The sequence below is a fragment of the Epinephelus fuscoguttatus genome, linkage group LG22 (assembly GCF_011397635.1).
Source record: "Epinephelus fuscoguttatus linkage group LG22, E.fuscoguttatus.final_Chr_v1".
Taxonomy (NCBI): Eukaryota; Metazoa; Chordata; class Actinopteri; order Perciformes; family Serranidae; genus Epinephelus; species Epinephelus fuscoguttatus.
In genome coordinates this window covers 7,447,285-8,436,502 of record NC_064773.1, presented here as the reverse complement: position 1 = coordinate 8,436,502, position 989,218 = coordinate 7,447,285, and the positions used below count along the sequence as shown (strand labels likewise).

The window sequence follows — 989,218 nt, the reverse complement described above, 5'->3', positions numbered from 1 at the left end:
CTTTTTTTCATCTGTGAAAACAAAGAATTGCTTTAGGTTTGGGTTTTTCTCGTCTGCGAAAAAACTTTTGTTTTTTTTGTTTGTTTTTTTTTTTTTGGTCTGGATGTGTAGAAGTATTTGGTGTTGTAGTACTCATTTTGGCCACAAGGGGCTGAAGTGCACCACAACCCTATGTTCTAAGTAGGACTCAAGAGCATTCATGTTTTCTTCCAGGTGAGCTCTAAGTTCTCCATTCACTCGAAACACAAGTTACATATTGTGTGTTAGCAAGTTAGGTAACATTACTGTCATGTCTTTTTTTTATACCTGGCAAAACATATTCCACCTGTTTTTTTTACAAATGAAAAAAAAAGGAATTTAAAAACATTATCCTGGGGAAAAAACCCAACCCAGTCTCATTGCGAAGTGGTCAAAATTTGGCACTTGGGCAGTGCCTTGTGGCATCAGATACTGACGAAAAAGGCGTCCTTTAACTCTGGCGTAATATGCGGCTGGTCGCCATTATAGTTAAATAGCGAGAACGAAAGTTATGGTGGCAAAATGAGTCCATGTCATTGGTTCGACAGCCCATTGGTTTGACATCCCATTAGTCCGACTGTCCACGGTGCTGAACGGCTCGCGGCAGGCGTATGGTGCGCCGCGACCGGCTTGAGGTGAAGCAGGCTCACGGCTTATGTGTTTGCCACTTTCTTTTTCATTTTAACCCACACCATGATCTTTTCCTGACCCTAACCAAGTGGTTTTTGTGCCTAAACCTAACCAGACCTTAACCACAGGGCATCATGATGATTTCGGAACGGACTTCGAAACAATGAGTTTAATATGGTCGGAACAATGGGCTGTCGAACTAATGGGCAGTTCCCGGCAAAATTCCAACAAGGTGGGTGGTACAGGTGGTGGATGGGTACAACAAACACCAGTTTCCACCTGACAGAGCAGTGTTCACATCTCGTAAGATTCTAAAGCCAAACCCTGTTCTTTTTGCCTAAGCCTAACCACGTGTTTGGAAAAGGAAAACGCCAATTCGCAGTGTTGTACCGACGCAGTGCTTTTATTTTGAAAGAGACTGGATGTAAACATTAAATTTACTGTGAAAACTGAAGTGTATTTTGAAAGAAGACAATGCATGTAACAGGCAGAACTTGACATGGCGTCCCAGAACGTCAACAACCAACGCACCCAGGGTACCTCTAATGTCGTATCTGGACGTGGAAAGTCCGTGACCAAATGTCGATATGTGACGAAGTCATACACACAGGAGAGAAAACAATTTAGACAAGACTTTGAAAATGGATTACCAGAATTGTTTTCCGTATGTTTCTTCTGCTTCCGAGGTATAAAAGCTAATTGCTCTCCTGAGGAGAAAGTCTTATCTTATCCTCTCTTATCTTATGTCTTCAATGCAACATAGAGAAACAAGACAGTACATAAAACAGTAAACACACTAAATACAGGACAGTCTGTGAACAAACTGGACAGCAGAAGGCTTAAAACTGTGATACTGAACAGACTGATGTGCAAACTACGTATAATCAGCATTAAACTGCTGTTCCAGTATCTATAGCAGAGGCAGAACAAGCAGAAGAGGTGATGCGATAAGTGAGGGGCAGTTCACAGAAGAGTTAGTGAGGCTGTAATAAAGTGTCTTGTGCGTGGGTGGGTGGGTTCGGCGGGAGCCAACTGACAACAAATCACATTACACTGGGTGCAAATTAAAAGCCTTATTCTTAGCGAGGAAGGTCATAGTCATTTTGAGTCCATTTTAGAATAATCAGCTGTAGTTTGTCCAAAAAAAACCAAAACAATCCCTGTCAGTCTGCTGATGAATATTCCCTCACACAGTCTCTGTGCTCTCCATCACTCAGAGGCTGATGTCTGGGGTTGAGGCGAAAACACAGACCAGTAGGTGGAGTTAGAGGTGTTCTCATGATCTTTGGAGTTTGTACAGAGGAAGCTGCCTTTGTGAAGGAGCCTTGACTTTGCCTCATAATACAACAAGCACATTTACTATAGACATGATGTAACCGGCTGTCTCTGGAGCAAAATAACTGAAGGAAATTTGTCTCTCTGGCTGCAGTCTGGAGAAAATGCAGCCTGACAGTGTGAGCTTAAACAGCACTGACTCACCCAGCAACAATATGATAATGGTAAAGCAGTACGCTGTAGTAAGACTAAACACATGCTCCCATAACCTGTAGTTTTACTTTACACTCCACTTTGAAATGTAACTTTTTAATTTGTTTATCCTTTATTAAGCCAGGAATGTCCCACTGAGATACAAGGTGTGTTCTTCCAGGTCTTGCCTTAATTCTTGGTGTCACAGATTCAACAAGGTGCTGGAAACATTTCTCAGAGATTTTGGTCCATATTGACATGATGACATCACACAGTTGCTGCAGATTTGTCGGCTGCACATCCATGATGTGAATCTCCCGTTCCACCACATCCCAAAGGTGCTCTATTGGACTGAGATCTGGTGACTGTGGAGGCCATTGGAGTACAGTGGACTCATTGTCATGTTTGAGATGATGTGAACTTTGTGACATGGTGCGTTATCCTGCTGGAAGTAGCCATCAGAAGATGGGTACACTGTGGTCATAAAGGGATGGACACGGTCAGCAACAATACTCAGGTAGGCTGTGGTGTTTAAACCATGCTCAGTTGGTACTAAGAAAATCTCCCCCACACCATTACACCACCAGCAGCAGCCTGAAGCGTTGATACAAGGCAGGATGGATCCATGACACCAAATTCTGACCCTACCATCTGAATGTGGCAGCAGAAATCCAGACTCATCAGACCAGGCAATGTTTTTCCAATCTTCTATTGTCCAGTTTTGGTGAGCCTGTGTGAACTGTAGCCTCAGTTTCCTGTTGTTAGCTGACAGGAGTGGCACCTGGTGTGGTCTTCTGCTGCTGTAGCCCATCTGCTTCAAGGTTGGACATGTTGTTGCTTCAGAGATGGTCTTCTGCACACCTTGGTTGTAACCAGTGGTTACATTCCGAAGTCGTCGAAATCCAACCCTTGGGCAGTGACTTGTGGCGTCAGACACTGACAAATAAAGCCGTCCTTTAACTTCGGCATGATATGCAACCTGTTGCCGTGATAATTTAACGGCACCTGGCGGTGTAATGGGTAAACGTGGTGGTACAAGGACGAAAGTTAAGGCGGCGAAAGTGCGAGTGGGGCAGGAGAAGTGGTGAATGGGTCCAACAAACACTGACTTTCACCAAAGAGAGCGGTGTTCACGTCCCATAGGATTGTAAAGCCAAACCCTGTTCTTTTTTTCTTTGAACCCAACCAGGTGTTTGTTGCTGAAGGAAAAAAAGAAGTCAATTCATAGTGTTGGACCGACGTAGTACATTATTGTTTTTAAAGAGACTGTATGTAAACATTAAATTTCCTGTGAAAACAGAAGTGTATCTTTAAAGATGACAATGCATATAACAGGCAGAACTTGACACGGCACCCCAGAACATGAACAACCAATGCATGTAGCTTGCACGTCATATGTGGATGTGGAAACCAAACATCAATATGTGACGAGGTCGGAGTGACAATGTGTTGAAGAAAAGGGATATACAAGCTATACCAGTGACGTCCATACACAGTCCACCAAGGTCAAGGACAACACGAAGCAGCAACATGTTTCACTCATGGCAGTTTTTAAAAGACCTTTAAAAATGTTCAGGGAAAGGAAATGCCTCTAAGGTGACAACATTTTGAAGTTCATTTTATGCCCAGGGTGCATAAGAAGAGAAAGCCCTGAGCGCACCCTGGGGACATTTAAAGAAAACAATTTGAAGAATGAGAGCAATAATTGTGGTATGAAAGGACAGAAGGCTGGAGGTATAAGGAGGTAGTTTACCTGACAGTGCCTCGGCGGTAAACAGCAGCATATGCATTTTTCTCCTCTGATACAAATAACATCATCACAGAGATTCATATACATGCAGTGGTTAGTGAGTGAGCATGTATTTGTGTCAAACATATTACAGAATTCGGTTCTCTTTCTCGTATCAGCTCCTTAGCTGCATTCGAGGATCAGTGTGGTGCGTACTGATAGAGGTTGTATTACTCTACAGCTTAAGATCATCACAGTGTGTGGATGTAAGGTAGGCATACGGCTGAATCAGAGGATTAGTCAGGTGGATAACGTCTGAGTAACACGGATATTTAAATCGTGTGTTTCCAAATCACCTCTAGACTTGGAAAATATACAATCACTGATGCATCCAGCTGACTTTTTCTCTCCTAAAAAGGAGAGAAAATAAGGAAGGCCAAAATCAAGATAATAAAAGGGAAATAAAGGCAATAAAATACGTCAGATAAAGTCAGGATATGCTTTCCGATAGAAGTGTGTTTTTAGGAGACTTAAATAAAGCCAGTGAGTCAGACAGCCTTATATCCTCGGGCAGGTCATTCCATAGCCTTGGGGCCGGATTTCAAAAGCTCCCCTTTAGTCTTCAGTCTGGACTCTGGGACAAGCAGAAAAATCCGGCTAGCTGTCATCCTCCGATACACTTGAAGTGCATGGAACCCACGTCCAAAATCATTTTGAAAATGTATTAGTCTTCTAATGCATTTCAAAAACATCAGAACAGCTTGTCCGTCGTAATCCAAGTGCCCTGAAGCCGCGGCATGCAAAATTGACGTGAAAAGACATAATTTACTCCACTTTTATAGCATAATTTCTCACCGTGGTCAGTTAGCCTGCAGGCGTGCTATGTATACATGGCAACTTGCGCGAGACTTGAGAACAAGAACGTCTCTGAACGTTCTTGTTCTCAAGTCTCGCGCAAGTGAGACCACAGTGAGAAAGTATGCTATAAAAGTGGAGTGTGCTACCTGATGCACTCCACCCACCCAAACAACATGCACCATGCCACACTGCAAACATCGCTTGACCTGGCCTTCAGATTCCCCAGATCCAAATCTGATCGAGCATACATGGAACGTGCTGGTACCTCAGAAGTACCCCTAATTCACAGTGGGGCCTCCCTGGATCCGACTTGTCTCTGACATGTCAAGGCATGGACACATTCCCTCTGGAAGGTGTCCTGTTGTCTAGCACTGGGGTGCTGGCTTCGGATCATTTGAGACCTGTCACTTGTGAGGAGGGGTACCAGCACTTAGATGCTCAGTCAGATTGGGGTGTGGAAGATTTGGAGGCCAGGTCGACACCTTGAGAGTCTGCCTGAGGGGGCCTTAGGGGCTCTACATCTGCTGAAACTTTTAAATGTTACCTTACAACACATCTTTTTACCACTGCTTTTTCCTTAAATATATTTTTAACTGACAATTTGTATATCTTATCATAACCTGTAGTTTTAAGAGAACAGTTTATCTATTATTTTTTGTTTTATCTTACTATATGATGACGAAAACTCTGTCTGTGTGTCTGTTCCACGTTTTTCTCCTCACTGACTTGGTCGATCCATGTGAAATTTGGCACAGTGGTAGAGGGTCATGGGAGGATGCCAATGAAGCAATATTACATCAATTGGCCAAAGGGGAGCGCTACAGCAACCGATTGAAATGGCAAACTTTGAATGGGCATATCTCATGCCCCGTATGTCGTAGAGACATGAAACTTTGCACAGAGATGCCTCTCCTCATGAGGAACACATTTGCCTCAAGAACACATAACTTCCGCTTATATAGATTTTCCGCCATTTTGAATTTTTTGAAAAACACTTCAAATCGATCTCTTCCTAGGAAGTTTGAGCGATCTGCATGAAACTCAGTGAACATAATCTAGGGACCAATATCTAAAGTTCCCTCTTGGCAAAAGTTGGAAAACTTACTAAAACTGAGCTTCTATAAGGCAATGAATATTGCAGAGGGCGTGGCTCATCACATAAAGGTGTATAACATCTCAAGGGTTTCACCCATCACCACACAACTTTGTAGGCATATGACCACACATAATCTGAGGGGACCCCTCCATTATTGACCCCATCAAACAAAATGGGGGCGCTAGAGAGCTAATTTCTTATCTAGGCCTAACCGCCATATGGATTTTTACTAAACTTGGTAGATATGTAGAACAGGACGCCTCAAGAAATTTAACTCTAATTGGCAACTAGGTGGCACTATAACAACAGAAAAATGCTTAAAATGCGACCGATCGCTGTGGCTCCCCCTGTGGCCCAATGTTGTTGTTTTTTCAAATTTTTGGTATGACTAAGTCATGGTATGGTATGCTGTACATAATCATGGAAACTGTCAGTGTGTCATTCTGTCAGTCAGTCATTCAGCCTGTCCCACGTTTTTCTACTCACTGACGTGGTCAATTTACTGCACTTTCAATAAAGCAATCGTACTATCAAATTCACAAAACCTCTGTCTGAATACATTGCTCTTCTTAATGGGTTCACTTGACTATTTAATCTGCAATTTCCTATGACCTGTATCCCAAACACACATCATGTGAAACTGCACGTGGGCAACTGTGCACTCAATGGGTATGGACTAGTTATTATTATTATTTTATTAAATGTTTTTATCATTTTATTCCTCTATCACAAATGTTTATTCCTTGTGAAAACCATCAGTCAATCAATTTTATTTATAAAGCCCAATATCACAAATGACAATTTGCCTCAGAGGGCTTTACAGCATACGGCATCCCTTTGTCCTTTGGACCCTCACAGCGGATATGGAAAAACTCCCCCCCCCAAAAAACCTTTAATGGGGGAAAAAATGGTAGAAACCATACATCTACAAAGGGCAAACTTTTTTTGGGAGAAAGCAAATAGCTGTAGGAAAGTTTCCCAAATAATCCTGTCCCTGAAAAATTCATTATCACCACATTTGAAAATTCAGGGATTTTTTTTTTTTTTTGGAAAGTGATAATATATTCCATATATCCTGTTTTAAAAGCAGCGTAAGTGCCTCTCTGTGGATACATTTGTGTCAGTATGTCTGGAGGCCATGTATGTTAACTGATCTAACAAATGACTCTCATAAGACATATTCAGTCTGAGGGGAACGTGTCCCTGTGCACCTCATTATATAGCAATCATAGCACTTGAAGCAATTGGTAATTTTTTACTACCTCCTCCAGTCTTTATGATTTTTTCGAGTACAGCACTTACTGCTGATGAAATCCTTGAGGAACCTGCAGCTGATGGGGATTCTGACACACTTCTCTGATCATATGAAGGAGAATTAAGCTGCTGAAAGCTTTAACACTGCATCCGGCTGTCATTCTGGCCTCACGAAGTGTTGAGCACATTCTCCGGAGACGACCCCCCAGAGCATCCCATCATACACCGGGATGATTTTAGTGGCCATGGCAACCTTGTTGCTTGTAAGTACCTATAAAACCGTGCAACAATTTTTGAATTTCTTTGCGAGATGAGGGAGCCAGAAGCGACTCCAAACCAACATGGCTGAGTTGTTCCAGTTGGAGTCGCGGCATGAGGCGCCAGGGTAAGGTCAAGTGCTCCTGTTAGGGCACGTTAATGGATCTGGAAGTACTCAGGCTACATAAATGTCCAACAGAGCAAGAAGAAATCATAATTCATATCTGAGTCAGTCCTGAAAGCTGCATGAATTCTCCACATGTTAAGTTGTGTGTGACAAGTAGATCTCACAGTGGGCTCTTTTTTTCTGTAGCTGTGCAGCTGCTTTTAGTCCACACGCTGTAAAAAAGCATATACACCGTCTAACAATCAACAGGCAATCAAAATACTGAAAACAATGATTTGTTTTGGCCACTTTTCCACAGACGTATTGCTGGATAAATGTCAAGTCGACCTGCAAAGGCACAACATCCAGAGTACACCAAGATGAGAATTGTGCAGGCCAGCCGGAGAGGGCTTATCTATGTTTGACCCTTTCTGTGCGGTTATTGTCAGCAGAGTACGAAGTCTAATAGCTACAAAAGCTCAGCGGAGTCTGAATAGGATGCATGAGGACACATACTGTAAATCCAAAGTCTACCCCTTTTTCATAACTGCCTCTTATTCCTCTTTGTTGCCGGCTGCTGCTGCTCTCGCTCTGCTTTTATGTGAAGTCTGACATATTATTTCTGCTGCAGACGCTGTCTCTCCTCTCTGGAGAAAAATGGAAAGAAAATATTTACCATATTGTACCATGCTGCCAGTGGTGGAAGAAGTATTCAGAGCATTTAACTTAAAGGTCCACTGTGTAAGATTTAGGGAGATATGGTGGCAGGAATGGGAAAAAAACATCCATCCATCCATTTTAATCCGCTTATCCGGGACTGGGTCGCAGGGGCAGCAGGCCAAGCAAAGCACCCCAGACGTCCCTCTCCCCGGCAGCACTTTCAAGCTCCTCCTGGGGGACCCCAAGGTGTTCCCAGACCAGATGAGATATGTAATCCCTCCAGCGTGTTCTGGGACTGCCCCAGGGCCCCCTACTTGTGGGATGTGCCCGAAACATCTTGATCAGATGCCTGAGCCACTTCAACTGACCCCTTTTGACGCAAAGGAGCATCAGCTCTTCTCTGAGCTCTATCCAGATGTCCGAGCTCTTCACCCTATCTCTAAGGCTGAGCTCAGCCACCCCAGGGAGGAAACTCATTTTGGCCACTTGTATCTGCGATCTCATTCTTTCAGTGACTACCCAGAGCTCATGACCATAGGTGAGGTTTGGGACATAGATGGACCAGTAAATGGAAAGCTTTGCCTTCCAGCTCAACTCCCTCTTCACAACAATAGACCAGCGCAGCGCCCGCATCACTGCAGACGCCACACCAAACCATCGTTGGATCTCACGCTCCATCCTACCCTCACTTGTGAACAAGACCCCAAGATACTCGAATTCCCTTGCTTGAGGCAGTAACTCTCCCCCAACCCAGAGGGGGCAATCCACTGGTTTCTGGCAGAGAACCATGGCCTCGCCCCAGTGCATGCTGGAGGTCACAGTGCCATGAAGCCAACAGAAGCACATTATCTGCAAAAGGCAGAGATGCAATTCTGTGGTCACCAAACCAGACCTGCTAAAGGACCAAACCTTCTGACTGCTGGTTGTGCTTGTGTAAATAAGGAATGCACATAAATGTTGCTTTTCATTATTAGAAATTACAATTTTGAGTCGTATTGTGGTCTGTTATGTTCACAATGCAGCGCAGATGCCTTTGAAACATTTAAGTTAAAAGATTTGAAATATAACAAATTTAGCTAAAGTAGTTGGCAATTAGCAGATTTAAGCTTCAGATTAGGGTTATTAAAAATGTGAATGGGTTATTTCAATCAACTTGATACATGTGTTTTCTACATCTCTGGCATCCCGTTCCCTCTTGATTCAATCAAGAGAGAAATCTGCACAAATGTATCTTCTGTTTGAGTGGTGAGACTGTGAGACTAACCTACCAAGCACTAAGCTATCAGTGATGGCTGTCAGACTGCATAGTGATTTCATATAACGTGTACATCACTGTACCTCCTGAGGAGTTTGCTGCTGACTGCTTCAGTGGAGGCATGTCGCTGTCTCCCCTGACAGAGTGGTTTCTCCGATGATGCAAGCAATGTGCTCATTTGCAGCTGTGACTGAAACAAGCCTTCTGTAGCTGTTGTGTTTTGTGTGCGTGTGTGTGTGTACTTATGAGTTGTTTTGCATTCAGTTCATCTAACTTCTTCGGTCTTTCAACAGAGGACACAGAGTTAACGGCATCCCTTACCTCCTACCAAGGCTTTGATTTACCTGTCCCTGTCACACCACTAATAATAATATATTATACATAATAAAATATTTGTGTGTGTGTGTGTGTTTGTGTGTGTGTACTTGTGAGTTGTTTTGCATTAAATTTCATATGGAACCATTTTTGTTTAACTTCTTCGATCTTTCAACAGAGGACAGAGAGTTAACGGCATCCGTTACCCCCTACCAAGCCTTTGATTTACCTGTCCCTGTCACACCACTAATAACAAAATAATAACATATTTTATATAATAACAGTTTTTTTCAACTCCACTTCACCTAAAATGACTTTGATTTCAGCATTGGCCAAATTTTTTGTTTGCTCCATGTTCTCAGGTCATCAGGATGCACTTGTCCATAGTAATTATCACCTCCTTATATGGCAGTCACAGGCTATTCACAATGTCTGTTCATATGTCACTTCACGATTGATTGGCATTCATGAACATACACAAGTGCCTACGATGAAATCCAAGTTTTCCGCAGCGTTTATGAATCTGGAGTAGGTTTTTAGTACCAAGGTTTTTAATGTGCAAATCTACTCACACATTTACTAACATTTCACGAATGAGACCCAATGCGTTTTTGTTAGCTAAGACTGACCTGTTTATATCTACATATGGAGCAGTTCGTCTTCTACAAAGTCTGCCATGTTTCTACAGTGGCCCAGCAAGGCAAACCAAATATTGGCTCTTGACTGGGCAATTTGCATTTTTGTTTCAGCCACCATAGTTCTACGAATCCTACACACTGGACCTTTAAGCCTAAGTGCTAACACCACACTGGCTACGGTTACATGATGGCTTCTCATTCGGAATGAAATGAATCTGAATGAAATCATTCGGAATTAAAGTGTTTCCAGGTAGTTTACATGGGAAATATTAATTCTGAATGAGGGTTTACACGGGAGATCTGTTCAATCGCCTTTATTCAGGTCTGCGCAAGGTTTGGGGCAGGGAAGGTTTCTGATTGGATAGGGGGCGGGGCGGATGTTACGTGTTTACGTTTACCAGAAGAAAACACTGTAGTCCTCGCTCCGGATAACAAGATGCTTGACGACGACGCTCTTAGTGCCTTTTTCGGGCGTGTTTTGCTTATATTCTTAAAGCAGCAGTACGACAACAACCTTGTTCTGCTAATGCTTCGTCTGTTGAGCAGGAGAAGGGAGGCAGAAGACCGTGCTGTGGCGAATGGAAACTGGTGAGTGCAACGAGTCCGACTGCTCTAGCTCAGCCTGTTGCTATGCAGCCCGTTGCTATGCACGCTATATGTGTCATCGCACCAGAAGGGCAAGGAAACGAGCATGCGCAGAAAGACCGGAATGAACTTAAAGAGGAATGAGTGTATACATGTACACAAAATTCTTTCATTCGGAATGACAAACGGAATAAACCACCCCCTTTAATCGGATTTAATTTTCAGTCGGAATGACCGTTTACATGACCACTTTTAATTGGAATGGCCGTTCATTCCGATTAAAAGTGGATTTAAACTGTCCATGTAAACGTACTGACTGTGAAAATACTCCACAACAAGTAAAAGTCCTGCATTCAAAACCTCAAGGCTAAGTAAAGTTTTGTAAGTATTATGAGCAAAATGTACAAAAAGTACCAAAAGTTAAAGTAGTCATAGTGCAGTAAAATGTTCCATCAGTGTTTTTCTATTATATCTGTTGTTTTTGGATTAATATTATTGCTGCAATATATTGCATTTTACTGCTGTAGACGTTTAAGGTTGTGCTCATTTTAACTCCTGTATGTACAGTTGGGTAGTTTAATCTACAGCAATTCATCACATTCTATAAGATCATCATATTTTTGTAGTGAGGCTGTCCTGTGACAGCCATGTATCTTAAAAAGTCAACTTTTCATGGTTTCAGAAAAACAGCCATGTTTTCATCGCTGTGACGATGCATTTCCGGCTCATCCGAGGGAGTTTATTTAACCCAAAAAGTAGTAGAATTTTCTCAACACAAAGGAACATTTCATCCTTCAGTTTATCACAAACATTCAAAGTCAAGACATCTGGAGATACAAGGTTTTCACTGGACAGGAAGGGGATGAAAAACTATAATCTGAAAAGAAACTAAAGCTGTCAGATAAATGTAGGTAACACATTCTCACTCGCACCTCGTCAAATACTGATGCTTGGTCAGTGACCCTACATGTCAAACTCTGATGTTCTAGGTATTTCTTTTAAAACAGATGGTCAGGGATGACGTGTCAATTTATGCTCGTTACATGCATTGTGTCTTTTTCACAAGAAATACAGTTCCCTTTTCCTTCTTTTTAAATGTATATAGTTTCTTTTCCAAATGAATTAAAAACAAAAGTGAAAAACTTTAGTTTTAGGTTCACTTCCTTAGGTTTAGGCAACAGAGGCATGTGGTTAGGTTTAGGAACTAGAATTACCACCTTACGGTTGCATGTCTCCACAAACCAGTGCAAAGTTGCAGTTTAAATCCATGTCTGTCTAGACTCATATTTATCCATGACAACTGACAAAGCTTCAAATATGGATGTTGCTGCAAAGAAGCTATAAATTTCTAATATGGATGCTTCACACTCATCTTCAACCCTGCAGCACAGAAGATCTATACAATCGGCACAGTTTAAAGGTGGAGTCACCAATTCAGTATTTAACCAAAATGTCTCCCCTTCTGTCCCTGAGTTATGGTGTTGAACAATTGCCAGAAATTTATTTTTTGCTGAACATTATGATGTCACAGTGAAGTTGACCTTTGACCTTTTTGATTGCTTCATCATTTCATCCTGTTAGACATTTGTGTGAAATTTTGTCATAATTAGCGTATGAATTCTTGAGGTATGGCCAAAAACATGTTTTGTGAGGTCACAGTAACTTTTGACCTCTGACCACCGAAATCCAATCGGTTCATCCTAGTGTTAGTCCTAGTGGACGTTTGTGCCAAATCTGAGGAAATTCCCTCAAGGTCTTCTGAGATATTGTGCTCATAAGAACTAGACGGATGCAAGACCACAGTGACCTTGACCTTTGACCAACAAAATCTAAAAGGCTTATCCTTAGACACATGTGGATGTTTGTGCCAAATTTGAAGAAAATCCCTCAAGGTGTCTTTTTTTTATATCACAATCACGGGAATGGGATGAATACATGGAAACCTGAAAACATATTGCCTGTGACCACAGCTATCACCGGCGCAAAGGCATAAAAAGCATCAGCTTAAAACAATTACTACGTCACATTTCATAATCACTAGTGTAATATGCTTTACATATGAGCACACTACATTGTTTTTAAAATAACTCGATTGACTTCTGGTTTCACACGAGAAACAAACAGAAGTCTCCCGGGTGAAAGTCCAGAGTTGGGTTTGTTTGACACATTCAACTCCTGCCCAACCACCCCATGTGAATTTACTCACTCTTTATAGTACAGTATTTTAAAAATGCTGCTGCCCGGTGCATCTCATACCAACACGAAAGGGCACCTCTGTGCCTCGGTACCTAATGCCAATAGCCACTGATCAAGAGTCGGTATTTAACGAGTTGGGATTGAGACCAGGTTGATGTAGTAGAATAGAATAGAATAGAATAGAATAGAATAGAGTTTATTGCCATTTGCACAGGTACGTTACAGTACAGGCACATTGGAATTCTTGTGCATCTCTCTTTGTCAGCTTAGTTAAAAAAATATATATAAATATAAAAGTAAATAAAAATATAAAAAATAGTGGAGTAGACGTATAAAGTTACATAACATGCAAATAATCACGCCAAATACAAGTACCTCAAATTTGTTAAGTATAGTACTTGTTCAAGAGAACAAGAGTGTAAAACCATTTTATATTGTAAGCTCTGAACGCCAGTGATTCAGTCCAGACAGCTCAATTTCAATTTTTTGCAACCCATGTAGCTGGGTGTATTCGTGCTGACTGAAGACCAACAATTGCTGACTGTCTCCAGCCAAAAGAGCTTCTCTCAGTTTGACGTGACAATGCGGTGAGTAAAGAGCAGCCAAAGTGACAACATTCAAACCCTCCTCGTCACCGAGCCCGCAGGATTTTGCCGAGATCAATCCTGAAAGGATGAGTGATCCCTTCATTAGCCGAGCATTGAGGGAGGAGATGCCGAGACAGCTTTATTTCATCATTCGGCTCCCTGCTGATGAGGGCCGGGAGATCACATTCCTTTGTTATTACTTTCTTTCTTATGTAACACACCTGACAGGGTGATAATTAATGAGATGGGAGCTCAGGTGGCAGGGTCCCCGAGGGCCCTGAGTGCCCCCCCCCCTCCCCAGTGACAGGTTCAAATCTATGGCCTAATGTACGTCTGCCTGGAAAAGTGGTATTCATCACTTCAAATCATCCTGTGCACTTTCTCCCTCATCTGCAAAGAATCTTATCTCAGTGATCATTATCATTCTTCAAACTCACCAAATTCAATGACTGGGTGATTTGTTTGACTATTTCTCTCTTTGCACATTGAGCATCCACCCAGCGTGCATCACATGTTGCCTATATGGAGTTGCACGAAGAGCAAGTGGGATTTACATCGCTAATCTTTTGTGACAGCTGATTTACATACTGTGACAAGACGTAGCAACCGTCACCATTGACTGCAGGCACCCAGCTCTGCATTTCTCTTCCCAGGCTGCTGAAAAGAGTCATTCAGCCCTGCGTGTCGCACAGATGCCGACCCTTCTGCCTCTTAAGTTCAAATTGTACTAACAAAGGAAGGAACACACCACAAATACCCTTCTCCATCAGCCAGGGAGAGCCTCTTGACATCCCATAATTATCCCGATCGCCAGGAGGCTAACCATAAAGTCGCGGCTGTCCTGCGGAGAGGCGATTGAAATGTTGCACTCAGATGTGTAGAGCAGCCACGGCAACGTGAAGAGAGCCGAGAGATGGGCCGCAGATGAGCTGCAAAATGCCAGTGACTTAATTTGACGTCGTCTCAACAGCGTTTAAGATGTAGAGAGAACAAATAAGAGGAAAGAACGACTTGTGGAAGAAAACAGACCATTTTGATGTGGTTATGATTCACTGATAACCATGTTGGAAGGCAGTGGAAGAAACGTGGAAAACCCACTTAAAATAGCTCTGCACCAGACAAGTTTGCCTTTCTGTGTGAGTGGATTTTTTTGCTGTGTCAGGTTCAATGTCGCAGACAGCCTGGAAAACAGGTTAGTAAACAGCAGGAGGCCAGTGAAAATGCTTCGGTGGTTACTTCTGTTAACCCAATCAGCAACGAAAGAAGAAATGACCCAAAAACATTAGCAAGAAATTAGTAAAAAGGGAAAATTAAAACAAGAAAAATTAGTAAAAAACAAAAAAAAGAAACAACCTGAAAAAAGGTGCTTTAAACATTATAAGAATTCTGTTACATAATTTTAAAATGTAACAACAATAACTAAAAATAAAGTTTTGCTCTAGTTTAAAAAAAATCAAAATTAAATTAAAAAAATCTAAATTAAAATTAAATTATAATTTTTTTATTTTATTTTATTTTTTGCAATTTGTGGAACACTTCTTACCAAGTTGCTCATTGCCTTTTTCCCATGCTTTTGAAAGAAATCGCACCACTTTGCTCAGGGTTCAAAGGTTTAAATATTTGCGAAAGACGTCTGAAAGCAGCACAAGAAAAGTGATGTCGCCCAACGTTTCAAAGGGTTATTATATATCTCTTACTTATTCAGTCTCTCTTTCAAACTCGGATTGTTGTTTGAGAGCTGCTTGGATAGAAAAACACGGTATTTTGTGATGGTGCATGATTGCATCTCACCTGTAGGGGCTAAAATCAGTGTGTTCAGCCAGGTGTTGTGTTTCTATTAATGCTGATTGGAGTTGGAGCTGATAAATACCAATGACCCATGTGCGAATGCCAATTGTAACCTTTCCAATTACATTAAAAAGCCAGATGTTAGCAGACTTGTTTGTGCAGTGGAAAGGGGCTTAGTTGACATTTTTCCCTGTATAAAGGTAACTGTGGTATTTATCGGTCTGATTATTATTCTTGTATATTTTTTTCCATTATGACTATTGGTCATTACATGTTACTCATTACCTCCATGGTGGAGATATCTGTGGAAGCTTCCTATAATTTTAACAGAAATGACTTTAAACATTTGTGTTTGAGTCCGACCACAAGCAAAGCCCCAAGGAATCCCTGAACTACTTAACACTTGTGCAGGAATTAGCTACGAACAGAATATCTCTCCATTGTATCCACAGGTTGTCAATATCGATGTTTTGTCAATCCCCTCGGTGTCTCACAGGGACGCACAGGGGACCCTTTACAGTGTCTTTGTGACACACAGCCGAAACACATCGTCACACGTGGTTAATGTTGTGGAACTGTTGCTGTTAGGTTCAGGCAACAAAAATACTTGGTTAGGTTTAGAAAAAAGATCATGTTTTGGGTTAAATTATGCAAATTCGTAACCTAATATCAGTGCACAAGAACATACATACATACACAAGTTACATAATGTTACATTAAGTGCTGTATCGTAGGCATCTGGATTCTTGAGTTTCTTAAAGATGTTTCGCCTCTCATCCAAGAGGCTTCTTCAGAACTGAAGATGAAGCACTTAAGATTACAATGACCTGGATGACTGAGAATCTTCACCAACTGTACATGATGTTATGCTAAAACAGCTGTGATTTTTGGTATCCCACAGGACACGAACTGGGGTCTACAAAATTGTTGACTGTTGAGTTGTATTTTTTGGCACTTTGAGCACCACAAGCTGAGTGCCATCTAGTTCCATCAGCTGCCCCTTTAGGTGTCAACATATTTCATTTATTTTACTACAATTTCTGCACACAGCAACTAAAGCATGTTGTTGTAGTTATGTTAGTACAACTCAAAGTACTTGATTAAGGCCATATCCACACGAAGACGGAACCGATTTCGTTTTTTAAAAGTCTTCCGTAAACATGGAATCGTCTCAAGATATGTGTACGCAAAACATGAAGCCACTGAAAACACTGTAGTATATATGCAAGGCCTGTAAGTGGCGCTGCAACGCTGCCACAAAGTACACCAAAAACAGAGAATGAGAAATGGAGTGTTCGCATAAAACTTGTGCGTTGTAAACAAACACGAAGAAGAAGATGGCGGAAAATACAAATGCCAGAGGAGCCCACTTTGTATGGACTGACAATGAGGCAGAGCTGCTACTTAGGGTCACACTTGATTACAAAACTGCAGGAGAATGTTGACTAGCGCATGCGGGTTAAGGGAGAGGTGGGGTGATGGCGTCATCGCTTCAGAAAAGAGTCGTACTGTGTTGTAAATACGGAAACGCGAAGGTGGCGTCTTCAGATTTTTTCACTCTGGGACCCAGTTGGCGTATTTTGGCTCCTAAAATGCTGGTTCCATGTTTACGAAAGGTCTGTATGATAAAAAACCTTTGTGGATACACCTAATCTCATCTCCATGTGGACATGGCCTAAGGTTAGAGAAAGATGGTGCTTTGGTATTGAAAAAGAAAACAGCGACACGAGACAAGACCTGTATTTGTTTCAGTATTTAACCAAAAGCACTATCGTTCCCCAACACTGACCAAAGTACCTTTGTAGCCTTGTAGCTCCTTGAAGCTCTTTGATTTATATAATGATGCTTGTGGAGATGCAAATAAACACATAAACGTCAAACTCTTTCAGCTCTCAGAATCAGATTTTCACAGGCTGTCAATTACTGAAAAACTTTGATCAAAGGTGCAAATCATAAAACGGTCTAGATGCAAGGAACATTCCAATAAAGACTCCATAAAATCATGTAATACAAGTGACAACAGATGCATGTGGGTGGATGCATATGTTCATGCTCCATTTTACATCCATGATTATATAAGAGTCATCTAATGGAGATAGTAGTCAGGATTGGTATGAGTAATGAGTCCTCACTGAAGCTGGAAGAAACTGATTTTTCTCACACTCATGTCGGACCGTGATTGTTCACTTAGACGTTGCATCCAGATCGCAGCGGGAAGCCGGGACTTGTTTGTCTGCAGATGACATTTACCATCAACCAACCCCCTTCATCAGAACTCAACACCAACCTAAATGTCTGTAAGGCTCAACGAAGACTCTATTTCCTTCGACAGATAAAAGGTTTCTTAGTGGAAACGCCACCTTTTCTCTCACCTATTCCATTCTCCTTTGCTACACAGCAATCAACATGAAAGCACCGTTTCAGACAGATTGTTGCAGCATGCCGTAAAAAAGTACGAAGGCAGGACACATTTGCCAGGCTGCCATACCTGGTGTACTTTCCTGCAAAATATGTAGCTTTGATTTTGTTTAAATTGCACAAAGGACACAAAGAAAAATATCACAAGTCTACATGTTCCAATATTGCCTGTACACTGAATATACAGCACACAGAGGCCTTGACATAAACATGAACAACAGGAACAAACAAAGTCAGAGCAGTAAAAAAAAGGTCAGCGTAGGAGGTTATGTTTGTGGGATGGTGGGCAGGAGTGTTGTGTTTTATAGCATATATTACTGTTGGTTCACATCTTTTACACCTTTATTTGATGCTGTTTTTTAGACTGTCTGATTTTGTCTTTTTCTTGTCGTTGTTGTGAAGTACAAAAGTTTATTTCTGCCCTTCTAAATAGTTGAGCTTGTAATAGAGATAGATATGTTGACATACACAATCTGTTGGTGATATGTTACTGTTGTTGATGTTTAAAGGGGAACTATTATGCTTTTCCTTATTTTCTGTCATCATATCTTACTATATAATGACGAAAACTCTGTCTGTGTGTCTGTTCCACGTTTTTCTCCTCACTGACTTGGTCAATCCATGTGAAATTTGGCACAGTGGTAGAGGGTCATGGGAGGATGCGAATGAAGCAATATTACATCAATTGGCCAAAGGGGGGCGCTATAGCAACCGACTGAAATTGCAAACTTTGAATGGGCATATCTCATGCCCCGTATGTCGTAGAGACATGAAACTTTGCACAGAGATGCCTCTCCTCATGAGGAACACATTTGCCTCAAGAACCCATACTTCTGGTTATATAGATTTTCCGCCATTTTGAATTTTTTGAAAAACACTTAAAATCGATCTCTTCCTAGGAAGTTTGACCGATCTGCATGAAACTGGGTGAACATAATCTAGGGACCAATATCTAAAGTTCCCTCTTGGCAAAAGTTGGAAAACTTACTAAACTGAGCTTCTATAAGGCAATGAATATTGCGGAGGGCGTGGCTCATCACATAAAGGTGTATAACATCTCAAGGGTTTCACCCATCACCACGCAACTTTGTAGGCATATGACCACACATAATCTGAGGGGACCCCTCCATTATTGACCCCATCAAACAAAATGGGGGCGCTAGAGAGCTCATTTCTTATCTAGGCCTAACCGCCATATGGATTTTTACTAAACTTGGTAGATATGTAGAACAGGACGCCTCAAGGTGACTGGAGAAATTTAGCTCTAATTGGCAACTGGGTGGTGCTATAACAACAGAAAAATGCTTAAAAATGGCTAAAATGCGGCCGATCGCTGTGGCTCCCCCTGTGGACCAATGTTTCGTTTGTTTTTTCTAATTTTTGGTATGACTAAGTCATGGTATGGTATGCTGTACTCAATGGGTATGGACTAGTTACAATAATGTTCCTATTTAAACATGGCCAAATGCAGAAATAATCACCGCGAGCAAAAACTTCGGGCTTCAGGCCATTTTGAATACTCTGTTTAACGTTTTTTAAGGGTGACCTCTTTGCAGTAGCAGGGGTTTGATTCTGTCCCCCAGCCTTTTGCTGCATGACGCTGCAGAGATGCCGAGATACGGAAGACCCAGAACACTGACCACTCAGGGCAGACATGGCTTTTTCAGGAGGGGGGCTTAAGGTCCTGACACACCAAGCCGACAGTCGGCTGTCGGTCAGCGTTGGGCTGTTGGTGAGCATCTGATACCCTGGTTGGTGCGGCATGTTATGTATCATCGCCACTCGTTGGCACCCATCAGCTTGTTTTTGACCAATCCAGTGTAATGAATCAGCGACAGCGACAGCGACAGCGGAGCTCGTCAGTGAATGAAACCACTCTGATTGCTACTTGGCAAACAACGGTCTTCCAGTTTACCTTTTTAAATATAAAGACTACTGTCCTCTGCTGGTACAGAGAGTTATTTCCTCTCACGCAGGTGCAGAACATACATGCTGGTTGGCCGTCGGCTGTAGTCTTTACGAGGTTCTTAACTGAGGTTCTAATCACTGAATCAAAAGAAAAGCAATTTCAGTTTAATACTCATTTACAAAGGGTGTCTGGGAACAAAGCGCATTAAGTAAAGAACCTTGGTGTCATCTTTGATTGTGACCTGTGTTGTGAACCCCAAGTGAGATACATCAGCAAAAATGTATTTTTTTCATCTTAGAAACGTTTCCCATGTGTAAACTTTTTTATCTAAAGACTTGTTCATGCTTTCATCTCAAGCAGAATGGACTACTGCTATAATGCCATGTTCTCAGGCCTCTCAGAGAAACCTTCAAACAAACTTAAGATGATCCAAAATGCAGCAGCACATCTACTCACCACGACAAAACATCGAGGACACATAGCTCCAGTTTCAAAAGCTCTTCATTGGCTTCCCGTTCATTTTAGAATTCATTTTTTAGTTTTTAAATCTCTTAATGGTCTGGCTCCTGGCTGCTGTTGGTCGAATACATTCCCTCCAGATCCCTAAGATCCTCCACCACTGGTCTATTACAGAGTAGAACTAAAAAGTACAACGATGCTGCGTTCTGTGTCGTTTGCCCTCGTCTCTGGAACAGCCTTCCAGAGGACGTCAGACTCTCTGATATAATGACAGCTTCAAACAACATCTTAAAACCTGTCTTTTTAAAACACTGACATGAACCTACCAACAATCCCCGCTCATAACTGATGGAGAAACTTTACACTGAGGCAGTGAACGCTGACAGAAGGTTAAGGGTAGAGAATTATCAGGGGGGAGTTACACGTGCTTTCTATTCCTTGATGTAAAATAATCACTGTTTATGTGTGTATCTGGAACAGTCACTCACTAATTGGACATTTTCTTGAGACAAAAGCATCTGCTGGGTTTATCTCCTGCCAGGTGGAGCGCAGGGAAACCTAGCAACAGGCTGCAGCAGACTGAGCTCGTCTCTGCTCTCAGGTTATCAAGGCACAGACAACAACACGCTCACATACATGTGAACGCGTCATTCGAAACCCTCGGCTGGGTAGACAGGACACAGTGTGCCACGGGAAGCACATTACACACCACGTTGACCTCAGCGCATTCCATCCTGTTGATCATTCCAATGCGGAGACCCAGAGGAGCGCATTTTGGCGATGTTAATGTTTCTAAATTGATCCAATTTTCCATGGCACAGTGTGGGTTAGACGAGCCTGGCAAAGCTAACCGGATTTAATCAAAAAGCACACAAGCAAATGATTCATCTGTTAAACTGTGTCCCTTTGTGCTTGAACTAAATATACACCTTTCAGAGCCATGTTGTTTGTTTTTGGTCTGACGCTTTTATCACTCCGTCCCCTGTTGGAAAACATAACCTGGACTGAGACAGATAAAAGATGTTGTTTGGTTTGTTGCGTCTTGGCGAGCACGGCGCGGCACGAATGTGGACGATCATGGGAAATGCTCTGACAGCCTTTCAGAGAATGAAATTGAACAACGCATAGACAGCGTGTTTTCTGATTTGTTATCCACATGCTGTGCTTCAAAACACTTTTTATTTACTGCAGAAACAACAGAATGTTTCACAGGCAGCAGCTGGTAATATCAATTCCAATGCACAGTTTATATTACAAAGGGTTTATGACAAAATCACTTGACGACACCGACTCCTGTGTGCACGGCGAGAGAGGAAAGGGAGAGACGCTGTGCTGCTGCCAGAGGAGCCGCTGAATGAGTTCCCTCTGAGCAGTAACTCGCTAAAAGAGTCTGAGAAGTCCGGGGCTGTTCAGCTTGTTGTTGCCGTGGGTAACAGTATGATGTCAGTGTCTACAAGTCGGTATTATCGTGAATGAGACAATATGACACACCCCTAGTGCTCAGCCTGGTAAGACCATCCTGATGTTGTGAGCTCAACATTCTCTTTCGCTCTCTGTATCAGCCTGGACCTGATGCCGCCCCAAACACTTTCCAGAAATGAAAATCTAATGGGGCCAATCAGGGATCTGCACCATACTGACGACATAGGCAGCCAATGAGGAACTGTGTTGTTGTTGTTGGAGATGTGAAGAATAAAACTTGGAGAAAAGACTCCCGCTCGTTTTAACGGTTTTAATGCTGCAGTGTTTTAATGACTAGATCTTCATCATGCAAACAGTTGTTGTATATGACAGTAGTTGATGATGTAAAATGCAGACCACAGCTTGCAGAGCAGTGATGGCGGCTACCAAAGCAGCAAGCGCTAACTTTAATGATGGTAGAGTAAACAAAGCAATAAGTGAAGTTATTTCCGAAGAAGAGTCGATAACAATTAAACAAGAACAACAGTATGCACTTCTTGAAGGAAAATATGTTTTCACCATTCTTGCAACTTATCAACTGGCTCTGTTGGTGATGAAGATTTTCTCTGGTGTCCTGTCACGCTGATTAGCTAAAGACATTTGTCTGTTAAGACATTTGTCCCGCCCACTCAAAGTGTTTGGGGTGGCACTGAGTCCAGACAGATACAGAGAGCAAAACAGAATATTGAGCTCACGTCTTCATGATGATCTTACCAGGTTAATGATGTTCCGAGTTCAAGACAAAACGCTGGCAAAATTCGGTAGCAGTGATCAGAGGGTAACGATAGGAAGGCTCTACTAATAAGGCCCACAGAGGGCGGGGAAGGTGAACAGCATAAAAGTGAATGTAATATTGATGAACCTATTTCACTTTGAACTTGGAAAAATAATCAGTGTGGGTAAAGTCCTAATGCAACTGACCTGAGAGAGGACTTTTATCCCACAGCAATTCCCAGGTGGTCTGTGGAGGCAGCTAATTACAAGCCATATTTACGTTTATCATTAGGCGGCATCATCTACTGTCTGTAGTAATTGTGACAGGAGCAAAGGAAGAAGTCAAGTGACGTATAAAGGGCGAATAAGTCCACACCAAAGACGACATGACAGCTCTCTGAAAGCAAAGCCAAAACATGTTGGTCGCCCCCTGGTGGCTGGCTGCAGTATCGCTTATAAACTAAAATATTAAAATACGCTCACACACTGTATGTGAAATTTAACAAACTTTAAGCTCCTGTACTCAAGACTTTGTAACTCTCACAGACTCTCACATGCTTCTCCTCTGTCTGTCTGTTTACAATTACAGTAACTCGACGCTTTGTCTTGTGCGGCGGCAGCGTATTGGCTTTCACTCCGACTCTTCACTGAAACTCACTCTTGCCAAAACTTCTTCTGGATTTGGCGTCTAATAAAACTGTCTTAGCGAAACAAGATTGATGTTTCTAAGTTTAAACTCACCTAAAGGGTGACCAAAGCTTGGTAAACAAACCTCCTCTCTGTGAGTAGTGAAAGCAAACCAAAAGGTACATATGCTGTTTCCCACACTCTGTTCTATTTCTGTGCTTACATTCAGTATACTGGTAGCAGTAAACCCACACCCACATCATACTGTGTGAAAAATGGATTTGGACGATTATCAGAAATGAAGACGTTGGATGTTGTCAGTGATTGTGCCAGAAGGGTGAGGGATTTAGTAAAGTATGAAATCACACACGGGGCATCAGTCAGTTGTTATTAATCATCCTGATCGTGATTTAATCTTGTAGATTAAGTCTATTTTCTGCAAAGGATGTAATTAAAGGCTGCAACACTGCAACTGTGAAGGAGATGTGTACATCAAGGATCTGAATACCTCCTCCACCACTGTATTTGGCCGACTGCAGATTTGCTGCACAGAGACCTTCTTGAAGAGGTGGTCTCGGTCCGGTTACAAACGAACTCTGGTGCGGTTCGTTTGTGGTGAGAACGTGTTCCGACCTGGATGTGAACCAACTGCAGTCACATGACACATTGTTTGGGTTAAACATGAGCATGTTAGAGTGCTGGAGGATTATTAATGTGCACCTCCTCCTGTACTGCCTTAATATGCACATTCAGCACATCCAATGCATCAAAACATTGTTTTCTAGTTGGAGCCGCGCCTCGTTTTCAAACTGTATGCTTTGACTAAAATGAACAATGACAGCAATATAGTCCATGATGAGCAGCGCTAAAATCAACCTGCGTAGTTGTCCCTCCATTGTGACATTAGAAAGTGTCACATTTATCTTGCAAGTGTACTCTTCTTCAACGCTTGCTTTACTTCCTGGATTTTTCCCACATGGAAATTCTGACCAATCAAGAGCAGCTTTCTCACACAAGGCATTTGATCTGGTCCGCTTGTAAATGCTGCCGTGAGAACATGAACCAACTCTAGGCAATTATACAAAAAAAAAAAAAAAAGTAAAAATTAAAATATTACATGGAAATACTCAAGAACAAGCACCTTGAATTTGTACTTCAGTGCAGAACAGAGTAAATATAATTAGTTACATTCCACCACTGTTAAATACCCATAATTCTTAATTAAAAAAGAACAATTACACGCACGAAAATGTGATCAAAGAGGACAAAACATTTGATATGAAAATCTTCCAATCTTGTGAAGGATGTGATTACAAATGAGCCTGTGAGTGGGCGGCGTGGAGAGTAGACTCTCTGTGCAGTTTAAGCTTTATCCAATTCATTCAATTAGCTGTAGCCTAATACGTTAGAAGTGGATGAAGTGATATCCCCACTCCACTCTCTGGACACACAACAAAACGGATCAGCCCGTCCTCTCTCTCCTCCGCTGACTGATGAGATGTGGCAAGTTTCTGTCATAAATGTAATTATGTTTATATTGAGCCCCCACCGCGCTGTCTGTCTGTACTACAGGAGATCACATTACTGCAAGATTTGTCCTTCTTCAAACAAGGGACACTTCATATATCGTGTGCTTACACTTGTGTTAGTACACAGTTTGAACGGGTACTTAAAGATGAATGGCATGGTTGCAATTTTGTGACAGAGGAATCAATAAAACTGTATTACACTATTATATTTAAGATACAGCAAACAAATATACTTTAAGCAGCAGCAGCTCATGACCCTTCACTAAGCCCCGCCCCATTGTGATGGTCCATCAAGCTTTCGTAATAAGCATGGAGCCCACACTGTCACTAACTGCACTCCTTAAAGAAATATCCAGGATGTCAAACTGACTCAGCAGCAACAACAGGTTAAAAAGACAAAGATAGTTAGAAGCTCAAGCCGAACTATAGGCTACAGATCACAGTGTAAAAGTGAACCGCCACATCACGGCTGATCGCCACACAAGACAATGAATATAAAGGGAAACTTCACTGATGTTGAACCAGCTGTGTGGCATCGCAGTGTGTGCAGATGAACCGTGTTTGGCTTCACCCCAATATTGCCGCCAGCACCTGGACGGGCAGGGATCTCCAAGTCAAACACTGTTCATCTGCACACACTGCGATGGTTGAATATCAGCAAAGTTTCCCTGCTTCCCTTCACTGGTTCCTGTACAGCAGGGTCGGTCTTTGTTTCACTGTTATAATCATTACAAAGCAAAAGCAGCATGTGTGTACATTCAGTAGGCTATATCTTCAGTAGCTAGCTAGCTAACCCTACACTTTTCAGGGTTTGATTTTGGTTTTGGAACAGGGAAGAAACGTATATCTTTTTCCATCCCCTCTAGCTAACGAGTAACCTGGAAATCCAGATGCCCCGCCCCTAGCAAATTCAAATTTGCTCTGCATGGGAATCTGGCCCGGACAAGCAGAGCCCGCTGAATCGCCAATCGCACCAATCAGATCAGTCTATCTGACAGACGCGGGCTCTGGGCAGGCGTAACATGATGACGACAGCGCTGCTCCGTAGGAGTTGAAAAGTAAACAGCCAAGATGGCAGCTGCAGAAGGACCGTGTCCATTCAGTTTAGCTTTGGAAGAAACGCTCAGCCAACTACACTTATCTTTTTCCTTGAGAGAGGAACAGAAGACTGCCCTAGAAGCCTTTATTTCCAGGAAGGACGTTTTTGCTGTTTTGCCGACGGGATACGACAAAAGCACTGGTCGGCAAACAAATGGAGCTTAGTTCAATGAATATGTCACCTTGGTTTTTTCTCTGATTGGCCATCATGCTATAAAGTTGCGTGCGGTGGCATTTGAAACGCCTCAGTTAGTGCCGCCCCTTGGGTAGGAAGGGTGTATCAGTGAGGGCCAGACTCAAAATCTTTCTAGATTTGAGTCTGGATTTCCAGGCTAGGTAACAAGTATCATTAATACACAACGTGCCCCAGGCACAACATTTAGCGCCAAATCCACAAAACCAGCCTGAAAATGAAGGAAATCTGAAACGACTGCATTAGAGTCAATGGAGCACAGCTGTGTTGTTGTCAGACCCTGGTCTGAGCCGGCCCGATGCTACCTTATAACATTTTGTTCTGCAACCATCTAACAAAGTCTCTATATGAACAAACTATAAAAACAATGCATTACACTATGATTTTTGGAGCATTCATTTTTTCCTCTTGTGAGTGAGAATCTTATAAGGCTCAGCTTGAATATGAAGTGTTGATAGTTGTCTGTGAAATCCCCATATTTAAACAATTGGTGAAGCGTGGGCATTCCTCTGAGTCTCTGCTTTGATAATTCTGCTCTAAATCTCCTGCAGACTAAGCTCTCTCTGCGAATGGCTGAGGGATAAACCCATGTGTACAGTAAACACCACCTCTGCTTTCCATTGTGTCCATATTACATTATTTCTAGGGGGGATAAAGAGCTAATATTAGCTTTGACAGTATAAAATGTGTTTTGCCTTAAACAGACTCTCCGCTGCAAGTCACTAACACCAAAACACATCACAGCAGAAAGGTGGAAAGACTTGTATATTCACACAGATTTCCAACCATACTGAAAACTAAATCATGTGTGAATTAATAATAAATCAATCAGTTCATATATCAACTAATTAGAAAAAGTCAAGTCATCATAGCTTCTGTCGTTGCAGCAGCAAAAGGCAGCAAGTACAATAGAAAAGGACAATTTTGATTCGAGTAACCTGTCTGTTATTTCTTGCTCACAATGAGCTGCTGTAGTTCAGTTCAAATGTCATCACTCTATTAATAGTGGTTATCAGCATTTTAGATATGGGTTTGAAAGCTCCTGCGACTCCAGCGACTAACGTGCAGAACGCTGTTATCAGTTATCAAGTAGCTGTTGTTTGTTGTTGTACATACGCTGACTGGGGAGTTGGAGGGGATGGTGGATGACCTCGCGCTGAGAAACCGGTCAAGCTGCAATCACTGTCTGAGACCAACAAACAACAACAGTTGTTCATCAGCAACACACTGAGGTGTTCCCAGCAGTGTTTGTGACCCACACGTGATCTGTCTCTGCATTTCTAGCAGCCTTTGTGCCTCCAAACATGGGTATTTTTTCAGCAATAAAATGTTTTTCTAGCCAGACATCGCTGCATTTCCAGCTGTGTTTATGCTCTCACATGTGGGTGTCTTTTTGCAACCCAGTGCTCTGTTTTAAGCAGCATTTGCGCCTAAACATGGCAGATTTTTAGTCAGTCATCGCTGTGTTTCCAGGGTTATTTGTGACCTGAAATTGGGATGTTATTTCGCAAAACATCGCAACATTCCCTGTAGCATTTCTGCCCCAAATGTGGGTATTTTCTAGTAACACATGGCAGCATTTACAGTGGCATCTGTGCTTCCAAATGTGTCGATTTTTAGCCAGTTGTACCTGTGTTTTCAGCAGCGTTTGGCAACACAACTCTGCATTAACAGCAGTGTTTCTGGTCACAGATGTGGGTGTCTTATTTCAATCTATCACTGCGTTTCCAGCGGTATCTGTGGCCCCAAATGTGGGTGTTTTTAACGACACATATAGCGACATTTCTGCTCCCAAATGTGGCGGATTTTAAGTCAGTCATTGCTGCCTTTCCAGCAGTGTTTGTGCTCCCAAGCCTGAATGTTTTGTAGCAAAACATTACAACATTTCCAGCATCATTTCTGCCCCCAAACATGGTTGGTTCTTTAGTGATCTGTGGCTGTGTTTCTAGCAGTGTTTGTGTCCCAAAACATGAGTCATTTTTAGGCACACATTGCAGCAATTCCAGCAGTGTTTCTGCTTCCAAACATGGCTGGTTTTTTTTAGCCACTCATACCTGTGTTTTCAGCAGCATTTGTGCTCCCAAATGAGGCTGTTTTTGTAGCCAGACATTGCTGCATTTACAGCTGCATTTATACCCTCAAATGTGGGTGTTTTTTAGCGACACACAGCAGCATTTCTGCCCCTTAATGTGGCTGATTTTTAGTCGGACGTTGCTGCATTTCCAGCAGTATTTGTGCCCCCAAACATGGTTGTTTTTTATTGACCCATGGCTGTGTTTCCAGCAGTGTTTGTGTCCCCTTATGTGAGTGTTTTTAACGATACATTGCAGCATTCACAGCGGCATTTCTACCCCTACAATTTGATTATTTTTCTCTATGTTGTCTCTGCATATCCAGTGCCTTTCATGCCATCAAACAAGGCTGCTTTAAGCCAAACAGTGCTACCAACAGCAACAGTGCTGACAGAACTCCAGACAGAACTACACCACAATATCTTTATATAGCAAATAGTGGTTTGCTGTTGCATTAGTGCTCTAAATACCATATAGAGCTCCTTTGAATAAACATTCAACATTTTTGAAAACATGCTTATTTCCTCAGGAGAGAAGATTGATACTGCTCTAAAATCTGTCAAGAAATATGAAGCTGCAGCCGGCTGCCGGTTAGCTTAGCTTAGCATAAGACTGGAAACAGGGGGAAACAGCTTGCTAGACTTTGTCCTAAAGTAAAACACTCTATCCACACTGGAAGCTGCTATACTGTAACTGTAATTGATTAACAAGGCTTTGAAAACACTATCAACACAAGATAAGTAAATCTATGTTATTGAGGGTTTTGCTTTACGGTGAACACATTACAGATTGGGCCTTTAATCATAATGACAAACACTGCTGCTGCAGGTGTTAATCAGGACTTTAATATGAGAGCTTTCAAAGCCACGTGAAACAACAGAGGCCAAAATCATCTGCGCCCAGACCAAACACAGACAAGCTGTATCAACAAAGAAGAACTTCAGCTGAAACTGTTTTTTTTAATCACTTTTGCGCTTGTGTTTGTTTTCTGTCCGGGAACTGCCCATTGTCCGACCATATTAAACCCATTGTTCCGACCATATTAAACCCATTGTTCCGACCATATTAAACCCATTGTTCCGACCATATTAAACCCATTGTTCCGAAGTCCGTTCCAAAATCATCATGATGCCCTGTGGTTAAGGTCTGGTTAGGTTTAGGCACAAAAACCACTTGGTTAGGGTCAGGAAAAGATCATGGTGTGGGTTAAAATGAAAAAGAAAGAGACAAACACATAAGCTGTGAGCCTGCTCCGCCTCAAGCCTTTCCCAGCTGACCCAGAGCCAGTTGCGGCGCACCGAGCGAGCCGTTCAGCACCGCGGACAGTCGGACTAATGGGATGTCGAACCAATGGGCTGTCGGACCAATGACATGGACCCTTCTGTCCTTCACCTACTTTTTATATCTTATATTACTTTTCTTCTTGCTGTCTCCTGCAGTGATGGGATCTCCTCAGCAGAACTTATCCAAATGTTGAGGGGGAACATTTCAGGATGTGAAATGCTGCAATACATCTGTGAATTTTTGTTGCTGATGGCAGCCTGAACTCCTCAGGAAAACTCAGCAGGTGGGGCTGGATCAGAGCCAAGAAAAGACCAACTGTGCGCCTTTCAAACGGAGCACTGGAGGTGTTTGACACTAACATCACAAGACAAATAAAAGTACATAAAAGTCCCACTTGGTAAACAGGGTCGTGCTCTGATGCAAAGTTTGGAAAGTTTGCTCAGGGTGTGTCTGCTGAGTGGTGGCAGATTGTATCAAAGGATTAGATATTTTGGGGGGGATGTCAATCTTCTGCTAGACAATAAACTGAGAATAGTCCATTATTAATGAGGGGAAACGTTCCTGTTTTTAAAAACTTGAGAAATGAAAACAATGTGATAAACAAGATAAATTATGCATGCTTTGTTTACAAATGTTTCAAAATTCTTTTTAGAGAAAAAGGTCACGGGTTTGTAACCAGTCAGCCCGAGTCATGCAAAACAAGCAAAAAGCTTTGAAATCCAGCAAAACACTGGTCACAACAGAAAGGTCAGCCATCGTCTAGACAGCTCGCTGCGGCTCCAGTAAACCTGACCGCTGTGTTGAAAGAAATGCTACATGATTCCCGCTGATGTCCTCCTGTAGCCCGTGTGGTTTTTGTAAGTTATCAGCTCTTCTCTCTCATAAGAGGCATTTCTGTTTTTATTGTCAAGCGGTGAAACACTCTCAACCATTCAAACAAACCTCAAAAGATAATCTCAAAAGTTAAATGTGCTGTTTGCCACCTGTTGAAACTGAGAGGATGTCTTACGGCTCTACGCTAAACTTCAGAAACTCACTCACTTGTTGCACTGCTTGTTGCAGAGGCAGCTAAATTCAGACGTGTCACAGATATTCATGAAGCAACACAAACATCACTCTCAGGCCACCCGGGACAGTGTAATGGGGTCTCTGTGGAGTCTAATCCCCGTGGCCCTCTGCATGCTGCTTGTATACACAGCTCTCCTTCTAGTGTCAAGAATGAATTGAGAGTATCGCTTTGTGCTTAAACAGCCTCTCTTGCCTGTGCTACTACAGCTGCTGCTTCTTTAACCAGCAACACAATAGAGGTGAGGTGAGGTGAGGTTTTTTTAATAGAACAACATAACACATCAGTCACGGGCAAAATACAGCCCAGTTGCTCGAAACAAAAATGTTGGCTTCGTATGTTTTTGCAAACCTTCGTAAAGTTACATTTGTATGTTTCATATGTATCACGTCTATGTTTCTATAAGGACACAGCATATAAGCGAACATTGTCATCAGAGGGAGAGGGGGTGGTGGATGGCGTATCACCAGCAGACCACTGCAGATTATGGTTTGAGATCAAAATACAACAAAATGTGGTTGGTTTTTAGCAAACTATTGCTGTGACTCACCGAGGATAATGCCAGGAAAAAAATGTTTGGTTTTCATTGAGACATTGCTGCATTTTCTGCTGAGATAGTGCCACAAGAAGCGGTTGTTCTCTATCGAGACATCACTAAATTTTCTGTCAGAATAGTGCCACAAAGAGTGGTTATTTCTTATCGAGACATCACTGAATTTCCTGCCAGGATAGTGCCACAAAAAGTGGCTGTTTTTTATCGAGACATCACTGCACTTCCTGCCAGAATAGTGCCACAAAAAGCAACTGATTTTATCCAGGCATCACTGAATTTCCTGCCAGGATAGTGCCACAAAAATCGACTGATTTTACCAAGATGTCACTGAATTTCCTGCCAAGATAGTGCCAGAAAAAGCTACTGATTTTATCCAGGCATCACTGAATTTCCTGACAGGATAATGCCACAAAAAGCGACTGATTTTATCCAGGCATCACTGCTTTTCCTGCCAGGATAATGCCACAAAAAGCGACTGATTTTATCCAGGCATCACTGCTTTTCCTGCCAGGATAGTGCCAGAAAAATCGACTGTTTTTATTCAGACATAACTGCATTTCCTGCCAGTATAGTGCCACAAAAGGAGGTTGTTTTTATCGAAACAATCTTTTCCTAACCATAACCATAATTTGTTTTTCTGCTTAAACCCAACTACATGTTAACCACAGCCTTGATGAAATGTTTTAACATATCCACTACATAATAACGTAAATGTTAATTGTCAACCTTTTTTATGCTGACTGGGTTGTAATGTACAAGCTCAGAGAGAGGACACATGGAATACAAACAAACAAGGTTAGATAATTACACATAGACAACCCTGAGACTGAGTGAATTGAATGTTTTAGTGCCTCTCAAAACATTAATAATTAAATTTGAAAAATTCAACAGAAGCTTCTCTACTCTGACTATTATTTCTCACAATGAATTGGGACACATGCAGAATGATAGCAATGTTTTTTTAAGCCAGACTAGTAGAGCATCTTTAGGGATGTCAATGACAGCATGAAGGTCACTCAACCACTCTGAACCACACTGAAATGTTTAACTACTGGATGAAATATTGTACAATTTTTTCACAGACATCAGTTGTCCCCAGACAACGCTGTCTCCTGGGAATTACATTTGTATATTACTAAATTGCATTCGTGATTATGTTGCTGGGACAACGTAATTGCTGCCTGGATCATGTTCAGAGAACATGTTTCACTGAGTCCATGAATTTATGTACTGCACTGAATTCACAGTGAGGTAGTCAGAAAAATCAGCATGTTACAATGAAACACATTTTATGTATTGGTGTAAACTCACTTATTTAACTAAATACCTGAGTATCCTCACCTGATGCAGCTCCTCTCTCCCCACCATGATGGGAGAGGTCACATCTTTCCTCCAGATTACAGTCTGCAAATAGAAGAGAAACCAGTCAAAAAATAGTTTGTTTTCCTCATACTGTATGTACTGAAACGCCTGTATTCACCCTCTGTCTGAAACGCTCCATTTTAGTGCCTATCTCTTTAAGTACCCCTCCTGAAAAAGCTCAGTCTGCTCTGATTGGTCAGTGTTTTGGGGTCAGGGTTATGATCCAAAATCTGGGAGAAATTGACAATATCGATAAAAAGATGACGTTTCCTTGACATTAGCATGTAGCTACATGTAGCAGTGCAGCCGTGGAATGACTCTAACAGAGTGTAGCAGCAGTTTTTTACCCTGAAGAATCACTAATAAAAGCTTCTAACACAACCACACATGTTCCATCAGGCAAACAATCTAAAAATCAGGAAACAAATTACAATATCAACCACCAGGGTTATATGTTTTTGTAACGTTAGCATGTAGCTACACGTAGCAGTGTACTTGCCTCCGTGGAATGACTGAACTGAAGTAGTGTAACTGCAATTTCTACCAATAAAAATCACCAATATAAGCTTCTAAACGAAAATCTTTATAACCAGACATGTCCCAACAGGAATATGGTCAGAAATCTGGGGAAATTAACAATAGCGGCAACCAAGATCACATGTTGCCCTGATGTTAGCATGTAGCTACATGTAGCAATGTACTTGCAGCTGAGTAACGACTGTAACAGAGTACAGTACACTTTCTATTGCTTCTAAAACAAATTCTTCACCATCAGGAAAATAGTCGGAAATCGGGGATAAATTCACAACGTCAGCAACCAAGATTTCATGTTTCCCTGATGTTAGCAGGTAGCTACATGTAGCAGTGTATGTAATGTAAACTCTTGTAGTAACATGCCTGGTGCAAATGAGCATAAAAAGAATCTGTCATAGTCTGACATCATCTCATAGCCAAGGTAGGAGAAAAAAAACATTGGATGCAGATTATTTAGGTCTGAAGCCCGAGGTTTTTGCTCACAGTGATTGCTTTTACACGTTTTTCTGATTATTTGAAACTTCGTCCACGTTCAATAACAACAACACAATAACACTAGGGCTATATTTATGTGACAGAAATTGAGGAAAAGCACAATAGATCGCCCTAACAAAGTGACTGTTATATATAATCTTTATATATAATATATCCTTATCCTTACTACTACTGCAAGTACTACTACTACTACTACTACTTAAACTACACCAACAACAACAACAACAACAACTACTGCTACAACAATTGGTACAACTAGAACAATCACTACTGCACTTACGGCTACGATTACTATTGCTAATTCTACTTCCACTACTACTACTACTTCTGTTATTACTACTATTACTACAACTACTTCTGTTAATACTACTATTACTACTTCTGTTATTACTACTATTACTATGACTACTACAGTTACTTCTACTACTACTACTATTACTGTTATTACTTCTATTACTACAACTACTACAGTTACTTTTACTACTGCTATTACTACTGTCAATACCACTACTACTTCTCTAACACAATTACTACTTCTACATCTTCTACTACTACTAGTGCTGCTGCTACTTCTACTACTACTACTACTGCCAATACCACTACTACTTCTCTAACACAATTACTACTTCTACATCTTCTACTACTACTAGTGCTGCTGCTACTTCTACTACTACTACTACTACTACTACTACTATTACTTGTTATTACTACTCTTACTACGTCTACTACAGTTACTGCTACTACTACTACTACTACTACTACTGCCAATACCACTACTACTTCTCTAACACAATTACTACTTCTACTTGTTCTACTACTACTACTACTACTACTATTACTTGTTATTACTACTTGTTATTACTACTACAGTTACTGCTACTGCTACTACTACTACTACTGCCAATACCACTACTACTTCTCTAACACAATTACTACTTCTACATCTTCTACTACTACTACTATTAGTGCTGCTACTACTATTCTAACACAAGTAGTAGTAACTGTAGTAGTTGTAGTAGCAGTTGTTGCAGTAGAATTAGTAGTAATAGATGTAGTAGTAGTAGTAATTGTAGTACTACATCTATTACTACTACTACTACTACTAATTCTACTACTATAACTACTACAGTTACTACTACTACTATTCTAACACAAGTACTGCTTCTACTACTACTTGTACTACCTCTGCTACTTCTACCACGACAACTGCTATGACTTCAACTACAACTAGTTGTACTACAAGAAGTACTTAATATAACATAAGTTCTACTATAAGTACTTAATGTAACCTCTTAAAATACTATTTATGTATTTTCATCTATGGTTTTCAGTTGATTCAGCACTCACATGCATTTTCAGCAGGAAGTGCATTTTCTAGTTTGTATCTACTACTTAATCAAATCAATAATAATACTTACTACTTATTTAATGCTATCACATCAACCAGAAGAAAAAGGAATCTTAACCTGCCAGAAATCAATATCAGTGCCTGTTTGCCTGCTCTATCACTGACCGACTGCTGATTCTTAAGTAATAGTACTTTGCAATGCAGTGGTATTGACGGATGAAGGTTGAGCTACTGATTCATCTCATCCGTCCATTACGTATTAATAGCCAGTCGCAGCAGTAGCATCTGACACAAAGACCGGGGGTCAGCAACACTTTCATTCCGTAATGCTTTAAGGGATCGGCCTCCGGTTTACTGTGTCAGTTCGGTGGCAGCTTGTCAATGCCTGCTGAAGGTCCCTTCGGCTTTTCCCTTTATAGCGGCTTTAGTACTGAGACAGCAGATACAGCAGGGTGAACGGGAAAGTCCTGTGTCATGCATGGCGTAAGAAAAAACATCTCTGAAGACATTTTTTATACCACTTTTTTTTTTGCTGTTAACTTACACCACCGTCCACAGAAGCTGTTAGTGCTGACAGCTGGATGCATTTATTTGTTTCTTGTCACCCACACTGTCATCAAACTGAGCTTACAATTGCAGTGTTCACAGATCCAGCCATTGTGGTGCTTTCTCATGTCAACATGTACACATGTAAAATCATTTTGATGTGAAAATATGAGAGCTTATATTTTCAAAGTGTTGCTGCTTTGACACTTACTGTAAGCTCGGTGCACATGATGTTACAACACATGAATACAGACATTTACACATTGATGTTTTTAGAGGTATCATCACATTCCCGGTCTCTCTCGCCTCTCTTTTGAGCCATGAATGAAAAGCAACAGCCTGTACTTTGATTCCAGGGACACTCCGCAGACACCTTTAAAGTTCAGCTCTAGCACCCCATTTCCTAATGTCTGGCACACACACGCACATTTGACGTCAGTGAGACACACACACACACAGAGAAGGGAAGAAACTCTTCGATCTACAGACTTTCCTGCAGTCTGTTCCAGTCGGAGGAACCTCAGTACAACCTGTTCAGCTCCCTGTTCTATATTTGTCCTGTCTTTAAGGTGTTTCTTTCACTTTCTGTTTTTTTCTTTCCTAATGCACATTCGTCACCATCACTGAGCAGAGGCTAAGGGAAGAAATGTGAATGAGTTCACAGCCAAAGCCCAACCCTGCGCTGTATTCTACGAAACAAGCAACAAGTCGTGGTAGCTTAACGACTGAAACATTTATGTCTTTTCAAGATGACATGGAGAAGCATTTTTCTGATCTGTCGGCAGGACAGCATGTTCTCCCTCTCACCCTGGATTTCCTGTCTGCCGCACTACTGACGTTATCAAATGAAGGCAAAACGCCAGGAAAAGACAACAGAGTCGCCACAAGAGAATGTCGGCACAGTATCTGCAACTGGTAAACTAAGCCTTGTCCCAGTTAAACGCCCAGTCCCTTTCACTAGCCCGGTGTGGCTACACATTTTGACAAATAAACGCCTGTCTCAATTAGAGGCCTGGTCTGGTTGTCAAACTGTTCATTTTGTTTAATAGAAGTTCTTCAGATGCATAAAACCAGGTTGTTGGCTACCTCAGATTATGTGTCCATTCCTCAATTACCTTGTACGTTATTTATATCCTCCTGAGACCCTTTGTCCTCATACAAGGACATAACATTTTGGGTTTACTGGAACTTATACTTTAGTCTTCTTAACTTAGACCTGTTGTCCTCGTTCATGGACACTTTTGTGCCATCTAGTGGCAGTAAGAGCACAATACACAAATCCATGTAAAAACAAGATGGAAGCCATTTCTGCCAAGTTGGTCTGCAGCCGATTCGTACATAAACGTGAACAAGGTCCAAAACCTGATCGCATTTTATGATTGAAGCTTGTTTATTTACGATTAAAAATGTTTGTAGTTTGATATGGCAACAAATTTGACCAATTTTAGCAAAAGTAACAAGGTAAGATGCTGTTAATTAGAAAGTACTCGTTTGAAGACAAGGAATTTATCATCAGCTCTTTGAAGGATACTGGGATTTATAGTTGTCTCATTTGAGGACACTGGGACTTTATTATCGTTGACAATGTTTAGTTTTTTATACTTATCAGGTCCTACTGATCCCAAATAGCTAGGAGAAATTAAAAAAGCATACCAAAGAAAAATTCTGGTCTCAGGAGGGTATTCTTTTAGTCCATAAGGGTCCTCAGATTAGAAGAGTCAGAAGGGTTTTTCAAGGATACCGCAATCCTTGAGTGCCGTGACTTACTTTCTTTTCCTAATTTTTATACACGTTATATCCATACTGATTCAAATAAACAATTAGATTGTATTTCCTGATCTTTGCTGAGCAACAGTTTTGAATGAAAGAAATTAAAGGCCTGTCCCAAATAAAGGCCTGTTGATTTCAGAGATTTAAGCAAATAATAGCCCGGGCTATTAAGTGAAGTTTTACAGTAGTTCAGACTACATATATATGAGCTGACTAGAGGGGATGGTAGATGGCATAACACCTAAAGAGACGGCTGTCAAGCTGCAGACAACTGAGACCTTGAAACAACAAAACCGATTGTTCTCTTTTATTTAGAGACACATCACAGCATTTGTCTTCTGTCAAATGCACTTTAACCACAGCGTGGATGTAATGCAAAGAAATGTAGAGCTTCAACATATTCTCTACATAATGATGTACAAGTGTAACATATCCATGGTTTGCAGAGATGTACAATGCCAATATATTTCTGGTGATGGGTTGCAAACAGAAACAGAAATCCCCAAACCAATGGCGATGTCACGGTGGCTACATCCATTATTTTTTATACAGTCTACGGTCATAAATGGCAGTATGTTAACTTGAAAATGTATGTAATTTAAACTTTTTAAATCTAGTTTTTTTCTGAGAGAGTGGTTTCTTATACAGACTGTAATTGCAGGTTTTATCTTGTCTTCCCTTGCAGGGCTAAAGCATTAATTTACTTAATGTGCCTGTGGGTGCATGCAGCAAACTGTAGGACATAAATATAGTTTTACACCTTACCTAAGCCACAGAACGTCTCAGACATGTCAACACTGATATGTACATCTCGCCTCCGTTTATGGGATTCTGCCAAAGCCGTGCATGTACTCAGTCATATTTTAGCTTGCTTGCAATTAACCCCTAACCTCAATAATGTAACGGCTTACTGAGCTTCACAGGCAACTAGTAACCTCCAAAGCTATTTCCTTTGCAATTATACATGAAGGAGAAATTGCGACCGTGGAGTTGTTGCAGGAAACAACCGTCCTTGTTTGCTGCAGTGTGGGTCACAGACAAGATCTTGGCTCATTATTTCCACTCACGGCGTCAGCATCACACTGAGAGCAGCAGCGCGCCTCACAGACACCTTGATTAGCTCGACAACTGGCGGCGTGTCCATCACAATGTGCTCTCAGGACCGATGAAAGGTTTGGGTGGTGGAGGCTGGGATGAATTCGGGAAGGACAAAAAGGGGAAGTGGGCGAACATCCGGTAATTGTATTGGCTTGTGCTGAGACCTGTTGGCAGCACTCATGACTTGTGTAAGAGTCCAGCTGGCAGGAGACAACAAAGGAGAGGATGAAGCCCCTCTGCCACCTTTTGTCTTCGGATATATAGCAGATGATTCACAGACAGTGGTGGAAAGTAACTTGGTGCATTTACTCAATTTTGATGTATTTGAGTGTTTCCATTTCAGGCTGCTTTGTATTTTCACTCCACTACATTTCCGAGGGGAATTTATACTTTTTTTGAGTTAATAGTTGCTTTGTAGATTCACACTATAGATAAAAAACATACAATAATGCAGTGCATGGGTGGAGATGAAAGGAGTGGTTACCAAACATTTTGGTTTGTGACCCCTTTAATAAAACAAAAACAAAGTGTCTATTGTAGCTGGGGCCCTTTTCACATTTTCAATGTCACTGCGTTTCCAGTCAGCTGTTTTTATGCACATTTTTTGGCAAAATGTGACAAAGTGCCACCCCAATGTCATTCCCAGGTCCTCAAATAACAATGCTTTATCACGCCCCCCCTCTGCGTCTCATACCAGTGCACAAAGCACCTTTTAGCATCTGTATGTGATGCACACTGAGGTTAGCCAATAAAACTACTTGGTTAGGTTTAGAAAAAAAGATCCAAAAACTGCAGTTTGTTGAATGACCACTTGAGGCAGGTTCCAAAAGCGAGTCAATCCCCATAGACCCCCATGTGAAAATGGGGGTCTATGGGGATATGGGGGTAAAACTTTACAGCAGAAATAAACATGTGTAACAAAGTAACAAAGTTGCGCATAATTAAGGGCGTGGTCACTTTGAGCTCTGCTGGCTGTTTGCTAGGCGTCATCTCAGCTAATTCGCAAGTCTTTGAACCTGACCTCTCAGCCGTGTTTGTGCCCTTTGGATATTTTGTTTCGTGAGGGAGCTGGCACCGAGCAGGAGCAAGAGCAGGAGCAGCCAACACCACAGGGCTAGCGTAGCTTGTTAGCCTAGCTTGTTAGCCATAGCTAACTTAGCAGCTTTGAGCGAGGTGGGTGTGTTTAAGCAACCAGGCTTCATTTAGCCCGCCTCTTTGCCCATTTTTGATTGGCCAGGAGTTGGACGGAGTCAGGCACTGCCAAGAAGGCGATGGCCAGAGCCGCCAACTTTGAGCTTCAAACCCGCACCTCAGAAACCAATGGGTGACGTCATGGTGACTAAGTCCATATTTTTATACAGTCTATGGTTAAAATAAACAAGTTTGTTACAGGGTTACAGTTAGACGTAACATGATATAATTACGTGACATCTGTATAAGTTACATAATGTTAAAACAACACCAGCTTTTGTTTTCACATGTAACACAAACATCAGTCTCCTGGTTTCAAGTCCTGTGCGACGGCCTATTTCCACCAGATGCATGTTGGTTACGTCTCCGCTCCGGCACGGCAGTGGAACCGACAGGCTTCAATTCTAGTCAATGTGTGTGTTTCCACCGGCTGCGGCTGTACTGCGTTCCGGCTCCGTCACAGCTCCGGCAGTCCAGAGCCCTCCGCAACAGATACGCAGGACTTCTATTTTTGCTGGACGCCGGAGCACAACGCAGCAATTCAGCACAGAGCAGATCGTGCGGGGCAGGAAGTCGTGCACAGAAACAAAATAAAACATCCGGTTAATTTTCAAAACAAAATACACAGTGTTCACGCGGATCATATTTCCCTGCACTACACCTTGAAAATGTCATAATGGGCAGAGGCAGGCCTGAAGTCAACAGGTCAGGTTTTCAGACGTCATTTCACCCCGTTGACACCATGGACGAGGAGATGTTAATCATGGCAGCGCACCGAGATGTCTTCCGGCGGAGCTGCACCGCTCCGCACAGCAAACGCAGCCGGTGGGTATTGACGGACGGCGGAGCACGCAGCGGATAACCAGCGCTGCCGTTCCGCAATGGACACTCATCCAGTGGAAATCCGGCGTTAGTTTGACCCATCCATTTTCCCTCCCCCCAACCTTTGCAGACTTTCTCAGTCTTTATACTATGTTAGTTGCTCTGAGTGTCAAATATTTCCACAGATGGGTTTTAGCTGAAAGCCTGCTACATCTCATCCAGGCGCTAAATGGAGCCTTATGTTAAATGTTAAATGGTAAATGGTCTGCACTTTTATAGAACTTTTCTAGTCTTCAGAGCACTCAAAACGCTTTTTACACTCTATGTCACATTCACTCATTCACACACACATTCACACACACCATTCACTTGTACTCATACACTGATGGGACAGCCATCGGGAGCAATTTGGGGTTCAGTATCTTGCCCAAGGATCTTCCTTCCGATTAGCCGATGACCCATTCTACCACTGAGCCACAGCTGCCTGGTATCAGATACTGAGGGGTTCCTTATCCGCTTTTCCTTATCTGCTGTAAGGGTCCAAAGGACAGAGGGATGTCGTATTCTGTAAAGCCCTCTGAGGCCAATTGTGATTTGTGATAGTGGGCTTTAGAGGTATGATTAATCAAGTGCCTTAACATAACCACATATCTACTACATAAGATGCCAGTGCAGTGTTTCCAAGGTTTGCAGACACATACAATGCTAACATTTTTCTGGCACTTGGGTTTCCACCTTAAAGTCAGTTTTACTTTTGTTACATAAGGTACATATTGCTGATAATTCTGCACTTTTACTTAGATTTTGAATGCATGTTTTATAAGTTTACATCCAAACATTTAGACTTCCAAAGTTATTTCTCTTAAACTTTCAGAGTTCAATAAAACAAGCAAACAAAACAAATCTAATTTCACTCCAGGGCATTTTAAGATAGTATTACCCTAACTATCATTAAGTATTAGAGTTATGATTGATAGTGTTCAGTGAGGAAAAAGAAGAAGAAGAAGAAGAAAGTTAAACTGGCCAGCCCGCTCCCACAGGTCTGGCTGCTCTAAAACCAAATGAAACTGCTCTTTTTTGTTTTCAGACTAGACTTTATAAAAGCCCAAATTGTCCCAGGCTGCACTCATCCTCAAAATGGTATTAAAAGATTAGATATAGAGCCAGAGAGAAACACACAAACATAAATCTAAATACCAAGCCCTAAAATCCCCAGAAGAAAACAACAGTTAAATGTTCATTTCCTCGTCACTGTAATCAGCAAACACTCACAATGAAAATTAAGTGTAATTTTGGTCGCAGATAGCTAAGCTCAAAAAAATATAATTTGTAAATCCAAAATTAACAGCCCACTTCTTATCAGCCGGACATGAAAACGAGTATGTGTGATATGACTCACTTCATGCAGCAGTCATAATGAATTTTAAGGGTTCCTTCACTGAGCTGCAATCACAAAAAAAAGTCAAATACGTTGGTAAATAGTAATTTCCCGGACGAAAGAAAAACACATCAGAGTACACTGTGCACGGGTATAATGAGGACTTGTCTACCCAGTGAGCAATTTTGATTATGAGCAGAGAGAAGCCTTTCAGCCTTTCAGAGACACAGTTCACTCCCCGCCTTCATTGCCAAAGTTTGTCACAGCCAAATGGTCGAAGGGTGACGTGAATGTTCAAGACACTAGAACAAGAGCGCTCAAACAAAAAACGTTTTGTGACTCATGAGTTAGTTTTTAATAAAACTGCATTAACTCTTGGTCCAGAGTGCTTTCAACTCATTGAACATTTCCTGCTCACCTACGGCTTTGAACCTGTGATCCTCATATGTTAATGAGTCCTCTCCTGTGATCACAAGAGGCGTGTGGGTTTTAAATGTTGTAATATGGTTGGTAAAAAAGGCTTCAATGGGACCGACAACAAGCGTGAGTCATGTCCTGCTTTCCTTGCGTCATGCCACTTCGCACCCCATGAACATTTTGGACTTTGTAACACTTGTGAGCACCTTACATCTCATAGGTGAAGGACTAGTAGGCAATAATAACCAATTTTGAAACCAATATGAGCTGAGTGCAGGCAGGTGAGTGGGAAGAAGTTGAGCAACATCAGAAAGTAAATCCATTTCACTGCAGGTTCAGGTAAGGACTGCATCCTTTACTTGTTGACTGGCAACCGAGGCTTTCACTGTATGAATGGACTGATTTAAGTTGGTGCAGCAAAGTAATAATTAACTCCACATGACATTTTTTTTAACCAGTGTTCCCTGCGCTGTGTCGAAGCATAAAGTTCAATTATTTAACTTCTTCGGAAGATATTGAAACCTGTTTGGTTTGAACTCATTTCTTGTTTCTGGTGTGAAACCCTGGCAGGGAATGAAGGTAAAGCCTTAGAAAAACAAGTCTGAAGAGTCATGTTTGTCATCAGTAAATGCAGACATCTGCATGTTAAAGAGAAAGTCCTGATCTTTTGAAGCGAGGTTGTATAAGGTACTTGTACATAGTCAGTGTGTTACCTACAGCAGATGTTGGTTTGAATGCCAACAAATACTATCTGCTGTCTGAGTTATGAAATGACACTGTGCTCCCTGTTCCTCTCACTAGTTGCTCATGTATGCACCCAGCAGGTTACGTCACATTTGAATCCGTTCTCACACCAAGACATCGAAATCCGGTGCTTTGGCAGTGACTTGCGACGTCAGAAACTAACAAAAAGGCATCCTTGGTTGCTGTTTTGGTTTAACGGCACCTGGCGGCATCAGGGTGAAATACAGCAGGACAAGGACAAAAATTAAGGCGGTGAAAGTCCGAGTTGGGCAGATGGTAGGTGTGGTGTATGGGTCCAACAAACACAGACTTTCACCCCAGAGAGCGGTGTTCACATCTCGTAAGATTCTAATGCCAAACCCTGTTCTTTTTTTCCTAAACCCAAGCGAACTTCACATGGTGTCCTAGATCATCAACAACCAATGCACCCAAGGTACCTTGCAGGTCACGTGTGGACTTGGAAAGTCCATGACCAAAACGTCAATATGTGACGAGGTTGGAGTGAGAATGTGTTGGTCATTTTCTTCACTCCTTCGTGGTAAAAAAAAAAAAAAAAAACTCTCTTTGGATGCATGCTAAAGAACACAGAAAATCAAACCAGTTCTGAAAATTTTAATGACAAACTAAAGTTTCAGAGTCAGTGTGCAAACATCATTGACACAACTTAAGCCCAGTTTAGACCAATGTTGGCCATGAGATGAGTTGAAACAGGCAGCTACTTGCAATGCACCTTTCTGCGACGTTCTAAAAACCTGCTGGTTCACAGCAATGCAACTAGATGAGATGGTGTATCATCTCTATGCAACAACTCTCTGTACTTCTGTTCATCATCTTGTGTGGCTGAATATAAGCATAAGCATAAAAAGCAACACACAGGCACACCGTGAGGACAGGAACAGAGCGCTCCGATCTGATAGGAATGCCCTTAGTTTTGTAGGTACATGGTCCTAAACCAAAATATTAGAAAAATTAAAAATTTGACCTGATGAAGGCGCTAAAAGTCAACGGATCCCCAACATTATTACAATTCATCCAGAGGGGGATACAGTGTGAATGTTTGTACTGAATTTTATGGCAAATCAAACAATATTTCTCAAGCTATTTTACTCTAGTGGTTCAACAACCAACCAACGTTACCCTACAGTCCCACACTGTGACTTCTAACAATGTTGGTCGAGGATCAGTGTTTAAAAATACAGTATTGTACTGAACTTAATTTTATCTATTTTAAAAACAGAACATGTATAAAACCAGACAAATCATCAAAAACTGACACCACCATTTAAGAAGTCTACTGACAAAATGAATAGTTCTCACAACTTTGGCGCTGCTGCCAGACACTACCCAGAAATGACTTTGCTAGATGGATTATTCTGGATTCATGAGCATGAACATGACGTTAAGAAAGTACAGCGCTAAGAATGTAATCAGCGGTGCCATTAAGAGAGACAACCAAGACTACGCCACTGCTAATGAATAGCGGAGTTGAAATGAATGGTGCATTATTCCCAGGAGAGCAGTTGGCACTTACATGGATCAATGCTCATTCTGCTGTAACGCAAGCTCAACAAATGATGGTACAGAAAATCTACTTTCCATACAGGAGAAGTGATCTGACTTTTACACCTTTCTTTGAGTAGCTACTTTCTAATTAGATATGAATGGGATCAAATAAATGGTATGTTGCTGTACTTGCATTCATTTACTTTAATAAATCATTATTTCCTTTAAGAAATGATGGTATTGGTGATGTTTTTAAAATGAAAACAAGAGCAAAACAACAAAATCCCTCTAATCTGATTAAGATAAGATTCTTCACTATGACTGTTTAAAATATGTCACTTGCTCAATTTCTTGTGAAGACTTTTATTAAGATGTTCCCATCTTTTTTTCTGAGTATAACTGTTATATGATGAATGAATATGAAGCATAAAGAAGTCAAAGAAAATGTTGATCATTAAGTTAAAATAAATAAAGGATTAGGATGTTTTCTGTCTTTTCTTTTCCTTGCTAGCATTACGTGGTTCGTCAGTTGGTCCAACACTTTGGTCCAGACTGAGATATCTCAAGAGCTGTTGCCTGGATTGCCATGAAATTTTGCCTATCCCTCAGGATGAATTGTAATAACTGCGGTGATACCTTCCCTTTTCATTTAGTGGCATCATCAGTTCAAAAATTTTATGATTAAACACTTAAAAAACTAATGACATTTCCATCAGCCTCAGATGTATTTTACGTTTAGGGCTATTTAGCACGTTAGCATGCTAGCAAGATGGTGAACTTTATACCTGCTAAATGTGATTTAGCTCAAACACTGTGTAACAGTCATTAGCGGTTTGTTATTCAGGTTAAAGTGGGAAGAAGCAGCGGGTCTGTCGGGCAGCTGAGCGAAGTGGAGCCTGAGGAAGAAGCACCGGTTAGCCCCGGTTTCACGGGTCCATGTCATTGGTCCGACGGTCCGCGGTGCTGAACGGCTCCAGACCCTAACCACAGGGCATCATGATGATTTCGGAACAACGGGACTTCGGAACAATGGGTTTAATATGGTTGAACAACGGGATGTCGGACCAATGTCGGACCAGATTCACTCACTACAGGGGCGAGAAAATAAAACCTGAACAGCCAATCAGAGTGATCTCTCTCACCGACAAGCTTCGCTGCCGATTCAACATGCTCAATTGACCGAAAAGTCGCCGATGGTGCAGGACACGCCGCAAAAACTAGGGCGAAAGACGCTCACCAATGGCCCAACTTTGGTCGACGGCCGACCGCCGGCTTGGTGTGTCAGGGCCTTTACCCAAAGTAATCATAATCATCAATACAACCCAAATGCTAGAATATATGTTAGCACTGTACATTTCTGCAAACCACGGATATGTCACATTTGTACGTTATTATGTAGCTAATATATTGAAACTTTACATTTCAACTAGGGGTGAGCAATAACGCTACTGTTGACAATATGGCAAATTAGTAAAAAGAAAAATTTAATCATTAATTTAGGAAAATAAAATTGCAACAAAATCAGTGATCTAGTTTTACAGTTTGCTTCAAATATTCAGTAAAAACTAAAATGATCTCTATGATCATTATTACCATTGTTGGATACCACTGTTGGATAATGCAGTCAGCGAGGACATAATGTCCATCATCTTGACTGCAGGTTTAATCAAATATGTATTAACGTCATTTTCAAATACTTTTGTTTTTCTCTCCTCCAGCTCACCGTTAGCCTCAATCTCACGTATTCAAGGATATTTGATAATTCATTAGTGCTGCCTAAAACATGCCCAAAATCAGGTAACAAAAAGTCTTTAAATAAATGACAGCCTAAAATGAAAATCCATGTCAAAATAACTCCTGAACACAGCTGTCACCACCAAACAATTTCAATTTAGACCCGTCTGAAAGGCCAACCAGTATTGTGAAAAACTTAAATTGATGTTGTCATGTTGCACCTCACGGCTAACAAGCCCTCAGTGACGTGAGACAATCATACCACAGAGAACGACTGAATTTCCTGGTGAGACTTCCCAGTGCAGAATACCCCCCCCCCCCCACCCCCTGGTTTCCAGTGGCCCCATATCTCCGACCCTGTCACTACCGATTGCTTGTATTTGCAATTATGCGCTGTTTACTTCTGTCATTCCCTTTAGCTGTGGCAAAGATGCTTATGTAACACAACATATGATGCACGATCATCAGCACTGCTGTCTCCCTGGGAGAAATCAATTTGCCCCATCAGTGCTCACCTTGCCCTTTCCGATAGCTCAATCTCTTTTCTTTCTTCTCCCTGTGTCATGTGTTCTTGGTCTTTTGTGCCTGTACGGGGGAACAGTGGGAGTCCCTTCATGGTTACTAGCTAGTGATGCGACCACTCTGCCCACAAACCAAAACACACAGTTTGAAGTTTATCATTTGTGAAACGTGGCGCACAGAGACAAATACACTCCAGCAGCTTTTGGGTTTAAATCACTCAGACAGTATTTTGCATAATATTTAGCAAATGCTGTGAATTCTTTTGAGTAAATCCTGTCAAAATGTTTATGTAAATCTTAATGTACAGGTCATTCTGAGACAATCGAACTCCTGTCAAACACATGCCATGCTATTTTTCACTATATGTTTCAATGGGACACATGTGACATACAGTACATGTGATGCAGCTATGACTCCCATCCTGATGCGCTCCACTGCACAAGCGGGGCGGGAAATCTATTAACCTTTAAGGCAGCAGGAGAACCACCCAGCTAGCTGGGAGGGAGTGAATGCATCTGTATTTAAAGGTTAAGGGAGATGTGGCATAATGAAGCACAGACATACAGGAGTGGAAGGGAAATCTAGGAACATAAACACACAGATTACTGCTGAAGCTATGTGTTCTCATCCGGCACGTTTGTGCTCAAATGAAGGGGCTCTCCGAGGCAGTGCTCTTTCACCCTGTCACTTCACACTGTACGCCTGTGAAGATGTTTGATTTTGCAGAGGATGCAGCATCAGCGGGAGATTAAACAGCATTTAGGAGTGAGGTTAGAGCGCTGGTGAGACGGAATTAATTTTACACACGAGGAGGGAATGGCTACGTTTGGCAACAGACAGGAGAGCATTAACAGTTTTCCTCACAGATTAAGAATTTTTTTTGAAAATTATTTCACATTACAAGGCAGTGTTTTTTTTAGCAGAGGCGTCTGCTTTGCCTAAAATAAAGAGCACCTCCGCTAATGTCAAAAGAAGTAATTATAATTGTATGAAATTGGGCATTTTGTGCTGTGGGGAAGATGAGCAGTTGGGGTTCATCACACGGCTAAGGCCACATGTTTAATGAGTGAGGAGAGGTTTTTAAGAAAATGGAAATTCATCTTGGATATGGCTCATAAAACAAAGCAGCAAAGTGCACAATATGAGTGTGTCTCAACATTCAAAGTCTTCAGCTGCTGGTTTGTGGCAGGTGGAAGGTTTGACTAATGATTATTGAGATCGCTCAAAGCGTGCTAGCTTTCCCCCCCCCCACCAACATTAGCATGTATATGTGGGTTTTTTAAAAGCGTGAGAACACCACTAAAAATGGGGGATAGACTCCTTCCCCATTGCCACGAGTGTGCCTTTTTGGTCTTTTGGTCTGTATCATTCAGCATCACAAAGGTGCTGTAAAAAAATGGTTTGTAAAGCCCCGTTTCCACCAAACTCTTTCAGTATGGTACCTTTGGAACCAACAGTAACCCTTCAGACATGGTACCTAGACCCCAGTGTTTCCACCACAAACAGTTCTCTTAAATGTGGGCGGGGTTGTTGTCACTCACTGCTCCGTCCAGCACTCACTGTATTTCCTCCTTCATCAGTCTGCACCTCGTTTATCGTCCACAGAACGAGGATGCACGCCGACATTTCCGGAACAAAATAAAACAGGCTGCAGTGAGAGTCTCTCTCCATGGGATATTTAAATATAGAAGGTTTGTGCATTTAGTACTTCTCAGGCAAGCTCAGGGATTTAGTGTTGCTGTAGCCCACAGGAACGATGCTCCGTGATGCTTTTGTTTCTCTAAGTGAGGATTAGTATACATGCGGTTCACATAACCTGGTCGAAATTAATATATAATTTTAAACACTTGAAGATCCACTCATTACTAAAAGTGTATGTGATCCAAGAGAGACAATAAAAACTAAAGTGATGGTCAAGGTGAAATTTAAGGTGTATTGATTGATTCACGTCGTCAACTCACACATTACAAGTAAACGTTCCACCTTAAAAGTCGCCAGCAGTCGGCCCAGTGAATGAAGTTGTTTTTTCTCCGACTCCAGCTGCTGTGAGAGGCAGCAAAACATCCTTTCATTTTATAGTTACAGTTCACTAATAAAACTCTAGACACAGTATGAAGAATGGTTACATGAGCATCAAAACCAGACACAACTCAACCCTGAGCAGAGTGACTGTCCTCTACTGACCAATCAGACTGCAGTGTTCACAGCTCCACCTTTTAGTACCAGATCTGTGTGCTAGGTACCCCAACAGAGGGGGGACCAAACATGGGGACGGTATGGAACGGTTCCATTGGTACCATCCACAACTTTTCACAGTGGAAACGCTGTTTGAGCGCTGCTTGGATCGAGACGGACAGAATTTGTTACTACGTTTTTTTGACCATTGGGTAAGGGGCCTTAGCTTGCTGTATGAAGTGACAAGACGTTAGTGTTGCACAGGACTGAGCTCAGTGCATCTTCCTCTGCTTCCACTCACACAACCGTGATGGTTGGCAGGGGCGGAGGTTACTCCTTGACTGCTGTAACACTGGAATTTCTCAATTATGGGATCAATAAAGGTGTATCTTATCTTATCTTATCTTATCTTATCTTATCTTATCTTATCTTACTGACCACTTTCACCCTGCAATCATCCTCTTATAAATGTTTTCTTCAGGAGACAAGGATGCAGAGTGTTTAGTGCAGGGCCTCTTGTTTTATTCAACACCTACAGTATCTCTTGCCAGTTTTTGACCTTTGAAATAATCACGTATGTGGCCATCGTTATCTATTTAAGCTATGTATAAAAGTGCATTTTATGCAAGGCACTTCAGGAATGTCATTTATGTATTTATTCAGCTTGGCTTTCTTTCGTACTCTTGTACTGTGCACTTATATATAAATATATTCATTATGAGCATTTTACTGAGTACTGTAGGCATACTTTTACTTCGCATTTACATAATAATACATAATAATAAGAGTATGCTGGGGGTGTATGAGATTTGTTTTTATCGGTAATAGGAACTGCAGTCATCTATTGTCTGTCAGTCAGTCCAGTATCAGAGATGTATGTGTGAATGAAGTGAGGCTTTCAACAAAGGCAACAGAGGGAAATATTACAAAACTAAAGTTAGTTGATGATGTCAGTCCTTCCAGACAACTTTCCACCCATCATGGCCGATGTCTATCTGGTGTTTGAATGGATGTATAAAGAGAACTGGATACAGCATTCGAGGTGGGGCTCCACTCATTTCTATAATTGTTGCTCATTAGTGCATGATGCCAAAAAAGTTTGACTTTCCGGGTGTAAAATTACCCAGATCTTCCTCATTATTTGGCCCATCGAGCAAGAACATGAAGTCTTTCGCAAGACCAAGCAGCTATCTTCTAGTTTAGCTCTACTGTTAACTTGAATGGAAATAAAATAATTTAATTGTGCTTCTTCTCTTGACTTTCTAAATGTTAGTGGACCGATAGTACACGATTTTGCGGAGGTCATGACGCTCAAAATTGCACCCACTGACTTACATCTCTTTCAGGATGTAAGTCAGTGGGAAAAAGTCTTTTTGGGCCCCATGGCATCACGTCACGAATTGAGATGTTGAAATTCCATTGTTTGGCTACTATAGGCTGACCAAACGTCCTATTTTGCCCGGACATGTCCACTTTTCACGTCCCGTCTGGGGCGTCCGGGGGGTTTTTATAAACTGATGATAATGTCCGGTTTTCCGTGTGTTTGTGTGTGTGAGTGTTAGAGCGCGGCACAGGCAGCATATTTCTGCCGAACCCGAACCGAGCCCGACATTATTTAATAACCAAAGCACTGAGTTTGTCTCACACAGTTGTTACGGTTACAGGCTATTTAACAGGCCGGTCGTGCTCAGCGGAGAGGGAGACCTCCGTGTTTGAGACGGGAGCGGGAGGCGGGAGGCGGGAGGTCCGACGCTTCTAGCGAGAGGAGAGGGAGACATAAAACAAAATAAGATAAAATAGGAAAAACCTGTCTCCCTCTTTTATTTTATTTTCAGCGTTTAATCAAGGCGGAGGCAGGCAGCTGGAGATCCGAGACTTCCAGCGAGGGGAGAGGTAGAAACAAACAGCCAATGTGTGTCTGTGTGTGTTATGTTCAGGTGTTGTCACGTAAATAACAGTGCCCAAGCAATAAACAGGACAGACAATAGGATTTTATTTATTTTTACACTACATTTTTACTGAAAGCTGACCAAATCCGACCTGAGCCCGAATACAGTTTATATAGCTATAACAGGTCGGGCCGGGTTTGGTCAAAAATGTAGCTCTACATTTTTGACCAAACCCGGCCGACCCATCGGATACCGCCGGGCTCGGATCGCCACACTCTAGTGTGTGTATGTGTCCCCTATAGAGGCCTATCTGAATTTCTGTCTTTGAGAGATATTATTTTGTAATAAAACTGAATTTTCTATCCATAGGCCTACATATAAATTTTAAATATATCAAAATGATAAGGCATCTTTGAATAAACTGCGAGTATCATTTAAGTAGTCGTGGCCGGCCGAGTGTCCTCTTTTTTGGAAATCAAAATACGGTCACCCTAGGCTACTACGAAAATTATCTTCAAAGCCTGGTGCACTTTCTCAGGGCCTGATTGTTTGATGTTAGCACCTACACCTGTCAGCAATCCAAAAACTTTAAATCTTTGGAGGCCCATGTCCAACTGACATACAGGTGGGTACAGGATCTTAAAGGTAAGCTAGCTAATGTTATGCTAGGTGAATGCTAACAAAGCGTTGGCTAATCGTGAATACATTTATCTAGCAAAATAAAACATAACATTATCACACCTTTGTGTCTGACTGTATACTATATACTGTATCAGGGATACTCACCCTGTTTCGCCCAGGGGCCACTTTGGCAAAATGACAGAACACGGACCAGCAAATAAACTAATCTGGATATTTATCAGTAAACCTTTTAACACTTGCTGTCCTCGCTCATCTTTGCAGTTTGCAGCAGTTCTTTTTAACACTAACATTAAACAGCCCACAAATTGCACTCTTACCCTTATTCTCTCAAAATGGTCGACTCGCTGTTCACGCCGATGACACATTCCCTATTGTGTGAATGTTGTGTTGTCCATGTTTGCCATACTGTGCAGTACAAATCATGCTAGTTTTTACTAATTAAACCCTGAAACAGGAGTGAATGTAAAACACTGAAGTTTCCTTACGTGCAGGTTTTCCCTGATTAACAGCAGCCGATAGACAGCTGGGGTGCATAATACAAAGCAATAACACAGCAGTAACTCCTGAGCCGTACTCTGCTAACTGTCAGAACTAAAACTATTTACCACATGCTACAATGCAAAACATATCATTTGGCCATAAGAAGAAGATAAATCTTGTAAACATATTGATTCAAACTGACAGCAGCTATAAGAACCTGTGGGCGTGTTGCACCCATACTGTCGAAATTACAACCAGCAGTCACTGACAATGCAGGGAAAGCTCCTCAAAGACGTCAGCATGAAAGTGAGTAAACACAAGGACGCCCACACAAATGTGGCAAAGACAGCTTTTTCACAAGATAATACTCTTAGAACATGCATCAACCCAATCGCCAGAATAAATGATGCCATTGTACACTTCTGTAAACCACAGATACATTACATTTGCACGTGATTATGTAGCAAATACCTTAAAGCTTTACATTTCAACAATCCTGTGGTTAACATGTGGTAGGGTTTAGGCACAAAACCACTTAGTTATGGGTAGGAAAAGATCATGTTTTGCCTTAAAATACAGTTTTGGGGGCACAGTAAAAAACAATCGCTTTTCAGGCCACAGTCCCCACTGGAAAAGCAGTGATGACTTGTTAAAACGACCACTGTCCTGACAGGAAATGCAGCAATGCCATCAATCACTTAGTGGCTTTTCTTGCCACTATCTGGGCTGCAAACGCAGGGATGTCTCTAAAAAAAACAACCACTTTTTGTGGCACTATCCATGCTGGAAAAGCAGCGATGGCTCATAAAAACGCAGGAATATCTTGGTAAAAAGCAACCCCTTTTCTTGTCACTACCCTGGCAGGAAATGCAGTGATGTCTCAGTAAAAAACAATTGCTTTATATAGCACTATCATAGCAGGAGACACAGTTATTCCTCTGTAACAAACAACCCCTTTTCCTGGCACTATCCCTGCTGTAAAAGCAGTGATGTCTTGTGAAAAAACAACCACTTTTTTGTCATTATCTTGGCAGGAAACGCAGGTATGTCTTGGTAAAAACAACTGCATTTTGTAGCTCTATCCAGGCAGGAAACACAGTGATGACATCAAACACTTAGTGGCTTTTCTCGCCACTATCCCGACAGGAAGCGCAGGAATGTGTCAGTAAAAACAACTGCTTTTTGTGGCACTATCCCTGCTGGAAAAGCAGGGATGTCTTGCTGAAAAACAAACACTTTTCTTGTTACTATACTGGCAGGAAATGCAGGGATGTCTCATAAAAACATAACCTTTTTATGGCTCTACCCTGGCAAGAAACACAGGGATGTCAACAATGGCTTAGTGTCTTTTCTTGCCACTACCCTAGACGGAAACATAGAAATGTCTTGGTATAAAACAACTCTTTTCATGGCACTATCCTTGCTGGAAAACCATCAATGTTTCAGTAAATGCCAACCGCTTTTTGTGGTACTATCCCTGCTGCCTAACAGCCACCAGGAACACAGCAATGACTCACTAAATCACAACCAGTTTTGGCGTTTGTCGATCTTAAACAGTGGTCTGCAGCTTGGCAGGCCAAGCCTAGGGACCAAACACTCCAAAACCCTAGTCCCCTCCACCTCCTGATGACTAAGTCAGCTCATGTTAGACCTAACTTTATAAACACTGATATGGTATGAAACGTGTTAATGTAACTCACTCATGATTTGTAGAAATGCCAACATGTTCTTCTGGCAACTGACTGTCTGCACACGTATACAAATAATTAGGATCGCAAGCAAAGTCCACTGTGATCTTGACATTTATAGCAAGCTTTTCTTTTTTAAATGTATTAAACCTTGTTAGTGCAGTAGCCACAGTCACACTGGACTGGATCAGAAAGTGTGAAAGCAGCCAGGAGAGAAGCCAGAGGAGCCAGCAGCTTCATGTTTGTAATAATCCACCGGTGTGTGGATGCAGAGTAACATGACAATTTAATTAAATTTATCAGGGTCAGTATAACAAGAGGCTTAAAATGAAAACTGATAGTGGAGACGGTTGTAATTCTATTGTGTTGCCTCCTCCAGATGGCACGACTCGTGTCTGTCTGAGTGAGTAAAGATAACTCTTTTCAAGCCAGAAGCAAAAGTAAAATCTGTAGTGTGTGCTGTGCATTATGGGAACTTTTCCATGCTGGTGGTTATTTCTAGGTTCAACTATGGAGGCCAGAAGCAAAGACATTGTCATTTTGAATGGTTAATGAGGAGAGTAAATGTCTTGATCCTCTGTGGATCTCTGCTCCGGGCAGTATTAAAAATTTAATGAGATATTTAATTGATAGCTCTGCATACCTATCTGACAAGGAGGCATGATTTCTCACACATGCAGGCAAGGCTTCAAATGACATTTCTTCCATTTTACGACACACCATGTGTAGCAGTGTGTAAAAACTGCTAGCATTACCCCCAATGATGGTGGGAAAGTAATCAGAAAGGCCATTTTGAATCCTTCATTTTGTTAATACCAGCACACAGAAATGCTTCAGAGATTTGGTGCGAGGAGCACTTAACTGAATTGAGGCAAATTCAAAGAAAGCATTCAGTCGGAGTCGCAGAGTGACAGTTTGATTCAGACGAAGACAGACAGAATGGTGTGGAGGAGAAACACTTGAGCTTACATTCAAGACAAACCTTTTACTTCCCAATTCGAGTTTCTCTCTTTACTTTACAGGTAGAAAACACACCATAATCCAGCGGTGAAATAAGTGCTCAAATATTTTATTTAAATATCCAATCTGTAGGATTTAGGGGGATATATTGTCAGAAGAGGACTATAATATAATAGGTATGTTTTCTCTAGTGTAAAATCACCTGAAAATAAAAATCCTTGTGCTTCCATTACCTTAGAATGAGCTGATTGTATCTACTTTGGGAGTGGGTCCTCGTTCATGGAGATCATCATGTTTCTACAGTTGCCCAGAACAGACAACCGAAACACTGGCTCTAAATAGGGCCATTTGCCTTTTTGCGTTTTCTGATTTCGCATCAGCCACCGTAGTTTGAAGCCCATCTGCAATGAGCAGCAGCGTAAAAACTCATTTGTACTGTGAAATCACTTTATTCAGCATTTTCACAGGTTCAGATCACCTAGTGTGTTTCTTTTGGGGAGAGAGAAACCTAATTAGGGTCCCAGTAAAAAGCTCCTGAAAGTCTTGACCTTAAGTTATCAGAGAAAAAAGGCGAGCACCGATAGCAGGTGCTGGGCTAGTGAATCAAAGGATATTACAGTTCCTGATATCCCGTTGGAAACTGATGCAGCACGGAGGTCGTCCATTTTATTTTCCAGTGCCTGTACAATGGTTAGCAGGATGCAAGTTCAGCTGGTGTCTGTTTCTTCCCCATCTTCCTTCATGTTTGCTGATTGTTACGTTTAAAAACATCGGGCCCTATTTAGATGGTCTAAAACGCAAAGCGCCAAGCGTGCAGTGCATGGGCGTGTCCCAGTCACTTGCTAGTTAGACAGCGCGTTTTCAGACTGTGCGCCATGGCGGAGAGTCTAAAAGCCAGTCAGAGTGTCACCTCTAATTCCCTTTAAAAGAGGCACGATTGGAGCGCAGAGCGGAGAGCTAGTTAGATGGCGGACCTACCAACTGGAAAGAGTGAGCGTTTTACAGCTGAGGAGACGATAAATGTATCTCTATATCGACTGTCCCGTCACATCTGATGTCAGATCAAAGGGGATTGGCACCGTTTGGCACGCGTAATGGAAACCCAACCTGATTTGATTAACACAGCTGCAAACTAATGAGTTCACATCCCTCTCAGCCAACCACAAACAGCCACAGCATCAGATAGGGAGTATATATTCAGCATCTGTCATCTTAGAAAAGTCAAAAGAAAAGAAACAGAGTGAGACTGCGAGAGAGAAAGAGAGAGAGCGCGTGCACGGGAGAAACGCTGTCAACAAATTGTAAATTATTCAATTTATTTTAACCCGGGAGGTTAGAGAGCCCAGCTCCCTCTCCAGCATCCTGAACCCCCCCGCCTGAAGGTGCAGGAAGGGCTGGTCCCGTGGCTGCACCCGGGCCCGTCTGGTCTGGTTGCGCGCGGGCTGCAGAGCTTCCCCCGGGTGCTCCTGGCTGTGTGGCAGGCTGTGCAGCCGCTGTGCATCCTCCTCCTCCTCTTCCTGACAAGATGATCTTCAGTTTTACGTTCTAAAAGCTTTTTTATTACATATACATTTGTAGCCTACTTGTAGGGCTATAAGTTTACGTTTTTAGTTCACAGAAGCTGGTTATTGTTGTGTTTATGTCATAATAAAGTTTATCAAACGTTTTCACATCTTTGATTTTGTGATTTACATGCCAAAATGATCACAACTCATTTGGGAAAAAGAAATTCATTTCACAGGCTATGCATCATCAGCCCGTGAAGGTCTGCTCGCAGTTCCATATATTCGGACACTGCTGGACCTCCCGCATTATGATAATCATTATTACTGCGATTAGATCGTTCTGATTAATGACTGACCATTAAGACGTGTTTCTGATAAATATTGTAATGTGCACAATAATAACCTTTCACAATGTAATCATATTTTTATTTGTTATCTTTTGCATATGTGTGGCTGCTCCATGTGTGTCTGAGCAGAGTGCACGTGTGTTGTGCACCCGCCTAGAGACGCATATTACTAACTTGTTTAACAGCGAAATACTGCGCCGTTGACTTTAGACCAGGTTTTTGTTGGTCACTCGCGCATTTGCTTTTTATGTCATCTAACTAGCAACGTGCCATGACTGCGCCTGACCACTCCTCATTTTTAGACCAACACACCCAGAGGAGCGCAAGTTCATTTGCTAGTTAGAGGACGAGGGCGCAGGGCGTTAAAATGACAACTGCGCTTGCATCTAAATAGCAATGACACTTGCGACATGGATTATGCGCCGTCCGCTTTAGACCATCTAAATAGGGCCCATCGACTTGACTAGCTAGCAGCTAGCTAGTTAGAAGTTGGCAGGAGGAGAGTTCACATACTGGTGGGGTGATTCCTCATTCCAATGAGTAACCGGCAGGCACACACCACCACGGTCCAAGCCAACCACAAAATGCATCACTAAGGATGCTTTCAGACCTAGAGCTGTCTTGCTTTGGTCTGAATCAGGGACTCATTTTGTTAAAAACTTGCATAATTGCCTAGAGTTGGTTCGTGTTCTCACAGCAGCATTTACAAGAGGACCAGATCAAATGCCTTGTGCGAGAAAGCTGCTCTTGAATGGTCAGAATTTCCATGTGGGAAAAACCAGGAAGTACAGCAAACGTTGAAGAAGAGTACACTTGCAAGATAAATGTGAGGTCTCAGTCCGGTTGTTTTGGTGCACACCTGAGTGTGATTGCTGTGTTCACCCCTGCACAAACGAACCACACTTAGGGGGCAAATTAACTTGAGTTCGACTGACCCAAACCCTTACAGACCCTTACACTTTCAAAATAGACATAAGAGCCTAAATATAGCACAAATTTAGCAGAGCTGACAAAGAGGCAGCTGGAAGCATTGCTCCAGTAAAGTACAAGTACCTCAAAATTGTACTCAAGTACAGTTCATCCACCACAGTGTGCAGTGTTTCTAGTGGTTTATTCAGTTTCAAGAGAGCAGTAAGTGAAAGTATCCTGGGATTCAGGGGAACATGGGAACCCTCAGTGTGTGAAGCCTCTCTTCACCCACATGTGTTACTATAAACAGAAAATCTCTTAAGTGCTCTTCCTCTCCACAGGAGGCTCAAAGGAGCCGTGGCTGCCATTAACTCGTTAGCAAACAAGCATAGATCTGCCAAGGGCCTTCTCTTGTGTTTGTCAGAATCTACAGTGCGACTCTAAATGTGACCTGGGTACATTTGGGTGACAGAAAATTAATAAAGTGGGTATTTTTAGATGGATTTTCTCTTCATGTGTAGGGTCAGGGACAAACTGCTCTCAAAAACATAATGGATCTCTCACAGGGGAAACACACTTGAAGGCTAAACTTAAATTTCATAGTCCATCATTTCACAACAACAATGGAGCGATGACTTTAATCTTTATATATCTTTCTTTGGTACCTTTTTAAAAGAAAGAAATCATATAACAGATAAACTGTGGACTTTATGATTTACTCTTCATTGCCCATATTTTAAGACAGAAAATTACTTGACACAAAGGCAGAACCATAGACTGTCTAAAATTATGTATGTAGCCTCTACGACGTCACTCATTGGTTTGTGAACTCATGCTTTAAATAACCTCCAGTTTGGCATTTTGGAGCTTTGGAGCCAAAAGTGATCATATTTGGACGAGAGGGTTGAGATAACCATACTGCTAGCTGATAGGTTGGTTAGCACAGTGCAATTAAAGCTATGGTTAACTGTAACCATGCTAATGTTAATACTACATTTCTGAAGCAAACAACCTTAAAATCATTTAAACCAAATGAACTTATGTGAAAAACCCTCATGTTAAAATGCTTAACTTTACAGCAGAAATAAACACGTTAACAGCCTAGTACAAAAAAAGTTTTTGTCTCTGTGGCTATTTTCCTCATTTATGACAACTGTATGAGGAGGATTATACTTGTGCAGCAGACCCTACACCATAGCCTATGCACGCCGTTGTGGGCATTTGTACTTGGGCATTGGTGTGTCTGTGTCACTCTGCAGTTACACATCAAAAACACTAGTTGGCTGCGGAGGTTTCTGTGAAGTGCTGTAGTGTGTAGTTGATTCAAAACACACATTAAACATGGCTTAATAGAGACAGTTTCAAACACAAGTACACAAATCAGCTTCACTGTAACTCGCAGCATTCACAGACAAACACTTGTCTTTATCTGGACACATTTTCCCCGCAAATGCAACATGCTAACGTTATTAGCACAAGCCTATGGCATTTTATATTGTATGAATTAGCCTAGCAGCTAGCAGACTTTTTTCTCTACACATATGAAGCCAGGGACAACAGCAACATTTAACAAAGGTAACGTTACAAAATTCAGCTCCATTACAACTCACAAGGTTCACTGACAAAACAACTGTCTTATACTGAACACGTTTTCCAAACAAATACAACATGCTAACGTTATTAGCACAAGCATATGGCATTTTACATTGTATAAATTAGCCTAGCAGCTAGCGGAGATTTCCTCTGCTCATATGAAGCCAGGATAAATCATACACAAGACTTAAAATGGAATATTTGTGGAGGCTTTATTGTCTTCACAATTTATTGTTTCTTATCTGTGAAAGTAAATAAAAGCTTTGTTTCCACTGAGGGAAATGGTTTCAGCTTACAGAAATAGGCAGGAGGTCTGCATCGCCACAACATGTAGTTACATTTCTGGAGAGCTGCACATCAAGTCACAATGCAGGGTATGGCGAAGGGTCTACATCAATGCAGAGCCTACACCGTAGGTACAGTGTCGATTTGACGCAGAAGTATAAACCTGCATTAACCATTTAAACGTTATTAAGGCTAAAAGCTACGCATAATTAAGGGCCTGGCGACTGACTGTTAGAAGCTGTCTGCAGGGCTTCACCACAGCCATTATTTTTATACAGTCTTTGCATGTAGCAGAGCACTATGGAGGACAACATGGAGAACAACAGTCCACTGAGAGATAGATTGTCTGTTGGCACTTTACAGGCACCTCCAAACAATCATACGTGACAGAGCCGTTGATTAGAGGGCGAAATGTTGGACATCTGTTTCTAATGCTTCTACATGTGAAAGCCATAGTTACTGATGTACAAGTTGGTACCAAAGAGACCCAAGCAGACAGTTTGGTAATGTCTGGACACACAAATCCGATCTGATCACCAGCAAATATCAATGCAGACAGTGTGTCTTAAAGATCTAATTTAAGAAACAAAGCTGATTTACCTGCAGTCTGAATGTAGCTGAAATGGATTTGTTGATCAAACTAATTAAAGACGAAGACACAGTTTTTTTGGAGTACAGTTTTTCAAACCTAACACCTGTGAGAGCAGCATCTGCCAAAACATATGAATAGGTGTGTTGTTAGAGTTGGTCCTTGAGGAGGAATCTATTTGAATATCTTTAAAACGGCAACACATTTGGGCAGCTAACTCATCTGCACCATTTTAAAATAAAAAATAAATAAATAAATAAATAAAAGGAAATAAAAATAAATCATCCAGGAAGAACTTGTTTCTCGCACAGCATCGGTACTGTTCGTTTCTGCCCTTGCTATTTCTGTCTCTCCACCTCTCAAACCTCCCAAAGCCTGAAAGTGAAATGAAAAAGAACCAGACAACCCAGATCGTTAGTTTTCACAACCCTGCCTCGTCCATTCCCCAAAACTATTACCCCAAGTCTGATAATCCAGTCTGATAAAAAGGAGATAGACCAAGAGTGAAGCGTGTCTCTGTTAGCTGTGATTACACAACAGCGTTATCCTTTCCTTGCCCTTTTGTCCCAGGTGATGTGCTGATGAGCTGCTTCTCCCTATAGGCACGCTATCTCTGCGGCTCCCCCATACAGAGGGTGCAGACAGCCAGATAGGATCATCTGCTGCCTGCAGGAGGCCCGAGCCACAAGCAAGACAGGGTGTTACTTTCACCAAGTGCACCTTTTGTCACGTTGTTTCAAGACCTGCTGTGTGTTTGAGGCAAGGAAGAATCAACAAGTGATGTAACAATGAATGGAGTCTGGAAAACAGAGTTTTTCAGAAATCAACTTTCATTATTTCAGGTTGAATTTCTTTTGGTGCTTCTCTCAACATTGTTCTTTTACCATGCAGCCACTGTAATTCACATGAGAGATGTTTGGCTTCTCAATATCTTAAATTTACAGTTATATTTTGAACAAAAAGTTGTCAGAATTTAAAGCCAGTCAAAAATTTCTTTGAAGTTAAGATGCAAATACAACAATTACTATTGACGTCAGGTACCTTAACGTCCATCGGCTATGGTCTGACAATGATAAGCCTTTGGGGACAATACTCAAGACTCTCTCTTCAATGACGTCACGTGTCACTGTTTATTGATCTCCATAAAAAGATGTTAATATAAGTTAATATAAACCTAAATCATCAGGCGATAGCAGATGGGTTCTGATATAGACCCTTTCAGGGCCGAAGTCACAATGATGCCATTTTATTAGGTGGAGGCAAAACCTGTCTCTCCCCCACAGGGCTGTAGGCTACATAGGAGTGTTAAAATGTGTTTGTCTTGTTGTGTTATTGGGAGACAGAATAGAAGGAGTCATGGCTCAAAACCAGCCGCCACTGCCCGTCAACAAAAACAAAGATGGTTAAATGTGATAAGACCAAAGGACTGGACGGAGGCCATCATCAAAAATGCTCACATGTGCAGCGCACACTTCATATCAGGTTAGGGAAAAAGTATTTCCTGTTGTAGGGATGAATAACGTAATGTGTATTAAGCGTTATCATGTCCACCTCATCAGAAACTGGGGAGGGATTAAGAGGAATATTGGATTTCTCCTTAATGCTAACTTTTTAGCGCATTAGCTAATGTTAGCTTCCATAGCAAAACAAACTGGAGGAAACCATTCAAGTGTTGTCCACACTTAAATGTGAGAGTTGTTGGTTGAAGAAACAGCGTTATATTTCTACATGAACTGACAAACACTTAAGTTAATCGCACAGTCACTCCGCTCAGCGCTCTGCTGCTCTATCTATCTATAACTGAACGGTACTTTCAGACAGCGCTCTGAATTTACGAATGGTCTAGCTCGGCCAGAGTGCACTCTGGCACTCAGAATGAGTATTTCTGACCTCACTCACATTATCTTCCTCCTCCATTGTCTAAAACAAGCTAACAGAACTTACTAGCTAGCGCTAGCTAATGTCTGCTGAGAATTATTTTGCCTCCAGTTAAGCCCCGCCCACAACAAAACTGTTTACTAACAGTAAGGGTCTATTTAGTTTCCTCTCCACACAGACTGTTTACCTGTTGCTCTAATGTGATTCAGCAATACTACTTGGACTACAAATGGACTACAAAGGGAAACCAGATTAGCGGCAGCAGCGGCAAAACATGCTGCAGTGTAGCCATGCTGGGCATATTCATGCCATCAATTTACATCCACAAAAAGTGCTTGTTTTTGCCGCTGACAGCTTCAGATTATTTTTTCAAGTTTCTGACAACGTTATCGAAAGGTTTGTTTAAGTCCATTTAAATAAACTGTAATTTTATCATCGTAAAACACACTTCAGTCAAAGTTGACAGGAACCAAATAAAACTCCCAAAAGCCATCTTGGTTTGTTTTTCCACTGTCCAAACAATCACTAACTCTGATTTGGTTGAAAGACACCTTTAATTCACCCTGTTAGATATGAAAATATGCTGCTCTATACACGCTAAAATTACTGTTTATTTAAATGGAGTCTGGTGGAACTGGTGATAGCAATTTCGGGACTGTTTCTAGTTAAACAAAAAGGATCTTACTCTTTAACAAAAGGGTCTATCTCTGTAGCGAACCCTGTTCGTAATGTTGTCAGACACACAATCTGAGCCTGTCAGTGGCAAAAACAAGCACTTTTAAAGGACGTAAATTGACGGTGAGAACATACCTCAAGTAGTTACATTGCAGCAGTTTGGCTCCATACTGGACCAGTTTCATCATTTGTTGTTTCCATTAGCCACAAAGAAACATGGGGAAAAGAGTCCAGGTTGAAAAATACTGAACCAACCTTTTAAATGCAAATTTAACCAACCAATTTATGTCACTTTAAAAATTGTTCAGTTTACTAATTAATTAAAAACTGAAAAAGCCTGTAATCATTCCCTTGCCACACTCCTGACTCTCTACATATGAGGGAGGAAACAGAAAATAAAGCTTCAATCAACCGACCACAGCTGTTAAAGGACCTGTGGTGGTTCTTTCTGAGTGAAATGATGATTTTCACATCACGTGTGTCCATCATAGCAAGTGCTGCACTTTGCACAACAGGTGTTACATAACCCAGCACATATTCACTCTTATGTAACCGCCATAGTGCATCTTAGCCTTGCCCTTTATTAATAACCACCCAGCCGACATTGCGCCTCAATACCTCCTTTATTAACCTTGAGAAAATAAAAAAACTTTGATGCTGAAGAAGAAGAGTCAGTCAAAGGAAGCTTCATTCATGGTTGTATTTTGTGTGTGGGCGAAGGTTTAAGAATAGGTCATCCGGTGTTGGTCGGGGGTTGTCAGTGTAGATAGACAGTAAAGTGCAAGTAGCTCTCCAGCCCTGTTTGTTTGGGTGTCTGTTGGCTTCTGTCAAATGCACCTCAGGATTCTAATAAAGTCGCGGAGGCCTTGTGACTTTATCGGGGATTATGTGTTCCTGTCTCGTCTGCTCTCCTCTCATGCGAACACATGAACGAGTTATTGTTGTCTCTTTTCTCTCTCGCTCTTTTGGGGATTATCTCATCAAGACGTTTATCTGCAGAAATGTCTGTAATTAGATCATAATTAGAAAAAAGTCATGGCGTTGTGTCATCGTGCTTCTTCTCGTTAGAGCTGAGAGCATCAATGTTTAACCAAGCTGACTGAATTTTATTTACAGCATTTAGATGATTTAACTCTCTTTAAAAAGAACGGGGAGGGGGACAATTAATGCCCATGTGTTTGCCGATGTGAGGTTATCACGCCACTCATCTTAGCGTGCCATCGGTTTATTCTCCAGAGGATCACACTTGGAGTTTGTCAAGCTGCCTGACACGCACTCTCCACATCCCTGCAATACCCACAACTGCGCCACCCACCAACCACGAGAGATTAACGCCATGGTTTGCTCTAAATTGTGTTTAATTATAGCTCAGCAAGAAGTGGGGGAGAGTCTCTCTCTGGTCAATCCTGGTATCTGTTGAACATCCAGGTAACCATGACAACAGCTCAATCAAAGACCAACACCGGTGAATTGTAGATGTCTGCACTTGAGTAATCTCCGGATGGAAGAGTGGAAATGATTAGATCCATAAAACAAAAAAGTATGATGTGTTCACTTTAACAAAGAAGAAAACAACAACAGAGGGAGATAATTGCAAAATCTGCTTTTGCACCTTTTACTATGCACTATAAATCAATAATTCATGTAACACAGTATTCAGACGCGGCTCTTGTTTTCTCAGGAGTCATATTTGGAAAGAGACGAGGGTGAAAGAGAAGCAGGAGGTGATTAGAAAATTAAATCACCTATGTGAAGACGGGGGAAAAAATCAAATGCCATAAATTATACAGCAACAGATTTCAGTCCCATCTCCTGGTAGGAGTGAAAGCACGACCACACAGTTATTGATTAGTTAATCTGAAAGAGAATATATTAGATGCAAGGCACACACACTCCTGTCTGGGTGTGGGAAGAAAGAGCATGTATACTTTTATTAAATGACCGTGATGTGTTCTCTGTCATCGGCCAGACTTTTAATTTGTTCACTTTCAATGGTAAATAAGGTGATGAAAGAAAAAGTGCATAAAGTCCTCATGTTCTTTTTCCTCTGAAAACTCAGTGAACACAACGCTCTTTGTTTCGACAGTCAGCTTAAGTGGAAAACACTTGAATAATCATCACTAACTTCAGATGAACCTCACTGATACCATCCCCACTGCATTGACTTTAATTAAAGAGATGTGACTGGAGATGGCACATTGGTTATCAAGATTACAGTATCCTGAGGTCAGACTTGCAATGTAGAGTGTTGGTACAGTAAAATCAGAAAGCACTGAAAATCACCTGTCAAGGATCAGTCTTGCCCAGCTGCTTCCTGAATTTGATCCAACCGTGTCAACCGTGTAATCCAGACCCAGCAACTGTCTTCCACTCATTTTGGGCATGCCCATGTATTGGGATAATTTTGAGGACAAGATTTTTCAAACAAGTGTGATAAGACCATAGACCCAGAGCCGCAGTCAGCAATATTTGGTTTGGCCTGAAGAGATCTGGGTCCCTCCCGAGCCAAGACCTGTGCTTTGGCTAGTTCATCATTGCTAGTCAGACGACTCCTTCTGTACAACTGGATGTCTAACCTGCTCCCTCTGTTTGGACGCTGGGTCAATGATGTCATGGCTCATTTGAAGTTGGAAAAGCTCAGACATACCACTCAAGGATCAGTCAATGAATTCTATTAAGTATGGAAACCATTCCTGGACTATTATAATAATATCTATACTTCAAGAAATGTGATTTAATGCCTATGTGTGTGCTTATAAAAGTATGGGATGTAATACTGCCCCCTTTTTTTTCTTCACTTGTTCGGGTCCATTTCTGCTGCTGTTAATTCACTTTCAATACCCGATAATTATCATCAGTCTATCTTGACTCTGTATATTTTGTATATTCATGTGTATTAAGTGTATTTAGCGGTGTTTATTTGTTTGTCCATGCAGACCAGTCTTGGGGCGGGACGGGGTGGGTTTGGATGCTGTGGGTTCAGAGTGTATATACTACTAAGTTTCTTGGTTGTTCTAAAAAAACAATAAAAAATAAATAAACTGAAAAATAATAACCTTTTTTGGGCCAGCGACCCCTCTATCTATAATCCAGGTCCCTTATTGCCCCACATCAGTGAAACTGTAGGCTAAATTTCAACCCTGAATATTAATGTTGATTGTTATTCTGTGTTATATCACTGAAAAACCAGATCTGATTAAACTGGACAGTAGGAATATCAGTATCACTTGTTGCCCAAGGAGCAAAACAGAAATAGAAATATCACAAACAGCACCCGATCAAAAAGTGTAATTTGGCCTCTGGTGCCAAAAAAGAAGCACGATATTAGCAATTTTGAGTGTGTTACAGGCTCAACTTCAAAACATCCTGCACATTCAAACCATTTCCCATGTGTGTGCTCTGAGAAGCTGAGAGAAAAGTTGTAATATTTCGAGAAAAAAAGGTCTTGCCCTGTGGTCTGCTGTGCATTATGATATTGCTCTGCTCATATGGTAGTATCCCCTTCACATTGCCTGACAGGCAGAGCTCTGTTTCAGACTCACTCTGGATGAGACTAAGCTTAGCAAAGCAAGCTGTGCACTGCTTTATATTGGAGGTGGGAAGCTGAAGATAGATCTAATAAGTCCCGTTCTTACTCTAAGTCTATAAAGCACTGTTGCTCGCAGTTTTCCAATGCGTCTTGCTCAAAAGTAGAATAGCTTTTGACTCTGATGCGGGTTGTAAGAATATGAGAGCGTGCCCGAAGCACCAGAGGATGCCATTCCATAGTAAACAATGAAAATTAAGAAAAACAGCCTTGTCTTTAGCAGACAAAGTCTTGCTTGGTACAAACAACTCCAATGATAAAATTGTGAAAAGAAGGCCGGCAAGAAGGCCAAAACAACCCCTTTCAAAAATATTTCTTCCCCGACCATATTGGAATGCCCCCTTTGGGTCAACACTGCCCCTGTTGAGAAAGGTACCATAGAACAAGCAAACACAAGCAAATCTATGCTACCAGGGTTCTAGAGTCCCAAGGACCTTTGTTCCCAGGGTCATATGTTCTTAATATCCTATGTTCCCAGGGTCCTATGTTACCAGGTTCTGATGTTTCGAGGATCCTATACTCCCAAGGTCCTATGTTCCCAGGTTCCTGTGTTTACAAGGTCTTATGTTCCCAGGTTTGTATGTTTCCAGGGTCCTATCTTCCCAGGGTCATATGTTCCTAATATCCTATGTTCCCAAGGTCCTATGTTCCCAGGTTCCTATGTTTCCAGGGTCCTATCTTCCCAGGGTCACGTGTTCCCAGGTTCCTGTGTTTATAAGGTCTTATGTTCCCGGATTCCTATGTTTCGAGGATCCTATATTCCCAAGGTCCTATGTTCCCAGGTCCCTATGTTTCCAGGGTCCTATCTTCCCAGGGTCACGTGTTCCCAGGTTCCTGTGTTTACAAGGTCTTATGTTCCCAGGTTTATATGTTTCCAGGGTCCTATCTTCCCAGGGTCATATGTTCCTAATATCCTATGTTCCCAGGGTCCTATGTTTCCAGGGTCCTATCTTCCCAGGGTCACGTGTTCCCAGGTTCCTGTGTTTATAAGGTCTTATGTTCCCGGATTCCTATGTTTCAAGGATCCTATATTCCCAAGGTCCTATGTTCCCAGGTCCCTATGTTTCCAGGGTCCTATCTTCCCAGGGTCACGTGTTCCCAGGTTCCTATGTTTACAAGGTCTTATGTTCCCAGGTTTATATGTTTCCAGGGTCCTATCTTCCCAGGGTCATATGTTCCTAATATCCTATGTTCCCAGGGTCCTATGTTTCCAGGGTCCTATCTTCCCAGGGTCACGTGTTCCCAGGTTCCTATGTTTACAAGGTCTTATGTTCCCAGGTTTGTATGTTTCAAGGATCCTATATTCCTAAGGTCCTATGTTCCCAGGTCCCTATGTTTCCAGGGTCCTATCTTCCCAGGGTCACGTGTTCCCAGGTTCCTATGTTTACAAGGTCTTATGTTCCCAGGTTTGTATGTTTCCAGGGTCCTATCTTCCCAGGGTCACATGTTCCCAGGTTCCTATGTTTACAAGGTTTTATGTTCCCAGGTTTGTATGTTTCCAGGGTCCTATCTTCCCAGGGTCATATGTTCCTAATATCCTATGTTCCCAAGGTCCTATGTTCCCAGGTTCCTATGTTTCCAGGGTCCTATCTTCCCAGGGTCACGTGTTCCCAGGTTCCTATGTTTATAAGGTCTTATGTTCCCGGATTCCTATGTTTCGAGGATCCTATATTCCCAAGGTCCTATGTTCCCAGGTCCCTATGTTTCCAGGGTCCTATCTTCCCAGGGTCACGTGTTCCCAGGTTCCTATGTTTACAAGGTCTTATGTTCCCAGGTTTGTATGTTTCCAGGGTCCTATCTTCCCAGGGTCATATGTGCCTAATATCCTATGTTCCCAAGGTCCTATGTTCCCAGGTTCCTATGTTTCCAGGGTCCTATCTTCCCAGGGTCACGTGTTCCCAGGTTCCTATGTTTACAAGGTCTTATGTTCCCAGGTTTGTATGTTTCCAGGGTCCTATCTTCCCAGGGTCATATGTTCCTAATATCCTATGTTCCCAAGGTCCTATGTTCCCAGGTTCCTATGTTTCCAGGGTCACGTGTTCCCAGGTTCCTATGTTTACAAGGTCTTATGTTCCCAGGTTTATATGTTTCCAGGGTCCTATCTTCCCAGGGTCATATGTTCCTAATATCCTATGTTCCCAGGGTCCTATGTTTCCAGGGTCCTATCTTCCCAGGGTCATGTGTTCCCAGGTTCCTATGTTTACAAGGTCTTATGTTCCCAGGTTCCTATGTTTCAAGGATCCTATATTCCCAAGGTCCTATGTTCCCAGGTTCCTATGTTTACAAGGTCCTATGTTCCCAGGTTCCTATGTTTACAAGGTCTTACGTTCCCAGGTTTGTATGTTTCCAGGGTCCTATCTTCCCAGGAGAATATCTATGCTCCCAGGGTTCTATGGTCCCAAGGACCTTTGATTGCAGGGTCATTTGTTCCCAGAGCACTACATTCCCAAGGTCCTGTGTTCCCAATGTCCTATTGGTCCAAGGTCCTATTCCCAATAACCTATGTTCCCAATGTCATGCAGAACATGGGAATGTAGAACCTTGGGAACATAAACCCCAAGCTAACATAGTACAATATTACACTGCCATATTCAGTGCTGATGAAAACGTTTATTATATCCTATTGTCCTTGTTGTTTGTTATTTTCAGCTGAGACAATTTGAAAAACCTTGCACCCCCTACCAGCTGGTTAAGAGGAGTGAGGAGTCAGCAGTCAGTGACGGTATAAAACAGTCAATAAAACTGGCTTACCAACAATTGGGAATCGTTGCAACCACAAGAGGTCCTTGAGCATGCACAAAATATAAGGCTGATTGGACCAGTAGTTTGAGGCATTAGCTGCAGACAGACACTCCCACACACACACACACACAACCAAATGCATGACCCCTCCAGGCTTTGACCTGGTGGAGATAATAAAAATGATTAAAATATATACTTCTTAAACAACATAAATGTTTCTCCTTCAGATAGTAATCAACAATGTCCAACTTCATCCCACCAGACAACATAAAGCGGAGTATGCAAAGCTAATGCATATCAATGATCTCCAAATTCACTACACATACTCCACATACTTTGTAATTCTATATGTTTGAGAGAGTTAATGAAAGAGGAAAGGTGGTACTTTTTTCATTTAAAAATTAGAGCACCTGTTCGAATGCCACAGCCTTCCAAAGATTCATTGTTTCCTCTTCATGCTGGGAGAATAAGATAATAGTAAAAGGAACAAGATGGAAGAAACAAAGAGAGTCCATCAGTGCCATGTCTCCTGCGCAGCTATTCAATAATTAAACATGAGGTAATGAATTACCATACTGTCAAATAAAGTCAGTGGTTGAGGTCAGAACCACAGGGATGCAAGATATATGTTCTTGTAAGAGAAAATGTCTTCACAGAGCTGCTCATCTGAAAGTTGTATTTACAGGCTTTGGGCTGCAAGTACTTAGAAAACACTGAAACAAATCTGCGATAGCGAGACCCCCTCACAGTTTTAAGAGGTTTTGAAGAAGCAAATTACACAAATGAGTCCTTTGAAATTAGTAGATTACCTCAAATGCCTACCATTAAAACTTCACCAACCACTACCTTTTCTTTTGTCAGACCTCCCAAGAGAGTCTTTTTGCTTTACAGCTTCTGTGCAGCAGATATTAAAAAAGGCACTGTTCTGAGGACCTTGCCTTGTTCAGTAATGAGTATAATTGAAGCCATGGATCCAGATGGCCCCAGTGGCCTGAGCTCCACTGTTAATGTGAATTAATTGTGACTATAGTGAGCAACCTCTGGTTAAGATAATGACTTCACCTGAGGGGTCCTGAGTGGCAGTGAGGCAGAGGTAATTGTTCCGAACATCCCAGTGAGGCGCTCTCAGCATGATCAGCCACCGCTTACTCCGAGTGCGTACGTGGTGAGAGTGTGTGTATGTGCGCGCCCACTCCAGCGTGAGACAGAGATTAAGAGGAGGAAAGACTGACACCAAATGAATTCATTCTGGGGTTTATTATAGAACAGAACACTGTGAACTTTGAAGAAAATTTACAGCCAATTAAATTTTATATATATATTTGTTTATTTGGGAGGGACAATGTCCATCAATGAAGTTGGTTAAGAAGCAAAATTATCTTTAAAGAGGTAATTAGTACCTCCTCCAAGGAGGTTTTGTTTTTGGCTTGGTTTGTTTGTCTGTTTGTCAGCAGGACTAGAGAAAAACTACTGGCCTGATTTTTATGATATTTGGTGAAGTGGTGTAGCATGGGCCAAGGAAGAATCCATCAAATCGGAATCACAGGGCTAATACTGCTCTGCCCCTCCCGTATCATCTGAAACATGGAAGTAGCTACATGCCCATTAGCCCACAGCGTCATTAACAGGCGGCTTGCTCAGTGTGTGACGTGCACTTGTAGATAAAATATAGGCCTATATTAATGAAGGTTCATTAGTACGGTTTTGTATTTCTCTGTAATGTAGCACAGTGTTAACAATGTTACTGATACTATTCTTTCTCACACCTTCAACTCAAACCATTGTGTTGCCCCGCCCAAAATATATAGTTTAATATTTAAATTAATATCGTAAACATGCGGACGACTAGTCAACTCATGGCCCTAAATAATGACTATTGGTCGACTACGAAAATTATTAGTCAGGGGCAGCCCTAGCTGTGGTAGCATATTGGTAGTACTGCTACTCAACTCAAGAGTATTAACCTATAGAGAGACATGCATAACCAGTCAAAAATATTATGGTGAGTAAACAGATCAACAGTTAACCACTGACATCCCCATGGCCCAAAATGGTGGACCAACATACCACAAAGGCAAAAAAAAATTCTTACGGATATCCAATGTTTTTCAAGACATGTCACTAAATCTTTGACTTACTTCATACATATGGTCCCTACGAGAAAAAGATAGAAATGATAAAAGACATCAAAGAAAAGTATTGAATATCACATGGAGTATAATATTCTGCTTTCCCCTATGTCGTAGATGTAAAGCTGCGTAGTTGCAGGCTTAAAATATCTTGTGATTAATAAATGATCAAACAAAAAAGAAAAAGGAGTTTGATTCCAACGATTTCTCATTAAAATAACTTAATTGAAACTGTGTTAGATATGGCATGAAGTGAAAGAACAAATATGAGCCCCTCTACAGAAACCTGCTGTGACAAACACGTCTGTAAGCATTAATGTGCAAGGCATCATGGAGTGAATGTATGTTGGACAACTCATTATTTATATAAAAATATACAGGGGAAAACAGGCACCATAGGTGGAGCTGATAGGACTGGGAGCACGGTGGTGAAAGATGTCTGACCGTTGTGGATGTGGGCGCAGACCTGGCAGTTAACCTTTAAATGGCCTAATTAAACCAAAGAGCCATTAGGTAATCCGTGATTAAATCAGACTGGGTCCATGAGGGGAAGGAGAAACGTCTTTAACAGGTTAACCACAAATCAGACTTTTTCTTTAACAGAAGGCTATTAGATGCATTTCATTCCCACTTCCAGCTTAATTGGTGAAATTGCGTGTCAATTTATTTACAGTTAAACTTTGCTGTGAAAGCATAAACAAACACTTTCCATTATACAGCCTCTGTTTTAATACAATGGGGCCATTACCAGCGGTGGAAGATGTACTCAGATCATTTACTTTCTCCAGATGTCATTATGCAGAAAAGCTCCTTTAACTGTGTTTAATTATTATAGAATCTTATATTTATCAGCTTTTGTTACTATTGAACACATGGCAGAGCATTTTAACGTTGGAGTTCCTCAATGTAGATCCAATTTTAGATACTACTGGGTGGTTCACCTGTATATGGTACTTTTAGCCCAGTTTCCACCAAACTCTTTCAGTATGGTGCCTTTGGAACCAGCAGTAACCCTTCAGACATGGTACCTAGACCCTAGTGTTTCCACCACAAACAGTGCTCTTAAATGTGGGCGGGGTTGTTGTCACTCACTGCTCCGTCCAGCACTCACTGTATTTCCTCCTTTATCAGTCTGCACCTTGTCTATCGTCCACAGAACGAGGCTGCACGCCGACATTTTTTGAGAACAACAGGCAGTGAGAGTCTCTCTACACGGGATATTTAAATATAGCAGGTTTGTGCATTTAGTCCTTCTCAGGCAAGCTCAAAGGTTTAGTGTTGCTGTAGCCCACAGGAACAATGATCCATGACACTTTTTTTTTTTCTCCAAGTGAGGATTGGGATATTTGCCATCCCGGTCGAAATTAATATATATAAACGCTTGAAGATCCGCTCATTACTAAAAGCGTCTGTCATATGAAAACTGAAGTAATGGTCAAAGTTGTCACAGTGAAATGTAAGGTGTGTTAATTGAAAAATCAGCGACAACCTTGGAACTTCGATAACCATTAATCCAAGCTTGTGTCTACTGAATATCACTAAAGATATCAAAGATGTCAGGGTTAAACATTTGAAGTGGCTAAAAGTTGCCATTACTACTGCTAAAAGGGTAATATTGAGACACTGTTAATGTAAAACATTGGGCTCTAGTTTCCTGGTGCAGCGCAGGGTGCTAGCAGAGCTAGTTTCAAGCAGCGCAACCCGAGGCGCGCTCAGTTTGGTAGTTTGGCAGACCAAGGTGCGCTGAGATGGGTGTGGCGGTGCAGCAGGGGGAGGTGTCGACAGATCCAGCTTGGCGCAGTGACAGTTTCGTGCCAAAAGGCTTCGCCGAAGGTGCACTAAAAGCTCACCAGCTGAAACCAGGTCTACTGTCAGCGCAGGGGAAGCGCAGCCGGTGTAAGCCGAAGTTTGGCTGACCGGCGGACAGTGCGCACACGTCACCAAAACCTCACAGGCAGGTTTCCAGAATGTCAGGCACATTAACGATGCAATAAACCACTATTCAATGCAACTATCTGCAATCAGCACATAAATGTATCTCTATATTGACTGTCCCGTCACATCTGATGTCAGATCAAAGGGGATTGGCACCGTTTGGCGCGGCGCATTTAAGGGCGAGGAGAGGGGCTCATTTGATTGGTGTGATGTGTGTTAAAACCCACTCCACGCCTTCTCTCCTCCCTCTTTCCAACTTTCCAAAGTAGGAGGGACAGAGGTGGGAAAGAGGAGTGCCAAACTTGCAAAATCAACCTGGCCACACCCAGTTGGCGAAGCGCAGGTGCGCTGCGCCTCCGCTGCACCCGGTCTGTGAAACTAGAGCCCATTGTCTCCTTTATGGCTTTGTTAAATCTCAGCTAATGTAGATTTTTGCATTATGCATATTGTCTATATGTTTTTTTTTTGAGCTTTTATTTTCTTATCTTTATTATTACTTATATATGTGTGTATATGCATATGTATTTTTTTAATTAATTTATTTATTCTTTTTTATTTATTTATTTTAATTTATTTTCTTTTTCTGTTCCGGTTTACCTGCTTTTGTTTTTTTTATGTCCATGTTTTGAATATCTCTCCTTCATAATATTTTTATGTAATTTTTGTTAGATCAGATGTACACACTGCTTGTAATTATCATTTGGTTAGTCATTGCTTTAAAAGGAAACAATAAAAGACGAAAATGTAAGAGGAAAAAAAAGGTGTGTTAATTGATTCATGTCATTACAAGTAAACATTCCACCTTAAAAGTGAAGAAGAAGAAGAAGATGATATTGGCCAATCAGTAGCCTAACAGAAAGCTATTACCAGATGACTACCTGGAGCAGTGACAACAGCGCATTCTGACACCAAGGTTCCTTCGGTATAGTGGGAGAGCAGTGTTGGGTGTGCTCGTTACAGTTATATATTACATTTAAGCAGTAACGAAGTGATTTAATGAATTACTTTTTAACATGATTTGGGGTGGTACTATTACATTTACAACCTCATGGAACACGCTACCACCTGAAATTAACTGTTTACTGCCACCAGAAAAAACATCCGCCGAAGGATACTCTCTATTGTCATATCATTACAGACCAAGTTACAGAAGGGAGCAGGTGATTGGCATACAGTATCTAGGTGTGTGTTATCATGTTCACAGCATGACACTGAGTTAATTGCATGCTCTTATTGCATAAAAGTTATTTCATTTTCTTACTTCAACTACTGCTTGAGACTGAGCACTTCACTCCCTCAGTTTTTAGTATTTAAACTGATCACTGTCGTCTCATTTCAAAACGTATAATGAGTGTGGATGTACCGCTCTCAGGAGAGTGTAAACATAAGAAAATAATCCTTTGTCGTGTCGCTGAGACTTTTAAATCTGCCAAATGGCACTTGCAGCCAACAAATCCCAGCTTCAGCGGCATCAAGTGTTGTGAGAATAATTAACACAAACAGCCTTTTTAGGGAGCGTGCTACGGGGGCAAGCCAGGGTGTCATTAAACTGTTAAGTAACAAATTGATCCAGCCTCACACATTGTGCCTTTGTGCTTGACACAGCCAGGCAAGTCAAGAAATACTGACAACAAACAAGAGCAATCATCACGCTGCACTCAGTCAACTGGTAGAAGTAAAAAGCAGCCAAGAGAGTCTACAGACATGCTGAGCTCTTTAGAGACAAACCCCGTGTAAGTGTTTCTTTGTGCTTCTCTTCTCCACAATCAGTGTGCTTGACATTCACAGAGGACTGGCTCTCTTCGCCAAGTTGTGCTGATGCATTCAGATTTCTGATGTATTCTCACTGTCTCCAAAATAATCAATTACGGCCGCAATTTCAGTGTTGTGTGCTGGCTGTGTTTTGTTTTAGGCAGCAGCGCAGCATGCTGGAAGCCACCCATGTTCCCGCTCATGAATGTTAATGATTAAATCATTTCTCACTCGCAGGCTCCCTTAATGTCAGCCAACGTACCAGACCATGTTCTTAAAGCATGTCTGTCGCCACAAGGCTCCTCGGCTGCCCGCTTTCACTGAAATATCATCACAACATCGTAACAGTGGAGATGAACAGCTTGCTTTTTAATTTGATGTTAGTTAGTTTGTTTATGCCAAAAAAACCCTGCTGGTGATTCAATCCAAACAATATTCTTCTTTTATCTGCTCTGCTTGATTTAACTAGAAGAGACACTCCACTGTGTCAGCTGTTTACCCTCTTGCATAAGTAGGGTTCGGCAATATGACTGTGTAAACCATGCAACGGTAGAAATGTGTGCACTCGTAGAGGTTCGGCGATCACGTTTCTACCATGGGAGCTATATGAGGCAGGAATGTATAAAGAGAACAGGATACAGTGTTGGATGTGGGCCCTTGTTCATTCCTATAAAAGTTGCTCAGTGGTGTATGACACCAAAGAAGTTTGACTTAAGGCCCTTGCACATTCAAGGTCCATTTTTTTTCATCCGAAATAGTGGCACGACCTCACATTGTGTCAAATACATTTGCACACTGAGTCCGAAACTTTTGTCCGTCATTAAAATTTTCGGAACAGGTTTGTTTTTCTGTAATTTTCGAGCCTGGTCTCACTCTGAAGATGTCAAAATCTGGTTCTTGGGCAGTGACTTGTGGCGTCAGAAACCAACAAAAAAGGGGTCCTTTCACACTGGCGTGATACACAGGTGATTGCCGTTACATGGCACTCAGCGGCGTCAGGGAGAAATGCGGCAGGACAAGGACAAAAGTTAAGGCGGCACAAGTCTGAGTAGGGTGGATGGGAGTTGTGGATGGGTCCAACAAAACACTGACTTTCATCCGAGAGAGTCGTGTAAGATTCTTAAGCTGAACCCTGTTCATTCATTCATTCATTCATTCATCTTCTAACCGCTTCATCCTCTTGAGGGTCGCGGGGGGGCTGGAGCCTATCCCAGCTACATCGGGCGAGAGGCAGGGTACACCCTGGACAGGTCGCCAGACTATCGCAGGGCTGACACATAGAGACAAACAACCATTCACGCTCACATTCACACCTACGGACAATTTAGAGTTACCAATTAACCTAGTCCCCAATCTGCATGTCTTTGGACTGTGGGAGGAAGCCGGAGTGCCCGGAGAGAACCCACGCTGACACGGGGAGAACATGCAAACTCCGCACAGAAGGGCTCCCACGCCCGGGATCGAACCGGCAACCCTCTTGCTGTGAGGCGAGAGTGCTAACCACCGCACCACCGTGCCACCCTGAACCCTGTTCTTTATTCCTAATGTAGCGTTCACACCGGGTGCGAGTGAAGCGAATTACTCGCTCGTAACGCACGTTACGCGAGTTTGGACGCTGGACCAATTTGTTAAGTCGCGTTATCGCGTCATTTGCGCGAGTAGCAGGGAAGCCGGCTGTGCTAACTGGAGCTAAGCTAGTGCTAACGTTCATAGTACAACCATTCTGCAAACTAATTAAAGACACACATTTACAGAACTTACCAAGTAGACCAGTCTCCTCGGCGTCTTTCACCCAAGCCTGCTCCTTTTTGTTGCGGCCTCTGTAGAGTAGACATGTAGTATCATATAGCTCCGGGTAGCCACTGACAACCATGGCTGAGATAACCACCATCGCTGCTTTGTACCTGCTCTGGAAGTCCCAGATGCGTTGGAGGGCCAAACGCTGTCGTTTTTGGGTTCACTCTATCCTGCAGAAGTGCATCCAGCTCGGCGGGTTTCACCACCTCCTCCAGAAACTCCGTCTGGATGATAGCCGCTTTCAGCGGTACTTCAGGCTGACTGGGGCCCAGTTTGAGGACCTGTTGGCGAGGGTTGGCGCCAGGATCTCCCGGCAGGACACCAACTACAGGCGCTCCATTTCAGCTGCGGAGCGTCTGTCCATCTGTCTCCGGTGAGTAGCAGTTTATTGTTGTGTCAACAACTGGACGTTGTTGACACATGCCAGTGACGTTGGGAGAATGTCAATGCTGATTGGCTTTTGCGGCACAGCTTCACGCGAATTCGCCTCAAAAGTTCAATATTTTCAACTCGAGCGAGAAAAAACTTCCATTTGGGGTGTACCGACATAGTGTGACATAGTGCTTTTATTTTGAAAGAGACTGTATATAAATGTTAATTTTACTGTGAAAACAGAAGTGTATCTTGAAAGAAGACAATGCATGTAACAGGCAGAACTTGACGGGGTCTGCCCATTGGTCCGACATCCCATTGTTCCGACCATATTAAACCCATTGTTCCGAAGTCCCGTTGTTCCGAAATCATCATGATGCCCTGTGGTTAAGGTCTGGTTAGGTTTAGGCACAAAAACCACTTGGTTAGGGTCAGGAAAAGATCATGGTGTGGGTTAAAATGAAAAAGAAAGTGACAAACACATAAGCCGTGAGCCTGCTTCGCCTCAAGCCTTTCCCAGCTCACCCAGAGCCAGTCACAGCACACCATCAAGGCAGAAATACGCCCGCCGGGAGCCCTTCAGAACTTCAATAACCAACACACCCAGGGTACCTTTCACATTGTATCTGGACGTGGAAAGTCCATGACCAAACATCGATATGTGACGAGGTCGGAGTGAGAATGTGTGGTTTTCCGCACCTGTCAGAGCCTTTAGAGACGTTTGACCAAGAATCAGTGAAGAAAATGCAGCAGCGGGACACAGTTCGATTATTTTAAACCATTTCTTGTACTGTATCCTGATATATAACGTTACCCTGATATAAAATTACACATACAGTACCATGATTTAAAGTTTTGTCCATGTCGCCTGCCCTTCTTAGTAAGTAGATAAAACTGAACATTGTGTACCCTCAGTCAGAGATATGAACACTTTCACACTGCCATGATGGTATCTGGCCCCCCTGACATTTACCATGACATTTGACATTCTCAGTCTCTGTCCTTGTACAACCCAACACACAGCCTTTACTTCAACAGTTCTCAGTACTCACATAATTCATACGTCTCTACTGTCATCACTGTGTGAAATATTTTCTGTTGAATGCACTACTCTCAAACCTTAACAATCTTACATTAAATGCAAATTCACATTTGGTATCCTGTATATTACACCACTGCCCTTTCCTGATCTCATTGTTGAGCCGGTTATTTACTGATGTGTATCAACACTGTGTGGAAACAGTGTTATTTGCCAAAACTAACTCTCGGTGAGTTGCCAACCTGGAGTGGTTGTAATTTCTTTTATGAATATCAAGAAGCAATTTAAATTCTACAAGTTTTAAGATTAATATATTTTGTACATGGTACCTAATATCAAGACATTTAATAAACAATAAAAAGTTTACATTGTACATTTATGCAAACCACAAAAACGTTTCATTTGCAAGTTTCACACACATCAGCGTTTCTACAGTTACGTTATATATGAACTGACCTTGTCATTTGGAGATGGAGAGGTTGGTGGATGAAGTATGACCTAGGTGAGATGCCTGCCAAGCTGCAGACCACTGTTCAAGACAAAAAGAAACAGTTATAATTGAGTGAGTCATTGCTGTGTTTCCAGCTGCTTTTTAGGCTCCAAACGTGGGTGTTTTGTAGCAACCTGTTGTTGTTTTTCCAGAAGGGATAGAGCCACAAAAAGCAGCTGATTTTTACTGAGACATCACTGTGTTTCATGCTGGGGTAATGCAACAAATTTTTTTGTTTGTTTCTGAGATATAGTTGCTGCTCCAGTGGGGACTGTGCCCCAATGACCAGGTTTTTTAAGCCAAGCCATGATATTTGACTAACTATTACCAAGTTGTTTTTGTGTCTAAAAGCCCTGACACACCACGCTAGTCAGTAGAGTTGTCCAGAACCATTACCCCAAGTCGGCCCCTGTCAGTTTTTTTTTTAACGCTGATTCAGTATGTTGAATTAATGACAGCAGAGCCCATTTGTGAAAATAATCGCTCTGATTGGAAGCTCAGTTCAGCACACAAGAAGAGAAACAGAAGTGAGGAAAGTAAACAAAAGAACTAAAGACCAAAAACAAACTCTCTCAGGCAATCCTAGGTGCTTGATTTGATGCTGTACTTCTTGTAATAAACCTTTCTGTATACAAGCAAGACGGTGTCAGCGGAGTCTCCTTCATCACCTTCACATCATCGTTATTTAATAAAGAAGACAGTCTTCCAGTTTCCCTTTTTGAATGACAAAAACAGAATACCACCATCTAGGCACAAATCGCATATGCTTGTTGGCCATCAGCTGTAGTCTCTGCGGTGTGTTCATGTGCAACTTTTTGGCCGAGACACAGGCAACGTGTTGCAATGTAATGGTCGGCTTTCGTTACAGCTGGTTCTTTAAAGTCGGTTTGGTTTGTCTGGGCCTTAAACCTAACCAAATGTTAACCACAGGGGAAATGTGGTTTTTAGAAACTAGGTTGAGATTTCTCACTATTCTTTCACTTTATAGACAAAATTATTTATCAGTTATTTCATTTTAAATGTCCTTCACCTATCAGTCCAGCTTTTACTTCATTTAACAATAATAACACCATTTCCCTAAACTTCATTAAGTAGTTTTTGTCACCTAAACCAGTGGTTGATTAAACTTTTTGTGCCCATGGCACACCAAAGGGTAAGCCAAAATCCCACAGCACACTTGGATCGGCATTACGCCATTTGAGAAACACTGACCTAAACTCATAAAGACATTAACCAAAGACGTGGCTGATCGGGAAACACTCATATTAGTTATCTGGTAAATCTCAGTCAGTTGTGTCCTTATGACAACTTGTTGTTCCTGTGGCTTGTAGGACCCAAATTGAGAACAAGCTGTAATATTTTCCATATTTCATCTTGACCAAACTTGTGTTGATCACAATGCAGCGCAGTCACAATTACAATGTAAATGTGCCCTTAGGGGATAATTGCAGATTCACACTGCTACGAGGCACAGTTGGTGTTCTACATTTTCTGTTTCTTTCTTTGTGCTTCTCAATCTCAACAAGGCAACAGAAAGAGTGGGCAGTGCTTTTTTTTGTGTTTGTAAGTTGGCATTAACATAATCACGCACTAACCTTCCATCATCCAGCCCCTCCCTCCTTTCAGCATTCCAATTATGAACCTATAGCTGCCATTAAATGCATTTTAAAGTGGAGCTGATTTTCCAACTGGTACTCAAAAGTCCCACCAGGCACAAATGCTGTTTATTTCTCTCTACAATACTCTCAACATAAACGGAGGACATCAACTCAGACACAAAGTCAATCTCCCAGACAGTTTACTGACAATATGTGGTGTTGTCTAGGAGACAGCCCCTTATGGATTCACGTCCCTCATGTCAGAGGACCTAAGGCTGGGAATAAGCTGCCATAGGAAATAAAACACTGATGGAAGTAAGTGTGCTGAATGCACAAAAGCGCCTCACCAAAGGTCGATGCAACGTTTGGCATGGAGTCAGGTATAGATATTGATGTTATCCACGGCTGCAAAATGCCACAGGTGTCTTCTAATCAGATGTTTTAATTGTCCCTCTGTGTCCTAAAGAGCACCGTCCTGTTACATGATTACATTATAGTCCTGGCTGTATGCACATGTGTTTCGTATCAGTCACATGATGTTGAATTGAGTCTGCTTAGCCAACTCTGATTCAATACGGCAGCTGATTATTTTGTCCTTCTGTTGGTTAATTCCTGGTTCTGGAGGTCTACCAAACAGCTCTCTGGCTGTAGCTTCATGATGTGGGTACAATGGTAGAAAAAAAGGTAATATGTCGCTCCTATGAAAGAGTGGGCACAAATTAATCTATAATCAGAAACAAACCAGAGTGGGCGGAAGTGAGGACTTTGTGTACATACACTGCTGTGTAGTCACTGCAACACAAACTAGAGTCTACGGCTGCACAACAAATTGAAATTTTGTCATTTCTGTAGGAATAAACATTCAGTACTTCTATCTTCTCCACTGTGATCATTTGTTGCTCTCCTGTTTTATACTTTAAGTTAAATGTCTTTGATTTGGGCTGCTGGTTGTCATTTATTCTTGAGAATTGGGACAAAACTTATTTTGGGATGGGTTTGATTTTTACTCTTCAATGAGGCTGGGAAAATATTTTTTTAAAATATCAAAGTCTTGAATATTAAAACTTTTTTAAAATTTACTCTCTGTACTTATTTTATGGTACGATTTTCATCTATGTTCTTACTCGTAAAAATTCATTTTAATCAAAATTAAATTTAACTAATTAACTAATAATTCTCTTTTTATTGGTTTAATTAATTAATCAAAACAAATAAATAAAAGGGAGGGGGGGTAAACTTATCCTTATTATTTTTATTTTAAGATTATTGGTTTGAGCTTTCGCCTTTAACGAACAGGACAGTGTATTAAGTGTGAAAGGCGGAGAGGGGAGATGACATGCAGGCCAGAATTGAGCCTGCAAGAAGCCTAAAAAAATAATCTTTAAAAAAAATAATAATAATAATTTTATTAATTTAAGACCCCCCCCCCCCCACACACACACACACACACTTTATTTATTAATTTATTTATCTTTAATTAAATAATTCATTTTTATTTTTCTCTTTATTTTTTTTTTAAATTTTTATCATTTTTTTATTTTTCATTTTATAAACCAAAACAAGATAATTACAGAAAAAACTAATTAAAATATATATAAAATATAAAATATATATATTTATTCATTTCACAGCAGTCCTGGTGAGGAGCCATTTTAATGCTAATTAAAATCACAATCACAAACACAATTTTTATTTAGTTTTGATTTAGAAGGGCTACAGAGTTGAGAAGTCATGGTAGAGACACACCAGATAGCAATATTATTAAATTAATTTATCAAAAAGTAGAAAGGTTACCAGTACATGAGTCCTTCTGATAAAGATAGCTCCTTTTAATTCTGATTAAATTAAGTTTTTAGAGAAATCTGACATCTTTAAAGGGTCAACGTTTTCACAGAAAATTATATTCTAAAACAAAGATGATCAAAGCTCCAGCTCATAAAACACAGGCATGTCTCAGGATCTTGACTCGGACTAGAAAACATGACCACATCACACTAATCCTGGCTTCTCTACACTGGTTACCTGCTGCTTTTAACATTGATCTTAAGATTTCATTGATTACTCACAAAGCCCTGAGAGGCCTCGCTCCAGGTTATATAACACATCTTTTATTGCCTTATGATCCTCCTCGCACCCTGAGATCCTCAGATGTATCTTTTCTTGTCGTTCCGAGGTCTCAATTCATTCACAGAGGCGACAGAGCCTAGAGGTGATCAGGGCTGCAAACTCTCATCTTTTAAATCACGTCTGATCTTAACTGCTTCATAACTGTGTGTTTTACTCTGTTTTGTTTATTTTGTTTTTATTGCTTTTATCTTGTTTTATTTGCTTTGTCTTTTATTAGGTTTTGTAAAAATTATTATTTCATTATCATTACAGTACATTTTTACACCAGTGTTATCTGTATGTGTTGTCAGTTTTATATTTTAAAAGCTTTTAACATATTTTTTAATCATTTGAAGTTGTGAATTTTTGTCTGAGACAAGGTGAAATATTTAAAAAAAACTATGAGATGGGTTAAAAAAAAGGCTGGGTAGCACTTGATGCAATTAAGGTGTTAAACGAATTAACCAACTATCAAGTGGCTGCCTCCGAGGCTGAAAAATGAAGCCTACGCAGAAGCGCCAAAAACTGCAGTTCATCGAATGGCCACTTGGGGCTGGCTCCAAAAGAGAGTCAATCCACATAGACCGCCATGTTAAAATTTCCAACTTTACTGCACAAATAAACATGTTTACAGCCGGGTAAAAAAAAAAAAAAAAAGTTTTGGTCTCTAAGTTTAGTTTCAACATTCGTGACAACCACATGGGGGTGAATTTGATCATAGACAGTATCAAACAATGGGCATAGCCACTGTGACATCACCAATTGGTGTGTGGACCAGTGTTTTGAAGCCTCAAGATTGGCAATTTGGCTGGCGCCATTGTGGTTCATGAATTTTTTTGATACTTCACCTGTCACATTATATTAAGGCTTAAAGTTAGGCATATTTAAGGGCGGGGCTGCTTGAGTGACATGCTGCCTGCTGAAAGTGTTTTCGGCTTCTCTGTCCGATCCATACATGACTTCATGTAATAGGACACTTCACTCACTGCCGTCACAACTGCCACGCCCCCTTTTAGGTGAAAGTTTTGAACTCGACCTGGGAGAGATGCTAGTCGCAGCTAGGAGTTCATAATGCCAAAAAGTTGCTGCGTTGTTCACTGCACAGTAAACAGTTAAAAAAAAACAGAATTGCGATTTTCTTTGCTCCTGGATAGAGTGAAGAATGTGGAAAGAAGAAATCTGTGGCTCACAGCCATCAAATAGCAGGGTAAAGACGGAAAGCTGTAGGATCCAGCCAGTCACTACACCTACGTCTGTGGCAGGCACTTCATCACAGGTTAGTTGGCTAACGTTAGCTAGCTAGCTAAAGTCAGTTGATCTCAACAATAACATGAGATATTCAGAGCCAAGACAGGACATGAACTGAATGAATAAATTGACATGGTCATTCGTCCACACAGAGGCTGGCAGCTGAAAAGGGCACACACCTCCTATCATTTGCACTTTCTCGTCGTATCGAAGGCAATCAGGACCTCTTAAACTCTCTCCGTAGAATGTAGCCTGACTGACCATTTCATCCAAAGGGGGAGGACTCAACTGATCCCATGTTTCTATCACCTATGACGTCACCGGCGCGCGACCCGTTGTAGTCCTGTTGAAGTCATGTATAGCTCACTCCTTCACAGCTTCAACCTCTCGTCCAAATTTGGTCATTTCTGGCTCCAAAAAACCAACATGGCGACAGCCAAAACACCGAACTCAAGGCTTCAAAACGGCGGTGACGTCACGGTAGCTACATCTATTATTTTTTACGGCCTATGCTACCAAGAAGCATCAAAACTTCTCGAGTCATATGAAACCTGCATTTGATCCTTTTTTTGTACCCAGATGTAGAAAAAAATGATGTAAAAAAACTTTTCGTATGGTTTTACTCGCAGCCAATCACCACAACTGTTCTTTGATTTAATGTGACGTGTGACTGACTCACTACTGCCGCAGCTACACTGGAAAATCAGGCAACATTTGGAAGTATGACTGTACTACATACCTGCGGTGTCTGACAAAAATAAATCCATAAAATATGGAGGGATTATTGCAACTGAAGTAGTCTTTCGGTATTGGTATCACCTTAAGGGTACTGGTAGACAGAACGCATTTAAGTCCCACACCCACCAGAGGGGAAAATAATTCATTGCTCCCAGCAGCCCCCGACCCTGAGTTCGTACTCTCTTGCTGTGAGGCAACAATGCTAACCACTGAACCACTGTGCTGCCACAGAGCACCTTGTCATCTCTTTTTCCTTCATCCAACAGTTGCTGAGATACTTCACTGTGTTCCACAAATGTCAGCCTCACGGTGGTGGTAGAGGAAAAGTCAGGGGATCGCCACTGTCATTTAAACTCATCCTCTAGACTGGAGGCCATAAATGTCTTTACGCCTGGCTCAGAAATAGAGGCTGTAGTATCTATTTGTGGTATGTAATATCCAGGAATTCATAAATGTATTGTAAGAGGCAGCGCTTCAAAAGACGGAGATGGAGATTGGTTATGTATAATGAGTTTGCAGGAGGTGAACGCTCCTAACCCAAATATGCTTTGATATTAATTTAAAATGTTGAACATACATATGTATATCACTTTATATGCATGGAGATGCTGCACCGACTCACTGAATTTCCATTTTTTTCCTATCCAACAGATATTTGCTTTCACATTAGCTTAAAAATTGCAAATACAAAAACATCAACAACTCATTGAAAGGAATAGGAAGCATTTGTGGAAATACAATAACAAGGCAAACAAATGACTCAAGTGATGGGTCTGGCATGGCTCTGGTTAGATTGTGGGGGGGTTTCTTTCCTGCTCTGGTTCATTTCCTTTGACATCCTTCCTTCAGGACAGCTCGTGTTTTAACCATGGCTGTATTTTTCACTCTTTCATTCAGCTGTTGTTGTTCTCTCTTTTGCCACAGTGATTTCCAGTTTCCCTTGGCTACGGGTTTTGTGCCCCCCATTGGCATGGATTGTGAGGTAAATAATAGAAGCGCCCGGTAAAAGTGGGGTGGATAAGGACTGTGCTCCTACAATGTCGTCTTTGTGTCGTGACGATGACCAAAGATCCTTGAACCTAAATTTGTGTCCTTCTTGCTTTTATGTAAATTTATGTCATTTGTGTTTCAAGCAGTGTCTGTTTTAAATGCTTTAATTTTCTGTGGTTGAGCATAAAGTCAATTTAATTGAAGTTTTCCACGGGAACATGCACATCAAAGTATTTAGGATTCTCCTCTGTTGGTGTCTTGGTGATATTGTTCTTTGGGGAGGCCAATTAGACATTTTACTGCTACTCTTTTTAATTTATTATAGAGAATTAGCCTTTAATAATTAGTCAACATTAAGTATTTGACGTTATTTGTTCCTTTATAAGGAAAGACTTTTATGTTTAAAGTGATATTGGCGTTATCAGTAAAGACAGCGAGTGGTTGAGTATGAATCATACATATGTCTCTGGCTATATGATGCAAGAAAAAGAAAACAAACAACAGCAACAAAAATAAAATCATAAGATATGAAACTGTGAGAGATGAAAAGTTCTTTGAATTACAGCAAGCTGTGAGCCTGAAGTGTGTCAAATGTTAATAATTGCTGTAAAAACATTAATTGCATTGATTTTAGAGGGATAAATTATGATTAAATGCCACTTTCAGACTGAATCATTAGTCTAATCATTCAGACACATTACAGCTGTCTCTGACATATAATTAAATCTTAAGGGAATTTACATTTAATGTTTGAGCTGAATAAAGTGGAGAAACTGGGAAACATGTTACAGCTACAGCCAGGGACACTTGCCTTGCCTGGGGGCGAGTTTTGCAATATGACAGGAGGTCAGGGGCCAATTAATAAATAAACAATAGTAATATGTATCAGATATAATGAATAAACAACTAAAGTTCCATGCAGCAGCTGCGCACAGGTAAGTTGTACACAGGGGCACTTCTAGGATTTGAGGACTTACAGGGCTTAGCCATGATCCCTGTCTGGGGATCCAGGTGATCCTGCCCTGGCCTCATTTAAAAAAAAATAATAAACAAGCTCTATTTTGATGTTTTTCTATGCACTCTGTAACTTTATTTACATTCAAAGTACAAAATATAATTCCCAGTATGAATTAAATTATTTCATCACGTTCTTATCCCATCTCATCAAATACTGCTGCTCTGTCAGTGGACCTACACGTCCAAATATGGTGCACTAAGTACCCTCCTGCATCCGTTTTGGACTTTCAGGGACGGCGTGTCAGTTTACCCTTGTTACATGCATTGTGACTTTTCAAAATACACTTCTGTTTTCACAAGAAATGTACAGTTTCTTCTTGTTAAGTGCAAGAGAATACAAAGAATACAACCTTTTTCAAAATAAACTTACAATGTAGTTAAAAAAACTTGTCTTTCAGTTTATTTCCTTAGAGTTAGACAACACAAGCCAGTGGTTAGGTTTAGAAAAAAAACATCATGGTTTCACTCAAACAGTATCAGAAACAAACAGCAGGCCCTCAGGTGAAAGTCCGCAGTTTGTTTGACCAACAGTTATAAGTTGTTTAATTGTCTAGCGTTGGTTCGTGTTCTCACGGCAGCATTTACAAGCGGACCAGATCAAATGCCTTGTGTGAGAAAGCTGCTCTTGATTGGTCAGAATTTCCATGTGGGAAAAATCCAGGAAGTAAACAAAACGTTGAAGAAGAGTACACTTGCAAGATAAATGTGACACTTTCTAATGTCACAATGGAGGGACAAGTACGCAGGTTGATTTTAGCGCTGCTCATCGTGGACTATATTGCTGTCATTGTTCATTTTAGTCAAACCATACAGTTTGAAAACGAGGCGCGGCTCCAACTAGAAAACAATGTTTTGGTATGTACGTCGGTATGTACATATACTAAACATAATATAAATACAGCAATGTAAGCCTGAAAAATAAATAAACATACAAATATATGAAAATATAATGTAAAGCTGCGTTATATAAAGTATATGTGCCACATATATACACACACACCTACACACATATATGACCATGTATAACTATTAAGCCATAAACAAACTGTAAATGACTTTTTTTTATGACACCTGCAATCCTGCACATCATAAATACTGTTGCTGTAATCATGTGACTCTTTGAAATCGGATCAATAATGGTCTGATGATTGATGAAACTCTGATTTACTGGAGGTAATGACAAAAATACTGCATTATAATGCCTTTATAGGTTTGCAAAATATAACCTAGGCATCCATAAATATTCTCTACACACTCTCCAGGGTCACAGGGGACAAAGACCTGCTGGGGGTTGGGAGGACTGGAGTCCATAAAGCAGCATGTGTTGGATGAAAGGCGGGGACACACACACACAGGTCGCCACGGGGAACTCTGTAGTCGTTAGTAGGAAAAAGTAATCCCGTTACTGCCACCAACCAACAGGACTCAAAAGTAAACTGATGCGCATCGCTATTGGACGCAGCCAGGGTTGGACTCCAGCACCCCACCGCCTGTCAGGGAGCGCGTGTGGCCAGTCGCTCCTCATTGCGCGCTGGATATGGATCAGGACGCAGCGCGCCTCCCTGCTGTCTCTCGCGGACGGGCTGCACTCTGCGGCGCATAAACAAAGGTGCCCAAATGAACCACCGCCCTCCCGGCTCCTCCGGCGTGCAATGGCTTAACAGGAGAGACATGAGTGTCCGGACGGAGGACAGCATCACCTTGTGCCAAAGGGCTCTCCAGATCGTGACGGAACTTTGTCTCACGGGACACGTAGACCGGGAGAAATGCTCGGATATATTTCCCCTGGAGAGCAACATACCAGGTAAAGGACACGCAGGTAAATGCAATAAAGTCATTCATTTATTTACCCCAGTTTCCTGAGTTAATTGGTTTGTCCCCTTTATAGAGAATGAGTGTTTGCAGCGTTTGGAAAAAAGGAGACATCAGCTCTCACTTGTTGAAACTTTATTACGCACCGCTGAGTTGTTTTATTTTACCGCGGTGAAGTGTGCCAAAGTGTTTCTACCTGTTACGCATCTTGCTGCAGCTCAGTCCAGACTGATGGAGCAGCAACAGGTGGAAAACAGACTGAGCTGCCCATCTGATATCTGTCTTCCTGTGTCTTTCTTCCAGTCTTTCACTTTTTAATCATTCTCAGTCTGATTAACACGTTTTGAAAAGCTGCATGTATTCGCTGTATTCAGCTTCCTTGCTTATGATAGGGCAAACTTTGCATTAAAATATCAATAAGAACAGGAAATGTCAGGAGCAGATGGGAGTTTTGGTCACTGATTATATGATTCTCTTGATGCTGTGAGGTTTTCTTTGACTTTATATTGTCCTGCTTTATCAAACAGGTGCATATGCTGCCCCCTCTTTCTTACAGCTGGCTTTCTCTCCTTTTTTCTCTTTCTCCCTTGCATGTTTGTCTGTCATATTTTGTCCCTTGCTTGCCTCTCCTTTCCTTCATATGTGTCTCTGTCCTCCTCTATGGGTCCCTCCATGGTTACATGTAGACATCTCTATTAGTCTCCTTGCTGTGGTCGTGGGTTTCTGTGGCCTCGCCCTGTTGGTAGTCTCTCTCTTTGTCTTTTGGAAGCTGTGCTGGCCCATTTGGAGGAGCAAGGCTCTGTCAGCCCACGTCGAAAATGGCCTCCACGTGGGTTTCCCTGAGGCGCCTCCGCCCAGCTCCTCGCCGGTCACCGAGTGCAAAGCGGCGGAGGTGGAGAAGAAGTACCCGCTGGAAGTGAAGGCGAATGGACGGAGCACTGTCAAGCTCCTGGAGGCGGCCATGAAGATCAGCCAGACGTCTCCGGACATCCCTGCCGAGGTGCAAACAGCCCTGAGGGAGAAGCTCAGCCAGCAGGCTAAGATCCAGAGGCAGACCACTGAGCCAACCTCCTCCTCCAGGTACCTTACATGAACCCACTGCAGTCACAACCCCTCCCTGCCTGCTCCTGCAGCGAGGACATAATAATGACAAGCTATTCATGCACATTTTCGGGTGCTTACAATACAGTGTAATGGTAGCTACTTTTGGTTTGTGTCCCCATCCATGCATCAGTAGTACACACAAAAAAGCCCATGCAAAAACTGTCCTGACAATTTGTGACAGTGTCCTTGAGGTGGTTTGGCACGTGTCATGGAGCAGCAGGGGATGTCCAGTGACCTTGATCTGCTGTAGCACATGTTGAATTGTGTGTCTCTTGCACTTTCTGACCAAAAAAAAAAAAATCACCTCCTGTAGGCTCGTCAGCCAGACCCGTGGCGTATCTTCTTGCTTCAGTATGAACCCTATAATCTCTTTTACGTGTGAGAGTCAAGCTGATGTGGAAACAGTGGGAAGCAACCACAGTAATCAAACAACCAGCTCTTGCTTCTCTTTGTTTTCCAGCACTGTGTTTAAACTAGAACGTCCATAATTAGCATTGCTGTGGGGTGGGAGCTGTCATGGTGGAAGGCTGGTTTTTGGTTGAGACGCACCAGGCAGCTGCGCTCACTTTCTCAGAGGAAGCCATTATTGACAATTGCTTCAGTTTGTCATTAGGCCTGTTAATTAGATTATATTAAGACCAAGGTCTTTATGAATTATACACCCACCAGAGCTACAGAAAGGCCAGGTTAAAGATTACAACGCCTACTGTCTTAATCCTTCCAGCTACTCTTGTGACGGTGATTACTGACTGTCACTGATTATTTCCATTTCAAATGACAAAAACACCTACTATATGCTCTTAGCTCATGCCCAAATACTGTTTTAGGGCCAATCTCAGTTTAAGGCTAATGTCTTATAGCACTGTTGCAGCAAAACAATGTAATGAATTAGTGCCCCAGGACTGACGTTATGCACTTATCATAAAGTCACGTAGGTCAGGTTTAGGCAAGTAAAGTTACACTGGTTAGGTTAAGGCATTTAAAGTGACATAAGTTAGGTTTAAGCAAGTTACGTAGGTTACGTTTAGGCAAATAAAGTTATGTAGGTTAAGGCATGTAAAGTTACGTAAATTAGGATTGGGAGAGTAAAGTTATGTAGGTTAGGATTAGGTTAGTAAAGTTATGTGGATTAAATTTAGGCAAGTAAAGTTACGTAGGTTAAGTTAAGGCAAGTAAAGTTATGTAGGTCAGGTTTAGGAGAGTACAGTTAGGTAGGGTAAGTTAAGGCAAGTAAAGTTATGTAGGTTAAATTAAGGCATGTAAAGTAACATAATTTAGGATTATGATAGCAAAGTTATGTAGGTTAGGATTAGAAGAGTAAAATTCAGTAGGGTAGGTTTAGGTAAGTAAAGTTACTTAGGTTACGTTCAGCCAAGTAATGTTGTTTAGGTTAGGTTGAGACAAGTAAAGTTACGTATGTCAGATTAAGGCAAGTAGGGTGACATAGTTAAGTTTAGGCAAGTTACGCAAGTTAGGTTTAGGCAAGTAAAGTTACCTAGGTTAAGTTTAGGCAAGTAAAGTAACGTACATCAGGTTTGGGCAAGTAAAGCTACATAGGTCAGATTTAGGAAAGTATAATTACATAGGTTAGGTTTAGAAAAGTAAAGTTACGTAGTTTAGGTTTAGGTAAGTAAAGGTATGTAGGTCGGGGTTCAGCAAGTAGGGTGACATGAGTTAGGTTTAGACAAGTTACACTAGTTAGGTTTAGTCAAGTAAAGTTATAGGTTAGGTTTAGACAAGTAAAGTTATGTAGGTCAGGCTTAGAAAAGTAATTTTACGTAGGTACGGTTAAGGAAAGAATAGCTGCAAAGGTTAGGCTTAGGCACATAAATTTACTTAAGTTAGGTTTAGGCAAATTATGTAGGTCAGGTGTAGGAAAAGATACATGGTAGCGACGTACCTTAAAATTACGCAACATTCACAGGTTTCACACAGGACACAAAGACTAGTCTCCTGGGGGAAAGTCCTATGTTATTTGACCCATTCACCACCCTAACCTACTTACTTATACAGCGTTTCAATCTTTATACTTCCTCCGTCTTTACTCCCATCGGCGCATTGGTCACATGGTCACAGCCTTCCCAATTATGTGGGTGATACACAAATTATAGTGTAATAGTGTTATGTGTTAGTGTTATAGTTATAGACAAATTGTGGTGCATTATTTTGTAGGTATGCATGCGAAGAGTTCATGAGAACAGCCTGAACAAAATGATAAAAACAATCTAACTCCACAATTCAGTACCATGTAGTTCACAGTATTTTATGTTTTCAGCAACTATTTTCTAACATATATAATGTGTCTAGGAAGAAATCTCTGATTTGACTTTACCCTGACTTTGAAGAAGATTAACCTCTGAGGGCCCACAGTTCCAACTATTCTCTGTCCAGTTAGTGTTCATTGTGTAGCAGCCTTTTATGCTGTTTACAATACTTGGCTGTAGAACATTATTCAATTTTCAGCTGCGTTTCCTGTGCCATATCATTTGTGCCACGGCTGTCATGTCATTATGATTGTCTTATTGTCAGAAAGGAGGAGGGCCAGTTGCTAGGTGACAAGATTGGCGAATCAAACACTGCTGTTGTTTTTTCAGAAGATCCTTCAATTTCACAGAAATTTGCAGCACTCAGGTAATTTGTACAGGAGATTAAATCTGAATGCTGGAGATGTTTTTCTTATTTTTATTTTCCCAAACCATGGTTAGTGGTGACGAAAACAAAGGAAATCCTTCAGTGTGGACATTTGTGATTTTATTGCCTGGTATTCCAGTACTTTTAAGGTAAAACAAGTTGTGCTTAGAAAGAAAGATCAAGTATACTGAATCCTTTGTGTATGTACTTATGAAACAGTGTCCTAAGGTACCTACAAAATCAAGGTTGTAGGCTCTTGATTTAAGGCATCAAAAGGACAATATAGTATGAGTATCACTGGTTGACCTCATTGGCCAGATCATTGTGAGCATTCGAAGCTATTCCTTGTCAACGTGCATCAAGCATATTGAAGGATATACCTCAAAGAGTCATTACCAGTTAGTGCTGCCTTGGGACCGCAGTATATCAGATGGTTGTTCAGTTTTACGATTCTCAGCTAGATTAATGTGCTTCTTTCCTGAAGACTAAAGACCAACTAAAGAACATTTTTGGAGCTATTCTATCAGGCAGTGACATGTCAATGCATGTTCCATGAGCACCGCATTATTATGCATGATGCTCTTCAGATGCAGTTCTCTCCTGACAAACCATTAGCACCCATCATAACAAGCCACTCATGCATAACGCTGGCACTTCAAGACATTTACCAGATGCCCTTTCCCCTTTTCAACAGGCACAATTCATTCCGGCGCCACCTGCCTCGTCAGATGAATGTCACCAGCGTTGACTTCAGCATGGATACAGTGCCTCTCCGCCAGTCTTCTACAGTGAGCATTGGAAGAATAAAGCCTGAACTCTACAAGCAGAAATCTGTGGACTCAGAGGATGAGGCCAAAGAGCCCGTGGAGACTTGCGGAAAGCTCAGCTTCTCACTGCGTTACGACTACGAGGAGCAAGCTTTGGTGGTGAGAATCCTCAAGGCCTTGGACCTGCCTGCCAAAGACTTCACGGGCACCTCTGACCCATACGTGAAGATCTACCTGCTACCAGAGAGGAAGAAGAAGTACCAGACACGCGTCCACCGCAAGAATCTGAACCCCATGTTTGACGAGACCTTCTGTTTCCCCGTGGTGTATGATGAGATTTGCAACCGCAAGCTTCACTTCAGCGTCTACGACTTTGACCGCTTCACCAGCCATGATATGATTGGCGAGGTGGTGGTGGACAACCTCTTTGAACTCTCTGATCTTTCCAGGGAGGCTGTGGTGTGGAAGGATATTCACGCAGCAACTACAGTGAGTTGGCATTCACACTAACACACTCGAAGTCCTCACAAATGTGTACATTGTTGCTATGTGAGAAACGTTAGACCAAACTTCCCCAAGTGAATGTGTGCTTTTACAAAGGTCAAAACGTTAAGTATTGCACTGAACCACTTCTAAGAGCTCAGATTCATCCACACTGTTCCACAAGAGAGGCGGGTGGAGCACATTGCATAATTCAAATGCTTTGGGAAATACATTTCACCAGCCAAACACCCACACACATTTTCCAGAAACTGCTGGGTATTTCACAGATATAAATATAGCAACAGAGAATGAAATTATCCAATCACAAGACTTATGAACTGCAGCAATAAGGTCTCAAGCTTTAAGGAATTTATAGGATGTAATGCATGTCCTCATATGAACTATTTCTAAAAAAGGTCTGGTAATGTAGCCCAGAGTGCAGTTCACTCCTACATGAACACTTGTCACAGTTTACTCAAGAGCCTCTGCTTTATTTATGAATGGTCTCATTGTGGTGAACACTGAGCCATTGTTTTCATGCCTGTGGGCTATATTAACAGCAACAGATGAACTATATGATCAGCTTTGCATACAGACTTACTAAAGATGATCCTCTGTTTTCTCAATTAAGTTTAATAGCGTTTATTTATTGGATTTCAACAAAAAAGTGTTTTTTATATTAGGCTGTTTCTTAAAGGCACTTAGAATTGTCAAAGTTTATGTGTTGATCTGTTCATAAAAAAGGTATGACACATCTTTGATTGTGTCACTAGTGCTCACCTCAATTCATTTGTAATTACCTTCAAGCAGAGATTTGCACTTGAGTCACATGGCTAGGACACCACTCAGAAATTTGTTGACTTAAGATGTGGCAAATCAAAATAGACTCACAAATGGGCTTTGACTTTAGCACCAATGACCTTTGACTTCACTTGGACTTGTGCCCTTTGACTTGAAAACACTTGATACCTTCCCCTGAGCCTTAAGATTAAACAGTATGTTATTAAAAAGTCTACAAATCAATTAATTTCTCTTCATTCCTTGAATCGAACCAACATTAACTTTATTCATTTCCAGAAAATTGACACTTTGTTTGAACCAGTCCAACATTATCCAATCAAGGTGCAGGAGAGAACTATAAAGAACTAATGTTACGTAACTAAGTACAAGGTTGACAGAAGTATACCAAAGATAATTTTGTTTGCATACCAAACGTATGTCATGGTAAGCAAAAAACAAATTGCAGTATGCTAAACTTTCGGGTCAAAAATTGCAGATGGAGACGCAACAGCTACGAACAAACCTGTTTTACCAAATAAATGCAAACTCTAGGCATTCATTCATTTATGATTTTGTAAATCTAGTATAATACTCTGTGGTTAAAAATGAAATGACATTTGGAGGGCGCATTATTCTCCTGAGACCCTGTGTCCTCATATGAGGGCATCGCATTTTGGGTTTACTTGACCTTCTACTTCATTCCACTTCTGTTCTGTTCTGTTGTCCTTGTCCGTGGACACTTTTTTGTGCCATCCAGTGGTAGTAAGAGCACAATACACTAATCCATGTAAAAACAAGATGGCAGCCATCTCTGCCAAGTCAATCTGCAACTGATCCCGACACAAAAGTGGACAAGTTCCAAAACCTGATCACATTTAATGGTTGGAATTTGCTTATTTATGATTAATAATGTTTGTAGTTTGATATGGCAAAATTTGACCAATTTTAGAAACAGTAACAAGATAAGACTAGGAAATACTTGTTTGAGGATGTTGGGATTTTAATGTCATCTCGTTTGAGGACATTGGGACTTTATTATCATTGACAATGTTGAGTTTTTTATACTTATAGTGTCCTACAGATCCCAAATAGCTAGGAGAAATTAAAAATACATACTAAACAAAAGTTCAGGTCTCAGGAGGATATAACTTGTTTAGGGCTCAAAACTAAAAATGTAAGACTTGGGACTTGACTTGGGACTTGAGGAAAAGACTTGAGACTTACCTGTGACTTGCAAAACAACACCTTGGTCCCACCTCTGCCTTTAAGTATTAAAAAAGAGGTAATTATTGAGGGCAAACCCACAGTACGGGGTGCTTTACATTCTGACATGGGCCCACAAGCAAATAGTCTGGGCCCCATTGTTAATTCCACTAAGTGGTGATAATAGGCCCGTTTCCACCGTAGGAACTTCGGGGTAATTTTACGGGTCCGGGGCTGTTGGTGCGTGTCTCCACGGCAGGAACCACCAGGACAGAGTTCCAGAACTTTTACAGGGGCTAAACTCCTGGGTGGGGCTTGGGGTTTACTTGGTGCTGATTGGATATACTCAAGGCGGGATGTGACGTCAACGAAAAGCGACAAAATAGCCAGCATTTTTAAAACTCAGCAGCTCTCGTTCATAGCTTCCACTGCCATGTAAATGAAGGGACACGCCAGAAACCCAGCAACCACCTCAGCTCCTTCCATGCTGATTATTGTCTTTCTTATGTCTGCTTTCTTCTTCTTACTTCTGCTTCGTACTTCTGCTCCTTCTTCTTCTTTGTTGTTGTTCTTTGTTTGTTTCTTTGCCACGTCGCCCCAGTCAAAATGGTCGCGCAACGATTACGTCACATACAGAGCCCAGTAACTTTACAGGAACCTTCCTCCTACTCCGCCGCACAGTGGAGACACAGCGGTTGAGAGGGCCGAGCGAGAGGACGTTCCTGTAAAGTTCCTGCCCCCCTAATAGTACCAGGAACTTCTTCAGTGGAAACGGGCCTTATGTTTTCATTCCAGGTTGTAATAAGTTAGCAGGATATCTCTAAAACTGAAAATTTAGTATTTGGTGTAGAGCAGTGGTCCAGCCGCAGGGTCCAGATTTCCTCTTAGTCATATGTTCAAGGTCCACACAGTTTAATACATTCAGCGTCACACTTGCGTTTCGCCATGTCGTTGAGCTAGTTTGCTATCTCTGTCAAGTATTTGTCCCTTTGTCACTCACTCTACAACAGGAAACAGCACTTCAAAATCAAAGCTCTGTGTCGGAAATTCAATATAACAAACTTGACAAGTTTGCGAGTCACTTGCGGTCCATTCAGAATAGACCCACAACCCACTTTTGGACAGCAACCTACCAGTTGCCACTGGTGTAGAGTTAGGTCATTCACCAAAGTAATTAGTTATAAATGCAGATCCACACCAGGGACTTTTTCAAGGATTTTATAACGTCACGCTAAAGGGCATTTTTGAACATTTCCATTACTTTTCTGGTGAATTACTGCAAATGTGGTGCATATGATGCAATGTAATCTGCATCTAGATAATGCTGATCTAAATATAGACACAAATCAGAATTGAGACTGAAGAACACTAAACATTTTCTTTTGGAATTAAGATATAAAATTTCAAGGCCCCATGGTGGCGCAATAGACTTTCTGGGTGCTTGCTGCATTCAAGAACGGTTTGGTTAGTCTTCCGGATAGCCTAAAGAGCAAAATAAGGATATATTCATTCTCAGCGCTGTTGCATTTAAGTGAGTTTTGTTTTCTAGAATACTTAAATTAATCAACAGAGTATAATTTGTGCCATTTCTTTGCCTCGCTTGTTTAGTCTAGTATGAGGATTAAATTTACCTCCTCAAACTGCAGACCATAGATTAACCTGAAAGCTTCCTCCTCTGTCCATACACCTGAGGGTAGCTTTAGCTACTTTGAGAACTTCTACAAAGGTGGGATTGAAATGACAACCGCAAATTAGCTAGTTAGCAAACTAGCATTAGCATTCGCGTTATCGTTCGTGGTACCAAATCATTACAGACTGCTAAATTACCCAACAAACATACTGCTGGCTTATATCCGACAACAGTATAGTGGTGCTTCGTGCAAAAAACACATGTAGTTGTACAATGCAGTGATGTTCACTGTCGCACAGTCCTCGGCCGCTATTTCCAGTTTGAAAAGTGGTCCCTCCCCTTCTGCTACGTAGCCAAGATGGTGACCACTGAGGGCGAGAAGTGTGCATATTTCCAGGTCTTTGACCGTTTTGAGTGCACCATCTGAGTACTCATAGTGCACTGCATTTTTCCATACTTCTCAGTGTGAACGCGATTTGAAACACAGCAATGTTAGCATGTTGATGTTAGTCTAGCATTTAAGCATGCTAAAATTTGCTAATTAGTATTAAACACAAAGTACAGCTGAGCATTGTGGATTTTGCAAGAGATGAGCATTCACCCTGAGGAGGCCATGGATATCGGAACCAAATCTTAATGGCAATCCATCAAATATTTGTTGAGATATTTCATTAAAATTCAAAAATGGCAGGATTGTGGCACTAGAGAAAAGTTCAGGAGGTTATCAAACATAGTAGGATTCATCCATGAATGTCCATACAAAATTTCATGGCAAACTATCCAAATGTTGTTAAGATATTTCTGTTTGGACAAAAGCATTGGACCAGCTGACACTGCCATCACGAAAGCCTAAAAAGCAAATAATTCCTTAGAGCTATTAAGAAACTAGAGAGATAAATATCACAACACTGCCATGCTATGCTGCTAATGTTAGGTACCAGCTGACAAACTACAACCACCTTTGTTTACTGAGCTGTTTACTCCTTTGCTTTGACATTTTGATTCAGAGAATGTGGTCAAAGCCTTTAAAATGCATGCCTTTTCCTTTTTCTGCCCTCTAGGAGAGTGTTGACCTGGGAGAGATCATGTACTCGCTGTGCTACCTCCCCACAGCGGGGAGAATGACCCTAACTGTCATCAAATGCAGAAACCTCAAAGCCATGGACATCACAGGCTCCTCAGGTAACATGACAGCAAATAAGATGTGGCTCACATCAGAAGCACACACTGGGCCATAAATCAAACTTAGACGAAACGAGACAGGAGGTGTCCACTTAGAATGGAAATGAGGAGGAGATACAGGGAGGACAGTGGGAACAAATTATTGAATCTGTCTTATTACAGTCTGTCAGAATACGTGTCTTAGCTGTACTTTTAACTGTGAAAAATGACATGATTTTGTAGAGCTCCTGAACACCTGAATGTTACCAGGCAGCTGCAGAGAACATTCTGCATCATTTCTCTTCACATGTGCATCGTTAGTTTTGTTGATATTATCATCATATGACAGTAAACATGTCTCCCAGACCCTTATGTGAAGGTTTACCTCATATGTGATGGACGGAGGTTAAAGAAGCGAAAAACAACCACTAAGAAAAGCACGCTCAATCCAGTGTACAACGAGGCCATCATCTTCGACATTCCTCCAGAGAACGTGGAACAAGTCAGTCTGTCCATCATGGTGATGGATTATGATCGGTGAGTCAAGCAGTCATTAGATCCTGTATGTGCAATACATGCTAACGTGATAAGTTCAAGGGGTGGCAATCTCTGGGCGTCTGTAGTTGTTCAAGTAAGATTCAAAGGGATATGAGGCAAATATAAAACAATTATTAATGTATCCTCATGCGTCTGACTTTTCGTCTCAAGGTCCAAGGATTTTCTTAATGGGTTTTTGGTTAGATGCCTGAAATACAGCTGAGGAGACTTCCACATTTGTTCTCCAACAGAAAATACTGTATGTCAGTAAACTAGCCCATACCCATTGAGTGCACAGTTGCCCATGTACAGTTTTACATGGTGTGTGTTTGGGATACAGGTCATAGGAAGTTGCAGATTAAATAGTCAAGTGAACCCATTAAGAAGAGCAATGTGTGAATTTGAATACGATTTCTTTATTGAAAGTACAGTAGTACCATAGCCAATAGTGGGATAGTTAGTGGGCTAAAACTGTACATTAGTAGTTGAGGTTGCACGTTGAAAGGCAGATAGTTAAAGTGTTAATGTGGGGGCGTACTGGTAGTTCACATGGGAAAGGTGCGGCTAGCCCTTGTTGCGGCGGTGGGGGTTGGAATCCGGCCTTCGTTCATTTTTCTGTTGTTATAGCACCACCCAGTTGCCAATTATACATTTCTCCAGTCACCTTGAGGCGTCCTGTTCTACATATCTACCAAGTTTAGTAAAAATCCATATGGCGGTTCAGCCTAGAAAAAGAAATTAGATCTCTAGCGCCCCCATTTTGTTTGATGGGGTCAATAATGGAGGGGTCCCCTCAGATTATGTGTGGTCATATGCCTACAAAGTTGCGTGGTGATGGGTGAAACCCTTGAGATGTTCTACACCTTTATGTGATGAGCCACGCCCTCCGCAATATTCATTGCCTTATAGAAGCTCAGTTTTAGTAAGTTTTCCAACTTTTGCCAAGAGGGAACTTTAGATATTGGTCCCTAGATTATGTTCACCCAGTTTCATGCAGATCGCTCAAACTTCCTAGGAAGAGATCCATTTGAAGTGTTTTTCAAAAAATTCAAAATGGCGTAAAATCTATATAAGCGGAAGTTATGGGTTCTTGAGGCAAATGTGTTCCTCATGAGGAGAGGCATCTCTGTGCAAAGTTTCATGTCTCTACGATATACGGGGCATGAGATATGCCCATTCAAAGTTTGCAATTTCAATCGGTTGCTATAGCGCCCCCCTTTGGCCAATTGATGTAATATTGCTTCATTCGCATCCTCCCATGACCCTCTACCACTGTGCCAAATTTCACATGGATTGACCAAGTCAGTGAGGAGACAAATGTGGAACAGACACACAGACACACAGACAGAGGTGCGGCGCAGGGTAGTTTCGAGCAGCGTAACCCGAGGCGCGCTCAGTTTGGTAGTTTGGTGGGAAGTGTCGACAGATCCAGCTTGGCGCACTGACAGTTTCGTGCCAAAAGGCTTTGCCAAAGGTGCGCGTCACCAGCTGAAACCAGGTCTACTGTTAGTGCAGGCGGAGCACAGCCGGTGTAAGCCAAAGTTTGGCTGACCGGCGGACAGTGCGCACACATCACCAAAACCTCACAGGCAGGTTTCCAGAATATCAGGCACATTAACAATGTAATAAATACCCCCCCCAAAAAAACACTATTCAATGCAACTATCTGCGATCAGCACATAAATGTATCTCTATATCGACTGTCCCGTCACATCTGATGTCAGATCAAAGGGGATTGGCACGTTTGGCACATTTGGCACGCGTAATGGAAACCCAACCTGATTTGATTCACACAGCTGCAAACTAATGAGTTCACATCCCTCTCAGCCAGCCACAAACAGCCACAGCATCAGATAGGGAGTATATATTCAGCATCTGTCATCTTAGAAAAGCCAAAAGAAAAGAAACAGAGTGAGACTGCGAGAGAGAAAGAGAGAGAGAGCGCACGCACACGAGAGAAATGCAACATTGATTTACAATTGTGGTGACCTCCTCCCAGGCTACCTTTGCATCATCAGCCCGTGCAGGTCTGCTCACAGTTCCATATATTCGGACACTGCGAGCTTGGACCTCCCGGACCAAAACATCAGTTTCCTCCTGGGAGAAGTTTGGCCGTCTGATGCTGCTGCTCTCTTCTGCCATGGCGAATTGAGTAAACTCTCATTACGCCTTCGCGCGGTGCATTTAAGGGCGAGGAGAGGGGCTCATTTGATTGGTGTGATGTGTGTAAAACCCACTCCACGCCTTCTCTCCTCCCTCTTTCCGACTTGTGCAGGTAGGAGGGACGGAGGGAGTAGCTGCGCCAGGGCGCACGGTGTGCCAAACTTGCAAAATCCGCCTGGCCACACCCAGTTGGCGAAGCGCAGGTGCGCTGCGCCCCCGCCTCGCAGTCTGCGAAACTAGAGCCCAGAGTTTTCGTCATTATATAGTAAGATACCCGACTCATGAATCATTAGGCTTTTATATGTAAATAAGGGGGTTGCTAACAAGTAGCTAAATGAGAGTGCAGAGGTTGTCACCAAACATGGCTACCAACTGTGGTGTAGTGTGTTTATACCCTAACGTTGGCTTTTTACTCGTCGCAACTGCATTTACACATCAAAAATTGTAAAAGATTATTGTGTGTATAATCCAATATGCTATCCCATTGGCTTTTTGTTGAGGGAACCAGGGTGATGTGATCCCTGCACCACTCTGTTGGTTCATTCATAAGGACCATAGAGCTCAATCTTACATAAATGTTAGAGGGCACCATAATGTCCGGAGTTGGGTTTTAAATTTCTGATTATCTGCATCAAGACATACTCTTTCAAGGGAGAATTGCCATGCATCCAGGAATTGCTGTCTTTTTCCACAACCACGACTAACTACAAGTCAACACAGTTCACAGATGAGAAGAAAACATGTCAATTTGATGAACTAAAGCTCTAAAACACAGACACGACTCAATTAAACTGATCAGACTGCTTTTGGAAGATGTATTTTTTGGTTCAGACCTGACCTTGATGAACTTCCAGCTTCTTTTGATCCATTGATTCAATTAAAAAACTGTTATTTTTCAGATTAGTCATGAGTTTAGTGTCTGTTCCACAACTAACAGAAGCTTTACAATGTGCATCCAAATGTGCCTTAATGTGTGTTTTACTACTAACAGGGTTGGACACAATGAAGTGATTGGCGTGTGTCGCACTGGGCCAGATGCCGAGGGTCTTGGACGAGATCACTGGAACGAAATGTTGGCTTACCCACGGAAGCCCATCACACACTGGCACGCTCTAGGAGAGGTACAGACACTAATTTTATCCCCCCTGCCCATTCTCAAAGAACTCATATTTACAGAGCTTTCTAGAAGCTCCTGAATGTGACATTGACCAGAACAGATGCTGGAAACGACACATCAGATTGTCAGGTTTTTTTGAAGGTGGTACAAGCTCTGTTGAGTTGAGCTTCTTCCTTCGTTTAATTTATGGAAATTACATTATTTTTCTTCTTTGGTTTCCTCATTTAAAGGACAAAATCTGTCAATGTAGCTGTATTTGTTTTGAATAATAGAAAATACTTCAAAATGTAATGAAAAAACACGAATGATGCGAAGGTTGAGGTGAAAAGCAAATAGTAAAAATGCAATTTGCTGTGCAAAAATTCTTTCACAGTTACATTTACATACTTTAAAAATAAATAAAAAATTCTCAATTTTGAGATACCTTGACAGACCTGCAACATCATCATTAGCTGTTGTCTTGACTAACTGTTGATGAAAGCATATTCTGGACAGTTCATCTTCAATAACAGCAGGAAGAACAAGTATTTTGTTCATGGGGACATATATATTTTAGTTCAGTCTACACCTCCTACACGAAAATAAAAATATATAATACATAATAAATATGTATTGCATTTCTGTTTTTGTTGAGTGTTATTTTTGGTTGTTTTTTCTGTGAAAATCACAAAAACAAACCTAAGCAATGAGCTTAAAGGGATTGTTTGATATTTGGGGAAATGTAACTGTCCTGCCAAGAGTCACATGAGAAGATCAACATTATTTAATCTCCCAAGAACTCCGATAGTGTCTCACCGACATGTTTCATGTGTTTATTTAACTCATGTAGAAAAAACAAGACCTACACAGTGGTTGTATGAGAACGATGTAGCTGTTTCTGGAACACAGCAGCAGGACTAAGTACCTAAAACCAGCATCTAAGGGTGCTTTCAGACCTAGAGCTGTCTTTCTTTGGTCTGAATCAGAGATTAATTTTGTCACAAAGTTGTATAATTGCCTAGAGTTGGTTCATGTTCTCACAGCAGGCCCTCGGGTGAAAGTCTGCAGTTTGTTTGACCAACAGTTATAAGTTGTTTAATTGTCTAGCGTTGGTTCGTGTTCTCACGGCAGCATTTACAAGCGGACCAGATCAAATGCCTTGTGTGAGAAAGCTGCTCTTGATTGGTCAGAATTTCCATGTGGGGAAAATCCAGGAAGTAAAGCAAACGTTGAAGAAGGGTACACTTGCAAGACAAATGTGACACTTTCTAATGTCACAATGGAGGGACAACTACGCAGGTTGATTTTAGCGCTGCTCACCGTGGACTATATTGCTGTCATTGTTCATTTTAGTCAAAGCATACAGTTTGAAAACGAGGCGCGGCTCCAACTAGAAAACAATGTTTTGATGCATTGGATGTGCTGAATGTGCATATTAAGGCAGTACAGGAGGAGGTGCACATTAATAATCCTCCAGGACTGTAACATGCTCATGTTTAACCCAAACAATGTGTCATGTGACTGCAGTTGCTTCACATCCAGGTCGGAACACCTTCTCACCACAAACGAACCGCACCAGAGTTCGTTCTAGAAGAAATGGTCTCAGTCCGGTTGTTTTGGTGTGCACCCGAGTGTGATTGCTGTGTTCACACCTGCCCAAACGAACTGCATGGAGGGGGCAAAGGAACTTGAGTTCAATTGAATCAAACCAAACAGGGCAGGCGTGAAAGCACCCTCAGAAGTCATGTGCTCGCAGTGAAGTTGCCAGCTTTGCAAACTGCAAACAAAACCCATTTGATGATGTTTTTGGTGTTTAGTGTGCTAGCTAATAAAATGTGTAATCACTATACAACAGTTTAACAGATGCTTGAAGGCTAACTGTGTCCCCCCACTTTATTGTAATTTCATATTTTACATGTTATCAATGTTTCTTCCTCTTTTGCTACATCCACTCTCCATCTGACGAATAGGAAAACTCAGGTGATTACCCGTTTTCAGTGGTAAATCTACTATATAAGCTTTAGTATAAATAAAACTGTGATCATATGCAAAAACTACGTCCTCCGTAGCTCATCAAAACATTGTTCTGTAATAAACACTTACAGTTTTGTGTTAGAAGATGGGAACACAGTCAACAACAGTAATGTGCATTGTAAACAATCCTACAAAACACCAGGTACAGCAAGTAGGACGACTACTGCTGGACAGGGCAGTTACCCAGAGCAGCAGAAGAGCAGGAGGCTTTAACGCTTGCTCACAATCTGAATATTGTGTGAGGTTTAAAATGGAAGCTGTGTGCTTGGTTACGATTGGGCGAAAGTGTAAGTGTTCGAGACGTACAAAGCGTGCAAACACAGAAGGGGATTTTGCTGTAAGAGCAGTTTAACTGGTGTCTAACACTGTTTTGATAGGTGATAATCCCACTTGTGGATCGATGCAAATCCACTGTAATTGCCTCACAGCCACTGTGCTCTAAGAGGGAGCAAACTTTTTACAGCCAACTCACAGACATACAACTCCTACCTGTTACAGAGTTAAGCTCTTTTATACCTTAGAAACTGTTTCATCACCATGATTCAACAAAATGTTGAAGTCAAAGTTGTTGCATACCTCAGTATGAGGACAGAGTACATTGACAAACATCCTAAAGTAACTGCACATTAAGTTAAATCATCAACAAATGCACAGATACACACAAAAGAAGACATTGTCAATACTGCAAGTGTGACGTTTAAAACCGATGTGGATGGTGTGGAAATGCATCAGGCCAGTCGCCAGAAGAAAATGTTGGCATTGTACAATTTTGCAAACCACCAATACGTGTAACATTTGTACATTTCATACATAGCATATCAACATTTCAATGGTGACACAATTCAGATACTTCAGATCTTCAGTTTAGATACCTACTGAATTAGAGCTTAGATCCTCAGCCTGAGCCCAAACCCGTGTCGGGCTCCTCATAATAGACCAACTACTTATCACACCACTGGCCGTGCACATGAGAGTTGTCGACGGTGACAACATGTGTTTCGGCTTTGTTGAGCGTAGTACGATGCTGGTATGTGACAGCAAAAAGACGGGGACCTCGACACTTAAGAGGCACGTGACGAAGGCTTGCCATGAAAAGAAAGCCTTCAGTGTCCATGCTCATATCCTTGTTGGGTTTAAACCTGGCTTGTGCTCATAATTACAGTTAAAGTTACGGGCCGGGCTGGGCTCGGACAGAATATGCACGGGCCCGGGTGGGGTCAGGCTGGATTTTTTGGGCCCGATCAAAGCTCTACACTGAATGGCATGACCCCTAGGCAAGACAGCTGCCATGCTGCAAACCACTGAATCCAACAAACAACAATACCAGGTGTTTTTTAGTGAGACATCAGGGCTTTTTCAGCTGTGATTGTGGTGCCAAAAGTGGCATTTTTTAGTTAAATGTCACTGCCATGATTGTAGAACCAAAATTGTTTTTTGTAATCAAAATATCAGAGCATTTCCAGCTGCCATTGTGGCACTTAAACCAGTCCTTTTTAGCGCAGCATCGGGTCATTTTCGGCCGCAATTGTGGCACCACAACCGGCTGTTATTTACAGAAATATTGCAGCATATCCAGCAGTCGTTGTGGCACTAGATCCAGATGTTTTTAGCAAGACATTGGGGCATTTCCAGCTGCAATTGTGGCACCAAAACTGGGTGTTATTTAGCAAGACATCAGGTGCTTCCGGCTGCGATTGTGGCACCAAATCTGCTCATTTTTTAGCAAGACATTGGGGCACTTCCTGCTGTGATACTGGTGCCAAAACCAGATGTTTTTTTACTGAGACATGAGGGCATTTCCAACCATAATAACGGCACCAAATTCAGGTTTTCAGTTAGACCATGCAGCTTTATCAGCCGCAACCATGACACCAAAACTGGATGGTTCGTGCTAGACATTGCTGCATTAGCATTCAATGCCAACATTTTATTTTGGCGACTAGGTTGAATGCATGCCACACTTTGTCCAAAAAAGTTAAGGAAATATACAACAAATCACTGTGATAGTTCCCCCGGCTGACACAAACGTCCTCTCTTAAAAGCAATCATCTGGCTCTGCGGCTTAATGTGACCTGACCCAGCTGGGTCAATACAACTGTTATTTGCCTATGATCACAGTACATCCTGAGGACTAGAGAAATAACCTGCTTAGTTACCACAAATTGATGACAAAGCCTCTGTAATGTGTTGCGTTTTGTGATATTTTACCTTGCAGTGGCCTGGAAGAGCAGCAAGCTTTGAGAGTCAGGGTTCGTGTCCTTCCCCCAAACCTCCGCAGACGCCCTGATGATCGCAGGTAGAATGATAACACCACCTCTGTAACGAAGCAGAAGATTTTGCAGAGATACTGAGAAGTTGTGTTGCCTATGAGTCTCTTGTGAGCATGTTGTATGAAAATCCACTCTGATGCGTCTCTTACATGTTTATAAAAAAGCAAGGTTGAATCGAAACTGTTCTTATTGATTCATTTGAACTCGGGTCCTTCAAGTGCTCTACAGAGCTGGCTATGCACAGCACTCACTGTCACTCAGTTCAAGAGTTTGTTTTTCATACATCCGCTTTCAGTCTCAAAAAGGCTTTATGTGCCAAACACTTACCACAGACCACATGAATGCTAGGCCTCGCTGCAAGAAGTCCTCGCTGATTCACTCGCAGTTTTTTCAAAATTTGAGCAAAAACCCTAGAGCTCTGTAGTGAGTTAGCATTTTACTTTGAAATGGCACAAAGTGAAAGGGCTACACTGCTCATTGCCATGAAAACATTTGCTTGATAAAATACAGTCAATACAGTTTTGATCCAGGTTTAGCTGAAGAACGCAGGTAATTGAGCATCTACAAGGGCTGGGTAGATCTCTCTCTTAAAGTTCATCAGTCACAGCTGTTGCAGATGTGCATAAAGCAGCCATTAACCAATCATTGTTACCTGCAGACATCAGAAAAGTCAGCAACACTCTGAGATTTAAGAGAAAGTGTAGCAGATACATGTAGCAAAATGTATCAACAACAGTCAAATCAAAGTGTTTGATTTATTTGTCCTATTTATTTTTATACAAATCAGATTGATTTCAGCACATAATTGCAAATTGAAATAGCAGCATAAACATATTAGTCAGACTCAACCTCTTATTACTCCTATAACTTTAATAAATGTTAATTAAACTGTTGTTGACACTGCAAATGTCCCTCACGGGAATGTATGTGCCAGTGATTCAGAGAATAGTGTCCAATCATAGCTCAGCAACTGTAACTAGGCACAGCAGGCCTGTCAAGCTTTGGTTTCTTATTTTTTTTACCCTCCTCAAAACAAAGAAAAGTACAAGACTGAAATGTGAGGAATGGATTTAACTGTGTTTATCTGCTCTAAGAAGCAAACTTAAGGTTAATATGTCCAGCTATCTAGCCTATACCCACAGTAACCCAGCCTTACATACAGAGCCAGGAGCTATTTTATGAGGTCACAGATGATAAAAGAGACAATTAGCACACCGACAGTGAAGCACTGTTACCCCCTTTCCACCAAATTAGCTCTGGTTCTTGAACTGCTTCTGTTCAGGACTCTTGGAACCGTGGTACGACCAAGCAAACCAGCCTGTATTTCCACCAGTTTTGATCTGAACCATTGCTATCATGGATGTGTCATCACTGCAGGGTGCTGCACAGTACACAACTAAATAAAGAGCAATATGGCAGATTGCATTGATGACCTGCAAGCTTTTGTTTTGTTATTACAGGTATTTGTTTTATCCAAAAAAAAGGCATGGACCAAGTATTCATGAGATCACTTCACGCTCTTTTTTCTTCCAAATTACCTCTTACTTATTGTTTCCTCCTCCATCTTCTTTTTCTAACCTGTAGACTATGACACACTCATGATGTCGTCACAGTTCACACTTCAGGTTAGGAAAAACCTATTTTTTGGCTCCAGCTGGTAACCAGCTTTTCAGGTCCAAACCAATTTATTAGGGCCCAAACACCAGTCGCTAAGGTCCTCTTGACACTGAAGGAATTATTATTTTTCTCCGAAAAGAATCACATTTTTGAGGGGCTTAAGGTGCTCGTAAACTCGTCAAACTTTGCGCACACATCCGAACTGGTGAAAATTTACATCTGATATGGGTCTGGTGAACAGGTGTCACAAAATGATTCAGTAGCGCCTCCAATTAAACGTCTACAAAGCACCCCCCGAAGCTGGTTTCACCGACATATGCGAAACTTGGTAGGCACACGTAACACCCCAGGATGTACCAAAAAAAAAAGTCTATTGGAGCCATATCCTAAACCCAACAGGAAGTCAGCCATTTTGAATTATATGTGTAATTTTTGTGCAATTTTGGCTATTTTCAAGGGTTGTACTTTAACGAACTCCCCCTACTGATTAGATCCGATTGACTTCATATTTTGTCTGTGCCATCTTAAGACCTTCGACATCAAAAGCTGCTCAAAGCTTGACTTTTCATCAAACTGTGTGACTGTGGCGGGGCGTCAAACTTAATAAACTAAACTAATGTTTCGCCACCAAACAGGAAGTGGTCTGTAACTTCAGTATACACGGTCCAATCTGCCTGAAACTTTACAGGTTTCATGAGGCTCCAGGCCCAAAGCCAACAACATGCACATTAGGTATCATGGTGATTGCGCCACTTGTTGGCACCAGGAAGTAAGACTTATCAGACAATTATCTTTTGATTTACCTGAAATTTACATGGTGTATTCTCCAGCACCACATAGCAGTAACAGAAAGTGGCACAAAATCTGAAATAGGTCATTCCAACGGCCACACTCTATGACGGATATACCATGTCACTAACAGAAATGAACAACGGCATTAGCCGGCATCTTGCCAGCAACCCCGAGTTGCAGAAAGGTGTGAGAGACTGTTCACTGCTGCTTGCAGCTTTAAATTTTGATTAAAACGCTGTGAAGAGTTCAAAATTAGGTGCAGTACCTGTTCCACGTTAGTGGAAATGGGGTATGTTTGGAAGCTGAGGTCCCAGATGCTACTATGTCAGAGCCTGAGCTCTTTCCTGTTGTAATGGATCTGGGGAGTTTTAAATTTGTTACTTGAGATAGTGTAACGTTCAGCAAACACATTGTTTAGACCTCATCCTAAGAGCATTTTCTTTTACAAAATTAAAGATGGAAGTTTGAAATTCCAAACAATGAAGCATGAATCTACACTCTGTCTTGCTAATCAAAGTGCAGGTATATGATCTAATCAGGGTGATGTTAGAATGAAACCGTCTGATCTTACATTTTCCTTATTGTACTAATAATACTAGGACTAACTGACTGCACTGACATACAAGAACATTGTCTTTCACATGGACCGTCAGCTGGTGAGGACGTTGACATTTTGCCTGGGACATGCTTCTTTAGCTTCAGTTGGGAGCATATCCATGTCTCGGTCTTATATTATGCTCCCCAAGTCGGTATCTTCTCAATATGACACATTAACAAGACCTTTCAGAAGGTTTTATGTCATCAGCGGTGTATGTTTCTCTCAGTGAAATGTCAAAATCACCCACCTACACCTTATAGCCTACTGATGTTATACACCTTGAAGCCTATGCCCTCAAATTTCCTGGTAAGACAGATTTTGCCTTTATTGCTTTAGACAGTGATATCCCCAAAATGGCAGAAAGGATTTTTATCATTTAAACTGCAATGGACATCTCCATCTCCCATCATTCATTCATCCATTCATCCATCAGCCCTTACCAATCTCTAACAATGCTAGTTTATATTAAGAACACAGGATCCTGGGAACAGAGACCCCCCACAATCTTTTAGCATATCACGTATCAGGTTCTCAGGTTGAAACAAGTCAGTGTGACAAAGAGAGACATAATTTTCAACCAACTCATGAAGCTAATGCAAGCATAATTAGTTAGCTAGCTGATAAAACCTGCAAGCGACAGTTGTCATCATAGCTGTCAAAATTAAAGGTCGGCAGCCATAAATGAGAGGCTGGTTTTGTCAACCTCAGACTGAAATAAAGGAACCATTGTTTTGAAAATTACCAGGTATTTCCACTATTCACTGTAAACTGCATGATATGCCATGTGAGAACTGAAAGCTTGACAGGCATAGCAATGGTAACAACGGAGGGTGGAGCTTAGCGAATGATCAATTGGCCAAGCAACACTAAGAATGTACGCTGTGCCCAGAATCGCATACTATGCACTACACACACAATGTTCTTACTATCATTCAACATACTTTTGCGTGAACAAACAGTAGTATGTATCTTGGTGGATGCTTATGCGTAGACGCCACATTGATTGTGTCAGCCCATTACGGTGATACGTCAACCATCACCATTATATTAGCGAGGGCAACACTTACTCGTCAACAGATGCAAGAAAAACCACAACCCTCTTGTTTACTTGCATGTGTTTACAAGCCCATCTTGACCTTTTCAATATGGTGACAAGGTTTACATAAGATCCAGTGGCCAATGAGGCACCGATGTTTCTATAACTTTGGTAATTACTGTGTCACTTCCCGAGGGCCTCCTGATTAGTTGGTGACGTCCAACCACGGTAACTCGTGCCAACCTCAGCTCTACCTATGATTTAAAAAACTATTCTAAAAATATATTGTGCCCAGAAATGTTAAATGTTATAATTACACTTAATTTGAATTGCTAATGCTAATGCTTACTAAAAAAGATCTCGCATACTGGTTTAGCGTACTAAATGGCATGTTAAAATAGAATTTCAGATGCAGCCAATGAGAGTAACACAGACAGTCATCTCAATTTAAAAACTAGGAAGACAAAAGAAAGCCAACAACTTTTCCTCACCAGATACCAGTTCAGGGAATTATAATCCATCAAACATGTTTATTTTTTTACATTAAGCCATATAAAATTAAGTTCAGTGCAACTAACACAGAACATTGACTCAGCTTCTCCTCATATGTGAGTAATAAGAAACTAATAAGAAACAAACATAGGAAATAGAAGAAGGCTATGTACTGTTATCTTACTTGCACATGCATATAATGATGCTTTTTCCCCCCTGCACTGCCCTTACTTATATTAAAAAGAAATATTTTTACTTGTAGCATGCCTCGCACCACTTTACGAACACACCTATTGAGGGAAAATGTAAGAAATGAATATTATTAGTATTTCAAATTTCAAACTTTGTGTTTACATTTGTATATATACTTGTCAATGGCACTGTTTGATTATATTAAAAAGTGAAATTTAAGAAGCTGTCGTGAACTTATGGAGATAGAGACATCACAATGTATTTCTGTTGTTTGGTGATAATTTGAAAAGCTCAGACCTGTAATTGAGTGAAATTTATACATGTTCTGTAATAGTTGTGAACAATTAGTCAAACTGGAAACCCAGTGAAGCCGACTCTACCTTATCGAGCTATTCCATGTTTAGGAGTTTAGAGCTTTGAGCTGTAATTGTTTGCATATTTGGTTGAATCTATATTGAGCAAGAACAACTGCAACTGCTGTCATGATGTGTACAGTTTGTGATAACTTTTGTAAAACTTTAAAGTAAACATTTGGAATATGATTTATTGTATGTTTCATATGTATTTTAACAAAATAAATAAAAAATGAAGAGTCACAGCGCGTCTGGCTTTGTGTTGGAGAATCAACATTTTCATTAATTTATTTTGGCTCTGTGTCACTCTGCAGTTACACCTCCAAACCACAAGTCGGCGTTGGGGTTTCTGTCAAGTGCTGTAAGGTTTAGTTGATTCAAAACACACCCACAACACAAACACAAGTAAACAAATCAGTGTCACTATAACTCGCAGCATTCTCAGACAAAGCACTTGTCTTTATCTGGACACATTTTCCCCACAAATACAACATGCTAACATTATTAGCACAAGCCTATGGCATTTTACATTGTATAAATTAGCCGAGCAGCTAGCGGACTTTTCCTCTACTCATATGAAGCCAGGGACAACAGCAACATTTAACAAAGGTAAAGTTACAAAATTTGGCTCCATTACAGCTCACAAGGTTCACTGACAAAACAACTGTCTTATACTAAACACGTTTTCCAAACAAATACAACATGCTAACGTTATTAGCACAAGCCTATGGCATTTTACATTGTATAAATTAGCCTAGCGACTAGCAGAGATTTCCTCTGCTCATATGAAGCCAGGATAAATCACACACAAGACTTAAAATGCTATTTTTGTGGAGGCTTTACTGTCTTCACAAGTTATTGTGTCTTATCTGTGAAATTAAAGTAAATAAAAACTTTGTCTCCACTGAGGGAAATGGTTTCAGCTTACAAAAATAGACAGGGGGTCTGCGTCGTAGCTACGGCATTGATTAAACGCAGAAGTATAAATCCTGCTTTAGACCACCATGTCAAAATGTCCAACTTTACAGCAGAAATACATGTGGTACAAATACAGTCTGGTACAAGAAACGGTTTTGGTCTGTTATCCCTTCATGACAACTGTATGATGAGTGAATTTTTATGTAACTCACACATTTACATTTTCAGGCTTAAAGCCACGCATAATTAAGGGCGGACCGCTTTGAGTGACAGGCTGTCTACCAATAGCGTCCTCGGCTTCTTAGTCAGATCCAGCCCTCACTCCTCTAAAGCCAAAGCCTCTTGCCCAAATGTAGTCACTTCTGGCTCCAAAAAACCAAGATGGTGATGGCAGAAATGACAAACTCAAGGGTTCAAAATAATAGTCCACAAATCAATGGGTGACATCATGGCAGTGATGAAAACTTTTATCCAAAAGCTTAATAACTCCCCTCCAAAAGGAAGATAAAGAAACACAAGGGAAAAATAAAGGAAAAGTTCCTGGTAAGTTTTGAAATTGGCCACAACTATAGCATGCATTTTCACACTGAACCAAACAAAGAATAGTAGCGAGGTAAAATTTTCCTCACAATCTGTAAGTGATAACAGTGTGTCACCTGAACTCGTCATACCTGCCTCCTGAACAGTGGACAGGAGTCACACACATTACCACTGCCAATCAATCAACCAGAACAGCCAGTCTAATTACAGCTCTGTCACACATATTGGTTTTTCCTGTGCTGCCTTCTTCTTTGATTGTTGCCTGACTCAATTCAATAATGAGAATAACGTTTCCCTTTTCACTGGAGTGCAAGAAGTGTGGTCTGCAGTTAAAATGGCACAATTACCCAACTTGACTAAAGCCACTCTGACCTCCTCTGAGTACTGGGCAGCATGAAATGAAATAGCAGGAAGAGACCTTTACTCGTTGTAGTTTTGTCCGTGAATGCAAAGCAGCATTTGTCCTTACAAATAGTGACATTTACAAGGGGAATAAAATGCAGCTGAACTAGTAAAGTACACCCTGCTTCCTCCAACACTCCCTATTAGTCTCTGTGGTCAGTTTGCACCATGCCGTCTCCTTCAACCCCTGCTGACACTCAACCTACAGCAAACAATAAATGTTATGTAACCACTCCATCGAGCGACACAAGGCCTCCGAGTTTGTAAAATGCTTTTAAGACGCTCGTCAGATGGATGTTTCCCTCATCTTGCATCCGTTTGATGGCGAGACATGAAGAGAACATTTTGATCTCTTGTGCGGCGTGACATGCAGCACAACTTCCTTTTGATCCGCAATATTGTATAGAAACAGACAAAAGGGGGATGTTGCATTAGTTTCCCTGGCAATGAAAGCTGCCCACTCACCGAGCGCTAAACCCATATTTAGAGTGGAGTTGTATCTTTACTTAGCAAGGGCTAATAGCTCCACGTGGTGATGCATGTAATTAAAGCTTTGTCATTTCCTGAATGCTTATTTGAGCTGGGTATTTAACACCACTGCTCTGTGAATAGAAGTCTTAGAAGGAGATTGGACTGGCCTCGTGGCTCAACAATGCACCTGCAGGATTACTCATTATTGAAGAAAACTGTCCATCCCAGTTTCAAATTGTCAACACGGAAGATGCAAAAATAAAAATGAGCTTCTTTCAGACTCTCCTCTTTGAAGATGCAACTTGTTTTGACTAATGGCACCTTTAATTAGTCATGACTAGCTAATCAAAGAGCCTCACTAATGCCAACATGACAGACTCTTTTAATTTAAACAAAAATATTCATTAAGATTTGTTCTTAAATATTAATTAAGTTATGTAATGATATCCGTGTGGTGTTACCAATGCTTGCGTTGTCCCCATTTCCCAGACAATAACACTTCAACACTCAAAAGCTATCGGTACGCACAGACAGGTCTCCTTTATTATAGCTCAATTTTCCATGCGGCGCTGGATACACAGGGTCAAAGGTCAACTCATTAATGCCGAAGTAGCGGGGGCTTGTTCTATTCTAAGAACGATCACAGTTAGAGGGGGTAGATGGACAGACAGTTATGTAATGCCACCACCCATTACAGCCTAATGGTCATTTTTTATGGCCTTCGATGCCTCAATTAAAAAAAAAAAAAAAATCACAGCTCTCAGGCACATGTTCACGCTAAGAGTGCGCCTGGTAGGAGCTGGATTACATGGATTACATCATGTAACATTTGTGGTGTACAAGATCTCCATAAAATATGCAAATTATACATGATTATAGCAAATGTGATTTAATAGCAGTCGTGGAGAGCATGACTCAAGCACAGATAATTTTCAGTTCTCAAGAGAGATGAAGCCTCCTGTCATACTATCTTCATAGGATACTTCCCAACTTTTAGATCTGAAAAATAAGGATTTTGAAACTGGTGGTCATCCCCCGGTAAAATTCTAGCTTCAGAGACTTTGTTTGCTGCATTCTGGTGACTTTTAAAGAATGAAAATAACAAAATAATGCTATTGTAATTTTATGCTAAATACTAGGGCTGCCGCCTAATAGTCGACCAAATGTTAGTCAACCAGAGAAGTCATTACTCGGATTTCATTGGTCGCTGAGTTGCAGAAAAAAACACAAGATTGGTCCGATAACATTTCTAAAATCTAGAAAAGCACAATAAAATCATTTTATACCTATTCAAGTTAACAAAGGGCTAAATTAGTGCTGTGTCTCAAATCGCGTACTTCTGTACTTAAACTTAATATTTTGAGTGCATAAGTGTGTTCACACTGAGAAGTATGGAAAAATGCAGTGCACTATGAGTACTCGGATGGTGCACTCAAAACGGTCAAGAAATTGAGTGTGGATCGATGGACACTTCGTCCTCAATGGTGCTAACTAGCTAATTTGCAGTCGTCATTTCCGGTGAGTGCACAATGGCCGTGTTTGGTTAGAGACAACACTACCCTGTCGAAATTCACACACTACGCCAATGAGTACATAGTACACATAGTATACTACATGGAAGTGTACTAACGGAAGTATGTGATTTGAGACACACCACAGGAGTTAACCACTTAGCTAGCGAAAGTCGCTAGTGCGCTTGCCCTATGAGCACCATGCGGAACATCAGAATTTTATACCTGGGAAGTCAAACTCTTTTTTTGGCTTCATGCGCAACTGAGCAACTTTCATAATAATGAAGGGAGCCCTGCCTCCAACACTGCATCCAGTTATCTTCATACATCCATGGGCATGAGCAGCTCTCTTCCAGGTCACGGCATTCTTGTCTAAGTGGAAATAGTAGACTTTTGAGTTGTTGGGTTTATACACACTGTACAGTGCAAGAAAGAGGTTGTGACAACAAAGCAGAAGGGAAATATGATGTTAAATTTGTAAAAAAAAAATAAATAAATAATGTAATTTCCCGGGAGAGGGTCATGAAAAAGTCTCCTGGGAGGGTTGGCAAGTATGCTTGATAGGTCATCTTCAAGGAGTCACTGTAAATCCCCCCAACATACAGGAACATCTGTGGCGAGTCAGACAAAGCCTCATGGCTGCTTAATGATTTCTGAGTGGCAGAGCATCAGACATCGTCTACATATTGACATTGATCTGACATTAACAGTGCTCGGCTGTCTTAGTGTGGAGGGAGGTGATTATAGAGTTCAGGGGGTGGGTTTTGCCTGGAGGGCATATAATCGAGGAATCAGACATAAAGAAAACAAACTTTCTTGATCTTGTCAGGTTCTGAATTCTAATCAAGCAGCTGAAGAGAATTCAAGGTTGGATGTGTCTCTTGCTCTGGTTGCATATTTGTCTTTGCTCTTAAAGTCAAGTCTTGATTTATATAATCTGTTATCTTTGAAATAAAACACCCAGCAAGCATCTTGTATAAAAAGCTGTGAGTATAAACTGTTGAAGCATTTAAAAAAAATCAAGCGGACAAAGGGACTGAAGCTGCTACCTGTCATCTGAAACCGTCACCTTCACTAGCAGAGAGGACATGAAGGCTCTGGAGCTTCCCTTTATGAAGCATTAGGCAGAGGGGACACCGAGGGGAAACGTATTGATGTAAGTAGTGAGATGTTTTACTCTGTGGGTACGAGCACAGGAATCCTCTCTCATTACTCTTCCTCCTTTAATTGATTTGTCCTGACAGAAACGTCCAGCTCATGAATAACCATGACGTGGATTCATGTTTACACCAGCAGAGGAACTTCTGAACCTTAAAGTGTGAATGTTTTAATGTGGCATTCAGAAGCACCCTGAAGCATGAGTGATGTCATTACTGTGTATTTTTAAATCAGATTAACACAGATTGGTTAAGTGAGACAAGACCAGAAAACATGTTTTTCTGCATTCTTTATTCCAACTTTAATTTTTCCTTTAATTGATACACTCAAATATAATAAACGTAGAATCAGAATCAGAAATACTTCACTGATCCATGAGGGAAATTGTGATTCGTTACAGTCGCTCTGATGTAAAGAATAAAGAATCATAAGAGATAAGACACTGTTACGCTGTAAACCAATATGTATTTGGAAATATAAAATATGTATTATGGTATAATGTTCATTACAATATATTCAGCAATAGAATAAAAACAAGAATAAGAATAAACATGAGAAATATGTAAAGTTATGCTCATTATATGTTGAATAAATATATACACGCAACCTATGTCTTTTTTTCTTGTTAGTTATTGTCAAAATTTACATTATTTTAATGTGTACTTAAACTGAAGTGATACTCTCACATTTATTCATTTTTCTTATTTTTATTTTATTTATTATTTATCTTTGATTTCATACTTTTGAGGTGGGGCAGGGGTGGATTAGATGTGTGTTACATCTTATGCGGTTGTAACGAGATTTTGTCCTTTTCTTTCTGCGTGTTTCTGGACGTACTGGATGTGTATTTATGTCTTTGTTTATTGTTGTTAAAATCACTAAAGAAAAAAACATATGCATTCAAGAGGTGTTGGTGAGAATAAATTAGTATACTGAAGGATAGTGCGCAGTTGAATAACTGCACAGAGTACCACGGCAGCTGAATTAATGCACCAATTATTGAACGGTATTGCACAGTTAAGGCAGTAACCCTTTTTAAATAGGGATTGTGCAAATTTGCAGGAAAGCCCAATCAGTCTTTTGTCAGCATTGGCAGTATAAAAACAAAATCGGGGAGTGCAGCAAAATGCTGCCTGCCTACTTTTGTTTATACAGAATGTGCCTTTTTCGGGGCAATGGGGGGCGTGAGCAAGTAACAAAACGTGTAGCTCAGGGTGTGACATAAACAGTGAAGCCGAGGGAAGCCGCGGCTGGTCAGTCCTTCAGTGATTCTCTCGTAAGTCGGCCCGTCCTTCACCGTCCCCGTCATCTGACGATTAATGGCCTCTTCATTTGCGAGGGCAAGGAGGGCGCGCAATTCCTTGTCTCCCCAGTTGCTCATCTTTACAGTGTCTGTCAGGTTTGTGTTTCCCTCTTGCTACTAGCTGCTCGCTAATTCCTGCTATCAGCTGTTTCCTGTTTATCCCAACAGCTCCCCCCACAAGTCATCAACAGTCCCTCCCGTTGCGGAAGGCCACCTCGGTCTTTTTAAACCAAAAAGGTTCCACCAGTACCCTACGAGGCGGAAAATTGGGCACCTCGGATCAACTTGCCAATCCGGCTTTGTGTGTCTAAACGCTCGCAGCTTGACGGCAAAACGGCCCAACATTCGCCAAAAATCTGGCAGTGGAAAAGGGGCTAGTGTTGCAAAGAATAATTGTACCTTTTGGTCACTATTGCACAGTAGAAACATATTAAATAGGTATGAATTATAAATGCAGAAAGGTTAATTAAGTCCATGTGCTACTGGACACCTGAAGGAGGAGTTATACTCTTTGATGGCCACAGACAGTCTACGGCAGCGTGTATAACGTCATGCGTCTACATCAGGTAGTCAGAGGGCGGGATGTAAACTGTCACAACAATGGCATGTGAATTTACCCTGGGCAAATAATATGGCCGGGGTCCCATGGCTAAAAGTTCGATGCCTGGGCTACAAAAAAATGGTCCTTGATTGTTATGTGACCAGGATTGCACCATTTGTTATTAATTAGAACATCCAGCCTTCCGTCTTTCCACTTAGCAAACAACGTCAGCCCAAACAATCTCAAATCCGTCAAAACATGGAACTCTTCCGAATATTACCGTCCTTTTAGGCTGGTGTTATGGCTACTAGTTTCAATTTTGTTTCTGAAAAATCATACTGTCCTTGTCTCAGTTTGGCATGGTGGTCTGAATACCACCATACCCATTAGCACAGTCCCTGCAGCAATGGCTCAGTAAAAAACAACTTTATTTTGGGGCACTATCCCTGGTGAAAACACAGCAACAGGTTGCTAAAAAAACCCACATGTGGTGGCTAGAAAACTGGAAACATAGTGATGACTCACTAAAAGAGACAGTCAGTTTTGTTGTTGGTTGGTCTCGAACAGTGGTCTGCAGTTTGGTCAGTGTCTCACCTAGTAACATACTTTATTAATCCCCGAAAATAGACAATGTTTGTCTCTAAAGAAAGAAGTCTGAGAAAGGACGTGAGATGTTCGGAAAGCTAATATTAGCGAGTACTGGTTCTCCTTAGCTTAGGTAATGATAGAGTAAAGAGTCACTTGTGGCCATTTTCAATTCAATTAAAAAAATACTGTCACTAGTTACTTCAGAGGCTAGTTATTCCACAGTTGAGGAGGTACCACACAATTATCTGACCTTTAAATCCAAGGAGTCATATACACGCTAGTTTTTGCACACAATTATGAGTGTTGTTGGGGGGAAAAAATCACTTGTTTTAACATAATACACCAACAAGCAACTATGTGATTGTGTGTACATTGCCAACAGACACGTCTTTGCTCCAGTATCCATGTTTTGTCCAGATTATGAGTAATTTAATCCCAGTGATCATTCTCACACTGCCACAGATACAAACTAAAGCTTCTTAAGCCCTCTGGAAGATTTTCTCTGCTGTGAGACAATGGCTGCTGCTCTGTGTGCCTCTGATACCCTCTGAATCAGACTTATATTAAGCCATGTTTCAAAATTAGTCTGAGGGTGGTAATTAAGACATCGCGAGCACCGCTGAGACGGGAAACAAGAGGCTTCACTGTGGCTCCAACAAGCGTGAGCAGCAGTACTATCATCAGCATCGTCTCAGTGGCGGGAAGACGTGGTAATAACAGGGTGTGTGTGCCAACGGGCCACTTCAGCTGCTCTGCTGATTTACATGGTGAGCAGAGGTGGAGGAGTCGGCATGAATCACCCGAGAGACGGAGAGGACACCGTGGAGGATGTGAGCTTGAATCTAAATGCGGCCGTTTATCAAATGCCACTCATGCCGTCACAGGTATGGCTCATCCAGACACGTCCAATGTCCGAACGGAACAAGGTGGGCCAGGACATGGTGGGAAACGTTTGCCAGCAGAACACATGAGCACAGATACAGACGTCAGATCTCCTCCACTGAATATGGGGGCACAAATAATTATAATGCATCTATGACAAACAAACCCAGAAATATTAGTCACTAGTATTAGTGGAACAAAGGCCCTTTAATGTTTAGATACCAAAGCAAAACCATGTGTCTTCATAACTTTATTATGTCTAGTTTTTTTTTTAATTAATGGCTTTATAAACGTATTTTCCTGCAAAATCAGTTTTTTGGTCGATCTTTGAATTGTCCCCAGAACCAAAAGTTATGAAAATCTAACCCTTCTCCAAAGAGACAGCATCTGCCTTATCACTGGTATCACTTATCACCTTACCATTGAAAAGTCAGACACAGCATGAAAAGGAGGAGCTGGGGTGGAGGTGGGTTGCAAAGCAACTTTCAGAGGAAGCAGCAACAGTAGGCAGGCCAGAGCAATTTAAATAGAGATTAGCCAATTGGTTGCATAGAAAGGAATCATGTAATCTATCAGCTGATTCCCTTCCATCAGTCAGCTGCTCCATCTGTTGTTTGGGCTGTTTGAGCTCAGCTGATGTAGCTGGGATGTGAGCTGAGCTTGATATCGTGTCCTGCCTTAACTACTGTAACACTATGCTCAATTTTTATGGACTAAAGACTATTATCGTATAATAAAAGTACGTTATTTGCCCGTTCACTTTACCCTCTGATGTCACGACCCCCAAACCAAGCAGCAACCCACGGGGCTGAAAAATAAACCCAACGCAGATTAAGTGCAAAGTGCCAAAAACTGCAGTTGGCCAGTTGAGTCCCCGTAGACCCCCGTGTTAAAATGCAGCCTGGTACAAAAAGTGTTTGGTCTCTATAGCTAATTTCAACGTTCATGGCAACTGTACAGGGGGTTCATTTTTGGATAACTCACATGTTTAAACATTATTAAGCTTAAAATATGAATTATTAAGGGGAGTGGTCACATTGCGTGACAGGTGGGTGCCTTCAGTTGACAAGTCACTTCTACTACAACATTGTAAACATGGCATTACCCAAGATTCACAAATGAATAGGTGTACCCGTAGCTGTTGCGATTTCAGTGTGTTTCCAGTTCATGAAAGTAAACTATAATATTTTGGTCGCTTAAAAAATTCTTGTTCAGCATGTACTAAAAGACCCTCTGAGAAGTCACATATTAACTTCTTCCAGTAAGTACATTTTGTTTTAGTGCTCTTAAGCTTGTTTTTCGCTAGCGAAAATTAGCATTAGTATCACATCACAGTTAACTATGTAAATGCACCGTGCTAACCAACCTAGCAGCTTGCGTCAGGGTTATATCCACCCTGTCATCCAAATATGGTCACTTCTGGCTCCAAAAATCCAAGATGGTGATGGGCGCAATGCCAAACTTGACGCTTCAACACAGGAGTCTAAAAGCCAATGGGTGACATCACGATGGCTATGTCCATTACTTCATACAGTGGCGTGTTGGGAACTGAATGAGTGGAGTTTCTTAGCATGCCATGAAACAATGTGTCTATGGTCATAAGCTGAAAGAAACTGTGTTTAAATGTGTTCTAAATCACTCATGTTACCTATGACACAGTGATTAGCATTCATGTATTTCACAAATGGCTGTAATGGGTTGTAATGAATTAAGTTGTGCACGCGGTAAGTGACCTCCCACCTGTGGAGATTACAGTAAATTAAACTGAAAGGTGTGTTACAGTTCATGAAAATCAATAATATTGAATCACATCTTAGAAGAGTAACCTGTGGTGTTCCACAAGGTTCAGTACTGGGACCTACGTAAAATTATATTTGTAAGGTATGTATATAGATATGTTGAAATTTCTAACATTTGCTGATGATGCAGATTTGTTTTGTTCAGGTGATTTCATGACAGAGTTATTAAAAAGAGTACAAAGGAAACTGATCATAATGAAAAAGTGGTTTGCTTTTGACAACATTTATGGTGTTTTGTGGCATTAGGGCTAATTGTGAAATAAAACTGAACTTAATGTTGTTGAAATTGAAAGAGTATATGAAACAACACTTTTGGGAGTGATTACAGATCATAGCCTCTGTTGGATAATAAAAATCACATCAGTGCTTCAGTCTGAAGCCTGTGCTAACAGCAGCCAGCGTGTGTCAGACGTCAATGTGTTTTACATGAATTGGTTTTCTATGAATGAACAGCCTGAGCTCCTACACTCCAGTGAGTCATAGTTCTGACCCGTGTCCTTACAACAATATGTTTGTGGGCGCCGCCATCAGGAAGCTGTTGGCTAACTGCATGGCTTCATATTTATAGTGTTTCCCTGCGATGCATGATGGAACAAGAACAACACACACACACTCACTTGAAATGACTCACTCACTCACCCCCTGTATTGCACAGGAGTCGACCATGCAACAGTCCAATACATCTGCATTTCTCACACTTCACATAAGCATGAGTGCTATTATTAACAAGCAGGAACTAGGGATGAAATGGTAACACACACATAATGAAATCTTTTCACCAAGTGTGATTTTATGTTGACGCACAGGCAGGTTGTCTATGAAATGCTTATTCAATTGTCTGTGTCACCGTATGAGGACGAGGGACCAGTAGCATTACTGGGTTTGCCTGCTGCACTCCCACTCTGTGAACAATACCGCCGAAAGGAGCGCTGGCACGACCATGCTTTCATTGACGCAAAACAAACCCACGTTGCATGCTGCACCTGCATCTGAGAGACTGTTGCTAACTTTGATTGATGCAAGACAGTATCTATCTAGTCTTTCAAAGCGTGGCAATCAAACACAGTTTTAATGAAAATTAAAATTTGAAACGGAAGTTCAGGAATTTTACCTTGGTTTACCGTGAAACCAGTAACTGTTTCACTTCCAGCAGAAACACGATGTAAGAGCAGCAATTTCCTAAGTGATACTACTTTAAATAGGAAGTATCAATATGTTGTTATTATCTACTCCTGTTAAAGCACAAAGCTGGGACTCTTCACTGCTTCACTTACTTTTTGATGAGCTTAAAACATAGAGAACCCACCCTGACCTGCCTGATCTTTACAGATATCTTCATATACGCAGAATCTGAAGGCAACAGAACAAGATTTTGGCATCAGAAGCATCTTGGTTTCCATTTATAGTCCAGTTGTTGTCCAACTAAAGTTTAAGCTAATCAACCAACTAATCAAGTTTAAGCTGCAAGTAAACAGTCCATGTGTCCACGGCTAATGTCTACTGACGATTTAGCTTTTTATTAGGGCCGCCCCCTAACAGTCGACCAAACATTAGTCGACCAGAAAGGTCATTAGTCGGCAAGATTTTATTGGTTGCTTAGTCGCAGAACAAACACAAACAAACAAACAAACAGACAAACGTGGAATTCTATTAGGAGCTGCACCTTTTCAAAATAAATCAAACCTATATACAACACTGTGATCTTGTCTGTCTCATTCTCGTGAACACAGTATCTCAAGAATACCTTGAGGGAATTCTTCAAATTTGGCACAAACATTCACTTGGGCTTAATAATGAACTGAGTAGATTTTAGTGGTCAAGGGTCGAAGGTCAAGGTCACCATGACCTAGCATCCATCTTGTTCTCATGAATACACTATTTCAAGAACAGCTTGAGAGAATTTCTTCAAATTTGGTACAAACGTTCACATGGAATCTAGCAATAAGTGGTAAGATTTTGGTTGTCAAAGGTCAAGGTCACTGTGACTTTGTCTGTCCCATTCTTGTGAATGTAATAACTCAAGAACACTGTGAGGGAATGTCTTTAAATCTGACACAAATGTTCACTTGGATTTAGCGAGGAACTGACTGGATTTCGGTGGTCAGAGGTCATTAGCTGGCGTGATTTCATTGGTTACATAGTCACCGAAATAAACCAAAACAAAAAAAGTTAAACTCGCGCAGGACCTGTGCCTTGTCGAAATAAATCAAAAACTACATGACTGGACCATGTGGGAATTTAATGTGAAAGGACAGACACAGTGGCCACGCTCAGCAGTCAGACAGGAGTCAGGTTAATCTCCAGGGCTGGTACCTGCGGTTATTCCACAGGCTAGTTAATAACATGTCGGGCAGGAAATCCAAAGTGTGGGATCATTTTGAGAAGGTGAAGGACGAACCCAAGGTGATATGTAAACTCATCTTCATTGGTCGACTACAAACATGACATATCATCTGAAACATGGAAGTAGCTACATGCCCATTAGCCCACAGCGTCATTAACAGGCGGCTCGCTCAGTGTGTGACGTGCACTTGGAGATAAAATATAGGCCTATATTAATGAAGGTTCATTAGTACGGTTTTGTATTTCTCTGTAATGTAGCACAGTGTTAACAATGTTACTGATACTATTCTTTCTCACACCTTCAACTCAAACCATCAAAATATATCATTTAATCATTACATTAATATCTTAAACATGTGGGCGACTAGTCGACTAATGGCCCTAAATGATGACTATTGGTCGACTAGGACGATTCTTAAGGCCCGAACATACTCGGGCGGAATGTACGCGGAACGGACTCCGTGGAGGTACGCGCGGACTCAAAGCCGACGTCCGCAAGCCCTGTGCGCGCAAAGCTCAGATTTTACGACTGCACGGACTCCGCTCCGCGCACCAGTGACTGCTCGGCATGTATTTTTCACATCGCGGGGATTTTTACGGGCATTTTTACAAGAAACTACAACGCGGAAGTGCGCTCGACTATGAAAGCCCGAATGACTGTGGACATTCCTCATGGAGTCCGTTCCGCATACGTTACGCCCGAGTATGTTCAGGCCTTTAGTCAGGGGCAGCCCAATTTTAATTAGCTTTCGTTGTACTTATCTGCATTTATATGCAGATATCTGTTGTAGAGATTAGCCTAAATGACCAGCACATGGGAGGGGAAGTCTTGGCCCAGATATCTGCTGGCTACATTGGATCCCCCGATATATTGGCTGTTGCCCCCAGAGGCTTTTTGTCATCAGACTGATAGTCTTTGGGTAAAGAGATTGTGACCTGCTGATCTGGAATTATGAAATTTCGCATTGTTTATTTTTCAGTGGTCTGAATAAGGTTTGTGTCCTGCTAATGGAACCACTTATGTCAAGAGAGGTGCATGACTCTGATGAAGACACAGTGGTGTCTGCTGACACTATTATATTGATCAAGTGTGCTCCAGTCCTTTCCTCTCCCTTAGGAATGTGCCTCTGCCAAACGTGATCAAAGGTCAGGAGATGAGATGATGTGGTTCACAACCTGGAGGTCAGGACTCCAAAATTGGGTCACAAGATGATGGCCCATTTGGGATATTAGAAAAGTCTGAATTGTGATTGGACCTTTCAGTAATCTTTGGTTCTCTACTATGAAGACGAAACCTCAGATGCCAACACTGAGTCAGTCTATAAAAAGGCTGCCAGAGATTTTACTTTCTGTGAAGACTAAATCTTTAATCTTTTAGATCAGTTTAAATGTACAAAAAAAGGCAGAGGTCACCAAACACTTAAAATTAAGTAAGTAAAACATAGGTAAACAATGTCCTCTGCACGTCATCTTCATCATCTTTAGCTGCCATGAATATCAACATGGAATCACTATACTTCTAAATTTAAACACTGTAAGTTGTTAATTTGTTCTTTACTTTTAATAACTGCTGCAAATTGAGTTTCTCTTAGGGACAATAAAATAAGGAGAATATGGATATGGTATGTTAAGACAAGGGGTAGAGTCAGCAAGACCCCTGCCAATATGTTAAATAAAGTATAGTCCTTTTATGTTAATGAAAAGAGCAATTTCTTTTTGTAAAAGCAAAAAATCTTTGGTGTAAAAACAGTCACCAGTGTGTCATCAATCTGTCATAAAACAGCAAAATAAATATTTTCCATGAAGTAGCAGCAGTGATGAGACCAGAGGCAGCATCTTCAGATTAAGCCACTTGGCTGATGGCTGAGTGTCCACTTAAGAGGCTCTGGTTAAGGAGAGTAATTAAACACCCTCTGTTACTATTCTAATCTTGACTGTATAATTGACTGATAGTTACATTACAGTACTGAAGCGTCGCTCTCAGGAACTCACTCTCACAGGGTTGCAACGAGGTGCTGATAGGATGCATGGCGACATCAAATCTTTACATGGCCAGAGGGATCGTGGCCCGAAAACTTGCAGGATGCTGAGGATGTGTGGAGATTAATGCCCTGTCGGATAGGCTAAATCTCCTTTATACCTCTGGCTGCCACCAACTCCCACCTCAATTTGGCAGAGGTTGGAGATAAGCCCAGACGGCACTGTCTCCAGGGCAGGCTAATTTATCCACAGGCTAAAGGCATCCAGAGAGCTGGAGTGCAAGCATTTCTCTGAGCTGGTTTCCTCTCTGGTATTCTGTGTGCATGTGTGTGTTTAGGACAACTGTGGCTATACGGCTTCGTTCATAATGTTGACACTCAAATTCTATCAATATTCAAATGCTGCACAGCCTCTTCGTTTTGTTTTTGCATATCTATTATTTGTTTGTGCACAGCTGCAGATAAAGATTAGGCTACACTACTATCATTAGCATTATACGACTTGAAGAATTAGATTCAAGCAGTGGCTGCCTGGTTTCCAAACATTTCCAATAACTCCAGAGCATCGTTAATTCCAAAAGTTAAAATTTATTGGAAAAAAAAAAAAAAAAAAATCAATGTAATCATTTCCAACATGTTTATATCTGACAAAATATTCTGCTTGAATCTCTATTTGCTGGCATTTAGCCCTCTAAAAAAACACTTTCAGTGTGGACTAAAAACAATTTGCTCCCACACTTGCTGCACACAAAGGAAGGCAGGTACCTGTATCAACGGGCTGTAAGCAACCAGATCGCCAGCAAATGTTGTTTGTTTCTGTACCACGTATACGTTACATTTGCACCTTATTGTGTAGCAAATACATTGAACTCTTACATTTGATTAAGGAGTGGTTACATTTAGGCACAAAAACACTTGGTTTTGGTCAGGAAACGATCATATTTTGGCTTATAATACCTGCTTTCGGAGGAACAGTTCAAGCAGGAAAAGGCATTGATGTCTTGGTAAAACACAACCCCTTCTTGTGACAAGGCATCCTCTGGAAAGACAGTGACAGGTTGCTACAAAACACCCACATTTAGTGCCTAAAAAGCCACCAGAAAACAGTGACAGGTTGCTACAAAACACCCACATTTAGTGCCTAAACAGCCACCGGAAAACAGTGATAGGTTGCTACAAAACACCCACATTTAGTGCCTAAAAAGCCACCGGAAAACAGTGACAGGTTGCTACAAAACACCCACATTTAGTGCCTAAACAGCCACCGGAAAACAGTGACAGGTTGCTACAAAACACCCACATTTAGTGCCTAAAAAGCCACTGGAAAACAGTGACAGGTTGCTAAAAAACACCCACATTTAGTGCCTAAAAAGCCACCAGAAACACAGTGACAGGTTGCTACAAAACACCCACACTTAGTACCTAAAAAGCCGCCAGAAACACAGGAATTATTTGTCAACTCACTACTGTATTTTGTTTATTGGTCTCAATCAGTGGTCTGCAGCTTGACAGTCGCACTGCACATTTCTGCTAACCACCTATACATTACATTTGTGCATTATCATGTAGTGGATACGTTGAAACTTAAGGTTTTAACAGCAGTGTGGTTAACGTGGAAAAGGCATCAATGTCTTTGTCAGAAATATCCGCTTTTCATGCCACTACCCCAGCAGAAAAAGAAACGTCTTTGTAAAAAGCAACCCTTTTTCATGCCTAAACATCCACTGGTCACAAGATGATCCCAGGTGAAATATTAGAAAAGCCTCAGTTCTGATTAGATTTTTGCCTTTTTCTGTGAGGACTAAACTCCAGATGGCAAAACTGAGTCAATCTGTAAAAAGGCTGCCACAGATTTTACTTTCTGTGAAGTAATGTCTTAAGGTTTCAACAACACTGTGCTTACCATGTGGGTTAACTTTTGGCACGAAATCCACTTGTTTGTGGTTAGGAAAAGATCATGTTTTGGCCTAAAATACAACCTGGTCTTACTCTGAAGTTGTCAAAGTCCAGCACTTGGGCAGTGACTTGCGGTGTCTGACACTGACGAATAAAGCTATCATTTTGGCTATCAGATTGGAAATATGGTGGGACAAGAACCAAAGTTAAAGTGGGAAGAATCAGGAGGGGTGGTGGATGGGTCCAACAAACACCAACTTTCACCCGAAAGATTTTAAAGCCAAACCTTGTTTCTTTTTTTTCCTAAACCTAACCATGTGCTTTTGTTGCCTAAACCCGACCACGTGTGTTAGTTGTTGGAGGAAAAAATGCAACTTCACTTTGCGGTATTGTACCGAGGTAGTGCATTTATTGTGAAAGAGACTGTATGTAAACATTAATTTTCCTGTGAAAACAACAACAAGAAATATGTGACAAGGTTGGAGTGTGAATGTGTTGTAGAATACCCAACTTTGGTGGAAAAGCAGCAATGTCTTGGTAGAAAACAACTGCTGTTCGTGCCTAAAAAGCTGCTGGAAAAAAGTGACAGGTGGCTACAAAACACCCACATTTGGTGCCTGCTGTTTCTTGTTTACTGGTCTCAAACAGTAGTCTGCAGCTTGGCCGGTGTCTCACCTAAGTGACACACCGTCCACTGTTCACTCCACCTCCTGATGATAACGTCAGCTCATATACTACGTTACTTAAAGACAGGTGATTTTATTTAAAAACAAAACAAAAGCAAAAGCAATTTATTTAATCCGATGAATCACTTTATTCAAATTGAGGATTTTGTTCAAGGATTTTTATTTATTTATTCACTTATTTTTTTTATTTTTAGGGTGATGACATAAAATATGAAAACAGACTTTTGAAGCTTCAGTCAAAATCCCAGTTGAAGCTTCCGTTGTTTGCCACAAAGAAACATAAAAATAAGCCTCAGGTTTTACTGTTTTTAAATCCGACTTGACCTGTGAAGTTATTAAATAAAGTGTCACTTAACATGAATCACCTCCTGGGTTAAATCATGATTATTACCCAAGTGCCCAAATCTGTGCATAATTAATAATATAACAAGTGTTATGAATGTGCCAATTTAAGTCAAGCAGTCAGTGGTGGAAGAAGTGTTCAGATCCTGAAGTCAACTCTGGTGTTTTGAACAGTTTAAAGACTAAACAGTCAAACCGAAGACTGATCAATAAACTAATCAATCATGACGATGCTCATTAGTTTCAGCCCTGGTTTAATCTTTAAAGGGACGGTTCACCCCAAAATAAAGAAATGATTTTTTTCCTCTTATCTGTAATGCTGTTTTCTAAACTCAATTGTTTTAGTGTGAGCTCCAGAGTGTTGGAGACATCAGCCGTAGAGATGTCTGCCTTCTCTCCAATATAATGGAACTAGATGACACTCAGCTTGTGGTGCTCAAAGTGCCAAAAAATTACAATTGAAAAACTCGAAATCAATGTCTCTTTCCAGAAATCATGACCTGGTTACTCAAGATAATCCACAGACCTTATTGTGAGCAGTTTCATGTAGGAACTATTTTCATTCTACTGAGCTACACCTGCACAACAATGCGCCCATCTTGCATATTGTATATTTGTACAGTTTTAATGTTGTATTGAGTTATGTGTCTGCTTAGTTTGAGAGAAGCCAAAGACACATTTCCACTGAGATGGACAGTGAATTTTATCTATCTATGTAGCATTCTGGTTTTTGTTATGCTATTTCCTGTTTCATTTTGAAGTACTAACCTTGTGTCACAGCACTCTATCTATCTATCTATCTATCTATCTATCTGTATCACCATGCAGAAGGAAGCGTACATCTACTCATGGAGGAGAGGCTTGTGCTTGTGACAGCAAGAGATGTAAACATTAATGACGTCCTCCTCAGCTGAGCTATAACGTTAGCTAGCTCAGTGGTAATAGGTGAGCTAGCAGTAGATGCACACTTCCTTCTGCAGGGTCATAAAGTTGTCAGGTGTAGTTCAGTAGAAAGAAAATAGACATCTCTATGGCTGATAGCTCCGACGCTTCGCAACTCACACCAAAACAATCTAGACTGATAATAAACAAAGACCAATTTCCTGTAAAGGTGGACAGTGAAGTTTATCTATCTGTCTATCTATTTTATCCCTGTGCAGGAGGAAGTGTGCATCTACTCATGGACAACAGGCCTCTGCTTGTGACCGTTAGCTAGCTCAGCGGTGCTAGGTGAGCTAGCAGTAGATGCACGCTTCCTTCTGTGTGGTGACACAGTTAGTGGGTGTAGTTTGGTACAAAGAAAATAGTTCCTACATGAAACTGCTCGCAACAAGGTCTGTGGATTATCTTAAGTAACCAGGTCATGATTCTTACATGCAATCACCCATATATTTAACCACACACTTTTCTATCAGTTGGGGAACTCTGGAGGGTAGACACAGGAAGTCATTAAAGAAAAAAACACTTAACTCAATTGCCATTGTGTCACCACTATACATGTACTTCTACACATTCAGAAACACATCTGTATAGCTTCAGTCGCATGTGGACAGTATCAATCAAACTCCTTCTCTCCACTAGGTTTATGGATAAGTTGTGTCCTTAATCAGTCTGTAGTATTAGAGGTGTCCAGGCCAGGAGTGGCTAATCGGGAGGACCGGGACAATTCCCGGTGGGCTGGTTTGACGTTATAGCCACGAGGGCTGGTGTTCAGTCATGGCACTGGGTATTACGTATGCTGCTACCGCTATCCCTGGGCTGCCTTCACTGGCGCCCTCTGAGATGGAGACACACTCCGATTACGTGCACATCTCCGGCCATGAATTTTGGAGTCGTTTACTGGCATGCCTCTTCATTAAAAAAGCGCATGGATGAAGGTGAAGTCTCTGCAGCAGCTAAATTGGTGAGGTGGAGACAACAGCTCCGCGGTGCTCTGCAGCAGCGGTCTGATTACGCACACATCTCCAACGATTTGTGGAATCGACCACCGACACGCCTATGGCAAGCCGTTTTAACATTTAATTGCTAAGTTTGATTATCCGGAATTACCATTATAGATATCAACAACGTCATTTTGACTAGTAGTAATGTCATTGTGACTAGCATGAATTTTAATTGAAGATATCTATAAGGTCATTCTGACTAGTCAAAACTACAGTTGCAGATATCTGTAATTCAGTTTTGACTACTAAGATTCAATCTAATTTTGCCATTCATGTGTATGGGGTTTGTCATTATAGTTATCTACAATTACATTATGACTATCTATAATTCCAGTTTGAGATATCTACAACGTCATTTTGACTAGTCATAATTCAGTTGCGGATATCTACAACATCATTTTGACTAGTCATAATTCGAATTCAAGATATCTACAACGTCATTCTGACTATCTGAAACTCAATTCAAGATATATAGAAAGGACCGTGTAGATATCTTCAGTTGATATCTTGAACTTGAATTATGACTAGTCAAAATTAAATCGTAGATATCTCAAACTGGAATTACAGATATCTACAATTCAGTTGCAGATATCCGTAATAACAATTGTAGATATCCGCAACTACATTGGAGATATCTATAATGACAAACCCCATACACATGAATGGCAAAAATAGTTTGAATCTTACTAGTCAAAACTGAATTACAGATATCTGTAATTAGAGTTTTGACTAGGCAAAATTATGTTGCAGATATCAGTAATGAATATCCAGTCCAGCAATTAAATGTTAAAACGGCTTGCTATAACACACCTCCTCATCAGAAGAGTGGACGGAGAAGAGACCAGAAAGACAAGAAAAATACACTGAATTACATGGCTTTAGAGAACAGTGCGCTATTGTAGACTTAACACGTAAGGTTATAATAGGCCATGATCTAAAGTGGGCTGGTCTGAGGCATGAAACTCCAGGGCTGAAAATGAGTCCCACTCCAGCCCTGGTGGTGTCCACTTAATGTTGAAAACATCGGTCTTTAGTTGGATCTTTGCTGTTATGCTTTGCACCAAATATACACTCCTCAGTCTTTCCCTCATTGTTTGGCAGTTGGTGGCTTTACATTTCTACACATTACTAGGATCTTTTGGGGATTTTTTGCAATCAACAGCAACGCTCCAAGCAGATATGTCTGGTTTTTAGTGTCTATATCCCCCACAAGTATAAAGAATGCTGGCTCTAGTTGTATGTCTACCCCCATGATTTGCCTAATCTCCACCTGAATGTCTTTCCACTGCTGAGCTTTTCAAATGTATTTGTTTGGCGCTTTCAGCTCCATTAGCTGAGTGCCATCTAGTTCCATTATACTGGTGAGAAGGCAGACATCGCTACGGCTGATATTGCCAACATTCTGCAACTCACACCAAAACAATCTAGACTGATCAACAGCACTACAGGTAAGAGGGGTAAACATGAATATATCCCTTTAACAATGGGTTGTACTCCATAGTCTAATCAAATGTAAAGTATCTGGTAACAACAACTGTTAAAGTAATGTACAAGTACCTTAAAATAGTACTTGAGTAAAAGTACTTAGTTACTTGCAACCATTGATCCAGAATGTTAAATGTTTCTGGAAGTAATACCTCTCTTCCCTCAACTTTTATGTCTAAATTTGTAATTAATTACCCCAGAAAAATAGACATGTCTACTCTATCGTCTTTGTGAACTGATACAGATATCAAAAAGTGAACTCATTCAAAACAACAACCCACTGCCTGTCTGAATTCATGACAAAAAAACTGGGATAATGTGACGAACTTTTGTTCTGGATGTTTTGTCTTTGCTGTCAGTGGATGTGAAAAAGCTTCTTTGCACCAAACCAAGATAAAACGGAAATGTTTAATAAACATGGAAAAACCCTGAAACACACAGAAGTGAAAATGTGATTTTATCTCTCATGGTGCTCGCCAACAGACATAATGTAATTTAGTTCTCATTAAAGGAAATCATAAATAATTAATAGGAACCATGAGCGGCTGCATCACACAGGCTCATGACAGCCATTACGCCGGGTACTGTGGAGTTAAACACCCACTGAGGCATACACACACATACGGGAAATTCAGACATTATGACTAAAATAGAGAAAGCCATCACTTGTATTGTTTTGTTCCTCCACGGCTACATTTACATGCAGGCAGTCGGCTCGACCAGCTGTTGTTTATATTCTGTCTTTTATGTGTTCATATATTTACATGAACCTTTTTTGAAATGATGTCTCCATTGGGGGAGAATCAACTAATTAAACCAAAGATGGGAAAAAAACTAAAGAGAAACCTACAAGGAGCTGACTGCCAGTTATCTGCTTCCTTTCTTCATGACTGGAAAATCATGGTTGTTTCTACCTTAATAAAAGAAATGTTAAATATTTTTAGACAGATTTTATACTGTACATTTCCATACTTTAGCCACTGGTTTGATAGTAGAATAAACTCGCTGTTTGTAATCAGCTCTACATGATCTTAACCAGATTATCCATCAAATATTCTTTTGATTTCCTCTTTCCTTTGGTCCCTGATGAAGACATATGTTGAAAGCAAGCAGAAATTGCAGTTCCACTAATGGCCACTTAAGGCTGGTTCAAAAAGCTATCAATCCACATAGACCCCCGCGTTAAAATGCCCAAATTCACAGCAGGAATAAACATGTTTACAGCCTCCTGGAAAAATGGTTTTGGTCTCTGAAGCTGATATCAATATTCATGACAACTGTACAGGGAAAAAATTTAAATATAACTCATCCATTTCCATTTTATTAAAGTTTAAAGTTATGCATAATTAAGGGTGTGGCTGCTTTGAGTAACAGATGGGTGCCGCTACTATGGCAACACTGGTTAGGTAACGTAACCATTGCCCAACCCCAGATTCCCAGAGTATAGAGTATGATTTCAGTGTGTTTCCAGTTCATGAAAGTTAATTGTAATCATAACTGTATAATAAAGATGGCCGGCATGACAGCTCCCCAAAAGTGAAGCCAAAATATCACGATTGCCCCCTGGTGGCTGGCTGCAGTATAGATCATAAACCCCGCCCCCTCCGTTTTAGCAGATGGGACATGGACCAAACTAAAACACTGACATCTTGTAAAGTTTTCCCAAAGACGGTTTCTGTCATTTTAGGTGATTCTTAATACGCTGATGCGTGTTCAAGTGATTGTTTTTCTGATAAGTTTGGATTTAATCAGTTATTTGATGTTATAAAAATAAGGGGTACGGTGTCATGATTGACAGCTTTGTGCGCTAATCACTGTGATTGTGATCATTGGCGTTGCTCGTGATTGATTGGACGAGTGTATGGGCGGAAACCAGTGGCGGCTGCTGGTCATTCAAACAGGGGAAGCTCACTTTAAGTTTACATCGTAAAATTTGTCATATTGTAGAGAGGCAGTAACTTATAAAAGGAACATTTAATTGAAGCCGTTTTTCAACCACACTCACGCCATAGAACCACAGCAAAACACACCTCAAAGATTTTCAGATGGGTTTAACGGTGAAAATGAGCTCTATCGCTTATGGAAATAAGGAACTCCGTACGGCACTCTGTCAGAAGACTCCACCTGCAAATATCCACATGGGACTGAGCTTGAAATGCGACGATGCTGGTGTGTATTTCCAAAGCGCTGTCAATCACAAAGGGGTTCAGCCTTTTAGACAGTTCCTCCTATCATCATCCAGACACCGAGCGTCCTCTCCCACCTACCGCTCCATTAGGTCCCAGGGAAGCTGGGCCTCCCTGGAAGTGACGATTTTGTCGCATTTATCCAATGAACGTCTCACTTTGCTGCATGAAAAAAAACCTGCTCAGCACTGTCTCATAGGAATGCTTGGAGGCTCCGCGTCTACCGTGCTGACACGAGAATGTATGGCAGGGAGGTCGCGTTTGAAAACTGATGATGAACAGCTGACATTTGAACATCATAGTCATGATGTTAAATGCATCCTAGCGCACGTTTAATGCAGTGTAAATTCTTATTTTAATATAAATTCAATGGTGCATATTTGACCATTTCTTCTATGAAATTTTAGGGGAAGTTCAGCCTCCCTTGTTGTCTCAGAGCAATTGCCCCTGGCGGAAACTCGGTACCGTGGATATCGCTACTGCGCTTGGATATTTTAGCTTCATTTTTGGACAGCAGGAGGAAGTGAAGATGCAATATCCATATATACAGTCTATGGTCACCTAAAAGTCTTGGTTTTACTAAAAGACCCTTTCAATAGTCAGATGCTCAGTTTTTCTGGTAAGTAAATTTTGTTTTAAAGGGCCAGTATGTAATATTTGGCATGGTTTATTGTCAAATCTGAATCTGAATCAGAATATTCTACCCATTAATATGTTTATACAAGTGTATAATCGCTATAAAATAAATTCGTTTGGTTTTCGTAGCCTTATAATTATGCTTTTATATATATACAGTACAGGCCAAAAGTTTGGACACACCTTCTCATTCAATGCGTTTTCTTTATTTTCATGACTATTTACATTGTAGATTCTCACTGAAGGCATCAAAACTATGAATGAACACATGTGGAGTTATGTACTTAACAAAAAACGGTGAAATAACTGAAAACATGTTTTATATTCTAGTTTCTTCAAAATAGCCACCCTTTGCTCTGATTACTGCTTTGCACACTCTTGGCATTCTCTCCATGAGCTTCAAGAGGTAGTCACCTGAAATGGTTTCCACTTCACAGGTGTGCCTTATCAGGGTTTGCTTTATCAATGGGGTTGGGACCATCAGTTGTGTTGTGCAGAAGTCAGGTTAATACACAGCCGACAGCCCTATTGGACAACTGTTAAAATTCATATTATGGCAAGAACCAATCAGCTAACTAAAGAAAAACGAGTGGCCATCATTACTTTAAGAAATGAAGGTCAGTCAGTCCGGAAAATTGCAAAAACTTTAAATGTGTCCCCAAGTGGAGTCGCAAAAACCATCAAGCGCTACAACGAAACTGGCACACATGAGGACTGACCCAGGAAAGGAAGACCAAGAGTCACCTCTGCTTCTGAGGATAAGTTCATCCGAGTCACCAGCCTCAGAAATCGCAAGTTAACAGCAGCTCAGATCAGAGAGCAGATGAATGCCACACAGAGTTCTAGCAGCAGACCCATCTCTAGAACAACTGTTAAGAGGAGACTGCGAATCAGGCCTTCATGGTCAAATAGCTGCTAGGAAACCACTGCTAAGGAGAGGCAACAAGCAGAAGAGATTTGTTTGGGCCAAGAAACACAAGGAATGGACATTAGACCAGTGGAAATCTGTGCTTTGGTCTGATGAGTCCAAATTTGAGATCTTTGGTTCCAACCGCCGTGTCTTTGTGAGACGTAGAAAAGGTGAACGGATGGATTCCACATGCCTGGTTCCCACTGTGAAGCATGGAGGAGGAGGTGTGATGGTGTGGGGGTGTTTTGCTGGTGACACTGTTGGGGATTTATTCAAAATTGAAGGCACACTGAACCAGCATGGCTACCACAGCATCCTGCAGCGACATGCCATCCCATCCAGTTTGCGTTTAGTTGGACCATCATTTATTTTTCAACAGGACAATGACCCCAAACACACCTCCAGGCTGTGTAAGGGCTATTTGACCAAGAAGGAGAGTGATGGAGTGCTGCGGCAGATGACCTGGCCTCCACAGTCACTGGACCTGAACCCAATCGAGATGGTTTGGGGTGAGCTGGACCACAGAGTGAAGGCAAAGGGGCCAACAAGTGCTAAACACCTCTGGGAACTCCTTCAAGACTGTTGGAAAACCATTTCAGGTGACTACCTCTTGAAGCTCATGGAGAGAATGCCAAGAGTGTGCAAAGCAGTAATCAGAGCAAAGGGTGGCTATTTTGAAGAAACTAGAATATAAAACATGTTTTCAGTTATTTCACCTTTTTTTTGTTAAGTACATAACTCCACATGTGTTCATTCATAGTTTTGATGCCTTCAGTGAGAATCTACAATGTAAATAGTCATGAAAATAAAGAAAACACATTGAATGAGAAGGTGTGTCCAAACTTTTGGCCTGTACTGTATATATAGCAAGGGCCTTGCTTTAGAGAGGTCGCCATCTTGCGCCGCCATGTATGTAAGGCAGCCCAAGCAGACAATCCAGCCAGCCAGAGAACGCGTTTCACGTGTATAAATAAACCAAGGAAGACAGCGGAAGGAAGGAAGGAGGAGGAGGAAACAGCAGAGAGTGTTAGTAGTTCGTCGATGGAGAGTAGTGAAAGGTTTTTTTAATTATAAAGTTTGCGAATGGACCACACTTACCACGTAACAGGAGAGAATGAACCCGAACCAGTCATCTGCGAGGAAAAGAAGACGCAACTTCACTCTTTGTGATGCACTCTCTGCGGCGCTTTTCCTCCTGATGATATATCTCCGCAATGATGGTAGCACTGAATCCCATTCTGTGCAGCAAAATGGGAGCGGAGGATTGAGCCTCTCTTCTCGCCCGCTCAGTGTACTCTGGCTCAAACAGGTATGGCTCTGGGTCTGTGTCCGCTACAAGAAGCTCTTCAAAATCACGTTCAAAGTCGTCCATTGCAGCTACTATAGAGAGATAGATAGATATTGCTAGGCTAAATAAACAGCTGAGCTCTGTTTACAGGCTACGCTGTCAGTCAGTGTGCTTGGTGCTTGGTATTGTAAATGAGTATGTGTGTATGGAGTGTGTGTGTTACGCTAGAAGAGTCAGAGTTTGGGATGGAGTCTTCCCCCTGGAGTGTTACCAGAATTTTTGGAGTGCTCAAATAAACGGGCCTTTTTCCTGAACGCTCCTCTGGTCTCCTGCTCGTGAGTGATTCATGACAATATCGTAACATGGTTTAGATTTCTAAATAAACATTCACCTCGTCGCTAGATAGACCTACTCCTGAAAAACTTGTGTTTGCGCAAAGCTTTTTGTCCCTACGAGGCTGCCGTCATTTATCCGACGGGAGGGGTGAGCGAGTGAGCCCTGCAATCTAGAATTTGACCACTGATGTCACAGTTTTCAACGGTTTTCAACCCATTTTACACACTGGCCCTTTAAAGGTTTTAAGCCTGTTTTTAGTTAGCAAAAATTAGCATTAGTATCATTATAGTATACGATAGCTGAAAATGAACCGTCCTAACCAAGCTAGCAGCTAACATTAGTGTTGTCACCAGCCTCGCGTCCAAATATGGTCACTTCTGGCTCCAAAAATCCAAGATGTTGACGGCCAAAATGCAAAGCTTAAGGCTCCAAAACAAAAGTCCATAAGCCAGCAGGTGACTTGACGGTGGCTACGTCCAATATTTCATACTACGGCCCATGGTTGAAAGGTTGGGCTTTTAATTCAACAGAATTCTGATGAAATATACAGAGATTGATCAAACAAACAAGTCTATGTGCGGTCCTCCTCCTTAAACACGATTCTTTTTTAAGCCTAACCCACTAAGTCAGAGGTAAGTGAGAAAAAAGAAATTCTGGGGATCCATTTTTAAATCTAAATCGTTTTCTCTCCTGTGTTCATGAAGAAGAGGTGAAAAAAGGGTTTTTGCTGCCAGGATAAAATTTTAAACGAATTATATGTTTCATTAATTTTTTTTTCTCCATCTGTTAACAGGTGGGAAAAAAAACACTTTGCCAGATGATTGTTTTTTAAAATAAAAATTAATGTAGAAAAAACCATGAATGCTGTTGAAAACCTGTTTCCACAGAAAACTGATCAAATTGATCACCAGATTGTTTTTCTCGCTTGTCTCTCAGGGCTTCCATAAATAATCCATAAAGCACACTTTTTTAATTGTAGATTGTTGAAGGAATTATGATAAACAATACTAAAGCAATATTTATTGTGTGTTTGGGCCATTTGGGTTCAGAAAAACTCCACAACAACCTTAAAAACACAGATTCTAACAAAGTGTGTGCGCACTGTTGCTGCACAGGGGTAAGTAATACTCATATACTGTATACTACAGACACCAAACTCATGCACACATACAGTGGAGGATATTTTTCACTTGTTTACATCTTGAATTGATTTATGACTAAATAGGAAAACAACAGTGTTAGTGCTCAAAGTACAAAGTACAGTCCAAAGACGTCAGTTGGCATGACTCTAATCTTCTCCCAGAGCAATTTACCTGTCACAAATGTCAACAAATGTCATTAAGCAAAAAGTCTTGACATCTTATTTTGCTCACATTAAATCATAACAAAGCACAAGTCCGGTCCGTTATCTAAATGATATGAACTCACACTTTCCTGGGAGATCTATAATATTGAGAAAAAAATGACATTAAATGGTAAATGTGGTATTTTTCAACCTGGACTATATTTTCCTATGTTTTTGTGTCTAAGTGACTAATGGGAACTAATGAGAGTGCTGCAGCTGTAAAACAGGTTGCAAAGTAGTCACTCGGGGCATGTTGGCAATTTAAATTTACGCCCACTAATAGTGTTTGTTTTTGTCACTGACAGGCTCAAAATGTTAAGTGTCTGACAACATTATGGAAATGATCCCAACAGAGATAGACCCTTTTGTTAAAGAGTAAGCTCCTTTTTGTTTAACCAGAAACAGCCTCGAAATTACCATCACCAAACCCAACAGACTCCATCTTAAAAAACATTAATTTCAGCATGTATAAAGCCAGCTTATTTTCACATCTAACTGAGAAGATTAAGGGTTTATTTTGGTTAAACAAGAGTTTGTGATTGTTGGAACAGTGGAAAGATGAACCAAGATCATTTTCTGTAGTTTCCTTTTGTTTCTGTTGACTTTGAATGAAGTGTGTTTTATGGTGATAAAATTACTGCTTATTTAAACGGAGTCTGGTGGCTTTTGTGATCGCAATTTTGGGGCTGTTTCTGGTCTATCTCAGTAGGGATCCTTTCCATACGTTGTCAGACACTTAAATATCAATCTGAGTCTGTCAGTGGCAAAACTTAGCACTTTTATTAGACATAAATTGATGATGCCAAATGCCCAGAGTGTTACATTGCAGCCTGTTTTACAGCGGCTGTCTGCAGAACTCTTGATCAAGACGAGACCAATTTCAAAAATGATTGGTCCCGTTAGTCACTTAGATACAAAAACATGGAAAAATAAGGTCCAGCTTGAAAAATACCAAACTTATCCTTTATAGGATGTTTGTTATCTTGCAGAGAGCAAATATTTAGCAACTGTTGGCGAAAAACATCCCTACAATGCAAACAGTCAACTCAGAATAGATTGGCATCACTACTACATATCCTCTGGATATTTGAACCACATAATAAATTCCCAGTCAGAGTTGAAAGTGTGGCCCAGAGACTGTCAATCACGCAGCGCTTACATTATCCTCTGGTCTCTGCTGGGTGCTAATGAGCAGACAACGCCCCCCCTGATGAGCCTGCAGCTGCTGCTCCTGGTGCAAACACACACACATAGCCTTCTTGATATGAGTGGACACGTTCCAACTCCATGTGCATCACCGTAAAGTGCATTTCAAACCTAAATGGGAGCCATCACAACAGAGCAGAAGCAGGTGGAGATGAACTGAATCAACCTCCAGCAGCAACAGCTTGTTTTCTAATTAACTTCAGCAGCAGCAGCGTTTAGGGAACATCTTGTTCCCTGGTGCAACATAGGTAGTCGATTGATGCACCGGTATGTCAGGGCGCTGTAAAGTCAAGCATTTTTCACAACATCATCAATACAGTGGGCGTGTTGAGGCTGGAGGGGGGTAGGGTATAGAGACCTGATCACATAGATGGCCTCTCCCAGTCTCTATGGCAACCTGTTGGCATAGTGCCGTGCCTGGAAGGCTTTAATGGCTTGTCACGGCCCTGAGAGCAAAACAGCAGCAAGGCATCTACAGTCCAAGCCTGAGTGACAATCAAAAACCGCAGGGGAGAGAAATGTTCCCATGCCTTGGTCTGACACATGTTTTACTGCAGTTCACTGACTCACTGTGGATAAAGAGATGTTTCCCCTGCAGAGACATTGAGGAAGTCTGTCTGAACGTAACTAAACGGATAATTGGTATGCCTGGAGAAAAACAAAACGTTCTGCACCCACTGTCTTTGGCTATTCAGTTAGAATAAATTCTGAGTTTCACTTTATTCAAATGAGTTTAAAATCAAATATAACTTTAAACTGTCGAGAAACTTGGCTGCCTGAGTTAATCCTATAATTCAATCAATTAAAAAATATGTATTGCATTCATAAAGATTTAGTTTTGTCATGCACTTTTATTCAGAAATGGATAAAACTGCCACAAACCAGTGCTCTAGTGCCACCTAGTGGATATAATATGTTAATACTGGACACTGACATTGATTTGACCTGCAACAGGGTGATATTTTAGAACAAAAACTGAATAGATGTTAGTGCAAATCATGTCATGTGTAACAATTTAGATCATTGCAGTGTGGTATTAAGATTTTAAGTAATCAAACTGGATTAAATCTAAATATAAACTGAGCATTTATTAAAATTTCAAGAAAGTGAGGTTCAAGATGGTTTTGGATAAACAATAAATACTTGATAAAACATAATGGAAAATATTGTGATATAAGATGTAGGGAAAATATTAGCAAACCTTAAATATTTAACAAGTTTGTGCACAAAATTTGAGAGAAATCTTTTGTGTGCATAGAAAAATTCTTAGATTTTTTTTATCTGAACTTGTGAAAAATGGGAGCGAAAACATAAATGTTGCGTTTAATTCTTCTTTATGACTAAAAGGAGCAATACTTGTTGTTTTACATGTCATTTCTGGTGATTTATTTGCTACAGATTGATTTGATCAATGAAAATAGAGTAAATGCTGGAGATTATGTAACCAAATGGAGCCAAATCACACACACATTTTCTGAAGTTGCACGAAAATACAACCTTTCTGGGATGGTATTCATTCTGTTCTTTGTAAGGTCTTGGGGCATAACATCCTACAAACTTGGGACATATGGAGGGAACGGTGCACAAGAGAGATCAATATTTGGTCAAGATATATGTATTTCAATTACATTTGAGTATTTTGTAATTTGTATTTGATAACTCCAATAATAAGCAAATGTAATTTGTAACAATATACTTTTGAGTGGAGTAATTTTGTATTTAAAATACTCAAAATACTTTCTCCATGAATCAAAAAACAAAAACAATAGCCCACACACTCTTATAATACTGGATGTAACAATATTTTTACTATTTTATATTATATTTTAATATTTTTATATTTTATATTATTTTAATATTTTACTTTTTTTTCTTTAATATTTTTATCTATGTTTTTTTTTTAAACTTGGGCCATTCAGTGTTCAGTGTGCCCTTCAATGACGTAGTGGTCTGTTTTACTGGACTGTGCATAAGATAGGAAATTGTATGTTGTTGTGGTTGATGCTTGAGATAAGTTTGCTACAAATGAATTGCCTCACGTGGGATCAATAAAGTTGTCTGAATCTAAATCTGAATCAATAAATAAAATTTTAGGGTAGCCTACATGTCTCTAGCTTTTTTTTTTTTTTTTCTCGTTTTCATTTGAAAAAAGTTGAACACAGGGCTCCAAAGGCTCCAAGTTAGACAGCAAACAGGTTAATTAGCTACAGAAGCTACAGTGTCTTGCTACTGTTTAGCTAGACCGTTGGTCTATTGTGAGAAAACAGGTGCAAATTTGCAATAGCTGTGACCAAATTTGCTACTATCACGCCATTAATGGATGAATCATGGTTGTTCTCTGGCATAGTTACTTGTGGTCTCTAATTGCAGCATGCAAATTTTGAGCATTTTTGGTCAAGGACTTTTTGAGTTATTCACAAAAAGAATTGAATCAGTTATTATAGTGCCACCTATGGACAAATCATGGGCATTCTTTCTGGTATAGACAAATTCGGCGAGCAATTTGTGTATGCAGGGCTGCCCCTGACCAAATTGGGGCCCTAAGCGAAATTTTATTTGGAGGCCCCCATCCCAAATGTATCATAGGTACAAAATGACCATACAACAACTTGCCATTTAACTTGACAACCTCTACTGGCAATAACAAATGTACTGTAGATACAGTAGTTTGGCTGTATGAGTCAAATAAAATAAAAAATTCAACCTGAAATAAATAAATAAATATTAAATAAAAATAACTTCAAACTGAAATAAATAAATAAACAAATCAATCAATTACTCATCAAAAGAAAGTAACTTCCACCACCTCAATCCCCCAATCTTGATTAAACACTGAAAATAAAAAAAAAAGAGGGAGACAGGTTTTACCTATTTAATCTTATTTTGTTATATTTCTCCCTCTCCCCTCTCTGGAGGCGTCCGATCTCCCTCAGCCCTCCGCCTCTCCCACCTTAATTAAACACTGAAAACAGAAATAAAATACAGAGACATTCTTTTCTATTTTCATCTTATTTAACTATATTTCTCCCTCTCCCCTCTCTGGGAGCATCCGACCTCCCGGCCCGCACATACCCCTGAAGCTCGGGTCTCCCCCTCCGTGGAGCTTGCCTGCCCTCCCGTCCCCGCACACACTCCTGAGGCTCTTTTGGACGACATGTCGACAAGTCTTCACCTGCTGCAGCTCTGCAAGTGCCTGCCAGCGCACCCCTCTTATTGTTCAGATGTTGAGTGCTGTCAATCATTGCAGTGACGCATGGGCGGTCAGGTCTCTTCTCTCCTTCCTTGAGCTGATTTTACGCGCGCCTCACGGTAGCGCATGTGCGCATCCATTGCGCATATGTGCAAATGCGTCCCCTCGCGCAAAATGTGGCCCCCCATGGAAGATGAGGCCCTACGCACAGCGCGTGTTCTGCGTTTAGGGAGGGGCGGCCCTGTGTGTATGCCACCATCTTGCGGCGGCACCATTGCTGCGGTGACATGTGTCAATCATCAATTCATTATGCTGTCATTGTGAACTGACTCCCTGCATTGACAGCATCATGAATAGCTGGATTGATGATATTAGACAGTGGCCTCCGGTACTGATGAAGGTATCTTAAATGAGTACCGATATTAATTTCGAAATTAATCATTTGTTTGAGCGATAAGCAGGAAAGATTAGAGTAATAGGGAGATAGTAGGGAGATAAAAGACTGTATCATTAAACACTGTGTAATGTAACGTTAGCATACGTTATGTATGCTGACGTTAGCAAGCTAGCAGCGTGACATTTAATCATTATAGACAGGCTACGTGACTAAAAACAACAACAACAACACGTGTTTGTGTTTTGTTTTAGGTATTCAAGAATATTTTATTGATCGCCTGGCCTCCGATGACCAGAAAAACAGCAATTACAGGTCTCTGATTTATGGTCAAAATTACCTGAGCTCTGGATGGGTCGGGCAAATTTTACACCGCCTTTTAGATGACCATCACTTTATATTGAAGGCGATCAATATTGATCGCCTTCAATATAATGTGATGGTCACGTAGCCTGTCCATAATGATTAAATGTCACGCTGCTAGCTTGCTAACGTCAGGGATTCGTCTATAGTTACTCATGGTCTAGGGTTGCTGCATGTGCATTTTGAGAATTTTTGGTCAAGGACTTTTTGAGTTATTCACAAAAAGAACTGAATCATTTAGTATAGTGCCACCTATGGACGAATCGTGGGCATTCTTTCTGGTGTACTTACTCATGGGCTCTAGTTACAGTATGCAAATTTTGAGCATTTTTGGTCAAGGACTTTTTGAGTTATTCATAAAAAGCTTTGTGGACTGACTGACCAACCGACCGACCGACCGTCAGAGTGACCTATAGAGCTGCAGGTCGCTGCTATAAAGAGAAAAAAAAAAGTATTTTCTGTATTTGAAAATACAGAATACATGTATACAGTATTTTGTATTTTATTTTGATACATTTATTTGAGGGGTATTTTGTATTTTGTATCAAAATACATTTTGATGTATTTTTATCCATCTCTGGATATAGACAATAACGCTGTCTAGGGAGAAGTTGGTCTCGTTTACTCCCGCAGGCTCTGTTCATCTTTTGTCATGTTCTCAAACTGCAGCCCTTTAGATTTCCCACCTACTTGAGGTATTCTCCAGAAACAACTTTTATTTGTTTTGTTATTTGTTATCTGTTTTAATTATTGGAAATTGCGCTGGTTTACTATTCACCCTGGATTTTGAAATCCCGGAGGAGAGACAAAGGGGTTTAGAGGGTTGTTTGGGAACTCAGACCTGACCAGTTTTTTACCTTTGCTTGTTACTGAAGTTTTGGTTTCCCTATTTGTTGACTGAGGACTCTGGATTGGAAATACAGCAGGCATGGCTGAATAAAATAAATGGAAATGTTGTGATAGACTAGATGGAATCTGTTTCTATGTGAGAATGTACTGTATCTCTGTGGACAAATCAATCAAAAGGATAGGTGGAGAAAAAGAAAATAGAGTAAATGCAAACAGAAATAGGAAGTTTCGTTTAATTATTTCGCTATCCAGTGGCAACTCCTCTGTGCAGACAACTGCATTTAGTTTATATGTCACTTAGATCAACACAGTAACATTAATTATCCAACTGATGTCAAGTTAGAGGTCAATGACCAGACTCATCTGATTAATCAATAATCATTTCATTTAAAAACACCTCGATTTGTTTAATCTTTCGTTGCAAAAGGACAAGATTTTGTATTCAAATCTGTACAGCACAGTACAGTTAAATGGCAATAACAATTGTATATTTAGAAAAGTTAAAAGTATAGGTTTATCTGTTCATTTCCCTCGATGACTTATGGAGAAGGTGTGGGATTTAATACATTTAGAGTTTCTCCCACTCCTTTTTGGATGTGTAAATCAAAGTAACTATACACTGACAATTGCTTTTACATTATGCTTTTCATTATTGTAAATATTACTTTCTTTCTACCTGTCTGTCTGTTTGTATGTTCATGTCTTTTTAACATGTTTGAAATAAATACCAAATACATCAAGAGTTTTGAAGCACTGCAGATAAATATCTTTACAACATCAAACACCCCTCTGTGAAGCTTCCTCCACTCTGCAGACTCTACAGGGTCGGGGGTTTGACCTGTCAGTCAGCAGCTGGCTCTTTTTGCTAAACCTCAAAGACTAAATTAGCTCCTTAAAAAGTCAGCTGTGCAGCACCTGTTAGATCTTAACTCAGCCAAAATTACATTCAATTACTGGAAGTATCACAACTACATGGTAAACTAGTCAGCCTTCAAAGCTGCCTTTTTCAAAAACCTGTGACGTTTCTTGAGGTTTTGGGGGGGTAGAAAGAAGATTTGAGTGAGATCAAGTATCAAGAATAACTTGATTTAAAGCTGTAGTTGCTAACTTTTATAAAAAAAAAATGACCTTCTGAATCTGTCACCTACTGCTTTATAGCATTTTTAATGGCATGACTGCACATAAAAACAACCAATCAGAGCCGAGGAGTCTCTACGCAGCAGCTGTAAATCATGTCAATCACCGCTGCGGTCAAACTGTTAAACTAGGCTGCGCTTATCAAATATGAGAGACATGATTTTTTTTAATAGATGCACTACTGCATGGATGTAGTTACAGTTTCAGCAAGTATGACAAAAATGTATTTTTCTAAAAATTACCAATTGTATCTTTGAGGCAGATTATTCACATCTACTGAAATAATGTCACTAGACTCAAGATATTAAAATGTGTTCTGATTTATTTGAAATAAATGAAATGTTGGCAGCTTTTTTTGAAGACTTTGAGTTTGTGGGCAGATAAAACAAATCCTTGACAAGTGTACAGTTGAAAATACAGTTGTCATACAAAGATAAAAACAACCACAAAGCACTGCATACTCTGGTGGAGCAGTGAAATCAACACCACCACACATTCCATTAGATTTAATAAGGTCTTTAACCACACCACGAGTGAATATCAGCATCATTAAATTAGAGCAATCAGATATTTATACATCATTCAAGATATTATGGCTTTGTTAACTTCATGTATTTGTCTTCCCCTCAAATCCACGCACAATCCCTGGGTTAGCTTTTATGACTCAAGTTGGAAATAGGAGCCCAATAGTCCAGAAACAGCTGTCCAGTCTACTTCCAGGAGCCAGTCTTGCCCTTGGCGCCGCGGGGGGTCTTGGATGCTTTGGAGCCCCTCTGGTGGTCGCTGACTCTGTTCCTGAGCACGTGGATGTCGTACTTCTGCCTCTTGAGCTTCTCAGCCAGCTCAAACTTCTCGGCGTGCAGCTGGTGGAGCCACTGCCACAGGTCCTGCGCCTTCTCCGCCAGCTTCTCCTGGTTCAGGTGGTCGATGTTGAGCGGCTTCCGGCGCTCCATCAGGGCCTTCTTCTTCTCCTCCCGTGCCGTCAGCTTCTTGCCCTTCTTCTGGTCCACCTTCTGCAGGTAGCCCCCAAAGGATTTGTTGGTGAATATCTTCTTCTTCTTCGCCTCTTCATCAGCACGCAGTTTGGCTGCCTCTTCCTCGCGCCTCGCCCTCTCCTCAGCCAGACGTGCTTGGCGTTCGCGCTCCTGCTCCGTGCGGACACGCTGTTGTTCTGCTCTGTCGGCCCGACGGCGTTCTATACGGTTACGCAGTGCAACCAGCTCTTCCTCTTCTTTCTGGCGGGTGGAGAAGTGCGACTCGATCAGGGTCTGGAGGTCGTTGAAATCCTTTTCTAACCTCTTGCGGTGCAGATCATCAAAATCCACCTTTTCACCATCAGGGAGTTTTGGAGGAGCAATATTTGGCACATAAGTTGACTTAGGCCGCCATTTGGAGTCCTCCTCCTGCTCATTCTCCTCTGCATGCTTGTCTTTTTTATCTGCTTCATCCTCCTGCTCCTCTTCTTCAAATTCCTCCTCCACGTACTCCTCCACAATTTCCTCAGTGTCTGACATGATGGTACCTCGGAGGCTTTCTAGGGAAGAGATGATAAACACCAAGACCAGCTGGTGTCTCACGCTCAAGAGATGACTGGAGTTATCTGATGTGCAGCTTGGGGGTTTTTATGGGTTTGCCTTCACCATGTGACCACAGGCTGCCCAGAGTCTCCAGAGTGTGGGTCAGCAGCAGGGCAGATTTTGAGACAGATGGAATAGTCTATTTTCTCCTCACCAAACTTTGTCAGCCGCACACCCCCACTTATCCCCTGTAGGTCCCCCCCTGCTCTCAGCTCTAATCCTGCAGCGCCTCCTCATTCCTTTGTAAGGACAAGATGAGAGACTATTTCAGAGACGCAACAGATGCGCACACACACTTGTGCTGTCCAGGCCCACAAAACAACACGGAGTATGGTCCAGAACAAATAACATCCATACTTTTAAAGCCACTGGCGCAGACAGACAGAGATGTGGAAGCAGAAATATAGTGGATAAATAGAGAAAGCTCCCTGTCACCATACGGATCATCCAGTCAGTGGTTATGTCACAACATCCACAAGTTGGGGAACTCGCTAATCCACTGTGATAGTTTAAAAGCCACTGTGGTGTTTAAGAAGTTCCATTAACAAAGCACGATTGCAATCTCTTAAATACATCAGTGCCAGTGAGGGTTTTAATGACGGGAAGTTACAGCTGTCACACTTTCCAAAATGAGCCACTAGCTTGAATAGCATGCACCCTGTAGCATTAACAACCTAACAATTTCGAGTGAGTTAAAAACACTGTAAAGAATTTCTGTCAGTGTATACTCTGATAAAGTACCCCATTATTCTGAAACTGCCTTTAACATGGGCATCTCTCCCCCTCTCTTTTAATATTGAGCCTGACTTTATGCTCATCTCTCATTTCTGTACTACTCAGGAGTGGGGAATGGGGAGGATTGTGATTGGATGTCATGATTTGTTCCCCGCCATATGCTTTCTTTAGTTTAATACCTACTGTGAATATACATTGTGTAAACCTGTTAAAATTAAATGCAGGCTGTATTAATGCTTGTTATGTCATGCATTTGCTGGTGTGTGTGTACCTGTTTGTCCACAGCTAATACCTCAAACTACTGGACCTGTCAGCCTAATATTCTATGTGCACATGCATGACTGTATGCTCAAAGACCTCTTGGGGTTGCAGTAATTCACAATTGTTGAAAAACCTGTTTTATTGACTGTTTTATATCGTCATTGACTGACTCCTTAAGGCAATAAATTGACCCTTTGCTAAGTCCCGCCCCACGAATGCAGACTGGCCAATCATAACATAGCATCAGCCAGCTCAGACCAGGGTCCGACAACAAGAGCTTTGCTCCATTGACTCACATTAAATTGATTTCCTTCTTTTTCAAGCTGGTTTTGAGGATCTCAAGCTAAACATGTACATGTGTAATAATGATACTCGTTACCTGAAGAGGCTGGAAAAAGATTTACGTTTCTTCCCTGTTCCAAAACCAAAATCAGACCCTGCTTTGTCATGTGCTGGCAGCCCAGATGGGGGTGAAGCCAAACACCATTCATCCGCACACACTGTGATGCCACACAGCTGGTTCAGTATCAGCAAAGTTTCCCTTTATATTCATTGTCTTGTGTGGTGATCAGCAGTGATGTGGTGGTTCACTTTTACACTGTGATCTGTAGCCTATAGTTCGGCTTTAGCTTCTAACTATCTTTGTCTTTTTAACCTGTTGTTGCTGCTGAGTCAGTTTGACATCCTGGATATATCCTTCAAACACAGACTGTAGACCCCTCTGTCTGCTTCTCTCTGGAGTCACTCTTTCATTTCTCCAAAAATATGATGGTATTGCTTTGGTGAGTGCAGTTAGTTACAGGGTGGACTCCATGCGACAACTTGTCGAACCATCGCAAAAGGATGGGACTTAGTGAAAGGTCAACTGTGTTTACTGTTGTTATTTCCTGCTTTGTTGTGCTGTAGCCTACAGACAAACTTAATGCCAAATAAAAGTCCTGTTACAGTTTATAAATGACATAAATTAAAGGTTTCTGGCTTTGTGACATCATCTTTATTACAGCAGGTAGTCAGTGCATTTTAAATATTTGGTATTTGTATACCAACAGTTATTTCTGTAAAGAAAAACAGACACAACAAAAGACCCTCAATAAGAACAATGACGTGCAAGATGAGCTTTACTGCCCCAGCCACGTCTCCACTTTGGAATGTAATTAAAACATTCTTGCTATTGGAGGCTCTGTGCTTTCAGCGCTGTGTGGATTAAAGTGTAATTGCTCCCACACTGCAACACTTAAATGCTGATGTCAAGAATTTATGTTTCCAAGTCTTGAGTTATCAGCGGAGAGGGACACTCACGCAGTTTGTGGAGGATGAGGTAACTGACAGGGAGAGACAGGTGCTCCGTTGCGTCTGAGAATCCCAATTAAACTGTTACATGCGCCTCCTTAGGATAAATCTCCTGACGTTATGCTGCTGTACATGTATGTGGCAGATAACACATTATCTCCAGGGGGTTGCATTTCAGTCTTAATATAAGGTCTTGTGGAGCTGTGGCCTCAGAGGACCAAAAAACAAATCTTAATGCCAAAGTGTGCCGTGTCTGTCTCATCCCCGAGCAGACTGAGCGCCACTAAAACATGCCTGTGCACAACATGAGGACAGCAGGTGGTTCCAGTATAATCAAGGCACACTTGGTTTCTGGTGGCAAGGGACAACTGTGTCTATCAGCGAAGAAAGGCAACAAATGACTGGAGCTTTAAATAGCCGCACCCTTTGTTGTTTAACTCAATTCAAAATGAACAAACAGAGTGATGCACTAAACCTCCTGCATGTTCAAACTCTGCAACTGGTATGCCATCAAACTGAATTTAAAAAGCTTGAAATTATGTTGTGTAATATAAATAATGAAGCATAAAGCAGTCGTGTGTCACATACTTAGCAAACCAGTACATCTCTCTAAGTTTGAGTCAGTAAATAAACCGTTTTTAGACAGGAGAAGTCTGTGCAGTTCATGGAAACAAGCAGTTATACTTCAGCAGGCAGCACTAAGTGAACAGTGACCTCAGCTGGTTAAAATTGCACACTACAGTCAAGTGTGTCTCAGTACTTTTCTCCATTCATTCATTCATTCATCTTCTAACTGCTTCATCCTCTTGAGGGTTGCGGGGGGGGGGGCTGGAGCCTATCCCAGCTGACATTGGGCGAGAGGAAGGGTACACCCTGGACAGGTCGCCAGACTATCGCAGGGCTGACACATAGAGACAGACAACCATTCACACCTACAGACAATTTAGAGTTATCAATTAACCTAGTCCCCAATCTGCATGTCTTTGGACTGTGGGAGGAAGCCGGAGTGCCCGGAGAGAACCAGCGGAGAGGGACACTCACGCATAAATTCTTGACATCAGAACATGCAAACTCCACACAGAAGGGCTCTCACGCCCGGGATCGAACCAGCAAGCCTCTTGCTGTGAGGCAAGAGTGCTAATCACCACACCACCGTGCCGCCCGTACTTTTCTCCAGTTAACAGTAAATACTGTCTATCACCATTCCTGCAAGATTGAAGACCCTCATCGTCCATGCTATTCATTATTAATGTGCCTGTTTTGTCATAGACTCAGTCACAAAAAATATTTTAAGGCTCATGACCTCACACAGCTGACTTATTTGGTTTCATTACGGACCTATGCTCTACGAAAGGAATAAAACCTACACGATAAAATACAAATAAAAATAAAGGTAGAAATAAAATCTATGTTCACTCACCCATCAAATCACATGCAACCTTATATTCGATTGTAACAGCAAGCAGTGAATTTGCAGCTTTATCTCCAGTAGCTCACATTGACTTCTCTGTCCAACTAAAATAAAAACATTAATTTAGACGGTTGAACTACTTCATTTGTTATTGCACTGACTTCAACCTTTGTGTTGCATGTTTAGGGTCCCACAGACCCCACTGTTGTATGTGTAAAACAACATTTGGCTTGTACATTTTTTCCTTTAAATACATTTTTTTGTTTATTAAAATGGTAACCCTTCCCTTTGCCACAAACTGGGCTTGCACTTTATTACATTTATTGAAGTATGATTTATTTCAGGACTATTGTATTAGACTGCATTCATTCTAGATAGGTGAAAGTTACCTATACTGGCAACTGAGGTCCTTTTGTTTGCCAAAAAAAGAGATTAAAGTCCCATTTTCTGTCGTGAACCTTGAAACCTTGAAACCTTGAACATGTCGGCAGTTAATAAAGGGAGCGTTTCTATGGTCCCATCCTATTTCCCCCATCTCATATCCTCCTATTTTATGTTCTCACCAATGTTTATGTCCATGGACCATGCTTGTATGTTCAATGAAACTTATGTTTCCATGGTCAATATGTTGAAATCACTCATCAGTCTATAGCTTATAGTCTGCTGATGTTACACTCCTTGATTCTAGGACCCTCAGATTTGGGGGAAGTTGAACCTTTTTTGGCTTCTAAAGGAGGATATAATTAGTTTGAGAACCAATGGTTTACATCAAATGATGCATATAAACACTCATAAATCTTTTTAATTACTAGGAAAACAGGTGTAAAGTGTGTCTTATGTGTTATAGGCCTATTTTAGGGGCTTGTGAAGCTGTTGAACATAGGACAGTGGAAACGTAGGGAGTACCCCATTTTTTAACATGCCAGCGGGTCATAATCATGTTTATAAGCAGTTCTCGTTAAATTACAAAAGGCCAAGTATTGAGGTTATAAAAAAATAATGTTAAGTATATTCTGGGCTATTAAAAGGCCAAAGGAATCCAAAACCCCAAACACAACATGCTAATGGATAGGCCAACATTTAAGCTAATTGACTAGCTAAGCACCACGCTGGATTTTCTTTTTAGCTAATTTGTTCATTCCAGCCTCTAAGCCACACTGTGTTTATGTTACTATCTAGCATTTAGTTTAAGCTAGACTGTTAATGATTGTAAGGTTATTCATTCATGTCGTCTCAACTGCAGTGTTGCTAATGTAAACTATACAGTAAGTGCTAATGCTAACTATTTAGTCAAGTTGTGTATCCGGGAGTGTGCCTATGTTCCCACAGCCCTATGTTCCCACAGCTCTATGTTCCCACATTTCCTTTATCATAAATTTGTATCAGATTTTTATCTCCCTTTCTCCCAATTTGGTAGCCAATTACACCCAACCTATTATCCCCCTTAACCCTAACCCTTGAGGGAGAATAGGGCTTAAATTGAAGGAAAATGTAGGAACACAAGACCAAATTTTGAAAATGTACTAGAAATGTGGGAACATAGGGTTTACTTTTGAGAAAAATCTTAGAAATATGGGAACTGTGGGAACATAGGGCTGTTGGAACACAGGGCATAATTTTCAGTGGAAAAAAAAAAATCTTAGAAATGTGGGAACTGTGGGAACATAGGGCTGTGGGACCATTGGGCTGTGGGAACATAGGGCTGACCCCATGTATCCTTGCATGGGGAGTGTGCATATGTTCCCACAGCTCTATGTTCCCACATTTCCTTTTTCATAAATTTGTATATGTATATGTATTCCTTTTTCATAAATTTGTAGGGCTGTGGGACCACTGGGCTGTGGGAACATAGGGCTGACCCCCTGACATGCTAGCTTGTGTTAGCTTACAGTTTAGCTTCGACACACAACCGGAAGAGGATTCTAACGGACAGAAACTCATAATTAACAATAAAGCTCTAACATTTCTGGCTTGAAAGACATTATTACATCAGTATAGGTGTAGTGTATATTCTCAATTTATTAAAGTTGGTGTCAGAGGTCTGTTGAACAAGACACTTAACTGCTAAAGTGTGCTAAATTCAGTCAAACTGCGTCCTTACATGCTAGCTTGTGTTAGCTTACAGTTTAGCTTCAACACACAACTGGAAGAGGATTAAAACGGACACAAATTCATAACTAATACAGTTCTTACATTTTTGGCTTGTAAAGGCAATATTATATCAATATATGTTATATTCCACATTTATTAACGTTGGTGTCAGGGTTTGGTCGGACAATAAACTTAAAGGCTAAAGTTTGGTGAATTCAGTCAAACTCTGTATCCTTACATGCTAGCCTGTGTTAGCTTACAGTTTAGCTTCAACACAGCAGGAAGAGGATTAAAACGGACATAAACAAAGAGAATAAAGCTCTTAGGTTACATTTTTGGCTTGTAAAAGGCAATATTACATCAATATTCATTTATTTTATATTCCACATTTATTAAAGTTGGCGTCAGGGGTCGGGCGGACAATAAACTTAACGGCTAAAGTTAGGTAACTTCAGTCAAACTGTGTATCCTTACATGCTAGCTTGTGTTAGCTTACAGTTTAGCTTCGACACATAACCGGAAGAGGATTGAAAAGGACTGGAACGCATTACTAGTAATATAGCTCTTTTGTTTGGGGGTTTAACAGGCAATATTACATCAAATACGTATATTCTTTATTCCAAATTTATTAAAGCTGGTGCCAGGTTTGGGTCGGGCAATAAACTTAACGGCTAAAGTAAGGTAAATTCAAATTGTGGATCTTGCATGTTAAGCTAGCTTGTGTTATCTTACAGTTTAGCTTTATTTTACAGCCTGAAGACTGAAAAGGACAGAAACTCATAACTAGCGATGTAGCTTTTATATTTTGGGCATGTAAACGACAATGTTACACTTATATAGATCCAGTCTACCTTCAGGGGTGGGTCGGACTTATGAAGTAAATGCAGCCAGGATGTGTATGCTAGCTTGTGTTAGCTTAGCTTCAACACAGCCGGAAGATGATTGAAAAGGACGGTAACTCATAACTAGTGATGCTGCTTTTGTATTTTGGGCATTACTGCATGATCAATGTGGTGTGAGTGTACCTTTCACAGTTTCACACTGATGAGAACCGGTGTCGGGAGGTCAGACTGGATGTGACGGCGGCCGTACATATTGCGGGCGGTGCTGCTGCATGTTTAACACCGCCCTCCTCCGGGCTGCGCGCACTCACATGCCTCCCATGTGCTTCTCCTCGCTTGCTCTGTGACTCCGCCCGGCTCCTCCTCTGCTGTTATGAAAGCAGAACAGTGGGTGTGTTATTCAGAGTTGTCCTGCTGCACGGCTCGGGAGCTGGTAATATGACCTGTTTTATAACTCATTTTTTACATAAACAGACTTAATGTGTGTTGTTTTTGGCGCTGTCGTTACGCCCTGCATGATTTCTGTGTGTCTTGTGTCGTGTGTAGTTGTGGTCTTAACGTTACCTGTGTTATAATGTAGCCTGTGTGCTATACAACATGTAACATAGCATGTACAAGCCAGCAGCAAGGACGCAATGTTCCCTCTGTTTGTTCCAGCCTCTGAAAACTGAGAACATTAGTTATTCATGCAATTTAACTAAAACTTTACACTTGATCCTGTTGATTCACATGCATGTACTCCATCATGAATATGCTGCAGTCTTTATTTCTCTGCAGCTATAGGCCTGTGTAATGATGTAACATGCATGTTGATCCTGAAGTTAAACTCTGTTATGACACTCTCAGAGTCATAAATTAAGTATAAAACATAGTAGTTTTGTTGTTGTGCATCTGAAATTATGCAAACGATTATTTTTGCTTTTAGATGTGAGTGAATTGTTAAATGAATTCATCTCAGTGTATAAAGATCCTGTGAATGCAGTAATTCACAGTTTCCCTTAAACAAAGTTGGGGTGTCGTGAAGTTGTTAGCAGCATGGGAAAGAAGAAAAACAGATCTGTTACACAAGCAAATGTTTTGTTTTGTTTATTTATTTTTTCTTCAGATTTTTGAAAATCAGATTTGCTCCTTTCTTGTGAAATAATAATAATAATAATTTATATAGCACATTTCATGCAAAGATGTAGTCCAAAGTATTAACATACAATAAATAAAAAATAAAAAAAATTAAATGTAATAAAATAAAAACAAATAATAACAATAAAAAGAAAAAATAAACAATAGCTGTAGATGAAGAATCCATAATCCAAAAATACCAGAAAATTACTGGTCCTAGCTTCTTAAATGCAAATGTTTGCTGGTTTTCTTCTTCATCTTAACTGAATGATAATTGGTACAATAATTCCATTACAGCAATTATTCAACTGTGTAATATTTTTCCCCCTCTTGAATGTATATTTAATATATATATTGTATATATTTCTTATTCTTATTTCTACGTATGTATACATCATTTCATACACTGTGGCATTATACACATATTTTTAAATTTCTAACTTTACATACTATTTTTAGACATTGTGTTGTGGCATAACGCACATGTTTTACACGCTTTACATACTCAGCATATACATTTTTTAAAAAAATATTTTGAATATTTCCGGGGCGTCGGTGGCTTAGTGGTAGAGCAGGCGCCCCATGTACAAGGCTGTTGCCGCAGCGGCGCAGGTTCAAGTCCAGCCTGTGGCCCTTTGCTGCATGTCATCCCCTCTCTCTCTCTCCCCCTTTCACACTTAACTGTCCTGTCCATTAAAGGCACAAAATGCCCCAAAAAAATATCTTAAAAAAAATTTGAATATTTTACATGCTAGTGTTAACGTTGTGGCATATTTCACATATTCTATTTTTATATTTTTACACTTTGTACTTCGTATATATACTTATGTACTTCGCTATTCTTGGCATCAGAGAGACTGTAACGAACCACTATTTTGCTCCGGGGAGCAAAAAAGTATTTCTGATTTTGATTCTGATTCTGATTCTTCTTTTGTAGTAAATTAAATATATTTGGGTTTTGGACTAGTGTTTTCACACATGAAAAATCCGAATATGTTCATTTAGCCTTAAGGAAATTGTTAGTGGCATTTTTTAACATTTTCTGTGATTTTACAGACCGAACAATAAATCAGTAAACGCAGTCATTGTTAATTGTGATATATCTAATATATGCAGGACTCACTAGTTTAAGCTCTGTGTGGCTAATAAACTGGCAGCTGAGTGTACGTACAATCTGTGATGAGGGATCTGCTGTAACGAGTCCTGATGTAGGTTTTTACTCACTTTTTGAAATGTCTGTGTTAAACAAAATGCATTTCTAACACAAATTAAGACACTTATGTCAGGGGTGCCATCTTCCAAGTTTAATGTACTTATTCATGTTCTTTGCGCTCCATGCAGAATCACAATGCTTCGCGTCACAACCGCCTCCATGTGCACCTACTGCCAGAGGATGAGGCTCCTCCTTCCTCCCTCTGCCTCCGCCTCCACAATGACGTCTCCCAACAAAAGACCGGAGAACCAGCTCACAGTGGACTCCCTCTATCGGCTGTCGGTGGACATCCGAAAGGTGCGCAAGTTGAAGGGCTGGGTTCTGTCTGAGAGCTCGGCCTATGTGTCTGAGACTGCTGACCTGCTGAGGGACTTGGGCGCAGACACAACAGTGATCGCACGCATCCTGGAGACTCACCCTGAAGCTGTCCTGTGTCGGCCAGAGGACGTGGCTGCCCAGCGAGACTTGTGGGTGTCCGTGTGCCCCAACAAGCGGGAACTGATGAGCATCATTGAGAAGTTCCCGGCTTCTTTCTTCACGTTAACTCACCACAACAACCAGCAGGCGAACATCCTCTACCTCCAGAGTCTCCGCCTCAGCAACAGGATCATTGGCAAGTTGATGGCCAGCGCCCCGCAGAGCTTCAGTCGACCCGTGGAGCTGAACAAAGAGGTCATCCACACTCTGAGGGAGACCTACCTGGACCTGGGAGGACATGAGGGCAACCTGCGCGTCTGGCTGCAGAAGCTCCTCAGCCAGAACCCGTTCATCCTGCTGCGGCCCGCCGAAGCCTGGAGGGACAGTCTGGGCTTTCTGAGGGAGCGGGGCTTCACCACAGAAGAGCTCCTCAGCCTGGTCTCGAGCCTCCGAGCCTCCATCGCAGAGCTGCAGCCAGAGGCCATGGAGCAGGCGCTGGCATACATAGAGGGGGCTCTCGCCTGCTCCAAGGACGAACTCAAGCAAATAGTGATCCGCTGCCCGGCCATTTTGTACTACTCCGTGCCCACCCTGACGGGGCGCTTCCAAGGACTGATGGATGTCGGAGTGTGCATGGAGCAGGTGAAGGAGTCCCCAAACGTCCTGGAGCTCACCACGCAAATCGTGCTTTATCGCACCCAGAAGCTGGCCTCCTACGGGTACGACGTGCGCTCTGGCAGCCTGGACGTTATTGTGGGAACTAAGAAGGACTTTGAGATGACTTACGGCAAGCTGCAGCTCAGGCAGCAGCGGCCGCTCTTTAACCCTGTCGCTCCACTCAGATCTGTTGAGGAGTGAATAGGAGTGGTTGTGGGAAGAATTAACGTTTTGCGAATGTTATTTGATGCTGATTTTGGGTAGGGGTTCATGACTTTATGTTCGTGCACAAGACACAAAAACGGAGGCAGTTTGAAATACCAAACCTCCACCAATGCAGTACTTTAAGTATTGAGAACAACTGTATTATGAAACGAATTTGTTTCAGCATGTGGCCTTCGCCAGTGCTCCTGATGTGATGCTGAGACACAGCTGAGGGCTCTTATGAAAATATGACACTGTGATTGTTCTGAAATCGTACTTGACTTAAGGCCACATCCACACTAATACACAGTCTCCATACACACAAGCGTTTTAGCATTTTCAGAATTAATCTCCATCCATATCCGTTTCTGCTCGTCCAGATTAAAACACAACCCAGGAGTTTTCAGACTAACATGGTGTCAGCAGCGTTTTCAAAGGTCCCAGATTTAGGGTTTCCAAAACACCAGAATAGTGTGGACACCAGGCGTAAACATAGCAATAGTCGGTTTTAAAAGAAACATGCATTAGTGTGGATGTCGCATTAGAAAACCGACAAGTACTGTATCATATGTGACACATACTGTATGCCAAGGAATATACCCACAAACATTGAACCAGTGATGCATGGACGTGAGTGCCAATCAAATGAAAGGCTGTCACTCTTGTAATGTAAGATTCACTACTGTGATTAACAAGCAATTTTTGTAACTGAACTTCAGATGAGCAAAAATGCCATGTGTAAATTTGTACGTTTTTAAATTAAATTTTTAAGTGTCAAAAAGTTGCTTTTCCTCTCAGTGATTAAAACACCAGTCTCCAGAGCAAACTGTTTTCACATGTACTGTGTGTCTTTATGTGTACAGTCACATGACTTAGACTGGAGTCAGACTCTAGTCACAAATTAATGACTTTAGACTCGTTTTGACAAAATCAAAAAAGACTTCTAACTTGACTTGTGACTCACCTGGACTTAAGATTTTTGATTTGAAAATACTTGATAGCTTCCCCCAAGCCCAAAGATTAAAAGTATGTTTTTCAAAAACTGTGCCATGAATTCATTCATTGTCTTACGTTTTTCATTCCCAGCAAGTCGACTCTTAATTCCCCAGATGATCCACTTTGTTAGAACCAAGCTGACAGCATCCGGTAAAGTTGCAGGAGTGAACCACAAAGAACAAACGTGACATTACTGAGTGCCAGTTTGCAAAGATTGTACCAAAGATCATTTTGTGCAAAGTCAAAATGTAGGTGATGGTCAACAAAAAATGGATTGCAGAGTGCAAAATTTGAAATTGCACGAAGAACGGTGCCTGCAAATGAATAGATTTATAAAGTTATATAAACAGATCCTTTAAAGAATGCCTGGTCTCCAAACCAACTTAAAAAATAATGTACTGGAATGTCTCCCAATTTGATAATGTATACCTTTATATATGCAAATAGCTAATCAGCCAGTCACATGGCAGCAACTCAGTGCATTTAGGCATGTAGACATGGTGAAGACGACCTGCTGAAGTTCAAACTGAGCATCAGAATGAGGAAGAAAGGTGATTGACACCATGTCACAAAGCTCAAATCATCTCAAACTGGTTTCTTGAACATGACAATGAGTTCACTGTACTCCAATGGCCTCCACAGTCACCAGATCTCAGTCCAATAGAGCACCTTTGGGATGTGGTGCAACGGGAGATTCTCATCATGGATGTGCAGCTGACAAATCTGCAGCAACTGTGTGATGTCATCATGTCAATATGGACCAACATCTCTGAGGAATGTTTCCAGCACCTTGTTGAATCTGTGACACCAAGAATTAAGGCGGTTCTGAGGGCAAAAGGGGTCCCACCTGGCACTAGCAAGGTGTACCTAATAAAGTGGCCTGCAAGTATATATAGTGTTTATTTAACAAGTGATATTTAAATGTGTTTAAGGGTAAAAACCAGAGCACCAGTCAGGTTTATTTCACAAAGAGTCTTCTAAGCCTCAAAGAACAGACTGAAACTATTCATAGATTTAAAACAGTTTTAATTAAACAAGCACACTGAGAAGGAACAACACACATGTGAAGCAGCTCTCTCAAGTGGTACATTTATTGGGGATTATACAGAGGGGACACCATGATATGAAAAATTAGTTTTCCTGTCACCTTTTCTCAATAACCATTGACAAGGGCAACAACTCGATAGTAAACGTCATACTGCTTCTACAGTGGAGAGGATTAAAAATGAGTCGACTAGTACTGAGACAGAGAAAGGGAGTGGTCAGAACACTTCAGCTGATAAATATTATGGACGGCTCAAAAAGGAGAAAATTGGGAAGTAGAGTAAATGAGAAGACAGGCAGCGGCATCGGAATAGATACAAGATTTATCACCTTTTTTTTTTTAATGGACGGTCTACAAATGTTTCCATTTTTATTGAAAATCTTCCACAAAAAAAAAAAAAAAAAAAGATCCATTCACAATGATTTCTCATATCAAAAATATATCAATGGGTCTATGGCTACGCAAAGAGAGAAAACACACATACAATATTCAAATATGTACAAGTTGTATGTGAGCTGAAATTAGCAAATTCATTATATACACAAAGACTTTTTTTTGTCCTGGTTATATTAACCCAAAGATGAGCACAGTGTAACAGCCGCTCCAGTGATGTCAGCACTGGCCAGGTGATGCAGTCCACATGATCATATACAGTCCCATTACTTTATGTGTTTAATGATGCTCCGCTTGAAGGTGTGTCCATGCAAACAGTGTGGTGCTGTTACAAAAATGTAAGCTTTAACGTCCATTTTGTGTTGGCTGTGTACACGGTCCGTCTGCAGACACTCCTGTGAGGAGACAGGAAGGACACACATTAACCAAAATACACACACATGTACAAACAGGACTTCCACATGAATTAAATGGAGAGATATCAGAATGAGGAGGCTGGCATGGACCAAGCAGTTGAAGGTTCGGTGTCTTGCCTTGAGTCGTCAACCCTCTGATTTCAAACCCCAAGTTCCTGTTTGACTGAGCTACTGCCACCAACACATTAATTCATCCATTAAAAATATAATTTGAAGTACTTAAGGATGCATGTGTGACTTCAAGAATAGATAATATTCCATATTATTGGAACTGTCAACAAATCCCAAGAGACCAAATCCTGAGGATCCCATCCCAAATGTTAGAATCCACAGTCTGTATGAGACGCTCCATTTGAGCACCTGTCTCTTCAAGAGCCCTCAGAAGAAGCCAAGTCTACGCTTACGGGTCGTCCGCATATTTGCGTATTTCAAGCCCCTAGGAACGCCTTGCTTCCAATGGTAACTTGTGGGATTGCAGCGAAAAAAATATCCGTGGCCCATAAAGCATTTTCCCCGTAGACCACCATTGAAAAAAAAGACATTTGTAAGACTGTTGACACCTCGAACTGCTAACAAGGTTAATTATAACTCTTACTATTATAAATTTTCGATCCGTGGAACTTCAATATTTGCAAAGCTTTCCTCGGGTCGGGAAGAGCAATTTAAATATTTGTGATGTCATAACAAGTCTATGGGCCAAGCCAAAACATCAACAGCCAATACTACATGTTTCCCCGACGTTAGCATTAGAGATGTACTGACACCACTTTTTCCTTCCCGATACCAATTCCTGAACCTTAGGTATCAGCCGATACCGAGTACCGATCCAATACCAGCGCTTTAAAAAAAAAAAGGATGGGAAATGGATTGTTGTAAGTCTCAACTCCTAAAACTCTATGTAAAATATTAAGAAATAAAAACATAATAGCAGAATGAATGCCATAAAACTTTTTTTTATCATTATTATTATCCAGTGTTGATACAGATCAAGACACAGGTTAAAGTGAAGCCACACAATCTGGTAAAAAAGACATTTTAAAGACTACAGTAGAATGCTTTTTAAACTCCGCTCCGTTTCCGTTTCATTTGCCTGTAGCATGCGTATGCGTAATGACATGACGCATTATGTGGTATCGGATTGGTCATAGGCTGTACTCGCCGATACCCGATACCACATTTTAGGCAGTATCGGAGGCATTTCCGATACTGGTATCGGCATCGGTACAACTCTAGTTAGCATGCTGCTACATGTAGCAGTGTACTTGCAGCCTGGGTATGACTGTTTATGGGGGCACTTTCTCCCATTAAAAATCACTAATAAAAGCTTCTTAACACAACCAGACGTGTTTCAGCAGGAATGTGATCCAAACTCGGAGAGAAATTTACAACATAAGCGACAAAGATTACTGGTTTCCCTGATGTTAGCATGTAGCTACATGTAGCAGTGTGTTGTTTTATCTATACTCTCCTGAAATTTTCAGCAGGGATATGTAAAGTGTGATTAGTGTCTCCAACTAACCTGTTTTAGTGGGTACTCTGTCTCTGGATTTTTGAGCCTTTGCCATTCCCAGAGTCCTCGCTGTGTCTTTTCCCACTGGTCTGAGCGACACAGTGGTGTTCAGGTCCTGATGAAAACAAACAGCACAGCTTAGAAAGCGTAACTCAGGATAAAGGTACAAACAAGATTTATCAATCAAATAAACTAACTGATCAGCTTTAGTAAACTATAGAGTCTTGGCATATCAGCTCTCACCTTTCTGAATAGCAGGGATCTGCTGTGCGCCTTGGGTGTAACACATCATACTGGTACTGGTTCCGGCGTAACCTGGGATTTAAGATTCAAGGATAAGTTATTGAGTATTGCCCGACAACATGAGGGTGACAAGTACAAGAACACAAATGATAGATAGTATGAAGGGGAAACTGAGCATAAGGCACTGGGGCAAGTGGACACGTATCCTGACAACTGAAGTAGATAAGTGAACATGTAGTAAGTGAGGGTCCCCACCCTGCTGCTGCTGCTGCTGCTGCTGCTGCTGCGTGCTGGTTTGTGGATCACTCTGCAGGTACATCATGACACCACTCTGCCAGTCTCCCTGGGAGTGAACTGGCATCTGATAGCCTGTGAAAACAATACAAATAGATTTTAATCTTCACCTCCAGAGACTAGGGAGGAAGTTATAAAGGACCCAGAAGGTATGGTGACACCTACCAGATGGAGCTGCAGCGCTGTGTGAAGCCTCAACAGGGAATCCCATCCCGTCTGAGGACGTCTCACCGTTGCCGTTACCATTTCCGTTACCGTTAGAGGTGGACGGAACTGTTGCCAGAAGGCCTGAGGACACAGATGACAGTCAACACCTTATACAAGTACAGTCACTTTTTATTACTTACAAGATAGATCTAAAATTTCACAGTACTTATGGGTTGTTTTCTGTTTTGGTTCTGAAGAAAGTAAACAGCAGACATTTGGCAGGTTAGGTTTTTCCTTTACTGGAGAGCTAACAGCAGCTCTGCACAGGCGTGCCGCATTGCTCAACGAGGTGCGCCTGACCTGGGAAGGAGGTGCTTTAACGCTCCTGTGCCAGCAGCAGAAAAGGGAGGACAAGCTCATCTTGCTGATTCTCAGCCTGGAATTTAGTTCTGTCTTGTTTGTGTGTCTTTCTTAATCTCAAGGTGCTTTCTGTGGTTGACTTGAGTAAGTGCTGGAGTGTTGTTCGCCCCGTAGCGCTGCCCATGGGTAAGGTGTAACAGTCATTTCCAAGTCTAAATTAAAAACAAATGATGACTAGATATTCATATTCTGGATGGAAAAACCTGCCTGAGCAGTTGAAGCTCGTTAAACCGGCATCGTGTTTACCTCAACTTCTTAAAACTAGGTACCATGTCTGAAGGGTTACTTTTGGTTCCAGAGGCACCACACCGAAAGTGTTTGGTGAACTGTGCTTAGTGTTGTGTCCTTACCAAGGCCTCTGTAACAGGAGAGCTGCTGGTAGATCTGTTTCATTCGCTCGATGTTAAGGCGACTGGCCTCTGCGTGGTGCACCATGGGTTTGGGGTAATGCACTCCAATAATGCATTTAGCTGCCTTCTGCACACTCTCTGGAGCGTTCCAGGGATCATAAATATATTTGGCTGGAAACCCTCTCAGGATTGGCAGGTAGCGCCTGAGTGAAGAGATGAAGAGGTTTACTGAGCATGTAGGGTGGTGTAAAGATTTAATGACTCCAGGTTTAACTACTGCCATCAGTTTCCATCAATATCTCCTGACAGTGGAGCCATAATTTATAGTCTCTCAGCAGCGTACCGTATGTAATCTCCGTTGGGGTCTGTGCGTCGGCCGAACCCCACGGGGCAGTAGCAGTGGAAGAACTGCTGGAAGAAAGAGCTGCAGGAGAGCCACATCCAGCTGCCTGCGTTCACACTCCAGTCTGCATCCAGCAGCAGCTCCTCAAACACCTGAAGGCCACAAAGAGGTGATAAGAATAAATTAAAAACACAGAATAACAAGGAAGAAGACATGTAGAGATGTAAATGTAGATGAAAAGCCTCTGTCTACCTTCATGCCCTCCTCCCAGCCGATCCACAAGTCCCCTCTGGTCAGGAAACAGGCCACGGCGTGTCGAGCCAGGTGATGGATCCAGCCCTCCTGCCTCAGCTGCGTCATGATGGCGTCGATCCACGGGAAGCCGGTGCGGCCCTCCGCCCACTTGGCCAGCGCCTCAGGGTTGCGGTCCCACGGGATCTGAACGCAGATGGGGTTGCTCTCCATCTTGTCGAAGCAGGGGTTGTTGGTGGCTGCTGTGTAGAAGAACTCGCGCCACAGCAGCTGACCGTAGAGCGAGAGGGGAGGGGAGCTGTTCTTCTTCACCTGGAGAGGCAGCAGGAGACGTGTTAGTGCCTCGGGAAATTGCGGAAAATTAAATGGATGACGTCCACAACAAAATCATTTTGATTCATGTATTCAAAATCAGAAAAGGAACTAAAAACATGGATGATTAACACCAAATGAAAGATACAGAAGTCTACAAAAAATAGCCATGGAACATTTTCCTCAATAAAACACCATATTTCTTGACTGTAAACATCACATTAGTGCCTGAATGTGCAACATAACACCTCTAGAGGGAGCCAGCGCACCACAGCGAGACTGCTGTGGATCATTCACCTCATTATGTAATAAAGAAAGAACCACTAGGTGGTGCTGTAAACAACAGGAGCCGTGAATCACCCTCACACATGCTGCAGAACAAGCCTAAGCTCAGACATTATCGACTCTTATCGTCACTTTTTTTAAGTTTTGGTTTCATGTATCATCATTCTGCAGCCTCTCTCCTGCTCTCTGCATGTCGGGGCTGACCTCCTCCTCACAGCGCACACACACTCAGACACACACAAACACAACGGAAGTCAGACAACAGCAGAGAGTAAGTGTGAGTAAGTGCAGTGAAACCTCTACCGGTAAAGAGCCAATACTTTATCAATACATGTGTTCAGCATGTAGAAAGCCATATTTCAATCCGCTCTGTCCACAGTCTCTAAATGAGGTGTGTAGAATAAAGAGATTTTGATGAAATGTGACTATTTTAAGCCTGGATGTTTCACGATGGAAGCATTTGTCGCACATGATGTGTTCAAAGACCATCAGGTGTTTGAAAATCCAAGGAGAATTTCCGTTTTTTACAGTTTCTGGCTGTGATACATGGTGTTATTTTGCCAGTTTTTAAGGTGAAAACATGCCTCTGAAACCAGGCAGCAAGTCTGGGGGTTCAGAAGGTACCTCAAATAAATATAAAATACAACCATGTAAAGTTGTGTGTCCCACCCCTAAGGCAAAATATAAAACATAAGTCCTTCCCCAGTGCTTAAAAGATTATTTGACATGCCTCCCACATTTGCACACGCCCAACCCTGCTCTCCTAAATAACCAATGGTCTGTTAGATACCAAATTTGTTCACTCACATGTCCAGAGGTGTTTATCATCGACTTACCTTCCTATAGAGGTCGGTGAGTTTGAAGTAGAAGAGGCGACAGGAGAGGCAGCCGAAGCGCAGGTATGGGCTGAGGCCCGTCGGGCTGGCGAGCAGCGAGTTGGCGTTCATTCTGGGACGCTCGAAGTTGGCCACCCACGCCTGAGGGACAACACGGTCACATGGTCAGATATGAAACAGCATGACAGCTTGGTGTTACGTCACAACATCTGACAAGACTTCTGTTAAGGCTGAAACACTGAGAGAAGCAATCGAAGATGGACATTTACCTAAAACATGATGACAGAATTACACTGTTTCTTAGTGGTACTTTAATAAATTGCTGATTTTTCTGACAGTGGCTAGAGTCCTTGTTTTAGGATTTTCTAAAAAGAAGAAAAGATTTAACCGACCTTCCTCTCCAAATGCCTCTCCAGTCGTGTGAGCGCTTCGGTCTCTCCCCCCGGCCACACAGCTGATGACAGACCTTCAGTATCAAAACCTGAAGAGATCACACACCAAAACACTTTAAACATCAGCCTATAATACAGACGGATTCACATGGACTCAGCAGACACTATGTTGCACCGCCATGCTTCTACTGGCATTGGCTCTGTTTAAATAAATCCCCCCCCCCCAAAAAAAAAGTCAGCTTCTAATGTTGAATTTCAGTTTGCAGTATCATGTTTTTATGTGACCCTAAACTGCTCCAGTGCTGCTAGTGGTAGCATCACTCACCCAGCTCCTCCAAGGATGGGACCCCAAACTTGTCATCATGGTCTTCGGACAGCGGCGTCCTACATTTCCCCATGATGTCACCCGTGATGGACTCCGCAGGCACCTCGACTGCGTCCATGCGACTGATGAGGGTCTGGAACCGCTTGTAGGTGAGCGGGGACTGACCCCCGTTCAACTCTATGATCCTGCAGGAGTGACATGAGTACAGAAGGAGTTAAAGACTGAATAGATCAAGTTTGATTTGATGTGGCGAGTGGTGATATCAACTCACTTGTCAAGGTCATAGAGTGTGTGGGAGATGCGAACTGTCACCTCCACTCCGGCCTCACAGGCCAGTTTCTTAATAGCTGCATCACGTTCTTTCCCAAAGGGCTCAGAGTCGTACTCGTACGACAAACGAGAAATCTTCCATTCCTGGAGAATTAACAAACGTTAGGTACGGGATAGAATAATCAGGGTTTGAACAACATGCTTAAAATGTTAGACATCACCTTGAAAAGTCTGGGAAAGACATCAGTGGGTTGGCCTCGAATCACAAACAGTCGGGAGTTGAGCTTGCGCAGGCTGGAGTCCAAATCCTCAAGACTCTGCAGTAAGAACCTGGAGGACGACAGGAATAAAGACAGGGGTTAAACACTGACTTGAACAATGTACAGCTGAATATTCAAAAACATTACAATGTCATAAACACCTGGGAAAGAAAATTGTATCTGCATATGAAGGAGGTGTGATTATTTCAGGTGGTTTGACAAGACATCACGCTAAATGCAGTTTACTGAAGCAGCAATTCAACTCGCTCTTTGATATGTAAATGTTACACATCAAGTTAAAGCATCTATTCAGGCGACCTACTCCAAGAATCCGTTTTCTAAAACTGAATATTCCTGTGTTCAAAACAAGCTGCTGACAGTCGAGAAGTCTTTTAAAATTGTGACATAATTAAACATTTTTTTTCTGATGGAGACGATAGAAGAGGATGCAGAAAAGTGCTCGTTCCTGTTACAGAACAATGGCGATCCTCTGCATAGACGTAAAATGTGAATTGGCAGATTTGATTATTCAGATTCTTCCTCTTGCACCGGCCAAACTGGGAAGCAAAGTCATAAGAATAAGGATGCAGCTTGTAGTGAAGTCTATGTGATGTGGAGACTGATCAGAATCAGAATTACTGCCAAGTAGGTTTTCACGTACAAGTTATTAGCCTTGGTGTTTGGTGCATACAGTAAACATATTAACAGTGCTGCAAAAGTCCAGGACATAAATTTAGAACAAAAAAAAATTACATTTAAAATATTAGAGTATATCATTTATAAACCTATTTTTTTCTTAGAATTTTTGTATCACTGCCATCTCTAGTTTATTTGATTTTATCTTTATTTATTTATTCATTTAAATTTTATTAATTAAATTTTAAATGCTATTATTATTATTATATCTTAAGTTATTTTCTTAAATTTTATTTTTATTATCAGTGTTGCTATCTCCCTATCTCTTCATGTATAAAGGTATTTATTTACCAGTGTATATTTACTTATATGTAAATATAAATATTGTTATTTTTTGGTTGTAAACAAATTTTTATAATTTCCTTATCAACAAATATTCACTTAGAATTTTTTTATCACTGCTATCTCTATTTTTTTTTATTTATTTAATTTAATTATTATTATAATTACAACTTCTTTTAATAATCAAGTCTTTTTTACTTAATTATTATCAGTGTTACAATCTCTCTGTCAATCCATGAATAAAGGTATTTACCTGTGTATATTTACTTGTACAGAAATATGCACCGAAACAAGTGTGTGCCCTGAAAATGTCAATCACCAAAACTGTGACAACAAAGAGGGGATGAAAATGTGTCCAGTAACAAAAGCCGAAGGTTTAACAACGCGAGTGCAGCAGGTGTGTGAGTCAGCAGAAACATCTGACTGGGTTATTGTCTGTAAGGCGGAGGAGGCAGGAGGACAAACAGCTGGCGAAGGAGCACATTTCTGCTGAATGCATCACCATTGTGTTAGATAACAAGTGGGAATTAGACATTCTGGAACAACTAATAAAGAAACAAATAAATAAAGGCAACAGCTGACACATCAGGGGCCACTCTGTAACACTCTGTTTTCAATTACTCACCCCATGTCACCGTAAATTAATTATTTTTTTTAAAAAACTGTTTTTCTCACCAGCCTCAATGGTGAACAAAGAGTCCAAAAAATGAGAATATTCTTGACTAACTGAGATCATAGGGTGCATTTTGTAACAGCAAAACTACATCAAAACATCAGTTTACAACCTGACACAACTCGTGCAGTATAACCTCAAGTCTCATTTATCCAGTTGTAGGTTCAGTACTTCCTAAACACAAGCATTTCTGCTAAAACTAGACTATGTTGCATACCAGTACTGTGTCTGGGCAAACATGTGGTGCAGTCCACTGTTTTGGTTTTGGAAGTACTACTGAGCCTAGCTACAGCTGAATACATGAGAACTGAATTTCCCGCATGAGTTGTGTGATGGTTTGTAACCAGTGTGTAAATATAGTTTTGCTGGTGTTAAACGCAGCGCCTGTTTTTGGATTCTTCGTTCACCGTAGACAGGGCGGGGCTTTGCTGGAGGCAAAACGATTCTCCACAGACATTAGCTGGCGCTAGGTAATAAGTTCTATTGGCTTGTTTTAAACAATGGAGGAAGATGATGCGAGTGGTGTCTTCAGAAATACTCATTCGAAATGCAAAATAAAAACTGGACGGTTCACAAATTAGAAGCGCTGTCTGAATGTACCGTTCAGTTATCCAGAGCACTGCACTGACGGAGTTGCAGAGCGCAGTCTAGGCACACTGAGCTTAAAGAAGCAACAGACAGAATTTTTTCCTAAATATGTCATTATGAAAATAGTGTAGGTTGCACAGGGTAGTGACCACAGGAAAATCAGACTATCAGCGTTTACATAGGTTACTTAGTGGCTTTGCAAACTTTGCAATAAGCTTCTGCCACCGGTGTCGAAATTTTGCGGAAAAAATCTGCTTTACGGCAGGAAACGTGTCATGAATTGCGAAACTGGTCGGTCAGCCAATCAGGGACTGGAGCTGGTCCTTGTGAGGAGCTGGGCATGAGATAGTTGAGTCACGAGCACAATGGCAGACAGACAAAGTTTGGAAACAAGTGAAAAACGGCCGAGCGAAAGAAAACAAGCTCCTCTGTGTGAGGAGGCAAAGAAGAGCAAAAAGGAGAGCGATAAAAGAAGAGGAAAAACAAGAGTAAACCTCAGTCAGGCGTTCAAGAGATGGAGGGAGCTCCGTGACCAAAGAGGCTTCAAAACCGGTGTCCAGCTAGCTTTCTTTCTAATGGATCAGTAAGTGACACGGCTAAATGTTAGCTAGACCAGAGAGGACTGTACTGTGCTGTACTGGCTGCTAGTTAACTCCTAGCTGGCCAGCATCGCAAATCGCCGCAACCAGGGACCGGGTAGCGAGTGTTGGTCGGCTGACATCCTCACTGCCATTCTACGGCAGCCCTCGGACAGTGATACCCCCCTCCCTTCCTTCTGTTCTCTTCTCACGGAGGCAGCTATCAACGGACATCGCCCAGCTAAGTTACGCCCAGCTGTGAACACTGAACTTTGTTTCCCATTCAATTTGAGCTCCAACCAGCCGCACTGTTCCCAAACAGTACTGTTTATTCTAAAATGGGGACTGTTTATTGGTATAACTCCTTGGTGCTCGGTCTCTTTCCTCATTTATTTAGTAGAGTGTCCACACACCTTATCATTCTACATATACATACATAGAGGTATACTGGTGGCTTTACAGCCTACATTTTATTGATTATCTCTGATCCCCACGGTCAATTTGGTCATTGTGACAGTGCGAGCAACACCGCTGACGCTAGGTGGCGCCAAACTAAAAAAAACCCAAACGATTCCTATCTGTTGCCTCTTTAACCGTTTTTTAATTTACGTAGAAATATAACGCTCTGTTTCTTCGACCAACAGGGCTCTCATTTTAGTGTAGAGCATCAGACTGAATTTAGAAACGCACCATGTCAGGTCACTCACTCTTCGGAACTGCGAGTGTTATTTGAATAAGTAAACAATAACCAACAGGACCAGACTGGCCGACCCGTATGCTCTCACTCAGTGGATGGATGATGTCACAGGAAGCCAATCTTACAAAGGAGGACCACACTTGTTTGTTTTGCTATGGAAGCTAACATTAGCTAAAGCACTAAAAAGTTAGCATTCCAAGGAAATCCAATATTCCTCTTAATCCCTCCCCAGTTTCTGATAAGGTGGACATGATAACCCTTAATACACATAACCTTATTCATCCCTACAACAGGAAATACTTTTTCCCTAACCTGATATGAAGTGTGAGCATTTTTGATGATGGCCTCCGTCCAGTCCTTTGGTCTTATCACATTTAACCATCTTTGTTTTTGTTGACGGGCAGTGGCGACTGGTTTTGAGCCATGACTCCTTCTATTCTGGCTCCCAATAACACAACAAGACCACATTTTAAGACTCCTATGTAGCCTACAGCCCTGCGGTGGAGAGGCAGGTTTTGCCTCCAGCTAATAAAGTGACGTCATTGTGACATCGGCGCTAAAAATGTTGATTTTGTGGGTGAAGTTTTCCTTTAATACACACATGAGTTTCCTTCCTTCATGTGACTGTTACTCCCAAATAAATTACTGCCTTCAACATTCACCCCTCGTATTATCTCTGCAGAGTTTAGGGCCTGAATGCAGCACTAGGAATGCTAGGAATGGAGGAATGACGACTCGGTCAGGGCACAGAAAAGAGAGTGCCGGAGGGCCGAGCGGAAATGGCGCAAGTCGAAGCTTCATGTTTATTATGAAATTTATAAAGAAAAGTTGTATGTGTTCAACCGGATGTTATGTAGAACAAGGGAGAGGTACTAGTCGGAAATTATTGGAAACTGCAGTAACAACTCACGTGTCTTATTTGCAACAGTGAACAGATTAACAAACCCTCCAGCTCAACTGCCGTTGGAACTGATCTCCACATCTAAGTGTAATGAGTTTGCAGTATTCTTTTGCGACAAGGTTCAGACCATTAAAAATGCCATCAATTCCACAACACCAATAACAACCCTGCAGCCACCTACACACTTAGAGCTGACTCATTTTGCACCTGTAACTGACAAAACTGTCCAAGAGATCATCACCAGTCTGAGTTCGTCTATATGCTGCCTCGATGTGTTACCCACTAGATTTCTAAAGTCTGTGCTGAGCAGTTTGTTACCACCACTCGCTCACATAGTTAACATGTCACTACAATCTGGAACATTCCCAAAGGCCTTGAAAACTGCGGTCATAAAGCCTCCTAAAGAAGAGCAGTCTTGATGCCACAGTACTGAACAACTACCGGCCCATTTCAAATCTGCCGTTTTTAGGCAAAGTCCTTGAGAAAGTTGTTTACCAACAGCTTACTGACTTTCTCCTAATGAACAACTCCTTTGATGTTTTCCAGTCAGGTTTTAGACCCCATCACAGCACTGAGACCGCTCTTATTAAGGTGACAAATGACATCCACCTGAACACTGACGCAGGCAAAGTCTCAGTTTTAGTCCTGCTAGATCTGAGTGCTGCTTTTGACACTGTCGATCATGAGATCCTTTCACAGAAACTAGAGGACTGGGTGGGCATCTCTGGCACTGCCCTAAATTGGTTGAAGTCCTATCTAGAAGACAGGAAGTACTTTGTTGAAATTGGTAACTGTGTCTCAGACCACATGGCCTTGACCTGTGGGGTGCCCCAAGGGTCAATCCTGGGACCCCTTCTGTTCAATCTCTACATGCTGCCTTTAGGCCAGTTAATACAAAGTAATAATGTGTCCTACCACAATTATGCAGACGACACTCAGATCTATGTCTCACTGACAGCAGGTGAATATGGACCAGTGGATTCACTCTGTCACTGCATCCAACAGGTCAGTGTGTGGATGCAAAACAACTTTCTCCAGCTAAATTCAGACAAGACTGAAGTCATCGATTTGGTCCACTGAAACAAAGAGAAAGTGTCAGCAGTCACCTCCAGTCTCTCTCTCTAAAACCTACAAATGAGGTTAGAAATCTCGGGGTAATAATGGACTCAGACTTGAACTTTAACAGCCACATCAAATCAATAACATCAGCAGCTTTTTACCATCTAAAAAACATTGCCAAAATCAAAGGTATAGTGTCGCCTGACTTGGAGAGACTTATCCATGCATTTGTCTCTAGTAGGTTAGACTACTGTAACGGCCTGCTCACTGGCCTCTCCAAACGGGCCGTAAGACAGTTGCAGTACATGCAGAATGCTGCTGCTCGGGTCCTGACCAAAACCAGGAAGTACGAGCACATTAGTCCTGTGCTCAGGTCTCTACACTGGCTTCCTGTGGCTCAGAGAATAGACTTTAAAGTAGCTCTGCTTGTGTACAAGTCTCTCCACGGCCTAGCACCAAAGTACATCTCTGACATGTTAGTGCCATATGAACCATCTCGGAATCTGAGGACCTTAGGGACCGGCCTCCTGCTGGTGCCCAGAGTCAGGACTAAACATGGGGAATCAGGATTCCAGTTTTATGCAGCTAAAATCTGGAACAGTCTTTCTGAAGATGTGAGACAGGCCTCTACTCTGACAATGTTCAAATCTAGGCTCAAAACAGCTCTATTTCACTGTGCATATGACTGAAAGGATCTTATCTTATCTGCACTCTTCTCTTTTAAAGTTCATTTTATAATGATTATTTATGTTTTTATTTTGTATTGTGATTTTAATGCATTTTCTTGTTCTGTAAAGCACTTTGAATTACTTTGTGTACGAATTGTGCTCTACAAATAAACTTGCCTTGCCTTGCCTTGCCACTACAAAGTGAAATTAAACGATTTTCCCCCGAGGGCTCCTCTTTGTAATCCTGACAGTGTAATTCCTCCTGAAAAAGCCCAATTTAACCTCCACTCTGCACGAACAAACAAGTGTAACAAGGTTACTGTGCGTCTGCGAGGAAAACGCATGCATAATTTCTCGCTCTTTCAAGCAGTATGCTGAACTTTTGTTTTTGTCAGTGTTCCTTCTGACCCAACCGACTGCGATGCATCAATAATTCCAAAGAGAAAATCCTTCAACTCATCCTGAAGACTGAGTCATGAAGACAGAGGATGAGTCAACAATATGAGTTTAATCATCACTGTATGTGACGTCTGTGAAAATAAACAAACCAAACATACTGACCCAATTAAAGCAAATATGAATAATACTTCTAGAACACAGTATTAACAGTTTCATCGTTATTCTTTTGTTTTATTAGTCCTGTGCTTCTGTTTTTATCTTCCCCAAAATAAAAAACACCAACTGTAAACATCACACACACACAACCATGGGTCCACACATGAGTGCAGACAGAGCAGCAGTAATGTGGTGCTTCCCGTGCTGTTGCTATAGCGACCAAAGTACGTAGGTGGAGGCTTCCTGTATCATCCAGGTCTAATCATGTCTTCTGATAAGAAAGCAAGGTGGGTGCTGCTGTGAACACCCAGCTCTGCCTCTCCTATTTATTACCGCAATGTCAATACTCAAATTATTGTTTTATTGTAAATTTTCTGCGCCATAAATGAGAGAGTAGAGCAACATTTAAAAGCAAATCATGTGGAGAAAATTATAAAAGGCCGGCGACGTGCAGAACATGCTGGATGTGGGTGGAAAGCGTGCTGTGTACACCGATCTGGATTTGAGGTTTTCAAGCAATTTAGATGCCCTGAATTGAAAAACACAAACAGCACACAGCAAGCTACCGTTATCTAACGAGGCCTTACTGTGATGCTTTGTGCCAAAGGATAAGCTTATAAGAACAGGAGACGCAACATAGCAACACAATCACCAGAATAAATGTTGGCACTGTGAGACTTTGCAAACCACAGTTATGTTACATTTGTAAGTTTCACATGTGGTGGATGTGTTGAAACTACATCTCTTAATGTTTCAATCTGATGTTGTGACAACACTGTGGTTAACGTGTGGTTAGCTTTAGGCACAAAAACCATTCGGTTTCATGTTTCTGCTTAAAAATACCCAGTTCTGTTGCTACAAAAAAAAGGCTGGACATGTCCCAAACTACTGCAATCATAATTTGGTTAACATGTGGTAAAGTTTAGGCACAAAAACCACTTGGTTAGGGTTGGGAAAACATGTTTCTGCTTATAAATACCCAGTTTTGCTGCTACAAAAATGGACTTGTCCCACACTGTTATTGAAGAAGACCTGCTTTTGTAGCTAAAGAAATTGTTGGACATGTCCCAATCAAACAGTTTGACATCCCAAACTTTCCCAGTCTAATATTGAAAAAGACCAGCTTTTGACGGTATAAAAATGGCTTCACGTGTCCCTAACTACTACTAAAAAATACCCAACTTTTGTGGCTATAAAAAAGGTAAGACAGGTCCAAAACTATTGCTAGAAATACCTGCTTTTTGAGCTACAAAATGGCTGGACATGTCTCAAACTGTTATTGGAAAAGACAGTTTTGTTGTAGTGTTGTCACAATACCAAAATCTTTGTTTCGGTACCGATACCAATATGAATTTCGATACTTTTCGGTATTTTCCTAAGGAAAAGTCCTTTTGGCTACAAACCTTTAGAACAATAAATAGTAGGGGTGTAACGGTACCAAAAAATCATGGTTCTGTAAGTTCCTCGGTACAGACGTCATGGTTTGGTAACTCAAATGTTCCACCAAGTTTGTGTTGTCTCGTGTTGTCTCCCATTGCGAGGCAGACTTTCTCTTGTATTTTTTCATGTGCGCCAGCTGCAGATGTTGAGACAGGTGTTGTCATCCACACCACTTGTGCAATCTGTGCTCCAATAGGAACAAGAAAGGCGTTTGTGTGCATAAATGAGTAAAATAAATTAACTAAATTAATGAATTGAATCAATTTCAAAGTACCGGTATTTTCCAAATGCAGTATAGTACCGTTTGGAATACTCTAGTACCACGGTACTATTTTAGTACTGGTATACCGTGCAACACTATTTTGTTGTTTCAAAAATGGCTAGATGTGTCCAAAACTACTGTTAAAAATACCTGATTTTGTTGCTAAGAAAAAGGTGGACATGTCTCAAACTGTCGCTAAAAAATACCTGCTTTTTTTTCCATGACAAAAATGGCTGGACGTGTCTCTAACTATCACGAAAACACCCGCTATTGCTGCAATAGAAATGTTTGGACATGTCTGAAACTATTGCTGAAAAATATCCTGTTATGTCACTATAAAAAAGGGCAGACACGTCTCAAACTGTCACTAAAAAATACCTGCTTTTTTTTTTCGCTTCAAAAAAGCTGGACATGTCCAAAACTGTTATTAAAAAAGACCCACTTTTGTTGCAACAAAATTGCTGGACATATCCCAAAGTATTGTGGAAAAATACCCAGCTATCACTGCTATAAAAAAGGTCGGACACATCCAAAACTATTGCTAAAAAATACCTGCTTTTGTTGCTACAAAAAAGGCTGGACATGTCTCAAACTGTTATTGGAAAAGACACTGTTTTGTTGCTTCAAAAAAGGGTAGACATGGCCCAAATTATTATTTAAAAAAAAGCTGCTTTTGTTGCTATAAAAACATCTGGGCATACCCCAAACTGTCCTGATACAACAGTGTTGATTCTGTTGCATGTGAGCTGCACAGTAGAGCTGCAGAGAAAAAAAAATTCAAAGTAATTTCCTATTTTGAACCTATGGGAAGTGGATTCACTGAGCGATGTTTTGTTTTCCAGAACACCCAGTTCCACCCTCAAACAATCACACTCTGTACGTTCACATCTGGAGGCAGTTACAAGAACAGTCTTATCTGATGACGACTGAAAAGCTCTCTAATATCTCAGCCCAGATTTATCCTACCAGTCCAGAAATCCAGTCTGCGGTCAATTGCTCTGCTCACCTGACCTCCAAAAACAGACCATCTGACATCCAATAGAAAAGCAGCGACCTTAATCTATCATCTGGGGTGTTTAGATGAAGACACAGCTGTACTGTGATGCACCAAAATGTTTTCCATGAGCCTCCACCTTCTTACCACTTGTTATAAACACTTTGTTATGGAGCAACGTCACAACAGTTTCAAGCATGAAGCGTTGATATCAGATGGAAGCAGCTTTGTTGGGATTACTGCTCACAGTTGCGCTGCTCACCACAGATAGTTGGGGTTTCTCGCAGATGCGGGGGAGCAAAAGTAGGTCAGAAAGACGAAAAGCGTGGACCGTTCACTACTAACACACTGACCTACTTATGCCGTGCATGGAGATTTCGCGGGAAGGGAAGGTTATTGCTATCTGTCATGTCATCTGGCATTGACCCGGCTCATTCACTGACGATAACCTCCCCCGAGATCTCAAGGATGGGGTGGCTCGCTTCCTCACAAGTTATTCAAATGATAGCTGCAGGAACAAGTGCTAATTACAGAAGATGCAGGCTATGGCAAGTGTTTCATAGGCTGCAGCACAATCCTCCTGTTTCATTAGCATGTAGTTTTGTGAAAATGAGCTTTCTTTTTTATGACCAGACATAAATGCCTCAGGACTACAGTAATATCATTGATCTGAGTACTTATAATTCTTGCCTGTCTTTTCATATCAACAACTGTGGCAAATCATTATTGTCTTGTGCGATACTGTATCGACTCTCAAAAACACTATATGAATATTTAATAATAAATTAGAAAATAAATCTAATAAATTAATTCAATATAGGATAAATAATTATAATAAAATTAACTGTAAATTATTTTTCTTAAATAAATATAAAATAAATAAACATAATAAAATAAATAAATATACTAAAACAAACATAAAATAAATAATTATAATTACATTAATTATTTTTAAACAAACAACAACATAATAATAATAATAATAATAATAATGCAGTAAAACAAAAATACATAATTTAAACACACTATCCTCACATTAGTTCGCATTCTTTATTTAAGCGTTTGCATTTTCAAGGCATCTTCAATGTCACCATTTTTTTATACAAATTCCAAAAATATTTCCCAAATATCAATAAACTTGGCAGCCCATTTCTCACTATATAATTGAGTTTAAGACTTCTTTCTTAATTTGTTTACCTTAAGAATCCTGCAAGCACTTTTATTTATATTTGTTATTTATTTATTTATTTACTGACATAGGCAAATGTTAATTCCTTTGCTTAGATCGCATGGAAAGTTGTGCAATGATGTTGAATGCTACAGGGAATATGCTAAATACTAATGTAGCTCCCACTGATCTGATTGCATGAAAAGGTAAACTTTCTGTGCATGTGTTGTTGTGGTCTTTATATTATGTGTTTTCCTAAAATTAGATTTAAAAAAAAAGAAAAATCATCTTTCGTACAGTATCGCAATATATCCTTAAATGCTAATGTAGCAGCTAGACATGCTAAAATTAGCATGACTAAACTGTAATGGGACAAAATTGGGACTGTAATCATGGTATCATGCTAATGTTAGCTTTCAGCACAAAACTGAATCTGAGTACAGCTGATGGCAACAACATGACTTTTGCTTTGATACTAGGGATGACAAGTGCTAATCTTTAATTGGTTAACCGCCAAGAGTATTTTTGACTGGTTATGCGTGTCGGGCTATAGGTTCATTTTAATGTACTGCCCTACTACAACCTGGTCTGGTGGAAGCTAGCTAGCAGCACCGCTAAGCTAAAACTCCCTTTACCATTGTTAGTTCTGTTAGGAGTGTTAGCTAGTGGTGCTAACATTGTTAAAAGAGGTCTTGAAGCTAGAATGAAGCCGATTACCCACCAGGACTACTTTAGGGGAGACTGAAGGGTGACCACCATGTTTCCACAGCAACACTGTCCCACCATTGGGATAGCATTACCATCAAATATCACCAAATGAGCGGTGCTGCTAGCTAGCTCCCACTTGACCTGGGTAGTGCACAGTACAGAGCAGCTATGGCTATCTTGTAGTGATGTGACGTTCGTGAACGAGTCTTTGAACCGGCTCTTTGAAGTGAACGAGTGAACCGGCTCTTTAGAGTGAACGAGCCAGTTCCTAATTTCTTTGTCTAGTTTGCATGTTACCCAGCATGCAGTTTGGACACACTGGAACAAGTCTGAATTTAGACTATAAACTTGTTATTGAGAGCATTTTGAGGGTAGGGGGAGGTTGTTGGTTATTCTGGTACAAATAGGACATGTTCTGGACTGCTTTGTGAATGTTTGTGTGCGCACGACCATGACACTTTATAAGCAGTGGAGACTGGAGAGTGGGCAGCGGGCACCGTGTTTTTCACATGCTAACACAACTAGCCGGCTATCTGTTAGCAAAGCAGACAGAAAATAAAATAAAGGGCATTTACAACACAAAACATTAAAATAAAAGGCGCTAAAGGCGCTAAAGCTACGAGAGTCAATAGGCCCGTTTCTACCGCAGGAACTTCGGGGTAATTTTACGGGGCCAGGGCTGTTGGTGCGTGTCTCCACCACAGGAACCATCCCCGAAGGACAGAGTTCCGGAACTTTTACAGGGGCTAAACAAGTCCCTGCCTCGGAGTAGGTACTCAGAACGGCCCCAAAAGACTCCTAGCTGGGGCTTGGGGATTACTTGGTGCTGATTGGATATACTCAAGGAGGGATGTGACAACAACAGAAAGCAACAAAATAGCCGGCATTTTTAAAACTCAGCAGACGAGGGTTAGCTCGTTCATATAACTTCGTCGCCATCTAAAAAAAACCCTCACTAAATGGCCCGTGAAAAAAATATTTTTTCCAGCGGATATCTTAGTTACAACATGATTGAGCTAGCAAAGCAGTTTTGTGTTGCTATGTGTGGTATTTATTCAGTTATGGGAAGTCACGATGATTAGCTGAAAATATCAGCTAACAGCAGCAGCAAAGCTAACATCAGGACGTCATCTGTTAAAAGCCTCCTGTTGTCGGATACGACATGAAACTACTCCAGTTAGCTCAATCAAGTTGTAACTAAGACATCCGCTGGAGAAAATTTTTTTTCATGGGCCATTTAGTGAGTTATTACAGACACCGCTATCGGCTAACGGCGTCCCTACGTTGCCCCGGTCAAAATGGTCGCGCAACGATTACGTAACATCCAGAGCCCGTAACTTTACAGGAACCTTCCTCGTACTCTGCTCTCAGTGGAGACACGGCGGTTGAGAGGGCCAAGCGAGAGGACGTTCCTGTAGTAGTTCCTGCCCCCCAGATAGTACCAGGAACTTCTTCAGTGGAAACGGGCCTAAGGGATCACTGGATCAAAAGGAAAGACCTCTTGTATTTCAAACTTTCTTAAAAACGAACCGTTTAGTTACCAATTAATGGGTGTCTGGCTACTGAAGGCAAAATTAACTGAAACTGACATCCTTATACAACAGTTTTGCAATAAATCCTACCTTTTATTATAATGTTCAGTTTTTGTTTAAGGTAGTTTACTGTCCAAAAGTGGGTCACAGGTGAAGTACAGTGAACTTCAGGCACAGAGTGTCATTTTGTGCTGTGGAGTGAGTGACTAACAGACAGCTAATTGACAGAGACAGCAAACTAGCTCAACAACGTGGCTAAACTCAAGTATGATGCTGAATGTGGATCTTGAACTAATGACTACGGAGAAATCTGGACCTTGTGGCTGGACCAGTTGGGAACCACTTGTGGCGCTGTTAAATTGTATCACATTATACAGCAGGTGATAATACTGTCCAAATAACAGAAACATCTCTTTGACTTTTATATTTTTTGTCTCTCTCATACTGTTTTTGATATGAATAAGTTTTACTCCATGTTCGCATCTGATATGAGCATAAAGAATGAAATACAGGGAGTGAATCAGGGGAGTGATCTGCATGTGAGCTCTGCGTCACCCCAGACTGCCGTTGCATAACCGTAGAGCATAACATGGATGCTTCATAACAGGCACGCCTTTGGTAATGCTGCTGCCCTACTCTCCCAGTGACGGCATGGGACTGAAGCAGAGTACACAGCAGGAAGGGGAAACACAAACATCCAGCGAGACACCTACTGTACTGTAAACCTCAGGAGCCCGCTCATTCAGCAGCTGCATGTGCCAAGATACCGTCATGACTAAACGCCTAGGTAAAAAAAAGGACGCTGACTGTTTGTTTTAAGCGGGAAAACTTTCCATGCAACAAATGAGGTCGACCCAGGCTGCCTGCCATAACGGCCCCTCACTCTTATCTGCGTCACATGAGCCTGCAGAGCTTCACATATGCATTTGTGTCGACACATTTACACAGCCTGCACTCATGCAAGCACACTTGGCTGACTGTCTGGAGTTCAGGAAATGTCAGTTACATAAAATGTTGGTATTAAATGATGCATCGCCGGGTGGTCACCAGTGACACATGGGGAATACAGGTCAGATTCAGAGTGTCATTTGAGAGCAGCTCGGCAAAGGGCAAAAAGACAGAGACATTTCAACCTCTAAACTCTCTTTTGGGTCTTCTAGTCCAGACTAAAACAACTGAACATCTTCCAAGACTTTAAACAAAGCTTGTTAACGCATTAATCTCAGTTCTGGCAAATGTGTACGACTAATTAACTCTGACACATTTCCCCATTTTTGTCTCAGGACTACATTTTCAGACACATTTGTCACTTAGCTTCCTCTCTGCCCAGCCTCTAAATGTCATTTACACTGCCACAATCTGTAACAGTGCAGACCACAGATCAATGAGCTGGGGATCCTCGGTGTGAAGGAGTCTGGAAGCTGCTGCTGTGGCGATAAACCACTCAACACTTGCTACTTACGACGCTGCAAATTATCCTGGATTGAGCAGGGAGGCGAGCATCAACATTAAAATACTGTTTACAAATTTGCGCTCTTACTCACCTTTTAAGAGGAAGTAAAAGCAGTATTATAAATCATGTGAGATGTCAACACCCATTATGTGTTGAGCCTCATTAAATCATGTATCTGACAAAGGTCTAATTGATGTTTGGTTTGATGATGATTGCTGGGGAGAGGTTACAGTTTTATTCACCGCTGCATCTCGTGATGTAATGAGACACGACGAACAAGACATACAGTGGCAGTCAACATCTCAAAGATACACCTGCTATAAACTTTGATATGAAGGCTGCTTATCTCTTCCGAGTTACTGCAGACACTTTAAACTATCGCAGTGTTCTGTAACAGACGAGGCAGGTGCAAATGAACAGTGTTTAAGAGACATGTACACGCACACCAATGAGCATCACACATAATATATAACAGTTATAATATACTGCAGTAAAGAGTGAAACTAAGCTGTCGTTGAGGCGTTAAGGGGATTAGAGCCTGAAACAACAGTTTATTATCAGTTAATCTGTTAATTACTTTATGGCAGGGCGGCACAATTAATCTAAATATTATCGCAATATGGCCAAGTGCAGTTTACAAATCAGAGGAGCTGCATTTTTTTGACGAGGGTAAACACATTATTATAAATGAACTTGCTTGTAGGGTTGAGCAATGTGAAGATATCATATTGTTATCGTGATACGAGACGATATATCGTCTTAGATATTGGGTATCGTTGTATCGTGATGTGGCAGAAATGTTTTCTTCCCTTGTTTTAAAGGCTGCGTTACAGTAAAGTGATGTAAATGTAAGGCCTTAACACACTTTTCCATTTGTTTTAACGATCGCTTTAACCCACTTGGCTGTTAAATCCAAATTATTAATGATTATTGATCAAAAAAATATATACAAATATATAATTTGCATACAGTGCAGCCCTACTTTCTGGATTAACTGCTTTACCCAAAATTGTACAAAAATAAAGTCACACCCAAGTAGACATCAGTGGTGATTAACCCAAATATATTCTATTTGCTATCATAAAAGGCAAAAAAAGCCGCAAATCTTCACATCTGGGAAGTTAAATGAAGCAAACATTTGGCATTTTTGCTTGAAAACGGACTCAAATAATCAATCAAATATCAAGCAATAGGCCTGCAACTAGCGATTTCTTTCAATATGGATTAATCCGTCCATTATTTTCTCAATTTATCGACTTGTTTGGTTCATAACAGGTCAGAAAATGGTGAAAAATGTCTTTCAGTGGGGTCAACAACCCAAAAATATAGAGTTTACTGTCATAGATGAACAAAGAAAACAGAAAACATTCACATTTAAGAAGCTAGAATCCAAGTATTTTCATTTTTTTCTTTAAAAATAATACTTAAACTGATGAATTAATCGTCAAATCAGCTGGTGTGTAATTTCATAATTGACAACTAACCAATAAATTGCTCCAGCTCGACCAATCATTTGCCTTGTACACACTACTATACTGCCAAGAACAAACACAAAAAACTCACAGCACATTACATGCATCGTGCATTTTGGGGCAAAGAGAGCAACGACTGACAAGTGCAAGGAATTTTAATGTCATGAAAAGAAATCAGAGCTTCCAGATGTGCATGGGCCACAGTGAGGAGCTTTACACTAAAATAAATTATTCTCGATGGGATTTATTTTATGTTTTGCACTTTGCTGGGTCAGTTAAGGGCCAGATGTGGCAGTCCCTGATGCACATCCTTAAGACTATGAGTGGGAGGAATAGCGCCGTCTGGGGTCCAAGGTTAAGGTTAAGCTTGGATAGAATGGAAAGTGGAAATGAGAGATGTCTGTGTGGACTGAACTCTGCCCCCTGGACCGCTCTGTACACTCTACCTCCCCCTACTCCTTCACTTGGATGAGGACAGAGAGAGGAAACTAACACTGTGGATGTTAATAAGGTGCCAGCATGTGTCAGAAAAGATGTTCAGTGCATAAGAGAATCTTGACAAAAAGAAATAGGTAAAGCAGGTAGAGCACCCCTGACCTTCTGCAACACACAATGCACTGTATGTCTACTGTGTGTGCACGTGCACGGCTGTGTTGCTCACCTCCACCTGTTGATCCCAACGTTGGAAGAGCCCGCGAACCAGGGGTCGAGGATGTAGACGCAGCGGACAGTATCCGCTCCCAGCAGAGATTCCTTGAGGGACGGGTTGTCGTGGAGCCGTAAGCCCTTCCTGAACCAGTGGATCGTATTAATGACCATTACTCAACTGGATGAGTCCTTTTGATGACGTTTGACAGGTCCTCTGGCTGCTCGCGCCTCTCTTATCACACCTCACTGCTTTATCAAAAATAATAATATATCCAAGGAAAAACAAGGGAAGCAGGTCAGAGGGAAATTAGTGTGGAAAAGTGCGCGTGGTATTCAGTTCAGTCCCAGTTGTGAGTTAACCTTGCTCTAACAGGACTTTTTCCATAATGTCGAAGAATTTAAAAACCGTCTGCTGCTGAACCATTGGTGCGCGAGACAGCGCGCGCTCCCCGGCGGTGTGACAGGTAACCCGGCGGGCGTTAGGACCCGGTGCTGTGACGCGCTCTAACCTGGTTTTGTGTTGTATAACTTGTTTTTCCTGAATGATGAAAAAAGCTTGTATAATGATACATGTACTAACACACTGCTGCAGGCCCACGCTCCACACACACTACCCACGGATATATAGGTAACACACGGATACACTGGCCTGAGGTTTGATGCTGCTCGCGAGCAGAGGACACCGTGGCACAGACCTGCCCGCCGTGGATAACGTTACCGGGGGAAGCTGGTTATGTAAAGAGAAATTCAGCGATGCAGTGAAAAGCGTCGTCCCCACGCAGCTGGAAGAAACACGGAGCTGTCAGAAACACGTCTCTGTCCCGGGTGGGTCCTCCTCTGTGCTGTCGGTGGGATGTTCGGGGTCGCTATGTGAGACAATTGTCCCCCGACGTCCACGAATAGCTGCTCAATCTCCAAGCCGCACCTACGGCTGTGACGCCGCCCACGCGAGGACGCGCACAGGCTGGGAGCGCTGTGATTGGTCGAGGCCGAGTCTCAGCGTGGTCACGTTTCTGCAGCGTGCTCTGTCCCATGCCTTAAACAGACATCATCCACACTGGCTCAGGCCAGTCAATAAAACATAACATTAAACGAAATAAAATAAAATAAAATAAAATAAAAATTACATAAAATGAAATGACATAAAATAAAAAATGAAATAACAAAATAAAATAGAATGAAATAAAATACAAAGATAAAATAACATAAAAAGAAAATAGAATAAAATAAAAATAAAAATGAAATAAAAATGACAAATAAAATAAAATGAAATGATATAACATAAAATAAAATAGAATGATAGAATGAAATAAAATACAAAAAATTGAAATAATATAAAATAAAAATAGAATAAAATAAACTGAAATATAATAAAAATGAAATAAATAGAATAAAATAAAACGAAACAAAATAAAATATAAATTGAATTACATAAAATAAACTGAAATAAAATAAAATAAAAAATGAAATTAAAATGACAAATAAAATAAAATAAAAATTACATAAAATGAAATGAAATAAAATAAAAAAAATGAAATAACAAAATAAAATAGAATGAAATAAAATACAAAGATAAAATAACATAAAAAGAAAATAGAATAAAATAAAGTAAAATAAAAATGAAATTACATAAAATAAAATAAAAATGAAATAAAAATGACAAATAAAATGAAATGATATAACATAAAATAAAATAGAATGATAGAATGAAATAAAATACAAAAAATTGAAATAACATAAAATAAAAATAGAATAAAGTGAAATAAAATAAAAATGAAATAAATAGAATAAAATAAAACGAAACAACACAAAATAAAATATAAATTGAATTACATAAAATAAACTGAAATAAAATAAAATAACAAATGAAATAAAAATGACATAAATAAAATAAAATAAAAATGAAATAAATAAGATAAAATAAAAATGATATAAAATAGAATGAAATAAAATACGAAAAAAATGCAATAACATAAAATAAAAATAGAATAAAATAAAGTGAAATAAAATTTTTTTTAAAAAAATGAAATAAATAGAATAAAATAAAATAATAAGATAAAATAAAACTGAAATAAATAAAATAAAATAAATGTCTCTGTTTGTTTTTTCTTTATTTTCTTATTGGTCATTTTCAGTCTGATGCTTTTCTTTAGGCCTATTTGTTTTTTCTTCTTTTCTTATTGGACAATTTAAGTATGTCACTTGTTTTTGTTTGTTTGGGGGTTTGCTAGGTTGTTTACTAAACCTAACAACATTAGCATGCTAATATGCTAATTCTCGAAGATCTGGCAAAAATAATAATAATAATGATAATAATAATAAAGCAGAGGTGAGCACTACTGTTGTTTGTTTGTTTGTTTGTTTTGTTTATTACAAATATAACAACACGTTTATAATAACAACACTTGTATAAGATGTGCACACACACTTAGAAGACATGCAGCTGATGTAAAAAGATGAAACTATAAACATGTCTGCAGTAACCATGGGGATCTCCCGCCTCCAGGGCCGCCTGCTTGTTTACCATGAAAGAACCCGGATGAGCACATGAAGTCAGGCATGAGCGGGCGGCGGTCACGCGTCTGAGTGCGTGTGTGTCTTATGTGTGTCATAGTAAAGCTGGAGCCGTGGCTGACGCGCTTGGTGTTAAACCAGGTTTGTGCGGTTTGCACTAGTTTCTGCTGCAGACAGATTTTCACCTGCTTTAAACTCTGATGATTACTTTAGTGAAGACTGCAGCAGACTACACAGGAGTTATGCTGTTCTGTCTGAAGCATGGCTGCGATTTAAAATAAGTTTTGCCATATATTAAATAAACTTTTCTTTTTACCACTGCTTTTTATTCATTTAAATTCGGGACCATTCATTCACATCTGAATTGTCTTTTTTTACAGCCTAATTCCTTATGTTTATTACAATATATTCTCCTTTAATTACATTTTTTAGTCTTATTTAAAACACCTTAAGTTGCTTTGCTGTTAAAGTTGCTGTACAAATAACCTTGCTTTGCTGTTTAAGTTTAGATAAGAGTAATATTACCTACTTTACCTTATACATTATCTATATATTTATATGTATGTAAGTAAAATTCTTCTTATGATCACTACTATTGTAAGTGCTAGCTGCAATGTGTATTTTTTTTCCTAATATTTGATGTTTTGTTGTCTAAATTAAAAGTACGTCACAATATTCTCTTACATAAAATGTTTTGTAATTATGCAAGAGATAGAAATGCAGCCTCTGGCCTGTGGAGGTAGTGTCGTGTTTTGGCCACTGGGTGTCAGTATAACATCACATCACTGGCGCCCTCTGTCTGTGTCAGATAATAAACTTATTTTGATATATACACACGTGATAAAAGGAAGTTATTATAGTGGATGATGCACATTTTTCTTTTGTATTTGCACAGTTTATGGGCCAACTTTTCCGCAGAGTCATTTTGGTAATTAACATTGTTTTAGGACTACTATTGCTGCTGGATAATATTAGAACAATAAATTATTAAAAAGTCAACATAAGTCATAGTTTAAAAGTACCAAATGCACATTAGATATATATTTTAAAAGGCTTTACAGTATATAAAGATAACACAGTAAAAAGCAATATCCTGCAAGCATAACCACACACACAAATGAAAATCGAAAAACACATTATTCAACAAATTACCAAATAAAAACTGTGACTGTGAAGCATGTTTACATGATGCATTCACTCTGCCGGCCAAACACTAACAATCTATCATCTTACCGGGAAAAGAAAAATCATCATTTTGCTGTTACCAGGCAACCAAAGCTTAATACGTGAAGACGAGCTTTGGAGGACCACGGTCCGTGTAGAGAAGCAGATGACAGCTGCCCACACCTCCGCCGCTCTCACCTGAGCCAGTCAGTCAGCGAGATGTGCTGCATTGCATCAAGAGCTCATGGCAGAGTGCTGGAGAGGAGCTGATGTCACACACTGGAGGATAGGATGTGCCTGTGGCGACATCTGCCTACATGGAAACTTTATAGGGAGAACTGTTAATGCATAATATGTTAATATCAGAAATTTCTCTGTGGAGTTCATGTAAGAATGGAAATAATTAACTAGTCAGTCGATTAAATTTTCCCAAATTTATCCAAAAACTCTTATCCAGTAGCATCCAGGGGCCCAATGTGTTTCCATACATTTTGGCTATGCTATTGTTTATCATTTGTCAGCCAAACAATGACACCCTGACACAAGCATGATTTGCTTTTTCACTTCTCCCTCCCAAATCACTCTACAAGAGTGGGCACCGCATCATTCCCCAAAACTCCAGTGTAATGAGGTTTTTTTTTCCAGGCCTGGCATGAGTATTGCAGTGTCATGCTAAGAAAATATGAAAGGGCCTCTGGCATGGCAGGCAGTGTGGACAGATGGTTGGTCCAGCTCAGACGTACAAGGAGAAGCCCCAGCAGAATGGATGAATCATCATTCCACCAACTGTTCCTCTCAGCGTGTCCTCGCAATCCGACTCACTCTCGCTTTGTTTTCGTGGCCTGACACACAAAGAAATGACAGGCGATGTTATGGAGGATAAAACATTGGGCAGCATTCGTGATGAAATGAGGCTGAACCCTGACGCAGGGCTGCAGGTCTGTATCATCGTCGCTGGATGTTGGAGCTTTGGACAGTAAAATATTTATAGGGATATGGCATTAAAGATTATGGTGCTCCTGAAGACTTTAGCTGCAGACACACTTTCACTTAAAACTCTCAGCAGTGGTCAAATCCAATTCAGAAAAAATCCACTTTAAACAACAGAAGTCCATTCACAAATGTTGTATTTTATCCAGACTACAAACAGGATATTAATATTATTATCAGCTGAGCAGAATGGGATAAAGTGTACACACAGCAAGAATTAAATTGAAAAGGCATCTGGCAGTATTGTGCTTTCAGTATTCATATTGTCGGAGTTATTTCTATTTTAATTGTAGAAATAAATTGCACAGCAGACCCTTAATGTATCCCCAGAGAGCTGCTATGATTATAATCAGTAATGTAGCTACAAACAGTGGCGCCCACAGAAGTCTGTCATCGGGGTGACTAGATGGGGTCACCCAACATCTTGAGGTGGCACACCGAAACCAAAAGTCATGACTGGATTTAAGGGATTGTATTATACTCTTAAAGTATGAAGACAACTATGTCAATATGAAGAGTTAGGGCTCACTTATCCTGCCTTTTAATGTTCATCTTTGGGGGTACCCCACCTATAAAGGGGTGTCTCCCACCTTACCTCTCCCCTTTTGCTGCTGTCCTCCATGGGAGAGGTAAGCGTCATTGCTCTCATAGTATTTTCCGTTAAGCTGTTTCTAAATTCATTCTATGCTAACATAAACTTGTGTCACTTAATTTCTATAGGGGCTTGAGTTGATATGGTTGTGACTGACGGAGGATTTTGTTTTCACCTTTTGCTGTCAGTTGGAATAAACGGAGATCACCTCCAGAGATATCCACAGACTGGGCCTCTTCATATCAACACAAAGCAGACATCACAAGAGTCCACTGGTAACATCTGTCCATTTCAAATGTTGTAAACATGATGGCATACATACAGCCAATAGATGGCAGTAGAGTGCTGAGTCAGAAGTGCCACATAACAACTAGTCTCTATATACAGACTCTACATTCAGTGAATGTAGAGTCTGTAGGCAAACCCCGGAGATCTTGCCTCCGGAAGAAAAGCGGAAGAGCCCTGGTTTCCGGTTGTAGGCTGTTTGTAGTCCGTGTGATATTGACCAATCACGTTTGAGCCGGCTGCAGTTGTTGCCAGGTTAAACGCTCCGTGCGGTGAACTAACAAGGCGGAACATAATTGGCATCACTGCAAACTCTGAATCCATCGCAATGGTTCAGCATATTTACTTATATATAAACGGAAGTCGGAAACATAAATTCGTCAGACGGCGAATACAGCCGATGGGTTCTGAGAATGCATAACAACACACAAGGTGTCAGTGGAGGAGGTTGTGATAATACACCTTTTAATGGAGGCAGCATTGTAGATGACAGTGGTCTGTGAGGCCATTAAATACATCACATGTGGACAGAGAATTCTTTATACTATATTACCAATTTGTTCTGTTCTGCCATTTGAATGTGCTCTTCATGTCCTACGGTCGTATCTCGCTTGAACTACCCTACACTGTCCCCCCAGCAACCAGTGGTACTGTTCTGTTACATCTGTATCCAGAAGCTTTTAGAAAACGTGCGGATACACGGTCGAAACAAATACAGAGTACAGAAATAAGGCTCCGTATACATATCTCATGTTGAGCATGAAGGAACCCTTAAGGAATTGCATTCTCATATACTTTGCTGTCTTATTTGTATCACTAATGATCTGATGTTCAGAAACTTATACCGGTACAGTTAAAATTTTGAGTTTCACAACAATCCCGTTTTAATGTTGAGCCCAATCTCACTTCGAAGTCGTTAAAATCCAGTGCTTGGGGCTGACTCGTCAGAAACCAATGAAAAAGGCATCCTTCAACATCGGCATGATACACGGCCAGTTGCCGTTATAGTTGCCGGGCAACATTAGGGGAAACATGGCGGGAGGACAGAAGTTAAGATGTCGAAAGTCAGGAGGGGTGGTGGATGGGTCCAACAAACACTGACTTTCACCTGAGAGAGCAGTGTTCGTGTCCTGTAAGATTCTAAAGCCAAACCCTGTTCTTTTTTCCTAAACCTAACCACGTGCTTTTGTTGCCTAAACCCAACCATGTGTGTTTGTTGTTGAAGGTCAATTCGTGTTGTTGTACTGACGTAAATTCCCTGTGAAAACAGAAGTGTATTTTGAAAGACGACAATGCACGTAACAGGCAGAACTTGACACGGCGTTCCAGAACGTCAACAACCAACGCACCCAGGGTACCTTGCACGTTGTATGTGGACGTGGAAAGTCCGTGACCAAATGTGGATATGTGACAAAGTCAGAGTGAGAATGTGTTGAAAACATTTACCGGTAACGAGCCTTCTCAAGTTTAGGGGAGACTCCTTGGTACCCATAAAACCCATTTTCCGTCATATACCTTGAGGTAAGGGTTGAAATGGCTTTGAAAATGACCATGTCAGTTGTTCCCTCACCAAAATTAAGCCTAACTTTGAAGAGTTATTTAGCCCTCTACATGACAAGCTATGTCAGCATGGTTGACACCAATGGATGCCTTAAGTTGTCTAGTTTCACAAGATACCAGCACCTTTATGTTAGCTTAAAGAATGAGCATACCACAGTATTTTAAATACTGTATTATTGGCCTCTAATTATTTTTGGGCCATGGCCCCCTCTGGCCCCCTCTTGGTGGCGTCACTGGCAATAAATAAAAAAGGAGAGCAAACAAGTGCATGACCTTTGACCTCTGGAAAATGGTTAATATTAACAAAAGCAGCACAGTTTATGTTCATCCTCTCTGACAGTGTGATCTGTTTAAATGTGTTTGAGTTAAAATAAAAAGGCTGGATGTGTTGTTTTCGTGCCCCCCCGCCTGTTGGTCCATGTCATTGACCCACATTTTTTTCCCACAGTACCAAGAGTGCATTCAAATCTCCACCATGTGTCTCCTCAGTGAGAATCCACCGCTCATCCTGACACTGCCTCCATCACTCCACTGCAGCTCCGACTAAATAACAGATTGGCTGGCACGGCAGCCTACGTGTGCGTCTCTGATTCTGCAGTTATGTTCCACCAGCGCCAGGTAGCCTCTGCTCAAAGGTAGCAGGTAGGCTGTGTGTGTCAGTCAAAGCTGATGGAGATGCGGATTGGCTTGTCTCAGCCCGCGGGGCTCCAGGCTCCACCTCTCCATCAGAGTCCTGCCCGTGCTGCGCTTGTTGCAGTGAGCGCGGAGGGTTTGTGCGCTCTCGGGTTACGCATGTGAAGTTGTGGACAAGAGGATATCGGAGACATCCAGCCACTTAGAGGAGGAGGAAAGTAGAGGCTCCCTTCTGTCGGTTCACTCTTTAATAAGCCGGGGAATATAAGTCGTCGGACAGCGGCTGAGAAGAAGCGAGAAAACGAGTTTGTGGCATTTAACTGAGAGACCAAGCATACCCAACAGTATGCGGTGCAGTTATGGCAGGCAAGGGTAAGACAGTCGTGAGGACGCTGGAGGATTTAACGCTTGATTCTGGTTATGGTGGAGCCGCGGACTCGGTCAGGTCGTCCAGCGTGTCGCTGTGCTGCTCCGACACGCATCAGTCCATCGCGCATGGGGGCAACTGCTGGCATCTGACGGAATCCATGCACAGCAGACAGAACAGTTTGGACACAGTCAACACCGTCCTGGCGGAGGACACGGAGATACTGGAGTGCTCGGGTCAGTGCGCCAAGCTGCCCGAGCTGGAGGACGTGCCATGGAGCCTCGGCGAGGTGGAGGGCGCACTGAGGAAAGACGAGGAGCTGATGGTGGGCGACCCTCCACCGGAGGTCCTGGCGCGGCTGTCCGCTCTCGTCAGCCGCGCGCTAGTGCGGGTGGCCCGGGAGGCGCAGCGGCTCAGCCTGCGCTACGCCAAGTGCACCAAGCACGAGATCCAGAGCGCCATCAAGGTGGTGCTCTCATGGACCATCTCCGTCAACTGCATCACGGCGGCTCTCAGCGCGCTGTCCCTCTACAACATGAGCACCGGGGACAGGTTCAGCCGAGGCAAGTCGTCGCGCTGCGGGCTGGTGTTCTCCGTGGGGAAGTTCTTCAGGTGGATGGTGGATAGCCGGGTGGCCCTCAGGATCCACGAACACGCTGCCATATACCTCACCGCCTGCGTGGAGAGTCTGTTCAGAGAGGTGTTCAGCCGCGTCCTGCGCAGCGCGCTGGTGGAGAGGGACAACGGGATCCCCAAGTTTACGCTGGAGTCTCTGGAGCAAGCCATCAACAACGACTCGGAGATCTGGGGTCTGCTGCAGCCCTACCAGCACCTCATCTGCGGAAAGAACTCAAGTGGTAAGAAAAGTTGAAAAGAAAAAGACAATCAGTGATGAATTATTGAAACATGATGCGCCATATGATTTGACATTCCTCTGTCACCTTGGTCCCGGCTCATTGTGGATCCCTTCAACACTATTAAACCCACCAATCCAAATCAGATTCAGTGTCCCCCTGAAACAAGTATTCAAATGGATGCCTGTCCACATGTGTAAAGAAATATCTAGAAACAAGTGTCCCTTTAAACTAAGCAGATGGGAGGCATGAGTTCTGTCTTCTCTGTCAAACACAAACACGCTCCTCCATTTCAAGTGTTATTCCTTCCTTTGAGGACATTTTAAACAGTACTGTCATTGATTTTTATAGGCTACTTAAGTGAGAACGCACCTGTGATAATCTGCTCAGTGTAGTATCACCACAGACTGACAGTGGCCATCTTCCTCTGCATGACATATTCAGCCTCCTGGGGGCGCCAGTCAAAGGGGGCCCTCAATTTTTTTCTCACATTCAAAAATCAAAAAATGGAGAGTATTATTGTAAGAAAAGAAAAATGAAAAGATGTGCACGTATATCTCCTTTAGGATTGGTTTGTGTTTTTTTGAAATCATTTGGGTCTCCTTTAGGTAATGTTGTGTCCTTTCTGGAGCGCTTTGTGTCTCCTTGTGGTTTGGTTTGTGTCTTTTGGTTGTCATTCAGGTATCTGAGGCAATTTTGTGTCTTGTTGAGGTGGTTTTGTGTCTATTTTGATAGTTTTCTGTCTCCGTAAGGGTTGTTTTGAGTCTCTCTGGGGGAATATTGTGCCTTTTTTAGTCACTTTGTGTCTCCTCTGGGCTAGTTTTTGTCTTTATGTAGTCATGTAGGTATCTTTTAGGCAATGTTGTGTCTTATCAAGGTCATTATTGAGATGGTTTGCAGTTAATTTACTGTTTTGTGTCTTATTTAGGTGGTTTTGCAGAATTTTTTAATGTGTTTTTGTGTCTCTTTGGGTCAATTTTGTGTCTTTTTTTAGATGTTTTGTGTCGCCTTGTGGTTGGTTTGTGTCTTTTTGTTGTCATTTAGATATTTTAAGGCTATTTTCTGTCTCCTTGAGGTAATTATTGAGGTGGTTTAGTGCCTTTTTTATTATTTTGTGTCTCCTTTAAAGTTGTTTTGCATCTCTTTGGGGTAATATTGTGTCTTTTTGGATCACTTTGTGTCTCCTTGTGGTTGTTTTGACCATTTTTGTTATTATATTGTGTCTCTTTGTGGTTGGTTTGTGTCTTTGTGTTGTCATTTAGGCATGTCTGAGGCAGTTGTTTGTCTTATTGAGGTAATTATAGAGGTTGTTTTGCAGTTATTTTAACGTTTTATATCTCCTTTAGGGTTGGTTTGTGTTTTTTTGTTGTCATTTAGGTATTTTTAAGGCTATTTTGTCTCCTTGAGGTAATTATTGAGGTGGTTCAGTGTCTTTTTTATTAGTTTGTGTTTCCTTTAAAGGTGTTTTGTGTCTCTGGGGTAATATTGTGTCTTTTTGGATCACTTTTTTCTGGTCAGTACAGTAGGCAAGTTCAGTAGCCCATCCGTGCTCATTAGCTCTTGTTCCTCTTAGTAATAGATAAAAAATATTAAATGTAACAATAATAATAATAATAATAATAATAGTGATGATAATGATAATGATAATAGCAAAAATAATAATACATTTTTTGGGGTGGAGGGGGCTTGCCTAGGGTGCTGAATGTGCTAGGTACGGCACTGCAAACTATGTAATTATACTTGAGGAATAACTGCTGCTTACCTAACTCCTGTAATTGCACTTCCAAACAAAAGGACCTGACAGTTTCTTGAATATTTATCACCCCTCAGCTCAGACCCTGAGGCCCACCCCTGAAATAGGAACTGCCTATATCTTGGATATCAACGCCCCGGAGCAACTACAGTCAGAATTGGTATTTATGGTTGAAAAAGATCAAACAGGCTCCAACTTTGGTGTCTTTGAAGCTGCTGTGTTGTCAGACTTTCATTAGAGACGAGAACGTTAGTGTTAATGATTGTTTTGCTCTGTGTGCGGTGTGTTCAGATGATATGTGAGTCGTGATTCTGCAGAATTTGTGTTTATATTGTGTGCTGGCCTGGTTGGTAATGCTATTACTGTCTCACTCCAGAAGGTGTAAGCTGTCAGTGTGGGCTGGCCCTCTTATCCAAAGCCCTGAATGAGTTGGCTGAAACTATAAAGCAGAAGGGACTTGAAATGTTATGCTTCAACTGAGAGCCAAACTGGGCCGTGCAATATTGACCGAAGAATCATATTGCAGCTCTTTTGCTAATTGTTGCAGCGTGATTGTTTTCTTTCAGCATTTATTTCGAAGACAACTTAATAGAGGTGAAAAACAAAGGTGCTTGGAGGGGGGGGGTGCAGTGCGTGTGCCACCTGTCTTGTGGATGAGCGAGTCCTCTGTAATAGCACCAGGAAAGATTGTTCCAGAAGCAGTCAGAAGAAAAATGGATCTGAAACAGCTCTCACGGGTTCCTCGGCGACATGACGGGATTTGAGATTCAATGTCAGGGATGCAGCTTCTTCTCATACAACAGGTTCTTCTCTACAATCCAGACCCTTTTGTCTCTGTCATGCTGCTGCACAACTCACACACCAACGACCCTCAACACACTGAAATGTCAATAAGAATTTTAGAGGTAACAGAATTAGCTGATTAAAGGAACACTGTGTGAGATGTAGGGAGATTTGGTGGCATCTAGTGGTGAAGATTGTGGATAGCAACCAGCTGAAACTTTTCCCAGTTAGGATTCTTTTAATGTTAATTGTTCAGGAGGTTTGTACAGGCAGCCGAAATTATCAGCAGAGGTCTCTTCTTCTCCAGAACAAACAGACCAAGTGATTTAAACCAGTAAAAACAGTGAATAAAGCTTTTTTGCGTTATAAATCAGTGTGTTTCCTACGTTGTTTGGCACGTCTAATGTGTGCTAATGTTTTTTCTCTGATAGCTTAATGCGACCTCACCTAAAAACAAGGGTCCTCCACATGAAAATTTCGAGCATCTGGTGAATTTTTCTGGACCAGTTCATGATACAGATGTCTTTAATGCTGTCAAAATTTTAAAAAATCTGCTACTTTGATGTTTTTATTGCACATGTTTTCAATATTGAGGGGTATGTGTCCCCCACCCCCACCAAATCCACACTTATTGCTCCAACTAACTCTCAATCGATCAGTTGGACTCTAAAATGTAAAACCAACTGTGAAAAAATACGCTTATCATAGTAGCTAGAGCCCAAAGTGACCAACATTTCCAAATGAATCTATAATCTATAATTATCTGTGTATAACGGTGAAAAACAGAGGATCTGAGAAGCTAAAATCAAAAAATGTTCGTGTGTGTTTGCTTGGAAAATATCCGAAACCATTAATAGATTATCTAAATAGTCGATGAGTCATTTGCTGTGTTCACTGGCTAATTGTTGCAGCTCTAAACTGGATGTGGGACATTTCTTCCCACCCTTTATCCCCTTCATCTGTCTCCTTGTACCCCCTCATTTGACACTGATGTTCTGGCCTGCTGGGTTGAAGATGCTGCACACGACTGCTGCTTTGTCTCGAAATTGCTGCTGAGAAACAGGTACCTCTCTGCAGACAGGATGCAGAGCCAAGCATGCATCCCCCTCCACTCCCACCCGTGGAACGCATCATTTCCTGATGGTGCAGAGGAGGCTACAATTTGCACTCACACAAAACAGCATGATGTCATTCTGTGACAGTGAGGAAGGCGAAAAATGTGAGGATTTAAACAGTGCTGGGTTCTTTCTGGTGACCTGCCATTTTACATCAGACAGTAAAGGAGCTGTGTTTGTCACGTTTGGTTTTATGACGCCACTGACCACACTTAAAGGGACAGTTCACCCCAAAATCAAAATCACATATTTTTCCTCTTACCTGTAGTGCTGTTTATCAGTGTAGATAGTTTTGGTGTGAGATGCAGAGTGTTGCAGATATCAGCTGTAGAGATGTCTGCCTTCTCTCCACTGTAATGACACTCGATGGCACGTGGCTTGTGGTGCTCATCTGAACTACACCTACCGACTGTACCACTGCACAGAAGGAAGCGTGCATCTACTCATGGATAAGAGGCTCGTGCTTGGGACAGTGTCCTCCTCAGCTGGGCTGTTACGTTAGCTAGCTCAGTGGTGCTAGGTGAGCTAGCCGTAGATGCATGCTTCCTTCTGCGTGTTGGTCCAGTTGGCGAGTGTCGTTGCCTTTTCCGTCACCAGGATATTACATGAAATATGCCCGAAAAGTATCTGAGTACATTGTATTATCAAGCAAAGTGCCTTTCACTTTGTCCTAATTGCAGTTTGAAGGTACATCATGTAAAACCTCAATAAAAAATACCGTCCCCAGGCTTGAACACTAAACTTCACCATGAAATATAACGATTAGAATCATCAGTCATCAGAGTCAATCAGAGTCATAAATCTGTTTTTGTTTGTTTTATAGTGTGTGACTCTATTTCCAAATTAGAGATAAATACATTTTTTCTCAATGGAAAATCCTTTAATTATAGTTAAAATACACATTTAATGGTTTCCCCAAGTTTTCACTCAGTCCTGTAACCTTGTCACATTCCCCCCCTGTGAAAATTTGGGACATTACACAGGTCACATGATCAACAGGAAATAGCATGATTTGAATCTCCTGAAGGCCATGAGAAAACCAAAAGTAAATTCTCTCACTTCATTTCCTGTATTTTGATCATAAGTATAACTTGAGAATGTCAATCTCAACAAAATATAGATTTATAAGCCACTTCAAGTTGCTAAGTGTTCCCATGCTATTAGCATTGATGTCATGTGGTTGTGTTTCATGTATTTGGGGCAGCTGTGGCTCAGGAGGTGGAGCAGGTTGATCACTAATGGGAGGATTGGCAGTTCGATCCGTGGCTCCTCCAGTCTACATGTCAAAGTATCCTTGGGCAAGATACTGCACTACAGTTTGCCCCTAATGGCTGTTACATCTGTATGTGAGTGTGTAAATGGTTACTGAGTAGCAGGTGGCACCATGTATGGTAGCCTCGGCCACCAGTATGTGAAATGTGAATGTAAGTGTGTGTAAAAGGGTGAACGTAAAGTAGTGTAAAAGCGCTTTAAGTTTTTTGAAGACTAGAAAATCACTATACAAGTGCAGTCCATTTACCATTTACTAATGCAAAGCTAAAATCTCAAGGTTGTTATAAATAGACGAGGTCTATGACACCAAGATGAGTCAGTTTCAGGTTGATGAGGCAGACCTCAAATCAGATCTAATAAACCTAATCAAGTGTGAATAGTGCTGTTGAGTGTAAAGTGTGGCTTCTGTTAAATAAGCTCTTAAGTTTCACAATCTTACTTGTATACAATATCACAACTTTGTTCAATACAATTACCTGGAGTAGTTCTGACTACCAAATGTGAAGAACAACTTGTCCATGTCCCCCATAGAGCGTGCCAGTAAACCCGGAACTCCATTAGCGCTTTTAGCACTTCTGGTTCTCTCGTCTAAAGGTCAATACGTTTTTTGAATGGGATTTTGGTAAAATGCCTCAAATAAGGTCTGTGGTTAACAAAAGCTTAAGCGAGTTTCAGGTTTTGTTCTACGACATAAAACACGTCAGTAAATACCCTACTTGTGAATTTTGAAGCTTTTACGTGTTGTAAAAAGGCGGTTGCTAACAAGTTGCTCAATACGACTACAAACCCTGTCGGGGACATTAAACGTCATCACCCCCGAACAGGCGCGAGTGCTGGCAGTCCGCCACTACAGCTTCTTATTTAGCTTAAACAGTCCGATTTCCCCATTATACAATATTTTTAAAATAAAGCGGCCGAAGTCAGTTGAAAGCTTAGTGGCGGTGATGTCAAGAGTCATGCGACCGTGGAGTAGTCATGTAGTCCGTTAAAGCCTAACGTTAGCTTTTTACTTCTGGCGATCGCATTTAAGCTTCAAATGCGATATGAAAGGTGTTCATATGTGAAGATTATCTCGCTGAACAAAACCTGTAAGTATCATAAACTTGTGTTAGCCACAGAGCTTATTTTCTGACATAATCCAAAACGCAATGCAAACATCACATTCACTTTCTCTTCTGGGAACCAGCACGATGCTAAACTTCCGGGTTTTGACGTCAGCCCTGGCACACTCTATTGTACTTAAGGGAGAGTGCCAGGTCATTGGTCTTCATTCCTGGTGTCCGAATTATATGAAAAAGTGGGTTGTCTTTGTATGTATGTATGAAAATCGGCATCTTTCGCCATTAGCATGGACATCAATTCAAGATGGCTGCTAGACAAACCCAATGGGCCATGAGTTGACCTTGGCAACATGAAAAATTCTTAACTAAACAACATTAGGATCCTAAAAACAAGAATTTCAAAGTGTAAATGGCACCAATTCGATGTCCCAGAAAGAAAATAGTTCCTACATGAAACTGCTCACAACAAGGTCTGTGGATTATCTTGAGTAACCAGGTCATGATTTCTGGAAAGAGACATTAATGTTGAGTTTTTCAAATGTATTTTTCTGGCACTTTGAGCACCACAAGCTGAGTGCCATCTAGTTCCATTATACTGGAGAGAGAGCAGACATCTCTACGGCTGATATCTCCAACTCTTGAAAGCTCGCAGCAAAACTACTTATAGTGGATTGATAAATAGCACTATAGGTAAAAGGAACTTTTTTGATTTTGGGGTGGACTCTCCCTCCAATGACGAACGGTCTAAATATTAACCAAATATTCACTCACATGTCTGTAATTTCTCTTTGTCTCGATGTAACTTTGAGCGAACAAAGCTGACAGGAATGAGCCGTTGTTTAGTCAGAGGCGGGAGAGAGAGCGGGGTCTCCCTTCTGATGAGAAACATGGTTTCTTCTGTCTGAAATGTTCACCTGGGGAACAAAAGCAGCGCAGCACATAATGAACAAACCCACGTTGCTCTGCACTCCCACTGACCATACGTGACAGCCTCTTTGCTCTGACTAATGAGAGGAGCTAAATGGAAGCTTTTCTTCACCTCCTTTGTTTTCAGTGGCGCGTGCTGTCATCTGAACCGATGCATTCTGATCATGTTTAGGATGTCTGACATTTACCGTTAGAGAAAAGGATTCAAGATGCTGCAGATGTAGGTGTGTCATGGGGTTTTTTGATGTGCTGACTTATTCTGATACCAGTTACACCTATAACATCGTTAACGCTCTACAGGTGGAGGGACAGACAGAGCTGAACGGTCGACTCCCTTCTGGATGCTCTCACAACAAATGTCTATATATACTCTCGTTATGAAATAGTGACAATATTATTATATTCTATAGGTGATATAGGTGAAAGAGAAAATAGCTCACAGTTAAAGAAGGGCGGTTATGTTTCCAACAAATCCTTCTACTGAAAAGACAAAACTTGCTGTTTGTCATTTCCTTTCAAAGCGACTCATATGAGTGTTTTTTTGATCTGGCGCCGCACCCGTCGGCAGGATGACCTTGTTCATTGTTGATTGTTGATGAGTGTTGTGTGGTTCGGCGCCTCTCTCTGTGGTGAAGGTTTAAAGAAGTACTTTGGTTAAAAAACAAACAGGAGATGGTAACTGTGGTCTCGTCTGTCATAGTCACATGTTTTATTTATCCAACAATCCACCCCGACTTCCTTTGTGAGACGTTTTGTGGTGCCATAACAATACTGCACTACTTCCACCTTTGAGTCTGAAGAGGAGCTGTTGGCACGACTACAAGAGGCTGTTTGCTGGGAAATGTGGTCATTTATGAGTTTGAACAAACGGACAGACCTTGGTGTTCTTCTAAAGGGGGCGGTCTTTTTTTCAGCTCTTACACTAAAGGTTCAATTCTCAGCTCAACATTGACTTTTTTGAGTTCTTATTCAGCTATGACTAAAAAGCCAACTCATCAGCTGTAGTTATGCAACCTTAACCTGAACCTTGAATGTTAGGCCTACATGTGTGTGGGTCACCTCCTTTCTGGCAGCACCAAAGAACCCACTACAACTACAGTCACTGTAGTTAAGTCCATAAAATTTACAAGGATCAACTTGAAATGTATAAATACACTTTTGGTTGCAACTTCATGCATGAAGTGCGGCTTAAACATGAAGCCATTACTCAATCTGTATAGACTTGGCTTTGTTGATTGAAATAGAAATCTATCTCCTCCATCAGTTTCGGTGCAAGATGTGCGTCAAACCCATTGTTTTCTTTGTTAGCCCACACAGAAATTGACATGAATGAACTCGTCACGATCCCCTACTGAACAAAACACCTGTCCTCCTGTTTTTTTCTTCTTGCTGTCTCCCGTAACCACCGTGTCCCAACGACTGAGACTTTCGCTCAGACCTTCCACGTCCTGATACGACATGCAGGGTACCCTGGGCGTGTCACGTTCTGCCTGTTACATCCATCGTCTTCTTTCAAGATACATTTCCATTTCACAGGAAATTTACCATTTACATACAGTCTCTTTCAAAATAAAAGCACTACGTTGATGTTTTTTTTCCCTCAACAACTAACGCACAGGGTTGGGCTAGGAAAAAATAACAGGGTTCAGCTTTATAATCTTACAGGACGCGAACACGACACTCATGGGTGAAAGTCAGTGTTTGTTGGACTCATCCATCACCCCTACCACCTCCCGCCCACCCTATTTGGACTTTCAGCGCCTTAACTTTCGTTCTTGTCCTGCTGCATTTCCCCCTGATACTGCCTAGTGCTGTTTAAGTATAACAGCGAACAGCTGTGTGTCATGCCGATGTTAAGGACGGCTTTTTCATCAGTGTTGACGCAAGTCACTGCTCATGGGCCATATTTCGATTACTTAAGAGTGAGACTGGGTTGTGTTCATTTGGAAATTGTTGTACATTGTTTCTGAGGTGGAAATGTTTAAAGGTCACGTCAAGGTTGAAGTTAATATTGGATAGCAACAGCAGTTTGATCGGCTTTGGTCATAAGAAACATGCCAAACTAATTAAGATTAAAATGGGAATTGAACCCTGGGTGCAAGAGTTGAAAACAAAACTGCCTTCCTGTGAAAAACTGCAGCATCTGTTGTTTGTTCAAACTCATAAAGTGACCAAATTTCCCAACAAGTGTTGTGCCCACCCTCTGGTTCCCCCTTATGTTAACACTTTAAGCTCTGTCAGCACTGTAGCTGTTATTAGCACTGTTCATGCTGTTAGCACTGTTAGTTGTTAGCCACCTCCATGTTGAGAGCCATATGCAGACAATCCCAGCTCAGACTCTGCTGTGAGTTTCTCTTACAGCTCCTTTAACCTTACAAAAGCAACAGTAAAAATCAATGATACAAATCAGTTTGCCTTACTTGTCTTGAGATATCAGACAAATATTTTGTGTGAAATGTTGCAGATTGTTTCCTCCTGACTTATAATTGTGTCAAATGTCAAACCACCGAATGACAAGTGACGTCAGAGACAACCTCGTCATCAGCTTCCAAACTCACCGGAGCGGCGTTTAAATTTGGGATCCCGAATGACTTGATTGTATCTGATTATGTCTGTCATTTGTGACCTTCCCTAAGGAACTGATCCAAGCTCCACGGGACAGATGACATGACATAATGGAATTGCATAGCCTGCTATAGTCAGTCTATTAAATTAGCAGTGGGGTGTCTGCACTCCCTCCTTCTTCACTCTCTGTCTTTCACACCATATTTTATTGTGTTCCCTGCTAGAGGGCGGGCTTGATGTTTGCATATTTATTTTCCACTGTGGTTTTTAATAAGCTCAACTCATAACCACGCGATCCTGGCAAAGCCTTTTGTTGTCCATTCTGTTATTATTCTCTGCCTGTCGTTCCCCTCCTTGGGGTGGACTCGCAGATGAGCTAACAGATTGTTGTCGTTCTGGTGGGGATGTGAGCACCCGGGCAGGCGAACCGCTTGTGATGGATTTTTATGTCATGGTAATTTCATAAGACCAAAAGGCTGCACCCCTCCACCCCACTTCATTTTCAACCACGATCAGTGATTGTGAAGTTATGTGAAGTTGTTATCACCACCAAGATGTTTTTTATGAGCTGCAACAGCTTCCAGTTTCCCTCCATGATAGTTCCTTCTGAAAATATTGACTTTCATTTCATATGCTTCTCTGTGGCGGGGATTCCACAAACACCTATAACTCAGCTGTGGGCAAGTGGGACTAAAACATTGTGGTTTTATTACTTCCGTGTCATTGGAGCGTGGATCCCCTTCCATTTTCAGAAAATAGGTGAAAGCAGTGGGTCAGGAGGAGATAATGAGAAGAGTGTGAGAGCGCTGAATGCTTAATGTTGTGAGGGAGTAAAGTGCGGGTGGAGAAACTGGGCTGGAGTGTCAGCTGGAGGAGGTGGTGGTGGTGGTGGTGGTGAGGGGGCATTGGCGCAGGTCCCTCAGAGATATAATTATGCAGCTCTCCTTAATTAACACTTGTGCTTATCTCGTAGTCATTAAGATTAGGAATTAGCGGCGGGAAACACCGGGGAGCTGCAGAGAACAAAGATGGTAATTCCTCTCGTTCATTTTTTAATACCCGCTGTGCAGGTCCACAACCGTATGTGTGATTTCATCGGTCTGTGTGGCCGAGATAAAATGTCTTCCAGACATTCAGACCTGTGGACTGTTTCTGTAATGCTACCTTCCTGAACAGTGCCACAAAGACACTTGTTACATCACTTGTCCTTGTCGTTGAGACGTTTTTACAACCTCAACAATAGATGTCTGCGTGGCTGATCAGGAATAAAGCGTGGAACACTGCTCATTGGTGTCTACAGGACGAGAGGCTTCTGGATGCAAGTCAGCAACTGCCATGTTGGCTGACATACAGCACATCTGGCTGCTTATATAATTAAAAAGGGCAAGAGAAGAGTCATTATGAATTATATCTTGACTGATACTGGATTTTGTAGGCCAACAATGATATCAATATTTAAGAAAAAACTCCTTTATTGGCCAGTATTCTTTTTTTTTGGAAAATGGAAACAGATAACACGAGCAAATATTTTTTAAAGTATCCCTTAAGCTATAAAATGTGACTCAGTATATACAAATGGGGTATTTTACACATGGCAATATCTCTTCCCTTGCCTGAAATTGACGTCTGGAAAAAATTAAACAGCGCAGGAACATGTCACTGTTTTTAAACAAATGTGTTAATTAAGAAAAAAAAGCACTAAAATAAAAAAAATCCCACTTAAAGCACTTAACAAAACATAAAATAGGCCAACATAAGCTAATATCAGTCGACCTGGTCAATTTATTGACAGGGCTCTAATATGAATGCAGATTTTTAATGTGAATAAATGCAAATGTGCTGCTTATCTTCCTGAAAAAAAATCCTACAGTATGTGGCTGAAACCCCGGTCCAAATCCCTATGTGCCCTGCCAAAAAATAAATAATGGACCCATTAGGAGAAAAATGTGACTTTAAACATTAAAAGGATGTAAAAATAAATAAATGAAAAAAAGAAAGGAAATTTAATCAACCAACTAGGAGAAAAATAGGACTATAAGCATCTTAAGCATGTAAAACAATAATTAATAAAAAAAAAAAATATATCTAACCTATTGGGTGAAAAATGTGACCAATAAATAAATAAAAAAAAAGATAATGTAATATTTAATTAGGAGAAAAAAATAATTAAAAAAAGATAATATATAACCTATTTGGAGAAAATGTGACCGTAACACCATAAGCATGTAAAAAATTTTTAAATAAAAACAAAAGAAAAATATTTCAAACCTGTCAGGAGAAAATTATGACCGTAAGCATCATAAGCACATAAATAACAACAATAATATTAATAATAATAATAAAAAGAAAATATATCTAACCTATCAGGAGAAAAATGAGACCATAAGCATCATAAGCATGTAAAAAATAATTAATGAAAAAAAAGAAAATATATTTAACCTGTTAGAAGAAAAATTTGACCATAAGCATCATAAGCATGTAAAAAATAATTAATATAAAAAAATAAATATATCTAATGTATTAGGAGGAAAATGTGACCATAAGCATCATATGGATGTAAAAAACAATTAATAATAAAAAAATAAATACATCTAACCTATTAGGAGATAAAAGTGACCACAGACATTATAAGCATGTCAAAAACAATTAAGAAGAAAAGAAAATATATCCAAACTTTAGGAGAAAAATTTGAACATAAGCATCATAAGCATGTAAAAAAAAATTAATTAAAAGAAAGGAAAAAAAGAAAAATTAATTTACATTTTTAGATACAGAAATAACCATAAACACATATTTAAAATGATACAAAAAGTGATAAAAATATATCAATATGCCCAATAATAATTATATGTTTGTCCAGGCAGATACAACTGAAGATACAGGAAGTAGTCCTCACACAATGACGTCATTCATGTAAATTCAGTGAGGTAGCTAGATAGCTAGCATACGAAAATGAACATTAGAAAACAATTTTTGTGTTATTAAAAGTCTACCAAGTTGTAAGACGATATGTTTAGGCAACTGAATAAATATTTAAAGGAAGCGCGAAAAGAGCGGAAAACCAGCGGAGTTCAGGGCTAACTGTCAGTACCATGAGCTAACACCTTAGCGGCTAACGTTAGCATCAACGGCTCAACAAGGTCACCTGCTTCCTTCAGCTAGCTGTTTCACTGGTGAGTAAAGCTGTGCAGCTTTCTACAAATCGTTGGTATTGTGTTTTCTGCTGTTTTATAATGTGCTTTTTACTTTTTGTAAAGTACAGGCATACATAAGCAACAATTTGTGCCTCTCATATTTTGTATAGCATCACATTTAATACAGAGCTAGCTTAAGATAGTTTAGGCTTAAGCTAGGTCTATTTTCTGTGTGTTTGCTACACTTGGACTGCACAATAAAAATATGTAGGTCCACAGAATCATATTCCTTAGATAATATGAGGATATAATGGTAAAAAACATAATATAACTGGATGATATGCCTGATAATATAACTTTCATTTGGGCTCTGTGTTGTATCTGTGGAGGAGATATATCTCTTCTGGCATCTTTGTGCTGCTGCATGTGCTCATCAGTGTTGTGGCTGTTGAATCATGGCTGAATCATATCTGTAACAGGACAGCAGTGCCTTGGGTAGACTTTTTTTTCTTTGTCTGAGTGTGCTCTCATGCAGCAATGTAAGGAATAAGTACCAGGATGTGCAGTGTCTTCATGTCTCTCACAGTTTCTTTACCCTTTCTTCCCTTTTTATCTCCACACCCTGATTGTGGCAATGTTGAAAGATGTGCTGGCACTCCTGCATGCAATCAGCTCCATCTGTTGACCCTTGACCCCGTGCCATGCCTGTGAAGTCGATACAACAGGTGGCTGATTGGTATTGGAGTCAGCTGTGTTTGATGAGTCCATCCTACACTCACACCTCAGTGGGCGAGGAGGAAATCAATGGAAGCAATGCAACAATGTCAAGATGACCTAGTTCAGCAGTCCCAAGTTAGGCAAATACACAACACCGGAGTGATGCCACGGTGAGTTTAGATGACACACATCCTGGAAGTCTTGAAATTCACTCGGTTTCTTTGATGTCGACACATCTTGTGACAGCGGCTGTCAGAACATACTGGGTTACTTGATGTTATCTGTCAGCAGTACACACACTTAATTTAATAGTTATATCCGTTAGGGACTCGGAAGCACCGTTGGATGTGATGCTGCTTCTGTTTTAATTTTTTTTGCACTATATTTTTTTGGAAAAAGAGCTTTTGCATCTTAATTTTGTCTTTAAAGAGTGTCACATTAGTGCCAGAGGATGATGTTAACAGTCTCACAAGATGCCTCAAAGGGTCTGTTCACCCAAATTACAAAACAACATATTTTCTCACTTACCCCAGATGGTGTCTGGCCATGCAGAAAGTTTGATTTCACTTTTGGTTTCAGATCACACAGGGCTTTTTTTTCCACTTCTGCTGCACTTTAAGTGTTTTAGAGCTAAATGAGTCAGAGTCTGACTTCATGCTAACTTTAGGATGATGTGTTTCTTTCTTTGGTTTAAAGAGTCAGTGCATCAGAATTACATTAAGGCAACATATTTTCTACTTGGCATCAGGGCTGGGTGACATGATGATACTGTGAGATGATAGATTTTTATCTCCTCCTGTGTTTGGTCGTGTGCGTGTCTGCATTTATGTCTGTATGCTCAAGGACTTTACGTGGTTGCAGTGATTCACAGTGGTTGAAAAACCTGTTTTATTGATTGTGTTACACCGTCACTGACTGCTGACTCCTCTTAATTGGCTGGAAGGGACTGCAACTTGCCTGCAAATGGGCTCGGCTAAAAACAGTCTGTTTGAAGCCACATGTTGGCCTTTGTCGTGGCTCAAAACAGACATCTATAGAAAAGTTTGATCTCATTTTGAACCTCTGCAGATTAATTTTATACCTGACATCTCTATCTATCTCTATCTTGATTGTAAGGGAGCTGGGAGGGACAGTTGCACAGGGCGCAGCTCTCTGCGTTTTGGCTGCCGTGGCTGTGACCCAGTTTTGTTCTGTCCATTGCATGGTGTCATACAACACTGGGAGCATTTCAGAAGCAGAGTGTCTTGCCTGATTTTGTAGACTTGCAGATTTGGTTAATTTGGTCATTTTTCTCTGATGTTTGTGCGTTTACTGTAGTTGAGTCAGCAGGCTACGTAGTTAAATGGTTTATTTTTTTTTAGTTTTAATTGTGTTTATTGTTATTTCCTACGTTCTTGTGCTGTAGCATTCAAACAAAGTTAGTAGTGTGAAAAGTCTAGATATGAATGTCAGTTATGAATGTGGCATATGCATCACATTACCCGTTGGTTTGTGCACTCCTGTTCTGAAGCCTTACGTTAAGCATTTTGGCCACCGCCATCTTTTTATTTATTTATTTATTTTTAGCCAGAATTGACCCACATGGGCGAGAGGCTGATGCAGTGGAGGAGTGAGGAGTGGATCTGACTGAGAAGCAGAAGACACTATCGGCAGACAGCCTGTCACTCAAAGCAGCCCGCACTTAACTATGCATAACTTTAAGCCTTAAAAAAATGTAAACAGGTGAGTTATATAAAAACTTACCTCCTGTACAGTTGTCATAAAAGGGGAAATTAGCTCTAGATACCAAAACTGTTACTTTCACCGGTTCATAACAATGTTTATTTCTGCGGTAAAGTTGGACATTTAAACATGAGAGTCTGTGGGGATTGACCTCCTTTAGGAGCCAGCCTCAAGCGGCCATCAGAGGAGCTGCAGTTGTTGGCACTTTGGTGTTGGCTTCATTTTCCAGCCCTGGAGTATTCTGCTTGATTTGTGACTGTGTTTTGGTCATTAAAAATACATTCATCCTCATAATTATATTACATCTCTATTTAACACACAGTGCCTGCTAGCAGGAGAACTCAATGTGCAGCACGCCGCGGCTCTGTCACAAATAGATGAGGCATGTATTTTTCTGGGGTGCTTCTGAAACACTCTGCAGTGTGCCTGTGTCATGCCATTACAGAAAGAGTCTACATTTAAAGTCAGTTTTTGTTCAGCTGAAGTAAATACAAAGTGATTTAAAATCAAAAGTGAGACTTAGTTCAGCTGCTGAGATGTTGAATCACGTAGCCTGTGAGGGTGTGAGGTTTAAATTAGGCTGTTTGCGTTTGCGGTGAAAACCACATTATATCTTGTCAGCTACACTGTATGTTTTCCTCCATGCTGGGTGTCTCTAGGTTTCTGTTATCACGCTGTACACTCTTGCTGCACCGGGCCTGTGGTTTTTCTTCCAACCCTATGATGATGCTTTTTATCACACCTTAGACACAAACAATATTTTGAGCTCAGTAGCTCACTAGACTCTTCTTTATGCTTTGGAGAACAAGTATATTTCTTGCACAATAAACCCCAGCTGGACTCAAGCTGTCTTTGGAATTCCTTACAAGCAACCAATATCAAGACTTCTGAGAAAACCCTACTGTGACCGCAGCGATTGACCGGTTGTGAAATGTTTGGTTTTCTGTAATACTGATGTCATTCTTGGACCGGGAATGAGGATGTTGGTCTAAAAAAAAACCAAGATCACATCCTCTGACACTCACTGATTGACTCAGAGATTGTGTTTTTGTCTTTTTGGGACTTTTCATGATTGCTTTTTCAACCATTGGCAACTGCACAGGCGCTGTCACTTCAAATTGTTTGTGTTGCTCATGTGGTTATTTTCCCCAAGAGGGGAATTTCAAGCTATGATCAACAAGAAATTTGCATTACAATCGGTTTATGTGGGAACTCGTTGAAAGATTTGGTCAGGAGAAAAATAAAACTGACTACAGACTGATTGCCCTCTTGAGTTTAATGCTTTATTAAATCAATTGTTAGGGACTAAATGTGCAATTTAAGATGCAATCATATCACTTCAGCATTATATTTATGTTTTGTTTGGTTACTCATTACTACCCAGCTCTTTTACTATTGAGTTATGTAACAGGGCAGATGACTTACATTGTTCAAGCATCATGTTTTTAAAAACAGCAGGCATCAATCAGAACTCCCCCTCATGCTTATTATCCAACCCCTGCTATTATTTAACACACTTATTACAGATTCCTGGAGTTTAAATTGTTCGTGTGAAAAGAGAGATACATTTAAATCAGAGAGATACATTTAAATCAGAAACATGCTATAGCCAATTTATCTCATGTTTTTATGCGTGTTCAGAGCTCTCTGCTCTCACTGTGTATGCAGTTGTTGACACCAGCCTCTCTGCTGACTGTACTTCAAAATGAATGAAAGTGACAGATGCTTATCTCTCCACAGACTATTTTTCAGCTCATCCTTCCGTCCTCACACTTCCTTCAAGTCGAACTGGAATTTGACAGTTTTTCTTGTGAGGAAATGAAATCTATAATAATAGTGTAGCTATTACGCATATTTTTAAAAATATTTTTCAAAGAGCACAAAACAAGAATTGGACTTATTTGTGGAGACAGTGTCTAAGCTGCAGGCCTCAGGGTAGGTGTGTCCCATGGCAGAGATTGACTGACATCTGAGAGCCCGCACTGCTGTCAACTTGCATGACTGGCGAACTTCATAGCCCCGTATAGCCTTCAGACACTGACAAAGACATGTCCCTATGCCTGTGTTCCCTTGTTGTACCTATTAAGGCCCAGACACACCAAACCGACATCAAAGAACTTGTGGTGATGAAGGCTGACTATTAAGTCGCTTCACATTGCCTCTGTCTGGGCCAAAAAGTTGCACTTGAACACACCGCAAGGACCACAGCCAATGGCCAACTAGCACGCATGTTCTGCGCCGACAGGTTCAAGATGCTAGTTAGCCAGTTGGGCAAATAATAACACAACTGTTAGAAAGTCTTTCTGCTAAAGAGCTCAGTGGCTAAAAAACAACCTTACCTATCATAATATGTTTGTTTTGGTCTCGTGGTGTCTTGACTTTAGCCATTTGTTTGCTTTCCTCACTTCATTTTCTCTTCTCGTGTACTGAGTTTAACTATGAATCAGAGTGATTCCACTCACCAGTGGGCTCCACCAGGTCCGACGCTGAGATAACTTGCTGAATCAGCTGAAAACAAATGAAAAAGCTGACTAGTGCCAACGGTGTGGGACGCACCACAAAGACAGGGCTCTTAGGCTAATCAGCTGAATAGTTTGATAGCTCCCACGCACTCTGTGTTGTTTTTATACTATATTTCAGAAAAGAGAGGGGTGGAGGGTTGCTAAACACTCTTCTTTCCTCTTTTCAACAAGTCAACATGCCTTTGTTAATGTGCGTTTAGTGATTTAAGCTGCCTGTCCCCTTAAAACATTTAATGCCGTTAGGGGTGTGCCATATCACCTTGTTCACGATAATACCGCTATATATTTTTTGTGATATGAAAAATTCATATGCTGATACTCGCAATATTTTGACTTGTTGACGTACTGGCAACATACTGTTATCCACGGCAACAACAAGCATGGCTGTAAGCAAAGTTATTACAGACTCGGCAGTGGCTCCAAAAGGAGGAGCAGCTTCAGCAGTGTGGAATAAACTGTGGCGTCCTGACTGTTTTATGAACAGCCCCGGACTTCTCAGACTCTTTTAGTGACTTACCGCTCAGAGGGAACTCAGTCAGCGGCTCCTCTGGCAGCAGCACAGCGTCTCTCCCTCTCCTCTTGGGAGCCGGTCTCGTCAAGTGATTTTGTCATAAACCTTCGGTAATGTAAACCTACGTGACGCTCACAGCTCAACAAAAACCTTCATATATGTGACTGTGTGATAGTTGTGGTATCATAACAGCCTGTCACAGGTTACAGCGTGATGATTAGAGGAGAAATGGCAGAGCATAAAGGTCCAGGTGGGAAAACAACTCAATCATTTAGGATTTTACGAAAAGAAGGAAATCACCTGTTGATTTATATATATAGATCCCAGGGGACATCTGTTGTATTTGGGAGCTGTTTAAATGTAATTTGAGGTAGATTTTATTTTGTTGAACTATTAATATTGTAACAGAATCTGAATCTCACTTTGAGTTACTGTTGTTGTTCACAAACTAAAGAAATGAGAGATCATTTTAGTTTTTACTGAATATTTGAAGCAAACTGTAAAACTAGATCACTGATTTTGTTATCTGAAAGAGAATATATATATATTTTACTAAGTTTTTATATTGTAAAGAATATCATTTTATCGCAAAAATACCCTGAAATATTGTGATATTATTTTAGAGCTATATGGCCCACTCCTAATGCCCATTAGGCTTTTGAGTGGAAGCTAGGAGGCTAGGCTAAGAAGGGTAGTTTATGAGCCTAGCTTGCTAACATTTGCACTGATTACCACTAAACGTTACTTTTCATTCATATTATTTTAATACCTCCAGCGTCATCGGCAGCTACTGCACACCCAGGGATGAATTTATGTGATTTATTTGATGATAGCAGTATGGATTGCGCATCATTTGCAAACACTATCTGCCCTGTCTCAAGGTGTGTTCCACAAGATATTTCACTAATGATAGTACAGCACAAACACTCCCATCCACTTTTTCAGCTGAGTGCAGTTTGCCCTTTCTTGCTTCTGATTGCAATTATCCACTCGGTGAAGTGTAAATGTTGCCTTTGCACTTAGAATAAAGTAGGTAGAGAGAAAAAGAAAACCGTGAGCTACAGTTCCTGACCAATGAAGTGCAAAGGCATTTCTCAAAACTTCAGGCAAGGCATTTAAACTGACAGTATTTGGGATTTAGCATCCCAGTCCCAATTTTGCGCCAAATCTATGCATATTACAGCCTGTAAATATGTGTAAATAGCACATAAGCATCAAGATGCTATTTGCTTGGCAGTGTGATTAGGGGTGCATGTCAACTTTTGCAGTTGCTTTGAGTATCGCATGGGTTTGTTTTGTCTTATTTCTGCAGGTTAGTGGGCGCAGAAGTTGCACAGTCCTTTTCTAAATTTGCATCATGTTTTGTTCGTCTAGCATTATACAAAAGACGGGGTGCTATTTAGCTAAGGGCTAATCTGGGTAAATGACCAGGCCGTATGTACTCGAAGCTACAGGTAGTCCAGTAACCTCAGTGATTCAAGTCACAACATGGTGTAAGTAATATACGGTGTCACTTCTGTTTTTGCAGCACTGCACTGTTTATTGGGTAGACTATATCAGTACACATTCCAGATATTACATCCATCCTCTAACACATGTGGTAGGAAAAAACATGTTTCCCCACACTCTCCTTACCCTCCTCAGTCTTCCTCTGCTGTACCAATCTCTGGCCTTTCATCCCTCAAACTGACATTTATTCTCCTCTCCAGCAGACCTGGCTTCCTGTAAATTTTATGAGAACTTCCTCCAGAAACAGGAAGTCTTTCATGTCTCTCTGTACCCCGTGTACAAAGCCTGTTGTGTTTTTGCATGTGGTGGCTCAGAGTGTCTTCAGTTGACCTCATGTTGTTTGTAGCTCTGTGTGGACGCCTTCCTGTATGGCTGCACGTCAGCAAGTCACATTTTTGTTCAATGTGAACACTGATAGTTAGCTAACGTCTCCGAGCAGCCTCAATAAGCACAGATTACTACTAACTATAACATGATTACTTGGCTTCCACTGGCCTGTCCCTCGTGTTGTAGTGGGAGTGATTAAAGGCTTTGCTAGAATCAACAAGAAAGGTTTTTCGCACGTCTTTCCATGTTTGTCCGTATTTAGACAGGATCCAATCCTTTCATGTGTTTTCATTTTAAACTTCACATTGACTCCTGGCAGAGAAACCAACCTAAGCAAAGGGCAATAACCTTTTTTGTTTACTTTTATTCAGCTGTAATTAAAGTGAGGAAGAGCTGCAATAAGTTGGTTTTAAAGGATCAAAAAGAGATTACGCTAGAATTTCTACCAGTTGGATGATTTTATTGAAAAAAAAAGCACCTCACATATGATGTCTCTCAGCTGTTGGACAGTGACGGTGGATCCCCTTCACAGTTTTATCCACGGGCTTACTGGGTAAGAACACATAATTTGTCAGCCTGCATTGAATTGTGTAATGCTTGTGTAATACTTGTAAGTCCTGCACCAAGAAGAGCTTTTAAATACAGCAAGTCTCTTCTTCAAGGTTACAGACTGAAGCAGTGATTCCAGCTGTTTGAATAGATGGGATGTTACACTGTTGATATAAAAGTATTAACTTTAAGTAACTTAAGTGCCTGTTAATTTGGCTGAAATCACAACAGTTATTGGCAGTTGTGCTTAGTAAAACAATTATTTGATCAGTAATTTGACAGAAATATAAAATAATAAAAATGGTAATTATTTGGAAACATGGCATCCACATCTCCTGGGTAGCCCTGCACCCTGAAATGCTGCATTAATAGCAGCCTGCAGTATTAAAGTGCCACTCTGTAATCAGACTACAGGATTTCAAAAGGAAACTAAAATCTGGACACTGGAACAAACTGTATCGACTGAATATGTTTTAATTTTCTTATTATTTGTTCTTAATATATGTTCCTAAGATGCCTTGGAAAGCGGTATTGATACTGAGTGGGTTACTCTGGTGATATAAACTAATGCAATTTTTCTGGACCAGACGGGGCAGCATGTACGCCTACAAGTGTTCTAGTGTGCTGTTACAGAAGTATATTTCACTGCTGGAAAGATCTTTGCATGGAACTGTGGTGTCTATGCAGTGGAAAGACACTAATGCTTTTGAAATTGGTGCTACATGACCAGAGAAACAGAGAGAAAGGTTTGTGGCATTTGCTTTTACTTCAGAGTAGAAAACACACAACTACCAGAATGTACTGTGCCCCAAAAATGTTCATGCTGGTGGGTGATGTAGTGTGAGCTTGGCAGGTTTGACACAGGAAATAATATGGCGGCAATACCTTTATATGTGCAAGTGCTGAACAACAACAGCAATGGAGGAGAAATATGTTTATACAGACTCTTTCAGGGCCGTCGTCACAATGACATGAGTTTCCATAGCTAGAGGCAGAGACAGAATAGAAGGAGTCATTGCTCAAAACTTAAATTTGATCACATACCTGTCGCCACTGCCCGTCAACAAAAACAAAGAATGGTTAAATGAGACCAAAGGACTGGACGGAGGCCATCATCAAAAATGCTCACATGTGCAGCACACACTTCATATCAGGTTAGGGAAAAAGTATTTCCTGTTGTAGGGATGAATAACATTATGTGTATTAAGGGTTATCATGTCCACCTCATCAGAAACTGGGGAGGGATTAAGAGGAATGTTGGATTTCTCTGCAACGCTAACTTTTTAGCGCATTAGCTAACGTTAGCTTTGATAGCAAAACAAACAAGTGTCGTCCTCCTTTGTAAGATTGGCTTCCTGTGACATCATCCATCCACTGAGTGAGAGCATACAGGTCGGCCAGTCTGGTCCTGTTGGTCAGTGTTTAATTATTCAGGTAACACTCGCGGTCCGGAGAGTGAGTGACCTGACATGGTGCGTTCATAAAATCAGTCTGACGCTCTACACTAAAATGAGAGCCCTGTTGGTCGAAGAAATGGAGCGTTATATTTCTACATGAATTAATGAACATTTAAGTTAGTCACACGTTGACTCCGCTCGATGCTCTGCTGCTCCGTCTCACCAGAGTGTCCACTCCGAGAGTGCGGTGCTCTGGATAACCGAACGGTACATTCTGACAGCGCTCCGAGTTAACGAGCGGTCCAGTTTGTGCGAGTGTGCTCCATCACTCGGAAAGAATGTTTTTGAATGCACCACTCTTACCATTTTCCTCCATTGTCGAAAACAAGCCAACGAAACTGTGGAGAATTGTTTTGCCTCCAGCTAAGCCCCGCCCACCAAAAAATGTCATACTAGTTCACTCACAGTAAAAGGGTCTATACTATAGGTTATATATATTAACATATATTTCCTCACCCACAAAATCTCATGAACCCACATAGAGCAGTACTTAGTACTAAGTGGACCTTTGAGCTTTTCTTACCCATAAATATTTGTGTTTTTGACCATTATTAGTGGAATTTTCCATTATTTTTCGCATTGTTTTTTAGAGTTGAGCTGAATATTATCATTTTTTGACTTGCCGTGAAATTCAAATTGGACAATATGATTATGTTATGATGTTGTTCTGCAAAATGATGTTGCTTAATTAAAAAAATCCAAACTAATTGTCATGAAAAAGTAAGAAAATTAGTTTTTATAGTTTCTGTTGTTCATGATGTAGTGCATGACAATATCTGATTGAACCTCAATTTGATCATTTTACCTGGAAGTGTGCCCGTTAATTTTAAACAGCTTTCTTAGCTCAAAAATTAATGCATGCCTGATATAGAGAGGTTTTTATATTTTTATGGCACAGTTCCATCCACTAACACAGAGTGGTAACTAACAAGAAGAACAAGGCAGTGGGAGAGAGTAGGGACAAAATGCTGCACTGGTCAGTGAAGTGGACATAGATAAATAGAGCCCCCCGCACATGTCCGCGTCCTCGTGTTCACCGAGCCACAGGGATTCAGTGTTGGTGTGATACATCCCGACAGGACAGGTAGCTCCGACCGCATGCCATTACAGCATTTAATTAATGAGGGGTGAGTGCGGGATCAGTTTCTGGCTGTTCCCAGGTGGTGATGGGAAATTAGGCTCCTTGCTCTGGGGAGAACCATCTGGTGCCACAGTGACACAAAATAGGCCAGTGACAGGGGCTCTTAGCATTCTGGGTAATGCAGTTCAGGGGAATACCCTTTGTGATTAAGACCCACACTCCTGCTAAACATGGACATGAGCACATCCTTCCGCCCCTGCTCTGCTTTGTTTTTCGCCGAATCCACCACTTAATCCTGACTTGACAAGTGCAAACGCCAACTCACACAGCCCACGATAACAAAAAGGAACCCCCTATTTTTTTGTTGTCGTCTTAAAGCCCACAGTTACATAAGCTGCTCTCAATGACTGCTCATTGAGGAGCGGCGACAGCGACATGGTCCCACTACAGTATTCCTGACATTCTGAGTTGCTCACAACTTGACTCATGTGGAGATGTAGCAATTTTGTTCACTGCTATTGTGTGGGCAGGAACACTTCCTCCCACTGACATGAAGCATTTCATAACGATTACAAGATAGACGTTGAAAAGAAAGCTACAAGCAGAACTTGCTGCTCTGCTCAGTGCAATCAGTGCATGGTTGTTGCTCCCACCCGCTCCCCTCGGCGACTTTTCTCCTCAAACCTTTCCCTGTTTCTTATGCTGAGGATATTTAATTAGACATTTGATGCCATCTCAGCCAGATTTCTTGTCTTCACCACTAATTGCTGTTTTTAATGAGGGAAGTTTTATTTATATTTTAAAGTGAGAAAATGACAGAATGTACCAGCTGTAAGGCTAAATCATTATACGAAATCTCCCAGCTAAATTTGGCATTTTTGTGTGGGAGATTGGTTTGAACTACCAGGGTTCTCTGTTGTCGCAGAAAGCAACATTAGTGGGTGACTGAGAGAGGGGCTAAAACATCCCTGTGCTACTAATGAATATCTGGTTACTATAAAAATAAACCCGGTTGCAGTCTGTCCATCCATCTGTGCCATTCTTGTAAATGCGATATTTCAAGAAGGTCTCAAAGGATTTTCTTAAAATTTGGCACAAACACTAACTTAGACTCTAGGATGAGCTAAATTTTGGTGGTCAAAGGTTGAGGTCACTGTGACCTGGTCCATCTCATTCTCATGAACACGATATCTCAAGATCACTTTGAGGGAATTTCTTCAAATTTGAAATTTGGCACAAACGTCCACTTGGACTCAATGATAAACTGATTAAAATGTGGGGGTCAAAGGTCAAGGTCACTGTGACCTTGCATCCATCTCATTCTCATAAGCGTGATATCTCAATAAATTTAAAAGTGAATTTCTTAAAATTGGGCAAAAATGTCCACCTGGAGTCTAGGATATACTGATTAAAATGTATGGGTCAAAGGTCAAGGTCACTTTGACCTTGCATCCATCCTATTCTTGTAAGCGTGATATCTCAAGAAGGTTTAGAATGAATTTCCTCAAATTTGGCACAAATGTCCACTCAGAATCAATGATGAACTGATTAGATTTTGGTGGTCGAAGGTCAAAGGCCAAGGTCACTCTGACCTGGTCCGTCTCAGACTCGTGAACGCGATACCTCAAGAAGGGAATTTCTTCAAATATTGCAGAAATGTTCACTTGGAATCAACAATAAACTGATTAGAATTTGGTGGTCAAAGGTCAAGGTTCAAGGTCACTGTGACATGGTCCGTCTCATTATCATGAACAGGATGTCTCAAGATCACTCTGAGGAAATTTCTTTAAATTTGGCACAAGTGTCCACTTGGACTCAACAGTGCAGTGATTAGAATTTGGTTGTCAAAGGTCAAGGTCACTGTGACCCGGCGTCCATCTCATTCTCGTAAATGTGATATCTCAAGAAGGCCATGAGGGAATTTCTTAAGATTTGGCACAAACATCAACTTGGACTCAAGGATAAATTGATTAAAATCTAGCGGTCAAAGGTCAAGGTCTATTTGACCTTGCATCCATCTCATTCTTGTGAATGTGGTATCTCAAGAGCACCTTGAGGGAATGTCTGTAGATTTGGCACAAACCTCCATTTGAACTGACTAGAATTTGATGGTCAAAGGCAGTGGTTCCTAGCTGGTGGGTGGGTTGCAGATCTAATCTGAATCGACTGCAAGTGACTCATAAACGTAACAAGTTTGTAGAAAACACACTTTATTTTGAAGTACAGTGAATTTCTAGCACAGAACTTTTATTTTGAAATGCCATTTCCTGTTGTAGAGTGAGCGACTAACAGTCAGCTACTTGACAGAGACAGCAAACTAGCTTGAAAACATGGCCAAAAGAAAGTATGATGCTGAATGTATTAAACTGTGTGGACCCTGAATAAATGACTAAGGAGAAATCTGGACCTCTTGGCCGGACAAGTTGGGAACCACTGGTCAAAGGTCAAGGTCACTGTGACCTCACAAAACATGTTTTTGGCCATAACTCAAGAATTCATACGCTCATTATGAACACAATTCACACAAATGTCATTGGCCATTATTCAGAACCATTTATTTAGATGTAGACATGCGGTTTGATACTGAATTGGGTATCCATCTTGAAACTGTGGTGAATGTATAGATCCTCTGTGTCCTCATGCAGCGAGAAAACACTAATGTCAGTGTTTGAATAAAGTATTCAGCCCAGGTTTTTATAGGGGAGCACTGGAGGGTGCTAATGGGTAATTTTGGTGTTTATGTTCAGGTTATTGATCAGGTCCAAATGGATTGTGTATAAAGAAAGCAGGAGAACTTATGATGGGGAGAAGGAGGATTATGAAATCAGTCAGACAGCAGGATTCTCTGAGACAAAATGCAAACAAGAAGTGCCACTCCACCCTCACTGTGTCCTTAACATCAGCTCAAAGGAATTCAATAAAGCGTTTGTTGATTGAAATTCAAATTGAATCATTTGATTGGATAGGACATGAATTTGTGTGCGCGCGTAAAGCAAATATTTTCCCACGATCATTCCCACCTCAGTTTGCTGCCAAGCTTGGTTCCTCTGTTTACATAGTGCCTCCTAATACATGTGTACACCTGTAGCTTGTACATGATATTGCATAATAACAAATTCTAATTACCCTCTGAGGTTTCTTTCATGTATTTACTTTCCTCGGCTGTGACACCTGTCTGGTTGAACCTGCTTTGTTTCATCCCGAGGCCCTTTGGCCGACAAGTAGAGGCACAGCGAAGGTGTAGACAGGTTGCATCACAGCTCCTGCTTACCCAGTTCTGATTCATTGCCAGTAACCAGCTTACTGCGGGCGTGCAGATCGACACACAAACAGGTGTCTGGACACAGTGTTTGTGTTACTGCACCTGTGGGAGTGTTTGGTTACTACACCGATAAACCTCACTGCTGCATGCATATTTTAGCTCCTTTCTCAGCCTTAAATCAATCAAGCTGGAAACTAATCCCTTAAAGGAGTGACGGTGGGCAGCATTTCTTCATTTTGCAAAAACGTTCCCACTCTGAGAGCCTCCAACACATGGTTCCCTCTAAAGCGGCAAAACACACACATGTTTCTATATTTGTGGGGACCCTCATCACATAAAGCATTTCCAGCCCCTGGACTAAGTTTCCAACTCCAACATTAAGCAGTATGAAAAAGTAATTTTCTCCTTTCTTCTGTTCACCACTACAACCGCAGTTATTAATTGATGAATCAGTTACTCAGCTCTGCCAACTCACTTAATAATCCATTGATTAATATTTTTTTAAGATAAAAGTCAAAATTCTCTGAGTCCAGCTTCTTAAATGTGATTATTTTCTTTTTCTTTACCCCTGAGTAAATTAAATATTTTGGGCTCTGGACAAAACAAGACATTTGAGGACATCATCTTGGGCTTTGGGGAAACTGATTGGCATTTTTCACTATTATCTGACATTTTATAGACCAAACAACTGAGCGATTGATTAAGAAAATAATCAACAGATTAATCAACAATGAAAATAATCTTTAGTTGCAGCTGTACTCGCTGCAAACCAATGTAAATACGCTCATGGCATGGCTTAGTCTCAGATTTAGTCATGAAACAAAGCTGACCTTTCCACTGTCACAAAATATGAAGATGACCGTGACATAACAAAATTCTCCAGGTGTCACGCGCAGCGCCTGCCTTAGCACATTTGGTACCCCAGGCGAGTCTTACTATATATGATACATCACATTTCCCTCGCTAATATCTGTTTTATAGCACTGTGAAAACATCAACACATTTCAAGTTTTTCACCAAAAGCTACATTTTACAAGATTACATTAAACACATCATGAGAAATTATAACATACCTTCACCCAATACTCATTTTTACTGAATAGAGCTTGAACGCTTCACAGTGTAAATCAGTGCCACCTCCGTGGGCTGTTTCTTGTTGTTTTCATGTTCTTTCTCTCCACATCCACTCCTCTCAGTAGTGTAGTAGTAGCTGAGTGTGCACCAGAGAGCTTTTGTCGTTTTGACATAATAATGATGCAGCTTGTTTCTGGGTTCACGTGACATCAGATTACTTACCCATCTCTCCAGAGAACAGGTAAAGGGTAATGGGAATACCCAACACAAGGCGTCTCTTTGCTATGTAGCTATGTTGTTGTGGCCTTATGTAATATTTCAAAATAATAGTAGTAATAGTATTAGTAAAAAAAAAAACAAGTAAAAGATAAACACTTTGATTTATTTTCTTCCTCCATTCGTGGCGCCCCCGATAGATGCCTACGCTCAGGGCCGGCCCTAGTCACGCAACACTTTTTCCTGTTCAAAAATGCGTCATTACTATTTGGCGATGCTCATCAAAAGTGTGGCGTGCCCAACCATAAATCAGGTTTTAGACACTATCACACAGCAGAAGGGTCCCGCCTTCTCTGGAGCTGTACCCCCAACCCTTTCCTCTTCAGCTCCAGTTGATGATGTACGTCTCGCGGGACTAGTGGTGTCTGTGCAGCCATCGGCAAGTTCCACTGATAACAGTAGTTTGTAAAACGTCCTGTTGGCATCGATTAATCGGCCAAAGTGATAAATCATTGACCTCTACTGTAGATATTTATGCCGGGCGCTCCAACTAACCTCTAACCTTAAAACAAGAAGTGACCCATGAGTCAGTTGTTTGAAATAGTCAGAATAAACCAGAATTTAAGGGATCTTTGTCAAATAATATTTTATATTATGTTTCTGTAAAAATATTTATGATATATTGTGTATATAATGGTATTGACCTCAATAATCCAGTATCAGCCTTCACTGTCCAAAAATGCCCCCACTTTCAAATTCTAAAGCTTAAGGTTGTCCTCACAAAGACAGACAACACACACACACATAGACACGTACACACATACATACACACACGTACACACATGCCAGTGAACAATGCTGCATTGTCACTCACCTGTTGCTGCTGTTGCACCCATGTGTAACAAAAACAACTTGTGTAACTCACAGTTTCTCTTTCGGCTGCGTGCAGTAGCAGATTTTCACGAGGCAGTCTCAGAACATTATCATCATTTCATAACATGTTAATGTAACCACCACATCAAAAAGCATTTTTTAATGCATTTAACAGCTTTAATTTCGGAGTACAGCCGTCATTAAGTGCAGGGATAGGTATTCATCCATATCCTGCAATGCCAAGTTTATTCACCGAAGCACTCATTCACCTATGCTAATGCACACCTACACAAGGCAGCTACACGATACCACTCCTGCTTCCGCACATTCAAAGTAGATAATCCTCAGGCTTCACGGCAGCAGATTTTTCCCACACTCCCCAAAACAGGCACTCAATCTCATCAGTACCCACAATTCATCATAATGTCCCAGAGGCTGCCTGGTACCGTCAGCAGAATACAGTTTGTTTTTTAGGCTTGTTTTCGCCGGCGTATGTATCATCAGGGGGGTGGTAGCATCTCCCTCGCTGACCTGCATTTTGCTCTATGAAAGCTTGGCTTAAACGTATGAGTCAGAATGAGTCAATATGAGTATGCATAAAATGCACACTGAACTAGAAAATATCAGGGACATCTCTCTTTAGTCCATTAAGCTTCAGAACATATAGTGAAACATCATAAGATGATCCAAAAAATGTTTTCAGATTGTTTTGTCTGACCTGTAGCTTGGAAAACAAAGACAGGGATAACAGTAATGTAAAACAGAGAAACTGAGATGCATTAGGTACCAAAAATTTGGTATTTTTCAACTGACTAATGCGTTAATCCACTCATGGCTCTTTTGTGATCGCTGTGAATACAATTAGAGAGGCATAATGGCTCAGATTTAATGCATCAGTGTACTTTAATATTACGCCCGGGGCCTTAATGTATCATAACAGTGATCTTACAGCTCAGCATTTTGCAAACCATGCCACACCTTATCTTGTCTTTCATTCCAGACATTGGCTTCCATTCATTTCTGTGTCACTGTGTCTCCGTCTGTTTCTTAATAACACTGTCATGAGGCCATATTTATTGATTTACTGGACACTTGGGGGCAGGGAAACAAGTTGTAAACAAAACACTGACTTTTTATAAAGTTGATATGGCAATCTTGTCAGCAATAGTTGCATGTTTACACACCCAGCTGACATTGAACAACATTTGGATCGGTGTTTCTGTGCGCCTGATGAATGTAAGTCTCATATGTACTCCTCTCTTAACTGTGTTTTGATCACTAACTCTGGAGGGAAATATCTGGCTCTGCTGCTGGAAACCAGGTCGATGAGAGCCATAAGAGTGAACCAAAACATTAAAGTTGTCCATAGAGCTGAGGTGGTAATAGCCCTTCAGTGATTTCAGCATGTGGTACCTTTCATATCTGATCCAAAGTTATTGTAAAAATACTGATTAGTGCAACTTCAAGCAGTTAAATAAATCCAAACCTATACCTCGCTGGATTGCCCCTTCCGGGTTGGGAGAGAGTTACTACCTCAAGAAAGTGATTTCAAGTACCTCGGGGTCTTGTTCACGAGTGAGGGTAGAATGGAGTGTGGGCTGGAAGGCAGAGCTTTTGATTTACTGGTCCATCTACGTCCCAACCCTCACCTATGGTCATGAGCTCTGGGTAGTGACCGAAAGAATGAGTTTGCGGATACAAGCAATGAGTTTCCTCCGTGGGGTGTCTGGGCTCAGCCTGAGAGATAGGGTAAGGAGCTCGGAGTAGAGCCACTGCTCCTTCGCTTGAAAGGGGTCAGTTGAGGTGGTTCAGACATCTGATCAGGATGTCTCCTGGGCGCCTCCTGTTAGAGGTGTTCTGGGCACATCCCACTGGTAGGAGGCCCCGGGGCAGACCCAGAACACACTGGAGGGATTACATATCTCATCTGGTGTAACACGGTTTTGGCTTTTTGTTTGCCATGCTAGTGGCGTGGCTCCAGGGATGTCAGTCCTCCACCACATTGATCCAGACTGAAGTATCTCAGAAACTATTTGGATGCCACGCCACGACATTTGGTACACACCTAAACATCAGCTTGGTAGCATGCTGATGTTAGCATTTAGCTAATTTAAACTTTAATCTGGTGACGGAGATGCCTGTGACACAACGTTACACAGCGAGTTCGCCTGTGGTTCGCCGTTTTTAACAGCCAAAGTAACGTGACTCCTACAGACATAATGAAAAAAGAAACACTCAAGAGGCTCATCATGCTTGCAGGTGCTGGTATAGCTAAGGTTGGCACTGGTTACCATGGTTATACGTCTCCAAACGGTTAGGATGCTCTCAGGAAGTGGTGTGGTTATTACAGCTCAGTTTGTCCTTAAAAGGTACGTTCTATTTTTTTTGTACAGAAACGTATGGTGAACGATAGTACACATTCTTGGTATGTAGACCGTAGTAATTGATTTCGGCTGCTGCACAGGAGTTGTTTGCGATCACTATCACTATCAGATTATTCCACGTCATTATAGCAGTTTGACAAACATAATCTTTGCACAAGGGCCACTTAGTGGAAGTTTTCTGGAGCTGTCAGATACAACTCGTGTTTGAAAGCTCTCAGAGTTTGCCGAGTCGCCATGGAGATGGTTGGGTCATCATTACATGACCTAAGTATGGAATTTCAGTCATGAAAACACATGGTTATCATTTGACCTGTTGTCACATGATGGAAATTCTATACTTACAGAAGGTCATGTGATAAAGACAGAACCATCTCTATGACAGCTGAGCAAAATCCACCTGATGAAGGCCACAAGATGAAGCCAAAAGCCCCGGAAATTTTCCAGTAAATGGACCTTGTACTCAACATGAAGACTGTGTAGCATGAGGTTGGAAAAGTAATGCAGAAATTCTTAGGTATGTGCAGCCAAGGAGCTAAAACACTGTTATAATCTTTCAAAGACAGAACTTCATGTTGGATAGATGGTGCTGAACCTGGAAATGTTATTCATTAAACTGGTTAACTCCCACTGTTAGCTATTTACATCTCATTTTCAGTAACTGGCTGCAGACTGTCACATCTCAAGGTGACTCCAGATCACTTCCTCCGGGATTTTTTTGTGTGAATAGGCAACAGTTGACAGTAGTCCTTTTTCTCTCTGGTTCTCTCTCTCCCTCTCTGCTGGAAGTCGAGGGCTGTGAAATTGCCCCGGAAATATCAATCATGCCTTCATTTCCCAGGCAAACCCCCCCTCCACTACCACCCCACCCCTACCCCCTGCCTGTAGTCCTCTCTCAGGGGTTTTCACCCTGGCTGTTCTTATGCTGCTATCATTTTGAGTGCCTTCTCCGCAGCATAAATCCCAGCATCCTCACGGGGGAGGAGAGCGAGGCTGATGGAGTGCACTGTGATAAGTTCTCGTGCAACAAGGTGTTGATATATTTATGTGTTTAGAAAGCTCATTCCAGAGGTTAGCCGATGTTATAAAGGAGAGATATGTGGCAGATAACAGAGATTTCTCCTGCTGGGAAATGGATTGAATGTCAGAATTTTATTTAGTTTATTTTCTTTAAGGCCACACTGGGAAAAGCAGTGGGAAGTACAGCGGACTATAAATGTTGTATTATGTGGTAGAAAATGAATGTTGTATGCTGTGTATTTGTCTTTTGAAATACAAACAACATGAAAAGATAAAAATAAAATAAATAAGCATACAATAAAATAAAACAAACAGTTCGAATAATAAATAAAATTAAAATACATTATTATATTTAATAATGTAACAAATATTGAAAATTGATTGAGAAAAATAATTTAAAATAATGTAAAAAAAAAAATAATTATAAATGTAATAAGATTAAAGAAAGGTTTGATATGTCACATAATAAAACAACATAAAATAAAAATGAAAATGGAATTTAGAAATGCATAAAAAAATAGAATGTAATAATTATGAAAAATAATGTTATAAATAAATAAAATACATGAATAATAAACATTTAAGATCCAACATAAAAATGTGATTTTTTTAAAAAAAAAATTTTATAGATAAAAAATACATAAATAATAAACATTTAAGACCAGAAATAAAAATTTTAAAAATTAAATGTAATAAAGCAACATAAAATAAAAATGAAAATATAATTTATCAATTAAAAAAAGATAAAATGTAATTTTGTGAAAAATAATGTAATAAATAAATAAAATACCTAAATAATAAACATTTAAGACCAGAAATAAAAATTAAGGAATTAAAAAAATTAAATGTAATAAAACAACATAAAATAAAAATGAAAATATAATTTATAAATTAAAAAAAAGATAAAATGTAATTTTGTGAAAAATAATGTAATAAATAAATAAAATACATTAATGATAAACATGTAAGTCCAAAAATAAAATAAAAAATATTTAAAAAATTAAATGTAATAAAACGGCAAAATGAAAATAGAATTTACAAATTCAATGAAAAATAAATTTTCTGAAAAATAATGTAATAAATAAATTAAATACATAAATAATAAAAATTTAAGACCAAAAAATAAATTTTTTAAAATTAAACATAATAAAACCACATAAAATAATGAAATGTTACATTTAAAAAAATAATGTCATAAATAAAATACATGAATAATAAACATTCAAAAAAAAAGAATAACATAAAAAATAAAAAAAAATTAAAATAAATTAAAACATAAAAAATAAGCATGACATATAAAGACAAAGACTAATAAGATTAAAATAAATGTAGAAATGTAAATTTTAAAATCTATTTGCATCTCTACCAGTTCCTGCAGAGCGGATAAAGACGGTGTTATCCGTCTCTTACAGTCTCATCACTGCAGAGACGAGACAGCAGGCTGACCGGCCCTAAATAATTCCAGTGTTTATAGCGAGCTGTCAGAAAGGTGACGCAGGAGACAAATAATGTGATCCGACAGAGTAAATTATATGCAGAAGAGTTTACGGCGTGATAGATGGAGGAAAATGATCCTGCCTGTCGCCTCGTTGCTTATATTTTTGAGCTCAGGAATAAAAATGCTGCGGCTCGCCCTGCGTCCTTTCACATTACTGCTCAACTTATAAAACTTTTACGTTTGTCATCATTTTGTTTGTGTGCGGGGGATCTTTAGCATGACAATGAGTCTGCGGGACCAGATGTACTCAGAGACCAATTTCTGCCTCCATTGTCACACTCTCCCAAGTGCCATCCGCTCTTTGTTGCTGTTATTGTGTGTATTCATCTGTGCATGAGTCTTTACGCCATACAGATAGTGCTCTGTCAGACATTTTGCGGCTGACACCATTAATCACTGAAGTATACACACAGATACACAAACAGCCTGATGTGCATTCACGCAACGAGCCCGCCAGGGGAAATAAACAAGTTTCCCTCCGTGGAGAAAATGACAAAGACTCCCAGGCAGGCGCTCAGAAATCAGCTCTGATCACCTTTCTCATGAAAACCAAAAGCAAGTGTCTGAAATGTTCTGCTGGGGTTTTCTTTTCTTTTTGTCTGCGGAGAAATGTGTAGAACAGGATTAATTGAGAACACACTTCTGTCGCCGTCAAAGATTGTTGTTCTGTGCATTCGCCATGACAGACGGCGAGGGTTTGTGCCGCAAAATCAGAGGCATTCCCCCCGAAGGCTCATCAGACGCACGAGCACTGCTTTTGATCTGAAACAGCAAAGAGTCGTCTGTGTTGGTGTGAGTGTTTCAGATTTTGTGTTGGATTAATTTTGGCATTTAACTTTTGTGTGTGTGTGTGTGTGTGTGTGTGTGTTAGTGCCAGGCAAAAATGTCAAACATTTGCTGGCTTTAGCTTCTGGGGATTGGCAGCTTTTCTCTGTTTTAGATCACTATAAGTTGAATAATTTGGGGTTTTGGACTGTTTGTTGGAACCAACAAGCGATTTGAAGACGTCCCATGGGATATTTTTTGACATTTTACAGAGATTTCTTTTTTGTGATGTCCATCGGGGGAAAAAGGAAATAAACATCAGTGACGTGAGAAGCATTCAGATCATTTAGTTAAATCAAACTAGGGCTGGGGGATACGCAGAAAATAAAATATCACAATATTTTTGACCAAATACCTTAATATTGATATTGTAAAATTAACTATTGGTAGATATTTTTGATAAACGATCATCAGTAATGTGGATATGATGACTAAATGTCTCCACTTGAAGCCTACAATGAAGCCTGAATTTTCCGCGTATGGCTGCTGCTGTCCTGTGCTGGTGAGGTCATTTGGAGCCAGAGTCTGCGCAGTAGCATAGTCCATGGTATCGAGTTCCTGCCCTTACACCTGTCTGACCGATTGCAAGGAACGTTATTGATGGCGAGTACACGATTGGCAGAAACAGCTGTCAATCATGACGGCAGACCCACTTTTAAAGCATCAAATATCTAATTAAAACCAAACTTGGCAGCTAAATGAACACTTATCTATATATATGACAGAAAATAAGAAAAGGTCCCCTTTAAAATGTATGCACATATCAGTGTCTTTGTAGTTGCAGTCTGACGCTATCTGATTATGATGTCAAATATCTACAAACATAGATAATCACAGGTCTGTGGGTGATACAACATCTCATGATATCCTTCCACTGTGACCCTCAACCACATGGTAGTCACTGGTATGGCCTGTCATGTGCATTGTGGGTGTGGAGAAGGATGTTTACCACCAGATAGCTGCTGGTTTTGTTATTATTGTGCAGGGATTTTCTGAACACCACTGAACCCTTCATGCACTTGTAGTGAGTTGTGTAAGTTAATATGCAGCTCCCGATCACAAGAAACTTTTCAGTGTAACTTTACATTATTGGGTTTATCCTCTCCCTGTGGTCGACTTTATTATGCAGCAGGTTTGTGAGACATAAACGCAGGCTTACAGCGGCATCTCTTTTGCTCCTGATATTGACTGTGATATTGACTGGTTTTAGTCCATACTGAGTATCGATGCAACACTGGAGCTCTTTTTGCCTTTTTAAAATGTTTAAAATGTGTGGGCAACTATTGAACAGGGATCCTTTCTCTGGAAGGATCATGATACGAATTTGTTATGGCCTTGCACAAACTTTTAGTATATTGTTTTTGAACGTTTACAAAGTTTGTTGTACTGTCCCATTTTTAAAAGAGAATTTGTATTCGGGAATTCTAAATTTGTTAATAGGTTATCTTTAGTGTTAAGTGCAGAGCTAGACTTAAACTACATGACAGCGATGTTCGTCGGCTGGTTGGTCCACCACTTTGGTCCAGGTGAGTTTGTTTGATTAAAAAGAACTTGTTTATTTTTAACACACTGTGAATCTGAGTAATGTTATTCTGCTAAAATATGGTGACACATTATATACAGTAAGATCGTCATTATGACTCGTTCAGCCGTTCATACGTCTTTGTAATTAAATATTTCACAAAACATGTTGCATACCTGTCAGGCCAACATATTCATGTATTTGTTGCTATGCAGTATTGCTCCTCTTTTTGTCCTGGTAATGTTCCAAGCTCATATTCCAAACTACTGGATGGCTAAAACCAGCCAAAATTAACCTCTCCCTCATGGCTAGATGTGGTTTCTATCAGTTTTCTATCCATCCGTAAAGAAATGCTCTTCCTTGCGTTGGACACCAGAGGCATCATCCGTATAATTACAGATCTACAGACGCCAGTCACATACATAAGAGGAAACGAGGCGTAACTACTGCATGGATTGCCGTGAAATGTATGGTCCCCATATGGTCCCCAGGATCCTAAAGTAGCTTAATGACTTTGATAACTCCCTTAACTTTGCCCTTACATTTTTGGTTTTGAGTGCCAAAAACTAGTGAACAGATTGCCAACATTGGCATTTGTGTCCCTCACACGTCAAATTGTAGTAACTGTGGTAATCCCTTAAATTTTCTTGTCATAGATCATCATTGCAAAAATTAGATCCGATGTGCAAACGCAATGACCTTACCATCAGTTAGCACTAAACACAATTTTGCTTAGTGTCGACTTGTATCCTTGTAGTTTTCTGCCATCTGTATTCATCTTGTGTATCTGTGTCTACTAGGAGTAAACATTGTATTTTGTAAAAAATATTTCAGATAGATGATGCTAACATTGTTGTGTGTACTCAGTATTTATTGTCATCTACTGTCATATGCTGCTCAGTAAAATGACAGTATATACAGGAAACATGTGGCGCATTGGGAGAATAGTTTCCCCAGAAGTTTTCATTTTGCTCTTCCAGTTTTATAACAGCTAGAGCTGTTGTGAATTTCCAATACCACACAACACAACCCAAGCAAACCACAGGGGATGGTAGGCAACCTCTACAACTGCTATGTTCATGTGTTTTCAGCCTATTTTTAAAATTCATTTTAATTTTACACTGTGCTACAAATGGCCAGCAGCTATTCTGCGCCGAGTCTGGCGGGTCAGTCTGCTTTCCCTGTGTGTGTTTCCTTCATCCAGACCAAGAACAGTCAGCGTCCTCTGGCTCTGAATTTGATTCTGGCTGTGGTGGTTCAAACATGTTTGGCTGCACAAGTCCAGTGAAGCTGCTAGGTGGAGCATCCATTGTCGTGCTACAGTTAAAAGAGGCTGCAGCTTTTAGATGAGTTGGCATGGCTTCAGCATAATCAGAGGACACGCCCCCAGTGTCTCAGAGTAAAGAATACTGCATATTTTTCATGATTTTTAAAAATGAGTGTTGGGTAATAGCAGATTTTTCTGTGGTGTGACAAACTCACTACACATATTTATTTTTGCTTTATCCAGATTCAAGTATTTAACAGCATTTAACTGTGCCATCTTTGTCATTTCTTAAACAATAATATTCCTGATAAAAGCCTGTCAATAAATCTTATTTGTCCAGCACTAAAGTTGGGATAAGCCACCTTTAATCACTGCAAAAGAAATTCATTGACAGCCCTAGTAACAGTGTGGATCAGATCCATTTCATAATACAGTCCTCTGTTGACACTTGTGCAGTATAGATCTGGTGTGCTGGATCAGTGCCTCCTTAATTATGTAAAAATATGTACATGCATGTATAATGAGGCTGTGCTGTTTACTCCTGTTTTCTCTGGGTTCATATGGGTTTTCTCCAGGTGCTGTAGTTTCCTCCCACAGTGGAAACATGCTAGTGCATCTGCCAATAGATGTAAATGAGAATGTCTTTGTGTTTATCGTGTACTCTGATATCCCGGGTGTTTCCCAGTGCATAGTGTGAGGAAGCTCTCCAGTGACCCGGTCAAGCGATAGTTTTACTAGTGAGGCAGTTCTTACAAATAGCCTCCTGATTTGACTTCCAGAGGATCGGCTCTGGAGGAGGGAAACACTGCGTCTCTCCACGTCTCTAATTTGCTTTTCAGATCGCCCGTTTCCTCAGAGTCCCCCCTTTTGAAAATCTTAAGTCTCCAACATAATTACGCCCAGCGGTGAAAAACCTCTACCTAATGCACAAATTGACAGCCTCAAAAAATAATAACCTCTCCACAGTGTGAGCTAATTTGTTACTGTGTGTGTGTGTGTGTGATGATCTTCAGCTGTTAGCTGGCGTTCATGAGTCAGCATTGTGGAGAGCAGTAATTGGGTCCGGACTGATGGAGAAAGACTATTCTGAGGTCTAGTCAGGCATTATGTGGGACAGCAGGAACATGGGCATATCAGTGTATTCAAGTGTCAGTTTAGGGAGTTTACAAACCAGCCAATTATAATTGGAATAACTTAGAGGAATGGGAAAAAGACAAAGAAGTACATTAGAGGCTTTTTGGCCAACACCGCCCTGTGCTGATTTAAAAGCTTGTGTGGATTATGTTGAGATTGTAGAGTGTGCTGTGCTGTCAAAGCAGTACTGCGGGTGCTTTCAGACCGAGAGTTCACCAGACAAAGACCACCTCTTGAAGAAGGTCTCAGTCAGGTTGCACACCTGAGTGTGATTGCTGTGTTCACACCTGCCCAAACAAACCACACTTAGGGGGCAAACCAATGTGAGTTTGATTGAGCTGAACCAAACAGGGCAGGTGTGAAAGCACCCTTTTCACCCTTGCCTGTTCACACATGTAGTACACACAAAGCAACATGGAGTCGTGTGGCCATTGCAAGTCTCATATTCACTCTCTTTTTTAGCTGCGTTGTTTCATCTTTACCAACTCCTGAGGGAAATATCCGGCCCTTTAGCTGCTTAATGCTGCACTATGCTCACCAGCTAGTCACTAACTGTGTGTGTCCTCTGTTTGGTGCTGTGCAGGTAATGTGCGGTTGGATTTTGGATCTTTTTTATGCTAAAAACATCTGCCTGCTGCTGCCGAAAGCGATACTGGTGAGAGCAATGACAGGCACCGTAAAACAAAAAACAAAAACAGCTTCTTTACCATCACTCATCTCTTTTTAATTCACCTTTTGCCGACCAAATGTTTTTCATAGACAATTTACCCGAGCACCACAGCTGCAGATACAACATTTAACAACTTACACATAAAACAACTTAATTTCCTCCACACAGCAGCTGGACAATGAAAAAAAAGGAACAAATATCTCAGCATTTTCTGATTGTGCCACGAGCCTACACAGAAGGTTTTTTGGAAACAATAACAGTTGTTGAGTAGCACTGACTTTGCTGTCATACACCCACTCAGTCACCCTCGTCAAACCCACATGTTGTGGCTGCAGATGAACAGGCTCGCTGCAGTTGCTGTGCTGCTGCTGTTTTGTTGCATTCCCAGCATTGTGTCGTGTTCTGGGCGAGACAGCTCCTGACAAAGGTTCATTACAGCAACCTTGGCTTCGTGAACAATTCTTTCATACCTACTCTCACTTGTATGGGAGTAAATAAGGATGTAGTTGCATAATAGAGTACATAACAGTTTGAGAAATAAGATATAAATCCATTCGTCCAACAGTCACCAGAACTACTGCATCCTCCATCCTCCACCGAGTATTTTGAGACGTTCCAGGCCTGGGATATATAATCCCACCTGTGTGTTTTGGGTCTGGTCCAGTGTGTCCTCCCAGTAGGACATGCCCAGAAAGCCTCCCACATTGAGGCATCAAGTAGCACAGTGATTGATGATGCCCGAACCACTTCAGCTGACTTCTTTTGATGTGAGAGAATCAGCCGCTGGAGCGACCCTCAGAATGAAAATCCATTGGCAAACTTTTTCTTTTGATTTTATTCCCGAACTTTGTGTAGGTGAGGGTTGGAATATAAATCGATTATCAAATAGAAAGAATCGCCTTCAGGCTCCCTCTTCAAGAAGTCTGGGTATTGTTTGAGGGTTTGCGGTACTGGAGTTTCAGTACCAACACAAAACTTTCTCTCTTTCTTCCTCTCTTGTATTTTATGCCTCTGTGCCAGCGACAGTCGTGGCCAGAGGCATTATATTTCTGGTTTGTCTGTCTGTCCCATCTCATGAACACAGTATCTCAAAGGTCAAGGTCAGAGTGTCTGTGACCTTATGTGTGCCTCAGTCTTGGGACGTGATATCTGTGGAACGCCTTGAGGTAATGTACTCACTTGGCACAGACATGCACTTGGAATCAAGAATATACTGATTAGAATTTGGTGGTCAAAGGTCACTTGACCTCACAGAACATGTTTTTGATCATAATTCAAGAATGCATGTGCTAATAATGAGAAAATGACACACAAATGTCTAGTGATGACATTTTATATCTAACAGGTCAAAGGTCAACTTCACTTTGACATCATTATAATCTACAAAATCACTTTTCTGGCCATTATTTAACGCCATATTTAGGAACGAAAGGGGAGAGATTTGGTCATATGATAAGGAAAAATTCCCCCCCAAAAAACCCTTTAATGGGGAGAAAAAAACGGTAGAAACCTCAGGAAGAGCAACTGAGGAGGGATCCCTCTTCCAGGATGGACAGACGTGCAATAGATGTCGTACAGAACAGATCAACATTCATAAATTAACAGTAAGAGAGAGAGAGATGCAGGACAGACAGTAATGACAGTAGCTTACAACAACATTAAAAATACTAGAAAAGCACTCAGAGAGCACAGACCTCTGCCAAGCAGCTCGGATTTTATTATTTTATCCACTTCGCTTCAACCGTCCCATTATCAACCTTTCATCAAAATCTGTTCAGAACTTTTTGAGTTATTTTGCAGACAAACTCCAGCGAAAACATAACCTCCTTGGCGGAGGTAATTATAATAATTACGTCTGTTGTGGTACAATATGTTATATGATAGTATATGTATGTGACAATAATCATATGTGTATAATAACAGTAGAAGTATGACTAATGACTAATGATGGCAGCAGCAGCAGCAGGAGGCATCAGGCAGGACCACGGCAGCAGCACAACTACACACGTCACACCATCCAGACACCGCTGCGATGCGAGTTAACCTGAGAGACAGTGGAGCACAAAGGCTCCGGAGAAGAAGCCAAGTTAGTGACATCCAGAATGGCCGAGTTAGCAAGATGCAGTAACAGTGCATGAGAGAGAGAGAGAGAGAGAAGGTGCTCGGTGTATTATAGGGGGTCCCCCGGCAGACTAGGCTTATGTTTGCCTAACTAGGGGCTGGTCCAAAGCAAGCCTGAGCCAGCCCTAACTATAAGCTTTATCAGAAAGTCTTAAGTCTGGTCTTAAATGTGGAGACGGTGTCTGCCTCCCGGACGGAAACAGGAAGTCCATTCTGAATAGACTCAAGAACATGTCAAGTTTGTAAAAAACAATCTGTATTTTGAAATCTAGTGAATTTCTAACACAGAGGTTTTATTTTGAAGTGCTGTTTCCTGCTGTAGAGTGAGTAACTTACAGCCAGCTCCTTGACAGAGACAGCAAAGTGGCCCAAGGACATGGCCAAACAAAAGTATGATGCTAAATATATTAAACTGTGTGGACCTTGAACTGATGACTAAGGAAAAAATTGGGAACCACTGATATACATTACAAAACTTTTCATTGTTCATTTAACAAAATAAGACACACTTCTCAGATCAGTGTTTAATTTTTTAACATAAGCCCTCATGCAGGAACTTTTGCTGAAGACTGTTTAAATGGTCAAAAATAGGTTTTTAAGTAAAGAAAGAAGTCAAAAGGACTTAACGGAAACAAAAAAGGTTGTTGCCAATACGCAATTGTCCTATTTCTCAGCATTGATGCATGCCAGTCAGCTCTGTAGAAAAACATACCAGAAATAATTTTAAGAGAGCTTTAGAGGGATGTTCAGACCCTGCCCTCTTTCCTACTGCACCACTGGCAAATCACTGCCAAAAAATGGGTTTGGTTGTCGAATAGTTGGCTCGGAAAGTTACAGAAATGCTGAATGTAGCCCACTGCCAAAGTCTGATTTAAAAGGGTTTGCAGGATGGAGGTTTCAGATGCTGTTTGACCGCCTGACAACCACTTCTGTCAAAGCATAATGACACCTTTAGATCCAGTTTGGTGTCTTAATGGAGTATCATGTGCATCCATCGAGTGAATTGTCTTTACATTTCCACATATTTTGGTTTTTCTATGTTTTCTACAACTGTTAGGGTTGGATTAGGGACACGATGTGGTCAGGAAGGGAGTGTTCTGTGTTGAGACAACAAGAAGAGTAAGAACATAAGACATAAAGTGTGGTTTGTGCCATTTTTTTTTTTACCCTTTTGCAAATATTTTTTCCTGCATGATTATGAGGTGGAGTAACTGTACTCTATGTCTGTTTTACAACTGAAAATCTGCTTGCAGACGGTAATTTAATGCACTGATGCATGTTTCCCCTCAATGCCTATTTGGGCCATAGACAGGCGACATCCATCCAAGTGCCCCAAATGACCACTGTCGCCTGCTGTGCCCATGTGTGTGTTTGGAAGGCCTGTGATTCAGCCACAGATGGGGTCATGACTTGAGCTGAGTGTAAATGGACCAGTAGACAGCGGGGACATGCTTTAGCTGACGCAGCCCCTCAGCGGATCTTCCCAACGTCTTCTGGGGCTCAAAATATGGTGGCTAGCAGGATGGGAGGTGAAGGAAGGCCAGACTAGATCAGCCTGTTGGTTATGCAGACTGAGCTTTAAAGTAGGCCAGCTCATGCCTGGGAGCAGCCGTGCCAAATGAACTTCCTTTGGTCGTCTTGTGAGGCAGCGTTTTGGAGAAGCCTCCAGGGAGCCGGGGCTGTCAAGGCAATGTGAAGCACTCGAAATGCAGCAAAAAGGAAACTCGCTTGGTTTGGTTCACCAACAGTCCTTTAACAGTGCAGAAAGCTTCATATTTCGTCTCGGGCTGCAGCTGATTCTCACTTTACATTTTTATCAACTTGTATTTCAGTTGAACAAGGAGAGAAACTGTAACTGGAGGTTTGCGTCAGAAATATGAAACTCCATCTATGTGAATCTTGATTACAGTCATGGCTATATGAATATAGCAGATAGGACAGGAGTCTAGACGCGTGGTGGTTGTGTTGGAGGAAAGCTGGCAGGTGATTGATGGAAACTCTCAGTTTAATCTCACTGGTCATGGTGGTGATGGGGAAGTGGTGGGTTGCACAATAGTAGGTCTGAGAGACAGTATGACAGAATTGCAGAGATATTTAAAGAGCAGTATTCAAGAAATCAGAACTCCACACTAACTTCTGACATTGGTTGCACTGGTGCGCCTAACTTTTTCATTTAGAAGCACCAGCACATCATTTAGGTGCACCCAGAATCTGTCAGCTCCCATACACATGGGTGATTTCTTAACATATCATGTAAATGATTGTCGACGCCAAAGATTTAAGGTCAGGATTAGGCATCTTGCCAGGGACAGGGGAGACAGGTGCTGGAGCAGTTACCTTTGACGATGATGTCTGGTCTCATCTGGGCCTTTTTAGGGTTGTGGACAGGTGTAACAGGCATTTTTCCTTACGACAAACAATCAATAGTTCTCTTGATTCTGAATTACTGATGTCCTTTAAGTTGTGATGTCGCTCGAGGAGGAGCACAGAGCACGGTTTAAGCATAGATGTATACGAGGGCTGTCAAAATTGCTCAAAAATGACGTTTGAATATTCCTTCTAAAAATAACTCATAGGTTCGAACCATTCGAATTTTTTTTTTTCGCATTATGTTCACAAGAGGGCAAACTAATATAAGGAAACATACTTGTGTATTAATACAAGGAAACATAACTACGTGTAGGTATTTTTATTTCAACATAAATGTCTTTGAAAACATTTACATACCTACACATTAAAACACATAAAACAATTATCTATAACATTACGTTATAAACGACCACGGACCTCTCGCTCCCCCGACCGTCAGGCCACACTACCCGTGGAAGTGCTGCGAAATGCCTTGAAGCGAAGCCAGTAAAGAGTAAAAGTAAACTTTTACAAATATTAAACCTCCATGGATCAAAATTCATTATAGAAAGAGTCATAAATGAACTTGTTTACAGAGAGGTGGTCTATAGAGAGAGTGTTTTTTTGGGCCGCAGGTGATTTGTTTATGCTGCAATACCCCAAGTTGCCACTGGGAAAAATTGGAAGCGACCGAGAGCAGCATTCTTGGTGTTTTACACATACGCAGGTGCCTTATTTTTGTTCACCAGCAACATTCAGTGAAGCATAAAATCAGGGTTAAGGCTCATTTATGCTCAACGTTAAATACGGATCCGGATACGGACAGGGCCTTCTGTCCGTGCTCTGCATTCATTTCGTCCGTATTTCTGCACGTTTCCATAAAGCTTACGGATACGGGCCAAACGGAGCAGTACCACCGGAAACCATGGGGGCAGTGTTGCTGTCGCTACCCGATTCGTAGCTCTAGTGAGACACAAAGAAGAAATAACAATGGCGGAATGAGAAAGCGCAGGGTGACAGCCAGTCACTGTGCCTCACTCACAGGCGCGCTGTGCGACTTGTCATGCTGGATGTGGGGGGCCACCCAACAAAGCAAGTTATCGAATACCCCGGCGGACATCCTAAAGTACTGGGAATGACGCTGGTCGTCAGTTTCTCTCACCGGCAGTACTAGAGAAAAGAATTCTCCGTCCCCCATATGCGATGTATTTAACGGCCTCACCGACCACCGCCTCCTACAGCACTGCCTCTGTTTTTGTCTTTTATGCAAGAGGTACATTATCAATATCTTCTCCACAGTTGCCATGTTTGTTTTTGAGTTTGTTGTTGTCATAAACTTTTGACTCTGGCCTGCCCCCTGGTGGCTATATTGGCTAACATCCATGCCAACGTAAAGGACGCACGGAAATATGTGGGCAGTGACGGTAACATCGTTTGAAATGGACGTATACATTTCTGTATGTAAAGGGAGCATAAATGAGCCTTCAGAGTCAATCTGAGGCAGAGTAGGGACAAGTGGGGGAAAAATAGCACTACACACATAACCACACAGAGACAGACCTTGAAAATGACAAGTGCACTGGTCAGATCAGTAAAATGTTAAGTCCCACTTGACAGATGTTTGGTTGTATGTGCAACCAAATTGGTCGCACTCTGAGGCGAAAAGATCTTTGGTCAGAAATTTACCTTTTGAGGAATAGAAACCTAAAGCAGTTACTTTTAATGGATATGTGATGGAGGAAATCTGCAAATTCTCAGATTACAGAAGCTCAAACCTTGTTGATTATTTCAAACGATGTGCAGATTGTCACCCATTCATTATGTATCGGTCAACTCATCTCCTGCCAAATTGCTCCAGCACTCTACTGAAACATGCAATAGCAATTTTTATGCCACTTTGGGGAAGCAGAAACAAACTCTTTAGTAGGCAAACTTTTTGGTTTATACATTCATTGAACAGGATTAAAATCTTAATATGTCCAGTATTCACTATCCTTTTAGCTCTCCTTTGACCTTCACCAACTCCTGAGAAGAATATTTGACTCTTGAGCTGCTAACTGCTCCACTATGTTCACCAGCTGGTGGCTAACTTTGTCTGTGTGGGATTTTAAAGTTTTCTCTGTTAAAAGCAGCTTCCTGCTGCGGCTAAATGAGGCTATGAGAGCTATGAGACTCAACCAGACCTGTAAAGTTGTGTGCTGGAAAATCAAAACAATGAGCTCAAAGATGCTAGAAAGCTCTGATGGGAGCTACAGAGTCCAAATGGTGACTATATGTGGATTCATTAGTATAGACGACCCCTTCTTTCATGTACAAGTAGTCATGTGACCCATTGTTATTGATAAATTGTTGATTATAGACTCTTTGATAAGAAAAAATCTGCCCTGAAATTGAATATATTTAACACAAGTGCATTTTATAAGTAGGAAATTTTACTTGCGAAATCCTCCTTCAGATCACACCAAACAACCATTCTTTACATGACCTCAGCAACTATTGGTTGCTCTGAAAATATTCTTGTAAGCCTGCCAGCTGAGGAGGAAAGCCAAAACCTCAATTATAAGTGGAACACCTTTAAATCTTACATTTGTGAGGTAAAGCAGAAAGCATTTAACTCTCAAACAGGCATATGAAAAACGAGAATCTAACTTTGATATTTCCATATTCTTATGTAAAATACTGAACTTCTTTTGACTTTCAAATGCAGGAGTTCTATCAGAGGATTATTCTCTTGAAGATATCTCCACCATCCCATAAATAAAGGATTGGTGTACGTTTTTCTCCGCTCCTCACAGCAGGACCTTGGCTCCACACTTATTTAACTGTCAAAATCCACCAGGAGTGTCTTTTAACAGTTTCCATGATGAAACGGCAATAGCTGTTAAACAGTCAGGGAATCCCATGCCACCAGACAACGCTCTTTTAATCAAACTCAGGCTTTCCTGCAGTCTGGGGAAACACAGAGAGAGGCTCGCTGCATTCATGTATTCACACATAGACACACAGCGGACGTATATATCATTCATGCTGATCTGAACTGTGTAGGAGAGATGGAAGTGGAGAGGTGACGAGATCAGGGAGAAATGGGGGAGTGCAATAACTGCTCTGACTGAAGGGGAAACTAATACAGGAAGACAGAGGAGAAGTGTGAAGAGGAGGACGTGGAAGAGGGGGCGGCGAAGGCCCGAGTGGCAGAGGCCCGTTCCCGCCGAGCAGGCCGGGATAATCAGAGCAGGGAAATGAGCCGAGTCCCACGCAGTCGTCGCCAACCGCCCCGGAGCGACCGATGACAAGCCTGATGGATGGCGGCGTGCAGTGAGCACACTCCTCTGGGAGTGTGGGAGGAGAGGGGAGGAATGCGAGGAGGGAAAGCAGGGAGCTGCAGGTGGTCAGAGAGGTAGCCAGACAGCAGGAGATATGGGGAAGACTGAGGATGGAAGAGAAGGTGAACAAAGTGTTGTTAATGACCACTGAGAGCAAATGTTTACTCCAGGTACACAAGTGATGCGTTTGAGAGGAAGTTATACAAATATTTCAGGCAGGAAGAGCTGCTCCTCAGGTAGGAACAGTCCTATTGGTTGAGTTAAGCCTCAGTAGCCTGGTTACAGACCTCTGAATCTCCACCCACATTTAGAAGCATCTGGCGTTGTGGTTTATGATGGTTGTTGCCCAGGTTGGAAAGCCAATCAGGTGGGATTAGGAGGAGGGAGATCATATTCCTGTGCCAACTGTAGAAAATGGCCAGAAAAATCAAGACCGGCACAGCTTTGTTTGTTGTTGACGCCCAGAAGTAATGACTTTGTTTGACTGACACAGCAAAAGTTATGTCAGCTGCCCCGAGCAACATCTACTGTTGCTTCGGAGATGACTGAAAATGGTTCAGTAGGGCTGGATATGTCAGCCAACAAAACAGAAGAAATGCTAACATGAACATGATGTAAAGCCTTCATGGAGTCAATCAATAACTTTATTTGTCCCCAGTGGGGCAGTTGGTTATGAAGCAGTGGCATGCACTGAGTTCTAGAGTTAGGAGTGAGATGGCAGAGGGTGTAGAGGAGTGTTTTATTCTATTGGTTTTAGCTAGAGGAGGGTTCCAGATGAGAAGACTGTTTATGTAAAGGATGGGAACAATCTGACAGGATGGATTCTGCTACCTAAAAGGAGGCAAACACCATGATCTCATCCCTGGTACTCATATTTTGCCGCTTGGACAGAAGCCCCAGTGTTACAATAATAATGCTGAGGGCAGCTTTTTGCATTGAATTGTGATGCAAAAGGGGTCAGCGGTAAGAAGGGTTTGGCAGTCAGGTTTCGACATCAAAAGTACTTGGGTATGGTTACAAGAACATTGCAAAGAACTCTAAAAAAGACCCAGCATTGGTGACACAAACGCCACAACTGATGCTGTTTTTTGGTCTTGAACACTGGTCTCCTGGGTCAAAGTCCTGCTCTTGTTGAACACATCTGCCGGCCCTCCCGCCCACCTTCAGTGGACTTTCGCCCTCTTTAAACTATGCCCGTTCAGACCAAAGATTCGCGACAAGACGAAGCTGTTTAAGAACATTGCAGAGAAAAGTTGCAGCGGTCTGAACTGGTCGATTTGAGGTCGACACAAGCCAGCTGATGGTGTCACCTGCGACTCAGCTGGTCAAATGGTTTTAGAACGTGAGGCTGGTCACCTGTTTCAACAACAGTGTACTGGTGTCAGATGGTGGTTCGCTGCTGCTGCTCGCTGTTATTGCCGCTGGTTGTTCATATTATTATAGCGTATTTATTATGAATACAGTCTATCTGATGCTGGTTTTGTTGATGTTTTTCGCAGTTTCATCACTACTACAAATGCAGCTGTAGCCAGTATCTCACTATCACTATCCTCAGTCATATTTTAAGAAGCTACAAATTATTCAGCCACAAAATAAGCTGAAAAGCTGCAAATCAGAATAGAAATATAGAGAGTTGTTGCATAGAGATGATACACGGTCTCATCTAGTTGCATTGGTGGGAACTGGCAGCTTTTTAGAACGTTACACAACGAGGCATTGCAAATAGTTGCCTGTTTCAGCTCATCTCGTCGTGAATCTTTGGTCTGAACTGGGCTTAACTGTGATGGCCGATGGGTTTGTGGAAAGACACTTAAGGATTGGCGCCCTAGGAGTGAGACCAAACTAAGAAAAAATAATGTTTTAAGAGATTTAATTGACTTATAGATATAGTATAAAGTATAGATGACTTATTCTTAACCAGTTGGACAGTAATAAAGTAATAAACTCTCTCCTACTGTATAAAGTAGTCTCAGGCTAGTATGGCTGAAGTAAACTTGGATGGCCCGTCAGATAAGACTAGACTGTGTTTTTCAGTAACTAGCAGGAAATGCTTGACTTCTTTAAATGTCTGTAGTTCGTTGGTCCAGCCATAAAAAGGAAGTCCACCAAAAAACTTTGTTTTGAATATCAAACACCCATGCTTCAAAGGTAGCTCTCAAAAATTTGAAGTTTACCTCTTCTTGACGGATTTCGGCTGATTAAGAAGAGTTACAGTAAATTCCAGTGACCCAATTTCACTGAAAAAAGCTTTTTATCTTTTAAAATCCACATCCAAACTGAATATTATACTTACACAAACTTTTTTTTCAAAATGCTTCAAAATATGGCTTAATAGATACTGTCTGTTTTTGCTTGAATGCTAGCAGGCAAACATAGGGGCAAAGGTAACCGTACAAGACTTTAACAAGTCTTAAGCAATACTTAAAATACTTAAATTTAGAAACAGACTGCACATATAAATGGAAAAAGAAGTATGACTGTGGGTTTTCTCTGCCATCCATTGTAAGTGCTGCGAATCCAAGTTGACTAAAAGTGAGCTCTAAACTTTTCTGAGACACCTTTTAAGTCAGCATGGGGTGAGTTTTAATATCCAAAACAAAGGTTTTCAGGGAAGTATTACTTTAAGGTTTACATCAACCAGAACTGCCTTGGAAATACATTTGCATATCTAAAACTTAAACCTGCCAGAAACTACGCTTGATGGGACTCCACAGGGTTTCCAACTAATGAAGGATGACCTAACTTATGCAGGTAATTAGAAACAACCCTCAGTTAGAGAATCTGTCTCTGAATATGCAGTGTGAAGAGTTATATAATCAGACAGCAAATAAACAACGAACATGTTCGCATGTGGAGCCCCTGTGGACGTGTTTTCATCTGCTCAAGCTCAGTGACAGGACATGATCTGATGCCTCTTACTCTTAACTTAAACCAACCTTGATCTATTGTACTGCACCTCCATAACCTGAATTCTGTCCTGCTGCCAAAAAGCAGTTTGTTCAACTGTCTGGAAAATAGACACACTATACTGTCTTCTTCTCTCTAACACATGTCCCTGTATAGCACCACTGGGTCGCACTCTGTGGAACATAATGCAAGAGAAGACAGACTAGACAGACAGACTAGATTGTATCAGGGAACCTGAGCCCGAGTTTCCAATTGGCTGGACTGTGTCCCAGCCCGAAGTGTACCTTGTGGGCCCATTGCTGGGAGATCAGCAGCCAAGAGAAATAAACAAGGCAGTAAACACTAACTGCCGAGGGGGGGGCGCCCCCAAGGGAGAGCTTATTTTTCACTCTCCATGAGAGGTCTCTCCAATCAAAATATGTCCAACTCCCCACAAAATCACACCAATCAGTTCACTCGGGGGTTTTAAAGGGATGGGTGACGAATGTGGCTATTTAGGATAATATAAATGTCACCAACACAGCAGGGTAAAACTGCAATAAGGAAGGTTTTTACGTAAAGATACGCCAGTCTCATCACCTCAATCAAATAACTGGGCCTCCCATAGTCCCAGCCCTATAATTTATTCACCACATACATTCAGGAGTCATTGACTCAGGGCATTCATGTGAGTGCATGATAATCAGTATTATTGGTGCCCCAGCTGGCACTTGGTGCCCTGAGCACAGCATGTGATACACTCAAGTCATGAAGCCCAGTGTTTCTGTACGGTCCTCTGGTTTGTCAGTGAAGTGTATGAACTACACTGCAGACTGAAGTCTCCACCAACAGTGACAAACAGAGTAAATGACTCATAGAAATGGTCCAAAGCAGGTTGAATGCACATCAGCAGGTCCACATTATGTAAGTGGTGTATGAAATTGCTGCATTTTGTAAACTGGACTATGGGCTACATCTTTTGCTGTGTAGAGACGCTGTCTCACCCTCTTCCTATCCGGGCAGTTCTTGTCCTCAACTGAAGTTACATCCAGTAACCTCTATTAGTAACGGCAGAATGTCACCAGTAGAAACACTGGATGTTTTTGCAGCTTCAGCGTTAAGGTTTGGCAGATGGACGATGCCATTGTCCATTGTCAATGGTTGTCAGTCATCGACCACTGAATGCGACCTTGTGATTTAAAAGCTCCGTCCACACCAGCACTGGAGCATGGGTTTGTAGTGGCGCTAATAGCATTCATTGCATGCTTAAAAACTAACACCTGTTTTATTTACCAGATGAACTATAGAATGCTGGATAGACAAAGTGCCACCCTTTCTAACAACCAAGTTTGAAGCTGTTTTCTTGAAGATTTGCCACGTCACTGATACAAAGCAGCTCATATCCAGTGGGCTGACTGCCTTTTTTTTTGAAAAATTAATTGGTCCTAATGGTCATGAGCTCTGGGTAGCGACTGAAAGAACGAGATCGTGGATACAAGTAGCCGAAATAAGTTTCCTCCGTGGGGTGTCTGGGCTCAGCCTTAGAGATAGGGTGAGGAGCTCGGACACAAGGAGGGAGCTCGGAGTAGAGCCGCTGCTCCTTTGCGTCAAAAGGGGTCAGTTGAGGTGGTTCAGGCATCTGATCAAGATCCTCCTGGGTGCCTCCTGTTAGAGGTGTTCTGGGCACGTCCCACTGATAGGAGGCCCCGGGGCAGACCCAGAACATGCTGGAGGGATTACATATCTCATCTGGCCTGGGAACACCTTGGGGTCCCCCAGGAGGAGCTGGAAAGTGTTGCTGGAGAGAGGGGCGTCTGGGGTGCCTTGCTTGGCCTGCTGGCCCTGTGACCAGGCCCCGGATAGGCGGATGGATGGATGGATGGATGGATGGATGGATAAAATGGATGATCCAAATGGTCGTTGTCACAACCCTCAGTCCTAATCCTGTAAGGCATAAAGTTGGCAGTTTGTGGGTTGGGTCTGGTTCAGGTGGTTGATTAACGCATATTTTTGTGTCGTTGCCCCCCACGCCATTCCAGTAGACGTCGCTCAACCCTATCCAGGGTATTGGATTGTGATATTTCTTTCAACATGAGTAATATCTGTACCATTACGGTACGCAGCTTTCAGTGTTGATAGGCTATCACTCACAGAATGTGAAGTAGCACATTTCTCAGTTAATTTACCAGCTTTCGTATAAAAAAAGTTATGCTTTAAACAGTAGTAATAACAACATAAAAAAGGATGCGATACACTCGTGTGCTGGAGTGAGAAAGATGGTTGCACAAAAAAAAAAAAAAAGGTTGGTTACAGCTTCTCAATGTGAGTATTTTATGGTTTTGGACTGCCGCTGTAAAATAAGCCTTTTTTAAAAATATGACCTTGGGCTCTAGTGTTGGACATTTTTCACTTAAACATGGCTATAATTGATATTTTTATATTCAAGGTGAATCAAATGCTGACAGATGAAGAACCACTCGTAGTAATGAACCCGCAGAGAATCATCTGATTTAGGGGTTGCTTTTTGCTGCAGCTGTTTGGCACCCAACTCATGCTGATATATCGGTATTTTTCATCAGGGGATAGCAGAGACCCCCCACCTCCAAAAAATGTAATTTCAAGTAGAGTTAATATTGAACTCACATTCAGTATGTGAACACAGTCACATCTTGAAATGGATGTTAATGTTGCTCCATGTCTATAATAGGCAACAGTTTGTTAACAAGCTCACCATCAGTGTTGTTTACAGCCACAAAATCAGTTAAAGCCCGTTTAAAGATTAATCAGTTACCCTGAGAAACAACCAATATTAATTGATAATGAATTAATAATCAGCTGCAGCTCTAAACAGTGTGACCTTGTCAGAACAGCTTTAAGATGCCACATCATGTTGGCCTGTGAGTGTGTGATATGTGTGTTTGCACACTCAAATGCGTCAAACTAGAAGTCAGGCAGCAGATCATGTGTGTGTGTGTGTGATGGCATGTGTGTGGGAGGCCAGTGGCATTAAATGCAGCTATTGAGTGCGAAGTGTGTTGACTCATTAGAGAGTGTGATGCAGATTGCAGATGGAGAGACGGTGTGTCACACTGCAGTCAGGGATTACAGGGCCGCACCTCGGCCCCGTCTCATCTGAAATGCACGGCAGACGTGCATCAGCAGGCACCGCTCGGCGATGTCAGAGACAACATGTCAGGGCTGATGAAAAGTGACTGATGAGCATATCGGTGTCGAATTTAAATCTAGCGCATAATAGGCACTGATGAATTAAGCCATCAAAAGTTTCAGCAGGAGCCGGACAATCGGGAGAGGTACATTAGCTCATCTCACATATCTCGTAAAGAAAATAGCATCTGACAAAAGATATTTGACGTGATGCTTTGTCTCCGGGCAGACTGACAGCGTGGTAAAGCTGTCTCAATAGAATAAGATTCTCTGCTTTACTTATTTTATTATTACTGGCACTGATTGATAGCTTTAATTCTTAATTCACTGCAAAGATCCCCATTTTATGAAGTCATCTTTGTCAGTCACTGAGTCCTAAAAGCTTCAATTTGAGGTAGATTTAACTCTCGTCTGACACTTGTTTCAGAAATTCTTTAGACATCCAAGTATTTTTTCTGTATTCTAGTTCAGCAACCTGCCTAAAGACAGCATGCTAAAGTCAGCATGCTAACATAAAGCTACAATCACAATGTTTACAAGCTGATTAGGAGACACATGCCAATTTTTAGTAACTTTACACTACAACAAGAAAAGTTACTGAGCATGATATAGGACTCAGCCAGACATTGCTCTGTCCTGAGATGAACGACACAGTGCTGCATTTTGCCAATATTAATTTAAAAAAAACATTTTTCTAAAAGGTTTGGTGTGTTTATGCATCTTATCCCGAGGGTTTTGCTTGAACGAGGTCCTATCTCTATACTTTCTGCGACATAACAGCATAACAGAGCCATGTGAGGCTTCACCCGCGCTTATTTTCTTTCCACCGTCACCGCATCTCCATCCTCTGTGCTCTTAAGCTGCCATGACAATCAGATAAAGTGTGTGTGAGTGTGTGTGCATGTGTGTGTGTGTGTGTGTGTGTCCCTGTGTGTCACTTTAAAAAGGAAAAAGTTAAGTCTTGAATTATGGAGTGATGAGGCTGCTTTCCTTCAGGGAATGCACCAGAAATAGTTTGTGGAGATGCTAAAACTCCTGAGTACCTTATCCTTTGCGAGTAAAAAATAAGGACTGTTTTAAGTTACCTATGAAGAGAAATTCAAGGACTGCATGCAAGACCATACTTTGGGGCCAGACATCCACTAAGGGTGTTTTTTTTAATAAGTAATTTACTTTCAGATTTGTTTAACGAGTGAGCCATTTATGCATGCAATAAGTAAGCAACAAGTGGTTTCAATCAGTGATACGAAAAGTAGATTCATATTACATTCACTGGTTGGTGTAGTTTCATGACAAAGGTTAACTTTGGCTATGTAGCTTCTTGAAAAGACTAGTACTCTCTTTAGCTAGCCATGTTTTCAGTTTTATTTCTTTTCTTATCATCTTATCATTTCAAACATTCAATTTCTCCTCAGGGGGATTAATAAAGTAAATAAACTTAAGCTTAAACTTAACTTATTTTTGACTTGTCTGATGACCTTTCACTTTATTTGGTCAGTTTCACAACTCCACAGTAGTGCAGTGTGTCTAGAGCTACATAGTAGGAGTGGCATGAAATTGTTAGTTTGAGCTGCACCACCAAATGATGTTGTGAAGGTGAAGAGGCCGACTCACTGGTAAGAGCAGTGCCAGGGTGATTTCAAAGCTGAGAGGCTCTTGCTGAAAAGTGTGGCGGTCAGTGTTGCCTCAGAGAATAACCTTTCAGACCAGCAGTTGGACCAAAATCACTGCCTTCCTGCAGGACAAATGTACAATGTGCAGTGGAGATATAAAATTCAACAACAGCCATCGCCACCGGCCTCATATTCCAGACCCACGGACTCTGGAGAGCCTTATGAATAAATGAGAGGAGCAAAACGACCCCGCCTGACACTTCTAATTCTCTAATTGACCAGAACATGGGCCCCAAGGCCAGTTCTTGAGATGATGTCGCCTCTTTGTTCAGTGATACTCACACCTGATTAAGCATGCATGTGATCTTTACTGTGAATGGCAAGCGCAGCCCTTAGCTGGGTCACTGCGAGCCGATCTTGACATTTGCGTTTGTTAAACAAAATCACCAAGTGGTTTAGGAATAACATGGACGACATGCTTATTTGGGTAGGTCACAGAAACAGGATCATTTTTATCCTTGTTCCAGTTTGTCTGAAAACTGTGGAAAATATCAAGTTGAATACAAATGCAAGCAGATTATCTAAAATTACACGTGACTGCACAAATTATAAAACTCCAAATCCTGCCACAGCAGCAGAGTTCCCCATGCAGATTACTACCTGGACCTGGCATGTAGCGTTAGTACAGGATGCCCCTAAAGGTGCCTGAAGTGTCACAGATGGTATTTTGTATGCTGCGTGCAGAAAACTCTGCTTCCAGCTGCGTCTACCCTCTATCAAACATGAGACCAACCCTGCCTGTTAAACTGTGCCGCTGCTGTGTGTGTGCTGTGTACTGTATGATGCCCTTCTGCGATAAATGTGCTGGTACTACTTTCTGCTACTGTACTTTTTGTTCCCTTTCCTCGCCACAGAATTCACTTTACTTTCCCAGTTCTCGCCACCGTACGAAACCATTAGCTTTAGCCGTAGCCAACATTCCACCACCCTGACATAAATCAGGGCCTAATGAGGCTATCTGTATGCTGGACGTGTCATCTGTGAGATTTACTGCAGAGAGCATTGACACTATGGCATCTTCAGCATAGCTTGGTGCAACAGTTAAATGCACTTTCAGACATAACAAGCACATGAAAGGTCATTTATGAGGCTGTTGTTGTCTTGAGTGGGAATACTTCCTCAAGCATGTGATTAGACTACTCAGCTGGGTTCCTGTAGAGGCTTTGCTGACTGACTCGCTGCCTCCAGGTGGGTTAGATTTATATTAATGTTGCTAAAATCAGCTACCCCTCAGCAGGTGCAGCGGTGTCAGTCTGAGGACTCGAAGAAGAGGAAAGAGACAGCTTGTTGAAATAGTCCGCTGCATTATTATAAATATTTGAGGACTATAGTCTATTTTTTGTACATTGGAAATTTTTAAATAGACAAAATAAATACAGAAAATAAACTGACAGTCAAAAATGTGTTTGTTTACTAAGACCAAGCAGCTACAGTCATGCTTGTAGCTCTGTGAGGCTGTACTTAGACACAGCATGCTTCTGGCTAAACAGACAGTGGACAAGGACATAAGTGAGACTCTTTTGAAACATCAGTTCTCAGTCGATGCACCAAAAATAATGTGACCAGCTTGCCAAGATTTTCCAAGCTTGTTTATTCGTGATGTGCCAGTTTTCTTTGGCATATCTGACACTCGACTTCTTGGGGGTCTTCTTTGCAAATTTTGAAACTAATCCAGATGCTTGACTTTTTCAACATCTTCCTAGCTGGCCAAAATTTCAGAGTATCTGTAAGTCTTTCTTGTGGTCAAACAGTCCCAATGTTAGTAGTTCTGCACTGCTGGTGACTTACTGGTGAGTTACATGAAGTTACATGTTCTTGCTGAGAGCATTTGAATACTGATGTGGACTTCGATTACCATGGCATTGGTTGAATCCTCAAAGCTTTGAAGCACTGAAGCATTTGGGCCCGCCCAAGTAACAATGCATTCATATAGTAGCAAACCACTACTTGCTATGTAAAGGTTTAGTGGAGTAACAGCGTCCTGAGTTGTATTCTTAGCTTCTCTCCAGGCTGTAATGGTAACCGTGCCAGCCATACCTGGATGCTAGCACATGTGAGTCCCTGAGTAGCTCATCGCTGCTGTCCTGCACTGCCCTCATTTGGCAGTTACCACTGATGTAGGGATGGCGTCATTGCAAAAGTGAAGCGTCCACCTTCCGGTTTCACCCTAGGTAACAATGTTAGCTCTGTTAGCACTGTTACCGTGGAGAGCACTATCTACTGAGTTAACACCGTTAGCTTACAGCAGCCAGCTCAGCAAGCTCCATGTTGAGAGCTGTGTGCAGACTATCCCACCCAGACTCTGAATCAAAGAAATACTCAAATATCAGCTCCTTTAACCATGATCACCATCATAGTCTAGTGCTGTAGCATGCTAACGTTTGCTAATTAGCTCCAAGTACAAATCACAGTTCAGTCAGAAGAGACCAGGTTAAAACAGATTGGAGGTGTACAGATTGATAGATGATGTGATGAATAGACAGAATGTCTTTTGGCGCTTGGACTCCCGAGGGAGATTTGCAATCGAGTGACATCTGAGGAGCAGCAAGATTAATCCCCAGTGGAGTCCAGACACTGGTGTTGGTGGTGGCTGATGACTCTGAGACTGAAGGATGATTAGGCTGATGAGGCTGATGAGACTGATGAGGCTGATGAATCTGCGAAGACTTGTGGTGATGGAGGGTGCTCACAACTGTAGCATGAAAGAACTACGAGCAGAAAGAGAACCATATTTAAAACAAGAAGTAGTACAATGATAGGCTAACAGAGAGGGTATGTCACTGTGCTATTGGTTGACTGTCATCGCCTGACAGAACAGTTGAGTGAATGGCAGATATTTTGAGAAATATTTTAAAGACTGTAGCATGCAAAAGTTTAGTCTTCCTGACCCAACTTTTGCTAGAGCTTCATGTGCTGCTGATGCCATGGTTTAAACCAAAGTATTAAAGAGTCAAGTCAAAATTTTGGGGGATATGAATGTGTGAACCAAATTTCATTGTAATCCATCCAGTAGCTGTTGAGACATTTTACCAAAATCCACAAATGCCGACCAGCAGGTGGTGCTGTAGGAAATGCTAGTGGATCACCAAACTCAATGGAGTTTATCCTCTAGGGACCTTTAATATCTGCCCCAGATTTAATGGCAATCCATCCAATAGTGGTCGAGATATTTTATTCTGGGCCAGAAATAAAATGTATTTATTTTCAGTTTGGGACTTAAGGTGTTTTTTGTCTTACTCAGTCTCATTGAAACAGAATTTGGAAAGAAAGTGTAATAATTCTACAGTCATGTCCACTCCTTCTCATTTCCAGATCCACAGGCCTTAAACATGAGCCATGTGTCAGATTATCTCCTCCATCCTCCCCCTATGCTTCCCGCTCCCCCTCGCTTCCTCCACACAAACTCTTAAGCCATACAGAGGCTTTTGTACCTTGGGGACTGACATCGGCGTATAGGAACGCTGCCAAGCTGGTACAGTAAGATAGGCACGCAACGCTTTGCTACTCCCAGCAGATAAGCACGCTGAAAGAAAGCAGAGAGGAAGCAGCCGAGTGGTTGAGTCTATACTACAGGGGTCAGTGGCTCGATTATCTACCCTCTCTGAGGCCCTCCATTGTTGCCGAGGGCCCATCTTATCTCCAGGCACTAGATCTCTGACACAAATGAATAATCACACCCCTTATCGCCACGTGGGCTCAATCCATCCCAGACATACAGCGCTTCATGGGAACCCAGAGAGCAGCTTTTTATCTGCAGTGGTGGAGTATGAATGTGTGTATCCGCAGGCATCGGTGTGAATGTGTGTAAGAAAAGTATACAGAGGAGAAAATGGGCTTTAAGGAGGTGCGGGAGAATGATGAGCAAGTGGTGGACATTTGTTAAGGTAATGGTAATAGACCTCGTTGCCCTGCGCAGTACCCCACTGTAATCTCCCTGCTGGTCTTTTATTGACTGACTGTCATTGTACTCCTCAGCCCTGAAGGACCCCATCTGTCATACATCTTGTTGTACAGGACTTGCCAAACTGAACCCTGGCTCGATTGAGTCATCTGCACTTGTTTAAAAAGCCTTAGATGTTTTCTGGCTGTGCAGGAGCTAAATTGTTTCATAAATATCACTCGCAATTTTTCTTCCACCGGATCCTCTGTTTTTGTGATTTATGCACGCATGGCATCGCGTATTACATTGTTTAAAAATGCACCAGAGGCCATGCTGGGACAACACCACCTAATTATTCCAGCTCAAACGTTTGGCGAGGCTGCTTTGGACACAGCGCAGTTCAACACTGTTTATTTTCTGGATGGCTTCAACAAGGCATGTTAAGAAAACAAAAAGAAAAAAGTGGAAATTATTGTGTTTACTTGTACCATTTGCTCCACTTCAAGGACACAAAAATCATAGCGAACAAGATAAAGAAAGCAACACAATTAAGGTGACAATGGAGAGCCCAAATCATTTGCAACAACAAGGTGCTCAGCAATCAGTCGAGTTTCTGATTAGGTGAGTCATTTTAACAAGAGGAAATTACGGCTTTCACCAAATGGAAAAGAAGAAATATTCCTCAGCTGGGTACTTGATAACAAGTAAAGCTTTTACGTGGAGTTTGCATGTACTTTCAAGTGTTGCATCTGTTTTCATGGGAGCTGTGATTTCTTCCCACATGAGAGGACGTCCATGCTTAGGTGGCCTATTAGGAATTCTCCTGCCGCTGCCCTTGACAAAGGCACTGACCTCAAGGCTTTATCGGTCCCTGGATGCTGTGCTGCAGCTACCCACAGACATAAAGTATATAAATAAACAGGACTTTAAAAACAAAAAAAAAAACAAAAACAGATTTTATGAAGCTTTTTTAAACTTGATCATGAAAACAACAAAGGTTCAACAAAGCATCAAATATATATTTGTATACACAACAGGTGATACGCCTTTATCTTAGGAGGAATACCGTCCTCTGTAAAGACTGTTATCACCAGGAAAACAACAGCTTCACTATAATAAACGGCAAATTGGGCTGTGTATTAGCACTGATACTGGTTCCTGAACAATACTTTTCCTGGTACCAATTATCAATGTCCTTCACACAGCTTGGCATTTTTACACACTCTAAGCAATGTCATGATGTAAAAAATACAAACCTGTCTGTTTCAACTCTTAATTTTTTTTGTTTTTCCACTCCATGCAGTTTTACAACATGAAAAAATAAACCTGTTTACTACAGCTATTTATGGAGTGCTCCAAGAATGAGACCAAAAGTCCAGAATGAGTCAACATATTACCACTCATGGTTCCCTTGTCTCAAAGTCAGTGAGTTTTTTGAATGGATTTATGGTTAGATGCCTGATATAAGGTCTGTGGTAAACACAAGCTGAAGAGATTTTCACGTTTTGTTCTACGAAAAAAAAATACATCAGTAAATACCCCACGTCAATCTTGAAGCTTTTATGTGTCTTTAAAGAGGTGTTTGGTAACAAGTGCCTAAATGAGACCACAGAATATCATTGTGCCGACCACAGCTTTACAGCTGTACCGTGAGGGCGTGAATGTGGTAGAGTTTGTTTATAGCCTAATGTTAACTTGTTGCCTCTGGTGATTGAAGTTATGCTTCGAATGTTTGCATTTGTGAAGATTATCTTGCTGAATAAAATGTGTGAGTATCATAAAGCTTATTTTCTGCAGGTATCCAAGTTCAAAGAGAAAATCCCATAGGCCTTTTGACGAGAGAATCAGGGTGATGCTAACTTCCACGTTAGCTTGCAGAAAAACCTCATCCCCGGAGCACTTTATTGCTATAAGCTGAAGCTACAAACAAACAATATCTAAAGTCACTTGGGTTCTAGTTTGCGTAACGTCACCTCCTGAAATCCCAGTCAACGTGGCACCGTCCTCTGTAATCTCAGATGACGTGGAATCTGGTTGTGGATATTTTCAAGGAGGCTCTGTAATGCTAGATGGAGTTTTATGCTGAAAGGAAAATGGCTGCAGTCTGTTCTTATTTCAAACAAACACAGAGCAACCTTCTGCTGTTATTTATTTATTCATTCATTTGCAAGTTTATTTGAGGTACCACATCTAATAAACATGAATTTCAGTACTTGAAATCTGATGCAGTGTACAGTAGTGTTGCACGCTATACTGGCATCAACGGTAGACCGCGGTACTAAAACTCCACGGAACATATAATGTTGGAGTACCATAGTACTACACGGTACCTCACAGTACCACTACTGTGGGATCAGTTCAAAGTCCAATCGCAAGAGGGTGAGTGTCCATGCACCATCCAATAACGGTGCGTGCTGGCCACCTGGCACTCAATATGCCGCTGCAGTGGTTTGTTTTCCAGTGACATTTCAGATATTAGCTGACCGATTGAATATCTTTGAGCAGTGAAAGTTATTATTTATTTCTTTTTACTTGTAGGCTAGATTTGTTTATATATGCTACAGTGATTTGTTTTCCACTGCAGAGCTCTATGGTGCGAGCATTTCACTCACATTTGCGACTAAGAATAGTTTTGTGCGAGCAAGAGAAATCATTCAGGAGCACGCTGTGAGAGTACAGATTTCAGCCAGCAGCAGAAACCAAAGGCGAATCCTGCCGGTTGTGGGTAGAACGGGGGTCACCATAGTGCTCCGCGGCGCAAGATAACGGCTTACCAGCAACCGAGAAGCCCGGCTCCAGGTCCAATCATTTCCTCTTCATATGTGACGTGTCAGAGGAGAAACGAGCCACTCACATTTCTCTCTTTGTGGCATTTTTGCTGTGGTATCGTGATACTACTCAGAACAGTGATACTTTCACTGGTATCGTACCGTGGGTCCCAGTTTTGGTACCGTGACAACACTACTGTACAGAGGTTTAGTTAAAAGCGAATTTTCTTAAATGTATTCCATGCATGTTCAAGTGTTTCATCTTGGTACAAGCTTTGTGCTCACTGGCTCACTGACGCTGATAAGACAGCTTAGGTATCGAAATTTGGTACAAAGTGACAAAACATTTTTCAATACTCAGTGCTATCAAAGCAGTAGCAAAAGAACTGAATGTTCAGTAAGCAGCCTGAATGACAAATTGAGCAATGTTTACCTGATAGGGATCTGTAATAGGGGATGGAGGTCGTCAGGGTGGATCAATTGGTAAACAAAGCGTGTGACTTGGACACTGGAGATTGACGTTCAACTCCTGCTTACTACCAGCAGTCAAATTGGTTTCCTTTAACCCTTCACCACAGTCTTTCCTTACTGAGGTGTGGGTAGTTTTTGTGCCTAACCCTAACCAAGCCTTAAATATAGTGGCATCAGATTATTACTGTTGGTCAGAATCTGTTATAAGGGTTGTTATGGAAAGCAGGGACGAACGACAATAACAGATTTTATTTGATTTGGAGAATTTGTTTGCTCCACAACAACATGTCCTCAGAAAGCCCACTACCCACTCTGATAATTTGGCCACTCACAAGGAACGGAAAAAGTAAATTTCTACCTTCCGTCTTGATAGAATGAGCAGGGCACTTAAAGGATGAAAGGAAACTACAGACCGAGGGGAAGGTATGAATTAGAGGCAGGAGGGAAAAGCAGGTAGCTGGATTGACAAATCGAGCGACATTTGAGGGCAAAGCAGCCTGTAGAATGAGCGTGCTGAGGGGCAGAATGGATTCTGCCATAATGAATCTATTACCCTCACAAAGGACCCGTCATGACAAAGAAATGAACCAATTACGCTGAAAGAGAAAGGTCAGCTCACCACATATCTACAGTTAACCTGGCAGCCTGCTAACAATAGCATTACTGATCCAGAACAGTTATTTTTGATGCTTCAAAGATGCTTTTTATAACCCTTAAACTCATTCTTCTTTCTTTCTGAGAGATTACAGTATAAAATGTTGAATTGTTCCACAGCTAACTGAACATGTTTCCAATAGGATGATTGTCAGAAACACGGAGTTTTGCAGCTTTGTCATTTTTTTCCCCAGCGGATCAAACATTTCCCGGCAGCTTCATGTCAGCAGCAGACAGTTTGTAGCTCCTGATGGCTTTTTAATTAAGCCTAGGCTTATTAAGCCTCAGTGTTTTTAATTTGATTATGGCGTGTAGAAGTAAACTAACACTTCTGAATCTTCTGTCGGCTCTTCACTGAACACTGTTGAATCACTTGGCAATTTGGCACTAAAGCAGCACGAGATGATGTGAAATTTAAACTGTAATGAGATGTGAATATTGTTAGCTTTCCCTGTAGATGTTGTTTGGAATTATTCTAATTTTATTCATGTTTTGAGACAGGTAAAATTAGAGATAAGAGAGCTTGTATTGTCATTCCTCTATATACAGTGCAGTACAGTCATCCCAGGCACCAGAAGAAAATGTTGGCATTGTACTTTTACGTTACATTTGTACATTTCATACTTGTCTTATCAACATATATATGAGCTGACTTTGTCATTAGGAGGTAGAGGGAATGGTGTATGGTGTGACATCTAGGTAAGACGGTTTCCAAGCTGCAGACCACAGTTTGAGACCCACAAACAACAAAATTGGTGTTTTTCTGATGGCTTTTTTTGTAATAGAAAAGCTAGTGTGTTCTTCCGAGACAGATGCATCTTCACTGCAGATTGTGCCACCAAAAGTGGGTGTTTTTTGCCAAGGTGTTGCTGCACTTCCACCATGGATTGTACCTCTAAAAGCAGTTGTTTTTGTACAGCAGTGGTTCCCAACTGGTGGGTTGCAAGTCTATTCTGAATGGACTGCAAATGACTCTTGAATGTGTCAAGTTTATATAAAACACACTCAATTTTGAAGTACGGTGAATTTCTGGCACAGAGGTTTTATTATGAAGTGCCGTTTCCCGCTGTAGAGTGAGTGACTAACAGTCAGCTACTTGACAGAGACAGCAAACCAGCTCAATGACATGGCCAAACACCAGTATGACGCTGAGTATATTAAACTGTGTGGACCTGGAACTAATAACTAAGGAGAAATCTGGATCCCGTGTCTGCACCACTTGGGAACGACTGTTTTACAGAGGTATAGTTGCATTTATTTTGGGGATTGTGCCACCAAAAGCACCAAAAGACATCACTGCATTTCCAACAGGGATTGTCACACCAAGTGTTTTTTTAATGCCTAAACATAACCACACATTATTCACAATGTTGTTGAAATGCAAAGAGATTTGAAGTTTCAATGTATTCACCACATAATAACGTAAAAATGAGATGTGTCCTGTGCTCGCCAGCTACCCGGAAACCCAGCCTTCATCCCTCAACCCTCAAGGCCAGTTTCCACCAGATGTGTGTTGGTTGCGTCTGCGCTCTGGCACGGCAGCGGAGCCGATAGGATTACATTTTAGTCAATGTGTGTGTTTCCACCAGCTGCGGCTTTGCTGCGTTCCGGCTCCGTCTCAGCTCCGGCACTCCGGAGCCCTCCGCAACAGATGCGCAGGACTTCTGTTTTTGCCGGACGCCGGAGCACAACGCAGCAATTCAGCACAGAGTAGATCGTGCGGGGCAGGAAGTCGTGCACAGAAACACAATAAAACATCCGGTTAATTTTCAAAATAAAGTACATAGTGTTCACGGCGGATCATATTTCCCTGCACTACACCTTAAAAACTACATAATGGGCAGAGGCAGGCCTGAAGTCAACAGGTGAGAGGTTTTCAGACGTCATTTCACCCTGTGAACACCATGGACGAGGAGATATTAATTATGGCAGTGCACCGAGATGTCTTCCGGCGGAGCTGCAACGCACCGCACAGCACACGCAGCCGGTGGGTATTGACGGACGGCGGAGCAAGCAGCGGATAACCGGCGATGCCGTTCCGCAACGGACATGCATCCAGTGGAAATCCGGCGTCAGTCTTCCATCTCTTCATCCCTCAACCCTCATACCTTCATTCCTCACTCCACATCCCTTGATCTTTACCCTGTCATCCTGTTGACCCTTGACCCTCATCCCTGCTACCCTTCATCCCTCAACCCTTCATCTCTCATCCATTCGACCCTCGACCCTCAACCTTCATCCGTCATCCATTTGACCCTTGACCCTCAACCCTCATCCACTCGACCCTCAGCCCTTCATCCCTCATCCCTTCATCCCACATCCCTTCATCCCTCATACCTTCATTCCTCACTCTACATCCCTTGATCCTTACCCTGTCATCCCTAACCCTTTCATCCATTTGGCCCTTGACCCTCATCCCTGCTACCCTTCATCCCTCAACCCTCCATCCCTCATCTATTCGACCCTCAACCCTTTATCCCTCATCCCTCAACTCTCCATCCCTCATTCCTTCATCCCTCATAAATTCGACTCTCAACCCTTCACCCCTCATCCATTCGACCCTCGACCCTTATCCCTGCTACCCTTCATCCCTCATCCATTCGACCCTCAACCTTCATCCCTCATCCCTTCATCTCTCATCCATTCGACCCTTAACCCTCAACCCTCATCCCTCAACTCTCCATCCCTCATTCCTTCACCCCTCATCCATTCGACCCTCGACCCTTATCCCTGCTACCCTTCATCCCTCAACCCTTCATCCCTCATCCATTCGACCCTTGACCCTCAACCCTTAACTCTTCATCCCTCATCCACTCACCCCTTCATCCATCATCTATTCGACCCTCAACCCTTCATCCCTCAGACTGAACATGCAAACAAAACAGGTACAGGACAAGATACAAGACACGTTACAAACTTAAAGTGCAAAAACAAACGTGCATTAACAGAAAAATATAAATTCAAGAAGTATAAATATAAATACAGATAGTATAAATACATAAAGTGTATGTAAACTGAATCAGTGGGTATAAGCTCAGGTAAAAAAAAGAAACGTATGCTGTGTGCCATTTTGACAACTCCATTTTTTAAAATTACTTTTAATTTGATGAAGTATATCACATCCGACAAAGGTAATGAAATGGTCACTTTGTGATACTCGCAGTCTCAGTCATCAGAAACTCAAACATTAAGTCAGAGCTGGTCTAATTGTGCTCTTTAAAGATCAATGGGCCATGACCTTAAATCTGCAGGATGGATGCAGACCTCAGCAGCTTCAATCAGGAAGTCCCTGCTCAACCATGACACGTACACAAACTTAGCTGACCAAGCAAACTATCGACATCGAGCGGCACATAAACACTGAGCCCTGCGGAAACATTTGCTCGTGTATCAGTTTTACACATGAGCGGCTCTTCTGTTGTGTTGTGTCACATGCTTTCACTTCACCGAGCGATCACATGCAGTTACAGTCACTTTAACCCCTCGTGCATCGGTTGCCAAGTTGATCTAAATGGTATCTCCAAACAGTGTGTGTGTTACTGACTGGCTCGTATCACGCAGTGACCAACAGTGTGACCTCAGGGGCATCTGCAGCAGGGGTTTATTGTTTGTCCGCTTTACAGCATGCTCGTTCAGGGTCTTGGGGCAAATCAATGGCAACCAGGGTGGAAAAATCAAACTACTGTTGAGTAGGATTGTTTGTAGTTTGAAAATGCATTATTTCTGAAGAGCCTGGCAATTAGTTTATTTATTTATTTATTCTTTGCCAACACACTTGCACCAACACTTAGTCTACACACATAGCAATTAATAATTTATTAGCCTATTTGTTTGGTAACAGATTTCTTCCCACATTTTTATCAGTCAACAAACACAATCCCATTTTTGATCAGACATAATAAAGACGTACAAGAAAATTCTTGATGAATTTAGGTCATATATCAAAACATCTATTTACAAACTCTCAAACTTGAGCAGTATAATCTAAGTCTCATTTATCCAGTCATATCCCACACAGACAGCCCTTTCTAACAGGGAACTGAACTGAACATTTTTCTTATCTATTCTCTCTTCAAAGCCAGACTCCATTGGTAAAAACAGTGATTTTACCTCTCTGAACATGGGAGCTGATGTTCTACCACTCTCTTGATCAATTAGTTTGGTGGTGTTTGGTGTTTTAAAGGGTTTGTTCGGATTTACTTAAGTCAAACAATAACACAAACTACCGATGGAGGCAGTGATAGACCAGCAACGAGGTAAAATTACTGTATTTTTCAATAGAGTCTGGCTTTAACGAGATCATAGATGACTTTAGATAGGTGAGTTTGTTTGTCATAGTTGCATCAACACGCAGTTTATACACATTTATTTATATATCTTTGTGTTTATTAAGTATCAGATTGAATGAAATTGTCCTTTGAGGGACAAATTAAGTAATTTAAATTCAACTTTCATTTACACATACCTTGACAACACTAAATACAATCGTTTGCTAATTTATGAGATACAGCTGCCTAACTTCAGTCTAGTTCAGTGGTTCCCAACCGGTGGGTCGCGGTCCAAAAGTGTATCGTGGGTCCATTCTGAATGGACTTCAAGTGATTTGTCAAAAACACACTTTATTTTGAGGTACAGTGAATTTCCAGCACAGAGCTTTAATTTTGAAGTGCAGTTTCCTGCTGTAGAGTGAGTGACTAATTGACAGCTACTTAACAGAGACAGCAAACTAGCTTGATGACATGGCCAAACGCAACTATGACGCTGAATGTTTTAAACTATGTGGACCTGGAACTATTGACTAAGGAGAAATCTGGACCAGTTGGGAACCCCTGGTCTAATACCTACTCTGCCCTCACTGACTTAAACAGAATAGTCAAAATATTAGAAACATCTCTCAGTATAATACGATAGAATTCAAAAGCTTCAACACTCAGTGACTCACACCAAAACTTTTAACTTTGTGGCTTGTGTAGTCACTTTATCTGCTATGTCTGTAAAAAGCGCAATGTAAATACATTTTACTGACTTACTTACATTATAACCTTCATGGTGGTAGGATTTATTGTTGTATTAGACTGCTTTTGGTATACCTAATAAACTGACAACTTTTTAAAACGCTAAATTATGCATCAGTTGAACCACAGCAGCAGAAAAAAAGAAAACAACTGTAAAATACAGAATCAGTGGCTCTGTTAGTACAAAAAGTCAAAAGCCATCTGATAGTGTCTCCACTGAGTTGTGTCTATATTTACATAAAACGTGTAGACTTGTTCTCAGATCTGTCCAAAAAGTCAAAGCAGGAAAAAGATGTAACACAGGTTGTAAATGATAAATGATGGAGCTATGAAAGTATTTCACATCCAGTGTAGAAACTGAGGTGAAATCAGTTTTAAAGACATTTTTAAAAGTTGTACATTTGTAGAGACAACTCTTCGCTGAAAGTCCTTTGCACTGAGCTTGTCTTGGTCTGCAGCACATTTAATCATGTTGCCATGGTGACCACAACCAGTGCAAGGATTCGAGGCAATTATGGGAACATTACCTTCATTACAGAGTGTTGGTGTGTAGTCATAGTTGGTTGAGGTTGTGAGGCTATGAAACTGCCATTTATTAAATTTGGAAAGAAGGGACTGAGTGAAGCCTCATGAATCCCCTGGTATGATGGATGTACATTGTTCATTTGCTTTCTTTTTTTTTTTAATAAATTGTACTTGAAAAGAAGAATTTAATCTGATTATGGTTTATGGAGAGCACAGCAGAGTCATGGCTTTGCAGAATGCCACATTTATGACTCAAGGAAGGATAAAATGGAGCCGCTACTCTTTGTCTCTCCGTCCCGTTTTCATTCCATTCTCAGCAGATTCCCTTTAAATTTATGGGCCTGTTATGGCTTCTTAATTTGAGTCACAGCCAGTCCTCCTGGCCACAGTGCCTGTGGAGGAGGCCATTACGGCTCTGCTCTGGGTTTAGAGATGACCCGGGTCACGGATGACATCAGAAAATCTCATTCCCCTTGCCAGAGTCTTCCAAACTTCGGCACCGCAACGAGGTGGCAGAGCTGGCGCAGCATCCTCTTCTTCTTCTTCTGCTGCTGCCGTCATTTTCATTTCAGCTGAATTACAGCTTTCAAAAGGAAGTTTTTGGGACTGGAACTTTGCAGATAAAAACTTTATCCACAGCAATTAGAATTAAAATGACAACTAGTGAGAATAATTATTATTCTGAAATGGTTCTAAACAGACTGACGTGGCAGTTAACTGATTGCAAAATAACAATAATAATATGTCTGAATGCTTGGTTTTACTGTTGCTGCAGTAAAATTGAACTGTATGTTATCTTTGGTCATCATCTGCTGCTCTGCTTCGGGGAATAGACTGTCACCAGACACACTGGGACAGGTTTAATCCCTGTGGTAACATTGGGGATTTAAAGTCACCAGAGCCTCATAATATACAGTTACACACACACTTTTGTGTACTACTATTCTTCTGTGGACTGTTGCCAAAAAACTAACTCCATCCATCACAAACAGATACCTAACTCTTAACCTTACCCTACTTATAACCTGGACCTAATTCTGAGCTTTTAGGAAAACTTGGGTAATTTTTAACAAGCTCTGTGTCATCACAGAGCTTGTTGTTAAGTAGAGCCTGATCGATATGGTCCTGTCACAGATATATTAATATTGGCATTTGTTTTCCAGTATGAACCAATATTAAAAAGCACTTTTACAGAACATATGCTGCAGAAAACTAAGCTTGGGATGATTTAATTATGGTGTAATTGCATAGCTGGTCCAGAAGGGGGCTCCCAGAGCTGTGCAGCCTGCTCTTGTAACATTAGTAGAGAGCAGTACACTCACAGCTGATCAAATGTAGGTGGAACAAAGTCTAGCGGTCTCCTCACGATAATACAATTAGGGCTGTCAGTCCATTAAAATATTTACTTGCAAGTAATCACATGATTGTCCTTTGTTAACTTGCATATTTTTTATCTGTTCTAAATGTAACTTGAGATATTTTTTCAGTTTTTAATACTCTTATCAAGATGGCAGTGGACGGATATGCTTCAACTGTAATGTCCAACTTTACGCTTGTAAAGGTTAACTAAACATCCCGTTTCTTTAAACAGCTTGACGTACTCCATCGACAGTAAATGCAAATAACTTAAGTCTTGCAGATAGAATCATGTGGCGGGGCTTCTTCATCCATTTCTGCTCACAGAGGTTTGTTTCTGCCTGCCACCCATAACGTTGCTGCTGCATCGCTTCCTGATTTCCCAAATGGGTGGGCTGAGGGTCATAATTACAGAGGGTACGTGCGTTAATTGCACTTAAAAAAAATTTGTGGCGTTAAAAGGAATTTGTGTTAACTCAAATGTTAATGCGTTTTCTTTGACAGCCCTATTTTCAATATAACGGATGTAACGTTAACTCTGTCCTTGACATCTGATTGTTCCGTTCGTGAGGGAGCTAATGTTATCTAGCCAATAGTTTGTCAGTACAGTCACGTAGCAGATTGGCAACACGGAGGGAAGCTAAACACTTCGACTGCAATGACACAGAGCTTGTTGAAAACTGTCAAAGTTTTCCTTTTAGCGAAAAGTTGGACATTTTGGTGAAATGCGCTTATTCGCTTAAATGCTGAGAGTCAAATAATAAAATAGATTTTATGTATGTACATTATATACAACACAGACAGCAGCTGGTTAGCTTAGTTTAGCATAAAGGCCGGAAAAAAGGGGAAATAGCCAGCCCATACACATCATACCTTATCTGTTTAATCTGTACAAAAACCAAGGTATAAAACTGATACAGATATAGATATTAAAGCAAGCCTATCTGTTTCCGGTCATTATGCTAAGCTAAGCTAACAAGCTGCAGGCTGTAGCTTTGTGTGTACCTTACAGACAATTGGTAAGGTAATGTCTCATCTATGTCTCAACAAGAAACTATTCCTTTAACTGTTAAAGCCCAGGTGTTTTTCACTGTCTCTCTCTCTGTCTAGGTCTAAGAAAATGGTCCTCACAAAGACAGAAGCACACGACCACACAAACACACTCATGCACTAACCCTTCCCTTCCCTTACACACATCCCTGCTCATCACTCACCATTACATCATGCAATTAAACTTGAACATAAGAACTTTGGCTGGGCTCATTTCCAAAACACAGTGTTACTCAGGATTGATTTCCCCTCAACACAGCCCCACACTGGCATAAAAACAACCCTGTAGATTTTGCAATTAATGTGGCAGAACGGATACCGCTGATGCCACAGCACACTTGTTACAGACACCGATCGAGCACCCGTCTCACCACACGAGATCAGCCGTAATAATCAAATGAGTCTCACAAGTGATGAATTATGGGTAATTACGAGGTTACCGCAGCCCGTTCAGGGAACACCTCGTCTCAAGTCTCTATTTATGAACACTGTTGAATATTAATTGTTTTGTTCATGAATCAGAGATATATCGGTGAAGGACTCATTAAGGGAGACTCATTTCTTGGAGGCACAGATGCTCGGGAGGCAAAAATAACCTAATGGTTGAGTTAAATATGTTAAGCTTAAAGGGACAGTTCACAGGTTTTTTTTAATGGGGTAGCTCTGTAATAATTTCGTACCAAAAAATATAACATGAAAGCTAACGTTAGCTTGTGAGCTAGCTATTTTATCACCAGGCTTTGATGGTACATAGGTTGTGGCATAAACTAAATAGTCTGGGGGCGTAAATTGCCTCAGCTGTGATAAAGTGTAGATCAACTGGTGACAGAGCCAGCCGATGTCAGCCACGGACATTCATAAGGTGTCTTGAAAGCACATTCATTTTCATACAATAAATACATAAATTACGTTTCAGAAGACGACAAGAGAGCAAACAAGCAGATATAGTGAACATATATTTCAGTCAGGAGAGGCTTGTTCTGAGAGGAAAGAATATTTATTCACATATGCACATAAGTCTTTGGTGATTAGACCCCATTGTGATGTCATATATTGCTGGAGGGTGGTAAAGACGTAGTAGATTAGGCCCTGTTTAGACGACAACGGTTTCTCTAAAAACGGAAAAGTCTGTCCTTTGCGTTTTAAAAAACTTCTGCGTTTATATGACGACGTTATTGAAACGATCACACGGAGCCGCAAAATCTACTGGAAACGCTGTAGTATGCACGCCAGGCCAGTGGGTGGCAGTGTAAATTTGCAAAGCAACACCACGGCATGACGCCATGCGTCACCAACGCGGTGATTACAAACCAAAACAAAGGAAACACAATGGCGAAAGCATGCACAGATAACTTTGTCTGGATGGATGATGAGGTAGAGTTGCTATAGTAACAGCTCTACACTTCACTTCAAATCAACAGGGTGAGCAGCACAAACAGAGCTCGGCATTGTTGTTGTGATGGTTGACTTTCTCGTGCGTGCCTAGTGACTGGAACTGTAATGCGCATGTGCGAAAAGTCTCTGTTTTCAGAGGAACTGCATATTGCAAGTTTACATGACAACAAAGATGCTGCCGTTTCCAAAAAGTTGCACTCTGGAACCCGTTTTCAAAATGTTACGTTTTCAGGCATCCAAAACGTCACTAAAGTAAACTAAAGTTTACCGTTTTCAGTTGAAATCATTGTCATATAAATGGGACCTTAGGGTGAATGAGGTGGAGGAGGGTGCCTAAAATGACAGATGATAGGAGCAGAGAGGAGAACAGATTTAGAGTTTGGCAGCAGCGACATGAATGGCTGAAGGAGATCGTGGCATGATCAGCTGATTGGAGGAAGTGTTGGGAGAGGGATAGAGAGAGAATTGTTTTCCTGATTGAACTTACGTCGAGCTTCATTTTGGCGAGTGACAGCTGTTCATCAAATGTTGGCGATAACGCTCTGCGCGGTTGCATTTTGTGACCGTCATTTCTGTTAAGTGCACAACTGCTATATGAGGGGTCCGTCCCAATACTCACACTTGCCCTCAAAATTGGCCCTAGCCCTTGTTTTTGCGCATTCCCGCAAAGGCCTAGAGTGTCCCAAACTTTAGGGAAGTGGTTTTCAGCCCTTAAAATCCCCACTTAATTCTAAGTACTGTTTTCGCAAATAAGCATGCAAAAATTCCAAAATATGTCGGAATGTGTTATGTTTCTGCACATGCATTGTTGACTGTAAGCATTGAGTTACAATATGAATGCTTGAAAACCGCTAATTCATGATGTAGCCGACATGAATATCTACAGAACTCTCTGATAAGCCTACGTCGACGATGTGTCTGTTACGCTAATTTGCATGAAGTGGCGTCACAATTCGTAGGTAAAATTCCCTACCCCTCAACACTACCCCTTCATCGTTGAGGGGAATCTATCTGGCGAGTGCACTTGAAACCAAGGGGTAAGGTTAAGGGAAGAGAATTGGGATTTGCCCTTAACGTGAGACAACACTACCTCGTTAAAATTTTGTCAGTACATTGTGCACACAAGGTACTGCGTGAGCATACTAACGCAAGTACCCGATTTGAGACACATGGTTGATGTCAAGAGCGTGTGGGGTATGGGAAGCATTTCATTAAACATAATTCGACATCTATAACTGTACACAAATGTGTCTAAAGCCCTTCTTGTGTCAGCGGACGCATTAAATATCTCCCGCACTGCAGCACTTCTGGTGTAAAGATCCTAGGGGTAACACTGCAATACGTTATTTTACATACTGACAATCGGTGGCAGTAACACACCAGGACATGTAGCAGTGCATGAGCGAAAGGCAGGAAGAAAAAGACTGCCTGCCAGTGTAAATAATGAAGGCTTAGAAAGTATTGAAATTTGGTTTATTAATGTTTTGTGAGGAAAGAAAAGGAGTTCAACACATTTGTTAGGCCTCAAGGACACACACAATGTTGTATCACCATATCTGTGGATGGGGTTAGTAGCCAGCTTGTTGACTGTCTACAATCATAAAAGTCCTACATGGTTATGAACGGGCTTAATTTACTTTTTCTTTTTGTATTGAAATTTGATTCCACTCCAATTTAGTGCCCTCAAATAGCTTTGTTTTATTCAGGCTCTTTAATCAAGGCCCGTTCCTTTCATACCCCTGCGTGCTCCATGAATTCATCTCGGCGAGATTCTTACTTAGATACACACAGCTGCTTTGTAATGAAGTGAGACAGCACTTACTGACACAAACAGCACAAGGACAAAGAATCTCACATCCCCACATAATGCAGGAGTAGACAGTGCAAGACGCCCACCGGGGATGACTCCTCGGCCAGTTCGCACTTATTAGGATGGCTGGCTGAGCATGCAGACGCCCGGAGGGGAGAGGATGTTGAGATGGTGGGTGGTGCCGGGCGGAACGAACTGCTTCACTATTCTTCAGGATAGTCGTTGTCTCAGCGAGCAGGGTCAGGGACGATGTATTGTGTGCACTTCCTTGTTTTAGTAGCTTTATTCTTTGGAAGAAGTTAAAAGGGGGGAAAAGCCTGACTATGATTGAGGATGGAGTTAGGCGAGGGATCATTTGGAGAGCTTCTTTAGTTGTTAGTATTTCAGTGTTGTAGTGGAGATTATTTTAATCTTTAGGAAGGGTTTTTGGAGGTGGAGGTCACAGAGGTATTTGAGCAGCTGTTTGATATTGTCAGCTTTATGTTTTGTTGCCTTTCTGTGCCCTCAATCTTCTTATCCAGCTTCTCTTTCTATATCTTCTCCCTCTCCTTTCAGTCATTGTCTCACCCTGTTGAATTTTACCACCTGCAAAAGATCTGTGCTTTACTCTGAATTGAGGAAGGTCAATATTTCTTCTCTTGGTCAGGGTGCAATCAGAAAGCTTGCTTAATAAGTCCAGAGAAGAGCAGATGGGATTGGTTATAATGCATGAAAGGCTGTGGTAACTCAGGGAATTTCTGAAATCTAGACAGAAACTCAGCTAACAAGTTGTTTAACATAAAAATCCAGCAAATAAATAAATTACTGCACGACACTGATGCATTGCAAATGTTACATTTTGGTGTAAACACTGCAGCGCTGAGTCGATAAACAGATAATGGCATGTCTGGATGAAGTAATGACAGACATGCTGGTGATCCACCCCTCCCCGCAGACTTTATGTGGGCTGTATCATTGACCCAACAAGTGTCGGTGATCAATGTCTCATGTGAGTGAGTGTGACATTACTTCCTTTGGGCAACTGGCAGCGATTGCACGTGTCCGCTGCAACAACACAGAGAGACATCACAACCAGCGTTTGAAATCACATATATGGAGGTGGAAGGTGAACCTGGAGGTGGTGGAGCGTAGGTGTGACTCATGTAGATCATGTGCAGATGAAAGTTTGTTTTTCAGTGTAAAGGAAAAGGAGAAAAGACAATTAAAGGTCCAGTGTTTAGGGGGATATATTGGTAGAATATGGTATAATAGGTAAGTTTTCTTCAGTGTGTAATTACCTGAGAATATGAATAGCTGTGTTTTTGTTACCTCAGACTGAGCCATTTATATCCACATGGGGAGTGATGGTCGTCTTTGGAGACTGCCATGTTGCACCACCATGTTTCTACAGTAGCCCAGAACAGACAAACCAGTACTGGCTCAAGATAGGGCCATTCGTGTTTTTGCGTCAGCCACTGTAGTTAGCAGCCCCTCCGCAACAAGAGTGTCAGAAAAACACTGATATTTCACATGAAACCAGTTTAAAATCACATGATCTGTTTGTTTTGGAGAGGAGGAGACCTTTACGGATAATTCAACTTGTGGTAGAAACCTCCTGAACATCTTGATCTTTAGTTATAATACAAAAAAGGTCTTATCTACACTTTCTTCAAAGCCAGACACCATTGACAAAAACAGTGATTTTACCTCACTGAACACAGGAGCTGCTGGTCTCGACCTGTTAGTTAATTTGTGGTTTTGTGTGACGTTGATGTTAGTAGGGTTAGTTCGGATTCATCAAAGTCACACAATAACACAAACTAACTAACTGATCAAGGCGGTGGTAGATCAGCAACTCCTGTGTTCAGTGAGGTAAAATGACTGTTTTTGTTAATGGAGTCTGGCCTTAAAGAGAGCATAGATAAGTTTCATGTTAAGTTGAGATCCCTGTCAGAAGGGGCTGTCTGTTGGGAAGTTCTGAGCGTACAACTGGATAAATCAGACTTGGATTGTACTGCATAAGTTGTATGAGAGTTTGTAAACGGATGTTATGATCTATATATGTTGTTGTTAAACGTGGACAATTCTTGGATTCTTCGTTCATCCTGGAGGCATGCAAGAAAAACAAAGTTTAACATGGAGTGAGTAATCAATATACAAATAGTCTTTTGGGAGCCAAAGTTTTCCTTTAAGAGGAGCCCACTACTGTGTGTTTCCAAAAAACACTAAGTCTGGAGTTCCTGCTGGAGCTTCAACTTTTCTGTCCTCGTTTGGGCTCTCTGCAGTCTCTGTTGTCCAACTTGGCGGTGGACTGGCTCGCTCTCAGTCAGAGCTCAGTGGAGCGTGAGACCAGTTCAAAGGCAGGCCTGCTCAGGATCCTGCATCCATGGTGTCACAGCCGGCCTCATACCGAGGCAGCAGCCCTTTATCTCTGCTGAACTCCAGCTAACAAGCTCAATTACAGTAGCCACAGCTACAGTAGCATGGCCTCAGGTTGCATTCCTGCTCACAGTGGTAGCTGCTGTGGGGACGGGTTTACCTTCAGTTGATGTTATTTTCCAGTAATAACAGACATTGTTTAAACCCAGATATGTTGCTGTTTTAAAGGGTACATTCAACTTAACATTAACCTTTAATACATGTTTCTTCATTCATATTATCCCATTTACCAGGGAAGGTAAATCTCAGGGGATGCAGATGACAGGACTGCAAGAAAAACAGTCGATAAATCTGTTGGATATATTTTTTTAATATTCAGTTGACTTTTTAGGCTACAAAATGTCTTCCAAATTCCAAGGTGACATCTTCAACTTCAAATTATTTGAAGACAAACAGTCCAAAATCAAAAAAAGTTCAATTTCCAGTGATAGATTAAAAAAAGGTCTTAAATCCTCATATTTAGGAAGCTAGGACCAGTAAATGTTTTTCATTTGTGCAAGATAAATGACTTGAACTTTTTTTTAATATTTGGAAATTAATTTTCTGTCAATCGATTAATCAGACTAATTATTTCAGCCCTGAAGGGGTCAAAAGTCAAAAAGGTTGAGAACCACTGCTCAAGTGGCGTCTATGTTTTTCCATTTGGAATATACATCTCCGAGATTTCTGCAGCCACCCCAGTATAACAGAGGGTAGTGGGATTTAACTTGTGGTGCTCACAGCAATAGACGAATCTTTAAAGATTACAACAGCAGCATCTCTTTCCACAAACAGTCTACTCTGAAAAATCAATACAAGAAGAGGGTAGGAGTTTCTATGTACACAGGGGTTTTTTCCCTCGTTGGAAAGTAGCTCAGATAAAAAATGATTAAAACAGATGAAGATGAGTTTCTAAATGAGCTCTATGTGATATTCAGAACATTAGTATGAGAGTATGAAACAACAGTTTGCTATGTGAAGTAGCATAGAGGAGTAATGGTGTCCTGAGCAGAGAATGAAGTCATGCTCCCTGTGTGTGTGTGTGTTGTAATCTGAGCTTCTCTGTGGTTTGTTGTGGTAAGTCGATCTGGCCATGTGTGCATTTTAGTGCCTGTGTGTATCCCACTGGTTACCTCATCACCGCCACTTCGCACTGCACTCATACGGCGGTTACAGCTGATACTGGGACATCGTTGTGGCAGAAGTGTAGCCGTTGTTAGCGTTGTTAATGGAGTTAGCACCGTAAGCTGCTAGCTGCTGGCTCGGCCACCTCCATACTGAGGAAGATGGATGAAGATGAGGATAACTCACACACTCTGAATATTGCACAGAGCTCCTTTAAAGTCTGTAAATGGTATTCCTCAGTGCTGTATCGCTAAGAAATCACTTTCACTGTTTTGAAATCTCAGAGAAGAACAGTGTTTATCTCCAAAACCAGACAAATGAATCCAAAACTATCTGCAACTATGACGTTTTTAGTAGTTTGACAAAATAAATCTTAACTCAAGGTCCCTTTAACTCGCCTTTATGACAGCTGTCAACCACATTTCATAGTCGTTTGTGTAGTTGTCTTGTAAATAGCTCAGTTGTGAGAAACTCTGGTCTATATATTAGTTTCAACTTCATTGTCATTGCACAGAGTACAACAAGTACTGAGACATGAGATGCAGTTTATCAGCCATCCAGGAGTGCAAGAAGCAGTCAAGTGCAGAGTAATGTGCATATTACAGAGGGTAATATATAAGATGGGGACACTCAACTCACTCAAGGTAAAGCATTACCTGGAAGCCACTTTTGCACAATGACAGGAGGCCACGGGCCAGTTTGTAGGATTTGAGAACATGAGGGCCCTATCTGGAACCTTTGCCTTTTTTAAAAAAAAAATAAACGAGCCATATTTTGATGATTTTTAATGCACTCTGGCACCTTATTTACAATCAAATTACAAAAAAAATCCCACTGTAAATAAATCAGTTTATTGTCATTAGCTATGTTTCCATCCAAAAGTGATTCGAATCACTGGGAAATGCGCATTAAAAGAAATACGAATCCTGTGTGTTTCCATTAAATGTACGGACTTTGTGAAAACTACGAACTTGCGCGAGTTTTCCGCAGAACCGGAAACAAAACAAGTCTCGCATTCTTCTTCTTCTACGTTTTCTGGCGGTTGGCAACCAGCTTGTAAATGCATTACCGCCTTCCCGACCCGGAGTGTGGATATCACCATGGAGAGAGGTGCGCTACGTCAAATTTAATTCGAACATAACTGTTTCCTGTGCGAATCAGGGGATTTTAATTCAAATTTTGGCGTTTCCATCATAATTTTCCGATGCGATACTTCTAGATGCGCATCTAAACAGGCTGATGGAAACATGGCTATTGTGAATTAGAAACTGGTCGGTGAGTTGCTTGGCACCCTCTTGTGCAAGGTGAGAATCACTGATGAAGGATAAGCAGTAAGGGGTATAGGAATATGCTAAGATATTATACAGTATGAACAGTGTGATGTGGGTACTGTAGATGTATACAGAAGATGGAGTTACAGTAGGGAAAATGTAGTGCAGATGTGCAGAATGAAGAGCTAGAGGTATGATATGAATACACTATAGGTCAGATGTATTCAATATGGACAGTAATATGAATATATGTATGGGTATGTGAAAGCATATGTAGTGGAAGTAAGGGTACATGTAGTAGTGTATAAAGTAATTCTCTGCCTGGGAGTTGAACCTACACCGCAGTGCTGAGAGCTCTGAATCCTGAACACTCGATCATCAGGGAAAAGTTACAGCTTAAAATTCTGTGTAACATTGTGTTATGAATCGCAGTTTTTAAAATACTTTCTACTCTCAGTATGTGCTGCAGCTGCCCTTACAAAGTACGTACTGTTGAATGGAGTATGGGGGACATTGAACTTTGACCCTCTTCTTCTTATTTCAGTTGCAGCTCCCTTTAATTCATTCAACAGAAGTACATTAATTAAACAAATGAGACGCCAAAAAATGTATGTAGTGTTTCAGCTGTCAGTGAGCGTCATCTGTCTACTGTGCAGTTGATGTGACGTATGGTGCATTTACATATTTACCGAGTTCATGAGAAGAGTCCGTATGACCCCCTCCCTCAAGTGGTATTCAAGACCTCGTGAGTGGAAGTATGCTCAAAGCGCAGACTTCACGAGTTGTGACGTGATTGCTGACGTTTTCAGAAATGGGTAAGGCCATGGAAGTTGATTTTTTTGGTGGGTGATAAGTTGTAATTTTAGTCGTGTAGAGTTTTTATTCCTAATTTAATACATTAATAAGCAAAATGTTGATATTCCCAATGGAGTCGTCTTTTTCTTCTGTCATTATGCCATCGCATTTCCATAGCCTCAATGACCTCTAGACAGTGGCATCCATGTTGTGTTGCTTAGCAGTGGTGTTCTCACATCTTAACTGCTTGAATGCCAAGGATATTGTCTACATGACATCCCATGACGTAACCACAAGCTCACGAGTTTCATTTGAAGGCAGCAATATCTTCGCTGTGCAGAGGATTGTGGGTCAGAATTGCCAGAAAAGCATGCTGGCAGAACATTCTGATATTTTTGGCGCCCTGCATTTGACATTGTATGTATTGGGATATGCAAAGTCTCTTCTGGCATACTAAATAGAATGGTAGTACGGGTATTGGCATGCGGCGTGAGTTGTGTGAACTGACCCTTTAAACGCCTTCACGGCCGAGACGATGTAGAAATGCAGAGTTTAACATCACCTCTCTCCGTCCTGAATGCTGATCAGTGTAAATCTAATGTGTTGTGAACTCTGTACTCTCTGTGGATATACCCCCGTCATATCGACGCCCTGATTCACACTGGAAGCCGCTGGCTTTGTTACCGTTCCAGACACTACTCGACTGAAGAGTGGAGGTTGTCTGAAGGTATTTATACAGTTGGGGGAAAATCTGCCAAATTCACTCATCAGCAGCTCAGATAAATCATTTTGTCAGCTCGTAGGGTTTGCTAAGGTCATGCTGTCATTGGTTTGGTCTTAAAAAAAGACACACAGAGAGCCACGGGGGATACACAGACACAGTACCTACATGTACAGTGGAGGTTTCTCTGGCAGCCACTCTGGCGCTTATCTCACTCGGTAGGGCAGCAGACTCTCAGGAGCCCTGGGCCTTAATCAAGAGGATGACAAATTCAGCCTTCTATTCGGTTTCACAGTGGCAGTTTATCACAAATTACAGTCGTGTTGTGATTATTTTTTACATTTTTTTCCTTTAATTAAATAGTCACAGCAGAGAGAGGAGGAAAATATTTGGAGATGGATAAAGCTCCCTGGTTCAGAACGTTGCAGTGATATGATTAAAATCCAAAAGCAAGAAATAAGTGTTGCGTAAATGTGACGTTAGCAGCGAGCCAGACTCTCCGCACCAGGAAGTTATATTAAAAAATAACCACTAAAAGCATTAATGGGTCTTTTGACAGAACATACTCACCTCAAGGAGAATTTGGTAGATGTTTAAAGACGATTGATCTTGAAGTGAGATTGTTTTGTCAACTGCTGTTTCCAACAATGACCTTTGAGATCGTTTTTAAGTATTTCTTGATCTGTTCAAGAAGAAACATATCAGAGGAAAACAGGTATTGATTTTATTTGCTAGTTGATTCATTTTGTTGCCCCACCAAAGCTTAATTTACCCGTAGTGAGACTAAAAAGCTTGTAGTGAAACTACAGACCTTGATCGATCTTTAAAGATAAAGTTTACTCAAGGAACATAGGCCTGTTGACCTCATTCTTTGCTTCATTTGGGCGCTTCAGCATCGCATGAAACAAAGCAGAGGCTGCAGCTTTGACTGCTGGAGCTTCACACAAAACAGCGCTCCACACGTTAGCAGTAATTAACCTCGATCCGTCAAGCTGCAATGTGTATGGTCTTTGAATTTGAGGGACTTGGGCCTGGAAAGTCCTTGAAAAGCCCTTGAATTTGATGTTTAAAATGATGTGGAAACCCTCTAAGCTAAGTTAAGCAAAGACACTACATTGTCTGAAGAATCGTTTTTAATGCATTCAAAACTCAATTACATTTCCTGGTTCTTATCCTTTTATACTATCTCGTGTTAATTTTAGATTTTCACTCCAGTGTCACCGTCTCAGCACAGAATACCTCGATGTTCAAGTCTAAAATTATTCAGCAAACTTTCCACACTGATTCAAATCTTACTTTTGGACTTACTCAAGCATCACTGGCTCTGGACGTGTGCAGAAATGTTCTGTCTTGGATATTCAAATGTATTCTGTGCTGCAAACGGCCTGAAAGTATCAAAGCAGCTAAAATATATTTTTCCTTTTCTTCCTTTCTCTCTTTGGTTCAGTTTGTATTATAAAGGAGAAAGAGCAGAATATTTTACACCTCATTGACTCAATTGAGATGGGGAAAGGTTCTCCGCAAAGACGTAACCTTACCTCCTTTTCTACAAGTGTAGCTCCATCCCTGACCATGTCTTGGTTCAGCTGACCTCCTAAACCACGCTTTCTACAAGCAAATCTCTTACCCTCTGCACATTTATTAAGGCACTCCTCCCTCTGTGTTTCCATTTGTACTTAGTATTCAAGTCTCCTCTCAGGCCTGTCTCCGAGGGTACTTTTCTGCATCCGCGGGGAGTCAAGTAAATGTCATTTTTTTCTGGGAGATAATTGGACACAGGAACATTGCGGGAGGGATTTTCTACGTGCTGCACTCTGACAATCTGACATCCAGGTTAACGTCTGTTCACATCAACACCGCTGCACCGAGGAATTCACTGGCCTGACATGGACGATCTGACACATCTGTGTAGTTTTTTCAATCCATATTCCTAAGCATTGTGCTCCTGTTACCCTTTTCAGTTGCATTACTCATTAATATTCAGGACTGATGAATATTACAGAGGTGAACGGATCAACTTCTCACTGGGACTTTCGTCTGAGGTAAAAGTTCTTCTGACGGTCAGATGTTTAACAACACTGCAGCTCTTAAAATATGTCCAGATGAGCAAGCCTGATATTAATGTAGACGCTGTATTCCTTGTGGTTTTACACTAAGTCCTGAACTTTTTCAAACATCCAGATGTTCATGAAATCACTCATGAAATGTATTTACACATGAAAGAAAACATGATCTTGTAGGAATTTGGGATGCATAAGGGAAAAGTTTGCATCATAATAGGTCCATGCAGACCATAGAATGTATAAAACAATGGATTTAGTCAACATGATCTTACTTGTTGGTTTGTGGACTAGGGCTGCTACTAACGATTATTTTTATTGTCGACTAATCTGTCGATTATTTCTTCGATTAGTCGACTAATCATTTTATCAAAAAATGTGTTAAAACGTTGAAAAATGTCTGTCTGTCTCTCCCAAACCCCAAAATTATGTCATCTAATGTCTTGTTTCGTACTCACGCCAAAGGGTTTTAGTTCACCGTCATGGGAGAGTGTGTAAAGCTGCCAATATTTGAACATAAGAAGCTGCAATAAGAGTATTTTGGGGTACTTTTATAGTACTTTTCTATGAAAAATGACTCAAACCGATTAGTCCACTACTACAATAGTCACAGATTATTTTAATAGTCAATTAGTCTATTGTGGACTCTCTTTTCAAAGCCTCGAGTTTAACATTTTTGCCGTTCCCATCTTGGATTTTATGAGCCAGAAGTGACCACATTTGGAGAGGGTGGAGATAACCCTATTGCAAGTTGTTAGCTTGGTTAGCACAGTGCATATACAGTTATGGTTAAGTGTGATAATGCTAATGCTAATGCTAAATGCTGATGGTGAAAAATAGGCTTGAAAACCATTAAAACAAAATGTACTTAACAGAAAAACGGACTATTGCTAGCCAACTCCTTACAGGGTGTTTTAGTAGAATCAAATGCTAAGCAAAACTGTATGAGACAACTAAAATGTTCTGATTAACTTTTATGAACTGAAAACACACTGAAATAGCAACAGCTACGCCTATATACTCTGAGGTAATGCCTTGGGACAGTTACCCAAGCAACATTGCTGCCGTGGCAGCAATTTAACGATGGATGGCACCCACCTGTCACTCAAAGTGGCCACACACTTAATTATGCACACCTTTAAGCTTTAATAAAATCTAAATGGGTACAATTGTCGTGAATGTTGAAATTAGCTCTAGAGACCAAAACAGATTTTTGTACCAGGCTGTAAACATGTTTATTTCTGCTGGCTTTTGGAGCCAGCCCCAGGTGGCCATTAAAGGAACTGCAGTTTTTGGCACTTGCTCTTTGCCTTCAGTTTTCAGCCACAACAGTTGCCGCTTGATGCAGACCAATTGTCTGACCTAATGACCTCCAGTAGATGCTGCTGTATCATTACAAATCCACCACTTGGCATTGTTCCTTGGAGGCATACGTTACCCAAACTTTTTGTGTGCTCAATGTGTGGAGCAGCTTGTAGCTCCCAAAGGAGGCGCTGAAGCCTTCAAAACTGACCTGGTACTGTGGGAGAAGACTCTTGTTTGAAGCTAGACTACAAATACACTAAAGGTCTATTATTTCTTTGGCGACACAATCTAAAGGTGCATATAAAGCCAGAAACCAAGAAAACCTCCCCAGAAGTGGAAGAATTTGTGTTGCCAGCCTGGTAGATATGTGCCATGAAATGGGCCCTGGCCGTTATGAGTCTAAATAGGTGGCTTTGAAGTAGGAAAGGTTGAGAACCCCTGTGCTAAACCAACCTGATCCCAATCTGCATGTACCAGAAATTGAATTTGGGCCACCAGTCTTATTATAACCCCGGTGAATATAACCTGTCAACCTTAGAATTATGTTTACCCAACTAATTTGCATCAGCCAGTACATTTAGTTGGAAATGACAACAAGGAAATCGAAAACAACAAACACGTCTTCTCCAAAGCAGATTTGGCAACGCAAGTTAGTGATATATAAACATATTGTGTAAGAGGGGTTGCAAAAGCAGCTAAATGCATGAACTCCCTCTTCATGAATCCACAGTGGTTGAGACTGTGTTATGAATTTGATTACAGGTCAATTGTGGCTGTGTGATTGTTGCTGTATGAAGCAGTCTGTTAATCTGTGCTGATAAGCTCTGATTTTCTCTCTTCAGGTTGTGAATGTGTTAATCATTGTTGAGCCTTGTGTCTTAACTAGGTGAAATTATTGCGTAACTATTTGGCACTTTTCAGACTCCACATAGCTGTGAAAGTACAACAGTGGTGATTGTCAGGCCTATTTAAAAGCCGACACATACTGTTAATTGGTTTACCACCTGTGCAGCACTGTTGAGATGTCGTTACTTCAAAGTCTGAGTCCTTTTTTTATGTGGTGTTATTTTATCTGTCCCCTTTGTTCCTTCAGGATAATGATTTTACTCCAAAGGTGTTGGTACGTAGAGTGTTAATGAACACGGCGGTGTGTCCGTCTCTGTAGCTTATTCCTCCTCTACTCCCCCTCATCCTCTGACCACTTGATTGGATGGCTGGTTGTCTTTTATTTCAGTAGGTGGTGCGATGCATACAGGGAGTCACAGAGTTGATGGAGGGAGGATCACCCTCTGCGCTGCCTCTTTCCATACAACCCTCCATGTACTCTTTGACATCTAAGAGCTGGGAGTAATCCACTTACGTCACAGGCCAGTGCACTACATAGTAAAACATGGCCAAGGTTTTTTTTTGTGACTACTTCAGATGTATCAAGGTCATTTTAGAGCTGAGTAAAAATACTGATATTTGATTCAAGGAAATTCCTGAAACAAGTGAGAATACACTGAATAAACATGCACTCATCTCACCCTTTGTGCTAAAATGACTGGGACATAATTTGAGGATATGAAAAATTGATGTCTTTCTGTGCAGAATGAAATCCATTCAGAGCCATATTGTTACTAAAAGCTCCAAATTACAGAGTAACACAGCAGTGACATGCTGTGTTATTCTGTAATTTGGAGCTTTTAGCAACAAGGTGGGAAGACGTCCTAAAACTTAAAAATACCACTAGGTGAATGTTTAATAGGCTGATTCCAGACCACTCTTTATATATTCCAAATTTAGTAGTTTTAGGTCGGCAAAAATAATAATAAAAAACTAAGCAGAGACGGGGCATTTTGTGTTATAAAGGCATATAGCAGTAGCATTAAAGGAATACTAACCCCCTAAATGACCATTTGTATGTCAGTTACTCATCCCACGTTATGTCGAATTAGTGAAGAAAACTTTTCTCGCAGGCCTCCAGTAAACAAAGAACGCAAAATGGAGACAGTTCTTGATGAATTGAAGTTATGTTAACTGTGTCAAAACATTCCTTTAGAAACTCTCACACAACTACTGCAGTATAATTTATCTAGCTGTATACAGACAGCCCTTTCCGACAGGGAACTAAAAGTAAAACTTATCTATGCTGTCTTCAAAGCCAGACTACTTTGAAAAAAAAGTTATTTTTCCTTACTGAACACTGGACCTGCTGGTCTACTTTTTTGTGTGTGTGTTAAACTAAATCTTAAAAACACCAATGTGTCCTTTAACAAATCAAACAAAATGTAACACGATCATCTTCTTACAACGGTGATGGTGCGTCATTTGGCGTTTTATAACCATAGCACACATGCCACCGGAGAAACATTTAATTTGTTTTATTAGAAACTTTAAACAAGAAGTATGTTTGACATAAAAGGCCAAAAAATTCTAGATTGTCATGGAGCTTTCAACCTCTGGCAAGAGATCAGCCCAGGATACAGCTAGTTTGAGCAAACTCTGTCCATCCACAAGGGAAGACAGTGAGATGTGGTTGAATGATCCCAAAGTTAGAAGCTAGACTTTGGTTGAAGATTTAAAATAAGCAACTGAGAGGAAACTTAAGAAATGTAGTTAGACTTATTCCAGTTGCAATCTTGTAAATTTGTCAATTTTTTTAAGACGTATCATGAACGAAATTAGCTGTCATCGCTGAGCATTTCTGAATTCAAACTGCAATGTATCAATGACATTCTCAATAACATGGATTCTGACTTGGGGATTTGTTGCTTCACAAACCGCGAAATAAGGGGTATCAGAGAATGAGCCAGATTTCGTATCAGTGTTTTGCAGTTGGCAATCAGTAACAATTTTTGTCTAACATCAGCAACACATTAAGTTAAGAAGAGTACAGCATAGGCCGAATCAACCTGACGTTGTGCAATTCTTTATTTTATTAATAAGGACAACGCACATTGATCAACATTTCTGTACATGTGCCAGCTTGCTAATTTTCAGTTGCAGTCCTTTGGCAGGATGTTTTGAAACCAGTATAAGGATAAAATTCACAGGACAAAGACAGCATGAAGACATTAAGACAGAACAGAACCCATGCAAAGCAACAAGCAACAGCAGAGCATGTACAGCACAATAACACAACAACAACAAACAGCATGTTAGCACAAACAGACATGGTAGAGACACAAAGTACCAACACACAGATTAGCATTACATTCAGACACGCAGAGCAGCAGTAGAAAATAAACGTAGATAAAACACAACAGTCATTATGTATGGTCAACAGAAAGTTAGCTATGCTGTTAATAAAATAGATATTGCATACACACTCATGCAGAGTTGGCTGCCTGGCAACGGGCAAAGTTAGTTTTGTGAGCAATGTACTGCGTTGATTAGAAATGTTCACGTGTCTGATTGTCCAAAACAGCAACAATCACTTCCAGGTACACAACTGGCAACTGATTTCCACCGTAAAGACATGCTAACTTGTTATCATGTTCTGCCGTTACTGTAACATTTGAAGATATGAAGTTAAGCATATTGGTCTGAACTATCTGACGTTTCTGCTGTGCTCATTTTACGTACAGTTTTATGTTGCTATCATCTTTGATAAACCAAATCTACCAGCACTGAAGCTAAGCAATGTACTGCTGTGGATGGGGCTGCAGTGAAACGTATTTTAGTCACCTAAAAAAATCAGTATCGGTTTAAGTGTATGTTATATTTGGAATATTTTCTCTGATTTACTGACACACCAATCTGGAAATCCATCGGTAAAAAAAAAAACCCTTTAGCTATATTAGCCATATATATATATGTATATATATATATATATATATAACAACACATTATATATATATATATATATATACATATATACACACACACACACATATATATATATATATATATATATATACATATATACACACACACATATATATATATATATATATACATATATATCACATTTTTCACGTCACTATATCACCGTTTAGACTAATCTAATGTTTGTAAAGTATAGAAACACAATGATTGAAAAAACATTACTATTTCTGTGTGCACATTTTGTAATTAATAACATGGTTATCGTAGATTAGCTGGGCTAACCGTTAGCTGTTAGCCCCGTTAGCGGTGTCTGTAATAACTCAGTAACTCAATAAACGGTCCATGAAAAAAATATTTTTTCCAGCGGATATCTTAGTTACATCATGATTGAGCTAGCAAAGCAGTTTTGTGTTGATATGTGTGATATTTATTCAGTTTTGGGAAATCACAATGTCTAGAAAGCATCAGTGGCTGCAGCTGACAGGGACAGTTAGCAAAGCTAACATCAGGACGTCATCTGTTAAAAGCCTCCCGTTGTCGGATACGACATGAAACTACTCCAGTTAGCTCAATCATGTGTAACTAAGACATCCGCTGGAAAAATATTTTTTTTCACGTTGACGAGACGGCGTTTTGGGTGGAGCGGTCGCCATGGACGCGGAGCTTGCTGTTTCTGTAGGTACACATTTCCTGGGGACACCTGCATGTCTCGGCCCCGCCCCCTCCATTGTGATTGGCTAAAGCGCAGCATCGTAGTTGTCTTTCACACAGGGCTGCCGACAGATTCTACAATGTAAATTGTAGAATCTGTCTTGAGAGATTACCGACACACTAACTGATGGAAGCAACAGTAGACCAGCAACTCTTGCGTTCTGGAAGTGGAGTTACTGTTTTTGTCAAAGGAGTCTGGTGACTTTGAGATAGTGGCTCAGAAAAGGCTGTCTGACAGCAAGGTAAAGGGTTGAAAATATTCTAAATATGTGGTTCACTTAAACTGTTATTGATCTGTTTTGGTTGGCCTCTTTTTAGACCAAAAACCAACTGCGCTGTTTGATTTGATATACATGACGCAGGGGTTTTCTCCTGTAAACAAACATTTTTATTTGATCATTATTTTCCTTGCTGGCTGACAGGAAGTAAAAAGGCACCAACACTCTTGGTCTTGCAACAGAATAGCAATGAACGGGTCTATTAATCAGTTAATTAAATTACCACAAACCATAATTGGGACTAACTGCCCCTGTGGGATGCCCCGAGGCGGTCGCCCACTTTGCCAAGTTGGTGCTGGAGCTTTGTGTGGAAATGGTTTTCAACAGTAGATAACAGATTGAACGGTTATAATTCAACAGTTATTTTTTATTTCTGCAGTGTGGACAGAATATCCAGGGTGTGGATAGCAGACTTGGACATATGACTTCATTTCTAAGATCCTTGCAGCAGCAGCAGCAGCCCTGCATCCAATCGCCATAGCAACCTAAGAGAAAACCCAATGTGTACAGTACTAAAAAAAGGATTGTTTGAAGAAAAAAAAAGAGAAAAGAGTGTAATTGGAATCTCTTGGAATTCTCCTCCATGCGTGCCAGTCTTTAAAAATCATTACCAGTGAAATTAGAAGAGTGGAATAATTCATTGACATGGTTCGGGCATTTCTTTGTTACAATTATGAACAGTAATAGCTTCCTCAGGGGGCCTTAAATAGAAAACCAAGGCATCCATCAACCCCTAATGCTTATGATATCATTGAATAGATAATTACCTTCAGGCCATTTATGTGCCATCCACTCGGAACAATCGCTGCAAATGTAGCTGAATGTTTTAAAGTAATACAGCTTTAAAGTAAAAGTTAACACCTGAGCGACGTCGTCAGTGATTTTCATTGATTACACCTGTGATATGAATTCCAATGATCCCACCATGCGAGTCTGTACTCTCAGCTGGATTTGCGAGTGTAATCCTTGCTAACATAATTATCTCTCTCCTTCTTTCCATGCTCCTGGACCTGATCTCCGTGCCGTCCACTGCAGGTAAGCCTCTTTGTGTTGCACTAACATTGAACCGAGTGTATATTCTCTCACCATGCTCGCACTGTAATGGCTCGGGCCGCTCGCCAACCATGAAAACAATTTACCGCAGCCTAACAAGTTGTGAAATTGGAATCTGTACATTTTCCAACTGTAATACAGCCAGTGGATGTGCTGGCTTTCTTTCATTGCTCTGAAGTTGGCAGCATGAAAAGCAAATGTTATTTTGTTGGTGTGTTGTGTAACAGATTAGAGGACGCAGAGAGAGAAAATCCTTTTCTCTCGATGTCTCCCCTCTCAATTAGGTGTGTGTGACATCTCTTTACTGGACTGTGGCTGATTATTCCTTTATAATCTTTTCTTCTTTTAACATTTTAGAGAGTGTGATATCTCATTACCAGGTCGCTCCTCTGCTGCTAGGTGGCTTTTTGAAATCTCAGGAGGTTTGTTATTTCAAACGCATGCTTCAGTGAAGCGCTGCACATTTCAGTTCCTGCTTTAAATTGTTTTCAAACCTTAATCTTTGTATCTGCACTTCACTGTTATCTTCCTTCTCGTGTAACTTTGTTGAGCTGTCGTACAATATTCAAACATGTATACTCTGAGAACGTTGCATCAGATGAATAACTGAACACGTTCAACACGGCTGAACTTTCAGCAGCCGTCTGCTCTTATCACAACCCTGGACCTCCCTGTGGCCTCTAAACAGAGATTTTAAACTGCTCTGCAATCAGGAGAGCACATTTCCAGAAAGTGATGAAGGTTGGAGTTAGTTGGAAGCAGCTGCTGTGCATTTTGGTTTGGACTTATCAAACCATTAAGTGCTCAGGGTGCTGTGCAGGTCAGCTTTGATGCAAAGCTTTCTCTTTCTGCATTAATATTTCTCTGTTGCAGTACGGGTTGTCCAGCTGCCCAGGCGCCTTTGGTAGTTTGGAGAAACCTCCTCAGCTGTAATGCTTGGCGAAGAGTCTCCGCCGCAGCAGCACATGCTGCATTTGTCTACCACATTTATCGGTGCCTCTTTGTTTTAGAGGTTCGATATTTTCCCGTCATTTTGTTGAAAGTTTCATCTGTCCAGTATCAAAAATATAAAAGCAAACATGTAAAGAATAGATTAAACAATGTGTTTGTGCTCTCTAAAATAAGCTGCAAATGTTATTTTTCCTGTATGCTACTCTGTCAGAGTGTAAGCTAACGTTAGCGGCTCTGGCCTGCTATTCGTTGGATTTGGGTTTTTTTTACGCTGCAGCAACTCAAGCCGAACTCAATATCTGAGACTGACCAAAAACATTCATTAGTCCTTGTTCAGAAAATGTTTTCTGTTGTAATATTTAGAGTGAAAATTACTTCTTTGTCTCACTTTACCAAATACACAACATAAGCATTCAAACAGGGTTTTATGTTTGAACGAAACCACAGTCCGATCTCTGATATACAATTCAGACACTGCTTTGACTTATTTCATTATAAAATACTTTATATTAACTTTATTGCAACAATACTTTGCTTAACTTTATTATAACTGTACATTATTTGACTTTATTGTAACTACAGTATTTTTTTTTTCGTTATTATAAAAGTACATGATTTAACTTTTATTATACCTGTAATTTCTTTGACTTTATTATAACTACTTTATTTGAATTTATGGTAACAGTAAGTAATTAACTTTATTGTAACAGTACTTTATTTGACTAAATTATAATGGTATGTTATTCAACTTTCAATAACAGTGCTTTATTTGACTTTATTGTAACAGTACTTTATTTAACTTTATAAACACAGTAATTTATTTACTTTATTATGACAGCACTTTAACTTTAAAACAGTACTTTAACTTTATTGTAACAGTACTTTATTTAACTGTATTACAATAGCTCATTATTCAGCTTCTAATAACAGTTTTATTTGACTTTATTATAACAGTAATTTAACTTTATTTAACTTGATTATAACAGTACTTTATTTGACTTTATTATAACAGTACGTTATTCAACTTTCGATAACAGTACTTTATTTGACTTTATTGTAACAGCACTTTATTTAACTGTATTACATTAGTACGTTATTCAGCTTCTAATAACAGTTTTATTTGACTTTGTTATAACAGTAAGTAATTTAACTTTATTGTAGTGGTACTTTATTTAACTGTATTACAATAGTACATTATTCAACTTATATAACTTATAATAATGCTACTTTATTTGATTTAATGGTAACAGTACTTAATTTATCTTTATAAACACTGTAATTTATTTACTTTATTATAACAGCACTTTATTTAACGTCATTGTAACAGTAGTTAATTTAGGACTTAAATATTTTAGTAGTTGACAGTAGTTTAGAAGAGATGTAAAACTATAAAGTTATATGTTATGGATCATTATATTACTTAAAAATATTGTGTTATTATATAACATATCTCCCAGCCCTACTTATAATATACTAGGACTGGCTGCAATACCAACACTTTACATGTATTTTACATTGACTGTGGTGGTCAGCTGTATAGCGGTTCTTTAAATGACAAGGAAACTACTCACAAACTCGACACAACTAAATTCTAAAACCTTACTGAGAACGTTGCCCCTTTTTTCCTGTGTAATTAGTACCACATTATGTAGTTATATACAGCAGTCTTCCTACTGCAGTATTGGGGAAACTACAGACCTGTAACATAAAGCTCATATAGAGTGAGCTGGCACTTAAACAGTACTGTGCGTCCATTCTGATGTTACAGTGTCTGTTTCACATACTTGTTCTCAGGCTCTGTCGGTAGCTTGTCCCCAGTCAGGATTCCCTCTAGCTGTTTTGGATGCTGCTGTTACAGAGTGTTTCATGTATTTGCTTTAATGTGTCTTCCAGGAGGGATTTGAAGCTTTGATCCTGCAGCAACACTGTGCTCTGGCTACCATTCGAAATTATTGCCCATCGACTGCCAAACGCAGGCAAAAATTGGCTTTGGCGAGGAAGTGAAATGGGGTCGGCGGCTGGTTGGGTGGTAATTTATTTGGGAATTACTGCCAGGCTGAAATCACTGCGTTTTATGTTCTCTGACCGGCTGAGATTATGTTGGAACAATAATATGACCCTTGTATGACCCACTAAAAGAATGTGATGTGAGGATGTAAGGAAATAAAAACCGAAATCATAAAAAACTGCGACAAATCTCAAAGTCTGGAGACAGTATTAACTGTGACGCTCGTTTTACACCACAATATTTCAGCGGAACAAACAATATACTGAGGATTTTTCTGTCTCTCTGCGAGGTGGCATGATGCAGTTTAATGGCCAGTAAAAAATATGTTTGGATGGTAAATTTCTCAGTTTACCTGTCACTGGCAGATGGGCTAGAGAGTAAATTTCGGCTCCCGGCTCCTGCTGTCAGGCATCATGCCCTGCAACAGGCATCTGAGCATTAGATGTCTGAAATTAGCATGATGAATGCAGCAGGACTATTCATCAGAGCAAGAGACTCTCTATCACAGTGTAATTACCACTCTGCCAATGTTTGCTCTGCTCACAAGTGAAAGGGAAAAATGGTGCAGATTCTCGACCTTGAACGCACCCTTCATGTTGTAAAATGTTTCTGTCATGTCCCTCTCTGTCTAACTTTAATATCTCAGTCCTAATCATGTTGTTTGGCTTGTTGGAGGCTGAAAATACTTTTGCGTTATGAGAACTGTTGACCATAGGTGAGGGTTGGGACGTAGATGGACCAGTAAATTGAGCTTTGCTCAGCTCCCTCTTCACCATGACGGTCCAGCGCAGCACCTGCATCACTGCAGAAGCTGCACCAAACTGCTGATCCATTCTACTATCACTTATGAACAAGACCCCCACAGATATTTGAACTCCCTTACTTGTTGCAGTAACTCTCCCCCAACCCGGAGGAGGCAATCCACCGTTATTCGACAGAGAACAATGGCCTCAGATTTGGAGGTGCTGACTGTCATCCCGACCGCTTCACACTCGGCTGCAAGCCGCCCCAGTGCATGCTGGAGGTCACGGTGTGATGAAGCAAACAGAACCACATCACCTGCAAAAAGCAGAGATGCAACCGAGGTCCCAAAACGTACTTACTTCCAAAGCATAGCTCGTTCTGACGGGAAACTGAACTTAAAGTAAAACCTATCCATGTTCTCTTCAAAGCCAGACTCCATTGACATAAACAGTAATTTTACCTCACTGAACATGAGAGCTGTCTGTCTACCACTGCCTCGATGAGTTGTGAGTGTGACTTTGGTGAATCCGAGCTAACCCTTTAAAACAGTAATTTAAAGACTTAGGACTGTGCATAAAAACTAGGGATGTCCCATCAAGTTTTTTGCCTCCAAGTCATTTAATATTTAGTATCTACCGATACCAAGTCCTGATCTCACACTACTCTTTTCCTAGATAATACAGCTGCACGATGCACACTTAAATTACCATAAAGCCCTGCATCCAAGCTATTCCTCAATGTTTAATGTTGATTTATTCATTTATTTTCAACAGTACAAAACATAAATTAACAAACCCTGTCTACCTTTTTGGCCTTGTCACTCTCTCAAGTGAATTTTTTTCTCAAGTGTTTGTTGATTCAGTGCAGCCTTGTCAGAGTTACCTGAGTGATCTGTCTCCCGTTGAGTGTTTATTTTCGTCACCTGTATATCTTTTTTGCGTGGATTAGGCTACATAAATTTGTTACTCCCATTGGCTTTTTGCTCGTGGGGCTTTTGTTGCACCTGCAGTGGTGTGGTGAGTGTGGTTGTTGTCAATTTTGCATTGCTGTCTGTCTCTCTTCTGAGTCTCTTCTGTCAATGACAGCAAAGCAACAGACTCTCACACTGGGCTGAAATGAAATGACCGCTTATAAACCTGTGTGACAGTTGATATTAAACAATCTGATCAGGCTCTATGTAGCTCACTATAGCTGATCCTGATCAGTTCAAAATGCCTTCATAGGCCCCAGTGCCAATCTTTGAGATGGGAGTGGGACATCCATAATCAACACCACGCCCAACACTTTTCTCTAAATGAGTTAAGTTCAATCTCCAATTAACATTCATATCATCCCACTCTTTATTGTAATACACAGTGTATTGCATTCCTACTGAGCTGTTCCAGATACTGTCAGTATGCAGCCTGGAGTGCAACTGGAAATTATATAAGGAGAAGCAGAAAAAGTCTGCTCTCTATACACTGAGCAGCTGTAGGAGGTGATAAATCATACTTCTACTTCCTGTTAACGACACTATAGCTTGTGCCACCATAAATAAACCAACAATCGCACACTGTACGCCTCCACCCACCACCTCAGGTTTCAGCACGATGGACCGAAGACACCTCGAGACTTCATTTTCACTTTACATTGACGCCTGACGAAAGCTGGAGAAATAATTGCATTTGTTTGTGAAGTACCCATCTGGTGAAACACAAAACATTTTTCAGAGGAAATACATCCTGACATTTGCGAGATACAAAAGGAAAGCTCGAGCAAAAATGATGAATGGCTTTGGCTTGTTGTTGCGTCGTACATAAGGTGTTGCTGGTAGCACCTGTATCCAAGGTGTACCTCAGCCTCAGCCAGCTGGAGAAACAGTTGAAATGCTCCGGCTCCTGTACAGTATATCACAGTAAAAGTGATTTATTATTCAACCCCGGGGGAGCAGAAAAATGGTTAGCATTTCCCCTGATGTGAAACAACATTAGAGGGTTGAGTTTTGTTCGGCTCACTACCACTTTCCACCGCTCGCTATTTTCCTCCAGCCCTAATCACATTCAGATCACACAGCTAGATCTTGATTTCATTGGTGCAGCTGGGAGCCTTTCCTCCTTCTTCCTCCTTCTTCCCCCTCACTCGACTGGCTATATGTTAAAATCTCAGCTTATAACCACATGGTAAAATCCTGTTAGTATTCATGTGGCGGCTGCCCTCTGACTTCTGCATTTGTCATTTAAAGGGATATAATTAGCTAATGGAGTGCGTCTGACTCAGGTCAGTTAGTCGGAGGCAGAGTTCTAGTCAAAAGATTCAACCAGCCCCTCAATTCCATTTAGCCTGAATATGATTTAACTCGATAGACGCTGGCTGCGGTTGCTTTTGCTTTTAAAGAGTCCCTTGAATAAATGAATGTCTGAGCACACAGTGGAGCAACTGCTATAAATGATACAATGAAGATGTAATCCGTGTTCAGACTTCTTTCCGCCAAAAGTTCTGTGCTCTGTATCTAATATTTATGCACAGTTTTTTCCACGGAAAATGCAAAACAAATCCTCACGGACACCCTGTTTTAATTGCAGCAGTGCTGGGTTTATTATTGTGTTACCCCCCCCACCTGTTGACCTAAATTTCATCTCTAGAGTCACCTGTGTTTCCTCGCAGTGCAGCTCCACAGACCATAATGCTTTGTACTTGTAAACAAAGTTACATAACATGTCAGGGCGTAACAGAGGGAGCCAAAATTCTGCAGAGCATTTTAAGAAGTAACTCTGAAGCTTGCTCGGTGAATAATTCAGAGCTGCTACCGTGAAGATGCATAAGCCGCTGCCCTCGTCTTACGTGTTTGCTGCCATGTTTCTCCGTGAAGGACAAGGGTACGCCGGCCACCCGGGGTTCACGGAGAGATCCCCCATGTCGGGGTTACACAGGCTTTTTGGCTGTAGAGCAAGCAGGCTTAATCTCTTTTGTTGGATGGCTGCCTTTTGAGGGTCAGTGGTCAAAGTCATGAAGGCTACTTCTACTGAGAGATGTGGGAAATGAGTGAGAAGTTTATAAAAATGTGTAAAAGAAAAGTTTCCTAAAGTCTGTTTGGCTGCTGCAGCTCTCTGAACTCTGTGGAATGTATTTATTAGGCTCGTCATGCATCATTTAATCCAATCCTTTCTTGTGGTATTTCATGGATGGGTTTATTTTTCAGGTGTTCACTTCTTGCGGGGTGTATTATGTATTCAGGTGGTTATTGTGAGTGAATTAGGAACTCATGTAAGAGATTTTATGAGATAGATGTCCAGGGTTTAAAGGTATTATCCTAAAGAATTCAGATAGACTTCAATTAAAACGACTATACATTGAATTGCTGGAAATAAGCCATAAATAGTTTCAAAAGAGGGTCTGAACTGAACTGAAGCCCACTGGCCACATACGGCGCCCTAATGTTTACCGTCAGATCTGCAGAGTATTACTGAACATAGAAAATTTGATCAGGAAAAGAAATGTTTTTCAATATGTAGAATATCTAACTTTTTTTCTTCCTATATTGAAGAAACCCCAAAAACAGTCCCCATAATTGTGCTCGTATAAGGCATAATGTTGGTGGGCTGTGTTCCAGTAATTGATTAACCCATATTTTTGCTCTTTGGCCAATGGTATGGGATAATTGAGGCTAAACAAATTCCTGTCTTAAATAAAAATCTATAAAATCTATAAATGGAATATAGTTTGTGCCATATTTAAATGCAAGAATGGGGACATTAATGTTTTGTATCTTTATTTTTGTTTGTTTATTTGTTTGTTGTTTTACATTATTTAGCAATGGGTTTTTTTCATGCTTTTAATGTATCGTTTTAATTTTTTATTAAAGTAATTTTATGATATTATTAAAGAATTGTTGACAGTGCTAGGGTAATTTGGTTTAATTTATTTTATTTTATTTTAATTCTGTCTCCTTAGGAAAATTCTGGCCCTATAATTTTATTTTATTTTATTTTATTTCATTTTATTATATTGTATTTTATTTTATTTTATTTTAATTCTGTCTCCTTAGAAAAATTCTGGCCCTAATTTAATTTAATTTAATTTAATTTCAATTTATTTTATTGTATTTCATTTTATTATATTGTATTTTATTTTATTTTAATTCTGTCTCCTTAGAAAAATTCTGGCCCTAATTTAATTTAATTTAATTTAATTTCAATTTATTTTATTGTATTTCATTTTATTATATTGTATTTTGTTTTATTTTAATTCTGTCTCCTTAGAAAAATTCTGGCCCTATAATTTAATTTAATTTTATTTTATTGTATTTCATTTTATTATATTGTATTTTATTTTATTTTATTTTATTTTATTTTAATTCTGTCTCCTTAGAAAAATTCTGGCCCTCATTTTATTTTATTTTATTTTATTTTTAATTCTGTCTCCTTAGAAAAATTCTAGCCCTTGCACAAATATAGTTGATGACCCATACGTTACATCCATCTATACTCTCTTCAAAGCAACCAGACTCCTTTGACAAAATAGTAATTTTACCTAGCAGAACATGGGAGCTATTTGTCTACAGCTGCCTCAATCGGTTAGTTTGTTTGTGTTGTTGTGTGATTCTTATGGGTCCTAACACACCCTTTAAAACACCAAAGTCACACAATAACACAAACTAACTAAGTGATCGAGGCAGCAGTAGACCAGCAGCTCCTGTGTTCAGCGATGTAAAATTACTGTTTTGTCAAAGGAGTCTGGTTGCTTTGAAGAGAGAGTAGATAGTGGTGTCAGTTCCCTGTCAAAGGTAATGTGGTGAAAATACTCTAAATATAGCGTACACTTAAACTAATATTGATGTTTTTAGGTGGCTAAAATTTGCTCTGCTGCTGCGCTGTCCACAGCAGTACATTGCTTAGCTTCGGTGTCAGTACTCCTGCCTGCTTCTCCAAACTGTGTACCTGCCTACACTGACTATGTATAAATACCTCATACAACCCCACAAATCCGTACAATCCCTTTAAGCATGGTAACTTAATGTCGCAGTGCTCACACACTCAGCTTGTTAGTCGACTTGAAGTGCTCAGGAAGAAGCCGGTCTCTTCCCAGAATGCCCCTGTGGCCTCGCTGTCTCCCTGCTCTCTGCCGGGCTGTCAGCCTTCCTCACATCAGCGGGGTGAGGCGGGCCGAGCTGAGAGGTCACGCCTGGACAATCTACTGTCTACATGTCTCGCTGGGCCGCCGCCTCCTTCTCTTAACTGTCAGGACATAGATTAAGAGGTGTGTGTGTTACTGCATAAGTGCACATGTGGGGGAAACAGGCTGACATGTAAACCAGTCCCAACGTTACATATCTCCACTGTAACCCGTGATTATGACTTCACATTGTATTTTTTCATAGAACAAGTGACATGAAGCCTCTCACTTCATTTTTTTTTTTTTTTTTAGACGTAAAGCTTCCTGACATGTCTCCAGAGTTTTCCTCAGTGAAGTGTCATTTTCTCAATAGTAGTGCAGTGATGTGTCTGTGGGCCATAACTACCAGTGAGGACGCAGAGGTTGTGTCCTCTGCAATTTGTTTGTCACGTCCACTTCCATTTTTCACACACAGCTGAGTTTGGGCTTGATTTTAGGAGGGGAGCCTGTACAGTAAGAGTGTGACAATATAGCATAAACTGCTCAGTGCTGGATATCCAGTTTAGTTTATGACCATTTTCAGTCGCTCAGTCGACCTCATTTATAACTGCCACTTCTCCCATGAGGATACAATTTGAATAAAAATTGGGCATTTTTGGTTTAACTTAGCTGCATGCATGCATCTCCTTTCACTAAACAGGTAGCACTGGAGGCTTGGTAATTCACACTCTATTTTGGACTTTTGTGGCTATGTAGTCATTATATATAATTTATATCATTTTTACAGCAAGAAACACGGCGCGTTAGTCAGAAATATAAACATTTTTTAGTATAAATGGTAGAAAAAAGCAGATTTTCCCCTGCTGTACGTTCAGAACCATGACCCCAAACTACAGAGAGCAACAGTGAATTTTAAATTTGATTTAAACCACCCACACATTCCCATATCGCCAATGAGCCTCAGGTCTCAAACTCTGGTTACCAGCGTTGCTTTTACAGAGCAACTTTACACCCCCTGAAAATCTTGTTTTGCTGACTGCTGTTTAAAATCTCAATTTGCTGCAGTATGTACAGTTGTAGTCATGGATGGATTACTGGCACATAACCAGGGGCCCTGAGTGTCAGAGGCCCGTAATATGTCACTCAAAGAGACATATATTGACCTGGAAGAGACTCAGAATGATGACAAAGAGACATAAAACTGCTACAAATATAGGTCGACTGATATAATAACAATAGTTTGGAGCAGGAAAAAGCTGATAGCCAATTAATCGACCGATAACACCTGAGTTCGTCAAACCTGCTTTCTGAAATGGACCCCAGGAGACCACACACACAGTTACTAAATAAATTGGATTTGTTTCTCACTCACCATTGATGTTATGGCGTTTGGTGCTTTAGCCTTTAACGAGTCGGCGTGCATGCTTTTTCTCCCAAAGATGCTTTGGTCCGGTGCTGTAATTGGCTCATCAGTGCGGCGGGACAAACTGGAACAAAGGCTATACATCATCAGATGATCTGAAATTGCTTTCAACTGGCCCAGATTGTGCGCTGGCACATGGGAGTGCTCAGACTTTTCTGTGGCTGCACAAGCCCCAAAGCACCCATGGAATCGGGACCTATAGCCTATTGGGGGAGCTTTAGGGGGATCAGATTGTGCAACTGATATTAACCAATGGATAATTACATGGCTGGATTGTTTGGAAGAGAGTAGGCTGATGCCAGTCTGGTGAGTAGAGCTAAAAAGTTTCTTATCCTTGTGTTGTGTAGGTCTAGAAAAAGCTTAAACGTGGCCTGCTCGTAAATTAACGGGACACAGATTCACTAGCAAGGACCATACCACAACAAGATGCCTTTTAACTGTTTAATTGTAATTCAGTAGGTGTTAGTTGATGAGTGATGGTGAATGGATGTAAGTAGGGGTGCAGGTGGAGGAAGGATGTCTTCAGTTGGGTTGGTCTGGGAGGATGAACGGGAGGTCGGGAAGAGGAAGACTCAGTGTGGGGGTTTCGTCTCAGGCATTTTTCCAAGCTGATTACAGGCTCCCCAGATGGTACCTAGAATGAGACATGGGAGAGGTATGCACCAGAGTGAATAAGGAGAGATTATGGAAGAAGGGAAGAGAGGATGAAGGAATGTTGGTAGGGATGAGGTAGGGAGGATGATGGATGAAGGGAAAAGGAGGGCGGGTTGAGAAATCTGAGACAAACAAAGCAGGATGGGTTGACCATGCCCTGCTCCCGAACCTAAATTAACAAGTTAACTTCATATAAAATCATTTTTATGTGGGACTTAATTCCCTGACTGCACTTGGACAATATAAGAACAGCATTAAAATTGTGGAAATCCAGCAAAGCTAATAATCACAGAACAGCTGGACAACTCTTGTGGGGAGAAACTGGCTGAAAACAGGTCTGTTATGACATGAACGCCACTCAACAGCCTTGTGGTAAAATCAGCTGTTCCCCAGGACGAAGTCACATTTCTATATCTGCAGAAAAATGTTGGGATAATTGCTTTCTGAGAAAATTATATCTGATGTTGGGTGAAAATGAGATTGAAAGTTTGCTCTGCTAGAGCGCACTGAGTACCTGCCCCTTCAGATCTCGAAGTAATTATGAGTTAATAGTCATTTGGATTATCAGAAATTAATTTCACATACATTGCAAGAGACTTGCTACTTAATTCTAGCGAAATTATACCGACCATGCTTGCATGTAGGGTACTGTGTGCAAAGCCTTATGGCCATACCCATGTGACAAGTGGAGGTTACAGCTATCGGCCACTATCAGAGCTCTGTTTCATCGTACACGATAGTTTATATAAAGCACTATTCACGCCGATTAATCTACCAAACCGTTCAATCGATGGACCTCTAGCTAATCTAGACAATGAAAATGGGTTAAACAACCACAAAGGGACACAAAATGACGACAGAAAGACGCAAAACCACCACAAAATCTGTGTCTTGCTCCTGTATAGTAGAGGTGGTGGGACCCTCTGGATATCTGTGCCTAGGGGGCCATTGTCCCTTAATCCGCCCATGGGTGTAGCTCACAGAAACACTGGCGTGATGTTAAGCTCTTTGGGTCGTTCAAGTCAAGTTACAAGACTTAATGAGCAAGTTAAATGTATGTTTCTTGTCGTTCAGGTCTCAGACCATTTTAATATCCCCGTCTTTGAACATCTCGCTGTCAAATCTGTGTTAACATTTTCAAGCTTTGTGGCTCTGCAACATCAGCCTGTTGCTGTCTTGTTCTGGGATTTTATCAGGTCAAAACTCGAGACTTTGAATGTGTTTGCTCTAGTTTTGGGTCAAGTGAAGTCACTGGGGAGTCGAGGCTAAAGTAAGTCAAGTCTCATAGCAGCCAGATGTGTCCAAATCAAGTCTGACGTTGTCATTTTTGTGAGGTTTGCAGCTCAGATGGTTCCACTCCTGACCCTGTTGTGTTCCCAAACAAAGTCAGTCAGTGTCAGAAACAAGAGCGGTTATCTCTTGTGATTGTTCTTCTGATCATGTCTGTACAAAGAGAAGACATTTTAGAGCCAGAGATGAGACGGAATTACTTAAAAGGAAGAGCTCAACAAATGCTTTTAGCCACATGGCAACGGATGAATAAACAAATCTAACGTGCCAGATAGTGCATTTATTCTCCCACTTAGATTCCCCACACTGACGGACAAATGTATCTTGCAGATTTACATTTATAAGTGCGCTGAATATTTTATACACAAGTTATATATCCAGACTCCTTGTATCCTAACAAGACCTCTCCCTCTTCCTCCGATGACATAAACGTTCTCTTTTATCGCTTTGCCTGCCCAATCTCTTAATTATCCTCTGTTGCCAAGGCAGCTTTTTTTTCTTTTACTCTTCAGACAAGTGATCCAACAGATAAGGCAGCTGAGGGATAAAAGATCGATTGGAGTGAAGCTGCTGCAGGGGCTGAATTAGAATTTGTCGCAGTCCCCCCCTCGCTTCCACTTCACAGCCGATCATCTGACACACCAACACACACATGCAGAGAGACAGACACGGAAAGAAAAAAAATGGAGAAACAATCAAGTTCAAGAAGAAGGGAAGGAGCTCATTTCCTTGACTCCCTCCCTGTGTGTGTGTGTGTGTGTGTGCGTTAGCAGTGAAGTGAGCGCTCGACATCGCTGATATGTTTCTACAGACTGGCGAGGGATCACTCTGTATTTCTGTGGCAGTAAATTAGACAGCTGCGGCGCGTCCAGCAGAGGTATTAATCAGGAATGGCCGCCCCTGTTGGCTTCACTGAGTCAGGATTGAGTCTCCTGAAGGGGATCAATTGAATCAGCCGTGACTCACGGGGTCTCACATTGCAGTGATCAGGGAGTCGTCGCAGCTTGACTTGTGGATTTAGAGAGGGAGCAGCAACAACTCCCCGGAGGGAAGCTGCAGGGATAGCTGAGAGAATTGAGGGCTTTGCAAAGAGATTCGAATTCGCTGTGAAGATTTTCATTTGGCTGGATTTTGAAATGTGCTCCGTTAAGCTCTGGTATTGATCTAAAAAGGAGAGGAGAAGGACAATGACAGTGAACAATGGCCTTTTTGAAAAGGCAGTCCTAGAATCAGTATGCTCCCAGCCACCTTTTACCTGAGGGATTATTTGAAGACGTGTTGTTGGGAAAGTGCAGTGTTTTTCAGTTTGCTGTTCACTTTGTTCATTCACCTTATGTACAGCACTGCATAGGTTACTGGTAGGTGACATTACGTAACACAGTTTGTGTCTTCGGGTTGTCAGGACAAAAAAACAAGCACAGCATTGCAGAGGAAGTCAATTGATGTTGTTGCAATGGAAATGGATTATCTGCCAGTGTCTGCGCCCAAGATTTAACTAGATTCAATATTTTACCCTCAACACCTCTAAAATATATGGCCGTATTATTGGTGCCAAGTTTTAGCACACAACGAGGACAATATTGGGACTCACAGGGGCACTGCTTTAATTGTACACATCAAGATCATTTTACTTGACATTGGCACGACATATCTTTGCCCTTTGAAAACAGTTGTATAATGTCTTTTCAGAGTTTGACAACCGGCTTCACATCTTCAACACAAAGGCTGCATTACAACCTGGAGGTGTGGAGTTTGAGAGATGTAGATGTTTGCCAGGCACAAAGGCTGAAGTAAAAGATGCCAAAGAGTTGCACTTAAGGAATTCTAAAGCTTGACACAGCAACTTCACTAACAAAGACCACGCCATTTGTATGATATAAAAGTAGTTTTATCTTTAATGGCTGGAGGATTCGGCAAAGAACAGATGAGGGTCAAGTAGAGGGATGAAAAGCGAGTGGATTGCGTGGAGATAAACAAGGCCAGACAGGTTTGTGGTGTGGCTGGAGCTTTGAGGAATCCTTGAGGTTGAGACTCAAGGTGAGGGCATATCATGATGTTGCCTGGGTCCAGACCTTTGAATCTGCCCACTCCACTAAGTCTGAGTTGACTGATTCGTCTGGCATTGTGACATGAAACAGTAGTTCCTCGGTTAGCATTAAAAACGTTGAACGAGCATCGTGGGAGGAACTTGGTTTGCCAGTTAGCACCATGGGCTGGACTAACGCCATTCTCAAACTGTGTGCAGAACCAATGAAGCGAAATAAAAACAATGGCGAGCGCTGTAGACAAGAGAGACAATGCTGTCAAGGTTGTTTTAAACTGACATGTCTTCTCAATGTCGCCCAACATCGTAGTTTGTTTTCACTCCACTCTTAAAACTCCGACAAACATGTTGGCATGACTATTTATCAGTGTGGACTGAAAATATATTGGATTCAGGCAGATTCGTTTGTCTCTAGTGATTAGTTACGGAAAATCGAATCCCCCTCACTCAAGGAAATCACTTAGAGTGGACGCAATGTCAGACTGAAGAAAGAAATGGGGTGCAACAAGTTGACTATTCTGTCCGATATCAGGCGAGTCCAGATGAGCTTCCTGCTTCATCTTCCTCTTCAGGCTTCAAATCCAGATCCGTCTTGTTGTAAGACAACGATGCACTAAGCGTACCAACTTATCGACTCAACATTGGCATCGACCAATATTTGTCTTGTTGACTTTTGAGAGAAAAAGGACGCAGTAAACTCACTAACATCACATCAGAGGACGTACCCTATTGTTGCCCTGGTATGCTCCATTACGAACAACTAATTCGTGTTAAAATCAGCAGGAGGAAAGCTAGTTAATGTTAGCTCTTCTTAGCCAGTGCACGCAACTAACAGCTAACAGCGGTTTCCTTGAGTAACATTATGATGCGTTTATCCTCTGTTCATTAAAAATCAGTATTAAGTGAAGGTAAATTATGGCGTCCTCATGATGTGTTCAACGTAATCTTGTAAAATGTAGTTTTCGTCTAGAAATTTGAGTCGATACAGTTGTTTGACAGAAAAACTGTTGATGGTAAATGGACTGCACTTGTATTGCCCCTTTCTAGTCTCCCGACCTCTTTACGTGCTTTTTACACTACTGAGTCACATTCACCCATTCCCACACACATTCACACACTGGTGGCCAAGGCTGTGCCACCTGTTACTCAGTAACCATTCACACACTCTCACACACCGATGGAACAGCCATTGGGAGCAATTTGGGGTTCAGTATCTTGCCCGAGGAGGATTGGGGGACGACCCACTCTTACTATTATTTCGCAAAAAGATGTTTTTAAAGATGTTTTTTATGTGAAAGGTTATATTAAATTTAGTGTATTTAGGGCTTAATTACTTTCAACAAGTTCAGGTATTTTTTTATTGTGTAAATTTCTTTGTTTCACCGGCACAAAAGGGGTAAGCAGCTGTATAAAAACATTCACTTCAGTGTCGGCTAAAGGCCAGATTGTGCTTTTAAACATCAGTATCGGTGTCAGCCCAGAATTTCAAAATCTGTGCATCCCTAAAACAGAGAAACAAGAGACAAAGGTGTGAGACCCACCTGTGTAGCACTGTGCAGATGGTTGAATAACTAAGAGAGAGGGAAGAGTGGTCTTGGTTCTGATATATAGAACCTATAGTGTGTAACTTCTGTCGCCTCCCAGCGGATAATGGGTTATTACAACTAATAAGCCGGCGGCACTTCCATGTACACAGAGTAACACTCGCCAGTCGCCACACACCGTACACAGAGTAACACTTGCCTTAGTGGTAGGATCCACTTCTGAACCGTGTCTCGGCCGCTTCTCCGCCATGTTGCTTTCTCTTTCTACCTGCGCTCTACCTCTTGCTATGACACTCTCCGCTCTTCCTCCCCCTCCCTTCTTGTTGTGAGGAAGCATTTCCTGTGCGCCAGCGCAGGAATGTCACCGGTCGACACGCATACTAAAAATGATATATGTTGAAAAATACCACGAGATGTTGTCATCTCCTCTAGTAGTGGCTTGGGTGAAACAGACATTTACAGACCTGTAGAAGATACGCACTATCGCTTTAAAAGTCAAAGTATCTTTGTAATTTCATCTGTGTTTGGACACTGTGTTAGGAATGTAATAATGTCATTGTAAATTGAAAATTGTGTCACCTTGATATCTGGGAATCTGTGGTGGGCAATTTTCACATTCTGGTTCTTATGAGTTTGAGACAGCTGCCTGTAGTTGAGATGTTAAGCTGCTGTGTGCCAATTTTAAGACCCAAAAGTAATAATCACCTCATTATTCATGTCATTAGTAAATATATCTTGATTATTTTCACACAAATGCCTTATTTGAGTGTACGCCATAATGAAGAGGTTTCTCTAGCTGTATGGGGCATTAGTAATTACAGTATGTACTGGTGTGTTGTGGGAACATAATGGTACACAGATTATGTTTTCTTCACCCTGACAATGTGTTTATTGACTGTAAACAGGAACAACATTCCACGCCAGTAATTTCGGTGACTGTATCTGCAATTGCTGCACACGGCACCTACACCATTGGCAAATTTAGGCTTTTATGACAACGGTGCTTACTCATTCATTCACAACTGCGACCTCCACACCCTCACTTTTTGCTGCACAGTGTGACACAATATCTCCAACCTTGTCACTGAATAGAATCAGTGTTTTGTAAATAAGGACATAATTATTCACTACCACCTTGCCTTCCAGTCTGCAATTAACCCAGGCTCGACCCCAGCGGCGGTGACTGCAGCTCGCCTGATAATCACGAGTGACAAATAATCGCAACAGCAGCCGCTGCGATGATGAGCGAGGCGGAGATGGGTTGATTATTGATCTTGTGCGGGGTTGTGATGGCAGAAATCGTTCAGCCCATCGAGCCAGAGTGGACACTGCCTGGAGGAAAACATGCATCGATCTCACTGTACCAACAACTGAGAAATATTATCTCTAAATCACAGCTTCTGACACAGAAACACTTTGGCTGAGATATCAGTCATTTACAGAGCTGTTTAAGTGCAGTTGATATAAACATATAGAGAAAGTTTTAAAGGAAGCTCGGAACAGTTTTCAGAAGTATAGTTTTGCACGTAGCTGACGGACACCACACTTAAATGAGCCTCAGTCTAATTCAATTACTCCATCAAAGCTGTCGTTTTTACCATGAGCCCTGGCGTAGGCTGTAATTTGATTCGAACTGTGCGCGGCTCTAACAAAAACATCTCTTACAGTTTTTCATCAGTGGTGCAATTAGAGCACAACATAAAGAGCCAGATTAAAAAGACGACGGCTCTCTCTCATGCTTTCATTACCCAGACATTTTAGAACAGTTTTGGCGAGAGATGCTGGCACAGCTGCAAGACTAAATCATGTTTAGCAGGAAGTTACTATATGGTGTGTAGAATGGCCGAAATTCCCCCTAATTAAGTAAGTGAGTCTCGCTGCCTCTTAGAGCTGCACACAATTCAATTAGTCCGGCTTTTAGCTGAGAGTTTCAGTGTCTTAAAATGCTGTTTCAAAGGGCTGTGGGAAACATACTGCACATAATACATAACATGCAGATAATACTCTCTAGAAATATTCTGATTAAGTCATTAATAAATGGCTGATACATATGCTGTGTCTCTGACCGCCTGGAAAACGCAAGGTCAAGCGCTGAGTGCTAGTCATGTGCCAGCTTTCAAAGGCGCAGAGGCACATTGCGCCTGACGTTGCTAAGCGACTATAACTTACCAGAAATCCCAAGTTCTTCCAAGCATTGTTTTGTATGTATGAGGGCCATTAAAATATGGGACAGGTCGTACAGCTCTGCAATAAAGTGATCAACTTCTCCTCCGTGGTTAATGTAGGCTGATATTTACAGAACAAAGGAAGGTATCTGCCGGTTGTGATTGGTTGTTCCTTCTCATATGATATGCATGTACGTACTGCTGCCTTCCAAAAGTTATTATCTCACAGTACATGCATCCTAAAAAATAGGTGTCTCTCTTGCTTTTTCGGAGCATGCCCTCCATGCGTCTACATTGACAATTTGTGGATGCAAAACACGGAGCATGTGAACAGCCTCTAAGATTGTAGTCATGCCATTTAAGCTGTACTTTGTATTATGTCAGTGTACTTGTATCAGGTAAGATCAGCATATGGTTTTTATGATAAAATATTTCCCATCATAAAGTTGGCAGCACAGCGGTGCAGTGGTTAACAGTGTCACCTCACAGCAAAAGGGTTCCTGGTTCATACCCAGGAGGGATCCCTTCTGTGTGGAGTTTGCATGTTCTCCCTGTGTCATTGTGGGTTTTCTCCAGGTACTCCGGCTTCTTCTGTGGCTCTAGATTGGCTGTAGGTATGAATGTGAGTGTGAATTGTTGTCTGTCTATGAGGAGTCAGCTTTCCCCGTGTCAGCGACGGGTTTCCTCCAGGTACTCCGGCTTCCTCCCACAGTCCAAAGACATGCAGGTTAATTGGTGACTCTAAATTGTTCGTAGTGTGAATGTGAGTGTGAATGGTTGTCCGTCTCTATGTGTCAGCTCTGTGATAGTCTGGTGACCTGTCCAGGGTGAACCCCGCCTCTCACCCAATGTGTGGGACTAAGGATTATCTTGTCTCGTCTCCTCTCGTCTCGTCTGACCTGGTCTGGGCTTGTTTCATCTATTCTTACTTTACCTTATCTTAAGTATTGTGTTGTCAGAAAACTTAAGCATTCCTTCAAATTAAAATCAACTCTTTAGAAGTATTTTCTAAAATCAGGTATAGGTGTAAGGATACGTCTGAATCGATATATCGGTTATCAACAAACAAGAATTATCGATACAAAGTGAAAACATTGATACACGTCGTAATCTTTAAGATAAACATTTACTTTGAAATTTCCATTTAACATCTGTGTCACAATATCCATAGCAGCGCACCTCCTTCCAAAACATTCAACCAGTACTACCCTTGTGCCCAAAGAACTGATATTATAATGTACCATGATGACATCATGACATGCCTTCCCTCCATGTCTCGACAGTACGTTGATTTTTATTGGACAAAGGTTGAGCATGTTTGTATTATTTTATTCTCCAACACTGGTGAACATCTGAAAAAAATGTCCTTACATATTGTTTCGGTGTGGGGTTATTTCAGTCTGTAATTGCATCCTTGGAGTGTTATATTCTTCTAACAGGTGAAGATATCTCCTCTGCGGAGACAGTAGAATACTTCAACCTCTTTCCAATTAAAATTAAAATGTTTCAAGGACTGTCCAAAATGTGGTTTCATTTGTCTTGACATTCGTGCACCGACATGCTTTACTATCCTTTTTCTTTAGCCACTTTCCCCCCAGAAAATGTAGTTTTTAAGGACACTGTTCGACAGAAATGACTCGATGAGATGGAGGTTGTTTCCAGGAAGTGTGACCTCAGCACATATGATCACCTAATAGAGTGGTTGTGTCTGCTGAGCAGTGGCAGAGGTGAAAGCATGATCTTTTTAATCCTGACCTGCCCTGGCATCAGTGGCTCCTGTCAGCCAGACTTATGGTCCAGGTTTATGGGGGTATCCCTGCACCTTGGCTGGCCACCCCACCACCCTCCCCTCCTCTTCCCTTCCCTCCTGTCTGTATGCCTTAGATCAGCCTAGGTCTTTATGTGCTGTCTCTACCCTGTCTACCTCCCTTAATCTCAAAGCAGCTATTAACAGGGGCAACTCTGGCTCCAGCCTTGCATGGCAACACTTCTGTCTAATCCTGCTGCTGCTGTTTGGAGGGGTGAGGCTGACTGCTGATGCACCACTCGAGGAGAAGGTGGGAGGGAGAAACGGTCACTGAGTTTTCTGTAAAGCAGGAGATCTGCTTTTAATGAAAAGCACACTTAAGATCTGCACTTAATGCTATTAACCAACAAATCCCTGCTTCTGAGTTTGCGAATTATAGAGCATAGGGATGAAATAATAGCAACACACTGCTTAAAAGTTTCTTCTTCGTGCTCCCTGAATGCAGAACAAACGATGATGTCAGTCTGTACAAACCAGATCTTCTGCATTATTGACGCCTTTTGCTGCAAAAGCTTTTTTTTTTTTGGTTTCTTGCTCTTGGTCAGAAGAAACTTAAATCTAAGCCTTCAAATGTCAAAACAATTTGAACAAAATGAAAACATTTGAAAACAAAATTTTTGGCTGAATTTGGGAGCTCGCTGTGCATCTGGTCACTGTGTGAGTCTGTGTGCATGTACTGCATAGCGGGATGAGAAAAGCCCCCCTAATCGGATTATTATACAAAAGCACGCTGGTGGAAACAGAGCTCGGTAATTAGCAGAATTTGAGCAGAATTCAATGGTCTATTAAATATCCTCGTCAGTCTCTCTGTTGTATCTCTGTGTGCCATCCAGAGATAGCTGAAAGCAAATGGCACAAAATGGTTAGTTAGCAAGCCAGAAAGTGTATTTCATTTGTTTTAGGGCTGCAGCTAACAATTATTGTCAATTGCAGTGGCATCCCGATTCATGTGATGAGAGCTTAACGTGCCTCACTAAAGAGAAAACATGCAAACACACAACAGACAACAGGAGTAAACACAGAAGCACTGCAGGCTGCACACAAAAGAAGTTTTGCAGGAGACATTAAAAACTGATGAGGCTCCAAGTGGCCGCCATGACTGTGGCTGATGGAGTTACTTACTCCATGACTAAGTGTGATACAGGCTGTTCAAGCTTGTACACAAGGGGTGTCAAACATACGGCCGCACTGCCTTTTTTTTTTTTTTTTTAAATGAATGCAGCTAGTGAAAAAAAAAAGCTTGCTGTGCCTTTTTATTGTTGCCGGGCAACCACAGACTTGCCTCCTTATTCTAACCTTCCCGTGTGATCAAACTACTGTTTTTTTTTAATTCATTTGACAGTAATCAGTATCTAGTTCCTAAAATGTTGAGGCAGAGGGTGCTGTCTGTAGCTCTGGTTGAGGGTGAGAGGCTGTCAGCAGATAAACAGAGATCTGTGTGGGTACATGAGACCCTAAAAAAGAGGCTGGATCATGGGGAGTACCACCAGTTGGTCCAGGAGCTTCTCCTCCATGATGGCTGTTTCCAGGCATATTTTAAGATGACTCAGGGACAGTTTGACAACCTGCTGTCTATCGTTTGGCCGTATAGCTCTGGGTATCCAGCAGCAGCTACCACCAGTTTCTCCTCCATTGTTTACCAACTGTAAACTTGTTGTTGTGACCACCACAGAAGGCCCGCCTCTTAAATCATCTGATTGGACAATGGGAAAAAAGATGACAAAAAAAGAGATGACATGGGGCGTTTCTCCACTCTTGAGTAATGCCAGGTGCTTAGAGTGCAGAAATACGAGGTGCGTCACAACGCAAAAACAGTGAGCAAAAAGCTTCATTCTCACTAAACACAATTACAAAAAGCCGCATCCAGCTGCTAAAACGCTTTCTGTGTGATTGGGAACCAGGAGGTTTCAGAAGCAGTTTAAACAGTGAGCAGATACTTCATGTAAAATGCTGCTACAGAGGTTTTTCCACCCTTACCAAAACACGTTCTCCAAAAAATAATACTTACCGTGATCATATTTAAAAAATATTGAACATTGTGCAAAATATTGTCAACCAGCAGCTTCAGTACAAAACAATCTGTATCAGACTTCTTAAAACAATATGGAAGGAGCCTTAGCTTCTTTGCAGCAACATTGATATTTGAGGCATTGTCTACTGTCATGGCTACATGGAGAGATATGGGTACAAGCTGTGACTTGACTAGTTGATGGAAGATTTACAACCATGAGGCGGCAATTCTAGCTTTAAATGCTGCACTTGGGTGTTTAGTTGGTGAAGATGTTCTCCTCTCTTGCTCTTTTGTCTCTGTCTATTTGCATGTCTTTCCTCAAGTTGCAGTGTGTTTAGTGTTGACCTCTCGGGGCAGTAGAGTAGTTGAGTCATCAAAATATAAATATAACAGTAGTAGAGAAGCAAATTTGAAATTTTAGATACTGAGATGTGGAAAAAGTATGGTAATAAATTTAGACATCAAAGTGTGGTCTTGGTCTCTATGCATTTTTGACTATATTAATAATAATAACATGGTTTCGATGCCAATGGTAATTCCAAATTTAGCAAAGATACTGCATTTGGTATGAAAGACATCTCTATATGTGCAGTTGGTATATTTCACACCATGAACACTGCAGTTATCCATGAATGTATACAGGATATGTCAGAGGAGAAGTATGTGAGGGGGCGCAAGGGACTGGAACGTCAGAGTATTTGTTTATTCGAACGATGGCCCTGAAGAAGAAGTCGTTCTTGATTCCGGATGTTTGAGTGAAGGTAGAGTGAAGATGTTTCTGTGTCTCCTGCCGGAAGGTGGGAGATTAAGGAGATGATTGCTGGGTGAGTCAGATCCTCGATGGCATTTGTAGTTAAGAAACATGAGTTGCAGATGACCTCAGTTTCAGGCAAGTGTGTTCCAATCGTGTCTTGAGCACTTCTGATTCATTTCCCATGTGCCTTCTTGCTGAATATTCGAGAAAAAGTAAAGGCCTCATCGAATTGCTATTTTTGTCTGATCACCAGGCCAGAAGGCAAGGCAGATCCTTATATTTAAAGGATCAGTGTGTAATATTTAGGGGGATTTACTGGCATCTAGTGGTGAGGATTGTAGATTGCAACAAGCTGAAACCGATTAAGGTTACTTCAGTGTTTTTTATTCAGGGATCTCATTTACAAAACAGTGTGTAGGATCCACACTAAAAAGGTACGTACAGATAATTTCTACAATCAGGCTTCCACCTCACCATCTGCGTCGCCAATTTCCCATCTCCAAATGTTCGTAAGCATGGGTCTCTCCCACCAAGTCTGCGCTTATAGATCACAACGTTTGCGTGGGAATTGGCGTATGCCTCTTTCAGGCCTCGTTCTGTGTGTATGCAATGTTTATAAATGAGACCCCAGGTGATTTAAGTTGGTAAAAACACTGGATGAAGCAGTTTCTCATTAAAAAAAATCAGTGTTTTTCCGATGCTTTTGTTGCGGAGGGGCTTCTAACTATGGTGGCCGATGCAAACATGCAACTGGCCCTATCTAGAGCTTTGGTTTGTCGTATCGTCACACAGTGCCAAGATTATGAATATGACAAATACAAATTAAACTCAAGGTAACCTACTAGAATAATATAATCAGTTGTTTTTTCAGTCCACCAAATATAGTTTATAGTTTATTTTTAGCACAATTAAAACACAAAAACGGCAAGAAAATGCATAATGAAATACAGTACAGAGAGAGGCAAAGGTCCAGTGGGCTCATTTGAAGCCTCCACCTAATAAAGTTTTCACAAAGTTATAAAGAACTCAAAAGTACAAAAAGATAATGAGCAATACGTAAAAAAATACAAGTGATAACAAACTACTAACAGCAAAATATTTTTGATTGCAACAGAAGCAATAAGAATATCCATTTAAGAGCAGTAAATGTGAGTACATGTTGCTGCTGCAAAAAGGTAATATTTTGCATATTAATGTAATGTATAATAAAATTTACCACAATACACATATTGAAAATCGCAATAATACTGTATCGTGACTTAAGTATTGTGAAAATATCGTATCGTGGATCCTCTGGTGATTCCTGCCACTACGGAGTGACATGGCGGACTCCACAAATGAGGACCTGCTCCCTAGATATAAACATCTCATTCTAAGGTAACGAAAACACAACAGTTCTTATTTTCAGGTGAATATACACTAAAGAAATCATTATAATATATCCAGTCTCTGTCCATATATCTCCCTAAATCCTACACTGGTCCTTTAAAAGCCGTAACAGGCCAGTCTTTGGCATTTCTACTTAATTTGCTTAACAAATGACTTCAGTCTCAATTAATTAGTTGTTGTCTCAGCACCACTTGATTTGGACTATAGTTTGTTTGTGACTTTAAACATGTTGCTTTACTGCCGGTCTCTTGGTGCCAGTGTGTGGCCACCAGATAATACACAGAGCCAATTTTAATCAGCGGGCTTCCCAGAACAACACTCGATGTGTTAAATTGCTCTCTCCTGAAAAATTAAAAATCAGCAGGATGTCATTGCGAGGCGCCGAGATACAGGCCTGTCTCATTTTCTTCCCTCAAGTGTAACACATATACCGCACTCATTCCTATGGATCTGTTACCACACTGTTATTCTACGCCTGTCACCCCAACTGTTAATTATTCATAGTTAATAACCACCTGCATCGGCTTAATTTTGGCCCTGACATTTCATTAGCTAATATCAGATGCCTTCATTAGTTTTGTGGAATCACAATTCAGGATATTAAGTTGGATGACATTCACTCTCACACCGAAATTTATCTGATGAATCCTGCAAATTGTAAATCATGTATTAATTCACCCGCTGGAGGTGTAATCCAGGTACATGTTTTATTGCTGGGAACATACTTAGTCTCTGTGGGGTGATTTTTGTTTTTTGATAGCATGACTGATAACGTCAGGGGTGATTTTGTGGATCTGCTGAGGGCTGTTTTAAAGCCCATCGACTGTTCATCATCTGGAAGCCAGATGTAGTGAAGTGCCCCGAGGAGGAGACAAAGAAATAAAGTATAACTTAGTGTTGGAAATCCACGGCATCTGTTAGTTGATCCTTTGCACCAAGTTAGACTCCAACTTTACAGCCCTCCTCCAGTTTATTTTGGCATTTTTATATTTCATAATTTTCTGAGTCATGTCCTGGCAATGTTGTGTAGCCACACTGTTCACCAAATATTTTTTGCTAATTTTGGACTCTAAGTTGATAAAAAGAAGGTTGTTGCTAAAACAGGAAGATGACGTATGACTATAGTGGAATCTTAAAGTCATACATCATCCAAGCGATATCATGCATGTAGTTGTAATCTAGCCAGTCAACTTACCTTGTATTTGACCATATTTGTGGCATGATAGCCGTGGTTATCTCTCTGTGTAGATGTGTCCACCTTAGTTTAGTGTGTGTTCATTTTCGTAATGGCATTTGTAGCCTATGTGCAGTGAACCACTGCAATAAATGTAGTTAATTGCACTAAATCCAACCAGCAAAAATAGCACTCTCAGTGGCTCTCTTCTTTACCAACTCTCGGCCACAGCGCACCAAGGTCCACCATCTGAAAAGCAGTTTGGGACGTGTTGAAAGTTTGCACCATTCACCAGTACGTGGCCCTTAACAGATGCTGGGAAGATGTCCTGTTAGAATAACAAAAAATAAAAAAGAACCACAGTGCTAGTCGAGGTAGTGTCAGTGCTGAGCTGAGGCAAAAGTGGCTGATCCTCCTCCAAAACGTCCGGTAACTCCGTTTCAAAAAGTGGACCTCTGCAACATAGCAGTCCTCCCTGCGCCACACTGTGGCCAGCGTGTGGTGATGTGGCTTGCTGGTGCTGCAGCAGCTACACGGTGCCTTGTCAATACGCAAACGACAGCTAAAGAGGGAGGAGATGGTAGAAACGAGAGCGAGTGAAAGAGACAGTGGTCGATTGGTCAAACACACCAGACTTTCATTCAGGAGACTGGTGTTTGTGTCCCGTGTTAAACCAAAAGTCAACTTGACGTGAAGTTACATACTCATTAAGTTACTCTAACAAATATAGTTATTTTAACCCGAGCCATGACTGTTTTTCTAAACCTAACCAAGTAGTTTAGTCAACCAGCCAGAACTAAAGGGGGCAGAGACTGTAGTGACGCCGCAGCAGCTAGGAGTATGTTGGAAGCTATGGCGGAAAATTCTAAGAAGCATCCAAAAAGAATTCTTGAGCGGATGCTAAAAAAAAAGAAATCCAGCGTTCAGAGGAAGGATTAGAGTAAAAAAAAAAGACTGCAAGAGAGCACTCCTGGGGGTGGTGGAGATACGGTGAGCTCAGCTGCAGGCATACGTCAGAAGCACGCGTCAACAGTGTTTGTGTCATTGTGGAACTCACAAATGTATTGTCACAGTTGTGGCGTTGGTATTATTTTATGTATGTAGTAGTGCCGGGGTTTCCAGCTACATTATTACGGTTTCTCACACCACAAGAGGGAGTTTGCAGCGTGAGCGCTAGTTGTAGAAATGGCTGCGTAAGGCCTCTGAGAACAGCCTGCTAAATGAACACAGCTAACATCTCACATCTCTGCTTTACCTGTACGAAACAGGTTACAAGTGTGTGTTAGCATGTAGCACTTAGCACCTCCCTGCACCAGTTTTGATAGCTCCCACATGGACTTGATACCAACAAGCTAAACTCCTCTGTGGTGGACAGTGTCTCTTCCTCATCTCTGTTCAGTAGGTAGCAGTCAGTATCAACCATTCCAGCTAAACAAACACCTTCATTGGTGTGTGTGTATCAGGTCAATCTGCACGAGTCCCGTGGAGTTGCTGCTGCAGATTTCTCCCTGCGTTTTCCTTTCATGCACACAACAATCCACTCTGAAGTGTTTGAAAAGGAGGAGGTGGGGAAGGAAGCGTGCCTCTGATTAAAGTAAGCTCCCTCTGAGTTGTGACCCAGCCTGACCATGGCAGCACTCCAGATCTGCTGATGAGGACGCTTCAGCGAGGCAGGCAGTCTCTCTCTCTTTCTGTGGGCCGACGTGGGGGTTTTCTGTCGGAGGCGTAGCTCCTCTGTCTATAAACATTCTCCCCGTCAAGTGCCGGCCTCTAATTCACCTGGCAGCTCACTCAGCATTATATAAGACATCCCAGTGTTTTTACAGTAAGAGTGAAAGCTGTAACCCAGCGTGGCCTCCTCTTATGAATCAAGCTGCAAAGGGAAAAAGCACAGGACGTTATATCGAGGACTGAAATCATTATTCTCTGTGTAAACTAACAGATACATCTCTTTAACCACAACACACAAAGGCGGACTACATTTGCCTTTGCTTGAATGGGAAAAATATATTTCTTCTAATTAGGAAATGAATTAATACATGATTCCAGATTGTCCTGTAATGTAATAACACGCATCACTACCTGCCAAATACTTTGCACAGACTAATTTAGATTTGGCATGCGGGGACCGTACTCAATTTTAAGATGAAAAGTTTAGAAATTCCCCGGCTGCGGTTTGAAAACTTTAATCAAGCTCCAAGGTTAAAATCCTGCTGTGCTTTTAATTTCCCCGCGCCACAAACGGGTTTATGGTCTCTGCGGCTCCTAACCTGTAACCTAAGAGGATATTTAGGAAAGTATAGTATGTTACAGGATCTGGATCTGTCACTTAGCATTAGCTCAGAGGCAAAAGAAAAACAATCAGGGCTGATTAGTTTGCTGGAGAAAGCCCAGAAACAGATGGAGGTCTGTGGCAACTTGTGATGTAATAACTGCTGAAGCTAAAAAAAGGCTTTTCTGTTGTTGTTATTGAATAATTTAAAACGGATAGATAAAAATTCCCAGCATATTCTTGAAGAGGCGTCCTTTGCAGGATTACGAGAAGCAATTTCCAAGTGATTGACCTGCATTTGACCTCCCTGCCTTCTCTGATATGATAATGTTCACCACATGTCCACCATGTGTTATCCCGTATACTGTATATGTACCGTGGTGCTTGTCAAACCGCATTGGATTCACTGTATCAGTGTCTGTGTGTGTGTGTGTGTGTGTTGATATGAAGTCGCCATTTTGATCCGCTCTTATCTATTTGGACAGGATGGCACTCAGATCAGAGGTGGGAGATAACAAAAGACTTTCTAAGGAAGACATCCAGTCTGTGATCAGACACTTTTTTGGCACGCTGAGCATGCTGGGATGGAGCGGAGGGAGTGGCACGGGGCCGCTCCAGCTGGAGACCAGCCAGTTTTATAATGTGTATGTTTTAAGGGTTTAGTTCAGAGCAGTGCAGATGTTGCTGCTGGTCATTTGGAAACTCTTTCTTTTGTATTTGGAGAGATATTTGATTGGCTGATTTGGCTCTGTGATGAACTAGAGGTTTTTATACTACAAGGGTTCTTCCAAGGGCGTGTGTCTTCAGCTGTGTTGTGCCAAGCCAAGTCGTGATGACATATGTTTCTAATGCCAAGTCGTGACAGTCTCCTTCTCTTAGCTGTGTCTTCATGTGTCTGTGCTGAAGACATGAGACCATTTAACACAGAGATTTGGCAATACTGTGGCAACAATGACGCCTTTTCGTTTTTTTTCATAAAACTAAACAGCTCTGACATAATGCGGATGTTCCAAAACAAAAACAGGTGTGATGTGTAACTCAACAACGTCGGCCTCTAGGCAATGAACGTTAACATTGGCATAACATGGCAATAACAATCATTTACTGCTAGTGTTATATGGTAGTTTGATCTCAGCCTCTGCTTGGAGAGTACAGAGCGCCCGGACCCCCCAGTTCGTGTTTGTTGGCTTAGGGGTTAAGCTGTGTAAAGAAGTGGACATATCCATCATGATGTCACCCATTAGTTTGTGGACTGGATCTTGAAGCCTTGAGTTTGACATTTTGGCTGTTGCCATGTTGTTTTAAGTGACCATATTTGGACGAGATGCTGCAGCTGTGGAGGATATGTGTTGTTAAGCGGGATTTATACTTGTCAGCTCTATGGAGACGCACATGGCCTATGCTGCTGTGAGCATTTATACTTGTGCGGTGGTGTGTCTGTGTCACTCTGCAACTACACCTCCAAAACACTATTTGGCGGTGGGGTTTCTGTGAAGTGCTGTAAAGTTAAGTTGATTCAAAACACACATTAAACACACATTAAACATGGCTTAATAGAGACAATTTCAAACACAAGCACACAAATCAGCTTCACTATAACTCGCAGCATTCACAGACAAACACTTGTCTTTATCTGGACACATTTTCCCCACAAATACAACATGCTAATGTTTTTAGCACAAACCTATGGCATTTTACATTGTATAAATTAGCCTAGCAGCTAGCAGACTTTTCCTCTACTCATATAAAACCAGGGACAACAGCAACATTTAACAAAGTTAGTAATGTTACAAAATTCAGCTTCATTACAACTCACAAGGTTCACTGACAAAACAACTGTCTTATACTAAACACGTTTTCCAAACAAATACAACATGCTAACATTATTAGCACAAGCCTATGGCATTTTACATTGTATGAATTAGCCTAGCGACGAGCAGAGATTTCCTCTGCTCATATGAAGCCAGGATAAATCACACACAAGACTTAAAATGGAATATTTGTGGAGGTTTTATTGTCTTCACAGTTTATTGTTTCTTATCTATGAAATTAAAGTAAATAAAAGCTTTGTTTCCACTGAGGGAAATGGTGTCATCTTCCAAAAGTAGACAGGAGGTCTATGTCAACACAGAGCTTATGCCATAGGTACGGTGTCGGTAGCTAAGCCCTGAAGCAAAGTCTGCTATATCCTCTGTTTTACTATAAATTGGACAATAATTTCTAAAATGAACATCATGCTGTATTGAAGAAGACTTGCAACTAACGATTGAAATCATAAACTCATTAAGAACATTTTTACTTCAGTAATAAATCAAGTGCAAAGTAGTTTGAAGAGAAGTTTAGTTTCAGGTGATTATACACTAATGAAAACCTATTTATGAATATTCAGTTACCACCAGTAGATCCCTTTAAATCCTACGCACTGATCCTTTAAGCTTCAGTTAAATAGAAATAATTATCAGAACTTCTAACTTTATGGTTCAACAGAACCCAACTTCTCTGTCCCCTACATGGGGAAAGAAGAAGTTGACGCCATTAGTAACTATAAAAAAACAGTGTCTGAATCCACTCAACTTTGACATCCTCTGAAATGCTCGCTCTGTATTTGAACTTAGATGAAATAACATCTGTTTGAAAAGCTTCTGTCAGAGGTGCTTTTCTGATGTGTTCATTATTACTCCTGAAGGTTTTTACAGCGATGAGGCCAGAATGATTATATTTCACATTACCTCTGTTTAATGATTCATTCCACAAAGTCTTTTTCACGTATATTCACTGGGTTATATTCATACTGGCGGGTTTTTCTCTCACCATAAAGGGGCAGGTTTGGCTCCAGAATCACTGGAGCGGCGATTAAAAGTTAGAAAGGATTCTACTTGTCATTCTTTAAATCACACGAGCTCAGAATTAGTCTCTTTCCACTTTGCAGGGTGCAAGTTGAGCTGGCTCGATTCCCAACTGCATGAGGATTTTTCTCACTTTGCTTCCGTCCTCCTCTGACCGCAGTGAGGAGATATTTAATTACTCTGGGCAATTTAATCAAGTACGTGGTAATCTGGATTGATTTTGACTTTAACCTTAATTAATCTGGCTTGTTGTATGACTCTTTCACCACAATGAATTCTTGAAGGTCTCTATTTGCTCAGTTGCACTTTGCCTGACCGTCATATGACATTAATACATTAGCTTTATTAATACGTGAGGAAACATACACATCACCATGACATAATATTAATGCCTCACATGCAGGTGAAGCATTTTTATGCCTCAGCTTCAGTGATAGCCATGGCTGGAGGCGTTGTTTTTGGGTTTCCGTCCATACATACATCTGCCTATTTGTCCTATTCTCGTGAACAAGATATCTCAAGAACGCCTTTAAGGGAATTTCTTGACATCTGGCAAAAACTTTTCTCTTGATGAACTGATTAGGTTTCGGTGGTCAAGGTCAAGGTCACTGTAACTTTGCATCCGTGTCATTCTCGTGAGCGCGATATCTCAAGAACTTGAAATTTTGGCACAAACGTCCACTTTGAGTCAAGGATGAACCAATTAGAATGTGGTGATCAAAGGTCAGGGTTGCTCTGACCTTGTTTGTCGCATTCTCATGAATGCAGTATCTCATAAACACCTTTAGGGAATTTATTCAGATTTGGCACAAATGTCCACTTGAACTTAACAATGAACTGATCAGTTTTTTGGTGGTCACAGGTCAAGGTCAGTGTGATCTTATATGTCTCATTCTTGTTAACAAGATATTTCAAGAAAGACTTGACAGAATTTTTCAAATTTGGCACAGATGTCCACTAAGACTCAAGGATTAACTGATAAAATTTTGATGGTCAAAGGTTAAGGTCACTGTGACCTTGCATCCGTCTCATTTTCGTGAACACGATATCTCAAGAACACAGTGAGGGATGAAGGAGATATCTTAAGGAAGGCTTGGGGGACTTTTGGGGGAATTTAGTATAAACATACAGTTAAGATCAATGATGAACTGATCAGAATATGGTGATCAAAGTTCAGGGTCACTCTGACCTTGTCTGCTGCATTCTCCTGAGTGTAGTATCTCAAGAACATCTTGAAGGAGTTTCTTCCTGGCACTTGGACTTAACATTGAACTGATTAGATTTTGGTGGTCAAAGGTCAAGGTCACTTTGAATGAAAGTGTTGCACCGCATCTGTGCTGCGTCAGTGCCATGTCCGTGCCCAGGGGCAGAAGCTTGGTTTGGAGAGGCCTTTTTTTCGATCGCACGACGGACGCAAGTGGAACCGTAATTTTAACACGAACAGCCACTGACATACAGTACGTAACTGCAGGAGTGATTAGGCTTATTGTTTCTGTGTGACTGGAGTTGGAACATCAACATATGACATCTTAATATAATTCTGTGCAAAGACCTATTGCCAACCCAGTCCTGCACACTGCACCGGTACCTGGCACTGTTTTTTGGTGGTTCCTGCTCCTCTTCCTCCTTCTCCTCTTCCATCTCCTCCTCCTCCTTCTCCTGTCCCTCCTCATCTGTCTCTTCCTCCTTCTCACTCCTATGACTGGCATTATCCTGTCCCTCTGCATCAACTCCATGACTGACACTGGCCTTGTCAGCTAATAATAACAATAACAGCAACAATGATAAACGTTATAGCACTTTTGCAAAGAATTCACAGTGTAAGAACACAAATACAATATAAAAATCAACATAACAAAAGCGCCACACACACACACACACACACACACACACACACACACACACACTGTAAATGAGTTACTCACTTTAATGTATTTTTCTTGAGCTGGTAAAAATGGCTATATATTAATGTAGAAACAGAACAGGAAAACAGGATGTAGCCTATAGCCTATATATTCAAATATTATCTTTTTAACTTTGAACACAGACTCTCTCCTGAAATATGTTTTCTTTTGCAATAAAGAAATTTGTGCATTTTTCTGGTCAGCCAGTATGGATTTTATTTTTAATTGATAAAGCAGATTAATGATTTATGCACGTATGGTGTAACATTGCTGATAGGCTACCGTCAATATTCTGTGTGCCCTGAACACATCCAAAAACACAAACTAGAGTTCTCAACGGGCCTGAAAATTACAACCCGACCTGGCCCGCGGATTTTTAAGCTCAGACCTGACGCAGCTCGACACACCAGCATTAATTGTAGGGTTGGGAACGATTAACCGATACAACCGGATATCCGGTTTGACAAGCGAGAGATACGGCTACGTCGGTAGCAGCCTCCTCAATCGATACGAATCAGCCATGAATCCTTAGATGAATCGATTGTAGAGTCATGGATTCGGGTATCGCAAGACTAGCAATCGGTTGACTGACTTTAACAGTTTGCATCTCGAAAACAACACAAGAGCCGGCGACATGCTCGTAGCAGGCATTACTGACAACGATAATGGATGTAAACATCAACGCCAGCTTGACCGGTGGAGATGAGGAACAGAAGCTAATGCTGGTTGGATAAACCAGGGAGCAGCCAAGCCGCAGCAGAAACTAAAGGCAAATCCTGCCAGTTGTGGGTTGAACGCGGGGTCACAGACACAGACAAAAATACGTATTCCTGTCAAATACGGCGGTGCATGATAACGGCTTACCGGCGACCGACAAGCCCGGCTCCAGGTCCAAGAAGTCTTCGTCGGTGTCATGACTGCCCAGAAATACCTGAACAGCCGAGCTGTGGCAGCACCAGCACACAGGTATGTGACGTGTCAGAGGAGAAACGAGCAGTTCACATTTCCACAAACCTCACCGCGCTTTAGGGACTGTTCTTTACTTGTCAGGGGAGGAGGGTGGCTGGTTGATTTTGATTTTATTTATTTATTTTATTTTGATCCCCCCTATGTTAATCACTTATTGATGCTGTTTTTGAAGTATGGATAAGCCAATAAGTAATTTATTCCATTGAAATATCATTGATGTATTATAGAAAAGTGATTTATCTTTTTATAAATGACAGAGTGTAGCAAACACAGAGAAATAGTCTGACATGCTGTCAGTGATAAGCTGCTAGTCATCACAGTCCATGATATCAACTAATAACAGGAGATGTCAGATTCTGCCCCTACATTGCATGTTATTGTTTTAATCTGCTTTATGTTTATATTGTACAGCGTTATGATAAACTTTATTCCAGACTCAAGTCCATATAAGATACATACAAAAACACAGACAATACCATAAAAACGACACAACAAGTAGGTTGAAAACACTTAAATTTTACTTAAAGTTCACTTCACTTAAAGTTTAAAACTTCTTCTCATTTTTATATTGATCCCATCCAACAAAATGATGTTCATTCAGCAAGACTTTTTTTGGTCCATGTCTAAAAATAAATACATTTGACATGTGATTTTGTTGTTGTTTGACTTTTTATTTTATTTTTGCCGGTGCCATACAGCAACAGTGCTTGGGGATGTGGTCTTTTACAAATTTGAAAATACTGTAAGAATGTCACTTTTATAGAATTGGCTTCTTTGTTTTATAATGTATGATTAATGTCTACATCAGCAAATGTTAACCATAGAATCGTATCGAATCGTATCGTTCCTACACTGTATCGAATCGTATCGAATCGTTCTGTATTCAAAATATATCGTTTTTGAATCGTATCATAACCCGTGTATCTAGATACGTATTGAATCGTCTATCACAGAGAGATTCCCAACCCTAATTAATTTACAGGCTGTAAACATGTTTATTAATGCTGAGAAGTTGGACACGTTAACATGGGGGTCTGTGGAGATTGACTCACTTTTGGAGCCAGTCTCAAGTGGCCATTGGAGGAAATTCAGTTTTCGGCACTTCTGCATTGGCTTCATTTTTCAGACGTGGCGGTTGCTGTTTATTATCCTCTAATAGTCTTAAAAATAAAGGTTTGGCCAAGAAAAATCACTATGATGATAATGTAATACGACAATGATGAATTATGTAATAGAAATGACCCCTCCAGATGGGTTTCTCACACTACCACACTACGAATTATTCCAGGTGCCACTTCGTCTTTGTTTTCAGAACTATTGGCAATCTAATCTTGAAGTCAGACACAACAGAAGGCAACATCAGGCAAAACTAGGAGAGAAAATTACTGTTTGCATCAATAGAAACAGATTTCCTGAAAGTAATGAGGTGCCTCGCGACTGTTTTATCTAATGGCACCTGCGAGGTAAGTACAAAGAGCCTGTCGAGAAAATGTCTCTGTGAGAGTTACACCGAAGAAACAAAAGGTTGTATTTTGATTCTTAAGGAACGCACGCAAACATACAGAGAACCTCGAGGGCCTTTTATTCATTAGGGCTTACACTGCCATAAACCAGCATGCCAACAAATTGGATTAACACAGCATTTAGAGAATTAAAACACATTCTGTGGAAAATTGATCAGGACGAAATGAGATACTTGAAAGAGCCCAAACTGCACACCGAACTCAGCCGCCGCTCTTCTTTCATCTTCATAATTCAATCCCCGGAGGGAAAGATCTGTATCTGGAAAACAATATCTTCTCCTGACTGTTTGATATCTCTAATGTGGACAGATTTACAAGGAGCACTGTGGTTCACCCTCTGTGGATGGGTTTACATAAAAACACCTTTGTCACTGTAAGTGTTGTAGCTCAAACACAGCCTGGGGCTCCTTCTCCTTCTCCTCCAGACTGATTAATGGCCGCCACTGAAAGCCCAGACCCCCTTGTTTTTTTACACCAAAATACAATGACCAGGGTTATTTGAGGGATTTGTTCTATTTGGGCCAGCTGTGGTACATTTGTAGCTGCTCTTTGGCTCCAGCATGTGTGTGTGTGTGTGTGTGTTTGCAGAGTGAGTAGGTGTTATGTAAAGCCTCCATCCAGTCAGGGTATGTAAGGGTAGATCAGTAATAGCAGTGGATTTAGGACAGGAGTGTAAGATGCAGGCTAAGATCCTTCTGGAGCAAAGATGTAAAACCTTCAAAGTGAAATATTAATGCTCCACGCTCCAGGAAAGCTAATGGTGTCACACCATTTGTTTTCATTTCCTGCTCGGAGTCTCCAGCCAAGCAACAATGTGTGTACAGCATCATTTGAAGCAGCTCCGGATTTGCACTGCAGACGTGTACAGCTGACCTCAGGGAAGTTTGTGTCTCACCTGAAACACGACAGGACAGTGCACACAGCAGGCGGTAGAGAGATATCTCAACGCCTCTATGCAAATTAACCAAAACAGGTCTTATTCAGTCACATTTGAGAAAATAGAGGATTTATTCTGAAACTGAGAGAATGGGTGCCTCATTAAAGGAAGTACCTGTCTGCGGCTCTGCCCGGCTATTCTGGAGAATTTACTGTGTGTTTTTGAGAATAATGAGGTGAGGCACTGGCAGTAAATTCATCTCGCTAGCAGCCTACAGCAACTTTAATGAAGCTTTTTGTTTCTCACGGAGGCTCTCTGACCTCAATAAGAAAAACAACTCAAAAAGTAAGAAGGGTCTGTGTTTCTTCAGTGAGGGAGGATCCTTTATTAGGCCGTTTACTACAGTCCACGATATGTGGGGGTATCTAAAACACTGAACTCACATAAATACATTTTATTAGCCACCCTTTTATTACATGGGGCAGCAGTAGCTCAGTCTGTGGTGGGACCGGGTATCGATTAAAAATATGATACCAGCACCAATACAGGTGGCTTTAAAGTGATACCGATACCGATAGATTACTTTGTGTGATACCAGTCCTGTGAATGAAGTGGCACGTAGTATAGCCCTACTTTGGGGTGCGACAGACTGCATGAGTTGTAGCTGCTGCTGCTGGAGTGTGAGCAACACGCCTGGGACAGTTGTAACAGTCTGCCTGGTTGCACACACACACAGTGACAGGGCTAACTGTTAGCATTTCATGGTTATTAAGGAGTTTAACGACAGAGCTGAGTCATTTCTATGTCGGTGGGCGTTTGATGGGACTGCCTGAGGCAGAATGCGTCAAAACGACAGCATACCTACGCTGTACACCGTAGCTTGACGTGCACCTCCCCAGAAATGTAACTACACGTTGCAGCGATGCAGACCTCCTGTCTATGTTTGTAAGATGACACCATTTCCCTCAGTGGAAACGGAGCTTTAATTTTCTTTAATTTTACAGATAAGAAACAATAAATTGTGAAGACAATAAAGCCTCCACAGAAATAGCATTTTATTAGTTTTTATTAGTCTTGTGTGTGATTTATCCTGGCTTCATATGAGCAGAGGAAATCACCGCTCATCACTAGGCTAATTTATACAATGTAAAATGCCATAGGCTTGTGTTAATAACGTTAGCATGTTATATTTGTTTGGAAAACGTGTTTAGTATAAGACAGTTGTTTTGTCAGTGAACCTTGTGAGTTGTAATGGAGCCGAATTTTGTAACGTTACCTTTATTAAATGTTGCTGTTGTCCCTGGCTTCATATGAGTAGAGGAAAAGTCCACTAGCCACTAGGCTAATTTATACAATGCAAAATGCCATAGGCTTGTGCTAATAACGTTAGCATGTTATATTTGTTTAGAAAACATGTTTAGTATAAGACAGTTGTTTTGTCAGTGAACCTTGTGAGTTTTAATGGAGCCAAATTTTGTAACGTTACCTTTGTTAAATGTTGCTGTTGTCCCTGGCTTCATATGAGTAGAGAAAAAGTCTGCTAGCTGCTAGGCTAATTTATACAATGTAAAATGCCATAGGCTTGTGCTAAAAACGTTAGCATGTTGTATTTGTGGGGAAAATGTGTCCAGACTGTTCCAGCCTTAGCCCGTGGGGACTTTGCTTGGAAAACCAGGGGTCACAGGTTCAAATCCTTACAGTGTGTGGACTGGTAGGTGGAGAGGTGCCAGCTCACCTTCTAGGCCCTGCCCTGGTGCCTTTCAGCAAACCACCAAATCCCAAACTGCTTGGGACGCTGTACTGTGGCGACTCGTCATTCTGGCATCTCTCAGCATTTTATGCATATGTGTGTTGAATATACATGACAACAGAGTGAGAACATGAATCTCCCCAAGAGGACGATAAAGCATGTCATTATTATTGCATTATAAATTCATCCAAGCCTGCACCAAATGATTATTCTCATTTTTAATTCTCCTGCCAATTATTATTTTTGATTGTTTGACCTTTAAAATATCAGAAAACAGTGAAAAAAGCCTGTCACAGTTTCTAAAAGCTCAAGGATTGCTTGTTTGTTTAACCAACAGTCCAAAACAAGACATTATTTAATTTATAATGACAGAAAACAGAGAAAAGCAGTACTTTCTCACCTCTGAGAAGCTGGAACATCATTTTTGGCACTTTTGTGTGATAAACCACAACTAGAAAGAAAACTGTCTAAAATACAAAGACATTGAAAATAACAGTGTCTGAACTACCTTGACTTATTCTCACCTCAGATTGCATTTCGTGGCTCTCCTTGGGATCCTCTGAACTACAGACACTGCTGTAGCTTGTTTCTTTCTCCTCCTCTCAAGTGGTTATGTCTTTTAGCTGCATCTGTGTCCTTAGTAGGGCTGCCAAAATTGCTCATAAATGACGTTTGAATATTCCTTCTAAAAATAACTCATAGGTTCGAACTATTCGAATATTTTTTTTTCCACATTATGTCCACAAGAGGGCAAACTAATACAAGGAAACATACTTGTATATGTATTAATACAAGGAAACATAACTACTTGTAGGTATTTTTATTTCAACATAAACGTCTTTTTATAACATTTACATACCTACACATTAAAACACATAAAACAATTATCTATAACATTATGTTATAAACGACCGCGGACCTCTCGCTCGCCCCCCCTCTCTGACCCGTGGCCACACTGCCCGCGGGCCAGCTGCGCAAGCCGCGAGCGAATGTGTCAAACCGGGTGACGGAGACAACAGCTGGGAGCAGAACCGCTTGTCGACCAGCATGGAGAAATGCGCGTCTGATGCCAACGCCCACTCGCAAAGAGGACAGCTGCGGTGTTTTTTTTCCCCTCCACAATCGAATATCAATTTTTACATTCGAAGGTCCATTTTTTTTTAAAATTCAATTTTAAATTCGAATTTAGAATATTCGTTGACAGCCCTAGTCTCTTTATTCTCTTTTCGTCTTCATGCTCTTTTTTTTCACTTTCCCTGAGAAATGGTATCTGAGGGGTGACTTATGGTAAAAGGTGCAGTGAAGTTAGCCTGGGAGTTGTCTTTGGACTGCTGCTTTGCCTCAGTAACATTAGCCTTACCTGTCTGAGGAGCCTGAGGATTATTGTTGTTAATGTTGACATTACTAGCACCACTGTTTGTGCTAGTCCTTTGGATTCTGCCAGTGGTCTATCATGCATATAGGGCCAATCCAAAGTGTGGGATCATTTTGAGAAGGTGAAGGACGAACCCAAGGTGATATGTAAACTCATCTTCATTGGTCGACTACAAACATGACGTATCATCTGAAACATGGAAGTAGCTACATGCCCATTAGCCCACAGTGTCATTAACAGGCGGCTCGCTCAGTGTGTGACGTGCACTTGGAGATAAAATATAGGCCTATATTAATGAAGGTTCATTAGTACGGTTTTGTATTTCTCTGTAATGTAACACAGTGTTAACAATATTACTGATATTATTCTTTGTCTGGGGAAACTAGAACTGGAGAATGTTGGGCATTTTGCTTGAAAAATGATTTAAACACTGATGCAATACTGTGCTGTTTTTTTCCTGTTCATGGGTACTACATTATAGCGTCGGTTATATGGACCCAAATTGGGTCAAACTAAATATGTGCAGTATGTGTGGTGTTCAGGAGCTGCAGACAACATCCTGAGTCAGAGCTGCACCTCCATAGAATAATATGAAAAAATAAACTTACATTAGGCTGCTGCAGCTTTTTCCTCTCCAAAAGCCACATCCTTGGCTTCTGCATGTATATTTACGGATCATCTATGTATATCACATGCTGCATGAGACGCCACAGCAGCCATCCTGTCCACTGCTGCGGCTGGAAGTTTGACTTGTGCTATTCGCATTCAGCTGCCAAAGTGCTCTGAGTGAAAAAGGGGCCAGAGAATGGCCGCGCCCTGAGAGGAGAGCTGCTGTATATGGACGGCTGGTCCTCCAGCTGACCCAGCTCCCTAATTGGATAGTGTTACATAAGCTGGACTCCCCCAGTGCACTTGAAGAAAAACATAGTGAGGATGCACAGCGAGTGTATGGAGTGGTGAGCAGTGTGATTTTAGGGGCTAAATTGGAAGTTCCTGTCAAAAACTGAAGAAGTGTAAATTGTGTTTTCCACATCGACTGATGAATAAACAAAGCAACTGACAACACAAAAGCTTTACTGTGTTATTTTCAAGCGTCGAGCCTGATTGCATCTCACTTTTAATTGGTAGCAGTGGTTCCCTCAGTGGGCAGTGGATGTTTTCCTCAGCAACAGCTTCAAGCTGCATTCTTGTTTTCAGAGCTGCATTCAGAGGGTTCTGCAGATATACTTATTCCTAAACAGAAGTGCTCTATAGTCTTAATGTTGTCTTTGAATGCACTTCATTAGTTTCACCAGGATCCACCAGCCTTGCAGCCACAGTCTGCTCAGAGCACAATGTTTCCCCTCCTCTCTGTTTCATCTTGTAAGAAGTTATCAGCAGAGCCATCACAGCGCTAATTTTAGTATGAGGTGATGTGTTTTGTGGGCTGGAAAGTGCCTGTTGTTTATACAGGTTTGAAAAGTCTATAGTACAGTATGTTCAGACTCAATATTTCTTTGCCCATATGCAAATAAGCCTGTCACGATAACTAGGATATTAGCTTATTGTATGTCATATGAACATGATCTCTATCATTTTGCTAAACTTGATGTTGCCAGTTATGTTTACATGCGTGTTCACCAACATTTTAGCCAAAAAAACAGCATGATTCCTGACCATTATGAGATGTGAGCACAGAGATTCTCCCTTTTCCACTTGTGTGAATCCAAAGAAAAATTAAACAGCACTTCAAAGACAACACAGTGTAGCTTGCCTGTAGCCTGCAGCTGCACTTTTTTCAGTTGGAGAAACACAGCCCTGATAGTTGCTAGTGTGCCAGCCCCTTGCAGCGAGCCAAAAAAATCAGTCGTGTGTAGTTTTATTGTCCAACAACTTCATCCTCCATTCCCAAAAACCACCATCAAAGTGCACACCTCCCAAGTCATCTATTCGCGGAAGGCTACTGCAGCACTGCGGCCTGTTTATGGAGGTAACTGCAGTGTTCCTGGAGCTTCGCTAAGCTTGACTGTCAGTTGCAAGAGGCACCACTTGGTTTTGTGGGTCAAATTTTGTATTAAGTCTCACTCTGTGTAATTTGGGCCGCTCCTACAAAGATACTTTAATTTTATGTTTAATTTCTGGTAGATATTAACAGATCTTAATTAAATATTTTGCTCATATTTCAATTCTAATATCTGAATATTCTTAGGAATTAAAATTTCACTGCCCTTTGAAAAGGCGTTCTTGCATTTTCATGCAATTATATTTAGGGCTGGGTATCACCACTGATTTCCTGAATCAATTCAGTTTTGATTTACAAGGTCCTGATTCAATTTCCGAGACTGATTCAGTTGGGAATATTTCAGTTACACTACCAGTTTTTGCTAGTATGTGAAAGAGATTCTCAGAGAACTACATTTACAAGGAATTTTTAACAAAAATAATAACAGGAATAAAACAGAATATTTTATAACTAAATGTTGTTTCTAGAGCAACAACAGCAAAATTAAAAGAGCAAAGTCACAATATAAACTCAATATCTCACTAGAAACAAATCTAAAATTGTGTGAGTGTGCGTAAAAAAAATCATAACAAATTTCATCAAAACATAAAAACAGCAAGGTAACAGTTACAGATAAAACAGCCGATAACGTTGGAGCTTCTCATGACTATGGTTGTTAATAACTTGTCTACTACCGACGATATTAGAGGGTTAAAGCTTCACACATGGTGGGATAAAGGGCATATTAAAAGGTCGATCTCAAATTTAATGCTTCAATATTAGCTCATTTAAATGAAAATCGATTTGAATCAAATGAATCAGTTTTTCTAACCCAGCCCTAACCATATTTTCATTATATCAATGGCATAAAATGGCCTCACGATGACAAAAGTGTTTATTGAAATTATTACTGGGACAATATATCGCCCAACCAAAAAATTTATTTGCAATTATCCCTAATAGACATTCAACATAAATACTAGTTGGTGGTGAGAGTGAGAGTGCAGATTGCAACCAACTGTCACTGTTGTGCCGAGCATGTAGAGCTATGGTGGCCAATGTGAAAACATGAAAGGCCCTATGTAGAGCTAGTATTTCCCAGCAAGCAATAGTCGTGATTTAAACATATTGGCTATATTTAGCTCCGAGTTAGTCTAGCTACATGTAACCCAAATCTAGCTGATTTAATTTTGAAATTGATTAAATGTAATTTTCGCCATTGCAGATAGTGTGCGGTATGATATTCAATCACGTATTGAGAGTCAGCAGTAATTAAAATATGTTTATCTCCATTTTTTGGACATGGTCTCTACATAGCTGTATAATTGATGACGTCTACACTTTGGCTATGGTTAGACATCTACCAAATTTTCACTGACAGCCCAAATTCAGCCGTGATTTAGCTTAGACGTCAGGTTTTTATGTAGACGGCTATTAGACGTTTTTTTTTAAACCAAATAATGCTTGCTGGGTTGGTTCGTCCTGGGCCAGTGTAGAATGTATACAGATGTAAACGACTCATTTTAAGGTGATGAAAACACAACAATTCTTAGTTAAAGGTGATTATACATGTATGAAAACATTAATACTATATTCCATTTCTGCCAATATATCCCTTAAATCCTACGCACTGGACCTTTAAACCAGACAGCATGCATATTAAATACGGCTGATATGCTCCCACAGTTCAATACACAAGGGAAATGGAGGAGTTGCTCACAGCTGGTAAAATAATGAAGTGTGGATGTTGGTGAGAGAGCTCAGAAAATATCCTGGAGAACAAACAAACAAAAAACTATGAAGTCTTGAACTTGCAGTAACTCATTTTTGGCCACTCATCGGGCTGTGGAAACAAGTTGTGAACACAACACTAGCATATTCTTCCCTTATTAGTATTAATAGCTCGTGCATCACCAGAAAATGAGATTGTTAAACAGAGATCTTGTAACCTCAGTCTGTTAAATGACAAGATATGAAAAAGGCTCGTTGTCATAGTAATAATGCACTTTAATCGTCTTTTTCTAAACCCTGGCTGTAGATCTTTCTGGTCTTTATTCCTACAAAGAGAAGTCAAACAATGACAACTATGTGCAGGAATTAACAATATAGTTTCTCCTCCAAATATCCACTGCTGTTATTTACTTATTATTTACCCTTGAACTGGCAAGCTTTGAAAACGAAAAAAAGCCTTGGAAAGTTTGGCAAAGCTGCTCCCGTCGTGCAGGTGTTGGGGGGGAATAAGAGGCTTTTAAGGCTTTATTCTTTTGTGACTAAATACTTTTTTTTTTCGTGAGGGCTCCGAGGGATGGTGATACAGCCTCATAAGTGTTCAATTACTCCCTCAGCTTGTTACTCGAGGATGCTTGAGTTCACAACAGCACCCATGCATCATCTTAATCCATTACACAACTTTGAAGTCGTCTCCGCTCGCTGTAAAATCAGCTGTGCGATGATAAAAGTTTGCAGCAGGGGCTGTTGGTATCATGAATAAATAACGGTTAAAGAAAGTAGCCTGAAGGATTATAAAGTATAGATGGAGATTGGGATTAAAAAGGTAACTGAAAGCTTTGATATGTGAAGTGTTTAACATGTGTTTTCAATTCCTGGCTCCACATGGATCCACTTTGTTTAGTCATGACTCTGCAGACAGGAAATAAAAACATAATATTCCTGGTTAGAGAAGGAGCATTACAAAAAAGATAAAAATTCCGACTTCATGTTTTCTTTTTACCAAATGAGCCATGGATTTTAAGGCTGAACAGTAAGTGACAACAAAGGCGAGGTGCGCGCTCAAGCACTGCAGCAACATCCTTTTCGAGTCAAAGAGAAAGCAAGGCCTTGGAAATGAAGGATATTCTGGCACTGCGGTGAAAGAGAGATTATCTCCAATTGTTCCTCTCAGCCCGCCTAAGCTGCCCTGATTTACTTTCAAATCAAATCATTAATTTCGCTGCCTCATACACACCTATGGCACGGAAAGCATCAGTGGTCTGGGTTTCTCAAATTGCAGCATTAAAGCCAGATGATATTGTACAGTACCGACTCGAAGCCCTGCCTTTTAGCCTCGAGTCTTCGGTAATAGAAAGCACAAAGCTCTGCCAGGCTCATTTATTAGAGCTCTACTTCTTGTGGAATTGTAGTGAATAAAATAGGTCATCAATTTTCATGCTTGGTAAAGTCTTTTCATCTCGCGGCCACCAAAAAGAAAGAAAAAAAAAACAATAATGGAAGGGTTGTACAGTGCTACAGAGGTAGCCGCCAAAGGGCACCTTTATTAATAACAATGGAAAAAAACCTGCTACCTTGATGAGCTTCGATGATGGACGACGGCTTCCCCTGAGCCTCGTCAAATCTCAGGGTTCAGAGGGACAAACTGAACAAATCAATCGGGACTTCTACTCAACCAAAGGGCAAACAGCGTCATTTGTCTGTGACTGAAAAATCCATGTGGTGGTGATCTGTTAACCCTTTCCAATACATTGAAGGTGAAATGCATGCACTGCATAAAATGCTCTCTCTACTACACAGCATAGGAAAGAAAACGTGATACAAACTTGCATCACATCCTGAAGAAGAACATGAGGTCAAATTAGAGTTGCGGTATATTGAGTTTTAAAATCACCAGGTAGCTTAACTTAGTCCAGATATAACGTGGTAATTTTGGTGCTGGTGGGTGACTTTTGTTACCTCAGGCTAGCTCTTTCCACTGCCTCCAGTCTTTGTGCTAAGCTAACTGGCTGCTAGCTTTAGCAGTTAGCTTTAGCCTCATATCTAGCATGGAGACATAAGAAGGAGGATTAGTCTAACTAATACATACAAAGCAAATGTCAAACTGTTGCTTTGGCGTTTTCGCCGGAGCGCTCTGGACTCCTCGAATTGAAAGAACTTCAACTCAAAGCAAAAAAAAAAGCCCTACATCATCTTTTTTTTTGTCATCTTTTTTCCCATTGTCCAATCAGATGATTTGAGAGAAGGGCCTTCTGTGGTGGTCACGACAACAAGTTTACAGTTGGTAAACAATGGAGGAGAAACTGGTGGGAGTGGTTGCTGGATACCCAGAGCTATACGGCCTGATGATAGACAGCAGGTTGTCAAACTGCTCCTGAGTCATCCTAAAATACGCCTGGAAACAGCCATCATGGAGGAGAAGCTCCTGGACCAACTGGTGGTACTCCCCATGATCCACCCTCTTTTTTAGGGTCTCATGTACCCACACAGATCTCTGTTTATCTGCTGACAGCCTCTCACCCTCAATCAGAGCTACAGACAGCACCCTCTGCCTCAACATTTTAGGAACTAGATACCGATTACTGTCAAATAACTATAATGAATACATGAACAGTAGTTTGATTACACAGGAAGGGCTCCCCCACCCCAGGTTCGAACCAGGAACCCTCTTGCTGTGAGGCAACAATGCTAACCACTCTTTCACACATGTACCTAAATAATTGCTGTCAAACTCTCTAACTTGTACTGCAAAACTCTGAAACTCGTCTCCGTTGACTCAACAAATCTCGACAAATAGTTGTGTTTTTTTGTTTTATCTCTCCTTTGTGACTTTTTTTTAGAACAAAACTTACCTTACCAATTAGAAGAGGAATAAAAGTGTCAGCGGCGGTTGTTATATCATCTGTTCAGGCTGGAGCTGCTTCGACTAAAAAATAAATATTAATAGCTCTCATTACTTTCAAATTTAGTGATTGAGTACGGTCATTATTCTCAGATCTTGACAGTCTGACGCGAGCTGGGTAATTGATGAGGAACGCATTGCCTAGGAGACACACTCTTACCTGAGATGGTCGTATCTAATGGAGACAAGACATATTATTATAACGGCAGCTACCTTTTCATGTATATGCTAATCAACCCGGACTATGCAGGAGGCGTTACATTCTTCCTGCTTTATATGAAAAGAACCATGAAATCAATCTTTGGTCACATCGGCTGGCTGCGTGTCACGTCTGAAATCATGTTCGGAGCAATTGAAACCCATTTCATGTTGATAGAGCCAATAGAGACGGTGGGAGATGCATTTGCCTGTGAAAATTATCACAGTGAGGGGCTCTGTTTAAACATGAGCGAGCCTCCGACAGCAGTGAAGATAATACAAGAGGCCTAGCAATCACAGCAGAATACAATAACAGTCATGTGGGATTGAACTCTCCCTCCAGAGGTGTCATATTAGATCTAATAAAATGCAGCATGTATCGTTTGCCAGGGTTTTTATTAAAAGCAATTCAGTTCACCGCGGTGTTTGTTGGATGGGTGTACCGCTGAGATCCTGAATGACTTCAGGGTCATTCAGTTAACTACATGTGTCAGTTAGTAACAGCTACGATTCTTCACCCGGCTGATGAAACAGCACTTTTCACTCCTCTGACTGTTATGAGTCCTTTTCTTTGCTCCAGCCCTGAGGGTATTCTGTTGTTTGAGCTTATCGTATACTGATCAGAGTTTCAGATTTAAAAAATGGTGCCATTCCACATCTCTCTAAAGATTTCAATGTCTCGGACAAATGAGAGAAATTCTGGTCAAATATTATGTGTTTATTGAGCTTAAAAACATCTGATAGTACTGCTACATCATGTAAACAAACCACTTACCTGTCTGCTACGCGCTTGAGATGAGTTAAGTAGATGGGCGAGTACTTGCTATCCTTCCATTTTGTAAACAGAAAACATTTACTGGAAATAACATACAACATGGTTGAGAGCAAATATGGTAGCTTGTTATTAGTGATGGCCATTTACCAAAAACTTTCAGCTCTATGACGATCTCTCTCCAGCCAGCTGCCACCATATGTAGATGTTTGCAGTGAAATGAAGAGGTATTGTATATGTAACTCCTCATTGCAACTTCATCCACTTCAGTGCTTTTAAAATGAGCGACAGGAATAAATATAAACAGGGCGTGCAACAAAAGTTCAGCTGAAAATGGCAGTGTTGCTTACAGCTAGTTAGGGCATTTCTAATAGGATACAATGCAGTCAAACTGATTTTGTCATTGACGCTCCCTCACGTTGCGTCACACAGAAACTCCGTCGCCAAACAACAAAGCAGTAAAAAGTCTATTTTTCAACTGTAAAATCCAGTTAGGAGAGACAGAAGAATCAAGTACTGGTGATGGAGATTAAGACAAAAGTCCTTGGTGCTTAGACACCAGAGGAAGATATATTGTGATCAAGGGACATCTGAGTGGTTCCAGACACCAGACAGATACCAGACACTGGTGGTGGTGGTGGTGGCTGATGACTCTGAGGCTGCTGACTGCTGAGGCGGATGAGGCTGATGAATCTGTTAAGATGACACAGTGATGGGGAGGTGGAGGGTGCACACGACTGCAGCAAGAAAGAACTACGGCAGACAAAGAAATGAAGGAACAGTAAGATAATAGGCTGACAGAGAAGGTGTGATGCTGTGCTATTGGTGGCTTGTGAATCAGCTGATGACTCAATTGATCTACCCAGACAATGATACCCAGAGATACTGAGTGTCTTGTCTTGGGTTGTCTTCCCGACTGAACATTCGCTAGAGCTTCATATCTTGGACACAGTTTTGTAAACCTACATTAACAATTTTTTTGGCCACTTGAGGGCAGTAAACAGTTGCTAATTTACAAGTCGGGTTTCTGTTCATCACTTTACTTTTAGCTCTCTTTTGGTCTCTACCAATCTGGAAATCCATCGGTAAAAAAAATAAATAAATAAAAGCCCAGAGTTTTTCGACTAACGAAAGTGCAGGGGCCTCACGCCCTTCACTTCCAGCGGTGCCCCAGGGAATCGCCGTGTTGTTTACAAATACTTCGGGTAGAAAACCAGCAGAGTTTAGCTATATATCACATTTGTCACGTTACTATATCACCGTGTAGACTGATCTGATGTTTGTTAAGTCTATAAACACAATGATTGAACAAACGTTACTATTTCTGTGTGGACGTTTTGTAATTAATAACAATAATAACATCGTAGATTAGCTGGGCTAACCATTAGCTGTTAACGTTAGCCGTTAGCGGTGTCTGTAATAACTATAGACTGTATAAAATAAGGTAATAACTCAATAAATGGTACGTTAATAAAATATTTTTTTCCAGCGGATATCTTAGTTACAACACGATTGAGCTAGCAAAGCAGTTTTGTGTTGCTATGTGTGGTATTTATTCAGTTATGGGAAATCACGATGTCTAGAAAGCATCAGTGGCTGCAGCTGACAGGGACAGCTAACAGCAGCAGCAAAGCTAACATCAGGACGTCATCTGTTAAAAGTCTCCCGTTGTCGGATATGACATGAAACTACTCCAGTTAGCTCAATCATGTTGTAACTAAGACATCCGCTGGAAAAAATATTTTTTTTCACATTGACGAGACGGCGTTTTGGGTGGAGCGGTCGCTATGAACGCGGAGCTTGCTGTTTCTGTAGGTACACATTTCCTGGGGACACCTGCACGTCTCGGCCACGCCCCCTCCATTGTGATTGGCTAAAGCGCAGCATCGTTCAAACTCAAAGTGACCCCAGTCGTCTTTCACACAGGGCTGCCGACAGATTCTACAATGTAAACTGCAGAATCTGTCTTGAGAGATTAGGTCTCTACCAACTCTAGAGGCTCCACTTTGCTCAACAGCTAGCTGCTATGGCTGTTCATGCGCCTTTTGGTGCTAAGCTAGTAGTGTACAGTGGGGTTATCAAGGCTTTTTCACTAAAATAATGCCACTGAACCAAGATAAGTAAAGTTGTAGGCCGAAAAAGCAAAACAATTACTCAAAGACGATAAAATGCTGCATAGAAATAAGGTTATAATACTCTATAAATCATCACTACAATTAATTACTTTCATATAAAAGTATGGATGTCATCCATTGTTAATATATAAAGAATTATAGCTGCTTTAAAACCAAATATTATATGTCAGTGTTAAAAACATGTCGTCTTTTGAAGGATTTTTTTAACTCACAGATGTCAAATCGGCCTCAAAATTACTGTAACGTGATCACTCTACATCCACCTGTTGTGAGCACATTTTTAATTTGTGCATATAAAACAGTGATTTGAAACAGCAGTAATTTAGCGAGGAAAAACATCCAAAATATCACCAAATGTTTTATTCCTAATTGAGATGCAATAAAAGGCTGACATAGATATTTTTCAAAAACACCTTTGCAGTGTGGGACCTGCTTTCGTTTTTTATACTTTATACAACAAAGTTGTGTATTTCATTTAATTTGTATCTCCTGCTCAAAGAAAAACAACTTGACACACTTCTTCTCTCCCTCTTGGTAACACAGTAGGTGTGGGTAGTGAAGTGGTCCCTACGTTGGCCCACAATGCTTCACTGCACTTCTGCAGAGCCAGGTAACTAGGCAACAGCCCTGCCGGTCGGCGGAGGTGGGTTTGCAGAGGATGCTGCGGGGAGACTGTGACTTTTGAGATTCTCCAATTGCGTCACTCGTACTATAAGACGCTCGACGAGGGTCTTTTTGCTCGTGGCTGGGTCAAAGACAGGGTGATTTTTTTATATATAGATATAAATATATATTTAGTTTTGTGAAGAAGGAATATCCTCTCCCTGCAGTTATATCAGAAATCTACTGGCAGCCTGAGGCTTGTCGTTTTCTTGGCTCTCCCAAACTCCCACCTCGACTCCCACAGAGTCGGGCTGCCTGCCATATGGTGCGGGACACGGTTGAAAAAGAAGTGCATTGAGGGAGTTTCTGCCTAGAACTGGGTCACTAAGATTTCTGGCTTATGATCAGGCACGATCAACCCACCTAAACTCACTTTTACCTTTCAGCATTGTACTTTTCCCCCACTTTGATTAATGATGTAAACTGATAAGATTAAGACGCCTTAAAGTGATGTTGTTCAATATGCAGATAAGGTCTTCCAACGGCATAAATCAATGTTTTTTTTTATAGATAATTGTTTCTGCTGGGGATTATTTACCATACGATGATTGCAGAGTAGGCGTAGTGTGCTCACCTTTATATTTACCTCCACTGTAACATACAGTGCGAGCTACATGTTGTTTTCCCTCAGTGATGCTATCAGGGTGGGACCATCCATCTGTTTGTTTGTTTTTTAGTTTTAATGAAACTTAAGGGAATGATTCATATCACCACGACGTTGTAGCATGAACTGATTAGCTCAAGGGGGGGCGTCACAACTACAGGTCAGAGTTATGAATTTTAATAAGCAGTCACGCCGCCCACACATGCGCAAATAGCTGTGCAGTTTGATGCACATATTCAGCTGTCCTTACTCGGCAGATTTGCCTCCTTGATCATCAATGTACTGTACATCATGTTGAGTTTTTCACCGTCTCAGCACAGGCAGGTTTATTTCTGTCCTGGCTGCCCCTCGGTGGGGCTGCATCATGCGTCGGTGTGGTGACAAGTTTACTTTTTATTTTTGCTTCGCAGTTGCCTCCATGCGGCTCGGCTCGTGTGTGTTCCCCCCCGTCTTGTTTGTGTTTCGGAAGGTGTGCGCTCAGAGTTCCTGGAATTGTCTTCATGTTTAATGCATGCAGGAGTTCATGTATAAACCAGGCTGTCTTTGTCAGGTTGACTCTTCCTCTTCCTCTTCCTCTTCCTCCGGCTGCCTGGAGCCGATGTCGTGGCAGGAAATGTGAGCAGGCAGGTCAGTTTGATCCGAGACCTGCGTCAAACCGAGCAGCTTGTGAGGATTTACAGTAGGCCTACACGTCAGTCACGGCTGTCAGTGGTGAAAGTCAACCTGCTGTTTCCCCCCCGACTGAAAAATAGACGGCAGCTTCAAAGCATGAGCTTTGCCTCAAAGTTGCACTAACAAACAAACTTTGCACTTTTGTGGCCTCAAGTGGTACTGAGAGAGAGAGAGCTGTTTGATTCTATTCTCTTTTAAGTCTGGCAGTTTTTTATGTGAAACAGTGTGGAGTCCAGGTTTTACTGCAGAGTGCTGTGAAAGATTGAGTGATTATAACAGATGCCAGAAATAGATTTGGGCAAACTGAGAAAATGTACGACATTTGAAGTTGAGCAGATTGTAATTTGGACTGATTGGATATGTGTATATTTGAAAAGAGAAAAAAATATGACAGAAATATTTTATTTTAGAGCTTTAACCCTTTCAGTGCCAGGCATTACATCCTTTCTTTTATCTGCCTCTCCTGGTTTCTCATTAGCTTGCACCTTTGTTATTAGATTTTATATTATTCATGTTTTTAGAGCTTGGTTTTAACCCAATAACAATACCAGTACCCTTAAAGTGATACCAGTACCAATAGAGGACCCATTATGTGATGGAAGTTGCTTAAAATGCCACCAGACACCACAGGCATGTATTTTAGCCATACTTTCAAATGTTTGGTGGCATCCTGGCATGCTGAACTACCATCCATCCATACATTTTCATCCACTTATCTGGGGCCGGGTCACGGGGCCAGCAGGCCAAGCAAAGCACCCCAGACGTCCCTCTCCCCAGCAACGTTTACGAGCTCCTCCTGGGGGACCCCAAGGTGTTCCCAGGCCAGATGAGATATGTAATCCCTCCAGCGTGTTCTGGGTCTGCCCCGGGGCCTCCTACCAGTGGGACGTGCCCAGAACACCTCTAACAGGAGGTGCCCAGGAGGATCCTGATCAGATGCCCGAACCACCTCACCTGACCCCTTTAGACATGAAGGAGCAGCAGCTCTACTCTGAGCTCCCTCCGTATGTCTGAGCTCCTCACCCTATCTCTAACGCCGAGCCCAGCCACTCCACAGAGGAAACTCATTTCGGCCACTTGTATCCACGATCTCATTCTTTCGGTCACTACTCAGAGCTCATGACCATAGGTGAAGGTTGGGACGTAGATGGACCAGTAAATCAAACTACCACCTCCATTATATACAATGCACTCAACTTCACTATGCTATAGACTGTATGGGTTGCAGCTAGGGATGGGAATTGAGAACCGGTTCCTGTTAAGAACCGGTTCTAACTGGTCCAATTCATCGACATCATTAGCCTTTATGCTTAACGATTCCCTTATCGATTCTTTTCATTACGCCGAATCTATGCTCGTCAGTCAGCAGCATGTTCAACAACAAAGAAGACGTAATGGCGGAGAGACAGAAGCAGTCAAAACCGTAGCTTCACTTCAGCTGTTGTTAGCCTCCCTGGAGCTGCTAGCTCACTGTGGAGCTTCGGCGCATCCCCGCTCCTGTTGTCGGATTTCATGGGAACACCAAGGATGGTAAGATGAGGGCAGCTGAGTTGATTTGCACGCTATTTGTTGTTATAATATGCTGGGCTAGCTGCGTTAGCTGCCTCACCTGAGTTAGCTGCACTAGCTGCGTGGTGTTGACACACTCAGGCTGGGGATGCTTTTTTTCAAATCTTTCTCATCATCTTTCTAAACTAGACCATGGCTTTAAGGCTCATAATAAAACGTTCTGAAAGCAGATGTATTGGGTTACAAACAACAGGAGGTGATATCATTAATTCACAGGAGGAATTGATCAGGGAATCGATAAAGAATCGGATCGATAAGCAAAATCGATAAGGGCATTGATATCGATAAAATCCTATCAATTCCCATCCCTAGTTGCAGCTGCTGCAGTAGTGGGCCAGTCGCACGTTACGTTAAAATGAAATTTAATGAAGAACCTTTGGGGGGATTGGCTGCGAGCAAAACCATACAAATAGTCTTTTTCTGGATCTGGTTATGAAAAGGATCGAATGCAAGTATTGTTTGCAGGGCTGCCCCCTGAAAATTGGAAACCCCTCTGTCGAGCAGTTGTCTTCTTTTGTTTTGTTTTGTTGTATTTTTTTATGGGTCAGTGTGCAGTGTACTTCTGGGGACGTTTCAGTCCCCAGATTTTGCTGCAGAGTGAGCGCTCTTCACTTTGACGCTGCTCTTTGATCCAGGGTGCTGCGGGCACGGAGGCAGCTGCCAGGAAGAAGAGAGGCTTTGCCCCACAAGGCTCGGAAATAACGTTATCCTCTGCCTTGTGCTTAGAAGTGGTGAATTTACAGCTCGCAGTAACTTAACGTGACACAGTCTCTGGCTTTTGTTTGATATGTAGTGCTGGCAGAGATGATGTTGCACATTTCTGGTCCGTGGCTTGTTTACTATATTACATGAAGGTTACTGTCATAGTGAACGCCCTACTGAACCCTGCTCAGACTCTCAAACTCTATATGGAGAAAAAGGAACAAATAGACAAGTATTTAAAGTAAAGACAGGAATCCGATGTGACTGAGGTAACTCTGAGTCACGTACAGCTTTAATCGTTTGACTGTAGAAGTTTCGATTCTTCTTGGTCGATACCTTAAATGTATCGAGTACCCATACCCAGCACTATGGATTTTATGATGTTTCTTTGAGCAATGGCTGTACAGAGAGAAGTATCCACTGATCATCAGCCTGTCACAAGTTCTCAGAGCCAAAGCGACATATTCAGAATGCTTGTTTTTTCCGACTAACAGCCTGAAACTTATAGATGTTTAAATTAGAGTGATATTTAACAGGAAGAAGCAGCAAATCTGCACAATTTGGAGGCTGAGACAAGGCAATATTTGGCTTTTCAGCTTTAAAAATGACAATTGATTACTAAATTAGTTGCTGATTAACCTCCTAAGGTTCAGTGTTGTTTTAAAGTTGTGCAGTGTTTTGTCTTTTTAAAAAGTACGCATGTAAAATGTAGAATGAGTAACATTAAATGCAGCGACGCTGAGCCCAAGAGAAAAATCTCAAAGCAGAAAATAAAGTACATCATATTGTGTCATAATTTTCTGCTCAGTGATGAACAGACTGATCGACTCACTGTTGTAGTTCTATGAACATCATGCATGGCTCACCACAGCAACAGGTTTCAACCATGACGGCTGATTCTTCTTGTAATGAACTGGACTATTGACATGTTGACTGACAGTGATACATCGGTTCTCCGCCCCACGCAAACTATGGACGCTCTCTTTAGAGGGTACATTTCTAAATAACTGAAAACATTATAGTGAAATCATACAAGCACCTGTTTTGTCCATCTGCCTTCGCTCGTGCAGCGATGCTCCATCATAGAAAACAGTATCTAAACCCAGAGACAGATGAAGACAAATGAAGTCACGGTGCCCTTTTCTGATTGTTTTCTCTTTGTCAATTTAGAGATTCCACGGTTGACAGCCGACGCACCTGCTACTGTGCAGTCACGATCTGCCATTTCTACACAGTAATTGTCTCATTTTGTAGCAACGCCAGCGAGCTAATCCGGGCTGATAGCAGCAGGACACCGACACACACAGAAGCTTCAGCAGGAGGGGAGGTGGAGAATCTGAGGCCCCCCCCCCCCTTTTATTGTGTATCGTGTGGCGCCATTTTAGTGGACCATGTCAGGTGTGGGTTGTAACAGAGCGTCAGCAAGGGCTCCATCTTACCTGATACCATTATTAGAAGGTGACAGCTGAGGTCAAAGGTGACACGTTGGCTTTACTACCGGCTGCAAAGGCACAGCTGACAGCATGCCCTGTCACCCACAGTCGCCCCTGGCAGGACAGCGGTGACAGTAAGTGGCAGACGGAGATGGTGCCCTGATGTGACACCCGCTGGTGCTCTGACCCAGGTTCTTGAGCGGCCCCTGGCCTCTCCACGAGTCAGCACCACCCGTCACCATCTGCTGTCAGCGCAGTGCCTGACAGGCGAGTTGGCTCGTCGTCGCTCTCCGGGTCCTTGAGCCGAATCTTAGCGCGGAGTTGTGATGCAGCCATGTGGGAGGCAGATAACAAAAGAGCATGCTCGTCAAGGTGTTAAACCAGTGATCCCCAGCCTTCTCTGCTTGGAACCCCAAGCAATAAACAAAGCAGGAGCCTCATCATGGGCTGGATATGTGCACGTGTTGTGAACACTCAGCAGAGGAACATTATTTTCTTTTCAAAATGATTAATTTTATAATCTTGAGAAGAAAAATGATCCAGTTACTCACAGGAAAAAAAAGCAATGATTAGAGCAAAGTCTGGAGGAAATAGGATGTAATTTGGTGCAGCAGAAATAAATTATTTCTGCTCTTCCATCCTGTTTTTTAATTTTTTAAGTTTTCCAGCTTGGAAACCACTGACTTCCTGTTGTTTTATAAATGAATACATAAGAATATTTAACTGTGTTTTCTATCACTGTACATTCGACCACATTTGAGATCATTTCTGAGTAGTGACAATGACCTCATGATAATTATTGTACCTTTTAGGGCTGAGTTATAGTAGATATCAGAGATGTCAATGGTAAACTGGTTAGCCACCAAGAATATGTTTGCTAGGCATGCTAGTTAACATTGCTAAACAGATTTTGTGGCTCAAAATGAAGCTGCTTGCTTGCGCAACCTGGTGGGAGACCAGTGAGTGGCCACCATGTTTTCGTAGCCATGTTACCAGTGGTAATTGCCAAATGGGCAATGCTGCTAGCTAGCTCCCTTCTGACCTGGGGTATGGGCGATGCAGAGCAGCCACGGCTAATGTTAGCTTACCAATGGAGACTGTAGAGTGGGCAGTGGGCACCAAAAACATGCAAGTTAGGTGAACTGGTGACTCAGTAGGTGTGAATGTGAGTGTGAATGGTTGTCTGTCTCTATGTGTCAGCCATGTGATAGTCTGGTGACCTGTCCAGGGTGTACCCTGCCTCTCACCTTATGTCAGCTGGGATAGGCTCCAGCCCTGGTTACAGATTATGAATAAATGAATGAATGAATGAATAAACATTTAAATCTTAAAACAATAAAATTTCACAACTTTTTAATAAAGTGTGCTTTGAAATGTGGCACTAAACCTCATTGAGTCATTTGAGCTGCAGACCTAAAGGAAAGGTTAGTTAGGTTGGTCAGTTACTGGTAAATGGTTGTTGCGCTATTGAAATTTACTGACAAGGTAGTAAACATAGCTAATCATATAGCAGCTAAAGAGCCAAATATTTAAAGCAGAAGAATGACTGCTGACCTTAAATGTATCAAGTGGCCATGAACAAATGAACTCCAAATGAACGCTAATGTTGCATGTGTCAATCTTGTGTTTACAGCTTGTGTTTAAAATGAACTGAAACCAACATCCCTAGTAGATATCAATATCACAATTTTTTATATCACTATATAAATATGTCACAGGACAAATACATGCATAAACACATGAATTAATCAAACTGTCCAATGCAGTGTTACACCATTATGCTTTAAAACAGACAAAATGAACATTATTGGATTATTATTTTTGCATTTTTGTCTGTTTTCATATATTTTAATAGTCTAAACTGAATATTTTTTATTTATTTTGCACATTTGATATGGTAAACCCACTACAGTATGAGTTGAAGCTACAACTGAAGCTGCATTAATTGAATTTTTGATTTCTTTTTGGCCACTTGGGGGCAGCAACACAAGCTGTAAACACAAGATTAGCACATTATCACTTAAAAAACATTAGCAAATAGTCGCCCATTCACACGTCCAGCAGACATGGAGCAACATTAGCATTCATTTGGAGTCGTGTTTCTAGTCACGTGATGAATTTGCTGTTGCTATATTTGCTTAGCTATGTTTACTAGCTGGTCACTAACTCTGCAGTGCAGATAGCGTACAGTGGGTTTTTAGGGCTTTTTGTTGTAGGTAAGGTTGATGAAAGGGGACTCTGTGGGCTTGAAAACCAAAACAACGAGCTGAAAGATGCTAAAACGCTCATTTTAGCTGCAGGAGACATCAAGGTTGGGTGATAACTCTGCAGATTTGTTACTACAAATGATCCTTTTGCTATTACACACAGCCATGTGACCTTTTGTTGACATTAAAAAGTGATGCGTGCTGCTTTAAAGTTGATAAAAAACCCAGACTTCATGCTGTTTTTACAGACAGCGAGCCTCGGAGCAAGACTTAGTGGAATAATGATGTATTTTCAAGTAAAAGAACGGTCAAAGGGGCTTTTCTCATAAGCAAGAAGCTCTTTGTTGTTCTCTCGAACAGCAACCTGATAGTCTTTCTAACAACAACTCTACTGAGAAGCAGGCCTCCAGGAGTCTTATTAGCCTTCAGATGAGAGCAGACAGGCAGCGAGTCGGTGACCATGTAACTCCATTCCTCCCGTCATGTTCATGAAGAGCCAATCCGCGGCTTCAAGGCTTCGTCAGAGCCAGACACTAAGCTCCTCATCTCCCCTTCTTCTGCCACCCATCAAGGATTTATCTCCTTTCTAACAGACCGCGAGCGGCATGTCAGCACTGCAAAGTCACGCAAGGGCAGCTGTCAGAGGAGTAACAGGGAGCCGGCACAGTCAGATTTCAGATTTCAAAGCACAATATTCATGCCAAATCATCTTCCCTCTCTGCCTTCTATGCTAATCTGACATGTGATACACACAAGGGGGGCTGTTTTTTTATGCTTTTACTAAATTCCCAAACCTCCCTCCCTCCTCCGGTGAGAGCACGCTCAGCTAATTCGCCTCCAAGGAGAGGTTGTGAGGGGAAGGGCCAGACACAATCCAGCCTTCCTGAGGTGTAATTACACCACCACAGCTCAACCTCTGTGGCAGCCAGTTGCTGTCTGTGTGTCTAGTCTCACTTGGCTTCTGGTTCTCACTTTTAAAGGGTGTTAAGAGGGTTTGGAGGAGAAGCAAGAGAGCACCCGGAGGTTACTACCTGATTCCTTCAACTGAGGGGTGATAGGCAAGCCACCGTGAAAAACAGATGCACTCACTCACTGCTCTGCTTCAGCGCGTTTAACATATTTAACTTAAAGTTACATAAAGTACATTTTAAAGTAAAATCTGTGGCTTCATATCAATAAATGCATCAATAAGTGAAGATGTTGCTGTTGTAGAAATAACAGCCTCAGGCACTTTGTGAAAGTTTTATATTTGCTGCTGTAAACAACAAGAGTCAAACAGATCTTTGCTTAGAAACAATGCAGAACTTATGGCACAACATTCACTGTCAGAATAACTAGTTTGTTTTCCCTGTTATCTACACCTGGAAACTAAAGCCTGATTAACTTTTTTGTGGTTATATTTAAGCAACTCTTAGTTAAGAGGATACTTGGCAGGAATTGCTGGTCACTGCGTCTCGGCAATAACAGTAAAACCCACAGATTCAACCCCCAGCCTAAGCTTTGTCGGAGTGGCGTTTCGCTTGCTATATTTGTATCTTTCAGCACTGTGTCCGTGACTTCCATGCCTTCCTCTTGGATGCATGCTGCTTACGATCTAGCACCTGGTGCTACATTTTTATTATGTTCCGACCTCACCTGTGTGCCGTGCCCATGAACGTTCCAAACACAGCAAAATAAGAAAAGAAAATGAGAAAATACAGGCAGGGGGCTGCAGATAAATACACTACTGCACACTTCTAGTGGGTCATAAGTGATGATTTAGAGGGATTTCTTTTGTATGAGTCTATATATTCTTTTCTTTCATATAAAGTTACAGTGTCAAATGGTCGTTTAAAACATGGCTAAACTTTCAGATAATGTAGTAAATGTATGTAAAAGTAACCCCTGACACAAGCTGATGTCAGCTTGCAACAGATTTGTTTATACGATCATCTGCTCCAGGCATGCCACTATTACGTAGCATACATGTAAGTAAGTAAATCTTTATTTATACAGTAGGGAAGCGTATTGCAGTTGTCGACTGCATCCTTCTAGTGTAGGCCTATCGCTCAGTGTAACAGGTTAGGTTAGTAACAGGTTGTAACGTTAGCTGACAAACGTGTATGGGCATGATTTCAGTCGTCAGGTAATGTTGTTACAACCTGTTACTAACCTAACCTGTTACACTGAGTGATAGACCTACACTGGAAGGATGCAGTCGAAAACATAGCTAGATTATCATACCCTGTGTGTAACTAATTACGTGCCTTACCCTTATTGATCCCGTAGTTGAATTGTATCTCGTCTCCTCGTTCAGGGAAAAAAATTACCACGAAAACAGAAAAAAATTACCATGAAAAACAGAAAAAAATAACCACAAAAAAAAAAAAACAGAAAAAAAATTACCGCGAAAAACAGGGGAAAAAATCACTCAGAAAACCAGAAAATATTACTCAGAAAAACAGGGAAAAAATACACCAAAAAACAGAAAAATAAATAAATTACTCCGACAAACAGAAAAAATTACTCAGAAAAACAGGGCTTTTTTTTATTTGTCAAGTGAATGCAATACGCTTCCGTAATATAGCACCTTTCACAGCTCGAAGTCACAGAGTGCTTCACAATAAATATACAAACAGTTAAATAAATAGAAAACACAGCAAGTACAAACAGCAAAAGATACAGTGCAACAGAAACAACAATCTATATACAATCTATATAATTACTTACAATTGTCCAAACGCCTGCCTAAAAAGGTGTGTCTTCAGTTGCATCTTAAAAATATGGACAGAGGCTGAGGATCTCACGGCCAAGGGCAAGGAGTTCCAAAGCTTTGGGGCCACGGATTGAAAAGCTCGGTCACATCGAGTTTTCAGCCTTGTCCGAGGCACAACTAGGAGCCCCTGGTTAGAAGACCTCAGTGACCGGGGGCTACTTTGTGGAGGGCTCCGTATGTCAGGACCAGGACCTTGAATTCTAAAAAAATGTGATGCCTGTTGCAGTGTTTTTAGGCATTTTTTTATGCAGTGAAAAAGTAGTTGCAATGCTGTCTCGGAATTGGAGCTTTGTGTTATGTGTATTCAGTGTTTGAATTAAAATCACAGTCTATTTGTGATGGGGAAGGGGCAGCAGCTGATTGCTGACAATCAGCTGTTAATATCACGTCAATTTCAGGTCATGTATTCCTGCTGGATCATGTCTGGTTGTGTTTAAAAGCTTTATTAGTTTTTTTTGTCACAGTAGAAAGTGCAGCCATTACATTCATTCCCCTGCTGCAATGACAGTGCAGGGACAGCGAGATGTGGAGGACCAATCAGAGCAGATTGGGCTTGAAGTAAATTGGAGCATCTTAGACAGAGGGTGAATACAGCAGTATGCTGACAGTATGACAAAACTAAAGTGGTTTTTGAGTAAACAAAGTAAGTAAACAAAATACAAGTATGAACCTAAAAATAAGCATAATAGGTCTCATGTCCTCCCCACACACACAAGACGAGTGAGGAGGATATGATACAGCAAAGATCCTGATGCCTAAACTGTATTTACATCTTATTGTACACAGTAACATTACACTAATATGACATAAAGGCCACAGAATCAAATGAGCACCCCAAAGCAGCAATACTGAACCCAACCGGTGCAGCATCTGGGGGCTCCGGTTGAGAATAATTGAACATAATTGAACAGGGAGCACTGAGCGCAGCGACTGTCTGAAACTTTTAGCAATATCATTGGGCTCCTCGCTGAGAAAAGTGAGGCGTAATAATACGACCACACCTGAGTCCCTGAAGACACATCAGCCATAACAGTGTAATGGGGTGGAGGTGGTGCTGCTGTGGTTCAGATGATTTGTTACTGGAGACTCACATGGAGCCTGAAGACAAGGGCGTTTTCTTCTTGGCAGAGGGAACTTACACTGCAGAAACTTCCAGTTTAACCACTTATTTCTGCACAAATTGAATCATATCCTCAAAAAAATGTAGTTCCTCTGACTTTTCTTTTATCAAATTAAACATGTTGACAGTTGTTTGATCCTTTTAAACTGTTGGAGACAAATGAAATCATCTTCATCCGTTTGTAGTTTTTAGCCATAAACTGTGATGTTTGGTCGGGACATTGCTTTCATCCTGGCGTGAATATCTCGACAACTTTTGAATGGATTACCATGAAATGCTGCACAGACATTCATAGTACCCAGAAAGTGAATCCTAAAGAATGTGGTGATCCCCTGACTTTGATTTTACAGGTGACACACACTAAGCAACATCAAAGAGCTAGTGGCAACAAAGGCAGACTGTTGCATCACCTCATGTTGCTTGTATCTTGGCCAAAAAGTTGCACTCGAACACAACGCAAAGACTACAGGCAACGGCCAACTTGCACATATGTTTTCTGCCTGTATGAGAGGAAATAACTCCATACAGCGCTGGCGGCCGTGGTCTGTATTCCTCATTACAAAAGGGAAATTGGAAGGATGTCAGGACAGATTCAAGATGCTAGTTAGCCAGTGAGCACATTAACTGACCTGACTGGAAACAAGTTTGTTTTGATCTCACGCCCTCTTGACTTTATTTATTTTATATTTTTGCTTTCCTCTCATCTGTTTCTCTTCTCCTGCACTGAGCTGAACTTCCAATCAGAGTGATTTAATTCAGCAACGGGCTCCACCGGCTCTGACGCTGGTTCAACATGCTGAAAAAAACAGCTCATAAGGGCTGTCTAGTGCTAACGTTTTGGGACACCAAATGAAAACTAGGGTGACAGACTTTCACCGACGACCCGATGGCTTGGTGTGTCAGGGTCCTTGGTTACACACTTAGTCCGGAACATTGTTTCTTGACCAAATACCTGCAAAATTATTTTTGCAAGGGCGCCCTGTACGCCTTTAGCTGAAAAAACTTCATCTCTGTGAGTTAAAGCCTTCTGTGGTGGCGATAACAAAAACTGGTAGCGTACAGTATTAAAATAACATTACCTCACTTTCATTGCCGCCTGAGGCAAGCTGCAAGACACATCTGAACAAATAGCCTCAACTACTTTTTTAATGTTTTACCTCGGCCTGACAATTGACAGCAGATTGTCAAAATGTCCCGACTCATTTTAAAATAAGCCTTGAGCCGACCGTGAGCTCCTGGAGCAGGTTGTGGTACTTCCTGTGAATTCTCCTCTTTCTGAGGCCCTCATGTACCTACATGGATCTCTGTTTCCCTGTGACCAGGAACAGGCTTTCACCCTCAATCAGAGCCAGAAGAGGTGCCCACAGCATCCCCATTTTTAATGCAGATGTTATGGTACAGATCTGTGAGTTTACTTCACAGCAAAATAAGGGTTAAGCCAGGGACAGGTAATACTGTGGCTGCTTAGCAACAATTTTAAAATGCATATATACTGTACCTGTTGTTGAGGGTTCTGTTCCTTTTTTTTAGAACAATGCTTAGTAACAGCAATTTAAAGTGATGTTGAAACTCTATGAAGGTTGAAAGTAGTATTCTTTGTGGCAGTTGTCCCCTTCTTTTTAACCCAAGCAATCAAAATAGACGTCTGTATCATCAGATGGATTTTAGTTCTGGTTTTGCTCTCATCAAGCATGCACGAGTTTGTCGTATTAGCTGTGTTGTCTCATGTTGCACCCACAGTTGCGAGGCGCTGTTGACACAGAACCTGTTTTTATATATTCTGAACAGCAAATGCAACGTTTCCACCCCAAAATAATCTATTTGATCCATTACTTCATCTTCTACACTTATTCTAAATTCAAATGCAAAAATGAACATGAGATATCAACGAGCTTGCTTTGATTCTGTTCTGTGATTAATGAATTAAGTTATTTAAGATAAGACTTTTCACTACATAACACAGATATTTTTTGTTTGTGTGCACCGTGAGCCCACGTATCCGTCCAGAGTGTGACAGACATGATCAGACCTGCTACCTGCTGCCTGCTGCGACTCTTCCTCAGGTGTCAGCGTCTATTCATGGTGTAAAGCTGTTCAAATCAATGTCACCGGGACTAATTGCAGTAAATGCAGCCAGCTCATATTCGTGCACAGAGGCATGCTTCGTCACGTCCGTCTGACATCCCCCAAAAAATTCAGACGGCTCTCTGTGCAGCACTTTCCAACCCTTTCCGTCTCGATTAAAGTAATTTTCCTGTCTCTTAAGTCCATATTGACTATGTGACATGTTTACCTCCTTGTTTACGATGTTTACTCCTGAAGGGTAAAAATACCTGCAGATCTCCCGCAGGTTAAGGTGTGTCGATGTGGGTGTGTGTGCTGTGTCATAAAGACTAATCTGTTGATTATTTTTGACATGTGACGGCGCGAAATGCACACACAAATGACAGGATTAATAATGGCTGAGTTCCATTTAGCTGCTTCAGATTCAGGGTCTTGGTGTTGTGCAGCCTAATGTTGTCATTAACACCTGTGCTTTCAGTGCTCTGACTATGCTGTGAAAAAGGCCTGTTTAGTCAATAAACTCTCAGAAAACTAGTGAAAATGGCCAATCACAAGTTCCCAGAATCCCAAGGTGACACCTTCAAAGTGTTTGTTTTGTCTAATAAACAAAGACTTTACAAAGACAGAAACAGAAAGGCAGCAAATGCTCACATCTGAGAAGCAAGTGTTTGAAGCTGTTGCTTGATAATTAAGTTATAGATATATCAATTATCAAAATAGCCTGTGATTAACTGAGTAATACGTTTCTAGATTAGTAGTTTAAGCCCTGCACTTTGCTATTTTTGTCGTAATTATTCCATTTAGTTGTGACATTTTACTTTACAGCAGTTAGTCCGAGTTGTAAACAAACCACAAATTTAGTTTGGAAGAAGACCCACATTAGAATTGTTATCTGAACCATCCTCATAAGTGTTCAGTAGATTTTTCAGAGCAATTTCCTCTTAAATGTTGACCTACCATACTTACTGTACTGTAGTTGTTAATAAAAGCAGACCTTCTGTGTAAAGGTCAACGAGAACAGACGTTGTAGTTGTGCTCTGATTTGGTTTCTCTTTCAAATAAGCAGTTTAGTTAACCTGGATAAACCGAGCATTTTGTTCAAAACGTGTGTGAGCATCCCCGTTTAAAGTTTGGTCAGTGGCTGGTTTTGCCAGTCTGGTCCGAGGTAAGAGCTTAAACGCAGATTTGCTGACCTGACATTTGTCATCATGACACATTTTGGCAAATTAAAAAGTAGCCTAAATTAGCAACCTGTGCTAACGTCGTCACAGGGCTAAAGTCAACTTGTATTACATGTGATCAAATAACTGCCAAGTGGATGTCGGCAACATGGCATCAAATTCTAATAGCGGTGGGAGGAGGTATGTTTGTTTACTAGAAAGTTCATGTGTTTTTTGGGTGACGAGACACGGCATGGCAGAGTCAGGGGGTGATCACACAGAAATGAGACGCTAGAGACACGGACACTTCAAAGACGCTCAAAACGTTGGAAGCACTTATTCAATGCGCGCTAGCTACTGGCATCTGACGCTCAAAAAATGTGAAAATATTTTAACTTTTCAGCGTCTTATAAATGACTATCGCTAGTAGCACTGCCCCCTAATGGTCGGCAAGATTTCTTTGGTAGCTTAGTCGCAGAAAAAACAACAAACAAAAAAGCAAACAAACGTGAAACTCCATTAAGAGCTACGCCTTGTCAAAATAAATCAAAGTTTGTGAATGAATCAGTAACTGATAGGAATGATTGCAGAGTAAAAAAAAATAAACCCCGGTTATGAAATTGAAATCTAATGTTTTCTCCAAACACTCATTATTTTAATCTTCTTATTATATGAACAATGGCAGACAAAGTCGTTTTCCTCCAGCGGAAAACACCCACTATGATAGACGATTAAAAAAAACATTAATTTCAACAAACTCATCCTGTCAAAGCAGAGAGAACCTGGTTTGATTTCTTTATGACAGGATAAAGTCTTCAATTTTGTGGGTGTAATGAAACATCCAAGAGGAGAATAATAGGCTCTTTTATTTGGAGTAATGAGCCCGACACTGTTTGCTGCTCTGTTTTGGTTATTCATATGTTATTTGCAGATAATATAAGATGTCCATGACAAACAGCAGAGGGGCACAGGGGGAAAACAAACCACAGTGCTCAGAAAGTGCGCATTCCTCAGCCCAGTCTGCTCTCTTGTGTTCCCGGCTCGCCGTACGTGCTGTGTGGACATATGGTGACCATCTGGGCAGGCCCAGGGATGTCAGAACATTGTGACTGGGCGATATTCTGGGGGCCCGCAGGTCGCGTTAACCCCCTCAGCGGCGAGAGAGGGAAGAGAGGACAGACGGTTGACTGTTAATGCGAACAGTCGGCCTGGGAATGGCAATGTGAGAAGAGTCGCAGCCTGGCTCTCTGTCTCTGTCACACACACATATCAAGATGCATCCTCACACACACACACACACACCTCCACAAACTATTACACTTTGCACTTTCACTTCCAAGACACATCCAGGTTTTATCAGAGACATGTCAGCAGCTTAACATTAGGAAATAGACGTGCAGAGGTTTGACATTTCCTATGACGATGATTTGTGGCTCTACGTCATCCCTCATTCACCTGGGAGCGCTTGTTTAAAAGAGCAGCGTCTCCCCACAGGAAAGGTACATCATTGTATGCCTGCTTTAGGTATTGTTGCTACACCTGTCAAACTCTCCGCTCCTGCATGACACATTGACAGTTTACAGTGATAACGGCGGGGGGATTTACCTCTTGAAATTTGTGGGAATATTTAAAAACATATATTTGGTTATTGGGTGTTTGGCTTCTGACACAAATACACAAAGCAGCAGTGGTGCGGGTATTTTCCCCCAGTGGCTGCAGGAGATCAGTGCTTGAATTATCCTGTATATGTCACTCTAAAATGAAAATCTTAATAGCTACTGATCTTGTAGGTATCATTTTTTAACTAATCGGGATTGACTATAATGAGTTATATAGAGGATCTGATCCTTTGTTTTACGTCAGCTGTCACGCAGGTGTTTTTACTTGTGACGCTTTCATACAGAGACACACAGAGTGCAGCCATTTTCAACGTGTGTAAGATCAGGTGCTGAAACACCACACGCCATAAATGACAGCACAAATGCAGTATGAGACTGACTGACCAAAACTCTGAGCACTTGTTTCATTTCAGCTCAGCCTGAGAGTATCTTGCGTTTATGGCGCATGGTGTTTATCCAGGTGGAGGAGAGATAACAGACAGCAGTGCTGAAGTGACGACACCTGTGCTCACTACGCCACTGCGAGGTGCAACAAAAGCCCTGGGATGAGAGAAATTCATTACTGTAGCTTAAGCCATGCAAAAAAAGTACAGATGACGAAAATAAACGCACAGCTCATTCAGGTAACTCAGTTACAGGCTGCACCGAAGCAGTGACAACTAGAGAATACTCTCATGCAGAAATTCCTGACGAGGCCAAAAAGATTAAAGACAGGGCTTATTATTTTATACCTCTCTACTAATTTTGTAAATGATGAATAAATGCACAAACATTACGGAACAGCTTTGATGCAGGGATTTTTTTCTTAATGCACTGGAAAGCTTTTCAACTGTCAAGCACACATTTGATTTGAACAACTTCAGTGTCCTTGAAGTGTGCACTGTGCAGCTGTATTATCTAGGAAAATAACTGATACTCAATATTAAATGACTAAGATCAGGATCAGGGGCAGAAAAAGCTTTATTGAGACATCCCTAATGATAGCTTAAACATTCATTGTGTTGCAGCAGAGAGCTAAGTCTTCTCTCTTCTGTGTTATGTTGTACGCTCGTGATGACGTCATTATAACATTATATGTGGTGCAAAACAATGTAAACGCCTTTGCACTCTGCTCATAAAAATTTTGCATTTCTAATACACTAAAGACAAATAATTTATGGAGTGTTATAGAAATATTTTGTTCAGAAATATTTTAGATTAGTATGTTTCATGTGTATATTTTGTGAAATTTAAGGAAAAACCATGTCAGATTTTTGCGTTTTTTTGTTTTTGTTTTTTATTCATTACAAAATTTCAATACTTTCAGCAATTATTATGGTTTATTGAACTGTATGACCTTTTAGCTTAGGTTGTACAGATTTTAGGGATATTCGGCATTTGAAGATACTCCAAAAATACGAATGTAGGCACTGGCGGACCATTTCTGTTGTTAGTGGAACATTAGCCGTTAGCAAAATTTCAAATTAGATATATTGTAGGCAGCAATCTTTATGTAGTTTTTCATGTTTTCCAAAGGGTTAAACCTGAGCCTTGTTTCACATCATACAGGGTTAGTCGTATACAGGTACAGATTTATTTATTTTAAAAGGAATTATATCAGATCATACTTTGTATCAGCTGATATGCAAGTTCAAGTAACAGAATCAGCATCTGGAAGAAAAATAAGGTATCTAATAGGGCTGACCCAAAAAATTCGAAGCTTCAAAGATTCGTTCGATGGCATGGATTTGACCGTGGAAAAAAAATTCGAAGCTTCTGCGCTTTTTTGGGGAGGCCTTAAACGCAACACTAACCCCCACCAGTCCGATACTGACAACGAGCGCACTCAGAGCCGGCAGACATGTCCAAGAGGTCTTCAGATGTGTGGTTGCACTTTAAAATATGCCCTGACAACCCCCAGAAAGCAGAGTGCCAGATTTGCCAAAAGCAATTGGCATATCACAACTCAACAACAAATTTGGGAAATCACTTGAAAAACGTAAGTAGTAACTAGTAGGCCTAATATGCATTTTCCAGTTCCAAAGGTCCGTTCTGAGTCTGGTGTCAGAGACACTTCTGACGCATCTGTTTGATTGTGCTGCAGTGTGCGCTGAGGGTTTTAATTTAGTGTTCAGTCAGTGTTTTTTCGTTTGCGAATATTTTTATCTTAATTCTAGCGTTGGAAGAAACTACGTGTGTTCCACCCCTCCCCCCCAGTATCGAAACATCTCTATCAAAAAGCAGACATATTACAAGCCATAGTGGACATTCAGGCTGACAGCAGGACTTTCTCCGTCATCTTGACCCCCATTTGATCGACCAGCACGTACAGTAGCACCGCTGAATGACACTGCATTGCAGAGAAAAGTCGAGCCGGGCTCAGATGTTTGTTTTTTCTTTTTGTCAGAGGAGTCTTTGTTTTATTCGCCGGAGCTGGTCACTGTCCTTGAGGACAGGAAGACAGTCCTCAGAAAGACGATCACAGTGAAGCTGAGAGACAAAAACATGACTTCCTGGCTCTTTGTGCTCACAGCTTCCCCTTTACAATCTCCACACATCAGTCACTTTTATTTCTCCCATTTTTCCCCTATTGCTGTACATTCTCTCTGCATCCTTGACGTTCATTGTAGTTGGTCCCCATTGTTCTTTCACACTCTCTTGATCATCTCGTCGTACTCCCGTTCTTTCATCGTGGGATCAGAGCTCCGCTGCTCTGCCGGGACATGTGAAATCATCGGAGGCCAGCCGCTGGGCCTCGGCCAGTCACAGCTGTGTAACCTCAGCCACTTCCCAACCTTCCACGACTGGCCGCGACGCCCTGAGGCCCAGTGACCTGTGAGCACGCTGCGTGGTCACATCAGCCATGTCGCCAACCTTAACATCAAGACTAAGTCATATCGCCCCCAAATATAGAGCTGCCAGTCCAAATTTGCATGGGTTTTTTGACTTGCGTCACGGCCATTGTCTCTGCTCAAATTGGATTTTCATGCTTTGCTTTTGAAAATATCAGCAGAAGAGAAGTGACTGCTGGAGTTAGTGGATAAATAAGTGTGTCTTTTACTGCCTGAAATGACCGTCTGTGGGAGAGACGATAAGTTTCATCAATAGTTATCGCTCCAACATTTATTATCTCGAGCTGCTTTCATAATTCAGCAGCTTTTTTGTTGCAGGCGTTTCTTTTGGGCATAAAGGCAAAAATAAATGGATTGTGGATCCCATTTAGCAGCCACTCTGTTCATAAAATGGGTGACATAATGTACGCTGAAATTATATTTGACACCATTACTAGTTCTTTATTTAAAATGTGTTAGCAACTGAGGCGTATGTTTTATTATTCCTGCCTCAAAAAGCCCCAAATAATGACAGTTATTACGGCTGTTTTTTACCATCAGAGCACAACACAGCCAATAAAAACTAATTACAAAGAAACATAAGTAATTATAAAAGTCTATCTTTTTAAACTTTTGTTCAATAATGTAAAGATCCATTCTTTAAAGGAGCTGTTTTCAGATTTTAACCATCCAGATACAGCTGCAGTGACAGTTTTCACATCAAGGGACATTAACTGAAAGCCTGCGCATCCACACAGGTGTTTCCAATCCTCTGCCTGATCAGGCCTCTCGTCAGGTTGAGGTTGGATGAAGCACTGCTGGAAATTACCTAACGAAGGGAGCTCTAATCAGGCGTAAGTGAAAACACCTGTGTGGGTGGACTGTTGCCATGTTCATGTAACTTACTGTGCTTAACAGTTTCCGACTGTACAGCCTTCATGTCAACATCCTGTCGACATAATTATATTTATGAAAACTCAGATATTTCGGGCTTGGAGTGAAAACCAAGCAGATGCAGACGCCTCGTCGTTAAAGGTAATTAAACCCACATTTAATGGATATAGTATCAAATTGTCAGTGCACAGTCAAGCCTCATATGAGTGTTTTGGGGTTTAAAGACTCACATTTGAGATTACTTACAGCAGCCCAACCGTTGTTATAATGAGTGTTTTACTGTCTGTGCTTGAGGCGGGGGGCAGTCTGTGTGAGGATGCTCAGGTAGTTTCAGATTTGTGCTCAAAGTAGTGAGGACATACTTGAATTAAAAATGATTATGTGCTAATGCTGCAAAAATAATCTACAAAGTGATACAGTTATCATCCAGCACATTTATCAGAGTGGCGTTTGTTCTTTAAGGCTACAAACGATCAGTGTGATTATAATAAATGACTGAAAACATCTTATATAAAGGTCTACCTACTGAGGTTTCTAGAGCTTTAAAACACATCTCAGTCTTTTAAAAACCAAAATGTCTGCTGAGCAAGACAGAGACATGTAGCTGATGTAGGGTCCATCCCAAGTCTCTTATTTTTATAGTGCTACTGCTAGCTCCTCACTTGAACCGGAAGTCGTTCGAAGTCCGCCATCTTCTAGGCCGTCCCAAGTCTCTTATTTGTGCAGCGAGGAGCTAGCACTAGGAGCTAGCAGCAAGTTTTAATCAGCTAAGAGCTAGGATGGTCGAGAGCTTCCTATCTGAAAGAGTTTTTCAGATGAACGCCATGACGTATAAATACCCGCCCTCTACATCTGGCACATTTGAACGAGATGGCGGAGAAACAGTAGGCTACAAGAGTAAGTACCCGTTACATGCATTCTTTTCAATGAATCGCTGTAATTCATGTACCTAATTCACACAGTAATGATATTTCATCACAGTGACAGTAGAATAGCAGGGCTACAGACCGTTCTGTAATTGCACAAACTTCGACAAATGATTCAATAACAATGGTAATACATGCAAAAGTGTGCGACCAGAGTCATGGCGGCGGGGGGTGGGGGCTACTGTTTTGGTCAGCGAATATAGCCTAATGAGACTTGGGATGTACCCATAGTAATGCCAGACGCTGGCTGCTTTACGGAGCAGATCCAGTAGTGCCGCCGTCATCAGGAATGGACGTCACTTCACATGACGCTTCAGTGGAAAGGACGTCTCGTGTCTCTTAAACTGACAATGCTCGCTCATCGCTCCTAGCGCTAGCTCCTCGCATTTTTTCCTAGGTGGGAGGGGCTAAACAGCTAGCAGAGTCGGCTAGGTAAGATAACTAGCAGTAATTTAAGAGACTTGGGACGGACCCGTAGTCTGGCAAAATCTAGTAAGTGGACTTTAAAGGTCTAGTGACATCTAGTGGTGAGGTGGTAGATAGCAACCAGCTGAAACTTCTCCCGTGTGCCAAGTGTGTATAGTGGCTGACGTGAAATCGAGAGTGGCCCTATCATATACCCGTGTCACTATGGCTAGTGGTGCTAACATAGGTAATGCTAATGGAGTTTCCCACCACAAGGATGGCATTACCAGCAGTAATCACAAATAGGTGGCACTGTTAGCTAACTTAGCTTCTACCTGACAGAGCGGCAAAGGCTAATATTAGCCTACCAGTGGAGACCAGAGGATGGGCAGGGGGTGATACATTTCCGCGTGGTAAGGTCCTGATCACACAGGACATGTTTCAGCAGCTGGGGGTGCTGTTTTGTAATTGATTTTAATGAGAATGAAGCTTTTTGCTCGCTGTTTTTGTGTTGCAACATCCCTCGCATATCTGCGCTTTATGCGCCTGGTGTTTTTGCCGGAGTGCTCTGAACTCCTCGAGTTGCAAAAACTTCAACCTAGAGCAGAAAAACGCCTCATGTCATCTCCGCCTTTTCCCCATGGTCCAACCGGGTGATTTAAGAGGCGGGCCGTCTGTGGTGGTCACGACAACAAGTTTACAGTTGGTAAACAATGGAGGAGAAACTGGTGGGAGTGGTTGCTGGATACCCAGAGCTATACGGCCCGACCATTGAGAGCAGGTTGTCAAACTGCCCCTGAGTCATCTTAACATATGTCTGGAAACGGCCATCATGGAGGAGAAGCTCCTGGACCAAATGGTGGTACTCCTCATGACCCACCCTCTTTTTTAGGGTCTCATGTACCCACACAGATCTCTGTTTATCTGCTGACAGCCTGTCACCCTCAACCAGAGCTACAGACAGCACCCTCTGCCTCACCATTTTAGGAACCAGATACTAATTACTGTTGAATAAATAAAATAAATAAACAGTACATTTATTCCATCTGTAACTTATTGTTTTGGTCATAAAAGTCCTTCAAATATCCACATAAACTGGCTTCAGCAGCAACATTACTGGTAGCTGCCCTGTATCGGCACACCGGGTGCTGTAAAACAAGGGTTGTTAAACGAACGATGCTCACGTTCAAGCTCATGAGTTCGTCCAAAAAAAAATCAGCGTGCTAAATGAATGCGCTCTTTTAGCACAATCATGCACAACATTGGTTTCCAAGCCCAATACTGAACATTGACGCTCCTGATAAAGTGACTTCTAATCAGCAAGGTTGCTCATTCCTTCCTATGTCATCTCCAGGCTTCTGTAGTTTATGAGGATGTGGGTTTAAACACTCCCGGAGGCTTTTGTAGGAGGGGCAGAACTTTGACAGATGTTGTCTTTATTCCTATATATTTAGCAGAAGTCACAGATTGCTTATTATTTTTCGAAAAAGCTTCCCTCCTTTTGTCGGTTTGCAGAGTCAGCTGTGTCATGGCCCCTGTGGAGCCTGAAGAGGTTTAGGATCTTATTGGAAGGATCTTTGATTTGGCCGCAGGGGAGGATCAAGCTCAAGCCCCTCAGTTTTGGGGGGCGACTGCAGTAGCCAGAAGCCAGTCTGTGTCTTCCTGCTGCCTCGCACTGCTTCTGCTTTCAGTTGAATGGCATTTTGGACAAATTACCCGATCGATAATGGTCCGTTTGGAGGGGATTTTTTGTTTGAGTTACACTGACTGATGCAGTGTGAAAACATCCTGCTGAATACAGAGAACAGATCAGGTGTTGTGCAGTAGCAGCATCCTAATGCGAGGTCGTTACCCTTCCCACGGGGTGCAGGATCTAAATGTCAGCATTGTCGCTGCCAAATTAGAGATGTGTTCTATTTGGGTACACATGGCGGCGCGGGAGGGGCTGAACGTTAACAGTCCACCTCCTTACGCCTGTAAATACCCAAACGAGGTGAAAAACAGGAGGATTCCTGCAGAAGAGTCTCCTTCACACTATTGAAACGTGTGAATGTGTGATCACTTGCTACCTCTTTTGGGACTAGAAGCAGGGGACACGTTTACTCCTTGATTTGAACACATGACTTCATTAAATCAGTAATTGCAGTACATAATTTGGATGTTTTCATATGAAACACCGACTGATTTGATTACATACAGAACCCCTCACATTAAATTAAGATGCTGCCTCCTTAAAGCACTTGATCTTTCTCTTTATTCAGCAAGATGTTCACACGGTGCATCTTTAAGTCTAATGCAAAGAAAAATCCCCTCAAAGCACAACATTATCGATCAGGTAATTCTTCTAAAATGCTGTTCGATTGAGAGTGGAAGCACTTCAAGGAAGCAGGAGAATGAGACAGACAGCCTGAATGAAGCAGTGTTGATCCACCTAACGTGGCCACACCGCAGTACCTGGAGCAGGATACTGAATCTGTACAGGGCTGGCACATGTTTTATACTGGCAAGGCTTTTTGTCCCAACAAGCACAAACTTTAAAATGCTCAATATTGCTTTTTGTCATGCACATTTCCCTTTTTATTTCCTGCTGCAGAAGTATCTCACTGCTGGAAAAATAGTCTTTTTGATAAAACTGGGCTGTAGAAAGACAGAAATACCAGATTAGTAAACGCTGGTGATGTAATGGCCGTTTTCCCCAGGAAACAATATGGTGACCAACTGATAACAGTGTTCTCAAATAACAGCTAAACCGTGAGCTAAAATATGTTTCTGAAAACATCTGAGGGGAGGTATAGACAACACAGTAACAGGTTCTTATTTTGTCAGCCCGCGTTTTTACAATACGGCAAACAGTATGCCGCCCACTTCCTGTTCACAAACTCTCATATTACAGTCAAACAGTGCACTAAAATGTTTCTGAAGATATCTGAGGTGAGAAATAGACAAACAGTTGAGATGAGTAGGGAGATCTGGCCACTGTAAAGAAGGATGGAAGTTTAATATAGTTAGTCATTTACACATACTGCCTACATTGTTATGATACAGAGCTGGTTTTAAATCAGCAAAGTATCTTATTAAGTAGTTTTAATTTTGTTAAAATAATCTTGCACATATATGTATTTTAAAATATGTTGTTCAAACTCTTCACTTAAACTATATCATGTATATCATATATATCATGACCGTGCAGGCTTCTTGCAGATATATGGTGTTATACTATTATGTAGGAAAACCATGTTAAACAAAATATTATTATTAGTGTATTTGTCTGGGGGAAGACTTCAGAAACAAAGTTCTGTGGGTTTGAACTAAGTTTGGCTGCACAGAATCTGTAATAAGTTGAACCCACCATCGGCAGAACTGAAAACTTGGTTTCAAATCTTAATATTTCAGAAAAACATGAAATATTCACAACAAAAAAGGTCACAATCAAAGTAGAGTTATTATTCGTAGAGTATTGGGCATGAGAAAATCTGTTGTCAGTGCTGGCAACTGTAGCAGAGAACCCCCCAGCTGTCATCACATTTAAATGTAATATTGCTAAATCCTAATTAGTGCATGAAAATATTTGTCTTTTTCCAACTGAGCCCCGGCCACTTCAAACCAGTGAGAAGATCACAGACAAACCTCTCATGCACCAAAACTGCTCCAGCGTTGGCAGGAAACTGTGTGTTCTCGTACAGAAGCTCCTTCACAGCAAGAAGCTAATTGAAAAAAATTAGCTTTCAGTAAATGTAGCCTGGACTATAGGCGACTGTGTAATTCAAAGGAGTTTTGAAGTGAACACCATGTTTCTTTTGTCTCCTTTTCATCCTTGGATATGTTGTTTGGGTTCCTCTGGCAAATTGTACAAGCTTGAAACTGAATACAAATGGTAAAATATTGTAGCTGGTCGGTTTTGACTTCATGCATATTGTGTCTCCATGTGTGGTTAAGATTAAGACATTAAGGTTTTATGTTGATATACTCAGTGACCAAGAAAACCCAGTACCAAGTATTGACAGTGCTGTGGGTAGCATGCGGTTAGGTTTAGGCACAAAAACCAGTTGGTTATGGTTTGGAAAAGTTAATGTTTTGGCTTGAAATACCTGAGATGGGGACATAATCACCGCTGTCTTGGTTAAAAACAACCTCTTTTTGGGCCTAAAAAGCTGCTGGCAACACATTGGCTTGTTAGATCACCAATGTTTTAATGCCTCAGTGCCAGTAATAGTCTCAATATGTTTTGGGGTTGTCAGTCCATCCATCCGTTGGTCTGCCCGTCTGTCCTATTCTCTTGAACAGGATAGCTCAAGAACGCCTTGAGGGAATGTCCTCAAATTCGGCACAAGCCAAACTTGGTTACAAACTTGAATACCAAAAGTATCCAAGTGTGCATTTTCTGTCATTATTGTGCATCTTATAACTGTCTGTCGAGTTATTCTAAGACACTCGAGGACAACAGAGGCCCCGGCACTGAAAGAATGGGTTAATGCAATGGTGGAAATAGCATCTTGTGAATGTATGCTCAGTAGAATATATAGTGATCAGGAGAAAGGAGGATCTCTTTGGGACCGGTTATTGATTCATAGCAAAATGGAAGATAAGTCTACATAATTATGAACTTGCTCTGTGATTATGTGACCCTGTAGAGTGATGTATTAGGACATATGTGTCACATGTTTTTGTTTGTTAGTTTGTTTTCTTATCTTTCCTTCTAGACTTATTTGTTGATTTTTCTTTGTGTACTGGAGTCTACCTCCATATTATAAAAAACATGTGCCTTGTGTTCTTGTGTGCCAGGAAAATAATGTATACATGCCATGTACTTGTACTCATACTTGTCATCCTCCGCTTATCCGGGTCCGGTTCGCGGGGGCAGCAACCTCAGCAAAGAAGCCCAGACAGTCCTCTCCCCAGCCACTTTCGTCTGCTCTTCCGAGGGAACCCCGAGGCGTTCCCAGGCCAGCCAGGTGATGTAATCCCTCCAACGTGTCCTGGGGCGGCCCCGAGGTCTCCTCCCGGTTGGACATGCCCAAAACACCTCCCAAGGGAGGCGTCCGGGAGGCAAAACCGCTCCTCTCGACGTGGAGGAGCAGCGGCTCTACTCCGAGTCCCTCCCGTATGTCTAAGCTCCTCACCCTATCTCTAAGGCTGAGCCCAGCCACCCTGCGGAGGAAACTCATTTTGGCCGCTTGTGATCTCGTTCTTTCAGTCACTACCCAGAGCTCGTGACCGTAGGTGAGGGTTGGAACATAGATCGACCGGTAAATCGAGAGCTTTGTTTTCTGGCTAAGCTCCCTTTTCACCACAACGGACCGGTTAAGCACCTGCATCACTGCTGACACCGCCCCAGTCGGCCTGTCAATCTCCTGCTCCATCCTACCCTCACTCGTGAACAAGATCCCGAGATACTTAAACTCCTCCACCTGAGGCAGGACCCATGGACATGCCATGTACTGAGCCTTTCAAACCAATTAAAACTTAAATTATAATTTTATTTGGCACAAACGTCCACTTTGACTTAACGATGAACTGGTTGCAATTTGTATATCACAGGTCAAGGTCACTATGACCTCACAAAACATGTTTTTGGCTATAACTCAAGAATTCATGAGCTAAATATGACAATGTTTCACTCAAATGCCCAGTAAGATAAAATGATAGAATTATGACATTTTATATCCAGAAGGTCAAAGGTCAACTTCACTGTGACATCAGTGTTTTCTGGCCATTATTCAGCACCATAACTCAGAAACAGAAGGGGCAACATTTGGTCAGATACTAATCTTAGGGTCAGTCTTGATCTGTGGTGACTGTATAGATCTACCGTGCTGCTGGGTTGAAGATGTGTGTGAAGCATCAATGTTTAAGAATTTGTAGCTTCTTTGCAGCAACATCCATATTTGAAGCATTGTCAGCTGTCTTAGCTACATACCAGTCTGGACAGACATGGATGCAAACTGTTACTGCAACTTGACTGGTCTGCATTGGCATACAACCGCAAGGTGGTGATTCTAGTTTTTGTTGGTCTTTAACAGTGGTCTGTAGCTTGGCAGGCGTCACACCGTCAACCAGGGGTCGCGTTAACCGGATATTCTCGGTCATTGACCGTTTTTTTGCAACAATGACCGGAAAATCTGAAGGCCGTCGGTCATTTTGACCGGTTGCAATTGCCACCCCTGCCCACTTGGCGGCGGAGTGCACAGTCAGTGGTTTAAGTGGCTGCCGTTTTCACACTGCAGAGAAAAAGTCATTCATCTGCTTCATGTAGCGTTGTTGACATAACGCCCTGGACACACTGGACGCGGAACCGAAGCACGGCGCCCAGCAGTGGAGGCAGTTTACAGTCAGCGCCCATGTTAACCTATCTGACTGTCCACACAGACCGCTGAGCAGAGCGGAGCGCCCGCGGAGGCAGCGCTTCAGTTCCGCGTCTGGTCTATTTTTCACGGGAGCTGCGAGCGCTTCTGTCAAGCTGGATCGAGCAGATCATACCAAACAGGAAGTCGGACACAGAAAAGACGAGAGAATCCGGCCAGTTTTCAAAATAAAATAACAACAGCACGCACTGAGGAACGTGAGGAGAAAATACCGTGTTTATAATTTAAAATAACACAACAGTGCATAACGGACCACGTTTTTCAATACCATAATCACTTCATTACAATTTTAATTTTGTGTCACCAAGCCTACAGGCATAACTACATAACGCCCTGGACACACCGGACGCGTTAGTGACGCGTTAGTGCCGTCCGGTGTGTCCAGGGCGAAGCCTAATGGCACGGGTGTGTGGATATCTGTTCATCTTTTTGTTCATGTCCTTATTAATGCACACTTTATAACTTGCTTGTTGGATTTATTAAAAACAAACGAATAAAAACTAAATGTCTTTGAATATCTTTATTATCATTTAAAAACGAAAATTAAAATGACCGGTAAAAATAGATTATGACCGGATTTTTATGACCCAGTTGGTCAAAATGACCGGTGACGAAAAAGTCTAGCGCAACGTTTGCCGTCAACAATCCCCTACACCTTTTGATGACAAAGTCAGCTCATGTACAATATCACATTCAAAACTTTGATATCATACATACGAAACATACAAATGTAATGTTTCTGGTTTGCAGAAATGTGCCAACATTTTCTTTCGACTTGGCTGACCAGACCTATTTAAATTGCTGGACGATCCCCTCCAGTTAGAGTCAAATTTTACTTTTATATACTACAAGACATAAGAGCAAAATAAGCAGTCAGCACAATGGCTGAGCTTTTCCACCTTAGAACCACAGAGCATCAATGACAGTCTTCAAAAAACGTATTGTAACAGCCAGGGTTTCATACATCACAAACCTAAGGAACCAATCCCGCATCGTTACGGCGAAACGAGTGGTATCAGAACAGAGGCAGGTGTAGCTATGTGTCAGTATTCTCCAATTTGAGTTGAACTTTTACTTCAACAACACATATAATGCACAGAGAGCAGGGATCCGCACATATATCAGTTGACATGCCGACCGTTTCTACCTCTCACTTCCAGATAGTAACCCCAGATATCTCTGAAAACCTTTAAACCACTCTGTGGATAAGCTGCTCAAAAGAATCTATCCCTCCAGCTCATCTCTCCATTCTTTGAAGCCCATTTTCTCCACAGCCTAGTGGAGTCATGTTATCTATTACCATTTACAAGCAGAGGTTAGTGTGTTTGATGAGCAGAGTGAAGGTGAGCAGGTACGCTGGAGCTGCAGGCGAGTAACTGAGGGGCGGGGATAATTTGCATTTTTATAGATCTGAGCATACTAACTGAGACAAAGGTGTAGAGTTACATCTAAGTCATTTTAAAGTATGACATGATTTTTTCCCATGGACAAAAACTTCTAAATGTGTAGTTTTAGGAACAGAGATGAGTTTTTGGGGTCTAATCAAAGCCTGCAGAGGAACATCCTCTTGTGTTTGCTCCTTTTGTGCTGGTGGACTGTTTAATATGTTGTGAGTTCACCAAAGATGGACTGCAATATGGTGCTGAAGGTTTTATTTACACCATAAAAGAGAATTAACTGTGGGATATTAAAGTTTTATGTAAACAGTATGGCCAAGTAAATCTGCTCTTATATCATCAGTAGTCTATTTCAGTCGTGAGTGAGAGAAAAACGATGATATAAAATAGATCAAAAAGGATTTTTTTTTTGTACTTTATTTTCTATATTTGTGATTAATAGAACTGTTATCGATGGGTTTATGGGTTTGTGTGTTTGCTTTATCATTTTCAGACCACTTAAAGCTGACCCTCTTTATCGTTGACCCGCTGTTTTTCTTCTCTTCGTCCTCGCTTGTTACACACAGCCTGACATTTGTGTTGCGTCTGATTGCATTACGCAGCCTCCGTGTCTCTTCGCCCCCGGTGATCGGGATGAGTCAGACGGCTCCATTGAGAACACAGACTGAACCATCTCAACCGAGGAATGCAGACCACTCATTTCGAATGTATAATATGTGCATAATGCAAACAGCAGACTTGCACAGAAGACAGTGGTGTGTTGTTCCAGACACAAAGAAGGTTGATTTAATTTGTGCCATGATATGGCCTGAGATGGAGATTGTAAATATAGTAAGGCATCTGGCGTGCCACCTGCAATCCATCTGGCTCGGCATGATAAATGTGCCCGAATGATGAAGGATTAGGATGATGACTCGGCAGATAGATTAGGCAACAATACAACCTGTGAAGACTGACGTAACATGTTCATGTTGGGGTTGTTTGCAGTGTGAATGATGATGCACAACATAATCATAATCATAATCATATTAAAGCTACATTTGGTAACTTTATAAAAAACTTTTGTCATGTTTGCTGAAACTGTAACTAAATCCAGACAGTAGTACATAAGACAGTTTGGGCGGCCTTCGTTTCTGGCTCGACTGTTTCTAGTCTCTATATACAGACTCTACATTCAGTGAATGTAGAGTCTGTAGGCAAACCCCGGAGATCTTGCCTCAGGAAGAAGAGCGGAAGAGCCCTGGTTTCCGGTTGTAGGCTGTTTGTAGTCCGTGTGATATTGACCAATCATGTTTGAGCTGGCTGCAGTTGTTGCCAGGTTTAACGGTCCGTGTCCGGTCCAAACTCTGAATCTATCGCATTGGTTCAGCATATTTACTTATATATAAACGGAAGTCGGAAACGGAAATTCACCTCCTCCGCCCAAATCAAACCGGAATGCCAAATAATCGGGGGTCTGCCCCCAGAGGCTGTATCGCCATCTGCCGGAAGTCAGACGAGAATGGACTGTTTCTAACATGGCCGACGGGTCACAAACTTCTCGTTTTACAGCTTAACAGTACACTAAAGGCAGAAATAGGCAATGCAGTAACAGAATCTCGACTCATATCTGATCAGTGCTGCTGAGTTTGACAGTTTGTTCTGACATCATTGACAGCTGATTGGTTATTTCCTTCATGTGCGGTGGTTTCTTGCAAATTCCATTTCAATCAGGAGAGACAGAAGAATGACGTAAAGATGATATTTAACACAGAATATGAGTGGACAGATTAGCATCTGATTTGTGCTGAGTCTTTGGTGCTTGAACACCAGAGGGAGATATTTTGTGATCGAGGGACATCAGAGTGGAAGCAGGATAAATCCCCCCATGGATTCCAGACACTGGTGGTAGTGGCTGATAACTCTGAGGCTGCTGACTGCTGAGACGGATGAGGCTGATGAAAAGACTAGATGGTGATGGGGAGGTGGAGGGCGCGCACAATCGCAGCAAGAAAGAACTAAGGCAGACAATGAACCATATTTTAAATGAGGAGCATTAAGATGATAGGCTGACAGAGAAGATGTGTCACTGTGCCTTTTGGTTGATTGTGAATAAGCTGATGAGTCAGTTGACCTACCCAGACAATGACACTGAGAGATAGCAAGTGAGCGTGCTTTTGAAGAGTGAATGGCAGGGTGAGAAGGAAAACTTGTAGCCTGAGCGTGAAAAATGTTGTCTTCCTGACTGAAGTTTTGCTAGAGCTTTATTAGAAGCACCATAAGGAGGACGAGGGACATGATAACATGATATAGTGACCAAGTTACCAACTACAGCTTTTAATACCAAGCTCAGGACCAGAAAGTTGTTTGGAAGGCCATCTGGTGCTGCACATTTCGCTCTGAAAAATATGTCCCTTGTGACTGGTAACTGCTGTAGCCATTTATGTGGCTACAAGTGAAGTGAGGCAAATTAATATTTTGGGTTTTAAAGTTTAGACATCAAATTTGTAAAAGCAACTTAAATTCTGTGTGCCACATGTCAAGGGCGCATTAAGATTTTCACAACAGTTCAGCTTTTAATGATTTAATATTAGCTCACAGCCCCAGGTGGAAAGTACAATGACTAATATATGGTATTTATTCGCAATTTTGAGATACTGATGTTAGTATTTCAGCTTTATGCCTTTCTCGACTGTGCTATTCCCCTTATATTTAAGAGGAATATTTAGTACTTTTTGCTAAGCAACATTATTTTCTGACAGTATAGTTGCTGTGTTAACAAATTCCTCGGCTACTTAGCCTGTGAGGTATCCCAGTTTTGAGCCATGTTCTAGTTCCTGAAGTAGGACCCAAAGTGCTCACATGAGGCAGGGAAAACTTGAATGAGCTTTATTGCAGATAACAAAAACAAAGTGAGGTCGCATTAATTTACATCAGCTTTAGTTACTTTTCAGATTAACAAAAAACAAAACAAAACATGAGCTTATAGAATACAAAGATAAATACTTGTGTTTCCCATACCTTCATTTATTTGTGGCAGCCCACCACATTAAAACATCTGTGCAAATACATTTCATATTTTTGAAGCTGTACCGTTTATTAGGAGTGTTATTGGAATATATAAACCGTTCAGCACAGAGCTCACTTGGCACAGACTGAGCAGCGTAACATTCATTCTGCTGGGTCTAAAAGTTTGCATTCACTTGCAGCAGCTGCTTCTCTTAATTCATCGATCAGCTCTGAATGAATCAACAGATCAATTACCAACCCCGTGAAGGGGCTTTTTTCCCGCGCTGAAGTGAAAAAGAACCAATGGCGAGCTCCACCTGTGCTGCGTTTACGGACCCACAAAAACTTCAGAAGTTAGAGAGGGGACAGAAAATGATACAAAGGGACACATATAAAAAAAAAGTGTTTTTACATCGTTACAAAGGCAATTTTATTCAAGTGATCGAAGTAGGTCTTCCACCACTGCACAGCACATAGGTATATTTTCTACCATGTCACATTTTACAGAGAATATAAACTCAGGCATGAGAATCTTATGTTTCTGTGTGGTTGTCATAGAAATGCAGACCTTGAACATTATCAGGCTGCTGGAGGTGAAGAGAGCCGCAAGGGACTTAATCAGCATCAAATTCTATGTTGCATGAGTCATTATGGTACAAGAGCAGTGGTGATAAGTGAAGTACATCCACTCAAATATTGTACTTAAGCACAATTTTTATGCACCTTCATACTTCATTACATTTCAAGGGGAAATACTGTACTTTTCACTCGACTACATTTATCTGAAAAGTTAAGTTACCCTATACCTAATAAGATAACACTATGAAGGGGGGTATTCTGCATACTTTAAGCATATTTAGCTGAAAATAAATATGTATTTTTTATGTTTATGTTAACAGTGTATCAAATGACAATGTGAAAGGAGAATAATCACCTTAAATTGCATCTTACCTCAACAGTGAGTTTCAGCTCATTCGCTATATACTCAAAGAATCAGACTACACAAGTGTAACATTATACATCCCACGCAGAAAAGGACAGCACCTTTTAAGATCTACGAACTTAAGACATAGTGATATAAATATATTAGTAACAAAAAGCTGGCAAGTTTGAAGCGACTTTCATATTCAGTTGTGGAATTTTCAGTGAAACTTTAATTCAGACTTGTATGCTTGACACCGTAGTTCACAAGTTGAGAAAAAAGACTGCAGTGATGCAAATATGTGGAGAAGATAAAGTCTGCAAACAAGCCGAGGAAATCAAAGGAAGGGAATCTAAGTTTTACTGTTAGTGAGATACAGCTGGTTCGCAGTGGATGAGCACAGGCTGTTAAAAAACCTTCCAAGTAAACACATCTGCATGTGTTTTCATTACATGGCCGGATACATTTATTTGTTTTGATTTATTTATGAGGATGTGAGGGCCAATCTTGTTGGAAGATATTACACTGGGGGGGAGGGAGGGGGGGTTCACTGGAAACAAGTGTGATGAAAAACAGTGGATCATGCGGATGGAGGAATGTTCAGGTTGGTGAGCAGCAACTGAAGATTAAACAGGAGGACAATTATGAAGCCACGCTGGCGGCCTCATGAGGCTGAAATGGTTCTTACACATGTTTATTTTTTCTGTACTGCATCCATTTTACAATATATTATATCAACTTCATATCATATCGTACAGGCTTTAATTAAAGTGGTCAGGTCTGACCTTAGTTGTATTTCAGAGTCAGAGATATTAGGAATTACTGACAGATATGAAGCATCCCACGTGGCGAACAGATCGATAGTTAAGTCATTATGTGAATGTAAAATACGCACATCTTGTTAGGCGTCTAGACTCTGTCCTTGTCGTTCTCCACAAATAAACACCACCTTCTGCACAGCAGGAAGTGAGGAGTGACCGTAATAACTTACCCCCAAGGTGAACACAGGCTAAGAGCCAGCAGGTGGATGCAGGTGTGGAGGTGGAGTCGTTTAAATGCAAGTGACAGCAGAGTAAACAGAGCACTAAAGCCTTAAAGGCAGAGTTACGGAGCCACACTTTTATAAGTGGGTTTGCATATTTGTTTGACGCAAAGCACATGTCATCCAGTGGTTTCCTGCTATTCTGGTTAAGACAAGTTGGTGGTACTGTGGTGGTGGTGATGTGCAAAGAAATGTAGTGATGGGTCAACAAAGTCAGTGAAAAAGGCTGCAAGCTAGCAAACATGACTGTAAAGATTGCACAGCTTTAAAGACTCAAAAACTTATCCATGTGTTTTTATGAAGAGGTAAGGCCTCAAGGATACACACAATGCATCTGATTACAAAAAGACTTCACACGGTTCACTGAAGTACACCATCATAATCAAGACCATGAGATAGATGTGAGATTACTGATGTGAGATTCAAGTCAGGGTCAAGGAGCAGACACACAGTTTTTGCTAGAGGCTTTGGATATTGTGCCAAGGATTTAAGTTAGTGGTTTCTCTCTCTGGGCCTTTGCTTAGATAATGGAGGATTCTATTTTTGGGCTTTTTGCCTTTATTGGATAGGATAGTCTAAGCGTGGAGGTGTGGGGGGTAACATGCAGCAAAGGACTGCAGACCCTCAGCCACTGTGACAAGGACATCGACTTTGTATATGGACACCCCTGCCTTGTTCATTAAGTCTTTGTCCAATTACAAAAAGTTATGTGACGTCCAAACAGTAATGTGATCAGTGCATCGAACAAGTTTATCAACTGGGCTGCTGTCATCAGGTGATAAAGATATGTACAGTTGTGTGTCATCAGCATAGCTATGAAAATGAATCCCGTGTCCTCTGGTGAGATTTACCACTGGCAGCTTGTGAAGACCAAACGACACAGGTCCTAGAACGGAACCTTGAGGAACCCCACATTATGCTAGTTGAGGAGAGATCATCAAAGGGGACAAAATAGTCTCCACTGGACTGATAAGTCCTAAACCAATATAAAACTGGGCCAGACAGGCCAACACACTTCAGTAGTCTATTAAAAGGATGTGAAGGTTGAGAGTTTAGCTGCATGTTTGGGGTTTCTTTCACATGGGATTTTTAGTTTTGTTTTCGTTTTTTACTGTGGTATCAAGTTGGATAAGGAGAACTGTGGAGTTTTATCTGGTATTGGTATCAGCGACTACATTTCTGGTATGGTGACAGACCTAGTCCTGAGGGAATGGGACACCCTTCTCTGTTGCATCTTGACCCTTATTTCTGATGAACATGAGTCAGATTTAGAGGCAGCAGATTTATGTTCGGCTTTGATCTTCGGTGAGCTCTGTTTTATAATAACTCGAGGACCTCCGTGACACCCTTTTAGGTGCAAGAATGCAGGGACTTCCATTAAGAGCTGCTCCCACACTGTGTGAGAAAGATAATCACGCTACTCTCTGTCTGACACTTTGTGTGTTGTCTGTCTGCAGAGCGAACAGGCGCTGAAAGCCAGTGAAATAATCGTTTATAAGGGCAATGTCAGAATATGGCATCCACACCGAACCGAGCTATTATCCCTGATGTAGTAGGTGCTCGTCAGTGATTACTGCGGGGCTGTCACTGTGTGTAGATGGGAGTTTTATACAGACATTACTTAGAGGCAGAGCCGGTGAGGACTAAAATAATAAATTACAAAGAACAACTCTGGGTTATGATACATTAATCTAAAGGTCCTTTATCTTGTATATGTCAGTTGTGACCGGGATGTTCACCATTACCGAGGGCTTGCTCAGCCGCAGCTGCGACATGTGCATGTTTAATACACCTGTTTTTATGGATTTCATTGTTTCTGTTGGTATCAAGATTCCTTGATCTTACTAGCTTATTAGCTTGTAACTGGTCTGACTCTAATGCGAGACAGCCAGAAATGTGTGTTTATTCATTATTTATTTTGCCCAACTAATGAATTTATTTCTGGCTGCAGATGGTTATGTTACGACGCCCCTGAAGTCCCAGAAGATTACTTTTTTTTTTATCTTGTGGGAATAAGATGTTATCTTGTGGGCACAAATTACCTTGTCCACACAAGATATGTATCTCAGGGGGATTATTTATAAGTGTGCACATGCTTGAGCCAACTACCAACATCTAATGCTTTTGTAGATATTTGAGTTGTCAGTATGCAAATTGCACACGAAAGGGTCTTAAAGGGAGACGACTGTATGTAACTTGACACATTGAATTTGCCTTCATTTTCCATGATTGTATTGAGTCCAGAGCACACATAGAGGTATCTATACAATCGGCAGATTTACTCAACAATGTACACAGCATCTTTCTAAAGTTTTCTACCATTAACCACCTCTCCAGACCATGTAAGTCTGCAGCAGCAAAACCCAGAGTGTACTGAATTTTAATGGAGTTAATGCGATGAGTTATAGGGATAGCTTGGGTTGTTTTGAGGTGGGGTTGTGCATTGTCAGTGTATTACCTACAGTAGATGGTGGTCGGTGTTCCCCGAGTTGGAGAAGCAGGCAGGCATACTGCCATGAGACAGCAGCAAAATGTATTTTAGCCACCTAAAAGTAATCTATATTGAGGCAGATTAATCTGAGACAGAGGAATTAAATACAGATAAGGTTTAATACAGAATGAGTGTATATAGTAACAGATGCTTCGAAGTCTTTGGCACTTTGAAACCAGAAGGATATATTTTGTGATCAAGGGACATCTGAGCAGCAGCAGGATAAATCCCCCCATGGAGTACACTCGTGGTGGTGGCTGAGGCTGATGGTTGATGAGGAGGATGAGGCTGATGAATCTGTAAAGACTAGGTGGTGATATTGAGGTGGAGGGTGCACACGACGGCAGCAGATGTAAGCAAATGAAGCTCTACCTGTCTTCTGACCACAATACGACGATGAGAAAGCAAAACCCAGAACAAGAGGCAGCTTCCAGAAACAATCCCTGACCACATCTGGCTGCATATTTGATACCAAAATCTAAAAAACTGTTACATGACAATAGTGAGATTATGAAGTGCTTGCTGAGATCTCTGCTTTTAAAAACACCTCCTCTGTTGTGTTAATTTTTTCATGAGTAATGTTCATTTTTGATGGTACGATGAGGAAGAGAGGGGTAGAGAGGATGAGATGGAGGAAGAGTGAGAGATTGTTCATTTGTATAGGCTTCCTTAGTTGTTGGACTAGCTGGCCTGCTCTATTTAGTCATTATTATTTTGCCCTACACCCTAGAAATATTAAAATGGAAAGTAACTTGTACTTTGAGTAACTTTTTTACCAGGTACTTTTTTACTTTCACTTGAGGTTTCTCATATGGTAATTTTCCCTTTTACAGGGTTCCCACACTTGGGAAAGTCATGGAACTTTATGAGCACATTTTCCAGGCCTTTTAAGTCATGTAATTAGTAAAAGATCGTCAAAGGTGTTGGAGAAGTCTTGTCACAGTAATCTTCCGTGGATGACCTTCTACATTATGCAACATAATGGCAGGTTTATTTTGTGTAGCTGTTGGAATAGTGTGCTCTAATATGCGTCAATGTGTGACATTTTGTGTACCACCATGGACGTTTCATTTTCTACCCTGTCTCTCCTATCATGTATGCCAGGTAGCTGAAATTATCTTTGAGTGTGAATCTGACATGTTTGAAAAATGCCAAGCAAGTAGGTAGTAACCTAATGAACTTATGGGTACTTGAAATTTTGTCCATAAAAAATTGTAGGAACCCTGCTTTTACTTGAGTCAGTTTGATGTGAGTAATTGTATTTTCACTCATGTATAGATTTTCAGTGCTTTACCCACCACTGACACAGTGACAGACCAGCGGCTCCTGTGTTCTTGAAGGTAAAATTACTGTCTTTGTCAGAGCAGTCTAGTTTTGAAGAGAGCATGAAGGGTTATAGCAGACTCAGTTCTCCGCTCTGTTTGTTTTTAAAAAAGTTGCATAGTCTCTTTTTAATATGGGAATACATGCTGTGCATAATTGGGTACTTCTATACTGTCTTCTGTGAAGTGGTTGCCATCTGTGTCCTGAGTGCTCGGGATTCAGCTTATAGGACTGTAATTTTCTTTGCATCTCATGAACATCCATCTATACATTTTCCAGCTTGGAATTTTTATTAAAATACAGAGCAGCTAATTCTTGCTGAGGACGGTTCAGTGTTTAAATAGGTGTGATCAGAGGCGTTATGTTTTCGGACTGTCCGTCCTATTCTCGTGAGCACAATATCTCAAGAACACCCTGAGGGAGTTTTCTCTAATTTGGCACAAACGGCCACTTCGACTCAAGAATGAACTGATTACAATTTGGTTGGCAAAGGTCAAAGGTCAAGGTCAGTGTAACCACACAAAACTAGGCCAAGAATTTATATGTAATTAGGACAAAATTTTACACAAATGTCCTTTAGAATAAAATGATGAAGTGATGAAATTTTATATTCAAAAAGTCAAAGGTCAACTTCACTGTGACATCATGATATTCTGCAAAAACACTCTCCTGGCTATTACTCAGGAACAAAAGCTGAGACATTTGGTCAGATACTGAATTGGTGACACTAATCTTGGGTGTCCATCTTGAAACAGTGCTGATTGTATAGATCTTCTATGCTGTCGGGTTTAAGATGTGTGAAGCGTCCATGTTTTCACAGACACTGATGTAAACTTTAACTGCAACTTGGCATAAAACCACAAGGCCGTAACGGTAGTTGTGTTAGAGTTGAATGAATTTATTTATATAGCAGTGAAAATAAAACTTTTCTAAGTTCGATTGAGGTGGCTGTGGACATCTGCATGGTGGAGAAGCATATTAATTTATGGTAAATCACTGCATCTTATTCCCACAACATAACATTTTTAGCGCACAACATATGGATCTTGTTTGCATAAAATAAATAGATCCATATTTCCTCCACTTAAGTTTAGAAAAAAACATCACCTTTTGGGACTTGGGGGTCTTCGTACACTGCGTTCAAGGTATAGATTTTTATAAAACTTCACAAAACTAGCGTCACCATATGGTTAAGCCTAATTTACCATATGTGTAATTGAGAGACATTATAAGAGGTTAAGCTGATGACGTCAAGAAGCCACGTTTTTCTTTATAGATGAGATTCTAATCAACTTGGGAGCTTCAGAGCTTTGACCACACTGAAAAATGTATTACTAATTAGACCTTCATAATGCCGTAAACGCACATCGGGGCTCTATTGAAAGTGTCCATTCTTTCTCTCAGTGCTGCGGGCTCCTACCAACAGCTGGGTCATGGATCTACGGCTGACATTTGCAGTTAGCCAGTTGGGTCGGCCGTTTAATCATTTTGGCCATTTCACTACTAATGTGGTCTGAGTCCCAAGTACATTCATTCATTATTGATGAGAGAATAAATGTCTCTCTGGTACACTAGATGCAGCAATTACCCAACTGAATCATCCCCCTCTGATGAGATGCTTTTTGTTGGATGGCTGGTCATCCATGTGGATGTGGCTCTGGGGCTTAAAACTCACAGAGCAGCCAGAGAGTTTTCTTGTGTATGTGCTTTTACTTACAGTAAAAAAAAAAAAAAAAAAAATGAGACAGAAAAAGAAATGCTGCTTTTTTCAGCTCAGGCAATCACTGCGCTGTTAGGCAGCAGTCTCCTGTTGCCATGGCAACTACCTGTTAATATTCCGGCAGAGTTTTCTCACTGACAAGGGGAGAGCGCCACTTTCTCACTACAGAAAATCGATTGGACATTCCTGCAAAAAAAAAAAAAAAGTAAAGAAAAAAGAAGAGGGAGCTGAGCCATGTGGTCACGGCCAGAGTGGTGCTGCAATACCTGCACATGCTGCAGCTGACGGTTCACGGCATCACAGTGACCTAATTGACCTTGACTTTTCCTTTTAGAGTCGATGAAGCCCGGTGCACGTGGCTTACAGCAGATCAAAATGTCATCGTCAAGGTTTAGTTCTTACAGGGCAGTCGTTTTCTTAGAGTGTTTTTCCTTCAGCAGAGTTTTCTCTCTTTCTCTTGAGGAGACTGCTCAAAGGTCAGGCATTAAGGAATTGAGCTTTATTTTTCTCTCTCTCTCTTTTTTTTTTTTTTAGCTCTTGAGTGGTGAAGCCATTCAGAAGGGATTGGCTGTCTATCATGAAAAGGGATGGCATTGATCACGAATCCTATTACGCCCTGGGCCTGATCTCCAACAGTCCAGACAATCCCGTCTCCCATTTCTCTCCTGAAAGGACCTTTTTTAAATGACGCTTTTCTCATGCAAGAGACAGAAAATCTGCATAATGAGTTATAAATTACACACACACGCACACACACACTTGCCTGTGTTGCTTTTGTCCATGAACATAAAACCACATAATTAAAAGTCACGAGTAGGGAGGGAACAATTTATGACTATATTGCAGATTAAAATTGCGTGATTAAAAACAATAAGTTGATTGTGGTGAACTTTTGTCATGGTATTAATTGTGAATAGGGTTGTAAGGATATGATATTATTTGGCGACGATATAAAAATATCATGGTTCATGCTACAGTGACCCCTTAAGGAATGAAAACAAGGGTCTTTTGTTTGAAGAAACATCAAGAGGACAGGGAGGAGATGTGCACGTGCAGGTGACCTCCCCCACCCAGTTGTGATTTTTTTAATACTGTAGATAAGCACGTGTACATGGTGCGATAACAAGTGCAACCCTAGTGAATATTGTGTTCAGCAGCATCTGGAGAGACTGCTGGGCAACCATCAGTAAAAGAGACAGATTTTGAACTGGTGGTTGGACAATTAATCAATTATGAAGACATCACTTTGGCTTTTGGGAAATGTAAAACATTTTTTCACCATTTTCTGACACTTTGAAAGCCAAACTTTTGATGGAGAAAATAATCTGCAGATAAATCAGTGATAAAAGTAAGCATCAGCTGCAGCCCTACACATACGCACAGTGATACCCTTCCTTTTACTAAATAAAATAACATGTAAAAAGGTTAAATAATGTAAGCTAAGTGTGAGCAGTTTGGCTTCAATCGTCAGTAAAGTCAGCAGCAGAGGTACACAGTGTCATGATTTATCCCCTCTGGTCTGGTGACAAAACCTGAATAATGCACAAGTATCGAAAGGTTTTCCACCTCTTTGTTTCAGGCAACAAGTGTCTGGTGCAAAATGTCAAAGTGTCCCATTAAACCTGAAGTATTTTTCTCAAATCCCTGTAGAAAACACACAACACTATCACCTGCGAAACTGGTGTGCACCGCCTCAGAAGCTGGAATAAAAGTCTCTTTGGTGGACTGTGGAGTCCTCTGTGAAAGAGAAGGATCTGGAAAACACTTGAGATTTATTTTCAAGTGCTGTCAGACTTTTAGGGGTGAAACTGACATTCTGTCATTTTATTTCACCTGAAACATCAGACGCTTCTCTGTTGCCTTAAAGCTTTTGGAAAACCGTCTGAATAATGTCCAAACGTTTCCATTTTGAGGCGGAAAACGTGGCTCTATTCTTGAGTTCCTGGAGAACTGATACTCCGAGGTTGACGAGGTCACCAGCTTGTGCGCCTGTAGGTCGTGCTTACATTCATCTCCATCGAGGTTCAGTAAACACGGTAATGAATTGTCAGAAGGGTTTCAGCCTTCGGTTCACTGAACTCACCTCATGGACCAGCTCGCAGTGTTTTCAGATTTCACCAATTGCCTTGTGGAAAGGGAAACAACATCAGCAGCAATGTTCTGGTTATATTTGGATCTGCTCTTTGGTTGTTTTTCAATTGCTAAATGCTATTTTTAATAAGCTATTTAATATATGTTAAAAGAATATTTCACCACTTTGGTAAACTGGCTGATTTGCTTTCTTACAGAGATCAAAGCATCAACACTAGTTTTGCGTCTGTCTGTTAAATGTGGAGCTTTATCCAGAAGACAGTTAGCTTAGCTTAGCATAAAGAAAGCAGTTGGAAACAGCTAACTTTGCTCTTTCCAAAGGTAAAAAATACACTAAGCAACAATTCTAGAGCTTGAATTAAACAAGCTAGGTATAATTTGTTAGCTAGTGATCTTATAAGTGCTGGTAGGGAGATTGTTTTAGCTTTGGACATAGCTATGCCAGCTGTTTTCTGCTTCTTCTAGTCTTTATGCTAAGCTACGCTAACCATCTGAGCTTTATTTACAGAGATATGAGATTGGTGATGATTTTCTTGTCTTATAGTGTGTTTACACTACACGCTTTTCACTTGTCAACAGTTTTTGGAGATCTCCCAAAAAAAAAAAGCCCCAAATCAGAGGCAAATTGGCGCTAACTCCCATGAGCAATGATCGCTATGTCTGAATATTCAAAGACTTGATCTGAGAGATACACCAATATCACGTCTGAGAGATATCTAGCAGATTAAATACCTGGACCTGTCTAAGAGTCCAAATCCTGTGGTGTAAAATTTGTTTTGACCGTCAATATCGGCAGCGATGACCTGAAGTTTATTAAGTATATTAAGTCAATTTTAAGTCACAAAACCCATTTGGCATTGCTAAATATGTTATCACAGTTAGCTCTGTTAGCACTGTTAGCAGTGGCTATTGTTGCTCACAAGGTCAAAATGCTAGAAGGGTTTTGCGCTTTAGAATGAGGCTGCTTACTCACCTGGGTTGCCTGGGGGGAGACCAGAGGGTGGCTACCATGTTTCTGCAGCACTGCCATCCTACCACCAGAACAGCGTTACAGCAGTAATCTCCAAATGAGTGTTGCAGCAAGCTGAGAGTGGCCCAGGCTAACGTTAGCTGACCAGTGGAGACCAGAGGTTGGGCAGTGGGCGCTATGTTCCTGCATGTTAACAGGAAATAGAATGAAACAAAACCACCTCTAAATTCAATCCACCATCTTCTCCTCCCCCTGATGTCACTCTAGAGATGCTGATATGACACATAGGAAACCTACAAATGTAATGTGTCCGTGGTTTGTGGAAACCTACAATGCCAGCATTTTCTTTTGGCGACTGCTCTGTTTGTTGAGTAAACATAGTTTGGAGACCAGACAGATTTGTAGTGAAATGTCTTGTATTGTGTGACACCCTGTCTCTATGTGCAAACCCAAACAACATCAAGATACCTCATTATAAGACAAACAGTCCTGTAATGTGATCAGTGCAACAACCTAACAACTTTCAAAGTCGTATGTGTAGGTGCCATTACTCTCTGTGAATTATATTTTCTCCGGCTATCTCTTTGCACACATCTGTGGACATTTGTAACAAGCTGCCGACTCTGTAACATCTAAAGGAGACTTATTTCAAAACACACCGGGAACTGAGCTGAACCCTGCGCTGCACATGTTGTTACAGAACAGCCCTAATAGCTGTAAAACATTAACACTAAAAAAGAACCATATTTGTGCTGCTTCCTCTAAAGATATTTCCAGCTCATCAGGCTCATGTAAACATCAAAAACCTGGTTGAGAAGTCGCGTCATTAACACGGCGGCAGCGTTAGAGCTGGATTGTATCAAAGAGAAGCATCTTTGTTCCACAGTCTCAAGCTGTGAGAGTCGTATTAATTGCTTTGTTCGAGGACATTTTTGTGTTTGTCCGTCTGCCGCCCTGCAAAAATGAATTTTCCAGGCCTCGTTCTCGAATGATCGGTTCCCACACGGACAGCTATTGTGTGTGAACGCCTATACAGCTCTCTACATTATTTATGAAGGCTTGCACGAGCAGCAGTATTTCCGTGGAGATGACTCAGGGGAGTTTGGTACGCCGCTTGGAGCTTTAAAGTAGTCTTGTCCCCGTGACCCAGTGTCCGTCTTCATCTGCCCGACAGCAGTGGAGATGAAGGGAGCTCCAGAATAGAAAATGCAGGTCATATCTGTTTATCTGGGATTAGACTGTTTCCCAAGTATACGTATATATAACGCCAGGCTCATCCAATTGCCTCGGGGGTCACAGGAAGACGTGGTGGAAGTGACTCAGAAATATGAGGTTATAAAACGTCGCCTGTAACGCTGCACAGTCTCATGTTACTTGTCATTTTTTAAGCAGACGTTTGTGTCAGCATCCCCTCATCCCTCCATCCCAGCCTCTTCCTTTTTTCCTCGTCTCCAAGGGGCCAGACTGGCTTCTTTCTCACCTCTGATGTTTATTACACAAACAGCACCCAGGATCAAATATTCTTACTTTTTTTTTCCCATCCGGAGAAGCCAAGTGTTGGTGAGAGATAACATGTAGAGGGAGTGGGAGGTGGGGAAAAGAGAGAGCGGCAGACTTGTTTATATGTCTTGATCTGACGGGATGAATAATTCAGCAAAGGGCTCCCTGGCACCCCAGGATTATATTAAAAGAATAGTTAGGGCAGTGGGGTATAAAAAACAGAAAAAGTTAGGGGAGATGAAGTCGGGGTGACGGAGAAGATGGAGGCCTTGATTATGGAAAGCACTGTGAATTATTTAAACTTGTTTCCCCATGAAGAAGAACACACACAAGTGCTGAATCTCCAGCGGAGGTAGCCGTGAATGCCAATATGGTTTCAGTGATTAGAGGAGATTTCACTCCGGGACAGGAGGTGGAGAGCGTCACAGCTTCCTTTCACCTGAGGTCGGAGGAATTCCTGCTTTTCTGTTTGCCATCAGGGACTCTCACATCTTCTTTCAATATTTAAACTTTTTCGGGCTTTGCTTTCCCTGGACGTTTGCAACACTGAGCGTATTTCAGCAGGGCAACGCTGATGTGTTTACTTTACTGTATCACAGACTCTGAGTCTGTCTTGATGCTTCTGTTTAGAAAAATATGCATTTCAATCAGAAGAGACACACATGTGCACATTAAGTCTTTGGTGATTAGACAACATCGTCTAGATGCTGATAATGGTGATGCTGGTGATGGGATGAGATGAAGAGGGAGCTGGGGATCTGGATGTGAATAGGAGTAGGCTTTAAATGAGCTTGTCCTGGGCTCTGGATATCTGTCAGCAAAGTCAATACAGTACGCAATTAAAGGCAAGACATTTCCATCACAAAACATTAAAATTTTACCCTGTCTGAATGGAGGGCACTTTGAAATGCAGCGCTAAAGTTCAGTGGAGTGTCAGACTGAAAGGAAAGGCCTCTTGTGTTTTACATCATTCTGCTTCTTTGGTTTTTTTTAGCCATTGAAAGTGAAACTGACGTCTCTAAGTGGTATCGTCTTTTTGTCACGTTCACGCTGTCACATGAGGAAGTGCAAATGTATTTTATGTAAAACGTAAAACATTTTACAATATCTGGAGGATGGGAATTATGTTGTTGGAATCCCACAGAGTGAGAAACACACACACACACACACACACACAAACACACACACACACACACACACACACACACACACACACACACACCAACAAATGCTGGTATTGCCCAGTTCTGTTGGTGTCAGGTTTTTTTTCTTCTTCTATTTTGGTTATTGTAAATTGGTTTTAAATTTCCAGCTGGCATTAAAAAGGTCTTAAAAAATCCTAAATGTAACACGCCTGCAGCTGTCGGAGCCCTGCAATAACCTGAATGCTGTGATGAGCAGGTCAAAACACATGTCAGTCATGGCTGTGTGGGTGGATGCTCATTTTTTAGATGTCGTGGTTATATCTATCCATTTCAAGAGGATTTAAATGACTATATTTCAGAGTCAAGTAGCTCCAAACTACACCTTGAGTATAGTAATTTAAGAGCTGTTGAAGCAGCAGTTAGACGGCTATAAAACGTCCAAATGTAGGCTGGTTTTTCGCCCTCGTGCAAAGAGACGCGCTGCGATGCTGCATTTCTGATTCAAGGAATTCCATGTGAGACACACCCTAATACCAGCTGTTCCATCACTCCTGTTCACTAATAGAAAAAGCTGCTGTAATCATTATGGGAGACTCCAAATAAAGCTGACCTCCCCGGAAAGGCTGTGGGAGGAAGAGGGAGCGGGACTCAAACTGGGGAATACTGGAATTTTTTGGGCAGGACACTGTGGGAAGAGGGGACATGGTGGGAGGAAAACTCCCGACTCCTGATCCTGCTGCACTGTGTCCGCTGTGTGGGTCTTTTGTCTTATGCTCTGGCATCACACACAGACAAATTGACTGAGTTCCTCCATGTTGTAATTACTGTTTGTTGAGAAACGGCGAATCCCCCTGCGCCGTGTCATTAGGATTAGCACTCGGCAGGGTGTTGCTTTCCATTCTCCTGTAGCAAAGAAAAAAAACTCAATATCCCATCTGTCACCAGCCATTCTCTGCAGCTAAACAAAGCCTGCTGCAGTTACACCATCTAAATGGATTAATCCTCTCCAGCCAAAAATTATCAGAACACACCTGCGATCACAAGGAAAATACACATCCCAACACTGTTTATGCTCAAGGTCGGGCTTTGGATTTACAGCTTTGAAGTAACAAATGTGGCTTGCAGCCTAATTGGCTCAATTAGAGTTCAAGCAATGAAGTAAAAAGAATGGCGTGAAGCCAAACGCAGAGCGATAGCAAACTACAACACCCGAAATTCCCCACAGAGACAATTTATTTCAAGGATGATAAGTGTTTCTGCTGGAAATTATGCACTTCCAGTCATGTGATTTTAATGTGAGAGAGAAACCTTTGTGTTGAAGAGCTGCTTCGTGTCACCAGAGACAAAATAAATCAGCCTCCCATTCATTAAAAGCTTCAGTCTGAGTTTGTATTCATGATACCAGCTGTGATGTTTTCACCAAAAAATTAAGATGTACACCGCAGTCTGCTATTAACCTGCGACTTTGTCTCCGTGTTTAATCACTTAAACAAATGTTTGCTCCCTAGCTGCTGCATGTGAAATGAATCTGGGCTTTTTCTTTTTAACTCAAAGTGCTGATTTGCGTGTTGTCGGCTTTGTGCACTCCCCTGATATCTCACAAAGATGGGGATTAAGTTAATAATCAGTAAAAAACCAGGATGAAAACTTTGTGTTATTGTCACCAAGAGAGGTTACATAATTGTTTCCTGTCTCCTGACCTGTGTGCCCTGTCTGTCTGCAGGTGTGCTGAGCCTGCCGGAGAGTTTGAACCTGCACCGGGACCAGCAGCGCTCAGGGCGGGGCGGCGAGGTGCAGGCTTACAGCCAGGCCGAGCTGCGCACGCTGGAACAGTCGCTGCTCGCAACACGGGTGGGCAGCATCGCAGAACTGAGTGAGTACACTTTAACCATCACTTCTACACCACAGGTAATATACAGTTAGGTTTTAGAAAACTTTGATCAAGTTGGCGATGACAGAGAGGTTCTGAGTTATTACTCCTGAGGCATACAATGAGCAGATGTTTTCAGGCTCCCCACCCTACCATTCATCAATCCTGAACTCGGGATGGACATTTTAATTAACTTCCATATTCAAGTGCTCACAAAATTTCACAGGGCTCTCAAAAAAAATAAGAATGTTAGAATAGGAATTAGCAAACAATGAAAAAGCAATCTGAAAGTCATTTATTGATCAACCAGGCCACAATAAGCCTTTAAAACCTTAAACTGAAGCTCAACTTGAGGAAAATCTGCCATATTCCCATTGCTGCTGCTAACACTACATACCCTAGAGGCAGTATGAATGAATGATATCTTATCCCCTCTTTCAGTATTTTTTCTGACGTTTTATTCTGTGCATTGAATTTCGTTGCATTTATTTACGATGACAGTGAAAGGAATTTAAAGGCGCCGTATTTAAGAATGTGGCCAAAACGGTTACTGCACTCAAATTCAAAATTGGCAAGGCAAGTTTATTTGTAGAGCACAATTCATACACAAAGTAATTCAAAGTGCTTTACAGAACAAGAAAATGCATTAAAATCACAATACAAAATAAAAACATAAATAATCATAAAATGAACTTTAAAAGAGAAGAGTGCAGATAAGATCCTTTCAGTCATATGCACAGTGAAATAGAGCTGTTTTGAAAATACTGCTGCGAGTCGTGTCCGTCCCCCCTCCCCTACAGATTCGAGGCTGCTGAACAGTGGCACGCTGGAGACTGACGGCAAAAATAGAAGTCCTGCGTATGTATTGCGGAGGACTCCGGAGCGCCGCAGCTGAGATGGAGCCGGTACGCAGCACAGCCGCAGCCGGTGCAAACACACACATTGACTAGAATTGAATCCTATCGGCTCCGCTGCCGTGCCGGAGTGCAGACGCAACCAACACGCATCTGGTGGAAACTGGGGGTGATTTGTTTGCCCACGGGCGCCACATCCTTGATCTTCGATTTTCCAGCGGACCGTTCGAGCAAGTCCAGCTTCTCTGCTGCTAACGCTGCTGCCGGGATACAGTGGAGGAGGAGCCGGCTGCTAATGCTATGTACCGGGACACTGCTAATGCTGCTTGCTGTGCTGCTAACATTTGTTTCTCAAAAAAATCAGTCGGGTCGATGACCGACCTGCACATGGGCTACAATGTATGATCGAAAATGAGCAGTTGAAAGTATTCAAAATCTCCATCCCCGTCTAGCTATGATGCTAGTTAGCCAACTTTGGCTAAAGCTTACCTGTCGAGGAGAAGAGTAGCCACTTCGACATCCGATTTCAAATTCTTCTCCGCTTTCAACCGTCTCCACCATTCAGATCATCTCCTATATAGACCCTCGCTTTGCCTCAAGTTTTGTCTTGGCGTTTTTGGGAATCATAACGAGGTCGTTTGGGTTTAGTTGCACTGTCAGCCATTGTAGCTCAGTCATAACTGTAACTGATGCTGAGACTCTACTGACTGCGTGACTGGTAGACAGCGGTGGGTGGCGCAACAGGTCAAAACACACATTCAAAACATAAACATGATTTGCAGGCTGTAATTTTTTTTTTTTTAATGCGAATATTCTGGCTGTACTATTGTTGTCCAGCAAACTGAAACCGATGCCAAAACAGCTCGACTCTGTCGTTAGACCCATTAATAACTGTATTGTAACATTAGCCTTGTAATGCTAACAGGTTGCGCCGTCACTGTGTGTGTGTGTGTGTGTGTGTGTAGGTGTGTGCAGGCAAACTCTCACCAACTTTTTCCAGGTGCAGAGCTCACACTCCTGCAGCAGTAGTCTCATGATAAACAGAGCGAGAGAGAAAAAGATGGCGATACTCGGGCAAGGAGGCGCTGATAGACTACACACAACTCTGTCATGAAATACAATTTTATAACCTCCTCCCTCAGCTCAGGTCCTCTACCAGAGTCCTGGGAGTTTGAGGGTTCTGCGCAGTATCTTAGCTGTTCCTAGGACTGCGCTCTTCTGGACAGAGACCTCAGATGTTGGACCTGGAATCTGCTGGAGCCTAGTGCTTAGATTACCATGGGCACCACTGTTGCCTTTACTCCCCACGTCTTTTCTAGCTCCTCTTTCAGCCCTTGGTATTTCTCAAACTTCTCGTGTTCCTTCTTCCTGGGAAGTGTTGCTCTGGATCGCTACATCTGTCACCACAGCCTTCTTCTGTTGTTGTTTGTCCATCAACACGATGTCCGGTTGGTTAGCCATCACCAGTTTGTCACTCTGGTTCTGGAAGTCCCACAAGATCTTAGCTTGGTCATTCTCAACCACCTTAGCAGGTGTCTTCCATTCTGACCTTGGGACTTCCAGCCCATACCCAGTGCTGATGTTCCTGTACACTATGCCAGCCACTTGGTTATGGCGTCCCATGTACGCTCTTCCTGCCTGCATCTTACAACCTGCTGTTACGTGCTGAACTGTCTCAGGAGCACCTTTGCACCTGGGGCCCTGTCTGCTGTGGTAAATATATAACTTTATGTTAATTAAGACAAAATTCAATCACTGGGAGGTTGGTTCATTACAACGTTTGACAGTCAAGTCTTCTAAAATATATTTTCCCAGCCTAATTGAAGGCTAAAAATCAACCACCACCCCCAAATAATAAGGGTTTTGTCCAGATTCTCAAGAATTGGGAAAAGTCCAAGATGAAATGTGCTTCCCTCAGGACTAGGAGCTGCTAACAGAGCTATTAGCGTAGCAAAATTTTATTAATAGTCTCTACTTGGAGTATACTGGAGAGTAAAGGTGACCCATAATGATCTATTTAAATATTACATTTACATCTTAAACCTCTTCTACCCCACTGAAGACTCCTATTAAACCTAAAATGACATTAAAATAGTCAAATGTAAAGTGTGCGTTAAAGTGTGATGAACAGCACTGTGTTAAGTTCAACGTACAGCACATTATAAATGCAGCAGTAATTGTTATGCACATTAAATCTGATCATCTCAAGGACTTATTTCCATAACTGTTTGCCAAATAGCCCCATTAGTGTGAAGGAATGCACGCTCCCCGTCCCCGCGGGCTGTCATGGTGGTCTGAGGCCAACCCGCCGCCTCTGTACTGTCCCCTCACCTCCTCTCCTCATCCGTCTCTCCCCCTCCTCCACCCCTCCGACAGCCAGGAACCGTTCTATTACAGCTGTTCTAACACCTGTTTATGAGTCACGCCCGGAGACCTTTTAAATCCAAGGTCACCGCCTCAGAGAAGCTTTTAACCTCAACTTGAAAGGAAGGGCTCCACCTTTAATTCTGACACCCCGCTACCTCCACCTCCACCTCCGCCCCCACCCCTGTCCTCACGCTCTCCACAGTCACATATTAGATCACCCTGTCCCCTCCAGACATCTGCACACCAAGTTTGTGTCCGTGCACATTTGTCCTGGATGAATGTGTGTGTCGTCCCCATAGCGCATTACAAACCAGCAATGCACCACACATCATCGATTAACGTAAGAATTAGTAGTCTTTTCTCGTCACCAGTTGCTCTGTCACAGTCGCAATTAAGCCTGTGAGCAGTTTGTGAAGTGTTGTGATGCATTTGTGTTTATGTTGTGTTTGGAATAAATACATTAAGAGCTGGTTAGTTAGCATGAGGAGTGACCGAGGCTGAAAGATGGATGCAAGAACTAAGCCCCAGTGTTGCTACTTTGAAAACATAGCTCTGCAAAATACTAATTAATTCACATTGGGAGAAGTTAAACGATAGCAAAGCTACACCAGAGTGAAATATAGTTTGGTTTACTAAGGGTAGTTCAAACAATTTTGTAGAGACTGATCAAACTGACAATGTACAATACGAAATAAAACAAAATGTCACATGCGAGCAAAAATATCCACTTACTTGAGTTGATTGCAAAAGGTACCACTTGTTCCCAGGGCTTACATAAACAACAACAAAAATAAAGAATAAAATACCTCACTATTGATTGAGAAGTGCCCGAATGTCAGCTTTGGTTTTGTATACAGCGTCCATCAGACACCTGCCTTCAGAAACTACGAGTTCAGGTGGGGGATTGCACCAGGCAGGATTAATGTTAGCCAAGTACTTCCTAAAATATCATGCAATAACATCTCTGAACATTCCGGGTTTCCCACACATTTGTTTATTTTTGGCGGCCCACTAGTTGTGCTACTGTGTGTGGTGTTGGAATATATATATACACTGCTAGATTAGTCATTGCACCACAGTGTTGGAGGGTAGACAGACTCTGGGTAGAGACAGAGCAGCAGAACACCAGATGTAGTGTAAGCGAATCTTAGCCGTTCATTGCGCTAGGTCTCAAAGTTTGCTTTCACCAGCCTCTGCAGCAGCTGCTCCTCTCATCCGTTGATCTGATCTCATCAGCTCTGATCGGATCAACTGAGCAATCATCAACCCCACAGCTTAAAATCTACAAACTGTTGCTAAGGGGGATAATAAGCTCAGGAAAGGGGACGTCCACTGGCTCACCTGGTGGAGTTGGTGCCTCATGTGCAGGGCCTGTGTCCTTGCCACGGTGGCTGTGGGTTCGGTTCCAGCCAGTAGGCTTTTGCTCGTTCCCCCACTTCTCTACCTGTTGCTGCTACAGCTGTCATATCAAATTGAGGCCAATCTGGAAATCCATCGGTAAAAAAAAAAAAAAAAGCTTTTCTTCCTTTACCTCTGGAGGCACAGCCCGGAGTTTTTCGAATAACGGAAGTGCAGGGGCCTCACATCCTTCACTTCCAGCGGTGCCCCAGGGAATCACCTACAAATACCTCGGGTAGAAAACCAGCAGAGTTTAGCTATATATCACATTTTTCACGGCACTACATCACCGTGTAGACTAGTCTGATGTTTGTTAAGTCTATAAACACAATGATTGAACAAACGTTACTATTTCTGTGTGCACGTTTTGTAATAAAAATCGTTATCGTAGATTAGCTGGGCTAACCGTTAGCTGTTATTGTTAGCCGTTAGCGGTGTCTGTAATAACCATAGACTGGGTAAAAATAAGGTAATAACTCGATAAACGGTCGGTGAATAAAATATTTTTTTCAGCGGATATCTTAGTTACAACATGATTGAGCTAGCAAAGCAGTTTTGTGTTGCTACGTGTGGTATTTATTCAGTTATGGGAAATCACGATGTCTAGAAAGCATCAGTGGCTGCAGCTGACAGGGACAGTTAGCAAAGCTAACATCAGGACGTCATCTGTAATAAGCCTCCTGTTGTTGGATACGACATGAAACTACTCCAGTTAGCTCAATCATGTTGTAACTAAGACATCCGCTGGAAAAAATATTTTTTTTCACGTTGACGAGACAGCGTTTTGGGTGGAGCGGTCGCAGAGCTTGCTGTTTCTGTAGGTACACATTTCCTGGGGACACCTGCACGTCTCGGCCGCGCCCCCTCCATTGTGAGTGGCTAAAGCGCAGCATCATTCAGACTCAAAGCCCCGCCCTGCCCCCCTCTCTAGTCGTCTTTCACACAGGGCTGCCGACAGATTCTACAATGTAAAATGCAGAATCTGTCTTGAGAGATTAAATTGAGGCTAAATGCCCCAAAAATATTTAAAAAAAAAAAAAAAACAACAACAAAAAAAACTTGAGAAAAGTTCCACCTGCGCTGTGTTCAAGGACCTGTTTAAAAAAAAAAAACAACGGAAAAGTTTACTGAAATATCTCATTTGTTAATAGATAGCAATCATCAGTACCAATTCACTTATTTGGCCCAAAATTGTTTGTAGTTTCAGTGGTTCACTACCCGAAAATTGTAAAAACCTGTAGTTTAACAACTTGACCTACTATGCAAATATAAATGTAGTTCATAAACGAGCAAGCTACTGTGAAATGTACCCACCCAGATATCTGCGTGTGTTTGCAGAATCTGTAGGCAGCGTTACAAGATTTTGGGAAGCGTTTGAGTGGCAGGTAAACGGTCAGTGTGGAGAGGTGGGACGCAGTAGCAATGCAGTCTCAGAACCCATCAGCTGTCGTCTAACTATGGTTAATTTTCTTGTTGGTTTTTTTTTTCTTTAAATGTATCTGCATTCATATACAGATATCTTACTATAGAGATTAGCTGAAATGTCCTGAAATAAGAGACAGTCCGAATATCCGCTGACTACAACAGAACCCCCGACATATCGGCCGCTGCCCCTGGAGGCTTATTGACGCCAGTGGGTTCAGAGATTAAACATAAACGTAAAGTTATGTTAAGGTGAAATAAAGACCACTTCCTGGTTCAGAATGAATTTCTTTGCCTTATTCTAGCAATCAAGAACTGCAGCAGTAGTAGTTGGGAACCGGAGGGGATTAATAAACTTCATCTTCTTCTTAAAATTACATTAGTTCACTGCTCTGCAACACTGGGAATAACTGATGTTTTGTCCACTTGGGGGGCAGCTTAATGCAACACTGATACATCATCACCTTTTAGTTTGATATGGTGAACTTGCAAGGAAAAAGTTGCCAGTTTACACGCCTAGCCAACACATTAACATTCATCCTGAGTTATATTTATGTCCATCTGGTGAATGTAAGTCCAATTTTTTTTAGCTGTGGTTCAGTGTAGACCAACTCCTGAGGGAAATATCTGGCTCTTAAGCAGCGAAATGCTCCGCCAAGTTCACCAGCTGCTGCACTGGCTGTTTAGTATGTTAAAGGATACATATATTGCGGTGCTGTAGAGACCTTGCAGGGCAGAACAATCAACACTGTTGTGTGGCAGACTCAGTAATAACCGCTCACACTTCACAGGCATCATTAGCATTCCAAGTGCGGGATATTCTGTTCACGTGCCTGGATCAGAAGGCAGAAAAGGCAACACAGGCTGCTGTTTGATTCCTGTTTAATGCACCGTGTGTTTGACTCCCCTTGTCCACCCTGCCGCAGCTGGACTTCCTCACCTCTAGGGTCGGCTAGTCGGACGCTGCCAGAGGTTGACATGTGGCTCGTAACACAGTTGCTGCCAGCCGCTCACAGTCATTGAGCAGATTTCAGTGGATTCTGTGGCATCGTTTCCTCCTCATGTTGTGTGATGTGAGCAGATTGATCTACAGAGTCACTGAGTAGCATGAGTGTGAATGTGTTTTACCAAGTGCATGATGATTGCATTAAGGGTGCAACTTTTAGCATGTTCCGCCATCTGCCTTTGCTGAAACTCAAAGGAGCTGATTTACTGGAACTTTAGCTTCGCAAATCAAACTGGTTTTCCACCCACAGACTTTAGTTTGTTTATCAGAAACAGGTGCAACACCCTGCAAGAGCAGTGTGGCTGTCATCTAAAGTTCAATCAGCCTCTCTGATTTAAGCATTTAAAGGATAGGACTGGTGACAGTCTTTATTTTCTTTTCGCCAACAAATCCCAAAGATACAGGCTGACCTAAAGCAGTCACAGGCAGGTAGTGGACAGATACAGAAAGTTTGACTTTTAGGTGCATGTGCAGATTATTCCTTCAGACTGCTGCAGTAACAGAAGACTTTCATATATCAGTTCTGGCACGATGGTTTCTGAAACATCAACTAGCCCCAGGAGCAGGTGAGGTATGAGCCAGAGCAGCAAAGATGAAATATGAGACGGCAATTCCTCCAACGAGGGTGCTGTAGATAAATAAATTCCAGCGGTTATTACATCTCAGACAGATGTAGTGTCTGTTTTATGTGGAAGTGTGTCCTCCTCTTAGCACACGTACTGAAAAAGAAATAACAGAGAGCTCTGACAAAATAATATAATGAATATGTTGCCACACAAAGCACCGGGGGGGGGGAGAGCCGCATTGTTCCAAAAAAATAACAGCTCTATGAGAGAAAATGTGTTCCTAAAAATAAAAGAACATATTTTGACCATTTTGAGGCAACAAAGAGCGAGGGATCTTTCAGAGATCTGCTAATGCACTGTGGTGATTTCACCCCTTTGAGACGACATTTACAAGTGTGCATTAGGCTGCAATTACCTCGAGATTTTAGGGGGACATCAGCCATATCAGTGACACATACAGTCTGCACCAGCCTCACTTGTTGGTGTTTGTCAGGGGTTTAAAGGGGAAGTTCCGTTTTTTACAACCTGGACCTTATTTCTGGCATTAAATACGGTTGTTTACTCACCCAGATAAGTTTGAAGTCCTTCGGAAGATATTTAGATCCACGAGAGCCGCGTACATCCATATAGTGGGAATGATCGGGGCACCGACAATGAGGCTCTAAGTAGCACATTATCTGCCGCGAAACTCGTTCATTTCACCAATATGTTTTTATGAATCGCTAGAGTTGCTTGTCATCATCATCCGGGTCATTTATACTGACCTACTAACCTCTGACCTGGATGATGTCATCCAGGTCGCCGCACACCTGCAACACGGCTCTGTTTACAGCTGGAATTTGCTACTGTTAGTTTTTTGAAACATGGCTGAATATTTGTCAGATTTTGAGGTTTTGGACGACGACTTTGAATATGATGGACGTCCTTACCGTTTTGAGCCAGAGTATAGGAGCTCTTTGAAAGGAGGATGCGGAGGCAGAGAGAGGAACAGCTGGCCAGAGAACAACAAACTGCTGCACGTCCAAGAATAGATGCTAACTGGTGGTGTTCTTGTGGACAATGTTCCACTATGCCAACAGAGGAGGAATGCCTTTGTTGCTCCAAGTGGGATTTGAGGCCAGGAGATACACGTCTGGATGTCTCCAGAAATGACTGTCTCACAGCTACAGAGGATTTCACTTCTATGATCAACCGGGCTGTTGTAGAGACTTTTATTCGTGTCCCGAAAGTAAACTGGAAGACCCAGCCAAAGCCTGCAGGACCGAACAGGCAACTTTCGATTGAGTAAGTAGCCTACACACATGCATAAATTGTTTATTTTCCTTGAATTTGTTTGCTTGATAAGTAAATAAGTATTTACATTTCTTTAGTTTCTTCTCATCGCTTGTGTAGAATGGCCTTCACACTGCACAAAAAGCAGAGGCACTTCTTATGCAAAACGTGAATTGTTACATAGTGCTCAGTGACAAAAAGTGAGAAACAGAAAGGTGAACGTTTCGGTGGTCAGAGGTTAGTAGGTCAGTATAAATGACCCGGATGATGATGACAAGCAACTCTAGCGATTCATAAAAACATATTGGTGAAATGAATGAGTTTCATGGCAGATAATGTGTTATTTAGAGCCTCATTGTCGGTGCCCCGATCATTCCCACTATATGGATGTATGCGGCTCTCGCGGATCTAAATATCTTCTGAAGGACTTCAAATGACACCAAACTTATCTAGGTGAGTAAACAACCGTATTTAATGCCAGAAATAAGGTCCAGGATGTAAAAAACGGAACTTCCCCTTTAAACTGTACCTTGGAAAAACTTTTCCTATACAAAGATGCCAGCATGATATATTTATTTACCATCAATGAGTTTAACTTTGTATTCCTGAACTGTCCCATTCAGTGCACATAGTTTTAGCATGTGCATGCTATTCCCTGTGTCTCTATGCTAATAACAATCATGAAATTGGTTATCATGATTTCCAAATTAATGGCAGTTTAATAGATAGTTATAGAGGTTATGTAAAGTTAAATATTATTAATGGACTAACTCTACTTAGCCGCACTGAGTAAAGCCATGTCGCGCTGATTTGTGTTTCCACGCCAAGCCACGCCAGAGATGGACCTTCTCAGGAGTAGGTCCAAAAGCCGGGCTGCATGCACTCAACAGGGTTGTGCTGACATGTCGCCCAAAAAAACGTGTGTTGCGAAACTCTCCTCACCTCTGCCTGCAAAAGACCAGAGAGAAAGGTGTCTTTAAAAGTCTCTGTGTTTAGCTCTCAATACGTCTGTAGCTTCTAAGTGAATCTCCGTGGTTTGGAGTTTAGTTTCTCTCCTGCATCCTGTTTTTACTTTAGATATCTGCCTTATTTTACTGTTTCATGTTCGCTATCAGCCGTAGAAGTTTTGTGAAGTTGCTGCTCCAAAACTCAACATTTCCTTATTTTGGTGCTTCACAATAAAAGTTTATACATAACAAAATAACGGTGACTTTTATTGTGAAGAATCTACAGGAAATTAAGTGTGTTTATCTCTGAATTAGCGGAACTTTGTTAGCGGCTTTTCTGTGTTAAAGACACAGGTTAAAGCAGAAACAGCCACAGTGAGATGTTGATGAAGAGCTGCAGACAACAGGCTGTTACTGCACCTCTGCAAACAGCTCACCTCCAACAGGTAAACTTCTTTTACCTGCCCTGCTGTGGAAAAACACATGCAGCAAAAATAACAGAGGATCAGCAGTCTGCTTTTAAAACGTCATCACTCAAGACAAGCCATCATCAGTTTTAAGTCACACCTTTGAGAAGGTAGCCCTTATGGAAATGCACATCCCTGCTGTGATGGGCTGATGGCCCGAATCAAACCAAACCAAGCCAAACCAAGCCATGACTGTCAAAAAGGGGTAAAAGAGTATGGAAGCAGATCAAACTGAGACCAAACACAGACCAAATTGTGATGAAACGGTATAACTAGGCAGTGCTGATAGAATATAACCAGAGATTCTGTGACTGTATTGCCTATTTCGCGCCTCAGATGTCTTCAGAAACATACTGTAGTGTGCATGTGGCTGTAATATCAAGAGTTCTGAACAGGAAGTGGGTGCAACACTGTTGCCTGTATGGTAAAAACGGAGGGTCATTGCCATCGCTGAGATCAAACAGTAAAACTAGGCAGTGCTGATCAAATATAAACCATAATTCTGTTACTGTGTTGCCTATTTCTCGTTGTCAGAAGCATATTTTAACTAAGTGATTCGCAGCTGGTGGATCCCGGTCCAAAAGTTGGTCGAGGGTCCATTCTGAATGGACTGCAAGTTTGTAAAAGACAGACTTTATTTTGAAGTACGGTGAATTTTCGGCACAGGGGTTTCATTTTGAAGTGCTACTTCCTACCTTCCTTCCTAACACGAGATCATCTGTCTTCATAAAATAAACAAATATTTAAGCTGAAGCATAAATAAAACAACAACTACTGTACACAGTAGGATTCAACAGCTTTGTTCAACTTAACCACATACTTTCAAATGAAAAAAAGTGCCAGGGAAAAATAAATCCGCGAACCCACGTGCGTATCGGCCGATGCCGATACAAGTAAAAAACTCAAATATCGGCCCGATATATTGGCCGGCCGACGTATCAGTCTATCGTTAATCCCCATCTCTCTCCTGCACCGACAGCCCTGTTCTATTGAAAGACCATCTCCCCAGCAGTGGATACTTCTTGAATGATAGATAAATATTGCATGTTTACCGAAAGGAACAAAGTGTCCTTTATTGCCCCATTTATGACTGATGTGCATCCTAGCATCTTTTACGATGAAAATTTACTGTGAAAAAAAATATGGCTCATATTTATGAAACTGGAAAAGATGCAGAGGAGGTCACAGGGTTTCTTTTTCATTTACTCGGCTGCGTACAAACGCCACCAGCGAGAGGCGAGACTTGGGGCAAAGAAACTCGTAAAGCTTAATGCCTCAAGCGCATTGGAACAAATGATAATATAATTAAATCAGCATCTCAGTGTTTTTAACTCTTTTCTAATCTGGTGTTTTGGTAGCTGGGCAGTAAGAGGAAGTTGTTTAGAGCGTTATAACTGAGTGAGTAAATCAAAGTGAAACTATAAAAGTGTGTCTGGAGATGATGGCCTTGGTTTGAGTCAGAGCTCTGTTTATTTACTGCTAATACACACTGAATATTTCCCACAACCACTGCTCCACATTAAAAGCATTCAAGTCAAGTTGACATTACTTTGGCACTGTTTGTGAGGGCAACATGGAACAAAGATGCAGCGTGATGCACTGAAATGTTCATGTAAGCAGCTCTGGCTCCTTTTAGCTTTGGCGCTGCTGCAAGACCAGACTAGAGTTGTGTTGTAAACCGATCCAGCAGAATTCCTGCAGAATCCAGAGACACCAGTTTCCTGTTTTCATATGTTTCTGAAATCAAGTGACAGCCAGAATACGAGACTATGCAGATTTCCTGAGTGGATGTAAACATAACGCTTGTAGCATTCAGTGTAAGGGTTATAGCGTCTGGCAGTCATCTCAGCAGTCGCCTGGTTTATTTAGGGTAATTGCATTAATGTTCATAATAAGAAATAATGTCTTAACGATAGGCTAATGTCAAAATGCTACGTGCACCCCGTCTAATATCGCCTCTGAGACCTGGAACGAATGGATGACAGGAAGCAGGTGTTTCACGGTCGGACGCTGTGTCCCCACGTAAAGCATTTAAAATCTGCTCCCCGTATCAACACATTTTGATAGTTTGAATTGAAATTCAATTTTAAGCTATTAGCTCAATATCTGAACAATAAACAAGATCACTTGAAAGTTAAGTGGCCACACAGAGCCAGTTGTCAGGGCAATTTCACACCCGACTTGTTTGGTAATTAATGGATGATAGAAGAGGCTGTTAAAGAGCAACATTCATCACTATATCCATAATTTCATTCCACAGAGGTGGAAAAATAGGACTTTTATTCCTGAGGTCACCATTACCTCCCTGCTCATCGTATTTCATGTCTTTGTCCGAGTGAGGAGAGCAGATCGCCGATGGCAGATTTGGGCAGTTGATGTTCTGGGTGTTTGCACTTTTCCTCATCTGTCATGACACGTTCCCATGAAGGATACAGTAACTGTCTTCGCCTGTTTTCTTTGATGTGTGTGCGTGTGTGTGTGTGTGTGTGTGTGGTGTGTAGGCTCTATAGGCGCTGAACTGACATATTGTGACCAGGTGTGACAGAGAAAGGCCGTTCATCTGTCAGCACAGCGGCCGCCCTGTGGGTCAGAGAGCAGCCACTGGGCAAATAAACGGCGTAATGTAATACAGTGCAGGCCTCTAACAATGGGGCCCTCCATTCCTGAAGCTGGGTGTGCCTCCACCACAGAGCAAATATCCAAACCATGGACTTTGCTTTTTTTAACATTTCTTTTTATTGATTTTTATTTCCAAAATAGGAAATAGCAGCAACTCAGAGCCATATGCAGAGTATTTTCATAATTGGTCCAGGAGAGCACTCTCATCATTCATCTAGTCACCAGAACGGAGGAGTATTAAACAATAGTGTCGTACATGAACAAAACAATCCTTCAGCTCAGTCATTTATCTTTGTGCCAAAATGCACTTAATTCAAGATTTAGAGATTTCTGTCATTTTCTTGCAGAAAGATGAGTTCTCATATTTTAACTCCTTTGAAGTGACAGTATCAGATACCAGAGATTTCCACAATGGAACAGAGGGAGATTCATCTCTAACCCTCTTTGTTATTCTAGTCTTTGTAGCCAGCATTAAAAGAAATTAAGCTGTTTTTCTGTGAACTTTCAAACAATCCGTTATACTTCATAAGTAGGCATAAAAGAGGGCTGAGGAGCAGTTGTTTCCCTATCACCATAATTATTTCTGGACCAAACTCTTCTGGGGACCCCCTGAGATCAATGCCCCCACAAGAATTACACAGCTTCAGTGGCTTTTCTTCTGTTTGCTTTGTACCGCTTTTGAACGCTGATTTGACGTACTGTAATCCGGCTAGAGGTTGGCATAGCAGCGCCACTTTTGCTTTGATGAATCAAAATCATGTTGTACTTCCATCGTCATATGTACATGCTCAGTACAGCTATTTCCTTCCATTTTTATGCCTCCGCGCCGGGGATGGCTGTAGTTGGAGGCATTATGTTTTAGTGCTGTCCATCTGTCTGCCGATCCGTCCCATTCTCATGAGCATGATATCTCAACAAAACCTTGAGGGAATTTCTTCAAATTTGGCACAAACATCCCCTTGGACTCGTGAACAATGAACCTGTTGGATTTTGGTGGTCAAAGGTCAAGGTCACTATGACTTTGTCTGTCTCATTCTTGTGAACACAACATCTCAAGAACATCTTGCGGGAATTTCTTCAATTTGGCACAAACGTTTACTTGGATTCAGGAGAAAAACTGATCAGATTTTGGTTGTCAAAGGTCAAGGCCACTGTGACCTTGCATCCGTCTTATTCACATGAATTTGATATCATAAACCTTAACAGAATTTCTTCAAATTTGACACAAACGTCCACTTGAACTGAAAAATAAACTGATTAGATTTGGTAGTCAAAGGTCAAAGTCATTGTGACCTCACAAAACATGTTTTTGACCATAACTAAAGAATTCTTATGCTAATTATGACAAAATTCCACACAAATGTGTAGTAGAATATAATGACGACATGATGACATATTATATCCAAAAGGTCAAAGGTCAGCTTCACTGTGATATTGTAATATCATTCATTTAACACTTTTTGTCCATTACTCAGTGTCATATCTCAGGAACAGAAGGAGAGACATTTAGTCAGTTACTGAATGGGTGACACTAATCTTTGGGTGTCCATCTTGAAACTGTGCTGTTGTCGGAGGGACAGTGTGTGTGAAGCATCCATGTTTTCACAGACAGGGATGTAAAACTGTTGGAGAAACTTGTCTGGTACGCGAAGGCATTCAACCGAGGCGGTAATTATAGTTTTTGGTATGAGCAATCGTTCATGTTTTAGGTTGTATACATGGCTAACGGCTTTTCAAAAATTGCATTTGCTGTGTTTGGCCAATCAGTGTACACTTAAATACATCACTCATAGCTCCTCTTGTGCGGGGAAAATACTGACCCTAAAGTAGGAGCTAAAAAACAAGAACCTTAATGCGCCGTTCCAAGAACTATGATCATTGGACACATAAAAAGGGGGGGGTTAATATATAATATATATAATATAGTCGGATTCCAGAAAGTATTTTGCATTTGAGACAGACACTTCGGCTGTAAACTTACTACAAAATATATGTAGATATGTAAACATTAAGAATGGGCTTAAGAAAGGGGCTAAATTCAGAGCGTACAAGTGGCTGAGCCTGCAGCTAGCAGCTCACGGTGCAAACTTTATAAACAGCAAAAACAACAACAAGTAAAATTTTCGTGAAATCAAAAGCCATTTGTGAACTTGACTGTTTATGGTCGGCAGGTAGTTTTCTTTGTTAGTAACAGAGCCACTTCACACAAACAATGAAGCAGGTAATCACGTTTTCAATTTATCTCATTATCATTAGCTGTTTACTCTTCACTCCCCTCCAGCTCTATCAATTCTGGATTCAGTTGCTGCTAATGAAAACGAAAATTTCCTACTGCTCCTGCTTCATATTAAAAGCATTCATCTGGCTTTTATTGTGAGGCAGTCACAGGAAACACAACTTGTTCCTATCAGTTAGCACTGATAGGACTTTGTTAACAAAACTGTGTTTATAAAGCAAGAGAATTGTTTCATGTTTAGTAGCCTATTTTTTGACAGTGAATCAGTTTTAAATGTTGCAGAATGATAACGAGGAACATTCACGGATGAAAAGTATGAAATCAGAACCTTCGAACAACTTCTTTATTAAAACAATTTGTTTGGCTGCACTGTAAACAGATACAGCTGATGATCTTCAGTTGCATTTCTGTCAAATTTCATGCTTTAGTGTTAAACTGTTCTTACTGTTACCATGGTAGTTACCACATCAACCAGCACTAAAATCAGACCGATTAAAACTTTCAGCTTCGTGGACCAAATCATCAGTTCGTCTAATTTGTACCTTTTTATCTGACAGCCAAATACATTATTGTCACTTTGAGTTTCAGGATGAGATGTTGATGTTTATCACAGGCTGTGCTCTTTAAACATTCAGCCATCACTCTCTCTGTATTTTCCTGGGTTGACAATAGCCGGCTCGAAAAATGAGTCATCGTGTATTCTACTGTGCATAGGCAGAGAGAGGAAAAGTGCTTATTCTTCAGGGCTGAGTGGATTTCACAAAGAGAGGAATCCCTCTCCCCCTGCAAAGCTGCAGGAGTTGCGCATTGGTTTGAAAGGGTACAGAAAATTGCACAGCGATGGCGATGTTATTTCTCCTTTATTCCACGCAGTGATTGCTGACTGAATATCTGTCTAAATATGATTTTGGCTGGTGACCATACAGTGTGCTTCAAAATTTCCATCCATAAACAAACATTATTGTCACGATAGATTATCATTAAGCCCTCTCTATTCTTCTATAGCACCCTACATTTTAACAGGATTTCATTAATGACAGCGTGACTCAGACTACCTCCCCATCATCTCTGCTCCATTATCCCACACTCACTATGTGGATGCAAGATAATGGGTTAGCTTCACACACACACACACACACTGGCCAAGGAGCTTCACTGGGAGGTGTTACATTTCATCTCGAGACCGTCCGTGCCATTCTCATTTTTCATCATATTAGAGTTAAAATACTTCTCCTGCTTCGTCATGCATCATCTTTCCTAATCTCACATCTGACCCACTTCTCAGCATGGGTGATAGAAGAGGAAAAAAAAGTAGAAAAATGACTCAGTCTGACTTATTTTCTGTGAAGTTCATAAAAAGCTAATAAAAATCATAATGCATTCACAAAATGGTGCAGTTTGAGCATTAGAGCTGCGTTTTGCGTTTCCTTTTACCCGTTTGACCACTGCAGCTGCTGATGATAATGTCACCCTCATGTCCTTTCAGTGTCTCTCTCTAATGGACATGTCAAGGCAGAACAGTATCTCAGTGTGCTGGGAAAGGTTCCTGCTGTCATTTAGTCCTCTTCATTTCATTCTCCCCGTCCTCTCAGAGGTCTGCAGTGCTATTCACTTCTTCATGTCTGTCCATCATAGAGACACTGTGATTTAAAAAGAAAAAAAAGTTGACTTGGCTGTAAAGATGAGGCTGGCTCATTCAGTCACTGGAACAGGGTGCGGCCATTTTCCTTATCTGTCTCCCAGCACCTTTAGGAGGATGACGGGGGCATGCTGACACAAACAACCCTTTCTCACAATCCTCCAGACACACACCTCTTCATCTCGCACAAAAGACACATGCTGGAAAATCTTGTAGGCTGTTGCTGCATGCTGCAGTAATTACGTGAGGCTGGATTCATTATTGTATAATGGTTTAATGTCCCTCGATACCTGCCACAGGATCCCACTCGCTCATCACAGCTCGGTGCTGCAAAGATTAAATTGACGATTAAAGAGCTGTTCGAGGAAATACTCGAGTATGTTTCAAAAGGAAGATGCAAGCGCACATTTTCTGGGCTTAATCAGGCTGAGGGCATTTCTCAGTCTGTGTTCTTGTGTCTTCATAAGAATGGTGCTGGTGATTTCAAGGTCAGAAGACATTTTGGTTGAAGCAGGCTGAATGTGGATGAAAAGTCTGCATTTTTATTCTTTATTCTCTATATGGATCCATGTCCACTGCAATAAAGTGGCAGTTTGTCTACCTTGGGTCCAAACAAAAACAACTTCAATTACCACCTCGCCGTTGTACGCCTCTGCCAAACACTCAAGTTGCACTTACAGTTTACATCAATGTCTGTGAAACCATGGATGCTTCACACACATCTTCACCCCCTCAGCACAGAAGATCTATACAGTCAGCACAGTTTAAAAAAATCAGTATCAGACCAAATGTCTCCACTTCTGTTCCTGAGATATGATGTTGAATATTGGCCAGAAAGGTGTTTTATGCAGAACATTGGCCTTTTGGATACAAAATGTCATCCCGTCATCATTATGTCCCATTATACATCTGTGTGAAGTTTTGTCATAATTAGCATAAGAATTCTCGAGTTATGGCCAAAAAAGTGTTTTGTGAGGTCACTTTGACCTTTGATCACCAAATTCTAATCAGTTTATTTTTCATTCCAAGTGGACGTTTGTGTCAAATTTGAATTTTTTTTTTCAAAGGTGTTGTTGAGCTATTGCTTTCACAAGAATGAGACAGACAAAGTCATAGTGACCTTGACCTTTGACCACCAAAATCAAATCAGTTTGTCGCAATAGTCCAAGTGATCGATCGTGCCAAATTTGAAGAAATTCCCTTTAGGTGTTCTTGAGATATTGTTTTAACAAAAATGAGAAAGGCGAAGTCACAGTGACCTTGACCTTTGACCACCAAAATCCAAGTTGTCTCCAAGTGGACGTTTGTGCCAAATTTAAATTTTCCTCAAGGTGTTCTTGAGCTATTGTGTTCACAAGAATGAGACAAAGTCATAGTGACCTTGACCTTTGACCACCAAAATCTAATCAGTTTGTCGCAATAGTCCAAGTGAACAATCTTGCCAAATTTGAAGAAATTCCCTTTAGGTGTTCTTGAGATATTGTTTTAACAAAAATGAGAAAGGCGAAGTCACAGTGACCTTGACCTTTGACCACCAAAATCCAAGTTGTCTCCAAGTGGACGTTTGTGCCAAATTTAAATTTTCCTCAAGGCATTCTTGAGCTATTGTGTTCACAAGAATGAGACAAAGTCATAGTGACCTTGACCTTTGACCACCAAAATCTAATCAGTTTGTCACAATAGTCTAAGTGAACGATTGTGCCAAATTTGAAGAAATTCCCTTCAGGTGTTCTTGAGATATTGTTTTAACAAAAATGAGAAAGGCAAAGTCACGGTGACCTTGATCTTTGACCACCAAAATCCAAGTTGTCTCCAAGTGGATGTTTGTGCCAAATTTAAATTTTTCTCAAGGCGTTCTTGAGATATCACGCTACAAGAATAGGATAGATGGGTGGACAACCCCAAAACATAATGCCTCCAGCTACAGCTATCGCTGGCACGGAGGCATAAAAATGAAAGAATATGCTGACAAATGGCCTTACTGAGCATGTACGTATGACAATAGAAATACAGCACAATTTTGATGCATCAAAGCAAAAGTGACATTGCTATACCAACCTCTGGCTTACAGTACGTCGCTTCAGTGTTACAATTGGCGGTACGAAGCAAACAAAAAGCCATTGATGTATGTGATTCTTGGGGGGGCTGTTGCTCTCAGGGTGTCCCCAGAACAGTTTGGTCCAAAAATGTTCAGATCTGACCAAATGTTTCCCCCCTAAGTTATGACATTAAATAATAACCAGAGAAGTGTTTTTGCAGAAGTTGTCCATTGACTACCACAGTCTAATCAGTTCATCCTTGAGACCAGGTGGACGTTTCTAGCCCATTTGAAGACATTCCCTCAAGGCGTCCTTGAAATATCACATTCAGACGGACAGACAACCCGAAAACATGATGCCTCCGGCCACTTCTGTCATCAGCATGGAGGCATAATAACAACTAGAAAAGCACTCAGAGAGTGCAGACCTCTGCCAAGTAGGTGATATTCCCTCCCCCTCTGCATCAGATTTTGCAGCCTGCATCACAATTACATTATTTGCATCACTATCATTATTAGGTTACATATGCCTTCACCATGGAGACACTGTGGTGTATTTATTTTGTTTCTATTTTGTACCAACACAGAATATGTTTTGTTTTGTTTTGTTTTTTTGTATTTTTCACTTTCTTTTCCAACACAGAACATTAATTTCAACTTTAGAATTTCAACATTTAGCAAGTAGAACAAGACGTGCTGTCCACCACTGGATGGCGCTATTTTCACCATCTTTAGAAATTAGAATTGCTGCTGAGGCTGTCAGACCATAGACTTTATTTATTATTTTATCCACTTTGCTTCAACTGATCACCACCAAAATTTTATCATCTGTTCCTTGTCCCATTATCCTCCTATCCTAAAAATTTCATCAAAGTCCGTTCATAACTTTTTGAGTTATTTTGCAGACAACCAAACAGACAAACAAACAGACCAATGCCGGCGAAAACATAACCTCCCTGGCGGAGGTAATTAGCACAAAAAATGTAAAATCCCAAAGCATCAATAAAACAAGTGAAATGCAAGGATCAGAAAATAATTGCACCATTTATGAAACGATAAACAAGGCCTCTTAGACTTACAGGATATGTGCGACTCCTGTTTTAACAGCATTCCAGGGACTATCTACTTACAACCAGCTTGACACCAAACTAAAGGTGTTTAAAGGCCATTAAACCTATTCAACTGTAGTTATTATGAACTCATGCTGTACAGCCAAGCTTTATTTAGACTGCCATCAATATTTTTAAAATTCTAAGTGAGTAGCCCAGTCACCAGAAAGAATGTTGGAATTGTGCGGATACTTAACGTTATGTTTGCCGTGTTTGTTGCAACTAAATAATTTTTTCAGGAAAACATTTCCAGCCATGTTTGTGGAGACACAACCGTGTACCGTAAAATGACGTTTCCCTAAACCTAACCACGTGGTTCTAATGCTTAAACTTAACCACATGTTGACCACAGCGTTGTCATTACATAATATTAAAAATACAAATTTAACTTACGAAACATACACATGTAATATATCCATGGTTTGCAGACATGCCAAGATTTATTCTGGTGATCGTCCATTAGTGGTTATTAGCATGTGTTAGCAATGCTAAAGCGCCAAGATGATGAACATTGCAAACGTTTGTTGGTAAAGGGGTGTTAAGACTGAATGTACAGCACTTCTTTAACTTGCTGTATTTGTGCAGATTTGACCAGTGGAGTGTTTTTGCAGTCCTTGTTTGTTAGCCCTGGACACAACCCACAGCTAACAGACGTTAGCTCAAGCTAACAGTTATCCATTAGTTCATTTGGGTCACTGTATTTGTCCTCCTTTTTTTTCTCCCCTTTTCCTCTTTTCTCTGTAGATTCCTTAAACTTTGGGATAAGCCACAGTTTTTGCTCAAGTTGAAACATTTTCATGTCACACCCTTACCTCAGTTTGCACGTCCCGCCTGTTTACATGCTCTTGTGTCTCTGCATCGACTTTGTTTGCAAGCTGTAAATATGCTTCTTTCTTTGCTTCTGAAAGAAAACTCCCAACAAGGACAAATATCAACTTTCTGGTGTTTGTTATTCACCTTGGTTCTCTCTTCAGAAGCATTACCAGGTGTCCTTTTGTCCTCCATAATCCATTGACAAAATTTGTAAAGGCTGATGTACAATTCCAAAACACAAAGGAAGAACAAGGACAGACGGTGGATAAAGATCTCAGCAGTTTACTTGCCAACAGAGAATGCATCACATGGCGACTTGGCCGGCAGCAGCGATTGGGGAAAGACGAAGGAGAGCCAAAGACTCACTTAAAGAATGACCCATCACGCCCAAACAACTGTGTACTCCATTGTACAGCCCCGAAACAGCAGCGTGACTGAACTGGTTATACAACAGCAAACACAGGACTAATTTGAAACTGTGGGACATTTCCTGTTGTCACGTTCTTGAGAGGTTTGTTCCACAAGGACACAAACACTGACTGAGGACACTTGAAGTTAATAACCACCAACTTGTTGTTAGTAGTGATTAAGCTTTGATTACTGTGTTTCATGTTCGTATATAAGGTCAGCGGCCTCCGTTTACGTCTCAATGTCAGTGCTGTCACTTGATCATGCCGTTGCTGTGTTGGATGGTAATTAAAGTCTATTGAATGTATTGCATTTCCAATGAGGCGCATGACTACATGCGACTGCAGCGGCATGTGTGAGCGTTCGAGTGTGCGACTTCTCTCCAGTGAGGTACAACACCCACAGGCAGATGTTCTTCATTAATAATTATTACCCATCAGCCTGACATGTGAGAGCTGACGATGATACTTGAGCCTGCCTCTCTCAGCTCCTTGACTGCTAGTGACTTTAGTGGCTGAGGGACAAGCTGAAGTTAGCCGAGTTAAACATCCACTTTACGCTCAAGCCCTGCTGCAATGAAACGATGGACATTACACCGCAGACTTCGCAGCAGTGCTGCTGGGAGATAATGCAGGCTCACTAATTGAGTGTTTTGGAGGGAGCCCAGAAGGCTAATGGAAGTTTTGGGGTAATAAGGCGGTGAATTGAACAGGCTGCTTTTAGTTCTTACCTCACTGTTTCTGGAATAAGAAAAGAAAAGAAGAGAAGGGGCAGCTGTTTGGAGGCAAATACAGGCAGCTGTTTGCAGCAGCGCTGTGATGAAAGAGGACTTCAGAAAGGGCCTAATAGCTGTTGGTATTTTGACTGAACTTCTGTCATTAGGAAGGGTATCATTCTCTGGCTTCACACGCAGTCAGTTTGTCAATGACTCATCATTCATTTGATGTAAGAAGGCACATCCATGTTTTGTGATTATTGCTTTTTATTCAGCCAAGTCCTGCCGCACTGGAGCGTTTTTACAAGGTTACTGATACAGATTGGTGGAGGTGTTTGAGCTACTGAGCAGCTTGAGTGAGCACTTGAGGAAAGTTTGGATATTATTCAGGTTTTTCTTCTGCTTATTCATCTGTCTCATTCTCTTGAACATATCTGTGAATTTGGCACAAACATCCAGTTGGACTCAAGTATTTTATTTATTTGATTTTTTCGAACATGAAAAAAAAAAAAAGATGTGAACATACAACAAGCAGAGAAAAAGAAAATAATATTAACAAATAATGAAAAGCATAACATAAAAGCAAATCGTCAATGTATAGTTAGTTTGATTTACACATCCAAAAAGGGGTTGGAGGAAGTATAAACTTATTAAATCCCACCCATTTTCCTTAAATCTCTGAGTGAAAAGAAACAGACAACTTCCTTATATAGACAAGCCTATTCCTTAAACTTTTCTAAATATACAGTTTTAATTACCATTTAACTTTGTCATACAAAGATAACCCATGTAGATATATTTTAATCACCAAATATCTATCTTACAAAATATAAACCCGTCTTAGTATATAATATAAATTACCAGTTATCCATGACTTACAAATAAAACCAGTCTAAATATATGATAAATAAGTTACCAATTATTTTTGCCTTACAAAAAATAAATATAGATAGTAATAGTACATATATATCTTAATCAAGTGGTCCTCCTTTCTTTTAAGAATTTGTTGTTCAAAGGTCAAGGTCACTGTGAGCTCACAAAACACATTTTTGAGACACTCAAATGTTTAATAGGATAAAAGTTATGACATTTTATTTCCAAGAGGTCAAAAGTCACCTTCACTATGACATTAATTTGGCACTAACATCCCCTTGTACTCAGTGATGAACAGATTAGATTTTTGTAGTCATAGGTCAAGGTTATTGTGACTTTGTCTGTCTCATCTTCATAAACATAATACCTCAAGAACATCTTGAAGAATTTAAGATTTGGCACAAAGGTTCACTTGGACTCAACGATGAACTGACTAGATTTGTGTAGTCAAAGGTCAAGGTCACTTTGACCTTGCATTCGTCTCATTCTTGTGAACATAATATCTAAAGAACGTCTTGAGGGAATTTCCTCAAATTTGACACAAAAGTCCACTTGGACTTAGAAGTAAACTGATTAGAATTTATTGGTCAAAGGTCAAGGTCACTGAGGCCTCACAAAACCTGTTTTTGGCCATAACTCTAGAATTCATATGCTAGTTATGACTAAATTTCACACAGTTGTCCAATAGGATTAAAGTGAGGACCTTTATATCCAAGAGGTCAAAGGTCAGCTTCACTTTGATATTATAATGTTCTGCAAAAACACTTTTCTTGTCATTATTCTAAACTATAACTCAGAACAGAATGCAAAACAGTAAAAGCAACCATTAATAGTGGAATCTTTTTAGCCGAGAGGCATGGCTCTCAGGGCAATGTCTGTCTTTTGGCTGGTCCCCCACTTTGGTCCAGACTGATATATTTCGGCAACTGTTTGCTGGATTGTCATACATTTTGGCACAGACATCCACCAGACATCCCTGACAATGTATCCTAATGAATTTGATGGTGCTGTGACTTCCTGTAGCACCATCAGGACAATCACATTTGTGGTTTTTAGTGACAACAACTCCACCGTTTTGGTCCAGACAACTATTGGATGAATAGCTGTTAAATTTCATACACACATCAGAGTCCCCCTCAGGGTGAATTTTAATAACTTTGGCCATCGTCTGACATTTATTGAATTGTTTGACTTCATGATCTGTGGATACATTGCTGCTTGTTTTTTGACCGTGTCTTGTAAGGTGTCCTTGAGTGCTTTGAAAGGCACTGACAAATAAAATGCATCGTCATTATTAGTAGTTGGAGTAGTATTATTTCCATTAGTGTAGATTGTGGCCCCAAAACCAGGTGCATTAAGACAAAACATGATACTTTCCTAACCATAACCAAGTAGTTTCTGTGGCTAAACCTAACCACACAACTTAACTTAACCACAGTGTTGTTGAAACATTAAGAAAAATAGATTTTTATATATCAGCTACATAAAAACATACAAATGTAACATATCTGTGGTTTGCAGAGGCTTGAACTGCCAACGTTTTTTCTGGAGATTGTGTTGATGCCTAAGTACAACCTCACAGAGTTCCAGCTTGCAGCAGCAGGCTGTAGACTCTTTAGTCTTGTTATGTTCTTCCGTAAAGTTGTGTTTTGTTGTTATCAATACTTATTTATTTTGCCTGCACACTTCTCTCTACAGTATGAGCTGTTGCTGCTGGTGCACACAAGTATGCAGATTAGTCCTTACAAAATGTACTTTTAATTTGATTTGTTGCTGCGTTTTAGTAAACAGCAGGACCACTAATTTCTGGCGGTACTGTAATTGTGAAGCATATCTAAAAAAGGGAACAAAAGTAAGCCCACAGCTGAAATATGAATGGCGCAGTACTATTTAAGCACATTTGATACAGTGGATAATCAAGACCACACATATGAAAGTTATTTATTATACACTGCAGCAGTCTGCAGTAGTGCTTCTGCAGATCCTCACAGAAGAGCCATTAAAGTCCCTAAAAGAGCCATTAGACAGAATAAAGTGGCATCCATTTAGAGGTCCCCTCCTGTGAGTCGCAGGAAAGATGATGACAATAGAACGAGAGAGACAGTTTGTGTAATCTCCTGCTCCATCTCCACAGACTGGAAATATGTGGAAAAACTAAGACAAGATGATGAGGCAAAATAAAGCTACGGTTCAGAAGCCTCTTTAGACCGAGAGGAGTCATTATCAGGAAGGGTCTCGTATTACTTCCCACACTTTCACAATAGTTGTTAATGAACCAACTTTTTCTGGGGATCTCTGCGACTTTTACAAATGAGCCGTCACAGCTTTTTTTTTTCTTCCCCCCATGCACCGGGCATTTGTGGTGTCGTTTCATTGCTTTTGCACACTGTCATCAGTCCAGGAGTGGACAGCTGCAGCAGACAGGGGGCTTCTTTGGGACACCGTAATGGCCAAAAACAAGGAATCATGGTTGTTTCTGCAGCTCCAGTACTATCAGATAATATGCAGAAAGAGTGCAGAGACAAGCACTTGACTTTCCTAAACAGGGATTTCACAACATTTGCAGCATCTTGCATCATGGGACCTTCATTTCACATATTAAGTAAAGTATCCTCCAGGGAGGACGGGGGGGTAAACTCTGGACGTTTGACCCTGATATTCAAACAAAAATAGAGATCTAGCCCTCTAAACTTTTCAAATGAATATAACCATTTTTAGATAATTTGTAATTCAAAACTAAACATTGCAATGAATTATTCTGTGCCCCACTGCTCTGTTGAAAGATCCTGGGGTAAAACAGATGGTTTCATGCTGCTGCTGCCTTCAAGTGCTCTCTTTTAAGCGCCCACCTCCAGAGAGTCACTATTCTGTGCAATAGAAGCTGGTTAGAAACTGCACATTAACTCAGTTTTTATTAGTTCATCAATAAAATTGCAGTGCATGAAGACTTTAAAGAAACATTTAAAGCTGCATTGATCTATTTTTGGCCACTAGAGGGAGCACTGCAGGCAGAGACATGGCCATAGTTGCTAAGTTGTTTCTATTATAACTTTGTTTTAATTATCATTATTGCACATCCTTTAGAGTATGTCATCCCTGCATTGTACCTATAAACTGTATAAAATAATGGACTTGGCAACCGTGACATCACCTATTGTTTTGTTGAATCACATTTGGCCATCGCCATCAGTGCTAGGACTGTTACCTGAAAAATGTAATTTGCCACTTATCACTTCTTATCCTTTAAAAAGTACTATTATTACCGCTTGCCAACAGTAATTAATTACTCTACTCATTATATTACTTTACCCTTACACCTCATAATAACAGTAATTAGTAATAATTCGTAAGGGACTTAATCTCGGGCATAGCTTACATTTCATCTAACAAATACCGGAAGCTTCATTAGTTCTTGGTTACTTGTATCTCGCAGCTGTACACAATTAAAATCCAGTTTTGGTTGTTTAGCCGGTGATGCGCTACCACCATCCTCCGGAGCTGCAGCGGGCTCATCTTTGGCGAGGCGTATTTCCATGAGCTTTACGTTATTGTGCTGTCATAGTAGGTGTTTCAGGAGGTTTGAGGTGATGTTATTCGCAATAGAAAGAGTCTTAGCACTACTACACGCACAGAATTTACAAAGTAATAGGAGTATTTTCAGCCACTGAATGTAAGCGTTTCCATTTCCCAAGCTAGCTCGTCGGATGTGATGTATTGTTGGATTTTCATTCAGTAGGGGATGATAACCAAAATAAGGCTGGGAGTAAAGGGATATTTGTTGGCGGGATAACTGAAATATTATTACTGTGAATGTGTTGGGCGGTAACATGTTACTAATCAGGCATTACTGCCCAATACTGGTTGCCATCTTGGTTGTTTGATGCCAGATGCACGCAAGCCTCTTTGTAAATTAATCCAGTGGTTTCCAACCTTTCTCCTTAAAGGGATAGTGCACCCAAAAATGAAAATTCAGCCGTTATCTACTCACCCATATGCCGAGGGAGGTTCAGGTGAAGTTTTAGAGTCCTCACAATACTTGTGGAGATCCAAGGGGAGAGTGGGTAGCAACACAACTCCACCTGATGGCTGACGGCAACCCAGATTCAAACGTCCAAAAACATAATTGAAACCACAAAATATCTCCATACTGCTCGTCCGTAGTGATCCAAGTGTCCTGAAGCCCAGACACAAAAAGTTGTTTGGAAAAATGTCATTTGAACTCTGTTGTTAGCCTCATTGTAGCCTGCAGCTCTGACTGCCTCTCTGTACACTGCTTTTGCTGGTCTATGTCGGGGCTTCAGGACACTTGGATCACTACGGACGAGCAGTATGGCAATATTTTGTGGTTTCAGTTATGTGTTTTTGGATGTTTGAATCTGGGGTGCCGTAAGCCTCCATTAGGTGGAGTTGTGTTGCTACCCACTCTCCCCTTGGATCTCTGCAAGTGTTGTGAGGACTCTAAAACTTCACCTGAGCCTCCATCGGCATATGGGTGAGTAGATAATGAATTTTCATTTTTGGGTGCACTATCCCTTTAAGGGACCCTTTTTCTATCATTGATTAAACAGATGACCCCAGACTAAGTGACATATATTATTGGTATTTCATATTATATTCAATGCATAACAATAACAGTACAGAACAACTGATAAACTGTACAATCAACCAAAATAGTGAGCACAGTAACTGCAGGAATTTTCTGTCCAACGAGTGATTTGGATAATTTTGAGCTGATTATTTCCGTGAATATTGCATCAGAGATGAGTTGTTTTTTTATTATGATTATTAACCATCATACATACTTAATTGGCTTCTTTTTGGCGAATTAAGTGTTTTCCTTTCCCTGATCCTTGGCCATTGTTCTATCAGCTCTTTGGTTGTTTTAAGTGCATACTTTTCTAATGCAGAACGAGGCTGTTTAGCAGAGAGTGAAGGCTTTGTGAATATGGTTTGTGTTCAGGTCCGTACTCTTATCCTGTGAGATTATAAATTTCTATCTAAGTATTTCATTTACTTTTTGTTCACAAAAAAAGAATGAAATGTTGAGATTTAGGTCTATTTTATATATTTTTAAAAAGTTTAATTACACGCCTTAAAATCAGGAAGACCTCACAACCCTGCATGAAGCTTTGGCGACCCGTAGTGAGGTTCTGGACCTCCAGATTGGATTCCAGTGATTTATAAATTACCATTAGTTTATGGATTGGTTGAGTGGTTTGTGTTAGTTATTGTAATCCCAAAGTCACAACAGCCTGGAGCGGCTGAATAGATTCAGTGTTAATATAAACATATTGATTAATGGAGCTTTAACATTATGAGTCATTCGTGTGTAGAAAATCCAGCAGTAACAGGATTTCAGAAACATTTTTCTTGCCGCATGATGTACCATCACATTCTCTATCATTATCTTAATCTTGCTATTTTTATATTTAATGTGTTGTTAGGTCATTCATGTGAGCGTACATGTGAGTAATGCATGATATTTTCAGCAGCGGTTCAAGGCAGCACAATGGCTGGAGCATCTCTAGTGCTGCACTGATGTCTGGTGCTTCAGACTGAATGAATCACTGTGTAGTATTTGTAGCAGGGTGCTTTATTTGTTCTCTCATAGGGTTTTTATTTTTCCCTGCTTCACCTTTTCAGATTTTTCCCTGCTGCTTCTCCATGTTGTGGAGAGTTATTCAGAACACAAACAGCATGTCACATTACTACGAGTTCAGTGTATAAAAAGATCAAATAGAAGATGCATCAGTGGTCTGCTCATGACTGACTGACCCTTCCTCTCTTCCCTCTGTGGAGCTCGTCGCAAGGACTAGAAAAAACAAATTCGAATATATTTTCAGCCTTTTGTTTCATTCCTGTGTTGCTCATCGCTGGCTCACAGGTTGACTGACCCAGCAGGTAAACTGCCAAAGCTCCAGATGGTCACTCAGCCTCTCATTGCATCTGGCTGGGTTATTATAAAAGTGTGACTTTGGATTGTAAAAATACCAAGTAGACATCAGATATATATGTATACATATTCAGTCTTAAAGGTCACTATGTCATATTAGGCGATTGTGGAGTCATAAAATTGTGCCGTGACTTGGCCGACAGACATGACACACTACATGATGGTCCACACAACTGCCGCTGGTTGTCTTTCATGATGTGTGTGATGTCATCAGGTTATTCTTGTCCTATTTTTATTATTATTACTATTATTTTGATCACTGTATCTGTTCATGTGTCAGCCGAAATGTTGTTGTACTAACGTAAAAACTTCCACCAGATGGCAGGAGCTACATCTGAACAACAGTACATAAACTATGCAAGTCACTGAATCCTCCACAACAAGTTCCTGCAAATGTTTCACAATAAAAGCCTTTTTAGAAAAGGAAGGGATTCTCTCAAGTTGTAAGAGGCTTTTAATTTGAAACAGATACAGGAAGTGTTGAGTTTGAAATGACGGCGTGACGCATTAACTTTATCAAGGCAAACGGGAGCGGCTAAAAAGTAAAATACACAGGGGATAATAAATAACGGCCTGTTTATAATGTAGTCTGTTTCAAATGAAGCTGGTAGCCTCTGCAGTTGTGGTAAGTAAAAGCCACTATTTTTTTAATTTTCTAACTTTATGTCCGTCTCCATTATGAAGAAATAACATTGTTTGCTCGCGTGATGCTAATGGCAGTACTCACCGGGTTGATAAAGTGCCTCTGCTGTTTCACACCATCATTTATCCTGTTTTACTCTGTTGTGATAATAGAGGGTGATAATTTTGTAGCACAGGCCAGAAAGTTTGTAGCACCTGTCACGATAACAAATTTTGCTGGGCGATTAATTGCGTCAGAAAATATTGTGATGAGCGATAATATTGTCCTTTTAAGACCATTTTTATTATAGTTGTAATTTTGCTGGTTTAAGACCATTTATTAAACTTATATAATGATGATAATAAAGGTATATTGATGCAAGTACACCCTTTTAAAGACAAATAAACATTTATTTAACAAGAATATTTAGGACTGCAAAAAAGAAAATTTAAATATCCAAAATAACACGTAAAAATATCGAAATAAATAAATAAATACAAAAAAATAGACTGTCAGTCTCTCACTCTCAGGTTTGCAGTTAAGTTGGTCGTATTCACTCTTTTTGTTGAGATGGTTTCAGAACAAACCCGGCACACCGGCTCATCCAAATTACTGGGCTCCCCTCTGTCATTTGGTTTAAATCAAGAATACTCCCACACAGGGGCCGTGGCATTTGGTTTAGGAACAAGTTCCCTGTATTTCTCTTACGCTCAACTCTATTTTTTTTCTCCGCCTCGTCCCCCCCTCACGAAGATCGCACTGTGTCTGTGTAGCCCATAGCCCCGCCTCCCCCACAGAGACAAAGACACTCGATGATACGCTAATGAACCAACTCACCTGGCTGCCAGACGATGCACGGCAGTGAACGCGCGCGCACGCGTACTACTAGGCAAATAAATTCATCGCACAAACATTTTTTCCCATCACACGTGCGGCACTGTACAGCCCTGTCTCTAGAGGAAATCTAAATAAAATTGGGGTGTTGTCTTACAGTTGTATAAGATCGCTCTGTGCTCCTATTGGTCAGAGTGACGGCTGTGATGGGAGAAGTCGTGAACCACAAAAAGAAAACATGCCAGACTTTCTGTTGGAACGTCGTGAGGTGTCCCAGACGTGGCGTCGGTTGTCGTCTAGCATGACACACTACACGAGATAAAATGATTGATTATTGCGTACAACACTCTTTGTCGTTCACGATCCAAGCCGACACCGGGCCGGGCTGATATTGTGTAGTGTGTACCAGGCATTAGGATTTCTTCAGTGTTCATTTTTCCTGGTTTTAATCGGGAGCAGAATTATCAACAATAATTGTTAAAGACGCTGAATGAAGCACTTTCACGTTAAAAAAAAGATCTGTTTTTCCAATGCTGTTTGGCATGTCAGAGACAAGCTGCTAGACCAGCACCTGCTAATGTATTTTCATCTACTTTCTCTGATAACTTAAGATCCTGATATTGAGGAGGTTTTTACGGGTAGCGAAACTATCTGCAGAGGTCTCCTCCTCTCGAGAACAAACAGACGCAGTGATTTGAACTGGCAGACACTACATTTCTGACACTCTTGTTTTGGAGGGGCTGCTTAATGCAGACATAACAAGAATGGCCCTATCTAGAGCCAGTGTTTGGTTTGGTTTGTCCATTCTGGGCTACTGTAGAAACATGGCTGTGAAACATGGCAATCTCCATAGACGAGGACCCGCTCCCTACGTAGATATAAACAGCTCATTCTAAGGTAACGAAAACATGATGATTCTTACTTTCAGGTGATTATACACTAAATTAAACATACTTATTATATAATATTGTATTTCTGCCAATATTTCCCCCTAAATCCTTCACACTGGACCTTTAAAAGCAGCCACAGCGCTGTAACTGTGAATGGATCCTGTGTCTTTTCAAACACTAATCACTGACCTCCCTTCACATGTCTCATATTAAATGAGTCTACTGGTGATTTATTTCCACTTGAGCAGCACTGGTAAAAGTATCTGCTAGTTCTGTGTTGATGATGACATGTCCCGTAATTGACTGTGATTAATAGTTGCCATGGAATTACTAATGTGCCCCAAAGGCAGAGCTCTGAGTCGCTCGTATTACCAAGTGATGATTAAATGTCCTCGGCTCAGCCCCCGGGGAGCTGTAGGCCATGACAGTGTGTCAGAGGACGGCGGAGGAATCTTCCATCTCAGTCGTCCATTAGGGAACACAACAGTTGTCTCGCCGTGATAATCTCGGGTCACATTTGATAAGAAGTTGGCTCGTCTCACTTTGTCTGCTGGAATCACAGGCTTGCTTGCTGACTGTTATTTAAGTTACAGGCAGTATGCTCTGTTAAAGAATTTTAGAAATTACCTTATTAACACTATAAATGCTTGAAGTTGGTTAACTGGCATGTGAATGGGTGTGATCTCAACACACACAAAGCCTTGTGCAAACTTTCCATAGTTTGCGTTGATCATCGTGAAGCTCTGGTCACTCTGAGTAACATAGCACACATCAACTACTCCCCAACAGAATCAACTCAGGAAGTGTCGTTGTTTCAAAGTGTTTCCCTGAAACTTAGTCATCAAATTCAAAGGATTATGTAGATAAAACAGAAACATGATGCAACCTTCGAGTATGATGTTCAGAAGTGTGCATTGAGCCTGTTAAGAGATAAAATGATCCCAAACACTGCCGTGCGTCTCATCCTGCTCATTATCGTTAAATGTTTTGCTCTTTTGATGGATTTCAGCTTTCTCCTTCCCAGACAGCCTCCATGCTGAGTTAGCTGTGGGAGATCAAGCTCCTGAATTTCAACCCAATTATCAGAACTCTCATTAAAGGATAACTTTGGTATTTTTCAACCTGGGCCCTATTTCCCCATGTGTATGTGTACATATGATTCATACGTACAACTCGTTCTAAAATTGGTTCAGTATTGAGGGAGGCGGATGCAACCGGGAGCCGCGAAACAAGCTAAAACGGTAACGGGGGCAAATGCATTGCGTATAAGTTTGCGCATTAAAAGTGCTTTTTTCGCCACTGACCGGTTCAGATCGCCAGTGCTATCTCTGTAAATAGCATACTAAGCATTTCCCTGACTCTTCACCTCCTCCCGGCTGTGACGTCATCTCGCGAGAGCTTTGCTTATTGCCGGTAGAAAACAGAGGAGCCATGCTGAGCGCCACTCAGAGTGGCGCTGGTTGTCCTGGAGTACAGTTGAGTGTTTTACTGCATCGATTGAAAACAGTGGTTCGTGTTTGTGCTTATCCGAATTGCAAGAACAGGATGTCGCGCAACACCCTGTACAGCTTTCATAGGCTGCCTTTGTCGGACGGTGAGATGCTGAAGTTGTAGCTAGTTGTGCTACAAATGGATGCTAACTACTGCCAGCCGAAGAAGAGAAGACATCCAATCCCGAAACACCTCTTCCTCAAGAAAACGGCTGTCCCACGAGTAGAGAGAGCTACAGACACAGTGGAGGTAGTGTTATATAAACAATGTTCGAAACGCTTAGTATGCTATCTACAGAGGTAGCACTGGCGATCTGAACCGGTCAGTGGCACCAATCGAAAGACTTACACGGACAGGCTCCTCCAGGCTGCATGTCGGTATCCTTGAGCAAGATACTGAACCCCAAATTGCTGCCGGCTGCATCTGCCTCCTCAATACTGAACCAATTTTAGACGAGCTGTACCTATGAATAATACGCACACATACACATGGGGAAATAGAGCCCAGGTTGAAAAATACGCGAGTTGGTCACTAGATGACTAGAAAGATACAAATACATCATTTAAAATTTAATCCCAAATTTATATAAACAATTTACAGAGAAGTAAAATCTATCTACAGAGGTATATGATGAGGAAATAAGTTTCTTATAGGTTCACTAAAATGCAGTATTGTGGTCTTTGGTAATATTGGTAATATAATCACACGTTTAATGACTTTACAAAACATTTTATTGGACTCAATATCAATTTTTAAAAAAAGTCCTTTTGGGTTTTATGCTTGTGTATTGCAAGAACTTAACACAGTCCAATTACTCTCTGTCAACACAAACACAATGTTCAATAAAAAGATGCCAATACATCATCTAAAATCGTAATCCCAAATATATAATTTACAGAGAAGTAAAAATCACATTTAGAATATATATGATGAGGAAATAAGTTTCTTATAGGTTCACTAAAATGCAGTATTGTGGTCCAAACACAATGTTCAATAAACACAATAAGTCAAACCCCATCCCTGCGGCGTCTCTTTATGAGAACATAATTGTGTTGTTTTATTGTACCTGTTGCAGAGAGGTAGATAGAGACATAAAAAGTACATAATGTGAAGTGAGGCGTGTTGTAAAGAATTCTTCATTTAAAAGAGAAATCTTAACCTGGACCCAGACAATGAGAGGAGAACAAGGTGTTACTGTGGAGACAGTACAATTTAGTTGAAGCAGATATATTTTTTATTTCTTCACTGAAATATCTCAACAATATTTGGCTGGATTTGGACTAATTTTGGTGATCTTTTGACTTTACCTGTCCCAAGAGTTCGGAACATTTCCGGCTGTGGTTGTGGGTACCAAACCGTATATTTTCAAGCCAAATCACGATGTTTTTCTAACCCCGACCACGCAAAGTTTTTGTACTTAAGCCTAACCATCATTAACCACAGTGTTGTCACAACATATCCCTGGTTGTAACATATCCCTGGTTTGCAAAGATACACTATGGTGACACTATGACTTTTCTTCTAGCATCATCATCAGGTCAAATGTGTCCAGTGCTTTGGTTTATGAACAAGTACCTGTAAAACTAATGACATCAGCCGCACTTTGTGTTTACTGCTAATTAGCAAAGGTTAGCAGGTGAAGATGCTGCCATGCTGTAAACATGGTGATAATGAGAACTAAACAAACACACCTGCATGTTAACATTGTCTGTATGAGCATGTCACCATGCACTGCGGTGAAGACGTACAGCCTCACTGAGACTATTATACCTTATTGTCACATAGCTCTTTGCCAATCAACTGGAAGTCCATTTATTCCTACACTGTGAGAACCTCCATGATCTCTGTTGTGTTTGCAAAACTCTTGCCTCAGTTAAAGTATGTGGACAAAATATAACTTTTGCAGCAGATTTCAGACAGACTGTGTGCACTGTACCACAGGAAGTTAGCATAATAATAAGTTAGCTGACAGATTGATGAGTGTATTACAGCTCTACTTATACAGTTTTCTAAACTTCAACAGGAAGTTTAGTTAGCTAACACTGCTAGCATTTCTGCTGTTGTGAAACATTTTTATCCACCTTAGACTTTGTGGAGTGATTCCTGTAGCAAATCAAAAAGTCCATATCTTAACAGAGGTTTGAGAGGACCTTTTGAGTTTGTATTTGATTTTTCTAGCGATAAGAAATATGTAACATCTCTGACCCAATGAGAAAAGGATGGGGAAGCTCGTTGCTTCCAGTTTAGAAGGATTAAATGTCTTCTGTACTTCTACTTTCAATACATCATTACATTTAATAAAATGAAATTACTTTTGATACTAAAGTTCAGTAAATCTCAGATACTTTAAAAAATTTGCTCAGGTAATATTCTAATAGGTGACTTTAATGTCTACCAACGTCAATTTTTGGTAAAATATCTGTACTTCTACTCAAGTATAGCTTTCAATGCTTCATCCACAACTGCTTTAAATGAGTTGTGGTCAGGCATATTGTTGGCCTATTGTTATTTTGAGGCAGTCGAAAGCGATCGTGTTATTACGGATATGTATGTTAACTACATCCTCTAAAATGAGAACGTAGCAGAGAGCAGAGCAGAGCTACTTTCCAGCTCCTCATTAAGAGATTGACTGTGCACATTTGTGCACAACGAGCAGCATAACTTCATTGATTATTTCAGAAGCTAAAAGTTTAGTTCTGTTTTCTGTCAGGTTTGAAACAGTTTTGCTGCTTCAATGTCCCGTGATATATGAATTGAATTAATCAGAGTGTCATCTCCTATTCCCGCTAACCTGCAGTAATGTCACTATAGGTTAGCGGGAATAGGAGATGACACTCTGATTAATTCAATTCATGTTATGCCCAAAACACACCTATTATTAATCAAGGGACTAAATACATCCCCTTTGCCCCTTGTGCCTTACTTTGCTCCCAGATGATGTGCCTTTTAACAAGCAGAAGTGAAGCTGGACACGCCCTCAGTGCGCTGTAGACCATGTGCCATAGATCATCTAAATGGTGTCCTAAGTCTTGTTAAATTTTTATTTTGTAGAGAGGTGAGGAGACTTACTTTTATCTTGTTACATGAAAATTATTAGCCCCATGAAAACACTGAGCCATAAACTCATATTAGTTCCTATGCATTGGTTTGTAATGAAGTAGAGAAAGATAATAACAGGTCTCGTAGCTGTATGACAGAAATTACAGTGTTGACATTTCATTACAGCTGCAGAGAGTTTTTGCTCTGTGCTGTTTCACCATTATTTCTCAGGGAATAGGGAACAAAGTTCTGCTCTTTAATGAGTCCTTCCAAGAGGGAAGGACTTGGCTGGGAGAAAAGGAAGACACTAAGCTGTCCCCTATGATTAATTCAAATGAGATGAAGCATGAACCCCATAGGAGTGTTGCTTAGATAATTACAGCAAAGGAGACGGGAGCAAATGTTGTCCTGCTGACAAAACCAAAGTCACAAGAACAATTAATGACGGCAAAGAAAGCTTGATGATTGGCCCCGGTGCTGGCTTTTAGCTCAAAGAGACGGTGGTGGTTTAACTGTTTGCATGGTTAGGCTGGCTGTTGTTTGTTGTAGTAAAAAAAAAAACCAACTACTTTTTATTTATGGACATGGCGTTGTTATAGAGTTCTGTTTTTGCTTAGCAAGCTCTGCAAACCCCAGGGGAGCGGTGTCAGTTCAGAGAGTTAGTGTTTCTCTGTGTCTGTTTGTGGTTAGCTGGTCCTGTTTCCCACTGAGCAGGAGGTTTGTGATCCAAATTCATATTACAGTCCCCTTTGTTTTATCTCCTTAATCTGTATTAATGTCTCACTTGCTCTTAATATTCAGACCAGTAGCACACTGTGTAAACTCACACTGAGTAGCATGGGGACTTCCTGAGTACCTGGAGTGGAAAGGTTTTCTGTGCAGAATGAATTGGCCTGATTGATGTTTAAAGCTAAATGCTACTGAGTACCTAACAAGCATAGCAAACAGCTTCTGCACAGTGTGACACAGTCGAGGAGAGAGCTGCAAGAAATGATTGTTGGGTTTAATGATTAACGTATTGATTTGTTTTTTTGTTACACAATAGTGGCAATGTCTCATGACAGATTCCCAGAGCCCAAGGTGACATCTTCTGTTGCTTCTTTCCTCTGGTCAGCAGTTCAGCTATTCAATTCAAAATGATACTGAACAGAGGAAATCAATAAATGCTGGAAAGGAGCAACTTTTGACAATTTTGTCTGCTAAATGGCTTAATTTATCAGTAATCACAAACTGTATTGGATGAACTACATTCTTTGATGTGTGATCAGAGAACAAAGTACATGAGCCTCTGTTTTATTACAACACAAATATGACAAAAGACGAAGACCTTGGCATGACACATGTGCATGGACAGAGGTGTACCAACAACTAAGAGTAATATTTGCTCAGCTTTATAAGCCCCGTTTCCAATGAGCATTACGGTACGCTACAGTTCGGTTCGGTATTGTGAAGAGTTGTGGATGGTACCAATGGAACCGTCCCGTCCCCATGTTTGGTCCCCCCTCTGTTGGGGTACCTATTGTAGCACACAGTTCTGGTACTAAAAGGTGGAGCTGTGAACACTGCAGTCTGTTTGCGGTAGAAACGCTAGGGTCCAGGTACCATGTCTGAGAGGTTACTTTTGGTTCCGAAGGCACCGTACCGAAAGTGTTTGGTGGAAACGGGGCTACAAAGCCCATCCCGGCTCATACAGAATCACAGCACCTCATTTTACTTAAAACAATTAAGCAGTATCACACAAGAGGGAGTGCTGTTGTACTGAGTATCAGCACGTCTGGGGTGAAAAGGGTGAGCTCAGACTGAATATCAGCCTGTTTTCAACTACTAATCAACGTTAAATCCTAGTTGATGCTCACTGGGATCGGCTGACATCTTATGAGCACGCCTGCAGAATGCACTGAGGCATTCAGGCTTCTTTTCTTCCCTTTGTCCTCTTCTGATGACCATTCATGATTTAATTCAAATGTTATTTGTGGAAATACGTTCGTCTTTGCAGTGCAAGGTTTTGATATGATGACTGTTAATGCCGACTGATTTACGGTTAATAAAGGGTGCATTTGTGAATCTAATCTGACGCTCTACACTAAAATGAAACAAGGTGAAGTAGCAAAGCCGTCTATTTCTTCTTGGGTTAATCACACATTCACTCTGCTTGGCGTCTCTTTAGACAGAGTGTCCAGAATATATGCTCTGCTACTCCAAGGGTATGGTGTTCAGATTAACCGAATGGCACAGTTTGGACCACCTGTAAAGCAGAGACATAAGTGTGTTGTTAAAAGTCGGTGCTGTTGTTCTCTGTATTTGCACTGGTTATACGCCTCCTGTCCAATCAAACTACGCAGTTGCAACTAACTGTTGTATAATGTTGTGAAACCCTCGGTCCAGACTGTGGAGTCATGAATACCTACAAGTTCCACCTCTTATCTCAACCTGCAGACACCCAGAGCCTCCTCACATGCATGAATGCTGACAGTGAAGAACTCTGAGGCTTTCCAATTTACCAAACCATGACCCAGGAAGAATCATGCATTCATGATGACATTTAATAATTTCTCTACCACGGTTGCAAAAAGGCAGTTTTATTTATTTTTTATCTGTTGCCTTTGATGGTTAGAGTTAAGGTTAAGGTCTGTTACTGACTAAATGATGAAAAGTTCTTTCAGGTTTTGTATTTAAAGTCCCTAAAACCTTGGGTTCCTTTCTCCAGAAGATTAAATGTATGTGACTAAGCAGCAATCAAAGTTTTGTATTGAGACAAACATGCTTGGATATTAATTTTTAAAGTCCCCCTCCACTCAAAATATATTTATTCTTGTTCCTATAGTTGAATGTTTGAGCTTCACTGTGCAGAGTTTGAATCTTGAAGGCTGTTTTCACATGAATTTACTAAGGGCTGGATCTACTAAGATCCCAGTTTGCATGTACTAATTTGCCTGCACAATCTAGAATTTTGCGTGCGGGGCTGAACCGCGGTTTTCGGGTGATTTACTAAGAGTGATTGCGTAAATGACAAGAGGTCCAAAATCAGATTCGAATTTTTAATGTCTTTTATATTAACAGTTCGAATAATATTCGAATTTTTCCTTGGTATAGGCTATAGCCTAGGCCTACCACCGCATTTTTATATTTTTTGTGTTATAATGACGTTATTTTAATATTTTGCATCACATGCAAAAGTCAGCGTCTCTGGCTTGTCAGCGCAGTTGTGTCGGTACCGACACCGCTGCTCAGCGGGAGACGTGTTGCTCCTCCTCACTTCAAGTCGCTGTCATTAACTTTTAACCTGCAAAGGCGGCAGTGCCTCAACATTGTAGGAATTTATGAAAACCCTTGTGAACATTTCAATAGTTACACATTAAAACAATATTTATTTGCAATTACTCTATTGAACGACCCCGAAGCATGAGCAAACGGGCTGTGTCACTTCGGATCAAAGAGATGCGCCCTGTCACTGTCAGCACAGGGCTGACAGGGCACCCTCCGCTGAGAAGAGAGAGAGGAGAGGAGATGGTTTGTAGGTCTGTTTGAAAACGGGGCTTCTCTGACAGTCATGTATTTCCCCAAAAAACATTTTTTTTGCCCCAAAAAATATTTGAACCTTAGTTTCCAACTTCGAATATGCTTATTTTTACAATAATTCGAATTGTTTTCGAAAAGCGAAGTTCGTTCTGACAGCCCTATCGTGTACTGACCAGGGACAGTTCCAAAATGGCAATGCTGGATAGGCGATATGTTTTACTGATTGTTTCCTCATTCATTCCAAAAATGTTAACACCAGGGTGAAAAATGCATTCTCTGCATCTTCTTTCATTGTTTCGATGTCTCCTTCTTGCAACGATAATCGCAGCCATGTGTGCACAATTACGCATACAAACCGTTTGCACCTCCCTTTGACACGTGTTAAATATAGACGCAGTTTGTGTTTGAAAAATTGCTTTCAGGTTTGATCAATCACTTTGGGTGTGCTAAATTAATATATTTACATTTTCTACTCCCAGCACACGCACAATTGCGTGTAAACGCCCCATATTGCATATTCATTGCAGCAAACGTACCAACTGGATGCAGATGCAACCCTTAGTAAATCAGTTTGTGTATTTTTTTGCATGTGCAATGAGTTTGCACACGTTTATATACATGCAAACCTTTAGTAGATCCGGCCCTAAGAGTACAAAGTTTCTCTTTGCTCGTCAAAATCTAGTTTTAATGGGTGGGCATACATGCATGATTTGTGACATCACAAATCCAATCCTGAGCCTTCAACTTCAGTGCACACACACACACTGAGAAAGGACTTACAGGAAAGGAGGAACCATCATTATTCAAACAGTTTAACTTCTGAAATCAACATGATTTACATACAGATTCTGGATTTTTAACACGGGGAGGAGTAAATGTAATTCTAAGGATTTAACAAGATAATGGAACTTTTTGTGTGGAAAACCTGCATCAGACACAAATTGTTATTCAAAGTAGAGTATTTCTATAGATCTGAAAACATGTCTGGAGGGGATCTTTCAGTAGCACTCAAAGCTCAGCCAGTCTGCCTTGTCAGGACTGTGTGGATGTGCTCTGAGCACATTTGATTGACAAATAACCCACCAACTGTCATCAGAGTTTGATTAACTTGTTGCCAAACTTTGATTAGTGCACAGAAGTATGTGATTCACCATTATCATTATCACATCAGTCAGAAGAGCTCAGACAAGACATAGAAATGCATTAATTAGGGATGTAAGTTTGGTTAACTTTACTTTCTGAAGGCCAACACACATTAACCACTAACTAACCAGTATTTTTTTTTTCTTTAAAGGCCTTTTCTTTAAATCCAGCACTCATATTTAGAAATCCTCAGCTCATGCTGGAGAGGTTGTAATGAGGATATTTTGCATGTAGTAGGGATGGGAATCACCAGAGGATCCGCGATACGATATTATCACGATACTTAAGTCATGAGTATTGGGATAAAATATATTATGATTTATTACCTTTTTTCAACTGTAAATTTTGTCTCCAAAGGAAAACTTTGTCGACATCTGTTTATCCCACTTAAGCCTTTTTTGCGGCAGCAGCAGCAAAATGTTTCTCATGGACTGAAAAAATACAAGTGATCATATTATTCTAGCAGGCTACATAAAGTTTAATTTGCTTTTGTAATATTAATACTTTATGTGATAAAGAACTGATACTTAGCACTGTGTGATAATACGATAATGCCACACAAAAATATTGCGTTGCTATGCTGTTTCGATCTTTTCCTCCACCCCCTAGTATGTAGTACGCATTACATACCACCAGAGGTCAGTCTGGTACAACAGGCAGCTGAGCTGACTGCGAGTGGCGGGGATAGAGGGCTGTTAACAGTCAGCCTGTGTCGTGCCTATATTTTGTCCATCTAACTCTGTGAATTAAGAGTTTATTTCAACCAGACTAGAGTTTGGAATTGATGGAACAGTAGACTAACTAAAAAGACTTACTAAGATAGTTTCAGTGAGTGCTATTTTGTTTCTGTCAAGTTTGAATAAAGGGGTTTTCTTTTCCAAAGCGTTAACAAGGTAAGGTAAGACAGTCGTAGTTTGGTGAAAGACAGAAACTTGTGTTCAGAAAGTGTACAGTTGTATTTCTCTGTTTACTAACAGGAGATATTTTGTGAGTGCATTTTGTTTATTTATTACACTGAAAATGCCAAGAGAGCTTGTGGGACTAGTCAAGTGGACGGTTGACGAGGGAGGGGGACACAAATACCACAGTCAGTACGTTTACATGGACAGTTTAATTCCACTTTCATTCGGAATGAAAGGCCATTCCGATTAAAAGTGGTCATTCCGATTGAAAATTAAATCCGATTAAAGGGGGTGGTTTATTCCGTTTGTCATTCCGAATGAAAGAATTTTGTGTGCATGTATACACTCATTCCTCTTTGAGTTAATTCCGGTCTTTCTGCGCATGCTCGTTTCCTTGCCCTTCTGGCGCGATGACGTATACAGCGTGCATAGCAACGGGCTGACTCGTTGCACTCACCGGTTTCCATTCACCACAGCACGGTCTTCTATCTCCCCTCTTCGACCTTCTACCTCCCTTCTCCAGACGAAGCATTAGCAGAACATGGTTGTTGTCGTACTGCTGCTTTAAGAATATAAGCAAAACAAGCCCAAAAAAGGCACTAAGAGCGTCGTCGTCAAGCATCTTGTTATCCGGAGCGAGGACTACAGTGTTTTCTTCCGGTAAACGTAAACACGTAACATCCGCCCCGCCCCCTATCCAATCAGAAACCTTCCCTGCCCCAAACCTTGCACAGACCCAAATAAAGGTGATCAGTGTGAGTGTGACACCTGGTAATAAAGTTTGGTATACTGGTCCGGTCTGGTTGTTAATATCAAACCGGTTTGAACATTTTTACACCAGCCCATAGAGTGATGTTAGAGTTATGATTTGGTCAGCCCGAAGGCCCCAAAAACCTACTTTCTCAAAGTCAGCGCCAACTGCAGCGCTGGCTGAAGGTCAGTCTGTGAGCACGTCTTATCATGATTTCTTTGATCTGCACTGAGCACCTCCGAGAGCTGCCCCCGCTCCATCTGACTAATTGCACTACGTGACCATACCTAATCATGTTTGTCTAATGTGTCATACCTGGAGACAGGAGCCTTATCTCGTCACACATCTTCAGTCATAGAAGCAGGGCATGGTTTCCCTTGTTTTCTGTTATTTATTGATGTATTTAATTCTTTCTAGATATCTGTCTATGATGCTCCCTGGAGCTGGAGTGCAAACTGTGCTGTGAGCATCGTGCTCTGTTTACATCTGACTGCCTGTGAACTCTGTCAGGGGCCTTTAGTCTGACAGATGGAGAACCTTGGAGCGCACACTCACCGTGTCATTCTGTCTAAGCAATGAGGTTTCAAGACAGGCCAACTTTCCTCAGACTGGGTATTTTTGGAACAAACAATCAAACAAGATCAGAGAGAGGATGTGTGTGTATGTGTGTGTGTTAGTGTGTGTGTGTTTACTGTTGCACTGCAGCTCAGAGCTTCAGACTTTCACACATATTGTTTTATTCACATATTACTTGCGTATCCAGTGAGAGAATGCATGAACTCACAGACTCAGGCTGCGGTGTTTTCTGTCTGAACTCAGTGTCCGTGTTCTCCTGTGAGCCTGAAACCTGCAGCGTTCCAATAAACCAAGTAAATAATTAGATCAATGGGGTATTCATTTTTCTGAGAAATCGACCCCGCAGGCTCACGCTGCAGTATTTCTCCTCTCAGAGCAATATCGTTATTCTTAAATGCATCACTAATGACCTCATCGATAAACTGCTGTTAAGTTGCCAGAATCCTAAATCAGAGAGTTATGACTCTATAAATGTCAGCGCTGAATATCTGTGGTATGCAGGGTTTGGATTTCAGTCTTTGAAATTCATACCTCCTTTGGTGTTCAAAACTATTAGAATTGTAAAATTTCTTCCATTTGTTCCTCGCTCCTGCTGCGTACAGACGTGGCTTGAAATCGGTTCATACTGAAAAGCAATGGACCACATTTATCAAGGAAAATAGCCAAAAATGTTCTCTATGTTTCCCCGAGCAAAGGTTGACTTAATCTCTGTGGTTTGTGTAGTTTCTACAGAAAAGTGTTCAGTCGTGAGGGGTTTTTTTTGTGCGAGTTGTCACGATGTTGGAAAAAATATTACAAGACATTCTGCAACATGAATAAACTGAAGTTGGGCTTTACTGAACAAAACCTTTGAGTCATGTATGACTCCTCAAATACACACACACAGGAGGGGGACACTGCATAGATCTGAAGACTTGACCGCATCAGTAGGGCTGCCAAAATTGCTCAAAAATGACATTCGAATATTCCTTCTAAAAATAACTCATAGGTTCGAACCATTCAATTTTTTTTTTTCGCATTATGTCCACAAGAGGGCAAACTAATACAAGGAAACATACTTGTATATGTATTAATACAAGGAAACATAACTACTTGTAGGTATTTTTATTTCAACATTAACGTCTTTGAAAACATTTACATACCTACACATTAAAACACGTAAAACAATTATCTATAACATTACGTTAGAAACGACCACGGACCTCTCGCTCGCCCCCCCTCTCTGACCCGTTAGGCCATACCGTTCACGGAAGCGCTGCGAAGAGCCTCGAGCCGGGTGACGGAGACAACAGCTCGGAGCAGAACCGCTTGTCCAGTGCTTTCAGTGCAGCAGCCCAGGCCAACACCCACTCACAAAGAGGACAGCTGCAGTGGTGTTTTTTTTCTCTCTCCACAATCGAATATCAATTTTCACATTCGAAGGTCCATTTTTTTTTTTCAAATTTGAATTTAGAATATTCGTTGTACAGCCCTACGCATCCGTGGCGCCCACAGATATTTTTCATAAGGGTGTCCAGATGAGGCCGCTGACAAGTTAAAGTCCCCCTCTACTCAAAAATTTGTTTTACATATGTTTATGCCGCCTAAAATGTCTGAACGTGACTATATGGACTTAAATCTGTGCAAGGTTTGTGATGTCTGTGCACTTCATAAAAATCTGAAGCTGTGTCTCAAATCAGGGGCTGCAGCCTTCGAAGGCTGTATTTGAAGACTAGTTGCGTCACTTCGGTGTGACCAAGGCTGTCCCATTTCAAAGGCTCCTTAAAATGCGGCAGAGAGATGCAGCCTTCTTTCACAGAATTTGCAGGATGCAATGGATGAATCCTTCGTGGCCCAGCCTATCCCAAGGTGCACTGTGCACCGTTGTCAATTACATATTAAGTTAAGCTAACTAACAGTCGTTAACTAGCTAATTGTTAACTGTTGTTAACATTATTATTAGCTTAAAGTACACAGCTTAAACAATCTTAATTTGATAAGGTTACCTGAAAACAGTCCATCAGTCTGACACCGGCAATGTATCATCTCCGCAAGTATTAAATAAGAAGTATATATGTAATAACAATCTCTGGGTCCATGATTTAGGGCCAACTAATTTACTAGCTTACTCCTTTTTTTCGTCAAGTGCAGCTGGTTGCTAGGTAGCAGGAACACAGGGTTGAGGCGAAAACAAGTGGTGATGCAACCAGACCATCCCATTTCGACGACCTTTTTCAAAGGACGTGGCCGACGTCGACCGCAAAGGCTGCTTTCAGAGGCTGCAACTCTTGAATTGAGACACAGCTCGGGATTCAAACATACCCCAGACAAGCTCGATTAGTAACATCACTAATATCTCACTAAAGTTTGAGGGACTGTGCCATTGACATCTGAAAATCTGAACACACAAAGATACTGTGACTAGATTCTGCGACCTGTACAGAAGACCTGTACACAATTCCTGGAAGCTGAAAACATCCCAGTTCATGTATTATTTTTGCGAGGGGGCGAGCCAGTGATTGTATCAAGGTGGCCAAGGCCCAATGTTATATCTTGGTCATCGTAGAAATGACAGTTTGCAGTTTTATAGAAGATTACATGTTAGCTGCCAATGTTTCCAGTCTTTGTGCTAAGCTAAGCTAACTGGTTGCTATTTGTAACCTTACATTACTATCATATTTATCGACTGACAGATGTGACAGAGTTATTGATCTTCTATCTCTTCATTAAAACTTTTGTTCCCACCAAATACTCAAAGTCAGCAGTTTCTGTCTCAACTGAAAATTATGTGGGTGGGACTGATTCCTCACTCTGTCAAAACAAGAGCATGCTGCATTAGTAACTCTGACATCCATAACTAAAAAAGTTTTGTTCGCGACCTGTGTGATCATCTGACTTGTCATGTTTGTTCACTCGTGATAGAAACAGTATAATAAAAGCTACAAAACAACATCCATGTTCTAAATAATGTAAATTACCCTGTAATGCGTCTGTGTCCTCTCCCAGCCTACACATTTCTATCGGCAGGAAGTTCACAAGGTTTCAAAATGCTTTCCAGATTCACTTAACATTTTGCACAGTGACACAGATACTGCAGTTTCTCCATGACTCTCTCGATGGTCACGTAAGCAAACTGGGAGAAAAACAGAGAAAAATAAGAGCTAAAGATAAAATGAGGACAGAATAAGAGCTCAGACTTACTGAGAGAGGCATCATGTGCGTAAGATTTAATTTCAAGGCAGCAATTTCCCACTCAGCTAGGTTTGTGTGGGCATATGTGTATGACTAAATGCACAGTGATTCAGAGTGTGAGCGAATGAAGGAGTGAGTCTCTACTTTATCAAAGAAGTGCTGCGAGTACTCGCCTGACAAAGGAGGAAAATGAATTTGTGCTCTGAGAGTAATGCGTAGGATTTTGTTATAATGACTAGATCTGCCTTCAGTGTACTACACAATGTTATTATACTGCCTTTAATGCAGTTCTATTTGTGTCATTTTTATTTTCTCTGTCATGTTTTGTTGGGAAAATCCATGCACCGCTCCCATTTATATAAATGTATCCTCCAGGTGATCTGGTATCGCGGGCCATGCACCTCCTCCAGCCGCTACACATCAAGAACCCCAGCAATGGGACTCCAGTCCACCAGAAGACCACCAACACCACAGTGCACTGGGAGCCTGAGGCCCTCTACACCCTGTGTTACTTCATGCACTGCCCACAGATGGAATGGGAGAACCCCAACGTTGAGCCCTCCAAAGTCACCTTACAGACGGAGAGGTGAGTCCAACAGTAACCCTGGAAATGATGCTGCCATTAGGCTTTTAGTTTTTCTGTGGACCAAGAAGCCATATTCAGATCCACCTAAAGTAGGATTGGTTACAGTTAAACTTTGGTTGTCATCCATACTGTCAGTGGGAAAAGAATAAAGTTTGCATAGATAGCATCACTGGTAGCATCCTTGAATTGTTAGCATAATAAACAGGAAAGATAAAACACAATACTTTTGTTTTTGCAGAGAAGCAAAGCATAAAGCGCTTGTTTTTATGTCTTTGTGGCCGTACGGATTATTTCTTTCTCTTCCCTCACAGTTATCTTAAATGTCTTTGTAGTTTCGCTGTGTATGTAAAACTGAGCAGGAAATTATTTCTTAACAATGGGTGCGAACAGCTGCACTATGAGGAAATAATTACTCTCTTGTTGTAAAGATCGGAACAACTAAAAACAAATGTGCAAGCAGACTGGTAGGGTAAAGCTTAGGGAAACTTAAGTCTGGACTTCGGTTTCTTTGGACTCAAACAAACCAACCAGTGAAGACATGTCCTCACTCTCAACTCATTAAATATAACATCTTGGTCAGTGGCCCTACGCTTCAATTTCTTACACTTTAGGCACACCTCGAGAGACAGTTTGGAACTTGTCAGTTTCATTCATAGTGTCTTTTCAAAGTAGACTACCATGTTCACAGGAAACAGGTTTTGGCATTAACTTTCAACCACTTAAGGTTTTAGAAAAAAAGACGTATTTGTTTTGTATTTGTTACATAACTTAAACGTTCACATTTCTCACATGACGTATGTTTAACATATGTGTTCAAATGTTTGCATTTGTGTCGACTATGATGTTAAATGTGTGTTTTCAAATGTGGACCCCAGGAAGAATCTGTATTTTAGAGCAGTGGCTCCCAACTGGTGGGTCCTGGGTCAATTCTGAATGGACAGCAAGTGACTCTTGAATGTGTCAAGTTTGTAAAAAAAAAAAACACTATCTTTTGAAGTACAGTGAAGTTTCGGCACAGAGCCTTTTCTTTGAAGTGCTGTTTCCTGCTGTAGAGTGAGTGACTGACGGACAGCTACATGACAGAGACAGCAAACCAGTTCAATGACATGGCCAAATGCAAGTATGAATACATTGAACTGTGTGGACTTTGGACAAATGCCTAAGGAGAAATCTGGACCCTGTGGCTGGACCAGTTGGGAACCACTGTTTTAGAGCACAAATGATGGGGATCCAAACAAATAAACAAACTTTAATCTTTGGTTTCACACAGGACACGAACACCAGTCACCCTGACATCAACCCAAAGCAGACTTTCTCACTCTTCGTACTATGTCAGTTACTCTGAGCATCTAATATTGCAGCAGATGCGTTTAAATTGGAGTTAGTTGAAAGCCCTGTGTGTCTCATGCAGACAGTAAAGGGTGTCTTGTGGGTCAGTATCAGACACTGTGCGCCACTGACCAAGCTGCTGTATTTGACACCCTGGGAATGAAAACAGGTTGTGAAAAGAGGATAGAATTTTAGCAGTTTGACTATCAGAGATAACTCTCACAGAGCTGCTCAGAAATAATCTCAGTACTTGAATTAAATCTCAGTGGATGGAGGCAGAAGCTGCCTCTCAGTTCAGTCATTCAAAGCATACAACTCCCTGACTGGAGCATCCTGCGCCTCCTCCCCAAGATCGGAAGATGCAGGCACACAGAGACTAAATCTAGTGGTACATTCAGTAGGGTCGCCCCCTAATATTCGACCAAATGTAGTTGACCACAAAGGTTATTCATCAGCAAGTTTTCATTGGTGGCTCTACCAGGAGCTGCGCCTTGTCAAAATAAATCGAAACCTACATGACTGGACCATGTGGGAATTTAATTTGAAAGGACAGAGACAGGAAGTGTCCACGCTCAGCAGTCAGACAGGAGTCAGGTTAATTTCCAGGGCTGGTACCTGCAGTTATTCCACAGGCTAGTTAACAACATGTCGGGCAGGAAATCCAAAGTGTGGGATCATTTTGAGAAGGTGAAGGATGAACCCAAGGTGATATGTAAACTCATCTTCATTGGTCCACTACAAACATGACGCATCATCTGAAACATGGAAGTAGCTACATGCCCATTAGCCCACAGCGTCATTAACAGGCGGCTCGCTCAGTGTGTGACGTGCACTTGTAGATAAAATATAGGCCTATATTAATGAAGGTTCATTAGTACGGTTTTGTATTTCTCTGTAATGTAGCACAGTGTTAACAATGTTACTGATACTATTCTTTCTCACACCTTCAACTCAAACCACCAAAATATATCATTTAATCATTACATTCACATCAGAAACATGCAGGAGACTAGTCCACCAGTGGCCCTAAATGATGACTATTGGTCAACTAGGAAAATTCTTAATCGGGGGCAGCCCTAGTATTTTTTATGAGTATGAGTATCATCTAAGTAAATTTTGTCAATATCCATACTTTGCTCAACCTCTCACTCTTCTGATCAAAATTATCTGAAGCTCAATTTCTTCTGTAAATAGTTTCCCAATGATTGATAAATCCAGGAACTTCTGATCAACTCTTATCAATTTCAGGCTTAAAATAACTTCTGGTTGAGTCCTACCTACTTATGGTTTAAGCCCTGCCCATTTCCATCCATTCCAAGTACAGATACAGATAATGTAGTTGATTGAATAGTTACAGTTACAGATAATGGTGTACTTGCTCATCGCTAGTAAATACAACATTGTCTACTCAACCAGTTGTTTTGGATCATCTGAATTTTTTTAAACAACTTACCCACACACAAAGGAATAATTTAGGCAATAGAAAGCAGCCTTTCTTGGCTGTCTTGGCACAGACCTTGGCAGACACTTAGCAGACACTTAACTGTCCCAAAATTGAAATTATCCCCAAGGAGCCAAAAACAAAGAGTCGTTTTGAAAATAGTTCCTCCATCACCATTCAGTTTTGTTATTGGGTTGGTACATGAGGATGTGGTCCTCTGCTTCACTCATCCAGCTTTAAATTAAGCAGTAAGATGATTTCTGCCTCTAAGGTTTTGTGATTTAAAGTCCAATCTCCCAAACCGTCCCACATGTCTGGCAGACTTAACACACTGTGAAAGCACTTCACTCAGTGGGCACAAACTCTAAGAGGTCTCCGTCTTGATACGAGACATATATCCTTTCAACCACACCACCTCTGTCAGTTAGCAGCTGCACACAAGAGCTAGAATGATTTCAGCTGGTCAACAAGGTTAGTACAGACAGTCCTACTTTCTTGCACAAGTTTTTCGCCCCACAAGCGCTCCCGATGTAAGATGCTGCGTGGGCTGGTCAGCGCTGACACTTCCCTAGGCATTGTGCAGATTGATGGGAACCAGAGGGACTTCACTTGGATGGACGGATGGACAGATTTTCCAACATCTTTCCTCCACTCTGATGAGATAAAACTCCATCCTGACGACCCCGGGGAGCGCAAGGAATGTCAGGCAGAGTGACATGTCAGCAGGCTCTCGGGTCCCCGGAGAGAAAATTCTCTATTTAGCATTCTGCTGAAAGGTTGAAGACGAGTAGAAAGGGCCTGAATAACACAGTAGGATGAGAGGGAGGGAGAATATGATTAGATGAGATAAAATAATCTCTTAGGCTTGTTTTGTTGAGGCTTCGGATAAGCCTATTGTAAGCTGAAAAATTATTGAAGGGAAGTAAATTGCTAAACTGACTTTCACACCTTTTACCTGATTTTGAATTAGAAGAAGAAAATTGGCTTAATCTGACAATTTTTGAAGTCTGTAACAAAGATGAGGAATCTCGAAGAATTTCAAACAGTAACAGAACTGCAGTGTATTATGTTTTATGATACATTCAGTATTCTGGCCCACAGGTTTGCTTCCAAGGACGAATTTTTACACTGGCAGCTGTGGGTGTTGGTTGTCGCTGCAGGCCTGTTGTCTGTATCGACGGATAACATTACCCTCGCTGTTTTCACTCCAGACCAGACCTCCCTCTTTTGCAAACCCAGAACAGTAGATATAAAGTCAGTGTTCATGGGAATGCCAACAAAACTTCACGTCATTTTAGGCCGAGGGGGGAAACTAAGCATCTGCTACCATGCTGATGAGTTGCTGTGTGGATTGTGCACACACACAATCAATCTACATCCATTAAAGTGCTTGTTTTTGTCACCGACTGGCTCAGATTATCATTATAGGTGTTCCCTGCAGAGATAAACCTTGATGTTACAGAGTAAGATCTTATTTGTTTACTCAGAAACAGCCCCAGAATGGATATGGTCAGACCTACCAGACTCCATTTAAATAAACTGTTTTTTTTATAATCATAAAACACACTTTATTTAAAGTCACCAGAAACAAAGTAAAACTCACAAAAGCCATCTTGGTCTGTCTCTCCACTGTTCCAATAATCACCAACTCTGGTTTGGTAAAAAGAAACCCTTATTCACCCAATTAGATGTGAAAATATGCTGACTCTATACGTGCTTAAATTACTGATTATTTAAAAGGAGTCTGGTGGGTTTGGTGATGGTGATTTTGTTGCTGTTTCTAGCTAAACAAAAAAGGATCTAAGGCTTTATCCAAACAGTGTTAGATTGTTAAGGCACTGGTAAGAAAGTTGTGAGCCTCCATGGATGTGTAGTTCTTGAGATTGCAAATGACATACAACATTCGAGCACATTGTCAAAACATAAGCTAATGGTGTTTAGTAATGTTAGCATCGCTGTAGGCTACTGTTTCAGAACGTGCATGGAATTCACTAAAACACATGAGTCTATTATGTTGTAGCAGGGATGACAGTGGTTGACTGTTAATCAGTTAACCACTGAGAATATTTTTGACAGGTCATGCATGTTGACCTATGGGTTGATTTTGTTACTCATCAGTTTACTGCACTGCACACTACCAGGGTCTGGTGGTAGCTAGCTAGCAGCACCACTCATTCGGCAATCATTGCAAATAATGCTGTCCTGACCCAACAGTATTGCTGTGAAAACATTGTACCCACCCTTTGGTCTTCCAACCGGTTGCCCCAGTGAGTAAGTGGCCCAATTTTGAGCTGCAACCCCCTTAAGTATTGTTAACTATGTTACCACTGTCAACTCTGTTAGCACCATTCACTGTGTCAACACGGCTAGTGGTGCTAATAATGCTAAAATGATTTTGCAACTCAAAATGAAGCCACTTACCTACAGGGGCTACCTTGGGGGGAGCCTGGAGGGTTGCTGCCATGTTTTAGCAGCAACACTGTCCCGACAGTGTTACCAGCTGTAATCACTAAACACCGAATCAGCGCCGCTAGCTAGCTCACACCCAAACCAAGCTAACGAGACCAGAAGAAGGGCACTGTGAACGTTGATGCAGCTTGCTGACTGTCTGTCAGCAAGGCCAACAGGAAATAAAATCAAAGGCAAAATATTTAGACAACAAGACAATCAAAATTTCACTACATATTACTGGTTAGCGCCTTGAAATGCAGCTAAAGCTCACTGAGTCATTGTAGCTAAAAGGAAAGGCCTCTTGTGTTTCATGTCATTTTGCTTTTTTTTCTTTAAGCTAGTTACTCATAAGTTAATGGGTGTCGGGCTATCGAAAGCAGAATTAACTGAAACTGACATCCTACATTGTAGCGTTAATGGCTCGAGAGTACTGATTTTATGGTAAGTGTAACAAATCATAGATAACGTAAATGTCATAATATCGCTTATGTGTGTTTATAAGCCACACTTTCCCAGTGTATACAGGTTTTACCCTTGCCGACTCAGCCCTCACCTGATCCCCTCACTGTGACTAGACACGGTATCTGTGTCTTTCAAGTGAGGCAAACATCAGTTAGAGCTCGAGCTCTGACTAATGGGAGGAGGTCTGACTCGTCATATTAGTCAGCCAACTGTTTAACAGCAGCAGAGACCTTGCTTTTTTAAAAACCCTCTCCAGAGTTCAAATTTCTGTCAGACTGTAGGTGTACAGCTTTGGTGTTGGAATGAGAAACTGATTCACCCAAAATCGAGAACAGTCAAACACAGTGTGTCAATATCTGAAAGCTGCTGCCTTGATTAAACATGTGCTCACAGCAAAAATCACAGAGGAAGCAGGCAGCTGCATACGTGGTAAACATAACAGTCCCAAATGGGTTCGCTCAGCTGGGTACATGCTTCTGTTTGAATCTTTCATTTGGGAAATAATACTTGCCAGAGGGACATGAGGGAATAAAGCTCTTCAGGGACCTTTACTGATGGATTCATAATATAATTTCACTGACTATAACATGAAATTAACCTGTTTGATTTAAGGTTTTCAGATGTGCGTCAGAGACTGCTTCATGGTTATAAAAGCCTTAAAGGAAAATCTGTCTTTGCATCAAAAACTGAAATCTGGTGAGTCAGAATTATTCTTGACTCTACCATAATTAATGTTTCTTACATTTGGTGCAATCCTGAATAGTTGAGTTCGTAAAAAGGGCGTAGTCCTTATGGCTAAGTACAAATGGAAAAAAATGAAGCTTAATATCTGCTTAATGAGAACCTTGTGAAAGGGGTTTGTCAAGTGTGTCCCCTTAACCAGTGAACTGCAAATAGCCTGCATATATGCCACATATACCCAGGCTGTTGTGTTTGTCATTACTTCGCTAATGTGGAAGAGAGAAAAGAACCATTTTTATGAGCCTGAGAGGGTGATTATTATGAATGAGGAGGATTCACTGAAGGCACACAGCCAGCGGATGGACTCATAGCCGTAATTTAGATCTATGAACTCCATCAAGCCCAGGAAAACAATAAACTTTGTCATTTACGTTTTGTGATACGCCATATTTTATAATGAACTGTGGCCAGATGAAATAAAATCACAGCTGATGAGACAGTTATGTGGTAATAAGTGTGTGATAGATAAAATATATATAGTAATTAAAAAATATACGGTAATTAATTCCTTATAGTGTGTAATAAAGTAAGACCTAAACAGCCAAACAAGCTTCTATAAAAAAAAAAAGACCAAGACTGAATTACAGCTTTCCTTGTTTATTTATGTTGTATTTTATTAATACTATGAAAGCACATGTAATAACTCCAGGATGTGATTTAGGGGAATTTTAGCTAACGTAAGATAATTAATACATGACCACAACACCGTGTTAGCTGTTTAAATATTACTGTATTAACATGTATCTTAAAATTACGGGACAACACAGCTTGTCATGGAGTGTTTGAATAAATATGTTCATCCTAGTTTTGTGTACTAAAGGCAAAATGGAGTACGCATTAGCTTTAGCTCAGATAATCAGGCCCTCTTGGACATATACAATGGTTTCACAATCCTTCTTACAAGGGTTATTTTGGTAAGAGACAGGTGAACTGGGTCAGGGCATATGACCAGTTGTTCTATTTTTCTTTGTAGGTTTGATTTTTCCTCTCGGTTGTGCAAGTGTCCACATTGTGACTTGGAGTCAATGTAACTGAATTGATGTCAGAGAACACGCTCAAAAAGCGCTTTACTTTCAAAGAGTAATGTCATTTTTATGATAGAATAGTCACAATTTTCCCCAGAGTTTTGGCAGTTTTTCTGGGAACCTTCAACATCTTTGTATTTTAAAAAACAGTCACAGCTTTGTTCTGTTATAAAAACATGAAAACTTTTCAAACTGGTCTATTAACATCGCCCAAACGAAATGGTCATCCCAAATATCTGGGTGTACCCACTCTCCACTCTTGCCCCAGTTAGCCCTGGTGAATTACAGGCTTCATTAGCTATGTTTCCAACCAAAAGTGATTCAAATCATTGGGAAATGCGTATTAAAAGAAATACAAATCCTGTGTTTCCATTAAATGTACGGACTTTGGTGAAAACTATGAACTCGCACGAGTTTTACGCAGAACCGGAAACAAAACAAGTCTCGCATTCTTCTTGTACGCTTAATGTAACATTACCTAACTTCATAAGTTATATCGAGGTTGTAATTTTTAGCTTGGTGTTATTGGTGGAGGGTGTGTGGCTTATTCAAACAAATGAAAGCATGTTCTCGTGTCCTGAGGATCGTCTCTAGTGAACACAATTTCAGACTTCCTTCTCCAAATTCAGAGACAGATGCTGTGTCTCAAATCACATACTTCCATCAGTACACTTCCATGTAGTATACTATGTGCACTATGTACCCATTGGCGTAGTGCGCGAATTTCGACAGGGTAGTGTTGTCTCAAACCAAACACGGCCGTTGTGCACTCAGCGGAAATGACGACCACAAATTAGCTAGTTAGCAAACTAGCATCAGCATTCATGTTATCATTCGCGGTCCCAAATCATTACAGACTGCTAAATTAACCCAATAAACATACTGCTGGCTTATACCCGACAACAGTATAGTGATGCTTAGTGCAAAAAACACATGTATTTGTACAATGCAGCGATGTTCATGGTCGCACAGTCCTCGGCCGCCATTTCCTGTTTGAAAAGTGGTCCCTCCCTTTCCGCTACGTCGCCAAGATGGCGACTATTGAGGATGAAGTGTCCATAGTGCCACACTCAACTTCTTGACCGTTTTGAGTGCACCATCCGGCTACTCATAGTGCACTGCATTTTCCATACTTCTCAGTGTGAACGCACTTATGCACTCAAAATATTAAGTGTAAGTACAGAAGTACGTGATTTGAGACAGCAAGAGTCTAAAGGAGTAGGTGGATCTGAGCCTGGAGCTCTGCAGCTTAACGCTTCTCATCAATGTATGCATATAACGTTCAGCAAGGAAGTGAATAATTTTATTACCTTCAAAACATTTCTTTAATGTTTTGTTTTTTAAGAAAACAAGGAGTTGGAGAATCATACAAGTGTTTCTTTTTTGTTAGGAAAACAGCTCATTTTACTTGTGAAGTGATGTAAAGGGGTTAAATGTCTGATGAATGACTGACCTGAATTTTGCTGTTGTTGCACTGTGGAGGGGAGAAGATAAATAACAGAAGGAACAACATAAAACTGTGTTTGTGTGTATGAGAGCAAGAGAGATTAGGTGATTTACAGGTTATGTGATTAGAGACTAAACACACACACACACAAACACACACACACGCACACACCCTGGAAATAAATGATGAAATATGAACATGTCAGCCAGGCAAGACCCATTACTGATTTTGATTAAAGAAGGTAATAACAGCGTTTAGGGAGGTTGCAGCATCAAGATCTCTTTCTGTTCTGGACCATCTGACTCATAAATTATGAATATTGATTTGGTGTATCTGCCTTTTCAGTTATCTGTGAGGGCATCTTTAATTAGAAAGTTTGTGTGTTATCAGTGTTGGACCAGAGTCTCTATTAAGTGATTTCATTTGAAAGGTGAATAGAGCAGCGGTGTGTTTTAAAGGATTAGGTGGTATTAATTCATTCTGGCACACAGAGGTGACATTAATCATGATACTATACGTTGATGGGACCTGTGCCAGTCTGTGTTTCTACATTTGTGAATTGTAATTTATGAGGGGTGTCAAATAATTTTCAAGCACTGGGGAAGGACTGGAGTTTTTATTCCTCCATGCTGGCGCTAGCTGTAGCCTGGCATTTTGTTTCTTCTCATGAACTTGATATCTCAAGAATGCCTTCAAGGAATTCCTTAAAACTTGGCACAAATGTCCACTTGACTTAAGGATGAATTGATTCGTTTTTGGTAGTCATAGGTCTAAGGTCAAGGTCACCATGACCTTGCATCCATCTCATTCATGTGAATGCAGTATCCCAAGAACACCATGAGGGATTTTTTTCAAATTTGGCACAAAGGTCCACTTGGAGTTAGCAATGAACAGAATAGATTGTTGGTGGTCAAAGGTCAAGGTCACTGTAACCTTGTATCTGTCTCATTCTCATGAATGCAATATCTCAAGAACACCTGCCTGTCTTATTTGTGAACACGAAAGTCTTAAAGCAGGTTCCTCAAATTTGACACGAACGTCCACTTGCACTTAAGAATGAACTGATTAGATTCTGGTGGTAAAAGGTAAATTTCACTGCAACCTTGCATACGTGTCATTCTGGTGAATGTGATATCTCCCTTGGAATTTCTCCAGATTTGGCACAAATGTCCACTGGGACTCAAGAATTAACTGATTAGAATATGGTGGTCAAAGGTCAAAGTCACTGTGACCTCACGAAACATGTTTGCCATAACTAAGGAATTCATATGCTTATAATGATAACATTTCACACAAATGTCTAATAGGAAACATCTCCAGCTGGGTCCCACTGGTAGGAGGCCTCAGGGCAGACCCAGAACATGCTGGAGGGATTACATATCTCATCTGGCCTGGGAATGCCCTGGGCTCCCCCAGGAGGAGCTGGAAAGTGTTGCTGGGGAGAGGGACGTCTGGGGTGCTTTGCACGGCCTGCTGCCCCAAGTCCCGGCCCTTGAAAATGGATGGATGAATGGATATTATTTCATTTTTGTATACTTTAATATAGTAAACCTTTTCATGTTTTATAATGGTCTCCTGCTTGCACTTGCTCATAGAAGCCTAAATTTAGTAAGTAACAACCCCTTAACAGTTCATGGCGACAGTCAAGGTAAAAAAGAAACATCTTAAGGTAGCACTTGCTCAAGAGTAATACCTCAGAAACTCAGCTTATCTTCGTCACCAGCACTGTGTAGGTGTGGTTTGATCAGATTTGATTGACGGTGACCACACAACCTCACCGACTGTCATCAGATTCTGATTTAAATGCTGTTAAATTCTGACTGGTGCATAGAGATATGTCTCCTTTTTCCCAAAGGAGTCCCTCCTACTTCAAACCAGCAAAACGAGCGTAGAGGAAAAAAGAAATCTCTCATGTGAAATAACCCAGACCGTTCTAACTTTGGTAGAAAATAGTGTGTTTATGTGGGATCCCATCAGTCATGCTAAGAACTGATAAAAAATAATAAGCTTTCAGGGCCTTCAAGGTCATTCTTTTCATTTCATGAAATCCTGTTGTACTTTAAAGGTTTAAATATTACATTAGTAAGATGTGGAGAATCCCATTTTCTGATTCCTTCTTTTAACGTCCAACTAATCTGATTTGATTTGCACATCTGATGTGAGCAAACCTTTGTTTTCCCCCGCAGGCCGTTCCTGGTACTGCCTCCGCTGATGGAGTGGATCCGAGTGGCGGTCGCCCACACTGAGCATCGGCGAAGCTTCTCTGTGGACAGTGATGACGTGAGGCAGGCCGCCAGGCTGCTGCTGCCCGGCGTGGACTGTGAACCACGGCAAATAAAGTAAGGAGATGACACTTATAACAAGGTTTTACTGCAACAAGCAGGCTGCTCATGAGGCAGAAATAATCTCACCGGTTCAGTTAAACCTCAGTGTGTGAAAAAGGAGTGCGTCCATCCTACTTCTGGAAGTGTTTAATCATCATAAACTTATGCCCATAAGCTCGGTAGCTCAACCCAGAAATCTCTCATGGCGTACAAAAGCCCCGGCCACAGTATATACACATCTGTTCAAAGCCTCTATAAATGCTCCATAAAGAGTGTGGTCCTATAAATCTATAAAGACATCTGTTGGACTGGAACTAATTATATCACACATGTAACAAAAGCCAGATATCCACACTGTCAGAATAACAGGGACAAAGAGTCAGCAGACAAAAAGGTTCATAAATATTGTGTATTGCTCTTTTTTTCTATGTTGTGGTTGGTGAGGATTGGTGAGAACTGCCACGTCCTGGTACTGATTGAGATCAGTCCCCATATCAGTATAATTGCAGGACATGTTGCAATAAGTCTGTCTCATTGAGGACATGCTGACATGCCAAGCTGAGAGTTCTTAGTTTGACCCGTGCTTTCCTGCTGTGACAGGTCAAAGTGTTATAGCGCTACCATTCAGCTTGACACTGTATTTTCAGTTGTTTGGTGTTAATGGTTTGGTCAGCAAAGTCCATTAAGATCCATTTATTAAAGTGTTGTAAGCAAGAATTGGGCTAGATTTAATTTTAGCCATGCTAGCTGTGTTTAGGGATTGCATTGTAGGTCAGTCGGCCAGTCTACATTGGTCCATGACTGAAATATTTTTCATATATAATTAAAAACAGCAGGCTGACATTTGGGATTTTAAGTGAAATATCTCGACTACTATTGGATAGGTTGCCATGACAGTTGCTACACTCATCCATATTCCCCTCAGGATGAGTTGTAATCTCTTTGGTGATCCCTCAACTTTTTAAATAACGCCATCATCAGGTCACAATTTCAGTTTGTCCACTACTTTATCTGGAAAACCAATGACGTTCCCATCAGCCTCAGCTGCACTTTGTGTTCAGTGCTAATTAGCTAATGATAGCATGCTAACACACTAAATTATGGTGATAAAAAATACATCTGTTAGTAGGGCTGGGCAATATAATGACTATGTACAATATTGCGATATATTTTCAGGCAAGATATAAATTTAGACAACACAGTTTATATCGATATGGGGTCGAGTTGCGTTACGTAATGCATACCAGTGTTCATCTGTCCTCTCTCACTCACCCACAGTTTTGTAATCAACACTCAGAGAGACAGTCTGACTTTTCATTAGTCTACAGTGTGACATCGGTCTACATGTTGCATGTGCTACACTAAATCAGTCTGTGAGATGAATTTGCACACACAATTTGTGTGTGAGGTGGATCATAGCGCACCACCATTCTTCTTGGTGGTCTATTTGACATGGAGGCAGCGCCTGGATGCAGGCAGCTTATGTTATTATTATGTTATTATTTTCATTGTGAGCATGGTAGCATGCTGATCACCAAGTCTGTTTGTTTTGGAGAGAAAGAGACCTCTGTAAATAATAATAATAATTTGACTGCCAGTAAAAACCTCCTGAACTCAAGTTATCAGAGACAAAAGATGAGCACAGATGAGTATGTGGTGGGCATGCTGCCAGTCTCTGACATGCCAAACAGTGTAGCAGAAACACTGATTTTTTTAATGTTATACTGCCTTATTCAGTGTTTTTATCGCTTCAAATCACCGGATCTGTTTGTTTTTGAGAGGAGGAGACCTCTGCAAATATTTCCGCTCACAGTAAACACCTCCTGAACATCTGGATCAGAAAAAAGACAAGCATACATTAAGTTATCAGAGAAAAAGGGTGAGCACACTATAGCATCTCCGAAATGCCAAACAGCATCAAAGAAACACTAATTTGTAACATTAAACTGTTTTATTCAGTGTTTTTAATTGTTCAAATCACCTGGTCCGTTTGTTTTCGACAAGAAGAGACCTCTGTGGATAATTCAGCTTCTGGTAAAATCCTCCTGAACAATGAACACTGAAGGAATCTTAACTGAGAGAAGTTTCAGCTGGTTACAATCTGCTGTCCTCATCACTAAATGCCACTAAATCCCCCTAAATCTGACACACTGTTTCTTTAAGTAGAGCTTCACAGAGCTGCTAGTTTGGATGTAGACTCTTAGTCCTGTTAAACTACAGTGTCTAACTTAAAGGCAGTGCTGGGAAGGAAGACATCAAATGAATTAACATTATATTCTACATAGAAGTCTTTTACCAAAAAGAAAATATTCGGATGTTGTAATCACCGACACTTTGATTAATAACTGTAGTTAAATTTCATATTTTGTTCTCAGTGCCTGTCAAGATCACAGTTACATTTATTTTGTAATTTATTGACGTAACGCCGTCACGTGTAACTAGTTGCTCCCCAACTCCTGGCTTAAAAAGTTTGTTCATGAGATTTGGCAGTTCCTAAATGAAGTTTCTCTTTGAGTAACCCATCTGCTGGCTTCGTGACTTGGGGATAAATCTTCTCTCTGCATATTTCTCTCTCCCCTGTTTCCTCCTCTCCCCGCCTTCCCCTTCACTCATGCACAAACACACCCCAGCAGTCACGTAGCCATGCTCCATATTTGTCACATGGCGGCTCAGTCAGCAATGTTGTGTTGGTGTCAGTGGGTTAAAATTCGCATCACATCTCGAATACGTGCAGTGAAATAATTAATGAAACACTGAGAGGTGTGAATTGCCAATTAACATCTCTTTACACATGTCAGGTATAATCGTCACATAACATTTGACAAACATCATGAAACGGCTCCTCCGTGACCCCGTGGAAACATCAGCTGTGGCAGCTGCTCGCAGCTTGGATTAAGAGGCTTTACGGGAGTCATGAATGAGTAATAATGAGTCACAGCAAAAGCTTTACCTGGAGAAAAGCTACTTTAGGAAAGGACGGAAGTAGAGAACCAGATGCAAGCAAAGGAGAATGATGAATGCAAAGTGGATTGACTTTGAATGCAAACAGCTCAATGCTTGAAATAAACTTATAAAGTCGCAGTTGATTTTATAATGCTGAGAGTTTAAGTTGCAGAGTAGCAGTCATTTTCTGTTTCTCTCTCCGTGTGAAATGGAGCTGTTTATCCACAGATCTCAAAATCCATTCCTGAGATAAGCTCCCACTTAATCACAGTAATGGATTTGCTGTTTCCATCTGCAGAGCGGAGGATTGTTTCTGTGCCACCAGGAAGCTGGATGCCGCCTCCACAGAGGCCAAGTTTCTGCAGGACCTGGGCTTCAGGATGCTCAACTGCGGACGGACAGACCTGGTCAAGCAGGCCGTGAACCTGCTGGGGCCCGATGGCATCAACAGCATGAGCGAACAGGTCCGGCAGTTAACACGCACTCCTACATGCACACACGGCACCAACATCACACACCTACACAGGGATAGTGGAGAGTTAAACACAATGAATTTCTAACAAGTATTACCTAGCAGTCCGTCCCAGTTTACACACACATGCTGGGCACAGGCTGCTGCCGATGAGTCACGCACTGTGCTGAATTCTTATGGCGTGATACAACTTTTCAGAGTTCACATTATTTACAACAAAGTGTTGGATGCTTTGTGTCTGTGTGTGTGTGTACAAAGAATGTTTGTAGGAATATAAATACATTATAAATACATCTGAATATTTGCTGTAATGTTAGTCACCTTGCATGACTTCTCCTCAGTTATAACAGCCAAACTGAAACACACACACACTCCTTATAACTTCAGATCTTGGCTCATAACAGGGCTGCAACTAATGATTATTTTCATTATCAGATAATCTGAGGATTATGTTCTTATTAACAGTTTTTCTTGACAGGTTTTCTGAAGCCAAAGAGGATGTTATCAAATTGCTTGTTTTACCTGATCCACACCCCAAAACCTAAAGATAGTCTTTTTGTCTGTTTATTACCACATAAAAGCCCAGACACACCAAACCAACGTCAGAGAACTCGTGCCAGTGAAGGTCAACTGTTGCGTCGTCTGTGTCACAGCCAAAAGTTGCACTTGACACACAGCAAAAGCTAAAGCCAGCGGCCAACTAGCACGTATGTTCTGTGCCTAAGTAAGAGGAAATAACTCTCCACACCAGCAGGTGGCAGTAGTCTCTATTTGTCATTCAAATAAGAAACCGGTAGATTAATAGGACGGATTCAAGATGCTAGTTAGCTAGTTAGCACAATAAAAAGACAACCTGATGTTGGAAGAACAGAGCATATGTGTGCCAGCGAACAATAACAAGCTATAACAAATTCTTTCTGCCAAAGAGCTCAATAGCTAAAAAATAATCTTACCTAATGATACTACTTGGTTTCAATCACTTCTCTTGACTTCAGCCGTTTATTTTCCTAACTTCCGTTTTTTTTCCTCTCTTGCAAGAAGCTGAATTTCCAGTCAGAGTGATTTCATTTAGGGATGCACGATACTGGATTTTCTGCCTATATACCGATATTTAACAACTTATTTGGCTGATACCCGATATGTCCTTTTTCCCCCACCTAATTTTGGTGATCATCAAGTCTCCTCTGTAGTTGAATTAACATCATATTATGCATGAATATTCTTATCATAACGGCTCACCAGCAGATGGAGACATGGAATAGAATGCTTTCCAGTGTATGTAATATTCATTCATTGTGCAAATAAGAGAAAGTACGTTGGCCGATCTGATAGTTAATTTTAAAGCCAATATCGGCTGATACTGATGACATGCCAATATTATCCTGCATCCCTAATTTCATACACGGAAGGGCTCCACCAGCTCCAGCGCTGATTCAACTTGCTGAATCAGCCGAAAAAACGCTGACTAGTGTCAACAGTGCGGGACAAACTGCAAAAACTAGAGTGACAGACACTCACCAACGGCTGAACATTGACCGATGGTCAGTCAGCCGTTAATATGTCAGGGCCCTCAGACGATAAAAGTAGCAAATCCTCACAACTAAGAAGCTGGGGCAAAGCCTTTGTTGACAATTTTGCATGAAAAATTACTCACAATTAATCAATTATTAAAATAGGCTTACATTTATCAGTTAAATATAGAATTTACATCCAATGGAGTCAAGTAATTCTTGCATAAGACCGAAAAGGATAATTTATGTAATTAAATAGAATAAAACATGAGATGAATACACAATGAGAATTTAGTAAGTATAACTCATAGAATTGACCTAATTTACTGTAATAAAGGTTAGAACATTACCGTTAAGAAATTCTAATATATTGATGTTAATCAGTTCCATATTCATCTCAGTTTTGATTTTATCATATAAATGGTAATTTTTTTGGTTTATGCTAGAATAACTTTACTCAATCGTATGGAAATTTTATATGTAACTGAAATATGTAAACCTGTCTCGACAGTGTCTAACAACTTGCAGTTATGAATACAAATATGAATTTTTGTGATATACACAGAGTCTGATAGTAGCTGTGCGTTACACCTCTACTATGTGTCCATAAGAATTAAAAATAAAGGAGTGATCTAATGGTCTGTCTCTACAAGATGCTGCAACAATGTTCCTGGACTGAGCTCTGATGTGTTTGACCATCAGGTCGATTTCTCTGTCTTACTGCATTTAGGTGTTAATGTCCTTTGGGATTCTTTACCTTCTCCAGTCAATGGAAATATCGGTTATTCCCTGCTGCTAAGTGGCACCTAATAGAGGAATCTGATCTTCCGTGGTCAGAAGGCTGTGCCTGGTTAAGTTCATTTCAGAAGCTTTTGGCGGGATTCATGTTTGTTCAAAGCCCCCTTTTTCAACCTGATCGCCAGAATAAATGTTAGGCACATGTATGTTTGTTTGTACATTATTATGTAGCAGTTATATTGAAACCTTTCCTTTCGACTCTGGGAAACCACTTATGATTAAGGAAATGTCATGTTTTAACTTAAAATACCTGATTTTGGTGGTACAGCCCCCGCTAAAAATGCTGCAATGTCTCGGTAAGACACATTAGCTTTTCATGGCATTTTCCCCTGTAGAAACACAGCAACAGGCTGCTAAAAAAGATCAATGTTGGTTGCTAAAAAGCTGCGGGAAACACAGCAATGTCTCGCGAAACACCCCCCCAAAAAACAGTTTTATGGTTGTTGGTCTCAAATAGTGGTCTGCAGCTTGGCAAGCATCTCACCTAGATGTCACGCTATTTGACGTTTGTGCCAAATGATGAAACTAGGATGAAAAGATTCGATTTGGAATGGTCAAAGGTCAAGGTCACTGTGACCTTTTTTGTCTCATTTTTGTGAGTGCAATATCTCAAGAAAGGTTTGAAGGAGTTTTTTCAGATTTGCCACAAACATTCACTGAACGATGAACTGATTGGATTTTGGTGGTCAGATCTCAAGGTCACTGTGACTTTGAATCAATCTTATTCTTGTGAACACAATAGCTCACAAACACCTTGAGGGACTTTCTTCAAATTTGGCACAAATGTCCACTTGGACTCAACGATGAAATGATCAGCTTTGGTGTGATCAAAGGTCAAGGTCACTGTGACCTCACAAAACGTGTTTTTGGCCACAATTTAAGAATTCACGCGCTAATTATGACAAAATTTTTACACAAATGTCCAACAAGATAACATTATGGGGTGATGACATTATATTTTCAAAAGGTCAAAGGTCACTTTCACTGTGACATCATAACATTTAGCATAAAACTCTTTTCTGGCCATTACTAAACATCATATCAAAGGCCAGATGAAGAGACGTTTGTTCAGATACTGAAGTGGTGACACTGATATTAAACTGCTGATTGTATAGATCTTCTGTGCTGTCGGGGGGATGATGTGTGTGAAGCATCTGTGTTTTCACAGACATGGATGTAAACTGTAAGTGCAACTTCAGCGATTCGCTGAGGCATACAACCCCAAGGCAGTAATTCTAGTTGTTTCTGACATAACTCTATATTTTTAGAAAACATACAGGTTTGATGTTACCCACAGCTCCTGGCAGGTTGATTGATACCACATTAAAATCATATAGGGTATAATATCAGTATTACATGTCACTGAGATTAGACCCTATATGATTTCATGTGACAAATAAAATTGATTGACAGACAGAACAGACCTGAATCAGTATTTACAGGTCCTTATGAATGTAAGAAATTGTATTGACTGACACTTTCCCACCTCTCTTCTCACATAAATAACAAGCCGTGGTGACACACACACTTTTTATTCACTTGTGAACTGGCTAAATGGTGCAGGGGACCAGACAGCGTTTCAGGAGCAATAAAGTAAAAGCTGTGGGCTGTCATCGCGGCTTAGAGGCATTTGAACTCATCACGATGATCATCAGCCGTCTATCGCCCTTCAGCCGTCTGCTGATTAAGTAGATTGGTGTCCAGGAAATATTTAAGAATGAATCACCACAAAGGGATATCAATCTTCAACATAAAATGCTCTGGTGTGTTATGAGCGAGTCGTAAAAGGCCTGTGTTGAACATAATGGCCCAGATCGGACATATGATTGAAGGCTGTTTTATGGAAGCTCGCCCACTGTAATGCGTGCTTTGTTTTAGGCTGGATAGTCCGATAAATAGGAAGAACTCAGCCTGCTTTTAATATTAACTTCTTTTGTTACTTTTCTCCCTGCAATAACACTCAGATGAGGCTTCACCCTGCGGCTCGGAGCATAATGTGTGTGGGCTTGTCAGGCTCAAGACAGCGCTCTGTGCGTATGGTGACATGTAGAGATATATAAGATGTTATGTTAGGAGTTTCACAGCCCACCTGCTGTCGCTCTCGTTGGAGAGACACAGTTATTTTGAGGCAGTTATGATTATGTCTGGAAAATTAGACTCTTAAAGAAACTGCTGGAAATGCCTGATGAGGAGGAAATAGGCACCTAGTTGTATGTTGCATGTGAATACTGCGTGTATTTTAAAGCAATCTTTCGTCATGGGGCTGATTAGTCGCCAGCCGTGAACTCTCAGCATGAACATATGGTGTTTCAAAAGGTTCCTCATGACAAAATGGCAATTTAAAGAACATTACCTAAAGAAAGACTTGGACACTAACTGATTCCTATGTTGATGTCCTATACGACTAACGAGCACAGCTGTTGGCGAGCTCCTTATAGAACTGCTAATTGCCTCTTAAGGGCTTTGCTGATGGCGCTGAAATCCATATTTTTCACAGCATAGTTAAGGGAAATGACCAAAGAATCATGTTTGGTGTTTGTAAGCTATGGTAATGAATCAAGATGCTCAACTCCAGCAGGCGAGTGCACTTAATTAGGCGTTGAATACTCAAGGAACAGATCAACAGCAAATTATAAACAGAACAGCGCTCCAATCAAGTCATTTGTTAATGAACATACAAAAAGCAAACATCATCCCTCACTGAGAGAACATCTGTGGGAATTTGGTTTGAAGTCTCGAAATGCAATAGAAACACTTATTTAACTTTAGTTTGGTGAAATCTGGACAGTAATTTGTCCAAAGATAAGATAGTTATCATATTCATACAATAATTGAGCCTTTTGTAGGATCAGTAATTCTTAAACATAGCGGCCACTCCAGGATGTTGCGATGAAAAATTAATGCAAATTCAGCCAAACCCCATGAATTCCTCTCTCCAATCACCAACAACGTAACCACAAATTTGACTATTTAAAAAAGGTAAATCTGATTTCATTGTGGAGACTACTGCTGCCTGAGTGTAAGCTCTGTACCAGGGACTTACATACAGTGATAGGGCTAACTGTTAGCATCACAAAGCTAACGGTACCCAACGGTTCTTGACGAGTTTAACAACAGAGATGAGACAATTAAGTGTTGGTGTGAGATTGTTTGGACTGTTTAGCAGTTTGGTGTTGGATGTTAGCCGCTGCAGCTGTGTTATCTCGTGCTAACAGGGCAGTGCCAGACCTAGCACATTTGGCACCTAGCTGTTGCTTCACATTTCAGAGAGCAGTGCAACTGTTTTTACAATTTTCACTTGCTCACAATGTCATTAGAAAATAAGACCTAGAAACATGCAACATACATTGCAATTTTTTAGAAAAGCTGCCGTTAAATCAGGCATTACAGGCTACAGCAATCCCCCAAAAAGGCCACATAATAGTGAAATGCTACAATCTATCTGTCTGTGCAAGTGGAGTATGGGAATTCACATCTTTGGTTTAGAACCAGAGACCCTGGAATCATAATTTGTGCTGTTGACACTGTTCTGTTTATCCAAAGAGCTGCTGCTGTGTTTACCATTTGGAAATAAGAAGCAGATTAAGTTTGCAGTTGGCTGAAAACAATCTCCTGAGAGAAATACAGTTCATTACCTTTCCGGAGCCTGAACCCTGTAACCCTCCTCCTCTCCACCCACAGGGAATGACCCCTCTAATGTACGCCTGCGTCCGCGGCGATGAGGCCATGGTTCAGATGCTGCTCGACGCTGGAGCTGACATCAACAGCGAGGTCAGTGTTCACGAGACACCATCAGTCTGTCAAAATGTCACATTGATTCCACGTTTCTGTGTTTGTTTATTTGCTTGTTTTTGTTTGTGTTTTTGGTCCAAAATGTTCATTTACATTTGTTGTGTGACAACGATGAACCCACTTTGTGTTGCTCTTTCCCTCCTCCCTCTGTCTGCATGGTCTCACCTACTGTCGGCATGCTCTCTGTTCTCCTGGCAGCTTATTACACAAAGTGCACTGATAAGCAGTAAAGGAGGATCATTTGCACAGTAACAATGATACACAATGATAATCCACTGATGGTCTCGCAGTGCAGCCAGTTATTTGATTACATTTTACAGTGTAGACATTCAGCAGCAGTTTGCTCTGTGCTGCATCAATAATGCATTACTGTTGTACAAGTGTGTGCACTTAGTGTAACCTGCTCCCACTGACTGTACATGAAGCATGGACTTTGTTGCATTGGTGTTGAACTGAGAACAGTAAAAGTAACAGTGAAGGCTTTTTGTTATGAATCTGATTTTTGTCTCTGTAGTGTCTTCTGTGTGTGTGTGTCGGTATGTAGCTGCTTTAATCGTAGATGGCAATAAGAATATTCCAGAATAGAAATGCTTCATAGACTCTCCTCCACCATAGTGAACTCATTGTTGTTTTGATTGCTCCATTGGTTTAGTGCCTGTGTCAGTGCAGGGGTGTTGACTCAAAGCAAAGCGCTACCTGTATAAATCATGCAGCGTCAGTTCACCCAAATTACAAGAAACATATTTTCTTGTGTTTTTCTAATGGAGTCCGGTCATGCAGATCAATATGTGCTGAGGTTTTGAGATACTGTAAACTATCATTGATTTCAGCTATCGCACCAATACAATGGAGGTAAATGGACACTTGTTTGTTTCCCTCAAACCAACCACTCTTTAAAAACCAGTGCCCTGGTTTAGTTTTCCCCAACGTGGGCATCACGACCCCACAAAAGGGCGCCAATAAGATTTTTTTTTATTTAGTGGTTCAAATAAGAAACCCTTTTGTTTTGGTGCTGGTTTATTATTTTTCTTCAGAACTGTTTTCACAAATTCTCATGAGATGATACCTTTTACCATTTTTAGTTTTTGGAAAAGCCAACACCTTCTCACTCTGACCTCGTCACATATCAGTGTTTGGGCATGGATTGTCCACATCCACATACGATGTGAAAGGTATCCTGGGTGTGTTGGTTGTTGATTTTCTAGGACACCGTGTCAAGTTCTTCAAAATACACTTCAGTTTTCACAGGAAATTTAACGATTACATACAGTCGCACTACATCAGTACAACAACGTGAATTCATGTTTTTTTCCCTCCAACAATAAACACACATGGTTTGGCTTTATAATCCTTCAGGACACAAACACAGCTGTCTCAGGTGAAAGTCTGTGTTGGTTGGAACCATCCAACAACTCGGACTTTCACTGCCTTGACTTGCGTTCTTGTCCCACCTCATTTACCCCTGATGCTGTCAAGCGACTGGCCACGTATCATGTCGACATTAAAGGACGGCCTTTTTTGTCAGTGTCTGACACACTCACTCACTGCACAAGCGTTCGATTTCAATGACTTTGGAGTTTACCAGGTTGGAAAAACACATTTTAGACATCTCCTCCTAAACCATTGGTCTGATTTGTACCATCACTATTGGACCAAGCTTATTTAAGGTATCAAAAGCTTGTTGATGTCTCATTACTTTCTGAAGATAAGGCCCGTTTCCACTGAAGAAGTTCCTGGTACTATTTGGGGGGCAGGAACTTTACAGGAACATCCTCTCGTTCGGCCCTCTCAACCGCCGTGTCTCCACTGTGCGGCGGAGTAGGAGGAAGGGTCCTGTAAAGTTACCGGGCTCTGGATGTGACGTAATTGTTGCACGACCATTTTGACCGGGGCGACGCTGTAAAGAAACAAACAAAGAACAACAACAAAGAAGAAGAAGCGGAAGTAAGAAGAAGAAAGCAGACATAGCTATGAACGAGCTAACCCTCGTCTGCTGAGTTTTAAAAATGCCGGCTATTTTGTTGCTTTCTGTTGTTGTCACATCCCGCCTTGAGTATATCCAATCAGCACCAAGTAATCCCCAAGCCCCAGCCAGGAGTTTTTCGGGGCTGTTCTGAGTACCTACTCCGAGGCAGGGACTTGTTTAGCCCCTGTAAAATTTCTGGAACTCTGTCCTTCGGGGGTGGTTCCTGCGGTGGAGACACGCACCAACAGCCCCGGCCCCATAAAATTACCCCGAAGTTCCTGCGGTGGAAACGGGCCTATAGTGGTCAGTGAACTTGAAATGGGCAAAGCTCAACACGTAACTAGACCTAACTCCATAACCTTAAGGTCATCACCAGGAACCTTGCAGGAAATGTCCACAGAATTACCTGAAGCATACCCTGAAATTTTCATTCAAATCAACCACTAGGGGGTGCTACAAATGCAAAATCATACTATAAATCAGGAATTGTTGGTCCAATCATTATAGAACTCACAGGATATGTTTCATAACAATGTTAAACCATGTTTGCAAAATTATTTAGAAATCCTTCGATAAAGTTCCAGTTAACATTGGCCTGGCACAAATGAGGTCATAAATCAATGACAGTGGTTCCAAACATCACCAAACTGGTCGAAATTTTAATTAGGCTGTTAAAACATGTCCCCAAAATGTTCTGCAATTGACCAATAGGAGTTGACGGCGTTGCTAGACAAGAGCGGAGCTCGGCATAGATTTGGTTGGAAATGAATGAGCGTCTGTCCGATAGTCACAAAACCTCTTAGTTATTTTCAATCCAGGTGTCGGACACTGACAAAGGTCTTGAGCCTTTGCAGCTTTCAACTTTTAGCCGTCCAAGCTGGTTTGATCTGCCACTTTCTTTTGATGTTTGATTTTACTTTTACCTCTTCGGGCCTCTAAAAAATTCTGTTTGAACTCCCCAGAACTGGTCTTATCACTGGATTTATTCTCAAAGCAAGGGCTTAATGGCAGTCCTGCCACAGACATCTACATGGACACTGGATTTCACACATACTACCACTGCAGCACTGTTGTTATGTAGTGTATTGTCAGGCCAGATGGTGCTTTAATTATACTCCCCACACTAATTGTGTTTACATTCTTTCATTTACCTTGTGGTGTAGAGCTACAGTGGGCTATGCACCTACTTACGTAACAAGAGTTTATCCAGATAACGTCTATTTCATCTTGACATATAACTGAATCGCACACTGCTGCTGTTTTTACATTGTTTTATTTACTGTGACAGAGAGCAGAAGAGATAAAGAGAAAGGTTTGCTAGATGTTTGTTAATGAAAAGCAGTCTTTTCTCAACATGCACAACACAGTTCTTAAAGTGGTATCTCCATAGCTGCTGATGCCCACATTTTGTGACGCATTCAGTGACTCTTTAACTCTCTTGGCTGGATTCATAGCAGGTTTGAGCTATGACCTTTAATGTAGAGTAATGAGAAAACATTTCTGCATATCAAAGGATGAACAAACAAAGAAAGTGTGAAACCAGTGACCTAGATTTCCCCAGAGTTTACTGTCAACAGGTTTATAAGGACTGTTTCTTTGAGAGAGAATAGTTCTGGTAAACCTGTCCAGAGTGAAGTCTTTGGGTCATGACGTTATTTCTTAATACCATAAGCAACAAAAAAATTAATTTCCAGTCACCTTTACTCTATTAAGGTATTGACAGAAATCTTAAAACCTTATCATATAAACCAAAAACTATCTGCATGGCTAAATTCGTCGCGGGGCAAGTCAGAAAATCGACTACATAGCGTAATCAACACAGCTACGATGACATCACCCACTCCTGTCTTGAAGCCTTGAGTTTGGCATTTTAGCCGTCACCATCTTGGTGTTTTGGAGCCCAAAATTGAAACCTTTTGGACGAGAGGGCGGAGCTGTCGAGGAGTTTGTTAGCTTGTTAGCAAACTTGTCAATCATAAGGTAGCCATGCTCTCAAGCATACCCTGCCTTATTGTCTGTTTTAGAATCAGACCTCTTTTTTCCACCAGTGAAGTCACCCCCTGCTGGCCATTAGATAGAATGCAGGCTTAAGGCACTCCCGTATTGGCTTCAATTTTTAGACTTGGGGATAACCTCTTGTTAAAGCATTTTATTGAGAATGGTGTCAATTGGCACAGATCAGAAGTAAATATATACAGATAAAGAAATTATTGATAGATATACAAAGGCAATATAAAGATAATTAGTGCATTTACAAAACTGATAGAAGCCCCTTTTACACTGCCAGATTTTCGGCTGTGAGCGTTTAGACACACAGAGCCGGATTGGCGAGTTGATCCGAGGTGCCCAATTTTCCACCTCGTAGGGTAGTCATATTGGCGGAACCCTTTTAGTTTAAACAGAGCGAGGTGGCCTTCCGCCACAGGAGGGGCTGTTGATGACACCACATGTGCGAGCCACTGGCGGTGGATAAACAGGAAACAGCTGATAGCAGGAATGAGCAGCTAGTAGCAAGAGGGAAACACAAACCTGACAGACACTGTAGAGATGAGGAGTCACCCTCCTTGTCCTCGCAGTTGAAGAGGCCATTAACCGTCAGGTGACGGGGACGGTGAAGGACGGGCCGACTTACGAGAGAATCGGTGAAGGACTGACCAGCCGTGGCTTACCTCCCACGTCACTGTTTACGTCACACGCTGAGCTACACGTTTTGTTACTTGCTCACGCCCCCCATTGCCCTGAAAAAGGCACATTCTGTATAAACAAAAGTAGGCAGACGGCATTTTGCTGCACTCCCCGATTTTGTTTTTTTTTTTACTGCCAATGCTGAAAAAAGACTGATTGAGCTTTCCTGCAAATTTGCACAATTCCTCTTTAAAAAGGGCTACACACACCGTTCTCTTCAGAATATATATAATATAGATAAAAAGAGAGAAAGCACCTAACCTAGATGCCCGAAACAATATCGAAGGATCCTACATTAAACTGGTAACAAGAATCTGCAAGTTGCGTTAAACTCTTATCTCCTCCTGATATTGAATAAAAGGCTGCCAAATGGCATCAAATAAATTCACCTACTCGTTTCTAATATATCTGATCCTCTCTACCTCGGGAGTACTGACATCATCATCAAGCCACATATTCACATTGGGGATATTTTTACCCTTCTACAACATCAGCGAGCATTTCTTAGCTGACATAAGGAAACAGTTGATGAGTCGTCTTTGAGCTGATGTGAGGTTGTTAAATGTCTCTGGAATATTAGAAGTAATAGTTTGTGGCTCAATTCTTGAATCAAGAATGTGTGAATGTGTTTAGGACTCAGTATATAACAGTGTATTGGAGTGGCTTCGTTAGCTTGACACTGGAGATAACCTCTTGGTGTAAACATGTCTTTTTGATTGTAATTTGGGTGAACTGAGCCTTAAAGTAAAAGCGGATCATGATGCAGGGCACTGATTAAAAATTCCACCATCTAAAACATTCTCTGGAGTCATGCTATGTTAAGCTGTTGCACTCTGGTTTCTGCTGAAACTGCCTTATATTACAAACTAATTAATAATTAATCAGTGTGAACACAAACACACTAACAGTCCCACTGTTGTTTGGCGTCAGAGCTCAAATGAAATGTGACATTACATTAAACGTCTGTCGAAAAGCGAGTCCTCCTCTGGGCGACATTTAGAAATAATTTTAGTAATTTACTGTGTGATGAAGCCACTTTAGAAATCACAGAACAACATCAGGGCTGTATGCCTGTTTGATTTTACTCTGACGCTGCTTTGTTCATGAGTCAGCACCGCCCGTCTTGACAGTGTTTGTAGTCTCTGCCAATGTTGTGTTTTCTCTCTGGTTTCATTCCCCTTTGAAATGAAACACTAAAGATGGAGCTGGGCAGATAGCACAAAGTGTGGTCAGAGAGCCATGCCCGACGCAAATACACTCTGAAGAGTGAGGACTGAGATGAGAAATAGAAGTCAAGCTGCTCAAGATTTTCTGTGAAACTCAAGAGGAAAATCTCCCTCTGCCATCCTGCCCTCTTTTGCTTACACTCCTCCTCCTGCATTACTGCTTCTCGCTCCCCTCTCCCCCCCATCTCCCGCCCTGAGCTGTGAATGTTAATGGCTGTATATCTCTCTCCCTGAACTTCACCTATGACTTCCCAGGTGCCAAGCACAGTAAACAAGCACCCCTCAGTTTATCCTGAAACGCGCCAGGGGACGCCACTCACTTTCGCCGTGTTAAACGGACACGTCCCTGTCGTGCAGGTAGTGACGTTTATGACCTGTAACCATTAACCTGTGGCCCTTGCCCTGACCCTGAAAATGAGGATATAATAATGATGATGATGATTATTATTATTGTGCATTATAATAATAATAATGCCATATGTCGTTTTTATTTCTCCTCCTTGATCCTATCTGTGTAGTGATTATGTGGAGAGGAGAAACTCTGCACTTTAAGTTTGTTTGTTCTTTTTTTTTGTTAAGGGTAGCTTCAGCATTTTTTTAACCTGGACCCTGTTTCCCACGTTCTGTGTCTAAGTGACTAATGGAGACAACAGTTTTTGAAACTGGTCCAGTATTGAGCGAGACGACTGCAGTGGGCGCCAGGAAACAAACCGCAGTGTTAAGACTCAGGGCATGTTCGCACTGTCAATTTACGACCACTGTAAGTGTTTGTTTTTGTCACTGACAGACTCAGATTATTATGATAAGTGTCTGACAACATTATTTATACAGTGAATACATCCCAGCAGGCAATCTGGTTAGTCAACTAGACATTCAGAGCGTGATCAAATCAGCATGACAGCACAACTGTTATTAGAAATGTTTGGATCACATCAGCTGTGCCAGTGAGACGTGTGACGCCTCCATGTGACATTTGCGGACGTAGCAGCTAAATCTGTCCATTTGAAAAATTATTTATTCAGCATATACATATATTATTTGTCACTAACAGCATTGGGCTATTAACAGGGACTATAAATACCTTTGTTGCAAGGTCATTGTCGGAGCCAGAATATATATTTTATCCTCGTTGTTTACTTTCCTCGTTGTTTACTTTCACTCCCGGTCGTAACTGGCACAAGTGTGGGCGTGGTTTCACATTAGTTTACCTGTTCATTCACTGGCGTGGCGGCTTTTTTAGACAAAGACGGTGACTTTTGGTACTGATATTTTCTGTTGTCCGTAATCACATAACATTACCACAATCATGTAACCAGAAGACATAATATTTCATCTCATTTTGCTTTAGTTGTTCAGTTGTTTGTTTAATAAATCGGCATTAAACACATCGCCTAGTTAAGAACGTACTTGCTGGAGTAGTAAACTAGGTTTCATTACAAAGGATCCCTACAGAGATAGAGCTTTTTATTAAAGAGTAAGATCCATTTTGTTTAACCAGAAACAGTCCAGTAATCACCACTACCAAACCCACCAGACTTCATTTAAAAAACAGTAATTTTAGCGTGTATAGAGGCAGCATATTGTCACACCTACTTGGGTGAATTAAGGGTTTTCTTAAGATTCTTTTAAGGGCTTTTGATGATTTCTGTGTGTTTTATTTTGTTTTTGTCCCCTTTAAAATGAAGTGTGTTTTATAATGATAAAATTAGTGTTTATTTTAAAGGAGTCCGGTGGGTTTGGTGATAGTGATTTTGGTGCTGTTTCTGCTTTAAAGAAAATGATCTTACTCATTCACAAAAAGTCTATATCTGTAGGGATCCTTTCAGAAAGGTTGGCAGACACTTTCTATCGAACACTTAATAACAACCTGAGCCTGTAAGTGGCAAAACACACACTTATAGCTGACGTAAATTGGCGGTGCACACATGCTCCGAGTTACCTTGTAGCTCAATACTGGAGCAATTTAAAAACTTGTCGTCTCCATTAGTCACTTAGACACAAAAACTCTGGAAAATAGGGTCAAGGTTAAAAAATACTGCAGGTACTTTTATAGATGTATAGATGAGTCACACAGCCCCCTGGTTTTCACCATGACTGAATCTAAGGATTGGTCCGACAGCAGCAGTGAGAAACCTCCGGAGGCAAACTAAACAGAGCAGAGCTCAGCCAGCCTGATACACAGCCTCAGGGATGCCAAATTTCACTGTTTTGTTCATTCTTAATATATAATAAATGCTGTTGCAGTAGTTATTGTGTGAGCTGACATTGGCTGAAAGCCTGATGAACAGCGTCGCCCTCAGGATTTTTTCAATTATTAATCTGCACCAGCGCTATCAGGTTTTCTTTTTTGGATAGAGAATGAAACCATTTTGGTTCCTCCTTTCTCAGCTCAGGCACAAACAATAACAAGCTAATGAGGAGGTGAAGATAGGAGTGTGTGTAGTATCCAGAAGTAGGACAAATCTCTAAATGAGGTGGTTTAGGTTTCCACCAGTTGAGGATTTTTCCTCGTGCCAAGCTTGAGTGTAACACACCATCTCCCCCTCGCCTGTTTTCTTCCTCCCAACTCTCCCTCCTGGTTTGTTTTCCCCTCCCTCCCTGTCCACCTCCCTCCGTCCCCGCCACAGCTGTTGCTGGATAATAGAGCGAATGTGGAGGGCGCCCTGCAGGATGGGGCGGAGAACTACACGGAGACCCCGCTTCAGCTTGCCTCTGCTGCAGGTAACCCACACACACACACAAGCAGCTGAAATGTGGATTCCTCCTCACATTCAGACACCAGATGTTTAAATGTGACCCGAGTATTCTCAGTCTTGATACGGCGAAAGAGGGATTAGTCATGACATGCTTGATTCTAAGAGCACCAGAAGGCATTCTCGCTCTGCTTTAATCATCTAATTAATTCATCACTTTCAATTACAATCTGATATTCAAGAGCACAGTGAATTTTAAATGCTGCTCCTCAAGATTGTACAGCTGTGTAGTCGGCATTGAGCATGAATGACTGAGATCTTTTACTCAAGTAAAAGTACTAATACCACACCGTGAAAATACTCCACTGCAGGGGAAACTCCTGCATTCAGAGCATTACTTAAGTAAAAGTATGTGTGTTACCAGCAAATTTTACATAAAGTATCAAAAGTAAAAGTACTCACAGTGCAGTAAAATGTGTTTTGTTGTTGTTGTATATGATGTTTTGTGAACCACATCTCTCTAAAAAGTTTTGGTAACACTTTACTTGAAGGTGTCTACATAAGGGTGACATGACACTGTCATAACTATGACATGACAATGTCGCAAACATTATGTACATGTCATAAACGTTATGACTGCTGTCATTAAGTGCCATTCGGTTTTGTAATGAAAAGCTGACATTGTCTGGGTTGTCTTGATTATGACAACTTGACATTAATCAAAGTGACATTACCAGAAGTTGTCTTTGTCATGACAGGTTGACATTAAATATGTTTGGGATGTACTTATAATGACAACTTGACATTAACCAGTATGACATTACCAGAAGATGTCTTTGTCATAACAATCCCAAACAAATTTAATGTCAACTTGTCATGACAAAGACAACTTCTGGTAATGTCACTTTGATTAATGTCAAGTTGTCATAATCAAGACAACCCAAACAATGTCAACTTGTCATTACAAAACTGAATGACACTTAATGACAGCAGTCATAAACGTTTATGACATGTACATAATGTTCATGACCGTGTCATGTCATAGTTATGACAGTGTCATGTTACTCTTATGTAGATACCTTCAAGTAAAGTGTTACCAAAGTTTTCATAGCATCAGAAAAACAGATGCTGTTTTCAGCTTTGTGACGTTGCATTTTCCAGCTGATCCAAGAGGGTTTTTAAAGAGTTTATTTAGCTTAAGAAGTAGGAGAGTTTTCCCACCACATAAAGGAACACTTTATCCTTCAGTTTATCACAAACACTCAAAATCATACTCCCCAAATTCGGATAATAAGGGTATAAAAATAATCGGAATTTTAAAAGTAAATAGTACCTAAAGCTGTCTCGTGTAGTGGAGTGAAAAGCAGAATAATTGCCTCTGAGATGTCGTGCAGGAGAAGTAACATAAAATAGTTAAAAAAATCCAAATGGTCTTTACACTCACTGGAATTATCTGTTACAGCAGAACCTAATGTGCATTTAAAGGAGAAGTTTGACATTTGGAGATTCACTTCCTTTGCCGTGAGTTAGATGAGAAAATTGACACCACTCTCATATCTGTGTGTTCAATGTAAAGATAAAGCCAGCAGCTGGTTAGCTTAGCTTAGCATCAAGACTCCAGCCCGCAACATCTTTTTTTATTGTTGCTAGGCAACCACTGAAGTCACCTGTCCTTAGTTCAATTGCTATTTTACTAGCAGGCTGATTTTGTTATCATTGGAAAGAGTCGGGGGGGCTGTTTTCACCTATTTACAGTCTTTATGCTAAAGCCAAGCTAACCAGTTGCTAGCTCACCCATACAGACATTAGAGTCCTGTCAATCTTCTCGGACATAAAAGCAAATAAGTGTAATTCCCAAAATGTTACTTTAAATACATATATGCCCAGTGATGGAGCTGTCTGCTCTGCTGCCGGTTCAATAAATGCTAATGAAACATAAATCAAAGTAAACTCAAACGTAAAAAGTTGTGAATCTTCATGTGACGGTGAGTGACCTCAGCAAAGTCATGCAGGCAGGCAGCCGCGTTGCCACGGTAACAAGCGATTTAAAGCACACAGCCAGGCATAATGAATACTATTAACATCCTACTCATTAAATAATAAATAATGTAGATGAAATAAAGACCACAATCCCAAAGCTAAAATGTGTTAATGAATAGCAGTGAGTGAGAGACTTTCCAAGCACAGAATGGTTTCATGCAGGTTCAGCCTCATTCCCTCTGTTTTATTTTACTTCACATTAATTTTACAGGGATATAAAAAGCTGGAGTAAGCAACACCAGTGTCGGTTGATTTTAAATGAGGTGTGTCTCCACTGTATCGGATAAGATCAGTACTGTAGTGTTGAAATCACCTACAGTGGCTCCTGCTCCTCTCACGCTCGGCAGAGTGCATCAGGGATTAGTTATGAGTTGTTTTGTTCACAGCGGAGCAGCTCTCACCGCTGTAGTCTCTCGATTTAATTTACTGCGACCGTGTGGAATTCAGTCAATGTGAAAAGGTGTTTTAATTCATTATCCGTTGTTGCTGTACACTTCAATAGCCACTTGAAGAGCCCCCCTCAGCTCAGAAAACAGACGTGTTCAGCACCAACATCAGTGGGGGACACAGAAATTAGGTTCCTTACTTGAGTAAAAGTAATAGTACCACACTGTAGAAATACTCTGATACAAATAAAAGCCCTGAATTATAAACCAGTCCTTAAGTAAATGTAGAGAAGTAGTATCAGCAAAATGTATTTACAAAATCAAAGGTTAAATTCTGCAGGAACCCTAGTTTGAATCCAAGGTGGGGTAGCCCCTCTGTGCGGAGTTTGCATGTTGCATGGAGCAAGATGCTGTCACACAGTTTGGGGGCAGACACAGCAAAGGCACGATCCCCCCTGAGCTTAAGTCTGGAGCGTGGGACAGCCAGGAGCCCCAGGTCAGCTGACCTGAGGGACCTGAGGCTGAGGGACGTGGGTGTAGAATAGGGGGTTAGAAGGTCTGCGATGTAGGATGGGGCCAGACCATTACGGGCTGTTTCACATTTACCCAGATAAATCACTGTGGTAACTTAAGCTGAGCAGCTAACCTGCCCGACAAACGACTCATCAGATCACTGGATAAAAAGTATCCCGACATGGACAAAAAACAGAGTGACAGGTAAAACAAGGTAGAGGAATTCCTTTATTGTTTCCACTCTGATTTAAAAACACGGCTTCTCACAAACTGAGAGATCGTTTACAACACTAAATACATGATGTAGCTTTTAGCTGCATTTTAATATTTTATCCCCACAGTGATAGCTGACAGTGTAACTGATTTTACACCCTGATTTCACCACTGTGGATCAGAATAACGTGACACATCTGTGTGGTGATAACTGGAAATAAAAATGAATGATCATAGTTTATTAGAAAAAATCCACACACTGTTAACTGGCTCCTGTTATTATTTATGCAGCAAGCTACTTTTCCACTGTTTACTCTGGTGGCGGAAGAAGTCTAACATCACTTAAAGTGTTTTTATTTGGCATATTTAGAGTAGTTTCCAACTAAATCGCCAAAATACTCACTCTCTGCTTATTTCATATATGGCCTATCTATCGTAAGCATATTTTAAGTCTTTTAAATCATTTTCTAACTCTGTTATAAGATCGTAAGCTGTTGTTTACATTTCTGATGACTGACTTTTTGCTGTCCCATGAAAACAACATTCCCGCAGGTAATTAGTATCACCGTTTCATTTCATATCATGTGAAGTACTTTATTCATAGTTCTGATGATGTTGCTGGGTATTAACAACCCTGCCTTTGATACATGAGCGAGCTCCTGGCTGGATAGGAGAACCCAGAGTTGACTGAGTTCGTTGAGCAGCTTGGTGATACTGGTCATCCAAATGGCCAATATAAGGGTTAGTGAAGCCTGGGTAGCTATATGGTGCTGGTGTCATGGTACGGGCCCGTGGACTGAAACATATCTTTTCTTTTGAGCCATAAAGGGCCAGTGTGTAATATTTGGCATGGTTTATTGTCAAATCTGAATCTGAATCTGAATATTCTACCCATTAATATGTTTATATAAGTGTATAATCGCTATAAAATAAAATTCGTTTGGTTTTCGTAGCCTTATAATTATGCTTTTATATATATGTATATATATATATATATATATATATAGCAAGGGTCTTGCTTTAGAGAGGTCACCATCTTGCGCCGCCATGTATGTAAGGCAGCCCTAGCGGACAGCCAGAGAACGCGTTTTGCGTGTATAAATGAACCAACGAAGACAGCGGAAGGAAGGAAGGAGGAGGAGGAAACGGCAGAGAGTGTTAGTAGTTCGTCGATGGAGAGTAGTGAACATTTTTTTTAGTTATAAAGTTTGCGAATGGACCTCACTTACCGCGCAACAGGAGAGAATGAACCCGAACCGTCATCTGCGAGGAAAAGAAGACGCAGCTTCACTCCTTGTGATGCACTCTCTGCGGCGCTTTTCCTCCTGATGATATATCTCCCCAACGATGGCAGCAGTAGCACTGAATCCCATTCTGTGCAGCAAAATGGGAGCGGAGGATTCAGCCTCTTTTCTCGCCCGCTCAGCATCCAAGTTCCTCATCTGTATGCTCCAGCTCAAACAGGTATGGCTCTGGGTCTGTGTCCGCTACAAGAAACTCTTCAAAATCGCGTTCAAAGTTGTCCGTTGCAGCTACTATAGTCCGGAGATATTGCTAGGCTAAATAAACAGCTGAGCTCTGTTTACAGGCTACGCTGTCAGTCAGTGTGCAGGCTGGAGATTGGTGGAGCAGAGAGGGGAGGGGGTACCCGCTAGGTATTGTAAACAAGTATGTGTGTATGGAGTGTGTGTGTTACGCTAGAAGAGTCAGAGTTTGGGACGGAGTCTTTTACCCCCTGGAGTGTTACCGGAGTTTTTGGAGTGCTCAAATAAACTGGCCTTTTTCCCGAACGCTACTCCGGTCTCCTGCTCGAGAGGGATTCATTACAATATCGTAACATGGCTTAGATTACTAAATAAACATTCACCTCGTTGCTAGATAGACCTACTCCTGAAAAACTCGTGTCTGCATAAGGCTTTTTGTCCCTACGAGGCCACCATCATTTACCCGACAGGAGTGGTGAGTGAGTGAGCCCTGCAATCTAGAATTTGACCACTGATGTCACTGTTTTCAACGGTTTTCGACCCATTTTACACAGTGGCCCTTTAAGGTATCTTGTTTGCTGTACATATACATAAACCAAAAGATGTAAAATATGTTAAACTAATGTAAAATCTTACATCAAATGGCGAAGAGGGGAAAAAAGATTTGAAAAACTCAATTTCAGTCATAAATTTTATCATTGTATGTAACATCCAGCTGTGAGAGAAGTGCTCGGATCCTTTACTTAAGTAAAAGTAGAAATACCATGGTCTAAAAATACTTAATTTCAAGTATAAGTCTTTTATCCAAATTTTTGCTACAGTTAAAGTATAGAAGTAGTTTCTGCAAAATGTATTTAAATCATCGAAAGCAGTGCTTATAATGTTCTGTTTTTATTACTAACAATTCCATACATGTCAGAGCATTTTAATGTTGTGGTTTATGAATGTAGAGACAGATTTAGATGCTTTGTATACTACTTTGTAGCTTAGCAATATACTGTAGTACTACATCATATCATATGTTTTAAGGTAGTAAAAAGGACAATATTTTCCTAGTGCAGTAGAAATATAAAGTTGCATAAAATGGAAATTCTCAAGTGAAGTACAAGTATGTCAAGTTTGTAATTAAAGGAATACTTCACCCCCCAAATGTCCATTTGTGTATCCGTCACTCACCCAGTGTTACGCTGAATTTGCGAACTTTGGTTTCTAACATGCCTCTTGGGAACAAAGAATTCAAAAACTATTCCTGAGGAATTGAAGTGATAGGGGTCCACTTTTTACAAAGGATCCATTTACAAACTCTCACACAACTTGTGCAGTATAATCCAAGTCTCATTTATTCAGTCATATAATCAGTACTTCTTAAACACATGCATTTGGCTAAAATTGTATGATTTAAAACTGGACTGATAGTAAACGTATCTAAAGCCAGACTCCATTGAGAAAAACAGTAATTTTACCTTGTCGAAAACAATAGCTGCTGGTCTACCTCTGCCTCAGTCAGTTACGGTGTTGGGTAAGGGTTACTTTAAAAATAATCAAAGTACGTTACTGCGTTACTTTTTAAAAAAGTAACCAGTTACTTTACTGCATTACTCCCTAAGTAAAGTAACTCAATTACTTTTAAAAGTACTTCCAACGTTACTCCCTGAGAAAAGTAACTCAAGCACTTTTATAGTACTTTTGAGTATTCTACATTTCCTATTGGGCAATGGACCACAGGGCGCTAAGCCTACATTTTTTTGTCTCCAAAATTAAAGTTATGGACCACTTGCCCTTCACTGAGATCCAATTCTCCCATCACAGCCGTCACTTTGACCAGTAGAAACACAGAACGATCTGCTGCCATAGACAACTGTATGACAACAACACCCCAGCGTTTTTTATATTTCAATGGCTGCATTTCTCCGACCACGTAGCGAGCCACAAGCTCTGTGGCTTTTTTCAGACTGATAGGTTTAACATTATCTCCGTTATTAGAACCAAACGACAGCCGTTGCTGTTTCGGAGCTGAAGGACCAGTGTTCTAAAAGTAACAGAAGTAACTGATGTCTTGTTTGAAAATGTACTTAAGTATGTGATTACTCAAACAGCAAACCAACGCGTTAGGTTACTCGTTACTGCAAAAAGTAATCAAAGTACTCTAGCGCGTTATACCCAACTCTGGTCAGTTAGTTAGTTTGTGTTTTAGTGTGACTTTGGTGTTTTAAAGGGTTAATTTGGATTCACCAGAATCACACAATAACACAAAGAAACCACTGAACAAAGCAGTTAAAGACCAGCAGCTCCTGTGTTCAACAAGTTAAAATTACTGTTTTTGTCATTGGGAGTCTGGCTGTGAAGAGAGCAGAGATGAGTTTTACTTTCAGTTCAGTTCTCCTTCAGAGAGAGCTGTTGGTTTGACAAGCACTGGGTATCAACCAGATAAATAAGACTTGGAATATACTGCATGAGTTGTGTGAGAGCTTGTAAACCATTTTTGGATTCCTAGTTGTATTTGTACTTAGTTATATTCAATCACTGATAGAGCATTGATGGTTGCAAAGCATCAAATGTCAGCTGTATTTTAATGAATTCACCCTTTACTCGTGTGTTTCATCCTGTTTAGGTAACTTTGAGCTGGTGAGTTTGCTTTTGGAAAGAGGGGCCGACCCCATGATCGGGACCATGTGTCGAAACGGCATCTCCTCTGCCCCACTGGGAGACATGAACTCATACAGCCTGGCAGCAGCACATGGCCACAGGTAATACAGGCAGTCACACACATGGACACACACACACACACACACAGACACAGGGACACATACACAAGCGCCAGACAGCAGAGACATATCTATTACCACGGTATTGATCCATTTACACACTGTGCCCTGGTCCATCTGCCTCTCACAGAATCCTGCAGTATATATATGAGAGGCAGATATCTCGCTGTCAGACAGAAGGCGACGATAAGCACTGCAGTCCATTCAGCAGCACTTATGGCTTTGGTTTGACATCATTTCCCCGCAGCTGGGTTAGATAAAGCCCATTAACATTCAGGGCAGTGAGAGCTGTCAGGAAGGAGCTGAAGTGGTAAGCCAACAACACAATGCAGCATTATTAAGACAATCAATTATAGTATGATGATGATGCTGCAGCGCAGCAGGGGCGTGAAAGTTCACACTTAACGCCAAGTTTGTAAACAGGGTAAGGAGAAAGAGATGAAATGAGAGGGAGACAGCAGCATTTACAAATAAGATAACACTTTTTCTGTTTCGGAAATGTGACTTAAGACGCATCTAGACTGTGTTAGATAAGCAGATGACATCTATTTTATTTTGTGCAATTTGTAGAGAGATTAGACAGGTTTAGCCATGATTAGCATTAATCTGAAAGCAGGAAAAGGCTAGCATCAACAACAAAAAACAGCTACAGACTTGTATTGTATCTTGTTGGCTTGTAAGTAAGGAACGCTTAAGTCATAGAAAACTTTGTTTCCATTTCTCAGTGTTATATTTGGCTGTATGGCTCTGTTCTCTGCCCTTCCACGTGCCTACGTGGAAATCCTGAGGCAGAGAGAGCACACCTCCCTGCCCTTCCACATGCAAATAAGGAAAGCTTGAGGCAGAGAACAAACCCCCGTGCCCTTCCACATGCAAATAAGGAAAGCTTGAGGCAGAAAGAGCACACCTCCCTGCCCTTTCACATGCAAATAAGGAAAGCTTGAGGCAGAGAGAGCAAACCTCCCTGCCCTTCCACATGCAGATAAGGAAAGCCTGAAGCAGAGAGAGCAAACCTCCCTGCCCTTCCACATGCAGATAAGGAAAGCCTGAGGCAGAGAGAGCAAACCTCCCTGCCCTTCCACATGCAAATAAGGAAAGCCTGAGGCAGAGAGAGCAAACCTCCCCGCCCTTCCATGCACCTCCATGGAAAACCTAACCCGTGACGTGTTACGTGTTGGTTGCATCTGCGCTCTGGAACGGCAGCGGAGCTGATCCGTTTCACTTCTAGTCAATGTGTGTGCTTCCACCGGCTGTGGCTGTGCTGCGTTCTGGCTCTGTCAAACCGCGGCACTCCGGAGCCCTCCGCAACAGAAACGCAAGAATTCTATTTTTGTCGCCGGAGCACAACACAGCAGTTCAGCACAGAGCAGATCGTGCGGGGCAGGAAGTCGTGCACAGAAACAAAATAAAACATCCGGTTAATTTTCAAAATAAAATACACAGTGTTCATGGCGGATCATATTTCCCTGCACTACACCTTGAAAACTACATAATGGGCAGAGGCAGGCCTGAAGTCAACAGGTCAGAGGTTTTCAGATGTCATTTCACCCCATTGACACCATGGACGAGGAGATATTAAGCATGGAGGTGCACCAAGATGTCTTCCTACAACTCTGGTTTTGTGGTTCTGTTTATAGAAACTACATCTTATTATATCGCGCACTCATTGACTCCTGTCTTATCTACAGAGTATTTTGTTTCTACGCTCCCTGGTGTTACAAACAACACACTGGGTATGCTCATAGCTCATGTGCCATATTTGGAGGTCTGTGTGTAACAAGGCTCTACCTGGACTTCTGTTATTAGAAAAATGTACAGTGCTTTATAGTGAGGACAGAGCGTCTGTGCAGCTACTAGGCTCAGCTGTCATTGGTCACTTGACAGCTCCAATGCATAAGCTAAGTGCTCATTAAACCTAAACCAATATTTCTTTTTATGTCCAGATGTTAAATACACAAAATAAATGTGTAAATATTTGGAGCTGGAAGTCTGCTCTCCCTGCTTCTAGTCTGTGTGCTAAGCTAGCTAAGCTAAATGTGTCACAAGGCTATTTCTGATATCAATCTTCTCATCTAACCCTCAATAAGACAACACGAGTCTGTTTCCCTATATGGGCCTCATGCACAGTAAGTAATTTATTTTTCAAAGGTGCCCAGCCTGCATCAGCTTACATACACTTCAAACATAATAAACAAGAGAAGAAAACATAATGACAGCAAAAGAAGAAATATAATACACATCCATGCCTGTCACACAAAGCCAAAGAATGTCAAAGCAAATATAAGAACAATCCTGCTGCTTCGACTTTATAAAACATAACTGAGGCACATGTGAGGCACAGACTGAGCCTTTAACACATCAAACATAAGGCGCCCTCCTACACTCTTGGCAGGGATTTAACACACTGAGCTGGAGGTGACTCACTTTGTCTGTAAACAGGTACTGAAGTCTGCATTCATCAGACACACTGTAGGAAACAATCAGGACACTCTGCAGACGTTTTAAGGAAATGTCTGTGTCTCAGACTGTGATTAATGGACAATAGAACGAAAAGTGCATTTCAGCCTCCCCCGGATCAAACAGGTGACATTTTCTATTCTCCTCTGGAACTGAGTGGAGCCAGTTGGTCTCTAGCACCAGAGCCAAGATACCACATCTCAGCTGGTCTCAAGTCTCAGTATGTGTGTCACCATTAAATCAGACTGAATATGCCGACTTGAAAAGGTGTGTTTTCAGGCGGGATTTGAAAGTGGAAAAGGAATCAATATTGCCAATGGCATGGGGGAGAGAGATCGAAGCAGGGGGTAGAACAGCTGAAAGCTCTATAACCCATGGTAGTACATTATATGCTCACTTTTTGGCCAGAAGTATGTGGACACTCCACTCGTGTTAGGGCTGTACCCAAATAATTCGGATATTCGAATATTTGTTTCTATGGGTAAGTATTCGTTATGAAAATTTTGTATTCGATATTTGTTTTTTATTTACTTTTTTTAATAATTATTATTTCTTTCTTTCTTTCTTTTTTTTTTTTTTTTACATATTTTTTGGTGCTAAATGTAGTCTTTTTGTTGTTGGTGAATGTAGGTTATTAATAAAAATCAAAACTTTTAAATTGCATTGTTAAAAATGTGAAAATATAGTATCGCCTACCAACGGAGCTTGTGCGCATGGCACGCTTGAGCGCATCCGTCTGAGGCTGTGGATCAGTGCCAAGTTTTACCACTTTATCTCTATTCCCTCTAACTTGTAGCTGTTTTTTCGTTATCTTTTGAATTTAATATGAATTATGGAACTGTTTTTGTCAACGTTTGTTTCCCCCGTTTTGTACAATAAATTATTGTTTAAAGTTCCAACAAGTTTCTTATGGAGTGCGTGACACAAGTGTGTTTTGAAAACGACCGTGTACTGTCACCTGCTCAACGCATCAGTACCTTTGGATGCCATGACAGTAATAGTCCATAATGTCAAAATATCGTTTACAGACTGATTTAACAGACGATCACTGCTGCCCGACCCGCAGGTCCATTTGCGGGTCCCGCGGGTTACGGGTCGACCCGCGCATCACTACTCAGCTCAGTCTATAAAGGCTGTACACACAACAGTAAGGCTACAGACATTATATTCTATTCAGGCCGGCAGAACCATCGGCTCTACAGTGCACGGCACTGCTGATTAACCATTTTATTGCAGCACAGAGTGTCTGCCAGCAACCAATTACTTGCAGAGGCTTCCTACAACTTGTTTCAATGGTTCCGATTTAATCAGAAGACAAATTAAACAGGATGACTAGCCAATGTGAAAATCAAAAGAAAAACCCCCAGAAAATTTGGTGTAGAGAAACTTGGCAGGCCTGCACAGAGCCCTGACCTCAACCTCCATCTAACACCTTTGGACTGTGAGTCAGTCCTAGTCATCCAACATCAGTGTGAGACCTCACTGATGCTCTTGTGGCTGCATGGGAGGAAATTCCTGCAGCCAGTCTACGAAATCTGATGAAAAGTCTCATGGAAAGAATGGAAGTTGTTGTAGCATAACATGAATGCCCATGGTGAAAGAATGAGATGTTCAGTAATCACACAAAGAAGTAATGTTTGAGTGTCTGCATACTTCCGCAATGTCCCTGGACTATTCGTTCATTCCTGTTGGGGGTCACGAGGGGCTGGAGCCTGTCCCAGCTGACATTGATTGAGAGGCGGGGTTCACCCTGGACAGGTCACCTGACTATCACAGGGCTGACACATAGAGACAGACAACCGTTCACACTCACATTCACACCTACGGACAATTTAGAGTCACCAATTAACCTGCATGTCTTTGGACTGTGGGAGGAAGCTGGAGCACCCAGAGAAGACCCACGCTGACAGAGAAGCAGAGAAACTCTCCCTCACCCCAGGATTCGAACCAGGGTCCCTCTTGCTTGTAGGCGACACCACTGTGCCACTGTCCCTGGACCAAACCAGAGAAAATACTAATCTGTATCGGTGTACACTCAGACCCCAGGGACTGTTAGCAGAGATCAAACACCGTTTTATGAACAGCTTCAAAGTGACGGCAGTGAACCTCCCATCGTCTTGTCATCAGTGATCAAACAATCTCAGAAACAGGATGTGATGTCGTGTTGGACTTGGCCTCTAAACGAGCCCCTCCTCGCTAAAGCAGATGGTGCAGTGATGCATCCTCAAGCTGTGATCACACCGTATACATTACGTGCTGCATCAGTCTGTTGCAGAAACGGTGCGTTGCAATGTTGCAAACAGTACTAATGAATCTGACAACAAACACAAATGTTATACTGCAATTTTGTCTTCTCTTTTTAGAGGCGATAATCAGTCTCGGCTTCATATATTTTGACTCTACAGAACCGAGTACGCAATCGAGCTTAATTAAGTACGTGAGAATATTTTGAGTGCCATCAGAGCTGGAGAGCTGGGTGGGTTTAATGTGGAGTTAACACAGTACGTGTATGCCTAATTTAGAACCATTTTCCGGTCTGTGATCATCCACTTCACAGCTCCTCTTCTACTGTTTGACCCGGGGCCATGTTAGGTGTTTTGCAGTTCTCTCACCTCCTCCCCACAGCTTGAATCCCTTTTTTTACTTCTTCCCCTGACCATAAAACAATCCGTCATCCTGCTTCTCTTTAATCTCTGTCTGGGTTTTTATTTTCTACCTCTGTCCCTCCAGGAATGTATTCCGGAAGCTGCTGTCCCAGCCAGAGCACGAGAAGGGGGACGTGCTGTCCCTGGAGGAGATCCTGGCCGAGAGTTCGGACCCCGGGGAGAAGAGGTTGGCGCCGCAGGCCAACGGTGGAGGGACGCTGCGAACAGGAAAGGCCAAACTGAGGGCCCTGAGAGAGGCCATGTACCATAGCGCAGAGCACGGCCATGTGGACATCACCATAGACATCCGCAGCTTAGGTCAGATTTACTAATACATGCTTCACTGGCACACATGCATCGCTCTCTGGTGCCTCCAGCTGTCCTGGAGATGTGCTCATGCTGTGCCTGTCCTGTCCCGTCCTGTCCTGTGCGCTCTCTCAGCTATCATTGCTACTCATCCAGCCATGAAACAGTCGCAGGACTTTTTTATATCTGAGGCGATAGCAGCTTGGGTCAAAGGTGTGAGCATGATGATGAAGAAGTTTCCTAAAGCAGTGCTTATTCTTTACATGTGGCAATCATCATCTTTCACCTCGACATTGTTCAATCCATTTGGAACTGAGTAGGATTGACTACCTTTATTTGAGTTTACAAAACAGTCTCATTACAAGTCCCATTTGGTAACTGTTCTTGACTTTTTGGTTGTATCCATAGATTGTATATAAAGATGGACAACATGTCTCCACTTCCTGCTATTCTAGAAAAATGAAGCCAAAATCTTCCAGATACGAGGGCTGCCATTTTACGCTGGTGACATCATTTGGAGCCAGAATCTGCACAGTATTGATTCAGGGGTAGAGCCACGATATCAGGTTCATCAGAAAAACAAAAATTGTAACAAATATCAGTATGATAAGAACTACCTAAAATGACAGAAACTAACTTTGGGAAAAACTTATTTGACGTGTAATTTGATGTTTAAGTTTGGCCCATGTCCCATCAGCTAACGGCTAACATGAAGGGGGCGGGATTTATGATCTATAGAGACAGAGCGCAATTAAGGCTTGCCTACACCTGAGGGAAAAACAGTTTATTGGAGCAAGTTGACGAAATCCGGCTGTGACTTGCAGCGTCAGAAACCAACAAAAAAATGAGTCCTTTAATGTCAGCATGATATGCGGCCGGTTGCAGTTATAGTTTAACAGCGCTCTGCGTCAAATCTGATGTTTTTCTCTAGCTACAGCCATTTTGTTAGCATTTCAGCCCTTTGTTGCATATTGTGGCGCCAATCGTTTTCCTCTCCTGTGGCTGTGGTAGACGTCTGACTCTGTCTATATACTGCAGCCAACCACCCCGGTTCACTTCTGGGAAGCTGTCATGCCGTCCATCTTTATATACCGTCTATGGTCTAATCACTCAGTCCTCAGCAGATAGAGTTAACTTAAAATTATACAGGTTCAATTTCAGTTTGATGCTTTGAGAAATACTCTTATTTGCTTTCTTGATGAAGGGTAGATGAGCAGATGATACACTCTCATGTCCGCACAGTATATATGAAGCAAAAGGCAGCGGCTAGTTAGCTTAGCTTAGCATAAAGACTGGAAACAGCTCTGTTGCATCTTATATGTTTAATAGTCCAAAAACCAAAGTGTAAGTAAATAAGTTGTGGTTGTACAGGGGGTAAAAGCAACATAAAATGTGTCAGGTACCAAGCTTTAGACAAACAGCTGGTAAACTGACTTTATTGCAGTACAAGCATGATGACTGCCCATGTGCTAGAAAAGTAAACTGGACGATTGTTTTGTGGACTTCATGTATAAACTGTATTTTCTGTCCTGGGTTTTCCTTTGTTGATATTATCATGTTGTTCAGCCAAATACAACAAACAAAGGAACTTCTCTTTTTGCTGTCAGGAGCTCGCCATCATATTTTCGTGTGTGTATGTGTAGAACGTGTCTGCATATAAATATATGAATGTTTTTGTATGAATATAAAAGCCTGTGTGTCTGCTGCCTGTGTGCAATTCTGCTGCTGTCTGTGTGTCTGTACTGACGGGTGATCAAGACTTAACTGTCTCCACGTCTCCAGTCTTTGTGCTAACCTTAGCTAACCTTCCTCTGGCTGTAGCTTCTAAAGGGACCTTGTGGTGAGATCCTTTTGTCAACTACTGTTTCCAAATTCAAGAATGAACTCAACCTATCTTGATTTTGTGCTATAGAGTGTCGGAAAATAATGAAAAATGCCCATCACAAGCTCCCGGAGCCCAGTGTGACCTCTTTAACCTCTTCCACTCCACTAGAAGACCATTCCGAGGCTGTCGATGGCTTTTGAAGCTAGAGTAGTTTGATATGAAACTAGAAGACCTCAGGAGTCCATTGGTGCAAACTAGCTTGCCATGAAGGGGGTTAAATGATGCTCCAAAGTTAGGCCAAAAAACATGCATGGCCATTTTCACAGGGGTCCCTTGACTTCTGAATACCTACGAATCTCGTCTCATCAAATGCAGTTTTGGGCAAAAACCATGCAGCTTTTTGCATGCAGTACAGACATGTTTTTTTCTGCCTATTATACCTGAATATATCTGCATACTGGGGTCCCTTAACAGTCTTGGAATTGCATAAATTTGCAAGACTGGAAAGCTGAGACTTTTGTGGAATCAATGAGCCCAGTTTTGTTCATGTGTGATGATGTTAGCCCCCATAGTAGCCATTTTATTGTAGCAAGACCATTTTTTAAAAAACCAAAATGACCTATTGTGACCTCTCGGATAATCACAGCCTCATGAAATTTTACAACAACAAACCTCAGGCATGCGGAGGATGGATGGCTTTTATAGGCATATTTACAATAAGGGAGTTTCTCAGCAGTTTCCAGAAAAGAAGTCCTCACCATCCAATTGTTGATGAATTCAATTCTTACAGAAATCTCCAAATTTAGAGGGGTTTTGATACCAAATCACAGCATGATTTTTTCTTTGGTGTTCCTCAAGCTTTTGGTGTCTTAATGTGGTATTTTGGAGGGATTTGTGAGCATTTTGATCAAATCTCCAGTCATCAAAGTTGCTTCAATTTAGCACCAAATGTGTGTAACAGATGGTATCAACCTAAAAAATGCTGCAGCAACTTAGGAGACATAATTGATCAAGGGAATGGCTGTCATGTACTTCTATCATACTGTTCTAAGCCCCTACACACTCTAAACTTAAAACACAATGTATGTGTCAGATTTATGATGATTAAAAAGTTGCTGCATCTTAAATCAATTGTCATGTTCCCTGCTTTTCGATGATGCATACTACTTGATTCCAGATACCAGATCATATGCCCGACATATACTGTTGACCTGCTGTCTCTCCCTAAAGATCCCCTGTCGACCCTACAAAGACATAAAAATGGTCTATGATAGGGAGTAGGAGAGGTTAAAGTGCTTGTTTTGTCCGATCAAGAGTCTAAAATCCAGAGGTAACACATTTAGGAATATATGAAACATAAAAAACAGGCAAATACTTAAATCTGAGAGGCTGGAATCAGCGAATTTGGCTTGAATAATGATTAACCGCTGACCGGAATTGATTAACTTTCTACTCCATTAATCATCTCAACAGAGCTGTCAATACACAAAGCCTCCACTGTCATATCATTATTTATGTTAATCTCACATCCAGAGCTCATCATATTGTTCCAGAACATTGCAGCCATTTTTTACAGGACATTTTTTAATTATATTCAAGTGCTGCGTTTATATTCCCGCCAGAGTTCTCTCACTAATCCAACACTCAACATGCAATCGCCCTTCAACTCATGCAAACACCACCAAAGTGATGGAAACATGGTCGGTTCTGTCGCCCTTGAACACTGCTCTGGCTCAGATCGGCTCTGCCGTGCACAAGTATGTATTCACTGTTCGTGTGGTGCTGTTCCCAGGCGTTCCCTGGACGCTGCACACCTGGCTCGAGTCCCTGCGTACCTGCTTCATCCAGCACCGCCGACCGCTGATCCAGGGCTTGCTCAAAGACTTCAGCTGCATCCAGGAGGAGGAGTACACAGAGGAGCTCATCACGCACGGCCTGCCGCTCATGTTCCAGATCCTCCGAGCCAGCAAGGTCACCAGGGCTTTCTTTCATGTGCATGTAAACAAAATGCTTGTTAGAGAAACATCTGACAAAGTAAGGCTGGGTTGCTGGGAGTACAAACTGTCCTGTGCTCGTGTGCTGGGGTGACATTAACACTCATATTTGCATATATTTAGTTGCACTCCAAACTATATTATCATACATTTGCATAAGATTTGAGCTCATGGAAAACAGAGGCCAGAAAATCATAATCTGTATAAAGTTTCTGTCCTCACTTGTGTCGGTGTCTGTCTGCAGAATGAGGTGATAAGCCAGCAGCTGTCAGTCATTTTCACGCAGTGCTATGGGCCCTTCCCCATCCCTAAGCTGACAGAGATCAAGAAGAAGCAGACCTCACGCTTAGGTAAGAGAGCAAGTTAAAAATAGTGACTGTTCCTGTCTCATACTTTCTGCATTAAATGAAGCTGAGTGACAAGCAACTGACAGTAGGGGGAGAGTTAAAGTGGGGAGCTGAGAGATTCTTGTTTTGTGGGAGGATATGTCTTAAACTGTTGAGGTAGGAGATCACTTGGTAATAAACTGTGCTTAAAGGTCCTGTCACACCAAGCTAGTGGTCAGCTGTTGGTCAATGTCTGGATGTCTATGAGCGTCTGTTGCCCAGGCCCCCAGGAACAATCCCCAGGGGCCAGCGGGAGAAACACTACTGTGCATATTAAGTGGGCATACCAGAGAAGTAAACCCAGAAGCTAGCAACTCCATTGGAATGAATAGGCTCCATCTTGGGTTCTGGCATCTAGGTTTCATTAGAAATCGATGCCATTGCCCTAGTTTTTGTGATGTGTCCCAGACCGTTGGCACTAGTTGGCCCTTGTTGGCTTTTTTTACACTCAGGCACACCTATTCAACTGCTCATAAATGGAAATAGCTAATCTGCCAATCAAGTGGCAGCCACTCAGTGCATTTAGGTATGTAGACATGGTGAAAATGACCTGCTGAAGTTCAAACTGAGCATCTCAATGAGGAAGAAAGGTGATTTAAGTGACTTTAAACGTGGCATGGTTGTTGGTGCCACACACAACCATCTCTAGGGTTTACAGAGGATGGTCCCAAAAGAGAAAATATCCAGTGAGCCAAAATGCCTTGTTGATGCCAGAGGTCAGAGGAGAATGGCCAGACTGGTTCAAGATGATAGAAAGGCAACAGGAAGTCCAATAAGCACTGGTTCCAACCAAGGTGTGCAGAAGACCATCTCTGAAGCAACAACACCTTGTCCAACCTTGAAGCAGATGGGCTACAGCAGCAGAAGACCACACCAGGTGCCACTCCTGTCAGCTAACAACAGGAAACTGAGGCTACAGTTCACACAGGCTCACCAAAACTGGACAATAGAAGATTGGAAAAATGTTGCCTGGTCTGATGAGTCTGGATTTCTGCTGCCACATTCAGATGGTAGGGTCAGACTTTGGTGTCCACAGTCACCAGATCTCAATCCAATAGAGCACCTTTGGGATGTGGTGGAACGGGAGATTCTCATCATGGATGTGCAGCCGACAAATCTGCAGCAACTGTGTGATGTCATCATGTCAATCGGGAGCAAAATCTCTGAGGAATGTTTCCAGCACCTTGTTGAATCTGTGACACCAAGAATTAAGGCAGTTCTGAAGGCATAAGGGGTCCAGCCTGGTACGAGCAAGGTGTACCTAATAAAATGGCCGGTGAATGTATGCTGATTTAGCATGTTGAATTGGCATTGACTGAAATCACTCTGATTGGCAGTTCAGTTCAGCGCACAAGAAAAGAAACACAAGTGAGGAAAGTAGACAAACGACTTAAGTCATAAAGGCATGATATCGAAACAAAATTGTTATATCAATGCAATTTTTTTGGGCCATTAAGCTCTTAAGCAGAATTTTTTATCACAAGTTTGTAATTGTCACAAGCACATATATCTTTCAGCATGGGGCTGTGTTGTAAATCTGCTAACTGGCAAACTAGCATCTTGAAACCGTCCTTGTTGGTCCTCCGGTTTCTCCTTTTCAACGATGAATACAGACTACCGCCGCCTGCCTGTATGCGGAGTTATTTCCTTTCACACTGGCGCAGAACGTAGGTGCGACTTGGCTGTTGGCTGTCGTCTTTGCGGTGTCTTCAATCCGACTTTCTGGCCAAGACACAGGAGATAAGAAGTGACGCAGCATTCGGCCTTGGTCGCCACTAGTTCTTTGGTGTCAGTTTGGTGTGTCTGGGCCTTTATACGATGGCAACAATGACTGCCTTTTTCCCTCAAATGTTAAGTTAATAAAGTCTCTGCAGGTGGAAACTTTGTTTTCCAGCAAATATTAAAGCTTTTATGAGCTGATTGTAGTTTAAATTGCTTTTGTAATGCATTGTTTCATAATGGCAAAAAGGCAAATATACACTGATCAAACTGGCACAGATTATTTCTTCAAATTGTTCTTCAAATGATCACAGGTATTACCTCTGTTTACTAACTAATACAACAATTTCTTTTGGCATTTGAGAAATATTGGCGCCTTTTAATTTTTAGTTGCATTTAGGATAAGCTTTTATTTTCACCAGAGTATCTGCAGGTCTCGACAAGCTCTCAGAAGCATTTCATTTGGAATTTGTAGAGGTCATCTGTGATCTTAATCTCGTGCAAATCTGCCATGCCAAGTCAAAATTCCACTGCAAATTACCCACTATATTTCTCCCAACACAGAGGTCCTGTGATAATATTAGTCCTGTGCAAACCGGCATCTCAGTGATTTGAGGTCGTATTTAGGTTTTCTGTTTTCTCTGCTCCATTTTTCTGCCTCTTTCCTGGTGGAGATTTATGGCGAATTATGGCTGTGTTGGGAGCCATTAATAAAGGTTGTGACAGCATTTTGGGTGCAGGAGGCTCATCTCGCTACACAGCACGGAGACCCATGCACAGAGAGAGCAACTTCCAATCCATCAGAGAAGCAAAATCGCGAAAGATGATGGGATGGATGACAATATATGGCAGAGTCGGTTCTTTTTTTTTACTTAATATTTTCATATCAATATAGACGTTCAACAAAAGGACAACAAATAGATATATGACAACAATAACAAAGACAGCAACAAAAGGTATAAAGTAATACAATAGCACATTACTGTACAGTACTGTGCACAGGGCTGCTCAGTGTCGGTCTAACAGAGTTTCAAATTTACCATGTTGAAACTTTCCAAATTTGATCCCACTTCAAAAAGTTGTGTCAATGATCATATCAGCTATTCGCTCCATACCAAGAAGACAACAACAGTATCATTCTAACCACCATTTCAATCAGGAGACACTCGTTTTTCATAGTTGAAGGAATATTCATTAACGTGCACATAAGAATGAAAAATGTGGAAAGTCTTTGGCGATTAGACCCCGTAGAGATGGTGTGATGGGTGATGAATCCATCGTCGAATAGGAAACCCCCGCTGGTGGTGGTAGAGGTGGTGAAGATGCGATGAGAAGAAGATGGAGAAATGCCGATGATCTGGATGAGTAGAGGAATGGGCCTTTGTTGAGCTTGTCCTGGACTCTGGATACAATGGCTGGAGGTGAACGGCCTAAAATGACAGCTAACAGCAGCTGAGGAGAGAGCAGATTGAACATTTTGCAGTAGCATCCTGATTGGCTGATAGAGATCGTGGCAAACTAGAAGAGTGAACACCCATAGTCAGCTGATTAGAGGAAGCAGTGGGAGTGGGATGGAGGCTGAATCCAAACATCACATAAAGACTGCAAGTAGCTGATAGACAGCCCCTGACTGTTTTACTCGTTGCCATAGAAACATTCAACTGCTGCTCTCATATTCATATATATGCCATATAAGTTGATGAACAGTGCCTACTCATCTGTCCCTGCAGATAACAAGATATAAATCCCATGTATGGCCTTTTGTGTGACTAAACAAATATGTAGGCTATTAATACATCTCTATGTAACAGGCAATATCACTGCGCAGCCTGACAGGCTGCAATAATGAAATGTATTTTCAGTCCCTCTACAGCCTGGACTTAAACATATCTCTGTATCATGATGTGGTTGAATATTATTTCTGGCCTACGCAATTCAAGTAGCTTTTTAATAGACCTAACTATCATTAGCTATTTTACACATTCATAAGATATTTTGTTCGGCAGTTGAACAACCCACAACGTCACATCTGTATTGCAATGAATTGTGGGTTATTAAATCAGTAAAGACTCTCTGGAAGTCTGTAGAAAGTCCGCTTGAGGCCCCCTGTGGACTGGCTAGATTGTAGCTTTGGACAGCCCGAAGCACTCCCGAACTTCCCGTGAACATACCCGCAAAGTCCGTGAGCCTTTAAAGCAGCTGTGTGGAACTTTACATTTTCGTTGATTATAGTGCCCCCCTTGGTCAAAGCGGTATGACACCCACAGCCTGGTGTCTTAAAATCTCAACTGCAGCGGGCAATCACCGCATGCATTTGTTTTTCTGGTGTAGCTCTGAATTTCTTATAAACTGAGGACAACTGCCTGCTGTATACTTGTGTTCATGGTCACAGTCGCAGATAATTTTGTGGCGTTTGTTGTAACGTTACTAGACAAGAGTGGTTCATCAGCTAACGTTACATTTAGCTTGCTTATAACTTCCATGTCGTCATATATTGAAGTGAAACAACGTCTAACAAGTTGCGGTATATTCTCTAAATAAAAACAAAAATTACATACCTGTCGATTAGGAAAAGGGCCAACTGGGGATCAGTTTTAAAATCTTTCAAATCTCTCAGCTCTCTCCACTTGGTGAATGCCCGACCAAGGTTTACACGCGTTTGGGCTCGAGCCCTATCACTGTCCCGTTTAGCCTTCTTCTGTTCTTTTTCTTTTTCTTTTAGATGGTGCTCCTTCGTTATCCGCCATGACATTGAAAGTACAACCAAGTCCTTATAGATACATCTGGTAAAACTGTTGTGTGTTCAGCAATGCCCATTGGGTACCGCTTACTCGAAGAACACTCTGTAAACACGGCTCTTCTTCTTCTTCTCTCAATTTATTGGCGGATCGCAAACAACTTCCAGGTGCATACCACCATCTACTGTACAAGAGACTACTCCCTACTACATGTCATTTAGCCTGTTTCTTAAATCCTACTGCAGGCGTGCAGACTTACTTCCACCTCCGGGTGTTGTATTCTGGTTTGCTGACTTCCGCTGTGTCCGACCCGACCGAGGCTATGCTAAATAGCCATATAGAGAAAGGCTTTTTTGTCACTGTTGGGTTCAAATAAATATGCAGCTCTTCGAGGGGGGGTGATACGAACTAGGGACAGTTTTATAAATGGTAAAAAGTTCTGCACAGCTGCTTTAAGTGTGGTGAAGTCCAGACATTTGGATTCAGCCAGAATTGTGAATGGATGAGGACAAAGAAAGTCTTCCTGATTGAACGTATGCTGAGCTTCATTTCAGCCTCTCGTTTTCCAATCTTCTCTTGCCCTACAACCCAACAAGCAAAGCAGGGGACATGGGTTAGTACAGGCAGACTCAATTCTGTTTGATTTTAACACTGTAAAAAGTGAGGTACAAATGACTGTGAGCATCATATCAAGGGAATAATATCAGTAAATTCAGACTTTACTTATCCCATGTGAATGCGCCACATGAAACACAGATGTCAGGGGGGGATTTGTAAATCACATGAGGTCTCCTAATAATACTAGTCCTATGTGACTAGGGCTTGAGAAGGTATATTATTTTCTCTTGCCAGCTGTCGCAGTGATCTCAGTAATGAAATGTTTTCGTGTGTGATAACAGGCTGTCAGTCGACGTTATTCATTTAAAACCTCACTGAACATTTGTCATGATGTGTTTTGGAGGCAGGTGTTTGCATTCACGTCTGTAAGGATGTGGTGTATCAGTCTAATCTGCTACGAAAAGCTCTTTTGAAGTTGAGAAGGTCACAGACAGTTCCACATCTCCTTTTTGTCTTCACATGTTTGATATGATTAGAGCATGAGGAGGCCCTGAAACATTTAGTGACTGTGCTGCAGCACCACCTAGTGTTTGATCCACGGCAGAGTTACAATAAAATGACAACTGGTGTGTTACTCTGTGTGTGAGGAGAATAAATGTTTAAAAACCTTTGACAGCTAATTAATTCATCAGGATGCTCACTTAAAGTAACAGCCCAGAGGACGACGTATCAAATTCAACTTTTAGAATACTAATGAAATGGGAATTATTTTGATAATGCTGCGCCGATAGCTGAGTGATGAATCGCCCTCTAAATAATTAATGACCACATTAGTTTAATCTTTTTCTGTTTGCTGTTCTGCTCTCACAGTTTAGGAGAGTTGAGTAATGAGGCTTCATGCGGCTGTTTTTTCTCTATTGGATCTTTTTTGTCACCTTCTGCAGACCCCCACTTCCTTAACAACAAGGAGATGTCTGACGTGACGTTCCTGGTGGAGGGGAAACCGTTTTATGCACATAAAGTTTTGCTGTTTACAGCTTCACCCAGGTGAGGACGAGTTTTGCTGTTTATTGGTGCATGTTTTTATTTTGTTTTTTATGACACAGCTGTAATAAACGCCGTGATTTCTTGTGTTGCGTTCAGGTTCAAGTCACTGCTCCAGAACAGACCAGCAGCAGAGAACACCTGTATTGAGATCAGCCATGTCAAGTACAATATTTTCCATGTAAGAATTTTATTATCATCTAAAACCACTGTTATTAAGTACTAGATGTCATGCGTGCAGATCAGACCTGTGAGTAAACAACAACAGTGATGCTGTCAACTGAACGCTGCGCTGCTCTGTGTTTCAGCTGGTCATGCAGTATCTGTACTGCGGCGGCACCGAGTCTTTGCACATACGCAACACTGAAGTCATGGAGGTAAGACAGACTTAACCAAAGCCTGCTGAGCGACAGTGCAAGTATTAGCATTTCTAATCCCGAGTCCTGTGCCTCATTCTGTGTGGCTGTACTGTTCCCTGCAGCTCCTGTCTGCAGCCAAATTCTTCCAACTAGAGGCCCTTCAGAGACACTGTGAGATCATCTGCTCCAAGAACATCACCACGGAAACCTGCGTGGACCTCTACAAACATGCCAAGGTGAGATGCAAACAGAACAATAAATAATAAAGACAATATTAAAGTATATATATATACATAAGTTTTTATATTAACAGTGGATCAAATGACTGCTTGTGTCTGAAAGTGTTTGCTCATAGTGATGAACCCACAGAGAGTTACCACACGACTCTGCAGTTTCCTCGGCTCCACCGAGCGTTTAATGTCTTTAAACTCATTGTTTAGGTTTTACGGCCCGTAACTTAATTGTTTTGGTTCTGTTTGGGTGATCTTATTGTTGTTTTCAGCAACATCAGGCAGCTTTATTCAGCAAAATAAAATCTATCAAAGAGCAGAGAAAGTTAGTAACTAGCTAGTGAGCACAGAAGTGCCTACATGTACCAGAGTGCATTGCGTCTCAGCGCTGCTGGTCTGGGTTGTCTTTCCAGAGTATCTTCAGGGTCCTAAGGAAGGTCTCGAGCACCTCTGTCTAAGTGAGGAGCAAAACTCTCATGCGTAGTAACACACACATGGGCTCTTCGCTCAAAAAGATACAGATTAAGAGCTGGTGCATCCTGTCTGGTCAGCTTAGTTAGTTTACATGAGTGCCGGAAAAAAAAAAACGAGCAATGTTTGTGCTTCCTGTGTGGTACTGGTGTAATGCAGCTCCTCTATGCTGCATTTCTTTGGCCATATATTCTGGCTCAAATAAATATGGCTGGATATTGTTGGAAATTGAGCTAGTTTGCAATACAAGTGAAAGACCAAGGAAGTTCTGTTCCTGAGCTGCATTTAGTGCACACCCTCTGGCTGCCCGGAGGCAAAATCCAACCTGTTCAGGGCTCCCATGGATCCCCAAAAAGTCTTAATAGGCATTGAATTCATTCATTTAAAAATAACTCCACAATCGGTATTAAAATGTATTAAATTAATCTTTTAAATGCTGAGACATGAGAAGTATGATTTTACAAGTCGTTTTTTTTTTCTTACGTTGCATTGTCACATCTCAAAATAATTGGTAACATTGATATTTCCTAAATGATTTACCGAATGCCTCTCACGTTAATTTAAGACAGATCAGGAAAGTTGAACCAGCAATCCTCATGTTTTGTTTCTGGTTGGGATGCTCAGAGCAGAAGATCCATTGTCTGCTAGCCAGCTGTCACTGTACCCTGGACCAGTGGTTCCCAACTGGTCCAGATTTCTCCTTAGTCATTAATTCAAGGTCCACATATACTTGGCAAAGTTATTCCTGACCCTAAGTGATTGGTTCATGGTTTTTTTTCATTCAATTTCATGATTGTAAAATTGATCTTAAAGGGATAGTGCACCCAAAAATGAAAATTCAGCCATTATCTACTCGCCCATATGCCGACAAAGGCCCTGGTGAAGTTTTAAAGTCCTCACATCTCTTGCGGAGATCGGCGGGGGGAGCGGCTAGCACACCTAATGGCTGACAGCGCCCCAGACTAACGTCCAAGAACACAAAATTGAAACCACAAAATATCTCATAGTGATCCAAGTGTGCTGAAGCCCCGACATGAAAAGTTGTTTGGAAAAACGTCATATGAACTCTGTTTTTAGCCTCACTGTAGCCTGTAGCTCTGACTGCTTCTCTGTGCTCCGCACTCACGTGTGCGCGCTCAGGGTGATCGGTGATGCACGGTCTCTGAAGAGCAGCAGTCTCGTCAGTACTGATGTCCAGATTCTCAAGTGCAGGCATCGCCAATTCCCAGTCTGAGCAGCAAAGACTTTGCTCATCCGTTGGCATTGCTTTGCATTTGAAACAACTACACCACCAGGTTTCCAGTGCTCGACTCCGGTATTCTGCGGCTGGCTGAGGGTTAGGCTCATGAGCTGCGGCTGCTTCATCCAGTAGCCTGAGTTCCGTCCGTATACTCGGACTCAAACAAATACGGCTCAACAAAGAAATGCTGTTCCTCCTCAATTTCAAAGTCTTCAGACATGTTGGGCTGTCCTTTGCTAAAAGACCGTAGTGCAAATTATTTTTTTACAATTGTCTCTCCCTGCAGTGCACGTGTCATGTGATGTAAACACGGGTAAGCAAAGCTCATGCTTTCGCTGATCTCGCACAAGCGCGCACATGTGAGCGCAGAGCACAGAGAAGCAGTCAGAGCTACAGGCTACAGTGAGGCTAAAAACAGAGTTCATGTGACGTTTTTCCAAACAACTTTTTATGTCGGGGCTTCAGGACACTTGGATCACTACGGATGAGCAGTATGGAGATATTTTGTGGATTCAATTTTGTGTTCTTGGACGTTAGTCTGGGGCGCCCTCTGCCATTAGGTGTGCTAGCCGCTCCCCCTGCCGAACTCCGCAAGGGATGTGAGCACTCTAAAACTTAACCAGGGCCTCCGTCGGCATATGGGTGAGTAGATAATGGCTGTATTTTCATTTTTGGGTTCACTATCCCTTTAAATTTTATTCCGCGAGGCATTAGAAAAAAGTCTTAAAAATTCATGAATCTAATTTGCCTGTAGAAGCCCTGCTGTAGTTCTTCTTGCCTCCAGCTACGTCACTATCATGTCTCATGACTGCACTGGAAGGAGGAAGAGATTTTGCAGCTGTGAACTCAGCTTTCTCTGTCAACACAATGCACACTGACGAATTTATGGCTTCATTCAACTACATTTTAGGGCTGCGTCTTACTCAGGATCGTGCCAGTCGAATCAGATTTGACTGTTTAATACAGGACTCAGTGGGTCAGAAATGTGCTACAACATTTTTTGCTGACACTGATATCAAACATAAGCCAGAGACTGTGTTGTATTAAGTTGTTTAAGTTGTCGGATAATGTTGTCTCAGAGCCTGACGGTGGAAAGTTTCTCCTCCTCTGTGCTGCTGCCTGCATGTCTGCAGCTGTATGTACCAAAGAGTAGCGTGAAAATCAAGAGCGCTCACTCCACAGCAAAATCTTGGGACCAAAATGTCCCCAGAGGTACACTGCACAAAAAACAACAAGAAGACAACTGCTCAACTTGAGGCAATGTGAGTCGACTGACTGGTCTCAGCCAACTGTCAGGGGGCGGCCCTGCTACATTTCCTGTCTACACTGATTTGACATATAAATGGTGGCAAATTTTCTCATCAATCTGTCATTGTCTCCCCATCATCTGTTTTTACCGTAGTTCCTTGGTGCCTCGGAGCTCACGGCTTTCATCGAGGGCTATTTCCTGAAGAACATGGTGCTGCTGATCGAACTCGACGGCTTCAAGCAGCTGCTGTACGAGCCTCCGCCGGCAGAGAGCCCCGCGTCCAGCCCCGGCATCTGCTCCGACATCCTCCTCGACCTGGAGAGAACTCTGGCCACACGCATCCACTCCATCCACCTCTCCACCTCCAAGGGCTCCGTGGTGTGACGCCATGCTCTGCCGAGAGCCCTCCGATCCAGGCACAGCATCCATGTAACACCGACATCCAGTGCCATGCTACACAGCCCCGTCCACCTGTCCTGGCCCCGCCGCTGAAGAGGGGCTGTCGGATGTTTTTATGTCAGGGATTCCCTTTAATTCTGCCGGTCGCGGCCGCACCTGAGGGTTAAAGTTACAAAAATCAGAGAGAACTTTGTGTTGTTCTTGAACTCTGTCGTCCTAAAGGCTCCCACTGATCACATCACACCCCACAGTAAGAAAAACTATCAAAAAAAAACTCGACCCAGCAGTATCACTTAGACCTAATTGTGATTATGAAACTTATTGTATTTCATATAGGATACATGCATGGAATACATTCTGTACACCTTTTTTCGCTTAAAAAGGTAGAGTAGAATTTTAACTCAGTAAATGCAGCTTTCTCATCATCTCTGATATGAGACGTTAGGTTTACACACTCGTGGAAGTGGACGCCATCGCAGTATACAGTTTGACACATGCCAAAATATAATCCTACTATACAACCAATAAAAGTGACTCGTAGCAATGCCAGCAGACGGACTTTAGGTGGACTTCTTTACATTCTGTCACTTCTATGTTGGATACGTTTCACTGTGTTCTATATCTACTGTGTGCAGAGGCCAAACTGATCACAGGAACTTCCACCGTGGCCGACGCTGCAGCGCTGATTAAACTGAAGTCGGCCCACTCAGTGAGATCTATGCTGACGTATGCTTGAAACACGGATGTCCAACTGGGAAATTAACTCCACGAACACTGTCGGCTTTTTTTTTTTCTTTTTTCTTTTTTGCATGACACCTCCTCAACTGAGCTGCCCTGATATTGCTTTTTATGCAGAGCTTACTTCACGGACCGAAGAGGAAGTAAGGGCAAAACGCTGCTTATTAACTTTCTATCCACTGCAAAACTGACTGAGCGGGATTTTGGAGATGGATTTCGATTGGCAGGGACTTTCTCTTTAAAGATATTTAAGTGTAAATACGTCCTTAAAGTCATCGTGCTGGTCGTTTTTTTTTTTGTTTTGTTTTTTTTTTGTAAACTGATGTACAGTATTCTCCCACACGCGCTTGGCTGACGACACCAGTCTCATTGAATGTGCTCCCCGGACCGTTTGTTCCTGCTGTATGTGTCCGTTTATGCAAAAGTTGCATGTTTGACCTGTTTGTTTGAATCCTCTGTTTCGCTTTCGGTGTGCTTTCTGTGTAGGTCGGCAGGGCTGAGCAGGGTGTTGGTTGTTCCAGGTGAAGTCCAGTCAGAGGTTGTTCCCGTCAGTTACTTTGCTGTTTCTGAAACATTCCAGATGATCAGGGTAGGTCGCCACCAGGATGCATCTTTAAAGTCACCTTTTGTCAGCGGAGTTTCTTAAGAACATCAGTTCTGTGAATGAAAGGTTGAATTTCCACACACTGTGTATCAATGCTGAGTTTATTAGAGACAAAACAATGTTACAGGACTCACGGAGTAACGTTACGTCCCAGCCACCTGTTTGAGTGCACGTTTTGAATTTGCACATCCCATAAATGCTAAAAAACACCTGAAGTACTGCAGCAAGGTTTTCACAGCATGGAAATGTTGGTCAGTAATAGTCGATTCAAGCAAAAAGAAAAGTTTTGAATGGGCACTGCACTCGAATTTCACAATACCAACCTGTCCATTCTGTTTCCAGCACCCATGTCTGTCCTTAGTCACTTCTCTTCTTTTAGTGCTCTCCAGTGAGGAAGAGCTACACCAACGGTTATGTGTATTTGTCCTCACCGTCAACCGCTTTCTTTTTACTTCTTACTTTAATTTTACTTTAAGTTTTTACACCAAGCAACTTGTAAAATTCACGCAACAGTAGGTGGTGAGAACGCGTAATTATTAGCATTTTCTCGAGCTGATTTTAATGGAAATATATTAAAATGTGGGCTGAATTTAGACAGAAATTTGGCTACAGTTGGAGCTCTTCTACAGCTTTTAAGCGACTTAACTCCACCAGGTGAATCATCTGTACAAAATTAACAGCTATTCTAAAACATAACAGCTATTTTTTAATAAAAAGTTATAGTAACATAACAACTGAAGGTGGGCTTAAAATTCTGTTCAGCTGCACCCTTTACGATGGATAGAATCTTACGTTTACAGTGTTGAATAAACCACAACCTGCAGCTGAAATTAATCACTTTGAATGTCCAATTCTAGATGAATTCTGCAACTGATGTGTCAGAGAATTTAAATCTGCTGCTCTAATGTGTGCCTCTGACTGGCAGCCAGCTTCTGCTTAGAGTAGCCTGTTAATCATGATGAGCCCAAAGCTCACCTCTGTAGAAGTCATGCTGTGTAATCAGCAGCTTGATGTGCCTCACCTGTCAGGAGGAGGCGTGTCTTGGAAAAGGAGAAGAGCTCATTAACACAGTAAGTTAGTCTTTTGTATTCATAAAATAAAAGTGTGACATCTTGAAGTTTAAACTTGTGAAAAATGTGAGCCAAAAGAAAAGCGTTTTATTTTTCAACAACACAAACAAACAGGATCATTTTAAGTTCTGTGTTTCTTTGTTAAAGGTCCGGTGTGTAGGATATAGGGAGATACATATTGGCAGAAATGAAATATAATATGTTTCTTTAGTGTTTCATCACCGTCGTTACCTTAGAATGAGTTGTGTACAGGGAGCATGTCCTCGTCTACGAAGACTGCTGTGTTGCACTTGCATTTTCGACAGCAGCTCAGAAAGACAAACCAAACTCCACGTATGGTCGTTTGTGTTTTCACGTCAACCATGCAGCCCCCCCGTGACAAGCAGCGTCAGAAAAACACCAATTTTTTTTTATGTTAAACTGCTTTATTCAGTGTTTTTACCTGTTTATTTTTATTTTTTTTCAAAGGTTTATTTTTATTAACAGACGCTCAAATTACAGTGCAGGAGCAGTTCCTAAAATAAGCCATGTTTCCATTTGTGCGTTTGAAAATATTTTAAAAAGAGAAAGTAAAAGGACAAAGATACTTATCCAGAAACACAAATGAAGAGACAAAAAGCAAAAACCAAAAAAGACAAAGAAAGAAATATTTAAATTAAATATGAGGATACTATTCCTTAAATATAAACAGAGAGGATGTACTAAAACTATATCTTAGGACATTTTGACATACAAACATATATTGATAAATTCACGAATGAATCAGAAATGATCAAAGTTTTCACCTGTTTAAGTCACCAGGTCTGTTTGTTTAGGAGAGAAGGAGACCTATGGGGGCAATTTGGCCTCCCGCTAAAAACCTCCTTAGTGTCTGGATCGTAAGTTATCAGAGAAAAAGGATGAGCACACATTATCAGGTGTTTTTACTGGTTTAAATCACCTGGTCCATTTGTTCAGTAGAGGAAGACACCGTGCGGATAATTCGGTTTCTGGTAAAAACCTCCTGAACAATGAACAATGAAGGAATTCTAACCAGGAGAAGCCTCAGCTGGTTGCAATGCGCAATCCTCACCACTACATGCCACTAAATCCCCCTGAACTGTACACATTCTGCCTTTAAATAACATCGAGGAGATCTCAAAGAGCTCCCTGCACATCGCAGCTCCATGGATCTTCATCAGTCATCAAATCAAATTCCCAGTGTGAAACAACACATCTTTACTAAAGCCAAAAACAGCAGGACATCTGAGATGATCACCACATCAGTGAGTGATTAAAAAACAGCAGATTCGACAGTAACCAGTCCAAGTCCACTTATCCTGTTGGGGGTCTAACATTGGGCGAGAGGCGGGGTTCACCCTGGACAGGTCTCCAGACTATCACAGGGCTGACACATAGAGACAGACAACCATTCACACTCACATTCACACCTACGGACAATTTAGAGTCACCAGTTAACCTGCATGTCTTTGGACTGTGGGAGGAAGCTGGAGCACCTGGAGACCAGTTTCATATTTCATTTATATTCTGTGTGGTTTGACAGATATTGTTTGTCCCATTCTGGTGTTTATCAATTATTAATGTGGGAGCTGTTTCAGGCGTTTTGAGATTTGTCTCAGGTGTGTGAGATTTCGCTCCTCTTTTTTATTGGCTGCTGCAGCCTGCGGCTTTAGTATAAAGATGTGTTGCCTCATCTTGGGAATCAGACAAACTTCCAATGCCCAAAACGTTGTGTCTCTGTTAAACTCAGCGCAGAAATTCAACCTTTTATTCCACTTGATTTTCATTTTCATCAGATAAAACTTATAAAACCTAAAAAGGACCAAATATTAAATGAGCAGCACCCCTGATGTTTGACGTTACCATGACCCTCCCACTCAGACACATCTTAAATCAGGAGTAAATCATAGAGTGCATGATCTGAATGTAACAATGCAACAAAGGTTTAATATTTACAAAATGTGCAATATCTACAGTCCAGCAACAAACCAAAAAAAAAAAGATGCTTCCCTCTGTTTCCAGTGGCTCACAGTGCAAACGTCTCTGAAGTGTCCTCATAGTTTGTGATGTTGTTTCTGCATTAATCCGACTGTACCTTCAGACAACAGACCAATCTTAAAAATATTGTAGCACACTCAAAATTTACTTCAATATTTGTTTTGGGCCAAAAGAAAAAACATTTCCAGAGAAACATACAGGCATATAAGAGCTGGTTTTAAGTTCTGTAAATAGTTACAGAAATATAGATACTATCCTACGACTTTATTTTCTTACCTACATACATAGCACTATATATTTTATTTTACATTCCACAGCTATTTTGTTTTACAAAAGTGAAAAAGATTATATAAAAAGATGCTTTAAAGTTTTGAAATTAAGCAATATTTCCATCAGACTGTATTACTCTGAGGACTACAGGGAATAATACGCCACAGGACGTGGAGCTACAGCATAAATGTGAATTGAAAGACACTTAACAGCGACTAACGAGTGACTGAAACAAGCCTGGATACGTGTTTATATTCTTGTGACATCCCATGGTGTATTTTATTTTAAATGTCTTTCACGCATTTTAAAGGTCCAGTGTGCAGGATTGAGGGGGATATACTGGGATATATTAGTGTATTATCGCCTGATAATAAGAGTTGTTGTGTTCTTGCTACCTGAGGATGAGATGTTTATATCTACATAAGGAGCGGGTCCTTGTTTGTAAAGATCACCATGTTGCACTGCCATGTTTCTACAGTAGCCCAGAAGGGACAAACCAAACGCTGGCTGAGGATAGGGCCAATTGCGTTTTCACATCGGCCACCATAGTTAGCAGCCCCTCCACAGTAGCTGTGTTTCCATCCAAAAATGATTTGAATCATTGGGAAATGCGCATTAAAAGAAATACGAATCCTGTGTGTTTCCATTAAATGTACGGACTTTGGTGTAAAACTACGAACTCACGTGAGTTTTCCGCAGAACCGGAAACAAAACAAGTCTCGCGTTCTTCTTCTTCTACGTTTTCTGGCGGTTGGCAACCAGCTTGTAAATGCATTACCGCCTTCCCGACCCGGAGTGTGGATATCACCATGGAGAGAGGTGCAGACTTAATTTGAACATAACTGTTTCCATCCCCTGTTTTGCGAATCAACATTTTTCGAATCAACCAAAACCCGGCTAAAGCAAGCGTATTTTAGTTTGTGCGAATCAGGGGATTTTAATTCAAATTTTGGCGTTTCCATCATAATTTTCCGATGCGATACTTAAACAGGCTGATGGAAACATAGCTAGTGAGAGCATCAGAAAAAGCAAAACAGTGAAACTACTTTTTTCAGTGTTTTTTACCAGTTTAAATCACCGATTCCAAGACCTCTGCGGATAATTTGGCTCCCACTGAAAACCCTCTAAACATCTGGGGCTGGTTGCACTGAGAACCTTGACTTAAGATCTTCCTTAAAGTCCAAGATAAGGTTTCCTTGAGATAGAATTAGTTGCAAAAAACATCCTTAAGTCCTCTCCTTAAGGTTTCCTTAAAGTGTTTACGTAGCGCTTTAAGTTTTCCTCATTATCTAGGATTTGTACTTGAGGAATAGTTTGTTAAACTTTTGGACTTTTGTAACAGAAGTAAAGACAAAAACATCATGTACCTCTGGCTCCATTTTAACGTCGCTGACTTAATGGAGATAAATGAAAAAAAAATAAGGCTTCCTGAGAAGAGTGTTCCCTGAGCAAATGATTTTGTGCTATAAATTTGACAGGAAGTCAATATATGATTGTGACCATCTGGGGTTGGATCATCCAACTTTCCAAAGTTGCACTCTTCCAGCCTCATTACAATTAATGATTGGTCTGTGGTTCAATGCAACAGGCTCTTTCAGTTATTTATTGGCGAGGTATTTCATGTTAGCCTTAAGTGTCATACTTAAGGAACAAACTTAAGGTGTTTTGTGCAACCAGCCCGTGGAAGTTATTCGAGAAATAAGGCGAGCTACCTGTCTCCGACACTGAAACACCGATTTGTGACATGAAATTGCTTTATTCAGTGTTTTTACTAATTTTAATCACCTGGCCGTTTGTTCTGGAGAGGAGAAGACCTCTGTGGAAAAACTGGCTCCCAATGAAAACCTCTCAAACGTCTGGATATAAAGTTATTCGAGAAAAAATGCTAGCACACATTAGCAGGTGCTGGGCTAGCTGCCCGTCTCCAAGGAGCCAAACAGTGTCAGAGAACCACCGATTTGTAACATGAAAGTGCTTTATTCAGCATTTTTATTGGTTTTATTCACCTGGTCTGTTTGTTTTGGCGAGGAAGAGACCTCTTTGGATAATTCGTCTTCTGGTCAAAACATCCTGAACGTCTGGATAAGAAATAAGGCGAGCGTGGAGTTTCATTTAATAAACACTGTGTTCGCACAAAAAGAGGCCTGAAAGAGCTGTACGCCACTTTCCACATGAAGGTTGTGATGTATGAAAACAGACTCGATGGGAGAAACTTTGACCCATGCTTATGGGTGGTAGAAATTGTTCAATATTTTTTGCCGCACACCTTTTTTGGCGTTTGTTTATGCGTACATTTCTAGTAGGGATCCTACGCACTGTTTTATGAGGCCCCATGTCTGTTGGTTTTGGAGAGGAGGAGACGTCTGTGGATGATTTGGCTCCTGGTGAAAACCTCCTGAACAATGAAGGAATTCTAACCAGGAGCAGTTGGTTGCAGTCTGTCATCCTCACCACTAGATGCCACTAAATCCCTCTAAATCTTACACACCGGACCTCTTAAAGACGAACTTATAGGCTGCCATTTTACCCTGAAAGCTTTAATGAAGCTGATAATTTATTTAGACTAACTCTGGTTGAAGTCATTAATATTTAGCTTTCTATTAAATCATCACACACGCCCACACTTGGATTAAAACTTGCTGTTTAAAGGTGAAATGTAACTCACAGATGCAAACCATTTTGTCTCCACAGAGGTAAAAAGGTTCATAATGATGTCAAGCACTTCTCGTGCCAGTGTTCCTCACACTCACTCAAAAGCATTAGTATTTTAACAGTGAAGTCTTGTTGTGATCCAACAGCTGAATGTGGCTTTAGAATAAGAGAATAAGCCAAAAGACTTTAGCACTGTTTTTTATTAGTCTTAATGTTATGCCATTAGCAGAAGACTAACCTTAGCTTGCCCCATGCTGGCGCTTTTGATTCCAAACTGGGTCAAACCCGTAGAGTAAATGTCGATTCGCATGGCTCTTCTTGTTTAATGTTGTTGAGAATGTGCTTTGTACACCAGCTCTGTCAAACACACTCCCCTTGATTTGTCTGAGCATTTATTTGCCTGCGTATTTGTTCCTGGTAATAAACAACATTTCTCCTAGACACAGTGGAAACATGCATGGGATATTCACTAGATCTCAGATCCACAGGGGAGGGGGAGGGGGGGGTGAACTTTTGCTATTATTTTTCCTTTGATGAGAACATGTATATTGTACAAAATATATATATGAAATATAAATTATACATGGTGTGAGAAGCAGGGATGTGGTGGAGTATAACAACAAAAAGGAATGTTACACTCATGCTACAGTTTCTGTTGTTCCATGACATGCTTTTGTGGACAGCTAATAAACGACCAGAGTTTAAAGCGTATGAAGGTCTTTTTTTTTTTGGCTTTATTTGTTATAAAAAGCCCACAAAACAATGCAGTGCAAGTTTCTGCAAACTACTTTACATTTGTACATTATATTGTAGTGGATATGTTGAAATTTTTTGTCAACAACGCTGTGGTTAACGTGTGGTTACATTGAGGCACAAAAATCACTTGGTTATGTTTAGGGAAAGATCGGGTTTTAGCTTAAAACACCGGCCTTTGGTGACACAGACGCTGCTGGAAATGCAGCAATGTCTCTGTAAAAAACAGCCACCTTTCATCGCACTATACCGGCAGGAAACAGAGCGACGTTTCAGTAAAAAAGATCTGCATTTTATGGCACTGTCCCTGCTGGAAAAACAGCGATGGGTCCCTAAGAAAACACCCACATTTAAGGGGATGTTAAAGCCGCTGCAAAAGCAGGGCCAGGTTGGTGAAAAACAATGAGAAATGCCACTGGGAGATGCCACAATGTGTCGGGATAAAAAAACACACAAAGGTTCTGTGCCACATAGACCTCTGGGAGACTGCAGCACTATATGGCTGAAGAAAACAGCAATGGTCCCCAAGAAAACACCCATGTCTGGAGGGATGTTAAAGCCATTTAAAAAGTAGGGACAGATTGGTGAAACACATCTGGGTTCATTGGCTCAAACACTACTGGAAAATGCCACTGGGAGGCGCCACAGTGTGTTGGGGAAAAAAGGTTCACATACACATAGGCCTCTGGAAGGCTGCTTGTTGTGGCACAGTGATGGGTCCCTAAAAACATGCCCAAGTTTTGTGGTTGTTAAATCTGCTGGAAAAGCAGGGACAGGTTGGTAAAAAAAACACCCAGGTTTGGTTCCACACCACTGGGAGACTGCTTTTTGTGGCACTATACGGATAAAAAAAAACAGTGATGGGTCATTTAAAATATGCCAACATTTGGTGGGTGTTAATCCGAAAAGCAGCAAGGGGTTGGTGAAAAATGCCCAGGTTCAGTGGCTTTAATGCTGCAGGGAGATGCCACAATGCATCGGTGAAAAACACCCAGGTTCAAGTCCACGTATGCTGCTGGGATGCTGCTTTTTGTGGCACTATACAGCTGAAAAAACAGCGATAAGCCCCTAAAGGAATGCCCACACTGGGTGGCTATTAAAGCTGGAAAAGCAGGGACAGGTTGGTAAAAATCACTCAGGTTTGGTGGCTGAAACACAGCTGGAAAACACCACAGTGTGTTGGTAAAAAACACACATGCCACTGGGAAACGCTACGATTTGTCTGTGAAAAACACACAGGTTCGATGCCATGTACACAGCTGGGAGACTGCTTTTTGTGATACTATGCAGACAAATTACAGTGGCGGGTTGCTAAAAAAAACTGGTTGTCAAACCGAAAAGCAGGGAGGGATCGGTGAAAAATGCCCAGGCTCAGTACCATATACACCTCTGGAAGGCTGCTTATTGTTGTACTACGACTATAAAAACATGATGAGTCCCTGAAAAAATGCCCATGTTTGGTGGGTGATAAAGCTGCTGGAAAAGCAGGGACAGATTGGTAAAAAAAAAAAAAACACATTTCGGTGGAAACACTGCAAATATTTGCCAAAAAACAACTGGTGTTGGTCTGCAGCTTGGCACCTGTCTTGCCATCCATCATCCCCCTAACCCAATGCCAAAGTCAGCTCGTACACTATGTCAATATAGAAACTTTGATAAGATACGTATGAAACGTTCAGTTTGCGCAAACGTACAATGCAAACATTTTCCTCTGGCGACTGTGCTGTAAGAAGTTAAGCAAAACACATAGAGCAAAATTTGTAACAATAAACCGCAACACAGAAAAAAAAACCAGACAAAAGCGAATAAAATTGGTGTTAGTTTGGAATAACTTTATTCCTTTACAAGGACACTGCAGCATCCCCTGAATAAAAATTTGACAAATCTGGCCCCGGCCCAGCAGCGGGGTGTTTTATCGATCCTTTTACTTGAAACGAGCAAATGACTCAAGGTACTAAAAGTCCTGACAGCTCCCTGACAAAGCCAGTGGGCTGTCTGCAGTCAGCCTGATGAAGAAATACAAGGTCATAAAAAGTCTGGAGGAGAACTTGGCTTTGATCCCTTTTTAGAGGGGATTCCTTTTTTTCTGTCTCTACGGAAATACACTGCACCAATGAAGACACTGGACCATCCTGCCATAAAAGAGTCATACCATATACTGTGAAAAATCTTTCAATGTCAGTGATAGTAGCGACGTTAAATGCATGTATCAGACCTTTCAGAAAAATGTAAAAATCCAGTTATAACTGTCCATGGAACAAACACATATCTACGTCTATTCTGTAGTCTGTGCCAGCCGACAGTACAGCAGGGGTTATTTACCTATAAAAGGAAGATAATATCAATGTGAAAACAAGGACAAGACAAGAAGATAAGATAAAGCCCCTTTTTCACTGTACAAAAAACCCCACTAACACCTGCTAGCATCTGGCATTTTAATATAAATGGAAAGGGAACAATTGCCATTCACACCTTGGTCAAATGACGGTGCAGTAGTCATGGATATTCCTCTGGCTCCGGCTCTGAAAAGCATTGATGTAAACATGACACCCAGGAGAACGCACCTATTTTAGCCCTGGCGAGATGCAATGATACGCCTCCACAAAATAATGTCCATCTACGCCCAAGCAGCACTCAAACATTGTTCCAAATTAGTCTACCCTGAGTTTGAAAGAGAGATTGAATAAGTAAGATATATATATATATATATATATATATATATATATATATAAAATCCACACACACAGAAAGGGAAACTCGTCTGCTGCAGAGCCATGTACACAGCTCTAGTCTACTGGCAATGGGAAAGGAGTCTTCAGCCTATTTTAAGCAGGTTTACCCATGATTAAAAAGCCTGCATACAAGCGCTAACTTTGGTGGAAAAGGGGATATGATAACATACAGAAAGCCATTATTTATCTCAAGGGAAATTGCCATGAAGCAGCTGCAATACAAAGAATGCGGATACACCAAAGACTATTCAACAGTATGGTGCAAATAAAGTGCAATCCAACTACATACAATATATACAATGCCAATAGCAGGTATGAATGATAAAGAAATAGCTGCATGTAGATATGTGTGTACAGTGTCCAATCTGAGGTGGTGAATACAGAGTGTGTGATATTTATCATGATATTTCCTTTAATAACCACTTATTGCACTTCATGTCCTGTGAGTCAGTTGAGAGATGCTGAATTACAATATCTAAAACACTTACCTATCAAGGTGCTTAAAAATAATGAATGAGTTATTTAACCTTTCTGTTTAACAGATGAGAAAAATTAGCTGTATTTGCTACCATGAACTGATTACTGAATGAGCCTCACAGGCTCATTCAGTAACGGCAAGTGTTAGCGGCTCCCCTGGCATTCACCTGCAAACTCTCAACACGCCAAGGAAACAAAAAACAAAACACAAAATGGCCAAAAAGGAGCAACAAAGAGACTCAAAATATGTACAGAAAGAGGCAAAATAACCAGAAAGAGACATAAAATGACTACAAGGAGACACAAAATGACTACAGGGAGACACAAAATGACCAAAAAAGAGCAACAAAGAGACTCAAAATATGTACAATAAGGGGCAAAATAACCAAAAAGAGACATAAAATGACTACAAGGAGACACAAAATGGCTAAAAAAAGAGCAACAAAGAGACTCAAAATATGTACAAAAGGGGCAAAATAACCAAAAAGAAAATCACTACAAGGAGACATAAAATGACCAACAGAGACACAAAATGACTACAAAGAGACACAAAATCACTACATGGAGACACAAAATGACTACAAAAAGGCAGAACGGCTACAAGGAGAAACAAAACGACAAAAGGAGACACAAAATGACTACAAGGAGACAAAAATGATTACAAGGAGACACAAAACGACAAAAGGAGACACAAAATGACTACAAAAAGACAAAATGGCTACAAGGAGACACAAAATCACTACAAGGAGACACAAAACGGCAAAAGTAGACACAAAATTACTATAAAGAGACATAAAATGACTACAAAGAGACAAAATCACTACAAGGAAACACAAAATTACATTAACACAAAAAACAAACCAACTTCAAAAAGACACACACAAAAAAATATCAAGGGGCAAAATAACCGAAAGACATACAAAATTATTACAGGGAGACACAACGATTGATACAATATTATCTATAAAAAGACAATACAGAGACATGAAATAAGTTCACAGAGGAGAAAAAAATAACAACATCAGCAACAAATGAACAAAAACAAAATCAGATCAAAGTCTGTGTTTTCATGGTATATGGGAGAGTTGTGGGGTCTTTTGTCTGTGCCACTGTCTCATAAGCCACCAGTCACTTCCTCAAACGTCCTGCAGGGGGCAGTGACCACCAGAGCAGCTTCATGTGAGCCCGACATTCAACAGGCGAAGAAGAAGAACATGTTTTCATGCAGGCAACTCTGAAGTTAGTGAAAGACACCACACAGAGTCGTTTCTGTGTGTGAAGTTAACAGAGTGTGTGTCTCTGCAGGTCTTATGAGTAGATGTAAACCTGTATTAAACTATGAGGAGTTAGAAGCTAGTGAAACAAACCACCGAGACGTATATTAGCGACGACGCCTGCGCACTCTAGTCTGGACTGAATATCGAGCCGCCCTTCCTCCCCGCCAACTTGCACCGCAGGGTCGGGCGGACGTCGACTCACAACAACCCCGAGTTCATTTCCTCGTCTATTTTGATATTTTCCTGGATAAAATGGAGAGCCCGTATCGCACCGAAAACGGTAAGCCAAAGAGAACCTAAACATGTACCACCCATCCAGAGTTATCTGGTTTTATTTTGGATTGTGTGCGCCCGATTTTGAACATGGCGTACCCCGCTCTGAGATGGCGGTGGCTTTGTGCTACGTTACAGCGCTAGCGAGCTGATGTGGACTGTAGTTACTGGAAGGAGCTTCACGTCAGCTAAGCTAGTTATTAGCCAGCTAGGTAGTTAGTTAATCCGCACGGATACTTAACTATGAGAGAAATACGTAAACGTCACAGGCGGTGACAACTCACTGTTGACACAGGTTAGCATTAGCTAGCATGTGAAAACTAGTAGAGTAACGGTTGACTGATGCTGCCTTCGTGGGCTTCATCGAAAACTGCTCAGTTATCTAGCTAGAGGCTAAAAACAAAAATACAAGACAGTTAACGTCTGAAAGTCGAGCTAGCAGGAAAGTAGAAACACTTGCCAATTAGAAAAACGACGTAGAATTTTAAGAAGTAAATCGCGTTTACTAATTGAAACAACTTGTGTAGTCACGACTTCCGCAGCCATATTACCTCTGTGTTGTGGTTGTCATGTGCGGTAAGTGGTAATTACGACACTGTCGCCAGTCCATGAAGGCAACCAGGGCCAGCCTGTGGGAGCTGGGAGTAAATAATGTGCCAGCACATCATACTGGGTGACTGAGCCGGGGCCACTGGGCCACCAGGGACCCCAAAGGCCCGAGGTTCACTCTCTGTCAGTCAGTTATTAAAGTATACTTAATTTTAAAATGGTTTTGTTCGGAAATATGATGGATAGTGACAAAATAATGTAGTGTTAAGTGTGTCATTATTGATTTACCACATTATATTTCACATACATTAAACTTGGGGGTAATGTAGTTTTTTGCATAGTAGAGGAGAGTGGGATTGGTTGGCACTCAGCTACTTTGTGGTCCTTTGAAGGTTTAGTTTAGTTAAGTTTATTTTGGTCATTTTCCAACCTACAAAACTCACACACACTGGCAGACAGACAATAAAAAAAATATTAGGTTAATGACGAAAAGGTGTAGGCTGACACCTTAGATTATTACACCTACCCTTTTAACATTAATTATTTTTGTCCGCTCCCTTTTAATTATACAGAACAATAAAAGAAAGTAACAGAAACTAAGAACATATGCATTATGTTGGCTGACTGTCTACCCCAAAAACCCAAACACAGTTCATGCACACTCGGATGTTCATACTTAGGTTTTATGTTTGTGACTTATACTGTGTTTATTAATTTTTTTAATCTATTGTGTGTATTATAAATCACAGAATATGTATAGCTGAGACTTTAAGCTATCAATAGTTGCTAGTTAGAATATATTAACATAAATTATGTCAGAGAAGTACGATAAAGAGTGAAAGTTGTGCCAACCAACCCCGGTCCCCGCTACCACTGGTTGTTTTGTTTTTTTGGGGGGGGGTTGCTTGCCAATGTATATGTAAGCTGCCATATGTGATCAGTTGTGTGTACTGGACTTATTGTTACTTGAGCAAGTGTCAGAAAATAGCAACAAATACCCTGCACAATATCTCAGACCCAACTTGACGTACAGATAGCTTGTAAATATTACAATAAATTAAATTTGTTATTGTAAAAAAAAAAATAATAAATTCAGCTTGTGTTCACATTTGAGAAGCTGGATAATGGATCAAACTGGTTATGAAAGCCCTATAAAATAAGTCATATGTCTTTTATTTACAGTATATTCACATATTTCTTTTCTGCAAGACAAAGAAGCTACTTGAGATGTCTTTGAGGTTATTTATTATGAAATAAAGCCCATTTTTGGCACCTAAGTGGTGACTTGTACGTGTTTTTAGACAGATTACTTAGATTGACACAGACAATAGTTGATATTATGCCATGTTAAGATTAGAATACTGGACCATCTTTATACATTAGAGGTCTTCAGTGTTTCCGTCAGTAATTAGTTAAATGACTTAATGAGTTTAATCAATAAACGTCTGAAACTAAAGACTACACTCTCTAGACCTTGGAATGTTTACGGTCTTCACTAAAAGCCTGTGCAGAGAAAAATATTGAATATTTTTTATCATTAATTGTGAAAAAATAACATGTATTTCTACGTGTGTGTAATTCATTTCAAACATTAAAGCAAAATCATGTAAAATACTTTCTGTAAAGACATTAACTGTGGTGATGAGATATATTAGAGTTGTAATTAAAGGCTTCACTTTGAACATGTGATTATTCAAATTCTGATTTTAACATTGTAAATATATTCCCCAGACTCCCCCCTTCTGCTGCCGTCTCTCCGCCTCTTCATCCCTCCTCTGCGCCTGGTGTCTGCAGCCATGTGGCAGGTCGTGCAGAGGGGCAGCGTGCAGGACTACGGGATGGTGGAGGAGTTCATCAGTACAGTTTCAGAGCTCGTACCTGATCTTTTGAATGCAGATCAGAAAGCTCAGCTCCTCCTGGGCCTCAGAGCGCGGGTAAGACTGTAGGGTGTCATGTGTTGAGTGTTTAGCGAAGACATTTAATGGTTCCTGTGAGCAAACATAATACGACAACAACAGCAGTTTCTCTCATGCAGATGTTTATCTGTCAAAACAAGTTGTAAAAACCTGTTGTGTATTCTAGTGGTCCCCTTTGACTCAGTCGGCGAAGACGTCAGAATTCACAGCATCTAAACAATAAAAAGTTAAATTACGGCCTGGCAGACTGACAGTAAAGGAGCAGCTGATGAAGAGCTTTAATATTTCTTTTGACAGAAAATGTCAGCATCACCTGCAAGGCACCGAATGTCTCATCTGAAAAGAGTTATTAAAGATTTAAATTTTACAGCGCTGAATCCTGTCTGAGTGAATAACACTTCCAGGTGCTGTTCTGTCAGCTGTATTCACCCCGAGGTGACACCATGTGTTACAGGTGGTTCTTGAATTGTGTCGTGCTGAGCAGATAAGAGATACAGAAACCATCGAGATGCACCTGGAGCGGATCAAGTCTCTCATATCCACCTGGGCCGCACAGGTTAGCTGCTTTGATTATGATATCTAGGTCAGCAGCGTTGTCATGGTTTCCATCAAATTTTCATTTTTCTCTGCTTCAACTGCATCTGTACATATTTCTGTTCCAGCCGTGTTTTGCAGAAGTCGAGTTTCCAGAATCCAACTTTGTGGATCAGGTTGAATTGCTGATGAAAGACTCTGAAGAGAAGGAGAAGTTTTTCCAGGTTTGTAACTTGTGTCTTTGAATTTATGTGTTAGTTAAACTCTTGCTGTGTATAGGATGTATAAAATGTATAATGTTAAGTGGCTGTTGGGTACCTGAGCATTAAACTGTGATCATTACCTTCAGGATGTTTTCCCTACGGATTTCGGGCCTGAGTATGACAGCGCTCTACAGGTGCTAATGCTGGATTTCCTGTCCAGACTGGAGAAGCTTCTTCCAGTGCCAGACATTCAGCAGGTACTGCAACATAAATCTGCTTAAGAATCATAGAAAAAGAGATGCTCCATATGACTCCAGAACGTCCCTGACAAACAGCACATTTTTAAGTTTTCTTCCATGCCAAAGTCACAGGGTTTCCCTGTTTTTTTTTTTTTTGTTTGTTTGTTTGTTTGTTTTTTTTGAAACCGAGGTGGCAAAGGCCTGTAGCGGGGGGCATCTCGACAGCTGTACTTTTAGATACCCCCCCCCAAATATGAAAGGAGGCCCCCCTCCATGCTTGAGCTTTACACTACTGACTTGTAGAATCGCAACAGACACGTACTGTGATTTTCAGCCTTCTATGATTATGTTTACCCTTTACAGCAGGTACATCCTGACAGCTGAGAATATTACTGTACTGGGTTGTGAGCGTGCATGGCGCGTGCCTACATTGAAAGTAATGGGTTTGTGCGAGCAAAAGACGCTACATCTGAACGCCCCCCATGCACACACACACGCTTTAACCAAGGCAGCAGGCGAAATTACCCAGGCGGCCCGCCTTTGTCTTAGATAGGCAGGAAAACCCAGAAGTTATCCAGTGATAGTCATCTGTACATCGATGGGTACACTACAAACATGAACTGCTAATAGCTGGCTCGATAATCTACGTAATATCCTGGAATTTTGATGCTCTGTTATTTGTTATGTGTTGTAGTGTGTGCATGTTTGAGATTAGAGAGAAGAACATCTGTGAAGTTTGTCCCCGTGTGTGATGCAACATGATTTCAAAATCCGTTAGAATTTCAAAACTCCTGTTGTCTGACCCTGACTTAAGATAATAACAGGAGTAAGAGACGTGCAGTTATACATCAGATGACAGTTCACCAGGTCAACCAGCTTTTTTGGTTGTATTTTATTTATTTTTAAGTAACCTCACCTGTCTGGTCGGTAGTAATGTTGGTGGTGGTATACGTCACTGAAATGTGAAACCGTTGAGTATAAGGCCGAAGTACATGTTACAAAATAGGACCAGGAGATTGCTTAAAAACCTTCAAATGTTTGTCCCTGTGTTGAAAACCTGTGGACACAACGACAAAAACTTTTCACTTTTCACTCCTTGTTCTGACTGTAATCTGGTGTCTCTTCCTCAGACTGCGTCCATGCTCAGTGCCGTTCCATCTGCACTGGAGGAGTGTGTGCACTCTGTTCCTGACCCTCAGCACCTGAAGACTGTGCTCCTGTACCACACGACACTGGGACATTTCGACTTATCTGGTGAGTCACATCTGGGCTGTAATTCAATCAGTTATTAATGTTATATCCTTTATTTAATGAGGTATCTTGACCTCATACCTTTCCTTGTCCTCAACAGAAAATTGTGCTTTTTTCTGATGTAAGAAACACATTTTAAGATATAAGATTGATTTATTGGTCTGTTTAGAATGAAGCACATTTTTTCTCATCTGGTTTTGTTTATAGACACGAACCATAAAGCTGATGAGATTCTTATTTTCCCCACAGATGAAACTCAGACCATTCCGTCTTCCTTTGGGAACTGCATCCTGTCCTCGCTGTCCCTCCCTCAGCTGGAGAAGGTCGTCATCGACGCAGATCAAATACAGTTGCAGCCTCCGTCAGAGCAGATGCAGGGCTGTATGACCGTCCAGGTGGAGGGGGAAACTGTGACGCTGCTGGACTACATACAGATCGAGCAGCCGTCAGGTTTGGTCGATCCTGATGACGAAGCAGAAAATGAAGTAAACGAGGATGGAGCTGAGGATGGAGCTGAGGACGTCGCTGACGCCTTGAAGCCAGCTGCTTTTCAACCACTGAAACAAAGCAAAAGGCTCCAGGTGAAAAGAAGAGCCATAACGGATAAAGACTTTACGACCGAGAAGAGGCAAAGAAAAAAGTACCCCAATAATAAGACTTGTCCTGTGTGTAATAAGGTTTTCCTGCGGGCTGCGGCCATGAGACGCCACCAGGAGACTCATTCTGCCAATCGGGAATTTAAGTACAAGTGTGCAAACTGTGACAAAAGATTCAGGGACCATTACGACATGAACCGACACAACATGCGCGTTCATGAAAAGGAAGGGATCGGTAACAATGGTAAAGAGGAGGACGCAGAAGATCCCAGCACTTCTGAGATGTCAGAAAACAAAAACTGCGCTCTGTGTGGGAAGTACTTTGGCCGTCGCGTTGACATGGAGCGACACATGAGGTCGCACTCTGAGGACCGCCCGTATAGCTGTTGTTTCTGTGAGAAGAAGTTTAAGAATCCTTACGTTTTAAAGAGACACCAGAAGGAGATCTGTAAGAGCAGAGAGCTGAAAAGGCCGAAGAAGAGGGAGGTGCTGCGCTTAAATCCACAGCCACCGTCAGAGGGGTCGACGGAGGGCAAAGTCTGTCCCATTTGCAGCAGGATCTTACCGTGCACTGCGGACATTGCAAAGCATTTACGGTCTCACACGGAGGAGCGTCCTTTTATTTGCATCACCTGTGAGAAGGGCTTCAAGTACAAGGACACGTTGAAGAAGCATCAGATCATTCACGGTCACGAGGGGATCAGAGAGGAGCAGAGCAAGACGGTGGAGCAGATTTTGGCTGAAGCTGATGCAGGTATATTTGATAAGAAAGACAAAAATCCAGACGCACCTGCAGACGCTTGTGAGGACTCTCCATCTGAGCCTGTGCAGAAAGTCAAGAAAAAAGCCCTCAAAGTGTGTCCCGTGTGTTCGCGGGCATTCGACAGCGTCAAAACACTAAACAGGCACATACAGTGTCACACAGAGGACCGTCCGTATCACTGCATCCACTGCAAGAAGCGTTTCAAACACATGCACGGGCTGAAAAGACACCAGATTTACGCCATCTGTCACAAGAAAATCACCCGATTCTCTTGGAAGAAGGAGCAGAGGGCGGGGCCCAGCCAGAGCGAGGTAACCAGCACCGACCCTCAACAGGGGCCGCCTCTGAAAATACCCGTGTGGTGTTCAAACTGCGGCAAACACTTCGAGTACCCGTCGGCTTTGAAGGAGCACCAAGAAAATGTTTGCAAAGTGGAAGTGAGCGAAATCATGAAATGTGACGACTGCGGGAAAGAGTTTAAGAGCATGACGATGCTCAAAGTGCACCAGAGGATTCACGACCCGCTCTACTGCAAAGAGTGCGGGAAGATACTCGCCAACGAGCCCGCATTCGAGAGGCACAAGCTCATGCACAGACCGATGCAGTGCACCATGTGCGATCAGACTTTTACTCTGTTGAGGCGCTTGAGGGAACACTACGAGAAGCAGCACGAGTTCACCGGGCCGTATCCGTGCGCTCAGTGCGACAAAACCTTCATCCAGCTCTCCTACCTCGCCATCCACCAGAGAATCCACAAAGGAGAGTTCCCGTACATCTGTAGCATGTGTCCGGAGAAGTTCAGGTCGTCCAACTGTCTGACGGTCCATCAGAGGAAACACACGGGGGAGAAACCGTTCCTCTGCTGGCAGTGTGGGAAGTGTTACCGCTCGGCCTCGGAGCTCACTGTGCACATGGGAACCCACTCCGAGGAGCGACCCTGGGCGTGCACACAGTGCGACATGGCTTACCGCACCAAGCTGCAGCTGACAAACCACGTGGAACAAATCCACATCGGCGTCCGGTATCCCTGCAACAGCTGCGGGAAGCAGTTCATGAAGGAGACGTCGCTGAAGAGGCACGAGCTCATCCACACAGGCGAGAGGCCGCACCAGTGCACGGTGTGCGGGAAGACCTTCCTGACCGCCAACGAGCTCCGACTACATAACCGCTACCACACCGGCGAGCGTCCGTACAAGTGCGAAGTGTGCGGGAAAGCCTTCATTCAGTCGGGTTATCTGAAGTCGCACATGCGCATTCACACGGGAGAGAAGCCATTTAAATGTGACATATGTGACAAAGGCTTCCGGTTGTCGTATCACATGAAGAAACACAGGAGGACTCACGCTGGGAAGCCAAAGACCTACATATGTGAGGACTGCGGGTTAGGGTTCCTCCTCAAGAAGTCCCTGTGGGAACACTCGCTCAGTCATGAGGTCAAAGTGGAGCCATCCTTCACTGATGAAGTCAGAATAGAATTTCAATAGAGACGCTTGTATTTTCATGCAGGTTTAATTTTATATACATCAATGACAAGTTGTGAGCTGGAAACATCGTCACCAAAAACACTTAAATCGCTCTTTGTTGTCTGATTTTGACCAATTTGTAAGTTGGTTGTTTTTGTTTTTCTGTCCCTGTTGCTTTACTGTGTTGATTTACATCTTCTATAAAGCATATGATGAGCTATGAGGCATGTATATATTACAAGACAATGAATAATTTCTGCTTACATGGCTTTTTGGAATAAATTTATCATGAATGTAATTCTTGCTCTGTTCATTTTTATTTTAAAATAAGTGCTGAAATGTCATCGATTAGTCCAGTGTCAGAAAATCAAACAAAGACATGATGATCAATTATTTGTTTAACTGTTCTGCTCTGTTGTCTGTCTTTGCTCAATGAAGCCACGCTTTCAAATTGCTTCTTCCTCTACGCCATGACTCCTTGTTGCAAGTTTCCAACAACGCAGATGCAAATTTGAGGTCATTGTTATGCAACTGTCAGGAAAACATGCAGGTATCAAGAGAAGGAATTGATAAGCTCAGAGAATATGGAGCCAGTTATCAACTGGAACCTGTTCTCGATTCCCGTGCTGAGTCATCAGTGGCTGTAGGGCATTGTGATGGACATTTTTTATTGTTTCTGACATTTTACATGAGACATTTGGATATTCTGTTAATACCAACAGCTTTTTTAGCCCTCATAAAAGGTACATAATCAGTATTTTGTTCTTCCCAAATCACCCAAAACAAGTAAAATCCGTGTTATGGTCATCGAGTAAAAAGACATTTTAAAGGGAAAGTGCACCCAAAAACAAAAATTCAGTCATTATCTACTCACCCATATGCCGATGGAGGCTCAGGTGAAGTTTTAGAGTCCTCGCAACACTTGCGGAGATCCCAGGGGAGAGTGGGTAGCAGCACAACTCCACCTAATGCAGGCTGACGGCGCCCCAGATTCAAACATCCAAAAAAACATAATTGAAACCATGAAATATCTCCATACTGCTCGTCCATAGTGATCCAAGTGTGCTGAAGCCCCGGAAAAACATCATTTGAACTCTGTTTTTAGCCTCATTGTAGCCTGTAGCTCTAACTGCCTCTCTGTACACTGAGCTCACGTGTGCTCACGAGCTGTGCTGCTACCCACTCTCCCCTGGGATCTCCACAAGTGTTGTGAGGACTCTAAAACTTCACCTGAGCCTCCCTCGGCATATGGGTGAGTAGATAATGGCTGAGTTTTCATTTTTGGGTGCACTATCCCTTTAAATTCAGGGCAATTAAAATTAAAAGTGCAAAATAACTCAGATGAAAAGGTGACCTACTTGTAATATATATACACCTTATTTTTGTTTCATGATAACTTTTACAATTAAATATTAAAGATCCCCTTCATATGTGTCCTATAAAAGATGCTTTGAATAATAATTTGTTTCTGAGATGCTTTATCCAGAAAAACTGTTACACTCAGATTTAAAGGGACAGTTCACCCCCAAATCAGAAATACATATTTTTCCTCTTACCTGTAGGGCTGTTTATCAGTGTAGATAGTTTTGGTGTGAGTTGCAGAGTGCTGGAGATATTAGCTGTAGAGATGTCTGCCTTCTCTCCAGTATAATGGAACTAGATGGCACTCAGCTTGTGGTGCTCAAAGCGCCAAAATATATACATTTGGAAAACTCAACATCAACGTCTCTTTCAAGTCATCTGTCGAAATTCTAAGTCAAGTGTCTCTTCTCTTATATCAGTGTTAATCAAGCAAGTCTCAAGTCCTCTGCTAGCTCAGGGGTGCTAGGTGAGCTAGCAGTAGATGCACTCTTCCTTCTGCGCAGTGATACAGTTGGCAGGTGTTCAGTAGAAAGAAAATAGTTCCTCCATGAAACTGCTCACAACAAGGTCTGTGGATTATCTTGAGTAACCAGATCATGATTTCTGGAAAGAGACATTGGTGGTGAGTTTTTCAAATGTATTTTTGTGGTGCTTTGAGCAGCACAAGCTGAGTGACATCTACACTGAACAAACGTGTAAATGTTTAAATACTTTTGTTTTTGCTCCCAGTTGTCACAGGTTTAAGTTACAGATCTATTTAATGCATTCAAAAGACTCACTTCTGTCAAATGGTGGCAGCAAGTTTCTCCTTTTCCAAGCTAACTCATCCACCTGACAGGTCTGGCATATAAAGACACTGATTACACAGCATCATTACCACACAGGTGTGCCCTGGGCTGGTCACAGTTAAAGGCCACTCTGAAATGTGCAGTTTGATGACACAGCACAATGACAGAAGTTTTGAGGGAGCGTGTCACTGGCATGCTGACTGCAGGACTGTCTGGATAAGCTGTTGCCCATGATCTGGATGTTCATTTCCCTACCGTAAGACGTCTCCAGTGATGACTCTGTGATGGCGGTGCATCTAACCATCCTCACAACTGCTGACCACGTGTTACCAGCTCGTGACTTCCACATCCAGTGTCTGCATCTGCAAGATGGCCTGAGGTCTGCCACCTGGACACCTGACGAATTTCTGCAGAAACTGTCTCAGGGAAGCTCATCTGCATGCTCATAACCAACTCAAGTGGGCATCTGCTCACCATTGATGGTGTCTGGCACCTTGGAGAAGTGCTCTCTTCACAGATGAGTACTGTTTTACACTGCACTGGGCAAATGGCCAAAGTACAGTTGCTTTTTTTTTGTTTGTTTGTTTTCTTGGGTGCTTTATGCCCCACAAGTGTCATCTCGTTCCTTTATATTCAAGAGAAGGCGGACATCTCTATGGCTGATATCTTCAACGCTGCAACTCACACCGAATCCAGACTGAGGAATCGCTCCACTGGTAAGAGGAACATGTGTTTTTGATTCTTGGGATAAGTGTCCCTTTATACACTAAAGAAAACATACTTATAATATTACATTCCTGCCTGTATACCCCCTAAATCCTTCACACTGGACCTTTAAGTTGAGCACAAATAGCTTTCCTCTGTCAGCAGCTGAATGTGAAAGCAGCCCTCTACGGTCAAACTTAAACATCTAAGTGGAGAAACAGAAAGCACAATATTTTTTGAGTGCAGAGGGACTTTAGTCTTTCAGGATTTAGGATTTTGTCGTGACAACAGGAAGTCAAAAGCTGCTTTTGGAGCAATCGCAGCACTCATGAGGTCGACCAGTGCTGCTCAGTGTTTCGTCAGTAGTGTTCCTGAACCAGGAGATGGCAGTATAGTCGTGTTAATGAACAGCAGGGCTCAGCAGCTGGACCTCACAGGGGAGGGAGAGCTGTCAGTGTTGCCCCCTGCTGTTACAGCTTGTGTTGGAGCCTCTCGACTCTGCAAGCTTCCTTATACATAAATAACACAGTGTTTATCCTTCGTTAGCATCCATATCTCAAGTGCAGCATGCATAAAGTCATCTGTTTACGTTGTAAATTTGCGGGTAAGCTTGTTTGTTTTATGCAGCGTCTCTACTTTATGCAACATAAATTTCCCAATGATTGTTTATACAGGCTCAGTGACTGCAAATCAATATTTATCCTGCGCTCTTCCTCGCAGCCCGTGTCACCTGACTGTTTACTCAGCCTGAGTGACAGTTTAAACCACAGCAGCAGCAGCTAGAGCAGCATCCCCTGCCCAGTTCCCGAGAAACTGCTCCCATCTCTGAGAAAAAAATCAAAGGCCGACTGAGTCAGAGCCTCTCCAGAGTGTTGGGAGCAGATCACTTTTTAACCCAAAGCATATTGATTTATATGGGGCTGTAATTGCTTCAGTGTGTCCTGGATTATTCCCCCCGTAATTGAGGCCTGGCAGAGGTCTCTTTCCTAGACATAGCCTCCACGGTGCCAGGTGGTGGGCAGAGAGGAGCACCGCACCCACTCCCCAGCCAGCCCGGAGAGAGCCAGGGAGCGGTGGCCCTTACCCCCCAAAACCGCTCCTCGTCGTGGGATAAGTAAACAGCACCAACAGTACGCTTCCCTGCATGCTTTGAGGTATCTTGCGCAGGCCCTCGTCCAGCTCTAATTGCAGTATGAGGCAGCACATTATGAGCAAAGCTGAATGGGACGGACAGCTCGCTGCAATATCACTGACACCAGAAAGTCCTGAATGTGTGCATTTCTCTGGATGCTTGGCTCTCGTCTGTGGTTTGTCTCTCCAGGATTAGTTGTGTTTACTGAAACCGCATATTAAGGCTGTAATTACTGTACATGCTATTGTTCAAGTATTTGTTTTGTGTTTTTGTTCGTGACTCAGTGGAACATTCCTAGATTTTGTAATAGACGGAATGTTTGCACGCTCTAACAGGTCTGGAGATCACCGGGGTGTCACACGCACAGGGGGGTAGACACAATAATGTCAACACTCCACGGGGAAGTCACCTTTTAAAGCAACACCACATTGTCTGTGCAGTATGTGCCATAGGTTGCACCTGCAGACAACTTTATCTCTGCTGCAGAAAAGTTTTGCTTCTTTCTTTTGAAACACTTTAACATCTGCAGGCCTTTAAAAGGCTTCAAAATAAACAGTCTGAGAACAAAGAAAATCACTTTCACAGACCATAACTTGTGACAAGATGTTGCAAGTACACACTGACTAATTTTAATGGGTCACAAGCCAAAAAAAGTTTGGGACCATTATATTCATAGTAATTCAAGGAGGCATTTGTAGGGTTGCCAATCGTAATAAACCCACATAGAATTATCACTCAATTCTGCAGCCACGAGGCAGCTTTTCAGCCTCTTCTAGCTCATTGTTTTGGTTTTATGGCACATTAACTGCATGGTTCAGTCTATCCACTCTCATCACATTCATTTCCAGCTGCAGAAGGCAGCTTTTTAAGCAAGAAAAGCTCAGATAATCAAGTGTACCAAGATGCCTGCAGGTCCTTTTTAAACCAGTGGTACCCAAGTGGTGCAGCCACGGGGTCCAGATTTCTCCTCAGTCATTAGTTCAAGGTCCTCACAGTTTAATGAAATTAAAAAATTAAATTAGTGGTCTTGTTTTGTCTCCGTACTGTCCTAGAGGCTTTTTTTAAGAGGTGCCTTTCCTTGCATTGAACACTGGGCGATGTACTGCGCCAATAGAAGTGACGCACTGTGATCTGATCGCTCAAACCACTCACCACTCTGGGTTGCATTTAACTACATGTCTTTTGATGTGTAAAGAGAACAGGATACAGCGTTGGAGGCAGGACCCCAGTGGTGCATGAAGCCAAAAATGTTAAACTGGTACAAATAACTTTACCTGGATGATCTGCACTGTGTCCGCGTCATTGGGCCCATAGAGCAGGTGCACTAGAGACACTAGCCAAGCTGGCTACTTCGTTTTTAGCACTCTGCTAACTTGACTGAGGATAAAAGGATTCAATCATTCGGCTCTTCTAGACCCTCCAACTGTTAGTGGACTGGATGGATTCAATCCTGATAGTGAATCGAGTTATTTAGCAGGGGTTAAGAGGTTTCCTTTTACTATGAAAGTCAGCTGGAAAAGTCTGTTTGGGCCTAATGGCGTTACGTGACGGACAGAGGTTGTAATTCCGCTGTTTGGCCACAACGAAAATTGGCTTTAAAGCTTGGTGTGCTTCCAGGGTTTGGTCCTCCTGACACGTCCTCAATAAGGACTACATCTTCAGTGCAGGACATGGTGGTTGACGCACTATGACGTGTCCATTTTTGGACTGACGAGTTGGATGACTGTTGCATGGCCATACATCGTTCTGCTTTAGGAAGGAGACTTGTTGAATTCTGCCAACAGCGATATCTCCAGCTGTACGGACACAACCGCTAGCATGACTAGTGAGCAGCTAAGCATATACACACAGGCTTTTGACCTTCTAGCATGAACACTGATGTGTCAGTTGTCGACTTGTGTTCTGATCACTCAAACACGTTAATAACCACACCACTGTGAAAAGTTGTGGATGGTACCAATGGAACCGTTCCGTACCGTCCCCATGTTTGGTCCCCCCTCTGTTGGGGTACCTAGCACACAGATCTGGTACTAAAAGGTGGAGCTGTGAACACTGCAGTCTGATTGGTCAGTAGAGGACGGTCACTCTGCTCAGGGCTGAGTTGTGTCTGGTTTTGAGGCTCATGTAACCACTGTTCATACTGTGGAGAGTTTTATTAGTAAACTGTAACTATAAAATGAAAGGATGTTTTGCTGCCTCTCACAGCAGCTGGAGTCTGAGAAAAAATAACTTCATTCACTGGGCCGACTGCCGGCAACTTTTAAGGTGGAACGTTTACTTGTAATGTAACTCCATGCATGAGTTGATGACGTGAATCCATCAGCACACCTTAAATTTCACTGTGACAACTTTGACCATCACTTTAGTTTCATCACTTTTAGTAATGAGTGGATCTTCAGGCATTTGTGTATATTAATTTTGACCAGATTATGTGAACTGCATATATTCTAATCCTCACTCGGAGAAAAAAAAGCATCGTGGATCATCGTTCCTGTGGGCTCCAGTAACACTAAACCCCTGAGCTTGCCTGAGAAGGACTAAATGCACAAACCTGCTATATTTAAATATCCCGTGTAGAGAGACTCTCACTGCAGCCTGTTATATTTTGTTTTGAAAATGTCGGCGTGCAGCCTCGTTCTGTGGACGATAGACGAGGTGCAGACTGATAAAGGAGGGAATACAGTGAGTGCTGGACGGAGCAGTGAGTGACAACAACCCCGCCCACATTTAAGAGCACTGTTTGTGGTGGAAACACTAGAGTCTAGGTACCATGTCTGAAGGGTTACTGTTGGTTCCAAAGGTACCATACTGAAAGAGTTTGGTGGAAACTGGGGTTAAAAACAGTCATTTGATTCATTGTCTATATAATGATATAGATTAGTGCAGCTTTAACTGATCAGGGCTTCAATGAATCAGCTGCTTCAGACTACCTTCCTGTTATGTTCAGCTACACAGTCACATGAGCTGAATATACAGAGAAACATACAGTAAATAACGGCTGAAAGTCTACACCGAGAATGTGGTTGTATTGTTCTCATCACCAGTAAATGGAGGCTGCAGCGTCCAAGTTTAGTTTCCTGGGAAGCTGATGTGATTTGTTGAAAACCCTGCCACTTCCAGCATGTTCAGCGATCACAAACAGTTAAACTGTCCCAGAGATATTTTTGAAAAAGTAGGTTTTGATCATCAACAGGCACCACGGAATTTCCTGGCCTTTTTGCCAAAATACTGTGACCCCTGCGAGTTACTACGGAAACATAGCGTATCAAAACAAGCGCCCCATTTCTTGCTCTTGCTCCATGACGCACCTTTATTTCTTCCATATGAACAGTGTATGGCACAGCAGAGGGCTTTGATAACAATATCTGCCTTGAATGCATGGACAGCGGTGCCACGCACACACTCGTGCACGCCTGCACCACACCCTGTTTAACCACCAGGCTTGGCAAAGTTATGCACACACAGAAAAATTACCCCGACAATCACTTGTAATGGATACTTTCATTGTTTTTGCAAAGCTTTTTTTTGTTTTAGTCAATTGATAAAAGAGGAAATATAACAGAGAACTCACTAAGCTGGAAAAAACCCTCAGACTAATCAAGAGAACAGAAGGATTGCTGTACTAATCAAGTGTGTGTACATGCATGCGCTTGCATGTGTGTCCTCAAGTGAGCCCTGCAGTCCCCACACTCTCTCGCCCTCCATCCTCCCTCAACCTCGTGGGTTTATCTCGTTTTTCATCCACTCTAATTCTTCCTCCGTCCTCTCACTTTCATCCACTTGCATTCATTTGCATTCTGCACCGCTGTCTGTATCTGTGTGTCCCTCTGACTCGGACATTTGTTTGGCAGGAGACACCAGACGGGATGCTGTTAACACTGCAAAAAGTGTCTGTTTTTGCAAGTCTGTTTCTTTTTGTTAACATAAAGATGCATCCAAATGGGATGCAACAGCTCTGCTGAGTGCCAGATTTGTTGCATAAATTTTCTCCTGCAAGCCTCACTCTCTTACCAAGGCAGATCCCTCAAAATGAAATGACACTAAATGACGGAAATCATTCTTTAAAAAGTGAGAATGCATGGTAATGATGTGCGACTATCCTGGTGGCATCATTTTAAACTCTTCCTCAGAGGAAGATGTGATTTTGAAGCTCCCTCCTGATCAAAATAACTTACAAAGATGCACATTTTTTGCAGTGAACACTTTCTCCTTCCTACACCAGAAGGGAGTGAAAACAAGCCTTTCCCTGGTCAATGAGTTCACTGGGGCGGACGTCTCCTTAGACAAGGCTGCAGGGGGGGTTAGGAGGGGGAGGTGGTGGTGTGGTGGTGGTGGTGTTGGTGGGGTGGAGGGGGGTGGGGGGGTTCAAAAGTCTTGCAACCGAAGAGAAAAGAGAGTCGGAGTGAGGGAGGGAAAGGGAGAAACCTGGCACCAAGACAGTTCAGAGCACTGGGTATTAGAGACGGCGAACAAGGGAAGGTCAGCCCCCCCCCCCCCCAATCCTCCTCCTCCTCCTCCTTCTTCTTCCTACTACTGCATCAGCAGATGTACGGCACAAGCCCATCATCAATACTGCCAGACCACAGCGATAACAGGAAAGTCTGTGATGAAGCGTTTGCATGCTAGATTGTGGGGTTTTTATGTCAAGAGTCAGTGAAAGATGAGATGATTTCACATCTAAGATCAGCTACTGACAGAGAGGCTTACGGGCATCAGTGACCGGCCACGTCCCTGATCTGATGCTAACAAGGTCATCCTCTGGTCTGAAAGCAGCTTTGTCCCTCTAATCAGAGGAGCATCATCATCATCATCATATTCAACGTTGTATCAGCAGCTCTTGGCAGTGACGCAATCCGCCAGGGGAGGCAAACGGAGACGCCGCTCGGTGCACGTCTCAAGCAGCCATCCAGAGAGGAGGATAAATCAGCTCTCAGATTGATAAGGAGCTGAGATGTCGAATGCAGATGTGTTATTTAATGCACTGACCGTCTGTAAGCAAGATGTGATGGTGTAAAGCAAGGCTGCAACTACAGTTATAGTCAGAATCAATTGATCGTTTTATCTATAAAAAGACAAAAAGAGAGCTTTCAAGATCCCAAAGGAGCATCTTCCGATTGCACATTTTTACCCGCCAACAGTCCAAAACCTAAAGATATTCAGCTTACCATCATAAATGACAAAGAATGTTGGGCGTTTTTGCTTAAAAATGGTCTGAATCAATTATTCGATTATCAAAATAGTTGCTGACAGTGGTGCACCCCAAGGAAGGGGGGTGTGCGCCACCATACTCTGGTCAATATTACTGTCTTTAATGGACAGTGGCGTGCTCATTTTGTACGCTAGTAGTAAAGGTGTCTCAGGAAACTAGACAACCTAAGGCATCCATTGGTACCAATCACACCAGCATAGCTTGTCTGGAAGGGAGCTAGATATTGTTCCAAAGTTAGGCAAAATTTTAGCGAGGGAATTACTGGCATGGCAGTTTTCAAAGGCGTCCCTTAAACTTTCACCTCAAGATATCTGACTGAAAATGGGTTCTATGGCAACCCACGGGCCCCCCCGAAACTTGAAAAGGCTTGTTCCCAGGAAACGTTTTGTTCCCTACAATCAACTTCAAATTAAAGCTGTGACAACAGACAAACAGCATATCCTCATACAACAATGATTTAGTACCCCATGAATAATGTCTTCACATTACGTACTTAACCTTAAGTTACATACTTAATGCAAAATTATGTAGGTTAGGTTTAGGAAAAGAAACAGTGAGAATGTACTTTAATATAACTCTAAGTTCACTTGGTTTGACAAAGGACATGAACACTGGTTCGTGAGGGAAAGTCCTGTGTTTGTTTGACCCATCCTCCCTCTGTATGCAGACTTTTTCTCTGTATACTACCTCTTTCTTTACACCTTTCAGCATATTGGTGATGTGATCGCAGCCCTCTCAATTACGTTGGTTACATAGGAATTCTGGTGCATTAGTTGTCGTAGGTATATGTATGAACAGTATATGAGAACAGGCTAAAACAGGACAATGGCCATTTCAGATTTTTTTAATCAAAAGATCAGTTTTAAACAGTTGAGGGAGTGGGTGTTTGCCTGAAACTCTTCAGGCGCAGAACATACTGTATGTGCTTGTTGGCTGTTGGTGGTAGTCTTTGCGGTGTGTTCAAGGGCAACTTCATGACCACCACATTCTCGCTCCGACCACGTCACATATTGACGTTTGGTTTCAACGTCCAGATATGTTGGTTGATGACATTCTGGGACACCGTGTCAAATTGTCTCCCTTAAAATACACTTCTGTTTTCACAGGAAATTTAACGTTTGCGTACAGTCTCTTTCAAAATAAGGGCACTACGTCAGTACAACACCGTGAACTGACATTTTTTTCCTTCAACAACAAACGCACATGGTTAGGTTTAGGAAAAAAGAACAGGGTTCCGCTTTAGAATCTTACGGGACGTGAACGCCGGTCTCCAAGGTGAAAGTCAGTGTTTGTTGGACCCATCCGCCACAGCTCCTGCCTGCACCATTCGGACTTTCGCCACCTTAACTGACGTTGTTTTCCCCCCTGACACCACCAGGCAAACTATAATGGCGACGTCTGTGTCTGACACCCCAAGTCACTGCCCAACTGCTGGATTTCGACGACCTCGGAATGAGACCTAGGCGACGAAGTAGTCAGGCTTTGTCGCTAATAGTTCTTTGGTGTCAGTTTGGCGTGTCTGGGCCCTCAGGAGTACTTTCTGCAGTGGAAATGCAAAACAAATTGAGGGTATGGGTTTCGTATGTTTTCTAAGGGTACTATACAAAAAGTGTTAAGTGGAAATGCAGCTAAAAAGTACCAGGTACACGGAACTATCCACAATTTCTGTGTGTGGAAAACCAAAAAGGAGCAGGATGAGTTGAATAGAGCCTTGCCATATCACGCAGCAAAAGATATATGACGATGAATCAGCATCACCTTTGCCAACATTTTTGGCTTTTGACTCTTTAAAACAAAGTAATGTCTGCTTCAAAGGCTTTGTCATATGTTTTATGTGACCATGAGCTGTGAGAAGTTCACAGAGAGCATATTTACTCTAAAACAGTCCAGTAATCTAAAGCAACAGTTTCACAAAAGTCAAATAAAATCAAGTTTTCTTTTCTTCCCACCAGCTTGTGACCCCTCACCTGTATCATATGACCCCTTCAGGTGCCCCAACCCTCATGCTGGACACCACCTATTTAGTGAAGTTTGGACATGAGAGGCCTCAGCAGCCTCAGCACTATGAGTGTGATTCAGTGCCGTCCGTGTCAGGCGGGGACATTTGATCGTGCTTGTGTTGTGACCCACTTTACCCCAACAACCCTAACTGTTGCGTGTCTTCATCCGCGGTCCCCTTTGGATCCGACCCTGCTTGTGATGCACTTACACACACTGTCCGAGCATGCTGGGATACTCGCTGGTGTCCTGTTTTATGATTGGGTCGCAGCACTGATCTCATGTTTAGCTATTGGATCAGTGTTGATATGCCGTCCCTGCTGAAAACAAGTCTCTTTAAGCCCTCGGTTTGTGTGAAGCTGTGGCCTGTCAGTGCTGGGGCTTTTTTTTTCCTTCTTCTGTGGCACAGTGGGAACACTGGGGCCCTGATTTTAACATGATGAGGGTGGGTGGCTCTGCACAATGGGTGCCATCAAGTGTTTGTCAGTCCAGTAGTAAAGCATCCAGCTCTGTAGTTTGCTTCAAGGAGGTGCAGTGAAATCAGAGAAAATGAAATAAGTGCCCTAAATTCATGTTTTATTTGTTTTTCCACTCTTTTTTCCGCACCTGTCAGTCAGTTCATGAAAGCATCACATGCATTAGAATGAATTTTTTCAGAAAAACTCATGCATTAACTAAATTTCAACACAGAAAACAGACAAATTACTTATTTCTGATGTGGAATTGCAGAGACAAAGTGCAGAAAAGCAGCAAATCCTGCACAGAAGCACAAACTTTGGAGAGAACAGGACTCCAGATGGGGCTTTTCTGGTTCATATTTGCTCTGTATTAGAATAAAAATGTAATTTCCCCCATATTTACTGCAGTTCCCATGCATTTAGCTTGTTTATTTTGTTTATTATTAGGTGTTTATGTCAGTAACACACTGGTGACAAAGTGGGAAAGTGTTTTTATGACTTATTTAAGCCTTAAACAAACCAGACTTTGGATACAAGGGCTGTTGAGTTACGCGGTGCCAAATTACGCACAACAGTGCCATCATAACCTCCAGCTTGTCTTTAACTTCTCCTTCTTTCAGTGCATAGAATAGTGTGTTGTGTTAGTGTGTGCTGCTGCTGCTGCTGCTGCTGCTGCTGGTGGGGCAGCACCGCTTTTTCTATCTTGATCTGAACTACTAACCAAGTCTTAGAGAGATCAAAATTCAATCCCGTTCTGAGAAAAAAAAAAAGAGAGAAATGACGTTATTTGAATATGTGCCCAAAATCCTTAATGAATAACTTAGGACGAGTAGGAGGCAAATGCTGCCCCAGCTGTTTCCTGTTGAAAATGTCTGTGTAATGTAGATAAATGTGAGGGATTTTCTCTCTAAATCCGTCTCCTGTTCGCTAAATCTCACTTCTCCAAAACGAGCCTGCGCAATGGAACAAAGTCGGAATATTGAGATGTGACATTGCCCGCATCTCATCCTCTTTCTCCCCGTTTTTTAATGACTTCAAACAAGTTCATTTTCGCCGGGCTTTGTCTTGCGGAGACCCGTGGGGATGTCTAGCGCTCTTTCCTTTCAGTGGCATTTATGTGATGTCTTCAAGGTAACTTACCTGATTTCCTTTGACACTATACATTATCACCTTCACTTGCTCACTATTTGCACAGAGCATCCTTGTTTGAAACTGGAGCAACACTGCTTCACTTTGATTATTTCTGCTGCTTTGCAATGCATGATAAATGTGGATTTATTCTGATTTTGATCCTTTTTTATTCAGCCACAGAGTCCTGCATGTCTTGTGATTTTTTTGTTGAAATAACAAAGAGACTGTCCACCTTCTGCTTTGATTGACTTTTTCTCTTTTGGAAATCTTGATCGTGCATGAGTTTCACTGCTCGGATGAATGGGTTTTCATCCCCAGCGCCTCTGTGCGCCCTGCGCTCTTTTTCAGCAGAAAGTCCTAATGCAGCTCTGCAACTTTCAGAGTAATTACTGCTGAGTCTGCATTATTAAGTGCTAAATATCTAACCTGGGGCTGCGGGGTTAAGAGAGAGGAGAGCTTATAACATGAAATACTTAAGGGCGTCGGGACCGTGCGGTTGGGGTTGTGATGTAGATGGATAGTGTCCTGTGTTTATTCTTTTTATTATGTATATTTGGCCCACTCAGCTTCCTCGGCTGGGTTTGGCGGGAGAGCCGTTTTCCATCTCACAGTTTGGATCGGAAAGATCCCTGGCGCTTTTTGCATCTCTTATTCTGCTTTTTTTTTTTTTTTTTAATTTTGCTGCACTTTTAGTTTTGTGCGTAATAATGCGCTGACAGCTTGTTTTTTGGCACCGGTGCCTCACGCGCAAGTGGTGATTAATGAATGTAAAATTCCCTGATGAATGTGGATTGTTGTTAAGTTGTGAGGACGTGTTCAGGGGCTGAGCAGCGACATGATAAGGAGAAACGTGTGTTTTCAATTTGGACGCGCTCTGCTCGGTTGCGCACAGGCGCTCCGGAGCATCAGAGCTGGTCAGCCTCCTGTTTGACTGTTTGACTCTGGCACCAAGTGGAAGTTTGGGATTTAATACGTTTTCCTCCACATCTCCAAACCCCTGTAAAGTTACCATCTGTGGCCACTTATATTTCTTCTTTTTATTTCCTTTTCTTAGTAGAGCGAAAGCTGGGGAAGCGAGCCCTCAGCTCACGGGGTTCAAATCTTATGTGGGAAAATGTTTAGTGTTGCCACCTCTGATGTGTCACTGAGCAAGGCACCGAGCCACCAGCTGTCACAGCAGATCTGCTCAGTGGCCAGCAGTGTAACCTGAGAGCAGTGTCGCTTCAATTAACTGAATATATCTGTGTGATGATGCTGTGTCTTTAGCAGCAGTGCGAATGTTAAAGCTCTCCCTCTGTGTCTCTCTCTGTGCTGCAGAGTGCGATGTGCTGTATCTCCTGTAGCCACACCCTCTCACTACTGCTGTGCGTCCTCACCCTGACTCCGACGGCAACAGGGGCGGGCCCAGAGACCCTGTGCGGGGCGGAGCTGGTCGACACGCTGCAGTTTGTGTGTGGAGAGAGAGGCTTTTATTTCAGTAAGTGCACCTTTTTATTTATTCATAAAGGTTGGCTGTATCTGTCCCAGAGCTCTCCACCTCCAGCGAGCTCATAAATAAAAAAGCAGCCAGTTTGACATCTTGTCTTGACTTTCCCTGCATTAATGTTCCCTTTCTTCCTTCATTCATTCCTCCTCCACTGTTACATCTCCTCTTTAAGTTCATCCCCGCTCCACTCTCACTGATGGACAGGAGCCCAGATCTTGAACAAGCAAATGAAATATGGAATAATGATAATTAACTATATTGTTGGTGGCAAATCGCAGTTTTGCCCACGGGCAAAGGGCTTTAAGTGGAATTTGGCTGACTATCTCTGAGAGAGAGGAGGGGTAGAAACTAAATGTTGCAGTGAAGTTTTTTCTTTTTTTCCACCAGAGAAGGGAAAGCGACCCAAAGAAAACCCTCCACCAACAATCCAGGATTTAAATCTCAGATTTTTCCATTAAGGGTACAACCCAGCCCAGAACAGCACAGGATATATGGAGCTACCGAGGTTAGGTGCAATGTTCCACCAGCTGCCAGAGTTTCTCAGGACATGTATCCTGATCTTTCTGTCAGAGACCAACAGTGTGACTGTACATTAGCAGAGTGGCTGGCTCAGACGCTGCACAGCAGAGCTTTATAACCTCATTATTCACATTTCTTTGGCTCACGTCCACCAATTAAGCCAATTTGCATGGAATGGCCCGTAGGAGCATCGTATCTCCCTGAAAGTCATCTTAACATTTTCTGTAATAACTGATTGTCCCTGCGACTCCTGCACAGCTTTGACATAACAATCCATCATTAATGGTTTGGTTCCGACCCAAAGTTATGAAAGATTTTCCACATGTGGTAGACTTTGTCAGCTGCCAATTTCAAAAAGAAAAGAAGAAGAAGATATAAGATTTCTGTGGGAAATCAGCAGCATCTATAGTGCTCTATTTTCCAGTAATTGATTGCTTTCGCCTCAACCTGAACCTGGAGTGGTTTGTAGATACACCTTCTGGAGAAGCTGGTGACTGATGGAAGATCAGGGGCCAGGAGGGAACCAGCCTGTGAATCCCTGACTCAGTTCAGCAGACGTTCAGCCCATGCAGCCTATAATAATCCAAATCTGAAGCCATTACAAGTCAAGAATAGATAAGTCAATTTTATTGATTAGATAACATGAAATGAGTGTACAGCCAGCTCTGTGAGACTGTACTGTATTGTACACTGTGGTGCTTAAAGCTAAATGCTAACATGAACATGCTAACATGTAATGTCATTAGCTTTTGGACACACTTGTGTTGACCTGATGATGGCGCAGTTGGAAAATTTAAGGGATAACCCAAGTTATTAGAATTTATTCTGAGAGGGACAAGTTTGTGTAAATCTGAGCCCGGTGTCACTCCGAAGTCGTCGAAATCAGGCGCTCTGGCACTGCCTTGTGGCATCAGAAACCGATGAAAAAAGGCGTCCTGTAACATCGGCATGATATGCAGTCAGTCGCCGTTATAGTTTAATGGCTCCCGGCGGTGTCAGGGGGAAACGCAGCAGGACAAGGACGAAAGTTAAGGCGGCAGAAGTCCGAGTGGCGCGGGCAGGAGGGGTGGTGGATGGGTCCAACAAACACCAACTTTCACCTGAGAGAGCGGTGTTCTAAAGCCAAACCCTGCTCTTTTTTCCTAAACCTAACCACATATGTTAGCTGTTGAAGGAAAAGAAACGTCAATTTGCGTTGTTGTACTGACGTAGTGTGTTTATTTTGAAAAAGACTATATGTAAATGTTAAATTTCCTCTTAAAACCGAAGTGTATCTTGAAAGAAGACAATGCGTGTAACAAGCAGAACTTGACACGGTGTCTCAGAACGTCAACAACCAACACACCCAGGGTACCTTGCACGTTGTATCTCAACATGGAAACCGAACGTCAATATGTGACGAGGTTGGAGTGAGAATTTGTTGTAAATCCATCTCTTAGTTATCAAGACATTTCCCACAAAACCTCATGGTGGTGCCCGAAAAATAGTCATTGGGATTCGTCCTCTGGGGACCATGAGTAGACCCAAATAGAGCCGCACTCCAAGTAGCTCCTGTCGGAAGGATTTTAACGCTGTTTAACATTTCAAGCCGGTGGCTCCGCCTCTGACGCCTTGACAATGAATGTCCGCACAAAATTTGATCAGTACAACAGTTCTAATCCAGTGATAGTCATTTTAAAGCCAACGCTGCCGTTTAGTCACAGGTTTGATGGCCTAATGTATCCGACACTGTTGGAAACTGGTGCTGTTCATCCTTGGCCATCTTTGTGTGATTGACTTCTCAGTCTAATCCATTCGTGAACTGCCCATTGACGTCGCTTCACAACCACCTTTCTTGATGTTTCGAACAGCAAATGTTTGCCCTTGATTTTGGGGACTTTGAAATGCCCTCCTATACGCCAGCAACTCATGTCTTTGATAATTCAGAAAAGCCCAAATGGCATTTTTTTTGCAGGGGCTGAGACTTTTTCCTGCTTCAACCAAATCATTGAAGCTGTCACGCTAATGCCTGAGGCTATGATACGCACTACAGCTTCTAGCACCTGCTCATGGTACCAACAAACCACCAGTCTTTGATGCAGCTCAGTCACCAGAAGAAGATGTTGGCATTGTACATTTTCTGCAAACCACGGATATACAGTGCCAACTGGCAATTGGGTTGTTTTACAAGACAGCGGAAGATGTTCTCTGAGATCGTGCTCTGAAAGCACACAATAGGGTGGCTCTGCTTTGCCTCAGAGGAGGTTGAATGGGCAGGGAAGTGTAGCGTCCCAGAGCTTTGACCATTCAACACTAACGCCACACAAGAACGTTGCCAGTGGCCCATTCAGCTAAACCTTGGATTACATTCAGTGAGCATCCAATGTCAGTGTTTAAGAAATGATTTCGTATGGTATGGTTGATGGTAGGGAAAGATGCTATTTTTTTGCTTTAACTGGAAACCACACCAACACGTGCTAGACATGGATCCACCATCCCAACCTCCATGCTAAATGTGCCTACACAGAGTGTACTACTTGCTGCATTGGCACTGCAGATTGGCATTGGAAGCACTGTAAGTTGTTGTCTATATATAGACATAATTTCTATAGAAACTGGGCTGGGCCAACAAACCTCTCAGGTCCATTGCCTGTGTGCTCCCATATATGGACAGCAATTAGGTTCATAATGGATCATTTATGGCACACAATATATGAACAGACTGTTGGTACCAATAAAGAAAGTAGTGTTTACAATATCTAACCAGATGGAAAATAAGACTGTGAATGGGTGTGTTAACGCTAACACTGTAGTGCCTAAAGCCCAGTCACCAGAGGAAAGTGTTGGCATTGTGCCCTTGGAATTTTGTAAACCACGGATACGTTACATCTGCACGTTTCACACATATCATATCAACGTTTCCAAGGCGACATTACCTATAAACTGACTTTCAAAGTGAGGTGGATCAGATGGTTAATGGCATGTTCCTTCGACAAGACGCCTGACAAGTTGCAGACAAATGTTTGAGACCAACAAACAACAGAACCAGTTGTTGTGTCAGTGCTGTGTTTCCAGTTGCTGTTTAGGCACCAAACGTGGGTGTTTTTAGTGACCTGTCGCTGTTTTTCCTGCCGGGATAAAGGCATGAAAAGTGGTTGTTTTTCTACCCAGACATCACTGTGTTTAGAGTTGGGATTTGGCCTCTTACGCCAGGTCTTTTACGTCAAAACATGATATTTTCCTGCCCAAAACCAAGTGTTTTTTGCGCCTAAACATGACATGTTAACCACAGTCGTATCTACGACTTAATAAGGTGCTAATGTAACGAATCCATGGTTTGAAGAAACACAATGGCAATTGGGTTGATGCTAACCCTACACTAATCATGTGTTGCAGTTGCCTAACCTTAACCATACCTTAATATTATTGTTGTTTCCATGCATGGATATTATAGCAATACTTTAAGAACGGTGGCATCGACCATCACAGAACGTCACTGAATGAAATCCGAAGTTTTTTGCTGAATCATCCCGTATCAACGTAATGCCTGGCAGTCGTGTCACCATGCACCTTGCTGCTGCTCCCCACCGTCCCGCTGCCACCCTCCTCCACCCCTGCATGCAGCTTTTCCAGGACCAGTCAACATCATTCTCTGCATCGGGCCCTTTGTACGGTGTTTGCCAGAGAGTCTGTTGGAGAGCCACCAAGCTGCTGCAAAGCTGCGAGTCTTGTTCGTCCAGATGCTGCTGGCAACACCCACATGTTGTGAAGTGGTCATGACAGCCTGCTCGATTGCCAGTTTTCTGCCAGTTAAGACTTTTTGGTCTTTGGATTCCCTCTGCTGCAGCACTTCTCTGGTATAAATGACCATGTTCTCCTCAGAGACAGTGGAAGATCACGGACTACATGATTAAAGAGAGCTTTTTAGCAAATCGTGCGTCACATTTAGCGTCGACGTGATGCAAGGATCAAATCTTTAACACCAACAAGACCTGGCATTCTCTGCTTAGATGGTGTTTGCAATTACATTTTGGTCAATCTTGCCGACTGGTAAATCCCATCTCAGTTTGAGTGTTTGTAAAATGTTCCCCAAAAGCGTCTGCAGCCGTAGCTTAAAGCTGATGAAATGTTCAAGACTTTGACAAGGTATGAGGGTGTCCAGAGATTGGATGATGTGAGAATGTGACAAAGTGTTGGCTACTGATAGCAGAGTTTTCGCTACAGCTTTATAAATGTTTCTCACAGGCTACAGAAGTACAGCACTACTGTCTATATTCATCTCATGAGAAAGTGTTGAACGGAGGCCAAAGTAACTCATGAATCCTCATGCAGGATACACTTCTTAAACAGGAACAGACCTTTTTGTGGTACGGGGAATGTATTTGTCTTTCCCGCATTACCTTACACTGTGCAGTCACTGAACTGCACAGCGTCCATCTATCAATGCCACATTTTCCTGTGTTGAAAAAGAGGTGTATTTCATGAACACTCCATCCTTTTTCTGAAAAGACGATGAGGTTTGAGCAGCAGGGTGCTGTGCCTCGGAAAATATGCTGCTCCCTGTCTTCCTCTGTTTCTCTCGCGCTCTCATATTCTTTCTGTCATTCCTTTTCCTCCTCCTCTCTCTCGGTCGCCACATGTACCAGCGGCTGTATGCGTAAAAATATCTGGAGAATCCATTTGGGTTCTGTCGTCTATGGGACCCGGCAGCGTAACAGCTTGGCCAAAGGAGGCGTACTCCTTTCCCTGAACTCTTCCCCTCCAGTCTGGCCGTGTTGAACTTGGCAGCCCTCTGATTGATAATGTGTCCAGAGACAATGTTGCAACGACAGTGGGGCTTTCTGTGCTAAGAGTGCTTTTTGCCAATCCACCTTACACTGGTCACCAGTAAAGTAGCATACTTGCATTTTAAGACTACAGGTTTCCTACCCCGACAGAAATGCTAAATACTAGTTAGTGGAAATTCTTTTTTTTTTTTTTTTTCTAGGTAATGAAACAAACTGCGGTCTATGCAACAGAAAAAAACCCACAACCGTAGTCAGTTTTTCCAATTATTAGCCTGACCTAGAAATCCTCAGTTGTCTTTGTAATGCTTTAGCAGGCAGTACCGTGGGGTGATTTCACTGCAATGTTCATTCCATGAATCAGATCTGTTATGGGAGTTTTTTGGCCAAAGTGTGAGTGCTAAGTGGCTCCCAGTCCTAAGTCACTTCATATTTTATCAGTTCATGCTAAAATATTCACATTGATTCAAGAGTGAGCATGGGATATATAATCTCACTGTTGATTTCTGTGAAAAGAATGATGCGAATCGCTCTTGAATTACGACAAAATGGAATAATCCACCATTTTTTGGACAATTGTTGGTATGCAAAGTTCAGCCAGATATGAAACGTGGTAAATTTTTAGGTGTTTTGGCTCTGACTGATGGCATCTGTGGGGAAAGGAGAGGGGAAACTGCCTTTAGCAGCCATTGATGAGACTTCCCCTTCAGTGTTTGTCCCTGTCAATTTTATTCAAAGCCACTGGAGCTGCAGAGGGAGGTAGAATGTGCAAACAGCACGTCACATGCATGCACGCGCACATGCACACACTCAAACACACACATTGCCAGGCCTCAGCAGCAGGGGATTATGTGGATTACAGGATGATCAGGACACCCCCCCACCCTCCCTCCCTCCCTAGTTTTACACTGGACCCGAACACACAGCAGAAGGCACTGAGATCTGAAGAAAGACCTCCTGTGTCCTCTCCATCACTGAGAAAAAGGTGTCGTTTTCCCATTAAGACCTGAACTAAAAATCTCCCCCCGACCCTTGTGTGAATTACTGCTCGGCAGAACAAAGAGGCATCTCATGAAAAGGACAGGCAGGCGTCCTCCAGATTTAGATCTGTACATTAGCTGAAGTTGAGACCCGAGGGATTTGAGGACATTCTCTGGGACTAAACACTACTTTACCTTTGAAACTCTTCATCAGTTTAATCCAATCACATAATGTAGGACCCCTAAAAAGAAAATTGAGGATATATCTAGTTGCATTAGTGCAGAGATCAGCAGGGTTCATGGTTGATATCCTGGACCTTTCTGGCAGTCTTTCTTCTTCACTTTAGGTAGTCTCATAAATTTTCTTTCATTCCAGTTGTTATCAAAGCAAAGAATCCTGCACACTATTGATCACTTGTACTCCATTTATTGAACATTCCTGCAAAATTTGATACAGTGATGGGGGCAACTGTCTCACTCCACTGATAATAGCATATTTTATGATAGATACTTCCTGGCCACGAAAGAATCAAGGCACTCTGTTGAGCATTTGCACTCACTTAATAACCTCCGACCTTTGATTTTACCTTCATCAGGTACATGTGAGCACCAGCACAGGATTTTTTTGGCTCCTTTGCAGTCAGGAGTTTTTGATTCTACGCACCTGTCAATAAAAATTATTATCTGTATCCGTACCCATTGTACACAAGAAAAGGATTAACCTCACATAAAAATGTGAGCATCAATCTTTTCGTTTCTGTATTTTTGTTGCTCATTTTTTAGGGGATGGTGGGAGGCGTAAAACCCAAGTACAACGCCTGACTGGTCACTATGCCAGTAGAAAATGCAGCAATGTCTCAGTTAAAGAAAAAAAGCACTCTTTGTGCCACTATCCCCATTGGAAACACAGCGACAGGTTGCTACAAAACACCCACGGTTGGTGCCTAAAAAAACGCTGGAAAAGCAGCGACAGGTTGCCTGCCAAGCTGCAGACCACTGTTCAAGACCAAGAAACAACAAAGCCAGTTGTGATTTAGTGAGTCATCTCTGTGTTTTCAGATGCTTTTTAGGCACCAAATGTGGGTGTTTTGTAGCGACCTGTCACTGCTTTTCAAGCGAGGATAGAAGCAAGAAAATGCAGTGTTTTTTAACCGAGACATTGCTACGTTTCCTGTCAGGATAGCGGCCAGTCTGCATGCCACCATTTGAGACCAACAAACAACAAAACTGATTCTGATATAGCAAGTCATCGCTGTGTTTACAGCAGCTTTTTAGGCACCAAATGTAGGCGTTGTGTAGAAACCTGTAGCTGTTTTTCCAGCTAAGATATCGCTGTGTTTCCTGCTGGGATAGTGACCAAGCTGAAGACCACTGTGTGAGACCAGCAAGCAACAAATCCAGTTGCAATTTGGTGAGTCATTGCTGTGTTTCCAGCAGCTTTTAGGCATCCAGTGTAGGTGTTTCGTAGCGACCTGTTGCGTTTTTCCAAATGCACTGACAGTTACACCCGTAGTTGTTTTCTATGGAGACACTGCTGCTTTTCCAGCCGGGATCGTGTCCCAAAACTGGGTATTTTACACCAAAATGTGATCTTTTCCAAACCATGACCAAGTGGGTTTTTGTGCCGAAACCTAACCAAAGGTTAACCAGTGTTGTTCAACATGTCTGCTACATAATAATGTGCAAATGTTTGCAGAAACGTGCAATACCAACATTTTTCCTGGTGACTGAGTTGATTTATTAGATCACTACCAAAGTTAAAGAATCCCATACATCTGTTTCCATCTCTTGCTTTGGGATTTTTTTTCTTTTTCATATGATTCAAAAAAATCTTAATTATTTCTCATAATAAATCTTTATCGATAATACCATGAAAAACACTTATAGTGGCAGTGCCTTTGGATAAGACTCCAGTGTCACGGCGCACTAATGTGAGGAACACTTCACTCATGCCATAAACTCTTTGTGGTACCAGTGATAAAGAGGTAGTTTCCAGTACTTTAGCAGCTCTTATAGTCCCTGCCCAGCCGTAAACTGCTTGACACTTTGCAGGAAGAGCAGCGCACAGGCTCCAAGAATCCACTGGTTTTTATTGACCATGACCAAGCTGTAAAACTCAGATGCTTTCTGTGCCACTCTGGAATGGGGGAATCCAGCCATCTCTCTCCAGTGCCGCTCCTTGGAGGAATGAACACTATGTGTGCTGAGGCTGTCAAACACCAAACCAAAAGATGTTAGATGGAGCAATACAGTGGCATCAGATGAAACACTTAGTCAACACTAAATTTGACAGGTTGAAGACAGTTGGTGCTACTGCATAGTTTTCTGTTAGGAGGATGCTGGCACTCCACTCCAAAGGAACACTCCTTATTGTACCAAGTAACTCAAGGTGGTTCTGAAAAGTTCATAACCTGCTGATTCGTGGAGGACAGCAGCTGTACTCAGCACGAATTTACGGCAGATACAATTTCTTCGTAAGGCAACTGGGAGTCACGGAAAACAGTGAATGTGCCAGAACATAACAAAACATCCACAGAAACTCCTCAAACCACCTCTGTAGAGGCTGTGTTCAAACGTGCAGCATGTTGATTCATTTCCATGAGACCTCTGTGAGAGAAGAAAAAAGGAACATTGTCCAGCAAAAACGACAATCAACAGGCGTTTTCGGAACCAAAGGAACTTTTTCATAGTTCTAAGAACCTCCTTTCGGTTGTGCTCGCACTGCAAGAACTGGGAATGCTCATAGTTCTTAGAACACTGTTCTGAGGGACTGTTCTTTTAGCTCTTATTTCAGAGTAGGTATGCTCCCAGAACAAGAGGAGCCATGAGTCATGAAAGTGTACAATGCAGCACTGGCAACTACCATTTATAAAAACCCATTGGCCGTGTAAACAAGAGACAACACAGAACACAAACGGCTCGTATCAAAGAAAAAATGAAGAAAACACGGTCAAATGGATCAACAGTCAAAGTTGCACTGTGGAAATATAACACAATTATGACCTCTCAAAGTGATAGTGACGATGCTATATCGACTGCTGGCCAGCTCACAGTGCATCGCTTCAGTGGTGCAAATGCAAACATAAGCCCTTGAAGGTATGTCATTCTCTCTCAGGGAGTTCTCAGAACTGATTGGTTCAAAAACGCCTAACGTGACATTATCTAGCAAGGTGTCAGATTTGTCAGTCAAACACATGTATGTGCATGTCAACAGCAAATTAATATGTAACATGAATGGGGTTATTCTACCTCGCAATCATTGATCGTAACAATGACTGTCTCCGTGATAACTCTCCAAAGATGTGAAATCCTTTCTCATAGTGTCAAAAAGCACTGTGCAGTGTTTTGGCGTCAGATAAGCCTTCAAACTCATTGATGTTTGGCATTGGTGGAATATATTTCATTGTTTCACTGGTCCATGAAGCAACACATCCCTACAATGAGGGCACTTTAGTACTTTACCTATTTGGCACTGCGCCTCTGTAACAGTGGCCCACCTGGTGTTAACATGCGTCTTGGGTGATGCGATCACAAGTGAACAGTGCTAAATACAACTGTAAAAGACCTCCAGGACACATTAGGGCCGTTTCCACTGAAGAAGTTCCTGGTACTATTTGGGGGGCAGGAACTTCTACAGGAACGTCCTCTCGCTCGGCCCTCTCAACCGCCGTGTCTCCACTGAGAGAGTGGAGTAGGAGGAAGGTTTCTGTAAAGTTAATGGGCTCTGGATGTGACGTAATCGTTGCGCGAGCATTTTGACCGGGGCGACATAGGGGCGTAGGGATGTAGTTAGCTGTTAGCCATTAGCAGTGTCTGTATTAACTCAATAAATCAATAAACAGTCTGTGAAAACAATATATTTCCAGCGGATGTCTTAGTTACAACATGATTGAGCTAACTGGAGTAGTTTCATGTCGTATCTGACAACAGGAGGCTTTTAACAGATGACGTCCTGATGTTAGCTTTGCTGCTGCAGTTAGCTGTCCCTGTCAGCTGCAGCCTGATGCTTTCTAGACATCGTGATTTCCCAAAACTGAATAAATACCACACATAGCAACACAAAACTGCTTTGCTAGCTCAATCATGTTGTAACTAAGATATCTGCTGGAAATTTTTTTTTTTTCACAGACCGTATATTGAGTTACTGAGTTACTACAGACACCGCTAACGGCTAACAGCTAACAGTTAGCCAAGCTAATCTACGATAACCATAGTAATTACAAAACGTCACATCCCGCCTTGAGTATATCCAATCAGCACCAAGTAATCCCCAAGCCCCAGCCAGGAGTTTCTTGGGGCCGTTCTGAGTACCTACTCCGAGGCAGGGACTTGTTTGGCCCCTGTAAAAGTTCCGGAACTCTGTCCTTCGGGGGTGGTTCCTGCGGTGGAGACACGCACCAACGGCCCCGGCCCCGGCCCCGTAAAATTACCCCGAAGTTCCTGCGGTGAAAACGGGCCTATTGTGACCCAATCACTGAGACCACTTACTGAAGTGGTCTGGAACGTATTTGACTGCTTGTCTTTTGTAGTGTTGCGTGGCCCTGTGGAAGAATTAAGTGTTGCATTCTGCTGACAGTGATATCTCGAGCTGTACGGACACAACCGTGGACATAACCGTATGCAGGGCCATTTGACCTTGTAGTGACGTAGGCAGTAACAAAACCCGAACACAATTGGTCAGCTGGACACACGTAATGGACACAGATGTAAAAGGCGATGTATCTCAGCTGTCCACTTGTTTGGATCGCCAAAATACATGTTATTACCAGGTGTAAATAGGGTCATTTCTGGACTCTTTATGACAGTTCTCAAGCCTGAAGTTACACCACGTTAGACTACTTCTGGTGGAGAGATCCCGCAACAGGGTCGAAACAAACAACTTCATTATGTTGCCTTTGATTTTTTTTTTTTTTTACACTGAACCAAATAACCCCAACATAATGCAGTGCCAGTGATTTTAGATGCATACTGACATTCTGGAAGCTAAAGAAGCGTGAAAGGCGTGGCATGTAACACAACAGCATTGGCCTCTTGCATAACAATAACAATGGCATGACATGGCAATAGTCATCATTAACCTTCCTTACATCGTGGTTGATCTTGTCCTCTCTTCAGATGGTAAGGAGCTCTCGGACTTCATCGTGCCCCCAATTTATGGACATTTTTAGTTGCTTTTCTTTTTCTTTGAGTTAGCTGCTAACTGCTTCTAGCTGCTTTTGAAATGTTCCAGCAGTGGAACACACACAAAACATGTCGTCAAAACATCACACCAGCTGACAGCTGTCCCTTTTACATGGATGTAAATTCAGTTCTATCATTACCTCCGCTGTTGGATTGAAGGCGAGGCAACTCTGTCCCCCCATTCCATGATCATACAGAATGTTGAGGCAGAATAACGGCACAAAGTTCCTGTCTTGAAAGGAAGTGTAGAAGGGGGAAGGGAGAAGTGGATTATACTGCAGGAGAGCTTTGAGAAGTTTCTATGGATAGTTTGACACATTGACGTCCTCTGAACAGAACCGAGTTACAGTATGAATCTTTTTGATCTACATTTAATCCCATATGTTGTGGGAATTCAATACTCAAAAGATACAGTAAATTTGTGGTGTATGTCTTCAAATGACCTTATAATAGTTTGGCCCCTGCAGCCACTGATTCCTTACACATTACTGTAAATATGCAGAAAGTGTATATTTAGCATTTCCCCCCCTCAAACCTGATAAATCATCTCTGTGAGAGGACAAAAATCCACCAGACATTACTGCACTCTGCCTCGTCATGATGGCTGAAACGCTGACACGCGTTTTCTAATCTGACCTGAAACCCTCCTTCATCAACGTGCGTGATCCGTGCATCCTCCACCCAGAGTCCTTCGCAAACAGCAGCGGGCCGTGAGGCGGGGAGCACTGGCAGAAAAGGCTGTTTACCCTTATTTGTTTAACAACAGTCACAGAAAACAACTCTTTGTTTATGAGGGATTACAGCAGCTATCCATGGAGTTGGAGCATTTAAAACCTCCCAAAGCTTTTAGACCTGATTATTATATGCGTGTTTTTCCCCAAACCTGCCCGAGCTGATTATCCTACATGTTACAACCGGTGCCAGCTGATTTTTCTCTCCCTTCCAGCTGTTTGTGCAGCAGGGTTGCAAGCTATTTTCAGAATAATAGCGGATGTTAATTTGTAAGGCTTTATTGGGAGGGACTGAAAAACAGGCCAGGCAACGAGGCACGGCCCCTCTTTTGGCTTTCTGCAGCCATTATATAATCGCTAGCCAGGGCTCAACGTCATATTTCTCCCTCTCTACATTTCTTGACATCAGGTGTTAATATAGCAGCCAAGGCTGATCCCAGTGATGCACACCGCGGGGAGGAAATATCAGGTTTTGTTTGTTCAGATGACTGAAAGGGCTGAAAAGAAAGAATTACAAAAGGTGTAACTGTCAGTGCATTTGGAATTAATAAAAATGCAAATGTCAAAAGCTAAATTAAGACTTTTGTCATCTGCATATTTCATTTAACACATCCCTTTTGGCAGTTTGAGATCTGGGTGACTCTGGTTCCTCTGTTCCCTAAATAATGCAGGTGCACAGTGTATTTTTAGCATCATTCTACCTGATGTGCAACATGAAAGCCTCCCTATTGTCTCCCCCCTTTTCCCTCCCTCTCATTCACACCTCCATTATCTCCCACTCTGCTTTGTGTCGGGGGGTCTAAGGAGAAAGATGCTTCTGTTTCTGAATGAAAGCCGCTCTCTGTCCAGAACAACATTGTCAGGACAAGGCAGACAGAGAGCAGAAGTTAATGCACTTTGTCAGCACTGGCAAGCTTCTGAGCCAAGAGCTATTAACTCTGAGAGGGAAAGGCATTTCCTCCTTGTAAATGCCATATTAAATTATTATTATTTTATTTGGTAACAGGGAAAAGCCCATCAGGGCTATATTGCTCAAGGTGAGCAGGGAATTGTTAATGGAGAGTCTGCGTTTTTCTAAAGGCCACCAAAAGAGGGTGGGTTTGGGGGGTAAGGGAGTTGAAAAAGGAAGTGAGTATTGGCGTCATGGTAAGTTGATGTGGTCACTGAGTCAACGAGCTGAGTATCACACCTTTAAATATTGTTTTACCCATTTTTTGTCAGTGATAATATGGACTACAACACAATTTCCGCCTCATCTCTAATGGTCTTGTACTTACTGTCGTTTCTTGGGTGCCCCCATCTCCAGCATCCATGTTCTCCAGGGTGCTCAGGCTTCTGCCAAATGAAAATGTGAATGAACAGTGGGGGTACAGTCAACGGGGGTGCGGCCTCAAAGCCTGCCCGGCTGTTTCTGCAGGTTGATCAGGCCCAGAGGGTCTGTGGTTTGGCCTCGCTGGACGGGCCTCTGTGTAAAGGATACCTGGGCCAAAATGGCTGAGCGTGATATTCTCAACGTTTGGGTGACTGCGGCCCCTTTTTACAGGGAAGCAGCTGCCAAAAAGGGTCCATAGTGTGCAATGTGATACACTGTAAATTATACACGGAAGAAATCCATGTCATTAAGGCAGTTCATATATCAGAAAAACCAGACCCATGACCTGGCCTTTATCACTGCTTTCTTACAAGCATAGTGTCTGGCAACCAGCCACAATTAGTTTGATTGAATGTGATAACAGATATAAAGCAATGTGAAAAATATCTCTTGTTGTATTGACTGTTTGCTAAACCCCCCCTTAATTACTGTTGCTACACCTGTCAAGCTTTTTTGTTGCACTTCACAGGTGCAGTTTGCAACAATGAAGGACAGCTTAAAATTAATTTTTTTTAAACAGCCCGTTTTACACAGAGATCCCACGACAGGGCCGCAACGAAGAGCTTTCATTACACCGGTTTTGCTTTTTTACACAAAACCAAACAATGCCGGCATCATACCGCCCCAGTGTGTAAGTCATCGAAGTTGTCAAAATCCAATGCTTGGGCAGTGACTTGCGGCGCTGGAAACCAACAAAAAAAGGCATCCTTTAACGTTGGCATGATATGCGGCCAGTTGCCGTTATAGTTTAACGGTGCCCAGCAGCATCAGGCGGAAACGCAGCAAGGACGAAAGTTAGGGTGGTGGAAGTCCGAGTGGGGCGGGAGACTTTCACCCCTAAGAGCCGCCATTTCTAGCAGGCTGTCATCGATTTTTGTTTCCGTTTTTATCAGCTGTAGCTAAACGTTTGGGGAGTTCATTGAAATGTTGTCTCAGGCTGACTTTTTGTGTTTACATATATCACGCCAAAAGACTGACGCTAGAGCTGCATGTTCCAGGAAAATTCAGCATCCTTACCAGTTTATGCGACATGGAAATTAAGAAACAGTTATTCTTAGGAACCATGTAACATCAGACTACTGTATGTTTGTGGCTAGATGGTAACCCTAGATTTGCGAAACTCTCGTGAGCTGCTTCAACATATACTTGTCTAGGTGTTGTATGGTGTGAAAATGCTTTGGCTAAGGTCTTGTTAGGTATAGGCACAAGAAGCACTCGGTTATGGTTAGGAGAAGATAATGGTTTCGGTTAGTAGGTTCTAGGACTGTTAGATTTCTAGTTTCTTTGATGTACTCTCAAACTATAGGTAAGGTTTCACTTTCAGCGTTACAAGAAAGAAAGCTGTAATGTTTTTGGCAGATCACTAGTTTTACTGGGGTTGCTGGATTGTAATTTCCTAGCTCCAGTAGGGCAGCGTCATCCCTATATTCCCAAGGGCCTAGCCTAGCATTGTGTCCAGTTTTGAGCATATGTTTCTTGATATAAACCAACATTGTAAGAGATTTTAAAGAGCTGTATTTTTGTTGTTCATATTGCAGAAAAAGGAAGGGAGAAAGACATTGCAATTGCAGTCTGAATAGTAGAAATCTGTTCAACCACTGTGGAGATATCAATGTCTAAATTCAAGAAAGTCTAAACTCTTACTTGCAAATTGATGAGGTAATATTAACCTACACTTTGATATAGTAGAGCCTTTGACCTGCACATAGATTTCGAGTCATGAACAAGACTTTTTTAATGTAACCCCTGAAAATAATGTAGTATATAATGCAGCTGGCCTTGGTGATAATGCTGGCACTGTCTCAAATCAGGTACATTTATTAGTACACTACACTGCGTATACTATGTACTTACTTGTGGAGGGCACAAATTTTGACAGGGCAGTGGAAATGATGGTCACAACATTTGAAAACTTTTCTTCTTCTGCTCGCGAATTGCAACCAGGTGGAACATTATCACCAACATTTGATGAATGATAGTCACCAAAATATAAGCTTGCCATGCTTGTTTGCTCACTTGTCTTCTTCTGTTTTTATTTATTTATTTATTTACTTCATCAAAATAAATGTGCTTTCAAGGCCGGTCATAAATGTCTGTGGCTGACAGCGGCTAATCTACCGTGTTAATGTTAGCTCTCGCATTTTGCTAATACACACAACTTGTCTACAAATCTAATACTAATATCTTCTACAGTGAAGTGGACAATTTAACATGCATAAACACCAAGTGCAGCTATGCCCCTCAGCCATATAATTTGTGCCGCAACACATACAACGTCAATGCCTGATGAGAAAATGTGCCTTTGTCAGCTAGCTTGCAAGCTAACCTTGGCATCCATGTTATCGAGCACGGTCTCTTCGAAACCCGGCACTTGGGCAGTGACTTGCTGCGTCAGACACTGATGAAAAAGGTGTCCTGTAATGTTGGCATGATACACGGCCAGTTGCCATAACAGTTTAACGGTGCCCCTCAGCATTGGAGGAAACGCAGCAGGACAAGAACGAAAGTTAAGGCGGCAAGAGTCTAAGTGGGGCGTAAGATTCTAAAGCCAAACCCCGTTTTTTTTTTTCCCAAAACCTAACCACGTGTTTTTGTTGCCTAAACCTATAACGTCAACAACCAGCGCACCCAGGGTACTTTGCACGTTGTGTGTGGATGTGGAAAGCCCATGACCAAAACGTCGCTATGTGACAAGGTCGGAGTGAGAATGTGTTGTGTTACAGTATGCTAATTAGCTATACATGCTAATGTTTGCAGCTAACAAGGTAGCAGATAAATTTAATTCCTTACACTTTTGCTCTTATATTTTTGGTTTTGAAGAGGGTGAAAAATACTTAGAAGAAGACTATAGAATTAAAGATGCTATTTGTTTGAGCAATAAATAACAGCACTGAAGGAATTCACAACCTAGATATTCAGCCTAACTATGTTGCCGTTGAAACTGACTCCAACTCTTCCTGCTGCTTCTCTCAAACAGGTAAACCAACAGGCTATGGCCCCAATGCACGGCGGTCACGTGGCATTGTGGACGAATGCTGCTTCCAAAGCTGTGAGCTGCGGCGCCTGGAGATGTACTGTGCACCTGCCAAGACTAGCAAGGCTGCTCGCTCTGTGCGTGCACAGCGCCACACAGACATGCCGAGAGCACCCAAGGTTAGTACCGCAGGGCACAAAGTGGACAAAGGCACAGAGCGTAGGACAGCACAGCAGCCAGACAAGACAAAAAACAAGAAGGTGAGCACAGCACCAAACAGATACACTCTAAAAAAAGATTTACTCATCAGGAAATGTGTAAGAAAAAAGAAAAGGTTTGATGTTTTGGTCGCATCTGTCAGAGCATGAACACGTCATGTCTAGAGAATGTTAAAGAAAGTGTTTGACATTTGTTTTCTTCGAGATGAGAAGATTGATACCACGTTCTGTTTATTACGGCAAGAAAATGGTTAGCTTAGCTTAGCATAAATAACCCACTAACATTGCGCACTATACATAATCAGTATGTAGGCCCAGTAAATACTGCTCAGTATGTTATTACCAGCAGGCTGTTCACAAAAAAGTATAGACTGAATCACAGCGTTTGTTTCAAGTAACTTTCTGGTAGAAAACCCCCACGTTACGCACTTAAAACGAAATGGCAAGTAAGTGGTAGTAAATGTTGCCTCAATTGGTTAGTTTTATAGCCACCCAAAAAAAGGCCCATCAAAAAACATCATTGTCATTTTAGGTGTCTTTAAACATTACAGCTACACTTTCACATATCGCCACATTAGAGGTCAATTGCCAGTTGCCAACCGGGGAGTGAATGTCGTTCAGTCTATTTAACTTACAGTTGATATGGGCAACTAACTTGTTTGCTCGTTTCTGTAACGGCAACAACAAGTTAATGATATAACCTAATTTCAAACAAACATTTCCTGTCATATTTTAATTATGTTTGATAAGTAAGTTAGCCACACTGTATATTGCCTACTTCGTACCAAACAGGGCTTCCATTTTGGGTCATGATTAACCTGTTGCTATTTATTTTGCCAGTGCCAGCTAAAGGTTGCTTAATAACTTCATCCCCTACACAGCCTACTGTAGTCTGTAGCTGTTAGCATAACCCATGTTACACAAACTCAGTAAAAAAGTCTTTTTTCGCCTGCAACTCACACAACCCTACGCCATGTGTGTTTCGTAAACTTAATTGTAAGATAGTGGCTTATCAATGTAGTCAAGGAATACTATATAAAAATGCCAAAATACACTGGACTGGGGTTTCAGCCATATCGTAACATTACTCACCATCATTCGTTATCCAGTGGTTAATTATTTAAACCATCTGCCTCACAGTCTGCCAGTGCATAGTCTGAAGAGATGCAATGCATTTTGGGGCGGTTGAGTTTGTCCAGTAAGCTCATGTCGCTTGTTTTTCGTCTCTCTTGTTTACCATGCCAGTAAATCCGAATGATTTAGTCTTCTGTGGTGCTCATGGTTTCAGTAAACTTAAGTGAACAACTGAATTGTGGAGAATCTAACTGAACTAGCGGTGTGTAGCATCTCCATACTGACAAAAGTTTAAACCTTTATACTTGTATGTGCCATCAAAGCAGCTAGCTAACGTTAGCTTAAGTGGCCAACAACCTGGTTTTATACAGCCAAAGAACTTCTATAAGAATGAACTGTGTGGCAACCAGACTAGAGGTCTCATTTAAAAACAGTGCGTAGGATCCATACTAGAAATGTACATACAGACAAAAGCCAAAAATGGCGTGCACAAAAAATTTCTATGACAATTTCTACAATCAGCTTCCACCTCACCATCTGTGTCGCCAATTTCCCATCTCCAAAATGTTCGTAAGCATGGGTCAAAGTTTCTCCCATCAAGTCTGCTTTTATAGATCACAGCTTTTGTGTGGGAAATGGCGTACGCCTCTTTCAGGCCTCATTTTGTGCATACGCAATGCCTCTAATTGAAACCGGCCTTTATTTGTCAAAATGTGTAGCCACACTGGGCCAGTAAAAGCGACTGGGCGTTTAACTGGGACTAGGCTTTTAATTGAAGTTTGACGGTACTTTGCAGTTGAAACACACTACATACACAATGTTACGTCACACTTAGTATTAACACTGGTATATGCGATCAACACCTTAGCCTAGCTCTGCCCACAGGTGTCCAGCCAAGAAATAGTTTCACTCAAAACACTCAAGCCAAAACATGGTAGTTCATGAGCTTATGACCTGAGCCAGGCTAGCTAAGCTCACACTTTAATGAAAAGTAAAAATGTTGCCCATTTTTTGATAGACTTGCTGTCCTCCTTTTTCCAGTCTTCATGCTAAGCTAAGCTAGCTATCTAGGTAACAGCTGTAGTTACATATTCAGCATACTGACATGAAAGTGGTCTCAAACTTCTTATCTCATAAAGTGGTAGCATACCTTAACTTTAAGGGGTCACTAGGTTTGCTAGTAGCTGTTGTATAGCAAGTCGAATGAATCCATCCAATTTAAGTGGCTTCATTTTCCTCCCACAGAGACCTTTACCTGGACATAGTCATTCATCCTTCAAGGTATGCATGCCAGTGAATACTTTTTATATACACCTGTATTATTATTCATTCAGACCTGTAAATCATTAAAACCTCCACCGTGACATTCTCAGGAGTCTCAAAAGCAGAGCAACCTTTATTTTGAAATGAGAGAGATTCATTTAAAGAATCTTAGTTCTGAAATCTTAATCTCTTGGCCAAAGAAAGAAAGCATGAGGTCTAAATGCAGACTCTGTTTCACCCTCGCCAACCTGCGGGAGAGCGTGATCCTTTTAAGATTCGACCATGTGCTTTTTACCCTTCTCTCAAAAAAGAAAACCATTAGCAAGAGAAGGAACTAAGTGTTTTTTGTGGTAGACCCAGTGGCACTCCCGCTCCCCAGGCAGAATCTCCACTCTGCTACTGTACATTGTGTGCTGAAATTCTGGCGTCTCACCATAAACAGACTGACACATGCAAGGTCCAGAGATGAAGTCAGCATATCACGTTTAGTGTATCTGCGTGTGCAGTGGCTTCCACATCACTCGTCTGTTTATTAATTTGTGGATTGTGGTGCAGCTGTAAATGGTGGATTCATCCAGCAGTACCATTTAATCAAATGTAATCCTCCTCTCGTTTTTTAGTGATTTAAGACACCAGTCCTTTTACAGCACTTAGGAGAACCTACTGTTAATGTTGGATTGAACCAGTTAGCAAGCTAGGCTAGCTAGCTTTCACCTAGCTTGCTAACTTTAGCAATGCCTCCTTCTATTCATTACTGTTTGTTCATGTTATTCAACACCTAACTACCCTCTGACTAGAGTATAGCATTGTACGTTCCATTACATGATATCTGACAAACACTTGTCCGAAGTGACTTGCATAAGCGCAATGCGTAGCTACCATCAGCAACCAGTAAGGCATCTGCTGCTTCACAACATTCCTTATTTGTGAATCAGCAGTTTAGCTTGCTCATGTGGATGTTTATTCCCATTAAAAAACACAGCTCAAGCTTGCTCATTTTATCCTGTATCAGCTGTGTCCCTGATAAATGTCTAAAATGCGTTTCTCTTTTGTTGCAGGAAGTGCATCAGAAAAACTCAAGTCGAGGCAACACGGGGGGCAGAAATTACAGAATGTAGGGAAGGTGCGAATGGACAAATGCCCAGCGACTTGGGAAGAGAGAAGGGAGTGGCCTTACCTGGTACCCCTGTGGAATGGTTCACTGTAAAACAAAACAAAGAGGATGCTGACAAAGGTCCGAAAAGCTCTTCAAAATGATTGAAACCTGAGAGCTAAGTGGTGTTTAAGGGTTTGATGAGGGATCTTGTGATTATTTTATACACTGCACCATTCCATATCGGGAGGAATTCTTTGTTAATGCAATGTAACAGACTAGTTTAGCTGCTGAGACACAAACAAGAGCTTATTATACCTCCATGTGTGAGCTGCAGCATCCCCTCCCCCCGGCTCCAGGAAAGGTGGGAACGGATCTGGGCTTCAGCCAATCAGAGAGCGGCAGGCTGTGTTTGAGAATGAGTGGTCCGTCCTGTCTCCTGAACTTTGCGGAGGTAAATCCTTTCAGTCTGAGAGAGTGGATTCATTCACTCCTCAGGTAAGACAGGATACTTTGTCACCTGTCACATTTAATAGTTACTACCCCAGTTATAAACAATCTGATTGTCTTACCTTCAGACTTTGTTTTATGCACCATGCATTGCTAAAGATATTCTAAGAAGAAAAAGCAAAGTTTGCTTTAAAGGTTCAGTGTGTAAGATTTAGGGGGATTTAGTGGCAGCTCGTGGTGAGGATTGCAGATTGCAACCAGCTGAAACTTCTCCCGGTTAGATTTTCTTTAGTGTTCATTGTTAGGAGGTTTTTACCGGGAGCCGAATTATCCGCAGAGGTCTCCTCCTCTCTAAAACAAATGGACCAGGTGATTGAATCCACTAAAAACACTGCATAAAACAGTTTCACTTTACAAAACGTTGTTTCTCTGATGCTGTTTGGCATGACGGAGACATGCCGCTAGCATAGCACCTGCTAATGTGTGCTCACCTTTCTTCTCTGATAACTTAAGATCAAGACGTTCAGGAGGTTTTTATTGGGAGCTGAATTATCCGCAGAGGTTTCTTCCTCTCCAAAATGAACGGACCCGCTGATTTAAACCGGTAAAACACTGAAAAAAGCAGTTTCCCATTTAAAAAAATCTGTTCTTCCAATGCTGCTTGTCATAGAGGGGCTGCTAACTATGGTGGCAAAAACATGAATGGCCCAATCAAGGGCCAGTGTTTTGTTTGTCTGTTCTGGGCCACTGTAAAAACATGGTGGTGCAATATAGCAAGCTCTGTGGATGAGGACCTGCTCGTGGTGTAGATAGCAACAGCTCATTCTAAGGTAATGAAAACACAGCAGTTCTTATTTTCAGGTGATTATAGACGAAAAAAAACATACTTACTATATTATACTCCATTTCTGCCGATGTATCCCCATAAATCCTACACACTGGACCTTTTGACAGACAAAGACCAGGTGATTCATTATCAGACTTTAAACATTGTTGTAGTTATTTTACCTTGAGCCCAAGTCAAATCCCTACTTCTCATTGACTCCAGAAGGCAGCGTTCCTCTGTCTCAGTGGAGTCCCTTGAAGGTTTGAGTCCAATCCAAATCCCTCCTAAGCCTCAGGAAGTGTTGAGAACCTGAGGACCGAGTCTACGATCCAAACACTTCTACAACAACAGATCAAGCACCATTAGAGGGGATTTTCAGGAAGGTGGGAAGTACAAAAACAAGATTGTGCCTGTTTAAGAAAAAACAGAGAAAACTAATTAACCAGAAGCTAAATTGAATTAAGGATTTTTTGGCCAGTCGGTGCATGGTGCTTGTTTTGTTGTCAGAAATGGGTCATTCAGTGGATTCAAAGTGCATTTGGCATAAGTGAATGGAAAAGGGCAAATAGCGACAATCAGGCAAAATGTCGTGGCCAAATCTGATTTTTGTCAACAATCCAGTCAACGGTGATCAACATTTGATTCTGAGTGGAGGCCTGTGTTCAAGGTTAAGCACCAGTCATGAAAGTTTAGTCACAGCAAGTCAACAAGCGCTCTTTAGAGTAAATTATTTTTCCTGTTCTCTTAAAGAACTATTATGTTCCCAGATCTGTCAACACCTACGTCTGAAGCAAAATAAGGAGAGGCTCTGACTATAGCCACGTAGATGGGAAGTTTAACGGTTACTCGATCTTGGCCATTCTGATAGTTTGGGGAGGCCGAGACCTTTGCTACTTCAGCTGTCGCTTGGACTGCATTGCCTGCCATCATGGCGAGAGCACATCAACGAAACCCACAGCATCTGTTGCAAAGTCCACCGAAGAAACACGCAGATTAAACGATTTGGTAAATATTGCGAACCAAAAATGACAAGTCATCCTGGAGATGTGAGATACGGCACACATATAACAGTACACAAACACACATGCAAAGCACCCACAGTGTAAATGAGAGTTGTGTAACTGTGCGCAAGGGTCAAACACACACAGACACACAGACACACAGACGTTTCATAAAAAGCCAGTTCTGAGAAGTCCTTGCATGAGGGCCGACAGTCATGGCTGTTTGTTCAAGCCTCCATGCGGATCTACAGTCGTTTTATCGCACAAACCGCCCAAGACATCTCATCTCTGGCTCTGCCTCCTCTGCCTGTGTATAATCAAACAGTACTCCCATTTATGTTAACCTATGCATTACTATCATTCATTGTACATGATGGTTTCATATAACAAAACTGTATTAAGAATCCTATCCACTGTATAATGGTGCTATTTTGTAGTTTGTTACTTGCAAGAGATGGCTAAGACAGACAGATGGCAGGGCTTACATCGGAGGTCTTCCCTTTTGCACAGCCTTGTGGCCACCATTTTAATAGTGTTTTTATTTGTAAGCTGTTTCAATAAGGTAGTAGTGTAAGCGAGTAAATGTATCTGTGTGAAATCTGTGAATGCATGGAGATTAAAAAAAAAGAAGAAAATACCATGTTGTGGTCCCAAGAAGGCAAAATGCTATTTTTTCTACTGTTTTTGAATTATTTTCTCAATATAGATCCCTTATGCCAAATAACTTGACAAAAGTACTGTGAACTGTGATTCTTCCAATTGTATTGACATTCTTAAAAGTCATGGTGTGCTTTTGTCTGCCCTGAGATGTGTGTGTACATGCACCTCACTGGAAGCCAAGGTATTGATTATTGGAAAAAAAAACATATATATATATATATATATATATATATACACACACAAGACTACGTAGCTTTTGCTGAACAGCAGCCACTGTGGCTACAAGTGGTAATTACAGGATAATGGCATATTAAATTTGCCTTCATTCCCCAAGATTCTCAAGAGTCAGACACCATTATGTTTATCTGTGACACGTTAAAATGTAGTGTAACAAGACTAGTAGAGAAAAACAAGTAGAGAAAAGTTTTAAGGTCAGTGAATTTAATCATTAATATCGCACAGCGTCTAGCTTGAAGGAACCGTTCATATTTTTGGGAAATTCACTTTCTTGCCGAGAGTTAGATCAGAAAATGCACTGCATAAAATAAAAAATGTGGCCACTGTGATGACACCCATTGGTTTGTGGACTCACGTTTTGAAGCCTCGAGTTTGGCATTTTGACTGTCGCCATCTTGGATTTTTGGAGCTAGTTGTGACCGTGTTTGGACGAAAAGGTGAAGATAACCCGACTGCTTGCTGCTAGCTTGGTTAGCGCGATGCATTTACAGCTATGGTTATGTGTAATAATGCTAATGCTAACCTTTACTAGTGAAAAAAGGCTTAAAACCATTAAAACAAAATGTACTTAACGGAAAGCTGGATATCCCCGTACAGTTGTCATGATCAGGGAAATTAGCTGTAGCTAATTAGCTTAAGACCAAAACTGTTTCTTTACCAGGTTGTAAACATGTTTATTTCTGCTGTAAAGTCGGGCATTTTGACATGGGTGTCTGTGGGTATTGACTTGCTTTTGGAGCCAGCCTCAAGTGGCCATTTAAGGAACTGCAGTTTCTGGCACCTCGGTGCTGGCTTCATTTTTCAGCTGTGAAGGTTGCCACTTGGTAAAATACAAGGCTTTAGCCAGCAGCTGGTTAGCTTAGCTTAGCACAAAAAGCTGAAATAGGAGGAATCAACTCCTGGCCCTGAGAAACGCTCAGCCATTTTTTCCAAATTTTCCCAGTGGCCACTCTCTGTATTGCAGCACAAAAATCCCCCTGCAGCCCCAGAAGTTTTTTCCCCGTAGACCACCATTATAAAAAAGATGTCTGTAAAACTGTTAACAGGACACCCTGAACTGCAAACAAGGTCAGTTACGTAACTTTCCTTGAGCCTTGAAAAGCGATGGTGGTCGACAAGCTAGCTAAGCAAGTAGTTTCCCCCTGTTTCAAGTCTTTATGCTAAGATAGGCTAACTAGCTTCTGGCTGTAGCTTGATATGAGCGCATTATCAATATTCTCATCTAACTCTGGGCAAGAATGCAAACAAGGGTATTTCCCTAAATGTCGAACTTCTGCTTTAAGTTTGCTAACATTAGCTAACATTAGCCTGCATAAGCTACTGGTCATACTAGACCAAACAAGGCTGTAGTTACAAAACCCATAAGTGTATTAAATTGAGCAAGGGTGCATTTTGTTGCTTATGAATTCAACTTTTCATATGTAAGAGAGAGAATGTGTTATTTCTTCAGAATGTTGCATAGTCTCACTTTAAGAATAGGCCAGGAGTTTAATTTATTTTGACCAAAACATTTGGGTGCCATGCCATCGTTCCAACAGCCAGAAATTAAGAACCCCCTGTAGTCCAAAAAATGTCCCATTGGACCGTAAGTCCATTTCTTTGACAACCCGTTATCCAAAAATCAAATCCCCATTGATCTGAAATCTTGTTTCTTCCAAAAGACATATTCCGTGCAGTTAGTTTTAGTTCCCAAGCAGCGTTCGAGCAGCTTATCCAGGGTGTTTTTACCAATCCTGCCGTTTGAGCCACTGACCCCAGGTAATTTATCAACCCTTCATGGTGTTTCCAAATGGCATTTTAGACACGATCCTGGGTGTTTCTACCGACCCCCTGTGTTTCCAATTGCCATTTGAACCGCCAATTCCAGGTGTTTTTACCAACCTTTGCTCTGTTTCCCAGTGGCATTTAAGCCACCAAACCCAAACGTTTTTCACTGACCCATCCCTCCTTTTCCAGCAACAAATGTGCCACCAAACCTAGACCATAACCTAGTGGTTTTGTGCCTAAATCTAACCACACATTAACCACAGCGTTGTTAACAGATGTAACCATATCCGTGGTTAACAGAGAAAAACATTTTTTCTGGTGATTGGATTGTCTAACTGCAGGAAGTGTATATTTTTTGAGAAACGGGACTTTGGAGCAATGGCCGTTTGTTTTTGAGACAATGGGCTGTCATAGTAACGGGCTTTGTGTCCAACGGAACATTTTTGGACTAACGGGGCTTCTGAATTTTGGGCTGTCGGAACAAGTAGCAGTCCCCAACAGCAGCTCTCTGAATTAAAACTTATTTTACTGATTAATTTAAAAGTGTGTTTTTATCTTTAACAACCAAAAATCGGAATTTGAATATGTGCTTTGGTGTCTATAATTTAAAAATTATGCTATCAGTCAACCTGGCGGCTGAAATGAAAAAGAAACTGGTCCTCCCAGATTTCCAGATATACAGAACAAACCAAAGACTTTTTAATGAGAACAAAGCCTCACTTCGCATCATTATGCAATGAACTAAACCAGTAAATATCAAGTGTTGCCATTCTTGTCTAAACTGCGCTGCAGCTACAAAACACCCTTCGCACACCATCTCTGGTACCTGACATACAGCTTATAATATAATAGATAGCAAAGTGAGCCAGACAGAAGTCCCTCTGTGTATCTGGTATATTTGAAGAAAGCTACAGCAACCAACTTCAAATCATGTGACTATGAATCATTCAGACATGTCTGTTTGTCACTTGTGTGAAATAATAATAAAATCTAAAATGTGGGAGTGAGAGATTCACGACTCTGTGAGGTGTTTAATGAGAAAACGTCATTTCCTGAAGCTCACTGTCCAAGAAACTGTTTGATTACAGCGCTGTTATTTATGGTGCTCGATTGCCTTCTGTAGAAAAAAAAATACTGACAAATTGTTCACCATTCCTGCTGAATAAACCACTTGTCAACATCACAGAAATGGCTGTGGAGTTTTTCTTTTAATGCATCATGCACATACATTACATTCACAAAATATTAACTCATTTCACATTTTCTTATTTTGCAGCCTTGTGCTTAAATGCTTTACATTGTTTTTCCATCATCAGTCTACACTTAAAACCCCATAATGACAAAGAGAAAACAGGATTGTAGAAACATTTGTAATGTAATAAAAAGAAAAAACTGATATATCACATTGACAAAAGCATTCAGACTCTTTACTATGACTGTTTAACTCTAGTGTTGTGACGTTCACGAACGAACCGATTCTATTGAACGGCTCGTTAACATGAACGATGGGAACCGAGTCGCAGCTGGGAACCGTTCTTTACACACATACAAACAATTTATATAAAGGGTAAATCCAAAATAGTGATGTCACTGTCAAAGCAGAGTGATATGGCGCAACCTTGTGGAATATTTACAATGAATCCAGATCAGACTTTAAAATCTAGTCCACACATGTCAAATGAGGTTATAATCAATATTTCAGAATAATTCAAACTCAGATATTGGTGGGATATCTAATTTTGTATTATTTTGTTCCAAATCTTACCCCATCATACCTCCCAGTGATTATTTCCAAGATAAAATGAGTTACCACCAGGCTGGCTTCTTAAAACTTAATAAATATAAAAATCAGTCAAATGAGCCAGTTTTTTTGAATGGCTCTTTGAAAGGAACGGCTCACCAAGATCCAGCTCCCCTCAAAGAGCCATAAATCCCATCTCTATTTAACTCAGGTGCCTCCCATTGCTCCTGATTATCTCTGAGATGTCTCCACGCCTTGACTGGAGTCCACCTGTGCTCAATTCAGCTGATTGGACGTGTCTAGGCTTTATAAGGCCAGAGAGAGGCTTGTCTCAAGGCACAGATTTAGGGAAGGCTACAACAGTGTTTTGCTGCTTTGAAGGTTCAGAGGAGTGCAGTGAATGCCATAATTTTTTAATTAGAGAGGTCTGGAACAACCAGAAATCTTCCTAGAGCCATGTGCGTGGCCAAACTGAGCAATAAGGGGAGAGGGCCTTGTTTAGAGAGGTGATTAAGAATCTAATGGTCACACTGGCTGAGCTCCAGAGCTCCTGTGTGGAGATGGGAGAAATGCCCAGAAGGACAGCCATCACTGCACTGATCTGGGCTTAATGGCAGTGGCCAGACAGCTCCCCTCAGTGAAAGATTGAATGAAAGAAGATGTATTTCACTTAATGACCAGCAGGGTGCAGCCATCTTTCTATAAGCTAATTGGTGACATCATGAGACTGGTTGTCTACGAGGGGCGCTAAGACAGAATGAAGTTTGAGTTTTGATGAGATACAAAGAACCTTAGACAAAGTTAGAAACCAACCGCCAATGCTTTTTGAGCCAATAAGACCTGTTCACATGCAGTAGTACAAGAGCTGTCTGAACTTGCCTAAATGTTTTATTCAATGTCAGGTTGCTGCAGTTGACAAACCGTACAAAACTCTTCTCTACACCAAATATGTGCTCTAACATTATGTGAGTTTCCATTAACCCTAGAAATGCACAAAACCTAAATATCACAATAAAAAACTGGTAATGGAAACACCTACATTTCGAGAAAACTCTCAGATATCGAGAAAAAGTTTTTACGCTCTCGAGGTGGTTTTTCAGACGTGTCAGTATAGAAGTATATCGCAAAAGTGTAATGGAAACACTTTTTTGCGCAAATATGCGTCACCTGACATTCAAGTCCTCTGTGAATTCCTCGTTCACGATCCTCTTCCAGAAATCCTTTATCCGTGGTCGCTGCCACACATAAGGACTTTGCCTTTGGCCCTGTTTAGACGACAACGGTTTCTCTAAAAACGGAAAAGTCTGTCCTTTGCGTTTTAAAAAACTAATGCATTTATATGACGACGTTATTGAAACGATAACACGGAGCCGCAAAATCTACTGGAAACGCTGTAGTATGCACGCCAGGCCAGTGGGTGGCAGTGTAAATTTGCAAAGCAACACCACGGCATGACACCATGTGCCTGCGCTGAAGCGCCTTCCTCTACAATGCGGTGATTACAAACCAAAACAAAGAAGACACAATGGCGAAAGCATGCACAGATAACTTCGTCTGGATGGACGACGAGGTGGAGTTGCTACAGTAACAGATCTATACTTCACTTCAAATCAACAGGGTGAGCAGCACAAACAGAGCTCGGCATTGTTGTTGTGATGGTCGGCATGCCTAGTGACTGGAACCGTAATGCACATGTGCGAAAAGTCTCTGTTTTCAGAGGAACTGCATATTGCAAGTTTACATGACAACGGAGACGCTGCCGTTTCCAAAATGTTGCACTCTGGAACCCGTTTTCAAATCGTTGCATTTTCAGGCACCCAAAACGCCGCTGTCGTGTAAACGATCGGCCAAAACGCAACTAAAGTTTACCGTTTCCAGTTGAAATTGCTGTCGTATAAACGGGGCCTTTGGAATACCACTCGCTCTCTTTGTCTTCGGTTGTAGAAGACTGCAACAGCGGCAGTGGCAACCGAGATGATTGTTCCAGCTCGCAAGAGATTTGGAATGTCCATCTTACTTCTGCAAACAAAGTGGAGTCTCGCGGGACGAGATTTAATGAGAATTACGGCTCAACACCTTTTAATGGAAACACCTGCAAGTCGCAATTGTACTTTGGCAAAACTTTAGAAATATCGCATTTATTTTGCGCAAAACTGTAATGGAAACGCAACTACTGTCTGCATCAAGGTGTCAGACCACAACCACAATGTGAGACCCTTCTAATGTTGCATTAATATTATTCTGTTGCGGCTAACATTAGCTTAACCCAGCGGTCACATCCACAAGCCACCTTATATCACGTTCAACACCATTCCCACCAAGAAGCCGAGTCAAATATAGGCATTTACTGCATCATGAAGCATCCGTTAAATAAGCAAACTGTATGATTCATGTTCAGAAGGACTGCCTGGGTCGAGTGCCACTTGCACTTGCACTGTTTCCCTGTGCATGTTGAGTCAGACAACTGGTGATGGCAGTTTGGTTTTGTGTTTGTGTGCCCATCCATCCTTCTTCGTATACATAATAAGACTGTTATCTTTGTCATGGAGACACCACCAACGTGTTGCCGGTTCATCTGTAAAAGTTTGGAAACAAAGTGCTCCCTCCTCAGTGACAGAATTGGCTCAGAAAGTCAGGCTGTTTAAACACAAACCAGAAATCTTACTCTGTTTACTCATCATCCCTTTCATAATGGGTGCTCTCCTTGTTTTGAATATCCATATGAGTAATCCCAAACTCCAATTCTTCCATCGACAGCAAGTAAGGTGGACCTGCTATGCCACCCAGACACTGGTGGTGTCCCTTCTGTCAGGCACTGTGTGTCTTCGTGTACCTTCATGCACCTCTCTTCTCAAAATGCCATCTCGTACTGCAACGGAGGACCACAATAAAAGTGTATTTCAACATCGACAATTCTAAATATTTTACATGTAGTCTGTCTTGTAATCACCCTGTCGTTTATGTTTTGATATTGCCAAACATTCTTTTTATCTATCTTTCTAAAGCTTGCATGGTGTTTGCCAAGAAGTTGTGCAAAGCTTGTCATGTCATAGCCAAGAAGACTCAAGGCTGTAATCACTGCCAAAGGTGTTAAGGCTCTGACTGCTTATGTCAGTGTTATATTTAAGCATTTTCTTTTTAATAAACTTGCAAAATAAACCTATAATCCTGTTTTTGCTTTGTCATTATGGGGTACTGAATATTGAATGATTAGGGGGAACATGAATTTAAATGATTTAAGCACGAGGCTGCAACACACCAAAATGTGTAGGGGTCTGAACACTTTCTAGATGCACATATGTGCATTGTGGGGAACACCATCCTATAAAGACATGACTGTTTGGATTATGCAACATCATGCTGGTAAACTCTACAGCTTTTATGAGGAACCCTGTGGATTCAGACACATAAACAGCAGATAATTGCAAAGCAGATGTTTGTCTCTCTTAAGCGTGTGCAAATCTTTTAAGCCATTTTAGCCATAGATGAAGCTGTAACTCAAGCTGAAGCTTTGTGCACCGTGCAGTATGAAGCTGTGTGCTGAATGACAAAGTGATACTTCCTAAGAGGTGGCGGGGTCTGCCAAAGCAAACACGACGGGGCGTGGTGCTCCCTGAGGCCAGAGCTGCATGTTCAGCTCTTTGGAGGATGCTCGCAGTGACAGCGCCTGAGCTCTAACTCACTCACTGTCAGCACTTTTTTTTAAACGGATGTATGTGGGACAACAATCAAACCCTGATAAATTGGCTCTCTGGCCCGCCGCGCAGCAGACGGCGGAGATCAAAATGTGGAGCAGCAGGGAGGTTGGCGAGGCCCCGGTCATCCCGGCCATCCTGGATGTTATTTCATCCGTCTCCATGACTAATACAGAATCAATTATCTCACCCTAATAGTCCAATTGTAGGCTGCAAGCTTGCAAGATTTAGAGTTCAAATAAATCAGAGAGAAATTGTGTGCAGAGAGGCCTGGGCAGTGGTGGGTAACCAAGCCATCACAAATAAGCCAATTATCAAAGTGAATACGGACGTACAGTATCATCCAGTTGTAATTATTATAAAACACAAACTTCAGGACGTCTTAAAAATGCTCTGTTTATCCTCTTATATGTGCTAATTTTGGATTACATGGTGACTCATGGAGTGCAACACAAAGATGTTTGAATAACCTCAAGAACCAGGATGGTTCTGGAAGGAACACAACCCGTTCCCATTGATCTGCTTGCACTCAGGATCCAGTGCATCTAAGGACACAGAATTTGGACCGAGCCCTGAAACACAATCTCTCCACACTCTTCAACTCCTCATCTTAAGCACACAATTGTCTTTTGAATGACCTTGTGGTCTGTTTTACTACACTCACCAATTTTACTACTTATTCTACTGGTTGTTTTACAGGAAAAGTGGTTGTAAGGCTTCATCAGTCTCCATTCATTTTTTTTTATTCCCCAATAGGACACACAGGATTTCACTTTGCTGGGTTTAACCAAATGGCAATCTCCAGGGCTGAAAAATGAAGCCAACTCTGAAGTGCCAAAATCTGCAGTTCCTCTAATGGCCACTTGAGGCTGGCTCAAAAACAGAGTCAATCCCCATAGACCTTCATGTTAAAATGCCCATCTTTACAGCAGAAATAAACATGTTTACAGCCTGGTACAAACACAGTTTTGATCTCTGTAGCTAATTTCATTAAGGCTTAACGTTAGACATTATTAAGGGCCCCTCCACCTCTCACTTCCTCATGGCTCTATCCTCTGTCAAAGATTGGCCCTAACCCCTCTGGCTCCAAAAACCAAGATGGTGACGGCCAAAATGCCGAACTCAAGGCTTCACAACATGAGTCCACAAACCAGTGGGTGACCTCATGGTAGCTGCATCCATTATCTTATACAGTCTATGCAGAGGGTGGGACCAGGTCATTGTTTTGCAAGTCCAACTGGATGTAGACTGTCGGTGCTTCTCAAAGTCAAGTTTGATTCTTTGGTAGGACAGGTCCTTCCAACTTGGGTCCTACAGAGATTAGGCAAGACTTCTTTCTTGCATTCAGTGAACATGCATTGGAACAGCCTAGCAAGTGCCCAGGTGTGCGTCACTGAAGAGGTCCTACCTTCAAATCCAGCAAATTATGCATAAAGGATTGTAGGTACTTCATGCCCACTGAGGGTGCAAAGAGGCTTTAAGCCTATGTGGCCGGATATTTAGGCTAGCATTCAACCCCCATCTCGCTATTTGTGTGCAACAGTTTTCAAATCCCCTTCGCTATGGAAAACAGCAACCTCAGAGCTAACAACCTACATGCTGTTTGATCACACAACAAGGCACGCCGGCTTTGCTCTTTCTCTGAATTATTATTAAGATCTACAACGAATAAAACAACTTGTCAGTGCACCTCGGAGAAGTCCACTTAACAAAGAACTTTTTAAAAGTTCTTTGTTTAAAAAGTTTGTTTAAAGTTTTTGCGCTTCCATCTATAATGTGAACCTGAATGTCTTGCATACTTGTTCCAACTGGTGCTTCATAACATAATGTTAGTTTTTCCATGGAATTTTCCTGCAACTTGATTGGATGCTGTGGGTTTAGTTCAAACAAAGTGGATCATCTGGGGAATCAAGAGTTGACTTGCTGGGAATGAACAGCGTTAATGTTTGTCGATTCAGCAAAATAAAAGGGAAATGAATTAATTCATAACACAGTTTTTAAATAACATACTTTTTATTCTTTGGATTTGGGGGGAAGGTATCAAGTAGTGTCATGTCAAAAGGCTCAAGTCCAAGTATAGTCACTAGTCATTTGAGTTAAAGCCAAAGTCATGTTGCAAGTCTGATTTTGTCAAGTCCAGTCTAAAGTCATCAAATTTGTGACTTGAATCTGACTTGAGTCCAAGTCATGTGAATTGAGTCCATGCCTCTGAGTCTATGGGTTTAACTGTTGCTCCTGTCAACTCAGCATTTGTTGTCTCCATTCCCAAGTATTCTCATATCCGGAGACTTGCATCCAGTCTTGGCCAGTGATGAGTCCATGACAAATTTACAAGTAGCCTTGTGTCACATTTTATTGTTATCGCGAGCCAACGCCAGATGTAAAAGGAAATTGAGACACAAGAGTCCAACAAGTGCACCGTGAGCCTCGCACTACAGCGGGAATGTTAGCAGTTACATTAAAGCATTTGTTTAAAAAAAAAAAAAGTGTCTAAACCATTGGAGGAGATTCTCCCTCTTTCTCAATTTCAGTCGACAGTGGAAATTCACTGAGGCTTGATTATAGCAGGAGAGAGTGTTGGCTCAGCTGTGTGCTTTAAGAACCCATGATGTCAGAGCCTTATTTTCCTTGGAGAGACTCTCATCAGCTGCATTGTTCCAGGAAACCATGGTCTGTTCTCTGGGCAACAACAAAAAAAAAAAAAAAAAGAAACTGCCCAAAATGTGGTCCCCCCCGTTTGCACCCGCATCTCTGCTGAATGCAGCACGCCGGCCTCTGGCACAACTCAAGCCTCTGCAGCACACAGATATAGAACATCATGCATTGAGCATCGGTGCATCATATTTCCCTGGAACCAGAGCCACTGTTTGTTTTTTCTTTCCTTTATATTTTCTATTAGAAGACGAGTGTCGGTGATGAAAGGCAGCGTGTTAATACAGGACGAGGAAATAATGTGTTGTCCCCCGGAGGATTATAAAACAATGCTGCTACTGATGTCATAGGGCCCAGACTTCTGAGGCCTCTTTATGCACAAAGCTGTCGGCGGTGTGATTGAAATACAGCACTGGCGACTGACAGGTGATGCAAGCAGCTGACAGAGCTGATGAAAAAACTACTCTGCAGCTTCTTTGGGTTCAAAATTTAAAGCATGCACAAGGCCGGATCGAATCTGGACGCAATTACAACAGCGTACAAACAAGACCAAATATAAATCAGCGACAGCACCGTCAGTAGTTGAATAAACTTTACTGGCATGGGTTGAAGATTTGACGAGCTGTGTTGTGGAAACATAAAGATTTAGTAAATAATGTTCATGGATACTCACCGAATCACATCTGGTCCTCATAAGATTATTTGACTCTTGGCTTTTTTTTTCTCTAATGTTCTTTGTTAGAGAATTATGGTAATGATTTCTTAGAAATTCAGACCAGGGAAAAATCACAGTTACCAGATAAAGACCTTCACCACAGCTCAGAGTTCATTGAATCTTCTCAGTGAGTGCCAAGATAGCTGATAGAGCCCAGAAGCTTTGGATCAGGTGGCACTGATTTGCAGCGTCCATATCAGCACGTTAATACAGCCTATATGTCAGGAGAAATATGGGAAAAGGGAAGGAGAGATTATCAGAAAGAGAGAAAAAGCGAGAAAGGTTACAACAACAGAGCATGAAGCTCACAAGTTCAGTTGTGCTTCTGCTGGAACGGCCGTGCCCCTGTGGACAAGTTCAGTCCTTCAGTAGAAGTCCTCGCCCTCCAACAATAATACTTACAAAATAAAGGCTGACCGCTCCAAGTAAAATCACTTCAGCTGAGTTCAATAGCTATTATTCATGTCCCGGCTCTCCATCCCCTGCGCTACGGCTCCTGTGATGTTAATAAGGTAAGCCTTTTGAGCCGAGAAGAAGCCTGCGAGGAGCTAAGTCAACATGGAGGCCCTTTAGGTTTTTATTTGCCTCCGCCTTTTATCATCAGCTGATGGGTGCTTGTCCATCAAACGCTCCCAGGGCTTGATCACAGAGCTGTGGCATATCAAATTCAGACATACGAGAAATACGTTTATTTGATCTCTTGTCGAGAGCGAGATGAGAAGATTGACACCACCTTCATATATAAACTAAATATGAGGGTCCATCCATCAGCCTGCTATCACTGCCTTGCATAAAGACTGGAAACTGGGTATACAGCAAACCTGGCTCTATTCAAGAGCAGCAAAACCTGCCTACCAGCATCTTTAAGGTGCATTTCCATGAGATCCAGTAACGAGGGGGTCCTGAGATGCAAAGGTCCCCACCACCACAGGAGCAAGACACACAGACTTGGTGGTGGTTTACATCTTTGTGGTCGTTATGTGGCTTTGCGTCTCTGGTCATTTGGAGTCTCTTCAAATAATGGTAATTGAGACGGGTGTGGTATGGACCCAAATGCAGTACACAGGTGCTCAGGAACAGTTGGTAGTGACCTTTATTTTCACCACAGCAAACAAGGTACGGAGCAGATAGAATAAACACAGAATAAAGTTCGTTCTTCAGGCTGAAAGCCCTCACACAGTCTCTGGGGCTCAGACGAGGGGAAGAGACGTGGCCGGAGTTGGCCGTGGAACCGAGGGGAAGCTTCTTAGCCCCCGGCTCCAAACAGTTCAGTTCTCTTTTGGTGTGAGGGGAAGAGAAGTAGCTTACTTCAGCCGATGACGACGAGGAGGAAGCTCCATGGCCCGAAGAGCCGGCTGCACGTGCGGAGGTGCCGACGGGGAGAGAGCAGAGGAGTGGTCGGAGGCAGGCGGGGGGGGTCGTAGCCAGATGAGCAGTCCGCGAAGGCAGAGGTACCGATGGGGAGCAGGCAGGAGGATAGACGAGGCCAGGCGGAGGAGTCGTTACCAGCCGAGCAGTCAGATACCAGAAGCGCTGAGGCAGAGCACGAGGTCAGGGACAGAAGGCAGGTGAGTTTACCGGGAGGCAGACGAGGAAAGCAGGTCGGGAACAGGCAGAGTCGGCACCGGGAGATCAGATAGGAGAAGAATGCTGGAAAGTCTCGCATGACGCTGAAGAACAATCTGGCAACGAGTGAGAGTGCTGGAGAGGCTTATATGCAGGGCTGATTATGATGAGCTGCAGCTGTGTAGGCAGGTGAGCAGAGCTGGGCTGATAAGGTGGGCGTGGCTGGCAGGTAGAGTGGAGCAGAGGGAGGGAGAGTGGAAAATCACTGCGGCAGAGTGACAGGAGGGGAATGAGAGACAGGGACTGTGATAGGTAATATTACAATTTGCACCTGAAGGCCACGGAGCCCATGGGCCTGTGCCTGGTAGGCCCATTTAGTTATCCATCCATGGTTGCAGCAAGTTTGGGGTAGGGGTCGAGCTACGGTTGCTGGTCTGTACTGGCGGAAATAGACTAGATTCAATTTTATGCAGATGAGTCTGTCCACTGCGATGCAGCTGGCTCATGAAACTTGATGCAAGCTGTCAAATTAGGCGATGTAATTCTAAAATAAAACAAGCTTCAGCATTGGTGCTGCCTATTTCTTGCCTCAAATGTTTTCAGAAATACATTTTGGTGGATTGTTTAGACAGAATAACAGAAAGATTGTGAGCAGGCTGCCATGTTGTTTCCTGTTTGAAATAACAAGTGGAGAACCAGGGACCGCCCAACAGGCAGCCTGTTATCCAATCAAGTGAACTCCATGATAGAGTACGTCATCGGTGGAGCAGTGCATCACTAGTGTCCTTGCCAGATCTTTTGAAAATATAGCATAAAGCTAAATCTAGTTAAATCCGTACAAAAATTATGAGAAAATACAAAGAGAATCTACAGCCATACTAGCAGCACTGTGAGGCTGCACATCATGCTAACATAGCCCCAATGACGAAGTTAACATGCTGATGTTAAGCCTCTGGGGGCAACGACCAACATTCCCAAGTAGCTGCAACTGGAGCATGTGATCTGGCCACCAGCTATGTGACTTGTCCTACTACCTACAGGTTGGTAGGCTGACCAAACGTCCTCTTTTGCCTGGACATGTCCACTTTTCACGTCCTGTCCGGGGCGTCCAGGGGATGTTTATAAATTGATGATAATGTCCGGTTTTCCTTTACAAACCTGTTTTGTTGTTTTGTTATGTCCGAAACCGAACCGAGTCCGACATTATTTAATTACTAAAGCACTGAGTTTGTGTCACACAGTTGTTATGGTTACAGGCTATTTAACAGGCCGGGCGTGCGCTGTGGGTGCTCCGCGAGAGGGAGACCTCCATGTCTGAGACGGGAGTGGGCAGTGGGAGTTCTGAGGCTTCCAGCGAGGGGAGAGGGAGAAATATAATAAAATAAGATAAAATAGGAAAAACCTGTCTCCCTCTTTTATTTTATTTTCAGCGTTTAATCAAGGTGGAGGCGGGCGGCGGGAGGTAGAAACAAACAGCCAATGTGTGTGTGTGTGTGTGTGTGTGTGTGTGTGTGTGTGTGTGTGTGTGTGTGCCAAGCAATAAACAGGACAGACAATAGGATTTTATTTATTTATACACTACATTTTCACTGAAAGCTGACCGAATCCAACCCGAGCCCAAATACAATTTATACATTTTGGACTGAATGGGTAGCCACACTCTAGTGTGTGTATGTGTCCCCTATCTATTGGGGCCTATCTGAATTTCTGTCTTTGAGAGATATTATTTTGTAATATAACTGAATTTTCTATTCATGCATATAAACTTTAAATATATTAAAATTATAAGGCATCTTTGAGTAAACTGCGAGTATCATTTATGTAGGCTATCTTGTGGCTGGGCTGACTGTCCTCTTTTTTGGAAATCAAAATATGGTCACCCTATAGGTTGGTCTAAGATCAACCCCCCTTTATTCCCTGAGTGGAAGCCTTGAAAAAAAGGCTATGTTAAAATTTAGTTAGCATTTAACACTGAAGTAAAACAGAGGCAGTTAAGGTGAGGGTAACGGTTAGGTAGGCATCACTTAAGGTGAATCACTTCTTGTATCACAAATCATAAAGTGGGTACTTGCTATATGTGGCCTTATATTTTGATATATAGAGTTCAAATAATCATTGTGTTGATGGGTTTGTCTTGTACTAGTGGGTTCGATTTGTGTGTGTAGACTCCGAATGAAATGTGGCTGCAGCTGTACATGTTTCAGTATATCTGGAGATTCGGTATAGATATTTGGGCTAAGACATCCTCTTCCATGCACTGCTCATTGTTTACAGTCAATTAACAACTTGAGACAGGTCCAGACAGCATTTTGGCAAGCCTAGACATCTACATATGAATGCAAATAGTTTAGTAAATACCAATAAAAAGCTAAATCATCGTCAGATGATAGCTGGTGGATTTCGAGGTTGGATTTTGGCCAATGTTTTCCACCTCTTTGGCTCTCCAAATGGACTAAAACTTTTAGTATTGACTCAGTCAAACATGATTGGTCAGTACTACTCTGACTACAAACAGAAGCCCGTAAGTTTCTTGTCCCGTCAACTACAAGTTGTGCATATATGCAGAAAACGGTTTATCAACCCAGTCTTGCTCCAATGCGTCAAAATATGCTGCTTGGGCAGTGTCACCGGTGTGATGCCAGGGGCACTGTTTAGCATCTGTAGGAGATGCACAAGGCTTTCAACCAGTTTGACTGTAAACCCATCAGGGCCATTATTACATTCAGAGCAATGGAAGTCGTATAAAGAGAGTGACAGTCCATGTGGGGTAAGTGGGATGGGAAGTAGATGGGCCCAACAAGCACAGGACTTTGACTCAGAAGACTGGTGTCTGTGTCTCGTGCAAAACTAAGAGTCAACATTGAGTTATTTTGTCAGGTCAGTCGTTACATCGTCACATCAACCACAATCTTTTCCAAACCTTAACCAAGTAGTTTTGTTGCCTAAACCTCACCGCTGACCCCTTCTGTTTCAAGATCCACTGACCCTTCTGTGTCAATATACAGTGTAAAAGGCTGTCCCAAGCGCCATTATAGTAACACCAGGGCGTGTCAGAATATGACAGTTTGGGATGGGATTGCTTTGTGTTTATAGAGTTATAGGTGTTAAGCAGGTATAATGTTCACCACTGTAGTTTTGCATGTTAAAAAGTGCAGTTCTCAAAATATCAATCACTTCCTGCAGACGCGTGTCGACATTAACGACACCAGCTCCTACAGTTTCGAGCCTCTCATACATGTAACTGACCTTTTCGGCCGGTCCATCATGTTCAGCCACTGATGCCGCTCAGAGAAAATGACGCACTTTCACTACTCAATGGGTGATGGGAGTCAGTCTCTGTCCTCTCACCTGCTGGGTTCATTTCAGCATGTGGATTCTGGAGGAAAATATCCACAGTTAATTCCTGCCCCTCTGACCTCCTGTGAGCCCTCTTGATGCCGCCCTGTGATGTGATGGAAATCACAGCCCCTCCATGTTTCACCTCTCTATCCATTTGAATCCATCACATCTCAAAACAGACAAAACAGTGCTATTCAGCCTTTTATTTCATGAAGGAACACCTATTAATGGATTTACACCGTGACCTTTAAACTTCCTGTGACCTCCGGCCTTTAAGATAGATGCACCCCTGCAGGATACACGGCACTTTCTTACATGACAGCTTTAAGTTGTGAGCGAACTGCCCTCCTTGTGAATATATAAGACGCCTGAGAGCCCAGTCACAACACTCGTCAGCTAATAGAGAGCTAAACATTGTGGAAACCATGATCTCTGTTTACTCTGCTCTGTACACTCTTCTGCTGTTCTCTGAGCTGAGACACTCGGTCACTGCAGCCATGCCCGCAACTAAAGGAGACGACAGCTTATCGGAGCAAGATGGCCTGTTCCTAGGGGACAAGCCCATGTCTGAGCCTGCTGGGGTTCCTCCTGTGTACAGACGAAGCCTCATGCTGGACACCAACGAGATGGATGAAGATGGAAGACCTAGAATCATCATCGCCTCAGTAAGTGTCACACTGCAGCCAATCTAGAGCCAGTGTTTGATTGTTTGTTCAGGGCTACTGTAGAAACAACATGGTGGACTTTGTGGGAGAGGACTTGCTCCATATGCAGATATAGACAGCTCATTCTATGGTAAAAAAAAAACCCAAAAAAAAAAACCCCCACTGATTTCTTAATTTCAGATGATCATACACTAATGAAAACATAATTATTAATATTATATTTAATTTTTGCCAGTAGGTGCTCCTAAATCTTGCATACTGGACCTTTAAAGGGTAACTCATAGCTTAAATCATGGTTACCAAAACATTTACTGATACTTTATGAGTCATTAATAAGATAAATGTGTGTGTGTGTGTGTGTATGTATGTATGTATATATATATATATATATATATATATTCTATATATATTCTCTGAAGCTAGAAAAGATAGGAATTGCTCTACGAGGCCCCGAGGATAACTGGTCAGTGTATAGAAACCTTTCTTTACATACCTGCCTGCCTGAGAAGTTGTGAAGTTGCTGTATTGTTTGTTTCATCATTTGCTATATATTTTTTATTATGGGGACATCTTATCTTATTATACGTGATTCCATTTGTCTTTTTCCCTGAGATAAAACAATCCCATATAGTAAAAATGGGCCAAATTTTTATCTTGTGTTAAATATGTTGCGCATACAAGTTAATTAAAGATAACTATCTTGTGCACACAGGTTATTTTCATGTGTGTGCAAGATCTTCCAAAAATGAAAATTCAGCCATTATCTACTCACCCATATGCCGAAGGTGGCTCAGGTGAAGTTTTAGAGTCCTCACAACACTTGCAGAGATCCCCGGGGGTAGCAACACAACTCCACCTAATGCAGGCTGATGGCGCCTCAGATTAAAACGTCCAAAAAAACACAAAACTGAAACCACAAAATATCTCCATACTCCTCGTCCATAGTGATCCAAGTGTCCTGAAGCCCAGACATAAAAAGTTGTTTGGAAAAACATCAATCAAACTCTGTTTTTAGCCTCATTGTAGCCTTCATGTGTGTTCACGTGCTTTCGCTGGTCTTGCACGCAAGCGGCACACGTGAGCTCGGTGTACAAAGAAGCAGTCAGAGCTACAGGCTACAGTGAGGCTAAAAACAGAGTTCACATGACGTTTTCCCAAACAACTTTTTTGGCGGGGCTTCAGGACACTTGAATCACTACGAACGAGGAGTATGGAGATATTTTGTGGTTTCAATTATGTGTTTTTTTTTTTTTTTTTGGAGGTTTGAATCTGGGGCGCCATCAGCCTGCATTAGGTGGAGTTGTGTTGCTACCCACTCTCCCCTGGGATCTCCACAAGGGATGTGAGGACTCTAAAACTTCACCTGAGCCTCCCTCAGCATATGGGTGAGTAGATAATGGCTGAATTTTCATTTTTGGGTGCGCTATCCCTTTTAAAGAGGCTGTGTCGTAAGCTAATGAAGAAAAACAGAAAAAAACTGTCAAAACTGTTGACAGTGTTGAGCGTGTCACCCAGGACACTTGTTTCCAGATGGAGAAGCCATCAGACCTGGCTTGGGACCCATGTGGGTTAGGTGAATTATGGTAAGTTGGGTCCAGGTAGCGCTCCCTTACATTACCACGGTTCTGCGTCTGTTTATCGTCATGTGTAATACCCGTATGGGTCCGAGAAAATCCCTGAAAAGCACAGATTACGAGAGAAACACCTAACTGCTGGGAAATCTGTGAAGGATACAGTAAACTTGGGTACTTTATTGCTTCAAGAACCAAGGAAGTTAACGTGTTACAGAAGCTAACAACACAACAACAAATAAATGACAATGAAAAATAAAATCATTATAGACATCTGAAATACTATTAGACTTTATTAGACAAGTAAAATGTGTAAGAACAGTATGTTGTAGAACGGCATTTTTAGTTGCAATCTAAATTAACAGTTTTTTGAAGTCCATAAAATAGCCCGGGTTTCGGGTCTCTCTCCTCTTACACATATACCAGGTCAGGTCTCTAATATATTCACTCATTCATTCATTTTCCGTAACCGGTTATCCTTAGGGGTCCCAGGGGGGCTGGAGCCTATCCCAGCTGACACTGGATGAGAGGCAGGGTACACCCTGGACAGGTCACCAGACTATCACAGGGCTGACACATAGAGACAGACAACCATTCACACCTACGGACAATTTAGAGTCAGTCTTTGGACTGTGGGAGGAAGCCGGAGAACCCAGAGAAAACCCACACTGACATGAGGCAACAATGGTAAATATATATGAATATCATGCAACGAAGGGCTGCTGCAGAGAAGGTCAACCCATGTCTCTAATGTCTTGGGCAAAAACGGGTCGGGTATATTATATTTTAAAACCCAAAGGGACTGTGTTTGGAACAAATTTTGCAGGTCCATTAGGGTTCAGGTCCATCATTTGGGACCCATGAAGACCTCTGTGAGCATATCTTTTTTTTATTATTTGAGTGAACCAACCCTTTAAACATTGTTTGCTCAACAACAAATTAATCCAGTCTAAAGTTACCAGCTATTTGGACTACTCTTAGCTCATTTATCCCCCCTCAAAAAATAAAAAAGTGTATCTGACCAGTCTCGGTTTGCAGTCACTGAACTCTGCCAGTAACAGTCATGCATCATAACTATTAATTGCATGAGATTTCTTTCCATAAACAACCGCAGCTAACCATAGTTCAGCAACAAAGAGCACATTATCTCCATCCTGTGACTGAACATTTGACCCCTCTCATTCGTCACCATCCTTGTGTCTACTGTTAAGTCAATATTTCATACACCTCTATGAAAAACTTTTACAGCAGCGTTGGAAATCGGGAAATACTATTAGCTGAAAGGTCAAATGATCACAAGCCTATAAAGATTTATTGGAATCACAGTGGGAAGAATGATGATATATCTGTGCTCCCTCAAACGTTTGGCTGCGATGTGTAAAGAGTTTATCTGGCGGTTGCGTCTCCTGTGTGTCATGAACATGGTGGTTATCTCTGCGGTAATAGGGAACAGGCAGCCATGTTGGAGAGAACAAAGCCATCTGGGTGAACCAAGGGGGGAAGTGGAAGAAAACAGGCCACTGTGATATCATAAAAAAAACGGGGAAACACATTTCTTCCATTTGGGGTTCCTGTGGCTTGGATCAGCTGGTAAAGACAGATCCAACACCTGTGCTGCAAGTGAAAAGATAATCCATGAAAGCTGCGACGATCCAGAGTTCAGATCCTGCCGTACGGAAATGTGTGTGGTCTCACGGTGTCACATGCAATCACTGATCAATACTGTGTTTCAGGACATGGGGCTGAGAGGACACAGTATTCGTGGGCTGAACCCGGCCTTCACCCGGTCCTTCCCTCTGCTCACAGACCAAAGCTTGAGCCACACTCCCGCTGAGCACAGTTTGAAAATTGATCGCAGAAACACCGACCAAGACTGTAAGTATCTGTAAACCCATGTTTCTGTTTTAATGCTAAAAAAAGTTGAGCTAAAGCTTTTTTTTCCCCTCAAGTAATACCTGTCCAAAAATGTTCTGATATCGGATTTCTTGATGTTCCTGAAGTATTTTTCACTTTATTTATTCTTCCCTTCCAGTGCTGCGGTGTATGATAGGAAGAGTGTACCGACCCTGCTGGGTAGAATAAATGTTTCTCCCTGTGCTGCCGTCCTGCCCTGATTGTGCTGTAGAAATTTTCCCCTTGTATGTGTTACACTGAAATGCATTTTCTTGTAGAAAATGAGAGCTCACAAACTTGTAAAACAAAATAAAAAAGTTTATTAAAAGTGAAAAGTGTGCATTGTATTTACAAAGTTACTTTCGCTGTGGAATTTTACAAGTTAAATAAACTGTACAACTAATGATTAAATAGGCTACATTTCAAGCACAAAGCAGGACTTGTCTCGATGAAAGAAAGTGTATTAACCAATTTCCCAGTGATGTACTGTCATACTGATTATTCACATTGTGGCCACCCACATTTTCCACACTGCTAAACAGGTAAAAATAGCAGTTAAACTAGTGTGGAAACAATATATTGCTTAGTTAATCAACAGAAACTTAATCAGTGGTAATTTTGATTAGCGATTAGACGTTCATGTCCTTTTTAAAGAAAAAAAAAGCTAGATAAAGACTTTGTGCTTTTCATCCACATTTTATAGACTTAATGATTAAATTAATAGTTTGACATTTTAGGATTTTGCTGAGAGTTAAATGGGAAGATTGATAGCACTCTGCTGAGTATGAAGCTACAGCTACCAGGCAGTTAGCTTAACTTGTAGCCAGTTAGCTAGTTTAGCATAAAAAGCCAGTTAGCCAGTTTAGCATAAAAAGCAGAATTCGGGGGAAACAGTTTGAAAAATCCGCCCACTAGCAGCTCTAAATTTTTACCAATTAACTTGTTATATCTTGTTTAATGCATCCAAAACTTGATCTGTGTGCTAAATGCTACTGCTAGCCACTTAGCGTAGTATAGGGCAATGCCCTGCAAGCTCCAGCTTCATATTTCACATAGTCATCTAACTCTGAGAAAGTCAGCAAATGAAGTATTTCTCAAAAAGTATTCTTTGAAACAACAGGCTGAAAATCATCATTAATTGCATCCATTAGCCAATTAGCTTATCCTAGCATAAAGAGTGGAATTTAGGCGAAACTGTTAACCTGGCTCTGTTGAAAAAAGTTTTTTTAAAAAAAAGCTTCCAACCAGAATCTCCAAAGCTAACTAATACAAACCAAAAATGATCTGTATGCTAAGTGCAATTGCTAGTCTGTTAGCTGCTAACTGATAGCTTATTTTAGCATAGAAACTGGAATTGCAGTTTGGATTTTTAAAACTTGGGACAACACCAGGCACTCAGTAGCACCTCTAAATTTTACTAATTAACTTGTAAAATCTTGTCTACTTCATATAAAAATTGATCTGTATGCTAAATGCTACTGTTAGCCAGTTAGCTTAACATAGAAACTGGAGGGAAACAGTTTGCCCAGCTCTGTCTAAAGATTTAAAAATGTGCCTAGCACCTCTAAATTGTACTAATTAACTTGTTATATCTCAATTATCAGAGCCAGGCTAGCTTTTAGCTCTGCTTTATGCTAAAATAAGCTTATCATTTGCTAGCTGTAGCTTTATATTTAGCGTAGAGTCATCAAACACTCAGCAAGTAAGCAAATTTCCCAAAAAGTATTTGTTAAAACAACAGTCAACAGATTAACTCGGACTAAAAATCATCATTAAAAGCAGCCTTAATTAGAATATTCATGTACTACACAAAATTTTTCAAAAAAATTGCAGCTGCTTCGTATGAACACAGCTTGACAGAAAGTTCTCGCACTGTACCATCATGAAACCAGTACAAACAACCGTTAGACTCTGAAGAAGCTGGTTAGCTTTCCCTGTCCAGCTATCAGCTTCTTCTTACTGGAGGCCTTGCTGACATTCTTGCCAGGCACTTTGACCGAGACACTAGTGAGCTTCTTCTCTGGAGGCTCGTTCTCTGAACCTCCATGTTGCTCTGACTCCTCCTGCTTCCTCTTGTTGCCCTTTCTCTGCGTCTCATTGCCAGCGGTTTTCTTCCTATTGCCCGAGCCTGCACCTCTGTTTTGGGCATTTCCACTTCTTGGCGCCAGAGCAGCCCCCCGCTGCACGCCGCTCTGCTCCTTATTCGGGCATTCAGATGTAGACTTGGCTGGAAAGACTGAAACAAAGCAAAAAGCAAGTGTGACAACCTGGTAGGAAAAAAAAGGGAGAAAGCTGTGACGAAATTGCTGACGTTAGCTGCCGGTGGAAGCAGGCTGTGTGTTTATTCTGTGAAGCTGAAATTGAACATTTGTCATGTAACCTGATGGAGCCGAGCCTGAATTCCCACGGAACAAAAGACAGAAGGGGAAATGGGCAAAAAGTCTGTGTGAGTGTGTGTTCTTTTTGGTTTTTTACTACAGATGTGGGTGTGAGCAGGTTTTATAGAATAGGGGTTCATTTCATGGCTGATGGTAAGTACCAGTCCCAGGGCTGGGGCTGGGAAGGGTTCAAGGCTGGAGCTGAGAAGGTGTGCCTGGGCCTCAGTCCAGCTGTGTGGCGTCAGAGGAAACAGAAATCTAACCCAGCACAAAGAGAACGCTGCACGGCTTGTGTTGACATTTTGAGCTTTTCTCCGCATGCAGTGGAGCACCAAAAAAAGTACCTATAGGACTTTATGAAATTAATTTTGACTCTGTACCTTGGGTTGACTCCTCCACATCAGAGCTGCAGTCTTCATCCACAGCTGGGAGGGTTTGGAGTTTGGGTGCTGGGTGCACACAGGTTGGGACCTGGCTGGTGCTGGGGAACTCCAGCACCCGGTTGAGTGGCAGTTCTTCATCTTTGTACGTGCACGCAAACTGGGATCGAATGACTTTGTCTCTAGGCTGGAGTAAACAGAAAAAAAAACATGAATCCAACTGATATGATATGGTTACACCATTTAATGATAAGTATCATTGCCTCAGGGCAGGTGGCTGAGGTTTCCTTCATTTCTGGCTTTTGTTTTGGTTTTCAGAACAAAAGAAAATACCTCCATTCACAATTAAATTTCAAGAACGCCAGGTGACATTGCCAGAGAGGCGTCATGTCTGAAACATCTGTGTGGCAATATCAAAAAGCCAAATTCGTAGTCCTAGTATTTACTTTATGTCTTTCATAAAGGATCAAGGACTCACTCTTTTTTTTAAAGAATGTCTGTACTAAATCTCATGGCAAGATATTTTACCACAAGACTCATGATGGTGCTACATAAAAGGTCAGGGGATCCCCAAATTCATTAGGATTTGTCCTCTTGTAACCATTACTATCTGAATCAAATTTAATGGCAATCCATCCAAAAACTGCCGAGACATTAGAGATGCACTATATATATATATTTTTTTTTTTAGGCTGATGTTTCACTAAGCCCCGCCCCTTTGTGATGGTCCATCAAACTGTCAGAGTAAGCACTTTGCCAGTATGAACCAGCTGTGTGTCATCGCAGTGTGTGCAGACGAACAGTGTTTGGCTTCAACCTTCATCTGCACACACTGCGATGACACACAGCTGGCTGAATATCAGCAAAGTTTCCCTGCTTCCCTTCACTGGTTCCTGTACAGCAGGGTCGGTCTTTGTTTCACTGTTATAATCATTACAAAGCAAAAGCAGCATGTGTATACATTCAGTAGGCTATATCTTCAGTAGCTAGCTAGCTAACCCTACACTTTTCAGGGTTTGATTTTGGTTTTGGAACAGGGAAGAAACACGACGTGCCCCAGGCACAACATTTAGCTCCAAATCCACAAAACCAGCCTGAAAATGAAGGAAATCTGAAACAACTGCATCAGAGTCAATGAAGCACAGCTGCGTTGTTGTCAGACCCTGGTCTGAGCCGGCCTGATGCTCATTTGCACATTTTATTTGAAACTAGAAGAACAAGTGCTTTAAAGAGAGAAGGAAGTACAAAATGTCTCAAGACGTTTGACGCCAAAAATCCAACAAGACAGAGTGAGGCGTTATTGATAGTGTTCCGAATCAGTCTATTCTGCTGTAATTATTTGACAATGACTTTTTACACCGACTACAGGCCAGTCGATGACTGCCTCAAAAGGTTGACGAATTACACATCAGCCCTACTTTACACCACTTTAAACAGGAAAACCAGTTTCTTACATCTTATCACAGTTGCACGTCTCAGACAGTAGAGCAGCGCCTCATTAAAACGCCTTTTTGGACAGCCTAGTTGTGAATGATACTGAAGACTACAATCCTGGCCCTGGGGCACACAGATCCACAGCTTTTCAAACCACTGTTTGATCTACGCCTGCTTGGGATTATCACAATCCAAGGATTTCACCCTTCAGGCCAGTGGGCCACAGTGGGGAGGAGAAATCTGAGGGAAAAATACAGCGAGCAAAGCTGGGTGGGTCCGTAAAGCACAAAGGGATCAAAGCCTTTGTGCTTTTCAAAAGAACTTCTTAAAAGAGCACCTAAAACAACAGTAACCCTAAGAACAAGGCACACTTCAATAATGGAGCTAAAAATGTATGCTGCCCTGGTTGCATGCTAATAAAACATATCTGAAACGCCCCTGAAACAATGGGAGGGGATGGAAGAGTGAACACGGCCAAACTATGACTGACGGATAACATCTAATCCAATTACAACAGGTGGGAGCCCAACGTGGCACCGTGTGGTCAGACGGCCCTCATTCGTCTGAAGACGGCTGTCCTGAAATAACCTCTGCACACCGCCTGACCTGACGCTGCAAACACCTGACCAACACATGCCTGACAGTACTTCTAAAAGCAGGTGCAAGCAATTTCTGCAGCCTTGCGTCTTGACACGCAGGTGGTAGAAGTGAGAACAGGTGCACCATTAATATTATCACCACCACAGACTGAGGCAATCACTCCGAAATAAAATCTATGCACTATTATGCAATCAAATGCATCTTTTCACAAACAGCACGTCACAGGAGAGCAACACGAAATAGTTTGATGGTTATTTCTGCGTTTGGATAATCTGTGGCACCGAGACAAAGATTTGGAAACGTCCCAAAAAGCAGAAACTAAATCTGTCCATCTCTGTGTGTGCCAGTTGACGTCAGTGCATGATGAAACCGCTGGAGAAGTCTGGGATAAAGTCATTCAGCAGACAACAGGAAACAATAACCTTTCAAGTTTCCCTTGCTAGTCGAATTACGCGACTGATATGGCATCTTCAAAGTGAAATTGATGCAGAAAGCTTCCGCTCACCGAGTTCAGGAAGCGGTGAGCTGCCCAGGGACCATTACAGCGCACTCAAACAGGAAGGCAGCCAGATTGTGGGGAGCTAAAATGACATCTGCTAGCGCAATCAAATAAAGGAGCCATTTCACAAAATGTGTTTAGCATACATGTTCAAAAGGAGTTCACACAGTGGAGCTGCTTCATGTTAAAAGAGCAGCAGCCCTACCTTAAAATCTAAAGCTGGTGTTGTCAGTGTTTTTTGGGTGACTCAGCAGTTGTGGAGTGTGTGCTGTGGTGGAAGAAGTAACACTACACTGTAAAAATTCTCTGATAAAAGTAAAAGTCTGCAGGACTTTTATTTACTTTCAAAATTTTACTCAAGTAAAATATGAAAATATCATCAGCAACATGCATGAAGGTATAAAGAGTAAAAGGTACTCATAAGGTGCAGAACAGCCTCTTTTAGAGTGATATTACAAATATATATAACTGGATTATAGGTGTAGATTTCAGGGAGGGATGTAAGGGACACATCCCCATCAATATTTAGAACAAGTGTGTTTGTCCCCCTCAAAACTGAAAGAAGCAGAGGACTTTTATTTTGACAAAATTAAAGCCATTTGCACCATAAATTATTGCAGAAAATACACAAGTTGGTGCATGAAAAATCACCAGAATGAAGGAAATTAAGTGTTTTATGCTCAGAATTTTCTGGTAAAAGACCCCCCAAACACCCCAAATATTCCACAGCATTGATATCATTCAGCTTTTCAGTAACAGTCACACTAATTAAGCCCCTTCCCACCTTTCCATCTATTCCTACAATTCACCATCTTGCACATTTTCGCCAGCATTGCAGTGTTGCGTCAGGTTTTCAAAAACCTTGAAATATTCCACAGTATTTGTATCAGTGGATGAGTCAGTGACATTCATACACATTTAGGCCAGCATTGCAGTGTAGTGTCAGCTTTAAAACATTCCTATAGATATTCCACATCATTCATGGTATTATTCAAAGTTTAAAGTCAGCATTGCAGTGTAGCGTCAGCTATTCAGCATGCAGCATTAACACCCGCAATTTCTTCAGAAATTGCATTCTTTATAAGAATGCGGAATAATAAACTACATAGTTTATTATTAGAGTCTTGTAGCACTGTGGAACTCACAATAACCAGTTTTTAAAATATTCTCAAAATTAATGCAGAGGTACAGAACCTGAGAACAGTCATACATCCAATTATTTCTTTTTTTTTAAAATGCTGTTATCGAGATCACAAGTTCAGTCTTTCATTATCTCAAGATAACAAGATTATCAACCCATTATCTCTAAAAAAACAAAAGGTCATTTTCGCTTTTTTAATGTTTATCAGAGATCAGTAGTGCCATGCCAGCATGCATCGATAGTGTCTTGATGAAAATGCCAGTTTATGGAGTAGTCAGACTGTACTTCAGTCAAGGCCTGACACATGCAGAAGTTGAGTTTGAGTCTTTGTGATAACATTTAGATCAGTCATTTAAGGAGAACTACCAGATGTGATCAAATGAACCTTACACTCATTTTTTTAAGTTTGCCATAATTATCCTGTGATCTCAAGAAAACAAAAGTCTCCTCTTTGTGCTAAATAATCTTGTTATCTCAAGAATTCAGCTTTTCGTTTTCTCGGGAATTGACATTAATTATCCCATTATCACAAAAAAATAGGGTATCCCCACTAAATACCTTAACGTACTGACCGAAATGGCCCAGTACCAAGAAGTATTGAAACATCCCCAGTCAAACAATACCTGAATTTGATCATTTTTTGCTTCAGAGCTCTGATCCGTGACTTCCCACCAGACTAGCAAACTTTCTGTTGCTGCTGTCTCCTCCTAGTCTGCTCGTGCTAACATCTGCCCGGTTAGCCCAAGCTAACACAGTAACAGTGGCTACATCCAACACTGAGCCGTCAAAGAGTTCCAGCAACACAATGACTAAGAAACGGCTTGTAAAATACTATTAGTTCCTTCTTCACGTCCATATGTCCAGTCTTTATTTCGGCATGGATAGTGCTGATGCTGGTGTGCAGGGTGTCCATGGCCACGTGGTTATTAGCTTCACCTAAAGTGACAACTTCATCAGCTGTTCCTGTCGCCATTTCCTCGATGTTTTTACTGCTTTGGTTTACTGTGGTCTTAGTCTTCCTTAGTTTATATTTCCCCACAAGGTTTATCATGAAGTAGACGTGAAGAATCCTCTAAAAGCTCACGAATTATGTTGCTGCTCGTCTCACCGCCATGCTAGAAAGTCCACAAAGAAACAGCTCAAATCTGTTGTTAAATTCAATAATAACCTTTAGGGCACGTTAGCTGTGTGATGCTAACAGTTAGCCCTGTCACTGTGGCCAGTGTGTGACCGGGCACACTCCAGCAGCAGCAGCTATAACCCGTACAGTCTAGTGTGGTGAAGTCAAGGGCGGACAATTTGAGTTGGCAGTTTAACATGCCAAGAGCCATCTACTACACGTCACTCACATTACTGATATCAAATGAAGTACTCTGTTGGTATTGGTATCACTTTAAGGGTACTGGTATCATAATTTTTTTAGATGATACCCAGCCCTACGAGAAAGTAAGCTCTGTTATCTGAAGATCTCGCAATCAAGAGATGACGGCGTTAAAAAGATATTTGCAAACATGGCTGTTCTCGGCTTTCATACAGCAAAACCAGAGATATCTTTTTTATTCCATTCATTCTTCTACAATGTCAAAACATAGAGCCTACATTTCCCACAATGGCCTCATAGTGTGTATCCTCTCAAAAACAATCTCAGGGATCCATATTAGATTGTTTTTCAAATGTAAATAGCAAAAAAATGGAAAGACTCATGCACAAGTACTAGAAAATGGGACTTAAGTAAATGTACTAAGTCACTTTCCACTGCTGAGAGTGTGCTGTTGTAACTGTGCTGAAGCAGGAGTCTGATGAAACAATACTCTTCGCTCGACACAGATTAAATTAAAGCACACAGTAAAGTCTGTATCCTCAAACCTTATTGGCAGCAGGGGCTGTGTAATTACAATGAGACAGATTCTCTCACACTGATCCCAGAACAGCTGAGCTCCCAGCCAGGAAGGAAGACGGAGATATTGATATCAGATATACAGTGTGTTACATTGTGCACCGTAAGCAAATGGACCAGAGCCCTGACAATAGGATAACTTATCATCAGGATTGGTTAATGGTTTGAATCCCCACGAATAAGTCTTTTTATGCCATGGATTTAAACAGCACCCTCAAACCAACACTAAGAGCTAAAACACAGCTGTGCAAACGGGAACGGTGGAAGTCAGTTAAGATGTGAGCTTCAGCTAAGCAAATAAATAATATAATACCAGGGAGAAATTACAGGATGTAAAGACATTATTTTCAATGTTTGTACATCTGATTCAATTTGAAGTAACTGATGGTTTGGATTTGGGGCTCTTGGATGAAGGGGCCCACGTTACCTTGGGTTTGAGCAGGTCTAGCCGGCTCTGGACCCGGTTCTTTAGAGGTTCTGGAGAACATCCAGTAGACACTTCAGGGGATCTGAGGGGCGAGCCACAACGAGAGGCAAAGACAAGAGGTTTATAAATTAGAAAAGCAAGAAGGTTACATGGTCACACTAACCGAGAAATCTACCCACTACTGTTCTCTCTTTATTGCAGCTTTGCATAATATTTTCAACATGTACAAAGATGTTTTCACTAGCGTCAGACAGAGCTGACGTTGGGCTTTTGCAACAATTTGGATATCAGCCATTTAATGTCATGCAGCTCCGACATAATGTAGGTTCCCCTTCCGAACCGCAGCCAGTGCCTATTTCTTTTTTTTTATGTTATTATTTTTATTTCAGATGTTTGACCAGAGAAATTGTTCCAGTGTGGTGTGGGAGGATTTTCCTCCATATGGTTTCAGTGGAGAGTTGTACAGTCTCATGTTGGTCTAATTGCCATTTCAGGGGCTTTCCCACTCTGACTGCATCCCGCGGTAGTGAAAATAGTCTAATCTAATTCAAAGCTCTGTGACTTTTCCACAGTAAAATATCTTTTAATTTGCCAGTGTTGTACTTGACCCCTGAAGGGTGTAACAAAGCAGCTGGATTTAAAGGGGTAGTTTGGATCTTTAGAAATGGGGATGAATGCAGTACTTATCCATAGTCAGTGTATTGCATACAGTAGATGTCAGTCAGCACGCCATCAGTTAAAGTAGACTCTATATTCAGAATATTTTCACTGCTTTACTTTGCTGCCAGACTACAGCTGCAATGATTAATTGATTAGTTGCCAACTATTTAAATATTTGTCCACTGATATAACACTGATCAATCAGTCTGAGTAATTTTTTAAGACAAAAAGATCACAATTCTCTCAATCCAGCTTTTTAAATGTGAATATTTTCTGGTCTCTTCACTTGTCTTTGACAGTAAATTGAATAACAAGACATTTGAGGACGTCATCTTGGGCTTTATGAAACACTGCTCGACATTTTTGATCATTTTCTGACATTTTATAGACCAAACAACTTATTGATTAATTGAGGAAATAATCAAGATTAATCAACCACAAAAATAAAAGTTAATTGCACCCATATGTCAGGCAGCAATTTCTGACAGGGAACAAAGCCAGACTCCATTGAGAAAAACAGTAATTTAACATTGCTGAACACAGGAGTTGCAGCTCTAACGCTTCCTTGATCAGTTGGTTTGTTTGTGTTGGTGTGTTTTAAAACACACCAAAGGTCACAGAATAACACAAACTGACTACCTGATTGAAGTAGCGGTAGACCAGCAGCTCCTGTGTTCAGCGACATAAAATTAACCTTTTTCTCAATGGAGCCTGGTGGCTCTGAAGAGAGCACCATAACAGCTTCAGTTCCCCGTCATTAATCGCTGTCTGACAGCAAGGTAAAGCAGTGAAAATATTCTCAGTAAAGCGTACACTTAAACTGATTTTTTAGGTGGCTAAAATATGTTTTGTTACTGCCCCCATCCACAGCTGTACATTGCTTAGCTTCTGTGGTATTACTCCTGCCTGCCTCTCCAAACTGGGGGCGTGATGCTGCCATCTGCTGTTGGTAATAGGGCCCTGACACACCACTGCTGAGCACCCTGGTGGCAGTGTGTCCCCCACCTTTGACACTAGTCAGCCCATGTTGGCTGTTTTTGACTGATTCAGCATGTTGAATGTGCACAAGAAGAGAAACAGAAGTGAGGAATGTAAACAAAAGGCTTAAGTCAAAAGCGTGTGAGATCAAAACAAACGGTGCACGGTAAAGACCCTTTGTTCTTTCAACATTAGGTTTTTTGTCAATGTGCTAACTAGCGCTTTGAATTGACAAATACAGACTAATGGTATCTGCCAATGTGGAGAGTTATCTCCTCTCACGCAGGCACGGAATGTACGTGCTAGTTGGCCGTTGACTAGGGTTTGCGTCATGTTCAAGTGCAACTTCTTGGCTGAGACGCAGGCGACGTAAAGCGATGAAACAGTCAGCCTTTGTTGCCACTAGCTCTTTGTCGGTTTGGTGCGTCAGGGCCTTTACTCCGACTATGGAAACCTCAAACAACCCCACTTCAAAAAAATCTGAACTATCCTTTAAGACCCATCTGTATCTATGGTTAGAGTCTGTGGTATAAAATAAAATAGAACTACAACCCTTAAAACATATGCTCCCCATCCTAAATCCCAGTTTGTACTGTGTGATTGTTCGTGCCAACCTGAACAAGTCGAGGACGCAGGTTCCCTCTGCTCCACTGAGGACGGGCTGGTCCTCAGACAGCAGGTCTGCCTTGTTCTGACACGGAGGAGTCAGCGCCTCTTCATCCAGCAGAGCCATCAGTACCTTCACAGTGTCCCGACCTCCGTACGCAGTGCAGTGATTGACTGCATAAGGCTTTGGCTGGAGAGGAAGATCAACACAGCTACAATCAGCTCACATAGCTGACTGTTAGAGGAGATGAAGTGGGTTTTTGTTTGAATGTATGGAGAGACACAAAAGCCAGAATTGTAGTTGCTTGGCTGGAGAGCAGAGGTTATACATTACCCTGGCAGGGCTTATGCCTGTCCCGCTTCCATTAGCAATCTGTTTCTGGATCTGGTGTAGCTGGCAGATCCTCTCCTTCAGCTCCTTTGTCGTCTCCTCAGCCGCGGCGTACACTGCCTCTCCGCTGCTGCGTCCCTTCACCAGCGCTGCCCTGACGGCGGTCACCAGCCTGGCTCCACATATGCTGAGGAATAAACACAGTGACAGTCACAATGACATCTGCAGGAGAGCGCTATTGTGCCATAGGTGGAGGAAAAAAACTGTTTGTTTTGGAAAGCAGTGGAGTCTTTCTTCTGCAGAGCACACATACAAGTTTTCATCTGGATGGAATTAATAGTGTTCAAGAGTTCAGCCAATATTTGCCAACATGAATAACTCTCTCCTAAAACTGAAAACCCAGAAAAGCCAGGCCTTAGTCTGAATGTCTTCAAAAGATATACTGCAGCTTCACTTTCAATTAATTGGACACTGACTTTAAGGGCTCAGAGTAATTGTTTTGGTGTTAACATCCAGTTGAGCTTTATTTCACTGTAGCGCAGCTTTGCCAATGTTAACAGTTATGAAGCAGAAAATGTGCTCCAAATCCCTGTTAAAGTCACCCTGGGCACGGTCACTGCGCTCACCCATGGACTGTCAGCAGACAAACTCCAGGATTTTCCTCTTTATAGTTCTGGGGGATTTTCGCCCGTGCTCGCTTGCTCTCCATGTCCAAAAATCATAGCAACATATCACTTCTGTAGGTTTCAAACAGTCAAGTGCACTAAAGCATGCTCGGAGAGATCGCAGTAAGGTGGAGAGGCGGTGGTCCGACCCTGACCCGGCTCTGATGTGAGCGAGCAGGGCTCAGTAACAGAATCATTTGGGAAAACAGATGTTCAGTGAACAAGGGGCCCTGAACTCTCCATAGAAGGTGTTTGTATGAGGAAATACAGTACTCCGCTGAGAGTGTAAAGGCACTGCCTGTTGAAAGACACATGTTGGCTGAGTTCATCAGTGTCTCATCAGACGTGGAGCGCTCTCATCAGCCTGCATGAACTGAAAACCCTCAGTAGAGCAGCGGGAGTCAAATCCACTACTACACAAACATCACAATGTGTTGTTATGGCTCGGCTGAGTGAAGCTAACGTGGCTACTGGGACTGCTACAAAGGGTGCCTTCAACGGCTTCACCTCAAAAGCTCAACCCTCACATGATTGAACGGCTAAATCATTTCTGATAACCGCTTCTGTTGTGGTGCCAGATGCTTGACATCCAAAATAATCTGTAATGGTATGGAGAATGATCTGTGGGCTCGAGGTTTGATGATAATTCATCAAAGAAAGCGCTCCAAACAGGGAACAAGTTATTTAACAAAGACAGGCTTTGATGTGGCAAAGATGAACATGCTTTAGCAATCCAAATGTTATCATGAGAAGCTTAGATGGGAGTCATTACAGGGATTTGAAGGAAATAATAACGAGCCGCAGTGGAACAGGTGGAATTTATGATCACAGGTGTGATTTCAGTGCACAGGTCTGCCAGGCTGCGTGTATTCCTACCAGTAGTAGCAGCAGCGGGACCGACCCACACACAGAGCTGATATTCTAATAAATTCATGAGAACTGAATCGGCCACACCACAGAGAGAGGAAACAGAATTTAATCTCAACTTGAAGTGAAGCAATTCAGAGAAGCTTCCACTCAGTCATAAATCACGAATTTCAGTGTATTTGACGTCATTCGCTGCAAGATACAGAAGAATGCTCAACTTTTCTTGGAATCTGTTATTCCTCTAATCAGCTCAGGATGATTTCTCTGGAAATGGAATATGTGTATATGAGTATTAGACTACAATAAAGTAAACACAGCATTTTGTAATGATGCATTATTTGACATGAAATGTTGTACCAGAATGTTAAGGATTAGCTGCTACAAATAAGTGATTCATCATTGGTTGAAGAATGTGGCAACTCAGGAAAATACACCGCTGTAAGGGACTGTTCATAATTTATGAGAGGGGAGGGTGTGGTGAAAAAAGGGGGAGGCTTGCGGGGGGTCATACAACTTAAAATGGCTGTATTTTGTAATGCAGGAGTTACACTTCTGCGTCGAATTAACGCTGTGCTTACAGCATAGGCTCTGCATTAACGTAGCCTGATGTGCTCCTCACCAGAAATGTAACTACGCGTCTATTTCTGTAAGCTGAAACCATTTCCCTCAGTGGAAATAAAGCTTTTATTTACTTTAATTTCACAGATAAGAAACAATAAATTGTGAAGACAATAAAAATAGCATTTTGAGTCTTGTGTGTGATTTATCCTGGCTTCATATGAGTAGAGGAAAAGTCAGCTAGCTGCTAGGCTAATTTATACAATGTAAAATACCATAGACTTGTGCTAATAACGTTAGCATGTTATATTTGTTTGGAAAATGTGTTTAGTATAAGACAGTTGTTTTGTCAGTGAACCTTGTGAGTTGTAATGGAGCGGAATTTTGTAACGTTACCTTTGTTAAATGTTGCTGTTGACCCTGGCTTCATATGAGTAGAGGAAAAGTCTGCTAGCTGCAAGGCTAATTAATACAATGTAAAATGCCATAGCCTTGTGCTAATAACATTAGCATGTTGTATTTGTGGGGAAAATGTGTCCAGATAAAGACAAGAGTTTGTTTGTGAATGCTGCGAGTTATAGTGAAGCTGATTTGTGTACTTGTGTTTGAAAAAGTGCACAAGTAATAAATGCTCACAACGGTGTAGGCCACGCGCATAGGGTCTGCATAGACCTGATGCACAAGTATAAATACCACTGAAGAAGCATTTGTGTGTGTGTATCTTCTTCCTCTGAGCCAAAGAGCTCGATCATTGTCCAAAAACTCTTAAACCACATCAGTGAGCTACACTGTTGCCCTGGGTGACATGTTCCAGCATTACCATGAGCACTAACACTGCTGCTGTAAATATTCAGAAGTGCAACAAATGCGTGTTAATCCACGGCTGAAAATAGTCCCAAACAAATGCTCCATTGACTTCTGTTTCCAGTCTTTGTGCTAAGCTAATCTAACAAGCTGCTGGCTGCAACTTCATCTTTACCTGACAGATATGAAAGTAGTGTTGACATTTTACTTTAACTCTCCTCCAGAACTGTTGAACTACTCCTTTTGCTGTTTGTTAGTTTACTCTGTCAAGTTATGGACCTCAAATTCCTTTTTATTTTTAAAATATTTGATCATATAATTTGAAAATAAGACCCTAATTTGTTTGGTTACTTGTGGATGCCTTTTGAAATTCCAGTGTCTCTGACCGGACCACAGACAGGAAGATTGCAGTGACTCTTAGTGGCTTGATGGTCTCCTGCTTTAGCACGAAGATCGGTTCACCAGAGCGGCGCAGTTCCTGATGAGTTCCTAGAAATTCCCCCGTGCTGTGGCACATTGAAATGTCTGTTGTCAGGATTTCAGACACAATAATGATGAAGTCTTTCAAAGTACTGAAAGACCAGCGCCACAAACAAACAGATTGAGAATAGAGCACGAATCACAGTTCAGTCCTTGAATGGAGCATGTCCCCACCTCCAACATTTACAGCCGTCTCAGTCACAAGAAAGGAAGCATTACCTCAGAGGCAACAGTAAGACAGGGAGCGAGTGGAAGCCTGGATTAAGCTGCATTGTGTACCTTGGGTCAGGAATCTCCCCTAGTATTTCTTCCAGGTTGTCTAGAAACTGGACAAAGTCAGACAGGCCTTTGACGTGTTTCCTCAGTGGGTCAGACTCAGCTGGAGCGTAGCCCTTCCCTCCGAGCTGGATGGCCCTCACAAAAGATGTCACAGCCTGCAAAAGTATGAAAGAGACTTAAATGTTGCGCCAGAGAGGATTACTCCAATTCTAAAGTCATAGCTTTGGTTTTCTAGTGATGTAAAGTGTGAATACATCATCGCTGGAGCCCAAGCACATGCTGAGTGCAGGTGTTTTCTTACCAAGAAGAGGGAAGTGTTGTTGTTCTGTGCAGCATGCTTTATGTCAGTGAATGCCTGACGTCCAAGAGTGCGACTAGGGACGTCAAGGGTTAGCGCCAAGGCCAGGTCGTTCTTGATGTTCACAAGTAAATTCAGATAGGAGCAGAAAACCCGTCTCACTGCCGTTTTCACCTGTTGATAATAAACAGAATAATTAAGCGCATCATCATCATTTTTGGGAAGAAAACATTTTAAAATCCCCAAACGTCCATATCAAACAGCATTTCAAGAGTTTCTAGCTTTAGCATGCTGTTGCTAGCTAGCTAAATTAGTCTTAGCCCTGTGCAGCTAAAACTTGCAGATTGATTGATGGGAGGTTGTAAAGAAATTATTTGTTGAAACTGGTTGGCGCTCTCTTATGTAAGCACACGCCATACTTTGCTTTAAAGCAAGAAAACATGATACGATTTTACATATAAATACAAAGAATTTGTTTTTTGTTAAATAGGTGCACAATATGAACAGGGATGTGATCTAAGGGGGCATTTTTAATTTCATCTTGACTTTAAGTATTTATGTGAGAAAACTGATACTACTCTTATATCTGTCTGCTAAATGTAAAGCTTGAGCTGCTAAATTAGCTTAGCATAAAGACTGGAATAACGCTCATACAGGTAGCCTGGCTAGGTGACAAAATCCATCTTCAAACACCTCTAAAGCTCACTTAGTGACAAGATTTATCTTGTTTTTTTAATCCGTACAAAAACTCAAGTGTCAAAATGAAAATTCATTGTTTCACATTTATGTCAGATGTATTTCTCAATAGCAGTTGCCAGGCAACAAGAGGAGACTGCAGGAACTTCCTGCTCCTAACCAAAAAAAGTATAGGGTGTTATTGAAAGGTTAGTTCAACTGAACTTAAGTTTGTTAACCCCCCAAGTGTGGTTCGTTTGGTCAGACGTGAACACAGCAATCACACTCAGGTGTGCACCAAACAACCAGACCGAGACCTTCTTGAAGAAGTGGTCTCAGTCCGATAACAAACAAGCTCTAGTGAGGTTTGTTACAGTCCTGGAGGATTATTAATGTGCACCTCCAAGAGCAGCTTTTTGGCGCAAGGCATTTGATGTGGTCTGTTGTAAATGCTGCCATGAGAACATGAAGCAACTCGAGGCAATTATTAACAAAGTTAGTCCCTGATTCGGACCAAAAGAGACAACTCTAGGTCTGAAAGCAGCCTTAGATGTGTTCAAGTGGATTTTGTTATCTTTGGACAGAGCCAAGCTAGCTGTTTGAGCCTGTTTTAAGTCTTTGTGCTAAGCTAAGCTACTACAGTTGTCTCGTCTAATTTGCCAGCAGAAAAAAAAAACAAAAACAAAAACAGCCTAGCAGCACCCTCCTGGGCTGAAAAACAGAGACATCCCAGAAGTGCCAAGAACTGCACTTCCTCGAATGGCCACTTGCGGCTGGCTCCAAAAGTGAGTCAATCCTTGAAGACACCCATTGGTCACTTCTGGCCCCAAAAATCCAAGATGGCAACTGCCCAAAACGCAGAACCCGAGGCCTCAAAATGTCCACAAACCAGTGGCTTACGTTGTGTTGGCTGCATCCATCTTTTTATACGATTTATGGAAACAGCTTATTTCCCCAAATATCAAACTTTTGGCTTGCGGCCAACCCAGGTTGTGTTTTTAAACTACCAAAAACGGACAGTAGCTTTACTGCATGAGTAAAACCACTAAAAACAGCAGCTGACAGCCTGTATTAAACTCCAAAAAAATGACATCACTCCGCTCTAGCAAGCGAGCCTTCACTACAAACTCATAAATTCACAAGTGACAGAGAATAAGTGGAGGAAAGAGACTCTGTTACAGAAGCTCTTGTCCAGCCCCACATTGTGTTTTAAACATCTGCCTGGTAATTGAATTCACATTGCGCTCTTAAATCTAAGCGATATGATATAGAGTTCCTGTCAATACGAGCAGGATGGATTCCAGACAGAAATTAAGTACGCTGAAGACTGGGAAAGTGAATGTGTGGATTACTGCCAGCGGGAGAAAAAGCATTTCACTTTCCTGAAGAAAAAAAAAAAAAAAAAAAAAAACTTTATATGGAGGGTAGAGGGCAAAGTGGAAAGAGGGGTTTCTTTTGGTGGTTTATGAAATAAGTTGCACATTTTATTAGTGTGTGAAAGCGAGACTGGGCCTACCTGGGAGCTGCAGGGCCTGCTTTTACTGGACGGTGTTGACGGGACTGAAGAGTCTGGCAACTCTGAGACCTCCGTGTTTCCTGATAAGAACTCAAACAACTCGACCTTTGTACAAGAATAAAGAAAGTAATTAGAGAGATACATTGATTGGAGTTGTCTTTTACTCAGCAGCCAATCTGATCATCGACAACATCAGCCTGATTTCAAGCAGCTCCCGCTCACCGGGCTCACAGGCTCCCCAGGGTCCGTCTCCTCTACTCTCAGCTGTTTGTACATGGAGAGGATATCAACCAGGTCCACAGTGTTGGAGCGTTTCAGGAAGGATTCGTATGCCTCCAGGATGAGATCATAGTTCTCCAAGCGTGCAAAGTTGGGGGGTGGCAGGTGAAGTTTGTCTAACAGTAAGTGTTTCCAGGCCATCAGGACATCACTCAGAGCCACTTTGAACTCTCCGCCGTGCTGTCACAGGAAGAGAGAAAACAGTGAAAGCAGCAGCCATAATTACTGACGGCCTGGAACCAATCAGTTCAAAAGCAGGAGACCTTCTCCCGCAGTCCAAAAATGGGTCATGAGCGGTCTCAGCCGGAAATCTGTGGTAATGTCATCAGTTATAGACGTGATGACAGTCGGCCTGATGGTTCAATTGAATTATCCCATGATGATGATGATGATGTGAACTGGGCTTGTACGGCTTCGCTTTTGGGCCACCGGATAACTTACAGTAAGAGGACAGAGACTACCGATATCGTTTTATTCGTCTTCTTCAGAAATAAGTTTATCTTTTTATTTTATTTGTTAGTTTGCATCCCTTTGTGACAAGGACAAGAAGTGATTGCAAGATGTTGTTAGCATTAGCTCTAAAATTAGCAGCAAAGCACAGAGATCTGAATACATCCCCCAAAAAATCATATAAGATTATCAGTGGCCACAGTACAATAGGTTGTTGGTTTACTTTGGTCTGGGTTGCATGGGTATACCGTGAAACTGTGTACTGTGGTATAAAAAATTGACAGTTATCAGACTATATTTGCTTATCTAGGGTATAAAAAGGAGCCCAGAAGAAGAATCTCAGCTGCATATTCAGAGCTCCTTTCCTTCTCGACTGCCTGTCAGAAGTAAAATGGTTCCAACTTTAATAAAGTGTCGGTTCGACCAAAAAAAGTCCTCTTTTTCCATTCCTTTAAGGGTCATTGTAACTGATAATGATAATGATTGCGTAACGACGAATATTGGGTGGCTGTGGTTTCGAGGTCGAGCGGGTCGTCCACCAATCGGAAGATCGGCGGCTCAATCCACGGCTCCTTCAGTCTGCATGTTGAAGTATCCTTGGGCAAGATACTGAACCCCACATTGCTCTCGATGGCCGTTTCATCGGTGTGTGAGTGCGTGTGAATGGTTACTGAGTAGCAGGTGGCACCATGTATGGCAGCCTCGGCCACCAGCATGTGAATGTGTGTGTGGGTGAATGTGACATGTAGTGCAAAAGTGCTTTGAGTGGTTGGAAGACTAGAAAGGGGCAATACAAGTGCAGTCCATTTACCATATTGTGATGTCGTGAATCTGATAATCTGATATTTTTGGAGACAGTTAGTGTATTGGGAAAATCTCATCTCATGTCATTTCAGCAGTAGCTCAGTCCATAGGGACCTGGGTTGAGAACCGGAGGGTCGAGTCCCCGTCCGGACCAAATATGGAGCGTGGACTGGTAGCTGGAGAGGTGCCAGTTCACCTCCTGGGCACTGCCGAGGTGCCCCCAACCACTCGGGGCGCTTGACCAAGGCAGCCCCCTCACTCTGACATCTCTCCACTTTGTGCATGTATAGGTCCTGTTTGTGCATGTGTGTCTTTCAGACCTGTGTGTAATTGACAGCAAGAGTGAAAACATTGAACTTCCCCTCGGGGGGATTAATTAAGTATTAAAAAAAAAAAAAAAAAAATACAACTCTTATCTTGCATAACGATTTGTGAATGTCAAGGCCAGAGCCATGGAGTCAGAATTTAGGGAGACCAAATCTGCTTCTTCTTTCCTCAACTGCTCCAGAAAAGAAACTCATTTCCAATTGCACTATATTATTTATCATAAGCAAACACAGTTATACAGTATACTATATGAATATGCAATACATTGACATGTAGAACTGTAGTGTACTGTAATACCAGAACCACCAGTAATAATAATGGCAATTTGTTACGTTTATTTATGATTATGAGTATTTCAGGCAGCAATTTTAATTTAATTTTTAAATTGTATATACTTTATTAATCCCCGAGGGGAAATTCAATTTTTCATTCTGTTTGTCAATTACACACAGGTCTGAACACACACATGCACAAACAGGACCTATACATGCACAAAGTGGAGAGATGTCAGAGTGGGCTGCCCATGACAGGCGCTCCGAGTGGTTGGGGGGTTCGGTGCCTTCCACAGGGGCACCTTGGCAGTGCCCAGGAGGTGAACTGGCACCTCTCCAGCCACCAGTCCACGCTCCATATTTTGGTCCAGACGGGGACTCGAACAGACGACCATCCGGTTCCCGACCCAAGTCCCTATGGACTGAGCTACTGCAGGGATCCCACACATTTTCATGACTTTTCAAGAACCCATAATGACAATTTACTCTTTCTTGTCTCACTTGTCCAAACACATCCGATTCAAACTTTATTCCAACATAATTTCAGGAATTAATTAGGCATGAAGGGGTGAGAGAGAGGAGATAAACTGAATGTGGGGGAAAAAAATAAAGACATGATGGTAACCAGCTAGCTAGCTTACATATTAGAGTTACATTGCGTCATCAGCCACTTTAAATAATATTATGTAATGCACCACTATGTGGAGGATGACTTTTCCAAAACTTGGAAAATTTCCAAAAACATTTTGACTAATTCAGTGATTTTTCCAGGCCTGGAAAATGTGATTTTGAATTTTATGACTTATCCAGGTTTTCCATGACCACTGGGACCTGAAGACCATCGTGTGACATATCAAGAAATAACAGGAGTTATGTGGGGATAAAGCACTTAAAATTGTCGATTTTTTCACTAATTAAATGCATTTTTCTACTGTTTTGTGCAACAGCTCACATCAACAAAGAGAGCAGTCATTAAAACTGGCAGACTGGTATATTGGGGCGCATTTCAAGCATATTTCCTCACATTATCATAGGCCTATCTGTATTTAAGACCGCTTTTGTGTGCATTTGTGTTTGCATACAAATTAATCCACTGGAGAAGCTGGATGTGTGAATTAAAGCAATGACCTGTTACCTGCTTATTAATGTCTGCCATGGCCAGCTGCAGCAACATCAGCATGCCATCAGCTCCATGAATGGTGGTCCTCTCTGAGTGTAAAACCCTGTGACACTCTCTCCTGAAGACTTTAACCATCACCTTCAGACGGTCTCCTAGTTCCTCCATTTTCCCCTGAAACAGCAGTAGAGTAAAATGCCAGTGAAACCATGACTCACAGCAAAGATAGGTAGACCATTGTGAAATCACAGAGAGCCGATTATAATCATAAAAATGTAACTTTTAAGGAACAATACAAAGTCAATGGACTCTCAGGTAAACACAAAAGTAACCCTCAGAGTCTCTGGCCTCTGAGGCACAATGGTACAGAGTCATATTATTCAAATCAGTGCGTCACACTGTGTCTTTTTGTCAATTCCCTCAAGGTGCTCACATATAATTAAGCGTATCGTAAGTTAATTGCTACACTAAATCACAAATAATGTTAATTTAACAGTGCAAACCTCTAACAGTGCAGCAGTCTCCGAGATCACACGTCCACAGCTAAAAGCAGTTTGAATTTTTAAACTCCCGATGACGTTATATGCCTTCTGACCAATCAGCTTTTCGTACACAACAACAGGAGAGCTCGACGATTTTGAGTATTTCTCTGCTGCATTATGTTTGTCGTATTTTCATCGCAAAAGAGTATAAAGTGTTCTTTAGTTTTAAATAAAACGTCATAATACAATAATATGCCGATATGTCGCGGAATAATATAGATATTTTTAGTAAGGATACGCCAACCCCCCTTTGAGAAGTGCGCTCAATGGTACATTCCATGTCGTACCCGGAAGCAGCTTGAAAACATCTCAAACGCGCGCACCATTTGATTTAAAGAAATACTTAAAAAATAAAGTGGTAAAGTTTATCAGCCTGTACCGTATCCTGAATCAGAAAAAAGTCTCATAACCAAGAGGTACGTATTAAGTTCTCAGTCGCGGCGTTAAATTGTAAAAACGGGCAGTAGAAACATTTGTTTGGCTAAATGCTAGCTAGCTGTGCACTTACAGGTACTGTAGCTGTCACGTTTTAGCTCTTTGCCCGGTGACACATTACCGTTATGTGAAACGTTAGTTACTTAAACACGGGGACTGTGAATGTAACGTTAGCTCATTTAAGCTAACATACACAACAGAGCTAGCTTACATTGTCTTGAAATAACCCAGGAGCTGTACAACATATATGTGGGAATATCAGTCTAACCTCTCACTTGCCTCCAGCTAAGCTAAGGGTAATACCAACATCTGAGTTAAGCATACGTCAAATATTGAACTGCTTCATGTGTTCGACATATGCCGAATTCAAGGGTTATGATATAGGTTTGCACAAACAGGCACACGCCCTACTAGCTATGCATGCATACTGGAATATATCAAACGTGGATTTATTTGAGTGACGTTTGGTCTGACGTTGACTTCAAGCCTCCTAAAGACAATCTAGTGCATAATCCATACCGTATGAGGGTGTCTGATTTAACTGCCTACAGTGCTCTTCAGAGGGTTGGGAACTGTTTGATCTGTGACAGCTGATGTTATAGATTTAATACCGTAGTTTTTCTTTTTGTGCGTCATAGAACTAAACATAGGCAGTGAGCATTGTGCACAGATTTTATTCCACTATAAATTATGTCCTCACAAAAAGCAATGCTTTATTGAGGTCCTGCTCAAGCTTGGAGTCGGGGTAAATACAGTAGATGCAATCCTCCATCATTCATATATGATTTTCGATTGCAATGCAGTCAAATCTGTATCATCTCAAAATATATATTTAGTCAATATCAGCCAACTGTAGCTCAAGTTAACACCCAATTTTGTTAGCAGGTGTTGTTCCTTTCACAGTGGCAAACATCTTTCTTTGCTGATCATTAGACTAACAGTTCAGTGTCTTCTTTTCTTCTGATGTCTTACAGTTGAAACTCTGATCTGAAACCAGCTTTACCAGGACACCAGCATGCAGCAGGACTCCAGCCGCAGTCCCAGTTACACTGTGAAGTGTGAGGACTACGTTCATGTGGTTGAATTCAGTCCTTTCAGCTCTGGTACCCCTGCCTCTCTCCTGGCCTACGGTGGAAACCAGTATGTGGTCGTCAGCACCTGCCTGTTTCAGGTTAGAGATGCAGCTTCATACAGTCTGGTTTACTTGTATTGATACCCAGTATGTTCCTTTATAATGCATACTTGTTCCCACAGGAGGAGGATATGGAGGTTGAGGGAGTTGAGTTCAATGTTCTTCGAGCTTTCCATCATGGATTGCGAGTCGATGCTCTCGCCTGGAGTCCTGAGTCCAGGCTGGACAGGATACCCACTATCAGGTACTGCTACTTTGTTCCCACCACCTTTTGATCTGGTGATATTATGTTCCCACAAAGTTGCATGGTGCAGGACAGTATGATGGCAGTATCTGTCTGCCTGTGTCTTGATTCAAGTAGATTTTTGATCATGTTTATGCATAAACTGTTTCTGCATAATATCAGAATTTCTTATATTGTTACGGATGCAAATTAGTCCCAGTATGTTACACTATACAACACATGTCACTGCTTGAAAGAAAATAAGTACTACCAGTCCTGATTTATCTTAAACACACTTAAGTCCATGGTGAAATACCAGCTACTGCAGTCATACTCAGGCAACAGTTTCATTTAGCATACGAAGCAAACAAATTAGGATATGTACTGTGTGGATTTGTGTATCTAACTTTAAAGTGAGTAAAGAGGATGAAACAACCCGGCAAAATGGTTGTTTGACAAACCTGAATGTTTTGGTTATGAAAAAGATGCGATACAGGAGATCTCTTTCTTCAAAAGAGTTAAAAGCTGTTTAATTTTAAGTCACTTTGTTATTCAAAATATTGTTTAGCCTTATCAACTGATTATCATGGAACTAATCACAAATTCTTAAAGTATGATGCTGGTGTTTTGGTATGTCTGGTAAACTGTGATTACTACAAATTATGTTAGCACTGATTATATACAATGACATGTTCACTAAGAGTGGAGGAAAAAATCGATACAGCACAGTATCGCAATATTTTTGTGTGGCAATATTGCATTGTCACATGGAAACTAGGGCTGTACCCAAATATTCGGATATTCGAATATTTGTTTCTATGTGTAGGTATTAGTCATGAAAATTTGGTATTCGATATTCGTTTATATTTACCTTTTTTTTTCTTTTTTTTTTACATATTTTTTGGTGCTAAATGTAGTCTTTTTGTTGTTGGTAAATGTAGGTTATCAATAAAAATCAAAACTTTTAAATTGCATTGTTAAAAATGTGAAAATATAGTATCACCTACCAACGGAGCTTGTGCACACGGCAAGCTCGAGCGCATCCGTCTGAGGCTGTGGATCAATGCCAAGTTTTACCACTTTATCTCTATTCCCTCTAACTTGTAGCTGTTTTTTTGTTATCTTTTGAATTTAATATGAATTATGGAACCGTTTTTGTCAACGTTTGTTTCCCCCGTTTTGTATAATAAATTATTGTTTAAAGTTTCAACAAGTTTCTTTTGGAGTGCGTGACACAAGTGTGTTTTGAAAACGACCGCGGACTGTCACCTGCTCAATGCATCAGTACCTTTGGATGCCATGACAGTAATAGCCAGTAATGTCAAAATATCGTTTACAGACTGATTTAACAGACGATCACTGCTGCCCGACCCGCAGGTCCATTTGCGGGTCCCGCGGGTTACGGGTTGACCCACGCATCACTACTTAGCTCAGTCTATAAAGGCTGTACACAACAGTAAGGCTATAGACATTATATTCTATTCAGGCCGGCAGAACCAGCAGCGCATCGGCTCTACAGTACACGGCACTGCTGATTAACCATTTTATTGCAGCACAGAGTGTCTGCCAGCAACCAATTACTTGCAGAGGCTTCCTACAACTTGCTTCAACGGTTCCGATTTAATCAGAAGACAAATTAAACAGGATGACTAGCCAATGTGAAAATCAAAAGAAAGCATAGAATAATGTACTGAAGGAGACTGTTGTGCCATCACATTCTTTTGTGGTTTGAGAGCAAAGATCCAGTCGCTGCTGTGCAAAACTCCGCATTACAATTAGGTCCGGACAAACCCCGGAGTCCACCGCCGCACGCACTCCACCTCACCGTGAACGAATATTTGAATATTCGTTACAAATTCTGCCGAAGGTCCGAATGTTAAAAAATGGTATTCGGGACAGCCCTAAGAAACCAAGTATTGATTTTTTAAAAATTATATAAATAATAAATATTACAAATACAAATTAAACTGTAGGTAGCATACTAGAATTATATAATCAGTTGCTTTTTCAGTCCACAAGAAACAATTTGCTGCATTTAAAATGGCTGAAGTGGGATGAACAGACTGAAAACTTTATCTTATTAGATAAAATGATGTTGACAAAGTTTTCCTTTGGGGACATAATTTACAGTTGAAAAAGGTAATATATCGCAATATAGTTTATCGCAGTATTCATCATATCGCAGCATATTTAAAATTGTGATCGTGGATCCTCTGATTCCCACCTCTTACACTCACTGAGGGATCATTTGTGCCCTCAGGTCACAACAAAGTGCCTCTTCAGCAGCCTGAGTGCCCCTCTTGTTAGTTCAGGAGCTGCTCTGTAGTGCCGTTAGTGCAAACTGCTGCTTGGAAGTGTCTGATTGGTTGAAAAAAGGCTATAAATAAAGGGACACTTGGGCTTTGACTTCTGAACAGCAACCTTTTTAATGCAGGAGGCTGCCAAATTAACATTCATTTCACTGGAGTAATGTCTGTTTAATGTCTGCCTTCCAGATTTGACTATTTAGCAATATGGTCCCTGAATGTTTTTTAGCTGATAACTCCTAAATCTCAGTTCCCTCCAACACTGAACACATTTGCATCAACACACAACACCTGTTGAACCTCGTTTAATTACAGGTAAATTACATTTACTTAATTTGGCAGATGCTTTTATCCAGTGCAGAGCATTGATTCTTTTTTTAAATTCAGTCCTTCATTTTATTGATTTATATGCCCATTATTTTCTTGAAATTAGTGTTTTGTAAAGAAAATGTAAGAAAAATATGCCCTCTTCTGATGCATGGTACAGGCCTGTGGTCCAGGGTTTTGGAACCTCTTCTCTAACCTAAAAAAAAAAGTAGAGTGCATTGTTTGTCAATTTCACATCCAAATCTTTAAGAGGTGGTCCATATTTTCAAGGCAGGTTTTTTTGTCGCTGTGCTTCCTTCATGTAGCTGCAAGGTAGATTTTAACCAATAAATCAATTTCTTTGAATAGCATGTTAATCAAAGCAGACTTGGGCTGCAAATAATGATTTTCATTATTGATTAACCTGCCCATCATTTTCTTGAGTAATCGTTTTGTCAATAAAATGTTCGAAAATAATGAAACATGCCCTGTGTAATTTCCTGGAGCCCAAGGTGACGTCTCAAACGGTATGTTTTATCCAACCAAAACTTCAAAGCTCTTCAGTTTTTATCATGTATGATAAGGAAAAGCATCAAATTCTCACATTTACAAAGCATGAAAGCTGCAAATGTTTGGCTTTTTAGCTTAAATTTAAAATTACACAAACAATAATTTGATTGAAATAGTTGCCAATTAATTTTATGTCGATCAAGATAAACCGACTAATTTTTGGGAGAGAGTTACTGCCTCAAGCAAAGGAGGTCAAGTATCTTGGGGTCTTCTTCACAAGTGGAGCATGAGATGGATCAAGAGTTTGGTGCAGCGTCTGCAGTGATGCAGGTGCTGCGCTGTCATGGTTAAGAGGGAGCTGAGCCAGAAGGCAGAGCTTTTGATTTACTGGTCCATCTATATCCCAACCCTCACCTATGGTCATGAGCTCTGGGTAGGAGTCAGTTGAGGTGGTTCGGGCATCTGATAAGGATGCCTCCTGGGAGCCTCCTGTTAGAGGTTTTCTGGTAGGAGGGAGGAGTGGTAGTAGCCCCCGAGCAGACCCACAACAAGCTGGAGGGAATACATATCTTATCTGGCCTGGGAGCGCCTCGGGGTCCTCCAGGAGGAGCTGGAGAGTGTTGCTGGAGGGAGGAACGTCTGGGGTGCTTTGGTTGGCCTGCTGCCTTTGCAGCCCTTGGCCCCAGATAAGCAGATGAAAATGGATGGATGGATGAATGGACTAATTGCTGCAGCTCTAATCTGATGCCGCTTCTAGTTTTACCCATACACACCTACATCAGGTGGGAATACAGCGTGTTCCTCAAGCACACTTTGACATATGAACAGGAGGAGCTAGGGATCAAACCACCAACCCTACCTACATTCAATGGGCATGCCCCTCCGCTGGCTAAGTCGTCCATATATTATGTGAAATGGTGCTGACATATTTGCTGAGTCATAAATCAGTTTAAGTGCTGACCTTATTAGCGCCATTGGCTATTTTTAATAAAAGACGGTGTTCATGCTGTGACATCTGCAGCTCTGTTGTTATGTAAGAGGTCATCAGACCATTGTAATAGGATTAGGAGGTGTCAAGGTGTCATACTTCAGTCCCACATCAGGAACCTGACATCTGTGTCTTTAAAAACAACTGTATAATTATTCACCAACACTATTCTTGTGACCAGAACAAGAGGCAGTTGTGGAGAAAGCACAGCAACCACGCTGTGTGAAAGTCATCACCACCTCTCGTTGTCACACTACAGCTGCCAGGATGTGAGCCAAGTTATTTCAGGTGGCCTTGGACAGGAGGGAAGTAGCCCTAACTGTAGATTGTTAGAAAGCAAGAGTTTCCTCCTAATTGGAGTGGTGGATGGGAAGGTTCCACGATCCCCCCGGAGGTGTTTAGGCTTTCTGTAATTGAAAAGGAAAGGCTGCGATAATTCCTGGCCTTCTGTGGTTTACTCCACAGGGCCCTCAAGCCAGCGCTGTGACGTGCGCACATGTTATTGCGCTGATGACTACCCACTCGGGTTCCATCCCTCCCTTCGATCTGCACGTAGCCGTGCCTTCCAGGAAAAGTACAACGTTCTCACGGGCTTGCCTCAAGCAGGGGCCCCAGAGAGTGAGAGGAAGATGAGGGGAGGAGAGGGGGCTTGGGCTGCAGCGCTGCCACCGTCCACCACAGCAGTTTGTAATTGAAGACTACTGAATCCTACAAAGACCAGACACTCCACAGACAACTGCTGCCTTCCACCAAATACGCAGAGTTTTCAGTCTTTATAGAAAGCAGCACATGACAAAAAAAACAATTCCAATCTACAGGTGTGCCCGGCCATATGCAATCTAATAAGACAAATTAAGCCAACCACTGTGCACTAAATAAACCGATTTACTGCTTGTTAGAGAATTGAAAAACTTGCTGTGGCATGGCCGATTGCAAAGACAAGTAACAGCCTTATTTAATTACATTTTTGGTCCCTGCTATTGCACACATGTTGTGCCTGCACAGCGACCAACCAATCACAGTCCTCCTCAGAGCAGATTTGTTGAGCATACAATGGAAAACTTAAGCCTACAAGGAGTGAAGAAGAGCTGTTGTGGAAAGAAAATGTTACATCTGCTATTTGGAAATATTTTGGTTTTAAAAAAAGATGATGTGGAACAACAGCAGGGACTTTTTCTCTCTGTCCAAATGGAGGTCAAGAAAAAAAGCTACACAGTGTTTTCTGAACTCGTGTAGTTACATTTATTTTTGCCAACATTTTAGAACACAGGGGTTCAACCTCTACTGGTGTCATGACTAACCAGTAGGGGTCACTAATGACAAGGATAAGAACCCTCACCGGCTTCCCACCTATTCACAGCCAAGCTGAATATGCAGCTACTGGGAATCACACTACTCTTAGCTGGTGGGCGAGAACTTTGCCTCCATTTTTTCCAAAGATGGGTTTTTGACATGTTGGGAAATATGCTCATTCACTTTAAGTCTTGTCATCACTGTGATGTTGCCACGCAAACAAAGGAGGAAGTCACAGGGACTGAGACATATTTCACAAACAAGATATAACATGAGAAAGCTTATGACATGCTTGTAGGCCAATTTTTTAACTTTGGACAGAGCCAGGCGAGCTGTTTCCCCTGTTTCCAGTCTTGTGCTAAGCTACGCTAACTGGTGGCTAGCTGTAGCTCTTGACATGAGAGCGGCAGCAATTTTCTCATCAACTCTGAGCAAGAAAGCAAATAAGGTTGCTTTTGGTGGAAAACATTTGTGCTGGGCTTCAGATGTCAAATGTTGATGCGACTAAAGAAGTTCCATACTTAAAGATGCAATATATGACATCACTGGCTAATTAATTGCTTTACCACTGATAATGTTGTCGTCGCAGTAGGGATGTGTGTCAGTCCTCGATACCTCTGAGGTACTGACTGAAATAACCCAGTACAAAGAAGTCTAAGCGTCTGCAGTCAAACAACCTGCATTCAATTCCTTTTGCCAGGTGGTCTCATCTTGGACTGTCCCAACTCCCTGCAAGGTCGGCAAACTTTCTGTTGCAGCCGTCTCTAGAGCCGCTTTCCTTTAGTTGAACGTCTGCCCAGTTAGCGCGAGCTAACGCAGCAGCAGAGGCTAACATGTGACAACAAGCTGTTTAAGGGTCCTAACAAACTCACACTGACAGCAAAATGGGTCGACTCTGTTATCGATTACTGTAACCTGTTAATAAATGTCAGGCAATGTTAGCCATGTGATGCTAATAGTAAGCCTATCAGTAGGGATGTTGCGATCCAACTTTTTCACTTTCGATCCAATACCAATACCACAGCCCTAGTATCCGATACCGATCTGATATCAGCGCATATTTCTATCTCTGTGTTCTGACCAATAGGTTCACTTTTTTAGTACTTTTTTTGTAATGTGGAATAATAGAAAAGGCTTGATCAAGTGCTATTACTCAAAATGAGAATAACATACTCCCCGAGATGAAAAGTGCAGTCTTTTTCGCTTTTCTGAAGGAAGTACTGCCACACCGCTGACATTTTTTTCAACTATCCACGCTGTTTTTCACCCCGTTGTTGATATCATGTGACCTCCCCCTCCGGCTTTCCTCTCTTCTTCATGTGTTACAATGAAGTGCTAGATGGAAAAGCTGGAACGGATTTGTGGAATGGAGTGCTAGTATCGCACTTTTCCTCTGCAGTGCGATTCGATCCACGTTTTTTGGCTGGATCGCAGCATATTTTCGATCTGCGATCCGGATCGCAGCATCCCTACCTATCAGTGTGTGTACAGCCAGGCGGACTCTTGCAACTCCAGACACGGAGCTCGCACTCCCCCAGCAGTAGCTAAAACCCATACAGTTTGTGGCATGGTGAGGTTAAGAGTGGTGTGTTTGATACTTATTTTTGCGTTCAGCGTGTCACCAAAATGAGTATGGCTACTACATGACACTGCATTTACATCATAGTAACCCCCAAGGTTAACCCTGTTAAGCCCAGTATACACTGCGATTTTGAGCTGTCCCAGACGAGAGATGACTAACATGAAAGAAACATGCCGATATTCTTATTTGTGGCTCTAAAACAGTGGACCTACGTTGCACAGTGAGAGAGGTTCAAGGATAGTTGCTGTCACGGCGTTGTGATCAAAGACAGCCTGGGATAAACTTCTGACAGTGTCAGAAATTTGGGATGACCATCTCACAATGTGACTGCTGTCACTACCTACGTCTGTTAACCAACCATTAGGAATGCAGCATGAAGTGACGCACTGATGAGCACGACAATGCTAAATGCTAATAGATGCTAATAAATACACTTTAAGCTCTTGTTGCAAAATTGGCACGCCAAGTTGGCCTCCACCTCCTCCTCTTCTTCAAACTTTTTCGACACATAAATGCCACTTTAGAAGGGCTCGATTCTTATTCTTAGCGGCGTAGAGGGATGACGCACGCTGATGATGCTTTGTCCTTGCGTATTGACATCGATGGACGTGCGTTGTAGCCTGCAATTCAGTAGGCGCTGTCTTTGACACAGTCTTTAGGAGGCTGTAGCTCTGTCAGCAAAGTTGCCATTATTACATTGTTTGCATTGTTAAAACTGTTAGCTGCTAGCCGTCAGCCCAGCCACCTCCATATTGAGAACCTTGTGCAGACAATCCTGGCTCAGACTCTGAATCATGAATATGCTCTGAATATCCTATACAGCAAGTTAGTTCCTCTACCCAGAGTTCTCCTGTTTCACACAGAATTTGTATCAATGTTGTGTTTTTGGGTTTCTGTTGAAGTGTACTTTGTGGTGATATAAGAGACAAAGGGATAAACTCGTGCTACAACAATAATCACAGTGCTCTGCAACAACACAGCTGACATTCACTGGTGTTTCCCTTTTAATAGTGACTTGTATTGTGTTACCCAAGATTGTTGGAGATCAATAAAGAAAATGGCTTTGACATTAAATTTAAAAAAGCAAAAAGAGCCAGAATGTTTTCCATGCTTTCCTCCAAAGTACAACACTAATTTGTAGGGTTAGAAGGCCTATCCTAATATAATCTAATCTACTGTAGCAGTAATACCCCGAAGCACGTTAAGGGTGTTTGTAGTGACATCATGCCAAATCCATCTGTGCCTGCGACTGAAAATGTGTGAACCGCTGTCTGTTTATTCTGGTGATATGTGTGTGTTTTTCTTGTCATAAGTGAGTTAGTGTAATTGTGTGAATAATTGCAGCCGCTGGTGTATACTACGACTGATTAGAGGGAAAGTCCTCTGCCTGGCTCTGCACAGGTTTTTGCACAGAGACATGCGTAAATGGCGTGAGGAATCTTGTTTTTCTCTGTGTTTATCTTAGCTTGCAATTAGAATCTCCCTGGCAGCGTTTCTACTGATCACTGTCCAAGTTTCTACCACACACACTGACACTCTCATCCAGAGGTGTCAGTCTAGGGCGGCTGCAGGCATGCATGTAGGAAGAGATGTCATCTGTCATTGGGTCTATACAGTCTGACTCTTTTTTGATGTCTCTCTTTGTTTTTATATCCTCCCTTTCTTTTCCTCTTCCTCTCTCCCTCTCTGCAGATTTTGCACCGCTGCAGCTGACAGAAAGCTACGCCTGCTGACTTCTGATCTTCAGGATAGGCATGAAGTCAAGGTAGTGCAACATCTGGAGCGCATTGGCCAGAACTGCGCTTGTCGGTTGGCATCAAACTTTCTCTACTTAGCACTGACATTTGGTACTTAGTGATACAGGAAATGTAGCCGTACACACAGAGAGCAGAGCTGCAGCCAGCGTAGTGAGCCCAAGTTTGCTGGAAAGGCCAATTTAACAGTTTATTGATCAACTGTTTTTGTTTACATGTTGTTTTTCTGTACTGTTCCCTAGGTGATGGAGGGCCACACTAGCTTCATTAACCATTTGGTGTTCGAGCCCACAGAAGGGAAACAAATTGCTTCCGTCAGTGATGACCACACTTGCAGGTCCAAACCGTTTTATTTCCATTTGTGTGTGTGTGTGCGTGCGTGCGTGTGTGCGTGTGTGTGTGTGTGTGTGTGTTCCCAGCTTCTGATTTTCAGTTCTGTTCTCTGTTAATGGTGCAGAAAGTCCTGACTGTGTTTCCACAGTGAAACATGATGCTAAGCACAACATGCGCCGGTGTGGCTGTGCGTAAGCACAGAGCTGCTTTGTAGCTTTTCTAGCTAATTGGTTAAATATGGAAATCCAATTAGCTGCAGAAAGATTTTCCTCTCTAAGGGGGACCTATAACAAGGTCCCCAAATTTTCCTTTTCAATTAACGCTAGAGGAGGGAAAAAGTGTGTCAGTAGCCAGGGTCATGTCAGGGACAACCTCTCTCTACATCAGCAGGCTGGTTCTCCTGCAGCTGTGTTACAGCACTGGGCCCCTGCTCTTTTATTGTTAATGCACAGAAAGTGTATGAATTATTTTAAGTAGTTTTGATACTTTTAGATTTGAAGCAAAAGTTGCAAGCAGGTGAAGATGAGGACTGTAGCTAACAGGTATTTTCCTTACGGTTAATCTGCTGATTTGTTTTGTCAATTAATCGTTTTTAAAGAACAGTGTTAGAAAATAGTGGAAAATGTGGATCAAAGTTTCCCATAGTCAAAAGAGATGTCTTCTTGTGGCTTCTTCTGTCTGAGCAGCAGTGCAAAACCAAAATATTCAGTTTAGGATGATGCAAAACAGAGAAAGGGAGCCAATCATAACAGTCAAAACAAACCTAAAACATTAATCGGTTAGGGCTGCCCCTTAAAAAAAGGAAAACCCAATAAATAAACAAAAGAAAACACACAGTCTTTAATTTAAAATCATTCAAAATTAGCCTGTGTCGCCTAATCATAAATGATGGTAGCATCCATAGCCAGGTAGTCACATCAAGCGGTGACATTAACAGTCACCAGCTTGATGATCGTCCTGTCCTTCTCAGTGCCTCGTCCTGCCACATCAGGCCATCTGAGTCTCCTCCACTCCCGTCCACTCTCCTCTTCCCCAGCCTCCACTGACCAGCCAGAGAAAACAGCAGTGCGCTCCATCTGCTGAAAGATTTAAATTCTGTCATGTTGAGAAAATATGGGACGCGGGAGGAAGACTGAGGCGGAACAAGGGATAGATCAAGTTAACAGGAGAGGACCTTCCAGTCAGCCCACACAAACTGAGCCTCGATATGAGAGGAGGAAACTAGTCCTGCAGAAAGGGAGGGAGGGGAGTGTTTGCCTGCATGTATAGGCTCATGACCTCTCCATCACTCTGTTAGGTTTGGCAGCGGTGCCTCTACTATAAGTTTGCTTAGCTTTGTCATCGCTGTCCCCTGCAGTTGTGGGAACTCAGCCGTTGCCAACATGCAACCTGATGCTGCAGCATCTAGGTGGGGAACCAGACTCCACTCCCTCTGGGGAGTTTACATTTGGTTCATGTAGTCTAAACAGCTCATGGTATCAGTATAGATGGAGCTGGGCAAGTGTGGGGAAATGTGCCACCTAGAGATGTGAAGGGCACACTGCAGGATCCTAAGGGGATTTGGGGTCGACTGAGTTTGCAGATGAACTCAGAAAAACGCACACCTGCTGCTGCTGCTGCTGCTGCTGCTGCATTATGTATATGGTTCAAAGCATTTTGTTCTGTTCCCAGTGATAATCCGTTTGTTTTTTTCTCAAGCCCTTATGTTGTGTAAGGCAAACAAATTACAGTGTGACATGCTTTCAAGCTATCTTCTATCCCAAGTGTTCTTGGACTGACATGCCCTCACAGCTCTAGTCCCCAGTCATCAACCCACCTGTCATGTTCTAAATATGCTCTTAGGAATAGATTTTAACCTTTTTATTTCATTCATGTTGAATATTTTTACAGAACTTTTAATGAAATTAAACATTCAGTGTTTAGGTAAATTGATAGTTGTCCATTAGGCCACTTTGAGGTAACTTTGTCAAGCATTTTCCATAACTTTTAGCTATGTTTCAACTGTTAAGCTATTACTTTTAGCTAACATCATCTGTTTCAGCCATTAACCATTACTTTTAGCCATCTGTTTAAATTATTTTGCTGTTATTTTCTCAGAATTTTAAGTGTTTATCAGTTACTTCAAGTTATCTGTTTCAATTGTCCATTACTTTTAGCTGTCTATTTCAGCCATAAGCCATTACTTTTTTTATTTAAAATGCTTTGCTGTATTTTAAGCATTTATCAATTACTTTGAGCTATTTCAAGTATTTACCCATTACTTTTAACCAACGTCATCTTTTTCAGCTGTTTAGCCATTACTTTTAGCTAGCATTATCTTCAGCCATTTTAGCTATCTTTTAAACTGTTTTACTATTATTTATTATGCATTTCAAGCATTTATAAATTACTTTTAGCCATCTGTGTCAGCTATATATCCATTAATTATAGCTAACATTGTCTATTTAAACTGTTGAGCCATATACTTTTAGCAGTCTGTTTGATTGCTTTAAGCTAGCATTATCTATTTCAGTCATTAGCCATTACTTTAACTATCTGTTTTCAGCTATTGAACTATTAGTTTTAGCTTGCATTTAGCTATGAACCATTACTTTTAGCTATCTGTTTAAACTCTATGTATTTCAAGCATTTATAAGTTACTTTTAGCCATATCAAATATTTACCCATTACTTTGACTAACATTATCTGTTTCACTTGTTTAGCAATTACTTTGAGCTTTCTATTACAGCCTTTAAGCTGTTACTCTTTGCTATCATTATATTCTAGCCATTAGCATTTCGCTATCCATTTAAAGTTGTTTGCCATTATTTTTTATGTATTTTCAAGCATGTATGAACTACTTTTAGCTGTCTTTGTCAATTATTTATCAATTACTTTTAGCTTTATCCTTTTCAGCTGTTTAGCCATTTATTTCAAGCATTAATTAGTCACTTTTAGTTATTTCAACTGTTTATCCATTACTTTAAGCTAACGTTATATTTAGCTATTACTGTTAGCTATCATTTCAGCCGTTAAGCTATTGCTTTTAGCTAGCATTGTGTATTTCAGCCATTACTTTTAGCTTTAAGTTCAAACTGTTTTGCTTTTATTTTCTGCATTTCTTAGTTAAATTTAGCCATTCCACTATTCATCTGTCACTTTTAGCTACGTCAACTATTTAGCCGTTACTGTTAGCTAACATTATCTGTTTAAACTGTCTAGCCATAACTTTTAACTCTCTGTTTCAGCCATTAAATTACTATTTTCAGTTAGCATTATGTTATCAGCCATTGCTTTAGCTATCTGTTGGTTGTTTTCACTATTTTCCACGTAATTCAAGCATTCATTCAAGCATTGATTTTAACTGTCAACTATTTATGCATTACTTTAAGATAGACTATTATTTTACTTTAAGCTAGACTATTATTTTCTGTTTTTCAAGCATTTTTTAGCTATTTAAACTATTAATGCATTAAGCTACTTTGAGCTATCTATTTCATCCATTAAGCTGAAGCTTACTTCATCTCATCTATCTTACTTAACTGCTTTTTATTAACCACTGTATTACTTTTAGCTTTAAGTTTGAACTATTTTGCTGCTATTTTCTGTGTATTTCAAGCATTTATCCATCACTTTGAGCTAACGTTATCTGTTATTTCAACCTTTAAGCCAACTTTTGGTTGTCTGTTTCAGCCGTTAACATTTACTTTAAGCTAACTATTTCAATTGCTTTGCTTTATACGTTTGATAATCTATATTAATCACTTACCCATTTCTTTTAGCTTACTATTTCACGTTCTCTGCTTGCTTGCTAACTGTTTTCTGCACACTCTCAATCACAACACTTGGTCTTTGCAGTAGGTATTTGCATTGCAATAGTTGAGCTACTCTACAGTCTTTCCACATGCTGTATACTCTGGCAACCATACAAGTAACCCCTGGGGTACAAGTTTTCTTGGTTGGGACTCACTTTTCTATCCCATAAGCCAAACTTGTACATTTGTATATATTTATCTTTACTAGGCTTTATAAAGGGGTCCTGAACTCGCCAGGTGTATGGAAAAACATGCCAACCCAATAAACATGTCAGATGGTTTCATGTTGGTTCGTCTAAATCAAATGTTGAACAGGTCCTGTTAAAGTAGATGCTGATGCAAACATTGTGCACCTGAAAGAGCGACCCCGCAACGCACTGTGATGGGATTATATTGTTTGACTCTTCCAGTTCTCTCCCTCCAGAGAATCACCTCCAATTATTTACTCTGCTCTCTACAATAAATCAGATCACACAGCACTAACGGCATTTCCCGTTTCCTCCACTTATGGGAAACATTGACAAACCGTAACGTTCCAGCCACGCTGTTTTCTCACTTAGATAACACAATACAGGACTTCAGGTGTCCTTTTCAACTCTGTTGTACATGGAAGCGGAGTGTTATTGCTTGATGTAGTGTTATGCAATTACACAGTGTTTTATCAGAGGCGGTCACGCGTGTTTTCGTGTCTCATGTCTTTCACCTCGTTTGGCGAAGGTTTTGTTTTTTTGGGGAGCCGGTGCTCTCCGTTTGAAGGGCAGAGTGGTTGACCACAGTTTGGCCGTTGGTGGTGTAGCGTGCAATTGAGCTCTGCTTGGCTAGTGGTCTGAAAGAATAGGGTTTAGTCGTTGTTTTCCTGGTGTGGTCTGGGGGGTTTTCGTTTTTTTTCTGCTCAGCCTCACTCATGCTCCACGGTGGAGACTCTGGCTGAGTCTGCACTTGGGCAAAGGAAAGAAGCCCAGAGTTTCGACAGGGCTCTATCCTGCTGCAGGGGAGATGAGGCAGGAAAAGTTGAGTGTTTACTGAGGTCTTCATCTGAGACGGGGCATATCCTCCCCTACACCGCACCACTGAGGACATCAATCTCTCCAACAACACACTTGACATTTAGATGGTCTTTGGAGGTACTTTTTGGGCTTTATTAGATGATGTCTTCTGCATGACCTCATCAGTCAGCGCCTTCCCATGCTTCACAAGCGTTTGTTTAATATTCCCAGAAACACTTGCAGCCCCCCCACCCCTGTGCCCCCTTCCCCACCTTTTCTTCTCGTTCAGAGATCGTTTAGATGTGGTTAACCATAGATCCAGGTCTCAAGACCCGCAGTGCTCTCCGTCCAAGTGATTCATTACATCCGTGGTCTTTCTCAGCTGCTTTTTCTATCATAGATCTTATTAGCTTTAGAATCAACTATTATTTAAATGGAGATTGGTCATAATCCTCACACGAGCTTTGGTTCTTGGTTGGCGTTTGCTTGCTTGTTTCATTTGCACAAAGTCGGATGCTGTTCAACTTCTCTCCGCTGCTCTTCCTCAACTGACGTGCATCCTGCTGCCCTCTCTGCACTCCACAGAAAGTGAATGGCAGCGGGCCGCCCACAGCGAAACATTTGCTGTAATGTGAGTGGAGCGTAACGCCGACTCAGGCGAGGTTGATGCCCCCCTCCTTCCCATCCCCCTCCTGCCCCTGATATCATAGCTCAATGTAATGTGAGGCTGGCGTTTTCTGTGAAAGAGGAGTTCAGCATAAGTCTGCCCGTCTTCACAGCTCAGGGCCCAGATCTGAGAAGAGAGCCCTTTTCCCTGGAAAAGCATGAAGACCATGAACAACTCTTGTGCACAACAAGCAGAAGTTAGATCAATTAGGAGCAAACATGCAGTTGGATGAAAACATGTCGTCTATCATTGCTCACACTGTCTGACATTAAAACCTCATAGTCGTGTCTTGTTTTGAAAACTTGGGCTTAAACTCTGCCAGGAAGCATCAGAAGAAAATGCCTTTTTTAAGAATATTTTGGCATTATGTAATGAGGAAACTTGCGACCTTATACTGTTAGGGTGGCGGCTGTATGTGTGTTACATTTAAACCACCTGGACAATGTCATTTTGTTTTGGCTAGAACGCCACAAAGGAACAAACTTTGGGAGGGTGAACTCTTCTTAGGTATTATGTAAGTGTCTCAGGGTGGCTCAAACGCCGATGCTATTTTTGGAACTGCTCTAAAACCCCATCTTTGTTGTTAATTAAGTGGATTTTGTTTTGGATTTTAGGCCAAGAGCAGTTCACACATCAAGTCGAATCAATCCGTAACATTACTAATGAGAACTGATTAAAAGTCCGGTGTTTGTTCACAATAATCCAGGAACTGTTTCTTGGGTTGCTTCTCACACTTTAAGTTTAAAATAAAACGGTTATACCTATAAAACTTAAGTTGTGCAGATGTAACGCTGGTACCAATGTACTAAAAGCATACTGGGTCATATAATCGCTCTTTTTCATCAACTTTATTTTCATTCATCTTGATTTATCTCCACAGGGTGTGGGACCTGGATGGAAATGAAAGCACTACTCTCAGACTCCGCTCTCCTGGGATGAGTGTGTGCTGGCACCCGGAGGAGGCCTTTAAGGTGAGGGGGGCTTTGTTTCAGATACAGGCTTGTATTCTGAGGTCAACCTCTTGAGATGTCTGTATGGAACTGCACATTGTATGCCAAACACAGTCAGGTGCGAGGTGAAACCAAGGTTCCTGTGGATTCTTAAAGTCTTTAAAGGCAGTGAATTAGTTAATATAAAAATACAGTTTTCATTGGTATTAAATTGTCTTAAATAACTCTTTCAGAAGTCTTAAAAATGCTAAGACATTGGAAGAGGATTTTATGAATCCTTTTTTACGAGTCCTTTTTAAAACTTATTTTGTTTAATAATTTACGGAATGCCTCTCGCATTAACGTCTTGCAGATCAAGATAGTGGAGCCAACAATCCTCAGATTTTGTCTGTGGTTGAGATGCTCAGAGCAGAGAATGCACTCTCCGCTAGCTAGTCATCACTGTACCCTGGATGACATGGGGAAGAGCAAATTTGACAAAAGTTGGCTGTTTAACCAAGATTATGCTGCATGGCTGAAACCGTTACAAGGCCATTGCCTGCATACAAGACTATTGTGTATTTTATGCAAAAAGTTTTTCATGCAAGGCACAATGGCCAAGGCAGTGGGAATCAAGGCAATGAAATGCCACATGCAGAGTGAGAAACACAAAATTGCCAAGTCGTGTTTTAGGTTACAACAAACATTTGAGCAAAATTGTCCCCAATCTAACCTAATTGATGTAGGTTTGGGGTTTTTTGTGTGTGTTTTGTTTTTTTCAGTTGTTGTTGAAAAATTGGTCTTAAATTTCATTACATGCGGCATTAAAATATCCTAAATCTAACTTGCCTTAAGGTGCAGGAATCCAAAGTCAAGACTACATTTTCCTCTTACCTGTAGCGCTGTTTATCAGTCTAGATTGTTTTGGTGCGAGTTCCCGAGTGTTGGAGCACCCTCTCTTCCAGAAATCATGACCTAGAAGGAAGTGTGCATCTGCTCATGGACGAGAGGCTTGTGCTAGTGACAGCATAGGATATAGACATTAAATGGGAATTCCAGTAGTTTTCAAACTGGACCCTTTTTCCCCATTTTTTTTATGCCTCTGTGCCTGTGATGGCCGTGGCCAGAGGCATTGTGTTTTCAGGTTGTCCGTCCATCCATCTCATTCTCGTCAATGTGATACCTCAAGAACACCTCAAAGGAATTTCTTCAAATTTGGCACAAACATTCCTCTTTGACTCAGTAATGAACTGATTAGATTTTGGTGGTCAGTGGTCAAGGTCACTTTTACCTTGTGTCCATCTCATTCTTGTGAATGTGATGAGGGACTTTTCTCAAATTTGGCACAAACATCCACTTGAACTCAAGAATGAACTGATTAGAATTTGGCAGTTAAAGGTCAGTGTGCCCCCACAAAACATGTTGGCCGTAACTCAAGAATTCATATGCGAATTATGACAAAATTTCACACAAATGTCATATAGGATAAAATGAAGTGATGACATTTTATACCCAAAAGGTTAAAGGTCAGCTTCACCCTGACATAGTGTTATACAAAAACACTTTTCTGGCCATTACTCAACATCATATCTCAGGAACAGAAGGGGAGATATTTTGTCAGATACTGAATTGGTGACTCTCATCTTTGGTGTCCACCTTGAAACTGTTCCGATTGTATAAATCTTCTGAGCTGCTGGGGGGAAGATGTGTGAAGCATCCATGTTTTCACAGACATGGATGTAAACTGTGACTGCAACTTGACTGGTCTGTGGAGGCATAAGGCATAAGGCAGTACTCTCAGGAGAGACTCTTTGGGTCGAACCCTGCATGTAAATAAGCTGGGATAAGACAGAACTTTATTTACTTAGAAGAAATTGTTACGCAGCTGTTGCATTAAAAAGTAGGAAAGAGTGCGGACATAAAATGTTTACACAATGCCATAATAAGCAAGGTTGCTTCCTGTTGAGTTGTATATAGATATATGTGAGAAGTACAAATCTCAGGTACACATAAGTGTCTACAGTAATTCTAAATGTTCAGTGATTATGTCTGTTACATTGACACATCATGTCCAATCATGTCCTGGAAATCGGGATGTTGTAATTGTAATCCAGAAGAGATCTGAAATGGATGCTGGAGATGCACCCATGGAAGAACCATAAATACTGGTTTAAATGACCCGTCTGTCCTCTCTAGTTAATGGTGGCAGAAAAGAAGGGAACTATTCGTTTCTATGACCTGGTGGCCAAGCAGGCCATCTTGTCACTGGACTGTGGTCAGTCACCACTCATGTCAGCCGACTGGTGCCTCACGAACACAATCAAAGTTGGGGCCGTGGCGGGCAACGACTGGCTCATCTGGGACATAACTCGCTCCAGGTAACCAGGGGAGTGTGGGTAATATACAGTTGATGCTGCACGATGTATTGATTTGGGACGATGGCACGTGTGGGATGTGCTTTGAACTTTGTTTGTATTGTTTGCAGTTACCCACAGGAAAAAAGACCAGCCCACATAGATAAAGCACGGTTATTCAGGTACGAGAAATGTTATAAGGAAGCAGTTGCAAAACTTATTGTGTTCAGTTTTCACCAATTTTCACCAAGATTGTGTAACTGATTTTCACCTGGATATTATGTCCATCTTCATCCCAAACTTGCCAAATCAGGGGCATGAAGGGACAGTTCAGACTTTATGAAGTTGGGTTACATGAGGTGCTTATCGATAGTCATTGTATTACCAACAGTAGATAATGGTCAGTATGTCTCCAGGTTAGACAGGAAGGCTGGGGTACCACCATAGAAGCTAGGCAATGTACTGCTGTGGACAGGGGCGACAACAAAACATGTTTTAGCCACCTAAAAGAATTGGTATCAATTTAAGTGTACGCTATAGTGAGAATATTTTTGCTGTCAGAGCAGCCCATTGCAATGGTGAACTGAAGCTGTTGCATTGCTCTCTTCAAAGCCAGACTCCATTGACAAAAACAGTCATTTTACCTCACTGAACACCGGAGCTGCTGGTCTACCCCTGCCTGGATTGGTTAGTTTGAGTCTGGTGGCTTTGAAGACTAGGGATAGACCGATATGGATTTTTTAGGGCCGATGCGGATACCGTTTTTTTTTCCATCACCCTTAGCCGATGACCGATTATGGACTGCCGATTTTCTTTAGCCGATATTTGGGGCCGATACTGCTTTTGCTCCCTCAATTTACATCAAAAAAATGACACAATGATAACAAATATTACAGGTCTCAAGTTTAAAATAAAAAACATTTATTGAACAGTAAAAAATACTAAAACAAGATGGAAAGTTGAGGTAGAACAGGTAGAATATTATCATTATTATTATTATTATTATTATTATTATACACTCAAATAAGAAAAAGAGTTCAGTGCTCTTAAATCTTCCAGTAATGTCTTTATAAAATAAACAAATATTTAAGCTGAAGCATAAATAAAACAACAACTATTGCACACAGTAGGATTCAACAACTTTGTTCAACTTAACCACATACTTTCGAATGAAAAAAGTGCCAGGGAAAAATAAATCCGCGAACCCATGCGCGTATCGGCCGATGCCGATACAAGTAAAAAACTCAAATATCGGCCCGATGTATCGGCCGGCCGATGTATCGGTCTATCCTTATTGAAGACAGCATAGATAAGTTTTTCTTTCAGTTGCCCGTTGAAAAGGGCTGTCTGAAGCCAAGGTAAAGCTATGACAATATTCTACATTTAGCGTACTGATATTGATTTTTTAGGTGGCTAAAATGTGTTTACTGTTGCCCCCGTCCACAGCAGTACATCGCTTAGCTGTCGCTGAGACGCTCCTGTCACTTCTCCAAAGTTGGGGCATGTCAACCGCGATCTACTGTAGGTTAATACACTGACTATGGATAAGTACTTCATACAACCCCCACTTCAAAAAATCCAAACTATCCCTTCAGCCAGCAAGTTTTGGGTGGGTGTCTTCATATGGCTTTGTATTGATTTCCAGCTGTTTTTAATGATGACATATAAAGAGATCCTCTTCTCTCAGGTGGTCTCGAGCCAATGAAAACCTCTTCGCCACCACTGGATGTCCAGGAAAGATATGCAGTCAGTTACTCATCCACCATCTTGGCCACCCACAGGTAAGTGAGATGTTTTTAACAGTCTGGATCTTTCTGTTGTTAATGTTCTCCACAGCTCCAGTCTCATATTACATACTGATGTCGTTACAGCCGGTGACAATCGGGTCGGCAACAGTAGGATCGGGCCTGAGCTGGCACCGGACGCTCCCACTCTGTGTGATCGGCGCTGACAGGAAACTTTGCTTTTGGATGACTGAAATGTAGACATCTGTACAGCACCTTTCATAATGGACAACTTAAGTCCAACTCAGTGTTTCTATTCTAGTAAATGTCAAATAAAATAAATATTTTTCTGAGTATCTGCTGAGTAGGTATGGAGTTTGATGGAAGTTGGCTTCATCTTCGAGCTTTGTTCTTTTTTTATTTCTGACAACCCCTTCATGTCAGCTACAGATAAACAGCGGGCTGGTCAGGTCTCTGCGAAGAGCTCGTTTTTCTTTTCTCTTAAAAGTAAGTTACATCAGCTGTCTGTTATGTCCTGCCAAGAAAGCTGTGCTTCAAAGGAATGCATCGACGCATCTGTGCCAACTCTCCACTTCACCAGTCAACACGAACATTGTACTACAGGTGTTTTCTCTCTGAATCATATCTGTAATATATCTTCATATGGGCTGCTCCACCTGCTGTGGAGTACAGAACATCCACAGGAAGGTTAGGCTGGAGGTCTGGCTGCACTCCCACTGTTGGACAAACCCTGCAGGGGAGGCAGGGGTTGTAAGTGCAATCATAGGAAGAGCTTTGGGAAGCATGAGAGCCATTTCAGGTCATCCCCAACTCTTTGGCATGCAAAGTGAGCGGTTCATGAGGATGCAGGGAGAGGAAGAGATGCGCATCATCTTACCTTGGTGTATAATTATCAATGCTCCACAGACCAAACATGGAAGACAAGGGATCATTTGGCAGGAACATGTAATTCCCCCCAGTGAAACAAGGACTCATTGTCCTGTCACAGGAATGCCATGTGTGAGAAACCACCATCTCCACTTTCAAGGCAGTCAAATGCCTGCTAAGCTGCAGAGGGCACTCATTTAATTAACTTGATCATGAATCATTCTAGGTGACAGCTGATCACTTGTTTCCACAGATGTACTTAATCTTCAAGGGTGCAGTGTTGGAGAAATGTGCATTCATACTGGGATGTCCAACAGAGCAATTTATTGTACTTTATTAATGTATATGTCAGCTGGAACACTAGCGTGTATTGTACAGCAACGCCTCTGCACGACAAGCAGAGGCCTCGGAGACCTCCACTCTTTCAAACCAGTTCGTCAACCTCGTATATTTCTTGGACAGAACGTGTTAACCGCCATCCACAAAGCATAACATGCTACTGCTCTCCTGCGCCACGCTTTTGTTTGAACAAGTCCAATGTGGTCTCCGCTCTCTACGTTTGCTGTGCGTTAGGTGCAAGTGGTGCCGGAGCAGCTGCGTATAACACGGGAGATGTCAACGTCAGATGCAAAGAAGCTGCCATTTTCATCTGTGGACACTCTGAACGGTTTCCAAAGAGTATAAAAGCTCCCTTAGAGGGCACTGGAATCGCTAACTGAGCCACTTTCCTCTGAAACATGAGTCATGAATCTCAGTGGTTTCACAAATCCCAGTGACTCAAGGACACCATCTGATGGCTGATGAGCAGAACAGCATCCAGATTGAACTCTTGTCTGTGAGCTGATTTCTGCAACATATGATCCATCTTGGAGATCTTACAAACTCATCTCTTTCCTGGAAGCACGTCTTCAGATGTCACTGCCCCGGGCCTCCATTTGATGTTACCTGAATGAAGCTATTGTGCCTCGCAAACAGTTTTGATCTCTTGTGGTGTGTGTGGACTAATAACAAACTGTGAAATGGATGAAAGAGAGATCAGACCGCCTTAAAATCCTCACCAACTTTCTCCTAATCTCCCCCCTCAGATAATTCTTCTGCGGCCGTGCCAACATTAAGCCCGGGCTCAACAAAGAAGAGAGCAAATAAAAATAATGAGGGGCATGATATGAAGGGAAACAAAGAAAGAGATTAGAGCTCTTTGAGGCCGGTGTTTGATTTAATCTCACGGCTGGTTTGTTGTGCAATGCTTTTCCCAGAATGAAACGATTTTGTTGGTCTTGATGAGTAGAAGAGAGTCAGCCGAAAAGTGCTCCATCACTTCTTTTGAGTAGTTTGTTGATCATCTAAACTGTTGCTGCCACAAAGTGTGTGACAGCTGGGGGATGAGGATTCGTTGGTATCATTTCTAATAAGGCAGAAGTTTAACCAGTGGCTTTGAAAATAACTAATGAATCACCTTCTGAGGCTTTATAATCCAGACATAAGTCATTAAGAAAGAAAAATGGTTGCAAGTGTTCCCTCTCCTCCAACTTGACCTCCTTTGGACCATTTTTGATCACTTACTTCCTGTTTAAAGTTCTCCAGAGCATCTCAGCCAAACTTGATAAATTATTAGAGCTCTTTGTTTTTGTTTATTAACGTTAACAGTGGTGCAAGAGGGTTCCTGGTTCCAGGGTGGGGGGTTTGAACCCCGGGGTGGGGGAGCTCCTCTGTGTGGAGTTTGCATGTTTTTTTTCTGGGTACTCCAGCTTCCTCCCACAGTCCAAAGACATGCAGGTTAACTGGTGACTCTATATTGTCCGTAGGTGTGAATGTGAATGTGAATGGTTGTCCGTCTCTATGTGTCAGCCCTGTGATAGTCTGGTGACCTGTCCAAGGGTGTACCCCACCTCTCTCCTAATGTCAGCTGGGATAGGCTCCAGTACCCCCGTGACCCATAACAGGATAAGCGGTTATGGAAATTGACTGAATCAACATTAAAAGTATAGATGACCTCTTGACTTTTGCTGGTGGTTTACTAGAAAGCAGTGTTGTAGTACTCAGGATTGGTCTTGGCTTTTGGAAGACCACTTTTTGAAGGGCTCAGTCTCATCTTGGACCTGACCACATTTTTGCCTGTTCTTGTCTCTGTCTCTTGTCTCAGACAAAGAGGACTCGGGATTTTATTTCATGATTGGTCAAAACCACAACTGCAGGGATTTCGCTAAATTGCCATGAAGGATTTTTGGATAAAGGTGGTTAAGTTGATTTCAGCTCCTTAGTGTTTGTATTTGCTCACTCACAGAAAACAAAGTAAAATTTCCAGAGATAAAATTCATCTCTGCAATGCTTTTTGATTATTTTATTGAGACATTTCTCATAATATACGTATATATACACACATATATACAGTAGAATATGGCAATAAAAGAGGTGAATGGTGAGAAATCTTCAGTTTTCTGTTGGTGGGAATCTGGTTCTTTCAGATCAATTTGAGTATTGCGTATGGTTTGCATGCTCCACAGTTTATCATAAGTGTGTCATGCCATATGGGACTCGCACTGGTCAGCTCTTGACTCTGTCTCGCCATGCCTTGGTCTTGGTCTTGACTTGGTCCCAACCCCTCAAAGTCTTAGTTTTGTCTCGATCTCGATACACTCAGGTCTTGATCATAACTTGGTCTTGGTTTGGGTGATCTTGACTGCAACACTGCTAGAAATTGAGAAACTTTTGGGTTGTAGCTGCTGCGGAAGTGGGCCAATCAAACATTGCACCAGTAGCACCTTTTTTTTTAGTTTTGTTACTACTTGGTCCCAGGTTATTTCGGTCAGTACCTCAAAGGAATGGAGTGCTGATACCCAGTCCTCAAGAAAAGCGTTGCATCAAGCATCCTTTTCAAGGCGGTCTGACTTTTTGAGTGGCTGCTCCAGGTGCTTCCAGTTGAAAATCTCTTCAGAGGTTGCTGGTGTCCTCAGTGTTTTTCTTCCAGAAAAAAAACCCTCTATATCGACACTCAGTCTTATTATTCCTCTTTGACCTCCGTGGGACATAAGCTTCTGTCATTCCTTACCCTTGGTAAGATTAAGAACCTTACCCTCCTACAGGAGCTAGCTAGTCAGTTCTTAAGTTTTAGGGCTGCAGCAGGTCATCTTGGTCTTTCTTTTGCCTGGAGAGTCTCAGTCCATCCTCTGGGTCCTGCCTCTGCTTTATTTGTGACAATGTCATGCTTTTCTGTATAATTCCAAGGTTGTGATCTTGTTAGGCCAGGAGACGCCACATAAACCTCTCAGGTATCCATTGTTGGAACGCCTAAATCTTTTTCCTGGTGCCAGCATTCAGACACATACAATAGGACAACCTTGTTATGTAGATCAGTGGTTCCTAACCTTTTTCCTTCAGGGACCTTTTCTGTTATTGGCTAATCTGAATCTGAACGCAATAACTGCAGGAAGTTTCTGTGAAAGGATGAATTTTGAGCACATTATTTCTGGGTTGTGGTTGTGTGCCAAAAGCTGTCATTAATTTACTTTTTATCCATATTTAAGCCTCATTTTCACACACATTCTTTTTTCTCTTGGTCGTTTCATTTTCATCTATATGTTTTAACTGGATAAAGGATTTTAGTCGATGGACATCTGGATCTTAAACGATCAGACAAACAAGCTAAGCAAATGTTAGTGGCAGCTCAGCTCCAGCCCCTGCTTTGCCAAACAGCGTCAGAGAAACACTGATTTGTCACACAAAACTGCTTTATTCAGCATTTTTACTGGTTTAAATCACCAGATCTGTTTGTTTTGGAGGGGATGAGCCCTCTATGGATAATTCGGCTTCAGGTAAAAACCTTCTGAACGTGTGGATCTTAAGTAATCAGAGGAAAAATGTGAGAACGTATCAACAGGTGCTGGGCTTGCATCCCTTGAGCGACAAGTCGAACAGCATTGGAGAAACAGTGATTTTCAACATGAAACTGCTGTGTTTGGTGTTTTTACTGGTTTTAATAAAGTGGTCCATTTGTTTTGGAGAGGAAGTGACCTCTATGGATAATTCGGCTCCTGGTAAAAGCCTCGGACCATGAACACTGAAGGAATCCTAACCAGGAGAAACTGATTGCAATGTCTTTTGTTATTGTTTTGATTGAGAGGCTCCAACCATCAGAAAATGACTTACTGTACAATCAAACAAAAGAGGTATGACTTGTTTATCAGTCAGCTTTAGAGGTATTGGAAGGCAGGTTTTTCAGTTTGGACCAGGCCGGGCTAACTGTTTCTGTTCCTGAGTCCAAACACTTTTTATTTCCCAAATCGTTAAACCATGTTTCCCGTTAATGGCTGATCACTGATCTATGAAGCACCGGTAAATGATTTGTTGACTATTAACAAAGCTATTAGTTCTTTATCAGGCTTTAAATCACTGGATTCGCTCACATCTCATGGAGTATCTTTCTCTTTGAGTTCTCAGGCCTGAGGACACAGTGAACCTCATGACCCTGCTTCCAGCCCGAAGGAGGCAACCCAGCCAGCGCAGGGATGGGATGGCCCTGACATCAATAAAGGAAACACTTATGGTTGGAGTCAGGATGATACAGCATTTGGGATTTGCGGCGAGTACTCTGTGTACTCTAAGAATCTAGCTGGATCCCTTACAGGTCACCCTGTTGCCCCGGCAACCTGCTTTTTGTTTAGCGCTCAGCAGATTCGGGTCCTGGCGTTGGTATCGTGGGGATTTGTGGATTTGAGAGTGCTGGATGTAGAATGAGATACAAGAAATTATAAAGTGTTTGCTTGGAGAGTGTGTGTGTGAGTGTGAGTGTGTGTGTGTCCCTGCACACTTGTCAAGCAGTAGATCACTGTTTCCCTCCACTTGCTTTATCCTCCCTGCCCCCCCCCCCTTCCTCTCTTTCTCTTCACACACAATTTTTTCTACTCCACAAACACAGGGTTTCGTAGGGAGGCCGGAGCAGGGCTTGATTTACTGTACAGTGGAATTATGGGAAGGGAACGCTTCCCAACACAAGGTGGCCGAAGGGATGGTTTGCCAGCCACCGTGTTGATGGTGGTGATGCTTTACGAGTCCTGCAGATGGATATGATTTGTCTACTCTTTTTTTTTATTCGAGGGGAAAGCTTTGACGTGCACAGCTCTGATATGCATTGTCGCCTGTGTGGAGATCAAAACGCTGGAAGTCTGTCAAAAAACCCCGAAGGCCAAATTCTGCAGTTGCACCGAGAAAGAGAAATAAAGAGAGAAGAGCATCTGTCAGCAGTGCAGCCCTGCGGACCGTGCTGTGGTTGACTGTGAGGTCCCGGTGACCTGGCCCTACTGATGTGCTGGGCCTCAGTGCTGGCTCTGGCCTTGACCAGCAGAGGGAACATGATACTTAAATCATTCATAATTAGCTCCTTCCCTTTGCTTAATAACACATGAAGATAAATGGGTTCCAAGAATTTTCCAAATGGAAATACTTGGTTTGGAATTAAAAGCTAGAAAATGGCCCTACATGCTCTGTATTGTAGTGGTTCACTCTGTCTCCGATTCCTCCTGCTGGCAAACACTGAACAACAACACTTCTCTCCTCAGCACCTTCTCTGTCTTCACTGGTGGCATGTAGATCAGTACATTTACTCCAGTAGTTCTTAAATACAAATTCACAGCACGTGTACTTCACTATTTCCATTTTATGCAGCTTTATGCTTCTACTTCATGACATCTCAGAGACAGAGACAAACCACTACATGCGTCTGACAGCCTAAAGGAGCCGTGTGTAATATTAAGCAGTGAGGATTGCAGATTGCAGCTGAAACTTCTCCCGGTTAGAATTCATTCAGTGTTCAGGAGGTTTTTACCAGGAGCTGAATTGTCCGCGGAGCTCTCCTTCTCTCCAAAACAAGCTGATCAGGTGATTTAAACAAGTACAAACAGAGCGAAGCAGTTTCACGTTGCAAATCAGTGTTTTTCCGACACTGTTTGGTATCTCGGAGATGGTCTGCTTACGTTCACCATTTTCCTCTAATAACTTAAGATCCAAATGTCCAAGAGGTCTTTACTGGACACTGAGTTGTCTGCAGAGTTCTCCTTATCTCCGAAACTAACGGATTTAAACTGCTAAAAACGCTGTGTGAAGCAGTTTCACGTTGAAAATCTGTTTCTCCAATGCTTTTTGGCTCGTTACTCAAGGGATGCTAGCCCAGCACCTGCTAATGTGTGCTCACCTTTTCTCTCTAATAACTTGAGATCCAGACATTCAGGAGGTTTTTACCTGGAGCCGAATTATCTGCAAAAGTCTCCTCCTCTCAAAAACAAACAGACGAGGTGATTTAAACCAGTAAAAATGCTGAATAAAGCTGTTTCACGTTACAAATCTGTGTTTCTCTGATGCTGATTGGCAAAGCAGGGTCTGGAGCTGAGCTGCCGCTAACGTTTGCTCAGCTAATTTCTCTGGTAACTTAAGATCCAGACGTTCAGAAGGTTTCTGCCTGGAGCTGAATTATCTGCAGAGGTCTCTTCCTGTACAAAACTAACAGACCTTGGGATTTAAACCAGTAAAAAATACTGAATAAAGCAGTTTTACATTACAAATCAGTGTTTCTTTGTGTTTTGGCATACCAGGGGCTGGAGCTGAGCTGCTGCTAACGATTGCTAAATTGTGTTTTTCTGATGCTCTTGTTGCAGAGAGGCGGTGACCTACGGTGGCTGCCGCAAATTTGAATGAGACTTGGCATAACAATGACTTGGTCCCCACATCTCTGAGTACTTATATCACACTGTGAGAATCAGAGGACTGGAGTCACAAATTTGATGATGTTCGACTCAACTTGACAAAATCCGAAATGACTTGCCCATGACTCAACTCTGCGCTTGGTAGTGATGTGACGTTCGTGAACGAGCCGACTCTTTGAACCGGCTCTTTAGAATGAACGAGCCAGTTCCTAATTTCTTTGTTTTTTGCTTTAATTTACTCTGTATCCATTAATTTCAGATTATTTGATCTGGAACAAGTTGAGAGAGACTAGTTTGTGAGGGAGAAAGACAGTGCAGCCGCTCACCCGTTCACTTCAAAGAGCCAGTTCAAAGACTCCGCTCGTTCAGGAAGGTCACATCGCTACAATATCCAGATCACGTGACGCAATAAATCAGCAATGCGATTCGTCGTTGAACCCACTTCGTGACTTAAGTTTGACTCGAGTCCAAGTCATGTGACTTGATTCCACATCTCTGATTTCCTTAACTTTTACTTTAGGAAAGGATCCAATTACTTCTTTTTTTGTCTCTCAGGAAAATAAAACATTAAAGTTTTGAGACTTCTTCAGGAAAATAAACATTTATTTATTTTTACATGATACATTATACACACACAAGTGGCCATGTGGAACGTCACAAACTCGACTACATTATGATGTTCTGTAGGTGTTGTTCAAACAGTAGATCTCATATACAGTGTTTATACAGGCCAATTGTCCTCTTCTCTTTCTATATGACTTCCTTCTCTCTGTAGAGCGTCTGCTCCTGGTCTTAAGATGAGCTGAACTTCTCCAAAGCGCTGTGAAGGGTCTTCAGGTCTTCTCTCATCTGGCTCAGGGCGTTTTGGATCTTGCTGGGCTGATCCAGAACCTCCACGCTGCAGGTAAAGGGGTCGTAGCGGACTGTGAAGGGGCGCTTGATGGTTGCAGAGTATCTCCTGTGGATATGAATGAATGCATATGGCAGATTATTAGTAGATGCTGATTAGGAAAAGAACATAAGTCTCTTTCTGGGGTGTTTCTAAACCTATTAAAGGTTTGTGGAGGTTTTGACCACCAGTACTATGAAGCACCAGAAGCTGAGTGCCATCTAGTTCCACCATAGTCCATCTCCGTGGCTGATATCTCCCAAAAACTATTCCAAAACTTTATGTGCCGTGCTTTGAACAAGCCACATCAAATTAAAATACATTTTCTTTTATTTGAAAGATAGACAGTAAAATCCAGCTCAATAAACACAGTTTGTGTGTTTGCACCCAACAACAGTGATGTCGTCATCATAAAGTAATTAGTGATTACCTCAGCTTCATCTTTGCATCCTCAAAGCTCTCAGACACAAAGTAAACAGGCTGGTAGGTCTGGTCCTGATACGGCTGCACCGCCGTCTCCTCGGGGTTAAACGGCCTGTATTCTGGCTCATTGGACAGAGCATACTGGAAGGGACAGGTCAAAGGTCAAAGACTGCCAATACTCTGAATAAAGATTAACTTGCAAACAAATATTTGTGTGTTAACATCAGAGAGCACACTCACAACAAGCTCTCCGTAAGATGACAGGAGGCCGGCGCCGTAAGCTTTTACTGTGCCGTTCTGCTTGCAGAGGCCGAACTCCACAGTGAACCAGTATAACTGTAGAGGAAGCAATGAAAGAGGCAGATGAAGATTTTGATGTAGGAGAAAGTGCAATATAATGTGCAGTTATTCATTGAAGCCACTAGATGGCAGTGGAGATCCATTAAAAGCACAAGGTGAAGCCAGTCCGGGTTTTTCCTCAGATATTGGAGGGGAACATGCAACGAGGGAGTTTGGGGGCCTTCCACCAGAACATTTTGAGCATCAAAAACTTAATTTCCTGCACTCTGGTAATATTTGGTCAATCCAATGGTGACACAGCAACGAAGTAAGTAGTGAGTAAAATAAGAACAATACAAGACAGAGAGAAGGCAAATACTACAAACCAAATCATTACCCAGAACAAGATGAAGAACAAAACAACAGTAATGAAATTAAAATATGTGTAAATGCGTGTATGATGATTTAAAAAAAAAAAAACCCACTAAATACTAAAACATAATATAATGGTTGTCTGCCTGTCATATCACAATTTAATGTCTGTAAAATACATGATCAAGTCCAGCTCTCACTGGAAAAAGGGATCCCACATCATGCAAAATGTCCTCAGGAAGCCCTTCATCATGCACCTGAGTCTTTCCAGTTTGACTATTTGTGCCTTTTCTGCATTATGTCTTTAATTATGTCACAATAAAAGTCCTCCGCTACTTTCATGTTTTATTAGAGGGGACAAATGCACATGTTCTAAATAAAAATGGGGACGTGTCCCCTGTGCTCCCCCTGAAATCCACACCTGTGGCTGCTCTTTCAACATCTGACATGACAATGCATCAGAGGCAGGTTTGTTGCTAAGTAGTTTTTCCACATACAAGGAAGGAGCCTTGATATATACACCATATCTGATTTTCATTGCATCTACTTCAGGTCCCTTTAAAGTGTCATTTGAGGTTTAAAATCTTGATTGAAACTTACCGTTGACAGTTTCTCGATGTCTTCATCTGAAGCTCCGAGTGAGGCCAGTCCAATCTCCTGAAATAGTTCAAACTGATTAGTATTCAAGGTGAAACAACTACATGATAGGGCTGCCCAGTATGAGGAAAACATGCGATATGCCATAATATTGAATATCACAGTAACTGTATTACTTGTGATAAATAAACAGATATTATAATTTAGTCTGTTATACCTCTGTGGGTGTCAAAGACTAACACTTTGTCACACCCCTTAGTATGTTGTATCAACGCTAAAGTCCCCTTTTGGTGTCCTTATGAGAAGCACCACACTGTCAACTGTTACGTAAACCCATCTACGGGAATACATGACACTGAGAGTTAAGTGTAGTTAAAGAGCGCAGAGTGGGAGGGAGGGGAGGTGGATTGGTCAAACAAAAACAGGACTTTCATCCATAAGACAGCAGTTTGTGTTCTATGAGAAACCAAAAGTCTGCATTGTTTTAACGTAACATTATGCAATTTTTGTGAGGGTGTAGGTTTAGTTTCAATATTGGAGGGAACGCATATGAAATGGGAAGGTTAGGGGTCCACCCTCAGCAAAGTTTGACCGTCAAACAATTAATTTCCTGTATTCTTGTGAACTTTTATGCTCAATTTTGTGCCTTTTCTGCATCAATTAAAGGTGGAGATACCTTTAATTTAAAGGTAAAGGTCCTCTGCCACTTTCATGTTTTACTGGAGGAGGGACAAATACACATGTTCTAAATATACAGGGAGACGTGTCCCCTGCATCCACCCAGAAGGCCATACCAGTGAATTTACATACAGTGTTTGGGCTCTGACGTCGTCACATTTATTCAGGTCACGTTACATTACATTACGTGGCAAAAGAAATTATTTTAACCTTAAAGATGATCTTTTTCCTAAACATGACAATTAGTTTTATTTTCCAAAGCCTAACCACACTCCAACAAATGGTTCATGGGGTTAGTGGGTAACGCTTAAAACAAAGAAATTTTTCTGCATAAAAAAATTACGTTTGTCACATTGACATGTTTTAGCATGTGGAATTCAAATAAATAAGTTGGAATGTCTTACGTAATTAGAGTAATTTGACCACTAAATATCACCACAACTTTTGGATAAACATGAAACTGGTTCAACTAAATTTAGCGTTTCGAGGTCAAAGCTAATCATGTTGGTTGCACTAAACTAATTGAGATTGGCAGATTATAAAAGGCTCATAGGATTGACTCAATAATTCCAGAGTTGGAACTACTTAAAAAAACGTATGCAAATTGTGAACTTCATTTTATAAAGTTGATATACATTTTTTACATATATACTGTATATCTATATCTATATATACATGTCAGAGTGTAATCTAGTAGGCCTGATTATGTCATATCAAAGAAGAGACAGCGCAGCAGTTACCTGTGAAAACTGGGCAAACTCTTTATCTGCCAGCATGGGAATATGTCCGAGCAGTTCATGGCAGCAGTCCCTGTCAGAGCAGATGGAACAGAGTCAGTGATAGAAGAAGCAGCTGAATACATCAACAGACAAAGTAGGTCCCAGAAAGCGTTGACTCACGGCTCAGGGGAGTGCATGGGCGCAGAGGAGTGACGGATGTACTGTGTGCACTGAAACACCCTGAAAGCCAAACTGTTGAGGAAGTCTCTGGCTGACAGCAGGCCGGCGACTGGTCGCAACTGGAAACCAGTTTTCTCTAAAAGAAGGCGAGAGACACTGTCAAACACACTGTGGTGGAGCTCAACGGAGGTAAAGCTGGTAGATGCATGAAAATATAAGAGCGGTATATTGAATATAACCTCAAAGTTATATGGATTTTTTTGGGCATTGGTGGTCTACATTTCTCTTTCAAAATTTCCCTCCGTCCCTTTCTTCGTTTTAATGTTTTGTCTATTTCATATCTGTCTCAGTTCGTACAGATCTCATTGCTATACATGACATGAAGGACAACCTTCATCAAGCACCTGTGCAACATGCCAGTACCCCACCTCGCAACCCACAGGACTGAAAGGATCCGCCATTATGGTACCAGACACCATATGACACCCCCAGAGGTCCTGTGTCTATACTTTGACAGGTTAGAGGTCTCACCATGGATCTGGCCCAACTGCTATCAGGGTGCCATGAGGAGGGGAACTTTGTCTGCAACAGTACTTTGGCGGGTGGTATGTGTTAAATGGTGTCCACGTGAAAAGCAGGATCAAAGGTTTTGCAGGGGTCTTAGTGTTGGGGCTGATCGGTGTATACACCACTCTTAATTCTACTTGTTACAGGGCTGTGATAAATACAGATCCCACTGCTCTGACCGCATTAACATTTACTCAGATTGTATGCATATGATGGCATGTTCTTTATGACAGGTTTCCTACAATTAGATTTAAATAAACCACAATATATGCTTTGGCGGTGGACTTTCATATCTACATATCACGTGCTAGGTAACCTCCTGCCTGTGCTGTTGATGTTCTGGGACGCTGCAACCAACACCAGCATGTCAACAAATGCAAATGGTTAGGATTAGAAAAAAAACATCATGCTTTGGCTCTGCATTCATATGGGTAGCGGACACCAGAATCGCGGGCGAAAGTCTGGACTTTCCAGGTCCTTAAATTATGTTGTCACCATCAGCGTTCAAACTGATGCCATCCAGTAGTGTATCACACCGCTGCAACAGGTGCCATCCAGCCACGTTTCTAACTGATGTCCAGTGGCGTATCATACCGCAGCAAAAGGTGGCCTTTGGCGTCATTGTCTGTCACCGAAATCACTGACAGAACAGTGGTATTTGACGACTTCAGAATGAGAACGGGCTGATATATTGCAATATATTGTATCGTGATACATGTCGTATCGCCAGATTCTTGCCAACACACAGCCCTACAGCAGCGTGGTGTAAATTCAACAGTGGAAGCTGACGCTTTCATTAGCGGTGGAAAAGTTAATTCTTTTTCATTGGAGGATGAAAGGGTTGACTTTGTCTCATTGTACAGGATTTTTTCCAATGACCCATGCGATGGAGGAGGCAGCTGGTCCCCAGGTATTTTCACATTATCAAATCTGACCACCTCTGTTTTAGAGTGTCGGTAAAGGCCCTTGATTTTACCTTTTCACTGCTCAATTTCAAAGACCAAAACCTCCCATAATTCTGCTTAAACTGTCTCTTTTGAAACACATAAAAGACCAGCAACATTCATGTTCTTCACTTTTTCAATCTGTTTTATCTTTGAAGACCAAAAAGCTCTCACAATTCTAAATTTTTGTCTCACCTTTCAGGAAGGCAGAGACCTCTCTGAGCTGAGGGATGCGGTCCTCTCCGTAGCCACACTCCCTCTCCAGCTGCTGCAGCCCGTCCAGGAACTGCCTGCAGGCCAGACGAGGGTAAATACTCCGCAGCTGCCTGTAAACCTCCCTCCTGTTAATAACACAACAACACATCATTGCACTTTAATCATCCTCCACTGTGTATCTGCATTTATAACATGCAGGACTGTGCAGCTCATTCTCACCATGTGGACACTTCCTCTGCTGTGTACTCCACAGTGGGCAGCGGGTCCCCCCTGTGACACAGAATATTCATATATGAGATAACATTGGAGTGATACTTTGTGCTTAATGATGATGAGTGAATATCTGACTCACTGTTTGTATCTGAAGGCGAGCTCAGAGATGAAGGCTCTTCTTTTTCTGTATTCTGGATCACTGTATCCCTGCAGACAAACATGTAACATCAGTATAAATAAGCTTTACTCTGTGTGATCAGTGTGATTTTAAAGTGAGCAGCAGATGTGCGAGCACTCACTGGATGATCCTGGTCCATGTCCGGATCAAATTTGGTTATTAACATGTTGCATCTGTCGAGGTCTTTTATCTGTCGGGGGAACCAGGGAACTGACAGGAGGAAAATAATTAATTAGTGCTTTTGTTGTTGTCCTTTTTATCATGTGATTAAAACCCTAAAATGAGAATTAACTGATTTAATAAGGCATGTTAAACTGCATACGATGTCCTCACATGGTCTAAGAAAAAGGCATAAATAATAAGATCAGGTACCTTTTTCCTCTGGTATGGAGCGAACGTCGTCAACCACTCTCTTCAGTGAGTTGATGAACACGTCCAGGTCAGAGCTGTGAACTTCACACTTCATGAAGAACTCCAGGTCTGTCGTGCTGTTCTTTGACTTCCTGCCTGGGCGGCTTTCAATGTGGAGAAGTTTGGCTTCAAACGTCTGTGAGGGATGGAGAGAGAAAAGAAAAGGTTGGTCAAAAATTATCCACAGAGACCAGAATTATTCTTCCTAATCAAAGCTTTGACACTGAGGACGCTCTCCTCAGCTGCATCCCAAAATGGCCTCATCATGCTGAAGAAATATTGAGGTCCAGGAGCCTCCAAGGAGCTACAATGTCCACTGTGCTTTGATTTAATAACAGCTGACCCAGTAATATCTTGTCACTCATACAGACGTTCATTAGTGTAGATTTGTGGAAGTTAAAGCCTCAGGTGATGTATTTCAAGCACTTGTTTTGCCCGTTCTTCTAGTCAAATCCCAAATTCAAAACACGAATTTGGAGCCACACATTAATTAAGCAGCAGTTCTTTTAGGACGAAGACAAACGGAACACAAACAAAAAACATTTAATGCATTTTAGGGCCTGTTTTTTTTTTTTTTTTTTTTTTTGTAGATTTTTTTTCTCAAATGTATGAAAAGGTCTTAATAATGAATAAAACTCAATTTTATTTTAGTATCTTGATGCAGTGAAATCTTTACATCAGTAGTCTTTGAAAACCAAACAGTGCATCACGGTCTATTTTTCCAGTTATTTGTAAAGTCTTACTGATATGGTCAAAATTATGGATTAGAACTGATTTGTTTTATGTTACTGTTACAAATATGAATCAAGTACAATAGGCCTATTTGTATAATTTTTATAATAATATAATAATAATCTTTATTTATAGAGAAGTAAGGATAAGAGAATGACATTAAAATGTTTATATATAAAGCAATCAATAAAATAAAATAGAAATGAAATGTGCATTAAAATAAAAACAAAATATGTATTATGCTACCGTGCTTAAAAATGTAACTACAATATATACATCAGTAGAATATAACAATAATAGAATTAGAGTAAACATAATAAATATGTATAGTCATGTCCATTGTATGTTGAATTAATATATAATTAAACATAATTAAACAAACTAATCGAAACTGTTCTGATAACTATAGTTACTGGATATATTTCAGATCACAAACCTGCATACATCATGTAATTACCATTTAAAATATTTGTTTTTCGCTCCCTAAAATTGGGACCACATCGATTAGTCAGTTGAATTTCTAGAAATTGAAATCAATTCAGCCAAAAATTAAATGAAATAAATAACAAGATAAAATAAAATAAGATAAATAAAGCCACTTATTTGATTATTCCAGCCTCTAAAATGTGCCATTTTGCTGTCTTATATTAGACTTTATTTTTTTGTTTCTATTTTTCTTTTATAGACCAAAGATTGATGATTAATCAGCAAATGAATCAACAGATTAATCAGTGATTGCAGCCCTGCGTCACCAGCTACAACAGAAAATGCTAATTAAACATGACATCATCAATATAACTAATACTGTAATATCATGTAGCCTACAACAATGGTGTTATCACAATTTAATAAATGATCTGAATTTAATTCTTACCTCGAATATTTTTCCCGTTTTGAAGAAACCTGCGTTTTTCTCATTGCTGAGTGTGAACAGGACGTTCAGAGTCACCCTGCCGTCCTTCTCCTCGAACACGAAGCTGTCTCCGTACCTGGAGGGCCCCGGGGGCCCCGGAGAGCCCGCGGAGCTGCTGCGCTCCCTGCGAGCATCCTCGATCAGACTCTGCTTCCTCCCGCTGAACGGCGCCGTCTGCACCCCGCTCTCCGTCTTCATGTCTCCGGCTGCTGGAGGAGTGAGTGACACACATGGGGACGGTGTGTGAGGGGACAGGTTTATATAGCCTGTCATCTGAGGGTTTATGGAGATGAGTTGCGCAAGTGGTGCACGTGCGTTTGGCTTTTTCAGGCCTGTTTTGCGTCATGATGTTACATCTCTCCATGGGACAATAATAAAGTGCTATCAGGAGGGAAAATAGTCTGCTCTGGAAAAATCACAGATGTATTCAACCAAAATAGATCAGTGTAGGTTACATAACAGTGACATATTCTTATTTATAAAGAAGTCATAATTATATATATTAGGGATTTTATTCTCTGCCCATGAAGCCAATATCCCAGATCCAGAATACGACATTGGTAACATCAACAATATTTAAATAAAACAAACAACAATTTTAAAATAAAATGAAATGAGGAATAAAAAATAAATAAATTTTAAAAAAAAATGTTTTTGGTGACAACTTATTTAAACCCTATTTTAAAAGCACCATATAAATATTATAATAAATGCTCTATAACAAACTATAATGCAGACGTCAGCAGCTATAAACATTTTAAATTCATTATTAATATATATGGCAACAACAACAGCCTAACTGAAAGCTATATGAACACATAATGAATGACTTAATATAATGTAATATAACAGAATGTTTGGTAAAAAAGACAACTGTAAAACTTCAATTAATAGCCCGGGCTATTATTTGCTTTAATCTGAAACCTGAACTCAACATCTCCTCATTCAGCATTCATGAAGGGACAGTTCAGCCCCAAATCAAAAATATATATTTTTCCTTTCATATGAAGTGTTACTTACCATTGATAAATAACATGAGTAAGAGGGATTGTTTAATAATTTTGGGGTGAACTGTCCATTTAATAAATGGTAGCTAGGGAGCCTGGTGTTGCTCCGAAGTCATTGAAATCCCGCGCTTGGGCAGTGACTTGCGCATCAGACACAAATGGAAAAAAAAAACACCCTTTAACATCAGCATGATACGTGGCTGGTCGACATTATAGTTTAAGGGTGCGTGGTGGCGTCGGGGGAAACGTGGTGGGACAAGAATGCAAGTTAAGACGGCAAAAGTCCAAGTAGGGCAGGTGGGATGGGTCCAATAAACACAGACTTTCACCCGGGAAAGTGGTGTTTGTGTCCTGTAAGATTATAAAGCCAAACCCTGTTCTTTTTTCCTAAATTCAACCACCTGTGTTAGTTGTTGGAGGAAAAAAAAGTCAATTCGCGGTGTTGTACCGACGTAGTGCATTTATTTTGAAAGAGACTGTATGTAAATGTTACATTCTCTGTGAAAACATAACTTTATTTTGAAAGAAGACAATGAATGTAACAGGCAGAACTTGACACGGCGTCCCAGAACGTCAACAACCAACGCACCCAGGGTACCTTGCACATCGTATGTGGACGTGGAAAGTCCATGACCAAAATGTCAATATCTGACGAGGTCGGAGAGAGAATGTGTTGAATTAGGCAGTTATTCTGAGGGAGCACATCCCCGCAATATTCAAATATGCTCAAAATCAGGGGAGTAAATATAGACAGGGCAGGCAGTGCAGTGGAGGGGCCCAATTGCTACCTGGAAATGCGCCTGTGGTCAAAGACGAACTCAAGTTACATAAAAAAAAGGGGTGATTTTCAATATATGCCCTCAAAAATAGTAATTGTAAAATATTATCAATCTGTAATAAAATAAGCTCATTCTACATAAACTATAAAGATATAATTTAACTATAAAAAAACTGAATCATGTGATGAGACGATACGATTTCCAGCAGCTAGTTTTGGTACAAAATCTCTCAAGACTGACAAGGTGGGCACATCTGCAAGCAGATATAACATAAGAGCGGCAGTGAGACACACTGTCAGTTAAATATACGATATAAAAGCCTAAAACTCTGTGTGTGTGTGTGTGTGTGTGTGTGTGTCTGTGTGTGTGTCTGTGTGTGTGTGTGTCTGTGTGTGTGTGTGTGCTTCATAACTAGTAACTGGGGTGCACTGGGGCCCATCATAATCGCCAGTAGAGGAAAAAATAACTGACAAATGACGAAGATAGAGAAGAGAAATATTTGTTGTTTTTTATTCGAACATATCATGCATTATACAAAACATTTATTAAGCAGAGCAAAATAAAAGCTGAGGACAAAAATCATCTCTCAAAATGCCTTTAGGTTTAAAATGCATAGAAAAAAAATCAGATTATTTCAGCTGTTTTTACATCACATGAGAAACAAAATTTGATGATTTTCACATTTTGGGTTCTGAATTCATTAAAGTCACAAGAGATGCTGAATGACAAAACCCTCTTATTTTGAAAAACACATCTCTTATTGACACTAACACTGTAATAATATTGACAGTAAATACATCCATTATTATCCTACATGAGTAACAGACTACACTTTATTCACTTGACTAAACCACTAAATGGATTACAGTAATATTGCCATTATTGGACTTGCATATGTTTTAATACAAAGAAAGCTAATTTGCGAGCATGCTAAGCAGAGCCACACGCAGCCTAATAACAAAGCATAACAAACCGTTTCATCGAATAAATGAAGAGATTCTCAGGAGGCTACAGCTCAGATCACATGTGCAGTTAATCCAGTTTCCGCAGGGCTTCGCACAGTTTCGCCAGTTCACCTGAAATAAGAAAAACAAACAAATAAAAATGTAGAATAAAATAAAACAGAGTTGTCTGAAATGGCTGTTAAAGAAATGCATCAATTAAGTTTCATAAACTGACCCATTTACACAAAAATAGCCCTGTTATGTCATCCACGCCTGGTTGGCTCATGCCCCACTGTGCTGCTGATGAAACCTGGCCCAACCTTTCAACAGCTTTATGACCACTTACTGTAATGTTGTTTTTTCTTATTGCATCATAATAACTGTGTAGCTCACAGGGGGTTCAAGATAAATCTGAGGGTTACATGATGATTAAAGACAAGAAAGCAGAATTAAAACAGTCATGATACACAGATTACGTATAGTTTTTGTTTGATATTTCTATAATCTTTGTTTTTTTCTGATTTTACCTCCTTAAGGAATACTACAGTGAACGGAGAATCCAAAAACTGAGAAAATTCTTGATTAATTGACGTCATGGGTGGCCACGTTTAACAACAGCAAAACTATGTCAAAAAATTAGGGATGGACGATATTGGCTTTTTTGCCGATATCCGTGATGCTAATGCAGAATAACTCATTTGGCCGACAACCGATATGGATATCAATATATCTGCTTTTTCCCCACCTAATTTTAGAAATCACCAAGTTCTTCCGAAGTGGAATTAACAAATACTCCTATTGTAATGGCCCACCAGCAGATGGAGACATGAAATACAATGCTTTGCATGTAATATTCATTCATTGTGCAAATTAAGAAAAAGCACATTGGCTAATTCTGATTTTAAAGGTGATATTTGCTGATACCCATACTGTGCTGATATTATTGTGTATCCTTACAAAAAATCTGTTAACAAACTCTGACACAACTCATGTAGAACAATCCAAGTCTTGTTCATCCAGTCGTATGCTCAGTACTTTCCAAACAGACAGACCTTTCTGACCGGGAACTGAAATAAAAGTGAAACTTATCTATGCTCTCTTCAAAACCAGACTCCATTGACAAAAATGTAGGAAGAAGAGAGGATAATGTAGGCAAGTGTCACTTTCAGTTCAGTTCCCTGTCGTAAAGGTCTGTCTGTTTGGGAAGTACTGAGCATATGACTGGATAAATGAGACTTGGATTATAGTGCACGAGTTGTGTGAGAGCTTATAAACAAATACTTTGGCATTTTGCTGATGTTAAACTTTGCTCCAATTGAATAAGAATTCTCTCTGGTTTTGGATTCTTGGTTCACCATAAGCACGTGAGAAGAACATGGACATTAATTCATTGTAATGAAACCAAATAAAGATTGGAACCTGCTTTAAATAACTGATAAAAACAAATTAGGTAAGGAAAAAGAGATTTTAGTATCCACTCCACAATGAAGGGATTAACTCATGGGGGTGACACGTACTGCTGATGCTTTCAGCCAGGTTGCTGAGCTGCTTGGTGTTGTCCAGCACTTCAATACTCTGGGTGTAGGGGTTGTAGCGCACTGAGAACGGTTTGGGGATGGTGGCTGCAAATTTCCTGTAAACAGACAGACGTTAATGTTAGAAAAACTTTGTATGTAACCTAAACTTAAAGGATAACTTCGGTATTTTCTCATGTTTTTGTGTCTAAGTGACTAATGGAGACAACAATTTTGGAAACTGGTCCAGTATTGAGGGAGAGGTCTGCAGCTGGCAGCGGCAAAACAGACTACAATATAACCACCTGGGGCATTTGGGCACAAACGATTTATGTCTACTTAAAGTGCTTGTTTTTTCCACTGACGGGTTCAGATTGTTCTTTTAAGTGTCAGACAACTTATGGAAAGGATCCCTACAGAGATAGACCTTTTTGTTAAAGCCTCCTGAGACCTCAGCTTTTGTTTGGTATGCATTTTTAATTTCTTCGAGCTATTTGGGAATGTGGGACCTGTTAGGTATAAAAAACTAAGCATTGTCTTTGAACAGGAAGTAGTTTATGATAAAAAAAAAAGACGTCCTCATAAGGGGACCATGGGTTTATTTTTAAAAGCCACAAACATGTAATACATTACATTGCATTACATTACATTGTAAAACATTGCTGTACAAAACGGATGTCCATTTTGTCTGTAGGAATAGTCTGTCACACCTGACTGGCCTGTGTGAAATGCTGGGATAATACAATATCAAAGTCCAAGTGTCCTCAAACTAGACGATAATATAGTCCCAGTGTCCTCAAATGAGTCCTGATTAACAGCATTTAAGCTTGTTACTGTTGCTAAACTATCAGCACCTCCAAGTCTGAGGCCATGGTCCTCAGCCGGAAAAGGGTGGATTGCCCACTCCAGGTCGGGGGGGAGGTCCAAAAAGCGAAGCTCTTGATTTACCGGTCGATCTATGTTCCAACCCTCACCTACGGTCACGAGCTCTGGGTAGTGACCGAAAGAACGAGATCGTGAGTACAAGCGGCCGAAATCAGTTTCCTCCACAGGGTGGCTGGGCTCAGCCTTATTTAGAGGGTGAGGAGCTCGGACATCCGGGAGGGACTCGGAGTAGAGCTGCTGCTCCTCCACATCGACAGGAGCCAGTTGAGGTGGTTTGGGCATCTGGTAAGGATGCCTTCTGGACGCCTCCCTTGGGAGGTGTTTCGGGCATGTCCAACCGGGAGGAGACCTCGAGGCCGCCCCAGAACACGCTGGAGGGATTACATCACCCGGCTGGCCTGGGAACGCCTCTGGGTTCTCGCAGAAGAGCTGACGAAAGTGGCTGGGGAGAGGACTGTCTGGGCTCCTTTGCTGAGGCTGCTGCCCCCGCGACCCAGACCCGGATAAGCGGAGGATAATGAGTACGAGTACGACTGTTGCTAAACTTGGTCAAATTTGTTCCCATATCAAACTACAAATAAACAAGTTTCAACCATTAAGTTTGATCAGGTTTTGTACCTTGTACACTTCTGTCAGGATAAGCTGTAGACTGAGCATTTAAGTGTCTACGGATGAGGACAACAAGTCAACAAGTCAAGCAGAGTGATGTGTAAGGTGCAGGAAACCCAAAATGTCCTGTAATGTCCTCACAGGAGGACCCAGGGTCTCAGGATAGAGTAAGACCCTTTTTGTTTCACCAGAATTGCCAACACCAAACCCACCAGACTCCATTTAAATAAACAGTCATTTTAGTGTGTATAGATGCAGCATGTTTTCACATATTACTGGGTGATTTAAGGGCTTATTTAAACCAAACCAGAGTCGGTGATTGTTGGAACAGTGGAAAGTCTAAGATGGTTGTTGTGAGTTTTAATTTGTTTCAGTTGACTTTGAATAAGGTATGTTATACGATGATAAAATTAATGTTTATTTAAATGGAGTCTGGTGGGTTTGGTGATGGCGATTTAGGGGCTGTTTCTGGTTAAACACAGGATCTTACTCTTTAACAGTAAGGTCGATCTCTGTAGGGATCATTTCCTTACATTGTGAGACACTTAAAATAACAATTTGAGCCTGTCAGTGGCAAAACAAGTACTTTTAATGGACGTAAACTGACGCTGAGCAAATGCCCCAACTGGTTACATTGCAGCCTGTTTGTCGGCTGCCAGCTGTATAGGTCTCGCTCAATACCGGACCAATTTTTGAAAAATTGTTGTCTCCATTTGTCACTTACACATAAAAAGATTGGTATTAGGGTCCAGGTTGAAAATACTGAAGTAACCCTTTAAAATTGTATAAATGCAGGAAAGCTTTAAACCATATCTTTTTTTAAAAAAACAGCACGTCCTTACCTCACTTTCTCTTTGGCGTCCTCAAAGCTTTCAGCCACAAAGTAAACAGGCTGGTACTCTGTGATTGGGTATTTCTGGAGGGAGGTCTTGGAGGGGTCGAAGGGCAGGATTTTGGGCTTGTCTGTCAGACAGTACTGAAAGAACACAGTGCAAAAAAGGATATATTTAATCCGGCTTTTTACTATATGGATTTCAGTTTCTCAGTGAGCGTCTCTGTTCCCATCAGTGCTGTCAGTAAACAGGAAGTGCAGCATGATTCAGGACTCTGCTGTCTCGTTGATGTGACTTGGCAGAGTGCACATCCTCTGCTGACAGCGGCTGATGTAACTGGTGACCTCGATAGCGAGCTGTTCATCCATCTCTGCCCCCACTTACCCACTGAACAACTTTACCCACACCCCACTGGGCAGGCAGGCCGACTCCCCCAGTGACACATAAAACCCCGATCTGAGTGGACCACTAACCCACTGCCTGCTCTGCTGCTGTTGTGCAATAAGGTGAATGTGTCATAACAACACATGGGGGGGTTGAGCTATCCATCTCGCTGCTGCGGGGGTCCGTGTTTGCTCAAAGTGATGCACAGACTCTGACTCAAACACATATGTCACCCCCCTCCTTTCTTACCTGCAGCTCTCCGAATGATGAAAGCAAGCCAGCTCCGTAGGCTTTGATCTCTGAGCCCTGCTTACACAGGCCAAACTCCACAGTGAACCAGTACACCTGAGAACACACGCACGGTTTTATGAAAGTATGATCTATACACCAAACTCAGGCAGGAATTCATAAAAACAAGGATGGTTGAGCTACAGAAATCCACAAACCCAGAGACCCTTGAGAAGATTTGATATCCAGCACGAGGCAAGGATACTTCAACATGCGGACTGAAGGAGCCGCTGATCTTATGATTAGTGGACGACCCACTCTACCTCTGAGCCCCAGCCACCCTGTGTGTAATACTCACAGTAGCAAGTTTCTCAATGAACTCATCAGGGGCACCGAGGGAGGCGAGACCGATTTCCTAGCAGTGCAAAGACAAAGATAATCAAAAACTATATTTAGATTTTAAATATAAATAGATCAAAGTTAGAAAGCTATATAAGGTATAAGTCTTTCGGCTTTCTGCTTTATTTAGTTTTGTATTTATTGTTTATCTTTTCGTCACCGACAGGACAGGTACCTGTGAGAATTGGGCGAAACTGGAGTCAGCAAACAGAGGAACGTGTCCCAGCAGCTCGTGGCAGATGTCCCTGTATTGAAAAAAATCAAAATGACTCTTTAAAAATCACACAAATCTGTATTTCTGTCCTTCTTTTTATGAACAGAGTTTGTCCACACTCACGGCTCAGGTGTGTATGTGGGTTTCGAGCCGTGACGAATGTACTGCGTGGAATGAAAGACACGGAAGGCGAGTCCAGCCAGGAAGTCCCGAGACGAGAGCAGGCCGGCCACAGGGCGAAGCCGGAAGCCCGTGCACGCTGCAGGAGAGAGGCAGAGAGATGAAAGAGGTGAGGGCTTTGGGTGTGTTGAATGAGGAGTCAGTGAGGGCAGGGAGAGAGGAATAGGAAGTAGGGCATTTGAACAGGCCCTGCCTCCCACAGTCACCACCCCGGGGTTTCCAAAATGACATGAATGATAATAGATGGAGATGTCATCAGTGGGACCTTTAGGGTCAAATACAAGACAGGACTTACACTGCAGGAAGCGGGAAACGTCCTCCAGCTGCGGGATGTTGTCCTGCCTGTAGCCGCAGTATTTCTCCAGCAGGGGGAAGACACGGTTGTGTTCGCGGCAGGCGTGAGTCGGGTACAGAGTCTTCAGCTCCTTAAACACCGTCCCCCATGTGGTCTTTTCTTCCTCTGTGTACTCCACTCGAGGGATGATTTGGCCACTGGGACAAAGACATGAGGTTACTGTTTGTGTTCTGGGCTGTTTCTTAGTTTAGTGAGTTAGTAGAAAGCACTGCAAAACCAAAAATACATATCTTTCCTCTTACCTGTAGTGCTGTTTATCAGTCTAGATAGTTTTGGTGTGAGTTGCAGAGTGTTGGAGATATCAGCCGTAGAGATGTCTGCCTTCTCTCCAATATAAAGGAACTAGATGGCACTCAGCTTGTGGTGCTCAAAGTGCCAAAAAATACATTTGAAAAACTCAACATCAATGTCTCTTTACAGAAATCATGACCTGGTTACTCAAGATAATCCACAGACCTTGTTGTGAGCACTTTCATGTCAGAACTATTTCCCTTCTACCAAACTACACCCACCAGACGTATCACTGTGTGCATCTGCTCATGGACGAGAGGCTCGTGCTCATGACAGCACAAGACGTAAACACTAATGATGTCTTCCTCTGCTAAGCTGCAACGTTAGCTAGCTCAGTAGTGCTAGGTGAGCTAGCAGCAGCTGCATGCTTCCTTCTGAGTATGGATACTTTTGGTGGGTACATTGGCGCTTTGAGCACCACAAGCTGAGTGCCATCTAGTTCCATTATATTGGAGAGAAGGCAGACATCTCTACAGCTGATATCTCCAACACTCAGCAACTCACATCAAAACAATCTAGACTGATAAACAGCACTACAGGTAAGAGGAGAAATACATCTTCTTGGTATTGATATTGGTATTGGATATCATATATACACACTGGTGTTCATAACTCGTAATATTTGTAATGACTGAGCCAATTTTACCTTCCTATGTGGTTGGTTGATCTACCTATAGTTTCCTGAGGGGTTTCCTAAAAAGAACTGCAGTTATTCAGTTGCACCGCCTCATTTATTTGAATTTTAAAGGTACGCTATAAGATTTCTTAAAAAACATTCCCTCTCAATCATCATTTATGACCTGCTAGATGTTTGTGACTGTGTATTTATCTGCAGAGACTCTGCCCTTTTCCTGTGCTTTGTCATTTTCTCCTTATTTTGCTGTGTTTGAGACATTCCAGTCCTTGGCCCGTTGCTCTTCTCACTCTACATGTTACCACTAGGACACATAATCCGCAGCAACAACAACAACATTAGTTCCATTTTTACGCAGATGACACACAGATTTATTTCTCTTTCGACCCTACCATCAACCAGCAACTAAACACTCTCCAGGTATGCCTAAATGAGGTACAAATCTGGCTGTCTAATAATTTCCTTCAATTGAACCCAGACAAATCCGAAGTCATTATCATAGGCCCAGGCACCACACACAATCACATCTCACCACAACTTGGCTTATTCTCCACCAGCATCACCCCTAGCTGCAGAAATCTTGGTGTCATTTTTGATAGTAATCTCAACTTTAGTCAGCATGTTAAAACAACTGTCCGGTCTTGTTTCATCCAACTACACAGAATCTCCAAAATCCGGTCCTTTCTGTCTCCCAAGAACCTGGAAATTGTCATTCATGCATTCATCACATCCCGTTTAGATTACTGTAACTCCTCACTCCTCACAAAGTCAAACAAAAGAGTACACATAACCCCGATTTTAGCTTCATTACACTGGCTACCTGTGCGTTTTAGAATTGATTTTAAGATTTTAATGATCACTTTTAAGGCCCGGATGGGACTGGCCCCTGAGTACATCATAGACTGCTTAGTCCCATATGAGCCAAGGCGTAGCCTGAGATCCTCCGGTGGGTCCCTATTAGAGATTCCAAGATCTAGATTGAAAACCAAGGGGCGACCAGACCTTCGCTATCAGGGCCCCGTTGCTCTGGAACGACCTGCCGGAGGAGATCAGGCGAGCCACATCTCTGTCCTCTCTTAAATCTCTCTTACAAACACACTTTTTTAAATGTGCTTTTACTTAATTGCTGTTGTCATCTAATAATGTACTCTAATAATGTCTAATGTTTTCTATTTTCTAATGTTTTATTGTTTCTTATGTTCTTATAATGTTTTTATATTATTGTCATTTTATTGTAGTTAGTTTAGTGCTCTACAAATAGAGCTTATTGTTATTATTAGTATTATTATTATTCCTGGCACAGCGCTCAGGTGAGGTAGGGACTTTTATAAAAAGGTTGCAGCCAGGTGCCAGATCTTAAACAGCAGGCATCTAAAAAGGATGCTTGAAAATCGTAGACACAGTTCTGAAAACCCCCCACAAATCTAGCGAGGTAACACACTAAGCGGACAGAGTTCGTTTCAAAATGAATCTGGGGTTGGCTTTCACTTTTACTTCTGCTGGCAATACTGTATACAAACAGCAACCCACCATCACTGCACAGTATACCTTAAGAAACACCAAGATATAATTCCTTGAAAAAACTACAGATCTCATTTAAACCCTCTTAAGTATTCACTTTTTATTCATTTTTACTTTATTTCTGTTTTTGTTGAATTGTGTGCTCGCTTATAGACACATTTTTACATTTTTAATTAGGATTATTTAATGGGAAGTGCCTCCATTTTCCCTATCTTTAATAACAATTTTAGGGACCTTCCTAAGAATTTGCAAAGGAAACCAATTTAGACCACTTTAGTCAATTTTTACCTTGCTGCAGTCAATAAGTCCTGCTTCCTCCACACTGCACATCTTAATAATGCCACAAACAGAATCATTATCCAAACATTCTGCGGATATCATCAAACGAATGTGTTTAAATTGGTGAGTTGTTCATTTTAAGGTTTCCCCCAAATTTCCCAGCAACGATAGGCTGCATGAGCAAAGCATCACTTCATTATTTGTGAGTATCATGGTCTTTGTGTGTATAATTAAGAGGTATTATTCAGAGGCACAACAAAGAGTGCCAAATACCCACCGAGCATTTACATAGCTGTGTAACACTAAGGCCCTTTAAATCCACCACTGGCTGCCTGCAATTCGTCCCTATTTGATTATGATAATTTTCAAAGCAAAGTAGAGAAAGAAATCACCCAAAATAACCACTTGAAAACACAAATATATCAACATAGCTTCTTTTCAGGCTTTAAAAACACACAAAATACGTGATGGGGTTGTAACAGTAAGATTTCTGGGAGTAATTACTGTCTGTAGTTGTAGGCGATGTCAGCAAACTCCTTCCTGCGGGCTCTGTACACTGGATCTGTGAAGCCCTGAACACACACACACACACACACACACACACACACACACAAAGGAAAGCCATGTTAGATCTCATGATCGCAGCCTGGCCACTCACAGCTAAATCAAAGAGTGGAAATCCTCTGCTGAGGCTAAACCCTGTGGCCTTTGACAGCATTATGCACTCCGTCTCTAATAAGAGCTCACAGATACATATTCAAATGAAGCCTTTGTAGAGTGTTTTTCAGCTTATGATGAATACATTCTGCTTTAATGGCGGTGGTAAAAGGGAGCAATTATCTATAATTATAGGGGCTCAATTAAAGCAATGACATCAATTTGTGTGTCCAGATAGTTTCCATTAGAATAGACGGCAGAGTGCAGCCTGTCATCTCCACAGCCTCGCCTTTCATAACACACGTGGGCGTGAGTGGACACGTATTCACACACAAACACACACACACACACACATGCGGAGGCAGGATGTGGCACACAGACAGTGACGGATGTGTCAGTCCTTACTGGGTGATCAGCATCCAGCTCAGAGCCGTAACTGAGGATCTGGTTGGCGAAGCGGTCCAGGTCTTGAATATCATTAGGGAACCATGGCACTGCAGAGTGAAAACAGTTATTAAACATGGACAGTTTGTTTTGAGTCAACACTTCAGTATCATTAAAATGATTTAAATCCAAATTAAAGTCCAAATTATTCATTCCACAAACAGAGCTCAGGAAATGAATAAATTCAGGATATTTTTACATGGTGTACGTTTGTGCTCTGTGGTTTTATGTGGTTGCAAACTGAGTTTTGGGGGTTTTACGGAGCCCCTAAAGTCCCAAAAGGTAATATATATTTTTGGAAATCTTGTGCTCAAAAGATAATAACTTTGATCATATGCATCCAAGTAATTATTTTGTGGGAACGAAATAAACTATGTTGTGGGAACAAGTTAATATCTCAAGTTATTTATCTTTTGGGAACAAGTTTTCTTATGCACACAATTTAATTATTTTGTGGGAACTCGTTATTGTGCGCGGAGGTAAATTAGCTTTTGGGAACAAGTTATTATCTTGTGCACTTAATTTAACTTTGATCTTGTCGCACAAGTTAATTATCTTGTGGGAACTATTCATTGTGCACACAAGTTAAGTATCTTTTAGGATATTATCTTGTGCGCTTAAGGTAACGTTCATCTTTTGAGAACTAGTTATTATCTTGTGCGCTCATGTTAACTTTCATCTTATGCACACACGCTATTATCTTGTGGGAACAAGTTAATTCACTTGTAGGAACTTGTTACTGTGCGCACAAGTTAATTATCTTTTGGGAACAAGTTATTGTCTTGTGTGCTCAAGTTAACTTTTCGTCTTTTGGGAACAATATATTATCTTGTGTGTACAAGTTGATTATTTTTTGGGAACAAGTTATATCTTGTATGCTCAAGTTACCTTTCATCTTGTGTGTACAAGCTATTGTCTTGTGGGAACAAGTTAATTCACTCGTGGGAACTAGTTATTGTGTGCACAAGTTAATTATCTTGTGGGAACAAAGAAATTATCTTTTGGAAACAAGTTATTATGTTGTGGAAACAAGTTAGTTGGCTTGTGGGAACTAGTTATTGTGCAAACAAGTTAATTATGTTGCGGGAACAACTTACTATCTTCTACGCACAAGTTAATTATTTTTTGGGAAGTTATTTTCTTTTAGGTAGGAGTTGTTATCTTGTGGGAGCAAGTTAATGTCTTGTGCACATGAATTAATTGTTCTTTGTTTTTTTTTGGAACAAGTCCCGCAAGGAAATTAAACGGTGTGCACAAAATAAAAAATTTTATCTTTCGGAGTTTTTCAGACTCTGATGATGGACATTTTTCACTAACTTTGCAGACAATTTGATAAATCAGCAGTGAAAATAATTGTTTGTTGCAGCCCGAACATTGTGTGATTCTTGACCAGTAATAATCAGTTAAGTGCAGATTGGTATTGCTGTTGATAATGGAGATGATATTTTGCCAGTGCCGTGCCATTTTGACACTCAGCAGAACAGGAATCAAGGGTCATCTGCTTGTTCTTATGGATTTATGACACTGAAAAACACTCGTGCCCAATCATTAATCTGCATTTGTGCAGTGTGGTCCAGCCTGAGGCCCCAGGAAGACAATATGTCCCTGCCAGGCTCCTCCATAAACAGACAGTCTCCAAAACAGGCCATAAATATCCCCTCGTCCACTTGACCCTGACCACCAGACCACAGCGTCTACACCGAGGTCAAAGCAGGATCCATGGTGGCCCTGTCTTTCTCTGCCTGCCATGACCTTGGCATGGTCTCCTTCCCTGTGTTAGTCTGGGACCAGGACACAGAGCTCCTCTGTTCCTGCCGAGCCTGTTGGTCCTCAGTAGCTAAACTAATGTCATTCTGGAAACAACTAATAAAGGGGTCTCGATGTGAGCAGTGGGCCATCAGTCTCATCGGCGACGCTGGCTGTCCATTACCCAGTCTGGATGGGGGTATAAAGCACCATCCAACCACCCAACAGCTAACACAGTGCTCAGTTGATAAATGGACTGTTTCAGCTTTATTGATCTCCACTGAATGAGATTTTTAGCCACACTAGTTGTGCGGCTCCAAGGGTGGCAGTGTTGGTTGGTGGCTCCATCATCCAGACTGATCTTAACAGCTGTTGGAGTGATTGCCACTAAATTTTGTACAGATATTTATGGTCACCAACAGATGGACCTTCATGACTTTAGTAATACACTGACTTTTCTTCCAGTGTCACAAAGTTCTTTAGTGAAAAGCCTCAACAACTACAGGATGGACTGCCATAAAATCAGGTTCAGATATTAACGTTTCACAAAGGATGAACCCTAACCAACTTCTCCTCTGGCACCACAAGCAGGTCAAAAGTTTCACTTACATGGAAAAATATCTTTAAATCTACCTGGAGGAGAAATCCAAAAGCTGTTAAAGACATTCATGATCCCCAGAGGATGAACCTTATTAACTGGTGATCCCTGACTCTTCCTCTAGCACTACTAGCAGGTCAGAATTTTCACCCACTTTATGTAGCAAGACATATCTATATATACAAGATAGATTAACACAAAATCATTCATGATCTCCAGAGGATAAACCCCACTGGCTGATTTATCCCCTGACTTTTCTTCTAATGCCACCATGAGGTGGACATTTTTGTTTTTTGGTGAAATGCCTCAGCAACTATTAGATTGCCATGGTATTTGGTTCAGATGTTCATGTTCCCCAGGGACTGCATCCCATTAACTTTGGTTATCCCCTGACTTTTTTCTAGCTCTTCCTACCTAGCACTACCAGCAGGTCAAAAGTTTTGATGTATGTATCAAAATATCTTTACGTCTTCTAGATGGATTTACGCAAAATCTGATATTTATGATCCTCAGAGGACAAACCATAATGACTGTGATGATGACTTTGGTGACCCTAAGACAATTCCTCTAGTCACCAGCTGCAGGTCAAAAGTTTCACCTGTGTGGCAAAATATCTCGTAATCTACTTAATGGTTTAGCACAAAGTCTGTTAGACATTCATGATCCCTAGAGGATGAGCCATATTTACTTTGTTGATTCTCCAACTTTTCCTCTCACCCCACCAGGAGGTCAAGAGTTTCACCCACTGTGTGTAGCAAAATATCTCCGAATCTACTGGATGGATTAGCACAAAACTTGATAATGACATTCATGATCCCCAGAGGATAAACCTTTCTGACTTTGGTGATGCCCTGACTTTTCCTCTCGCAGCACAAAGAGGGTGAGATTTGTGCTTTTTTTTTCACTGAAATATTGGACGATTCGCCATGACGTTTGTTACAGACAGCCATGTTCCCCTAAGGAAGAATCATAATAACTTCATAAGGATCCTCAGACTTTTCATCTAGCGTCATCATCAGGTCAGATTTGCAATTTCTAATACTTTGGTAAGAAACCAAAAAGGTGCAAAACTGATGACATTCCCATCATCCTCAGACGTTGTAGTGTTAAGTGATAAGCAGATGTTTAGTATGCTACAAAGAAATTGTAAAACGGAGAACATACTAAAAAGTTGCATTGTCATTGTGAGCATGTTAGCATGCTGACTTTAGTATTTAGTGCAAAGCATCACTGTGCCTCAGTACAACCTCACAGAGCTACTAGCAGACTCATAGTCTTAAAGAGTATAAAAATACTAATTTGTGACATTAGGGGAATCAAAATTCACTAAACCTGTAGTCAAGTCTTTGGCTCTATTAACATGTGACACAAAAATGTAAACACTCCTCGCAAAGTAGTTGGTGACTGACACAATATTATAATTTAGTCAGTGTGATGAATCAGTGGATAAAGAGGGAACTCTGGTCCTCAGACAACCATTTGTAAACTCTCCTCTCACAGCATGTGGAGCATGTTATTTATATTTCATGCTTATCCTCTCACTGTAATTACACAAACTCTCTAACCTGTGTCCTTCTCTTTGTTGCGTGACAGCTCATGCACGTGGCCACTGATCTGTGTGCGCAGGCCGTCGATAACCTCATCCAAGGCCTGGGAGCAGGTGGGGTCCACGCTGATGAAGAACTCAAACTCGTCTTTGTTCGTCCGCGAGGGACGGGACTCGATGTGCCTCAGGTTGATGCCCTTGTCCTGTGGTTGACAGAGAAGACAAGAGGCGATGGTGAGACCTCATTTGTTTGGGTTTTAAAGATGTTGTTGGTCAAAGGCAAACGTTGCATCGTAGAAACAAAGTGGAGAAATTACATGCATATAAGAGATACAACTGAGTGCTTTTGCTGCAGCACTGCCTTAGTCCCACCACCAGAGGGCGTTGTGTTGTTACTTAATTGATGACTATCTATCAGACTTTGTGGAGTCCACCATGACCACGGGTCAGAGCTGCCTTGAACTCTCCCTTTGCAAACTGACACTGAGACAGACAGACAGACTGGACATGCATAGTAAAGGCATTCAGGACATACTGGAGTGGTTAACTGCAACATCAGCCAATAAATCATTTTGCCCTGCCGGCATTTAGACTTTTCTCATTCTGCAGCATGAACACAAAACTCTTGGGATGTTTCCAGAATCTTCTGAATGTGAATTCATCTTAATATCCAAAATGCAAAATAGGCCCCGGCTCGTGCTGGATAGCGTGACTTTAAGTTGTAATTACCATCAAAAATGTGTTTTTGTTTACGTAACATTGGGGAGGGAGGAAGAGGGAGTGCGTTGTTCTCTGCCTACTATAGGCCAAGTGAAGAGGAGGGTGTGTGCGACAAGCAGGGCCTCTCGTTTTCTTCCATCTGGATCCTATTCTGCATTTAACAGCTTTTCTTTTAAGTACCATGTGGTCCTGCATCCCCCAGAAGTGACAGAGCCTGAGTCCAGATTGGCATATGAAAGAAAACATGACTCGCTTTTTGTGATGTGCTGTTCTCTTTTCACTGTCATCAGATTTACTGAAGCTTTCTCAGCATGTCGAAGGAGGAAAAACAAATCAAATTCTCAATTATTCAGCTTAATGGCTGTAATTGATTGAATATATTATACAGACAGTGCACAAAGGGAAATACTTCAACATGTGTGCCTGGTCCAGCTTAACCCTAAATCCTAAACCCGGCAGCATGCAGAGGTCATTTAGTCCGATTTCTGTACCCCTCTGAGCCGGCACGCCGATGTTATGCAGGTGACATTTACCCTCCTATCATCCTGACTAAGGCACGAGGTCAAGGCCGGCGCGTGGCTCTGGCTCTGGCTCGTCACATGAAAAACCACATTGTCGTGTCACATGCACTTGAGTCCCCTCACGGCTAAACAGTGTGGCGGTTTTAGTGTGCAACTTTCTGACTGAAATATAGAGATTAGGCATTCACGAGATGAAAATGAACCCGTGATAAGATGCCACGGCTGCACGGGTAAACGTTAGCACATTGCTTGGCAGAGCAGTCGATTTCAACTTGTCACAGAAAACAAAGACATGAGGAAGAGGTGCAGCGTGGTGCGTTCAAAGGTGTTTTTAGGGGAGTCATTATGTGTTATGTTGCTGTAACAGAGAAGGGGGTGTGTCGATGGTTTGGGGGTAATTTGGCCTGGTTTTCAGAAAAGCTGGAGAGAGGAGGAGATAAGGGGGTGGAGCAGGGGGAGGATCAGGAAAGTGGGAGTTCATAGGTTCAAAGAGGATCCTGATGTTTACTGCTGCATTTGGAAAGCAGCATTTGGCACATACTTAATACTGAACAGAGTCAACCCACTTCTCTTCCCCCTGCAAACTCACATGTCAATCCAAAAAAATATTTTCCTTTAGTAGAAAACATCTTTCATCTTGTGATGTTGCACATGTTTTAACTGCTTTGCTGCAAAATGTTTGGGTGATGAACGCTGTGTTTTGCCTGCGAGAGGAGCAAACTCGGACCTTGATATGACGTCCGTGTTGAAGATTAAACAATGAAGGGCTGCCAATCAGTGTTTACTTCGAGCCCCTGTACAGTCACGTACACATCTGCAAAGAAATTTACTCTTCATGTGTTTTGTTTAATGTTAATCAGTAACTTTACAATTGTGAAAGACCTGACCGAGTTTCATCATCAGCGTGTACATCTGTTCTGATCAGACCATCAAAGGGTAACTTCGGTGTTTTTCCAACCTGGATGCTTTCTTCATAGGTTTCTGTGTCTGCGTGATTAATGGGAACGAATGGTTTTGACTTGGTCCAGTACTGACCAAGAGAGCCGCAGCTGGCAACAACAAATCAGTGCAATGTAACCACTCATGGCATGTTCGCACCGTCAGTTTAAGTCTACTAAAAGTGTTTGCTTTTGCCACTGACAGGCTCAGATTGTTATTATACATTTAAATGGAGTCTGGTGGGTTCTGCAATCGTGATTTTGAGGCAGTTTCTGGTTAAACAAAAAGGATCTTATCCTTTACAATAAGCTCTATCTCTGTAGGGATCCTTTCCATAATGTTGTCGGACACATCACATAACAATCTGAGCCTGTCAGTGGCAAAACCAAAAACTTAGGAGATGCAAATTAAGAGTGTAAACATGCTCCAAGTGGTTACATTGCAGCCTGGTTCACTGCTGTCTCCTGCAGCCCTCTCGCTCAATACTGGACCAGTTTAAAAAAAATAGTTCCCATTCCACCCTTAAATGTTTCAAAGGGAAAATGCACTTATTTGCTTTCTTGCTGAGACGTATATGAGAAGGTTGATGCCACCGTATTATCTCTTAATTAAAGTACAAAAGTATAATCACAAAGTAAAATGTATTACTACTAAAATGACCCCTATCAGTGTGTTATTATATTATACAGGATTATTATTACTGATGTATGAACATGCAAATGGTGTTCTAATGGAACACTCCACCTATTTCACACATGAATTTCATTTTATCACAAATCAAGTCCATTTTTATTTTTATAGTGCCAAATCATAGCAAACGTTATCTCAGGACATATAGGTCATATAGAGCAGGTTCAGAACAGAGACTCAACAATTCAAACAAATTACCAACAAATCCTCCGTAGCTAACTTTTTGAAGCAAGGCTCTGATGAAAGACACGCCATGTGCTTCACCTTTTTTACGCAGCCACTTTGAGCACCTCGAGTTGAAAATCTCTGAAGTTTATAGAAAGGCACTGGTGACGTCACTGCTGCTCCTTTAGCTAGGGTACTGTCACAATGATGTTGCTGGTGAGTGTTATGCTTGGTACGGTCACTACCTGGAGCTCGCATAAACGGAGCCTGGGTTTGTTGAAGGTGGCAGTGCTGTTTGGACTGAGAAAGCCTGTGAGTTTATCTTCTGTATCTCCTTTAACTTTAGCTTATATTGGAGTTATGATATGTAGCATGTTAAATAGAGTATGGTGAATGTGCTAGGAAAGGTAGTATCGGCACAGTCACTACCTTGAGCTCACATGTACGGAGCCTGGGTTTGGTTGAAGGTGGCGGTGCTGTTTGGGCTGAGAAAACCATATGTAAGTAAGGTAAAGGAGGTTGTTGGGTTGGTGCGGGGAGCAGTGAGACCTGGCATTAGGGGAGTGTCTCTGGGACACCAGAGATCACTGTCTAGCCTCCTGGAGGTGTTGTGGGACCAACTAGACGAAACACTGGTGAAAGGAGGTTCCCACCCGATGACCCCAAAGACATGTTAGTTATCACTGCTCACTGGTCTGTATAGTTAAGCCTTGCCATAATAGCTTATCATAGGGCTTAAGGCCCATTTATGCACCCTTTACGTATGAAAATGTATACATCCGTTTCAAACGATGTTACAGTCACTGCCCACATACTTCCACGCGCCCTTTACATTGGCATGGATGTTAACCAATATATCCACCAGGAGGCAGCCCAGCGTCAAAAGTTTATGACAACAACAAACTCAAAAACAAACATGGCGACTGTGGAGGAGATATTGGTAATGTACCTCTTGCATAAAAGACAAAAACAGGGGCAGCGTTGTAGGAGGCGGTGGTCGGTGAGGCCGTTAAATACATCGCGACTGGAGGACGGAGAATTCTTTTCTCTAGTACTGCCAATGAAAGAAATTGAATTGTTATTTCTTCTTCGTGTCTCACTAGAGCCCCCCCCCCCAGATACCAGTGAAAGTACGATACCAGTGAAAGTATCATGGTTCTGAGTAGTATCACGATACCACAGCAAAAATGAGGCAGATGTGCCTTTTGTCATTTATAAAAAGATAAATCACTTTTCTATAATACATCAATGATATTTCAATGGAATAAATTACTTATTGACTTATTCATACTTCAAAAACAGCATCAATAAGTGATTAACATAGGGGAGATCAAAATAAAATAAATAAATAAAATAAAAATCAAACAGCCACCCTCCTCCCCTGACAAGTAAAGAACAGTCCCTTCATGAGTAAAGAACAGTCCCTAAAGTGCGGTGAGGTTTGTGGACCGTTACCTGCCACAAAGAGAGAAATGTGAATGGCTCGTTTCTTCTCTGACACATCACATACCTGTGTGCCGCCACAGCTCGGCTGTCCAGGTACTACTGGGCAGTCATGAAATCAACAAAGAGGAAATTTTTGGACACTGGAGCTGGACTTCCCCGTTGCCGGTAAGCCTTATCTTGCGGCGTATTTGACAGGAATACGGCGTCTGTGAACCCCGTTCAACCCACAACTGGCAGGATTCGCCTTTCGTTTCTGCTGCTGGTTGAAATCTGTACTTGCATAGCGTGCTGAATGATTTGTTTTGCTTGCGCAAGAGGGTGAGTGTCCATGCGCAATGGCGTTGGACTTTGAACTTATCCCACAGTAGTGGTACCTGAGGCACCGTAGTACTACAGTACTCCAACAATGGCAACCAATCATGCAGGACATGGTCTCAATTTGCGTGACACGTGAAAAGAGACAGAAATGCTGTGCAGTCCCACACAGTGCGGGACGTCTGGTCACCGTACTTAGCCACTCGCAAGCAGCAGCTAGTAGAGGGCCCCATTAGGGGGGATTCCAACGTGGTGTTGTTGTTGCATTGTCTATAGGGGTTCCATCATATTGTCATTGATATGGACCAATGTCAGCCGTCTCTGGGGGCCTCCTTCCAGCTCGTGGCCCTAGGCAATTGCCTAGTTTACCTGTCCGGTTGCGACGACCCTGCTAACGTAGCTTTAGGTTAGCTACCTAGCTAACATTAATGTCCAGATATTATTGTCATAGAACATACTCACATACTCCCCAGCGTGCCTCTGCTTATATTTTTTAAAGATTATTTTTTGGCCTTTTTGCCTTTAATGACAGGACAGTTGGAGTCTGAAGGGGAAGAGAGAGGGGATGACATGTAGCAAAGGGCTATGGGCTGGAATTGGGCCTGTGGCTGCTCTGGCAGGGACACCGCCTCTGCACATGGAGCTACTGCTTTTCTGCTGAAGAAAAACGCTATGTGGACACAGACCGTTAGAAACTAAAAGTCAAGGTTTGTTTTTAAATCTGACTCTTGCAAGTACCCTAACTTTATAAAAGTGTATTAAATTGCTGGAGAGTCCCTTTAATATTGCAGTTTGTTATGGTGGACTGCTTTATAAACTATTGGCTTGTTAAATCTCTACCAAGGTATCACTTCATAGGCTGATATTTTTTGTATGTCAAATCAAAATTTGAAAAGTAACCAATATAATGAGTAAACATATTTTTAACTTTTACAAATGTGGTGGAACAGAAGTATAAAGGAGTAAATAAAACACTAGTTAAGTACATATACTTCAGAATTGGACAAAATAATGTAAACTATACATGAGCGATCAGGTTTTCAGTTGTGAATGTTTTAATGTTTGACTATTTCATTACTAAAGAAGCCCTGGAGGAGGCGGGTGAGTGGATCGAATTGTTACCTGGCATGTTTGCACAGCTGACACACAAACATTTGAGATAACCTCAGTTTGTTTAGCTTTGTTCTTTAAAAGGTCACAAAAGGCCATGAACATGAAAACGACACCAAAACAACTACACATCTCTCATCAAGTCAAGAATCAGACGCGCTCACTGATGTCCTCACAGTTCACAATTCACGTCAAGGAAAACCTGCTATTCTTTGGTTGCAGCTGAGAACCAACTTTTCAGGTTTCGAGGCAATTAATTTTTTGGCCGAAATACTGAATGGTTCAAAATTAAGTGCAGAAACCAGAATGGAAGTGGTTTCATTTTGGTGGAGAAGGTGTAACAGTGTCCGGAAATCAAAGGCAAATGAGGCCAAATTGGACTAAGGAAGAGGAAGGTAGCTTGGCTTTGTCCAAAGGCAACAACATCTGCCTACCAGCACCTCTAGAGCAAACCCACAGTAACTCACATTTGTTTACTCTGTAGGAACAACAAACATGATTCACCATTTTACTGGGAATTATGTACAGGGCAACTGACCCTTCACTACACTGGCCAATCATAACGTAGCATCGGGTCGGCTCAGACCAGGGTCCGACAACAACACAGCTGTGCTCCACTGACTCTAATGCAGTCATTTCAGATTTGTGGATTTGGAGCTAAATGTTGTGTCTGGGGCACGTCATGTATTTATGATACTCGTTACCTGGAGAGGCTGGAAAAAGATATACGTTTCTTCCCTGTTCCAAAACCAAAATCAAACCCTGAAAAGTGTAGGGTTAGCTTGGTCTCGCCACCAGACAATCAGAGATCTCCACCTTCTGATAGTCTGGGGACACTCCTTTCTAAAGTGTGTTTAACACACCGGCGAAAGCGGCCGGCAACAAAGCAACGCCTCTTGCATTTTTGAAAAGGACACGCCCTCCCAGAAATGTGCGCTCCCCCTTTTCTCGTCCGCAAGGAAACAAACACACAGAGAGCTTGAAAATGGATGCCGAGAGATTTAACAACGTTTTATCAAACGTGTGCTCAGTCCACAAGATTGTGGAAATGAAGGACTTACAGCGAGTTGAGCTATTTTGCACCGCTACACGTGTTTCTAGTCGGACTATGTTTACGAGCACAAGAGTTCAGCGAGCCACCGAAGGACCGCCCTGCATATTTACTATTGGTTCTGCAACGTAGGGAGTTTTTTTAAACTCTGAAATTGTATCCGCCCATCTAAACACAAAATAAAGGAGAAAGACATCAGTCTTTAGTTAAGCAAAGCGTCTAAAGACTGACTTGTGAGTCTAGGGTTAGCTAGCTAGCTACTGAAGATATAGCCTACTGAATGTATACACATGCTGCTTTTGCTTTGTAATGATTATAACAGTGAAACAAAGACCAACCCTGCTGTACAGGAACCAGTGAAGGGAAGCAGGGAAACTTTGCTGATATTCAACCACCTGTGTGTCATCACATTGAGATCCCTCCCTGTCCGACAGCAGAGGTCCAGGTGCTTCTAACTATCTTTGTCTTTTTGACCTGTTGTTGCTGCTGAGTCAGTTTGACATCCTGGATATATCCTTCAAACACAGACTGTAGACATGTGAGTTGCATCGATCTTCTCAACTAACTCTCAGCAATAAAAGTGAAGAAGTTTATTTCCCATGTCAAACAGTTCATTGAAACATCTGGCTTAATTACTCTCAGACTTCTTTCCTGGTAAGTAATTTAAAACAGCAAAAGGAAGCGAATTATGTTTTCTGTTGAGATAATGAGAAAATGTTGCGAATTCACCGACCTGGACAGTTGCAAAAATGCAAAAATGTTGTTCATTGACAATGTATTTAATTTGTTTTCCACCAAAACAGGAGTTCTTGGTGTGTCCTGTGAACCGCAGACAGGACTCTGGACGCAAACCCAGGATTGTGGAACTCTGAGACTTGGTGCTCCAAGTCGTCACCATGACTCAATTATGAAAACCATGTAGTAATATACAAACAGATTTTTTAGGAGACAGTGTTGTTATGCCTTTTAGAACAAAATAAATTATCTGTTGAGGATGCACTGCATTCACTTGAAGAAAACAAAACAAAAATGTGTTTTTAACCACATCATGGAGTGGTTAGTTTTTTGCCATGTAGGCATAACCGCCTCAGTAGTAAATTAACATTCCTGCACACTCTGGTTGGTGTTCAGCTGCAGGAGTGAGATCCTGAGCGACAGGATTGATCTTCTAATGATGGCTGAAACTGTACATGTGTCTGTTTTATTGTAAGTCAACCCTGAGGATGACCAAGCAGGGTCAGTGGAAATATGAGGCCTCCTGGTCAACAGTGACAAGGTGATGGCGTGTGTGTGTGTGTGTGTGTGTGTGTGTGTGTGTGTGTGTGTGAGTGAGCTGTCAGCTGAGAGATTTACCTCAAAGAGCCGCAGGCCCTTGGCTAAAGCTCCAACCTCCTCTTTCAGGGAGAAGATGCAGGAGATCACCTCGGACTTGTCGGTCTCCTCCTCCAGGTACATGGAGCCCCTTCGCTTTCTCTGAAAAAGACGCATTTCAGGAAACAACATAAGGCTTAAATTTGGAGTTTATCTTTGTTTGGACATTTTGTCACACAGGCAGACTCTCAGAGGGGCAGTAAACACAGCGTTTACTGCAAGATGCGAATGAAATGAATAATGAAACAACAGAGGGATACTACATGCAGTCATTTTTATAGTTTATCTTTTTATGACCTTTGTGATACAAAACACGTGTTTCTTAAGCTAAATCTGGCCGCTGAATGGGCAAGATAGTCTACTGACTCTAACAAAGCTCTCAAAACACCACAGTCCCACTTCAAGAGGAAGTGTAACTCTCAGATTTTAAGAGATATTCTAATTGTTGTATCTGGGATCAGACCCCATTCTGCACATCTGTGTTTAAACACGGCCTCATGTAGAAGGAAGTGCATGAAATCTAGTTGGAGGTCATGACATTCTGTATTTGAGGCCTCTGATCTTACGGCTTAAAGCCTTGACACCTTTAACCTTTTAGCCCAGACCTCTGCAGTGGGAGTGCTGGTATTGACCATAGACGAGAGAGGGTTTCAGGCGCATCGCACCGGTTCGCAATATCTTACAGCTGTAGAGATTCCTGCTCAGTCCAGATGGTCATTTATTGAAAACACTTCTTTGGGTGAAGTCAGGTCATTCGGGATAAACAAGGTTTCACATCTTGGGCTCTTTAAATATTCGCAGCCAATCACTAAATATGTTATTTCATTGTTACTACGATATTCTTCATGTGAAACAATCATTTTAATGGGTCTGAGATGACTACAATGATTGATTATCTCTGTTTTGGTACGAAAAAAAATACTGCAGCGAAATTAATAATGGTTGTAGTCGTAAATGTCGCATTTTATTGACTTACAATACAATACTTTCCCCAGTGGCACATTTGGTGCCCTGGGCAAGTGTATCGGGGTTCACATGACGTGGGATAACTTGCCCATCTCCCCCAGCGGGCAGGTAAAGTGTAATGAGCTGGGGAGGGGGGGCCAGGGTGTGACAGGAACCCAGAAAAAAAGGCCTTTGCTGTGTAGTTATGTTGTTGCCTTATGTGATACTTCACAGTAATCGTACTAATAGTATTAGTAAAAGAAAATAAAAGCTAAACATTTTGTTTTGTTCTCTATTTGTGGCGCCCCCTATGGACGATGCCGCTCTTCGCATTCTAGCACTTTCACAATACACTTGACTTTTTATGAGAAAGGGTTTTGACTGATGCGTTCAGGTAAAATGGGACGTTTTCCTGAAGTGAAAATGCTATTGTTTGCCACCCTGTCGCATCATATTTTTGTCACTTCAGAAATATTAAGGATGATGCAACTGAGCAACTGACATTTTTTTTGCAGGCCGACACAAAAGTTAGCCTCGCACCTGTTCCCTCGTCAAAAAGTGTGTACGATTTTTCCATTGGATTATTGCTTAAAAAAGCTCTGTCGCAAAAAAACATTTACAGTACTTGAGCCTGATTTATGGTCCTGCGTTAAATCAACGACGTCGCTATGTCGTAGGGTACGTGGCTACGCAGAAGGCTCGCCATAGCCCCCGGCGTAGCCTGACGTGCACCTCCCCAAAAATGTAACTACACGTCGCGGCGACACAGACCCAGCGCAGACCGAGAGGGCTGTGATTGGTTTGCTTGGTAGCAACGCATTTCCGGTTCCGTATTTCCAGATTGCGTCATCCCCGCCATCTTTAAACATCTTCTGTTGCGATGTAGATGTTGCAGTATTAAGGCCCATTTATGCTCAACGTTCAATACGGATACGGACGGAGCCGTCTGTCCGTGCTCCGGAAAAGCTGGAAGTTAAACAAAAAATCAACTAGAGACGACGATAACCATTCAGGAAAGGAACGCAGCCTCTTACCGCTCTGGCGGTGAATTGCACCGCGACGAAATGGAGCGACAGAGAAGTTTCACGAAGGGTTCACGACAGCGTCACGGCAACGACGTAGGTACGTCGTAGGTACGCTGCAGGACCATAAATCAGGCTTTACACGTTTTGTTCGGCAAGATAATCTTCACAAATGAACACCACTTTTACGATTGCTGGAGCCTAAATGCAATCGCCAGAAGTAAAAAGCTAACGTTAGGCTATAAATGAACTACACTATGGTCGCATGATGTAGCATCACCAGCATAACAAGACCGTACAGTCGTGTTTGGTGCATCTTGACGAAATGACGTTCTGTAGTCTCATTTAGCCACTTGTTAGCAACCACCTATTTAAGACACGTAGAAGCTTCAATATTCACAAGTGGGTATTTACTGATATATTTTATGTTGAAGAGCAAAACATGAAAGTCTCCTTAGCTTGTTTAAACCACAGACCTTATTTCAAGTATCTAACCAAAAAACAATTTAAAGAAAACCCACTGACTTCAAGACGAGGCAAACAGAAGTGCTAAAATGCTAACTCATTTCTGGGTTTTAGAACTCTTTAAATAAGACTGAGCCATCTTGTTACACACACAATGTCCGTTGTCGACAATATGGCAAAAAAGTTGGACAATCTTTTTTAATGACGAGCCACAGGTTACGTTAATGATTTCACAAATTACTGATTGAACTGACGAATGGAATTAACCATTGAAAAACAGGACTGTCCCATTTCACTTTACCAGCTGTGTCATTTTACCTGAACGTGTCAGTGGAGTGAGGTGGGGGTTCTCGGTGTATTTGAGGGTCCAAAGTTTCTTGGCAACATAGAGACTATTAACAGTGAGACTATTAACAAAGGCTTTAGAGTTTTAGGTTGTTTTTTTGTTTTTTTTGAGTTGATTGAATAAAACTCTATACATAGGCCTACATATGATTTGTGATTTGTGCATGCCTTGTCATATTCCCCAGGTTTATTATGACAGCACATATTGTCCATTCTCAGTAACATCAGCTGTTTTTTGTCTGCTCTTCACTGAGGCAACTTTCCCTGCTTTGTCTGCTCTACCTGGAATATTCCAGCTCTGACTGGCTCTGTCACTGTTGTTGCATTAAAAGCAGCCATACAATAACTTTAAGTTGTTTTCTGCCTAAAATGACCACAACATGACAGAAGAACACAAATAAGTAGATGCATTTCTGTGAATAAAAAAAGTGGGGCCACAGCCAAACGCAAAGGACTGATGAAGTTATATTCTAACATGTCATAAATGAGATTTACCCCAGACTCCTGCTCCTCTGTCGCTGCCTCTGGCCCGTAGTTTCCATTCACTCTCTTGTACGCTGCGTCCATCCTCTTTGCTCTGCAGGTGAACAACCTGTGTGTGCTGATGCTGAACTGTGATAGACCGTGTGTGTGCAGCTCCTATCTATAAAACCTCTCCGCTGCACCGCCAAGCCACGTGACACCACACCCCCCTCTGCATCGGTATGTCACGGGACGGTTGTTGTGAAACAGAATCACAATAGCACATCTGGTTCTTGTTGTCCAGCGGAGCAGGGCTGAAGCTGCCCCTCCGGATGCACGCTGCTGCTTTGCAGCTTAAAGTTTTTATGTTTAGCTGCTGTCCGGATGTGTGTTTGTGTTTGTGCAACATGACGGTGAACATGACCTGACACCAGGTACAAGTCAGCGACGGTAATTACCCTTTGAGAAAATATATTTCAAGTACAAAAGCAGCACTCTTTATGCAGAATGTCCCTTTAAACTGGTGCGTTAGTGTGTGCATCACTGTAACGTTGCAGCTGGTACATGCGGTATGTAATTACTTCATGTAGTGCTCCAAGCTTTACCCACAATGATGCATCAGTTTAATCTGCGGGCAGGAGACACTGGGGCCTACTTTTTGAAGCACCGAAACGTCACACCACAAATAAAGTGTCTTCCGATGTACAGCTGACCACATCAACACGATCCAGAGACCCCACTGACATGGACTACCCCTCGAGCCCACTTCAGAAATGTGCTTTAAATTAACTCACATTATCCATATGGACTATTACATAGTAATTATTATACAGTTGTGCACATCCTGCTCAAAACTTACTTATAGCTCTTGTACGTATTTTTCATATTTATATTGATGCTAATTTTCTATTCTTTATTTATGTTCTTCTTTTGCACTTTTATTTCCTCCCAGTATGCTTATTGTGTGCACAAAACGCCGAGGCCAATTCCCTCTCAGGGACTGTTCATTACTTGTCAGAGGAGCCGGGGTGTGACTGCATTTTCTTTTTTTTTTATGGACCCTCCTGAAGCTACAAGTATTTTTCCTGTGGCCTCCCTGAGTGACTGGTGCAAAATATATGACCCTCCCTCCACCATAAATTAGTCTTTAGTTGTTTTTTTTTAAACTGACTCTTTGATGTTTGAGAGTTGAAGACGAAATCCTGAAGCTGAAAAAAGCCTTGGTTTTGTTGTGCACGCTGGTTAGTTCGTGCAAACAATTTATTTTTGGCCAAAATTTAAATGGAACTTAGAATAAAGTGATTTTGATAAAATATCATATTTTAAGCTTAGATGTGGTGATTTTTTTTCTGTGATGGAAGCCTTTGTGGCACATGATGTGTTTGAAGACTGTTGGAAATTTGAAAATTCTTACAATAATTTCTGTTTTTGCAGTTTCTGACAATGATAAATGGTGTGAACATGCATGAGGTGGATTTGGAAGCATGTTTTCTTTAAAAATCTGAAGTAAAAATATATACAAAACACAACCATTCAAAATCATACACCCTCCCCTAAGCCAAAAAAATTTCAATGTACAACCCCAAGCTGGTAGCAGCTAGGCACGAATAGACATAAATTTTACTTGGTAACAAACCTTATTCTGATTCTGATTTGTATGGAAGCCAATTTAAGCCACTTGATAGAAAAAAATAAGATCTAATAACTCAAAATAATGAGATACTATGTCAAAAATAATGAGATACTATCTAATAATAATGAGATACTATCTCGAAATAATGAGATACTATCTCAAAATAATGAGATACTAGGTCAAAAAATAATAATGAGATAATATCTCAAAATACTGAGATGCTAAGTCGAAATAATGAGATACTATATTTCAAAATAATGAGATACTATCTCAAATAACTCAATATAATGACTTACTAAGTCAAAATAATGAGATACCAAGTCCAATAATGAGGTGAATGAGTACAGTTACAGCCTTTGACAATCCATACTCTTCATCTCTCAGTCACGATGGATAACATCACTGAGGGATTCTAACTCAAAACCAAACAGAACACTTAAAATCAACACTATTTCACTACATTTTGTAATTTGTAGAATACTTAAGTAGCCAAACATACCCCATACGTCACATCAAAGTGTAGTGTGTGGCATATCCGATGTACATGAGTTATTACCTCATTGTTTTGAGTTAGTATCCCTCAGTGATGTTATCCATAGTGACTGAGAGATGAAGAGTATGGATTGTCAAAGGCTGTAACTGTACTCATTCACCTCATTATTGGACTTGGTATCTCATTATTTTGACTTAGTATCTCATTATTTTTGACTTAGTAAGTCATTATTTTGACTTAGCAAGTCATTATTATTATTCTGACTTAGTATCTCATTATTTCGACTCATTATTTTGAGATAGTATCTCATTATTTTTGACTTAGTATCTCATTATTTTGAGATAAAGTATCTCATTATTTCGACTTAGTAAGTCATTATTTTGACTTAGCAAGTCATTATTATTAATCTGACTTAGTATCTCATTATTTCGACTCATTATTTTGAGATAGTATCTCATTATTTTTGACTTGGTATCTCGTTATTTTGAGATAAAGTATCTCATTATTTTGAGATAAAGTATCTAATTATTTTGAGTTATTAGATCTTATTTTTTTCCATCAAGTGACGGAAATGGGCTTCCATAGGATTTGCTTCACAGACGTATCTAATAAAACAACTAGGCCACCACGAAATTGTACCTCCAGTACTTGAGTCAGACTCAGTGCTACAAGCAGTCATTTAGGGGCCCAGCTGCCTACTAATAATTAACATATTTTATTTTTATAATTAGTAGTTAGTATAGACTGTATAAATTAGTAGTTACTTTTAAATGACAGAAAAAAGCTTAGAAATTCGCATCATATGTTTGGCCAGAACCAGCCAATAGGATCCTTCCGCCCATATGTGAGCCTGCTGTGGTGAGCGTGAAGACGTTGGTCTAATGCTACAAGTAAAGAAGCTAGCTGTTAGCCTAAGAAATAAGCAAAAAAAGGGATTATGTTGTAAAATGGCAAAAAAAAGTCAGAACTTAGAAAGGTGGACCAAGAGGCTTCAGCACAAAACGAAACTCTGGCTAAAAATGAGAAACACAGATACAAGGCAGGTGCAGCAAAAAGGGCTAGCTCACTGTCACTGTTGCTGACTGGCCGCCATGTTGTCAAACTCATCAAGCCCAAAGCTGCACCGCTCTTTTTTACTCAGGGAGTTTTTTTCAGTGGAAAAACTTCGGCCGTCACTTTACTGGAGATTAAGATGATGAGTTTAATTATGATAATAACGTAAGACTAGTCTACAGTCTCTACAGTGCTGTAAGCTAAATGTTAGCATGCTAACATGTAGCTAAAATGACTGCATGTTCATGTTTAGCAGGTATAAGGTTTACCATGTTCACTATGTGCTAATGAGCAGGGAAGTAATGGCACCCAGTAGCTTTTTACACAACACAACACAAAAAATACAAAAACACAGATACACATACTGATAGAGCACTGTTGTTGTTGTTGTTGTTGTTGTTGTCAAAGCACTGTAGCAGGATTTTTGTACACAAATGTCTATATGACAATGTCAGAGTCGTAGATGGTCTTTGTAATCATGTGTAGGTGCCGTTTTTGCATTTTTATTGTTCATTTCTAGTATATAGTATTACCATACCCGTAGGCTTTTTTCTTGTCAGTTATCTTATTTTGTGTTTTATATTGCTTGTTTTAGAGCTGTATATTTTGTGTTTTTGTTCTATGTTTTATGTCTGTAACTCATGTTGCTGCCTGTCTTGGTCAGGACACTCTTGAAAAAGAGATTTTTTGATCTCAAGAGGTTTTTCTGGTTAAATACAGGTTAAATAAAATAAAACACATGGGTAAAAAGAACAGAAACACAAGAATGAAAATATGGGAGTGTCAATAATTTTGTATTTGACAACTTAAATTCTTGACCTGAAGGCACTACATGAAAAGTGATGGGGGATTAAAGTTATTGCACTTTATCTCATAACAATATGCTCCAGTTTTATAATGTATTTAGTCTTAAGAGACAGCTGCCTGGGCCAGTACAGGTGTGTAGCTGTGCATATTTCTGCAGAAATATCTGGAAACAACATCAGGGTGCTTTAGTCCTCTGGCCTGGGGATTTACCAGTTTGTGCCACAAGGTGTGGCCAAAAATCCACTATGATCAAGGTGGTTGCAGAGGGTTTCCTCACTAAGCAGACTGCAGCGTGTGTTTGCAAAGACTGAATGAGTTCCTTATCTTTTTCTCATGTTAGCACTGTACACAACATACCTTGGCATAGTGAGATGAAAATTACATCTGAATTATTTGCATGTTTTCTTTATTTTTATCTGTTTTATCTGTGAAAATCCAGATCCTCCAAATCCTTTGTGTAGAAAGAGGTCAATTGAGGTGGTTCGGGCATCTGATCAGAATGAGAGGTGTTTCAGGCACGTCCAACTGGTAGGAGCATGCATCCAGAACACGCTGGAGGGATTACATATCTCATCTGGCCTGGGAACACCTCGGGGTCCCCCAGGAGGAGCTGGAAAGCACTGCTGGAGAGAGAGACGTCTGGAATACTCTGCCCAGTCTGCTGCCTCCGCAACCTGGCTTCGGACAAGTGGATGAAGATGGATGGATAGATGTTTAATGAAAACAGGTGAGGTATTCTTGGAGTAAAAATGAACACGTTTTGATAAATATGTTACAGCGAGACTACAGCTTTCAGTTCATCCAAAGTCAGCTCACCAAAGGCTGGTGGAGGTTTAAATAAAGTTCTGTTTAGAAGTGTGAAGGCTAAGCATCTTTTTATTTCCTTCGGTAGGAGAAGCCTGGATGACTCATAGAACAAGGGCAAACATGGCCCACTGGATGCTTTAACTGGCCTGAAGAAGTATAACAAACCTGCAGTCCTGTCTCACAGGTAATATTGCTCATTCAGCTGGTTTGGGGACAGAGATGAAAGTCATTGTACATTATTTTGTAAAGGAGGTTATAAGGTTATAAAATCCAGAATTAATGTCAGACAGTTGACTGTAAGAGGCTTATATAATGTATCCTAAATCATGTAGAACATAATGACTCTGGCTCTTCAAGAAGTTTAAAAGAAATTTAAAGTTTTTATTTGTTTAAACAGTGTCATGCTTGACAAGGTTGCATATTGTCTATTTAGTGACTGTATCTTAATACGCCTGCAGTAAGTCAAAAAGCACCGTCCTAAATTAATAAACTTGTTAGGTTGGGTGATTATGCAGGACTTAATGACAAATAATGTGTTAAACAAACAAAATTTAAAAGAGCACCATCACTGCATTGGAAAACAACAGCCATGCTAAAACTAGGATTTCACAGCTATTAATATTGAAACCATATAAAAACTCCTGGAAGTACAGAGAGCATATATGTGTCTGTACATCAACTATCACACCTGATACTGAGGAGATCCACAGGTGCCACATGAGGGCAGTGTAGGTTTGGTAATGCAGAGAGAGCACCACCAGGCCAGCACACAGAGCAACACATTTACAATCCAGTTGTTGAAAAGTGTAGAAAAGATTTTCAAAGCGTATTAAACTTCTGAGTGACCCCAACCTTCATTTTCCAAATAAACTCATATTAGGTATTGTAGCTTATGCCATTAGGTGGAATCTTTTATTTAAAGTGATGAACTGAAAGTGCCTTTCAATACGGAAAACCTTATAGGAAGTTAAATACTTGGCTATATACTCTCAGTGTAATGCTACAGTGAGATACCTGTTATCTAAATATGTTCACCCCAGTAGCTGAATAGTTAATTCACATACCATGTAACTGCAACATCCCTGTTTTTATTACAGTGAAGGGCCTTGATTGCATGTCACACTCCTGTCTCTTCCTGTCCACTATGCAAACCACTGTGAAAATGCCATAAAAATAATGTTAGAATTATATAAATAGATTTGTTTTTGTTGCTACATGGTAGAAACAAAAATTGGTGAACTTAATAATTCATTATGGTGTTTCAGATTATGGGAATAGACATTCAGAAACCATGCAGGAATTTGACCCTTTTTTGTTTTACTCAATCCTTTTCAAAAGTGGTTTGGTATTTTCATATATTTTTCATTCTGTGTACCTCTGTCACGCTGGCATTTTATTTGTTTTTACTGTGTTAAGGTTTTTTAGAAGAAAATGCAAAATTCCATACTTACTTGAGTGGACAAGTAAAGCTGCAGTTATTACTATTTTCACATATAAATAGGTCAAATGACAACACATAAAAGCAGTAGCTTGACCAACTCTGAAGTTAAGCCTGGCTCACACAAAATGTGAGACAACCCACACATAGGGGTAGGCAATAAAGATTATATTGATAATTATCTAAATATGAATTTCCTCAATAGATACATATTAAATGTTCAATAAGTCCAAACCACCCCTATGCCCATGCTCCTTCAACACCTGTTTCTACCTGCCATTAACCAGAAGAAGAAAAAGAAGGAGTTGTAGTAGAAGAAGAAGAAGAAGACGAGACTAGCCACTGATGTGTACAATAAAACAACAATCTTACATGTAACGCACTTATTAAGTTATTTTGTATGATTGTTTTTGACCACCAGGGCAACGCTACCCCACAATTGCATTCGTCGCCTAGTGTCAGCTACAGCAGCTGTATGGGTCAAATCATCCAATGCTAATGGTAAGTTAGCAAGTTCACGTGACTGACTAACCTGCTATTTCATTGGACTGATAAGGAATAACATGAACTACAGGTAACGTGAATAAAACATTCATATATGTCCTCGTCTGTAAACGTGAATTCAGCCTCAGTCACATCAGACAGACTTTCATTGGCAATGAATAATATGCCACGATACGAGCGTCATCAAAGTCCATCTTTTGTTATTATTTTGATTGAGCAAAAAGTGCAGATTGTGGGTGTCAAACTTGTACAGAAAGTACTGACCACAGATTTTTCTTTAGTGTTTTTATTCTGTTTACGCTAAAACACTTACAGAAAGTTATAAACTGATTGCACAGAGAGTTTGACATCCTCCTGACCAGAATAAAGATTCCTCTGTGTATTTATGGTTTTAATTAATTGAAGGTATTTCGATTATTATAGTTTTGAATCTGCCTCAGATTTGTGAAATGTTGTGCTGTTTAAATAATGTTTTAAACCACAGTCAACCACCTAATATCTTCAACTTTCACGAAGGAGCAAGAATTAGCCTTTAAACGTACAAGAAATAATGATTTTGACTTTTTAAGATAATTTGCAATATTGACTGATGTGCAATCTTTTATTGTTACAACATTTTTAGTCGGGCGGCACGGTGGTGTGGTGGTTAGCACTCTCGCCTCACAGCAAGAGGGTTGCCTGTTCGATCCCGGGCATGGGAGCCCTTCTGTGCGGAGTTTGCATGTTCTCCCCGTGTCAGCGTGGGTTCTCTCCGGGCACTCCGGCTTCCTCCCACAGTCCAAAGACATGCAGATTGGGGACTAGGTTAATTTATAACTCTAAATTGTCCGTAGGTGTGAATGTGAGCGTGAATGGTTGTTTGTCTCTATGTGTCAGCCCTGCGATAGTCTGGCGACCTGTCCAGGGTGTACCCTGCTTCTCGCCCGATGTCAGCTGGGATAGGCTCCAGCCCCCCCGCGACCCTCAAGAGGATGAAGCGGTTAGAAGATGAATGAATGAATGAACATTTTTAGTCCTATCAGCCAGCCCTTCCCTGGCATACCAACATGTATTTAAATAAACACAAGAAGTTTGTGCTCTAGAGAAAGGATCAGCACTCAGTGAATAACCTCCTAAGCCCTATGATAAGCTATTATGGCAAGGCTTAACTATACAGACCAGTGAGCAGTGATGACTAACATGTCTTTGGGGTCATCGGGTGGGAACCTACTTTCACCAGTGTTTCGTCTAGTTGGTCCCACGACACCTCCAGGAGGCTAGACAGTGATCTCTGATGTCCCAGAGACACTCCCCTAATGCCAGGTCTCACTGCTCCCCGCACCGACCCAACAACCTCCTTTACCTTACTTACGCATGGCTTTCTCAGCCCAAACAGCACTGCCACCTTCAACCAAATCCAGGCTCCGTACATGTGAGCTCCAGGTAGAAGCAGTGCTGATACTACCTTTCCTAGCACATCACCATACTCTATTTCACACGCTACATAGCATAACTCAAATATAAGCTAAAGTTAAAGGAGATAGATAAACTCACAGGATCAGCAAACACACTCACCTTGCAGCATGGTCTCAAACAAAAGGGATTCAAATAGGCCACTCCCACACTTAAATAACCCCTCCTCTTCCTGGATTTCCTCCTGAGAGGAAGGGGATCTCTCCACCTGATCTCAAGGAGTTACCTACCCTGCTTAGTCATTCCCCCTGCTGGCCCCCAACTGACATTATTTCTACGCTTCCAGATCCATTGGCTACACCTAACTGCTTCATCTGACTTCACTGTCTTCCTCAAACTCTGTCCCCGCACTCCAAGTTCCCCCAGGAGCGAGACAGCTGATCTTGCTATGAATCCCCTACACCCCACTTCCACTAAGTACTAAGTGCTCCCCGCACCAACCCAACAACCTCCTTTACCTTACTTACACATGGCTTTGTCAGCCCAAACAGATAGATTCAACAGGTCTCTTCCTATTGTGTTATGTGAGCAACCATTTGCCTGAAACGGCCACCACACACTAACAGGTCTGTTCAGGAACAATCAGTCCTGACTCTCCTTACCAGAAATCTTGTGTGATCAAATGAGACTTTAGAGAAAACAAACCTGGCAGATGACATGCAGGAAGCACTAGCTGTTGGCAAGATGATCTTTAATACTATTAAAAAATCGGGCTTTGCTGATGATTGTCAGGACGGGATAATCAGGCCCATAATCAGTTTGATTCTTGTGTAGTGTTTGCCTGGCATTGATTATACAAAACATCATCATGCCTGTCAGCTGGTTGTTTGGTTTTACAGCTCCAACTTGCAAACATGCTTTTAAAAACACACATGCTACACACTCAACACTAAACAACAGGCTGAAAAAGTTAGCGACTAGCAAGGTGAACACTAACAGGACTCCAGATTAAGGTTGCTCTGTGTCTCTGTGTCAGTGCTGTGTTAACAGCTTCCATCTGCCCCAGACTGCCGAAATATCAGGCAGCTCAGTCTAGCCTACTTGAGATGCACATAAACATGCTGTAGCCGCCACTTTTTTCTTGCAGAGGACTCATAATGGGCCACTGTATGTGTCGTCTGCTTGTCTTCAGTGGTCTGTAATTTGGGACGTGATGTCACACAAAACTCCCAAGGTTATTCAGTGTCCTCTTCATATTGTACAGTGGATGGAGAGCTCCCCACTGCGTCATTTACTGTCTTTAATGGTGATGGAGACAATTGCTCATTTATCACGAGAAGTGGTGCAGTGTGGGCCTACAATGGGCTTCTCCATATGGCCTCAGTCTTATTCACACACTGAAGATCCATTCTCACACTAATGATTCGCCAGATGCGAGTCAGTTTTACTGCCCGGTGCGAGGAATGAGCTCTTTTACACGCTGCAGCTGTCCTCTTGCTAAAAAAAAAAAAAATCATTTTTGTTTTGTCAAGATTATGCAACTCCAGCTTTTTTCATAATTATTGCTGTGAAAAAGTGCAGTTGGACGAGGAAAACCAACTTTAGCACAGAGCATTGCTCCGCAGGAGGAGTAGCAGGGGTGCTTAGAGATGATAATCTGTTATAGAGTTGTGAGGTTTCTAATTGTGCTTTCATGAGATGCCGTTGATTAATGGACTAGTTGACAGACATCCTGTGAATGTTGTCCACATGTGCACTGTCCACAGGGGTGCTGAAGAATCCACTCCAGCCTTCCAGCAGCATTGTAGAGGCTCTTTTCTGAGAGTAGGAGAGCAAGAGAGGGACAGGGGGTGGGAGGAGGGAGGAGGGGAGGAAGAAAAGGAGTGGGAGCAGAGAAAGAGAATTAAACTTTGAGGCTTTCGGCAGTGCTGTTGTAAAGGAGAGTGAATGAGAGCGGGGGCCATGCAGCCAGCCACATGGGCCGTTCTCACTCGGGATAATGGAGGCCTTTCTGTAGTTCTTAACCCCCTTGTCGCATGCTGGGAACGGGCAGCCGTCCGCCCAGCGCTCACAACAGACACGCTCACCCGCTGGATAATTGAATTTTACACCCAGGAAAGTCACCCCCTTCCCTGGACGGGTCCCCAGCTACACGTGGCCCTGACAGGAACTCTCCCAGGATCAACATGTCATCCAGAGACAGAGTCTGAGTTAGGTGTAGTGAGAAAGGGAACTGTTGCTGCTATGATATGATGGAGACACTTGGTTTAAGTCAGCTGGTTCATCACTTTGGTCCAAACTAAAACATCTGAACAACTTTTGGATGGATTGCTATGAAATTTTGCACTGACACTCACGTTCCACAGAGGATGAATCTGTTAGCTGATCTGTCACTTATCCCTTTGCACCTACATGAGTTTGACATTTGTGGTTTTGAGTGAAATGTCTCAATGTCTCAACTATTGAATGGATTGCAATGAAACTAGTGCCAGCACTTGTGTTCTCTGGGTGAATAGTAACTGACTTTGGTGATCCCATCGGGTCAAATTTTCATTGTCCTTTTATTTGGTTGATGACTTCATAGTGTTCTTGCAAAACTAATGAAATTGCCATCAGCCTCAGCTGTACGTCGTGTTTACTGTGCTGCTAAACATCAGCATGTTAGTTAGTCAGTCATTATGAGCACGTTAACATGCTGACATTAGCATTTGGCACTGCTGTATAGCCTCACTGAACGCTGCCCGCTTCCTTTCAGCGCCAATTCAGTTCAATTCAGTTTTATTCATAAAGCCCAGTATCACAAATCACAATTTTCCTCAGAGGGCTTTGCAGCATTTGGCATCCCTCTGTCCTTTGAATACTCCTCCAAAAAACACAGTGTGTGTGTTTCTGAACATCTAAAGCAATAAAAGTTGGGTTTATCAATGTCTCTGATTTCATGCAAACACTAACTGCATGCTATAAATGCTGTGACTGGGCTCGACAGCTGTTTTGTCTGTAGCTTTACAGATTGTGCAACACATAACACGGAGGCATAGTGTTACCTGCAGGTGGACACTGTATCATGGTGCCATCTTGTTTCCTACACATGTGGTAGAGATGGAGATTAGATTGAGAGTGTTTTAAAGGGGAGAGAGTTGAGGTCCCTAACTGAGGGGGATGACTTGTTAAGGTTGTGATGGTTAGGGGGGTGCATTGTGGATGGGAGGAGAGAGTGATCCTGACCCTCCCTCCTTGCCCTCAGGCTGATGATCTCGTCGGCAGGGGGACCTGGTTCAGCGCTCTCACCAGCTCTCTGACCAAACACAAAAGGCGCTTCCTCCCTTCAGCCGTGGTCACTTTCACCTGTCAGTCAGACTTTCTCTGTGTCACCCAGGGTCTGTGGAGGGCGGCTCCAGGTGAGCGCTCGAGTGGCTAACGGCTCCTCCTGAAGGGCCTTCTTGTCCTCAGTGTAAGACACTAAGGTACGGGAACAATCCTGCATTTACTGTAGTTAAAATCTACCACAAATTACACATTTAAACAGCTCCCAAATACAAAAAAAGTCTACTACATGTTGTTAAATTCATACGTGAATATAACTGAGGCACTGACAATGAAGGTAAACTGCATTTCACATCTATAGTGAGGAAATGACTCATCAAACTCTGACGTGATTAGCTGCTGCAGAGTGACAGCCCGTCTGTGTTCGGTGTGAGCAGTCGTGCAGGTATTGTCAGGTATTGTTCGATAAGCAGCATGAATGTCAGTCAGTCGCAGAGTTCTCATTAAGTCTCCATGTTCCTCCACCTTCAGCACACTGCACGTTCTGCCAGTGACGGCTGGGTAAACACAGACCTGAGGACAGATTAAAAGGCAAACACGGAGGAGATGAAATATGCCTGATGACTGAGTCGGCCGGATGCACTTGGAAAGGTTTGGCACACCACTGAACAACAACACAGAGTACAGCCGATTTAAACATAACATGCATTAGTATATGTAGTTCAGGACTGATTTGAGTTCAGTAACGATGGTTATTTCAAAGAAGACTGATGACGTTCCCTTGAGCAAGACTTGTGTACAGAGATAATAGGACATTATTAATCAATATCAATATATATTACTTGCATTCTAGTACTGATATTGGGCGACATAGTGGTGCAGTGGTTAGCATTGTTGCCTCACAGGAAGAGGTTCCTTGTTCAAACCCAGGATGGGGGAGCCCTTCTGTGTGGAGTTTGCATGTTCTCCCTGTGTCAGCGTGGGTTTCCTCTGGGTACTCCAGCTTCCTCCCACAGTCCAAAGACATGCAGGTTAATTGGTGACTCTAAATTGTCCGTAGGTGTGAATGTGAGTGTGAATGGTTGTCTGTCTCTATGTGTCAGCCCTGTGATAATAGGCCCGTTTCCACCGCAGGAACTTCGGGGTAATTTTACGGGGCCGGGGCCATTGGTGCGTGTCTCCACCGCAGGAACCACCCCCGAAGGACAGAGTTCTGGAACTTTTACAGGGGCTAAACAAGTCCCTGCCTCGGAGTAGGTACGTAGAACGGCCCTGAAAAACTCCTGGGTGGGGCTTGGGGTTTACTTGGTGCTGATTGGATATACTCAAGGCGGGATGTGACGACAACAGAAAGTGACAAAATAGCCAGCATTTTTAAAACTCAGCAGCTCTCGTTCATAGCTTCCACTGCCATGTAAATGAAGGGACACGCCAGAAACCCAGCAACCACCTCAGCTCCTTCCATGCTGATTATTGTCTTTCTTATGTCTGCTTTCTTCTTCTTACTTCTGCTTCGTACTTCTGCTCCTTCTTCTTCTTCTTTGTTGTTGTTCTTTGTTTGTTTCTTTGCCGCTCGCCCCGGCCAAAATGGTCGTGCAACAATTACGTCACATCCAGAGCCCAGTAACTTTACAGGAACCTTCCTCCTACTCCGCCGCACAGTGGAGACACAGTGTTTGAGAGGGCCGAGCGAGAGGACGTTCCTGTAAAGTTCCTGCCCCCCAAGTAGTACCAGGAACTTCTTCAGTGGAAACAGGCCTATTGTCTGGTGACCTGTCCAGGGTGTACCCTGCCTCTCACCTGATGTCAGCTGGGATAGGCTCCAACCCCCCGCGACCCCCATCAGGATAAGCTGGAGCATTAATTAGCATTAATGGATAGTATTGATATTGGGGATCCTGGCCCTGTGCTCATTTGTGTAAGAGTTAAACAAAATCCTGTGGTATCTCCCACCCTAAATGAAAAATAATAAAGCAAACACAGGTTGAAATAAAAAGTGAAGAAGCAGTGGGGCTGAATAGGAAATTAAGTGAAGCTATTCTGATTTTCAAAGTCGAAGTATCCTTCAGCAAAATACTGAACTCCACCCAGTTTCAGGGCTGTTTAAACTTCACTTAACTTGTATTTCAACAAGACATTAGAAAACGTCAAGAAATCGATCAATCAATAAAAATCATTTTAAGAAAGCAAACTACCAGTGGCAGGATGTGTAAAGTGCAGTAACAAGATATAAGTTAGGAGAAACATAAGCATGAAAGAACTATAGGATAAAACCTAAACCTATTACGCAAAAAAAAAACAATAACAATTGGTAAGATTTCCTTAAAATATATTTAAAAAAAATACAGAGTAGGATCATTTGTTCAATTTTCTTTAAAGGGATACAATGGGTAATATCTGTGCAGTAGAGGCTGTAATGTCTTGACTATTAGTCAGTAGGATCAATGAAACTTCAAAGAAAAAAACACTGGAAACTACAGATCCCAGAATGCAACTGGATAGCATCTTTCATAAGAAATCCCCTCTGCCTCTGAAAAAGACCACATCTTTCAAACCCCACTCCTCCTGTTGTGATGTAGGCTCGCTGTTGGAAATCTCAAACTTTATGCCCAAGCTAAAATCATATATGAACTTTGTATAAGGACTTGCTTAATGTCTCTAAAGTTCTGCTTTACCTTAATTCAATACATATCCTAGAAGCAGAATATCTAAATATAAGTGTTAATCTTTGGCCAGATGAAATGTGAGGTCTGTCTTTTGGAGCTGGGTGATTCAGCTGAGATGCTGAACAGTGTTGTTGTTATGGATGTCTGAGTGACACTGCACAAGGACAGCAACTCAGTGAGGTGTTGTTAGTGACGTTATGCCTCTTGGCCTTCATGCACTCATTGCACTGCAGTTTGCGGTGTTTTTTCTGGTGTTTGCACAAGTTAGCTGTGTTGCTATGGAGTGCAGACACAAATGTCATGCACTGATACTCTGAAATAATTCCAAACAACAGAGGAGGATTGTAGGAAAGAGGGACCAGCTCCTGTATGTTTGACACCCCTGGTCTATAGACTCGTCTTACAACAGCGTTCATGCTTTCAGCCAAAGAAATAGTTGCTTTAGAAATGCAATGACGGGGACACTGTTTCACAGTATAATTGTTTTAATTTTCTTTCTTCAGCACCAAAGCGATGTACAACAAGTGGCCTCAGTGGGAGGAAACAGCACCAAACATTGATGTTATGTTGGGAGACTCTGGCTGTAACGCTCTCCACCAGCAGAGGACGACATTCGCCCGGCAACCTCTCTCCCATCAGCGCCCCCCTCCTCCTCCTCTTCCAGTCAACCTCCTCTCTGTCCCCAGCGACGGCCCCTCCCATCAAAGCCATAACCTCTCCTAATCCCCCCCACCCCTTGTTGCCCTGGAGACGGCTCAGACGAGCAGGTGATGCATTGACAGGGAGCAGATGGTTCCCTGTGGAGGTAAGCATGGCTGAACAATGCTTCCATATTCATCATAAAGTCTCGCTTACTCTCTGTGTCTCCCTCCTTCAACTGCACGTACACACATAACTTCAAAGTTGAATGAATCATGCTTTCACTCACTCACACACACACACACACACACACACACACACAGATATTTGTTCAGTCTTGATTGAAGCCGACCACATTCTGATGAGTCTGTCAATACAGCAGAGTTTGTGCAGACTGAGCGAGGTGATAGTGTTGTGACAGGTTATTAGATAGGACTTGTGATAAACAGGAGCATTCAGGAGGAGCTAGTTTACAGTACCTCGGAGAGACAAGCAAAGTAAAGACAAACAATAGGGGTTCCTTGCCTCGGCCTCCCTGCGCTTGTCTTCTGCAGGTGTTTTCGGGTTTTTCGCCGCAGTAACTCACTCCTCTAAAGAAGCTCCTTCTTTAGCCCCTGTCTCCCCTGGAGATAAAGTACAGACACCCCACTCTCCCTGTCCCTTTCTTTCAGCTAACTCCTGAATAATCCAGCAACAATACAGGGCTCTGAGGCGGTGTGCAGCGATTCGCCGGAGGCCTGACTTGTTTTGGGGTGCAGCAGGGGTGGGGGAATGGCATTATGGAGATCAGCTAATGCATGTAAAACACTGCATCCATTTTTTTTTTTTTTTTTTTTTATTGGAACAAGTGGTAAAGGAAAAAAAGTCTGCGGCACAATAGAGGCTTCGGAGCGCTACGCTTAACCCACCACACCTGGAGCACACAACAGGGGGTGAGAGTGGCAGCCCACCTCCCCCCTCCTGCCTCACCCATCATCACCAGCACCTATCAATACAAGCTGTAAGGAGTTTGGTGGGGCTTGAGGAGGAGGGGTCTGCCTGTATTCACGGCCTGACTATGATAAAGACGCACAGTGAGGAGCCATTCAAGAGCCCTGTGCCCATAATGGAGTCACTAATAGGTGCCTATTCAGCGGGGAAAGTGTTTTCTGGAGGAGAAAAAAAAAAGTTTTGGGGAAGCAACAATCACTTTGTCTGCTGCCTTGTGTATGTAAAATTTATGCAGCGCTCCACCCCTCCACCCTTTTCCAACTCTTTTTGCTGTCTTTTTTTCTTTCTTTAAAGAGCGTCACCACTGAATAGACGACATGCATAGTTTGGAGTCTTCCTTTCATCCTTACTTGAAAATAAATTGAATGGTCTGTTCTCGAGTGAGTCCAGTCCAGCGGCAGGGATACACACTCTTCTTTTTCACCTCGCTCTCTCCATAAAACTGTGAGCCATATTCACAGGTGGCCAACTTTTACTTAAAGTATCTTTGTGACTGGAGTTTTTGGATCTCTGTCAAGATGCATCATTTACATTTAGGTACTGATGGGTGTGTAGTAAGCAGATGTGAGGACACGCTGGTACAAGTTAATGAGAAAGACTGGAAAACCAAATGTAATGTACATGATAAGATTGGATTAAGCATGGCTCATGAAACTACAATTTACAACTTAAGAATTTCACCGGTTTGTAATAAAAACTGTCATGTTTTAACTTCCTTTTGAAGCTTGAAAATAAGTTCTCACACAGATCTGGTCAATATTTGTCACGTGATAACATTTGGAATGCAGGGAGAATTAAAATACATCTCTGCTGTAGCACAAATTAGTTTTAAAAACGCTTATATATGCTGTTGCTTCGACCACTGCAATGCATTGTTTACGTGCCTCACTAAATCTTCAGCAGCTTGGCTTCAACTAGTACAGAATGCCACAACTCATGTTTTTAACTGTTTTAACTTGATTTTAAGATTCTTTTAATAACTTTTAAAGCTCAACATGGTTTAGCACCAAGTTATATAGCTGAGATTCTGGCTACCTATGCTCCAAGTTGTGACCTGAGATCCTCAAGCCTACCCTCACTAGTCGTCCCTAGATCAAGGCTGGTAACTAAAGTTGACCAGGCTTTTGCCATCAAGTTCTGGAATTTAAATACCTGATTTGTACTTTTGTGATTTGTAACTTTTGTATTTTATTTCCTTTGTCTTGTTTTGTTGTCTTTGTAACCTTGTTCAGATAAATGCTATACAAATAAATATTATTTATTATATGTATTTATAGTTTATATCACTGTAGGATGGTACATTTAAAGGTCAAAACAACAAAAGTTGCAGCTGCATGTCCCAAACGTTTTTGAGACATACTCATGATATATAGCTCGATATACATACAGCTATAGTTGTTGTATCTTCAGACTGTCCAGTAGTTATAAAATCTACTTAAAGCCCAAATCTTTTTCTCTTAAACTCCAAAGATTCACGACTACGTAAGCAACAATCAAGGTTAAAATTCAGAAAAAAACATCCAAATATTATTCATTAAGAGTTTAACACTTATAAAACATATCTGATCTGCTTCCTCAGGACTGCATATTTGTGATTTGATACATAGACTGTATAAAATAATGGACCTAGTTACCATGACATCACCCATTGGTTTGTGGACTGCTGTTTTGAAGCCTTGTGAAGGCATTTGGCCATGTTGGTCTTTTTTTGGAGCCTGAATTGACTGATTGATTGGATGAGAGGGTGGAGCTGTGGAGGAGCGAGGGGTGCGTCTGACTCATAAACTGTAGTGACATCTCACAGATAGCCTGTCACTCAAACAGCGAGCACCGAACTTGAATATACATAACTTTAAGTCTTGATAAAGTGTAAACAGGTGTTCCACCTCTGTACGGTTGTCATGGATGTTGAGACCACTGTTTTTTGTACCAGGCTGTAAACATGTTTATTTCTGGTTTTTAACATGGCCGTCTATGGGGATTGACTTGATTTTGGTGCCAGCTTCATGTGGCCATTTGAGTGGCACTTATGCATTGGCTTTGTTTTTTACCATAAGTTAGTGCTTGGTTTGATCAGATATGATCGACAGTGCTGATAACATAAACCATCAGTTCATCAACTGTCCTCAACAGATCATGATCCAAATGTTGCTAAATCCTCAGTATTGCAAATATGCGACTTCACCTTTTCCCAACACAGCCCTGCTCACTTCAGTCACACAAACAAAGAAATCTCTAATGTGAAATAACCAAAACTGTCAAAACTTAAGGATCCAGTTGCTCACAGTAAGAATGTGATTACAACAAAAGCTTTCAGGGCCTTTAATACATGGATACAAAAAGCAGATCCTTCATGAGTAGAGCTGGGTATTGATACTCAATACCTGATGGGTATCAACCAAAAAAGAAGAGTACCAAATAGTATTGAAATGTCTCCAGTCAAGCAATATCTGTATTCAATCCTTTTTGTGCCGGGTTCTGACCCCGATCCATTTCCGACTTAGCCTGGAAATCCAGACTCAAATCTAGAAAGATTTAGGGTCTGGCTATGAGTAATGCAAATGGCCCAACTCGAGGGGCGGCACCAAGCATGCATTTCAAAATATCACTGCATGCAACTGGATAACACTACGACCAATCAGAACAATGCACAGGGTGACGTATCCAGAGCTTAGCTACCAGCGGAGTAACTGGTAGATTAGACTCTTGCCGTATCCAGTCGGCAAAACAGGAAAAACGTCCTTCTTGCAAAGGAAAGATTCAAGCGCCGTCTTCTGTTCCTCTCTTAGAGAAATAAAGCCAAGTCTAACTCGTTCATTGTAGCGGCCAAAGCCGTTTCAAACAACTGGTGTTCATCCGTAGCCATCTTGCAATGTTTACTGACTGATTCTGGACTTCGTCGTCGCAGTGCTGTCGTCATCTGTTTAGCTCGCCTCTGGCCCGCCTGTATCAGATACACCGAAATGATTGGTGCAGCTCGGTTTCATGGGCATAGGTAATGAGCATCATTACTGATGCCAGAGTGACTCGCTGAGCAAATTCAAATTGTGCTCTCGCGAGAACTCTGGATTTCCAGGGTATTTCCGACTCCCCACCTGATCAACAAACTTTGAGTTAGCTGTTTCTGTTCAGATCAGTTAGCAAAAGCTAACACAGCTAACATCAAACACCAAGCTACTAAACGGTCCCAAAAAACTCACTCCAGTGAGCTCGCACTCCTGCAGCAGCAGCTACAACCCATACAGTATGCACTGCTTTGAAGTTGAGCATGGCATTTTTGATGGACTTGGCAGTTCAGGGCGCTGAGATGCCACCATGACATTTGAAAGTACAACTGTGCAACACCTCACGAATGTTGGTACCAGTATCACTTTAAGGGTCCTGGTATGGGAACTGCCCATTGGTCCGACAGCCCATTGGTCCAACATGACCATATTAAACCCATTGTTCCGAAGTCCCGTTGTTCTGAAATCATCATGATGCCCTGTGGTTAAGGTCTGGTTAGGTTTAGGCACAAAAACCACTTGGTTAGGGTCAGGAAAAGATCATGGTGTGGGTTAAAAAGTAAAAGAAAGTGACAAACACATAAGCCGTGAGCCTGCTTCGCCTCAAGCCTTTCCCAGCTGACCCAGAGCCAGTGGCGACGCACCATCAAGGCCGAAATACGCCCGCCGAGAGCCGTAACAGGAGGTTATGGTGTTTCACTCTCTTTTCTCTATGGCACTTGTATCTCGACCAGTAGCCTACTTTTGTTGCGTTTGCTGATCCTCTATGGTACACAAATACAGTATAGTAGTATAGTAGTATAATCACATATCAGAACAACGGGACGGCGGACCAATGACATGGACCCACTGGTATTGGTACCGGTGTCATAATTTTTAAACGATACCCAGCCTACTCATGTGTCAGGATGAGATAATGAAACGAACATTATTTTGGCTTCAGTAAATCTTAAGTATAATAGGGTTGGATTGACACTTGTGAGCTTGGCCTATGAAGTTACTGTTTAGTTACGACTCTAGGAGAATTACACCAGTTTGAAATGAAGCCTGAAAATAAGTTTTCACATATATTTGGTCAATATATGTCATGTGATAACTTGATAAAAATAAATCTCTGGCTGCTGTTCAGGCCTGTACATGCCTGCCATGCTGGGATCCCCCCCCCCCCCCCCTTGGTCCCGAGGCACCAGGGGAGCAGACCTTGTGGGTGAGCTGACTAATCTTAAAATGCTGGAACCATATTGAAAAGAGGGGGAATGAACTGAGAAATACTGGGACCATATTGTGTTGCGTGTCAAAGGGCTTAGCTGACAGATTGATGAGATGAGGAAATAACGGAGCAAACCGGGGGGCGGCAGGAGGGAGTCGGGGGGGGGGGGGGGGGGGGGAACCCCCCATGGCATGGCAACCGGGGCTTGGAGTCAGAGCAGGACTCCCCGCAGGCCTGCCGGGCAGAGCCGGTGCAGGTCAATGCTCTTTGATTCTGGGTCCCGCAGCCGACAAAGAGCAGCACGCAGTGGGCAGGGCTGCTTTCCTTAGAACAGCATGAAAGCCCTTGTAATTGTATTTTTATGTGTTTTGTGGGAGGCTTTGTCAGCTTTGTGTGCTGATGTATGTGTTTATTTGTGTGTGTTTAGTGTGTGTTTGCGTGTGTCTGTGTGTGTGTGAGAAAGAGTGTTTTTTCTGACTTTTTTTTAGTCTAATAAAGGAAAAGATTGAAAATTAATGACTATTCTATCTTAAAACTACATGACTCTTGGTTTGTCTTGGGGCATTCGTTGTAAGTGTCCCAGTGTTAGCCAACTGTTTCAACTGTTGTCCCTCAGCCAAGTGTTAAATAAGTTGTTCAATTAACAATAAAGTGGTACATAAATTATTTTTTAACAAGGAGTAAAGTTTGAACATTGAAGCAGCTGTAATCAATATTTTTACATTACTAGTTGATCACATGACTACTTTAATGTGAAAAGGGTGCCTTATAGCAACAAGCCCAAAGGGTATAATCCCATCTCTGCAGCTTTAGCATCTCTCAGCTCATTGTTTTGGTTTTCCAGCCCTCAACTTAACTGCTTTGTTTCACTATCACCCTTTCCATGGTCGTTTTCAGATGCACTTGGCACCTGGTTACAGCAAAAAAGCTCTAAAAGCTAATTGAATGCTACCTGTCTAACACCGAATTGCAGACAGACACAAGGTGTGGGCAATGACGCAAAATCTGCTTTCGATCTGAAACCAAGAAATCGCTGATATCATTACGGATACTAATACTTTTTATTATTTAAAGTGCCTTACGCACTTTCATAAAAAGACTCTAACATTAACCAATACTGATCCGATTGGACTAAAGTACTAATTTCTCGAGGCTACTGTGTATCTTGATATTCCTTTTTCTGAACCTCCCTTCCACAGTGCGCTGCATGCAGGTGACAGTATGTTGTTTAGCTGCACACAACAGTGGAGAAGCAGTACATGTTCTAGATGTGGTCAGGACAACAAAATGTTGTTTGTACAGACAGTTTTTCTCAGGCAATACAAATGAGTACAACGTGGAAGAGAGAAACTGATCCTTTTTTTGGTATCCATTCTGTTGATGCTAGAATTGATATTCAAAATGAAAACTTATGATAGTTTGGTATCGATCCATCCACCCCTAATAGACACAGATAGCAACTGGCTGGTTAACCTTCCTGGAGCATTTAACACCTAATGAGACAGATATTTTCTTGAGGAGTTTGTGGAGACCAAAGACAAAGCTAAAATGAGAACATTGCACCTACAGTTATCAGATTGAAATTAGGTTCAACTATCAGTCAGAGACCCCTCAGTCAAGCAAGACTCTTCAAGTTGAGCATTTATTCTTGTTTTTTGTCTTTTTGGTCTCCAGATATAGCTGCAGAGTCAGTGCTCTTTGCTTTCATGCTGCTCTTTGGTACAGGCAGCTGCAGACCCATACCCAGGGTTAGCCTGAGTGAGACGGAGGCAGCTGCCTGAGGGAAGAGAGACTTTGCCCGGTCAGGCTTCGAGGTAACACTATCCTCTGGCTTCTGCTTAGAAATCACACATTTACAGCTCACAGCAACTTAATGTGGTACTGTCTCTGGCTTTTGTCTGATATCTAGTGTCTGCACATTTCTGATCAGTTATTAGCATAGTTAGCCAACATTAGCTCGGAGGGCTAACTTCGTTGTTGCTTGTTTGCTATATTATGTTAACATGATTGTCACCCTAAACATTCTGCTGAATCCTGTTCAAACTCTCAAAGTCTTCATGCAGAAAAGAGAACAAATAGTCGAATATTCGTGTCGAACAACCAAATACAATTTGACTGACATTATCCTAAGTCAGGTACACCCGTAGTGGACACAAACGACACCAAAGTAATGCAGATGTTTTGCTCTGTATCTGCTGTGTTAATAGGCGTCTGTTTACAAGCACTTTTTATGTTTGCTGCTTGTTTCCTTTGTCCACCAAGTGGCCAAAAAAGTAGTTACAGCATGATTAAATTATGATTTGAAGAGCTTTTTCGTTTTTATCTCTGTAGGGAAAATGCACATGGATCAACTCCATTGTAAATGTGCTAGTGATAGCTAAGTGGCTAATGTTCAGCTCCAGCCAGATGTTAATTATGCATTAAAATAACAAGTAACCAACTGAGAATTAAATCAAAATGAGTAACAAGTAAAAAATCAGGTGAAGAAAGGATTAAACGGTAAGGAATCAAACAGCACAAATACAAGACAATTCATAACTCAACCAGTTTGCGTTGTGTTGATTATTCAATGCAATAAAATCTGTATTAAAATATCTTGAAACAAGGATGTACTGACGACCCAAAAGTTCTCTTCATTAAAGACAAAAAAAAAAAAAAACGCATTGACATCCATGCCACAAAACCAGTGCGATGTCCAACCTTACTTCCCCTCACACAATGCATTTTCCTGCAGTGTCTTAGCAACTGGTATTGTGGCATCCAGATTACCCAGAAAGAACTGCAGAGCCCCCGTAGGGTCGAACAGAGGGAGACCTCTGAGAGAGTGTGCTTTAGGAAGGGAGATGTAAAGGAGAGGTTGATCTCAGATGGTCCCAAGAGGCTTTAGTACATGTCACAAGTTGTGCTTTTATGATCGGAGTATTTTCATGCTTCTTCTTTTTTTATTTATTTGTCAGTTTTAGAGAAATTAAACAAAGCAGATTCTTCTTTCTGCAGCTTCAGCAGAACACAGATGTGTTTCAAAACTAAAATAAGCTTAAAAGATTTCTTCTTGCAGCTGAAGTGGGACATGGGTTGTGAGGGGGTAGCTGCTTGTGTCTCCACTATAAGTGTTTGGTCTGGTCACCATGGAACACATTGACTACTCCCCACTTGTCCACAACCCTTGTTAATATTACACCCAGAGCGTATTTACTTGGTCATTCTAGCAGCACAAATCTTCAGAAGAAGAACCTCCAACTCAAGTCACACTCACGATAATAAGCTTTGATTGGAGACACAGATAGAGGGCTGTTCAGAACATGCACACACACAGAAGCGCACACACACACTCTGCCGAGCTCTGATTTGTGGAATTGATAGGGTCCATTGTTTCCACAGAGCTTGCCACTATATGCCCTGTAATGTAATTAAGGCCAGGAGATTTATGCTGCTGTGTAGCAGCCCAGAACCTGATCCATGTTGTGTCTGGAGTTGGGCTGAAAAGCCCTCTCTCTGTCCAGCTGCTCCTGATTTCTGTTCTGGCCTCTGTCACTGTGTGGGGCTACAGTGCTGTTCACTTCTTAATTGAAAGCTTTGGTTTATTGTAGCCCTCGTTTTTGTGTTGCATGTGGAGGGGACACTGGGTTTAAGTTTATTATTTCCCTGCAAATTCGTAGCAAACTCAAAAGGGACAAAGCTCTGTCTCTTTCCTTGCCAAGGAAACGACATGCATGAGAGAGTTGCACTAGTTTAGCAGGATGGTAATTATTAACAGCCATAAGCTATTTAAATAGAGAGCATTTTTTAACCTCCCACAGAGAGGCATTGCTCTATTCTTAAATCAGTCCGCTACAAAGCATGAAGGTACTTTTTTCACCAACTTCTTTGGTGAAATGACGGTGTTTTCTTGTTACTTAAGGACTTCAGTGGTGAAATGTTCACATTTTTACCAAGACGATGAGTAAATTTAAAGATTAGGGCTCGCTGGACATGTCTGCTGTCGAGAGGAGAGGAGCTCCAGAGCCACACTGGGAAAACAAACCTTCCAGAAATCAAGATTTCAAGCATCCCCGGAGGCTTCTGGCTCGGCCCAGGCATCCCGTCAGCAGGAGCACCTGGCTGCCTGACGGCTCCCGCTCAGCACACCACGCTCACAGGGTGAGTCCATCCATGCCCACCCAGCTCTTCCTAAATCCACAGCTGAGCGGCCTGCCGCCGCCACCGCCCACAACTCCAATATCCCAAATGAAAGACACGTCAAACGCTGCTGAATGAGCCCCATGTAGAGAACATGAGAGAGAAGATCCGTAAGACCCGGAGCATCTGTCCACCTCTCTGACACTAATGAATGTTAAGTAGGTTAGCTGCTGGTGTGCCACTGTCCCACAGGTCATTGTGACTGGTGGTGCTTTTTTGTCAGGGTGCGCCAACCCCCTGTGAGACATCTAAAATGGCTGGACCGCTTATTCCTGCGCACAATCCCGGCACCAATAGTTGCCATATTGATCCCCCTTGCTTGCAGATTAAAGCATAAAAGGAGCTCTGTCCTGCCAGCGGGGTTCCCCACTGACTCCGGAGCTCATTTCAGGGTCACAGAGTCCTTGCAGCCCCCTGACCCGAACCCCAACGTGAACACACACAAACACCGGTGCGAGGCAGGACAGAAACCTTTCCAAGGATGAACCCCATTAAACAGGATTGGTCGGATGCTCACATTCACGGCTCATTATAGCTGACCCCGGGCTTTCTCTCTCTCAATCTGCATGCTCTCCTATTCTGTCTTTGCTTCTAACCTGGCCAAAGCCATGCTGAGGTGGTCACACACGCCTTTTGTTTGCCATTGATAGCTTGAACGTTTGCTTGATTGTTTTGTGAACTGGATCCCCTCGTCAGTTGTGTTGCGCTGCATTGTCGAGTTCCTGTGGTGTGCTTTTAAAGTTTTTGTCTGGGCTTTTGGATCTTTGTAGCTCTTTTGTCTCTAAGTTCATTGGTTTATCGACAAATCCGGCAGCTGATTTTTGTGTAGTGATCTGTAGCGTTTTCTAAACAGAGATTTTGCAAGACTGTTGAAATGAAGATCCACATTACACCGCCTTTGCTTTTTCGACTAAACTATGCTGACATTATGCTGCCCCGGGGTGTGACTTTAGCAAAACCGAAAGTGCAAGAGGCATAACGTGTAACACAGCTGCATTAGTTTCTAGTGCAATGGCTTTCCACATTTTAAGCTGATGTTGATTCGACTCTGTTATTACCTCTACTGCTGGCTTAACAGCAGAGCAACAATGCTACCCCATTCTGTGTTCCTACGATTTATACAGAACGGTGAGGTGGGAAGACACCGCAACATTCCCGCCTTGGACAGACTGTTAAAAAGGGGCCTGTGTAAATTTGGAGGTTATTTAGTCTCAGAGCACCAGTCTGAATTTGGTTATTCGGTTAAACCCCCTACGAATTACTTTCTTTCTTATGATTTAAGTCATATCATACAAAGTAAAAACAAAGGGTAAAAATGGAACTGTATTCAGGAAATGAAACAGCCTGCAATGTTATTGTTTGGTTTACTTCCAGCACTGTCATATTGTCATTTAACGCTACTTGTTAGCAACTTAGCAGCTAAAGAGATATGTCCCTCAGGAGGTGGTAGAGACCAAAAACAGGGCCAAAGGCAAGTGAATCTTAGACTCATTTACCAAGTGGTCAGTAAAAAGACTCCAAATTAATGATGTTTCGTAATGACCGCGAGATGTGTAAATAAACAACTCTTTGCTAACAAGTTCATCACATCAACTTAAAAGCTAATTTTGGTCTAGGTGACTAAAGGGGAAAACAGTTTTTGAAACTGGTCTAGTATTGGGTGAGAGCACTGCCACAAAACAGGCTGCAATGTAACCACTGTCATCTTATGTGCTATGGCCTCTGACGGGCTCAGATTATTATAAGAGTCTGACGACATTATGGAAAGGATCCCTACAGAGATAGAGCTTTTTGCTGAAGAATAAGATCCGAAATTGCTATCGTCGAACCCACCAGACTCCATTTAAATATCATTTTATCATTGCAAAACACACTTCATTCAGAGTCGACAGAAACAAAGTAAAACTCACAAAAATCATCTTGGTTCATCTTTCCACTGTTCCAACAATCACCAGCTCTGGTTTGGTTGAAAGTAAATCTTAAATCACCCAGTTAGATGTGAAAAAATGCTGCCTCTATACACACTATAAGTACTGTTTATTTAGTTGCAGTTTGGTGTGTATGGTGATAACGATTTCATTGCTTTTTCTGGTTAAAAAGGATCCTGCTCTTTAATGGAAAGGTCTATCTCTGTAGGGATCCTTTCCATAATGTTGTCAGACACGTAGAATAACAATCTGAGCCCGTCAGTGGCAAAAACAAGGACTTTCAGTGGACATAAATTGACAGTGCCAAATGCCCCAAGTGGATCCAGTGCAACCTGTTTTGCCTCTGCTGTGTGCAGCGCTCTTGCTCAGTACTGGACCGGTTTCAAAATTAGTTTTCTTTATTAGTTACTTTGCCACAAAAACATGGAAAAAACAGAGTCCAGTTGAAAAAAACCCACCAAAGTTAAGCTTTTAAAGGACATGATGTTGTGTTCACAACTTGTTTCTGCTCATCAAAATTCCATTTTTTCCAAACTTCAAGTTGATAACGGCACAAAATAGAAGAGTAACTAAGACTGGATTCAACTTTGTAAGAAGGCCTTGAAGCCTTATTTTAATGGCATTTGTTGAATATATTTCAACATTTAAAGGCTTTAAAAATCCTTTACATTACAGTGTTATGTGCAGGTTTTAAGTGCGGTGCCGCCGCAGTAACAGCAGCTTGTTTCTTTCAACATATGTCTATATAATGTGTGTTAGTGTGTCCTTGGTGCTGACCTCACCAGGATGCAGCTCTGATCTGTGGCTCTCTGTTCAGTGCCTGTTCCCTTAATTAAACGTTGATTAAATGCCTATTAATGTGCCCTGACTCACAGACAGGGTGTAATCAGGTGAAACAGAATTAATAAAACATCCCATGTGGTGTTCAGGAGAGAAGGAAAGGCTCCCCTGAGAAAGACGGGACAGATGGCGGCAGGAATCACCAGAGAGAGGAGAAGGCAGAGTGGGAGAGGAGATAAAGCAAAGACCAGTCACCACTTTGGTGATTAGCTCTAAATTGGTAATTTGATCTAGCCCCTTCCACCTACTCATTATTGATAAGGCCCACCATATTTGACCATATTTCCCCCTGCTGGCTCAGGCCGGCACCACAGCACTTCCTGTCTGCTTGAGTCCTGCCAGCCCACGCCGCTCTGCGCTCAGTGGATCCGACAGGAAGTACCTTGAGGTGGAGTTTGCATGGAAAAGTGGGGGGGGTACATGTTGTCGACACATGCACAGTGGAAATCCCATCTGCTAGGAATCTCTCTAATCTCATCATCTTAATTGAACAAGGAAAAGAGGAGCAGCAATCACTTTAGACAAACCCTATATGGGATTATGTGTAGTATTTGTGATGATGGGTCAAACGATGACATCAAAGCCAGAAGGAGGCTAGCTTTGATTAGCTTAGCTTCTGTTAGCTTTGGTTGTGGCATGGTTTTACAAATGGATGGCATTATTATTTATTTCATTATTTATTTCATTTAAAAGTATTCATTTATAGATACATTCTGAATGCTTTGAACGGTTTCAATACTCATTTTCCACAATGTCAGTACGCCAGAGAACAAAAGCATACACCCTGCGCCTCCTCTTCTCCCCTGCGCTCTTGACGCAGTGCAGCCTCAAACTGCGTGTCATTTTTGTTTAAATTGTTTATCAGAGATGCAAAGTGGGAGATGCAAATATTATTTTAAATTTAGTTCTGGGAAAGCAATTCAGCGTCTGTCTCGCTCGCACTGGACAGTTGGTGAAGGCGGGAGATGGTGTGGTTTTACGCCAGACTAGCTGACGTGTTGTTAAACTTAATGGTGAGTTATTGCCTACATAGGACTGGTGGTACTGAGATGTTTTAGTAGTGGTTTAATTTTACATCAGTGGCAAACACTATCGTTACCTGGCTGTCCTTGATGGCAGATGAGGGAGACATAATGCTGTTCTGCAGAGCGCTCGATGTTCGTGCGGCTGCCACAAGGGAAGTTGAAGAAGGAGGAGGGGCTCGACTGAAATGCTGTTGTCAGGCAAACAGCACACCTCTAATTAAGAACTGATGCCATGGGCCAATTTAAAAGACTAAAATATCATTTAAAGGAGGGCACTTATCTAGTCAGAGGGCAAAAGGACAGGTGCTTGAGCACCACCCGGGGTCTATCTGTGCACGTGCCTAATGTTTACTAAGTTATTTCGCTGTTTTCTGTTACTAACCAAGAAAAGATTAAAGAGAAAAGATTTATGCTCTCAATGTCAGTCTCAATGTTTTTCAGTGGTATCAAAAATGGTAGCGCATATTTATATTTTTTTATATTATTGTGGCGTATTTATTATGAACACAGTCCATCTGACGCTTGTTTTGTTTATGTTTTTTGCCGTTTCATCACAACTACAAATGCAGCTGTAGCCAGTATCTCACTATCACTATCCTCATTCATATTTTAAGAAGCTACAAATTATATTCAGCCACAAAATAAACCTGAAAAGCTGCAAATCAGAACAGAAGTACAGAGAGTTGTTGCATAGAGATGATACACCATCTCATTTCGTTGCATCAGTGTGAATCAGCAGGTTTTAAGAACGTTGCAGAACGGCACATTGCAAGTAGCTGCCTGTTTCAACTCATCTCGTCGCAAATCTTTGGTCTGAACTGGGAACATGATCTTCACCGGCAGATGAAGTTTGCCCAGTTGTAGATGTTTAAATTTCCAATATTTTTTTTAAAAATAATACAGCTGTGAAGAAATCCAGAGGTTCAGTGAACTGTCACTGGTGTAATTTTAAAATAAAAGTTGCAGGAGCAGAGTTGCAGTTCCTAACAGTACTTAGGCACGTCATGATAACCGATATTTTGTAGTTGATACCAATACCATTGAAATTCCACGGTTCTAAAAAGTGAAAGTGATGAGCACAGTGTTTTCCCCAAACTAAAGAACAAAAAATGCCTAATGTGCATGTGAATAGACGCTCAGAGCCTCGTTACATTGCTGGTGTTTGTAGCATGGTGGAAATACATGGCGCTCCTGTTGCAAAGAATTTACAACATGCGCATGCCACAGGGAAAAAAACGTTGATCTCCAAATGGGTCGAGGCAGAGCTTGTAACATCTTTAGTACTACATAGAAATAATAGATAATTAAATATATCTTTTAAAAGCATTGGTTTAGCATTTTTTCCACACACTTTTGACAATGTAAAATTTACACAATTTTCTCTTGTTTATTTCCATATTCATTTGAATTTTGGCCTCTTTCCTCTGCCTTCTTTTCTGTTTCAGTTCACATAATTTCTCCACATTGTCGTCCCGGGCCAACCCCCAGCCACTTCATCCTTTACTGTCTCAAAATGTACTTGATTTCACATTCAGCATATAATTAGTAACAACAAGGTCATTGGGCGGCAAGCACCCATGATTCACTGGGAAATTGGTCGTTGTTCATTATTCGGCTGCAATTAAGGCTTCTATTAAGTATGGAGAGCTGGCGAGGTATTTCTCGCATAATGTGCATAATCATATGTGGTGGGCTTTGTTAAATACAACAGGTACGGTCTAAATGAAGCCACTAGACAAAGGCGGTGAGACAGCCAGACCTGACGCTGCCCTCTAGCCTCTCATGGTGGCACTGAATGGGTTTGAGTGTCTGGCACAAGCTGGCAGAGAGCTCCACACCAGCGCACTCCAAAGGAAAGGGAAACGCACACATGTATACACACATCAAGCTCCATTGTCCTCCCACCCTGGGAGCCCCTCTTGGCCCCTGTCAACCCACTCTGGTCTGGGGTTACAGCCCATGAATGAGGGGTGAGTTCTGGGAGGATCTGCTCTCTTGCTCCCTGGAGTGGACTGGCTCTGGAGCTGACTCAGTGCTTCTGGGAGCTGCCAGGAGCCGCAAAGAGAGATGGATGAGCCGCTCCGCTGACTGCTGGGCATCGGCTTGTGATGTGTCTCCGGTGATTGATGAGTTAACACAGCGCCCCCTGCTCCACGGGTCAAACTGATGCACCCTCACCATAAAACCACCATACTGTCCTGAGGCAGCGACATGTTAAAAAGAAAGGGGAGAGTTAAGCACCAGGCGTTTTGTAAACGGAGCAGATGTCGGAGAGTGGCTGCGTGGGAGAGCAGACTCCATCATTGAGTCTTCTGCTGTAGGGGCTCAAACCACTGGAAGAGTTTCACAGCAGCTCAGTGAGCAAGATGGAGGTGTTATTAATGCACTGGTGGGGGTTTAAATGTCTGTGGGGAGCCCTCTCACTGTGTGGCTTTCTATCTGTTGTGACAGGCTTCAGTCATTGTTCCCAGCCTGCAGAGAGACTGAATTCAGCTCATTTCTAAACTCTTCTGAGTGATCAATCTCAATCTGACCCTGATAAATCTGTTTTTAAATTTCAATGTGTACCAGTGTCTTCTTTAATTAATTTTTAATGGCTTCTTTTCTTTATTTCCTTTTCTTGCAGAGCCCTGTTTATGTGTCATTTGTCAGCAAGGCCATCTTGTGGGATCGGGGACTCTGCCACTACAGTGTGAGTGCCTTAATACTATATCTTCTCGCATGTCCCAAGAGTCTTTATGAATTAAAGTAAAAGCCAGCCATATTTAACGACGACAAAACCATATTAAAACATCTGTTTGTCAGAAAAAAAGAATCAGAGAAAGCAACTTATTTTCCTGATGGTTTGAATAAGTCACTAAATTCGTCACTAGTTGCTTTTTAGAAATAGTCACTGAGATGGTCTGCAATGTAGCTAACAAGGGGAATTGACAAAGCATCGGTATTTGACGACCTGGGAACGAGAACAGTGATGGCGTGAACCATTGTGTGGTGCGTGTACAGTTTCGGCTATATCTGAGACTGACCACCCAGTCTTCGTTAACGGCTGATAAGATGGCAGTCAGTGCAGAGGTGATAAGTGCATCCAGGAAGTGACTTATCTTTTTGGAACTAGAAGTGGGAATTGTTCTCAGCACCACAAAGGAGACAAAACAAGTGGTGTGTGTGGGCCCTTCTACTCATCTAAAAGTCAAAAATGCCTATTAAAATTACAGTTTTTAAAAGCCCAGGTGCCATGGTAAAGTGCTTGATTTGTCTATCTGACCCAACGATATTCAATATACAATAATAAAACAGAAAGAGCAGCAAATCTTCACATTTGAAAGGTTAGGCTTTTATCTTTGGTGACACACACACAGTGATTAATGATTAAACTTATATTCAGTGATTGAGCATTTTCCAATCCAGCAGATTCCAAAATCTAACCAAATATTCTTCCCTTTCCTCTAGCAAGTAAAAAGAAACACACACACACACACACACTTCGTCTGTCTCTCCTCCGACACTCAAAAGTCCCCACCTCTCCCCTTGGCTGAAAAGAGTCTGGGAGTGGATGTGCCACAATTAACAGTGGGGTTGCCATGGGGACAGCAGAGTTGTGTGGGCTGGCTTCCTGTCTTGGCCTCTGGTTAAACAAACAAGTAAAGTCGGCAGACAAAGACGCTTGCTGGTCCTTACAGCCTCATTTACATCCTCGACTGCCTTCAGCACTTCTGCATTCAGCCACTTCATCAGGCCTGGCATCACCCTCTGCCATTCTCCATGTCTCCACTGCTGCCGCTATATCTAATAAATCACCAGGGCATTGTGATGGTGAAACTGCTCCTGTCATACAGCGAATACAACTTTTACAACAAGCGTGTCCCTGTCTAAACAGGCAGACAGCCGACAAGAGGCTGTTGACCCAGCAGCCTGCTTTATATAGGCGTCACAGCTCCTGTACTGTCACCCGGGACACGAGCTGCAATGGGACAGTCCAGGTCAGAATGCACAGGTGCCCAAACAAGCCAACAGGGCTGCACAGCTCCAATTTAAAACTTAATATATGTGGGGTTTTTTGCACAAGGAGTTCAGCCAAGGTTTTATGGTTTCAGTTGTTTTTTTAAATACTGAGTGAAGCCTCATCACTCTCCACACTTTTTACTAGTCTGAAAACCGCTTGACGATACACAGCAGGCATTAATCAGACTTTTAAACACGGGTCGATCATGCAAAACCACTGGTACGGTCCTGTAAGAATGCTCTCCTGATATAGCATTGCACATACTCAACTGTTAATTATCTACACCAGCCATTTATGTAAGTTACTGCAAGAAACCACGGATGTATCCGGCACATAGTATTGTTGGACTCACGATGGACAGTTTTAAAAAGAAAAGGATCAAAGTTGATGCAAGAGAACCAGAGCCCTTCGCAAAGGAGGTTATGTTTTCAGTTAGGTTAATTTGCCTGTCTGTCAGCTTACGGGAAAACTACTTGCTCAATTTTTATGAAACTTGGTGGAAAAGTGAAGCATGAGCCAAGGAAGAATGAGGGATTGTTTAAAATAAAGGACATAGCCACTGTGCTGTCACCCATGGGATTGTTGACTCACATTTTAAAGCCTTGAACGTGGCATTTTGGTCGTCGCCATGTTGGATTCTTAGACACAGAAGTGACCATATTTGGATCAGAGGGGTGGAGCTAACCCTAACGTAGCTGCTAGCTTGGTTAGCATGGTGCATTTATAGCTATGGTCAACTGTGCTTATGCTAATGCTAATTTTTGCCAGCGAAAAAAAAGACATCTTACTTCTTAGAAGGTCTTTTGGTACAACCAAACACCTTTTTTAGGCGACCAAAACTTTATGATTAACTTTCATGACCTAAAACACACAGAAATAGCAATAGCTTGCATGCTAGCAACTTGTCAAAGGATGGCACCCACATGTCACTCAAAGCGGCGCGCCCTTAATTATGCATAACTTTAACCTTTAATAACATTTAAAGAGGTGAGGTATATAAAAATTCACCCCGGCACAGTGGTCATGAACGGGGAAATTAGCTATAGAGACCTTAGAGAAACTGTTTTTGTACCAGGCTGCAAACATGTTTATTTCTGCTGTAAGTTGTGCATTTTAACATGGGGCTCTTCGGAGATTGACTCGCTTCTGGGGCCAGCCTCAAGTGGCCACTTGAAGAACTGCAGTTTTTTTGCACTTCTATGATGGCTTCATTTTTCAGCTCCGGAAGTTGCAGCCTAGGAAAACCCATTCAATTTTGGAGCAGATCTGAATCATAGAGCAGATACATGAATCATTAGTCACTGTTGTTAACATTGCCAGTGAGGGCATTTGGCCCCGGCTGAGGTCTGCACTCTGTGAGTATTCTTCTAGTTTATTTTATGCATTCTTGTCAAAACCTGGTGCCTACATTACCCACAATGCCAAAGGGTGTGTGTCATCACAGCTAATGTAGTCTTAATCTGTTAGCTTCAATCACAGGTCTGCTAAACCTCCTTCTTTCTAACTCCACACCCCCAGATTTTTTAAGAACCTTTACACCCAAACATCACTCGTCAGGGCTCAACAGTAAACATCACCAGAGGCAAGTAAAATGCCATGTCTGGCTAGTAAATCCAGCAACTCACTCGCCTGATCCAGCATGCGGTAAAAAATAATTAAACACACAGTTTTTTTCTGGAGTGAGCCATCTAGTAACCTCCTTCTCATTACTGTTAAAAGTTGCACATGCACGGTACTTGGCACATGCGGGGAAAAGGAAAGCAGGTAAAGACAAGGTTTATGAGCTGAAGTGACAGCGAGCGTTTCCATTATCCTGGAATCAGGAGTTGAGTTAGGTGGCGTTGTTGGCAAGGATGTGGGCAAAACTCCAACTGTGTGTATGCTGCAAGCTTGAGAGGAAGGCAGATAAAACAGAATTGTTTTTCATGACAATTCACTTTCGTCTTTGTTCGATAACTGCTAGTAAATAAAACAGTTTGTGTAGGGGCAAGTATAATTTACTCTGAGCAAGTAGATTTCTGACCCCTTGCCCGACAAGGCAAGTGAAAAAAACATTAAAGTTGAACCCCGCTTGCACAGCTCCCTCTGGAGCCACGATGTGTTTATGCAATATCACACATGTAGTAGTAGTAGTGGTAGTAGTGGTAGTACTCCCCAACACCTGTACACAGATGTTTGTGTATAAAGTTGAATACTTCTTCCACCACTGTATGTCGTGCTGTATTGGAGTCCTGTCCTGTGCTGTGTTGTGTTGTTTCAGGATGTGGGGGCTTCAGGGGAAGAGTTGCCGGGCCCTCTGGGGTTGCGTGGGCCAGCAAAGGGGGGTCATTGTCTAACCATCGAAAGTAGAAAGTTGCTCTGAATGCTAAGCTGTATCTGAGCCTGGCTTCTGACACGAGCTGATAATCAGATTTACTCCCCTGAATCCGCCGGACTCCACAATGCGCCCCACTGTCATCGTCCCCCGCTTTGCCTCTCGCCGGCCCCCTCGCCAGCATCCCGACCCTTCATCCACCCTCCCTCCTCCCCCGCAGCAAAGCTAATTACACCCCGCAGAAACACAAATCTCCATGATTTAAAAAGTCACTCTTTTTCAGGGGTTTAACCTTGTTAGGGCCTAAGCCTGGCTTTCTTGTGCATCAGCTCTGTGAAGAATTCTCTGTTCCTGCAGACACTGGGACATAGACACACTTCTGTCTTTGCTCGTAGTCGTCCGCCTGTCAGAGGGTTCACTCGGAGGCAGTGTAATTAAGTGTGTGTGTGTGTGTGTGCGTGCATGTGTGTTATGTATGCTCGTGTGTATGTGTGTGTGTGTGTGTTTAGAGGTGAGGGGGGGTTAAGGAGCACACGCAAGTCTGTCCTCTGTAGGCCATCTGGGACTCTGACTAACTAATAGACTTCCTACATTCATCGAGCAGCGCTTCTTGTACATCTCAATCAGGGAGCCGTTGACCACAAACAGGCCCGTAATGACATTAGCCAGTTCTGGCTGTGTGAGGACAGCGTGTGGGTTGCCTGACGCCAGGAGGTCAGCCTGTTTCCTGGGGGCCTGCAGGGCCCCGAAGGAGCCCACACGAGTGATATGGGTGTGGACAGAAACCACACTATTACCTACTGTGTGTGATGGAAATGCTTTCCTCTGTGACATGTTCCAGTTATGAGTAGTGCAGCAGTTTTGTCATTGAATGGTTATTTTAAGATTCTGTAACTATCAGATTGGAGCTGAAGGGTCAACATACAGTTACAACTCTCAACATCTGATTCAACTTTTTGTCTTGGATCGATTTTAAATTTACAAATATTCCAATGCTATAAATTCAGTGGTATTTAAGGCCCTACCCCTCGTTTTCCAAGTGCCACCTTGCCCCTCCAGGGTAGGGGTAGTGGTTGAAATATTCCCCTGTGAAATGAAGCAACCCTTGAAGACCGTGATACGTAAGCAGACCTGAGTCTGGCAATATTCTCATGAAGATCGAAAAGCACTGACGCTCGCGATTCGTTCGTAAGTTGGATTTCACACTTTTAATCAATCAAACAAGTCATCTACTAAAAAAGAACACTGCTTCATCATTAGCGGTGTTCTGTAGGCTAACGTTAGCAACCTGTGCTCTGACTGTGGCAGTCTGCTCTGATATTAGAGGAGTGGTAACAAGTGCAGACCCTACACCATCAAAGGGGGAAATGCGACATGGAAATATGTCAAAATGCGATAGTGTCATGCACAAATCAGCAAATGTTAGCTAGCTAGTTAGCCACCGAAACATCAGCATACTACTAGTGATGTTTTTTGTTATGCTTGTTATAAAGAAAAGGGCCATAATACATTGAAACCACGTTAAACTAACATAATACGAATGTTATCAGAATTTTTAAATCTTCATTAATGAAGGAAATACATTTGTTACTCTTGTTGCCTGTGCAGTCATCCTGACGATGATTTTCGTAACACTCGGTTTGGAGCATGCCTCTGAAAAACCTCTGTTTGGAGGGCGGTGTAGCCGAAACACTTGTCCTTACCCTTCTATCCCAACAAGAGCCAGGACACCCTGCTCCTAGACATGGACGTGGAAAATAGAGGGGTAACAGATAAAATTTACTTTGTTCAAGACCTGTCTCTGTCTCAACAACACACTCTCGCGAGATCTGGCAACAGGTATCTCCTCTCTGGTGCTGAAATCAGTGCAGTTTCACCAAAGACACTGGATTTAAAAAAATATTTTTTCCAGCGGATATCTTAGTTATAACATGATTGAGCTAGCAAAGCAGTTTTGTGTTGCTATGTGTGGTATTTATTCAGTTTTGGGAAATCACGAAGTCTAGAAAGCATCAGTGGCTGCAGCTGACAGGGACAGCTAACAGCAGCAGCAAAGCTAACATCAGGACGTCATCTGTTAAAAGCCTCCTGTTGTCGGATACGACATGAAACTACTCCAGTTAGCTCAATCATGTTGTAACTAAGACATCCGCTGGAAAAAATAAAAATTTCACGGACCGTTTATTTATTTAGCTTACGGCCAGTAAGGGTACACACATGTTGACAGAAGCGAGGTTGGGGATACTCGTCTTTGACTGGGGTACGGGGGACAACGCCTACTTAGGAGACTGGAAATGTAAACCATTTCATACAATGGGAGTATATTGTAGGTGGGCCATCTTGTAGTAATCCAGTATCTTTGTCTTCAACCAGACAGTAGTGGCCCTCCTACGGTCAGGAGCAGAGCTTTGCCTCGCTAGTCCAACAGTCCCTGCTGATGGCGATCTCGGGGCAGCTGTGTCTGTCTGCGGCGCCCTTTTCTGCACTGTAGCACAAGGAAAATGTCATGTAAATGATGACGCAAGTGTACTTGAGTACAGAACAACATAACTAATGTGAAAGCAGAGCGGCAGGGGAGAGGATACAAATCAGTGCTACCAAATTCAAAAATGCTCTAAAACCCCAGTGTGACCAAATAACGTGAACTAAAAGGTGCATTAAAGCTGCTGCAGAGCTTTAAATCAAATCAAATCTTATATACTTTCATAAGTTGTAATAAACCAGAATTATCCTTCAATAAGATTTTTCTGTCGCTATATTTCATGATATGGCAGATGTGTGCAAAAATTGATAATAACCTATGATCCACTTTTACTTATCAGACAAAACTCTTTGTGAGCATAAAACAAAATTTTCTATAACTTATCATTTATTCACTCTTTTGTAAATAAAAACAAATCATACATTATTAAATTATGGCCCGTGCAGTGCTGCCTTTTGAGCCTGATTTGTGAAGATAAGCAAGACAACAATAGTAATAACTTTATTTGTAGAGCACTTTCCATGCTCAGTGGGAGGCTGTTCCAGAGCAGAGGAGCAGGAACTGACCAGGCTCGATCACCCTTTGTCTTTAACCTGGACCCTGGAACAGTTAGAAGACCCAGACTAGCAGACCTGAGGGGCCTGTTTGGACGATACGGTTTGAGAAGCTCTGGTGCCAGATCTCCGAGAGCCTTATATGTCATTACAAGAACTTTAAAATGGATTCGAAAAGAGACTGGAAGCCAATGCAGGGAAGCCAAAATAGGTGTGGATGCCTAGGCAGGTGAACAAAGCATTGCAGTAATCAGGGAGGGAGGATATAAGAGCATGTATGATTGTCTCGGTGTTATTGGAGGACAAAAGTGACCGACATTTGGAGATATTCCTCAGCTGGTAAACGCAACACATGTTCATTGGTATAAAGAGGTAAAACTCCAGCAACAGTACATAGAGCAACTTTATCTTTAGATCTGATGAAGGCAACAAATCAAGACATTGATCCGGGAAGCTTGCTGGAGTTTTATCTCTTTAACCTTTTGTGTTCTCCATGAACCTTGGAAATTGGTGAGGTTGTGCCGGATATGACTACTAAGTTTATTTGTGTGGCAAACGGCAAGAAACACATTGAAATGGTTGTGAAAAACACAATAAAGTGAAGGATAAGAAATACAGTCATTGTGTGGGGATGCAATCGCCAAGGTTGTCTTTGGGTTTCTAAAGAAAAGCAAGTGATAAAGCAGGATTAAGCCATCTTTTGAGTAACTGTGAAAACATCAGGTGTGAGCTGCTCTTTCAGGGTGGATCTCACACACACTCATCAGTGTGACCGCTGTTTGTGATAAGAAACAGGACACGCTGCTTTGTCCTGTACTGTACGATTGTGTTTGCGTGTGTGGACGCATTAAAAGAGCTTTTGCGTGGGCCGTAATGACACAAGCCTACGTGAAACATTCATGCCCGGACCTGCTCTGCAGAAGGTCACGAGTGTGATGACACCAGCCGAGTCTCACCTCACAAAGGCTTCCTCAGCCCGTGACAGGTAATGAGGAGGCCGTAGGGGAGGAAGAGGAGCGAGGAGGAGGAAGGGCCCCCATCAGCGGCTCTTGTTCAACTGTTTCTACCTCACTTCTCCCTCTTTACATCACAAGAATGCAAATCTTTAAAGCCTCCAGATCTGAGAGAGGGGAATCAGTGGAGATGGTGCAGGGATTTAAAAGCTGATCCTCCCTGTGTGAGTCACAGACAGTGACACCACCTTCCTCCCTCCCTTTCTCTGTCTGTCTGAAGCTCTCCTGGTTCATCATTGTACTCAGACAGATGTTGAATCTGTGCATTTTCTCTTTGTCTTTATTGTGCGTTAAAAGGGTGAGGAGCTGAACTTTGTTTTAGATGAAGCTTAAATCCAAGGCAAATAAAGCCCAGCGTCTGCGGGACATTTATTACAACTGTTTGCTCTCTAAAGGCCAGAGAGGGTCTGAATGAGTCACTGGCACCGAGGCTGTACGCTGGGCTGCTTCTCACTGGTTGGCGTGCTGCCGGCAGCTGTCCGTCCCTCCGCATTTCCAATATTGACCGTCCTGCTTGCTTTTATCTCCCACGTCCTGACCGTGTGCTCCAAAGAGTTTTATCACCCTTGAGATAATTTTCTGCCTCCTTTCTTTTAAAGAGGAGGGAGGTTGTGGATGTAAGAGGAGAGCAGTGGAGTTACCGGTGATCTGATTTAACAACACAAGAGGGCAGTGGTGCTGTCATGCATCATTTGAATTCTCCTCCACTAACAGCTCAGCAGGGTTTCTCATTCAGGCTTTTATTTTGTAGTAGCAGTGGACACAGATGTTTCTCAGAGTGACTTTTATTTTGTATACTGAGTGACATGAAAGACATGTTATTTTGGATCAGCAATAAATGTCAATCACAACAGAGTGTTAAAGGTAAATGGAAGGATCACACAAACAAATGCCAAATTATTTATTTATTTTTTATACTAATCGCACTAATAATAAATAGCTTGATGTTTTGCACAATATTTGTTGTTATTTTGGTTAAAGTTTTCTTTAAAGTTATGCAATTTTATTTTTTATTTTTATTTTTATTTATTTATTTTTTTTACAAATTTATCGTATTTTAATGTTTAGGTTTTAATTAGTATTTTTATATGTGTGAAATAACAGTTATTATTATTTGTTTTTTGTTCCTTTTTGCCTAATTAAAAAAATCAAATTTATTGACTGTATTTTTTTAATTAAATTTTCTTTTCTATTCCTTAATAATGATTTACTTATTTATTTATTTTTTCAAATTTTGTTTTTTATATTTATTAATATTTTGAAAATAGGTACTAATGCTTTTTTTTTTTTACATTTATTTTTGATCAGCCAGGTTAAATTAGGGTAAATTATTATTTCAGAATGGATTTAAAGTTTTGTAATTTTCTTTTTTCTTTTTAATTTTATTTTATTTTATTTTTGTGTGTTTAGATAATAATAGATTAATATTTTTTGTTTTTGTTTTTTATTGATTTCCTTTTGACTTATTTATTCATTGAATTTATAATGTTTTTGTTTTGATTAGTTTTTATATGTATCAAATAATTAGTATTATTAATTATTTGTTTTAAAGTAATGTATTGACATTGTTTTTTTATTTAATTTTTCTTTTTTAAATTTATTTCGTGTATTTTTTAATTTGTTAATTTTTTTCTTTTATTTATTAATATTGTTGAAAACTTTTTTTTTGTTGTCACTTAGTTTTTATTTGTTCAATACATTTTACTTAATTTGTTTTGTTACTTAAAGGGATGAAGGACACACTGAAAATATTTGATCTCTTTAACTTTAACTTTGCACTATACTGAGAGTTTTTCTCTTTCACTTCTCTTCTAGCCACATGACCGTCCAAATCATCGTCCCTTATTGTGTCCACGGTTCTTGTCTCACATGAAAGCTCGTCCTGAGGACCTCAGACCTCCTTGTTTCCTGAACTCCAAGTCCAGACCACAGCCTCCGTCTCAGGGGAAGACGCCCACAACACACACTCTCGCTGCCCCGAAGACACAGACTCTGGAGGGTGAGGCTTATCAACAAAACACCAGGTGCTTTCACACCATCACAGCCACAACAGGAGGAGGGCACTGGCTCCTTTGACTCCACTGCCTCTGCTCATTAACAATTTTTCTTGCCTTTTCTTCTTCTCCTGGAGCAGTGGAGGTAGAGGCCACCAAGCTCGTCGTTAGCTCTTAATCTCTCTCTGTGGTTGTGTTTGGTTAAGTGCAAATCTCCTCACTGGCGAGGAAGTGCCCACAGCGCCGCCCTCCTGGTGGTCCCCTGGTAGGACTGAAAGGCCCGGGGCCGGGAGACCTGCCGCTCCTTTCAGAACCCGGCCTCTGATGTGAAGGCATTTTTCCCAGCACACACCTCAGCTCCACAGCAGGGCACTGCTTTCACCATGCTGGTGTGTGTGTGTGTGTGTGTGTGTGTAGCAGAGGAGGGGGGCATTTCTCTGCACCGGGGTCTAATACTAATTATTCTGCCATATGGTGGTCGGCTCCCTCACAATCGTCCTTAACCCTGCTCCCTGAAGAAACGTGCTGCGCCCTACGCCGTGGCTTTGCACTCTGACACATGTCATTCATATGCACATCAGCACGCACACATACACATGCACTAGTTCATGTATGTGTGTGTGTGTGTGTGTGTGTAACAGATGGGAATGGCAGGGCATTGTAAAAGGAGGCAGTGCAGAAATGTGCTCTCCAGTGCGTTCTCTTTATCCCCCTGTGCTGACTCCTCTAGGAGGCAGACCCCCAGAAAACAAGAGCAGATTGTGTGACACCCTCCACCCCCATCACACACTCACACCCAACACACACCCGCTCAGTGGTCAACAAAAAAAAAGGGAGGAGAGAGAAAGGAAGGGGTGTGCAAAGGCAAGGAGGAAGAATTAGGAGGCGAAAGGGAAATGGGCGTCGCTGGATGGAGTTGATGTTTGTGAAAGACAGTCTCAGAGGGGTGAAAGGAAATGTTCAGAAGAAGAAAGAAGAGTTGGAGAAGGGGAGATAATGAGTGTTATAATGAGAGAGAAGGATGTGTAAAACAGTGCGACAAGTGCTTTAGAAATGGGTTGTGCTTTGCTCTCTTGTAGTGCTGAGGTGATTTATCCAGTTGTTTAATCATTTTTCATAAAAAAAAAAAAATGCTCGTTCCAGCCTCTCAAATGCAAAAATTGTCTTCTTCAGTCTGTTTAATATCTTTGTGAATATCATTTAAATCAGCCTCCTTGAGCTCTGAGAAATTGAGAAATCCATGTTGCACTATGATCACAACCATCCCAAAACATCTGACCGACCCAATCAAATGGAAACAACCCAGTCCAACTGCCCAACCACATGTTCCCAAAAAATGTGTTTTTCAGACACCTGTAACTGACATGATATTCAGCAGACCAGCTCTCCTGCCCTCAGGTCTTATTACTATTGTGAATATTGAGTTTGGAAACAGGCAGCTGCTCCAGCGGGGCAATTTCTCGCTGCCTTTGTTGGCAGGCCAACCCACCCAGCAGGGAAACAAACGTTAGCTCCAGGACTGAAGCGAAGCGGGAACGAGAATGTCACAAGCAGACTTTGGCAGTTTTAAAAATGACCTGCATCATGTTGGCCATTAAAAACACTATTTGTTGAGTGCTGAAAAGTGGCCTTTATAAGCCTTTGGGTCTAACACTAAAATAAGTTCTTGGCCAAACTAATACTAGCACTCTAAATGAAATCCTGTATATCTTTAAGGATATGTTTTGTCTTTCTTGAAGGTGACTTCCATCCCAGTCCAGACAGAAGAGCAAATCGTGTGCAGATCACAGGAAGGCGCTCTGCTGTTGTTGTTCCCTGCCTTCCACTCCCTGCTGCTCCACCACCATCCACCATTAATCCAACACCTCCCCACCAAAACACAGTCCACCCTGACTTTGAGAGACAACAAAGCAAGCTGAACACTGCGCCAGCTTCTCCCTCCCGTCCTCATCCTGCTCCAGCGGAAGAAGATGAAGTTACGGAGAGGGAGCGGGCACCACAATCTGCTGTGGTGTCCATCACAGAGTCAGATTGGATGCTGCATCTTGAGCCTGCTGGACCAGAACGCTCACCGCCGCCGGCCTCCACAGTCTCACACGGGTGTCTTTCAGATTTAAGTCGTCCACCATCCAGCCTGTTCAGCCGCAGCACTGACCTCGCTAGCGGCAGGAGCAGTGTCCTGTCTGATGGTAAAACTTCTTCTGTGACGGTTAGCATTAGCTGTAGCTTCGTCATATGTACTTCAGGAAACACAAAAACTCTGTAATGGGAAATATCCTGTAGCTTCTAACTTTGAAAGATAAGAGTGTTTTCAGTTGCCACGAGGAGATGATTTAGACACTAAACTTTTTCAGATTTTGAAAGTTAGGCAACATTCACACCAATACATTTTTGTTTTAAAACGCATAACTATCACTGCATTCATGCCTAGCGTCTACGCAGCTCTTGCATTTTGGAACCCCTAAAAACAGAGACCTATGAAGCGCTGATGACCTCATTTTAGTTTGAAAACTCCAGAGTTGGCGTTTTAGTGTGGACGGGTGGAAACAGAGACTTTTGAAGATAATAATGCAGACAGTAGCCATATTTCCATCAGCCTGTTCAGATGCGCATCTAGAAGTATCGCATTGAAAAATTATGATGGAAACGCCAAAATTTGAATTAAAATCCCCTGATTCGCACAAACTAAAATACGCTCGCTTTAGCCGGGTTTTGGTTGATTCGAAAAAATGCTGATTCGCAAAACCGGGGGATGGAAACGGTTATGTTTGAATTAAGTCTGATGTAGTGCACCTCTCTCCATGGTGATATCCACACTCTGGGTCGGGAAGGCGGTAATGCATTTACAAGCTGGTTGCCAACCGCCAGAAAACGTAGAAGAAGAAAAAGAATGCGAGACTTGTTTTGTTTCCGGTTCTGCGGAAAACTCGCGCGAGTTGGTAGTTTTCACAAAGTCCGTACATTTAATGGAAACACACAGGATTCGTATTTCTTTAAATGCGCATTTCCCAATGATTCGAATCACTTGTGGATGGAAACATAGCTATTGACATTCACTTCCAGATTGAGTCTTATCAGTCATGCATGTTAAGCCAAAACACTGTAGGTCTACACTCCTTTGTGATTTTATCTTTCTGGTGTAGGTAATGTTACTCCTTTTCTACTGCCATGACTTCCTCTAGTGATGGCCTTAAGGCTCTGACATACCTTCCACATTGAACGTCTGCGGATAGATGCGCTCACATAGATGCTATGTGGTTTCATTCATTGTACAACTGAGGGTCCGTGTCAGCCCATAGCAGTAAATGGGAGGGCTGAGAGGTAAGCAAACGGAAACAGATCCACAGTGAATGTCTGTATTGTAATAATATCCAGTTTAATACTAACTTCAGTGTGGTGTGGCGGCTGCAGTTAGCTTGACCGCAGTGTTTTGGACTGGACTCAAGTGTGGAATAAGAGATCTGAGCATACACAGTCCGTACGCTTGCTATGTGAACAGTCTGCACTGTCACAAAAAATGGGCTGCACCCAGATGTCTGCGTAGGGGTCTGTGCCGACCTTGTGGACATAGATGGGTAATGATTTTTATGTCACATGGGTGCACAGATGTAGAAACTATGAATTGGCCTTTATACTCATGTTACTTTCAGTTATGGTTCCACCACAAAAAATGTCTGATCTCAACTTTCACCATCTCTGTAGTATGTTCTGTACCTACGCAACCAATTGCTGAGCAGACAATTTTATTCATTTATTTAGAAGAAGAAGAAGAAGATATACATTATTAATCCCTGAGGGGAAATTCAGTTTTTTCACTCGGTTGTCATATACACACAGGCTTAAAATATACACACATGCACAAACTTTCTAATGCACATACAGGAGTGTAGTGTTTGTTTTGATTAGCGACACATTGCAAATTGCAGCTTGCATGATGCAAACAATGTGAAACGGTATCCAGAGCTTATACAGGAATTGTGGGTTTGACAGTTAAAAATGATCCTGTTATAAAAGGTACTTCATGTGGACAATGCTGTGTTGACTAAAGCTACCTTTTAATTTTCCTCTGTGGTTTTGCAGCAGATATCGGGGACTCAGACCCAGAAGGCAACGTTTGTCTCTCACCATTCCAGCCTTGTCCAGTGATGCATTCACCTTTGGCTTCCTCCCCTTCAGTAGGACCCAACCTTCACCAATCATTCGTGAATGCTAAGACCACCCCTCGACTCTGTGAACCCCTGCATGGTCAAACCAAACCCCCCTCACCTCGCCCAACATCAGGCATCCTCCCTCAGACAGATAAACCTCAGAGCAGGTGTGACAGCACAAAAACAACAGAGAATCTCCTCCAAGATGAATCTGCAGATCCTGGTCTCCACCCATCCTCGTACCCAGATCGTGGCCTCATTACCCTGGAGTTCCCTTCTGCTACTTGGTCCTCCTGCCCGAGTCCACGGAGCGCCACTTGTCGTTCAGGGTCAGGACCAAAGCTGACCCCTTCTGCGTCAGTGACTCGGCTGGAGTCTCATCGCTGGCCTGTCCTGCCTCCTATCTCCCCTGTCAGAGGTGAGAAATGAGCTCTGCTGGCCACATATGGACCGTTCACAGCCTCCTCCCTGCTGGCCGTTGCGTTCCCGCCCATGTTCTTCAGGGCCTGATTGTCCTGAACATGGCTGGACATCCACCCATAGACAAAGACACAGAGAATTCAAAGCCTGCTGCCATAGTGAGGTGTTATGATGCTCCTCCCCCATCAACACATTGTGAAAGCAATGCTGTCAGCCTGTTTTTCCCACCTCCTCCCACCCCATAATAAATAACGCAGAAAGCTTTTCTTTTTCCTCTAAATCAGCGATAGAAAGGAGGGCTTTTGATGAAAAGCTGGTACCGTTTGATTCCCTGTTCAAAGGCGTGAGGCCCCAACAATAGAAGCTGGGGTGCCGATCTCGTGTGCCGTGCCTCTCAGCCGTGGCTCCCCCGTGCCTTCGCTATTCTCTGGGCTCTGAGAGGGAGACGTGTAGCCGATGGTCATAAATCCACACTGACCACCGCTTGCTGACGGCAGAACACTGAGGAGGGCCGCCACAATAGAATACCTCCGCAGCTTTCCTGCGGACGCTAATTTACCGTTCCCAGTGGGGATAAAGGACGAGGCCACTGACATCTGACTCCTCCTGGAACTTTATGAAAGAAAGCAAACAATGTGGAAATTGTGTAGGGATTTTCTCTTTTCTATCAGAGACATCTACTGTTCTCTGTGTGGTGCTGTACTGCAGGGGGGCCCATGCTGTATCGGAGCACGCTGTTCTCTTCACAGCAGACACAGAGCGAGTGTCACTGGTTCATTTATTTCACTGCAGATGGAGGCAGTTCAAGCTCAATGTGGCCTCAACATGGCAGCGAGAATATCTTAAAGGATGATTCTGATTTATTACAACTTGGATCTGTTTTCATAGTTTTGGCCATCATTTCTAATTGTTATGATAACACTGTTCTCACCAGAGTGACATGAGAACACAACAACATCAATACAGTGATGTGCAACTAGGAAAGATACACAACAACCACTGGACAGGTTGGACATCTAAGGGTGCTTTCAAACCCACCCTGTTTAGTTTGGGTCAATTGCACTCACAGTCGTTTGTCCCCTCAGTGTGGTTCGTTTGGGCAGGTGTGAACACAGCAATCACACTCAGGTGTGCACCAAAACAACCGGCCCGAGACCTTCTTGAAGAGGTGGTCTCGGTCTGGTTACAAACGAACTCTGGTGCAGTTCGTTTGCGATGAGAATGTGTTCCGACCTGGATGTGAACCAACTGCAGTCACATGACACATTGTTTGGGTTAAACATGAGCATGTTACAGTCCTGGAGGATTATTAATGTGCACCTCCTCCTGTACTGCCTTAATATGCACATTCAGCACATCTAATGCATCAAAACATTGTTTTCTAGTTGGAGCCGCGCCTCGTTTTCGAACTGTATGCTTTGACTAAAATGAACAATGACAGCAATATAGTCCACGATGAGCAGCGCTAAAATCAACCTGCGTAGTTGTCCCTCCATTGTGACATTAGAAAGTGTCACATTTATCTTGCAAGTGTACTCTTCTTCAACGTTTGCTTTACTTCCTGGATTTTTCCCACATGGAAATTCTGAAAAAGTATGCTCACCAAGAATGTTAATAATAATTCTGCATTGTACAGGAATTTGAGCACCAGTGCAACATGTTCAGGACTTCAAAGCTGAACCAGACAGTTGGTTTATATAATGCAACGGATGTCTGCAATGGACCGTTTGTATCAGTTTGTACCAGATGAGTTTTGCCAACTTTGGGGTTAATTTAGAGCCATGTTAGGACAGACAACAGTATTGCAAATGAAATTAGAGGTCATTTTTGACTATAGATTTTGTCCCTCATCACTTAGACATCGAAATCGCGTCAGGAAATTCGCCTCCTCCGCCCAAATCAAACCGGAATGCCAAAAAATCGGGGGTCTGCACCCAGAGGCTGTATCGCCGTCTGCTGGAAGTCAGATGCCGAATACAGCCAATGGGTTCTGGGAATGTTCTCAACAAAACTCCATAAAAGGACACGCAAGTTAGCATCGCCCTGGCTCAACAAAAAGCCAACGAGATGCTTCCATTGGATTTTGGATCAATGCAGAAAATAAGCTCTGTGGCAGACAAAATGAACACCACTTTTATGATTATTGAAGTGTAAATGCAATCGCCAAAAGTAAAAATCTAACATTAGGCTATGAACGAACTACACTTGGGTCACATGACTTCAATGTTGCCACCACAACAAGACTGTTAAGCCATGTTCGGCGTGATGACGCTCTGTAGTTCATTGAGTCGTTTGTTGGAAACAGCCTTTCTTAAAACAGGTAAAAGCTTCAAAATTCACAAGCGGGGTTTTACTGTTCTATCACGGAAATCTTCTGCTTGTCGTCTTCACTTATCTTGCCAGCAAGTTTTTCATCCTCCACAGTCGACTTCATGTTGAAAGCGTACGACTCCAGGTCTTTTAATGTAAATATGATCAAGTAAGTCTAGGCACTAAGACTTCCGATCTACAACCCTTAAGATGGGAAGTTTCAGGTAAGCTTACTTGAAACTATCACGGGCTTGGGCAGGCAGATCAAAAAGTGACAAAGCAGCATCCCGACTTATTTGTTAATATCTTACAGAAACACTGCTCGCAATAGCCCACCTTCCACCTTCTCTTCCCCTCTCTTGAGTCACTCTGAAGATTATTTTTTGGGGCTTTTTGCCTTTAATGGACAGGACAGATTGAAATGGGGTGAGAGAGAGAGTGGGGGTTGACATGCAGCAAAGGGTTGCAAGCCGGAGTCGAACCTGCGACCGCTGCAGCAAGACATCACCTCTGTATAGGGGGCACCGGCACTATCCACTATGCTACTGATGCCCCAAGTCACTCTGTCTCTCTAAAACACACACACAGGGCACAGTGCTCTGCCCCCATCCCACAGTTTTGGTTGGGTTAGGTTTGGGTGGTTGATTAATGCATATTTGGGTGGTCTGGATTGGCTATCATAACATTTATATCAGCTCGTTTTATGAATGTTGCAGCTGGCAAGATGAAAGCGTTACTAGAGCACAGACAGAGTGTGTGTGTTAGGACAGAGTGTAAATGTCGGTGCACCGCTGGTGATTTTTCCTGGGAATGTTGCCCTTGACACCCAGTCCGTGATAGAATGGTGCAGGAATTAGTCCTAAAACAGGGAAATAAGTTAGCATGTTTGCTCTCCCGGTTCCCTTATCTCGAAGTCAATGGATTTTTTCAACGGGTTTTTGGTTAGATGCCTGAAATAAGGTCTGTCGTTAACACAAACTTAAGAGAGTTTTAGGTTTTGTTTTACTGCATAAATACAACAGTAAAACCCCGCTTGTGAATTTTGAAGCTTTTACCTGTTTTAAGAAAGGCTGTTTCCAACAAATGACTCAATGAACTACAGAGCGTCATCACGCCGAACATGGCTTAACAGTCTTGTTGTGGTGGCAACATTGAAGTCATGTGACCCAAGTGTAGTTCGTTCATAGCCTAATGTTAGATTTTTACTTTTGGCGATTGCATTTACACTTCAATAATCATAAAAGTGGTGTTCATTTTGTCTGCCACAGAGCTTATTTTCTGCATTGATCCAAAACATAATGGAAGCATCTCGTTGGCTTTTTGTTGAGCCAGGGTGATGCTAACTTGTGTGTCCTTTTATGGAGTTTTGTTGAGAACATTCTCGGAACCCTGTATTCGGCATGTGACTTCCGGCAGACGGCGATACAGCCTCTGGGGGCAGACCCCCGATTTTTTGGCATTCCGGTTTGATTTGGGCGGAGGAGGCAAATTTCCGTTTCCGACTTGTGTTTATATATAAGTAAATATGCTGAACCATTGCGATGGATTCAGAGTTTGCAGTGACGCCTATTATGTTCCGCCTCGTTAGTTCACCACACGGACCGTTTAACCTGGCAACAACTGCAGCCGGCTCAAACATGATTGGTCAATATCACGAGGACTACAAACAGCCTACAACCGGAAACCAGGGCTCTTCCGCTCTTCTTCCGGAGGCAAGATCTCCGGGGTTTGCCTACAGACTGTACATTCACTGAATGTAGAGTCTGTATATAGAGACTAGGTTGAGAATTATTCAAACAAGAACTTTCTTAGGAAATTGGCCTGAGTAGATGAGGTTGTTTCTGCAAGAGCACATCAGGTGTTATACTAACCCCTGTGTGGTTTACATACTGTATGTAACTGATGGGAGTCTCTTCATCTCACTTAGGCTTTTTGACCCCCAGCATGTTTTTTCCAGACCCCTTACAGCGTGACCCTGAGCTGACCTGTTTTGAACAATATCTCCAGAGTGTAACTGTCCCTGACAAAGAAGCGGGGCACTGTCTCGGCCCGACCTGGCCTCTCCACTCTGGGCCTTTTTAGCCCGGCACTGAGACCAGGAAAAAAGGGCCACAGGCACACAGAGACGGCCTTGTGTGCGTCTAACTCTGTCATATCAAACTCACTGACCCCCCACCGCCACCTTTAACCTCCCTGAAAAACTCAGTACAGCCTTCCTGGTCTGCTGAGAATGACAGCTGAGTTGACAGCAGCAATATGCTTTGAAGTGTCAAGTCAAGTCCCTCCATTGTCTCTGTGAGTAGAGCGCCGAGCTGCTCAAGTGCACAATGGTGCAGTGGCGTGTTCGCGTCGTTGTTCACATACTTGACTGTGTGAGGGTGGTTTCATGTGTACATTTAAACTTGTCCATGTGGGCAGACACCAAGGAGCTGAGTTTGCCTTTTCCTTTTAGAGCCTCCGTATATATTATCCTTTTGTCTGGGCCAAGCTGTTCTGCATTTCTAATGTGAGAAAAGCCCCGACAAGCCTCTTTCAGGACAGCGACAAAACACGCCACCCGGTGAAACAGTTTCTCTCGCTAATCCTCTGGTTTCTAAACCAGGCAGAGTGAAACAGTTTTGTTTTGACGGTTTGAGAGAAGATAAGTAATTAGTGATTAGCCTGACAGTTTTTACCGTTCCTTTGAGTGAACTCTGTGGTAATTAGAGCTTAAGGGAAGAGTTTTGTGTTTATTGAAGGTTAAATGAGAATACTTTTGCCCCAGAGGTCTGACTGTAACGCCATACTTCGCCTGAGGGGATTCACTCATGGAGGTCCTGGGTTTGTGTTGTCCACTTGTCAGAGTGTAAAACCTGGAAGGGACAGGCTTCAACTAAACCCACAACAACATCCAGCCCAGATTTATAGTCTGATAGCTGCACCATAAAAATGCCCCCCCCCCCCCCCCCCAAAAGGAGCTTTCTTTTAGCTGTAGACTTCCTTATTTATTTACATTTCATCTGTAAGCAATCCAATCTGAAAGGGTACTTCATCTTTGGAGTAATACAGGAAGGTGCTGGAATTTGCATGTTATAAATTTAGACAAGAAAGAAGCGAAAAAAAGAGTAAATAAATAAGGGAAGGGGAGTTTAGAAATTTACAAACAAACAGATTGTATGATTGACGGATATTCACATAAAGCCCCACCCTCCCCATAAAAGGCTACAGCCAGTGAGCAATGGCAGCGCGTGTTACAGTAACGTTAGGCCCATGTCGTTATGTCGATTCAATTTAATGTTACAATCGTAGCATGGGTTAATGTCCGGAGCTTGAGTCATTAGCGGCTCGGTCCCAGCATATGGGTCAGGCGTTATGGTTGTGTTAGGTGAGTAGCCTGGCAGCCCAGCTAACATTTGCAATTAGCATTGTAAAATGTAGCCTGGCGGGCAGCCTGGCGGGCTGTGTTTAGCTATTCCCCTGCCTACTTCAATGATGATGGTCCCTGTAATAAATGTAATATATTTGCTGAGATGGAGGCGAGGCTCAGTGACTAGAAGAGCTGGTAGAAGCGCTCCATAGCTGTAAGTTACTCCACTAGCCATAGTAGCTCTAGTGCTAACTCCAGGAGCTAACGCTAACGTCCCTACTCTGCGTGAGCCAGAGCCATGAGCTGTGGGCTCACGGAGAAGAGTAGGAACATTAGCGTGGCAGCCGACTAGTGCTAACGCTAACGTCCCTACTCTTCTCCGTGAGCAGGAGCCGTGAGCCTGGCGGGCTCGCGGGCTCATGGCTCCGGCACACGGAGAAGAGTAGGGACGTTAGCGTGGCAGCCGAGTGCTAACGCTAACAGGAAAGCAGGGAAATAGCTAAACACAGCAGAGACTGAGAGTGAGTGAAAGACACCGCTAACTGCTAAACTAAGCAAAACTAAGTTGGCTGTTTAGGTTTTATTTCCTCGCCCCTGTGGCGAGTGAGTCTGCCTGTAGTGAAACCAGGGCTAACCAGTGCTTCCTCCTCAGGCTCCACTTCACTCAGCTGCCAACAGGGCGAGTGGGGTCGGGGGTGGAGAGCAGAGGTAGAGGGAGGAGTGGCTCATGACACACTTTATTTTGGTCTACAGGCAGTGCACAACAGCAAACCTAGTGGTGAACAAATTTCGCTTTTTGCCCCTTTAAGGGAACTTTTCGTTTTGAGACAAACTGAGTAGTGAAACTTTTCAAGGTTTAGACAGGACATAATGTCCCTCAGCCTAAGAGCATGGGTGGACGGGACAGCATCTCTTTATCTTGAGCCCCTTTCCCCTACATAAAAAACCCGCTAACATCTGACTTTTTATTTAATGGGAAAGGTTACAGTCGGCATTCACTCCCAGGACAAATGACTCTGCAGTAGTCACAGGTGATAGATGATAGAAATACAACACTTGGATGGACACGCTAGTTTTAGCCCCTTTGCCAGGACATTGCAGTGACTGACCAAATAAGTGAGAGATATTAAAAGTAGAAGGAAATTTTCATTGGCCTTCATGCTGCTTTCTTCTCTTTACTAACCCGTTTTCAGGCCTATCGATAACATTGAATGTGACGCATCAGAAAAAAAGAAAAAGCCACGCAGAATGCATGCTCATCTCAATGGTGCATGTTTAAAAAAAAACTCCATTCACACACTAATTTGGGTGGTAAAAGGAAAAGGGTGCTAGTAATACTGCACGTCTGACCAAAAGAGAAGCGAAGGACAGTGCTTAGTGTTTGAATGGAGTCAGGTGGTGCCAGAAACAGTGATCACAGGGTTGGCTTCTAGGTCAAACCTGAGGATTAGTGATAGGCTTTGGAAAACTTTTGGAAAATGTAGATAAGGTAAAGACTAACTTCTTTTAGATTTGCCACAGTAGGATTCACATCTGGGTACATTCAAGATAGATTGTCTTTGGACACATTTGTGTTACGATGTTTTGCTTCAAGTGTACTGCAAATAATATCTTCAATCAACAAGGAGATAGGCACAAAATGATGGTACAAGATTTTAGTCTTTGAAAATAGCACCAACAATATCACTCAGAAACGCTGGGGGAAAATCCAATTTTCGTCCTTGTTAAGTGTCAGGTCGAGATGAAAAATCGATACAATATCTTATTAATTAAAAGAGATCACTTACCTTGAAACAAATAAACATATTTATCTTGGGTGAGAAAATAAAATATTTAATCATCCCAACAGGAGATAATGTGACTTTCTGAGCTGCCCCATGTGCACTGTGCTCATTTAGCTCTCCCTGTTGTTTGATTATTATCCATACACCTCTCTGCTGTTGCCTATTATTTTCTAATGAAGCAACCCACTGTGCCCACGTGTGTCATTAAAGTTACATCTAATCCTCATCATCATTGTGTTTATTATCATAACATCATGCACCCACTCTGCTGTTTGCAGGACGCTGCGACACAGCAGCATCACGCTGCTCGGAGCTCAGCTGCAGTCAGTCTCATGTGTTTGATGAACTGGAGGCCATCGCCCCTCGATCCGCTTCCTGTCCGTCTCTGGATCAGCCGTCAGATTCATCTGGTAGCCCTTCACCTGACACAGGTACAGACACAAACTCACACTATTTTAATTTGTCTGGTACTTTGGTTAATAATCAAATACCTGGAAAACTAATCACATTCCCATTTGCCTCAGTTGTACTTTGTTGTAATTATAGACTGTATCCATCCATCACAAAATCATATGAGTTGTGACGGGCGTAACAAGTAACACAACAGCGTTGGCCTCTAGTGTGACATAAAACATACATGTTAGCAGTGCTTTATAAACAATAACAATGGTGAAACATGTCAATAACAATAATTTACCATCCCCGTTATATGTTGGCAGATTTCATTCTCTGCTCCTGAATCTCATTGTTTTCCCAATTTGCGGACACTTATGGCTGCTCTTCTTCTTTGAGTTAGCCGCTAACTGCAACAGCTACTTTTTAAATGTTCCGCTGTGGGTCGCACGCATAACACCTTGACAAAACGTCACACCCATCCTGTCCATGGTTCCATCCTGCTGACTGTCCTGTTTATACATATGTTGTTTCGCTGATACTACCTACCATGGTGGATTAAAAGCTCGGGGTTATTGAGAGCATGTTATCGTGCTGATATCTGGCTCAAGGCACCTCACAGAGCTGCTAACATTTTGTTTGTTTTGTCTATAAAATGTCATAAAATGGTGAATATTTCCCACATTTTCAAAGAAGTAACATCTTCATATGGTTTGTTTTGTCCAACCAAATGATGGGATTTGATAAGTGGCTTAAATGTGAATCAGTTATCAGAACTGTTGGTGGTTAATGTTGGAGCTTCTATCATGTCATGCACAGAATTATGCTCAGCCTGTATAGGCTTACCAGGGTTTTCCATAAGCACTAGCTTTCAGCTGAGCAGCTGGACATTAAAACATTTCCAGCTGTTTACTTTCTTGCTGTTTAAAGTCATGTCCTCTTCACTTTTTAATCTTGGCTACTTTTAACTAATGTTTTATCTTTTAACTGGACGAAGGATTCTAAACAGTGGACATCTGGATCATAAGTTATCAGAGAAACAAACTGAGTTAAAGTTAGCGGCAGCTCAGCTTGCAGCCCTCCTCGATCCCCTCCAGTGTCATCTGCAGAGTGTGGGAGAGACAGATTGAAACTGACAACATGAAACTGCTTTATTCAATGTTTTCATTGGTTTTAATTACTGGGTCTGGTTGTGTTAGAGAGGAAGAGACCTCTGCGCATAATGCAGCTCATAGTTAAAAGGAGTTTAAGCCTAAAACATGCTAAGCACCTAGAAACAATCTGAGCTAATGTTAGCAGCCCCTTGTGACTTCTGGCCACCGAAGCGTGTTGGAGATTTTTATCATGAAACTGCTTTATTCAGTCTGTTTGTCTGTTTTCTGCCTCAGTTTGGAGGAGGAGACCTCTGTGGATATACAGATATGCTCTGAGGATATGCACATGTTCATATTTCAGCTTTAAACCTGAACATCAGACTTCATTATTAGATTAACGTCACGTCTTGATCTTGTGTGAATATATTTTACATATTTCGCTTGAGCCCATTATATTTAAATTTGGAGCGTTAGCTGCTAAATTCTTTGTAGCTCCTCTTTCAGTATATTCTGACAAAGGGAGAAAATCCATAATTATGTGATTGGATGTTATAACTGCCAGGTTTGTGTTCTTCTTAATATGTTGGTGTTTGTTGTTGTTTGCGTCTCTCTGTGGCTCCTCGTAATGTCTCAATTAGACATGCTCTCCTTCCTCTGCGACTTCTGCCTTGTTACAGGCAGGGATGGGCTTATCTGAGCGCTCACTGTGTCAGGTCTTTGTGTCAGCCCATGTTGGCCAACAAAAGCAGAGTAAATGCGATGTGTGTGTGCATGCCTGTGATAGATACCATGCGTAAGTGTGTGTGTGTGTGTGTCCTGGAGGTGGTTCACTGAGCTGCTGAGAGAGACATTAGCCAATGAAGACTTCCTCCACCACCCTCATACTCCGCTAATCCCTGACAAGGTGTTTAACCTGCTTGCTTGACCCCGAACCTCCATCTGACCCCGACGACCTTTGCCCCGAGGTTGTGGAAGGATCAGGGCGATCGCTGCCATAGCAACCACAGTGTGATAAAATCAACTCAGGGCTCGAGCCAAATGTGAGCTAATGCTGCAGACTGATTTTTATCAGAGACTGACATGAAGCACAATTTACATTTGTATAGACTGAGGCTGATTTAAAGCTCCACTGAGCAGGACTTTTATTGAAACATACAGATACGTTATTGGTCTCAATCACAAAGCTGCAGAACTGAGAGGAATATTTCATCTTTAAATCTATGTGGGGACCAAGGCTGTGTGTGTCCGTGCAAAAAATAAAATTGTTAATTGCAGCTGCTGAAGTGCACACAGAGTAATAATGAATAACAGAGGCTGCAACAAAACATGCAGATAAAACAACACATTGTTTCTAGAAATGTTTCTTCTTCACTTGCTGACGGAACAATTAAACCCCATTGTGAAACAGATTTTAGGAAAATGTACCCAAACACAATATACATAAATTATTTCTTCAAATAATGAGACTTAAGTCACCAAAAGGGACTCGAGGACAGTCGGACTCAGTCTGAAACAGACAAGTTGATAAGGCCTGATCCAAAATAATCCAAACGAAAGAGAAAGCAGCAACATAATGTTTCGCTAATTTATAAGCAGTTATGGTCGAGACGAGCAGCAGTAAATTATACGCTACTGTGCAGTTTACAGTTTGTGACCTGCACAATCAGAGTCCACCCAGATCGCTCTGTTTTGGAAAACTTTGGACAGATAAAGCAGTTCAGGGGACATTTTTTTGTATTTGGGAGCTGTTCAAATGTGAAACATGTGGTAGATTCTGTTGTTTACAAACCAAAGAAATGAGAGATTATTTTTGTTTAGTTTTTACTGAATATTTGAAGGCAACCTATTAAACTATGTCACTTATTTTGTTCCAATTCTGTGTTCATAAATTAACAATATATATATTTATTTTTTACTAATTTGTCTTATCGTCAAGAATATTGTTATTGCAAAAACACCCTGAGATATTGTGATTTAATTTTAGGGCCTTATCGCCCATACCTCCAGCACAAATTCTGAGTCACATTAACCAGCCTTAAACTAAATGACTTAACAACCGCTTTCAGTGTCACAGACAAATGTCCAGTGTTGGAATAAACTTGTCTTTTTCTCGTCTTAACGTTCTGACAGAAACATGTTTAATATTATTCTAAGTTTTTAGTCTTGGCTCATGCAAATACTTAAGTTTAATAACATGAACACTGTCGACAAATAGCTGCGCTCTATTCAGCATTGAACATGAGGGGACAGCGTGAAGGTGCAAGACTGTGAACTAGTCTTGGCTCTCTTGTACTGTGGAAGAGGAGGAGAAACTGGTGGAGTTGTGGAGTGAACAAGAGTCGATGTGTCTGATCTAGCAGCTCTTATTTTAGTGAGGGAAATTTTCATGAAACGGTTTGCTTCTTAATCCCACAGTCATCTCCCACTAAAATAGTGCGGCTAACCAAAGGAGGCTGGCGGCGAGTTCAGGCAACAAAATCTAAAATGCAGTGCTTGTATGCAAATCCAGTTTATTATTATGTGTTATACTGATGCGGAATTGACAAGAAAACTGTCGACATATGATGCCTTTTTTCATGTGTGTCTAAAGTTATGTGTTTCGGGAGATAGAAGGATTTGTTTATATGTCATATTTCTAAAAGGGAGTTTGGTGTTATGTTTTCCACCAGGAGGAGGATGGCAAATAATCTAAAAAAAAGTGACCCTGCAAGATCCCCAGGCTTTACAAAACCTTATAGCGTGTGACCAAAAACTCACATAGTGCATTTGACTTTTGATGATTTGAATATGGGGACTTGTAGGACTTGATTTGGTGAACATAGCCATCCCGTGTGAGGTCTGTTGATGTTGCCCTGTATAAACTCTAGGTATATTTATTTTAGAAGATGTCAAACTGTTAATCTGTCTTCAAATCTCATCTTGATAAAGTATAAATCATTTGAATTTTGAAGCCTATCCGTGCTCTTCTGTCTTTGTCACTCTGAGTGGGTGGTAACCAGCGTGTCCAACACCTTAATCACAAGATTAGTCATTTGTTATCTGTCACTGTGTTTGCCAAGTGTCTTTCAATCTTGCAGCTACTTTTGGCAAATGATGGACTAATACCCGGCCTAACTGAAAGTGTGTCCTGCTACATTGTGTTACACCCACAGTTATCCCTGGGATTTCCTCTCAACGACTCCTTAATTTATCAGCTCTGGCAACAGTTCCTTTTTTCTCACCTGAGGGATTACTTTACCAAACGTCAGCACACCTACAGAGGTGTGTGACTTCCCAACTGAAAACACTTAACAAGAGTGTGTGTGTGTGTGTGTGTGTGTGTGTGTACACATTGCGTAATACAATCAAGACAAACTGACAACTTTCTGTCTGTGAAAGTTAGTCAATGTAAAGGTCTTTCTACAGCTTTTTGGGATGTTGCTGGGAAAGTTAAGAGTGTGTGTGTGTGTGTGTGTGTGTGTGTGTGTATGTAGCGGGGTACCTGCAGCAGAGCGTGTTGTGTGAAATCCCCTCAGAGGGGAATGGCAGCTCCACACCCAGCCAGCATGGGCCGGGGATTTGCATGGGCAACGGGCCACACTGTCACTGATCCGCTTTTAATTGGGTGTGACGATGAGAACTTTGGAGCCTGTGGGGGGAGGTGGGGGCTGGTGGTGTGAGTTGTCCTAGGGGGGGAGGGTTTGGGGTTATGTAGAGAGAAGTCAGTGTCATTTACAGTAATTTTATAATCCAGTTCAACAAGTCATTCCAACTAATCATTAGGAGTTATTATTTTCAAAGGTCAACGGTTGTAAATTTAATCCAGAACGTCTATAAATGTGTTTTTGATTCTCTCATTACATGAAGGGAATTATACAGTTTTAATCTTCTAAACATGTTTATATTTTGACAAAAGTGCTCTGTTTTTCTTCACCTTTAACCATGACTCTAGTGATGGCAGTGTCATGTTGTCATTTGGTTGTTGGTCCACTTCTTTGGTCCATAATGAAATATCTCAGCAACCTTTTGATGGATTGCCATGAGAATTTGTTCAAAGATTCGTGGTACTCAGAGGATGGATCCAACTGAGTTTGATGACCCTCTGACTTTTCCTGTGTATGGCTGACAGTTGACTAAAGTTGGTGCGCATACTCATGGTACCCAGAAGATGAATTGCAATAACTTCATTGATCTCTTTTAGATTTTAGATAGTTTTTTCTTATGTTTATGTTCCCTAAAATGTCTGACCTTGACTATACTGACTTGTGCCTGAGCAAAGTTTGTCAATAGAGAGGTGTTTTCACATTACCCTACTGAAGAGTGTGATGTTTGTGCTGTTCTTAAAATCTAAGATCACTGTACAAGGGGCAAGCTAGATTAGGTACAACACTAGAGCTGGGTATTATTTAAAATATTATGATACCAGTACCCTCAAAGTGATACAGGTTGATACCAATAAAGTACTTTGTTTGATTACTACATGAATGGTGTGTAGTATTAGCCTGGAAATCCAGACCCAAATCTAGAAAGATTTAGGGTCTGGCTATGAGTAATGCAAATGGCCCAACTCGAGGGGCGGCACCAAGCATGCATTTCAAAATATCACTGCACGCAATTGGATAACACTACGACCAATCAGAACAATACACAAGGTGACGTATCCAGAGCTTAGCTACCAGCGGAGCTAACTGGTAGATTAGACTCTTGCCGTATCCAGTCGGCAAAACAGCAAAAACGTCCTTCTTGCAAAGGAAAGACTCGAGCGCCGTCTTCTGTTCCTCTTTTAGAGAAAAAGCCAAGTCTAACTCGTTCATTGTAGCGGCCAAAGCCATTTCAAACAACTGGTGTTCATCTGTAGCCATCTTGCAGTGTTTACTGACTGATTCCGGACTTCGTTGTCGCAGCGCTGTCGTCATCTGTTTAGCTTGCCTCTGGCCCGCCTATATCAGATACACCGATGTGATTGGTGCAGCTCGGTTTCAAGGGCATGGGTAATGAGCATCATTACTGATTGCCAGAGTGACTCGCTGTGCAAATTCAAGTTGTGCTCTCGCGAGAACTCTTGATTTCCAGGGTAGTGTAGTATAACCATTCTTTCAAATGTTCTGGCGGCACTTTGGCACGCTGAACTGCCAGCTCCGTCAAGTACACTGCAGTCGACATCACCATACCACAGATTGTTTGGGTTGTAACATTAGATGCTGCCGCTGGAGTGTGAGCTCCGTGCCAGAGACAGAGCCCACCCAGCCACGACGGGAGCGTATCTATGTTCCCAGGGTTCTATGTTTCCCGGGTTCTATGTTCACCACTTAACCCTGCAAAAAAGGTTCTTTGTTCCCCGCTTACACAAAAAAGGTTCTATGTTTCCCGGGTTCTATGTTGCCCGCTCAACCAAGCGGGATGACCCCGCCACGACCACACAGTGACAGGGCTAAGTGTTAGCATCACACAGTTAACATTACCTAACGGTTATTAAGAGATTTAACAGCAGAGTTGAGTCGCTCCGTTGTCAGTGTGAGTTTGTTGAGGCAGTTTAACGGCTTGGTGTTGGATGTTAGCTGCTGCTGCAGAGTTAGCTCGTGCTAACAGGGCAGATGTTGAACTCACTGCTGCTGCGAGGAGAATGGCTCTGGAGATGGCAGAAACAAAAAGGCCAGGACGGTCTGCAATCAGACACCCGGCGCGAAAAGGATCACCTGTAGGTATCATTTGACTGGAGATGTTTCTAAAACGTCTACACTGATGCTCAAACATAGATGGCTGAGTCTCTCTGATGTTTCCTCTAATGCTAACACTAGCCAGCGGTGGTGAGTGGTCAGTGGTGCAAAGGCTAGATCCATAATTTCCTAAAGAAGGAGAATGAGTAGATCTACTGCCAGCCCCCTTTCATTTTTTTGAATGTGTTTTTTGTGTGTGTAGCAAAACCATGTTAGACAAAATTTTAATAATAGCAGAGTATTTTTTACATACTTTAAAACATTGGCTCCCAACGGGAGGGTCACGGGTCCATTTTGAATGCACCGCAAATGAATCGCAAACTTATCAAGTCTGTAAAAAACACACTTTATTTTGAAGTACAGTAAATATCTGGAGCAGAGCTTTCATTTTGAAGTGCAGCTTCCTGCTGTAGTTCGAGTGAGTAATGGACAGAGACAGCAAACTGGCTCGACGACATGACCAAATGCAAAGATGATGCTGAATGTGTCCACTGTGTGGACCCTGAATTAATGCCTTAGGAGAAATCTGGACCCTGTGGCTGGACCAGTTGGGAGCCACTGGTTTAAAACGTGTCTGGAAGGAGCCTTTTACTTTTTATTTATTTGCTGAAATGAGTTTCCGCTATAGAATAGCTGGGCTCAAAGTAGAAGAAGAAGCCAGTTGAGGTGGTTTGGGCATTCAATCAGGATGCCACCAGGGCGTCTTCCTTTGGAGGATTTTCAGGCACATCCAACTGGTAGGAGACCCTGGGGTAGACCCAAAACACACTGGGGAGATTATATAACTCATCTGGCCTGGGAACACCTCAGGATCCCCTGGAGGAGCTGGAAAAAGTTGCTGGGGAGAGATAGGTCTGGAATACCTTGCTTAGTCTGCTACCATGGTTAAACAGATGGATTTTATTTCTGAATATAAGATGTAGGTATTTGTCTGCTTATTGTTAGCAGATTTACCGAGGCTAAAGCAAACCTGTTTGACAGAAGCTGTATCATTATTTGTTGTGTGCTGCAGCACCACAGGATATTTTCTAGTCTTCCAGACTTTGCTGTCTCCCCCTGCAGAGCTGTCTCCAGGCCTGGCAGCGTTGACAGTGGGCTGTGACTCTGGGAATCTGGGCTCCCTGTCCCGCGTCCAACTGCTCCTCCTGGATCGACTGGAGCCAGACACCGTGCCGAGTCCCTTCGATCAGGACGAGGAGCTCTCACCAGAGCAGGACTGGTCTGATCTGAGGATGCCATATGATGCAGGCTCAACTGCAGCAGGTACAGCTTTTCATGAGAGAGATGCATAAACAAATTTCAAGGAGTATATAATAATGTATGAATGAAAGTGTCTTTTCCCTGAAACATGATAAATGATTAAAGCAACAAATTCACCTGAAACACAATGAAAGAAACATGAACAAACATGATGAAAATGTACTTCTTCTAGCAGAATAAATATCCATTTCCTCAGTAAAACAAAGTGTTTGCTGCCAAGTTTAACAACTTACAATAAAATGAGAGGAAGAGATGCTCATGGTCAAGTGAAGAAAAGCATCGTATGCTTTCAACATTCAAACTTGGCTCCTCCTTTCTACTATGCTTACTCTGTCCGCACCTACCTGTCTAACAGGAAACATCTCCATCCTCTCCTTCAGCGCCCACCAATGAAAGTGAAAGTCAGTTCCAGATTCACTCTTGTTTTGAAATGAGCTTTGTCCCCTTGGCATTTCGCCTCACTATGCTTACATTATTTATGTGGTGTTTCCATATTTTCCCTAGTTTCCTCTTGAATGCATGCTGCTACTACCTAGTCACTATAAGGGATGGGCATTTTAAGTAATTACCATATTCAAGTACCTGCATTTAATCATTATTGAGTACTTGCAAAAAAAAAAAAAAAATCTAATGTCAAAGTGGGACTGTAAATTGGCTAAAAACAGAAAGCAAGTGCAATTTGATATTGGTTTATTGAACAACTAGGCTTCCATTAGTTCATTAAACTATGCCTTGCTAGCATGAGCTAATACAGCAGCAGCTAACATCCGGCACCAAGCCATTAAAAGCTCACACTGACACCAAAACAACTTGACTGTGCTGTTGAACCCATAAATAATCGGTACGGAACATTAGCTGTGTGATGCTAACAGTTAGCCTTGTGACTGTAGGTGAGTGTGTGCAGGCAGACTCTCACTAGCCTTTTTTAGATATAATAGGAATTGTGCAAATTTGCAGGAAAGCCCAATCAGTCTTTCTTCAGCATTGGCAGTATAAAAACAAAATCAGGGAGTGCAGCAAAATGCCGCCTGCCTACTTTTGTTTATACAGAATGCGCCTTTTTCGGGGAAATGGGGGGCGTGAGCAAGTAACAAAACGTGTAGCTCAGCGTGTGACGTGGGAGGGAAGCCGCGGCTGGTCAGTCCTTCACCGTCCCCATCATCTGACGGTTAATGGCCTCTTCATTTGCGAGGGCAAGGAGGGCGCCCAATTCCTTGTCTCCCCAGTTGCTCATCTTTACAGTGTCTGTCAGGTTTGTGTTTCCCTCTTGCTACTAGCCGCTCGCTAATTCCTGCTATCAGCTGCTTCCAGTTTATCCACCGCCAGTGGGTCGCACGTGTGGTGTCATCAACAGCTCCTCCCACAAGTCATCAAGAGCCCCTCCCGAAGGCCGCCTCAGTCTGTTTAAACTAAAAGGGTTCCACCAATATGTCTACCCTACGAGGAGGAAAATTGGGCGCCTCGGATCAACTCGCCAATCTGGCTCTGTGTGTCTAAACGCTCACAGCTTACCGGCAAAACGGCCCAACATTCATGGAAAATCTGGCAGTGTAAAAGGGGCTTCTGTCTGTCTCAGGCATGGAGCTCACACTCCTGCAGCAGCAGTCTCATGATGAACAGAGAGAGAGTAACAGCTGGAAATGGTGGCCTTTAGTGAAGCAATACACTGCACGCAGCTCTACAGTGAAATAAGATTTTTATCCATTTTAAAAAGTTAAAAAAATAAAATAGAAAAACCATGTTAACACGTGGGAAGATAACTCGATTGCAATCGAGGACTCCCTATTTGCGTGGTTTTTATAAAGTCCCAACCTCACCTGTGAGCTGTACTCATGAATGTCCTGAACGCAGCAAAATAATAACAACATAAATATATGCAGGCAGCAGGCAGAGTCTCTGCAGAGAAATACACCACCACACGTTTAGAGTGGGTCATAGGTGATGACTGAGAGGGGTTATTTCTGTATACGTTTTACAGGAAAGTCCTGCATAGTGTGCCTTTGATGCCAGGATTAATCATAATCCAGTAAAAACATCCTGACACCCTCGATACAATCAGCTTGTTAATGCCAGGAGCCAAAAGAGGAAGTTAACACTCTAAAGACAAATTTTGAGGCAATGTCGTGTTTCCTTTCTGACTGTTGAAACTTCTTTAGTCAGTCAACAAGTATCCAAAGTATCTGTGATTTATTAGTGATCATGTGAAATCATGGCTTGTGATTTGTTTGTAAGTGTATTTATGAATTTAATTGTGACTGACAGGCAATCTCAGTTGACTGAGCATAAACCTCCTGCTCTGACAAATCTTTCCGACAGTTTGAATGAGATCGTTTGATAAGCAAAAACCGTCACTTTAATAACAGGGAGCAGTCAGACAGGTGTGTCCGTGTGTGTGTGCGGGAAAAACACAACACTGTAGGTGTGTTTTCTCCGTCCGCGGCCGGCCTTGAGAGTAAGCGATGCTTTTATGGTGCTGAGCGGCTTCTCTTTTAACGAGCAGTGATACCGCCTCTCATCTGCTCCCAGGCATGCCGCAGCGAGCTCTTAACTGCTTTTCCCCGAAGGTGTAGCAGCTAAGAGGAAAGGTTTATAGGGATATCAGGATGTGCCATATTAATAAAGATCAAACCGCTAGAGTGGATCATTAACTGGGAAAGTCCGACTAAGATAGCAGGAGACACTCGGGACCGTGCAGTGCATACATAACAATGGATAAGAAACTGAGACGAGTGTGTGCAGAAAACTCATTCAGTCTCGCGCCTGTTGTTTATAGTCTGATAACATGTCGCGGAGTGTGATAAGGACTGTAGATGTTTAAAGTTTACAAAGGAAAATCTTTCCGAAGGCTCTTCAGCTTCCTGATTAAAACAGGCGCTGATTGAATACGCCGCCTGCAAACTGTGATTGGTGTATCAGTCACTCACCATGCGTCACACTGAATTTGTGAAGAAAATTTTGGGGTGTGCATTTCACAACAGCAAAACTAATTTAAATCATCCTTATACAAACTCACACAACTTCTACAGTATAATCCAAGTCACATTTATTAACTATTGAAACAATTCCACATGTAGATAGTGTAACCAGGGCATGTCCAGGGATGCTGCTTGGCCGTGCATCAGTGTTTGAACTGTCTTAAAGCGTGAAGTTTGGGACCCCCAGTGGCTCAGTGGTCCCATGTGTCCTTGCAGCAGCCATGGGTCGATTCCAGCCTGAGGCCCTTTGCATGTCATTCCCTCTCTCGCTCTCCCCATTTACTCCTAAATACTCTGCTATCAAATAAAGGCAAAAGATAATGTTGAAGAACAATCATAAAGTTTTAGTGAAAATGCATGTGTTTGGGATGTGCCGAGCCAAGCGTACGACTGGATTAATGAGACTTGGATTTTACTGAACAGATGTTTCGATGTAGCTTTACTGTTGTTAGACACTTTCCCCTTTTGCTTCAGTTCATAAATAATGCTCGTCTTATTTGGATTCTCCGTTGTCGAGTAATTGTTGTACACATGGTCATTTTACTGCTGAAGTTTTCTTTTAACGTGTGATATCACAGTCTGTTCGGTGTTGGGTGAAGGCCAAGTGTGTCACTGTGCTTCAGATTAAGTGCCTGTCAGACGGCTGAGCTGCATCTAAAACGCGCTCTCCATACCTTTCCAACATAGGACGATGTTGTCGGACACTCTGGGCAAATTAAGTTTTCATTTGCATCACTTTCTACTGAATAAATAATGCACATGAAAGCTGTTAACTGCATGGTCTGTGGATTATTGAAAGAAAGAAGGACACAAAAAGAGGTGTTGCTGTTGTGTTGGCATGGCTGCATAAATCTCAGAGGCAGATATCTCAAAATCTGAACAGACAAAAAAAAATCTATCTGCAGATTTCACCTGAGGTGAGTGAGGAGATGTTTTTGTAATGTTGGATGAATCAGCAAAAGATGTGATATGAAGATATGATAACCACAGTGGTCTTGTTTTTAGTATCCATGCATCTGTGCCACTGATGTTTACAACAAGAGAAAATCTGTCTGAGTTTGCTGGAAGCTTGTCTTTCCTCTCCCTGTGTCTCCAGAACAATGTTTGCACCTGGCACGCTTCTGTAGACAGGTGCTCCTCCAGGTTTTGTTGCTCTATTTTTTGCCATTATTTGCTCAAAGGTTAAGAGCCATAATTGGAACTAATACACTACATTACTCATATCTGTGCACACACACTCAAGTACAAAAGAGAAGTGCGTGTAAGTGTGCGCCGGAGGCTAACACTTATGTACACACATGCACAGGCACACACGTCTGCCTGCCTGCCTGCACCGCCACTGCAAACACACAATTGCTTCCTCTGCTTTCAGCCTGACGCTGTGTCCTGTGTGGTTTTGTCAGGTGTTCTGAGGCCCCTCACAGCTGGCAGCATCTCTGAAAGGTGCGACTCCGCAGGGAAAGTCCAGGAGAACAAATCGGTGAGTGCCGCTACCTCTTGTGAACCCGCTTTTCACTTTCTACCCCCCTCCTCCGTTCATCTATCAGATTTCCTCCAAAGGCAGGACCGTGCCTTGTCGTGAGCAAACACTAGACCTACAAGAATCAGCTCCTATCAGACAATAACCCCGAACCTGGCGCACACAGTCACCCTCCCACACAAAGACCCCCTTTTTACAAACTTGAACTGGCATGCATTTATAACTGTCATTCCAGCAAGACGAGCCAAATTGTTGTTGATAATTGAGACACAATAAAACAGAGGGCACGCGGCGTGCAGCAGGTGTGTGGTTAATCAGTCACGGTGGCAGGAGGGGGGGGGGGGGGGGGCTGACTGTACAGGAGCAGGCAGGCTTTTACACCAGCTCATTGCTCTATCGCAGGGGGGTACGCTCGGCTAAACGCCCAGCGTGGTGGGATTCTTTCAGAGGATGCACCACCACTAGGATCAGACAGGGGTTGAGGGGTGAGGGGTCAGGGGGGCGTAAACAGGGCTTGTGCACGCTGGGCTGCAGTGGAATGGATGCAGGTGCTCCACGTGATCTACGATTAATCTCCCCTTTATGACGAATGAGAGAGGGCCCCTGAAAAGCATGAATGAGACTCATAAGCCCCCTGCAATTATGCCAAACCACAATGACGAGCTGAAGTGCTCAGAGCAGGATTCATGCGACCATTTGCATAATGCACCTCACTGAACCAAGTATCCACACGCTGGATTATTTATAAAGAGGAGACGCTGATAAAGCAGTGGTATGTTTGGAGCTGAGAAGAGGGGAAAGCTGCAGGTTCTGTGTTAGGAATATTTTTAATTACTGTAAACTCCCATTTGGAAGTTTGTTTATAGTGATACCTTTAATGTTCTCTGACAGAGGAACTCAGGGGTTTTAAAGGAATAGTTTGACATGCAGGGAAATATACTTGGTTGTTTTCTTGCAGAGTCAGATGAGAATATTAATATCTGTCCAATCTGTTCCTGGAGTCTTATCATTATTGTGAGGTTGCCAGGTAAGACTCCAGGAAATCACAGTTGAAATACATGGGGCACAGGCGTGAATCATTATGTTTGGCGCCACACACTTGCAGCAGAGCACATCCATTATAATCAACTAAACCGCTACACTGACCATGAAAGCCAAGCGTGACCTTGACTCAGTGCAGTTTTTACGCTACTAGTTCATTTTTTATGTTTTTTTTTTTGTCTCTCCACACGCCTCCGTGGCCCTCTAACGGGTAAAAGCTACAAACTTCAGTTTATGTAGAAATGAATAGATACACACTCATTGTACCAGAGTCAATGCAGTGCAGTAGAGCAACCTTGAGGGTCAGTGCATCCTCTAGTTAAAATGACCCCGTTAATAGTTCAGCACCAGTTAATAGAGCCGATACACTTTCAAACCCCGCGTACACAACTGCATTATCACTCTACAAAACGTATTACACCAACAGTGAAGCTGGCAGCAACCACACGCTGCAAAGTTGGAGTATGTGTAGCAGTTAAAAAAACCTAACACCCCCCAGCCACCTCCCTCCAGTCTTTATGCCAAGCTAAGCTAACTAGCTGCTGGTGGTCACTTTAATATCCAGTGTACAGAAATAAGATAAATGTCAAATTATTCCTTTCATTATTTTAACTTTGTCTTATCGAAGTCACTTTTTTCTTCAGGTTTCCATAGCAACTGGCTCTCATTGCAGTACCCTTGAGCATTAGAGCTGTGACTCTCTGCCTGGACTGGATCCGGCCTGACCTGACTCACAGGGTACAGGCCAGGTTGTAATTTGTTAGCATTGTCAACGGGCTTAAATTGGGATGGGTTCTTGACATTTTCCCAGTGTTAGTGTCCTATTTCTATTGATAATGAACGGTAAAGTTTCACTCTTACTGCGCCTGGTGCGCTGACGCTTCGAGAGTATGGTTGTGGCCCTCTTAACCCTTCCAACAGCGACCCCTAATTTTAGAAATGTTCCAATTTGTGCCAGCGTGCACTCTGGCACTCGGAGTGGCTATTCACAAACCTGCCCCATGTCAGAAATATCACAAATACCTGTTACCACACTATATAACCTTTATTTATTCTCGAGAGACATTGAGGTTACCCTCATTTTCAATGCCGTCAAGTTGACAAGCCATTAAAATATTGACAGTGATTACACACAACAATATACATTTAACAAGAAAGACAGCCATCTGAAACAATTGTAATTAGAAACACAGTTATCTATGATTAAGGTCCTAAACTCTGTGAGTGAAGGGAGTGTGTCTAATTTCAGGATGTGTTGTAGTGTGTTCCAAGAGCTAGGAGCATCATAACAAAAGGCAGTCTTACCAATACTTGTACAGACTCGAGGAACTTTGAGTAGCAGCAATAAAGCTGAACGGGTCATGTAAGTGCCTGAGTTCCACTCCAACAAATTTGCATTATACAGTGGTAATTTGCCTAGAAAGGCCTTAAAAATATATAAAAGCCAGTGCCTCTTCAATTATTACTCTTCTTAAGAGCACTGGGAAACAAGATTTGTTTCTGTACAGAAAGCCAATTTTTTTGTCGCAACTTTAAAATAAGTTCATTAATATGATATTTGAATGAGAAATCCTCATCTAGCCAGAGGCCAAGATATTTGTACTCTGTGACTCTCTCGATTTCTGAGCCAGTTTTGGTGTATAAATGTACACTATTGAAATCAATGTTTTTGGCTCGGGTAAACAACGTATTTTGTCTTATTTGCATTAAGAAGTAGTTTGTTTGATTAGAGATTCTTGAAAAGAATTAAAAGCTGAACAGAATCCACAGTACAATATAAAATTGTGTCATCTGCATAAAAATGGGCATGACAACCAGTTAAAGAAGGAAGAATATCATTAATATAGACAGTAAAAAGCAATGGACCCAAAACAGACCCTTGAGGTACGCCTCTACTAACTGACAAAAAATCAGATTTTGTATGGCCAAGCTTGACACATTGACGCCTGTCAGTCAAGTAGCTCTGAAACCATGCACATGCATTTTCATCCAACCCCACTGCATCTAATTTTCTCAAGAGCAAGTGATGATTGACTGTATCAAATGCTTTAGACAGATCTATTAAAAGAGCAGCGCAGTGATATTTTCTGTCTAATGCCGATATGATGTCATTTGTCACCAGTGTGATTGCAGAAATTGTGCTATGGTTGGCCCTGAAACCAGACTGATAAGGATTTAAAAGTGAGTAGTCTGACATAAAAAGCTTAAGTTGAGAGCTGACCAAGGATTCCTTTACTTTTGCCAGACAGGGTAGTTTGGAAATAGGGCGATAGTTGTTTAAGTTATCTCTAGCTCCACCTTTGTGTAAGGGGACTACATGCGCAGATTTCCATTGTATTGGAAATTTTCCACTTGAGATGGATAGATTAAAAATGTTTGTTAGTTGCTGCTGAAACGACTTGTTGAATGTTTAAATAAATAAATTATATATATATATATATATATATATATATAATTTAAAGTGAAAATTCAAGTTTTTATTTGAGCTGCTGCCATGGTTCAGACTCTGGCCGGACTTAGACGTAAACGCTGCAAGTTTATGTAGAGTGTAATCAAAGCCCTCATGAGCATCAGCCACCGTTGCTATGGAGAAGTGAATAGGAGCTGTGGCATATAGGGCTAGATTAAATATATATATCATGTATACTTAAAAAAATAGGCCCTCTGGAAGCCAAGACATCCAAAATACTTTCTTGATTTTGCAACTAACAGCAGACCAACTGCATCACATTGTCTTTGAACTGTTATTAAAGATTTATTCTGTGTTCTGCTTCCATGCAGGATGAGTCTGAAGGAGGTTCTGGGTCACCGTCTTCATGGATCATAGACCAGAGTCCATCATACAACATGTTCAGATCAGATTCTCCCTGCGTGTCCAATCACGGTACTGTATCCCTTTAGTCTACCTAAAAAATCATTATTTCTCTTGATCTGCGTGTGCTGCTATCACACATCACCCCCCTGTTAAACTGGCGTGCTCTCTTAAGAGCCTATAACGACAATAGTTAATCAATACAAGAGCCTGTCTTTGCCATTAGCGTCTGATCCGGTAAAAGCCCACTCAGTCCCTGTCAGCTCTGGTTTATGAGGAGCCATTGTCTCCTCACTGTCAGCACTGTGTTTGGCGTTCCCTTGCCTCCGGTACACTTAAGCCCGCTAATCCTTGCTAGGGCCAGCTGGCTCGCGGTATCACCTTCACCTGTGTGGCAGGGTTGTGTACATTCATGAGTGATGGTTCAGAGGCAACGCTTACTGTACCGACCACAAACACTGGAAAACTGGCAGCAGAAGACAGGAAAAAAGGTTCGCTGAGGTTCTGTCACCTCATGGAGATGGAGAGCCACCCCTGAGCTGTTAGCTGGCTCCTTTTACTCCCATCTTCATCTGATCACATCTGTCAGACTCTGATCATGCTCTGTTTTTTTTTCTTGCTGGAAACTCACACAGCCAGTATCAGCCATTGTTCTACAACACTTATGATCCATGGTATGCCGTGTTCCTAGAGGATGTTGCAAATGCATCATGGTATAAGAGATTGATATGTCTGAGGGCTGAGCTGTAGCTAACCGTTCAGACCAATCGTGACATACTGTATGTGACATGTCTTCCTAATCCAACATGGCTGATATCAGGTGCCAAGACTGTAAAGTTTGATTATTTTCTCACTCAGTGTTTGTGGTGTTTTTGATGAAATACATCAGGAGTGGAGGAGGGTGGAGCTATAGATCAGGCTGGGCTGTGGCAATCAATCTATCTGAATTTTTGACATCAGTTTTTTCAAAACTTGTTATAATCAGCCTGAAAGTGCTTCTCAGTTGTTAAGCACCATCTGAAACACTCTCCCTCCACTCTTTGTAGACCTCAGAATTTGGGAAATGTATCCATTGATTTTTGTGAATGTTCAAAACTAACAAGCAGTCACTTTATGCAGCGATTGATCCAGTGTGTGGAGGAGATAAGACAGCAGGCAGGATTTGAAACCTTCTCTCAAACTCTCTTTTTTGTTCTTCACTCTGCTTCTTATGACACTTTTCTTGGCTACCACCCAGTGCAACACCTTGAATTCCTTTGAGAAAAGACTCTCTAAAAGTATGTTTCCAGTTATCTCTATTTATCTTGCCCATCTCTGACCACAGGCTTCTCTCCCCACCTATAACAATAACCAATTTTATGTCATCAGGCTTATCTCGGCTCGGGCTAGAAAATAGGGGTTGTGGAGTAGCGATGTTCCTAACTGCAAATTTTCTCCACATTTAAACAAAAGTTTGAACTTCAACTCATCCACTCGTGTATATACACTGAACAAAAATATAAACGCAACACTTTTGTTTTTGCTCCCATTTTTCATGAGCTGAACTCAAAGATCTAAAACATTTTCTATACACACAAAAGACCATTTCCCTCAAATATTGTTCACAAATCTGTCTAAATCTGTGTTAGTGAGCACTTCTCCTTTGCCGAGATAATCCATCCCACCTCACAGGTGTGGCATATCAAGATGCTGATTAGACAGCATGAATATTGCACAAGTGTGCCTTAGGCTGGCCACAATAAAAGGCCACTCTGAAACGTGCAGTTTTGCTTTACTGAAGGGGTCTGGGGGGGTCAGAAAACCAGTCAGTATCTGGTGTGACTATCATTTGCCTCACGCAGTGCAACACATCTCCTTCCCATAGAGTTGATCAGGTTGTTGATTGTGGCCTGTGGAATGTTGGTCCACTCCTCTTCAATGGCTGTGCGAAGTTGCTGGATATTGGCAGGAACTGGAACACGCTGTCGTATACGCCGATCTAGAGCATCCCAAACATGCTCAATGGGTGACATGTCCGGTGAGTATGCTGGCCATGCAAGAACTGGGATGTTTTCAGCTTCCAGGAATTGTGTACAGATCCTTGCAACATGGGGCCGTGCATTATCATGCTGCAACATGAGGTGACATGACATGACATAACATGAGCATTTGCCCACTCAGGTCGGTTACGATGACAAACTGCAGTCAGGTCGAGACCCCGATGAGGACGATGAGCATGCAGATGAGCTTCCCAGAGACGGGTTCTGACAGTTTGTGCAGAAATTCTTTGGTTATCCAAACCGATTGTTGCAGCAGCTGTCCGGGTGGCTGGTCTCAGACTATCTTGGAGGTGAACATGCTGGATGTGGAGGTCCTGGGCTGGTGTGGTTACATGTGGTCTGCGGTTGTGAGGCTAGTTGGATGTACTGCCAAACTGTCTGAAATGCCTTTGGAGACAGCTTATGGTAGAGAAATGAACATTCAATTCACGGGCAACAGCTCTGGTGGACATTCTTGCAGTCAGCATGCCAATTGCACGCTCCCTCAAAACTTGCCACATCTGTGGCATTGTGCTGTGTGATAAAACTGCACATTTCAGAATGGCCTTTTATTGTGGCCAGCCTAAGGCACACCTGTGCAATATTCATGCTGTCTAATCAGCATCTTGATATGCCACACCTGTGAGGTGGGATGGATTATCTCGGCAAAGGAGAAGTGCTCACTAACACAGATTTAGACAGATTTGTGAATAATATTTGAGGGAAATGGTCTTTTGTGTGTATAGAAAATGTTTCAGCTCATGGAAAATGGGAGCAAAAACAAAAGTGTTGTGTTTATATTTTTGTTCAGTGTAACTATGATAACATTCAGAAAACAGTCAAAATTAAGAAGAATTTAATCTATTAGGTTGCACATTGTCCGGAAAAAAAATTACGTAAATTCTAAGAGCCATTTGAAATTGTAAATCACATTTGCAATAACCAACTTGTATTTTAAATGCTGCTGGAATATGTGTCACTTTGCACCATGCATTTTGAACATTGCACCTTATTGTATGAAACATGACAACAACTCGCTAACTTGATTCAAAATAATGTCAAACCATGCATGTTTTACAAGATGCAATTTTTTCCCACCTCGGTACTTGCGAGAGGAACCAACCAGTGTGTGCTTTTATGTAATTTAAACGTGTACGTCTATTACGTCTATTGTCTACGTCAATAAGATAATGATTTTAATGATAAGTTTAACCAACTAGTATTTCTGGAGCTGACTAGCGATGGTAGCAACATTTAATCAATGAGTTAACCAATAGCACGCATCCCTAGCGTGGAGTTCAAAAGAGGTTTACCAGGTACAGGGGATCCAAGGAAAAGGCAGTCTAAGGAAATGCTGTTGAGTTGCATTATGGGAACTGTAGGATTCTGCATTTTTTAATGTGTGAGCCATAGTGGGGGCTAATGTTGTGTGCGAAAATTCTCGAGTTTGAACGCCAGAATATTTTGTGTTGACTCCCTTCATATATGCAAATAATTCACATCATACATGCGTGAAACTGCTGAATAAACATCCATCAGTACGTCCTCGATGTGATACGTCCCCGGAGGATCTTAATGGTTGCTGAAGTTCCAATTTTTTAACTCTCGCGTATTTCATATCATTAACATCGCGTCCATCGCGCCGCCCAGTGGGAATTTGCACCAAATCGTGTCTTCACGTTGATTTTACATGTAATTTTATCACGATGTCTTGTGTGACCCGTCTCTGCAACAAGGACTGAGTTTTTTTATGATTTAGGAGCTTTTTCATTACAAAGAAAGATTGATTTATCAGCTTGTTAAATGTACACAGTGTGCATCCATTGTCACAGCACACAATGTCTGAAATTCCCTCCAGCTCTAAAATTTTTAGCTCCTTACACATTTTACAACAAGGTTTTCTTCGTTTAACTGCCCCATAAGAATAAGGCAAACTCAACTAATGAAAGAAGATGTCACCCAGAGGATCCTCAGTGATGGCTTGTGTGCTCTGACCTTTAGGAGGCCAAAGGCATGGTCACACTCAGGGGGAGGACGAAGGGGAGGGGGGTCATCAGCAGGGCGTGGAGGGGTCACGCCTGGGGTCGCACAGTCTGTAAAAGATGCCCAGTGTGTGGCATGTCTTTGTGTGGATAGGTGAGATTTGGTTACCCTGGAGGTGTGAGCAGTTCAACTCTTTGAATGGGGCTCCGCAGTAATGGACGAAATGACCCCATTTTGACTCAGTGTCTATGAGACAGTTGAGAAAATGGGCCTGAGACACCATTTGCATCTGGAATAGATGATCACTTCACACGACCAACTGCTGATTTAGATTTAGGGAATATAGGTTGAAAATATAGTGTGTAGAGTAAGAAAAATAATCTGAAGCAGCTCCGAAATGTAACAATCATTTAAGTTATTTATCAAGCAGAATGCATTTGCTTTTCTGTTTATTTTTAACTTCTAAACTGCTCTAAACTTTTTTTTTTAAATCAAATATGAAGGTGCGCTCTTAGTAACATCCCACAGAGGATTATCACCCAACTTTGCAGTTCCCCGCAGCGCCATAGAGCTTTTTTTAGTGTCTTTCAGCTCATTGTTTTGGTTTCCTTATTTGCAGCTTTACTGTTTTGGTTCAGCCTCAGCACTCTTAGGCCCTGTGTCCACATAGCGCCTTTTTCTGAGCGCCAGAAGAAGGCCAGCATCTTTTTTCAATTGTTCCCAATGAGGAGAGAGCGTCTGCAGCCGCATGCTAACCCTTTTTTGTGTGTCCGCTCCGAGCGTATTGAGTTGAAAATCTCTGAACCTCAGCTTAGTTTGGGTGGGAAAAGAAACTCTACGTGCTCAACACCAAATGGCAGACAAAGTTAGCAACTAGCAGGTGAAACTAGCTGCTACAAAGCCAGATATATTTATCTCAGGAGTCAGTAGAGTAATGGTGGACAGAAACATGAGTCCTAGTGAGTCCTAGTGAGTGCTGTATGTGTAAAAGGCAAAGGTCACCAAAACAACTTGTCACTGTTGTGTTTACAGCTTTTGTCAAATGATTTTGTCAAACCAAATGATTGTTGCTTTGATATTGTGGGCTTACACAAACATGTAGTTATGGACAGGGAGCACAAAAAGAGACAAAATTAAAAGGAAGTATCTATACAATCCATCCATTTTCATCCGCTTATCAAGGTCTTAACGAGCAGCACGCTAAGCAAGGTACTCCAGACAATCATCCAGCTCCTCCTCAGGGATCCCGAGACATTCCCAGGCTACATGAGACATATAATCTCCCTGCATGTTCTGGGTCTACCCCTGGTCTCCTACCCGTTGGACATGCCCAGAAAACCTCTAACAGGAGGATCCTGATGAGATGCCCAAACCATCCTAACTGGCCCCTTTCGACACAAAGGAGCAGCGGCTCTACTCTGAGCTCAGTGGCGATTGCTCTAAGACTGCAAGGGAAGCTCGGCTTCCCCTAAAATGTCAAAAAATAAGTGGTCAAATATGTACTGTTGTGTTTACATTTCATTGACTAAATATGCGCTAGAACGCGTTAAACTTTTGTTCAGAATCAGCTACTTATCACAGGTCACTGACGCGACTTTCTTCTCATTCATTCCCGTAGCGTCACAGTGCATTAAACAGTGGAAGCTCAGCGTCCAAAGACTTCAATGGGGAAGCATAGACTGAGTTGTTCTACTGCAGCAAATCTAGACAGTCATTGGATAAATGCTCGGTTTTGTCCCGCCCATCGGACACTCAGCTTCTCTGGGGGTCTATGGAGCAGTGGCCTGGCCTCGGCTGGCCTGGACGCTGGGCTTCTGCATGATGATTGGATGATCTGCCTGAGGCTGAATCCCATTTTGATTGACAGTGAAATGAGCGAATTAGCGATCTTGAAATATAAACCACCACCGGAGCATTTTTCAAGTTTCATTCCATTGTTCTGAGTTGATCTGGAGACTTTTCCAATCCTCTTAGTGACTTTTTCTTTGTTAAAAACGACGAGCGACAAATCTAGCATCTTGTTCTGGTGTTATTGGAGACTGTACTCGTGTTTGGAGACTCTGACTTCTGTCGCTCTGCAGTTACTGTCCCCAATGAGCAGCGGGTGCTGTGAGCCCCTCAACTGTCCCAAAGCACTCACAGGCGGTCACACTAGCCTCGCGCAGCAGCCCCAGAGGGTAGAATTTACGTATAAATAAACGGACACATTTTATGATGTAGGCCGAAAATGAGCTTCCCCTCCTTGAAAGACCAGCAGCCGCCACTGTATGAGCTCCCTCCCAATGTCTGAGCTCGTCAGCCTATCTCTAACGCCCAGTTCAGACCAAAGATTCGCGATGAGACAGAAACTGTTGCAGGGTTGTGAACTGGATGGTTTCAGCTCAACTCAAGCCGGCTGATGGTGTCACCTGCGACTCAGGTTGTCAAGTTGCCAGCAGCTGGTTTTTGTCTGTAAATCCACCACTTCCAAGCAGAAGAGAGAAGATCACGTTATTTCAGAGCCCTACGGTGCAAAGTTTCTCCTCATCTGTGCTGCTGCATCACATCCCCAAGTGTCTATACCAAAGAGTAGCCTGAAAGTCAAAAGCGCTCACAACCCAAAAACAAAATCTTAGTCAACTGAGGGGTCTCCGACTGATGATTCGAATCTCCGACTTCCAAGGGGCAGCCCTACTCCACTACATTCTACATTTCCCATAATGCAACTGAGGACTGGCGTTATAAAATAACTTTTCTTTTGTACTTTCAAACTTTGTAAAGCTTGTCTGGAGCCACAGATTATGCAGTGGTTTCACAGTGTGAACAGTATACCTCATGATGAGCAAACTGATGCTTAAAATGGCCCTTTAATTATTGTTTTCTTTAAATTTATTTAACGATAAGCAGTTTTTCTGATGCCTGAATTTTCCACCTGTGTCTGGATCAATCGACAATGGTTGAGCAATTCAGAGAGTAAAATGAAGCCAGAAATGAGCTGTGATAAGATGCTCCTGCTCCCCAGTGAGGCTCATGTTAAGACCTTTGTCCATCTCTGCTCATCAGGAATTCATAGGTAGAATAATCCCTCCCCTCAAAATTGTTTCATGACTGTCTCCCCGCTGCCCCGGTCACTCTGCGCTCACTCCAGTGTTTAGCATTCAGCTGCTACTAAAGATGTGAGCGTCCAAATGAATGTAGCGATGCACAGGGCCACAAAGAGCACTAATCTGAACTGACCCTGGTGGATTGTTCCGGAAAGCTGAGGAAGCTACGGGACAGATTAGCCTCCAGAAAGACAGAGATGGTGCAAGCAGAGATTAGTCGTGTACTAAGCAAGGATCGTTTCCCCCCCAGAGGACCACACACTGACAGTGTAGCCATGTCACCATTGTCTCTAAGCCACCGACGCTGTGGACTCCTTGGCTATTGTCTCCGAAATCCTCCAGCGTTTCCCCAAAAACCTGGACTCAAGCCCTTTGATTGGCACTTGTCAGAGCTGATAGAGAGGGTGACGTGTTGGGAAAAGCTTCGATAAAGGAGCCCTGAAAGGAAAATCCCCTCCCCATGAATAATAAATTGGCGAGGATTTTCCTTTTTACTCCGCCCCACTCCTATTCTGCCATTCTTTCAGCAGATAGAGGAGTGAAGGCTTTGGGTGGCATCAGTGAATAGCCTCGGCACACTGATTGTCTCCCTGATGCTCATCCCTTTCTCAAACATGCAAAGAAAGAGATACAAGTCCAACCTTCTTGCCTCTGCCTGCTGCGCTGGATGGTAAAGGGCAGGCAGTGTGTGTGTTGGAGAGAGTCGGACGAAGGGTGGGCGGCGAATGCGTGTGTGTGTTTATTGTCTTCGGCGGCCTTTTCGAGATCAGCTAGGGGATTTGACTCGGCCGCTCGCAGCCAAATCCAGCTATCTGCTGTGTTCAGATGCTGTGGTTGGTATGGTAACCTGCTCTGTGTGTTTTAGATGGGCTCTTGTTTCCAGCTTGAACTGACCAGTAATCACTGCTGTGCATTCATGGATTAGGCCATGTTGGAGGTTAGGATAGGAGCATTTCAAAAAGAGGAAACCAAATCCTGAATAATTTTAGTTGTGGTTTCACCCTGCTTTAAAGATTGTACATTATAGAAACTGACTGAACATAAAGATTTTAACCAGCACCTAAATTATTTGTCAGCTTACTGATTAGTTGCAGAAAAATGGTTATCAGCTAATTTTTTACTTGATAAAATGTGCTAAACATTTGATGTAACAAGCTTCTAAAGTGTAAAGATTTCATTGCTTTTCTGTTTAGTATCTCTGCAAAATTAAATTTCAATTCTTTGATCAGACAAACCAAGCAATTTGAAGATGTAACCTTGGTACGGTGGCCCTTAAGCCCCGTTTCCACCAAACACTTTCAGTATGGTGCCTTTGGAACCAACAGTAACCCTTCAGACATGGTACCTAGACCCTAGTGTTTCCACCACAAACAGTGCTCTTAATGTGGGCGGGGTTGTTGTCACTCACTGCTCCGTCCAGCACTCACTGTATTTCCTCCTTTATCAGTCTGCACCTCGTTTATCGTCCACAGAACGAGGCTGCACGCCGACATTTTCAGAACAAAATATAACAGGCTGCAGTGAGAGTCTCTCTCCATGGGATATTTAAATATAGAAAGTTTGTGCATTTAGTACTTCTCAGGCAAGCTCAGGGGTTTAGTGTTGTTGGAGCCCACAGGAACGACGCTCCATGATGCTTATTATTATTATTTTTTCTCCGAGTGAGGATTAGAATATATGCAGTTCACATAACCCGGACGAAATTATATATATTTTTAAATGAGTGAAGATCCACTCATTACTAAAAGTGTATGTCATCTAAGAGAGACAATTAAAACTAAAGTGATGGTCAAAGTTGTCACAGTGAAATTTAAGGTGTGCTGATAGATTCACGTCATCAACTCATGCATTGAGTAACATTACAAGTAAACGTTCCACCTTAAAAGTCGCCGGCAGTCGGCCCAGTGAATGAAGTTATTTTTTCTCAGACTCCAGCTGCTGTGAGAGGCAGCAACACATCCTTTCATTTTATAGTTACAGTTTACTAATAAAGCTCTCCACAGTATGAACAGTGGTTACATGAGCCTCAAAACCAGACACAACTCAGCCCTGAGCAGAGTGACCGTCCGTTACTGACCAATCAGACTGCAGTGTTCACAGCTCCACCTTTTAGTACCAGATCTGTGTGCTAGGTACCCCAGCAGAGGGGGGACCAAACATGGGGACGGTACGGAACAGTTCTATTGGTACCATCCACAACTTCTCACAGTGGAAACAGAAGAAAAAAAAAATGTTCCAAACTGAACTGAACCGTGCTGCTTGATGGAAATGGGGTTAAAGGTGTGTGTGTGTGTTTGAGAGGGAGAAAGAGAAAGTGACAGAGAGAGGGGAAGAGATTGTGGAAGGTGGACTATTGTATGCAATGTCTTGTACTTGTACTTGTACTTGTACTGCAATGTACTTTATTAGCCTAATAACTTACTTGAAACGCTGCTTTGTCATGACAAAAGGCACATCTGCCTCATTTTTGCTGTGGTATCCTGATGCTACTCAGAACCGTGATACTTTCACTGGTATCGTACCGTGGGTCCCAATTTTGGTACCGTGACAACACTAATATCTACACTTGCTGTACATGGTGTATATCTTGAAAAACAATTTTTAAAAAAACACTTACTGATGGATTAATATCAGTCTGTTTGACCTTCATCATGACCTCTGCCGTGTTTTCTTAAGTTGCGGAGGCTTAATGCAGTGCAGCTTAAGAAAACAACGCAGTCTGTGATGGTTTTATAAAGCACAATTCATCGATAAGTTGTAAAATGAAACAGATTTAAAATGAAAGACAAAATGTAGGTTTCATTTAAAAGCTATTTATGATGTGTTTAAGAAAAGTTTTGATTTTTGAAAACTATTATCTTCACATCACATTCATCATGACGTCTCCGTAGATATTTGCTTTATGTTGCATATAAAAAATCACCAGAAATGATGAATTCTACGCTCTAAAGACAAATACATTTCTTGTCCCGTCATCTGTTTTGGTGACATTGAGACTTCAGCGGGACGTGGAGGCTGATGGAAGCGTGTGATTGTGTGCAGTGTGGTGGAAGACGGCCTGTCAAATGAGACATGACTCCATCAATCTGGGCTGCTGACCTCTGTGCGCTCACTGACGGGATAAATGAATCCACCATGTCTGAAAGGCTTGCTGAATCTCGCTGCCTGTCAGCTACTCGACTGGTCAAGCTTTCTCTTACTAATGAATGGAACCATCTCCAAATGTGTCACATTTGAATTATCGCTCATGCGCTAACACAAGTAACACTCCCGTTTGCAAGAGTAGAAGAAGAAAAGAGTCCAAAACTCTAATGGAGACTGTTGCGAAAGATAATCAGAGCCCTCTTTAAGCTCAAGTCTGCACTGATGGAGCTCTTTGTCTCTGCTCTGCTACACCAAGACGTGTATTCTGTGGACTCTATATTCAGAGATAATGGGACTCTTAATTGGCTGGTCAGTGACAAAATGAATGGCTGTTTAGGTTTCAGGGAGAGCGTCTGCCCCTCAGAGAGCCTCCGAAAGGACTGAAGGGAGATGTGACTGTGGCATTTAGGACAACAATGTGATGAGAATTAGTGTTTATTAAAGGAGCTGAAATGGGTTTTAGTACTTTTTACCAAGTGGCAACTTCCACGTAGACGACCATGAATACAAATGAAGCTTTTCACGTTCAGGACTGTGGTGATTAAAGTCTTTAATTTCAAAAACGTAACCGTGTTCTAAGCAAAAGACTGCGAGATGAAAGACTTAATTTGATTTTTTGTGGTGTATCTCTCTGCTCCAGGTTCCAGCACAGATGAAGGGAGCCCAACTGAAGATGGTTATCCAGAATGGAGGGACCGAGAGGAGTCCTCAGCAGGAGGCACAGGGCCCGAGAGTTTTGACCACAAAGCTGAAGAGAAGGACAGAAGGATGGAGGAGAGGAAAACGAAGGTGCTGAACATGCTCTCCAAACTGCAGGACAACACGCCTCGTCAGCCAAAAGGCAGCAAAGGTCGCTCCAACTTCGAAGACTGTGAGTGAGATTATTTACGATACGTTTCGATACCATACCATGTCCTGTAGGGAAATTTGTCTTGGACTCAGGAGCTGCACAAGTATTGCTGCCTTACAATAATAGTCCAGAAGAAATGAAGCAGTATTGTACATCATCCATTCATGTAGTGCTCACACCAGCACACATCAGAGTCGACCGTTCTGTAACGTTATAAAAACCTGCCAGTTCACACCAATGCAACGAGATGAGATGGTGTGTCATCTCTATGCAACTTCAGTTTTGATTTTCAGGGTTATTTTTGATAATAACCTTTAAACTAAAAGGACTCTCTTTAATAAAAAGGTCTATCTCTGTAAGGTTTCTTTTCATAATGTTGTCAGACACTTGTGTGGATGTACATTGACGGTGCATAATTGACCCGAATAGTTACCTTGCATCCTGTTGTGTAGCAGCCCTCTTGGTCAGTACCGGACGGATTTAAAATCTTTGTTGTTCCCATTAGACACTTAGACACAAAAACATGTGGAAAAAAGGGTCCAGATTGAAAAATACTGAAGTTACTCTTTAAGACTCAACTGGAGGCTGTGCCCAAGTCAAACGAGCTGCTCTGTAGTGAAGCAGCTGAGGAGATTTTGGTCAGAATTAATCATTATAATAAACAGATATGAGACAATGTCCTGGTTGAAAATGCTAAGTGTTACTTGACTGTTAAAAATCACCTCAGCAATGTTTGAAGGCTGAATCTGTCTCTGCCTGCCAACACTCTTATTTGCTTCCTGCTCACACAATAGACCATCCGTGGAAAAACACAAACACGCGATGCATTTACCAACACTCCTCTCGACTCTAAAAATTTCCCCTCAATTACAGCACTTGATTTTTTTTTTTTTTTTTTTAGAATTGCCTTTTTTGCAAACAGGAGTTTAGCCAGGAGTTCTCCAGTTTCTCTCAAGTGCCTAATTTCTGGCATCCAAGCCTTTGTGAGAGCGCTGGGGCCGGCGGGTGCGACAATAAGCATCCACACCTAAGGTCAAGGCTGAGAGGCCGGCCCTCTGCAGAGGTCAGTGGGGTCAGAGTTCTCCCGTGAGTGCTGGCACCCAGTGAATGGGACTGATTGGACAGGTTTGTTCAGACGGTAATCAAGCAGGCTGAAGAACCCTGCAGCTGGCCTCACTATTCTGCAGCAAGGTTACTACTAATGGAAAGCTTTTGTTGTGTTACAGGAGTATGGATTTTGGTTTGTGTGTGCGTGTCCTTGTGTTCATGTAAAAATTAGGTTGAGAGTCACATGTGACAGCCTTGCAATGATGTCAGTATTTGGGTTGTCTTTGCATCTTTAAGAGGTGTTTATCATGCTATGTCTTTGGCCATGGGTTTGTGATAACGATAGCAGCACTGCTCCTGGTGATGACGGTCTGTTGGAGGATCCATCTCCTCAGTTCAGACTGAATATCTCAACAACTGTCGCATGGATTGGTGTGATATTTTGTACAGACGTTCATGATCTCCAGAGGATGAATCCTTATGATTGAAAGAAGTATGTCACTGCTAGAAAGATGGCCTTTTAATGAAACTAGGACATCTGTACAGTAAAAAGACGCAAATACTTTTGGAATTGGTGCTACAGAACTAGAGAAAATGGACACTTTGGCTCAAAAAGGAGAAACCTACAACTACCAGAATGCAGTGCGCCACACTAGACCAATAAACGCTCCCACTGGTAGGTGATGTAATGGGAACATATCTGTTTGAAACAATGGCGGCTGGTTGGCAAGAAACGATCTCATATTACAGTGTAACAGTAAGCGAAAACATGTTTCTGAAAACATTTGAGACAAGCCAGTGACAGAATCTTGGTTCATATTTGATCAGCGCTGCTTATGTTTATCAATGAATAGTATTTTCTATAAAGGTTTATAATGGATTAAGTTCAGGTTGGGTTTAAAAGACGTGCAACACAATTCCTCATAATATTAGAAGTACAATGATGTGTCAGTGCGTGTTTTGTTTTCGGGTGTGGTGTGTTTACAAAGCGTGTCCTGATACAGTCCATCATTTTCCACTCCTAAATGCTCACCAGGGTCCTTTTGTTTTGTCATGTGTGTGTCCTTGCACACACACAACTGCGGTTTCTGTGCTCACAGAAGTGTGTGTGTGTGTGTGTCTGTCTGTGTGTACCTCTTGTCCAGACACTTGTAACTGTGGCCCCTCATTAGGCTCTGAAAAGGCCTAACTGGTCATAATTGTCTCTTTTCGGTCCAACGTTGACCACTTGCCAAAGGATTCCCAAAATAGAGCCCACACACACACAAACACACACACACTCACACAGACACACACAAACGCCTGTAACTTCCTGTACTCTGTCACCATCTATCTGTTCAACTCTGTGACCCTCCTGGTTGTCATCATCAGTCAGCGGTCGCTGCCATGAGGCTCGTGTTTGGAGTTAACAGAGAATATGTACTCAAGCACAAAGAGCAGATCTAATTATGTTTTCAGAACAAGATGAGTCTGTCAGCCAGGCTTGCAGTGTAAATTTATATATTGACTTCATCAGTGAGTTCATACATAGAACTTTTAGTCGCATATCAGTGCATTTTGGTGACGTGATTATGTTGCATACTGGAAGATAAGCACTCAGTCTGAAGTTGTTTCTGTAAGATTCCTTTAATATCCATATACAGTACACCACATGGTCCATACCTTGTACAGTGCTGGAAATTCAAAACTAGTTGACTCAGTAGAGGCTGATGCTGTTTTGCTACTCTGTTCTTGACCAGCTCATCTAGGTCAGTGTTTCATATTTGTGTGCTGGGTGACAAATCTGCACCGTCATATGTCCTGTCAGACTCACTCTGTCATTCCCAGGTTGGACGGTTAAAACGGCTCTCACAAATTAAGTAAGACAGCCAAACAACTGGGTGATAATTCAGTATTTTAACTTTTTGGCTCTCAGCACTTGGCTATATCTGTACACACTAAGAGAACGCGTTCACAATGAACTGAACGCATTCGTCCATCTATCCATTTTTATCTGCCTGTCCGGGGCTAAGTCGCAGAGGCTGCAGGCTGAGCGAAGTACTCCACACGTCCAGGGGCGTTTCTTGGGACTGAGAACATTGGGGGCTGAGCCCAGAACCTTATAGGGAAGTCTGGGGATCCTACCTGGGAAAAAAGCTCTATGCTTTCTTGAGCCTTATTGCGTCTTGTCTACAGCCAAATACTGCCAACATGTACTTCAAAATGTGTCAAAATAAAATTATATTGATAGAAACAGGATGATGCACTTATAGATAACACAGGAATTAAAGCCAAAAAAATAAATATTTTGTAAATATTTTGACTGAAGCCAAGTCATATTCCCCCTCAATTTTTAAAAAATGTTAGAGGTTACATGATTTGCGATTTTTAGTTTGCTTTTTTTTTTTTTAACACCAGACCATGTGAAAAAGTTGAGTGATGATGCCTACAGACTATATCAGGAGTCATATTTTCCCCAAAAAATGCACATTACATGAGTCAGTTTAATTTTTGGTATTTTATTTTTCCTTCCACCCCTACTGTGTTGTGTTGCACCTCTGTCTCTGCTGCTTTTTTTTCTCCATTCCTTCCATCCTTTGAATCTGCTGCCAGAAAAACAAAGAAATGTATACTGAATGACAACAGAACATTCTTCTCCTCTTGAGGGTCGCGGGGGGGCTGGAGCCTATCCCAGCTACATCGGGCAAGAGGCAGGGTACACCCTGGACAGGTCGCCAGACTATCACAGGGCTGACACATAGAGACAAACAACCATTCACGCTCACATTCACACCTACGGACAATTTAGAGTTACCAATTAACCTAGTCCCCAATCTGCATGTCTTTGGACTGTGGGAGGAAGCCGGAGTGCCCGGAGAGAACCCACGCTGACACGGGGAGAACATGCAAACTCCACACAGAAGGGCTCCCATGCCCAGGATTGAACCGGCAACCCTCTTGCTGTGAGGCGAGAGTGCTAACCACCACACCACCGTGCCGCCCCGACAACAGAACATATTAAATGAAATATTTTAAAAACATTTCTTTTTTCACTGCTAATCAATAACAACATTGACAAATATCTACATGAATAACTGTATACATGCAGGCAAAATGAGATAGAGGTGCCATCAACAGCTCCTCCACAGTCATCGAAGTCTCTCGGGAGTTGTGAAAGCTCAGCTTTCACATAAAAGAAAAAGGCACTAACAACTTGTTCATATAATAATAATAATAATAATGCATTTTATTTATAGACATTCAATAAAATGACTGGACAAAAATCATAATTATAAATATTAGGTATAGAATCATCATCATAAAGTCATCATCAGTCAATATTGTGAATGTTGAGGGGGAGAGAGTTCCTGAGATGGTGGGCAGAGCGGCTGAAGGCTCTAGAACCCATAGTAGGCAGCAGGCCGATGGTGATATGAGTAGGATTGCAGAAGAGGATATAAAGCCCTTTTTAAAGAGGAGTTGTGCAAATTTGCAGGAAAGCCCAATCAGTCTTTTTCAGCATTGGCAGTATAAAAACAAAATCAGGGAGTGCAGCAAAATGCCGCCTGCCTACTTTTGTTTATACAGAATGCGCCTTTTTCGGGGCAATGGGGGGCGTGAGCAAGTAACAAAACATGTAGCTCAGCGTGTGACGTAAACAGTGACGTGGGAGGGAAGCCGCGGCTGGTCAGTCCTTCGGCGATTCTCTCATAAGTCGGCCCGTCCTTCACCAGCCCCGTCATCTGATGGTTAATGGTCTCTTTGTTTGCGAGGACAAGGAGGGCGCGCAATTCCTTGTCCCCCCAGTTGCTCATCTTTACAGTGTCTGTCAGGTTTGTGTTTCCCTCTTGCTACTAGCTGCTCATTCCTGCTATCAGCTGTTTCCTGTTTATCCACCGCCAGTGGCTCGCACGTGCAGCGTCATCAACAGCTCCTCCCACAAGTCTTCAACAGCCCCTCTCGTGGTGAAAGGCCGCCTCGTTCTTTTTAAACCAAAAAGGTTCCGTCAATATGTCTACCCTACATGGTGGAAAACTGGGCACCTCGGATCAACTCGCCAATCCAGCTCTGTGTGTCTAAACGCTCGCAGCTTGCCGGCAAAACGGCCCAACATTCGCGGAAAATCTGGCAGTGGAAAAGACGCTTAAGAAGGGAGGGTGTTTAGATATGAAGGGGTTCAGACAGGTAGGAAGGGGCTTAGTTATGAAGGGCCTTAAAGGTGAGAAGCATATGAATATTTGAGCATATTTTTTTGTGATAAGTTATAGATTCCAATTGAAAAAAAAAACTCACATTTTTATTCAGATTGTGCCCGCCAGGTCTGAAAAAACAAGTCACAACGTCAGCCACATCGACAGCTAATTTAAAACAACACACTGAATTGAAGCTTTGACCAGTCTTGTGGAGTATTCGCAAGTGACTGATGACTATTTGAGACTGTGACCTCAGTTTAGAAATTCAAATTGTGAACTATTAACTTGAACTTGTTCATTTTAATCAGTGTGAACTTAACTTGGAGCCAGCTCTTGTGAAGTGTGAACATGCACCACACTGTCTACATTACCTAATTCTCATATCTAGATATTGTTGATTATAAAATGTACTTCAAAGTCCAGTTTTGCCTCATGGCCTCCTAATCTGTGACTGTCTTAAACAGCCCAGGCTGAACAGATTGTACGTGCGTGAAGAGCAGGGTGACACTGATGTCAAGTAGCTGTGGTCTCCTTTGTGTTGCCGCAGAGCAGCGACTGAGTGCGGTGTGAGGGACTCTGTGGGCCGAGGTCTCTGATGAATGTCGGTGTTGATGTGGAACACCTGGCGGCCTTGAAGCCAGCCTCGCCGTGACCCCACCCACCACCACTCGCCCATATTACTGTCTCCTACCAGTGGGCGGAGATCAGACCTAATTGTTGTGTTCAAACAGTGAGTGAGCCAAAAAGAAAAATACGGCCGACCGAATGAACAAGAAAGACCAGTCACTTAAGAGACATGAAGGGAGGTTACGGGCATTAGTGTAAGGTGTTTGTGAATGTGTGTGTGTGTGTGTGTGTGTGTGTGTGCGGGGGGGATGTCTTATAGTGAGTGTTTGGGTACAGTGCCTTTATGTAACCCCTGTTTGCTCAGCCTTTGGTCTGGAATACCTCTATGTATTTACCATCAGTCCAGAATGACTGGGCAAACAAACAGCTCGCCTATTGATGAGCGGCAGCGTGGAATATGCCCGCTGTATTCACGAGAGAGAAAAAAGGACGGGGTAGAGGGAGAGAGAGCAAAGTAAATCTGTCAAAGAGTCTATTATATGGTGTCCAAACAGAGAGCACCCTCCACAATGGCCTTATTAATGGCACAATGTCAAGGAGTGGCGGGGCAATAATAGCAGATGATTTTGCTTTGTGAGGTTATCTCTAGAGATCTGCTATTGCAATACAGCAGATGATTTGGACTCTGGGGGCATATCAGTGCGGATCTGCGGCAGGAGCTGATTGGGCGTAGGCGTGTGTGTGTGTGTTTGTGACACGCTGCGAGTGTGTGTGCAGTAAGTTTGTGGTTTGTGGTGAGGCCGATGGCGTGCAGCCAGGGACAGGAGTGTGGCCGCTACGTGTGTCTTTGTTTGTTTTCCTAGCAGAGCTCTAACCCCCCCTTCGACACATACACACAAACACACACACACTCCTCAGTCTTTTTGGAGAAAGCAAGGGGGAGGAGTCATGCGTTCATGGAGCAACAACAACAGCGTCTGCAGGAGAATGCTGCCAAATACTGTCACCCTCTTTTACATTGTAGTGCCCACTCAAGAGACACCAGCACATGTTGCCAAATTCTGCTCTGAAAAGACTGTTTTATACAACACCAGTGAGGCGCTCTGAATGTTGATGCACTCGTCCTTATTTGTAAAATTGTGGGCTTTCTATAGTCATTGACAAAATAAGTAGGTTTTTTATTGCCTTCTGAAAAACGTTGGGGGGAAATCCATTCTAAGATACACTATGATTCTCTCTTGAAACATGATGTCTCAATGCAGGAAAGTCAATAATCAGAAATTAAAAACCCATTTCTCAAGAGCTGCTAGCATCCCCACCACTGTCGCCAGACTCAGGGTGGGTGTTATGTTAAAAATAAAAGTAATGCACACTAAGAATTATACTGAAGTGCTGATCACTGGCAATAGATCTATTTTATTTTGATGGCGTTTTGGCCTTTGGGCCTTCTTCAAGAACAAGTTGTTTTCTTCAAACAAGTTGACATGTGACCTTGATTTTCAGATGTTTGGGGTCGTCCACATCTGTCCCTGTGTGGTTTTTGGGAACTTAATTTATTGCATGTAACAAAACAAGTTGTTGTGAACTGCAATAACCTTTACTTCACCTGTTTCTTCTCTGCTGTGCTCCACTCTGTGTGTGTGTGTGTGTGTGTGTGTGTGTGTGTGTGTGTGTGTGTATGTGTGTGTTTCTGAACAGACTAAGCCCCGCTCTCTGAGGAACACATAGAGGAGAGAAAATAAATGACAGCAAAGCACAGTAAAGACTCTCACACTGAGCTGAAATGAAATTAATTTAGGTAAATAACATGGCATTTTTTATTGTTTGTGTTGTTGTAAATTTCCAAAAGAAGCTGTGACGGTTGCAAAAATGTCCCTAGGACCACAACACTCCAAGCCGACGGTTAGCTGTTGGTCAATTATTAGGCCGCTGTTGAGCACCTGTCACCTGTTGGCACCGGTCAGCAGATTCAGTGTTTTGAATTTCAGTTCAGCTCAACGCACAAGAGACATGGAAGTGAGGAAAGCAAACAAACAGCCAAAGTGGATTTTGTACGGATTAAACAAGCAAAATATAACTTGTTAAGCAGTGAGATCTAGAGGTGTTGCGGTGGATTTTGTTACCTTTGAATACAGCCTGGCTCACTGTTTCCCCCATTTCCAATCTTTGTGCTAAGATAAGCTAACTGGTTGTAGCCTCATATTGAAGGGCCCTGACACCAAGCCGACAGTCAGTTCGGTTAGTGTTGGTTGTCAATGAGCGCCTGTCGGCCTAGTTTTTGCAGTGTGTTCTTGTCAGCTGTTTTTCAGGTGATTCAGCCAATCACTCTGATTGGCAGTGCACGAGAAGAGGAACGGACATGAAGAAAGCAAACAAACCACTAAAGTCAAGAGGGCGTGAGGTCAAAACAAACTTTTTCTATTAAATATGTTTGTGTTAAAGCAACTCTTACCTTTCTTGCATTTCACACAGCACTTAGAAAAAATTTGAACATCCACAACTCCCGCCTCCCTCCAAAGTCCCATCCTCGTCCTTATTACGTCTATGATAGACGTATGCGTTGGTATGGTAACGTTAGATACACGGAAGAGGGGGTTGAGTGTAACGTTACAAATCCATCCCAGAGTTTTAAAACTCAACCGAAGTCAGTGATGACTGATAGATAGTTGCGTTAACGTTACTAGTAAGTGGAAACGCATAAGGATGATAACGTTAATGTTTCACATAAAGTGAAGAGCCTGGTTTCTATTCACTCCGAATTTTGTCTGGATTCTGGTTCCGGTCTAGAGAGCGGATGCCGAATTCACCAAATTCACCAAAGTAAAAGTGTTCACCAAAGTAAAACATTAAATTCTGGCGCACCATCGATTTGGGGTGATGAGGGGTGTAAGAAAATCGATTAACTGAATGGCTTAGGGCTTTTCTTGTAAATTATATTCTTTAAAGTAAAGTTTCACCGCATTTTTATTAGCTTGGTGCTTTTATTTTGATGGAAAGGCGCATCCATCGAATGATTCCAGTTCCTTACCAAAATGGCCACTAATGGCCCCAGACTACTTGTGAGCATCATTCCCGGGAATGTGAAGTTAAAGCCCAACTTGCAGGTTAAAGACCATGGTGAATAACTGTGTAGGAAAATGACGTAGAAACTTGATTAAAACAAAAAACAAAAACATTAACACACTACAGTGACTTTTGGGGTCGTGTTTGTGAGAGAATTTTGCTTCCGCGTCTAAAAACCCTCTAACCAGAAGTGACATAGCGTAAGGGAGTCCGGCTGAGTTCGATTGAGTGTAACATTAATAAACATGGATCCCAGTACTAGTTTTGAGACTGAAGAGGTTGAAAATATACATTCATATGCATATGACGGCTCACAGGCTTATAATTATGAGCCTGCTAGGCGTCCAAGAGACCAGGAACAGATCAGGGTTAGGAGAAATAACGGCCACAGGAGAGAAATAGATCTGTGGTGTGAGGAGAACCAGTGAAGAACTGGGCAGGTGTCTTGGTGAGTGACCAGCGTTAGCTAACGACAGCTAACGACAGCTAACGATATGTTCACATCACAACATTAAGTTTGCCATCACGTATTAGGTTATAACAAAGCTACCAATAGCTCTGCCAGTGTTAGATAACTAATGCTACTTACCCATAACAGAAACTAATGCGCAAATATCAGCTTGTATCAGACGTATCTTGCTACGCGTGTTATAACTCTGCATTACGGTGTATTGACGTCCGCAGGGGAGAGAGGGAGAGAGAGAAACGAAGATTTCCTGATAATTTCTTGTATGATAGGTGCTTGTGTGGGAACTGCCAGCCCATGTCCTCAGCTGTGGAGAGTATGTGCTGCAGGGAGGTGGATGCCTTCTGGGCTCTGGTGGAGAATCTGACCCCCAGACCAGACATTACATGGCTCACACTGCCCATCAACCCTCACGCCGCCCGCTCCCGTCTCAAACACGGAGATCTCCCTCTCTGCGGAGCCCGCCCAGCCTCACACATACCCCCGAGGCTCGGGTCTCCCTCTCCACCAGGAACATAATCCTCCTGTCCAAAATGAGGGCTGCACACGACCGCGTTTTTGGTCACAGATGAAGCTGTGAAATCGCACCTCTTCACCTGCACAAAACGCACCCAGGCACGAAAACTAACTCCACTCCTTTTTCTGTCCGGAAAACGGTGGACTCGATGTCCTGACAGACTCCAGTTTGTGCACAAACACAATAATTTGGCATAATCACAAATGGTGAAATGCACTGTTAACAACCGAAAAAATACTAACTCACAAGTTTACTACCGCTCAGACTCACTACCACCTACTACTGCGCGTTGGACAGAGGCAGGGTCAAGGACGCAGAGTCCCTCTCGTGACGTAGTATCAGGCGATGTTGGGGAAAAAAGCGTTTTTAGAAGAGGAGCTAAAAAGAGACACTTTTTCCTCTGAATTTGAGTCCTTATGTCGTGTAAACCATAATAAATTCTGAATAAATAACTTCTCATATGGTAATTTTCAGACAAAGTTATGTATATATTTTTTAAAAAATTTAACCTGCAAGTTGCACTTTAAATATGTAGTTTTACTGTTGGTGACAGGGACTCTTATCCTTTAATCTTAATCCTTTAATCTTCATAGGCTCAGTTAAATCTGCATGACATACATTTCTACTGTATCATAGCATCAAACTTGCGTGTGAATAGACGGAAAATAAACTTGATAATTTGATAAGTAGAGATCATCACCACAACATCACTGCCTGTTCGTTTTAAAGCACAAGTGTAAAAGCTACAAACCATTTAATCTCCTCTCTGTGTGCACATGTGTGTCGTCTGACGGCTTCATCAGTCTGAAAACCTGCTCCGTCACTTCTCCTGCACCTCCTGCTGGTCTGCACCGCTCTCCCTGTAACATTTTTATCAGATAAGGTTTCGATCCTTACCTTTGATGTGGAGCGTGTTCAAAACAGCCAACAATACCTCATTCTATACTATTGTGAAACGATACGCTTGGCCTGGTTTACAGGTCTGCGTTGGCGCTCAAGACCTCTCACCTCCTTATCTTACTTCATATTTTACGCCTTTGTCTCATCGCACTGAGGCAGTAGATTTACAGCATTATCACATGTTTAAGTACTTAAACCCAAAACATCCCATAAACCCATTTCTCATAGACTTTCTGCAGTTGAAGATCGGTTTAGACTTTGTTTATCTGTGTGTGTGAATGCTATTTGCTCTAAATTCACACTCTTAATCACATATTTTCAGGCTGTATATGTGGGGCATGTTGCACTCTGACATTCTCCTGCTATTAAAAAAGGGGGTCACCTCCTCTCTGCGGCTGAATGTGACCTTTGTTAAAGGAATTATGGGACACTTTATACAGTGTGATGATGATGATGAGCAGAAACAAAAGTCTGGGATTAAGCGGGAAACAGAGCAACAAACAAAGTGAACTCGTTAAAAAACACAATAGACCCCTGTGTGTGTGTGTGTGTGTGTGTGTGTGTGTGTGTGTGTGTGTGTGTGTGTGTGTGTGTGTGTGTGTGTTATCAGTTGCTTCCTAGCTCTGACACTGTATGACGAGTCAGTTATGGAAGTTCATACTAAAACTGTGTTTTATTCTCTGTGGCAGGTAACGGCCCACAAACCTCATCGCACTTTAGGGACTGTTCTTTACTTATGAAGGGACTTGTCAGGGGAGGAGGGTGGCCGGTTGATTCTTATTTTATTTATTTATTTTATTTTGATCCCCCCTATGTTAATCACTTATTGATGCTGTTTTTGAAGTATGAATAAGTCAGTAAGTAATTTATTCCATTGAAATATCATTGATGTATTATAGAAAAGTGATTTATCTTTTTATAAATGACAAAAGGCACATCTGCCTCATTTTCGCTGTGGTATTGTGATACTACTCAGAACCATGATACTTTCACTGGTATCGTACCGTGGGTCCCAATTTTGGTACTGTGACAACACTAGATGTCACAACCATTCCATTGGGAGTCGTGCAGTGAGGCGGCTCGGGTGCCGCTTAAAAAAGTGTTCCCCCACTTTTGGGAGTAGGGGAACACTGCTCTCTCTGAGGCCCAAAGTGTTCCCCTACTTCTAATTTTACAAATTAAGCACTGGTTATTAGTTTGGCTAAGATAAGTCTGCAAAGATATTATCACTGCCACTAGTTTGCCTGATATTAAAATAAGACAGAGCTAGCTAACGTGTGCTCATGCCTGCATGCATAATTAAGCTACAATTCTTAGAAATGTTTTAGCTTAATATTTGGACAACCACTGTCATTACAATAAATTAAATCTGTAGTCATTTAATACTCACAGGCCTACATTCAGCAGGCCTATATTTTGTGCTAGAGTGACGCTATGTTATATGAAACATTAACCATGAAAATTAACGATGTCATGTTAGCTTGTCAGTAAGGGGGTAAATAGTGCTCCAAATTCAGGCTAACGTTTAGCATGGAAAACAGGGCACAAGCAAGGGGTCCCTTGTTCTCTTATTTCAAGATACCTGAATGAAGATGTTTTCGTATGATAGGCGTTACCCCTTTACAGACACATCCACTTCACTGTGATCCCTTGCAGTTTTGTGCAAAACCCACGTAGTTATTTTGCATGCGGTTTTTATGTAATTTCGCCTATTTTATTTTATTATTCCTGCATACTGGGGTCCTTGAACAGTATTACAGTTGGATAAATTGGGGCTGACTGGAAAGCTGTGACTCTTGTGGAGTCAGTGAGCCCCATGTATTCATGTGTGTTCCATGTGTTTGCACTCTTGCCTCATAAAAGGCATATCATTGCAGTAATTTCACTGTATAAGGTGAGCTGTTTTTGATATTTTACACAGGTGAATCAAATCGAATGCTTGCTATTGACGACACAATAAAACATCCATCGGTTAAAAGTAATTAATACTCTGAGTAGTTTTTGGGAAGAGTACTTTGTACTTTTACTTAAGTATTTTTTAAACACCAGTACTTTTACTTGTAATTGAGTACAATTTAAGCAATGTCACAGTACTTGTACTTGAGTACAAATTTTCAGGACTCTTTCCACCTCTGCTGCTCAGGGCGTACGGGGCCACAGGGGATTTTTTTGGCTGCAGTAAGGCACATGGCCACAGGAGAAAATTGGCTGCAAGGCTGAGATGAAGGGCCTGATCCCTTTACAACATTCAGCTAGTGAGCTATGCTAGCTAGCTTCCACTGAAAAAGACGAGGCTAACAGGCCTAGCTTGCTAACACTAGTACTGACTAACAGTAGATGTTGCCTGCGCCACTAAAGTAATGTCACAGCAGATTTTTTTTTTGTAACAAGACTGCAAATCTAACAGGACCTTTGATGCCAGCATTCAGTATCAGACAGTTTTTGTTACTCTGTGCTACAGACATATTTCAGGCAGCACCAAAAAAAGCACAGAGGTCACAATGGAAAATATAAATCATACACAGATGAGTACCAATAGTTGTCAGAAGAGCAGTCAGCAGTGTTTTTCATCCGTCAGCTGCAGACATTGAAAATGACGTCCAAGTGTGTGTTAAATGAGTTGTGACCCGCGGCTGTTTGCAGCCTGCGGACCGGTGCGCGAGCAGTGACTCTGCAAGAGAAAAGGAACAAAACAGGAAAAACAAACGCCAGTGAAAGAGTGAACCTCCCTGCTCATCATCATCATGGCCCCATTCTTCCTCTCTCAATTGCAACTGAATCGCCTCGGCCTCATTACAGATTATGGCCTCAGCAGAGTGACTCTCCCCTTTCTCTCGCCTTTCTCCACACAGTCCCTCTCTTGATTAACATTTTCTGCTAGGCTTCACACCAAAGGCACAACCTGTGCGCTTTAAAGGCAGGGTGAAAAAAAAGCCATCAAGCGCTGGAGTGGAATCAGATAAGGCTATCAGGCAGGAGGCTTTACTGCCTCGGCTTTGTCCCACTCCTCCACCCGCCCTCGCTTCCTCCCTCAATCTCTCACTCCACTGCACCTTTTGTCCGGTTGATTCCCTGACGGAGTGCTCCCCTCAGCCAGGGACCCCCCGACCTCCAACACCACTGCACTGCAGGCCCACAGTGTGTGTGTGTGTGTGTGTGTGTGTGCAGACAAGAACAGGCAAGGTTGTGGTCACGGCTGATGTTGAGGTTGAACTTTCTTAAACTCTGCCTTATTCAGAATATACTCGAGACCTTAAACAACATTATCATCACATGATATGTAAATGTACATTTGGTGATATCATACACTAGATATTTAGATTTTTTTCCCCTTAAAGCAATTATTTCACCCATTTTTGTTGATTGTTTTCCAGTACAACCACACTTACAATAATCCTTTACTAATAAAAACAAAAAAATAAATTGAGAATAACTCTGCATTAGCATTAGCATCATGATTAGCCATTACTGCTACAGCATGACTGATACTGCATTTTTGCAGTTTAAAGAAATCTGATAGTAGACCTACGTGGCCAAAATGAATTTTATTTACACATTTATTTATTTTCTTTTAATGTCCCCTAAAATGTCCGACCTTGACTATACTGTCTTGTATCTGTGCTAAATCTGTCACTAGAGAGGTGTTTTCACATTCCTCTACTAAAGGGGGCGGTGTCTGTACACTTCCCTAAAATCTGATTTTCAACGTACGCCGGGCAGCCATATTAGATACTCACTAATACAAAAGCCAAATTCTCTCTAATATGCGAAATACATATTGACGGGGCCGTAGACTTCGACACAACACCAGCAAATTAACCTGAAAGCTCCAGGGCAGAGCGGACTGTCAGTGCAGCGAGCAGAGCAAACATTGTGGAGTGTGTAGTTTTGTAAACCGGACCAATGTGAACACTGTAACATCAAAGAAAATATCGTTGTGTGTTTCATGAACACTAACGATGTGTCAGCCACTGCCGGTTAGCCTCCAAGCTTGAAAACTGAATTTCTCGTCAGGGATTAATAAAGTATATAAAATTAAAAAAAAACTGAAAAAGCTAACAAACAACATAAACAAATAAATGATGCTAACTATACGTATCATTCAGGTTTCACGTTTCACGTTTTGGGGCACAACTAAGCAGCAACCTCCAGGACTGAAAAATATCGCTGGCACTTAAGTGCCAAGTACTGCAGTTCCTCTAATGGCCACTTGTGGCTGGCTCCAGAAGCCAGTGAATCCCCGTAGACTCCCATGTTAAAATGCCCAACTTTACAGCAGAAATAAACATGTTTACAGCCTGGTACAAAAAAACGCCTTTGATCTCAACAGCTAATTCCCCGTTCATGACAACTGTATGTGAGGTGATTTTATTTTTTTAATAACTCATCCATTTACATTTTATCAAAGCCGTATAGCGCGTATATCCCTTTCGGCCACTGTATTCAAATATGGCGATGCAAGAAGGCAGCCTCCAGCAGACCGTGCCCTGCCTGTGTATATATAGAGAAATCATTCTAAGCCTATGAGAAAGCTTCCATTTGTATGTGAATTGCATTACACTTTAGTAAATATATATTTATGAAAGCAATAGTTGATATTTGCTAATAAACAACCACGTAAATTACACATTGTAACTTTAAGGTTTAAAGTTATGCATAATTAAGGTTGGGCCGTACTGAGTGACAGCCTGTCTGCTGATATTATCCTCGGGCTCATAGTCTCCAGCCTCTCGCCCAAATATGGTCACTTTTGGCTCCAAAAAACCAAGATAGCAATGACCAAAATGCTTAACTCAAGGCTTCAAAATGGGAGTTCACAAACCAATGGGTGATGTCATGAGAGCTACATATGTCCATTATTTTTACAGTCTATGTACAGAACAGACTCCTCATCTGAGTCTGGGTCTGACTGAGGCTCAAACATGTATGGCTGAAACTCGAAACTAAAGGTGTGGACACACCAAACTGACATCAAAGAACTAGTGGCAACGAAAGCTAACTGCTGCATCGTCTGCGTCGCCTCACGCCGCCCTGTGTCAGTTGCATTTGAACACACTACTCGAACTACATCCGACAGCCAAGTGGCACGTACGTTCTGCGCCTGCGTGAGAGAGAGCGGACTGACAGAGTGGTACATCCTGACAGCCGTGGTGTTACCTATCTGTGTAGCTGAGCACCGCAGCACCTCCACTGGCTATTACATTACATTTACATTCAGATAAACCCGCTGCTTCTTCCCAACTTTAACCTGAATAACAAACCAGTGCTTCGTTCTCCAGTTGGGTCCAAACGGAGAGCCGGCGGTTTCACTACAGGCGGATTCACTCGCTACAGGGGAAGGGAATAAAACCTAAACAGCCAATCAGAGTGATCTCTTTCACCGACTAGCTCCACCACCGATTCAACATGCTCAATTGGCCAAAAAGCTGGCGACGCCGAAGGGCCAACGGTGCGGGACACACCACAAAAACTAGGCCGACAGACGCTCACCGACGGCCCGACTTTGGTCGACAGCCGACTGTCAGCTTGGTGTGTCAGGGCCTTTACCTTAACCCTGGTAGACAGGGGCTGAGGCCAGAGCCAGAATTTCTCAATAAGGGAAGAAGAGTAGATCCGTCAGACCCTTTTTAGAGGGTTTTGTTGTTGTTGTTGTTTCTTTTTTATTTTTTGTGTGGGAAATCAACATTAAGATAATAATCATAGCAGTGTTTTTTACTTTCTCTAAAATGCGTCTTTAGGGGGAGTTAAACGAGATTTACTGGGCAGAACATTTTACAGCTTAAACATAAACTTGTCTCTACTTTTTGGTGGACAAGCTACAGAACAGTGACACTGTTTGAAAACATCTTTGTGCATTTCTTTACTTCAGTTTTCTTCATCATATATCATCTGAATTATACACTGATACATCTGTGTTACCAATTTATCGGTTGGCCCTATAGCGCTTAGTTCTAACCACTACTACAACTCTGTTTCTCTCTGCCATTGCTCTGCCTACTGTGGCGCAGAGGCGACATTCATGATTGCCACATGGATAAATAAAACTCTGGGGGCATGTTTGAGCTTTAATATCATTAGTGCAGTTTCTTTTGTGAATCAGACGTCGAGACGGGACAGATAGTGGTTGCAAGTGATGCGCTTTTCATGGTGCTATCAATGGCAGCAGTCCATTCTTCGTGAATTTACTAGCAGCGAGTCTATATTGAGTAAGTAAAATGTCAATTTCCAAAGTAACTAGTAAGCAGAGCAGTTAAAAAAGTACAATTTGAGTATATGAATTTATGAAATATGGGGGAGTAGATGTACAAAATGGAAACAAGTGAAGTGAATTTAGATATAGTTTGTGAGTGAATGCTCTTCCACTTGTGGACAAAAAAGATGAAGCAATGATACATCTATAACCTCCTCACACACACATGCACACACCTGAATGGTTCTGGACAGTCAGTAGAGAGTATAATAAATGATAAGGGATCCTTTAAAAAGAAAGAAACATATCTGTGTTTCTGGACTCACTGAAGTCACCACAGGTCAACAGCTCACTCTCCTCCAGATGGTCAGTGAACCTCAGCCTGCCTCGCTGTAAAAGAGAGAAGGTGGATCCATTCACTGCGTCACATAAGCTGCCATTTCACTTTAGCAAATTGACCAGTGCACTGATCCAGCCACTGTGTGAACCTTTTGAAGAGAGCGGACTTTAAATCTGGTCCCATGCCAGGCTGAGCAGCGTCTGCATGTGTGACTCCGGATCCTCCTGCTCCTGCAGCCCCTTCTCATCTCAGATATTTGCAAACAGATGCACGAAGCCAGCCCGCAGGTTTTTTGATCAATCAAGCTTTAACAAGTCAAGTTGACTAGATGCGAATGTAACATTTTGCATGTGAAAGGACGAGGCCGGGTAAGGCCTGGTTTCGATTAGGCCTAAGCTGATAAATGGCAGATTCAAACAGCCCCCCTGCTACTGCGGAGAAACCCCAGAGGTCCAGGGGTTTAAGTCCAGACTGATATCAACTCTGTTGCTCCTCTTTCTTCTCCAAACCAATGAATAGATCCATTATTCAGTAGACTCATTCTCATCTCCTAAATTGAAGTGGCAGCAGCTTAAAAGCCCCCATTTTCTACCCCCCTTTTTTTCCAAGTCCTTCTCCCTCCTAATTTGCCTACTGAAATATTCATGGGTGTGGTCAGCCTCAGTTTGTCCCCTGTCGTGTAATCATCGTTCTTATATTGGAGTCTTTAGCATTCATCAGTACTTTTAAGTGACAGAAATTAGGTTCTGTTTTTATCTATCTTAAGAAAGAAGCCTTAGTGAGTTTTATGATCCTTTTATAAAAGGTCCTTAAATAGTCCTAAAATGTCTTTCAGCTCTCTAAATATCAGGCTTTAAAGTCATTAAACAGTCGTAAATCTGAATTTATGAGGTCTTAAATGACTTGAGCTCTTCTGCGTGAAAGTATTGTAAGTATGTTACAAATCCTTAAACCTTTCACTGAACATAATACTGTCTTTTTACTTTATACCTGCATGTACTTGTTGGCAAAATGTGGATTAACCTAAACTAAGTTGATTGAATTTGGTTTAAAATTATTTTTGAAAAGGTCTTAAAAAGCAACAAATTTAAGTGTCTGATACCTGTTTCTCTGTGTCTTGTACGTAATCTCTTTAAAGTCTCAAAATTAAAAAGGCACAAACTTGAGCAAAGGTGTCATGAGACATATATGTAGCACTGCAACAATTATTTTCAGAATCCATTATTATCTTGATTAATTGTTTGGTCTATGAGATATTAGAAAACACTGAAAGACGTCCATCCAAGTTTCTCAGAGCCGAAGATGACGCCATACATTTTTTTGTTATTTTCCGACTAACACAACAAAACACAAAGACATTCAGTTCAGAAATATTTCATTATCTAAAATACGGTATGTCCTGTACCATCAGTTGTCATGTAATAGTAATGGCCATAACGATAATACCAGGCAGGCATCAAGAGGTTTATTTTTCACTTCCTGTTTCAAAAAGTAATTATGTTCAGTTATGGTTTGCCATCAGATGTTGTACCTTTAATAAGTAAAACTTCTGTAAACGAGGCTGAAAAAAAAAATACCTGATGACACAGAACGCCAGTCCTATTTGCAACACAGTATGTAACCATGATCATTAATGAGGGACATTCTCTGTCATTTTAGGTTCTCAGTCACTGTATACTCTGCTTTAAGTGTTACTCACTGTTTAAGTATAGTGTGGGTACTTGTTGTCGTTGTTGTTATTATCATTTGTAGTTTTCTTCTGATTCATTCATTTGTTTTAGTCTGTTTTCATTTTGTTTTATTTTCCAAAGGAAGGAAGGAAGGAAGAAAGAAAGAATGGAAGAAAGGAGGAAAGGAAGGAAGGAGAAAAGAAAGAATAAAGGAACAGAAGGAAGAAGGGAAAAAGAAAGAAAGAACAGATGGAAGAAAGAATGAATGTAAGAAAGAAAGGAAGGAATTAATAGAGGAAGAAAGAAAGTACGGAAGAAAGGAAGGAATAAATGGAGGAAGAAAGAAAGAACGGAAGGAAGAAAAATAACGGAAAGAATACAGAAAGGAAGGATGAAAGGAAGGACAGAAGAAAGAAAGAGAACGGACGGAAGGGAGAAAGAAAGAACGGAAGGAAGGAAGAGAGAATGAAAGAATGAATGGAAGGATGGAAGGATGGAAGAGAGAAAGAAAGGATAAAAGGAAGGAAGGAAGACAGAAAGAACAGAACAAAGGAAGGAAAGGAGAAATGAAGGAAGAAAGAAAGAATGTAAGAAAGGAGGAAAGGAAGGAAGAAAGGAAAAAGAAAGAAAGAACAGAAGGAAGGAAGAAAGAATGTAAGAAAGAAAGGAAGGAGTTAATAGAGAAAGAAAGAAAGAAAGAAAGAAAGAAAGAAAGAAAGAAAGAAAGAAAGAAAGAAAGAAAGAAAGAAAAAGAAAGAAAGAACAGAAAGAATGGAACAAAGAATGGAAGGAAGGAATAAATGGAGGAATAAAGAAAGAATGGAAGGAAGGAAGGAAGGAAGGAAGGAATAAATGGAGGAAGAAAGAAAGGAAGGAAGAGAAAGAAAGAAAGAAAGAAAGAAAGAAAGAAAGAAAGAAAGAAAGAAGGAAGAAGAAATTAATAGAGGAAGAAAGAAAGAATGAAAGGAAGGAAAATAATGGAAGTAAGACAGAAAGGAAGGATAAAAGGAAGGAAGAAAGAAAGAAAAAGAAAGAAAGAACGGAAGGAAGGGAGAAAGAAAGAAAGAAAGAACGGAAAGAAAGTACGGAAGAGAGAATGAAAGGATGAAAGGAAGGAAGAGAGAAAGAAAGGATGAATGGAATGATAGAAGGAAGGAAGAGAGAAAGAAAGGATAAAAGGAAGGAAGGAAGAGAGAAAGAACAGAAGAAAGGAAGGAAATGAGAAATGAAGGAAAGGAGAAAGAACAAGGAAGAAAGATAGAACAGAATAAGAATGAAAGAAAAGACATAAGGAAGGAAGAAAATAGAAAACGTTTGGGCAATTCTTGCTTGAAAAACAACTTTAATGATTAAGCATGTTGCCAGTAAGTGTTCTGTCCACAGTAAAACACCTTATTCCTGATGAAGCTGAATACTGTGTTTATCTGAAGCTCTCGGCCGCCCAGCGTCTCTTCATCTCACTGTCTGTCTTTATAAAAAGCCTGAGCAGCCAAGTGCCACTCTGCCCCCCCTCCATCATGACCAACTGGACGCCCTGTGAACCACTCGCCCTGTATTGTCCACCCTCCGTGACCCCAGTGCAACCAGAGGGGAGAAATATTGCTCTAATCCACTCTGCACACACACAGAAGCCTAATTCTGTGACTCAGGCTGGAAATCACTGTTATGTGTGTTATACAAATTGAATACACAAATGAACGGATGAAATATTGCTCTTGTGCAGTCAGAAAGTCCAGTTAGTATGAATTCCACAGGCTCTAAAGGTTTGTCTTTGTCTCCTTCTTTTCTCTTTGCAGTCGACTTTTTGGCAAAGTACTGCATTTTCAGTCAGGAGAGGCTGGCTGAGTACAAAAGAGCTTTTGAAGCAGTAAGTGAAAAGACATTTAAAGCCTTTATATTTGGGATATTCTCTTTCACTTACTGTAACATGTTGCATTTTCTGTTGAGAATAAGGTGATTTTTCTCTTACAATAACGGTGATGATGGCAGGGCTGCAACTGACACTTAGTTTCAGTGTTTTCCCAATTAATCCATTAATAGCTTGATCAATAAATCGTCTGATTTTCGCATTGTCACCAAAGGAAGGAATTAATAGAGGAAGAATGTAAGGAAGGAAGGAAGGAAGGAATTAATAGAGGAAGAAAGAAAGAAAGAAAGAAAGAAAGAAAGAAAGAAAGAAAGAAAGAAAGAAAGGAATTAATAGAGGAAGAAAGAAAGAATGTAAGAAAGAAAGGAAGGAATTAATAGAGGAAGAAAGAAAGAAAGGAAGAAAGGAAGGAAAGAATTAATAGAGAAAGAAAGAAAGGAAGGAAGGAAGGAAGGAAGGAATTAATACAGGAAGAAAGAAAGAATGTAAGATGGAAGAAATTAATAGAGGAAGGAAGGAAGGAAGGAAGGAAGGAAGGAATTAATACAGGAAGAAAGAAAGAATGTAAGATGGAGGGAATTAATAGAGGAAGGAAGAAAGAAAGAAAGAAAGAAAGAAAGAAAGAAAGAAAGAAAGAAAGGAATTAATAGAGGAAGAAAGAAAGAATGTAAGAAAGAAAGGAAGGAATTAATAGAGAGAGAGAGAAAGAAAGAAAGAAAGAAAGAAAGAAAGAAAGAAAGAAAGAAAGGAATTAATAGAGGAAGAAAGAAAGAATGTAAGAAAGAAAGGAAGGAATTAATACAGGAAGAAAGAAAGGAAGAAAGGAATTAATAGAGGAAGAAAGAAAGAATGTAAGAAAGAATGGAAGGAAGAAAGGAAGGAAGGAAGAAAGAAAGAAGGTATGGAAGAAAGGAAGGAATAAATGGAGGAAAAAAGAAAGAACGGAAGGAAGGACGGAAGGAAGAAAGAAAGAACGGAAGAAAGAAAAATAACAGAAGGAAGACAGAAAGGAAGGATAAAAGGAAGGACGGAAGAAAGAAAGAACGGAAGGAAGAAAGAAAGAATGTAAGAAAGAAAGAACGGAAGGAAGAAAGAAAGAATGTAAAAAGAAAGGAAGGAATTAAAAGAAAAAAGAATGGAAGGAAGAAAGAAAGGAAGGAAGAATGTACGGAAGAAAGGAAGGAATAAATGGAGGAAGAAAGAAAGAACAGAAGGAAGAAAAATAACGGAAGGAAGACAGAAAGGAAGGATAAAAGGAAGGATGGAAGAAAGAAAGAAATCCAAAATTAATAGTTTGATCAATAAATCGTCTGATTTTCGCATTGTCACCAAAGTAAGATGCCGAAACCAGTGACTTTTTTGGCAATTTTTGCTTTAAAAAATGACAAAACAAAGTATTGCCGATTAATTTTCTGTTAGTCAACTAACATTAATCAACTAATTATTTAATTTAGATCAGTGGTTCTCAACCTGCTGGGGCCCCAGGACGCATCCAAGTGGGGTCCCATCACAATTTAATGGCATCATAAAAGACAGAAACACATTTCCACTAGTATTTTCTGTCACTTTCAACTAGTCTAATGGTCTTTGGATCTTGAATTACGCATTTTTGTTTTGTCAAAGTTTCATTTTTAAGCTCTAAAATGAACTTCCAGGCTGAAAATTATATTAAATCTTCTGAATTTCTCAACACTGATGAAGGTGATGGTCTCTCTCTGCAGGAGGATGGTGATGGTGACGGCTACCTCTCGTGCCTTCAGGCTTTACTTGCTCTTAAAAACATCATCCCTGCAGAGCTGCTGTCGGACGAAGAAGAGATCTACGTCTATCGGGTCGGCTCTCTCTCCACATGCAAATACAATCACACACCAATTTTCATGAGCTGTGGGAAGCAAAACAGTCTAATCAGAGCATCAAACGTCTCACATCATCATAAAGATAGCCCCAATTTTTATGACTAAATCCACAGTGACGGTAATGAATTATCTATACCTAGTCTTTTCGATAACCTTACATTAAACGTCTTTGCTTTTATGAAGAGATCTAAGACATTTATAGCAGATAAATATGACTCAATACTAATTTTAAAAAACTAAAGAAACTTAAAACCCCAGACGATAACAAGACTAAAGGGCATCCACACCAAGAACGATAAGGTTAAGGATTATCCGCACTGATGAATGCTATCATTTCTTTCATTCTGTAAACAGCTTGTGCTGCACGCTCCAGCTGCATCAGTAGCTTAATAATAACTGAACACTTTCCACTGATTCCAAGGGTCAGCCTGATTTAAATCCAGATGTCCTTCATCTTTATAGCGTCTCAAGCAGGTGAGTGTTTCGGAGCTTCAGTGATGGGTCTCTCTGCAGTGTCATCTGCCATGTTGAACGTGAAGCCCTGTAATTTCAGATGGATTGTGATTCACTGTTCCTAGTGACAGTGTTTACAACGATATCTCTCGTCACTGTCATTTTCGTTATAGTTGTGGTGTGGACTCTGTGAGGCACTTGAGTTTGAATGATTTAAAAAAAACTAGTCAGGGCGTCACTGCAGTCAGTAAGAGTCATCCTCTGGGGATCATGAAAGTTAATTAGATATTTCAGTCTGAACCAAAGACATGGGTCTATGTCACATTTTTTGTTTCAGATCCTGGAGATGGTGGACTTCAGAGTGACAGATGGTCTCGTGGACCTGAGGCTCTTTGCAGTGATCGCCAGCCTGGCACAGAAAATAGCCACCATGGAGTAAGTGACCTTCAGCAGACGCCACACTCTGAACTCCTCAATGACGCCGGAAGAGGAGTGCCTGACCTGCCATAAATAAGAATAAGAGTGTGTACGCAAATTAGTTCCAGTGATTTTGTCGACGTGTGTGGGGCTCCCTTTGATCCTCTGCTCCTCGTGTCTTCAAACGTTTTATGTGACGTTAGAAGTCAGAGTTATGAGTGTGGATGTGATAACGGCATATGCATTAGCACTAAAATGATTCAGCCTCTCAAACATGAGAATTTGTTTTCAGACTTTTGGACTCAAGAAAATCATCCGCACACTGATCCATAATAATAGTTGCTTGGAGCCCTACATTGGCCCCCTGTGCAGACATTAAACATCACTCTGACTTGAACTCGTCCTACGCGTCCCTGTGTCTCTACATTATGTCCCCATATGCCGCAGATTCCCACACACATCGCTTTCTTCCTGCCCTGGGGTGTATAGCTTCCTACAGACAGGAGTGTGTGGAGCCAAGCCTACTCTGGAGGTCTCCGAGGGTCAAGGCCTGCTCCCAAAGCCCTCACCCTGGAGTGAGAGCTCCCTCTCAGCGAGGACAGCGTCAGGGTCACGGGTCCCCTGATTTACGGCCGGCCCTTTGTGTTGTGTATTAGAGGAGGCCTGTAGACTGCCTCTAACAGTGGCACAGAGAGACCAGGGTGTCTCCTCTGTGTGGAGGCAATTATAGTAATGATAATGAATGACCATATTAAAGCTCTTTTCACAGAACTCCCCTTTGCAATTTGAATAATAAGAAGAGAGGAGATCAGCGTTCATGACGCCAGCGTCTGAACAAGGAGAAAACAATAGCATCCTTCTGTCATCTCATCCCAACTGAACTCAATTGATCCTCTTACCTGTTTCAGTTAATCCTGTTGTCTCTAATCCTATTTCAGAAATGAGCTGCAACAGTAGTTACACAATCAGCCTTTCTGATCATGTACGGCTTTGAAATCTGACGAGGTGTTTCCCACTTTGTTGTATATTTTTTCTACCAATTTTACCTCGCACTAATTGCAGCCTCCCTCCCGCCACTCTCCTCTTTTCAACTTTAACTGTCCGTCCCGCTCACGTCTCTAATCTCTGCGGCTCTCTTGTTGTCTACCTCTCACCCTCTGTGCCATGCTGTTTTGGCCCTTGACTCAGCCCATCTGTCCCTGTGTAGCATTGTGCTCCCCAACAAGTCCACCTCACACAGCGCCACATTCCCCCAGGGCAAGTCACATGATCTGCCAAGAAGCACATTGCCATACAGGGTTCCCAAACGGCATCAGAGGAGCCGTCGCAGTATTGTTATTGTCACTGTAATCCCTTGTTGCTTGTGTTGGATCTGCGAGCATGCATGCGTGCACTGAGGGTTACTGTAAGTGTCCTCGCTGCGGGGAATTCAGCAGACTAAATGAGTCAGGGAGCGAGGGAAGGAAACATGAGACAGCAGACTAGCTCCTCGCCAGATAAACAACACGAGCCCCTCCTCTTTCAGAGAGTTCCCTCTCGCCCAGTCAGCGCAGCGTCACCGCAGTCCGCTCAAAAATATCCCAAAACAACTCTCAATTCTGTCAAAACGAAACTAGGTCACAATATGTTTGCATCCCTTCACCCCCCCCCGCCTGACTGTATACCAGCTCCCCAGCGAGGAGGCCGCCAAAATTTTGGGCATTACGTAAGCGAGAAGTCTTCTGTGTTGGCCACAGCAGGGTGCCAGAGGAGCGCCGACAAAAGAAAATGGGTTAGGCTGCTATTATCTTCCCCGCAGTCCATCACCAGTCCCCTAGCCCCTAGTTTACGCTGGCCATTATCACGCCAGTGTCCTTAGCGCACCAGCATTTGGACTCTTTTACTGCAAACCAAGTGCAATTAATGATCATTAGCTGCCCTGTCTCGCTTCATCCCCATCAAGCCCCTGCCTGCACCATGGTTGGAGGACAAGGGCCAATCACAGCACAGGGAGCACTCAGGCGTGCATTGCACTCGTTGGCCCAGTGCTTGGCCATTCTTCGCTCTAGCAGGCCATTGAGCTCACGGCGAGGAGGGGCTCATTAACACCGGGCGCTCGTTAGAGAAGGGACGGCCGTCGCTGTGCCACACGCTGGACAGGAGAGGTCTGTCCCAACACAATCGGTCGTGTCTCCCTCTAATTATCCGAGCGGACCTAGATTTAGTTGGTCTGTGAGTGGTCACATTGCACCAGAGTGTGTCCCAGTCGCTTAGTCCCCTCCCTAAACCTCCACGCGAACCCTCCACTCACCCCCACTCCAGCTACACCCCCCTTCCTACACCCACTGTCCCCAAAACCAGAGCAGTTTTATCCGTTACTGTGGCGGGATGTCCACGTGTGCCCACGTATTGTTTGGCAGCCAGGCCACTGTGAGCAACCACAATGGGCTCAGAACACTTTACCATCACATCTCTGTAAACACAACACCACACGAGACAGAACCGCCAAAAAACCACCCGCCGCCGCCAACAGATTGTCCTGAATTTGTCTGCAGTGGCAAAGTATTTACCAACACGTTCATTTTAGATTGAAGACAAATGAAATTATTTGAATTGTGATTCACAGAAACACTGTTTGGACAATTGCAGGCTCACTAAAGTTCTGTGGTTCTGAAAGAGCTCATCAAAGTGTCATCAGGGCGATCTTGCTCTGGATTTGGAAACACCAAATTTCTAAAAGAAATCCTGCATTTCAAACTTTGCATTATGGGAAGTGTAGGATCCAGCTTCACCCACACTAAGGACTAATGCTCGTTTACACTGTCAGCGACACAGCAACAGGCTACAAGTCATTTTCAATGGAAGCTGGTGACACAAAGCTACAAACTGACTGCTGACGCTGCAGTTTTTTCAGCGCTCCACTGACACGCAGGAGCATCAACCAATCATATAATTGTGTTTCTAGTTGTGCTGTGTTATTTAGCTTTCGTTGGCTGATGCTCTGCTAACTTTCTGTGTAATGAGATGCACACAGGGGCGGCAAAATGTGATGTTAAATGAGGCTCAGACACTGATCAAAAGCATAGATATTATTTTGGTCAAATACAAACTTCAGATAACATTTAGTCAAGGTGCTTTGTGGCAAGTCGCAAACACACACAAGCTCCTCTTGATGTAACTGAGTTGACGAGAATTTGAACAGCACCTCAACGGTGATTTGGTGATAATGTAGCCGATCACACTGATGCTGAGTCACTCATAGTGCGAACATGTCATAAGGCTACGTTTAGACTGCAGGCAAATCAGATGTGTTTCTTAAATGAGGCTTTTAAGACAGACTGTCCACTCTGTTATTTGCAAGTGATCAGATCAGATTTGTGCGTCCAGACAGCACCAACCTATCAGCATGGGTTGCTGTGGTAACAACGTGGAGTCAGTAACCTGCAATGACTGTTTTGGATCCAATGTGCAGAAATCACATTTTGTGTGTTTTTGTTTTGCTGTTCAGACTTTCAAAAATTAATCTGGAAACAATCTGAATATGCAATCAAAAAGGTTTGGGCTGGCAGTTTGAACAAGGCCCAGGAGTCATGATATCTCTATTCTTGATTTAATCTCTTTCTTTCCCCAACTTTATGAACACACGACACTTAAAGGGATAGTGCACCCAAAAATGAAAATTCAGCCATTATCTACTCATCCATATGCCAACGGAGGCTCAGGTGAAGTTTTAGAGTCCTCACATCCCTTGGGGAGATCGGCGGGGGGAGCAGCTAGCACACCTAATGGCTGACGGCGCCCCAGACTAACGTCCAAGAGCACAAAATTGAAACCACAAAATATCTCCATACTGCTCATCCACAGTGATCCAAGTGTCCTGAAGCCCCGACATAAAAAGTTGTTTGGAAAAACGTCATATGAACTCTGTTTTTAGCCTCACTGTAGCCTGTAGCTCTGACTGCTTCTCTGTGCTCTGTGCTCACGTGTGCGCGCTCAGGGTGATCGGTGATGCACGGTCTCTGAAGAGCAGCAGTCTCGTCAGTACTGATGTCCAGATTCTCAAGTGCAGGCATCGCCAATTCCCAGTCTGAGCAGCAAAGACTTTCCTCATCCGTTGGCATTGCTTTGCATTTGAAACAACTACACCACCAGGTTTCCAGTGCTCGACTCCGGTATTCTGCGGCTGGCTGAGGGTTAGGCTCATGAGCTGCGGCGGCTGCTTCATCCAGTAGCCTGAGTTCCACGTCCGTATACTCGGGCTCGAACAAATACGGCTCAACAAAGAAATGCTGTTCCTCCTCAATTTCAAAGTCTTCAGACATGTTGGGCTGTCCTTTGCTAAAAGACTGTAGTGCAAATTATCTTTTAGCTGCTGTGGTTACTCCTGTCGCTCCCTGCGGTGCACGTGTCACGTGATGTAAACACGGGTAAGCAAAGCTAATGCTTTCGCTGATCTTGCGCAAGCGCGCACACGTGAGCGTGGAGCACAGAGAAGCAGTCAGAGCTACAGGCTACAGTGAGGCTAAAAACAGAGTTCATATGACGTTTTTCCAAACAACTTTTTATGTCGGGGCTTCAGGACACTTGGATCACTACGGATGAGCATGTTGGAGATATTTTGTGGATTCAATTTTGTGTTCTTGGACGTTAGTCTGGGGCGCCGTCTGCCATTAGGTGTGCTAGCTGCTCCCCCTGCCGAACTCCGCAAGGGATGTGAGGACTCTAAAACTTCACCAGGGCCTCCGTCGGCATATGGGTGAGTAGATAATGGCTGAATTTTCATTTTTGGGTGCACTATCCCTTTAATCAGTGGAGTCCTTACTTCAAAACTGAGCTCATATGTTCTTTTTCTGAATGAACTTTCACCAACTCATTTCTCTCTGTTCCTGCAGTGACTTCATGCGATCATTGATCACCAACATGGACCTCCGCTCATTAGAAGTGAGGCTCTTCAAAGCAAAGGTTTGCACTTCCCTAAATTCTTCTGCACTTCTGCTGGCTTGTGTGCGCAGCAAATAACTGCCCACCACATGTTCATACTCTTGAATCTGTTTTCACAAGGTGCACTTGATTACCTCCACGCAACATCAGATTAACTCTCACATGAGTCACATTCATGCCACAAACAGCGTCCCTGCCTCTCTTTCATGGCTCCACGGGTATAATTATAATGAAATAAATACTGGTAAACACTTTGAAGAGCAATTCCAAAGCATGCTTTGTAAAGCTAGCTTTTTTTTAATGAAAGACACTCAGCCCTCATGCATAGAAATGAGGGAAGCAAGCCAGAGAGAGAAAGACAGGGGTGCTTTTCCCTTTTCATAGATTAGCAAGGCCCTAATCTCATTAAAGTGCCCAGCAGTGAACATGCCGTCCACTCCGCCCAGCCCTGTAATCAGCCTGAGACACACAGCTCATCTCAGATGGACCGGGACTAGCCTACCAGCTGGCCGCTCACAGCCAGGCCCGGCCCTCATTCATACGAGGAAGTACTGAGCAACTGAAAGGCAGGAGGAACATGAGAATGGGCTAATTGCCAGAAAGGATTATTCCCCAAACCCTCCCTCCCCTCCCCCAACAATTATCACCTTGACTGCATTAACTGTGCAAACAGGTGCACTCAAACAAGACTAGAAACAGGTTGAGGTAATCTGAGGCTACCCTGAGAGTCACACACAATAACACACACACACACACACACACACACACACACACACATGAGCGCACACTCACAACTGTGCTCAGAGCTGACAGCCACTTTACCTTGTTTTTAATGTCAAATATTATTATTGTTATGTAGCAACTGTTCCTGTTCCTCCTGGAGGAGCAGCGAGGAGACGCTGGAGCTCAGCAGGGCTTCATCAGCGCAGAGCAGCTGCTTCTGGAGCTGAAGGCCGGGGGAATCCATCTGGAGCAGGAGGCTGCGATCAGACTGGAGCTGCAGCACATGCCTCCCCTGGACCTGCTGGACTTCCTGGCCTACCTGCCGCTCTTCATGCTCATTCACAAGTCAGTCATCGCCAACCCTCTCAACGACTCCAGCAACCTCTGACCTCAGTCACTGCACTGTGTGGCTCAGGTATCAGCATCACTGCCACCACTATTATCAGTACTGTACTGACAACTTGTCACCCATTCATGATCCTAGGCACACGAGCACTTAAAATGGTGAGATTTATTGACATTGTGTGAATGCAGCATAAATCTGAGTGATTCACCAGTTTGTGCAAACACCAGTCCGTCTTGTCAGTGCTGATCTTTGAGGATGTGGACCGACTGATGTGTTTGGCTAGCGCTTTACATTTTCCTTATCTTCACCAAACTCAGTTCCTCCATCTTGGCTCTTGCAGGGTGGATGTTCTAGGTATTTTTCTAACACGACCTGTTTCTCTTAAAATACTACAATTAGCTTGTGGGATATCCGTCAGCTTTGGAAGTAGTGCCAGGTTATTGCAAGCTAATTAGCTGGTCATGCTAACATTAGCAGTTTAATGCACTCCTTCTTGTGTTGAGCCCAGTGTTCCCAGTAACTACTGCCAAGAAGCTGTTTTAGGCAGAATTTAGCAAGCACAAGAAATTATTTTTTCAATTGTCAAATATCAATTGTATTAAACAAACCTGGTCTTAAAGCTGGAGTGCGAAACTTTTGTCTCCTCCCTCTGACACGTACCATATGCCTGCAGGTGAGCTTGCGCATCTCCCCGGGTCCCAAGAGAGCTTTCTTTCCAAGAAACTTTTCTTGGAAGCTTCTTAAGTGCAACATACACTGCCGCCAGCGCGGCGCTGTGGCCGTCAAGTGTGCCCCCCAACATACATTGGCAGCGGCGCGCAGTGGCACCTTCAACACTAAAGTGTATCTCCTACCCCAGCCCACTAGGTGGCTGTACCTACACTAGTTGCCAGCGGTTGCCAACTGCTAGTAACGGAAGAAGAAGATGAAAAACTTTAAGGCAACAACAACTTGGATTTCACAGGTGAGTTTCTTATCAAAATCGTCTTTGGCCCCGTTTATACGACAACGATTTCAACTGAAAATGGTAAACTTTAGTTGCGTTTTGGCCGATCGTTTACACGACAGCAGCGTTTTGGGTGCGTTTTGAAAACGGGTTCCAGAGTGCAACTTTTTGGAAACAGCAGCGTCTCCGTTGTCATGTAAACTTGCAATATGCAGTTCCTCTGAAAACGGAGACTTTTCACACATGCGCATTACGGTTCCAGTCACTAGGCATGCGCGAGAAAGTCGACCACTCCAACTCCACCTCGTCGTCCATCCAGACAAAGTTATCTGTGCATGCTTTCGCCATTGTGTCTTCTTTGCTTTGGTTTGCAACACCACAGCATGACGCCATGCGTGTTGCTTTGCAAATTTACACTGCCACCCACTGGCCTGGCGTGCATACTACAGCATTTCCAGTAGATTTTGCGGCTCTGTGTTATCGCTTCAATAACGTTGTCATATAAACGCAGAAGTTTTTTAAAACGCAACGGTCAGACTTTTCCATTTTTAGAGAAACCGTTGTCGTCTAAACAGGGCCTTATTAAAAATTTGAAGCAACTGGAGTTGATACTACAGCAGCCGAGACGTACATAAAAGGCTTTTCTCGCAGCACCGGCCGTGCTGGAAATAGAGCAGCGGGCTAAAGCAGAGCGGGGTGGCACGTCAGCTGGCTCCAGTATGGGTTTGTTCATAGAATATAATGGAGGCGGGCGTTTTGACGCGCAGCGTATGGCAGCGGTGTGTGTTGCACTTTAGGATTTTCCTGCTGTAGCTTCCGTTATACCAGTGGCTCCCAACTTTTCCAGTCCAGATTTGGGGGTCCAGATTTCTCATTATACATTAGTTCAAGGTCCACTCAGTTTAATATATTCATTCATTCATTCATTGGATAATAAGAGACGTGTATAGAAACCCGAGAAGGAAAGGCGATGTTAAACAGGCCTCTATTGTTTCTGCAACATGACATTTCATAGAGCTGTTTAGTGCTGTCTATGGTCCTGAAATGTTCTGCAGCAGTAGACACTGATCATTTATCACGTACAAAGTCTTAAACAGAACTATTAGAGTAAAACTCCCAGACTCCCTCCACAAACTGTCTCAGAGGCGATGTTCATGTAAATGTTCTGATGCAACAACTGCTTATTGTTCTGCAGTGAAAAAGAAACGATATTCGAGCCGCTCAGACTGTTTGTCCTCCTCTATCCAACTTAATCAGCACTGATGACTGATATTCAATGAGATATTCAACTAATATAGTTTGAGCCATTGTTTTGCCTCGGCTTTGCCAATTAGATATGGCCGTGCTCTCCTGCGGCTCGTACACGCTTGACAGGCCGCCACAGAGGGAAACATAATGGACTCTGACAGGCAGCAAAGCAGAGCTGTTAGATCAGGGACGTCCTGTACGCAGCATATGTCATCATGTAAAAAAAACCCTGCAACAGACAAGACTACAACCTCATGTTAAACCTGCTTTGAAGTCCTCTTTAGATTTACATGTTCAACTCTGGAGTTTATGAGAGTCTCCTCCACTACTTTTGCATTCAGTGGCAAATATATAATCATTGTCCTAATTGTTTAAGTCATAATGACAAACTTTTGCTGGTCTCAACTTCTCAGCCTTAAAGATTTAAGCTTTTCTTTTCCACACTTGATGGTAAACTGAATATCTTTTGTTTTTCAGTTGTTGGTTGAATAAAACAACACAGGAAAGTGATTTGAAAATATAATCGTGGGCTGTGGGGAATTATAACGGGCATTTTGCACAATTATTTGACATTTTGTAGACTACACGATTCAGTTGATGAAGAAAATAATTGCAAATTTAATCGTTAGTTGCAATCTTCAGTATCCTTCACTACTTTTACCTTTTCGTCCATCAGCTGTCATGTCTTCCTTATTTCACTGTGATCTTTAAGGAGCCTATACAGGTGATTTTTGTCTGTTATAATCTGTTGCAGACAGGTAAAGAAATCATTTTTGCCTGTAATTCCTTAAAGGGAAACTTCGGTTTATTTCAACCTGTCTCCTATCGTCCTAAATTTGTTTTGTCGTGACTAGTGACATAAAAATAATCGTTAGCATGTTAGCCGTTAGCCTAGATAGAGCCGGGGTGCATAGTAGCGTCAGACCTGTTAAAACGTAAGTGAACGGGCAACCTTCAAGTGCAAAGTTAGTCCACTAAACAAGCGTTTTTTCCCACAAAGACCGCCTCATATCGTTAGGATAAATGTCAGAGAACATATAGAAAACCACATGTAAACGTGTTGTCTTACCTTACCGGTGTGCTGCCATGTTTGTTTACCATTTAGCTCTGCTTTCCAAAGCACGGGCGAAATATATCTTGCCAGCTCTAGATAAAGCCCAGCTGGATACTACTCCAGGTGGAGGTGTCTCGTCCTCGGTCACATCCAGACCTTGAAAATAAGGCTGCAACTGGTCCCATTCCTTGCAACAGAGGCATTCCTCTTCTGTGGGCACTGGGGCACAGCATTCACAGGTACACCACCAATCTCCAGAGCTACGCAGCCTTGCAGCAGCCATTCCTCTTCTCTCGTCCTCTACCTGTTGCACCTCTCTCTCTCTCTCTCCTCCTCTGTTCTTCAATTTCACGAAGCTCTTCGTCAGTGTATTCTGGCTCAAATAAATAAGGGCGGCCATCAAACTCTGCAAAATCAAATTCCTCCTCCACAAAGTCCAAGTCTGGCAAAAAGTCAGCCATTATTCTATAAATCTTTCATAAAATAAATGAATGAACTTTTCAGGCTACTGTCCGGTTCTGCTTTCCAGCTGTTGCTGCTTGTTCTCGCAAATTTCAGGCATGGTATGAAATCGCTGCTTGTTCTCGCGAGATTTCGGCCGCGCTTTGGAAAGCAGAGCTAGATGGTAAACAAACATGGCAGCACACCGGTAAGGTAAGACAACACGTTTACATGTCGTTTTCTATATGTTCTCTGACATTTATCCTAACGATATGAGGCGGCCTTTGTGGAAAAAACGCTTGTTTAGTGGACTAACTTTGCACTTGAAGGTTGCCCGTTCACTTACGTTTTAACAGGTCTGACGCTACTATGCGCCTCGGCTGTATCTAGGCTAATGGCTAACATGCTAACTATTATTTCTATGTCACTAGTCACTTGAAACAAATTTAGGACGATAGGAGACAGGTTGAAATAAACCGAAATTTCCCTTTAAGGATGACTCGATCAATGGTTTTAACTCCAAAGTCTTGAACATTATCCAAACTTTGTAGTTACATACTGTTGTTGCTAACTTGTTGCATGATCAGCATTTCCTCACATTTTGGTCATGATCTTGGCAACAGTGCAGGCAAAATTTGACCATATGTAGCTGTTTGCAGTGAGGAAGCACCTCTGTTTCTGGCTTGAAACACTGCACTATTTCTACTACGTAATATTTAGGCAGTGATTATGGTTACAGCACCTGGCCTAGAAAGATGTGCAGGTGTTTTGCACACTGATTAATAGAAAGAAACACATTCTCACACCGACCTCGTCATATATCAATGTTTGGTCATGAATATCCACGTCCGGGTATGATGTGCAAGGTACCCTGTGTGTGCTGGTTGTTGATGTTCTGGGACACCGTGTCAAGTGCTGCCTGTTGCATACATTGTCTTTCAAAATACACTTTTGTTTTCACAGGAAATTTAACATTTACATACAGTCTCTTTCAAAATAAACACACTACATCTTTACAGCGACACAAAATCAGTGTTTTTTCCTCCAACAACTAACACACATGGTTAGGTTGAGGAAAAAAGAATAGGGTTTGACTTTAGACCCATCCATCCGCCCTACTCCGGACTTTTGTTGCCTTAACGTTCGTTCTTGTTCCGCGTATCATGCCAATGTTTAAGGACAGCATTTTTCTTCAGTGTCTGACACTGTAAGTCACTGCCCAAGCACTCGATTTCGACGACTTTGGAGTGAGTCCGAGTCAGTTGGAGAAACAACAAAATCTCTCCTAGGTTGCCACCAAAATCATCAGCCTCAGTTTAGACAGTAAATTCCTGTTCAAAGAGCTGCGTAAGAATCTCCTGCTGAGTCGGAGTAAAGATGTTTCTTCGTGTTTAAGTTTCAGCGAAGAACGTAATCTACATTGTAATAGTTTAGGAGCTGAACACGGAAGTGCTCGGTGGTCGACAAAGGCGAAAGTGCTACAACGGCCCAAAACATTTCCATTAGGAAAAGTGGTCCGTGGCTTCTGGCACGATGCTCATTCAAAAAAGACGTGAAGATCCCAAACAAATACAACAGAAACGTGCTGCAGAAACAAATCATTAACAGCAAATACAGACACAGACAAACCTGAAAACTGTTCTTCTTGAGGCTCCCCATCGATGCCTGGAGAGCTTCTGTTGTGTTCCCTCGATATGCAGCATTTTATTTTTGCATTTGTTTTCAGGGTCTGTGTGTCAACGACCGCCTGTGTTTTCATCATGTTTGCTGCTGATGCGTTTTCTTTCACTTCCTGTAACTCATTTCTTCATTTGCGGCACGATTCCAGTGCTGTATCTGTTTCGTATTTCCATAAATATTTTTGTATCTGTGTCATTTCTGACGCTGCATTTTCTCCTACAATAAATATGTTGGGCCTCTGAAAGACATTTGCTTGTCAGCTGTGATATTTTTCATCACATTTGCATGAACTTTAGCCAAATACAAGTGTTTACATGTTGAGCTACATCACATGTGACAGGCGTGAGTGTGTGCTGTATTGCTTACAATTATAGCTGTATGTTTGTAACTGTTCCACTGACTAAATGTATATTATTTTTCATTATGTTTAATCATCTTTAATCATTTCTTTATTTATCTAAATAAAGTTGAACAATGAAACATGACTGTGTGACTCTAAGCTTTGCATGTGACAAGCCTGATTCGTGTCATTGTTTTATACGTAAAAGTCTGAGGTATATTCAAGTATATGAGAAGAGTTCGAGATATAGAAGGAAGTCAGGTCATCATCATAGAACATGCAGGCCCAATATACTGCTGTTTGCACATGTTCCTGGTGTGAACATAACTGCATTGCAAATATAAGATGTAACTGTTGTGTATTGTGGACACTGAAAGTTGTGTATTTTAAAAAACAGTTGAAATTTAGAAACAGTCATCAGTTTCATTCTGTGTACTGGGGCTAAAACACTAATCCATTTACAATACAGGTGATGTTTTCAGAAGGATAAATATGTCAGCGATACGTCTCAGTGTGTCCACATTCAGTCATTCTTTTTGCCGCTGCATTTTAAGGAGACAATAACAAAATTAAATGGTATTCACTGCAAGTGTTCACCACTGCGACTTGTTCTTTACTACTTGTCTTGCCGCCCTGTTCATTCCCACCCTCTGCCCCCTCTCATGGCCCCCTGGTGGTCCATGAACCCTCCTTTGAAAACAACTGATGCACGCGCATCTTGCACAATGACCTTGTTTTGCAGTCAGTCTCTGTTTGTGGCTAAAGTATTTTATTAGTCTGTTAAATGTGTGAATTTCTTAATTTAATATGATTCCTCTGAGTTTATTATCAGCTCAGGGAAAAGCTTGAAAGAATTTTTTTTTCCAGACACTCATTTTTTCCCTCCCTCTCTCTTTCCCAGGTGGTGATTGTTGTGCGCCTGGCGGCATGCTGCTGTCAGGGGGCACACGCCATCAGCCAATTCAGCTCTGTGTCTCCACTCGACCACCATACACAGCCCATTCACTCATTAAAGCAGACACGCGTCCGGCTGCAGCCTCCGCCCTACCTGTCAAACTTAGTTTCGCAGAAACACAAGCTACTACCTCAGAATCTGTTGGTGATCGCCACGGTGTGACCATCCCCGCTGACACTCCCTCCTTCTCTCCATCTGCTGATGTAGAAGACATTTATTTGACCCAAAATTTCACTTTGGATAAAAAATATTTCCATTTGAAGGCTGTAATTTGTTGGTTTCTCTAAGTGCGCACGAAAACCTTTTAACGTGAGGAACAGTTAACGCGCCGTTTTAAGCTGCGTCAGCCTCTGTCCATGACATCGAGTCCAAATTATCATTATTTTTGCTGAGGTTTGGTCACTTTAAGATCCATTTTTGAGGAGATAAAAGCATTTCATCAGTGCTTGTATCCTACAGCTGCTGGGTTAGTAGGATTTCATAGCGGTGGCTCAAATTTTACGCACATGTGGCAACAGATTTACACTTTGCCCTTTTGCGCAGTGGATGGATTCTGTTATAGATAATCTCCAATATTACAAAAGATATTGGACATTAAGAGTTTGGCTGAGTGACATGTGACTAAACATTGCAAAGAGCCACAAGTCGTTAATTTAGACAAACTAGAAGGAAGATATATCGTGCGTAAAATGTGCGTAAAACTTGTTCGTCTTTTTTCTTCTTGTCTCTACAGCTCCATCATTACTTCTCCTCCAATTAACTGCTAACCACATGTTGAAAGCTGTGATAGTGCCCTCCCTCCTTTAAATACACCCCCCAAAAATAAGACAGAAAAGTACTTCAGTAGCAAATCATTTTATTCTTGGACTAGAGTGTAGAAAATATGGTTATAAGACTTCTTTTTTTCCAACATCTGTTTATGTGAAGACAATATAGAGCTGGCAGTGTAAAGAGAGACAATGCGTAGCCATTGCGCTCTGTTTGGACAATAGCTGCATAAGTTTTTGATCATCGTGAACTTCATGACATAATAATGCAATAACATGGTTTGAGCTATTAAATAAGACACATCGGTGCTAGGATAAAAACGTCGGAGTGTCAAACTCCGTCTGGGAACCTCAGGAACAGAAGAGCCAGAGAATAATAGACTACACGTCTACATAGGCAGGAGGTATAGAAGCAACTTCGCAATATATAGACAAAATATATACAAAAAGGATGTGTACAAAACATCTATAAATCTCTTACATACAAAAATATCTTAATATATTTCAAAAAAGCGTTTGATATAGAATTTTATAGAATAAATCCGCGACTTGGAAGCATTTTTTTTTCTGAATTAAAACGTCTGAGAGGTTTACCAAAGGGTTGGTGGTGTGTGATTGGATTTAGCATAGTTGAAGAGCGACGTGTTAAATAATGTTTTTAATGTGCTGCTGAAGAGCATGAATTCACTTTAGGGTTTTTATCATGGGCAGATGCACAGAAGCTCGGATTCCCACGCTGTCAGGAGACCCGTCTTCCTTTAATCCTTTGGCGCTGATCTCCGGCCTGATTTTCCCCCAAGTTTTTTAGGGACGTTAAGGCCGTGTCTGTCTGTCTGTCTGTCTGTCTGTCTCAGTCTGGGAGGACCACGCGTTAAGGACGCGGGGCCAAAACGCGTATACGGTGCGTCTGGTTTTTGAGGACAGCCAGCCTCCTCCGGGACCATCCCAAGCGCACTTCAACAGTAAAGTTGAGTTGATCCATATTCCTGTGAGAAGAGAAGAAAAATAAAAGTTAAACCACTGTCCAGAGTCTTTATGGTGGATGTTTGGTGTCTGCTCTGATATCATTCATTTATTCTTACCTTTTACAGACGCTCAGAACCAGTTGGTGAAGTCCAGCAGCTCCTGCTCCTCCGGGCTGAGAGGATCGTAGGAGCCCTCGTCGGATGAGTATGAGGACACCGGTGAACCTGCCATGGAGTTCATGTCAGCGGAGTATCCCTGCGACATGGTAGGCGACAGGACGCCGGACTGAAACGCCGCGCTTACCGCGTCGTGCTCATCCAGCAGCTGCTGCAGGGCGCGGATGTACTCCACGGCTGAGCGCAGCGTCTCCACCTTGCTCATCTTCTTGTTGGCGGCGCCGTTGGGGACGTGCTCCCGCAGGGTGGCGAACCCGTTGTTGACCAGTTTGACGCGGTTCCTCTCCCTCTCGTTTCTCCGGGCCACCGCGTGCGGCTGCTGCTGCGGGAGGCTGTAGCCGAAACCCGCGAAATTGAGTCTCCGCTTGCAGCGCAGCAGCTCCGGGGAGGAGGAGCGCTGCCTCTTGGGCTGCTTGGACACAGACTTCCCGCTGCCCTGGCTGCTGCCGCTCGGGCTCAGCTGGATGCTCTGCGCCGCCGCGGCGGCGGAAAAGAAACACGCGGGCGGCATCAGCTGCTGCTGGCTGACGTTAATTTCCATCTTGGCTGTGAGGTCCATTCCCAGTTAAAAAAAGAACAAACTTATAAAGAAATCACCAAGTCTCGCGGCGGTGCGTCCCGCTCGTGCCGTTCACGTGGTGTGGGCCGTTTGATGCGCACTTGCTTCAGTGGGGGCAGTCCGCTGGGCTGCTGCCTCACGCGCTCCTCAAAGCTGCTCTGAGTCCTCGAGGAAAGAAGCCACTGCTTTTCAATACGTTTGGATGGGGGACTGGCCACGCCCTCCGGTCGCGTGGATTCACCTTGGGCTCCTGCCCCGGTGCCGGTGCGTTGCGCGCGCCGGACGCGTGCCACTTGAAGCACTAAACAAACAGTCAGTGGTGAGGTTTTTTTTTCTTTCTATCTATTACGGGTGTCAGAGAGGTGTGTGGCTGAGCGAGAGGAAAGTTTCCAACTCAGAGTCCCGTTTAGGACACAAACAGGAAATACTTAAAGTTCTGTTATACTGGAAAACAACTTGTTCGTGCTTTCTTTTAAATCATTTTTGTTTTGCAACTTTTAGTAGATACATTTTCCATTTTATTGTCTTTATTTTTGGAGATCAGATGTCAAGAAAAATCAGCCTGTCCTGTAAAGTCACGTCCCTTCTTGTAAAGTTAAGTGTGAGGACATTCTCTTGTGTTTCACTGAACTGACGCACTTTTATTTGTCAGTGATGTTTCGAAAGTGTCAGCAGGTGACATTAAAACAATCCAAAAACATCCAACATCCAGTCTGCTTATTTTAAAGAAAAGAACGGGGAGAACAGATGTAGTTTTATCCGGATCTCCAGAGTTACAGGGTTTTAAAATGTTCAGACACATGCGGGGGAAAATATAACTCATAAAATAATTCAGTTTAAGAGGTAAAATATTTGTTATTCTTTTGTTTTCTCTCGCAGCTCTGGACCAAACTGCGGTGCTGAAAGACAGCTCTCCAGATTTACAGCTCGCATAACGCCCCTCACTCTGGACTTTATCTGAGAGCTCTGCATGTAAATCAGCGGCTCGCTGTCGTTTCAACTCAAACGCAGTCTAGTTTTATTGTTCGCGGTACAGACGCGTCTGAATGCCGCTCATTTGAGGAGCCATTGTGCATCAGAGGCCGAATTTTCCACTTTGATTAGAGCAGATCATCAGCCGCGCACAGGCGGAACGGTGGGGCGCAAATCAGCAGAGGGGCCCTAAGAAGCAGCTCGGAGGAGGCTTTGTGTGTGATTGGATACACCCGGTATGGTTACAGTGGCGCGGACGCGGTGTGTTCTGTCGATTGTTGTCGCTTTGGAAAGTGCAGGATGATAAAACACGTCTTTCAGCGCGGAACAAAACCAAGACAAACTGTATTACCCTATCTGCCTCCGTGTGCGTGTGTTTGCGCGTGCATGTGCAGTGTGTGTACGCGCAGTAAGACAGAGAGGAACCAGATTGTATTGTTCTGACTGTGCGTAATTTTTTTTACTTTGTGCGTATTTTTTAAGTTTTCCCGCATGGCGTTGTTCTTCATCCGTGTTTGCGTGAGTCTCCACGCGTGCGTGCAAATAATGTCTCAATGTGCGTGTTTGCGCGTGCGAGTTCTTCTCTGTGTTTGGTTGTCTTGTCTTTCCACGCGTCAATTTCTGTGTTTGCGCGTGCGTGTGCGGTGCCTGAAACTGCAATAACACTAAGAGAAATCAGATTCAGGATTTTGTTAAATCTCAGTTTATGCGCATTTTTTACTTTACGCATGGTTCTCCTCTCTATTTGTGTTTGACTCTATCTACGCGTGCATGTGTTTGATTTCTCCATATGTGCGTGCACGTGCGGTGTCTTAAACTGTAATAACACGAAGAGAAATCAGATTCGTGGTTTTCTTAAATCTTAGTTCGTGCGTAATTATTTACTTTTACGCGTTGTTTTTCCTCCATCCCTGTTTGTTTCTTTCCACGCGTACATAAAACCAATTTGTCCGTGTGAGCGTGTGTTTGCGCGTGCACGTGTGGTGCATGTAAACTTGTGCAGTAATCCGGAGAGAAACCAGAATTAAGATTGTTTCTCAGCTTGTGCGTTTCACTTTTTTACGCACGGCGTTCTTCTCTGTTGGTGTTTGTGTCATTCCGTGCGTGCGTATACCCAGTTTCAGTGTGTGTGTGTGTGTGTGTGTGTGTGTGTGCAAATAAACCCTGTCCACGCCCCCTCCCCTCCTCTGTTTCTTTATTTCTGTGCGCGTGCGTCCTGTGCATGCGCATCCTGAAGAGAGGATTGTAATAAATTGTGCAATTTTTCTGCGTTAGATGTGGCATTCAAAATCAAGCTTGCATTGAGGAGCCCCCCCCCTCCCAGCCCAACCCACTGCCCCCACCTCCACCACCAATACTTTCTTTTCTTTCCCTCCCCCCTTACTCTCTCCCCTTCTCTCCCTCTCGCCCTTTTTTGGGCCCAGCAAGAGAGTTTAGAAAAGAAGCGTGGGTTCTATTCAGCCTCCCCCTGCACCCCTTCACCACCGCCCGGCTTTCTGAAACCTATCCATGCCCTGTCAGTGTTCTTCCAGAGTCCAATTAGCGCTTTGTGAGGACTCTGTCCCTCTCTGCTGCTGCTGCTGCTGCTGCTGCTGGTCGTCCAGAGGCGCTCCTTTTACTCGAGGGGCTTTCCAGTCATAGCTGAGTGTAATAATTAATATGACATCTGGGCGCCCGAGTTCTCCTTTAACCACTTTCTGTATTTTTCTCTTTTCTTTGGGGGCTTCGCTGCGTGGAGACAATAAAACAATAAACTCATAAACACCCGTATCATCCAGTGCATCTCTGTGTGTGAGGTGAAGGCTAATCTGTCAATTTGTTTGTCATTAAAAACAGTTTTTCTGACAGAGTTTTGTTTTCTTACAGCAGGTGCATCATTAGTAATGGATACATGTCTGAAGACTAATGTTTAAAGCAGTTACTCTTTTGATCTTTGTAAGAAATATGTGCGCAAAACTTACTTTCATGTAACAAACGTTGTTGTAAATTGATTTTTTGGGGGGGTTAAATAATCTGTAAGACATTTTTTCTTTCAAAATGATGCACAAACATGAGACTGCACTGTGTGTGGCTGAAAGAAAAATCTTCTAGGTGTTCCCTCAACTAAAAGTTATGACGAGCTTTTCATACAGAAAGGCACCATCACACTGTTTGTTTCTAGCCAAAAATAAATGGAGGAGGACAAAGGAGGGAAACCAAACATATACAGTCCACCACCTGTTACAAAGAGCTGATGGCATTTCTAAACTATCTCCGTCCTGGACTTGAGCCTCCTCTGTGATGTTTGTGTAAACACCTCCTCCCTCTGAGTGTCTTGTTTTCAGCCTGACATGAGAAGTTGTAATTGAACGTCGCCCTCTAGAGGACAACACAGGGAACTCAACACTGGGAGTAAAGAGCAGCTTTCATTTCCTCATCTTATTAAGCAGTGCACAACTGTTAGAGTAGAAATATTCCAGAGGTTTAACGGATAAATAAAACACTACATAGGAAAAAAAATGACTCAGCAGTTCAGATGAGTATCTTGTAGAGTTGAGGCTACATATATGAAGGGTTGAGTGCGTGGAATGGTTTTAATGTGCGGGTGTTTTCTGCAATAAAATTGACTTTTGTGAGTGTTAAATTTTGCTCAGATAAAAGATATGTTCTGAGCTGCAGATATAAAAACCAAACAGCATTTATATAAAGCAGCAAATAAAGAAACTAAAAGTATTTTAATAAGTGTATATGGCAGTAATTTAAAAATATTAGAAATATTTTTTAAAATTATATAAGATAATATAAAATACAAATAATATAATAATTATATATAATAATAATAATAATATTTATAAAAAATAATATAAATAAAATATTAATGATCATGATAAAATCATCAGAAAGAGCACATTATATCCATCTAATTTCTTATTTGTCCCAATTAATATTTTATTGGATGACATTCATGGAGAAGTGTGAAACATTAATGAGGAGTTCATTCACAAATAAAAGCCGCTCTCAAAATGACTATACCAACACCAGTCTGACTGATTTTCCCTCAAGAGCAACAAGAAATATTGTATATAGGGGAATAAAGTATATATTGAAGCAACACAGGTTGAAATGAATGACTTGATTTTGAGCAAACATAATAACAAAAGAAACAGAAAGGCGTAGGAAGAAGTGTCTATAAGAAGTCTATAGTTTGATTGATATTCCCTGGGCTGCACAAATCATTTTTAATCATAATAATTTGTATTATTATTAATATAATTTATATCAATAATAATAATAATAATAATAATAATAATAATAATAAATTAAAAAGAAATAATGAAACTTTTCGGTGCAGTTACTCACATTCACCGCTGGGCGTCGCTGTTTCACCACCTAACTGTGCCAGTCCATCTTTATAACGTCCTAGTTGTTGAATAGTGTTATATCATTAATACACTGTCACGGGAAAATATGCTATATTTACATTTAATTATGCTATTATTCATTATTGTGAGCATTTAACCGTACACTTGTTTACAACCCTTTGACTTTAAACGCTTTTGGCTTCAAAATACGAGATGAACCGCGGTAAAGTTTGCTTTTTGCCTCTGCTGAGCTGCCGTACTATCTAAGCTCACGTGCTTTTGTTTACCAGGAAGAGCCGCGTTTGTTAAATGAGCTAGCAACTGTACCGCTATTTAGCCACAACACAGCCGCTTTGAAGTCATTTAACAAATAAGTCATTTAGGAAGCAGTTAGACAAGAAAGATGTGATGTTGTCTCGCGCTGTGTCGGAGAAGCTAACGTTGATTTTAGCTCTTTAGCCCACTAGTGCTAACGCTAGCTAAGCTAGCTCGAACAATCCTTGCTCTAAAAACAACAGCTCTGCATAAATGTTTAAGGTGACTTAGCGGTTTTAAAATATAGCTAACATTAGCCGCCATGCGGTCCTTGAACTACGTTCAGCGTGTCAGCTTGGACTTTACAGGAACTCTGTTTCCTCATGCCATCTGTTTGGGAGATGCAGACAACGACTCGGTAAGTTCAGTAAGCTAACTTTTTAACTTGTAGGTTTCACAGTTCGTGATTTATTTGCCCAACGGACCTTTAAAAACGTGCAGAGTGAGCACAGACTCTTAAAATGCTCCAAAATGTACATGTGATTTGGTGTGATTACGAGACACTGCAAGACCTTTGAATGCACTCTCCATACAAGATAGACTGGTTGCCTTTTTATTTGAGCTTCTCCAATACACTGTGTATGTATGGCTGCAAAAAGGCAGTCTTGTTTTACTGTTACTGCATGTTTGCTCCTTGATTTGAAACGAGGGAAAGATGCGTACTGGAGGAAAGAAGTTCACAAAACAAAAGTAATGTACAAACTGAGTAGGAAAAGCAAAATGTAAAAGATATGCAGCTCCTCTGGTTCATGCAAGCTCATGTCAACATGTTATTTGTTATTACTGCTGTATCATTTGTACTTTTCTGAGTGAAATAAATGACTGTAATTAATGTATCACTAAATTTTGCATTCAAGAGAATATGCTTTAGAGCCACACTGATATATCAGCAGCGGCTTTATGTCTCAGTGCTTAAATACTATGGTGGTGGTGGCATAAAACAATAACATCTGCTTGATATTATAGCAAAGTACATGTGCTGTGTGTCTCCATTAACTGCAGTTGAATGAGCTGGTCGTGGGGGACACCAACGGAAAGCTGCTAGTCTACAAGAATGACGACTCCAAACCCTGGGTCACAAGAACCTGTGTGGGCATGGTCAGTGTAGAAACCAACAACACTTATGAGTTTATAGAGTGAATTTATTTCTCTCACTCGTACGTTGTGTCTTGGTTTTCCAGCTGACCTGTGTTGCAGTGGGAGACGTCTGCAACAAGGGAAAGGTAAGTCGTGAAATAATCAGCAGCAGCGTGTCATGAATATTTTGGTGGTGATGTTCCAAATATTGTTTTTAATTCCCCTGTGTTACAGAACTTTGTGGTGGGTGTTGGCGCCGAGGGCTGGTTTCACCTCTTTGACCTGACAGCTGCCTCTGTGAGTAAATCTGATTCATCCAGTCAGCATGAATTCACGCCATTTGATGACCAGAGGCCCCTCTTCACCCAACATATTCCTGCAAACACCAAAGTCATCCTCATCAGTGACATCGGTAAAGATTTTCTCTTATAATATTTATGCATCCTGTGTGTTGTGCTGTTTGATTTTAACTACAGCCCGTGTGCATGCCTGTACTGTAGATGGAGATGGCCGCTGTGAGCTGGTGGTCGGCTACACAGACAGAGTGGTGCGAGCTTTCCGTTGGGAGGAGCCGTCTGATGGTTCAGACCTGGCATCTGGTCAGCTGGTTCTGCTGAAGAAATGGCTTCTGGAGGGGCAGGTACACCTCACCTCAGCCACATTAGTCAGTATTCCATTCCCTGAAATGCAACCTTATTACGTAATCACACAAAGTGGAAGCTTAATGTTTGAAGGTGTACTATACACCCACACATCTAGTGGCTCAAGTGAACATTGAGAGGGATCACTTCTGTTTGAGTCTATACATTGTCTTTCAGGAAATCCCTGCACAGTAAATCTTTAACGCTGATGTCTGTGCTGCAGGTGGACAGTTTGTCGGTGAACCCAGGTCCTGAGGGTTTACCAGAGCTGATGGTGTCCCAGCCGGGTTGTGGCTACGCCATTCTGCTGTGTTCCTGGACTCAACAGGACTCCAGTGGCTCTGGAGAAGACGCCCCCGCCACCCCTGGGAGGTAGACACTGTGTATCAAAACAAAAGTTATGAACTGAAGAAACTGTGATCGATGACATTAAACGTGCTTTGATTTCTCTGCTCACAGTGAGGGACCGTCTAGAGATGTAGTTCTCCATCTGACCACTGGGCGAATACACAACAAGAATGTTTCCACTCATCTTATCGGCAGCATCAGCAAAGGTACCAAACAGTCAGTTGTTTTTTCTTTACTACACAACACGTACGCTTTAAGGAAAATAGGTGTAATCTTATAATACATTTTGATGTCTGTTTTTTTCATCAGGCTCTAAAGAGGAATCTTCTAAATGTGGGCTGTTCGCTCTCTGTACTTTAGATGGTGAGTCATGAGTTTGAAACACATTTGAAATCTTATTTTAGTGTATTTTATTAACGGTGCTTTCACACTCAACATGTTTGTGTTGGTTGAAATGAACTGGTGAGTTTGCCTGTTTCATTTGGTTTGTCTGATATGAAAGATGTCAATCAAACTGTGGTTCAGACTAAAGAACTCAACAGAGAGTGCTTGGAATTGATCAAAATAGATTTAATTTTTGCATCAATTCGGGGCATCGGTGGCTTAGTGGTAGAGCAGGCGCCCCATGTACAAGGCTGTTGTCGCAGCGGCCCGGGTTCGACTCCAGTCTGTGGCCCTTTGCTGCATGTCACTCCCGCTCTCTCTCTCTCTCCCTTTCATGCTTGTCTGTCCTATTCATTAAAGGCTACAAAAATGCCCAAAAAAAATCTTAAAAATATTTTTTTTTGCATCAATTCAAAAGCTAAACTACTAATAAATCTATCTTATGAGTGTCAACATTAAAGGGACAGTTCACCCCAAATATAGCCCAGCTGTAGAGATGTCTGCCTTCTCTCCAATATAAAGGAACTAGATGACACTCAGCTTGTAGTGCTCAATGAGCCAAAAAATACATTTGAAAAACTCAACATCAATGTCTCTTTCCAGAAATCATGACCTGGTTACTCAAGATAATCCACAGACCTTATTGTGAGCAGTTTCATGTAGGAACTATTTTCTTTCTACCGAACTACCCTCTCTGCCAGTGGATTGCCCCCTCTGGGTTGGGAGTGAGTTACTGCCTCATGTGAGGGAGTTAAAGCATCTTGGGGTCTTGTTCATGAGTGAGGGTAGAATGGAGCGTGAGATGGATTGGTGGTTTGGGGGCATTGCGTTGGACCGTCATGGTGAAGAGGGAGCTGAGCCGGAAGACAAAGCTTTCCATTTACTGGTCCATCTACGCCCCAACCCTCACCTATGGTCATGAGCTCTGGGTAGTGACCAAAAGAATGAGGTCGCAGATACAAGCAGCCGAAATAAGTTTACTCCATGGGGTGGCTGAGCTCAGCCTTAGGGATAGGGTGAGGAGCTCAGACATCCAGAGGGAGCTCGGAGTAGAGCCGCTACTCCTTCATGTCTAAAGGGGTCAGTTGAGGTGGTTTGGGCTAGAGGGCTGCATTGGGACTGGGTCCCAATGCAGTTTGGACTTTGCTGCGGGCGGGAACGGGCGGCTAAAAAAACCACTGTGGGATCTCGGTGCACATGCATAAGTGTTATTCATACATGGACAAATACGCCCTGAACCAGCTTTCATACCAATTTGCCGCTTGCTCCACCTGTCTGTCTGTAAGCTCCATCTGTCATGAGACAAACATGAAAGAAGACGTGCAGTTTATTGTATTTGACTGGCGACGAGCTATCATTATGCTCGACAGTTACGCACGGCTGCGCGCTCTTTATGACTTACTGTGAACCTATGTTGCATAATAAAGATTTGCCCCCTCGTAATTTTTAACCGCCCCCTCAGTAACTTCATCCTGGCACCAGGCCTGCCTTAACCTCAATCACTGCATGATTATATAAAGGTAGAAAAATAAATAAAATACAGAGGAGGAGAATAGAATATGAAACAGCCTTTATTTCATTAAAAACTAAATGAAAACAACGAAATAGGAGCGCTATTCTTGACCAATGTGTCAAAAGACATGCAGGCCAGGGAAACGAAACAAACAACCCTATGAATCTCTTTATTAATAGCCTATAAAATGACGTGTTTTCTCCTGCGGGATGGGAGAAGACACAAAATCATCGATCTCTATTATTGTGCAGGCATAAATTCTCAGAGTTTTGCAGGTGCGGGTGGGAGTGTAATACACATGTTGCGGTTGCAGGCGGTAATGGTCAGAAATTCAGCGGGAGCGGGCAGGAGCGGGATGAAGAAAACAGTCCCGCGCAGGGCTCTAGTTCAGGCATCTGATCAGGATCCTCCTGGGCTCCTCCCGTTAGAGGTGCTCTGGGTACGTCCCACTGGCAGGAGGCCCTGGGGGACACGTAACGCTCTGCCATGGCTTGATTAAAATTGCAGGGACTTGATAAGGTCTAGAGACTCACTACTTAAGCATTGCCTGAAATCTGGCCTGCCCACTGATAGCCTAAAATTTACTCACATGCATACAGTCCTTGAGAAAGGCCAAAGCAAATTTTTTTATTTCCATAATCGATGGTGCAAAGGGCAAAGGGAAATTAAGTGTCTGTTGGATAAATCCGCATGTGTTGGTGCTGTATTTCTTGACCTTAAGAAGGCATTTGACACTATCGACCACCAGGTACTCTTAAACAAGCTCACATTTTTTAACTTCTCTGATAACACCATGCAATGGTTCAAATCATATCTGTCAAGCAGAACTCGATGTGTAACTGTTGACAGGGTCAAATCGCCTTTTCGCACTACAACAGTTGGTGTCCCTCAGGGTTCGATCCTTGTGCCTTTGTTATTTTTGCTGTACATAAATGACCTCCCAGATGTGTGCCCAGACCTTATTGTCCAGATGTATGCGGACGACGCAGTCATTTTCACACACGGTCCGAACTCTCATCACCTCCAACAAACTCGGTCTCCCAACCTCAATCAGAGACAGTCCCACTCTTACTGCTTTCAAAAAACAGCTTAAAGGATGGCTATTGACTCATCAAATCTGCACCCATGAATGAAACATTGATCAGCCATCTCATGCAGTTCTCTACTGTAGCCCCTTGTTGAATCTATTGTATAACTGCTGCTAATATTATTGTGCACTTTATATGTTGTTGAATTAACTGTTATTTATGGTATGTCTGTCTGTCTTTTAATGTGAGGACTACGGATTGAAATTAGCTTCTAGCTAAATCCGGCATATTTACATGACATCATGTATTTGTACCGATTGTTCAATAATATGCACTGTCCTCTTCAAATAACTTGAAATTGAAATTGAGTAACCGCATCATGGTTTCTGGAAAGAGACATTGATGTTGAGTTTTTCAAGTGTCCAGAGAAGATAAATAAACACATAATGCACAGTAAAGTGCTGCATAATTTGTCATCAGTCTCCCAGTCTCCCAGTTTTCCCCCATGTGGGTCCCTGTAGTTCTGACGATGCAGAGTAACAGTCTTCAAAACTCAATAAGTTAAGCCAAGTCCAAACAGTGTATATAAGATATGTGAAAGCACCCTATGCTAGTCATAGTAAGATTAAAGATAGATTAGTAAGAGCCACGTGTCCTGTTTTCCACATGTTGTGTTTGGAGTAATAGTAATAGTATCTGTGGTAAACCCTTTGGTGCATGACGATGACTGTAGAGAGCCAATGTAGAGAATTTTCCTGGCAGCAGCAGATAACTGGCAAACTGCTCTCCATCAATATTTAAAGAAGAGAGGATCTAGTGGGATTATCTTCACTTGAGGCTTCCGGCTGCCAACATTTTACACTCACAATCTCCCTCTTGGTGACATCTTGATGAGCCAACACAGAGAAAAGAAATTGTGAAACCATTAGAAGTTTAGAATTACATCCCAAAAAGACATTAAAGTCATATTTCACCCCTCAAATCATCATTTGTGTATCAGTTTGTAAACTTTGTTTTTCTCTCATGCCTCCACAGTGAACCAGGACTCAAAAAACAGAGAAAATTGTTGATGAATTGAAGTAAGAGGGGTCCATGTTTAACAACAGCAAAACTATATCAGTACATCTGTTAACAAACTCTCACAAAACTCGTGCAGTATAGTCCAAGTCTCATTTATCCTGTCGTATGCTCAGTACTTCCTAAACAACCCTTCCTGACAAGGAACTGAGCTGAAAGTGAAACTTATCTATGCTCTCTTTAAAGCCACACTCCATTAACAATTACAGTAATTTTACCTCACTGAACACAGGAGCTGATCAGTTACTGTGTTTAGCCCTGTTTCCACCAAACTCTTTCGGTATGGTGCCTTTGGAACCAACAGTAACCCTTCAGACATGGTACCTAGACCCTAGTGTTTTTGATTTAAAATTGATTTAAAAATGGTCATTTAGGTGGTGAAGTATTCCCTTAAGAGAAACGATAACTCAATTATTCAACATCATTTCAGGGATTACTTGTCGAGGGTACGACAGTGTAAAAGTGTCATGAATTGGTTTTCTCACCTTGTTCATGAGAAGATGTTTGGACTGAACTCAAGGTCGTGTTCAGTTGACTGTGACCTTTTGTTGGAATCATTTTGCTTCCTTATAAAAGATGTTTAGCTTTTCATTGTTGCTGTTTTGCTTTGAACAAAAAGTCAGCCACACATGGACACAAAAACCTTCACTTGACTTATTTCATTCAGCAGAGGAGCCATGACGGAGAGTCAGTATTTGTTAGAGAGCACTGATGTGTTCTTTATTTCTTATTAAGGCTAGAGCTAATGATTATTTTCATTGTTGATTAGTCTGTTGTTTATTTTCTGAATTCATTGATTAGTTGTTGGGTCTGTGAAATGTCAGAAAATGGTGACAAGTGTCAATCAGTGTTCCTGAAGCCCAAGATGCCGTCCTCACGTCTTGTTTTGTCCACATCCCAAAGATATTCAGTTTACTGTCATAGAGGAGGAAAGAAACCAGAAATTCACATTTAAGAAGCTGGAATCAGAACGTTTTTAATTTTTTTATTAGTTGACAACTAATCAATTAATAATTACAGCTCTACTTCTTATAGAAATGACACATGTAAACTGGTAGAACTGTCCTTTAATAGTATACCTGCATCTCTTTTACCTTAAATGTCACAGGGACCCTGAAGTTGATGGACAGCTCAGAGCAGCTGTTGTGGTCTGTCCAGGTGGATCATCAGCTGTTTGCGCTGCAGAAGCTCGACGTCACTGTGAGTTTGTGTTTTACTGTAAAGCTAAATTAATTTTTTTTAAATTGTTGGATTTGTCCAATCATATTTGATTGAAAGTATACAAAACACATAAAAGTTGCATATCTTTATATGTCAGGAGTTGTGCATTTTTACTTTATAAATGACTTTAAAAATTAAAAAACAGCAGCTGGAAATCTTGTTTTGCTGATTTAACTTCTCATCTTCTTCAGGACGTTCTGCAATTAGCTTAAAATCATTAAACTGAAATAGTTTCTGTTAAATACAGGCCATTTGTTCACATTGAAAGCAGCAGCCTCATTGGAGGGTGAGAAAAAAAGCATTAACTCGACATTCTTTGTTAGCTCGACCCTGTTAACAGTAACAAGATTTTTATACGTCCGTGTCGGAGGCATTATGCTTTTGGGTTGTCCATCCATCCATCCATCCATCCATCCATGCCTCCACAATATCTCAAGAATTCCTTGGGGGAATTTCTTCAAATTTGGCACAAACGTCCACTTGGACAACTGATTAGAATTTGGTGGTCCAAGGTCACTGTGGCCTCGTGTCTGTCTTATGACATATGCCACATAAGCCATCTCCATAGTAGAATAGTAATGTTTGTAATGCCTCAAGGGCGCCGTGACATTACTACAGGGTGTGGTTACATGTGCAAATTAGCACGCACCTGACCTGACTACACCCAGAGATTTGAAACTTTCAGTACCAGAGGGCAGTTAAACTTTTCAGCCTGGTGTAAATTTTCTCTTTAACAGCTGATCAGTTAAAAAAATACTTATCAATTAATTGCCTTGTCATTTTGTGTGTGTTTGCCTCTAGGGAGACGGCAGAGAGGAGGTGGTAGCATGCGCCTGGGATGGTCAAACCTACATCATCGACCACAACCGGACTGTCGTGCGGTTCCAGTTTGATGAGAACGTCAACGCCTTCTGTGCCGGTGAGGGACCTCTCACTTGACCCACAGGGTGGGCGTCATATTTGTCAATAATTTCAGAGTATTTCTGGGGATTTTTGTGATAATGATATTCTTCATGAAGAAGTAAATCATCAAAAAACTACTTGTGGGGTGCCCAGTAGCTTAGTGGGTGGAGCGGGCGCCCCATGTACAAAGGCAGTGTCCTTGTTACAGCAGCCACGGGTTCAATTCCAGCTCCTTTGCTGCATGTCGACACTCCTCTCTACCCATTTCATGCTTTGAACTGTCCTGTCATCAAAGGCAAAAAGCTAAAAAAAAAAGAAATCTTACTGCATAACCTTTCTTCTTTCTCTTGGAAAACGCAAAAAAAGATTTAGTTGTTGTCACTTCTCTGCTCCTCCCGCTGTGTCACACAGTGCTGACCATCATTTGACCAAGTATACTCTGAGCAGCAAGTCGCTAAAAGTGTCTGAAAAGTCCGGAGCTGAGAGCTCAAAACTTGGTACTTTCAGAGGCCCAGACCAAAAGACGTCGCTAAATCCACAGCACTGAAGTTGCTCCCCTTTTTAGACTTAAAGGGAAATTTCGGTTTATTTCAACCTGTCTCCTATCGTCCTAAATTTGTTTCAAGTGACCAGTGACATAAAAGTAATAGTTAGCATTTTAGCCGTTAGCCTAGATACAGCCGGGGCGCATAGTAGCGTCAGACCTGTTAAAACGTAAGTGAACAGGCAACCTTCAAGTGCAAAGTTAGTCCACTAAACAAGCTTTTTTTCCACAAAGACCGCCTCATATCGTTAGGATAAATGTCAGAGAACATATAGAAAATGACATGTAAACGTGTTGTCTTACTTTACTGGTGTGCTGCCATGTTTGTTTACCATTTAGCTCTGCTTTCCAAAGCAAAATAAAATATTACGAGAACAAGCAGCGATCTCATACTGTGCCTGAAATCTCGCGAGCTCTAGATAAAGCCCAGCTGGATACTACTCCAGGTGGAGGTGTCTCGTCCTCGGTCACATCCAAACCTTGAAAATAAGGCTGCAACTGGTCTTCTATGGGCACTGGGGCACAGCATTCACAGGTACACCACCAATCTCCAGAGCTACGCTCTCGTCCTCTACCTGTTGCGCCTCTCTCTCTCTCTCCTCCTCCATTCTTCAATTTCACGAAGCTCTTCGTCAGTGTATTCTGGCTCAAATAAATAAGGGCGGCCATTCTATAAATCTTTCATAAAATAAATGAATGAACTTTTCAGGCTACTGTCTGGTTCTGCCTTCCAGCTGTTGCTGCTTGTTCTCGCGAGATTTCAGCCGCTCTTTGGAAAGCAGAGCTAAATAATAAACAAACATGGTAGCACACCGGTAAGGTAAGACAACATGTTTACATGTGGTTTTCTATATGTTCTCTGACATTTATCCTAACGATATGAGGCGGTCTTTGTGGAAAAAAAGCTTGTTTAGTGGACTAACTTTGCACTTGAAGGTTGCCTGTTCACTTACGTTTTAACAGATCTGATGCTACTATGCGCCCCGGCTGTATCTAGGCTAACGGCTAACATGCTAACTATTATTTTTATGTCACTAGTCACTTGAAACAAATTTAGGACGATAGGAGACAGGTTGAAATAAACCGAAATTTCCCTTTAACTCATTCACCATGGCGCCCGTAGCAACTTGTTTCAATCCATGCTTGTTGTTGCTGTGTGTGAAATGGTTAGGGTAGAGGGGTCATGGTTAGGGCAGGTGTTAGCCAATCACAGCACAGTAGAGTTGGACTTGCCAAGAAAAGCAGTGGGATCCGTATCAAGGTATGGTAAGGGGAACAATTTGGGATACAGACAGTAGTCATTAGTACAACAAAACAGGTTGTACAATACCTAACACCCAGGATCCAGACTCACAAAATGTCAGGGATAAATCATGGACAATAAGGTGTCACTGCTAGTTAAGATAAGAGATAGCAGACGGGACAAAGGAGGATCTGTAACATTTAGTGCTACAGTTAGGGAGGCAAGACCTCCACCCTGATCAAAGCATCTGAGACAATCTATTGTTTGAACAGCCGTTGGTTTGCCTACTTGACCCCTAAATGGTTTTGTATATCAGGTCAGATTTTCTCCTCTCTGCTCACCTCTTGTACTTAAGAAGCAGATGTTCCCAACTTCTGCTTTGGACGGTGTGAGTAAATATGAGGCTAGAATTTCAAGCATCATCTGACACCAGTAGGTGGCAGCGTTGAGCTTTGGGTTTTGTTGCTCTTCCTCCTGCTTTCTCGGCTCTCTGTGTCCTTTTAAAATCTTTGTGCAGTGTTTGAACAAGCCTGAGTTTATTTGAGGGAGCTAATATGACATGTAGAGAAGTAAGTGGATTAGAGACAGAGGCTTTGTTTGATCTGCCTGATTTCTGTGTGTACGTGCGTGTATGCATGCGTGTGTGTGTGTGTGTGAGAGTGTGTGTGTGTGTGTGTGTCCACTCTGCTCTCTGCTGATCATTAAGGCAGATTAGATTGTTTTCTCTGTTTGTGTCTCCCCCACACAGACGCATATTAGTAGCCAGGCAGCAGCAGAGGGTTGCTGATGTGTTCATTAGGATTCACATGACACGCTTTATGACAGCACTGCCCGCCAAATATTGAGGAAAATAAAGAAATAGCGCCTATAAAATGTGTAGTTTGAGTGTGTTTTTGTGTGTGTGTGGTTGCAGGTCAGTACACATGTAAGGAGGGTAAGAACAGCCCCTGTCTGGTGTATGTGAGCTTCAACCACAAAATCTACATCTACTGGAAGGTGCAGCTGGAGCGCATGGAGTCCACCAACATGTTACGGGTCCTGGAGGAGAAACCCGAGTTTAAGAGCCACTTGAAGGCGCTGGGAGTCGGTAAGTACACCAGCAACCCGTTAGCTGACAGTAATTAGGAGGCTGATTCAGCTCAGATTAGAGCGCCATTCATCAAACTCAACCCGACATCTCCTCTGTTCATTTATGTAATTGGACAAGAGACCACCTGTGACTGTTTGTAGTCAAGTTGTTTGCCATCCAGCTGTAACAAGACTCTGACCTGAATGCTAAAGAGGAGGGAAGAATAAAAATGATTCCCCACATGACAGATTTTACTGCTAACAAGATCCTGCTCGCTGGCAAGTTTAATGGCGTCATGCCGGAACAGCTCATACATACAGATGGATTCTTACAGCAGCATGTACGAGTGGTTTAAAGGGGACCTATTATACTCATAAAAATGTTTATGCTTGTACTTTAGGTTTCTACTGGAACATGATTACATGCTTTAATGATCAAGAAAACATTTATTTTCCTCTTACTGTCTGTGGTGGAACACCTGTATTCACCCTCTGTCTGTTTTAGCGCCTGTCTCTTTAAGACCTCCTTGGTGGTTATGATCACGTCACAAACACGCACTTCCTCATAAGCAGGAGGCTCATTTTCAACAGCGCTGTATGAACGCAGATCTTTGCACATGAAGTCGGTGATGGACTGTGTTATTTTTCTTCGCTCTTTCAGAGTTGGATGGTAGTATTGTTTAACAAAGTATGTCCATTGTTGGCTGATTTTACGGCGGAGCAGGTTTAGCGCTAGCTTGGCCATCAATGGCTAACGCGACCTCTGAATGGTGGAGTGTGAGGTGAGCTCTCACGTTTGCAGTATTCCCAGTTTATTCTCATATGACACTGCTTGCAAATCGCATGTGTCATATCCAAGTCCTTCTTCCCTTCTGTGTTAAAAAAATCCAAAAATAAGTCCAGACATTTTATTTAATCACTGACGGCCTGTTTCTGATTTCTTTGTCTGGTCCCACCATCTTTGTTTTGATGAACTTCCTGTCGCTGACTGAGACCTCTGTTGACCTCACCAGGAACAAAAAACAGAAAAAACAACTGATTAATTATTCTCAAACCATAAGTTGTATCAAAATGTGTATTTGCAAAATGAATGATGTATATAATAAAAGATCGACACTTGGTTGACTTGTAACACTCGTACGAATAAAGCGGATTTTATACTTCTGCACCGAATTGATGCCGTAGCTATGTTGTAGGCGGCTCTGTGCTACCATAACCCACGCCATGGCATGACGTGCACCTCCCCAGAAATGTAACTACTTGTCACGGTGACGCGGACCTCCTGCCTATTTCTGTAAGCTGAAACCATTTCCCTTAGACAGTTGTTTTGTCAGTGAACCTTGTGAGCTGTAATGGAGCCGAATTTTGTAACGTTACCTTTGTTAAATGTTGCCGTTCTCCCTGGCTTCATATGAGACGAGGAAAAGTCTGCTAGCTGCTAGGCTAATTTATACAATGTAAAATGCCATAGGCTTGTGCTAATAACGTTAGCATGTTGTATTTGTTTGGAAAACGTGTTTAGTATGAGACAGTTGTTTTGTCAGTGAACCTTGTGAGTTGTAATGGAGCCGAATTTTGTAACATTACCTTTGTTAAATGTTGCTGTTGTCCCTGGCTTCATATGAGACGAGGAAAAGTCTGCTAGCTGCTAGGCTAATTTATACAATGTAAAATTCCATAGGCTCGTGCTAATAACGTTAGCCTGTTGTATTTGACATTTAGGTTAAAAACAATAACTTATGCTGCATGAGGCCCATTGTCTGGCTTCTCCATAACAAATTAACACATCTACACACACACACACACACACACACACACACACACACACAGGAAGAGGTCAGGGAGGAAATTCATTCAGGAAGCATGAAATCCAATATTTTCATTTCTACATCTGAAGGTTAGTAAATCTGTAGCCTGTCAGTCAACTGTGCTGAAAAGACTGAAGTATTTATAGAGGGGCTGTAATCCACAAACACACAGACCACAGCAGCCAAGGATGCTGCTCTCTGACATGTTTTTTTCCTCCCCTCCCTTCTCCAGGAAAATTGTGTCTCTGCCGTCCAGTTTCCTTCCAAACATAATCCTCCTGACAAACACAATGTTTAACCAAGTCAATAACTTGGTTAATCATTGAGGATGCACACAATGGTTATTTATTTCCTGTTAATTTCCTCGTGCTAAAGCATTAATCTCGCCTCCACTCTCGGGCATTCTCAGCCTCCCTGCGTGTTGTATATTTAGAGGAGGATAAATCTAATTAAATTACAAATTAGTCTTTTTGCTCTGCATGGATGACCAGCTAGTCAACCAAATCATGTCAGAAAAACTTTGTGAAACAAGTGTAAACCTTTTTATTAAGGGGGAAATAATGATGATGACACACAAACACATGATTTGCAAGACTTGCTGGAGCATTATGTTTGCAGATAAAAATGCAGGTTCCAGCTGATTTTCCTGAAGCCTGGTGGTGGTGTTAGCACAGCTTCCTGCTGCCTCTGTTAATAATTCAACCTCTGGGCCTGTTGTGTTTCTTTAGACTAGGATTTCGCAGGCTTGTTACCTAACCCAGTGTGGAAAATGTCTGATGTAGCAGCCTAGGGACAAGGAAACAGAGGAGGAGGGATTGCAGGGGGGGAAGTGAGACAACTGCAGACAAATAAAAGTGTAAACATGTGTCTGATATGTAGTGTGTGGAGGAGGGAATATTTGGCTTTGCATGGTGTGCCTTCAAAAATAGCTTGAGGCGCATTTCATTTCAAAAGCAGCTTTACTAAAACAAATAGCCATGAAATACACAGAACAGCAAATATTAAAAATTTAAAGAGGCAAGTTTAAGTCAAGTTAAAAGTTAAAAAATGAAATAAAAATTGAAAAAGACATGAATAAATAAAAGGAAAACTGTACAGTAGGTGTTCGCTGCTTCACCCTGTCATCTGTCAGCAACCCTGACAGATCCTCCTACATTTAATCATCAGTTAAGTGGGATTTATACTTGTGCGTCAGCTCTACTCACGTGGCCTATGCCATTGTGAGCATTTATACTTGTGCGGTGGTGTGTCTGTGTCACTCTGCAGTTACACCTCCAAAACACTAGTTGGTGGCGGAGGTTTCTGTGAAGTGCTGTTAAGTTTAGTTGATTTAAATCACACATTAAACACACATTAAACATGGCTTAATAGAGACAATTTAAAACACAAGTACACAAATCAGCTTCACTATAACTCGCAGCATTCACAGACAAACACTTGTCTTTATCTGGACATATGGCATTTTACATTGTATAAATTAGCCTAGCAGCTAGTGGACTTTTCCTCGTCTCATATGAAGCCAGGGAGAACAGCAACATTTAACAAAGGTAACGTTACAAAATTCAGCTCCGTTACAACTCACAAGGTTCACTGACAGAACAACTGTCTTATACTAAACACGTTTTCCAAACAAATACAACATGCTAACGTTATTAGCACAAGCCTATGGAATTTTACATTGTATAAATTAGCCTAGCGCTGAGCAGAGATTTCCTCTGCTCATATGAATATATGCATATAAAATGCTATTTTTGTGGAGGCTTTATTGTCTTCACAATTTATTGTTTCTTATCTGTGAAATTAAAGTAAATAAAAGCTTTGTTTCCACTGAGGGAAATGGTTTCAGCTTACAGAAACAGACAGGAGGTCTGTGTCGCCATGACATGTAGTCAGGCTACAGCGTAGGGTAAGGCAAAGGCTCTACATCGACACAGAGCCTAGCTATGGCGTTGATTCAATGCAGTAGTATAAATAGTTTCACTGTAGTTTGACTCCCTTCCCAAGATGAAGTTTTAACCGGTAAGAAAGTCTTTATAATGTTTATCTGGTTGCACACTGGGGGTGAATTCACAAAAGGATTATAAAGCTTTTGCGGCTGCTAAATCTGCACGAAAAAGACAAAAAGAAACTGTCTGATTCTCAAAGCACTTGCAAAAAGTGAAATGCATCCAAAGTGGATACATCGTTAGATCTGAGGCCCTGTCTGTTCTTATTAAAGTTGCGCAATGGTGCATAAAGCCAAATCAGTTTGACCCCCTGGGTATAAAATTACCCAGATCCCCTGCATCATTGGGCCCAAAGAGCAGGTGGACTAGAGATCTTACTGTTGTACTTACTGTTTTAATTATGTAAGGCATCAGCATCAGTACCCTGGTCACTTTATATGATAATTATTGTGCAGTTTATATTGTGCTTTGTACCATGCAATGAGTACTCACTGTTTTCATTACGTAAGGCACCTGCACTGGTGACCTGGTCACTTTACAAGGTAACTATTGTGTTTGTTTATATTGTATTTTGTACTCTGCAGTTTGTACGTACTGTTTCTATTATGTCAGGCACATGGATTTACTCTACTGTATATACTGCACTGCACCTTGAACTCTTTCTGATTTGCACGTATTTAAATTTGGTAATACACAAACTTTCTATGCAAAGAAGCCTCATTGCAAAAACAGTTCAGTTCACAAAGATCGGCGCTAATGGCCACACGCAGTTACAGTGAAATTTTAAGTGTCACGAGAGAGTTGGTGATAACTGAAGAGCACTTATAAGGAGTGTCATGCCCTGCACTGACCCAAATACAGGTTTCCTCTGTCATGTGCAATTTCTCTTCCTGAAGATTTTAAAGGAATGCCTCTTCACCTCGTTAGCCAGGACCTTTAACTTGCGTTTGTTTTTCTGTCTCTCCATTGTTGTGCCTCCTGTGTTGTTGGCGCCAAAGCAACAGTTGTACGTTGTCGCATGGATAACTGCATCTAACCCAGTCGTCAGAATAGATGTTGGCATTGTACATTTCTGCAAACCATAGATTTGTCACATTAGTATTTCACTATGTAGCAGATATGTTGAAACTTTTCTTCATTTTTCAACGATGCTGTGATTAACGTGTTGTTATATTTGGGCACAAAAATCACGCAAGGCTTTTACATGTTAAGTAAGAGTCACTCGCTATTCCACTCCCCTGCTGCTCAGCTTCCACATTAGTAATGTTGTTCTGTACCTAAGTACACCTGCGTCATCATCTGTGCGACATTTTTGTTGTGCTACAGTGTAGAAAAGGGCGCCACAGGCCAACACCGCAGCTCCAACTACAGGTCAAAGACGGCAGTGAAGCCCGATCTGGGTCTATCTGCAGCAGGCTAAACTGAGACTAATACATTAGCAGTTTAAACTCCTTGTAGCAGTCCACTACCGTGATTTGGTACAGATGTTGTACACACCTGATGGGTACCTAGCCTAAGGACCCATGAACCACACTCTGGACCACATTTTCAAGTGGATTCGGACACCGATCGGCGTATCATGCCCTAGTATTGTACACAGCACTCGCAATAATCAAACAAACTGGACGTTGGGGTGAAGTGTACTCGGACCTGGGCCTGGGTCCCTGATGTCAAAGCTCCATTAGATTACAGTTGGGAAAAGATCATGTTTAACTTAATATACCCAGTGTTGGTGGCACAGTTGCCACTAGAAATGCCGTGACATCTCTCGTTTCGTTGTTTGTAGGTCTCTAGCAGTGGTGTGCAGCTTGGAAGCCATCTCATCTTGGTCTCAGGCCATCGAAATCCCCTCCACCTCCCAACGACAAACTCAGCTCATATTCATGTAATCAGAACTGCGTAACTGTAGAAACGTTATTGTGATACGCACAAATCGAACAAATGTAAAATATCTGGTTTGCAGAAACATAACAACACCAACATTTTCTGTTTTTTGTAAACATGCTCCTTTAGTGTCTGGTGTCAACTGTCATTTCCACGTTTGTGTTTTCCCTCCACAGATACTGAGGACCCGGCAGCAGTCAGAGCACTGGTGGCAAATGTTCTCTACAAGGATTCACAGAGTTAACACACTGCTGTCTCTGTTTCCCCCCTGACTGTAAATACTCTGTTAATAAACACTGAATATCTGTCTCCTGTGTTGCTGGCCTTGTTATTTGTGTTTCCTGCAGACAGACCCGTTGGGTTCAGGTTTCTGATCTGCTCTATAATCTCACGTGTACACACAGCCTCTGTCATTGATATTCTGTCCGCCCAACAAGGCTGGGCAAGGAGAGCGTGAGGCACAATGCAGGGGAAATAACATACTGTTTAACCTTCTGTTTTCACCGGTGAGGACGTGTGAATTTGTGAGTGAGGAGGATCAGCTGTGGCATTATGCTGCTGTCACTTAGGGCTGACATGCTGTTGAAACACATCAGACGTAGAAATGAATGCCTTCCTCCTCTTCATCCTGTGTAGTCTGTTGGGATTTTCTTTTATCTAGTGTATCATCTCAAAGATATAAAGCGCTTCAGATGTTACATAACACAACATTTGTTGACAGCAGTGTTGTTTGTCAGTGCTTGCAGGACGTGACAGTTGGAGGCATTGGGGGAATCACCCACTGTTCCCAATGGGAGGATGCTATATAATCAGCCATGTACACTGCCTGTCTATCTCATGCAGTTTTAATGAGTTGTGTGCGTATGTAAAGGGTAAACGCAGGCTCAGGTGTCATGGTAGGCCGCAGCCTCTCATCTCTCCTGTGTCTCTGCCCTTTAGAGGAAGGCTTTACTTATGGGAACACGTCCCTGCTCTCACACCTCCACAGATCATGTTGTTTGGTCGTGTTTTTGTTTGTCTTCACTTGTTTTTGTGTCACATTTTAAAGTGCATTCCTGCTAATCACAACTGAACCATTATTGGCACAGTTTAAAGGAATAATTCACCCCCCAAAGATCATTTGTATAAGAATTACTCACCCATGTTACTTTGGATTTGTGAAGGAAGGGGTGATCTCTAGCTCACCTAGTAGAGTGTGCGCCCCATATATGCTGAGGCCTTTGCAGCAACATGGGTTTTATTCCAACCCGTGGCCCTTTGCTGCGTGTCATCCCCCTCTCTCTGCTACCTATCCTGTCACTCTTCAGTTTTACTATAATAAAGGCAAAAAGCTTCAAAAAATAATCGTAAAAAGAAATAATTTGTGCAGAACTTGCCTCAGTTAAAGGGAAATTTCGGTTTATTTCAACCTGTCTCCTATCGTCCTAAATTTGTGTCAAGTGACTAGTGATAACTACCATGTTAGCTGTTAGCCTAGATACAGCCGGGGCGCATAGTAGCGTCATACCTGTTAAAACGTAAGTGAACGGGCAACCTTCAAGTGCAAAGTTAGTCCACTAAACGAGCTTTTTTTCCACAAAGACCGCCTCATATCGTTAGGATAAATGTCAGAGAACATATAGAAAACAACATGTAAACGTGTTGTCTTACCTTACCAGTGTGCTGCCATGTTTGTTTACCATCTAGCTCTGCTTTCCAAAGCGCGGCTGAAATATCGCGAGAACAAGCAGCGATCTGATAGCATGCCTGAACAAGCAGCAACAGCTGGAAGGCAGAACCGGACAGTAGCCTGAAAAGTTCATTCATTTATTTCATGAAAGATTTATAGAATAATGGCTGACTTTTTGCCAGACTTCGACTTTGTGGAGGAGGAATTTAATTTTGCAGAGTTTGATGGCCGCCTTTATTTATTTGAGCCAGAATACACTGACGAAGAGCTTCGTGAAATTGAAGAACGGAGGAGGAGAGAGAGAGGCACAACAGGTAGAGGACGAGAGAGGAGGAATGGCTGCTGCAAGGCTGCGTAGCTCTGGAGATTGGTGGTGTACCTGTGAATGCTGTGCCCCAGTGCCCACAGAAGAGGAATGCCTCTGTTGCAAGGAATGGGACCAGTTGCAGCCTTATTTTCAAGGTCTGGATGTGACCGAGGACGAGACACCTCCACCTGGAGTAGTATCCAGCTGGGCTTTATCTAGAGCTCGCGAGATTTCAGGCACAGTATGAGATCGCTGCTTGTTCTCGCGAGATTTCGCCTGCGCTTTGGAAAGCAGAACTAAATGGTAAACAACAAACATGGCAGCACACCGGTAAGGTAAGACAACATGTTTACATGTCGTTTTCTATATGTTCTCTGACATTTATCCTAACGATATGAGGCGGTCTTTGTGGAAAAAAAGCTTGTTTAGTGGACTAACTTTGCACTTGAAGGTTGCCCGTTCACTTACGTTTTAACAGGTATGACGCTACTATGTGCCCCGGCTGTATCTAGGCTAACGGCTAACATGCTAACTATTATTTCTATGTCACTAGTCACTTGAAACAAATTTAGGACGATAGGAGACAGGTTGAAATAAACCGAAGTTTCCCTTTAAACGAAGAATCCAAGGTGTTCCCAGGCCAGATGAGATATGTAATCCCTCCAGTGTGTTCTTGGTCTGCCCCAGGGCCTCCTACCAGTGGGACATGCCCAAAACACCTCTGACAGGTGGCGCCCAGGAGGATCCTGATCAGACGAACCACCTCAGCTGACCCCTTTTCACACAAAGGAACAGCAGCTCTGCTCCGAGCTCATTAGCAAGGTCCAACACTGATGCTTAGTGATAAAGTTTGACTCGCAGTTTGCATTTCAGTTCATCCCAGAGGTGTTGGATGGGGTTGAGGTCAGGGTTAAGATCTTCACACCAAGCCATGTCCTTATATAGCTTGCTTTGAGCAAGAGGGACGCTTGTTATTTTGGAACAGGAAATGCTCTTGTCACAAAGCTGGAAACACATCATTATCTAAAGCAGTTATTCCCCAACCACGGTGAGTGTTTCTCAGAGGGCACTTTTTTATATTTCAGGAGGGTACATGAAAAGATTGTGAAAAAGCTCCATAAAGGAAGGAAATCTGGTTTGTTGATTATACAGCATGACATTTCCCAGCTGTTGTGGTTTATTGTCATTTTACGTATTAACATCTAAATTTAGTATTCCCAAGGCCTCGTACTTCTTTTATTTACAATTAAGATAATCTCTCAGGACATATGGTGTGCGATGACGGTTTTCACTGACTGATCTGAGAATCACTGAAAGTGTGATTGTTATTTATGGTCGTCGACCAGATTGGAATACAATATGGTCTGTTCTGTCACTTAGAAAAATGTAGCCCACCAATTGATTCATCTTGAGGTTATCTATAGTGCTAATATAGATAATATATAGTTAATGCTCCAGGGATATTTATATATTTTAGAAGACCTTATGACCACATATTTCAGTTTGGATTAAGGCCCTTAAAGTATGTTACTTCATATAAATATCTCGGTTTTGTTTTTAATGAAAATATGACCTTCTCCGATGGAAGAAAATCATTGGCAGAGTCAGCAGGGAGAGCTTTAGGGTCTGTAATGAGTAAAATGAAAGTGTGCCCCGACCTTGGTTTTTTTTGACATTTTCAAAACTTTATGACTCAGTGGTTGGCTCAATTTTACTTTATGCAGCAGGCGTGTGGGGTTTTAAAGATAGCTCTGAGAGTAATGCTATTCAGTCTCAAACCATGAGGTGCTTTCTTGGGGTTCACAGATATACTGCTAAAGGGGCTATTGAAGGGGACATGGGATGAGTGTCGTGTCTTGTGAAACAGAGATGTGAAATAGTTTGGTTGTGGAACCGCCTTGTTCAAGTGCCAGAGGATAGGCTGACCAAAAAGATTTTTAACTGGGATAGAACTCATAATCATCCTTGGGCAAAAGAAGTTTCTGCATTATTTTTGTTTTCTGATTTAAATTATATATTTGCAGTGTAATATAAACATAGTGAAAGAAAAACTAATTAAGATTCACAATGAACAATTGAAAGATGAGATCTGGTCCAAACCAAAGCTCAGAAACTATGTTCACATCAAAGCTGGGTTCCATACAGAACAATCCAGATTTATTTTGGTTGTCCGAAGGTGAGATGTTGCGTTGGCGTAATGCCCAGAAAAGTGCTTCATGCAACACATTATGTCACAGTGAAGCTGACCTTTGAGAGACCTTTCAGATATAAAATGACATCAATTCATTATTTTATCCTGTTAGACATTTGTGTAAAGTTTTGTCATAATTAGCATAAGAATTCTTGAGTTACTGCCAAAAACATGTGAGGTCATGGTGACCTTGACTTTTAACCTTCAACTGCCAAATTCTGATCAGTTTATCTTAAGTCCAGTTACACGTTTGTGTCAAATTTAAATAAATTCTCTTAAGGTGTCCTGGAGGGAGGCAGATGCAGTGTCACAGTGAGCTTAACGTTGGACCACCAAAATCTAATTAGGTTCATCCTTGAGTCCAGGTCCAGACAACAAGAAAACATAATGCCTTTGGCTATGTCTTTTCCCAGCTGCTCAAAGACCCAAGTGACATTTTCCAACTCACCTGCATCTAAGGCAGTTGGATGTGTAAATACTTGAATACCTAATGAAAGACACCCAGATTCGATGTCTGAAACACCTTGATGTTTAGATTAAAGACTCCCAGATTCGATGTCTCAAATGTTGTGATGTTTAGATTAAAGACACCCAGATTCGATGTTTCAAACACCTCGATGTGTAGATTGAGGACACCCAGATACAATGTCTCAAACGCTGCAGTGTTTTGGTAAAAGGTTTGACAAGAAAAAAAAAGGTTTGGTGCTACAAGTGTCGCTGGGAAATGCCACTCAGGGTCTCCAAAAGACAACCGGTGTTGGTGCCTACGTTCAACACCATCTACCATCCCCTACACCGCCAAACACAGGCCATATACATCACTTTAGAAACGCTGATATGATACATCTTACATCTTACACCTCACAACGCTGTTATCCACGTTCATTCTTTGGTTATATCTCGTATTGATTGTTGCAACTCTTGTCCTGTTTGGTCTCCCTCTCAAGTGTCTTCATAAACTCTAGCTGGTCCAGAATTCAGCAGCCCGTATCATCACTAAAACCCCCTCCATAGATCATATCACTCCTGTTCTCCACCAGCTTCACTGGCGTCCTGTCAAATATCGCATTGACTTGAAGATTCTGCTTCTCACCTTATAAGGCCCTCCATAATCAAGCCCCTCCCTACCTGTCTGAACTCCTTCATATGTACACACCATCATTTCTTCTTAGATCCTCTTCTGCATTCCAACTCACATCACCATCTGTCCGCTTGACCACCATGGGCTCTAGGGCCTTCCTTTCACACCTAACACACCTAAAGCTGGCATGTTCGGTCTGATTTAATGGTGACACACATATTGAGACTTGCACTGATGATGATTTTATACCTAATATTTATAATTACGACTTTTGTCTCGTCATTTATTAACTTTTATTGTATATTACAGAATTGTTTGATCTATGGATATGTTGCTGCGTCTACAGTTGTGTCTTGTAAGGTGTCCTTGAGAGCTTTAAAAGGCGGCTATAAATAAAATGCATCATTATTATTTTTTTTTTTATGATTATTCTATGAAACGTGCACATTAAACCTGATCAATGCCAACATTTTCTTCTGGACTGGGCTCCAAGCATAACAAATTAACTGGCCGTTTAAAGTGGAGGAAACAGGCAGATTGAAGGAAAGAGAAACGTTGACTCCCTGCACAAACATTACAGACTGATGCCGGTACCCTGCTGCTAATCTCCTCTCCTCACTTTTGATTGGTATCATTTTAATAGGAGAATTCTACAAGGGCCAATGACCTCAACAGTGTACGTCATGAAACACTTTGAAGTCTTTTCCATAAGTAAATGTTAACCTTGTTTTTTTTTCACTGTTGTCATGACATCTGCCGTTCAGCTGCAGTTTGTCCTTATAAGTGGGAAACATTCCTGCGCTGTAAGCTCACACTGATTTGCCTTTATGACCATTAATGGTCAAGCAGGACGAGGCTGATGCATGGCGTTGTTGTTCTTATGGATCCTATCTGTTACACATGGATTTAGGTCTGTTGGTTTGGACTCGGTTGTGTTTGAATTAACCCCCTGTCTCCTGATTCCCCAGAGAAAATGTCAGCCCGTTCAGTATGCATAGCCTCCCCTGGTTTCCACCAATGAATCCTGTGTGACTGTGACTTTTGCTTCCCAAGCGGGCAGGCTGAACATAAAACACGTCTGAGACATCTGACCCTGGAACATGACCACACAGGGGTAAAAGTCTTGTTGTGATCTCGCTGACCTTGTGTGTATTTGTGTGTGTATGGATTTGTCTGCAGCTATTTAGGCCACATCATTTCTTCTATCGACAACAACCGGAGCCCAAATTGCCCTTTTTTAGCAGCGTTATTGCATTTTGGAAGTTGGCCCAAAGGGGAGACTTCCTCTGGAGAGTTTGTTGTTTTGGATCTATTTAACATTTTTAGATTCACTTCTTCTCTGAGGAGTTAAAGGTTATCAGGGTACCAGCGCGACATGTCATGTAGAAAAATGTCCTACTGCCCCTGTAACTGTGGATATTCTTGGGTCGTGAGTTTTTAGGACTTATTGAGTAAATGTTAAAAGTCCAATTTCCAAAATAACTATTAATACTTTTTCTAACAACACATTGGAAACAATTTTAAGAGCAACAAAGAGAAGCTTTCTGGAAATAAAGGTTTATCTCTTCATCACCAGAAGGAGCAGATTTTATTTCTTTTTTGCAGAGCAGAGATTTAATAATCATAGTTAATACAGACTCTTATTTCACTTGTTGTAAATATTTTATTTATTTGTTTGTTTTCATTTAACTTTTTTTTATTTAATCTTGATTTTTTTTTGTATTTTATCATGTATTATCGTATCTTTTATCTTTTCCATTTTCATTAAATTCTATTATATTAAGTTATTTTTTTATTAAATTGTTTGTTCATATGTAATCTTTTATTTTATTTTAATGAAATAATTTAATGATTTATTTTTTCTGTTTTTCATTGATTTTTTTATTGTGTTGAATTTTTTATTTAATCTTTTCTCTCTTAAATACTAGTACGAGTATTTAGTTTTTCTTTTCTCTTTTTCATTAAATTATTTATTATTTATTTTGTAATTTATCATTAAATATTTTAAGTACTTTATTTACTCTCTTTTGTATTTTTTATTAAATCATTTTATCTCATGAAATAATCTTTTATTTTTTATTAAATATTTTAATTGTTTTTTTATGAAATTATTATTTTTTATTCAATCTTATTTTGTTAAATATTTCCTCTCTTTATATCTTGTCCTACATTATTTTTCCACGAATTTCAGTTTATTTATTTATTTGTTTATTAATTCAATTTTATTCTGCCCTTTCTCTGTTTTTCAGTGTTTATATGTAACTCAATGCAGTGCAACATTTTCCTTGGATTCTGCTCTGTGTGTTCTGTTTCTATGACAGTGCTCAATTTCTTCTAATTACACACACCTGGCACTGCTCATCTGTTTAAAAGAGACTGACTGTGACAGTCACTGAACCTGCAAGCTAATGGCGCATACCAGGCAACCTGTAACTCATGTTTTTACAACCTACCAGTGAAAGTGCACTGGAACGGCAGTCAAACCCGTAACTTACCACCCGTGAACTCGATGTACTCCCAGTTACGCTTTCTGATGTCACACAGCCCTCTAAACCAATTACCTTACTCCTCTAAACAACATTGGCAGCCCTATGGATGCGGTGTTGATGCAGGTGATACATGGTGTGAAATACACATAAAATAACCCTAATGTTAACGCATTATTGGCAGCCGCTCTAACAGCATACAAAATACGTTTCCAAATAAAAAGTATAATAGCATCTGTGGCCTTATGTGCTGTTTCTCCTCCTCCGTTTCACTCAAATGAGCAAGGAACCGGCACCTTTGGTGACAGAAGTGATCATAAACAAACATAAACTCCACACGGTCCGCCATGTTGCTTTGAGAGTTTGGCGAGACTTGCATGGAACACTATGAAGTCATGAGTCGTGACTTGAAGTGGTGACGTATGGGCTCAGAAACTTGCCCGGGACGCAGCATAAGATACAGTTCATGTGAATTTCAAAGGGCAGAGTGTGAACCGGATTACCTTCAGCTGGAGTGGCAGATTTCGTTGGTTTTAAACCAGGTAAACAACACTGGGTTGTTTTTTTTGTAACTAAATTATTTTTTTGTTTTGTTTTTAGCTAAAATAATCCAGTAAAAATCCTAAAAATGAAATAGAGAGGGGAAAAGACTTAAAGTTAGTACAGTGGTGCTGTAACTATCGTTGTGAAAATGTTAGCATGCTAACGTTGGCATTTAGCATGGTGCTTTTTCAGAGCTGCTAACATCAGCATGCTAATATTCTCACAATGACAATGTTAAGATGCTAATGTTCGGAAGGAAGCGTGCGTCTACTCATGAACGAGATAGTTGTGCTTGTGACAACACAAGGTGGAAACATTAATGACGTCCTCCTCAGCTTAGCTGTAACGTTAGCTAGCTAGGTGAGCTAGCAGTAGATGCACACTTCCTTCTGTGTGGTGATTCAGTTGGTGGATATAGTTAGGTAGAAAGAAAATAGTCCCTATATTAAACTGCTCACAACAAGGTCTGTGGATTATCTTGAGTAACCAGGTCATGATTTCTATGAAGACACATTGATGTTGAGTTTTTCAATTATTTTTATTTTTTGGCACTTTGAGCACCACAAGCTGAGTGCCATCTAGTTCCATTATATAGGAAAGAAGGCCGACATCTCTACGGCTGATATCTCCAACACTCTGCAACTCACACCAAAACTATCTTGACTGATATGTAGTATGACAGGTAAGAGGAAAATAGGCTATGTATTTTTATTTTGAATGTACCTTTTACATGTTTACCACCTTATTTTAACATGTTAGCATGCTAACACCACCTCATGGTGGCGCTAGAGGAAAAACTAGGGGATAGCCAGAGTCAGAGAGAGTCATCATCCGAGGACAATGAATAGAATAAAAATGTTCATGTCTATTCACAGTACAGTTTTTGAGATGTTTGTCTGTTTCAGTCTGAACAGAAGTGATCAACCGATCGTCAGACTTCTCCATCCCCAGAGCCGCGGCGCCAACATTTAAGGTACGACTTCATTTACGGAGGCCATAAGCCAAATAGGTTGAGACGTCACCATGCACCATGGCTTTAATAGCTATGAAAGACCACTGCCATGAGACATTTTACTGAGTAATAAACCCATCACGAGGACCCCGTCTATAGAAGCTGACAGCATGATACCACACTCCCTCCAGGCTGTTCACTACACGCTCTGCTGTGAATGGATGCTGCAGCCCTGCATAGTATCACTCATCTTATGTAATCATGTTGTATTATTTAGCTATAAAATGCAATATTAAGCATCTGTTCTGCAGCCTAGCACTGACACATCACCCAAATATAAGGACTAACATGATTTCTGTATGAATAAAACATAACATCAAGTGTAGGCACCATAAAAAAAGCCTTTATGAGCTGAACAGAGGGGCTTCAATGATTTCATCCAGCTTTTGTATTTTTCAAAGTACAAGAAAAATAAAATGTTGCCGCAAAACATGAAGACAAATCTCTGTGATCTGAATATAAACTGACAGGCCGACCCTTCCTTAAAGCACATGTTGCATCCCCCCACCCTCCGCAATCTCCAGCGTCAGGTCGCACTCACTCAGTCGCTGTCAGTTCTGTAAATATATACAACTGTTGGCGTTCAGACAATCTGTTGTCATGGTTTCTTGAGCTGATCCTGCGCTGCTGTCACTGTTCCCACAAGCTTTCTACACAGTTTCATTTCACATTAGGTCTAACCTATGTTTATCTGTAGTCAAACATGTGAAAGTAAAGGGTGGTTTATTCTCTTGTATCATATCTGCCATTAAACTTTAATATCATTTGAAATTACTACATTTAAAATATGAGTCTGAAACAATTATTCAGTTGATTAACTGATCAACAGAGACATATTTGCTAATTATTTTGTCAGTTGTCAAGTTGAGATGCTGAGCATTCTCTGCTCCTTTGATAAACATCAGTGTAACTTAATTAGCTTTGAGTTTTGGACTGTTGATCATTCAAAGATAGTATTTATATGTCGCTTTGTGCTCTGGGATAGTTGTGGGATACATTTTTCTGAACGTTATAGCCTGAAAAATTAAATGGCAGAAAATAACAGTGGCAGATTAATTAATAATAAAATTAAATGTTTGTTAGAGTCAAGCTCAGAGTGAATCATTGGTTCAAAATCAAAAGACTTTATTTTTAAAACAGCATTAAACTTTGAGAATGTTTGCCCTCATAGTTCACTGACAAGGTTTGCACTGTAAATACGCTCAACTTTTAAAGCTGGGATACTTTTTACTAATTAAACAGTGCATATATTTGTGATTTTAAAATAATTGCAGGAAACACACAGATAAACTATTTATGGTTACTTTTTGAATTTCAGTATATTGTAACGTTTTTTCCTCAGTATTTACATTTGAATTCTTTCTGTCGGTGTCATCTTTCACAAAAGCCTAAATGTGTCCAAAGGACAGGCATGGTATTTCTCTTTGGTACAAGCTGTATAAGTTGCTTAGTTGGCTCTGTGTTGCTTCCAGGTCGCAGTCGTCCTTTTGGAGGACAGTACAGGAACACACACAGTGGGCAAAGTATTAACAGAATTTTGAAAAAGAAAAAAAGAAATTACTGGCGTGCAAGATCTCGTATAGAGGTTCTTAATGTTGGTTTTGTGTATGAATTCACTTTCGTACTGAACAGAATCTGTTCTGGTCGTGATAAAGGTAACTGCAGGTGACATATGGTACATACTTCATCTCCATTTGATCTCCAGTAAAATGAAGATGGATGTAAATAATTTGAAATCGTTCACCTTTTTCATTTCTTTGTAGAAATATTTATGGAGCAAGGAATTCAGTTGAGCTGGTTGTTGAATACAGGCAAAAGTTTAACCCTGCTTCTATAGAGAATTGTCAAGTATTGAATTGTATTCAAATGGTATTTTAGACTTGTTCATACTTAGTCTCGGCACCAGACAATCAGATTTATTCATTATCTGTAACCATTTATCCTGTTAACTTGTAATTTTCTCCTGAAATTACAAGTTAAATCTCATAGATTTACGACTTTGTTCTTGTATATTAACGACTTTATTTTCTAAATCTAACATTTGTTTTCTTTAACATGGCCCCAGTCCTCCTTTGTACATATATAGTTATTTAAGTGAAATCGTAATATTTTCCTAAACTTAACCAAGTATTTTTCTTTCCCTAACCCTATCCAAACTGTGACTGTTTCACAACAGAGCTGCGACCATTCGTAATAGACTTTGCATTTGCACTATTTTCATGTTGCCAGTACATAATTTTAACACATTTCATGCCCTCCACCACATGATGCTGTGTGAAAAGGTCCTGTCCATTTCATGTCTTTTTGTGAGACCGTGTTGGATGGAAACATGACACCCAGGTTTGCATTGCATTTTGGGGTCACGATATACCAATATAGTGTAGTAATCTAAAATCATTCCTGTTTCTTTCCATTATCGCTCTTGAATTTTTTGAATTTCCCTTAAGATATTGTGATACTGTCTTTGTCATGAACTGTTTTGGCTACAATAAGCACGTAAAATCTGGTATTGTGCCAGACCTAATACATTTCACAGATTCTGATCCTTTATGTTTCCTTCTACTCTTAGAACTTGCGTATGTGACTTATAAACCTTTGAATCCTTGAGCTCTTAAGTAAAGCAAGTCCTGTGTGTCTAAATAAGAGAGGAAGCATTAAAGCTCCCTTCCTTTGCACTTCAAAAGTTGAACAGCTCTTACAACACCTCAGTTTATGATCCTCGTCAATCAAAAGACTGTCTGACCCATTGTCTTGTTTGATGTAACCGTATACGTGAACATGCAGAATATGATTTCAGAGAAAAATCTGCAGCTATTATGTTTGATTGCACAATCCAAGGTACACCAGACGAGTGAGTCACAGAGATTCTTTGCATTTGCATGTCTTCAATACAATGCTGATGAATCATAAATGGCAGGGATGGTTGTGTTTCTTTGTGTGAAGGATAATTATGAGCAGGCTTTGAGTGAACATGAATAAATGTTTAGCTAAAGCTCGTTTTCAGACCTTAATACGTCTGTAGGACGTGGGAGATACGACAAGAACACCTGAGTGTAACGAAATTCAAAGCAATGCAACTGGCTGTAACTTCGTGAAGCCTATAATTTTCAGCATGTATACATTTTCTTAAGTCACGTGCATAAGTATAATTTTGTGTTACAGTTTTCTGATCTCACACTGCTATGATTCAGGTATTAGGTTGGGTTTAGAGGAGGATTAGAAAATAATCTTGGTTTGGGGTTGCAGTTACTAGTTTGTAAAAGTTAGGGGACGGTTGTGGTCGTGGTTACAAGAAACCAGTGTTGACTTCGTTGTCTTTGTGGTAACACTACTTCTGCATTTCCTTCTTTTAACAGGAGTCATGATTACCACGGCTGCTAGAGAACACTATCATTTTAAAGCAGATGTGTTGTTTTATGGGCGTTTGCTGAGATACCTTGTGCTGTTGTTTGTCTTGGGAACTCCATTAAAGTTTTTGTATATGATAGCAGCTAACTGCTACTTGCTAGGTGAAGATATAGCGGAGTAATTGTGTCACACTCCCTCTGTGTGTGTTGTATCCGAGCTTCTCTGTTGCGGTCGACGTTCTGGCCGTGTGAGCATATTGGTGCATTTGAGTCTCTGAACGCGTATCCTGCTGGCTAGCTTATTGCCGATACTCTCCACTGCACCCAGACAGCGTAGTGCAGCTGATAATGGGACAGTGTCATCATGGAAGCATGGATCCCACCCTCCAGTTCCAACCACATTAACACCATTAGCTCTGTCACCACTGTTGCCAATGTTAGCACTGTTAGCTGCCAGCCACCTGCTTAGCCACTTCCATTAAGAGCATGTGCAATCATAGATATGCTCTGAGAATCATACAGACCTCCTTTAATCGTCTTGGACCCCTCAGATTTATCTTGTGACCCTCTGGAGTTAGCCTGACCCTTTGGTTTGGAGCTCAAGGAAAATATAAAAGGAGGAATGTGCGTGACGACAGTGACAGCGTTCCAGAGCCAGACTTTGGTGCCAGTTCTCTTGGACTCTGCCCTGAAGTGGCTTAGATGCAGCTTCTGGTCAGAGCCATGATCTGTTTGGACACCAATAACAAGGAAAACAAAAATGCACACTGAGATTAAAAAAAAACTTTGATAAGCATCATGTAATATGTGTTTTTTAATCTGGTGGAAAGATTTTTCAGTCAAAGTTGAACCAACAAAGATATGATTGGTTAAGGTGTGATTTGCGGTGCACGCTCCATTAACTCCAATAGGACAAACACCAAAGTCTGGCTTCTGGTACGCTGTCACTCTCGTCATGACTGTTCCTTCTTTTATTTCCTCCTTGTGGGAAACCAGGAAGTGCTCCGGACTTTGAAGCTAATTTGACATAAAAGTCAAACCCTACTACAGCTTCTAGGTTCATCACATGATGCCTTTGTGAAAGAGACGTCTGTGAATGAGTGGAATTCTTCCTTTTTTTTGAGCATCACAACCCCTCGCAAAAAGACTCACTATCGAGGTTTGATCTATTCTGTCCAATAACATCTCGGAAGTCTCAAAGAGCTTCACGATGAAATCATTTTATCCCCATTCAAGTTAGCCGAGAGGTAAAGCAGAAGTGTTTAATACATTCTCACTCCGACCTCGTCACATATCGACAACGTGCAAGGTACCCTGGGTGCGTTGGTTGTTGACGTCCTGGGACACCGTGTCAAGTTCTGCCTGTTACACGCAGTCTTCTTTCAAATTAAATGCACTAAATTGGTACAACAACATGAATTGACGTTTTTTCCTTCAACAACAAACGTGGTTAGGTTTAGTAAGGTTGGGCTTTTTAATCTTAAAGGACTCGAACACCGCTCTCCCTGGTGAAGGTTGGCGTTTGTTGGACGCATCCACCACCACTCCCACCCCACCCTATTCGGACATTTAGCCACCTTAACTTTCGTTCTTGTTGCGCTGCGTTTCTCCCGCCGGTGAGTGCAGTTTAACTACAATGGTGACCGGCTGCGTATCATGGCATTGTAAAGGACAGCTTTTTTCGTCAGTGTCTGACACCACAAGTCACTGACCATGCGCCGGATTTCGATGACTCCAGAATGAGACCAGGTTGAAGCCTCCAGTGCAGCTGCTCTATGGACCCAATGATGCGGAAGATCAGGGTAGTGTTATACCCGGGAAGTCAAACTTTTTTGGCATCATGTGCCACTGACCAACTTTCACTGAAATGAGCAGGGCCCTGCCTCCAGAGCTGTGCCCAGTTCTTTTTATGCATCCATGGTCTCAAGTCATCAAATTTGCGAATTTGGTCTGACTGAAGTCAGTTCATGTGACTCGATTCCCCTTTGAATGGAAGACTTTTAGTTGTAGTATTACATTGCTGTGTTGGTACTTTTACTTGAGTAAAGGATCTGAGTACCTATTCCACCACTGCTGTTAAGACAGATTCTTAGAGGTCATATTTTAGGCCATATTTTTCAATGTTTCTACACTCAATTACATTTTATTTTAGTCTCTAAATTCTTAATTTGTCTGGATCCATCCTGCCAGTTTATAAGCACATCCCCCCCCCAGCCTTTGTCCAGTGCCCAGGCTTGGTCCTGGTGGCACAGTGGGAGGTGGGTGTGGTAATATAGATCTGATCCTGACTGACAGACAGCTGGACCCCCAGCTTCCAAATTGGGGAGGAGGGGGTTGACACAAGCTCCCTCACGTTCCATCAACAGCTCCAAGTCGTTGAGGGAACTGACACCACTGATTAACAGCATCCAATTTTGTCTGCGTCAGGCTTAATTCTGTGGCGTTTCATCATCCCCTCTTCCTCGCCGGAGGAAAGCTTCAAGATGAATCGCACAACAGGCAGCGTTAATAGCAAGTGGTTTCATCCCAGCAGATGCAGAGAGGATTTTAGTCTGACTGTGTGCTTTTTATACAGAATAGCCTGCAAAGTGTTTGGTTTTATGTAATATATTTTATGGATGCAGTTAAAAGTCCGACCAGTGTTTTGATCAGTGGAACAGAACGCCTAAAATACGACGGGCTAATGCTTCTTTTTAACTCTCAGAGTTGCTTTGAGATGAAGGATGAAAGGTAGTCTGCGCAAGGATGAATAGAAAATTAATGTTTTAATTAATCCCACATCATTTTTCAGCATGTGGAATTTATTTTCTGTTAGTGCCTTTTGAAGATGCGGTACAAAATCAATTATGATACAGGCTTTTTTAATATACAGCAAGGAAAGTAAAAATATTTCTCCCACAGAGAGGACGTCCGTAGAGCTATATGAACATAACTTGTTTGTTTACAGACGACTCCACAGGGCACCTTTAAGTTTGTGTGTTTTATTATCTTGGACAAAGACTCTGGCTCAGGAAGCGTTAATGTTTGTTTGCTTTTTCAAGCATATTCATATCATTTAGTGCCAAGTTGGAATATAGCTTTCAGAAAAATCAGTTTCTCAATCGTAAATAATGACTTGGATGTGAATGGTATTTACAGATCTGAACAATCACTGTGTAATTACAGTAATGCCGGCATGAAATGAATGTGTCAGTCCTGTTTTTCTGTCCCTACACTCTACAGCCTAAAATGATAAACATTTCCATTTGCATGCAAATTCCCATGTGATTCTTTCTGGGCACGAGCTTAAGTGTTTGCACTGTCTTGTTCCAAACCCTCTCTGGAGGATCTCCCACTCACTGGTGCTGCGTTACATAACAGCCAAGCTGCCACACCTGATCAATATACCCCTCACGGCACCCCTACTTCACTCTCTGGGGTTAAGGCTTGTGGGTCATTCCCACTGAGTTAATCGAGCCTACGGGGCTGCACTGTCTGTGTGTGTGTGTGTGTGTGTGTGAGAGAGAAAAACCTTTCACCAGATGGAAGGAGGAGATGCTATTGATAGAAATGAAGGACAATAAGAGACGGGCAGAGTAAATAAACAGGTGATGAAGGTTTGGATGGAGGAGTTGGCTGCGCTTATATCAAAGGTCTGTGACAAAGGAAAGGTCTTTCTGCCTGAGCCAGCTTTCCACAAACTCTAATCATGTGAAGTAAGCGAAAACCCAAAAAGTAAACTGCAAATTGGAGTTTCATACAGAGGTTTAAAGTCTTATTTTTAGCCATGTTAACAGCAGTGTTGGTACGTGAGTCCAACACTTTGGTCCACACTAAAAGATGGATAGACATGAAATCTAATCCAAATACTCATGATCTCCAGACGATCAATCCTACTGACTTTAGTGATCTTCTGGCTTTCCATGCAGCACCATCATCAGGTCAAAATTTGTGTTTGTCATACTGTCAGCACTGGTGTTTATCACCAAATGGGACCTGGTATTTCACGCACATAAGTGTGGTATTGCAGGGCATTGCAGTTCATGCTTCAGTGAGCTCCATGCCCATCTCGGCCCATACTCTGAGTGCACGTTTATATTTTATATGATATCCTGTGTTCACCTACGTAAGAATACAGAACAAAAATCCTGAATGGTGTGCTAAAAAATTTAGAAGTTGGAGTGAGTGGCAAAGTATGGGCTAGTTTTATTTGTAAAGCTAGACAAACTACAAGTATATGAGTGTGAAGGTTTACAGAACGTACTGCTCGTGTTCTCCTACAATGTGTAGATTTGGTCTCACACCTTTATACATGGAAACTGATACTGAACTGATTGACTGCATTAATATCAGAATACAGAGACCCCTCCATCTGAGAGGATTTTTGATGTTGGACATAATTTAGTCCATCTAAATGTCAGTATATTTAAGTGCTATTTAGTGGTGTGTGTTTTCCAGTTTAACATTATGATGGTCAAGTTGAGAATTTATCAGCAATCAGGTTGAAGTTGTTTGAAAATCTGAAGGGGAGTCTAACATTAGTTGCATTTGTAGCCAAGAATAAAAAATGCGCCAAGTGCTTCTTGGTAAATAAATTATAACAAAAATATTTAAAATCATCTCTGTTTGACACAACAGTTAGATTTAATCTTGGGTTTAAGGCCAAAATTAGGTTAATAAACACCTAAAGGAACACTCAGACAATTTGGGAGTTATGCCCTTTCTCTATCATTTTCATATTGAGACAACATGATCGATATCTTTTTTTTGTGTCTGTACGTCCAGTGGCTGGGTCTCAGCGGTTAGCATTGCAGCTTAGCTTAGCAAATACAATTGAGGTCTATAGGGGGTCAGTAGCCTACGGTAAAAGTGAAAAAATGAATAAACGTTACAGAAACCCTGAAGCTGGCATTTCTGCACGTGCATTTAAAGTAAACATGTTTAAACATTAATTCGAAAAACGAGAGTCCTTTTTAGTCGTTTTTAGAAGAAGTTTGATACACGGAACTATAGTGTGTTTACGCCCTGCACAGAGGGATACACCGGTGAGCAACAGCTGCAGCTGGCTCTGGGACAGGTACGCTAGGTCACTTGGTAAAAGCAAAGCTCCTGCAGGCCTGGGGCTTTTTTTCCAGTTTATCTTAGGAACATGAAAAAATGTTTCAATCACGCCAGGATTAGTGATTGCTGCAAAGTTTTCACTCATTGTGATGCACTCTCTGCGGTGGTTTTGCTCCTGGGCTCTATTTCAGGAAGCAGGCTCAACAAACTCTGAGCCAAATCCCGATCTCCGGGTTGACTGAGCCGGAGCTGAGAAACTCTGAGTTTTCAGTACCAGAACAGCTGATCAGCATTAGTTCAATCAACTCTGAGTATGTTCAGCCTGAGAGAGGCGCGTTCACGGCCATATATTATTTGATATATCTGGGTGGAACAGATTGTTAGAGAAATGATAGACTGTGAGGTCAAACAGTATCCTTCATACAGACACTCCTCCGGGGAGACATCCAAACGGGCTCTAATCACCTTCTCCTTATGCAGCAGCCTTTGTATAAACTGTGCCCCAATGTCCACAACTTCATTCACTAGGACACAGGACATGCCATGTCTGTCCTACCTGCAACACGCTCAGCCTCAGGCTTAGATGAAGCAAACCTGCTGGCTCGCAGGTTTGCTTCACGGAGTATGTTGCAATAGTAACTGACTCAGGGTTTCGCTGAGCTGGCTTTGTGAAACGGAAAACTCAGAGTTTCCCTCATCTCGGGCTAAACATACTCAGAGTTTTCACTAATCATGCTTTCTGAAATAGAGCCCTGATGATATATCTCTAGCGTCCCCAACGATGGTAGCACCGAATCCCATTCTGTGCAGCAAAATGATTCTACCTCTGTAGACATAGGTTGGCAAGCCCCGCAGCTACACCACCAATCCTCCCCTGACCTCCGTCTCCCCTCAGCCCCTTGCTGTTCTGCTGCTTCGGAGGATTCAGCCTCTCTTCTCGCCCGCTCAGCATCCAGCACCTGTAGTTCCTCATCTGTACACTCCGGCTCAAACAGGTATGGCTCTGGATCTGTGTCCGCTACAAGAAACTCCTCAAAATCGCGTTCAAAGTGGTCCACTGCAGCTACTATAGTCCGGAGATAGAGTTTTGTTTACAGGCTACGTCTGTGCCTGTGCCTGCTCACCAGTGTATCCCTCCGCAGATCACAGCGCAGGACGTAAACACATTATAGTTCCATGTATCAATCTTCTTCTAAAACGACTCTCGTTTTTCGAATTAATGTTTAAACATGTTTACTTTAAATGCATGTGCAGAAATGCCAGCTTCAGGGTTTCTGTAACGTTTATTTGTTCACGTTTACCGAGCAGGCTACTGACCCCCTATAGACTTCAACTGTATTCAGTAAACTAAGCCGCAATGCTAACTGCTGAGACCCAGCCACTGGACGTACAGACACAAAAAAGATATCCATCATGTTGTCTCAATACGAAAATGATAGAGAAAGGGCATAACTCCCAAATCGTCTGAGTATTCTTTTAAGGTTACGGTCTTGCTAGCTTTCCAAAAAAAGTGACAAGACGATACAATGCAAGCTGACAAGAATGCACATCAGGAACACAACACTGTATGACGCAAGGTGTGAGGCCCTGAATGAAACGGCAACTTTTTATTGAGTCCCATGAACATACACTTGCAGAACTAATGACATTCCCATCACCTGTATTTTGTTTAGTGATGATTAGCAAATGTTAGTAATGATAGCAAGACCCTGGGGCTCTACTCTGTTTTGGAGTCGGCCTCAAGTGGTCATTCGATGAACTGCAGTTTTTGGCGCTTCCGCATTGGCCTCATTTTTCAGCCTTCACTAGCCCTGTAACGTTACCCTTACACTCACAGTCGCCTTCTTTCTCAGCTCAGCTGCCTGTTTTACCATTAGAGACTGACCTCTAGTGGCGCTACTGTGCACTGCATCACCTCGGTACAGCATCTTCGTATCAGTTTAATAGAGGACGTCTGTATATTTTACAATATTGAAAATAACGCCACCAGGATTTCTAAATATCCCAGTGTACAGTAATACTGTGATACTATCTAAGCCTGCTTTATGACGGTGAGCTGTTTCTGAAGAGGTACGTCTTCAATAAGAAATAAAGGCCTTTGTGCTGCCACAAAGAGAGGAGAGAACTCATTTAATATTTTGAGATGTTTGATAGTAAGAAAACATAGAATAAAACCTAGCTGACTCCTTCAATAGCTCAGCATTGAAATGATATAGTAGCTAAGATAACACTTGACTGCATTGTTGAGAGCAGAGACTACAGTAACTGTTACATACACTGTTTGGTTGTTTATTGTGAGCGTAGTTTTATGTTCTACTCCTACACTTGACCTTTGCTAGGTAATTACTCGTTAATACAGTAACATGGGTGCTTAAGCACACAGGCAGCGTATTGTAAGTCTACCTTGGAGAATTTATTCTTGTGGGATCACCATGTTGTGTGCTTTTACTCCTCTGGGTGGAGATTTACATTAGTCATTCCGTGCTGCACATCAGTGTGTCCCCCTCCCACTGCAATCTTGAGTGAACATCTGCTCTCTAAATGAGAGGAACCTCTGCATGCATACTGTATGTGAGGATGAGACACACTGCTTTATGCAACAGCTCTGCTGCACACACAGAATCCAGCATCGGCTGCTGCTTGAAGCTCAGCTTAAAGGTCAAAAAGTTTGCACGCACCATTTTTCTTGTTTCTCGTCATGACCAGCAACGTCTCAAGTGATCAGTTTGTGGTTTGGAGACAAAGCATCTGCTACGCATTCGTCTAAAGACACGAACACAATAAGAAAAGTGTGACCATGGTGTGTCTTCTGAGAGAATACGTGACGAATGTACTTTCCTTGCAGGGGTGTTACTTGCTGCAGTGCTAACAGGATGTGGTGTGCAAAGTGGTTCAAAACAAGAGAGGGGGCGTACTGAGGGGGACCTTCTCTAACAAGGTTTGCTGTAATTTCATGTTCCTGTAATGTTACCCACATGGCTTACTGGTGCTGGGAGCTGTCACACAGAGACAAAACAGCTTCACCTGACAGCTCTGACAAGATGAATGCAGTTTGTGAGGAGACAGCCGTGTCGAATGAGGATGAATTGCCGATCAAATGCAGATGTGTCCCAGTGAAGGATTTGTTTAATGGTGACTAATTTCATAGACATTTCTCAGGCTGCACACCTGTAGGGTTACCATCTGGTCACATTAATTTAGCAGTGTATTGTGTCACAGTGGCATCTGTAGTAAAGCATAAAGCACCGTTTCCACTGTGAAAAGTTGTGGATGGCACCAACAGAATCGTTCTGTTCTGTCCCCATTTTTGGATGTGTTGCTGCCTCTCACAGCAGCTGGAGCCTGAGAAAAAATAACTTCATTCACTGGGCCGACTGCCGGCAACTTTTAAGGTGGAACGTTAACTTGTAATGTGCAATAATAAATAAGGTGGTATTAAAAAGATCTTTATAAGTCTAAAATTTGGTTCTATTCCCGATGGCCTCATCTTTTTCCTCAGCCATTGCATTTCCTACATTACAGTGATGTACATTACATTAGCTTGCTACATTGTTAACCTCAGTGGCAGCTGCTAGAAATTTTGGGACGGTGTTATCTCCTTTCCTTTCATAAAGGATGGTCCAGTGTATCCTTTGCTAAAGGAGATAAGAAAGGCACCACCGAAGCTCCTGTTCTCAGCATGTAAAGAATTCGCCCAGCTCTTATCTTGGCTGCACTTATATACTTCCAGGTTCACTCAGTCAGAAACATTCCTGAGGAAAAAAGATTATTTGACCACTGCAGCCTTGGACTTGAGCTGCAGGACTTCAAATCTGAGACTTGCTCTGACAGACTTGACTTGGATTTTTTTCTGTCTGTGTAATGGAAGAAGGGCAACACAGTGAGATGGGAGCCGTCACTGGTCAGAGGGGTGAACTTCTGAAGCCATCTGATGCTGTGGGAACATCTGCTTTCTCTGTTCTGACATGACAAGCTTCTTTATTTAGCAGGATGTACCAGTGAAGGGCACATAGGACAGACCATGGGAATGTGAAGTCCAGTAAAACTAGAAGCTGGCTGCTCTGTCTGTAGCGGAGTCCTCCCACAACCAGTCTGTTGATTCACATTATTCAGACAGATGGGAGAGCAGAGATTTTAAATGGCTGCCCTTTCACATGATGTTGCTCTGCGCTTCCAAAAGGCCCGTCACTCCTCCACGCTGTGTCAGTTAACGTTAAGATTATGAATATAAACAGAGCTAGCCAGAATACGTATTTTTATTAGGCAGAGAAAATACTGTTCAGAAGAAGAGAAACACCAAAAATAAATTTCTGTCATACATTGAATCCTCTCGTACGGTGTAGGAAGGTCACTAGTACATCAAAGAGAAACAAACATTGCCAATCTATGCAATGATGACCTCCGTGACAACCCAGTCACCAGAATAAAATGTTGTCATTATACGTTTCTGCAAACCAAGGATATGCTACAATTGTATGATTCATGTATATGACGTAGTTGAGATAAGATGTGTATGAGCTCTGTTTCTCATCAGGAGGAGAGGGGAGGGGATGGTGGATGGTGTGACACCTCAGTGAGACGGCTGGCAAGAAGCAGACCACTGTTTGAGACTAGCATACAACAAAAGCAGGTATTTTTTGTCAGAACATTTCCAGCTTCCTTTTTTAACGATAGGTTGGCACATTTCCAGCTGTGTATGTATGCGATTAAAGTGGGTATTTTTTAACCACAGGTCGGGGCTTGTCCAGTCTGTAGCAACAAAACTGGATATTTTTAACAACAGTTAGGAACATTTCTATCTGTGTTTGTAGTGACAAAATTGGGTATTTTTTATTGGTCCATGTCATTGGTCCGACAGCCCATTGGTCCAACATCCCATTAGTCCGATGGTCCGCAGTGCTCAACGGCTACCGGCGGGCATATTTCTGCCTTGATGGTGCGCCGCGACCGGCTCTGGGTCAGCTGGGAAAGGCTTGAGGCGAAGCAGGCTCACAGCTTATGTGTTTGTCACTTTCTTTTTCATTTTAACCCACACCATGATCTTTTCCTGACCCTAACCAAGTGGTTTTTGTGCCTAAACCTAACCAGACCTTAACCACAGGGCATCATGATGATTTCGGAACAACGGGACTTTGGAACAATGGGTTTAATGTGGTCCGAACAATGGGATGTCGGAATAATGGGATGTCGGAATAATGGGCAGTTCCCTTTTTTAATGACTTGTCAGGACATTTTTCAGTCATGTATCTAGCGACAAAGGCTGGTATTTTCTTAATGACACGTTGGCACATTTCCAGCTGTATCTGTAGTGATTAAAGTGGGTATTTTTTAACCACAGGTCAGGGCTTGTCCAGCCATGTTTGTAGCGACAAAACTGGATATTTTTAAGTTAGGAGTTAGGAACATTTTTAGCTGTGTTTGTAGCAAAAAAAAAAAGCAGGTAGTTTTTAACGAGTTGGGACATGTCCAGCCGTGTTTGCAGTGGAAAAAAAAGCCAGTATTTTTGTCTGACCATTTCCACCTGCAATTATTTTTTAATGACAGGTTGGGTCATTTCCAGCCCTGTTTGTAGCTGTAAAAGCAGGTAGTTATTAACAACAGGTTGGGGCATGTCCAGTTGTGTTTGCAGTGACAAAAGCTGGTATTTTTTAATGAGAGTTTGGGGCATTTTCAGCTGGGTTTGTAGCAACAAAAGAGGGTATTTTTAGCTTCAGGTTGGGGTTTGTCCAGCCCAGTCTGTAACAACAGAAGTGGGTATTTTTAACAAGAGTTAGGAACATTTCTAGCTGTGTTTGTAGCGACAAAAGTGTGTCTTTCTTAATGACATGTTGGCACATTTCCAGCTGTATTTGTAGTGATTAAAGTGGGTATTTTTTAACCACAGGTCGGGGCTTGTCCAGTCATGCTTGTAGCGACAAAATTGGGTATTTTTAATGACATGTCGGGACATACTGACAAAGGCCGATATTTTTTTAACAACAGGTCGGGACATTTCCAGCCCTGTTCTTAGCAACAAAAAAAAGCAGGTAGTTTTTAACAAGTTGGGACATGTCCAGCCGTGTTTGCAGTGACAAAACCTGGTATTTTTTAATGAGCGTTCGGGGCATTTTCAGCTGGCTTTGTAGCAACAAAATTGGGTATTTTTTAACAACATGGCATGTCCAGACGTGTTTGTAGCAACAAAAGCGGCTATTTTTTTTTACCACAACTCGGGGCTTGTCCAGCTGTGTTTGCAGTGACAAAAGTGAGTACTTCTAAATGATAGTTCAGAACATTTCCAGCCATGTTTGTAATGACAAGAGTGGGTCCTTTTTAACAAGAATCTGGGATGTGTTTATAGCGACAAAAACAGATAGATATTTTAATGATGTTTTCCTCACACTAACAAAGTTGTTTTGTGTGTAAAGTTCATGATAACCACAGCACTGTCTAAACATGAAATTGAAAATTTAAACGTTCATGTTTTAACATATTCGCTACACATGAAATGTACAAATGTAACATATCCATGGTTTGTAGAAATGTACTGTGTCAAAATTTGTTCTGGCAACTCGGTTGTCCATGAAGAGGTTTGATGGATATTGTAGCACAGTCAAAAGCACGGCACGGCTCAGGTGTTGTTAAAGCACAGCATGATCTGAGGCAGTTCTTGCTTCTCCAAACTATGAAAACACTGAGAGACGAGAGAGGCAGGTGACAATGTAGTGGGGAGTTCTTCTCTTGTGACAAACATGAGGCGTCAAAGTTAATAACATCAGCCAAAAAAAAGTGGTAAATACACAAAGAAGACCGGTCTTCTGAATAGAGAGGTTGATGAGTTTGAAGAGTGGCCTTGGCACAGAGCACAGCCTCAGCCGAGTGATGAAAATCTCCTGAAAGAGGCAGAGAGGGAAGGCAGCTGGGGTCGGCTTTTGGCAGCTTGTTCAGACCGGAGCTCGGCGGATCAGTTCGGGGGGAAGATAGGATGAATTCCACTTTTTCCCCATGTGAAACACAAGCCCAAAACAAGGCGTGAAAAACCCTGCTTCGACTCCTGATGCACGCATACACACGTAAACACACACATACAGCCCCTTCAGACACAATCAGACTAGTACACAAACATGCAGACTTATACAAAGGCAGAACTTTACAAAGTCATGCAGATGGAATGTTTTTGATATTTCTGTAGCTGAGTCAAATATGTTTTGCTGGCTGGCCTGACGTCTATTTTTATCAGGAGGGATTTATAGGGAACTACTGTAATTGAGTCTAGGCTGTCATGACAGACTGGAAATGTGCTCCTGGAAAACTTCACCACATCAGTCTTTTGATGGGGAAAAAAAGAGCAAAGGGGCTTTACAAAGCTGAATATAAGTACATCAGAAAAGGTGGTGTTTTCCTCAGATCTCTTTTTAAAATTCTAGATGAGAACCCATCCTTGTCTCTAAAAGAGGTAGCCTGATCCAAGCCTAATTACACAGAAAACTTCTCAAATGTTCCTCTTACACACTAGGAAAGGGGATCCTGAGTACCGACACTTTATAGTTAAGTCATGTTGATTCTGAAAGGAATAGTTTGACATTTTGGGAAAGAAACATTTTCACATTCTTGACGAGATTAGGTTGAGAAGATTGATAACTCTCACGTCTGCACAGTAAATATAATAAGTAAAGTAAATATTTGTTGCCATACAAAATTGCTCTTGTTTTTGTCCCAGTAATGTTCCAAGCTCATATTCCAAACTACTGGATGGCTAAAAACGGACATAATTAGCTTCTCCCTCATGGCTACAGGTAGTTTCTATCAGGTTTCTATCCATCTGTAAAGAAATGCACTTCCTTGCGTTGGACACTAGAGGCATCATCCGTATATTAATGAATCTGCGGGCACCAGTTACATACGGGAGTGGAAACAAAGCAATAGGCATGAGGTTTTCTGTTGGTTTAATTTTCGGGTTAAGGCGAATATTCAGTGGATAAAGAACTTTTTCAGCTATGGTTTTGCTAATTTATCCAAAAAGTCAGCCAACGAAAATGTGCATGAAGCACACAACGCTCTGTGTGAAGCAGGATGTAAGGCACCGGCCCCGGGTGAAAAAACAGATTCTTAGGGACTCCCTCGTATTTACTGCACAGTCATGAGTGTGATATCTTCTCATTTCACTTGGTAAGAACTATCCCAAAATGTTAAACTTTTCCTTTAAGATCGTCTACAGTGATTTACAGTGAACACTTTTATTTACTTGCTGATTTAAAGTCATTTTCGTTCAGCCAAATCACAAAATATTCCACTAAAGTTCACTTTATTGATTATAATGGTTTTCCCTTTTAACGATCATCAGTGTACCCAAGCAGAGAAGTTGGTTTTAATATACAATATAATCATAAAGAATGATTAGACTCTCAGAGATCGGATCGGTTTCACCCGCTCTGTAAACTAGACTAATTTTAATATAAGATAATCATGGTGAGTGTCTTAATTCTACAAACACAATGATGTAAACTCAAGAACGACGGTGGCCGATGCTCATCCATGTTCTGGCAGTGTGTGAGAGACACTGTGATCGGACTCGTCCAGACACAAATGGCACTGCGCCACGTTGCTGCAACCGGTTGAGACTCGAGGGAGTGGTTGCCGCCGTCGAGTTGGGCTCACAGGTTCTCGTTGGTGTCGTGTTGGCAGTGGCTGTCGGTCGAAGGGTTCAGGAAGGGCAGCTCCTCGCCGCAGCCCTCCAGCTTCAGGACCCGATTGCTCAGGTCCAGGCAGCACTGTGAGAGGAAGCACACAGTGGAACATGATTAGTGGGGGTCGTGACTCAGGGAAATAATCCTCCCAAAAGGGTTCGCACAACAAATCTGAGGGGTCAGCAGATAATAGCAAGATAAAATACAATGAACATGGATTCTGCAATGCAAAACAATCCTTCTTTATTCAGGCTTCTCCATAATTAATGATATTTTCTTGTGAAATACGAGATATTTTACCCCCTGGGGACTCCTAAATTACAAAAAAATTAACATTCTGTGAGGGAAAACTAAACTGGTTGATAGTGAAAGTAATTTTGCCTTGTTTTAAGGAACTGCGAGCAAAAAAAAAAAGTGAGAACCACCGCACTACATTGCTCAAATTAGCTTTGTCCTTTAGTTTAACTGTAATTCTAATGTCTGTCTCCAATAGATATAAAATGATTCATCAGTAGACAGAAGTTTAATAAACAAAACACCAAATATTCTTTTATTTTCAGCTTTTCAAATGTGATTATTTGCTGCTTTTCTCAGTTTTATATTGTCAGTAATTGAATATCTTTGGATTTGGGACTGTTGAACAAACAAAAAAGCAATTTGAAGACGACACATCAGATTCATGCATTATCCTCGTGTTGCTAATGTTCTTAAATCAGTCTGCATCCAATTTAACTGAGATACATGCTGTACATTATCCATATCACCATGAAAAACCCAGTCCCTCTATAGTTCATCGCATTAGTTGCATACACTTGTACATGATTGTTCTGTTAATACCATACTGTCTTAGTTGTTGGTTCAACATTCCAGATACAGTTCCTCTGCCATTTAAGAATATTTTCTGTTCATCTGGACGGACGAATAGCTAATATGTTCCTGAAGAAGCTTCAGAAGATAATGATTGTAACATAGTGATAATATTATTATCTCACTAATTATATAAAATTACATAAAGACACTGTTCGCCCCAGTATCAAAAACAAAATATTTCTCCTCTTACCTGTAGGGCTGTTTATCAGTCTAAATTGTTTTGGTGTGAGTTGCAGAGTGTTGGAGATATCAGCTGTAGAGATGTCTGCCTTCTCTCCAATATAATGGAACTAGATGGCACTCAGCTCGTAGTGCTCAAAGTGCCTAAAGAATACATTTGAAAAACTGAACATCAATGTCTCTGTCCAGAAATCATGACCCAGAAGGAAGCGTGCATCTACTCATGGACGTGCTTACCTCGCACCCCTAAGCTAGCTAACGTTTCATCTTAGCCGAGAAGGTCATGTTTAATGTTTACAAGCCTCTTGTCCATGAGTAGATGCACGCTTCCTTCTGCGCAGTGATACAGTTGGCAGGTGTAGCTCAGTAGAAAGAAAATAGTTCCTACACGAAACTGCTCACAACAAGGTCTGTGGATTATCTTGAGTAACCAGGTCATGATTTCTGGAAAGAGACATTGATGTTGAGTTCTTCAAATGTATTTTTGAAAGGCAGACAGGAAACACGGACAAGGATGAAAGTTAAGGCATCAAAAGCCGGAGAGGGATGCCAGAGGGGTGGGAAATGGGTCCAACAAACACCGACATTCGCCCAGGAGAGCAGTGTTTGCATCCCGTAAGATTCTAAAGACAAACCCTGTTCTTTTTTCCTAAACCTAACCACGTTTTTGTTGCTTAAACCCAACTACCTATCCTAGTTGTTGGAGGGAAAAAATGTTAATTCACGTTGTTGTACTGATGTTGTGCGTTTATTTTGAAAGAGACTGTATGTAAACGTTACATTTCCTGTAAAAATATAAGTGTTTTTTGAAAGACACCAATGCATGTAACAGGCAGAAACTGACACAGTGTTCCAGAACGTCAACAACCAACACACCCAGGGTACCTTGCACGACGTATCTAGACGTGGAATTTCCATGACCAAACGTCGATGTGTGATGAGGTCACAATGAGAATGTGTTGAGGAAAAATATGTATTTTTGATGTTGGGGTGAACTGTCCCTTTAAAACCACTACGTATAGATTTATGTGTGTAAAATTTTGTATTTTAGCACCCCTTAGTGGTAGGATATAAACACTGCCGCAGTGACGTATTGATCGCACTGGGATGAGTGGCTTGAAAACATGTAGCCTGCACTGGTTTTCACTGGGAGTGTTTAAAGCTTCTTGGGCTGATGAGATCAGTGTCATTTTTAGTTATTTTGATGACTCTTAACCCTTTGAAACCTGAGGAAACTGACTTGATTTCTTTCAAAATCATGGGTGGAAGGCAATGAGCAACAAAAGACAGAGTGACCCAAAAAACTGGCGAAAGATTGGTAAACAAAAAAATTTTTAAAGAAATGGCAAAAAGAAGAAGAAAGAAAACAACCTGGAAAGTGTGCTTAAAAATTACAATAATTCTGTAACATAATTTTAAAATGAAATAATTATAATAATAATTATAATAATTATTATTATAAATATTTTTGTTATGTTTTTCCCTATTTTTTAAAATAATTTTCTTTTTTTTTGCAATTTGTGGGAGATTTCTTACAAAGTCGCTTTTTCCCCATGTTGCTGAAAGAAATTTCACCAATTTGCTCAGCGTTCAAGGGTTTAAGTATTTGTGATAGGTGTCACATAGAAAGCAGCACAAGAAAATGGATGCTGCTCCAGGGTTCAAAGGGTTAATTAAATATTAAGTCAGCACAGACAGAAAATAGTGAAACACGCCCCTCACATCCTAAATCCAAAGGTAATGTCTTTGATTAAAATGGACCAACAATCCAAAACCCCAAAATATTCAGTTCAATAACCAATCAAATAAAACAAAAAGCAGCAAATCTTCACATTTGAAATGCTGAAACAAGGGAATGGTTGGTGTTTTTGCTTAAAAAACGAAGTAAAGCTGATTGTTGGTGCTTAAAATATTCTAATAAGAAAAAAGCATATCATCAGAAGCTGCTATAATCACTTAAACATAGCACTTGAAGTGTGTAACATTAGGACGATGTTTATCTCTGAGTCAATATACAGGTGAGTTGCTTTTGTCGCTCAAAAATCTCAGTAAATCCTGATCATTTATAAGCCAGTAATCATAGTGAATTACCTTATTGTTTATGAATATTTACAGAGACAGCTCAGTGCAGGAGTAAGCTTCAGGAGAAATGTTCGTCTTGCATTACAAAGTCCTTAAGGGCTAATTTACAAAATGAAGAAAAAAAGAGCTCATGTTCCCTGAACGCCCCGAAGTCCCACTCTAATTAGATTTTTAGGAGGATATTAACCAGATGCAGCAGATGTAACAGTGATATAACCGAGAGCCACCTTCAGATTCCCAGTGAGTATTTTTTATTAGGTTTAAATTGCATTTTCAAATGTGCAAACTCAAAAATTCCACCTCACAAGATGTCCTCAATTCGCTCTTATCTGGGTTTAACCTGCACAGTGGGGATCCTGCAGATAGAAATAACACCAGCCTTTTCCCCACAGATAACACCACAGACATCTCTTTTTAAGAACTTCTACCTCTTTCCCCCTGAAATTGTATATTTTTTCAACCACAGTAGCATTTTTATTTCTTCTTCTCCTTCCCTTTTGCTTATTTTTAAAAGCCATGTAACCATTCCAGCTGCTTCTTTAAAAAAAAAAAAAAAAACACCAAAAGCCACATGATAAGGCAGAGAAAATATTAGCAAAGCAAATGAGGACCTTACGTTAAGTTCCAACAGAGTCTGAAGACCCAGGCACAGCTCAAACGCCTCATCCTCTGAAAGTGAAAAAGGAAAGATAAGGGGAGAGAGAGTGAATTTATGATTCCCGTCCACGAACATCCTCATCTGAAAACGCATACATTAACCTGAATCCAGGTTAAATCGTCAACACAACTAAATTATTCATTCTTGCGTTAATGAGTGCTGATAAGCGTATGGACTCATGAGGACGGGTTTATGTTCTGAGGGTGCAAAGAGAGAGTTATGGAGCTGGGTGAGAATTTAATATCCGTGAAAGAGTCAGGCAAGTGTTTTAAGGATCAAGACAGTAGGGGAGACCAGGGACGATTGAAACACTTTCAGTACCCACAATTATCTGGATATGTGTGTAATAGCCCTCGGATTTTGAAACCAAGTTCTTTATAACCTTTTTATTTTTATTCCTATTTTTACACAAGAATGACAAAGACGAGCAGTGCGGAGAGGGACAGGAAATCCATTGGGCTTATTTGGAGTCTCCATCAAAATGATGCAAAAAATTAGGCTGTACAGAACACACCATACATACATTTATATAATTAGATTGCACATTTATAGTTTGTGATATTTGGGAATGTGTGTGAGTACAGAGGTCAAGCAAGCTATTTATGTAATTAGTTAATGAACAATCAGAATTATGTTTTAGTTTTTTGTTCTGTTTGCACTGACTTTGTTCTTGGCTCTTCTCTTTGTTACCTCCGCCAAGGAGGTTATGTTTTCGCCGTCGTTGGTCTGTTTGTTTGTTTGTTTGTTTGTTTGTTTGTCTGCAAAATAACTCAAAAAGTTATGAACAGATTTTAAGGAAAGGTGGATAATGGGAGAAGGAACAGATGATAAAAATTTTGGTGGTGATCTGTTGAAGCAAAGTGGATAAAATAATAAATAAAGTCTATGGTCTGACAGCCTCAGCAGCAATTCCAATTTCTAACCGCTTCATCCTCTTGAGGGTCGCGGGGGGGCTGGAGCCTATCCCAGCTGACATCGGGCGAGAGGCAGGGTACACCCTGGACAGGTCGCCAGACTATTGCAGGGCTGACACATAGAGACAAACAACCATTCACGCTCACATTCACACCTATGGACAATTTAAAGTTATCAATTAACCTAGTCCCCAATCTGCATGTCTTTGGACTGTGGGAGGAAGCCGGAGTGCCCGGAGAGAACCCACGCTGACACGGGGAGAACATGCAAACTCCGCACAGAAGGGCTCCCACGCCCGGGATCGAACCGGCAACCCTCTTGCTGTGAGGCGAGAGTGCTAACCACCACACCACCGTGCTGCCTGTGTGCAGACATGTATAGCTGAATTTTATTAATATGTGATGCCATTGCTTTTATTATGGTCTCTGGTCTGGTGGTGGGGACCTGATCTTGTGGGAGTATAACTTTTTTTTTTTAAATGTTCAAGTCTGTGTTTTCTTTCTCTGAGTGCTTTTCTAGTTGTGTTTGTGGTCCTTTATCTTTGTTAGGACTGAATAACGGGAGGGAGGTCAAGATAAATCAAAGCAAGGACACAGTAACATTTCTATAATTTAATGGTTTGGGACTCTGGAAATCAGGTTTGACTTTCAGGGAATAGTTTGACTTTTTTTGGAAAGACAGGATTTAGAGACGGAGAAAAACAAACTCTCTGTCTAAGGCCCAATCCCAATACACCCCTTAACCCTACCACTTGCCCCTATCCCTCCGTTTTGTGCGTTCACACATAGGGGTAGGGATGTCCCGATTCTTGTTAAGGGAAAGGGCAAGGGCGGAGTGCTAGGGCTATATGGCTCTCCAAAAGGAGTTTTTTCAGAGGCACACTCCAAAGCAAGTGCTACAGGAAATCTCCCAGAATGCCTTGCGAATCACCGGCAAGATGGCAGGGAACGCTTTGCACCCCTTAATATCTCCTCCTGTCTACGTATCTGTTCCACAACCAGCTTTCTTTTATCTTTGAGACCTGCTTTATTCCATACCGGTTTGCCTGAGCCAAGCCCCAGGCCTCCCCGGCCAAACTGAACATTACCTATAATCTCTGCATGCCTAAGAGCTGTGATAATACCATTATTGTCATAGTAGGGAGACAAAGAAGGAAAACACCACATGAAAAATTTCCCTGTCTATTTTCAGTATGATTGACCTGTTCTGTCATGCCCAACAAAATCAACATATCTGTCATTTTGATAATTTGGGTTTGTCACCCTTATAGTTTATAGTAATTGCAAGCAATAGCATTGGTTTCTTTGAAATCTGAACGTTATAAAATAAGCACATTCATGGCGCTTGGTGAACGTTTTGTGTGTGCGTGTGTCTGTGTGTTAATGCGCACGCGCGGCGTCCGTTTCGTTAGCAAATAGCCGTAGCCCATGCTGTGTGGTTAGCAGTTGAGTTAGCGGCTGAGCACGACGCTCTGTGTCAGTAATTAGTCGTGGCCCGTGTTGTGTGTGTGTGTGTGTGTGTGTGTGTGTGTGTGCGCGCGCAGCGTCCGTTTTGTTAATTAGTAATTAGCCATAGCATATGCTGTGTTGCTTGTAACGAGTAACGGCTTCACAATAGCCTCTGTGTTAATGTCAGTAATTAGCAGTGACACATGCTGTGTTGCTACCGGCAGCTCTAGAAAAATTGAGATGATACTTAAAAGCACTGTTGACAACAAAGGAGCTATTGGCTGTCCTAAAAGTCGCTAGAAGTCGCTAAATGACATCATCGCCTAATTTGCATAATTGTCCGTATGCATATAATTGTAATGGCTGCTGTAGGAGAGAGGAATAATGCCGTGGGAGAGACAAAAACTGAGTAAAAAAACACCCTGAATATGTTTAGAACTACAAATGAACCTTCTTTCAGTCTTTCTTCTTCCAGGTCGGGATCAGCCAGCGGCGGTTCCGCGCCTGCGCGATTCACTTGCAGTCTGGACGTGGAGGGGTTAACATCTCCTGCTCTGACTGCTGTTGGGAGGGAGGACTGGGCCGTCTGTGAGTGCTTTCTTTGGGGCGAGAGAGGAGCCCACGGCAGCATCTGCTGCTTGTTGAGAAGAATAAGAATAATACGTGCTCTCACAACAGAGTCTGCAGAAGTCTTCAATAACATCAGAAAAAGAGTCGCTAGAGGGGTCAGAAAAGTCACTAAATATAGCGACAAAGTCGCTAAGTTGGCAACACTGCTTAAAGGCGCTGTATGTAAGAATGTGGCCAAAACGGTTACTGCACTCAAATTCAAAATACTGCCGTGAGTCGTGTCCGCCCCCCCCTCCCCTACAGATTCGAGGTTGCTGGACAGTGGCAGATTTGTCACTGATTTGTCTGCCCACGGGCGGCTGCCGTGGCAGGGCTGCATCGCCGCATCCTTGATCTTTGGTTTTCCAGCGGACCGTTCAAGCAAGTCCGCTGGAAAACTGCTGCTAACGCTGCTGCCGGGATACAGCTGAGGAGGAGCCGGCTGCTAATGCTATGTACCGGGACGCTGCTAATGCTGCTTGCCGTGCTGCTGTAGCTCAGTCGTAACTGTAACTGATGCTGAGACTCTACTGACTGCGTGACTGGTAGACGGCGGTGGGTGGCGCAACAGGCCAAAACACACATTCAAAACATAAACATGATTTGCTGATTGTAAATATTTTTTTAAATGCAAATATTCTGGCTGTACTATTGTTGTCAGTGAGATCAGTATGTTATATGAACATTATTCCTTAGTCTCTGTGACGTATGAGGAGGATTTTACGACTGTTTGCTTTAGATTTCTTACATATAGCTCCTTTAACATTATCTGTTGAAATACTTTTATTTTGTTTCTTTTAACATTAAGCAACGTTATCCATGTGACGTTAGACTTTAAGTTCAGCTTGACCTTATCTTTCTGACTTGAGACATCTGGAGGAAGGTGACTGGAACTATTTCTGGCTGTGATAAACGGGAGTAAAGAAATGTAGTTATGCTACTAAGCAAAGTATTATATGAAGCATCCGTCGCGCAAAATAATATCAATGGGCGCTGTGGGCAGGACATTGTTACACAGCTGTGCCTGTGACTTCAGGCAGAGAGACCGCTGCATCAGAGCAGAAGAGCACGTTTTAAAATACATTTATTTTATCAATTAGTTATTAACTTTTACTATTTTTAGCAACTTGCCCAATCGGGCAAGTGAGTTGTTAGTTTACATGCCCAACCGTGAGTTTTACTTGCCCCGGGCAATCGGGCAATCCTTATTGTTGAGCTCTGTAGTGTACACTTAAACTAGTATTTTATTTTGAGATGGGGCGTCTTGTAGGCAGTGAAAATACGCTGTTGTGTGTGTCACGTGTGGCACTGTGCGCTGGTATGACGTACTGGGGGAGAGCAGAAAGTTGTCTACTGTCGCTAATACACTTGGTGGCTATTAGAACCTCATACAACCCCACTTCAAAAAAATTGAACTATCCTTGTAATGTTTTTATTCATGTTTCTAGTTCACATGACTAAGGCTTTTATACCATACTCTAATAATGTATGTTGTGTGTTTTAGGTGCTGCTGGTCCATTCATTGAAGTTTGGCTACCGTGGATGAAGTGGAGTTGTAAGTTTTGCAGTTTTGCCACTTTCAGTGAAAGAACAATAGTGAGTCATTACAAAGGTAGACATGGACGTGGAAGACAGGACTTGAGCTGCATTTACCCCAGCTGTCTAACTGTGCTCCAATCCCATGTGGATTTTGCAAAACATGTCAAGGAGCATAAAAAAGGATCAAATGAGGTTGCTAAGCTACACTGTGAACTTTGTACTCTTTCCGTTTGTTGATTTAAAACCTGGCATTGTTGTAAAATGTCACAGTCAAGCCTTTGTAAGTGATGAACATTAAGACTTGAACAATTTAGTGTCATCAGATTTATTGTCTGAATCTGAATTTCAGCCTGTGCAGAATTCCATTCAGCAGGCGGATTGCATCCCTTTTACTTCGCCTGCAAGCAGTCCTTCATGTGTCACAGTCAGCAACTCAAGAAATTGTTGATGACTTATTTGATGTTGGTGAATGTGTAGGACAAATAACTAGGCAGACAGTTGAAAATATTTTGAAGGAGCATAATTGCACATCTGAGGAATTAACAGCATCATTGACTGAAGCATTACAGTGCCAACCCACTTTCTTTACTTTCAAGAGAGGGGTCTCTTGAACAGTCTGGACATGACACATCATGTCTGGATGGTGACTACTTTAAAAGAAATCAGATTCTCTCACATGAAGATGTTAGTTTATGTGTAACTTTGTACATTGACGATTTTGAAATTTGTATTCCCTTGGGCACCTCCAGAAAAAAACCCCACAAAGTTTGTGGTGTGTATTGGGTTCTTGCCAATTTGCCAAGAAGATACAAGTCATCATTGACTGTGTTTACAAGGTCTTTAGTATCCCGGTTTTGAGGCTTATCCCGGCTTTGGGCATATCCGGGATATGATGTTTACATGGAACACAGAGAAACCCGGTTAATCATATCCCTGTATACATGATAAATACCAGTAACCCGTTTTCTGATCACAGCATCCTATCTGCGCAGGCGTGTGTTATGTCTTTTACGTCTTTTGTTTACAACAGATTGAGTGGGAAATGTGATGTATTTATTAATTATATTTAATTATTAATTATTATTATTATAAATATTAATATTTTCCACTGCGACCTAAATTGTTCAACGGTGCGAGGTGGAAAACCAGCGTCACGTAGCTTGTCCGCAACAGACTTGAATAGGTCAGCATTTCTGTGTCTTCTGCCGTCTAAACACGTAGTTATGTTGAGTTCTTTCATCATTTTCAGGCAAAATTCAGTCTTTTCATCACTCCAAAAATGGGAAGCTCTCGTTGCCGCCATGTTGCTTGTATATCTGGTGCGTCACTCTGGCACCTGCGCACACAGCGGGCAGCCGTCAGAGACCAGGATAAGGTGTATACATGCTCCAGTATCCCGGCTTCTATCGGAGTACTCCAGGTGGCATAACCCGGTTTCTGAATTCGGGATATGGTGTTTACATGCACAAACACAAAAACGGGATACTTAAAAAACCCAATCAAAACCGGGATACTAAAGACCTTGTAAACACAGTCACTGTCATCAATTTACGTAGCTTAACTGTGCAAGACTGAGCATATCAAAATTTATGGGTATAATAGTGTTTTGGAGCCACTGATAAAAGACATACAATATCTAGAAACTGTTGGTGTGTTTGTTGAGAAACTTGCTTGTAATGAGAGTTTTAATCATGTTATGTCAGACACTGTACCGTGTCCTATTGAGAAATATGTTCAGTACTTTCTGTCTGTCTCCTCAGATTATGGCAGAATTCAAGAGGATTTTCACCGTAGACCTCCTGGAATCTTTCTCGAAGGACTTGATGGTCTGGTCCCAAGACTGCTGGAGGTGTACAATGCAGCAACCAAGTCTGGAAAGAAGTAGTCACTAAGAGACATTTTGGACTGCCTTGTGAGAGATGTAAGTGGAAGAGGGGGTGACTAGAAAATTAGGCACCATTTGTTATGTTATAACATTTTCATCTTACTGCATGTTTCTTTGTTTTGTATGACACAAATGAGTGAAGAAGGGCTGCTGCTCTGCTTGGTCTATGGAGCTTTATCCCTATCTTTGTTCAAGAGAGTGGTCTATCAGTTTGACAGCATTATTTATTGATTTCACGTTCAAAAACCCTGCCCTTGCACTCAAATAGCCTCTGCTTGCGCTTGGATCTACTCTGTTTCTGCTCAAACTGTGTGCTCGCACTTAGATACCATGTTGCTCGCACAGATTTCCTGCTCGAGCTTCGGCTTCCTCGCGCTCAAACTGTTTCTGTGCGCTCGGGGAATTTCTGCTCTCAGGTTTCTGCCCTGCACTTGGATTTTTTTGTGTAACAACCCTGTCAAAATCACCCAACCAATAGAATGCCAGATTCACTGTTGACCAATGAAATGATCCCTGCCTCCTTACGGGCGCGCTCGCTTTAGTTTTAGAGCGTCCCGTCTGGGCAGGTGCTCTTTAACCGGGTTCATCCACTCCCACCGTCTTCCCCTGTACCTCAGCCTCTCCCATGGCTACCTCAAGCTCCCCAAGCCCTCCAACCCCTTCTCCTAAAAAGAAGAGGAAGACAAATCCTATAGTGGATTTTCTTATGGCAGAAAGTGCAAAGGAGCAGAAACGCCATGAGGAGAGTGAGGCAAAAACAGAGCGATTCCTAAACCTGTTTGAGCATCTTATCGAAAAAATGCCAGACAATAAGTTCACGTTGGCTTGGCTGTTATGTGCAATATTTTCATCACACAGGTTCCTGTTTGTGTGATGGTTGATTTGTTTATATTTTAATTGCACTATTAATACACTGAACAAAAATATAAATGCAACACTTTTGTTTTTGCTCCCATTTTTCATGAGCTGAACTCAAAGATCTAAAACATTTTCAATACACACAAAAGACCATTTCCCTCAAATATTGTTCACAAATCTGACTAAATCTGTGTTAGTGAGCACTTCTCCTTTGCCGAGATAATCCATCCCACCTCACAGGTGTGGCATATCAAGATGCTGATTAGACAGCATGATTATTGCACAGGTGTGCCTTAGGCTGGCCACAATAAAAGGCCACTCTAAAGTGTTCAGTTTTATCACACAGCACAATGCCACAAATATTGCAAGTTTTGAGGGAGCGTGCAATTGGCATGCTGACTGCAGGAATGTCCACCAGAGCTGTTGCCCGTGAATTGAATGTTCATTTCTCAACCATAAGCCGTCTCCAAAGGCGTTTCAGACAATTTGACAGTACATCCAGCCGGCCTCACAAAAGTGTTGCGTTTATATTTTTGTTCAGTGTATTTTAATTGCACTATTAATATATATTTTTATACCGTTCATAATAACTTTAATACTGTTCATAATTCGTTTTACACTCTTCATATTTACTTCTATACTGTTCATATTTACTTTTGCACTGTTCATAATATTTACTTTTATACTGTTCATAATATTTACTATAATACTGTCCCATTTCATAGGGGACTATTTCAACCCCTACCCCTTGGGTGAAAATAAGAAATGGGATTGGCCCTTGTTTGGGGCCAATCCCATTTCTTATTTTCACCCCTACCCCTCTTTATTGAGTGCCCCTTGCCCCTTGCAACAAAGTTACAAGGGGTAGGGGTTGAAATATTCCCCTATGAAATGGGACAGTGTTAAAGTAAACAATATGAACAGTATAAAAGTAAATATTATGAACAGTATAAAAATAAATATGAACAGTGTAAAACTTATGTGCAGTAATTAGCACATCAACAATCAGCACATTTCATCTGTTTTTCACTGAGGAAATCTATGACATCTTGGTCAACATGACAAACCTGCAGGTAAAGTAGAAACTATTACACTCCTTAGATAACATTTTCAGCATAATTTAACAATACTGAGATAATATTGATGACTGTAATACTTGTGTTCATAATAATTGTGATATGAAATTTTCATACTGTTTCATCTCTATGTACAGGGCCATCGGCTCTTGCAGAAATGGACACCTGCAGACAAACTGGAGATGTAGGCCTTCATCGGCCTTCTCCTCTTGGCTGGTGTGTACAAATCACGTGGTGAAAACACCCTGAGCCTCTGGGGCAAGGATGGCAGGGATATCTTCCTGGCAGTAATGTCGAGGAAGAGGTTCAACATCATATCCAGGATGCTAAGTTGGATTTTCATTTAATATATTGAGTCATTCAATTATAATTTAATTTCATGTCAAATAAATAATTTATATAAATGAATGTATTAATAAATAGTTTTTAAAAATTGAATTAAAAATAGATGTATATATGCATTAATTTCATCTAGGTGGATAAAGGGATGTGTTGTGACATTGTTCTTCTTATTTTTAATCGATTAGGTTCGATGACCGTGAAAAATGAGCGGCACGCTTTCGGCGGGACCATGACAAATTGGGACCAATCAGAGAAGTCTGGGACATCTGGGTCTCCGCTGTGCAAAAGATGTGGGCACCTTGTTCAGAGGTCTGTGTGGACGAGATGCTGATTGGTTAGTACTGTATTGTATTTAACTGTATTCTGTTGTATTGCATGTACTTTATTTGACAGTGACAACAGACAGAATTAGCCAGAGTGCTAAAATTCATCTGCATTCTCTGTGTCCCCAGGTTTTCGTGGAAGATGTCCCTTCTTGCAGTACATGCCTTCAAAGCCAGACAAGTAACATTTATTTTTATCTAATTATCATCATTGCATTATATTGGCTTTTATGATTTTATATTTAGCCTCCATTTGTTAGGCCTTATCACATTTATCATTTGAAATTAAGATTGTCATTCATTTATTAATTCTCTCACTCACTCATTTAGATATGGATTGAAGGTGTGGGTCCTCTGTGAGTGCTTTACATCTTACTGCTGGAATCTTCAGATTTATCTGGGGAAACTATCCCCAACAGCAAAACATTAGGTAAGCATTTTATAGATCAAAATTCTTAGGTAAAAATGTAAAAATTGGTTTACACAGAGAAAATGCAGAGCTTATTGCAACTTCATATTTCGCCACACAATCGCCACACAATCGCAGCATTGTTTCAGCATCTTTCTTTCTTTCTTTCTCTCTTTGTTTTCATTCAGGTGGGCCTAGGGAAGCGAGTGGTGATGGAGCTGACGGTGGGCCTTACGGGAACCATGACCACCGACAACTTCTTCACGTCTCATGACCTGGGGCAGCAGCTGCTAAAGAGGGGGATGGCCCTCGTTGGCACAATCCGTAAAACCGAGCCAGAGCTCCCACCACAGCTCCTGCAGATGAGGGGAAGGGAGGTGCTGTCCACCATCTTTGGATTCACCAAAGACACAATGGTCTGCTCCTACATGCCAAAGGATCAAAAGCTGGTGGTGCTCCTCAGTACAAGGCACTGGCAGCCAGTGGTGAGCAAGGAAGAGCGCAAGAAACCTGAGGTCATCCTCGACTATAATTGGTGCAAGGGAGCGGGGGATAGCCTGGACATTGTATGCTTTAATCATGAGTATACTGTCTTTATTGTACCTTTTCGGGGAAATTAGTTTGTAGTCCATTTAAATTTATGAATGAATTTTTATCATGCAGGTTACTGGCACCTACACATGCCACAGGCAGACAAGGAGGTGGCCAGTGGCTGTCTTCTCCAGAGAGTTCGGCATCTCCTGCTGGAACGGCTTCCTTGTTTGGACAGCTCTGAACCCAAGATGAGAAATAAGGAAGACACACCGCAGGAGGCTTTTCTTTGACATCCTTGGGAAAGGACTCCCCGATGACCACCCGCTACCACCCACCAGACACGAGCTGCCACCCACTACAACCTGCATGCAGCCATGCAGCAAAAGCTAATTGGTTTCATGTTTTTACAATTCAATCACAACAATTACATCAGTTAAAAAAAACTAAATTGATCTTATGTCTCTTGTCATTATCTGTCATAGCTGTAAATATTCAAGTCAGGCTGAACTTCTGTTGATTCAGTTTCACTCAGGTTAAAGGTTTTGTGTAGAAAATACAGAGAAAAGACTGATCTTTGGTTTCTTTTTAATGTGAACAGCAGTTTTTACAAGAAAGTTTGCTTTTGATACTTGAACTATGTTTTTCTGAGATCACCCTTTGTAGCAAGGTTCTGTTTCAAAAGAAAAAAAATAGACTATATACAAGAATTCAGAACATTAGATCAATTAATTTCTCTTAGAGTGTGTCAGTGATCAGTCTGGCTGACTGCTGAGCAGATGTTGTCAAGTTTTTCATGACTGAGTAAGTCATCCTGTTCACATGATGACCAACAGCACGCGACAGTCACCGTCAGTCTGAACCTGAAGGTTTCGTGAAATTAACAAAACAGGAAAGTAGACCGTTTGGCCTTCAAATTAAAAGCGTAGAAATTGTCATTTAAAACATGACTGTTTTGATCCATCAACTTGATTTTTTTTTTTCTCAAACTCAGAGCAGTCTACAAAAGAAAACACAGACTTGAACATTTAAAAAAAACAACAACGTTATACTCCCACAAGATCAGGCCCCCTTTTTCTCCAACACAGAACATTAATTTCAACTTTAGAATTACAACATTTAGTTGAACGAGACGTGCTGTCCGGCCACCAGATGGCGCTATTTTTCACCGTCTTTAGAAATTAGAATTGCTGCTGAGGCTGTCAGGCCATAGACTTTATCATTTTATCCACTTTGCTTCAACCGATCACCACCAAAATTTTATCATCTGTTCCTTGTCCCATTATCCTCCTATCCTGAAAGTTTCATCAAAGTCCGTTCATAACTTTTTGAGTTATTTTGCAGACAAACAAACAGACCAAAGCCGGCGAAAACAACCTCCTTGGTGGAGGTAATGATAAAGGCCCCTTCACATCATGGATGTATAAAAAGAACTGGATAAAGTGTTGGAGGCGGGGCCCCATTTAATTACAGTGAAAGTTGCTCAGTGGCACATAAGGCCAAAAAAAGTTTTATTCCGGTATAATACTACCCGGATCTTCCATCCATTGGCCCATAGAGCAGGGGCACTCGAGACGTCCACCGGCCAAGAGGCTAACTTCCAGTTCAGCACTCTGCTTACTTGAATGGGGATAAAATGATTTAATTGCGCAGCTCTTCTAGACTTTTGAAATGTTATCAGACACAATGGATCAAATTTTGATAGTGATATGAGTCTTCTGGCAGGAGATGTGATGTGATCTCTTTCACTGTGTCTATAGCCTCCTTTCCCACTGCACAAAAAACCCACTAACACCCACTAACATCTGGCTTTTGAATGTAATAGAAAAGGTCACAATCAGCATTTACACCTTGGTCAAATTCCTCTGCAGTAGTCTCAGGTATTTATCAGCTTTGTCTTTGATAGATACACAACGCCTGTGTGAACGCACTTATTTGAGCCCCTTTACCAGCTAGATGCAATGATGCCCCTCCACAAAAGACCGCGTGTCTCCGCCCGAGCAGCGCTCAAACATCATTCCAAATTAGTCTGCACCCAGTTTGAAAGAGAGACTGAATAATAAGATATATATATATATATATATATATATATATATACTTATATATGTAAACAACATTTTCACAGGCCTCTGTGCTGCTTTCTACCGTTTACTTACCTGTTTTCCGGCCTGTTGCTGATGTCGAATATGACACATTAGTAAAAAATATATCAGAAAGGCATGCACATCTGCTTCAGAGCCATGTACACAGCTCTGGTCTACTGGCAATTGGAAAGGAGTCTATAGCCTATTTTTTAGCAGGTTTTCCCATGTTTAAAAAATACACGCACTAAGTTTGGTGGAAAAGGGGTGCATAAGAAAAAGTCTTTTGGGGCTCCATGGCATCATTGGACGAACCCAGAATTTGTGATTCCATGGTTTCACCACTTTGTCAAATTGGCTTCAAAGTTCCCAGGGGCTTGTCTGAAACCTATCATTTCCGGTGTTTGCACCACTCCATGGCTGTTTTTGCTGCATCAAGCAAAGCATAAACGCAGCCATAGCACACCTCCGGTGATCTCGCACTGCTGCTCCTGAAGTCTAAGCTGATTGAACTGAAGGAACAGTGCTGTGCTGCATGCTGAAGCTAGCAACCAGCCCAGCTCAAAATGTGACAGCCACTGCCTCTGGAACCCATTGTTTCAGTAGGTCGCACCATGACGCCTTTTCACTGCGTTTAGCAAAACGAATGTATGTAGCGAGACCTTGGGAGGAAAGCACGTTTCCAACCAAGTCATATCAGGTGTGTGTATCAGACTGAGAACATAACAGTGATTGACTGTTGACCTTGCGCTAGGTTGCACTATTCTCAGTAGGTTGACTAGCTAATGTTAGCATAGCAAGTCTAGAGTAGCTAAAGGCAGACAGATGAGCATCATGGTTCTGTGGCCCTGCAGTGACTGCATCCTTGTAGCCTTTCAAAATAAAACCACTATTGAAGGTTGCTGTCAGGTGATAGTCATGGCGATAATGGTTACGGTAAAACTGGTGCACAGGCACATCTCTGGTGCCTCTTCATGAAAGCCTTTATTCTTGCTGCTCTAAACATTCATGAAGGAGTTTATACTGAGCATCACATCCAAGTCAGGAAAAACTGTCCTTGAAAGCAACTTAGTGACAAAAATAAACTAAGCAGATGTACTTTTTCCCCTCCTTCTTTCAGACCTTTTATTTATTATCTGTAGTTGTTTCTCTTTCGAGCAGCGCCTGTGGTGACTGTAACACATTGCATCGGTGACCACTTATCTCCAAAATCTGTCATAGGAATCTATAAAAACAAGATCAATCAAACAAACTTTCTCAGTAAAGTGTCTTCAGTAGTTGGATTTATGGAGTTGGGCTCCTGTTGGCAACGCTCCGTCTTTGTTCAGCCACAATGACAGTTGCTGCTCATGATAATTATCTTCCCACTTGTTCATTTTCTGCACCAAGGGATTTGGCAGCTCTTAGTACAGCAGATGTAAAAGCTTTCATAAAAAGTGCAAACAACATCATTGTGCTGGATTGGAAATATAAAGAGGAGAAAATAAGTAAAACAGACATTCAGTTTGCCTACAAATATTGTTAATTACCGCTTTAACATATTCTTGTCAACCTGCTGTAATTTAATGGTAATTCTTGCTCGGGTGCTTTAAGAGGACAAGGTTGGATGTGCTGCCTGCATGTTAAGTACCGAGACGAGCACATATCCAACTCAAAATGTCATTAATTAAAGCGCTGCAGAAGTGACACAGCTGGTGAACTCGTGTTTTTCTACCAGAGTTGCAGCTGCATTTATGCGTATGGTCAGGGTGTTGTGACAACTGGGAAATAAACAGCACCATTTGTGATGACTCAAATGTACCTGGAGGTAAAAAACATTGAGACGCTTTAGCAGCAGTTTAACAAGTATTGGATGGATTGCCATGGTATGCAGACAATCAATCCCACTGACTTTGTTAATTTTGTGACTTTTCCTCTGGCACTACTATAAGGTTGACCTCTAAGTCCTGCACAGCTCAAGTTTTGCAAACCGGCACCCGCCGTCCCCTTACACATAATTATCTCCATGTCAAATCCAGAGCCGTGACTCAACACACTGTTTTACTTGTCTTATTCAGATGTGCAAAGTACTCTGTCAGTCAGCTCCCACTTGTTGATATGATGCAAAGTGACACAAAGATTACTGATTTAGTGGTAATCATCCGTGCACATATAACTGCCCCTATTACGAAAGTCAGCTGCATCCTCAGCTTATATAATGTTTCGTCGAAAGTCATCTACATATTTTTTCAGTTTGTCAGATCAGGCAGAACCTGCTGAGCGTCCACACAGTCAGCTCAGGCACTTATGAATATTTTTCTAATCACCTCCTGCCCACTCCACATTTGGTTCATTTTGACCCATGTCTGTGAATGTCTATACTTTTGTTTCCCCGTAACAGGCTATTGGTTAGTTACCTGCAGGGTCGGACTCTGGTTCACATTTGTGGTTTTTAGTTAAGTATCTTGACAACTGTTGGATGGGTTGCCAGAAAATTCATGTCCATATCTCCCTCAGGATGAAATCTAATTTGCCTCAGTGACACCATGACTTCTCATTTAGTACTATCACTCTGTCAAAAGTTGGTTTTAACTTGTCCAGCACTTTGGTTTATGACAGAATATCTGCAAAACTTATGACATTACCATCATCCTCAGTTGTTTTTTTGTGCCTATTAGCAAATGTAATTTGTTAAAGATAATTTTTTTGGGCTTTTTGCCTTTATTATAGGACAGCTTGAGAATGACAGACAGGGGGCAGAGAGAAGGGGGAGGTCCATGGCAAAGGGCCACAGATTGGAATCGAACCCAGACACTCCACCAGGTAAGAGGTCACCCCCATTAGCAAATGTTAGCATGCTAACACGCTATACTAAGATGGTGGACTGGACAGTTAAAAATTTTATCTGCTAAACTTGCAACACCAGGCCACAACAGTCAGCTGTAGGTCAATGTCAGGCCTTTGTCCTGGTTTTTGTGGTGTGTCCTGCACCACTGATTCGTACACACAGTCAGTAGGCAGGTATGCTGTAATTGGTCAGAAAAAGATGTGGATATACCCTTTGTGTTTATGATAGGACAGTTTGAGAATGACTGTAAAGGGCGTGACCATGGCAAGGGGCCACAGGCTGGAATTGAGCCTGGACCGATGCAGGACTCAGCCTAAATGGAGCGTACACTCTACCAGGTGAGCTAGAGGTTACCCCATATTAGCAAATGTTAGCATGCTAACATGCTAAACTACAATGGTGGACATTTAAACATCATACCTGCTAAACATCAGCAGTATCACTGTGCCTAAGGCTCCTGAAACACCTGGCTAACAGTTGGCTGTCGGTCAATGTCAGGCCGTTGGTGAGCATGTGTTGTCCTGGTTTTTGCAATGTGTCCTGCACCGTTGGCACTAGTCGGCCCTTGTCTGCTGTTTTTTGGCTGATTCAGCATGTTGAATCAGCATCGGAGCTGGTGGAGCCAGTTGGCGAGAGAAATCTGTTCGTTGGCGCACGGTAAATATCATTTGTTCTTTCAGCATTGAATTGTGTTGTTAATGTGCGAACTGGTTAACTAGCATCTTGAATTCGCCCTGTAAGTCTACTGGTTGACCTTTGTGAGTGATGAGTGATGAGTACAGATTACCACCACCTGCTGACATGGAGAGTTACTTCTTGTAGTCCTGTGGCTGTAGTCTTTGCGGTGTGCTCAAGCGCAACTTTTTGACTGAGACACAGGCGACATGAGGTGACACAACAGTTTGTCACTTTGAGATCAATTTGGTGTGTCTGTGCCTTCAGAAATCCAAATCATTCAAATAGTTTAACTAAATTTCACTGCATCAGCACTCTTACACTGTGATCTAACATTCTTACCTTTGACATAGGCTGAACACTGGACCGTCTGTCGGCCCAGCTGCAGCTGCAGACCCGTCACTGAGCTGCTCCCACCGCAGGGTGAACTGTCCTGACCGGGTACCAGTCTAATAACACAAAACAATCTCCTCAGTCGTTCAAACCAAACACTTTTGGAACATTTAATTTCATTTTATACCGTAGCTGTCTCCCAGAAATAGATCCTCTCATCATGTGTCACTCTGAGCTTTTTATTAAAACGTCAGTCAAAAGATTGTGCAGCTGGGGTTTTATTAACTTGTATTTTGAAGACAAACAGTGCACCACTGTTTACTGTTTGCCTGTTACCTATTTAAAGCTGATTTGAAATTAAGATGAGAACAAAATATCCCATCCTCTTAAGCCAGTGCACAGACTGTGATCTGGAGACTGAGCTTTATTTGGCATTTTAATATCTTTCCTTAAAATTGAAGGTGATGTCTGGTCTATAAGGATCTGGGAAAACCTACCTGAAGAGCTTACAGACTTTTTCTTGATTTTACTTTCACTGTTCTTTTATCAGCGTTTTGGTCGATTTGATTGTCAAAGCACTCAAAAGATGACAGGTGATAAATGTGTGGTGAGTGTGTTTGCAGTAAAGTGCAGGGCATTTCTTACCCCAGCCTCTGGCAGCAGGAGCTGGAGATGTGGTTATGTTGGCTGCTGGTGTTGATGGATGCCTTGACTTCAGTCTCGCAGCACTGTGGAGAACACAGGGGGGAGGTTTTGGTGTCACAGTGTGATTTTTCAACTTCAGTATGGCACTGCAGCACACTGGGAAACAACCAGTCACAACAGCACATTAACACAACTCCGGGGAGCCTTTCAGAAACCACTGATCTCTTTTTTCTTTTGAAAGAATCCAAATCCATTCGGCTCCCACGCGCCGCTGAATTTGCCAAACTGCAAAGTTGACTGTTAATCAACTTTGTACAAACAAAACAAATCTCCCATCGGGGGAGCATCTTCAAGCTAGCTCTTGTTTTTAGAGGGTTTGCTCGAGTCAAATGTTATTTTGTGTTTGTAACCCAATCTGTATTGATTCTGTGTTGGAGTCTGAAATCACAACTTGTCTGTTAAATGCTGCAGGCGTTTGGTCCAACAGCCTCACGGTTAAGTTAAAAAATAAACCATCAAGTACATTCTGTATCTCATTACAGATCACGAGTTGTTTATTCGACTATTAACTGACCTGTTCAGTTCATGTTGCTGACTCTGTTTCCTGTCAAGATGCTGATTCTTCGGTTTGTTAAGTGCACTTTGATTTTTTAGACTTAATGAACTCAAAAGCATCACCAGAGCATGAATTATTAACCAAGTGAGTCATATGTGCATTTAACTCATTAGTCAACCAAACAACTCCACACTGATGAGTAAAGTGATCTATGGCAAGCCATATGATTCATTATACAACCTCAGAGCTCACTGTACTGCAATTAGTGGTTCTTTATTATCTTTAAAGCAGCTAAAATTAATATTTTTATAATATGTTTGCTCATTTGACAAATTGTGAGAGGAGTCACTTGCTTGTGCTGACAGATTAACAGATAAAGTAATTTGCCTGCAGTTCCCTCAGCTCTATGGAGGTTTGTTAAATCTTTGAGTTCATAAATTGCTGCAGGGATGATGTTTATTTGTAGGCCAGCTCAGAAGTCAACATCGCCCTGGTTTCCTTGAAAAAAGGCCAGTGGGATTTCTCCATTGGATTTTGAATTATTGCAGATAATTAGCTCTGTGGCAAACAACAGTTCATGATACTTATACACAATCAGTGGTGTAGTGGTAGCTGATGAGGTGGATGTACTACTTGGTAGGTGGGTATGTTACAAAGGAGATAGTGGCTATTCTAATGGATTTTTGGCTGATAGGTGGGTATACTGTAAATAAATCAATACGAACAACACCACAGTTGCATGACTTCAGCGTCACCACCACAACGAGGCTGTACAGACATGTTTTGGCACCTATTCACTCTGGAGGCGTGCAAAAAATGTTAGCAAAAATAGCAGCACTTGGTTTCTGGCCACCATCTTTACTGTTTTTAGTTCACTCCCACCGCACTCGTAACGTCATTTTCATCAGAATGTCGCTATTTTTGGCAAAAAGCTCTAAAAACCCCTGGATGTATAAAGAGAACTGGATACAGCTTTGGAGGAAGGGCTTGGTTCATTCTCATGAAAGTTGCTGAGTAGTGCATGAAGCTAGAACTGCTGCCTGTAAGTACCCAGAAGATTGGCACTGTACAGCAAGCACACTAGAGACTTCCACCAGCCGAGCTTGCTATTTCCAGTTTAGTGCTCTGTTAACTTGAATGGGAATAAAAACACTCAATAGAGCCACTCTTATAGACTTTCTAAATGTTATCAGATCGAAAGGATCAAATCCTGATAGTAAAATGAGTCATTACACAGGAGTTGTGATGCTCAGAAAATGTTTCCACTGATTCACAGACATCCCATTCACAATGCAAGACAATGGGGATAAGTCTTTAAGGGCCACAGGGGTCAGGTGACAGTGTAGTTCCACTGTTAAAGGGAAATTTTGGTTTATTTCAACCTGTCTCCTATCAGCCTAAATTTGTTTCAAGTGACTAGTGACATAAAAATAATAGTTAGCATGTTAGCCGTTAGCCTAGATACCACAGGAGCGCATAGTAGCGTCAGACCTGTTAAAACGTAAGTGAACGGGCAACATTCAAGTGCAAAGTTAGTCCACTAAACAAGCTTTTTTTCCACAAAGACCGCCTCATATTGTTAGGATAAATGTCAGAGAACATATAGAAAACGACATGTAAACGTGTTGTCTTACCTTACCGGTGTGCTGCCATGTTTGTTTACCATCTAGCTCTGCTTTCCAAAGCACGGCCGAAATATCGCGAGAACAAGCAGTGATCTCATAGCATGCCTGAACAAGCAGCAACAGCTGGAAGGCAGAACCGGACAGTAGCCTGAAAAGTTCATTCATTTATTTCATGAAAGATTTATAGAATAATGGCTGACTTTTTGCCAGACTTCGACTTTGTGGAGGAGGAACTTGATTTTGCAGAGTTTGATGGCCGCCCTTATTTATTTGAGCCAGAATACACTGACGAAGAGCTTCGTGAAATTGAAGAACGGAGGAGGAAAAAGAGAGAGAGGCACAAGAGGTAGAGGACGAGAGAGGAGGAATGGCTGCTGCAAGGTTGCGTAGCTCTGGAGATTGGTGGTGTACCTGTGAATGCTGTGCCCCAGTGCCCACAGAAGAGGAATGCCTCTGTTGCAAGGAATGGGACCGGTTGCAGCCTTATTTTCAAGGTCTGGATGTGACCGAAAACGAGACACCTCTATCTGGAGTAACGTTAGTATCCAGCTGGGCTCTATCTAGAGCTGGCGAGATAAATTTCAGCCGCGCTTTGGAAAGCAGAGCTAAATGGTAAACAAACATGGCAGCACACCTGTAAGGTAAGATAACATGTTTACATGTCGTTTTCTATATGTTCTCTGACATCCTAACGATATGAGGCGGTCTTTGTGGAGAAAAAGCTTGTTTAGTGGACTAACTTTGCACTTGAAGGTTGCCCGTTCACTTACGTTTTAACAGGTCTGACGCTACTATGCGCCCCGGCTGTATCTAGGCTAATGGCTAACATGCTAACTATTATTTTTATGTCAGTAGTCACTTGAAACAAATTTAGGACGATAGGAGACAGGTTGAAATAAACCAAAATTTCCTTTTAAGACACCATAAAAAATTGGTTTCAAAGCCCAGCGCACCTCCTAGGGGCCCATAAAAACACTACGGTACGTTGTGCTCAGCAGCAAACAGCAGACAGATACAATAAGCAACTAGCTGGTGAACACAGCGGAGCATTCAGAAGCTAAGGAGAGATATTTCCCTCAGGAGTTGGTGGAGACCAAAAACAAAGCAAAAAGAGAGTGAATATTGGACATTCATCCACAGCTGGACACAAACATGACTCCAAATGAATGCTGAAGTTGCTTTATATCTGCTGGACATATATTAGCAACTGTATGCTAACAACTTTGACATATCAGCTTGTTTCCACTGCCTCAACATGGCCAAGAATAAGCAATTATTAAAGTCACAGTCGACATTTTGGAAAATACACTTACTGACTTTTCATTGCCAAGAGAAGATTAATATCATTCTCATGTTTGTCAGTCAAATGTAAAGCTACAAGAGACAGATGTGCTGTGTTCTATTTGTTTCAGAATTTAGCGCTTAGCTAGACGTTGCACCCCAGTTGACCACGTTCCAGTAGGTCAGAGTTTGGTTAAGTTCCTCCGAATTTCTGAGTCGGAAATCCAACTTCAGGGCGCTTTCCAGTTGAGGTTCCCAATAAATTTCCTAAAGAGCACACCATTGGCTTAGCTTACCTTAGCTTACTGTAGCTAACAGAACAGCTAGCCTGGTTTGGCTCAAAGTTTAGAAAAACACCAGCATCTCTACAGCTCACTAATTAGCACACTATATATTGTTTATTTAATCTTAGCTAAAGCGTAAAAACTGCTAACTGTACAGTGTCCCGGGAATTAGCCTAAAACCCAGAAGCGAATTAGCATTTTACCACTTCCAGTTCCCTCGTCTTGAAGTCAATGAGTTTTTTGTATACGTTTTTGGTCAGATGCCTGAAATAATGTCTGTAGTTAACACAAGCTTAAGAGACTTTCATGTTTTGTTCTACGACATAAAATACGTCAGTAAATACTCCACACGTGAATTTTGAAGCCATTATATGTTTTTAAAAAAGTGGTTGCTAACAAGTGGCTGAATGAGACAGTAGAACATCATCACGTCGAAGATGGTTACAGCCTACATGTGGTATGGATGTGAAGTCAAGCTAAGGTGGTGCAGTTTGTTTATCGCCTAATGTTGGCTTTTTACTTCTGATGATTGCACGTCGGCTTCAGAACACACGAAAGTGATGTTCATTAGTGCAGATTATCTTGCTGAACAAAACGTGCGAGTGTCATAAACATTTGTTTGCCACAGAGCTTATTTTCTGCAATAATCCAAAATCCAATTAAGAACTCCCAAAGGCATTTTGTCGAGGGAACCAGGGTGATGCTAACCTCTGTGTAGGCCTACAGGGAGATGTCATCCCTGGAGCACTCTTATTTCCCCTTGATGGATCCAGTCTTTATGCTAAGCTAAGCTAATGTCTTCAGGCTGCAGCTTCATGTCTAACAGACAGATGAGAGCGTTATCATTTCAATTAACTTTTCGCTTAAAAAAAACGAATAAGTGTATTGACAAAACGTCTATTCCTTAATCAGACGTCTCCCATCACTCCAGCTGGAGTTTCACAGTACTAACACTAACAGGCAGCTTGTCCTAATCTCCACTGTCATTTCTCTTCTTCTGCATCTCTCAGTTGTCTGTTGCCTGCGGGGCACTTCATGTCACTGAGACATGTTGCATGGGAGGCAGAGGAAACTCTACGGTGCAGCAGATTGTGATGGTTTATAGGAACTGTTGTCTGTAATGGCTTTTTTCTATTCAGCATTCTCTCAGCTGATGAATGCAACGTGTGCATGAGTACAGATATGTTTGTGGGTAGAACAAAGAATTCATTCAGGACATATGGTGGCTCTGCATGCATATAAGATAAGCAGTATGCTGGAACCACCCCCGCACTGATAGCTGTGTTTCACACCATGTATAAATTAGATATTTTCCATTATCAAAGCAAATCAATCCCAGCTCCAGTCCTCTGCGCTCCTTCATTGTTATTCTGCTTTTATGATTTTTCTTTCAGAGAAACTGCAGCTTGGTTCTTGGTATTTTAGTGAAGTTGTGATATATTTATGAAACAGGGTTTAAGTCCTCGCAGGCAGACCTTGATGAGCTATGAATACTAATGTCAGGAGAAAGTTAATAGGGACGGGTGGATTTTTGAAAATGCAATAATTTTAAACACGCAGAATGGAGCACAGTTATATTCACTCCACATGTGAGTGCAAAGCTGTTGGAAGTCAGTATTAATAAAAGGCAGGACGACTGCACACTGGCTCCAAACCACAATTACAGAGCAGACAAAAACATGAGATTTATTTTAATATTTGCAAATGTTATACTTAAGGACAAATTCAAGGTACTTTTATCCAACTTTTATTCTTCCAACAATGACAGCCGGGCTACCTAACCCTGAAATGGTTTTGAGCACTTTACCAGCAGTAGTGTCACAACCGTGCAAGATGCAGTCGCAAAACGTTGTGTAGCTGAGATTACAGTGAAGGCTGAGTTCAAAGATGGGAATGGTCCAAGAGAAGGGCTAGGAAGTTAAGAATAGGGCTGCACAATTAATCACCTGTCTGTAACCGCTATAAATCTACAATTAGCAATTTAGAACATGCTTTCAGGTCTTGCAGTAAATTTTATACATGGAAGAATATTTTCACTGTTTTTCTGAGGCTTTTGGGAAATTTTTGGAACCTGATCCACTCATAGCTGTCCATGGAGCGACTAGATTCTTCTGCTAGCAAATACCAAAAAAATGGCTGTTTTATTTTGGATTTTACAAGTGTGGAAGGCGGCCTCTGTACCCACATGTGATTTATGGTTAAATGAAATGGCAAACACATTACATCTGGAGAGACTATAACGATTCTATAATGAGGATAGAGGTAATATGTTTTAGATGAAGCACCTTGCTGTGTGTATTTTTTGTTTTCTGTATACATAATTTTTACTACTACTACTTTGTACTAATCACTCTGACTGTGGCCGCTGTTACATACGATGTGCTATGCCTGTTGGCTTAGTTTTTCCTATGTAACATAGGAACATGATGTTTTTTTCTGTGCTCTAAAAAGCAATAAGCATATATACATTTAAAATATATATATATATTTTAAAATGTGGCGCAAAATACCATCATTACTAAAGCATTGTGACGTCTCAGCCTACAAATCATATTCCAGACGTAAGGGAACGTACTTGTTTGGTACAGACCCCAGCAAAATTCACATTATTTCATTTTTAGGTATTTTTTTCAGTAAAATAAAGTGAAACCATTTCCACTTAAATCTTGACTCATGTCTCATTCGCACTATATGTCAAAACTAATTGAAATATGATCATTTGTGCATATCATGCAGCCCTAGTTCAGAAGTGGCCATTAGCCCCCCACATTACGCCCCAGGCCCACATTCATTTGAAGTTGCAGATTGCTATAGCACAGCTGGTGATCGCCTCAAAAGATGAACTCTAGTTTTAATGACTTTTTTCCTGATAAACTGAAGGATGAAGGGTTCCTTCATGTGTTGGGAAAATTCTTCTACTTTTTAAAGGTAAATAAACTCTTAAAAAAACCTCCCGGATCAGCTGGAGAATGCATCGTCACAATGCTAATATGGTCGCTGTATCGTCTTCGGGATATATGTGCTTTTAATTGAGTTTTTGTTGTATACTTGTTGAATTGTTGTCACAGGTTGGATAATTAAACTGTTAGCAGAGCACCTATCTGCCTACTTGTATAAATATATGGATATGGCCACCATTTTATTACAGTTTAACCTGGAAAAGACCTGATTGGATAAAAGCATTGTCTATTTAAATAGAATTGTAGTTTGGACGCATTATGCAGGTGTTACTCTTCTCAAGACTTATTTTTACCTTTTAAGTAAAACAATTTAAGTTTAAAGTGGAAATGCTACCTTCAAATGAAACTTGTGAGCTTGTGGTAAGTCGTGGGCACAATATGCGTTTAGTGTTTAAGTCGTGAGAGCACTACTGCCAGACAACAGCAACATGGACACAACTGTCAGTGTCTAAAAGCCACCAAAGCTAACAATTTAGCAAGCTAGCGAGCAGGTTAAGTAATGCAGGAAACGCAAAACTGTAATAACAGAAGAAAAAGGTGAAGCAGTTGGGAAATCAACATTTTCCTCAGACATAAAAGTATGAAGAAAAACTGAATACGACTAAAACAAACTCCAGACTTTGACCCAGGAGACCGGTGTTCAAGACCAACAACACTGATTGTGGCGTTTGTGGAGCCCAAAGCCAGATGTTCTTTTAGCGACACGCAGATTCCTTTCTAGCCGTGTTTCTGCGGCTAAAAGCCGGGTATTTCTTAGCGTCAAGCATGATCTTTCCTAACCATAACCATAAAGTTTTGTTGCCTAAACCAAATAGAAGTTCTTTGCAGTAACTATCCCTAGAAATGAACTGTGGAAAACAAAATGCAGTTTCCTGTGTTGTTGGTCGTCTCTAATGAAAAGAGATCTGGTTGTCTTTGCAACAACAGCGCCAATAATAATAAAACCTGAATATGCTAGTGGAGGAGAGGTTACTTAAGAGGTCTCTATTAAAAGTCTACTTAAGTCAGAAATAGCTGCCTTATGTTTTGAAATGTTATAACATTTATTGTGGTTTCTACTGTCCAGCACCAGTCCTGGTTTCCGAGAACTTGTCTGTATATCTTTCTCTCCCCGTCATCTCTGTCATAAATCAATACCTTATCCACTTGACCCCGGGATATTTTCCCCCCCTTGGACATAAACAAGTTCAGTTTCCATGAGCCTTGTTTTGATCCCTCACACTCTGTACAGACTGAGCTCAGCCTCCTTTGTCCTCACAGGCACATCGGCTTATCAGCAGGGCCACAAACCTGCTCCTTTGTCTCAGTCCCAACGGTGCAGAAAATCCTAAAGTTTAAAAATAGCTGCCGAATGAGTAACTGAGGAACACTTTGCATTTAATAAGTTGATGGTAAAACCGAGAAGAGTGCAATGAGTAATAGGGGAAAACGCTGAATCTCCCGGAGCAGTGTGAAGTGGACGACTAATTTGAAATACAGTCACAGTCGCAGAAGCTGTGCTACATACTTTTAACACCACAGGGAATAGCAGTTGTTTGATCATTGTATTGATTTCTTACAAGGATAAAAAATGGCTTCGTCCTTGGTGGCGTACAGGGCTGTATTTCTGTCTAATAAGAGAAGGACAAAAATATTTGCCCTTTACCCTCTGGATATAGGTTACATATTTAATACTGGCACCAATATATCTACTGTCTTTGTCCTTGATTAGATTTAATGGAGAATTTGGTTAAAAAAATGAAACTCATTTTCATTATTTATTCAAGTTTTTAAACATAGAAAAATGTGGGTTGTTCAGCGGAGCTTTGTGTGGGTTGAGGTGCTTTATAGCACCGCTGCCACTCAAAGAACTTTTAAACAACCTGCTTTTTCTTTAGATTATAAATCTGTGGGAAACACTGCAGTCTAACAAAAACACAGATTCTGTCAGCCAGGGTTTGTGACATCACAAACCTAAAAAAAAACAATCCCATGAGCTTGCAGCAGGGTTTTCCGTATCGTTAGCATAACACTCTGGCGAAACAAGGGGTATCAGAGGAGAAGCCAGGTGTAGCTACATATCTGACGTGCACCTCCCCAGAAATGTAACTACATGTTGTGGCGACGCAGACCTCCTGTCTATTTCTGTAAGCTGAAACCATTTCCCTCAGTGGAAACAAAGCTTTTATTTACTTTAATTTCACAGATAAGAAACAATAAATTGTGAAGACAAAAATAGCATTTTAAGTCTTGTGTGTGATTTATCCTGGCTTCATATGAGAAGAGGAAAAGTCTGCTAGCCACTAGGCTAATTTATACAATGTAAAATGCCATAGGCTTGTGCTAATAACGTTAGCATGTTGTATTTGTGGGGAAAATGTGTCCAGATAAAGACTTGTTTGAAGAAGTGTTTGTCTGTGAATGCTGCGAGTTATAGTGAAGCTGATTTGTGTACTTGTGTTTGAAACTGTCTCTATTAAGCCATGTTTAATGTGTGTTTAATGTGTGTTTTGAATCAACTAAACTTCACAGAAACCTCCACCGCCAACTAGTGTTTTGGATGTGTAACTGCAGAGTGACACAGACACACCACCGCACAAATATAAATGCTCACAACAGCGTAGGCCACCTGCGTAGGCTACAGCGTAGGGTCTGCATAGAGCTTAAGTACAAGTATAAACCCTGCTTTAGTTTCACCCTCAGGTCTAACTAAAACACTATTGAGCTGAATTATGGGAAATGTAGGATCAAGTGCTAGACCTCAAACTAGGGAGAAAGACTCAGTACATCTCAGTTAAGTTTTGTCCGTCTTGCCCCTTTTCTAAACTCATAAATCCTAAATAGGTATTTTTGCCTTCATTGATTGCAGCTCGTACAGAGTGTCAGCTTGGTCATGCACCACTTCCTTTGCTCACTAGTGTGCGATGTCAGCAATCACTGATTTGTACATATTGCTGTGCTGTTGACTGAGTTACCAGTGCACACTTTGGACAAATCTGCAGCGAGCAGCTGAAAGCTCAACGTAAAACCAGGCCAATGGGAGGTCACAGCAGAGACAGTGAGAATTAGCTGTTGGTCACTGCATGGATTTCACTAAGTTACTGCACAACATTTAAGGCGTATTGTGTTCCTTGTTTTTGTCCTGCAGCCCACACAGTTTGTGTATTTCAGGCCCTTTGTGCTCTTGTTATCCCTGTAACCTACATTTAATCCAGCGGGACCAGAGTGGACGTGTTAACCTGGTTGGACTCTCACTCACTATGACTCAGTTATCTGTTTTTCTGCTCAAACCAGACAGCCGCTGGGTCCTGCCGAGCTTTTAATGTCTTGCAAAGAGAGAATAAATGAAGAGTGGGCATTAAAAGATGAGTCATTGGAGCAGAGTGAAGCTGTCTTTGTATCGTCTCTTGTTGTCAGTTTGTATGCAGTAGTAGAAAGTGTCAAAGCATTGAATGTGAGTGAGGAGTAGGCAGAGTACGCTCATGGTGCGTTACCTTGCATTGAACAACCAGAGCTGTGAGGAGGGTCGAGCTGTCCGTGCCCTCGCTCTTCTCAGCTGTCTGTCTGGCTCCGGCTTCGCTGCTGTCGTCCTCTTCGTCCGATCGTAAGCTCCTCTCGCTCTCCTCCAGAGACTCCCTCTCCTCTGTGGAGTCGTCTGCAGTGCTCTCGCTCCTCTCCTCGGTGTCAGCGGGTCCGTCCTTGGTGTCGGCCAGCGGGGAGCGAACCCTGGCGTTGGGGTCCCGGGCCTCCCCTCGCAGCCGCGTGATGTTTCCTTCCAGCAGACGGCGCTGGACGATGCTGTGAGGTTGCTGGAGGGAGAGACACAAGAGAAATAGGTGTCAGATGGCAGGTTTCCTTAGCTGCTAGTAGAAATGGAAGATGAGTCCAATTTTACACCAGAAGAAAATGTCAAATGACATTGTACATTTCTGCAAACCACAAATATGTAACATTTGTATACTTTGTCATCTGGAGGTGGCGGGGACGGTGGATGTTGTGACACCTAGACGAGATGGACTGTAGACCACTGTTGAAGATCAACAAACAACATTGTTGTTGTTTTTTTGTTTTTCATTAAGGAAGTCATCGCTGCATTTCCAGCAGCTTTTTAGCCACCAAATGTGTGTGTTTTCTGGCAACCGGTCACTGTGTTTCTACCAGGGATAGTGCCACAAAAAGCAGTTGTTTTTTACAAGACATTGCTGAGTTTCTTGCTGGTATAGTGCCACAAAAAGTGGTTGTTTTTTACTGAGACATCACTGCATTTAATGCCAGGATAGTGCCACAAAAGCTGTGTTTTTTACCAACACATTGCTTCATTTTCTGCTGGGATTGTGACACGAAAGCCAGGTATTTTAAGCTCAAACATGATCTTTTCCTAACCATAACCAAGTGTTTTTTGTGCCTAAATCTAACCACATGTTAACCACAACATTGTTGAAATATAAAGAAACGTAAAGTATCCGCTACATAATGTACAAATGTAATGTAACTGTGGTTTGCAGAAATGCACAATGCCATCATTTATTATGGCAAAGGGTTAATAAATAGGATATGTCAAATAAAGGGATAAGTGAAGGCTGGTACTGATGGTTGTAGAACTTCAGTGAGGATGCTTGTGCAATTGTTTCAGTCATTTTTCAGGCAAAACTGCACAAAGTTGATGATTACAGGTTCTCAAATATGAGACTTTGCTGGTTACCTTGACCTTATAATACATTAAATTTGGGTACTGGACTGATGGTCAAACAAAAGACATTTGAAGATTTCTGATGAGAAGATATTGTTTTCTGATATTTTTTAAACCAAACGATAAACCGATCAATCGAGAAAATAATCAGCAGATTAACTCATGACGCAAACAGTCAATAGTTGCAGCCCTGCACGTGACTATACAAATCTTGAATTTAGTGTTTTCTCCTGAATTCTTAGAGAGTGACACATCTCTGAAACACTGAGACCATGGGACAATAAAAGTCACACAGAATCCAGGCTGATTATGCAGAGCTGAACAATATAAACTGACAGCTGGTAATTCAGTGCATGTCAGAGCACAGACAACGTCATAATTATCTCAACAGAGTACGTCACAGATAGCTCGTGAAACAAGGTACATTTAATCTGAATACAATGTACAAGATATGTAGGTCATTGTGTTAAAGGATCACGTCAGCGTAATGTCCAGATCATCTGCACATTCAGAGAACTTGACATTTTGCCCCCATAGCAGCAATGATAAAGCTTATTTATGCACATTTATGCAGGTTCAGATGAAGTGAATTAAAATCAGTCCCATACAGAAAAATGCTAGAATTAATCTGATCTAATCTGCATCATCCGCTGTACTGTACAAGGTCAACAACACTATGACCACTGTTGCTTTATTATTTCAAAGGTAAATTGGCTTCATTGCACAAAATCAGCAATTAGATATATTTGTATATATGTCAAATACAACTCAATGTTAAAGGGACTTATCATGCTCATTTTTAGGGTTATACTTTGGGGTTTCTACTAGAACGTGTTTACATGCTTTAATGTTTAAAGATCACTTTATTTTCCTCTTACTGTCTGTGCTGGAACACTTGTCTTCACCCTCGGTCTGAAACGCTCCATTTTAGGGCCTGTCTCCTTAAACTCCCTCCCAAAAAAAAAAGGTTAGTCTGCTCTGATTGGACAACATCTTCAGGTCTCCCGCATCCCTGCATCATTACAGCTAGGGAATGACTGTAAAAGATAATAGTGACACTTTCTACTGTGAAATATCACCAGTAAAAGCTTCTTAACACAACCAGAGATATAAAGAGTAGGAATCTGATCTGAAGTTTGGGAGAAATTAATAACACCAGCAACACTGATTACATGTTTCCCTGATGTTAGCATGTAGCTACATGTAGCAGTGAAATTGCAGCCAAGGAATGACTCTTAACCAAGAAGAACAGCACATCATGCCTTGAATATTCACCAATAAAAGCTACTAAACCAAAATCTTTACAACCAGACATGTTCCAGCAGGAATCTTATCTGAAATTGGGGAGAAACTACCAACAACAGCTACCAAGATGACAGGTTTCCCTGACGTTAGCATGTAGCTACATGTATCATTGTATGTATTGTAAACACTTGCAGTGATGGAACAGCAACAGCAAGCAGATGACCATTTAAAGACGCCATCTTGTAGCCAAAGTAGATAAAGAAACATTAGAAACAGAGTATTCAGAGCAGTCTGAAGCCTGACCTTTTTGCTCACAGGGGTTGCTCTAACATATGTTCACCTCAGTACTTGAAACGTTGACCATGTTTAATGTGAACACTCAACACTGTAACATTATATATACGACAGAAAACATGGAAAAGCAGAGGTGACATTTCAGGTCTGGAATTAACTGCACCATTTCTCACCAGTACCGAGTACACAGCAAGCAAGATTTCTGTCTGACCACCTTTACTAATGTCTCAGTGCTGCCAGTTTCAAATGACTGCAGGTGCACTTAATGAAGTTAGTAATTTAGGTCCCTGGCAAAATCGGCCTGTTTCCTTCTCAGACAAGAAATGAGCAGAGGAGAAAATGTGCAGCTGCTGTGTGAGGTGCTCTATGAGGTGCAGTTTAAGATTTCTGCTCCTATTTCCAAAGTCGTCTCTCCATAAATTAGATGGATGGATGGATGGATGGATGGATGGATAGATTATTTGTGATGAATTACTAGAAACAGATATTATTACAAAGAACTGATTTGTACCCTCAAATTTACAAATCTTGCAAATGATTTTATAATTTTCAGCCCACAAATACCGCATATGCATGTTATGCAGAATGCTGATTTACAATCCTTATTAAGACCCTGACAGTCAGCTGTCTGGCAATGTTGGGGCATCGGTGAGCCGCTGTTGCCCTATTCTTTGCAGTGTGTCCTGCAACCTTGGACTTTGTCTGCCTTTGTCGGACCGAATTGGCTTTTTTGGGTTGATTCAGCTGATTCAGCATGTTGAATCTGCGTCGGAGCCAGCAGAGCCTGTCGATAAATAAAATCCCACCTACTGGTGGTTTAGCTCCGTGCATGTAAGAAGAAATGGAAAGTTAACCAAAAGGCTTAAGTCAAGGCGGAGTGAGGCCAAAACAAACTTGTTACATAAGTTAAGATTACTTTTCTTTACCCACTGAGATCTTTAGGGGAAACGTTTCCAGATGGTTTGTGTTATTGATCACTGGTGCAAGAAAAATATGCTCTGTTCTTTCAATATTGGATTGTGTTGTTTATGTGCTAACCAGCTAACTAGCATCTTGAATCCATCCTGTCGGTCTTCCAGTTTCCTTTTTTGTATGACCAATACAGAGTACTGCCGTCTACTGGTGTAGAGTTCTTTCTTCTCAAACAGGTGGCGTTGTTGGCTGTAATTTTTAAAGTGTGTTCATGTGCAACTTTCTGGCCCAGACACAGCAACGTGAGGCTACGGAACAGTCAGCTTACGTTGCCGCTAGTTCTTTGAAGTCAGCCCAGACACACCAAGATGTTAGTGAGCATCTCCAAACCTCCCTATACCCAAAAATATTGGTAACATTTTAGATTACAGCCTGCCACATGGAGTGTAACTCAACCCACTTCACAGTGTAATTTTTGGTGTTCCATTACAGTACATAATAACCATATATAAATGAAGGTAAAGAGGAACAAGATACAGTTAATCTTTAAACCAAACAGGTGTTCTAATATCATGTTTCACAGAGAGCCGCAGACATAGTTTATAAATGATGTTTGCTGGTGAGCTGAGTGAGACTGTGAAGCTGTGGTTGAGAGGTGCTGGGTTATGTATAGCTCTTGCCTGTGGTTTCAGCATTAGGTCTGCTTGTCTCCAAAAATTCTCCGGAGATGAGTCACACAGAAACGAATTTTTAAGCCAAAAGCCATCACACTGTAGCAAACAGAGACCATTGTGACCACTGTGGATGCTGAGGTGGGGTACAGATTTAAGCAGGCATAGCATTGGCCGTGGCATTTCAAATCCTCCTCCGACCCCCTCACCATACACACACACACACACACACACACACACACACAAAGTGACACACACTGTGATTTAAATTGCTAACTTTGGCTTCAGTGCAAAAAAGCTTTCCAAACTACCTGAGATGAAGGTCACATTATCATGTCATGAAAGCCAGTTCAAGGGACGCTTTTAGGTCATCACTGTCAGCAGACATTACAGGACGTCTGGTACAGCGGCCATGTTACGTGCTAACACTTTCCAGGTTTCACCTGGAGTCTTTTAATAGACCAAAGCAGTTGCACACTCTGTAGAGTCGATGTACAAAGCACTTAAAGAAGACAATGGGTTGTATTTAAATAATCTATAGCCTGGTCTAAGTGCATGGTGCAAGAACATTGAGGGCATGTCCAACTCCACCTCTGCTACTTAAGCGGCGTATAATCTGGGCGCAAAGTAAGGCATAAAAGCGCACAGTGTCTCTCTTAATGCAAAGTCAGACAGCATCTCTGCTCTGCTCTTTGCTACGTTCACAATTCAGAGAATGTCATTAATATTTTCCTCATTAATGATGTATTATATTACCCACCCACAACCCATCTGTGCGTCTTTGGGTGTGTAACAAACATTGTGTGCGCACGTTGAGAACCTGCCTGTGTAGGTGCAGCTTACTATCATAATGCACACTTTAATAGCAGGAGAGTACTGTCTGCACAATTGTGACTTTAGACTAGGTTTCTGTTGGTTAATGACGGAGTTGCTTTCTGCTGCTTAGACAGTGGCAATACACCAACAATGCACCTACACACCGATTGCCACACAGTGCATGTCATAGACTGCACAAGAAATGGACATAGCTACCATGGCTTCACCCTTTGGTTTGTGGACTGCCATCCTGATTCCTTGAGTTCAGCATTTACACCATCACCATCTTTATTTTTTGTATAGAGAAGTGACCATATTTGATGATGGGATGGAGCTGTGGAGGAGCGAGGGGGGGACCTGACTCATAAAAGACTAGTGACGCCTCACAGAAAAGCCCGTCACTCAAGTAGCCCCACCGTAAATATGCGTAACTTTGAACCTTAATAAAAATATAAACAGATAAGTTATCATAAATGTTGAAATAAGCTATAGAGACCAAAACCAATTTTGTACCAGACTGTAAACATGTTTATTTACGCTGTGAACATGGGGGTCTATGGGCATTTACTCTTCTCTGGAGCCAGCCTCAAGTGGCCATTTGAGGAACTGCAGTTTTTGGCACTTCTGCATGGCTTCATTTTTTTAGCCTTTGACGTTGCTGCTTGGTGCAAGTACATTTGCTGTTTACACAATTTGGGCCCAAGGCTGTGAAAAAAACAGCCACGTCATTCTGAAACTAGCGATGACAGTTGGGCTACTCCATGCGTTGCCTTGGGTGTAAAAGTGAGTTCTTTACAGCTACAGAAATACTATTTGAAACTATATTTACTACAACAGAGGCACGTCAGTGTGTAAGCAATCTGGAAATCCATTGGTTAAAAAAAACAAAAAAAACCTTTTTTTTTTCTTCCTTTAGCTCTGGAGGCACAACCCAGAGTTTTTCAACTAATGGAAGTGCAGGGGCCTCGGCGATTGCTCACTCCCTTCACTTCCGGCGGTGCCCCCAGGGAATTGCTGTGTTGTTTACGAATACTTCGGGTAGAAAACCAGCAGAGTTTAGCTATATATCACATTTTTCACGTCACTATATCACCGTGTAGACTAATCTGACACACAATGATTGAACAAACGTTACTGTTTCTGTGTGCATGTTTTGTAATTAATAACATGGTTATCGTAGATTAGCTGGGCTAGCTGTTAACATTAGCCATTAGCGGTGTCTGTAATAACCATAGACTGTATAAAAAGCAAAGCTAACATCAGGACGTCATCTGTTAAAAGCCTCCCGTTGTCGAATACGACATGAAACTACTCCAGTTAGCTCAATCATGTTGTAACTAAGACATCCGCTGGAAAAAATATTTTTTTTCACATTGACGAGACGGCGTTTTGGGTGGAGCGGTCGCCATGGACGTGGAGCTTGCTGTTTCTGTAGGTACACATTTCCTGGGGATACCTGCACGTCTCGGCCACACCCCCTCCATTGTGATTGGCTAAAGCACAGCATCGTTCAAACTCAAAGCCACGCCCTGCCCCCCTCTCTAGTCGTCTTTCACACAGGGCTGCTGACAGATTGAGAGATTAGTGTGTAAGGCACAACCATGGATGGATTACTAATAAGTCAACCTTTAAAATGACCACAAACAGAAAGAGAGGAACTGCAAAAGCTCACAAAATAACTACAAAAACAGGCGAAAAGAGACACAAAACATCTACAAACAGATGCAAACAACCAAAATACATAAACATAAGACGTAAAATTACCTCAAAGACACACAAAATGACTTCAAAGAAATGTAAAATGACTACAGAAAGACACAAAACCATCAAAAATGCATAAAGAGACACAAAATCACCACAAAGTCTGTGTCTTGTTCCTCTGTAAGAGAGGTGCTCGGCGGCCTTTTGCATATCTGTGCCCAAGAGCCTTTGTCTCTGACCTGCCCAGTATGGTACAACCAGTATGTTACTCTATATATTTTATAAAAGTGTGTTTCTTTTGATTAATGATATTCCACAGTTTCAAAAACAACATGTGGCCGGTGACTGGCTGTTCTTTCTGGATCATATAAACATTAAATTGTATTTAAGCTGCCTGTTCCTCTGTAATCACATTTCTGTTGCTCACCAGTGCAGAGGCTGGGTACAGACTTTCAGACACCGCACTCTGAAAAGAGAAGGTCGCCCAACACCAGTAGAGTCACTGCATGAGTACAACACAAAGGCTTTTCTTTCCCTTTCAAGGTGTTTCTTTTAACACTGAAATCACCAGGATCATTGAGGCAAGTTCAACTGAAGGAACAAAAGATAAGAACTGTATTTATCCCAAGGGAAACTGTTGTGCAGCAGGGTGCAAATACAAGAAATAATGCTTCAAAATTCAGGGTAATCCTACTTGAGTAGTTTAAGGAAAAAAGTCTTGTCTTGCACTAGCCATAAAGACAACATTATAACTAAAAAGGGCATCTGGATACCAGCTGCTGAAATGTATTGTTCTCATTTCTGTCTCCAAGCAGGTGAAACAACCTCTGGCTTTGTTACATCAGAGTCTGTTGCAGATGATATGGTCCAGTGAAGCAACAAAGCATCTGCAGAAGTGTCAGTTAAGAATATATCAGTGCATCTGGTCCTGAACAAGACCAGGAAGTTGAGAGAGAGCAGTCTGTGTGATCTGAAGGCTGCTTTGTAAACTTTAAACCTCCTTTTGAGGTGGATATTTCTAAAATGCCTAAATCGTCTTTTCTCAGGATGAGCACTGTTACAACTCAACAGGGGAGTAAATATGGAGTGTGAAGGCTGTGTGGTTGCACCAAAGCTGGGTGGAGAATAGGCCCTTGTGAGTAGTTCAAGTTGCCATGTTAGAAATACAGCTGTGTTAAAAGAACTTGTGTTAAGTAAAAAATAGTGCCATTTGGTTCAGTTCAATTGAACTCAAGTTTGTTTGCCCCCTAAGTGTGGTTCGTTTGGGCAGGTGTGAACACAGCAATCACACTCAGGTGTGCACCAAAACAACCAGACCTAGACCTTCTTGAAGAGGTGGTCTCAGTTCGGTTACAAACGAACTCTGGTGCGGTTGGTTTGTGGTGAGAAGGTGTTCCGACCTGGATGTGAAGCAACTGCAGTCACATGACACATTGTTTAGGTTAAACATGTTACAGACCTGAAGGATTATTAATGTGCACCTCCTCCTGTACTGCCTTAATATGCACATTCAGCACATCCAATGTACCTCGTTTTCAAACTGTATGGTTTCCTCAGGGTGCTCCAGCTTCCTCCCACAGTCCAAAGACACGCAGGTTAATTGATGACTCCAAATTGTCCGTAGGTGTGAATGTGAGTGTGAATGGTTGTCTGTCTCTATAGGCCCATTTCCGCCGCAGGAACTTTGGGGTAATTTTACGGGGCCGGGGCCATTGGTGCGTGTCTCCACCGCAGGAACCACCCCCGGAGGACAGAGTTCCGGAACTTTTACAGGGGCTAAACAAGTCCCCGCCTCGGAGTAGGTACTCAGAACGGCCCCTAAAGACTCCCGGCTGGGGCTTGGGGATTACTTATTGGATTGGATATACTCAAGGCGGGATGTGACATTTTGTAAAAAACAACATGGTTATTGTAGATTAGCTAGGCTAACCGTTAGCTGTTAGCAGTGTCTGTAATAACTCAATAAACGGTCCGTGAACAAAATATATTTTCCAGCAGATATCTTAGTTACAACATGATTGAGCTAGCAAAGCAGTTTTGTGTTGCTGTGTGTGGTATTTATTCAGTTTTGGGAAATCACGATGTCTAGAAAGCATCAGCTGACAGGGACAGCTAACTGCAGCAGCAAAGCTAACATCAGGACGTCATCTCTTAAAAGCCTCCCGTTGTCGGATACGACATGAAACTACTCCAGTTAGCTCAATCATGTTGTAACTAAGACATCCGCTGGAGAAAATATTTTTTTCACGGGCCGTGACCGGAGTTATTACAGACACCACTAACGGCCAACGGTGTCCCTACGCCCCTACGTTGCCCTAGTCAAAATGGTCGCGCAACGATTACATCACATCCAGAGCCCGGTAACTTTACAGGAACCTTCCTCCTACTCCGCTCTCTCAGTGGAGACACGGCGGTTGAGAGGGCCGAGCGAGAGGACGTTCCTGTAGTAGTTCCTGCCCCCCAAATAGTACCAGGAACTTCTTCAGTGGAAACGGGCCTTATATGTCAGCCCTGTGATAGTCTGGTGACCTGTCCAGGGTGCGCCCCGCCTCTCGCCCAATGTCAGCTGGGATAGGCTCCAGCCTGCGACCCCCAACAGGATAAGCGGTAATGGAATATAAATGGATGAACACTTTATGTGTTAGATTCTTATTATCACCTGCATGTTTTTCCTTCATACATTTCACAGTAGCATTGTTGCAGAGAGCCTCAGAACAAGACTTTCATTGCCAACTGCTCTACTGTCATGTATGACTTGTATAGATATTCAGCACAATAGCATAATGTAGCAATTATCTCAGTGCACAGCTGAAGCTAAAGCAAATCCTTGTTTAGTTTCAGAGGTATCCTGATGTGTTGGCAGAGGACATTTGAACTGTTTGTCAGTGAAGAGATTGCCAGCTGCCTGAATAACTGCCGCACCAGCCAACACCGGCATCCGTAGAGCCATAAAGTCACAGTTTAAGGATATTTGGTTGAGTGCCAATCTCACAAATGACATCCCCATCTGCCTACCTGTATAGCTCTATCAAAAAGCCTTGGATTTTTACAACCTGCCTCCATCTCTCTTGCTCTTTCTGAATGCAATCAACAGGCCTGCGGTTGCTACACTTAAACAGAAACTGGTTCACTTCACAGTGTTCCAATTGCAGAGAACAGCCCTTTAAACGTTGTCGATACTACTGTTTATGTAAGTGCTGGCAACGATTGTGTGAGGGTGGAGAGCTCTCACTGGGTCATTCTGGACATTCGACCCTCATCAGCTGTGCAGACATTATGGGCCATTTCGTGGAAGACTCCTCATTTCTTAGAGCGTGATCGTATGGTGGCTGAACTGAGATGTGTTTACGGGCTTTGTGAGTGAGCCTGGATGTGTGATTTGTTTTTGGATGACACACTCTGGATGATGGCGTCCTGTGCTATCACAAAGACAATGGCTGATTACGAATGCCGAGGGTCTTTTGTCTGTGAGGGAACTCCATCCAGCTGCTGTGATTGTTTGGCTCTGACCCTAAAGCTTACAGAGATAGAAAAGATTCTCTTCCCTGTTTTTTTTGTCTCCACATTACTGGTCATTATTCGATGTCCCGCTCTGATTAACATGCGCATAGCAATACTAGATTCTGCTGTTCAAGTACTCCTGAGTAGAATTTGAATGAAGGACGATTTCATGGGCCGGCGAGCAGCAAGGAGACGGAGAAATATGGAAAAATAAGAAAAGGCTTCAGGCCCCAAGAGGCCAGAGGCTATATAACTCTTGCATGGCTGTAATAATGTCATCTCAAACCTAGACATCTCCAAGGTTTCCGTGGATCTGCAGCTCAATCTGGCACCTCTACAGAACATGGAGGAGACATATTTTCAGCCTGATGTGTCAAAGAGCGCTGATACGCTTTGATAGCATCAAACACTGTAAAAAATGAGATGTACTGTATGTGTCTGTAGTAGATTCCTCACTGTTCATAAGCCTCTCTGTGTGTCAGCCCTCTATCTTCCTGTGCAAGCTGCAATACAACAACACTTCCAACTAGTAATCACCACCCGTGTCGATTAAGCCCATTCGTTCCTCTCCGAGCTCCAGCTGTGGCCGAGCACTTAAACAGGCGCTGATGATGGCCTCTGCTCCTCCTCACGTCTCCTCCTCACAGCTCTCCTCTCCTCTTCACATCTCTCTTGCCCTCATCACATGTCTCCTCCTCCTGATATCTCTGCTCCTCTTTAAATCTCTCCTTCCTCTTCACATTTCTCCTCACACCTTCACGTCTCTCCTCCTCCTGACATCTCTTCTCCTCTTTACTTCTCCTCTCCTCATCACCTCTCTCCTCTCCTTCTCACACCTGTCCTCCTCTTTACATCTCTCCTCTCCTCCTCACATCCCTCCTCTCCTCCTCACATCCCTCCTCTCCTCTTCACATCTCTCTCCTCTTCACCTATCTCCTCTCCCTTGTGCATCTCTCCTCTCCTCTTTATATCTCTCCTCTCCTCTTTTCTCTACACCTCTCCTCTTCTCTTTATATCTCTCCTCTTCTCTCTGCATCTCTCCTCTCCTCTTTACATCTCTCCTTTTCACATTTCTCCTCTTCACATCCCTCCTCTCCTGTTCACATCTCTTCTCCCCTCTTTACATCTCTCTCCTCTCCTCTTCACATCCCTCCACTCCTCTTCACATCCATCCTCTCCTCTTCACATCTCTCCTCTACAGTTTTATTTAGTTCAAATGGCTTTATTGGCATGAAAAAGAAATGTTATTGCCAAAGCAGTTCACAAAATAGTAATATTTCAGTCAGGAGCACTTTAGTCAAAGGAAACTTTATTTCCATTGGCAGTATTATATTTGGCGGTATGACTCTGTTCTGGGGCCTCTCTGCCTTTCTGGGCCTAGAGAGCACATCTGTCTGCCCTTCCATGCGCCTACGTGGAAAGCCTGAGGCAGAGAGAGCACACCTCCCTGCCCTTCCACGTGCAAACAAGGAAAGCCTGAGGCAGAGACAACACACCATGCTGCCCTTCCATGCGCCTACATGGAAAACCTAAGGCAGGGAGACCCCTTGGAACAGAACAAAGCAGCATCAATGACAAACAGAAATGACACTGATACGTCAGACACAGCATGAAAAGGAGGAGCTGGGGTGGAGGTGAGTTGCAAAGGAGCTTGCACAGGAAGCAGCAACAGTAGGCAGGCCAGAGCAGTTTAAATAGGGCGCCCTGAATGAGATTCACCAATTGGTTGCATTGAAAGGAATCATGTGATCTGTCAGCTGTATACAATATATATACAATACAATAAAGTGCACTGCTTCTTTTTTTATACAATTGACTAGATATTAGTTGTTAGTCCCTCAGGCTGTGGCAGGCAGATACATATCTAGCTGCCAAAGGAGCTGTTGTCCCTTCACCCAGGAGAACTGCCAGTTTCTGTTGTGGGGTTAATGTGAAGAGGTTTGGGGTTATCTTGGCTACTTCTTCAAAATGTAAATCTCTGACTGAGGAGAAGTTGTCACTGAGAGGAGGAGGAAGTGTATTTCTGTTTCTGCAGCCAGGTGATGGTCAGTCAGCCTGTATTTGGTCAGTATCAGTCTCTGTTTCCAAGTGCTGATATTCAGACGATTTATATTCTCTGTTTAGGATCAAGTAACAGTTTAGTCTGCTTTGTGCTTTTCTTTATTTACCTCCTCTCATTTCTTCTATTCGCCTCTTTTCCTTCTCTGTTTATCCTCTCCCTTTCTCATTTCCTTCCATTACCCTATATTTGCTTTCCTTTCTACTCCTGTCCTCTGCATATTTCTCATCTCATCTCGTCTCTTCCTTTCCGTCCATTACCTTTCATATTCTCTTTTCTTGTCTCCCGGTCTTCCTCCTTGTTTTTATTAAGAGTCATTATTTTCCTTTCCTCTTCTCTCCTCCCACTGTGTCCCATTTTCTTCCCTTTCCTTTTTCTTCACATTTCTTTTTACACTTCCTTCCCTCACCTTTCTTTTTACTTCCTCTTCCCCTCCCCACATCATCTCTCACCTCCTCTTCTGTCCCCACCTTTTATCTTTCATTGCAGTCATTGAAAGTCTTTATCCACTTAACAAACAGTGAGACTAACAGGAAGTAATCCTCTCCTCTCTGCAGGAGCTTCACGTTGAGCATCTCGACATCCAAATGAATCAAATTCAATCAGGAGCCCCACTTTAAACTGGACTGAATTTTGTATATCATGTTTTTGACATCGGCCCTCTCTCTGTCCTCTCTCTGTGAACAATATTCTGCATATTAGTTGACCTTGTTCCCACCTGGGCACTCACTGGCTACATTGCACATTTATTAACAGTGATAACAGTAATTATCCTCTTTTGCAAATGAGAAAAAAACAGCTTGTTAAAGTGGGATACCAACCGGTTTATATGCTAGCGCATGAGTCAGCAAAAGCGTGGAAAATATTATTTTAATGAAATTGCTTATCAAGTCTGGTGGCATGCTGCAATGTTTTTATTCAACAGGCGAGGGATAAGAAGCAGGGGAAAAAAGTCAAGCTCTAACAGTTTGGAGAAGAAGAAGGAGGAGGGTGAGTTTGATTTTTCCTCCTCTGTGCTCCCATGAGACTGCAGGGAAGCAGAGATTGAATCTGATCACAATGAACACAGTGTAATTTCATTTCAATGGCTGGCGTCTGTTTTTTTGCCTAGCCCCAACTGCTCTGGGGTCAGCTCGAGAGCAAATCATGATAGCAACATCAAGCTGCTAGCGGGCGGCATTCGGTGTTGCAACATGTGCCTCGGTTCAAGGGTGAAATTGGCAATCTCGCACTTTACAGGGTGCATTGCTCTTTGTCAGCTTAGTGATAAAGTGCGGGGCTTTCTGAACTGGGGGGGACTGGGTGAGTTGAAGGAGACATGAAGCACAGATACTTTGCGGGTATAATGGATGTACAAGGAAGGCAATTATGGTACTTTGAAACTCATTGGTGCCTGATTGCTGTAATTTACATCATAACTCTGTAAAATCTGAACACACGCACATGATACACAAAGTTTTAGGTTCAGTGTGACACCATGAGCACCAAGCATCAATCCACAGGGCTGAAAAATGAACCAAATCCAAAGGGCCAAAAACTACAGTTCCTCAAAAGGCCACTTGAGGCTGACTCTAGAAGTGAGTCTATCCCCACAGACAACCATGTTAAAATGCTCAGCTCTACAGCAGAAATAAATGATATATTTATGTTGTCTTCCCCTCGATAACATTTTATTAAAGCTTAAAGTTACGCATAATTAAGGGCGGGCCACTCTGAGTGACAGGCCAATAGTGCCCTTGGCTTCTCAGTCAGATCCACCCCTCGCTTCTCCACAGCTCAACCATTTTGTCCAAATAGCCACTTCTGGCTCCAAAAAACCAAGATGGCGTTGATCAAAATGCTGAACTTGAGGCGTCAAAATATGAGTCCAAAAACCAATGGGTGACGTCATGGTAGCTACATTCATTATCTTACTATATAATGTCTGTGTGTGTGTGTGTGTGTGTGTGTGTGTGTGTGTGTGTGTCTGTTCCACGTTTTTCTCCTCACTGACTTGGTCAATCCATGTGAAATTTGGCACAGTGGTAGAGGGTCATGGGAGGATGCGAATGAAGCAATATTACATCAATTGGCCAAAGGGGGGCGCTATAGCAACCGATTGAAATGTCAAACTTTGAATGGGCATATCTCATGCCCCGTATGTCGTAGAGACATGAACCTTTGCACAGAGATGCCTCTCCTCATGAGGAACACATTTGCCTCAAGAACCCATAACTTCCGCTTATATAGATTTTCTGCCATTTTGAATGTTTTGAAAAACACTTCAAATGGATCTCTTCCTAGGAAGTTTGACCGATCTGCATGAAACTGGGTGAACATAATCTAGGGACCAATATCTAAAGTTCCCTCTTGGCAAAAGTTGGTAAACTTACTAAAACTGAGCTTCTATAAGGCAATGAATATTGCGGAGGGCGTGGCTCATCACATAAAGGTGTATAACATCTCAAGGGTTTCACCCATCACCACGCAACTTTGTAGGCATATGACCACACATAATCTGAGGGGACCCATCCATTATTGACCCCATCAAACAAAATGGGGGCGCTAGAGAGCTAATTTCTTATCTAGGCCTAACCGCCATATGGATTTTTACTAAACTTGGTAGATATGTAGAACAGGACGCCTCAAGGTGACTGGAGAAATTTAACTCTAATTGGCAACTGGGTGGCGCTGTAACAACAGAAAAATGCTTAAAAATGGCTAAAATGCGACCGATCGCTGTGGCTCCCCCTGTGGACCAATGTTGTTGTTTTTGTTTTCAAATTTTTGGTATGACTAAGTCATGGTATGGTATGCTGTACATAATCACGGAAACTGTCAGTGTGTCATTCTGTCAGTCCTATGTTTTTCTACTCACTGACGTGGTCAATCTATGTGAAACTGCACATAGGCATTGAGGATTGGCATAGGTAAGAGGTGACAAAGCTACCAATGGGTATGGACTAGTTTTATAGCAGCAACACACTGTCACTCCCAACTCATCAAATACTAACTGGTCAGTGGCCCTTGGCCCCATACAGTACAGGCCAAAAGTTTGGACACACCTTCTCATTCAATGCGTTTTCTTTATTTTCATGACTATTTACATTGTAGATTCTCACTGAAGGCATCAAAACTATGAATGAACACATGTGGAGTTATGTACTTAACAAAAAAAGGTGAAATAACTGAAAACATGTTTTATATTCTAGTTTCTTCAAAATAGCCACCCTTTGCTCTGATTACTGCTTTGCACACTCTTGGCATTCTCTCCATGAGCTTCAAGAGGTAGTCACCTGAAATGGTTTCCACTTCACAGGTGTGCCTTATCAGGGTTAATTAGTGGAATTTCTTGCTTTATCAATGGGGTTGGGACCATCAGTTGTGTTGTGCAGAAGTCAGGTTAATACACAGCCGACAGCCCTATTGGACAACTGTTAAAATTCATATTATGGCAAGAACCAATCAGCTAACTAAAGAAAGATGAGTGGCCATCATTACTTTAAGAAATGAAGGTCAGTCAGTCCGGAAAATTGCAAAAACTTTAAATGTGTCCCCAAGTGGAGTCGCAAAAACCATCAAGCGCTACAACGAAACTGGCACACATGAGGACCGACCCAGGAAAGGAAGACCAAGAGTCACCTCTGCTTCTGAGGATAAGTTCATCCGAGTCACCAGCCTCAGAAATCGCAAGTTAACAGCAGCTCAGATCAGAGACCAGATGAATGCCACACAGAGTTCTAGCAGCAGACCCATCTCTAGAACAACTGTTAAGAGGAGACTGTGCGAATCAGGCCTTCATGGTCAAATAGCTGCTAGGAAACCACTGCTAAGGAGAGGCAACAAGCAGAAGAGATTTGTTTGGGCCAAGAGACACAAGGAACGGACATTAGACCAGTGGAAATCCGTGCTTTGGTCTGATGAGTCCAAATTTGAGATCTTTGGTTCCAATCGCCGTGTCTTTGTGAGACGCAGAAAAGGTGAACGGATGGATTCCACATGCCTGCTTCCCACTGTGAAGCATGGAGGAGGAGGTGTGATGGTGTGGGGGTGTTTTGCTGGTGACACTGTTGGGGATTTATTCAAAATTGAAGGCACACTGAACCAGCATGGCTACCACAGCATCCTGCAGCGACATGCCATCCCATCCGGTTTGCGCTTAGTTGGACGATCATTTATTTTTCAACAGGACAATGACCCCAAACACACCTCCAGGCTGTGTAAGGGCTATTTGACCAAGAAGGAGAGTGATGGAGTGCTGCGGCAGATGACCTGGCCTCCACAGTCACCGGACCTGAACCCAATCGAGTTGGTTTGGGGTGAGCTGGACCGCAGAGTGAAGGCAAAGGGGCCAACAAGTGCTAAACACCTCTGGGAACTCCTTCAAGACTGTTGGAAAACCATTTCAGGTGACTACCTCTTGAAGCTCATGGAGAGAATGCCAAGAGTGTGCAAAGCAGTAATCAGAGCAAAGGGTGGCTATTTTGAAGAAACTAGAATATAAAACATGTTTTCAGTTATTTCACCTTTTTCTGTTAAGTACATAACTCCACGTGTGTTCATTCATAGTTTTGATGCCTTCAGTGAGAATCTACAATGTAAATAGTCATGAAAATAAAGAAAACGCATTGAATGAGAAGGTGTGTCCAAACTTTTGGCCTGTACTGTACGTCACTCAAAATATGTCACTAACATAGTGTGCTACACATACTAGCCCACTACATTGTTATGAAAATAACTTGATTGACTTTTGCTTTCACACAAGTAAATGTCCATAAATCCGATTAGAAAAGAACTCCAGAACTGGCCCAAGAATCATCAAGTTTTCTTCAGTATCAAATTAATCCAGAGACAGTTTTCTGTACATCAGTGGGTGCTTTGCATACCCAAACTCTTAATAGCTAATTCTGCATACCTATTATTGATGCCACATTGCCAACATATTGACATATAAAGGCTAAATACTTGGCTCAAGTTGTAGGCCATAGCACTGAATCCATGTCAACATTCTACATGTGCAAAAAAAATCAATGAAGTAAAGAAATAAAAGTTAGCTTGTTCAAATGTTGCAAGGCTTGGTGAATTGGTTTTCATTCATGCAATGGCATGATCCCAGATTCTCTGAGGGACTTGAAGGTCTTATACCCACTCTTTCTGTTTACATTCCCCAAATCATCATGGTGACTGTAGTTCCAAAACTTAGAGGCTTTTAAAGTAAGACAAAAATATTAGGAGGAACCAAACCCCATAACGTTTTCCAGTCAATGTGTTTTGACATTATATAAAGCTCTCTTATACAGTGCACTTACTGCAAGTTAAATCGTACAGAGACTCTTTCATCATCTTTCTTCCCATGTGACAGATCTCAAGGTTTCTCCCCTCATTCTTGTCAGCCAGCTGAGAGTATGTGAATTGGCATCAGTCATATGGCCTCCTCCTCGTGGATTTCTCGTCATGAATTCTAATGAAGCCAGCAGGCAGCGGCGTCCCATAAAGAGTTCATTTATTATAAATGATGCAACCTGCTGCTTACGCTCCGATTGACAGGGAATTGTTTCATTGCTGAAGCAGCTTAGGTGAAATTGGCATCACTGAGGTGTAATCTGTTTGTTAAGTTCTCACGGTGTGCAGAGTGATTTTGGACAATATTATTCTGAGAATTTAACGCTCCTGATTGTAAGATGTGTCACAGATATTGTGACAACCATCATTTAGCAGAGACTTATTGGCATCAATTTATTACTGAGGCCATCAGTCTTTCGTCTCCCTCCTGAAACAACATCTTCTTCTTTTTTTCCAATGCCAACAGATTCAACGATAAGACCAAACCAACAATGTTTTGATCCTACTAGTGTTTTTTTCCTAGTATGATGAAGGTATGACCCGCCCCACTTTGCCTTATTCTGCCTCTGATTGTCTTACCGTAACCTAAACTAGTCTCACTCCTCATGCCTCAGCCTAACCAGTCTGACCAGCAAAGGCAACGAGTACTAATGAATCAGAGGGAGAGTAGGGCGGGTCATGCCTTCGCCAGCCTCGGAAAACAAAATCTGTGAGCCAAACTGTTGCATCGGGTGACATGTTCCTTCATTATCATGAACACACACTGTTGTTTACTTTGACTCAATTCCACATACATCGTCTTGCTGTCAGAAATACTGATTAGGTCATTATCCTCATGTGATGATTAGTACAAAAATACACATACAACAGTTTGTGTGATATCTAATGAATTCGCACACCATGAATGGTGTCGCCGTAGGTTACATAGGTTAGATTTAGGCAGCTACAGTTACGTTGGCTATGTTTAGGAAAGTAATGATATGTATGTTAGGATTAGGAAAAGAAACATGGTTAGACATTGTCACTTTGCATACTTAACGTAAAGTTACATAGGTTAGATTATAACCTATGTAAATGTAAAGTGATGTAGGTTAGGTTTAGGCAAGTTAAGTTATGTACATTAGGTGTAGGAAAGTAAAGCTACATAGGCTAGGCTTACAAAAAGAAACATGGTTGGACATTGTTACTTTATGTACATAACAAAGTTACGTAGGTTAGATTTAGGTAAGTAAAATTATGTACGTTAGGTTTAGGAAAGAAAAGTTAGGCTAGATTTAGAAAAAGAAACATGGTTGGACATTATTACTTTACATACTAAATGTAAAGTCATGTAGGTTAGGTTTAGGCAAGTTAAGTTACATACATTAGGTATAGGAAAGTAAAACTACATAGGCTAGGTTTAGAAAAAGAAACATGGTTGGACATTATTACTTTACATACTAAATGTAAAGTCATGTAGGTTAGGTTTAGGCAAGTTAAGTTACATATATTAGGTATAGGAAAGTAAAACTACATAGGCTAGGTTTAGAAAAAGAAACATGGTTGGACGTTGTTACTTTACGTACATAACAAAGTTACGTAGGTTAGATTTAGGCATGTAAAGTTACATAGTGTTGATTTAGGAAAGTAAAGTTATGTAGATTAGGTTTAGAGAAAGGAACATGGTTGGGCTTTGTTACTTTACGTACTTAGTGGAAAGTTACGTGGGTTAGATTTAGGCAAGTAAAGTTACATATGTTAGGTTTAGGGAAATAAAGTTACTTGTTTAGCTTTAGAAAAAGGAGCATGGATGGACATTGTCATTTTATGTACTTAATGTAAAGTTATACAGATTAGGTTAAAAAAAATTGTAAAGTTGTGTAAGTTAGGTTTAGAAAAAAGAAACATCGTGACGACGTACGTTAAAATAACTGAAAGTTAAACTGGTTCCACAAGGGACATGAACACTGTTCTCCTGTGGGAAAGTCCTGTGCTTGTTTGACCCATCCACCAACCCAAACTTTCCTTACACATGCTTTCGCTCCTTATACTACTCACCTCTTTAATCCCGTCAACTCATTGGTCATGTGATTGCAGCCTTCCCGATTATATGGGTTGTATACAAATCATGGTTTATTACCTTTAGCAGGTAAACATACAAACAGTGCATGAGATCAGCTTATACTAGAGCACCAAATGTGGATGAATCCACCGCTGAAAATAGTCCCCAATAAATATTTCCTCCAACAGGGTCCTTTAGATATCATCTTAGCTTCCACTTGCCAAACATACTTGCTTGAGAATTAATGAAAAGAATTCTGGTTTTGACCTAAGTTAACATGATATTAATTTGCAGACAAATACCAGATCGTAACCAGGATACTAAGTGCACCTGAGAACAGCAAAGTGGGTAAAATTCAGTCTTAAACTGTCCATCTGTCTGTGACACCGTGTCCCTTTGTGTCTATTCATACGTGGTCTGCTGCTGATGTTGCTGATATGAGTCCTGTGGTGACCCCTGAACATGAACCTGTCCAAACCAGTCCTCTGCCAGTGGGACAGAAAGACATGACGCCAGCACTCTTCCTCCTCCGCCTCCTCCTCCTCCTGCTGCTCTCTATCTCTTCCTCTAAGTTTCTTTCTCTCTGCATTCATCCCTTTCTGAGTCAGATTACAGGCTAATTGCCATGCGGACTAATTATCTGACTGCAACAGGCTGCTCACTCTCTCATCCAGCGAGTCACGTGAGCTTTCTAATGCCCTCTTTCTCATTCTGACGGAGGTCCCCTGTGGCTGACTTCCTGTCGCACCGACCAGCTTCACATCTGCTGCCTGCCCCTCCGCTTCCTCTGCACCCCTGTTTTACATCTCTGTCCTTTCCCTGTGCTTTCTTACATCGCTTCCTGTCTCTTCACTAAATCCTGCATCAAATATCATTTTCATGCAATAGTGCTGCTGTTTTTTGTTATTGATTTGATCCCATTACAGAGGGCGTTTGTTGTTATGCTGAATGATAAGTTCATTAATTGATTAGATGAGAACTATTTTTAATCAGTAATGGTTCATTCATTGCTCTACCTATAATAATCCTATTTTTTATTTTCCACTGTATTATCTGATGGGGTTTTTTTTTTATGAAATAACATTGGTGCTGAAAACATATGGCATACATACAACATACTTAATTGATTAGTCCAGCAAGAAGCTTCCTTTTGAGTTTTTTCAAGAAGTTTTTTTAGAGATGCACCGAAATGAAAATTTGTGGCCGAAGCCGAAGCTGAATAAAATTAGACGCTTAGCCGAATACCGAGTACCGAATACCAAATACCGTTGTTTATTTTTTCATTAGTTTTTGCAGATGAACCCCCTCCAGATTAGTGTTGTCAAGGTACCAAAATTGGGACCCACTGTACGATACAGTGAAAATATCATCATTCTGAGTAGTATCACGATACCACAGCAAAAATGAGGCAGATGTGCCTTTTGTCATTTATGAAAAGATAAATCACTGGGGTGTAGGTAGCGTAGTGGATAGTGCCGGCGTCCCATGTACAGAGGCAATGCCTTGCTGCAGCGGTCGCAGGTTCCACTCCGGCTTACAACCCTTTGCTGCATGTCAACCCCCACTCTCTCTCTCACCCCATTTCAATCTGTCCTGTCCATTAAAGGCAAAAAGCCCAAAAAAACAATCTTAAAAGATAAATCACTTTTCTATAATACATCAATGATATTTCAATGGAATAAATTACTGATTGACTTATTCATACTTCAAAAACAGCATCAATAAGTGATTAACATAGGGGGGATCAAAATAAAATAAATAAATAAAATAAGAATCAACCAGCCACCCTTCTCCCCTGACAGTCCCTTCATAAGTAATGAACAGTCCCTAAAGTGCGGTGAGGTTTGTGGACCGTTACCTGACACAAAGAGAGAAATATGAACGGCTCGTTTCTCCTCTGACACGTCACATACCTGTGTGCCGCCACAGCTCAGCTGTCCAGGTACTACTGGGCAGTCATGACACCAAGAAGAGGACATTATTGGAGCCGGACTTCTCCATCACCGGTAAGCCTTATCTTGCGCCGCGGAGCACTATGGCCGCCATATTTGTCAGGAATACATTCCTGTCACCCTTGTTTTAGTCGCAAATGCGAGTGCGGTGACGGACAGAGTAAAATATCGCCATGCTGCTGACATTTTACTCCGTCCGTCACCGCACACTGTTTGATTGAGTTATCAAAAAAAACCACGCCGCTGTTATTCGGCCTTGCTTTTCACTTATTCCACCGAATACCGAATGTGTGTTTTTTTGGGATATTCAGCCGAATATATTCGGTTACCGAATATTCGGTGCATCCCTAGTTTTTTTCCTTCAAAAATTAAAATATGTCTGAAAATACACATTAACATTAGTCTAAATATCAGCAACAAATTTAAATCAGCCTTTCCATAAAAAGAAAAAGAGCCATTTGATTCACAGCACACGCTAACTGTTACCCATGAATCTCTCTGCAATCATGTGAGCTAGCTAACCTAAGCTAAATCACTGTGCCTTATAAATGTAGGTGTAACATTAAAACATCATGTGTAAATATATGAATCGGTCAAAAATTATTATTTTGATAGCTCAGCATTGTATGTACCATAGAAATGAGACTTTAGACCACCCTCTACATCATTGTATGCCTAATTTAATATGCAACTCAATTTATACTATATATGCAGCTGGGGGTCCCTGCTCTGTCTCCCTTTTAGCCAAGGGAGCCTTGGCCTTAAAAACGTTGAAGACCCCCGATTTAAAGGGCACCCTGGTCTCACTCCCAATTCTTCAAATACTAACACTTGGAGCATCAGATACAGATGCGCCAAGGTAACCTTTAGCAGCAGTATGACACACTTTTTTTTTTTTTGACACTAGTTTTGAGTAACTGCAAAAGAAGCAAAATAATCTGCATAGGTGGATGTGTCAAACAAACAGTGGACTTTCATCGAGAAGACCACTGTTGGTAATCTGTGTGAGACCAAAAGTCAGCAGTTATTTTCATGACAACATAGTGTAGTCAATAAAATAGTGACGTGACGATACATTACGTTAAAAAAAACAGCCAAACTATGATTTTTTTTCTAAAACTAACCACACGCTTTTGTTGCCTAAACCTCAGAAAGTAAACCTTTAAAGTTGTTTTTTCATATAGAGACTGTATGCATTTAACAAGCAGACACCGCATTCCCTGTGAAAGCAAGTTTATTTTGAAAGGACAGTATGCATGTCATACTGTAAGCTTAACTTCTGACATGCCATCCCTGAGTGCCAAAGTGATGCTGGAGGGGTACCTACAGTAGAGCATCATAGTCAGACACTCTAGGCCCCCAGGCATGCCGCTCAGCCTTGTTTTCAAGTTTTCCCATTGGCCACTCACTGCAGTGGAAAAAAATCCTCTGCTGCCCAAAAGCAATTTCCCCATAGACCACCATTATAAAGTCTGTAAAACTGTTGACAGGACACCTCGAACTACAAACAAGGTCACTCATGACTCTTTCTTATTATGAATTTTTGTTTTGTGGAGGTTTTATATTTGTAAAACTTTCCTCGAGCCAAGAAAAGTGATTTTAAAATCTGTGATGTCATCACAATGTAAAGTCTACGGGCTGAGTTGAACCTCGCAGGCGGGGCCAGCAGGCGAAACACTACTGTACATATTCAGTGGGCTGCGTACTGCAGATGTAAACCCAGACGCTAGAAACTTTCTTGGCGTATGCAGCAGGCAACCAGCTCTATTGGAATGAGCAGGCGCCATCTTAGGGTCCATATATCTAGATCTAATAATATACCCATGGTAGGTTCACTGACCAAGCATTTTCAATGGGCTCATTATAACAGGAAGTAAATATATGTCAAGAGGGTGGTAAATAAAGAAAATACCATTCTCTCCATTAACAGGAATAGTTTAACATTTTGGAAATGTGCTTTTTTACTTTCTTGCTGAGGTGTAGATGAGAAAATCAATACCACCCAAAGGTAAAAGAAATCCAGACTGCCTAGACTAACTCAGAAGGAAAGCAAATCGGCGTATTTTCCAAAATGTGGATCTATTCCTTGAAAAAAAGACACACTGTAGCTATTTGGAGAATCTAGATTTAACTAAATGTAAATTGTTTGAACAATAAGTTTATAAATGATCCCAGTGACTGGGGTTAAAAGTGGCTAATTAACTAGTCGATCAATAGAAACAAACATTTTGACGATCAAGCAAAGTCATTTATCAAGCTTCTAACTGTGGTGTTTCACATATATGTTTCAGGGAATTCTGGATTTTGCTTTCAATTCTAACAGCTCAAACCACCAAGGTTACATTTGGAGCCACTGTGGATGCCGAGGTGAGTCACGTCTTCATCTTCTGTCTCAGTATCGTGAGCCCTCTCCTCTGTTGTTGGGGTTGTTTTGCCATTTTTGTTTCCATCGGGTATTTTTAGCCTCCTGTCTTCCTCCTCAGCTCTGAGGGAGCAGCTGAGGGAGTGTTGCCGCCCATCCACAGCTCCAGATGACACAGAGGGAGACAGGTTCACACTAACCTCTCTCCAACCCACCTAATTGTCCCGGAGCTATTAATAAAACCGGCATCTGAACCCGATTTAACAGCGTTTGTTTTGGAGGAATCAGGCAGAGGCAAACTCCCGAGAGCCCGGGGATCATACTGACTGACACTGTCGTGTTTGCTCTTCACTTTGAAGTGCTACTTTGCCTTCTGGGGAAAATCATAAACAATTGAGTTCAGAGAGTGAAATCAGGATGCATGTGAATATAAAACCTGTGTCGGGATGAGATGTACTGCACGCCGTCTGCTAGTGCGAACATGGCTTTCTTAAAGGACAGGAGATCAAAATTCTTCATGAAATTCTGGTTTGACCAAAGCATAACACCTCTCTGCACTGTGTTATCTATATTTTAGAAATGTCTAATAGGATTTTTTGGCTAAAATTAGACATAATGTTCAACAAATCAGGACATGAGTTGTATTTAATGCACAGAGTGAAGATGCGGCTCACTTTTTCCCATCAGCTCCCTCTGTGCCACAGTTCTGCATCTGAGCCCAGTTCTGTAGCTTTTGATCATCCTCAGAAAGTACCTGGAGACTCCAGTCTCTCGATTAGACAAGCTTTCACTCACACGCACACACACACACACACACACACACACACACACACACACACACACACACACACACACACACACTGGTTTCAGACTCACTCATCTGTAAGATAGGGACATGAGCAAACGGACAACTGAGCTGCAGGGAGAGGAACAAAGAGGCTTTGCAACAGCAGGATACAGTAGGTGTGTGCAGCCCAATTACACCAATATGAGATTATAAAGGACACTATATTTGTGTTGAAGCTTCCTACAATTAATCTTAACATTTTGTTTTAAAACTAGAAGGATTTACTGTTTTCCATGAATTTTAGTTTGAGAAATTAAAAGCAGAGATGCTACAAAATTAGCTGATATGTCATTTCAAAGAGGACTGATTCAACATTTTGGGTAATACACTTATTCACTTCCTTGCAGACCACTGTCACATCTGTACAGTGAAGACATACAGCAGTTGGATAGCGTAGCGTCACATAAAGCAATGGCGTAAAGAAGTTATGACGGGCCCCAGTGCAAACTATTATGATGGGCCCTAGTGCATGCTATCGTGCACGTATTATTTTGACACAGACTTGACATTGAACATCAGCATTACCTGGCAACCCAATTGTATATCAAATAAAGTAAGAAATTAATCATTTAATGTAATAGTTTTTATAGGATAATTATAGATTTTATAGCTTGTGTAAAAAACAGAATATGTTTGTTTTAACAAGCTACTCACTATTTAAGAAAATAAAAAGAAAGAAGAAAACCATGAGGCAGATGGGTTTGCCTTTTTGAATACGTGTAGAGCAAATGGCACAGTTTTTAAATTAATTATATTCTTTTTTTTTATCATTTATCTTTGAACATAGGTACATTTCCAAGGTGGCAATCAGAATCACTTGGATAAGTGAGAAAATGTCTTTGGGTTGCTTTGTTGTTTATGAACCCTTTTAGGCTGGCATCAAGCTTGACCTTTTTTCAAGAGAAGTCAGCCAAAATAATGAAATTCAACCCAATCACCAAAAAGAATGTTGTCATTGTATGTTTCTTTAAACCACAGATACTTTGTATTTTATTATGTTCAGAATACATCAGAACTTTACATTTTAACAACACTGTGGCTAACATGTGGTTAGATTTAATAACCACTTGGTTGAAGATCACGTTTTGGCTTAAAATACTCAGTGGGAGTTGTTATTATTGTCACTGTCCCGGCTTGAAACACAGCGATATCTTGGTAAAAAAAACAACTGCTTTATGTGCTGCTATTTGCATTATAAACATAGTGATGTCTCAGTTAAAAAATATCGCTTTTCATGTTAATATCCCCGCAGAAAACACAATGTTCTGTAAAAAACAATCCTTTTTGTGCCACTATTCCCACTGGAAACACAGCAAAGTCTTGGTAAAAAACCACTATTCAACCTGCTTTTCATGCAAACACAGTGATGTCTCAGTAAACAACACCCACTATTCATGTCAACTATTCCCGCTGGAAACACAGTGATGTCTCAGTAAAAAAACACCCACTATTCATGCAACTATTCCCGCTGGAAACACAGTGATGTCTCAGTAAAAAACACCCACTATTCATGCAACTATTCCCGCTGGAAACACAGTGATGTCTCAGTAAAAAACACCCACTATTCATGCAACTATTCCCGCTGGAAACACAGTGATGTTTCGGTAAAAAACACCCGCTTTTCATGCTACTATTCCGGCTGGAAACACTGTGATGTCTCGGTAAAAAACAAATGCCACTCATGATACTATCCCAGCAGGAAACACAGCAATGTCTTATAAAAAACAATCCCTTTTTGTGCAACTATTCCTGTTGGAAACACAGTAATGTCTCGGTAAAAATGAATGCTATTAGTGCTACTATCCCAGCTGGAAACACAACGAAGTTCCTGTAAAAAACAACCCCTATTTGTGCCACTATTCCCACTGGAAACACAGCAATGTTTTTGTAAAAAACAATCCTTTTTGTGCTACTCTTCCCGCTGGAAACACAGTGAAGTCTCAGTAAAAAACAATCACTTTTCATGCTACTATCCAAGCAAAAAACACAGCAATGTTTTTGTAAAAAAAAACCCTATTTGTGCCACTATTCCCACTGGAAACACAGTGATGTCTCAGTAAAATACAAATGCCACTCATGATACTATCCCAGCAGGAAACACAGCAATGTCTTGTAAAAAACAATCCCTTTTTGTGCAACTATTCCCACTGGAAACACAGCGATGTTTCTGTGAAAAAAGGACTGCTTTTCATGGCACTTTCCCTGCTGGAAAAAAACCAACAACAGGTTGCTAATGAAAAACTGCTGGAAACAGAGAAATGGTGCACTAAATCAGAACTGGTAAAGTTGTTTGTTGGTCTTGAACAGTGGGCTGCAGCCTGGCAGGTGTCACACCTAGGTGACAACCCATCCACCATCCCCTCCGCCTCTCGTTGACAAAATCAGTTCATATACTACATCACTTTAGAATGGTTGATTATGTATAAAACATGTGAATGTAGCGTATTCATGCTTTGCAGAAACTTAAAGTGCCAACATGTTTAATTGGATGAGTTTCATTCAAGGGTTTGATGACCTAAATATTTTGCAAAAGGCTTATCTAACCTAACAAAGACTAAAATTGTAGGAAAACAGTTAAGACTTAAAATGTTTTGAATGCAAATAGAAATAATAATATAAAAAAATAACTGAATATATGAAGGAAGCTTCAACACAGAAACACAGAAATGATCGTGTTGCCCTTTAAAGCATCCATTTGGGGTCATTTGCCACAACCTTGCTGCTTGAAAGTCATCTTTCCTCTCTGCATTTATCTCCCTTGTTTTGGGCTCAGCTGTGCGGAGCAAATTTTGAGTGTGTACAGTAGGAAACTGTGAGATTACACAGTGGTTACACAATAACTTGGTGATGCTGAGCTCAGGTGTTAGTGTAACTGGGCTCAGATGTTTCCAAACCCAACCCCCCATACACACACACACACACACACACACATACAGTACATACTATTCCTTCTTGTTCACCCTTCTCTTTATTTTATCTACTCAAAGCCCTTCACTGTGTTACATAAAACAGCCTCAGTAAACTGTGCGTCCTCCATGACCCCATCTTCAATCTAATCGTCTCTTTCCTTCCCCTCCATCGCTCTGCGTTGCAGCCGTGGATTTTGCCCTTTTCATGCTCACTGCTCCTCTTACTCTGCAGCACAACATGGCTGGAGTGATGCTGCTGCTGAGAGTGAGAGGACCTCGGGCTAAAGAGCAGCAAAACAAAGTCGCTCTTATGTAACGCTGGCTCTGCTGCTGAATTACACACTGGACAGGACAGACCAGATAGAAATAAAGAGGAAGAAAGACGACGTTACAGTCCAAAGGTCTTTGTGTGGAAAAACGAGACAATCCAAAACGATTCACCCATTTTTACAAATTCAGAGGTCTCAGACAATTCATGTGAATATCTAAACGGATGGCTTGACATTTTGGGAAACATGCTTATCCGCTTTCTTACAGAGAGTTCGGTGAGTAGATTGCTACCACTCCCATATCTCTGGAGCCAGGAGGCAGTTAGCTTAGCTTAGCACAGACTGGAAACATGGCGATATAGATGGGGAAACAGCTTACTAACTTAATCTTGCTATAATTTAATTGATTATGCTTGTTTGGCCTTTAAAATGACAGAAAATAGAGAAAAATGCCTATAGCAATTTCCCAGAGTCGGGAGAACAGGGTCGTTGTCACATTCATTAGATCTTGCTTCCTAGAAGGCACCATTAAAAAATGTTGCTCCAGAATTGAGGTCAGAGGTCACCTACAGGGTCATTTCAGGAGTAAGACAATTGTGAATATATAGCTCCTCTGTGTTTCTCTTCGAGGCTTTTACACAGTGGGTTTATAATGAAACTATTATACTATTAAAAAGTATGAAGGGAGGGATTTATTTTTAGCTAGGCTGCAACATTGGGTTGTTAGCTTTGTCGCGTAAAATTCCAGTGGGAGATGCTTGTCACGTCCTCTGTAGGGTTGGTTGTCACAAAAATGCATTTATATAAATGATATGATGTTCTCTCAATGCAGGAGATGCATTTCAGTTGAATATATCTTTTTAAATTCATTTTTAAAATTGCCTCAATTTAAAGTATGTGACTACCAACCCTATGACGGGGATGATTGTCACAAGTGCACATGACGTATTTGACAGTCCGTATTTTGAACAGAATAGGCTTAAAGGGATATTTCTGATGTTTTGAAGTGAGGTTGTGTGGGGTATTTATCCATAGACAGTATATTACAAACAGTAGATGTCAGTCAGTTTGGAGAAGCAGGCTGGAGTCCAACATAGAAGCTAAGCAGAAAAAAAGCAATGACTGACCAGCTCTAAAAGTCCATGGTATAGGTATAGCCCTACTTAGTCTGAGTGGGCGGAAGTTCGCTGCATAGATCGGCCTCTCATTGGGCGGAACGAGCCACCCGTTGAAGTCCCGCCCTACCACCTCCGGTTGCAGTTTTCAACACGTCCTTTACTAACTTTTGCGGTGTTTGATCTTGCGGGGATGTAGCCATTTTTCTGCCATGGTTCGCGTCCTGTAGGCAAATGTTTTTGTGGGCGTGTTACACCAAAACCTGTTTCCCCCGGCAATATTTTTGCAAGCGCACCGTTGCTGTGGCACCGCCCAGAACGACTGTGATTGGTTGAAAGAAATACAAGCAGCCGGGGCGTTTTTTTCTCCAATCTTAAAGTGAGAGTCGGCCCAGCCGGACCTTTCTTTTCTTGAGAAAGGTCTGGTGAGTGATACTAAGCCCTACTAGACCCAAAACCACGTTGACAGAAAATGCAAATAAAAATGACGTAAATGTTTACTAATAATAATTCACATATTTAGTAACAAGAAAAAAGGTTGAATGCCAAATAAACAGAAAGGGAACAGCGGTGAAAAATCTAAGATATAAATGACAAGGACAAAAAACAATATGTGGAAGCTAAGCAGTCTACTGCTGTGCAGGGAGCAGCAATAAAACATATATTTTAGCCAAAAAAAGTCCCACTTAAAAAAATCAATATCAGTTCTAGTGTATGCTATATTTAGACTATTTTTCACAACTTAACCTTAATAATTTCCGGCTGGAAAATGAAGCTGTTATATCACTCTCTTCAAGGCCAGACTCCATTGAGAAAAACAGTGATTTAACTTTGCTGAACACAGGAGCTGCTGGTCTACCACTGGCTCAAATCATTTTTTTGTTGTGTGTTATTGTGTGACTTTTGCGTTTTAAAGGATTAGCTCAGATTCATTTAAGTCACACAATAACCAAAAACTAACTAACTGATCATTGCAGCAATAGACCAGCAGCTCCTGTATTCACCAAACTAAAATTACTGTTTTCTCAGTGGAGTCTGGTGGCTTTGACAAAAGCATAGATGGGAAGCTGAAGCTGTTAATGGCCTGGAAACGGGCAGTCTGACGTAAAGGAAAAGAGGTGAAAATATATAAATATAGCAATGTGAGGATTTATGGGAGTTATGGAATTGAAATAAAGTCTAGGTTTCCAAAATAACTACATTACGTCTTCTTTTGCAAATCTCAGATAATGTCTTCTTCATCTTAATAGACAAATACCACCCTTCTATAGTAATGAATCATGTCATTTTTGGGTGGAAATGATCGCTTATTGTTAAAGATCAGTGTCTGACATTTACGGTATGACCTTCGGAGGCCTCAAGCCAAAAAGAAAACAGCTGTTTTCAAGCAAGACTGTAATAAGATAAAAAAAGATATGAGAATATAACTGGGAAATGGAAAAAAACAGAGATTGATTTATAGCCAGACGTCCTACAGACAACAAATGGATCTGGCAGCCTTCTCCAGATGATCTCATCTTTTGTCTGTGAGGGTTCGGCCACCTCAGAAACACATCATGCCTTCCTTTCATTTGGTCCGTGTCTATTCAGAGCCCAAATGATGTAGCTGGCTGTGTGCACAGAGGAGATACAGGCACAGCTGAGGACTGCTGGCAATTTCCACTCCTCCCTCAAGTTCTCGGCGCTATTCTGACATGGAAAATCAGCTTGTTACGGATGCCATGCGAGTCGTGTTGTGTTCCCCACGGCCACGTCTGTGCCACTGATTGTGTTTTAGATAACTGCTGAGACGAGCTTCGTTCTGTCTTCAAGGAGAAGATAATTGGTATTATGATAAGAGGGTTTTCAGACCCCTGCAGGTTGAGTCACACGCTGCCGATGAATGAGTCGAACAATACGCTCCTTGAATCTAATAGAGTTTTGGGGAATATTCTTGTCGTGACTTATTTTATCTTTAATAGTGTTAAGATGTGCAGGTTTGGACTCATCTCTGCTGCCTGAGAAACTCTGGCTATAATCACAGGATTAAGAAGCCGCACATGTGTCTCTGTGAGCCTAGACCATGGATAATAGACCATTAATAATAATGAGATACTGGATGGCAAAATGGTGCCTGTTCATTCCTATGGAATTGCTCGCCTGTTGCATACACCAAAAAAGTTTCTAGCTTCTGGGTTTACTTCCATGATATGCAGCCCATAGAAAATGCACACTTCTGTCTCCCCCACTGGCTAAGCACGTGAGTTCTTGCTTGGCTCATAGACTTAACATTGCGATGACATCATAGTTTTTTTAAAATCATTTTCTTGACTCGAGGAAAGTTTCACAAATATACAACTTTCACGGATCAACCATTCATAATAGAAAGAATCACAATAAATCTTGTTTCTCAGTTCAAGGTGTTCAGGCCTAAAATACACAAATGGCAACCTTTTACGACACCTCGCCCTCTCGGACGAAAACCGCCCCCATCGAAACCCATTAAAATGACATTTTTCAATTTACCTAAAAATCGTGATTTTTTTTCTGTCTCTGGCAGTCAGGTTGGTAAGAAAGACTCAAGAATGGTAAAAAAAAAAAAAAAAAAAAGCAGATGGGGCCAATTTCCATTTTTGGGGCCCTGCTGTCTTTTCAATACAATTCCTGGTTTGGCCACTTGAAGCACTATAGGCCCCTAACAGGGAGGGCAAATGCAGAGTAGATCAAAAATGGTCTTGCTGTGCTCATAAGGATGTGACAGTGTGGTTTGTATAAAAATATTGCAATATTAGTTTGTGTGTGTGTGTGTGTGTGTGTGTGTGTGTGTGTGTGTGTGTGTGTGTGTGTACATGGATTCAAAAATACACAATGTCAAATCCCTATGTGAAAATATAGCTCAATGTAAAACCATAAATTCCATATTTGTTCATCACATCCTCATGGCAACTTAGAAACATGAATTTGATGATATTAGTCATGCATTCCAGAGTTAGGGGATCAAAATAGAAGTTTTTACTAAAATCCAGCTGAATCATACCTTTTCTCATGCTCCCCCTGCAGAGCAAACACACACTAAATAATAAGCAGTAAAATTGCCTGTATTTTTCTCCTATTTTTTCATTATTGAGGTTTGGGAGCCATTGCTGCAAAAAAATTAAACTAAATGCTAGGTTAGTGTTGATATGGATGTCTGCGGGCTGTGGCTGTAAAGATACTAAAAAAATATTGTGTGTCTGTGTGTGTGTGTGCATTTACATATGTGTAATTGTGTAGCTAAAAATTGCAAATTATGAGCTGCAGGTTGCTGCAAGGTTACATTACTGTTTTCTCCACCTCGCTCTCTCTCTCGCTCTCATACATACACACACACACACACACACACACAATGAATATTTGGTATGTATAATCCGAGTAGGAGTTGGTTAAAAGATTTAAGCAAAAAAAAAGTAGAAAAAATATTAATATTTAATATTTTTATGGTTGTTTTTCAACAAGGATGAAAAACATCCCGAAGGGGACAGGTGTGATTTTTTTTATAAGGGGGGACCAGAGGGTTAAGCTAAATGCTAACATTAACATGCTAAAATGCCCGCAATGACAATGCTAACATGTTGATGTTAAAAAGGTTTTACAGTTATTCTCCCAATCATATCATTTGCCGACTATTTTTGTTTATTGACTGATTATTTTTGTCTATGAAATGTCTTAAAGAAGTCCTAGGTGACTAGGTGACATCTTCAAATTGCTTGTTGTGTCCGACCAACACCATTTCAGGATGCTGCACTGGCATAGTGCGTTTATTTTGAAAGAGACTGCATATAAACATTAAATTTCCTGTAAAAACAGAAGTGTATTTTGAAGGAAGACAATGCATATAACAGGCAGAACTTGACACTGCGTCCCAGAACGTCAACAACCAACACACCCAGGGTACCTTTTGCGTCGTATGTGTTGACGTGGAAAGTCCATGACCAAACGCTGATATGTGACGAGGTCGGAGTGAGAACGTGTTAGCTTCACAGCCTCGTTGTGGCGGCAACATTATAGTAATTCGACCGTAGTGAAATCCATTAACAGCCTAACAGTAGCTTTTTAACTGTGATGATTGCTTTACGCATAAAAATTGACATTATCTTACTGTGTCATAGACTTTGGTTTGCCATAGAGCTTATTTTCGGCAGTATTCCAAAATCCAGTGGAAAAAATCCTATTCAACCAGGAGACTGCACTCGACAAAAGTCATGAAGATTGGGGACCATGAATGTGTGTGCCAATTGTAATGGCAGTCCATCAAGTAGTTCTCTAAATAAGAGGGGTAGAAGTAAGACTGAGTCCTTTGCAACAGTCTGGGTTTGATTCCGATCCGTGGCCCATTGCTGCACGTCATCCTCTTTTCTCTTACCCACCTTTCCTGTCTCTCTCTATAGCTGTCCTTTCAAAACAAGGCGACATAAATGCAGAGAAAATAATCTTAAAATATATATATATATATATATTTCAGTCCGGATCAATGTGGTGCATCCATTAAGCAATGCTACTAGCATGCCTAAAAAGTCCGACAGAGAAGTGTGTAATAGCCTTCCTTAAACGACATCTACCTATTAATGCCACACTTGCAGTTTTAAATAATATGTTACCTCTGGGACAGGGTACATATGTATCATTAGCTCACAAAAAATGGGACTCAGTCAAAGAAGAAGAAGAAGAAAGGGGAGCAGAATGTTTTTTCTAGCAGCAAATGTTTGTATTAAAACCTGGCAGGCATAAATGCATCACAGTGTGTTATCCACAGAGCACAGAGCGCTGCTCATGCTGCTTCACTGTGCCAGAGTGATTGTGCCGAGGTTCTTGGAGAGCTCTGGGGAATCTGGGAAGCTGCCATCAAACCAGAACTGTGTCAGAGGAGAGGTGGAGTAATAAATTGTTAAGATTATTACAGGGAGATCCTCCACAGTGTATAACAGCTTCGGTTTATAAGGCTTCTAGAGGAAAAGGAAGTGAAGAGGTTGGAGGTGTCTTTCATCCTTATATGTCAACCCTGAAATATGTGTGTGTGTGTCTGAATGTGTAGTGACGTCGAGCCCTGCACAGTGTACTGTAACAAGCTTTGACTTGACGTCTCCCTCCTCCCCTCTATGCAAAGTGAAAGACTCTGAATCTTTCATGACCCTGTCAATGATGAATTTTCTTTTCAAGGCTGCACTTAATGACATACAGTAGAGAACACAATGTAGTGCATTAGTGCAGGAAATGGTGGTCATTTATTCAGAGTCAAATCACAAATTATGGATAAGGTTGACATTAAAATTGATAATTGACAGCCAATATGCAGCCGTCCTCTGCGGTGCTGACATGAGTAGTCCGTTAATCAATTAGTGGATCAACAGAAAATTATTTGTTTAATGGTATCAGTTTCTTCAGTAGCTGTTTTTACACAGAAATCATGCCATAGCACCTCAAAGAAGTCCCTTCTTCACACTGCTTTTGCATTTTTACACAGTACCAAACAACAGCAGCATCATTTCGCACCAGTGTGTGATTTGAGACAGTATGCAGGCATCGCAGAACCAGAAGAGGATCTGCATCTGCAGCGCTTTCTAAACAGTAACGACGGCAAAACACGGCAATGACAATCATTAGCCGTCCCTGTTATATGGCAGCCAATCTCGTCCTCTGATCGGAGGGTAAGGAGCTTCTGGACCTTGGTGTTTCCCCAGTTTTCACATCTTAGGCCGCTGTTCTTCTTCTTTGAGTTAGCTGCTAACTGATAACAGCTAGTTTTTAAATCCCCCATGCTGGGTGGCACGCATAACACATCTTCAGAACGTTTCACATCCCTGCTGCCCATGGTCCCATTTATACAGACATCATTTCGGTGCTGTTACTACCTCTGTTTTCGGCTCAGACGCGAGACAACTCTGTCCCCTCATTTCACGATCGGATCTTATATACAGAACAACAAGGTGGCATAATGCCGTGAAATTCATGCCTTGAAGAGGCAGTGTAAAAGGGGCTAATGTGAAGATAGAAGAAGACATCTGAAGACGTCACTTAAGACATTAAACTAGCTCTAAATCAGTGATTCTCAAAGTGGGGTTTGGGACTTCGATGACACTGTCAGGGAGTCCATTAGAAGTTTTTTAGATTCATTAATTTAAATGATGAATATATAAATTTAATTTAGTTTTTTTTAACTAAAGGCTTTATAATTAAACATTATTAACATTTTTTAATCTAAAATAGTTCTAGATGCACTTCAGATTAACTCTTTTCCCTTGCTTTTGATATTTTGTTTAAGTACAGTGTTAGTTGCAGCTAACTGAACTGATGTCTGCTGCATTATTTTATGGGTCTTCTGTGTTGACATAGTGTAAATATTTTTAATATGTATGTAATTAATAATAATTAATGAATCCCTTTATCAAGCAGATAATCAGCAGATAATCAGCAAATTAAAATAATGGTTAGTTCAGCTCTCTTTTTCAAATAGTGAGGAGAATTATGGCTGACAAAGTTGCAATGAAACAATTAAAGAGTTCCACCAATCTACATATCATAACTCTGTTTACAGGTGTTGGGCAGTATGACTGAAGAGCTTTTCCACTGGCAATTTTGGCTGCGCTGAGTCAAACCATGCTGTGGTGATTTGTGTGTCCATTACTAGGGTTGGGTACCGTTCATAATTGAACCGATACAGTACCGGTACCAGTACCAAACAGTACCTTATTTCGGTACTTTTTAAAGTCTAAACTTCTCAGTTTCAACATTTTATTGAGAACATTTAGGAACAGTGCTGCACGTTAACTTTTGTCTACACATTTTTTTTGTCGCCATTGTTGCTGAGTCTGTGCGAGTCATGCGCTCTCGCTCCACCTCAGGAACCAAAATTTGGCACTGATTCATTTTAAGTGAATCGGTACTCAGTACAAAAAGTACCAAGTTTCAGTACCCAACTCTATCCATTACTGGTTTAAACACATCCAGTTGTGCCAAGTTCAACTTCAACTTTATTTATGTCCCCAAGGGACAATTGATTTTGCAGCGAAGACTAAAACAGATGGGTACAGTACATACATACACATAAAAAACACATTCCCAAAAAACAGTGAGCACTAAATAAATCAACAGCAGTGGCCAAACTCACAGCATGGCTCACCTCAATTGATATATCAAAAAAAAAAAAGCAAGAACAATAAATAGAAACATGAGAGTATAAATACACTGAATATAAAGTGCGACATGTAACTCCTCCACAGCCAGGTAGGGGCTAGTTACCTCCCCTCTGGCCTGAATTAAGGATGGAGATGGCTGAAGGGATAAACAAGTGCTTGTACCTGTTTGTCTTAACAGGAGGGAACCTGAACCTGCAGCCAGAGGGTACAGACTGAAATTTGTTGAACAGGGGGTGGGTGGCATCAGACAGGATGCTTGTAGCTTTCCTCCCCGCCTGTCTAGTGAACAGATCAGACAACAGACTCTGTTGCACTCCCAGAATCTTGCTGCTCAAATTAACTATCCTGTTAAGTGAATTCTTTGCCTTGACACTGAGGTTCCTATATCAGCACAATAATGAAAATGTGAGTACAGACTCAATACAAGATTTGTAGAAAAGGGTCATGAGGGTCCTATCCACTGGAAAAAAAGACAGTTTCCTAAGACAATGCAAATATTGCTGACCCTTCTTGCACAACATGTCAGTGTTGTCATTAAAATTCAAGTTCATATCAATGAAAGTCCCCAGGTACTTGTACCTCTCCACCGACTCGACCACCTGACCCTTAATAATAGTCGGGGAGGATGAAGGCTACTGCCTGAAGTCAATAGACATGTCCTTTGTTTTGGAGATAATTAGTTGCAGAAAGGAGTCATCACACCACTGTACAAATTCATCGACCACAGGACCATGATTACTTTTACTGTTGTGGAGGAGGCTGACGATAACCGAATCATCAGCAAATTTTAGGATGAATCTATCGTCATACTGACTCCGACAGTCATTGGTGTACAGTATGTACAGTAGTGGTGAAAGGACGCAGCCTTGGGTTGAACCAGTAGATGAAGTTAAAACGTCAGACACATGCCCATTCACTTTCGCTCTCGGAGTTCTGTTAGTTTAAAAACCGAGGATCCATCCCACGACATTAAAATCTATAAGTTAAAATTATTAACAAGTTTGTCAATTAAAATATGAGGTTGGATGGTATTAAAAGCTGACGAAAAATCCATGAATAACAATCGGGCATGTGTTTTGCTACTTTCCAAATGTTTAAAAACAAGGTTTAAAAGTGTGGCAGTAGCGTCTTCCACCCCACGACCCGCTGTATATGCAAACTGCAGTGGGTTAAGCAGAGGCTCTAAATGGAAGAGAAGTTCTTCTTTCATCAGTCTTTCAAAGGATTTCATAACCAGCGAGGTCAGGGCAACAGGCCGAAAATCATTTAGAACTTTGGGATGTGTAGTTGTTGCCACTGGGACGATAGTGCTATCTTTCCAGCTTCCTTGGCACCTTCTGCTGATTGAGTGACATCTGAAAGATGTAGAAGAAGATGGACTCCAACTGTTGTGCACAAGAATGGAGCAGATGGCCACAAATATTATCAGGACCTGGGCTTTTTCTGACTTTGATCCGTTTGAAGGACTCAATCACAGAGCGTTCATTAAACCAGTACAATGTAACTCATTTTTCAACTTAGAAGTCACATTGGTGAAATCAAGGGTGTCAAACCTCAGATGAAATTCATTTAGATCCTGTGCTAATTGTTTGTCTGATTTAGCACCGCTGAGAGCTATCCTGGATTTGCATTTCTTGTTAGACCCGGTAATGGTCCTAAGGCCATCCCAAGCGGAACCCAAATTATCCGATGCTTTATCCACATTAGCTCTGGGGTGGACATATGCAACTACAACAAATAGTTGGGAAAATACGGGGGACGCAGAGACACAGCCACCAGTTCAACATCTTTAGTACAGAGCCTTTCTCTGACCAGAACACGGTCAAGGCGGACTGGCGCATCAAATCCATCCAGGGAAAGATCTGCATCCGAGTCTCGATCCGTAAGCCATGATTCCGTAATGGCCAAAAGACATGCATCCCTGAAATCATGTTGGAATCTTACAAGGGCTTGCAGCTCATCAACTTTATTCCTTAGTGAATGTGCATTAGATCATAGATGGCAGCAGGATACGGGTGAGGGGTAGCTTGCGCAGCCTTTGTTGAGCACCGCCCCTTCTGCCTCGCTTCCTCATTTTGCAAGGGAAAGCGCCGCTGAAGTTTCCATAAGACTTTGTTATCTCTCCACAAGAATCCCCGCATTGCGAAATAAGATCCAGGGGACGGTTGGCCGGTGGAGGATTTCTCCACTGAAGAAGAAACTCCATGCTGTACTGGATCCGAGGTGTCTGGAGACCTTGGGCGAGGAAAAACGCCATCCACAGCAGAAACACCACTGCAAGCTCCATTGCTTTCCAGACAACACAAAAAGTCGCAACCAACTGGCCTAGTTGTTGATTACTCACTGTTGTAGATTGCTCACTTTAAAAAGGTACATTAGTGCTACACAACACTACACACAGACACAAAACGCGGCCTACACCCAAGTTGCACCCAAGATGGACCAACTCAGAGTCGGGTCAAAGCGCGCCCAACCACCTTTAAGCAGGTTGCAGTGACATCAGGCAGGCTTCGTCAACTTAAAGTGTCAACATTCTCCGTTTTTCGAGCAATAAGCAGTAAATGCCAAAAAAAAAGGGCTATTTCAGCCACTACTAGCATAACCACAGATGTATAAAGAAAAAGGGATACAGCGTTGGAGGCAGGGTCTCATTCATTTGTATGAAAGTTGCTCAGAAATGCTTAGAGTTGCTCAAAAGTTGCATGGCACATGAAGCCAGAAAAGCCTGATTTCTACAGTATGAAATGACTCAAATGACTCAAATCTTCCGCATCTTGGGGCCCATAGAGCAAGTGGCTAACTTCCACCGTTAACTAACTTAGCTCTTTGCTAGTCTCACATAGCTAGACTTATCTCTGCAGCGCTGCGTCAGTGCTAAAGAAAGGCCTAGAATTGCAGATTCTCTTCCTGCTACAGGGGGAAAATGTTCTGACTTGTTTGTATTGCTTTAAACCAATCACAGCCGTCTTGAGCTGTGTTAAGCTCAGGATGCAGTGATGGTGCTCTTACAAAACAGTGCCAGGGGTGAACTTGCTTTGGTAGAACATTTGCACATAGGGAGGCAAACACTGTTATTCAATGGCTTCACAAAAGAAAATGCCACAAAAAAAGCCAAAAAAAAAGACAAACATAATTTGGTAACTGGTGATGACTAAACTCTAGCTCTGGAGGAACTCACTGTTCTGCTCGAGCAGAACAAAACAGATGAATGTCAGAGTCCCACGAAACAGAGTCTGAGCTTTTCCGAGTTGTGTTCACAAGTTGTTTTATTCATTGTAGATCTTTACAGCACTTCAGCAAAACAGTATGGCAGGCGTGCCTTACTGCACGATCCAAATCTCTGTCAAAATGTGCCATATTCAGCATGTAAGATGCGAGCCCTCCACTAACTTTACTAAGCATAGAATTTATTTAATTTTTAATTTTCAGCTCTTCTAGACTTTTGAAATGTTATCAGACCGCATGGATTGAATCCTGATAGTGGAACGAGTCATTTCACAGGGGCTATGACGCTCAAAGATACCAATCCACTGATTTACAGACGTGTCTTTCCCATTGTAAGTCTATGGAAACAATCATTTCGGGCCCCGTGGCATCACGTGATGGACCCAGATGTTGTAATTCCATATTTGGCCACTATGTAAAATTGGCTTCAAAGACTAGCACTGCTCTGTAAATCTCAGAATGATCTGTTAGGTGTAAAATTGCATTGTGGGTAATGTATGTGCCAGGTTTTGACAGGGGAGCAGAATTCAAGGAGGAAACAAAATATCTCTGGCTCTGCTGCATCGCCTTTAATATTTTGTTTTTGCTGTCTAACACAAGTCCGACAACGTCACGAGTGCAATGCTAATCCAGTGAAATTAACCTCTTTAAATATGACATGCTGCTGAAACACCGTACAGAACGGTGCACCTACTTCCACTCAAAGTCAGCCCTTAACGACTGCCAAGCACCTGGCAACACACACGACAGCCTCTCCAATCAAGTCAATCATGACCTGATTGTCTCAAGCGCCTCATTTAAAGTCAACTCACCAAGTCTTTGGATGTGCCCAGTCTCTTCAGCCCGTCCAGGGGCAGGAGGTCAGCCGAGTCCTTGTGCGTGAACTGCGTGGCCTGCTTGAGACGCCTCTGCTGGTGCAGGATGGCTTTATCCCGGATGGCTAGCTCACCTTTCTTCGCCTCACTCATGGTCTCTGGACTGTAAAGCAGTCTTTCTCGGAGACTATAACCTCACAGCAGCAGCAGCAGCAGCAGCAGCACTGGGAGCTCTCTGCGGACAGAGACACACTGGATATCCAAGGCAGCTTATTAGGGATTGCTCTTTAGGTCCTTTTTAAGCAACAAAATAAACCTGCAAATGTTGCCTCTTCCACCCTGTGTTGCCCTTTCTGAAATGTCCTTCCCTCTGGGCTCGCTGCTTGCTGATTGTAGTCCTTGGCATGTATTTGTCTCAGCAGATTTAGGTGCTATTGTCCTGTCCTGGATGTTCCTCTGATGTAGATATGCATCTTCCTCACAATGTCAAGATCTGTTCTGTCTCTCTTACAGAGGCTGAGTGAGGCTGAGGGGTAGGTGTGACTGAGAGTGTGTTATTTCCCCTCCCCTCAGTGCCGTCTGTCCTTGGATCTCTCTCGCTCTCTTTCTCTCTGTTACACTCATATCTCTGCTTTCAGGAGTGTATTCTCTCTCTCTCTCTTTCTCTCTCTCCTCTCAGCCCTCCTCTTTCCGTCACACACTAAACAGACGCATGCTCACCTCCTGATACAGAGCACATTTATCAGTTGACTCTCAGCTGAGGAAACAAAGACAAAGACAGTTAATCTGTGAAAACACTGTCATCACGCAGCTACAATTTAACATCTCTGCATTGTTTAGTCTTTAAAGTGATGCTGCAACACACACACACACACTGCGCCTGTCACTCTGTATCTTATTCCTAAGCCCATCACAGTTTGCAGGATTAATTCTCTGAGCAGTGATTGGCCTCGGCGACCCCTACTGTGGAGGTGTGAGAGACATCGCTGTGGTCTGACCCCACACAGAGGATCAATCTAGTCCACTGATGGCAACAATTGATTTCCTCTGCCGCCGTGAATTAAAGAAACTCAATTTCAAACCATCCATCCATCTTTCCATCTCTCCGCACCAACAAAAGCTAAAAATATCACACCCACCCTGACCTCTACACGATGACACATTTTTAAAAGCACAACGATTCAGGCTACAGGTTTGAAGGGTTTCATGTGAAACAGGAAACTTAAATAAATGTTTGTTTGTTTTTAATTCAGAAAAAGCATATCATAAAAAGGCACAGACAAAATGTAAGACAGTATAATTGATTTCAAATATATGCTATTTATTTGAAGGAAGGAGTCCTTGAGAAGGTGAAGTGAAAAATACTGAATGCCTGCTGAGATACTTCATGTTGAAAAAGCATGTGCTGCCCCCTGCTGGTCACTCCTGTGCTGTTTTTTTTTGTGATGGGTGGTCTGTAGTCTTTTCTGACTTTTTTTAGCCATTTTTTTAATACATTTGGTGGGTGAAATCAAGGTGAAAAATATCTGTTAATGTATTAATTAATTATATATATATATATATATATATATATATATATATATATATATATATATATATATATATATATATATTAGTAAAGTAATCAATTCAAATTTTTCTTTTTTTCTTTTAATTTATTTTTCTTCAATTTATTGTTTCATTTTTTGTTGATTTATTTTTTAGAAAAAAAAATTTAATTTTTTTTTTTTTTTTTCACCTGTGTGGACATTTTTAAAAGAAACCTTAAGACATTTCTTTTTAGCTTGGCTTTTACTTACTTGTCATATTTTGCCTACGTTTTTAAGTCTTACAATAATACGTTAGATTTATATAGTGCTTGTCAGGATACTCAAAGACGCTTTACAGAGAATAACAAAATCTCAATCACAAAAAAATCCATAGGCAGGGAAATGACGCAGAGAGGGCGAAGTACACTGAATTTATAGCTTGTAGCCAGTGTTGAAAAGGTGTATGTTGAGGGTTTTCTTGAAGGTGGAGAGTGAGGAGGAGTCTCTGATGTCTTTAGGGAGTGAGTTCCAGAGGGTGGGTGCAGCAATGGAAAAGGCCCTGTCCCCCCAGGTGTGGTGGTTGGTCCTGGTGGAGGGGGGCAGGAGGTTGGCATCAGCAGACCTAAGAGTGCGAGAGGGAGTGTGTGAGAGTGTGAGGAGCTCAGACAGGTAGTGGAAACGCTGGGGGGGATGGGGAGCCAGTGTAGGTTATGAAGGTGGTCATGGGTGTGAGAGTGTGTGAGGAGACGAGCAGCTGAGTTCTGGATATACTGAAGTTTCTTGAGAGTTCTGGATGATGATCCGTAGAGGAGACTACTGCAGTCGTCAAGTCTGGAGGTGATGAATGTGTGAATGAAAGTCTCTAGAGCTGTAAAGGAGAGGGATGGACGGAGGTGGGCGATGTTTCTAAGAAGGAAGAAGGCTGTCTTGGTGATGTGTTTGATATGTCTACGCCTTAGTTTTTAGATCTTATCTTTGGTCGTTTCTACTATTTTTAACCCTTGTGTCTATTTTTCTTTTAAACATTTTATTGTATATTGTTGTCTCTTTTTTATCTTGCTCTGTGAAGTACTTTGGGCTGCATGATTGTATGAAGGGTGCTATAAATAAAGTTGTCCTTATTCAGATTCTGTCAGACATGCATAATTTAGGCTGCATTTCATAGCATTCGGCGGACATATGCAGCCCGGTGGAGTACGGTAGTTACCACGGGCCCCAGTGCATGCTATTGCGACGGGTCTTGGTGCACACTAGTTACTAGTTATAGACTAGATGCACACTACTGCCAGCTGTTTATAAATAAGCCAAAGGAATCTAACTTAGGGAGCTTTGCTTATTTTTCCTCCTGTTCGTTTCTCTCCAGTCCTCTCTGTCCTTTCTTACTGCTGCTTTTCTGTTTAAAAGGTGTAAAGGATGGTGGTGTGTCTTCCTCAAGCTCAGGTGCTCTACCGGAGTCCTGGGAGTAGTATCTTAGCTGTTCCTAGGACTGCACTCCTCTGGACAGAGACCTCAGATGTTGGACCTGGAACCTGCTGGAGCCACTCTCCCAGTCTGGGGGTCACAGCTCCCAGTGCTCCGATCACCACTGGCACCACTGTTGCCTTCCCTCCCCACATCTTTTCTAGCTCCTCTTTCAGCCCTTGGTATTTTTTGAGCTGCTCGTGTACCTTCTTCCTGATGTTGCTCTCACTCTATCACCACTGTCTTCTTCTGTTGTTTGGGCGATCAACACGATGTTCGCTTGATCAGTCTGGTTCTGGAAGTCCCCCAGGATCTTAGCTCGGTCATTCTCAGCCACCTTAGGAGGTGTCTTCCATTCTGACCTTGGGACTTCCAGCCCAAACTCAGTGCAGATGTTCCTGTACACTATGCCAGCCACTTGGTTATGGCGTCCCATGTACGCTCTTCCTGCCTGCATCTTACACCCTGCTGTTACGTGCTGAACTGTCTAAGGAGCATCATGGCAAAGCCTGCACCTGGGGTCCTGTCTGCTGTGGTAGACCCCTGCTTTCTGTTCCTGTGCTGCCGTGATTAGTGCTTCTCTCTTTCTGTCCGGCCTTTTCCAGCCACTGGTAGGGTTCCTTGATGTCGGCCACTTCTTCAATCTGTTGGTGGTACATGCCGTGCAGGGGCTCGTCCTTCCATGATGGTTCGTCCTCCTCTTCTGCTGCCTGAGGTATCCACTCAGCAGCTCATCTGTGGGAGCCATCTTCCTGATGTATCCCTGGATCTTGATTGTTTCATCCTGGACAGTGGCTCTGATGCTAACCCTCCATGCATTGTGAGAAGCTTCCTCTTTCCTATCTCCTCCTTTGGCCAGTTTATTATACCAGCAGGGTATCTGATGACTGGCAGGGCGTACTTGTCGATGGCTCCGACCTTGTTCTTTCCGTTCAGCCAACTTTCCAGGACCTGCCTTTACTCTGTTTAGGTATTTGGCTGTAGCTGACTTCCTTGCGGCTTCCTCATGGTTCCCATTTGCCTGTGGGACCCAAAGATATTTATAGCTGTCCTGAACATCTGCAATGCTGCCCTCTGGTAGCTCAACCCTCTCAGTTCTGATCGTCTTCCCTCTCTTTGACACCATCCGACCACACTTATCTAGTCTGAATGACATTTTGATGTATTTGCTGCAGATCCTTGTGGAGTGGATCAGTGAGTCGATGTCTCGCTCACTCCTGGCTTACAGATTGATCCATGTAGAGGAGGTGACTGATGGTTGCCCCACTTCGGAAGTGGAATCTGTAGCCACTTTTTCTGATCAGTTAGCTGAGGGGTTCAAGCCTATGCAGAACAGCAGCAGGAACAGTGTATCACCTTGGTATATGCCGCACTTGATGGTAACTTGTGCAACTGGCTTTGAGTTGGCCTCCAGAGTTGTTTTCCACTATCTATATTTACACCCCTGATGCAGTCCCCATTTTTTTTTTGCAGGGATGATGACATGAGCATTCGTCCCCAAAAATAAACACATGAAAGAAGTGGAAAACTTTTACTCTGAAACAATTTAAAATATTTACACCCTAATCTGAAGCAGATAAAGCACAAATTGGTGCATAAAAATGGGCCACCAGAATGGAGGAAATTAATTTTTTACATTGTCCTCCCCTTGATGCTAACAATGACATAAATATTCCCAAGAGAGAAATATGTTAGGGTGTATTCGATGATTTTGGTCACGTGGGATGGTATTTATGGGAGTTGACGACATTATTCGTCATCACTTAATCATCTAAGTCATTTTTTAAAAATGCTTTTATTAAAAATGTCAATTATTCACTCGTTTTGAAGATTGAGGACGAAGTTTCACGGTTTTATATTACTATACATTTTTAAACATTTGGGTTTTTGACTGTTGGTCAGTCAAAATGTGCAATTTTCAAAGTCATCATGGAATCTAGGACATTGTGGTGAATATTTTGTAGTATTTTCTGACTTCTTTGCCATTTAAAAATGTCTTTATGTACATTTGATGGACTAAATCATGGTGAAAAATATCTGTTGATTTTTTTCTTATTTTCTTACATTTATTGTTATATTTTTTGTTGATTTACTTTTGGAGCTTTAATCCTCTGGCACTGCAGATAATAGTGGTGTACAGAATAACAGCCGTGCTTTGAAGTATTTTTTTTTTTAGCTCTGTTATCTCAAGATCATGAGGTAATTATTTCGTTATCTCGAGAAAACGAGTATTAATTATCTCAAGAAAATTAGCTTCGTGATCTCATGATAACAAGAACAAACTTCAGAGACACAAGCAGAATGTGGAGAAATGAAAATAAATTCAAAGAGATACACAGTGCACCAGACCCCTGAACACTGTCTTTATTATCATGACCTAAACTCCCAAACTGTCAAACAATAAGTAATGCAGAGAGAATCTCAAATCCACTAAACCAAACAATAAAAGTGCTGCATTTACCCAAAACTTTGAGTTTCACAAATAAATGTTACTTTGAGGCTCATTCGTGTGTCTGCAAACCCACAATATTTAATCAAGGAACTGAGACGTACCTCAGTGAAAAAACAAAATCTGCTTCAGCAGAGTGAAGAAATAAAATCAAACACAGCAGTTTTGGTCAGTTGCTGGCAATGTAACAAAGTCTTGCATTTTGTGCTTTTTTTTTTTTTTTTTTGTATCAAGGTTTTTTTGTATCGAGGTTGCAGAAGGCACATGTGCATCGTTTATTTCATGGAATTGCGCTTTAAGCTTTGCTTAGTGTATCACTGGAAAATAAGACTGTGCAAGTGTACGGGCAACACATGAAGCTCCCTCTGAGCTGCGTCGCATCACAAACGATAACTTTCGAGGAACGTTTAACTCCCATAAAACTGGCAGTGTAAAACCAAAGCCATTTTTTATGATTATCTGCTATGTACAGTTCATAAAGACAAGAATGTGTTTTAATGTGTTTTAAGGTTTGTAGTGAACTATGGATAAACATATACGCCAATGCCATATCTGGAGTGTAAACATTGGGAATATTGTGGCCCATAGATTTAAAAGCATGCTGTTATGTTAGCCCCGTTTGTGTGCCTCTTATGTATTAGCATTCGACAGTAGTAACTATCCATTATATAAATAATTATCTGACAGGGAAGGTCATTAAATAACACTTAGTGCTGTTGTTGAGATATTTCCAGAATCCTAAAAGACTCTTCTACCATCTGCATGGAAAAATATTCTGCCTGCTGCACCATAAAAAAGATTTTTAATTTGTTTCCCAACTTGTGACTCGTTTCCTGTCCTGTTCATTTTTTTCTTGTTTTAAATGTTTTGTTACATTTTTGTTATTCATTATCTCAAGAAAACGAGCTTTGTGATCTTGTACAAGAGCAAACTTCCCACTCCAAACAAAGATGGCGACCGGCCAGCCACCTGGACAGGAAACAAGAGACACAAGTTGTGAAACAAGTTAAAAATCTTTTTAATTGTGCAGCAAATTAAATATGTTTTCACCCAGATGGTTAAGAGAGTCATTGAGGATATTGGCGATACCTGTTCCTTAACAACCTTCAGGGTTTTTCAAACTATCCATGACATTATTTCTCAGAGAACTTGAGTCACTTTAGTGTTAACACATGAGAGTCACAAACTGGGACCAGCTGTTATGATGCTGTTGACCTACGGGCCATGGCGCTTCATCACCTTCATAGTGGTCATTGTATCTTTGTATTTGCATCCACAGCAGTATGTACAATGTAGTGCGTTTTGTTTTTTTGTTTGTTTTTTTTAGGCACAAAGGTCACGAGGCGTTCAACCTGGCAACCGGACACTGTTCCCACTAATGCCACAGAGCCCCATTCTGTGCGAGAACAAGCGAGCCACACACTGGCCTACATTAATGCCGCATGGGCTCCACTGTCTGTTCCCATCAGTCCTCTCGATCACAGCACGTTGGGGAGGTAAAGCGAACAGAGCAGCATGTTCTGACCCAGAGCCGGGAAGCGTCTGAAAGCCTCCCAAGCGTCAGAGAAGATGTTGTACTTGAGAAAGACGCGGTGCTCCAGGCTAGTGGGCAGGCTGACGTCCCGGCTCATGATGTAGATACCGTCATTGTGAAGAGTGCACGTCAGGTTCAAGCCTGACTTGGATGTGTTCTCCTTAAGTTGGATCCACTCCCCTGTGGTGACGTTGTAGGACTGCACCGTCAGCACGTCCTCCGTTTGGCTGGGACGCCGCTGCCGCGGGCCCGCCTCCAGCTCATGAGTGTAGCCGCCCACCAGGTAGATGGTGTCCTCCACTGAAAGCATCTGCTGCTTGCGAATGTGCGCCGAACAGGTCCGAAACACCGACCAGGCGTCAGAGGTTGGGCAGTAACGGAGGACACTCGTGTTCCTGTCTGTCAGACACACAAAAAACATGTTCAACTCAAAGAGGCAAAACTGAAAGAACTTGTTTCTTTCTCACTAACATGGCAGCACCAGGGATGTTCTTTTTCAGACCTGTCCTGTGTCCACCAATAAATAAAACCCTGCCAGTGTCATGATAGGTTAATAAAAATCAAATAATAATCACTTGCTGCTATTAAATCAGATTACTGTGAGTGCACTGTGATAACTGAAGCCAACTCAGACGAGTGAGATCAACAATTTTTTGAGAACAGATCTCGTGTTGTCTTTTTCCTGCTTTTAAAGGCTGCATCACAGTAAAGTGATGTCATTCTCTGAACTTAATGGACTGTTCTAGCTGTTCTATTATTTGCTTTTACCTGCTTTGTCATTATATCCACATTACTGTTGATTATAGAACAAAAATCTCATTGTGTCAATATTTTTAGAAAGTACCAAAAGTCAACCCCACCATATTGCTGCAATATCGATAAAGGTTTTTGTAAAGGTACCGACCCAATTACATTAGTATTATGTCAGAGTGCTGATTCATGTTAAATCCGTCTGTGCCAATTTGGGTATGGCATCTGGGTGAGAGCCCTGGGGTTAGACAAGAGGTGGAAGCGCCGCGAAGCACCCTGAGCCTGGAAGCCTCCGTCAGCTTCCCAGCGAGCCAAAAGAATCACTGCAGCGCCGATCTGCCACAATAGCTTCAGTGTCTGGTCCATTTTTTTTAATTATTATTAGTATATTAGTAAGAGCCTGGTACGATTACAAGACAAGCAGACACACATACGCAAACAGACAGACAGAGGACAAGCTTTGTGTGTTATTAGAGAAGAGCAGAGGAGCAGGATTGCTTTTAGTCTGCTACGAGTTACCGGTTCAAATGTTTAAACTCTACAAACTGTCCAGCCCTACATATAGTATATGGAGCCTGTGTTTGTTGAAAGCCTGAGTTTATCTTCTCTAGCTCCTTTAACTTTAGCTTATATTGGAGTTATACTATGTAGCATGTTAAATAGAGTATGGTGAATGTGCTAGGAAAGGTAGTATCAGCACTGCTTCTACCTGGAGCTCACATGTACACAGCCTGGGTTTGGTTGAAGGTGGCGGTGCTGTTTGGGCTGAGAAAACCATATGTAAGTAAGGTAAAGGAGGTTGTTGGGTCGGTGCGGGGAGCAGTGAGACCTGGCATTAGGGGAGTGTCTCTGGGACGCCAGAGATCACTGTCTAGCCTCCTGGAGGTGTCGTGGGACCAACTAGACGAAACACTGACAGTAGGTTCCCACCCGATGACCCCAAAGACATGTTAGTTATCACTGCTCACTGGTCTGTATAGTTAAGCCTTGCCATAATAGCTTATCATAGGGCTTAAGAGGTTATTCACTGAGCGCTGATCCTTTCTTTAGAGCACAAACTTCTTGTGTTTATTTGAATATAAGTAATAATACATAACAAGGTTTTCTGATTATGAAAACACCAGAGATGGAGGAAAAGAACGCCTCAATGCAAAGCTGTGATTGTGTTAATTTCTACATTACTGACTGGTACAGATATGATTAGTCCTGTTATATTAGCCAAGATAAATGATACTGAGCACAAGCCATCATCAGAGACAGTACTCATCCAGGCCTTCACTTATTTTCACTGTAACTGCATTAAGACTTTCAAACAGCCTGCAGGACACAGAGTGGCCGATATTGTTTTTTTATTTAATTTAATTTAATTTAATTTATCTTATCATCTTTTATTGGTGCAAAGAGCAGTAGAAAAAAAAACAAGGTAGTGACATATGATACATAAATAGGGGCAGAAAATGATTGTTGTTACTGTACCAACAGTGGTTATGTGGGACACCCGTGTATATGTCAGGGTTCCAGCGGCTCCTTAAAAAGTCTTGAAAGTAATTAAATTCATTAATCTAAAAATAAGGCCATACTTGGTATTAAAATATGAAAAATCAATATTTTAAAAGTCTTAAAAATGCTAAGACATAGGATGTAGGATTTTATAATTTTTTTTTTCTGATGTTGCATTGTGAAATCTCAATGATTGTTAATTTATTTATTTTTATTTATTTATTTTTTTTTTAATAATTTACAGAATGCCGTAAAAGTCGTATCTTATGTTATAATAAATATTTGGGCAAAAAAAATCCCTTACCTTAATTAGGTGATGTGGGTTCATGCTTTTTTCACAAATTTTGATTACTGTAATTGTAAAATTGGTCTTAAATTTTATTCCAAGTGGCTTTAAAAGTTTTAAAAAAAATCCTAAATCTATGTGTGTAATTTGTGTGTATGCTGATAAAGAAGAGACACGAGAGAGAAGAGGGACTGAGCAAATAATAGTGAGAGGAAAACACATAATATAAAAATAATAAATGTAATAAATAATGCTTAGTATACATAATAAAAAATACTAATAATAATATTCAATAAAATAAAAAGAAATAATAATTATATTTTTCTTTTAAAAAAAGAAAAGCCACAACCCAGTTGGCACCTGTAGTCACCATCCGTGGCCCTGCAGGTGTACTGTGGCTCAGGCTAAGGTCCGCCTTTATTGTTCTTGGTGTGTACTTGCTTACATTGTTTGTGTGTGATAGTGTGACTGTACACTGAACTGAGTTATACCAACCTCTTGCAGTGTATCCACCCATGACGTAGATCATCCCCTGGCATTCACAGGCAGAGAACTCAGCCAGCGGGTCGGGCATCGAGGACACACAGGTCCACCAGTCCTGGTCTGGGCTGTAACACTCCACTGTGCCCAGACTCTGGCCTCCCACAGCGTACAGCTTCCCTTGTACTGCCAGCAGCTTGAAGTTGGACCTGATGGAGAGGACGCAGTGAGTGAAATGTGACTGTGATATCTGAGTAGAAATGTGTAGGCATGGTTTTACCTCTTCTGGTTGAGCGGTGCCACCTGGTTCCACTCATTCCTGCAGGGGTTGTAGCAGTGCACCGCAGAGATCTCCTGACTCGTCATCCTGTATCCACCGACTATGAACAGGTAGTTGTCGAGAACAGCTGAGCCGTATCCTCTGACGTTGATCATATCTGGAGGCAGGTTGTTGGCCAGTGGTTTCCAGCGCTGCTCCACCTCTCCATACCTCAGCATGGACCAGGGTTCATCCTGATCCGGCACGTCCAGGGACAGACAGGTGAAGTCTCCGATAGCTACCAGGGTGGCGGTGCCTTTCATGCGCATCTCCTTGACTTGGTCTCTGACAGCAGAGGGGAGGCTGCTGAACTCAGGCCGCCTCAGCATGGGGTGATAGTAGCAGGTCATGTATTTGAGGCAGGCATTGCGAAGATCGTGGGTCCCGTAAACTTCAGAGAGGCTGTACAGCTCCACGCAGTTGTCCAGCCGGATCTCGGAGGTGAGGAGTTTGAGGATGGAGGTGACCTGTAAGAAGGAGGCGGTCTCAATCAGGTCCTCCAGAGTCTCGTTGACAACCTGAACCTTTGAGGTGTTGATGAATTCCAGGACCAGCTCCAGGCCGGGGACACTGAGTCCCTGCAGCTGCACAGAGTCCTCTGTGGACTCCCTCATCCCGGAGCTGTACAGTGCACGGAAGTAGTCGCTCTTCTCTATCAGCTTCTTTTTATTTACCTCGTAGGTTTTGTCATCCATGACGATGGCAATAATCTTATCAGATGACATGGTGAAGCTAGCGTGTGTTTTTTTTCCTTCCAGGCTGAGTTTTGTGTTTGCTTGCCCTTTGTCAGCCTCCCCAGCGAGTCACCGTTTACATTTCACCGGCGAGGGAGCTCTGTGACCGGTCTATATATGGTAATGTTCAGCCCATAGATATCCATGGAGCAACTTTCGTTAGCCGTGGAAGCTAACTAGCTAGTCACACAGGGAAGAGCTGCGGATAAAACTAGCCAAAAGATCCTTTTCCTCGGATTAGCATTCCGCGACAGTCCGATAAAAAGTCGCCCCAGTATCTAAACACGTTGGTTAAATAGTGCAGTTTATTTCTGAAGGTGGCAGTTACGTTTCCCATTGCATTTTATCAGCCTTTAGCGGAGCTGTCAAATTTTAACTGTTTTGATTCTGCACCGTACGCCACTTCCGGGTTTTGTACTTCTTCGTGGGGATATTTATTGTAGCGCTGTTGTGAGCTGCTGCCACCTGCCGGTAAAAGGACGAACAGCACCTCCGCTTTGACTTGACTGTGAAACAACACACACACAATTGTTAAATATATAAATAAATAATCAATTAAATAACGCAGCAACATCTGACACCTACAGAGACTCATTAAAAAAAAGCTGTGTCATTATTAGACACAATTAGACACAATATCTAGTAATTATGAGATCTTATGACATAATTATAAGATAGGGTGTCATTTTTTTAAAATTCAGTGAATGCAATGCACTTCCGTTGACACTGACATGTAAAGAAAGAAAAAAATCTAAATACAATTAGAGTAAGTATCAATTAAATTAGCTTTAAAAACAACTCTAAAATTTAACATAAATTATTTCCGTAGTCGTCCTGGTCCACCAAGGCTGCATGACAGAACTGAATATAATTTGTGCCCTGTAGGTTTAGTTATCGTTTGATGTGTAATACGGTCTACAAAATGCACATATACTTTAATATTAAATATTCTACATTCACTCGTCATCTCATCTCTATCCATTTCCCTCAACAAAAAAGTTTTTTTTACTGTACTTAAACAGGAACAGAGAGACAAACACATGAACCTAAAAAATACTGCAAAATACTGAATATTAAATAAAATAAAATAACTGCATTACACATACCACTAGCAGAAATCATCAACAGAGAAAATAAGAAAATCAAAATTCAATTCAACTCAACAGAAAACATAAATTAAATTAAATTAAATTAAATTAAATTAAAAATTACAGAATGTATTATATTAAGTTAAATCCATTTCCCAGCAGAATTTCCAATCAGTTTGCATCCTAAACTTAACTCTCATTCAGTCTCTGCAGGACTGCACTTGTGTTCAAAAACTGATTTTACTCAAATGCTGTCTTATCTTTACAGAGATAAACAGCACAATGTTTTATTTTATATTTGAAACATGAGACTGTTGATGTACGCAGCATTCAGTGGGAATATGGTCTGAAACTGTTTCATATTGATCAATATTTTAGTTGATCAAGGTATAAAAAATAGAAAAACTCCCCCAGATTTTAGTTTAGTTTTAAAGCATATGCTGGTTTTACACCAGTGAGAGTGTACTCTGTACGTTAACACCAATTTAAAATGCATTGCGGTGGTTTGTCATGAGTTCACTGGCATAGTTTACAGACTGAATGTCAACTCACAGAGCACTGATTTGGCCATTTGTTAAACTCTAACAGCAACGTTAAAGGATGGCTTTTTTGCCAGTGTCTGACGCCACACGTCATTGCCCAAGCGCCGGATTTCGGCAATTTTGGAGTAAGACCGGGTTGCCAGAAACCAGCGAAGAGAGGCTAAAACTTGTGATGTCATACGGTGTAAAGTCTGGAGCTGCTCCACAGACAGCGAACGGTAGCCTGATTTTATTGACCCACAGAATGTTTGTTCTCTTTTTTAAACCCAAATGAGCTTTAATCTCTTGTAGTGTCCTCAGTTCTGAAACAGGAAATGAACCCTGGGTGCTGTCAGTGTCATCTATCACATCCTTACCAATTCACTGTCTATGGAGCAGCTCCGGAGTTTATACTGTATGACATCACAAATTTGAGTTTAAGCACACTTACTCTTGGATTTGGGTTGTTCATGTTTATTTATATTTCTGGACGGTCCTTAGGTCCCTCTGACGAAAATGAGAGCTGCATCCACTTACTCGGCGTAAAGTCAAACACGTTCTTGGCGGGTGTTGGCCTCCACCAAGGTTGTCCCTTGTCTCCGATTCTCCGTTTGTGCTAGTAATGGACAGGATCTGGCACAGCTTTTTGCAGATGATGTGGTTCTGTTGGCTTCATCACACCGTGACCTCCAGCATGCACTGGGGAGATTTGCAGCCGAGTGTGAAGAGGTCGCGATGAGAGTCAGCACCTCCAAATCTGAGGTCATGGTTCTCCGCCAGAAATCGGTGAATTGCCCCCTCTGGGTTGAGAGAGAGTTACTGACTCAAGCGAGAGAGTTCAAATATCTCAGGGTTTTGTTCACAAGTGAGATGGATCAGTGGTTTGGTGCGGCTTCTGCAGCGATGCGGGCGCTGCACTGGACCATTGTGGTGAAGAGGGAGTTGAGCCTGAAGGCGAAGCTTTCGATTTACTGGTCCATCTACGCCCCAACCCTCAGCTATGGTCATGAGCTCTGGGTAGTGACCAAACGTATGAGGTCGCAGAAACAAGCAGGCGAAATGAGTTTCCTCCGTGGGGTGTCTGGGCTCAGCCTTAGAGATAGGGTGAGGAGCTCGGACATCCGGAGGGAGCTCGGAGTAGAGCCGCTGCTCCTTCATGTCGAAAGGGGTCAGGTGAGGTGGTTCAGACATCTGATCAGGATGTCTCCTGGGCGCCTCCTGTTAGAGGTGTTCTGGGCACGTCCCACTGGTAGGAGGCCCCGGGGCAGACCCAGAACACACTGCAGAGATTACCTATCTCATCTGGCCTGGGAAAACCTTGAGGTCCTCCAGGAGGAGCTGGAAAGTGTTGCTGGAGAGAGGGATGTCTGGGGTGCTTTGCTTGGCCTGCTGCCCCCGCGACCTGGCCCCAGATAAGCGGATGAAAATGGATGGATGGATAGATGAACAGGAAAAATTGGCATAGTCCTCCTTTAAGACCTGCTTCACATTAAGATATATTAATTGAAATGTCATAAGAGCAACAGTTAGATGTCACCTAGAGTCTTAAAACCTCTCCGTTTTCAACCAGTTTCAACCTAGATGTCTCCAAATGCTTAAGAGGAAGTCAAAAACAGAGTGACTCAAATTCCCCATGGAGCCTGGCATGTGATGCAGAGTTGGTTCAGGGAACAGAAAGACGGTGAATCATCGTGCAGGTTTAAAACCAGTTCATTAAACATTTCTGCATTCTTTGCTTTTCATGCTCAACAGAAAAAGACACATGAAGGAAGTGGAGCTCCAGATTAAAACTGATAAGCATCATACAGAACATGCAGCGCTCTCATGTCAACACTGTCTGTGTGTGTTCCCTGAGTGCAGGTGTGTCAGTGTATGTTGGGTCAACTGTCTCTGATTCCACTGTTTGATATCCTCACTCTCCCGGTGCAGTGTGTGATTTAATCTGCCGCATATTGTGATGCAAAACAAAAACCATCCTCCTTGCTGTCCTAACTATTGTACTGCTCAGTTTCACTGTTCCTCTTCAGCTGATCTGTCAGTGCAGAGTTATAATAAGCTCCTCAGCCTGCAGGCCCGCTGTCCATCTCCTGCTGTCAATCAAGATAACGTGCGCGTTAACACACTCGTGGCGTCACTGTCTGACTGCAGGAAGTGAAAATACCTCAAACTCAACAGGCTGAGACAGGCTGCGTGCCTTCAAAATAAAAGCACAGAGCTTAAGATTGTAAAATACGTAGATATTGACGTGCTAATGTTTCAGTGAACACACTTTAATCAATAACAGCATTTTATTTCCCACTTGTGGAGTCACTTCAGCGTCTAATAATAATGCAGTTTCTGTGGAGAAATACTGTATAAATCCTTAGCAGACATTTAACTCTGGTGGAATGCATTAAATGATAACAGTGAAGTTTAACTTTGTCTATTACAAATGAAATAAAAGATCAAGATGAAAGTGTTTGAATTTGACAAAAGTCAGGTATGAGGATTAGGGCTGTGATTGCCAGTTATTTTCTTTATTGATTCATCTGGAGATTGTTCTTTTGTTTAGTCAATTAATTTGTAGTAATAGTAAAATAAATAAATAAATAAATAAATAGATAAAAATGTCCATGATAAGTTATTCAAGTGACTTGTTTAATATGGGCAACAGTCCCAAACTCAAACGTATTGATTATCATATTTTAAAAAAAGGATTACATTTTCACAGTTTCTAAAAAAAATTTGCACAAAACAATGAATTAATTCTCAAGATAGTTGCCCAGGAATTTTATGGTTTGTTTAAGTGTAAGTTTGATAGCACTGTGCAACAACAACAAAAATAAAATGTAGTATAGTATGTACAGCTTAGCACCTTTCTTAAATAATGACTACATACATACACAATCATAGATAAACAAGAATGGTTTCAGTGTGGCACATTTATAAGATATCATAGTGGCATTGCACAGTAGTGGCACACCGCATTAAAACTTATTTAAACTTGCTGTATACAAAGCAAAAGCAACACACAGTAGGCAGTGAAGGACTTGTATTGGTGTGTGTCATATAGAACCCCCAATGTAAATTATTATTGTAGATATTATTATTTTATTTTGCTTTTTTCTTTCATTTATTATCGTGCATGTATTTATTTTAAAGAAAAGGCACATTTGGTGTTCTATGTTTTTTGTTTTTTGTTTTTTGGTATAATGTTGAAAACCTAATAAACAGGTTGTTGAAAAAAGTCTGCAAAATGAAAGATAATGTTAGTAAATTATCATAAATAATAATAAGCTACTAATGAGAATAATAGGACATAAGCATAATAACAAAAGAATAAGAATACCTCATTACACTGTGCCACAACCTGTCCTTTCTTACTTTATTCCAGTTTTAATTTGAAAGCCAGGACCGGAAGTTCACATTATACACCGTCTACCTTGATGGAGGAGTGGGTGGAGGCGGTGGAGGGTGAGTGAGAGACAGGCAGGCAGGCGCATCAATGACAGGCACAGCTCCGCTCGGCCTGGTTGATGTTTGTGGCTCCAGGCAGCGGACCGCCGGCTGTCTGTGATCCGACCCGAGGATGCGGGAGCAGGTGTGGGCCTCCTGGTTCCCCCGCTGCCTGGTACTCATCATCACCGCTCACACATCAGCTGTGTCCGCAGAGCTGCGGCCGTGCGATGAGGTGAGTGCGCTTTATTATTATCATCATCATTATTAGATGTCCTGACTTCGAACTACAAGTGTGAAGAAGCGTTTTAAGAGGCCAGATCAGATCAGGATTTTAATGTCTTTTTACGTCATTATTCTCATGTGGGAATTACTGATTATCACATGTTATAATGCCGTGATCAAGTCAAGACAATGGCCATGCATGCAGGAATAAACAGCCACATTTGCTCCACAGTGCTTCTCCTAATGCACAGTAAAAATCACAACAGGTTATTTTCCAGCTGTACATTGACTCAACAGTATCTGGGTCTATGTGAGGACACACGGTCCTTTGCACGCCGCTGATCGGCTTATAATGCGCTTCATGTTGACCATAAACACGCTCCATATACCGAGATGACGCTGTCTGCTGGCCTCCATCCCGCCTTTGGCAGCCTGCTGCCGGCCAGCCGGGGCCACCAGTGCCCGCTGAGGAGGAGGGAGAACTGGAGCAGAGCTATCAGGGGCTTTCTTTTGTTATCCAGTTTTATTATGGAGCCCAGAGGCGAAGTGGGGATGTTACAGGATGTAGGCTAATTATCTTTCTTAACACAGTGTGTTTTTTTTGTTTAGGTGAAATTTAAATTAACATCCAAGATTTAATAAAACTATTCTGGGAAACCTTTTTTTTCTCTTTTAAAGGAAACGTTAGATGAGAAAATTGATACCACTCTCCTGTTTGTCCCTTAAATTAGGGACTGTTCGTTATTTATAATAGGGGAGGAGGTGCAAAAAGTGGAATATGACAAAGAATTTCTTTTTTTTATTAATTAAAAAAAAACATTTTATTTAAGGGACTCATATTTTTTCTTTTTGTTTTGGCTTAGAGGAGGGGCATACGAATTTAAATGGTTGTATTTTGTATTTATTTGACCAACAAGAAATATTTTCTTCAAATATTGCAGAAATTACACCATTTATCACAACCAGAAAATGTAAAAACAGAATTTATCATTGTAAGTTTCAAATATTTGATGGTCCTTCTTGGACACATTGTGTGCGACGAATGCTTCTGTCGGGAAAAAAAAACCCATATGGGTTTAAAATAGTGACATTTCATCAAGATCACTGTATTCTGTGTGTCTCATTTAAAATTTGGCCAAAAATAAACTGTTTGCAAGCATGCACGACAGGAGTGAAAAACAGGAACCATTCTCACTCCAAAATCATCAAAATCCGGCATCAGAAACCAAGGAAAAAAGGCGTCTTTTAACATCGTTATAGTTTTAACAGCACCTGGTGGTGTCAAGGGGAAACAGCGGGACAAGGACGGGAGTTAAGGCGGTGAAAGTCCGACTGGAGTGGGCTGGACGGGTGGTGGGTGGGTCCAACAAACACAGACCTTCACCCAGGAGAGCAGTGTTTGTGTCCCGTTAGATTATAAAGCCAAACCCTGTTCTTTTTTCCTAAACCTATCCAGGTGTGTTTGTTGTTGAAAGAAAAAAAACATCAATTTGCAATGTCGAACCAACGTACTGTGTTTATTTTGAAAGAGACTGTATGTAAACTGTAGATTTCCTGTGAAATCAGAAGTGTATTTTGAAAGAAGACAATGCATGTAACAGGTAGAACTTGACATGGTGTCCCAGAATGTCAGCAACCAACACACCCAGGGTACCTTGCACGTCATATGTGGACATGGAAAGTCCATGACCAAACGTCAATATGTGATGAGGTCGAAGTGAGAGTGTGTTGCCCAATGACTTTAATGACCCATATCATCAAAATATATCAGAAGAAAACATTCCTGCATGGCAAAAGATTAATGACATACTTTTTTCTCAGTAGCTGTAACTGAATACAATTAGATTAATTTTGTCATTTAATTACATAACTCATTACATGTAATTAGCCACTCCTTAACTGCGGTCGTCTGTAGGAAGATTCCCCACTGTATTTTAGTATTCCCATATTCCCATTTCAGAATAATATATTATTGAATCATAATTGTTGGTGCGTCAATGTGTACATCAACCTTAATGCTGCCGCCGGTAAAGATCGGGCAGATTGTAATTGTTTTATACACTATCTGCTGAGTAGATCCTCAGGGATCAATAGACTTTTATTTTCATCTGATATGACATCATGATTTGTTGGCTGGAGTAACTAAAGTTAGCAAATACATGTACAATACTTCTGAAATGCATCAGGGAGCTGCTAAACCATCTGGAGCAGTAAATATTATTTGAATGAGATTAGATGACATTTAACTTTAATGCACTGCACACAGTAAGTGCCAGTACAACAGTAGCATCTAATCAGATAGTAAAAGTGTGTAAGTAGAGATGTAAAGATAAACAAGTGTGCAGAATGAACAAGAGACCAGGGTAACTGTGATCTGTAGAATAAACAGAACAATATATGTGATGTTATGTGGGCCTGAAGTTTAAACAATAGGCAGTTATATAATATTTAAGGTGTAAAATAAACGATATGTTCAGTTGAATGTGGTCAAAGTTTGCCAGCTGTCTTGTGATGGTCTAAATGCAGGTTCAGATACTTTTCCGTCTCGACAGGAACAGTTTTCAGGTGAATCTTTGTCGTTTCACAAGAGATGCCTTTGGCATCAAACATTTAAATATCAGCTATCAGCAGACTGAAAAGATTAGAGTCCATCTTTCCTGTTGTCTGCACAAATCCGAAAACCTCCAGTCCTATAATCTCCTGACTCAGAGGATGGCTCGTCATGGCGTTGAATTTTATTCCCTGCCCACCCCCCCCACCCCCCCCCCCTTCCTCCCATCAGTCTCCATGACAACCAGCGTGAGTCACTGGGGAGACCAGCAGAACACATTAGCCCATGTCCTTTTTTTATCAGTCTCACCTTTTCCCCCCTCTGTCAACACATTAGGACCGAACCGGCCCTCTTGTTTGTCCACCTACACAGAAAGAGACAGCAGGTGAATCTCAGCGCAGGTTGCCATGCTACATGCTAATGAAGTGGTCGCTCCCTCACATGGCAATCCACAGTTTGTTTGTGTGTGTGTGTGTGTTGGGGGAGGGGGGGTGCAGCATGAATGGCCATTTTTGTTGTTGCACTGAGCAGATTAGTCATTTGACAGAGCTCAAGTTTATCTGTGCCGCACACACCTCGCATCTGCAAACCATCTCTGATTTATTCCCCCGTACACCCGTCTCAGGTCATTTCTGTGATTGTTTCAGTTTAATTAGCTGCTACTTGGATGTCAGAGCTCGGCTGCAGCCAGCTGCCTGCGCGCTCTGATGGTTTGTCTGCCCAGTTGAACAGCAGGTTCGGGGGAGGAGGTGGAGATCTGCCAGAGCCAGGCTTTGGACTCAAAGGAAGCGGCATTAAAAGTACAAGCCAAGCTGTACTATGGGTTACTGCTGCCATAATTCTGCAAGATATGCATAAAATAGGAAACTGATTTAGAGGCTTTGACATTTATTTAATTAAAGGTAAAATCATAATGCACCATTGCATCATTTTTATAGCTGTAGGATACCTAAAGTCCTCATTTAAATGCTGCCATGGCCAAAAATATAATGTCAACAGTAATAATTTCAGACATATGCTAGCTGTTTTCTCCTGTTTCCTTACACTAAGCTAAGCTAAGTTAAGCCATGATAAGCCTTTGCCTGTGTCTGTATTTGTAGTGGTGTGGGTGTGATATGATGATGTAAAGGAGAACATTTATGTGTGCAGGGTCTTGTCCTGGTTGGATAACAAGGCTAAACAGTCCACAGCTGCTAGCAGCTCTGTGATGCAGCTTTAATTAGGCACAGCAGTGCTTTGAGCTAAATGTTAGCATGCAAACATTTGCTAATTAGCACTAAAAACAAAGTAAAGTCCATGTCTAAATAATATTATGGCTAAAAATATAATATTAGATAGCAATAATCATTTCAGAAACATGTTAGCTGTTCCCCCCCGTTTCCAGTATTTATGCTAAGCTAAGCTACACTAGGCTAAGATAAAAATAAGCTAAGCTTAACATGTCTGTGTCTGTATTCGTAGCGGTGTGATATGATGATGTAAAGAATAAAAAATGATTTATGCAGCATCATATCCTGGTTGGATAACAAGGCTAAACCGTCTACAGTTATGCTAGCAGCTTCATAAGGCCGTAATTAGGCACTGCAGTGCTTTCAGCTAAATGTTAGCATGTTGATGTTTCGCAGGAACATTGTTTAGCATCTTAGCATGCAAACATTTGCTAATTAGCACTAAAAACAAAGCAAAGTACATCGGAGACGAAAGTCCACATCTAAATATCATTATGGGTAAAAATATAATATTAAATAGCAAAAATAATTTCAGACACATACAAGCTGTTGCCCCGTTTCCCATTTTTACACTTAGATAAGATAAGATAAGCTAAGCTAAGTTATGTTAACCTAAGATAGGCCTTTGTCTGTGTTTGTATTTATTGCAATGAGGGTGTGATATGATGATGTAAAAAATACAAAATGATTTATGCAGCACCATGTCCTGGTTGAATGACAAGTCTTAACCGTATAGAGTCATGCTAGCAGCTCTGTGAGGCCATAGTTAGCGCTTTGGGCTAAATGTTAGCTTGCTGATAATTGACAGGGACATTGTTTTGCGTCTTTGCATGCGAACATTAGCTAATTAGCACTACTCACAGTGTACTGAGGCTTAAGTCCACATCTAAATACCACGATGGCTAAAAATATAATATCAAATAGCGATAATCATTAATGACACATGCTAGCTGTTTCCCCCGTTTTTAGTCTTTGCGCTAAGCTAAGCTAAGTTAACCAACTGCTGGCTGTAGCTTCATATTTACTATACAGGTTGAGAGCGGTATCAATCTTCTCAAACAAAGTCTAACACTTTCCCAAAATTAGATAATAAAGTGCATATATAGAAACTTCCGCACACACTATTTGCTGCTGGTTTATTTTTTATTTATTTAATACAACATTTTGGTCTAAATAATGTACCCAAGAAAGGTTGTTGAGACCAAAATGTTGTAATAAATAAATATGAAATGAGCAAATAATAAGTGACACAGTGTGCAGGAGGTTTTTTTTACTTCTGTTTAGGATTTTTCTAAAAAATAAAGTGCTTTAACAGAAGTTATGAAAGCAAAGGATAGATAATGTATTACATAATAATATATAGAATATAATAGAAGAACAGAAACAGAACAAACATGTTCAGAGGCAGTTTGGTGAAGAAAAAAAATACCTTGAAACCAGAAAGATTATAACATGTAATGTATCGGTTGAAAAAGATGATTTTAAAAAAAAAAATAAAACTCAGCTCTTGTACTGAACACACTGTTAGCTGTCTATCTATAGCTCCTGTTTATACAGAGTTTAAAGGCTCTTCATTATATTTTGCTTTGGGACAAAATGTTCTTCTGAATGAATGTTCAATCAGTTCAGATGATGAGCATGAAGTCACAACCAGCAGGCCTTGAAAAGAAGCCACTGTATCGACGACCTGCTGTCCTGCTCTTAATGGACCATTAGTGGTCCAGCGGTTTGGTTGCCGTGGTAATCAGGGTCAGCCACCACTTTTACCCCGGCAACCAGCTTTTGTTTTCAAATTAAATCAGCTACATGCTCGCAAAAAAACTTATGTGAGTTCAGTCAGGGCTGTGTGTTACTGAAAAAAGTGTTTCTGAGGCTGACTGGAGATGAAGACCTGTGAGCGGGTTTGAGCATGTGTCTGAGTGTGTGTATGAGTGTCTATTTGTAGTGGGGAGGATTTGCTTAACAATACTGATAATGTAAAAAAAATTAATAATGATTTATGCATATTCAGGTCCTGGTTTGATAACAGTCATGGTAGCAGCTCTGTGAGGCTATACACAGAGCTAAATGCTAACATGCTGAGCCACGGTTACACCCTCTTAGTTTAGCATGTTAGCATGCAAACATTTGCTAATGAGCACTGAACACAAAGTACAGCTAAGGTTGATGGGAATGTCATTAGGTCTGCAGGTATTTGGTCATACACCAAAATACTGGACAAGTTAGAAACTTTGAACTGATGGCATGAGAAAAAAAGTCATGATATCACCAAAATCAGTGGACTTATCCTCTTTGGACCATGAACGTATGAACAATAGGGGTGGGAATCATCAGAGGATGCACGATACGCAATCATCACGATACAGAAGTCACAATGCAATAATATTGTGATTTTAAACAAGGTGCGATATGCTGAGTATTGCATTAAAATATATTGTGATTTATTACCTTTTTTCTACTGCAAATTATGTTGTCAAAGCAGAAGAAAAACTAGGCTATCAGAAGTTTAATATGTATTTGTAATATTTATTATTGTTATAATAAAAGGCATCCGTGTAACAATATGATTGCCGCACAAAAATATTGATTTTTCCCCCACCACTAATAAAATGTAATGATATATTTCAGTTTTGACCAAAATGGTTCACTGGGTGGTGTATTGATCTGTGTGTGTATCTGTATGTGTTCTGCAGACAGACTACTACTACCAGTACACAGAGTGTGACAGCACTGGGTCACGATGGAGGGTCGCCATCCCTCTCAATCCAGGCTCCTGCTCAGACCTTCCACCTCCGACCAGAGGAACAGACTGCTGTAAGTACTGAGTGTGTGTGTGTGAGTGGGCACAGCGTTGTGGAGCTGCAGTCCTGGTGGTGGGTGGGACAGATAGGTGACTCCCAGCCGCACCTGCTGCATCCTGTTGATCAGAATGTCTGTTTCTCTTTCTGTGTGTGTTCATATCTTTGTGTGTGCAATCACATGTCAGTGACCCTCTCTCCCTCACCGTCTCACAGCTTTCTCCTGTCCGGCTGGGAAGTATTTAGAGATGGCCACGCAGCAGTGCACACCATGTGCGGCCGGCTCCTACTCGCTGGGCAGTGGCCTCCGTTTTGACCAATGGGACGCGATCCCTGCAGGCTTCACCAGCCTGGCCAGCTTCTTGGACCCTGGGCCGAATGGAGAGGACATTCAGGCCTGTAACAGGTGACACAGACACTCACAAACACCACTATTCCCACAAGTTACCATGGAGATGAGTGTGCAGCCATTCTCCTTTTTTGCTGAGTGTGTTTTGTCCGTGCTGCAGCTCATCATGGACGCCGCAGGGTGTGTATCTGGAGTCAAACCGTGACGAGTGTACAGTGTCTTTGGTTTACGCCGTCCATCTGGAAAAACAAGGCTCCGTTTCCTTTACCTACCAGTACCCTGACAACAACATCTTCTTTGAGTTCTATGTAAGCACCTCTAATTTATTCTGATATATACATTCCCCAATATATCATATAACATTAGCTTCTTCTGACGAAATGTTATTTCAGAAGCTTTTCCGTCTAAAAAGAAAGAATAAATCCAAGAAATAGCAGCCAGCTGGCTTAGCTTAGCATGAAGAAGCAGGAGGAAACAGCTAGCCTGTCTCTGTCCAAAGGTAACAAAATTGACCCACCAGCATCTCTAAAGCTCGGTAAAATTTACATCACATCTTGTTTAATTTGTACAAAAACTGCTTTTGTACAAGAACAAAAAGTTGCATCTGGAAACCTCAAGGTGACAACAAGCTAGCTGTCTCCCCATCTTTTGTGCTACGCTAAGCTAACAGGCTGCTCGCTGCATCTTCATATTAAGCAGACAAATATGACAGTGGTATTGAGCTTCTCATCGAACTCCTTAAGAAAGCAATTAAGCATATTTCCCAAAATGCCAAACTATTTTTAGATGAGGATATTTTGAGCTAAAAGTGTATTTAAAGGAATACTTCACTCCGAAAATGACCATTTGTATATCAGTTTCGCTCCCCTGTGTTACGTTGAATTCAAAAAGAAAACTTTGTTTTTCCTGCATGCCTCCACGGTGAACAAAGAATCCAAAAACATGAAAAAATTCTTGGTGAATTTAAGTTAGGGGTCCACGTTTACAACAGCAAAACTATATCAAAACATCAGTTTACGAACTCTCAGACAACTCATGCCGTATAATCCAAGTCTCATTTATCCAGTCGTATGCTCAGCACTTCCCAAACAGACAGACCCTTTTGACGGGGAACTGAACTGAAAGTGAAACTTAGGCTGCTTTCAGACCTAGAGTTGACTTGCTTTGGTCCGAATCAGGGATTAATTTTGTCACAAAGTTGTATAATTGCCTAGGGTTGGTTCGTGTTCTCACGACAGCATTTACAAGCGGACCAGATCAAATGCCTTGTGTGAGAAAGCTGCTCTTGATTGGTCAGAATTTCCATGTGGGAAAAATCCAGGAAGTAAAGCAAACGTTGAAGAAGAGTACACTTGCAAGATAAATGTGACACTTTCTAATGTCACAATGGAGGGACAACTACGCAGGTTGATTTTAGCGCTGCTCATCGTGGACTATATTGCTGTCATTGTTCATTTTAGTCAAACCATACAGTTTGAAAACGAGGCGCGGCTCCAACTAGAAAACAATGTTTTGATGCATTGGATGTGCTGAATGTGCATATTAAGACAGTGCAGGAGGAGGTGCACATTAATAATCCTCCAGGACTGTAACATGCTCATGTTTAACCCAAACAATGTGTCATGTGACTGCAGTTGGTTCAGATCCAGGTCGGAACACGTTCTCACCACAAATGAACTGCACCAGAGTTCGTTTATAACCTGACCAAGACCACTTCTTCAAGAAGGTCTCAGGTCTCACAAATTCAACAAAACACACGGCAAGTAACTGATATACAAATGGTCATTTCAGGGTGGAGGCTTGTGTCCAAAACTCCTTCCCCTCATCAAATTCATATAAAACCTAAGTTCACAGTAACAGCAATGTAATTAAGGGAGGGGCAGCAGCTGTTGTTTGGAAAACTGTTTTTTTTTTTTGTGGCTAATAGCTACCATGTCGACATGTGTTCAGGTCCAGAACGAGCAGTGTCAGGAAATGGCCCAGACTGATGACCAGAAGTGGATTAAAGTCACCAACAATGGAGAATGGGACACACACACAGTGAGTATCTGACTCTGCTTGTGTTATTAGGGACAGTATTATGGTTTGTGTGTTCACTATGTGCATGTTCTTTGTTGTTGTTGTTTGTAGGTGAGTCTGAAGTCCGGTACCAACATCTTGTATTGGAGAACCACAGGCATCCTGGTGGGAGGGAAGATGGTCAAACCTGTGCTGCTCAAGAACATCCAAATAGAAGGTAAAGAAAACACATAAAACATTTATGATGGATGTAACAAGTGGAGATGAATTCTTAAGATTACTTCTCAGATATAAATCATAAATATATATATATATATATGTCCAGGTGTAGCCTACACATCGGAGTGTTTCCCGTGCCGGCCCGGCTGGTTCAGCTCAGCCCCAGGCTCCTCCTCCTGTCAGCCATGTCCCAGCAACACCTTCTCCATAAAGGGGGCTTCCTCCTGCACACCCTGCCCTGAGCACCACTACTCACGTATGTACACATGTAACAATGGAATCCAGCTCACACTCAGACTAGTTGTCTGTTGTTGGCTTAATCATATCCAGTGAAAAGTGGTAAAGAAAAAGGGGGTAAAGGACTAATGTGGGAATTAAATCGATGCTGTACCTAAGGCATAGGCTCTGCAGCGACGTAGTACCCTACGCTGTAGCCCGATGTGCACCTCCCCAGAAATGTAACTACAAGTCACAATGACGCAGACCTCCTGTCTATTTCTGTAAGCTGAAACCATTTCCCAGATAAGAAACGATAAATTGTGAAGACAATAAAGCCTCCACAGAAATAGCATTTTAAGTCTTGTGTGTGTGATTTATCCTGGCTGAAATATGAGCAGAGGAAATCTCTGCTCATCGCTAGGCTAATTTTGCTATAGGCTTGTGCTAATAACGTTAGCATGTTATATTCATCTGGAAAACGTGTTTAGTATAAGACAGTTGTTCTGTCAGTGAACCTTGTGAGCTGTAATGGAGCCAAATTTTGTCACGTTACCTTTGTTAAATGTTGCTGTTGTCCCTGGCTTCATATGAGTAGAGGAAAAAGTCTGCTAGCCACTAGGCTAATTTATAATGTAAAATGCCATAGGATTGTGCTAATAATGTTAGCATGCTGCATTTGTGGGGAAAATGTGTCCAGATAAAGACAAGTGTTCCTATTCTTAGATTAACTTTGCTGTATAATATTTTGTGTTAACCTTAAGACTTCACATTTTCCTCTGTAAAGTAACATACAAGTAAATGTGATTTACCATCATCACACTCTGGTTGTACATATTTTCTCTGCATGATCATCATTGTTTGTTCCTTCTGTGGTTTTGACTCCTCTCCCAGACGAGGGCTGGGCAGAGTGTAAGGTGAGGCCGCCGTGCTCAGAGAAGGATTACTTCCAGATCCACACCGCCTGCGACAGCGAGGGGAAGGTCAGCGGCATCCACACGTTTCACATTTCACACACACGCACATCCTCACCTTTTCACTGCACAAGGACAGACACAGAAACACACCCTCTTTCTCATGGGGTTTAAATTAAAGGTACATACACTAAACGATTAAACAGAGAGTTTTAAGGTCATGTTAGAGAAGTTGTCAAAGATTTGTTGACAATTTAGTTGCTTTCAGTTTGAATTTCTATGATAATGCACCCAAACAAACCAAAATAATCCAACTAAACACTTTTGACAACACATTAATGAGAAAAACTCCCATGATTGATTTTATATTTGAAATATGATCAGCATTAGAAGTCTGTTTGTCTTTATGTTAACACTTAACATAAGAAGAAGAATAATGAATCATGCTGTCTGAATGTATTCATCTGTAAATTAAAAGCACTGCTCATTCATACAGGATGATAATGCTGCCTGCTTTTACTGCATTACATTTAAATTGATTAAAAACGGCGAAGAGGTTTTATCGGCTCACTCAGGTCGTTGTGTCAGACACTAGAGAAGTCACACAATGTGATGAGCGGAACGGAAATAATGAAAAGCTTTGCATGGCATCTGATCCAAAGTCAACTTCCTTGGCACCTGTCCACAACCTTGGCCTGTTTTGATTCACATCTCTGAAAGTGCTGAGTAAGAGCAGAAAAGAAACACATCCCTCTTTAGCTGATGGCACTGTTTGTTCTTTAGGTGTCTCAGTCTGTATTACTGCAGGTACATTTATATTTGTTTTTAATTTGAGCAGAGTAAAGCCCCTGACCTCTGTGGCTTTGTCGATTACAGACGCAGGTGTTGTATCGTTGGGTGGAGCCAAAAATCTGTGTAGAGAACATCACGGGAGCCATAGAGCTGCCTGCAACAGGGCAGAGAGAGCCTTGTCCTCCTTGCAACCCCGGCTACTACAACAGCAACGACTCCACCTGTCTGCCCTGCCCACCTGGAACCCACTCAGATGGCACCTACGGTAAACCTGCACACACCTGGCATGTATTGTTACCAGAGCACCAGTGCTGTATTGATATAATTTGGAGCTTTTTAATCTGTATTTATTCAAGGAAAGTCAAATAAACACCCAAACAGAGGTGGCCCAGCTGGATTATCCACTCTTGAAAAGATGGTTCATGTGCAGACATAACATTTTACTCAGGAGGACACGACCATTGTTGTCTCTGAATGAAGCTTTTGTGTTTTTGTGTGTGCCTGTGTTTGTGTGTACCAGTGTGCACAGAGTGCCCTGCAGGTACAGAGCCGGTGTTAGGTTACGAGTATAAGTGGTGGAACGTGCTGCCCTCCAACATGAAGACTTCCTGTTTCAATGTTGGCAACTCCAAATGTGACGACATGAATGGTGAGCACAACCACACCTGAGCTGTCACTGAGGCATGAAGGAAATGATCACACCTCACAAAATAGTTCACATTTGAGTTGGAATGAAATATGTGAAATATGATCGCCCTTATAAAGAAGGAACTGTTTCCACAGTGTGTGGGTTGGCATTGCATTGAAAGACAGATACAACCATACACTCCGTACACCCACAGAAACACATTAAAACATCCTTATACATCCAAACATACTGTATATCTACAGAAACATTCCCTGTAATCAGCAGGACAAAACCACCATGACATTTCTTTGTTGGTTAGATGAGGTCTCAGCAGCGCTGCAAGTAGGAGCTGCTTCTAACTAACTAACTGCTCTAACTAGATGCTCTAACTAACTAATTGCTCTAACTAGATGCTCTAACTAACTAACCGCTCTAACTAGATGCTCTAACTAACTAACTGCTCTAGTTAGATGCTGTAACTAACCGCTCTAACTAGATGCTCTAACTAGATGCTCTCATTAACTAACTGCTCTAACTAGATGCTCTAACTAACTAACTGCTTTAACTAGATGCTCTAACTAACTAACCACTCTAACTAGATGCTCTAACTAACTAACTAATTAACTAACTAACTGCTCTAACTAACCGCTCTAACTAGATGCTCTAATTAACTAACTGCTCTAACTAGATGCTCTAACTAACTAACTAACTAACCAGCTGAACAATTGATCATGAAATATTTACCTTTTAATTTCTAGCTAAATAACATCTAACCACCCATTCACTGACTTATTACCAAAGTAAGCAAGTAAAAATATATCCTAAAAATATCTCCTAACTCACTAACTAGCTGAACCCACTAATTGATTACAAAATAATTACTTTCTAATTTGGTTACTGAATCTAACCACCGATTAACTAACAATCTACTACTTAAGTAAGTAAGCAAAAATGTAAGTACTAACTAACTAATGAACTAATTAACCGAACTCAGCAATTGATAATAAAATAATACTTTTACTATTTCTAGCTAAATAACATCTAACCACCTATTAACTAAGTAACAACCTACTTAAGTAATTAAGCAAAAATATAACTACCAACTATCTACTATCAATCAATCTGACTAACGAACTAACTAACTAACTAAACTTAGTTATAGATTATGAAATAATTGCTTTCTAATTTCTAAGAAAATATAACCACCTATTAACCAACAACCTACTACTTGTGTAAGTAAGCAAAAATGTAATTAACTAACAAACTAAACTAAGCAGTTTGATTACCAAATAATGACTACTTCCTACGTAAGTAGGTAAATAAATGACATCTAACCATCTGTTAACAATTAACCATCTAACTAAATAGATAAATAACTCAGTGACTATTAACGTAATACCTTTTAATTACCAACCAGCTTTACCAACTTAACCAACTGTTATTGTTTAACTAACCAGCTAACTAACTGACCAAATACCCACCTGACCTTTAAAGTTCATTCTTGACCTTTGTAACAACATTTTAAAACAGCAATCTTGTCACAAGGTCTGTCTGTCTGTCTGTCTGTCTGTCTGTCTGTCTATTGTCTAACTGTTTAACTAACCAGCTGACTAACTAGCTTTTCATCAAATCACATGATTCTCATCAGCAAATGGTCATTCTCCATTTGTCAAGGACAATTTCAAAGCCCATTTTGTCTGAGCAATGTAAGGACATCTAAAACCTTTTCTGTTGATGAAGATCATGTGATATGTTCAAAAGCTCCAGAGCAAACTACTAAATTGACTTTGTGGTGAGTTTGGTCTCTCAACCTGTATTAACAGAAGATTTCTGTCCCTATAGAATCACCACTCTTACATCCAAGCCAGTTTAGGATAATGCAGTAAAATGACATCATATGTGTGCACTGATCTGTGATACAAAATCAGTGAGGTAGACTGTGTCTGTGTATCATGTGTGTTGTTCTGCAGGATGGGAGGTTGCAGGGGACCACATACGCAGCGGAGCAGGAAGTTCAGATAATGACTACCTCATCCTCAGCCTGCATGTGCCTGGCTTCAAGTAAGTGTGTGTGCTGTCTTTTTGGGGAGACCCAGTGAGATTTGATTTATCTATCTAAGTTTAGACTTCACAGAAAGAGAAAATCAAGGGAGCTGTCTTAGCAGAGAACAAAAGGTTATCACTGATGTAGTTGCTGGCTTAAATCCACTTTAACAATATCATATCTCTTTGTTTTCATCATCTAAATCTCTGCCTGTGTTTGTGTTTTCGGTGGCAGGGTCCCCGCCTCACTTTCAGGGATGACTGGCAACGAGTTTGGCTGGATAACCTTTGTGTTTGAGACCATCTGCTCTGGTGACTGTGAGCTCTACTTCATGATGGTGTGTGCTTTGATTGTGTGTTTGGAGCAGACAGGCAGTAATTAGGTGACTAATTTTACCAGCAAGCCAGAATAGCCTCGCTAGTGTCACTGTGATCCAGTTTATAACAGTGCCCTGCATTTTCTTGGTTAGTAATGCAACTGTTTACTGTGGCGCCCCCTGCAGGATGTGAACAGGAAGACCACCACAGTGGTGGAGTCCTGGGAAGGCAGTAAGGAGAAACAGTCATACTCGCACAGTATGACCAGGAACGCCTCTGTCACGTATACGTGGGCCTTCCAGAGGACTAACCATGCTCTGGACGTATGTAAACTCACATAAAGCGTGTAGGAAGTGCAAAATGTGGCACTTTAATTAACCAACAACATATTTATACCTCAACATATGTTTCTACCTGTCCTGTGTGTAGGTGCGTCGGTATGTCGGTGACATGGTGAAGCTGTACTCCATCAGTGTGACGAACGTCCTGGACGGGGTGGCGTCAGCATGTCGGGCCTGCGCTCTGGTGCCCCAGAACTCCCAGCGGGCCGGCTCCTCCTGCGTCCCCTGCCCGGCTGGTTTTTACATCGACAGAGACACCAACCGGTGCCAGGAGTGTCCGCCCAATACTCACCTGGCAGGGCGCCACACCTACGGCCAGGACGCGTGTGTCGCCTGTGGACCTGGAAGTATCAGCAACAAGGTAGAGAGACCTCCTCTCAGCTTTTTTATACTGATGCTGATGTGATACCTGCATTTTGGTGCATATACCGTAACGACACATTGTTGTTGGTTTTTTTTTATCAACACTTAGAAATATACATATGTTTTTTTAACTTTTTTGTTAAATGTTGTCCAAGCACAAGCCGCTTTGCAAGAACCAAAAGAAAAACGACTAAAATGAGGCCAATTTTGATATATCCTCCTGAGACCCAAACTTTTGTTTGGTATGCATTTTTAATTTCTCCTAACTATTTGGCCTCAGTAGGACCTGGTAAGTTGTCAACGATAATTAAGTCCCAACATCCTTAAACGAGACAACAATAAATTCCTGTTGTCTGCAAACGAGTACTTTCTAACCAGCGGGTTCGAGTCCGGCCTGCAACCCTTTGCTGCATGTCAGCCCCCACTCTCTCTCTGTCTCCCCATTTCACATACTGTCCTATCCATTAAAGGCAAAAGCCCACAAAAATAATCTTTGAAAAATAAAAATAAAATAAAATTGTTGCCATATCAAACTAAAAACATTATTAATCATGAACAAACAAGTTTCAACCATAAAATGTGATCAGGTTTTGGACCGCGTCCATGTTTGTGTCGGGATTGGCTGCAGACCGACTTTGCAGAGATGGCTGCCATCTTTTTACACAGATAAGTGTACTGTGCTCTTACTACCACTAGATGGCACAAAAAGTGTCCATGAACAAGGACAACAGGTCTAAGTTAAGTAGAATGAAGTATAAGGTCAAGTAAACCCAACATGTGATGTCCTCATATGAGGACGCAGGGTCTCAGGAGGATATGACAGGAACTATGTGATCAAAGCGTAAGAAAACAGCATTCTGCATCTGAATCTGTGCTACAGACATGTTTGGGTCAAAACCAAAATGAACTGACATATGATACTTGATGCTGTCCCCGTGCTCTTACCTCACCCACAGCCCTTTCATAGTTAACTCAGTAACTAGAAAGTTAATAGGTAAGACAGGAGAGAGAAACTTGCCCTACAATACCAGCATTTGTTTGATTTTCTTGTATATCAGCATTTCTATAGAAACCACTTGGAGCTCTCTTCATGATTCTGAAAATAAAACAAAAAAATTTTCCATGAAAACTTGACAAATGTCTGTTTATACAGTAGGCTTGATTTACAGCTAACAAAGACAACATGAAAGATTATTTCAGTGACAAAAAACACATTAACTTACAAAAACTTTACTGTGAATTACAGCAAAAAAAGGGTTACTACTTTTTATAAAGCAGTAAGAACAGGTTTTTACCCCAGCTGACTCCGGACGTCGATATGACATCAGAAAGACTTTGGACTCTTACAGTATGTCGACAGATGTTAAATTTTAGTCGGAATGAAAATCGCTTTGACAATATTTTAAATGTTTAACGATGTTATAATTTCAGGTTGTGTGGACGTTATGATGTTTTGCAGACATTGTCTTTTGTTCTCCATACCTCATGACTAAATGATGGATTTCTAGGTCAAGATGATGTCGGCATGAGATGGTCGGAAGACACAACACAATTTAAAACTAACAAAATATCAACGTCACCTTTCGACAGTCAAATTGATGTTGGCATTTGACATTGTGATTTCCAGCCAGAGGTTCAGTGTTTCTTTGTTTCCTTTTCTTTCAGGAACACTCTCGTTGCTATAGCGACTGCTCCTTCTCCCACACGGAGAACAACCGCACGCTGACCTTTGACCTCAGCCCCCTGAGTGACGTGGCCTCGCTGACCATCGGGCCGAGTTTCACCTCGAAAGGCGCAAAGTACCTTCACCTGTTCAACATCAGCCTGTGTGGCCACGAGGTAACTCACATGTAGTCGGTATCAGATCTGTCAGACTCCTCTTACTCATTACAGAAAATATCTTTTACATCTTATCCTGTTTTATTTTCACCTTCCTTTAACTGGATGTTTTATAATTTCAGTTGTGTGTGGAGTTAATGGTTGAATAAGAGCCAAGATGTATTCTGCTGTTTCACTCATGGTTAGCTGTCTTGTATGTGGTGTTGGGGAGTAACTAGTTATGTGTAACAGAGTTATGTCATTAAAGACAAAATTAATTTAAATGTAATCTGTTACAGTTACTATTCTAATCATTAGGAAATACAATGGGGATATATCTGAATATATTTTGGGGGGTAAAAAGCTCATATGTAGAATAAAACATTTAATTTTTTTTTTTTGAGGAATTTCTGATAAAAGTTTGACAGGAATCAGTGCTGAGTACTTTTGTGTGGTTTAAATTTATGTTTTCAGTACTTTTCAGCTTCAAAACATTTGTAAAAAAAAAAAAAAAAAGTAATGAAATATAATCAAATGTAATTAAGTTAATTATTTTGATTAAGCACCGAAAATAGTTGAATTACATATTGTGTTTTTAACAGGGTAACTAGTAATCTGTAACCCATTACATTTCTTATTTAATCAAATACTTATTCATTTCTTGCACTGCACAGTAATTTTTATTATTCAGATACTTTTATTGATTTTAACTGCACTGCAACATTTTAAATAATCTTTATTTTTGCACCTCTTGTTTGCACTTTTGCTCCTTTTAATGGCGATTTTTCAAAATGGTAAATAATTTACTTTTTTTTAATTTATTCTGTTATTGTAAATCTGTATCCTTTATAATGCTTTATATTTTATTGCTCTGTAAAGTACTTTGAATTGTCCTGTAATATGAAATGTGCTGTAGCCAAAGCTGCCCTGCCTAAAGTAACCTTCCTAACGCTGCTTGCAAGAGCGTAATGCAGATATTTTAGTGCTTATAATATACAAGTAATGAGAAGTGATTTTTAATGTTGGATTTTTATTTTAATGAATTGTAAGTTTAAAGCCTGCTGTGTCTGGGTTAATTGATGTTTTTTTAAGGATTCAAGGATTTATTATTGTTATTATTCAACATGGTACTGCACAACGAAATTTAATTGTCGCCCCCTCCGTGTACATGGAAAACATTAGGTTTTCCAAATTATGATAAAATACAGACAAGTAGCGCTAAAGGAAGAAATCAGAAGGAAAACGTAATTCGTGTTCCCAACATTAAATATTCCAGCTACAACACAAACTGACATTTTCCGTATCTTGTTTTGAAGATTTACTGACAATGTGTGAAGAAACAACAGGCGTAACCATAGAAACTGCCTGATCATAGTGATGCTATCCGGACGTCCTTGTCTGTTACAGGGGAAGAGAGCCGCCACCTGCACAGACAACGTCACTGACGTGTCCAGCAAGGACGAGCAGAGCGACCCGGCTCAGTTTGTCAACTCACTGGACAGCTTCATCTGCCAGTCAACCATCATCCCAGCGGATGGGCGGGGCTTCAGGATGTCCATTTCCTCCCAGTCCATCAGCCTTGCAGATGCTTTCATCGGTACTTCACTTGGTAAATCCCAGCATGTGGTCATCAGCTGGGCAAGTTGTCTCTGACATGTTTATTTGTTTCCAGGAGCAACAGTGGACTCCGTGTTGGATGGCGTGAACGCTAAACCGGATCTTTTTCCTGAGAACTCAAAGCACGTTCCAGACATCAACTTCTTTTACAGGTACAGTGTGAATCATGGAGGCAGGGTGAGCGTTTGTTTTTAGTGGGTTTAACTGTGTTGTGTTTTCTCTCAGGTCAGCGCAGGTCACAGCTTCATGTGATCAGGGCCGCAGCTCAGTCATCACTGTGCGCTGTAACCCCGAGAAGTCTGAGCGAGGAGAGCTCTCTGTACCCAGGTAGGCGACGATGCGTTTAGATCTCTCCACCAACAATGTGGTTTTTATATGTTTGACAACATGTTGTGTAAGAATTTAGTTATTCTCTGTGTGTGTGTTTGTGCAGCTCCTGTCCCGCAGGAACATGCGATGGATGTACGTTTCACTTCCTGTGGGAGAGCTCCAGCGCATGTCCACGCTGCACTGAGGACGACTACCACCGGATAGAGGGAGCGTGCAAAGGAGGCATCCAGGTACATGTGTGTCTGCTCTGTCATTTAATTTATGAAGCCAAACCTCGGCTTGCACAAGCAACAAATGTGGAAACTCTCCGACTGTCACCCTCCACTCTCCTCAGGAGACTCTGTACGTGTGGAACGAGCCAAAGCTGTGCACCAAAGGTGTGTCGCTGCCTCCCAGGAGCTCGTCTCCGTGTGAGGCCATCGCTCTGTGGCTGAAGGTCGGGGTTGGTGGCGGAGCCTTCGTGGCCGTGCTGCTCATCTCTCTCACCTGCTATTTCTGGAAGAAAAATAAGAGGTTAGAGGCGCCTGCCAATCAGACACGACCGCCGAACTCAGTCGAGGCCAACGTACTCATTAAGATCACCTTGAGTTGTTATTTAAAGGCAGAGATGTCAGCAGCTGTTTGTCAGCGAGAGTAAAGGTTAAGAGTCTCTTAAGAGGTACACACGTTTTATTTACAGCTTCAGAAACATAGTCAGAGTTACAGTCTTACTGAAGGGCTGAGGTTTGACCAATGACCATTCGCCTCTGAGGAACCCTTTTAAAGAAAGGGGTCTTTAAGGGTTTCCTTTAAGACTTTTTATCTAAAGTACAATTTTTGGAAGGACAAATTCTTTAAGGATTGTTAAAAGCATGGGTGTAAAATGATCCTCACCCTCAAATATTCAAATGTTTGCCCGTAAAATGTAGAAGGAATTCCCTCAATCAATTAATTTTGCTTGTGTTCTGCCAAAGTTCATATCTTTACCATCACTTAATGCCACACAACACCACATGGTCTGCTGACATTATGGCATCTTGTATTTGGTTCTAATTTGGACCCAAATTTCAGATTTACCTAAATTATAATTAAGAAGAGCAGTTTGGTTTTTTTGGGATGAAACCACTCTCACAAAACATCAGCCAACAGCTTCTCCAGTTAACAAGTAAAAAGTTTCAGTGTTCGCCTGTAACCGCCTCCACACTGGATGTTGTCTGTACCTAATAACACAGTGTCTCACGATGACGGTGTCCCTGTGGTCTGTGGTCAGGCTGGAGTACAAGTACTCTCGTCTGGTGATGTCTGCCAACAAGGAGTGCGAGCTGCCAGCTGCAGACAGCTGTGCTCTGGCTGAAGGGGAGGAGCCTGAAGATGACGTGGTCTACACCCAGAAACCCTCCCTGCTGAAGAAACTGCGGGCTATCGCTAACAAGGTGTGCATTTGACTTTACTCAAACTGTATTCAGGCACGTTGACCGAGCATGTGCTGCACGCTTCTGTCCAATCATCACTCAGATTCAGTGTCTACACATTTTAACAGACATATCAGTTGTAATCGTATTCGCGTGGCCAGCACACTGTAAGAAATACCTCTTATAACAAGTCATTCAGTCGCATAGTGTCAAGTCTTCTGTTTTCTAGTGACACTGAAACCAGAAAGACACAGATAGTTTTGCCAGTAGAATCAAAAGATCACAATTAATAGTACAAACTCTTGAAACAAGGTGATTGAAAATCTGAAATTAATTTTTTTAAAATGTCAACAATTTCTTTGTGTTATTTTGTAGCAGTGGTTTTCAGTGCCCAGTGCACACCTGTATTTATATCTGTGCACAATAGCCTCTATAACATGTGTTATCATTCTTATCACGACATAAATGTTTTTTTATTTACTAATATCAAATGACAATTGACAACCAACCATTGCTCATGAATTATTTATTACCAAAATGATTCAAGAACCCATTTCAATCTTTTTAAAATGACATCAAAGCACCAATAACACATCCATTTAAATGGGAATTAATGTGAAATAATGTGATGTGTCACACATTTATAATTCCCTCCTGCAAACAGCAACAAATGGGTTCCCCGTGAAGGTTTTCTAGATTAAATTAAATTGAATTAAACGACATTTTTTAAGGTAGAGTTTGCCTCTGTTTTAGGACAACATACTGATACAGTCAATTAAAAATGCATTCATAACTTTTTGCATAGGTGCAGTTGAATATTGCAATAATAATAATAATAATAATAATGTAAAGTTCCGCAGCCCACCAGGATTTGCATCACGGCACACCATTTGAGAACCACTGGTTTAGAGGAGTGGCTTGAGTCAGAGGATCACCGAAGTTTTTAGGATTTAACCTGAGTCAAGATATTTCATCCAAAACATTGCAAATGTGAACCTCATGGTGGCGCCACAGGAAAATTTAAAAGATGACCAAAATCATTAGGATTCATCCTCTAGGCACCGTCAATATGTATGAGATTTCATGGTAACCCATCCAGTAGTTTTTAAGGTATTTCTGTCCAGACTGACAGACTGATGTTGCCGTCCCTAGAGCCACGCAGCTAGCATGGCTAATACGTAGGCCAGCTTGGTGGAAAACTACCCAATCAGGTGACGCTACTCCAGAGGTACATCTGTCAAACATGTATGTTTTGAAGTGTGGTAACAGATTCACCACATAACATTAATTTCTGTATCTTTCAGCACGAGGGTGGAGACGGCTGCGAGTCTGTGCAGCTGAACTCCTCCAAGTCTGATCGATGGGCTCTGGGATAAACAGACATCAGCAGAGAGAATCATGGAGGAACAGTCAGTCAGTGACAGCGCCCATCACCGCCGTCCTCCTTATGTGCCCTTTGTCCCGCCTTTCATTGTGAGCGGGGCGCCAATACAGACCTCAGTTTTCACTGGAAAGTGTTTGCCACTCGGATGCTGGCACTAACTGTACAGAGGCTTTTACTCTTAGATTACACAGGAAACACACGCCTGCTTTAACGCCATGGATGCTCAAGGGCGGCAACTGAGAGATGCTTTTAATGTTTTTTGTATGTTTTGTATCTTTATTTGGTATTTTCTGTTCTGAGTCATGTATTTATATCAATGTAATAATGACAAACCTTTATTAAAGTCCTGTTTGACTTTGGGATTTGTATGTGGATGTTTCGAGTTCATACACAGAACGACTCATGTGTGACAGGTGTAAGGAATGTTAAGCTAACGTCAGGGCGTGTTATATGTTTGAAAGGGTGCACTGTGTTACCTGTGCCTGCTGCGGTGGTCATGCCATGGTATTTGGACACACTAATCCTAATAAACATCATCGATCCATATAACTTGCTAACCCAAAACTGGATTTCATGCACAGTGCATCACTTCCACTCACAAACCTGGACATTTTAAACTATCTTGTTTTTGGGCTGAGTGCATTCACGTCAATAATAGAGATGATGGAGCGTGTACCTCAAAGATGGCGCCGTCCCACACAGCATGACATACCTTCACATCCTCTATTGGCCTTTTTATTAAAATCAAATTAATTAGTATGAATCCATCGAGCTTTCGTGTCGTTGAAGTAATTTTTCATGCAAAAAATGAATGGTTCCAACTTTTGAAATGTATAGATTTGCTGCTTTTCTTGTAATTATTGTAATAATCTTAATGTATTTTTAATTTAATAATGTAATAGTAATAATCTTAATGTATTTTAATTTTTAATTTTTTTTAAATAACATTAAGGTTTGGTCTGTTGGTTAGACAAATATTATGGAAATGTCATTTTTAGCTCTGGGTAAATGTGACAGCACTTACCGGTATTTTTTTTTTTTTTTTTTTTTTACAAATCAAACAATCAATAGATTAATCAAGAAAATAATCAGCATTATTAACCTAAAATAGAAAAAACAATAGCTATAGTGCCATCTGCATTTACTTTTGATACTCAAGTACATTTTCCTGATAATACACACTTTAACTTGAGTTGTTAATTGTTGTTAATGCAGCCTCGTCTTCCATAATGGAGGTCTGTGGGAACTGTATTGTGGTGGAGGAAGTATTCAGAACTTTTAATTTAATAAAAGTACAGGTAACACACAGTTAAATGCTTTATTACAGGGAAAAGTCCTGGTTGTAAATGTTAGGTAAGTAAAAGCTTTATTATCATTATCTCATTATTTCTAACACATTAATGTAAAAGCAGGATTTTACTGTAGGTTTATGGTGAAGCTCAATTTGATTAATTATTTTTATTAACTGCTGATTATTTTCTCCATTAATTGTTCCGTTGGGTTTGTGGAGCGAAAATGAAAATAGTGAGAAATGCCATCCAATTTACTAGGACGGGTGGAAATCAGAAAATTCACGACATGATTTTATCACCATACTTAAGTCTCAATACAATATTATTATAATGTTATTTTAAAGTTATGATATGCTGAGTATCGCGATAAAATATATTGTGATATGTTGCAATTCATTCCCTTTTTTTTTCAACTGTAAATTATGTCCCTGAAGGAAAACTTTCTCAAGATTTGTTTAGTAGGCTACCAAAAGTTTAATTTGTATTTGTCATTTTAATAATTTATATATCATGAAAAACTCTGGCACTGTGTGAGGACACAGTATTGCCACATATATATTAAAATATAAAAATACTAAAGGAAAAACATGGAATTAACCTGTCAGATAAATGAAGTGGGGGAAAAAATGTACAGTATCATGAAAAGAAAGCTACTTGGTCACATTACATCAGTGGGACTATTTTTTGTTGCAGTACAGCAGTTGTCCACTGGTCAGAAATAATATTTGTAACATCCGTGTATTCAGCCACAGTCTACACATCTGTGTGCTATTTTTATCGGCCATATTTACACATCCAGGGTGTTTGCCCGGCTGGTCTGTCCCTGCAGCCCCGGCAGTCACGCCTCCTCTCCCGGGCCAGTCCTCCGCCGTGCTCCGCCCTCTCCATAGACCTTACCCCACTCCTCCTCCTCCTCCTCCTCGTACTCCTCCTGTGCTCCAGCCATCGACGAAACTTCTAAGCTGACTTCACAGCCATTAACAGCCGTCGGATTTATGTTTCCACACCGAGGGATGCAGTGAGCCGAGAGACGCGGAGTTTACGCCGGCATGTGAAGCTCCTCTGGCGAATGAATCTTGAGACGTTAGCGGGAAGATGAGCTCTTAGCCGACGGTAGGAAAACTAGCTTAACTATCCCTCTTTTTTCTGCCCCTCGTCGCATGGACATGAAAACAATCACGGCCCTGACTCCTCGGTAAAAGCTTTTAGTTCGTTATAGGCGAACATTAACGTGTTTTATAGTCATTAAAGTTTAAAACGAGTGGATTTAGCGGTGGTTAAAGTGTTTATTTTGCGTGTTTTTAGCGCAAACTTTTACAAAACCGCAAACTGAAGTTCAGTCCAGTGACGTCACGGCGAGCCTCAGGAGAAAGAAGAGAGCGCTCTGTCTCATCTTAATGAAAATAGTTCATAAATCAGTTTTAATTCTTAAAGTAAGAGCTTTATGTCACGCTAATTAATTAAAAAGTTAATTTTATGATAGATAAAACGCCTGTTAGTTAAAGGAGACATGCTAATGTGACCACAGGTTTAAAATGAGACCATATTTTAACTTCAAACTGCACACAGACGATCAATTTGCTATCAAATCAGTTTGCTATTAACTCTCTGTTAGTGGACAATTAATCGACTAATCTGCGGCTCTAACAGTAAACCTGATAAGGGACTGTTCGTTACTTGTGAGGGGTGGCTGCAAAAAGGGGGAGGCATGCTAGATATTTTTTTTTAGTTGGTGGGAAGGGACTTTTTTTTATTTCGTTTATTTAATTCTCGTTTAAGGGAGCTGCGTTCAAATTTAAATGGTTTTATCTTGTATTTGTTTTAGTTTAACTTTAGTTTTTAAAGCCATAGCCAGCTAATGTAAGAACAGATATAGTTGTAATTTTAAATTTCTCAAGCCCAGTTAAGACCAAAGATTCACGACAAGAGAAACCATTTTAGAATGTTGCTGAGAAAAGTTGCAGCGGTAAGAACTGGCCGGTCTGAGCTCGACTCAAGCTGTCTTATGGTGTCACTTGCAACTCAGCTTGTCAAATCACTGGTGGCTGGTTTTAACGCCTAAGCCCGGTCACTTGTTTCTAGTGAAGTCCGCTGGTCACATCAAAATGGCCGTAGACAGCGTGTTCGCTTGCGGCTCTGCTTGGTGCTCCGTCCCTGCCAAGCCCTCTGTTTCCGTCCTCACGGTGTGCCAGTGTTGGAGGATAGGTCACTGCTGCTGCTAGCTGTATGTGTTTTAGGGCTGCAACTAATGTCGATTATATGTCGATCTGTCGATTATGTCTTTGATTAGTCGACTAATCATTTTATCGAAAAATGTGTTAAAATGTTGAAAAATGTCAGTCTGTCTCTCCCAAACCCCAAAAATATGTCATCTCATGTCTTGTGTCGTACTCACGCCAAAGAGTTTTAGTTCACCGTCATGGGAGAGTGTGTAAAGCTGCCAATATTTGAACGTAAGAAGCTGCGATAAGAGTATTTTGGGGTCACCGATTATTTTAATAGTCAATTAGTCATCGATTAGTCGACTAATCGTTGCAGCCCTAATGTCCTTACACACACATTTTTATTGACTGATTAATTGGTGCTGGTTATTTATATTCATCACAACTACAAATGCAGCTGTAGCCAGTATCACACTATCACTATCCTCATTCATATTTTAAGAAGTTACAAATTTTTAGAACATTGTGTAATGGTGCATTGCAAGTAGTTACCTGTTTCAACTTGATTCATCTTTGGTCTGAACTGGGCTTTATGGTCCTTGGTAGGGCTGTACCTGACTCAGAATTTTGTCAGTCAGATTTGTCAGATTCTTTTGTTTTCTTCCACATAAAGTCTTAAAGTTTCAACAGGGCTCATCGGAACGTTCAGTGTGATAGTGCCATTCATGTAATATAGTAAACAAGCTAACAGTGCTAATGGTAAATCAGAAATGTGCGACAACTTTTTTGCCAACACTAGAAATCAAACAAAAATCAGAGACTGTGTTTTAGTAAGTACCTGTGAGCTGTAAATTCACCACTTCCAAGCAGAAGAGAGAAGATAATTTTAACTGCTGAAAATAACAAAAACAAATGCTCGACTTGAAGCAGTATCAGTTGACTGAGGATTCTCCAACTGACCTTGGACACACCATGTGCGACGAATGCTTCCGCCAGAAAAAAACATAATCAGATCTGAGCTTAAAATGGTGATAAGTCATCAAAATCTGTTTATTCAACATCTCATTTAAAATTTGGCTAGAAATAAACCGTTTGCGAGTAGTGTATAAAACCGAGGCTTTTGTCAGCTCCAGGATTTCATCTTTAACCTTTAACTTTCAAACATTAACGGATAAGTTTTAAAAATCTAATAACTAATTTATGGCGCAGGGAGAATCATGCATTTTTCATCAGTCACCAAGGAAGGCTCAAGGATAAATAAGTTTAGCTTCGGGGAAGGTCAGATTAAAAAATAGCAAAACAAAAGTAAGTCACACCCCCTAAAGATCCTTTAAATTTGACTGAGCCAGGCACTTAGTAGTTGTTGGTACTGTCTGGTTGAATAGCTATTTAAAGGCAAGTAGGCAACACTCTTTCCTCTCAATAATCTCAAACGTACGTTTTTTTCATACCTTTTTTTTTTTGTCAACATAATATAGCACATCATATATATATTTTGTGCCATGTGTCTTTGCAACACACTGCAGAGAATATCCAGAAAAGTATGTAACCACTGTTGTTTCTACAACTAATGCTGGGCCTGCCAAGGAAGAGCTATCATTTTCTTGCATGCTGTTAGGCCAGCTGTGCTCGCCTTTGCTGAAATGTAAATACCAATAAAGAGTCCTCATTCAACAGTAAAACCAATAGCGATCATGGTACAGAGCGTTTCATAATGTCTGAAAGACACGAAGAGACACAGCTGCAAAATCTAAAAGCTTTCGACATTCCCATACCCTATGCAAACATGTACCACAGCCTGTCATCAGGATAAATTGTAGGTATGTAGCAGTTATTTTCAGTGTAAAGTTCATTTGGAATTTCCCTGCATTAATATGTGAAAGAAGAACTCAGCTTGTGTTTGTAACTGATGTGGGATGGACCAGATGTTTGGTATGAAGATGAAATAAAAAACTAACTATAAAACACCATCAATCTTAAAAGTAATGGTAGTTATTGTTCAAAAGAACAGGATTGAAACTTGCCATCATTCACAGGGAGATCCTCAAGAGTAAAGTTAACCCAGACACTAAGAAGAAAAAGTATTTTGCCTTTATGATATTCTGTAAGTGTAACCTTACGTGTAACCTGTGTTCTAAGTTTTGGTGGTGGAGTGACCAAAGAGGAACCAGCATGACCATCAAAACCCAGATTTCTAATTTAAAAAATACTTAAAACACAAGAGTTTTGTCTGTAATCCCAAAGCATCATTTTCAATTATAGCTTGTACACAGTATACAGTAAAGTGTTAATGTTTGTGTACTGTTGTGTGTTACAGGTTCACCACCAAAACTTCTCTGTTCTCCTGCTAGCTGAAGTGGTGAGTTTATCTCCTCCTTGTAGTGTTTGTGTGGTTTCAGCATGACCCCACAGAGAGAACAAAATGTTTACACTCAGTGTGATGTAACGGGAAACAAAGAGGTTGGTGAACTACAGTATGATGACAAGCAACATCCAATAGATGAAAGGAGTTCCAGAGAAGCATTAAATTATGCCTTTTCTTTAAAAAGATCAAACACTAGCCGGTTACTGTGATGTATGACATGACTTTATGTCCAGAGTGTTCGCTGGGTCCTAGACAGTATTTGTGAAGTATTTAAAGTTGCTAAATAGTAGTGGCAATTGTGCAGCTTTATATGGTCATCTTAAAGGGACAAGTAGTAGAATGGCTGTCTACTGACTTAATGGCATTTATATCATATTATGTAGCACTTCTTTTCCACTTTTGTATCACACACTATTTTATGTATCTTTGTTATGTGTGTGTGTGTGTGTGTGTATATATATATATATATATATATATATATATATATATATATGTATATGTGTGTGTGTGTGTATATATATATATATATATATATATATATATATATATATATATATATATGTATGTATACTAATGACTTTGTACTTGTAATGTACTTTTTCAGTCAGACTTTTTCTACACACTATACTTTGACATTGTTAGGGCATTTTTTCGACATACTATACTATGACGTTTTTGTCACTTTTTTTAACGTTCTATACTATGACGTTTTTGACATACTATACTATGACTTTTTTAGGGCATTTTTATGACATACTATACTATGAACTTTTTCGACACACTATACTATCACGTTTCTGTCAGGTTTTGTTTTTTTTTGACATACTATACTGTGACTGTTTTGTCACGTTTTTCGACATACTATACTATCACGTTTTTAGCAGTTTTTTTGACACACTATACTGTGACTGTTTTGTCACGTTTTTCGACATACTATACTATCACGTTTTTAGCAGTTTTTTTGACACACTATACTGTGACTTTTTTGTCGTTTTTTTCAACATACTATACTATAACTTTTTTCGACATACTATATGGTGACGTTTTTATCACTTGTTTTGACACACTATACTATGATGTTTTTATCAGGTTTTTTTTACATTCTATACTGTGACTTTTTTGTCACTTTTTTGGACATACTATACTATGACCTTTTTGTCACTTTTTTCGACACTACTGTAACGTTTTTATCATTTTTTATGATATACTGTACTGGACTGTGACCTTTTGTAATCACATTTCAGTGACAATCACTGACATGACATTTCCTTGGCATATTATACTATTCTTTAATAGATTGTTTTACCCTGCACAGTGCTGACGTTTGACTGACCTGCAGACAGTAATAATATTTTTGAATCATATTTAAATGTTCTGCCAGTTTAACAGACAAAATCATTCAGTTATATGTTTGATTTAAACTTAAGTTCTGTTTTTTAGTGGTTTGTTTGCAAGTGTTTCTTTTTTCTTTCAGTGCCTGTGGATTCAGTCATGGCTCGTGGTTGCATCTGCTGCGTTAAATACATGCTCTTCCTCTTCAACCTGCTCTTCTGGGTAATAATTACACACACACAGAGTCAGATGTTGTTACCATAAATCAGTAGTGAGATCAGCATACCAGTCAAAGTGTTTTATTATCATTAAATCAACAGGAAGTTTCTCAGTTTCCTGTGTTTGTGTTTTTCAGCTGGGTGGGTGTGGATTGTTGGGTGTGGGCGTGTGGCTGTCAGTGTCTCAGGGCAGCTTTGCCACCTTGTCACCCTCCTTCCCATCGCTCTCCGCCGCCAACGTCATCATCGCCCTGGGCACCGTTGTCATGGTGACAGGTTTCCTGGGTTGCCTGGGTGCCATCAAGGAGAACAAGTGCCTACTGCTGAGTGTGAGTATACCACAATACCCATCATTCATCACAAGTGGTGTTGTTTGAGTGTATCCTCTACTCGTGTTGTGTTCAAGTTGTGTTGGAATTTTTATGATTGGAGAATTTTGGAAGAAGGTTGTGTTGTCTAACTTGACTACAGTTATTATTGTGTAGGTAATATGAGTAAAGTCAGGATCCACCACCAAACTCCATGTTTATTTTTTATCATTTGCATCTAAAAGCTGATTTGAAGTGTATTTTTAAGTATTTACAATGTTTTGCATTGACATAATGCAACATCTTTGTATCATGCATGTCTGCTTGCGTTGAAGCCCTTTTAATCCGACACTTTACTTTGTTTTCTTCAGTTTTTTATTGTTCTGTTGATCATCCTCTTGGCCGAACTTATCCTCCTCATCCTGTTCTTTGTCTACACCGACCAGGTACGACTGTATAAAAGAATAGTCGCATTTATTATCAATCATCCCCTGCTGTAGGAGAGTGTGCCTACATATCCCATGACCCACCTCTTCAACCGTGTTTGTGCAGGTGAGTGAAAATGCCAAGCGGGACCTGAAAGAAGGACTCGTTCTGTACAACACAGATAACAACGCCGGCCTGAGGGACGCATGGAACACCATACAGGGAGAGGTATAATATATATTATAATAATCAAGTACCTGTTGTTATATATGGTATTTTGTTTAGTTATTTCTAGACTTTATAATTCAACTACAGCTTCTTTACCTCAGTGTTGAGTTAAATAAAGTTTGTTTTGCCTTCTGTAAAAAAAAAAAAAAAAAAATTGACTGACTGTGTCTCTCCTGTGTGCGCATCAGTGGCGATGTTGTGGTGTGACCAACCACAATGACTGGTACACTGCCCTGCATGAGAACGTGGTTCCTGACCGCTGCTGCCAGCAGGTTTTCCCAGGCTGTGGGCGCAACGCCTCCAACACCTTCTGGACACGGGTCAGTGTGTGTGCGCGATTATAAAGTCTTGTTGTACTCTGTAACATGTCTTATTAACTCTAAAGAAGTAGTGCAGCATTTTGGGAAACACACTTATTTACTTTCTTGTGGAGATTTGCTTGATACCGCTCTGTTTGTGTGCAGTATATGAAGCCACAGCCAGAGGACAGTGAGCTTAGCTTAGCATTAAGGCTGGAAACAGGGAAACAGATTGCTTGACCATTTAAAAAAAAAAAAAAAAAAAAGAAGAAGTCATCTACTAGCAATACATGTTTCAATTAGTGAGCTTTTATAGGTGCTTATAGGTTGGATTTGTTTTACCTCTTAGACAGCTAGCTGTGTCTATCTTTTAAGCTAAGCTAATAGGCTGCTGGCTACAGCTTAATACTTACTCTACAGACATGAGTGGTATCAGTCTTCTCATCTAACTCTTGTACCACAGTCAGCACCCACTCACCTGGTGTACTTTTACAACATTCCTGTGTCCATCAAACTTAATTAGATGAAATCCAACACAAAAGACACCACCGTAATCACAAGTAGAGACAAGATCAAAAAACAAGCAAGTCATGGTTCTTAACTTTGAAATCATTTCCAGTTTTATTCGGCATCAAGTAAGGCAGAAGTTTAGAAGTTTGTTGTCTGAACAGCTTTGTATGGAATCAACAAATGCAAGAGTCCTAGCCTTAAACTGGATACCCCTCTGACGTGCAGTACTTTCCTTCCTAATTACTGTTGGTGTGTGTTTTCAGGGTTGCTATGAGAAGGTGGAGGAGTGGCTGGATGACAACAAACACCTTTTGGGAACCATTGCCATGTGTGTGTTGGTCATACAGGTAAGCAGCTCTTTATTAAGCACACATTTTTAACATCACATTTATTTAGCTGAAGCGTTCATCCAAGGTGACTTACAACAGTTTCATTCAATCATGTGGATACAATCCAAAATTGTAAGAATAATGCAACTTCATCAAATATGTAGCACCGCCTCAAGAGCTATATTTAGAGACAGTAAGAGATACAGAGTGGTTTGTTGTTATTTATGGATCACAGAGATGTAGGCAGGGAGGACAGCTGGGTCCTTGCAGTCTTCTCAGTGGTTAAGGACAGGTTTTGGAAAGGGAAGCCTTCCCTGAAAGAAGAGCAGCTTGGTCTTGTTTGGGTTGAGCTTGAGGTGGTGTTCAGACATTCACTGATAGAGGTTTGAGTCGCCACCTGGGTTTCAGACTGTGGAAAAGACAGTGTGTTTAGTGTCATGCTAGTAAATAATGGAGCCACGGGACGTTAGAAGATGGGCAGGGAGGTCTAGCATAGGAAAACAGTAGAATCTACAGAGGACTGTTACAGAGGAATGGAATGTATACACATGTCAGATATAGACGGAGTGAAACCGTACTTAGCCTGTCCTCCCAAATAGCCTCACTCAAAGCACTCCAGTGAAAGACTTCCTACTTCTTCTTTTTTTTTTTTCAATTACATGTCTTACAATGAAAATCTTTGATGGCATACCACACTAACGATGTTGTGGCATACTGTACTATGACTTTTATATGGCACACTATACTGTCATCTTTTTATGATGTTTTTATGGCATGCTATACTATGGCTTTTTTTCATCATTTTGGACGACATACTATACAATGACTTTTTTTTCATAGTTTTTGATGACATACTATACTATGGCTTTTTTTCAGGATTTGGGACGACATGCTATACTATGACTTTTTTTCATCATTTGGGACGACATGCTATACTATGACTTTTTTTCATCATTTGGGACGACATGCTATACTATGACTTTTTTTCAGGATTTTGGACGACATGCTATACTATGACTTTTTTTCAGGATTTTGGACGACATGCTATACTATGACTTTTTTTCATCATTTGGGACGACATACTATACTATGACTTTTTTTCATCATTTGGGACGACATGCTATACTATGACTTTTTTTCAGGATTTGGGACGACATGCTATACTATGACTTTTTTTCATCATTTGGGACGACATGCTATACTATGACTTTTTTTCAGGATTTGGGACGACATACTATACTATGACTTTTTTTCATCATTTGGGACGACATGCTATACTATGACTTTTTTTTCAGGATTTGGGACGACATGCTATACTATGGTTTTTTTTCATCATTTTGGACGACATACTATACTATGACTTTTTTTTTTCCATGATTTGGGACGACATGCTATACTATGGTTTTTTTTCATCATTTGGGACGACATACTATACTATGACTTTTTTTCCATGATTTGGGACAACATACTATACTATGAGTTTTTTTCATAGTTTTTGACGACATGCTATATTATGGCTTTTTTCCATGATTTGGGACGACATGCTATACTATGACTTTTTTTCCATGATTTGGGACAACATACTATACTATGAGTTTTTTTCATAGTTTTTGACAACATGCTATACTATGACTTTTTTTCATAGTTTTTGACAACATGCTATACTATGACTTTTTTTCATCGTTTTGGACGACATACTATACTATGACTTTTTTGACTTGTATGACCTATGCTATAAAGATTTTACTCTTGCTTGAGGTGTTTTTTTCCTCTTTTTCAATAAAAAGTTCATCCAAACTCTCAAACACGTATCTCATCTCTTTTTTAACATAATTTTTGTTTTGTTTTCCCAGCTCCTTGGTATGGCTTTCTCGATGACGCTTTATCAACAGATTCACCGAGCAGGAAAGAAGTACGAAGCCTGATGGGATGAACAGAATTATTCCAAACTGTTAATATTGGTTACATAATCACATTTTGTTCATAGTAAAAAACAGTTATCACGTGTGCCACTACAACCTTTTATTTCACATTATTTCTGTCTATTAAACCAGCTTTTCTGATGGTTAGCTTTTTAAATTTGTACTTTAATGAGTGATTTTTGTAATATTTGTGATTTGCCTCTGACAATCAGAACAAAGAGAAAAGACTGAGACTTTTTGGTTGTTAAAAGCCATGCCTGTGGAAAAAAAGCACATTGTATGGATCTATTAAGATTAAAAAAAAGCATTGTGTACTAACATGTTCAATAAAAGCACTCTTCAAAAATGTGATAATGTTTTGTTTCAGGTTGATAATTTCTGACACGTTGACCTCATTGCTTGTGTTTTCTTTTGCTCCTGCAATCTTAACTTTAAAGTTTTACTATCTGCTTTCACCCTGATGGTCAAACAGCTCTTTGATTAGACAGATAAAAGCAGGGTGAGCAGCAGGTCATTTCACAGCTTTAACAAAGATGAAACCATGTCAATCAACCTGTTTGATCACTTGAGGCGCAAAATATTTTACCTGTTTCTGAAGTGCTAAAATTACTCCTGTTTGCTGTAGTCACTGAATAACTGATAACATATTGAGAGCGGAGGGGGTTTAAGTACTCAGAAAGTATCAGATTGTCCCAGCCAGTAATGGATGGAATTTATTTTCTGTTCTTGTAAGGTGCATACAATTTGGCACCAAACCTTAAACGCATTTAATGACAATGCACTGACGTTCCAATTGTGGGCTCAAAGCACTGAGAATCGCTGTTTGTTCAGTTTACGGCTAGAGGGGATACTACTTTTGTTGGGACTAAAAAAGTCATAGTATGTTGAAAAAGTATGCCCAAAAAAGTGATGAAAACCTCATGGTATAGTATGTCGAAAAAATGACAAAAACATCATCATATTATGTCGAAAAAAGGGGTGAAAACGTTATAGCATAGTATGTCAAAAAAAGTGATAGTGTGTGGTAAAAAATTGATGAAAAGTTAATAGTATAGTATGCCGAAAAAAGTCATAGTATAGTATGTCGAAAAAAGTCATAGTATAGTGTGCCGAAAAAAGTGCCAAAAACATCAATAGTATAGTATGTCGAAAAAGTGCTAAAAACGTCATAGTATAGTATGTAGAAAAAAGTGATGAAAAGTCATAGTATAGTATGTAGAAAAAAGTTATAGTATAGTATGTAGAAAAAAGTGCTAAAAACGTCATAGCATAGTATTTTGAAAAAAGTGATGAAAACGTCATAGTATAGTATGTAGAAAAAAGTGATGAAAAGTCATAGTATAGTATGTAGAAAAAAGTTATAGTATAGTATGTAGAAAAAAGTGCTAAAAACGTCATAGCATAGTATTTTGAAAAAAGTGCTAAAAACGTCATAGTATAGTATGTAGAAAAAAGTGATGAAAAGTCATAGTATAGTATGTAGAAAAAAGTTATAGTATAGTATGTAGAAAAAAGTGCTAAAAACGTCATAGCATAGTATTTTGAAAAAAGTGATGAAAACGTCATGGTATAGTATGTCGAAAAAGTGATAAAAACGTCATAGTATAGTATGTAGAAAAAAGTGATAAAAACATCATAGTATAGTATGTAGAAAAAAGTGATGAAAAAAAGTCATAGTATAGTATGTAGAAAAAAGTGCTAAAAACGTCATAGCATAGTATTTTGAAAAAAGTGATGAAAACGTCATGGTATAGTATGTTGGAAAAAGTGACAAAAACGTCATACTATATAGTATGTCGAAAAAAGTCATAGTATAGTATGCCTAAAAAAGTTATAGTATAGTATGTTGAAAAAATTGATGAAAAGTTCATAGTATAGTGTGCCGAAAAAAGTGATGATAACGTCATAGCATAGTATTTTGAAAAAAGTGATGAAAACGTCATGGTATAGTATGTCGGAAAAAGTGACAAAAACGTCATGGTATAGTATGTTGAAAAAATTGATGAAAAGTTCATAGTATAATGTGCCAAAAAAAGTGCTAAAAACATCATAGTATAGTATGTCGAAAAAAGTGACAAAAACATCATAGTATATAGTATGTCGAACAAAAGTCATAGTATAGCATGTTGAAAAAATTGATGAAAAGTTCATAGTATAGTACGTCGAGAAAAAAGTCATAGTATAGTGTGCCGAAAAAAGTGCTGAAAACATCATAGTATAGAATGCTGAAAAAAGTGATGAAAACGTCATGGTATAGTATGTTGGAAAAAGTGACAAAAATGTCATACTATATAGTATGTCGAAAAAAAGTCATAGTTTAGTATGCCTAAAAAAGTCATAGTATAGTATGTTGAAAAAAATTAATGAAAGTTCATAGTATAGTATGTTGAGAAAAAAGTCATAGTATAGTGTGCCGAAAAAAGTGATGAAAACGTCATAGTATAGTATGTAGAAAAAAGTGCTAAAAACGTCATGGTATAGAATGTCGAAAAAAATGATGAAAACGTATAAGTTTAGTATCCCGAAATAAGTGATAACGTCATCGTATAGTATGTCATAAAAATTCACTTTAAAAAAGTCATATGTCCTGATAAAGTCATGATATATTATGTAAAGAAAATGTCAGAAAATTTCGCAAAACGCCATTCTACAGTATGCCATTAAAAAATTCAAAAGGAAAAAAATGACAGTACATTATGTCATAAAAAAAATCGTAATGAAAGTCAAAGTGTAGAATGCAATAAAAAAAACCATAAAGTGATAGCATGGTAAAAAAAAAACAACTTTAGTATAGTATGTGATAAAATGTATAAAGCGTACAGAATGTGTACTTTTTCAATCATATGCTGGCTCCCTCAAAAAAATCATCAAAACTTATATTTGTTTTAAAATACTTTAAAATGCCAAACTCAGCTGTTGGATTACTAAAGATTTCTCCTGGGCTGCTTCCAGAGCCTTTCACACATCTCCAAATGTCAAAGTGTTACCTTATAATCTTTGTACCTTTCTATCAGAATCATTGATAGTGCCATCACTGATTCACCTCTGGTTATAAGTCCATGGTTTTGTCATTGTCAACGATGACGTTGCCTTTGATGACGACGTAGCGGATGAGCTCCTGATGTCCTCCCAGCTGGTAGATGAGATGCTCCCATCTGTGATCAAACATACAGGAGAGAGGATCTGTTTTATATCACACATAAACACACAAAGAATTCAGTTATCAAACAGTGAACACTAAAGGTGTGTCATTTGTAACATAAAACATCTATAGACAAGCTGCGTAGATTTAAATCACACAGACTGTCTTATAAGCATGACTCTACATAGATCAGAGCCAGCTGCATCTGCTGATTCATTAGATTTAATTCACCTGGACTGATGTCAAACGTTTCAACAGTCCTCATCAGCTGTTCAGTTTGAGGTATCTGAAGCCCTCTGTTGGATGTTTACTGAACTGCATCAAATTCCAGTTTGACTTGTGGTATGATGAACATCACTTCAACAAATACTTACCCAGTAAGTCACTGTAACGTGTAGCTGTTTAAAACCCTTTAAATAAGTCCACACATTTTCACCCAGTCATCATATTTTCAGGTTAGTTTTATCTTTACTGTGTATGCAAAACAAAATAATGTAAACTTGACTGCTTTACCGTGTGGTATTGAGGATCAGCAGGTCTCCATGTTTGTTGACCTCCAGAGAGCCGTGTGTGTGGGAGCGTCCGAGGGCGTAGGCAGCGTTGATGGTGGCCGCAGTCAAAGCCTCAGGCATGGACATCCTCATGTTGACACAGGCCAGGTGCATGACGATTGGCTGAGGAGGGACAGGACACAGAGAGAGGACGACACAGATCACCAGACGACAGAGACGAGACTGTAACCATCATGCAACACTCCTGTGGTACTCACCATGGAGCAGCAGTAGGCGTTGGGGTTGAAGTCGCTGCCGAGGGCGACAATCACTCCTGCTTCCAGCATGTGTCTGGCCCGAGGCTGCGGCAGCCTGAACACACACACACACACACACACACACACACAGATTATTGAACAACTCACAGCTATGAGGAGTGTGTGAGCATTTGTGTGTGTTACGTAGTGCAGAGGAAGTATTTATATCCTTTACTGAGGTAAAAGTAAAAAGTAAAGTGAGTAAAAATAATTTAAACGATTATTTAAAAAAAAAAAAAAGCAAAAAGTTCAATAAAATATTAATGATAAAAAAATTTAATTATTTTTAAAATAGTTGCCAATTTATTTTCCATAAAATGTAAAGTTAGTTACTTTACATTTTACGGAAAATAAATGCTGGAATCAGAACTGTCCACTCACAGTTCAAGTCCCTCAAATTTGTACTTAAGTGCAGTGTTTGAGTAAATGTACTTAGTTACATTCCATCAGTGTTACAGTACCGTAGGATGTAAGCTGTGGTCGGCAGAAGGACGGCTGCGGTTTTAGCTGTTGCCATGGAAGCGATCCCCTCGTCTGTGACCTCCTCCAGGTGACTGATGGCTAACGCTCCAAGCTCTGCACCCAGCTGACACACACACACACACACACACACACACACACACACACACAAAGATAATTAGCATAATGCTTAAAACTTCTTGCAGCCTGTCAGATATGAGGATCTGCTGACTGAATATCTGAGTTTTGGTCTGTTGGTCTGAAAAACAATTTAGAAATGTGTCCTCAGGTTGTGGAAAACAGTGATACTGACATTTTATTTCCTACCAAAACTTATATTTGTTTTAAAATACTTTAAAATGCCAAACTCAGCTGTTGGATTACTAAAGATTTCTCCTGGGCTGCCTACCTGCTTCCAGAGCCTTTCACACATCTCCAAATGTCAAAGTGTTACCTTATAATCTTTGTACCTTTCTATCAGAATCATTGATAGTGCCATCACTGATTCACCTCTGGTTATAAGTCCATGGTTTTGTCATTGTCAACGCAGCGCGTTGCCTTTGATGACGACGTAGGATGAGCTCCTGATGTCCTCCTCAGCTGGTAGATGAGATGCTCCCATCTGTGATCAAACATACAGGAGAGAGGATCTGTTTTATATCACATATAAACACACAAAGAATTCAGTTATCAAACAGTGAACACTAAAGGTGTGTCATTTGTAACATAAAACATCTATAGACAAGCTGTGTAGATTTAAATCACACAGACTGTCTTATAAGCATGACTCTACATAGATCAGAGCCAGCTGCATCTGCTGATTCATTAGATTTAATTCACCTGGACTGATGTCAAACGTTTCAACAGTCCTCATCAGCTGTTCAGTTTGAGGTATCTGAAGCCCTCTGTTGGATGTTTACTGAACTGCATCAAATTCCAGTTTGACTTGTGGTATGATGAACAGCACTTCAACAAATACTTACCCAGTAAGTCACTGTAACGTGTAGCTGTTTAAAACCCTTTAAATAAGTCCACACATTTTCACCCACTCATCATATTTTCAGGTTAGTTTTATCTTTACTGTGTATGCAAAACAAAATAATGTAAACTTGACTGCTTTACCGTGTGGTATTGAGGATCAGCAGGTCTCCATGTTTGTTGACCTCCAGAGAGCCGTGTGTGTGGGAGCGTCCGAGGGCGTAGGCGGCGTTGATGGTGGCCGCAGTCAAAGCCTCAGGCATGGACATCCTCATGTTGACACAGGCCAGGTGCATGACGATTGGCTGAGGAGGGACAGGACACAGAGAGAGGACGACACAGATCACCAGACGACAGAGACGAGACTGTAACCATCATGCAACACTCCTGTGGTACTCACCATGGAGCAGCAGTAGGCGTTGGGGTTGAAGTCGCTGCCGAGGGCGACAATCACTCCTGCTTCCAGCATGTGTCTGGCCCGAGGCTGCGGCAGCCTGAACACACACACACACACACACACACACACACACACACACACACACACACACACACAGATTATTGAACAACTCACAGCTATGAGGAGTGTGTGAGCATTTGTGTGTGTTACGTAGTGCAGAGGAAGTATTTATATCCTTTACTGAGGTAAAAGTAAAAAGTAAAGTGAGTAAAAATAATTTAAACGATTATTTAAAAAAAAAAAAGCAAAAAGTTCAATAAAATATTAATGATAAAAAAAATTTAATTATTTTTAAAATAGTTGCCAATTTATTTTCCATAAAATGTAAAGTTAGTTACTTTACATTTTATGGAAAATAAATGCTGGAATCAGAACTGTCCACTCACAGTTCAAGTCCCTCAAATTTGTACTTAAGTGCAGTGTTTGAGTAAATGTACTTAGTTACATTCCATCAGTGTTACAGTACCGTAGGATGTAAGCTGTGGTCGGCAGAAGGACAGCTGCGGTTTTAGCTGTTGCCATGGAAGCGATCCCCTCGTCTGTGACCTCCTCCAGGTGACTGATGGCTAACGCTCCAAGCTCTGCACCCAGCTGACACACACACACACAAAGATAATTAGCATAATGCTTAAAACTTCTTGCAGCCTGTTGCTGAAACAGTTGTTCAATGAATTGATTAGGTTATTGACAGAATATTTAACCGATTATCACTGAAGTCATTTATCAAGCAGAACTGCCGACGCCTCAGATATGAGGATCTGCTGACTGAATATCTGAGTTTTGGTCTGTTGGTCTGAAAAACAATTTAGAAATGTGTCCTCAGGTTGTGGAAAACAGTGATACTGACATTTTATTTCCTAAGACCAAAACAGAGCAAATATTGGACTTGCATCCATCGTACTGCTCCACGTCTGCTGAATGCATGAGTTTACAGCAAGCAATACTTGGTGCACTTAGCTAAAACTAATTTAATATAATTCATCCATCCATTTTCATCCGCTTCTCTGGGGCCAGGTCGCGGGGGCAGCAGGTCGCAAAGCACCCCAGACATCCCTCTCCCAGCAACGCTTTCCAGCTCCTCCTGGGGGACCCCAAGGTGTTCCCAGGCCAGATGAGATATGTAATCCCTCCAGTGTGTTCTGGGTCTACCCCGGGGCCTCCTACCAGTGGGACGTGCCCAGAACACCTCTAACAGGAGGCGCCCAGGAGGATCCTGATCAGATGCCTGAACCACCTCAACTGACCCCTTTGGACACAAGGGAGCAGCGGCTCTACTCCGAGCTCCCTCTGGATGTCTGAGCTCCTCACCCTATCTAACACCCCACGGAGAAAACTCATTTCCACCACTTGTACCCACAATCTCATTCTTTTGGTCACTACCAAAGCTTTGCGTTCTGGCTCAGCTCCCTCTTCACCACAACAGCGCTGCAATAAATCCTTCAGGTTTTTTTTAGGCGTAAGTGATACCTGAGCAGAGTTCATGGGATGAAGCTCGTCCCCGTGGAAGTTGATGTTGAGGCCCATGTCTTTGCCGGCCTGCAGGATGGAGCGAGTCGAGCTGAGGTCAAACACTCCCTGCTCACAGAACACGTCGATGTTGTCGACCCTCAGAGTCCCAGCGGACATCTTCTCTTTGAGCCGAGGCAGCTGAACCTGCAGGATGTCCTTTGTGGCCTCTGCTACCGTCTTCCCTCTGGATGAAGGACAGAGAGGTTTAGTTACAGAGATTTATTTTCAGGATGTGATGTCACATGAGATGATGTTGAGCAGGGTCCATACTTGGGCACAGCGTGGGCTCCACAGTAGGTCGAGGAGACGTTGATGGGCAGCGTGCGTCTGGCCTCCTCAATCACCTCCAGCATCTTGAGCTCAGTCTGCAGCTCCAGGCCGTACCCGCTCTTACACTCCACCAGGGTCGTTCCTGCTCGCTGCATCCGCACCAGCCTGCTGCTGAGGGAGGCCAGCAGCTCGGAGGAGCCGGCAGCTCGAGTGTGCTCCACCGTGAAGTGGATCCCTCCACCGGCACGGTGCACATCCATGTAGGTGGCGCCTGCCAGCTGCAAGAGAAACATGCTTTTCATTTACAGCTCCAGTTGTAGAGGTAAAAAACTGTCAGAACATGATTTACCTTCATTGCAAATTCATGCACTCTGTCACCAGCCCAGACCGGATGAGTGTGAGCATCAACCAACCCTAGAACGAGAAGCTTCTTAAAATGCAAATCACTTACATTATGTATGTGTACAGACAGTCCAAAAGTACAACTTGCATGTAAAGCAGAAACCATAAAGATCAGAGCAGATACTCACCAGGCAGGACACACATCCCTGTAGCATCAATCACTTTATCAAAGGAAGCTTCAGGATACTGAGCTGCGATCCCCTCTGCAGGCCCCACAGCTTTAATCAGCCCGTCACTGGGTGAAGAAATGAGCTGATTTAATGACACTTAAAAGCAGAGCTGGGGTCTGAACGTGTAGCTGAGGTTAAAGTTCAGCTTTGGTCTTTTGTCTGCTCCAGAGGCCCGGCTGAAAACCAAAGGGGACATACTTATGTCCTAAAATTGTCCATTTCTCGCTGTCAGTCCAAACAGAGATTAAGAAAACATTTGGGATTGATATTCATTTACATCTACATCATTTTGTACTGGGATTAAATTACAGCTATGAACGTAGGTACAGATACATCTTTAGGAAAGCTCTACGCGCTGCACGCAGTACAAAATGTTTGGATGAAGAGCCCCCTGACATTACGATGTGGTATGTCAAACCATTGGAGAGATCATCACATGTGCTGAGAGGAACTCTGGAGGTGTTTGGAAGAGACTGGGCCTCAAAATCAATATACTCTAAAGAAGAGTGGTCTTAAGAGTCATAAGTATGGGGGTATCAAATATAACAAATATATACTTTGTGGCTAACATTGGGTTTGTCTCAATCATGGGTTTTTGTATCGTATCACCCCTTTATTGTTTAAACTAATAAAAATATTGAGAGAGAAAAACACTTTTATTGGAGAGCCTTGAGTTTTAAGTTCGTTTAGATTGTCTTTTATTTATATACTTAAGTGTTTTTATCAGTTATGTAAAGTCTTTCAATAAAACACATTACATTTAAGTCCTCTGAGGGGCGAACAGGGAGAACTTATAACAACAACCAATGTCCAGTTCGTCAGGTTTCTTCAAGTGTGTTGACCTATTCATTTTGACATGTGCTCATCTTAAAACACTGTCTGTACATAATTCCTCTCAGGTAAGTTTCCACGTCACAGTTTCAGAGCCAATCACAGGTTAGTTTCCATGCTACAGACTCTTCATGCTGCCAGACTTCCTACAGTCAAAAACTGTTTGCTTCCCCATCACACACCTGCTGCTCATCACCTGCAGCTTACCTATATCACCTGCGTTTTCGGCTCTAGTTTAGTTTAGTTTAGTTTAGTCAGATCCCCATTAGCCGTTACCTTAGGCAACAGCTACTCTTCCTGGGGTCCACGCAAAATAAAAATACATACAATATAACATAAAATAAAATGACAAGAAAATCATGATCCATACTTAAAATAAAGATTAAAAAAAATTCCAAATTAGAAAGATGTCCAGAATGATAACAAACAAAAAATATCCTCTCTCAGGTATGTCTGGCATGAGTATAATTAATCCATTTATATAAACAATATGATTTTTTTCTTAACACATATGCTTCTGAAAAATAAACATAAGACTTGCAAGCAATCTTTGTTCCACCATAAGCCATGCAAGATGTTTGTGCATGTATAGAATACTGGACCTACTGCCACACTGGAGGGCAAGACGGGCTGCTTTATTTTGGACTATTTGTAATTTTCTCAGATCTTTTTCAGCAGCATTCGACCACACAGCATGGCAGTAGTCAAGACTGGATAGAACCAGTGCCTGAATCACCTGGACCACAGAGGCAGATGCTAAATACTCAGCACATCTCCTAATCACCGCTAACCCCCTCCCCATTTTCTTGGTTATATTACCTATATGTGATGACCATGATAAATGACTGTCCAAGGTAACACCGAGCAATTTTATTTCATCCACCTGTTCAATTTGCATTCCTCTCAATGAAAGATTTAACTTTAGTTCTGCTTGCAACATATGTTGTGAGCCTAATACCATGCACTTTGTTTTAGAAATGTTTAATACCAGTCTGTTGTTTTTTATCCAATCTGCTACTTGTTGTAACTCTTTGTTCAGAGCCACAGACAAGTCCTCCACAGTCGACACCGACATGTATAATGTTGAATCATCCACGTGCATGGCCATATTTTTTCCCTTTCCAGGACCAACGGCAAGTCATTTGTAAATATTGTGAATAATAACGGCCCCAGACAGCTCCCTTGTGGTATCCCAGACTGTACCTGTTTTGTGTCAGACAAGCTACCATTATAAAAAACTCTCCGTGTTTTACTGGATAAATAGCTCTTTATCCAGTTCACTGCAGAGGGTGAAAACCCATATGGCATCAGTTTCTCTAATAATAATGAATGATCAATTACATCAAACATGGCGCTAAAGTCTAACATCACGGATCCCACCAGTTTTTTATTGTCAATTTCCATTAGATAGTCATCCATCATTTGTGTTAGTGCTGTACAGGTTGAGTGCCCTTCCCTGTAGGCATGCTGAAAGTCTGTGTTAAGTTTATTTTCAGAAGAATAGCTCTGTATTTGGTTGAAAACAATTTTCTCCATAATTTTGGCTAGCACCGGAAGAATGCTTATAGGGTGACTGTTTGTACCTGTCAAATTGATCTTTGCATTTTTTGGCAATGGAATAATTTTATCCTCCTTCCAGACTTATGGACATACACTGCAAGCTATACTTTGATTAATAATATGAGTAACTGGAATAGCCATCTGATTTGCTGAAGTTTTCAGCAATCTACCATCCTAGTGCGCCACCTCGTGTACAAACTACAACACTGCATCTCTTTTCCAAGTAGTCGCCATAAGTTAAACATGAATCAGAACAAATGCAAAGAATGTTACTGTGGCTCTATCAAGATATTTTAAAAGTTGTTGTTTTCATGTCTGTTTTAATTATTGACAAGGTAAGCATTTGGTAACTATAACGACTATAATTATTATTATTAATATTATTATAAAATATTTCACATATCAAAATATCCACTTGTATTTAGGACACTTAAGAGTACAAATTTAATATAAAGTAGTATTTAATACATGTTCTTACCTGTAAACATTTTACAGGTGTCTGCAGTTATCTGACACTTAAATTTAATGCTTTTTAAGGTCTTTTTAGGATCATTTTAAAACAAATTTAAGACTGATTTCTAGACAAATCATGTTTTTCTTATTCAAGCAGGTAAGTATAAAGGTAACTAGTCTATATGAGGTCCTGTGCAGAGGAAGGTTTTTAGAATGGGAATGTGATTATTAGAGTGAGTTAGGTCAATCTACATTGACAGGTGAGTGCAAGTATAACGTAAAAGAACAGAATTAGGGTCAGTGGAACATCACAAATGTGAACTTTTAAATAGGATTTTGACTCATTTTGACAAAAATAATTTAAAAGATGGATACATTTAGATAAATAGATCAATTATATAAAATGGTTGCAGTAATTACTATCTCACAAATTATAGCTGCTGCGCAGCGATGGGTCAGGTCCGGGCATTTTTAGGCAATTCTGAGCAACAAGCAGAAGAGTTGGAAGACATTTAGGAATTTAGCAACACAATCTGCGTTTTGTATCAGCTGAGGCTTGAACACACAACCCCTGAGACTAAGAATCAATTTCTATCTCACTGAGCTAATTAGTCAGTGACAAGTCATGTGTAGCTTCACAAATTGACTAAGCCAGACGTGCAGGTTTAGCAGCCGTCTGTGCATGGAAAGGCAGATTTGAAACCACTGTAAAAAAAAAAATAAAAAATAAAAAAAAAAAAATAAAAAATCAGTTATTAAGACAAAAATCTGAAAATACACATATTGCATCTAGACAGCATGGAGATGTTGGTAATTTGTTTGTAACAATGATTGATTTGCTCCATAAGTGAAAAACTGATGTTTAAAATTGCCATTTTTACATTGACTTCAATTGTTCACATTAGAGCAAAATTCAAAATGCTGTCAAAAATTCAGTTTTTGAGATAAAATTCTGATATTTTCCAAACATCATCTACCATGACTCTAGAATTTTGTCTTTTTTTTTCAAGAACATTGAAGATTTATTTAGCAAGAATTTGCATGTATATGTTTACATATACATGCATATGTAATGTAAACATACATTACATATGTGTACCGTTTACAGTCAAACATTTTGATGCACTGTAGGCTCAATTTTTGATAAATCAACAATCTGTGTGGATCGTTTGTGTGGGACAGTCTGAAGATGCTCTGTAGCAAGTTTGGTGTCAATTGAGCAAAAATTGTGGGAGGAGATAGGTTTAAGAAGTTTTACAGTTTTTGAAAAAAAACAGAGTGATGAACTTCATAATTTTTAATAGGTTTAAATGTACAAAAGTGTCTTCAGTATTGGGGCTACAGTTTGATGAAAGTTGTGAATTTGTAGCACGTATGGTTGATTTGTTATGAATTTTCAAAGTTTCGAACTTTAGACGCTTGCTGTAGCGCCACCATCAGGACTATTGGCTTGAGTTTACAGCTGAGGATATCTGGCATGAGACTGGACCTTTGTGCAAAGTTTGGTGAGTTTTCACCCATGGGAAGTATGATTTCCTCGGAAGAAGAAGATGTATTGTGTTTTGTGTCTGTATGTACCGTTGAATTTGGAGATTTTATTACACAATTTGATAAGTGTTAAGGCCTAATATTTATAAGATTAAATTTACCTGACATGCTGATTTAAAGTGATATTAGTGGACAAAAAATAGTAATAGAACAGACAATTTTAGCTATCCAGTGAGTTTCTGCTGTGTAACGACTCACTGTAGCCTCTAAGGGGCACTAATGAGCATTATTTTATATTCTAACATCCCCTTTGGCTTCTACTGAACAAAAAAACCTCCCCAACCTGCACCAGCATGCAGGTATGCAGGGCAGCTCCACAGGTGAGAGGCAACACTGTCTGAGTCACATTTCCTCAGTAGCTCAAACAGAATTGAACAGAAGGCGACTCCACACGCTCGTCACATGCTGTGCAGTGATCTCAGATGCCTGTCAGTGTGGTGTACAAGACTTACCTTCCAATCACCACGCTCCCATTTTCAACCACACAAAGATTTTGCATCCCATGTTTGATCTTGTATTTCTCTCCGTTGTTGCAGATGAGAACCAGCTGTTTGGCGTTCTTCACCAGGAGCCTGTGACCACTGGACATTTTGATTCATCCACAGCAGACACACTTCACTCCAGAGTCACTGGCTTCAGACTAATTTGGGGACAGGCAAATATTTGTCCCGGGGAGAAGAGTTTAAAGTGCACAGAGAGGCGGTGCTTCACACAGACATTACACACAACCAGTTAACCAGTAATAATTAAAGACATATTTCACTGCTGCAGGATGGACTTCACATGAAACTGGGCCGTGTAGGAAGACACAAATACTTTTGATATTGGTGCAACGTGACCAGAGAAAACCCACAACTACCAGAATGCACTGAATCGGACTAATAAATGCTCTTGCTGGACGTGACGTAGTAAGTTTCCCATCCAAAAACAGTATGGCAGCCAGCTAGGCTCAGTAAACAACAACCTACACATCTGACAGTGATGTATTCCTTCGAGATGATGATGGTGATATTACCTAGAATAAATGTTAAAATAAAAACATAAGGAGTCAGATACAAGCCGTAACTCTGCCCCCAATGAGACGAATTTGGGTTTTGCTTCACGGTGATGATACTAACAGGCAGTTAGGGACAAATACTGTCTCAGTAATAAAGTTAAAGAGGTTTCCTTTAGATTTGTGCAACAAATATATCCACAAAATAAGACACTGGAGCAACAAGGAAACAGAATCTTGGTCCATATTTGATCAGCACTGCTTAGGGACTGTTCTTTACTTGTGAGGGGAGCAGGGTGGCTGAGGTGTAACTTCAGTTTGGTCTTTTTAACCATCCCCAAAACTAAAAATATTTTTCCTCATGCCTCCCTGAGTGACTTAGAAAATGCATGAACTATCTAACTGTATTAGATTTACTTATCCTTTGACGTTTGAAAGTTGAAGACAAAATCCTGAAGCTGAAAAAAAGAAAACCTAGGATTTTCTCATGTCATGCACGCTGCGAAGTTTGTGCCAACAGTTTATTTTTGGCCATATTTTAAATGAAATGTAGAATAAATTTTTAACCTCAGATTTGGTTGTTTTTTTCTGATGGTAGCGTTCATGCCACATCATGAGTTCAAGGACTGTTGTAAATTTGAAAATCAAAAAAACCCAGCCATTTTAAGTCGAATGTCCCTCTCCTGAGTTGAAACAAAAAAAAATGTGGACATGTCTCCCTTTTTTGTGCCACTCCCTCCCCCCTCGGAAATATCAAACAGTCCCTTAGTTTTAACATGTCATCAGAGTTTGGTCTGAGTTTCAGAAAGAGAGACCGACGGCTCTCTCTCAATCTGAAGTTTAAGCAACAGCTCTAAAGCTGGTGAAATTTGAGCTGCTGGATCAATAAACACTCCTGCTAGTGGGTGACGTAAACGTGTTTCCTTTTAAGAGGTAAACAGTTCACTAAGATATGTTTCTGAAGACATTTTAGGGAAGAAATAGGAAGCACTACAAGTACTATCTGAGTCACTGAAATTTGAGCTGAGAGACGAGCAGGGAGATCTGGCAAGATTTAACGTAGTTCATTTGCACATACGACCCACGCTGTGATGACACAAGGGCCGCTGAAAATCAAAGTTCCCTCTTTAAAGAGGAATTTACGTACAAAAAACACGATGATCAGGTTTAAGAAAGGGTACAATAATCATTTTATTGTGTCTGTATCACAAAGTCACAACTTAAAATTGGCCTCACATACAGTAAAAAAAAAAATCATTTTCAAAACTGCTTGGAAAAACAAAAAACAAAACAAAACCGCAGGCGTCCATTCGTTTCACATGGTGAAAACACAAACACACGTCAACTCAACTACGAGGTACGATCACACAGCAGGGCCGAGTCCTCTTCACCGACATCACTCCCTCATCTCTCCGTCCTCCTCCTCTTCTTCTACTCCTCTGATGTACAAAACATTATTGCACCTGTGGGATTGAAACATAGTACTGTCACAACTGGCTGTGGGGGAAAGACAGACACACAGAGTGTCAATGTAGTGCTCATCTGCTTCACACAACGGTAATTATTAACACGGTTAGTCGAGGCAGTTAGGGATCTCCGTCTTTGTGTTAGTTAACCAAAAACTGCTGCTGTGTATCTAGACCTGTTTGTTCTGTGATGCTTTCCTGGTGCAGTCTCTTAAAAACATTATATCATACTTTACCAGAATGAAAAGCAGTAAATGTCAAATTAACTGCTCAACACAGAAGCATCTACTGAACTAGTTGTGGAATGAAAATGTTTTCCGTTTACAACATACCTGATAAGCACTTCGCCGAGATGACCCGCCAACGCTCCGTCCACATACTCTTCTGTGTTTGCCAGCTGTCAGGAAAACATGTAAATATGAAAAGGTCAAGAGGCTACTGATAACAGTGTATTTGTAGATTAAATTCCATTTGACAAGAACGACGTCCTAAAAATACGAGGCTGGATACGTGTTCGCACTGATCTGAGAGGTACAGCTCAGGATGGGAAGATCCCAATAAATTATGTAAAGAACAAAAAGATTTCTGCACAACTTGTTCTGTAAAACAAAGATGCTGGCAACTGCGAGATGAACGTACAAGAAAAAAAAATATTCACTGTACACTCTCACAGCCCACACAAGTGTAGGATAAAAGGTCTTTCAAAAGATTTCTTTATGTGCTGAGTGTGCAGGCACGACTACAAACACTTTTTATTTGTCAGGGACAACGCAAAAAACACTGCAACACTTTCCACTTTGCTTTTCAGCTTAAAAAGTGCAAGAGTTAAAAGAGGTGGGGGTGGAGATCCAACCAACCAGAGACCGATATTACTGGGGGACATCTCAGTTTTACCAGTCACATGAGAGGCAATATTCACTTTGTCAGACTGGCTCTAATTGCTTCTAACAGATGTATTGCCATCCACTAGTGTGTCTCTGTGGCGTTAAGAGCTCTTGTCACACCTACCCTCAGAGAAGATTGTGCATAATCTCTGAAAAAAGCCATTACTTTTTGAGAAATACTGGGCAACCTTTGTAGCCTCTTTACAAAACAGAACTTGTTGTGATTCTGGTGTACATGATCAAACTTAGGGCTGCACTGCAGTCTGAAGTTTGACCGTGTCAGGGTTTTGGGGGGCAGATTATTGATCTGTAATTGAACTGAATCTTGTTTGTGGAGGAAATAAATGGAAAACTCATTAACCATATTGTTGAAAACAAAAAAACAAGCACAAGAGTTGGATCATTTCACCATCACTACAATTACATCAAACTGACCACATAATAAACAGTGACGTTTTCGTACATGCGACATGATCATATAAAGAATTACAATATAAATCATATTGCAGTCATTTTACACTTGTTGCGTTTATATTTGTGTGCACATGTGTACGTCCCCTCATTATATGTCGTGCTGTAAAAGGGAGGACTCTTACTGACAAATGCACGCGGCGTACAAAGTATTTTATGAAGTGTTTTTAAATACACTGTTATAATTTCCTTGTTAAAGAAAAATACGTTCACTGACACAGTGAAAAGTTGCTGTTCACATTAAGGACAAATGGAAGCTCTGGAGCTTGTAACGCGTAAATCCTCCAACATTTTGTTTGTGATGATTCTTGTCGTCTCACATGAGATAGAAAAGTGTGCAAGTGTGGTTGAGTAAAGAGGGAACAAGTCAAAATGTTACAAAAATGTGACATGAATAAAAATGCAAACCGCAATCAACCAAGCGTCAGCCTATTACTATAATGTATTTTACCTTAAAGGCGCTGTATGTAAGAATGTGGCCGAAACGGTTACTGCACTCAAATTCAAAATACTGCTGTGAGTCGTGTTGGCCCCTCCTCCCCTACAGATTTGAGGTTGCTGGACAGCGGCACGCTGCAGACTGATTTGTTTGCCCAGGGGCGGCTGCCGTGGCAGGGCCGCGGCTTCTAGGGTTGGGTCGGTTCTCGGTAATACCAATTCGGTTCAGTACTCCATCTTGCACCTGGGTTGTTTGTTTTCTTTTTTGAGACCGACTGGACCGCATACTCGGGTGGAATGTGTGCGGAGCGGACTCTGTGGAGGTCCGCCCAGTAAAAGTGGTTGTCCGCAAGCCCTGTGTGCGCAGTGTCACACAAAAGACTGTTCAGCATGTATTTTTCACATCACGGGGATTTTTCACGGACATTTTTACACAGAGTCTGTCCGCTTATAGTACGCCTGAGTCTGTGGGCACCTGTGTCTGCCTCTTCACCAAGCACACAGCGAGCAGGAGAGAGAGGGGGGTGGAGGTGGGGCGGGGACTGAGCTAGGGGGTGCGAGTGCGCATGCGTTGAGGCCTCTGCTGTAGCCTGGAGTTTGTTTAACAGTGACAGGGAGTCGATAATGGCGGACAATTCAGTCTCAAAGAAATCAAAGAATGCGCCACTATGGCAACACTTTGGCTTTGAGCCAGACGAAGGAGGCAACCCTTGTTTGCACTGATTGAGTCAGCTGCAAAATTTATTTGTAAGGAATAAAAGAAACAACTTGTTACTGTCACTCTGTTGTCCTAATGTTGTTTTTTATTTTAAATGAGTCAACTGCGCCCCCAAGTGGCGAAAATCTGGTATTACCGACTTGATGTGGGTTTGTTTTTACAAAAACCAGACCGTTTTTTTTTTTTACTCATACCGACCCAACCCTAGCGGCTTCTCTGCTGCTAACGCTGCTGCTGGGATACAGCTGAGGAGAAGCCGGCTGCTAATGCTATGTACCGGGACACTGCTAATGCTGCTTGCCGTGCTGCTGTAGCTCAGTCGTAACTGTAACTGATGCTGAGACTCTACTGACTGCGTGACTGGTAGACGGCAGTGGGTGACGCAACAGGCCAAAACACAAATTCAAAACATAAACATGATTTGCGGATTGTAAAAAATTTTTTAAATGCGAATATTCTGGCAGTACTATTGTTGTCAGTGAGATCAGTATGTTATAAGAACATTATTCCTTAGTCTCTGTGACGTATTAGGAGGATTTTACGACTGTTTGCTTTAGATTTCTTACATATAGCTCCTTTAAAACTTTAGTAAACTACTCTCTCTTTGCAAGCAAGGACAGCAGTCAGGGTATACACCAGTTGATAAATAACACTTGTATTGAAACTGTGTCTGTATCATTATTATATTCTGCTACATTTTGATGTTTATATATTATATTGCTTTTGTGTTTTTATATTGCTTTGTTTCTGCACAGTTCACTTATTGTACGTACTTATATATTGCTTTGTATCTTTTTTTTCTACTTATGCTTTCTGTTTGCACAATAACTTATAACTATAATTACAATAACTTGTTCTCACCTGCATATTCATGTACCCGTCCACAGACACCAGGTAGCCCTTATACTCCATACCCCACTTCAGCTTCACCATCACTGGTTTGCCTGTCAGGCCGTTCAGGAAAGGTTTTGGGTTCAGAGGTAAACTCTGTGGAGAGAAAGGATACCACAGGTTATTACACACACTTTACCATGCTACACTTTGGCTGTATTAGATAACTATAAATACATATTGTGACATCACTGACCAATATTCTGTTATAAAGTATCTTGTTATTCTTGTTGCATGAAAACTAAAAGTACGGACAACTTATTTGTAATATTAGAGGAAACAACACCAGAATTCCTAAAATCAGACAGAAACCAGAGGATTTGCAGCCTCTGTGGTGATCATCACGTGGGAAATGACACTTGAAGATTTAAGCTTAAAGACTTACAGAGAAAGGTATTTGCCAAAGTATTATTTAAACTGTCCATCTAGGTTTAAATTAATTTTGTTGTTACAATCAGTTAAGCCAAAAGTAATTTATAAACTGGGTGCTTTTTTGAAGAAAGTCCTTCCTTTTGTGAGTAACACGGGTTGTACTTAAGCCACGCCATGTGCCATTGTTTTATTTTATGTAATGTTTGAACTCCGTACCGTGTGATATGATCTTGAGGCAAATAAATGAAAATTTAAAAAATCTGTAATTCCAGAATAATTGTGGTTTAGCATATCATCAGCACACACATGCATCTAGTGACCTAAATTGATGTGATCATTTAACAGTTAATTCATCAGAAAATGTATTATTTCAAATACATTTCTGAGCATAAAACAACTCTCGGAAGCAGGTGAGTTTAGATTCATGGCTGTAAACAACATAACTTTAAGTTAAAAAATACTAAGTTAATATTTACATGTGTTGCTGATGTGTTGTAATAACGTATACACCTTACTAATAAAGAAACTGCTGGTATAGCCTGAACCATATAATCCAGCCAGCCCCTGTCTAAATTACTGACTGAATTAAAATATAAATACTACATGTTAAATTATACACATATTGTTGCACTATATGTTTATAGAGGATACACAGTCAGTGAGGCTGCGTTCGGCCCATCCAACCGAGGCAAGCAACACATCCAGGAAGAAAAAAATAAACAAATAAACCTACAAAGTTTAAAACATACTGTTTTCAGATTAACACTAAATCACAAGATTTTGTAATGGAGTTTGGTGCCGCTGTGTCTCCGCATAAATCGCTCCAACTCAGACAAAACGCGACTTAATTTCACTTGTAACCGAACTTATGCTGCCTACAAAAGAAATAAATCTACACTGTTAGTGTTCACGTAAATAAATATTACACATACACACTTCCCGTGCGCGTAAAAGAGAGGGATTCATTCATTCACCTGAAGTCATGAATGAGAAGCTAACGCTGCTAATGCTAACTAGCAAATAGGCTACTCTCCTAGCTTGGTGTTAGAGACAACAGCCCCACAAAACATTTAATTAGTGGATGGTAAACAATAATAAAATGCACTCACCATCTCTGTTTAGTTAACGCGGCCTGGGAATGAATTAAACGAATATATATTCGTCACAAAAACGTTTGTACTTCGCAAAGCAGAACACGCTTTACCGCCGAACAGGAAGTACAAACCTCTGACCTCAGAGAGGAGTGTTTGCGTTTTCACTGACTGCCACCTGGTGGTCAGAGGTCACACTGCAGCATGCAACGTGTGTGTGTGTGTGTGTGTGTGTGTGTGTGTGTGTGTGTGTGTGTGTGTGTGTGTATTAAAAATGTACTGTAAGTATTATGAGAGAAAGTATTTATGCAGAAAAATTTTTACTGTGACTGTAAAACTATTACATATGACATTATTATATTATTATCACTCACTATATTAATATGTAAGCAGTATTGTACTGCTGTGTTGGTTGAAGTTGAGCTATTTTTTGTAAAAACAATTTTATGTAGGACTGTAACTACTGATTATTTATATTATAGTATTATCTGATAATTATTTCCTTAATCAATTGATTGTTTGGTTACTAAGAAATCAGAAAATAGTGAGTCCAAACTTCAGCTTTATTACAAATATCTTTCTCTCTCGCTGTCCCTTTCACTCTCTATCTGTCCTACCAAATATTTAATTATTTAACGTTTATTTGTATAGGGGCAAATATGTAGCGTATAAAAATGCCACACACCACAGCATTTATAGCCTAAGCTAATTTGCAATGCCCGTCCCTAGCTGGCGCTTAAGATACAAAAGCCTCAGCAACAAGAACTCAAGTAACAGTGCACATTACAAACAATAAAACATACAGACAGAACAACACAAGACACAACATGCATTAAATAATTAGCACCATAGAACGGGAAGCACCAAATTATTTATGCCTACATAACTGACTCCTCTTCAAAAACTGTCTCAGTTTGAGTTTAAAGAAAAACAACAGCTAAACTATATATCAGAACAGTCTCATTTATCCAGTCGTATGCTCATTACTACCCAAACAGACAGCCCTTTCTGATGGGGAACTGAAAGTGACACTTGATTATGTTCTCTTCAAAGCCAGACTCCATTGACAAAAATGGTCATTTTAACTTGCTGAACACAGGAGCTGCTGGTCTACCTCTGCCTCAATCGGTTAGTTTATTTGGGTTTCTGTGTGACTTTGCTGAATCTCAGCTGGCTCTTTAAAACACAGAAGTCAAACAGCAACCCAAATGAAGTAACTAATTGAGAAAGGAACGCAACCAGCAGCTCTTATGTTCACAAAAGTAAAATCATTATTTTTGTCAATGGAGTCTGGCTTTGAGGAGAGTAAAAATAAGTTTAACTTTAAGTTCAGCTGTCTGTTTGGGAAGTATTGAGTGTATGACTGTATAAATGAGACCAGAGGCATGCAAGAAAAACAAATGTTTCTTCATATATTTAACGTAGTGAGTAAATTATGCATAAATGGTCATTTAGGGGGTGAAATATTCCTTAATATTGCATAATTTATCCAAAAAAAAAAGCAGCAAATCCTCACATTTGAGAATCTGGAACCACGAAATATTTAGTATTTTTGCAATCATTAAAATAGTTGCCAGGTAATTCAATAACTGGACTTAAAGTTTAATCAACTTATCATTTTGGCTCTATTTGTATTTACTGTTGGGTTTGTTACAAAACATCATTTATAAGCACTTAATATGTGAATGTAGTATGTAAAATATAGGGTAACTAAAGCTGTCACATAATGTAGTGGAGTAAAAAGTACAGTATTTCCCTCTTAAATGTAGTGGAGGAGAAAAATATTATATATTTACATATATCAGCTGTTGCTGATTGTTTATCTGTCGATTAACTAATCAATTAATTGACTACTCCTAATATTTCTAGCTGTGACAACCTTAAGTGAGTCCATGATCCTCAGAAGTACAAAGTGACCTTATATTACTTTACATATTCCTTTTCAATTTGCCATATGTTTACTGTGAGGTTAATCCAAAGCAAATGAAGTCATATTGTGTTGTTCTGGAGTTTATCCAGCGTCACTGTCAATCTCTCCACCTGCCCTGAGCTGAACTGTACTGTACGTGCAACACCTGCTCTATGGAATATTTAACTTTAACTTGCCCATCATTGGAAGATTATTCAGTAATTATAAAGTCTGACCTGAAAAAGTGAAATGACTGTTATATCTGGGTCACGCTGGCTCTCTGTCTGGGCAGCTATTTCTCTCCAGGCACAAACAGCCTCAAGATTTCACTCATTTTTCTGCATTGAAGCGTTCTGTTACCAAAGCATCCAACAAGTTCCAACCTGATACTGTGAATAAAACTAACATCTGACTTCCTCCAGTAAAGGGCTGGGTGCGCTCACTAAATTCCTCCTGAAGTGTACTGGCTCTTTCTGCGCATGTTTGAAATACTGAAGTCCTTACATCATTTAGCCTATTTTTCTTCCCTCGCTTTTCGAGGTGCCCTCCATGTAATTAAGCAATCCGTCAGTCAGTCAACATGTCAGTTGTGGCATGATAGCAATGTGTGTGTGGGTGTATGTTGAGAACAGGGGCAGAGCCAGAGGGGTGGCCTGGGGTGGCACTAGTCCCTCCTGGAGTCTGATCCCCTGGTGCCCCCAGTCAGAGGATGGTACGTACGTAGTTGGGTTTTAGTGTCAGAGCCACTGTGTGAAGTGACTATTATTACTTTCTAAAAGTCAATCACACAACAACAAAGAGACAAAACACACCATAAAGAGAAAAAAAATAACTACAAAGAGACGCAAGTGAACCACAAAGAAATGTAACAACAAAATAACTACAAAGACACAAAAACAGGTCATCCACAAAAAAACTCAAAATACCTAGAGAGAGATGCAAATCAGCCACAAAAACAGGAACAATTACAAGAGGTGAAAAACAACTACAAAGAGACACAAATCAACCTCAAAGAGACACAAATCAACCACAGAGAGACACAAAATATCTTTAAAAAGACACAAAACAATCTCAAAGAGACACAAAGTATCTACAAAGAGACACAAATCAACCTCAAAGAGACACAAATCAACCACAGAGAGACACAAAATATCTTTAAAAAGACACAAATCAATCTCAAAGAGACACAAAGTATCTACAAAGAGACACAAATCAACCACAGAGAGACACAAATCAACCACAGAGAGACACAAAATATCTTTAAAAAGACACAAATCAATCTCAAAGAGACACAAAGTATCTACAAAGAGACACAAATCACCCACAAAGAGACACAAATCAACCACAGAGAGACACAAAATATCTTTAAAAAGACACAAATCAATCTCAAAGAGACACAAAGTATCTACAAAGAGGCACAAATCAACCACAAAGAGACACAAATCAACCTCAAAGAGACACAAATTAACCACAGAGAGGCACAAATCAACCACAGAGAGACACAAAATATCTTTAAAAAGACACAAATCAATCTCAAAGAGACACAAATCAACCACAGAGACACAAATCAACCTCAAAGAGACACAAATTAACCACAGAGAGGCACAAATCAACCACAGAGACACAAATCAACCTCAAAGAGACACAAATTAACCACAGAGAGACACAAAATATCTTTAAAAAGACACAAATCAATCTCAAAGAGACACAAAGTATCTACAAAGAGGCACAAATCAACCACAGAGAGACACAAATCAGTCTCAAAGAGACACAAATCAACCACAAAGAAGCACAAAATATCTTTAAAAAGACACAAATCAACCTCAAAGAGACACGAAATATCTACAAAGAGACACAAATCAACCACAAAGACACACAAAATATCTTTTAAAAGACACAGATGAACCTCAAAGAGACCATTCAAACATTTCTCAACACACTCCTCCTTGACGGGGGGTGGAGGGTTGGACAGCCTTTGTAGCTCTGTGTGAGTCTAAATTATTAACTCTACAATCTGTGAAACTTTTCCTGCCGCAGCCTTTCACTGGTTGGTATCATCATTAGAAGGAAGAAGCCAGTCGGATCATTCCAGTCTGATGGTGACCACCTCTTTGAAGTCTGCAGAGGAGAGCTGGGAGACAGAAGTTAACAGTGAACGGGCCTGTGGAGTGGACGAGCTGCAGGAAGTGTGAAGCATTGGACTCACAAACCACTGATACCACACTCATGTCTGTCTGCTATATGAAGCTACAGCCAGCAGGTGATTAGCTTAGCTTAGCATAAAGACTGGAAACAGGGAGTTTAAACCTCTGAGAGTTTTCTTCCTCACAGAGATCAGGAGCAGGGCGTCGGTGGCTTAGTGGATAGAGCAGGCGCCCCTTGTACAAGGCTGTTGCTGCTGTTCGAGTCCAGCCTGTGGCCCTCTGCTGCATGTCATCCCCTCTCTCTCTCTCCCCCTTTCATACTTGGCTATCCTATCCATTAAAAGCAAAAATGCCCAAAAACATTTCTAAAAAAAAAAAGAGAGAGATCAGGAGCGATGACTGCAGCTGGACGGACAGAACAAAGTGAACAGGTGAGATAGTTTCGTTTGGCTCACTGCTTATTGGCCACGGGTCAGAAGCACAGAAAGCAGGTCATGGTCCGATTACACAGCAGACAGAGAAGCCAAAGCCATGCTGTGTTCAGTGGAGCTTGACCCGAACGGGCCGGAGCGGAAAGAACAGTTTTCCAACATCAGTTTTTTTGTACCATCACTGAGCACAGGGGGGCACACTGCAGCCTGCACAGGCCCGTCTCCTGTTGTTCATGCAGGCTGGAACACAAACTCAAGTGTGTCACGACCATAATCCAAGCTGTGGTAGCTTCATGTTTCATACGTGAACGTCTTCATCCTGCCTCTGTCTCCTGTTTATGGGCTGTTAAGCAGCCATTGTTGGGAGCAGATGGCCATGTGGAGAGCAGAACTGGAATTAAAAAGCTTTTCATTTATTGGGTTTGCATATTTCACTGGTTTTCTAAGGACGGCAACAATGTTGTCAACAAAGGCCGCAGCCGAGCAACCGATGGGTGTAATCTGAAGTGCGTCAGCAGCATCACTTTGTGTGCGCTCCCTCCATCCAAAGCCAATTAGTGAGAAATGTGGATATGAGCACTCATTTACGCCCCACATCAGCTTTTCATCAGACTCCACGTGGTCGGTACAGGGGGTCCCACACGCTCTCATGGCAGGGACATCTGGTGCTTTTATGATAGAGGTGGAAAATACTCGAATGTTTATATGGTTTAATGAAGTTTTTTGTCTCCACTACATTTATTAAACAGCTACACTCACTCACTGTCACACTGATTAACTTATTACACACAGAAACATTGAGGCAGTTTATAAAATGTTAGATTAACTAGCAAATTAAGCGTGCAGTTGCAACATTAACATTAATATTCTGCTCACACATTCATGCATCATTAATAATAATGTAATGTATCACTCACAGGGGGGATTTCTCTGCAGAACTTTTGCTGGTAACATTTGTTTTATACCTTTCTTTGCTTTGCAGATTCACATTATTGATGCAAAATATTAATAAATTATGATACATATATTTATAGATTAAGCACTCACCAGTATATGAAGTAAGTAAAATTAACTCCACGTCTACCAACATTAAAGTACATTAATGCATTCTTTAAAGAGCCATTCTGCATAATGAGTACTTTAACTTTCAATCCTAATACTTTAACAGTTGTGGAAAGTAACTAGATACATTTACTCCAATAAGTACCATTTGAGTGTGTTTGTACTTTACTTGATCAGTTCATAAAGTATTACTCTTAAAATTAGCTCCACTTTGTCCAGCAACAGCATTAAAGTATGTAATTTAAAGAGACAGTTCACACCAAAATCAAAAATACATATTTCCCCTCTTACCTGTAGTGTTATTTATCAGTCTAGATAGTTTTGGTGTGAGTTGCAGAGTGTTGGAGATATCTGCTGTAGAGATGTGTGCTCTCTCTCCAATATAATGGAACTAGATGGCACTCAGCTTGTGGTGCTCAAAGTGCCAAAAAACATCAATGTCTCTTTCCATAAATCATGACCCGGTTACTCAAGATAATCCACAGACCTTGCTGTGAGCAGTTTCATGTCGGTACTATTTTCTTTCTACTGAACTACACTCAATAACTGTACCACTATGCAGAAGGAAGTGTGCATCTACTCATGGACGAGAGGCTCATGACAGCGCAAGATGTAAACATTAATGGCGTCCTCCTTGACTGAGCTGTAATGTTAGCTAGCTCAGTGGTGCCAAGTGAGCTAGCAGTAGCACTTCCTTCTGCACGGTGACGGGTATAGTTTAGTAGAAAGAAAGTTCTTACGTACCTGTTACGTACAATGTCTCTTTCCAGAAATCATGACCCGGTTACTCAAGATAATCCGCAGACCTTGTGGTGAGCAGTTTCATGTAGGAACTACACTCTGCAACTTACACCAAAACAATCTGAACTGATGTTGTGTTCAAAAAACAATACAGTTCACATGAGTAAAATCCATGTAAGGTCAATGTGAAAATGTGATTAGATGCAAATTCCCACCAGGCGGCATGATGGACACGACACAAATTACATGCAATATTTGAATTAAGTGGCATGAATGAAGCAAGTAGTGCCATTTCGCATCATTTGCTTATTGTGTAAGTTGAAAATTCTGAACTTCAGCGACCAATTTGCGCCGCGATAGCCAATCAGCACTGAGATCCTCCGGGGACGTATGACGCCGTGTGTATAAAGTTAGTCCACACAAAATATTCTAGTGTTCAAACTCACACAAGTAACGCAACGTGAAAATTTGCATTGCATTTGATGTGAACACAACATGATAAACAGCACCAAGAGGAAACATATGTATTTTGTGCACAGTCTCACTCTGAAGTCGTCAAAATCCGGTGCTTGGGCAGTGACTTGTGGCGTCAGACACCAACGAAAAAAGGCGTCCTTTAATGTCGGCAAGATATGATATGCGTATATGATTCTGTTGCCATTATAGTTCAACAGTGCCCAGTGGCGTCAGGGGGAAACATGGTGGGAAAAGGATAAAAGTTAAGGTGGCGGAAGTCCAAGTGGGGCGGACGAGTCCAACAAACACCGACTGTCACCCGAGAGAGTGGTGTTTGTGTCCCGTAAGATTCTAAAGCCAAACCCTGTTCTTTTTTCCTAAACCCAACCACGAGTTTTTGTTGTACTGATGTAGTGCTTTTATTTTGAAAGAGAATGTATGTAATTGTTAAATTACCTGAGAAAACATAAGTTTATTTTGAAAGAAGACAATGTAAGTAACAGGCAGAACTTGACACGGTGTCCCAGAATGTCAGCAACACACCCAGGGTACCTTTCATGTCGTATGTGGATGTGGAAAATCCATGGCCAAACGTTGATTTGTGATGAGGTCAGAGTGAGAATTGTGTTGGTATTTTGAATTTGTAGTGAACTGTCCCTTTAAGTGAGCAACATTTGTTACTAATACTCATGTTCCTTTAAAACACACTTTGAATACATGACTTTTACTTGTAGTGGAGATTTTTATAATGTAGTATAGCCTCTTTTATCACTGCCAGGGAGGTTTTGTGGTCTGTCTGTAATGTTGGAGGAAGTCTAACCTCTCATTAAACACCTTTAATCAGTATCCTGCTGGACTCCCTGAACTCCTCACAAAGCCCTCTGGAGGTCCCTCTTGGACCCCCATGTTGGAGCAGGAGGTTGTGGGCTCTGTCCATGTCCAGCGCTGCACACAAACTGGAATGTTCCTTTAAATGAGAGGAGAAATGAGGAGGAGAGGCGGAGCTGCTGCTGCTGCTGTCACTACACAGCCTCTGTGCGCTCCTCAGACACAGATCTGCGGGGCAGAGCGGGCAGCGGGAGCTCACTGTGGGGAAATGAAACACGCTGCAGGTCCCGGAGCAGCAGCAGCAGCAGCAGCAGCAGCAGCAGACGAGCCGGGCAGAGCCGATCACTTCATCTGTCAGCGGGACATCACGCACCGTCCGGGATCATGTTGTTTCCTCTCCACCTATTATCGGCTTATTGGATCGCAGCTGAGTGAGAGGGAAAGTCCACACTGGATCTGAAGCTACGCACTTGTCTTCGCCACCGTGGATGAGATCTTTGCATAATTGATGTCTGAATAACTCCTGCGGATTGTCTGCCTCTTCTCACATATTTCGGATCATTCCTTTAATAAGGAGACATGTTGATTTTGCTTGTGATCAGCCTGGCCGTGTTGTCAGACGCAGGTAAGTGGTTATTTTTCCATCAAACATCCTGTTGTCAGAGTTGGTGCAACAATGTGCTGGTGCTGCTCAGCAGTGCAGAACTCCATTAGGTTTTTAGGCAATTTAATGTCTCACTGAAATAGTTTCAACACAGCATTTATAAACACATAAACCCACATGTATTAAAAGTTAGGATATGATTCAACATCATAAACCAAATTACGTGTGTCATAGAGGTCAATATGGAAACTGGAGTTTAATAACTGTAGTGGATGTGATTGAACTTCATTGTTTTTAATTGCCACAGATTTGAATGGAAGTTTGGTATTAAAAACACAACAGTTGTGATTTATCTTATAGCCTCCAAATTAGGTATATCCAAGCTCTTTTAGAATTAAATATAGCTTCTTTTAACATGTTTCACTCGTATTCATTACTTTATATCCTATTAATGAGCACAAAACAAATGATTATTCAGTTTAAAGCCCCCCCCCCTTGACCTCCCCATATACAGACAGTTATGTAATTCAGCATGAACCAATCTAACAAAGAACGTCCCCGTAGGAAAGGTCCCTCAGTGCAAAACTGCACCAATCCAAGCCCCAAGGTTTAATATGAGTCTATCTGCGAAGCCGCTGACATGAAAAACAAAGTGAGCTCCAGGTTTTGGATAATAAATCCAGGCTGGAAGATGACACTGTGGCCCTCGGGGGGTGTGCGAAGCGTCTGGAAGGCGTCTGAATGCTGCTCATCCTCCCTGAGCTGCCAAACTCTATCTGTGTTAAGAGTCCACGCTGGCTGCAGTCTGTGGCAGGCAGGTGCACAATGCCTCTATTATCCCTTTTGCATAAGATTTCCGATTGTGGTACATCACTTGACTTGTGTACACACACACACACACACACACACACACACACACACACACACTGAGTCACTCTTAGTCTCAGCTCGCCCACTCACTCTTAAACATACTGTGTTAGTCAGATTCAGGTGTGCTTGTTCACTAAACTCTCCAAAACCTCTAAACCTGCTTAGGAAGTTTCACATTTCTAGGGGCATTGAATGGTGACCAAGGAGACATTCCTGTTACTTAAAGGGACAGATCACCCCCAAAATCAAAAATACATATTTTTCTTCTCACCTGTAGTGCTGTTTATCAGTTGCAGAGTGTTGGAGATATCGACCGTAGAGATGTCTGCCTTCTCTCCAATATAATGGAACTAGATGGCACTCAGCTTGTGGTGCTCAAAGTGCCAAAAAATACATTTGAAAAACTCATCATCAATGTCTCTTTCCATAAATCATGACCTGGTTACTCAAGATAATCCACAGACCTTGTTGTGAGCAGTTTCATGTAGGAACTATTTTCTTTCTACCAAACTACACCTGCCAATCGTATCACCACACAGAAGGAAGCATGCATCTACTCATGGACAAGTAGCTTGTGACAGCGCAAGACGTAAACTGTGATAATGAGCCCTAAATGAGGTAGCTTTCAGAACACTCCTGGTTCCCTCATCCTGAAGTTAATGGGTCTTTGAATAGCCAACCGTATCACTGTACAGAAGGAAGTGTGCATCTACTGCTAGCTCACCTAGCACCTCTGAGCTTACTAATGCTAGAGCGCAGCTGAAGAGAATGCCAAAGACCTTTTTCACAGCAGACATTTTAAGTGTAATGCAGCCATCATTAATATTAATAAATACACCTGTGCTTCTCCGACTATGACAAGTCAAAATGTCTGCTGAGAAAAAGCACTATTAATGTTTTTATCTTGTGCTGTTGCCAGCATAAGCCTCTCATATGCGGGTTTTTTGGAAAGAGACATTGCTGTTGAGTTTTTCAAATGTATTTTTTTTGGCAGTTTGAGCACAGAACTAGAGCCACCAACCGTATCACCGTGCAGAAGGAAGTGTACATCTACTCATGGACGAGAAGCTTGTGACAGAGGGAGATGTAGGCTAAGCATTAATGGTGTTGACATTAGCTAGCTCAGTGGTGCTAGGTCAAATAGCAGTTGACACACACTTCCTTCTGCATGGTAATACAGTTGGTGGGTGTAGTTTGGAAGAAAGAAAATAGTTCGTACATCAAACTGCTGTTTTCTTCGTGCCAAAGTACACCTGTCAACCGTATCACCACGCAGAAGGACGTGTGCATCTACTGCTAGCTCACCTAGCAGCACTGAGCTAACTAACATTACAGCTCAGTCAAAGAGGACACAATTTATGTTACATCCCAAGTCTTTCGTCCATGAGTAGATGTACACTTCCTTCTGCGCGCTAATTTGGTTGGCAGGTGTAGTTCAGTAGAAAGAAAATACTTACTACATCAAACTGCTCACAACAAGGTCTGTGGATAATCTTGAGTAACCAAGTAGGTATTGCATCCACACACCTTTCTCTTCATCCATCCTTGATCCTACCAGGTTTTTGCGCTATTTTAGTGCCTGAGTTCTGTGTTAAAGTTATATTTTATTCCCCTCTATTGTATAATGGTGAAAGAAAGAAATCTCAAAATGTGCACAAATACTATCTTCATGATTGAGAACAACTAGAGATGTGTGATTTGGGTGAACTAACCCTTTAAACTGAGGTACCACACCTACCTAACCCATTTGTTTTCATACTTGTCTTCTTGTGTTATGTCACCACAGCCCATATTTGCCAGGTACACATGTAAACTCTGTTTTCTCTCCATCCATGCAGGTCTGCCGGCGGAGGTGTTTCGAGCAGGTGTGGCCCCTCGCTGTGAGAGCCGGGCCTGCAACCCCCGCATGGGTAACTTAGCCCTGGGTCGCCGTGTCCTGACGCAGACTGTCTGCGGAAACAACGGCACTGAGCTCTACTGCTCCTACTCTGACCCCAACGCCAACCTGGCCTGCAACGCTGCCAAGTGCGCCAAATGCAACGCCGGCCTGCCTCTCCTGTCCCACCTGGCTGGAGCCATGTCCGACTCCTCCTTCCGTCACCCCAACACCTGGTGGCAGTCGGCTGAGGGAGTGGAGTCTGAGACGGTGCAACTGGACCTGGAGGCCGAGTTCTACTTCACACATCTCATCGTAGTGTTTCGTTCGCCGAGGCCTGCCGCCATGACGCTGGAGCGGTCGCAGGACTTTGGGAGAACGTGGAAGATGCTGCAGTACTACGCCAGCAACTGCAGCGCCGCCTTCGGGATGGAGGAGGGAAAGACAGGCGTGGGTCGGGACGGGGCCACTTGCACCTCCAAATACTCGGAGGCTTATCCCTGCAACCGTGGAGAGGTGAGGAGGGCAGGGTTTGTCTCTTAACTTATACATCAGTCCTTAAAATGTGTCTGAGCTCAAGTTAAAGTTGCACTGTGTTCCTGCATCAAACTAGATGGCACTGCTCAAAGCACTAAAAAAACTGTCTCTTTCCAGAATTCATGACCTGGTTAACTCAAGATAATCCACAGACGTTGTTGTGAGAAGTTTCACGTAGGAAGTATTGAAACTATTGAAATACACCCACCAACCAATTTTGTTTAAGTTTCAGTGTCAGGTATATACAGGAAATCCTCTCTGTCTCAAACCAACACACTGATGTATTCCTCTGAATTAATTTGACCGTAGTAACAACATTTTGACTCCCCATCAGAGTTGCTTTAGATCATTAGATTTGTATCAAGTCGTGGTTGAGTTCCCACCATTTCTCTCAATCCAAACACAGTCAGATCGCTCAGAGAGCAGGTTGATGCAGGTGGAGAGGAGGGCGAATACACACCTGCAGTGAAACGCTGGAGGGGGGGTGACGGAGAGTTTCCTGCTCAGCTTTGTCTTCCCCTGTGAATGAATTGCTAATTATATCACATCACACATGCCGTGTGTGACAGGTAAACTCTGCTACAGTCACACGCTCGTGTTTTTCTAAAGAAAGGGTTTTAAGTGCATCATTACCCCTCCTACTGGAACAAATTCGGTCCTGTCTGCTGCAAGTCACGCAACATACGAGAGTCATACAGTCATACGACTGAGCAGAATGAAAGCAGAGCTCAGCCAGGTGTGGGAGGCTCTGTGAGTGTGTGTGTATGTGTGCGTGCATGATTGAGTGTTTAATAGGCGTACTTTGACTGTAGCACGAGAGGGCTTCCTGAAGTCCATTGATGTTTAATTGAAGCAGTGTGTGTCGGGAGCTGCTCTGCAGATGTGTGTGGAGGCGCATGCCGAGCGTGGTGCTGCTCTCGACTCCCTGCAGTGCTCTCATATGTAATGTGTGTTTACGCCCTCTTTGACGGGCTCTCATTGCTACGACTTCTTCCAAGTATTCAGCTGTTATGGCCTTTATTCTGCTGCTGTATCATAAATCTCTCTCTATGTGCTCCTGCTGTGTTTCTCTGTTCAAGTTTTCTTTGTTTGTTCGCAGTGTGTAAGAATGAAACAAAGAATATGACTCTATTGCTTACATGATTTTTTTTCTCCATCTTTTGTGCATGAAGGTGTGAAAAACAGCAGCTTCTTCTCTCTTCTGTTTTTCTCTGACACTGCTTCACATATCGGTTTCCGCATGTCTCAGCCACCTGTGCTGGGAGCAAGACCTTCGACCTCTCACCCCTTAACTGATGACCCAGAGGTTAAAGGAGGTCAAGTAGCGCTCTGACAGCCCAGCAGCAGCAGCAGCTGCTGCTGCTCAGCTGTATGCACTCTCTCTGCTACTGTGTGTTTTCACTGTGAATGTACGTCACCTGTGATGACAGTTAAACAATCTGTGACCTGCACAAGGTGATGAAAACAAAGCCTTGTGCTGTGTTGTATTATGGGTTGGTGCTTTAGGGCTTTAGCGCCTCAGCTTCTCTGTGTTTCATGAGAAAATACAGTGTCCATAAGCATTAATATGCACCTCCATTATTATATATAATTTCTCCGGACATGCATCTATTCAGGTGCACCTCCAATTTAGTTTTAAGCTATTATTGACCTTTAATTGACAAAACATAGGTGCTAGCTACTAGGAGGTTTTAGCTGCATCTTGTGGCCTTCATCAGCAGATGTAGTTTGCTTAGTTAGTTTTCTGTAACCATATATGCTGCTGGGGGTCTCAGGGGGCTGGAGCCTATCCCAGCTGACCGTGGGCAAGAGGCGGGGTTCACCCTGGACAGGTCACCAGACTATCACAGGGCTGACACATAGAGACAGACAACCATTCACACTCACATTCACACCAGTTAACCTAAAGGTTGACATCATGCTTGTAAATGGACATGTCAGCATAACATACACTCAACAATTAATTGAAGAAGTAGGGATGCTAATTCAGAATATTTTTTGACACTGATAGCCGACACTCTTGTTTCATTGTAGAGGTGTGTGTAGTGCAATGCATCGCTCAGCGCCTCCTTGCTCTGCTCTCTCTGTAAATCATGACACTACTGCTGCAGGAGTGTGAGTTCTGCATGGGGGGCATAGAGCAGTGGTTCCCAACTGGTGGATGGGAAGTGACTATAAAACATGTCAAACACACTTAATCTTTAAGTATGGTGAATTTCTGGCACAGAGCTTTTATTTTGAAGTGTTGTTTCCTGCTGTAGAGTGAGCGACCAATGGATAGCTACTTATCAAAGACAGCAAACTAGCTCAAAGACATGGCCAAACGCAAGTATGACACTAAATGTCTCATACTGTGTGGACCTTGAACTAATGACTCTGGACCTTGTGACTGGACCAGTTGGAAACCACTGGCATATAGTCCACCCGCCCCGCACACACATGGTGACAGGGCTAACAAAGGGCTTTAACGACAGAGGAGACATCATCACAAATTAGTTGGAACAGTTTGTTGGATGTTAGATGTTGCTGCTGTGTTAGCTCATGCTAACCAGGCAGATGCTGAACTGACTGTTGGGTGTAATGGCATCAACATAAAGTTTGCTGATCCTTTCTAAAAGTGAAGAGGATTAGTATCTATTGAGGGGGGGCATTGTCTCTCATATAGGTGTCCACCTCTGCCTCTGGGTCATTAGTTTCTTCTTGCTGTGGTCAGCAATGTCGTACAACTCCAGCCTGGGCAGCAGCACACTCTCCCATGTAGTCATCTCCCCAGCAGCGCCAGTATATTTTGTGTAACTGATAGTATTAATTGGTCCAAATTCTTATTGTCAGTTAATGGCTAAACGGATAATAGTTAACGTCCCTATAAAAGAGTAATTGACACATTAAACAGTGAAGAAAAATACGTTTTTAGTTGCAGCCTCATGATCATTTTCAGAGTGAGCAGCGTGGTATGAGTTACTGTTGGCTTAGGTGAACAGGTGGCAGGTATTCTCAGCTTTCTGCCTATCCTCTTTCTCCCGCAGCAAACATAAAAAGCATGTCATCTCTTGCACTGAAAGCTCTCTGTGTTCACCTGTAATGTGGGAAAAGATTGTCTGTGTGTGTGAGTGTGTGTGTGTGTGTGTGTGTGAGCTGAGTTTTCTTGTCTTATTTATGAGGTCAGCTGGGCTGGAAGAATGTGAGTGTTTGTTGTAGAGACTGACCTCCTTAGGGAAGAGAGCGAGGCAGACCAGCCAACACACATATCCTTTCTCTTTTTCACAGTTCCTCGAACACACACACACACACACACACACACACACACACTTGCCGTGCCCTTTCAGATAAACACATACAGTCGGCTCTCCGTCTGTCTGCTGGGAAGGAAGTGCCGTTGCTCTGATGGATGTTGGTACTGTTGGCTAGACACCCATCCCCCCTCTCTGTTTCCCTCTCTCTGTCTTTCTCCTTCCATCAATGCCCATTGTGCCTGTTTACCAGATTACAGTTCACAGTGCTTTGATGGAATTACGCCTATTTAAGCCGGACTTACTTTTTTTTTCAGCCTCAAGTGGACACATGGCCCACAGTGAACCCACTGCCTCAGGACGCAGGTGGACAAAGTTTAAATGTGGTTAAAGTGGCTTTTTGACCTCCATGTTTATACTGACTGGTGGCTTCCAAAGAGCAAAGGTTCTCAGCAGTGACAGTGAGAGCTTAAAACATTTTCTTCTGCATTTGTAAATTCAATTAAAGTCAAAGGCTCCCTGTGGAGTTGTCTTGTAAACAGATGCCAGTATGAATGTTTACAGTCTGTGTTTCTCACCAAAACACAGCGTATATCCCTGAGGCCCAACAAACCCGATGAATGCATTTCCTGTTTCCATAAACATTTGCAAAGTATTTTGAAAACGGCATCATTTATCACAGTTGGCCATCTATGAGTCCTATTTTTTACTGTGGTTTGTTGGGACATTGCTTCGTTTTTATGCATGTTACCACCAACAACCGTGGATCCATGAAAGAGTGTGAAAAAGAATATGTGTTGCGTGCCTGTACATGTGCACTGCGTCCTTGTTTGAAAGTACAAATAGAGTTTGAGATTAAAAAAAAAAAAATCGAGGACCCGTTATTTAAAAACAAGCAGCAACCTCCGGGGCTGAGTAATGAAGCCAACGCGGAAGTGCCAAAAACAGCAGTTCTTTGAATGGCTGCTTGAGGCTGGCTCCAGAAACGAGTCAATCCCCACAGACCCCAATGTTAAAATAATCAGCTTTACAATAGGAATAAACATGTTTACAACCTGGTACAAAAAATGATTTTCGTTTCTGTAGCTAACTTTGTGCGGCATCACCGCAGTCTAATGCAGGATTTATACTTCTGCGTCAAATCGACGCCATACCTTTGGCGTAGGCTCTTCATTGATGTAGTGGAAACCAGACCATCCATGATGTTGAACTTGACACACCAGAAAAAAACCCAGAAGGGGATACTCATCCGCTGCAGCTGAATACAACCCTGGTCATCTGGCAAAGAGAAAGGAGTCTATGACTTATTTTTAACAGGTTTCCCCAAGTGTAAAAAAACCCCCACTTACATGCACTTATTTTGGTGGAAAAAAGGTATATGAGTCAGATCCGTCCTTCACTACTCCACAGCTCCACCCTCTCATCCATTATGGTAATTTCTGGCTCTAAAAAAATCAAGATGGCGACAACAGAAATACTGAACTTGAAACTTCAGAGTTCACAAACCAATGGGTGACGCCACGCTAGCTACATTCATTATTTTATCCAGTCTATGGTTAAAACATTGCTCAATAGTGGCATCAGTGGTTAAGAAACTCCACCACACCACGGCTCGTCTCACTCGTGCAAGAGATGCACAGTCATTCAAAGTATTTTTTTCTGCTGCAAGAGAACACTTTTTACTGTAGTTTACAATTAATGACATCCTCTTGCAACTCAGACAATGAGTTCAAATAATTGAGGAAAGTGAAAATGCCGACGATAATGTCGATAAGAAGTTGAATGTGCGCTGTTGTCTTTTAAAATTGTTTAAAAAGCAAGAAACAGTTAAACAGCAGCTTGCCATTTTCCACAGGATTTTGTCATATTGTTAAATTTAGAAAAACATAAATGAACACAGAGAAAATTCCTGGATTCCCATAAAACCCATTAAGGAGTCTTAGCGAGACTTTCATTCATTGAGGGTTCAGATTAACATAAACCTGGGTCTCATCAGCGTATTTGTGAACACTAATATTTTGTCTCCACATTCAAAGGAAAACTACGAGGCGTCACTGTGTAGTAAAAGCTCCACGATGGCCTTGTGTGGAATTTGTGTAGTGTAAAGGAAGCCTCGACACTCATGTCTATGTGCATGCCAGCGTGGTTGTGTGTGTGTGCTGGTGTTGCTGTGGTGTCACCGGGCTGTCGCGGCCCTTTTGTGCAGCCCTGAGTTATGTGAAGCTGGATCTCCGTCCCCGTCTTTGTCTGGCCCTGCTCTCCGTGGTCTCCTGCGGACCGGCGCCCCTCGTCCTATTTGTCGTGTTCTCTTAATTGTGGACCACAATGCCGTGACCCCGTGACCTTTTCCAACAACAGGGAAATTAATAGTGCTCCTCCCATCACACTCTCGGCCAGTCAGTCAGCCAATGAGGGAGCCATATGGGGTCTTTCTGCTTGCATCTCACTTCAACCAAAGAAAACAGACTCACATAAACACACACTCGTCCAATGATATCAATGACAGCCAACGACAACAACACACACTTTGTATAGAGACACACTACAAACACACACATTTCTTTCACAGCAAGAGCCTGGGCAACATTTTCACCCCGACAACAGCAGCGGTGTTGGTTGCTATTGGCAGCAGTAGCTATGGCGATGGCAGCCTATAAAGGGATCTTCGATTTGAAGGATGTCCAGGGACCAGACAGGGAGGGAGAGTGAGGGGGAGAAAGACTGTGTGCACTCAGTTAAGGACACCCAGCACCCTCATGGTCACGTGAGGATGTAGTCAATGATGGGGAGGTGTGAGGTCATAGTTTAGTGCACAATGATACCAAAACAAACCCCCTGTTAACATGATAGATGTAGTGACATGAGTAGCATCAATGAATCTGAATCTGAATTGTGTTGCTGCATACTCCTGTCTACTGCCTGTAAATCATGAAGTGAGGCTGCAAGAAAGAACAGCGTCCATCTTCTCTTTTGTTCTCTGCACTCTGCCTGTATTTTCCTATTTTCTCCTTATTTCGCTGCTGTCAAGATGTTTCTGGGCACAGCGTGCAGGTGAAGATGGGACTTAATAAAAAGGTAGAGACCAGGTGCCAGACCATAAGCAGGGATTCAGGGAGGGCCCATTCACTGGACCTCTTCAGGGTCCTAGCCATTCATGTGGGTGGGCCTGAGATCAATTCAGTCTGGCAACTTAAACATGGACCGATTTTCAAACTTACAAACATAATGGACTGCACAGATTTGCAACTGCACAGCCAAATTTTGAAGAAATTTGTCCCAGTTTCCTCTTTGAAAAAAACAGGCAGTGACTGCCATGTTTCTCCAGGCAGGTGTTAAAATGACACGTCTCAAAAATTGCTTATTGAGTTTCTTGAGATCACAATAAGCCAACTAAAACTACAAGTCTGTCTTTGTTAACAGAGGCTAACAGAGGTGATGTTTATTCAGATTGCAGGCTTCTGACGTCTCTTTTGCTGCCTGGAAAATTAGCACAAACTACCCATGGGAACTTTTGCCCATAAATATCAGAAGGTAACACAATTTGAAATACTACAGCAGATCTCTCTCTATCTCTGATCAACAGGTGATCTACCGCACTCTCCCAAAGTGGGAATCCCTGGATCCGTTCGGGGCGGAGGGCCAGCAGCAGTTGAGGGTGACCAACATCCGAATCCGACTGCTGAAGCAGCAGCCATGTCCCTGCCAGGCCAAAGACCTCGCCTCCTCCAACGAAGCTCTTCCCACTCAACACTTCGCCATCTACGACCTGATAGTGAAGGGAAGCTGCTTCTGTAACGGACACGCCGAGCAGTGTGTTCCTGCAGCGGGGTACCAGCCCATCAGAGACCGCACCAACCATGTGGTAAGAGAGGAGCACTGAGTGAGTGTATCAGCTGATCATTCAAGAGGTTTTTTTACGATAAAAGTGCTGGGGGGCATTGTCACCTCACAGCAAGACGGTTTGGGCTTCGAATCCACCGGCCGGCTGGAGCCCCTCTGTGTGAAGTGTGCATGTTCTCCCTGTGTCACCTTCTACAGGGTTGTTTCTTATGTATTACATGCACCACATATTTTCATTACTGCCCCCTGCAGGAATGTGTAATGGCATCACCCACATGTTTGAGCAGGTACATGTGAATGAGCAGGAGATACAAACAAAATGTGAAATGGCCAAACAAACTCATGCGCCACTAGTGGTCAAAAACTCTATAGGGTACCTTTACATTTTGAAATTTAACTTTAATACTATTGCCATACTGTCATTGCTTGAATGTTCAATTTGACCTTTAGATCTTTCTCTGAAAAAACTAGGACGTGTTAAGATTAAGATTTGTTTTGGGGTTGTTTTGTTTACCAAGAAACTACCAATACTCGTATTTCCAATGCAAATAAGCTGATTTGAATCCTTGATGCCGTGAGACGAACGCACCACTCTCTCTTCACTCTGCCTTTGTTCTGACGTACAGACATTTCTTTCACTGGCTTTGTTATTTCTCGTGAAGTAATCACACCCCATGGGCAGGCTTTTCCCTTGTTCTAAGGAAGATTATAAGGCTTGATACTCAGAGACTAAACAGCTTGTTCACTTTGCGTTGACAGTCGTCTTAATAACAGAGTAAAGAACGGCGGTTCACCTTTCTCTCATGCTCCCTCTGTTCTTCTGGCTCTGTCCGCTCAGATAATCAGCTGCCTTTCCTGTTCATACCAAACACAAGAGATGCAGATATTGATTCAAGGGTTAATGATGGTGCTGATGTGTTAATGAAGGTGTGAACAGACACAGGCGGTTCTGGATTGTTGTTCCTGGAGAAGTGTTGGAGAGTTTATGCTCCTATCGCAACCATCTCAACAAACACAAACGTCTGTTCTGCTGTAATCAGCGAGGCTAGGAAAGCGAGAGTCAACAAGGAGTTTCCCTCACAACTTACATAAGCAAAGACATTTAGACAGATAAACAATAGTGCTACATCCGTACATACAGGAGGAAAGCCTGACTTGTGTGGGATGTTTGAGACTGATAGCGAGTTTACACTGGTTTAGATTACATTTGTGTTTCTACACAAACACCCAACAAAACACACGGATATCTTGTTTTTAAAGATTTGTAAACATGATATGTACTGAAATAAATGTTTGGAAAACACATTTCTCTCTGACTGACAACTTATGTAATGGTGTCACTTGTTGTCATCTAGCTCCAGTGGTGGAAGAAGTGCTCAGATCTTGCACATACCAGTGCAGTAAAAGTCAGACCAGATCAAATGCCTACTGCTCTTGATTGGTCAGAATCTCCATGTGAGAACAATCCAGGAAGTAAAGCAAATGTTGAAGAAGAGTACACTTGCAAGATAAATGTGACACTTTCTAATGTCACAATGGAGGGACAACTACGCAGGTTGATTTTAGCGCTGCTCATCGTGGACTATATTGCTGTCATTGTTCATTTTAGTCAAACCATACAGTTTGAAAACGAGGCGCGGCTCCAACTAGAAAACAATGTTTTGATGCATTGGATGTGCTGAATGTGCATATTAAGGCAGTACAGGAGGAGGTGCACATTAATAATCCTCCAGGACTGTAACATGCTCATGTTTAACCCAAACAATGTGTCATGTGACTGCAGTTGCTTCACATCCAGGTCAGAACACCTTCTCACCACAAATGAACCGCACCAGAGTTCGTTTGTAACCTGACCGAGACCACCTCTTCAAGAAGGTCTCGGTCCGGTTGTTCTGGTGCACACCTGAGTGTGATTGCTGTGTTCACACCTGCCCAAACGAACCGCACTGAGGGGGCAAACGAACTTGAGTTCAATTGAACCGAACCAAACAGGGCAAGTGTGAAAGCACCCTTGGTGTATATTATATTTAGAGTATTTTCACAGCTTTACCTTGCTGTCAGACAGCGATTTCTGACAAGGAACTGAAGCTGTTATTGGTCTCTTCAGTTCCACACAGGACCCACAGGATTTGTCCATTATATTTTGTAGTAATAATAGAATCTGCAAAGTAACTAAAGCTATCAAATAAACGTAGTGGAGTATACACATAAAGTAGCAGAACATGTTAATACTCAACTAACGTAAAAGTACTTTCTGGTCTGTTTGCCATCCTGTAAGTCAGTTAGTACATGACATGATTCAATGACATATTCTGTACCGTATCAGATTCAATAAATTGCATTCTGACAAGCAGCTGATACGAAGCAGATGAAAATGTTTGGTGTAACGTGATTAATGAATGAGACGATTCATGTGTTTTCTTTGCAGATACCAGTGTTTTCTCATAATGAAGCTGTTGATAGCTGATTTATTAGACGCAGTCTCTAAATCTTAAAATCTGACTATTTTCATGCCAAGAAATTCCAAGTGGCTCTACGGCGTGTTTTCATCAGGATATCCTTCTTTTGAGGGCAGCAAATCTCCTGAAACAGTCTTCACACCACGGGGCTGTGAGAACCTCCTCTACACGCCAGAGAAATAATAATAACAATATTTAATAATACATCATGTTAATGCTTCCTTGCATGTCTGACATTCATTTGTCATCACAAGTATTAGTCCAACTGCACCTGAGAGTTCAAGTTTGACCAGTAAATCCTTCTTAACCGTCCTCACAACATTACCTCAGGTCATCGGAGCGTCGTTCTGCCGTGTGCCATGCAGGCAGCGTTCAGTAAACACACAGATGTTATATAAGTGACTGTTCCAGCAGTTTTATCAGCAGTTTGTTTTGTGTCTCTGTTTCGACTGAGAGCCGCCGTTTATGACAAAACCCAAACAAACAGAGCTGCACAAGATGGAAGATGAGGGCAGAGATTACCGATCGCTCAGGGAAGGGCGTGTGCAGCAATGAAAGGAGTACTCAGGTCCTTTACTTCAGTAAACGTACTAATAACACACTGTGCAAATACTTCAACATGAGTAAAAGTCCTGCATCGAAAACCCTGTGTAAAAGTATGTAGGTATTGACTGTGTAGTGAAATGTTCCCTGTCAGTGTTTTACTATTATATCTGATGTTTTTGGATTCATATTTTGCATTTTACTGCTGTAGATGTTTGAGGTTGGGCTCATTTTAACTCCTTTATACATTGCTGGGTAGTTTAATCTCAACCCAGTCTCACATCAAAATGTGTAACAGCCATGTTAGTCCATTAGCTTCACAATTATTACCCTAAAATTGTGAGATGCCTACATTTTTTGGCCTATTCTTTTCTATTAGCCTGCGTCCTCGTCATGTCAATGCCCAGCGTCTTTCTTTGAAGCAGAAGAAATGGCGGACGTTTGATCTGTTGTCTGTTGAAAATGCAATATTTAAAGATAGGCAGTAGAATGAAGCACATCCATGGCACACAGTCCAAAATAGTAGTTAGATGTGCCATTTCTGCCGACAGCACAAACCAGGAGGATCATGGGTAATGTAGCCTTCTGCTATGAGTAGGTATAACTGCAGCTGGAGCAGATACATGCCCTTCCTTCTTGCTACAGCTCACCCAGCATACCTACACGTCAGTACGTGATCAGCCGCCTTCACTCTGTGGCCCGGAAGCGGACGTTCCGATGAAATTGCTAAGTTAGCAATTGGCTAGCTATGAAGTATTACGTTAAAAGAGAGGTGGTTAAGGCAGAGAACGCTGCTAAACTAGCTGTGTCCCTGTCAGGGGCTGCAGCCTTCGAAGGCTGCATTTGAAGACCGATTGCGTCACATTGGCGTGACCAAGGCCGTCCCATTTTGAAGACTCGGCCGGGAAATGCAGCCTTCTTTCGCAAAATTTGGAGGATGCCACAGATGCATCCTTCATTGCCCAGCCTATCCCAACATGCATTGCGCGCCTGTGACGATTATATATATATTGAGTTAAGTTAACTAACCGTTGTTAACTAGCTAACGGTTGACTGTTGCTAACGTTACTATTAGCTAAAAGCACACAGCTTAAACAATCTTAATTTAATAAGTTTACCTGAAAACAGTCCATCAGCCTGAAATATATCATACAGTGATTCAAACAACACACCAGCTACGTTGGTTTAGCATAGCAACCACCATAGCAACAATAGAAAATGTTGTATTCCAACAATTTTCTGACGAGGCCTGAAATAATCTCCATAATAACCAATAAACTTAACATCATGAACATTCTCTGAAGGAAGATTGTGAAAATACAAGGCACATTTCTCACTGGAAATGCTTTCAAAATGCATTTTAATGCTGAAGTTATCTTAAAATATTATATTTTTTACTGACACCATAATAAATGTCCACCTTTTTTGTCAGTGTTTTCAAAAAATACATTTGCCTGTCACATGATGAGGACGAAGGTCAGTAGAAAAGAATTTTCTCAATACATAAAGATTTTTGGGCTCCCCAGGGTGTCTTCCTATACACTAAGTATAGGGTGCAGCATTATGTTATTGTACAGTGTTTGGTCTGCTACATGTTAGGCATGTGAGCTTAAGCATGCAGTGTTTTGTCTGCTTTTAGAGTGTGTGTGTGTGTACGGTAATAATCAGCGGTGAAAGTGGCCCTCAGATACGTCGAGTCATTACTGCTCAGACACTGTGAGACTAAAAGACCAGTTTGTTTGTTGTTGTTGTTTTGTGCTCCTGTGCCCCCACATGGGGATTTTTGCGGTTCAGGGTCATTACACTGTCTGTTAGTTAGCTACAAAGCCAACACACACACACACACACACACACACACACACACAATGACATATGGACAGTTACTGAAGCATTAACAGCAATTAGGCCAGTCAGGACGTGTGTGTTTGCTTTAATACAATCTGTCCGTCTCTCTTACTGTCTTGCTTTTCATTTATGTCACTTACGTCTTCTTTATGTTTTTGACTCATTCATCTTGCACATTCTCAGTCTCTCTTCTAAAGACACGACACTCCGCCTGTCTTTATGCCTCTGTGCCAGTGATAGCCATGGCCGGAGGCATTATGTGTTTGGGTTGTTTGTCCCATTCTCATGAACATGATACCTCGAGAACACTTCAAGGGGATTTCTTCAAGTTTGCAAGTTTCCACTTGGACTCAGTGATGAACGATGTGATTGTGTTTGGTGGTCAAAGGTTAAGGTCACTGTGACCTTACATCTGTCCCATTCCTTTCTCATTCTTAGACAATCTGGTTTAAATACATATACTACTTTTCACATCGTCAACTCATGCACTGAGTAACACACCAGACAACTCACCTTAAGTTGCTGGTAGCTGCTTGTAGTAGCTTTTTTTTCCCTCGGTACGCAGCTAGCTTTAGTTGACCTATGTATGTAAATTTGCCACTGTAGGAACAGTGGTTGCATAAAGCTTCAAAATGAGCCACGACTTGTCATGGGGAGGGTTCGTGCCTCAAGCAAGGGAGTTCAAGTATCTTGAGGGAGTTCAAGGTCTTGTTCATGCGTGAGGGTAGAATGGAGTGCGAGATGGCTTTGGCGGTTTGGTGCGACGTCTGCAGTGATGCAGGCACTGTGCCGGACCGTTGTGGTGAAGAGGGAGCTGAGCCAGAGGGCGAAGCTTTCGATTTACTGGTCCATCTACGTCCCAACCCTCACCTATGGTCATGAGCTCTGGGTAGTGACCAAAAGAATGAGATTGTGGATACAAGCGGCCAAAATGAGTTTCCTCCGTGGGGTGTCTGGGTCAGTCTTAGAGATAGGGTGAGGAGCTCAGACATCTGGAGGGAGCTTCTTCGCGTTGAAAGGGGTCAGTTGAGGTGGTTCTGGCATCTGATCAGGATCCTCCTGGGCGCCTCCTGTTAGAGGTGTTCTGAGCACCTCCCACTGGTAGGAGGCCCCGGGGCAGACCCAGAACACACTGGAGGGATTACATATCTCATCTGGCCTGGGAACGCCTTTGGGTCCCCAGGAGGAGCTGGAAAGTGTTGCTGGGGAGAGAGACGTCTGGGGTGCTTTGCGTGGCCTGCTGCCCCCGACCCGGCCCCAGAGAATCGGATGAAGATGGATGGATGGATGGATTAATAATTTCTATAATAAAAAATCGATTCTTGGAGTCTGTGTATCGATACGATATCGCCACGCAAAAATATCACAAAACTATGCTGTATTGATTTTCTTTCCTCCATCATCGTCATCGGCGATCACCTGAAGTCAAGTATGATGTTCCTCCCTGGCTGTCCTTGTTGTGGTTCTTCAGATGGCTGAAGAGGCCAATTCTGGAGCCACAAACTTTCTTGCAGTGTGGGCATGGATGTTGGGTGCTGGCGGTGGGATGTGTGGGGGCCTGCTTGGTGGAGAGCCTCTCCTTCCTCTGCTGCTGCCTGATTCTGGCAGCCTGTTGGAGATGATCTTCATGGAAAGTGGCACCTTTATGCAGGCAGTTTCTCCATGCAGGTCTTTGACTGGCAGTAGCTTCCCAGTTTGAGCTGTTGATGTTGAATTTTTTGAGACTGGTTCTAATGTTGTCTTTTTCTGGCCTCCTGGTGCACGTTGACCGATGGAGAGTTCAGAGTAGAGGACTTGTTTTGGAGGGTGCCCAAGCTGCAGAATTTAAGGCTTTAAGCTTACGATTGTGTCCTTGTTAAGATCTTCGTTGTCACTTGTTTATTTATAATGGTCACGGAAACAGTAAGAACATTACGGAGCAGAAGTTTTAAGATTCCAACATTATCTGTTTGCTATCAGTGACTTCCAGAAACATTTCTATCAGCTCTCAGCATCACACATCAGTCCGGCTCTACTGTGTCCTGTGAATGACAGAGTTTACATGGTTGCGTGTGTGCAACTCTCAGTGTGTACATGTGTTAATTGTCCCGTATCACGGTATGGTAAACATGTGAAATGGGTTGAAATACCAGCTGTCTGGACCCGCGCCAGCTGCTGCTGCTGCCCTCTTTCTCTTCTTCTATGTTTTTTTCTTTTTCCGCGCCCCTCGTTTCTCTCCACTCGTTTCCACTTTTCCATTAATTACTTCTTCTTTTTCATTTTTGTGATATGTGTCATTAGGTCTCCTGCCGCCTATTTACCCGGACCTCTCATTTATGCAATTGCTCCCCTTATTAGTGTGATTGAAATGGTGTGTGTGAGATCAGTCATGTGTGTTCACCTCTACATTGCAAGACTGATCTGGGGTCAGGTCATGCAGAGAACATGTTGTATTCTATAGCATGTGGATGTGTTTAACTCTGTGCTCAGTGCAGTGTGTGAATCCGAGCTGTCACACACCGTGGGAAACAATCGCAAGAATCGGTGTGTGTCCTTGTGCGTTTGCAGTTATTTTCTGTGGCAATCAGTGTGTGTGTCTACCTCTGCGATGGTTGTATAATAGCGTGTGTGTCCGTCCTACATTACAGTTGCACGGTGTAACGCAAACAAATAAAGAGCTTCCTCAGATGCCTTGCCCCCCTCCCTCCCTCCTCTCCTTCAATCATTATCCAGCGTGCATGGCATTCCAGCTCACAGGAATGACAAGGAGATTGTTATTGTGCTCTCAGCGCTGCATACTTGCACTCTTCTCATACACACACACACTCGTAAACGCACACACACAGGCTTTTCAGACCAGAGGCCCGTTCTTGTTTCCAGTGATGAAGCCAAACAATCAATCTCCATTCACTAATTTTCAGGCGAGGCAGTACGAGAGAGGGGAAGAGATGGAGTGAGAGGAAGTGGAGAAAAGCAGAGAGTGAGTCACACAAAATGAGAAAGAGAAGAAGAAACAGAGAGCGTGAAACCTAATAGGAAGCCCTAACATGCTTGTCCTCACGTGGGAACCTTTCCTCTTCATCACACTGACCTCTTTGTTCCTCCCATCCTTCCATCTCGACCTCTGTCTATCAGTTTTGCTTGTTGCTAATGACCTCTCTCTGTCTTCCTCTTTGTCTCAGGTCCATGGGAAGTGTGTGTGCAGACACAACACTGCAGGTGATCACTGCGAGCGCTGCTCTCCTCTCTACAACGACCGACCCTGGCAGCCCGCTGACGGACTGACGGGCGCTCCACACGAATGTCGGAGTGAGTCAAACAAACACAGTCACACCTTTTCCACCACAGGAACTTAAAACAATCACCATGTATCCCTTTTTACTTAGTTTAAATCCCTCCCTCCCCAGTCAAGAATGTGTTATTCTTATGTTTATGTCCCCTAAAATGTCCGACCTTGACTATACTGGCTTGTATCTGTGGAAAGTTTGTCACCAGGGAGGTATTCACATTCCTCTACATTACACTATCTGTTCACTTCCCTTAAAGCCTGTTTCAAACTGCACAAGGCCCCAAAACTTCAACTCAGAGCAGAAAAACACCCCACATCATCTCTTTTTTCCACTGCCCAATCAGATGATTTGAGAGGCGGGCCTTCTGAGGTGGTCACGACAACAAGTTTACAGTTGGCAAACAATGGAGGAGAAACTGGTGGTAGCGGTTGCTGGATACCCAGAGCTATACGGCCCGACGATAGAGAGCAGGTTGTCAAACTGCCCCTGAGTCATCCTAAAATATGCCTGGAAACAGCCATCATGGAGGAGAAGCTCCTGGACCAACTGGTGGTACTCCCCATGACCCACCCTCTTTTTTAGGGTCTCATGATTATGTATCTCATCTGGCCTGGGAACACCTTGGGTCCCCTAGAAGGAGCTGGAAAGCGTTGTTGGGGAGAGGGACGTCTGGAATACTTTGCCCCCCACGACTCGGCCCGGGATAAGCGGTTGAAGATAGATAGATAGATGGATGGATGCAAATATGTACCGAATTCAAATAAAATGTCTCACTGAAGTCATTTTAAATTCAGTGCTTCTCCTAGAAAATCCACCGATAAATATATAACCAATGTGAACGCTGTATTTTAGTCCAAAGCTGCAGTGGCTGACAGTTCCTGTTGGTTTCCTCCCTCTCACACCAGAGTGTAAATGTAACGGACACGCTCAGAGCTGCCGTTTTGACTGGACGGCATGGCGTGAGTCTGGCCAGCGCAGCGGAGGCGTGTGTGACTGTCTGCACAACACAGAGGGACGTCAGTGTCAGAAATGCAAAGCAGGCTTCTACAGAGACCCACAGAGACCACAGACGGCCCCCGACTCCTGCAAACGTAAGATACTAACACACACGTCACATCTTTCTAAACGCTGTAGAGGGCATATAGAAAATCCTCATAATGCAGGACTACACCAGCAGGTGACTTGTGACTAATATTTTTTCAACCTGACCACATAATATATGCCCTCATTAAGCAGTCTTTCTTCGACTCGGCCCTAGTTGGTGCCTGTTTGCATGAGATCAGCTCAGGAATTTCACCTGTGTATATTAGATGCAGGGACGTATCCATCATTCTTTGCAAACCGCGACGTGTAGAACACATTGTAAAAATGTCATAATGCAAAATTAATCACATCAGTGTTGACAAAATGTTGCTGGTGTGAATCATAACATCAACCTCATACACACCACACTGGCACAGTGTCTCACTCTTACAAGGAATGCTGAGGACTGAGATCGCAAGCTGGGACGTGCTGGATAACTCTGATACCTGATGGGCACCTGGCCCTGTGTGTGTTTGTGTGTGTGTGTGTGTGTGTGAGACAGCAGACGGCCCATGCTCCAGCCAACGTTTACACCGTAGTTAATCATCAGATGGTGGCATTCCTTCGTCCTGACTCAAAGCTCGACACAAACACACACACCCCTGCATGTCCATCTCAGGCTTGTTTTGCCATTTTTCATGTTTGACTCAGAGCTCGAGTAGCTTCAGGGTAATCATTGGTAGTAGTGTGTGAGGGTCCTCTGTCTGTGTGTGTGTGTGTGTGTGTGTATGTGTGAGCAGCGTGCTGCCCTCCGGTGATGAGACGAGTCTTAAGTAAACACGCGATAGTCATCCGTAAACACAGAGCAGTGGCTACATTCCCCGTCTGATTATGTGTCAGATTTGACCCAGTCAGCTTAGTCCTGCAGGTATGCTGGACTCACCCACAGTTACTACATCAGTATGTGTGTGTGTTCATGTAGGCACACCCGTTGAATTTAAAACAACTTTCAAATTGCACCAAACCATTCAAAAACATCTCGGGGGGAGAATGTTGGCTAACAGCCCAGTTGTGATAGAGATTATATAACAGAAATTTAAACATTTCTCAGGAAATGTTTAAATTTTTACACCCCTCAACCCAACCCACCACCTCCTATATCTCCATAAACAAGTAAATAATACAAAAATAATAATTAATAGGAGTAGATTACAACAGTCAAGTCTACAGCAATGCTAGCAGCTCAAAGAGGCTGTACTACGAGATAAATGCTAACATTAGCATGTGATAAGCAGGTATGATGTTTAACGTGTTATTTTAGCGTGTTAACTTACTAACATTAGCTTAATTAGCTAATGTTAGCATGTTAACATGTGGAACTTAGTACAACTTTCATCTGTACTTTGTGTTTGGTGCTAATTAAATTAGCACCAAACACAAAGTACAACTTTGACTTACGGGAATGCCATTAGTTCTGAGGTATCTGGTCATAAAACAAAGTATTTGACCAACAGAAATTTTGATGTGATGGGGCACCAGAGTTATAACTGTTCATCCTGAGGGGGACATGAATAATCTGAACTAAATTTCATGACAATTCATCCAATAATTACTGACATATTTCACTCAAACTCACAAATGTGAACCTCATTTGCTAATTATTAGCAAAAGTTAGCATGCTAACATGCAATTCACTGAAAGCCTTTACTCACCGGCCCTGTTTTTTCAGTGCAATTACTTTCGCAAAGAATATTGTGTGGCAAAAAGGGACATAATATTATAATATTGAACATTTCACTAAAAGGAAACTCAATAAAATAGGTTTCCTCAGACAGACTGACAGATGTTGCTCTGGGTCAGGATCCCAGTAGTTTTCACAAATTTTGACTTTTTCCAGCTTGTTGTTGTTGTTTATTTATGTCACCTCCGATGTGTAACGGTCCTAAGATGGTGGCAAACATTACACCCACCTAGCATCAGCTTGTTAGCATGCTAACGTTAGCTTGTAGCTCATAGGACAGCCTCAAAGAGCTGCTGCTAGCATAACTGTAGACTCTAGTTTTTCGCCATATATCTTTAACCTTGTCACAATCATAAAGCAGGTACACCAACCAGCATAAATACTTTTACTTTTACTTAAAGACTTTTACTTCTTAGTTTGAGCCCAGGCGCTTTGCTTTCTATCTATTCAGGATCTTCTTTGGGAGCAGAGGTATGCCAACATGATACAGCCTCATTGTTCTCCAGTATTTTATTAGTATTGTATTAGTTTATTAGTTTTATCTTATGTCTTTTCCCCATGCCAGCTGAAGACCATAAAACTTTTGGTGTTGATGTCTCAGATAAGATCATAAAAAACTGATGCATCGCCCATTTTGTGAACAGACAGATTGGATTTCAGTGGTTGGGTTGGGTTTCATGTGTGGTTTTTTTTTGTACCTGAACACTCACCTGTGTACGGAGGCTGGGGGGCTAATGATCCCCAATGACAGCTGATGGATAGAAAAAAGGAGCGACAGCATGCTTCGGAGAACCCCTGAGACGAAGGTACAGGTTGTGAAATCCCGCTGACAATGGAGGAATTTCCCTCCGTCGTGAGGAACATTTTTTTCATACCAGGCTCCGAGGGGCCCTGGAAAGAAAACACTCTTGTCAAGCTCGTACACACCAAAACTCTTTAGTGGGGGGATAGTTACAGCGTGTGTTTACATACAGTATGTATGTGTGGGATGTTGCTCAGGCAGGTGTCTTGTCATGTCTCATGAAGCTTTCATTGTCAGAGCTCCTTTAGATTTCCAACACACACACATATCTACACACGAGGCCTCGTGTAGTGACCCCCGTCAACTGCTCATAAATGCTCACGCAGATATGTAAACACACACGCTTACCAAACACATCATCACACGTGTTTTTGCTTTACATGGAACTGAGGTGGTGCTGTAATCTGGGTTAATTATTAATGTGTAGAGGCTGCTCAATAAAGAATCGTGTAGATAAGAGCCTGATACACACACAAGTATACACACACGCACACACAATGTCTTGTAATAGACAATACAGTGTTTGTGTGTCCTGTGTGTGCTTGTGTGCACATCTATAAAGGTGATATCTTTATGATTTTATTGATATGGCGCAGCTCGATTTTATGATAGAGTCTATCTTATCCTTCGTTGCCTCGGCTGATTGGTCAGATAAACTGTCTGGTTTGTAGCTTAGCGAGGTTAAAATGACGTCGCTCTTACAGGCTGAAGACACTGTTGTGCTTCAGCTGCAATTTAGGAAGTCATGTGGGAAACGTGTCATTCCGGATATCTTTTTATTGAGGGATACAGGGAAAAAAATAACATAAAATACAAAATAAATCACATATCATTATTGGAAAAAGGAAAACAAACAATGTAATGCAAAATATTGCTCATGTTTTTTTAAAGTACCTGTTGTTCACGTCTGTTTTTGTCTAACCAGCAGTCCAAAGCATAAATATTTGATGTGCAATACATAGCATCTTTAAAAACATTTAATGCTGTGCTAAATAGTCACAACAGCAGTGTATAGGATTTAGTAGCATCTACTGTTGAGGATTGCAGATTGCAACCAGCTGAAACTTCACCCATGTGCCAAGCGTGAACTCCCAGTTAGAATTCCTTCAGTGTTCACTGTTGAGGAGGTTTTAACCGAGAGCTGAATTATCCACAGAGGTCTCTTCCTCTCCAAAAGAAACGGACTTGTTGATTACAGCTTGTAAAAACACTGAATAAAACAGGTTCATGTTTCAAATCAGTTGTTCTCTGATGCTGTTTGGGTCATTGCAAAGGGGCTGCTAGCGTAGCACCTGCTAATGTGCGCTCAGCGTTTTTTCTCCTATACCTTAATATCCAGACATTCTCGAGGTTTTCACCGCAAGTCAATATATCCACAGAGGTCTCTACCTCTCCAAAACAAACGAACCCGGTGATTTAAAGTGGCAAAAACACAAAATAAAGCAGTTTTACGTTAAAAATCTGTTGTTGTTTTTTTTAGTGCTAATCCGCTTTCTAATTATGGTGGCCGACATGAAAACGCGAATGTCCCTATCTAGAGCTGGTGTTTGGTTTGGCTCGCTCTGGGCTACTGTAGAAACATGGCGGTGCAACATGGCAGACTGTAGAAGGGGACTCACTCCCTATGTAGATATAAACGGCTCATTCTAAGGTAACAAAAACACAACAATGCTTATTTTCAGGTGATCATACACTAAAGAAAACACACTAATTATGTTTATTATATTACACACCAAAGGGCGAGCCAAAATGTCAAGGCACGCCTATATTTATATCTGTGCATAATGGCGTGTTATCACTTGACATAAAACAATAAAAATAACACAGGTAGCTTTCATTTTACTGTCTACTCAGTGGTAGGTCATCTTTGCTGGTGCTTTGTGATAATTTGCTCCATACAATAAAGCAATCCATCGTCTCATGGCTTTCTCCTTTTAAATGTTATCATTACTCACACTGGCTGCCAATCAGGGCTTTAGATGTTTAACACACTTACAATTCCCATGCGCTACCGGCAACAAATAAGTTCCCTGTGAAGGTTTTTTTAATTAAACTGAATTAAATTGCAATTTTTAGCAAGAGTTTGCCTCTTGGACTGGCATCACAGCACCCCAGTGTGCCATGGCACGCCATTTGAGATCCACTGCTTTAAGGTATACTTCAAATATAAAATAATTGGGAAAATTCAAAATACGACACGTGAGGTAAACACACTTAAAGTTGCAAGTTTCTACGAGTGACATGGCTGTATAAATGTCTTATGATTTCATGAACATCTAGCAGAAAACTAGTCTTATAGGTTCCTCAATTTTTAGACAAAAATGGAAATTGAATCATCTACATATTTTATGACGACTGGGCAGTTGTGATCCAGTCGAAAGCTCCAGAACAACCACTAAATGGACCTGCATGTCATCGAGGTCAAAAATGAGCTTTAAATCTCAGCCTTTTATAGACGCGTTTTTCTTGTAGTTATTTTTTGTTTACAGCAGTTGTGGATTTAACATGATGTCATAAGCTTTGGTTTGACAAAACCCAACTTCCCGAACTACTACTATGACTTTTTTTCCTTATAATCTTTAGTCAAACACTGAGAGAGTGCAGAGAGACAGACGGGCCTCTGGGTGTACAGTAAGTAGTTAGAGTCATTTACTGCCAGTCGAGCTTCAAGCATCATTAAACAGCAGAGAAATGGCTCCAAACAACACCCCCTCTTTGTTTCTCCCTCCTCGTCTTCTGCTTCTCCTTCACCACCCCTTCCTCCTCCTCCCCGTCTGCCCCCCCGAAGTAGAGACAGATTTATGGGGGAGGCCTGACACCTCGTCCTGCAAAGGCTCCGGGTCCCAGTGTTGATAACAGCGGAGAGACAGCAGACAGTAGTTTTCTCAGACTGCCAGTGGAAATATGGGTGTGTGTGTACAAGTGTATTGTTTTTGGAGGTTGTTTAAAGAACACCCTATCAGCACACAATTAGAGAGGACATGAGGGAGGGAGAAAGCTGCGTGTGTGTGTGTGTGTGTTTGTGTGTGTGTGCGATAAGAAAAAGAGAGAGGCCTTTGTATTACAAGCTCCTGCAACAATGCCAGACAGACAAATAGAACAACTGATGACTGATGAAACACTGAAGTCCTGGTAATAAAGTGTAGTTTGCAGGTCAGCAGACTGTCAGCGGTAAAGACCTTTAGACTCAGTGCTTGTCTGTGTGACTTCTTTGTTTTCTGAGATATATTTGTATCTTTGCAATATCTGGATTGTTCAGACGATCATGTTCCCCAGAGGATGAGTCCTACTGACTTTTTGTCTGACACAGTTAAGTTTACTTTGTCCAGTACCTTGGTGTATGACCAACTGCCTGCAAAACTAATGACAACTATGACATATTTTAACCAAATATCGTACTTCAAGCAGCAACCTCCAAGAATGAAAAAAAAAAAAGGCGGTGCGAATGTGCCATAAACTCATAAACTGCACTTCCTCTAATGGCCACTTGAGGCTGACCATGCAACAGTGTAAATCCCCATAGACTCCCATGTTAAAATGCCCAACTTTACAGCAAAAATAAACATGTTTTGGCATCTTAAGTTAACTTTTTTTTATAACTCACCCATTTACTTTTTATTGAGGCCCAAAGTTGTGCATATTTAATGGCAGGGCAAGATCAACAAACACACTGAGACACAGGTACACTGATCTGTTATATGGACCATACCGTTATCATCCAGGTGATGATGTTGCACCATTAGGTGAGGCAAATCACAGTCACACAGCTGACAGTGGTTAGATAATCATGCCACAGCATTAGGTTGAGCCAAGAAACAATTTTGAGGCCCTCAGTAAATGTGTTTTATGACAAATAACATGAAAACACGCAGTCCCTGGTTAGATTCGGACCAGAGAGACCTTTGTCAGCTTTCTGTCTCTCTGTCTTACCTGTTCAACTCTCTACTCTCAGCTCTCTAAAAAGTCAAAACCGCCAGAACAAGACTGTGTTGAAAATCACATCTAGAAATCTTGGGGCTTCCAATCACAAAAAAGGATTTTCGAACGACATTTATGATGTAAAGAAATCTCACTAAATCAAAATGTCAAAATGCAACATGTAATACCTTCAAATCTAACCTCACTTTTTCTCTCCCAGCATGCAGCTGTCACCCGTTGGGCTCTATGCCCTTCCACTTGGCCGACGGCTCACTCTGCGACCCCTCCAACGGAAACTGCATCTGCAAGCCTGGAGTCGGCGGAGCCCACTGTGACAGGTGCATGGTGGGATACTGGGGCTTCCATGAGTATGGCTGCCGTCCATGTGACTGTGCAGGAGACTGTGATCCATTTACTGGAGACTGTATGTTTGGGTGAGTAAAAGTTATCCTTTTAGAAATATACACAGATGAAGAGTATCTTACTGATATTTATGTTTTATTTTGTCTAAATCTAAAATCTAAGTAGCACACTATGTAGAACTTGTTGGTATGATTTTTATGTAAATGGTAACATGAGGGAAGAGGATTAATGTGGTGCTTAAAACTCAGTCAGCGACCTGGTACAAATGAATGAAGATAACCGATAGTGTAAACACTGAACTTAATATTAACACTGAGAACCAACTGTAGATCTTCGAATTAGTGGACTTCCTGCCCTACCTCTGAACCACAGCCGCCCATTTTGCGGCTCTTCTAGACTTTCAAAAAGTTACTGGACCAAATGTATTGAATTCCAATAGTGAAACATGTTATTTCTCAGGGTTTGGGATGCTCAAAAAAAAATCAGTATGAACTGATTTACAGATGTCTCTTTCAAGTCTATGGGAAGTCCATGGGAAAAAATCTTTCCGGGCGCAATGGTAGCCTTGGACCAAGACGTTTATTGCATGGTTAATTGCATGAATGTCTTGAAAACAAACCCCATTTTTCGTTTGGGGGTTCCCGGTCTAGACCGATTCACGTCTCCATAAACATTCAAATCAAACATGTAGGCTCTAGCCTTGGACCAAGACGTTCATTGCCTCTTACTACCAATGTGCAATATACCTCCTAACCGCTATAGAGGTGCTGTGGCGCAGTAGAAAGCTGGTGCACTCATTCATTGCAGGACGAAGAAGGGGTGAAGAAAATTTCAAGACATCCGAGATAAAATGCATGTTTAATGAACAATAACGGATATGCAAACACACGGCAACCCCCTGTACACCTTCCTAACATCTGTGCCTATGAGGTGAGTGCATTACATGTTTGATTTGAACGTTTATGGAGACGTGAATCGGTCTAGACCGGGAATCCCCAAATGAAAAACGAGGTTTGTATTCAAGACATTCATGCAATGAACGTCTTGGTCCAAGGCTAGGCCCAGTGGCATCACGCGAAAGACATGAAAGTTTGAATTCCACTTCAGTCCACTTTGTACAATAGCCTTCAAAGCCCTAGGCTTGGGCAGATGGATTATTTTTCATGTTTTCTCATGTTTGTTTTGCCTTCTCGGTCAGCACCAAAATAAGGTCCATTTAGGGCTAGGAAATATGGAGAAAATCAATCGATGTTGTAGGGTTGACCACTGGTGCTTTCATGAAATATTTACATAATGAGATTTTTGATAAATAATCATAAGTGATGTGGATATGATGACTACGTGGGTAAAGACAAATAATAGATACAATTAGAATATTACATCACTGTACTGTGATGCAACCTTTGAAACTAGAAAAAGGCAACAATTCCGACATTACTATATCCAAAATCAAAGATGATATCTAGTGTCATATTGTGATATTGATATATTCCCCAGCCCTAGGTCCATTTAACATTTGTGTAATACAGATTCACATTAACATCCCCATGTCTGTGTTCATGCAGCTCTGATCTAGACCTGTACAACTTAGAGGGAAACTCCAGTGAGCCAGTGAGGATCTTCAGAGTTGACGAACTCTTCTCTGCCCTCCACTACTCAGGTGAGATACAGAGACTGACTGTGTGTGTGTGTGTGTGTGTGTGTCTGTGTGTGTGTGTGTGTGTGTGTTATTCGTCCTCCTCCACAGTCCAGTGACCAAGCATTAATGGTTAAGTAATGAAAGTCTTCATAGGGCCTTAGAAGGACATGGAACAAAGATGGATGTGTATGTGTGTGTGTGCATGGACAGTTTCCAAATGTTCCCTCTCTTAGTTCCCCCCCCAACCATGTAACTGCAGCTTTCATAGGCACATTCCTCACTGGACACACACACTGCTCTGGCATTCTTAGGACGCCATGCACAGTATCTGAGACCACACACACACACACACACACACACACACACACACACACACACACACACATCAGTTATGTTACAAATATTAATCTGTACCTGTCCCCTGCAGAGAAGTGCGAGTGCAAAGAGCAAGCCCTGACCAACAGTAAACTCTTCTGCACCATGAATTATGCATACGGTAGGAACTTTTCGCATTCCTCTCGTCTTTGTCATCGTTCTTTTATGATTATTAACATTACTGACACCTGTGTCTCTACCTGACTCTCAGTCCTAAAGGTGAAAGTCCTGTCAGCCCACGATAAGGGCTCCCACGCCGAGGTGGAGGTCAAAGTTCAGAAGGTGCTCAGTCAGAACACCAAGGTGAAGGTACAGCGGGGTCGGGTGACTCTTTACCCCGAGTCCTGGACCGCACGGGGCTGCACCTGCCCCATCCTCAACCCAGGTCAGACTAACACTCTCCTATGAGTATATCCTCCAGTACAGATCAGAGGTGGAGGTTTTTAAAGGCTGATATCGAGTGTTTATGGTTACAAGTGGTGAAATTCTTCATTGATGACACATAGAGCCTGTTTACACCTGCTATTAACATGCTTCTCGGGTGAGCTGATCACAAGTGGACAGCATGTAAGAGACCACCAAGATGCATTGTGATACAGTCACTCAAACCACTTGACAAGGTGTTCTGTGATGCATTTGACCACATATCTATTGTAGTGTAAACGCTACTTGTCCCCCAACAAGGACTACGTCATCACTGTAGGACATGAGGGTTGTTTTAACCATTTCACAACGAGTTGGACAAAGTGTTGTGTGACTGTCCATCGTTTTGCCCCATGGTAGGAATTTCTAGTGAGCAGCTAGGGATAGTGTGGGTGTAATAACTGTGACCTTCTAGTGTATACAATACAAGTGGTCAGCTGGAAATACATGATAGACCAGGCCCACTGTTGGGGGGTCAAAAGTACAGCTGGGTCATCTGTACTTACATGATAAATTAATTTGGTGTGGTCTAGATTTGACCGCACCAGGTATGACAGGCAAAGCCGACTGTGTTAAACATAACAAGCCCAGCACACCAGCAAATAAGACCCACTACTTGGCTCAGTTTTTAGTCAAAGTGAAGATGTTGGTATCATAAGCTAGACGGCCTAAGGCATCCAGTGGCACCAACCATAATTTGCTATCTTGTTGGGAAGGGACTAAATAATGCTCCAAAGTTACGTTAAATTTTGAAACCCAGAATAATCTGTCTTTTCATGGGATTTGTGGACAATAACAAAAATGTAAAACATTGAAACTCTTCTTGATGATGTACAACAAGATATCCTGATATAAAACAGCAAAATGCAAACTGTTTTAACAAACACATCCCAGCCAATCAGAAAAAGAAGTATTTTCTGAAGCTTTTGCATAAAGGCTGGTAGCCTTGCAGTATACCTAACCTGTTTTGAGAAGTAGTCGGTACTTCATCAAAGCTGAGTGAGGTTTTTAAAACTGAAACAAGTGTCCCTGACCTTCGATGTGATTTCTCAGGTGTGGAGTACCTTGTGGCAGGCCACACGGACCGTAAGCAGAACCGCCTCCTGGTCAACATGAAGAGCTTTGTCAAGCCGTGGAAAGCCAGCTTGGGGCGCAAAGTCCTCACGTTGCTCAAGAAAGACTGCAACTGGTAGGCGGACTGTTAAAACACTGGAGGACAGACGGACACATGGACAACAATGTTGTGGATTTTCCCGTCCTCCAGATGTGGAATAATTGAATTGCACAGGTGTGTGAGCAGGTTTTCAGGGGACGAACTGAGATGATGATGGAAACCCCTTTTAATACTCTGCTGTTGTCCAATGAGAGCTGCACCAGCTACAATTACACAGGACTTTATTTTATTAAGACATATCAAGTCTCGCACATTCCTTTGTAGGACTTCTTTCGCTGTTGCTGCTCAAGGAATTGAGGAATTCAGCGCTTTGGCCAAGGGCTTTCTATTCTGAGTGACTCCCTCTGGACCCACTGTCATACACTAAAACACAAACAAAAACTGAATCTGCTCCTCTCTGCAGCACTTTAGCCTACAATGGACTGAGGGAATATGGACACACAAAGAGAGGAAGATATAACACACACACACACACTAGATGACCCCCCCTGACATGGACTGTGGGTGGAGCCCGTCCAATCCCTATTGTGGTGGACGCACACACAGGCAGCAGTGTGTGTCAGTGTGTGTGTGTGCTGCTTACATAATGTGCAAAGCACCCAGAGTGACGCTAAACAAGCCATACAAGCCACTACAGGTGGATAAATCTTAGCCAGTCCAGGTGTGCCTGTGTTGAAATCAGAGTGAATGGGTTTTACCCCGAACGTGAATGTATTTGCCTGTTTTGCAAATGTGTGTGTGTGTGTGCATGTGAGACAGATAGAGAGAGAGTGTTTGAATGCAGAGGTTTATTATGAGCACAGTCCAGATTCAGTCCAGCTCTTAAGCTTTTCTGTAGGTTTGTGTACACTTTCAAAAACAGCCGTTCCAATGTTTATGATACAGCGTCATGTATACTGATTCATCTCATATTACACTTCATTCAGAAAATCCTTGTTATTCCTTCCTTTGTGCTCTTGTACAGTATTATTTGTATATATCTATATAAATATTATGTTCATCTTTCTCTGTCTGTTTAATTGTTTTTGTATGTGCTAATATTAAAGGATAATTACAACTCTGGTCTTTTTATTGGTTATGATAACGCTGTACTCGCTTTGCTGAGATTTTTGAACAATGCAACATCATTTAACAAACTATAAACATAAGTACACAGGAAGGCAGTCCAGACACTCAAAAAATATATAAACAAGGAAGGAAATATTAAGAAGCCTTTATTATCGTTCATATATTTTTGGAGTGCCTGGATTGCCTTCCTGTGTATCCTGTTGTTCTCCGTTTTCCATGAACACTCGACCTTCAGTTCAGGCAGGAACACTTAAGTCAAAGAAAACTTTATTTCCATCTGCAGTATTATACTTGGCGGTATGGCTCTGTTCTGGGGCCTCTCTGGCTTTCCACAGGCCTACACAGAAAGCCTCTTCCACGCTCCAACGTGTAAAACCTTAAGGGAGAGAGAGAGAACAACGCAAACCACATGCAAACAAGGAGAGAGAGCAAACCTCCCTGCCCTTCCACATGCAAACAGAGAGAGCAAACCTCCCTGCCCTTCCACATGCAAACAAGGAAAGCCTAAGGCAGAAAGGTGAGTTGCAAAGCAGCTTGCAGAGGAAGCAGCAACAGTAGGCAGGCCAGAGCAGTTTAAATAGGGCACCCTGAATGAGATTTACGAATTGGTTGTATAGAAAGGAATCGTGATCTATCAGCTGACTCCCTTCCATCAATCAGTGTGCTTCTTAATCAGTGTGCTGTATTTCTTTTTCTTGCATCTATGTTCTTTTGATGAATTGTGATTTGAACAAAGCAAAACATTCAAATGTAAAAATGAAATAAATATTGCAAGCAACCTTTCCCCCACCCCCCAGAGCCAGTCTGCAACACTAGGGATCTGCCACCCAGCATACAATGCAACGGATCCTGATTCCTGTACCTACGGGTGGTGGGCCTACAGGGCGATGGCTCTATGTTATTTATTCGGCCTGAGCCCAGGGTCTTGTTCACGAGTGAGGATAGAATGTAGCATGAGATCATACTGAAGAGGGAGCTGAGCCAGAAGGTAAAGCTTTCAATTTGCTGGTCCATCTACGTCCCAACCCTCACCTATGGTCATGATCTCTGGGTAGTGACCGAAAGAATGAAATTGTGCATACAAGTTGCCGAAATGAGTTTCCTTGGTGGGGTGGCTAGGCTCAGTCTTAGAGATAGGGTGAGGAGCTCGAACATCTGTAAGGAGCTCGGAGTAGAGCCGCTGCTCCTTTGCATCGAAAGGGGTCAGTTGAGGTGGTTCTGGCATCTGATCAGGATCCTCCTGGGCGCCTCCTGTTAGAGGTGTTCTGGGCAGTTCAACTGCTAGGAGGCCCCGGGGCAGACCCAGAACACACTGGAGGGATTACATATCTCATCTGGCCTGGGAACGCCTCCCCCAGGAGGAGCTGGAAGTGTTGCTGGGGAGAGGAACATCTGGGGTGCTTTGCTTGGCCTGCTGCCCCCACGACCTGGCCCCGGATAAGCGGATAAAAATGGATGGATGGATGGATGGATGGATGGAAGCCAACTTTCCTCCAAATATGGAATGTCTATGGTTATATTTTTGCAGACATAACTTCACACAACTGTTTGCTATGTAAAGATATAGTGGAGTAATGGCATCTTGAGCAGAGAATGAAGTCATGGTCTCTGTCTGTTATGTCATCCAAGCTTCTCTGTTCTTTCTTGTTGTAGACAGTCCATCCAGACATCATCATGTTAGTGCATGTGAGTCCCATGGGTGTATCCCACTGGCTAGCAGATCGCCACCCCCACCACTCTGCACTGCGCTGATATGGTGGTCATATAAATCGAAAAACTGCTGCTTCATTTCACAATCCCAGACAAATCAGTGAACTAGAACTCGGTGAAGTGGGCGGACTCAAACATCTGGATCCGTCCTGTGTCCTTGTTGCCTTACTGCTTGGTCCCTAACACACATCTACAAGACACTTGCCAAACCAATAAAGCTATCATTACATCACCAAACACCACAAAATTAACATCTAAAGCTGTTAGCAAACAAGTCCCAATTCCTGAACTCGGAGCTTCCAGAAAATTTCCACTTACAAGTTCATGAATATCTCAAGAGGGGAGTGTTCATATGGACTCTGACCATAAACACAGCCCCATTTGAATACAGCGTAAAAACAAAACAAAAGAAACAATGGCCGGAACTACAAAAATTAGACCCATGTTGTAATAAATCAAACTTATCTTTTAACAGTT

At 41.6% G+C, this 989,218-nt stretch overlaps 22 protein-coding genes and 1 long non-coding RNA gene across 39 annotated transcripts; 13 read left to right on the top strand and 10 right to left on the bottom strand.

Annotated features, from left to right (window-relative positions):
- Nucleotides 1–86,625: 86,625 nt before the first annotated feature.
- Nucleotides 86,626–110,305, top strand: syt10 (synaptotagmin X). 4 transcript variants are annotated; one of them, XM_049566854.1, is made up of 7 exons: nt 86,626–87,260; nt 87,940–88,333; nt 91,683–92,244; nt 96,913–97,033; nt 97,378–97,549; nt 100,704–100,833; nt 105,058–110,305. In XM_049566854.1, exons 1-7 carry the CDS (start codon nt 87,059–87,061, stop codon nt 105,127–105,129), a joined length of 1,653 nt encoding a protein of 550 aa, XP_049422811.1. In that variant the 5' UTR covers nt 86,626–87,058; the 3' UTR covers nt 105,130–110,305. The 4 variants fall into 4 exon arrangements, with proteins under 4 accessions (XP_049422811.1, XP_049422812.1, XP_049422810.1 ...); XM_049566856.1 differs by having other exon boundaries at nt 86,894–87,245; XM_049566855.1 differs by lacking the exon at nt 105,058–110,305 and having other exon boundaries at nt 86,626–87,245; nt 100,704–101,361.
- A 34,809-nt stretch (nt 110,306–145,114) lies between these two features.
- Nucleotides 145,115–146,579, bottom strand: tnnt2c (troponin T2c, cardiac). Its single transcript, XM_049566909.1, has one exon. It carries the CDS (start codon nt 146,331–146,333, stop codon nt 145,530–145,532), a length of 804 nt encoding a protein of 267 aa, XP_049422866.1. The 5' UTR covers nt 146,334–146,579; the 3' UTR covers nt 145,115–145,529.
- A 6,782-nt stretch (nt 146,580–153,361) lies between these two features.
- LOC125882908 (transcription termination factor 2, mitochondrial-like) lies at nt 153,362–157,639 on the top strand. Its single transcript, XM_049566899.1, has 2 exons — nt 153,362–153,459; nt 155,484–157,639. Exon 2 carries the CDS (start codon nt 155,491–155,493, stop codon nt 156,628–156,630), a length of 1,140 nt encoding a protein of 379 aa, XP_049422856.1. The 5' UTR covers nt 153,362–153,459; nt 155,484–155,490; the 3' UTR covers nt 156,631–157,639.
- A 1,422-nt stretch (nt 157,640–159,061) lies between these two features.
- On the bottom strand, nt 159,062–183,042 carry cry1a (cryptochrome circadian regulator 1a). Of its 4 annotated transcripts, none has more exons than XM_049566843.1 (14): nt 182,110–183,042; nt 165,684–165,792; nt 165,464–165,606; nt 165,193–165,377; nt 164,868–164,956; nt 164,476–164,616; nt 163,043–163,354; nt 162,791–162,942; nt 162,448–162,650; nt 161,696–161,818; nt 161,492–161,605; nt 161,237–161,308; nt 161,003–161,108; nt 159,062–159,462 (listed from the first exon to the last, which is right to left on the bottom strand). In XM_049566843.1, the coding sequence occupies exons 1-13, from the start codon at nt 182,265–182,267 to the stop codon at nt 161,008–161,010; spliced, it is 1,902 nt and encodes a 633-aa protein (XP_049422800.1). In that variant the 5' UTR covers nt 182,268–183,042; the 3' UTR covers nt 159,062–159,462; nt 161,003–161,007. The 4 variants fall into 4 exon arrangements, with proteins under 4 accessions (XP_049422800.1, XP_049422801.1, XP_049422802.1 ...); XM_049566844.1 differs by having other exon boundaries at nt 161,237–161,309; nt 161,496–161,605; XM_049566845.1 differs by having other exon boundaries at nt 161,237–161,309; nt 161,499–161,605.
- A 6,824-nt stretch (nt 183,043–189,866) lies between these two features.
- Nucleotides 189,867–554,308, top strand: btbd11a (BTB (POZ) domain containing 11a). 3 transcript variants are annotated; one of them, XR_007448417.1, is made up of 18 exons: nt 189,867–191,058; nt 375,328–375,477; nt 421,490–421,700; nt 432,783–432,935; nt 436,162–436,327; nt 442,326–442,415; nt 448,569–448,670; nt 450,941–451,034; nt 458,254–458,389; nt 463,595–463,827; nt 467,433–467,611; nt 467,879–467,984; nt 473,980–474,082; nt 474,179–474,260; nt 474,388–474,456; nt 474,561–474,674; nt 477,782–481,806; nt 554,258–554,308. XR_007448417.1 is itself a non-coding variant. In XM_049566821.1 (17 exons), exons 1-17 carry the CDS (start codon nt 190,194–190,196, stop codon nt 478,010–478,012), a joined length of 3,084 nt encoding a protein of 1,027 aa, XP_049422778.1. In that variant the 5' UTR covers nt 189,867–190,193; the 3' UTR covers nt 478,013–486,070. The 3 variants fall into 3 exon arrangements, 2 of the variants coding, with proteins under 2 accessions (XP_049422778.1, XP_049422779.1); XM_049566821.1 differs by lacking the exon at nt 554,258–554,308 and having other exon boundaries at nt 477,782–486,070; XM_049566822.1 differs by lacking the exons at nt 448,569–448,670; nt 554,258–554,308 and having other exon boundaries at nt 477,782–486,070.
- On the top strand, nt 490,308–498,683 carry LOC125882874 (zinc finger protein 14-like). The gene is made up of 7 exons (XM_049566820.1): nt 490,308–490,878; nt 493,152–493,354; nt 493,791–493,892; nt 493,999–494,094; nt 494,220–494,330; nt 495,443–495,566; nt 495,813–498,683. The coding sequence occupies exons 1-7, from the start codon at nt 490,851–490,853 to the stop codon at nt 498,404–498,406; spliced, it is 3,258 nt and encodes a 1,085-aa protein (XP_049422777.1). The 5' UTR covers nt 490,308–490,850; the 3' UTR covers nt 498,407–498,683.
- On the top strand, nt 510,881–534,058 carry igf1 (insulin-like growth factor 1). The gene is made up of 5 exons (XM_049566919.1): nt 510,881–511,168; nt 512,486–512,645; nt 529,178–529,434; nt 531,712–531,747; nt 532,788–534,058. Exons 1-5 carry the CDS (start codon nt 511,121–511,123, stop codon nt 532,845–532,847), a joined length of 561 nt encoding a protein of 186 aa, XP_049422876.1. The 5' UTR covers nt 510,881–511,120; the 3' UTR covers nt 532,848–534,058.
- pmch (pro-melanin-concentrating hormone) lies at nt 551,874–555,887 on the top strand. The gene is made up of 3 exons (XM_049566924.1): nt 551,874–552,136; nt 555,441–555,582; nt 555,740–555,887. The coding sequence occupies exons 1-3, from the start codon at nt 551,897–551,899 to the stop codon at nt 555,787–555,789; spliced, it is 432 nt and encodes a 143-aa protein (XP_049422881.1). The 5' UTR covers nt 551,874–551,896; the 3' UTR covers nt 555,790–555,887.
- A 10-nt stretch (nt 555,888–555,897) lies between these two features.
- LOC125882892 (PARP1 binding protein) lies at nt 555,898–577,589 on the bottom strand. 3 transcript variants are annotated; one of them, XM_049566849.1, is made up of 11 exons: nt 577,511–577,589; nt 576,341–576,496; nt 573,296–573,532; nt 573,074–573,178; nt 570,886–571,056; nt 570,585–570,739; nt 566,935–567,118; nt 566,609–566,790; nt 564,357–564,438; nt 558,359–558,545; nt 555,898–557,836 (listed from the first exon to the last, which is right to left on the bottom strand). In XM_049566849.1, exons 2-11 carry the CDS (start codon nt 576,488–576,490, stop codon nt 557,505–557,507), a joined length of 1,785 nt encoding a protein of 594 aa, XP_049422806.1. In that variant the 5' UTR covers nt 576,491–576,496; nt 577,511–577,589; the 3' UTR covers nt 555,898–557,504. The 3 variants fall into 3 exon arrangements, with proteins under 3 accessions (XP_049422806.1, XP_049422807.1, XP_049422805.1); XM_049566850.1 differs by lacking the exon at nt 577,511–577,589 and adding an exon at nt 577,373–577,402; XM_049566848.1 differs by lacking the exon at nt 577,511–577,589 and adding an exon at nt 576,826–576,869.
- On the top strand, nt 577,133–598,536 carry nup37 (nucleoporin 37). Its single transcript, XM_049566903.1, has 10 exons — nt 577,133–577,280; nt 578,274–578,470; nt 578,554–578,675; nt 587,332–587,404; nt 587,636–587,730; nt 594,054–594,144; nt 596,299–596,480; nt 596,588–596,638; nt 598,144–598,237; nt 598,328–598,536. Exons 2-10 carry the CDS (start codon nt 578,315–578,317, stop codon nt 598,439–598,441), a joined length of 978 nt encoding a protein of 325 aa, XP_049422860.1. The 5' UTR covers nt 577,133–577,280; nt 578,274–578,314; the 3' UTR covers nt 598,442–598,536.
- Nucleotides 598,537–606,410: 7,874 nt separating this feature from the next.
- Nucleotides 606,411–614,272, bottom strand: th2 (tyrosine hydroxylase 2). The gene is made up of 12 exons (XM_049566932.1): nt 614,036–614,272; nt 612,391–612,565; nt 612,140–612,228; nt 611,980–612,047; nt 611,847–611,897; nt 611,607–611,752; nt 609,901–610,036; nt 609,742–609,811; nt 608,327–608,383; nt 607,316–607,411; nt 607,083–607,216; nt 606,411–606,721 (listed from the first exon to the last, which is right to left on the bottom strand). The coding sequence occupies exons 1-12, from the start codon at nt 614,270–614,272 to the stop codon at nt 606,556–606,558; spliced, it is 1,425 nt and encodes a 474-aa protein (XP_049422889.1). The 3' UTR covers nt 606,411–606,555.
- Nucleotides 614,273–616,345: 2,073 nt separating this feature from the next.
- Nucleotides 616,346–641,880, bottom strand: pah (phenylalanine hydroxylase). Its single transcript, XM_049566889.1, has 13 exons — nt 641,722–641,880; nt 638,432–638,551; nt 630,141–630,324; nt 626,193–626,281; nt 625,635–625,702; nt 622,346–622,542; nt 621,994–622,129; nt 621,832–621,901; nt 621,616–621,672; nt 621,279–621,374; nt 620,655–620,788; nt 618,322–618,437; nt 616,346–616,936 (listed from the first exon to the last, which is right to left on the bottom strand). The coding sequence occupies exons 1-13, from the start codon at nt 641,791–641,793 to the stop codon at nt 616,893–616,895; spliced, it is 1,383 nt and encodes a 460-aa protein (XP_049422846.1). The 5' UTR covers nt 641,794–641,880; the 3' UTR covers nt 616,346–616,892.
- Nucleotides 641,881–665,399: 23,519 nt separating this feature from the next.
- On the top strand, nt 665,400–758,632 carry LOC125882878 (uncharacterized). 4 transcript variants are annotated; one of them, XM_049566825.1, is made up of 16 exons: nt 665,400–665,729; nt 672,188–672,253; nt 681,743–681,926; nt 683,661–684,110; nt 686,005–686,487; nt 694,208–694,360; nt 702,175–702,375; nt 706,751–706,827; nt 710,650–710,752; nt 721,549–721,779; nt 742,487–742,557; nt 744,279–744,389; nt 745,204–745,301; nt 750,155–750,224; nt 751,063–751,341; nt 757,883–758,632. In XM_049566825.1, the coding sequence occupies exons 1-15, from the start codon at nt 665,562–665,564 to the stop codon at nt 751,312–751,314; spliced, it is 2,718 nt and encodes a 905-aa protein (XP_049422782.1). In that variant the 5' UTR covers nt 665,400–665,561; the 3' UTR covers nt 751,315–751,341; nt 757,883–758,632. The 4 variants fall into 4 exon arrangements, 2 of the variants coding, with proteins under 2 accessions (XP_049422782.1, XP_049422781.1); XM_049566824.1 differs by having other exon boundaries at nt 686,002–686,487; XR_007448419.1 differs by lacking the exons at nt 751,063–751,341; nt 757,883–758,632 and having other exon boundaries at nt 686,002–686,487; nt 744,259–744,389.
- A 143-nt stretch (nt 758,633–758,775) lies between these two features.
- Nucleotides 758,776–764,785, bottom strand: ascl1a (achaete-scute family bHLH transcription factor 1a). The gene is made up of 2 exons (XM_049566918.1): nt 759,786–764,785; nt 758,776–759,689 (listed from the first exon to the last, which is right to left on the bottom strand). Exon 1 carries the CDS (start codon nt 760,402–760,404, stop codon nt 759,799–759,801), a length of 606 nt encoding a protein of 201 aa, XP_049422875.1. The 5' UTR covers nt 760,405–764,785; the 3' UTR covers nt 758,776–759,689; nt 759,786–759,798.
- Nucleotides 764,786–764,985: 200 nt separating this feature from the next.
- Nucleotides 764,986–782,026, top strand: itfg2 (integrin alpha FG-GAP repeat containing 2). The gene is made up of 12 exons (XM_049566890.1): nt 764,986–765,390; nt 766,035–766,130; nt 766,214–766,255; nt 766,344–766,521; nt 766,610–766,749; nt 766,974–767,122; nt 767,210–767,304; nt 767,408–767,461; nt 772,209–772,300; nt 773,123–773,240; nt 775,925–776,098; nt 781,894–782,026. The coding sequence occupies exons 1-12, from the start codon at nt 765,295–765,297 to the stop codon at nt 781,959–781,961; spliced, it is 1,302 nt and encodes a 433-aa protein (XP_049422847.1). The 5' UTR covers nt 764,986–765,294; the 3' UTR covers nt 781,962–782,026.
- A 21,588-nt stretch (nt 782,027–803,614) lies between these two features.
- nrip2 (nuclear receptor interacting protein 2) lies at nt 803,615–879,545 on the bottom strand. The gene is made up of 6 exons (XM_049566908.1): nt 878,925–879,545; nt 838,525–838,839; nt 828,346–828,428; nt 827,710–827,816; nt 811,808–811,860; nt 803,615–808,143 (listed from the first exon to the last, which is right to left on the bottom strand). Exons 1-6 carry the CDS (start codon nt 879,078–879,080, stop codon nt 808,027–808,029), a joined length of 831 nt encoding a protein of 276 aa, XP_049422865.1. The 5' UTR covers nt 879,081–879,545; the 3' UTR covers nt 803,615–808,026.
- LOC125882936 (uncharacterized) lies at nt 820,041–822,244 on the top strand. Its single transcript, XR_007448429.1, has 5 exons — nt 820,041–820,855; nt 820,974–821,025; nt 821,175–821,274; nt 821,442–821,738; nt 821,917–822,244. It is a non-coding gene; the product is annotated as an uncharacterized LOC125882936 (long non-coding RNA).
- A 5,021-nt stretch (nt 879,546–884,566) lies between the features above and the next one.
- On the bottom strand, nt 884,567–890,386 carry klhl42 (kelch-like family, member 42). The gene is made up of 3 exons (XM_049566886.1): nt 889,197–890,386; nt 888,932–889,125; nt 884,567–886,299 (listed from the first exon to the last, which is right to left on the bottom strand). Exons 1-3 carry the CDS (start codon nt 889,958–889,960, stop codon nt 885,845–885,847), a joined length of 1,413 nt encoding a protein of 470 aa, XP_049422843.1. The 5' UTR covers nt 889,961–890,386; the 3' UTR covers nt 884,567–885,844.
- A 4,581-nt stretch (nt 890,387–894,967) lies between these two features.
- On the top strand, nt 894,968–916,651 carry LOC125882876 (endosome/lysosome-associated apoptosis and autophagy regulator family member 2-like). The gene is made up of 22 exons (XM_049566823.1): nt 894,968–895,248; nt 901,712–901,832; nt 902,033–902,222; nt 902,326–902,473; nt 904,116–904,205; nt 904,296–904,401; nt 904,510–904,659; nt 905,514–905,602; nt 906,410–906,590; nt 906,846–906,974; nt 908,924–909,014; nt 909,232–909,334; nt 909,500–909,637; nt 909,744–910,016; nt 911,684–911,857; nt 913,244–913,433; nt 913,509–913,605; nt 913,679–913,780; nt 913,887–914,013; nt 914,118–914,296; nt 915,033–915,195; nt 916,479–916,651. The coding sequence occupies exons 1-22, from the start codon at nt 895,147–895,149 to the stop codon at nt 916,548–916,550; spliced, it is 3,015 nt and encodes a 1,004-aa protein (XP_049422780.1). The 5' UTR covers nt 894,968–895,146; the 3' UTR covers nt 916,551–916,651.
- Nucleotides 916,652–918,732: 2,081 nt separating this feature from the next.
- Nucleotides 918,733–928,303, top strand: LOC125882918 (tetraspanin-9). Its single transcript, XM_049566911.1, has 9 exons — nt 918,733–918,963; nt 922,330–922,371; nt 923,852–923,931; nt 924,065–924,256; nt 924,607–924,681; nt 924,788–924,889; nt 925,078–925,209; nt 925,962–926,045; nt 927,881–928,303. Exons 3-9 carry the CDS (start codon nt 923,869–923,871, stop codon nt 927,950–927,952), a joined length of 720 nt encoding a protein of 239 aa, XP_049422868.1. The 5' UTR covers nt 918,733–918,963; nt 922,330–922,371; nt 923,852–923,868; the 3' UTR covers nt 927,953–928,303.
- On the bottom strand, nt 926,039–941,202 carry amdhd1 (amidohydrolase domain containing 1). 4 transcript variants are annotated; one of them, XM_049566891.1, is made up of 10 exons: nt 940,989–941,202; nt 936,103–936,209; nt 935,922–935,986; nt 935,573–935,850; nt 935,261–935,486; nt 934,260–934,384; nt 933,737–933,830; nt 933,481–933,641; nt 930,993–931,104; nt 926,039–926,436 (listed from the first exon to the last, which is right to left on the bottom strand). In XM_049566891.1, exons 1-9 carry the CDS (start codon nt 941,123–941,125, stop codon nt 930,999–931,001), a joined length of 1,299 nt encoding a protein of 432 aa, XP_049422848.1. In that variant the 5' UTR covers nt 941,126–941,202; the 3' UTR covers nt 926,039–926,436; nt 930,993–930,998. The 4 variants fall into 4 exon arrangements, with proteins under 4 accessions (XP_049422848.1, XP_049422851.1, XP_049422850.1 ...); XM_049566894.1 differs by lacking the exon at nt 933,481–933,641 and adding an exon at nt 931,605–931,765; XM_049566893.1 differs by lacking the exons at nt 933,481–933,641; nt 933,737–933,830 and adding exons at nt 931,605–931,765; nt 931,861–931,954.
- A 1,494-nt stretch (nt 941,203–942,696) lies between these two features.
- On the bottom strand, nt 942,697–948,014 carry snrpf (small nuclear ribonucleoprotein polypeptide F). The gene is made up of 4 exons (XM_049566930.1): nt 947,880–948,014; nt 946,369–946,494; nt 943,329–943,393; nt 942,697–942,993 (listed from the first exon to the last, which is right to left on the bottom strand). The coding sequence occupies exons 1-4, from the start codon at nt 947,880–947,882 to the stop codon at nt 942,927–942,929; spliced, it is 261 nt and encodes an 86-aa protein (XP_049422887.1). The 5' UTR covers nt 947,883–948,014; the 3' UTR covers nt 942,697–942,926.
- A 7,635-nt stretch (nt 948,015–955,649) lies between these two features.
- ntn4 (netrin 4) lies at nt 955,650–986,452 on the top strand. Its single transcript, XM_049566847.1, has 10 exons — nt 955,650–956,057; nt 958,745–959,298; nt 966,133–966,411; nt 974,398–974,524; nt 975,411–975,596; nt 982,210–982,423; nt 983,918–984,012; nt 984,419–984,487; nt 984,578–984,751; nt 985,843–986,452. Exons 1-10 carry the CDS (start codon nt 956,012–956,014, stop codon nt 985,980–985,982), a joined length of 1,884 nt encoding a protein of 627 aa, XP_049422804.1. The 5' UTR covers nt 955,650–956,011; the 3' UTR covers nt 985,983–986,452.
- The last annotated feature ends 2,766 nt before the right edge of the window (nt 986,453–989,218 follow it).

Excerpts from the sequence above, each read along its gene's own strand:
- syt10 (XM_049566853.1), top strand. The coding sequence starts at position 87,059 with ATGAACCACCGCCCTCCCGGCTCCTCCGGCGTGCAATGGCTTAACAGG. Across the intron at positions 87,261-87,939 it reads ACCAGGTAAAGGACACGCAG|ACATCTCTATTAGTCTCCTT; the intron begins GTAAATGCAATA and ends GGTTACATGTAG. Across the intron at positions 97,550-100,703 it reads ATGGTGATGGATTATGATCG|GGTTGGACACAATGAAGTGA; the intron begins GTGAGTCAAGCA and ends TACTACTAACAG.
- tnnt2c (XM_049566909.1), bottom strand. The coding sequence starts at position 146,333 with ATGTCAGACACTGAGGAAATTGTGGAGGAGTACGTGGAGGAGGAATTT.
- LOC125882908 (XM_049566899.1), top strand. The coding sequence starts at position 155,491 with ATGCTTCGCGTCACAACCGCCTCCATGTGCACCTACTGCCAGAGGATG.
- cry1a (XM_049566843.1), bottom strand. The coding sequence starts at position 182,267 with ATGGTCATTAATACGATCCACTGGTTCAGGAAGGGCTTACGGCTCCAC. Across the intron at positions 164,617-164,867 it reads AGAGGCATTTGGAGAGGAAG|GCGTGGGTGGCCAACTTCGA; the intron begins GTCGGTTAAATC and ends GTTGTCCCTCAG. Across the intron at positions 161,606-161,695 it reads CAGCGCTGCAGCTCCATCTG|GCTATCAGATGCCAGTTCAC; the intron begins GTAGGTGTCACC and ends TTGTTTTCACAG.
- btbd11a (XM_049566821.1), top strand. The coding sequence starts at position 190,194 with ATGGCAGGCAAGGGTAAGACAGTCGTGAGGACGCTGGAGGATTTAACG. Across the intron at positions 421,701-432,782 it reads GTCACCTTACAGACGGAGAG|GCCGTTCCTGGTACTGCCTC; the intron begins GTGAGTCCAACA and ends TTTCCCCCGCAG. Across the intron at positions 474,261-474,387 it reads TCAAGTACAATATTTTCCAT|CTGGTCATGCAGTATCTGTA; the intron begins GTAAGAATTTTA and ends TCTGTGTTTCAG.
- LOC125882874 (XM_049566820.1), top strand. The coding sequence starts at position 490,851 with ATGGAGAGCCCGTATCGCACCGAAAACG. Across the intron at positions 493,893-493,998 it reads TATCCACCTGGGCCGCACAG|CCGTGTTTTGCAGAAGTCGA; the intron begins GTTAGCTGCTTT and ends TTTCTGTTCCAG. Across the intron at positions 495,567-495,812 it reads GGGACATTTCGACTTATCTG|ATGAAACTCAGACCATTCCG; the intron begins GTGAGTCACATC and ends TTTTCCCCACAG.
- igf1 (XM_049566919.1), top strand. The coding sequence starts at position 511,121 with ATGTCTAGCGCTCTTTCCTTTCAGTGGCATTTATGTGATGTCTTCAAG. Across the intron at positions 511,169-512,485 it reads ATTTATGTGATGTCTTCAAG|AGTGCGATGTGCTGTATCTC; the intron begins GTAACTTACCTG and ends TCTGTGCTGCAG. Across the intron at positions 512,646-529,177 it reads AGAGAGAGGCTTTTATTTCA|GTAAACCAACAGGCTATGGC; the intron begins GTAAGTGCACCT and ends TCTCTCAAACAG.
- pmch (XM_049566924.1), top strand. The coding sequence starts at position 551,897 with ATGATCTCTGTTTACTCTGCTCTGTACACTCTTCTGCTGTTCTCTGAG. Across the intron at positions 552,137-555,440 it reads CTAGAATCATCATCGCCTCA|GACATGGGGCTGAGAGGACA; the intron begins GTAAGTGTCACA and ends ACTGTGTTTCAG. Across the intron at positions 555,583-555,739 it reads CAGAAACACCGACCAAGACT|TGCTGCGGTGTATGATAGGA; the intron begins GTAAGTATCTGT and ends CTTCCCTTCCAG.
- LOC125882892 (XM_049566849.1), bottom strand. The coding sequence starts at position 576,490 with ATGGAGGAACTAGGAGACCGTCTGAAGGTGATGGTTAAAGTCTTCAGG. Across the intron at positions 573,179-573,295 it reads CTGGGGAGCCTGTGAGCCCG|GTCGAGTTGTTTGAGTTCTT; the intron begins GTGAGCGGGAGC and ends TCTTGTACAAAG. Across the intron at positions 570,740-570,885 it reads ACAACACTTCCCTCTTCTTG|GCTGTGACATCTTTTGTGAG; the intron begins GTAAGAAAACAC and ends ATACTTTTGCAG.
- nup37 (XM_049566903.1), top strand. The coding sequence starts at position 578,315 with ATGCAGCAGGACTCCAGCCGCAGTCCCAGTTACACTGTGAAGTGTGAG. Across the intron at positions 587,731-594,053 it reads AGTGATGACCACACTTGCAG|GGTGTGGGACCTGGATGGAA; the intron begins GTCCAAACCGTT and ends TTATCTCCACAG. Across the intron at positions 594,145-596,298 it reads ACCCGGAGGAGGCCTTTAAG|TTAATGGTGGCAGAAAAGAA; the intron begins GTGAGGGGGGCT and ends TGTCCTCTCTAG.
- th2 (XM_049566932.1), bottom strand. The coding sequence starts at position 614,272 with ATGAAGACGGAGAGCGGGGTGCAGACGGCGCCGTTCAGCGGGAGGAAG. Across the intron at positions 611,753-611,846 it reads GCAGAGGAAGTGTCCACATG|GAGGGAGGTTTACAGGCAGC; the intron begins GTGAGAATGAGC and ends TGTTATTAACAG. Across the intron at positions 609,812-609,900 it reads CCCATGCACTCCCCTGAGCC|GGACTGCTGCCATGAACTGC; the intron begins GTGAGTCAACGC and ends CTGCTCTGACAG.
- pah (XM_049566889.1), bottom strand. The coding sequence starts at position 641,793 with ATGGACGCAGCGTACAAGAGAGTGAATGGAAACTACGGGCCAGAGGCA. Across the intron at positions 622,543-625,634 it reads ATCGCCTACAACTACAGACA|TGGCCAAATCATCCCTCGAG; the intron begins GTAATTACTCCC and ends TCTTTGTCCCAG. Across the intron at positions 620,789-621,278 it reads CATCATTCGGAGAGCTGCAG|TACTGTCTGACAGACAAGCC; the intron begins GTAAGAAAGGAG and ends GTGTTCTTTCAG.
- LOC125882878 (XM_049566824.1), top strand. The coding sequence starts at position 665,562 with ATGTCTGCTGTCGAGAGGAGAGGAGCTCCAGAGCCACACTGGGAAAAC. Across the intron at positions 684,111-686,001 it reads GAGCAGTGTCCTGTCTGATG|CAGATATCGGGGACTCAGAC; the intron begins GTAAAACTTCTT and ends GTGGTTTTGCAG. Across the intron at positions 750,225-751,062 it reads TGAGGCTCTTCAAAGCAAAG|CAACTGTTCCTGTTCCTCCT; the intron begins GTTTGCACTTCC and ends ATTGTTATGTAG.
- ascl1a (XM_049566918.1), bottom strand. The coding sequence starts at position 760,404 with ATGGACCTCACAGCCAAGATGGAAATTAACGTCAGCCAGCAGCAGCTG.
- itfg2 (XM_049566890.1), top strand. The coding sequence starts at position 765,295 with ATGCGGTCCTTGAACTACGTTCAGCGTGTCAGCTTGGACTTTACAGGA. Across the intron at positions 766,131-766,213 it reads CAAGAACCTGTGTGGGCATG|CTGACCTGTGTTGCAGTGGG; the intron begins GTCAGTGTAGAA and ends TTGGTTTTCCAG. Across the intron at positions 766,522-766,609 it reads CATCCTCATCAGTGACATCG|ATGGAGATGGCCGCTGTGAG; the intron begins GTAAAGATTTTC and ends CCTGTACTGTAG.
- nrip2 (XM_049566908.1), bottom strand. The coding sequence starts at position 879,080 with ATGAGTGAGGCGAAGAAAGGTGAGCTAGCCATCCGGGATAAAGCCATC. Across the intron at positions 838,840-878,924 it reads TGGGCACATCCAAAGACTTG|CAACCTCACAGCATCGTCCA; the intron begins GTGAGTTGACTT and ends CTCTCCCTCCAG. Across the intron at positions 827,817-828,345 it reads TCCTGCTGCCAGAGGCTGGG|ACTGGTACCCGGTCAGGACA; the intron begins GTAAGAAATGCC and ends TTGTGTTATTAG.
- klhl42 (XM_049566886.1), bottom strand. The coding sequence starts at position 889,960 with ATGTCATCTGATAAGATTATTGCCATCGTCATGGATGACAAAACCTAC. Across the intron at positions 889,126-889,196 it reads GCACCGCTCAACCAGAAGAG|GTCCAACTTCAAGCTGCTGG; the intron begins GTAAAACCATGC and ends CCTCTCCATCAG. Across the intron at positions 886,300-888,931 it reads GGGTGGATACACTGCAAGAG|ACAGGAACACGAGTGTCCTC; the intron begins GTTGGTATAACT and ends TGTGTCTGACAG.
- LOC125882876 (XM_049566823.1), top strand. The coding sequence starts at position 895,147 with ATGCGGGAGCAGGTGTGGGCCTCCTGGTTCCCCCGCTGCCTGGTACTC. Across the intron at positions 904,402-904,509 it reads CAAGAACATCCAAATAGAAG|GTGTAGCCTACACATCGGAG; the intron begins GTAAAGAAAACA and ends ATATATGTCCAG. Across the intron at positions 906,591-906,845 it reads CCACTCAGATGGCACCTACG|TGTGCACAGAGTGCCCTGCA; the intron begins GTAAACCTGCAC and ends TGTGTGTACCAG.
- LOC125882918 (XM_049566911.1), top strand. The coding sequence starts at position 923,869 with ATGGCTCGTGGTTGCATCTGCTGCGTTAAATACATGCTCTTCCTCTTC. Across the intron at positions 925,210-925,961 it reads CCAACACCTTCTGGACACGG|GGTTGCTATGAGAAGGTGGA; the intron begins GTCAGTGTGTGT and ends GTGTGTTTTCAG. Across the intron at positions 926,046-927,880 it reads TGTGTGTGTTGGTCATACAG|CTCCTTGGTATGGCTTTCTC; the intron begins GTAAGCAGCTCT and ends TTGTTTTCCCAG.
- amdhd1 (XM_049566891.1), bottom strand. The coding sequence starts at position 941,125 with ATGTCCAGTGGTCACAGGCTCCTGGTGAAGAACGCCAAACAGCTGGTT. Across the intron at positions 935,851-935,921 it reads TGCATGAATTTGCAATGAAG|CTGGCAGGCGCCACCTACAT; the intron begins GTAAATCATGTT and ends TTTCTCTTGCAG. Across the intron at positions 934,385-935,260 it reads ATCCCATGAACTCTGCTCAG|CTGGGTGCAGAGCTTGGAGC; the intron begins GTATCACTTACG and ends TGTGTGTGTCAG.
- snrpf (XM_049566930.1), bottom strand. Across the intron at positions 943,394-946,368 it reads ACGGGTACATGAATATGCAG|CTGGCAAACACAGAAGAGTA; the intron begins GTGAGAACAAGT and ends TTTTCCTGACAG. Across the intron at positions 942,994-943,328 it reads CTCGGCGAAGTGCTTATCAG|GTGCAATAATGTTTTGTACA; the intron begins GTATGTTGTAAA and ends TCAATCCCACAG.
- ntn4 (XM_049566847.1), top strand. The coding sequence starts at position 956,012 with ATGTTGATTTTGCTTGTGATCAGCCTGGCCGTGTTGTCAGACGCAG. Across the intron at positions 966,412-974,397 it reads GAGACCGCACCAACCATGTG|GTCCATGGGAAGTGTGTGTG; the intron begins GTAAGAGAGGAG and ends TCTTTGTCTCAG. Across the intron at positions 984,752-985,842 it reads CTGCCCCATCCTCAACCCAG|GTGTGGAGTACCTTGTGGCA; the intron begins GTCAGACTAACA and ends GTGATTTCTCAG.